The following is a 1,153,433-nucleotide window of genomic DNA, read 5'->3' as shown; positions in this document are numbered from 1 at the left end:
TATGAAGCAAATTGTGCATGTTAACGAATATTTATTCAGTAACACTGGTCAAAAATACTAGTCGCAGAGTGAAGTAACTCATCCAATTTGGCCACTTTGACCTAATAAAACGGGCCCACACTAGTATTTTGCTTTTTGGGTTCAGACATTGCTTTATCGGCCAGTCCAAGCCTGCATGTGACTGGCTAACATCATGGCTGCCATACCGTCGCATGCCTTTCATTGTGCACTAACGCGGTTCATCAGTAGTGCTGCAATAGTCGTTTTATGGCACAGTAGCTGCCCTTCACAGAAGGGCTGCGACTATCGTAAGCACTGTGCCAGCCTGTGCGAGTAGACCCGCCATGCAATGTGACCGTAACCTCAGGCAGGTGTAATGTTAGTGTTGTGCCATGCTTGTGTTGTACCATGTATACCTTAAGGGGACAGTGCCTGCACTTCATAGATGAGCTGTTATACGCTTGATGGCACCTTACGGGCACAGTGTTTGGAGTGCACTCAATAACAATTATGATGCAGCCTGGAAGCAGTTGGAGAGGCTTTCGCTGCTGTTGTGGTACCTAAAGGCAGAGAGCTCCCAGCACAGCACGTTTCGTGGCCTCTACAACCCGCACGCTGGCACTCGTGTCTCAGAAGAGTGTCTATTCGTTTAAAGTACCAGCAATGGTTGCCAATCTCAGCAGAGAGGCCATGAAATGTTGGGCTGTATATGGACTCGACTCCCCTATGGGACTGATGAGCAAGGATTATGCACATTGGCTGGCGGTGTAGTATAGCCGTATTAGTGTAGGGTATTAGAGAGGCTTGAAGCCTCAGGGCTCTGATTCTGGCACCTTTGATGACCGCCCTCTTTCCCATACTTTACATGGGACTTAAATTGCACAACCCCGACCAGCCGGTTTTCAGTACTCATGATTTCCTAGTAGAATGATCCTTGCTGAGAATGTGACAGAACAGCCATATATATGTTTGGTATGCCTTGTATGTTCAGATACTGGCCCAGGCCTTTCACTTTTTCAGAAGCACTGCGGGACATATATCTAAGTTAATTACAGCATCCGCAGCAGAGAATCAATGTTCAAAATTTCACCAATGTGGGTAAAATGGTTTGGAAGGTCAATGCACCTGCTGCAGAGATGTGTGAACTGCAGTTCTCATTGCTGAATGCTTGCTGCACTGACAGCTTTCCGCTTCTCGACAGGGATGCAATGTCTTCAATAGAACTATGCTGACATGCCAGCTCAGATGGGGTATTTCATACTAGACAGTACGCATCCTCTTCAACAAGGTGACTGGACTATAATTGGGAAGGTAGTCTTTATTATATTAGGACGGTGCTTGCTGTAATCTCCCTTCAAAAGAGCTGCCACAATTCTAATGCAACAAAGCCATCATCACTTGGCGGGGCTGCTATACCACTTGTAGGAGAGAACAGCTCTACGGCAGTGCAGTCTTTCAACTGCCCAATGTGCATTTAATAGGAGTAAATGGACCTTTTCGGTAGTGCTCAAATAATGTTTATGCCACAGCACCGCACCAGCTCAGAAAGGCTGCTAGCACGTCAATATGATAGACCATCAGGTAGTCTTGAACCCTGGTGGCAGAGTTGAAAACCCGGCACCTAACCACTAGGCTAAAGAGAGCAGTGGGTTCATTGTTGACAAGGTTCATATTGACCTGTAATTGATTATGTAAAGTTGGGAAAAAGAATGAATTTTGGTCATATAGAAACTATGCCTCTTCTTTGGCCTAGTGGTTAAGGGCTAGGTCTTTATCCCTGCGAGAGCAGGGATCAAGACTGTATTTTTGTTTTTATTTAATGTATATAATGTGCTAATTTTTGTGCAGGGTGTGCACCTGCAACTCCTTCATGTTACAGGTTCATAATGTTTTTAATGTTGGCCTTTTCCACACCCAAACATCCCTGCGCCAAATTGTTCCCACGCCCTGATGGCTGCAGCCAAAAGGCCATGCCGAAACGGCACTCGCGGCAAAACCACTGCGCTGAAACCTCCCGCGCTGAATCTGCCACGGCTAAATGTCCTGCTCTGGATACAAGCATCAGATAGCGGATTTCAGGTGTGGAATGTTTGTCGTATAGTATGCCTTTACGCTAGCTCAATGCATAGTTTAGGTTAAGATGAAGTCTATGGCATTTTAGATGATTACTTTTCTCAACTTTTGAATGCTTGCATTAAAAAATCAGAAAATATTCCACAGTAATATTTTAAGGCAGCTGCTAGGGCAATCAAAATATCAGATTCCTAAATTAAAGTCTTCATAGTTTAAAAAATATTTACTTTGTGTTTTGAACAGCTTTTAACATGGGGTTTTCCATAGGGAAAAAATATTTCTTGGTCCAAATATATCCATTTTTTTGGCAGATACCTATATTTTATGTGGAAGTGGTGCACTGACAAACATTTGAAAATCTAAATGGCTAGTTTTGAGGCATTAACGTTTGAAATGTATCTATATGAGGGTGAATGCGCATATTTCATACAAACTACACAGCGAAGGAGTTTTACAGTTTATACATTATGCAATTAACTGTACATTACATAACATCTCACATCAAAGGCAAGTCTTGACTTTGATGTCATTTTTAAGGTGATTGAATAAATGTACACCTTTCATGCGAACTGTACACAGTGTATGAGTTTTACATTTCACAAACATTTTTAAAAAACATGAAAGGCAAATCAGCTCACTTTGTCAATTTTTAAATGATGGAATAAATGTACACTTTTCATATGAAAATGTACACATCAAAGGCAGCACGCCTCAGTTGACTTTGATGTCCGTTTTAAAGTGATGGAATAAATGGATGCTTTTCGTACAAAAATTGACACTTTAGGAGGCATAGAATGCATGAACAGAATGAAGGCACATTTTATATAAAAACCCTACTTATTTTGTATATGAACACTAACGTGCTCCTACCCAACGTGTACCTAATACAAGTTTACTGCACATAACATGTAGAAGTGCTCTCATATGCACCTAGGACACCTACACCTATGTCACCTGCACATACCACACACTCATACCACACACTTCTATGAACCAAGCTGCTATAACACACCATGGTTGTTCCAATGGCAAGCACACCCACCACACATAACATGCTTCTAAAACATATGGTGCTACAACACACATTCTTACAAGACATACTCCTAACACACAGGCACCTACAACATGAGCTGCAACTGTCATGATGCATACCCCCGGGCATCCAGACCACGTCCATCAGCCCCGGGAGCAGGCATCAAGTTGCCTTGAGAAAACCCAGCAACCCCTGCTAGGGGCTGTCTGGTATCCGTCCTGGCGCCTATGGCGCCAGGCTCATATGGGATATCAGTCCGGCTCATAGGTGCACACTTACCTGATGCAGACCATGCTGCAAGAAAATCCAAGCCCATGTGAGGCCTGGAAGGGACTGCTTTACTTTAGGGACTACTTTGTTACTCGGAAGTGGTCGGGGAGGAATACCTACCTGGGACTACTTTGGAGGCTATTTAAACCATGCCCGAAGAGCAGCACACGCTTCGCGTTCTTCTGTATCCAGCAGCGTAACGTTCACCGTGCCAGCAGCAGCATCCAGCCTTCTGCCACGCCCGCCTCGAACCTGGAGCACCTAGAAAGAAGGAAAGAAGCAAAGGTTAGAACAAGAGTATTAACCGATTTCTTATCTGATTCCGGATTCATCGCATCTTCAAACCAAAGTCTTTGTTTTGAACGCGTCACATCGCCAGCAGCAGCGCCGTGCCATACTCGCCGTTCCACGCAGCATCTCTTCGATCCGGCACTGTCCATCTTAACATCGCCGAATCCCGGCACCTAAGGGGGACAAGAAACAACAAGGTGAGCAGAGAGAACAGACAGAGACAATCTCTTTAGCCGCCATATGCTTACCTGATTTTACCACCGGAGGTAGTATTCATCAGCACGCCACATCTTCTTATGCCGCACCTGTAAAATAAGGAGAAAGCAGCAAGTTTAACCCTTGGCATTATTTACCGGACAGTGTTGGGTAACACAGACTTTTACCGGAGCGCTTTCAGCTGTCAAACTTCTTATTGGGTCAAAGCTGCAAGATAAAAAGAGGAATTGGACATGAGTGAATTCCAGACATTTTGAACTCTTACAAACTATATACTTGCGGCTCTTCGCCAGGACCTTTTGGAGTCAGGATTCGTCTACAACTCTTCTAATGTCTTCAGGCCAGTGAAGTAACTGGTCATCAACGCGCCCCTGCGAGCTTCGCAGGATGGAGGGCTCATCCTTTAAGAATATAAGGTGAGATTGCTGAGAGGGCGCTTCAGAGGTGATTAGTGGGGAGGACAGTGGGGGTGCTATCACTTGAATCCACAAGTTGCTAAACCCATCCCTCCACTTGTAGGAGAATATTTCTACGGGTCAAGCAGACAAGATTAGGAGGGCAGATCCAGTCAGTCATCGCTGCACTATGCATCACGTGGGTGGAGGCCGCAGCAGTCCGGGTCCGACAGACGCCCCTGTGGGAGCCAGGTGAGCGTAACAGCAACTGTGTATGCAAAGCGTATGGGTTACAGTTGGTACGTTACATAACATCTCCTAAAAACTCGCATAAAAGACCATTCACAGCTGACTTTTGTCACTTTTAAAGTGATGGAATAAATGTACACTTTTCATATGAAAATGAACACTTTAGGCGGCATACAATGCATGAGCCGAATGCATTTACATTTTATATTAAAAGCCTACACGTGCATTTGTGATATTATTAACATTGGGTATAAGAATACTAATAAGGTGCTCCTATGACACGCACACCTAATGCATGCACTTACTACACATAACATGTAGACATACAAGTGCTCTTACATGCAACTAGCACACCTGCTCCTACCACGCACCCTCTTATGACACTCCTACAACACAAACTTTACGCACACTTTGACATGCGCTGCTATAACATGCGCACCTACAACACACTCCTTTAATACATGTTCTGATGACAAGCACACACGCTTACTACACAACATGCTCCTACAGCATGCATTTCTTCAACTCATAGTCCTACGAGACATGCTTACAGCTCATTCTTCTCCAGCATTGGATATTTCATAGATTCACATGCTGTTTGAATGTTCCCAGTCGTCAGGCTGTGAATCCTCAAACATTCAAGCAGTTTACCTTTTGCATTTCTTAAACTGCTTGTCACTTTAGTGCTCTGTTAGTCTTTCTGTGTCATACTGTCCACAGGCTTCTTGCGGGATGGTGTGAACGTTCAGCACATTCTGTCGCCTCAGGGTTTGCTGTACTACCTCCGTTCCATTTGAGTCCTGCAAGAGTCTGTTGATGATATGACGGACATGAGGAAGAAAAGCCTGTTTTAAGGCCTGCTCGACTTGTCACCTTAAGAGTGTGTACATCGAGGATCTTTATGAAGAATGCCTCTGTGTCCGGACCATGACTTGAACTGTATCATGTGCCAGTTGTTCTTGTCCAAACCCCTTCATCTTCCCCCAGCCCCAAAGATAAACACATGAGGTTAGTGGCTTGGTTGAACAATGGAGCTGGGGATTCTGACTCTGCTTCTCCTCAGTTACGCTTCTGCCAGGCAAAGCAGACCCCTCAAGTGCACTCCCTCATCAAAGTAGTCTAGGTCCCAAGAAGCATCTTCCCTTGGGAAGAGGGCAAAAAAGAGAGATGGGGGTCACACGTTCCGGCTGCCCCTTCGTCGACGTTTTTGTTGTCTTCATCCACGCCTACAGCCTGACTGCATGCACCATCTTGTCAACCCACGGACGGCCCATGTCCTCTTCAACTATCACCCCGTCAACTAACAGAACAACTAAATTGACGACCAAATCAATTACTGAAGAGTGGTGAGTGTGCACAACCTCTATTTTTCTGTTCACTTTCGTTAAAGTTTTTAGATTCAATTATTTATTCTGCGTGGGGTGCAAACCCACTGAAAAGGTGCCTCTGTGAAAAGCACTCCAAATACAAGCAAAAACAAGACCGTGGCTACTGCGCCAGCGGTGTGGGCTGCACTCCCAAAAACCACATAGTGGTGTGTAGTATTCTTAATTAATTTAAAAGAAAAATATATAAGTTCCAAGAATCTGATTCTTCAATATTCTTTTATTTACAATTCATCTTAGAAGATAATTGCATCAGTAGTCAGCAGATGCATGTCAGAGCCAGTGCCTATGCATTTCGGACAGTAATGTCCTTCATCTGGGCCAGTGCTGTATATTCATTAGGTCAGATAATTATAATTGATAACCAAAGCATATTTGTTTATATGATCCACATTGTTGGCGCCAAAATTAATAATTTGGTGCACAGTACATTTTCACACCAATAATATACCATTTATATGAAAGAGTGCCAGCATGCATTTGTTTGAAATAAGACAATTGAGACAAACATGTAACATTGTTAAAAATGTGTACGTAAAGTAGCATTGGTGGAAAGAAAGAAAAACACAATTGTGTTAACTGAAGCTAAAGGCTGTATGGCGTTATTCTGTATACAGACTAGTAATGTTATGAAGTGACCAGATGGTTATCATAAGAGCAAAGTCTCTGCAAAATTATAATAATCATAGTGTCACTCTGATATATAAGCACGCAGCATTCTACAAATGTGGGTGTTTGACATCTACATAAGTCTCTTACCTTTTTCTTGCTCAACTCCCGATTATAAGAGATCGTGTTGAAAATGTGGTGTTCCTAGTGTTTGCACAGAACCTTATTGTGGCGAAGTCGCTGTTTAAAAATGTGAATCGAGTGGTCAAAACACATGTGATAATGTTAAAAAGATCAACAAAATTGTGCTCATGTCACATAACTGTTATGATCTGTCATGCTTGTTACCTGGGTGAGTGATCCATGTATTCTCTTCGAAAGCTGCAGGGACGCGTTGTACGAAGCGGTGGTTAATCTAAACTACAAAGTGTTACCATGGTGACTAGAATGCTTGTGAATGCCGCGTGCGGTCAGCCATCTTGGAATGGTCCCAATGCGCCTCTAATCCATATTGAGTTTCACAAAAAGGAGATGTCTACTATGTTTTTTTTAAACCCTAAAATCTATAGTCATTGTTAATATGTATAAACAAATTCATATCTACTCTGACTGCCACGATAGTGTATGTCGGTGGTCCGTACAGAAGTGTATCGTGCTACTGTAATCACTCGAGAATCTAAATAATCATGTCTAGTTGTACTAAGGCTTAAATGCTCAGTGCAAGTGGGTGTCAGCCCCCAGGGGGGCGCCAGAGCCCAGCATGAATGTGTTAAAAAAAAATGTTTAAAAAAAAGAATAATCTTTGTTTTCTTTTTTTTAGATTGGAGGAAATGGGAAGGGGCATCTCACATGGTCAGACTGGACCATAAAATGGTCTTAGCCACCAATGAAAAAATGCCCAGTAGTTGCAAATGGATATTCAGTCCTTTAGTCACAGACTGTTTGAATAGTATCCAAGGGGTTGTTTTTTGTTCAAATGTAAACAAATTGTGATATTTAAAGAATATTTATTCAGCAACAATGGTCAAAACTACTAGGTGCATAGTGAAGTAACTCCTCAAACTGGCCCACATTGGCCAAAATAGTGGCCTATTTTGACTGGCCTACACTCCCATTTTGTGTTTTTGGTACGGTCATCGCCCTATTGCCCTATACGCCAGTCCAAGCCTGCCGGCTCATCCATAATGGGCGAGGGGCGTCCACCCACTGGCCACCTCACCCATTATGGCGGAGCCGAGGAGCCAGCCCAGTGAAACACTGAGCACACCCTCAGCTGCTTTTTCCAGCTGAGGGAGTGCTCCTGGGCTGGCTGAACTGTCAAAGGGAAACACTGTTTGCCTTTGACAGTTCATTTCCCCAGCCGCACATGCTCACTGAGCCATGCAACGCTGGGGGTGTTTTGCTTTGCCAGCCTTGCATAGCTAATTGGAAATGCTGGCTGGGGCACTGTATGTATGTATATGCGAGGGGATGCTCCTGCGCCTCCTCACACATATGGGCAGAGCAACCTGTAGTGGGGCATTTTAGCAACCACGCGGAGGCCCCTGCAGAAGGTACGTTTATGGTGATTTATTTTTTATTTTAATGTGTATGCTTGTGTTATGGGAGTGTGGTGGGAGCAGGATGGGCTGCAGCACTGGGATAGTGGTGGGAATAGGGTGGGGAGAACCCAAGGTCCCTACTGGGAGTAGGGTGCGGTGACGGCACACAAGTTCATAGCGATTTCTACATACTGCCAATCTGGCACTTTTGGGGGGGCCCGGCCTGCCCAAACTTTGCTCAGGGGGGCCCTGGCCAAAAATGTTTGAAGACCACTGGTCTAGTGTAATGGACGGCCGTCCTTGTGGGTATGTCTGTGATAGACACAGAAACATTGTAATTTGTGCTTAATTGTAACCTGTCTGTACATAAGTTGCTGTCAGTCTTCTGAACACTAGTAAAAGGTAGCTTTGGCATATGTGTTATAATAAAGTGTAAGGTGAATTCTTAGTGTTTATGCCATATGCTTGATCATTATATGGTCATAACTGTATTCAAATCAGTTGGCGACCTGTTATGATGGTGCATGGTGTGAAGTGGTGCAGGTTTTTTGCGAGCAGTTCTTGACTCGATGTGAATTAATGAGGAATTTGAGTGGAGTTGTTTTCTATGAAACTATCTATGCACAATGAGATATGCAGCTGTCAAGAATAAGCCACGCGAAGAGATCTAGCATCTAGACACGTGTTTTGTCAGTAATCATTCATCTACACCCTAATAGCGTAACAACTATGATCATAATATAATTAGCTCCCGTGAAGTGACATCAATATTGTTTTATGCTCCTCACATCGACAGTCAAGAATTGCTCGCACAGAACCTGCACCACTTTACACCATGCACCATCATAACATGACAACGACTTATGTACAACAGAGGTTACTATTAAGCACACATTACAATGTTTCTGTGTCTATCACAGACATACCCACAAGGACTGCCGTCCATTACACTAGACCAATGGCGCGGCGTTGTGCACGCATTACTGACACCCACTTGCACTGAGCATTTAAGCCTTAGTACTACTATACATCACTCATTTAGATTCGCGAGTGATGCCAGTAGCACGATACAGTTATGTACGGAGTAGATATGAATTTGTTTATACATATTAACAGAAGACTATAGATGTTGGGGTTAAATAACATAGTAGATATCTCCTTTTTGTGAAACTCAATATGAATTGGAGCCTGGTTCGGACCATTTGAAGATGGCCAACTGCATGTGGCATTCACAAGCATTCTAGTCACCCTGGTAACGCTTCGTAGCTTAGATTAACCATCCCTTTGTACAACGCGTCCCTGCTGCGTTCGAGGACACACAGATCACTTTCCCTGGTAAGAAGCATGACAGATGATAAGTTATAAGACATGAGCACAATGTTGTTCTTTTTAACATCATCACTCAAGTTTGACCACTCGATTCGCATTATTAAACCGTGACTTCGCCACAGTAAGGGGCCATGCAAACACGAGGAACGCCACATTTTCAACACAATATGGGCCTCATTACGACCCAGGCGGTAAGTTACCGCCTGGGCCGTGACTTTACCACCATGGCGTAAACTACGTTTACGCCATGGTGGTTGGCGGACTTACCGCCCCATTCCGACCTAGGCGGGGCGGTAAGTCCCCAATCCCCATTTACCCTTCCCCATTCCCATTTTTGCCCCATAGGGCATAATGGGAGTGGGGAAGGCGTTAATTACGCCACCGTAAATTACGGTGGCGTAATTAACTCCATGGTCCCTTAGCGCCATGGATTTTAACACCTGCTAAAAGCAGGTGTTAAAAGCACCATGGCGCTAGGGGACCTCGTACTCAGGCGGTAAGGGTCGGCGCTGTTAACGCTGCCGTAAACCCCTTACCGCCTGAGTTGTAATGAGGCCCGATCTCTTATCGCGAGTTGAGCAAGAAACAGGTAAGAGACTAATGTAGATGTCGAACACCCACATTTGTACAATGCTGCGCGCTAATATCAGACTGACACTGATTGTCATCATTTTGCAGAGACGTCGCTGTTATGATCGCCATCTGGTCGGTTCATAACGTTACTAGTCTGTATATAGAATAACAACATACAGCCTTTAGCTTCAGTTAACGCAATTGTGCAATGCTACTTTACATGTGTATTAATTTTTAACCATGTTATAAAAAATGCATGCAGGCACTCTTTCATATAAATGGTACATTTTTGGTGTGAAAATGTACTGTGCACCAAATTGTTAATTCGAGCGCTAACAATGTGGATCATATAAACAAATATGGTTTGGTTATCAGTTATAATTATCTGACCTAATGAATAGACAGCACTGGCCCTGATGAAGGACATTAATGTCTGAAATGCGTAGGCACTGGCTCTGACATGCATCTGCTGACTACTGATGAAATTATCTTTTAAATTAAGAAAACTACACACCACTATGTGGTTTTTGGGAGTGCAGCCCACACCGCTGGCTCTTTAGCCAAGGTCTTGTTTTTGACCAAATCAGTTACGTCTGTTCTGTCTACCACCTCATCAGTCCTCGTCGGCTACCAAGTCAACCTTGTCTAAGTTGACTACACCAACTACCTAGTTGCCAGCTTGGACCCACTCGTCGACAAGCACGTCCTCCGTGATGAAGCCTGTTCACAAGCCCTTGATTTCATCCTTTGCAAAAGGAGTTGCAGTGGACAGGGAGGTTCCATCAGCGCTGTCTTACATCCCCAGGCCAACTCGTGCCCAGCCACTGTTCTCACTGGCGCCATATGCACCGCCTGCAGTCCCCTGTCCCACCATGGCCCCTCCTGACCAACTGCTACAGTGGGTGCCGATTCTTACATAGGCATACCAGAAGGAGTATTCTCTAACCACGAATGAAGTGTGCCTCCTCTTTTTTGATTTTTGGCGCAGATGACACAACTGAAGGTAGACAAGGAAAATCGAGACAGGCTCCCAGATGACATAGGGCCGTCTACCTGAAAAGGAAGATCTTCAGTGTCTGGTGAAATTGAAGAAGTGAGCTCTTAGTTCTTAACGGTAGCGGCAAAGAATTCCACAACCTGGGACCAAAAAAGGAGAATCTCATGTCACCTTTAGTTATAAAAACCGAGTGCGGGAAAATCAAGAGATGTCTGTCGCATGATCGCAATTGTCTCGTGGGATGATATGGCTGTATTAGCTCTTGCAGATACAGGGAGTCATGCCATTGATACATTTGTAGACAATACAAGCTGTCTTAAGTTTGATGCGATCGTCGACTGATGGCCAATGCAACTTCCGGCGGAAAGGCGATACATGGTCAGTTTTCCTCTAACAGCTGCATTTTGTTCCTTCTGAAGCCGCTGAAGCTGTTTGGCAGGAATACCCTACAGTTGACTATTGCAATAGTCTAAGTGGGCACTCGTTAGTGCTCCTACCACAGATGCATGATCTTTGGTTGGTATATAGGGGAGTGCTTGACTTAGCATTCAGAGGGCAAAATGTACGGCTTTAGTCTTAGCTCCTACCTGGCCTTCACGGCCCAGGTCTTCTTGCCACATACAACCCAGATTTTGTACTTTGGATACAAATTTGGGACTCTTGCCCAAAAGTGATGGAATAGGCAGCTTCTTGGCTGCTGACAGCAGATTTTTAGGTCCGAATAAAATAAGTTCGGTTTTAGCAGCATTGATTTGCAAATAATTCTTCGACATCCAGTTGACTATTTCTTCCAGGCAAAGCCCCAGTTTGCTAAACGCTTCCTGGAAATTGGCAGTTCATATGAAAATCTGGGTGTCATCAGCATATCGGTGGAAATTCAGCCCATAGCATCTCAGGATTTTAAGTAGTGGCCGAATATAAAAATTCCACAGTAGTGGAGACAGGGAGGATCCCTTCAGAACCCCACAGTTCAAGCAGATAAGGTCCGACAGGAACTCCCTCCATTCTCACCCGCTGTTGACGGTTGGTCAGAAAAGACCTGAACCAATTCAATGCTGAGTCACATACTCTTCCTGCCTCCTGTAGTCGTTCCAAGAGAATGTGATGTGTTACTGTGTCAAAGGCCGCGGACAAGTCTAACATGACCAGGAGTGTGAGCTCCCCTTGGTCCGTGGCCTTTAACAATTCATCTTGTACTACTAACAGGGCAGTTTCAATTCCATATTTTGGATGGAAACCATATTGTCGAACAAGAATTATTGTTGGATACATTTCAGTCCTGGAGCTGGTTGGTTACAACCTTTTCGAGGACCTTGGCTGGCCATGGCAGTCCTGCAATGGGACGATAGTTTTGTAGTACTTCAACATCTAATGAAGGCTCTTTCAGTAGAGGTGAGACAATTGAAAGTTTCAAACTCTCTGGAACAATACCTTTCCATAATGACTTATTAACAAAAGTGGTAATAAATGGGGTGAGATCATGTGCCAGTTTCTTTGCTACATAAGCTGGCAAGGGAGAGAGATTGTGGCTTTAAGAGCACTAATAAGTGGGAAAATATCTTCTTCAGTGACTGGATGAAAATCAAAAACAGATGGTAAGATCTGATTTTGCGAGTTGTTTACTTCAGTCACTTGTGGTCTGACGTATGCAGATGGATTTTTAGATGCGGTTTGTTCAATTTCTACCCTTATTCGTTCAATCTATGGAAAAGGAATTGAAAAGATTAGCTCGTGCTTCAGAAGAATCGGACACTGTATTTTTGCAGGTAGGATTACATAACCTTGATATGATGGAGAATAATTCTCTCGGTTGATTGTTAGCAGATTGTAATTTTTTCCCAAGAAATCTTTCTTGGCCAAGAAAATGGCCAGCTTATATTCTGACAAAGCATTCTTGGCCAGAATTTTATTCTCCCAGGTTGGCCTCTTAAGCCAAGTCTGATTGGACTTACCGACTGATTTGCGTAGGTGTTGCAGATCAGCGGAAAACCAAGGTTGGGAGATCTTCTTAGCCTTTGGTTTTAGTGGAGCTATTTCATTACAAATAGTGCTTAAAGCTGAGAAACCTGTTGAAAAAAAGTCCTCACAAAATGCTGTGGGGTCCATGGACGCCAGAAGCCTAGAAGTTTCTGTGCCAATGATTTTATCTAGATCTCTGGCTTTCCCAGAATGGGGGGCCTGTCTAGTTTTAATGCTGGCTTTGACCCGAGTGGGTATACTCAACGTAAAGAATTTTAAGAAATGATCTGACCAGTGGATTGGCACAATCTCCTTCAGGGTGGTGCATCCACCTAGTGATATAATTACATCTAAGCAGTGACCCTTTATATGGGATGGTTGAACTCCCAGCGGGTGGATATCATGGACATTCGATAACTCCCAGAGTTCCATGGAATCTGGTTTAGTTCTGTCATCAAGCCATATATTCCAATCGCCCACAAGGATCAATTCCTTATATTTTGTCCCCTCAATGCTAAGAAAAGCATCCAGATTTCCTAGAAATTGTTGACGGGGACCAGGGGGTCTGTAGGCCTGTATTATATGAATAGTGGCTTTTGGGGAGATTTGAAAGGTCAATTGTCCCACTTTCGAGCCATCACCCCAGTCTAAAGTGTTTAGATGTGAGATGACTAACGTGGCTTTATGGATAATGGCAATGCCGCCTCCCTTTTTCAGGGTCCTATTAATATGTTTAATCAGGTAGCCGTCTGGGACCAGCTCCTGAAATATACTAGGGGAAGAATTAGTGAACCACGTTTCAGTGACTAGGAGTATATCTAGATCATAAGAAAGGATAAGTTCAGCGATTTCTGTGGTGTGTGCCCCAGCCGATCTGGCGTTTAGTAGTGCTGCTTGATAGCGATCTGTCCTTTCAGCATTAGCTTGGCAGGTTCGCGTAAGGGGTTTAAATATTTGTGCATTCCTGATTTTGTTTAATGCTCTTAAGGTAATGGAACCATGGGAGTTGTCCAGTTGTTTCAACTCAACACTGTTATAAGCGAGACGGTTCATTGTGTATAGCCTAGATAGGCGTATCCCTTATATTACTAGAGTTGAATAGAGTGGAACAGCCACCTTGAAAAGAACTTACCAAACGTGGGCTGCAACCGACAGCATTTCCTGCCGACCGGAGACCAGGCATTAATGGGCTAAAACCGGCTTCATTTATAGCCTGTGTCACGTCCCGATGACAGCACGGGTACGCGACACAAGGGGTTGCTGGGGATTGTAGTCCTCTTGCTAGTATGCCACAAATGGCTCCACCTAAGCAAGGTCCTGCTCACTCTCATGGGACGTGTATGGATATCTTGTCAGCAACGGGTCCCAGCTCCACTGTTGCCTTCTCCGTCACAGCCCTGTGCTTTTCCTGTGAAAAGTTTGGTACCTCTGTCATCCTCTGGACTATCCTCAGGGACCACACTTTCGCCAACAGCCGCTCGCATGGAAATGGACGTCAACGACTATCAGACGGATATTCTCCACGTACTAACTCTATGAAAGAGTGTGAGGATCTGGTGCCAGCTGATGGTGAGCCAGCAGATCTACCTCCCAAGAGACTCCCGTCCAGACAAAATGTGCTTCTTTCATGCTCTCATGTCGCAAGCAGCAAAGCTATTTGATCTTCTCTCAGAGGAGCAGAAACAGGAGGGGTTCCATTATCAAATGCGGAATCTGCTAGAAAATCAGTGGTAGCCATTCCAGTCATGGAAGATTTGTGGGAGGACAGCCTTCTGATCATGTGAAATCCGTTCTCTGCGCCACCCAGGAAAGGCGGCTTTGAGAAGTACAAGGCCCCGGATTCAGCATCCAAATGCCCCTGCACACAAACCTGCCCGGAGTTGGTCGATTCTGCAGCCAACCATAAGCGCTCTACCAACCCCTCGTCCCCTTTTCAGGTGTGTCTAGACAAGGAAGGAAAACAAGTGGATGCTTTTGGCTAGATTTTCATCTCTACGGCCACTACAACCATCAAAGCGGCTAACTCGTTGGCAATCCTCTCGTGCTACGACCGGGAGCTCTGTTTCAAGCTGGGGAAAATACTTTATTTTCTGCCTGAGGATAAGATAGATGAGGCATTTGCACTTCGGGAAAGCAGCGTCAGATCATGCCATCTCTATTGCTGTGGACATCACGGACACAGGATTCTGCCAGATGGTTAACAGAGCGGTGCTACGATGTCAGAGTTGGCTTAAGGCCACCAACTTCAGGCTGGAAGTCCAGTCCAAGGTAGTCGACATGCCGTTTGACAGCAATGATTTATTTGGCAAAAAGGTGGATGAAATCTTGCCGGCCATCCAGGCCGATACCGAAACCACTCATTTGTTGGGTACAATTGCCACACTAGTCCTTTTGCTCTGGGAAATAAAGATGGTCAGTGGCTTTGAGGGATTATAGATCATCCTACCGTCAGTAGACGTCCCGCACCGGTAGCACCCGAGCGGGTTCCAAACGGAGATCACAACCAGCGACAATGATGCGTTTCTTCCATAATCCAAGTGCTGAAGCAGACTTGACCTTGCTCTGGCCCAGACACCCCCACTTCAACATCACAGTAGGGAGGTGGCTTGCCAACTTTGGTGCACAGTAGAAGTCTGTCACCACTGACAAATGACAAATGGTTGTTCTCCATCATTCAGCATGACCATACCTTGGAGTTCATTGTGCCCTTTCCCTCCAACTCCTGCAATACATACAGTCCCTCGTAACAAAAGGGACAACCAAAGTCGTACCACCACATCTGCGGGTCACCGGACTATATTCCAGATACTTTCTGGTGAAGAAAGTCAGGAGGCTGCAGACCAATAATAGACCTAAGACCACCCAGCAAATTCCTCAAGTCTCAAACGTTTCGCATGCTTGGGGTTGCTTGTGGTCTCCAGCAGACGGGATGTGACCTAGCAGACCTTTTGGGGTGGGACCAAGTTGATTTGCATATGGTCTTTTCCCTTCTGTAATGGCTTGGCAGGCGAAGAACGATTGTCTGGAGAGTTACCCAGAGCAATGCCAGAGGTTAAGATTCATTCTAAACCTTCCATCCATCACCTTTATTTTTGCCCAGTTGCAGCCCACCTCAGGCATTTAGGAATTCACGCCTACCCGCTGTATCTGGACAACTGGTAAGTGCGCGCCTCATTGCTTCAACTAACGACTCAGCACACCAAGGAGACGATCCTATGTGGAATGTCACTGGGGTTCTCAGTAAACTTTGCAAAGTCTTGCTTAAGTCCTGCCCAGAACTTGCTGTTCTTGGGCTCGTGCCTCAACACTCACGTGTTGCCACGTCTTCAGGGGACAGGGTGAAAGCCATCCTGAAGAAAGTCCAGCAGCTGTCACGCCTGCCGATTTTTCTGTCCGTTCCCTAAAGTCCCTCCTAGGCATGATGTCCTCCTACATTCCATTTATTCAGCGCTGCAAACTCTGAATGAGCCCACGACAGGAGTTCCTGGAAGACCGTTGGCAACAAATATTAGGGTCTTTTGGAGGACAAACTTCACCTTATGCAATCCATTCGGAACACACTCCAATGGTGGAGTCGTCAGCTCAACTTCACTCAGGGTGCTCCCTTTTGCCTCCCAGCTCAACATATCGATGTCACCACAGATGCCTCACTGCAGGGCTGGTTAACTCACACAGACAAATTCCATGTCAGGCCTGTAGTTCCCTGAATCAAAGGCTCTACACATCAATGTTCTAGTGCTGCACGCAGTGTTCTGGGCGCTGAAGTCTTTCATGCCCCAGTTGCCGAACCGAGTAGTTAGCGTGTTCACAGACACCACCACAGTATTGGATGCATCTATGGTAGGTTGGGGAGCGTACTTGCAGCTGGATGTTCCAATGTACAGTTTAAAAAATGTAGGAGTTTGCCCGAATGGCCCATACAAGCATTGTGTGTTATGTCAAAATGCTAGTAGAATGTGTGCAATTTGCAAAATCCGTCTTATTCTTCGACCTTGTGTGACCTTTTCTTCAGAATGTAGTGCCATATTTACCTTCGATTGTTTCTTTCCAATCCCACCTACTCTACATAAATGTCTCCTCGTGCCTTTAATATCAAAGTAATCTTCCTGTTGCTACTTTGAAAGGTAGTCGAAGACTCAAATTATAGTTGTTCTTTACCTGCTTCAAAACAGTACATGGATGTATGCATAGTTTTCATGCATTGAGGTAAGTTACCAGAAAACAATCGACTGGCACGTGAAGAGCCCCTCTATGGGAAAACGCTACTGCCCGTCTTCTTGGATATAAACCTTGTGTTCTTAAACTGAGAAAGTGGTAAAATGGGAGTTGCACCATGTGTGGAACAGGCAGACCTTTTCAGGCTCTGAAACTAAAACAGATACCCATCGTGGGCAATACTTAAATGAATCATTTAAAAAATGTTATTTTTCTTTAGCCAGTGTTTTTCCTGTGCCTGCCTGTGGTAAGGGATGGGATTGTTCTATTCAGTGTTCTTGAATATTAATGACTATAACATTATGGAGAAGTAAAAGTTGCTTAGATGTAATCCTAGTTCTCCATCATGGATCTCTTCATTCAATTCATTAACAACTCATCCGTCCTAATGGAGATCCCAGGATATGAGACAGAGAATAGAAAGATTCTTGCTCAGCAAAGTGCAACCTAATAAAGGGACTGTGTAGTACATGATAAGAAGCTTCAGTAACTTTAGGAGGAAGAGTTCACTTTACATGTGTAGCAGGCAGGCCTGTCTGTTTTCTTTTCCCCTGTTTAATCTGATGCTGGTAAACTACTGAAAATTAGCACTGATGTACTATTTGGGAGTGTAATTGATTAAAAAAGTAAAATGATAAAGCCCCAGGAGAGAGAAAATATCCTTTATTTTAAGAGGTTTGTCTACTATTAGTTTTCCAGGATCCTGCATGCGTGTAGGTGGGGCTACTGTTTTATTAATTTGATGAGGATACCCTAGCTAAGAACTAGAAATACATGCAAGTATCTTTCATTTTCTGGTAACCTTGGTCGTGGATACCGTTTTGACGAGTCAATGGCGGAATATGGTAGACAAAAAAGGTTGGATGAGCAAAGAGCAATTCAATACTCTGCACATTTGCTGACGTGCGGTGCCTTCAGGTCAATTTAGCAAGCTTTCCTGCCTCGGATGTTGGGGAGGGCGGGATTGATCATCCTGGCTAGTACCACCATGCAGTATGTCCACAGTGGTGGCAGCAATCAATCGGTCTCTGCCGAGACCCTTATGTGGTTTTGACCAAGTCCATCCCAGTGCAAGCTTTCAACTTTGCAGGAGAGTGGAATCTGAAAGTTCATGGTCTCAACTAATTTGCCATTGCACCAATGGTCTTTGCGTAAATTGGATGTGGATCACATGTACGAGGATGGGGGACATTCGCAAAAGGTCTTGTGTGCCACTGACAGTGCATTCATTAGAAGCAAAGATTTCAGTTTTTGGGGTTATGTTGATTCTGATTTATGCTTTGTTTTGTTCTGCAGATTAGAACTGTTACTTGCTGGGACAAGATATATACAAGGAACTATAGCGTGTGGGTTGTGCCAGTTATTCTCAAGGGGGCTGTAATGGCTGCCCCTTGTTACATAACACGTGTGCAGTAACCTGCAACATGAGTGGCATCCTGCCCCTGAATATGTTTCAAATGGTGAGCCAGAAATGGATCCTGGCCTAGTTCACGAGATATAAAGAATTTTCAGAGGAAACTAAGATTGTAATCAAGTACAAGCTGAAATGACACCAGTTTGGATTGCTGCTGGAACACATGGTGTGCATTGTTGATCCTGTGCTGGATATTCAGTCTAAAATTCAAGTGCCAACAGCCGCAAAATAAAGTGTAGACGACATTGCAAAACAAGGATGCTGCAAGTATGTGCCAGTGTGCACTGGTATTTTCAGGGAGAATCTAATGTATGAGTGTTTCAGAAATATTTCCGGGCTCTGTTAACCACTTGATATTCCTACAAGTGTTTGCATCTTAAAAACATGGTGTCCACAAAAATGCCTGGATTTTACTCCCTGTCACAGACGTGCAGTTTCCCCATTGTCTCACCAATTTCCAAATTGCCTCCCAGATTCACTTTCGCCCAAATAATGGCAGATTTGCATTGCCTGCAAATCTGTCAAACCTGTTAAACCGCCTGCTCTGCTAAGAAAGTGTATATCACATTTCTGACAATACCTTCCCAGTGCTGAGAATATGACATGAACGTCCCCAATGCGTTTCCTGCAAATGGCGATTAGCACTGCAGAAAACTCAAATTGCCATAACGGTTTCGCGTGTTTTCAGAGGATTTAGAGACACTGCATGGTCATTCTAACACATGTAACCCTTGTTGATGTTTAAAATAGTTCATTTGTTTGTATAGTTCTCCAGTATTGCATCTTTTATAGAGTTCGCTAGAGCAACAGCCCCATATCTTTAGCTGCAAAATATTTAAACTTCACAGCTTTATTCCATGCCAGTAAGCCTTTGAGGACTTCTGTGAGAGGAAGGTGTGAGTGGGATGGCCCAAAGATGAAAGTCTTTATTTAACCACTTAACTGTTGGGGTGGGCAGAGCCTACAATGATTCCTTATGGGATTTCAGGATGAACATACGTGCCCATAACAAATGTCAGAAATATTTTCCTCAAGGTCCCACATACCCCTACGTCCTGTGCCCTTTCCTCCATACTGTATGTCCTTCGCTAGGAACAGGGGACTGAAACGTTTCCACCAGAAAGAATCTTCTCCTCCTTTAAATGTCGAGGCGTGTGACCCTGGGAGCATGTGCTCCCCTAACTCCTCCCACCAGCACCACTCCTCAGTCCTCTTTTCCGCATCTACTGGAGCAGACCACTTTCACATGCGCTGCTTGGTCTGGTTTTGGTCTTGTAATTCCATGCGCTCTTCCCTGGATACTCTCCGGGGAAGATATTTCTCTTTAATCAGGTACTCTGTCCTCTGTGCCACGCTCCTCCCCGGTGCATGTTGACGACATCAGGCTTCAGCAGGTGGCCAGCCTGCGAGGGGCTCTTCTCTACGTCTGACCCCCATGCTCTTTGCCTCTGCTGCCTTGTCCCCAAACACAATTGGGAGGGTTGTATTGCATGTGACACGCTTACACCGCACGCTCTGAAGAACAGGTTAGCTCGGTGGAGGGAGCTGTTTGAGAAGGCGCCGCCAGAGGACTTAAAGAATGTAGAAAGGGACCATTCAGGTTCTCACACCAGCACAGGTACTGCGACTCATTCAGCTACCGGCCTCCTGGCCGAGGGGTCACTAGATCCTTCCGGAGACAGTGCCGAGGGACACCAGGGTTCTTTTACCGGGTGTCCACCCGAGGGGCTATGCCCTAGTACCGGGCAAATGTCTGAGGGGGTGCCTGTACACAGCACTACCGGCAACACAGCTGAGGGCTTCACGCCTACCAGGCCTTGCCCTGAGGTGCAGGGTAGGCCTCAAGCTCTACCGCAGATAGTCCAGGAGGAGCCTGGGTCCGGCGAGGCAAGCACCACGACGCAGGCACATGGCATGCAGCCTGACAAAATGGCCACTCGTACAACACCACCCCTGTTCAGGGACTCTTCTTCGCCAGGTATGTGGCCTACAGCTTATCCTTCAACGTCGCAGGGCAGATATATCTCGCAACCAGCCAGGCAGAGTACGCACAGGCCTCAGCAGCCGCCCGCTACTCTGTAAATGCCACCTGCCACCCTACTAACCTGTGAGGACAGGTTTTTCTGAGAAATTCTTAATGCTTATGAGGTCTTCTCAGATGGGCACCATCCTTCGTGATGTGATCAGGGACATGCTGCCTCCAGTCCCAGCGCCTATAGTCATTCCTCCTATGGCTCAAGCCCCTCAGGCCCCAGCACACCCCCAGCTGCCCATGCCAGGTCCTTTGATTCGGCTTCCCTTCCTCCTACAGTTCAGGCGGTTCTGCCCAGGCTGCGGTCTCCACACCTCAGCCTTCGGCGCCCAGCACTCCTCCTCCGGCTCCAGACCAGCCAGACACCCTGGTGGACACCGACGACGAGGACCCCAACATGCCATCTTCAGCCAAGGCCTTCCACGAATGTCTTGCAGGTTTGGCCGAATGAATACTTGGGCCTTCCACAATCCGAGGTGGAACAACCTGAGGCAGGGGTCCTGGCCGAGGTCCTCACTCTACGCTCCAGGGCCAGAAGGGGGATCCCAATGCAAAAGGACGTAGTCACTTTGGCCATAAATGGATGGCTTAAACCCAATTTGCTGCAGCGTACCAATCGGTGCTTCGACGTGAGGTACAGGCAATTGGAGGGGATCCACTCTTGCTGTCAGCACACCCTCAACCTCACTCCTTGGTAATTGCTGCGGACTCACTCTACTCTAAGCCTCAGTCCTCAGCTACCTTGTCTTCGGTGCTTCTAGGCAAGGAGAATATCTTGGAGGCTTATGGAAAGAAGGTTTATTCCAGTGCTTCACTGCACCTTTGTCAGTCTAATGCAGACGGCATGCTCGTAGCAGTTAATCAGAGGCTTTGGCAGGAAATCGCTGACTTCCTTCCAAAACTTCTGGTGCACAGTCGGGGCTGGCAGAAGCTAAAATGGTGGCGCAGGATATCATGGAGTCCACCGTTGCACATATAGACACCTCAGGCCGTGCCATCTGCATCGCCATGGACATGAGAAGGATGGCCTGGCTACGGGCGACCAAGTTCAACCCGGACATCCAGGATTGCATATTGGACTGTCCATTCGAGGGTGGTGACCTCTTTCATTCCACCACTGATGAGGAGCTGGATAAGAAGAAAAACAGTTCCCAAACTGCAAAGTCCTTATCTATCCTCATGAAGTCCACGCCCAAGACATACAACCAGACGCATCAATGTTCCGACAAGAGGCGGGCCTTTGGCGGGTTCCCGGGCTTCCAGGAGTGCAGGCCCAGGCAGCCAAAGAAACGGGCCAAAGAAAGAACATGGCTGCAGAACCAATCACTAGAGAATAGAATTGACTGGAAACGCAAGGACCTAGCGTACAGAAAGGCAGTAAAAAATGCCAAACTCAACTATTACAACAGAGAAATAGAGTCAGCCGTTAACTCAACGAGTAAACTTTTCGATATCCTTAAGTCAATTGAAAAGCCAAAAGCACTCTCAGTACCACATAATCCATCTAAAGAAGATTGTGAGAAAGTACAAGAAGCCTTTGCAGCTAAAATTCTAAAAGCCAGAACTAATATAATTCAAGCAAGGGAATCCGCTAGTATTGAAATTTGCTCCACAGCAGAGCCTAAACCAGGTAATAGGGACAGTTTCCAGTTCAAAGCCATAACAGAGGAAGATTTCTGCCAGGTACTAGCTAAAATGAAACCTACATCATGTGCTGAGAACATCCTGCCCACAAAAATTATTCTGGATAATAAAGAAATATTTGCACCAACTCTCACTAAAATAATGAACACCTCGTTTTCCGAAGGGAAAATTCCCAACAGCATTAAAAAAGTTACAATAACCCCTCTGGTCAAAAAACCGGGCTTAGATCCAAAAGATCCTAGCAATTTACGGCCAATAACAAACTCCAATTTTGTTTTGAAGATTCTGGACAAAATCGCCACTAATCAGCTACAACAACACGTGGAAGCACAGGTGATGTTACACACACAGCAATCGGGCTTTAGAACAGCCCACAGTACAGAGTCAGCTATGCTTGACCTACAAACCCACATGTTAGAGCTGATAGAACGGGGCAAGTCTGGGATGCTCATGCTACTAGATCTTAGTGCAGCGTTCGACTTAGTGGACCATCAACTACTACAAAAGGCCCTAGATAAAATCATAGGCTGCTCTCCAACAGCACTGGCCTGGATAGTTTCCTTCTTAAGTGACAGGAGGGCACGCATTCATTGGGGAGACACTTTCTCAGAAGCAGCTCTCATCCTATGTGGAGTACCACAGGGAGCCAGTCTGTCCCCTCTGCTTTTCAACGTCTACATGCGTAGTTTGTGTGAATTATTGGAAAACATCGGTGTGTTTTTCACCAACTATGCCGATGATACGCAGCTGGTCATTGAAATGACGGGAGACTACACACTAGATAGTGCGAAAGTAGAAGAGGTATATAAAACCATCGATCTCTGGATGCAGAAGCATTGGATGTGCCTCAACAACAGCAAGACTGAGCTCATGATCTTTGGAGCTCAGCATGCCAGAACCAAACTAGGCGATCAATACAAGGTTTTCAGTATAAAAGATGCCAAAATTCCAGTCCTACCCCAAGTTAAAACACTTGGGATGTTGGTAGAAGCCCCAGTAGGGGCCGAAGCGCAAGTAAACCATTTACACAAAAACAACATTTACTACCTGCGCTTGCTGAGAGCCATAAGACCCTACATAAGTGAAGCAAACGCGGCTAACATCGCAAGAGCGATCATACTATCCCGTCTCGATTATGGCAATGCACTATTGGTGGGGGCCACCAAGAAAGAGCTGCATCGCTGCCAGGTCATGCAAAATGAGGCAGTCCGTATTGTTAAGGAAATTAAATTTGGAAACCACATATCGGCTGCAAGGAAAGATCTTCACTGGCTCAGAATCGAAGAAAGAGTCCATTTTAAGGCCATGACGATCGTGCACAGATGCCTATATGGCACGGTGCCAGGATACCTCAAAGAGAAATTCGCACTTTATACACCTAGAAGAAACCTGAGATCAGCCGACTCAGGCCTCCTGGTTATCCCCAGGGTGAAACGAGCAGCAGGGGGGGGCCGTGCCTTCCCATTCATAGCAGCCAAATTTTGGAACAACCTCCCAGGGATTCTTAGATTAGAAGGTAATTATGGTAACTTCAGGAAACTTCTGAAAACATACCTCTTCCAATAACCTCCAGATATGTCAGGACCTCCCACTAGTATCTAGACGACCACCTGTTCTTTCCCCGAACTGTTTTTTTCTTATGGCGATCTACAAGACTCTTCTCTCAGATGTTCTCCGCGCCCTGATGCCCGCGGGCTGTCGGCGCGTTACAAACACATAGACATAGACATAGACATAGCCGGACCGCTCTGAGTCAGCACCACCGCAAACAAAACAAAGCGGGGAATAAAGGATTATTTTAGTCCCCCTCAGCCGCAGCCTCATAGGGAAAGAAGGCATGACATTCCCCTCCGGGTCCACATGTCTCTGGTGGGGGGCAGGCTTGCCCTTCACGCACATCATTGGCGAATGACGTTCGAGGACCCCTGGATCCTATCCGTAGTGTCCACGGGTTACCGCCTACCGGTTCTTCCCTCTCCTCTCCTTCCCTGCACTCCCACAGATTTGGACAAAAACTCTGTTGGTGGAAATTATTACTCGTAGAGAACCAGGCAATGGAAGAAGTACCAGCCCCCCAGCGGGGCATGGGCTTCTACTCCAGGATTTTCACCACACACAAGAATAACCAGGCTGGCCTGAGAGGAGTTGGACCTTTCCACCCTGAACCTTTCCCTCCCTCTTCAAAAGTTCAAGATGGTTACGCCAGCACTTATTGCGGAGACACTGTGCAGGGGAGACTGGCTGAGCTCCCTCGATCTGAAGGACGCATACCTACACATCCCGGTTCGGCAGCCTCATCGGTCCTTTCTGAGGTTCAGGATCATGGGCTTCCATTTCCAATACAAGGTTCTTCATTTTGGTCTCAGTTCAGCCCCCAGGGTCTTTACCAGGCTGATGAATGCGGTGGCAGCCCTCCTCAGGGCTCAAGGCCACCATGTCTACCTGTACCTTGACGACTGGATCAGGGTGAGCACCCTGGAGGCAGTCCTTCACACCTCCTCTGCCTTCATGAATACACTACACGAATTGGGATTGCAGCTGCAGCCGACGCAGAGTCTGGCGTTCCTGTGCCTCATCTGGGACACGAGCTCCGAGAGTTTTTCCCCTCAGAGGACAAGATCACAGCTACTAAGAGGGCCACGAGTAATTTTCTCAACAGAGTGGTGACCTCAGTATGGTGGTACCAGCACCTCCTGGGTATCATGGCAGCATGTTTATTGGCAGTGCCTTACACAAGCCTCAAAATGAGAAGATTACAGCTGCACTTCGCAGCCTCGTGGAGTCAGGAGCAGGGTTCCCAGTTGGAACTCGCCAGCATTCCTCCCTTTCTCCACCAGGACCTTGTCTGGAGCACAAACCGCAATTTGAGGGTAGGCAGACCGCCTCCGTCAACCAGCACCACAAGTTACCACCACCACGGACTCTACTCTGGAGGGCTGGGGAGCTACACTGGACAACCACCGCGTCCACGGAGTTTGGTCTCTTCAGGAACAGGAGGCCCATATCAATTGACTAAAGCTGAAAACCATCTGGCTGGCTCTCAAAGCCTTCCTAGCATTCATCAGCATCAAGACGATCCTCATTCAAACAGACAACTCCACCAGCATATATTACATCAACAAGTAGGGTGGCATCAGGTCTCCTCCTCTATGCCCATTGGCAGTCAGCATTTGGGAATGGTCTCTGCCGAACAGCATACACTTGACGGTGATCCACCTCCTGGGGGAGTCAACTTGGAGGCGGACAGTCTCAGCATGCTGGGTGCCGACAATTGCGAATGATCAGGTCCTTCAGGGGATCTTCAGCAGTGGGGGCAGCCCCAGGTGGATCCCTTGCCACCTGGCCCAACAGGAAGTGCTCTCTGTTCGTGTCCTGGCAGGGACAGAACCTAGGCTCTCTGGGCGATGCCTTACAGTTAGTGGAACAGCATGAACTCGTATGCATTTCCTCCCACCCCCGGTCCACAAGGTGATCTGCAAGATAAGGAAGTCGCGACACCTCAGCATCATTCTGATAGCTCTGTGGTGGCCTACTTGACCATGGTTCCCAGAGCTGCTCAGCCTCTCGGACCAGCTGCTGATTCACCTTCCGCTTGGCCGCTTGATCTAGCTCATGTATCAAAGCAGCAAGGAGGCAGGGTCATCCACCAGCCCCGCAGAAGTTAGCCCTTGCAGCGTGGTTCCTGAGCAGGTCACACTAAAGCATCGGTGTCTTTCACAGGCTAACCTAGACATCATACAGGGCGCTAAAACCTCTGCTGCTATGAGCCAGTACAAGAGCAAATGGACTAGGTTTGCCACTGGGCAGAATTAAAGGAGGTTGATCCTCTTACTTGCATGTTGGACGACGTGCTAGCCTTCTCGGCACACCTCGCACACTCGGGTGTGCAGATAGACACATGCCGCACCTATCTGGCTGCCATCGGAGCCTACAGGTACTCCGAAGTGGAAGTTTTCTCATCCTCCAACCCAGTGGTTAAGAGACATCTTCCGGGCCTCGCCAGGCTCTACCCTCCTATCAAGAAGCCACACCCCGTGTGGGGCCTGAATGTAGTGTTGGGTGCCTTGGCACACAAACCTTTTGAGCCAATGGCGTCGGCTGACATCAAGCTAGTCACCATTGACACAGCCCTATTGGTGGGTCTTACAGCTGCACGTGGTCTCACCAAAATCCAGGCACTAGTGGCTTTAGAACCTTACATGGAGACAACGTGGTCCTTAGAATGCGTTCTTGCCTAAGGTAGTCTCTTTGTTTCATCTAAGGAGATGGTGGTGTCTACTTTCTTGGCGGGCCCCAAGAACGATGCTCAGCTGGTCTTGCGCTGTCTAGTTGTAAGGCGCACGCTGAAATTCTATCTGGACAGGACTAAGAGCTTCTGCAAATCTGAGGCTCTTTGTTACCTTCAGCAGGTCAAGGTCAGGATATCAGGCTTCCAAGGCCTCTATAGCAAGCTGGAGGGTTTCGGCCATCAAGGAAGCTTATAAAGGGCTGCACAAACTTGCATGCCCACGCCATTAGAGCCAAGGCCACAGCAGTTGTGTTCCAGAGGCACTTTCCATGGCAGGTCATCGGCTGGTCGCCCACGTGGGCCACTCCTTCGGCCTTCTGCAAGCACAACTGTTTGGATGCCGGCTCCAGGTCAGACGCAGCATTTGGGCAGGCAGTATTAAAGAATTTGTTTTCTTAAGGAGGGTCACCTCTCCACTCTGGGGCTATATTCAATTGTAATCGCCCATACAGTATGGAGGAAAGGGGACGGGATGTAGGAGTAATTATAAGTTACTCACTGCAGTGACTAACTTACTCCTAGTCCATAGACCCCTGTCCTCCATACGTCCCACCACCCTCCCCCCCCTAATAAAACTAGTTTCATTGACGCTTCGACAATATAACCATTGTCTAATGTGGACAGAGAAGTGGAAGCCGGTGGGCGGCGTGAGGGGAGCACATGCTCCCAGGGCTGCGCCTCTAAATTTTAAAGGAACATTTTTTTCTGGTAAAAAATTGCTCTGTCTCCTGTCCCTAGCGAGGGACACCCATACAGTATGGAGGAAAGGGGACTATGGATTAGAAGTACTTTAGTCACTGCGGTGAGTAACCTATCATTTCTGCATATATATCCTGCCCCCACCCAGCTTACAAGCCAGAGCTGAGCAAAATCTGCATGGCTTTACATGTACTCTTCTGGATAGGGAGATATGGCAGTTAAATAAAAGGGTACCTGTAAATACCATAGGCCCTCCAGGTAAACTTGTATATCAAGAAAATAAACAATGGACCTAAGCACAAATGAGGCTAAGAGAGTATTTCAAAAATGTACACATTTTAGAATTTTTGAAAAACAAAACCAATTTCACTTACATATGGAAAAACAATTTCTAAATATTTCTACCCCAACATATTGAACATCATATATTTCTTCTCATCAGTCTCTATTCTCATACTTTCACACATACCATCACTGTCTCAAATGTTTGAACAAAAGTGCGGAGACAAAGTCGTTACACAAAGAACAATAAACAATCCCCTTAGTGTCAGTACTTTCTTTTTTTTTTTTTAACTTTGCTTATTTTAAATCAAGGCAGGATGACAATTACATAACAACTTGTGCAATCATTTAAGCATGTTAACCCACAGACATTTTCTTACTCTTCCCCTCCTCCCCCCAACTCCCAGGCCCGGATTCCTCCTCCTAGAGCCAAATGCCTCGCGCCCCGCCATCTGTGTCCTTTTCGGGGTTTTCTTCTGGAATCTGTGGAGCGCACCCGCCTTTGCTGCCGTTACCTTTTCCGCAATCGGTATGTCCCAAAGTTTCGTCCACCACTGGGCCATGAGGGGGCCTTCTGGGGACTTCCAAGCGTGGGCCAGCACAGTTTTCCCGGCTAGTAGGCATTGGGTCAGCAGCTTTGCTCTATTTCCGGCACGTCGGTAGATCGTGGGGATTGGCGCTCCCAACAGGACAGGCTACGGTTCTAGCGGGATCGCTGACCCGGTGATTTGTGCGATGGTCCCCAGGCATGCCTTCCAGAATTGCTGGATCTTTGGACAAGTCCACCACATGTGGAAAAAGGAGCCTGGGTGGCCGCACCCTCTCCAGCAGGAGTAGTCCACTTGGGGGTTCATGTGATGGAGTCTCAGCGGCAGGTAATACCACCGTAGTATGATTTTGTATGCACTTTCCCTGTTGGTGATGCAGGTGGATGAGGCGTGTGTCCGGGTCCAGATGTCTACCCAGGTCTGCTCTTCTATCGAGTGACCTAGGTCCGCTTCCCATTGGGCCATGCAGCGCGTTCTCATGCTCAGGAAGTTGCCCAAAAATCGCCTGTAGTGGGTGGATACCCTCCCACGGGCCGGGAGGTCCCTGAGTGTCAGTTCCAGGGCAGTGGGAGGACGCGTTGCTGCCTGCTGGGTTAGGGGGTGAGCACACCAGTGGCGCAATTGAATGTAAGTGTACCTGTCCCTTTCTTGGAGTTGAAACTTTTCTTTACATTGTTCAAATGTGAGGGGTGTCTCTCCCACATATAGCTGGTCTATGGTTTCAAGGCCGCCGTTTATCCAATTTTGGAACATGCAGGGGTTCGCTCCAGGCGAAAACGCTGGGTTATGAAAGATCGGGGATTGTGGGCTCAGACCTCTCGGAACCCCCCTTTCGTTTCAGTGCCCAATCCCAGGAATTTAGAGTGTGTATGGTTGCCAGTAGAAGGTCTCCCCAGTGCGTTCTGAGGGTGGGTGGGATGTGTGGCAAGAATCGCAAGGGAAGGGGCATTCGTGACTGTCCCAGCTCCACCCATCTGGGGCGGTTTGTAATTGTTTGCCATGCGTGGACCTGTGCTAATTGGGCAGCCACCCAGTAGGCCTGTAGGCCCGGGACTCCCAGTCCCCCCCCGTTTGGAGCCCCCCAGTAGCCTCTTTAGGGGGATTCTCGCCTTCTTACCTCTCCAGATAAATTTCAGCATCTTCCTCTGTAGGTCTCGGAGGGCTGGAGTGGGGATCGCCACCGGGAGGGAAGCACAGGCATAAAGGAACCTCGGGAGGAGGTTCATCTTGCATGCTGTTATGCGTCCCAGCAACGAAATCTCTTGCGCCGGCCAGCGTTTCAGGTCTCCTTCCAGTTCTCCGAATAGCCAGGGAAAGTTTGCTTTGTATGCATCTTTCGGGTCTGCTGGGATATAGACCCCCACGTAGGGGATCGCCCTTTTTTCCCACGTGATTGGACACATCTTAGCCAGTGTTTCCCGGTCTCCTGGGGTGAGGCTGATGCTTAGGGCAGCTGATTTGGCGAAGTTTACTGAGAAGCCGGATATCTCTCCATAGCTGGTTATTTCGTCTAGCACGTGTCGCAGGGAGGAGCTGGCTTTTGAAAGCATGAGTAGGTCATCATCGGCGTATAGGGCGATTTTATGTTGCGAAGGGCCGACCTGCGGGCCTTTGATCTGTTGTTTTGCCTAATTCTTTGGGCGAAGGGCTCCATGGTCAGGGCGAAGAGCAGTGGTGACAGCAGACAGCCCTGTCTAGTCCCGCAAGTCAGGGGGATCGGGGCCGAGTTATGTCTGTTGATCCTCAGGAGTGTCTTCGGGGCTGTATAGTTAGCCAGGACCATTGTTTGGAATGCTGTCCCAAAGCCGAAGGCCCCCAAGGTGTATTTCATAAATGTCCAATCCACCCTGTCGAATGCCTGGGTCGCATCTAGGGCTATTAAGACCAGTTTCTGGGAGTTCCGGGTAGCAAGGTCCACTAGGTTTAGGGTCCTCCGGATGTTATCTCCTGCCGCCCGGTGCAGAATGAAACCTGCCTGGTCTGGTTGAGTGATCTCAGAAGGACGCGACCAAGGCGGTTCACCAGAATTTTAGAGTATAGGTTTGCGTCAATGTTCAGTAGTGCAATCGGCCTGTATGAGGCCAGGTCCCTCGGGTCTTTCCCAGGTTTGGGCAGGAGGATGGTGGTCGATTCCTGCATCGAGGGGGTTACCGACCCTGTTTCCCTGAAGGAGTTGAAAAGTGTCACCAGGGGGGGAATCGGCTGTGGTCTAAATAATTTATAGAACCTGGCCGAGAATCAGTCTGCGCCCGGGGCTTGTGTTTTGAGTGATTTAATGGCGTCTCCAATCTCCTCCTCTGTGATGGGTGCGTCCAGCTCCTCTCTTGTTGTGTCGGGAAGTCGAGCTTTACGCAAGTATTCCCATTGTTGCGGTTGGTTCGATGGGGTGGCCGTCATGACCTTGGTGAGGTGGTCCACCGCCAGTTGTTGTTTTTTGGGTTCTGAATATTGGACAACTCCTTTGGGGTCACGCAGGCCTACGATCATATTGGTTCATCTTAGTTTGGCCACTAGGATTTTATTGGCCTTATTGTTCTTCGCATAGTATGATTGTTCAGCCTTAGCCATGAGTAGGGCGGTTTGTTCCGCATAGTGGGCTTCCAATTTCTTCCTGGCTGTACGCATAGCTCTCTGTGTCTTAGGGGACCAGCCTTTTTTCTTATGAGCTTCCTCTGCGGCCCCTGGTTCTTCCTCCAAGGCTATCCGGGTCTGTCACCTGTTCCTATGGTAGGCCGCTCCATGGGCGATCAGAGTGCCTCTGATTACTGCTTTCATAGCATCCCAATTGTTTGCCACTGAGGTATCGGAAGCTGGGTTTTCTTCAAAGAAGTTCTTGATGGATTTCACGATCTTGTCCCTTGTTGCCATATCATGGAGGATAGGGTCGTATAAAGTCCATCTGCGTGGGCTGTCGGATTTAGGGTTCTGTGCCCGGATCTCCAGGATCACTGGGGCATGGTCAGATAGGGCTCTCGTGCCAATGGATACCTCCTTGACGAAAGCCAGAGTTTGGGGGGAGGTTAGGAGGAAGTCGATCCTCGAAGGTCCGGTGGACGTATGAATAGAAGAAGTCTTTTTCGGTGGGCTGGAGCACCCGCCAAGCGTCCACCATCTCTAAAGATCGGAACATCTGAAGGAGGCTCAGCGCCTGGGTGAAGTCGCTTGGAGTCGGAGGAGGGGGGTGTGATTTGTCTCTTGTGGGGTCTGGAACGCCATTGAAGTCTCCTCCGATTATCGTTTGGCCCTCTTTGAAGCGTGAGAGGGAGGAATCCAGTGAGCCGTAAAAATGTGATTGTCTGACGTCGGGGCGTATACTATCTCCCAGCAGAAGGCATTTGACAGCTACAAACCGGCCTTCCGAACACTTTTTGTTTCCAATATCTGTGGGTTTAGGTCCTTCCTGAAGAGGATCGCGGTGCCCCCTTTTTTAGTTCCTCCTGGGGCGAAGAATTGGAGGGGGTACCATTGGGAACGGAGCCGGCCCACATCTGTTTGTAGAAGGTGCGTCTCTTGGAGCATGGCTGCTGCCGCCTCTTCATCCCGAAGTTTTAGTAGGATTGCTTTTCGCTTAGCAGGAGAGCTCAGCCCATTGACGTTTAGGGAGAGGCGCCTTAGGGTTTGGTGGTCTGCCGCTAGGTCACTCTGTGTTGGGTTGGGGGGAGGTCGAACGGGGGTGGATCAACTGCCATTACTTTTGAGAGTTAGGAGTGTATCATCCTGCACTTGGGGTTTTAACACGCGACCCCAAAAGGGGGGGGCATAACCTTAACCAACGGGTGGGCCGACATTGTGTGTGCGGACGCACCTTTGGCCAACTGGGCCAATGAACGAATCAAGGTATACAGTACCGTGGGTTTCCAAGGATTCAGTGTTGGAACTTTCCTTGGAGTGGGTATGAACCATGGGTGTGGCCCGCTGCCACCGTCTAAGAGATCTATTTATCTGGGAGTGAGCTGGTGGTTCCATAGTAGGTGAGGGCTGTCAAGCTGAGGCCGATGTCGCCCAGATCCATGAGGCATGCACCGTCCCAGCCTACCTCCTCCTGTGGTTTCGCTGTACCTTCGACCATGATGATCGCCTGGGCTTTGGGGCTGGGGGTAGTTTAGCTTCCCCAGCCCCCTCCAGATTCAGTGGGGAGGGGGGGGATCTCCTCGGGTGAGGTTGGATGCATGATTTTGTTTGCGTCTTCCAAGTGGCTGATTCGCCGAACAGTGCCTTTATATGAGAACTGAAGCGCCGTTGGAAATAACTATCTGTACTGCACCCGTTGGTCTTGGAGAAAGAGTGCCAAGGGGCGGAGTGCCCTTCTTTTCTGTAGAGTGAATAACGAGAGATCTTGATAAATCTGCAGTGAGGTGCCCTGAAACAAGAGGTTGTCTCCCGTTCTGCTAATCGCTGAGATGGCCTCTTTAGTCGTGAAGAAGTGAACCCTGGTGATCACATCTGGGGGAGGGTCTGACTCCACTCCCTGGCGTGGGCGCAGTCTGTGCGTTCGGTCTAGCAGTAGTTGGGATTTGTCCAGATCCGGGAGCAGGGCCTGGAAGAAGTCCCCTATGTATTCCGTTAGCTTGTTGTCGGGGACAGAGGATGAACCCCTCGGATCTGGAGGTTATTGCGACATGCCCTGTTTTCAAGGTCCTCTTGTTTAAACTCCAGGATCTCATATTTATCTTTTAGGGTGTTGATGGACCGCTGGATTTCCTCCAGGGAGGTAGTGTGGACTTGTGAGCGGTCTTCGATCCCTCCAAGCCTCTGTTCAACCTCTGTTACCCTCTGGTCCGTCTGCTCTACTTTGGAGGTGAGTTCTGATAGGCAGGAGCGGAATTTGGACTTGATGTCTGCCACGAAGGCCACTAGGTCCCCTCTAGTAGCGAGAGCATCCTTTTCCTCTAGATGTTTCTGTGGGGTCAGTTTGGGAGGATCATGCTTTTTGCCTTTGTCCGCTACTGCAAACATAGTGGTTATGTCCGCGGCTTTACTGGCCTTTGTTTGTTTAGTCATGGTGGCTAGGTGAGGGGGCCGCATCAGGGAGGTCTCGGTGTTCACCGGGGGGCACTCAGAATGTGGAGGAGGCCTTGTAGGGGAACTCTCCAAGTGGGCACCCCAACGGATCCGGTCCTGCGGATTTTGCATGTTGCTGAACTGGTTGGTTGAGTGTGTCCATTAACCAAAGCGGAAGCCGAAGGTCTGTTGCATTGATCTGGGCTGGGTCCACGCACTGGGTGGGTATGTGGGCCGGGGCGCCCCAGGAAAGACGTAGCGGGTGGGAGTCCGTATTACACTGGGCCTTAGCTGGAGGGACTTCCATGTGCCGCGTGTTGCGTTGGGCCAGGCTGGCGTGGACTTGCTCCTGGCGTGCTTCATTTCTTGGGAGGGGGTGGAGGGGAGATCTCCTCCGGGGGTGCTGTGCTGTAGGGCCCCTGGTTATTACGCTGCGGTTGGTGTTGCCTCTGAAGCTTCTTGGGGCTCAGTTCCGTTGGTGCGTGTGGGGGGGGCTCCCATCCGACGCCTCACCTCCCCGATCCTGCTGTACCTGGAGTGGCCGCTGATGTGTCCATTGGGCAAAGGCGCCTGGGCCTCTCTTGGAAGCGGGAGGCCTCCGCAGCTCCCCGTAGCGCAGGCCTCCCACCAAGGCCCCGACGAGTCTGGCGGAGCAGTCCCTCTCTCGCCGCCCGCCCCCGGCAGAAATCCGGGAATGCCGCGGGGCCTGAGTGAGAGTCGCGGGAGGCTTTTGCTTCTGCAGCTGGGTATGTGGCTGCTTGTGCTGTCGGGTGTCAGTGCGCCCCTCCTCTCTGTTTTCTTAGGTCTCCACATGCCCCCTGGCTCAGGGATCATTTGCTTCGCTGGGGCCCCCGGGCGTCCGCCATCTTGTTTTTTGTGAAGGGCCCCGGATGCAGGGTTTGGCGGCCAAATTCGGGAGAAACGCACACGCGTTAGTCGGTCATCTTCGACCTCGTTGTGCCCCAATGGTTCCGATCACCTTGAGTGGCATTGGTGATCGCGTACCTTCATTGGAACTGCATGAAATTCGCAGCGGCGGGTCACCCACGGGCGGCTTCAAGGGAGCGACCGCATCCGTGGCGCTCGAAGCCACGCCCCCCCGTCAGTACTGTTTCTTAACATATATGTATTATTTTCTTGTTCATAGAACAACTGTAATTGTTCTCTCTATGATCTGCATACGTTTCGGTCTAGTTAGGACTGTTGGGTCCACAGTTTTTTTGACCTTCCTCAGGATCTAGGAACCACAGTTTCTGGTTCCCACAGTAACTGATAATAATGTCTTCTGGAATATTGCTCGCTGACCAAAGCTGTGTCAATGGTAGTGTAGATGCCGGTAATCAATCCACCAGATCTCTATTGATTTGCAGACACATGAGTTGTATTTTTGCTGTGGAGATGATGCTTCACCTCGGCTCCAAAGGGGAGCTGCTCTTTTTCATTTCCCTTGTTCTCACCGGGTCCCAATTGTGACCGATGCGGTCCTTTCATCCATACGGTATACGCAAGATTAATTGAACCGTTGGATTAGATAAGAAGAATAAGAGTGCTTTGAGTATCTGGCACACGGCACTACATGGTCTAAACTATAAAATCATATACAGGTGGTCATTGGGACCCAGTGAGAAAAAAGGAAAAGAAAAAGGAGCAGCTCCCCTTTGGAGCCGAGGTGAAGCATCATCCCCACAGCAAATCAAAAGCAGAGATCTGGTGGATTGATTACCGGCATCTACACTACCCTTGACACAGCTTTGGTCAGCAAGTTATATTCCAGAAGACATCAGTTACTGTGGGAACCAGAAACTGGGGTTCCTAGATCCTGAGGAAGGTCGAAAAAACAGTGGACTCAACAGTCATAACTAGACCGAAACATATGTAGATCATAGAGATAACGGTTGCAGTTGTTCTATGAACAAGAAATGAATACATATATGTTAAGAAACAGTACTGACACTAACAGGATTGTTCATTGTTCTTTGTGTTTTTTGTGTAACGACACTTTGTCTACGCACTTTTGTTAAAACATTTGATAGTATGTGTGAAAGCATGAGAGAATAGAGACTGATGAGAAGAAATATGATGTTAAATATGTTGGGGTAGAATTAATTTTCTATATGTAAGTGAAATTAGTTTTGGTTTTGAAAAATTATAAAATTTGTATGTTTATGAAATACTCTAACCTCATTTGTGCCTAGGTCCAATGTTTATTTTCTTGATGGGGAGATATGGCTACTGGTTTTCCTAAATAAACCCTTAACTGCCAGGCTATAATGGAAGTCTATGCAAAAAGGACGAGCATACTCATCGTTGACACATACTGCAGTCTTCAGGTTAGGAGTTTGCCAAGGATGCTTTAGCCTCTGTTGCCATGCGAACATCGCCTGATAAGCAAGCTGATTAGAAAAGGTCATCTGCTTCTGTGGAGAAAGTGCATTTACTCCGCATAAACTACCGATACTACCTCATTAGCGGTATCCATGTCAACAGGGTCCCCATCCACTACACAGGACCTAGTGAGATTTGCTCTTGTAGAATTGGTGGAGCTTCTGGATATTATTTTGCAAAAGGATTCAGATTTTCGGCCCCATGAGGAAGATGGGGAGGTGGTCATACCAGAGAGAAAACAAGGGAGCAAAGTTCAACCTTTTGTCGAGGATCTAGGTTTACCCACTTCAGCTAGATGTCATTCCTTCTCTGCAGCAGAAATCGCTCCAATGTACAATAAAAAGGGGGGAGAGAGGACTCTGCTAGCTATAAACTGATTTTGCTGCTGGATGCGGTGGTGAGATCTTTGCAAGTTCTATATTGATACATCTGTTAGACTGACACATCAAAGCTGGTTTACAGCCTAGTCTTCGCACAATTGACAAGGCAGTCACACTCTTCTTACTAATACAAAAATAGGTAAAATTGAAGAGAATGTGTTTATATACTATCTTTGTAGACTTAAAATCTGCTTTTGAATGGGTTCCTAGGAATAAACTATACAAACCACTGACCGAAGTGAAGAGCTCAACAATGTCATACGCCTTTAAACAAACAATACAGCAAAAGTGTGATGGAACCTTAACAGTGAAACAACACCACCGTTCCAAGTCCAAAGGGTGTGGGAGAAGGATGTTTCCTTGCCCCAATGCTGTTCTTTATTTTGATAAATTTGATGATTGATATGCTAAAACAATACAGTCAGATGCTCCAACACTGGGCTGCGATAAAATTCAATTACTTGTATTCACAGATAAAATTCAATTACCTTTATTCAGAGATGATAGTTTTAATTTTGCTATACCCAGCAGAGCTGAAAAAAAGCAGTTGGCAAGGTTTTACAAAGGCTGCAAGAAAAATGGTCTTCACTCAAATTCTCAGTGGCACAAGGGAAGACGACAGGAGGCCTTTGAGGAGTGCATTGCCCCCATCCGGGTGGGATAGGACCAGTGCTTGAATGGTGGGGTTTAAAGCTGTCCGGAGGGAGGAAGGGCTTGACATTTTGCAGGAGTGAGAGCTGAGTTTTCTTAGCTATGTTTGTCTTGAAGGAGAAGTGTTTGTCGTTGTGGAACCCGATGGACTTAGCGCAGGAGGTGAGCTCAGGTGTGAATCCTTCAGAGTTCATGGTTGATAGCAAGGTCAGTATGTCTGTGTTGTTGGTGAGGAGTAGGAATTCGGTCTTGAGATTCAAATATGCACTGGTCCTCCAAGACTGGATGAGCGAGAGGCAGGTTTTGTGTCTATGGATGTCCTAGATGGAGTTGATTCTGAGGTATAGCGGTGTGTCGTCAGCGTATTGGTGGATGTTGTGTGTGGCTAGGAAGGCTCCTAGCGGCTCCATGCATAGATTGAAGATCAATGGGGAGAGGATGGAATCCTGCGGGGCTCCACAGGTGACGGGTAGCATTGGCGATCCAGAAGAGTCCAGTTGAACAAACTGCTGGGGGTTGGGGAGGTAGGACTTGAACCAGCATAGGACAAGGTTACTGATCTCTGTGCGTCGATGTAAGTTGTCTGTAAGCGCCTGGTGATCTACTGTGTCAAAAGCGGCCGAGAGATTGAGTAGAACCAGGAGGGAGGGGTGGCATTATCAAGGATGTTGAGGGTGTCATCGACCACCTATATGGTTGTCTCAGTGCTGAATCTGGGTGTGTACCTGGATTGGTAGGTTTGGAGGAGATTGTTGAGTTGTTACTGTACTTGTGCGACTAACGCTTTCTCAATGATCTTACCTAGGAAGGGAAGATTGGTGATGGGCGACCGTTACCTAGGTTGTCGGGATCCAAAGTGGGTTTCTTTAGTAGAGGGAAGATTTATCTTGTTTTTAGGGTCGATGGCAAGGTGCCTTGAGTTAGGGAGCTGTTGATCTCCCAAGTAGGGAAGGAAAGCTTCTGCAGGGAGGGTCTTGAGGATGGGTTCTGGGATGGCAATATGACAGAAATTAAGATGGCCCACATTGCACGTAGAGAGGAACAAGGGTCAACTGACATCACAGTCTCTAGATAGTGGGATGCATACTGGGTAATCGAGAAGCTATTTTGGCAAGAGAAATACCTGGAAATACATGGAAAATAAATGATTCTGATATGTGACCAGTGTGCGCAGAGAACAGGGAAAATGGAGAACATTTCCTGTTTCTGTGCCATAGGTATAAGGACATAAGAACCACTTATTTAAAACCTCTGCGATACATTTTGGTATCCGACACATATTATGCAAACCGATCGAAAGCTAACTTGTCTTATGTGCAGTATCTAAATACATACACAAAGCATGGTTGATCAGGAAGAAAGTTCTTGCAATGGACCATTGCTAATTGCATAAGATCATCGAATGCAATGCATTAACATTAAGCTTAATATGATGAGCAACTGTATGCAGCCAATTATTTGTAACCTAACTTGGAACTGTGATTTCGAAAATAATGTGTGTACTTATGCTGTTACACAAGATTGATTGTTGAAAGAAATCTGTCCTTATGCTGCCATGTGACAGAAATCGAAATGCTGTATAAGCTTAGCGAACATATAGGGACCTTGGGATTAGACATGTATGTTGGCACATTTGATCATACTTATTAAGCTGGGATGTCATCGTATAGAGGGACTCATCCGCACTTGGTCACTAGCAGTAGAGAAGGAAGCATTTATGATCTTCCCTTAGCCATTAGGGGAGCTGTCTCATAACTGAATTTGAAGAGGCAATTATTGGGACGAAACACAATTTTAGGAATTACCAATACTCATCTGTGGTGTTTTATACATGTGTAACTGTTAAGTGAGATCCAAACAGTTTTAATGTATAAATGTTATTTATTTCTCACTTTTATGGCCGATAGCTGAAATAAAAGAATTTGAGGATGAAATCTAAAAATAGGAAAATGTATCCCATTTCAAATTTATACATCTACATTATATACATTTCTCCAACATTTCTGGAGCTTTCATGGATTCACATGCTGTTTGCATATCGCCGTCGTCCGACTATAAATCCTCATTAACTTTAGGGGTTCGCATTTACATTTTAAAACTGCTGTCACTTAAGTGTCCTATTGATTGAATTTGCTTTAATGTGTGACAACACTTTGATTTTAGACTGTTGAAATGATTTTCCAGAGCTGTTTTACTCGATAAATGCTAAACTTTGACTAGCTGGTTGCTTTTATATAAATTGGTTTTGCCCGCACATTGCACTTTAGAATATTGAATTTCCTCTTACTACAGCCTCCAAGCTCCCTTGATTGGCGTTGCAGGGCACCCACGTTTTTCCGTCCTCCCCACACGTTTGAGCTTAAAAGGCTCGCACTGGTGTGAAGCATGTTTCTGTGTGCGTTTATTGCGCAGCGCTATGTGGCGGCGAAGGCCGTCATTACCTGTTGGTGTGGCAATTTTCCAGGAATTGGGAGCTAGCTTGCCGTTCCACTAAAGGCAACATTGTGTTTGATCCGGTTCTCATTTGTTGCACTTCCCTGCTCAGCTCGTTTTACACAAGCAGTAGAACTTCCCCTTACTTCGGCCTTGTCGAGACTACATAATTCTATTGGATCCAAGTACCTAGAGTACTATGTAAAGGATGTAGTTCCTTCTGCCGAGGGAAGGGATTGTCTGCAATATCCATCCTGAGTGCTCTTCTAGAAAAATAGATTCTGCCTTACTAGTTCACTCTTCCTGTCCTCTAGCACGGATTCAATATTTAGCTCTTTATCCTAAACTGCCAGAACCCATTGGCTCTTGGACCTTATTTCAACCCAGTGTTCCACAGTTCCCCAGTCCGGATTTACATGACACCTCTGTTACATAACTCTACTCTGAGTATTCCAACTATCAAGCTTCTCCCTTCCTCTAAATCAATGGGCACTTCTTAATGTAAGCTGTATTCCTTGCCACATTGCTGAAGTCCACAACTTCATTTTACATTATAATATAGACTTTTAAGTGGTTTCTGAAACATGGCTGAAATACTATTCTGGGCCTTCAATTGCTGTAGCTTTTCCTGATAATTATTCTACTCTGGCCACCCATAGAAATTCTGGGAATGGCAGAGGAGAGGCAATAATCTTTAAAAATAACTTCAAGCCCATCTTTGTCCCATGAAAGACGCTTAGTGGCTGTGAAACACTAATGTCAGTGTGATGAATCGACTTCCGGGGCACCAGTGGTCCAAAGATGATTATCGGTTTCTAAACCATCAATCAGCCCCACACCTCTAATACACCAGAAGGGATCCGAAAAGATTGGAGAAACAAGCAAATTATTAACCTCCTTGTCCAATTTTGGTAACGTGGATGGAACGGCAGGCTCATCTCTGCAAGGTCGTGGATCGCTGGTTGTTTGCAACACAGCCAAAATACAATTATTACCCAATGATAAAAGGGACTGTCCAGTCAAGGTTGTATACAAATATCTGTTATTATTACCACAACAGACCGCTCTAGCACACTACAAAATACAACCCATCCTGTAAAGGAATGCAGAGGACACAGTTTCAAGAAGGAAAAGGGGTGCACTCTGTATACTGACAGGAGGGTAGTCGGTAAAGTAATGAATCGCAATAGTTAAAGGATACTTGGTTTTAACACAAAGGGAGCAATGGGTTGTAAAATGTCACTATGGGGCTTTGGGAAGGACCAGGGGGACAACCACAGTTACCTTGTGCTGAAGATGTTCTTGGTACTAGACAGTGTCGAGTCGGTTTCAGGGTGCCTTGCAGCTTCTGCAACAAGAGGTGAAGATGGGAGACAGCTTTCGGTATCAAGCGGCAGAGAGTTCGGCGAGCGAAGCTGGACAGACTGCTGCAGGCTGGCCTACACAGCGGCTCAGGGTCAGGAATCGTTGTCTCGGTGCTGGTCGGCGTGTCGGAAGCACTGGTTGAGGGATCTCGGATGGCGGTAGCGAATGTGGTGTAACAGTCAACAGTGCAGTTGATTACAGCTTGAGGGGCTCAACTATTTTGAAAATGTCTGTTAAGGCGGACGTTGGTAGACACTTGTCAATGCACTCCTAGCTTCTTCACTGGGCTTGTCATCCTTTAAGGTGGATGGCCCAAAGTTGAGGAGACTGTTGCAGGCAACTACCTTGTCCTTGGTTTGGTTCAGAGACTTTCAGGCACTTCCCACCTAGAAAGCTTGCTGCAGAGCCTACGTGGGCACACTGTGCTGGCTGGGTAGTGGTTCTGGAGCTTCCTCTGGTTTCAGTATCTACCTCTGTTCCCTGGAAGATGTTTAGGGAGGGATCTTGCTTCCCTCTTGCATGTCCTGGGCTTCCTTCACTGGATGGAAGATGTAAGGCAGACGGTACCTTCAGTCAGGGTTCAATGCTGAGTTCTTCTTTGCTGCTTCTGGTGAAGCCTTCAGATGGTCGAATGGGCCACAGTTATTGGTATAGGCTAAGCCTAGCTTAATGAACCAATCCTGGGTCCCACCAACAATCTCCTGTATGCTTGAGGTCCTAACCAGAGTGCTTTGCAACAGAAAAGGTGTAAAGCTCACCTGGTTCCCACGGGGGCGCTGGTCTAGTCTGGATTGCTGTGGCCTCTTCTAGCGTGATGCGCAGGACCCGGAACACCGATTGGACAGGACCTCCAAATCGTGCTTGCCTGGCCCGTAGGAATATCCTTCTGCAGATGAGAAAGGGGATTAACAGTCTGCAGAATAGTGTGCTAGCTCCCCCCTTTCCCCTTCGTTCCTCTCTAACTTCCTCCAAACCCCGGTTGAAGCTCACCTTATGGTTTGGAAGGATGAACTCTCCATCCTGCTTCTGGATCAGGGGCGCGTGTTCGTCCAGTTACTTCACTGGTTTTCAGAATGGCGCTGGCAAAATCCACTTGACTTTCCTGAGCGATGCGCCGTAAGTATGAAAGTTCAAAGTTCAAGTGAGGCCCCCTTTATGTTGTCTTTCTAACCTGTGATCTGTCCTTTATTTCAGGTGCAGAATGAAGGCGATGCGTCGAGGGGTTAAACTGCCGAGGTGAGTAGTGATGAGGGCGATCCCTCTAAATGTCCTTATCATTCCCCAGAAATGTCTCTTGTCCTTTCCCCATAGGGGCCGGGGTACGGTACCTGCCAACGGGGCGGCGCCGACCCAAAATGTGGAAGAAAAGCCGGTAAGTATTATGGCTGTTAATCAGGCTTTCCTTCTGTGTTCCTTCTGCTCACCTTTTGTTTCTTCCTCTCTCCCCTAGGTGCAGAGATGTGGGGTCCGATGCTGACAGCCGCAATGGAGCCGGGAGATGTCTCGAGGACAGGTGAGTGAAGCGTGGCGCTGCAGCGAGCAACGCAATGCTTTTAAATGGAAGTCTTTCTTCAGGGATGCTGGCAAGAAGATTCCGGGTGCAGGTAAGAAGTTTGAAATAGTCCTTGGTTTTCACCTTTCTCTTCTCTTCCTTCCTTGCAGGTCTTCCAGGTTCGAGGCGGGCGTGGCTGGAGTCCAGGAGCAGACACGGTGAGCGTTAAGCTGCAGGAAGCAGAACAACGCGAAGCATGAGCTGCTGTCTGGGCGTGGCTTAAATAGCCTCCAAAGAAGTCCCGGGTATGTATCCTTCCCCAACTAGGTATGTATCCTTCCCTGGCCACGCCCGAGCGAAAAAATAGTCCCTATGAAAAAATAGTCCCTTTCAGGTCTCAGGGAGGCCTGAAGCGTGCAGCATGGTCTGCATCAGGTAAGTGCACAAAACACCTCCCTTTATGAGCCTGGCGCCTATGGCGCCAGGACTGATGTCCAACATGAGCCTGGCGCCAAAGGCGCCAGGACTGAGACCAAAGAGCCCCTATAAGGGGCCGCTGGGCTTTTACCCGAGGGCATGATGCCTGCTTCCGGGGGTGCTGGGCTTGGCCTGGTGCTCCGGGGGTAGGCATCATGACAAAAGGTAAGAGTGATAAACATGTAATACTAAGTGCCACCCATCTTCCTGTTTGTTGTGGATCAAAGGATCTCTCTGGTTTATTGAGCTCTCTGTGGTTCCCAATTAAAGCGGCAGGGCCCCCTTGAAGCTGTGGTAAGAGCAGACTTTTGTCGCCGCCAAACCACATACTTATACCTTCTGAATGGGGTCCTCCTGCAGGAATGATTTCTGTAAATACCTAGTCCCAAACATGACAGGACAATGCCCTTGATACTGAGAGACAGGAGCTGGCTTCAGGTTGACACTGCAGACCAAAGGTTGTTGGGGTTTTCCTGTCCTTTTAGTCCTGCAACCATACCTCCTGTGGGCCTGTTTGAATTAACTCTGATTATTATGCAAAGCTGCCAATAGCAGCTAACAAAGGATAGGGTCAGGGGTCAAGTCCTAAAAATTAAAGTGGGGGGACTCAACAAACGAATGGGATGTGACGTAGCCAGAAATTATCATATCAAGGTAAAATATGCCCATTTCACTAAATTGGTTTTGCATAACCATCCAAATTGCACAGGAGGAATGGCATTTGCCTTTCAAAACATCAACACACACAGAAAACCAAGAGAGGATATTTTCTTCTAATAGTGTTTTTGAAAACGTTAAAAGGTGTGAATGTTTTAAACTCCAAGAACCAATATAAACGTTTTTCCGTGGGACTTGCAGTACCGTAATGGGACATTTCACCTTTAGTTGTTTGTTATTCTTCATCAGGTTACATAGTGCAGTGGTGAAGTGCCTGGCCTATAAACCCGACTACTGCGGTTTGATCCCCGAGTTTGGCTTAAATTCAAAGAGCACATTCAATGTTTCTCATTTTAGCTGGGGGACTGAGTCCACCTTCTGAATAAAGTGGGGGGACTCCGCCCCCCTGCGTGTTCCCTCGACTTGAGCCCTGGATAGGGTGGATCCATGGCACCCTTTGTTAGTTAATTAGGCTGGCCATGGCAGGAGGAAGGTTTTGCCTTCCCCCTTCTGAGATGCCTTGATGTACTCTTGGCTGTCATATTCCAACTAAATATGATGGTGGTGGACGGCGCCTGTAGTCTGTGTCCACCCAGATTACACAGGTCTATGTGTATGTTGTGCGGTGAGCATAGGAAAATATGCGTGGATTAGGTTCACACATTTTCCGGAGGTTGATCTACCATCATTCAATTTCATTTACAATTTCAAAAAAACCTAGGCGAGCACACACCCATCGTGCAGATGGTCTAATTCCTCACAGGCCGCAGGTATTTTATAGTTTATCACCTTCCATCATGTAAACGTCTTTTGGAGTGGACTTTTTCATTTTTTTTTAACTTGGATTTTAATGATAAAGATTTTCAGACGTATAGAACACATTTGTAGATTTCCTTGTTATGCAAGCTCCTCTCACCTTTAATCGCGGTCGCACCTTAGAATGGGTCATGTCATATGGAATATTAGACTACCAGTCCCTTTGTTATTCCTGTACAGTGGTCTGATCATTTTGGCCATTCTTTTCGGTATACCTCAAATATCAGAGGAATCGGCTGCAGATGTCTCACAAATGGCTATAACATTTCGGGATAAACATAAGCTTACTGCTAGTTTTCCCGATGAACCCTTTTGTTACTTGGCAAGTAACTTACAGTGGGTCCAGCACTGAGTCTCTAGTGGACCATTTTAACATCCAGATCAGCAGGATTATTGATTATGTGGCCCCTATAAAGACCAAACTGATCAAGGCCAAACACCTTGGTAAAGTATTCTCGATTCCAAGATGGCCGCCGCACCCTGAGGACGTGCGTGCAGCGAGCTCCGATGAGCCCTGAATAATTAGCATTACGGATCCAGTCTTGTGTGCAGAATGCCTGGCAGAGTGTGATTCCCTGAGTTCTGGAGCTGTTGTTAGTGACAGTGGCTAAGAGCGGATCCTAGCATTGTATCTGTTTGGGGGAGCGCCAGCTTTGTATCTTGAACGGGATGTGGCTCGGTTGATGTGACTCTGCAGAGTGGGACTCTGGTGCTAAATTGAGGGATAGCAGGGTTGCGCCTCCTAGGTTGAATGAATCATACCGGTAGGAGCTCCCTGGAGGGAGCCTGCATTCAGGGACACAGGCCTGGGAAGGAACAGAGCATTTGCACCTGAGGGGCATTGCCTGGAGGCTTATTATCGCTCCAGCTTGCCTGCTGCAAGTAAAATGGCTGCAGCCACGACGGCATAATAGGTTGGTCTCTCTCTCTTTTTATTATTGAGCCATAGTCCTAGTCTCCAGTGCCATATAAAAAGGCCATATTGCGCTTCCTACAGAGAGTTGGACATTTCTTTTTGCACTGCATGGCAAGAAGATTCCGGGTGCAGGTAAGAAGTTTGAAATAGTCCTTGGTTTTCACCTTTCTCTTCTCTTCCTTCCTTGCAGGTCTTCCAGGTTCGAGGCGGGCGTGGCTGGAGTCCAGGAGCAGACACGGTGAGCGTTAAGCTGCAGGAAGCAGAACAACGCGAAGCATGAGCTGCTGTCTGGGCGTGGCTTAAATAGCCTCCAAAGAAGTCCCGGGTATGTATCCTTCCCCAACTAGGTATGTATCCTTCCCTGGCCACGCCCGAGCGAAAAAATAGTCCCTATGAAAAAATAGTCCCTTTCAGGTCTCAGGGAGGCCTGAAGCGTGCAGCATGGTCTGCATCAGGTAAGTGCACAAAACACCTCCCTTTATGAGCCTGGCGCCTATGGCGCCAGGACTGATGTCCAACATGAGCCTGGCGCCAAAGGCGCCAGGACTGAGACCAAAGAGCCCCTATAAGGGGCCGCTGGGCTTTTACCCGAGGGCATGATGCCTGCTTCCGGGGGTGCTGGGCTTGGCCTGGTGCTCCGGGGGTAGGCATCATGACAAAAGGTAAGAGTGATAAACATGTAATACTAAGTCCCACCCATCTTCCTGTTTGTTGTGGATCAAAGGATCTCTCTGGTTTATTGAGCTCTCTGTGGTTCCCAATTAAAGCGGCAGGGCCCCCTTGAAGCTGTGGTAAGAGCAGACTTTTGTCGCCGCCAAACCACATACTTATACCTTCTGAATGGGGTCCTCCTGCAGGAATGATTTCTGTAAATACCTAGTCCCAAACATGACAGGACAATGCCCTTGATACTGAGAGACAGGAGCTGGCTTCAGGTTGACACTGCAGACCAAAGGTTGTTGGGGTTTTCCTGTCCTTTTAGTCCTGCAACCATACCTCCTGTGGGCCTGTTTGAATTAACTCTGATTATTATGCAAAGCTGCCAATAGCAGCTAACAAAGGATAGGGTCAGGGGTCAAGTCCTAAAAATTAAAGTGGGGGGACTCAACAAACGAATGGGATGTGACGTAGCCAGAAATTATCATATCAAGGTAAAATATGCCCATTTCACTAAATTGGTTTTGCATAACCATCCAAATTGCACAGGAGGAATGGCATTTGCCTTTCAAAACATCAACACACACAGAAAACCAAGAGAGGATATTTTCTTCTAATAGTGTTTTTGAAAACGTTAAAAGGTGTGAATGTTTTAAACTCCAAGAACCAATATAAACGTTTTTCCGTGGGACTTGCAGTACCGTAATGGGACATTTCACCTTTAGTTGTTTGTTATTCTTCATCAGGTTACATAGTGCAGTGGTGAAGTGCCTGGCCTATAAACCCGACTACTGCGGTTTGATCCCCGAGTTTGGCTTAAATTCAAAGAGCACATTCAATGTTTCTCATTTTAGCTGGGGGACTGAGTCCACCTTCTGAATAAAGTGGGGGGACTCCGCCCCCCTGCGTGTTCCCTCGACTTGAGCCCTGGATAGGGTGGATCCATGGCACCCTTTGTTAGTTAATTAGGCTGGCCATGGCAGGAGGAAGGTTTTGCCTTCCCCCTTCTGAGATGCCTTGATGTACTCTTGGCTGTCATATTCCAACTAAATATGATGGTGGTGGACGGCGCCTGTAGTCTGTGTCCACCCAGATTACACAGGTCTATGTGTATGTTGTGCGGTGAGCATAGGAAAATATGCGTGGATTAGGTTCACACATTTTCCGGAGGTTGATCTACCATCATTCAATTTCATTTACAATTTCAAAAAAACCTAGGCGAGCACACACCCATCGTGCAGATGGTCTAATTCCTCACAGGCCGCAGGTATTTTATAGTTTATCACCTTCCATCATGTAAACGTCTTTTGGAGTGGACTTTTTCATTTTTTTTTAACTTGGATTTTAATGATAAAGATTTTCAGACGTATAGAACACATTTGTAGATTTCCTTGTTATGCAAGCTCCTCTCACCTTTAATCGCGGTCGCACCTTAGAATGGGTCATGTCATATGGAATATTAGACTACCAGTCCCTTTGTTATTCCTGTACAGTGGTCTGATCATTTTGGCCATTCTTTTCGGTATACCTCAAATATCAGAGGAATCGGCTGCAGATGTCTCACAAATGGCTATAACATTTCGGGATAAACATAAGCTTACTGCTAGTTTTCCCGATGAACCCTTTTGTTACTTGGCAAGTAACTTACAGTGGGTCCAGCACTGAGTCTCTAGTGGACCATTTTAACATCCAGATCAGCAGGATTATTGATTATGTGGCCCCTATAAAGACCAAACTGATCAAGGCCAAACACCTTGGTAAAGTATTCTCGATTCCAAGATGGCCGCCGCACCCTGAGGACGTGCGTGCAGCGAGCTCCGATGAGCCCTGAATAATTAGCATTACGGATCCAGTCTTGTGTGCAGAATGCCTGGCAGAGTGTGATTCCCTGAGTTCTGGAGCTGTTGTTAGTGACAGTGGCTAAGAGCGGATCCTAGCATTGTATCTGTTTGGGGGAGCGCCAGCTTTGTATCTTGAACGGGATGTGGCTCGGTTGATGTGACTCTGCAGAGTGGGACTCTGGTGCTAAATTGAGGGATAGCAGGGTTGCGCCTCCTAGGTTGAATGAATCATACCGGTAGGAGCTCCCTGGAGGGAGCCTGCATTCAGGGACACAGGCCTGGGAAGGAACAGAGCATTTGCACCTGAGGGGCATTGCCTGGAGGCTTATTATCGCTCCAGCTTGCCTGCTGCAAGTAAAATGGCTGCAGCCACGACGGCATAATAGGTTGGTCTCTCTCTCTTTTTATTATTGAGCCATAGTCCTAGTCTCCAGTGCCATATAAAAAGGCCATATTGCGCTTCCTACAGAGAGTTGGACATTTCTTTTTGCACTGCATGGAATGACAGGCCAGATATACAGCTTGGTGTCTTCAATATTGCCTCGGGAGCTGCATTGGCATCTTCACACACACACTCATGAAGGTGGAGCTGTACAGAATGTAGTGGGATAAAGCAAACAGAGGGTATATACGTTTGAGTCATGCCCAGTAATATCATTTGGAATGTGAAGCACCAGTCAGCAAATTCCTGCGCAAGTGAGCTAAGTGGGGCTCCCTCTAGGTTGGCTGAGCTTCACTAGACATATTACATTAAGTCGGGTTGTACCTTATCCTATGCTGAGGGGGAAAAAGATACATTGCGAAGCGGGACCCACTAAGGACATGCAATCTAAATTGAATCCCCTACAGAAACTCTGGGCATCGGGCCAGACACCCCTCTTTGCCGGGAAATATGCTCAGGCTTCTTCAGCAGAACTCCATAACCTAGACAAGGGGATGGCTGCTTCGAATGATGACTTTGCTGCAGGCTTCCAGGAATTCCAGGATAGATTTCTGGCCTCTTTCCAGCAACAGTTCACCTCGTTCACCACAGAGATCAGACAGTCACTTTCGGAGTTTGGTAAAGAGAAAGTCTCTTTAGGGGAACGTGTTGATAGCAATGAAAGGGCGATCCAAGAACTGTCGCAGGAGTCCATGCAATCTGATAATGCTTTGGAAGAGCTCGCCGGAGCGACACACAACCTTCAGGTGCAGTGTGGCGATTTGGAGAACAGAACAGATCACGCCGCTCTAACATACGTATCAGAAATTTGCCAGAATCAATCACAGAAGCGGACCTGAGAGAATCAGTAACTCCTATCTTCACATGTCTGACGGCAGAAGATGACACCAGCGATTTTGTTAGACCGCCTTCATAGAACAGGTCCCAGAATCGGATCCGGGGGCTCGCCCACGGGACGTCATGTCTGCATGTTCTTCTTATCCCCATAAAGAGCTGATCCTCAGGAAAGCAAGAGAAACGCCTACTATCACGTATAACTGAACTGAGATCCAGTTGTTTAAAGATTTGTCGCAAGTAGCCCCCCCCCCCCAAAAAGGCCTTGAGATGCAGTCAGTGGTAAAAACACTCCAATCTAGAGGGATTAAGTATAAGTGGACATTTCCTTTCGGTCTGCTCTTTACTATGCAGGGCATACAATACAGAATTACCTCTCGAGAAGCTGGGCTGGCTCTGCTTCAAATTGAAGATTAAGAACTGGACTCTGCTCTGGAGACTGGACAAGTGTACTTCTCAACAAAACAAACCTTGGGAATGGTCAATGGCAACTCGTTGGGGGGGCGGGGGGAATGACGGGGCGCAACAACAAAAAGACTGGAAAAGTCGACTTCTTGGCACCGTTCCTAAACCATCAATGGAATCATCAGAAGGAAGTGGTGCACAATCTGGGAAGTAGATACGAAGAAACTAAATGTGCCTATGACTGGATATAAAGCCAGTTTTAGCCAAGGTCTCGGAACATATCTTCTCGGGATCAATCTGTTCAGGTAGTAGATGAGGGTTCAAGGATGCCCGCAGGCCATCTTGGGGTTAAAGTTAACTCTTGGCCGGGGCCCGTGCCTTGGGAATGGTTAGCAACCGCGGCTCACTCCAGGGGAGTATTTTAGGGGTTGTAGAGGGGGAAATTGGGGTTAGGGTGTGGTGGGAGGGGAAGGGGAGGGCACCCGCAAGTAGGGGGTGGTGTTCAGCATGGCATTATTATTCACCGAACTAAGGGCTCCGGAGAAGCAGAAGTGATGGCCAATTATGGGAAAGGATGGTCTTGATTGAAGAGCCTCGGTTATAACTTAACACAGGCTGCCTCTCTTGAGGGAAGAACTTTTTTTCATGATACACCCCTCTGCAGTAGAACTAGTAACCCGCCAAAGGGATACATTACACAAAAGAGTGGGAAGAACACACTGCCAGTAACCAAAGCTGCAAGGAAAAGCACAATGATCATCACTCAATGTATTGGTAGTGTAATATTCTCTGGACACAATTCCTATGCAATGAATACCTGGGTGCGAGGCGTGTCAGGACTGCCTCCCCTTCAGGACCTAAATTGACAATAGTGACAATATAACCACTGACAAGGATAGAAAGTATATGCGTAAGAATGAGGCGCTCTTCCTTACCAGGTATTGATTGACTGAAGGAGGAGTTGATGAGTAAATGAAGAGAATCCCAAAACGACTGGGATAAAATAACAAACCAGGAATGTTAGTATGGGAAACCATGCCCGAGCGGCACGAGGGCCACACTAGAGCCCGGTTCGTGCACAGAATGGCCATGCAGAGCATCCTAGATGTGCACAGGAATCTGTTGCAAACAAGTCCTTTAAAGTTTGAGGAGGTTAAAGATTATGTGTCCAGATAAGTGCTCAGAGAGGGGTAGGCAAATGCTGCGGTTCCTAGTATGAAGGCCGATATTGCAGAATGATCAAAAGAAGCAGACAATGATGATTTATGGTGCTGACAATAGCAAGGAAGCTAGTCGAGGGAGGAGTCAAGGAAGACTCTGGGAAGCTTTGTAGGAGAGTCTAAACCAAGTCGCCAAACTGCTGGGGCCAGAGGGGTATGCAATCTGTGGCTGGAGCCGAGTTTGCAACACAGATATGCAGCAATTGATCAGGACAGAGGTAAGAAGGAGCGTACCTCAAAACCAGCCTAGAAAGGCAGGTAACCAGGAGTCAAGCACGGGGGACTTCCGGAAGGTAATTGGAGCGTACCTTAGGTGGTGTCTGGAGCAGGAAGCTAGCCGAGATCAAACCTCGAAGGAAGTCGAGCAGTCTGTGATTAACGTACCAATAAGTGCCAAAGACAGGACCAGTCCGTAGGGCAAGCCGGGTCAGCTATAAGGAGTTTAGACCAAGAACACGGCGAATTCGGAAAGTCGCTACAATCAGAAGCAGCAAGCTTCTAATTAGTTACGCTTTTAAAGCGTAGGTGGAGGCGGGGCCGACAACAGCAGTCAGCTGATCTTGCACCCCCAATGGTGTTACCAGCGTTACCACGGCAACCGACCTCCGACGTTTGCTGCTCTCTTCCATTGCAGCTTCCAGCACCGGAGAAACGGGGCGCAGCATGCCGTTTCCAGAGCATAGGAATCATAGTTTTGGGCGGCCTATGGGGCCGAACAGGAGTTGTAACAGGTATAATTGTGTTGGAACAGAGAATTTCCTTTGTGGGTATTTTCGCTTCTTTATATATCGACTTCAGGCCTAAATGGCCCAGTGAAACGCAGATAACTGGATGCCCTATTGGGCCGTCACCAACCGGACTTGGTGGCCCTCCAAGAGATGCACATCTGCCAAAACGATAGATCGAAATTGAATTTGAGGCACTACCCTGGGCTGGTGGTGTCTAACACTACTAACAAGTTTGCTGAGGCTTTAATAGCGATGAAAGCCGCCTCACATATAGAGGTACTCCGCACAAAGATACACCGGGAGGGCCACTATTTGTTATTGCTATGGGTCCAAGGAAATTCACAGTGGCCTCTATTTATGCTCCTAATACAGGTCAGAAGGGGTTCCTGATTTTCACCTTGACACTATTAAAAGCTTTCGGAGAGGGGCAGATAGTACTATTGGGGGGTTTAAATTTAGCTTGGGACCCATCTAGGGACCGTAGTTCCACTACCTACCCGGCACACCTGGGGCTATCGACTGCTCTCAAACAGAAAGTAGCGGATCTCTCCCTGGTGAATGTCTGGCCTAATATCAAAGCGGAGGATCAGGGCTATACTTTTTACTCCCAAGCCCATCGGTCCTTTTCTCGCAAAGATTTCATTTGGGTAACAAAACCGCTATTGGGTATGGTAACCTACATTTCTTGCCTTGTGATGTCATTATCAGATCATGCTCCCCTCATAATGGATCTGGCATTGGACTGGCGATTTCCATATGAAACTTTGGGTGATGTCATTGTAGTAAAAAAGATAGAGGCTAAGATAGTGAGGTACTTTGAGCTCAATCCGCCTCAAACAGCAACAGCAAATAATACGTGTGATGTTTTTAAAGCAACGATCCAAAATGGCGTTTAGACATCAGCAGAAACTTGCTTTGGAAATAGAATTGGAGCAAGAGTTCAAAGTAATAATGGGTAAAATGGAAACGAAAACAAATCAGTCTATTCAAAGGGCATACAGAGCAGTCGCTGGGAAAATAAATTTACTCCATGCCAAAAAAGCTGAAAGGTCTTTATTATGCCTCAGACAAAAATTTGATGTAAAAGCTAACAGGGCAGATCGCTTGCTGGCTAATTTGCTATGTCAAAAATATTCCTCCCCAAACCATTCAATCAATACAAACCTCTTCTGGAGACTCACTTACAGAAACACCCCAAATTATTATGCAATTTTTTAATTTCTATTCAAACCTATATGGGTCAGAATACCCAGAGCGCCATATACAGGAGCTCTACTTGGCATTGGTTACTCTCCCCGGAATAACATGAATGAGAAACCCTCGAGGGAGCTATTACTGCTGAGGAAGTATTACGTGTTATAAACTCTCTCCCCCTGAACAAATCCCCGGGTCCAGATGGTTTCTCTGCCCAGTTCTATAAAACTTTTCGGAAAGTGTGGATCCCACCACGTGTATCTCTATTTCATTAATTTCCACAATCAGGGCATATTTCCACTACTATGGAAGAGGCAAAAATAGTTTACATTTTAAAACCAGGGAAAGATCCAACCGGGTGTGGCTCATACCGCCCCATCGCCCTTATAAATTTAGATGCAAAAATCTACTAAAAAATGTTGGCCAATAGATTAGAGAACTTGCTCCCCTCAACAATACATCCGTATCGGTCGGGTTTTATAAAAAATAGGCAGGCCCACGATAACATTAGGCGTACATGTCATATTTTGGAAAAGTACCAAAGAAGGGCTCATCTGCGGCTCCTCTTTCGCTTGACGCCCGAAAAGGCTGTTTACCGAGTTGAGTGGTCCTTTTCTTTATTTAATGCTAACAAAGATGGGCTTTGGCCCAAAAATTGTGGAAAGATAAAGGTGAATTATAAGAATCTGATGGCTCGGCTTTTGATCAATGGACAGCTATCCGAGCTGATTGCACTGCAAAGAGGGACTAAACAGGGATGCCCTATGCCACCGTTGCTGTATGCTATCTCTCCCTCTTTCTCAAGCCATTTCTTGCTAAAATTCGGCAAACAAATCAAATACAGGGGGATCAGGCACAAAATAATGGCATGCGCAGATGACATGTTTACATCAGTTTCAGTAAATACGCTGGCAGCAATAGCTAGGGAATTAAAACAATATAGGGCAGTGGCAGGGTTAAAAATAAATCGTACATAATCTGAGATCTTGCATGTATTCATTCCCCCGGAAGAAGTGCAAGCTTTGCAGTTGCTAACTCAATTCGGCTGGGCCCAGGATAAAATTTGACTTTTGGGGTAACAGTGACTCCTAAATTAACAGGGTTATTTATGGCTAACTATCCCCCATTGTTTTGCGATCTGACAGGGCAGCTGCGGAAATGGGGCCCGTTTACGATATCATGGTTGGGTCGCATTAACACTATTAAAATGGTAATTCTTCCAAAACTCCCCTATTATCTTCAAGCTTTGCCGATCCGGATCACAGCTTCTTATTTAAAAAAATTACGAAGCAGGATCTCGACATTTGTGTGGAATGACAAACCTTCCAGGGTGTCATTGGAAGTCCTCTCTACTCCTATGTATTGGGGCGGACTAGACCTCCCTAATATGCAAAAATTCTATCAGGAATCACAACTTCACGTAATAAAGGACTGGTGGGATAAAGACTCAGAGAAGAGGTCGAATGGAGCGATCGGTGGCAGGGCCCCACTTTGGGGTCAATCCTTGGCTTCTTAAAAAGGACTGTCGACAAAATAGCCACTGGAGTGCAATTACAAGCTTGGTTGAGAATGTTTGGGATATTATATTGCAGTAAAAAATACCACTTCACTAGATTTCCCACCCCCTAACGCCATTATTTTCTAATCCTGAATTTACACCAGGACTGGAATCTACGGCATTTAATAAATGGAAGCAGGCAGGATGCACGAAACATTGCGATGTATATAGGGAAATGGATCAAGTCCTTCACTCAATGTAAAATAGAACTGGGCTTGAATGAATCTGCTTGTTTCCAATATTTTCAGATCCGCCATTGGATATTGCCCCCCCCCCTTAATAAACCAGAGGCTACAAGGGAGCTTACTATATTTGAGAAATTTGCTAGCTCTAACCCCAGGAATAAGGCATTATATCAAACTTATATAAAATACTGACAGAGGCATCCCCGCTCTATCCTTGCAATATTATAAAACCCACTGGCATCAAACCTTGGGAGAACAAATTTTGCTCTTTGAGTGGGAGGGGCTGTGTAAAGACATCCCCAAGTACATTTGCTCAATCCAGATAAGGGATTTCTGGTACAAATTGATGGTGCGCTGGCATTATACCCCAGTTCGATTGTACAAAATAAAACCTACCATCTCTCCGCAATGCTGGAGTCCTTGTGGTCTACTTGGGGTCTGGGGGCACATCTGGTGGACATGTCCTGAATTGAAGGGGTATTGAGCACAGATCAAGGATTGTAAAGTACAAATAATTGGGGCTATGGGACAAAAGACTATGAAGTCTAACCTTTTTATTGATTCCTAAGATACAGTTGAAACTGTTTTCAGAACAAAAATGTAAAACATTTGCTATTTTGCAACTGTCTGCTGTACTCTGTATCGCACCAAAATAGAAATATAAAGATCCACCAAACCTGGCTGACTGGTTTTCTAAAATCTGAAACTTTGTACCTCTCGAGTGGATGAATTACTTTATTCAGGGCGATCACTTGAAATTTGCACAAGACTGGGCGGAAGGGCTGAGGTTTTTACATAATGACTATAATATCCGATATTGCCCGCGACATCTTCGCATTCTGGTAATTGTTTGAGTTTAGTTCTTCAGCCTTATTGTGCTGATTGTATAACTTGTACCATGCTGGACTGGGTGGCGGGGATGTAGGGCATTGTTTGGGGGGTTGTTTGGATTAAGTTATTGTTCGTCATATCTGAAATTCCAATAGAACAATATATATATTGTTCTCCCCTGAATTTTTCACTGAAAGGCACTCGGGTGTCTGCAGCACAGATGGAGAAGAGATCCCATTTGGATCCGTAACTCCTTAACTGCTGAGGGTTTTTCCTCCCAGTGCTGAGGCCATTTTTGGACATTTCGCTATGTTGGCATTCAATCCCTTGTAACCTTTTCACCAATTGTCCAAATGTGCATGCTTTTATTCCCACATGTAGCTGGTTGTAACACCACCAAGGATTCATGGTTTGCTGTAGGGATGTGTGATAAAATAACAAAAAAGTGACACAATGGTGTGTTTTTTCAAATAGCAATACAATGATGTACAAAGAAGCCTGTGGTTTCTTTCTTGCAAGAGCTAGGAACAAAAGGTTTGCAGTTCGAAATTCCAATTTTCCAAATTTTTAAGAACAGGTTGAGTGGAAAGGAAAACGCATATATTTCAAAAGTGTACCTCCAGTTTTGTGAGAGGTAGCCGATTTATCCCATTTTTTTAATAGGACATACTTGCCCGGAATGGAAAAGGGTAGAAAAGCTGAATGAGAACACAGAAAAGCATACGTTTCTGAAAAGAAGATACAACTCAAAATTCAGGAAGGGGCCATTTGCAGAGATCAGGCAAGAGCCATTTACCCATAATTCCTGTAATTTGACAAACAATTGCGAAAATGACTGAAAAAAGTATGTGCTGGACACGTTTCCACTGGAAAAAAGTTATCTTCCATGCATATTCAGAAAAGCAATTCACTGCTACATTCCACCGACTCTTCTAGTTGGGAAATCAAATATTTTTCGTAATGCTTCAAAAAACAACCAAGCCATGGTACACACAGTAATTGTATGCTGACGGCGTAAAGGACCTACTTAGCATATGAAACTAACGAAAACCAATGTGGTGATGAATGCCAAGCATACAGTTTTTGAAAGAACACAGGCTGGCCTTTTGAAGTATAGGTAGCTTGCGCAGCTCACAAAAGCGTGATGTTCCTGAAGCAGCAACTGAGTGTAGAGCGCTTTTGAGAAATGAAAGGGTTGTGTAACAAAGCACAGGAGGAAATGTATGAACACCTCATCACAATCAAGATAAAATGATGAATATCCTACATTCCCACAAGTGTCCCAATGAAAACAGTACATGCACATGTGTGGGTGCATTGTCCATGGCCTAAAAGTAAATTGCTAAACCACGGGTGTGGCAAACTCTTCGGAAAAGAGTGTATTGAGTCTTGTGGGAAGTCTATAGATTTAGGGCTGGGAGCAATAATCCCACAAAAGTAAACAAGGAACCACATACATTTTAGAAAAGGACATGCCCGTGGGAATACATGAGGTCTCACTTTCATGACTCGCTCAAAGATTTATTACCCAGAATGCCCAGCAAAGTCTGAAATATAGTGAAAAAAACACAGGTTTGACATATTTGAAACAAGGAAACCACAGAAAGACGTGGGCAACACCACATGTCCAACCATCGCATGTTCCCACCTGTGTCCTGATGAAAACGGTACCTCATGTGTGGGTGCACTGATCTGGGTGCAAAGGGAAAAGGCTAAAGCACAGGTACACCAAACACCCTGGGAAGAACAAATCCATACTCCATTTTGCCTTGTGGACAATGTGAAGGCATCATCAAGCAAGACACCGACAACAGATTCAAATTTTAAATAAAACAGTTTATTAACTTAAATGTCAGGATGGAAAAAGTTGAGATTTCCCTACCTAAATGAAACTAAGAAAAGTCTGGGTCAAAAAGTTAAACTTATGTCTGTCTGTGTCCAAACCCTATACTTGCCCTCACAACAAGATCTCTGCAATATGTAGGAATGTCCGCAACCAAAGAAACTGTGTTCAAAATAAAGTTCTGAGCTTCTTCCGGCTCGCAGCTTTCTTTCAACTCCCTTCCCCAAGCATAAGAGTTCCACAAAAAGTCTCAAAATTACCTTTCTTAGGTTTAAGGTGATACAGTTTTAAATAATCCTCTGGGTCCCCTTCCCCAAGTTCCAAGTGAACGGGATGATCTCCAAACAGCCCTTTAAGATGAGTAGCAGTACCCTCGAGATAGATGGGGATGCATATTCATACTCGTGCATCAAATAATTAAGACAACTCAATAGTTTGGCAAAGGGAATCTTTTTAATGACAAGCTCATAAAATGAGCAGTACAACAAACATCAGCAAATGCTCGATCTTCTCGTTCTCTCCACTTTTAAAAAAAACACAATATTTATAACAAAAACTTGTCATTGCTGATGTACAACCTGTGCACGCACAAACATCCTACTTGGCAATCTTAAAAACCTAAAATGCAATGTGATTGGTTATAGGAAGGTAACTTAACATAGGTACTATATCTGTATATGGTAACGGGGAGAGGAGATTGGATAATAAATGTCAGGTGGAGCAACTATGCCCTCCCTTCAAAATGGACACTATGACCATCACTAAAAGTACAATGTCCTATTGGCTCTACTCACTATAGGACCTTGGATTGCATGGTCCTCTGTGATTGGGATGGCATCAATCCCACTCATACTTTTCCACCTATGTTTAGCAGCACGCAGAAAGAACATACAGGTACAGAGAAGCTCGTCGGCACCCCAGCTTCCCACCAATTATGCTACAATCAATCATCACCTCAGTGGTCATGTGTCAATTACTGCTTTGTAGTTTGGCCTTGTGGCTGTTCTGCACTTTGAGAACTTTCAAGGAGTATGGGCATGGCAAGGATCCATGCATAGGTGTGATAGTTTCACCCTTCCAGCCTGCCTTTGTCACGTGACTGGACACCTTGAAATAGGCTTTTCTCAGTGTCTTTTCGTATATTTGATTTAATTCTACCAGTTCTCTGACGTCTGTGGCTTATCTTGACCTTTCTGAACAGGATCCCCGGTTCTCTTCTCTCCTTAATTGTATCCAATGTTTGCTTATTCCTGCCAGATAAGACCTCGGCTTCTTGGCATGGTCATCCTTAGCTGAGTTTTGCTCTGTCTTGATTCTTGATTTTCTTACTGCGACACACTCCATCTGAGGCCTTTTGTAACCTTTGTTCAATTCTGCTCATATACATAGTGGACTTGCATTCATACAAAAAGTGCTTCTTGAGGTATATACTTAAAAACGTAGGTGATTGCCGCAATCTATCAACTATTTAGCATAAGCAAGCTTCACGATTTCTTTGCCTCTTGCAGTTACTTGCATCTGTACACGTTTAAACTAACTAAATATCTTCATTTATGTGGCATAAGTTTCTTCATCTTGACATCAACCTCTTCACCTAAGGCTCAACATGTCACTTTTTCATGGTATTTCATCTATTGTCAGTATTCTCAGGTCATATCTTCTATATGTGCGTCACTCTGATTTCTTATGATGTCATCATTCAGCTTCCTTCATTATCTTCTTTGCTTGTTCAGGTATTTTATTCAAACAACCGTCATATTGTTTAGGATGTAGATGTAGCTTTATTAATGGGTACCTTACTGTCCAGGTTTTCTTAGGTGTCGGTATATTAACGGGTGCTGTCATCCTGATAGGTACTGGGCAGAGCCCATGTGCTGTTCTCTGCTGATTTAACCCTTTAACTGCCATGGGTATTTCCCCCCAGTGCCAAGGCCTTTTTTTGGTGATTTCCGTATGTGGCCATTCAAAGCCTTGTAACTTTTTTGTTACATGAGATATCTCGGCCAAATTTGGCTCCTTTTTACCCACATGTAGGCGGTCGTAACGCCACCCAGGAATCCCAGGTTGCTGTAGAGGGGGTGAGAGAAAATAAGCAAAAAGGGCAAACATTTTGGGTTTTTCAAAAAATGCCAATAAAATGATGTACAAAGAAGCCTGTGTTTTTTTTCCTTGTAAGAAATAGGAACAAATGCTTTGCTGTGCTGAATTCCCCAATTTCCTGGCTTTCAAGAACAGGTTGAGTGGAAACGAAAAAAAATATATTTTAATGTGGTTATCAACTGTTTTGTGAGAGGTAGGCGATTTTGGCCATTTTTGCCAATTGGACATGCATGGACGGAATGGAAGAAAAGGGTAGGAAAGCCGAATTGGAGGACAGAAAGGCATATATTTCTGAAAAGTAGACACAATTCCATGTTTAGGAAGGGGTGATTTGCATAGGTCAGGTAACAACTAGGTAGGGGAAAATACCATAGATTGGGGGAAAAGCGGGAAAATGACCGAAAAAAAGGGTGTGTTGGACATGGTTGGCTTGGTACGGCAATGGCTTCTATGAATTTTGAGAAAAGCAATGCTCCGCTACATTCCCCCGACTCTTGCAGTTAGGAAAGCACACATTTTTTGTAGTGTTTTACAAAACAAGCAATACCACAAGCCAAACACTGAGCCATGGTACACAGGAGTTTTATGCTCACGGCCTGAACAGACGCACTTAGCATGTGTAAATCGGGAAAATCAATGTGGTGAGGAATGGCAAGCATACATTTTTTGAAAGAGCACAGGCAGACCTTTTCAAGGGTAGGTGACTTGTGCAGGTTACAAAAGTGTATGGTGCCTAAAGCAGCGACTAAATGTAGGTCACATTTGGGAAAGGAAAGGGTTGTGTGACAAAGGGCACCAGCAAATGGGTCGAAACGTTATGAAAACCACAAACACAACAAATGTTATGCCTTCCTGCGTTCCCACAGGCGTCCCGAGGAAAACTGTACCTCACATGTGTGGGTGCACCTACCTGGGCGCCAAGGGTAAAGCCTGAAACACAGGTAACCCCAAGTCTGTTTTGACACCTGAATTTCACACTTTCTCCAGACAAGCACAACATACAGATATGGGCCTCGGGTGTCCAAGACACCAAGGAAAACAGGGAACCCCTTGCATTTCCGAAAAGAGGACACCCGTAGGAATCCGCAGAGGTATAATTTGCGCAAATCGGCCCAGAATTTATCACCCAGACACCCCCGCAAAGTCCGAAATGTGGGGGGAAAAAACGCATTTTCCGCACATTTCACTCGGCTCACCCATGGAAAAACACTGCCAACAACACATGGCCTACCTTCCCTCGTTTCCACAGGTGTCCCGATCAAAACAGTACCTCACATGTGTGGGTGCACCCACCTGGGCGTCAAGGGGAAAGCTTAAAGCACAGGTAACCCCAAGTCTGTTTTGACACCTGAATTTCACACTTTCTCCAGACAAGCACAACATACAGATATGGGCCTCGGGTGTCCAAGCCACCAAGGAAAACAGGGAACCCCATGCCTTTCCGAAAATAGGATACCCGTGGGAATCCGCAGAGGTATGATTTGCGCAAATCGGCCCAGAATTTATTACCCAGAAGCCCCGGCAAAGTCTGAAATGTGCCAAAAAACCCACATTTTTCACTTTGTCGGGGGTTCTGGATAAAACATTCTGGTTCGCTTTGCGCAAGTTGGACCTCTGTGGATTCCTACTGGTGCCCTCTTTTCAGAAATGCATAGGGTTCCCAGTTTTCCTTGGTGGCTTGGACACCTTATGCCCAAATCTGTAGGTTATCTCCCCAAACCTTTTTGTGGTTATCAGTAGGTTAGCCTTTTCCCTTTGCGTCTAGATTGGTGAACCCACACATGTGAGGTACCGTTTTTGTTGGGACACCTGTGGAAATGCGGAAAGGTATGACATCTGTTGTTGGCAGCGTGTTTCGGTGGTTGAGCAGAGGGAAATGTCTGGAAATTGTGTTTTTTACCCCCAAATTTGGAATTTGCCAGGGGTCCTGGGTAGTAGATTCTGGGCTGATTTGCGCAAGTCAGACCGCTGTGATTTCCCACGGGTGAATTCTTTTGGGAAATGCATGGGGTTCCCTCTTTTCCATGCTGGCTTCGACACCCTAGGCCCAAATCTGTAGGTTGCCCACATGAACAAATTGTGCTGTGGCAAAAGGCTTGGGGTTACCAGCGGGTTACCCTTTTCCTTTTGCGCCCCCAGTAGGTGCACCCACACATGTGAGGTACCTTTTTCGTCGGGAGATCTGTGGGAACGCGAGAAGGTATGACATCTGTTGTTGGCGATGTGTTTTGGTGAGTGGACACAGGGAAATGTCTCTGAAATTGGCTGGAAATGAAGACAATTCTCAGACATTTTGCTCAGGCCACCCACCGTGTGTCATCAGTCTGATTGCTCTCAACTCTTCTCTGATTGCATTGAATCCTTTTATGGTTGTGTTGAAAGTCTGCAGTAACTCCCATCTGGTTATCTGCAACCATTTAGTATTTGCTCCAACTTGAATTCTTGGCATCAGGATCGTCGTAAACACTAATGAGGTCAGGCTGAACAACCTGTGTTAGTATGGGATAGCATCAAAAGCTTCTCCGGATTTCGCAGAGAAATAATTTTCCCTCTTTGATCTCATAAGCTCCAGAGATCTCTTCTTTCTCAGGTGAGCATCTGCTTTCAAGAAACTGTCAACGTTCACACCATTTTTTGGAATAGCCAACATTGGAACATGGACATTCCCCAATGTACATATGCCTCCCTAGTTTTTTGGCAATCTCACGTATGCCTGGGATCCACACGCCCAATAGTGATCCATCATCACTGCAGTACCATGCACCATTCCTGGAACGTCAGACTCGACTACAATTGCGATTGTCTCCCATTTTTCTTGTGCCATTATTTGTGACACAGAATTTTGGGCTCTCCAATGGTATTATCTACAAGGGTCCTCCACTGTCCTCGACCCATGTCAGTAATTTAGCAAGCTTTGGCGATAATGGCTTTCATCCATTTTGCACTATGCCAATGGTAGCCTAGTAACAACCGATTACTACCCATGCTCTGCAGATCACTACTCCTTTTTCTCACACGTCTGGTGAAAGCAAGGTTCCCCAGATTTGCATTTGACCCCTGTTCTTCCATCTGCGAGATTATTCTGAAGTCTTCCCTGTAGTTTCTAATTTCTTGTTCACTTCTCTTCTGATCTCTGCTCCTTTATTACAGGTTTTTCATATCTGATCACAACATTCTTCGTTTTGGCATGGTTTCTTGTCTTCATTTCTTGGACATAATCATCTTTATCTGGATCTGTTTTTTCAGTCTCCCATTTGAGAGCAGCATCACTTCCCATGAACTGACCTCTGGTTTTGCACATTGCTATATTTGACAGTGTGCTGTCTGCACATCTCGATAGCTACAAAGATTTTTGACTTTCCCATACTGAAGGGCAGAAGTGCACATACAAAGCATTCCTCATCCGAAGTTAGTCTTCCAACTTCCTTCATATGTTGGTACCATATGTTTCCCAAATGTGCTCTGCTATCCAGGTAACCATTCAATTAATTATTGTCGTCTTGTATGCTTCTTTTGGCTCCTATTCTTTTGATATGAACTTTCACAAGCATGTCACGTAATACTTCTGTATAGCTCCTTCTTGCTGGAGGATTCTCAGGCATCTCCATCAGTGATCCGGTCATTTCCATTTGTACTGTTCGATTAGGAGGTTGTGCAATTTGCTTCATCATTTCAATATACCAACTAGGCATGAACATTTCTCTTATTTGTTTGTGTCTTTCCCCCCAGGCACTGCCCTGCTAACATGTCTCGCAGGATCAGGTGTGCTCGCAGGTGTTGTTGCTCTTTGCTTATTTTCTAAAGCCTTTTGTCTCCTTAAAAGATCAGCTTTCTTGGTGTATAACTTCTCATCGTTGTTTGTCCAAGATTCCCCCATTCTCTGGAATGTGATTCTGAACTCCTTGACACTAGACCAGGTGTGTTTGTACTCATCATCTGTATAGGTATAACTTCCATCAATCCCTTGTCTGGTTTACTTTGCCGACCCTGTCTCCGGCGTTTCAACTCACTTGCTAAAACAAGTGTTGTGTGTGTCATTGCTTACCACATCCTTTTCAAGCTCAGTCTCTCTGTCATTTTGTCTTGGAACAGGAATGACTTTATGAGGTCTGGGTGCTCTTGTGGGTATCAAGCGTACATTCTCAAGTGGGTGCCTGGGAACAACACTTTGTGCACCTATAAAAAATGCAGTTCTGATCGTTAATGACAGTAATACGATTATGAATATAATGCATGCATAAACAATGCATGCGGAAGTAAAAACTGGTTCTTTAATACATTTTTATTATCACTTTTTTCTGGATTCTGCTGTCCCTGCTAGTTCTGGACCAGTTGTCCTCTGATTCTGGATAAGGGACTGTCTTGCTTCCCTGTTAGCAAAAGTGTATTTTTTTTATCAATACTTCCACGATCTGTCCCTCGAATGAAAGTCTCTACACTGTTCTGTGATTTTGATGAGAAGAAGGTGCCACCTGTATTATGCTATGTAGAAGCATACTCAAGTTAGTAGTGTTGGCTGGATCACGGATGAATGTGAGCACATCAACATTGGCAGTCTCCCAACAAGGTCTGGAAAGTCTTCAATTAAACGAAAAAATTCTGCATTTGCCAGTCTGATTCTCTGATGATGGGGACATTTGTCTTGTCCTCGCTGTACTCTGGAAGTAAAAAACTGTTCTGCAATCACTGTGAGCAGTCTTATTATTGTCTTTTCGTTATCAAGTTCTTGCAAAAACTCTGTTATGCTTGTAAGTCTCCCCACCAACGACGGATAGGACCTCAATACCAATTCAAAATAGGTCAGTATGTGCCTGGTGAGGTCACTATTGTGTGACACCATAGGTAAGTCCAAACAAAGACTCTGTGTGGAAGGACTCAGGATATTGTATTCTTTTCCAGTTTAATATATCCTTGATCAAAATTTGGCATAGATTTTCTTATCAAGGCTTTAGTGTGCCTCAGGCCATAGTCAACAAGCTACTTGTGGCTCAATAAATGCAATTCTTCTTTTCTTACCCTGCAACTATGATGCACAGAGTGTTTGTATTTGTGTCCTTTTTTCCTTTATTTTGCTCAAAGGAAATGTCTTATAACTGGGCTACAACCTTATCAATAAGGTTTCCTTGCTTTTTTCACTTGACTGGTCATGCGTCCTTCCTCGTCATAGATCTCGTCTGCACGTGCTGTGGTTCTTCCCTGTTTGTCGTTTCTCCGGATTGGTGTGCAGGCAGAGGGGTCTCTCCGATATATGGCTTGATGTCACCAAGGAAGATGCAAGCTCTTCTTCCCTGTAACTTGACTTCAGATGGTGTAATATCCTCTACAATGAAAAGGCCGTGGAACCTTGGCTCGTCCCACCTTTCCCTTGTGTGATTCCGAACTAGAACAGTATCCCCAGGGTATAGTTCAGGTACATGTAACTCCGGAACCTTGTCAGCTGTAGTAACTCCTTCTGTGTTCTGTACTGCCCTACACCCTCCTTGTCGCCGCTACAGCTGTCCTGAAATTACAGAAAAACTGGAAGTCAAACAGTTCAGGTAGCTTTGCATTTCCAATCCTAGCACTTCTCCTGTTGGCTGAGCATCACATCTAGCTCTAGTTCGAATCATTAACGGCGTCCGCATTCTTCTGCCCGTCACAATTTCATATGGTGTAAGATGGTGGTTAGAACCAGGCTGGTTTCTGAGTGCATACAATGCCAGTGGAAGGCACTGCAACCATCCTTTCTTCAGAGTAAGCTTCAACTTGGCTATCATTTCTTTTAACAAGCCGTTGAGCTTCTTGCATATCCCATTCCCTTGCGGATGATACGCCGATGAAAACTTGTGCTTTATACCAAGCAACAAGCTGATCTGTTCAAATACTGCGTTAACAAAATGAAGACCGTTATCTGACCTTGTCACTTCACAAACTCCCCATCTGGGAAATACCTCCCTCACCAAGAATTTGGCCGCACAGGTAGAGTCTGGGTGTGTACATGGACCTGCTTCTATCCATCTAGAGAATGGACACACCACAACAATTAGATACCTGTACCCGTTTCATACTTGAATCATATCGACAGTCGATGTGCAAGTGCTGAAAAGGACCATTAGGCCTTGGGATGACTCCTCTGATCACACGCAATGTATGCCCAGCTGTAAATATCTGACAGATTATGCAATTTATCATAGAAAATGCAACATGCTCCGCTAGGTTTGGTACAAACCACTCTACGGCAATGGTTGCTGCTAGATTCTCTTGTTATATGCGCTGGATAGTGTAACTGTTCCAGTGCTGTTTTCAGTAAGGCTATAGGTATTACCAGTTTACCGGTGCTGTCCTGTCACCATAAAGTCTCAGAGGGGTTTAAAGAACACCCTCTTTGCTTCCAAAGGTTCTTTTCTTCCTACGGTGCCTCCCATTGGAGCTCCATTAACTGAGTATTCAACATATTACTGTAGCCCTCCGGCTCATTTCTCAACAATAATTTTCTCATATATATCAGATATTTCCACATTCATCATTTCATCTTCAGTTGCCATACCCTTGGCTTCAGTGTCTGCTGCTTGATTTCCTCGTGCAATAAAATGTGTCCCTTTCGTGTGAGCTGTGCATTTCACGACTGCTGTGCCCACTGGGAGTTGTAGTGCCTTAATAAGCCTGTCCAATAAGGCGGCGTGTTGCACTGGCATGCCGTCGGCTCGGAGGTAGCCCCTCCTTTTCCAGTGCGCTAAGCCTGTGTGCACTGTCGACGTCACATAGGCAGAGTCACTGTACGCCGTTACTACCTGGTCTGCGTGATTCTCAAGCGCGAGTATCAACACCTATAATTCTGCAGCCTGTGCTGAATAATGGGAGGGTAAACGTGCACTAATAAGTACTCGAAATTCCCCATTTGCTGTGTGCTTTACTGCAGCAGCACCTGTATATCTCTGTCTGTCGTTTTGATCGATCCTTGAAGAACCGTCAATGTAGACGATTTCTCCTTCTGCCAATGCATTTTCCTTTACTCTTGGGATATCATCATAGAATTCTTCATAGTTCGCGCAATCATGTATTGGCTCTCCTTCAGTAACTAGCTCTGCTATAAACATAGCTGGGTTCACTATTCTGCATCAAATTATTTTAATCGCTAGATTTGATATGACCACTTCATAAGCAGAAGCTCTTTGTGATGTCAATGTACCTTTTGGTTTCTCTAAAATGGCAAATAATGCGTGCTCAACGAATAACGTCATTGGGCATCCCATTACAATGGTTGTAGCTTTCTCTATGGCGAATGCAGCGGCAGCCAAACTTTGTTTGCATGGGAAATTACCTCTCATTAATAGGTCTAAAATCCCATTGTAGTATGCCATGTGCTTGTACCCCAACATGGCTTCCTGTGTAGGGACTGCTGTCATAAACGTACCATCTGTGTGGGAAAACAGGTACAATTCCTCTGCATAATTTGGAATCCCTAAAACTGGTGCCTTGCAAATGGCCTTTTTTAGTTCATCAAACCCTTCCTCCATGACCTTAGTACACACATTTTTTTCTTTCGTTGCTTGTGCTTTCTTTAAGGCTTGTAATAAGAGCCTGGTATAAGAGCTGTAGTCAAAGACCCATGCCCTGACATGATTACATAATCCGAGAAAACTTTGCATTTGTTTTACCGTGTGCGGTTTAGCTGTTCTAGAAATAGCTTCAGCTCTTGCAGGAGTAACCTTTTTTCCCTCATGTGAAATCAATTGGCCTATGTACAACCTCTTGTTGACAATACTGTAACTTCTCCTGGTCAACTTTATATCCTTTCTCAGCAAGTATTGTCATTAACTGAATGGAACCGCGTCTGCACTCTTCTGTTGTACTGCAGACTAAAATGTCATCCACGTATTGCAAAACAACACTCTCTAATGCATTGTTGCTTAAGTCCATTTGCAGGACTCTATTGAAAATAGGAGACTCACAGTAACCTCTGGGCAACCTTATGCTTTTCAGACGAACTTGCCTGAACGTGAAAGATGTCAAATCTTGTGAGTCCTTGTGCAATGGGATTGAGAAAAATGCAGTTTTTAAGTCCTTCACTGTGAAATAACGTGCCTCAACAGGTATGTTACATAGGATTGTAGATGAGTTAGGGACTAGAGGGAACTCTGCCTCTACTATCTGGTTTATCAGTCTTAAATCTTGTATTAAACGCCAAGACCCTCCCTTTGATTTTTTTGAGCGGATAAACAAAAGTATTACATGACGACTCTGATGTCACTAAGATACCTTGATCCCTTCATCTGCTTTCCTAGACATGGGATATTGTCGTGCTCTTGGTAAAATTGCTCAAGGTTTCAATTTAATCTTCACTTCTCCAACTCCCTTTAGTAGGCCTACGTCATGAGGACCTGTAGTCCATACTGAGACAGGCACCTTTGCCATGTCATCAAAATATTCAGGACGTTTTTGTGCCAGCATCATCCTCTGGGGTACCTTTCTTTTAATTATTTTCACCCAATAAATGAAATTAACCTCAAATGTCATCTCATCCTCACTCATTTGTTCTTCAAATAGATTGTCCTCTGTGACGTCAGTCAATCTGTAACCTTCCCCAATGGCGATTATAGCACACCATTGTCTGCCTTCATCATCACAGCCATCAACCAAAGCCATCTCTCCTCGCACTATGGCTGCATGAATTGTCAAGGAAAACGCTCTTCCCTTTTCCTCATGCATAGGTATTCTTGGTCTGAACAGAAACTCATTGGTGTTCTCATTGTTCTGTCTGCAAGGCCTGGCAGCCATGACATTAATAAGCGCACTCCATATGCAAATATCTCAGTTGCTAATGGAATAGCTCTCATAGCCACTCGTCCTGTGCATGCTCCGATAATTTCGCACATGTTTAAATAATGTATTCCTGGAGTTGAACACGCAATGCCTTCCTCAGTGAACGAGATTGTCATATTTAGCTTTGTCATCAAATCTCGTCCCAATATATTGACGGGCGTCCGTCTCAACTATAATAGTGGCACTTTCATGTCACATTCTCCTATAGAAACTGGAAGTTCTTTTGTGAAAGGAACACAGCTTGTGGCTCCTGTAAAACCTTGGGTATTCATGGCGTCGCCAGATAAAGAAAACTTGCCTTCAGGTATACAGGAGCATGTCGCACCCATGTCCACTAGGAACAACTAATCTTTATCTCCTATAGTGACATCTACCCATGGTTCCTCGTTAGAGTTTGGTGTCACTGATAGGATGGAACACATCAGGTCTCCCAGTGAGCTGTCCTAGTCCATGTACAATTTCGTCCCACAGTTAGTGAATGGATTTCCTCCATCAACCGAATCTAGAATTCAATACCTGTCCTGTGCCTGTTGTCTGTAGAAGTTGCATCGGGGACTGTTGAGACTGCCCTTGTGGGAAATTGGTCACAGTCTGTTGTGGCTGTAAGCTTTGCTGCACTCTTGGCGCTTGCTGCTGTACAGTTTGATTCTGCACAAATCCATCTACACCCTGCTGCGAAAACGCAGGTGGATTCATCATCCCCACTCTTGTAAATTGGCCATTTTGTACTATCCCTGGACTTCTGCACATATGCGCTAGATGCCCTGTCATCCCAGATGTCCGACACGTTGGGGGTGGTCTGATCATTTTCCCATTTTGCATATTTTGATTTCCGCCTTGCATATTCTGAAAACCTCCCTGATTATTCTGCCATCCCCTTGATCAGTAGCCTCTTCCTCTTGGGCTGAATCCATTATTGCTTTGATCGAACTGCCTTTGGTTATTAACCTGCTGCGCATTGGATCCATCTGTGCTAGTTAACATTGCCCCTTCAATGGCATATTTGGACAATTTTTTCTGCACTAATTTGGCTTCTTCGCCTTTTCTTGCGTCATTCCACTTGCGATTTTTCTCTTGCAGCAGCCTGCAAATAATGTGCAATGGTCAGTTGTATTTCAGACCATGGCTTAGCTTCAATTCCTACCAACTTCTTGAGTTGCTTCTGCACCTGTTCTGGCAGCCATTGGCACAATATATGGTAAAACACGGATAAAGATTTCCCCCAAGATTCACGAGTTTCCAGCACCCATGCGTCTTGGAAATTCTGAAATGTAAATCAACAAATCGTCTCCCTCTTTTGTTTTACGCCTCATTATAGCTCCCATGTCAGAAGTGTCCGGGTATAGCACTCGAAGCGCTTTCCATACCGTGGTTCTGCAATTGTTAAATGGCGCTCCATCATGTGCAGTAACCTGCACACAACCTGCATGTGTCCAAACATCGTCCGCTCTGTCACCAAGTATGGTGATCAAAAGACCCTTGATCTCCTATAGCCAATGTGTTACCTCCCATAATTTTTTCTAACTCGTGTATCCATTTCCCAGCTCCAGATGTCAACATTGAGGGCTTGTTTTTTAGATTCTCTATCCATTTGTGGCCATGGTATATACTGTGGCCTTGTCCCTCCCTTATCTAATAAGGGAAACTGTGACGCACTAAACTCCTTTTCTTTCATCATTTGTCTGTCTACCGCAGGGGTAATATTCCCACATCGCCGTCTGCCTGGCAATGTCCTTAACCTGCTTACGTATAGCGGAGGAGACACCTCCCTCTGACTGTGTGGCAGTCCTTCATGCCGGTCTGACTGTGTCACTGACTCTGGCACTTTAGATGTGGACGCGGTTGAATCCGACCATCTTATTCCCTTTCCCCTAGAGAAACATTTCTTGCAACCTCACTCTCTCTCTCTTCTTTCTTTTCTTTCACAGACTTCCCTTTTTTCGTCTGATATTGCCTGTGCCCAACTCGTGCAGCTTCTCTCATCTTCCTCCTTTCTATTTAGTGTTATCCGATCTAAAGACAGCTCTCTGTCTGCTGCTGCCTGAAGCGTCCTCAGTGTCGTACAACTGAGTGCTTTAAAGGCGCTCATCCTTTCCTTTTCCTTGGGGTATTTTTTCTAGTCCCATCTCGTATATCTTATCGATTGTCTCTCCGATACTTCTAGTGTCAAAGTCATCTTCTAGATTTACCCTAGACGTGCGTGGTACTGAATCGTACTCACGAAATAATTCTTCTATATCTTCCCTTTCTACCACTGGATCAGGTTTTCTAACCTCCCTTTCCAGATATTTGAGATCACGTGTTCTGTCTTCGCTTGCGTTCTATGTCATCATCAAACTCTGTTTCCTCGATTCCTCTCTAACCCTATCTTCCTCTTTTTTTTCTAGTATCTCTTCGTTCATTTGCCCTTTGGATTTCCTCATCTTTCTATCTTTTTATTCTCTTCTCGTATCTTTTCTTCTATTCTCTTTGTTCTATTCTTTCCTGATCATCAGCTATTCTTTGCTTATCATGTTTTCTTTGTTCTTCTGCCTTTTCCTGTTTTCTAGCCTGTTCATCATGCTATAACTGCTCTGGTTTCTGCCTATCCTTTTTTCTCGCTCCTTCATCCCTCAATCGTCCTGCCTTTTCCTTATCCCTTTTTTCTTGTTCATCACGTTCTCCCCGTTGTCTCCTCTCCTCAACGCCTTTACCATCGAGTTTGAATAAAATCTGACCTCCCATCCATTCGCTCTGTGTGAATGCCATCTCATCAGTTCTATCCTCATCTCCTTTCTATCTCTTTACCTCTCTTCCTGTAGCTAGAGATGTACTTGCTTGCGTTTGATCACCTTTTTCCTTTTTGCATCTCTTTGTCCCTCAGGACTTTGAAGGTAATATTTCTTTCCTTGTCTTGCTCTGGGCGTTCGTCACTACTTTACGTAGGTGACTCATATGGCGGTTTGCTATATCCTGTTGCTGCTTTAAGTTCTCTTAGTGGGTGCAATCCTTCGTCTTTACTAGTTCTGTTTTTTATTTCAGATGGGGCGGGTGGCGCAGAAGGCTCTTCACCCCGCCTCTTTGCATATATTCAGTATCCAATCTAATGGCGGCTCCTCCCTTTCTTCCTGGTACATCTTCCAAAGTTCTAAACTAGCCAGGCGCTTGTCTAACTTTGTACCAGTGTATGTAGCATTTAAATATGTCGTCATGTACTGTAGGACCGTTTTAGATGGCGATCTGTACTGGGGCCATGGCACAAACATTTTGTCTGTGGTCCCTTTAACCCATTCCGCAATTGTCTGCACATGTGTATTAATTGAGTAATGTCTTCCATGCTTAACTCCTTTATCCCTTATTCATATAGCACTTGCTTATTTTTTCACTTCACACTTTATTTCAATTGTGTTTCAACAATGAACAATATGAGCGAGCACCAATCGTTGCAAGCTCCAATCCCATTATTTCAACAATATTTTTTACTTTGCACAATTGTAGAAGGAAATTATTGCATGACATGGATTGATAGTTGTTTTTTTTTAGCAACAGTAATTTTCATGCTCTTTTTTCACAAAAACAGTTTTCGATTGTGACGTCACGAGTTTACTCAAACACATAAAACAAACAGACAAACTCTGGCCAGCCACATGAGCCTTATGCCGTCTGCTCTCTTAGACGCATCTTACCCCTATGTTTATTCCGACATGGAATTCAAGCCTATCTCTTTCAGATCGTCTTTAATCTATCTGGTCTCCTACGTCATCCTATTAATCAGGACCTTAGATAAGGGCTTCTGCTAGCATTCTTTAAAATCTAGGAACTCGGCGTATACTCTTTATCGCGGTCACACTCACGATAACTCTTTATATTGCTCGGCCACACTCGAGTCAATTTCTTTCCCCTTAGATATATATTACAATGTTATTCTGATGTTATATTGTATCCCGCCTCCCTCCTTTTACCTTCCCTTAACTTGTTTTCTAAGCCATGCATGCTTTGCCAAAACATTCAGTCTTTTTCACTCACCGTTCTTATGTCTTTCATCTACAGACGCTCGGGATCACTGCCTTCGTTACTGCTTCTCCGTGCCGCTCGTCAGATCCGTTACTCGTAGAAGTGGGAGGGATTTTGGGGAGAAAGCAAGGAACCCGTCAAACCTAACCTGCAGGTTTTTTTAAAATTAATCTATCCACTATATACAGGGAGCTTCTCATTCTATCAGCCGGATGGCAAAGGACGTGTGATATTGCCGAGGACCCAAAGTTACTTATGTCGATGGGTATCTTTATCTAATCTCTGCTACCAAGTGAACTGGATGATTTCCAAACAGCCCTTTAAGATGAATAGCAGTACCGTGGAGATAGATGGGGATGCAGATTCGTACTCCTGCATCAAATAATTAAGACAAGTCAATAGTTTGGCATAGGGGATCCGTTTAATGACAAGTTCATCAAACGGGGAGTACAACGAACATCAGCAACCGCTCGATCTTCTCTCTCACTCTACTTTTAAAAAAAACCACAATATTTATAACAAAAACTCATCATTGCTGACGTACAACCTGCGTCCGTACAAACGTCATCCTATGTGGCAATCTTAAAATCCTAACATTCAATGTGATTCGTTATAGGAAGGTAACTTAACATGGGTACTATATCTGTATATTGTAACGGGGAGAGGGGAATTGGATAATAAACGTCAGGTGGGGCAACTATGCCCTCCCTTCAAAATGGCCACTATGAACGTCACTAAAAGTACGACGTCCCATTGGCTCTACTCACTATAGGACCTTAGATTACATGGTCCTCTATGATTGGGTTGGCATCAACCCTACTCATACTTTTCCACCTACGTCTAGCAGCACGCAGAAGGAACATCCAGGTGCAGAGAAGCTCTTCTGCACCTCAGCTTCCCACCAATTATGCTACAATCAATCATCACCTCAGTGGTCATGTGTCAATTACTGCTTTGTAATTTGGCTTTGTGTCAGTTCTGCACTCTGAGAACTTTCAAGGAGTGTGGGCATGGCAGGGATCCATGCGTAGGTGTGATAGTTTCGCCCTTCCAGCCTGCCTTTGTCATGTGACTGGACACAGTGAAATCGGCTTTTCTGTCTTTTGGTATATTTGATTTAATTCTACCAGTTCTCTGACGTCTGTGGCTTATCTTGATCTTTCTGAACAGGATCCTCTGTACTCCTCTCTTTAATTGTATCCAATGTTGGCTTATTCCAGCCAGATAAGACCTCGGCTTCTTGGCATGGTCATCCTTAGCTGAGTTTTGATCTGTCTTGATTCTTGATTTTCTTACTGCGACACACTCCATCTGAGGCCTTCTGTAAACCTTTGTTCATTTCTGCTCATATACATAGTGGATTTGCATTTATACATAAAGTGCTTGTTGAGGTATATACTTGCCGCAATCTATCGACTATTTCGCATAAGCAAGATTCACAATTTCTTTGCCTCTTGCAGTTACTTGCATTTGTACATCTTTAAACTAACTAAATATCTTCATCATGTATGTGGCATAAGTGTCTTCATCTTGACATCCACTTCTTCACCTTAGGCCCAAGATGTCATTTATCCATGGTATTTCGTCTCTTGTCAGTATATCTTCTATATGTGTGTCAGTCCGATTTCTTATGACATCACCATTCAGCTTCCTTCATTATCTTCTTTGCTTCTTCAGGTATTTTATTCAAACAACCGTCATATTGTTTAGGATGTAGATATGGCTTTTTTAATGGATACCTTGCTGTCCAGGTTTTCTTGGGTGTCACTATATTAACGGGTGCTGTCATCCTGATAGGTACTGGGCAGAGCCCATGTGCTGTTCTCTGCTGATTTAACTGTTCATCATACGTCACATACTTTGGTGTGAACTCAATAGGTAATGAGGGGGGGGGCAACTGGAGTGGGGACTATACTCGACACTTCCTCTTCACTAGTAACACTGTTCAAATACAAAAGGGTTTTAAGACTCTACAAGCAACACAGTTCAAACAGAAAAGGGTCTTGAGCCTCCATCCTCTAAACAAGTTTAGTTCCTCAAATCTCAGGGTTCCCTTCCCCAATGCTTTACCGTCACCATCACAATGTCCTTGCCTGCTTATGACTCTGTCATAAATGTGCCCTTTTCCACAAATGTTTTCATGTGGGCATCTTGGGTGATCTCTTTAGTTCCTTGGCCCATAAAGCTTTATTTTCTTTCTTTATAAAATATGTTTAACTTCAGGGTTTCTTTTAATTCTGCTCTCCGTATGCATTCATGCCGTTTGAAGCTTTCATTCAGTATGCTTTTCTTTAATGCTCTATTCAATTCAGTCTTCAATGCACCTTTATTTTGCTTAATTTTTAAAGTTCAATTCAGCTCAGAATTCAGCATGTCGTGACTTTGCTTAATTGTAAAGTTTGTATTGAGTTCAGTGTTCAATGTGCATTAGTTTGGCTTAAGGTTCAATTTCCATACAGTCTGGTGTACAGTATTCATTCGTGTTACTTCAACTAAAATTCTCAGCACTCAGACTTTCGAAAACGGTCTTCCCGAGACACGCGACCAGTCTGTGCAGGATGGACCCCAGCCGACCCATAGGACTGGGGGTTTCCAAACAGCACTTTAAGATGAGCAGCAGCACCCTTGAGATGGATGGGGATGCAGATGTGTACTCTTGCACCAAATCAATAATGACAACTCAATAGTTTGGCAAAGGGAGTCCGTTTAATGACAGTACAAAAAACAGGGAGTTCAATGAATATAAGCAATTGCTCGACCTTCCCGCTTCATCTCCAATTAATTTCAGAAAAAACATAACATTTATACCAAAAACTAGTCATCACTGACGTGTAACTCTTAAAACTTAGCATGCAACTTGATTGGTTCTAGGAAGATAACTTTAATATAGGTGCTATATCTGTATATGGTAACGGGGAGAGGGGATTGGATAAGCAATGTCAGGTGTGGCAACTAAGCCCTTCCTTCAAAATGACTACTGTAAACATCACTAAAACTACAACGTCTCATTGGTTCTAACTATAGAACTCTAGATTACACTGTCCAATATGATTCGGTTGGCATCAACCCCACTCATACTTTTCCACTTGCGCTTAGCAGCGTGCAGAATAGCCGGCCAGGTGCAAGGAGTTTGTCTGCACCCCAGCTTCCCTCCAATTATTGTTACAATCAATCATCACCTCAGTGGTCATGTGTTAATAATTTCTTTGTAGTTGGCCTTGAGTCTGCTTCTTGGTCTGGGAAAGTTAAGTCGCCTATGTATGGCGAAGGTCCATGCGTATGTGTGAAAATGTCATCCTTTTCTGCTTGCCTTGTCACGTGATGCAAAACTATCCTTGAGACCTTTAGTAACCTTTGGTTGATTCTGCTCTTTTGCGTAGCTGAAGTATACTTATATAAAGTGCTTTTTTGCGGTAGATATAAGTATAGGTGGCACTTGCCACAATCTAACTAATAAGCATAAGCAAGACTCACAATTTGTGTGCTTCTTGCTGTTTCTTGCATCTCTACACGTTTAACCTAATTGAATACCTTCATCATGCATATGGCCTAAGTTTCTTCATCTTGACATCAACTGTTTGACCTTAGGCTCAAGATGTCACTTATCCATGGTATTTCGTCTCTTTTGTCATCATTCTCAGGTCGTTGGATCTTCTATATGTCAGTCTGGGTTCTTATGACGTCACCATTCGTCTTCCTTCAGTACCTTTTTAGCTTCTTTGGGTATTACATTCTGACAATTGTCATTCTGTCTCACTTGCCGATATGGTTTTCTCAATGGGTACCTTACTGTCCAGGTTTTCTTAGGTGTCGGTACTTCAATAGGTGCTGTTATTCTGATAGCTAATGGACAGAGCCCAACTGCAGCTCTCTGCTGGTTTACTTGCTCATCATACGTCACACATTTTGGCGTGAATGTTCCTGATACTTTGAAAGGGGCGGCAGGAGTGCAAATCGTGCTTGGCACTTTCTCTTCACTCCCCCCTCTGGCCGATTCGACAACTTTCACTTCTTCCTTTGTATCCACCTTTATTTTATCCTCCGGATCGAGACATAGAGGTCTGAAGAAATGTCTCTTTGGGGTCCATATCTTTATGACTCCCTTCAAGCATCCTGCTGTTCTTACATGCTAGTCTTTATTCCATGTCATTAGTTGACATTCTCCACTTGGATTGCAATAGATCCATTTTACCACATAATTTCTTTATTTCCATGGATACCAAAACTTTGTTCCTTCTGGTGCATAAACGCTGGCTTTCACAAAGTCTCTTATTTCTTCATCAGTCAGGTCCTCGGGCTTGCATCCTTACTTGACATCAATCATGATCTTCATCCATATGGCCTTTTTTGCAGTTTTCTGGCACTGAGATATTATTATCTTGATAACACAGAATCCGAGCATTATCATCACTAGCAGGGCTCCTAGGAATTTGAATGCATCTGCCATCCATTGTGGAACCCATGAGAACAGTGATCCAAACTGTCGTCAACTTCGTCAACTTCATCTATCATCTGATTCTGTAGGTTTGTCAGCATACCTATGGCTTCTGTTAAAGTTCCATTTTTGTCATTGTGCGAAGGTATGAAGGTGCAACATGATTCTCCAATTTTTGCATAGACACCTCCATCCATAGCTGTGATCATGTCAAGGACATATCTGTTCAGGAGAGTCATTAGTCGAGCCGCCCTTTACTCTTCCTTGATTGCATTGAATCCTTTTATGGTCGTGTTGATGGTCTGCAGTAACTCCCATCTGGTTATCTGCAACCATTTAGTATTTGCTCCAATTTGAATCCTTGGCATCAGTATTGCCGTGAACACTGATGAGGTTAGGCTGAACAACCTGTGTTCATACGGATTCGCATGAAAGGCTTCTTCTGATTTGGCAGAAAAGTAATTCTCTCTCTTCCTTTGGCTCATTAGTTCCACAGATCTCTTCTTTCTCAGGTGAGCATCTGCTTTCGGGAAACTGTCAATATTCAGATCACTTTTTGGAATCGCCAATGCTGGAACATGGACATTTACTAATGTACATTTACCTTCCCAATTCTTCGGTAGTCTGATATATGCTTTAGATCCACACGCCCAATAATGATCTATGATCACTGCCGTTCCATGCCTTATTCCTGCAGCATCAAAGATGTGTCCACAGTTCTGATTTTCTCCCATTTTTCTTGTACCATTGTTTCTGAAGCACAATTTGGAATTCTCCAATGGCACTAACTGTAAGGGTCCTCCTCTGTCTTCGACCCATGTTAGCAGTCTTGCAAGTCTCTAGGATCCAATGACCATCCATGCTCTACAGATTACTACTCCTTTCTACCATTCGTCTGGAGAAAGCACTGTTCCCCAAATTTTCATTTGGCCTCTTTCTTTCCATCTGTGAGCTTCTTCTGTAGTTTTCCTTTGGATGTTCAGTCTTTTGTTTGTCTCTCTTCTGATCTCTGTTCCTTTAACTTCAGGCTTCTCATATCTGATTACAATGTTCTTTGTTTTTCCATTGTTTCTCGTCTTTATGTCCTGGACATAATAGTCTTCATTTGGTTCAGTTGCTTCAGTTGCCCATTTGAGTGAAGCATCACTTCCCATGAACCGGCCTCTGGACTTGCACATTGCTATGTGTGATTGACAGTGCGCTGTTGTGACATCTATTTCCACAGCTACAAAGATTTTCGACTTCCCCATGCTGTATGGTAAGAGTGCACAAACAAAGCATTCTTCCTCTGAAGTTCGTCTTCCAATTTCTTTCATATATTGGTACCATATGTTATTTTCCAAGTGTACTGTGCTGTCCAGGTAGTCATTTAGTTCGTTATTGTCTTCTTGTGTGTTTCTTCTGATTCTTAGGGTTTTTCTGTAGTTTGCTATAACCACATCCATATAGCTTCTTCTTGCTGAAGGATTCTCGGGTATCTCCATCAATCGTCCATGCATTTTCATCTGTACCATTTGAGTGGGAGAAAGTCTGGTAATTCTTTCCTTGTCCTCTTGTATCTTGTTTGCTCTGGTTATGAATGTCCATATTCTGCTACTGTTCCAGCATGTGGCTGTATTGCAGGACTCCAGATTGACTCTTCCATCGCTGGATCAGGTGTGCTTGTCAATGCTGTCTCTGTTCTTTTATTCTCCAACTCCTTTTGTTTCAAATGGAGAAAGTTCAGCTTTCTCCATTTGTCCTTTGGCTTCTCTTGGTGTGGAACATCTTATTGTTGGATGTCCAAACTTCCCAGATTCTTTGGAATGTGGTTCTGCAGTTATTGACACTAGACAAGGTGTATATGAACTAATCATTTGCATGTGTGTGGTTTTCATTGACCCCTTCTCATGTTTGCTTTGCCGATCCTGTCTCCGGCGGTTCAATGTACTTGTTCCCACAAGTGTGTGTGTGTTATTGCTAATCACATCCATCTCAAGTTCACTCACTCCTCTATCAGACCTTCTAGGGACTGCAATGACTATGTAAGGTCTGGGCACCTTTGTGGGTTTCATGAGTACATCATTAGGTGGCTGGACTGGAATCTGAACGCTTTGTGCTCCTATAAAAAATGCAGTTCGAATCGTCAGTGACAATAATACAATGAACACTACGCATAGGTATATTATCCCTCTGTAGGTCAATTTACAGCACTTATTTCTGGGCCAATATGGGTGTCTCTCCTCCTGAGGGAGGACAATATTAATATTTTGGCTGGCCATTTCGATCATCTAAAGGAAAAAATGAACTCTTTAATACATTCTAGATAGTGTTATCTGAATTCTACTGTCTCTGTTTTCAGGTTACAGATACTGGAACGATTATCCTCTTTGTCTGAATAATTATCTCTTGTCTATGGAAACAGTACTCTTTTCCATATGCGAAAATGTGAAATAAGGTAATGAGTTCAGCAAGTCTTTAATTTGCGTGTTCAAAATAAACAAGCTGCCAGTCAATGCCTCTTATCTGTTTCACTCCAGACGACATGTTGTTTCCTTGTCAGCATAAACAGGAGTGAAGTCCTCTGGCAATACTTTTTCCGATCTGTCCCTCAACGGAAAGTTTACAATCTTCTCCGGTAATTCTGATGATGATTAGAAAGTTCGACCTGCATTATAATACCATACAGGAGCATGCTCATCTGTGTAGAATTTGCTGGATCTCTGATGAAATTGAGGACATCAACACTGGCAGGTCTCCCCACAGGCTCTGTGAAGTCCTCAATTAGGTGAAAAAACACGTTGCTTGCTAGTCTGCTATCTTCTAGGGACGGGGGCATTTGTCTTGTCTTCCCTGTACTCCGGAAGCAAAAGGAACTACTCAGCAATCATGATGAGCAGCCTCCTTATTGTCTTTTCATTTTACAGGACCTTGAAGAAATTCAGTGATGTTAGTGAGCCTTCCCACTAGCGATGGGTATGATCTCAATACTAACTCGAAATAGATCAAAACGTCCTTAGTGATGTCACTACTGCGTGACACCATAAGTGAGTCCAAATAAGGCTTCTGTGTTAAGAGTCAGGATACTGTATTCTCTTCCAATTTGTGTCATCAATCAAAATTTGGCATATCTTCTCTTATCAAGGCTTCAGTGAGCCTCAGTCCAAAGTTCACAGTCAACAAACTATGTTGTGGCTTATACGTGCAATTTTCTTCTTCACCCTGAAAATAGGATGCACAGAGTGTCCGTATTTATGTCCTTATCCCTCTATTTTGCTCAGAGGAAATGTCCAAAATTAAGCACAACTTTGCACAAAGGTTCTTTTGCCTTTGCTTTGCTGGTCATGCGTCGTCCTTCCTCGTCATGGATCTCGTCTGCACATGCTATGGTTGTTCCCCATTGTCTGTAGTCTCTACGCAATGGGGTGAGGGCAGAGGGTCTTCTCCGATGTATGGCTTGATGTCACCCAAAAAGATCCAAGCTCTTCTTCCATGTAACTTGACTGCAGAGGGAGAGACGTCCTCCACTCTGAAGGGGCCGTTGAATCTTGGCTCGTCCCACTTTTTTCTTGTGTGATTTCTCACCAGGACCGTGTCCCCAGGGAACAACTGTGGTACAAGTAAACCCTGAACTTGGTCTGTTGTAGTATCATCTCCTGTGTTCTTTGCTGCCCTGCACCCTTCTTGTCGTCGCTGCAGCTGTCCTGAAATTACAGTAAGACAAGATGTCATGCAATTCAAGTAATTTTCCATTTCTGATCCTAACACTTACCCTGTTGGCTGAGCATCCAATCTAGCTCTATCTCAGGGTGTTAATGGCATGTGCATCCTTCTGCCTGTCACGATTTCATGCAATGTGAGATGGTGGTCAGAACCAGGCTGGTTTCTGAGCGCATACAGTGCCAGTGGAAGGCAGTGGGCCTCATTACGAGTTTGGAGGTAGCCATGCTGTTTTTAGTGGCATGGCTACCCCCAAACTGTGTTCCGGGTCCCGCAAAAGGGGACTTACTGGGCAATTCTGACCTTGGAGGCCCAGTAATTCCCTTTTGTTGGACCCAAACTTGGTACAACCCTATTCCCATTTGAGCCCCCATAGGGCTCAATGGGAATGGGGAGGATGCTAGCGGGTCCCACTCTGCATGTCTGGTCTGGCCAGGCGTCCAGAATGGGACCTGCTGCAGACCTCGTAATGTGGCGGCCCAGAATGAACGGTGCCAGTCCCTTACCAGCACTGTTCATTCTGCAGCCGCCTACGTCGTAATGATGCCCAGTGTAGCCATCCCTTCTTTAGTGTAAGCTTCAACTTGGCTATGCTTTCCTTTAACAAGACGTTGAGCTTCTCGCACATCCCATTTTCTTGAGGATGATACGCCGATGAAAACTTGTGCTTTATGCCAAGCAACAAGCTAATCTGTTCAAATACTGCATTAACAAAGTGAGGTCCTTTGTCTGACCTCACATACTCCCCATCTGGGAAATACCTCCCTCACCAGAAATTTGGCCGCACGGGTATAGTCTGGGTGTGAACATGGACCTGCTTCTATCCATCTAGAGAATGGACACACCACAACAATTAGGTTCCTATACCCGTTACATACTTGAATCATATCGACATAATTGACATGTAAGTGGTGAAAAGGTCCATTGGGCCTTGGGACGACTCCTCTAATTACACGTAGTGTATGCCCAGCCGTGAACTGTTGGCAGATTATACATTTCACCATAAAAAATGCAACGTGTTATGCCAAGTTCGGTATAAATAAGTCTTTGGCAATTGTCGCTGCTAGATTCTCTTTTGTCATGTGCGCTGGATAGTGTAACTGTTCCAGTGCTATTTTCATTAAGGCTCTAGACATCACCGGTTTACCAGTGCTGTCTTGTCACCACAAGCTTTCGTGGAGGTTTAAAGAACACCCTAGTCGCTTCCAGAGGGTTTTCTCTTCCTGTGGTGCCTCCCCTTGGAGTTCCATTAACTGGGTTTTTTCCATATTACTGTAACCTTCAGGTTCACTTCGTGCAACAATCTTTCTCTCATGCACATCGGTTATTTCCATATTCATTATTATTTTGTCTTTGGTCGCCACACACTTGGCTTCCGTGTCTGCTGCTTGATTTCCACGGGAGATAAAATCTGTCCCTTTCGTGTGGGCGGTGCATTTCACGACCGCTATGCCCACTGGGAGTTGTAGTGCCTTAATGAGCCTGTCCAGTAAGGCTGCGTGTTACACTGGCGTGCCGTCTGCTCTGAGGTAGCCCCTCCTCTTCCAGCACGCTAGGCCTGTGTGCAATGTCAGTCACATAGGCGGAGTCACTGTACACCGTCACTTCCTGGTCTGCATGATTCTCGAGTGAGAGTATCAACGCCAATAATTCTGCAGCTTGTGCTGAATAATGAGATGGTAATCATGTACTAATGAGTTATGTTATGTTTTATTATTTATAATGCACAATTTTACCCAAGGGTATCAAGGCGCAGCATTTACAAGAATATGCGAAGCTTGGTTCCAAAGTGTACAAAGTACAAATTAGCATAGGGGAATGTACAGAGCAACAGAGGAAAGCACACAATATATACAGTATATACAAAATTAAAAAGGTGGCACACGAGGTTACACAGTGTGCGGATCGCATGAAGGATGGCCTTAGCACTTATCTATCTTGGCTGTCCTTCAGTTTCAGCCATGAGATTACCTTAGAACGGAAATTCAGGTAGGGCATGTCTACTCTGAGGTTGGGAGGCAAAGAGTTCCATAGTTTGGCTGCCTTTACCGAGAAACTGTTACCTCCTATGGTGGCAAGTTTGTAGTTTGGGACAGAGAGGCAATCTTTGTAAGCAGTTCTGAGGGGTCTTGCGGAGGCTTGTCTATGGAATCTGTTAGTCAAGTAGATCGGGGCAGCATTGTTAAGGGATTTGTAGGTAAGTGAAGCCATTTTTAGGAGAATGTTATCTCTAGTAGAGAGCCAGTTCTGTTGGCTGAATCCTGAGATGTGCTCTCTTCTGGGGATGCCTAGGGCTGCTCTCAGGGCGTTATTCTGGAGAGTTTGTAGCTTGCTGGCGGTAGCCTTGGAGGTTCCCAGGTAGAGGGCGTTACAGTAGTCGAGCCGGGATAGAATAAGGGCTCTAGCGAGTGTAAGGCAGCCAGTGTCTGACAGAAATGGTTTAGCTGAGCGGATTAATTTGCACGTATATGCAGATGAGGATGCCAGTGAGCTCAGTTGTCTTTTGAAGGAGAGGTTAGAATCCAAGTAGAAGCCCAGTGTTTTGACCTCCTGTCCAACTTTGATGTTGTTCCCATCTATCATGAAAGAGTTGTAGGCCGGGCTGAGTTTCCTTAGACTATGCGTCGTTCCCAAGATGATGAGCTCCGTTTTCTCATCATTCAGGCATAGTCCATGAGTGGCCATCCATGCCTGGATGATGCTGTACACCCTATTCAGCAAGGCCAAATCCTTTCCATAATCTCCAGAAAGCGGAAGGAGGATCTGAGTATCATCTGCATAATTAGTGTAGGTGATACCGAGATGATCCAAATCATCGAAAATGGGCTTGGTGAATATGTTGTACAATGTGGGGGAGACGCAGGAGCCCTGTGGTACACCACAGGTGATAGATATGGGGTCTGCTGCAGCTGTAGGCGGAAATACCCTCATAGTTCTTCCGTTAAGGAATGAGGTGATCCATGAGATGGCCTCGGGAGAGAAATCTGCTTCTGTGTGGAGGTGTGAACATAGGACAGAGTGGTCGACCAAATCGAAAGCTGCAGAGAGGTCAAGGAGAAGGAGCAAGGCAACTTGTCCTTTGTCCCTGAGTGTATCAATCTGAGCTTTCAGGTCGATGAGTGCAGTCTCAGTCCCGTGTTGAGGGCGGAACCCTGATTGTCTAGATCCTAAGAGGTGGTGTTCTTCCAGGTGCTTCTGTATTTGAACGTAAGCTACCTTATCTAGGATTTTTAGTAGGAAGGGAACAGTAGTTATGGGTCAAGGGTAGGTTTTTTTAGTAAGGGAAGTACCCAAGATTGTTTTAGATTGCTGGGGATGGAGCCGGTGGTGAAAGAGGCATTGATCAATTTCGTGATGAAGGGTGAAAGATCGCGAGCAGCGTCTTTGATGAGCTGTGCTGGGCAAAGGTCTCCCTGGCAGTTAGATGGTTTCAGGGACAAGATGATTTTTTCCACATCGAGTGTATTGACTTTAGAAAACTTGAAGCGGGTGGGGTCTGTGGTTGTGCACTTGTCCGGTTTTTTGGAGGCGGGCATGTCTTTTAAGGTCGCTTTTTTGCTGGAGATTTTGGTTTGAAGGGTCTTGATCTTATTGGCCAGGGCATTCTGAATTTCTGAGCACCAGTTTTTATCTTTGGTGCAGGTATCAAGGGGTAGTATGGGAGTTTCAACTTCTTTGAGAATGGAAAAGAGTTCTTTCATGTTGGATTTGGCTGACGATATGCGAGAGTCATAGGACGTTTGTTTGGCCATATATATTTCTTTTTTGTAGAGTGCAGTTATTTTAGATAGATTAAGTTTGTTAGCAGCTGAGGGACATTTTTTCCAAGTAGCTTCACAATTTCTCTTTTGTTGCCTCAGGTTTTTGAGGAATGGTGTGTACCATTTGTTAAGGTGTGATTTCTGTTTGCTCGGTTTGAGTTTGAGAGGGGCGATGAGGTCCAGTGCTGTGGCCATTGCTTTATTATATTCCTCAACTAGGATCTCTAGGTCCGCGTTGTCCGAGAGTGTGTCAAGTTTGGGGAGTAGGTTCGGGATGAGTCTTTCTGCTGTAATGTTTTTCTTATTTCTGGTGAGAATAGGTGAGGCTGTTGTGATAGGCGGAGGTGTAGGTCTGTCGGTGGTTAACCAGAACGAGACTAGGTGGTGGTCGGTCCAGATTAGAGGTGAGATATTGGTGATGTTTGCTACGCAGTTGTGATCAGCCACCCAATTAAGTATTCTACCTTTTGAATGAGTAGGGGCCATGCTTCTTTGTGCGAACCCTAATTCAGCAAGGGTGGTGCCTATAGAGTTAGATATTGGGTCTGCTGGATCATTATAGCCTAGGTTAAAGTCCCCCAAGGTGAGGACTTGAGATGAGGTTTTAAGATTGCTAGTTAGGATGGCGTTAAGGTCTTCATCAAAAGTACCGATGGGTCCTGGTGGGCGGTAAATCAAGTGGATGGTGAGGGTTTGGGTATTAGTGAGTGGGACTTTGACTGATAAGTTTTCGCAGGATTGGACATTGGAGGGTGTAGCGAATCTCATGGGTAGGCTAAGTTTATGTATAATGGCAACACCCCCTCCTCTGGACTTGGGCGATCTTGCCTCAGGATGGTGTACTTGTCTGGCACTGCTAGCATAATCATGGGGCCTGCTGCTGGGTGTAACCAGGTCTCGGTGATAGCGAGGAAGTCTAGGTCGTCTTTGAGGATCAGATCTGCTATTTCTGTAGCATGTGCTACTAAGGATCTAGCGTTGATTAGGGCTCCCTTGATTTTAGGGCTGGCTGTCTTTATGGTGGTAGTTGTGTTTTCAGTAGTGCTTGTATGGCGTTTATCTTGAGTTTGTCCAGGTGTACTCTGACCAGGGTGGATGAGTATGGGGCTAGAGGTGAGGTTGTGATGTGAATTAGAAGTTTTAATGTTAGGGTTAAGTTGAGGCAGCTGCTTTAAGGATTTTTGTGAGGTATGCAGCGAGCGGGCCAATGGCTCGTAGATTTTGGCTAATCTAGCTCTGAGTCCTAGGTTCCTGTCTATGGTAGTGCGAGGGGAGACTAGGTAGTAGTTGAGGGTTGGCTAGGTCTGTATGGGGTGGAATCTGGTCGGTGGGCATGGAAGAAAGGGGCATATTGGGCAATTGTGGTGCCATTTTACAGTAAGTGTGTAAAGTAATGTTCAGGAAGATGAGGACAGAGGCGTGTAAACTTGTAATAGGTAGACGCATTCTGAATAGTATTGAAGGTAATGTCTTGACTAAGTAGGCGCTAGTTGGCTGAAGACATCTAGAAGCAAATTTGAACAGTATGGCTAAATAAGACTGGATTTGCGAACAGGCAGCATGTCTAGATACAACTAAAATCAGGATCAAGCGGCATTTAGATTCGAAATTGAGCAGTATAGCTAGGTATGACTAGGGGACAGGCAGCATGTCTAGATACAACTAAAATCAGGATCAAGCGGCATTTAGATTCGAAATTGAGCAGTATAGCTAGGTATGACTAGGGGACAGGCAGCATGTCTAGATACAACTCAAATCGGGATCAAGCAGCATTTAGATTCGAAATTGAGCAGTATAGCTAGGTATGACTAGGGGACAGGCAGCATGTCTAGATACATATAGATTTGAGCGTGTTAGAGGCTAGATGAGCAATACAACAATAGGTGTAGATCTGGCAGGATAGCAAGAGAGCAAAGTGCAACTCTGAAACAAATTTAATAGTGGGGAAGAGATACAGATTAACAGGCGGGTCAGATCTAATGCATGCTCGGCACGTGAAATTGAAGCTGTAGATATTGTATGTTAATTATAACAAGAGTAGACAAAGTCTTTGTAATTATTAACAATAATGTTCGCCAAGAGTTGGAGAGTAACCATCAATCAAGTTACCTTATGAGATGTAGTGCCTTGCACTAGTGTATCCACAGGTAGGAGAACAAAGTGGATCGTTGCCCCTAATATGTTACCTGAAGCGCCATGGAGCGAACAGGGGGCAAACAGGGGCCTTTGTGCGGGCCTTCGTTGATGGCCGCCGTTTCCGCCTGCTGGCGGAAGTAGTGGGATGAAAAAAGCTTCAGTTGCTTAGCAACGAAGCCACGCGGCCAGAGCCTCGCTCTGGTGCCGCGATGCGCCCGCCATCTTGGAATCAGGCGGAAGATAGTGAAGGGGTCAGGCGGTGCCTGCAAAGCGGTGCGTTTTGGATCGCAGGCAGAATCCGAAGTTAGGTATGCTCAAGGCGCGTACCGAAAAGATTGCTGGATCAGTCCAGCCAGTAGAAGCCTCACCCTTGTGGAGTCCAGGGTGCCGAGGCAATTCGAGGTGCGGCTAGGCTGAAGGCTGTGGGAGCCACTCCAAGGCTCTCGGGAGGCTGGGCTCCTGCCCTCCTCCGTGGTGTGCTGCGACTCGACTGAGGATGCAGGGGGCAAACAGGGGCCTTTGTGCGGGCCTTCGTCGATGGGCGGCGTTTCCGCCTGCCGGCGGAAGTAGCATGGATGAAAAAAGCTTCAGTTGCTTAGCCACGCGGCCAGAGCCTCGCTCTGGTGCCGCGATGCGCCCGCCATCTTGGAATCAGGCGGAAGATAGTGAAGGGGTCAGGCGGTGCCTGCAAAGCGGTGCGTTTCGGATCACAGACAGAATCCGAAGTTAGGTATGCTCAAGGCGCGTACCGAAAAGATTGCTGGATCAGTCCAGCCAGTAGAAGCCTCACCCTTGTGGAGTCCAGGGTGCCGAGGCAATTCGAGGTGCGTCTAGGCTGAAGGCTGTGGGAGCCACTCCAAGTACTCGAAATTCTCCATTTGCTGTGTGCTTCATCACAACGGTGCCTGTATATCTCTGCCCATCACTTTGATTCTCGAAGAACCGTCAACGAAGACGATTTCTCCTTCTGCCAATGTATTTTCTTTCACTCTGGGAATCTAATCATAGAATTCTTAGTTCGCACAGTCATGGATTGGTTCTCCTTCAGTGACTGACTCTGCCATCTTACATCGAATTATTTTAATTGATGGATTTGATATGATTACTTCATATGCCGAGGCTCTCTGTGATGTCAATGTGCCTTTCGGTTTCTCTAGAATGGCAAATAATGCATGCTCGACAAATGTCATTGAGCATCCCATCACAATGGTTGTAGCTTTCTCTATGGCGAACGCTGTGGCAGCTAAACTTTGTTCGCACGGGAAGTGACCCCTCATCACTGGGTCCAAATCCCCACTCTGGTGTGCCAGGGGCTTGTACCCAAACGTGGTTCTCTGTGTGAGTACTGCTGTCATAACACTGCCATTCGTGTATGAAAACAGGTAGAATTCCTTTGCATAACTGGGAATCCCTAAAACTGGTGCTGTGCAAATGGCCTTTTTTAGTTCAACAAATCCTTCTTCCATGATCTCGGCACCACCATTTTTTCTTTCGTCACCTGTGCCTTCTTTAGGGCTTGTAACAAGGGCTTGGTATAAGAGCTGTAGTCAAAGACCCATGCCTGACATAATTGTATAATCCTAGAAAAAACTGAATTTGTTTTATCGTGTGTGGCTTGACTGTGTTTTAATATGGCTTCAGCCCTTTCAGGGGTAACCCTTTTCCCCCTCATGTGAGATTAGCTGGCCTATGTACAGCACTTCTTGTTGACAATACTGTAACTTCTTTGTCAACTTTATATCCTTTCTCAGTCAATACAGTCAATAGCTGAATAGAATCGCGTCTGCACTTTTCCTCTGTCATGCTGCAAATTAAGATGTCATCCACATATTGCAAGACAACACTCTCTAATTCAATATTGCTTAAATCCATCTGCAGGACTCTGTTGAAAATCGAAGGAGACTCGTAGTACCCCTGAGGTAACCTTGTACTTTTCAGACGCACTTGTCTGAACGTGAAGGATGTCAAATCTGGAGTCTTTGTGCAATGGGATTGAGAAAAATGCATTTTTCAAGTCAATCACCGTGAAATACTTTGCCTCAACGGGGATATTACATAGGATTGTGGACGGGTTAGGCACTAGAGGGAACTCAGCCTCTACAACATCATTTATTGTGCGTAGATCTTGGATTAAATGCGAAGACCCTCCCTTTGATTTTTTTGATTGGGTAAACTGCAGTATTACATGATGACTCTGACGTCACCAAAATGCCCTTCACCATCATAGCAGAAATTGTTTTGAAAATCCCTTCATCTACTTCCCTAGAGATGGGATACTTTCGTGCTTTTGGTAAAATTGCTCCTGGTTTCAATTTAATCTTCACTTCTCCGACTCCTTTCAATAAATCTACGTCATACGGGCCTGTAGTCCATACTGGGAAAGGCACTTTTACCATGTCGTCATCAAAATATTCAGGACGTTTTTGTGCCAGCAGCATTCTCTGGGGTTCTTCTTTTTTGATCATTTTTCACCCAATAAATGAGATTAACCTCAACTGTAATTTCATCTACACCTGTTTGTTCTTCAAACAGATCGTCATCAGTGAAGTCAGTCAATGTGTACCCTTCCTCAGTCGCGATTACTGTGCCCCATTGTCTGCCTTCATCATCACATCCATCGATCACTGCCATTTTTCCTTGCACTATGGCTGTGTGTATTACCAAGGGAAACACTTGTCCCTTTTCCTCATGCATAGGTATTCTTGGCCTAAATAGAAACTCATCTGGGGTTCTCAATGGTTTGTCTGTACGGCCTGGTAGCCATGACATTAATATGCGTGCTCCATACGCGAATATTTCTGGTTCCAATGGAACAGCTCTCATAGCCGTTTGTCCTGCATATGCTCTGATTATTTCGCATACGTTCAAATAATGCATTCCTGGAGTTGAACATATTGTGCTCTTCTCCGTGAACAAGATTGTCATGTTTAATTTAGTCATTGTGTCTCGTCCCAATATATTCACTGGGGTTTGTTTTGAGTACAGCAGTGGCACATTCATGTCACTTTCTCGTATGGAAACTGGAAATTCTTTTGTAAAAGGAACACAACTTGTTGCTCCTGTGAAGCCCCGAGTATTTATGGCATCGCCGGACAAAGAAAACTTGCCTTCACGTATACACAAGCGTGTTGCACCCGTGTCAACTAAGAAAGAATACTCTTTATCCCCTATAAGGACATCTACCCTTGGTTCCTCATGAGGGTTCAGTGTCACCGATAGGATAGAACACATCAGGTTTCCCAGTGAGCTGTCCTAATCCATATATAGCCTTGTCCCATGTTGAGTGAATGGAGTTCCTCCATCAGCAGTGTTATTTCTTATTCCAGAATTCAGTACCTGCCCTATACTTGTTGTTTGTAACAGTTGCATCGTCGACTGTTTTGACTGTCCTTGCAGAAAATGTCATATTCTGAGGTTGCAATCTTTGCTGTGCTCCAGGCGCTTGCTGCTGCACCATGTGATTTTGTGCAACTTCATTTCCACCCTGCTCCAATAACAGGTCGATTCACCATCCCTACTCTTGTTCCTTGGTCGTTTTGCACCATGCCTTGACATCTGCATGTGTGTGCTAGATGCCCTGTCGTCCCACACGTCCAACATATTTGCAGTGGTCTGATTATTTGCCCGTTTGATATATCCTGATTGCCGTTTTTCATGTTTTGGAAACCTCCCTGATTACTCTGCCATCCTCTTCCTCAAAAGCCTCTCCCTCTTGGGTAAAACCAGTTATTTCCTTGATCAACCTGTCTTCGATTATTGATCTGCTGTATGTTTGATCCGTCTGTGCTAGTTATCATTGCCCCTTCAATGGCATATTTTGACAATTTCTTCTGCACTAATTTTGCCTCTTCACCTTTTCGGGCAGCCTCTTTTTTGCGATTCTTCTCTTTCAGCAGCCTGCAATAATGCACTATGGTCAACTGTATCTCAGACCACGGTTTGGCCTCAATTCCTATCAATTTCTTGAGCTGCCTCTGTACTTGATCTGGCAACCCTTGGCATAATATATGGTAAAACACGGGTATGGATTTCCCCCAAGATTCACGGGTTTCCAGCACAAAGGCGTCTTGGAAATTCTGGATGTAAAGCAAAGGATCCTCCAACTCCTTCATTTTACCTGTCATTATACCTCCCATGTCTGAAGTATCCGGGTATAGCACTCGTAATGCTTTCCATACTGCGGTTCTGCAACTGTTAACGCTCCATCATGCGCAGTATTAACTGTAGTCACACCAGGGTAACCTGCACATGCCCACACGTCGTCGGCTCTATCACCAAGTATGGCGATTAAAAGACGCTTAATATCCTTGATAGCTAACGTGTTCCCTCCTGTCATTTTTTCTAACTCATTAATCCATTTTATGGCTCTGATGTCAACATTGGAAGCTTATTTTTCAGATTTTCCTGATCCATGTGTGGCCATGGTATATATTGTGGTCTCGTTCCTCCCTTTTCGAGTAACGGGAATTGTAACACATGGCACTCTTTTTCCTCATCATTTTTGTATCCACTGCAGCGGTAATATTCCTGCATCGCTGTCTACTTGGCAATGTCCTTAGTCTGCTCACATAGGGTGGTGGAGACACTCCCCTCTGACCGTAAGATACTCCGTGTCGGTCTGATTGTGTGTCTGACTCTGATGTCTTTCGTGCAGATCCACTAGAATCTGACCATCTTATTCCCTTTCCTCTAGAGAAGCATTATTTGTGTCTTCTCTTTCTTCACATTCCTCTGTCTGCGTCCAATATTGTCTGTGCCCAACTCGTGCAACTTCTCTCATCCTCATTTCTGGTTAGCGTCAACCTATCTAGGGACAGCTCTCTATTTCTGCTACTTTGGGAGACATCCTCAGTGTTGTACAACTGAGTGCTCTAAAGATGCTCGTCCTGTCCTTTCCCTTGTGGTACCTTTTCTAGCCCCATCTCATCATATATTCTATTGATTGTCTCTCCGATGCTTCTGGTGTCGAAGCCATCTTCCATATTTGCCCTAGACGTGCCTAAATCGTACTCAGGAAAGAATTCTTCTATACCTTCCCAGTCTACTACTGGATTTGGTTTTTTAACTTCTTTCCAGGTATTCGAGATCCCGCACTCTGTCGTCGCTTACGTTGTATGTCATCAAATTCTCTGCACTTCCATGCTTCCTCTGTGACCCTAGCTTCTTCCTGTCATCTCTTCATTAGTTTGCCCTTCGTATTTCCTCATCCCTTCGTCTTTTTATTCTTTTCTCCCGTATTTTTTGTTCTTCTATTCTCCTTTGTTCCTGCCTGTCCTGATCATAAGCTGATCTCTGCTTATCATCACGTTTTCTTTCTTGCTCCTCACGATATAACTGCTCTCGTTTCCGTCTATCCTTTTTCTTAGTTCCTTTGTCTCTCAATCATTTTTCCTTTTCATTCTCTTTCCTTTTTGACTCATCTGGCTCTCCCTTTTATCTCATGTCCTCCATGCCTTTGCCATCGAGTTTTAATAAAATCTGGCCTCCCATTCATTCTGTGTGAATGCCATCTCATCAGTCCTGTCCTCATCTCCATTCCATCTCTACCCGTATATAGAGATGTACTTGCTTGTGTTTGGTCCCCTTTTTCCTTTTCGCGTCTCTCCTTGTCCTTCGGTATTTTGGAGGCAATATCTTTCTCTGTTTTTCTCTGGGCTTTCATCACTACTTTGCGTAGGTGACTCATATGACGGGTTACTATATACCGTGGCTGCTTTAAGCTCCCTCAACGGGTATAATCCTTCGTCTTTACTGGCTTTGCTTTTTGTTTCAGACGGGGCAGGTGGTACAGAAGGCGTTTCACCCCCTTCTGTGCATATGTCAAGTATCTAATCTACAGGCGCCGCCTCCGCCTAGCTAGTTTAGAGCTTTGGAAGATGTACCAAGAGGAAAAGGAGTTTATCTAACTTTTTGCCAGTATACGTGGCGTGCAAATATGTCGTCATGTGCCGCAGGACCGTTTTAGATAGTGAGCCACCTTGGGGCCATGGCATAAACATTTTGGCAACTGTTTGCACAAGTGTACCAATGGGGGTAACGTCTTCCATGCTTAAACTTGTGTATCCTCTCCCTATATAGCACTTTGTTATGCTTTACGTTTCAAAAACAAAATCAACAATATGAGCGAGCACCAATCGTCACAAGCTCCAATCCTGTTTTTTCACAAAAAAAATTCTTTTATTTTTTTCAAACAACCACCATCATTCCATGCCACACAACATTTTGTCTGTTCAATCGCACAATTTTCATGCTATTTCCTCCAAAAATTTTCTTACCTCGTGACGTCAGAAAAAAGAACACCACAAAACAGACCAGACAGGCTCCGGCCGGCTACTTAAATCTAATGCCATCTGCTTCCTCAGATATATTTTGCCCCTATAGTTATTCCGACATGGAATGTAAGCCCATTTCTTTCAGAAAGTCTTTAATCGATTCTGGTCGCCTATATCGTCCTATTAATTCAGGCTCTATTAAAACCTAGGTATCTGGGTGTATCCTCAGTTAGTTATTCTCCCGGTATCTCCCTCTATTGCTCAGCCACCCTTGAGTCAATAGTTTCCCCTTATATATAATTATACTCTTACTCTGTCGTTATTTTTGTCCCACCTCCCTCCGTTACCTTCCTGTACATATTTTAAGGCATGCACTTTTTTGGCGAAGCATTGTCTTTTTTACTCACCGTTGGCATTTTTTTCTCTCCGGACGCTCGGGATCACCGCCTTCATTACCGCCTCTCTGTGATGTTCGTCTGATCGGCTGCTTGTAGAAGTGGGAAGGGATTCTTGGGTGAAATCAAAGGTTCCTTGAGACCTAACCTACAGGGTTTTTACTTCGATTAACCACTATCTACGGGAAGCTTCTCGTTCTACTCAGCCAGATGGCAAAGGACTCATGATATTGCCGAGGACCCGGAGTTACTTATGTCGACGGCCAATGGGTGTCCTATCTAATCGAACCATCCTCTGCTACCAAGTGTACAGGAAGGACCACAGCCGGCCCATAGGACTGGGGGTTTCCAAACAGCACTTTAAGATGAGCAGCAGCACCCTTGATGGATGGGGATGCAGATTTGTACTCTTGCACCAAATCAATAATGACAACTCAATAGTTTGGCAAAGGGAGTCCGTTTAATGACGAGTACAAAAAACAATGAATATCAGCAATCGCTCGATCTTCCATTCTCGCTTCAACTCCAATTAATTTCAGAAAAAACATAACATTTATACCAAAAACTCATCACTGACGTGTAACTCTTAAAACTTAGCATGCAACTTGATTGGTTCTAGGAAGGTAACTTTAGTATATGTGCTATATCTGTATATGGTAACGGGGAGAGGGGATTGGATAAACAATGTCAGGTGGGGCAACTAAGCCCTTCCTTCAAAATGACTACTGTAAACGTCACTAAAAGTACAACGTCTCATTGGTTCTACTAACTATAGGACCCTAGATTACACGGTCTACTATGATTGGGTTGGCATCAACCCCACTCATACTTTTCCTTTTCCACTTGCACTTAGCAGCGTACAGAATAGCCGGCCAGGTGCAAGGAGTTAGTCTGCACCCCACCATCCCTCCAATTATTGTTACAATCAATCATCACCTCAGTGGTCCTGTGTCAATTATTTCTTTGTAGTTGGCCTCGAGTGTGCTTCTTGGTCTGGGAAAGTTAAGGTGTCTGGATATGGCGATGGTCCATGCATAGGTGTGAACGTTTCATCCCTTTCTGCTTGCCTTGTCACGTGATTCCGACACCGTGAAATCGGCCTTTCCTTCATGCAATTTTGTGTATTTGATTTAATTCTGCTAGTCGTCTGCCATCTATGGCTTATCTTGACCTTTCCTGAACAGGATACTCTGATCTTCTTCTCTTTAATTGTATCCACTGTTGGCGTATTCCAGCTGATACGACCTTGGCTTCTTGTCATGGTTACCTTCATCTGAGTTTCTCTTCGTCTTTCATTCTCAATTTGTTTGTTGCGAAACTCTCCTTGAGACCTTTGGTAACCTTTGGTTGATTCTGCTCTTGTGCGTAGTGGAAGTATGCTTATATAAAGTGCTTTTTTGAGGTAGATATATGTATAGGTTGCGCTTGCCACAATCTATCTTACTACTAAGCATAAGCAAGATTCATGATTTGTGTGCTTCTTGCGGTTTCTTGCATCTGTACACGTTTAACCTAACTGAATATCTTCATCATGCATATCGCCTAAGTTTCTTCATCTTAACATCAACTGTTTCACCTCAGGCTCAAGATGTCACTTATCCACAGTATTTCATCCCTTTTGTCGTCATTCTCAGGTCATTGTATCTTGTATATGTGAGTCAGTCTGGGTTCTAATGACTTCACTATTCGTCTTCCTTCAGTACCTTTTTAGCTTCTTTGGGTATTACATTATGACAATCGTTATTCTGTCTCACTTGTCGATATGGTTTTCTCAATGGGTACCTTACTGTCCAGGTTTTCTTAGGTTTTTTTAGTACTTCAATAGGTGCTGTTATTCTAATAGGTATTGGACAGAGCCCAACTGTGGCTCTCTGCTGGTTTATTTGCTCATCATACGTCACATATTTTGGTGTGAATGTTCCTGGTACTTCGAATGGGGCAGTAGGAGTGTGACTCGTGCTTGGCACTTCCTCTTCAACTCTGATACAAAGTATTCCTTCTTCTGATTTATCAATCAACAATGGAAATGTTCTTAACCAGAGACTTTGAAAAACACACTCTCTGAGACATGCAACCACTCTGATACAAAGTATACTTCAACAATGGAAATGTTCAGGAACTCACACACCAATTTATACCAGGTTTCTCATCTGACAAACTCATTGGTCTTCATTGATGGCTTTCACTGCAATGTGGAGTACACATACTTCAGCTTTGGCTGTCACGGGTCCAACTACTGCACACAGCAGACTAACTCACAGCAGTTCCCTCCAGCGGCTTGCCTCTCCCCAAACAAGGTTCCCTGCTGGTCACACAAGGTTCCCTGCTGCTTCTCTCTGTGTTGCTTTCTCGCTATCATTTTATACTTAACAGGTTGCAGGTGTGCTTTCCCAATTAAGCTTGACTGACTCTGATTAAGTTGACATGCCTAAACTTCACAACACCTTGCAGGCATCACCTTCGTCCCAGTATGGAAGTCGTGAAATGTTAGTGTTCATTATGCTCAGCTGCCTCTTCCTCGTCTCAGTACTGTCAAGTGTCACATGAGGGGAGATGACTTACAATAACCCATAAAGGTTGGGAAAAGGTTAGGTTGGTCGTCAATAGGAAAAGGGGGATACCATGACTCAACCGGGGTGCACCCCGCTCTCTCACTTTCCTTCTGCGTCTTCGAGACTAATCATTCCTCCTGACGCTACTCTGACCACAGGAAATGGGACAACCACCTACAAAGGTTTCTGGGACTATGGGTCTATTATGAATGGAAAGGGAAAATATTGCGTCTCCCTCAAGGTTGCCCAATCCCCAAGGACCCTCCACCCAGATGATACTCCCTTGCGTCTCCAACCCCAAGGTCTGAATCAGAGTGATGGCCTTTCCCTGGCCACCTGAGAAGAGAATCCAAGGAGAGTAGATGTGAGGACACCCTCAGTTTCTCACAACAATCCACAGATTTGAGCCTGAGGTGTTGCATTTCTGAAAAGAAGACATCCATGGGAATACAAAGAGGTCTCACTTGCGCTGATCGCCCTACAATTTATTATCTAGAATGCCCAGCAAAGTCCAAAAATGTAGGGTAAAAAACACAATTCTGAGATGTTTGCGACCAGGAAACCACCGAAAACATGCAGGCAACAACACATGTCCTACCTTCCCAGGCTCCCACAGATGTCCTGATGAAAATGGTACTTGGGTGTACTGACCTAGGCGCAAAGGGAAAAGGCTAAACCACTGGTACGAACAAATGCATAGTGGATTTGGCCTTGATGACAACCCACAGATTTGGGCCTGGGGTGTCACTGCCACCAAGGAAAACGGGGAACCCCATGCATTTCTGATAAGAAGACACCTATGGGAATCCAAAGAGGTCTCACTTGCGTGAATCACACTTCAATGTATTATCCAGAATGCAATGCAAACTTGTAAAAAATGCACTATTTTCACACTACTGGGAAACGGCCAAAACACTTGCAAAACACCACGTGCCACCATCCCACGTTCACACAGATCTCCCAATGAAAACCAAACCTCACCTGTGTGGATGTGCTTACCTGGTGGAAAAGAAAAAGGGTTGACTGTCCACAAGCCCAGCTGTGATCCCGAAGAGCCCCTGCAAGGGTCCCTGTCCCTCCCTGATGGGAAAAGCTGTAACACAGCACAGCCAGAGCTTCAGGGAGGCTGGGGGTGCTGCCCCTGGCCTTGGGCCAACTGCCTCCAGCCCGGTGGCGGCATGAGGTGCCCTGGTGGGTTCCTTGTCCCTCCCCGTACACAAAAGCTGTAACCTGGCACAGCCAGAGCTCCAGGACAGCCGGGGGTGCTGCCGCCAGTCTTGGGGGCATGTCTCCCAAGGTGGTCAACTGTGCCCAAGCCCAGAAGTGGTTTCAGGAACCAAAAGACAGACTGTGTAAATCAATCAATCTATGACGATCTGGGAATGATGGGGCCAGACCTAAATAAGGATTAATTATGCGTAAATATTAACCCCTCATATTAATACATAAATCATATTATAGGTGGAAAAAGTCCCGAGTCATGATGGTTGACAGACTTGTCAGAAATGTCCTGGCAGGCCAGCGACTCTTACTAAGTGTATTCACTAGTACAGCATGCCCTATATTTAGAGTGGAGATATAATGTGTGAGGTGTAAAGTGTGAGAGACACAGTTGTATGTGCACATGGGCAGGTGTTCAAAGGATATGCATGTGTAGTTATAGAATTTTTGAGACACATCATGGCATATCATATCACAGTGAACATGGTAAAAACAATTGAAATCTCAATGCAACACCAGTAATGGTCATAGTGTAAAATAGAACAAGGTGAAATAACATTCATAGAGGTTCCATTCATAAAGTTGCCAGGGTCTGCCCGCTGGTTGGTTCATTCAAGCCTGTTCTCTGTTTTTAGGCAGAAGATCCAAAGTTGCTCTCTTATGAAAAGTAGGTTATGCATATTTCCTCCTCTTTTCAGAATATTGATTTTTTCCAATAATTGTCCATTTGAAATCGGTAGCGCCATGTCAGTGTTCTAAAAAGTGGGTTACCATTGGGGCAGTCAGTTTTTTGGTGCGGATGCACGATCGATGTTCAGCCAATCTGGTTTTAATGGGTCGAGTAGTCATTCCCACATATCGCATTTCACAAGGGCAGGTAATCAAGTATATGACATTCTTACTATTGCAGTTCGTGAAAGTTTTTTGGAGCCATGGGTAGTGCCATCCGATGTCGATTGATGTAGTTCTAGTTGTTCCGATGCATGCACTACATGTCCCACATGGCGCATGTCCTGTGGGTTTTGTCTGGTTCCACAAGCTGTCTGTGATAGGATCCCTTGGTTCCTTGTAAGTATGGATGAGGGAGTCTCGTAGATTCTTTCCTCTCTTAATCGCGAATCTGGGTTTTTCTAGATTCGAGTCACCTACATTTAGGAGTGGCCAGAGTTTTATCACTTCCTTCTTGATCTTGTTCATTAGTGGTGAGAAGCTGAAAATAGCAGTGATTTTTTCTTTGTGTTCCCTTTGTTTAGTATGTTGTTCCAAGGTAGTGTCTCTTGGAATGTTTTTTGCTCTTTTTCTGGCCTGTCTTATTGTGCGTTTGGGGTAACCACGATCCCGAAGTTTGCAAGCAAGTTGTCCTGATTGTTGTTCATAGTCCCAAAGGGTTGAGCAATTCCTTCGGTACCTAAGGAATTGTCCAAACGGTAAATTGTTCCTCAGGCTCGAGGGATGGTAACTTGTGTAATTTAGAAGAGTTTCTGTCTGTGATTTTATTGTATACCTTGGTGGTTACTTGATTGTTTCGTATTTCCAAATGTAGGTCTAGGAAGTGAATGGATGTCTTGCTATGGTTTTCAGAAAAAGTAAGAAAAGTGTTATGTTCATTGAGCCAGATTATAAAGGTTCTTAGTTCTTGTTCGTTGCCTTGGAAGATCATAAGGACGTAGTCAATGTATCTGGTCCAGAGTTTTATATGTGCTGTCCACGGGTGGTTGTTATGGTAGATAGTTTTTTCTTCAAAGTCCGCCACACATACATTTGCCAGACTTGGTGCAAAAGTAGCACCCATCGCTGTGCCTGATATTTGTTCGAAAAATAAAGTTTCGTACATAAAGTAGTTCTTTGTTAAGATGATCTCAGCGAGTTGCATAATCAAATTAATTGGAGTTTGAAGAGGGGGAACTGCATCTCTCGGGGCCTTTTCTATAACTTGTAGGGTCGCCATCTATGGGATCTTGGTATATAGCGACTCAGTGTCCAGGGTAACAAGTAACTGGCCTTCTGTGTCAAAAGATAGATCTTTAAGTAGGTGGAGGACTGCAGTAGTATATTTTAGGTAAGAGTTCATTCTGCTCACTTTAGGTCTCAAAAAATAGTCAATGAACTCTGATAAGGGTTCTAAAATGGAGCCTATGCCCGAGACTTTGGGTCTTCCGGGAATCGGTGTGACTCCCTTGTGTACTTTTGGTAGGGCGTAGAAAGCTGGTCTTTTTGGTGTCTTCTGGTTAAAAAATTCATATTCTTTCGTGCTGATGTGGCCCTCTGCTAGGGCTTCTTCCAAAATAGGTACTATCAGTTGTTTTATAACTTCCGTTGGGTCTCTGCCCAATTGTCTATAGCTTGTTTGTCCCTGTCCTTGTCCTGTAGTCCTTTTTCATACATGTTCTGTATTGTTTTCTGCCCAGGAGTCCATGCGGGAATCCTGGCAGTGCAGGTCTTCCTCTTTTTTGATTGGTGTACTAACTCTTGGGATACCCTTATGGCACCAATGGGTGGGGGTACAACACTGTACCCCTTGTGTATATTTTTTGGCACCTGTGTGTGGCCCAAAGAGCAGGGCATGGGATGGTGGCAGCTCCATGCTGAACTTGACAGGGGCTATGGGCAGCCTCCATTTTGGGATACCCAGGCCCTGCCATTGGAATCAGTTGATTCCTGATAGGAGACAAGATGGCCCCTGTGGCCTCTTGCTTTCTATTGCCTGTTACCTTGCTTTTCCCAAAGTCCTGGGAAGTCCTGACTCTGTCCCTTCCCCCTGACTGGCTGTTGGGTGGAAGTTCCATATATCGTATTGTGGGGAAGTCCAGGCCAGACTGGCTGGAACCTTCCCAGTGACTGTATGTTGTGTGTACACCCTTGGGGTGGGACCTGGGTGAATGGAGTGTGTGACCAATATGCACTTCTTGTTATGGTTGTCTGGTTTCTGGTATGTGACGCAACAACTGAGACAGCCATGCCCGAAACTGGTATGAATGCAGTGTGGAATGCTGAATAGCTGGGTACTTGTCCCAATACACATTTCTTGTTGCGAGTGTCTGGAGGGAGGCGAATGGCCTGAATTCACTGAGAGTCTGATTGGCTGTCTCCCTGCATGAATGTCCTGAGAGATCTGTTGCCCGAGTGTGACCCAGCAGAGTGAATGAGAGACAGAACAGTATATCCGGGGGCCTCTCACTGCTAGAAATTGTTCAGAAGCTGTAGTTGAAACTTGATGCTTAACCTTGAAGCCCACTGCAAGAAGAATTGCTGCTGCTGTCCTTTGCCAATCTGAAAGCTGCTCTGCCTTCAAGGAACTGATCCAAAAGAGGACCTGGCTAGGAGACCTCTCCCCGAGCTATGGGAGACCATCCTGAACCAGCTGACCTTCGCTGAAGTGCCCTGGAAGTTAGTCCTCGAAAGGCTACCTGAAGGAGATGAGGACTGCCGCGGAATCACAAAGCAAAGCGCCCAGACATTGAAGTCCATCACCGTTGACGACTGCCGTCGCCGACCGGAGCCGCAGTGCTCCTTTGCCTAAGAACACTTTGAATGAAGCACTCCCTCGCTCCTCACTGATGACCGATTTGTCCCGCCGGAGAAAGTCAAGGCTGTCGACGTGCTGAGAAGAATCCACCTGTGGGTTTCCCACCACACAAAGACCACAGACGCCGACGACTCAACACCCTTGCTGGGCCAAAGTTCTTCAGTAACTCTTTGTGGCAATGAACTATCATCGAGGTACACCGCACGCCTCATCTTTGCTGGATGTCCACGGCTGATCGTCGACAGGCAATGCCCAGGACCGAAGCTGCTCCCTCCACGCCTTTGTTCACCATGTCCTTGTGGGATCTCGATGATCCGTGGATCCAGCCTTAAAGGGAGCCACTCAAGAACGATCAGTTGACGACCCGACATAAAACTCCTCTATTCCAGGTACATTGGGGTGGTAGAACCTTTCTAGAGGGAAATGAGACAATATATGGACTGGGCTTGTTACATATTTATTTACAGGTTGCCCAGATGGGTGGATCCTCACACAGAACTGTGTCTAGGTAACACAGCCAGTATTCTGCTTATTGTTTTAACTAACCTGCTTTCTTCCTATGTCTATTGTTGGTTCACTTTATTAACTGATTTGTATGACATTTGAACTGAGTACAGTTGATGCATTTTAATGGAATCAACAAGAAATTGTGGTACCACATAGAAACGGTATATATTTACCATTTTAGATTATCTTGAGCACAAAGTGTGTTATTGTGATTGTGCACATAACTTGAGCCTATTTATATAAAGACTGTGTTTTCACCAACATGGTGTGTGGACATTCCTTTGTGGGTGCTTGGGACTACACTGTACTTAAACAGCCTGCATCACCTCCTGAGAGCCAAGCCTTGATTGCTCATCCATTGCTACCAACAATAGAGAATCTTGGCTGGGGTGCTCTGTGCCTATACTCTGCCATATAGGAAGCAGGAGTACAGATACCCCCCTCCAGTCTTTACAGCCCACTCACGTCATCTGGAAGAAAATCCAATACAGGGCCCATTTTATTCCCGAATTCCATGTCATAGCTGGATAGGATAGCCAAAGCATTAGACATCTTAATGTTGGTCATGGCAGTGGAGATGATACGTTTTCCGAAGGAGTCAATCTGCTTGCCCTCCTTGTCCGGCGGAACTGAGCCTGAAGAGAATGGATTTACTGAACACGTTTGGGCTGCAGCAGACAATACTGAGTGTGGACAGGGTGGTGTCCATAGACACTTTGGAGCTTTCTGCTTCTTTTCAAATCGGTCCTTCTTGGGAGGGGCAGAAAAAGGATTCCTCATGGGACAAAAGACTGTCTACTGTGAGGGGTCAGCAGACTGTTGGGCAAAATACTCTCATATTCCAAAAAAGAAATGCAACTAAAATCATCCATATAACATGTGCCTAGTCATTTCCCATCAAAGATATACATTCAGTGTTTTCACAAATGCAGCAACTGCTAATCTGTCAGAAGTATTCTGTATGTTTGAACACTGAAACAATGGGGATTGTTCATTTAACCAATTTATCGAACATAAAAACTTTGCCATTAAAACATTTCCTGGGGGTCCAATACCCTACAGTACAGTATTAGATGGTTCAATTTGGTCTGGTTCATGACCGAATCTACACCCAGCATCCACTACTGCGATTACTCTTCTCAATAACACTTCCCGTCAGTAGTAGTTTCCATTGTAATTTCAGTAAAACAGCCTGGTATCTATTTGGGAGCTGTAGCAGAAGACCTGAAATTACCCCTTGTTTTTTGTGTTAATGGTATAAGTGGACCACGGAGGGAAAAGCATGACATCTATTGATGGTCTCGATCCAATCTCTGTCAAATAGTGCCCTTTTCGCTTTATCTGGATTCCCGATAAGTGTCTGTCTATCCAAAGACGGATCAGTCAATATCGATTCACATTTCCCTCCCATTTTCACCAAAACGTATTTGTTCAACCATAATAGAGGAGTGGGTCGAAGTGGTCGCCCATCTCTTCTTTCAAAGAATTATGGACCGGGTTAATCATGTTCCGGAATAGAGATGTCTCCAACCTACCCGGGCACCCTAAGAAAGGATTCCCAGCTTATTTCTAATGGATCTAATGGCTGAGATCGGAATTGCATTAGGCACTTTCAAGATGCGTCTCCAAAACACAGATTCAATAGACTCCCATCATTTACCAATCACGTTATAATACAGTTCCATTACATAAATGATATTTGGGACAACCTTACCCTCATAATAATTGAGTGCTGGTTTGATGGAAAAGCGTCTGAATTTCTGATCCAACTTTCTCATTTGATTTGGCAAAACTGTAGCCTTTTGCACCAAAGTAATTTGAATACAGAGCAAAGACGGCTGGGCTGTGAAGGGGAAGCCCAGATAGAGAATGCTTCTAGTGTTCATAATCAGTCAATTCTCCATGGTGCAACCCTCAGCAAGGTGCTTCCTGCCCCGTGACAACACCATAATCCAGGTTTTACTAGGGTTAATAATTACATCATTCTCCTTCGCATATTTGGAAAGGGTAGAGGGTAACTGCGGCAAACCAACCCGAGTACTGTCAAAGAGCAGGAAATCATCTGCATAGGCTATCCACGATACTCGATAAGTTCCTAATTTAGGAGAAATTGGACCCGAATCTAATGGGTATTCCTCGACATCAGAAACGTATAGTTTAAAGAGGCAGGGGGCAAGAACGCACCCCTGCCTCAAACCTACCTTTGGAACTATTCTCCGTGACATAGCCCCTTCATAGTTTAGGCTTATACAATCTCTCGAGTTCTTATAGAGAGCAATAATGAGGATCAGGAAGCCCTCCGGCAGTTCCCAATTGGCCAACTTTGACCATAACCTGTTACGGTTTACCCTATCGGAGGCCGCAGAGAGATCTATCAACGCCACATATGCACAACTCGAGCAATCACCCCATCGTGATTCCTGGATGGCCCTCAAAACGAAACCATTATTTGTTGAGTGGACCTTCTGGAAACCTGCTTGTAATTTCTTCAATCGTTGAGTGGTAGCAGCCCAGTGATCAAGGTGAATAAGAAGTAGAGATGCAAACATTTTACAATCTTCGTCTATCAACGAGATTGGGCGGTAATTTATAGGCTCGTTTCTTGCCCCCCTCTTACAAATAGGTACAACATGGGCAGTTTGCCAAGACAGAATACCCCTAAATGGACTATGCTTTTTTTTTAATTATTATTTTTATTATTTTTATAACATCACACCAAACTTAACCAACATATAGGACATTTCCATATACTTTCTTATTAATATTACTTCAACATGTTACACGTTACAGTCCTCCCCCCCTCCCTCCCCATTAACTTGCGCGCCCACTTCAATGCCGCTGGATTCGTTACTTAGAGTTTATCACCTTCACTGTTACCAGACGTATCGCCTTCACTAGGTCCGTCATGGGAGATTCCCAACATCTTAGCCACCATTTGTTTCCATGCTATCAGGAGACCCACATCCTCTTCCCCTCCCCTGCTGACTGCTTCGTACCATGCCACTGTCTCTGCTTCTGCCATTTCAACAGGTCACTCCACCACACCTCTAGTCTAGGTCTTTGGGCCGCTTTCCAGCTCATAGCAATTCTCCGTTTGGCCAAGATGTAGGCCAGGTCTTTCAGTTTACTGATATGCTTCAGGTTGTAAATCCCTCCCCCAGCCCCAGCATGCATGCCCATATTGAGTCCACCCTTAGCTTGATCCCCTTTTGGGACAGGCGTTGTTTGACTTCTTCCCAGAATCTTCCCACCTCCCGTCATGCCCAAAACATGTGGATCATCCCTGCATCTACCTCCCCGCACTTAGGGCATTTCTGTGTTACTGTATTTCTAAACTTAGCAATTTTGTTGGGGGTCATGTACGCCCTGTGAGTAACATATAACTTGATCTGTTGCTGCCTCGCATTGCGGGACACCTTCTTGTGATATCTTTGGGCTCTCTCCCATTGTCCGTCCTACATAAGTTCACCCGCCTCCTCCTCCCAATCCCTTCTCAGTTGGAGCAACTCTCTGCCCACTCTGGACATCAATAGTTTGTAAATTTGGGATATTTCATGCCCGCCCTCCGAGATATCGTACATCGTTTCAATGGCTGTGTCGGGTTGCTCTGTCAGTGCTATCTCAGACCACTCCCCCCCCCTCGTTTGATGATTCTGGCGTATGTGATGTATTGTCCTATGTGTACTCCGGTTTCCTCCATTATCCTTTGAAAGTCCAATGCCTCCCCTTCTTGCCATATGTCTCCCAGGGTCGCGAGGCCCACCGGTTCCCAGAATTTGCGGATCACCCTTATCAATTGCTTGTCCTCCCGCATAGCGCCACCAGTGGTATCTGCGAGGAGCATGGGATCGGGTTTCCCACTGCTTGCCACGCTTTGCGCAAAGTATTACAACCTAGTTCCAGCAATTTCGCTCGTCCTTGTATCTGTGGTTTGGGTAGCCATGTCATTTCTCTCAAGAAGAATGGGGCACAGTCTCTGTTTAGCAATCTGGCTTCTGCTGTTTCTACTTCTGATAACCATCTGGCTACGTACTGGAGCTGCCCCGCTAAGTGGTACATCTCAAAGTTCACCAGATGTATGCCCCCTTATCATACGGGTTCTGCAGTTTCCATAGGGCCACCTTGTTTCTGGTATTATGCCATATAAAGCCCCTGCATAAACTCTGGAGTTTTGGGAAAAAACGTGTGGGGAGCATGTATGGGATATTTGTGAAGAAGTGCAACAGCCTGGGCAGAACCACCATCTTGGGCGAAGCTGCCCTACCCACCATGGCCAGGGGGAGTTTCGCCCAGAACCCTATGCTGTTCTTAATTCCTTCCACCGCCCTCTCCGTGTTGTATTTATTTTCATCTGCAATCGTGTGATATACGTTAATCCCCAAGTATCTAATCGTACTAGTCTGCCAGGGTATCTGCAGGATGGGTAGGTTCCCCAGTGGGACCCCTCGATATCTCCCCAGGGGGAACATGCCTGACTTTTTGGAGTTTACTGCTATGCCCGAGAGGGTCGCATACTGCTCGATCACTTCCAGAACATACCGCAGGTTTTCCTCCGGGAAGCACAGGCACAGCAGCATATCATCAGCGTATAATGATATCAGGTGCGGTCCCCCCTTCGTGTGGATCCCTATCTCCCCGTATTGCTGTCTGAGACAGATCGCTAGTGGTTCTAATGTAAGGATATATAGCATGGTGGACCAGGGGCAACCTTGTCTTGTGCCCCTTCTGAGTTGCCATTTGTCAGAAATGATTGCACCCGTTTTGACTCCGGCCATTGGGGAACTATATACCATCTTCACCCACCTCAGATACTCTGGTCCCATCCCGTATTCTTACAAGGTCACCAACAACCAAGGCCATCTCATGCAGTCAAAGGCTTTTATTGCTTCCAGCGAGAGTATCGCCATTTCGCTAAGGTTGCCCTCGTCTGTTCTATGATGTGATGGAGTCTCCTGTGGTTGTCGGTTATATTCCTGCCCGGGACAAAGCCAGTCTGGTCGGGGTGTATGAGTTTGTTAATTACCCTTTTGAGTCTATTTGCCAGCACCGCTGTGAGAATTTTGCTATCTTGGTTTAACATAGATAGGGGTCGGTATGACCCACAGTCTGCTGGGCTTGCTGGGTTTGAGTAGCGGATTAATCACAGCCTCCTTTAGGGATTCTGGCAGCCTTCCTCTTTCGAATGCCTCATTTAACATGGCCAGCAGTGGGGGGGAGCACTTCTTGCTTATACGTTTTGTAGAATTCACTGGGGAGCCCATCTGACCCCGGGGCTTTACTAGTGGGTGTTGTACTACAGTCTCTAGTTCTTCTATCATGATTGGGGCCTCCAGGTCATCCTTTTCTTCCTCATTTAATTTGGGTAAGCCTATGTCCTCCAGCGTCTCCTGAATTTCCCGTTCTGCTACCTCTCCTGTGTCTTCATAGAGACTTTTGTGTAACCTAAGGAACCCTTCGTTCACCCCCTCTTGGGTGTCGTCCTGTGAGGTGCCTCCCCTGTGCATTATTTCTTCTAATCTCTTCTCTGTCTCTTGTAGCTCTCGCTCTATGCCTTCTAGTAGCCCTCTGGATTTGGATATGGCCGCCCCCCTCACTACCACCTTAAATGCCTCCCACAGGGTTTCCTCTGACTTCACACTCCCTGTGTTAATATCAAAATACCCGATGATCTCCTCCCTTGGGTCCTCCCGGAAAACCAAGTCTTGCATGGCCTCCGCTCTGAGCCTCCATGTCAGAATTCTTGCTCTGAGGGGTTGGTGTCTCCAGTCAATGAGCAGGGGGGAGTGATCCGATAGTGTTCTAGCCTTGTATTCTGCGCTCGTCATTTCCCCAACGAGATCTGAGGTGACAAATAGATAATCTAATCTTGTATACAGGTTGTGTGGGGTGGCATAGTGTTAATGGTATACACACATTTCGTCGACCACTTTTTCATCGTGGGACTTTTCATCGCCGACCCTTTCATCGCCAACATTTTTTTTTTTTAAAACATTTTTTTTTTAGGGGGGGTGTTTGTGCGGGTTGGGGTATGATTATTTAAGTAAGAGAGGATTGGGGGGGCGCAGCCCCCCCTAAATAAAAAAAAATAAAAATGTTGGCGATGAAAGGGTCGGCGATGAAAAGTCCCACGATGAAAAAGTGGTCGACGAAATAACGTAGAACCAGTGTTAATAATGCATGCCAATCGGGTGTTGCTGTCTCCATATATCCTCTAGCCCAAAGTCTCTCAGCAGGGCCAGTAGTGCTTTTGCAGCGGGGGTGGGTTTATCTAATTTTGTATCTGACCTATCCATTTTAGGGCATAGCGTACAGTTGAAGTCTCCTCCCCATATGATCGCATCTCCCATAAGGGGGCTGATTTTGCTATATAGTGTCCTAAAGTAGGCTGCTGTTTCATGGTTGGGTGCATACGTATTTATGATATTCAATTCTCTGCTCTCCAGCAGCCCTCGTATCATTATTATCATCCTCCCATCTGGCTCTACCGTGGCTTGGCGCAGCTCGAATGGCACATGAGGTGCCACCCAGGTGATCACCCCCCTAGCATAAGCCGAATATGTCGCTGCCATGATGGTACCTCTCCACTTTTTCTTGACCATCTCTAGTCTCGCTTTGGTGAGGTGGGTTTCCTGCAGTAATGCTATATCCACTTTTTGCCTTCTTATATACATCATTACTTTGTTTCTCTTCAGGTAACTATTGAGGCCTCTCACATTCCATGTTATTATTCTGAGACCTCCCATTGTTGTCAGTGCTTCTTCCCTCCTTCCTTCCTTTTTATACCTCCCTCTGGCCTTATTTGGCATAAGTATGGGCTCGTTCACCTTCCCTTATGAACAATAACTCCCCAACTTCAGCTACCCCATCTTCCCCAACTAAATTCACTGCACACAGTCCCACCCCTCCCTCCTCCCTACCCGTCCCCAACTGATGCCCAGCTCCATCCCTGGATCTCAGGCTCTCCCGCATTTGGCTCGGAATGCCGAAATCAGGAGCCCAGCAGGGTGTTACCAATCTAACAGTAACCTAACTAATCTAATCTTGGGGATGTGAGAGCTTGTTCCACGAAACTCCTACCTTATTGCACTATACCTTCGTGCTTGAGCGTTTTTATCTATGCAGTCCATGTTGCATATCACCCAAGTGTCTTAGCCCTGTCTTATATTCTAGTCCCAGTGTTTGAGGCTGCCGTCCCAAAGGTGCCACAGCCTCTATTGTTACTTATCTGCGCCGTCTTCCTTCTGGATACCAGATTCCAATTGGCAATTCTGTGTGTCCAGCCACTCCGAGGCATCCTCTGGGGTGTCGAAGAACACAGCTCTATTTCTGTGGTACACCTTCAGTTTGGCCGGGTATATCAACATGTACTTGTAGCCTGCTTCCCGCAATCTTCTTTTCACTGCTCCATGGTTCATACAGCGTCTTTGTACCAACAGTGTATAGTCCGGGTATGCCGTGATGTTCGCGGATGCCTTTTGTATCGTGCCTACTTTCTGGAAGTATTCTAGTGTTTTTTCCCTGTCGCAGTAGTTCAGGATTTTGGCGATTATTGGTCTCAGGGGGGTGTGAGGTGGGGGGCGAGTGCCTGGTGGTGGCCTCCTTGTCAGGGCCCTATGCGCTCGTTCCACCACAAATTCTTGGGTTAGCACCCCTCCTGTTAGGTCCTGTAGCAGCATCGTTTCAATATATTCCATGGGATTCAATCCCTGCGCTCCTTCCAGGAGTCCCACGATGCGTACATTGTTTCTCCGGGCACGTCCCTCCGCTTCTTCGGCACTGTTTTCCAAATTGCTCACGCGTTGTTCCAAGATATGGATCTCCGATTTGTGGGACACAGTTGCTGCTGTGTTCGGGGCCATTTCCTTTTCCAGTTCGCCTGTACGTTCTGCTAGTGTTCTCATATCTTGCCTGAGTAGATTCACCTCTTCCTGTACTGCACCAACTTTAAGTTCCAGTGCTGCCTTCAGTTCGACCATGGCCGATTCCAATTTGGTTTCCCACGCTAATTTCAGGTCTGCAATTGCTTCCAGGATCTGCTGATCTTTGTTCGCTGTGACGGTTTCCGGGGTGGGAGTTTTCTCCTCGCTTCTTGCTCCTTCGGCCATCTGCGGTGATCTCGCATATTCTTCTAGCGTGGGTTGTTTGCCCTTTGCCTTGACCTGTTTATTCGCCATCTTGATGTTGCCGTATGCTTTCCTTCGGGCCCTCGGGGGTGTGGTCCCCGGCACCTCAGGGCTAGTCCGTCTCCAGCTATGGTGCTTCAGGGACGTTGTGGTGGAAGTGTTCGTATTCTGTTAGCGCTATTTCTCGGATGGGTTGTGTCCTCCCACGTCTGCGGTCACTGCTATTCCTTATTGTCTTTGTATCTCAGCCCTTGTTAGGTCATGCCGTTGTCTGCTCCTGAAGGGCCTGTTTCGGTGCTATGGTAGATTTTCACATGGCTTGCAGCATGGGTTTACACTTTTATGTGGCTTGCAATGCCCATAAGGTTATCCTTCAATGCGCCTGAGCCTTTCAAGCCACTCCTGCAGCTGCCACCCACTTTGTGCCCAGTGCACACGTTCAGGGTTGCGGTGCAGCAGTATGTCCTCGGCTGCTTCTTTTGAGGTGAGGCTGTGGCTGTCTCGTTTAAGTTGTTTGCGCTCTTAGGCGTGTCTGCTGCGCTGTCCGACGTGGTTTACACGTCCCAGCCCATACCTCTGATGTATGTGGGTGCCAGCCTTTGGTGGTGTGCCCTCGTGCTTCACGTCATGAAGTTCTGTGCCCCCAGGCTAATGCTAGCAGCGTGCTCTCGCTGCCTCTGTCAGCCACCCAGTGTGACTTGGTGGTGTGGCTTCTGGGGCTTCTGTGCTTTCAGGTGGCATCCGCTTGTGGCAATTTGGAGCGTGTTCTGTCGGGGTCCAGCACAATTTCTTTTATGGTCCTTGCTATTAATGTTCCTGCAGATGTGGGTCACTGTTGTGATCAGCTTGCATCCGCTGCCGGGGTGTGCTGGCCATGTTAGCCCAGCGTGATCAGTGTATCTGAAATTGCATTCGCCATTCACTTAATTTCCCTACTGCATGTCATCTGGTGAAGCTACAGATGTGGTCACATGCAGGGCCCACCGTCCTTTCCCTCTGTTGCCCGGACCGCGCTATCACTATGTTGCGCTCTGTTCCCGGCAACACCTCCAGCTACTAAGTATCCTTAGTAACACTCATCAGGCGCTCTGCTTGTGCTCCCGATGTTCGACGTTTCACTGTGGCTCCTCCAAAGGCTTCCAGACGCGGGTGCCGTGTATTCAATCCGCCTGTCTGTTAGCAGCCTGCCATGGTATAATGCAGACTGCTGCAGCGCTCCTCCGTATGCGCCGGTGTGTGATTGTGGGGTCGGATGAGCGAACGATCCGCAAGACACGCCAGAGCACTTTTGCTACTCCGCTCAGTGCCACGCACTGTATTTCGGTAGTGACACAACAGCAGACCCACGCTGCCTATTGAAGTTGCAGCTCTGTTTACCCTCCTCTGTCACTCTCCCGGCTTTGTTACTCCGCATCACGGGCCCGGAAATGTTTCTTCGTGTTGGGCTCCTTTGTTGTTCTTACATGGCCGCCATTTTGGGTCCGGACATTGCAGGCCACTGCATCCTCAGTTATGTTCAGAACCACTGCCCTGGTGCATTCCATGGGTTCCCGACATGCTGGGAAGGGGCTCCATATGTTTGCATGCCTGACTCTGTTTTCGTCCGCCGTGTGCTTCTTTGTATGCACTTTTATTTCGGATCAGTTCAGCATCTCCCGGAACTCCTCTAGGAACGCGTCTCCCTACATGGCCCTGTAGCCACGCCCCTCCTAAATGGACTATGCTTAAACAACGTGGTCAAGGCATTAGACCAATTAATCAGGTCTGCTTTAAAAGGTGTTATTACTTAACCCATTAGGTCCGGACGCATGTGATATTTTAGACTTCTTTTTCAATTTAAAGACTGTCAAACTCAATATGTATGTGCCCCACAGTCTCAAGACAACTTCTCTCTAAGGTGTTGATGCCCCCTATCCATGGAGTCGACATTACTAGTCCATAAAGAACCTTACCCTTCTAATACTGCATTCAATTGAGATGTTGTATGAAGTGCATCTTGGGCATTAACCAAGGCCCAGAAAGCCCTAACCTCCCTTTTGAGTAAAGTGTGCAACATAACTTTAGCATCATTTTGTAACAAAATTGCCTGCCGTGATTTACCACCTTTTTTTAATATTTTTGTTTTACTCTCTTAATTTGATTTGTTTTGGTAGATTGTTCCAAATATGCTGATTTTATTTTCCTGGTATTACTATGCATCACACATTTTTCTTTTGTAAGTTGTTTATCATACACATGTTTTGGTGTTTGGGTCTCTGCTCAATTACTCTAAACCTAGAATTACATTGGACTGTTTCCACCAAATTACCTAAAAACGAATCAAAGTGATGAACGTTAAACATTTCCATCTTCCATTCCAGATTGCTAGATTCCATCATTCTGTCAAATTCCGAATTCTGCAACCCTATGTTATAAGCAGTCCAGCGAATAGCATTACCCCCCCAGTCTTTTTCAAATTCATTGCCCTTCCCCAAACTCTAATATTCATAGTTATGCCAAAGTCTGCTTTTAACATGCAGTGATCACTCCAGTTGTTTTTCGTTATTTCGAGTCCCAAACAACAATCCAACAGAAGAGTCTCCACAAAGATGTAATCAAGTGTTGATTTGCTGTTCCCTCTGTACCAGGTTGGTTTGGTTAGTTCATCCCCTTTTACTACCCCATTCAAACTAAAGCCAATAGAGGGCAGAGACAAATTCCATTTTCTACCTGAACGGTTTTTGAAATTCAGAGAGACCATGTCAGGCAAAACATCCCACGGATCATCATCTGAATCAAGGGTACAGAAGTTTGCATTAAGGTCACCCGCAAGGATAACCCTACCATTAGGAACTGTATTCTGCCAACACTGAATTGCTTCAGTGATCTCTAAAAGGGAATCCAGCTCGGACACCCCTTTGTGCAAATAGATGTTAACTAACAGGAGTTCAAAACAAGCTTCTAATGATGAAAATGCTATCGGCAGGACCAAAAAGGGAGGTCTGAAATGGGTATAGCTGTCATCCCTAAAATTGAATTAATAGCAATCACCAACCCTCTTGAAGCCCTGCCCAACTGGGCTTAGCCGGCTGGAGAAAAACCTGAAAACCATCAATCACAGGGGAATCTACTAACCATGTTTCTTGGAGGAGAATACAATGGGAGTCATTGAGCATATAGATACTGCATCCAAGTTTGTAAAAAGATGAGCACTTCCCCTCGAATTCCAAGACAGGATTTTAAGTGCTACATATACCCCTTCACCAAATCACTATCCTCTGACATTCATGGTGCTGGTCTTCTCCACAGAGTAGATGTAATGGAAGCCCAGTCGACCTCATTTTGATATTGGTGATCGGAGTGTTCCCATATCTGTCTCCGACATGAACCCTCTGTATTTAATAAACATTTTTAAACTACCAACAATGTTGCAAATATTGGGAGTACCCTGTTCAGTGGGTATTTCAATGTTAAAACCTAGATTATTTAATTTAGGTCTCTCTGAATAGACCAACTCCATCACCAATTGTGAGGTAAAATGGAGTTTACACTTATCCATTTGTCTTCAGTCTGGGAAGATGTCTCTGTCCAAATCAAGAGGTCAGTAAACTCAGACTTTAAATCTGAGAGAAAATCATAGGCACATTACCCTGGTTCAAGCACACAGGTGAATTCACACCTAATAAGCTTGCCAATTGCAGAATATGAGAAGACTTTTTTTCCCTAAGATTGTCATTCCTAATCGCATTGTAAGAGTTTTGTTTTCCTGCATTAGTACCGGCAAGTGGTACATCCACTCACACATCACTTTCCCTAGACTATCTCAAGATGCTGAATGGTTTGTTGTTACCAAAACCCTGGGCATTTGATTTCCCCATATTATGACACACCTGTAGTGCGTCTACCAACGCATCACTGCCCCTAGCCTGCCTTAGTAAGCTAAATGGTTTACTGATTCCATTTCCCTGTGAATTCACTTTTAAACCCATATTCTTCACAATATTCAGTACATACATCTTATTTAGTAAGCCATCACTTCCTTCACATGCTCTTAAGACTGAGGGAGCAAGAACCTTCTAATTGGTGCATTCAATCAATTCGGAGGACGTAATCTCGGTTTGATGATTGCCCCCTTTGAGAGCCGTGCCAAAACAATGTACCTTTGTGGGCTCTGGAAAATACAGTTTCTTTCAAAAAGTTATCCCCATAAGAACAAGTAGGGAGTAAATTAGCGGTAATACATTCTATAGATCCCACTTGGACTGGAACCAGTTCAATTGGTATTGCCAGTCCTTGTACATTCACCATTTTTGCCCCATTGAATAATTGGGTACATTCGTCATCTCTGCCAATTTCTGGCTGATTGGCCCTCCTTAAACTGTCATACCAATAATAATGTCTGTTTATACCCCCACATCTAACCTTAAACTGGATTTCCCCTTTTCCATCTCTCTGAACTTATGAGGTGAAGTTATTTGAATCTTCTTGTAGACAAGATTGGAAGTCTACACAATTAGCCACTTGGGTACTATCCCCAATGTGCATATTCCCTTCTAGGACCAGTGGTCATAACATCGGAAGCTTTTCTCTTAGTATTCACGCTCTATTCATGGATTCCGCTATGGTTAAATTGCAGAGAAACTTTCATGAAGAAGTATTTCTTTATTTCTTCAATCTATAGGCAGGACCCTTTAATTCATTTTGTTTTTGTATGTTCTTCCGCCCCCTCATGTAGAGAAGTAAGGTCAATAATATTCAACCTATACTAGACGATTTCCCTCCATGCAAATTTCACAAATCTTTACCCACCCTCTTTGAACAACGGAGATATACCCAACACCTCTACCACCAAGGTTTCTAATTCCACATTAGTTGGGAATCTCTGCCTCTGGGCATCCCCAATTGCTGTATTATCCCCATCCAAGTATTCCTGTATAGCTCCATAATCCATTTCCATCCCCTCTAATTTGATGTGCATTTCACTTAAAATCCAAGTATGTGCCTTGACTTCACTCCAAATGTGGGATATATTTACCCACTCAGCAGTACTTCCCCACATCAACAAAGCTGCATTTCAGCATAAATAACAAAATGGCTGCACTGGCTCCTTTAAGCACCACTGCCTCACACCAAAACTGCGTTTTGCAGCAACAAAAGGATGGCTGCACTGTTTTGCCAAGTGCCATTGGGCAGGATGGAACAGGAAGCACCCGGAGAAAGGCTACTAGGGTGTGTTCTTGTTTATCTTAAAGAAATGGAGTGAAAAAGCAGCACTGTTTTGCTGCAAGCCCAAAATTCCCATTGAAAAAGGGAATATTTCACCTTTAAAATGATGCTGCTCTGATGCTATTTGTCCCTGTTTTTCATCACACTACCTTTATCAAAAAGACCCTGTCATGCCCAGCCATATTCATATTGTGCTCCATCAGAAAAGAGCCTTATTCCTGAAAGACAGGCTGTGCCAGCCAAACCTGTGAAAATCAACAAAAGCTTTCCTTCAGCTACACGGAAAACGCTTACATGTTGCTACAAAACATCAAAAATCACTGCTTGAAAAGAAAATCATAGCTTTCTTTGCACATGTCAATTTCATGAAGACTTTTACCTTGTACAGACTGTCGGGTAAAACAAGCTGACTACAGCTACAAAACCATGTGGGAATCCAGATGGAAGAGCAAAACCGAATTTGAAAGGAATATGCCAGCTTTCACCACATGTGTCAGAATGGACTTTTACAAACCAGAGGAAAAAAATGCCTGTTTTAAAAAGCACCATGTTGAATGAAAGCTTGTTTGTGCCGCCAAGCAATGTAAAGGGGGTTGTTGCTGGGGAAACATATATGGGCTGTTTTATTCAACAGGCTTGTTTTGATTCAGGACAAAATAAAAGTAAATAAAACTGTTAAACTGCATTGGCTGGATTTTGCAAGCTCCCAAAACAGGTTATTCCAGTTGGTCAGAGCTAAGGCTGCCCCAAAAAGGGAACCACCATAAACTTCCAGGACAGCTGGATGATAATTGCTAGGTTGGAAAACTTTGACTGACCAGGACAAAGACACTTCACATACTAATCAGACTTGGGTCTGGGCTGAGTCATCTTAGAATGGAACTTCTAGGACACGGATGTGCGAAAAAGAAAATCGCACCTCTCTGTGACTTCTACAAGAAGCTTCAAAGAAAAACTCCATGACAAACCCTGGACTTAGGGGGGTAGCTTGGAAGCTATGTCCGTATATGGGGAACAATACTGAACATTTGTTTCCCAAGACTATTTTATAAATTAAACTTGTAACACTTTTATCTTTGCCACAGGACTTTGCAAAAATGTGAAAAGTTAAATTTAAATGTGATTTTATGGGCTTTCATTTAAGAAGTCATAGACTTCACTGACGCATGGGGAATAGAAATGGCAGAGAATTGGGTATTATAAGGAAAGTATCCATGATGCCATTGCTAATTTTAATACTTACATGCCTAATGATAATCCACACCCATGTATAAAGTTATAGAATTGATAAACTGGTAGAAGGGCAAAACAAGGTCCCACAACCGTGAGGATTGGACTGCTATGTTCTACAAACAATATGTAATCTGCCCATGTGATTTGTTTAAGTGCCACAAATATATAAATGTTTAAATTAGGTTATGACTGATTTTTGGCAGAAAGGACTGTGAGAATGCTTTTAACCTCATAAAATGCAACCTCATTAACTGGGACTCCTCCTCGAGGGGGCAACCAACATTGATTGTCCTATCCGCTTCTTGAAGGTAGACCTAGCTCAGTTCTAGCCACCAATACTTCTGTGATGTCACCATGCCCTATAAATAAGGGTGATTGACGGAGCTCCAGACACACACACTCCTGAATTTCCTGCGGCTGCATTCCTGATCTACTCCCTTCATCTTGCTGATTCCAGATTTCACTGCAAGGCCAAAGCATTGCTGACCCTACTCCAGCAAGGTCAAAGCATTGCTGATCCTGTCCCAGCAAGGCCATTGATCCAGAACCCCCCCCCCCACTAAAATCCCATTAAGAAAGGGAAAAGCTGTGGCACCTTTTGCATCCTGAAATCAGACTGGCTTGCTGCCCACTAACTACATGCCTGCTGCAGCCCTGCCATCCAGCTGTCCTTGCCATCCGGTGACCAGAATTGCCCAGCTTTTTGCTGTAAGGTGCATCCACCGTGTGGTGACCAGACCCATTTGGCTGTTCCATAATTCCAAACCTAAGCATGGAATGTGAGTATCTCCCCATCACAGAGAAACAGTCTCCCCATCGTGACCCTTTTGTCTGTATTACACTCTCTAAGCAATCCTATTTATACCCTGGTAACTTGTTAAAACTGTTAGAATTTTCTGTGCACCCTGTCCTTGATTTCTAAGTGCTAGCGCCATCTCTCTTTTCATTTCTGTCTGGTTTATATCCTAAGCCCTTAGTTATATTTTGAGTAATCAAACTAATTTCCAGGTAAAGTTGAGCACTGGGGTGAATAAGGTTGGCCTTGCGAATAAACCTTGGAGCGTACTCTGTTCCTCTTTAACGATATAGTCTAGAAAATTTAGTTTAAGTAACATTTGCCTTTCTTTCAAAATTGAAGTTTTCATTTTAACTACTCTATTTTTCCTAAAACGGAACCCCATTCCACCCCTCTCACCCCAATCTTCAGCTACTACCATCCTTTCACTTTGATATTGGCCCTGTGATATACATCTGTCCCCCACACCAAAAACCGCATTGCAATTTTCAGTATTTCACCAGCTTTTACAAAAAAACGTTTAGGTCATTTTAATCAGGAATTGAGAAAATTGCAACTTTCCAACGTGTCATTCGTCTGCAGCATGTTCTAAAGTTCCACTCAATTTCGAATTGTATGCTTCTTGTTGATCCATTGCATTGTGATTGCTAGTGTTTCTGCATTCCTGTTGTTGGGAGAAATCATATTTGCCTCACACATTTAACCGCACATTCATTATTTATTTGTCCATTTCCGAGTGTCATTTCATGCCTTTGTAAAGGATTTAAAGGTCTGATTTTGATTCTGTTTTCTGCCCCTTATTCCTGACTACCTGCTGCTTCTTTCTATCCATTGGTGATTGCTGCCCCATATTAAAATTTTATGATTTCCTTTGAATCTTAAAGTAAATAAAATATTGCATTTTCACCAACCAGCCTGGTTCATGGTCCATTGTGACACAGGGTATTTTAAAAAGGAGGTGTGAGACGAGTTGTGTACCATCTCAAATTGAATCCGCATAAAATAAAGAGAAAGGCATCTCAGTTGTGCGCTACATACTAGGCTGAGACCATAATGTGTGTCGCCCGATTGAAATCCCTAACAAATTTGGGGGTTCGTAGCCAGGATTAGGTTTTGTTGCCACCCGTGGCAGTGTAACACAGCAGACTAACCTCCAAGGTAGTGATACTTTGTGCGGTTGGAATACTGTTACACTGTACAAGCGCCTCCCCAAAACAAAAACTCTAAGTACCAGGCCTGTGTATAAAATTAAAGCTAAATCAACCCCAAAATAGACAGAAAGCAACAGAATACAAGTTACCCTTACATAAATAAATTAATAAAGAAAGAACATTTCCAAAATGACTGTTTCAGTAGAGATCAATATGGCTAGGGAGCACCTTCTGCACAAGTTATTTGTCAGAGGTGAATGGCTGGAACAAGATGGAAAAAGTCTGGCTAGAAGAAATAACACAACAGGTCACCGCCATGAACCTGGATATGTGGCAGGACGGTGGCCTATAACACCAAGCACTGAGTGAGTTATATATGACCCAAAAAATTAAAGAGGAGCTAATTAAAATAGTCCGAATCACGGTCTACATGTATCTCCACATGGGAGTGATGCGGGAGAAGCATGAGGAAAACACAACTCTTGCGCAGAATCAATCTGAATTATTAAATAAAATCCAGACAGAACTAAAATTAGCAGAACAAAAATGACAAAAAAGCCATGATTTGGAAGTAGAATATGGAAATTACATTCTAAAACTAAAAGAGGACTTGGATCTCTATGTATAACGGGAGCTGCTCAGGACAAATAACCATGCTGCAAGATCAGGTCAAAATTTTGGAAGAGAAGAATAGCAAATACATTATTTAAGAACTCCACTCCCAAGCAGAATTCGATCAAGAGTGCCAAAAATGAAATACCATCAAGAAACAAAGGGATGACCTGGCTGAACAGAGGGGCACCCTAAATCGGGAGAAAGACGCACTATGCCAGGAAATAAGCAATTTAAAAACAGAGTTGCAGGGAAGTGAATTAGGCCTCCAGAAACTAAATGAACTCAAAACAGAATATGGGAATCTACTGGAGCATGCCAAATGGATAGGTGGTGCTCTGGAAGAGAATACCCAAACCAAAAATGCACAAACTCAGGAGGTGAGTCGCCTGCAACAAAAATTGGCTCGGGGTGCCCAAACTATACAGGCAGCACAAAGAGATAATGAGGCCCTCTGTGAAGAGAATGATGGGCTCCACAAACAAGTGGCAGTGCAAGAGCGGGTCATAGAGGCTAGTAAAACCCTGATAGCCGAACCAAAGGCTCAGACCTTTGCCTATTATCAAGAGATGGGGGATGAGAAAGAAAAACTAGCGAGGTTGCAGAAGGATTATCCTAGATCTAATACAAACTGGAGGGACCCCGAACAGGTGTAGAGGGACAGGTCATTTCCTGATCATAGTATGATGACCTCTATACTAAGGGACTCACCCATTTAATCCTTTGTGCACTGCTGACTTCATGGCTATCAGTTCACATGAGCCGGAAACCATGAGGCCATTGGAATTGAATAGGCCAAGCATAATGGAGCTGACAGGTCAGCGCCCCCCAGAAATTGATAGAAGGGTGTCCCCATGCAGGTACAAAAATATAAAGGCTGATGTCTCTGACCAGGAAGCCTTCTATGAGGAGAGAGTCAGGGAATCAGACCTGCAGGAGCACTACCTCCAAAGGGACCAGTTAGTTCAATTTGTTCAGGAACAACAGAAAAAGAAGCCCCATAAGTGCATCCTGAAGACCACCACGCAATCAGGGCAGTGGGGGTGGGGGATACTCTGCCAACCCTGAGAGCAGGGAGAAGTCAGAAGACTACTCTCCTGTGCGCCCTACAGGAGTGAAGAAACTAGGCCCCACCATTCTGAAAGCCCCTCTCAAGCTCACAGAATCAGGGAGCGCCTAGATGATCTTGAGGGGACCTCAAGTAGCAGCGCCTCTGAGTCTGAGGGTGAGTGGACTCGGGTGACTAAGCCAAAGAAGGCAAATAAACTCAAGAGAGTTAAGACAAAGGTCTCCATTAAGCAGATTAAGGCCATTAGGAGTTTCATAACCCCATACCACAAAAACATTCTGTCTGGTAACACTTGAAACTCTATGGGCAGATGATGGACACTTCATCTTAAAGACAATCAGAACAGCATAGAGTATGTTAAATGGACCTTCTCTCCAGAGTACTCCAACTTCTTTTCAGGACTGGAGGACCAGAACCATTCAAGATGGTCCACCTATAGGGCGGCCATCTTGAAACACTTTTCCCCCCACAGAAAACCCCTGGAGGCTCGCAAAGCGGCCTACAATTTGCAGTGCAGGGAAGATCAGGCCCCACGAGAATTTGTGCAGGAGCTCAAACGCACCTTTGCACAAACCACTAAGAGGGTGTGTGCGCACAGATATCAGGGAGTTTATAACTACCTTCTTTCATGCGCTCCCAAAGTATATCATGACTCAGCTGGTGAGGGATTTCCACAATAAAAGATCTCTGGACTGGGCCATAGAGCAGGCCACCCACATTTATGAAGTCCATAAACCTGCAGAAAACAAAAATAAGACCAAAAACCTCAAGCCAGCCAACACCCCTGCTGCTGCTAAGGTAGCACAGGTGAAGGTTGCCCCCATTTTAGACTTAGAGATGGGGGAGCCTAAAAATGTACCTACACAAAATCAGCAAAATCAGAGATCCAGAAGGCCTTCAGGCCTATCACAAACAGGTGGCGGTCAGGGAGGTAATCCCACCAATGGGACCCCTAACTCCCCTGATTATATATGTCCCAGATACAAGGGAAACCAACCAATCTTGGGGTATGTATGGAGTCCCCCAGCCCAAGGGGGGAATCCAATCAGGGAAACCAGGAAATTTCCCTCCTAACCTCCCCCAGGAGGGCAGTAATCCCCCAAATGCTGGGTTAAGTTTCTTTCCCCGGTACCCACAAAACCCCAACCTGAAGGAAAACCCTCCTTTCTTTCCCCGCTTTCAGGAAACCAGACAACCCAATCCAGGAGAGGAGAGGCCAAGGGTGGAGGGTTACCAAAATTCACAATATCCAGGGTACTACGGGAGAAGGGATAGTTACCCTTCCCGTGATCCACCTAGATTTCAACAGAAACCCTGTACCAGCCGGAACAAGTGTCCCAACTCAACAGAACCCTCAGATGACCATGGCGGCACAGAACCTCACAAACCAAGGGTCTGGCACCCCAGAACAATGACGGGGAGAGAACCCTGACAACTCACCGGTTCCAGAGGAGCAAGCACAGAGGGAGGAGGGTGTAAAGCCCTAGAGGAAGCTTCCTTCCTCACTTGTGAAAAACTCCTGGACACCCAGGAACAGGAACAAAAATCTTTTGCCCCTGAAAATCTGAAACCCAGGGAACAGAGGGTGGGTAGGAGAAATAAAGACCTTAAAAAGGCTCATTTTGTGGAGGAAGTTAGTGTCCTCCAGTTTGAAGGGGAAAAATCTTTGGCGGATTCTGGGAAAAAGATCTTCTCCTTCAGGGACGGGGAGAACTCCTCACAAAGAAAAATGGGTCCCAAGAGATCTTAATGAAGACTGGACGGGTGTGGGGACTGATTCAGAATTGCCCATCCTTGAACCCAAGAATGAGCATCCAGGGAACCAAGTATTAAAAGAGGATTCCCAAATCAATTCTGGTGACTGTTACGCTCACCTGGCTCCCACAAGGGCGTCGGTTGGACCCGGACAGCTGCGGTCTCCACCCACGTGATGCGTAGTGCAGCGATGACTGACTGGATCTGCCCTCCTAATCTTGTCTGCTTAACCTGTAGAAATATTCTCCTGCAAGTGGAGAGATGGATTTAGCCACTTGTGGATTCAAGTGATGGCACCCCCACAGTCCTCCCCAACTAATCACCTCCGAAATGCCCTCACAGAAATCTGACCTTATATTCTTGAAAGATGAGCTCTCCATCCTGCGTGGATTTTCAGGGGTGCGTCGATTCCAGTTACTTCACTGGTTTGAAGGCTCGGGAGAGTTCCGGAGAGTATTGACTCTGAGGTTCCTGGTGAGGACCAGTAAGTATTAAGTTCATAGAGTTCCATATGTCCGATGTTCACTCTTGTTCCCCCCTTCCTTTCTTGTCTTGTAGCTGGCTCGTGAAAAGAGGCTCTTGTGGCAGCTGGTGGCGCTCAGGTAAGAGTCTGTATTACCCGGCACTGTCCGGTAAATGTTGCACGTGGAAAACGTGTTGTTTTGTCTCTCTTTACAGATGCGGCATGTGAAAATATGGAGAGTCACAAAAGGATGCCTCCAGTGGTAAATCAGGTAAGTCTATGGTGGTAAGAATTATATTTGTTGGTTCCCTCGGCTCACCTTGTGGTTTTCTTTTGTCTCCTAGGTGCCGAAGTTCGGCGAAGAAATGATGGAGGCAGCGCCGACCCCAAGGATGCTGTGAAGACTGGTGAGTATGGCGTGGCGCTGCAGCTGGAGGTGCGGCGCGTGCAGAAATGATGTTCTTTACAGGTCCGGAGACGAGATGGATCCAGAATCAGGTGTGGAATAGAAATAAGTTTGTTTTCTAACCTTGTCCCTTTATTTCCTCTTTGTTTTAGGCGCTCCGGATTCGAGGTGGGCGTGGCAGAAGACTGGATGCAGGCTGCAGGCACGGAGAGTGTTACGCTGCTGGATGCAGGATAACGTGAAGCGTGTGTTGCTGGTCGGGCGTGGTTTAAATAGCCTCAAAAGTAGTCCCAGGTAAGAAGTCCCTAGAACCACACCCGAGTAAAAAATAGTCCCTGTAGAAAAATAGTCCCTTTCAGGCTTCATGTTGGATTGGAGTCCTTTGCAGCATGGTCTGCCTGAGGTAAGTAATGACTATGAGCCAGGCGCCTTAAGTGCCAGGACTGATTTCTACTATGAGCCTGGCGCCCAAGGCGCCAGGACTGAACCCAGATAGCCCCTAGCCGGGGCTGCTGAGGTTTTACTAAATGTCTAGATGCCTGCTCCCGGGGCTGATGGGCTTGGTCCGGATGCCTGGGGGTAGGCATCATGACATGACTGCCTCCAAAAAGGTGGGGGCAACCCAGAATCAGAAAAAGGGGAGCCCGAAACTCCCCAGATATCAGAATCTCAAATTCTGCTTTCAGATGCCCAAACTCCAACACAAATTATGCCCAAACTACCCCTGTGTCGGAGTCCAAAATATGGAAATTGACCACCAAGCTTGCCCAAAATGCACATTACCTTTGCCCACTTGAGGAGAAGTAGGGTAGATTGTATGCCCAGGTCCAAGTGCAAGAGCAAAGTACATTTGCAGCGCTGGTGGACACTGGATCCCAAGCCACTCTTCTGTCAAAAAGGGCCTTTGAGCAGCTAAATTCAGGAAGGGGGGAGAGATACCAAATCCCTCTCCCCCCTCTTCCTGGACAACTCCAGAACTTCGATGGGAATGAAATTCCTGTCGAGGGGATTGCAGATTTGGAAATAAAAATTGGGCGACACAAAGTGAAACACTGGTCATAGTCGTGACTCCAGAGGGCACACCCTGTCTACTAGGGAATGACATCTTGTGTAGGTTGTCCCCTCTAATAGACTGTATGAACAAGGTCCTCTGGACTCAGACTAACAGGCCAATAATATTAAAACAGAGTGTCAACCATATTAGTTTAAGTGGCACAGGCCACATGGTTGAACAAAAACCTGATCATATTGAGTTTCATTTCCAGAACAATCAAATACCTGATATGACAGTAGTTGCTGTAGGACAACAAACTGGTGATGGGAACTCCTCTCCATTCCTGAAAATCACCTTCCTTCCAGTTTCAAGTGGCATTCCACACTGGAAGGAAATACTTTGAAATTCTATACCAATTCACAATATGAAAATCCTAATTCTATAGTCAAAAGTGTTGAGAAACCAGCTCAAGGTTTAGCTGATATTCAGAAAATTAGAGAACAGTTGTTCATCCCTATACAGTTAAATGAGGGGAAGGAGTCTGTTCTCGCCTGAGTGTGGGTGAACAACGGTAAGAGCTTCATCAGCGAAGCCATGTTCCGAAAGTTCCCAAAAGATCCAGCCACCCCCACATTTAAATTGATCGATAAGTGGGAAATGAGTCTGGTGTATGCTCAACATTTATATAGGTAACAAAAGCATAGAACATAAGGGTTGGCTTGTGCGAGATGTCCCTGCTGCATTCTATTTAGGCAGTGACATTCTCAATCAGTTTGCCATTAATTTGGACCTGATCAGTTACAAAGCCTGGTCCCGAATAGGGGGAAATCCTATGGACTTTGATGATTCAGAAAAAGCATTTCGGTCAGCCCAATTGCTGTTGTATGCAGTTGAAGTTCAAATTGGAGAGGTGGCCACCATCCCAGGAAGGACACGACTATTCCCACTTGAATTAAAAATTAAAAGAGGACAGAAACTGCAAAATCCTGAAACATATGTACACCTCAATGCCCATCTCCAACAGCAGGGGCTGGGGTTAAACCCAACCCCATAGTAAATACAGAACACAACACCATTCCAATATTGGTGGATAACAGCGACCTCAGGAGTATCACTCTGGGCGCAGGCACCATTATTGGAATGGCGGTTGATGACTGACATTTTTCCATGGATCTAAGAAATGAACTGATGGGATCAATCCCCAATGACTGTTTTGACAATGACAGTGACAATGACTTATCACCAGACAGGATCTTCACCCGGTAAGGGGGGGGGGAATTTCCTGGTGTATTCTTCCTGCCCTTACAGTGAGGAGGAGGTGACCTGTGACATCAGGCAGGATGAGGTGATTTTCCCGGTCAACAAGGACTGCCTCTCCTACCTGAAACCCTCTGTCCAGTTCAATACTCTAACCAGAGACCATTCCACCCAGCTGGAGGAGGCTGCTAAAATAGCAAAACCGGAAGTCTTTCCAGGCTTCAGGCGAATGGTTGAAGAGCGGGTCGACCTAGCTGATGCCTGTGAGACTCCGAGCAAAAGCAAAAGTTGAAACAGGTATTCTTAGATTTTCAAGATCTCTTTGCAGTGGACTCGTACAACTGTGGTTGCACCGAAATCCATACAACGATTCCCATGGACCCTGGAATGACTCAAGTGTGTGTGACGCAATATCGCTTGCCTCTCGTATCCATGGAGTCCCTGACAGAAATGATCAAAAACCTTGAGTACCGTGGGATAATTTGTCTAGTCCACAGCACCTTTAATAATCCGGTGCTGGGGATTTTAAAGCTGAACAGCCAGTGGAGACTCTGTGCCGACCTAAGGGAGCTAAATAAATGGGTCCACATGTCCCGATGGCCTCTCCCATACATTGATCAAGGACTGGCCCAGATCCATGGGTCAAAGGTATACAATGCCATTGACCTGAACAATGGATACTGGACCGTGCCTGTCAGTAGGGAGGACCAATACAAGCTGGCCTTTACCTTCGGGGGGCAGCAGTACACGTGGACCCAGACTGCCTTCGGATACATCAACTCGGGCAACATATTCAACATCTCCCTACATTAGGCCATGCCCAATTTGGGGGGGAAAGGGGTAACCTGGCCTATGTGAATGATGTCCTGATAAAAAGCTCAACTGTGGAGGAACACATAGTGGAAATCCGTTATGTTCTGACCCAGTTGAGGGTTGCCAGAGCAAAACTATCCTTCCAAAAGGTACAGTGGTGCAGGACCCATGTCCACTTCCTGGGGCACGAGATGGCTCCTGAGGGTATATGTCCCCAGGAGAAGAAAGTGGAAGCACTCCTAAAACTGAAAGACCCCACAACTCTGCGTGAGCTAAGAAGCCTCCTTGGACTGACTAATTACAGTAGGAAGGTCATTGAGGATTACGCAGAGATCACAAGACTCCCGATCCATCTGTTGAAAGAGGGGGTCCACTGGGAGTGGGGTCCAGAACAAGCTGAGGCAGTAAAGCAGCTCAAAAGAAGCCTCTCACAAGCTCCTTTTCTAGCTTAACCTTTCAAAAACAAAGAGTTCTTCTTGGAGACAGGGTTCTCGAATACATGCTTGACAGTAGTATTATAGCAAAAGCATGACAATGTCAATAAAGTCTTTTCCTATACAAGTAAGACTTTATCCTCTGTGGAGGAAAAATTCAATCATTGTGATAAGGCACTCCTGGCAACGGTGTGGGCATTGAAAAATTACCACCCGTTCATCCAGGGGACACATCATAGTGGAGACTCCACACCAGCCTTTGCAATACCTCCAAAGTGACAGAATCTGGGCCGGAAATGTGAGTAATTCCAGAATTACTTCCTGGATTCTGTCAATGCAAGGCTTTCCTGTGGAGGTCAGATATGGCCAAAACAAGAAGAGTCCCCTCGCGCAAGGTCTGGCTGACTTGCATGATTGTGCCAGAGAAAACTGTCTCGGGACGAAAGTCTTAATTTCCAGGACAACATGGAGGTGTACCTGAATTCCCCACACAAAGTCTATGAAGAAGACAAGTGCGAGAGAATGGCCACAGTTTATGTGGACGGGTGCTCCTACCATATTGACAACAGGGAAAAGTAACTGGTGGCTGGCGTTGGGAATGCCTCGGTGAATGATGCCCCAGAGCCCTCTACTGGGTACAAAATCGTTCCCCATAGTAGTCAGGTGGCAGAGTTGATGGCAGTTCATCAGGCCATCCGAACGGCCGTCCATCACCAACTTCACAAACTGGTCATAATCACCAACTCAGATTATGTCCGGAACGGGTTCGTGGAGCACCAGAGGCATGCTATGTGCTAATAACAAACCACTTAAACATGGCAAGCTAATCCAAAATATTGATGATCTGGTCACCTCCAGTGGTATGACCATCTATTTGAAGAATATCAAGGGTCATTCCAGAATAGAGGGGCCTGACAAAACTGGAAACGACCTAGCTGATCAGCTGGCCAAAACCAGAGCCATCCAGGGGGATCTCCTTGAGATTGAGTCCCTGTTGGGGGAAATCCAGGCCACTGCTATCACTAGGTCCCAGACAAATGCTCACAATGAACTCTCAACTGCCCAGTGGAGTAAGGAGACCCCAGATGCTGATTTAATCACAGCACAAAAAGGGGATCCGATTATTGGTAAATGTTATCAATACATTGAGGATCCTGAGAACTTTCCCCTGACGGATACCGATTACATTGGGAAAGAGGACCTCAGAGTGTTGATGAAGTGCCCAAAAATGTTACGAATCCAAGACGGTTTGTTGGTAAGGAGATACGAATCCGAAGCCGGATGCTAAGTCACGCCCATGATGCGCCCACAGCTGGTCATCTGGGGTTTCACACTACTTGGAAGTCTTTCGGGAGGTTGCATACTGGCCAAACATGGGGCAGGACCTCGACTAATATTTGAAGGGGTGTCTTGTGTGTGCACAATTTCAGCCAACTTCACTCACACCGAGCTCCCCTCCAGAAGAGGGGGATGACGCTGCCATGGTCAGATTTACAAGTAGATTTCATCGAGCCTGTGATTCACTCCTCTAGGTGGAACAAGTACATGTTAACCGTAACATGCTTGTTTACCAAATGGGTGGAATGTCTCCCGGCCCCAAATTGCAAGGCAGAAACAGCAGCTGCCCTGATGATCAACCACATCTTCTTGCGTTTCGGCCTTCCCCAAAGGATTGAGTCAGATCGAGGTAGTCACTTCAACAGCGAAGTGATGACAAAGATTTGGGAGATACTTGGGGTAAAAAGGAAACTTCACATTGCATACCGCTGTCTTCTAGTGGTGGAGTTGAGAGGTACAATAAAACAATTGTGAGCATTCTAAAAACGTTTGTGGCAGATTCTGGGCCAAGTTGGGACAACCGATTACTGCTTGTTCTGATGGCCATCAGATCTACACCTTCTTCTGCAACTGTAATGTCTCCATTTGAGCTGATGCCTGGATGAAGGATGGTGCTACCTCAGCATCTGCTTTATAGAACACTGATAAACGCCTCCACAATGCATGAGTATGTTGAGAATCTAAGAAAACACCTTCAACATGCTTTTGCGTACTCTCAACGGAATCTGGAAAGATCTGCAGAGGGTATGAAGACTCAATATGATTTAAAAACAACCAAAAAGGAATACCAAGTAGGAGACAGGGTCTACTTGTACAATTTCCAAATGAACCTAACTAAAGAACGTACATTTTTGCCAAACTGACAGGGTCCTTTTGAAATTGTAGATAAAATTTCACCTGTCGCCTACACAATCCGAATCCCCAAAGGAGAACTGACAGAAAAGAAATGGGTCCATATTAATCAGTTAAAAAGTTGTCACTCTAGGCACACTTTGCAACTTATTGAGGAGCCAAGAGAAAATCAAATAGAGGAGATATCTAACGAATAAGAATAAGAAAAAGAAGAACCAGAAGGGGTCAGATAGGTTTATAGTGATAATTATTTAACAGGGAGTATTGTTCATCATTTGTCTTTATTGTATAAAATACTGTCACTATTGAATGCATGTGTGTCCCACTGCTGTCAACCTTCGTGGAGGGCAGTTAGTGGGAAAATGTAACCGGTTTGTGTTTATTTCATAGATTCGTACTGGTTCCGACCATTCATCAACAAGGAGGACCTCCCCGGGAACCAGGAAAGGAAATAATAAAGAAAGAGCGAGGGTGTTGTTCCACACCATAAAGAAAAACCTAAGGGGAAGCTGCGGGTGTCGCTCCGCACTACAACGTGAGACAACGGGAGGATCGTGGAAGTACCGCTACCTGATGATGGAAGGACTCCACCTGATGAGCCACGTTTTGCCCACCCGATGAATCCCACTTTCCCCTACGCTCCCTTGACAAGGAATCTCAGAAGAGTCTGGTAGGATTTGTGGGATATATTTACCCACTCAGCAGTACTTCCCCACATCAACAAAGCTGTATTTCAGCAGAAATAGCAAAATAGCTGCGCTGGCTCCTTTGAGCATCACTGCCTAACACCAAAACTGTGTTTTCCAGCAACAAAAGGAGGGCTGCACTGTTTTGCCAAGCGCCATTGGGCAAGATGGAACAGGAAGCACCCCGAGAAAGAAAGGCTACTAGGGTGTGTTCTTGTTTGTCTTAAAGAAATGTAGTGAAAAAGCAGCGTTGTTTTGCTGCAAGCCCAAAATTCCCATTGAAAAAGGGAATATTTCACCTTTAAAATGATGCAGCTCTGATGCTATTTGTCCCTGTTCTACATCACGCTACCTTTATTGAAAAGACCCCGTCATGCCCAGCCATATTCACATTGTGCTCCATCAGAAAAGGCTGTGGCAGCCAAACCTGAAAAAATCAACAAAAGCTTTCCTTCAGCTCCATGGGAAATGCTTAAATGTTGCTACAAAATGTCAAAAATCACTGCTTGAAAAGAAAATCATAGCTTTCTGTACCCATGTCAATTTCATGAAGGCTTTTGCCTTTTACAGACTGTTGTGTAAAACAAGCTGATTACAGCTGCAAGACCATGTGGGAATCAAGATCGAAGAGCAAAACCGAATTTGAAAGGCATATGCCAGCTTTCACCACATGTGTAAGAATGGGCTTTTACAAACCAGAGAAAAAAAATACCTGTTTTAAAAAGTACAATGTTGAATGAAAGCTTGTCCATGCCTTATAATGTAAAGGGGTTTATTGGTGGGGAAACATAAATTGGCTGTTTTATTCAACAGGCTTGTTTTGATTCAGGACAAAATAAAAGAAAAGAAAACTGTTAAACTGCGTTGGCTGGATTTTGCAAGCTCCCAAAACAGGTTAGTCCAGTTGGTCAGAGCTAAGGCTTTCCCCAAAAGGGAACCACCGTAAACTTCCAGGACACCTGGCTGATAATTGCTAGGTTGGAAAACTTTGACTGACCAGGACAAAGAAACTTCACATACTAATCAGACTTGGGTCTGGGCTGGGCCATTTTACAATGGAACTTCTAGGACACAGATGTGCAAAAAAGAAAATCACACCTCCCTGTTACTTCTACAAGAAGCTTCAAAGAAAAAGTTAACATTTTAAATGGGATTTTATGGGTTTTCATTTAAGACGTCATAGACTTCACTGACACATGGGGAATAGAAATGGCAGAGAATTGGGTATTATAAGGAAAGTATCCATGATGCCATTGCAAATTTTAATAATTACATGCCTAAGGATAATCCACACCTGTGTATGAAGTTATAGACTTTTAAGTAATATATTTCTCACTGAAAAGCGCGAAAAACCGGTGGAAGGGCGAAACAAGGTCCCACAACCGTGAGGATGGTACTGCTATGCTCTACATACAATATGTAATTTGCCCATGTGGTTTGTTAAAGTGCCACAAATGTGTAAATTAGGTTGACTGATTTTTTACAAAAAAGGACTGTGGGGTGGCTTTTTACCTCATAAAATGCAACCTCATAAACTGGGACTCCTCCTCGAGGAGGCATCCAACATTGATTGTCCTATCTGCTTCTTGGAGGTAGGCCTAGCTCAGTTCTGCCCACCAACACTTCTGTGATGTCACCATGCCCTATAAATAAAAGTGGTTGACAGAGGGCCAGACACACACACTCCTGAATTTCCTGCAGCTGCGTTCCTAATCTGCTCCATTCATCTTGCTGATTCCAGATTTCACTACAAGGCCAACGCATTGCTGATCCTGTCCCAGCAAGGCCATTGATCCAGAAAAACCCCCCACTAAAATCCCATTAAGAAAGGGAAAAGCTGTGGTACCTTTTGCATCCTGAAATCAGACCGGCTTGCTGCCCAGTAACTGCATGCCCGCTGCAACCCTGCCATCCAGCTGTCCTTGCCATCTGGTGACCAGAATTGCCCAGCTGTTTGCTGTAAGGCGCGCCCGCCGTGTGGTGACCAGACCCAGTTGGCTGTTCCATAATTCAAAACCTAAGTATGGAATGTGAGTATCTCCCCATCACAGAGAAACACATAGTCTCCATATCCTGACCCTTTTGTCTGTATTACACTCTAAGCAATCCCATTTATACCCTGGTAACTTGCTAAACCTGTCGGAAATCAAGACCAGGTGCACAGAAAATTCTAAGTGCTAGCGCCATCTCTCTTTTCATTTATGTCTGGTGTAAATCCTAAGCCCTTAGTTATATTTTGAGTAATCAAGCTAATTTCCAGTTAAGGTTGAGCACTGGGGTGTTAAGGTTGACCTTGAGAATCACCCTTGGGGCTTACTGTGTTCCTCTTTAACAATATAGTCTAGATAATTTAGTTTAAGTAACATTTGCCTTTCAAAACCGAAGTTTCCATTTTAACTGCTCTATTTTTCCTAAAACTGAACCCCATTCTACCCCGAAAATCTCATCCAAATCTTCAGCTACTACCATCCTTTCACTTTGATATTGCCCCTGTGATAAACATCTGTCCCCCAGACCAAAAACCGCATTGCGAATTTCAGTATTTCACCCGTTTTTATAACAAACCGTTTGGGTCATTTTAAATGGGAATTGAGTGAATTGCAACTTTCCAACGTGTCATTCGGCTGCTCTAACTTTCCATTCATTTTCGAATTGCATGCTTCTTGTTGATCCGTTGCATTGTGATTGCTAGTGTTTCTGCATTCCTGTTGTTGGCAGAAATCATATTTGCCTCACACATTTAACCACACATTAATTATTTGTCCATTTCCGAATGTCATTTCATGCCTTTGCAAAGGATTTATATGAGGGAAGGTCTGATTTTGATTCTGTTTTCTGCCCCTTATTCCTAACTACCTGTTGCTTCTTTCTATCCACACAGAATCTGGTTAATTGGGGTTGAGGGAACGTTGCAGGGGGAATCCTTACCTTTGGGTGCTATCTATCCTAATTCAAAAAGTGCTGCTATTCACTTGTGCTTTATATATGTTCTAGGAGAAGGTTAACTACATACTAGGCTGAGACCAAGGTGTGTATCGCCCGATTGAAATCCTTAAAATATTGTCATACAAATTGACGAAGGAGCTAAGAACCATGTTAAGCGCAGAAACTGTGGGTTGGGTCAATTGTATTCTGTCATCCACCTCCCTCAAAGTGTGGTGTACTGCAGCCTCTTCTTACTCTTCCACTGGTTCATATGAGGTTTCAAGTAAATTTGACCTAATTCTCTGTTGGTTTGCTGTATAATTATCAATAGAATCTGTTGGCTCTGTAGGAGAGCCTGCAAAGGATACATCGCAGGTTTGTTGTACCATGCTCTCAACCACAAAATTGGGATCTAGACTCCCATTATTAATAAGAGATAAGTCAGTCAACTCAATTATGCTCAGGTCATGCAATTGACCCCCGACAGATAGAGCATTCCTCTCAGTCATCAGGGAGTGGTCTAACATGGTAATACCCTTAACTGGTATTATTGATTACATTTCTGTACTTGTTCCAGTTCTTTTAGAAAATAACTCTGTGATTCTTTGCCCCGCAATAGGGATAACATACAAGAATGCTGTGTGGATTTTATGAGTGTTTTCGAATTTCTTCTTTTTGTGGGCCACAATGATACGTTTGGTCAACAGAACCAGCTACAGGTAGGCTAAAAAAAGTTCCTCCCCCCAATTATGTATAAGTGCTGCCACGATTAAGTCCTCCTGCAGTACAGAATGACTATTATTTTTCTTGGTCAAAGGAACAACTATATTTTCAGTAAAAAGAGAAGGGAGTTTAGAACACAGGAAAAAAAAGGAGACCAAATCTCCAACAATTTTAAAATTCAATAAATGGAATACATACAATGGGCTCTATGAAGAGTGGGCGGTATCCCAGCAGTAAATTCGCCGGGATACTGCCCAACGCAAATAGCGTTGCCGCAACTCGGTCAGGTGCTATTAGCGCTGGGTCCCAAGTTGTGATGGGCGCGGTAAGTCCCCATTCCCATTGGGTCCTTTGGCCCCAATGGGGCATTTTAGGTGCTATACTGTGGCGCTAATGTTGCCGCAATAATAGCGCTGTAAATTAGCGGAAAGTGGCCAGATTTACCTCCACTTCAAAGCTGGCAGTAAATCTCCAACTTTCCACCCAAACTCAGGATTGGGCAGAGTGGTAATGTTGCAGCAATAGCATTACCGCTGCATTTTTACCGCTCAGCCCAACCCATGATGAAGCCCAAATAAAAGGTGTTATTTCAATAATCTTATTTTCTAAAATATGTTCTGTTGATCCAAAATTATTAATCAATTAATTAGGTAAGTTTATATGAATAAAGCCAAATTCCAGGCAGTGTGCAAAAAAATAGATACCACTAGAACAAAGGACAGTTGCCCTACAGTCTCTAGGGTCTTATACCACGTTAAATCAGGGGAGAGACAACTAGGCTCTTGAAGCCAACAGAGCAGAAGAGCAAAAAAAAAAGGAAAAGAAAAAAATCTGTCCACAGAGTCTCTCCATAGTGCACGCTCTAAAAGCTTACAATAAGGAAAGCAGTTGAAAGCGGTAACGAGTGTGGCAGTGCCTTTATCTTTCTTATTCTCATGTACAGGCAGATCAAAGGGAAAACTCCCAGCAGTCTTAGGCCGAATGGCACACTAAGAGCCATCAAATCAGATCCAGAACAAGAAGCGGCATGTTCAGTACATTCACTAAGCAGATCAAAGGAAAACCTCCCACAGTATCTGCCCACAAGAAGCACTCACAAGGAGTTAGAGGTAATTAAAGCAGCTCTTCTGCTCTAAAAGCAATGTAAGTGTTAGATGTTTTGGGATGGAATAGTTCCGAACTGGAATTCAAATGGGATTGAAAGTCCTTACTGTGACACTGCACAGCTGAAGGCTTAATGTTAATTCACACAAGGCTGGCCCAACCAAGCCCAGACTCGCGCCTTGCGCGGGCCGCGCGCACTGCAGACTGTCACTTGTCTGCCCACTCAGCAACTGGCTTCGCGGGAAAGAGCAGTAGATGTAGAGAGCTGCAGGTGAGTAGGAGGAGCTCTCAGGGCAACAAACACGAAAAAGGACTGCTCCAATGAAGAAAGATTCCCAGCAAATACAGCAACCTGCGGACTGTCACTTGTCTGCCTGCTTTGCCGGAAAGAGCAGTAGATGTAGTCTGCTGCAGGTGAGTAGGAAGAGCTCTCAGGGCAACAAACACGAAAAAAGACTGCTCCAATGAAGAAAAATTCCCAGCAAATACAGCAACCTGTGGACTGTCACTTGTCTGCCCACTTTGCGGCAAAGAGCAGTAGATGTAGAGTGCTGCAGGTGAGTAGGAGGAGCTCTCAGGGCAACAAACACAAAAAATAGACTACTCCAATGAAGAAAAAATCCCAGCAATACAGCAACCTGCAGACTGTCACTTGTCAACCACAGCATATCATAGATCGGGCATAGCCATGCCTTTATCATACCATGCCACCGCCTATTTTACAATCTGCATTATTAGCATGTACTTACGGGCCTTAACCATACTTCCAGAGTGTCCTACACCTGTATGTCTATGGCACTCAGCCTACCACAATCTGACCTTATACCACCCTCAAGGTTCCTACCAGCATGCCTGCATACTGAACCTATTTTTCCACAGTCGTTCAAGGCTCCAAGGCTACTACCTCCATGCATGCATTCGGAACTTAATGCTCCACAGACGACCATAGTACTCCCTCACACTGCACTACCACACACAGTTAATCCTATCTGCATCTCACATATCTTGTCACCCCATCAAACTACACTAATACCATTGTCCACAACGTCATGCTCCACTAACCACAGGAATTGCAGACTAGGCTCTAGATTCCCATTGCTGCACACTGCCTCCATTTCTAAACGCACCGCTTCATCAGCCAATTCCTCTGTAAAGACAGCCTCCACTACCCATGTATCTAAGCATAGCTCCACACACTCTAACTGCAAATGAGAGAGCCCCCCTCCCAAATTAAAGGGGCCCGTATTAATGCCAGATCATTGCCAGCCACGCTTTAGATATTGCTGATTATATAACTTCACATGACCGCAACATTATAGCCATTACAAAGACTTGGCTCATTGTTGCAGCAGGACCAGCTCTTGCCCTTGCTACCCCAGACAATTATTCCACCTCGGACATGACCGAGATTCAAACCTCTCCAAAGGGGGGGTATTGCATTTATCTATAACAATTCTCTTGGCCTAAGAAGTAGTAACAACCAAACCATGCCTTCAGCAGAGTTATTATCCATCAAACTACCTACCTCACCTTCACGGACTATCACCATCCACCTAATCTATCGACCCCTAGGGACGACTACCACCCTCGAAGATGATATTGCACTCCTCCTCTCGACCAACACTAAAACTAAATCACAAGTCATCCTCCTAGGAGACTTTAACTTGGGCTTTCAAGGCCCTAGAGACCTTAAAGTATGTGCCCTTACGGATGCCATCCCTGAACTAGGATTCTCACACCGCATAACTGAACCAACACACAATAAAGGCACAACCTTAGATTGGTTAGCTGACCTCAATTGCAACATAAATATCCAAGCCAACACACCCTGTGCTTGGTCCGACCATCACTTCATTTCGTTCATCATAAAATAAGTCTCTTCACCTATTCAACAAAACCAGGCAGCAGCTATGTTGACTAGAAACAAACGTAATTGAACTATGGAGAAAATACTGCCTCTACTTCAGCCAATCATCAACTCCATTACGACTCTTTCAGATCCAACGGCCCTAGTTGACCTCTACAATCATACAATCCTTAAGGCCATCAACACATTAGCAACACTTAAACTACGTAAATCCAAACTACGTGCACACCTTAATTCATGGTATACCCTGCACCTCAAATCCTTATGGAAATTGAAAAAAAATTCAGAGGCCCTTTGGAAAAGTACCCTGTCATTAGCTAACCAGGACAACGTTTCATTAGCCTCCCTCAACTATAAAGAAGCCATTGTCCAAGCTAAAAAAGACAACTATAACGACCGTATTACTAAAGCCAAGTCCAGCACTAAGGAACTCTTCAATATCTTGAAAGAATTAGAATCACCTGCCCCACCACAAGACATTTGCACTAAAGATATCTTGTGGTGCACTAACATCCAGAACGCACTACAAGATACAATCACTATGCTTCAAAACAAAATAGAAACTAAAAAACTTAATATTTCCAATGCTGATTCCAATCCTAACCCACCTACTCTTACCAGGAATACCCACAACCAATTTAACTTCACTCCCCTCTCTATCAAAGAGGTTGAGGCTATTGTCATGAAATTAAAACCCCCGCGCTGTCGGGGAGATACATGTCCCGCTCCTATTGTGAAAGAGGCTGTGAAGGAACTTGCCCCCTTCACCACCTCCTTTGTTAATGCCTCATTTAAATCTAGTACAGTACCCAATAATCTAAAAGATGACCGAGTACGTTTGCTCCTAAAAAAGCCAACATTAGACCCAAATAATCCCTCCAACTATAGACCCATCACAACGGTACCTTTTCTGCTGAAAATCTTGGACCGTGCAGCCTATCTGCTGATACAGCAATACCTTGAATCCAATAAATTGCTGAATCTCAGTCAATCAGGATTCAGACCCAGACACGGGACTGAAACAGCGCTGATTGACCTCAAGACACATATCCAAATCCTTAAAGACAAAGGTAAACTGGCCCTGCTTCTCCTACTCGACTTATCAGCTGCATTTGACTTGGTGCACCACAAAGTCCTATGCAAACATCTAATATCTGCTGTGCATTTTTCAGATCAAGCTAACGCTTGGATCCAGTCTTTCCTTAACACCAGATCCATGAGGGTCTTTGCACCCTCGGCTTCTGCAGAACCCACTCCTGTCACCTGTGGGGTCCCCCAAGGGTCCTGTGTGTCTCCCACTCTCTATAATGTATTCACCAAGTATTATTTGACGATCTTGACTATTTGGGTGTCACCTACACCAGTTACGTAAATGAGATGACACCCAAATACTTATCCCCATCACCGGTGACTACGCTACAGACAGTAAAACTATTAATGCCATTTACCTCATTATACAAGCTTGGATGGCTAAGCACGGCCTCTGTCTTAACGATGATAAGACAGAGCTGCTCCTTATAGGATCATCTGCTAACCTGAACAAACGATGTCCAATTTACCTCCTTTAACATTGACGGAAATATAATCAAAATCTTGAAGGATGTAAAAACTTTAGGCATATACATTGACTGTGCTTTATCATTAATGAGACAGACCAACGCGATGGCCTCTTCTTCTGCCTACACTTGCAAGCTTATCATGGCCTGCAGACCATTCTTGACCCCGTCTAACTGTATCACAATAGCAAGAGCCTTAGTCATCTCCAAACTTGACTATTGTAACACACTTTATTTAGGCACCACATAACGGAACCTTTATAAGATGAAAATTATTCAAAATAACGCCATTAGGGCAGCTTTGAACATCTCGAGGAAACGACACATCTATGAAACTAGACACAGCCTAAATTGGCTTAACATCAAGCAAAGAATCACAATTAAAATATTGTCCCTCACCCACAAGTGCTTATCCAACTAGGCACCAAAATACCTGTCCAATAGTATAATTTGTAACACCTCAACCCGGCCAACTAGAAACGCTCAGACCCACTGCATCAAGATCCCACGGTTCAAGCAACAAAGAGCAGGAGGAGTCAGCTTCCTGGTCCTAGCAGCAAAAAATTGGAATGCCCTTCCCGTAACACTAAGAGCCGAACCCTCCTACCTGTTATTCAGGAAAAATGTCAAGCTATGGCTACAGGAGAAAGATCTCAGTTTTGTCTCATAACCCGACCCTTGGCATAGTCAGAATTTGACACTGTAACCACAATAGTTATAGCACATAACTATCATGTGATGTTCTTTATTGTGATCTTTTGTCTACCTGTGCATTTCCTGTACCTCATTTCTCTGCTATTGTACTGTACACATTATCTACATTTGCCCTAGTGCGCCTGTCACATCTTGATGCATATATGTAATGTCCTTATGTAAGATAAATGCTATATTTCTTGTAACCTGTGAGCATAGCGCCCAGATGCTTACGGGCTTGGCAAGCTCTACAAATGAACTAAACTTGTCTGCCCAATTCAATGCCCACTTTGCAGGAAAGAGCAGTAGGTGTAGAGTGCTGCAGGTGAGTAGGAGGAGCTCTCAGGGCAACAAACAAGAAAAAAGACTGCTCCAATGAAGAAAGAATAACAGCAATACAGCAACCTGCAGACTGTCATTTGTATGCCTACTTCGCACACTGCTTCGCGGGTAGGAGCAGTAGATGTAGAGTGCTGCAGTTGAGTAGGAGGAACTCTCAGGGCAACAAACACGAAAAAAAGACTACTACTATTAAGAAAGATTCCCAGTAATACAGCAACCTGCAGATGGTCGCTTGTCTGCCCAATACGGGGCCCGGTTTGCGGGAAAGAGCAGTAGATGTAGAGTGCTGCAGGTGAGTATGAGGAGCTCTCAGGGCAACGAACACGACAAAAAGACTGAACAGGTTGGAGAAGATGAAAGTTACTATCAGGAGAAAAAGGAGGGAAAGAGTTATTGGGGAGCAAAGGAGGCACACACTGAGAAGAATAGAGAGAGCGTTTTTGGGTTTTAGAAAGGGGATGCCGCAGGAAATAAATTAGGGGGGGAAGGAGGTAAAATCCCTTAAATAATGTGGCTGAGAGAAATGAGCTACACGGTAGCAATACAGTGACTATAGCCAAGGAGGTGTGTGCACACCAGGCAACCCTTTGAGCAAGGAAGGTTGCAGGGACCATGTGGGTCAGGGGAGAACCTGCAGGAAGTGGCAAGAGGTACGAGATGTTGCAATCTCACCACGGACCTGGTAGCTTACACTGTGAGGGGCTGGGGGGGATTTGGGGACAGGGACTCTTGTGCAACAAGGTGGTTAACTAACCAGGAACACCCCAGACCTGAATCCGAGATCCTGGCAAAGTGGGCCTATCTGGCAAAGCAACCCCATTGTCTTGGCCTGCTGGAGACCGATCAACTGATCCAGAGCCTACTGGCCACAGAAGATGCCCCCCCCCCTCTCATACTCAATCGATGATAGTTGGGGAACCCCACAAACCTGCCGTCCGAAGACGAGTGTAATCACTTTGTCACTCAACCCAGTAGGGACAGACCCCATTGCTAAACTGTTGTAAGAGCCAGCACTTATTGGTTTTGACAAAGACATTACTCACTAACCCTCGTTTTGCTGTTGCACTTATCAGAAAAAACTATCTTCTGTTCCTGAAAACTTCCTTTGTGTCAGCTTTGTTTTGCGTTTAATCCTGCATAAGCAAAAAACTTCCTGGGGATTGTGAACTAGAAATTAATTGCCAAACCAGCCACGTTGACTGAAGTAGTACACCAAGGATCTGCAATCTGTGGCTCTCCAAATGTTTTAAACCACAACTCCCATGATCCCTCACCATTTACTACGATGGCTGGGGCTGATGGGAGCTGTAGTCCAAAACATCTGGATAGCCAAAGTTTTCAGACCCCTGCACTAGGCTCCTCCACCATTACATAAGATGCCCTAAAGGACAGTCAGATCTACTGGAAGTTCTACTTAAAAAAACAAGTAGACTTGGCTAATGACACTAACATGGCTCTGTGGGTGGAGAGCAGTGCTGCTACAAGCGGATGGACAAAGTATTAATGTACACGGTTAATAGGTTTTTCAAACCCGCTACTGATGCAGGGTTCTGGAAAGTTAAACATTTTGGTACTGCAAAGGTTTCACACTAATGGCTAAACCAAACCCTCACTTGGTAACGAGGCTTAGCAGTCAGGCTTAGACACAAAGAGATCAGGAGTTTGGTTTTAAGTATGTTTAGCATACACACAAGGTTGTCAAGTAATAGATTTGCTACATAAGTATGCATACAAATACAGCTACTTATTATCAAGATCAAGGCATTCGGTCAAAGCACTAAATAAGTGAAGTAATTTATAGACAACCACAAATAACAAGTCTCAAATAACACACTAATCATATCAGGTTTCAATATCAATACTATTTCAATGGCTTAAAGTGGGATGGGGAAGATGTTACCCCAGACCTTAAAATGTGAGAAGGCTACAGCAACACTCAATACTAAATTTAAATAGTCCAGGCCCTATCCAAAATACGGAGTTCACCAATGTTCAAGGTAAATAACAAGGGCATAGCTACTTAGAGGGTGCTTACAAAGTTGCTCACCATTCTAAAGGAAGCAATGGGGCTCAATATACCTATGTTACTAGGGCTAGTGCAATATTTCGTAGGATGACAAAATCAGGTTTTCCTTTTGATAAAGGTGTAGCTAGTAAATCTCAGCTATGAATGGAGACTCCAGGCTTGATACCAAGACTCAGGTTCCACTAGCAAAAGCCAAGTCCAGGTACCTGCAGGTAAGGGCTTGAATGAATAGGGAGGGCACCAAAATAGGAAAGCAACCCAGTATCTTGAACCCTAATTAAAATAAACAAGGACCCCAGGCAAGTTAGGGCCATTGGGGAAACTGCTCTGTCACTTCTGGTGCTGGAGATCCAGGGCTTGAGTGGTCTTCAGATGACAGCTGGATCCAACTACTTGGCAGTTCTGGTCTCTGTTAGCGATCTCTCAGATTTGGATCACCACTTGTTGGACTTGGTTGTAGCTAAAGGAGGATCTCTGTGATGACACCCATGACACTGTAGGACTCATAGGACACTTCTGGCATGCCAAACAATTCTAGTGACCCTGCACAGTGTCTTTAGGCAAACTGATGAAGGACCACAGAACCCAGGCTCCACCAGGGATTTTCTTCTTAGTAGAGAGCAGCAGTAGAGAAGCGATATGCCAGGTGCTTGGGGATAATATGCTGCACAGTTTATGTTATGTTAATAAAATTTTTACAGCACACATACCAAAGAGGCACATTGGCGCTAGAATACAGATGGCGGGCTACAGTAAGAGAGCACCGGCATTGAAGATGATTCTTCAAATTTCGCATTGCTGTGGGCAGCTCATACCAAAGTGTTCCCGCTGCAACAGAGACGTTGCGGCTGCTCAGCTGGGCACGCTGACATTTCAGGATAATGACTAAGTTGGCTGCTTCGGAGCTGAGAGCCCAAGCCGGGATATAGGGCACAAATTTGTCCTGTAGGAATTCGGCACCAAGGTGGTAGTAGGCGCGATGGACTAGGCAGAGGGCCTTAAACTGGATACTCTTTGCCACCGGAAGCCAATGAAGAGCACGGATCACTGGACTGATATGGGCTCCATACCGAGAACCTGTGCCGACCCTTGCCGCCATGTTCTTTAAGCGTTGGAGCTGCTGGATCAGGCTCTTCGTCTGAGCCAGATACAGCGCATTGCAATAATCAATATGGCTAGTAACATGGGATGAAACTACCTGAGGGTGTAAAGCCCCCAGTAAGAAGGCAAGTATCTTACTTACAAAGAAGCTTCAAAAAGACAAAGCCCATCTTACATACAGTGCTCACCTGCAAGGCCAAAGATAGCGTAGATGAGAGACAGACACCTAGGTCCTTGACTGACGACACTGGGGTGAGGGGATCCGCAGACCAGGTGGCCAGAAGGAAGGGGTCCAGAGAGAGGCCGTAGATGGAGAACCCACCACCATCACCTCTGTCTTGTCCCCGTTCAGCTTGAGCCAGTTGCTATCCATCCAGCCCTTCACAGCTGACGGGCACTAGCACAGACTCGACGACACCTCAGATTGGCCGAGATCCAACCGCACCAAAATCTGGGTGTCCGCATAGACTTAGCACCCAAAGCCTGGAGAGCGGATGAGGTCATCCAGCGGCTGAACATAGCTATTAAAGAGAAGTGGGGACAAGGCGGACCCCTACGGGATAGCACAGGATAGCATTTGAGACACTGAATAGAAAGGGGGAAGAGAGAGTTACTGACCATGGCCTGACCCAAAAGAGGAGAACCAAGCCAGGATGGTTCCCGAGAGGTCTGCTGTAGCTAGCCGAAACAACAGGTTGGAGTGGACAACAGTTTTGAAAGCCGCAGAGAGATCTAGCAGTATCAAGGCACCCACTCCATCCTGATCTGACAGCATGGTTAGATCATCCATCACCAGGACACTCTTGGTACTCCTCCCTGGCCGGAAACCAGACTGAAAAGGATCAAGACCTTTCGAGTGTTCAAGAAAGGAAGATGGAAGAAGAGCCACCAGAGATTCTAACAGCTTCATAAGGAAAGGAAGGAGTGAGATGGGCTGATAGTTAGCAAGACCCGCAGGATCAAGTGAGGGCTTTTTTTTAGAAGTGGAAGAACCATGGCCTGTTTAAGCTCTCAGGGATAATACCCTGCTGACAGGAGCCATTTACAGTGGTTGTTACCCAGGTAATTACCTCGGGGAGGATTTCCTTCAGAATTGTGACCGGAAAGGGGTCAAACGGGGCCACAGGTTTCCATTTGGTGTTCGCATTGAGCACATCATTGTGTGGAGAACTCAGGAAGGACCAAGAGCGCAGCGGTACAGTATCAGTCTTACCTATACTAATACATGCATTCTTAGAGTTCATGTGAATCTGTGCACGCATATCCATGACCTTAGTTATATACATTTCCGCCAGGGAATCACACATAATCTGAGAATGGACTATCTTAGGTGTAATTAAAGCAGTGGAGTTAAGAGATTTGACAACCAAGAACAGCTCTTTTGACTGATTAAGATCTGACAACACTCTGCCCATGAAAAATGTTTATTTAGCCAACTTAATAGCCGTATGATATGATAGCTGTGGGTAAGTTTCTGAAAGGAGATTTTCTCCATTCTACCATAAATCCTACACCACTTCCGTTCCACCTGCCTTAGCTCAAGGCGGGCTGCTCTCAGCTCTGACGAGAACCAGGTTGTGGAGGGGCGTTTCTGTGGGTGGTTGAGCTTAAGGGGGGCAACTATGTCTGCTACTTGTTGGGGAGTGTGGAACAGGAAGTGCAAATCAAGCAAGGGGGTAGATTTACACTTTTCAGTAATGGATGCCACAATCACCTTCTGATCAGCTCGCCACCAGTCACAGCATATAATGGCAGTTGGGCAAGGTGTCAAAGGGCATATAGCATCCATAATACAAAAGTATATATGAAAATGATTGGACTAAGTCACTGGACTAGGGCGATTCATTTGGACACTGTGATCAGCTGTGAATATGAGGTCAAGTATGCCACCATGTATATGGGTGGGCGCTAGGACAAGCTGATTTAGCCCCAAGTCAGCCATGGAATCAGAAAACTAAACAGGATCGGAGGATAGGGGATGATTAAGCCTGATATTAAAGTCCCCCAAAATCAATGTCACGACCCTCAGCCCTGATCCCCACTGGCAAGCTCATTGGCCAGGTGGAATCAGGGCTCTGATCACTAATAAGGCCTGGCATCCACTTCTCAGGCCCTCTTGGGGCCAGTCCTGGCTCCTTTGGCGCCAGGCTCATCAGTAAGGAAAGACATTCGCTTGAGGAACTACTTTATTTAGGCTTTCAGCCAAAATGGAGGCATCCACATAGCTTGGTTCCTGGAACCAAGCTATGCGGTCTAGTGTTTTGGGTGTGGTGGCCTAGGGACTACTTTACCTGGACTACTTTACAGTGGCTTTTTAAACCACACCCGAACAAGACAATACGCTTTGCGTTACTTTGCTTCTAGCAACGTGACGCTCACCGTGTCCATCTTTCGCACGAGCCTGGTGAATTCCGGACCTGCAGAAAAACCAAGAACATCGCTAGCAGCAGAATCTTACCTGCATTTATCATCCTTCACTGCTCACAGCTCCTTGGCAGCTCTGTTGGTGGAGTTCACCGCCCGGATCGAAGGACCTGAGAAAAGGAGAAAGACATCATTAAAGGAGGTAGTGGAGACATTACAACCACAAACCACAAAAGACAACACACCCCTGCCCAGAGAGCAGGACGGAGAGCCCACCGATTCCGACAACCAGGTGAGAAGAGAATCTGGAGGGGCTGGAAACACAAGGGAGGTGGGGGAAAACTTACCTTGGTCGCCCAGTCCTAATATAGGGCCTCATCACGAGTTTGGCGGTAACCCTTAAATCCGGCGGTCGCGCTATTACCGCCGGATTTAAGGGTCCGCCTAATCAGGGCTTTGGTGGATTTCTCCCCAGCTCTGAGCTGGGGGGAAATCCGCCGAAAATTCACGCTATTACCACCGGCGGGAAATCTGCCGGCGGTAAGAGCGCGAAAATTCCCCATTGAGCCCAATGGGGAATGGGGCATTCCCGAATGGGCTCAGTGGGGAATGGGGAATTCCATTACCGCCAAACCCGTGATCCGGCGCTAATATCGCCGGGGGGTTTGGCGGTAGGGCTAATACCGGCGGCGGTATTACCGCTGGCGTTACTGCCCAACTCGTGATGAGGCCCATAGTCTTTATTTCCAGGCGAAATCCCATCGACACCGAGACCACACCAGGGAATCATTGGGAAGGGCACCAACGACTAACTGGCTGGGTGGCGTCCCCGTGGATACCAGGTGAGCGTAACAGAACGCGAAGCCTCACATAAATAATCCACCTGGGCGCCATGGAAACATCAGAAATCGACCAATTGGCCCAATTGTTGGAGGACCTTCGTGCTGAGGTTCATTCAGCCCGACAAGAGACTAATGCACTCTGGAGAGACCGATTCGGTAAATATATCCCACAGACTGGACTGTATTGTACTCTTGTGTATTACGTACATAATTTTACAAGTAAAGTGTGACCTGTTTTTTGAAAAACCATTCTGAAGATTAGATACTAATTGTGCATTAAAAAGCCTGGGGGCAAAACACTACCTTTTGGCCCGCACAGTACTACAGATTAATGTCTTTTTTCCTGTACGGGTAATATCATTACTGTATGTGGTTTCAGTAATAGTGACCAAGGAGCGCACCGACGAAATCAGCAGACCATTCTTGCAATCGCAGGCAGGGCAGACTCCTCTGCCTGGAGGAAATCCACTGATGCAAAATCCTATCTCACCATCTTATACCCCCACACCAGTACAGATCACGCTGCCTGGAACAGTTCCCCTGGCACCACCAGATAGGTTTTTGGGCGACCCACTGAAGTATGCAGCATTTATAAATCAGTGTCGCCTTCACTTCCTTTGTCGCCCTGGGGCATTTCCAAATGACCAAGCTCGGGTAGCTTTCATCCTATCATACTCGAGTGGAAGTGCAGCGGATTGGTCGGTGCCGTTGGTGACCCATAATGATCCGTTGTTACAGGACTATGGGGGGTTCCAGAGAGAAATGAAAAAACTGTTTGCTCGCCATACCCAGGAACAAGCAGTGGATAACAAACTTTTATTCCTCCGGCAGGGGAACCAAGACTTGTTAACATACATTGCTACTTTCAATAGACTGGTTGCTGAAGCCAGTTGGCCAGAAAACAAAAGAACCGCATTATTCCATCAAGGCTTACGAGGCAAATTAAAGGACATCTTGGCCCAGGTAGTTGATCCCCCCAGAGACAGTACCGAATTCATAAATCTAGTCGTGCAGCTAGACCATCGGTTGCAGGACCGAAAAGCAGACCGGTCCAAAGCTGACTCTCGAGTAGTTTATGTTCAGCCTAAAGACAATGCGCCATGGGGGCCAGACAACGCCGTAGAACCCATGCAGATCGGAGGGATACAACCTCCATTAACAAAACAAGAGCGGGATAAAAGAAGACAACAGCAACTTTGTTTGTATTGTGGAAAACCAGGACATTTTATGAAAGACTGCCCAATAAAAACCCCAAGGAGGACAGTCGGGGCCACAGAAAAGGATGAGGTTAAGGAATCGGAAAACTATCAAGCTCAGCAACCGTAGAGGTCAGTTTGTCGAGTGATGAGAAAGAGCCACTGCCCTCACACTTTGCGATACCCGTGATCTTAATAAATCACCAACAATCCTCAAAGATGCATGCCGTAGAAGCGTACATCGACAGTGGAGCAGTTGGGAACTATATAGATCAAGAGTTGGCAGCAGAGATGGGGCTCCCTTTGTGTTCTAAGTCTACCAGGGACAAGGTGACTACCGTGGTTGGGACAGAAATCGCCTCCAGACCAGTAACCCAGTGCACAGCAGTAGTAACCTTGCTGTGCCAGGATGGACATCGGGAGTGTATTTTGTTCGATCTTATAAAGGCACCTCAGTTCCGGTTGATACTAGGGATGCCATTGTTGGTTGCTAACAACCCTTTGATAGACTGGCAGGCATGGAAATTAACCTTCTCCAGCAACTGTTCCCTGACTTGCTACTCCCCTGACCTGGAACCCGACTCCTGTGTCTCCAAGACTTCCAATACTAGATCCTCTACTCTGGGAGTAACTAATACTTTGCCAGATGAATATCGTGACTTTCAGGGCGTATTCCAAAAAAACCAGGCTAACACATTGCCGCTGCATAGGCCTTATGATTGTCAAATTGACTTTATACCTGGGGCACAAATCCCTTGCGGCAGGATCTACGCTCTTACCGAACCAGAAAACCTTCACCTGAAATCCTATTTGGACCAGTACCTTGCAAACGGATTTATCCGCCCATCTAAGTCCCCAGCAGCCAGTCCTTTGTTCTTCGTACCGAAAAAGGAAGGGGACCTGAGGACCTGTATTGATTACCGCGCAATAAACCAGATAACCGTTAAGAACCGCTACCCCTGCCTCTTATCCCGGAAATGCTAGAGCAAGTCAAAGATGCCCAGATCTATACCAAATCAGACCTTCGGGGAGCATACCACCTGGTCCGGGTCAGAAGCGGAGATGAGTGGAAAACCGCTTTCTGTACCAAATATGGCTTGTTTGAATATCAAGTCATGCCTTTTGGCTTATTTAACACTCCCGCAGCGTTTCAATATTTCATGAAAGATGACTTGAGAGAACTGATTGACGTTTGCGCCTTAGTGTACATTGATGACATCTTGGTCTACTCAGCCTCAAAGTAAGATCATATCAGGCATGTTCGTTCAGTCCTCACCAAGCTCCGCCAACATCGTTTGTATGCAAAGCTGGAGAAATGTTTTTTTCACGTCACCGAAGTAGAATTCCTTGGTTTGATCCTTTCGCCGAAAGGCATCAGAATGGACGTACATAAGGTTGACGCTATTCTAAAATGGTCATCACCAACATCTCTGAAGGGGATACAGAGCATGCCAGGCTTTGCGAACTTTTACCGCCGGCTTATCCCAGACTTCTCTCAGGTTGTGCACCCGATCACAGTACTGCTACGAAAAAGCAATAAAAAGTTCGCTTGGACTGAGGAAGCAGAAAGAGCCTTTCAGGAACTGAAACAAAGGTTGAACTCCGCTCCAATCCTGCGGCACCCGCGTCCAGACCTCCCTTATGTCGTAGAAACTGATGCTTCCAGTATGGCAATGGGAGCGGTCCTTTCACAGAGGGACCCAGAAACTGGCCAGCTGCATCCTGTGGCCTTTTGGTCAAAAAAATTCTCACCCCCGGAAATTAATTCCGCTATCACGGACAAAGAACAGCCATCAAGTCCGCTTTCAAGGCGTGGCGACACTATCTTCTGGGAGCTAGACACACCATTACAGTGATCACAAACCACCGGAACCTGCAATATCTCAAAACAGCCAAACCCCAGTCTTCACGGCAGTTACGGTGGACCCTCTTCTTCGCCGAATATGACTACTGGATCACCTTTCGACCAGGGGTCAAGAATGGGAAAGCTGACACCTTATCTCGAATGGGCATCGATGAAACGGTGTATACAACTCCAGACCCGGTACCCATCATACCTGAAGACAAACTCTTGGGTATCACAACAGTGTTATCACAAGCCGAATTACGAAACAAAATTCAACAGTCAATGAACCCGGATGCTTTCCTCGCATGGCAAACTCAAGGAGAACAATATTGCATCAAGGATCAGTTACCTTATTTTAGGGAACGGCTATATGTACCAGAGAAGGAGTTACAACAACATATCATTTCAGGTTATCATGACTCTCTGATCGAAAGACACCCTGGAATCGCTCAAACTTTAGCCAAGGTAAAAAAGAACTTTTGGTGGCCTACCTGGCGTAAGGAGATTGTCCAGTATGTTCAGTCCTGCGGCATCTGTGCACAGAATAAATCACAGAAACAGAAACCATCGGGTCTCCTACAACCACTGGACATCCCTCCCGCTCCATGGCACACTCTTTCCCTCGGCTTTATCACTGATCTGCCACCAAGTCAAGGCTCTAACACCATTCTTGTAATCGTGGATTTGTTCTTCTCAAAGATGGCACATTTTATTCCTCTCAAGGGCCTCCTGGACGCATCCACCCTAGCAGAAGTATTTCTGGAAAACATTGTCAAGCTGCATGGCTTTTCCATCAGTTCTGGTCTCCGATCGAGGCAGCCAATTTGTATCCAATTTTTGGAGAAAATGTTGCGCAATGGCACAGATTGACGTCCGGCTATCCATCAGTCACCACTCCCAGACAGACGGTCAAACCGAGAGGACCAACCAGACCCTCTAACAGTATTTACGGTGCATGCTGCACCATGAATTGAGAGATTGGAAGGACTTACTGTGGATAGCCGAGTACGCATATAACAACTCCGTACATTCTAGCATGGGCCAAAAACCTTTTTACACCTTGTATGGCAGACATCCACGTACATCAGAACTTGAACTTCCTGCCAGCTTGGAAATGCCTGCAGTAAAGACTCTTCATACAACCATCACTCAGGTGTTCAGAAAGGCGAAGGAACATCTTATTCATGCTAAAGAAAAACAAAAGCACTTTGCCGACCAGCATCAGAAAAAGGCCCCAGACTATCAAGTAGGAGACGAGGTTTGGTTAGCCGCCAAATACGTACCCATCAAAGGGACCCGGACCTTCCATCCTTGATATTCGGGACCCTATACCATCTAGGCAATTATCAACCCAGCAGCCGTCAAATTGGATTTACCACCTAATCTACAAATCCATCCGGTATTCCATGTGTCCCTCTTAAAACCAATGCAACCCGGTACACGAATCAAGACACCACCTCAACCTATACTAATAGATGAATTCGAAGTCAAGGGCATCCTGGACTCTAAGTACTCTAGAGCCAAGTTGTACTATCTCGTCGACTGGAAGGAGTTTGGGCCTCAAGATAGATCCTGGGAACCCAGTGAGGACATCCATGCACCACGTCTAATCAAGAAGTTTCATCAGAACTTCCCAACTAAACCTGGACCAGGCAGGAGACTCACCTTGGGGGGGTAGGGAGGAGTGCTGTCACGACCCTCAGCCCTGATCCCCACTGGCAAGCTCATTGGCCAGGTGGAATCATGGCTCGGATCACTAATGAGGCCTGGCATCCACTTCTCAGGCCCTCTTGGGGCCAGTCGGCTCATCAGTAAGGAAAGACATCTGCTTGAGGAACTACTTTAGTTAGGCTTTCAGCCAACATGGAGGCATCCACATAGCTTGGTTCCTAGAACCAAGCTATGCGGTCTAGTGTTTTGGGTGTGGTGGCCTAGGGACTACTTTACCTGGACTAGTTTACAGTGGCTATTTAAACCACACTAGAACAAGACAACACACTTCGCGTTAGTTTGCTTCTAGCAAAGTGACGCTCACCGTGTCCAGCTTTCGCACAAGCCTGGTGAATTCCGGACCTTCAGAAAAACTTTGAACATCGTTAGCAGTAGAATCTTACCTGCATTTATCATCCTTCACTACTCGCATCTCCTGAGCAGCTCTGTTGGTGGAGTTCACTGCCCGGATCAAAGGACCTGAGAAAAGGAGAAAGACATCATTAAAGGAGGTAGTGGAGACATTTCAACCACAAAGCGCTTAAAGACTTACCTGGTTGGTTGCTTTTCGGCCGGCATAGCTCCGGACTCCATCTGCGCTGGGAACTCACTGCGACCTACGAAAAGAGAAAAGCACAGGTCAGTGAGGACAAGACATCGCTGCGCTACGCAAAGCGCCTCCTTACCGCATCATAGCGCTATAGCGCGCCATCATCTCCCGGTGAGAACCAGTATATCCAGTTCTCCAAGCGGACACTCCGCGCTCCTAGGGAGATAAAAAAAGAGACATTTAGAACAGAGAAAAGGCATGCAAGAATTACGATGCCATCCATCGCAATAAGACCTACCTGAAAGACACTACAAGGGCAGCAGTCAGTGAAGTAACTGGACCGCCCGCGCACACAAAAGACAACGCGCCCCTGCCCAGAGAGCAGGGCGGAGAGCCAACCAGGTGAGAAGAGAACCTGGAGGGGCTGGAAACACAAGGGAGGTGGGGGAAAACTTACCTTGGTCGCCCAGTCCTAATATATTCTTAATTTCCAGGGGGAATCCCATCGACACCGAGACCACACCAGGGAATCATTGGGAAGGGCAACAAAGACCAACTGGCTGGGTGGCATCCCCGTGGATACCAGGTGAGCGCAACAATCAATAGTTTGGGGAACTTTAATTGGAGGGCAGCAATGTAATCCAGGAACGGATCCATAAAATCAGAGTGGGTGCCTGGTGGGCGGTACACAGTGAAAAGATGGAGCACATGGGTTCCAGGACCTTTTAAGCATACCAGAAGGGCTTTCATCTTAATAGCATGCATTATGGGGATTTGAGTGAGAACCAAGGGTGGTAATGGCAAAGTCCCCTTCAGGAAGTGGTGCTACCCTATCTAGATGAACAATGCTATAATCAGATGGCAGTGCAGCATTAAGTGTGTAGGCCGAGGCTTAAGAAAGCCAAGTTTCTGTCAGGCACAATACATCGGGTGCTCGATCAGATTGTAGCTTGTGAATAAAAGCTGTATAAGCTGTTAATGATCAGGTATTGAGGAGATGGAGATTCAGATGAGAACTCACAGGGATGGGCGTAGGTGGCAGCATCTTCCCAGCACGATCAAAGTTGCTGGGAAATATGGTGTCTGCCGGTGCCAGATTCAGCTAAAAGTGACTGGTCAGCCCGTCCGGGCCGTCCTTAGCCAGGACGTCCTTGGCTTTGGCGCGGGATATGTGTTCCCGCTGCACCCGACCGCAGAGCTGTTGGTGCTTGATTCTTGTTATATGGAAAAAAGGGCCCCTGGCTTGACCCTGATCTACCCAGCTGGGTACTCAATCATACAAGAACACGATTATCAGGGTGGCTGAAACCACATACATTAATGATATTACCCCATAGGAAAAACAACATTAATCTGTAGTACTGTGCTGGCCAAAAGGTAGTGTTTTGCCCCCAGGCTTTTTAATGCACAATTAGTATCTAATCTTCAGATTGGTTTTTCAAAAAACAGAACACACTTCACTTGTAAAATTATGTACGTAATACACAAGAGTACAATACAGTCCAGTCACTCTGACTGGAGTTGAGTGAAGATGAGCATGTTTCATCCGTTAAAATATCTAGGGAATTCAGTTTACAGATAACATGAATACAATATACATCACAGTACACAGTTGACAGTGTTGATAGTAGAAACTGGTGAACAAAAGAGAGGGTAGTCAACACTACTGTGTTTGGGCCAAAATGGTCAGCCATTTTAAGGGATGAAACATGCTCTTCACTCAATTCCAGTCAGTGTGACTTGTTAAGGATTCCAACACTGGACCAGGACACTTTAGCCTTTGTAAAGGCCTAAAAGGACACTCCGATGTTTTAAAATAATTAATTATATGTGTGTTAAATAATGATATACATATGTTTTATCACAGTATTAGGGATGTTATCTCACTATCAACCATCAGGCAAGGTATCACAAAAGCACACAGTTCACAAAACAGATTGAAAAGGAAAACCCAGTGCAGCTCAATTCACACATGGAAAAGTTGAATTTTTTTGTGGTTTGCAGTTTTAAATGCAAACACATTTTTTCCAAAAATGGGTGAAAAACACTGAATCGGAATGCGGTTTTTGGGCAGGGGGATAGAGGCACAGCACAGGGCCAATATGGAAGTGAAAGGAGGGCTATAGCTGGAGAATTCAGAGGGATTTGGAAGATTAGAATAAGGTTAGTTTTTTGGAAAATAGAGCAGTGAAAAAGAGGAAATTGGTTTCAAAAAATGAAAGAAAATGTTACTTAAACTAAATTATTTAGACTTTATTGTTAAAGAAAGCAACGGTACATTCAAAGATTGATTCACAACATCAACCTTTTCCCGCCGTGTTCTGATCTATGTGGGAATTAATTGATTACTCCATATATCACTAATAAATTACAAGGTGAGGTGAATAAAAGAGTTGCGCTAACACTAGGAAACAAGAACAAGGTGCACAGAGAATTAAAACAGTGTAGACAAGTTATCAGGGTATATATAGGGTTGCTTAGGAATTGGAACAAAGACAAAAGTCAAGATGGGGTAGAGTATATGTTATCGTATGGGGGATACTCACAGTCCACTCTGAAATTTGGGATTAGGAACAGTCAACTAGGTTCTGGACTTCAGGGCTTGGGTCACCAGGTAGCGGCAGACTCTCCTAGCAGAACAACAGCTGGGCCTGTCTGATCACTGGATAATCAGGACAGCTGGATGGCAGGGTTGCAGCGGTCATGCACTTAGTGGCCAAAAAGCCAGTCTGGTTTCAGGATGCCTCCCAACAGAACACCACAGCTTTTCCCTTTGGTTATTGGGATTTTTATTAGTGGGATCTCTAGATTGAAGCCTTGCTGAGATGGTCAGAAATGTTTTGGCCTTGCAGTGGAGTCTGGAATCAGCTATGCTTTGGCTTTGCAGTGGGATTTGGAATCAGCTATGCTTTGCCTTTGCAGTGGGATCTGGAATCTGCTATGCTTATGCCTTGCAGTGGGATCTGGAATCTGTCAACATTATTGTAGAAATCAGGAACGCAGGCGCAGGAAATTCAGGAAAGAGTCTCTCTAGAGTTTTGTCAGCCACCCTTTTTATAGAGCATGGTGACATCATAGAATTATACGGGAGGGCAGGCTTAGCTAAGCATGCCTCTAAACAACTGGATTGGTCAGGGGAGATAGTTACCGCTTTCCCCCCAGCTGTTTGGGTTTTAAGGGCATGATGTCAGATTTATGATGTGAGTTTTACAATGTCTAGAGCCTCCCACATAAATGGCACATTTGTACAGTTGGGGCATCTTAACAAATTACATAAATAGGTTACATATTTTCTGCAGAACATGCTACTCCAACTCTCCAGTTTGTAAAACATTGGGCCTCATTACAAGTCAGCCGGTCCGGAAAGAACGGTGGTGGTAAATCCGCCACCACTGTTCTTTCCGGACCGGCTGATTAAGAGTCCTGCAGATGAGAGGTGTCACTCCCGCCAGGTCTGACCTGGCGGGTTTAACACCACCTGCCTGCAGGCGGACATGGAAACACCGGCACCATTACAGCATTGGACTGCATGGGAATGGGGATTAACAGAATTCCGTCTCTGGAATTACCAGGTCACTGGGGTTGTAATGCCCCGGTGATTCCGGCAGTCACGGAGGCGGAATGGTAATACGAGTCCAGCGGTAACCTGCCGGAATTTCCGGCACGGTTACCACCAGACTCGTAATAAGGCCTATTGTTTCGCCCTTCTGATCATTTTTAGTCATTTTTAGTATGAAATAGTCAGCCTAAAATTCTATAACTTTACTCGTGTGTATGGATTATCATCAGGCATATCAGTATTGATTTTAACATTGGCATCATGTACACTTTCCGTGGAATACCCGATTCTCTGCCATTTCTGTTCCCAAGGTGGCAGTGAAGGCTACAAAATCTTAAATTAAAACCCATATTACATTAAACTGTTACCTTTTTACATTCCTCTGCGTATTTCTGTTGCAAAAATAATCGTCCTTAAAAGTTTCTGAATAAGAGTCCTTTGAAACAAATGGGCCTCCTTTGTACTTCACTGGGACCCTTTCTTTCTCTTCAGCTACCACCAACTGTCACTTCAGCCCAGTGGGGATGGGGGTTTCCCAGTTTGACTGAAGGTTTTATAGCTGCTTCCACTTCACAGATTGGTGTCCCAGAAATTCCATTGTAAGAGGCCACAGCCCAGACGGAAGTCTGCCAAGGTAGCAATTAGAACTAGTGTGTTCTAGCATCTACTGTGGGCGCCTTCTGTTGCTGGCACCCCCCAAGCAGAAACCTGTTTGGGGCTGACTTCCCCCATGTAGCCAACGCAATTTAAATGTTGAATAAAATCCCCCATATATGTTTCACAGCACAAACCCCTTCACATTGCTAAATAGTGGCAGGGCCTTATCCAACATACACCTTTAAACAAGTATTTCTCTTAGTTTGCAAAGGTACATGTTACACGTGTGGTGACTGCTGACATTTTTCTTGCAAATCCAGTTTTTCTCTTCCCTCTGAATTCCCACTTTGTTATTTAGCCAGCCAGAGTTAGCTTTGTGTATGCAGCAATGGGTTAAAACACAGATGCACTGAAATTGACATAGGCCCAGAAAGCCAGGGCCTTTTTGACGCATTGATCCTTGACATTTTGTAGCCAAAAAGTAAAGCGTTTCCTGTGTAGCCGAAGTACAGCTTATTTTGATTTCTTCAGATCTGAACAACAGCCTATCATTCAGGAATATTGCTCTTGCCTGCTGGAGCACAATGTGAAGGTGGATAAGCAGGGCAAGGTCTCCTCACTAAAAGTATTGTGATGAGGAACAGAGAAAAAAGAGCATCAAAGCGGCATCATTTTTAAATGTAAATATTTCCCTTTCTCAATGGGAACTTTGGGCTTGCAGCAAAGCAGCGCTGCTTTTTCACTCCCCTTCCTTTGTACATGTAAGAACACACTGGCAGGCTTTCTCAGCGTGCCCCCTTGTTCCATCCTGCCCAATATGTGCTTGGCAAGATGGTGAAGTCATCATTTTGTAGCTGGAAATGCAGTTTTGGTGTGGGGGCAGTGGTGCTCACAGGAGCCAGTGCAACCATTTTGCTGCTTCTGCTGAAGTGCAGCTTGGTTATGGAAGGGAGTACAGCTGATTCGGTAAATATATCCCACAAACTGGACTGTATTGTACTCTTGTGTATTACGTACATAATTTTACAAGTAAAGTGTGACCTGTTTTTTGAAAAACCATTCTGAAGATTAGATACTAATTGTGCATTAAAAAGCCTGGGGGCAAAACACTACCTTTTGGCCCGCACAGTACTACAGATTAATGTCTTTTTTCCTGTACAAGTAATATCATTACTGTATGTGGTTTCAGTCACCCTGATTATCGTGTTCTTTTATGATTCTTGTTATATGGTACATGATATTACCTTAACCAATTTGCTGGCTAGAATGATAGAAAGTAAACCCAGACGGCAGTGAGCCTGTGCATGCAGTCTGAAAAGAAAAGCTCTGGTAAGACCCGAGCCAAGCCTCAGAGTACCTTGAGGCCAGACACCCTCAGCCAGAGGGTCTGGCCTTAAAAGGAAATAAAAAATTAAAATAGGATGGTAAAATAAATGTTATACAATTTAAAATGTATGCAGGTAGAGTAGACGCCCGGTCACATGCCGCTGCACCGGATAGAAGCCTGTAGCCTAAAAGAAAAGAAAATGTGCAATTTGCTATGAAACAGACATTTTTAAAGAATGAAAACAGACGGGGGCTAAAGGCGCCATACCGTTTGTATCCAGCATGGTAATCAGACCCAGGAGACTAAAGCTCCTCAGTAGCCAAACAGCTGGCTAGAAAGTTATAAAGTGAAACCAGACTGCAGTCTGAAAAGATGAGCTCTAGCTAGCCCCGAGCCAAGCCTCGGAGTGCCCCCGAGACCAGGGACCCTCAGCCAGAGGGCCTGGCCTTACAAGGAAATCAAAAATTAAAATAAGAAGGTAAAATAAATATTATACAATTTAAAATGTATGCAGGTAGAGGAGGCGCCCAATCATGTGCCGCAGCACCGGGTAGAAGCCTGTAGCCTAATAGGAAAAAAATATGTGCAATTCACTATGAAACAGAAATTTTAAAAGAATAAAAAACAGACTGGGGCTGAAGGCACCATACTGTTTGTATCCCCAGTTTACAGCACAAAGCTGCACAGGATTCTCAACAACTGGAGAAGAACCCATGTCCTATGCTGCACTACAGGACCAGAACCCCTCAGATCTCCAGGAAGACGATTTTGGTAATGCAGGACTAGGAAAAGGTTAGGCCACCAGTTGAAGGGAGAGAGGAAGGGTGGAATGTCCACCCTATTGTGTAAAAAGTAGAGCTTCACCATTTGGTGGTTGGCTTCACCAATAATGTTTTCAGAAGCAGCCCTCCGGCACAATTGTGTACTTTGAATCATTGGTTTCAGTGGTCGACTGAAATATGACTCCACATCCTGTGATATGTGAAATGCTAGGTTCTGAAGGAGGAGCAGCCCACCTATTAGGAACCTGATACATTCAAACATCTGGGCTGCTGTCCAAACATGACAGCCAGCTCAGGTACAGCCATGACTCGCACACATTTTGGAATGTGTACTCTGCAGCCCCTAACTCAGTCCAAAGCAGTACCTTGCATACGATGATGCTTCTTCACTGGATCTGAGCAGGGGCCACAAAGAAGCTGCCCATATATGGCTACATCCTGCCCCTGGCAAGCAAGAATACAGCCCAGAGGGCATTTGTGCAGTGCACCTTCTCAGGATCAACTGGGCCCTTTCCTCTCCGCTACCACACTCTCCACCTGCGGCATCCCTCCACGCTCTATCCTCTTGCCATGGCTCTTCAACATCTACCTTGCCCCTCTGCCCGCCTGATCTCCTCTTCTCTCCGCACTTCCAGTGTTATGCGGATGACATGCAGATCTCTTTCAAGCTTTCCTCCACTTCCTCTTCTTCCTCTCTCATTCCTGACTGATTGCTATTCAGACATGGTGCGCTGCTAACGATCTCTGCCTTAATGCCAGAAAGACTGAGATTCTTCTCATTGGGTCCCCTTCTCCCTCCTACTCTCAGGCTGCCCTCCATGGGACCCCTCCCATCACCCTCTTGTGAGGCTAAAAACCTTGGTGCCATCTTCGACTCCTCTCTCTCCTTCTCTCCTCACATGGCTGACCATGCCAAGAATGCCCACTTTCAGTTGCACCTCCTCAGAGGCATTCTCCACTTCCTCACCTTTCCCCAGAAACTCAATGTCTCCAGAGCCCTGGTCCTTTCCAAGCTGGAGTACTGCAACCGCCTCTTCCTCAATCTACCTTCATCCTCCCTCCGCCCCCTTCAATTAATCCAGACTAGCACTGCAAGACTTATCCTTCGCATCAAGCCCAAGGACTGCTGGACTCTCCAGTCCTAAAATCTCTTCCACAAGGATTTCTGAGGCCTGGGACGCTGCTACATCCAACTCTCTCCCTGAATACCTCCCTGCTAGAAACCTTTGGTCTTCTAGCTCCAACTCTCTGCAGATCAGACACTTTTCCAAGCAGAGAGTGGGGGTAGAGCTCTCTCTTCGGCAGGAGCCTCCCTCTGAAATGGCATCCCTGCTCCTCTCAGGCTTGAGCCGGATTGCCTTTTTTGAAGCTTCTCAAGACCTTCCTTTTCTCTTTTTCCTTCCCTCTCCCCATCCCTGCTAATGCCCCCCCATCTGCCATTTTTTGGTGTGATCCTCACTCCATGCACTCCCTGCATCCCCTGGCACTTGCCCATCTGGCCTTCCCTTAGCACTTGCCTAGCCCCAAGGGCCCTCCTCTTCCCCTCCTCCTCCCTCTTACACTTGTATGCTGCTACTCACCCCCCCAACCACCATCCCTCAAGCCCTGCCGCCTCCCTTCCCTCCCAAGACCCCCATTACACACACAAACACGTACAGCCAACAGACACACCCTCCCACCCTAGCATTATCCCTCCCCACTCCCCTGTACTTCTTGTTACCACACTTGTACGATCCGAATGACACAAGGCTTAGTAAGACCGTTATTATTGTTTTCTTCCTCCCCCCTGCACCCCTTTTTGTCTTGTGTTGACTTGAAACACAATTTGAAGCATAGGCACTTTATAAATACACAATAAATAAATAAATACACTGCTCAAAATGGATGGCCATGTAGTTTCAAGTTCTGCCTTTGTGCTTAACTGGCTAAAAGGGCAATGAAGCACAAAGACTGGACTTGAAACAATATGGCCAGCCATTTTGAGCACTGTAGTGCACAAAGGTCTGCCAGGTAGTGAAAAATAGAGATGCCCTGGTGTGCGTTAAAAAGGGAAAAACAAAGGTACTATTGCCGCTAGCCTGCCTGGGATTTTCTTAATGTAGGAAAAAACGTTGTCCAAAAATTATGTATTTATTTATTTATTGGATATTTGTAAGGCGCCTTTACAACAAATAGTGATTCAAGGCGCCACAAGTCAAAAATCAGGAGGATGGGGGGAACACGGAAGAAATATAACAATAACGGTCCTACTAGGCCTTGTGACATTCGGATCGTACAAGCGCAGTAACAAGAAGTGCGAGGGAGAGGGGGTGTGCAAAGTGCTAGGGTGGGAAGGGAGGTGCAGGGTAAGAGGAGGGAGTACAAGTACAAGGGAGGGATGGAGGAGGGGGGAAGAGAACCAAGGGGCTAGGAGAGTGTCCCGGAATTGCAAGGGATGTGGGTCCCATTGCTAAGTGCGAAGAGAGGGGTGGACTAGACGGAGGAGGGTGGGGCCTGGTGCCCAGTAAATCTCATAGGGAACCAGACAGCCAGTCACTGCAGCACACAGGAGTGTTAGCACGGGAGGGGGAGAGAGAAGGAAGAAGAGAAAAGGAGGGTCTTGAGGAGCTTCCGAAACTTAAATAGAACCTGCTCATGCCTGAGAGGGGCAGGGAGACCCTTTCAGAGGGAGGCTCCTGTGGAGAAGAGAGGTCTACCCCCACTCTCAGCTTAGGGAAATGTCTGATATGCAGATAGTTGGAGCTAGAGGACCGAAGGACTAGGCAGAGCGAGTTGGATGTAGCGGGGTCCCAGGCCCCAGAAAGCCTTGTGGGTGATGCTGAGGGTCTTGAACTTGATCTTAGCAGCAATCAGGAGCCATTGGAGAGGTTTAAGGGCTGGAGAGATGTGGCCCATTGCTTGAGGCCAAGGAGAAGTCTTGAAGCCCTATTCTGGATTAGCTGGAGGTGGCGAAGGGAGGATAAAGGAAGATTGAGGAAGAGGCTTTTGCAGTAGTCCAACCTAGAGAGGACCAGAGCTCTGCAGACATTGAGTTTCTGGCGGAAGGTGAGGAAAGGGAGAATGCCAGCTGATGGTGGGCCTTCTTGGCAAGGTCCGCAATGTGATGAGAGAAGGAGAGGGAGGAGACAAAGATGACACCAAGGTTTTTTGCCTCACAAGAGTGTGTGGGGAGGGGACCGATAGAGGGCAGACAGAGGGTAGGAGGAAAGGAGTGAGTTGGGGTCACAATGAGAAGGATCTCAGTGTTACTGGCATTAAGGCAGAGATCATTGGAAGCACACCAGGCCTTAATAAAAGTATAACAGTCAGGGATGAGAGAGGAGCAAGTAGAGAGATGCTTGAAGGAGAGCTGCATGACATCTGTATGGCACTGGAAGTGAGGAGAGAAAGAGGAGATCAGGTGGGCCAGAAGAGCAAGGTAGATATTAAAGAGCCATGGCGAGAGGGTAGAGCCTTGAGGTACGCCACAGGTGAAAAGTGAGATGGGGAAAAGAAAAGGGCCAAGTTGAAACTGCGAAGATCGGTCAGAGAGGAATGATGTCAACCAGTCCAGAGCCAAGCCCATGATGCAACGGTGTCATGGAGATGATTTATCAGGGTGGAATGATTGACTGTGTTGAAGGCAGAGGACAGATCCAGAAGGATAAGAACGGATGGAGAGTTGGATTAGAATAGAGTTCCCTGCACCACTCTTACAAGGGAGGTAGTAGTGTTATGGTTCTATGTCATTTTTTTATTTTTGAAGGTCGCCTAACTGATTTTTGTTGGCCCATTTAAGGCAGCCTACAAAAATAGAATTAAGGACATTTCCTTGCGCCCATCACCACCGTCCACCCTCTCTTGCCCCATTTGCTAAAATCAGGGGGTTTCACCCCCCCCAAACTGCCCTCCCTCAACCAGTGGTGTCACCAGGAATCAAATCTAGGAGGGGCACAGAGGGGGCGAAAGACAAAAGTTGGGGGGCACAGACAAAAGTAGGGGGAGAGCATGATCACTGCTCGTCTTAGGTAGGGGGGAGCAAAAGGGGGGCACAGAGTTTCACAGGGGGGGTCCTGGCCCCCCTTCCCCCCAGCGACGCCACTGCCCTCAACCCCCACTGCTTCCCTCTGCTTCCAAGACCCCCCATTACGCACACAAAAACACACACAAGCACATACACCCAACACACATGAACGTACCCATTCTCCCTCGTGGCCTCTTCCGTGTCCTGGCGTGCCTGTCAGCCCGTGCGCAGTTGTGTGTGTCGCAGGGGCTGACAGTTTGACTTAGAAAGACCACTCTGTGTTGTCACAGAGTGGTCTTTCTAAATCGTTTTTTTTTGTTTGCTTTTTTACGAAAAGGTATTTTGAGATAGAACGAGTGCTACTATATATATAAATGGAGTCCCCCTACTCTGGTAGCCTTGAGGACTGATTAGTGTCACCACAACTAAATAATTACAGTTAGAACGTGTGGTTTAAAAAGATTTCACTCTTAAAACTCAGGTCAGTGCCAACACTCAGCAAATATGCTGGGGGTTCCATTGAAGCAGATGGAAATGCTCAGAAAGAAATGGTTTCCCTAACAGACACAGAACAATGGTGGTCACAGAGAGTGAGGCGTTCGCTCGGCTATGGGAATGCAGTCACATCCACGTGAACATATTTGGCCAGAATACTCACAGACCAAAAGCCACGCTTTCCCCTCATGGCCAGGTTGGCACCCCAAACTCCAGCCGTAATTGAGAGGTGGCTCATACAACTCCAGGAACCTGATGTGCAGTTGTAGTACCAGCCCAGCTCCAACACCCTGGTGGACTTTTCCAGCTGGCATAGACAGCTGTAATTTCAGGCAAATGGAGACACTTCACGGTTGTGCAATCAAATGGAATGAGCGAGCTCAAGATGATAGTTTAGAGTCAGAGCATAAGTGTCCATTACATCAGAAGTGTTTATGCAACGAGCAGCAAGAATTGTTCTACCAGGAACTTTGCCAGGGAGAGTAATAGGCTCAGATCATACCACACACTGGGACATGGCCAAACTGAAAACCAGGCTAAGTGAAAAATGTGGTTCCCTCTTTGAAAAAAAGGGGAGTACATGGCAGGAAGAGGCCTCATGTGCCAAGCAACTAGAGGTCTTAATAATCTGCCACCCATTGCTACTCCCCTATGAAGCTACACCACTGCGGTAAAGGGTGATCATGGAGTTTGGAACCCTAACAGCGGGTCAACACTTCGTGGTCATTGATTATGCACACTCTCAACATCCTGAAGTAGAGATCATGGCCCATGGCAGCGTCGGTCATCATTTTGTTTCTGTGGAAGATATTTGTAACACATGAAATACTTGCGTCCGTCTGATCTGAATATGGTCCTTCCTTTCAGGAAAGAAAGTTTCAAGAGTTGGTGATTAACAGGTGCCTATCCATGTGCTGGCTGAGACATGGAGCATTTTATGTGTATATTGAAAAATAAATTTGGAAATGCCCATGACCAGGCCACCTGCAGAAGCATGTATGAAGCACCCCATCCAGGACAGCATCCCTGATCACCCATCCAGAGTTGGGTGTCTCGCCATAAAGGGAGCAAGCCTCGTTACATCAATGTTGGAGACTGGGTTCTTGTCAAGCATAGTTGGCCCACAGTAAACTGAGTATGCCATTTAAATCGAGGCCATGGGAGGTTGAAGCATCCAAAGTAACAATAGTGACTATCATCAATGGGGCAACCTATATCTCCGGCAACTCCAGTCAGTTCAAAGTGATCAAGGAAGAGCTGAATGACAATGAAGAGGACGTTCTGGATGCACAGGCTGATGATGGAGCTATTTTTGTAAGGGATGTTAGGTGGGCCTATGCTGCTGCACAGGACATGCATGTAGCATTGTTGAAATTCGACATACACATGAGTTGATGCAGGCAGAAAGCCGACCTCTAGGGTGGTGCTGGGGGCAGCTAAGAAGATTGTGGCTTGAGTTGAAAGCTCCGGTACATAAGATCCTGTTTAGTCATAAATCCTGTTTTACACCACCAGATCACCTCCGGATGGTCTCTTTACACATTGGACAGATTGGGGAACCTACGGCTCAAAGATCAAGCAGAACCGCACTGTGAGGGCTGAGCTGTGTGCCACGGATAAACAAGGTGGTGAGAGGAGGAGCACAGGTTGGTTGGCATTTCCAGGTGCGCTGAAGTGGTGAGCTGTGCGACCTGGCTGTGAGAGCTGGCTGTAAACACTTTGCGCCTAAAATGGTAAGCGGGATAGGGGGCCAGAGCATGAACCGCCATACCACTAGCAGTGCACCGTCAACTGGACACAACGTGATAAGCCTGCAAGACCTGTACACACAGCACCCACCTGCACATTGAAGGTACACAGCTAAGTATGCGCGACCGGCACCTCATGAGACGGAGCAATCCAGGAAAACCCTCAGGCTATGTCTGACAGCAGCGACACCACGACGTCCCGTTGACGGGTTCACTGCCTGTAGCACACAAACATTTAATGCACTACTAAACACCTGGCAAACCCATGTGAGGCTCGGCTAGGCACCAGAGAGTGACCTTGGGAGAATATGGTCTGGCTTTCACCCTCATTAATGCTGCCTCGAGATGCCTCCGAAGACTGCGCCCATTAGCCCCACGGAGATATACATGCTATCATCCACTGACTAGATCAGCAATTACAAGAGAGTAGACTACTGAATACACCTACCCGGGGCTGTGATAATACTTATTTCCCGGGATGCCCCATGTGGTGTGATGCCTGGACTGGGACCCCTGCTGCATCAATGAAAGTAACTCACTATCCGGAACGCAGCAGACCTAAGAGGGGAACGGCATGTGCCGTGACACATTGTGTTCTATAGTATAGCCCTCTGAGGCTGGTGAAGAGTGCAGCTTTGTTGTACATTGCGACCACTAGCCCGGGTCACCCACGGAGACTGCTACCCTTAAACTTACTGAGCCACACATACTGACACTAATTGACTAGGACATATTCTCCAGTAAGGTGGATCATGGGACACACCTGCCTAGTGCCTAGACGCCATGGCGCCGCTTGAAGAAAGACTGCTTGACCTGTGCACAAATTCGAACTGTGCTGACCCCAACGCTGTGCAAAATGCAACTACATGCAGAGGCGTTGCTAGGGGGGGGCTTAGGGGGCTATAGCCCCTGGTCTTTTGGCTGTAGCCCCGGATAGAATCTCAGGGTCTACAGCCAAAAGGATAGCTAGCCCCGGGTCCTGGCAATCCCGACATTAGTGTAGCCCCAGATCTTTTCCAGACCTAGCAACACCCCTGACTACATGACTCTGGTCAACCCTTGGACACATGTCCATGATCTAAACAACCTCCATGAGCAGGCAACAATCTAAATAAGGTTGCTATCCAGCGGCTGACTCTCCAGGCCCGAGTGCAGATGCCGCAATTGTGCTCAATACTTTCTGGCCACAGAAGGTGCTGGCCCGAATCCTCAACTTTCAAGCATGTGGTGGTGGCCTGGGATGAGGTTACATGATTGGCGCATTGGGCAACTATCTCAATTGCAGATCCCTAACAATGCTTTCCACCCAATTCAGACACCTCTGTAGACAAGAATACCGGATCTACTTGCCAGGCGAGATCCCAGGGCACCAATCATAACAACGATAAAGGTGGCAAGCATGACGAAAGGGGCAGGAGGGAAAAAGAAGGGGCCCATGGACTCATTCACCAGCAACCCCGCCAAGGCCTCGGTATCTGCAGGTCTGGTAACCAACGACAAGCATGCCTCAACCTCCGGAGATACCAGCGAAGATCATCTACCAGCGGCAATGCAAAGCGGCTTTATGGCAGTGAATATGAAGCTAGATTACATTGTCTCCACCATCGGCTAACTAAAATCCAAACTGGAGAAAGAAAGTGGCTGCATAAATGAGGCAGAAACGAGGATTGGCAAAACAAAAGACAAAGTCGACAGATATAACACAATTGAAGCTGAAAGGCAACAAAATCTGCAACAAATGTGATGAACTAGAGTCGCGCTTGAGGTGAAATAATGTTTGTATAATCAAAATACCCGAAGAAGCATGCAAAGGATCCATGGAAACATTCGTCGGAGACTTGCTTAAAACACTGTTCGATCCCACGAAGTTCTCCCCGCAATTCTTGGTGGAACGTGCTCATCGTGTACTGGCTCCTGTCCCTAAACCATGGGTTCCTCCCCCTAGCATCCTAGCAAGATTGCTTAATTACTGAGACAAAGATCTCATATTGTGAACATCCAGAGAGCAAGGCACGCTCCGCTATGAGGCTTACGATATTCATATTTACCTGGACTTTACAGAAATCATATGACCCGGTCAAGAGGTTATTACGAATCAGACAGGTACCATATGCCTTAATGTTTACGGCCAAGCTAAGGATCCAACATGGAGACTGTGTGCACATCTTTGAGAATCCATCTGATGCCACCGCATATGTGGAAGCATCAATCCTGCTCCCTAGGCGAGACCATGATCGGAACCGCAGCCCTCATCCACACAATAATGAGGTGGAAGCCGTAGTCAACAACTGACCAGCACTGACAATGACCTAAGCCCTCCTGCCATAAGTATACACATTGGTGTACAATACAGGTATAACTGGGACCGGTTGCCCACACTGCAACTAGCTGTACGATTACAACCACTGTTCACAGCGCACCCCAGGAAGTTCCCGCAGTTTTCTTTGGGCTACAACCTCAAGTTGGGGGTGATGATGAGGGAGGGGGGATGATGTCCATCAAGTTGGGGGTTGATGATGGATATGGTTATCAAATGTTGGGGAGTTGAAAGGGTGTGAAGTAGTGTTAACATGTTTTAAAGAAGTGCAGATGCGTTACCTAGTAAACACAGTAATAAAATCTCTGCAATATATATATGTGAGATGTGTTCATTATGTGAAACAAATGGGACACTATGGGTGACAAGATATCCTTCCTAACATGGAATGTCTGTGGTCTGAATAACCCTATTAAGGCAAGGAAAGTACTAGCGTCTATAAACCGCCATTGCCCTAAGGTAGTACTGCTACAGGAAACCCAGGGCCAAGACTCACTGAGTAAGGGATTTGCATCTGGTTGGGGGAACCAACGGGGCTGTATTGATTATTCAACTCAGGCCAGGGGGGTGATGACTCTGATACATTGTTCATTGTGCCTTCGGGAAAATAGGTGGCGTATAGAACCTCAGGGGAGGTATGTGATTTTATGCGGGACGATCTCTAGTGTAAATATACTGTTAGTCAACACATATGGCCCCAATCTCGATGACCCTGAGTTCTATGGGCAGATAATGGAGATCCTACTTGGGGGACACCACTCCCTGATTATCTGGGGAGGTGACTTTAATACAATCCTGGATTGTGTACTGGACCGTTCGAGAGATACCCATCGTGACCTAACAAACATGGGTCACAAGGTAAGGCAAATTATGCAGCAAATGGAATTGGTGGATGCATGGAGAGACCGTAACCCTGATGCACGTGAATATACTTATTATTCGTCGGTCCATGATGCACAGTCCAGGATTGATTACTGGTTGGTCTCTGAGGGACTGATGCCGCAAGTGCGGCAGTGTATGATATATCCTACAACCATTTCTGGTCACTCACTGGTCTCACTGTTGATACTATGGGAAGGTCCTGGTGTCCCCTGCCCGCCGTGGAGAATGCCACCCTCATTACTACTCAATGCAAAATACCTTGAGACACTGCAGGACGGGATTACGGGCTTTTTCCAAAGAAACAAAGGATCTGTACCCCATTACGCTACTGTCTGGGAAACATTCAAGGTATGGCTGAGGCGAGAGATGATTTCAAGAAATGAGCCTGAAAGAAATGAGGAGAACTAGGAATGATAGAAATAGACTTGAGGCAACTTGAAAATGAATACAGCATTACACATAACAGAGCACTGCTGGGACTTATTAAAGCGAACATGCTGATATGTAGGGGTCTGGCTGATAGATAGGTCCATCTGATGAATCAACCCACTCAGGCACAGTGATACGGGGTAGAAGATAGACCGGGCTGTTTCCTGTGGGCGTGATCCGGGGAGAAAAAGGGATACAACACATCACTGGGATTAAAGGGCAGGCAGGCAACATATGAACTACACACAAAGAGATTAATGGCAAATTCCACCAATACTATAAAACCCTATATGCTAATGCTGATGAGTTCACCAACGCTGACCTATCATGCTAATTCGACAAGATTTCTCTCCCATCCCTACCTCCAGAGACACAATCAATACTCAACCAGCCGCTCACACTTGAAGTATTTGCAGATGCAATAATGGCCCTTTCATCCGGAAAGGCCCCAGGCCCAGATGGGATAGGAATTGAAATGTATAAGGAACTTCGACAAATCCTAGCACCTAAATTGCTGAAGGTCTGAGAAGAGTCCCTGCAAGTTGGTGAATTACCACCCACGCTCTGTGAGGCTGTGATTACAGTAGTCCTAAAACCTAACAGACGAGCGTCTGAAATGGCCTCGTATAGACCGTTATCATTGATCAATACTAACACAAAGATTCTCAGCAAAATCATATCCATCCGCCTTCTGCTGTGCATGTTGGCATTGGTACATCCAGACCAATCTGGATTCATCCCCGGGCGCACTACAGCGCTTATCTATGTAGACTTTTCTGCATTATGTCCTAATTAAACCCCAAGGCCAGGGCTGTATCGGACTCAGTTGACGAAGAAAAAGCTTTCAACTCTATTTCTTGGCAGTTCCTCTTTGCAGTCCTCCACTAGATGCAACTAGGAGGTCATATAATAGAATTCATACGATTATTATACATTAACCCATCTGCTAGAGTCCGTACCAACAGCATGCTCTTACCCACCTTCTACATGGAATGCGGTACAAGGCAGGGTTGCCCATTGTCCCCATTGCTTTTTGCATTGACCATTTAACCTCTTGCTCGAATAATGCAGGATATACAAAGACATAAGGATCTTCATATAGCGGGTCCACCACAGATTATATCCCTATATGCCGATGACACACTTTTATATATCTGCAACCCGGAACAGAATATGGTCCCAGAAATGGAGGAGGTTCATAGATTTGCAACACATTCCGGATATCGAATCAATGGTGCAAAATCAGAACTATTCCCATTGACCGACATCACACATATCCCGACAGACTTGATGGGATTTAGATGGGTCCCACATAAATTCAAATATCTGGGCATACTGATATACTGTTCACAACGCTTCTTGCTCGCAGACAATCAAGAAATTTACTTAGACATACTGGCAACCAAATTACAACTATGGGCAAAGTTTCCTATATCATTATATGGCAGACTCTCATTACTTAAAATGGTAGTAGTTCCCAAACTACTATACTATTTCTGCAATGTTCCGGTGTGGCCTGGACGAGCATTCTTTGATAAACTTTGCTCTCTAGCAATTAAATATACATGTGGTATGGGCATTCCACGAATGAAAGGGGAGGGAATGGCTGAACCATTTGAACAAGGTGGCCTAGCGGCGCCTGACTTTAAGCTCTATTATATCGTCTCACAGGCACAATACGCAGGGCACTGGTACTCCACCAATGATACCCCAATGCATCAAGCCCTGGAGTCATATAGTGCTTCGCCTACAAACCTAAAGTCAATTATTCTAGCTGACCAACACAAGGATTCATGCTCGTTTGACCCAGTCCGCACAGCGGTTAACGCCTGGTCAAGACTTTTTAAGAGACTAGGTGTGGCGGCACCATACTGTGGATCGGTTCCTCTATGGAACTGCCAAGGGCTCCCCCGACATACGACAAGGACATCAAAAACATGTGGGGCGCTGCGTAAGAGTTGACTTTACATGACTTGTTCCCCGATGGGACATTTGTCACACTCGAGGAATTTGTGGCCAAGCTGGGCAACAACCCAATGAGATTATTTCAATATTTCAGAATGAGGTCGGCGGTCCACCGCTGATGGCCCTCATTCCCACAAGAACCAAATATTTGTGAGCCAGTAGAAATGGTAGTAGGCAGCGGAGACCCCAGGAGACTTGTGTCCAGACTATATAAAGTAAGTCAAGCCAATCAAATGTACATCAATGGAGCCAAAAGGAAATGGGGAAATGGCCAGGGCATAACAATACAAGATGAGCAATGCCTACACTTGTTTTCCCTGCCAAAGGAGGTCTCCCTAAATGTACGATTTAGGCTAAAACTATTTAAAATACCTAACCAACTATACTACACACCTACACGTATCTCGAGATTTACAGCAAATGTGAGTGATGAGTGCATGAAGTGCGGTGCAGCTGCTGCGGATTCCCTCCATATGTACTGGAACTGCCCACCGATTACCGAGTTCTAGCAAGAAGTGGCAGATGTCCTATTCGACATCACTGAATATACCCCCTATACTCTCACCCCCTAAATACCTGCTGGGGATATTAGGAAGGTAACAGTACAAATCTGTAGACTCTTCAATATGGGCTGCTTGATCGCCAAAAAATGTATACTGAAATATTGGAAACCAGAACAACCTACAACGTAACTGAATGGCTTAAGGAACTAACTTATGCTAACGAGAGGGAGAAAGACTATATTTTAATGCCTGTACACAGATGCAGACCAAAGGACATTTGGGGCCTGTTCCCAGAATACCTACTGAAAACAAACGAGGAACAGTAAAATATGTGATAATGTATACTACTTAATGTTGTGTTATTCGACTTCTGAAACTGCTACGGAAAACCGATGTTCATGTGATGTACTCACTCATCAATAAGAATATGTGTTCTACGGTGCATGTCTGCCAATATATTAAAGTTACAAAAAAAAAGAAAAGACAGCCAACCTCTATGCAGGGCCTGGCTCAGTTGCATTGCACACTACTCAGTTGCCTTGCATTCATTAATTTACTGTATGTAAGCAATCTATGTTTGCAGCTGAATCCAAGTGCCATCCTTTCCCCCACCTAACATAAGGGACCAGAAAATAAACCAGGAGGTTTGGGGAAGAGTAGATATTCTGCTAGAGTCATTCTGGCATGTTGGAAGGAGGAGACCAAAAACGAAAAGATGGAAACTGTTTAAAAAAACGTACAAACTTGTAACAGCATTCCAGTATCATTCATGAATGGCCAGCAGAACAGGGCAACATTCAGCTAGTCACAACATCTTCCTTCCTAACAGATCACTCAACCACAAAATCTCCCTACCACATATCATTCAACCATCAACCATGGTTCAACAGTTCCCTGATCTCTATGAAGTAGGAAGTCAGACGCCCAGTAAGAGCCTGGCAAACGAACCCAGGCCCTTCCACCAAAACATCACTCAAATACTAACAAATACAAAACAGTCATTAACAAAGCCAAATCTGCCATCCATTACCTCTAAGAACTCCAATCCACCACTAATCATACAGAGAAACTCTTCAACAGTGGCAAACCCTTCTCCAAATCACTATATCACTATCCACCCGTCCACACCCCCATCCACTGCAGCAGACAACTCCATCATGAACTACTTCAACTCCAAAATGCACATCATGCAAGTCCTCCCCTTTGCTCTCTCACCCTCGCTACCAAACATACCAACACATGAAACACCTTCCACCCCATCAACAAAGACACCCTCATCACCCCTACTGCGAAAAAAACCCTGCACACTTCCTAGATGATGCATGCCCACCTCAAGCCGCATCCAACTGCATCACCGCTCTCTCTCCTCACTTGTTCGACATCATCAAACCATGTATCTCTCATGGCACTATCCCCTCTGTACTCACAACGGGACAAATCTCGCTGTCCTCAAAAACCATCTCTCGGACCCAAGCTCCTCCAAATGTACCGCTCCATCATTATCATGGCATACCTTGCAGAATCATGGAATGCTTTTTCACTACCTAACTGCAACAACACATCAATACAAACAACCTACAATAGTTCCTTCCAATCTGGATTTTGAGTTGGACAGAGTACTGAGACTGCTACACTTCACATCCTTGATAACCTCCACAACACCAGGACACACAGCACTACTCATCCTCATGAAACTCTCTGCAGTTTTTGCCACCATCAACCACACCATTTTACTCGACCTCCTAGCCCACAGGATGAAACTCTCAGGCACAGTCCTGGACTAGTTCACCTCCTTCTTTACTAACAGGACACACATTGTTTCCATGCACTCTTTTTGAGCCAACCCCACCCCGGTAAAGAACAATGTACTGCAGGCTCCCCCTTATATCCACTTCTCTTCAACCTATATGTTGATTCCCTTGGACAGAACCTTAACAAGAACAACATCCATTTCCACCAAAACGCAGACGACACACAAATATACTTCCAAATCTCCTCCCCCTTACAACTCCACACCCTCAGAAGCTGTAACTCCACTATCACCACCTGGATGGCCACCCACTTCCTCAAGCACAAACCTTCCAAAACAGTAGACCTCCTCCTGCCCCCTAGACACAAACCTAAACTCACCCAAAGGATCAAAGAACTTGGGATGGACAACCCACACATGCCCTTCTCCACATCTGTCAAATCCCTTGGCTTCACCATTGACCCCCTTCTTTCCTTCACACACCACATAGCTGCTGTCACCAAAACATGGCACCTACAACTACACCTCCTATGCAAGTTCAGACACATCCTTTCACCTGACGACTTTCACACTGCAGTCCAAGCAGTGGTTCCCTCCAAGCTGGACTACAACAATGCTCTCCTCATTGGGCTCTCCAACAGCACCCTTGCCCCTTTGCAAGCCATACAAAGAGCAGCAGCCAGACTCATCTTCCACCTACCGAAACATTCACACATCAGCTAAGCTCTTGCCCAGCTCCACTGGCTGCCCGAACCCGCACAGAATTGCCTTCAAAGGACTCTGCGTTGTTTTGAAAGCCATCCACCACAAAACCCCATCCTACCTTCACAACAAACTTAAACCCATCATCCACACAAACACTGACAAGCATGCCAGCATCCCCTAAACATTCATTCCTGCCCCAGTGGGCACCCAGAGCCTAAAACACCCTACCTCTTCACATCCGCACTGCACTCTCCATCACCACTTTCAGAAATAGTCTAAAAACATACTTGTTTCCCCACACATAACCGTGCCGCTCCACCTCCCATGCTGCCACTTGTCTATCCAAATTTTGCAATCCTATCCAAATATTTTGCAACTTCAGGTTCACGTCCCACCCTTTGAACTTTTCACAGCACTCTGTGATTTTCTGGGTAGGGCCAGCGCTGAACAAAAATTTAAATAATAATAATAAACTAATTCACACAAATCAATACACACACCTGCGACCAAGTGGACACCAGATCAAAACCAGAACAAACTAAACACTGCCGGAGCAATCTCAAAGCATTCAGGCAGAAGTGTACGCTTACATTTTTCATTACCTTATTATCTGAACACCATTCTTTACCAATATACCCACTACGCCTACTGCCAATATATAGGTTTGGATTTCAAACCCCAACTAAATTAGGCAATGCATGACCCCAAAATCCCACTGTGGTTATGCTAAAAATATGGTCTCAGGAACAAATTGAGGTAATGCAGTGGCAACTCTGCTAGAACTGCATTACCACCGCATTACTGCACCGCCATACTACAACTTTGGTGTTCTAGTGGAGGATTTTCTCCAGAAAAATGCTGGAGGTAATTCCTCCACTTTACTGCCAAAAATATGCAGAATTAACGCCAGCGGTAATTCTGCCGAAATCCCATACGCTCCAGCAAATAGGGACTTACCGCCTACCACCACTTGCAATCCCGCGGTTAATCTGGGGGGCCAGGTGGAGGTTACAGTAATTCCGTTTGGAGGTATTCCAGCAGATTTACTATCGAAATACTGCTAAATTTGTAATGAGGCACATAGCGTGCAATCCCTAACCACATAACCCCAAACATAGGGTATCAGTAGCACATAAAACATACCCGCCCGCATGCCTACACCCTACAGTGAGGAGCTAGCATTGAATAAAACCCTAAGCAGCCCTACAGATAAGGGGTGTATCAGCCACTTTTACTCCATACAAATTGGCAAATACTAACATAAAAAGAAAAATAGGGAGTAAAAATACTCCAAACAAAAAATAAAAAACGTAGAAGCTTATCCCCCTGCTTTCCCACACAGCTCCATGGATATGTTTGGACCAGTAGCGCCACAGGAAGAAACTACTATTGGTACTGTCTGATCAGAAGAGGTAAACATTCAACTTTTAATGTGCATGAATAACTAGGTGCAAAGAAATATTCATTACAAAGCATTGATATGATATGACATTTTATTTATATTGCGCTCATACACAAGTGTTTCAGAGCATGACCCAGCAAAGGGAAGGGAGCAACTGAGAATAAAAACAACAATCTTACTAGGCCCAGTGACATTAAGAGCATGTAAGTGCATGGAAAAGGTAAAAGGGGGAGAGTGTGGTACAAAGGAGAGAACAGAATAAATAACAAATGCAATAAATAAATAAAATAAATACAGGCAAAGGCAAGTGCATAATTTTGTCAGATAGAGTATATCTGATAAGTGCAGAAGAGAAATGGGGCACTGTATGGGTACAGAAACAGATCCCAGTGCAAGAGGTGGCTCAGGATTAAGTGTAGAGGGCGGAGAGTGGAGGCAGGTAGATTTAGAAAGAGGCTGTTAAAGTAATCCAACCTAAAGAGAACCAGAGATTGGGAGACAGTGAGCTTCTGGGGGGAAGAAGAAAGGCAGAGTACCTCTAAGGAGGTGCAGTAAGAAGTTTGACTTTTTAGAGACATCAAAGATGTGTGCGGAGAAGGAAAGTGTGGAGTCGGAGATGACACCGAGATTCTTAGCCTCGCAGGTAGGGGTAGGAGGAGGGCCAAGGGAGGCCGGCCAGAGAGTGAGGGGAAAGGATGGTGAAGGTGTGCCAATGAGGAGGATCTCAGTCATGTTGGCATTTAGACGAAGATCGTTGGCGGCACACCAATTTTGAATGGCGATTAGGCAATCGGAGATGAGGGAGGGAGAGGCGGTGTCAGAGGGAAGCCTGAAAATGAATTGGGTGTCATCAGCATAGCACTGGAAGTTTGAGCAGAAAATGGAAATGCAGGAGGCCAGAGTAGCCAGGTATTGGTTGAAAAGCCAAGGCGAGAGGGTAGACTCCTGGGAAACACCGGAGGTAGAGAGTGAGATGGAGGAAAGGAAATACCCATGTTGTACCTGGGAAGGTCGATCAGAAAGGAAAGAGGTCAGCCAGGCCAGTGCCTGATTGGTGATACCCCGGTTGTGACGGAGACGGCTGAGCAGGATGGTATGATTGACCGTGTCGAAAGCAGAGGAGAGATCAAGTAGGATAAGGACAGAGGGAATGTTAAGAGTCAAGGTTGGAGTGCAGGTCTTCACAGATGTTCAGGAGAGCAGTTTCCGTGCTTCTGGCAGCTCTGAAACCAGATTGGTGGTCATGGAGAGAGCCAACAGAGTCAGAATGAAGATTAACCTGTGAGATGGCCAGCTTTTCCAGGAGCTTTTCCAAAAAGGGAGTAATGGAAATTGGGCGATTGTTAGCCAGGCAGGAGGGATCAGCTGTAGGTTTCTTGAGGAGAGGATGCACAAGTGAGTGCTTGAGAGGGGAGGGAAAAGATCCAGAGGCAAAGGAATGGTTACAGAAGTCGGCAGGGGCCGGAGCAAGGGTATCAATGTGGTCCTTAATGGTTTTAGTGGAACAGAGATGAACCTGTTTTGATGAGGCTTTCATAGATCGGACTTGTCTAGCAACCTCACCAGGGGAAAAAAAGGGGGAGGGGTGTCAGGGGGAGGGTCAGCATGCTGGGAAGGAGAGGGAAGGAGAGGGGAGAGGAAGGGGGTGGGGGAAGAGGGAGGAAAAGGTGTCCTGAGTTTTGGAATTGAAGTGAGAGACAAGAGAGTTGCAAAGAGCCTGAGAGGCAAGAGGGGATGTGGAGACTGCAGCAGGGTTGCCAGTTCCTTGCAGATTTTAAAGAGTTCAGCTGAGTTGTTGAATGCCGCAAGCAACAGTGAGAGAGTGGCTAGGTGGGAGAGAGAGCCTGCAGACAAGGCATTCGAAAGTCTACATAGAAAGAAGAGTACGTCTGAGTGGGAATGACAGAGGCAGGAACCCACTCAGGGAAGATCAGGGCTACACCCCCTCCAGGCTGGTTGGATCTGGGGGCATAGAGTATCTTGTAGCCATCAGGGAGGAGAGTATCAAAACTTGTGGCAGAGCTGGCCATGAACCAGTCTCGGTAAGACCAAAGACATCAAGGTCACGTTCTTCAAGGAGGTGGCAGATGTCAGAGGAGTCTTTGACAGCAGAACGGGAGTTGAGAGTGGCAAGATGAAGAAGGTTTCCAGCCTTAAAAACCTTCCGGGGAGGGGTGCAAATCAGGGGTACGCCCTGTAGAGGTGTCCAGGGAGCTTGAGATGGGGCGGAAGGAGAGGAGGGCAAGGTAGCCAAGGAAGGAGGGTAAGGGACAGCAGGAGATGAGAGGAAGTTGATGAGGTGGGGGAACAGTCTGTCGGAGAGGAGGAGCTTTGCCTGAGGGCCTTGCACCCTGACAGTGCCATTCAGGTAGACATTAATGATGACTCTGGAAGAGTCAAAGAAAGCCACAAGGACTTCCCAGCGTGTGCCACCATTAATGGGAGAGGAGGCGACAGGACAGAGCACAGAGATTATATTAGGGGTCCATAGATCCAGTGAAGGAACGAAAAAGAGAATGTCAGTGAGGGTTTGTCTGGCAGATATGCTGGAATAGGTATCAGCGATGTGTAGGCCTGGATTGGAAGCCAAGAGATCCTTTTTGAATTTCTTCTTTACAGACTTGGTGAGAACAGAAGGATAGTTCATTCAGAAGCAGTTAGAGTAAATAGGAGAAACAGATAGTGCCATGAGCAAGAAAAGAGAGGAGGCAGTAGGAGAAAGTATGCAAGTACAGCGGTAAGAACAGTCACTTGGCTAGCAGGTCTAGGTAATGAGACAAACAATCCAAATTTGAATTACAAAACAACCCAAATTTGAACTTTCAAAACACACCCAGAATTTCAGTTACAGAAACACCCAGATTTGACTTTTAACACACACCCAGATTTGACTTACAAAGGCAGTACTAGGGGAACATAGGTGAAGGGAATGAGGTATGAGTTAGAGGCATGTGCTGAGACGAGGATGTTTGAGAACAACTAGGAGACCAGCTGGAATAAACAGAGGGAAGAGTAAGGTTCCAATGAGGGGAAAAGGAGAGGGTGAGCAGAAGGAGGGAAACTAACCCATGGAGAGGGAGGTTCAAGAGTCTTAGTAGTCCAGAATTATGGTTGAGTGAACTGGAAGCGCCAGGGTGGGTCAGGTTATGATAGTAGCCTCATGTAGCGTACTGGTAGCGGACAGGGAGAAGACAGGGGCCTTAGAAGTGGGCCTTTGATGATGGGGCCGGCTAAAGCTTGCCGCTCCCCAGTTGGTTATTAAAAAGACAAGCGGCAGCCAATGGCGTGACAGGACAGAGGGATGCAGCACACTGCCCCTGCCTCAGGTGAAGGATGCACCAGAGCGGGCATCTTTGAAGCACTGCATAGTGAGGGCAATAAGGCAGGCAAAAATAAGGCTACACGCTTCAACACCCAAGTAGCATGCAAATCAATGGTAGTCCGGGACTGCGGAGTCAGCGCGATTGCAATGCACGGTTAATTTGCAATTTACACAAACACCATGAAGCGATCCAAAAAGCTTTCACTATTCACTCCATAATGCAAGTATAGTCCCCAGGAGGTGCCGTGTTAGTGGGCTGTGCACCTACCTCCAGAAACAGCCTGCTACTGCATCTGTTTTATAGTTCAAACTTACTTTTACTCACCTTTAAAATACTCACATTGTGAAAGGGACTTACTTTTTTGCTCCCTAAAATATCATTTTATTTACAACTTTAAAAAATAGGGAGTAATATACTCCCAGTTCAAAATCTTATATGCAGGACTGACCCTAGGACTAGCAAAAACGCACAAAAATCAGCAGGCTGTAGTAGGAACAGTGTTTTGTTTATCCACACCAGCTTAGCCCAATTTAAAACCAAGTTCAAACCCGAAGCTGCTACGGAAGTCCCAAAAAAAGTCCAAAACAGTCCCTTGAGGGGGCCATAAACTCAAAAACAAAACCCGGCCCTTGTGCTATGCCAATCCAGTAGCACGGTCGTCTCCCCAAATAGAGTGTGGTGAGCAGGGCACTCCCTGCGAACTTGGCTTGTAACTTGATGGAGGGCACCTGCACCCTCAGCACACAATGAGTAACGCAAGGAAACCTTCCTCCCAATGTGAGCATTCTGCTTCCTTGGGGAACCGCGAGTATGCTTCCCTCCAATGTGATGGGGACTATCCAAAATGCATTAGCCACTTAGTGTCTGCTTGTTGACGAATTGAAGATGTTATCACTCGAGAATATGATGAAAATACAAACTGCATTTGATTTAAAAAATTTCAGTAATTGATGTACTTTTTATTGAAATGTATGTTGTGTTTAATATTAAGATGTAGGCAGCATTGAGGACAACTTCTTTTGCCTTTCTTTCTCTCAAGTTGTGTTAACCATTTGTGTGCACTGATGAGTTACTGGCTAGCACTAAATAACAATTCAGGAAAGTCATAATTCTATTAAAGACACAGAGGCAAAGTATTAAGCTTTCTCTTCTTTACTGAAAGCTCGAGCAGCATTTTTAACAATAAAACCTTCAATGCCATTTCAAGAAAAGAACTAGCATTTTCTATGATAATGTAGTCTTTGAACTTTGAAAGCTCTATGCTCCCAGGCATATCACGTGTAACAGTCCACCAATCACAGCACTCCTGTCCCATCACTTCACAAGTCCTCCTCATAACTTCCTCTTTTCTTTCGCTGACTCATTGCAGCCTCTAAATCAGTAGTTTCAGTTAACTTCTGGCAGAACGAAGAACTGAACTCAGAATGAACTACCGCTTCCGGATCACGTGGAGCTCTGCCTCAGCTGTGTTTTTTCATCCCCGGGGGCCCCCAGAAGCCTATCTGTGTCTGTACAGATAGAATAAAAGAGCCACAATAATATCCAGGATAACTGTGTGTGGGCAATCACCGCTACTGCTGAGCTGCGTTGCTGCCTGGTTGCGCCTCTCGTGCTTGAAGTCGCCCTGCCTCTTGCCTCACTGCACCCTGCCTGCGCAGATCTGAGTGATTGAACGAGTGGGATAATACTTTGCCTCTTTAATAGAATTATGACTTTCCTGAACGTTAGTATGGAAAATCTGACCCGAAGGCTTGTATTATGCTTGTTTAAAGATTACTTACCACCAACGAAGCAACCTGCTCGACAGGCTTGAAGTAAAACGTTAAAGTAGACTCACTCGTCCAGTCTGTAGCCTTGAGGATGTCTTGTAATTGAGCCCTGCTTGCAAAAGGTTTAGCCGCCATGGGCCCTCATGCAGAATGCGCTGCAAAGAAAGAGATGTTTATGCCTGCTTCTTGCATAATCCATCTCACCCACCTGGCTAGGGTGTTGGTGGATACTGCTCTGAAAACCTTATGGAGTGTGATGAATACTATATACTCCCACGCAGGCCAAACATAACATGCACAGTCTTCTTCTCATACACTTTCAGACCTCTAACCGGACAGAGCTTTGGCTGCTCCAGAAAAGCCAGAAAAGTAGCCACCTTGATGGAGGTTTTTGTCCTCATTCTAACATGAAATGTAACTCTCTCTGAAGATAAAGATTTGCTGTCTATTTCTAGCGCTCCCACATCTGACACTCTCTTGCAGGCTACCAAGCAGAAAAGAATTGTTAGTTTATCCGAAAGGGAATTCTTGGTCAGGATATCGTTGTCCGGCCAACTCAGAAAAAGCCAGAGTACGTCGTAGACATCCTACAGATGTGAATATTTTGGCACTGGAGGCCGGCTAGTTCTCACCCCCTTGAGCAGCCTAACTACCAGGGCATGCTCACCGATTGGAACACTGTTAACTTGCTCGTGCCTCACTGAGATGGCTGACCTAAATGTTTTTACCATCTGGTAGGCTTTGACTTGCGAGGCTTGCTAGAACGTTTTCCGCATGAATCACATCCACTGTAGTGGGATGCACGTTCCTAGCCAGACACCAGCTGCGCCATCTGTTCCAAGCCGACTTGTAGGATTTGGCAGTCTTGGGAGCCCAGGACTCTCTGATGAAGCGTTTAGCTTCTCCCGATAGACCTGGCTTTCGCCAGGTACCCCTTAAATCACACAGGCTACCAGTTGTAGGGTCCAGGGGCTGCTGGAGCCCTTTCAGATCTGAAAGGATGTCCAGTATGTCCGGCAGCATAATAGAGGTGTCGCTGATGAGTTCCATCAAGTCTCTAAACCAAGCCTGACTCTTCCAGGCTGGAGTCACCAGCACTAGTCTTACCTGCTACTGTCTCACGTACGCCAGAGTCCTTGTGATCATGGCAAAGGGGAGGCATACTTTCTGTGCGGATCCCATTGCTGCAGGAAGGCATACGTGGCTGCTGCCCTCGGATCCGGCCTCCAGCTGAAGAACCGTTCTAGCCGGCGGTTCAACCCGGACACAAAAAGGTCTCTCTGGCAAGGACCCGTTCTCTGCATGAGAACTCAGAAAACTGAGCTGTTCAATTTCCGGTTGCTGGAATCCTTGAGGTGTCTGGCGTTCCAGTCCGCTACTGGGTTGGAGACTCTCGGAAGGTATTCTGCTGCGACACTCAGGCCCATCTCCAAGCAGAAATACCAAAAATCCTAGGCAGTTGATGTTGTCCATTTTCAGCAGAATGCAGGATTGCACCTTGTACCGCATCAGACACCTGATTGCAAAGGAGCCTGCTAGCAGTTCCAAGCAATTGATGTGAAGCCTGGACTCTTTCAAGGACCATCGCCCCGGGTCATCAGCTCTCCGCAGCAGGCACACCAGCCATTGTGGCTAGAGTCCGACTATCACTAGGTCTGGAGTGGAGCCGAAGATGGCTCTCCCGTTTCATGCTTCCATGTGTCAGTGCCACCAGGCCAGCTCAGTCCTGGCCTCTTCTGATATCAGCACTGTGTGCTCGTACGACCACCCATGTCTGAGGAATTGAATTTTGAGGCATTGGAGGGTGTGATAGTGTAGAGTTAGTTCCGGGAAAGATCACTTGGACAGAAGAGGCCAGCCGCCACACTATCCTTGCCAGCTCCCTCAGGGAAATCTGGACCCTGGCTAAGACTGATCTTATTTCTTTCTTTATGTCATTTACCTTCATCAGGGGCAGACTCCTCATTCCTAGCTATATGATCATCCTCGATCCTAGTTCGCGTTACCTCGCTACTATCAGTCTGAGAAGCGTTTTGCACGGCCGGCCATATCGCTGTTTTCTTTAGAAGCTCTCCCATTTCCTTGTCCTTGAGGGCTTGATCTACTTCTGATATTGTGCGCAGGAGTGATGGCTTCACTTGTAAGGACTCCTGAAAGAATTTGAGACAAAACCCCTACATGGTCTTTAAGACCCATGAGTCCGCAGTAAGCTCTTTCTGGGATTGCGCTGCATGCTGCTGTGCTGGGCGCGTGTGACTGCACTCTCACTTGTGTTTGCGTCTTGCTTCCTGCTCCCGCCGCACCAGCCTCTGCCCCCTCTGCAGGAAGGGAAGAAAGGTTTGGGCCTACTGTCCTCCTGTTGCCAGCTGTTTCCTCTACAGGGCCTCTGACTTCCTCTGCGGCTGGCTGAGCGGCCTCTTCCAGCCCTGGTGAAAACCTGGGCTGGGAAGACTCTATTCAAGACTCTCTTCAAGGATGTCTGGGCTTTGTCCAGAGCAGCAAAGGTGCTTACAAATCTGAACACATCTTTGACGAAATTCTCGCCGTTGTGGCTTTCCAGGATGCCAATTACTCGCTTTTCACCAATATGGACCATGTGCAGAGATCGCACAATTGGCATTGCCTAAAAGACATACTGCCCTTTGTGCCCAACCCGCTAAGACCTGCGGATCGATGAGCTCATCGTCTTTGGCCTCTTCCACCATTTGGAGGATCTTGGCCAATGGACCCACCGCATCCAGGAGCTTGTCCTGACATGCTCTCCATGTGCTATTGATGCCCTTATTTAGGTTTTGGTGTACTTTGCTGTGAACCTCAACATGCGGGGGTCCACCTCTGGGGTCTACGCCACTCTATCCGGCAATGAAGGTCTGGGACACTGTGCCCTCAATTTGCTTCTGGTCTTCTTATTCAGAGGAGTGCACAGGTGCTTGCACAAGTAGTTAGCTATCTTCAGTGGTGGCTCCCACTCCAAGAATCTCAGGCGGAGTAGATAATCTGGGTTGAATGTGTCTTACGGGGAACTCTCTTGGGTCTTCATATCTGACTTCTTGCGTGGTTCGCCGTCTTGCGGAGAGTCCGAACTCAGCGAGACGTGCAAAGTCTCATCCTCGTTGCTTGATTCTGTTTGACTCAATGAGTCTGTGCCCTTATGGTCTTCATCTGGGCTAGAGGGTCTGTCACCTTGCCGTCTCTGCCGCGCTTTCCCCTTAGCAGGCTTGTTTATTGCATATCTCATGTGCGGTATGGACTGTGGCTCAGTCCGGGCGTTGTGCTCTTCCTGCCACTGTCTTTTGTGGGACCTGGGCCTGACCACTCTGTGGCCTTGAGAGAAGGCCACCCAGTCCTGCAGGAAATCCAATTTGCTAGATAAAGGCCCTAGCCCTTCCCACACTGCTTACTCTATCAGCTGCCCTGGAATGGGGTCACTCAGTAGGTTAGAAGGCCCTTTTCTGCCAGAATCACTCCCAAAGGATTCTCTTCTCGTAAAGGCCATATTATCTGGTGCACTGAGTACAGGTTGGTATGCTCTAAGGTGACTTCCAGGCTTACCTGGGGCCTGTCCCCATCAAATAGTTAATTTGGACTCTCACACGTGGCAGTGTAAACTCATGGGGGCTGTGTCAGTATATGCTGTTGGTACCAAGAGATCTTGGGTCTGCCCCTTTATGTGTACGCTGTCAGCGTAGGGATTACTGCCTATGTGCCGCTGGATGCTCTCAAATTGCACGGTTATGGGCTTTGCCCACTGCGCACCCTGGCAAACACACTGGAGCCGCGGTGTGCATCCACCACCACTCGGTGGCACTGCCTGACCAGTTCATCTGAGGCGTGGTGAGCTCCGCTCGGAGAAGCGATGCACCAGCGGCAGCTCATCGACTGTATCGGACCATCACTGAACGCGGGAAGCCAAATGTACGACATCCGGAACTAACTGAGAGTTCCATGCGCGTCAGCATTTCGCTTCCCCAGACACGCAAGTGCACGTTTGTTTGTTTGTTTATTTATTTGTACTGCGCACCAGACCCAGAGGTATCAGGGCGCAGAGGAGCAGGTAGATGCATGAATACTTTAAGCTTAGGTTACATAGTTGTATAGAAGGAAAACAAGCATTTACGAAGAGGATATAATCAGTAGGCAAATTGACAAGTGTATACGTACAATAAGAATGATAAAAACATCAATATATAATTTACAAGATAGCGGTTCAGCATAAATAGGCTTTGTGGTATATATTTACAGTACAAGATAATGAGTGGTGCAAGGGAGAGAAGAGACAATAGGACAGTAACTAGAGTACATTAGTGGTCCCTTTCTCTGAGCCAGTTAATGATGTTATGTCTCAAGTTTAGAAAGGTTTGGTCAACCCTCAGGAAGGAGGGATGGGAATTCCATAGCTGCGCAGCTTTGACAGGGAAACTGTTCCCTCCGGCTTTAGTCAATTTGAACCTAGGTACAATTGGACAGTTTGTGTTTGCAGTGCTGGTGGGAGGATTGGAGGATTTTCTATTGATTCTCTCCATAAGGGAGTTAGGCACTTGTGTATTAACAAGGCGGTTTTCAGCAGAATTTTGTCAGTGGTGGAAAGCCAATTACTCTGTCTCCTTAACTCTGAGATGTGCTCTTTTCTAGCTATGCCCAATGCCCCTCGAAGGACATTATTCTGTAGAATTTTAATTTTGTTGATGATGTACTTGCTGGCACCCAGGTATAGGGAGTTACAATAGTCCAATTTGGACAACATTAAAGCTCTGGCCAGAATGGTACAGCTATTCTTAGAAAGGAACGGTTTTCCGGCTCTAAACAGCTTACATGTATATGCGCAGGCAGAGGTCAGGGAATTAACCTGTTTGGCAAAGGTGATGGTGGAGTCGAGGTAAAAGCCTAAGGTTTTTACCTCTTTAGCAACTTTCATAATGTGGCCATCGATATTAAAGGAGGTATATTTGTGGCCAAGTTTATTGAAGTTTGAGGTAGTTCATAATATGATGAGCTCAGTTTTTTCATCATTCAGGCATAGACCGTGGACAGCCATCCATGCCTGGATGATGAGATAGATTTTGTTTACTAAGACCAAATCCTTGTCGTAATCCCCAGTAAGTGGTGTGAAAATCTGGGTATCATCTGCGTAGTTGGTGTAGGTGGTACCCAAATGGTCAAGATCATCGAAAAGGGGCTTAGTAAATATATTGTACATTGTGGGTGAGACACAGGAACCCTGTGGCACTCTACATGTAATCGGAATGGGGTCTGCTGCTGCTGATGGCTAGAAGACTCTCAAAGTCCTGTTGCTCAGGAAGGATTGGATCCAAACGATGGCCTCCTGAGAAAAGTGAGCTGCTGAGTCAAGGTGATTGCATGGGACCTTTTGGTCCAGCAAGTCGAACACAGCCGAGAGATCTAGGAGGAGTAGTAAGGCTGATTTTCTCTTGTCCCTAAGCTCGTCAGTCTGGGCCTTAAGATCAATCAGCGCAGTTTTGGTACCGTGTTGAGGCCTAAAGCCCGATTGGCGGACTCCTAAATGCTGGTTAAGCTCTAAGTACTCCTGTATCTGGAAATAGGCTACCCTGTCTAAAATGTTAAGTAAGAATGGCACTGTAGTAATAGGCCTATAGTTGGAAGGTATGGTTGGGCCTAATGACTGTTTTTTGAGGAGAGGGAGTACCTAGGACTCCTTTAAGTTGCTAGGGATGGTACCTGTAGAGAACGATGCATTAATTAACTTAGTTATAAAGGGTGCAAGGTCTCTTGCAGCATCTATAATGATTTGGGCTGGGCATTTATCTCCCTGGCAGTTTGAGGGTTTGAAGGAGAGGATGATTTTTTCAACCTCGAGAATTGAGACTCTTCTGAAACTAAAACTTTGTAAGGGTTTATGGGAACACGTAGGAGTGCTGGCCGGTGTGTCAATATTAATTAGGTTTGTTTTTTTGTCGGCAATCTTATGCTGAAGCGTAGCGACTTTGTTGGTTAAGGCCTTCTGTATGTTAGATCACCCGATTTTGTCCTTCACACAGTTGTCTGACACAGGAACCGGGGATTCGAGCTCTTTAAGGATTACAAAGAGTTCCTTTGTGCTTGAGTTAGCTTGAAGGATCCTATTATTGTACGTTTATTGCTTAGTAAGAAGTATTTCTTTATTATAGAGGGATGAGGCATTGATAAGGTTAGATCTGTTTTCCTCAGAGGGTAAATGCCTCCATGTGACTTCACATTTTATTTTTTTCGCTCTCACTGTTTTGAGGTGCGGAGTGAACCAAGAGTTCAAATGTGCTCTAGGTTTACTTTTCCTCATTTTCAGAGGGGCAATGGCATCCAAGGCTTTTGTCATGGTTTTATTGTATTCATTTACTAGGGTAGTAGGATCAGTAGGATCTGGTCATGCGTTAAAGGGCGGTAATATTAGGAGTAGGAGCTTATCTGCTGTGATGTTCTTTTTATTCCTCGTTAGGGTGGGAGGAGCAAAGAGGTTATTTGTGATGTTAGACTTTCAGCATCTAGTGCGAATGCTACAAGATAGTGGTCTGTCCATAACTGTGGAGTTATGGCAGTGATTGAGGCATTGCAGTTGAAATCTGCCACCCATTCAAGTGTTCTCCCTTTGTCATGAGTTGGTAGTGTCACTCTTTGGACGAGGCCAAGTTCAGTAAGAACATTGGTGATTGCAGTAGCTTGCTGGTCTTTGTGGTCATTGAATCCCAAGTTGAAATCCCCTAGCAAGAGTACTTGAGCGGTGTTTTTTAAATTGTCAGCAAAATTTGCATCAGCACATACCTTCTAGCTATGCGCACTATCTAGTGTCGCTGCGCAGCCTAAACGCTTGTGCTACTTCATACAACCACGCTCGCAGGAATAATAAGGAGTACTTATCTGCTGCTCGAGCAGCAAAAAAAGAGGAAGTTATGAGGCCTTGTGAAGTGATCGGACAGGAGCGCTGTGATTGGTGGACTGTTACATGTGATATGCCTGAGAGATAGAGTTTTCAAAGTTAAAAAACTACACTGTCATAGAAAATAGTTATTTTCTTGAAATAGGGTTGAAAGTTTTGTTGTTAAAAATGCTGCTTGAGCTTTCAATAAATAAGAGAAAGCATAATGCGAGCCTCCGGGTCTTGACATAAAATTAATATGTTGATCTTATAGAATTGGCACATAAGGTGGTGCTTACTATATATTATTTACTACCCGTCTGCAAGATGCCCGTTTTAGGACCCCAAGGAGGACCACAGGTTGTTTTGCCTAGTAAGACCTTTTCATGTGTTGCTATGACTCCACCCTTCGCCAACCTACCTACAATGTCTCCGAAAGCTCCAGGCACTAACAAACTTGGAATTCTATGTTGCATACACAATAGGCATATCAATTAAGTCACCCGCACATGGTAATTGAACACTCCTCCCAACAGACATCAAACATCAGAACACAACACCTCTACAACCAACGTACATACCAGAGCCACGACTCAATGCATCCTACCACCGTGGGCACAAACGTCTCCCCTCAGACACAAATTCATATGTACTATCGACACAGAACACCCTGAAACTGACCCACATGTAGAAATTGGAGTACTTCCAAACTGCACACATCAGCAAATCTGTCTTGTATTTTCCTGTCTCCTCTCTTACTTAACCCACCCATCTCAGATCCACCAATGCACCATGCAAAAGGCAGCAAACCACAGTAAATCCCAAAACATAACCTAAAAGTGTAATGGCATTATTTGCACCTTGTTTGAGTATATGGGTACAGTGGTAATATCAGCATACTAGGCACAGTGAGCAGGGCAATGTTTTCTCAGAGTGGCAAAATACTACCATTTAGTGAGGTCAGAGACATAATGGAATTGTTTTACACTGGCAATGCTGGCTTATCTAATGGGCACAGGCATCATAAAGTGTGTTTTACAATGAAAATGCTGGCATATATAATTGTGGACAAAGTCCTTATGAAATGGTCCTGTGGCCTTTGGTTACCTGGTAAGTGTTTTACTTTTTTCATGTGGTACCCCCACCAATTGCAATTGTATCACTTTTGCTCAACTGTTAACAAAAAGTTTGCTGTAAAATTCACCAGTAACTCTCCTATACAGACTAGCTTTTGAAAATAAGTGACTGATTATCCGTGCCATAGCTTTATGTCTCGCCGTGAACGTGTTGCACGCCACGCTCGACTCGCACCACTACTGCATTTTTCATGGCCCAAATGAGATCACTCAGCAAAAGAACGCATGTCCCAATCAATGTCCTGTTTGCCACTCAACCACGGATGTACATCAGTTCTGCGACACAAGGTCCGGTCTGTCGCCTTATTTATCATATATCGTATAATGTAAGTGATTAGGGATTGTAAGGAATATGTTGAATTGAACGTAACGTGTAACTCTCATCATTGCGACACGTTGCTAAGTCCCTTCCTCTAATTCGAACTAGCGGCTATGGTTTGTTGAACAGGATATTCCAAGAAGACAGTTGGGCCGAGTAGTGTGAATGGTAGTTGTAGGAAACTGTTGAAAAATTACGCCGTGTCCGAGCGATATTTCCATAAACATTTAAATTCCGGATTGCCGGATTTAATACGTTATTATTTAGAATTAGGAATGAGAAGGTGTTATTTATGCTAGGAATATAAAATCTCCAATCAAGAGTGTCCTGACATTTGTTTAGACATCAACCTCAAGGGGTTTCATGTAGAATATGCTCTAGCAAGGCCTACGTTATACGCACATGAAAGGCTATAGGGAAACAGCCGATCTCCCCTAAAAAACGCCCTCCCCCTTACAGTTCCTAATCCCAAAGCAGTATCTCGCCACAGCATTGAGACTAGAGAAAGACGAGTAACTGTTGTTTATCTTTGAAATAATATTAAAAGTCGTGTACCTGGAAACGGCAGACGACCGATTTCAAAGTAATTTGCAACTCTATAGTGCACAGTGCAGGGGCTGAGGGGCTGGACACAGCGTTTACAAGTGAAATAACTGTCAATCTGATAGACAGGTGCCAGCATTTGTGGACTTTACTGTTATAACGATAAAAATATTTTTCATGCTGTATCTGAAGAATCGTTAGAGAAAAAGCATATGGTAAACAGCAATAGCATATTTCATCTCCAGAGAATGCAAAACAAATAGCATTTGGTGGACATTAAAATAGGATTTCTTTTACATCATATTTTGTAATATAATCCAGCAGGAAAGAAGGCAGTAAGACACAAAACTCAAACCATATAACCGAAAATTGATGCATTAGGCAGAACCTTTGAATAATAAATTGTATATTAGAAGCCCATGTTCGCTTGGGCAGTAGGAAGTAGAGCTCCAACTACCAATATTAACATGAAACCAGTCATCTATCACCTTTAATACAGGAGGGGGAATATGTTTCCATTAAAATAATATTGTCATACCAGTTTAAGAACAGAGAACAGTGCTTAATATGCCTATGGAGCAACGAAGGAAGGATTGAAATAAGCATAAACTCCTAATAAAAAAAAAGTGCTCCTGTTTTGTTGGACTGCCTCCCTTGCATGCTGATTCGGCTCATCCTCTGTAGAGCACCAAGGACCATTTCTGCACTCCTCTCTCGCAAATATTTTTGGGAAGCTACCTGTTGCAGACCGAAAAACGTGGCTGAAGGGACAGTAAACGGCTGACCTGACGGAAAGGGATAGCCATGTTTAAGAACACTTTCCAGAGCGGCTTTCTTTCCATTCTGTATAGCATTGGGAGTAAGCCACTACAGATTTGGGACAAGAAGGTAGGTCTGTGGTGGGAAACAAGAAGTTATGGGTTTTAAGTTCATGGCCATATTCTTTTGGAGATGCACAATAATTTAATGATTGCTGTTAGAAGATGATAGAGCCTTTGATGATCTGATCGTCAGTAAGAGAGTTATCTGCTTCTACATTAATAATGTATTAAAGAATAATAGCTTCAATCTATCTAGATGTAACACCAAGCTTTTTGCTTTTCATGCGAGTTCACACCATCTGTTGATAATCTTAGCAAAACGTAAACCCGTTGTGTTGCAGCATGCATGTATTAAATAACAAAAAGTATTTTATTTATTATAGTGCGTTATTCTATGACTTGCATCCCTTTCGCACTGACATAATCAGAGAAAATACATAATATACATATTTAAAATACATTCATATTAATAAATACATGCAATTCATACAAGTGTCCTCCATGAGGGATAATCTTAAAATAACTTAAAAACTGTCCCCGTCGACCTTTGTTATCATTTTACTTGCCACCTCCCACATGTGCAATGCCGCTGTACTAAGAACTGATGACTTGGCTTCAAACATATTGCTCCAAAATGTGTCAGAGGTCGGTTTGCTGAATTTCGCATATGCCCGCTTATAAACTACTTCTAGTTCATCACACTGTGTTAGCAAATGTCTAGCAGACGCAATGGTTCTTCCACAGAGTTTGCAGAGCCTATGTGGTCGCGGGATACCATTCCATGCACCCGTATTTTCCAGCACCTTGATTGTTTGAAGCCTGACTGACAGGATAAACCTGGTCATTATTGGGTATTGCTTCCTTATCAGGTACAACCTGAGACTGTCTCTATCAAAGGATTGTCTGACATACTCATTAAATTTCTTTAGTGTACCAAGATGGGCTAGTGCCGAGTCTATGTCATCAGTCCTTGCTTTATCAGTGTATTTGGCCAGATATGTATTTAATCTTTTGGAGCAATGATCGGCAACAGGAGTTGACATCTTTTATCTTTTTTTTAGAAGTCAAGCAGCACTAATGTTGATGGTTTCGTTTTTCAAATAATGTCCTCTTACTTCAGTTTGGCATTAAGGTGTTTACCATTTTACTTTAAACCTGGAATGCGGTTGTGCCTGTTTTTTTTCTAGGCCTATGTCTGAGTCGGCTTTGGAGCAAATTCATTTAAGTTTTGACAGGTTTTAATGCAATCCCACCTGGGTTTTAAAGGGATTTCTTCAAAACTGCTGCTACTTCTAGGGAGGATAACCATGGGGCAACGCGCTCACCTGGGAAGCAAGATGACGCGGAGCAACATTGGTTCGATCCCCGGATCCGCGCTTAGAAACCTCTGGGTATTAAACCTGTTATAAATAACCAATTATACTTAATTCTGCTGCTAAAAGCCTCATGTATCCTGCTGCTGGCAAAGGACATTCGTCCGGGGCAAGTTTATTTGTGTTTTGACAGGCTTTAAAGCAATCTCGTTTCAAGGGCTTGTTTTACCAGTTCTCTGCTTCAACAGACAGTGAACTGGATTGGTCGTGCTGTACTTGTCAGGATTCTGGATGAACAAGGAACCAGGGTCACTTCTGCAAGCTCCAGCCAGAAGGACTGGGATTGGCAGAGGGAGACAGGAACCACAAGGTATCTTGAGAGAAGAGGAAAACTTTCAGGCAGATTAAAATACTTTGAGATGAAAAACCTCTGTAGAAAAGTAAAAGCAAACACATCAAACCACACTGAGTGTGCACTAGAAATGCAAATCCCCCATAATCTTCCCCCTTTGTATAGTACTTAGGGCAGGAAGAACCCTGTCACAGGAAGTTACTCTAAAGTGCTCACTCCACCCCTTCCATGGAAAATAACAAAAAGGTATAAGGTGGTGTCCATATTGAATGATGTACTTGCAGGAAGTACTTGCAGGAAGGACAATGCTTGTTTACCCACTGTAGCTCGAGTGGAATAAGAATGCAAAAGACCAGGTATATTTTCCAGTAAAGGTGAGTCTTGTACTTGACTGCTCCTCCTTCTGGACATTATCATAGGGAAAGGACCATGTTGTCTACTGATAGTGCAAGGAACCTTGTATTTCCTTGAGGACGCAGACCACCATGAGTGAGGCTGAGGATGATGGTGAAAACCGGACCGGAGCACTGTGGCAGGCACCAACAGCACACACAGTCCCTTGGGTTGGACCAAAACTCCGGCTCTGAATAAGAGCCGGCAAGTTCCAGATGAGAAGATACCACCCTTAATAGACCAACCCGTGCTTTTCCCGCTGAGTGGCTGCTCTCCTGCTTGTCAATGCTACAGACTACATGAGTCGAAATAGGGAAGCTCTGAGGTCAGCTGTCCCTTGAAATGCCGGTGGGCCTGTGTGCGGCGTACCGGAAAAGACTCTTCCCGAGTGTCAAGCAATTCGTCCCACTTGCACTGCTTACCTGATCCTTCACGGATGTCCACGATGACCTCTCTGCTGACTCCTTTCTGATACGCTTTGTGATGCAGGGAGTGACCCCTCAATGATTTGGGAGGACAACACCACGCTGCAGAGTGAGCAAACTCCCTGCACCACAGTATGCAGAACCCCGCTGTTTACATGGTGCAGGAACAGTGCAAGAACACTAGGGGTAAATCTACTTGAACCTTAAACAAGGTTAAATTTCAATTCTTACCGAGAATTACAAAATCATCGTCACACTCAATCACGGTCTATAGAGAAAGTAATTTTTCAACACACATTTTTAATATATATAAACATTTCATCAGGCCAATATAGCAGTAAAATTGTTGTTCAGTATGTCCATGATTCTTTCCAAAATCAAAGAGAATAATCACTTATTCACTCCCAACAATTAAAACACGATACAAAGTGTGTAAATGAAAGCTGAAAAAACACACATAAGGCATTTTACATTAAATAATGCCAGTGTACTTGGAGTTTTCTAGTGCTCTATCTGCAAACCAGTGTATGAATATTTAATGGCCACTAGGGTGCCAGCAACTAGAAGAATCCAAACACTTGTACCGATAACACACGATGCTTAGATTGCAAAGGCACCTTAATGGAAGTGTCCTTGTTAACATCTAAAAGCTTGTATAGACATAAGACACAGTATAGTATCAAAAAATGTAACACCGTCTATGTGAACAATTCTATACACTGATCTAAAAAAGCACATGAGACCAGCTCATGCTGTATCAAAGTCGACCGGTTTCATAACCACATCTTATTCGGGTCATCTTCATCAGGACTTTATTTAATGAGGTCTTGACTCCCTGTCTGGGATCGCTGTCTTGCACCCTTGCGTGTGTTTTTCTATTCCTAAGGGAAGCAGAAAGTGGAATAATCACATGGTGTTCCTTCCACACTACTACTGGTGTATACTACTAAACCTCTATTGCTTATCATAGGTGTAGCTAAAGATATCACTAGGCTTACTTACTAAAGTGAACAAATTAATGTGTCCAAAGTTGTGCCTAATATTACATAAAACAATGGGGAGACAGAGGTGAGTGGGGAGAGGGGGTAGGGGGGGGGCTTGTGAAAAATAGGGACGGGAATGGTGGTGTACATGCATGCACAGAAACACTCCAGGGACTAAACCACTGTGTTTGCTAGTTTAAAATAGGAGGAATAACCTTATAGCCCCCTAAAGACTGTGCGTGATATTACCGCACCGTACACGGAAACACTCCAGGGACTAAACCACCGTGCTTGCTGGTTTAAAAAAAGGGGGTGGGATAACCTTATAGCCCCTTACAAACTGTGCATGATCTTACCGCACTGTGCTGAAAAACGTAACTGCTCAGAAATATCTGAGAACAGAGCGCACCCGAGCGCTGTAGATACTAGATGTCACGCTATCAGTTTAAGCGTTGGCTGATATCAAATCTGAAAACAATGGACAAGCCAGCTGTTTAAAATAATGCGAGTGAGTCAAAGGGCGTTCATAGTTGCTACGAACGCAGCACTAAATTTTATAAGGCTGTATTTACAGCTAGAACACAGCTCTTACCTCGCTTGCTGTAATCGTACATTGGAGAGGGCGTCAATGCGTCTGCGCGGTGCCTGCAAGTCTGGAAAATGCATGCACACTAAGCGCCAGCCCGCTATGATGCCTCTATGTAGAAATTCATACACGATGCTCCGAAAACAAACTCTATGGTTTGTCGGCCATCTTAGCTATGGTGACGTATTTCAGCCATCTTGGATAAGGCTGCATATGTGTGTATTATATATTCAGTAAACACACAATGGGCAGTTCAGCATTAGAGAGAGAGGTGCATATTTTGTAAAACCCACATGAAAAACTGACGAAGTATTTATATATACTAATGTATACATGATTATCAAAATACCACTTCCACGAAGGCTATCTTTGCCATCCACTGCAACGTTGTGTTTGATAATGACACTACATATCATACAAAGTTATTCCACAGTAGCAGATGGCAAGGCTGTATTATATCAACGACATGAGGTAGCCCAGGCTGAATAAAAAACTTAGGCTAGATGGAACGTCATGATCCTAAACAAATACATACATGCGTTGTATTTCATCTATTAAGGTCATAACTAAGGTGCATCCCCTTCCCCTTATTGCTGTGTATAACCTCAATTCAGGAAAAAATTACAGGAAAAAATTACTGGAAAAAATTCCTAGAAAAAATTAATTACAGGAAGGGGTTGCTAGGGCTTATACACATGTACAAAAAGGTACATATATGGGTTAGTCCCCTAGTTCTATCACACTACAATGAGCATGTGCCCTATATGGTGTTGTTAGGTGGGCAGAACAGCTAACTCATTCCATTGAATAAGTTCATTAAGCCCTTTCTTGTGTGTATTGAGCCTAAATATCCAGTTTTGTTCTCTCCTAAAGAGCATATTCTGAAAATTGCCACCTCGTTTAGGAATGTTAATTTTTTCAATTATTGTCCATTTGAATGTTTCTGGACTATGTCCTTTCATAATGAAATGGTTTACCATGGGTGCTGTCAACTTTTTTGTCCTTAGACACGAACGATGTTCTATCATCCGTTTCTTGATGGGTCTCATGGTCATCCCTACATATTTGAGGTTGCAAGGGCATATTATGAGATAGATCACTCCTGCAGTGTTACAGTTGGTAAGCTGCCGTTGTATCCAAGGAGTACGAAGCCCCAAATCTATTTCTTTAGTGCGTTCAGTTTGTGAGCACATGGAGCAAGATCCACATGGTGAGTGTCCTGTTGGAGCAGTACTCTGCCAAATAGTAGCAGGGTTTTTGTCTCTTTTTTCTCTAAAAGTTTTGACTAGCTTGTCCCGGATATTACTCCTCCTTTTGATGGCAAATTTAGGCTCCTCCAGGTGGTGTTGACCAGTATTTAGAATCGGCCATAGACTTTTTATTTCCCTTTTCAACTTATTCAGCATGGGGGAGTAACTCATAACTGCTATTATATTGTCTTGAGCAGGTGGTTTCGGGTGTTGTTGCAGAGTAACACTTCTAGGAATATTTCGGGCTCTCCTGTATGTGGAATCGATGATCCTCTTCGGATACCCTCTATGAGCCAATTGTTTCTTGAGCGCTTTTCCTTGTTCTTCATAATCTGAAGTCTGGGTGCAAATTCTTCTGTATCGAAGGAATTGCCCGAATGGGAGATTGTCTTTCAATGCCTGTGGGTGATAACTCGAGTATGTCAGGAGAGAATTCCTGTCGGTGGCTTTCTTGTATACTCTTGAACAAAGTTTATCTTGTACCACCATGATGTTAAGATCCAGAAAGTGTATAGCTTTTTTATCGTGATCCAAGGTAAATTTCAGAAAAGGATTTAACGAATTCAGCCATGTGTGGAATGTATGTATTTCTGCTTCGGTGCCTCTGAAGATCATGAAAACATCATCTATGTACCTCTTCCAAAGTATTATTTGGTCCAGGAAGGGATTCGAGGAAGGGTAGATAGCATCACATTCAAAAGCATTGACAAAAAGATTGGCCAAGCTCGGAGCAAAAGTCGCCCCCATAGCAGTCCCAGATATCTGCTGGTAGAAGGTATCGTTACAGATGAAATAGTTTCTTGTAAGAGCTATTTCAGCGAGTTGTATGATCAAACCAGATGGGGTATTGTGAAGATCAATGCCTGATTCCAAGAGATGTTGCACCATGGAGAGTGTGGCTTGTTGTGGGATTTTCGTGTACAATGACTCTATGTCCATGGTAACTAGCCATTCTGTCTCTTGATTGAAGGTAATGGAATCCAAAAGATTGAGCATTGCTGTAGAGTCTTTTATATATGCGCGCATCTTCTGAACTTCATCTTTAATGAAAAAATCAACAAATTGTGAGAGAGGTTCTAGAACTGACTGAATGCCCGATACTATGGGTCTGCCAGGAGGTGGAATTATGCCTTTATGGATTTTCGGAGTGGCATAGAAGGCTGGTATTCGGGGGTGCGATGGTGTTAGGAAGGCTGCTTCTTTAGCGCTTATATATCCCTCTGCCTCTGCTTCTTCAATTATAGTGTTGATTTGATTCTGCAGTTGGTTGGTAGGATTGCCCGGAAGAATGCGATAGCTGGAACGGTCTTGTAAAAGCTCCTGAACCATATTATCATAATCTACCTTGTCCATCACGACAGTTGCTCCTCCCTTATCCGCCGGCTTAATGACAATGGATTCATTATCTGCCAGAGTTTTTAATGCTGCTGTTTGTTCTTTCGTACAATTAGAGTGTGTGAAGGGAATATTTTCTTCTAATTTACTGATTCTCTTGAGCAAGGCTTGTTCGAAAGTCATGGACTCAACTGTGTTGGAGGCATAAGGAGGATAGAATTGAGATGGTGGCTTCAAGCCTGTAGCATCTGGTATGCCTGATGTATTTTCATCAAAAAATTGTTTCAATCTGATCTTTCTCATCAGTTGATTGACCTCTATTCTTGTTTGGAATGGGTTTACCACTAACGAGACATGGTGGCAAGGACAACCTACGGTAGTCACCCGCAGCAGAGGAAGAGGCCTTCCACAGCCAATGTCTCGTTAGTGGTAAACTTATCTCAATACACACTTACGAAACCAGAAGAAGAGGTCTTGCAAAAAGGCCTGTCCTTCGTACCAACAGCATATTATGACCCATTCCAAACAAGAATAGAGGTCAATCAACTGATGAGAAAGATCAGATTGAAACAATTTTTTGATGAAAATACATCAGGCATACCAGATGCTACAGGCTTGAAGCCACCATCTCAATTCTATCCTCCTTATGCCTCCAACACAGTTGAGTCCATGACTTTCGAACAAGCCTTGCTCAAGAGAATCAGTAAATTAGAAGAAAATATTCCCTTCACACACTCTAATTGTACGAAAGAACAAACAGCAGCATTAAAAACTCTGGCAGATAATGAATCCATTGTCATTAAGCCGGCGGATAAGGGAGGAGCAACTGTCGTGATGGACAAGGTAGATTATGATAATATGGTTCAGGAGCTTTTACAAGACCGTTCCAGCTATCGCATTCTTCCGGGCAATCCTACCAACCAACTGCAGAATCAAATCAACACTATAATTGAAGAAGCAGAGGCAGAGGGATATATAAGCGCTAAAGAAGCAGCCTTCCTAACACCATCGCACCCCCGAATACCAGCCTTCTATGCCACTCCGAAAATCCATAAAGGCATAATTCCACCTCCTGGCAGACCCATAGTATCGGGCATTCAGTCAGTTCTAGAACCTCTCTCACAATTTGTTGATTTTTTCATTAAAGATGAAGTTCAGAAGATGCGCGCATATATAAAAGACTCTACAGCAATGCTCAATCTTTTGGATTCCATTACCTTCAATCAAGAGACAGAATGGCTAGTTACCATGGACATAGAGTCATTGTACACGAAAATCCCACAACAAGCCACACTCTCCATGGTGCAACATCTCTTGGAATCAGGCATTGATCTTCACAATACCCCATCTGGTTTGATCATACAACTCGCTGAAATAGCTCTTACAAGAAACTATTTCATCTGTAACGATACCTTCTACCAGCAGATATCTGGGACTGCTATGGGGGCGACTTTTGCTCCGAGCTTGGCCAATCTTTTTGTCAATGCTTTTGAATGTGATGCTATCTACCCTTCCTCGAATCCCTTCCTGGACCAAATAATACTTTGGAAGAGGTACATAGATGATGTTTTCATGATCTTCAGAGGCACCGAAGCAGAAATACATACATTCCACACATGGCTGAATTCGTTAAATCCTTTTCTGAAATTTACCTTGGATCACGATAAAAAAGCTATACACTTTCTGGATCTTAACATCATGGTGGTACAAGATAAACTTTGTTCAAGAGTATACAAGAAAGCCACCGACAGGAATTCTCTCCTGACATACTCGAGTTATCACCCACAGGCATTGAAAGACAATCTCCCATTCGGGCAATTCCTTCGATACAGAAGAATTTGCACCCAGACTTCAGATTATGAAGAACAAGGAAAAGCGCTCAAGAAACAATTGGCTCAGTGAGGGTATCCGAAGAGGATCATCGATTCCACATACAGGAGAGCCCGAAATATTCCTAGAAGTGTTACTCTGCAACAACACCCGAAACCACCTGCTCAAGACAATATAATAGCAGTTATGAGTTACTCCCCCATGCTGAATAAGTTGAAAAGGGAAATAAAAAGTCTATGGCCGATTCTAAATACTGGTCAACACCACCTGGAGGAGCCTAAATTTGCCATCAAAAGGAGGAGTAATATCCGGGACAAGCTAGTCAAAACTTTTAGAGAAAAAAGAGACAAAAACCCTGCTACTATTTGGCAGAGTACTGCTCCAACAGGACACTCACCATGTGGATCTTGCTCCATGTGCTCACAAACTGAACGCACTAAAGAAATAGATTTGGGGCTTCGTACTCCTTGGATACAACGGCAGCTTACCAACTGTAACACTGCAGGAGTGATCTATCTCATAATATGCCCTTGCAACCTCAAATATGTAGGGATGACCATGAGACCCATCAAGAAACGGATGATAGAACATCGTTCGTGTCTAAGGACAAAAAAGTTGACAGCACCCATGGTAAACCATTTCATTATGAAAGGACATAGTCCAGAAACATTCAAATGGACAATAATTGAAAAAATTAACATTCCTAAACGAGGTGGCAATTTTCAGAATATGCTCTTTAGGAGAGAACAAAACTGGATATTTAGGCTCAATACACACAAGAAAGGGCTTAATGAACTTATTCAATGGAATGAGTTAGCTGTTCTGCCCACCTAACAACACCATATAGGGCACATGCTCATTGTAGTGTGATAGAACTAGGGGACTAACCCATATATGTACCTTTTTGTACATGTGTATAAGCCCTAGCAACCCCTTCCTGTAATTAATTTTTTCTAGGAATTTTTTCCAGTAATTTTTTCCTGTAATTTGTTCCTGAATTGAGGTTATACACAGCAATAAGGGGAAGGGGATGCACCTTAGTTATGACCTTAATAGATGAAATACAACGCATGTATGTATTTGTTTAGGATCATGACGTTCCATCTAGCCTAAGTTTTTTATTCAGCCTGGGCTACCTCATGTCGTTGATATAATACAGCCTTGCCATCTGCTACTGTGGAATAACTTTGTATGATATGTAGTGTCATTATCAAACACAACGTTGCAGTGGATGGCAAAGATAGCCTTCGTGGAAGTGGTATTTTGATAATCATGTATACATTAGTATATATAAATACTTCGTCAGTTTTTCATGTGGGTTTTACAAAATATGCACCTCTCTCTCTAATGCTGAACTGCCCATTGTGTGTTTACTGAATATATAATACACACATATGCAGCCTTATCCAAGATGGCTGAAATACGTCACCATAGCTAAGATGGCCGACAAACCATAGAGTTTGTTTTCGGAGCATCGTGTATGAATTTCTACATAGAGGCATCATAGCGGGCTGGCGCTTAGTGTGCATGCATTTTCCAGACTTGCAGGCACCGCGCAGACGCATTGACGCCCTCTCCAATGTACGATTACAGCAAGCGAGGTAAGAGCTGTGTTCTAGCTGTAAATACAGCCTTATAAAATTTAGTGCTGCGTTCGTAGCAACTATGAACGCCCTTTGACTCACTCGCATTATTTTAAACAGCTGGCTTCTCCATTGTTTTCAGATTTGATATCAGCCAACGCTTAAACTGATAGCGTGACATCTAGTATCTACAGCGCTCGGGTGCGCTCTGTTCTCAGATATTTCTGAGCAGTTACGTTTTTCAGCACAGTGCGGTAAGATCACGCACAGTTTGTAAGGGGCTATAAGGTTATCCCACCCCCTTTTTTTAAACCAGCAAGCAAGGTGGTTTAGTCCCTGGAGTGTTTCCGTGTACGGTGCGGTAATATCACGCACAGTCTTTAGGGGGCTATAAGGTTATTCCTCCTATTTTAAACTAGCAAACACAGTGGTTTAGTCCCTGGAGTGTTTCTGTGCATGCATGTACACCACCATTCCCGTCCCTATTTTTCACAAGCCCCCCCCCCCACCCCCTCTCCCCACTCACCTCTGTCTCCCCATTGTTTTATGTAATATTAGGCACAACTTTGGACACATTAATTTGTTCACTTTAGTAAGTAAGCCTAGTGATATCTTTAGATACACCTATGATAAGCAATATAGGCTTAGTAGTATACACCAGTAGTAGTGTGGAAGGAACACCATGTGATTATTCCACTTTCTGCTTCCCTTAGGAATAGAAAAACACACGCAAGGGTGCAAGACAGCGATCCCAGACAGGGAGTCAAGACCTCATTAAATAAAGTCCTGATGAAGATGACCCGAATAAGATGTGGTTATGAAACCGGTCGACTTTGATACAGCATGAGCTGGTCTCATGTGCTTTTTTAGATCAGTGTATAGAATTGTTCACATAGACGGTGTTACATTTTTTGATACTATACTGTGTCTTATGTCTATACAAGCTTTTAGATGTTAACAAGGACACTTCCATTAAGGTGCCTTTGCAATCTAAGCATCGTGTGTTATCGGTACAAGTGTTTGGATTCTTCTAGTTGCTGGCACCCTAGTGGCCATTAAATATTCATACACTGGTTTGCAGATAGAGCACTAGAAAACTCCAAGTACACTGGCATTATTTAATGTAAAATGCCTTATGTGTGTTTTTTCAGCTTTCATTTACACACTTTGTATCGTGTTTTAATTGTTGGGAGTGAATAAGTGATTATTCTCTTTGATTTTGGAAAGAATCATGGACATACTGAACAACAATTTTACTGCTATATTGGCCTGATGAAATGTTTATATATATTAAAAATGTGTGTTGAAAAATTACTTTCTCTATAGACCGTGATTGAGTGTGACGCAGGAACAGTGCAGACACTGAAGAGGGGCACTGGATATCACTCCCAATGATGGTTTTGCAGATCAGGAATTGAGGGCAAGAGGAGACACCCAGAGAGGAATACAGGGTGTCAGGCAATGGAAGAGACAAGGGTCCAGGGAGAGGAGGTACCCAAGAAGCAAAGAGACCGGGAGCTGAGAGCAGGTAACAGAAGATCAGGATGGGCAGAGGTAGGAGTAAGAGCCAGCAGAAGGAACAAGGAAACAGGGTCAAAAGGTAGCAAGAAGCAAGGCAAAAACAAGGAGGAAACAGACCGATGGCAACGAAGCAAGCTGCCTAACCACGAGTGTTGAGACGCTCTGATTGAATGATGTGAACCGCTTTTATAGCGAAATGCCACAGGCAAAGGGGTAAGGGCTGCCGGCTTCTGCCGTCACCATTGCCATGGGGACGCTCAGAGTGCTCCTACCTCCCGGCAATGCTGGTGGCATGCATCCTTTGTTGTGGTTGGCGAGCTGGGCGGCCACCCATCCATGTGGCCCGGTGTGGTGGAGAGAAAGCCCTTCCAGTTCACAAAGAAGTATAGAACACCACTCTTATACCGAGCATCACAGTTCTTCTGTACCTTGTATTTGGGCTGACCATCCACAAACATGGGACCAGGGGCTCTGAGCCTTCTCCCGCGTGTATCCGAGATGATGGGTTTCGACAGGGAGACGTGGAACACAGGATGCATTTTTCAGGTAGGAGGCAATTGCAACCGGAAGGCCACACATGACATCCTCTGCAGGATACGAAAAGGACCCTTGTAATTTGGTAGGCAAGTTCCATATATGCAGATTATGAGTGGACAGCCAAAGCTACATTAAATACTGGTTCTAGGCGACGTCTTTTATCCGCTTGTCTCCTTTGTCTTTCCTGGCTATCATATAAGAGCCCAAGTGATGGACATCCTGTATATGTTATCTGCATCAGAGGTGTTACTGGCAGTGGGGGTTCCTTCAGGGAACATCTTCGGGTGGAACCCATAGCTACAGAAAATGGACTTTATCCCAAAGATGTGCAGAGAAAATTGTTGAAGGCTACTTCGGCCAGAATGAGATTGTCGGCTAAGTTGGTTTGCAGAGCATTGGAGTAATATTGCAGGTATTGTTCCGGGGTTTGATTGGTACACTCGGTCTGGCCATTGGTTTGTGATAGCCAGAACTGCGAGCCCTATGACTACATAGATGTGAACAAAGCTGCATCCAGAAGTGCAATACAAACTGTGTCCCGCTGTCTGATATTATCTTCTCCGATAGACCGTGGAATTGTATTCATGCTGAAAAAACATAGCCGTCATCTGAGTAGCAGTAGGTAGCTTAGGGTCAAGAATGAAGTGAGCAATCGCCAATGACTTGAAGATCTGCAGGTCTTGATGGTCTCTTTAGGCTTGTGCGCAGACTTGGCAAGAAGCGACATAGCCATGTTTTTGGGCAGGTACCCCCGGCCTCTAAAACTGCCATTACAGTTCAGAAGTGGCTGCTATGGGACCAGCTATGAGATAATCATGGAAGGTACGCATCAGCTGGTCCTGTATGGCTGTCAGAGTGATGTATACAGAGTCTTGCTGGTACAACAAGCTGTCTCTCTCTATGATAGTGTCTTGAGGAGGAAGGGAATCATAGGCTCGGTCCGCGCTGGTCTCCGCTTCAAACAAGAATAGAGGTCAATCAACTGATGAGAAAGATCAGATTGAAACAATTTTTTGATGAAAATACATCAGGCATACCAGATGCTACAGGCTTGAAGCCACCATCTCAATTCTATCCTCCTTATGCCTCCAACACAGTTGAGTCCATGACTTTCGAACAAGCCTTGCTCAAGAGAATCAGTAAATTAGAAGAAAATATTCCCTTCACACACTCTAATTGTACGAAAGAACAAACAGCAGCATTAAAAACTCTGGCAGATAATGAATCCATTGTCATTAAGCCGGCGGATAAGGGAGGAGCAACTGTCGTGATGGACAAGGTAGATTATGATAATATGGTTCAGGAGCTTTTACAAGACCGTTCCAGCTATCGCATTCTTCCGGGCAATCCTACCAACCAACTGCAGAATCAAATCAACACTATAATTGAAGAAGCAGAGGCAGAGGGATATATAAGCGCTAAAGAAGCAGCCTTCCTAACACCATCGCACCCCCGAATACCAGCCTTCTATGCCACTCCGAAAATCCATAAAGGCATAATTCCACCTCCTGGCAGACCCATAGTATCGGGCATTCAGTCAGTTCTAGAACCTCTCTCACAATTTGTTGATTTTTTCATTAAAGATGAAGTTCAGAAGATGCGCGCATATATAAAAGACTCTACAGCAATGCTCAATCTTTTGGATTCCATTACCTTCAATCAAGAGACAGAATGGCTAGTTACCATGGACATAGAGTCATTGTACACGAAAATCCCACAACAAGCCACACTCTCCATGGTGCAACATCTCTTGGAATCAGGCATTGATCTTCACAATACCCCATCTGGTTTGATCATACAACTCGCTGAAATAGCTCTTACAAGAAACTATTTCATCTGTAACGATACCTTCTACCAGCAGATATCTGGGACTGCTATGGGGGCGACTTTTGCTCCGAGCTTGGCCAATCTTTTTGTCAATGCTTTTGAATGTGATGCTATCTACCCTTCCTCGAATCCCTTCCTGGACCAAATAATACTTTGGAAGAGGTACATAGATGATGTTTTCATGATCTTCAGAGGCACCGAAGCAGAAATACATACATTCCACACATGGCTGAATTCGTTAAATCCTTTTCTGAAATTTACCTTGGATCACGATAAAAAAGCTATACACTTTCTGGATCTTAACATCATGGTGGTACAAGATAAACTTTGTTCAAGAGTATACAAGAAAGCCACCGACAGGAATTCTCTCCTGACATACTCGAGTTATCACCCACAGGCATTGAAAGACAATCTCCCATTCGGGCAATTCCTTCGATACAGAAGAATTTGCACCCAGACTTCAGATTATGAAGAACAAGGAAAAGCGCTCAAGAAACAATTGGCTCATAGAGGGTATCCGAAGAGGATCATCGATTCCACATACAGGAGAGCCCGAAATATTCCTAGAAGTGTTACTCTGCAACAACACCCGAAACCACCTGCTCAAGACAATATAATAGCAGTTATGAGTTACTCCCCCATGCTGAATAAGTTGAAAAGGGAAATAAAAAGTCTATGGCCGATTCTAAATACTGGTCAACACCACCTGGAGGAGCCTAAATTTGCCATCAAAAGGAGGAGTAATATCCGGGACAAGCTAGTCAAAACTTTTAGAGAAAAAAGAGACAAAAACCCTGCTACTATTTGGCAGAGTACTGCTCCAACAGGACACTCACCATGTGGATCTTGCTCCATGTGCTCACAAACTGAACGCACTAAAGAAATAGATTTGGGGCTTCGTACTCCTTGGATACAACGGCAGTTTACCAACTGTAACACTGCAGGAGTGATCTATCTCATAATATGCCCTTGCAACCTCAAATATGTAGGGATGACCATGAGACCCATCAAGAAACGGATGATAGAACATCGTTCGTGTCTAAGGACAAAAAAGTTGACAGCACCCATGGTAAACCATTTCATTATGAAAGGACATAGTCCAGAAACATTCAAATGGACAATAATTGAAAAAATTAACATTCCTAAACGAGGTGGCAATTTTCAGAATATGCTCTTTAGGAGAGAACAAAACTGGATATTTAGGCTCAATACACACAAGAAAGGGCTTAATGAACTTATTCAATGGAATGAGTTAGCTGTTCTGCCCACCTAACAACACCATATAGGGCACATGCTCATTGTAGTGTGATAGAACTAGGGGACTAACCCATATATGTACCTTTTTGTACATGTGTATAAGCCCTAGCAACCCCTTCCTGTAATTAATTTTTTCTAGGAATTTTTTCCAGTAATTTTTTCCTGTAATTTGTTCCTGAATTGAGGTTATACACAGCAATAAGGGGAAGGGGATGCACCTTAGTTATGACCTTAATAGATGAAATACAACGCATGTATGTATTTGTTTAGGATCATGACGTTCCATCTAGCCTAAGTTTTTTATTCAGCCTGGGCTACCTCATGTCGTTGATATAATACAGCCTTGCCATCTGTTACTGTGGAATAACTTTGTATGATATGTAGTGTCATTATCAAACACAACGTTGCAGTGGATGGCAAAGATAGCCTTCGTGGAAGTGGTATTTTGATAATCATGTATACATTAGTATATATAAATACTTCGTCAGTTTTTCATGTGGGTTTTACAAAATATGCACCTCTCTCTCTAATGCTGAACTGCCCATTGTGTGTTTACTGAATATATAATACACACATATGCAGCCTTATCCAAGATGGCTGAAATACGTCACCATAGCTAAGATGGCCGACAAACCATAGAGTTTGTTTTCGGAGCATTGTGTATGAATTTCTACATAGAGGCATCATAGCGGGCTGGCGCTTAGTGTGCATGCATTTTCCAGACTTGCAGGCACCGCGCAGACGCATTGACGCCCTCTACAATGTACGATTACAGCAAGCGAGGTAAGAGCTGTGTTCTAGCTGTAAATACAGCCTTATAAAATTTAGTGCTGCGTTCGTAGCAACTATGAACGCCCTTTGACTCACTCGCATTATTTTAAACAGCTGGCTTCTCCATTGTTTTCAGATTTGATATCAGCCAACGCTTAAACTGATAGCGTGACATCTAGTATCTACAGCGCTCGGGTGCGCTCTGTTCTCAGATATTTCTGAGCAGTTACGTTTTTCAGCACAGTGCGGTAAGATCACGCACAGTTTGTAAGGGGCTATAAGGTTATCCCACCCCCTTTTTTTTAAACCAGCAAGCACGGTGGTTTAGTCCCTGGAGTGTTTCCGTGTACGGTGCGGTAATATCACGCACAGTCTTTAGGGGGCTATAAGGTTATTCCTCCTATTTTAAACTAGCAAACACAGTGGTTTAGTCCCTGGAGTGTTTCTGTGCATGCATGTACACCACCATTCCCGTCCCTATTTTTCACAAGCCCCCCCCTACCCCCTCTCCCCACTCACCTCTGTCTCCCCATTGTTTTATGTAATATTAGGCACAACTTTGGACACATTAATTTGTTCACTTTAGTAAGTAAGCCTAGTGATATCTTTAGATACACCTATGATAAGCAATATAGGCTTAGTAGTATACACCAGTAGTAGTGTGGAAGGAACACCATGTGATTATTCCACTTTCTGCTTCCCTTAGGAATAGAAAAACACACGCAAGGGTGCAAGACAGCGATCCCAGACAGGGAGTCAAGACCTCATTAAATAAAGTCCTGATGAAGATGACCCGAATAAGATGTGGTTATGAAACCGGTCGACTTTGATACAGCATGAGCTGGTCTCATGTGCTTTTTTAGATCAGTGTATAGAATTGTTCACATAGACGGTGTTACATTTTTTGATACTATACTGTGTCTTATGTCTATACAAGCTTTTAGATGTTAACAAGGACACTTCCATTAAGGTGCCTTTGCAATCTAAGCATCGTGTGTTATCGGTACAAGTGTTTGGATTCTTCTAGTTGCTGGCACCCTAGTGGCCATTAAATATTCATACACTGGTTTGCAGATAGAGCACTAGAAAACTCCAAGTACACTGGCATTATTTAATGTAAAATGCCTTATGTGTGTTTTTTCAGCTTTCATTTACACACTTTGTATCGTGTTTTAATTGTTGGGAGTGAATAAGTGATTATTCTCTTTGATTTTGGAAAGAATCATGGACATACTGAACAACAATTTTACTGCTATATTGGCCTGATGAAATGTTTATATATATTAAAAATGTGTGTTGAAAAATTACTTTCTCTATAGACCGTGATTGAGTGTGACGCAGGAACAGTGCAGACACTGAAGAGGGGCACTGGATATCACTCCCAATGATGGTTTTGCAGATCAGGAATTGAGGGCAAGAGGAGACACCCAGAGAGGAATACAGGGTGTCAGGCAATGGAAGAGACAAGGGTCCAGGGAGAGGAGGTACCCAAGAAGCAAAGAGACCGGGAGCTGAGAGCAGGTAACAGAAGATCAGGATGGGCAGAGGTAGGAGTAAGAGCCAGCAGAAGGAACAAGGAAACAGGGTCAAAAGGTAGCAAGAAGCAAGGCAAAAACAAGGAGGAAACAGACCGATGGCAACGAAGCAAGCTGCCTAACCACGAGTGTTGAGACGCTCTGATTGAATGATGTGAACCGTTTTTATAGCGAAATGCCACAGGCAAAGGGGTAAGGGCTGCCGGCTTCTGCCGTCACCATTGCCATGGGGACGCTCAGAGTGCTCCTACCTCCCGGCAATGCTGGTGGCATGCATCCTTTGTTGTGGTTGGCGAGCTGGGCGGCCACCCATCCATGTGGCCCGGTGTGGTGGAGAGAAAGCCCTTCCAGTTCACAAAGAAGTATAGAACACCACTCTTATACCGAGCATCACAGATCTTCTGTACCTTGTATTTGGGCTGACCATCCACAAACATGGGACCAGGGGCTCTGAGCCTTCTCCCGCGTGTATCCGAGATGATGGGTTTCGACAGGGAGACGTGGAACACAGGATGCATTTTTCAGGTAGGAGGCAATTGCAACCGGAAGGCCACACATGACATCCTCTGCAGGATACGAAAAGGACCCTTGTAATTTGGTAGGCAAGTTCCATATATGCAGATTATGAGTGGACAGCCAAAGCTACATTAAATACTGGTTCTAGGCGACGTCTTTTATCCGCTTGTCTCCTTTGTCTTTCCTGGCTATCATATAAGAGCCCAAGTGATGGACATCCTGTATATGTTATCTGCATCAGAGGTGTTACTGGCAGTGGGGGTTCCTTCAGGGAACATCTTCGGGTGGAACCCATAGCTACAGAAAATGGACTTTATCCCAAAGATGTGCAGAGAAAATTGTTGAAGGCTACTTCGGCCAGGATGAGATTGTCGGCTAAGTTGGTTTGCAGAGCATTGGAGTAATATTGCAGGTATTGTTCCGGGGTTTGATTGGTACACTCGGTCTGGCCATTGGTTTGTGATAGCCAGAACTGCGAGCCCTATTACTACATAGATGTGAACAAAGCTGCATCCAGAAGTGCAATACAAACTGTGTCCCGCTGTCTGATATTATCTTCTCCGATAGACCGTGGAATTGTATTCATGCTGAAAAAACATAGCCGTCATCTGAGTAGCAGTAGGTAGCTTAGGGTCAAGAATGAAGTGAGCAATCGCCAATGACTTGAAGATCTGCAGGTCTTGATGGTCTCTTTAGGCTTGTGCGCAGACTTGGCAAGAAGCGACATAGCCATGTTTTTGGGCAGGTACCCCCGGCCTCTAAAACTGCCATTACAGTTCAGAAGTGGCTGCTATGGGACCAGCTATGAGATAATCATGGAAGGTACGCATCAGCTGGTCCTGTATGGCTGTCAGAGTGATGTATACAGAGTCTTGCTGGTACAACAAGCTGTCTCTCTCTATGATAGTGTCTTGAGGAGGAAGGGAATCATAGGCTCGGTCCGCGCTGGTCTCCGCTTCACTGCGTAGCAGATATGGGGCAAAGCAACTCAGGAAATGCCTTGAGGACAACACGAGAGGTAACTCGGATGGAATTTCTGTAGGACTGTGAAAAGACCGGGATAAGGCGTCCGCACGTTTGTTCAGAGATCCTGGTATTTACGTGATAGTAAAATCATACTGGGTGAAAAAGAACACCCATCTAGCCTGCCTTCTGTTTTTGCAGGTCAAGGTGCGTAGGTGTTGTAGGTTTCAATCATCTGTACGTATCTCGACTGGGAACCGGCCCCTTGTAAATGGTGTCTCCATTCTTTGAGAGCCTCTTTAATGGACACAAGCTCTTTTTCTATCACTGCATAATTGCGTTCGCATGTAGTTAGTTTTCGTGGATAGCTGGCAATAGAGTGTTCAGTGCTATCAGCACCGACCTTCTCCCTAATTGCAAAGGCCAAAGCATCGGCTTCCACAATACACAGTTGAAGATCATTGGGGTGTTGTAATATGGGATTAGTGAGGAATTCTTTTTTCAAGGCCAAAAAAGGCGGGTTCAGCTCGGTCGTCCCATGTGAACGCTTGCTTGGTGTTCAGCAATCGCGTTATATCCACTGACCGATCGGCGAAGTCAGGAATAAATTGCCTGTAGTAGTTGGCGAATCCTAGGTACCATTGAACGCCCTTTACATCTTGGGAACTTTACCACTGGATTATTGTCTGGATTTTCTAAGGGTCCATAGGGATACCTGTTTTGCCGGTGACATATTCTAGGAATTCGATTTGCTTCTGATGGAACTGACACTGCTCAGTTTTGGCGAACAAATGATTGTCCTTAAGACTTTGGAGAACTTCTGACACGCCTTGATCCGAACAAGGTGGTATGTGCCATGAGGGTCCAGTTTAGAAAAGATAGTAGCCGAATGCAGTGATTCCATGATTTCATTGATCATTGAAAGAGGGTATCTGTCTTTCCGTGTGATTTCATTAAGGGCACGGTAGTCCATGCACAGTCTCAAGGTGCCTTCCTTCTTAGGCACGAACAACAAAGGGGCTCCCACAGGTGATTTTGATGGAACAATATACCTTTTATCCAAGCACTCGTCAGAGTACCTCTGCAACTCCTCTCTTTCCTGGATGGTCCGAGAATTGATCCGTCCATGGGGTATGGGCTTGTCTGGGAGTAAATTGATCTCGCAGCCATGAGTGCGATGAGGTGGGACTGGTGTTTCCCCGGGCTCATCAAAGAGGCTGTGAAAATGATGGTACTCTGTAGGCATCGACGAGCAGCTGTTGATCTGTTGTGTTGGCGCCTGTTGATCAATGGCGGTGAACAGAGCACAGGAATCAGATTCTTGACAACAATATGAAGTGCATAGGTCTGATCCAAAAACCACGGTGCGTGTGGCCCCATTGATGTGCGGATTGTGATGCATTAACCATGGTAGACCTAACACAACATGAAAGGATTGGGTATGTATAACATCAAAGGCCAGGGTTTCTCAATGCTGATTAATGGAGTCTTCCAGGGGTGCAGCGCATTGGGTGATGGGTCATGAAGCTAGCAGTGTTCCATTGATAACAGCTTCTTGAACCATCTCCACTCTGGTGCGCAAAGGAAGTGCTTGTTTGTTAGTGAGCACCACATCGACATATCCCTGAAGCCCTGTAGTCAACCAAGGCAACCATGGAAAGGGTGTAGTTTTCCTGACTCCACCGTAGAGAGACTTGTATCACAAAGAACACAGCAGATGGCATGGGCTTGCCATTTATTTATTTATTTATTGGGGTATTTATAATGCACCTATACAGCAAATGGTGTTTCAAGGCGCAACAAGAAAAAAAAGAGGGTAGGGGGGACAGGGATGAAGAATAACAAAAATGATCCTACTAGACTGTGTGTCATTTGGATCGTGCAAGTGCAGTAACAAGAAGTGCAGGGGAGTGTGGAGGTGGGGGAAAGTGCCAGTCAGAGCGGAATGTGCTAATGCTAAGGAGAGAAAGGAAGTGCAGATCGGAGTGGAGAGCGCACAAGTGCTAGGAGGAGGGCCCCTGGGCTAGGTGAGTGCTAAGGGGAGGCCAAGTGGACAAGTGATAGGGGAGTGCAGGGAATTAAGACCACCTGCTAAGTGCAAGGGCGTGGCTGGATGGGCTCAGTAGGGGTGCAGGCCCCACTAGGCTAGTAAAGAGGTGGGGGAGCCCAGTAGGGCAAGTGCAGCTTTGAGGGAGGGGGTAAAGGGTGACTTAGGTGCTGGGGTAGACTGGGCAAGGAGGGCCTGGTGCTTTGTATAAAGCAGAAGGAACCAGGTAGCCAGTCATTATGCGGCAGAGGGGGACATTAGCAGGGAGGGAAGGAAGAAGATAAAGAAGCGTCTTGAGAAGCTTCCGGAACTTAAGGAGTTCTGACTCAAGCCTGAGAGGGCCAGCGAGGCCATTCCAGAGGGAGGCTCCTGTGGAAGAGAGAGATTTACCCCCCTACTCTCTGATCTGCGAAGATTTGGAGCTTGAAGACTGAAGGGCTCTAACAGGGAGGTATTTAGGGAGGGAGGGTTGGATGTAGTGGGATCCCAGGCCCCAGAAAGCCTTGTGGATGATGCAGAGGGTCTTGAACTTGATCCTCTCAACAACTGGGAGCCAGTGGAGAGATTTTAGGGCTGGAGAGAAGCGTCCCTGGGCTTGAGGCCAAGGTTCAGTCTTGCAGTCCTATCCTGGATTAGTTGAAGGGGGCGAAGGGAGGATATAGGCAGATTGAGGAAGAGGCTGTTGCAGTAGTCCAGCCTAGAGAGGACCAGAGCCCTGGAGACATTAAGTTTATGAGGCAAGGTGAGGAAAGGGAGAATGCCTCTGAGGAGGTGCCGCAGAAAATGGGCCTTCTTGGCAAGATCCGCGATGTGAGGAGAGAAGGAGAGTGAGGAGTCAAAGATGACACCAAGGTTTATTTTGCCTCACAAGAGGGTGAGGGTAGGGAGCCCATGGAGACCGTCCAGAGAGTAGGAGGGAAGGAGGTAGCTGGGGCCCCAATGAGAATGATCTCCGTCTTACTGACATTAAGGCAGAGATCGTTCGCAGCACACCATGCCTGAATAGCAGCCAAAGAGTCAAGAATGAGAGGGGAAGAAGAGCAGGTAGTGGAGGGAAGCTTGAAGGAGAGCTCCGTGTGGCTCACATAACACTTAAAGTGAGGAGAGAAGGTGGAAATCAAATGGGCGAGAGGGAGCAAGGTAGATGTTGAAGAGCCACGGCGAGAGGTAGAGCCCATGGAGACGCTGCAGAAGGAGAGTGTGATGGAGGAGAGAAAGAAGGAGATAAAAGGCACAGTTGAACCTGGCATGGTCAGTCAGAGAGGAAGGAGGTCAACCAGTCCAGTGCCAGGTCTGTGATGAGATACGATTCGTGGCATTCATATCAATCCCAGATGGAAGGGGTACAAAGTGGTCAGCTCGCGGCCTCCTTCCGCTGCTGCAAGCCTGTTAGTTTCACACAGGCTTTCGTTGGCGTTGGGGACAGAAAGCCAGGCAGTGTCCAACTGTGCTGCAATACAGATACGAACGGTTCACTCTGCGTCGCTTCCTTTCTGCTTCTGATAAGGGACCACATATGGCCCATAATTCAATAGGTTCAGGTTTATTTTCACCACTGCTGACTGGTACGACTGAGGGTCCTGGACAAGCGAGAGGTTGATAGTATTCATCACGGTGCCATTCTCCTTATCGCTCTGACAGCCTATGGTCTATCCTGATTAATTGGTCGATAAGACTTTGCAGATTATCAGGCTCAGAAATGTGAACGAGCTTGTCTGTGTGATCTTCTTTCAGCCCTCTACGGAACAAGGTCTGCTGGGTTATTTCCGGACAAAGTGAATCAGCAGCAAGGTGCCAGAATGTACTAATATTGGGGATCAGGTCCATGTTTCCTTGTTTAAAAACTGTGTATGCGTGGGAACACCGGTGCACTACCCAGTCCTGCACATACGTGGTGACCCGCGCTCTGCCCTGAAATATGCCCCTGCCCTTGCAAAGCTCTTAATGGGTATGTTTGAAGACCAATTTGCCTACAAGGAACCCTCATTTTCAGACAAGGTTGTACTTTGGGCCAGGTTTATCGATGATGTGCTTCTAATTTGGAACGGTCATGAACAAGATTTGGCAGATTTTCAACACAGAATGAATGTGAATGACCAAGGGATACATTTCACGGGACAAGTAAACAGCACAAGTATTGATTTTTTGGATCTTACAATCTATGTGGAAGGAGACCACTTTCGAACCAAAACCTATCGGAAAGTAACGGAAACAAACGCAACACTTCACGCCAGTAGTTGTCACTACCAGTCAGTCAAACAAAACATACCCAAAGGGAGAGTTCATTTGGGCACGGAGTAATTGTGAAGATAATCATGTATTTCTCCAAGAATGCGAATTACTAAAGAGAAGGTTCAAACAAAGAGGCTATAATCACAGATGTATCCAAGAAGCCTACATGAAAGCAAGCAGATGACAAGAGAAAAAACAATCACACCCAGCCAAAGGAAACAAACAAGTACGTTTCATAATCATATTTTGTGACAACAATTATGAAATCAAGAAAATTCTTTCTAAAAACTGGTATCTTCTTAAACTTGACCAGCATCTGGAAAAATATATTGATGACCAAGCTAAAATTATTTTCAGAAAAGCTAAAACACTTAAAATGAATTTGAGTCTGTCACTACTCCCCTATCTACCAATAAAAGCCACTGGAACTTGGTTACCATCCACACATCAGGTTTCAGAAAATGCGGAATATGTAGGTTATGCAAATTTGCACGTGAATGCACACAAATCTTTCAGGACACAAGAGGAATGAAAATGAAAATCATGAGTAACATTAACTGCAGAACCAAATACGTTGTCTATGGTATCTTTTGCACATGTCAACGCATATATATTGTGAGCACCATTAGAGAATTAAGGACCAGAATTTGTTATCATTTCACAGCAATTGGAAGCCAGGGTGCATCATTACCACTAGCTCAACATTGGCTTCAAAACCATCAATTGGAACAAAAGCAAAACCTAAGATTTTTGGGGATCCAGAAATTTGTACTAGGAAAAAGAGGAGGAAACAGGGAAGCCATGTTACGCCAAGCAGAAGCACGCCTGATGTGCACATTTCGTGCAATTGAATTTGGATTAGATAAGGACAATGAAATGGTGCACTTTTTATGAAAACCATGAAACATAACTTGTCTGGATTATCCAATGTGTGGTTTCACAGCTTCTATGTCATTGTGGAACTGGGTGTATTGAATCAAACTCTTATTCTTTATTTTCCATATGTGTGGTTACATATTCTTTGGGTCAATACTGAACAGAGTACCTTGAATCATATTTTTATTTATTGTTTATATGAATGTATTCAGAAATCTGTATCTGGGTAGCATCAGACACAACCACAGACCATATGTACAGTTCATACTCGTCGAATAACACACTACTCATTCGAGCAGGAAACCTCCATTTGGCAGACGAGTGTGTTTTGAACCTTATAATAGTTTAGCATCTGATACAATCACTAAATGTATTAACACAAACAGTTCATACTTGTTAAGCAATACATATCCATGGGCACCTATTTGGTACATCCCAATTTGATAGACAAATGTGTTTTGAACCTCATAATAGTCTACCATCTGCTACAAATACATAATCCATGAACACCTACAGATCATATTTGTTAAGCAATACATATCCATGGGCATCTATTTTGCACAGCAAATCCAAATGCTGAAGGAATTCCAACTGGGACAGTAATAGGGAAACCAATATATCAATGGCGAACGCCCTGGTCGTTTTGAGCATTTTTCTACCTGAGATAGGGATTTACCCCTTTAAAAAGATGAGAAGCTGCCTGATTTTTTGATATGTTGGATTTTTTGATAGGTCAGTTTTTTAGGCTGAAATATTTTGAAATTGCACTTTCTGCATACCCCCTTTACTAATAGATTACTTGTATGTAATTCTATACATTTTAAAACTTATGTAAGGTTGACAAAGTTCGTTATTGAGCACGAGCACGGGAAAATATGCACATTAACGGTGCATTTTCCATGTGGCGCATTTTTCTTTGTGCGAGGAAACATTTCACTTGCCTTATAACATAACATAACATTCTCCAAAGTAACAACCTGTTTTAAAAAATATATATATTTTATTGTTATTGGTTAAATATAACCTTTAACATATTCTAAAAGAACGGAAAAATACAATAAATACAAATCTTACCTCAAAAATTACAATTACACATAAAAATTATGCTGTCAATAAAATTGATATAAAGGAAAACAATAAAACAATTCTCCTATACATGAAAGTTCTTTCTTATAAAATCATCACAAATAAATAAAAATGAAAAATTAAGAGGAATAACTTTCTTCAAGTTTTAAAATTTTAACAAAACCCACAACCACAATGACATCAGAGGTGGAATTACCCGACGGATATCTCTTCCAAAAGTGATCTACATCGATGTAGGCTAATTAATCAACAAAGTGACTAAAGTACTTAATCCAACTAGCATGATGGATTGGGCAGTTTAAAAAAAGATGTTCCAAGGTTTCAATTTCATTCAAACACCCACAGAACCTCCATTGGGCATGTTCCAGTTCAATCTGCTTATATCTGACCATGATTTGTGGTGTGGGTAATAAATTCCATCTATATCTCAAGAACGTATTTCTTACAAACTGATTTGGGTGTCGAGCTAAAAATGGTGCAAGTACCCCCAACTTCTTATAATGAAACTGTAAGTGATTAAGGGAGCGGTAACTGTGCAGATCTTCCAATGTCATCCTCCAATCCTAATTGTATAGTGAGCTTTTGATGTAAACAGGCCTTACAATTAGATCTTATCTAGTGTTAGGCGATCCCCTGCACACCAGTCCGACAAACAACACAACACTGCTCCCATACCCCCAACGTCCCCACCCACGCTTCGAGGCTCAAGTGATGCGGTGAACCCAGAGAACCGACTACTCCGTACCAGCTTTGGTGTACGGGCTCGACTGCAACCCTTTCTGCATTGGCAATTGCCTTGGAGAGCGTATAGCAGAAGGGGCGCTGTTACGTCTCCACGTCGATCACGTGATCCAGCGTGGCGTTCCTCACGTGACCTTGTTGGACGTCACATGACCCAGAGACGTCACATGATCCAGAGACACACAGTATAAAGGCCTGAGGGACAGAACCACTCATTGCTTCTCAGCTGTCTTCAGACCCTGTTTGGCGTTACACCTTGCTCCACTGTTGCCTGTGATCACGGAACTCTGCCTCGGACTCCTTTGGATACCCCTTTGTACCTTTGCTTGGAACTGTTTACCTGTTGCCGGATTTTGGACTGTAACCTGACTTCTCTTTGGAACTGCCCTTTTGGTACCTTGCTGTACTTCTACGCCATTCCCCTCCCGGGGATTCGAATCACGCCTCCACGCCTACAGGTGGCAGATCCCACGTCCACGCTAACTCACGGTTCTACTATTCCGGGGACCGTCGCATCATCTGAGTCTCGAACCTCTCCTAGGTTTCCTGGGTTATTCTGACACCAGATAGGTAAGACCTTTTAGATTCTTTGGTATAACTGACGGTACTGTGATTGCCTGATACTTAACCTCGTTCCCTTTTGACAGCAGCATCGGTGTTCCAGAGGTTCCGTGGATCTGGGAAGTCATCTCTCACCTGTGGCCTCAAGGGTCGCACAGCGGGTTTCTATTTGTTCCCCTGTGCGTCACTTGGGGACGGAGGTCTCATCGGTCTACACGACACTCAAGTCAGAACAGACTGAGAAGCCGTATAGTCGTGTTTGACGATGCAGGGATCCACGGAAGAACCCATAGCTGCTCTAGTTCAGGCGATTACAGTATTAAGGGCGGATATGGCCGCCGCGAATGCGGTGATCCACCAAAGGTTAGATTCCATACAGAGTGTTCAGCATTCCCTTCCGGCAGACCCTGAGTTCGGAGATACTAGTCCCCCTACTACACCTCCTCCCTTGGCTAATATTACGGTCCCAACTCCGGTGGTCCTCCCAACCCCTTCCCCCTGGCTGCACCCGAACGTTACCAAGGTGACCCCAAGAAATTCAGAACCTTTGTTAACCAGTGCAAGTTACATTTCTTGTGCAGACCTCTGGCCTTTCCTACTTCCACTGCTAAGGCCGCCTTCGCCCTTTCCCATCTAGCCGGGACAGCTGCCGCTTGGGCAAATCCCCTGTTGGAGAATAACAGCCCAGTCCTTTATGACTTTGATTTGTTGGTTCTAGAACTATCTCGAGTGTTTGACACCCGATACAGGGCACAGTCTAGAGATTTGGAGTTGTTAGAATTAACCCAGAGTAGAAGGTCTTTGATAGACTACATCACCCAGTTCAATCAGTTAGTTGCAGAGACATCATGGCCAGAAAGCAAGCGGGCGGTTGTCTTTTATAGGGGGTTGAGTAACACCATGAAAGATGCTTTAGCAGCGATCCCTTCCATGCCCACTCAGTTTCTGGAACTGGTTGATCTGGCCCTGCAGGTTGATGCACGGCGATCGGAGCGTAGAGCCGAGTTGGGGGTTTCTTCCCATCTTTCTCTTGCCAGTACTCCTGCTTCCAGTACAGAAGAACCTATGCAAGTGGGAGGTTTACGTAGTCCTGTAACAACAACTGAGAGGGAACGTAGAAGGGTGGATAATGCATGCTTTTATTGTGGCACCACGGGACATTTTGTGAAGGAGTGTCCTCGACGTCCCAAGAAGAACCAGGTTTTTCGGACAGCTCGACCTTAGATCCGGAGAGCAGGTCGAGTGTTCCATCATCATCTCCGGGTACCCCTCTTGCCTTTGCTCGTGTTCAACCCATCTCGGTTAAGGCTACTCTATGTCCCTCTACAGGCCTTCTGCATACAGTCACAATCATCATTGATTCAGGTGCTACCGGAAATTACATAGACATTGATTTAGCCCATTCCCTCAATCTACCTTTAGTGGTAAAACCCCGACCTGAACCTGTTCAAGCCGTAGACGGCTCTGCGTTAGTTTCTGGTCCTGTTAGACACCAAACTGCACCTCTCTTGTTGACCATACAAGAAATCCACACCGAGACCTTAAGTTTTGATTTGATTACCACGCCCCAATTCGGCATCATATTGGGGATACCATGGTTACGCGAACACAATCCGCTGATCAATTGGCAATTAGGCACTGTGCTCTTCGAGTCCGAGATCTGTCAGAACTATTGTCTCCCGATCCATCAACCAACTGACACCCCTTCTCGGGTCTTGGGAGCCTTAGCTCAACTCACGCTGACTGTTGATGAATCAGAGGTTGTGCATTCTCATACTATTGGGGCCTTGGTGTCTGGGATTCCATCTGAGTACAATGCTTTCGCATTGGTTTTCGACCGTGGCTCTTCTGAAGTACTCCCTCCACATAGGCCATATGACTGTCCAATCGAATTACTCCCTGATTCCACTATTCCTTTGGGTAGGATATATTCCTTGTCTCCCTCGGAGGAACAAGCATTGAAAGAGTATGTACAGAACGCCCTTCGTTTGGGGCATATTCGTCCCTCTAAGTCACCAGCGGCAAGCCCTATCTTCTTTGTACCTAAGAAAGAGGGAGATTTACGTCCTTGTGTGGATTATCGGCGTCTTAACGCTATCACAAAAAAGGATAGATACCCAAACCCGTTAATCACACCCCTTATGGACCACTTATCACATGCTTCTATATTCACCAAGCTTGATCTGCGCGGCGCATACAATTTGGTGCGCGTTCGCGATGGTGATGAGTGGAAAACAGCTTTCTGTACTCGGTACGGCTTGTATGAATATCTAGTCATGCCCTTCGGCCTATGTAATGCCCCAGCCACTTTCCAACGATTTATGAATGACATATTCAGGGATATTCTGGATGTATATATGGTTGTATACTTGGACGACATCTTAATCTTTTCTCGTAATCTTGAGGACCATGTACGGCATGTCCGTGAAGTACTATCCCGACTGAGAAAACATTCCTTATTCGCCAAACCTGAGAAATGTCAGTTCCATAAAACGTCTGTTGAGTTCCTGGGATTCCACATTACCCCTGGGGCGTTATCCATGAATGAATCCAAGGTCAAAGCAGTCTTAGATTGGCCAGTACCTCAAACACTCAAATCCTTGCAAGCCTTTTTGGGCTTCGCCAACTTTTATAGACGTTTCATTTCTTCCTTTTCCACAATAGTTGCTCCGCTCACGGCCCTGACCAGTCCTCAGGTACCCTATCGTTGGCAGAGAGAACACCAAGAGGCTTTTGAGGCTTTGAAAACTGCTTTCACTACCGCACCGGTGCTCCAGCACCCCAATCCTGATCTCCCGTTCATAGTTGAAGCAGACGCCTCTTCCTTTGCTCTCGGCGCGGTATTGTCTCAAACTTGTCCTACAACAGGCAAATTACACCCAGTGGCATTCCATTCCCGTAAGTTTTCCAGTACTGAGACTCATTACACAGTTACGGAGAAGGAACTCTTGGCTGTCATGGATGCCTTTCGGGTTTGGCGTCATCATCTTCTGGGGGCTAAACACCCCATCACTGTATACTCAGACCATCGGAATTTACAGGATCTGGCTTCATTGAAGTGCATTAATAGCAGACCGATGGCATCTTTTCTTTTCCTCTTTTGATTTTCGTATTATGCATCGCCCTGGTACTGCACATGGTAAAGCAGACGCCTTGTCACGTTCCCCAGGGGGGGTCGAGTTGCCAACCTTCCCCGACACTGTCCTCGGAAAGACTCATGTGATTTGTCTCTGTACACCCTCATTGTCATTATTAGATTCGGTCCGATCCTGGACTAGCAGTCATTCCGACCTGTTGCGAGAATGGGATCCCGTGTATTCTGATGGTTTGCCTTTCGTGCATGAACGTCTGTTCCTCCCCACACCTGACACTCGTAACCTGGCCCTCGAGTGGTCTCATGATGCTCCTTTTAATGCCCATCCCGGTCAAGAACGCACCCTAGATCTTCTCAAACGCTGGTGTTGGTGGCCCTCTATGAAGCGCGATGTAGAATGTTATGTCAACTCGTGCGCAGTATGTGCTCAGGCCAAACATCGGAGAGGCCGACCGGTTGGGTTGCTACTTCCGCTTCCGGTACCTCCCAGGCCTTGGCACACGTTGACCATGGACTTCGTTACCGACCTCCCCAAAACGAAAGGTTATGATTCCATCTGGGTAGTGGTGGATACGTTCACAAAAATGGCTCGTTTTGTTCCTTGTAAGGGGATTCCTTCGGCCCCCGTCTTGGCGGATTTGTTTTTTGAACATGTGTTCATGTTTTTTGGCCTCCCCTCGGTCATTATATCCGATCGAGGATCACAGTTCACCTCTCGGTTTTGGAAATCGTTGACTAAATTGTTGGGCGTTGATACCAGGTATTCTTCGGCCTATCATCCTGAGACCGATGGGCAGACCGAAAGGACGAATCAAACCATGGAGCAGTATCTTCGTTGCCTTATAATGCAACATCAGACATCTTGGTTGGCCGTTTTACGACTTGCGGAGTTCGCGTACAATAATGCGGCTCATTCAGCTACTGGGTATTCTCCTATCTACGCCCTCTACGGCCAACATCCCAAGGTCCTGCCGATCCCTGATGTTTCCAGTTCTTCGAATCCTGCGGCCACGGCATGTCTTAGGGATCTGTCTGCTGTGCATGCTAGTACAGTGGTTCATCTCACGGAAGCAAAGGCTTCTATGAAGGCCCGTGTGGATGGCAAACGTCTGGCTGCTCCTCCTCTGGTGGTGGGTTCTCGGGTCTGGTTGTCTTCACGTCATCTTCACCTAGTGGGTTGCAGGAAATTGCTGCCTCGTTTTGTCGGGCCGTATGTGGTATCTCAGGTTGTCAACCCGGTGGCTTTTCGTCTGGTGCTTCCTGGTTCTTGGCGCATCCATCCTGTGTTCCACGTCTCCCTCCTCAAACCTTGTTCCGATTCCGTCCATCTTCGGACCCCTGTTGCGCCGGTGTCTCTGTCCTCTCCCGATGTCTTTGAGGTGTCGGCCATTTTGGGGTCCAGATGGTTTAGGGGTAGGCTCCAATATCTGGTGGATTGGAAGGGTTACGGTCCGGAGGAGCGTTCATGGGTTTCCGCTTTGGACCTGAACGCCCCTCGGTTGGTGGCCCGCTTCCATAGGGATCATCCGTCCTGCCCACGGGGTCGTGGGCCATTGGGGGGGGGCTATGTTAGGCGATCCCCTGCACACCAGTCCGACAAACAACACAACACTGCTCACATACCCCCAACGTCCCCACCCACGCTTCGAGGCTCAAGTGATGCGATGAACCCAGAGAACCGACTACTCCGTACCAGCTTTGGTGTACGGGCTCGACTGCAACCCTTTCTGCATTGGCAATTGCCTTGGAGAGCGTATAGCAGAAGGGGCGCTGTTACGTCTCCACGTCGATCACGTGATCCAGCGTGGCGTTCCTCACGTGACTTGTTGGACGTCACATGACCCAGAGACGTCACATGATCCAGAGACACGCAGTATAAAGGCCTGAGGGACAGAACCACTCATTGCTTCTCAGCTGTCTTCAGACCCTGTTTGGCGTTACACCTTGCTCCACTGTTGCCTGTGATCACGGAACTCTGCCTCGGACTCCTTTGGATACCCCTTTGTACCTTTGCTTGGAACTGTTTACCTGTTGCCGGATTTTGGACTGTAACCTGACTTCTCTTTGGAACTGCCCTTTTGGTACCTTGCTGTACTTCTACGCCATTCTCCTCCCGGGGATTCGAATCACGCCTCCACGCCTACAGGTGGCAGATCCCACGTCCACGCTAACTCACGGTTCTACTATTCCGGGGACCGTCGCATCATCTGAGTCTCGAACCTCTCCTAGGTTTCCTGGGTTATTCTGACACCAGATAGGTAAGACCTTTTAGATTCTTTGGTATAACTGACTGTACTGTGATTGCCTGATACTTAACCTCGTTCCCTTTTGACAGCAGCATCGGTGTTCCAGAGGTTCCGTGGATCTGGGAAGTCATCTCTCACCTGTGGCCTCAAGGGTCGCACAGCGGGTTTCTATTTGTTCCCCTGTGCGTCACTTGGGGACGGAGGTCTCATCGGTCTACACGACACTCAAGTCAGAACATCTAGTACAACCTATGGTGAACAAAAGGGAGTCTCATTGAGCTCAAAATACTTGAAAGATTTTCATATAATGACCAAGCCATAGGATTGAAAATGTTACTAAAAAAGTTTGAACAGTTCCACATAGTAAGACTTATTAACAAACAAATACCCAGTTCATACATAATCGCCGGCAGTGGAAATTAATTAGGCAATTTAAAATTCCTTTTCCAAATTAAGGCTTCCATACAAGACAAATGTTTAAAAGCCCAAGGATCTAATAATTCAGAACCATAGACTGTTTTGGAACTATCTTTCCTTCATAATAATTTAAGGCTCGGCTAATGGAACATTTTCAGAATTGGCCATTCAGTTTACAAGCTTGCTTAGCCAATCCAACAGTTTTTGAACGTAACCAGTCTTTAGTCCTTGTTACAAATGGTTTATCAAATACAACAAATCCCAAATAAACAAAATGGTCAACCTTTTCCAATTTTTCGTTACTGTTCCGCCACTGGAGTTGTATCCTCTTAACACCGGCAGAACACTGCATCACTTTATTTTTTTTGAGTTAATCAATAAACAGTTTTGCTTTGCATAACCAACAAATGAAATAACTAATCTCTGTAGGCCTATGGGTATCAAATCGAATATCAAAAAATAATTTCCATATGAAAGCCAATTCATTCTGAGTTTTCCCAATTTGGGGAAAGCAAAGGCCACTTTTTCCAGATCCTCACGCACATCAAAGAAATATGAATAAAAGAAAAAACAGGGCCAACACACACCCCGGTCTAAATGCTCTGTGTGAGAGGATCTTTCTTGACAGAGAGCCTTGGTGGTCTAATATGACCCAAATATTAGATTGATTGTGTAAACCAATGATTAACCGTAAAAGACCTGCTGGAAAACCCCAGCTCGAAAGCTTTGACTAAAGAATAATTCTGTTAACTTTGTCAAATGCTGCAGAGAGATCTATAGATAGGCTGCCACCACTTTCTTGTATTGTATTATACTTGTCATTTGCATAGTGTGAATTCTACCATTATTATAGTCTCAATGCGCTGATAGTAGGAACGTCCTTGGAGGACTGAGGTCCAGAGTGTTGGAGGTTCTGCAGCACGATTATGATGCATCTGTGCATGGAGGCGTGGCCTGAGCGCATGGAGTGAGGAGGACAGCAACTACTGACCTGGGCGGCTGCCCGACGCTGCTGGCCCGATGTGGCACTGCCTGGACCAACAACCAAGTGGAGGAGAACGACGGGCGTTTTAAACGCACACGCAGACTAGTTCTGTGTTGTGGCGGCAGCTCATTGAAGCGGAAAAGAACGAGGGATGTAGGCAGCTGGATGAGCTCCAGGAACAGCGGGTGTCAGGGCGACAGACTCGAACACACGCACAGTGAGGTGCAGGGGCGACTGGGGGCTCTGCTGTGAAACAGAGAGATGGTACTGAGAAGAGAAGTGTATGGTGCTGCGGGAGCTCTTTTGATCGAGCACGCCCAGGGCAACGTCACGGATGAGAAGTCTACGGCCTGCTATAGTGAGAACTGGGCATCGTATGACTAAGGAGTGAATCTTGCAGCAAGCCGCAGCAGACCACGGTAGAAACTGAGGTGTGTGAGATGGGGGGAACATAATAAAGAAGGCTGGAACTACGGGACATTGTGCGTGAGACAGCCCCATCTCACTTCAGGCGATACATAGTGGTAAACACTGACTGGGGGCACGGGAGTGCCCGGCAAGAGGAGATGGCTCACTGGTGGACAGTGCTGTTTGGCTGACACTGTCTGGAAGAACAAGGGCAGTGTTGATAAAGATACGGTGAGGCCGAATAAGGGCAAGTAAACGATCTGGCAATCCCACGACATCAACGGGAAAGACATGCTGCGAGCAAAAGTTGGCGATCATTAACTTGCGGCAGAGTCTGCAAAACTACACGGGTGAGTGATTAAGGGGCCCGCTGTGACTGTGGGGAGAAGAGGCGTACTAGTGAATCCAGTGGTGGGTGTGCCGCACCACTACTATATGGACTTCTGACCAGCTTTGTGCGCGGTCATGAGGAACGAGTGGGTCCCTGAACCCTGGTGCACATAGGCTAACGTAGCATTAGGAAGCCACTGTGCGGGAAGGCCGTCTTATCATATGCCGGGGAAGCAGTGGAGACTGTCTGGGGACCGCTGAAGCGGGCAACCGGATGGGGAGAGCAGTGAGAGAGGAACGAGGTGCAGAACGGCACCCAGACCCAACGGTTACGGACTCTAGCAGGTGATATTGCTGCTGCCCTAGGGACGGGTGTGACAAAAGTTCGGGCAGACACACAGGAGTCCCACCAGAGGTGTAGCAGAGCAGCCTGGCTAACTGCAGCCACGAGCACAACCAAGTACAGACAGCACCCATTGATGCTGTGTACAAGAAAGTACTGCACAGTAACAAAAAACAAAAAAGGCAAAAAGAGGTCTCGCATTGAGCCACTGTCAGAAACCTACCCCCACCACAATAGACACAGATATGTCCCCACCTAAAGGAAGGAACAAGAGCACAATCATGGATTCCTTTAATAATGCAGCCAAGTCTCGTCAACAAATGCAGGGCAATGCTGCGGCACAAAATGTAGCAGGTGCGCCGGATGTCAGTAGCAGAGATGATCAGGTGCTAGTGGCAATAGCAGCACTAAAGGCGTCTATCGAGATGAGGTTCGATGAGGTTAAAGTCGACATCCAGCTGGTGAGGCAAGATGTACGAAACCTAGCAGAGAGAGTAACAACAGTGGAGGCAGGCCTAAAGGACACCAGTGAGACCACGAAAGATATGGAAACAAGACTGAAAGAGATGGAGAAGAGGAATGCCGTGTTGGAGTCACGTTCTGAAGACGCTGAGGGACGGGCCCAGCGAATGTGAGATTGCTGGGAATTCCCGAGGGGGATTCGTAGAGACCCTACTACTACAAGAGGTTATTGCAGGTAACCTTTCACAGGGATTTGTGGTGGAAAGAGCCCACAGGTCCTTACAGAAAAGACCCCCACCAGGGTCGCACCCTCGACCGATGATCGCAAAAAATGTGGAACTTTCAAGCCAGTTAAGTCATACTAAAATATTAACGGGAGTGATACGATGAGACAACGCAATAATAGCTGTATAACCTGATTACACGCCTGCAGTTCAAAGGGCTAGGAACTCCTTTGTGCTGATCAAAGTCAGACTCTGACAATTGAACATCAAATGATGCTGATGTATCCATTTATGCTCAAGGTGAACTACAAAGGCCGGTCTGTCTCCCTTGAAACCCTGCTGCAGCCGCTATGTGGCTTGAACATAACAGCTTGGACTGAGGAGAAGAAACCGTCACATGAGCGGCAGACCGATTTAAGGAGGCGATGGGTGTGGGGAAACTCTGATGTTTACTAAGTTGGTTGTTATTGGTTGCTGAAACGGAACAGACTCTAAACCAAATCACGTCAATTGAACGCAGAGTGGACGGGGGCCGTGCCTGGCCTCCTACCTTGGGCTCATAGGTCTAACCCACACATAGGTTGGTGCTGGCCTGTTGCCGACACAGTTCAGCTCGCACACAAAGGCCTGGATGGGTCATGAAAGTGCGGGGGCATCTGAGCGCTGCACGAAAGAAGCAGCAGCAGGGTGCAAATGTTTTGTTCTGTTTGTTGTTGGGACTGTTTTATGTTCTTCATGTACAAAAGTATCAGAAGGGGAATGGTCATTAGAGATGGCGGATGGAAGGGGGTGGTTGGGGATACTGTGGCTGGTTGTGGGGGCGGATGTGCATGAGTTGTGCGGTTTGGGGAAAACTGTGGGGGGGGTGATCTCAATTGCGTTAGGGACCTAAACTTAGATAGGTCTCTGCAGCTCGTGAACCGCGTGAGGCCGGCTCCCGCTGCACTCAATGCAATTCTACAAAACTTGGACCTGGTGGATGTATGGAGGGAATTGCACCCTAATGATAGGTGCTACTCCTATTTCGCTCCACCCCATCGCCTGTACACCAGGATAAATTATCTGTTTGTGGGTAGAACCCATCTGGCGGAAATAGAATCAGTACAATACCTGGGCAGGTGTCATGGGTATCAGGCAGGTAGTTGGGGCAAGCTGGGTGGAGGCTTGGCAGGCCTGGCATAGGCACACAAAGAACCCATAGCAGATCTCTCCTTCGATTCCTTCCTAGTGTTTTTAGTAACTTCCTGGTTACCACTTCCTGTTGCCAAACTGGAAGTGCATGACAATTCATGAGCTCTCTAGTGTTTGGGTGTGGCTGGCTATATAAGCCACACCCAAGACTCTTCCAGTGCTTTGTGTTGCTTACTGTGAGCTGTATCAGCAACACACTTGCCATGCTCTGGATCAGCCAGCTCTGCTTACCTGCTCTGGATCATCTACTTCTGCTTACCTGCTCCGGATCATCCTGCTGAATCATCCTGCTTTTGCTTACCTGCTCCGGACCATCCTACTTCTGCTTACCTGCTCCGGATCATCCTGCTTCTGCTTACCTGCTCCGGATCATCCTGCTGAATCATCCTGCTTTTGCTTACCTGCTCCGGACCATCCTACTTCTGCTTACCCGCTCCGGATCATTCTGCTTCTGCTTACCTGCTCCGCAGGAACCTCCGTTCTTACTCCACGTCGCAGCAATCTCCAGTCAAGAGGGGACTTCTAAACTGGCACCTGTAAGAAAAAAGAAGAACTGGGTTAACACGCACACATCAGTAACGCTGCGCATACTCACCGAATCTTCTCGCGATGCTGGAATCCAGGTCAGTTGTACGAGCACACAAACCCCTGCAAAAGAAAGAAGAGACATTATTAATTGCGCTCGCCCCAATAACGCTACACTTATTTCGCTACTCTCTCTCTCAACGCGGTGCATAATTACCAAAGCCTCCGTGCATACTTACCAGACGACCAAGTCTCCAGTAGATTTGAATCCGGACTTGAGGCGCTACTACCACATCATTTCTCTTTCAAGGGAAAAAGAGAGACATTACCAGGCGCGCTCGAATTGAAGGCGCTGCGCATACCTACCAGCAGCTAGCTTCTGCACGCAGCGCAACTCACCCACAAAAACACCAGCAAACAAAGACATTAACGACAACTTTGGACACTCAACATATTCCGCACAACGTTCACTTGTGGGAAGGACTTTCTGGCCAGTGAAGAAACTGGCGCCTTGAACACTCGGCCCGCTGTGAAGGCATAAAATAGCGTGTGGCATCTGAACTCAGCCTACAGACATTGGCATCAATCACATGAGTGAATCGCGCCCCTGCGAATGCAGGATGGAGTGCACACCCTACTAAAGATCAAGGTAAGCCCTTAGGGGACAGCACAGCACACAGTTAAGAGAAGGGAAGGGCCCAGGGGAATCAGGTGAATTCAGGCCTAAGTGTACACCTTGTATTTGACAGGTATCCCTCCGGGTGAAACAGGGGAAGTGAGAACTCGGGGTCAAGGGAGGCTCATCCATCGCTCCTGCAGAGACACAGGTGAGTGTGACAGCAGGACAATTTCAGACCACTTAACTCTACTGCTGGAGTGGAAATTGCTGGCTCCAAGGCCCCCCATGCCATTGTGACGAATGCCCATGGACGCCTTGACGGCCCAAATTTTTAGGGACGAGCTCAAAGTGAAACTGGAGGAATACTTGGAGCGAAATGTTGGCAGTGTGAAGGACTGGAGCACAGTGTGGGAAGCAATGAAAGTGGTGGTGAGGGAGGATGTCATTGCCAGTGCGGTGGGTATACAGAAGACACTAAGGGAGGAACTGTGGAAAAGGGAAGAAAATATTAGGCACATGGAGTCTTGAGCACAGGGGAACCGAGATGAGGAGATAAACCTGGCCGAACCCAGAAGATGCTGTCAAGATGCCTGGGAGAGACTATCTAAATTCGACTACATGGTTAAAACTACTAAGGCGCATGTGAAGGGAGATAAGCCAAGTAGACTATTGTCGTGGCTGTGCAAGAGAGAACATCTGTGGCACTTAACCACAGAACTTATAGATGATGAGGACAATACACATACATCACAACAGGCAATTAACAATACCTTTGCCGAATTCTATTCCCATCTATGTACGCATGAAAACGTAGTACCCCAAGATGATATATTGGGCACTCTAGAGGAAATAGGGTTGCCTAGGCTTGGTAGTGCACAATGCGACGCATTAGAACAGGGGTCCCCAACCTTTTGTGCTCAATGAGCAAAATTGGCATATCAAATTAAATGGTGAGCAACATCCATTTTTTGATGTAACATATCGGCGCACAGTTGGCGGAAAAATGATTGCAACACAAATTAGAAATGTAGCAAAGTTAAAACTGTGTATAGAACATTTAATTTGCAGTACTTAATAGTTATCTAGACCACGTGTTAGTGTAGTCAAGGATATGTGCAAGGCCTTTAGCTTCATTTGATGTTAAGTGGTTGTCTACAAGAAATGTTGAGGAAATTGAGTGGTCAGTAGTACATTTTTAGACATATAGGACCAGTCCAGATGTTCAAAAATAGAGTAGGAGTAAACAAACATTACCAAGGGTTTCAGGTTCCCGGGCAAAATATTAGTGCAAATGTATGGACAGTAAAAATGGCCACAAATGGACCACTTATTTTTCAGGTCTACTGAGATTCCGCCTAGGATTTTATGGGATCTTTAATGGCAAATGGTGCATTCCTAAGCATGCAAGATCGGCAATACTGTTACACAGTCATTGATGACTGTCTTGTGGATGTTTTTTTCTCGGGGAATGTTATGAAATGGTACATTTCTTATTGATCAAAGAGTAAACACAATCCTCTTGAGTTCATTTTCCAATGGCCAGGGTAGGCACCACGAAGAAGATATCTGACAGCCAGAGAGGCTGGTTGGCGATGCCTACGCTTGAAAAGGAGGCATTGGAAAGAATTACTAATTCACAAGAAATTAAGATATTCTCTTAAAACTGTTAACCAGTTCAGATGCCACAAAGGAAAGCGTCAGTTTGTTTGAGTCTTTAGGAGAAACTATCCAGGGCGGAACTATTGGCAAACCGTGCCCCCAAGTTCAGGAGTTCCAGTTTATAGAAAGGGATGCACCATGGTTCGATTTAATGAGGGGTGTGTACACTGCTGGTCAGATTTATAGTTTCAAAATGGCAAAAAGAATTGCCTTAAGACAAAAAAAGAATTTGAGAAACAATGGGAGCTTTTTTGAAGGACACCAAACCGTTTTATGTTTATTGCTGTTGTTAAGACTGGCATTATGCCATCCCCTTAGATAAGTATTTCTTGGACCACCAGCCCCTCACGTTTATAGGCCAATTCCCTTACTGGACATTGGGGCTCATTACGAGTTTGGTGGCATCTCAATGATACTGTTACTGCCACTTGTTCCAGTGGTATCACTGCTAGATTCCAAGTGGTGGTTTGGTGGTGTTAGTCCCCTATTATGGAGTCCGTAGAACTCCACAGTGGATTTCGTCAGTATTTGATTGATAGAAACATAATGTGGCGTAATTTACATTTTATTGGAGTCTGTGACAAATCTGTGGATGCTGTCCCTTTTCCCCTATGGGAGAGACCATTCCCATGGGGCCAGGACGGTACGTACTGGGTACAATAGTTCCTCTGAGGGTGGTGCACAGGGAGAGGATCACATGGGAGAGGAAACCCCTCATGGGACTAAGAACGACACTACCCTGAGAACGCAGTTCCTCATCAATCACCAGACCCTCGACCCCCCCCCCCCCCTTCCTATAACCCAAAAAACAACCCCTTCCCTAATAGGCTCATGAGCTATAGTCGCCCTGCCATTTCCCTAGATAAGTACTGGGACTATGAAGAGCACAACCGACCCAAGGGAGAGCAAGGGTAGAAATACTGAGACAAGGAAGAATGGGGAAGAGTTGAAAGATATGCTATTGACAACCACTGAGACAAAGAAGATGCATGGAGGAATGTAGAGTGTTCCGCATAACCAACATGAGCATTCTGGTCTACTTGGAATAAGTATTGGGATGAAAAGGAGGAGCGGAGGCATGAAGAGTTTTCCTAAGAACCACAATGAGCAGTCTAGTTGTTGCTGGCTGCTCATTGGCCAATGCAGAGTAGAAAATGAAGAGGGACTCAGGAAGAAGTTGTCTAATCCTCCATGAAGGAGCTGCAGGAGCCAGCATGGTGCAGGAAGGTTCAAGGAAGCACACCAGGATGCCAAGAGGGGAGCTGGAAGGACAAGGGCCAGTCCACAGTGGAAGGACCAGAAGGTGAGCTGGAAGAGAGAAGCTCCCGATGTTCATACAGACAGGGAAGCACAAAAGGGGAGCACTCAGACTGGCTGGTGGGAAACTAAGACGGTGTAGTCAGCATCTTAATAGTCACAGTACCTGGCAGGCATATGAGCCATGTCTGTCCCCCAACAAGAGAAACTTAAGGGTCTGGTACCCACCAAAAGAAAGCAACATGAGTCCTCTTCCTTGTGGCGGTACTTGTGAGGAAAGGGCTCTAAGCACCCAAACACAAAGAAGAGGTGTCTGGGACCCACTACACGAGAACCACACAAGTCATCTTCCTCGTGGTGGTACATGGGATCAGAGAGCTCCAATACAATCACGCAAAGAAGGGAGGTTTGGGACCCACTACACGAGAAACCCACAGGTCCTCTTCCTCGTGGTGGTACTTGGGAGAAGAGGGCTCCCAGTTCCCGAACATAAAGAGAGGTCTGGGGGCCAATCCCATGAGAAGAAGGGAAACCACAGAGTAATTTACTAAGGACCATACTTGGCAGGGAAGTGAACTAAGTTGGCCCAAGCGGAAAGAGAGAGAAGCAGAGATCTGGGACCTACAGGAGAAGGAAGCAGGGCAAATGAGTCATTGCCCCTGGTTGTGGTCCAATACATAGAGAGTTTCTAAGAGAAGGAACCAGGACAAGGGAGTCATTGCCCCTGGTTGTTGCGAAGTTTGTGCAATGGAGAAATATCTAAGAACTGTATGGAACTTTATTTTACATTTAAGAAATTTGGGTTTGGAACCTTTGTTACTTGGAACTCTTTGATTCGATCTACAACCTATTCTTCTGAATTAAGAAGACCTTTGGTTTTTTATAAGTTAGTCAATAGTGTGAGAGATGGAAATAGGCTTCGGACTTGTGACAGTGGACTATTTACTTTAGACAAGACATCCTGACAGTTTCCTTAGTTTTTGTTGAGGAACGGAAACCCTCTTAGCTTTAGGGAAATGGAGGCGTTTCCCCAGTCCCCCACCATTTTACTTTCAATAAAAGTATATGTCAATCAACATGAGCTCACTGTGTCTGAGTACTACTCCTACATTCCTACAGGTGACTATTGTTTTTTTTAAAAGTCTTTTCCAACGTGATATGCAGACATCTCAGCATCAGTCCAATATACAAGATTACGAATTATACATTGTTTTCCAACACCAATAAATGTGACAAGCAGGGATGTCAGTTGGTCCCAATGTATTCCTTTTGGATGTCGTTTCTAGTACTTCTCTTAGGAAAGTTAATCCACCCTCCGCCTGAAGGGTTCATTTTGAAGCATGCTTCCTTATGCAGAAGACACAGCTATTTTGGACTTGGGCCTGCTAAACACAAGTTACTATTTTGAGAATTACAGTTTGAAATGAAATATAATAAAAACTAAAATGATGGTATTCAGGCAAAGGATGAAACCTTGTAGCTAGTTTTTAAATGAATGCAGAGATGAGGGGTCAGTCTCTTTTTTATTTCAGCCTACTCTTCTGAAAGAGCTGTGCTTGCGTCAGTCATTTAAAGAAGATAGCTGAAAAGGCATCATTAGTGATTAAATGGCTTTGTACGTTGTACTTTCAAGTTTGCGGCATTCTGATTGGAGAAGTGACTGGAGGTATATAAGACAAATGTCTGATCCATGATTTTAAGGCTGCAAAATCTAGGGTGGTTAGAACGGTCATTTCCTGGAGGGGTTGCAAAATAAATTCCTGTGCCAAATAGCAGGTCTCCCCACAGATACACCTGCTAGTGTCTTGTGAGCTGAATTGGGGGTGTTCAATTTGAAAGTGCCAAGCCAGTTAAGAATGTTCCTTATTTTTTAAAAGCACATCTGGGATTTTCTGCTAATCATAAAGTGAATTTCAGTGCAAGTGCGATTGTAGCCTCCCCTGGTGAAGAAAAATACTGTGGTTATGGGTGGTTGTAAGGCACTGTCCATTTGGATAGGGATGGGATATAACTGTATTTGGCGCCTTAAGTCACCTCAAAATAGCTGCAAAAGCAAGAGCTTGTCCGATGGAAAAAGAGTCAGATGTCCAAAATATACATAGGCTGCCCACTTTAGCCTTATATACAGACTTACATACACCTATAAGATGGCAAGGAGTAATCTGTGAAATAAGATACCCAGAATGCAGGAGGCTGGTGGTAATGGTACGTTAAAATTTACCCACTCCTCAATAAATTAAGAAAGTGTGCAGGAGGAAGCACAAAGTGCGCCTTCAAAATAGGAGTCAAAGATTTGGTTCATTTTCTGTTAATTTGCCGTTGTTTCTCTGTTTTGCATAAGCGTGGACTACATCGGAGCTATGTTATATACAATTAATTGTAATGATTAGGCTTTTATATATAGCAGGTTTGAATATGTTAAAGTTGCTTTTCTATTTTGGGCTTGTGTATGAAAAATATGAAACATGTTTTTAAATGTTGCTGACTTAATGGAGAAATATGATTAAATATTAATTAGTACTTCAGGTCATTACATGGTAGGCTTTAAAGATCACCTCATTGGGCCTTTGGAGGTTACCTCCTGAGAATTTTATGGGAATGTTATGGCAAATGTGTTTTAAAGCTCCAGAAGGCTGTTGCATTGGTGAAAAATGATTAGGAATAAAAATAATAACTTTCTTAATTATTTGGAGCCAATTTTATCTGCCCAAAAGAGATTTCACACAAGACTTAGTGACAAACATTGGTCAGACCTTTGAGCATTTGATGACCACTTTATAGAGGGGTGTGGTGGTGTTCACAAAGTATTTGAATCAATTAATTGGCTTGTTAGTTTAAACCTATTAACAATAACTTAATTGGATTGGAATATAGGGCAAATTAATTATGAAAAATGTGGCATGCATTTACCGTTTCTGCCCATTAACCATGTGCCAGATGGGCAGAGTATCAATCGATGACCATTTTTGTGCTAGGACACTATGTAATAATAAATAGAGGTGGCACCAAAATGAATATTGTCGATAAATATGCATGGTGGCAACAGACACAAACCTCACTTGTACAGAAAGTGGGCATGCACATTATTTAATAAAGGAAAGTTGGGTATGCATACCACCTCCTTGTCCATTGTGCTCATACTACCTGTACCAAGGAACAGAATATGCCAATTTTCTCCATGACACAAACATGGTTCAAATATTGTACTCATTAATACATTTGTCAGTTGGGCAAAGTAACTGGAGAGGACACGGTTTTAGCAATGTCACTACCATAACAAATAAGGGCATTTACTGAAAAATGATGTGCATGGTGGCACCAAACACAAATCTTGCATTTATAAAAATAAGCCAGCTGGAAACACAGCGGCTCATTGGCCAACATTCTTTCACAGTCCAGGACTCTGTCCTGACTACAGTGCTACTGAGGTCTCATCCATTCTAGGCCTCCACATCATGGCCAAGAGCAACTGGCGAGCAAAATTTTAGGGTGCCACGAGCAACATGTTGCTCCCGAGCTCCACGTTGGGGTTCCCTGCATTAGAACAAGACATATCAGCCGAAGAAATAGGCGAAGCAATTCAATCGCTGGCCACTAGCAAGACTCCTGGGAGTGATGGGCTCCCTCCGGAGTTCTACAAAGCATACACACCAGTGTTGACCCCAGTTTTACACAAAGTGTGCAAAGAGGTTTATGAAAAAGTAGTGCTTCTGCCAAGCATGAGAGAAACCCTAGTGATTCCGATCCCCAAGCTAGGGAAACCCACTGACAAATGGGACTCATATTGTCAACTGGCAATGTTAAACTACAACATTAAGATATTGACGCCAATATTGGCTAAGCGGCTGTCCAGGGTGATTGGTGATTTGATACATGGGGACCAGAATGGCTTCATACCTGGTCGCAGTAAAGCCAGGAACTTGCGCCATCAACAGCACGTTATAGCACAGGCAGCTGACTCACAGGAACAATATGCAATAATCTCGTTAGACGTGATAAAAGCTTTTGATTCATTGTATTGTGAGTGGCTGCTTGCAGTGTTGAGAGAGTTTGGGTTCGGTGAACAGTTCATTAAATGGATAAAGATACTATACACTGCACCAGTGGCAAGGGTTAAGTCTGGGAGATTGGTGTTGTCGGCCTGGGATATACAAAGGGGCACCAGGCAAGGGTGCCCGCTGTCACCCATGCTATATGTTCTAGGGCTTGAGCTAATAGCAATCCATCTTTGGAAGCAGTTCCTGGAGGCGGGTTTATGGGTAGGTGGAGTTGGCCTTGTGGTTTAGCTATATGCGGATGATGTACTATTATACCTGAAGGAACCACACCTCAACGCACCGCTGATACTGGAGGTACTAGATAATTATGCTAAGGTATCTGGAATCTGCTTCAGCAGAGTGAAGTCCTGTATATTCCCGCTGGCAGGTTTGAGAAGGAAGTGGGTGGAGGAATTGCCGGGTGTGGGGCTTTCATGGCAGCTGGAATCATTTTCGATACTTAGAGGTGCATATAGGGCACACACCTGAGAGAATGCATGAGGGTAACACAGCAAATGTGGTGAAGGGTTTACGAAAGTCCATAACATTCTGGTCCAAGTTAGGATTGCAATAACCAAAATGATAATCTTGCTGAGATTTTTGTACTACTTCAATAGTACACTTCAATAATGTACTACTTCAATAATGTCCATTACTATATCAATATACTATATACTATATCAAGTCCCCCTTCTTCCACTTGCTAAAAGTGCTGTTACGGGCATTTTTGTGGGGTGCGGCTCGACATAAACTAGCACTGGCAACACTCTGCCTACCTTACAGGGAGGGGGGGGGGACACAATTGCCAGATCTGGAAAGATACTATTTGGCAGGCCAGCTTAGTTACCTAGCCAAGTGGCTCTCGGATGAGGCCACCTCCTAATCAGCGTTGCTACAGCGACTGGTAGCTCCGGCACGCTTGAAGGAAATACTATGGTTGTCACTAGATTGCCTGGGTGACACGCCCACAATTTCAGCAGACGTATGCAAGAACAGAACAGATCCAGCGGCGGCGAAACACTGGGAGAGATGGGGTATCTACACCTGTGGGGATATGTATGTAGAAGGGGTATTCAGGGAGTTTTGGTCTTTGCTTGAGCTGGAGGGGCTGCCCAACTGGCAGTTTTTGTGGTACCAGAAGGTTAGAAAGACGGCAAGAGGGGGGAGGGCGGAATTGTCTGAGGAACTGGTAATAAACCACCTGGTGATCCTGCTGCACACCTTGAGTGATGGCTGGAAACCAGTGTCCAGAATATATGGTCTATTGATAGATAGACCCAACCCTAAAAGTACAGTGCTGAAAGAAGGTTGGTAGGGGGACTTGGAGGAGACATAACAGAAAAGGACTGGGAATGAATACTGGTATACCGCTGGGAAGTGTCCAGGAACTCCCGCTTCAGACTAATCCAGCTGAATGTACTGTACCGTACCTACATGACACCACAAAAGATAGCCAAATTGAACAGCACCACACAACCATTGTGCCCCTGGTGCGGCGGGGCAGAAGCGAGACTAATACACATGGTCTGGGGATGCGTGCACATACAATGGTTCTGGACACAAATAGAAAAGGCCTGCAGGAGAGCATGGATAGTTCGGTATGGCTGGACCCCGGAGGAATGTGTACTTGGTGCATACCCTAGAGACAGCAAGTTCAAACATGTGGTAAAATTCATGGACATGGCATGCATACTGGCCAAAAGATGCATAGCGATGACCTGGAAATTGCAGAGGGACCCGCAATATGCATGCTGGTATAAGGAATTTGAGCACTGGGCAGAAGCAGAGACTAGGGTGTGGAGCGGGGTGACTGCTAGAACTGGGGAAAGTGTAAGTGATACTTACGAAGCTTGGAAGACGCTGGTCTGGGACATGTTCCATCCCTCAGATGACAAACCCCCATGAATGACTACACGTCACTAATAGGTTCTGAAACCTGATGTAAATGATGGGTAATATGTCAATAGTACAGCTCCAGGTGCAGAGCCTCGACAGATCAAAACTGGTGTCACACACAATACCCCTGATCATCTCCGAAAGGCGGAACGCTGTTGAGTAATATATGTTGCTTGATACGTGAAGAAAGTTTGTGTTTGTTAATGTGTTAACTTGTTATTAAAAGGCATACACTTAAACATGTATGTGAGCAAACTGCATTAATAAGATTGAAACATTTGATATCTGCACAAGTACTTATATACAAATGCCAATAAAAACACTTTAAAATAAATGATGCATGTGTGCATTTTGCCAAAAAGGCTTAGCAGGGCTGGCCAGGCTTGGGTAGAGAAGTAACCCATGTGGTCAGGCATGTGGATGGGTGCTGAGAAGAGTAGGGGTTGGCGTCAGTGCTAGAGACTCGCTATGTGTTCAGCGTGCATGAATTTATCGTAGGTCTGTGCTGCATTCTGCTGTCACAGGTGTTGAGGCATAGTCAGGTGCAAGTAGGCAGAGAATTTATGTAAACAGCACACCCACATTTTTGTTGTAGTCCTTGCTGTATAGTGATGTGCTTGGTTAGCCATCTTTGCAGCCAGTGGAGTGGTGTATTATATGTATCCTGCTGCCATTTGTGGCGCTTTGATGTTAGGGCACCCGTTCAGGTATTTGGCTTCTTCTGTTGGTTCTTGCAGCTGTGATAAAAACAGTTAGCAGCTACAATGCTCCATGCTCCAACTAAGCTACAGGCGGTGCATTGGTTGTGCTTCCAGATTATTCTAGATGGGTTGGGTGTACGATTGGGGTGGTGGAGGCACTGGTTCTATATCACCACTCTGCTTCTACTACTATTGTTGTGATTTGCCCGCTTTCTGTACATGCCTAGTGCAGCCATTCATCAATCCTGTGACATTACATATGTGAGTGCTGTGAATCAGATAGTGGCGCTTGAAGGTAGGCAGGGTCATGATAGGTGTATGAGTACGTGTTTGGTCCAGGCTGCCGCAAACATAGCCGGTACCATCAGGTGGTTCGAAAAGGCTGGTGGCACCACGGACGCAGCCGGCACTGCCTGGGGAGACAGTTCATATACTATTGATTTATGTGGTTTTTAGGATAATGTGGTAAAAAGCCAGGTTTTGAGGGCTTTTTTGAAGGAGAGGTAGTTTTCAGTGCAGCGGATGTGCAGAGGAAGAGTGTTCCAGATGGTGGACGCTAGAATAGAGAAAGCCAAGCCGCCAAGCCTGGCGGAGTGGTGCAGTGGAATAGCCAGGAGGAGAGCTGAGCCCGATCAGAGGTTTCTGGGGGGCTGGTAGTGGATGATTTTGTTCTGAAGGAACTCAGGTCCTGTATGATGGAGTCCTAGGTGTGTGATGCACATGTTTTTGAAGCCTGCTCTTAGGCTAACTGGCAAACAGTGCAGAATTCTGAGTGCAGCAGTGATGTGTTCTCAGGGCAGGAGGGTGAGGAGCAGTCTTGCTGCTGCATTTTGGATACGTTGAAGTTTCATAAGCTAGCGTGCTGGGACATCAAGAGTTGGCATAGTCCAAGCGGGAGATGATAATGGCCAGTATTGCAGAAACTCTTTCGGGGTAAGAGAAATAAGGAAGTGGTAGGTTCTGGATAAAGAGTTGATGTGTTTGGAGACGGATAGGTCTGTGTCCATGGTGCATCAAGATTTTTGACGGAGGTGGGGTGGCAGGTAGGGCTCGAAAGGGGCAGCCATCCATGGTAAAGGTTGGGGGAATCAGAGCAGTTTTGCAACATATTAGGATCTCTGATTTGCACAGGGTGAGGATTAGGTGGTCTTTAGTCATCCAATGGTCGATGTCCGAGAGACAAGAGGTGAGGTCAGGCGTTGGCGAGGCTTGGATCTTGGGGATTTTGAAAATGATCTGCAGATCGTCTGCATAGTTGTAGCAGGTAAGGTTATGTGAGTGGATGAGAGCTGACAGTGGGCCTAGGTAGAGGTTGAAGAGGAGTGGTCAAAGGGACACTCCTTGCTGCACCCCTTTTTGTGATTGGACGGAGGGAGGAGAAAGGGGAAAAGAGAATGATTTGTGAGAGGTTGAAAATAAAGGAACTGATCCAATTAAGGGCAGAGTATTTGATGCCTAGGGTGAGGAGCCTGTTCTTAAGTATTGTGTGGTCGATTGTATCAAAGGCTGCAGAAAGATCCAGGAGGATGAGTGCGGCACACCGGTCTGAGTTGGCAGTTCTTTTTAGGTCGTTCCAGATGGAGTCCAGGGAAGATTCCATTCCAGAGAGGGATCGGAACCCTGATTGGGCCTAGTTGAGGAGACTATTGGCTTCTGTGAAGAGACCAAGATGCTTATATGCCGCACGGTCAATTAGTTTGACAATGAAGAGAAAGGGTCGAAGGGTCGAGGTTGGATTTTTTGAGAAGTGGTTTTACATGAGAGGTTTTGAAGACCTCCGGGAAAGGACCTGATGCAAGCAGGTTATTTATAATGGAGCATGCTATGCTGCCAGCACAGGTGGAGGTGAAGATCATTTTCAGCAGGGGCGGTGGGCAAGGGTCTCCAGGCAAGCCAGAGAGTTACCTAAGTGCTAGTAGGTCGTCGAAATTGGCCTGGGAAAGAGGGGTAAAAGAAGTGAGAGTGGGTCAGGAGGGCGAGTAAGGGTTCAGGTTTGTGCAGAGTCCGATAGTCGATGGCAGGATCAGAGCTAGTTTTGTGGCTATGGTATGGTGTCTTTCAACCGCAACGTTATGAAAGTGGCAGGAAAGTTCATCTCAGAGAGCTCATGAGTTCGGGGATGGGGGGTTAGGCAGCTGGGGGAATTGAATTCCCCTAGGATTTTGTGGAGTTCCCTGCATGGATTTTTGGAGTTGGAGATTCTGTTCCCATAATGCTTTCTTTTTTGCTTTCTTGATTTCATACAAGTAGGCCCTGTTCTGTCTTGCAAGGGCCATTTTGTTAGCAGGAGAAGAGGTGGCCCTCCAGGCATGCTCGAGGTGATGCTTGAGGGTTTTGAGCACTTTTAGGGACTGGGTTTACCACTTTGGTGTGGGGTCGATCATCGGGAGGGGCGATGGGATGGTGTGAGGTGGGTCATAACTTTGCAGAGCCATAGATCAAAGAGATCAATGGAGGGGTGTCCTTCTTTGTAAGAGAGATCTGGATAAGTATGAAGTGGGGAATTGGCCAGCTCTGGCTTGATGATGATTTTATTCCAAAGTGGGAGGGCTAGAGGGCTAGATGAGGGATTGATCGGTGGCAGTGGTGGGGGGGAAGGTATTGAAGTGAGAAAGGCATAGCGTGGCGATCAGTCCAGATGAGTGGACGAGGCGTGAGTGGTGAGACTTGGCCAGATGTGCAGAACAGTGCATCTAGGGTGTGTCCTGCAATGTGGGTTGAGTGTGAGATCAATTGGGGCAGGTAAAGAGCTTCCAGATTGTCAGTGAGGGAGCGGGTCATGGTTTTGACAGAGACCTCAAAAAGATGTTGAAATCTCCTAACATCGTGAGTGCAGGGTGCTGCTTTAGAGTGGGTTAGAGAGAGCCAGCAAAGTGTTGGTTGTAGCCGGGTTGCCTATATAGGAGTAGGAAGCTGTAGGTGACTGAAGAGCAGAGGCAGCATTTTGTGAGATAGGATTCACATTTGGTGTTGCCAGGAAGGCTCTCAGTGGAACTTACTGACAGATGTTGTTTCTGGAGGATGGCTATGCTACCCCCCCACCCAGTCAGCGGGGCCTGTTGTGAACGAGCAGGGAGTAGCCGGGAGGAAAGGCCTTGTGTGCAATGTGGTTCAAATCATCTGAGAGCCAGATTTCAGTGATGAATAGGAAGTCTGGGTTTTCAGTCGATATGAGGTCAGAAATGTTGGGGGAGGGAGCCGGTTGAGCGTGGGGTTGGGTGGAGCATGGCTTTTATGAGTGTATTTTGGGAGGTTGAGAAGGTGGTATGTTTAGGGAGATATTAATCAGTCAGGGGTGTTTTGGGGAGACTAGGACTGGGTTGGATGTAGGCAAGGGAGGCTGAAGAGAGTAGGGTTGGAGTAAGGGAGGTAGCTTGGGGAGGAGATGGGGATAGCAGTGCATAGCTGGCAGTTTACCCACAGTCTGGTCTGAGCGGTTTGTGGCGCGCTTGAGGGGAACAGAGGTGTCCTGGAGGGTAGGAGGGTTTGCAGACAAGGTTTGTGTTGGCCAGGGTGGCGCGTGCTGCACTGAGGGAGGAGGAGTGTGAGTTAGGTGTTTGTTGGGGTGAAGTGGGGTGGGGCGGTGAGTTAGAAGTCGAGGCGCTGTGCATCATTGACACGGTAGCGAGTGAAGGGGGTTCAGCGGGGGTGGGAGGTTTATAGTGCGAGATGCACAGAGGGCTGTAAAGATGGGGTTTGGGGTGTTTGGATGGGTGGGGAGCGATAAGGGATAAAGGTCTGTGAGGGTATTGAGGGGGTTGTAGCGAGTGGCACGCCAGTGGGCTACCTGAGTCACCTTTAGGGTGGAGAAATGGCTCCAATGAGCGCGGGGGGCTAAGAGAGAGGTGCCGATAGGGGCGAAGAAAGGGGGGCAGAGGGGCAGGTGGTGGTATGTCCTGGGCCATCATGGCCAGGCAATGAGGAGGTAGATTCACCAAGAATAGACCATGGTACTGCACTTTGGTAACAGTAACGGACATCCCACAGAATTGACTTCTCCACAGCAGTGGACACGCTTATAAATTAACTTTGGTTCTATCCTGGTAGCCCCTGGATTTAACAGTGGCAGAGCGAGGGATGCCTACCGTATATACACCCAGATTCAATTATTTCAGCGAGAGGGAAAAGGCATAGATCCAACCCTGGCAACAGCAACATAAACACTCAGAATCGACTTTGACACAGCAACGGACACACTCAACAATTAACTTTGGCGCTGCTGTAGAAACCACCTAGATATTAAGCATGGTAGCGAGAGGTAAAGGCCTAGATCACACCCTGGCAAAGGCAATGTGAACCCTCAGAAATTACTTTGAATTTTTGCACCCTCAGAAATCAACTTTGGTACTATAATTGAAACACCTAGATTTAGGTATGGCAGTGGGAGGGATAATGGAGAAATGCCTACATTTGAGACACAGCAGCAAATGGAGAAACACTCATATTTGATAGATGGCAGCAAATGGGGAAACACCTAAATCCAACAAACAGCAGTAAATGGAGAAACACCTAGATTGAGATACTTGTGTAGTGGGAGACATGCCTAAATTTGAGATTCAACAGTAAATGGAGAAACACACAGACCCAAGACCCCTGAGCACTGGAAGAAAATGCCTATATTTGAGATTCAACAGCAAATGGAGAAACACCTAGATTTTAGATACTTGTGCAGTAGGAGAAATGCCTAAATTTGAGATTCAACAGTAAATGGAGAAAGACCCAGACCTGAGACACCTGAGCAGTGGGATAAAATGCCTACATTTGAGATTCAACAGTAAATGCAGAAACACCTAGATTTGAGATACTTTATCAGTGGGAGAAAATGCCTAAATTTGAGATTCAACATCAAATGGAGAAACACCTAGATTTGAGATACATGTGCAGGGGGAGAAAACACATACGTTTGAGATTCAACCCCAGATGGAGAAAAACCTAGATTTGAGATACTTATGCAGTGGGACAAAACGCCTACATTTTACACTCAACAGTAGATGGAAAAACACTTAGATCTGAGATACTTATGCAGTGGGAGAAAACGCATACATTTGAGATTCAAAAACCAAATGGAGAAGCACCTAGATTTTAGACATGTGTGCAGTGGGAGAAAACGGCTAAACATGAGGCTCACCAGTAAATGGAGAAACACCGAGATCTGAGATAATTGAGCAGTGGGACAAAACACCTAAACCTCAGATTCAACAGTAAATGGGGAAACGCCTAGATTTGAGATACTTCTGCAGTGGGAGAAAAACACCTACATTTGAGTTTCAATACCAAATGGAGCCACACCTAAATTTGAGACACAGCAGTAAATAGAGAAACACCCAGATTTAAGATACTTCCAGGCGAACACGGGCAAGCATTGACTGGAGCCGCATTTCCAGGAGCTTCCGTTTGTCTTGGGCCCTTAGCCGATGGGCTGCCCGGGCAGAGGCCGCCCTGGGGATAATATTCTTAAAAGGGCTCAAAGCCCAATCAGGGGGTGGGGCAGATTCCTACTCCAAGCCTGTCTTTGAATTGAACTATTCAAATTGGTACCATGGTTTGGTCTAAAATCGGTTTGCCATTTTTGAATACAGCCATTTTCTAGTGCCCATTTCTCTAAATGCTGTGATAACAGGGCTGAAAAAACCTTGCTATCTGCATCTAATATCGAGATTGGCCTATAATTTGTTGAGTCGGTGCGGTCCCCCATTTTATGAATTGGAATAATAAATGCGGTTTGCCAAGAAACAGGTGATGCCTCAGTGACTATAATCTGTTTGAATAACTTCGTCAGAATTATTGGCCAAAGTCCCAGAGCCCATTCGGGCCAGGTGCTCTTTAACTGCTAATCCAACACAAGTTGTTATATATTACTTCGTAATCGGCAACAAGTTGCCAATTACCAGGAACCTGTGGGCATGTGGGGGATACTTCAAACTCATCTGAATCTAACTTTCCAAAGACTACAGTAAAAGGATTCACACAAGGTAGTTCATCAACTGGGTTTAGTTGCTTATCCAATTGAGCGTACCCCACTTCATTTACCACCATCCAAAAAGAATTGGTGTCTTTATTAGCAAGCAACTTCTGAATGAATTCTGCATCCTGCTGAAGTAATTGCGCCCAGTGAATTTCTTGCCAACTTTGAGAAGTCTGCTTTATTTTTTGATCATGCTATCGGCCTTTTCATTGCCCACTCCTTAGGACCTTTTGGTCAACCTTAATCTGGCCTGCATTTCTTCTCCTTTCCTGAACCACCATGGGATCCTAGCTATGGATGTGTTTCCTTTGTGGCTGATAGATTTTAGATGGGATCCTACTCAACTGCTCTTTCAAAAAATTATTCAAATTTAATCTCTTGATTTTCTACTCCCATTATGTGGTTGCCATTATTCCTGCTAGCCTATTATTCGTATTAGAGGCTTTACACTGATTCCACCTGATCCAGTTTTTACCAGGGTTCTCCATCAAATTACTAAGGGTGGAGGATTTTACTACAGTCAACCATGGTCACTTCAATCATTTGAGACAACTAAAAGATTTGTACAGAAGGAAATCAAATTCATCCACAAAGATGTAACCTAGGATTGATTGTTTTTATCATTGCTTGACCAAGTATACTTACACGGAATGTCCCCAGACACTGGGCCTCATTACGAGAATCTTGCTAAAAACAGGGTCATTACCGGCATGGAGGAAGTAGCAGGTCCGTGCTCCTTTGACCCCACTAATAGCGGCTGATTACGAGTGTGCAAGCACGCGCGAACCCCATGCTGGTAATGGCCATACCGCCATGCCGCTAAAGGGCCTCCAACCCCCCGATAGCGCCATCACGGGACCCGCCGATACAGCCTCTGCCAAGGAGCAACCCCTTAATAACGACCCGGTAATAACAACATGCTAATACCGGGCTCGTAATACCGGACCCGGAAGTAACGTCATCGCGTCTGAAAGGGAAATCCACCGGCGGCCATCTTTAAAAACACAATCCATTTGAATCCTCCCAAACCACCACTGCTGCAGAGGAGAGACCAGGGCCATTGTGTACATCATGTCCAAGGCAACCTGTAAAACCACCCCCGCCTGCGCAAGAAGCACTTCTCAGATGAGGAATTAAATATGTTTGCAGATACCCTTGCTGCCCATGCCAATGAGGTATTCACGAATAGCCTCAAAAGGGAGGTGCAGCTGAGGAAGAAGTACATTTGGGAGGAGGTAGCACGCAAGGTGTCTGCTGTAGGCACCACTCCTGGGCAGTCAAAGACTACAAAAAAAGATGGGACAACCTCCATCTCGGGGTCTAGAACATCCTGGCCAGCAATCGGAGGGAGGCCAGGGCCACCGTCGGGGGTGCGCACTCACCAGTGAAACTCATGCGCTGGGAGTAAACCTGCAGCACAACCATCCAGATGGAGTCGATAGAGGGCTTTGGGGAAATGGAGACAGGTACCGCAACATCTGGAGAAGGAGGTGAGTGAACCTGCAAACCCCAGTAGGCCAAACCATGACATAGCACAACTGATGTGAAAGTGAGCCGAGCCAAGGCAATGCATGGCCCATCGTACACATATTTACAGACCCATGTCCAGATGGAGGCCCAAACCCTGACACACTGAAATGCATGCTATGTGCCAATCCCATAACCAACAGACACCCAACACACAGGGACCATTTGTACGTAACACATCACAAGCTCATTGGGTGAGGCAGCAGCCACAGCCCCACTCAGTGACGTTGATGTAGGAGCAGAGGAGTATGTGGACCTAGATGGAACAATCCATGTGGAATGTCCACACACCCCAAGCCCCCCGTCCACCCCCCCAACATGCCACTCAGGGCACACTCTCCAGCCCCATGCTGGAGCACATTTCCGACCTCAGTACCACCCCAGAGGCCAGCCCTCAATGGCACACCCAGCCGCAGCACCCTCAACCTCTGCTGCTCCCACTGACTTGGAGGCACGGCTGTTAAGGGTGGAGGCAAGGCAGGACTCCATGATTGACCTTGTGTGCCAATATGTGGCTGATGGCGAGGAGACACGGGGAGAGATCCGTCAGGCCATTGCTGGGAACACTGCCGCCATTAATGCCTGTGCAGTCATGATCCGTGACAGTTTGGGGGCCGTCATGCAGGTCCTGACCAGCATGCTACAACACATGCAGTGCCAACAACCTGCACCGGTCGTGCCAATCCCAACTGCACCCACCCCATCCTCCACACCTGCATCCTCCTCACTCTCCAGCCCTGTGCGGATGACAAAGCGGAGTGCAAGGCAGACCGAAATGCTCCCCACGGACACAAAAAAGCACGCAAATAGTGTGGACTGACAATGGTGAGGGGGGTGGTGTTCGTGGTGTATAGTGGATTAAGGGGGTGTTCATTGGGGGCATGGGGTGTTCATTGGGGGAATGGGGTGTTGGGTTTTTTGGGGGGAGGAGGGGGACGTGTGAGTGGTGGAGGGAGGAAGCACTTTTCTGTAATTTTCATTAATACACCCATTGTGTGCAAAATCATTTAATGCCTGGACATTGTTAATTTCGTTTGTGTTCATTCTATTCATGACAGTACACAGTGCGAAACTCCCCACATACCCTGTGTGCATGTCCACATGGACCCAGTGCTCAGTGTAGAACTGACACATATCCACCAACGTCCCTGTGGTTCAGAAGTATTCCTCAATCAGTGATTGGCGTACAGCACAGCCATCTTGTGCATCACGTACTGGCAGGGGTGCTGCTACTCCTCCATCATCATCATCCTCATCATCCTCACCCGGTGCATGCATGTCAGTGTCAGGTAGCAGTGGTACATTTCTCCGGATGCACATGTTGTGCAGCATGACACAGGCCATGGTGATCTTTGCCACCTTCTCAGGGCCATAAAGGAGTGGTCCACCAGACCTGCTTAGGCAGCGGAACCGCGCCTTCAACAGTCCAAAGGTCTGCTCAATCACGACACGGGTACAGGTATGAACCCGATTGTACTCCTCTTCGTGCCTGTTACGTGGGTTCCGCACAGGGGTAAGTAGCCACAGCTTCAAGGGATAGCCTCCATCACCTGCATGGGAGCACAAAGAGGTATGTTTGAGTCATTCTGAGCTGCCACCTTTAGGATTAACGGCCATGGCCGCAGCTATTTGGTGTTGACATGCACATGTCCCTGTACGTATGCACACAGATTCATTGGATGCATTGTGTACTGCAATATGGTCTGCTAATGTGGATTGCGTTGTACAGATGATGCGGGGTGTTCACTTGCATGCTGATGCGGGTGTACTGTGGATGCGGAACGATGTCTTGCCTCCCATAATTGCAGTGTATGCTACTCTGTGCCTAATCACACTGGCAACATTGGCACAGTTGTAATCATGTTTAGTCATGCATCGCTTGACATACCCATTGTGGCCTGCTTGTACGTCTTGCATGTTGTCATTGATGTACGGTATTGGTCTTATGTATGGCATTGATGTGTCATGTTCGTGTTGGGAGGTTTGGGTCAGAAGTGTTTAGCTCTGAGTGCATTGTCCACTCACTGCCCATCCCACCCAGGTGGAGTATGCATCCCCCCATTCCCACTCAGGTGGAGTATGCATCCCCCCCATTCCCACCCAGGTGGAGTATGCATCCCCCCACCTCACAACTCAGATGCACTGACATGGGCCAGTCAGGCAACTCACCAAGCAGCCAGGCACGTCGTCCAGCATGTCGCTCCATGTGGCGGGGTAGCGTGCAGCACCATGGCATCATGTGTAGACCCGGGATATCGGGCGCAACAATGTGTAATGATCTTGCTGGAGTCACATACCATCTGCGCATTGATGGAGTGGTATTGCTTGCGATTGCGGTACACTGCCTATGTTGCATGAGGGACGACCAATTCTACCTGGATGCAGTCGAGGGCACTGACTCAATTGGGCATGCCTACTTTAGTGTCTGCGAGCTCCTGGGCAGTCCGTGGTAGGGGTATTTTGGTGCTAGCGTGCTTCAGGAGGGCATCCAGCACTTGGGTCAGCATGCGTGAAAAGTGTGGTTGTGATATGCTATGCAGCTGGCCCAGTGTGTGCTGGTAGGTGCCTGTGGCCAGGAAGTGGAGCACAGACACCACCTTCAGTAGCGGGGGGATGGCAGTGCGTATTTCTATGAGGCTAACAATGTCGTTGTGTATCATGTCTACTATGGTGGTGATGGTGTCCCAGTCCAACCGGCACAGGGTGTGGATCTGCTCTGGGGTTAGATTGAATGGACTGGGCCTGATGCGAGGGATTGGTGGCTGCCTACGTGGTACCACTGGCTGCACTGGTGGAACTTGCTGGGCCTGTCTCACCCTCCTTCTCCTCCTGCGTCTCCTCTGTGCTGCCTGTTGTTGTAGCTGTAGTTGTTGTTGCTGTTGTTGCTGTAGTTGTAGCATTACAGGCATGTCCTCCAGCCCCATGATTGCAACAGCTAGTGGTATCATTTTGGTGTGGGAAGGGGTGTGGTGTGTGGGTGTACTCCTTTTGTACTGGGACAGGCTCCATTGACTCCACCTGTGGTGATTGTGTGCACCTGTGGTAGTTGCCTACACTGCAGGTTGCTATTTACGGGTGGTCCGCGATGCCTTTGTTGCCGCTGTCGTGCAGGCCCTAATTACCGCCTTTGGGATGCCGTTAAGTGCATGCCCGCGTAACTTGTGATGTCCTCCTATTAGCGGCATCCCGGTATTGGTGCCGCGAAGGGACGCGTGTACGCACGCATGCCGGTATGAAGAGGCACCGAACGGGCGGTGGCGGGATTGGCGGGTTGTAATGGCCCGGGCCCGTTAACGATGACAGTAATACCATTCCGCCTTCCTATTTTCATTACCTCCATGCTCGTAATGAGGCCCACTTTCTTGTTTGACGTAAGCTAGCCCAGTCCCTCAAGACAGCTCATCCACTTTTTTCCATTGGACCTTTTTTTGAAACCACTTTAGACATGGGGAACCCTTCTAAAACATCACATTCAATACAAGAAGAATTAAAATCATCCAATCACTGATAAAGACAGTTAAGTGGTCAAGAAGCTCATATATAGTACCCTTGAGATTGTCCCAGTATATGTTAAGTATACTTCACTCCCCTTATGAAGAAAGAAACCCGGACGGCTATCACCCCTTTCATTATGTAGAAGGAGTTTTCCAACGCAATACCCACCATAGATTTAACTAGGATCAAGAGGGTCCCCGCAGCTTCCCTTGTAATGCTGATTGAAATACCATATAATAACCCTCAAGCAGTGGACATTGTGTAAAACAAGTTTCTTGAAAGAAAAGAATATTAAACTCACTCAGAGTGCAACCCAAGGAATGATTTGTGGCGAGATTAGAGTTACCATATGAGTTCCATGATAGCACACGAAGATTACACCAATCACTAAAGAGGATGTTGTGCTTGGCCCATCCTATTGTAATACTATTTCTTTAGTGCTCCTACGAGCAAAGCCCAATCCACCTCAACCGGACCTGCATGGGCCCCAGACGTGGCCCAATTAACTTGCCTTCTACTTGAGGAATCAGCAGGAATACAAACTATCATAGCTTTTAGTGGCGATCGTGCAATAGATGAGCGTACCTGCTGATTTCGTTGATAGGGCTGCTCTTCCTTATGAGCCATACTATATCCCAGCTGACATAAAGGATGGAACTCCCTGATGATCGAGTTGTACACTATTGTAGAACCTATCTCTACGACTGCTAAATCTGGTCTTGTTGGATCAGTAAAGTCCACTCGATCTAAATCCTTTGCATGACCTTTTCAATACAATATATCTGTTTTCCAGCAAAATACATTCTACTGTCAAGTTCCAACAAGAGGTTTGAAGAGGCTCCTGATAGGGCTTTTTTACTAAAGCGTACGGAGGACAGACGTGTTAAAGTGCCCAGAGCTGCCAGGTGTCTTCCAATTTTTAACCACTACTTCCATTTTTAACCACTAATTGCAGGCCTATGGCTAACCCTCATTACGCTGTGCACCCCCTATGGATTAGTTATATTTCGTGATGTCATGACCAGATCCCTCTCGCAGTGCATAGCTTAATGAAGGTTGAGCCACCCATGAGGGCAAGACTTTCAACTCAGCCGCAACCATTGACTAATCATAGTTTCCCCTTGGTGGTAGAACAGTTCCCTGAGGCTGCAAGCTGCCAATTAAGCCTGGATAAGGCATTGGGTAGTTTACATTTACGTCCGAGCAAATCAATCGGGAAGACATCAAAATATTTCCTTTGCTTGAGGTAGTGGGACCGTTTAAGCCACCCCGAGCCATAGTCAACTGAGACCCAAAAGTACTCAGCTTGTTCAGTCATTCGCCACAATTAACATTACTCTGACCGACTGTATTTAACTCTAAACGAGTTAGAAGAGGAACAGAACCTAGAAATGCATCAGTTTGCATTAAATAATTCACTTTCTTATGCCCTGCCAAAGCAAAAGTTGGGGACACAGGGCTTCGCTCCTCTGCGTCCTCCAACTTGGAACTGTCAAGATCCACAGTGCGAGATTTTGACACAAAGTCCATAATTTTCATCTCGTGGCTGCAAGGCAAATTGAGTGACTTCAGAAATGTTCTGGAGCCAACCCTCTTTACCTTCTTTCCTTTCATGTTTTTCAGTTTTCCCCCTGTTGGCCCTTGGATTTTGTATTGCCCCCTTATTACCTTACAGGGTAAGGGCTTCTTTGTTCACCATGATCACTGAGGGCAACTCCTCTGTTGTTAAACAACAAGCTGATATAGAATCAACCGGACAAGAGGCTTGTTTATTACAATTGGGGGGGGGGGGGTAAAGTGACAGGATCTGTTCGTAAATAGTATTTTTCCACTGCCTTCTTCTGTATCGAAGTTGAGGGAGGGACATGGAGTGCGTAGACTTTTTGTGTTGATTGAAAGAACTCTTTCAATTTGACGTGCATAGAGTCCAATATCACTGAGTGAATCCTAGTCTCCTTTTGGATTGCTTCAAATAAATCAAGTAAGGCACAAAGGATTTGGGTTATTTCTTGAAGAGGGGGGACAGCTCAGGGGCAATTTATTTAGCTTGGAAGCAAGACAACGCAGCAACGCAACACAGGTTCGAATCCGATCCCGCGCTTAGAAACCAATCTAAAAGAACAATTATAACTGTACAGGAATAGGCTTTCTACACCTGGAAGTCCCAGCCAAGTCCTGCAGAGTCGATTATCAACCACGATTTGTCAAATGGACTGCTCATTGGTACAGTCCAGTTGACAAATCGTGGTTGATAATCGACTCTGCAGGACTTGGCTGGGACTTCCATGTGTAGAAACGTAGGAGGTGACTGAGGAATCAGGGTCTGACTGAAATGCATCAGAGAAAATTGGTGTCATATTCAAGTACAAGTCTCCTGACACCTTATGTATCTCATGCCGAGAAACCTGAGCGTTGGGAATGGTTTAAAGTTCCAAGTCGGTTTGGTGTGGGCCCTGGTCCAGGTCAGGCCCCAGAGCGAGGAACAAAGACACGGACACTGAGGTGGTCTCTTACCAGAGCAGAACGCACCTGACTGCTAAGTGCAGTATCTTAAAGAGACACACTACAGTCGGTAACTATAGTTTGAGATTGCATTTTAGCTAGAGAAAGAGGTATTAATGCAGAGCCACCACATTGAGCCCCGATGTACTGCACTTGTACGATCTGAATGTCACGAAGTCTAGTAGGACTGTTACTGTTATTTCCCCCCTTATCTTGTGGCGCCTGGAAACACTGTGATGTATAGGCGCCATATAAATGCTCAGTAAATAAATAAATACTGTGCTGAGAGTTATTTGTGTTAAGTGATATGGAAACCAAATTAAAATAAGAACTGATGAACGCCGTTTTGCAGGGTCCGTCACGCGCTTGATCTATTTCAGTGTTGTTTGAAGTTGTACTTGCAGGTCGTGCGCAGCCGATATGAGACTCTAACGTACCAATCACAGGCTCCTGCGCAAAGTCAAGTGAGGAAGAGAAAACCAAAGGGCTGCTGAAGCGTCCAGCAGAGTCACACGGTGGCTCTGGGCCTTGCCTGTTGTCGCAGCACTTCTTAGCTCATAGCTGCTTTTGACGGGCTTGAAAGAATTAGGCCCCGACATAACAGCAGACAAGATCAAAGAGCCTCACCAGCCATAACAGTTAGTTGAAAACAGTGAGACAAAACTGCAAAGTTGCTCGCGGCTGTGTATCTTTTTGTCCTCCCAAAAGGCTAGTGAAAGTGAAACAGAAACAAACTTCCTTATTGCCGCGTGTTTTAAAAGAAATAAAGTTCTTACCACGGTCTTGAGGTGAAGAATAGCACCACAAAACTGTAGCAGTTACCTCCACTTGTTCTAAATGTTTTTTCTTGCTGTAAAATTAAGGTCAATGGCCTTAAAATATATCAAGATTTACAAATAAACATGCACGTTACATATCTAAAATGCTCTCACTGCCCTCCTTCAGGGATGTCATTTCACCAAAATGCCAGGGGTAACGGAAGTGACATCACATGAATTATTACCTCCGATGACATCACAGGAAGTAATGTCATTTGACCCTCACCCCCCCACGCCCCCTCCCCCGAAGTGACATCAAGGGAAGCGATGGAACACAACCTTTCACCCCTTCACAAAACAGGCAGTGACATCCCATATTGGTCCTAAGTACACAACGAAAAATATGGTTGCGATATCACTATAATGTTGTATACATTTCATACAAGAATTGATCACCATATATATCGTTAATATCAGTGTGTAAAGGCCCATATTACCAAATTACTGTGAATGCAAGCAAACGTCCAAGGCCACATGATAATGATATGGTATTATATAGCACTTACGCTTAAGCGCTTTATATAGAACAAATATAAAATATCACCCAACCTGTGTTGGTACTCATTTATCGACCTCAGAAGGGTGAAAGGCTGAGTTGAGGTGTTTAAGAATAGGCTAAATCAGTGACTCACCCCCTGAAGTGTGCCTGGAATGACACATTGGGCCTCATTACGACCTTGCCGGTATCCATGCCGCTATTGGCGGCATGGCTGCCGCCGAAATCGCGCCCGGGTCCCCAGAATGAGGAATTACCGGGCCATTCCGAGGTCGGAAGGCCCGGTAATTCCTCCCTCCAAGGACCCGGACCCGGTCCTTCCCATTCCCATTTCAGCCCCCATAGGGCTGAATGGGAATGGGAGCAAACAACGGGCCATTACGAGTTGGCCCGTTGTTTGCTCCCTCTTCCCCTCGCGGGACCCGGTAAGCACGCCTGGTTTGACCAGGCGTTGCTTCCTGGGTCCCGCGAGGGGACCTCGTAATGAGGCGGTACGGGGTAAACGGCACCGGCACCTTTTACGGCGCCGTTTACCCCATACCGCCAGGGTCGTAATGAGGCCCATTATTTTTGTATTCCTATTCTTTCTTATTTAGGGTCACTGCTCAAAGTGTTACACTTGTGGAACCCCCTGTTTTTTTTAAGAGGCCTGAACAAGAAAGCCAGCTACTTCAGAAATTAAAGAGCCGCATGACACTGGCCACAGCTCAGGAGCTTACATTTTATTTTTTAAAAAGTTTTTTTTAAAAATGTTTTTTTTCTAGGGGTAGCAAGGGAGACCTAAGGGGTCGTAACTGCGACCCCTGGCAACCCCCAAATGACATCCCTGCCGTACTTGAGAACCAATAATAATTGCACAATATTTAGCTTCTTGTTCTATTTTTGGCTTTGGGCTCTCCTGTTAAGGGGAGGAAGAATGCAAATGGGCAAGTCTATAATTAGGTTCCTGGTGCTCCCACTGCCAACATAATGTCGGGTTTGATACGGGCCACTTCCTGTTAGCTTGCTTTAATGTCAACTTTATGATGCTCAACATAGACACTCAATTCTGTAGTGTAAGTATGCATGGATGCGGCTAAAGCCACAGACGAAAACTGTGTCAGTCCTGTCAGATTATATTCAAGCTGAACCTGATTCATTCTCTGAAACCATAGAGGAATTTCACCCCTGACCTTTGAGGAAGAAAAAGCCCTAGAATCTAGAACTTATGTATGCACCCCATAAGAAAGAATGGTCTGACCTAGACAAGGTCCCTACTCTTCACTCAGCGTTCGACTCTGGTGTGACAGCATGACATCTGTGTGGGCAGAACAGCCTGAGCTTTTTTGTTTTTTAATGTAAAATGATGCTGGTAATTCTATCTCTGAAAGTGAGATCTACAAATTAAATCTCACTTTGATAGTGCTTCCTGCTAAAAAAATATAGTTCAAACATGTTACTCTGGGGAGACAGTCTACTGACACCCAACGCAGCAGAAGATTCAGAAACAGCAGCCAGAATTGGACCCCTTACCAGAGGCTAGAAGGGAACCATTCTGCTGTAGAAGATTGCCCATTTAAGGGGGTGAGACCACCCTCTTTCCCCATTTTAATCATCTTTGGAGAGGAGAGTTACACCGTTACTTTGTTTTATACTCTGGCAACTCGTCACAGATAGGTTGGGGGCCGTTTGGAGAGCTTACCCCTCTTGTACCTATTGGTATTGGGGTTAGGCAGGGTTGTTTCGCAGCCCCATTGTTATTTTTATTATACATCAATAGTAAAGGGCCTGCATTTTTAGAAGCTGCAAGGGACACCCCAAGATTGGGGAACATAAAGTGGAGCCTATTGTTATTTGCAGATGATGCAGTTCTGCTGTGAAAACCCTGGTGGGCCTGCAGAATCAGCTGGATGTTTTTAATAAGTTAAGTACCGCTAAAGGCCTCTGCATTAACTTTTCTAAAACTAAAACCACGCGGTGTGCTTGCGCTGGGAGAATTTTCATTTAAACAACCAGCTGTTTGATTCTGTGGACTCCTAGACGGATTTGGGGTTGATTTCTTTCGAACAAACTGAAATGGCATAATCAGGTAGAGAAGAGCTTGCTATTGCATTTGCGCCAGTGTGGGCTTATCAGGTATCTAGTAACACGCCTTGATGGCAAGGTTCTTACTGTACCCCTCAAGATTTATCAGGCTCAGACAATCCCGGGAGTAACATATGGGCCGAGTTGTGGGGTGCAAATGATTGTACCACCATTTAGATTGCTGAAAATAGATTACCGAAATCTTTGCTTGGTTTACCCTTGAGTGCCCCGTCCACGCCGGTGGCATGTGAATTTGGCCAAATAGAGATCCGATATGCCATTATGATACAGCCAGTGTTATACTAGCTGAGGATCTGGAACAACAACGTTTTATCCCTGTTTAGGGTAGGTTTGTAGGAGCTGCATTTATTACCAGGTGGTAGGAAGCTTCCTTGGTTTAGGTATGTAAGAAACATGCTTTTTTACTTTGGGTTAGGGGACTTATGCGGTGACCCCCTTAGTCTAGGTGGAGGCTATAAAGCAGTGGTTAAAAATAAACACAAAGAGTGGGCGTGGAGCAGGATATTGATAATTGCCTGTTGTGGAAAAAAGCTAGGGCTTACTTACCGCTCAAGGACGTCTGGGGTCCGGAGGTATAATTGGACCACCAAATGTCTGTGAAACTAAAAAGCTGGTTTGCAAAGTTCCGATTGGGCATTCTCCCATTGGCCTACTTGTCTGCCAAGTGGAAGAAGGAGTCTCGTTCGGCATTTGTATGCCCATTTTTGTGGCAGGGGGCGTGAAGACGAGGCTCACTGCCGGGCAAGGGTTCGTTGGCTCATTCCAGTCTGGAGTCAGCTAGACTCGCCTTCAATGCTGTCTGCCCTTAGAGCTTTAAAATGTGACACTTCTCCTGCATCTGTGTTAGCAGTTTCATCCTTTTTAAGTTCTGTTTTTAACAAGAGAATGTTACTGTTTAGATACGTTTTTAGTCTACCTGAGTGCTTGGGAAAGTCGAGGGTTAAGGTTTTTGTTAACCACTGTCTCAAGATGCATGATTTTTGTATTATGATTATTGTTGTTTTCTTTTTGTACTGTCCACCTTTTATGCCAGGTATGCCAAAATAAAGGAATAAAGGAAGGTGGTAGTCATAGGAAGAGATGATAAGAGCCTGGAGGAGGTGGTAACAAAAGAAGGAAGGAGGGTGACGACTTGGAGGTGGCAGTGACAGCAGAATGAGGTGACAAGAGTCTGGAGGAGGTGGTAGTGACCAGACAGGGCATTGAACCCAATGAGATTGTTACAGCTGCAGGAGGTGGTGAAGAAGGCAGCAATTCTAGGAAGGTTTGGACAGGCCAGGTTGGCGCTAGTTAGTACCTGGAAAAGGAATGAGATATGAATAGGAAGATTACTGTCAGACCAGAGAGGTGAAGACAAAGGCGCTCCTGGGCTACAGCCCGGAACGTGGAAAGTGGGCCTGGGGACTAGAGGCTGGTAGTTGGAACTGCTTGGCTCCAACTCCAGCTCGAGTTGTATCTATAGCTGCTGGAGGTGACGCAATGTCAAATCAAGGAGAAGAGTTAAGGAGACGATAATCGCCTGGACTAGTGGAAGAGTTGTGATGTTAGAAAGCCATGGGCACAAGACACAGGAAAGCCCACATCAAGTTAGCCTACAAGGATTGGCCACCACGCTAGGATGAGAGAACTTGGCATCCGGGATAATAGACTTTGCTAGGTGGCTGCTTAGATTTGCTCTCAATTTCATGGTGGGTGACCATCGACCTTCCTTCACCATCGTCCCATGTCTCCAGAAGAGTGACATTCAAGCTTTGTCTATTAGTATGTCTACTCCACACTTTCTGCCGCAGGTGTCAGGCCTCCAGTTACCAGTGAAACACAATCACGTCTGAGCTTGGTTATTTTAATCATATGGATGAGTCTTTCCTTTAATAAGCGCAAAGTTGCACTTCATTGTTGGTAAAACTGTAAGTACTTTAGCCCATTTAAAAGGACCTCTCAGACATTAGACGTTACATGATACTAATGCCTAATATCATGATATGATACAGCGCCTAGATGCCCCAGGGCTTTGTGATCCAGGGCTTTGTACGCTATTGTAAATGCGAAATTAAAAAAATGGAAGCAGTCCAATTTGAATCTATTAAGGATTGACTTATAATTTACACTGTGGGTGAATGGTAAACATAAGATTGGCAGGGTGTGTGACCTATTGTTCTGTGCATGCATTGCCCAGTTTATAACAGCAATTCAGACTCCTGAGAGATGTGTACTAGGGTCACCTCTAGGGACGGGGAAGAATTCAACTCTGCCCCTGCCTGCTGGTTAATAATAATCCAGATCCTTTTCACTAAAGTGGTCCCGGTTTGTGTCCTATAATTGGACCCAAGAGGAAGCAATAGGGTTTGGGATTGGAGTAAACAAACATTGAGCATCTCGTATGAACATGCAAAACAACAGAAATATCAGCATGCATAACATTAACACATTGAACATGTAAAGTGCTAAGCATTTCATAATTCTGTGAGTAGATTGGCAGAACAATTTGTAAGACCCTCTACATGGGTTCCCTGTGTAGGATCCTGAGTTTTAGGCCCCTCTTGATCAGATTAATAGGCCTCTTGACAACTCTCACAGTCAGAGGAACACACAGAGGATGAAAAAAGGCACCACTAGTCATGCACATATAACATGTCTTGACACGGGGGAAAACCACAAGTGCAGCTATTTGCAATTAATTTTTCTAGTTTTTTGCCTAATCGTACGGTGTGTTCTGTTTTCCAAGAACAATATCCTTGAGCCCACACTATTTTTGTAATGATTTCTAGTTTCTCAATGCTGTGTATGCTGTCACCTCCTTGGTCCCAATACACTCACTTTAATTCCACTAAACGCTGATATAAGCAAACGGTTCTCCTGTTTTTCAGAGCTCTCTGTGCTGATAACTAAAGGCAGATCAAAAGTGTTTCTGTGTGACTTTGGCATGCCTGTTATAAATATGTTGCTGCGGGCCTGATCCCGAAAATGATTTAGTGATTCTATTCCAAGACACCTGTTTTAAAACTTCATGTCAGCCTGTTACTCCTTTCTTCCGTTTGCATGGTTGTGGCTTTTGGGGCGTTTTCTCTACACTTGGCCTTTCAAATCTTGACCCTCCTCTCAGCGGTTGCTCCGTCAGTGTCTCCACCGGTTCATGAGGTTTTGCATTAATGAAGTCTTGAAGTTCTTTTGGGTCTTCGAATTACATAGATCTATTGTTCATTCATATTAAACTTGTCATTATGGGGGAAAGTAAATGCTCTAAAAATGACCTCTGTGCCGAAAGTCTATTATGTACTTGGAATGCTATCACTGAGGGTTGGCCCACATTACTGGAAGGAGCTGGATACGTTGATGCAGAACTTTATCTGGGATCGCAAACCTCTGAGACAAAACTTTGCAAGCTTCAATTACCACTGGATAAAGGTGGCCTTGGGGGTCCTAATTTTCAGGCTTATCACTTGGTGTTTTCAGTTACATTTTTTGTCCCATTTCTCAATGACAATCCAGATGACTGGTCAATTGCAGAGGCAGCCTTTGCGGGTCTGTTGACACCCAGAGCGATACTTTCCACAATGACAGTTCCAGGAGGTAAAAACATTCCCACTATTGAATTTTTGAGAAGTGCTTGGAGAGATTTACTAGGCCTACTGGGGGTTGATGCCTTGAAGGCCCCGGATGCCTCTATCTGGTTTAATGCTGGGATTAAAGACAATGTCAAGACGCTATTCTGGTCAGAATGGTTTTTGAGTGGGGTCAGATGGATCGGAGATCATGAAAAAGATGGAAAGTGGCTTCAGGATGCAGAGGTGAAAGGAAAATTGGATATTCCAGGCTTCTCGAACATGGATCATAGTCGGTTGAAAAAAGCCATTGGTAAGGTGGATTGGACAAAGGGCCTGGGTATGGATCCCTCTACTATTAACCCCAAAAAAGGAGAAGGAGGGCTGGCCAACACGATTTATAAATAGATTGCTGCAAGATATAAAGAGGATGACAATTTATGGGAAGAATGGGGTAAGAGACTTGGTGGTGATATTTCTACTGAACTTTGTCAGAGAATGTGAACACATTTTAATCTTTGTTGGATTAATCTGGGTGAAAGATCTAGGCACATAAAAATCTTAAAACAGGGTCTATTGGAGTCCTGAACGCTTGTACAAAACAGGTCTAGCTGATTCTGATGAATGTTGGGCAGAGGCGGAGCCAGGATTCTCCAACAAGTGGGGCCTGAAGCTAATGTAGTTGGGCCCACCATAGAGACATTGCATATCTAAATGCCATCACAGTGCTTCTGAGTGGGAATTTACAGATTTTGGGTGGGCCTTGCCCGCTCAGGCCCTACTCTGTCTACGCCTCTGATGTTGGGGCTGTGTCCACTAAGTCGGTACTTTGGAACATATGGGGGCCTCATTAGGAGGAAGGCGGTAGAGGGTTAACGGCGCCGGTAGAGCTGCCTGCGACGTTAACCCTCAACCGCCTCATTACGAGGTCTGCTCGCGGGTTCCACTAAGGACGTCTGGTAAAACCAGGTGTCCTCAGGGCTTTAAGTGGGCCGGGGCCTGCCGGGGCTGGGCCCCGGCAGTCTCTGAAATTTCGTTTTGAGGCGGGGCCCTGCCGGGGCCCACTAATCTCCCCTGTCAGCCCCGGCCACTACAGGAAAAAGCATTTTTTTCTACAGCCTGAAGCTCTCGCTCGTATGCGAGAGCTTCGGGCTTCAGAAAAAAATGCCTTTCAGCCATAATGGTGGCGCCGCACCTGCGAGGCATCCCTTTAATCAAGGGATGCACGTGGGCCGGCGCCACCATTATGGAGAAAACGTGTGGCCGCTGGAAGCAGAGGCCTTGCTTTCTAAATACTGAAGCTCCCGTGGATTCTCGGGAGTTTCAGTCTTTAGGAAAAAGGCCTCTGCTTCCAGTGGCCTCACCCTTTCAGTCTTAATAGTGACGCTGCCCCTCCCCAGCTGGCGAGGGGCAGCGCCACCATTAAGGCTGAATAGGAGAGGCGCTGTCCCCTGCCAGGCAAGCCTATAGAATAGAAATGCAGAGATCAGCACCCTCTCCCCCAAAGGGGAGAGGGTGCTAATCTCTACAAAAGGCTGCCTGGCAGGGGTGCCAGTAGCCCATTGAGCCGGGGCTCGTCAAGGGGGCGTGGCCTAACGGCCCATCAAGACCCCTGTTGTTAGGCCACGCCCCCTCGATGGGCCCCGGCTCGATTTGTAGTGCCACTTAAGGCACTGGGTGTCCTTAGCGGGACCAGCTAGCAGACCAGGATGTTAACAACTGGCCCGTCATTAACGGGAATGGGGATGTACCGGGTCCGGGTCCCAGGAAAGGGAATTACCGAGCCCTCCAAAGTCGGAATGGCCCGGTAATTCCTCATTCCTAGAACCCAGACCCGGTACCCTGTGTGGGGGTAGCCATGCCGCTAAAAGCGGCATGCCTACCTCTATACTCGTAATGAGGCCCAAGATGTGGAATTGCATGAGAGTGCATGATTTTTGGCTGGATATTTGTACAATATGTGAGGAGGTGCTTGGTGAGAGGATTGATTTTGATTTTAAGACGATGATACTAGGGAGGGATGAGTGGTTGGAAGATTTGATAATTTCGCTAAAAAAATTGGCTTCTTAGAAGTGCTATAATTGGTAAGAACATTATTTTACATGGGTTGAAATCTAAGGTCTCACCATCTATTAGTGACTAAATCAGTGAAATGAATAAAGTCGTTGACATGGAACGGGCAATTTACAGGAAGGAAAAGAAGATTAATAATGGGTGACGTTTTTAGACTTGTACCAGTTTCACTATGTCTTGATGAGATTGCTGGCTGGTGGGGGGAGGGAGGGGTGTTTTGAATTATATGTATTTAGGACCTAGGTTAATTGTTTACAATGTTTTACTAATAGGACATGATGTCTTGCTGATATGGTTGTTTGGTGGGGCAGGGGGGTTTGGTTTTTGTTTTGTACATATTTTAGGATTTATTTGTATAGCTTAGCACTGTTATCCTAAAGGTTCCATTGCTCTTATGTCACTGTATCCTTCTTTGGTTTTATCTTTGCAATGTCTTTTTCTGAATAAAATGAAAATAAATATTGAAAAAAAAGATCTATTGTTCATCATCTGCATTTTTGCGTGGCTGTAAATGCCATATTTAATCATGTTTCTCAGAATGAGGTGGATGGCTAGAAAGCATTTTTCTTTTTTTTATTTATATATAGAGTGCTACCACACTGATTTTGTTTGGGCCTGATTTTTTTGCTGAATTAAGGATTTCACCACCTGCATGATTTTCAGGAGGTAAACAATAATGACCCCTTAGTTTGACTTTAGGATCATTGCAGCGTTTCTGTGCCTAATCTGTGGCTTGTCTGGATGTCAAAGGCATATTTTAATCAAGATTATTCTAGCTGTTTTTTGGGGGTCTCTAATGTATTTTCTGCATGGAAGAGTGTTTTCAGTGAGGCCCACACATCTCTCCAGCTCATCTCTCCAGCTCATCTTGCTGAGTGGTCATATTTTGAAGCAGGAGACAGCTAAACCATCAACGTAATTGTCAAGTCCTTGGGGCAGACTATTTTCTTTCCTTTTTGCAATCTATATCATATCATAATTTATGCACCTGGCAATAGAGTATAGGAATTATGAAGCCAACAAGTTTAAATATGTATCACAGTGTAAGCAAGCACTGATCTGAACAGCGCCAAGAACGGTTGATGCTAAAGACCGCAGCCCATAGAGCATCCGAAAAAGCTGGCCTTCGTGTAAACTCTAGGATACAATCATGGGAAACCCTCTTGGGTTAAAACACCCTTGCGTGGAATCCGCTGACTTGGAACCACTGATACTCTGCCACTGATGAAGACTGGCAAGTAGCAGGATGAAGAAGACTGGGATCCAGGCCTCAGAGGAACGGAGAATGAAGAACAGGAAGAAGCAGCGCCTCAGCATATGCAGGAGCGTGAAGAAGGCCGAATACAGGAGGAGCAGAAGAGCAAAGGAATAAGAGAAGGAGCGCCAAGCAGCGGCATTGCTTGCCAGGATGAAGCAACACGCGGCTATTAGCGCTGTTTCCAATTAAATCTTCTTCTTCTTAATTATCAGATGCGTGGGCGGACCCACGCAGGCGCTTCCCCCCTAAAGGATGATGTGCACGAGACCCACCAATCAGAACTTAGCTCACATAAACTCACAACTCCTCCCACCTCCCAGTCTGCCTCACAAAATCCAACATCACACTGTTCCTTCTCCTGCCTCTCACCCCGTCACCTCCCAGCAAAGCCTTCCCACTCAGCTCAGCCACACCCAGCGCAGACAACCGAACCCTCATCAATTCTCTCTCCTCAACATGTCTCTCACACCTAAGGAGAAAATGTCCCACAGTCTCAGGCACCCCACACACCGCACAATCCCTCGACTCACGCTTCCCTACTCGAAACAGACAGTCATTCAGCCCCACATGTCCTATCCTCAACCGATTCAGCATCACCTCCTCCCCCCTCCTCCATTCCAGGCTCCCCGCATCCACCTTCACCGACACTTTCCCACGAACACCGAACATCCACCTGCCCTTCACCCCACACTCCCACCTCTCCCACTCTTCCATGACCCGTCTCACCACCACAGCATTTACCTCATCCACACTCAAAGGCAGCCTCACATCAATTGCTCCCCTTCTCATACCCTCACCCGCCGCCCGATCCACCAACGCATTACCCAAAATGCCACTGTGACTGGGAACCCACGCCAACTCCAAATCCATTCCCCCATGCACATACCGATCAATCTTCCTTCTGATGTCCATAATCACATCCTTCCTATCACCATCCCCTGCCACAATTGCCTGCAACCCACTCAATGAATCTGAAAACATCACCACCTTCTCTAACCCCAACTCGCACACCCTATCAATCGCCAATGCAATCGCCACCAACTCAGCCGTACAAATCGACACATCATTCGTCAATCGTCCCACTGGCGTCTTATTCCGTCCCGTCAGTGCCATCTTGGAAACCACTAGAGAGCACTTTGCAGTTCAAAAGCATGCAGGACACCAAACGCCATCTTGAAGGTGTTAGGAAGCCGCGCAGATAATTCCTCTTCCATTTGTGCCATGATGACCATGAAGTGGTCTTTTTCCTGGCAATGTGACACATTGGATTGCAGGTTACTGTTTGAGTCTCAAAAACACATGGAAGTCAGTCTTAGTGAAGAATAATAACAAATATAAACAATACATATGAGGACAATGTGCCATCCACAATCCTTTCCAAGAGATTCACAAAATGATTCTATTCATGTTAGTACACAATTAAAACTAAAAGAAAAATTGTAAAATTATTTTGTAACAACCATATGTTATCAACAAAGTAATAGACACATAACGTTTGGGTGATGAGCACATGAGTGGGTCTCATTTATTGTATACCAGCTTTAATGTCTGTTAAATCTTTGTAATTTGATTCAAAAGTTAAGTTTGTCAGAGCCATAATGGGTTCTATGGATACAAGTTTTGCTATATTCTCCCGCAACTTTGGTTTGGATGCAAGCTTGGAGGGATCCAATGTCGTCTTTACCCCAGAAACCATTAAAGATGAAATCTTTGTCCTTGCTGATTTGGGGGAGACCATGTTAAATTTCCTGAAAATGTAACAATAACCTTGAGTGTAGCACTTGTAGGCTATGAAGAGGCTATGCGATGCCCACTTTATTCAGTTATATGTGTTGTATGCCCCAGTATGGATATAATTCTGGGGGATGGTGGCACACCCACAGATATAATTTTGATGTGCAGAGCCTTGAGAACCTGGATACCTTTTAAAAATCCAAGGATATGTTGCATACATGTTGCAGTGTGGCTCCGCTCTCCCCATATTTTGTTATCTCTACATGCCGCATCCCATTGATTCCAGTGCAGTGTGCGGCGGGGCCCTGCAGCAGAATGAAGGGAGTCCGGATTCCACCAGCCCGGTTGTGAGGTGTGTGCAGCACTTTGTTTCCCAGCTGATGTATTGGAGTACAGCCTTCACTCTGCTTAACCCGCCCACTCCTCCGGTGTGACTACTGGCATTCCTGTTGCCAGGCAATGCTCGAGAACACTCCCCCAGCCTCGGACTCGCCCGGCTCTAACTGCCTGATAACATCCAGCCTGGGCCAAGCCCAGCCGAAGTCGGGTCAAGTCGGACCTCGCTGTCTGCGGCTGTCTGCGGATGAGACTCCACATACAGCGACTCCATCAGCTTTTAGGCGTGTTACTCGGTCACTGTCTAGAAAGGTCATGACAGCTCCACCTGCCTTCTGTACGCCGGCACAACCCTCATTGCAAATTTCTGGTTCAGCGACCTATTCCACACTGATGCTGGTAACATATTTCTTGTTCTTTCCTGTTTTTAACGTTATGCCTCTAGAAAGCAATTCTTCAACTCCTCGACTTACTTCCACTCAAAACTATGCCAATCTTATCCATCCTACATTTATTCCCAATGCTGCAGTTATTGACCTTTGACTATAGAATTCAAGATTGGTCTGCAATAAATCTTCTGCTGTGCTGAATCTTTTTCTAAGACACAATTTACACTTTCTTTATATCATAGAAACATGACTTCCTCTGTGCAACATCACTGTCACTGCCTCTCTGTCCATCTCACAGACCCCTTTTTGTCATACCCCACGTCCCATTGCTCGGAGAGGGGGGTATTGGCATTCGCTACCAATCCTCTTTCTCACTTATCTCTTTGCCTTTGGCTCTTCCTACCTATTCTTCCTTTGAATTTTCTTACAGCATCTTTTCTAAAACCTATCCTATGTCCTTTCTGCTTGTCTGTCGATCTCCTGGCCCCATTGGTTCCTTCTGCGATGATATCGATCATCTTCTCTCCTATATCCTTTCTTCTCCCACCCCTCTTATACTGCTGGGTGACTTCAATCTTCACCCCTTGCCGACACACTCCACTCTTCATTTTCCCTCAATTCTTGACTCCCATTTCCTTTCCCCCATACCTACTCCTCCATCTCACAGTTCTGGTTCTTGTCTAGATCTTATTTTTATCTCTTCCTTTTCTGCCTCTTCTGTTTCTTCACTTCCAGTTTATCTTTCTGATCACTATCTTCTTTCTGTGTCACTTTTTCCTCAAGCTTCTTTAAGTTCTCATGTCTTCTCTTCTGTGTCATCTTTCTATCGGCGTGACTTACGCAACTTTAACTCCTCACTTTTTAATTCTACCTGTATTTGAGCTCTTCCACTCTACTGCTCTTTTGCAACTCTACCTGCTGCTGAGGCTACCTCGACCCTTTCTTTTCCTTTCTCATCTTTTGATTCACTGTACCCCTCATCGCCTTTCCTTCCTACTCGTAAACCTTCTGAACCATGGCTCTATTCTCACCTATGTTCTATGTGTTTCTTTCTCCATTGTCTTGAAAGACACTGGCTCAAGACCAAATCTACAGCGGATTACTCCTCATACTTTACCTATCATGCTTTCTATGATTGTTTACTCTCTGCTAAACGCTTATATTTCTCTGATCACCTACACACACAGTCCGCCCACCCTAAGTGTCTTTTTCAAATTCTTTCTCGTCTTCTGTCTCTTCCCACCTCTGACTATTCAGTTAGCTCTACTCTTTCAGCCTCTGACTTCGCTCAATTCTTTTCGTCTAAAGTAGCTTCCCTCCGCTCTGATGCTGAAGCTTCTATCTCACCTGCACCCTCAACTTCTTTCCCTTCTGCTTCCTCTACCTCTATTTACTGCTTTCAACCAACTTCCAATGCAGACACTTCTCTTCTACTGGCTAAAGCCCACCTCACTGCTTCCCCCATTGATCCAATTCCTTCTGCACTCATTGGGGGTCATTCCGGGTATGGAGGTAAACATGCCGCTATTAGCAGAATGGCTACCCCCATACCAGGTACCGGGTCCGGGTTCCTTGAATGAGGAATTACCCGGACATTCCGACCTTGGAGGGCCCGATAATTCCTCATTCAAGGAACCCATCCCCATTCCCATTTGAGCCCCGATAGGGCTCAATGGGAATGGGGAGCATGCTAACAACGGGCCCGTTGATAATGGGCCCGTTGTTAGCATCCTGGTTTGCTCGCGGGAACCGCTAAGGATGACTGGTACCAGGCGTCCTTAGCGTGTTTCCGCGAGCATACTCGTAATGGGGCGATAAGGGCCTCCATTCTCAAAGTCTATCCCTCTTTGGTGTCTTACCTCACTTCTTTAATATCTGTCTCTCGACCTCAACTTTTCCTTCATCCTTTAAGCATGCGCCCATCATTCCAATTTTAAAGAAACCTACTGCTGACCCATTGGTCGTCTCAAATTTTTATCCTATCTCCTTGTTATCCTATCTCTCAAAATTACTCAAACGGCTGGTTTACTCTCAAGTTTCTACTTTAGTTTCTAATTCCTTTATTCCAAACACTCATCGCTTCTTATTCTTCTGGATCTTTCCGCTGCGTTGATGCCGTTGATCACTCCCTTCAATTGGTGTCCCTCTCTTCCTTCGGTTTCTCGGGTTCTGTCCTTTCATGGTTTCAATCATATCTGTCTCATAGAACCTTTTCTGTCTCGTGGGCCGGCAAATCTTCTAAATCTGTTCTGCGTGCCCATGGCGTTCCGCAATGGTCTGTTCTGTGCCCTTTTCTGTTCTCCCTCTGCACTTCCCCTCTTGCTCCGTGTATTTCCTCCTTTGCAATTTTATGCTGATGATACTCAACTTTTTCTTTCTTTCTCTTCTTTTTCCGCTGACATTCACCACAAGCTTTCTGCCTGTCTCTTAGCCATCAAATCTTGGATGTCTTCTCACTATCTCACACTTAATACTGGGAAAACAGAGGTTCTCTTTTTCCCCTGCTAACACTCTTACCGCTTCTCTTCCTGCCTCCTTTATTTCTTTTGCCCCGTCCCAGCTTCCAATTTCTACTACGGCTCAAAATTCTGTGCTTTGTCTTGACTCTACCCTATCCTTCTCTCACCACATTTCTCTAACATCACGCACCTGCCGCTTCCACCTGCATAACATTAGTAAAGCTCACCCATTTCTTACTTTTCAAGCTTCAAAACTGTTGATCTCTTCCTTGATTTTTTCCCGACTCTTCTACTGCTCTTCTGCTCTTTTTGAGCTCCCAATTTACCATCTTGGCCCTCTAAAATCTGTCTTCAACTCATCTGTTCGTCTTCTCTATATTCTCATTTTCCGGGATTCCATCTCACCATCCCTTGCTACTCTTGGTTGGTTATCTTATCACTCAACTCAAATTTAATGTCGTATGTCTCGTCTTCAAGTCCCTCTATGGACTTTCTCCTGACTATCTTTCTGGCTTGGTTTCCTTTTATACTCATTCTCTTCGCTCCTCTTCTCAATTTCTCCTGGTGGCCCCTCACCCCCATGTGCTCAAACTCGCTTTCGTACTTGCGCTCTTTTAGCTCCTCTGCGCTGGATTGCACCCCCCTACTTTATCCATTCTATTCCTGCCTATCCTCTATTTCGTAAGTCGTTCAAATCTCATTTTCTCCAGCATGTTTGATTGATTGTTTTTTATTGTTTATCCTTATTAATCTTTATTGTACCACTATCTGTCTCTCTGTACAGTGCCTTTGCTTAAGGCGCTATATAAAATATAAATAAATACAAATACATTAAGTACATGTGATGGAGGGCGCTAAAGCAAAGTTTAAAAATAGTGTGCTCTATGTGTAGTGGCTAGGCTGATATTTCTGCAGTCACAGTATGAGCCAAAATCTGGGGTAACAAGCCAAAGACCCAGCTGAGGTGTATCTATTGAACTGTGGGTTTATCCTGAGTGTCCAGCAGTGGAGAGCAAACTGACCTATCTGTCATGTATGTCCAGATGAGGGATATGAAGAAAACAATGGAGCGATAATTATGGACCAATCTGTTTAGCCGCTGATGGTCTGTCTGCCATTGTTTGCCAGTGTGGCCCTGAAATGACTGTGTGTGTGTTCTGCCATAACATGATGGTGCATGTCAAGAGGTCTTCACTCTCGGGGGTGCCTTGTTTCAGTGCTGGGTGTTGTAGTATCAGGCTGCCCACTTATCAAGGTACTCGTAGTGACTTAAAGCTCAGCTGTGAGGCTGGCAATCCGTTTATGCATAGAGCAGGCCATTCCCTGCCATGTGTGCCTCTTAACTCCCTTGGGGTCATTCCGAGGTTGGAGGTAAGTACCGGTTATTACCGGCATGGTGCAAATAGCGTGTCCGAGCTGGCAATAGACTGCTAAATGCGGCCTATTACGACTTCACGGGCTCGAGCTTTGCGCCATACCGGTAACACATACCAAGCGGCATGCTGCAAAAGGGCCCCAAAAAGCCCTTACCGGCATCAAACGCACCGTACATAACACTACCGCCATAGAGCAAAGCGGCAATAGCGGTGACCGTAATCAGCGATCACCGCTATTTACGGTCACCGTTAAATAGCGGAACCGGAAACAGCGTCATCGCACAGGAACTGGAAGGTGCACGGCGGCCATCTTTAAAAACACAATCCATTGCCATCCTCACCACACAGGACCCGGAGCCATTCAGTGAATACAGACATCTACCATCAACACCACCATCATGCCGAAAGCACCATTAAAGGGAGCTGCCTGCCTCAGGAAGGAGCGCTTTACCCCGGATGAGCTCCAGATTATGGTGGACACTCTCCACGAGCATTTGGACACCGTTTTTAGCGGTGACATGCGGAGGGTGACGATTGTAAATAAGAAGGAGATCTGGGCCATGGTAGCACAGAAGGTGAGCGCTGTGGGCAACACCCCCCGCACCACCAAGGACTGCCGAAAACGGTGGGACGGCCTACGGCTGAGGGTGCGGAGCATCCTCTCTGCCAACAGAAGCCAGGCCCTGGAGACAGGAGGAGAGCCATGTTCCCCCATCAAATTGATGCCGTGGGAGGAAACGTGTGCGGCCATGATTGGCCCAGAAGCCATTGAAGGGGTTTGGTGACATGGAGTGCGGGCAACGTCATCCGTCGATGGAGGTGAGTGTCCAAAGTCAATACTGACAACGCATTTGTAATGTAAGTCTGTACTGCCAAGGGCTGGCCAAGGTGTCACGTCATGGTTGGCCAAATCCCCCCCCTTTCAATAATGCCGAAACAAGTGAGACCCAGGCAAATGCCAGGTGCAGGGCTGTAACCCATATGGCACATACCACACGAAGATGCCTATTCCGTGAGGCACACAGGGCAGGTGATGTAAACATTGTGCATGTGAGCCAGCACAGTACCCGGCCAATGTGAGTGACCCAGACATATGCATGCATTTACCATCCAAGCATGGATCAATGTGCCGCTCACCACCCAAATGGAGACAACCCACTAGAATCCCATTGTGATATTGTACGTATGTCCAAATGCAGAATCTAAAGTCATCACTCATGCCGTCTCTCTCTTCCACCCCCACAGGCAGCGAGCATGACAGCGAGGACCAGGCAGCCAACTGGCCCAGTACCTCCAGGGACCAAGCCAGGGCCCTCCTTCTACCTGCAAGCAGGAAGAAACCGCAAGCCACACCACCGGCTCCTGCAGGGCCCATGGAGGGTGCACAACGCCCACCCCTACCCCACCCTGCACTGGCGCAGGACACATGCCCCACGCTGCACACTGAGGAGACCAGTGTGGCTGGGGAGGTTGCAGCCACGGGCCCACTTGATGTCCCTGACAGCCCCTCATCTGTATGCGTAGCTACTGAGGAGGACACTGATGTGAATGTCCACACCCCTGACGCCCAATCCAATCCCCAGGCGTCATACCGCGACTCCGGTGAGAGCGATACACCAGGGCATACAGGACAAGGAGCCACACTGGAACATGCCAGTCCTGTATCCACTTCCCTTACTGAAGCAACGGCAATCCATGCAAGCCCAATTCCCAGCGGGCCAACCACATCTGCCACATTAGCCATGGATGCAGAGCGCTCGGAGCAGCTCACAGGCCTCATTAATGAGTTCATCCGAGACAATCGGGAGTCCAGGGAGGAGTGGCGCAATGAACTCAGGGCACTGGGTGAGGTCATCACAAGCAGCACGAACCGGCTCTGCGAGGACCTTGGCCGGATTGCAGACGCCCTGGAGGCTGCACCTCCTGCACGACAGCCCCAGCAGGAGGACACACATTCTCAAAGCTCCTCCACCCAGACCAGCGCGCTCCGTCGTTCACAGCGTACATTGCGCCGCCATGACATGGATCCCCCTGGCTCTGGGAGCGCACATTGACAATGCTGGCATACACATGTGGCCTATGTTGTCCTTATGGGACTAGTGTGGGGTTGTTGTGGGGAGAGTGGTGGGGGGTGAAGGTGTGTTTGGGAGTTGTGGGGTGAGGGTGTGTTTGGGAGTTATGGGGGGAGGGTGAGGGGGTGAGGGTGTGTTTGGGAGTTGTGGGGCAAGGGGGAGGGGGCGAGGGTGGTGAAGGGTTTGTTTTTCACGTTTGAACCCACTAATTCAATACACCGGTTGTTCATAAAAAAAACAAGAGTGGACATTCATCATTGCGCATGTGTCATTTAATGTTTCACAGTGCAGAGTGTACATGTATCCCCACACCCTGTGCCCGATGTCCTGACATCATCACACCCTCTGCTGACTTGTGTGTCAGAAATATTGTCCAATCAATGATTGCCGCATGGCACGTCCCTCCTGTGCATCAGCACCGTGATGCTGTCCTGCCACTTCTTCCTCCTCCTCCCCTTCATCATCATCAGGTGGTTGCAGCTCCATTTCAGGGGTCAGGGGTACATTCCGACGGATGCACATTCGGAATGACCCCCATTGTGCAGCATTACCCATGCCATGGTGATCTTGGCCACCTTCTCATGGCTGTACATAAGTGCCCCACCCGACCGGCTGAGGCAACAAAATCGTGCCTTCAACAGGCCAGAGGTCTGCTCAATCACCACACGTGTACGGGTATGGGAACGATTGTAGTCCTCCTCGTGCCTGTTCTGTGGGTTTCGGACAGGGGTCATGAGCCACGCCTTCAAGGGATAGCCACCATCACCTGCATAAGAGGGGTATGAAGGTAAATGTTTGTACATTCATGGCGGACAACTGTACTAGTCTTACATGGCAGCAGGTAATGTCTGGCCATACGCACATGTCCCTGGATGCATTGGCCCCATTTCTGACCCCGCTATGTGTCCTGTGCAATGGGATGATGGAGTGGGTAGCATCCTCAGGATGGTTTATGGTGTGCACCCACATCTTGTTGCACGTGCATCATATATGCATGCAGCAGTGTTGGAGTGTGATCATTGCTGTGTTGTGTTCTGTGAGATTTGGTATTAGGGAGTGTTGGCTGTTGTCAGTAGCACATTCATACCATGCTGTGGTATCCCTGTTAGGCTCAGTTCAATGCACTCCCAGGGATGACTCTCCGGTGTGGTGATATGCTGGAGGCAGCGACATAGTGCATATGCAGTGCATATTGCTAGATGCCCTTATGGTGTGCGAGGGCCGCCGATGAGTGGTGCATGTGTTGTGGGATGTGGCCTGGTCACCTGTTGGTCATGTAGTGTTAGGTGTCGGCCTTATTTCATCACTGTGGGATTTGGTAGTCATGTGCCGTTTCACTGGCTCTGGGGAACAGTGTTCGGTGAGGCGCTCATCGTGCACTGGTGTCATCATTTCCACCCAGGTGGAGTATGCATCTCCCCCCCCTTCCCACCCAGCTGGAGTATGCAGACACCCACCTCATAACCCTGATGCACTGCCATGGGCCAGTCAGGCAACTCACCCAGCAGCCAGGCACGTCGTCCAGCATGTCGCTCCATGTAGCCTGGTAGCGTGGTGTTCTGCAGGACCAAAGAGTCATGAGTTGATCCTGGATAACGGGCACAGCGATGTGTGATGATCTTGCTTGCGTTGCATACCATCTGCACGTTGATGGAGTGGTATTGCTTGCGGTTGCGATACGCCACCTCCATGGCATGCAGGACCACCAACTGCACGTGGGTGCAGTCAAGGGCACCGATACAATTTGGCATGCCTGCAAGTGCATGGAAGGAAACTTTTGTATCGCATATCTCCTGGGGAGTCCGTGGTAGGGATATGTAGTCCCTTGTGTGCTTGAGGAGGGTATCCAGCACTTGGTTCGGTATCCGGGAAAATAAGGGTTGTGATATGCCATGCATGTGCCCCACTGTGTGCTGGTAGGTGCCTGTGGCAAGGAAGTGGAGCACAGACACTACCTTCAGTGGAGGGGGGATGGCGGTGCGTATTTCTATGAAGCTCACTATGTCGTCATGTATCAGGTCCACTATGGTGGTGATGGTGTCACGGTCATGCCGGTACAGGGTGTGGATCTGCTCTGGTGTTAAGTTGAAGGGGGTGGCTGTGATGCGAGGGATTGGGGGCTGCCGGTGTGGTAACGGTGGCTGCACTGGTGGGGCATGCTGGCCTGTCTCACCCTCCTTCTCCTCCTATGTATACTCTGTGGTGGGGGCTGTGGTTGTTGTTGATGTTGCTGCCTTGCAAGCAGGGCCTCCAGCTCCAGTAATGCTACTACTATTGGTATCATCTTGGTGTGGGAGGGGGTGTGGTGTGTGGGTGTGCTCCTTTTGTGCTGTTCCAGACTCCATTGCCTCCACCTGTGCTGATTGTGTGCACATGTGGCTCTTGGAAACACTGCTCTGGGTTCTTAACACCTTCTCAGAGATGCCGGTATTTACTCCATGCCGGTAAGGTACTTTTCAGGCTTCAGGAGGCCGTTATTTGCATGTCCGCATTACTTGGGATCAGCACCGGTTTACGGCATGCTGCTAATATCGGCATGGTGTTTTGCGCGCATGACCCTAGACCGCTATTTATGGCATCGTACTTTACGGTACCGTAAATAGCGGTCTGGTTGGTCAGAATAGCCCGTAGCGGTAAGCGATGCTGTTAATCCTTTACCAACATCGTCTGTCCATTACCTCCAACCTCGGAATGATGTTCTTCCGTGGACTCCCAAACGATCCCAGCAGGCTTGGGGGACGGGGGGGGGGTTTCAGCAGGCTGTCATGGCTAACATCTGTTTCTTGGTGAATGAGGGGGATGCGGGTAGAGGTTTGCTGGACAAAAAAGCTCTGTTGTATGTTGGTAAAGGAGAGCCTTGGGTCTATGCTGCCATCTCAGAGCCTGTCCACCAGGAAGTCGATTTGTCCCCATGCTTTATAATTCTGTTCTGTGGATGTGCTTCCTCAGGTGTGATAGTGAATGGCAAACCGCATAATGGAAATTTGGCAATGTTCTCCATGGGTTCTCAACTGTCGGACAGTCACCACTTCATAGCTTGGTGCGGCCAGTACATATATCTCATGAACGGTGGGGAAAAAGGCCTAAAAGTCTTATAATCTGTGGGGAACCAGGTTGAGGCGAGGAGCCAGAAAAAATCAGCCCCTTAGAGAGTTTAACCATTCGCACAACTTAAGTGGGAAATGTGTCACTAATTCCGGGTCCAATACCAAGAGCCCCTCAGATGCACAAGCCCGCAAATAGGGCTTCAAAAGAAACATGCTGTAGTGAGGAACAGAACAGAGACCAAGAATACTAGGTCTGTGAAAAGATTGACCGCATACAAACATTACTCCCAGCCTTTCGATTAAGAATGCAGGATCGGCTGGCTGCTATAAAGCGGGTGGCTGATCACAAGATGGAGGATCAGGGGTTTTGACCTCTCAGGCTGCGCGGGTCAGAGCACAGCCGGATTACTTTATTAGAGGTGCCACGATACCTGGAAGCAAGTTAGAGAACAGGTCATACACACATATGTGTTAACTAGCACGCCATATAAATGTACTTACTGACAGGTACCCCACTTTTAAGAATCTTCATTAATGGTTGGCTAGGTGCTCACTAAGACTTGTGGCAGTATTCATTTGTTTCCTCTTAAGCAGATGTTTCTGGTGAGTTCTGTGAGAGATATATATTAAGGTACTGAAGAAATCCCAAATGCAAGATTTTAGTGTTTGGGATTGCCAATTCCCCACTTTTGGCAAACATTCTACCCTTTTCAAAATCCTGTGCCCCACATTGTTTCTGTTAATCTGACATCGCCTTTCTTTGAACTTTAATTCACTGAAGTCCCAACTGGAACTTCTTGGTTGCAAGAGCTAAACAGCTGTTTGTGTCCATAGTTGTTTTACCATTGCGCAGAAACTGAAGACCAGTCCGTGAAGGTATGGTACTGCTTCGACACCTATAGAGTGGAGGCACCTTGGAAAAGGGAGAGGTAATGTGTCCCTTTGGCTGTGTGTGCTATAAAAAAGGGATGTTTATTTGTGCACAGGGAACATTATGTGTGCTTCAGCCCTGTTGGGAGACATGCAAGAACATTTCTGTGTCAAAGAAGGCATTCTGGCACCAGCCTATATCGCCTCACAAAGGCCTGTTAAACGCCATTCGTTACCCATCGGCCCAACATATTTGTAGATATAACTGGGCGCTCCTCCTGTGCAAGTAGGGGAGGTCTGAGGTGGTTCATAGCCTGTCACACAGCATGCTAAACAGTAGAAGTGGGGACCTGTGTCTTTCATATTTCAGTGAGCTGTTTCTCTCAAACCAAACTTTTCATGTTGCTCAGCCCCCTGGCACATCTGTTAGGCAATGGAGGTGTCCATGTGTCTGCATTCCTTGATCCTTGTTTTACACTGTATAGAGTCACTGAAAGAGAGAACGGAAGAGGACATGGCCAAAGTTAAAGACTGAAAATGAGTCCTATTTGCAGAGATCAGGATGAGAAATGTGGGTAAGAGGACAAGTTATCCCGTATTATGCCTTAAAATGCCATTATTATATTGGTACACTGCCAGGTCATGCTATGGCACAAACTCACGGCCCCCAATTTGCAGCCATTTGACTAGGCCTCCCTTCCGGCTACCCACTGACATCTTACAGTGCCACTCGGCTTCATATAAGGGGACACTCCATTCACAGTGCACTAGTCACTGACATAGCCGACCATACAGCACATCACAAACTAGCTCAGTTCAACTGCAACACTGGCCTGAGGACATGTACCAGTGAAGGGTTGTCTATTAGATAGCGAAAGCCAAGTTTACCTGTGGGAGCATCGGTATACCAACAGTCCCATCAATGAACCTGATAAATCGAATCCACGCCGTGACATAGCCTCGCCCAAATCCAATACTAACTACCAACTAACGTTCCAGCCACCCACCCCAAACGACACCACATCCCTCTTCCCCGTCATAACAATGAAACGCTGCATGCCAAACACTCTAGACCGGCTAGGTCCATACACAAACCCACATTTGATAACAAACATACCCATCCCAGGGTCCACCTATGCTGGGTTTTGCGTACACCATACCCAAAAACACTTGGATTTTGTTTAATTTCACAGGTGTATTTGGAGAACGGAGAGCACTTAACAAGTCGTCCACCTCTGATCTCTCCGGCTGCCAAACCCACCTGGTTTTCCATAAGCATGTATGTTCATGTGGGTATAAAACCAATAGATTCCTAACAAATCTGCCGGACTTTACCACCTGCTAAAAGCAGGCGGACTAAGTGGTTAATCCTTTGCAAATGGCTCCCGCAATTATTAATTACAGGAGGCCTTTACGCTTTTCCACAAATGTAGTGGAAAAGTGATGTGATGTTTGTACGTTACATTTTATTTTTCCACTCCGTGGTGGAAAACTGTATGTTTTATGTGTTGTATGTAAGGCTGTCAACATTCCATCATAGAAGTCCCTCCATACTGAGGCATCTCCTTCAGGAGTGCTACCATTTTCAAAATGTCTTGTGGCTTTACCTGTTGCTTTTCTCTCTCATCCCCCGCCAGCTCTCTATTGAGCTCCATCTCCTGATATTTTGCCTTCTCCCTATTCTTCTGAGCTATGTGGTGGATGACATCACATTTTTCCATGACGTCTCTTATTTTGTCCAGCATGACCTTGGTTATGGTATTATATGTGACTCTGTCTAGGCTAGTTCATCTTTTAATTCCTGTACTGTTGGTGTATTTTCAGGCCCCACAACTTGGAACAACCCCTCGCTCTTCAGCACCACCGGCACATTTTTGTTGTGTGGCGGCTGACTTATGTACCCCTCGTGGGGAGGAGCTGACTTCACGGGCAGTACTGGATATGCCCAGTCCTCTTTGTCTGAGTGCTGTTGCCTGTAGGCCTCAAATGCATTTTTGTGCACTCCACGTTACTCTTGGAAATCGCTTAGCTGATGTCTAATGTCCTCACGTTCCTGTGCTTTAAGCAGTATTGTGGATGACATTTGCATGTACTGCACTGCGCTTTTGCCATCTGCCTAGCATATAGCAATTCATCCCTTATATTGCATAGCAGAGTATTCTGTTGTTCCATACTATCTCGCTCTCCATTTGCCACTCTATACATCTTCCACAAACCTGTTATATAAACGTGGGTCTTATTCTTGCAATTATATTTCTTTCCTGTGGTGTAAAGCAGTTCCTGTATCAAGTCATCTAGTGTTCTGGGGGGGGGGGGGGGTTCTATGTTCTGCCAGACACACATGCCTTTGTTTTTCTTCAAATATTCTTCAATAACCTCTTTTGCCTCCTCTTCCCATCTGGTCAGTGGACCGACGTCCGCCATTTGAAAGCTGTCCCTGCACAGACCCTACCACAACTGAAGCTTCCAACCCCACATTCCTACTCTGTGTCAATACAGCTTTGACTCCACACTTTTACCTTGCGACCGGCGCTCTGACTGTACCACAGGTGCTTAGTTTGTGCTCTGATTCAACCCCAGCTCTGTAATTGCCCTTACCACCCTGTACTGTTTATAGTACTCTGATGCAGATTTCCCTAACAGGCGGTACGTCTGTCTGGTCTTGGAGTCCCAATGGGATCCAAAGTCCCCCGGTCAAGTGCGCGCCCCAGGGCGCAACACGTAGTAGGTACAGCGAAAAACATACTTTTCACTTACCTCTTGGTGTACCTCCAAACTGCTCAGTAGAAAGGGGAGCTCCTGGGTTTCGGAACCAATCTGTTACCGGTCCTTCTTGCTCCCCACGATACCAATGCTCCTGACACCAAATAATGACACCGGAGTCCAGAAGTAAAGAAGTGTAGCCAATTGGCCACAGCGTGGTTTTCCACAGCCCTCCCCAATGAGCCGGGAGGTGACGCTGGCCATTCAGCAAGGCCATCTATTAAAGCCACAGCAGATCGTCTCTGCTCATCTCCGCCATGATCTCCACAACACCATCCCATTAGTGACCACTATGCAACTACACCGCCTCCCGTTCCTTGCAGAATTGTTGAATATAAGCTTGCACACCTGCAACTTTCTAATGCATCAGTATTACCAGGTCCATTGCCTATTATGTGCCGTCGCTCAGCCCGCATTGTCTGTGCTCACTTTATTCCCCCACCAAGCCCAAGCCTTTTTCTTCCCCCACTCCGCCCGATGCCTACCCACTCTGCATCACTATGTGAGACTTCTCCCCTACCTATATCCACAGACCGCTATAAGATGTTGACCCGGAGTGCTGAGGAAGATAGCGCTACCCCAAGCTGCAAGCGCACCCAAGAAGTGCACCCTACACCCTCTTGCTGCCTACCCGTTCCACAAATCAATGGGAAAGGCAAGCCTGAACACGCTCTACCTGCCAGTGCATCAGGATTTACATGTGCCTTGTCTGACACGGGCCGCCTCTCTGTCCACCGGCGTTCACCTCATCCCCTTACCAAGTCCAGGCCTTTTCCTCAACCCACTCTGATTAGTGTCCACTCTGCTTCATGGAAGCCCTCTTCCCAGGAAGCACCACTTGCATGCCCAAGCACAGTGCATCCCAGTAATAAGGAACATAATGCCACCCCAGCAGGTGGAATTCTGGCTCCAGACAGTCCTGCAGGTCTGCCTTACCTATGATCGTGCCCGATGCCGAAGCCTCCCTCCTCTTGCCTACAATCCAAACAACAAACACTCCCTAACACACTGGCACTATCTGTGCTATCACCTGCAAGTAAATCTCTACACTTAACCATGCCATCAAAGTGAGATTATGGCTGACCCGCAGCACAACCAACACCTCTCTGCTCCCCTTGCAACCAGACTGAGTCCTAAGTGCCACTGACTCAGCCAAGCCTCCTCTCTCGCTCCATGCTTTCTTCCAAAACTCCTTGATAACTTACCTACTACCCAGCCACACTGGGATCGCTCCCCCCTACAACTGAGACACGGAATTCAAACCTCAGCCATGGCACCGCTCCACAGCCTGTCCTAACACACCAGATATGTATACAGTGGGTGGTCCTGTCCGCTAAAGTTGAGGGTACTGCACGTGTTTAGTGGGCAGTAAATTCTTTAAAACCTTCCTGGGTTTCTTATATCAGGCTCAGTAGATCCCTAACATAAGGTGAGAAAACAACCTTAGACAGTTAAATAGGTTTTAGTAAAGGTAGCCTTTTTTATTTTTTAAGTGGCTTGTTTTGCAATTTTTTCCAAACATATAGAGAAGACATTTCAACTCAAAGATTCGAAAAGAAATCATATAGAGAAGACATTTCAACTCAAAGATTCGAAAGAAAATAGGCATGTCAAGGCGCAGGAGTGCGCAATGGGGAAACAGGATTTAGCATTTTCATATTTCAATCTACATGCCTCTTAGTAGCATCATGTTTAGAATACAATTTCTTAACATACAATACTTTTTTTCAAATTAATTGACATTTTCTGTATGAAAAAGATACAAAAGTGATAGTGATGGCCAGCTAGTGCTGATCCGAGACCGAGAGAGACTGGTCCGACGTCTGTTAATCAAATAAAGAAAGTTCTGTGTGTTCCTGAGCTGTGGTCTTACAACAAGCTGCCCTTAGGAGCACTGACGTTTCGATTGATAAAAGGTTACAATCTTCATCTGGGGCCTTAGTATATTCAGGTCTCCCTGGGGGAAGAAAAGAAAGAGAGAAAGCCCACTTAAGGGTAGGGTACCAGAATATTTCTGTAACTCTCACATGGTGTAGAAGGAAGTATAGTTAAAAGGCACTGCAGTAGTGCTGTTAAAAACATATTTCTATGAAGGGCTGGAGGCCCTAGCAGTCTAGCAACTGACCTGTTCCCTGCACCCTGGAGCAGTGTGGAACCTCCTGTGGCTCCAGAGGTGAGTGGGGGTCCAATGAACCTCGTGAGAGTTCTGGGGGTCCAGTGTAAATGCTGGTTTTAGTGGGCAGCCTCGAAATGATCCGGGTGCCTGGAGGTGTACCCTGCGGTAGAGGGGTATAACAAAAATGGTATAAAAAATGGTGGCCACCAGTTAAGATGTGTGGGTGGCTAAAAGTTTACAGAGGGCGGACATGAAGGGATTCATGTTGTAACCCGGGGAAGGGGCTATATAGTCTGGAGGAGGCCAGCCTGGGTTTGAAGGAGGGTCCTCATGAAGTCTCACCTGTGTGGTTTGGGGTCAATGCACGGTTCGACTGCGTATGCCGTGCTCGTGTTGTCTGGGCTGTAGTCCGCAGAACACTGAAGCGAAGCTGTGTAGGGTAGTTATAGCTACGCGTGCGCGGACAGTAAGTGCTGGCTGTACTGCGCATGTGTGAAGCCTTGCCGCTATAGTGTGTCACTTAGGCGCATGCGCACAAAAATCGGCAACCAGGATGGAGCGTCCTTAGTGACCAGGTGCGGTACGCCGTTTGTGTATGGTTAACGCAGGCATGGCGACCAAAGGTATCTAACAGGTGGGGGCTGGGCCTTTAAACATATGTGCTCTGTGAATGTGTGGTCTGTTAGTAAAAATAATGTACATTGTATTTGGGTCAGAGTGACCGGCGCAAGCGCACATGTGTGGCCCTAGGTTCCCAGGAGCGGTGCGGGGACTGCTCTTGTGTGCCACTACAATGGGTGTGCCGGTGATGTTACAATGGTCCATGGCAGTGTGAACTGAGAATATAATCTCAAGGATGTTCACATACTGTTTTGGTAGTCCATGGGGGAAGCTTCGTTGAGCCCTGCGGTGATGGTTTTAAGTTTAAATATCCACCAGGATTCTTTGTAATTTAATGAATTGGCAATGTTGGTAGTGCCTATGACCCGGTCTATAGCCCACCATTTGAAGGAGTCAGGTGAATGTTGAAGTTCCAAAAAATGGGATACCAGGGGTGCAGAGTGTGTTTTGCACCTGATCCTGGATTTATGTTCACTGATTCTTTTGTGAACTGGTCTGGATGTTTGGCCGACATATCTGAGTTTGCAGGTGCATTCTATCAGATAAATCACGTTGGTAGTTTTGCAGTTGGTAAACTGACGGAGCTCCCATTCCTTGTCTCCTATTTGAAAGGATTTCATTTTCTTAGTTTGGTTGCAAGCCTGGCAAGTACCACATGGATGGTGCCCTTTGATTTCTCTCATGTTCCACAGTGTTGATCTTGTGGTTTTCCGTCGAGTTCTTGCATGCGTTAGGAAGTCTTTCAGGTTTTTATTCCTTTTGAGGGCCATTCTGGGTAATGGTTCGGCAGGTAGGCTGAGTTGGACAATGGGCCAGTATTTCTTAATCATATTTCTGAATTGCGAAGTGTTGGCTCCAAAGGTTGAAATACAGGCCATAATTTTTTCTGTCCCTGGGTTGTGTATTTTGGGAGTGAGTAATGCCTCCCTCGGCGTGTAGAGGGCCCTTTTCATTGTGTTTTTGAGCAGTTTTTTGGGGTAGCCTCTTGTCTCCAATTTCTGTATGAGCAGGTTGGCATGAAGTTTGAATTCTTCTGTACTAGTGCAGTTTCTTCGGATTCTCAGAAATTGTCCGTAAGGCAGATTTTGACGTAGGTTTTTCGGGTGGTGACTGTTGTAATGAAGAATGGTGTTCCTGTCTGTTTCTTTTTTGAACATGGAGCACTTAAGGTGATTGCTATCAACACTAATTTTGAGATCCAAAAAATGAATACTCGTGTTGTTATGTTCCATGGTAAGTTGTATGTCCTCTGAGCAGTTGTTTATCCATGTGAAGAAGTTTAATAATTCATTATTCTCTCCTTCCCAGATGAAGATGATGTCATCTATGTATCTGCGCCATAGAACGATATTTTCTTTAAATGGATTGTTGGTGTTAAAGATGAAGCTGAGTTCATACTCGGCCATAAATATAATGGCCATGCTTGGAGCAAATGCTGCACCCATGGCGGTGCCGCAGATTTGTAGGTAGAATGTTTCATCGAAGCTGAAGAAATTGTTGGTGAGTGCTAGCTCTAATAGTTCCACAATGAAATTTATGGGTACTCTCCTTTGTGTCATGTGCAGGGTCAGATGTCTTCTGATGCATTCAATAGCTTGGTTTTGTGGTATGCTTGTGTAGAGACTTTTGATGTCCATCGTGACTAGTTGGTTTCTGTTGTCGTCAAAGGGTTGGTTTTCAAAGGTTGTGATGGTGGTCATGGTGTCTTTGAGGTAGGACGCAGTTTGTTGACAGAGTGGTTTGAGGAAATGATCTATAAACTGACAAATGGGCTCCAGAATGGAACCACAGCCTGAGACTATGGGTCTCCCGGGTGGCATAGTGCTGTTTTTATGAATCTTGGGGAGTGCGTAGAAGGCTGGGATTCTGCCTTCTGTCGTGTTGAGAAACGCCTCCTCTTTTTCCGTGATCCAGTCTCTTTCGAAGGCGAATTTGGTTATTTCCTGTATTTTGGTTTTGATCATATTCGTCGGATCTTTCTGCAATTTTCTGTAGTTGTTGCCATCGTCTAGAAGTGCCTTCACCATGGTGTTGTATTGCTCTAGGGTTTGGATCACTATGCCTCCCCCTTTGTCTGCGGCTTTTATCACCAGATTCTCATTGGCGGCAAGGGTTTTGAGAGCTAGGTGTTCTCCATTCGTGAGGTTCTTTCTCTGATGTTGTTGTATATTCTGAAGTTTCCTGATTTCTGAGGTGATACATTTTTCAAACGTAAGGATGGAAGGGGGTATCTGATTGTCTCTAGGATTGAAATTGGACTTGAGTCTGAGACCGGTATCTTCTATAGTTTGAATGGCATCTTGATCCATGAAGTAGATCTTTCTCCTGATGGACCTGAAAAAGTTTTGAAATTCCCTGTCAGTTTTAAACCAATCTGTATTGCTGGTGGGTACAAATGATAATCCTTTCGCTAATAATGTGTTTTCATCTTTAGTCAATGGGCAGCCTGATAGGTTAAAGATGGGAATAGTGTTCATCGTCTCCTGTTGCCTCTCCTGCCCCTGCTGGGGCGGTTCCACTGCGGGTATCCGTAGAATGGCATTGGCATTTGTGGTGGTGGGGGTCCCCAATAGCCTCCTCTGGGGCCCCCTTGTCCTAAAAAAGGCATCATTGAAGGTGGTGGTTGGAATTGGCCTGCGTGGGGATTCCTTCCTCTAGGTTGTTGCTGATCATCAGATGATGAGTCAGAGCTCGAGGCTCCTGAGAATGCAACTCCCTTCCGGCGGTTTCTGTAAAGGCCTCCCTGTTTGGCTGTTCTTTCTTTTTCTTTTTTCTCTTTGTATTCCTCAGAAAGATATGGGTAGACTGCTTCCAGTTTGAAGTTCTTTATGTCTTTAGATAATTTTTTATGTTTTTTCTCTAGGGTAGAGGCCATAAAGGTCTCGAATGTTTTATCGATTTCTTTCAATTTCTCTCTTGCGTTGGCTATAGTGTCGTCTGAGATGAATTTGGTTTCCTCCATTTTCAAATCTGTGAGCATTTGGGTATGAATTCTTTTGGCTGTGGTGATTGTCAACGCCATAAGATCACGGCTGCACTTGGTAGCGATTTTACTAAAGTCTGTCATATATAATTTGTCTTCCAAAAATAGTGCCGGCTCGTTTCGAATTAATAGTCCTGCAGGTACCATATTTACTCTCAGGTATTCCCGAAGGAAGTGGCCATGTACTTCTGTTCTAAAGCATTTCTTTTTTAGATTTAGAAGATCATCGCCTGTGGCTGTGGAATCCAAATGAGCTTGTGCACCTTCCATGTTAAATAAAGTGGGGCCATGTATGATGTCATTTATTTGTTCCTCTGAAAAACTCAAGGTGTGCTCCATGGTGGCGACGGGGTCAAGGGGGCTAGACTGTGGGGACTCACTGGCTGGGTAAGCAGGCAGTCAGTCACTAGAAAAGGAAATAAATCCTATTTATGTAGTAAAAAGAAAAAGACAAGTTGTAAATGGTCCCTATTATAGCTGGGCTATATCTGGAATACTTATAACTGGAGGGACAGCCCTTGTAATGGACAGGATATAGTGGGCTGAGGTTTCAAAATATATGTATACAGTGGGTGGTCCTGTCCGCTAAAGTTGAGGGTACTGCACGTGTTTAGTGGGCAGTAAATTCTTTAAAACCTTCCTGGGTTTCTTATATCAGGCTCAGTAGATCCCTAACATAAGGTGAGAAAACAACCTTAGACAGTTAAATAGGTTTTAGTAAAGGTAGCCTTTTTTATTTTTTAAGTGGCTTGTTTTGCAATTTTTTCCAAACATATAGAGAAGACATTTCAACTCAAAGATTCGAAAAGAAATCATATTGAGAAGACATTTCAACTCAAAGATTCGAAAGAAAATAGGCATGTCAAGGCGCAGGAGTGCGCAATGGGGAAACAGGATTTAGCATTTTCATATTTCAATCTACATGCCTCTTAGTAGCATCATGTTTAGAATACAATTTCTTAACATACAATACTTTTTTTCAAATTAATTGACATTTTCTGTATGAAAAAGATACAAAAGTGATAGTGATGGCCAGCTAGTGCTGATCCGAGACCGAGAGAGACTGGTCCGACGTCTGTTAATCAAATAAAGAAAGTTCTGTGTGTTCCTGAGCTGTGGTCTTACAACAAGCTGCCCTTAGGAGCACTGACGTTTCGATTGATAAAAGGTTACAATCTTCATCTGGGGCCTTAGTATATTCAGGTCTCCCTGGGGGAAGAAAAGAAAGAGAGAAAGCCCACTTAAGGGTAGGGTACCAGAATATTTCTGTAACTCTCACATGGTGTAGAAGGAAGTATAGTTAAAAGGCACTGCAGTAGTGCTGTTAAAAACATATTTCTATGAAGGGCTGGAGGCCCTAGCAGTCTAGCAACTGACCTGTTCCCTGCACCCTGGAGCAGTGTGGAACCTCCTGTGGCTCCAGAGGTGAGTGGGGGTCCAATGAACCTCGTGAGAGTTCTGGGGGTCCAGTGTAAATGCTGGTTTTAGTGGGCAGCCTCGAAATGATCCGGGTGCCTGGAGGTGTACCCTGCGGTAGAGGGGTATAACAAAAATGGTATAAAAAATGGTGGCCACCAGTTAAGATGTGTGGGTGGCTAAAAGTTTACAGAGGGCGGACATGAAGGGATTCATGTTGTAACCCGGGGAAGGGGCTATATAGTCTGGAGGAGGCCAGCCTGGGTTTGAAGGAGGGTCCTCATGAAGTCTCACCTGTGTGGTTTGGGGTCAATGCACGGTTCGACTGCGTATGCCGTGCTCGTGTTGTCTGGGCTGTAGTCCGCAGAACACTGAAGCGAAGCTGTGTAGGGTAGTTATAGCTACGCGTGCGCGGACAGTAAGTGCTGGCTGTACTGCGCATGTGTGAAGCCTTGCCGCTATAGTGTGTCACTTAGGCGCATGCGCACAAAAATCGGCAACCAGGATGGAGCGTCCTTAGTGACCAGGTGCGGTACGCCGTTTGTGTATGGTTAACGCAGGCATGGCGACCAAAGGTATCTAACAGGTGGGGGCTGGGCCTTTAAACATATGTGCTCTGTGAATGTGTGGTCTGTTAGTAAAAATAATGTACATTGTATTTGGGTCAGAGTGACCGGCGCAAGCGCACATGTGTGGCCCTAGGTTCCCAGGAGCGGTGCGGGGACTGCTCTTGTGTGCCACTACAATGGGTGTGCCGGTGATGTTACAATGGTCCATGGCAGTGTGAACTGAGAATATAATCTCAAGGATGTTCACATACTGTTTTGGTAGTCCATGGGGGAAGCTTCGTTGAGCCCTGCGGTGATGGTTTTAAGTTTAAATATCCACCAGGATTCTTTGTAATTTAATGAATTGGCAATGTTGGTAGTGCCTATGACCCGGTCTATAGCCCACCATTTGAAGGAGTCAGGTGAATGTTGAAGTTCCAAAAAATGGGATACCAGGGGTGCAGAGTGTGTTTTGCACCTGATCCTGGATTTATGTTCACTGATTCTTTTGTGAACTGGTCTGGATGTTTGGCCGACATATCTGAGTTTGCAGGTGCATTCTATCAGATAAATCACGTTGGTAGTTTTGCAGTTGGTAAACTGACGGAGCTCCCATTCCTTGTCTCCTATTTGAAAGGATTTCATTTTCTTAGTTTGGTTGCAAGCCTGGCAAGTACCACATGGATGGTGCCCTTTGATTTCTCTCATGTTCCACAGTGTTGATCTTGTGGTTTTCCGTCGATACAAAGAATCCTGGTGGATATTTAAACTTAAAACCATCACCGCAGGGCTCAACGAAGCTTCCCCCATGGACTACCAAAACAGTATGTGAACATCCTTGAGATTATATTCTCAGTTCACACTGCCATGGACCATTGTAACATCACCGGCACACCCATTGTAGTGGCACACAAGAGCAGTCCCCGCACCGCTCCTGGGAACCTAGGGCCACACATGTGCGCTTGCGCCGGTCACTCTGACCCAAATACAATGTACATTATTTTTACTAACAGACCACACATTCACAGAGCACATATGTTTAAAGGCCCAGCCCCCACCTGTTAGATACCTTTGGTCGCCATGCCTGCGTTAACCATACACAAACGGCGTACCGCACCTGGTCACTAAGGACGCTCCATCCTGGTTGCCGATTTTTGTGCGCATGCGCCTAAGTGACACACTATAGCGGCAAGGCTTCACACATGCGCAGTACAGCCAGCACTTACTGTCCGCGCACGCGTAGCTATAACTACCCTACACAGCTTCGCTTCAGTGTTCTGCGGACTACAGCCCAGACAACACGAGCACGGCATACGCAGTCGAACCGTGCATTGACCCCAAACCACACAGGTGAGACTTCATGAGGACCCTCCTTCAAACCCAGGCTGGCCTCCTCCAGACTATATAGCCCCTTCCCCGGGTTACAACATGAATCCCTTCATGTCCGCCCTCTGTAAACTTTTAGCCACCCACACATCTTAACTGGTGGCCACCATTTTTTATACCATTTTTGTTATACCCCTCTACCGCAGGGTACACCTCCAGGCACCCGGATCATTTCGAGGCTGCCCACTAAAACCAGCATTTACACTGGACCCCCAGAACTCTCACGAGGTTCATTGGACCCCCACTCACCTCTGGAGCCACAGGAGGTTCCACACTGCTCCAGGGTGCAGGGAACAGGTCAGTTGCTAGACTGCTAGGGCCTCCAGCCCTTCATAGAAATATGTTTTTAACAGCACTACTGCAGTGCCTTTTAACTATACTTCCTTCTACACCATGTGAGAGTTACAGAAATATTCTGGTACCCTACCCTTAAGTGGGCTTTCTCTCTTTCTTTTCTTCCCCCAGGGAGACCTGAATATACTAAGGCCCCAGATGAAGATTGTAACCTTTTATCAATCGAAACGTCAGTGCTCCTAAGGGCAGCTTGTTGTAAGACCACAGCTCAGGAACACACAGAACTTTCTTTATTTGATTAACAGACGTCGGACCAGTCTCTCTCGGTCTCGGATCAGCACTAGCTGGCCATCACTATCACTTTTGTATCTTTTTCATACAGAAAATGTCAATTAATTTGAAAAAAAGTATTGTATGTTAAGAAATTGTATTCTAAACATGATGCTACTAAGAGGCATGTAGATTGAAATATGAAAATGCTAAATCCTGTTTCCCCATTGCGCACTCCTGCGCCTTGACATGCCTATTTTCTTTCGAATCTTTGAGTTGAAATGTCTTCTCTATATGATTTCTTTTCGAATCTTTGAGTTGAAATGTCTTCTCTATATGTTTGGAAAAAATTGCAAAACAAGCCACTTAAAAAATAAAAAAGGCTACCTTTACTAAAACCTATTTAACTGTCTAAGGTTGTTTTCTCACCTTATGTTAGGGATCTACTGAGCCTGATATAAGAAACCCAGGAAGGTTTTAAAGAATTTACTGCCCACTAAACACGTGCAGTACCCTCAACTTTAGCGGACAGGACCACCCACTGTATACATATATTTTGAAACCTCAGCCCACTATATCCTGTCCATTACAAGGGCTGTCCCTCCAGTTATAACTAACACACCAGATAACACTCATGCCAAAGGTAACAATACACTAGCACCACCCCTTAGATGTATCCTGTTCAATGCCAGATCCCTAGCAGCCCATGTGCCTGACATCTTGGACCTCATTGCAGTGCTTGCAGGTTATGCCATCCTATGCCCTGATAGGGCACGCAGAAAAGGAGTAGCCTTCATCTACAAGGATAGTCTCCCACTCCGCCACATCAGCACCACCAAGCTCCCCAACTGTCAATCCATCTCTCTTAAACTCAACTGCTCTCCCAACTCTGCTATCACCTTATCTGCTGCCCTCGAGCCCGAATCCTAACTTTTGAAAATGACCTCTCCCAACTCATATCTACGATCCTCAAGCACACAATCCAGCTCATTAGCCTCGGGGATTTTAACCTCGGCTTAAACGACCTGGCTGACACAGAAGCCTTACTTCTGCCTTAGGCTATGCCCGACACATCCTCAACCCCACGCACGCCCAAGGACACACTCTTGACTGGCTGTTGCACCATGGGTGTAACCTATCCATCCACTCAATTATCCCCTGCCCATGGTCAGAACACCACATAATCACTTTCTCCATCCCCATCCCGAATAAGCAGCCCATGTCCTACACAAAAATTGCCCCCTCTAGCCCCTAATCCATCATGTAGTACCCCCAACCTCACCAGTGCGTGCATCCTCCCCTTGCTCAGGCATCCCATGCCCATCGTCCAGTACGCTGATGCCCTGGTGGATCACTATAATACAGTCTTAGATACGTCCAGTACGCTGATGCCCTGGTGGATCACTATATTACAGTCTTAGGCAACGCAGTCGACTCCTTGGCCCCCTTCAAAGCCTGCAAACCCCAAAACACCAGACACCACAACACTTGGTTCACTACCAACCTCTGTGCCTTACGCACACAAAAAAGGGTAGCTGAAGCCGCGTGGCAGAAGGAACCTGCCACCACAAATAAAGCCAGTTTCTCAGACAGTGCCTTAAAATATAAGCAAAGTATTCACACAGCCAAATCCAATACCTACAACAATAGAATTGCCTACATCATGTCCAGCGCACAAGAACTATGTAATCCTTTATGAGCTAGAACCCTCCATCACTACTCCATCCCTACTTGTACAAGACAACACCTGGTGTGGCAATGCCCAAGACACTTTAAGTGGGAAAATTATGCAGCTCCAAACTAAAATTACCACTTAGCGCTCCGGCATGACAGCCGTCCTGCCACTTCCTCCCCAACCCGGAACGTCTACAAATACCCCCTTCTTCCAATTCCATCCCATCTCAGTCCATGACTTGGCCATCATAATCAATAGACTTAAACCATTCCGATGCAAAGGTGACATCTGCCCTGCAGCACTAGTAGAAGACTGCATTGACCCTCTGCTCCCTCTTATCGCTGCCATCACCAACTCCTCCTTTGCTTCTTGCTCTGTCCCTACTGCCCTCAAGGAATCTTAGAGCTCCCCATTGCTCCAAAAGTCTAGTTGCCAAATGTAAAGATCTCAAGGTTATCATTCTGGCCTATGCTGTCGATTTGGTGCTGATAGACTACACTCCTGCTGGGTGTGGAAAGCTTTCTGCATGAAAATCAATTAAAGATAAATCCCACAAAATCGTGCATTATGTCCTTTACGAAAAAGTGGAATACTACACCTTTCACTTGGAGGTTAAACAATCAACCTGTCACCAGAGTAACTAATATAAGTTACCTAGGTCTATTGATCTCCTCTAAAGACTTAGTCAAAACACAAAAGGGCAAAATGAAGGAGAAAATGTCCTGTATTTCTCTGATGAAAGTAGCAAAGAGGAAACTGTATATATTCTCTTTTGTACCACTAATTGAACTCTACAAACTTAAAATAACAGCAATGCTGCAATATGGATGTGAATTAAAGGTCTTTAAAAATCGAGGGTTTTTGGACTTCCTTTAAGGCAATATTTGGAAGGCAGTTTTGGGACTGCCAAAGTCCACATGATGAGTGCAATATGGTTGGAGTTGGGCCTTAATTCGTGGTGGGCACAATACATGAAAAGTAGTCTGACATTGTTCTACAAGCTATTATGGGCAGAAGAGCCACATTTGGGGTTTTGCCTGAGTGAGGGTTTTATAAGCAGTTGGAAGGAATTCCCATATTTGAAAAAAATCCAGCAAAGGTGCACTCTTTTCCAAGACCATACGCTTATAGCTATGTCAGACTCTGATTATGTTAGTAAAAATAAGGTGAGACAATGGGACAAGAGTAATGATGTCCTAGATTTGGAAAGATTAAAGCTGTTCAGAGGCAAACAAACTTACTACATATCGAAATCTACTCTAAGACTATACATACTTAAGTTCCCTCACAGAAATACAGGACATGGTATTTTAAACTTAGATTGAATGCACTGCCCTCTATAGAAGTTATTGGGCCTAAATTGGAACTTCCAAGATCCTTGTGTGGCTGTAGAGCCTGTGACAACACAGAAACGGAATCCGTATTTCATTTGGTGCTAAAATGACTGGTATTTCTATTTCTGGTGGATCGCACTAGACTACTGGGCTCTTTTGTTCATTCCACAGAATCGGTCGTTACAGTCCTGTTATGGGACAGACTAATGACATCGAACAATCAATCATTGATTCTAGCATTGTGTAAATTATTGGAATTAATTTTTGTAAAATTGAAACTGATTGAACAGCGAGATGAAGAAGACTGGTGGAAAATTTGGGATGATTGAGAAATAGGAGTATCTGTAAAGTGTTATCTGACCCTGTGGTGTCTGTATTAATGGTTATGCTGCTGCTGAAGTGCTGTGTTGTATTGTTTTGTATTGGTTGTACCATTAAAGTGTAAAACATGTCTTGAACTGGAAGACACTAAAAAAAAAGAACATTTAAAAAAATATATTGCTAAAAAAACCTGCCCTAGTCCCAACGATTCCCACCAACTACAAGCCTATAACCAGTGCCACCTTCCTTCCTTCCTTCTGAAAATTGACAGTGGCCTACCTCCAAATTCGGGACTTCCTTGAATCTTACCACATACTCGCACCGGCAATCAGGCTTCCGCCCTAGACATGGGACTGAGACAGCCCTTCTGGACCTAAAAAAACTGCTGGATGATGCAATAGACGCTGGAAAGCTTTCCCTCCTACTCCTCCATGACCTGTCGCTGGCCTTCAACCTCGTCGACCAATGCCACCACCTCATGTCCTTTGCGCCTTTCTCTCCCAACGCCGCCAAATCGATCTCTTCCTTTCTATCCGACAGAACCTCTAGTGTCTTCGCAGGCAATGCAATGGCCGCACCCACACCTATCTCTGTGTCTCCCCCACCATCTACAAAATCTATACAAAGGCCTTATTCAACCTCCACGACTCACTTGGTACATCATATACAAACTATGCCGATGACCCAGAAATTCTCATCCGACTGTCTGGCTACTACACTCAAGACACTATCAAGGTAAACACCATTTACAAAATCATTCATTCATGGAAAGCCCTGCATAGCCTCTACTTGAATGATGAAAAAACAGAGCTACTGCTCATCGGCTCCCCGGCCTGCTTAGCAAAACTAGACAACTCATTCAAATCATTCACTATTGATTGCCACAAAAACCTGGTTGCCTCTGCGGTAAAAAACATTGGGCATCTACCTGCATGCCACCCTCAACATGTCAAGGCACACCAACCACATTGCTTCAACCTCAGCTTACGCTACAAAGCTGATTTATGCGAGTAAACCGTTCCTCTCCACAGAAAATCGCCTCACTATCGCCCGAGCAATCATCGGTTCTAAGTTGGACTTTTGTAATTCCCTACTCAGTTGCACCTCAGAAAAGAAACTTAAACAAACTACAAGTCACACAGAATAATTCCCTGTGGGCAAGTATGGACTTGGGGAAACACGCCCATATCTCCAAAGCTAGGACAGGTGTTCTTTGGCCCCTGATCAGAGAGAATCAAATTCAAGAAGCTCTCCATGACCCACCGCTCCTTATCTAACCACACATTGACATACCTCACCCAGAAGCTTAAAAGACAAGCCCCCTTGGAGTTGCAGCGATCTGCCTACAAACATTGCCTGACAATACCATGATTCAAACGCAAAAGGGCAGGAGGCTCCAGCTTCCCAATCTGCGTGTCTAGCCTCTGGAATAACCTCCTCCTGACTTGCGTGCTGGACCATCCTACCCGCTATTCAGAAAGAAATTGAAAATGCACATGTTCAACTAACTATTGCACTGTTTCCCTCCGTACACTAACCACTGTAATTGACACCTAGATGCCCACACCCTTTGCGCACTGATATAAATGTATAAGTAATAAATAAATAAATATAATTTAAGCAGAAGCCAAACACCTGGGAGGACTGCTCTACTTCGCTGCAGGCGTGTCCATCCTTATATACAGATGGATGGGCTGACTCATTCCCCGCCAATTATATTGTGCGCGTGAACAAGGTTCCATATAAGGTACGTCAGGAAGAGAGGGGAAAGTCCTTAAGAGTCTTGTTACTCACTCCGACCCCCATCGCCTGAGGCAGGTCGAGCACGCATTCCACAGCATTGTGACCTTGCTTGGCGCCAGCCAGACCACTCCTCGCGCAAGGCCTCAGAGAAATAGGAAACAGAATGTTAGAGTTGATAACAAGGGGATCTTTTGCACAAAAGTGCAAACGGACTTGGTCCCCTCCTGGACAATTACCATTTTTTTTTAAATGAGGCCCCTAGAAATGTTTCCAAATGCAGACCCTGTTGTCTTCGTATCTGAACGGACCAACACCAGAGCAACAGAAAACCTGCTGTACTCCTACTAAATTCCCAACACTGCAAATTCCATTCCAACCCATCTTGTGCAGTTTTCCAACCACCAAGAATCCAAGGAAATGGCCTGGCTATGTAAGATCCAATATCGTGACAGCAATAGTGTTTAATTTTAAGGGATGGCTAAATGCACAGACCAGCCATACCCACACAAAGATTGCAACTGCAATTAACTGTGAAAGTGAGCAGCAAAGCTAGAAATCAGTTGCCAGCAGGCAGCACACCCATATGAAAAATAATGGCATTTCTTCACAAAAAGGCACCATTTTATTGGACCCATGTCCTTTGGTCCCACTGTGCATTTTTCAGAGTTTTTTTGTACATTAATGTACCGTCTGGTGCACTAATGCTACTGAGACTACCGGTTGACCACATTATACACATCTAGGGGGGAGTAGCTGCTGCACTACAATGACATGTACAGGGACACAGTTTAAAAGCAAGATTGGAAATGCAAAAATGAAAATGTGTTTTTGGGCAGTTTCCTAATCTGGTTAAACAAAGATAGCCACTCATGTAATCATGGTAATTCTGAGAACACACTTACACTAACTGTCACACCAGTTTGTGAATCCAATTTAGAAGAGATCAGCCTGAAATGCATCTCCTCAGATGGTAAATGAAGATATTATTTTGACTTGCTCTCCTTTTGATAATGTGTGTCAATGTCAGTGATTGATGACTGTGGTAATTTGCAGTCATTTGAGGGCAGTATTATTTAACAGAATTCATTTCAAAGAGCTATGGAGTCACTATCAAATATATTGTTAGTAACTCATGTAAAGTTCGTTGTTTGGACTCTCTGATTTCATGCTTTTGGGACAATCAAATCTAGTATTTATTACATTGAATACATTCGGTTTACAGTAACTGGTGATTGGACAAGGGTGTTCATCAAACTGTAAATGCAGGGTGCAAAAACGCCTAATCTAAACCTAAAACTAATATGGGAGCAAGCGTTGACCATCAAAAGGAAAATAAGGCAGTCCTTGTGGTATTGTGTCAAAATAAAAGGGCATATACTAAGAAAAACCTATTGCCAATTCTTTACAACTAATTACACAAAGGGTGTGGGATAAGGGTTCAATAAAGAAATACGTTTTCACAGATAATAAATCAGGATGTGATTGCCAGGGGTGTCCCTTCCCCCTGTTTTCAGCACGGGACAAGGTGGGACCTTGCGGCACAGCACACGCTCGAGCCCTCTCAGCACAAGCCAACAGTTCCGTATCAGCTATCAGGTTCTTCGACGGTTGAGTCTCTTTTCACAACAGTTCCGTATCCGCTATCAGGTTCTTCGACGGTTGAGTCTCTTTTCAATCAAAAGTCTCTTGCCTTCGAGGCCTCAAGTATCCAACAAACAAACAACAATGTCTGCTTCACGTATACCTTGAGTGATGGCTTCATCCCTGGGTCTCCCCTGTTCCGGGCGTAGATCCCTCACCAAATCGTATTCAACAAATCGATTTAACAGTTCCTTTTCAATGCACTTTGGGTGCCAACTTTCTCCTGGATCTCCCTCTTTCGGGCTCAGACCCCTGTAGATGTTCGCCTCCCTCCTTCGGATTCACTGTGGCTTTTCTTGCATTCACGAGTTTCAATGTCTTTTTAAACAGTTCATCTGGCTTTGCCCTTGGTTGTCGGATTCCCTCTGCCGGGTTTGCTTTCGCCAAAGTTTACCAAACAGTTCACTGTTGGACTTTAAACTTCGCCCCTTCTCGTTAGCATCCCCCCACCGGGTTCACTCTTGCCAACTTTACGAAACACAGTTCATTACTGATTTCACCGTGCAGGATTCATTCCCCTTCTTCACAATCATCTATCGGTCAAGGACTTTCAACGGTAACAGAGGATTTTACAAGACCCCTGTATGACCACTTTGACCTATTTTTGCCTCTTCTCAAGGTCTTCTGGTTGTGGTAGTCTCTACCTTCCGGTAATCGGGCAGATATTTCTGTGTCAGCACCCACGTGGTGCAGGACGCCTCTGTTGCAGGCTTTCACCCACTTTCTCAAAAGTTCAGAGAAGGCTTGTAGTGTTGGGTATTAGGATAGATACGGTGGTGCCTTACCGTAGATAGATTTATGAACCAGGAAACTAAATCTAAATCTGCCTCTGTTTTCCAGTATTCACCATCCAGCCTGGTGAAGGTAAGAGTAGGTGTGAAGTGAGGGAGTTCAAAGAGAGTCCTGGTAGCAAAGTTAATGATGTTGTTGAGAGGATAGAAAGCATAGTTGGCTAGACCAAAGAGGATGCCGGCATAGTAGTTCAGTTTAGAGAAGGCAAGAGTGGTTAAGAGATGCTTGGCGGTGTTGAAAGGACAGAGGTGCCTGATTTTCCTAATATTTAGGAGGTTGAGGCGAGCCGCCCTTGCAGTTTTGGAGAGCGAAGTAGAGAAGGCGTGGGAAGGGTCATTGATGACTCTGAGGTTTCTAGCTGAAGAAGAATAGGGAAGAGTGTCAGGTGGGAACTGGATAGGCAGGGAAAGAGATGAGAGTATTTGGCAGGTTAGAAGAGCACCTATGTTTTGGTAGAGTTTAACATCAGAGAGTTCAAACTTTCTCCGAGACTTAACATATGTCAACGAATGTGAAGAACAATACACATTGACCGTATCAATAACTAGCCACCCAAAAGACATATGGGCTCCGTTCCGGATGTACCTATGTGAATTGGCGTCAGATGATGAAACACCCATGTAAATGTAAAAGTATTTTGTAAACAAATGTCTATTAACATGAGTTATGTATGTACTGTACGGTGTAATGTGCAAAAAGTTGTATCTGCTAAAACCATCAATAAAGAGTTTAAAAAAAAAAAAAGAGTTCAAACCCATCGTTATCCAGTAAATCCATCGATGGACTTCACATCAAATTCATTTGCATTGAGGGAATTGCATCGAAAAAATATGCATCTAATGCATGTTTTTAAAGGGTAAAGGGTTTATTGTTTTTGGGGGTTTTAAAGGGTAAAAACGGGGTTGGGGACCCCATTAACAAAACAAAAATGTATTCGATGCCCATTTTTTCGATGCAAAAAATTAGATGGAAATGTCCCTCGATGCAAAAAATTCGATGGAAAGACCATTAACCAAAGCCATCCAATATTTAATGGCAGAGAGACAGTAGAACATTTTGATAGAGAGATCAGAGGAGAGTCCAGGAAACAAGAAGATTGTGTCATCTGCGAAGAGTTGGTACGAGAACCCAAAGGAGGAGATTAGTGTCCCAAGAGCAGAGGTGTAGAGTGTACAGAGGGGAGGACCCACAATAGAGCCTTGTGGAAGGCCAACAATTAGAGGAGTGATTTGCGTGGTGTTGTTGCAAGAGACAGAGAATTGACGCTGTGCCAGGTAGGATTCAATCCAGACAAGTGCTTGATGGCGAATCCCAAGAAAAGAGAGACTATTCAGGAGATCAGAGTGATTGACAGTGTCAAAGGCAGCGGACAAGCCAAGGACAATTAGGATAGAGAATAGGTTGGAGTGTGTAGCAGAGGCGATGAAGATGGAGGCATTCATGAGAGCAGTTTCCGTGGAGTGACAGGAGCGGAAACCTGCTTGCAGGGGGTCTCAAAGGTTGTGGATGTCTACGAAATTTGTAAGACGGTTGAACACAACCCTTTCAAGCACTTTAAAGTAGTGCAGAAGGAGAGACATAGGGTAAAAGGTAGCCGGTAGGTTCGGGTCAGACCCTTGATTTTTTTATAAGCGCGATAGCCCTGGATGTTTTGAAATTAGAGGGAAAGCAAGTGGAGTCACAGCAGAGCTTGAAGAGTTCACCGAGGGGAGAGGCCACTAAAGGCGCAATAGGCTTGACTGGCTGGGGTGAAGAGGGTCTGATGGAAACAAGAGGCGTTTGCCTGAATCAGTCGAGATAGGACTTCTTCAGTATTAGTGTGAATAAAGTGGGAGAAAGAGGCATAGGATGATGGTAGGGTAGGCAGATTGTAGGAGGAGGCAGTGTGAAGAAGGTCAGGAGAGAGTCTCTAATTTTGGAAATTCTTGCCGCAAAGTATTCAGCTAGGTTATTAGTCACAGGTTTAGGAGGAGTGAGTTTAGAGTGCCCTGTGTAAGGAACTCATGGTGGCAACAGTGAAGACAGACGCAAGTGATCAAGGGTGTTTATTAAAATGTAAATGCAGGGTGGAAGAACGCGTATCCTAAACCTAAATCTAAGATGTAAGCAAGCTTCGACCATCAAATGAAGAATAAGGCAGTCCTAGTGGAGTCTTGTCAAATAAAAGGGCCTATGCTAAGAAAAACCTATTGCAAATTCCTTACAACTAATTACAAAAAGAGTGTGGGATAAGGGTTCAATAAAGAAAGAAGTGTTCATAAATAAAAAGTCATGATGTGATTGCCAGGAAGACCCTTCCCCACGTTTTCAGCACGGTACAAGGTGGAAACTTGGAGCACAGCACATGCTTGAGCTTTTGCAGCACGAGCCAACAGTTCTGTCCAGCTATCAGGTTTTCCAATGGTTAAGTCTCTTTCATTAAAAGGTTTCTTGCCTTCAAGGGCTTGATGTATACAACCACAGACAAACAAACAAAATGTTCCTTTCTCAATGAACTTTGGGTGAGGACTTTTCACTTCTGGATCTCCCTCGACCGGGTTCGAACCCACTTGACAAGGGGGACCATTCACTTCCCCTGGCCTTCCAATGCTTCCTACCTTCAGGAGTCTTAATGTCTTTTTAAACAGTTCTTCAGGCTTCAACCCTGATTGTCTGCTTCCCTCTGCTGGGTTCACTCTCGCCAACTTTTACACAAATAGTTCATGTACTAGTTTTCACCATGCAGGATTCATTTACCTTTCTTTAACAATCTTCTGTCGGTCAAAGACTTTTGATGGCACAGAGGATTTTACAAGACCCCTGTATGACTACTTTGACTTCTCTTCCCCTCTTCCCAAGGCCTTCTGGTTATGGTAGTCTCTTATCATCGGGTAATTGCCCAAAGTTTCCTGAGTGAGCACCCATGTGGTGCCGGATGCCTCTGTTGCAGGTTTTCCCCCACTTTCTCAACAGGTCCTTTCAACATTTCAAATCTCAAATTTAGCTGCTTGCTACTTTTTGTTCAACACATTTCAGTTCCTTTTTCGACTTTCCCCTCGACTCACCGGCTGTGATGAACTGCTTGGTTTTCTTCTCCTTCGAGTCAAGGTTGGTACCACAGAGACCAGCGTCTCTCCCCGGCTTGGTTATCAGTGGAGGAGAGTCTTTTTTACCGTAGACATTGGTTGCAATACATGCTGGCTATTGTTCTCACTCTTAGGTTTCCATCTGCAGAGTTTTTACAGGCCTTGGTCGGAAAGGGCAAGGTTGCATCTCTCCTTGTCACCCCCTTCATATGCGCCGTCTTTCACCTCCTTTTGAGCTGCTGTGCTGAGTTAGCTCTCACGTTGTGCAGTCTGCCTTGCTCGTCCTGTGCTCTCGTGCTCCACCTTTTATCCCTGTGGGGAAGGGAAAGGGTCGTCAGGTGTGTCTGATTCTGGTCAATTGCCTGTCTTTGCCTTACCCTTGTATTGGGACATGTTAGGTAAACGGCTATGGTGTTAGTCTGTTGTGTTTCATGTTGTGCGAAAGTGTTTGTGTCGGAAAAGGGGGGGTAGTGTTTTGGAATATCCTACGTGGTAGGATGGGGAAAAGGTTTTGAAAGAAGAGGAATACCGCGTCTCACCCGTCGGTGTCCCACTCCCCAAGGACCCCCCATCCAGGTGATCCTCCCTCACTGGTCCACCCCACAGGAACTGGATCTAATAGTGATGGCCGTGTCCTGGCCACCTGGATGACAGTTTCCCAGGGATTAGCTATGGAGAGACCTTCAGGTTTCTCACAGCACCCACGTGGTGCCTGACTCCTATGTAGCTGGTTTTCCCCTCTCGTATTAACAGTTCTTTGTCCCCTCGACTCACCAGCTGTGAGGAACCGCTTTTCTTGTCTCTGGAGTCAATGACAGTACCCCGGTGACAAGCGTCTCTCTCCGGCTTGGTTATCAGTGGAGGAGGCCCCAGTGTACCGTTGACATCTGCTGCAACACACGTCAGCTATTGTTTGCGGTCTTACGATTCCTTCCACGGAGGTTGCGCAGACCTGTGTTGGAAAGGGCAACGTCGTGTCTCTTCTGGTCACCCTTTTGGTTCTGGCCACCTTTTTACTCTTCTTGAACTGCTGTGCTGGGCTAGCTCTCTCGTTGTACGGTCTGCTTTGCTTGTATTGTGTTTTAGTGTTCCACCTTTTATCCCTGTGGGGAAGGGAAAGGGCCGTCAGCTGTGTGTGATTCTGGTCAACTGCCTGGCTTTGTCTGAGCCCTGTCAGGTAAACGGCTCTGGTGTTTGCCTGTCGTCTTTCGTGTTTGAAGGTGTTCATGTCGGAAAAGGGGGGTAGAGTGTTTGAGTATCCTATGTGGTATGATGCGGAAAAGGTGTTTATAAGAAGGGGGATATCGTGTCTCACCCGTCGGCGTCCCACTTCCACTCCCCGAGGATCCCCCATCCAGGTGATCCTGCCACACTGGTCCACACCCAAGAACTGGATCCAATAGCGATGGCCGTGTCCTGGCCACCTGGATGACAGATCCCCAGGGACTAGCAAGTGCGACACCTTCAGGTTTCTCACACTTGTATCAGGCGAGAATGGATGGAGTGAGAGTAAATGAGGGTGAGGTCAAATTCCATTTTTGCTCTATCAATAGCCGAGAAACACTTGCATACAGGTGCGTTATAAATGCTACATCATATTAATAGAGGACTTGAGTGAGTTCTGGACATAGTGGTAGAGTTTCAAGTTCTTTTGCAAGTGGGTACGCCTCCACTTGCATATCTGTGCAGGGACAGCGTATTAATGGGATGACCTATGTTTGAGGGTGCTGAGACTTAGGGGTGAAAGTTAGCACTGGGAAGTGGGAGGAGAATGAGTCATATAGAAGGATTGGAAGCTGGAGATGGCAGGGTTAGTGGAAGAGGAATCGGGTGTGAAGGAAGAGAGTGAGAACTGTAAGTCCGAGTGAAAGGGAGGAATGGCAGAAAGTTTACATTCTCCAGCATGGGGTCTGGCATGGATTCACATGCTCATGAATATCCACTGTCATCAAGCTGGGAATCCTCAGTAAAGAAAAAATCTGTTTCAGTTTCATTTCTGAACTGTCTTTCTACTAATAACCAATCACTGGTATCTGGATCATACTGCCCCCAGCCAGTGACTTCCCTCTACCTAAGTCCCTCCTCTGGCAGCCATCTTCAGATTTTTACTGCATGTTCAAGAGTTTGGAGTCCTCGTGCTTAGCTCTCGAGCTTTTACTGCGTGTCGCGTTTTTTCAAAGAGTTTACTCTCATTTTCCGGTCAATTCAAGCCTCAAGCTCCACCGATTCTTCTTCTTATTTAACTGGGACCCGTTTCGGAAATGTATACGCCCCTCAAGGGCAATTTTTCATCGAATTTCACTTCTTGGATGATTCCGGAAGATCTTTGAGGCCTACCCCGCATGGTCATGGCTCAAGACGAAGGAGACTCAACGCCCGTTGGATCCAAACTGTTTAGGATCTGCCCAGGATGTGGACTACAGAACGTCTGCAAGGAAGATGAGCACTCCCGGTGTCTCTACTGCCTGCACTCCGACAAGTCGCACGTGGAGGAGGACTGTGCGTTCTGCAAGAACATGTCCGTCCCGACCATGAAGGACCATCGTAAACGACTCGCTGACTGGCTGGAGGCGACGAGCCCGGCAGCAGGTGAGACAAAGTTATCTGAGCGGTCTTCTAAGACCTTTGAGGGCGCTCCGGCGACGGGGGCCCAACAGGAGGCAAAGCACTGCGAGTCCACGGACACCGGGAGCGCCGTTGGTTCGGGCTTCTCAGCTGCCCGGCCAGGCGCAATGTCACTGACACCATCAACCATGAGCCAATGCTGCGGCTTGGTGAAAAGGAAGTCGGAGAACCCGGGTAAGCTTCGGGGGGTGCGGTACTCCTAGCGGGCTGAGATACCTCCTCTGAGGACGAGCTGTCTGTCATCAAGGAGTCCTGGACAAGAGGTTTGACGAGGTCAGGGCCTGCGGGAAGGATCCCGACAAGGCGGACGTGGAGAGCGAGGGTGGAGCCGACGAAGAACGCAAGGTTGACGAGGAACCAGAGGAGCTTCTGCCAACGCTCCCGTCGCAACCGATGCCACCACAGTCGGACAGGTCGAAAGACATCTTGCTGGCACTGCACACCCTGTGCACAAAGATAAGGACAAGGTTGCCCTTACCGCTGGCGGACGATCCAGCGGCGCCTAGACCATTGGGCAGCCCTCCAAGCGGAGGCGAGTCCATCCACCCCCACCTTTCCATCCTTCACCTCCATTCCCTCTGCCGAGGGATGAGACGGACACTGAGACGGCGACGACGGGGACGGATGACGGCGGAGACGATGGAACAGATCTCCCATCGCCTTCTCCCCGCGCTTCCCCTCCCGACGAAATTGGCTCATTTTACGCCATGATCGCCAGGGCCTCAGAGCTTTTCCAGCTATGCCCGTAGAGCAGAAGAAGGAGGGACTCTTTTATCAACGACGGGAGGCCAAGAAGAAGACCGTACTCTCAGTCCCTCTGTTGGACGACATTTGGGACGAAGGACTGTCCCTTCTGAAGAACCCGTCCATGGCCCCTGCGAAGGGAGACCAGTACGAGAAGAAGTACCGGGTCCCAGACTCTGCTCCTATGTGCCTCAGGGTGCAGCCGTCCCCGGACTCAGTGGTCTCTGCTGCGGCTAAGAAGAAAGCATCAGGGGCGACGGCATCGACATCCACTCCCCCGCCGGACGGCGAGGGGAAGAAGCTAGACGCCATGGGATGTCGGGTCATCTTGTCGGCAGCGACGACCATCAAGGCGCCCAACGCTCTCGCTATCGTGGCCCGCTACGGTAGGCAGCTGTGGTTTAAAATCGCCCCCCTCCTGGACTTCTTTCCAGACGACAAGAGGGTGCAAGCCCTTGAAATCCTACAAGAGGGCGAGGTGGCTTCGGACCACGCCATCACGGTAGCCACGGACATCGCCAACACTGGGTTTCGCCAGATGGGCAACAGCGTTTGCCTTCGCCCGCACGGTTGGCTCAGGGCCACTGACTTCCGTCAGGATGTACGGACCAGGGTACTGGACATGCCCTTCAACGGGAACAACCTGTTCGGTAAGGCAGTGGACGAGTCACTGCAGGCCATGAAGGCAGACACCGAGACGGCCCGTGCTTTGGGTACGCTTCATCAGCGATGGCCATCCTTTCGGACCTCCAGAGGCAAGTCTCAGGGTGCCTCCAAAGGATTCGGCCGCAGCTCTTCATCGTACCGTCAAGCGGCCCGCTCTTCGTCGCAGGAAGCCTACAGAGGCCACAGCAAGGCCGGTGGACATTGGCGTCGTCGCCAAGGTGCCCAAGGTGGCAGGGCTTCGGCGAAGCAGGATTGAACCGGCTGTGACGTCGGGCGCCCACCTGAGCACCCTGGTGGGAGGCCGGCTGGCGAACTTCATCAACGTGTGGAAATCAATCTCCACCGATCGTTGGGTGCTGGATGCCCTAGCCCACGGGCACACTCTGGAGTTCCTGTTACGCTCACCTAACTCCCACGCAGGCGCTGGCCTGGTTCGCGCTGCTGTGACCTCTTCTAAGGTGATGCTCAGGGTTCGGAAGACGGACTGGACCGGGCCCCCAAATCTGGTTTGTCTGGCTCGCAGAAGTATCCTTCTGTAGGCGAAAATAGGGGATTAACTGTCTGCGGGGTAATGCAATCGGCCTCCCACTTTCCCCTCTCACCCTCCTCGAAACCCTTCTGTGATTCCTCGTAGCGTCTCACCTTAGGGTCTGGAAGGACGAGCTCTCCATCCTGCTTCTGATGCAGGGGCGCGTTGGTATCCAGTTACTTCACTGGATTTTCGGATTGGTGAGAACCAAACTTGCTTGGCTTCCAGGTAAGTTTTTTGATAAGAGGTTCCCCTTGTGTCCATGCATTAATGTACTAATGCTAGTGTCTTTTTCCCCATAGGGGCCGGGGTACGGAATGCCGGGGAACAGGCACCGACCCGAGATGAGAGGTGAAATCCTTGTAGAAATCAGGTAAGTCTTTAATGAGCGTTTTTTGGTAATGTCTTTTCATTCGCTCATTAACGCTGATGTCTCTTTTTCCCCTTAGGGGCCGGGGTCCGGAAATGCCAGGATGCGGCGCGGATCCGAAATGAAGAGGGAATGAATCAACAGGTAAGTCTTAACATGGAGATTTAGCTTTCCTTATTCCCTTCTCTCTCTCACCTTTTGTTCTGGTCTTTTTCTCCGTAGGCACTGGGGCGTGACTGCGAATCCGGATGATTGCTGCTGAACATGGAGGCGCCCTGTAAAGGTGAGTGGAATGCGGCGCTGCAGCGATCGACGCGATGAGCTTTTAAATAAAAGTCTTCCTTTTCAGGATTGTCGGCGAGATGTCTCCGGGATGCAGATTTAGCAGGTAAGGACTTTTCCTTCTTCTGTTCTCTTCTTCTCTTCCTTTGCAGGTGATCCAGGATGCTGGCAGGCGTGGCAGAAGTCAGGATGCAGGAGCAGACACGGTGAGCGTCCAGCTGCTAGATGCAGAACAACGCGAAGCACGTGTGGCTGTTCGGGTGGGGTTTAAATAGCCTTGGAAGAAGTTCCAGGTATGTATCCTTCCCCGACCACGCCCGGATGGTAAATTAGTCCCACAGGTAAAGTAGTTCCTTTCAGGCCTCAAGGTGGCCGGGATCCTGCAGCATGGTCTGCATCAGGTAAGTGCACCCAAGAACTCCCATAATGAGCCTGGCGCCATAGGCGCCAGGACACTGTCCAAAGGGCCCCTATATGGGGTTGCTGGGTCCTTCCTTGGGGACTGGATGTCCGCTTTCGGGGACGCAGGGCTTGAACCGGCTCCCCGGGAGCGGGCATCATGACAGTTCCAAAGGAAGTACCCACACTTTCCACTGGTGGTCAGGAAAGAAAATCGCATCCCACAGCTACTTCTGGAGGTACGAGCGATGCTAAAAAAGAGGGCACGATAGAGCTCGTCCCGAAGAGACTCAGGGGCTCCGGAATGTACTCGCGGTACTTCCTCGTCTGAAAGAAGACCAGCGGCTGGCGGCCTATCGTGGGCCTCCACCGCCTCAACAAATACATAAGATCCCAAAAATTCTGGTTGGTCATCCTTCAGCACATGCTGGGATAGCTGGAAGAAGGGGGCTTCCTGTTGTTGCTGAACCTGGAGGATGCATACTTCCACATCCCCATACACAAAGGACATCGAAGGTTTCTACGCTTCGTGGTCCAGGGGCAGTACTATTAGTTCACGGCACTGCCCTTCGGTTTGAAGTCGGCACCAAGGGTCTTCACCAAGTGCCTGGCACCGGTGGCGGTGCGGCTGCGCCTGCAGGAGATCCACGTCTAACACTGTCTGGACGATTGGTTCATCCGAGTGAAGTCAAGGGAACTTGCTGTCGACCACACAGTGAGGACCTGCTCACGGAACTGGGGTTCTCGATAAACTTTGCGAAGTCCTGCTTGGTGCCATCGCAGGACGCCCTGTTCCTGGGAGCCAGGCTCAACACGGTGACGCGGCTGGCTTCACTGTCGGAGGAGAGGATAAAGGCCATCCTGGGCAAGGTACAACGGCTGTTGACCATGGAAGTAGCCAGGGTGAGGTCCATGAAGTCCCTGCTCGGCATGATGTCGTCATGCATCTACCTCGTGCGGCTGTGCAGGTTGCGGATGCGGCCACTGCAGGAGTTTCTCGATGCCCGGTGGATACAAGTGGCGGGAAGCTTCGAAGACAAGATCTCCCTTAACAGGACTTTCCGTCAAGCAATCCAGTGGTGGGTCACCCGTGCGCATCTCGCGGCGGGCATGGACTTCCAGACCCCAGCGCATCAGGAGATGGTGACGACGGACGCTTCCCTGGAGGGATGGGGCACCCACACCGGAGATCTCCACGCAAGAGGCTTTTGGCTCCCGGAGGAGAGGTCACTGCACATCAACGTCCTGGAGCTTCAGGCCGTGTTCTGGGCCCTCAGGTCCTTCCTTCCATCCCTCAAGGGCAAAGTGGTAAGAGTCTTCACCGACAACACCACCACAATGTTCTACATCCAGAAGCAGGGGGGCAGCAGATCCCCAGCTCTTTCCAAGGAAGCGCAGGATCTGTGGCACTGGGCCATCGCCCAGGGGATGTTCCTGGTACCCTTTCACCTGGCAGGTGTAAAGAACACCGTCACCAACTCACTCAGCAGGGAGCTTCGGCAAGATCAAGTAGATCTCCTGTTCCAACGATGGGGCAATCCCCAGATCGATCTGTTCGCGACAGCGACGAACACCAAGTGCGGAGGTTCGCCAGCAGGTTTCCCCAGCCGGGGAGTATGGGGGATGCATTCTCCTTCCCCTGGGACGGCCTGTTCCTCTATGCGTTCCCACCGTTGCTGTTACTCCTGCGGCTCATCAGTCAACTCAGACGGTCCCGGTGCAGGATGATCCCCGTCACACCGGCATGGCCGAGGCAGATATGGTTCCCAGACCTTCTGGACATGTCAGCGTCCCCTCCAGTCAAGCTACCGACGGACACGGATCTTCTCACCAGGGAAGGAGGCGCGATCCTGCATCACGACCCAGGATCTCTGAACCTACAGGCCTGGCTGCTGCAGCACTAGAGTTCGGAGGCTACGACATCCCGGCGGACTGCAAGGAGGTACTTGCCAAGGCAAAGGCTTCCTCGACTCTTAAGTGCTATGGACATAAATGGAAGTGGTTCTCTGTCTGCTGCCGTGCACAGAAGATCAACCCTCTACGGATTACAGCCCCCCAAGTGCTGCCGTACTTTCTGTCGCATGCCTCCATCAAAATTCATCTGGCTGCTATCTCCCGCTAGCACCCAGAACTCCGGGGCGGTCGTCACTGTGGTCTCACCGCCTGGTGAAAGAGTTCATGAAAGGACTGTTCTGATCGTTCTCGCCGGTGAAGGCTCCGGCCCCGGCGTGGGAGCTCAATGTGGTGCTGACCAGGCTCATGGGCCCGCCATTTGAGCCTTTGCATTCGGCGCTGCTGAAATTCCTATCGTGGAAAACGGCTTTTCTTGTGGCCATCACCTCCGCACGACAAGTGGGAGAGATCCACACCCTCTCCTGTAAGCCTCCATACCTGACATTCCACCAGACAAGGGTAGTGCTGAGGACACACCCCTCCTTCATGCCCAAGGTGCCGTTGGACTTCCATTTCAACAAGCTCTTGGTGTTGCCTGTTTTCTTCCCGTCGCCTTTGTCGCCGGCTGAAAGGACTCTGCACTTGCTGGATGTGGCTAGAGCGCTGAAGTTCTACGTGGACTGCACAAAGAGTTTTTGGAAGACATCACAGCTGTTTGTGAACTTTGGCCCTGTGAACCAAGGGAAGGCCCTCTCCAAGGCTTCCATTTCCAGATAGCTCTCCGTCTGCATCATGCACTGTCACCGGTTGGCAAACCGACCCTTGCCAGGCCGTCCGAGAGCCCATTCGGCCAGAGTGACCGCTGCTACTACGGCGTTCCTGTCTGGTGTGCTCCTGCTGGACATCTGCAGGGCAGCTACGTAGAGGTCGACGCACACCTTCACGAAATTCTACTGCGTCGACCGGGATTCCAGGGAGGAGTCCAGAGTCAGCCAAGCAGTGCTGCGCAACCTGTTCGCTTGAAGGTGAGCCAGGTGAGGAGCTAAGAGATGCTTAATGTTGAGTTGTTGAAATGCTTGATGTTGAGCCTTGCCACCTCCCGTGGTTGTGCATGTGTGTACTGCTATGTATCCTTGTATTCATGAGCAGGTGAATCCATGCCAGACCCCATGCTGGAGAAGGAACAAGTGACTTACTTATAACTGTTGTTCTCCAGCATGGGTCTGGCATGGATTCCCTCTGTGGCTCGTCTCTTGGTGCTACTGCCACTTTACGAGCTACCAAATCTGAAGATGGCTGCCAGAGGAGGGGCTTAGGTAGAGGGCAGTCATTGGCTGGGGGCAGTATGACCCTCATACCAGTGATTGGTTATTAGTAGGAAGACAGTTCAGAAACGAAACTGAAATTGATTTTTTCTTTACCAAGGATTTCCAGCCTGACGGCGGGGAATATTCATGAGCATGTGAATCCATGCCAGACCCATGCTGGGAAAACAACAGTTACAGGTAAGTAACTTGTTCCTTTCCTTTTAGTAATAGGTGATTCAAGTGGTGAGGAGATGTACGAGGGTGGAACAGAGGTGGTGGTGGAAACAATGGAGTGATCAGAGAGGGGTGGCGTGACAGTAGTATAGTGGCTAAGAGAGAGGTTGAGATGAATAAGAGATCCAGAGAGTTACCTCTGGTGTGGGTAGGTAGGTTATGGATAGAGTGGACATCATTATTAAGAAAAGACTGAAGTTCAGATTACCGATTGGAGTGGTTGGAGAGTTAATGGGCCTCATTACGAGGTGGGCTGTAAGGGTTAACGGGCACCGGTAAGGAGACTGGTGCCGGTAAACCCTTACCGCCCTATTCCGAGGTCCCTTAGCGGGTCCTGCTATCGCCATTAACGGGAGCCGCTAAGGGACCAGGGAGCTAATAACGGGCCCGCTATTAGCGGGCCCGTTATTAGCTCCATCCCCATTCCCATTGAGCCCTACGGGGGCATGAATGGGAATGGGGAATGGTTCTCAGAATGGGGATTTACCGGGTCCTCCAAGGTTGGAATGACCCGGTAAGTCTCTATTTTGAGAACCCGGACCCGGAATGCAGTAAGGGGGTAGCCATGGTGCTAATAACACCATGGCTACCTCCTACCTCGTAATGACTATCAGTCAGACCCATTATGAATGGTATAGGGTAGGTCACAGAGGGCATGCCCCAGTACTTAGATCAAGCATTGAAACCTCATGTTCTTAAAATGAAGTCCTACATTAGAGACAGCGTACATGTTTTGCAATTTTTCAAGAATTTGAAATGGGAGTCAGACTATCTTTTGGCTACTCTAGATGTTTCAGTGCTTTACACTAGCATAGACCATGATCTAGCAGTTCAAACAATAGACTACACCTTTGGGGACTCATCTGCTTCTTATATGCAACACACATATATGCTTAAGACTTTTCTCAAATTCACTTTGGACAATAATGTATTCATCTTTAATGATCGATACTATGCACAGGCCAAAGGGGTAGCCATGGGTGCCAAATTTGCGCCATCCCTGGCCAACCTATTCATGGCCCAATATGAAGAAACACATATTTATGATCATGAAATCTTTAAAACTAATCTAATCGCATGGAGAAGATTTATTGATGATGTCTTAGTTGTATGGAAAGGGTCGCTTGCATCATTTGAAAGCTTTGTATTACATGCTAACAATAACAAATTTGGGATTAACTTTACTGGCTCAGCGAGTTCACAGAGTGTTGACTTTCTAGATTTACATATCTTTGTTAAGAATGGGCAGATTGAAACCAAAACATACCGGAAGCCAACAGAGGTTAACTCTGTACTTTATGACAGTGCAGTCACCAAAGATCTACAATAGACAACATCCCACCTGGACAATTTTATCGAGCCAGAAGAAACTGCAGCTTAGATGTGGACTATTCCAGGGAGTCCGATTTGCTTATAGATAGATTCAAAAAGAGAGGGTACAATCTTAGATGTATAAAGAAAGCGGCGGATAAGTACAAAGAGTGCAGTCAAGCGCAACTTTTATTTGACCATGCTAAAGAAAGAACAGGGAAGGATCATATTTCCATAATAACACAGTTCTCACAGGATTCCTCTTTACTCTACAAAATGGTGTCCAAATACTGGGACATTCTAGGATTAGATAAGGATCTGCTTCCTTTCTTGACTGAGAAACCAAAGTTTACTTTCACGAGAGCAAATACTATTAAACAAAAATTGAGTCCTTCTTTTCTGAATGTTAAAGAAGACAATACTAAAGAGACTTAGGTAAAAGGAAAAAAGGGATTTTTTAAATGTGCTAACTGTAACCATTGCAAATAAGCCCATGCCAACTGAGATTCTATTACTGATGCTAATGGAATGACAATTGAGATTAATGAGTTCATTAACTGTAAAACGTGTTATGTTGTTTATGCTATTATTTGTAAATGTGGTAAACTGTACATTGGTAGCACTATACGACAATTGAGAATTCGAATAAGGGAACATTTGGCCAGTTTAAGGAATGTCGACCCAAAGTCACCATTGGCCATACATTGGCAACAACAACATCAGCTTGACAATCAAGAAGATTTGAGATTTATTGGATTTATGCAAATAAAGTTGGGGAAACAAGGTGGTAACCTTAGGCTTAAATTTAGGCAACAGGAATGCAAGCTAATTTGTTATTTGAAGAGTACCATAGTTGGACTAAATCAGGACCATGAGATGCATGTACTTTTATAAAATATTTTTAAGATCAATAGTATTTTCTGGCAAGGATTGACATAATTATCACTTGTGAGGCCATTCTAGCCCTACCAGAATGAAGTGAGATATAATAACTTTATGTCAAATTTCATCTAAATCTTAGTAAAAGATGACATATGGGGGCGCAACATCACAACTCTGTTCAGAAATATAGTAATGTACCCAAACATTGATTTGTGTTACATTTGAGGGGTATTGCATTAATCCATACATGTACAATAATATATAAAAAGACATTATTGTAGAATGTGATTTTGGCATATTGATCTATATTATTCATATTATGCCATATTTGGTTATATATTAGGTTTTGTGCCATTTCTGAGGGGTAGTGCATCAATACATATATGCACAACAATATAAAAAGGTATTATTATCGAACATAACTTTGTTATATTGATCTATATATTATACATTAAGACACATTTAAGGTAGAACACCTGAGAGAAATGTCTAGGGCTATACGACCCTTCATAAGAAAGGCGAAACACCTGAATAAGGAGGAAAATGCGAGTTAAATGCATAATGTGCATGGATATATTTTTGAAACAAGGTTATTATAATTGTGCTACGAGACAATAGAAAACCAACTGTAGTCTGTGATTAACAAGTTTTAAACGGCATACAATGACATTTAGAGCGTAGTTTCCTGTTTACAACGGGTGCGCGCGTGACATCATTGGGTGCGCGTAGGCGTGACGTCATTGCGACGACGTGCGTGTGACTTCATCGCGTGCACAATGCGTGACGTCACCGTGATGCGGGCCGCATTTTTGATCTTTTTTCTGGCGCTTTATAAGGAAGTACAGACTCGTGGGATCCCCTTTGGAGCATTTTCAAGATTAGAGCCTGGGATCTAGCCCACTAAATGGTAAGTGCATATCCATGCTAAAATTTAAAGGGACAGGGTTTGCTTATTGTGTCCCCATCTACTAATTAAAAAGAAAAAGGTTTTTGATAATTGGATATAACAAAAGGCTTAATGGAGATGGGGAACCTTTGTTACTAGAAAAAGATGAACATGCTATATATAATCTTTGTTTGAGATAATTCATAAACATTTTTTCTAAGTCGAGATCATTACTTTGTAGGTGTTTTTTGAATCTTGGAACCTAAAACCCACAAATATAAGTTTACGGGATCTTACAATACTCACCTAATATCTGATCTAATATACTCGTCCCTACAGGTGGGTGAGCCCCCTTTTTTAATTATTCATGTTTTCAACTTATGGGACACCAGATATTATGCATAACAATATATAACAAATTAGGGTTTTTTTCTATGCAGGATTGAAAGAGATTTTAAAGCAAGATCAACTGATATTGAGATCTAAAAATAAAAAATATATAGGAAGTGTATATGGGGTAAGCACAAATCCCATATTTTTCTATAAACTTTTTGTCTAATTGAGCACCAATAAGACATTTTAAACACACTCTCAATCTTTAATTGGTAACTCACATTCTGGTTGTGTTGGAATGGTTTCACAAGGTGTGTGGGCCTAAAACTTAAATATAGTGGTAATTACCACGCATGAAGTTTATTTAGTGAAGTCTAATTGACCACATTTTGACTTTGTTTAATTCCGTAGTATATATATTAGTAGGCACTAATGTGGAAAATAGAAAAACACTTTATTTTCATGGATCAAAATGTTTTGGATTGAGACACTAATTTATGGTTTCAATTTATGTTTTTTTCTTTGTAATTGGAATTTAATTTCTTGAATATGGCGTGACTTTCCCATCATCCTGACCTGACATGTGACACTATATGGTATGGTTTTTTTAAAAATACTTATACAAAATTTATGTACTAAATGTATGTGAAATTCGGTACAGCCTTGAGAACGACCGGAGCGCAAAACATGTGTCGGCTGTGTTTTTGCATGAAGAATTAAAACCACTCAATTTTGAGAAACAATATGCCAATTGGCCTTTCGAATGAATCTATGAATAAGGATGTTAAAAAGCATTAGTGGAGTGATGTAGGTCCTATGATGGAAGAAATACAATGTTTGAAGTAGACTTGTTGAGACAATCATCTTAGATGTATTAGTCCACACACAGGGCCATATCTTTTGGGAGTCATTTAGAGAGCAGTCTTGGTTCCAAGCCTCCAGGCATTTGAATAAAACTCCATCAGTTGACGAGGAGGAACTGGCTTTGTATAACATAGACGCTGTGACATTAGGGTTAGATAAATGAAGTAATCTTTGTGCTAGGTAATTATTTTCATTACAAATTAACATATATTATTTTCCATAATAGCATCTAATAAACATACATATTGCTGTAGAAAAGACACAGGCGAGTGAAATGTAGTTATGAACTCATCAAAGGTGAGGGGAATATCCTGGACAAACATCTGATCCACATATTTAATGCAAAGTGATAGCCATGGTCTCCAACATACAGTTAGTTTGTTAATTTTTATCAGGGGATTCATCCAAATAGGCCGTAATACCAACTGCGATCTTTTTGAAATAAACGAGAACAAGTATGAACGAAGGTACATAATAGAAACATTAATACTAGTACTAGCGAAACATTTGTTATTATTTTTGATGTAAGGACAGTCCATAAGAACATGAGGGGAGACCATCGCTCTCTCTATAACATACCAGTTGGGCATGTTAGGATTGGTGGGGAAGAACCACAACTGAGCTTGTCGTAGAACAAAGGCCAAGTGGTATTTTTTTTATAATCCGGGAGACCAACACCTCCCTCTGTTCTGAGCTTCTTGAATTTACATAGTGAAATTCTTTTCTTTTTTGCACAGAGAAATTTGAGGATACAGGAGTCCAATGATTTAAAGAAAGAAGCAGGAAAATGAATAGGGAGCATGTATAAATAATAGAGTATAATAGGTGAAATCATCATTTTAACAGCTTCAAGTCTACCCCACTAAGATAAGAAAAGAGGGGATCATGTATTTGTAAGTTCCCTTACCCTAATTAGAATAGGAGCTGTATTTTGTTTAATAATATTCTTAATTGAGGGGGTTATATGAATACCTAGGCATTTAATACCTGCTGGGCACCATGTCATTCCAGAACTTAAAATGTGGTGTTTGGTGCAATGTATGTTAAGTGGTAGAATCTCTGATTTGTCTGTTTTGAGTTTATAACCTGATGTCAGAGAGAATTGTGCAATGGTATGAGTCAGATGGTGTGGACAAGTATCTGAAATATTCAATAAAAGTAGAACATCATCTGCATTGGCAGCCGTTCTAATCTTGATAGCCTTATACTGAATACTAAGTATGTTGTCATCTTGTATTATTGCTTCTAGAAAGGGTTCCAATGCCAGAATAAACAGAAGGGAGAAAGAGGACAACCTTGGCGAGTGCCTCTATGGAGAGGAAAAAATTGAGACAAATCATTATTTATAAAAAACTGATGTTGTGGGATTAGAGTAGAGTATTTTGATCATGGATATAAATGGATTGGGAATACCATGCCAAGTAAGAGATTCAAACATGAAGTTCCATTCTACTCTGTCAAAGGCTTTTTCGGCATCTAGTGCTATTGCCGCATATGGATTAGGGGAATTTTGAATGATGTTAAGAATGTTGGTAATGAGTCTAATATTAGCTGAGGATAATCTACCTTTGACATAGGCCACCTGATCATTTTTAATTAAGTTTGAAAGGAATGGGATAAGTCTATTAGCTAATATTTTGCCCAAAACTTTAAAGTCGGTATTAATTAACGATATGGGCCTATAATTTTGAACCAATTCAGGGTCTTTGTTGGATTTAAGGAATACAATAAGCATTGCTTCAGAGAAAGATCCAAGAGCTCTCCCGTGAGCAATGAAGGAGGTATATAATTTGTTAAGTTTAGGAACCAATATGTCTTTAAAATGGGCAAAGTAATCAGTTGAAAAAACATCTGGGCCAAGGGCTTTTCCTTTTTTAAGTTCATTAATAGCTTTATATACTTCCTTTGAGGAAATGGGAGTTTCTAATGATTGGAGGTTGGGATTTAAATAATAATTACGATTTATATGCTTAAGAAAATCAGTAGCATGAGTGTTGTTGGGCAGTGCTTCAGAGAAGTATCATTTTTGATAAATGTTTGAGAAAACATGTAGAATATCCTTATCAGTCATGACTCTATTACCATCATGATCCTTAATAACAGGAATATTTGCTTTGTCTTTTTTTGTTTTGAGATATGATGCTAATGATTTTCCGGATTTATTTGAAAACTGATAAATCTTGGATTTATACTTTAAAAGATTAGCACATGAGTACTCAGTCACTAAGTTATTATATTGTATTCTAAGTTTAATGATTTTTTGAAGAATAGGAGCGGAATTAGTCAGAGTGTGTGTTCTAATTGCAGGGATTTGATAAGTTTAAGAATATCTTCTGATTCCTTTTTCAGTTTGTTCTTTTTGGTGACATTATAGGATATAATGTGTCCTCTTAATATCGCTTTATAGCAGTCACAGTTATTATGTACAGATGTATCAGCAGAAGCGTTTTCAGCAAAAAAAAGTGGCTATGTTGTTGATGGATACATTTCACAAATTGTTCATCTTTCAAAAGAGCTTAATTAAATCTCCATCTGTTATGTTGATGTATAGTTTGTGCATGTAATAGCTTGTTATGAACAGAAGTGTGATCTGACAGAGTAATACTCTCTATCTTGGCATCTAATAAACTATTAGTCAAGGATTTAGAAACAAAAACATAATCAATTCTTGAAATGGAGATATGAGGAGGGGAGTAGAAGATATAATCCAAGTCTGAGGAATGGGTAATATGCAATGTATCAATGAGGCCTAGTTCAGAGACAAAGTTACCAAATTGTAAATGGGATTTAGTAGATTTAAAACGCACATTGGACTTTTTTTTATCAAGGAGAGGATCTATAACCTCATTACAATCACCACATACAATGAGGTTATTAGGATAGGATTTGCGAATGTGGTTTCTTAACTGAGTCCAGAAAGTAGGGTCAGAATTAGTGGGACCATAAACATTTAAAATAGAATATTCTATGAAATCAATAATGAGTTTAACCATGATCCATCTTTCTACATCATCTGATTATGTAGATAGGAACTTGCATTGAAGATGTTTATTAATAAGAATAATAACACCATTCTTCCTCTGTCTGTTGCACTCGATAAGACTTGACCTACCCGCAAGCGTTTCAATTTGTTAGCTTCCGCTTGTGAGAGGTGCGGTTCTTGTAGGCATGCAATCGATGGTTTAGCTCTATGAAGATGTGAGAGGATTTTCTGCCGTCTAACAGGATTATGTAGCCATTTGACATTCCATGTGGCAATATTAAGTGTCATGGATAATGGTGGCAAAAGTATATACAAACTTGTAGTCAATAGTAAAGCACTGGTAAGATGATACACAGATGGGAAAGAAACAGGAAACGACAAACAAGAAGAACATGGAATTTTGCGATTTCCATACAAACCAACTGGTGCAGGAGAAAGTAGTGGCTAACGGGATACAGCCACTCCAAACCATGCCCACAAAAAGTCAACAAAGGGCAGGGCTGGATAAGATCCAGAAGTGCGCGTCCTGCGTCTCATTCCATCAAGAGTATCATGTTATGGAGAACATGTTGTGCGTATGTTCACTTTATGTAGGTAGTGGACTGGTGGTGTCCATCTTGTCTCTTCTTGTCTCTTGATAAAATTGCGCAAGTCAATTGGGTTCTGAAAGGTAAATGTTTGACCATTGAGAGTGACCTTTAGGGAAGCTGGGTGGATAATTCCATATCTGGCATTGAGTTGCCTTAGTGCTGGTCAAAACGCCAATAACTCCTTTCTTCTTGCTGTCGTGGCATTGGAGACATCCTGAGTTATGAAGATTTTAGTGCCTTCCCACGTGAGTAGCTTTTTCTGTTTTGCTTTGTACACGATTAATAGGATGTGTGTATAGTCAAGTACAGCGAAGATTAGAGTTCTTGGAGCATTCCTAGATGTTATTTTAGGTCCAACACAATGGGCTCTTTGGATATTAAGCTGCAATGATGCAGGAAGATCCAGAAGCAGAGGAAGCATGTAATATAGGAATTGAGTAGAGTTGTCTTTTTCAATAGTTTCTGGAAGGCCAACAATTTGTATATTGTTCCTCCTATTTCTATTTTCTAGATTGTCTGCTTGTTTCTTTAGGGAAGTAACTGCGTTTTCAAGCGACATCACTTTTCCAGCAACATCTTTGGCATTACTGACCCTTCTTTCCATCTCATTAATTCTTGATTCAAATGAGGACCATTTGTCATCAAGCAATTGCAGTTTAGCTGTTATAGCTTCCATAAAAGGCGTCAGTGATTTTATTTAATCCAAAATAGCCTGCATTACTGGGTTTTGGGCGTCATCCTTCGGCATGGAAGAGTCCATTTTTTGTCTCATGGGAGCATTGCTAGCAGACGTTGATGGCAGATCCTTGGAAAGTCCTTTCTTTGAGGCCATGCTAAGACTGTATGCGTAATATTAAGGGTGTATAGAGCTTAATTCATGATGAGAAACACGCCTCTTAAAAATTGAAGTGAAGGGTATCACTTGTTTGAGGGAATTTTCCTTTAAGTATTCTTTGCCATGAGCACATTCATATACTAATCAACAGTGGTACAGCCTTTTTTATGCGTAGGTTTTCATACTCTGTGAGCCAAAAAGGACTTAATTTTAAGTATCCATGCTTAGGAGTTCATGTGTACCATGAAAATGAAGAAGCTGCGTCAGCTAATTCCACTCCAGACATCCAAACAGACAGAGTACCAAATTTCTTTGCTAAAAATATTTGGCAAAAGCCATAAGGAACTCCTTCATGTTTAAAGGTTTACAAACATGAGTCATACTTTGAGTGATATTAGCCAAAGGGAGCATTTCTTAAAGTTTTTTTTTTATCACCATTTGCAGTCAAACATTGTGAGCCAGCTTAAATTGTGGATAAATATATTTAAATAAGTAATTTTCCTGGCAAGTATAAGCTTGAGAGTGCTAGATACGTTGCTGTAACTTTAATTTAGAGTGTGAGCCTTTGTTGTCTGAGAAACACGCTTCCTTGCGTTAACCAGAGTAACTTCCGCACGTCAGCCGGCCAGCTGAGTGAATATGTCAGGTATTTTCCGACGCGACCTTACTGCTCCAGGCCGCGCCTCCGGATGAACTTGAATGTTCATTTTTTGAATGTTCATTTTCTCATATTAACGGAAGAAATGTTTCCTGTTTTTTTTAGACTGCCTGTAATGATATACAAAGTTAATAAAATATGGTAAAAAATGAGCATGCACGTAAATGGTGTTGTACATTGTACAAAAGGGACGCAACCCCTTTAAGAAGGACCACAGGGAAAGGGCGGGATGTAGAAGGAAGGGGAGAGGGCTGGAGGGGCGGAAGGACAGAAAATGGATAGGCGTGAATAAAGAAGGTTCACGGCAGCGCTGGCTCCGTCTGGTGTGCCCAGAAGTGATTGAGAGGGCCTGTGTGCCCAGAGGAGAGAGCAGCGGCCCGAGCGCTCTGCTGGAGGACCCGTGAGCCAGGAAGTGATCGAGAGGGCCCGTGCGCCCAGAGGAGAGAGCAGCGGCCCGTGCGCCCTGCTGGAGGGCCCGTGTGCCCAGAGAAATTCGAGAAGTGATCGAGAGGGCCCGTGTGCCCAGAAGAGAGAGCAGCGGCCCGAGCGCCCTGCTGGGGGGGCCCGTGTGCCCGGAAGTGATGGAGAGGGCCCGTGTGCCCAGAGGGGACTGCAGCGACCCGTACGTCCTGCTGGAGGGCCCGTGTGCCCAGAGAAGTTCGAGAGGGCCCGAGCGCCCAGAAGAAATTGTGAGGGCCCGTGCGCCCAGAGGAGAAGGCCAGCACATCAAGGAGCCGCAGCCCGTGTGCCCACCGAAGCCTGCAGAGCCAGCGACGCGGAAGCCTGAGGAGCCGGAAGAGGCCCGTCCGTCGTCGCAAAAGACCGAAGACGACCCGCAGGCCCGCGGCGCCAACCACAAGTAAGGTGCCGGGTGGGACAAATACAATGAGGGGAACCCCGTGTCTCCTGCACGTGACAGCACCACAAACACATTAAAGGCGAACGTAGTCACAGCAAAAGAAAACCCCGTGTCCTCCCCACGTGACATCTATCACATACCAAGGAGGCCACATAAAAGAGGGAAACCCCGGGTCTCCCACGAGTGACACGCAAGAAAAAAAAAAAAGAAAAGGAAAAAAGAAAAAAGTGAAGAACTCACAACACGGCACAAGGGAATCCCTGCGTCTCCCCATGTGACATTAACGCAATCTAACTGCAAAGAAGGGAACCCCGTGTCCCCCGCACGTGACATTACCATAAAAACATTAAAGGGTGAAAGAAGTCACGGCAAAAGAAAACCTGTGTCTCCCCACGTGACGTCACGCCACAAAGGCCGCACTAAGGAAAGAAAACTTGTGTCCCCCACAAGTGACACTAAAAAAAAAAAAACTTCACCGCAGATCACTACACCACACCCGGACAACAAGGGCCACGTGGACACAGGAAGACACAGCACCAAGAGTCCATCGTAATCAACGCCCACGCACTACTGAACTAACTACAGAACACCAAGCTGCGCCATCATGTCAGCCCAGGATGCAGCAGATCCCAATGCCCAACCAACATCACCAGGAGCACCCTCCTCCTATGCAAGCCTAATGAGAAGACCTGCCCCGTTCACACTGAACCCACACCACAACCAGGGCCAACGATGGGAAGAGTGGATGGAGGAATTCGAAGACTTTGTGGGTGCAATTGGCACACAAGAACCACCCAACATACTAAGCATCTTTGCAAATGTCGCAGGGAGAGAAATCAAAAATATCATCCGTACGATTCCCCTACAGGACCGCACCACATACGCGAAACTCCGACAAGCCATAAATGAAAAGATTGTTATCTCACCCAATCGTGACTATGAGAGATACACTTTCAACCAATGTGGTCAATTGCCTCACGAATCAATAGGAGAATTCGTCATTCGCCTTCAAAGGAAAATATCGAAGTGCGATTTCACCAACTTTAATGACGAAGAAGCCATAAGGCTACGCATCATAGAAGGGTGTGCATCCTCTATGTTCCGGAAACACCTCCTAAAGAAACCCTTATCCCTAAAAGAAGTTTTGGACCTAGCAAGAGTTTATGAGTGAGTGGACATCCAGGCAGCAGCCTTTGAGAACCCCAAAAAAGGAGAAGTTATAGCAGCAATGCACCCATATACCCGACACACAGCTCCACAGACAAGGATAAGCCCAAGATATCCGACACAACGAACACCAAGCGACCGCCAATGCTATCGCTGTGGTTTCGAGTATCCACACAGAGGTCCGTGCCCTGCCATCGGCCAACGCTGCATGAGATGCGGTATGGAAAACCATTTCCAGGTGATGTGCAAGGGACTACTACCAGAAGGGAGCTCGACACGGCCACGACCCAACACCCGCATGACGGAGACACACACGGAACAACTCCGCCAGGCAGACAGAAGTACGACATTGCCCACGAATGCTTATCAACGTCCAAACACCGTAAGAGCCCTTGAGGGGCTTCAGATTGAACCAGATAGGAAAGACCATGAACTATATGACATCCACCAGAGTGACTTCATGCAAAACCTGGAACACAGGACGACCTACAAGGCAGAAACCCCAAGCTTTTTCGAACAAGGAAGAGACCCATATCTCGACTCCCCACCACAACACCAGCCGGGAGGAAATGAACCAGCCCGATACCTACAAGATGGCTACGACAGAGAGTACGTATACCTCCTCAGTGCTGAAACTGAAGACACCTCAGCTCCCAGAGTAACAATACAGTTGGGAAGTACCAGAAACAGATTCATCGTCGACACAGGAGCAACGGTAAACGTCATGAATGAAGATATCTACAGGGAAATAGCCTCCTCATACCCACTACAAGAATCCAGGACTCACATTTTTCAATGGGGAGCGGCGCAACCAATGACCTCCAAAGGAAAATTTCAATGTGATCTACGGCACAGGGACATCACGGTAACTGCCACGATGCACGTCATAAAGAGCCCATACATCGGCCGCTGCCTCCTCAGCTACCGCACAGCCAGCGCCCTCGCCTTAATTGACCTACACTACAACCAGTCAGAAGTAATAGAGGGACTGCCAGTATCACACAAATGTGTCAGAGCAATGATCGACAGGCCTCTGGCGAAGGGAGACCTCAAGAGCCAATTCCCCAAGTTATTTGAAGGAGTTGGTATGCTAAAAGGATCATGCATCAAACTACATATAGACAATACCATCAGGCCAGTACCGCAACACCCGCGCAAAGTGGGTTTCCACCTCCAAGAACAAGTGTCAAAGGAAATCCGACTTCTCCTTCTCAACGACATCATAGAGAAAGCAGAAGGGCCAACACCATGGGTATCGCCGATAGTAATTGTTCCCAAGGACAATGGTCGTCTCTGCATATGCGTTGACATGCGCATCCCGAACACGGCCATTCAGAGAGAAAGGCACCCAGGCCCGAGCCTGGAGGACATGTTGATTAGGTTAAACCAAGCGAGGTTCTTCTCAAAGCTTGACCTCAACCAGGGCTACCACCAACTGGTCCTGGACCCAGAATCACGACCCATCACCACGTTTGCAACGCACGACGGCCTGTTTCGATACAAAAGGCTCAACTTCGGTATATCATCTGCCGCAGAAATCTTTCAAGAGACCATCAGACGCCTCGTAGCATCAGAGATGAATGCACTAAACTATAGTGACGACATCCTAATATTTGGAAGAGATCAGGAACAACACGACAGAGCCCTAAGAACCATCGGCTCCATCCTACAAGACGCGGGACTGACCCTCAACGAAGACAAGTGTCATCAACAAGACTAGCCTTAAATTCTTCGGCCACATATTCTCAAGCAAAGGGATAACGGCCGACCCGGACAAGATTAAAGCCATTACCGATCTCCAAGCACCTACGACCACGGCATACCTGCGCTCCCTACTAGGCATGGCAGGATACTGTGCACGTTACCTCCCGAACTACGCCACAACAACTGACCCACTCCGCAACCTCCTAAAGAAGAATACACCATTCGTATGGGATGCACCCTGTCAGGAAGCATTCCTAACGATAAAAGAAGGTCTCACCAACAACCGACAACTGGCGTACGTTCGTCCGGACTGGCACACCATCATTACGGTTGATGCAAGTCCAGTGGGACTAGGAGCCATCCTTGACCAGACCGACACCGCAGACAACTCTCATCACGCGATAGTTGCATATGCCAGCCGAGCCTTGTCACACACGGAAAAGGCCTACTCCCAGGCAGAAAGGGAAAGCCTGGCTGCAGTCTGGGCATGCGAGAAATACCACCACTTTATCATTGGCCAGAGGTTCACCCTAGTAACGGACCACCAAGCTCTAATATCAATCTTTGGGAACCCCAAAACGAAAATGCCACCTCGCATAGAACAGTGGGGGATAAGATTGCAAGAATACGATTATTGCATCATCCACAAACCAGGAGGAGACGCCAACCCAGCAGACTACTATCCAGACACCCTCTACTGGACAAGGACGGCACCCTAGCCCAGGAAGCCACAGAATACATCTCATACCTGTCATCAAATGCCATGCCACCGACCATCTCGACCGCAACGTTTGAAGAAAGGAGCAAAGCCGACCCAACACTCAGAGCTGCTGTCTTTCTCACTCGGTCCAACAAATGGAGGGAACATCACACAAAGGAAACCGGAGGGGAGGATATAGACCAGAAGGAACTGGACCGGCTGGCCAAGATACACGACGAACTCGTAGCCACTGACCAAGGACTCTTGCTACGGGGGAGGAGGCTAGTAGCACCAAGGGACCTAAGGAAGACCATAGCAACGCTGGCACATGAGGGCCACAGGGGAATAGACAACACTAAACGATTTCTCAGGAACTATGTCTGGTTCCCCTACATGGATGTGATAGTAGAAGACATGCTCAGACACTGCAGGCCATGTCAACTGGCAGCGAAAGGACCAAACCCAAACCCTCTGCAACTAACCACACTCCCGACAAGACCCTGGCAAAAGGTCGCAATGGACCTTTAGAAAAAGGAGGCTATCTATTAGTAGTAATGGATGAATATTCGAGATTCCCTTTTGTCAAGCAAACGCCATCAACATCCTTGATGGAAACCGCACCCATAGTGGACGAACTATTCAGCGAGTGGGGCATCCCCAACGTCGTCAAGACTGACAGCGGTTCCCCATTTCAAGGAAGAGAATTTGCAAACTTCGCAAGTCACCTAGGATTTCACCACCAAAAGATTACACCTCTCTGGCCCCAAGCCAACGGGATGGTGGAAAGATTTATGGCCACAATCAAGCTAACCAGACAAAAAGCAGCAGCGGAACAGACACCCCACCCAAAAGCCATCTGCAGCATGCTTCGGAGCTACCGAAATACACCACACGATGCCACGGGAAAGCCACCAGCTGAGCTCATGGTGAGGTACCAACCCAGGACACGCATTCCCCGATGGGAGGACTACACCCCTGAAGAAGACCTAGTCATCAGAGAACGAAATGCCGAAAAGAAGAGAAGGGCCAAACAATGGGCCGACACCAAACAGAGAGCGAAAGAACAACAACTGGAGATGGGGCAAATGGTCCTAGTGCAACAAACTCAACGCAAGAAGACGGACACCCGATACAGCCCCGAGTCGCGAATTATCACAGCCATCAAGGGGCCCATGATCACAGCGACAGGAGAACTGGGAGACATCACTCGCAACTCCTCCTTCTTCAAGAAGCTATATCTAGAGGAGCCCCAAACACAAGAGGCACCCGACGAGAACTTCAGTGAAGAAGAAGAAGCAGAACCCCCAGTGGAGCCAACCGGCGAAAGCCGAGAATCCCCAGGGAGACCCCCTCGAACAGTAAAGAGACCAGTGAGGCTCATCTAACAGATGTAACTGGGCTCACATGTTAAGTACGGGGGAGGTGTTGTACATTGTACAAAAGGGACACAGCCCCTTTAAGAAGGACCACAGGGAAAGGGCGGGAGGTAGGAGGAAGGGAAGGGGGCTGGAGGGGCGGAAGGACAGAAAATGGATAGGCGTGAATAAAGAAGGTTCACGGCAGCGCTGGCTCCGTCTGGTTATTGTGTGATTGAAAGGAGTCCAACAAATGGAAATATAGCTCACGACAGTGTGAAATAAATGACCTATGCATTTTCTAATCATCCACAAAGTCTGACTCATATTGTATAACTTGACAATCTAAGTGTGGCACACTGTGACTTAAAACGTGCCTGTTAAATGTTTTACATGTCCTTACTTTACATTCTGAAAGAATAAATTAACATGTCCACAATAAAAAAAATGTTTTGTTTACTGTACAGTATCACTGCAGGCAACAGTGACATTCTTACGACACAATCTAATAAACTTTTTACATTCGCTTTTGCTTGTGGGTTTTGCCTCTGGAAGTCTAATGATTCTTTAATAAAATATAAACATTGAATTACATATATGTGCACATGTGTGCATTATAGGCAACATTCGTATTTTCTCCTGGGTTCCTGGAACTGCAGTCCGAGTATGATGTTTTTTTTCTCCAGTAGCTCTTTTATTTATACAACTGTTTTTTCTCCACTTTGCAGGTAAGAAACGGCCATATAAAGCGAATCACTGACAACAACATCCAGTCGCTGGTGCTCGAAATCGAAGGGACCAATGTAAGGTAAATGTTGGTCATCAGTTAATGATCGCTGCGGTCAACCCTTGAGAAGGCGGGTCCGCATGGAATATTGGCTTTTTCAAATGTATACACAGAGTGGGCAAAGTGGAGTGGCAGTAGATTTAATGACATATATATCATAGTTCACTTCTTCCAGCAGATCACATATGCTAAGGAAACATGCAGGTCTACTAGAAGAGGGCATGGCATGCCGTGCACAGCTTTGAAAATGTGTTTGTCTGACCGATGTAAATCTAAGTTAGTAAATATGAAAGGTTCATGTCCCTGTTCCCGGGCCTCACAGTCCCAGAGACCATACACGTAACCTCTCACGAAGCGCCTGTACCTCTCTTGCAGTGTTCCTCAGGCACTCTGGGCCACAACTCTCTAGGAGCCCAGAGGTTCTGTGTGATTCTCATCAGTTGCGCAGGAGAGGACCTTCATATCTCAATCCCTGTAGTGGCATGGTTAGAGGCTTGTTCCAGCCCAACAAACAAGGAGCTTGACCAGGGGCGTTGCTAGGGGGGGGCTGAGGGGGCTATAGCCCCTGATCTTTTGGTTGTAGCCCCGGATAGAATCTCAGGAGCTACAGCCAAAAGACTAGCTAGCCCCCAGTCCCAACAGTTCCGACATCAGCTTAGCCCCGGGTCTTTTCCAGACCTAGCAACTCCCCTGAGCTTGACCTACACCTGAGACGGCTCCAACAGAAGGCCCTGTACAAGATCTATTGGTCAACCGTGAAAATACACACGCGTGGGTCATTATGTACAGATGTGTGCTGGGGTGTACCAGGAAGAAAGGTAGCCTGGTGCACATGCTCTGTGAATTTGAAATAGTCTCTGGGGACTTGAGAGAGTTAGGGTCCAGTTTTTAGTTGGTCTAAAATTACAGTCTGCCTATTGACCCTCTGCATTTCCTTTTTGGTGTTTTTACACACAATGAAGAACTTTACCGGGGCTTGAAAATGGTTACATAGGGCATTACATATGGCTATAAACAAGACTGTGTAAGTGTGGAAAAGTGACAGGAGGTGCTTGCCGGTGGTCTTGATAGAGGATCCTGCTTCTTAATTGGCTGTTAGGGAGGCGGTTTACTTGGAAAGAAAAGGCTGTACGCATAAGTAGGAGTCAAGATGATCAGCATTTCATGATGTGTAGTATACCTTATCCCTCCCTGCAGCTACCTTAACATGCTTCATCACTACCTGTCCTGTGTCCCCATGCCTCTCTTCTCCCTTTGTACATAGTGCCTAGTGTTGTTCGGTTGTTGTTTAAAGTGTAGTATTTGTAGAAGCTCCTGGCTAGGGGTTATCAATCGGTTCATAGTCAAAACCTCGAAAATCAAAATGTCGAAAGTCAAAATATCGAAAAAAAGGTTGAAAAAAAAAAGTCAAATTTTTTTTTTTTATTCGAAATGGGGGGTTCCCCCCAACCCCCCCTTTTTTTTTTGATTTTACCTTTTTTTTACATACGAGAGCCAAAAAATAACAAGAAATAAAAAAATAAATTATTCGACTTTTTTTTTCGACTTTTTTTATTTTTTTGACATTTTTGTCATTCGACATTTTATTTTCTCGATATTTTGACTGCACACCTTCTCAATCCTCAGCAGTGCTGTATTCTGATTTACATGTTCATATGCACTGAAACTGATTACTTTTTTTGTATGCAGTACTGGCCTTATCCTGAGGGTCTCGAAGCACTTTACATAGTTCAACGAGGGGAGATTAAAAGAGGTTGCAATGTTTTGCAAAACAGACTAGGAAGATCAGGTTAGATAAAGGATAGATGGGGCAGTTGGTTTGGCCGGATTAGTTGGGGAAAAGAGGTCAGTTTTTAGGATTTTGTGGAAGTCGATTATGGAAGGGGAGGTACGAATGTGGGGTGGGAGGATGTTCCAGGCTCTGGGTGCCCCATGGATGAAGGCCTATTTTTGTGTGCCGGTTACCTTGCAGAGCGGAATGTGCAGAGGATTTTGGTTAGCTTGTCTGGTGTTTGTGTCGGTAACATGTTTCAGATTGTTGTGATGGGAGGATGGGGTTTTGAGGCGGATGGCTTTGAATATAATGCATAGTCCTTTGAAGCTATTTTCTGGAGTATAGGGAGCCATTGGAGCTGGGAGAGAACTGAGGTGATGTAAGAGTGTTTGGTAAGTGCAGAATGAGACTTGATGCTGTGTGGCTTAGAGAGGTTGGGGTACAAGGGTTTTGTTGGGGATTTGAATGAGGATTGCATTTCCATAGTCCAGCCTGGAGAGAACTAGAGCCTGGACCATTGTAGGGAAAGTCATCAAGGGGAAAAATGTGCCTTATCTTGCATAGGACATGTAGCTATCGGTTGCATGCTTTGGTAACAGCAGCTACATGGTCTCTGAAGGATAGTGGGTGGTCGATAGTAAGACCTAGACATTTGGCTGGTGTAAAGAGGGAGATGTTTGAGTTGTCCGTGGTGAGTACTTTGATCCAGTGTGTGAGGTCTGGTTTGTTCATGGGTGTGAGGAGGTATTCTGCTTTGGATGGGTTGAGGTTTTGAAAGTGTGTGGCCATCCAGGTGGTGTTGGCGGAGAGACAGTTTCTGAAGGTGTGGAGTTTGAAGGAGGAGGAGATTTTGAAGTATATGTGTCTGTTATCTGTGTATTAATTCAAAGTGGATGTTGTGACAATGAAGGCTTTCTTCAAAGAATGTAACGTATAGCGTTAACAGGAGGGGAAATTGGGAAAAACCTTGTGGTTCCTGTGGTACTTGTTTGGGGGGGGGTTTGATCCATAGGGGGCATGGAGACAAATAATGTATGCTCAGTCACTGAGGAAGGAGATAGCTCAGTTGAGACAGTGCCCGATAGTTCCATCCTTTGGGGCAGGATGTTTAGGGGGATGGTGTGGTAAATGGTGTTGAAAGCTACAGAGAGGTCGCTTAGTACTAGTAGGGTTGTGTGTCATTTGTCTATGATGTTGTGGAGGTCCTCCAGAATATGAAGGGTTGCAGTCTCGGTGCTGGGGGGAAACCTGAATGGAACAGGTAGAGGAGGTTGTTTGTGTTGGTGTGCTGTTTGAGTTGGCTTGTGACAAAGTGTTCTGTGATTCTGTCATGGTACAACAGGATGGTGATGGGACGGTTGTGTTCATACAGTGTGGCATCGAGGGATGATTTATTTCAGAGGGGAGAGGTTTGTCTTGTTTCGAGTGTGGGGGAATATGGTGCTGTGTGAGAAACAGGAGTTGATAATGTTGTTCTAGTGCGGAGCGAGGGTGGCGATGCATTTACATGATGCCTGAGCTGGGCATGCGTTATCCAGGAAACGTGCCGATTTTGTTTTGGCTGTTAGGTGTGATGAATCCGATGGATTCATCACTGTTTCTCCCGTGGTAGTCTCCTCCCCTGTGGCCAGGGTATGGCAGCTGCTTCCTGTTCCTGACCATGGGGGCGGCTACATGGGGGAGGATCACATGGGAGAAGATGGCCTCCGGGGAGATATCATGACTTAATCGGATGAGATATGGTATCGCCCTTTCCTTTCAGAAGATACACCTCTGATTCCCCAATAGCCCTAATAGCCTATTGTAATACCTCCCCTCTTCCATCCATGGAGAGTAGTGAAAATCTTTTGCTACACTCCAAAGGCCAACTCTCAAAATCTAACCGACCTTGTAATATTATGGAAGACAATTTTCCCAATTCCACATACTCTTCTTCCAAACCTAGTTTGCCTTTAAAACCCATTGCAAACGTGTATACAGTTTTTTTCCAGAAGGGACTGCTATACCCACAATCCCCACAACACTGGAACGCGAAAGAGGAGCACGGGAATCCACAAGCACAGGCTAGTGGAAGCGAGCACAAACCTGTGCCTGGGACATTTAAATCACTGAAGCAAGGAACGCAGGCAAGCTGCTGGCAGAAGTGGGTTGCTCCTCTCTGTGCGAAGGAACGCATGGAAGAAAGTCTGTAGAGCCAACCGGCTTGGGAACCTGAAGAGAGAAGGCTGCTGGAAGGAGACGACATGCGGCCAGAACGCCAGAAGCCAGCGAAGGGCTCCTGGGCATTCACCAGCAATGGAGAACAGTGCTTTGCTCACCGAAATCGCATGCGAAGCAGACGAGTACAGCAGAAGCCTCAGGAAGTAGAAACAGAGAAAAGGTTGCAAAGCAGAAAGCAGCAGGAGACCGTCACTGTTGGACTGCAGAAGAAACGAGAAACGCCATCAAGAAACAGTGAGTCCACAAAGGGACAGAGGGAACACCAGGGTGCATTGGAGGCCACGGCAAACTGAGATAGTTATACATATTGAAACCAAGAGAGAGGGAGAAAATGAGCAGTTTATTATACCGAAGAGAGAGACTGAAAGAGCAGTTTTCTAAGAGGAGACTTTCAAGTTTGTCAATGCATGTTGCAAGAGAGACACTAAAGAGGCCATTTATAAGAAACCAAAAATATTAGCCAATAAGGCTAAACAGTGGAACCATCAAAGGTGGGAGAGTGAGCAGTAGCTCACACATGAAAAAGCCCTGACAGGAGAGTACACCAGGCAGTTACAAGCACGTGATTACAGAAAACCCTGGCAGGAGAGTACACCAGGCAGTTACAAGCACATGATCACAGAACGCCCTGGCAGGAGAGTATTCCAGGCAATTGTAAAAGTGTGAGCCCAGAAAGCCTGGCAGGAGAGTATACCAGGCAGTTTCAAATGTATAAAGGAAATCCTGGTAGGGAAATACACCAGGCAAGTTGGAAGTAAATAAAATACAAGAAATAATCAGCAGGCTGTGTTGGGGTAAGAAGCTGAGGAACCCAAAACCTGACAGAAGAAGATATTAGTTAAAAGACCAAATAGTTTTGTGAATGACCAGTGGTGGTAGGTGAAGAACAGTAAAAGGAAGTCCTGAGAAGGATATATCAGGACTATTCACATGCTGCGTTATACAAGAAAAGTTTGGGAAGAGAAAGCAACCACCCTCTGAGATCAAACCTTCTAACCCTAAGAGACCTTCTGTTTTGATGAAAATAGAAACCTCCTTTTGTATGCAGTGAAGTTGTCATTCACAAGGGAGGGAAAAATCCAGGGGAAAGGAAACCATCCTTTAAAGCCAAGATACTTGAGAACATGTATGCAGATAACTTTTTTTGTCACCCAAAGCAACACCAAGAACTATTTGTAACCCAAGAAAGTGACGAAGAATCCAGGGGAAGTGAAGAACCCCCTGGAGCAGGGAAACCTATCTTTGAAAGAGTCTTTGTTGGAGTTATAGATGTTTCTTTCCTTTTTTGAAAATGTACAAAGCATGCAAGGCCAAAAACATTATCCTTTTCTCCTTAGAATTCATTTGTTTAGAGTGTGAGGGTCAGAATAGTACTTTGCACACAGGATGGTTTTGATTTGGACATTCTGACACCAACAGACCTTTAGTTTTGAGTTGTAGGTAGGGGAACGCTGCTAGTGCAGGGACAGAAAGGCCTTTCTTTCCCCGGCCCCTTTTATGTTCTAATGAAATTCTTTAGCCAAAATCATGTCTAACATGTGTCTGCGTATCATTCCTGACTCATTACAGAGGGTAATGAGGGTGTATTGGTCAAGGCAGTGGAATGTGCCCCATTTGCTGGATGGTTTGGGAGTGGGAGCAGGTTTGTAGCGGGCTGGTCTAATATTGTTAGTTTAGGAGTTGAAGTGGTCCATGAAGGAAGTGCATACTGAGGTGGATGGGGACATTATATAGGTGGATGGTCATTTTGAGAGTGACCTGATGGTTATGAAGTGCCTATTGGCCGTGGATTGAACTTCTTGGAGCTAGTGGGCGGCTTGGTCACTGGTTATGGCCATCTTGTAACTGGAGCAGCAGTTTGTTCAGGGTTGTCTGGTGAAGGGGCATGGGTTCTTTTATCATGCCCTTTCTAGGTGTCTGGCTTCCTGTTTAATGGTGAGAAAGGAGTTATTGAACCATGGCCTGTGTTGGTGGTTGTGGGGTTTCTGTTTTTTGAGAACGGCTATTTGGTTGAGTGATTCCATTATGGTGGTTGTTTAATTGTTCAGGAGTATCATGGTGTGAGGGTTGGGTGGATGGTAAGAATGGTGCAAGAGCTGTGTTTGTGATACATTTGGTATGCCAGACTGTTAGGCGGGGATGTGTGGCGGGTGGGATGATGTTGTGTGGGAGAGTAAACGTAAAAGTGGGGGCAAACTCTTCAGACCCTGACCCCAGTTTCGATTTTGCACAGAAACCGAAATTTTGCAAGAAATCAGGAGGATGAGTGTGTTGCCAGCTATGTATATGGGGAAGGCAATCTGTTGGGTGAGGTTGTACGGGGAAAGTGGTGTGAGGATGCTGTTTAGTGCAGGGCTGTTGTCTGGAACTACCTGGGTTACATCGCCAAATTAGATGTTGGGGCAGGGTGAGCTGTGGTTGGTTGCAGTGAAGTTTATTATTTTTTTTAGTTGGACTAGCTACTGTGGAAGATGGGATTGTTTGATGGAGAGCAGCAAATGAGGTTGATGAATGTGGGTTGTGAGTGTGATGGAGAGCAGCTGAGATAAGATTGCTTTTAAGGATATGTGTGGTATATGAGTGGGGCTGGCAAGTGTGAATGAGGCTTTGCATATGATCGCAATGCCAAAATCTGTTTTGTGAGGGCGCTCACTGTGGTGCATAAGGGAATTTGAAGGAGATGTGTCAGATGATAGGTGTGTGTGTAGCAGTGAGATTGTTGATTTCATGAGTGTGTGCTGGTGCAGAGGGGGAGTTGAGTAGGATGCATGTGTATGTGAACTGTTGTCTTAGTGGAGCTGTGTTCTGTGGTTTGTTATGAGTTGTATTTGTATTGTGTGCTGTGGTTGTGTCATGTTTGTGACACTGATTAGCAAACATGGCTAACAAGGGAAGAGAACGATAAACAGAAATATATTGGGCCTCATCAGAGTTGGGCAGAGCAGTAAAAATGTGGCGGTAATGCTATTACCGCCACATTACCGCTCTTCCCAATCCAGAGTTTGGGGGAACCTCAGCGCATTTACCTTCATCTATAAGCTGGACGTGAATGTGCCGACTTTCCCCCCATTTTCGGCGCAATTATCGTGGCGCAATTACTGCTGCAGCAATTGCAGTAAAAAATTCCCCATTGAGTCCCATGGGATCAAACAGAAATGGGTATTTACTGTGGTAACACTACTTGCGTAGGGTGGTATCCTGGCGAATTTACCGCCGGTATACCGCCCACTCGTGATGAGGCCCATAGTCTCCTACCTTTAGCTCTGTTAGCCCTTTGTTCAAGACGCCTGATGATTGTTGTGTTTTATGACTCTAAAAAACCTTGAACTGCAGTATTTTATTTGATCAGTTTTCCTGAATTCTGCCTGCATTTAGTCGTGTTGTGATTCTGGACTGTACTTTGATTTCTCTAAGGGATCTATGTGATTACTACGACTCAAACACTGAGCAGCGGAACATTTTGACTTTTCTTTTCTTTAAACCCATTTTGCCACATATATATGCGGGGGAGACCCCCCCGCAGTCCCTCCGATACTCCCCCACATTTATTATCACCCTAACACACTCCTCCACATATATGTATGCTGCAAAATGTGGCATATAAAATGCAAAATTTTCGGGTGCATAGTGATTGGTTGCGAAAGCTATTGCTTCGGATACGGTGCGCTTCGATTCCCTACGAGAATCTTCTATCTTACAAATGGCATCATCATCGGCATCATCAACTCCGAGATTGGGGTTTAAGAAGTGCCAGGACTTTAGGGTGAAAATTTCCCTTATAGACCCCGATCAGTTGTGTCTGTGGTGCCTGGGTTCCTCTCATGCTACCTTTGACTTTAAGGCCTGCCTATCGATGACGGCGAAAGCCCATAAAGAGTGAAGAGGAAACGTAGCAGCAGGTAGGTCTAAATCCTCATCGATGACTCTGTCAAAAAAACAATCTTCAGACGAATCGAGAAATGTTTCTCCTCTTCAAAAGAAGACAAAAAGATAACGATCAAGCAGTGGTTCTCACCACTCGTCATCTTTCCGGCGTTCGAAGAAAAGCCACCATCGAGGATTACTGAAAAATCATACACGCTACTACCAAAAAAGGATTTTTTTTTTAATCACTTTCTTCTATTTATGAGGATGTAGAACATTCCTCTTATTATTCACGTCACTTTAGCCTACAATATTGAACATCTGGGGTCCCTGAACCCTTGATCTCAGAGGAATCAAGGATAACAAATCTGCAGGAGTCCCTGCAAAATGCAGGTGGACTAGATACCTCCCCAGAATTAGAATTTGGGAGACCTGATCCTGACCATGCAGATGGGTCTTACAGACATTTAATGTCCAGGGTGGTTGAATACATGGGGTGGAAAAGACCTGCACCAATATATGAGCAGGATGATCTTACAGATATTCTGGATAAAGGACCCCAGGGGGTGTGTTATGTAGTGGCTGTCTGTGTCATGCTGTGAGTCTGTGATGTCACATGGAATGTTACTGTGTGGATGATGGAATGTTTATCTGAGGGTTCCATACTGAGGCAGGCAGTTAGAGCTCCCCTGGCTGGGTGATGGGGCCAGTGCTGTTTATAGTCCATACTCTCATATATTTATCCTTTTGTAACAGTGTCTTAAGTTCCTGCAATAAACCTTATAAGTAACTCAAGTGCGCCTGCAAGTCACTACGCAACATTGGCGACGAGTTGGTCTCTAAAGAAGAATGTGCGCACATGGTGAAGGAGCTGAAAGAAGCTGATGTCTGAAGGAACCTGCTGCGGGGGGTGCAGGAGAGAGGTGGACACAGTGGTGGTCAGCACTGCCCCCAAAGATACAAGTAAGACAATACCCATCACCCAGGGTTAAGGAGGGGAGGAGTAAGAAAGTCCCATTGCCTGAGGGATCAGCCGCCCTCAAGTTGGAAGGGGAGTTACACCTACGGGTTGAAGGAAGAAGCAAGGCCACAGAGGGAAGTTTGGAAAATGAATCTGGCACTTAGCGTTAAGAAGAAAACCTCAGTCGGGGTGTAATAAGACTGCAGATGTGGGAGGAATATTTAAGGTTTATGTCTCAGAGCTGTCTCCCTGACAGAGGTTATAAGGGAAGCTGTCTTTATAAGAAGGGAAGTTTAAATACTAAAGCATGCATAAGAGTACGCCCAGATCGAGATCAAGACTGCAGAAAATAAGTATAGGGAGAAAGTGAGTTTATACAGAGTAGCGGTGCTGTAATCAGGTCTTACTGTTCAGATGACCGTGGTGAGCAGGAGCTCAGCATTGCTCTGTTGTATGGAAGCGACTGGTGACGTCACCCAAGCCTCAGTGAGTACTGGCGAAGAAAATGGAACGAGGTCTCCAACGTTCCGTGTGTGTCTTACAGCAGTTGCCCAAGATTGTGAATATAGAGAGCGGATGATACGTGGCAATGTTGCAGCGAGACGGGAATTGATACAGGCTTGGAGTAAAGTACCCGTTCAAAAAAGTACATGATGTGACGTTGTCACGTGACGGTATCCGGAAACAATTGGAAAAGTGAAGGAGACGTACAGGATTGTGTGGCAGTATCCGGATGTCATAGAAAAAGTAATCTAGTAGCAACATGCAGTATCCGGGAAGGCATGGCATTAAATATATTGTGCGGGAGAGAGGAAGCCGCTCCGCCTCACCCAGGGGCGTTCTGCAGTGGCCAATAAGTAAGCTAGCATTGGAGATACTCGATCCAGATAAACTCGGAAGGGGTTCACCCACCAAACTTTGCAGCAAGGAAAAACATTGGCGGGTGATGACGTTGAAAGAAAGAAAAGGTATATGGGTGAACTGGTCCATTTCGTCGCAGAAGAAGCTGTGTATCCTTTGAACTAACTCAATCTGTGTCATGGTGAAATATTTTTTTGAAGTAGCTGTGTATTCTTTTGAACTAAATCAATCCGTGTCATGGTGAGATATGTTTTTTTTTAAAGAAGCTGTGTATCCTTTGAACTAACTCAATCCGTGTCATGGTGAAATATTTATTTTTCTTTTCTCTCCATTTGATGATATGGTGCAAGTGATTATTAAATTGAGGTAACAAAGGAAAGGTTTGCAGCTTAAGGGTGTTCACCCCTTAACGTTTGGAAAAGTAGTGTTATATCAAAATGCAGACTGAAGTATGTGCATTACAGGTGAAGTGTTTGAAGTTTGCCTGCGTTGCTATGAAAAGATGTGTCTAGGGACGGATGAAATAGTATAACCTTTTGAGGATTTTCAGGAGTTTGGTTGCTATTGCAACATGGACTTTTAGGAGCAAAGTTATGTCATATGGTCAAAAGATGACCATGGACTTTTAGGGCGAAATTATAAAATGTTTTAGTATACTGCAGTTATAACATTGCTATTTTTGCTGTGTAAATGCAAATATGTTAATGTGCCTGACTATATTGAGGTTGGATGTGAATCGGTTGCACAAGGATTGGTATGAGATATGGTATGAGTCTGGTTGTCACTGCAGAGGTAGCGCCTCTGGTGTGGGGTGACACTGAGGTAGTAGTAAGAAATAGTGACTCTGGTGTGTGTGTCTCACAATTGTAATTAAAAGAGGTAGTGCCTCTGGTGTGACTGTCGCTAGGTCGTGGTGAGAGGTAGCGCCTCTGGTTTGGGTTGCACTTGTGGCATTTGAGTGAGGTAGCGCCTCTCATAACTGTGTCATTAGTATATTTTGTGGGAGGTAGTGCCTCCGATGTATGTATCCTGATAGAGAGAGGTAGCCCCTCTGGTGTGTATGATGCGAGTGTATGTGAGCGAGGTAGCGCCTCCGGTCTGTGTGGCGCAATTGGTACTTGAGCGAGGTAGCACCTCTGATTGTGCGTGTCACCAGGGTATTTCAGGGAGGTAGCGCCTCCGGTTATTGCGAAAAATTGTATTGGAGAGAGGTAGCGCCCTCCGATGTATGCATCATGATAGAGGTAGCGCCTCTGGTGTGTATGATGCGAGTGTATGTGAGGAAGGTAGCACCTCCAGTCTGTGTGGCACAATTGGTACTTGAGAGAGGTAACGCCTCTGATTGTGCGTGTCACCAGGGTATTTGAGGGAGGTAGCGCCTCCGGTTGTTGCGAAAAATTGTATTGGAGAGAGGTAGCGCCTCTGGTGTACATGGACGCAAGTGTACTTGAGGGAGGTAGCGCCTCCGGTTTGTGGAACATTGTGATGTGCGAGAGGTAGCGCCTCTGCCAGGATGAAGTAGTGCTTGTATCAGAGTGGATTAGTACCACGTTGGATTGTTTCCACAATTATTTAAAGGAGGTGGCGCCTTCGTATGTGAGTTTTTTCCTATATGTTGTTGTACCAAAGACTGTGCTTTCTCCAGACAGTGGGTTTGGCATGGTAGACTCTTGTAAGGCTGCCATTGGGTCGTCAGTAGTCAAATGCCGGGTACGCAGATGAACGTGGGATGTATGGCCAGTGTCTCATGGTTATCTGTGGTATTTGTATTGGCTAAATTAGTTGCACCTGATAGGCTGAGTCTATTTGGCGTTTGAGTTTGTGAGTAATGCTGTATTGTTTTTGCCTTCTGTGTGTGTGTGTGTGTGTGTGTCTGGTAAGGGAAGGAGATGTGTTGTGTAGTGACCTTCTGTGTGTGTGTGTGTGTCTGTGTGTGTGTGTCTGGTAAGGGAAGGAGATGTGTTGTGTAGTGGCTGTCTGTGTCATGCTGCTATGCTGTGAGTCTGTGATGTCACATGGAATGTTACTGTGTGGATGATGGAATGTTTATCTGAGGGTTCCATACTGAGGCAGGCAGTTAGAGCTCCCCTGCCTGGGTGATGGGGCCAGTGCTGTTTATAGTCGATACTCTCACATATTTATACTTTTGTAACTGTGTCTTAAGTTCCTGCAATAAACCTTATAAGCAACTCAAGTAAGCCTGCAAGTCACTTCGCAACAGGGATCCTATTATTCCCTTTCATGTGGCTCTGCAAAGGCGGGTAAATGCCAATTGGGAGACGCCAGAGTTAATTCCGGCAGTAAATAAAAAGCTAACATCTAAATGCAGGGCGTCCAGTAGTGACCCTGGTTATCTTATGAAACACCCGACTCCTGAAAGCTTTGTAGTGTAGGCTGCCACGTCCACCTCAAAACAAAATGCGTACCCAACTATTCCCCCAGTCAAAGATGACAAGATTTACAACGCTCTGGCCAAGAATGTTTTCCCTGCGGGGAGTATGGCCCTGAAATGGGTGAATGCTACGTGCACGTTGGACAGGTTCACTTTCACAATTTGGGAATGTATAGCAATGGCAGCTGAACATATCCCTGAAGGGGAGGAAAGAGACAGATTTTTTAATCTAGTTAAGGATGGGAAGGACGCAATGTGAGAATCCCTCCAGACAGGTCTCAACGGCTAGTACAGTAATGCGCAGATTTGCGTGTTTAAGAAAGTCCAGTTTTGCTCCAGATGTGCAGTCCAGGCTTCTTAACATGCCCTTTGACGGCACACATTTATTTGGTAGCAAACCTGGAGAAGCTGCAGACCTCCAAAGCAGCAGCCAAATCTCTTGGTGCTGCTATTAGACAGCCACAAAACCGCCCCACTGGGACAACTTAGAAGGGTAGGTCCATTTGCTTTTACTCCTCAGTTGGAAGGGGAGAGGACTGTCAAATCAAAGAGGTCAAAAAAGATTCCTCCATGGTGGACAGGGAAGAGGTGCTTAAACCGCCCTGGCAGTGGCTACTTTACCATCAACCACTGCTTTAGCCGCCTCAAAACCTCTGAGGCCTTAGTTCACAAGACCCCGTGAAAGACAGACTTTCACTGCATCTGAAAGAATGGCGAGGCATTACTTCAGATATATGGGCATTGGAAACAGTTGCCCAGGGTTACTGCCTTCCCTTTCTAAAAAAAAGCCTCAGTGTCATCCACCGGGGATCAGCTCTTTCAAAGTTCCGGATCTGCTTCTTATGCAGGAAATCTAGACCCTGTTAGAGAAAGGTGCTATAGAACCAGCAACTGTAGCGGAGAGGAACAAGGGTTGGTACTCCCCCTACTTCCTAATTCCCAAAAAGGATGGAGGATTGAGACCCATTTTGAACTTCAGAGACAAACAAATTCCTCAGGAAGGGCAAGTTCAAGATGGTTTTCCTTTCTCAGATCCTTCTGGCCCTCCAGATGGTATGGCTTCTGGACTGGATGGTATCATTGGACCTTCAGAATGCTTATTCTCATGTGCCAATCCATGGCAAGCACAGACAGTACCTGAGGTTCGTAGTTGGCTGTCCTTATTGGTGGTCAGTCAAAATGTCGAAATTATTTTTTTATTTATGTTTTTTTTGGGTTTGGTAAGTAAAAAAAAGGGGTAAAATAAAAAAATAGAAAAAAAGGTGGGTTTGGGGGGGAACCACCCATTTTGAAAAAAAACGTATTGAAAAAGAAATTTGACTTTTTTTTTCGATATTTTTTTTTCGACATTTTGACTTTCGACATTTTTGTTTTCTACCAAATCACTATAAACCGTCCTTATTATCAGTTTCTAGTTCTGCCATTCGAGATGACCTCCGCCCCATGGGTTTTCACCAAATTGATGGCGGTGGTGGCAGCGAGTCTCAGGAGAGGGGGGTTTATGTCTACCCCTACCTAGATCATTGGCTGATCAGGGCCAGTCCCCCCCGAACAGGCCCTGGAGCATCTCAGCTACACCTGTTATTTGCTGCACGGACTGGGCTTCTCCCTAAACTTCAAGAAGTCCCACATGACACCATCTCAAAGGCTCCAATTCATTGGAGCAGTCCTGTATCCATCCCTGGGAAACGTCTCGCCACCAGAAGTTAGGGCTCAAGACATTCTGCAGATGGTCACCAAATTACAAAGTGCCCAGCGTCTCCGGGACTTCGACCTTCTGAGATTGCTCAGTCTCGTGGCACACTGCATTTTCCTGGTGCCATAGTTGTGCCTGAGAATGAGATCTCTCCAGTGGGCTCTCAGGACTCAATGGTCTCAATTCTCAGGCAGGATGCAAGATCTCCTTCAGGTTCCAAGCAGGGTCGCATAGGAACTCTGGTGGTGGGCCTGCAAGGACAACATTCAGAAGGGTGAACCTTTTGGCAGCCATGGCCGGAGATAACGGTAGTAATGGACGCCTCCTTGACAGGGTGGGGAGCACATTCCAACGATCTGACAATCAGCAGTCGTTAGTCTCCGTCGGAGCCCAAACTACATATTAACCTTTTGGAGCTCAGGGCAATCAAACTAACGCTGAAGGCCTTTCTGCGCTTTGTGCGGGGGAAGAATGTCCTGATAATCATGTACAACACAGTGGCCATGTACTACCTTAACAAGAAAGGAGGCGTGGGGTCACTTCCACTGTGCAGAGAGGCAATGCAGCACTGGTTCTGGGCAATTCAAGAAGGAATCTCACTATCAGCAGTTCACCTAGCCGGAGTGGAGAATACAGGGGCGCACGCTCTGAGCAGGCAGAGCACAGTCTCCCACAAGTGGTAACTAGGTCAGGAAGTCCATCAAGAGATCTGTTCGCGACTAATATCAACCGAAATTGCGAGCGGTACTCCTCAAGGGAATTTCCCCCAAGAGGAGCTCTAGGGGACACGTTCAAAGTGGACTGGGAGTTTCCACTCCTGTATGTGTTTCCTCCAGTCCCCGTCATTCCTCAAGTCATCAGGAGGTTGAGGAGGTTCAGGAAATCCTTGATCCTCATTGCTCCGGATTGGGCCAGGAGGACGTGGTACCCGGACCTTCTGAACATGTCCATGGTGCCACCTGGTGCCTTCCTGGTTACCGCTCTTTTCCCCACTTAGCAAGCCCTGCCCACCTGGTGCCTTCCTGGTTACCGCTCCTTTTCCCTACTTAAGGAGCCCTCCAGCCTCTTTTCCTTTGCAGATGGGGAGCAGGTGCAAGTGGATCTGGGTCACCTGGTTTAAGCCCCGCCTACCTTATTAGCCCTGCCTCTTGCTTCCTGCTCTTAACTCTTAGATCAAGGACATCTCTCACCCAGGCGTCAGAAGCGAAGGGCAGTCAAAAAAAAGGGCAATTCCTGTTTGGACCTGTTCGGACAAGGAGGACCCAGGGCTTGACCACCTGCTCAGACAGCAGGTAAGAATGCACCAACATGTATTTACTCCCTCTGTCCACCCCCACCCCCTCTGGTCCCACCGTGATGTTCCCTTGTGCCCCCCTCCCCCTTCTCGCACACAGGTGTTGCCTGTTTTGCTTGATTCTTCTACCCTGCTCCCCCTCCCTCACCCTCCAGCCTACTTCTGCAGGAGTCTGTCCTGATACATTCTGGTTTCACCATCACCGTCTTTTGGCCAATGCTGGATTTTACTCTTATGGACTTCATTGATTCATGGTGCCTCACCCTTTCTCAACTCTCATGCTGGACTTCCTTTGCATATTGTACTCATGGTGGCCCTGAATCATGCTGTTCCCATCTTCATCTTGTATTCTGGCTTGCAACATTATGTGTTACTACTGACTTCTGCAATTGTATTCGCTCTCCCCTCTTGCTTCTCCACTCTTTTTGACTGCTTATTCTATGTTCTCTCCTCCTCTCCCTTTTCCTATCTCCTCCCCTCATCCTCTTACTTTCTTCTATGCACTTACTCTATCAGAATTGTCCCTGGACCTAGTATGATGCCTGGATTGTACTGTAACTAAGTTAAACTACATGTAACAGCTCGGTGATGCCTTGGGGCTGCCTGTGCGCTATACAAATGCAATAAATAAATAAATAAATTGCAACCTTGTCTGTCTCCTCCCACCTCCCCTTACTTGTCAAACACTCCCTCCACTCCAGCACTATCTGAAATGTCGTCAGGCCTAGTACGATAGTCGCTTGTTTTGTTCTTCCTCTCCCTTTCTGCACCCCTCTCCCTCACCTTTTGTTTTTCTCCGGCTCTGCCGGAAATGTCATCAGGCCTACTATGGTAGTCGCCTGTCTGTTTCCATTTCCTTCCCACTCTCCCCCTCCCTTCCTTATCTATGTCTTAGCTTTTGCACTATCTGAAATGTCATTAGGCTCAGTAAGATAGTTAATTTCGCATCCTTACTGTTCATGACCTGTAAGAATGTCATTGTATTTTCCCTTGTTCCCTCCCTTGCCTTAAAGCGCTTTGAAACACATTTGTGTATAGGCGCTATATAAATATACTATCATATCATATCATATCATCTGGCCTCCAATACGTCTTCCACCAAGAGAGGACCTTCTCTGGAGAGAGAGAGAGAGAGAGAGAGAGAGAGAGAAACAGCGTGAGAGAGAGAGAGAGAAACAGCGAGAGAGAGAGAGAGAGAGAGACAGAGAGAGAGAGAGAGAGAGAGAGAGAGAGAGAGTGAGAGAGAGATAGGAGGGTCGGGTTCTCCATCCAAAGGTCAAGAACCTCAACCTTCACGCATGGTTTCTGAGAGGTTGAGATACAAGGATTGGGACCTCCCAGACGACATAATGGAGATGTTGCTTTCGGCCAGAAGGCCAGCAACAAAATCCTTGTACTGCTGCCGTTGGAAGAAATTCTGCAGCTGGTGCAGGGATATAAATGTGGATCCTTTTACATGCAGTACTTCTATGGTGTTATCATTCTTATTGCACCTGGCCAATCTGGGGATCCAGATTGGTACAATTAAGGGGTACCTGGAAGTGCTCTCTATTTTTAAGTGCTCCTCTGAAGAGGCATCTTTCTTCAAGATCCCACTAGTTATACAATTCTTAAAAGGACTGACAAATACATTTCCTCTGGTCCCATTTGAAGTCTCAATTTGGGACCTCAACTTGGTGTTGAAATTCCTAATGTGTGCTCCTTTTGAGCCTACCCATTCCTGGACTTTAAAGACCATCCTTTTAGTGGCCATTACATCAGCCTGAAGGGTGAGTAAACTTTAGGCCTTGTCCTACACAATCTTCTATAAGGACAGAAGTTAAACCTACCTTCTTACCTAAGATTGTGTCTGAGTTTCATTTAACTCAGAAAATAATTCTACCTACATTTTATCCTCCTCCTCATCCTGGGAAGGAAGAGGAGAGATTACATGGGCTTGATCCAAGGTGTGCACTTAGTTTCTACATCTCCAGGATGTCTAAACTAAGAGAGGATGACCAATGTTTTGTAGGCTACACAGGCCACAAGTTGGGTATGGCAATCTCGAAACAAACTTTATCAAGATGGATCATTTTAGGAATATCTGAATGCTACAGATTAGCTGGAAAGGCTCCTCGAGAGGGTCTTAGAGCTCATTCGACCAGGGTATAGCTACCTCCTATGCCTTACAGAGGAGTCACATGGGCGTCCGCCCACACTTTTACCAAACACTATAATCTGGAATCTTCCTCAAGCCGGGAAGGTTTATTTGGAAATTCTGTGCACACAGACCTATAAAGGAACTCCTAAATTATCATGAGTCTGAAAATTCTGACTCCCTCCTCCAGGAATACATACACTGCTTTGGGAGTTTATCATATGATGAGGAATACAGGGCAGGACACAATCCATTCGAAGAAAAAGTTACTTACCCATGGTAACGTTCTTTCAACTGGATGTTCATCCCACTTATTCCTCATTGCCCCTCCCAACCTGCCACGCAGTAGAATTTTCCATGTGATTGCAATCGTCGCTCTTTCAGTAGGAGTAACTGTCGGGTGTAGGATATCCTATACATGTAAAAAACAGAACTGAAGCCCACGGTCGCTGCGCGTGCTTTATACCATCGATGACTTAGACATCGAGACGGAGGCCTCCGAGGGACATTTGGTCGACAGGCATCGACGCACAGCGCCCTCTTTTGGAAACAATTTCCGAAGCAGCTGAAGCAGGAAATGGAAATATGAGATGAGGAATACGTGGGAGGAACATCCAGTCGAATGAACGTTACCATGGGTAAGTAATTTGTTCTTTGTGCTTAATAAAAATAAAAAATATGTAAAAAAGAATGACAGGTTCAGAGCAGAATGAGTTAGTGGGATCTTCGTGGTTACAACAACCTTTACTTGGTCGTTGTGTTTGCCACTTTTTCATCGATGTTGGTCACCCCCCTTTTCTTTTATATGGAGGGTTACCCTATGCCTCCTTCCATCCCCAACCTGCTCCCCACCACTCCATCTCTCCCCACCCCTCCGCTCCCCCACCACTTAACAACCCTAAACCCAGAAATATGTATATATTTATATATGTATGTGATCAGTTCAACCAATAAATGGTGACCAAAAATACAATGTCCAAGTAAAGGTTGTTGTAACCACAGCATACCAAGTGGAGTTATATTCCAAGGGATCCAGGCCATTTGGTCATCTGGTCATTTAGTTAATTTCTCCCACTGGATAACCTTGGAAACAGATAACAGGATACCTGAATCATCCTTCCAAGAGTTCCAATATACTTTTGAATGTCTGCAACATGCTAATTCTTTTCGAATGGATTGTGTCCTCCCACGTATTCCTCAACTTTGACACTTGTTGTCCACCTTCAGCTACCTCTGAATTTTCTTTTTCACCAGAGGACGCTGGGCGTCAATGGCATCGAGTCATGTCCATCGAAGGCCTCCGTCGAGGGTGATGTCATCGAAGGCATATATATATAGCACATGCAGTGCTCGTTATCCTCAGTTCTGTTTTTCTTCATTAGCGTTTGCTTCGAGTGAAATACGGCGCGCCTCATCTTGTGACGTATATTACAAATTCATCGATAACATGTCTTCTTCTTCGACACCGTCGATGTCGAAGTCCGGTTTTAAGAAATGCAGAGATTGTGGGTCAAAAATGTCACTCACTGACCCACATCGCATCTGCCTGTGGTGCCCTGGAGAGAGCCACGACACCATTGATTATTCCAAGTGCCAATCCATGAGGGGAAAAGCCTTGAGGGAACGGAAGGGGAAACTTAAGGTAGGAAAAATCCCCAAAAAGTCACCTACATGATCCGCTAGGCCTTCGACTGGCGAGTCGAGAGACGACTCTCTTCAGAGAGAGAAGACCAAGCGTTCGAGGTCAAAGAGTGGTTCCCACCACTCTACTTCATTCATCTTCAAAAAAGTCAAAAAGGAGGCACCGAAGTTCACCTTCATCGTCTTATTCATCTGACGATTCCCCTGAAAGGGTTGCATGCCCTTCAAAAAAACCAACACCGGCTGAATGGGAAGCCTTCAGGGTACAAATATTGAAAATATTTGACAAACAAAGCCATGCTCCGACCGAGCCTTCGGATGAAGCTGGAAAGGAGAGGTCTCGGTTGAAAACCTGCACGCCCTTGAGCCCGAAAGGCCCGATCCGCTTTGGGAGGCCTCGAGGCCCCGATCTGAAAAATCTAACGATCACAAGAGACATGGTGAAATGTCGAGGTCGTCGATGCCATCGACACCTTTGACGCCGACGCTGTCTTCGACGTCTGCCAGGCCCTCAACATCTCTTAAGTCCTCGATGTTGACGCCGACATCGGCGCCGAAGTCTTCGATGCCAGCTGCGCCACAATTGCCAGCTACGCCGTCTGTGCCTAGCGCCCCTCCAAAAGCGGCATTGACAAAGAAAATGTCGACAACTTCGATGATGTTGAAGCCTGTGGTTACAAAACCAGACACGATTTATGCTCCACTCCCAAAGAAAAACTTCTTCAAGTCCTTTACTTCTATTTCTGAAGAGGAGCAGCATTCTGATAATGAGAAAGCACCAATTGGGTTACAATATGAGACACCCAATGTACCCGAGAGCTTTATCTCTGAGGAAAGCATAATGCGGGATTTGTATGAAAACTTGCAATCAGCAAGTTGGGTTGATACCTCCCCAGAACTTGAATTTGGAAAGCCTGAACAAGGGGAACATGCTGAATCTTCCTATAGACAGCTTACGTCAAAAGTGGTTGAGTATTTAAGGTTGGAGTAGGCCTCCTTTACCCTATGACCAAGATGACCTCACAGACATTCTGGACAAGGGTCCTCAGACTGATCGTATTTTGCCTTTTCATGTGGCACACCAAAAAAGGGTGGCTAGGTACTGGGAGACTCCAGAGTCTAATCCGGCAGTTGACAAGAACTTGACAAAATAATACTGTAAAAATACAGTAGCAACCCCGACTACCTGTCGAAACACTCTACTCCGGAGAGTCTGGTGGTGCAGGCAGCTACGGCTGCTTCTAAACAGGCAGCGTACCCTACCATCCCTCCTGATAGGGACGAAAAGCGCGTAGATGGATGGGGGAGGAAGGTATTTTCTGCAGGGAGCATGCCACTGAAATCAGCCAACTGCACTTGTGCCCTCGCAAATTTTTCATATGATCTATGGGACTGTTTCTCCATGGTGGCAGAGCACATTCCCAAAGGGGACGTAAGGGACGACTTCTAAGCTATTGTTAAGGACGGCAAAGAGGCCATGTGTGAATCTTTTTAGTCAGGATTGGATTCTGCAGCTAGCATCAGCAGATCCATTGCTACAAGCAGCGTTATGCGCAGATTTGCGTGGTTGAGGAAGTCGGGTTTTGCACCGGATGTGCAATCTAGGCTTCTCAATATGCCTTTTGACAGGTCTCATCTTTTTGGCAACAAGGATGAAAAGAGCCTTGAGAAGTTGCAGACCTCAAAGGCGGCAGCCAAATCTTTAGGCGCAGCTATTAGGCAACCTCAGCCTTTTCGTCCTAGTGGGCAACCTTGGAGGGGTAGATCTTTTTGGCTACTACTCCTCTGTTGGACGGGCGAGAGGAATGGACAGTCAAAGAGACCAGAGAAGATTTCCTAGTGGTGCACGAGGTAAAGGTGCAAAGCCAGCTCAAGCAGCAGCCTTCTTACCATCGGCCTCTGCAGCAGCCGCCACAAAACCACTCTGAGGACTTGAGCCACAATTCACCAGTGGGGGGCAGACTGGCTCAGCATCTGCAAGAATGGCGAGACATTACTTTGGATGCTTGGGCTTTCAAAACCGTAGCCCACGGTTATTGCCTACCTTTTATAAGAAGACCTGAGAACAATCCACCAGGGAACCACACTTTGAGGGTTCCGGGCCCGCTCCTTGTGCAGGAAATTTTAACCTTGCTAGAGAAAGGTACTATAGAACCGGTACCTGTAACGGAGAGGAACGAGGGATGGTATTCCCCATATTTTTTTATTCCCAAAAAGGACGGAGGACTGAGACCCATCTTGGACTTGAGATACTTGAACAAGTTCCTCAAGAAGGACAAGTTCAAGATGGTCACACTTTCTCAGATCCTTCAAGCCCCCCAACTCCAGGACTGGTTGCTGTCATTTGACCTTCAGCTGCTTATTTTCATGTGCCAATCCATCTCAAGCACAGAAAATACCTGAGGTTCGCAGTTGGCGGTTCTCATTATCATTTCCGAGTTCTGCCATTCGGGCTGACCTCCGCCCGAGGGTTTTCACCAAACTGATGGCGGTGGTGGCAGCGAATCTCACGAGAGGGGGGTTCACTTCTACCCCTACCTTGACGATTGGCTGATCAGGGCGCATTCTCCAGAGCAAGCGCTGGATCATCTCAAAGTCACCTGCCACTCTCTTCACAGATTGGGCTTCTCCATCAATTACAATAAGTCAAACATGACACCTTCCCAAAAGCTCCAGTACATCAGAGCAGTGCTAGACACATCCTTGGGAAAGAGCTCCCCACCCAAGGTGAGGGCTCAAGACATTCTTCAGATGGTTACCAAATTTCAGTGTGCCCAGAATCTGCCAGCCTTCGAATTTTTGAGGTTGCTCAGCCTCATGGCATCCGTCATTTTTCTGGTGCCGGAAGCCCATCTGAGAATGAGATCCCTTCAATGGGCTCTAAGGATACAATGGTCCCAGTTCTCAGGAAAGATGTCGGACCGTCTTCAGATTCCAACCAGGGTCTCACAGGATCTTCTTTGGCAGGCCTGCAAGGACAATATTCTGAAGGGGGAACACTTTTGGCAACAATGGACGGTGATTAGAGTAGTGACAGACGCGTCACTCACTGGGTGGGGAGCCCACGCCAATGATCTGGCAATCAGCGGTCGTTGGTCTCCATCGGAGTCCAAACTACAAATCAATCTTTTGGAGCTGAGAGCAATCAGACTAGCGCTGAAAGCTTTTCTGCCCTCTGTACTGGGAAAGAATATCCTGATAATGATGGAAAACACAGTGGCCATGTACCACCTCAACAAAAGAGGAGGAGTAGGGTAACTACCACTGTGCAGAGAAGCGATGCAGCTCTGCTACTGGGCAATTCAAGAGGGAATCTTTCTAACGCCAGTTCACTTAGCCGGAGAAGAGAACACAGTGACGGACGCTCTGAGCAGGCAGAGCACAGTCTCCCACAAGTGGGAACTAGCTCAGGAAATCCTTCAAGAGATCTTCACCATTTGGGGAACCCTTCAAGTGGATCTGTTTGCGACTGGTGTCAACTGGAAGTGCGAACTGTACTGCTCCAGGGAATTTCCTCCAAAAGGAGATGCGTTCATGATGAAATGGCAGTTTTCACTCCTGTACACATTTCCTCCGGTCCCCGTCATTCCTCATGTAATCAGGAGGTTGAGAAAGTTTGGGAAACACATGATCCTAATTGCCCTGGATTGGGCCAGGAGGACGTGGTTGTTATACGTTTATTAGGTGTTGTTATATGTAACATTCATCGAAATTAATATAGAATGTCACAATGGAATGTGGAGTGGATTTAGGGGGATCTAGAACGTAGGAATGTATGTAGGGCAGTTAGAGTTGGAGATTAAAGGAATAAGTATTCACAGGAAAGGGTCTGGTGTATTTATATGGTAATCAATAGCTAATACATAACAATGGCGATGAGGGGAACGCAACCAGTGAAATAAAGAAATGGAACAAGAAATAAGCGGCAACGATAAGGAGAGACACTAAACGAACGATAAAATTATACGGAAAAGCAGACATTGATGAATGAAATACTAAAAAACAAGAAAAGGAAACGGTAAGGCATAAAAGTGAGGTGATTGGTGTCGGAGCGGATCAATTAATTCAAATAATAGAGGACAATGCGTGCATGAAAATAACATACAAAGGGCACTGCATTATTTGAAAGGAAGTGCCAACGGACTTATTAATGTGGCGCGAGCGCTGATCTGAGTGAAAGGAGACATACGTCTGTAGTACGCATCAATGCATCCGTATGCATGAAATAGGAAGTAAGAAGCAGCGTTAGAGGAAAGGACCTAAAGATGTCAGGAAAACGTGCTTCCATATTTATAAACAAATATATTGAAAGAAAGACACTGGCATGGCAACCTGTTACATGTGAAGAGAACCAAACGAAGTGATAAAGAAACTGAAACTGAACTTACAAGTAATATAATAGAAAATAAATAACAAAGGTGCTGCAGAGAATAAAAGCAAAGCTGTCATGTGTAAGAAAGACATAAGGAAAGGAAAATAAAAGGGAAATAGAGTAATTAAACAGCAGTGACAAATAAGAAAGTGCAACAATAAAATTTCAATTACAAGACTGAAGCAATAAGGAAATCACAAAACTAAGAACAGTAATTAAATAATAGTAGTAAACAAGTGTTTGCAACAGTAGAATTACAATAAAAAATCTGAAACAACAATAAAGTCATAAAACCACCTGAGAACAGTTGAAGAGAAGTGTCACACGATAAGGAAATATAAACTGGAAAAATAAAACCAGAGCAGGAAAAGAGTACAGTCACTAAAATAACCACACAAACAATTATCTAACATGTCTTCTGAAAATGCAAGTGGGGACATGAGTTCACCTCAGGTCATCTTGGAAACAGCTATGTCTGCAAATCCAACTAATTATTTACGCAGACCAAATCCATTCAACTTGGAACCAGAGGAAGATCAAGGACAGAGATGGCAAGAATGGCTGGATGAATTTGAGGAATTCTTAAGAGCAGTTGGAAACCAAAATGCTGTCAATAAATTGGATATTTTTATAAACTTAGTGGGGAAAGAAATGAAAACCATTATCAAAACAATCCCTGCGGACGAAAAAGGAACATAACTTCTGGTGGCAGCAATAAATAGCCAGGTGGAAACATCCATATGAGATCAAACACTTTCGAAGTCATAAAAATGACTCATAGTGACCATGACATGGTGACCCTGAAATTCAACTCTTCTACTTATCACAAACAAGAGCGATGGGCCCACGTTGTGAGAACGGGAGGGGGCAGAATTTGTCTAAATCTTGATAACAAGGACGTAACTCTCATTTCAGCCAAATTTCAATTGAATTCCGAATCTTTGGAATATAATCACCTCTTGTCCCAATAGGTCAAAAGGAAAAATAACTTAAGACATGCTGAGTTTACACCCAAACAGAAATATGATTTAGAAATCTCCCAACAGAAAAGAACCTTGCGACAGCTTTTGAGAAAGGTGCCAAAAATCTCTACTTCAAACAAGTGCGAAAAGAGAAGAAAGCTTAAACAAGCCTATAAGAACTGGCTTAAGTCGCACAAAGCCATCATGTTACAAAATGACGCTGAGTTCATGATGTCTAAAAAGGCGAGTCGCAACTCAGCAGATTACTGGAGACTAATAAATAACAATCTTTCGCCTCAACACGCTCTGCAGGCAAACTTGGTACTAGAGGCGGAGTGGATATCGTTCTATTCTGACCTCTTCCGTAAAGATGCACTAATTGAAGAATGGTAAACCCCCCTTCTAACGCATTGGGAGATTGCATTTGATAAAGAAAATATCTTGCAAATTATTAAGAATGTGCATGATTGTAGAGCACCTGCCCCTGACGGTCTCACAAATTTTTCCATTAGACGCCATCCGGAAGAGTGGTCAGACTTTTGTACAACCCTGTTTAACAGAGTTGTCGAATCCTGCAAAACTCCAAAATCTTGGAAATCTGCTGTAATTGTGCCTATCTTCAAAAAAGGAGACAGACGAAACCCTAAGAACTATAGACCCATTGCACTGTTGGACGTGTTAGGGAAAGTGTATGCCACCCTGTTGCAACATCAACTTCAGAAGTGGTCTACTGAACGCAACCGGGTCGATCCAAGACAAACTGGCTTCGTCAAAGGGGTGGGCTGTGGTGTCAACCTCCTGTTGTTGAATCTTGTGAAGATGGAAGCGCATCGATCGAACTCAAAGGTCTATTTAGCTCTAATGGACCTATCACACGTTCAACAGCATAAATAGAGATCTGCTTTGGAGAAAGCTGAGTGCATGGAACTGTCCTCCTAGCTTATTGGCAGCCATTCGTGAATTACACACAAATACTTCAATCAGAGTAAGGGAAATTTATTAGCACCAATTCATACGTTCAGGGGAGTGAAACAAGGGTGCCCCCTAGCAGCCAGCATTTTCAACTTGTTTATATCTGACATCAAAGAGATCTTTAAGGAGTTGAATACGTTCCCTCCTAAAATACATGGCACTCACATTGACTATCTTGTTTACGCGGATGATTTTATCCTCTTGGATTCGACACCCATAGGCCTTCAACGCAAACTTTGTGCTGTGGAAAAATATCTAACGTTGAATGGCCTTATTATCAACAAGGGGAAATGTGAAATCCTGATATTTGAGAAATTAACAGGTAACAGCGGAAACAAGAAAAATTTCAATTGGCATCTTGATAAGGAGCGGATCAGGATCGTAAAGAATACCACTTATCTAGGGTTGAGAATTAGTGCTAGTAGAAATGACGCACCATGGGTGGAGCTAACAAAAAGCAAATGCCGACAGCTGGCATGTCAGGCGTCATTGATTAACAATAAATTTGGCAAATTCTCCTTAAAACCGACTGTGATTTTCTTCGAGCAAAAAGTGGTACCAGCCTTGATATATGGTGGTGAAAATGTTTTTGGCTGCGGGTACGATGTATGGAACTCGCTAGAAAACATCTTCTGGTCGAAAGTTCTACACCTGCCTAGAGGAATTGCAATGGCCTGTATAAGATACGAACTTGGATACATCTCAATCCAAGCCAGAGTCGCTTGGAACCTCCTAAATTTATTTAGGAAAACAGTGCAAATGAATCCACCACAGCAAATTGAAATACTTCACAACCCAGAGACTGAAAAGACTCAGACAATTTTGTACCAATGGAATGCGCTGTGCCTAGAAGTGTTGGACACATATGACAACTCAGTGCAAAACTCTGATTGAAAACCCAGATTCAGCGAAACTGAAGATGTGGAGAACCGACTGGATTAACACATGTAAACTGAGATCTGATTCACGGACAATGAGAGACATTCCCGGAGATGCAAGAGCTTATGGCCAGTTACCGGTATACCTAGCGTGCTTCCCGGACCAACGCTCGATAACGTTATACATGCAGTTTAGGCTTAATGTGTTGCCCACTAAGGAGCGTGTAAACTTTTGGTCCCAGTCCGACGATTCGGACCTATCGTGTCGACTTTGTGGTGCAAAAGATGAAACCCTTAAACACTTGACAATGTCATGTCCTGGACTGGAGCAGCAAAGAAACACCATTTTTGTGCCAGCCACAAACAAATTCCAGTTCCTTGCTAAAGAGGACTGGTGGAGAGCGCTGTTTGATGGCTCCAACAGATCGGTCTTATGCGCACTGACCACCTTCTTGTGTACTTTAAAAGAGACTTTAGACGCTAAGCCTGTGACTAACCTGTAGTTACACTATTATCCGCACTTTTACGACGAAGGCTGTGAACCAGACGATGAACTGGGAAAGAGGTGGCGGACTCCTAAACTGTTTTTCTTCTGTATGCTGTTTTCTTTTTCTTTCTCTTTTTTAAAGGTTTGTAAAAACTGAATTTAAAAAATAAATAAATAAATAGCCAGATTATAGTTCTGCCAAATCGGGACTATGAGAGATATATCTTTAACCAGTGCACACAAAGCCCACATGAAACCATAGCGCAATTTGCGCTGCACCTCCAGCGAAAAGCAACATATTGTGATTTTACACATTTCAATAATGATGAGGCAATCAGATTAAAAAATATTGAAGGTTGTGTATCATCTCAGTTTAGAAAGCATTTACAAAAAAAATCCCTTCCATTAAAAGAGGTATTGGAATTGGCAAGAGTTTACGAGAGAGTCAACACGCAAGCGGCAAATATGGAAAACCCAAAAAGATTAGACAACATTGCTGCCATGAATCAAGTTCCAGATGCACAGTGGCAAAGAAGATATCCCAATGTGTCGGCTGGTATAATACCGCATCAAGAAGTATGGAACAACAATCGTAGAAACCCAATGGAAAGACAGTGCTACAGGTGTGGGTTTGAGTTCCCACATAAAGTTTAGTGTCCTGCCTTAGGCCAAATGTGCCTGCGTTGTGGTCAAGAAAACCATTTTCAGATAATGTGCAGAGAACGAATACCATTGATGCCTCCATATAAATCAAATATACAAACATTCCCAAGTCAAAGATATGACATTCAGAGGAACTTCAATGGAAGAGCATACCCTGAGAAGGAAGTGGCAAGGTCAAGCAGGAATCGAAGAGCGAACTCAGGTCAGCAGATTCAACAACCAGGATTGGTTAGGGCTCTGGATAACATGCAAGTGGATGAAGTAAGACAAGTGGAGCAGTAACAAATTCAAACCACAAAATTTTACCAAGATCAAAGTCAGGAAGGGATGTCGTATGGAGATCCATATGAGAACCCACCACTAGAAGAAGATGGCATGAATATGTGTATGACTAAAGAATACCCAGAATATGACAGGTACAGCAAAGAGTATCTAAGACTAATATATAACATGTCAGATGGAAACGTGGCCATAAAAGTCACAGTGAGCCTAGGTGAGAGGTTTATGCTCAACTTGAAAAGGGCTCGACAGAAGGCAATTCTGGACAATATGTCATTGCCACAAGCTGTTTCACAGATGCTACAGAGTTACCGGAGCACCCCGCATGAAGTAACTGGATACTCGCCATCAGAGTTAATGATTTGGTATAAGCCTAGAACTAGACTTCCTCAACTCGAGGACTATACCTTAGAGGAGGATGATGAGATTAGGGAGCGTGACTGAGTGAAAGGGAGAAGAATCAAAGAGTTTACCGATCGGAAAAGGAAGGCCAAAGATAACCAACTTGGAATGGGGGATTCTGTATTAGTGCAACAAAGGAAGTGCACAAAATTGGATTCAAGATATAAACCCATAATTTTAAGAGTAAAAAGATTAAAAGGACCAATGGTTACAGCGGTTGGAGAAGACAACTATAATATCACGAGAAATGCTTCATTCTTTAGGAGAATGTTTCAAGAGGATCCCAATAATGACTCTGCTAATGATGAAAGACCTGGTGTTGAACCAATCGATAATTCAGTCCTGGATGATGTCCATATGGATTCGGAAGATGTTCCAGTTGCTGGTGGACAGTCTGAACTTGTGTGTGGGGATACTGTTTCTGTTAGTTCAAATTCCAGTAATTCTGGTGATGTTTCTGTGAGTTCCAGTTCTGGTGAGCTAATTGGTTGTGAGAACTCTAATTCAAGAGACATGATCAAGAGAAGCCGTCCTTATAGGGTGGTTTGTAAGCCAGATCGATTAATTAAACAAATGTAGTTGTGAATTCATAAATCTGTAAGTACAAATGTACATGATATTTAGACACCTATAAGTAGTAAAGTTATTGAAAGGTAAGTATGCAGTTAAATGATAAGCAAGGGGGGGTTGTTATATATTGTTATACGTTTATTAGGTGTTGTTATATGTAACATTCATAGAAATTAATATAGAATGTCACAATGGAATGTGGAGTGGGTTTCGGGGGATCTAGAACGTAGGAATGTATGCAGGGTAGTTAGAGTTAAAGATTAAAGGAATAAGTATTCACAGAAAGGCTCCAGTGTATTTATATGGTAATCGATGGCTAATACATAACAGTGGTACCCAGGCCTTCTAGACATGTCCATCTGTCCTCTGATGCGTCTTCCACAAAGAGAGGGGAGAGAGAGAGAGAGAGAGAGAGAGAGAGAGAGAAGTTTCTGAAAGGCTGAGATACAAGGATTGGGACCTCCCGGGTGACATAATGGAGTTGTTGCTTTCGACCAGAAGACCAGTAACAAAATCTTTGTACCATTGGCATTGGAATATGTTTTGTAACTGGTGCAAAGAAAATAATGTTAATCCTTTTCTGTGTAAAACCCTGGATGTTCTATCCTTTCTTCTATATTTGGCTAATATGGGCCTTCAGATATGTACCATTAAGGGCTACTTGGCAGCACTGTCAATCTTTAAGCGCTCGTCAGAGGAATGCTCCTATTTCAAAATACCACTGGTGACTCCATTTCTTTTTTTTTTTCTCGGGAGGTCATTATTTCCACATACCTTTCCATTTCTAAAGGGGCTCACTGATGTGTTCCCTCCATCTCCTTTCCAGGTTCCGGTTTGGGACCTCAATCTGGTTTTGAAATTCCTGATGTGTGCTCCATTTGAACCTCTGCACACATGTCCGCTAAGGTTGTTAACCTTTAAGACAATCTTATGGATAGCTCTGACATCAGCCCATAGAGTGAGCGAGAGGCAGGTACTTTCATCCAAGCCACCCATTACCATCTTCTACAAGGAGAGGGTGGTTTTAAGGGCCAAGCTCTCCTTTTTGCCCAAGATCATTTCGGACTTTCATATGAGTCAGAAAATTGTTCTGCCTTCCTTCTATTCTCCACCTCATCCTGGTAAGGAAGAGGAAAGACTCCATAGGTTTGACCCTTGAGAACGTTAAGCTTTTACATCTCCATAATGTCAAAATTACGAATTGATGATCAACTCTTCATAGGATACACCGGACACAAGTTAGGTCAGGCTGTTTCCAAACAGACCGTATCTAGATGGATAATTCTCGCAATATCAGAATGCTCCAGGCTAGCAGGAAAAGACCCTCCTGAATGTTTAAAGGCTAATTTTACCGGGGGCATGGCTACATCTACGAGCCTTCAAAGGGGCGTACCAATTAAAAGAATTTGTGAAGCTGCAACCTGGTCTTCCATGCACACATTCACTAAACTTATGAACTGGATTATTCCCTTAGCCAGTATGATTCTTTTGGCAAGGCTGTCCTTAATTCTATCCATGAAAATTTATAAATTCAATTCTACTCCCTCCGCCAAAACATAGCACTGCTTTGGGAGTCTATCAAAGATGAGGAATATGTTTGAGGACACATTCCATTCGAAGAACAAGTTACTTACGCCTGGTAACCTTCTTTCGACTGGATGTTCCTACCACGTATTCCTCATCGCCCTCTCACCCCTGCCCCTCAGTAGAATTTCCCATGCTATTCCAGCTTCCGTGCCATCAAGGCTGAGTACGGTAATTGCTGTGCTTTACGGGTTTCTCTGCTGCAAGAGGAGGGAAAAATGGAACTGAGGCCAACAGGTGCAGTGCATGCTATATAAATGCCTTCGATTACATCACCCTTGACGGAGGCCTTCGAGGGACATCAACGCGACGCCAGTCAAAGATGAGGAATATGTGGGAGGAACATCCAGTCGAAAGTAACTTGTTCTTCTCCATCAATCTTAATTACGAACAATATGTAAGACAACTTTAAAGCTCCTCAAGTGGCTCCAAAAAGGATAGATGAAAAAGAGGGTGAATTTCCCAATGATTTGCTTAGATTATCTGTAAGTCTCCTGGCTAACCTTCTACACTAATATTATAAGGACCCTCATGGAGACAAAGGGCCTCATTATGAGTCCGCCGTGCCGGAATGCGGTGATTCCGTGACGACGGTGACACTGTTTCCACGACCGCAAGGTTGCGGAATGAACGGCCGGTTACTGCACGTGGGTGGCGTGCAACACACCGAGGTGGAAAGGGTATCACTGCTGTCACGTAAACACCCACACAGACATAATGCCACAAAAACGGTGCAAAACCCGTGTCCGCCCCTGCCGTCACGGACACGGAATCACCGAAAGCGAAAATACCATGACAGCGGAAAAAAAACGGAAACAGAGAGGCGGCCATTATATAAAGCACAAACCACTGCCATCCTCAGACACCACAGGTCAGAGCACCTCCCTGAGACTGAGAACACATCTAACACCATCATGGCATCCAGGATCCCAGCACGCGGACAGCGAAAGCAGCGCTTCAGTGAGGCTGAGCTCACAGTACTGGTGGAGCACATTGTCGAGCATGCGGAAATACTCTTTAGCGCAGACCAGCGGCGCGCTACCCAGCAACGCTGCAAGGAGGTGTGGGCGGAGGCAGCACGCAAGTGCAGAGCGGTCGGTGTGACCACACGCACTCTGAAGGTCTGCCATAAGAGGTGGGATGACCTCAGGCTCCGGGTGCGCAACCTCATTGCTGCACGCCGCCAACACAGCACCGGCACCGGTGGAGGCCCTGCATCCCCTCTCAAGTTGCAATCGTGGGAAGAGCGGTGCAGCAGTGTCCTGCACCTCGAGGGCATCCACGGCATCGGAGACGCAGAGGCAGGAGTGAGCCCACCTGAAGATGCCGGTAAGTGCACAAAGTACAAAGCCATAAGTGTGAATGCACCCCAGGAGTGACCCAATGGACCCACTCACACCCAGCCAGGGCAGGAGTGACCCAATGGACCCACTCTCCCCCAGCCAGGGCAGGAGTGACCCAATGGTCCCACTCACACCCCCCTCCCCCAGCCAGGGCAGGAGTGACCCAATGGACCCACTCACACCCCCCAGCCAGGGCAGGAGTGACCCAATGGACCCACTCACACCTGCCCCCCCCCGAGCCAGGGCAGGAGTGACACAATGGACCCACTCACATCCCCCCAGCCAGGGCAGGAGTGACTCAATGGACCCACTCACACCCCCCCAGGCAGGGGAGGAGTGACCCAATGGACCCACTAACCACCCAGATGACAAGTAACACATCCCCAATGCCTGACCCCTGCATCAATAGTCACAAGTGGGTACATGCAAGTGGTCATGGATCGTTCAGTTTGATGCATGTGATGGACACATCAAGTAACATCACACAACTAACAGCATGCCCTCCGTATCCCAACAGCCGTGTCAAGGGACAGCGACGACGGCCAAGAGGCCACACAGCGGCCACCTGCACACGCCCAACGCAGCACTCCTGCCCAGGAGGACGATGCTAGCTGCTCCGGCACAAAAGCACTAGCTGCATCGGGCACACCAGCTGCATCGGGCACACCAGCGGACGCCACCATCCCCATGCAGGCACCCACCATGGCCCCAGATGCCATCTTACAGCCCATCTACACTGCTGAGGAGGCTGCATCGAGTGATGACAGTGCCCCGGGCATGCAGGCCGAAGTTGTACAGCAGGGTGAGGGGGACAACATGGATGAGCTGTCACCCATCCATGGCCTACAGTTCAGCCCCCAAGAACTGAACAGCCCCATGCGCTCCCCAATGCCCTTCATGGCTGAACTCAGTACTTGCTTGCAGCACATTGAGAAACAACAGGCCACCCTGACGCAGCTCATGGAAAGATAGCTGGAGGAGGCCAGGCTGCAGCGTGAAGAGGCCAGGCTGCAGCGGGAGGAGGATATGCATCAGCGGGAGGTGCCCAGGCTGCAGCATGAGAGCAATGCAACGTCGGTGCGTCGGCTCTCAAGGTCCATTGGACGATTTGCGACCACCATTGTCACCCTGGCACGCCATGTCAGGGAAGGGAACAGTGTGCAATCCAGCATAGCTGAGTCAATGTTGGTTGCCCAGCAGGCGTTTCAAGGACATGTGCCATTAGTCACACCAACAGTCACCTCAGCCAGCACCACCCCATCCAGCTCTGCCACTGGCAGCCCATGGAGGTGCTCTAGTCGGCTGACTGGACCCACCAGCAAGGACACTCCTGCGCATAAGCGCCCCCGCAAATAGTGCCATGTGGGGATGGCAATAGACATGACATTCGGGGACACAATGGGTGTAGTGGGTTGGGTACGTTTGGGTGGTGGGGGAGGTCCATTAGGGGGTTAGTTGTTTGGGGTCTGTTTGGGAGTGGGTAGGTTTGAGTGGTGGGGGAGGTTCATTAGGGTGTTAGTTGTTTGGGGCCTTGTTGGGGGTGGGCACGTTTGGGTGGTGGGTGGGCACGGGTGTACAGCTTCCCTACCCAATGCACCTTCTTTCCTGATTTGTTTATAATACAACACCTTTGAAAAAAAACATAATGAGTGGACATCCGCCTTTTCATTTGCAGACAATCCATTTATTCACCGGCATTGTCATATCCATGCAATGCTGTCAATGTGCAGTCTCTCAAAAGTAAATGCAAATGAGTGTATCCCATGCTCGTTGGCCATCTTGTGCACCCCGGGGAGTGTGTGAAGCCACCCCATCCCCATCTTCACCTCCATCATCATCCTCTGTGTCTGGGGGCAGCGTAATGTTCCTGTGCATGCACAGATTGTGCAGCATGGCACACACAAGCACAATTTTACCCGTCTTCACTGGGCTGTAGAGCAGTGATCCGCCAGATCTGCTCAAGCAGCGGAACCTGGCCTTCAGTAGGCCAAATGTCCGCTCAATGATGCCATGTGCGGACGTGTGCCCTGTTGTACGCCTCCTCATGCCTGTTCCTTGGCCTCAGTACAGGCATCATCAGCCATGGCGTGAGTGCATATCCAGCATCACCTACATGGGATGTAAATGTGGGGGACATGTCAGTGTTTGTGGTATCATGTCTTGATCAGATGCAGTGCAATCTTGTGTCATCATTCAGCCATCCATATGTGCCAAGCAGTGGTCGGACCGGTGGGTGATTACCATTCCTGGGTCATTGTTGTCGACGTTGGCATTTGGACATTGACCAACGAATTGCTGTGCATATGTAGTTGCCCTTGCGGACAATATGTTTGGTAAGTAGGGCATTGTGCAGTGATGTACACACATGGCGGAGTCAATCAATTGACTGTGATGATGTGGTCAATGCAGGATGTCTCATGTGCAGGCATCATGTGCATTGGGGGGCAGTGGTGCATAGTGTGGTTGGATGTATTGAGTGGCTCCAGTTGTATGGGCTTGTGGTAGTATTGGTTGTGTGTCTCATTTGGCAAGGTGTGTACGGGCACACTGTGGCATCCTGTCATGTGTAGCTTTGTGATGTGAGTTACTTACCTGTAACTGTTGTTCTCCAGTATGGGTCGGGCATGGATTCACATGCGAACCCTCCCACTTGCCCCTCTGTGGCTCTTTTCTTGGCCCTACTGCCTCTTTACGTGCTACCCGTGCTACCAAATCTGAATGTAGCTGCCAGAGGAGGGGCTTAGGTAGAGGGCAGTTACTGGCTTGGGGCAGTATGACCCAGAGCTCAGTGATTGGATTTTAGGGGAAAGACAGTTCAGAAACGGAACTGAAACTGATTTTTTCTTTTACCGAGGATTCCCACCCTGACGACGGGGAATATCCATGAGCATGTGAATCCATGCCAGATCCATGCTGGAGAACAACAGTTACTGGTAAGTAAATTGTTCCATCAAGCAAAGTCATGGATACTCACGGATTCTCTGGGGCGGTGGTCATGGTTCCCGTTGCAAAGGATTTACCCCTAACAATAGGGATGCAGCATCTTGTGATGCCCCTACTTCACTCCGAAGACACACCTATGATATACTGGGAAGGGATTTGCTCAGCAAGTTAAATGCAACAATCTCCTTCACGTAGAAAGGGATGGTGTGTACCACGCCATGCATATATTAAACACACGTAGCACACTCCTCCTGGAAGCGCACGGCCAAAGCAGATTGCGAGCAAAGCCCTTGTATCCAAGCATGTGCTTGTGCGGGGTCGAGATTCTGTTAGGATGGGTCCCATGGATACAGGGGAAGGTGTCCGGAAGGCTTCAGAATTCCTGTTCAGACCACAGTGCCAGAAAGATGACATAAAATAAACCACACTTGTGCTGCAACTATAAGAGGTGGTAGTGCACAAAGATATGGTGGTCCTGTGTGGAACAGACCATGACAGCATGGACTGGCATACAGTGCTTTGCATCGACCCAACACTGACATTTACAGGAGTAACGGATGAACAATTGTTCTCTGATGAGGAGGCGGAGATAGAGATGCTGTTTCAGATACATATGCCTTGTCCAGTGCAAGTAAAGGAGAAACTGATACCAATACTAATGCAGTTAGAAAAGTGAGGGAACAGACACAGAGACGAAGATCTAAAGAAAGTGCCGGAGATATTATGGACCTAAATAAAATTAGGGAGGGAGCACTGCAACCCCGGGCAAAGCAATACCCAGTATACCGAGAAGCAGATGAGGGAATTTACTCTACCCTACATGCACTTTGGCAGCAGGGCATCATCCAGCCCTCCATCACCATGTAACAGAGCAATATACCGGATATAAAAATCAAAGGGTAGGCCATAGCCTTTCATCCAGGATTTATGCCCCCTGAATGATGTGGTTGAAGCAGAGTTTCCCTTGGTTCCAAACCCCGCCACAATCTTGTGTAACATCCCAACAAAGGAGAAGTACTTCACAGTCATCGACTTGAAGAATGCCTTCTTTTCCATCCCATACTTGACCACATCTATGTATTGCAGGACCAGATTTGAGCATACTCGGCTCTCCCGGGGTACTGTGAGTCACCCTGCATCTTTAACAGAGTGATCCAGATGGATCTGAACAATGTGCACAAGCCAAGAACAGTTATCCAGTATGTTGATGATGTACTGATATGCAGAGAGACAGAGGAAGAGTGTAGAGCAGATTGAGTGCATCTTCTGACCTTGCTAGCAGACAAGGGATACAAGGCGGACAAAGCAAAGCTACAGTATTGCCAGGAAGAGGTTGCATACCTAGGACAAATAATATCCATTGACGGGCGCAAGGTAACGCCAGAAAGGGTATAGGCAATACACTCCACCACATGCCCGCCCGCAATAAAAGAGATGCAAAGGTGCCTGGGGTTGTGCAACTATTGCAGGGCATGGGTTTTCGAGTACTACACATACACAAAGCCACTATCACAGGGCCTAAAAGAAGCACAAAAAGAGAAGATGAAACTCAAATGGACAGCAGAAATGAATGAGAGTTTCACAGAACTAAAAGATGCATTGGCTCACGCGCCAGTGCTGGCAACTCCAAACTACAAAGAGAAATGTTATCTGTTCTCACACTGGGATGGCTCAGTGATGACACCGGTCCTCACACAAAAGAAACCACAGGGACACAAACCAGTAGCTTACTGTAGTGGCACCTTAGATCCAGTAATGCAAGGACACTTCCCCTGCGAACAAGCACTTGCGGCTGCAGATTTTGCCATAGAAAAGGTGTCAACAATTACAATGGGGTGTCCGATAGTACTATATGTGAAGCACGCACTATTTGCTATCCTCGAGAAATCCAAGAGCACACTAACCACACAGAGGACATCTGGCTACAAGGTAGTGAGGTGCCGAGTGGTAAACCCAGCTACCTTCATAGCAGAGACCATAGAGGAAGGGGAATACATACATGATGGTGCGGCACACATGGACAGACTCGAAGGGAACATACAGGTAAAAGAAGAAGAGATAGCGGGGGCAGATATGGTTTAGATTGACGGGTTGTCAAGTATAGACCCCGAGACGGGAAGGAGACATACTGGAGCAGCAGTAGTGTGTACTATAAATGGGTAAAATGCAATAGGATCCCAACTGCGATTACGCACTAAACGGCACAAGCGGCAGCATTGGTGGCAATGATCAGTGCGTTAAACATGATGGAAGGGCATGCCGCCAACATCTTTTCTGATTCGCCCTATGTCACCTCAACAATACATTTAGGATTAGCATGATGGGAGAGGAGAAGAAGCGATGGGACCCCTGTGCAACATGCTCAACCAGCTGATTGAGGCCCTAAAAGTACCAGTGGAGGTGAAAATTATAAAATGCGCTGCGCACAAGGGTAGACAAGACAGAATATCATTGGGGAACAAAAGGGCATACGGAGCAGCAAAAGAAGCAGCCTATTTACCTTAAGGAAGTGCAGGTAGGCACACAGGTTCAAAAGAAAGAACACTACTAATGGCGATAGAAAGGGAGGCAGGAAGAAAGGAAGAATGAGAGGAGAAATTCAATTCAATACCAACGGTCCAAATCATTGAGCTGCACAGAGCAGTACGAAAAGAGGAAAAAGATCTTTGGATACAGTGTGAGTGTTACTTTTCTCCAACCGATTTGATATGGAGGCAGAATAGCACTGGGAAACCTGTAATGCCCCTGAAATTGCTAAGTGGAGCATTAGAGCAGCTACACTACCCCACCCATTCATTCAAAGAAAGTATAGCAGCCAAAATAAATGAGGATGGTACCAGTCTAATTTGCATGAGAGAGTGGGAGAGTTTGTGGGGAATTGTGTGAAATGTCAAGAGTTTTTGTGTGGCCATACTCTGAAGATGGTGCAGGGAACAAGACCTCGCCCGAAAGGGCATTTCCGGCACTTGCATATCTACTATGTTGACATGCAAGAAAGGTGTGCCTCCTATCGGTACATGATAACTGTCTGTCCCTTCTCATGTTGGCTCAAGGCTAGACCCTGTGCAAAGAATGACACAGAGCCCAGCAAAGTTCTTGCTGAGGGAGGTATTCCCAAGATGGGGTATATGCGAAGAAATACAGTGGTATAATGGCCAGCACTTTGCCAATTACCCCTTTGAGGACATTGTGCGCCTCATGGGAATAAAACACAGACTTTACACACTGTACCGGCTGCAAGCAAACAGGATTGTAGAGAGGCACAAAACCCTCTGCATTGTCCACAAGGCCTTCTGGGGCCTGGGACCTCAATACCTTCAACTCTCTCTTCCTAAATATCTTCCCTTCCAAACTCTTCACTCATCCGCCTCCAACTCTCTCAGGGGCGGTCGCTTCTCCAAGCAGTGAGTTGGTGGTACATCTCTTTCTTCTGCTGGGGCCTCCCTCTGGAACAGCCTCCCTGCCTATCTGAAACTTGAGGAGAACCATCTCTGATTCCGGAAGCACCTCACAACCTTCCTCTTTGCTTCTGCTTTCTCTCCTCCTCTCCCCTGCTGATCTCTTGGCTGAATCTGAAACTGCACAGGTTACCTGGCTACCTCTTATCCTGGGCCCAGGTCCCCTCCCTGCCATTTGCACACCTGCACTGCCCCCTGGAAACCCTTGCACTTGGGACTGTTTCTGTATCCCTACTAGCACATGACCCCTGATGTCTGCTCTTACCATTGCACTTGCCACCAGCTGGCTGCACTTTTAATTATTATTTTATTTATTTTACTGTTATCCTATGTACTGCACTGCTTCCTCCCCATGCCCCTGCACTTTTCCCCTTCCCCTCCCCCCTGCACTTGTGCAATCTCAATGTCACCTGGCCTAGTAGGATCGCTGTCTGTCTTCCCCCTGTTTCCCCTCCCTTGCCTCGTCGCATCTTGAAACACTTGTGTATAGGTGCGTGATAAATGCCATATCATATCATATCATATATCATATCATATCTTACTAAAATAACTTTTGGCTAAGCTAACCTGAACTCTATGCCAAAATTGGCTTTTTTGCCTCCCCTTGCCCTTTTTGCTTTACGCAACTCACCCAGTGCGGATCGCCATTTGCACGAAATTGTAACAGGTCGGAGGATGCATGCGCCTGTACCTCCTACATTTTCAATTTCAGACGCTAATCCTAGCTCAGAACTCCCTGGAGATTAAATGAAAGCATATAGGACCAAAATTACTAAAGCTCTCCGCTACATCTCCCGCCAGACTCAACAACCTATCTGTCAGTCGGCCAACATTGAAAAATAGCCACGCGCTCATCAGGGGAAAGGCTTTCCGGAAGCACAGCCCCTCTACCCTGGTGACCAGGTACTCACCTGCAACGTAGTTCTAAAATGGAAGGCATCGATATTCTGCGGCCCTTACAAAGTGATATATGCAACACCAATGGCAGGGAAGATCAAAGAGAGACGGGGATGGATCCATTTGTCTGACGTTCGCAAAGACAACAGCAGCACAATGGAACCATCAAGCGTCACCTGATGAGATATCTTGGACATTTTGTACTGCACTTAGATGGTATCAGAGGTCCACCAATGGACAAGGAGATGGGCAGGAGAGTACTAGGGAAGATAGGGGAAAGAGGTGGATCACTATAAATACAATGGGGATTGGAATACTGCGTGCATTTGCTTTCTGTCTTCTTCTTCTCCTTTCCTTCTGGTTCTTATTACAAAGAGGAAGTATGAGTACACCTGCTCATGGTGAAGGAGAGAGACACACTGAAAAGAGTATATCCAAAATAGAAGAATTATATAATGCAATTGGGGAAGTAGAGGACCTGGCTCCCAAAACACATGGTCTGGGGAGATGAAGAGGGTGGGGCGGGGGAGCACTAATGGCACCTGCTAGGTGTGCTCACTCATCCCACATCTAGCAGAGACGCCAACAAAATGTTGCGCAAGAAGTGACCGTAAAAGAAGGGGGATGTCTGCTGCATTTGTCTCTATGCAAAACAATGGGGCTATTCTAGGGACACAAAGTAGATGTAAAATCGATTGATGAAGGGAAAGACTTTTTTGAAGATAACTTCATACAACTTGAAAGCATGGCCCGGGGTGAAGCATCGAAACATACAATAACAGAATATAAAACAGAAGGACCCCAGAAAGGAAAAACAGTTACCAGCTACCCACAAGAGAATACTGTGCAAAATAACAGCAGGGCACGATATACTGTGGTGCCACACAAGACCCGTCATGCAAATAAGAGGTTGGTGTATCACAACGAAAAGTGGGAAAGAGGGATGGTCCAATGTCGTGCAGAGGGATTGGTGGGGTTTGAAGAAAGGGTTGTGAAGAGGGTAAATGCAGAGTGTGGGGAGATATGGAACAGCAAAGTACATGCCTTAAGCTGGATAGATGAAAATCACCACCCTGTTAATATAAAACCACTCACACAGTATAATTTATGTTACAGAGCAAACAGAGCAGTGACGCTGGCGATGATTCACCGGCTGTGAGAGGACGATGAGCGTCACAGCATTGGAGAGAGGGGCCGCTGCATAGATGCACATCTGGTGAGCCTGTGGAATGAAAGCATATGCCCAGCTGCCACCTGATTGGGGCAGAGTGTGTGCACTGGTGACCTTACAAATCCCTGCATTGGTGGTGCCTTGCGCAGATTGGGAACTATTTGGTAACGTGTTGACACAAAAAAGAAAGAAGGAGGATACTGATCTCGCAAGACGCAAGAGGAGCGGCCCAAGACAATAAGGTGGAAGAGAGCCAGCAACTACATCTGAGACGAGTCCACCCAAAGTCTGAATGCTATCCCACCACATTTTAGACTCTTCAGCAAGGCATCTCTGTTCTTCACCTCCCTCCTGCTGCCCCGGGTGCAAACCGCCACTAATGCAAAATAGATCCAGATACGAGTTGCTTCATTTGGCTAATGCAACTGAAAAGGGACTAAATGCAGTCCGAGAGGAGCTTCGAGCTTTGCGTCTAATGACCATCCAAAACAGAGTCATTCTTGACCTAATGACAGCAATGGAAGGGCGTGTGTGCCACATGATTGGCAGAACATGCTGCACCGCCATAATCACAAATGATGCAGCAAATGGAACACTCACAGAGGCTGTCGAGGAGATACGAACAATACACAAAAGAATGACAAAGGAAACACAGGGCGTTATGTAAAACACCTGGTTGGAGAGCCTATTTGCATGGGTACCGGACTGGTTGGCACCAATGTTCAAAATAATTGTCCCCCTCGTTGTAATATTCGTCACTATCTGCATCGGCTGGTGTGTCATCGGCTGGTGCAATTGCCACCAAAAAAGGACTGGGAATATAATGAATGCCAATAAAATAGGGCTCAATAATGTGTTAGGTGGGGGACACCCAGGTGTGAATAGAAGTGAGGATGAAATTGAGATAATTCATACAGCACCCCACAAGAGTTAGAAAACTATGAGGCCCTGTGGGGTGAATGCTCACCGATGGCGAGAAAAAAAAGTTTTGGGGGAAATATGTAGAAGGGTATGAAAAGGAAGGGGACATGAGCAGGGTTACACGGGTGTCGGTGCGCAAGGAAAAAGGTAAGGAAATGAGTGGGAAAGAGATATTGATCGGAAGATCGATTGAAGGGGGAATGTATTTAAGGTACTGAATCAGCACCATTTAGGGGGGCGGACCTACAACCAGCAAAAGTGAGCAAGGGGAATAGGGCATTCAAAAGAAGATGGGGAAAACACAGGACAACCAAAATATAGACATAGCATAAGAAGAGACCATAGGCCTCATTACAAGTGTGGCAGTCCGGAATTATGGGTGCCGGTCGCACCATACCGGCACCCATTTCCCAACCGCCACAGTACAACTCTACGGGTGGGAGCTATTGCGCCTAGCAGGTCTGACCTGCAACCTGTTCTGCTCCAGGGAATTTCCTCAGAGAGGAGCTCTGGAAGATGCGTTTGTAGTGGACAGGGAATTTCCACTCCTGTACGCTGTCCACCAGTCCCCGTCATTTCTCATGTCATCAGGAGGTTGAGGAAGTTCGGGAAGCCCATGATCCTCATTGCCCCGGATTGGGTGAGGAGAACGTGGTACCCGCACCGTCTGGACATTTCTATCTGCCCTCCAACTTGTCTTCCCCAAAGAGAGGGTCATATTCTTCACCCAGAAAGCAGGACCCTGAACCTTTACCCCTAGTTTCTGAGAGGTTAAAATACAAAGAGTGTTAGCAGAGTGTTGCAGTACCTGTTTGAACCCAGTAACTCTACTAACTCTATTGCTGAAGGCGGACCCTGTGGTGGACACTGTGCTCAAAACCCACACTCCAGACGCATAGCGTCCGTGGAGTGTTAGCAGAGTTTTGCAGTACCTGTTGGAACCCAGTAACTCTGCTAGCTCTATTGCTGAAGGCGGACCCTGACGTGGACACTGTGCTCAAAACCCACACTCCAGACGCAGAGCATCCGCGGAATGTTAGCAGAGTGTTGCAGTACCTGTTGGAACCCAGTAACTCTACTAGCTCTATTGCTGAAGGTGGACCCTGTGGTGGACACTGTGCTCAAAACCCACACTCCAGACGCGGAGCATCCGCAGAGTGTTAGCAGAGTGTTGTAGTACCTGTTGGAACCCAGTAACTCTACTAGCTCTATCGCTGTAGGCGGACCCTGTCGTGGACACTGTGCTCAAAACCCACACTCCAGATGCAGAGCGTCCGCGGAATGTTCGCAGAAGGGGAGCTGAGGGGCCGACATGGAAGTGAGCCCATCAAACCAGGCCCCCAGAACACAGAGCCGCACAAAGCAACCTGGCATCAGCTGTGAAAGCAGCGTAACCAATGCAGTGGGTGACAAGAAACAGCTCCTGCGCACCTGTGCGCGTCCCCTCCCACCCCAATCAACAAGTATGGAAGCCTCAGACTTAAGTGACAACAACACAGAGGCGAACACATAGGCAAACAATTTGATTCGAAATTCGAAAAGTGTGAGGACGTTCCTAGAACTAATGAAAAAGGCACGTGCAACCAGCTCCCCCCGCGTGTGTCCACCTCTCCTACCTGCTTTGTGCGGCGCCTGCGAGGTCCCCGCAGGCTCCGTGTGCTGCTTGCGGCAGGCTTTGGTGGTGGAGCCAGCGCATGCGCATAGTGAGCCATGCCCGGGAATAGCAGCCGTTGATTGTGACCTGCAGCCAGAGAGATGGGGCGTAAGGGAGAGAGAAGATGAGGGAGAGGAAATTGGATTGGAATCCACCGTAGAGGACGCAGGAGAGGTGTTTTGTGTGCCCTCCGAGGAAGCTACCTTCAGACTGCTAAAAGGCATCCAAAAGATTCCAAGGGAGCAGGAAAACAACTATGAGCGTATAGGTAGCCTCTTGACTAGCCTCTCTATGTGGATGCCTTGGACGATCTGTTGGAAACGCGCCTGGCAAATAATCTGGGGCAAGTGCCATCCAAACCCCCAACCTGTCAAGCATTGAAAATGTCAACTTGTTTAAGCCAAGACACAGTTGCCACCCGCGTTCCAGGAGTGAAAACTTCTCTTAATCAGAATACAAAAGATGCATTAACTAAACTACCTCCTATCACAAATGAAAACACATTGAACAAGGCGCTGGAGATACAAAAGAAAACATACAGTCAAAAACTAAGAAATCAAACTAAATCTTTAACGGAAACAAAATCAATAAGGTGGCATTTTAAAACAAAAGAGACAATCATACAACAACTTAATAATGTGACAATAAACCAAGGAAATCACATAAATGGGCACGCTGATTATCAAGCGCTGCAGGAAGTCTCTGACAACGCACTATTATTGGTATCGGGACGCTGTGACCCGGCATCCCCTGCAAGCAAAATTGGCCCTTTTCAAATGCCTGACAGACAAAACACCAGTTCTGTAAAGAACCCGCAAAAGATAAAAGTGTAAGATGTCATGGGATATGACATAGATCAGAGCGTGACTGCCAAGCAAAATGGAACTCTAATTGAAAACAGCATACGAGATTCAAATCACAAAGAGAGTGAACCAGAAGAGTAGTATCGAGCATTTGCCCAACTACTGTCCAAAACCTCTACTCCGCAACCTAAGAGAGTCAAACGCGCCATAGCAGAATTGGAAACCAGTAAGTCCACAATACAAATGGCACCGGAAAAAAAAGCAAAATCGTGTGATCAAATAGCTTGCCAAACATCGCAAATAAATGAGAGTAGACGATCTACAATTAAAAGGCAAGCCTTTGCAAGACACCACTCAGTCAGAGAAAAACAGAAGCAAGGACTGGAACTTTGTGATACCGATCTGTCGGTAGACACAGAACGTGAGAAAGAAGAAATCCCCAGGAAGCAAGATGCCCAACTCCAGAAACGACCGGACAAAAGATCGGAAGCCACAAAACATGAGCACTCTGCATCGTATGCTGAGCAATGTGCTAACATTCAACCAGCTGTGGGGTCAATGGTAACAACAACGTTGGCACCGTTCCTCAAACTATATGAAGTTCTCTACGAGAACTATAAAGACCAGACCACTTTGCTGACTTTAATGCAGTCAAAATGGATATTTGTCGAAGCATACATCGAAGCAACAAAGGAAAGAAGGGCCAGGGAGAAAGACTCTGAAAATGTCATCTGCAAAACATTAAATGATCTAATGGAGGACGCCCGTGAAGATAAAACAGCCTTTCTGAGTTGGTTTAGTGACACTGTCAATCTGTTAAAAATGGAACCAAATTAAAAAGCTTCCATCACAAAAGATAAAAGCACTTCCACAGAAATCAATGCACAGCTACAGATACGACTCGAGATAAATGAAAGTGAAAAAGAAGCCAGTGAGCCCCAACCAAAAAAGATTTCAACCAGCAAGGAAGATTTGGCAGTGAATGCACACAATCAGCAGATATCGGAAATAAATCAAGCTCGGATCCTAGAGCATCATAAACCGATGCAAAGTAACATCATCAATCCTTCGACAGGGCATATGGAGGGGAAACCAATGCCAAAACAAAATAAGGAACTATTCCCGAAATTTTGGGACAGAGATCAAGAATGAAACAAATGGCAATTAAGTGGGGACAAGAAAGAAAATGCCAGAGCCTCAAAACAAAACAACACATAAATGAACCGAAATTAAAATCAACAACAAGTGGGGGAACGCAAAGTTTTATTCGCAACCTTAAACCATTTGGAGAGCATGGCACGGGAAATTGACAAATGGTGCCCATTGACAAGTCCCCGGCAGAAGAGCCCACAAAAAGGCTTCACTAAGGCGAAAGGTAATTCATAAAAACGACCACTACAATGAAGGTTGAGATGAGAGACTCGGTCGAAATAGACGAAGAAGCTTTATTGCTACTATCAGTCTATGAAAACGACAGTTATACTGAACCAAAAAGCCAAAAAATAAATGAAGAGAGCCACGAAGAGCAGGAATCCCAGGCTGAACAAGAAGATCCAGCCTCAAAGGCGTTTCACTTTATAAACAGGAAGATAAACAGGAACTTATAGAGACAAAAAACAAACAAGCAAACACGAAAACTCTCTTACTCAAGGCAATGATTGATCAGTCTAAACAGGATGGTATAAAACAGGAGAAGTGTCCAAATAACCATCATCGGTCCCAGCAAGCTTTTCCTGGAGAGAGTCTTCAAAGTTAAAGACGGACTGATTATGAACCAAGCTAATCTCATGAGACGACTACATAACGTCCCTCACCTACGAGTGGTTGTTCCGAAGCACATTAAGATAGTCACTTTTGGAAAAGAATCAGAAACAGATTGTATCTGTGTACATCTAGCGACAAAGTCAGTCATGAATCTATTACAATCTGCCACAGATGAACTGAGAATCCTAGGATTTCACCTTAAATCCGGCTCTAGTGAGTCAACGGAAGTGGGCAAAAAGTTGTATATAGAAATAAAAATAGCACCGGAACATAGGATTAACATTAGAGGACCAAGTGCAGGACAAATTAAAATGCAAACCAATCAGATTCTCCCCTACCATCTTGCGGGGCCCTAATGCCCTACGAATGATCATAAAAGGCAGATATGATGAAAACCTAGGCACAAAACCAGGGAATGTTGCCCCAGTGGTGACAAGAATTGATACTGAAAAATCATGGGATTGGCAGGCGGAGACATTAGCGCCATCTGGAAAAAAACTAGACCGAATGTCTGAACTTGACACACAGCTTCCGGATCTCCTCTTGGAACAATTGTGGATTTAACCATTTATTTGAAAACATATATCAAGAGCTGTTGGCATCAGACATTATATGTTTACAGGAATGCTGGTTACAGGAGACACCGGCCCTGGATGAATTCACGTGTTTCCTGAATAAAGCCTATAAGGGACAAAATGGGAGACCATCGGCAGGCTTACTGACTATGATTACAAATAGTCTGTGTGGAAAAGTAGTCTGAGTTACGTCACCTTCGCCCCTTATACAAACATACAAAAAGAGCACCCTAAGTCAGGACATAATCACGACAAAAGGCCTAAAACAAGGGTGCCCGCTGGCGTCAGTCCTGTATAACTTTTATATTTTGGACATTAAAGATAGGCTTCAGCCACCGAGAGCATGCTTGGCGCGATTAGCTGGGAACGCCATAGGTCACTTATTATATGCTGATGACCTCATTGTGCCACACAAAACTGCAGTAGGCCTTCAACGAAAACACGAAGCACTTGAGAAATACATAGAAGAAAACAAACAAAAAGTAAATGCCGAGAAGTCGGAAATCCTAATAATCAAAAAAACGCAAGCGAAAGTGAAAAACACCTTCACATGTTCTCTTGGAAATAATCCTATCCCAATAATGAAAAGCACAAAATACTTAGGAACCACAATTAGTGCTGACTTGGGAGACAAACCATGGATTGATCACCTGCAACTAAAACAGACCAGTTGACGGCGCAGGCACTAATACTTAAGAACAAATTTTGTAAATTCACGATGAAACCACTAGTGGACTTTTACAATGCAAAAGTAACGCCCGCAATAATCTATGCAGGGGATACAGGTTTGAGAATCCTGTGGGAAACATGGGACAAACTAGATGCAAGGTTTTGGAGGACAGCTTTCAGAACACCAAATACAGTCCCATGGGTGTGATTCACCATGAACTGGGCCTTCATTCATTGCATGCACATGTAGTTTGGAAAGCACTCTTTTTTTTTTCATACAGGAAAGTGGAGCTTCCAGACTCTCCGCTTCAATATAAAATTATGAAGAGAGAAAATCCCTTCCTGGCCTTTAAGCGAGTGGAGAAAGAAATGCATTGAGATCTTGCAAAATCTATGGGTGAATACAGTTACTCTTTGTAAGAACCTGAGCCAGGTAAAAAGGCTGCTTTTATTTGTAGATAGGGCACAATCGGAAGCTGCACAATTGATGTCTAAGTCTCACACTTTATCTACAAACTTAAACATCCATCCAGGAATCATGCCAACAAACCTTAGAAAGAGGGTAAATTCAAAACATAGGGATTTAATCTTACGATTCAGACTAACATCCTACATACGAAACAGAATCTAATGAAATATGGGCTGGTGAAGGACAACATTTGCCACCTATGCAATCAAGATGAAGAATCGTTACGACACTTAATTCTGTTCTGCCAAGAATAAAAAATGGAAAGATCAAAATTGCTATACAAGATATTAAGCCCTGCCTGTGACCTTGATGCCAATTTTTGGAGGGAATCCGTGTATGGGGATCCAAATCAGAAGACAATTAGAGCACAAGCTCACAGCAAGTCTATTTCAGTGCACTAATGGAGAAACACTGATGTATCTAAGTGTCCGGAAGTGACAAATCAGAAAATGAGACTCCATAAGGCTTGCTCGGCTTGGCTATGTGGTTCAGGGTGGGAAATCTAAAGCAAAAGTTTGTATGTATTTTACACTGAATGCTTAAATTAAAAAAAGAATTAAAAAAAAATACAAAGATTGGGACCTCCTGGAAGACATAATGGAGGTGTTGCTTTTGTCCAGAACACCAGCAACAAAGTCTCTGTGCCACTGGCGTTGGAACAGGTTTTGCAGCTGGTGCAGAGATAAGAATAGTGACCCTTTCTCTTGTGGCACACCTGTGGTGCACTCCTTTTTGCCTCATTAAATCCATCAGGGGCTGCAAGATACGACTGCAAAGAGATATTTGGCAGTGTTGTCTATCTTTAAGCCCTCGCCAGAGCAGGGATCGTATTTTAAGGTCCCTATCATGATCCAGTTTTTAAAGGGGTTAACTAACATTTTCCCCCCTGTCCCAATCATTGTACCGGTCTGGGATCTAAATCTGGTGCTAAAGTTTCTCATTGCAACTCCATTTGACCCTCTCCATACCTGTCCATTACGGTCGCAGACCCATAAAACTTTCTTTTTAACAGCTATTACCTCAGCTCATAGAGTTAGTGAGTTGCAAGCCTTATCTTTTAATCCTCTGCACTTTTTACAAGGAAAAGGTTGTATTGAGGGTCTGTCCTTCTTTTCTACTGACGGTGGTTTCTGAATTTTCATTTGGGGCAGAAGATTGTGCTTCCTACATTTTACCCACCTCTGCATCCTTCCAAAGAGGAGGAGAGGCTTCATCGCCTAAATCCAAAAAAGGCGTTGAGTTTCTACATAAACAGACTGGCAAAACTCAGACAGGACGATTAGCTTTTTGTGGGATATGCTGGTTACAAGCTGGGTCAGGCTGTAACCAAGCAAACTTTATCCCGATGGATTATTCTATGCATTTCTGAATGTTATAACATGGCTGGCAAGGATGTCATTGTCGGTTTATGAGCTCACTCTACCAGGGGTATGGCTACTTCTCCGGCTTTGCAACAGGGGTACCAGTGCAGGACATATGTAGTGGTGAAACCTGGTCTTCTCTTCATACTTTCACAAAGCATTATTGCCTGTATTGTGCATCGGGTCAGAAGGCGAAGTTTGGAAAAGCTGTTTTTCACAGCATTAATGAAAAGGAAATTCTCTGTTCCCACCTCCTACAACACACGGCTATGGGAGTCTATCAAATATGAGGAATATGTGGGAGGACACAATCCATTTGAAGAACAAATTACTTACCCCTGTTAATGTTTTTGTTGACTGGATGTTCCTCCCATGTATTCCTCATCACCCTCCCAATCTGCCCCTCTACCTTCAAGTGAATTTCTTTGTTTTACACCTTCCTCTCTTCCAACGTCAGGTCTTATGGCCTTAGACACGTCTGTGCATATGAGAGGGGAAAGACTAAGAACTGAGATAACGGGCATGGTATGTACTATATATACTGATGCCAACGTCATACTCGCGCATAGACGGAGCCGCAGAGGGACACGAGATCCACGATGTGACAACGCACAGCACCCTCTGCTTTGAAAATATTTCTGGAGCAGCAGCTGACGCTGGATGGAATATATATCAAAGATGAAAGATGATGAATACTTGGGAGGAACATCCAGTCGAAAGAACATTTCCAGAGGTAAGTAATTTGTTCTTTTGCTTGTAAATGTTTTTATTTCCAATGGATTACCAGCACAAGGCATGGGTATATTCAAACTATTGGAGAACTCTAGGAAGAGGCAGATTACTTGATAATACTATTTTTGGAATACATTTTCCCACTGTTCCTCAGTGTTTGTACATACTTGCCAAGTTGTTACATGCATGGTAGGGGTCTGCAAACCTTTGTTTGCCAGAGGGTTTGGATTATAAATATATATAATTCCCGCCAGATCCATCCAGCATACTCAATGTTGAAGGATCCTGGGAGCCATAGTCCAAAACATCTGGAGAGCTGCTGACTCCTGATACATGGTATCCAGTAGAGTCTATGCATCATGTAGCGTGCCTCTTTTATTGCAGCGAGATGCGACTGATGTAGTTCTGGTTTCTACATAAAACTGTACAAGTGTTTTTCTCTCTCCTTTCCTGCCAATAGCACCACATACATTACCTGTCCTGCAGACCCTAAGAAGACACTGGGCATCAAGCTTCCATTTCTGGTCATGATCATCAAAAACTTGAAAAAGTACTTCACCTTTGAGGTGCAGGTGAGCAGGAATAGTTGGAATTGTGCTTCTCCTGTTTCCCTCTTTCATCTGTGACCCGGTTCTAATCTTATGCTCCTGCTCGTCCCACAAAACTGTAATATTCTTAACCTCCTTCTCTTCTCTAATCAAGTACGGTCTAACTAACTGAGCAAGACATTTTTCTCAAAGGGCACACAGTGTTCTTGTTTCATCCTTCTTCCTTCTGAAGCCATCTATGTTCCTTTGTTTTGCCTCCTGTTTCTAAGACTCAGCTTTGTGTCCACATTAGCCTGTCCCGCTCTATACTGCTCTCAAAATGGCAGGCTATTATGCACGTCTATGCAAAAAGTCCTTGGCACTTAAGGTGTTAATCTTTGAGTCTGGTAGCTCTCCGTGTTCTTCCCTTGCATGCTTTTCAATTAATTTCTACTTTGTACCAATTTATAATATTCTCTTTTTACAGCTTTTAATGTGTCCCTACCTTATGTGCAGTCTTTTCTCGCACCCATCTCGCTAGTTCCCATGGCAACCTACTGTTCCTTGAGGCCTTCTCTTTGTCCACTTATGTGTGCTTCTCCTTACAGTATATTCACTCAGTAACTGTCCTATCTCCTGTTTTCAACCCCTCTGTGCCTTCTTTGACCTTCATCTCTTCCATGTACTGCACTTATTCTGTGTAAACACACAAGCTAACTTTGTTTTTGGCTTGTCTGCCCTTTACTCCCACTGTCTTCATGGTATCTTTTGTGACCTACTTTTCTATTGAGTCTTGGCCCCTGGCTCTTGAAATACCTTTTAGCACCTGGCACTGGCTGAGCAGGTAATCCCATCGCTTAGATTGCGGGTATTACAATCAGTACATACCCTTTTGCGAGTTGCCCAGACAGTTGCTCAGCATCTCACCCCACTTTCCCTGGCCTCCCTCCCTGACCTAACACCAGCTTTACCCATTGTTGTTTCCACAAGCCTTCACTGCCCAAACTCTTAGCCTGCTCTGCCACCTCTCCCTGCCCACATTTACCTGACTTTTTTCCGCTGCCCTTTTACACATTCACATGTACAGACGCCTTGATAATGGAAGACAGGCTCCACATGGAGCACCCGTCCACCATTTGTATGGTGGCCATATTTGTTTTTGGGCACAAAAACATGGGTCACACACTCACTAGTTCCCATTTTTTCCCACACAAAAAAGAAGCCATTAATCCCCCCTTAGGATGGGATGCTAAAAGCCCTAATGGCCGGTTTGCCAGACTCAGCAACAGTTGGAATCGATCGACCACCACCCTTAATGTCCCTCACTGTGTGCCGCCATTTTGAGTGGGCAGCGGGCCATTACTACCCGATTCGACCTGCAACTTTCACCATTGTGGCTTAATTAACATGTTTCATGTTTCTGCCCTCACAGCCCTGGCTTTGCGCCATAGGTCCTCAACACAAGTTGGGCCGTATCCAGACCCAAAAGACTGCACATCTCAAATACCACCCACCCCAGTGTATTTGCTGTCCACCAACCCGATTACGGCTTTCTCTCCATGATGGCGGTAATGGTATTCTGAATACCATGACCACAGGACGAAACCAACAAACGTCTGTTTCTACCAGCTGTGGGGAGGTCGAGCAATGGCATGTGATATCAGCAACGTGTTGTTCAAACAAGTTGTTGTATTAAGGGTAAGGAAGGCATGCTTCAAAGTAAACGGACACAAGTGATCACAGTTCAAGGGTGTTTATTAACCGTTATCAGGGGTGTGAAAAATGCCTATCTAGACCGAAATCTAAGATGGGAGCAAGCTACAACCATCAAATAATAATAATACAGTACTAGTGAAGTCTAGTCAAATAAAAAGGGCCTATGCTAAAAAAAAGATTGCCAATCCTTACTGCTATGCTACAAAATGTGTGGGATAATGTGCACAAAAAGAAAGAAGTGTTCACAAAATAATAAGTCAGGATGATAGGCCTTGGGACTCCCTTCCCCAAGTTTTTAGCCCAGGACAAAGCGGGTCACTCAAGCACAGCACACTCCTGGGTTTCTTTGGCACAAGGTCACATTAAAATCACAAAGAAAAGTTCCTTTCTCAATATTAACGTTGAGCGATTTACTCTTCACCCTGGATCCCCCTCAGACGGGCTCCGATCCTTCTTTCACCATTAGCCTCCCTCAGTTGGGTTCCGACCAACTTCAATTTTTAGGCATCCCTCAGTCGGGTTCACATTTGCCACAACAATCTTCACAGGTGCGTTACTGTTCACCCAGGATCCCCCTCTTCTGGGCTCAGACCCCTTTTCTACATGAGTCCCCCTTAGCTGGGTTCAGACCAACTTCAGTTTACAGACAATCGAAGACGTTCGAAAGTGCAGGCCTACTTTGATTTTACAGTTCAACAATTCTTACCCGCTCAGAAGGGGGGGGGGGCCAAACAAACCTTCGAGTGAGCACCCTCGCGGCGCTGGACCACTCTGTATCTGGTACCTATCTTGGTTTCACAAAGTTCAATTGTATTCAAGTTCTCTTTCTTCATAAAATGTTGCTGCTTGCAACCTTGAGTATAAAACTGCCGGGTCTGCTGTTAGTTTCTCCAACTCACCGGCTGTGCTGAACTTGTTGGCGTTACTTTGCTGTCGGAGTCAAGGACAGTACCATGGTGGCAATCGCTTCTCCCTGCCTTGGATATCAATGCGGGGGGTCACGTGTACCTTTCACACATGCTACACCGTTCATCAGCTGCAATCCCCGGTTTTATGTTTCTTTTCCTTGAGGCTTCTTTAATGTTGCAGTTCTGTGTTGGAAAGGGCAAGGGTAATTCCCTCCTTGCCGTCCTCTCTGATCTCGCTACCTTTCTCGTGCATTTTGCCTTGCTCAGAGTGTTTAGTTTTTAGTCCAGTTTATTTGTACAGCGCACCGAACCCTGAGGTGCTTTCATGCTCTGCCTTTTATCCGTGTGGGGAAGTGTAATTGGAGTCCGGTGTGTGTAGTTATCCGTAATTGCCTGACTCTTCCTGACCCTTGTGTTGGGACATGTCAGGTATACAGCTCTGGTGTTAGTCTGTTGTCGCTCACAATTAACTGCCCGTTAGAAAGTGTTTGTGTCGGAAAGGGGGTGGGGGTGAGCTTTTAGATATCTTACCTGGTAGGATGGGGAAAAAGCACCATAAGTAAGGGGATAACGTGTCTCACCCTTTGTTGTTCTACTTCCACTCCCCGAAGACCCCCCCATCCAGGTGATCCTCCCACACTAGTTCACCCCCAGGAACTGGAACCAATAGCGATGGCCGTGTCTTGGCCACCTGGATGACAGATCCCAAAGGACACCTTCAGGTTTCTCACATACCCTTCCTCCATGTGATGTAGCCACATCTGTTTCACAGGGGAACCGGGATAGGAAATCTACATTCCCTTGGTCTTTACCATTTCGGTGTTCTACAGTGAAACAGTAGGACTGCAGGTCTAGGAAACATCGCATGACACGAGGGTTGGAGTCTTTTTGTTGGCTAATCCACACTAGTGGAGAAAAGTCTGTGACGAGTGTGAACTTTCTTCCCAAAAGGTAGTACCTGAGGTGGATAATGGCCCACTTGATGGCAAGGGCCTCTAATTTCAGCACAGAGTAATTATTTTCATGTGGGAAAGGTTTGCAACTCGTGAACAAGATTGGATGTTCTAAACCACCACAGACTTGTGATAGGGCTGCTCCTAACCCTGTAAGGGAGGTGTCCGTTTGCAATACAAATTCCTTTGAGAAAGCTACTACCTTTAAAATTGGGTTCTGGCACAGGGTTTGTTTTAAGGTGTTGTAAAATATATCATTCTTGTCAGTCCAATGAAGTTTCTGGTGTTCAGCTTTCTTAAGTTTATCTGTCAGCCTAGCTGTTTTCTCCGGAAAGTTTGGGATAAACCTACGGTAATACCCAGTTAACTCTTGAAAGGCTCTGAGGTCTCTTTTAGTTTTAGATGTAGGGGTATCTAAGATGGCTTTCACTTTCTCATGTTGAGGTTGTACATTACCATTCCCTACAAAGAAGCCGAGGTATTTCACGGCTGACTGGGCCAGTCTGCATTTTGATGGATTCGCAGTTAGACCGGCTTCTCTGAGGACTCTCATTATAGTAAAAAGATGGAAAAGGTGGTCCTCCCAGGTTTTACTATAAATGATGATATAGTCAATATAAGCTCCACAGAAATTGGAGTTGGGTTGCAATATGTTATCCACGAGGCGTTGGAAAGTGGCTGGAGCGCCGTTTAACCCAAAAGGGAGGACTTTGAGCTTGAATAGTCCTAAGGGCGTTGAGAAAGCTGTCCTTTCCTTATCAGGCCCATATACTGGGACCTGCCAGTACCCTTTGGTTAAGTCCAGGGTGGATAGAAAAGTGTAATTTCCGATTTGATCAATAAGGCAAGTGTGATCCCGACAGAGGGATGCCGAAAGAAAGCTAGGAGAAGGAAAACCCTGCTTTCTGATGAAAATGAGCCAACTCATGAACTGTGTTAAAAAGAAATACATGGACTGCGTTAAAAAAAGGCTGTAGTGAACCAGAAGAAGGGATGCCCATTTTTGCAAGGAGGATCCAAGCCTGGCGGAGGGAGCTCCAAGGGGCGATGAGCAATCGCCCAAGGTACAAGAGTATCAAATGAACCTTTTGTTTATTTGTTTGTTACTTTGAATCAACACGCCTTCAATGCCAAGAGGCTTTTCCAGGAAAGAGACTTAGCCTCTGACGGTTTTTGATAATGTTGAATTGAACTGTGAACCTTGTGCTGACGAGGCCAAGGAGTGTGCTGTGCTCGAGAGTCCCACCTTGTCCCTGGGTTCAAATGTCGGGAAGGGAGGCCCAGCCATACCATCCTGACTTATCATTTTGTGAACACTTCTTTCTTTGCTGGTGAACATTATCCCACACTCTTTTTGTAATTTAGTAGTAACGATGTTACACTCAACTGGTATCCTCAGGGGCGCTGAACGGAACTGGACGGTCCGATGTTGAATGGCTCCTCGTGCCCCCTCTGATTCTCTCTTCCGTCATTAAAACAGGTTTGCCTAAAAGGTTAAACAAAATGTTACCCAACCATATGGAGGGGGGCCAACTCCCGCCTCCCGTGGCCTTCTTGTGCACCCCTCTGCTATGTCTCACCTTAGCGTTATGAATGGCAGACTCTCCATCCTGCAACTTTATGCAGGGGTTTGTTTGTTTGTTTATTTTATTTATATCGCGCACCTGACCCGGAGGTAATTGGGCGCTTGAGGATAGTAATGGTTACATGGCAATTTATAGACAATTGTGAACATTAATACAGTTTGTAAAATTACAGTGGTACATATATACTTTAAACATTATACATATTATACATTAGGTCATAGTAGTAGTAAAGGATAGATGACATGTATACTAGTTGAGCCGACCACCTAGCGGTAGTGGTATCAAGAGCTGTTATTTATGTTTTGTTAAGAATCCATGTGATAACATGGCTTCTGAATTTGTTGAAGGTTTGAATAGTTTGAATGTTCTGAGGGAGAGTGTTCCAAAGCTGGGCGGCTAATACCGGGAAGCTAGAACCTCCGGCTCTTTTTAGATTGTATCTGGGCACCGCCAGACAGGGTGTGTTGGATGATCTAGTGACTCTATTGGATACCTTCCATGTGAACTTGTCTGTGAGATAGGGGGGGGGCTTGGTAAATGAGCGCTTTGTGCGTGAGACAGATAGTTTTTAGGGCAATTTTGTCATGTATAGAGAGCCACCTGTAGTGCTTTCTAGTTTCTGATATGTGCTCTCTTTTGGGAATGTTCAACGCTGCTCTAAGCGCGTTGTTTTGCATGATCTGTAGTTTATTTAAGATGGTTTTGTTTGCTCCTAGATAAAGGCTGTTGCAATAATCCAATTTGGATTGTATGAGCGCTCTCGCCAGAGTAAGGCAGCTGGTGGGGGATAGTACAGGTCTACAGGCTCTGATCAACTTGCCAGTGTAAGCTGTGGCCGAGGAGGTCATGTTGATCTGCTTAGTTAAGTTAGACTGGGCATCAAGGTAGAAACCTAACGTGTTTACATGTTTGGCCATGGGTATACTGTTCCCATCAATGACGATATTTGTGTAGTGAGAACTTAGTTTGAGAAGGTTATTAGATGATCCGACTAGGAGTAGTTGTGTTTTATCATCATTCAGGCAGAGGCCATGTGTGGCCATCCATGCCTGAATGATGATGTAGACTTCGTTAATCCGCGCGACGTCTATATCATAGGTCCCTGTGAGGGGTAGGAGTATCTGGGTGTCATCTGCATAGTTTGTGTAGGTGACACCCAGACTGTCCAGTTTGTCGAATAGTGGCTTTGTAAAAATGTTGTACAAAGTGGGCGAGACGCAGGATCCTTGGGGGACTCCGCAGGTGATGGGGATGGGGTCAGCAGCTGCTGACGGTGAGAACACACGCATAGTTCTGTTAGCGAGGAAAGATTGGATCCAGGCAACTGCAGAACTAGAGAAATAGGCCACAGAGGATAGGTGGTTACAAAGTATGGAGTGATCCACCAGATCAAAAGCCGCAGAGAGGTCGAGTAGAAGTAGGATGGCCATCTTTACTTTGTCTTTCAATTCATCGATCTGGCTTTTGAGGTCGACAAGTGCGGTTTCAGTTCCATGCTGGGGTCTGAAGCCAGATCGCACGTACCGAGTAATTTGTGAGCTTCAAGATAATCTTGTATTTGCAAGTAGGCTATTCTGTCCAGAATTTTCAGTAGAAAGGGGACTGTCGTAATTGGTCTGTAGTTAGTGGGTATAGCCGGGTCAAGGGTCTATTTTTTCAGTAGTGGTAGGACCCAGGACTGTTTAAGGTTACTTGGAACGGAGTTGTTAGAGAAGGAGGAGTTTACAAGTTTAGTAATGAATGGGGCAAGGTCTCTAGCTGCATCTTTTATAATCTGAGCTGGGCAGCAATCGCCCTTAAAGTTAGATGATTTAAGAAACGCAATGATTTTGTGGACTTCAGGAATGGTGACTTTTTTTAATGTGAAACCTGAGTTGGTGTGAGGGGTGGGTGTAGGTGCTGGTGTAATGACTGTTAGTTGGGATCTTTTGTCAGCTATTTTGGTCTGCAGTCCTTTAATTTTATTGGAGAGGGCATTTTGGATGCTGGTGCACCAGGCTTTATCCTTAGTGCATGTATCTGGCGGTGGGTTGGGGTTCTCTAGTTCTCTTAGGATGTTGAATAATTCTTTAGTACTAGAGCTGGCTTGGGCTATTCTGTCATCATAAATTTCTTTTTTGGCCTGGATTATTTTATTTTTGTAGGTAGCAGTGATGATGGCAAGGTTAGTTTTATTTTCAGGTGTAGGGGATGATTTCCAACGTGATTCCCATTTTCTTTTTTCAGTACGGAGTGTTTTTAGCTCTGGAGTGAACCACGAGTTAAGATGGGCTATGGGTTTACTTTTACGTAACTTTAGCGGAGCAATAGCATCAATGGCTTTAGTCATGGTCTCATTGTAGATGTTAATTAGAGTGTTGGGATCATTGGTGTCCGGTAGGGCATTGAGTAGGGGGGCTACCAAAGGAACTAGAGCATCTGCTGTGATGTTACATTTGTTCTTTGTGAGGCAGGGGGGAGCAATAATGGACTTTTTCTTTTCTAGGTTGTTGATATGCCGTTCAAAGGTGATAAGATGGTGGTCTGACCATACTAGTGGAGTCGGATCTAGTAGGGTGATGGTGCAATTGAGAGCCACAACCCAGTCAAGTATCCTTCCTTTTTCGTGGGTGGGTTTGGTGCTAACTTGAGTATAGCCTTGGTCTAGTAGTGCAAAGGCTAGAGAGATGGTGTGTGGGTCGCTAGTGTCCTTATAACCAAGGTTGAAATCCCCTAAGATGATATTTTGCGCTGTGGGTTTGGTGGTGTCGGCTGCTAGGGCTGTGATATCTTCTTCAAAGGATCCAGGGGGTCCTGGAGGCCTGTAAATGATGTGTAGTGTGATAGTGCTGTTAGGTGAGGTTTGGAATTTAATTGAGAGGAGTTCACATGATGTCAGCAACGTAGGGGTGACTAGTCTTATATTGAGGGTGTCTTTAAAGATAATGGCTATTCCTCCTCCGCGAGCAGTGGGTCTGTCTACACGGAGAATGGAGTAATTATCTGGGACGGCTAGGGCGATAGAAGGGCCTGCTGCTTCATGCAGCCAGGTTTCTGTCATTACAAGGAAATAAAGGTTATTGTTCTCAATAATGTCGGCAATCTCAGTTGCATGTGCTACCAATGACCTGACATTCAGTAATGCTCCCTTAGTAGGTTGTGTTTGTGGGTCCTTCGTTGGTAGACTGGGGCTAATGTCCCCTGGGTTGTTCAGTGGGGCTGTACACCTTTTCTTTTTTCGCATGCGATCATTGTCAGTGCATCCAGGGCGATCTGAGCGTATGAGCTTTTGTGTAAATTCCATTGCTGAGTGCCTGCTGGACGGTAGTCTACTGGTTAGTCTCTCGTTACGCTTAGAGGTGTCAGGAGGGGAGGTGGTTGAGGCTATAGGCACAGGGGGCAACTTGTCATGTGAGGTGCACAAAGTGGAGGCTGGATGTAGTTTGGTTGAGATTAGTGTAGGAAAAGGGGGTAGTGTGGGAAGGAATGGTGTAGGGCAGGGGATAGGGTGGTGACGAGGACATCTCAGTCTACCTAACCCATCATCAAACTTAAAGTAATGACCTCTAGTGCAGGGGGTGGCAGATGGTATAATACAGAATGGGAACATAGTCAAAGTTAGCAGTGCCTGCATTCTGTTGTGATAAAGGGCAGCTTTAACGTGATCTTACTGCTGCTGGGTAATTTACAAGGCACAAATATACTGCAGCCTAGATTCGAAAATTAGCAAATGGGGCATAATCAACATGCAGTCAGCTGTTACCATAGATAGCAGTTAGGCGTTAAGCGCAGATATGCCGCTAGGTTAGGCTATGCTAAAGTGCAAGGAGTAGGTGCAAATCGGCTAGGGCTTAATCAGCAGTTTGGGTTAATTCAGGAGTGTAAACAGAGCACACCTAGATTCAAATTTAGCGAAGAGAGCCAAAATGGCGTTAATTCAAGATCATAAGCAGAGCTACTTCAAAAGTGTAAACAAAGCATACCTAGATTCGAATTTAGCAAAGAGAGCCAAAATGGCGCTAATTCAAGAGCATAAGCAGAGCTACTTCAAAAGTATAAACAAAGCATACCTAGATTCGAATTTAGCAAAGAGAGCCAAAATGGTGTTAATTCAAGATCATAAGCAGAGCTACTTCAAAAGTGTAAACAAAGCATACCTATATTCGAATTTAGAAAAGAGAGCCAAAATGGCGCTAATTCAAAAGCATAGACAGAGCATATCTAAATTGAAATTTAGCAATGGGAACCAGACTTGCTAGAGAACAAATACCTAGATGCAATTTACTAGAACAGGGCAACATTACTTCATAAGTACATTTTGTTGACTACCAACTCAGTATGCTAGTGTCATGATATGCAGTATGGCAGGCCAATACATTACAGTCAAGCAGTAGGGTAGCAATGGGGTCTAGTAGCCTAGCTGGGGTAGATGCTTCACATAGCACAGCAAACAAACATGGTGGCTCACGGGTGTAGGTGGTGACTGGCCGTAGTAGGAGTGCATGGGGGTGAAACTGAAACAATATAGTCTTGTGGTACAGCGTTACTAGTACCTGTAGCAAGTCCAAATGGGAGGCAGGTTGCAGGGCTTAGGGACCAGGTGCAGACTGCAGCACGGCACGCTCGGTCAGCTCCGTCAGCAGGGAGCCTTCTTTCAATGGCCTTACTTCAAGGGCCGGCTCTCGCCTGCCGGCGAAGCTTGATTGGTTTAGATAGGACGTAATAGTTCAAGGATCTAGTTACTTCACTGATCCTGCAGAGTTCCAGACAACAGTGACTCAATCGGGTAAGTCTTTATAACAATGGTATGGATTGCTTTAGAGTTCAAGTTGCTAAAAGTTCACTTCTGTGCCTCTTTCTTACAGGTTTCCCCTTGGTGCGAAAAGATGAAGCAGACTTCTTCCCAGGAACGTTGAGCTGCATTCCAAGGTAAGTTTCACACCAGCGTTATGCGATAAAGTCTTTACATGCGGTATTGTTCTTCTGCGTAACTAACCTGCTGTTTCTTTTGTATTCTGCAGGTGCTGTATCTCAGGGGCGGAGATCGCGTGGTGGTGCTTTGCAGGACCACTAGGAAATGCAGCCTTCAGGTGAGTCGTAGCGCTGCGTAAGAGTCAAATGTCCAATGAGGCCTTTCCCCAATGCGCAGCTAACCTGATGTTTTCTTTGTGTTCAACAGGTGTGGCAGCTCCGGAGCGGCGATCGAGTGATGGTGGCGATCAAGTGATGGTGCTTCGATGGATCGCTGGGATGAGCAGCCCTCTGGTGAGTATTAGCGTTGTGCAGGATAGCAATGTAGTTTACGTGGTCTGCGCGGCTAACCTGATGTCTTTTCCTTTTCAGCTCAGCAGAATGGAAACTCCAGAGCGATCGAGATGGAGCATCAGGTAAGAGCCTTGTTTTCTTTTTTCCTCTCTCTTCCTTCCTTTGCAGGTACCTCGTGAAGAACTAGACGGGGGTGGCTGAAGACAGGCCTCAAGTTAACAGACACGGTGAGCGTTAAGCTGCAGAAGTGCAGAATCACGCGAAGCGTGTTCTGTTCTGAGGGCGTGGTTTATATAGCTTTCAAGAAGTAGTTCCCATGTAAAGTAGTCCCTCCAACCACACCCTAGCAAGTAGTTCCTCAGGTAAAGTAGTCCCTTCAGCTTGCCTCAGACTGGTCTGCCTTATTTGTGATGGCAGCATGAGCCTGGCGCCAACGGGGCCAGGACCAAGTCCATTAAGCCCTTATGGAATCCTTTGGGGCCTTAAAGGTCCCCATGGGTGCCAGTACCCTGGGCAGGTTGGTCTGTTCCTGATGTCTGGGGACAAGTATCGTGACAAAGGATTGGCAATATTTTTTTAATAGTTTTGGGCCTTTTTATTTGACAAGACACCACTAGGACTGCCTTATTATTATTTGATGGTCGTAGCTTGCTCCCACCTTAGATTTAGGTTTAGATTAGGAGTTTATCTCACCCATTATAAAGTTCAACAAACACCCTTAAACTGTGATCACTGTTGTCTGTCTTTACTGTTGGCACCATGAGTTCCTTACGGACACCTTCAGGTTTCTCACATAAGGCGTGTCTCAAGGTTTGTGTTGGACCAAATGCCTGTAGGAACCTGCGGGTTCTTTGCAAATGAAAATGAAGTTTCTAATGGTTGAACAAAAAATGGGGTACTCTTCCAGTGTCTACCAATTCCATTGGCATTGTGCCAAGTCATAAAGATTAGCCTAATCTTGCAAGTCCTGGCCCTTCATATGACTCCCTAGTCTAAAGACAGTGCCCAAAGGATTTAGCCAACAGAAATGTTCAAACCTATACATATCATGTTCAAAGCCTCCAGACTAAACCAAAAACAAATGTGCTAGGTTTTGGCTAACAGAAGAGATCACAAATCCTATTCTATACGGTCCAGCCCTAGGCTCAAACACAAAAAAGAAGCTTCTCTTGGAAAGGCTCTTCCAGGGTTTACTCACAGACTGGACCCTTCATGATCTTCATGATTCCATTGTCGTCCTTCGGGCCTTCCCCAGGTCAATAGCATCTGAGACTTTTCTTAATGCTCTGCTTTAGCCTCTTTATTTTCCATCTTGATGTATCAACTTTTCTCACTGACTTGTCAGAATCGTCTCCAATCTCTGAAACCTAAACCTCAGGTTTTCCCTTCAAACCACAGGATTTCCCTGGTTCAAGTCTCTCCATGACCATTGGCTTTCAGCATACACTCGAACAGGTCCCACCAGAACCTTATCTTCTAACTGTTACTAGGACAGAGCTCATCACAACCTGGATTGTCAGCGCTCCCTTGGACAGGTCTCACTGCCAAGCATTGCCTTACGCAGGTCTGCTTTTAGACCTTTAGAAAATATCACATATTTGTATCTCGGTCTGGTATACAATAATTCTTCCAGCAAAGATACCCCCTGTACCACGTGACGTTCTCCCTTCTTCTGCCAGAAGTGGCGAGGAACACATCCTACTGTTCTCTCTGTGTGCTGTGGGTTTTACTCTGGCCTCAGTGACTTGGCTTACCCATCCCTTTTTATAGTGCTTAAAGGTTATCCTTCTCTTTGTCAGCTCTGCTGGTTGTTAGAGTTCATTATAGTATTGTCTAAAGACTCAGGATTGGGTGTCCCCTAACAGAACTTTGAATTACTCTAATGGAGCTCTCGCCAGTTGGTTATTAGTAAACTTCTCATTTGTTTGTTTAAAGACTTCAGAGGCGGTAGCCAAATTTGCCACAAATGTGGAAGCTTTCCTGTGAGTCTTTACTTGTCGGTTGTGTTCCGTGTCTGTGGGTAGTTGGTGCGCGGCTCTCTGCATTATCTCATTCTCACCCCCTTGGTCACTCCACCTCCTTGTTCCAAACAGCAGGTATATTTGAGAACTTCTATCTCCAACTTCTGTGAACTCTGTGGTTGTATAGTTAGCTGTGGTTCGTTTCTGATCAAAGCTTATTTGTTCAAAGCATGGCAGAATCCTTCTCTGAACGACTTGTTTCAATGTTTTAGTTTTACACACTTATAATGTTAGGGAGTGTGAGACTTCTGATGGTGAGGGTTTAAATACCTTTGACAATATGACTTTGCCATTCCCAGATGATCAGACTTTTGAGGGGTTGGGTAATTCTGATGGCAGGTTTCTGGAAGTCCTGACTGAGGATTTCCAAACACCCTTGATGGTTTCATGCACTGCCTTGGTGGGGGTGGCAAGCCTGGGGGATGCCAGTCTTCATGCTCTCTGTATGGCATATTGGGTGCCTCAAACCTACCGAGTACCTCACAGCTGGCCCCTTCTCTCATAGTAACATGGGGAGTTCAGTCAACTCATCTTTGCTTTCCAATGGATTGTGTCCTCTCACGTATTCCTCATCGTAATTTATTTTCGACAGGGGCGCTGTGTGCCGTCTCGTCGAGTCGATGTTCCTCGAGGGCCTCTGTTCAACTCACTATAAATAGTGCATCCATCGCCCGTTGACTTCAATTCTGTTTTTTTGAGATAACGCTTTGAAGAATTACGGCATGCTTCGGTTCTTCAGTGAACTCTGTCAGCTATTTTCATACATCGAAAATGTCTTCCCCGTCAGCTCCATCAACGCCTAAAATGGGCTTCAAGAAATGCCAGGACTGTGGATCGAGCATGTCGATCACCGACCCCCACCGCAGATGTCTGTGGTGTCTTGGTACCGGTCACTGTACTGTAACTCCTATCCGGCGATGACTGAAAAGGCTCTCAGGGAGCGTAAAGGTCAATTGGCGGTGGGGAAGTTGCCTTCAAAGTCTCCTTCGAAGAGCTCAAAAAGAAAGACCGATGAGTCGAGGGGTTCTCCTCAATGGAAAAGATCTAAAAGATCTCCATCGAGAAGTCGATTGCGCCATTCTTTGTCTTCTTCGAAGAAGGCCAAGAAACAGCGTCACAGGTCACCATCGACCTCTAGTGATTCCTTGGCCGAGGTAATCAAATGTCCAACTAAGTCGGACTACCCAGCAAAATGGGATGCATTTCATAAAGAAATGCTTAAAATCTTGTAGAATGCGGCCTGACCCCCTTGAAAAATAAGCAGAAAGCCCATGCCCCTGTCATTCTGCATAAAGACAACAAAGGGAAGTCGAAGACGAAATCTTCGTAACCGAGCCATAAGCCGGTAGAGCATTGAGAAAAATTTCGATCTGACGAGAAATGGTTGAGGGCTTCAACAAGTCAGGAATTCAGTCCATCGAGGGTTCCTTTGAAAAAGCATAAAAAGTCGACAATGCCGACGCCTTCGCTAACACCATCGCCGTCAGAGCGGTTGGCGCCAGTGTCGAAGGCGACTCCGACTTCGAAGTCGTTTTCAACTATTACTCCGAAGTTGTCAAAGCCAACAGTAACACAGGAAAAGGTTTTCAAACCCTTGCATAGAAAGACATTTTAAAGTCTTTAACCTATATCCATGAAGATAATGAACCTTCAGATAATAACACACCACCATTTGGGTTATAATATGGCACCCCTAATGTGCCAGAGGAATTCATCTCAGAAGAGTCTAGGTTAAAAGACTTGCATGATAACCTTCAGTCAACCAGTGGTTTAGATACCTCTCTCGAACTGGAATTTGAGAAACCAGATCCTACTGACCATGCTGACTCCTCATTTGGGAAACTGTGGAGCAAGGTGGTTTTTAGGTTGGAGCAGGCCTGCTCCTTCTTTTGAGCAGGATGACATGATTTATATTTTGGATAAGGGTCCCCAAAAAGATCCAATTTTGCCTTTTCACATTGCACTATAAAAAAGGGTCTCAGCAAATTGGGAGACACCAGAGACTGCGGCTTCAGTGAATAAAATGTTCAAGCTACTACATTTACTAAGCAATCAGCATACCCCTCTATCCCTCCTGATAGGGATGATAAAACAGAGGCTGCCTGGGTGAGAAAAATATGTACTGCTGGTAGTACGGCATTAAAGTCGACTAACGCAACTTGTACCTTGTCAAGCTTTACGCTTACCCTGTGGGACTTTGTGGCTATGGCAGCTGACCACATCCAGGAAGGTGAAGAAACAGACGTCTTCCTGGCAATCATCATGGATGGTAAGGAGGCAATGGGTGAATGCCTTCAGTCAGGGTTGGATACTGCTGACAGCATCAGCAGATCCATTGCAACTAGCACAGTGTTGCGCCGATTTGCGTGATTGAGGAAGTCCAGATTTGCACCAGCTATGCAGTCTAGACTCCTCAATATGCCCTTTGACGGCTCGAGGCTGTTTGGCAGCAAGACTGATGAGAGTTTGGAAAAGCGGCAGACCTCGAAAGCGGCGGCTAAATCCGTTAGCGCGCCATTAAACAGCCTCAACACCCCTACTCTGGTGCATCTTCTTGGAGGGGTAAATCCTTTCGATTCTACTCCTCAATTGGAAGAGGAAGAGGACAAGCTAGTCAAAGAGGTCAGAAAAGATTCCCTCGTGGTGTATGAGGGAGAGGTGCTAAGCCAGCCCAAGCAGCTTAAGTTTTATCATCAGCCGCCGCTTCAGCCACCTCAAAACCACTCTGAGGCCTTCACTTACAAGACCCCGGTGGGAAGCAGACTTACTCAGTATCTGAAATAATGACAGGGCATTACTTCAGATGCTTGGGCACTGGAAACTGTAGCCCAAGGTTACTGCCTTCCGTTTCAAAAAAGGCCTCAGGATCATCCACCAGGGAACAACTCTTTTAAAGTTCCGGATCCACTCCCTGTTCAGGAAATGTTAACCCTGCTAGAGAAAGGTGCTATAGAACCAGTATCTATAGTGGAAAGGAACAAGGGTTGGTACTCCCCATACTTTCTAATTCCCAAAAAGGATGGAGGATTGAGACCCATTTTGGACTTAAGAAACTTGAACAAGTTCCTCAGGAAGGACAAGTTCAAGATGGTTACCCTTTCCCAAATCCTTCAGGCTCTTCAGCTCCAAGACTGGATGGTGTCATTGGACCTTCAGGATGCTTACTTTCATGTGCCTATCCATCTCAAGCACAGAAAGAACCTGAGGTTCGCAGTTGGCGATTCTCATGAACAATTTTGAGTTCTGCCATTCGGGCTGACCTCCCCCCCAAGGGTTTTCACCAAGTTAATGACAATGGTGGCATCGGGTCTCAGGAGGGGGGGATTCACTTCTATCCCTACCTTGCTGATCAGGGCACGTTTACCCGAACAAGGCCGGAAACATCTCTGCGTAACCTGCCACTCTCTCCACAGACTGGGCTTCTCCCTCAATTACAAGAAGTCCCACATTATACCATCTCAAAGACTCCAATGTATTGGAACAGTCCTGGATGCTTCCTCAGGGAAAGCCTCATCACCCGAGGTGAGAGCTCAACATATTCTGCAGATGGTCACCAAATTTCAGAGTGCCCAGCATCTTCCGGCGTACGATTATTTGAGGTTGCTCGGTCTCATGGCATCCTACATTGTTCTGGTGCCAGAGGCTCGCCTCAGAATGAGATCCCTCTAATGGGCTCTCAGGACTAAATGGTCCCAATTCTCAGGCAGAATGTCAGACCACCTGAAAGTTCAGAGCAGAGTCTCTCAGTACCTTCTGTGGTGGGCTTGCAAGGACAACATTCTCAAGGGAGAATCTTTTTGGCAACCATGGCTGGAGATAACTGTAGTGACGGATGCCTCATTCACGCGGGGGGGGGGGGGCCCACGCCAACGAGCTGACAATCAGCAGTCTTTGATCTCCATCCGAGTCCAAACTACACATCAACCTTTTGGAGCTGAGGGCAATCAGAATAGCACTGAAGGCCTTTCTGCCCTCTGTACGGGAAAGAATGTCTTGATAATGACAGACAACACAGTGGCCATGTACTATCTCAACAATAAAGGAGTAGTGGGGTCACTAGCACTGTACAGAGAAGCAATGCAGCTCTGGGCAATTCAGGAAGGAATCCCTCTATAAGCAGTTCACCTAGCCGGAGAGGAGAACACAGCAGCAGATGCTCTGAGCAGGCAGAGCACAGTCTCCCATGAGTGGGAACTAGCTCAGGAAGTCCTTCTAGAGATCTTCACCATTTGGGGAACCCCGCAAGTGGATCTGTTCATGACAAGTGTCAACCCAGAAATGCGAACTGTTCTGCTCCAGGGAATTTCCCCTAGGAGGAGCTCTAGGAGACGCGTTCGTAGTGGACTGGGAGTTTCCACTCCTGTACTCGTTTCCTCCAGTCCCCGTCATTCCTCATGTGATCAGGATGTTGATAAAGTTCGGGAAATCCATGATCCTAATTGCTCTGTGTTGGGCCAGGAGGACGTGGTACCCGGACCTTCTGGACATGTCCATCTGCCCTCCAATGCGTCTTCCACATAGAGAGGACCTTCTCTCGCGAGAGGAGGGTCAGTCCCTCCATCCAGAGGTCAAGACTCTCAACCTTCATGCATGGTTTCTGAGAGGTTGAGATCCAAGGATTGGGACGTCCCGGATGATGTAATGGATATCTTGCTTTCGCCCAGAAGGCCAGCAACAAAATGTTTGTACCGCAGCTCAGCAGTTGGTGCAGGGATAAGAATGTGGATCCCTTTCTATGAGACACACCTATGGTGCTTTCTTCTTTGTTACATTTGGCGAATCTGGGGCTCCAGATTAGAGCAATTAAAGGTTACCTGGCGGCGCTATCTATTTTGAAGCGGTCTTCAGAGGAGGTGATTGTTCAATTCCTAAAGGGTCTTACTAATGTATTTCCACCAGTTCCATTTAAAGTCCTTGTATGAGATTTTAACCTGGTGTTAACATTTCTAACATGCATTCCTTTTGCGCCTATACACCCATGCCCATTAAGACTGTTAACCTTGAAAAATGTTTTGCTAATTGCAATAACGTCAGCCCACAGGTTAAGCGAGTTGCAGGCACTTTCCTGTAAACCCATACATACAGTTTTCTATAAAGACAAGGTTGTTCTCAGGGTGAATCCTTCTTTTCTACCTAAAGTAGTCTCTGACTTCCACTTGTTGCAAAAGATCATTTTGTAACTTTCTATCCACCTCCTCATCCTGGAAAGGAGGAGGAAAGATTACATAGGCTGAACCCAAAAAGGGCTGTCAAGAATGGCTAATTTCGTTTAAATTACCAATTATTCATTGTATATACGGGCCCTAAATTGAGTTTAGCTGTTACAACACAGAACCTATTCAGATGGATCATCCTGGGTATTAGGGAATGTTACAGGTTAGTGGTTAAAGACCTGCCGGAAGGCTTGAGAGCTCATTCCACAAGGGGCATGGCAACCTCTGCTGCTCTTCAGAGAGGTGTCCCAATTAAAGACATTTGTTCAGCAGCCACTTGGTCATCTATTCACATGTTTGTGAAACATTACTGCCTGGATTCATCTTCCAGTCAGGAAGGACAATTTGGAAAGGCGGTCCTTCATTCAGTTATGACAACAGTTAAAACAAAATATAATTCGTACCCCCACCACCAAATTATTACTGCTTTGGGAGTCTATCATAAGAAGAGGAATACGTGGGAGGACACAATCCATTCGAAGAACAAGTTACTTACCACTGGAAACGTTCTTTCGATTTGATGTTCCTCCCACGTACTCCTCATCGCCCCTCCCAGCCTATCCCACTGTAGAATTTACATGTTCTTACACTTTACGCTTTCTTGAAGCCTACGGTCTATGTTACGCCAACCGGCGCTGTGTGCGCAATTTTATACTGATGATGACGTAGACAGTCGAACGGAGGCCCTCGAAGGACATCGACTCGACAAGACAGCACACAGCGCCCCCTGTTGAAAATTGTTTAAAAAGCAGCTGAAGCTGGAAGGATAATTCTCATAAGATGAGGAATACGTGGGAGGAACATCCAATAGAAAAAAAACGTTACCAGGGGTAAGTAACTTGTTCTTCTGTATGGCACTCCCTCCAGTGGTCTATCAGATTTTTTTCCTGGAACAATTGGGTGCAAAACTAGATTTGTCTCAGCTGATTGAGTGCTCAAATTCATGCACACGACCTGGGGTTCTCTGTAGGATGTGGTGTGTCCTCAAACCAGGTTAAACTGTAGGGATCAGTTTGAACTTGACGCAACAACAGGTCCTGACATTCAAATGTGGGTTCATTCAAATGCATCAACGCTCAGTAATACCACCCCTAACACCATGTGTGGGGAGGTCGTGCAATGACAATCAACACCAATAAAGTGTGGTTCAAACAAGTGTTTTTTTAATGTATGTCTCAAGGTAGCTATGTGACCAAACAGCTTCAGGAAATCGGGGAATCTCTACAAATGAAAATGATGTTTCTGACGGTAACAGCTTACCATGCAGAACGGGGCAGACACCTAACACAGCGAATTGCCCAACAGTGCAAAATACTCAATGACTATCTTTCAATACGCATTGGACACCACCTACACTGACAGATCTAAGCACCAGCTTGATACACCATTTGTTAACAGGAGACCATAATTAAATTGTTGGCTTTATGAGAGAGCAACCAAACCTGTAAATATCTTTTATTACTTGTGAATCACAACGTTAACGTCATTGAAGGAATCACTACTTAGGTCTTTTGTCCGAAATGAAGTACTGTCAGCCTCGTTTTGTGCTGAAAAAGAGACGTGAAGACATCAATAAAGCGATCATTTATGATAAAGAAGAACTGTAGAGTACTTTCTACCGTGAACAAATATATACAAATTTAGATTGTAGATTTTGTTCTACAAGCCTGCAACCAGTACCTCGGGAGGTTCCTTCGCTTTTTGGTTGGTTATGATGGTAAGAGTGCTAGGAATGGTTCAAGATAAAGTGGGGTATTCTCCTTTGTCTACCACTGCAAGTGGCTTTGTTCCAAATCATAAAGTTTAACCTAATCTTTCAACTTCATTTTCCTCCAGGGCTCCTTGTCCAAACAGATTACCCAAAAGATTTGTCCAACAGTGCGTTTCAAACCTATACTTAAAATGTCCTAAGCCTTCAGGTTAGTCCCTAAGCTAAAACACAGATGTTCTAATTCTTGGCACAAGAAAATAGTTTTAAAAACTCTATTTGTAATGCCTAGCCCCAGTAACTCTTCCAGGGTTACTCAAAGCCCAGATTTGTGTTGCTTTCACTTTTGTCCTTCAGTTCTTTCCCAAATGCATGGCTTCTCTGACTTCTCTTCAGGATCTACTTTAACCTCTTTATCTTTCAGTTTGTTTCACCAGCCTCTCTCCCTCACTTGTCTGGGTCATCCTCACCCTCTGATACGCAGCGAAATAGGCCTCTTCCAAGCTTCACATTCACATCATACAGGTTTTTTCCTCCAGACCACAGGGTTTCCCTGGTTCAGATCTTTCCATGGCCTCTGGTTTCAGTATGCACTTGACCAGGTCGCACCGTGATCTGATCTTCTAACTTTCACTGGGACAACTCTTACTATGTCCTGTATTATCAGTGTTCCCTTTGAAAGGTCTTGCCCCAGCCTGGATTATCAGCATTCACACAGGCAAGTCTCCTTCTGGACTTTTGGCAGACATTTGTATCAGGGTTCATGTGTTCAGCAAATCCTCCAGCAAAGTTACCCCTCTGTAATAAGAGGTGCTGTCCCTGCTTCTGCAGGAAATGGCAATGAACATGTCCTCCTGTTCCTCTGCTTCTGTGGGCTCTACTCCACCTGTCACCCTGACTGGACTTACCCTGCCCTTTTTAAGAGCGCATTTGCTTTATCAACCCTGCTGATTGGTAGGGTCTATTATACCTTTGTCTAATGGCTTGCAATTGGGTGACTCCTAGCAGAGCTTTACATTACAGTAATTGAGTCTCTTTGTGGCTGGTAATAGTACATTTCTCTCACCTGTTTGTACCATGGCTTCTGAGGGGGTATGCAATGTTGTCACCATCTTGGAAGCTTTCCTGTGCGTTTTTGCTTGTCTATCTCCTTCTGACTGCTTCTCTTCCCGCGCTTGGAATGTGAGGTAAGTTTGGGAACTACTAATGGATTGTGTCCTCCCACATATACCTCATTTTAGATATATTCATATCCTGCTTTGCAGTCTCGGAAACATTTCAGCCGCAGGGGGCGCTGTGGGCATCATCGTCGATGTCTCTCGACAGTTACCATTACCATGCCCGGACGTGATGTCGATGACTGTATAAATAGCCCATTGCTACATTTCTGTTTTTCCACATCCACAGAAGGCTCTAAGAACAGTTCGACTCGCCGCAGCAATTCACTTCGACTAACGTCATTCTTTTTGTGATTTTCCTCTCTGTCTATGCCGAAATCAGGCTTTAAGAGTTGTACGTACTGTGACACGAAGATGTCGATCACTGATTTGGTTCTGGTTCGTTGGCGAAGAATATGAAGTCATCGAATGTGGCTCCTGCCAATCGATGACCAGTAAGGCCTTGAAGGAGAGAAGGTCGAAGCTCCCCCTAGGTTGGTCGGTTTCAAAGTCTCTGGACCTCATTACACGGTAGGCGGTAGGGATTTAACGTTACCGGTAATAGAATACCGGTAACGTTAAATCCCCATGCTAATTACGACCCGGCTCACCGCTATTAGCGGCACCGCTAAGTACGGTGCCACTAATAGCGGGCAGTCCGCGTGCGCGCGACCCTCCATCCCGTAAATAACGCCATGCCGCTAATAGCACAGCATCACAAGGCGAGCGGACATGCCAATAGCGGCATGGTAAAGCCCCCAAAACCCCTTACCGCCATGGCGCTAATACCGACATCGCGAACCACCCGTTAAGAGAACTGAGCAGTGTTCCCACCTGCCACAGGTGGACACAATCAGCACAGGTGGAGGCAATGGAGACTGTGGCAGCTCAAAAGGAGCACACCACACCCCTTTCCACACCCCTTTCCACACCAAGATGGTTCCAATACTTGCAGCATTACATGGGCTGTAGGACATGATTGCAGCGCAGCAGCAACAACAACAGGCAGCACAGAGGAGACGCAGGAGGAGGAGGAGGAGGGCAAGACAGGCACAGCAAGCACCACCACGGCACCTAATCATACCACAGAGGCACCCACCAATCCCCATGATCAGAGCCAGTCCATTTAACCTAACCCCAGAGCAGATACACACCCTGTACCGTCTGGACCGGGATACCATCACCAGCATCGTGGACATGATACACAACGACATTGTGAGCCTCATAGACATCCGAACTGCCATCCCTCCTCTACTCAAGGTGGTGACTGTGCTCCACTTCCTGGCCAAAGGCACCTACCAGAATACAGTGGGCCAGATGCATGGCATCTCACAACCAGTATTCTCACGCACGCTGAACCAGGTACTTGATGCCCTCCTGAAGCATGCACCTGAACACATATTCATGCCACGGACTGCCCAGGAGATTGCAAACATCAAAGTTGGCTTCTATTCACTGGCAGGCATCCCAAGTTGCATCGGGGCCATCGACTGTACCCATGTGGAATTGGTTGTACCACATCACAATGAAGTAGTCTACCGAAACAGGAAGCAATTCCACTCCATCAATGTCCAAATGGTATGTGACGCCAACAAGGTAATCACACATTGTTGTGCCCGTTTCCCCAGATCAACCCATGATTCCATGGTCCTGCGGAACTCAACTATCCCACGCTACATGGAGCGACAAGCCGGACAACGTTCGTGGCTACTTGGTGAGTTGCAGGGCAAGCACAGGGCAGTGTGATGGGGGGGGGAGATACATACTCCAACTGGGTGTGATTGGGGGGGGGGATCCATACTCGAAATGGGTGTAGCTTGTCGTCCGTCAGATGAATGCACATACAGATGTACGCCAATGTCCCTCTATGAAGCCCGCAACGTACTTGAGATGAACGGACATGTAAGTATAAGCTACACAACATAGATGACAATCCAGGTCTAGAAACCTTAAACATCCATCCACATCCACATTGCACAACATTCCACGCCACAAAATACACAAATGTCATGCATGCCGTCAAGATAGTCATACAGAATTAGTCCAGCACAACAACAATAATGCAATGTGCCCTTGAAAGCATGCAAAGGGATCACCCCTAGCCATAGCATTGCACCACGTACCTATAGCACCACTGAAGTGATGCCTCTCAGCATGGGAACATCAATGTTGGAATGGCATAACACCAGCAGTGTGGTACCAAATCTGCCTGGGCCCAGGGACACCTAAGACCTGACCTCACCCAGGACATGTCAATTACTGTTGGAGGCATTAATGGGGCATGTCTACTTGCAGGGTCAAGCTCACCTTTGCACATTGCAGTCACACAGACCATCTGCATGTATGCTGTTAATTGTGTACTTCAATCACAATGCAAAGTCAATTTGTGTGATATGAACAGGCCGCTCTTGAGGTGAACAGTAACAGGACCCCATTGATCCCCCCATACAGGTGATGCCGGCTATCCCCTGAAGAGGTGACTCCTCACCCCTGTACGGAACCCACAGAACAGGCACGAAGAGGAATACAATCGTGCACATATCCTTACCCGCATTGTGATCGAGCAGACTTTTGGCCTTTTGAAGACACGGTTTAGGTGCATTAGCAGGTCTGGTGGCGCTCTGTTGTATGGCCATGAGAAGGTGGCCAAGACCACCATGGCATGTGTCATGCTGCACAATATGTGTATCAGACGGAATGTGCCACTGCCCCCTGACGTTGAAATAGAAGCACCTGATGATGATGGTGATGAGGACGGAGGTGAAGGGGATGCAGGTCATGCAAGAGGGGATGGCCAGGAGGGACGTGCTGTGAGACAGCATCTGATCAACCAAATATTCTGAGTAACATGGTTTTGTACTGTCACATGGATATGGGTAGTAATGCACTGGTGTCTGTTTGGAAGCGCACAATGGACCATGGCGTCAATAAAGTACACATACACAATGAATAAGTCCAAGCCTGTGTTTTGTTCAAACACCAGTGTATTAAGGAACGTAAAGAAGAAAATATGCATGTCCCCAAACATCCCACCACCCTTCCCCCCAGCCCCACAACAGTCCCATAACACCCTTCCCCCCACCCCCTCCAATAGTCCCATAACACCCTTCCCCCCACCCCCCACAACAGTCCCATAACACCCTTCCCCCCACCCCCCACAACAGTTCCACATGTGTCTGCCACAATGTTTCTCTCCAGCCATGCACGCAGAGGCTTCACCATGCACTCCCTATTGGCCATTGCCAACACCAGCATTGGGAGGCTGCGTAAACGTGCGCCTGGTGGTGCGTAAGGAGCGGCGGAGGGGGCTTGTCTGCCTCGAACTGGCGGATGAGGATGTGGCAGACTGTCCTGGTGGTGAGAATTGGCGGTCCAATGCGTCCGCTATCCGTGTGAGGACCTCCCTGACTCGGATGATCTCCCCACACAGCCTGTCTGTACATGCCTCCATCCCCTCCCTGGAGTGCCTTGATGTCTCCGTAATCTCTGCCCTGAGATGGGCAGCCTCCTCCACATGCTGCCCAACCAGCACAGTTATTTTGAAGGGATTGTGTCCTCCGACGTATTCCTTATCTTAGATATCTCTTTCCAGCTTTGCTGGCCTCGGAAACATTTTTCTCTAGAGGGCGCTGTGCGTCGACGTCCGCCGAGTCGATGTCCCTCGACAGCCGCCGTATCGACGTCGACGTCATCCTGCCTATAAAGGCCGCGCGCAGCGTCCGTTGCTCAGTTCCGTTTTTCCGCGCTTACTCAGTGCCTCGGAATATCGTTGCTCAGTTTTCGTAGAGAATTAATCCAATTTCCTTGAGATATTCGATCCATACTCGATGGCTTCCTCGTCGGAACCGACGACCCCTCGGTCTGGATTTAAAAAATGCAGAGACTGTGGGAAAAAGATGTCGCTGACTGACCCTCACAGAGTTTGTCTGTGGTGTTTGGGAGCTGAACACCATTGTTCGGAGTGCAAGGACTGTATGTCCATGACAGCTAAGGCCCTGAAGGAGCGTTGGGGGAAGCTGGAAAAAGGTAAGACTTTTAAAGCTTCTTCTTCCTCGACGAAGTCGAGACATTCGTCTCCTCGTCACCATTCGCGCTCCAGGTCTCGAAGCGGGTCCCATCACTCCTCGAGATCGAAGCACTCCAAGAGGAGACGTCGAAGATCCCCTTCTTCGTCCTCCTCTTCCTCTGTTTCACCTAAGAGAATCCCTTGCCCCACGAAACATAGTTCCCGGGCTGAATGGGAGGAATTCCGCAAAAATATGATGAGCGTCTTCGAGAAAGCGGCCTCGACCCCCTCGAAGACTGCCGAGAGCGATGCTCTGGTCGAAAGACCCGAAGGCCCAAAACGCCACGAGTCGCAGTACCTGGCGAAGGAAGCTTCTCAAGCGCGTCACAAACCCTCGAGTAAAGCTAAGACCTCGAATCCTTCTTCGAAGGTTCCGTCGACGCCGTCGACGAAGGTTCCGTCGACGCTGAGGTCGGTGTCTTCGACGCCGTTGTCGAAGGGACCTTCGACACACGGGTCTGTCGACTCGACGCCATCTTCTACACCGGCGTCAACGCCAATGAAAGTCACGGTTGCGGCGCACCCAGTGGTTATCCCCAGGTCTTCGATGACAATGTCGTCGAGATTGTCGACATCCTCAAGCAGAATCCCAATTCTATCGAGGACCTCGAGGCCTCCGCCTTTGTTTTCGACGCCACGTTCGAAGCCTTCGGCATCAACGACATCGACGTTTTCGAGGCCGATTACAACACGTTTGGCACCCTCTGCCTTGGAGATGGGTTTCACACCCTTTGTGAGTTCAGACCAATTGAGAACAATGTCCTCAATTATGGAAGAGGGAGAACTATCTGACCAAGAAGAGACATTTGAGTTGCAGGGATCTGCAACCCCAGTTCAAGAGGAGTTATCCTCAGAGGAACGCAGATTAAAGGAACTCCATGATTCTTTACATGAGGCAAGTGGTTTAGACACTTCCCCTGAGGTGGAGTTCGCTAGGCCAGACCCGTGGGAGCATGCTGAAACCCCCTATAGAGCCTTAACGGTCAGGATCACAGAATATATGGGGTGGTCAACACCTTCACAGGCTTTCCAACAAGATGACCTCACGGATATTCTTGATAAAGGTCCACAGGAGGATCCTGTAGTACCTTTTCATAAAGCTCTCCAAAGGAAAATCATGACGAACTGGGAAACCCCAGATGTCGTCCCGGCAGTAAATAAAAAACTGTCTACTAAATACAGGGTATCTTCTGCAGACCCGGAGTTTTTGTCCAAACACCCATCCCCAGAAAGTCTGATGGTACAGGCAGCATCTTCTACTGACATCAAGACTGCTTACCCTACCGTCCCACAGGACAGGGACGACAAAAAATATGATGCTATGGCTAAGAAAGTTTTTTCGGCATGTAGCATGGTGTTAAAATCTATTAATGCTACTTGCACCCTTGCTAGATTCAGCCATACACTTTGGGAGTGTGCTTCTACAGCAGCTGACTGCATCCCGGAGGGAGAAGAAAGGGAGGCGTTCCTAAATATCATACAGGACGGTAAAGATGCTATGTGCGAATCCCTCCAGACGGGCATTGATTCGGCTGACAGTATCAGCAGAGCAATGGCGGCAAGTACAACAACCAGGAGATTCGCTTGGTTGAGAAAGTCTGGTTTTGCCCCAGATGTGCAAGCCAGGCTCTTGAACATGCCATTCGATGGCTCTTCTTTGTTTGGGAAAAAGGCGGATGACAGTTTAGAAAAACTGCAAACATCAAAGGCAGCAGCAAAATCCCTAGGCGCTGCAATCCGTCAGACACCTTTTCGTCCCACAGGATCCTCTGCGAGAGGCAAGTCCTTTTGCTTCTACTCCGCATTCGGAAGAGGTAGAGGACGACCGGCTCAAAGGGGACAAAGAAGAACTACCCGAGGTGGACGGGGTAGATATTCAAAAGCCGCAGCAACAGCAGGTGCCTCTTTACCATCGGCATCTGCATCAGACGCCCCAAAACCACTCTGAGGACTTCCCTCACAAGACACCTGTAGGAGGCAGGTTAACTCAACATCTGGCGGAATGGCAGGCTATCACGTCAGATGCTTGGGCATTGGAGACAGTTGCACAAGGTTACTGCCTGCCTCTCCTACGCATACCTCAGAGTCATCCACCGGGGATCAGCTCTCAAAAAGCTCCAGATCCACTCCTCTTGCAGGAAATTTTAGACCTGCTAGAGAAAGGTGCCATAGAAACGGTACCTGTAGCGGAGAGGAACAGGGGCTGGTACTCCCCTTACTTTCTCATTCCAAAGAAAAACGGAGGACTGAGACCCATCTTGGACTTGCGAGAATCGAACAAATTCCTCAGGAAAGACACATTCAAGATGGTAACTCTTTCTCAGATCCTCCAGGCCCTTCAGTTCCAGGACTGGTTGGTATCTCTGGACCTTCAGGGCGCTTATTTCCATGTGCCAATCCATCTCAAACACAGGAAATACCTGAGGTTCGCAATTGGCAACTCTCATTATCAATTTCGAGTGCTGCCATTTGGGCTGACCTCCGCCCGAGGGTCTTCACCAAGTTAGTGTCGGTAGTGGCTGCAAGTCTAAGGAGGGAAGGGATTCACGTCTACCCCTACCTGGACGATTGGTTGATCAGGGCTGTATCTTCGGAACAAGCTCAGATCCAGCTAAATCACGTTTGCCACTCCCTTCACAGACTGGGCTTCTCCCTCAATTTAAAGAAGTCACAAATGATACCATCGCAGAGACTCCAGTTCATCAGAGCGATCCTGGACACTTCCCTGGGAAAAGCCTCGCCACCAGAGGTGAGGGCTCAAGATATTCTACAGATGGTTACCAAGTTTCAAAATGCCCAACGTCTCCCAGCCTTCGACTTTTTGAGGTTGCTAGGCCTCATGGCATCCTGCATTTTCCTAGTGCCAGAGGCTCGCCTGAGAATGAGATCCCTCCAGTGGGCACTGAGAACTCAGTGGTCACAATTCTCAGGGAGAATGACAGATCTTCTTCAGGTTCCCGACAGGGTGGCTCGAGACCTTCAGTGGTGGGCCTGTCAGGAGAACATTCTGAAAGGAGAACAGTTTTGGCAACCCTGGCCGGAGATAACAGTAGTCACGGATGCCTCACTCACGGGGTGGGGAGCCCATGCCAACGACTTGACCATCAGCGGTCGTTGGTCTCCATCGGAGTCCAGACTACATATCAACCTGTTAGAGCTGAGGGCCATCAGACTTGCGCTGAAGGCTTTTCTGCCATCTGTACAAGGAAAGAATGTCCTGATAATGACTGTAACGCTCACCTGATTCCCACGGAGGCGCAGGTCTGGCTTCGAGTGCTGATGCTTCTTCAATGGTGAAGCGCAGGACTCTGAAGATGGACAGGAAGGGCCCCTCTACTCTGGCTTCTCCGGCTCGCAGGAATATTCCCCTGTGCGTGAAAAGGGAGTATTACCTACTGACTGAGTTATGCTCAAGCCTCCCACTCTCTTCCAACCCTCCATGATACCCTTCCACGATTCCCCGTGAAGTCTCACCTTAGGGTCAGGAAGGATGAGCTCTCCATCCTGCTTCTGATGCAGGGGCGCGTTGAAACCCAGTTACTTCACTGGATTGAGGATTATGGGAGTTCAGGTAAGCTTGACTATTCAGGTAAGGCTCTGTAAAAGTTCTGTTGCAAGTTCAAGAGTCCAAGCTTAATAATAATGTTCATTGTCTTTTTCCCCTTAGGGGCCGGGGTTCGGAATGCCGGAGATATGGCGCCGACCCGAAGTGATACATGCAGTTCCAGTAAATGACAGGTAAGTTCTGGATGAGCGCTCGGGTAATGTCTTTGCATTCGCTCATTCAATGTCTTTGTCTTTTTTCCCCATAGGGGCCGGGGTCCGGATGCCTGGAAGCGGCAAGACCCGAAATGAAATGGGAATGACCCAACAGGTAAGACTTAGAAGGAAACTGAGCTTTTCCTATTCCCTTCCTTCTCTCACCTTGCTCTTGTCTTTCTCTCTAGGTTCTGGGAAGTGGCTGTGGATCCGGATGATCGCTGCTGAAGATGGTGGCGTCCAGGAAAGGGGAGTGAAATGCAGCGCTGCAGCGATCGTAGCGAAATGCTTTTAAAATGATGTCTTCCTTTTCAGGATCGTCGGTGTGATTTCTCTGTGGTGCTGATTTAGCAGGTAAGGTCTTTTTTCTCCCTTTGCAGGTGACCCAGGATACTGACAGGCGTGGCTGAGGTCCAGATGCAGGAGCTGACACGGTGAGCATCCAGCTGCGAGGAGCAGAACAACGCGAAGCGTGAGTTGCTGATCGGGTGTGGTTTAAATAGCTTTGGAAGAAGTTCCAAGTGTGTATCCTTCCTCCGATCAGGTATGTATCCTTCCCCGACCACACCCGGGTGGAAAGTAATCCCACAGGTAAAGTAGTTCCATTCAGGCCTCAAGAGGGCCTGGATGTGGCAGCATGGTCTGCATCAAATAAGTGCACATTAAAACACTTGAACACATGTCTAGCTTTATGAGCCTGGCGCCTAAGGCGCCAGGACAGGAGTCCAACATGAGCCTGGCGTCTAAGCCGCCAGGACTGCGTCCAAAGGGCCCCAGCTTGGGCCCGCTGGCACTCCCCTGGGGGAAATAATGCCTGCCTCTGGGGTTGCTGGGTCGGACCTGGCTCCTTGGAGGTAGGCATCATGACAGTACCCCCCCCCTCAAGGCCCCTCCCAAGGTTCTTCCCTCTGGGGGTTTTGGCTTGTTCGGAAATCTCCGGTGAAACCTTTGTACTAATCGAGGTGCGTGGACATGGTTACTAGGCTCCCACGATCTCTCCTGAGGTCCATATCCCTTCCAGTCAACAAGATAGAAGAGTTTCGACTTTACCACCTTGGAGTCTAAAATGTCTTTAACTTCGAATTCTAATTCCCCTTCAATTTGAACTGGATCTGGAGGTTTGGACAATCGGGTTCCTGGTTGTACGGGCTTCAAAAGTGATGCATGAAAAACTGGATGTATACGCATGTTGGACGGTAGATCCAGTTTAAAGGCCACTGGGTTGATTATAGCCTTGATGGGATAAGGTCCTATGAATCTGGGATTGAAGGTTCGCGGGCCCTTGAGGGATAAGTGTTTAGTTGCTAGCCATACCTGGTCTCCTACTTGGTAAGGAGGAGTTTTACTTCGGTGCAAATCTGCGTTTTCTTTATACTTTTTCTTGGCTTGCTGTAAATGAGTTGCAGCTTCTTTGAAGGCTCGGGTTATTGTGGAATGCAGATGATTTACTGCGGGCATTTCCAGAGTCAGAGGTGGATCTAGGTCAGAGGTCCGAGGATGGTGACCATACAAAGTATAAAAGGGGGTTTGTCCGGTTCCAGAATGCACTGAATTGTTGTATGCATATTCTGCGATCCAAAGGATGTCTTTCCAATTTAACTCGGATTGGTGTAACATGCACCGAAGATATTGCTCGAGAGTCTGATTGGTTCTCTCGGTTTGTCCGTCGGTCTGGGGGTGGTGGCTGGTGGAAAACCGCACATCTATTTGTGCTAGTTGGGAACACTTCTTCCAAAAATGGGAGATAAATTGACTTCCACGATCCGAGACTAATATGGAAGGGAAACCATGTATGCGAACTACATTCTCCAGGAATTCCTTGGCCAAGGTGGAAGCAGAAGGCAAACCCTTTAAAGGGATAAAGTGGGCCATTTTAGTGAATAGGTCCACAATTACAAGGATTGTGTTGTAACCAGCACAAGGAGGCAGGTCGGTTATAAAATCCATTGACAGGGTGTGCCATGGTGCCGGTGGAATATCCAAGGGTTGAAGTAGGCCGGCTGGCCTTTTCTTTTGAGCCTTGTTTTGGGTGCAAATTCCGCAAGACAGAACAAAAGATTTTATGTCTTTTCTCAAAGAAGGCCACCAGAAGTGACGTTTAATTTTTTCCTCCGCTTTAGCGATACCAGGATGTCCTTCCATTAAAGATTCATGATGATGGGCAATAACAAGTTCTTGCAATTCTTTACTTGGCAGAAACAACCGCTCCTGGAAGTAGGGTAAGTCATCCTTAACGGTGTAATGAGGACCCTTCTGACTCCATTCCAGTAAGGTTGAAGAGTCTAGAAGTTGTTTTACTTGCGTTTGGATGTCCTCAATAGTGTGCAATGAAGTTAAGCCTAAGATTCTTTGCTCAGGTATGATGGGCACAGGTTCTAAGCTCGATTTAGGTTCTTCCATGCCAATCCGGGATAAGGCGTCCGCTTTTCCATTGTTGCAGCCAGGGCGATAGGTAATTACAAAATCAAATTCCGCAAAGAATAGAGCCCATCGGAGTTGTCGTGAAGATTGAGCTTTGGCCGTCTTTAAATACTGTAAGTTTCTGTGGTCCGTAATTAGGGTAATGGTGTGTCTTGCCCCGAGAAGATAGTAACGCTAAGCCTTGAAAGCATATTTTATGGCCAGTAACTCTTTATCGGTAATTGCGTAGTTGATTTCAGGAGGAGAAAATTTTCTGGACCAAAAGGCCACTGGGTGTAGTTGGTTAGTTTTTGGGTCTCTTTGCGACAGGACAGCTCCCATGGCCGAACTGGATGCATCGGTTTCCACTATGTACGGGAGATCTGGGTGCGGGTGTTTCAGTACAGGTGCAGAGGTGAATTTGGTTTTCAGGTCCTGGAAGGCTTGTTCGGCTTCAAGAGTCCATTCGAAGCGTTTGTTTTTCTTTAGGAGAGCGGTGATGGGTTGGACTGTTCGGGAAAATTCCGGGATGAATCTTCGATAGAAATTGGCAAAGCCGAGCATGCTCTGAACTCCCTTCACCGAGCTAGGAGATGGCCATTTGAGGATGGCGTCCACCTTTCGCGAGTCCATTCGGACTCCTTGAGGTGTCAGGATGAATCCGAGAAACTCAACTTCTGTGGTATGAAAAACGCATTTTTCGAGTTTTGCAAATAGTCTGTGCTGGCGCAATTTCTCAAGAACTGCCCTAACATGTTTTCTGTGATCAGATTCTGAAGAAGAGTACACCAGGATGTCGTCAATGTAAACAATGCAAATTAACAAGGGGGGTCCTGGGAGTCCCTCTGCCAGACATTAGTCCTGGTTACGAGAGACTTACCCAGAGTCTTTAGCTCACTATCTTTCACAGAGAAGAAATATCCCAAACATATCAGTCTTTGTCCTGCCCTGGGGCAGTCCAGCACCGAAATGCTAGGCAATTCTCCTCTGAACAAGAGTACCAACAGAAACCCCAGACACGTGTTTCGGTCTGGTTGGACCTCATCAGTAGGGTGGATCTGTGACTCTCTAAGAGTAGTGAGCAAGGGGTCCACGTCTGGGGCCAAGCCTGATTTGCATATGGACTTTCCCTTCTGTAATGGCTTGGCAGGCGAAGAACGGTGGTCTGGAGGGTTGCCCAGAGCAATGCCAGTGGTTAAGATTCATTCTAAACCTTCCAGCCATCACCTCTTTGTTTTTGCTTTGTCACCCCGAGTGGGACGGGTATGCCCAGACGTGGGTCCCGTGCCTGCTGGGCCTAGAGACTCAAGCTACTCCTCACTGATGAGCCCCAACAAGGGCGAAACATGTTTGGGGATGCTTGTGGTCTCGTGCAGAAGGGATGTGGCCTAGCAGTTCGGGCTGGACTGCCCCTTTTGGGGTGGGGCCAAGCCTGATTTGCATATGGACTTTCCCTTCTGTAATGGCTTGGCAGGCGAAGAACGGTGGTCTGGAGGGTTGCCCAGAGCAATGCCAGTGGTTAAGATTCATTCTAAACCTTCCAGCCATCACCTCTTTGTTTTTGCTTTGTCACCCCGAGTGGGACGGGTATGCCCAGACGTGGGTCCCGTGCCTGCTGGGCCTAGAGACTCAAGCTACTCCTCACTGATGAGCCCCAACAAGGGCGAAACATGTTTGGGGATGCTTGTGGTCTCGTGCAGAAGGGATGTGGCCTAGCAGTTCGGGCTGGACTGCCCCTTTTGGGGTGGGGCCAAGCCTGATTTGCATATGGACTTTCCCTTCTGTAATGGCTTGGCAGGCGAAGAACGGTGGTCTGGAGGGTTGCCCAGAGCAATGCCAGTGGTTAAGATTCATTCTAAACCTTCCAGCCATCACCTCTTTGTTTTTGCTTTGTCACCCCGAGTGGGACGGGTATGCCCAGACGTGGGTCCCGTGCCTGCTGGGCCTAGAGACTCAAGCTACTCCTCACTGATGAGCCCCAACAAGGGCGAAACATGTTTGGGGATGCTTGTGGTCTCGTGCAGAAGGGATGTGGCCTAGCAGTTCGGGCTGGACTGCCCCTTTTGGGGTGGGGCCAAGCCTGATTTGCATATGGACTTTCCCTTCTGTAATGGCTTGGCAGGCGAAGAACGGTGGTCTGGAGGGTTGCCCAGAGCAATGCCAGTGGTTAAGATTCATTCTAAACCTTCCAGCCATCACCTCTTTGTTTTTGCTTTGTCACCCCGAGTGGGACGGGTATGCCCAGACGTGGGTCCCGTGCCTGCTGGGCCTAGAGACTCAAGCTACTCCTCACTGATGAGCCCCAACAAGGGCGAAACATGTTTGGGGATGCTTGTGGTCTCGTGCAGAAGGGATGTGGCCTAGCAGTTCGGGCTGGACTGCCCCTTTTGGGGTGGGGCCAAGCCTGATTTGCATATGGACTTTCCCTTCTGTAATGGCTTGGCAGGCGAAGAACGGTGGTCTGGAGGGTTGCCCAGAGCAATGCCAGTGGTTAAGATTCATTCTAAACCTTCCAGCCATCACCTCTTTGTTTTTGCTTTGTCACCCCGAGTGGGACGGGTATGCCCAGACGTGGGTCCCGTGCCTGCTGGGCCTAGAGACTCAAGCTACTCCTCACTGATGAGCCCCAACAAGGGCGAAACATGTTTGGGGATGCTTGTGGTCTCGTGCAGAAGGGATGTGGCCTAGCAGTTCGGGCTGGACTGCCCCTTTTGGGGTGGGGCCAAGCCTGATTTGCATATGGACTTTCCCTTCTGTAATGGCTTGGCAGGCGAAGAACGGTGGTCTGGAGGGTTGCCCAGAGCAATGCCAGTGGTTAAGATTCATTCTAAACCTTCCAGCCATCACCTCTTTGTTTTTGCTTTGTCACCCCGAGTGGGACGGGTATGCCCAGACGTGGGTCCCGTGCCTGCTGGGCCTAGAGACTCAAGCTACTCCTCACTGATGAGCCCCAACAAGGGCGAAACATGTTTGGGGATGCTTGTGGTCTCGTGCAGAAGGGATGTGGCCTAGCAGTTCGGGCTGGACTGCCCCTTTTGGGGTGGGGCCAAGCCTGATTTGCATATGGACTTTCCCTTCTGTAATGGCTTGGCAGGCGAAGAACGGTGGTCTGGAGGGTTGCCCAGAGCAATGCCAGTGGTTAAGATTCATTCTAAACCTTCCAGCCATCACCTCTTTGTTTTTGCTTTGTCACCCCGAGTGGGACGGGTATGCCCAGACGTGGGTCCCGTGCCTGCTGGGCCTAGAGACTCAAGCTACTCCTCACTGATGAGCCCCAACAAGGGCGAAACATGTTTGGGGATGCTTGTGGTCTCGTGCAGAAGGGATGTGGCCTAGCAGTTCGGGCTGGACTGCCCCTTTTGGGGTGGGGCCAAGCCTGATTTGCATATGGACTTTCCCTTCTGTAATGGCTTGGCAGGCGAAGAACGGTGGTCTGGAGGGTTGCCCAGAGCAATGCCAGTGGTTAAGATTCATTCTAAACCTTCCAGCCATCACCTCTTTGTTTTTGCTTTGTCACCCCGAGTGGGACGGGTATGCCCAGACGTGGGTCCCGTGCCTGCTGGGCCTAGAGACTCAAGCTACTCCTCACTGATGAGCCCCAACAAGGGCGAAACATGTTTGGGGATGCTTGTGGTCTCGTGCAGAAGGGATGTGGCCTAGCAGTTCGGGCTGGACTGCCCCTTTTGGGGTGGGGCCAAGCCTGATTTGCATATGGACTTTCCCTTCTGTAATGGCTTGGCAGGCGAAGAACGGTGGTCTGGAGGGTTGCCCAGAGCAATGCCAGTGGTTAAGATTCATTCTAAACCTTCCAGCCATCACCTCTTTGTTTTTGCTTTGTCACCCCGAGTGGGACGGGTATGCCCAGACGTGGGTCCCGTGCCTGCTGGGCCTAGAGACTCAAGCTACTCCTCACTGATGAGCCCCAACAAGGGCGAAACATGTTTGGGGATGCTTGTGGTCTCGTGCAGAAGGGATGTGGCCTAGCAGTTCGGGCTGGACTGCCCCTTTTGGGGTGGGGCCAAGCCTGATTTGCATATGGACTTTCCCTTCTGTAATGGCTTGGCAGGCGAAGAACGGTGGTCTGGAGGGTTGCCCAGAGCAATGCCAGTGGTTAAGATTCATTCTAAACCTTCCAGCCATCACCTCTTTGTTTTTGCTTTGTCACCCCGAGTGGGACGGGTATGCCCAGACGTGGGTCCCGTGCCTGCTGGGCCTAGAGACTCAAGCTACTCCTCACTGATGAGCCCCAACAAGGGCGAAACATGTTTGGGGATGCTTGTGGTCTCGTGCAGAAGGGATGTGGCCTAGCAGTTCGGGCTGGACTGCCCCTTTTGGGGTGGGGCCAAGCCTGATTTGCATATGGACTTTCCCTTCTGTAATGGCTTGGCAGGCGAAGAACGGTGGTCTGGAGGGTTGCCCAGAGCAATGCCAGTGGTTAAGATTCATTCTAAACCTTCCAGCCATCACCTCTTTGTTTTTGCTTTGTCACCCCGAGTGGGACGGGTATGCCCAGACGTGGGTCCCGTGCCTGCTGGGCCTAGAGACTCAAGCTACTCCTCACTGATGAGCCCCAACAAGGGCGAAACATGTTTGGGGATGCTTGTGGTCTCGTGCAGAAGGGATGTGGCCTAGCAGTTCGGGCTGGACTGCCCCTTTTGGGGTGGGGCCAAGCCTGATTTGCATATGGACTTTCCCTTCTGTAATGGCTTGGCAGGCGAAGAACGGTGGTCTGGAGGGTTGCCCAGAGCAATGCCAGTGGTTAAGATTCATTCTAAACCTTCCAGCCATCACCTCTTTGTTTTTGCTTTGTCACCCCGAGTGGGACGGGTATGCCCAGACGTGGGTCCCGTGCCTGCTGGGCCTAGAGACTCAAGCTACTCCTCACTGATGAGCCCCAACAAGGGCGAAACATGTTTGGGGATGCTTGTGGTCTCGTGCAGAAGGGATGTGGCCTAGCAGTTCGGGCTGGACTGCCCCTTTTGGGGTGGGGCCAAGCCTGATTTGCATATGGACTTTCCCTTCTGTAATGGCTTGGCAGGCGAAGAACGGTGGTCTGGAGGGTTGCCCAGAGCAATGCCAGTGGTTAAGATTCATTCTAAACCTTCCAGCCATCACCTCTTTGTTTTTGCTTTGTCAATGTAAACAATGACACAGACATCGATAAGTTCCCGAAGAACATCATTCATAAAGTACTGAAAGGCGGCAGGTGCATTGCACAACCCGAAGGGCATCACCTGATACTCGAAGAGCCCAAATTTGGTGCGGAATGCAGTCTTCCATTCGTCGCCTTCTTTTATGCGCACCAGGTGATAAGCTCCTCGGAGATCTAACTTGGTGTACACACAAGCGTCTTTCACCTGGTCGATAAGCTCAGGGATCAAGGGCAGAGGATAACGATTCTTAATCGTTATTTGATTTAGGGTGCGATAGTCTATACACGTTCTAAGGTCGCCTTCTTTTTTCGGCACGAAGAACAGAGCTGAAGAGACAGGAGACTTGGACGGGCGAATAAAACCATTGGCTAGGTACTGATCTAAATACTGACGCAAATGCAGGTTCTCAGGTTCCGTAAGAGCATAAATCCTACTACAAGGTAGTTGAGCATTGGGTACCAGATCGATTTGGCAATCATAAGACCGATGGGGAGGTAACGTGTTAGCCTGTTCTTTCTGAAAAACGTCTTGGAATTCTTGGTATTCTGACGGTAGCTGTACAGGGGTGGAAGTTGCTGAGGCTAGACCCATAGCTGGATTTCTTGAATAACAAGTTGGTTCACAATCAGGAAAACATACCTTCTTTGCTCGCCAGTCAATTCTGGGATTATGTGTTTCTAACCAAGGAATTCCAAGAATTACTTGAAATTGTGGGGCCTTGATCACATCAAACACGATTGCTTCCCGATGTTCATCCTGACCCACCAGAGTCACTTCAACAGTGGAATGCGTTACTGGCCCTGAGGCTATTTCGGTTCCATCTACTGTAGTAATGACATCTTGGGTTACTTTCGGGCGGAGAGGAAGCTTGATCCTGGAAGCCAATTCACGGTCTATGTAATTTCCAATAGCTCCACTGTCGATGTATGCTTTTATAGCATGCAACTGCTGAGGCTGTTTTGGGTTCACGAGCACCATTGGCATGACAAAATGCGAGGTCAAAGAGTTAGTTTTCAAGCTCGGCAAGCGGACCCCTACGCTTGTCGGGCTAGGTCGTTTCCCGAATCAGGTGTCAATAATTTGTTATCAGTAGCTCCAACCACCTTCTTAAGTGGTTTAACTGGACAATTTTGAAGAAAGTGACCGGAAGTCCCGCAATACAGACAAAGTTGCATTTGCCGCCTTCTCTCTCGTTCTTTCTGCGTTAATGGTCCTTTAACGCCACCGATTTGCATAGGTTCAGATACGTCGGTACTCTTGGAGTTAGCGTGGGTTTTGATCGGTACTCGGTTTTCATACTTGAACCGATCTGCTTTTCTATTTTGAAGTCTGTGATCAAGTTGAACCACCAAGTCTATGTAGTCTGCGCAGACCTGGGGTGGGTTTACTATCTGAGCTAGAACATCCTTTAGCTCTCCGCGCAGGCCTCTATGAAACAATGTGATCCTTTTGTTTTCTGGCCATCCAGTTTCCACAACCAGTCTGTTAAAGGTGGCAATGTAGGACAGAAGATCCTGATTACCTTGTCGTAAGGATAGCAGTTCATTATCAAGGGCCTGTCCTTGAGAGTGTCGAGCGAACAATCTTTCCATGCTGGCCTGGAAGCCCTGAAAATCCTGGAGAATGGGATCATCCTGATTTACCAATGGAATAGACCAATCAGCAGCACTGCCACTGAGGTAAGATAGTATAAAGGCTACCTTGGTCTGATTGTTAGGGAAGGCTCCGGGTCTGCACAGAAAGTGTAAACGACATTGGTTCATAAAGACGGCATATTTCTTGGGATCCCCCGCAAAACGTTCAGGCGGGGCCAAAGGCATGTGTCCAGGTAGATTAATTTGTACCGGGTTACTCAAACCCATTGATGTGGAAAAGTCTCCGGAATTAGGTAAAGGAGTATGTCCTGCCTGGGCCTGTAATAACCTTTTGGCTAGGTCATCTGTTCTTTCCTTGGATAAGATCAGTTCTCTTTTGAGAGCGTTAGTCTCCTGGCGGGCTGAGTGCACCTCCGCCCGTAATTCCCCCAAAAGCTGGGCCAGCTGGTCAGTCTCGGAAGTCTCCATAGCGCCCGGGTGGGAAATTGTGGGTAGGCTTCGCGTTCTGTAACGCTCAACTGATTCCCACGGAGGCGCAGGTCTGGCTTCGAGTGCTGATGCTTCTTCAATGGTGAAGCGCAGGACTCTGAAGATGGACAGGAAGGGCCCCTCTACTCTGGCTTCTCCGGCTCGCAGGAATATTCCCCTGTGCGTGAAAAGGGAGTATTACCTACTGACTGAGTTATGCTCAAGCCTCCCACTCTCTTCCAACCCTCCATGATACCCTTCCACGATTCCCCGTGAAGTCTCACCTTAGGGTCAGGAAGGATGAGCTCTCCATCCTGCTTCTGATGCAGGGGCGCGTTGAAACCCAGTTACTTCACTGGATTGAGGATTATGGGAGTTCAGGTAAGCTTGACTATTCAGGTAAGGCTCTGTAAAAGTTCTGTTGCAAGTTCAAAAGTCCAAGCTTAATAATAATGTTCATTGTCTTTTTCCCCTTAGGGGCCGGGGTTCGGAATGCCGGAGATATGGCGCCGACCCGAAGTGACACGTGCAGTTCCAGTAAATGACAGGTAAGTTCTGGATGAGCGCTCGGGTAATGTCTTTGCATTCGCTCATTCAATGTCTTTGTCTTTTTTCCCCCATAGGGGCCGGGGTCCGGATGCCTGGAAGCGGCAAGACCCGAAATGAAATGGGAATGACCCAATAGGTAAGACTTAGAAGGAAACTGAGCTTTTCCTATTCCCTTCCTTCTCTCACCTTGTTCTTGTCTTTCTCTCTAGGTTCTGGGAAGTGGCTGTGGATCCGGATGATCGCTGCTGAAGATGGTGGCGTCCAGGAAAGGTGAGTGAAATGCAGCGCTGCAGCGATCGTAGCAAAATGCTTTTAAAATGATGTCTTCCTTTTCAGGATCGTCGGTGTGATTTCTCTGTGGTGCTGATTTAGCAGGTAAGGTCTTTTGTCTCCCTTTGCAGGTGACCCAGGATACTGACAGGCGTGGCTGAGGTCCAGATGCAGGAGCTGACACGGTGAGCGTCCAGCTGCGAGGAGCAGAACAACGCGAAGCGTGAGTTGCTGATCGGGTGTGGTTTAAATAGCTTTGGAAGAAGTTCCAAGTGTGTATCCTTCCTCCGATCAGGTATGTATCCTTCCCCGACCACACCCGGGTGGAAAGTAATCCCACAGGTAAAGTAGTTCCATTCAGGCCTCAAGAGGGCCTGGATGTGGCAGCATGGTCTGCATCAGGTAAGTGCGTCCAAAGGGCCCCAGCTTGGGCCTGCTGGCACTCCCCTGGGGGAAATAATGCCTGCCTCTGGGGTTGCTGGGTCGGACCTGGCTCCTTGGAGGTAGGCATCATGACAATGACGGACAACACAGTGGCCATGCATTACCTCAACAAAAGAGGAGGCGTAGGATCACTACCTCTGTGCAGAGAGGCGATGCAGCTCTGGTTTTGGGCAATCCAAGAAGGAATCTCTCTATCGGCAGTTCACCTAGCCGGAGAGAAGAACTTGACACCGGACACTCTGAGCAGGCAGAGCACAGTCTCCCACGAGTGAGAACTAGCTCAGGAAGTCCTTCAAGAGATCTTCGCCCTTTGGGGAACCCCTCAGGTGGATCTGTTCGCCACCAGTGTCAACAGGAAGTGCGATCTGTTCTGTTCAAGGGGATTTCCCCCGAGCGGAGCTCTGGGAGACACGTTCATAGTGGACTGGGAGTTTCCGCTTCTGTACGCGTTTCCACCGGTCCCTGTCATTCCTCAAATGATCAGGAGGTTGAGAAGATTCCGGAAAACCATGATCCTAATTGCCCCGGATTGGGCCAGGAGAACGTGGTACCCGGACCTTCTAGACTTGTCCATCTGCCCTCCAATTCGACTTCCACTCAGAAAGAATCTGCTCTCACAGAAGGGAGGTCAGGTTCTCCATCCAGACATCAAAACCTTCAACCTTCACGCTTGGCTTCTGAAAGGCTGAGGTACAAGGATTGGGACCTCCTTGATGATGTTATGGAGGTGTTGCTTTCGGCAAGAAGGCCAGCAACAAAATCTTTATACCGCTGCCGTTGGAACAGATTTTGCAGCTGGTGTAGAGAAAAGAATATCGACCCCTTTTCATGTGGTACACCAATGGTTTTGTCCTTCCTACTCTATTTAGCGAATTCAGGCCTTCAAGTTGGCACCATCAAGGGCTATCTCGCAGCGCTATCCATCTTTAAGCGCACTGCGGAAGAACCATCCTATTTCGAGTTACCCTTGGTAATACAGTTTCTAAAGGGGTTAACTAACGTTTATCCCCCAAGACCATTCCAGGTTCCCCTATGGGATTTAAACTTAGTCCTAACTTTCCTGATGGGCACACCTTTTGAACCACTCCACTCTTGTTCGTTAAGATTTCTTACCCTTAAGACTGTTTTATTAATAGCACTTACATCTGCTAGAAGGGTGAGCGAGTTACAAGCTCTTTCTTGTAAACCCCCTCATACAACCTTTCACAAAGACAAAGTTGTTCTGCAAGTGAAGCCTAATTTCCTCCCAAAGGTGGTTTCTGAATTTCATATCACTCAGAAGATTACCCTTCCATCTTTCTATCCTCCTCCTCATCCGGGGAAAGAGGAAGAGAGGTTACACAGGCTGGACCCAAGAAGGGCTTTAAGTTTTTACATCAGTAGACTGGCTAGGATAAGACAAGCAGACCAGCTGTTTGTAGGCTACGCAGGTCACAAGCTGGGGTTACCAATAACTAAGCAGACCATTTCCAGATGGATCATTTTAGCCATTTTGGAATGTTATAAACTGTTAGGAAAAGAGCCCCCTCAAAATCTTAGGGCTCATTCGACCAGAGGTATTGCAGCTTCATCGGCCCTCAAAAGAGGAGTGCCGGTTAGAGACATATGTGCGGCTGCCACATGGTCGACCATCCATACCTTTACACGGTTTTACAACTTGGATTCCTCCTCCAGTCAAGAGACTAGGTTTGGAAGGGCAGTATTGCACTCTATTCATCAATAAGAGGAAGCATGAAGTCAGTACTCCCACCTCCAATAACAGAATACTGCTATGGGAGCCTATCTAAGATAAGGAATACGTCGGAGGACACAATCCCTTCGAAGAACAAGTTACTTCTTACCTTGTAATGTTCTTTTGATGGGATGTTCCTCCGACGTATTCCTTATTGACCCTCCCATCCATCCCTGCAGTACTACTTCCCTTGTTGTTGCAGCTTACGCTCCTTCAGGGTGATTAGTCTAGTCCAGAAAGAATTATTGTGGGCTACAAAACGTAACTGAGCAACGGACGCTGCGCGCGGCCTTTATAGGCAGGATGACGTCGACGTCGATACAGCGGCTGTCGAGGGACATCGACTCGGCGGACGTCGACACGCAGCGCCCTCTAGAGAAATTGTTTTCCGAGGCCAGCAAAGCTGGAAAGAGATATCTAAGATAAGGAATACGTTGGAGGAACATCCCATCGAAAGAACGTTACAAGGTAAGAAGTAACTTGTTCTTCTTGTTGCCGCTGGCTGATGCTGGCCAGGTCGAGGGCAGTGTTGGGTTCTGGTGGTGTGGCTGCTGTGGCCTGTGATGGTACCAGGTCAACAGATGAAGCCACCGGGGGGCTACTAAAAGCTCCCATGTTCTCATCGCCAGTGACATTGGACCCAGGTGTGTGCTGTGGTGATGGCTCGGGGGATCCAGGGGGGGTTGGGGTGTGCATCTACATGTGGAAGTCAGTTGGGTCCTCCACATCTGATAGCGGGGCAGTGGCTGCCGCCTCTCCTGCAGAACTAGCTGGAGTTGAGGGTGGGCCCTCTGTGGCTGGGATCGGTGGTGGTGGGTTAACCTCCGGAGGTGGGCCAGTTGTTGGTGGTGTGGCAACTTGTGTCTTGGAAGTGGCGCTCCACCGATGTTTCGCTCTCTGCATCTGGACCCTTCTGCCTTTGCCCCTTGATGTTGTGGGGGTGTCCTCTGTGTCCAAAGCCCTTTGTTTCTTATGAGCAGGGGGTGCCTGTGATGCATTGCCAGCATCCTCACTGTCTGTATGTGAGCCTGTCGGGGACAAGAAGGGGGATGTCCTTGGTTACGGTTCGATGTACTTAATGCAGTAAACATCAATAATGCAGTTGTGGCCATTTTTACTACATTGTAAAGGATGCAGGTGATGTGTCAGTTCAGTGGCTCATCCATGCAAGGTTGTGTGTGGCACTTGTCTCTGGTGATGTGTGCATGTGTGTGTGTTTGGGTCTGACACTGACATGGCCAGGGTGTGATGCATGTGTGGATGTTTGGCCATCCATGAGGTGATTCTGGGCTCACATTTGGGGGGACCAGTAGATTCACATTGCATGCTTTCATGTGTACACTCACCTCCATCTGAAGTGGTTGCCACGCCATGCTCCATCGTGCCGACTCCCTCTATGCATTCCACTCCAATGAGGTTGGCCCATGTCTCCTCCCATTCTTTAAGTTTTGTGGGTGACCCAGATCCACCTGCTGTGGCAATGTTGTGGTTTTCGGCAAGGATGCTTCTCACCCGGAGTCTCAGGTCATCCCACCTCTTTCGGCACTTACGCACATTGCGGGTGGTGGTGCCCACAGCACTGACTTTCAATGCAACGTCAGCCCAGATTGCCTTTTTTTTCAGGAGTGTCTCCCGCCGCATGTCGCTGGCAAAGACCATGGTGGCATTGTCAGCTAGGGTCTGGGTCAGCATTATTAGCTCCTCTGAGGTAAATTTTTCTTTCCGCTGCCGGTCAGTGGTTTTTGTCAATGCCTTGGGCATGTTGAGGGTGTCCCAGATGATTTCCAACTGCAAGCTACTCCAAACAGGTCCAGGGGGCAGAGGATGGCAATGGATTGTGTTTTTAAAGATGGCCGCCGTGCTCTTTCCCGTTCCTGTGCGATGACGCTATTTCCGGTTCCGCAATTTAACGGTCACCGCTAATAGCGGTGACCGCTATTTGCATGCAGCGTGAGGGCGGAGGTGCTATCTGCACTTTTGTTGAAGGCGGTAAGAGACTTTTTGGGGTCTTTAGCGGCATGGCGGTAGGGTCATTACCGGCATGGCGCTATGCTCGTGTCCGCGTACTCGTAATGGTACGCTATTAGAGCCCTCTTGCGAGGGCGGACACGTTAAGAGCGCCATGCCGGTAATTTGAGATTTTTAGTGCACAACGTGTAATGAGGCCCTCTGTCTTCCACAACTTTGAAGAGAAAATCTTCCAAAGGTAGAAGTTCCATCAGAGCAGAGACAAGTCTCCAGAAGGGCCCAAAAAACGCTTTAAGCATTCCAATCGATCGAGATCCAGGAATGATTTCCGTCATTCTTCTTCGTTTTCACAAAAACATCGTTCGTCATCTTCAGACTCCTCGCCTGACAAGCGTCTGGTAAATTATCCCCAAAAGACTGCCTCAGTGACCGAATGGGAAACACTCCGTGAAAAAATGATGGAAGTATTCTCGAAGGTGTTCCCTCCTGGTCCCTTGAAGGAGCCAAAATTGGCTATTGATCCCACCGCGTCTTACACGGCTGGCAGGGAATCGAGTAAGGCTTTGGCCCATGTTCCCAAAAGCCTTAGTCTGAAGACCTCAGGGATGTTGACTCAAGTAGCGTCAACAGTGCCGACTACTGAGACAACATTGAAGCCAAAAGCTTCTTTGGCTTCCTCCTTGAAGGAGTCGAAAGGCCCTTAAATTTCATCCTCAGAGTCCCCAATATACGACAGATATTTTCAAATCCTTTGGGTCCATCTTCGAAGAAGAGATGGAGCAGACGGCATCATACCTTTTGGATATGAACGTTTTGGAACTCCTAATGTCACAGAAGAATTGATCTCAGATCAATCCCGCCTAGAAGACTTAGCTACTTGTCTAAAGAAAGCCAGTGGTCGGTGTACCTCCCCTGAGGTTGAATTTGACTTGCCAGAGGTCCATTCTCACCCAAATGTGGCCTATAGAATGGTCATGAACAGGATGATTGAATATTTGGGTTGGGGTGTCCTGCATAGGACATTACTTAGCATGATCTCACCGACATCTTAGATAGAAGCCCTCCTAAAGAGCCTGTGCGTCCCTTCCACACAGCACTAAAAAATTAAATGTGGAAACCTGGCAAAAACCAGACAACGCTCTTATTTATTTATTGTTTGCTTGTTAGGCGCGTATACAGCAAGTAAAATACTGTTTCTTCCCTCCCGACAGGGCGAGGGAAGGGAAGAAGGGAGTGAAATACAAAACACAATAATTAATAAAAGCAGTGGAGGAAAAAAGCAGGAAGGACAAACCTATTATGCCTTGTGAGTATTCAGAACGTGCAAGTGCAGCAAGGAAAGGGGCAGAGGGCATACCTGCTGGGGAGTCCGGGCTCATGGGTGAGTCACAGATGAAGTGCTTGGGTTGAGGAATTTTACAAGGCCAGGGGCCATGTTAGGAGTAAGTGCGAACCTCTGAGGCGCAGGGTGTGCCAAGGCAAGTGCTGAGGGTAGACAAGAGCTGGGCAGATTGGGTGTGGGAGGTCAGGGGCCCTGAGGATGCATACGGGCCCCAGACACCAATCACAGCAACTGTGGGATTAGCAGAGAAGAGAAGAAGGGAAGGAGGAGGTGAAGAGGTAGGTCTTGCGGAGCTTCTGGAATTTAAGAAAGTCCTGTTCAAGGCATAGAGGTAGGGGGAGGCTGTTCCATAGAAGGGAACCAGCTGAGGAAAGCGATCGACCACCTACCCTCTGTTTAGCAAAGTGCTTTAAACACAAAGTGTTGGTGCCAGAGGAACAAAGTGGTCTAGAGGGAGAGTATTTAGTAAGATAAAGTTGGAGATAGTGTGGTCCCCGGGCCCAGACAGCCTTGTGGATGATGCATAGGGATTTGAATTTAATCTCTGCAACAACCGGGTGCCAATGAAGGCCTTTTAGGGCAGGAGAGATGTGGTCCCTGGGTTTAAAACCAAGGATAAGTCTCTCTGCCCTATTCTGGATTAGCTGGAGGGGTCGCAGTGTGGAAGAAGGTAGATTCAGGAGGAGGCTGTTGCAATAGTCAAGCCTAGAGAGAACCAGAGCTCAGGTCCTGCGTGTGAGGGAGGAAAGAGAGAGAGAGAGGAGTCGAAGATGACTCCAAGGTTTCTGGCTTCAGAAGAAGGAGCAGGGGGAGAGCCCAAGGAGGGAGGCCAGAGTAAAGGGAAGAAGGAGGGAGTAGGAGTTGTGAAAAAGTACAGAGCTTCTGTGGACCCTGACTTTCAGGCACCCAACACTAGAGAGTTTGGTGGTATGGGTGGCTACCTCAACTTCAAAGGAAGAAGCTGATCCGACCATCCCCCCAGATAGGGACGATATAAAATATGACGCACTAGCAAAAAGGGTATTCTCTGCTGTAAGCATGACATTAAAAGCCATTAATGCATCTTGTGCTCTGGCAAAATACTTCCTTTTGTTGTGGAATGTAAATTCCCAAGCCGCAGAAAACATTGCTGAAGGTGAGATGAGTAATAACCTCATTAATGATGGTAAAGAGGCCTCTTGTCAATCCCTTCAGTCAAGCCTAGATGTGCCAGACTGTGTCGGCTGATGTATGGGATCTAGCGCGATAATCAGGAGATTTGCTTGGATGCGTAAATCTGGCTTTGCACCCAATGTCCTGTCAAGGCTCCTGGATATGCCCTCTGATGTATCCAACCTATTTGGGCCAAAGGTGGACGAGAGCCTAGAAATGTTTCAAGCTTCAAAGGCTTCAGCAAATTCTTTGGTGGAAGCCAATCATCAGCCCTAACAACACCTACCTTTGCAGGCTTGGAGAGGATGTTCCTTTTGATATTACTCCTCTTTTGGCCAAAGAGGGAGAGGTCAAGCTACCCAGAAACAAGGACAAAGGAAGTTCATATGTGCCCCCAGGGACAGTGGAGGACAAACTGCTCAGGCAACAACCTCCTCATTGTCCTCTGCCACAGCCACAGTCCCAAAACCTCTCTGAGCACTTTGCTCACAGAACCCAGGTGGGAGGCAGGTTGACCCAGCATCTGCAAGAATGACATCATATTACTTCAGATGCATGGGCTTTACAGACAGTGGCCCAAGGGTACTGTCTCCCATTTCTGCAAAGACCCCCGGATTGTCCCCCGAGCAAAAAATCTCTTTGGGATCCAGATCCACTCCTACAAGAGATTATTTCCCTTTCGGAGAAAGGTGCAGTGGAGAAGGCACGTGTGTCATCAGTATCAGGCAGATAGTTGGGGCAAGCTGGGTGGAGGCTTGGCAGGCCTGGCATAGACATACAAAGAACCCATAGCAGATCCCTCCTTTACTACCTTCCCAGTGTTTGTAGTAACTTTCTGGTTACCACTTCCTGTTGTCAAACAGGAAGTGCATGACAATCCATGAGCTCTCTAGTGTTTGGATGTGGCTGGCTATATAAGCCACACCCAAGATTCTTCCAGTGCTTCGTGTTGCTTACTGTGAGCTGAATCAGCAACACACTTGCCGTGCTCTGGATCAGCCAGCTTCTGCTTACCTGCTCCGGATCATCCTGCTTCAGTTTACCTGCTCCGGATCATCCTGCTTCAGCTTACCTGCTCCGGAACATCCTACTTTTGTTTACCTGCTCCGAATCCTCCCGCTTCTGCTTACCTGCTCCGGAACATTCTGCTTCTGATTACAGGTACTCTGTGCTTTCTCCACGCCGCAGCTATCTCTGGTCAAGAGGGGACTTCAACACCGGCACCTGTAAGAACAAAGAAGAACAGCGTTAGCACGCACACTTCAATAACACTGCGCATACTCACCGAATCTTCCCGCAACGCTGGTATCCAGGTCAGTTGTACGAGCGCTCAAACCCCTGCAAAAGAAAGAAGAGACATTAGTCATTGCGCTCGCCCTAACAACACGGGGACTATTGCACTGCGCTCCCTCTCATAACGCAGTACATACTTACCAAATCCTCTGTGCAAACTTACATGACCACCAGGTCTCTCGTAGTGCTAAACCCGGACTTGAGGTGCTAATATCACATAATCTGCTCATGCAAGGGAAGAAAAAGGAGAGACATTTCCAGGCGCGCTCGAAGTTAAGATGCTGCGCTTACCTACCAGCAGCTGACTTCTACACGCAGCGCTACTCACCCGCAAAATACCTTGGCAAACAAAGACAATACGGACAATTCAGGACTCTAAACATTCTCCGTGCAACGTTCACTTGTGGAAAAGACGTCCTAGCCAGTGAAGAAACTGGTGCCTTGAACGCTCGGCCTCACTGTGAAGGCATATAACACTGTGTGGCATCTGAACTCAGCCAACAGACATTGGCATCATTCAAAGGAGCAAATCGCGCCCCTGTGGATGCAGGATGGAGTGCACACCTTACTAAAGATCAAGGTAAGCCCTTAGGGAACATCACAGCACACCTTAAAGTGAAAGGAAGGGCCCAGGGGAATCAGGTGAATTCAGGTCTGAGTGTTTACCTTGTATTTGACAGGAATCCCTCCAGGTGAAAGCAGGGGAAGTGAGAACTCGGGGGTCAAGGGAGGCTCATCCATCGCTCCTACAGAGACACAGGTGAGTGTGACACGTGTAGCGGAACACTACCAGGATTGGAACTCCACCTAGTTCCTTGTTCCCAAAAGAGAGGGAGGACTGTGACCCATCCTGGACCTGAGTAGCTTGAACAAGTTCCACCGGAAATACAAATTCAATATGGTCATTGTTTTGCAGATCCTCCAGGCCCCTTTGCTGCAGGACTGGATGGTGTCACTCGATCTTCAGGATGCTTACTTTTCATGTGCCTATACATCCCAAGCACAGAAAGTACTTGAGGATCGACAATGGCAGTTCTCACTATCAATTTAGAGTACTGCCTTTCAGGCTCACCACCACCCTAGGGTCTTCACCAAGATAATGGGGGTGTTGTCAGCAAATCTAAGGAGGGGAGAGATTCACATCTTTCCGTAACTAGATGACTGCCTTATCACGCGCTGGAACATCTCTACAGCACCTACCACTCCCTCCGCAAACAATGCTTCGCCCTCAATTTTAAGACGTTCCAGATGACACCTTCTCAGAAGCTTCAATTCATTGGACCGGTCCTGGGCTCTTCCTCAGGGAAGGCTTTGCATGCTGAGTTGAGGGCTCAACATATCTTGCAGATGGTAACGAGATTCAAGAATGCCCAATATCTAATGGCTTTTGACTTTCTGAGGTTGCTGGACCTCATGGCATCCTGCATTTTACTGGTGCCAGAAGCCTGCCTAAGGATGAGGCCCCTTCAGTGGACCCTCAGATCCCTATGGTCACAGTTCTCATGCAAGATTACAGGTCTTCTTCAGGTCCCAAGCATGGTAGAGCAGGACCTCCTGTAGTGGCCCTGCGAGGAGAATGTGATGATAGGGGACCCCTTTTGTGAACCCTGGCCGGAGATAACTGTAGTCATGGATGCTTCCCTCGCGGGATGGGGCGCTCACATGAGCGATCTGACAATGAGCATACTTTGGTCCCCATCAGAATGGAGACTACACATAAACCTGTGAGAGTTGAGGGCGATCAGACTGGTGCTGATGGCCTTTTTGCCTTCCAAACAGGGCAAGAAAGTCCTGATAATGACGGACAACACCATGGCCATGCATTACCTAAACAAAAGAGGAGGTGTAGGGCCAATACCACTGTGCAGGGAGGCAATGCAGATCTGGTTCTGGTATTTACAAAATGGGATTTCTCTGTCGTCTGTTCACCTAGTCGAGGAAGAGAATACGATGATGGACTCTCTGAGGAGGCAGAGCATGATCTCCCACAAGTGGGAGTTTGCTTGGGAAGTCCTTCTAGAGATCTTCGCCTTCAGGTAGATCTGTTTGCATCCAGTATCAACAAGAAGTGCAATTTGTTCTGCTCGAGGGAATTTCCTCATAGAGGAGCTCTGGGGAGGCATTTGTAGTGGACTGGGAATTCCCACTCCTTTAAGCGTCCGCCCAAGTCCCTGTTATTCCTCATGTCATCAGGAGGCTGAGGAAATTTGGGAAATCCATGATTCTGATTCGTCGGGAATGGGTCAGGAGGACGTGGTACCGGACCTTCTAGACATGTCCATATGCCCTACATTCCGTCTTCCCCAGAGAGTGGATCAACTCTTGCAAGAGGAAGGCAAACTTCTTCACGCAGGAATCCGAATACTGAATCTTCACGCCTGCTTTCTGAGAGGCTGATATACAATGATTGGGACCTCCCAGAAGACGTTATAGAGGTGTTGTTTTTGGCTAGAAGACCAGCAACAAAAGTACTATGCCACTGCGGTTGTTACAAGTTTTGCAGATGGTGTAGAGCTAAAGATTGTTTGTGCCCTCCCCGACTCTATGTGTAAAAATGAATAATACAGACACTCCCTGGACAGAGAATAAGGCACAAAAGAGCAGGCTGCGAGAGTTCAAGGAAAAGTTTATCTAGATCTTTGAGAGCGCTCTGACCACATCAAGGTTACAACACATTTATATAGGACATTGACATGTTTAACATATGATGCTACGTTGGACCTGGATTGGTCAGCCGAGGTGGTGTCTTCGGTGTGGGCATCATCTCTTCCTCCAGGTTGGTTGCTTGGTTGACGGGAGGATTGACGTCAGACATCTATGCTCCGGATGGGAGAAGGTCAGGTCGCTGTGAAAAACGGTGGTCACTATCTAAGCTAAGAAAATACATTCTGAATAATGCATCCACTAAATAATGGTTGATCAAAAAGACCCTCAGTAGTGTATCATGTCATTGTACAAATCACTCAAGGGTTTATATCATCTATAACATTTGGCTTATACAGGTCACAGGTTTACGGGCCTTGACCACTATAATACTGTCATTGAACTGTAGGGTTAGTCTCACAAGAATCTCAGGTATGTGGCATTTGTTAGTATAGGGCACGATATACTGCAGCAGGGGTCTAATGTTAGTTGAGGGTTTGTTAGGTGGGCTTCATAGCATGGTTGGCAGTCTGGCACATGAAAGGAATGCCTTGCAAGGACACAGGGTTAGAATGGCAATAAGTTTCAACTGGCGAGGGTAAGAGGGCAAGGACACTTTTGTGGAGATGGACGAGCTATGTGCTTGGCTCATGTTGGTTCACATGCAGGACAGTGATCTCAGAGGAAAAGAGATGTGTTACATTTATTATTTGTTGCAAGCAGCTCCGGCTTCAGCGTGAGAATGGAGCTGCAGAGTTTTCCAGTTGGAGTGGGAACAAGGGTGGGGCCATGTGCTCCGAGCTGCTGCGGTGGGGAAAAGGGAGAGAGGCATTTTGTACTATCGCAGTGAGGCCTGGTCACCAAGATGGAGTCGAAAGGCGGTACAAAAAATGGATGCCCCGTGTCCTGCTTGGTGGTCCCATCTACGTGAATGTAACCCAAAGTTAACATCGCGTAAGGGCGAGGGGCGTACCCACCACTAGAGGCACTTGGTCCGAGTTGTGTACTAAGAAGTGATGGCAGAGAGGGGCCCATTGGCCCTCGTTCCCACACATTCCCCCCTTTCGTTACATCTAAAGTAACTAATACTTCTATTTTTTATTCTTTTCATTCTCCCTTCGGTAGTACTCAGCTTCCGCCACAGCCTCATCCCACGCGGGGTGCATTTTATTGGCATCCACGCTCTGCATATACTTCTTAAGCTATTTCCTCTTCTGGCATATTCGTCTGGTGTACACATTAAGTAAATTCCTCCATCCCCATCTAGATCCACCCATACTTCTTGGTACCATTGCAACTCCCTTGGTTCTTTTATCGTTGTATGATGCAAATTATCAACTATATCCCCATATTGCCTGTAAATTGCTGTCATCCTATATTGTGGTGTAGTGTACTCCCCAGTTTGCATTTGTGCATCTATCATGGTCGCTACCATTGTCGGTCGGCCCATTGTTACCATCATCATAGCTGAGGTTGGCATGCTTTTCTCACAACACCTTAGTCCCAGTTGGCACACACAAAAGAACAGGAGCACAAAGACGATGATGGGGATCAGTATTTTCATTGCCACATTTACCCATGATAGTATCCAACGGAACAAATTGTCGAACCATGTGCTTTCTTCTGCTCCTACTTCTGTTCTCATTCTCTCTCCTAGATTGTGTACTGCTGTTATCACATGTGAGAGTGTCCCATTATCAGCATCTTCAGTTGGCACGAATGTGCAACACGCACCCCAATTTTTCGGCAAACACCACCGTCCATCGCCGTGAGGAGATCTAGGACATATCTGTTTTGCATTGTCATTAGCGCAGCGCCCGGAGCTCTATTTTTATCACGTTGAACCCCTCTTCAGTGTCGTTAGCCAGTTGAATGAGCTCCCAGCGCACTATCTGCAACCATTTGGCGTTCGTTCGTGCTTGCAGTCCCGGGACAAGAAGTGAGGCGAAGAATGTCTCTGCTGATGAAAAGACCTTGTATTTCTGCGGGATCTCAGCAAGGAGTTTCGATGATTCGGATGAGATGTAATTGGAGGATCTTTTACTTCGTGTCAATCTTTTCTTTAGTTCATATTCTGACAATAGTTCATACGCTGGAGCTTCTGTTATTATTAGCTGGGGCGCTGTCGATGGTTCAGCCGATTGCCCTGCTGCCGATATGCCAGCCGATTGCTCTGCTGCCGATATGCCAGCCGATTGCTCTGATGACCCTTCGATGTGGCTCTCTGGTATTACCATCAGGGCTGTGTGGAGGGTGGCTAGAGCACAAGTTCCTTTCCACGATGCACAGAGGTGCAGGTAAGCTTGTTTGCCGCAAATCCAGTACATGTCCATCAGTTCAGTAGTGCCTTTCTTCATGTCAGGTATTATGACCGTCTTGTTACATTTCCTTGTCTCTCCCATGTTCACTCTTCCCTCCCCATGGAAACAAAGCTCATGTGGCACCTCTTTCTGTATTTTGATAGGCTTTTCTAATGCTATGACCCACGTTAGCTTTGTGATATGTCGCGACCAGATGGGGTCACATACCTCCTTTATCCATTGGAAAGTGTCACTGGGTAGGCCTCGAAGTGCTTCTGCTTTGCATTCAATAGTTTCTTCGTGCCACTTATTTTCTGCATATCGTGTTCCCTTGATGACAAGAAATGGTTCCTTGAGGCAAATTACTCCTTGGCATCTGCTTGTGCACGTTTTCTCATTCTCCAGTTTTTTCAATGTGACGGTGTGCGCTTGGAACGTGCTCTTTATTCTGCATAAAACCAGATGAATTAAACATTGGGCCTCCGACAAGGGCACTTCCTGCGGTACTAACATTTTCGGTGTTCCTGATGCGTGCGGAATGAGTGAACAGACGTATCAGCTTTCATTTGTTGCTTGATTCGCCGTGGCACACACGTCGGAATACCATTTATTTGATTGATCAGGGTGGCGGGGATCTTCTATTTCGTCTAACCCCAGGTCATGATAAATGTTGTATCTTTTCCCTCCCGCCCCCCTTTTTCTCCTCCTCCTCCCTTCCTTGTTATTGTTTTTCACCCTTTTATAATGTATTGGAAACATTCCAGCCCAGGTTATATCATTGCTATTCAATATGGTATGTGTATTGTCATCAGTAGCAGCAATGTTGTATGAGGTAGGGTGTGTGGTTATCTTTGAATTAGTACTAGTGTTAATTAAATCATTTGGCCAATAATAATCTCCATCATATTCGTTATATCCATAAGCATTACTCATATTTATATTGAAACGTAACACTGACACACTTGTTGATCCTACAGTGATGTATTCTGGGGGTTGCATCACATTTGTATTGTTGACGTTAATCTCATGTGACTCTTTCCATATAGTCTTTACCCCAGTCCATATCATGTGCGATCCTTCTCGTATCATGTTAGCCCCGCTTCCTCCCCTGTGCATGTCATTAACAAAAGATAAAAGGGTATAATACCAAGCTGCGAAAAACAACATTACTGACATCAAAATTTCAGCACATTTCAAAACACATTCAACGTTACTGAACCTTTTAGCCCTAATGGCGTCCCTATCACTATCTAGCATTAATTGGTTCTCTGCGATTGTAGGTCGTTGGGCCATTTGTCGCCTGGAGGGGCGATATAAATTTGTTAAGTCACCACAGTATATACATGTATTTACATTTTTTGTTCAACTTCATGTTTAATCGTTATTCTTAGTCATGTTTGTTCATTTACTCTATTGCACATGTACTTTTTCTATGGAGAGAATGATAGTAAAACAGTGATGGAGAAAAGCGTGGAACAATAATCGAAACGAAGGTGGGAGATAGAGAGAGTGAGTTGAGGTGTATGGAGAGGATATCGATCAATCAAAGAGGAAAGGAGGAAAACTTAGAAAAGAAGGAAGTAGGAGAGAAGTCGTGCAGAACAAAATACATATCATAACTTTTATCTCTGCATGTCTCTTTACTGACAATTTGGTTATCCTTTTTCAACCTCATTTGTGGTACCAGTAGCACCATCTTGCGCCTCCTGGGGGATTGTACTATCGTGTGCCCTCCTCACATCTGATAAGTGCACCCAATACTTCAATCCTTTCACCTTCACCGCAGTGGGTGTACTATAGATGACCGCTTAAGGGCCATGAAACCCAGGTGAATTCCACCTCCTCACAAAGCTGCGGACGTACACATGTGCTCCTGGCATCAGTGGCCCGCTTGAACTGTCTGTGGCCGGTGTGGTAGTATCAGTCGCCACATTTTCAGTAAAAGGCGGTGCTATTTGTCGCGCTATGCTGCGTACTGCACGTGTTAACTGGGTCAGGTATTCCTTGAACTCTTCCCCCAGCACTGTGGCAGCCCTTTGCGCATCCGATGCTCTTCTAGTCGGGGATACTGGCGTGTGTATTCGCCTCCCAGTCACAATTTCGTGGGGGCTCAGATGGTGGTCTTTACATTGTTGCGTCCTGAGTTGGAACAGTGCTGGGGGCAAGCAATACACCAAGTTCTTCTTCAGTGTGTTACACAGCTTAGATAATTTACTCCTCAGTAATCCATTGATCTTTTCTACCACCCCATTCGCCATCGTATGATAAATTGAGCATAGTTTGTGTTTTACCCCCAAGAGTGATGTCACTTCCTTAAAGAGGTCATTCACGAAGTGCGTACCGTTGTCTGATCTTACCACATCGCATATTCCCCATCCGGAAAACACTTCCCGAACAAGGAACTTGGCCGCACACTTCGCGTCTGGGTGGGGACATGGGCCCGCTTCAACCCATCTTGAAAAGGAGCACACCACCACAATCAAATATCTTGCTCCATTACACCGCTCTCCCATATCAGCATAGTCTATATGGAGCTCTCCAAATGGTCCTGTTGGTCGGGGCAGGGTACCGCACAGTGTTCTCAATGTAATTCCTGAATTATATGTTTGGCATGTTATGCATTTGTGGAATTAAGCTCGGAGACAGATGGATGCTGAAACAATAATTTAATCACTGGTTGAAAGATAGCATTATGCTTAAGGGAATTACAATCAAGTCCTCCTGGTTAACTTCACCGGTGTCTTGGTCTTCCAAAGTATAACGACGTTAGTCCTGGTCTGGTCTTATCTTGAGGTGTCCGGATAGGCCCACCACTCTGGTTCTCCCCTCTCTCTCTTCTCCGTGTCCTGTGGAATGAGAGCAACCCATTAGTCTGGTTTGGCGCCCTTTTATCATAACAGGAGGTTTCAAACCCCCTCCAATCACTGGGAGCCTGGGCTAACCCCCTTCTCATTGGTTCCTGGGGCGTTGTCCCGCCTCCCTTAAAGGTTGCCGCCCCGGGGTGTCGCCATTCCCGTTTCCCTTGAGGTGGTGAGGGTTCACGTTGGCCATGCGGCCGTGGCCGTGTGGTGTAAGGACGCATCCGGACGATGGGTGTCCTTCTCCAGCCATATGTAGTCCTGGCACCATCAGAAGGAGCACGGGGGCGGCGATCCGGTCGTTGCTCTCCCGCGTCTTGGTACCACCGTGAGCACGGTTCCCCGGGCCGGGGTGGAACCCAGGTGAGTGCTCCGCGGCCCCGCCGCGGCTGTCCACAGAGGCTTCTCTCACGGCTTCGCCGCGGCTGTCTACAGCGGCTCCTTCCGCAGCGTTGCCGCGGCCGCCAGCAGCACGGCTGTCTGCGGCGGCTTCCCCTTTCCTTGCTACAACGGGAAGGGCGGGCATGGATAGGAGGGCGGGCATGCCGCCAGGGAGTCCAGCGTCTCCGGACTCGTGCGGGCTGAGTGCACGCCGCGGCACCACCCGAGGCATGACTCCACACATCCCCACCCCGATCCCAGGCCGTTCGGGCCAGGGTGAGCATCTAGACAGATAGTCCGCCACCAGCTGGAACCTGGCAGGTCTGTGCAACATGATGAAGTCGAAAGGCTGAAGGGAGAGAAACCAGCGGAGAACCCTCTGGTCAGTGTCCTTATGCTGAGCCAGCCACTGGAGGGGGGCATGGTCGGTATACAGGGTGAACCGGCGACCCAGCAGATAATACCGGAGTGAGTCAACGGCCCACTTGATGGCCAAGCACTCCTTCTCAATGGTCGAGTAAGCCGCCTCGTGGGGCAACAACTTCCGACTGATGAAGCACACCGGTTGCAGATCCCCTCCGTTCTCCTGCGACAGTACAGCCCCTAGGCCCTGGTTGGAGGCGTCTGTCTGTAAAAAGAAATGTTTCTGGAAGTCCGGACAGCAGAGGACCGGGTTTGACGTGATCCGTCGCTTCAAGTCCGCTATGGCGTTCAAGGCACTCGGGTTGTTGGTCAGGTTGGGATCTCCCTTGAGCCTTAACGCGTCTGTCAAAGGTGTGGCCACCGAGGAGAAGTCAGGGATGAATCTCCGGTAATAACCGATCAACCCCAGGAACGCTCGTATTTGTTTCCTGTTGGTGGGAGTATCGCGTATAGCCTGGGTTTTGGACAACTGAGGTTTTAGCACTCCCCCACCCACTATGTGGCCCAGATATTTGGTTTAGTGGGTTTCCATCGTAGTCTTCTTGGGGTTGATATGTAACCCTGCCCTCTGTAAATCAGCTACTACTAGTTCCAGATGGTCCAGATGCGACCCCCAGGATTGGCTGTACACGACAATGTCGTCCAGGTAAGCAGCAGCGTATCCAGCATGCGGTCTTAGTATGATGTCCATCAGCCTCTGGAATGTGGCGGGGGCCCCATGGAGTCCAAAGGGTAGAACCTTATATTGGTATAAGCCTTGTGGGGTGGAAAAGGCAGTTTTCTCCCTATCCTGGGTGCGTAGGGGTATCTGCCAATAGCCCTTGGTTAAATCCAGAGTACTTAAGAAATGGGCAGCTCCAAGGCCCTCCAGTAGTTCGTCCTTACGAGGCATTGGATAGGCTTCGTATCGGGACACCGCATTCAATTGTCTGTAGTCCATACAGAAACGGACCGAACCGTCCGGTTTAGGAACGAGCACTATGGGGGACAACCAAACGCTGACAGACGGCTCGATGATATCCATCCATAACATTTCATCCACCTCGGATTTGATGATGTTCCGCCTGGCTTTGGGTATCCGGTACGGTCTAAGCCTCACGGGTGGTCCGGGGGTACGTTTTGATTACATGCTCAAGCACATCGGTTCGTCCAGGTAAGGAGGAAAAGGCGTCAGCATAAGGGGACAGCCTGTTCCTAATGTCCGTCTTCATTTCGGGGGAAAGGGTGTCTCCCCAGTTGACTGAATCCAGGGTATCGGGAACGGTGTTCAGGATCTCTTCCGATTCGGGTTCCTCGATGCTCATAAATGCGCCCAGAAGAGGCTCGTTACATTTTTTTAGAAGGTTGATGTGATAGACCTTTTCTGGGGTAGTTCGATCGGGTTGTTGTACCCGGTAGGTCACTGGGCTTAGCACATCAATGATCTTGTAGGGCCCTCTCCATCTGGCTAAGAGCTTGTTGGTGCTGGTAGGCAGGAGTACCAATACCTGGTCCCCTGGGCTGAAGGTTCTCATTCAGCTCCCCTTGTTGTAATTTCTTTCTTGAGTTGTTTGGGCATGTCCAAGGTTGATCTGGGCCAGTGTACGTAATGCGGTTAGGTGTTCCTTTGATTCCTCTGTATACTCGGTTAAGGACACTTCTTCCGTGGATTCCCACTCCTCCTTAACCAGGTCCAGTATCGTCCGAGGTTGTCTCCCAAACAAGAGCTCGAAGGGAGAAAAACCGGTGGAAGACTGGGGGGTGTCTCTTAACACCATTAACACCAGGGGAATCGCCCGATCCCAGTTTTTCCCGGTTGGTCCCGTCACCCTTCTTAGCATTTTCTTGATTGTCTGGTTATAACGTTCTACCAGCCCATCAGTTTGGGGATGGTATACTGAGGTTCTCAATTGTTTGATCTGAAGCTGTCCACATATTTGTTTTAGGAGGGTTGACATGAAGTTAGTGCCCTGGTCGGTGATTATCTCGGAGGGTATCCCCACTCGGGCAAAGAACGGGATTAGTTGGTCGCACAATACCCGGGCCGATGTTCCCTTTAGGGGAAAGGCCTCTGGGTAGCGGGTGGCGTAGTCGACTACGACCAATAAGTATTTATAACCGCGGCTGGCTGGTTCCAGAGGTCCCACTATGTCCATGCCGATCCTCTGGAATGGGATCGAAATGAGGGGCATTTTCTGTAGTGGTGCCTTGGCGGGTAGTACCCCGCTGGTAAGCTGGCAGGTGGGACAATTCTTGCAATGTTGGGCTACCTCCCCGTAAATGCCGGGCCAGTAAAACCTCTTTAGAAGATTTTGATGGGTCTTAAGGGAGGCCATGTGACCCCAACAGGGATGGTTGTGGGCCAGTTGTAGTACTATGAGACGGTGACTCTTCGGTAACACCAATTGTTCCTTTATGGCGTCATCGTCACCCTTATACCTCCGGTATAGGAGACCATGGCGTAGAAGGAACCCTGGGCCTCTGGCTAGGTTGGGTTCCCCTTCCCGGGCTGCCCTTTCCCTGGCCACACGTAGGGTCGGGTCGGTTAGGGTCTCTCCCCTTATGGTGTCCTCGTTATCTTCAAGCTTCCAGTCGATGGGCCGGGTCATATAACTGGCCTGACACCATGCCATCCGGGTCCGCCTCTTTCGCCCTGGTAGGGGTTCCCGGGAAACAGGGTCCGTTCCCGTAACATCGGATTCGTGCGGGTACTTCTCTTCCCTTAGGTCCCTTAAGGTCTGCTTGAAGTGGGGAAGGTCAGTCCCAATTACCACCGGGGTGGGGAGACAAGGTAGGACGGCAACCCTCAAGGGAGGGGAGGTTTCATTTAAGTCAATCACTACATCCTTCATTGGGTAACACTTGGTGTCCCCGTGAATGCATCGGATAGGTACCGTTACGTTAGATAAGCAGGGAGAGTTACTCACGGTTGGTGATATGGCCGTCTGCCTGCTGCCGCTGTCCAAGAGTGCACGTGATGGTCGGCCGTCGACACAAATGTCCACCACATAGGGTCCCGGGACGCCCTCCTCGTCTATTGGGTTCAGGTAACCGATGTCCATGGGTTCAACCGGTCTTCTCCTGGGACAAAACCGGGCTATGTGGCCCCACTCGTTGCACTCATAACACTGCGGTTGCTTGTAACCAGGTGTCGCCATTGGGGCCTTCTCTTCGCTTCCTGGTCTCTTGTCCTCTGGTCTCCTGGTGTTCTCGTCTGAGGGTTTCCATTTTATGGGTAGGACTCGGCTACCCCTAATCACATGGGGGTCGGAAATCGGGATGGCAATGCGGGCTGATACTCCTGTGGGTGGTAGCCGGAAGTGACCTGCCTTCTGATATGCCGACGCAATGTCCACTGCTTCGGTTAGGGTGGGCCGATGGTGCTGCCTGACCCATTTCTGCCTTTGCCCGGGCAGGGCTTCTATGAACTGTTCCAGTATGATTTTATCGAGCAGGGGTTGGTTAGCGGGGTTTGGAGCCAGCAACCACTTCTCGGCTAGGTCTTTTATCCTATAATACAGCTGGCGTGGGCTTTCCCCAGCCCTGAGTCTGGCTTCCCTTAGCTGGATCCGGTAGGCTTCATCGTCCAGGCCTAAGCGGTCTAGCACTGCGGCCTTGATCTCTCCATACGGCGTATTGCCGTTGGGGTTTACCACCTGGTAGGCACCCTGCATCACCCCAGATAGAAGGGGGGCGACATACTGATCCCACCGGTCCGGAGGCCATTGCGCGTTCCTGGCTATGCGTTCGAAACTGGTAAAGAAAAAGGCAGGTTCCTCCCCGTCCCTATACTTCGTCAGGAGTGCCGAGGGCACCAGTGGTTGGTTTCTCATATTGGCTACTGCATCCGTGAGACGGGTTATGGTCTCATGCTGTTTGTCCTGCGCAGTGGTCTGTATAGTACCCTGCAGCTGGATGGCCTGTTGAAAGGCTTGCCGATCCGCAGCTGCTTGTTGTGACTGCAGCTGCACCATCTGTTGCAATTGCTGTTGATCCTCAGTCAGGGTCTTTATCAATGCCTCCATAGCGCTGTCAAAATCCCACCTTCGTCGCCAGTGTGGAATTAAGCTCGGAGACAGATGGATGCTGAAACAATAATTTAATCACTGGTTGAAAGATAGCATTATGCTTAAGGGAATTACAATCAAGTCCTCCTGGTTAACTTCACCGGTGTCTTGGTCTTCCAAAGTATAACGACGTTAGTCCTGGTCTGGTCTTATCTTGAGGTGTCCGGATAGGCCCACCACTCTGGTTCTCCCCTCTCTCTCTTCTCCGTGTCCTGTGGAATGAGAGCAACCCATTAGTCTGGTTTGGCGCCCTTTTATCATAACAGGAGGTTTCAAACCCCCTCCAATCACTGGGAGCCTGGGCTAACCCCCTTCTCATTGGTTCCTGGGGCGTTGTCCCACCTCCCTTAAAGGTTGCCGCCCCGGGGTGTCGCCATTCCCGTTTCCCTTGAGGTGGTGAGGGTTCACGTTGGCCATGCGGCCGTGGCCGCGTGGTGTAAGGACGCATCCGGACGATGGGCGTCCTTCTCCAGCCATATGTAGTCCTGGCACCATCAGAAGGAGCACAGGGGCGGCGATCCGGTCGTTGCTCTCCCGCGTCTTGGTACCACCGTGAGCAGGGTTCCCCGTTCCCCGGGCCGGGGTGGAACCCAGGTGAGTGCTCCGCGGCCCCGCCGCGGCTGTCCACAGAGGCTTCTCTCGCGGCTTCGCCGCGGCTGTCTACAGCGGCTCCTTCCGCAGCGTCGCCGCGGCCGCCAGCAGCACGGCTGTCCGCGGCGGCTTCCCCTTTCCTTGCTACAACGGGAAGGGCGGGCATGGATAGGAGGGCGGGCATGCCGCCAGGGAGTCCAGCGTCTCCGGACTCGTGCGGGCTGAGTGCATGCCGCGGCACCACCCGAGGCATGACTCCACAGCATTCTACAATGAATTTTGACAGGTGCTCTTGCAAATTGGGGACGAACCAGTGTTCCTGGATGTCTGCGGCAATGTGTTGTTTTGCTACATGGCCGGGGAAATGCAGCTGTTGGAATGCTATTTCTAATAACTCCATGGTCATTACAACCTTTCCTGTTGTCTCCCATCTCCAAATGAGATCTGTGGCTGATTGTTTACATCCTCGTTTGCTCCACAGTTCTTGCTCCTCCTGTGGTGCTCTTCTTTGTAATTCTATTATCTGCGCTATTGGGGTATTATTGTATGCTTCTTCTAGTGGGTCTTTGGTGGTTGCTTTTACAATGCATTCGAGTGTTGGTGTCACATTGAACTACGAGGCCTCCTTCGCTACTGCGTCGGCTGCTGCATTTCCCAATGAGATTGCATCTGTGTTGTTGGTATGGGCTTGGCATTTCACCACTGCCACTACCGAATGTACTGCTAATGCATCTATTAACTCATTCAACAATGTTGCATGCTGTACTGGAGAACCGTCTGCCCTCCTGAATCCCCGTCTACGTCACTGTGACAACCCTGAGTGCACTGTGGTAGTTCCATATGCCGAGTCTGAATATATTGTCACTGCACAGCCGTTGGCTGTGTGCAGTGCTTCGATCAGGGCAGTTAGTTCGGCTGCCTGTGCTGAGTAGTGGGATGGGAGCCGCTTTTGCACAATCGTCTCATAGTCATCTTCCTCCATGCGCACTACTGCCATTCCAATGTGTTTTTCCCGTTTCAGGGTTTATTGATGCTGACCCATCTATGAAATATATTTCTCCCTCCTATAGGGCATTTTCACTTGCTTTTGGGATGTCATCACCTTCCTCCTCATATGTGGCACAATCGTGTTCCTGTATTTCCTCTGTCGTGCATGGCTCTGCAATAAATGTTGCTCGGTTTACTGTTTTGTACCTTACAACGTGTACGTTGGGGCTTGAAATTATTATTTCATACGCTGTTGCTCTTTGTGTCGTTAGTGTTGATTTTGATCGCTCAAGGATGGTGAATAGGGAATGCTCCGCATATAGCGTTACCGAACATCCCATGACACTGGTAGCGCTCTTTTTAATTGCGAAGGCCGCAGCTGCGAGAGCCTGTTCGCACGCGAAATGGCCTTGCATTACTGGGTCTAGTGTCCCACTGTAATACGCCAATGGTTTGTGACCTAAAGATATTTTTTGTGTCAGTACTGCTGTCATCAGTGTTCCATTACAGTGTGAAAACAAGAAAAATTCCCTCTCATAATCTGGGTTCGCAAGGACTGGGGCAGCAGCAATGAGGTCTTTTAGTTTCAAATACTGAGTTATCATTTCCTGCGTCCACTTTATTGCGGCTCTATTTTTCTGCGCCTCTTTTAACGCTTGTAGTAAGGGGCGTGTGTATGCCGCATAATCAAGGATCCATGCTCGGCAATAGTTCAAATGCCAAGAAACTTTTGCATGTCTTTCACAGTTTTTGGGATTATTATTTTGCGTATAGCAGCTGCTCTGTCTGGGAGTATTCGCTTCCCATCTTTTGATATTAGCTGACCGAGGTATACAACCTCGGCGAGACAGTATTGCAATTTTCCTTTGTCCACCTTGTACCCCTTGGTAGCTAGCACATTCAGTAGTGCTATCGAGTCTTCTCTGCACTTTTCTTCTGTATGGCTGCAGACGAGTAGATCGTCTACGTATTGGATGATGGTACTCTCTACATCTATGTTTCCAATGTCCTCACGTAACACCCTGTTAAAAATGGTGGGGCTTTCGCAATACCCTTGTGGGAGTCTGCGATGTTCATACCTGTTGTTCCCTAATGTGAATGCTGTCAGGTATTGGGATCCTGGGTCGAGTGGTATGGAGAAGAAAGCATTGTTCAAGTCAATTACAGTGAAACATGTTGATTCTTTTGGTATGCTGCACAATATTGATGCCGGGTTAGGCACTAATGGGAACTCTTTTTGAATGTCGTCATTGAGTGGGCGGAGATCCTGGATCATCCTCCACGCCCCTCCTTTTGCTTTTCTGATCGGGAAAATCGCTGTATTACATGGGGAGTTTGATGGCACTATGATGCCTTGTTTTAGGAGTGCATTTATGGTTTCCCTAATTCCCTCCTCTGCTTCTCTTGATATGGGATATTGCTTTACCCTCGGCAGTATTGCACCTGGCTTGAGTTTTATTTTTATTGGTGTCACCTCAGGCAGTAGCCCTACATCGTGGGGCCCTGTGGTCCAAATTTCAGGTGCTACCTTTGCCATGTCTTCCTCAAACATAGTCAGTGGGGCATTAATGCTAGCCATCTGTGGGTTGTGTACCTTTCTGTACTGGATCATAATATCACATGGTATGCTTATTTCCATTATTATTTCTCCATCATTTTCCCCATTAGTGAATAATTCCTTGTCTGTTATATCTCGTAGCATTATGTTTGGGTCTAAGCATTACACAGTTCTCCACTAGCAACCATGCGCGTCCAGTCCTATGACCACAATACGGTTGCTGGATACTTGAACTGCCTCTATGTCTATGGACATTATCGTGCCTGGCACGAAGTCTGTGTGTGCAATTGGGCGGAATATGAAATCTGATGGTGTTCTCCATTCTTTTCTTGTTATCTCTGGCACCGCTCGTGCTAATACCTTGATGCCATAAATAAACATACTTATATCAATGGGTATTCCTCGCACCACAACTTTGTTCATTACTGTGCTGATCATCAATATGGCTCGTACTGCGCATACTCCTGGGGTTGAACACACTATTCCTCGTTCTGTAAACGAGATGGTCATATTTAATTTGCTTAGCAAATCTCTCCCCAGCAAATTGATCGGCGCGTCTTTGTGGTACAGTAAGGGTGCGCGCATGGTTTTCCCCCCACTGTTATATCAAGATCTTTAGTGTAAGGAACTTTTAAAATAGCCCCAGAGAACCCCTGCATCTCTAAATTCCTGCCTGAGAGCGGAAACCGCCCTTCCATAAGACATGATTTCTCTGCTCCTGAGTCTACCATAAAGATAAACTGCTTATTTCCTATCTCTGCCCCCACTAGTGGTTCCTCTTCTGCACATAGGGTGGTGGATAGGACTGGACACGCAAGTGTTCCCTGTGGGCTGTCCTAATCTGAATGTCTTTCTTGCCCTGGCACTGAAAAGACATTGTCTCCAACCACGGTCACGCCACGGTATGGTGCGGGCGCACCGTTTGCGGCTGTTGCATAACAATTATTGTTTGCGTTTCCTACTGCGTTTTGTCTTGCCATAGGTTGTGGCGGTGGTTGCTGTCCTTGCTGCATCTGAGGTTCGTTATAGCATTGGTCTTGCTTTCTCCCTCCTCCCATCGGTAATCCATAGGGGCTACCTGGGTGTGGGCACCCCCAACCTTATTCGTTCTCCATGGGCTGTTGCCCCTGGAAATACCCTGAAGGCCGCATTCTGCAATCTCTGGAGTACTGTCCCCATCTCCCACAATTCCAGCATGACCCTTGTGGTCCGCCTCTCATTCCTTGACCACCAAATCCTCTATTCCCCATACCTCCAAACCCCCCTCTCTGGCCACGGGATCCACCTCTTGCTCTTGCTGGTCTTTCTTCCCACTGTTGTCCACCGTATTGCTCTTCTCCGTTCCACTGTCCTTGTCCTCCTGTGGCCCGCAGTGCTGCTATTGCTGCTGGTCTGTTTCCCGCTCCTTCATCCCCCTCGTTTTCTCTGTCTGTGGCTACGCTGGCGTTGACGGCGGCAACCTTCACTAATTTGTTCTGTACCAGCTTTGCTTCGTCTGCCAGCCTTTTTTGTGGTATCTCCTTTTCTCTCTCTTTGATCCTCCTGCAGTGGTGCACAATTATGCTCTGTATTTCAGGCCAGCCCTTGGCTTGTATCCCAGCTATTTTGTCCAAGGCCTTCTGCATCTCCTTCGGGAGCCCCTTTTTAATGATAAAGTAAAACAAGGCGGTGGACTGGTTCCACGCCGTGCCAGTTTCGCTTCTCCATAAATCCTGCACCCGCAGTATGAATTGCGTAGGATCCTCGTTCTCCTCCATTGTGCACTGCATCACTAAATGTAAATCTGGAATATCTGGAAACGTGCGCCTCAATGCATCCCATACTTGTGCTCGAACGTTATTGAACGCCGACCCATCGTGGCGGTTACAACTCATCGTTACTCCGGGGAATCCGGCCTTTTCCCACACTGCGTCTGCTTGGTCACCAATTGCTGACACTAATAAGCTTTTCACATCCCCTATCGCTAGCGGCACTCCTGCTGTGTTTTTCTCAAAGGCGTGTATCCATTTCCCAGCCCCTCCCGATAGTGGGGGGAGGACCGTTAGCAAGTTGTTTTTATCCATTTGAGCCCATGGAATGTAGTGTGGCCTACCTGCTCCTTTATGTATCAATGGCATTTGTAACTTGTGTTTCTTTCCTACCTTACTTACCGCACCTTTCTTTATTTTACTTACCATCATATTTCCCCCTCGCTGTCTTAGTCTACCCTGCCATAGTGGTGGCGATGGTGTGTCTGGGTAACGGCGGTTTGGCAGTGGGGACCCGGCCTCGGCAGCTGCCTCTTCATATTCATCTCAGTCACTCCACACCTCTTCTATTTCTGATTCTTGCTCATTGTTCCCTTCACATCTTTCCCCTCTCTCACTTTCTGGGGTGGGTGGGCGTATAATCCTCACAGGTTTGTCATTTAGATGAAACAGGAACTCCCCTGACCGACACTCTTTCTCTTGCCCTTGTCGTATGCGTGTTCCTTGTGATGATACTGATCGCGCTGGCTCTGAGATTGCTTGCGCCACTTCCCTGCTGTGCTCAATGTTGGCGTTAGATCCGCCATGGATAATGGTGGCACCTCTCCTCCCCCTGGCAGCATTTGGCCTCTATTGCACAATGCTCTTAGCCGCGTTATTTCCATCTGTGCATGCGCTAGCTGGCGGTCTAATTCTCCAGTGAAGTGTGCCAAATTCACGGGGGGTGCACTTGTTGGGCCTTACAAACCTCTGTTATCATAGGGTGGCGGTGCCGTGGCAACTGCTCCGGTTGCGGGTGCGGGGGTGGGACATACTGGTATGTACAGGGGCTCACTGTATCCTACTGCTGGCCTTGACATTAAAGGATATATTTTGGTTGTATCGCTTTCAGCTGTAGTGGTTGTGCACTCGCCCTTTGGCGTTCCGCTTACCTCTTCCTGCGTTTTCTGTGTTTCGTTCGTTCTTTCTTTATTTACCTCTGCTGTAAGCGTAACTTCTTCAAACATTTGCCACAAGTCTAGTATTTCAAAGAGATTGTGTCCTCCGACGTATTCCTTATCTTTGATAGATCATCTCCCAGCTTGCTGGCCTGGGAAAAAAATGTTCAGTACAGGGCGCTGCGCGTCGACGTCCCTCGAGCCGTTGTCCCTCGACGGTCTCTGTATCGGCGTCGACGTCACCAGGTGTATAAATAGACTCGCGCAGTGTCCGTTGCTCAGTTCTGTTTTTCCGCGCTTCGTGGGGCCTCGGAATATCGTTGCTCAGTTCTTCAGTCAGATATATCAATATATTCCTCGTGAATATCGACTCGTACTCGATGGCTTCCTCACCCGAACCGACGACTCCACGGTCCGGCTTCAAAAAATGTCGAGACTGTGGAAAGAAAATGTGGTTGACAGATCCTCACAGGATCTGTTTGTGGTGCCTAGGAATCGAGCACCATTGTTCGGAGTGTGAGGACTGCATGTCCATGACGGCGAAAGCCTTGAAGGAGTGTAAGGGGAAGCTCGAGAGAGGTAAGGCAGTTAAAACTTCTTCGAAAGTTTCCTCGGCGGAGTCGAGACATTTGTCTCCTCGCCATCACAAAAGACATTCTCGTTCTAGGTCTCGAAGCAGTTACCATCACTCTTTGAGATCTAAGCATTCAAAAAAGAGACGTCGAAGATCCCCTTCCTCGTCTTCGTCTTCTTCCGTTTCCCCAAAAAGGGTCTCCTGCCCCACAAAACATAGCTCTCAGGCTGAGTGGGAGGAATTCAGGAAAAAGATGCTAAGCGTCTTCGAGAAAGCAGCCTCGACCCCCTCGAAGACTGCTGAGGGTGATACCCTGGGTGAAAGACCCGAAAAATCAAAAAGCTGCGAGTCGCAGTACCCGGCGAAAGAAGCCACTTGAGAGCGTCACAAACCCTCAAGTAAAGGCACAGTTGCGTCTTCGACGCCATCGTCGAAGATCCCTTCGACTCAGATCGGCGTCGTCGATGCCGTTATCGGAGGGTTCTTCGACGCACAGGATAAACCCACGGCCACCTCACAGCCAGTGGCCATACCCAGAGCCTCGAGCACGAGAATGTCGTCGACAACCTTGAGTAGAATCCCGATACTCTTGAGTTCATCGAGGCTTCTACCACCTTTCTCAACGCCTTTTTCGATGGCTTCAATGGCTTCGAAGCCTTTAACGTCTGCATCGACGACGTCAACATTTTCTTAGCCAATCAAGACAAATGTGGCTCCTTCTGCTCTGGAAATGGGATTTATACCATTTTCAAGACCTGATCACTCCAGGGTCTTATCTTCTATTTATGAAGAAGGGGAGGATTCGGATCAGGAAAGACCTTTTGAGTTGCAGGGATCTGCAACTCCTGCACCAGAGGAATTTACCTCTGAGGAAGGTAGGTTGAAAGACCTCCATGAAACCCTACAGGAATCAAGCGGTTTGGACACTTCCCCAGAAGTGGAATTTGCCACACCAGACCCAGGGGAACATGCTGAAACCCCTTATAGAACCTTGATGGCAAGGATAATAGAGTTTATGGGATGGTCCACACCCTCACCTGCTTTTCAGCAAGACGGCCTCACAGACATCTTGGTCAAAGGTCCACAGGAGGATCCTGTGGTGCCATTTCATGCGGCATTACAAAGGAGAATATTGGCAAACTGGGAAACACCTGAGGTAATCCCAGCAGTTAACAAAAAATTATCAGCTAAATATCGGGTGTCTTCTGCTGACCCTGAATATTTATCCAAACACCCAACTCCGGAGAGTCTGGTTGTTCAGGCAGCTACTTCAGCAGGTAGTAAATCGGCTTACCCTACTGTCCCACAGAACAGGGATGATAAGAGATATGACTCTATGGCCAAAAAAGTCTTTTCCGCATGTAGCATGGCATTGAAATCCATCAATGCTACTTGTACTCTCGCATGGTTCAGCCACACACTTTGGGAGTGTCCTTCATCAGCGGCTGACTGCCTCCTGGAGGGAGAAGAAAGGGAACCGTTTCTCAACATCATTAAGGATGGTAAGGACGCAATGTGCGAATCCCTTCAGACTGGCATCGATTCTGCTGACAGTATCAGCAGGGCCATGGTGGTAACTACAACAACCAGGAGATTTGCTTGGTTGCGAAAGTCTGGTTTTGCTCCAGATGTGCAAAGCAGACTCTTGAATATGCCCTTTGACGGCTCTTCTTTGTTTGGTAAGAAGGCAGATGACAGTTTAGAAAACTACAAACATCAAAGGCAGCAGCAAAATCCTTAGGAGCTGCAATCCGTCAGACACCATATCGCCCCTCAGGAACCTCTTGGAGAGGTAAGTCCTTTCACTTCTATTCTGCATTCGGAAAGGGCAGAGGACAGCCGGTTCAAAGGGGTCAGAAGAAATTCACCCGAGGTGGATGGGGTAAAAACACAAAAGCCGCAGCAGCAGCAGGTGCCTCTTTACTCTCGGCATCTGCATCAGCTGCCTCTCAACCACTCTGAGGACTCTCTTCACAAAACACCAGTAGGGGGCAGGTTAACTCAACATCTGACGGAATGGCAGGCTATTACGTCATATGCTTGGGCATTGGAGACACTGAAAGTTCCAGATTCGCTGCTCTTGCAGGAAATTGTAGACCTGCTAGAAAAAGATGCCATATAACCGGTACCTGTAGCGGAGAGGAACAAGGGCTGGTACTCCCCCTACTTTCTCATACCGAAGAAAGACAGAGGACTGAGACCTATCTTGGACTGAAGAAAATTGAACAAGTTCCTCAGGAAGGACAAGTTCAAGATGGTAACTCTCTCTCAGATCCTTCAGGCCCTCCAGCTTCAGGACTGAGGACTGGCTGGTATCTCTGGACCTCCAGGATGCTTATTTCCATGTGCCAATCCATCTCAAACACAGGAAATACCTGAGGTTCGCAATTGGCAGCTCTCATTATCAATTTCGAGTTCTGCCATTTGGGCTGACCTCCGCCCCGAGGGTCTTCACCAAGCTAATGTCGGTAGTGACTGCAAGTCTAAGGAGGGAAGGGATCCATGTCTACCCCTACCTGGACGATTGGCTGATCAGAGCTGTATCTTCGGAACAAGCTCAGATCCAGCTAGGTTATGTCTGCCACTTCCTTCACAAACTGGGCTTCTCCCTCAATTTAAAGAAGTCACAGATGATACCATCACAGAGACTCCACTTCATTGGAGCGGTCCTGGACACTTCCCTGGGAAAAGCCTTGCCACCAGAGGTGAGGGCTCAAGATATTCTGCAGATGGTCACCAAGTTTCAAAATGCCCAACGTCTCCCAGCCTTCGAATTTTTGAGGTTGCTAGGCCTCATGGCATCCTGCATCTTCCTTGTGCCAGAGGCTCGCCTGAGAATGAGATCTCTTCAGTGGGCACTGATAACTCAGTGGTCGCAATTCTCAGGGAGAATGACAGAAGTCCTTCAGATTCCGGACAAGGTCGCTCAAGACCTTCAGTGGTGGGCCTGCCAGAAAAGCATCTTGAAGGGGGAACTGATTTGGCAACCATGGCCGGAGATAACAGTAGTCACAGATGCCTCACTCACGGGGTGGGGAGCCCATACCAACGACTTGACCATCAGCGGTCATTGGTCTCCATCGGAGTCCAGACTACATATCAACCTGTTGGAGCTGAGAGCAATCAGACTAGCGCTGAAAGCTTTTCTGCCATCTGTACTGGGGAAACATGTCCTGATAATGACGGACAACACAGTGGCCATGCACTACCTCAACAAAAGAGGAGGCGTGGGATCACTGCCACTGTGCAGAGAGGCAATGCAGCTCTGGCTTTGGGCAATTCAAGAAGGAATCTTTCTATCGGCAGTTCACCTAGCCGGAGAGAAGAACTTGAAGGCGGACGCTCTGAGCAGGCAGGGCACAGTCTCCCACAAGTGGGAACTAGCTCAGGAAGTCCTTCAGGAGATCTTCGCCCTTTGGGGAACCCCTCAAGTGGATCTGTTTGCCACCAGTACCAACAGAAAGTGCGATCTGTTTTGTTCATGGGAATTTCCCCTGAGAGGAGCTCTAGGGGACGCGTTCGTAGTGGACTAGGAGTTTCCACTCCTGTACGCATTTCCACCAGTCCCTGTCATTCCTCAAATGATCAGGAGGTTGAGAAGATTCCGGAGAACCATGATCCTAATTGCCCCAGACTGGGCCAGGAGAGCGTGGTACCCGGACCTTCTGGACATGTCCATCTGCCCTCCAATTCGTCTTCCACTCAAGGAGAATCTTCTCTCACCGAAGGGAGGTCAGGTTCTCCATCCAGACATCAGAACCCTCAACCTTCACGCCTGACTTCTGAAAGGTTGAGATACAAGGATTGGGACTGCCATTATTACGTCATGGAAGTGTTGCTTTCAGCCAGAAGGCCAGCAACAAAGTCTTTATACCGCTGCCCTTGGAACAAATTTTGCAGCTGGTGTAGAGAAGAGAATATCACCCCTTTTCATGTGGTACACCAACTGTGTTATCCTTTCTATTCTACTTGGCAAATTCAGGCCTTCAGGTTGGCACTATCAAGGGCTATCTCGCAGCGCTATCGATCTTCAAGCGCACTGCGGAGGAGCCTTCGTATTTCAAATTACCCTTAGTAATACAATTTCTAAAGGGATTAACTAATGTCTACCCTCCAAGACCTTTACAGGTTCCTTTATGGGACTTAAATTTAGTCTTAAATTTCCTGATGGGTACTCCTTTCGAACCAGAAAATACTTTTCGAGGAACCTTATTTGTTTGGGCTTCCCTTTGAACAACCTCAGCGCCTTGACAGTTTCCAGATACTACACTGTTTTGTTAGGACTTTTCGCTTTTTCGTGGTCGCATGTGATTGTAACCACGGAGTTCCGGTTCCTCAACTCCGTTTTGATTATGACACAAAAGCAAACTTTTGGTTACTGCTTCTCTCATGCGCCCTTATGCTTTGAGAAGAAAAAATCCACCAGACTCTCCTTCTCTTGATTTTGTAAAAGATGGATATCTTTTATTTAAACAACTTAATTGTACTTTTTATGTTGCCCTTTATGATTACACGTGTTTCGACGAACACATCGTCTTTTTCAAATCAGAGCTGATTTATAGAAAAATTCCAAGACACATAAACAATTAACAAATTTCAAACATAAACCAAAACATGTACGGTCAAGTACAAATTAAATGACAAAAAAATATAATAAACTATTTTTTGACATTGGGTATAAGCAAAACATTTTTTCATTACAATAAACATTCAATGGGATGGTCATTTTGGGAGGGTTGAAGGGTCGGAATGTTGGGGGTTATGAAAAAACACACAAAACATAACATAAACACAGAGAGACAAATGTTTGCAAAAAAATATTAGTTAGTTACCACTTTCATGTTGTTCATAGAGTGTAAGAAAGTTTTAGGTTTTAAATTTTGGTAAATGTGAGTATTGATTTACATCTTCTTACCTAATGCTTCCTGTTCGATACTCATATTGCTTTAGTCTGTCTCTATTGTTGATAACGGGTTTGTCATGGGTTAAATCCCTGTAAATTAAAATACACTACATGTAACACCAGGGTTTATACTTTTCATTTGTTTACTCAATAGTGTTTGGAAATTGAATCCAAATGTAGCCCGAAATTTATTTAAACGTGCTCATGAGTTCTTGACTAATATGAATAAAATGAAGCTCGCTGTGGTTAATTCTGCTTAAAGAGGTCCTTATGTGCCGCACGGTATACTTCAAAAAATAATAATAAATCACTTTCTCTAATTTGCCGTTTAGTTTCCGCAACTCCATGCGGACTCACGTGTCCACATTGAAAATAATGCAGCCCCCTCGGGGGACCCTCTTGCACGCTTACCTGTGGCCGCGTGTCCTGTTCCAAGTGGTCCTAGTGTTTCTGTCTCGTCTCCCTGTTTACATTACTTCATGTCGGTTTGTAGGATAGCGAGTCCCACAACTATGTCTACTGCGGTCGCCATGTTGATTCACTTAGCTAACGTACTGGTCCTAATAATAATACAAGTCCTGTTGTGTGTACTCTATATTGAAAAATAGTATCAATCGCATGTGTGCATATTTGAAACAATGAAAATATCGATTTAACGCCCAATTTTAAATCAAAAATAATGATCCAAAATTCACTCCGTCTTCAACAAAATATTCATGTTAATCCTTTGGTATTTGGAATATTATTTCCTTTTAGTGTTTTGAGCCCTCGTGTGCCAGTTTCTTTTGTACTATTTGTGATTACTACTTCCCTTTCGGTTTATCCTTCTTTTGTTTCCATGCCTGTGGCCATCTTTTGGGCAAACGGCATTGAAATGTTAAAGTTCTATAATGATGTGCACTTTGAAAGTAATTGACTTTGTTTAATACAAATGGATTGTAATTGAAAACGAATTGGTGGCCCCATTGCTACGAAGCAAGAAAAACAATTTTTATTTAAAAAGTTTTTTTTAGGGGTTTCAATGCTGCTCTCAAAAAAGCCATACCAAGGGAAAAAAAACAAATGGTTATAATTTCTATCAACTGTGTTAGAATCCAATTCGAAAATACTAATTTCCTTTAAGTAACAGTACTACAGCGTCTACATTCCCTTTTTCATGTAAATTACAAATATTGGTTAATTTTTTAACCGAAATGTATTGATTCCCATATATTAAAAATTGGAAAGGATAAAATTCATAGAAAAGAGGCGATTTCATGGTCTGAATTAAGACCCCTTTCAACTGTATGGAATTTACAAATTAATTTCGCTTCCTCTTGTCTAAGTTTGGCTTCTTGATCATCTCCTCTTGGTCCTAGAGTCACTTTCTTAAGGCCTATGAATTTGAGTTCATGTTTGTCTATTAGTTGGTGATTTCTTTGCCAATGTTGTGCAAGGGGTAAATTTGTGTCTTGGCTTCCAATGGTTGACAAATGCTCCCTTATCCTGGTCCTGAGTTCTCTAATTGTGCTCCCTATGTAGATTTTCTTGCAGTGGCAAATAATCGCATAGACCACAAACTTGGTTTTACAATACACACATTGAGAGCTATACAAGAAACAGAAGACAGACCAATACATGAGACATTACATGAACTTCGAATAAATCAAACAAGTCTTTCCGTCAAAGAATTGAAACAAAAATCTAAATTTACTCCCCATTTGATGCCTGATAACCTAGTGTATACTATTCATAAAGCAGTGACGAAAGATTTAAATAATCACAATGATTCAATGAGGAAAAACAGATCTGAATCAAAAACTTTGACAATTTAACAAACAAGGAAAGACAAGCACTTTTTGAACTGAAACAAGACAAGAATTTGGTAATCAAAGGAGCGGATAAAGGTGGAAGAATAGTTGTAATGAACAGAGAAGATTACGTACAAATGGCAATGAACCATATCAATACACCATGCTGTTACACCAAATTGAAATCTAATCCAAAATTGGAGATAGTATTGGAACTAAAAGAAGCCATTACATCTTGGCATAGACAAGGACTCATCACTGATGATGAAAAACATTTCTTGCAAATTAAACAACCTATTATTCCAACAGTATACTTTTTACCAAAGATACATAAGGAATATGACAAAATTCCGGAAGGAAGGCCGATTCTAAGCGGTATAGGCTGGGCGACTATGAGTATGGCACATTATATAGATAACATCATCAAACCTTTGGCCATGAAAAAGAAATCTTACTTGAGAGATACAACTGCAGCGATAAACAAACTAGGTGCAATTGAATGGCAGAAAAATGTTCTATTAGCAACTTGGGATGTAAGAGCATTGTACACATCAATAAGGCACGACACTGCAATAGAAACAATGTATTACACCTTTTTGCAAGAAACAGCATCAAATTATCAATCAGTCAGTATGCTAAAAGAAATGTTATTATTGACACTACAGAACAAAATGTTCATATTCAATGGTCAATTCTTCAAACAAACAAGAGGAGTAGCGATGGGAATTAAATATGCCCCAGCACTTGCAAATCTGACTATGGCAATGTACGAAGACAAGCACATTTATACAGACAAAGCTTATTAATCCAATGTAATTCTATGGACAAGATACATAGATGATGTTTTGATCATTTGGAAAGGGGAAGAGAAAGGACTGGAAGAGTTCAGATTAAGAGCGAATCAGAACCCAATGGGGATTGAATCCACAGGATTGGCAAGCAAAGAAGAGATAAACTTTTTAGATCTAAACATATATGTTGCACAAAACCATCTCAACACTAGAACCTTTAGGAAGCCGACCGAGGCAAATTCAACTTTATTTTCAACAAGCTGCCACTATAACTCTGTGATCAAGAATATACCGAAGGGTGAGTTTATAAGAGCACGTAGAAACTGCAGTGAACAGAAAGTTTTTGACGATGAATGTAAATTATTAACAAGTAGATTCAGAGCAAGAGGCTATGGAAACAAGACGATATTACAAGCACAGGAGAAAGCATCCAAATTAAACTGAGAAAGTACCCTCAAAATGACAGACCCTAAACCAGTGAGAAAAGAAGAAGAAAAAATTAACTTCATCACAAATTACTGTGCCAACAACAAGATACTGAGAAATATTTTACAAAAAAAATTGGCAATTGGTACAACTGGACCCAAATGTGAAAAAATACATAGGAACAGATCCTACGTTGATCTACAGATGTGCGAAAACCATCAAAAACACTTTGAGTCCCTCTTTCCTTCCATAAGATAAAAAAGAAAACCCCATTACGTGGCTTCCACCACCACCAACAGGTTTTTCGAAAATGTGGCACATGTTCGATGTGCAGACATGCATCAATCAACACAATGACTTTCAAGGACACACATGGCATAAGTGAAAAAATTGTAGACTCCATTAATTGTAAAACCAAGTTTGTGGTCTATGCGATTATTTGCCACTGCAAGAAAATCTACATAGGGAGCACAATTAGAGAACTCAGGACCAGGATAAGGGAGCATTTGTCAACCATTGGAAGCCAAGACACAAATTTACCCCTTGCACAACATTGGCAAAGAAATCACCAACTAACAGACAAACATGAACTCAAATTCATGGGCCTTAAGAAAGTGACTCTAGGACCAAGAGGAGGTGATCAAGAAGCCAAACTTAGACAAGAGGAAGCGAAATTAATTTGTAAATTCCGTACAGTTGAAAGGGGTCTTAATTATGAATTTTATCCTTTCCAATTTTTAATATATGGGAATCAATACATTTCGGTTAAAAAATTAACCAATATTTGTAATTTACATGAAAAAGGGAATGTAGACGCTGTAGGACTGTTACTTAAAGGAAATTAGTATTTTAGAATTGGATTCTAACACAGTTGATAGAAATTATAACCATTCGTTTTTTTCCCTTGGTATGGGTTTTTTGAGAGCAGCATTGAAACCCCTAAAAAAAAAATTAAATAACATTTTTTTTTCTTGCTTCATAGCAATGGGGCCACCTATTAGTTTTCTATTAAAATCCATTTGTATTAAACAAAGTGCTTTCAAAGTGCACATCATTATAGAACTTTAACATTTCAATGCCGTTTGCCCAAAAGATGGCCGCAGGCATGGAAACAAAAGAAGGATAAACCGAAAGGGAAGTAGTAATCACAAACAGTACAAAAGAAACTGGCACACGAGGGCTCAAAACACTAAAAGGAAATAATATTCCAAATACCGAAGGATTAACATGAATATTTTGTTGAAGACGGAGTGAATTTTGGATCATTATTTTTGATTTAAAATTGGGCGTTAATTCGATATTTTCATTGTTTCAAATATGCACACATGCGATTGATACTATTTTTCAATATAGAGTACACACAACAGGACTTGTATTATTATTAGGACCAGTACGTTAGCTAAGTGAATCAATATGGCGACCGCAGTAGACATAGTTGTGGGACTCGCTATCCCACAAACCGACATTAACTAATGTAAACAGGGAGACGAGACAGAAACACTAGGACCACTTCGAACAGGACACGCGGCCACAGGTAAGCGTGCAAGAGGGTCCCCCGAGGGGGCTGCATTATTTTCAATGTGGACACGTGAGTCTGCATGGATTTGCAGAAACTAAACGGCAAATTAGAGAAAGTGATTTATTATTATTTTTTAAGTATACAGTGCGGCACATAAGGACCTCTTTAAGCAGAATTAACCACAGCGAGCTTCATTTTATTCATATTAGTCAAGAACTCATGAGCACGTTTAAATCAATTTCGGGCTACATTTGGATTCAATTTCCAAACACTATTGAGTAAACAAATGAAAAGTATAAACCCTGGTGTTACATGTAGTGTATTTTAATTTACAGGGATTTAACCCATGACAAACCCGTTATCAACAACAGAGACAGACTAAAGCAATATGAGTATCGAACAGGAAGCATTAGGTAAGAAGATGTAAATCAATACTCACACTTACCAAAATTTAAAACCTAAAACTTTCTTACACTCTATGAACAACATGAAAGTGGTAACTAACTAATATTTTTTTGCAAACATTTCTCTCTCTGTGTTTATGTTATGTTTTGTATGTTTTTTCATAACCCCCAACATTCCGACCCTTCACCCCTCCCAAAATGGCCATCCCATTGAATGTTTATTGTAATGAAAAAATGTTTTGCTTATACCCCATGTCAAAAAATGGTTTATTATATTTTTTTGTCATTTAATTTGTACTTGACCGTACATGTTTTGGTTTATGTTTGAAATTTGTTAATTGTTTATGTGTCTTGGAATTTTTCTATCAATCAGCCCTGATTTGAAAAAGACGATGTGTTCGTCGAAACACGTGTAATCATAAAGGGCAACATAAAGAGTACAATTAAGTTGTTTAAATAAAAGATATCCATCTTTTACAAAATCAAGAGAAGGAGAGTCTCCTTTCGAACCACTCCACTCTTGTTCGCTACGATTTCTCACCCTTTAAACTGTTTTATTAGTGGCTTTAAGATCTGCTAGAAGGGTGAGCGAATTACAAGCTCTATCTTGTAAACCCCCTCATACAATTTTTCATAAAGACAAGGTTGTCCTACAGGTGAAGCCTAATTTTCTCCCAAAGGTGGTTTCTGAATTTCACATCACTCAGAAAATTACTTTACCTTCATTCTATCCGCCTCCCCATCCGGGGAAAGAGGAAGAAAGGCTACATAGGCTGGACCCAAGGCGGGCTTTAAACTTTTACATCAGCAGACTTGCTAGGATTAGGCAAGCAGACCAACTGTTCGTGGGTTACTCAGGGCACAAGTTGGGACTACCAATAACAAAACAAACCATTTCCAGATGGATTATTTTGGCCATCCTGGAATGTTACAAACTGGCAGGGAAAGAGCCTCCTCAAAATCTTAGTGCTCATTCAACCAGGGGTATCGCAGCCTCCTCAGCCCTCCAAAGAGGGGTTCCGGTTCGAGACATATGTGCGGCTGGCACATGGTCGTCCGCACATACCTTCACAAGATTTTACAACCTGGATTCCTCCTCTAGTCAAGAGACTAGGTTTGTCAAAGCCGTATTACATTTGGTTCATTCCTAAAAGGAAACATGGCATTTTACTCCCACCTCCAATTGCACACCGCTGCTATGGGAGTCTATCAAAGATAAGGAATACGTCGGAGGACACAATCCCTTCGAAGAACAAGTTACTTCTTACCTCGTAACGTTCTTTCGATGGGATGTTCCTCCGACGTATTCCTTATCGCCCATCCCATCCATCCCCGCAGTAATACTTCCCTTGTGGTTGCAGTTTACGCTCCTTCAAGGTCAATAACCAATTCATGTAAAACAACTGTTAACGTCAAAACGGAACTGAGCAACGGACGCTGCGCAAGTCTATTTATACGCGTGGTGACGTCGACGCCGATACCGAGGCCGTCGAGGGACATCGGCTCGAGGGACGTCGTCGCGCAGCACCCTCTACTGAAAAAAAAATTCAGAGGCCAGCAAGCTGGGAGATGATCTATCAAAGAAAAGGAATACGTCGGAGGAACATCCCATCGAAAGAACGTTACAAGGTAAGAAGTAACTTGTTCTTCTCTTCTATTCTGTAGTTGTGTCCCCTTATACCTTGCTAACAAGTGGGTGGATACTAAATCTAACACCCTTTTATCGAATGACCCACCTTCTGGCCAAATTGGCGTCACACTGTCTCCTTTTATCTCCGTCAACCATTGATCGTGGTATTTTTGTATTTTCTCACTGTATAGCGGAAGGTGCTAACAAATATGTGCTAGTGGTGTTATTCCCCCCATGACGAGATTTTTTCTTCTTTCCCTTTGTCTGTACTTGCCCTTCAACCTCTCTTTCCCTTTAATCACTTCCTCACTGGTCTTTCTTTCCTTCTAGCTGGACAATACACCACGAATCTTCTCAGTTACTTGTAGTTTGTATGCACATATATGTATCAATATATATATATATATATCAATTTTCAATGGTACCCTTATACTGGTTGCATGTTCAAATTCAACAGTTCATTTTTGCATATTTTGCCACTTTTATCCACAAATCAATCACAGTATTTGGATATCCTTGACAAAAATGGACAGAACACAAAAGCACATATAACACTTATCATGCACATGCACTACCTGTGCGCTTTTTCTCCCAGTTTTGTTCTTTTTACCACCCTTCCCCGTTTCGCCTACTCTTCTCATTCACTCCTCACCTCTTACACCCTCTTACTCTTTTCCAAGAATCCTTTCATACCCAGAAAAAGAATGTTCTAAATAACTACTCCGAGTCTACTCAATATACGAGACTCCTACTATTTTTGCTGTATCTTCACTTATTTATTCTGCACTGGACGAGACAATGCTACGCAGTGCCGCCTTCTACCCTGTTCGGGCTAGGACACCACTTCTCTTTTTTCTCTTCACTTCTTACAAAAACCTAATGGCCATATAAAGGACAGAGCAGAAAAGCCTCATCATCACTCACACAGGCCCTACTCTTCCCTATAACCCATTACCACCTGTCCCCCCTAATTCCCCCTTACCTTTCCTTCGTAACCTTCGCAACCGGCACTCACGTGTTCAGTCAGGTGACTCGAGGGTCGCCGCTCGCAGTCCGACCCCAGTCAGGCTCGCACCCCAACCAAGCCGTGGCCCGCCTCAGTGAGCAGCTTTTCAGTCGGGTATTCGTCAACCGGGAACCATTGACCCTTCTTCGTAGATCGCACAGGCTGGTCGGCTGCGGAGGCGATGTTTTTGCTGGGGGGCGTCCCGGATCTAGCCGCACGGCGCCGGCCTCGAGGCACCTCTCCGATCACGTCGCAGGGGGTCACCAAATGTTTGTGCCCTCCCCGACTCTACGTGTAAAAATGAATAATACAGACACTCCCTGGACAGGGAATAAGGCACAAAAGAGCAGGCTGCGTGAGTTCAAGGAAAGGTTTATCTAGATCTCTGAGAGCGCTCTGACCACATCAAGGTTACAACACATTTATATAGGACATTGACAATTTTAACATAGGATGCTACGTTGGACCTGGATTGGTCAGCCGGGGTGGTGTCTTAGGTGTGGGCATCATCTCTTCCTCTGGGCTGGTTGCTTGGTTGGCGGGAGGATTGACGTCAGACATCTGTGCTCCGGATGGGTGAAGGTCAGGTCGCTGTGAAACACGGTGGTCACTATCTAAGCTAAGAAAATTAATTCTGAATAATGCATGCACTAAATAATGGTTGATCAAAAAGACCCTCAGTAGTGTATCATGTCATTGTACAAATCACTCAAGGGTTTATATCATCTATAACATTTGGGTTATACAGGTCACAGGCTTACGGGCATTTACCACTATAATACTGTCATTGAACTGTAGGGTTAGTCTCACAAGAAACTCAGGTATGTGGCATTTGTTAGTATAGGGCACGATATACTGCAGCAGGGGTCTAATGTTAGTTGAGGGTTTGTTAGGTGGGCTTCATAGCATGGTTGGCAGTCTGGCACATGAAAGGAATGCCTTGCAAGGACACAGGGTTAGAATGGTAATAAGTTTCAACTGGCGAGGGTAAGAGGGCAAGGACATTTTTGTGGAGATGGACGAGCTATGTGCTTGGCTCATGTTGGTTCACATGCAGGACAGTGATCTCAGAGGAATAGAGATGTGTTACATTTATTATTTGTTGCAAGCAGCTCCGGCTTCAGCGTGAGAATGGAGCTGCAGAGTTTTCCAGTTGGAGTGGGAACGAGGGTGGGGGCCATGTGCTCCGAGCTGCTGCGGCTGGGAAAAGGGAGAGAGGCATTTTGTACTATTGCAGTGAGGCCTGGTCACCAAGATGGAGTCGAAAGGGTGTACAAAAAATGGATGCCCCGTGTCCTGCTCGGTGGTCCCATCTACGCGAATGTAACCCAAAGTTAACATCGCGTAAGGGCGAGTGGCGTACCCACCACTAGAGGCACTTGGTCCGAGTTTTGTACTGAGAAGTTATGGCAGAGAGGGGCCCATTGGCCCCTCGCTCCCACACAGGATATAGATCTTTTCTCTTGCAATACACTGGCAGTGCTTTATTTTCTATTACACCTAGCTTACCAAGGGCTGCAGGTGGCTACCGTTAAGGGTTAATTGGCAGCGTTATCTATTTTGAACGAACGCCAGAGCAAGGCACTTACTTTAAGATGCAAAATTGGTATACAACTCTTGAAAGAACTGACAAATACATTCCCACCGGTCCTTTTCTGGTTCCTTCCTGGGATTTGAATCTGGTTCTAACTTTTTTAATGGGAGCTCCATTTAAACCTCTCCATTCTTGTCCCCCAGGTTATTAACCTTGAATACTATCTTTTTAGTAGCCATCACTTCTTCTTGCAGAGTGAGTGAGCTACAAGCCTTGTCATGCAAACCACCATTTACTGTATTCTCCAAGGAGAAGGTAGTTCTGAGGGTTCATCCCTCCTTCCTGGTGTCGTCTAAATTTCATCTGACACAGAAGGTCACACTACCAGCTTTTTATCCACCTCCTCACCCTTGTAAGGACGAAGAGAGGTTACACAGGCTTGACCCGAAAAGGGCTCTTAGCTTTTACATTTCAATAATGGCTACACAGGCCACAAGTTAGGCTGGTAACACCCAATTTAATTAAAAAAACTGTCCGTGTGGATTTTTTGTTTGATTTGGGGGCTACAGTTTTGGTCGCGGACAAAAATACTGAACACAAGGAGCGGGGCTGCGAGGGTGTCCACCAGCTCCCATGTTCGGTATTTTGGGGATTCGGGGGAGCAGTGGTGTCCCCCGCATCCTTAACATTGGCGGCAGGGCCAAAAATTGCTCAGGCACCTGTTTTTAATTAACGGTCAAAATGGGGGCCCGAGCAGTCCACCCGTGAACAAAACATTTGCAGGTAGACAACCCAGATCTGTTAGGTCAAGCCGTGACCAAACAATCTCTATCACATTGGATCATCCTATACATTTTGGAGTGCTACTCCATTGCTGGAAAAATGTCCTTGAAAATCTAAGAGCCCATTCCCACAGGGGAGTGACAACCATGTCGGCTCTCCCAAGAGGTGTGCAATGTCGCAACTTTGTCCTCACTCCACACTTCTTCAAAACATTACTGCTTAGACACACTGGGCCCCATCACAAGTTGGGCAGAGCGATAGAAATGCGGCGGTAGCGCTATTACTGCTACATTACTGCTCTGCCCAACTACGAGTTGGGTGTAAAGTTTGAGATTTACCTCCAGCTTTCAACTGGAGGTAAATCTGCCCACTTTCTGCCAATTTTCGGCGCTATTACTGTAGCGCTAGCGCCAAAAATGGCCCATTGAGTGCAATGGAACCAATATGAATGGCGACTTACCACCCCACTCCAACTTGGGATCCGGCAGTAATAGTGCCAACCGAGTTGCAGTAATGCTATTTGCGTTAGGCGGTATCCCGGCGGATTTACAACCGTGATACCGCCCATTCGTGATGAGGCCCACTGTCGGGTCAGGGCACTCACTTTGGAAGAGCAGTTCTGCACAATATTACGTGATAATCAAAATTGTACAAAAATCCACTTCTCGCACCACCATCTACAAAACCGCTATTGGAGTCTATCTAAGATGAGGAAAACGTAGGAGGACACAATGAATTCGAAATAACATTATCTGGGGTAAGTAATTTGTTCTTCTAATGGATTGTGTCCTCCCACGGATCCTTTCGAAATAACATTACCCGGGTTAAGTAATTTGTTCTTCTAATGGATTGTGTCCTCCCACGGATTCCTCATCTTTTGATATCTCCAATATCCAGCTTCAGCAAAAAACCTTTGGCAGAGGGCGTTGTGCATCGATGCGGTCGACTCGATGTCCCTCAAGGGCCTTCGTCTCGAGGATGATGTCATTAAAGGTATACAGAGCATGCGCAGCACCCGTTGGCTTCAGTTCCGTTTTTCCGAGTAAGCTTTTGCTTCGTGAACTACGGCGCGCTACACATATTTCTTTGAGAAATGATCTATATGCCTTCATCCTCGGCTCAAACAACCCTGAAGACCTTGTTTAAAAAATGTCAAGACTGCGACGCCAAGATGTTGCTGATGGACATGCATCGAGTATGCTTGTGGTGTCTCAGTGTGGAGCACAAGACCTCGACCTGTCAAAAGTGTCAGTCGATGACCGGAAAAGCTCTGAAGGAACGTAAGGGGAAATTGGCGGTAGGTGGACTCCCCAAAAATCCCCTTCCAGTACCCCATCGAAAAAACATTCCTCTGATGAAGCGAGAGGCGACTCTCCTCGACGGAAGAAGACAAAAAGGTCCAGGTCGTGGAGTGGCTTTTCTTCGATTTCCTCAACAACGACGGGGAGTTCCCCGTCGTCGTTGAGGAAATTGAAGAAAAGGCACCACAAGTCACCTACTTCGACATCCTCGTCCGACACCTCCTCAGAGAGAACTATATCTTGCCCCACTAAGGATTCTACTCCGGCTGAGTGGGAATCAATCAGGCAGGAAATGCTTAACATTTTCAGGTGCCAAAAATCCTCGAAGCAAGTAGGCCATGCTCCTACCACGCCTTCTGAAGCCCGTAAGGAAAGGGCTCAAGCCAAATCCTGCACACCCTCAAGCCTGGGACGAAGGCCAGATTCCTAATCGAGAGCCATCGAGGCCACGGCACGATGAAAAATCATCGAGGAATCCTTCAAGCTATCGAAGTCCATCACAGACAAAAACCAAGGACAAGTCATTGTCGAAGTCGTCGACGCCATCGATGCCATCAACGCCACTGGTGTCATCGACATCGAGGACGTCTTCATCAAAGACCACAACGACTCTATGGGCATCTGGCTCAAAATCTTTGAAGCCATCAACGCCTTTGCCAGGAATACAAAAGACCTTCACTCCTTTAGCTAGGAAGGAGTTCTTTAAGTCACTCACTTCCATTTATGAGGCCAATGAGCCTTCTGATGATAATGATGTACCCTTTGGATTGCAGTATGGCACTCTAAATGTCCCTGATAGCTTCATATCAGAAGAATCCAGGTTATGGGAACAGCATGAAAATTTACAGACAGCCAGTGGAGTGGACACTTCACCAGAGTTGAAGTTTGGAAGGCCAGAGTCAGACGAGCATGCTGATGCCTCTTACATGCAGTTAATGACCAAGGTAGTGGATTATCTGAGATGGAGCAGGCCTGCCCTCCCATTTGAACAGGATGACCTCATAGACAAAGGTGCTCAAAGGGATCCTATCCTACTCTTTCATGTCACCCTACAGAAGAGAGTAGGTGCTAATTGGGAATCACCAGAATCAACTCTGTCAGTTAATAAGAATTTAACCAAAAAATACTGACCGTCAAGTAGTGACCCCTGCTACGTACGTGTCGAAACATCCTACACCTGAAAGTCGGGTGGTGCAGGCAGCTGCCTCTACATCCAAGCAGGTGGCTTATCCGACCATCCCACCAAATCGGGATGATAAATGTATAGATGCCTGCTCAAGGAAAGTCATTTCTTCTGGGAGCATGGCTCTCAAATTAGCCAACTCCACATGTGCCCTTGCGAAATTCACTTACACCCCATGGGACTGTATTTCCATGGCTTCTGAGCATATTTCCGAAGTGGAGAAAAGAGACGGTTTCTTGGCCATTGAAAAGGATGGCAAAGAGGCCATGTGTGAGTCTCTTCATTCGGGTTTGGATTCTGCTGACTGTGATACGCAGGTTTGCATGGTTAAGGAAGTCTGGATTTGCACTGGACGTACAGTCTAGACTCCTTAATATGCCTTTTGACTGTCTCATCTTTTTGGCCGCACGGCTGACGCAAGCCTTGTAAAGCTGTAGACCTCGAAGGCGGAAGCCAAGTCTCTAGGTGCCATTATTAGGCAGCCTCAGCCTTTTCACTGCAGTGGAACGTCTTGGAGGGGAAGATCCTTTTGCTGCTACTCCTCAGTCGGAAGAGCGAGAGGAATGGCTGGTCAAAGAGGCCAAAGAAGATTCCCTCGTGGTGGAGGAGGGAGAGGTGCAAAGTCTGCCAAGCAGCTGCATCTTTACCAACAGCCACTGCTTCAGCCGCCTCAAAACCTCTGAGGTCTTCACTCATGACGCACCAGTGGGAGGCAGAGGGGCTAAGCATCTGAAAGAATGGTGAGACATTACTTTGGATGCTTGGGCACTACAAACCTTAGCCCAAGGTTACTACCTCCCCTTCATTCAGAGACCTCAGAACCATCCACCGCGGAGCCATTCTTTGAAGGTTCCAGATCTGTTCCTTGTGCAGGAAATGTTAACCCTGCTAGTGAAAGGTGCTATTGAGCCAGTACCTCTAACGGAGAGGAACAAAGGACGGAGGGCTGAGACCCATCTTGGACTTGAGATACTTGAACAAGTTCCTCAGGAAGGACAAGTTCAAGATGGTCACACTTTCTCAGATCCTTCAGGCCCTCCAGCTCCAGGATTGGATGGTGTCATTGGACCTTCAGGATGCTCATTTTCATGTGCCAATCCATCTCAAGCACAGAAAGTACCTGAGGTTCGACGTTGGCGGTTCTCATGATCAGTTTTGAGTTCTGCCATTTGGGCTGACCTCTGCCCCCAAGGGTTTCACCAAACTGATGGCGGTGGTGGCAGCGAGTCTCAGGAAACGGGGGATTCATGTCTACCCCTACCTGGACAATTGGCTGATCAGGGTGCGTTCTCCTGAACAAGTCCTGCGTCATCTCAGCGTGACCTGCCACTCTCTCCACAGATTGGGCTTTTCCCTCAATTACAAGAAGTCCCACATGATACCATCTCAAAAGCTCCAATTCATCGGGGCTGTATTTGATACATCCTTTGGGAAATATCTCGCCCCCGAGGTGAGGGCTCAGCACAGTCTGCAGATGGTCACCAAATTTCTGGGTGCCCAGCGTCTCCCAGCCTTCGAGTTTTTGAGGTTGCTTGGACTCAAGGCATCATGCATTTTCCTGGTGCCCGAGACTCGCCTGAGAATGAGATCCCCCCAATGGGCTCTCAGGACACAATGGTCTCAGTTCACCGGCAACATGTCAGACCTACTTCAGGTTCCAAACAGAGTTGAGGACAACATTCTGAAGGGAGACCCTTTTTGGAAAACATGGCCAGAGATAACTGTAATGACGGACGCCTCACTCACAGGGTGGGTAGTCCACGCCAATGATCTGACAATCAGCGGTCGTTGTTCTCCATCGGATTCCAAACTGCACATCAACCTTTTGGAGCTGAGAGCAATCAGACATGAGCTTAAGGCTTTTCTGCCCTCTGTACAGGGAAAGAATGTCCTGATGGACAACACAGTGGCCATGTACTACCTCAACAAGAGAGGAGGTGTAGGGTCACACTACCACTGTGCATAGAGGCAATGGAGCTCTGGTTCTGGGCAATACAAGAAGGAATATCTGTATCAGCAGTTCACCTTGCCAGAGAGGAGAACATGAAGGCGGACGCTCTGAGGAGGCAGAGCACAGTCTCCCCCGAGTGAGAACTAGATCAGAATGTTTTTCAAGAGATCTTCGCCCTTTGGGGAACCCCTCAAGTGCACCTGTTCGCTTTCCAGTGTTAACAGGGAGTGCAACATTTTCTGTACCATGGAATTTCCACTCCTGTATGTATTTCCTCCAGTCCCTGTCATTCCTCAAATCATTAGGAGGTTGAGGCCGTTCAGGAAAACCATGATCCTGATTGCTCCGGATTGGGCTAGGAGGACATGGTACCCAGACCTTCTGAACATGTCCCTCTGCCCTCCAATTTGTCTTCCCCCAAGAGGGAGGTCGCATTCTCCATCTAGAGATCAGGACACTCAACCTTCACTCCTGATTTCTGAAAGGTTGAGATACAAGGATTGGGACCTTCTGGAAGACGATATGGAAGTGTTACTTTCGGCTACAAGACCTGTAACAAAGTCTCTGTACTGCTGCCGTTGGAATACATTTTGCAGCTAGTTCAGAGCTAAGAATGTGAATCCTTTTGCTTGTGATACACCAGTGGTGTTGTTCTTTTTGCTTGTTTAGCCCATCAGGGACTTCAAGTTGCCACTGTAAAAGGCTATATAGGGGTGCTATCTATTATTATGTGCTCACAGGAGCAAGGATACTATTTTAAGATCCCAATTGTAGTACAATTTTTGAAGGAACTTACTAATGTGTTCCCACAGGTTCCTTTCATTGTACCAGTGTGGGACCTGAACCTTGTACTGAAGTTCCTCATGGGTGCTCCTTTTGAGCCATTACATGTCCTCTAAGGTTGTTAACCCTTAAAACAGTTTTTCTTAACGGCCATTAAATCGGCATGTAGAGTCAGTGAATTACAGGCTCTCTCATGTAAGTCCCCTTTTACCACCTTTTACAAGGAGAAGGTTGTTTTGTGGATCCATCCCACGTTTCTACCTAAGTTAGTTTCTGAATTTCACCTAACTCAAAAAATTGTACTTCCTGCTTTCTATCCACCACTGCATCCCTCCAAGGAGGAAGAGAAGCTACACCGTCTTCATCCTAGGAGGGCCTTGAGTTTTTACATCTCCAGGTTGGCTTAACTGATACAAGACAACCAACCTTTTGTGGTTTACACGGGCCATAGATTAGGACTAGCTTTGATCAAGCAAACCATGTCCCTTGGGTTATATACTATGTGTATCAGAATGCTACAATTTAGCGGGTAAAGATGTTCCTACTGGCTCATGAGCGCACTGAACTAAGGGTGTGGCCACTTCATCAGCCTTAAAAAGAAGATTACCGGTACAGGACATCTGTGCTGCTCCCACTTGGTCTTCTTTACATACGTTTACAAAATATTATTGCCTAGACTTTGTGTCAGGACAGGGCACAACATTTGGGAAGGCTGTTTTACACAGTGTTAATGAGAAATAAATTCTTGTTTCCACCTCCTACATCATACTGTTTTGGAAGTGGGGCGCTGTTGAGTGGCGAGTCAGGATGGCAGATCTCTCCTAAGCTCTGTGCAGAGTGGGCCGAAATCTACATTGTTCTCCGACCAAGATCCACATTCTTGATTTATTTGCCCACATTCACATTGCCAATGTGATTAGGCATTTGCAGAGCTGCTGGTGGCTTGTGGCATATACCGGGCACCAAAGATATGGACATGCGCCCCCCCCCCCCCGTGGCTGCCTGAGGCCTTCCCTGTGAGGAGTAGAGGGCGCGGGGGAATCAGACGACGCCAAGCAGCCCTGCCGGGGGTGTTTGTGGATTGGCAGACTGAGCGGATTGTCTGTGTCAGCGGAGAACTGAGGACGGCATTTTGGAGTGAGGACGGTGCCTCCACGGGTGAAGAGCGCGGGCGGACTCCCCTTGCGATTGTGTTGTAGTGAGGTGTTGGACGACACCGGCTGCTGGGGCACTGAGCAGCGGTTTGACGGGGCTGGGCTGCCGGGGACTACAGAGGAGGAGCGTGGGCATGGCCCACAATGCAATATAGGCGGATCCCGACAGGAGTGTGGAAGGTCCCCAGTGCAGCTGTGAGCCGTAGTGGCGGGAGCGTCCAGCAGTGAGCTGCGTGTTGGCGATATATGGCACAGAGGGCTTCTGGGCACCTAAGTGTTTTGTCTAGACCTATCACCTACAGTGTGAACTACTGGTGGGTCTCCTGGGCACTAGCAAGGCTCAGCTTTCAATATACATGGCCCTGTGACACTGCAAGCTGTTTTGGACTTCTGCTGCAGCAGTGGTGGGCCTGCAGCTTGACTCCTATGCTTGCCAGTCTTCAGTGGGGCACAGCCAGTGCTACTTAGCAGGGAGGAGGGTTGATCCACGTTGACTCCCCCTGGCTGTGGTGAATTCATCCAACAGGCTTCGCTTTGGTGTCAGTGGCAAGATGACTAGGGGAGCCGGGGCAAAGAAAGGGAAGCTATGGATCGTTTTGCCACCCACACCCAAAGGGCTACTGGTAATTCTGGCATTCCTTCTCAACTTTCAGGTCCTATGAAGCCCACAAAGCCTGAGGCCACGCTTGAACTACACCATATGCTGGAGATGATGCAACAGGGTTTCGCCTCAGTAAACGTTAAGCTTGATGGTATCACAGGCAATGTCTTGTCTATAAGAGCCCAGCTGAAAAAAGAAATGCAGCGTATCGCAGAAGCCGTGGGGCAGATCAGCACTACTGAGGATAATGTGGCAGCATTGCAGACTGCGGTTTCCACCCTCACAAGAGAGATGCAGCAAGTCAAAGACAAATGTGAAGACCTGGAATCCAGGTCTCGGAGGAATAATGTGCGCATTATCGGGATGCCTGAGGACGCACTCTGAGGCAACATGGAGACTGCAGTGGAGAAGTTGCTGGGCGATCCAGGGTGCTCACCGCACTGTATAGTGGAACGTGCACATAGAGCTCTGGCGGCTAAGCCCAAGCCGGGGAACTACTCTCACCCAATTATAGCTTGCATACTGAACTACAGGTATAGGGACTTGATCTTGCGTGCAGTGAGAGAAAATAAGAAGCTTCAACTGGGCTCCAATGTTGTGCACATCTACCCAGACTACACAGTTGCAGTGCAACGGGAACCTGCACCTTCGTGGGGGCGGGGGGTAAGTTACTTTGTGAGAGGAATACACCTTATGTCATGCTGTACTTGGCACGCCACAAGATTCAGCTCAAGGATATGTCCTTCTTCTTCACAGTGCCGGAGGAGGTGGAGTCCTTTATTGAAGCACAGATTCCTCTCCCAGTATGGCAAGCGGTGGACACCACCTGATTATAACAGTTGTTTGATGTTACTGTCCACTGTTTGTCATGCAAGTAGATGGTATTGTACTGTCGGTCGGAGGGCAAAATATGGGTATCCTGGACTTACTGGGTCTCTCTACGTGCCCACCCTGCACGGCAATGGCTGCTTCCCAAGCAAGTGCTGATTGTTGATTGTTGGGGCGTGGGGGGAGAGATATATCCCGAGCAAAGTTTGGGGGGGCTCTGCAGGTGGGTTTGGGGTCTTCGATGGATTTTGATTGTGGGGTTAATGGAAAAGAGCACTTGGTGATGGACTGCAGGGGTTTGGGGAGCAAACTATTGACGTGGCGGGAACTGTTGGCTTAATGATGCAGTTATGGCACATACATAAGGGTTGAGCCGAATGTTCCTCTGCTCAGTTGGAATGTTCGTGGTCTGGGGAATGATGCAGACCATGCTGCAAACTTACCTGATGCAGACCATGCTGCAAGAGCTCTAAGCCAAAAAAGGCTTGGAAGGGACTACTTTACCTAGGGACTATTTTTTACTTGGGTGGGGCTGGGGAGGAATACTTACCTGGGACTACTTTGGCGGCTATTTAAACCACGCCCGAAGAGCAGCACACGCTTCTTGTTACTCTGCATCCAGCAGCGTAACGCTCACCGTGCCTGCAAGTCTGCATCCAGTCTTCTGCCACGCCCGCCTTGAGTCTGGAGCTCTTAGAAAAAGGGAGAAAGAAGGAGAAAAGGTTAGAACAAGAGCAATACCTTTTGATCCTTGCCTGAATTCCCGATCCATCGCGCCTTCGAGCTGGAAGAAAGAAGTTATTTTATGCGCGTCGCCTCGCCTGCTGCAGCGCCGCGCTGAACTCACCGGCCTTCGCAGCATCTTCACATTCCACCGCATCCTTCTGCATGTTCCCGCTGCACTCCAGCACCTAAGGGGAAGACAAGAACAGCAAGATGAGCCAAGGGAATACACAGAGGCAATATTAGTTACCCCCCATAGACTTACCTGATTTTACCACCGGGGGGTACTATACCTCTTCACGGGTCGGCGCAGCTTCCACTGCATCCTTGCCGTACCCCGGCCCCTAAGGGGAAACAAAAGGACAGCAAGGTGAAACAAAGGGACAAACAAGGGGAAACCTCCTCACCACAATAGACTTACCTGATTTTACCGCCGGAGGCATTATTCCCTGAGACTTCATACTTTCTCTCAGCGCCTGAATAAGGGAGAAAGCAACAGGTTACATATTGACATTATTTTATCGAACTGTGTTGGATAATACAAATCTTTACCCAAATATTACCGGTTGCCACGAGGAACTCTTTGCTAGGGTCAAGCTGCAACCTGCAAGGAATCGGACAAGAGTGAAAGTCAGACATTTGAACTCTTACGAACTGCATACTTACGGCGTCTTGCCGGGAATCTTAGAGTCAATATTGTTCTGGAACTCACCAATTCCTTCGAGCCAGTGAAGCAACTGGTTATCTATGCGCCCCTGCGCTCAATGCAGGATGGAGAGCTCATCTTTCCAAACCATCAGGTGAGACTATAAGAGGGGACATCAAAGGTGATCAGTGGGGAGAACAGCGGGAGTGGGGGAGGGTTAACGCTCAACTCCACGGGTGGTTAATTCCCTTGCTCCATTTGCAGAAGAATATTCCTACGGGCCAAGCAAACGAAGCTAGGTGGGCCAGTCTAGTCCGTCATCTCGGCACTACGCGTCACATTGGTGGAGGCCGCAGCTGTCCAGTTCAGATCGACGCCCCTGTGGGAGCCAGGTGAGCGTAACATAGGGGTGTGATGATCCTGGTTCATCGCTCTTTGCAATTTGTACATTTAGATACCAAGTTGGATACTGCTGGGCGCGACCTGTTGGTTCACAGTGTTTTATGCAGTCAGGAAGTACTCCTGCTGAATGTACATGGGCCTAATGTAGATGATACAGAATTTTATGAGGGGTTCTTTGGTTTTTGTTCAGGCTACCAGATGGCCTCTGTGAAATGCAGTGGTGACTTGAATACTATTTTATGTACGAAACTCAACCGCACTTCAGACACACCAAGGGATCTTACCAAAGTGGCTAGTAATATCTGTTCCTATATGTCTGACCTGGAATTGCTTCATGTTTGGAGGGCATTATATACCACAAGGAGCGGATACACATACTCCTCGATGGAACACGACATGCACTCCCGGATAGACGTGTGGTTGGTGTCCGAATCCTTAGTACCAGAGATATAAAAGATTGTGTGATTCTCCCACGCACTCTGTGGGATCACTCTCCTATTCTGTTGTCAATGCACTTGGCAGTAGGAAGCATGGGATGAGGGCTGTGGCGCTTTAATACTGCTGCGCTGAGGGTTTCAGTTTTCACTGCTAATTTGCGCAAACACGTACTTTATTTTGAGACTAATACGGGTTCTTTTGAGTCCGCTGCTATGCTGTGGCAGGCATTTAAAGCGCACATACAGGGTATTATTCTGTCAACCGAATTTGGGGTACTCAAAAACATTAGGAATACGATTAAACGGTGCAAGGCTGAACTAACTCGATATCAGAGGCAGTATGCTCTAGATCCCACCCTCTTGCTGAGACGTGATATGATGGATAGCCTGGATGCATTTCAGGCAGCCGCCAATAGGGAGGTGCAATACTTGGACAGGCCAGTGGCGGCGAGACGCTAGGTAGAAGCTGACAGGCCAGGCAGACTATTTTCCCATACTACTAGGAAACAGAGCGGGACTACGCATATACCTTGTGTAGTAGATCGCAGGGGTAACACTGTACATACAGATCAGGGAATAAACATGGTTTTCCACTGGTTTTACACCTCATTATAGACACACCTAAGAGCACTGCCTCTGAGGCGGACATTGGCGGCTACTTGGCCGAGATACCAACAACTTTTCTGTCGGGGGAGGCTAGCGGCTCACTTGAGGTACCAATATCACTCGAGGAAATGAAGGCAGCCATGGTGGGCCTTCCTAAGGGTAAGGCCACTGGGTCGGACGGCTTCAGCACCGAATTTTATAAAGAGTTCCGTGATGAACTGGCCCCATACTTGCACAGGGTTTGGTCCGATGCATTAGAGGCGGGGGTACTACCCGAAACTATGCAGGAGACAATTCTTCTTTTTTTGAAACTCGACTAGCCAGCGAATGAGTGTGGGTCATACAGATCCCTGTCACTCATACTTGCAACTCGGCTATCCCCATTGATGCCTTATATGGTACATACAGATCAGTCAGACTTTGTACCCGGCCGATTGATGGCATGCAATATACGCAGATTCTATAATATACTTGCGAGGGTCCCTCAGTATAGCCAGGCAGTTGCAGTGGCTTCGGACATGCACAAGGCTTTTGATACAGTCTCCTGGGCTTTCCTGTATCATGTTTTGGTTAATTATGGGTTTGGTCCTCATTTCATAGCTGGGGTGAGGCTACTGTACTCACAGCCGTTTGCTCGGGTATGCACTAATGGGCTGCTGTCTCCAACTCTTGCTTTGGAGGGCGGTACAAGGCAGGGCTGCCCCTTGTCGCCGTTATTGTTCGCTCTGGTGATAGAGCCCCTGGTCGACATAGTCTGTTATTGGTTCAGGAGCGCAGGATTATCAATGGGAGGGAGGCCCGAAATAATTTCCCTATACACAGATGACATACTGTTGTATATTAGAGACCCTGGGATACACCTGTCTGGGGTGCTGGGAGCGGTTTTAGACTTTGGTAAATACTCCAGCCTACACTTTGACACCACTAAACCTGAAATGTTTCCATTGACAGCGGTCACGCGACGGCCGATGAATGTGGCGGGCCTCGATTGGGTTGAGTCTGAGTTTCGGTACCTCGGGATTAGAGTGGTTCGCTCAATATCCCCGACATACGACTTGAACTATGGATGCTATTTGGCGGGTCTAAGAATTAAATTGCAGAGGTGGGGTCGAATTCAGCTATTTCTAGCAGGGAGATTGGCTGTGATCAAGACGATAGTCCTACCTAAACTCCTGTATCTATTCCATAACATTCCAATGTGGCCGGGACGGGTGTTCTTTGTTCTTCTCGGAATTAACTGGGTTGTGTTCGTCCTTTTTGTGGGCCGGGTGCTTGGTGCGGATGAAATGGGCACGCCTTGCTCAACCCTATAGGCTCGGGGTCCTGTGCGCTACAGAGTTTGAACTATATTATTTGATGGCACAGGTACGTTTCGCTGTATATTGGGTTGAGGAACATGCAGAGATCCCTCAAGTCTGACTTGAGAGGTTGCAGGTCGGGTCCTCTCCAATGCCTCTGTTACATAGCACATACCATGGAACACATGACTTGGATCCGGTGTGTGCGATGCGGGACGGCAGGGTTAGATTGAATAAGCGGATTGTGACTTTGGCCTTTTACAATAGGAAGCTATTGATTTGGGGAATTAAAGTGTTAACCCCTTCCTTTTACAGGTTGATAGCGAGAACTTGGTGGGGGCAGGCTTTCGAGTATTAGGGGATTTGTTTGTGGCCAGACAGTTTGTAGGCGGGATGTGGTAAAACAGAATTTGGGGGACACACCCCTCCAGTGATTTCAGTATCAGCGGATCAGAATGGCAGTGGAAGCACACTGGCCGGTACTTCCGTCTGAACCAGACTTATATCCCTGTTTGAAGTATATTTTGTCACATCAGGAGGGCAGGAAATCCATCTCTATGCTGTACAAATTGGCACAGGGGATGGGTGTCTGGAAGGGCCCGGACAATAGAAGGAAGTAGGAGGCCGACTTACGAATCGAAATACCTGAGCAGCAGTGGGAGCACATCTGTCAGCTGACAAAAGTGGTGTCCAATAATTTGAGATATCGTCTTATTCACTTTAAAGTCACTCCAGCCAGGGTATCGAGGTTGAGTCCCACAAACGTACGAATGTGTCCGAGGTGCAACTCAAGTCCCCGGGCGCTCATATGTTGGATATGATATGGGAGTGCCCTGAATTGGCTGGGTACTGGAAAGAGGTTAGGCTCACGTCAGACGACATATTGGGGTGGCAACTGCACCTCTCGCATCTAGAGTGCATACTGGGGTAAACTGGGAAAATGCCTAATGTACAGTGCAGACTGTTAATCTTGTGTTTATTACTTGCTAAAAGGGGTATTTTGAGGCATTGGGTATGGAAAAAAACTCCTACAATGGTGGATTGGCTGCATGACGTAATGTGGGCCAATACTAATAAGGAACTGTATGTAACTTCCTTGTCAGCCACGCAGCGCCCTAAAGACATTTGGCAAGACTTTCATCACTACCTGGCTAGACCAGCTGACGGCGAGCCTTGCTAACATCTACTGCCTGTCTTGTGGCAAGAGCGTGAGAGTGTTGGGGAAGTATTTGCTGCATGTTGTTACTGCACTCCATGTGCCGCTCTGACTGTATTGCAATCTGAAGATGAGATGTCACTGTACCCTTTTGCGTTCTGTTCACCAGGTGTAATAAATAAAGTTTTTTTTAAAAAAAAAAGACTGCTTTAGAAGTGTATCAAAGATGAGGAATACGTGGGAGGCCACAATCCATTTGAAGAACAAATTACCCCTGGTAATGTTATTTCGACTGGATCTTCCTCCCACGTATTCCTCATCGCGCCTCCCAGTCTGCACCTCAGTAGAATTTCTGTGCATTACACCTTCCTCTCGTTTACTGTCTGGTCTTTTTGACCTTGCGAATGTCTGTGCTTTTCATGAGAGGACAAACTAGAACTGAAGTAACGGGCGCAGTGCAGGCTATATATACAGACAGTGACGTCATACTCAAGGGTGGACTTCTCTACTGAGAGAAAAACATTTCCGAAGTAGCTGGCCCTGGAAGGAGTTATCAAAGATGAGGAATATGTGAGAGCAACATCCAGTCGAAAGAACATTACCAGGGGTAAGTAATTTGTTCATCTATCTGCATCTTCCTGGGTGGTGGGCATGCCTTTCGAGGGCGACAAGCTTTTTGGCCCGAAGATTGACAAGGCTCTCAAAGCCGTAAAAACGGACACGGTCAGATTCTTAACGTTCTTGCATAACCGCCAGCTTTTTTGTCCGTTCATGGGAGCCGTGGGCTAAACATCCACGTCGTCGTTGAACAGAGGAAGACAATACCCTAGGGGGTCTGCATATTATTCCCAGGGGCACAAGAGGGCGTACCAATGGTATCAGAAGTCCAAAGACTATAGGCAGTGCCAGCGCTGCAAGTAACCCTCCGGATCCCAAAGAGGACGGCAGGGTGAAGCCCAACAGTGACTTATGAGGGAGGATCTTCAGGTTTGCCCGGAACTGGAGAAAAGTAATGACAGACAAATGGGTGCTGGATCTGGTATCATACGGGCATCTGCTAGAGTTCAAAGAAACACCTCCTCCCATGCCTCCAGATCCCCGACCTGAAGCATACAAGAACACGCTTCTCAGAGACGTGCAGCTCATGCTGCAGAAAAGGGCCATAGAAAACGTCCCCAGGGACCTCAGGGGAAAGGGAGTATTCTTCTGGTACTTCATCGTCCGCAAACCGGATGGAAAATGGAGGCCCATTCTAGACTTGCGGAGGCTAAACAGGTATATCAAGCACCAAACGTTTATCATGGTCACGTTACAGCACATAATAGAAGCAATGCAGCACCACGACACTAGCAGCCATTGAAGAAATGAATATTTCTTGGAGCGGAGACCTCGACCTAGGAACACAGAGTGTACTCCTCACAGGACAGAGTAAACGCCCTCTCTGCACTATTGAAAACGTTCACACCAAACAAGATATGAACGGTGTTTTAAACATTTTTCAGAATCTGTGTTTATCAGGGTTTGCCCGTTTGCCCCTTTCAAAAAATCACGGTTAACTGTTTTTTCCAGTGTAAACACAGAAATATTCTTTCATTTTTTCACTGCGTACATAAGTAGGGTAATATCTCACAGCGCAAGATGTTATGAATCTTTTCACGTTAAAATCGTTGTTCCTGCGTATGAGCCACATGACCAATCTGGTTATATTTGTGTCGGGTGACTGATCTGTCAAACACATTATAGCAGTGATGATGGGTGTGTGTGTGTGTGTGACCTGGATGGGTCTAGCTCCCTCGCGTCACTCAGTGTGGTAATCTCTGCAACCGAAGCAAAAATCAAAAGCTGCCTCCCATTAATATATGCACAGTAAGTGAACTTATCTTAAAGTGACACATACAAATTGAGTTCAATTACCTTTCCCCTTAGAACAGGGGTCTGCAACCTGCAGCTCTCTAGATGCTTTGGACTACAACTCCCATGATCCCTCACCACTGACTATGCTGGCTAGGACTGTTGGGATTTGTAGTCCACAACATTTGGAGATCCAAAGGTTGCAGACCCCTCCCTGCCTTAGAAGAAAGTGCACAAGACAAATTAGCATTTGCCTTCCCAAAAAAATGAATCAACCTGGAAAAATAATCAGAGGGGCAGAATAAGGACATCCTGTGGTTTATAGGCAGAGACAGCACTGTAAACTAATTGAGATAAAGGGTAAGCATTGAATAAATGACAATACGTGTGGATGGAGTTAGAGAGGCAGTGACTAGGGTTGGACAAAATGGAAGTGTTGTGTGTGACTTTTGAACAGCGCAGTGTGAGGCTGGGGACAAGCAACTGTTGCCCTCAACCACCCTCCACACACAGTTATGAAAGGGAGCGCCCCCAGCACTGATACTGCTAGTATTTTGCTGGGCGCTGTGTAGTCCAGAACGTGTCTTGCTGCCAGGAGACTGCAACGTGCAGTGACCCCACATGTCTGTGATGAGACACAGAACAGATGAGTGTTAAGAAACACAGGTAAAATATGTTTTTAGGAATCTGTGCTCCTGCAGACAAGACTCACTCTTTTGCCAGCTCCGACCTGCTTCAATGAAAATAAAAGAGCCTACTAAAGTAGGCGGCGTACTTTGAACCAATTATTTGAAGCATGTTATTGAAATGAAATAAAAGTTTCATGGAATTTTCATGAATATGTCTACTATTCCATGCTATGCGTATGTTGCATAGTATCACGTCAGTTGCCGCCCCATGCCCCCCCTCCCCCAGGAAGGAAATAACAATCCTGGAGGTCAATTAACGGATTTTACCGACAATTGGAAATCCTATGCATAACCCTAGTCCGCACCGCAGGCTTCACATGAGGCCGCTGCAAGAATTCCTAGCAGCGAACTGGTCCCAGATAACCGGGTCATTGGGTACAAGGTTCAAATCCCCTCCAACTGTGCTTGCGACCCCAATGGTGGGCCAACAAGGCCAATGACTGCAAAGGGAAGATGTTTCAGGAACCGACGACCAACAAACCACTGATAACAGACGCCTCCCTGCTAGGGTGGGGCACGCATGTGGTCAGCTGCATGTCAGAGGGTTATTGACCCCCCAAGAAGCATCCCTTCATATAAATGTGCTGGAGCTCAGAGCAGTTCAGTGGGCGCTCACATTGTTTCTCCCAATACTGAAAGGCCAGTCCTAACAGGCAATACCACCACAATGACTTGCGGAAGCAGGGGGGATGAGATCCAAGACACTGTCCAAGGAAGCCCAGCTGACCTGGCATTGGGCCATTGCCTACGTTATCAGCATAAAAGCGTTCCTCCACTTTCCAGGATTATAGAACCAGACTGCGGACAGCCTCAGCAGGAGAGCATCGCAAAGCCATGAATGGGAGCTCAAATCATCAACACTAATCTGGTGCTGGGGGAACCAGCAGTAGATCTATTTGCCACTGTCCACAACAAAAAGTGTGCCAGGTATGCCAGCAGGACGGCCGAAAGAGGCTCAATGGGAAATGTGTTTGCTTTTCCATGGGACGGCCTTTTCGCAAACGCTTTCCCTCCGTTTCTAATCATGCGCAGAACAATACAGCTGATCAAGTTGCACCCCTGCAAAGTAATCCTCATTGCACCGAATTGACTGCACCAGACCTGGTATGCCGACCTGGTCCAACTCTCCAGGGACAACCCTGCCCTGCTCTGCGATCGCCCAGACCTCATCACCCAAAGCCAAGGGAAGATAATACGTTACGACCAGCAATCGCTCCGCCTGACAGCGTGACTCCTGATCAATGTTCCCTCTAATTATTTTTCACTAAGTGAAGAAATGGATGGCTTTCGTGTGCACATTATTTTCCATGTGCACAACCGACGAGATGAGACACATTGTGAGCATGAGTTGTTAGTGAGGTACCATCTCTGAATAGATAGGAACGGAATTTCCCCTTGGCAAACACTGCAATTGTTTACAAATCAGTGTAAAAGGTGCATGTTACAACTCTTTTTCTAAACATATAGGCTAAAAAAACAAATATTTCATAGGTGATCATTTAGAGAGCTCATCAACCAGTTCAAGACTTCAAAATCTGCCACAGTATCTACTAAAAGAGCAAAAAACGTGTATGCAAAAATTGTATGCACAAAAAAACATTGGCCCTCATTACGACCCAGGCGGTAAGTTACCGCCTGGGCCGTGACTTTACCACCATGGCGTAAACTACGTTTACGCCATGGTGGTTGGCGGACTTACCGCCCCATTCCGACCTTGGCGGGGGCGGTAAGTCCCCAATCCCCATTTACCCTTCCCCATTCCCATTTTTGCCCCATAGGGCATAATGGGAGTGGGGAAGGCGTTAATTACGCCACCGTAAATTACGGTGGCGTAATTAACTCCATGGTCCCTTAGCGCCATGGATTTTAACACCTGCTAAAAGCAGGTGTTAAATCCGCCATGGCGCTAAGGGACCTCGTACTCAGGCGGTAAGGGTCAGCGCTGTTTACGGCGCCGTAAACCCCTTACCGCCTGAGTTGTAATGAGGGCCATTGAATGTTAAGTATAAACATTATGTTTAGTTACGGCTATTCATTTGTTGACACAACTCAGCGACAATGCAGAAAGTGTTATGTCATTGGGTAAAACACTTGTGGATTGCAAAAAACAAATGTTGCTTATCAATGATGTGGCTGTCAAAATATTCAGACTCGATCCAATATTAGCAGATTGAATAATGGCAACTAAAAGGAATGCATCAAAAACATGCCAATAGAAGCTCATGAGCCACTTTAATAAAGTAATTCAAGGGCCAGGAGAACATGCTTCATAATTTATGTAAGGATAATAATTTGATCAAAATAACTGCAACACATTTTATGATTATCGGAAGTGTTGGGCCTCCTCATAGTATCCACGTTATGTTGTCCTGCGAGGTTATGATAACACATATACAAAACCAGCCTAACAGCTAAGGGGAATATACATCATCCATTGTCACTACTTAAAAACAGGAAACTGTACCCACAAAAACGAGACATAATGTACACATAGGAGCCTACCCTCTGCTTACACCCACAAAGTTACGCTGATATTTTTCTGAATCAGTGACCAGCTGAGCAGTGGTATAGGAAAGAACTGTAATAATATTACTGCCCATTTCAAGAGGAATTTTAAGGGGATACATCTTTAAATATGCATGCCGTATCCCAACTGGCAAAGCTAATTACTTTTTGAATACCTAAAAAATCATTTGATTCCAAGTAAGGAGTAAAATCTTATCAGAGCCCTGCTTGTAACCCTGACATAGGAAGTGAAATGAGAGGACACATAATACAGCTTATAATTTTCCCAGTCTTCCTCACCACAGCCTAGAACAAATTCAACAAGAGGCAACCTTAACAAGAAAATCACATATATTTGCCTTTTAAGTTAATAGCATCAATGCTCAGAGGTACAACAGGTTGAGTGCCATCTTTAACAAGAGAGCCCGCTTCTGAAAATCACTATTATCAGTTAAACCAAATGCATGGGGATGCAAGAGGCAATAGACGCAGAACGCATTATTATATTGAAAAGCCCTCAGCAGCTGAGCATAGAAAGAAACAGAATGTACAGTTTCCTAGGCTGTTACTAGAGTTTCTTATCCTTTAGCAAGCAAACATTTCCTTCATTGTCCTGTACTGACAAAACATCTGACTTGGCTTTTGGAAGTTGCTGATTTGTTCTTCACCCCGAACAAGTGTTCTCCTATGCCCTCCCCCAACACGTGCACCCCAGGCTCCTGTGCTAGCCTCCAATACTAGTTGATAGGGCTCTGTAAAAAGTGAGGGATTGTAGAAATGACACTCACTGGGATATTTACATTACTCCTACGCCCCGTCCCCTTTCCTCCATACTTATGGGACATCTCTCCGTCCTGTGGGACGGGACCGGAGCACTTTGTAAAAAGCATCCACATTTTTTCCCAAAATTTGTCCTTCCTCTCTTTCTTGCGCGGGCCCCGGCACGCGGCCGTAACCCCGCCCATCTTGGCTCCGCCCAGCGCATCGCCCATCAGTTCTTTTCTCCGCTCGATTGGGGCCAGACGCACTTGCATCCTCTATGGCTCTCGCTAGTGTTCGTTTACTGGTCTCTCTATGTCGTTCAAGCTAGACCTTCCTGATTGTTCACCCTGTCACCGTCGCTTCGCGAGGGCGGATCCCCATCCTCTTTGTTTAGAGTGTTTGGGTCCGGATCACCATTGGGACTCCTGTTTTTACTGTGACTCCCTTTCGGTCCGGCACTTCAACGTCGGTTAGAGCGGTTGGAGGAGGTGTTCCGACGTACTCCTCCTTCACATTTTCAGGCGTTCATCGATGAGAAGAAGAAACGCCCAGTAAGTTCTTTACTTTTCAGAGCACCCCGGCCAGGGGACACCTTTCCGGTCAAGCCGGTCAAGGCTTTGTCGGTGAAAGCTGTTGCTCACCGTTCCTGCTCTTGTGGTGACACCAGACCTGTTGAGGCGGCAAAGAAGCAAAGTTCTTTTTTTACCGGCAGTGCCGAGGTCCTTCCTTCGAAGGCTCAGTTGGCAGTTGGTATGTCACAAAACATTCCAGGCCTCATAGTACCGTCTCTGCCGAGGTTCCTTATGTCAAGGCTAAGATTAAGACCCCTGATCCAACGACGGGGACCCCTGCCTCACTACCTCACATGCTGCAGTCCCCCTCACGACTGCGGCAGCCATTTTAGGTGCTACCCCTACAACTACGCCATCGGCCTCTGGTGTAGGGCTTGGTCCCTTGGGTGAACCTAAGGTCCCTTGCGCGCATCCTTACTGGCCGGTTTATGATTGGAACGCCGGGATGCCTCTTCCGCACAATGTTTCGTTGCCCGCGGGGGCAGCACCTTTGATTTATGTGGATACGTCGGTGGAGGGGCCGGTGTGGCACCCTTCCCCACTACGTCCTTGGATTTGTCCACCTCATGAGAGGCCTCCTCAGGTTCTGAAACAGTCTCCGGAGGAAGCCTTTTTCGGTAAATTTCAAGCGCTTATGCGCACAGACCCCATGAGGGAATATTTCAAAGGGCTTTTCAGGGAGATATATCCACCTACGCCTTCGGCTCCACCCGTTCCTACGGTGGTTCCGCCGGGGCCTCCCTTGCCCGTGGTGCCTCCCCCGGCTCTTCCGCCTTTGCCTCCATAGTCCCCAGTGGACAAGGCAGTGCCTGACACGGCTCAGCAGGATCCTGACCTGTCAGATGACCCTCAAGGCGATCAGGACAACGAGGACCTTCCCCGCTCTATCAGAGCTTTTCATGACCGAGTACTGGACATGATGAGTTTCTTAGATGTTCCGGTGCCCGAGGCACCCGCTCTGCAGGAGGGCGTGCTTTCTGGGGCGTTCACCATGTCTCCCTTGGAGCGTACTGGCCTGTTCCTGTAGAAGGATGTTCTGGCTGAGGTCCGAAGAGTCTGGGAAAAGCCACACTCGGGACTTTTTGTCAATAAGAAGATTGACGCGAGGTACAGGCTACATTCTTCGGAAGAGGTGGCCCTGTCGTCTTGTCCACCTCCCTCCTCCACAGTGGTGGCTGCGGCCACTTTGCAATCCAGACCTGCAGCATCCTCTTCCACGACGGCTACTCAGGTCCTGGGTAAGGAGGACAAGCTCCTTGACTCACTAGGGAGGAAAATCTTTGCCAACTCGGCCTTGCAGCTCAGGTAGGCCAATGCTGAGTTGATATTAGCGGGAGCTAACATGCGGATGTGGTAAGGTCTGTCGGAGTTTGAGGAGCACATCCCGGTCGAGAAGTTGGAAGACTTCAAGGGTGGCCTATCCGACGCCAGGTCTTGGCCCAGGATCTCCTGGAGGCTGCAGCTCATCATGTAGACACCTCGGCTCGGGGTCTTATGCTGGGGGTTGATACCTCACGGCAGGAATGGCTGCATGCAACTAGATTTTCAAAAGAAGTGCAGGACAAGGTGTTCGACCTTCCGTTCGGTGGTAAGGGGCTCTTTCATTCTACAACAGATGTAGAGCTCACCAAGACGAAGGATAGCACGCAGACAGCTAAGTCATTGTCTGTCCTGGTTAAGGCTCCTTTCAAAACCCAGAGACCGTTGTCACAAAGTCGACCCTCCTCTGGCTTAGGGGCTTCCTCGACAGCAAATCTCACAGAGTGGATTCCCCTGCGGGGAATAACCGCCGTAGGCAACAACGGACGCGTTTTTTCTCCCACTCTTCAGCCTCCTCTTCAGGTTCAGGTGGCACCGCCACCGATAAACCTACTAATTGAGGGTTTTCCGTGCTCGCACGAGACCCCGGTGGGAGGCCGCATTGCGTCTCATTGGGAGGCGTGGCAGACCATCACAGAAGACAGAGGGGTCTTGTCAGTCGCTCGAGCGAGCTCCCGCTTCCCTCTACCTCCTACCCCACCCCGCAACCCTCCTTTTCAGCTGTCGGGCTCACCCTCCCTCAAAGCCGAGGTTCAGAAACTTCTGGACCTCAGAGCTGTGGAACCCGTTCCCCCTCGGGGAGCGAGTGGAGGGCTTCTACTCCCGGCTGTTTATGGTGCCCAAACCCAACCAGGCTGGCCTGCGCACCATCCTAGACCTTTCCCAGTTCAATCCTTTCCTACCCCAATAGAAATTCAAGATGATTACGACCAGCCAGATACGCTCCTTCTTGCAGGTGGGCGACTGGCTCAGCGTTGTGGACCTTCAGGACGCATACATGCATATCCTGATTTGGAACCCACACAGGAGATATCTCTGCTTCTCTTTGGGAGAGGAGCACTTCCAGTTTCGAGTGCTTCCTTTTGGCCTCAGCTCAGCGCTGCATGTCTTTACGAAGATGATGTCGGTGATTGCCGCCTATCTTCATCTCCAGGGTATCCATGTGTATCCGTATTTGGACGACTGGCTCTTACGCAGCCCTTATCCGCTAGCAGCAGCGGGCAATCTCCAGTCTCTCCTTCAGCTCCTGTTCCATCTTGGGCTGTCGGTGAACTGGCGGAAATCTTCCATGATGGTCTTGCAGGACCTGATTTTCCTGGGTTTTCGCTGGAACACGATCGACTGCAGAGTGTACCTGACCGGGGACAGAATGGCAGATCTGTTAGCCACGTGTCAGATGTTTGTGCAGTCGGAGAGCATGTCGGCCTGGTGGTTCCAGAGGCTTCTGGGCCTCATGGCCTTGTGCGTTTTGGCTCTTCCTCTTGCTCGTCTCAAGATGAGACGGACCCAGATGGCTCTTCGGAGTTCCTGGCGTCAGTCTGTGGACCCGGATTCCAAGCGGATAATGATTCCGGATTCCATGAGAGTGGACCTGGACTGGTGGTCATCTCTCAGCAACCTGTTGGTGGGCGCAGGGTTTCAGGACCCGGCCCCCATGGTGACGATCACGACGGACTCCTCCCTTTTGGGGTAGGGTGTGACGTTAGATCTTCTTCAGGTCTTGGACCTCTAGTCGCCTCAGGACAAGCTCCTGCACATAAATCATTTGGAGCTTCTGGCGATCTTTCTGGCGCTCAAGGCGTTCAGACCGCTCATTGCCAACAAGGTGGTCCGCATACGCACGGACAATGTGGTGTCAATGTATTAGATCAACAAACAAGGGGGATCAAAGTCTCCCCCCCTCGTGGACCTGTCTATCCAGATATGGCAGTGGGCCGTGCTTCATGGTGTCTGGCTGCTTGCAGTACACATCCCGGGCCAGCTGAATGTCACAGTGGATGTCCTCAGCCGGCGGACAGTGGTCAGCTCTGACTGGGAGTTGAAGGCGGAGGTCCTCTCATGGATTTTCTCGCGTTGGGGCACACTGGAGGTGGACTTCTTCGTGTCGGCGGTAAACAAGAAGCTTCCTCAGTATGCCTCCAGAGGGGGCCTGGGAGCCTCCTCTGTGGGGGATGCTCTCGAGATTCCATGGCACAACATGACAGTTTACGCCTTCCCGCCTCTGCTTCTGGTTCACCGGGCACTTTGGAAGTTGAAGAATTCGGTGAACTGTTCCCTTCTGCTCATAGCCCCGTTGTGGCCATCCAGGATTTGGTTCACAGAGTTTCAACACCTGTTGGTGTATCCCCCGATCAGGTTACCAGTAACTCCCGATCTTCTTCACCAAGGAGAACAGCAGCTGTGGCACCCCTCCCCTCAATCGCTCAGCTTGGCAGCATGGTGCCTGAGTTCAAGTCTTTAGAGCATCTGAATTTGTCTACGGATAACATGCGTATTATCCAGGCAGCCAGGAAACCCTCGACCAGATCCCAATACAGGAGTAAATGGCTCAGGTTCTGTCATTGGTGTTTGGAGAAGAAGTTGGATCCAAGGGTGGCCACGATTGACACGGTGCTGTCCTTCGTGTCCTCCCTAGCAGAGTCAGGGGTTCATGTTCTGGCATGCAAGATTTATCTCTCAGCGGTTTCCGCTTATCTTTCTACAGACCAGTGTTCTTATTCCCTGACTAACCCAGTGGTGAAGAGGCATTTTGCTGGCTTGACACGCCTCTACCCTCCGGTTCGTAATCCGCACCCGCCGTGGGACCTAAATGTGGTCCTGATGGCGCTGTGCCATAGACCCTTTGAACCAATGGCTACTGTGGACCTCATGTACTTGTCCTGGAAAGTGTCCTTTTTGGTCGCAGTTACGTCAGCAAGGAGAGTGAGTGAGCTCCAGGCATTGTCGGTGGAGCATCCTTTCTTTGGGTTATTTCCCTACCAGTCTTTTTTCTGAACCCTGCCTCTGAGGCTGAGAGGGTTCTACACTGTCTTGATGTCCAAAGAGCTCTCAAGTTCTACCTGGACAGGACTTCCGAGCTTAGGAGTTCTTCTCAACTTTTTGTGACCTTCGGTAACCCTCAGGGCAAGCAGGCATCTAAGGCAACGCTTTCTCGGTGGATCGCCGCCTGCATCACGGAGTCTTTCACCGTCCAAGGGTTGAAACCTCCTAAGGGTATTCATGCACACCTGGTGCGGGGCAAGGCAGCCGCGGTTGCTTTTCAGAAATATGTCCCCTGGGAGTCCATCCCTAGGGCAGCTACTTGGGCCTCCCCATCTGCTTTCTGTAAGCATTATTGTCTCGACATGAGCTCAAGGGCTGACGCTCAGTTTGGTCAGGCTGTGCTGAAGAACCTGTTTCAGTGAGGGGTATTTCCATCAACCTGTAGTTCCTGTAAGGAGTGCTTGGGAATCTCCCATAAGTATGGAGGAAAGGGGACGGGACGTAGGAGTATTACCAGGTTACTCACCGTAGTGACCACCTTACTCCTAGTCCACAGTCCCCTTTCCTCCATACGCCCGCCCGCCGTCCCCTCTAATAAGGTTCCTCTTTTATTGCTAATCGGTCTTTGACCTGGCGATAGAAAAGGACTGATGTGCAATGCGCGGGGCGGAGCCAAGATGGGCGGGGTTACGGCCACGTGCCGGGCCCCGTGCAAGAAAGAGAGGAAGGACACATTTTTGGAAAAAATGTGGATGCTTTTTACAAAGTGCTCCGGTCCCGTCCCACAGGACAGAGAGATGTCCCATAAGTATGGAGGAAAGGGGACTATGGACTAGGAGTAAGGTGGTCACTACGGTGAGTAACCTGGTAAAATCACAATACTTTGCAGGCAAAAACATATTTAAAGCTTCACCATGATATTATGTGCCTTTTAAGAAGAGGTCATGAACCTGCATGTGCACAATTAGTTTGCAGTGTATACAAGATTGTTTGTAACATACCCCACCCATATATTGTTGGGTAGAATTATACAAGTGCTCAGTGAATTATTTTTTGTATAGCAGCGAGTTACGATATAATATGTTACGGTCTATGCCCAATGGAACTCTGAAAACCTGGAAAGGATGCAGATTGTGTGGAAAGCATTCTAGTTGTCTGAATATCCGTTGCCCTAAAACTATATACTAATAATTCTAGGTATAATCCATACCCATTTTCCCTTGCATGCCACGTAAACAATATTTCAATGTTGCTCTCCACGTATAGGGTAATGTTAGCAAAGCTAAATTAGGAGACACTGAGCATGACATTTGCCTACTCAAAATCCTTAGAGAGAAAATTAATGTTTGAGTTTTATAATGCAACAACTTGCAAAGGGACCACTTCAAAGTGCTTATGCGACATATGTTCAAAGAATAGGAGCCATGGTTTGAGGTTACACATCCAAGCAGCCGGCTTACTTACAGTCCATATTCCATATTTGAGCTGATTACATAGTGGGTACATAGTGTGGCTGACACTTTTGCTAAGGCACCGTGAGTAACAGAGGTTTTGGTGCTTGAACGTTATGCATAATACACCAAACATAACACAAGCAGATGTAGTTACAAGTCTGATAACATTTCGTACAGCCATGGTATCGCAGTTTCAAGGTGGTCTGCAAATATCTCAATGTGGCTTTGGGGGAATGTTAGCGTCATAAGGTATAAGTGTGGTAGAGTCAAGTATAGGAGTCATGGATGGGGACGGAAGGCAATTTGGTTAATGTGTGCAGGCATAGCTTAGATCTTCTGTTCGTGGTGCCAATTTTTCTTATTCGTTTTTAACCTCTTGTGGGTGTATCTTAGGGTTTGTAAGGTCACGCTTGCATAGTAGGCTAATGTAAATAGGCTTCACCAGAATATCATGACTAGTTAGTATAATTTTGTTTTATTTTGAGATAACCTAAATGTTAGGTAAATGCTGTGGCTTGTGCCCTATCAAATCTTTTTCAATAGGTGGGAATTGTCTATGTGTGCTACTAAAACTCTTCTGAGTGGCACCCAGGAAGAAGCTGGGCAGGCGCACATGCGCATATCTTAGACGGAACATTGCTCCTGACTTTGCAAGGTTGGGAATGTTGACTATATCACAAGAATGCAGAGTCATTTTAGTGGCAGCAGAGTCCCCCTTTTCTAACAAGTCATACGGCCTGATGTGGAAGCGGTTTTGCAGGTGCTCCGAGACCCAATGTGGGAAAAACCAAGAGAGGCTTAACACATTTTAGGTAATACTGAAAGACATACTGCCATACCTACTGGGACTAGCCAGCAGAGCCTCGCCCACAGCTCCATAAGAGTACATTTGGCAGCCATCTCTAGATACACTAGATGGGGGGAAATGTATTCCCCTCTACGGCTACAGACTAATCAAGCACTTCCTCTTACGCTTGTTAAGGACTTTCCCACCAGTCAAACTGTTATCACCGGAGTGGAGTCTTAACACAGTACTCTCAGGGCTCATGAAGAAACCATTTGAGCCGATGGCCACTGCATCACTGAAATATCTGTTGTGGAAGGTAGTGTTTCTGGTGGTGGTATCATCGGCCAGGAGGGTATCTGAGATGCAGGCCCTCGAAGTCAACGAGCACTACCTGCGTTTTCAAAAAGACAAAGTACTCATAAGGACGAATCCACAGTTTATTCCCAAAGTCGTCTCGGACTTCCACAAAAACTCAACAATCACCTTGTCAGTCTTCAACAAGCCAACATTCCCAGTGGAAGTAGCGTTGCAGTGTTGAAATGCTACATTGATCGGACCCGATCCTTCCGGAATTCAACACAGCTTATAATAAAGGCAATGCACTCTCGAAGCAAAGCATAGCGAGGTGGATTTCCTCTACCATCGCATTCTGTCCCCAATCAGTGGGGAAGCCCCTCCTGGCGGCCCCACATGCACATTCCACAAGAACAAGGTTGGCCTCGGCAGGGTGATGGTCGTGACTCCTGATCATAGACATCTGCCAGGCAGCTACCTGGTCAGTGCCACATACTTTAATGAGGCACCACTGCCTGGAGAAGCAGCACGCCGCGGATATGCAAGCAGGGAGGGCAGTCCTGCAACACCTGTTCCAATAAGGTACGCCCCTATGGGTTTACTGAGTGAAAATGTATTGGTTTATACCTTTATGCACCTCCATCTACTGTATACTGCTTTGCTATCTATTCATAGCATGTGAATCTATGAAAGATCCAATGCTGGAGAAGGATAATGTTTCTTACCTGTAACTCCTGTTCTCCAGCATTGGCATCTTTCATAGATTCACATGCGCCCTCCTTCTGCCCACTCAGGTAAAACCATGTACGCTCTTTGGGCGCCTTTCACCACAGGGTCAGAATCTGAAGGGAATAGGAAGAGGAGGGACTAGCCTCTGGCTACTCAATGTCCCATTGGTGGTGACCAAAACCATCCATAACAAAGGTGTTAGGCTACACATTTTAGGCTCTTCTTGCTTCTAGCAAGGGGAACATGATATGATATGATATTTTATTCATATCGCGCTCATACACAGGTGTTTCAGAGCGCGACCAGGCAAAGGGAGGGGAACAGCGGAGAGAAACATACAATGATCTTACTAGGCCCAGTGACATTGAGAACGCGCAAGTGCATGGGGAAGGGAAAAGGGGGAAAGTGCATGGGAAGGGGGAGGAATTGGAAAGTGCAGAACATAAGAGAGGACAAGATAAATAGTAAGTGGATAAATGAATTAATACGGTGAATTGAAAACAGTGGTAGTGCAGCCTATGAGGGCCAAGTGCAAGGTTAGTCAGAATAGGGAGTAGCTGATAAGTGTAGACAAAGAGTGGGGGGACCTGTATGGGTACAGATACAGGCCCCAGTGCAAGGGGTGCCAAGGGGCAGTGCAGGAGGGAGAAAGTGTGAGCAGGTACCTGGGCCCAAACAGCAGAGGTTGGCCAGGTTTGGCATTGCTGAGCAAGAAAGCAGATCAGCAGGGGAGGGGAGGGGCAAAGGCAGAGGTGAAGAGGTGAAGAGGAAGGTCTTGAGGAGCTTCCAGAACCGTAGATGGTTCTCCTCAAGTTTCAAAGTGGCGGGTAGGCAGTTCCAGAGGGAAGCCCCCGCAGAAGACAAAGATCTACCACCAGCTCGTTTCTTAGAAAAACGACTGACCCTGAGGGAGTTGGAGGTAGAGGAGCAAAGGGCTCTAGAGAGGAGGTATTTATGGAGGGATAGTTGAAGGTAATGTGGACCTAGCCCCCAGAAAGCCTTGTGGACAATGCAAAGGTTTTTAAATGCAGCCACAGGGAGCCAATGAAGGGATTTCAGAGCTGGAGAGATGCGATCCCAGGGCTTGAGTCAAAGGACAAGTCTCGCAGTTCTGTTCTGGATTAGTTGTAGAGGGCGGAGAGTGGAGGCAGGTAGATTTAGAAAGAGGCTGTTAAAGTAGTCCAACCTAGAGAGAATCATAGCTTGGGAGACAAGGAGCTTCTGAGGGAAGGAGAGGAAAGGAAGAGTGCCTTTAAGGAGGTGTAGTATGAAGTTATACTTTTTGGAGACATCAGAGATGTGTGCAGAGAAGGAAAGTGTGGAGTCAAAGATAACCCAAAGGTTCTTAGCTTCGCTGGTGGGGGCAAGAGGAGGGCCAAGGGAGGCCGGCCAGAGAGTGAGGGGAAAGGATGGAGTGGGTGATGGAATGGGTGTACCAATGAGGATGATCTCAGTCTTGTTGGCGTTTAAACAAAGATCATTTGCGGCACACCAATTTTGAATGGCGATTAGGCAGTCAAAGATGAGGGTGGAAGAGGAGGTGGCTGAGGGAAGCCTGAAAATGAGTTGGGTGTCATCAGCATAGCACTGGAAATTTGAGCAGAAAATGGAAATGCAGTAGGCGAGAGTTGCAAGGCATTGATTGAAAAGCCAGGGTGAGAGGTTTGACCCCTGGGGAACACTGCAGGTAGAGAGGTAGATAGAGGATAGGAAGGACCCAAGTTGGACATGGGAGGGTCGATCAGAAAGAAAAGAGGTCAGTCAGGCCAGAGCCTGATCAGTGATACCCAGTTTGTCAAGGAGACGATTTAGCAGGGTGGTATGGTTGACCGTGTCGAAAGCAGAGGAGAGATCAAGTAGGATGAGGACAGAGGGAATGTTAGAGTCAAGTTTGGAGAGCAGGTCTTCACGGATGTTCAGGAGAGCAGTTTCCGTACTTCTGGCAGCCCTGAAGCCGGATTGGTGGTCATGGAGAGAGCCAACTGAGTCAGAGTGAAGGTTGAGTTCAGAAATGGCAAGCTTTTCCAGGAGCTTACCCAAAAAGGGAGTAATGGAGATTGGGTGATAGTTTTCCAGACAAGAGGGATCAGCAGTGGGTTTCTTGAGGAGAGGATGCACAAGGGGGTGCTTCAGAGGGGAGGGGAAAGAGCCAGAGGCAAAGGAGAGATTGCAGAAGTCAGCAAGGGCTGGAGCAAGGGTATCAATGTGGTCCTTAATAATTTTGGAGGAGTAGGGATGGACCTGTCTAGAGGAGGCTTTCATAGATCGGACTTGTCTAGCGACCTCATCAGGGGAGAAAAGAAGAAAGGTAGAGAAAGAGGAGGAGGGATAGTTGGGGGTGGCTCAACAAGCAGACAGGGAGAGGGGAGAGGAGCGGGTGAGGAGGAGAGTGAGGGCAAGATGTCCTGGGTTTTAGAGATAAAGTGTGAGGCAAGATCATTGCAAAGAGCCTGAGAGGCAAGGGGAGGGGTGGATACTGCATCAGGATTGGCCCGCTTTTGCAGATTTTAAAGAGTTTGGCCGAGTTGTTAGATGCTGCAGAGTGATGGACTAGCTTCTTGGTACGTACAGAGAGGCGGTATTGCCATTGGAGCAGGCGGCAGGCCAGTTTGTCAGAGGATGAGCAAGAGACCCTTCATTTCCTCTCGACCGCCCTACACTTAGGTTTGATTGTAGCTAGGTCGGCGTCAAACCACAAATTACATTTGGTTTTCAGCTTCAAACGGATCCTCATGACAGGGGCAAGAGCATCAAGAGTACCAGAAATAGAGGATTAGAGGAGAGACAGGGCTGTGTCAGGGTGTGAGTCAGCCAAGAGTGGAGGGGGTGAGAAGGTGGCAGAAAAAGCCTCGACTGACACGCGTTTCATGGGTCGGATGTCCGAGAAGGTGGGTGGCAATCTTGGGGTAGGCTTGGCTTGTGGGGAGCATATGGGAAGATGAGAGGAGAGAAGGCAGTGATCGCTCCAGGAAAGTGGAGTTATGAGGGGAGTAGTTAGGGGGAGGCCAGAGGAGATCATGACATCAAGTGTGTGGCCAGCAGAGTGAGTCGGGCCAGAGGGGAGGATAGAAAGGGAGAGTGAATCGCAGAGGTCACGAAAGAGCACAGAAGAGGAACAAAGGGAATCCAGGTGGATGTTAAGGTCACCAAGCAGGATGAGTTGAGAAGTAGAGGCCAGGAAGGCGGAGGAGAGATCAGCCCACCCGGAGAGATAAGAGGTGAATTGACCCGGTGGCCGGTAGAGTGTAGCAACAGTAAGGGAGTAGCTCGGAGAGAGTGAGAGCCTACAGACAAGGCATTCGAAAGAGGAGTAGGTCTGAGTGGGGATGATAGAGGCAGGAATCCACTCAGGGAAGATCAGGGCTACACCATCTCCAGGCCGGGTCGATCTGGGGGCGGAGTGGATCTTGTAGCCATCAGGGAGGAGAGTGTCAAAACTTGTGACAGAGCTGGCCGTGAACCATGTCTCGGTAAGACCAAGGACTTCTTAGGTCAAGTTCTTCAGGGAGGTGGCAGATGTCAGAGGCGTGTTTGACAGCAGAGCGAGGATTGAGGTTGGCAAGATGAAGAAGGTTGCCAGCCTTAAAGACCTTCCGGGGAGGGGTACATATTAGAGGTATGCCCTGCTGAGGTGTGGAAGGAGTATGAGAAGGGGCAGTGGAGGAAGCGGAAAAGGGCAAGGTAGCCAAGGGAGACGAGTAGGGTACAGCAGGAGATGAGAGGAAGTTGATGAGGCGAGGGAACTGCCTATCAAAGAGACAGAGATTAGCCTGAGGGCCTTGCGCCATGACAGTGCCATTTAGGTAGACATTTATGATGACTCTGGAGGAGTTGAAGGAATCCATACGCACTTCCCAAAGGGTGCCACCATTAATGGGAGAGGAGGAGACAGGACAGAGTACAGAGATCATATGAGGGGTCCATAGATCTGGTGAAGGAGCGACAAAGAGGATGTCGGTAAGGGTTTGTCTGGCAGAAGGGCTGGAATAGGTATCAGCAATGGGGAGTCCTGGGTTGGAGGCCAGGATATCCTTTATGAACTTCTTTTTACCAGACTTAGTGAGAAGGGAAGGATAGTTTATAATGTAACAGTTTGAGTAGATAGGAGAGATAGATAGTGCCATGGTCAGGTAAGAGAGGGGGCAGTGGGAGAAGAATACAGGAAACAACAGTAGGGAGCAGTCACTGGGCTAGTAGGTTACAGTTTAGGTCCCAGATGAGATGAAGTCAAAAGTGAAAAACACACCCAAATTTGACTTTCTGAACACACTCCAAATTTGCTTACAAAAAGACACCCAGATTTGACTTTCAGAACACACCCCAAATTTGCTTACAAAAACACACCCAAATTTGACTTTCTGAACACACCCAAATTTGCTTACAAAAACACACCCAGATTTGGCTTTCTGAACACACCCAAATTTGCTTACAAAAACACAATCAAAATTTGACTTTCAGAACACACCCAAAATTTGCTTACAAAAAAACACACCCAGATCTGACTTTCTAAACACACCCCAAATTTGCTTACAAAAACACACCCAGACTTGACTTTCACAACATACCGCAAATTTGCTTACAAAAACACACCCACATTTTTTAGGTTCTGAACACAACCAAAATCTGCTTACAAAAACACACCCAGATTTGACTTTCAGAACATACCTCAAATTTGCTTACGAAAACACACCCAACTTTGAATTTCAGAACATACCCCAAATTTGCTTACAAAAACACAATCAAAATTTGACTTTCTGAACACAACCAAAATTTGCTTACAAAAAACGTCCAAATTTGTCAATTCGTGGAATACTTTGGGGTAACAAAGGTAAGTGTAATGATGTAAAAGTACAGGAAAAGGGTAGGCAAGAGGAAGAGGGTGCAGAGCCCAGGAGTGAAGAATAGGAGTCTCATTGGTAGTCCAGTTTTATAGCTGAGAGAGATGACGTCGGCGCAGGGAAAGGGACAGGTTGATGTAGTAGAGGCATCATGCGTCCCGGTAAGCGAACAGGGAAGCTGACAGGGGCCTTAGAAGTGGACCTTCGAACAACAGGCCGGCTCCCGCCTCTCGGTCCCTGTGATAGGAAGACCACTGTCCAGGCAGCCAATGAATGGGCAGGGGGCAAACAATACAAGCTGCAATGCAATCAGGCAGCCATCTTTGAAATGGGTTTCAGGCTGGTAGAGGCAATGGTAAAACGCATAAGTTGCCCAAGAACAGTAGCAAACACAGCTCCGTGCAGGTCAGAAAACACGTGATCGCAAATGTGCATTTCACACAAGATGCTGAATTCAGAACATGCTGGTTCTGGGGTTTGTATGAGTTTGAAATTCATCTGCCACAATAAACTTCCTTTTCTTTCAGAGATTTCACTTTTGCTTTTAGCCACATTTATTTTCATTAATTGCACTAAGGTTCGTGGGGGACACACCTAAGAAAGGAGTAAGCAGCAGGCTTACCAGAGCAGCATGAGGTGTTAAAACAGAAGCGATGCACGGGCCTCGGAAAGGAAAATCAGCTGCTCACCCTTTCAAAAGGTAACCGATGATTCCGAGCATGACGACAGGGAATATTCATAGCATGCGAATCTATGAAAGATACAATTGCTGGAGAACAGGAGTTTTTTATTTTTGTAATTTTATTTAGTATTTATAGCAGCGCCAAACCTTCAGGCATCAGGGCAGAATCATACATGTATTTATTTATTGTGCTATGGTTCAAAGAACCTTTCACAAACAGTTATTACATCACATGAATCAGCATAAATAACAGTTATATATATCATCCATAAAACCACATAACGATATAAAGTCTAGCAGCACCAACGTCTCTTTTCAACAAATTACAGGGTAAAACGGTTAAATTGGTGAGAACATTTTATCGGATCTAACTTAAAATTATTTTAAAAATTGTGAACATTAAGATATAAGAAGATATTAATCAACATAAATGTAAGAACGTATTAATTAATATACGGCTGAAGCCTTCTTTTTGAATTACATGAAAACAGTATTTAAACATGTAATTGCTGCCAATGCTAATGAAGTTTTAGTACTCATCATTAATTGCTTCCACCACTCATCACACGTAACTACTCTATACTTTCTTAAAAACCTGTCACAAAATAATTCTCTAAGGTGAGTCAATCCTGCACATTCAACAACAACACGCTTCAGAGATTCAAGTTGCTGAGGTCTGAGATTCTAGGGAACCCCATTTCGGGCACCAAGAATCTCATTTGTATGTACCAAGTTTAAATGAAACTGTTGAAAGTGGATCCTTATCCCAGCATTGGGGAATTTACAAAGATATGCTGGGATGGTGTTCCAAGATTTTGCATCCATCACTACCTGGCTAATCAGCTTGTACTTCATGCATTCTTCAATTGTAGTAATCCAGTCATGTATCCGTACCTTAATTTTCACCCGTTCTTGGTTCTCTATAAGGTTGGTCATAGTTTCATTTAGTTCAGCTAATAGGTTCATGCAGCTTGCAGACCACATCTTCAAACTCTTAACTGAACCATTTATAATTTCATGGTGGAAATGGTTGAACAGAGCACCATCTTTTGTCAGGAAAACCTTACTAAAAAGCAACAAAATTCTCCAATTCACAAAAGCTTTTAGAGACAGCAACCCCAGCTCATATCCTGTTACAGAAATGAGTAGCCCCACTGGTAAGTTAAGCACTCTCTGCCAACATCTGCCTTCAAAACATTTCCAAGGAATAGCTTCTGGATTCAATCAAATCCAGTTTTGGATTTTTAAAATGTAATCATTGGGAAAAATGAACATTTCCCAAATGTTCTATTTGAAACCCTAGCCTGAGTCACCAAGTGCTATTACCTTCTGTTTTAACAAAGCTTAGATGGAGGCATTACTAGGTAGGTGAACATTGCTGCCATCTTACTTGTGCCTAAGTGCCAAATAAGGATCCTACTATCTTTTTTCCTTCCTTGACCTATCCTCATAATCGTAGTCTTATCAGCATAAGCATAAACAGTACACCCTGCTGGGCTGACAATCAAAATGTTTCCAAATTAGGTTACATTCCTACCCTCTACACAACCCCACCTGCTGCTGTTGCTGCACACATAGCTGTCCTAATGCAATCAGTGATGGGTTGCTTCGCCTCCTACAACGGTTGAGCTGGTGCTGTGTGAAATGAAGGAACAGGAGGAGGAAGACACCACTGTTGCTGAGAGTGCTGGCCTTTGTGAGCCCCTCCCAGGTTAGCATCAGTATGACCCGGACACTGGTACTGGTGATGAACATTGAGGCTCTCATTCGGATCTCACCAAACTAGTGCACCCCCCTCTCTAACCAGCACCACTTGTGGAACCATCCTCTAGGTCCATACCTGGAGGTTCGGCCCAGAAAGGCTCCCCTGGTATTTCAAAATAGCCAGGTCCTGGGCTGCCTGCAGGACATGAAAAGGCAGAAGGTGGTCCAGGAGCAGATAGTGACCAGCCTGGTGTAGGTTCTTGCAAGCCTCCAGAAAACTCAGCAGAGGAATGGAAGGAAGTTTGCAATGTACCTCAGTCATCTCTGCTGCATGCAGGCAGTAGCCTGTACAGCAATCACAGTCCAGGTCCAATGGACCAGGGAGGCAACAGACACAATGTTGCAGGGGTTCAACCTGGTCTCTACCTAGAGTAGCTTGAGTGCTTGGTGTCAATGGGGCAGATGCAGGGGGGAGCGGTCGTCATCTACCACCACCACCAATACTACACCATCCCACAAGCCACACCATCGCCCAACCATGGCTGCTGATACATAACTCCCTTCTTCCTGAGACCAATCAAAGAGGTGGGTGAAAGTCGTAATTCTCCAAGGGGACTCACTTGGTTTTTTTTCATGGGTTGTGGGCTTGGGCAAGGATAGGATATGCCACTAGGCCCAAGGGTGTGTTTTCAAAGGTGCTGGGCTAGGGAGAGGTAGAATGTGACACTTGGGCCAGGGGTGTGTTTTAAAGGGTATTGGACTGGGGGTTGGAGGTATATGTGCCATTAAGGCCCTAGGTGTGCTTTCAGGGGTGTTTTTGTAATCACTGTTGACTGTCTATCTTCCTGTGGTTTGGCACAATAGGCAGGCGAGACATAGCAGTGTTATTCATGTAAATTGCCATATGTAGAAGTGTTATTCATGTAAATTGCCATATGTTGCCAATAGCTCTGAATGGTTTAGGTAAAAGTACTCCATGCAGGTAATGTGTCCTGCACATCCACCATTGCTGGCTGATGTCATTGGCATACTTGATGTTGAGCTCTGCAGTATATTTTGCTGATATTGCTAATGGACAGCTGAGCCATGTGCTGGGTGGCAAGCAGTGGCAAATAATCTCGTTGAGTCTTGTCAGGTCTGCACAGTTGTGTCACTGTACTTGTCTGCTGATTCTCCATTTGTAGGATCACCTTTGAAAGGGTTTTGGCTTCTGTCCTCAGATGCCTCAATATCAGCAGCAACACCCCAATGTGCCATGTTGTTTTCTGGCATGTGCCATTTATTTGATCCATATATTTCTTTTGAAGTGAATCAACACTGCAAGTCCAGTGAGGGCGTGGGAGGGGCAATGGTGAGATTTGTACTGCAGTGCCCCTTGTGACAAGAACTCATTGGGCCTCATTAGGAGTTTGGAGGTAACCATACCGTTCTTAGCGGTATGGCTACCCCCAAACTGGGTACCGGGTCCGGGTCCCAAAAATAGGGAATTACCGGGCCATGCCGACTTTAGCGGGCCCGGTAATTCCCATTCTCGGGACCCGGACGCGGTACATCCCCATTCCCATTTGAGCCCCTGTAGGGCTCAATGGGAATGGGGAGGATGCTAACAACGGGGCCCATTAATGACGGGCCCATTGTTAGCATCCTGGTCTGCTAGCGGGTCCCGCTCTGCACGTCTGGTCTGGCCAGGCGTCCAGAGCAGGACCCGCTGTAGACCTCGTAATGTGGCGGCCCGGAATGAACGGTGCCGGTCCCTTACCGGCACCTTTCATTCCATGGCCGCCCCACTTGTAATGAGGCCCATTGACTCAGTCTAGTAATAAAGCGATGGGAGTCTCACTTCAGGTGGTCAGTGGGACAGAAGTGATGGCGATATTTTGTTATTGGCTCGATATTGGGGTAAGGTGTTCTGAGAAGAGGGAACATCATGTCGGAGACATGAACTTGCCTAGGTTTCACGATCTTCTAGCCATATGTGCCCCCATGGCCCTCCCGAAGTACTATTAGTTTGGTCTATGCCATCAGGAGTTGCCACTGCCCCTGTATGCTCCATTGGGTCAATGATACTGTCCCAGTCATGGTGTCATGCTTTAGTGCACCTGGATGAGAGTGTTGTCCCGGCTACACTGGTCAACCCCCAGCACATTCTCAGTGGGGCACTTATCCTCTCACACTGTCTGTTGTGCTACCTGGCTCGTTTGAACTGCATGTGACACTCTCACTTGTTGATTTAGCACTGATTAACCCAGCAAGCTGACCTGTGGTGTGCTTCAGCCTCCTGTGGGCATTTGGTAGTCATGCAGGGATTGGCTACACCTGTGGGTGTTCATGGGGTATGCTGCTCAGGTGCATGTGTTTTCCTTCTGCTGGCCTGATGCTGACATTTGGTAATGGTTTATTGGGCATTGCCTATGTAATACTTCATTGTTTGTTTGGGGTATGGTGGGGCAGAGGGTGACAGGGGCCCTCCACCTTTACTTTAATTTATTTCATGGTTTATACAAGCATAGGGTGACTGCAAAGAATTGACAGCCAGTTGTCCACATTATTTGTGCTCTGGCTATCTTCACCACCTCCTTTTGGCTGGAGATATTTTTTGGACATGTTTTGTGTAGATTTTAGGACGATTCTGTAGTAGGGCGGATTTTGTCGGTGGTCGAAATTCATAAATATTGACACATGTGGCTGTATTTGTGGAATATTGCTGATGTACTTTCCACTGGTGGATTTCTGGAGATTTCATCCAAGCTATAATTGGGCAGTCTGTAAAATCGGCGGTTTTTGTCAAATGCTTCTGGTGTAACTGATACCACCCAACTAATCCTCCAAATACCCCTAGTATTTCTTTCCTGTCAAATATCACTTACTCCCTATCCAACACTGCTTCCCTTTCTGTTCACTCTTCACTCACTTTGACCTCCAAAATATGCATTTTGCAAGTCCATTCCATACCAAAATGCCTTTGTGGTCCTCACCTCTTTTTTCCCCGAACAGGTACTGGATGACAAAGACATGCGTCGACGATTCAGAGCAAGCAACTACCAGAGTACGACAAGGGTGAAACCCTTCAATTGCAGCATGCCAATGCGGCTGGATGATGGCTGGAATCAAATACAATTTAACCTGTCTGACTTCACACGGCGGGCCTATGGCACTAACTTCATTGAGACACTGCGAGTACAGGTATGAATGCCGTACAACAGTAAAGAAATGTACTGTACATGCAAGCCCCACACATAGCACCTGCCTAAGAGAACATGCTAACTTCTGGACACTGCTTCCTCTGTGTCTGTTATAGGATGCATTGTTATGCTATTACTGCTGTCTTGTACTGTTTTTGCTCAATTGACCTCATTGCTATCACTCCTATCTTGTCCCATTCCCATAAATTCCATTTGCCTCAGACATGTCAAAGTACTTGGGTTTCTATGGGCCTTGTCACAAGTCCGGTGGGAACTGTGACGGTAAAACGGGTAGGTTGCAGCCGGACTTGCAAATTTTACCAGCGCCTGACTTCACCGTAACACCAGGTTATGCCGACCCTGGCCACCAGAAAGTCAGGCGCCGGTAAATTTGTAAGTCCCCATTGGGTTTACAACGGTGCTGGTGCTTCCGTGAAACTCTGTGGGCTGGTGCTGTTGCGCCCGGCAGGTCTGACCCTGGTGGGTCGGACGGCACCCGCCTGCAGAGTCATACTGTGTCTGTAACACCAGTGCTGGTAGGCTTACCGGCACTGGTGTTTCCAGACCGGCACAGTCATAATGAGGCCCTCTGTCTTTGTGACTGTTGGGTAATATCATAATGCACTCTGTAACTGCTTGCCATGGCATACCGAAATCAAGATGCACGCAGTAACACACTTCGAGACAGTGCACAGTGCTAGGAAGCCCACAATGGGTTAGCACACATGTCCAGATAACATAAGGCATGGAAACATGTCGGATGTTCAGGACACTCCTCGTTAATATTCAGGAGATACATTTATATGCAATGATTCTAAATGTATACATATTTTTTCTTAGACCATTGAGCATCGAGAATGTACAAGTGCAGGTAGAAAAGTAGAAAGGACGGACTGGAGACAATCTCCTAAAACGGTGCCTGGTATAATCAGCTAGACAGTATTCCTACAACTAATTCTCACAGCATGCCTTGAGAATTGAGGCTTAGAAATAACACTATGAAATTACTCGTCACAGAAAACGTGGTAAGTACACAGATTAACTGGCCAGGAAAAGTGATGGAGACAACAATTCTGGAAAGGGAATAACTGGACCAAGAGATCTCAGTAGAAGAGGTTGAGTGTGCAATCAGGCAGGTTCAGGCCAGGAAAACTCTGGGGGGCCAATGGCTTTCCCCTAGAATTTTGGAAAAGGCTCAATGAGATAATAGCTGAACCCATGCTGGAGATGTTCAAAGAAAGCAGGGAAACCGGAGTCCACCCCGAGGACTTGCGACTAGGAATTAAATAACAGTTGAATTTAAGGAGCCCCTCTCGCTCCTGAGACCCACAGCTTGACAACTGCTCCTCGCCTCAGTCTCTGGCAAACTCTCAACAAGCCAACCATGGCAATCAGGCACAAATGGGAGAAGACAGCCTCTCTGCACGCCATCCGCTGCGCAGCTCTGTACTTCAGAGTTTGGGGGAACAGGACCCTCTCAGAACAAGCAGGTGTAGTCCCCTTCAACAAAGCTACTTCTTTTAAGTATTGAATTGCTTTTAAGGGTAGATGTATTCCCCTTATAATCATTCAGACATGGACTCTTATAATGTGTGGTTACAGAGGAAGACATTTGACTTAAGGTGCTTTTGTCAGATCCTTTGACATTATACCTTAGGGAGTAAGGAGGGTGTTCATCCTGCAATGCCTTAGAAGAGCTTTCTGTTAACAGGGCTTGCTCAGATTTTACAGAACTTGTACCCAGAGGCCAGGAAATAGGCATTGAGTCTCCAATCCCCAAGCCCCATAGGTTCCTTCCCCCTCACTATAATGGTCAACGGGGCGTGTTCAGAAATCCTCCATTGCAAGTACTCTACCTCCGCCACCCTCCTGGCCCCTGTGGAAGGGGTAAAAAAGTAATCAATGTGGGAAAGTGTGGCGTGAAACTTGGAATAAAGGGAAAACTCCACTATCCCCTTGATGCATGTCCCTCCAGACATCTACCAAGCTGCTCACCACAGCAAACGTTGCCAGCCCTGTGCTTGGTGCAGAGCCACTGCACTCCACCCCCGCCCCGAGCTGTCTTGTCCCTTTCTCTGCTCATTACATCATAAAAATCTCTCCTACCCACCCCCAGTAGGGAGATGACCACCCCCTGTTGCGCTAGCAGGTCCTGTAGGACAGCTAGGAAGTCCAATGTGGGGGATGAGGGTGCGCACAGAATAGTTAAGCTTTCCCCTCATAACTCCCCCCACCAACACATAGTGCCCACCCGTGTCCCGTTGGACTATCTTCACCTCCAGATGAAGGGATCGCCGTACCATAATGGCCACTCCTCTGTACCCTCTATAGTACCCAGCATGTTCAATGACTGCATATTGGACCCGTCCCAGGAAACCGCAGGAAGTGCCCATCAGATGGGTCTATTGCAGCAGGGCAATATCTATGTTGTGCCTGCTCATCTACTTCAGTACCAGCCCCCTTTTGATCTTGTACGAAGCCATTACCATTTCATGTAAGGCATTTGATTGCCCTTCTCTGATCACCCTCCATTACCTCCCATGCTATCATAAATTGACCCTCTGAGGGCTGCCCTCACCTCGGCGATCCCCACTGTACATTAGTCCAAGCAGCAATTTGTTACGCTCACCTGGTCTCTGCGGGGACGTTGGGGCACGGTTGGAGCCTTCCCTGGATTCGGCTCCCTGGAATCGGTTCTCACCCCCCAGCTTCTGCCAAGTATGCTGTTCTGGATGGTGGTACTGCCCTTGTGGGAACACGAGAGTCAATGAGGAGGGTGTGGAAGTATCGTGACTCCCCTCGGACCTTTCGTGCCAAACTGAGGTAAGTAAGCATTTACCCATATAGGCTCACCAGACATATAGTTAGGTTGAGCTCTCCGCCCTGCTTCTCATCAGCAGGGGCGCTTCAAGAAGACCCAGTTGCGTCACTGATCCGTAGATGTGGTGGCACAGGCCGGCTGTGACAGAACCACTTTGAAGGTAGGAGTCTTTCTGATGATTATTGTTCATATAAGTATTAATGTCTTGTCACATGATTTAAGTTTGTACTCTTACTCGTGTCTCTTTCTCCCTTATAGGTGATGGCAGCCCAGCGGAACTGTTGCGCCAGTGGAGGACTTTGAAGTGTTCCCAAGAAGATGACCAGTTGGAATCCCAAGGTAGGCACTAGATGCGATGGCGCGCAACCTTAGCGGATGTCTCTATTAGGTTGCTAACCTTATTTGTTCTTTCCTCCTGCAGGTGTGGTCTGGAGAAGAGTTGCGGTGCGCGGTACTGGCAGCCGGTGAACAGTGCCAGCAAACCGAGACGAAGCTGGCCATGTAGAACTTCGGAGATGGTGTCCGAGCTGAAGGTCAGGTAAGGCGTGCAGTCGGTGGTTTTATTCCACGGGCCAGGTAAGTGCGCCCTGGACGATCGCGGATGGGTTCACTGCGGGCAGGTAAGAGACGCTTCAGCGATGATTCAGCTGGTTCTGATGGAGAAAACGGGTAATTAGCGCCTCTGCGATGGTTTGGCTGGCTATGCAGGTAAGATGCTTCTCTGCGATGGTTTCACTGGACGACAGGTAAGCTGCTTCCCTGCGATGGTTTCGCTGGACGACAGGTAAGATGTTCCTCTGAGATGGTTTGCTGGGAGACAGGTAAGAGGCTTCTCCGAGATGGTTGTGCTGGAAAACAGGTAAGATGCTTCTCAGGCGGCGGTGAGCGTTACGCTGCTTAGGCAGAATAACGGGAAGCCTAGGCCTGCGGGTGAGGCAGGCTTAAATAGTCTGGTCCTGGCCACACCCCCTTGCTCTGCTAGATGATTCCACCCTGCCACTCCCAAATGATGCTGCACGTGCAGCTTAATTGATTCCTATGGCACGCCGGCCCAGATACAAGTGGTTGACTGATGTGAGATGGAATGACACGAGTCCAGGGGAAAAAGGGGACGTGAACTGGGGTTTCTGTCCAGTGGCCATGACACAATTCCCAATTGGATGTTCTGCCATTCAACCAAACATCGTAACAAACAACCCCCCCAATTTCCCCTACCCCCACCATATACTCCCCTCCAAACTTGAAGCATCTTTCGACCCCAGTCAACAGGAGCCCAGCCTCCTGCGGTAAAGTGGCACGTGCCAGGCTTAGTATGAAGGTGCACTCCGCTGATCGCGCCACCCTGAGCCAACACGGACATTACAACCACACTCTTCTGTTACCGCTGTCCACTCCCAGGGCAGCATCCTTCAGTGACGCTCAACTTTATCCGCCCTGCACCTTTGCAACAGCCTGTACTGTGGCCACCCTCTGTGTGTCACCCAAGAGTCTTGCATGCTGCGCATGCTGAAGCTGAGGGTCCGGTGCCCAGTCCCCCATTGGACACACCGCCTCGACCCGGTCCCATGCGTCTGCAGGGTTCCTGAAAAAAGCACCGCCCAGGTCGCCAGGAGGTTCATGGAGTAGTTGACACCTTTCGCTCTCAGCTGCCTTTTGACTGCATCATAAGATTATCTGGCCTTCTGAACAGCTCTGGTAAAGTCTAGACAGATCGCCACCCTCGTGCCATTCACCTTCATCACCCCTTTCTTCCTGGCAGCCTGCAGAATGAAATAATTTAACAGCTGTGCGATCACCTGTTGGACAGACCACTCGGACCGACCCATTCTTTGATCCAGCCTCCCAGGTATAGTTCCATGGAGGGGCCCTCAATATTCTCTGGCAGGCCATTAATGCAAATGTTATTTCTTTGCGCCCTCCCCTCAGCGTCGTCCATCCTCGCCTCCAATTGCTGTGTTTTCCAAGCCAGGACTTGCTCTTCTGTCTGTAATGGAGTTGTGGCATCTTCCAAGTCTGAGATCCTTTTTTGTTCGGCCTCCCCTACCCTGCCAGAGATCTTCTGGAGGCTGTTCTGCAGTAGGCCCATATCCAGCCCTGCTGCCCCATTCTACCATGACGGCCTCCTGCCGGCAGCCATCTTGTTCCCGCTTTGGCTGCCGGCACCTCTCTTTCGCTTCTTCTGGTAAACTCAGGTCCTGTGCCTTGACCCGCCGCCATTGCCTGCCGTCAACCTTCCGCTCCATGATCCTGCTATACAGCGATCACTTATGCACCGGAATGGCCCTGTATTTCACCAGTCGGAGCGGACTAACCAGGCCACGCATCCTGCACACATTATCGCGCAACAGCGCCCCCCCCCAAATTCTGATTTTTAATGCTTGCTTCAATAATTTGGAGGCAAAGGTAAATTACAATGCTGAACTGCCTTGGAAACAAGCTGCAACCAGCTTTCAAATGCCTTCACCCTGAGACAGAAAACTTCTCATAGGGCAAAAATTGGTACTTTGTCTATTTTTCCAAATTCAAATTTTTGACAGTTTCAATATTTTGGGGGCTGAAATAAGCCCTTTATTACCCATTTCTTCAACATAGTTCTGTCTTTTCCAGGATATCACCATTTAGGGACACCATGATGTATTTGCTTAGGTTAGCTTTTCAACTTTCCCTGTTCTGGTGAAATACTAAGATTTATTCTGGTACTGAGCTTTAGCACAACATCCATTTATTTTATGTTAAGTTGACTTATACTGTGCACCATTACCATTTGCATTGTCTCCAGGCACTCACGTGGCTCTGTAAAAAAAGTAGGTAGGGTAGGTTAGTGAGGGAAGATGGATAAGGATTGAGGTTGTGCTCTTCTTTTGGTGCTTGCAGAACAGGAGAAACTGGTGGCAGTGCGGTTTGGCTTTCTAAGTGTGGTTGGTTTGCACACACTGGGGTATTTGTGTCCGGAGGGATAATGTCCAGTGTCTTGGTTGTTTATTTTTGGCAGTTTGTTCTTTTGGCAGATGTGTGGGTTGAGTGTTGTGTGTCGTAGGACTGGCCTGTAAGAGTGTGTGAAGTATGAGTGGTTGGTAGCGGTTGATTTTGGCTTAGAGGAATTCGGCTACTTGTCTGTGTAGTGATTTGTGGGCGATACAGAAGATTTTTAACTTAATGCGTTTTTTTAACTGGGAGCCAGTGTAGACTTCTCAGTGCTGGTGTGATGTAGCATCTTCTGTTTAGTTTTAGAGTATCCTTGCTGCAGTATTTTGGATGTGTTGCAGTTTTTTTGTGAGACATTCTGGCATTCCTGGGTAGAGGCTGTTCGTGCAGTTAATTCTTGATAATACTAAGAAGATGATAGTGAGGGCACTGTGTGGGAAGGAGAGGTGGGGAGGATCCCTCTAATTAGTCACAGGAGGAAGAAGCATTTCTTTGCTATTGTGTTGACTTGTGGTTAAAGTAAGAGTCTGTTGTCCATGAATATTCCCAGGTTTTTTATTACAGCAGATGCTTCTGGTTGGGTTCCCATGTCTGGAGGCCAGTTCAGTAGTATGTCTGTAGCATTGACCTAGAGGAGGGGGGGAGATCATTATTTCTGTTTTGGTCAGGTTTAGTTTGAGATTGTTGGTGGTCATCCAGTTGTATATGTCCATGAGGTATTTGTTGAGGGTGTTGTTGGGGTCTTCGGTTGAGGTTATTTTGAAGGCGCGTTGGGTATCATCTGCGTAGTTGAAGGGGGTCAGTCCGTGGGTTCGAAACAGTTCACTGGGGGCGGGGTCATGTATATGTTAAAAAAGAAGTGGGGAGAGGCTAGAGCCTTGTGCGACGCTTCAGGAGATGTTTTTGGTGTTAGAAGTAAAAGGTGGTAGGTAAGTTCTTTCGGTTTGGTTAGTGAGGAAGGAGTTTAGTCATTGTAGGGCAGAGTCTTTTACGCCGCAGTTCTGATTGTGTAGAAGGCAGCCGATATGTCCAATATTATGAGGACTGATAGGGTGCTGTCATCTGCGTTTATTTTTTGGTTGTCCAATATTGATAGGAGGGCTGATTCACTTCCTCTCATTGTTCTGAGGCCGACTTGGAAGTGGTTGAGTATTCTGTTGGTTTCTACGTAGCTGAGTAGGATTTTGTAGACGTGGTTCTCCAATAGTTTCGGTCAGGGTAGGTTCAATATCGGTCTTTAGTTGGTAGGGTCTTCCGCAGTTTCTGTTTTGTTTTTTTAGGAGGGGCTTGATGTATGCTGATTTGAAGGTTTTAGGTACTATTCCTGTGATTAGGGATAGGTTCATCAGAAGATGGAAGTATGATGCTGGGATTCTGTTGTTGAGGATTTTTTTGAAGATAAGATGCTTGTTAGGCATGGGTCACCAGGGGATCCAGCGAAGTTGGTGTCTTTTATTAGTGTAGAAAACGTCTTCATCTATGGGTTTGAAATGGTCTAGTGTAGTTACGGTTGGGGGTATGCTGGTTATTGGTGGTTCCGTAGGTGCGTTTATTTGTTTGCGTCAATGGATTTTTGAATTGTTTCTTTTTTTATTCTTAGGTAGTTAGGGATGCTGTCATGTAGCGATTGTGACGTATGATGCCTTTGTTGCAAGATGTCAGGTTTTTGATTTCTTTGATGATTTTGACTTTTTGTGGGTTTGTTGCCGATTGGATTCTTGTGGCATAGTATGCGTTTTTTGCTTTAAGGACTGCTGATTTGTGCATTCTGAGTTGTTCTTGGTATTTTAGTTTGTCCGATTGATTGTAATGGTTTCTCCATAGTTTTTACAATTTGCGGTTAGATTTTCTGAGTTCCTTCAGTTCTTCTGTGAAACATCTTGCTGCCATTTTTTTGCAGTGGCTTTGAAGGGTTTTGCTGGTGCTATTTGGTTTAAGGCCTCTGTAATCCAGGCATCTATTTTTTTTGCCACTAAATCTGTAGTCATTCTGTTTAGCTAAGTGATGTTCGATTTGGTTGATTCCATCAGTTCTATTAGGGATTCCATTTCAAGACCCTCCAGTTTCTTTTGTTGGTTGTGTGCAGTATTGTTTTTCCAGGCAATATTAATTGTTTTTTATAATTGTTTTTTTATAACATGCTTAATACCGAAGAGGTTTCTAAGCGCGGAACCGGGATTCGAACCTGTGTTGCTCTGCATCGTCTTACTTGGAAGATGAGGTCGTTGCCATTGAGTTATGCTACTTGTGCAATATGCGGTTTGGAAGTTTGATGGTGAATGGGATCAGGTGGTGATCACTCCATATGACAGACACCAGTGGGTTGGTGGTCGAGAGTCCATCTCTGCAGAAAATTGTGCCCAAGGTGTACCAAGCACCATGGGTGTTTCCATTCACTATTTGTTTGAAGTGGAGTGTTTGCAGTAGGTTACTGAGGGAGTTTATTGTGGATTCATTCTCTCTTTCGAAATGGATGTTGAAATCTCCCTAGACAATTATCTTATGAAAAGAGAAAAGGTTGGCAATGGAGTCAGTGAGTTTTGCTGTAAAATTCAGGTTGTAGGGTGGCGGTCTGTAGATCAGGACGAACAGTAAGTGTGCTTGGTCTTTGAGCTTGATGTTGATTAGGAGAGCTTTTCAGTCTTCTATGTTAGTTGGCCTGAGTGTTGTGGTGCAGATGTGGTCTTTGGGTACCATTGGGATGGAGGAAGAGGGGCTCTACTAGCCATTAGACCACATCGGGCACAATCTAATGTAAGCGGCAAGGGTTGCTCTAGTGCGGAAATGGAAAGGCGAGACACTGCCATCAAAGCAAGAACGGTTGTTGATGGCCAATATGGGACACGTTATTCACTGATTGTATAGTAGAGCTGATTGCTTCAACAAATGTCAGTCTATAATGCACCAATTCGCACACAATTTCCCCCAAATAATTGGCCCCTTTGTAGTACTCAAACAATTTTGCTGTGAAAAACGGGTTGTTGGCCTGCTTTTTTCTGTTGTTACGCCAAAAGTATTTTTTGACGAACTCCGACCTTGCCAGTAGGTAAATGATTAGAATGGAAACAGAAGTCTGGGCCTACACAGTGCTGCTGGAAAAATAAAAACAGGACTGTAGTGTAGGAAGATGACCTGGATTTGCATCTTACAGGGCTGGAGTAATGCACATTTATTAGAATAAAGGAAACCAAACACACCACACATGCATATTTTGAAAACTATTCTGTCTTAGTTTCCCACATCATCGGGCATTTTGTGACTGCCACCTGTGTTTCTCCTTGGTTGGCCTGGAAAGGTGCTGCTGGTTTGGTTTGCAGGCTGCAGCTTCAGGCAGGGGGTGCAGAAATGGAGCCCGGGAAGGAGAGGAAGAGGCAAGTTCCAGCTCGGCCCGCCGCCGCCTCCCGGGTGCAGAGTCAGACCTAGGAGGCCAAGGCTGACAATGCGCCTTCTGCAGACAGATGTGTCAGGATTTGGAGACGGGGCCCTGACTTATGTTACCTCGACGGAGGCCGGGAAGGTGAACTCACCTGGCAGTGGCAGCCCCAGCATATGGGGCAGATTCCTGACCCCATGTGGCTCCACCACAGATGGGCGGGGAGGGCAATGGAATGGCCAGCCCTGGGCTCTACTGGGGTCTCAGAGCTAGGGGACCAAGGGGTCCTATGTAGCCATGAAGTCATCTGTCTCAGGAGTTGAGCCCCTGCTACCACAATGCCCCCAAACCCTGCACATTGCACAAGCTTATACACACACACACACACTCTCTCTCTCTCTCTCTCTCTCTCTCTCTCTCTCTCTCTCTCTCTCTCTCCCATGCATACAATTAGCCCACAGAGGCAGTTTAACCCAGTGACAGCAGCATCGCAAAATACCAACCATTCACCCCCTTTCTGGTCATGCATACACATCTGAGCACAGGCATGTCTCAAGTTACAGTGCATGCACCACACATACTGTTGTGCACACATACAATGTGCAAACTAGCAATCCTGCAAGCACTGCTTCCTCAAAGCATGCACTGCACACGCACACCTTTGCGCCACCCCTGTACACACAAAGACCAAACACCATGGAATAACAGCCCTCCCAGCCCACCCCCCCATGGTCAGTAGGCAATGTTTTGCTTTGATGATATTGGGTCAGTTATGCTCCAGTCAAGCTTTACCTTTAAGCACTTTGAATCTTTCTCTGCCCCCTCCTGAAGCTGAAATGAATGACTTTCAACTTTATTGACCGCGGACAGTAAAATTTGAAAAAAGCCAAAAGCAGTCTTCTCTTTAGTTAATCAGTGTCCTCCTGATTATGCTACATTGGGGTGGGTGGGTTACAAGCAGCAACCTAGGGTAGCAACTACTGCACTATGCGCATGATGCCCTTGTACACCTATTAACTTTGAACAGCGTGTTAGGGCGGTGAGTCACGTTTGACAGAGGCCCATCTACCCCACAAGTCCAGTCACGAAGTCCACGAACATCCTAGGAAAAATATACATTTTAGGGTATTCGCTATGTGAGGGAGAGCGCGCTGGGCCAGAGGCATACGCAGCATACACATAAGACACCCGGACACCATGGAGGGTGAATGAAAACTAACTTTATTGGCGTGCTTTGCACGCGCACTTGCTCATTGGTCATAACTATAGTCCTACCCCATTTCCTTAGTCCACCATCAAGGCTTTCGAATAATGCGGAAGGGCCTCCCTTTTCGGGACGACACGAATGTCTCGACAGGATTTTCCCCCAGACTGCAGTGCTTCTCTCTTTCCAACTAATCTTTGTCCGCAGAGTATCCGGATCCCCTTTGTGTTTCTTCTTCTTCTTCCTCACTCCATTGTTCATTTGTCCGACTGGTGTCCTCTCCTGCTTTTCTGAAGAATTTGCTGTTTCTTGTTATGACCCATCCATCTCTTTCTGCTGTGATCATGGAGCCCTTGACGTGGGAATCTTTCATGGGCCGTGGATCGATTGGTGGCATGTCCTTGTGGACCTGTACTTGTCGTACCAGTACTTGTTTTTTCCATCTCTTCACTCACTACCACTTCCTGGTCCTCCTGTGGTACTCTCGACCATGTGCATGATGGCTGCGATGCGGACTGCCCTTTTGATGTCGGCCATGAAGCGCTCCACCATTCGCCATTTGCCTGGCACCAGAGGGGTGTGATTTTCTTGTGCCGGAATCCCAGGTAGTTTGCAAAATCTCAGCAGTCCCTGCTGGTGAGCGGCGGGCCATTGTCCGATTTGACCACCTTCGGTACTCCAAATGCTGAAAATATGCAATCTAGTGGTGCTGGTATCAGTGCTGTGGCGGCTTTGGAGGCCACTATTTCGGTTTCTGGGTAGCGGGAGTGCTCGTCTAGTGCTATCAGCACGTATTTCCCTGATCTTAGAGGCCCAAAATCTCAATGGCCACTTCCTCCCATACTCCATTTGGGAGTTCTGCCCTATGTAATGGTTCTGGGAAGACTGTGCTTTGTAAACTCAGGCCGTGTGGCAGGATTTTAGCATTTTCTTGATTAGTCTGTCCATTCCTGGGAACCATACCTTGCTTCACAGCATGCTTTTTGTGGAGACGATTCCACGATGCCCTTTGTGTGCTATATCTATTATCTTCTGATGGAGTATTTCTGGTATGATTTTCCTGTCACCCTTTAGTAGTAGGGATGATGGTGACATGGATAGTTCCTCTTTATACTTCGCCAGTGTTTTGAACAGCCGTTCAACCAGCGCAGGACTTGTCTGAAGTGCCTCTCCCGCAGATCTCCATCTTCCGTTTCCGATGCAGGATGCTACCAGTGCTAGCGTGGCATCCTCGGCTGTGTGTGTTGCCAGTTCTGCCAAGGTGATGGTAGTTGGAATCGCCTTGTGGATTATATAATTGATGGACCCATCTGCCCAGTCTCAGGAGGTTGTTCCTCCTGCTAGTGGAGGTCGAGATTCAAAGTCTGCTGGATTTTCGTCTTTCCCTGGTTTGTGGAGTATTGAGTGTTTGTATTCCTGGAGACAGTGTCCCCATCTCACTATTCTCTGCGGCATCTGTGCCGTCAGTTTTCTGTAGATCGTAACAAGTGCTGGTTGGTCCGTGATTATCATGAATGGCTTGCCATCCAAGAACAAATGGAGGTGCTCACAAGCCCATGCGACCACTAGGGCCTCTTTTTCAGCCTGCAAATATCTCTGCTCTGTTTCCATCAGGCTCATACTGGCATAGGACACTATCTTTCTTTTGGTGTGTTCACTCTGCGAGTATTGTGCTAAGATCACCCCTAGTCCGACGGGGCTAGTGTCCACAGTGAGCTCTGTGTGTAAGTTGTGATCAAAGTAGGACATACATACGGCTACCGCCATGTACCTCCGTATTGCATCAAAGCTTTCCTGTTGTACCAGTCCCCACCTGAATTTGGCATTCTGTTTCATAAGCGCTCGCAGGAGAGCACTGGTGGTGGCGAAATCTGGGAGATATCTGGTGCAATAACTCACCAGACCCAGGAAGGATCGTACCTGCTCCACTGTTCTGGGTCTAGGAGCTTCGGTCAGAGCTATTATTTTTGTCGGGGTCAGGTTGGGTTCCTTTTTGAGATAAAATATGTCAGAAGAATTTGAGGGTGCTTTTTTTAAAGTCACATTTTTCTTTGTTCAGTTTGAGATTCGTGTCATTCAGCGCTGCGCACACCTTCATCAACGTGGCATCATGTATTTCCTGTGAGTGTCCAAATACTAGAATGTCATCACTATAGTTGATGCAATGCGGTAGATGTTGAATGAGTTTGCATATTTCCTCTCAAAATATTTCGGCCGCTGATGAAATCCCAAAACTCAGGCATTTATATCGAAAGAGTCCTTCCTACATGCATCGTGAATGTTCTTATGTAGCGTGATTCCTTGCTGAGCTGTATTTGGTGGTATGCCTTGTTTAGATCAAGGTTGGAAAATATTGTGGTGCCATTAAGGAGGTGCATCATATCGGTAATGCAGGGCGATTGGTGGTGTTCTTGCAGGATCGCCTGGTTCGGTGCACTCATGTCAACGCATAACCTTATTTGGCCATCTGTACTCTCCCTCGGCACTGGGACGGCGGGCAAGACACATGGTGTGGGTCCACTTGCATGTTTTATAATATCTCCTTCCAGTAATGATAGCAGTTCTTTTTAGACTTGATGCTAAATGTTGAATGGGATCCCTCTAAAGTGTTGTGCGATGGGCTTAATTGTTGGGTCGATGTGTAGTTTTATTTCTCGCCCTTTGAGTTTTCCAATACCCTTGAAAAGACGTGGAAAGTTTGCTGCCACTTTGGCCGCCGGAGTCATGTATTTCCCTGCCATCAATCGGTATAAGATGTGTATGAGGCCCATTTGGACCGCTGATTTGAAACTTAATATGCAGCCGCTTTCCACCTCAGTTGCCAAGACGTGCACTGTTATTTGATCCTTCTTGTCTTTGTGGTGACATGATGTTCTGAATGCACCCAAACATGGCAGGGGTTCTTTGGCACCTTAAGAGTAGATGTCCACTTGTGCTTTGCATAGTCTTGGTTTGCATTTGAGTTTCAGGTATTCTGACTTTGGCATGGCATTGATTGTTGCTCCGGAATTAACAAGGAATTTGAATTCCTGGTTTTGCATGGTCAATGTCAGAGTGGGACTATGCTCTGATGCGATTGTATTCCCCAGAGCATATAGGTATCTCTTTTTACATCTGTCCGTGCTGGATTGTGACACTGATTCGATGGTGGATGGTGTGGATGTTTATAGTCGGGGATTGCAAGTGTTTTCCTCTTGGTGGCATCTTTCCTTGTTGCATATTCTTTCTGTTCCTTTTGTTCTTTCTTCCTTGTGGTACCTGGGCAGGGACCGATGTCTGTGCAGTCCTTGATCTGTGGAGGTGGCCCTCATTGCTTTTGGATTTCGGCACATCGCTCGATAGTGATCCTCTCCACCGCAGGCCGAGCATATCTGACCGATGGCTGGGCATGATCCATCATGAGGGAGGTTGTGTCTGCATCGAAAGCATTGACGTTTTTCTTGCCTGGTGTTGTGTGATGCTGTCGGTTGTGACATCATCTTGTTTATACCCTCTTCCTTGATGACAGGCGTCGTGATGTGTGTCTTCCCTAATGTGGAAATGTGTAGGCCCAGGGCCGACGATGTCCTCGCCAGCACAAGTATTTCTGCCAGTGAGTGTGGCACCTGAGGTAAGCTGCTTTTTTAAAATGAGTGACTCAAAGCCTGCGATTACTTGGGATTTTATAGCTTCTTCGTTGTTGTATAAGTGGAATTCGCAGTGTTTTACACTGGCCCTTAGTCTTGTGACAAATTTATCCATGCTCTCCTCTTGGAGCTGTGTGGTTATGTGAAATATGTGCCTTTCATAGTCAACGTTTCGATGCGTGGCAAAGTGCTCTCTCAGTATTTTCTTTAGCTGATCATACTTGTACTCTATGTCCTCGAGCAACTCAAAAATTATATCACGTACTTCAGGACCTGCAGTGGCAGTGAGTAAACCGAGATACGTTTGTCCTCTTGAAGCCCTACTGCATTCAGGTACGTGTCAAACTCCTTCATCCACCTGGCCCATCGTGGACTGGTGGTTTCTACTGTGTCAAAAGGCAGTATTGAAGGCAAAGGGAATGCTTCTCTCCTTTTATGGTCTTGAGCGCGGGAAGGTGCAGCCTGATTCTGATCCTGGTCAGACATGGTGCCCTGCTGTGTACACTGGCCTGCCCCACCTTGTCTGTGTCACTTGGTTGAGTGTCACTCCTTTTTAAAGTTCTGGCAGGTTCTTGCAATCTTCATGCCCATTAACAGCATGTTGAGGAGTGCTGCCCCTGGTGTTGACCCTAAGTTCAGCTCCTCTGTACGCACCCTGGGCGTCTGTGGGGTATTTTGGGGCGTGGATGGGGGTGATGTTGGTGCACTCCGCACTCACCTGTGGGCCTACATGTCTTGCTGGTTTTTTTCCACCCTCTGTTTCGCTTCCGCTGATTTTTCTAGCTGGATCGCGTGTAGCGAGTAGTACGTTGCTGTGGAGAGGTTTCGGTTATCCCACGCTCGTCGTCAGTGTAGCGTATTCGCTATGTGAGGGAGGGCACGCTGGGCCAGAGTTATACACAGCATACACATAAGACACCCAGACACCATGGAGGGTGAATGGAAACTAACTTTATGTGTGCGCGCACATCCTCATTGGCCATGTGACCCAACTCACGGATCGGCACGTCCCTTTAAGGTGACGTCGCGCGATGCTACACACACCATGCTATGAAACTGCCTCTCAAATAAAAAATACCCCCACAGAGGTCAATACTGTCCACACTCATTAAAGTAATCGATCTCCTTAATAAGAGTCCTACAAGTCATAGTTTAAAAAGAGTGTCTGTGATGGTGCCTGGGCACGGGTCTCTCCAATGCTGTAGGAAAGACAAGTGTGCATACATGTGTACATATGATCAGCTGCAGAGTGCAGCTTAATAGATTACTTATCACACTGTACATTTGTATGAGAAAGGAGTTGCTATTTAAGATCCCACATAAGACACCGTCACTGTCTTGGTCTTGCACAGACGTGACTTTGTGCAACGTCAGAGCTGCTATGACGCATGAAGAAGCTTGCACCCAACAATGAGATAGTAGCCATAGCCGGGGATCGTTGTCCACCCCAACAAGACACGTGGAGGCACGCAGAACTAGCATAAAGTAATCCACACTGCCCTTGAAACAAAACAAACGAATTCAGATTACTCATCGTTTAGTTGGCAGCAGCACCCGAGCAGACAGCAAACACTGCGCGACTGTACTCGCCAGCACGTAGCACCCTGCTACATATAGCTAGGCCCAGGCAATGGCGGCTCCTTCTTCCTCCTCGTGTGGGCACCCGCATGTAACACAGCAGCACGTGACTTAGACAGGTCTCGTTACCTGACTTCACTGGCACAGGAATGGATGGAAGGGAGAAATTAAAAAAGTGGAGACTGGAGAAGCGCTGCCCATAATTCTGATCTATTACCATGTCGGCGTGTGGAGTTTATCCAGTCCTGTTTTTATCTTTTGCATTCTGGTAATTGTAGATTTCATTTTTTCCATTATAAATTCAGGCTTGCAATAGAAAAAGCAGTACTGGATGAACTGCACCCACCTGACATGGGTCTATCCTGAGAACTAGGATTGTATGCTTTGTCAGAACAGCGAAATGAGGAACAGGCGGTAAGGCCGGGATGCGCCCAGGATTATACAAATTGGTGAAATGTTCTAATGGGAATTACTACTTTGTTGTCATTGTTCTACAGTTCTTAATTTCTGCTTCTGTCAACTGTAACCCATTTTAACTCTTAGCTTTGTGTAGACATGTGAGCACACATGATTCTCTCTGGCTTTTAGTCCACAATGAAGGGACATAATCGTCGGGCCACACTGCAATACGTGTTTACTTTCCCGCTTTTGTGACTTACATGACACTTTTTCCTATAGAGGAGGAAAGTCACTGCTGCTCCTCAAAAGCCGTGCTATTGGGATCAGCAGTTGGTGGAGCTTGACTGACAGGTGCTAAGGTGGCCGTCCAGCCTGCTCTCAGCCTCCTGTCACATTTATAGAATAAGTGGGTGCCAAATTGCTGATGATTTGCTACTTGCATTGGTGCAAACGTGCAGGCCGCAGTTAGAGAAGGCAGTGTTGGTTCAGGCAGGGACTGTAGCCATTACGGTTGGTTACTCGTGTTTTTGAAAATATAATGCCCAGTGCTGTTTTTTCAAAAGCACGGCTATTGTTTTTCTCTAGGACCTGCCAATGCTAGAGGCAGACTTTCTGTTACCAGTCCCCAATAAGGTATGACACTTGGTGAAAAGGCTTAGGGCCTCTTTATGAGGAGGGCGGTAAGGGGTTAAGGGCGCCGGTAAAGCTGCCGGAGACGTTAATCCCTTACCGCCCCATTACAAGGTCTGCTCGCGGGACCCTGGTTTTACCAGGCGTCCTTAGCGGGTCCCGCGAGCAGCCCAGGATGCTAACAACCGGCCCGTCATTAACGGCAACACTCCAGGAGCTTGTTCCCCTCTACCTCTCGGTGCCACCTGCACCCCCTTGCAGTCCTCAATTTTCTCCCCATTGAGTGCTCCCACATGTGGCAGGTCTGCCACGGTTCATGCACACACTCCCGGGCTGTACTGTCCTGCATGGCTGGTCTGCTTTGGACTACCACTTCAAGACTGCTCCTCCCTTCAACCGGCCATCTCTGCTATGCAGACAGAGTCTGGGAGCTTTGTGCCTGACGGCACAATTTAAAGTGGCATAATACATTGGTGAAACCTTTTCCCAGACACCTGACACCCAGGCCTCATGGGTCATTACTTTATGAATGACCCAAAAAAAGGAACTATTGCCATGCAAGCAAACATAAACCTACTCATGCATCGGCATGAGTGCAAGTCTAACAGCAAGTGCAGTAAAATAGGTTCATGCAACAAATTAAATACATAAATTAATGTAACGCAAAAAGCAATTGTATATGACCAAGGAACAAAGAAATGCTATCCGGGAAGTTGCTCTAATGTATCACTATATATTCCGCAAATGGCAAGAAATGTTTGTGCTTTTATTGCCAAAACATTATGAATCGGTTCGTCACTGACTGCCATGTGCCAAAAATGACTTCGGAACATAAACAAAGATCATCTGTTGCTAGGGTAAAGGTCCTTTATCAGCACAGACAGGGTCGGCCCCTGTGCCTTTCAAATAAGAGGGGCCTCAAGCCTCAGGGGCATGGGTGGACTGGCCTATAGAGAACTCTGGAGATTTCCCAGTGGGCCTCTGCACCCTGGGCCGCTTTTGTGTGACATTTCCAAATGTTCACATAGGAAAAGCATTGGGCTTGCTGAAAATGTGTCATATGGGGCCACTTTGACAATTATTTCCAGGGCCTCTTTTGGTCCCCAGTAATTATTTCCAGGGCTTCTTTTGGTTCCCAGTCCACCCTTGCTCAGGGGGGTCCCCAGCAACTGCCCCAATACTGTGGCCTCTGTGATTTGTGTAGAGATATATGGTTTGAATAAAGAGAATCTAAAGGTGACAGCCTAGACCTTTCTGGTCACCCCAATCATCATGCTAATGATGTTCTTCATATGTACGATCATGGAAAGCATTGTTTCACTGTTGCCTGTATTGCATGAGGACTTGAGGGCTTGTGTTTTTGTTTGTGTTTCTTTGGTTGGATGGTTTGACACTTCTATCATAAGTACCATACAATCAAATGTACAGCTAGTTAATGTTATGCTCAAATGGTCTCTGCGGAGGCATTGGGGCACGGTTGCAGCCCTCCCGGGGGTGAGGTCGCTCGGGGAGGACCAGGCTGTCACCTTTAGATTCTCTTTATTCAAACCATATATCTCTACACAAATCACAGAGGCCACAGTATTGGGGCAGTTGCTGGGGACCCCCCTGAGCAAGGGTGGACTGGGAACTAAAAGAAGCCCTGGAAATAATTACTGGGGACCAAAAGCGCCCTCTGCACTTATGTGGTGACTGGTGGTAATAGTTGATGCTGCTCGGACCTGCTCCTGCGTGGAGAATAGGGGGCGTGAGTATGCCAGCTTGTGCGCCTGATCCCCTTCCAGACCCCTTCTCCCAAACCGTGGTACCCGTGGGATGCGCTGTTCCTGGAAAGCTCACTTGTTGATTAGTTTCGGTGAGCACTCCGTCCTGCTGCTTCTGGCAGGGGCGCATGTATGATTTGGACCGAGTTCCTTCATTGGTCCCTTGCACGTGGTAGTCCAGTCCTGCTGCGACTAATTCACTATACTTCAGGTAAGTGTTCCTGTTGGTCTTTGTCTTTCCTCGTCTGTTTTTGTTGTATTTTAAAGTTTGTTGTCTTGTATTGCTGTCCCGTTCCGCTTTTGATGTTTGCTCTTTTGCTTTCTTCCCCGGCAGAAGCTGCGGAGCTCGAGGCCGCAGCCGGAGGGAACGAGTAACGAAGTTGCAGCGGTACAGTAGATGGGGACGCACGGGATTCAAATGCAGCGCGCCCCTAGGACAGATGCTCTAACCTTGTCTTTCTTCTTCTTCACAGGGTCCGAGTTCATGGATGTGGAGCGCGGTGCTGCGGCGTCGGGATCAAGATCACTGGATGTCAGGAGATGTGTCTGCAGATGAAGTGATGAAGCACCGGTTTCCTGGAGGTGAGTATGCAGGAGAACGCCTGGTTTCAAAGGTAAGTAAACTGGTCCAAGCAGTGGTGAGCGTCACGTTGCACGCGAGTGCACAGTAATGCGAAGCACCGGCCTTAAGGATGGAGCAGCTTATATAGCTGAGCTTCTGAAGCTACGCCCACCAGGTTTAGCCTGCCTGCCACACCATGCCACACCCGATGAGTCTGCATATGAAGACCAGGCCTAGGGAGCCACACCCGATTGGTCAGCACATGAGGATGTTCTCTGGAATAAAGGCTTTCAGCTCCTGGAAAGTTCTTGTAAAATAAAAGCACCCCTGCACTGAAATAAATTAAAAGCACTCCTGCACTGAAATAAAGTGTTCCTGCTCACATCTCTATATGAGCCTGGCGCCAAAGGCGCCAGGACTGAGTCCAGCCAGGGCCCTTGTGTTTATGGGTCCCAAAGGGACATAAGGGAGGAGTCAAGTGACCCATTGCCCCCATCACTAGATGGTGTGGTTTTTGTGTTCTGGGGCCTGTGGCTATGACAGTTAATGCATTTCCTTCACAGTGTGCCTTTGTACAGCGTAATTGATTATCTTGGCGAGGGTGAGTTGGGTAGTTTAGCAGTAATACGATGGTGCATGAAAGGGGAAGTCTGGTGACAGTGAGACTAAAACGTGCTGTACATTAAGGTAATTGGGCTGTAAATACATGATTACAATATAGATACATTTGGAACAGTAATTTCTCATCGGGATAGGGCAGGCTGGGCAACTAGGAGGGCTAAAAAGGCGTTCCAAGGTGCTCATTCACATAATAGCAGGTAGAGTGTAAGCCCAGTCTTTAATAATTACAACAATTAAATAGCCTTGATGACAGGGGGCAGAGCATTACTGAAGCTGCGTTGGCTGAGCACATCCAGCTGTCACTTATGTTGGGGAAAACAGAAGTGTCACCTCTTTGCCTTTCAACACTGGTTCCTCCACATCAGCCACTTGCTTACAAAGAAGGATTCCTTTCTACTCAGCTGTGGGTTGAATTAAAGAGGCCAGATTGATTTGTAAATGCCCATTGAAATCTGAGGCCAACACAGAAATGGTGATCTCAGACATGAGGCCTAATGAACCAAAAACAGGCCTAAGGAAAGAAAGTGGGTTGAAGTTTAAAAGTGCAAAGATATGCGCAATGCATTTCAGCAAGGAAAAGAAAGACATTGGACTGAAAATGCCATTTTATTCAATCCATGTGTACGGGGGAGACCCCCGGCCGGCCTATATAGTCGGGGTTCTCTCCGAAGTACTTTAAGACAAGATAGCTGCACCTTGAGATGGATAGGGGTGCAGATTTATTACTCCAACACCAATCAATAAGGACAACTCAATGGTTTGGCAAGGGGGTGTCCGAGATGGATGGGGGTGCAGATTTATTACTCCAACACCAATCAATAAGGACAACTCAATGGTTTGGCAAAGGGGAGTCTGTTTAATGACAAGTACAAAAACCGGGGAAACATGGAAATCAACAGTGATGTGATAGTCCGTTTCGCTTCAACTCCCGCGAACTTCATACAAACAGTAACATTTATACCCAAAACTCGTCATCATTGACTTGTAAGACTCAAAAGTTAACGTGCAATTCTATTGGTTTGGAAAAGGTAACTTTACTATAGGTACTATATCTGTATATGGTAACGGAGTGAAGGGAGATTCACCCAGCCTCCCTTCAATCAATCATTACTTTAGTGGCTATGTGTCACTTAGTTGGCTGCGGTTGGCCTCGAAACTGTATCTTCTTGTCAGAGAAAGTTATGATATCTCTGTCTGGGCGACAGCCAGGCATACGTGTGAACCTGTGCTTCTTCTTGCTCGGATGATCACGTGCTGCTCACACCGTGAATCTGCCTATTTTTCTTCAATTTGTGAATGTAATTCTTATTCGGCTTGCCACCTGCCTACGCCTCCTTATCTCGGCTTTCCTGAGATAGGCTATTTTGTTCTTAAGTTTTGATTCCGCGAAGCTACTGTTTGCTCCTTCTATTGGTCTTACCTTGGCTCTTCCTGGCTCACGTTGCCTCTGCTGAGTTTCGATTCAGTCATCTCTTCTCGTTTTAGCTGGAAAACGAATCCTGTCCTGTTTGACCTCTAGTAACCTGAGTTATTTCTGATTTTGTGTAAAGTGGACTCGCACTTGTGTAGTGTGCTTCGTTGAGGTAGATATGTATGGGTGGCGCTTACCGCGGTCTATCTTCCATTAAGCAAAGCAACCAGCACTGTTTTCTCAGCTTTCTTGCCGATACAAGCATATTTACAGTTGTTAGCTGGTTTGAATGACTTCATCCTGCTTTACAGCTTAAGTTTCTTTACATTTCAACATTGTTTCTTCTTCTGGGTTCATGAAATCCTTATTCATGACATTTCGCCTCTTGTGTCATCTTTGGGTCGTCTTATCTTCTATCTGCAAGTCTGTCCGGGCCTTCGTTACGTCACCATTTGTCTTCAATTAAGGCCTTTGTGGTTTCTTCCGGGACGGTATTTAGGCTATCTTCATTTCGTCTTACTTGCTGGTAGGGTTTTCTCAATGGATACCTTACTTTCCATGGTTTTCTAGGTATTGGTGCTTCAACAGGTGTTGTTCTCCTAATAGGCACTGGGCAGAGCCCTACTGCAGCTCTCTGCTGGTTTATTTGCTCACCATATGTCACATATCTCGGTGTGAACGTTCCTGGTACTTCAAAATGGGCGACTGGAGTGCAGGCTTTATTTGGGACCTCCTCTACACCCCCCCTCTGGTCGATTCATCGACCATTTCCGCTTCCTCTTTTGGATTCATTTTACTTGGTTCTTCTGTATTCATCTTCACTTCATCTTCTGGGTTCATTCCTTCTTCATCTTCTGGGTTTGTACATGATGGTTTGAAGAAGTGTCTCTTTGGAGTCCATATTTTTATCACTCCTCTCAGGCTTCCCGCTGTCCTTACATGTTTATCTTTGTTCCATGTCATCAGCTGACATTGTCCATTTGGGCTGCAGTAAATCCATTTTCCTTCATAATTTCTGCGTTTGCTGGGATAAAAAAACTTTGTACCTTCTGGTACATGCTTGCTGGCCTTCACAAAGTCTCTAATTTCATCATCAGTTAGATCTCCAGGCTCCCATCCTGGATTGAGATCAATCATGATCTTCATCCCTATGGCTTTCTTCGCAGTTTTATGTCATTGCGAGATTATTATCTTGATGACACAAAATCCTAGTAATATCATCACTAGCAGGGCTCCCAAGAATTTGAATGCATCCACCATCCATTGTGGAACCCATGAAAACAGTGATCCAAACCAGCTGTCATCATCAACTTCGTCAGTTTCATTGATCATCTGGTTCTGCAGGTTTATCAGCATACTTATAGCATCTGTTAAAGTTCCATTTTCCACATCATGAGAAGGTATAAACCTGCAACATGATTCTCCAATTTTTGCACAAACTCCTCCATCCATAGCTGTGATCATGTCAAGCACATATCTGTTCTGGAGAGTCATCAGTCAGATTGCTCTTAACTCTTCCTTGATTGCATTGAAACCTTTTATAGTCTGGTTATCTGCAACCATTTAGTGTTTACTCCAACTTGGATTCGTGGCATAAAAATTGTTGTGAACACTGATGAGCTGAGGCTGAACAGCCTGTGTTCATATGGGATTGCATGAAATGCTTCTTCTGATTTGGCAGAGAAGTAATTCTCTCTCTTAATTCGAGTTATTAGTTCCACAGATCTCCTCTTCCTCAGGTGAGCATCTGCTTCTGGGAAACTGTCAATATTTAGGTCACTTTTTGGGGTCACCAGTGCTGGAACGTGGACATTCACTATTGTGCATATGCCTCCCCAGTTTTTCGGCAGTCTGATGTATGCTTTGGGTCCACATGCCCAATAATGATCCATGATCACTGCAATTCTGTGATCCATTCCTGGAGCATCAAAAATGTGTCCACAGTTCTGATTCTCTCCCATCTTTCTTGTGCCATTGTTCCTGAAGCACAATTTAAGACTTTCTAGTGGCACTATCTGCAAGGGTCCTCCTCTGTCTTCGACCCATGTGAGTAATTGTGTAAGTTTAGGCCATAGTGGTTTGCACAGTCTTTGTGAGTTTTCAATTGCCTCCTTGCAGGCTCCGAGGACCATCCATGCTCTGCATATCATTAATCCTTCTTCCCATCCGTTTGGTGAAAGTACTGTTCCCCAAATCTACATTTGGCCTCTGTTTTTCCAAATTTGATCTTCTTCTGGAGTTTTCCCTTGGACGTTCATTCTCGGGTTCACTTCTCATCTTATTCCTGCTCCTTTAACCTCAGGTTTCTCTTATCTGATCACATGATTCCTAGTGTGAGCTCTGTTTCTTGTTTTAATGTCCTGGACATAATAATCTTCATCGGGATAAGCAGTTTCAGTTGCCCATATCAAAGAGGCGTCACTTCCCATGAACTGGCCTCTGTTCTTGCACATTGCTACGTGGGAGAGACAGTGTGCTGTCGGGACATCAATTTCTACAGCTACGAAGATCTTGGACTTCCCCATGCTGTACGCTTTAAGTGCACAAACAAAGCATTCTCCTTCTGAATTTCGTCATCCAACTTCATTCATTTGCTGGTACCAAATGTTGTTTCCCAGATGTGCTCTGCTGACTAGGTAGTCGTTTAGTTCATTGTCATCTTCATGCATGCTTCCCTTGATTCTTAAGGTTTTCCTGTAGTTCGCTATAACTACTACCTCTGAATGCCTCTGTATGGCTTTTTCTTGCTGGAGTATCTCTTCAGGTATCCCGGTCCGTGGTGCAGGTCTCCTCATCTGCGCCATTTGCGTGGACAAGAGTCTGGCAGCTCTTTCCTGGTCCTCATGCATCTTTTCTCTACTGCATGCAAATGCCCATGACAACCAGCCTGACACTGGTCTGGTGTATGGTTGTATTGTAGACCTGGTACTTGTCCCTTGTGTTAGAACATGTGTGCTTGTCAATACAGTCTCTGCTGTTTTGTTCTTCATTTCTTCTTTTATTTTCCTCGCTCTGGCTATTTATGGAAATAATGAGTCTACTATCATTTGTATACGTGCAGAGAGTTTTTCCAAGTTGGCTTTTGTTTTCTCAAGAGTTTCTGATCTGACTGCTTCTGTTGGTCTTTCTCTTAGTTCTTCTTGTTTTCTCACACTATCTTCTGTGAAGGTTTTTATGGCCGGCAGTCTCATCTTCTCTGCTGCTTTCGTTTGTGGTTCTGCGGTCATTGACACTAGGCCTGTTCCGTGTGCATTCAGTGTGTGTGTGTGTGCGTGTAGTTGTCAGTGTTTTTTCTTCATTCATTTCATGCTGACCCTGTCTCCGGCTTTCCTGCTCATTCGTTACCATAAGGGTGTGTATATCACTGTTAATCACGTTCATTTCAAGTTCATTTACTCTACCATCAGATTTTCTAGGGACTGGAATGACTATATAAGGTCTGGGTGCTTTTGTGGGTTTCATGCGTGTATCATCAGGTGGGTGCACTGAAATTGGAATGCTTCGTGCACCAATGAAGAATGCAGTTCTGATCATTAATGACAGTAAAATAATGATAGATATGATACATAGGTACATGACAGTTTTGTATGTTAGGCAGCAGCATTTTCGTCCAGAGAAGCGAGGGTGCCTCTCTGCTTGTGGGAGGACCAGGTTACTGCTCTGGACCCCCATCTTGATCATTTGCCAAAATGTCAAATTTATTATATTCTCTCAATCAATATCGTCTTTCGAGTTGTGTGGCAAAAGTGTCTGGTGCTCCAAAGGTGTCCCCCCTCTTGCGAGTGACAATTGTTTTTTTATTTCAGGATACAGTTCTTTTACTAGACTATGTGAAAAATCAAATTAAGTAATACTTCAGTGAGTCCCACTAGTGTGCATGTTCAAAGTAGGTAAGCTCCCAGTCCACCCCTCGAATCTGCTTCAGTCCTGAGGACATGTTGGACACTGATCAGTATGAAGAAATAGGGAAAAAATAACAAGTATAACAAGTGAAGTTCTTGAATCTGCTCCTTTGATCTGTCCCTCAGCGGAAAGTTTTCTTAGAATCTCCTCAGATAATCTCTCTGATGATTGGAAAGTTACATTTGGAGTATGATTCCATGCAGGAGCATTCCCATCTGTGCGAAATTAGCTGGATCTCTGATGAAGGTGAGGACGTCAACCCCGATAGGTCTTCCCACCAGCTCTGGAAAGTCAGTGACTAGGCAAAAAAGGACATTGTGCGCCAATCTGCTGTCTTCTGGTGAAAGGGACATCTGTCCTGTCTTTCTGGGTTCAGGATTATATGTTTTTTCCTTGATGTAAACAATGTGTGCACTGTCCGGTCGCGTGTAGCGCGACCAAAATGACGATCTTATTTAAAAGATGGCTTAAATGTTCAGTGTTTGCTGGGTCTCGAAGAAATGTGAGTGTGTCTGTCGTTCTTCCAATAAGAGTTGGACAATCTTCGATTATGCGAAAGAACAGTGTGTTGACAAGTTAATTTATTTTTGCCTGCGTTGGGAGCATTTGATTCTTTCTCACTGTACTCAGGGAGTAGGATGAGTTTTTTCGGCAATGACAGTGAGCAGTTGTCTTATTATTTTTTTGTTTTCAGGATCTTGTAAAAAGTCTGTGACACTGGGGAGCCTCCCTACCAGTGACGGGTATGACCTCAGTACTAAGTTGAAATAGTTGACTAGGTCCTTTGCGATGTCTCTAATGTGGGACACCCTAAGTGATTCCAAATAGGGTCTCGGTACTGAATGAATCAGGATACTGTATTTGTTTCCAATGTAAATATCCTCCGGCAAAATTTGTCTTAGTCCTTTTCTCATCAAGGCTTAAGTGTGCCTCCGTTCAAAGTTCAAATCAACAGAATATGTTGTGGCTTATACGCGCAAGTTCCTTTTTCACCCTGCAACTAGGATGCACAGAGTGTCCGTTTTGATGTCCTTATCCCCTTTTTTGCTTAGAGGAAGTGCCCAAGTTAAGCCACAACTTGCAAAGTTCCTTGTCTTTGTTTTGCTGGTCATGCGTCCTTCTTCCTCGTCATGGATCTCATCTGCACGTGCTGTGGTTCTTCCCCGACGCTCGTCGATTCCTCTCGTTGGGGTGCAGGCAGGGAGCCTTCTCCGATGTAGGGTTTGATATCACCGAGAAAAATCCATGCTCTCCTGCCCTGTAGCTTCGCAGCAGATGGAGTGCAGTCCTCTACAATAAAAGGACCATTGAATCTTGGCTCGTCCCACTTTTTCCTAGTATGGCTTCTCACAAAGACAACGTCTTGAGGGAAGACGAGTGGAACACGTAGACCTTGAACTGTGTCTGATGTAGTGTCTTCTTCTGTGTTCTGTGCTGTGCTGCACCCTTTTCGTCGTCGCTACAGCTAGTCTGAAATTACAGTAAGGCAAGATGTCATGCAGTTCAGATAGTTTTGCATTTCAGACCCTAAAACCTCTCCTGTTCACTGGGCATTACATCTAGCTCTATTCCAGGGTATTAGGGGAGTTCTCATTCTTCTTCCTGTGGCTATCTCGTGTGGCATAAGATGATGGTCAGAGCCTGGTTGGTTCCAAAGTGCATACAGTGCCAGTTGAAGGCAGTGCAACCATCCCTTCTTTAGAGTAAGCTTCAACTTGGCTATTCTCTCCTTCAACAAGCCGTTGAGCTTCTCACAGATTCCATTACCTTGTGGATGATAAGCCGACGAGAACTTGTGCTTTATACCAAGCAGCAAGTTAATCTTCTCAAATACTTAATTAACAAAGTGAGGGCCATTATCTGATTTCATGACTTTGCATACCCCCCACCTTGGGAACACTTCCTCACTAAAAATGTTGCCGCACAGGCAGCGTTTGGGTGTGTACATGGACCTGCCTCTATCGATCTAGAGAATGGACACACCACAACAATTAAGTATCTGTACCCGTTGCATACTTGAATCATGTCGACGTAATCTACATGCAAGTGCTGAAAAGGCCCATTTGGCCTAGGGATGACTCCTTTCATAACTTTTAATGTGTGCCCAGCGGTGCATTGCTGGCAGATTATGCAGTTCACCATAAAGAATGCAACATGCTCAGCTAAATTCGGTATGAACCAGTCTTCCGCGAGCGTTGCTGCTAGATTCTCCTTTGTCATATGCGCCGGGTAATGTAATTGCTCCAGCACTATTTTTAGTAGGGCTACAGGCATTACTGGTTTACCAGTGCTGTCTTGTCGCCACAAGCTGTCAGAGGGGTTTAAAGAACAGCCTTGACGTTTCCACAGGTTTTTCTCTTCCTGTGGTGCGTTCCCTTTGAGTTCCATTAGCTGCGTTTGCCCATGATTGTTATAGGCTTCAGGTGTTGTTCGTGCAACCAACATTCTTTCATTGGCACAGGCAACTTCCACTTCCATAATTGTCTCACTTTTGGATGCCATACACCTGGCTTCTGTGTCTGCTGCTTGATTTCTGTGTGAGATAAAATCTGTTCCCTTGGTCCCCTCACGGCTGCTATGCCCACTGGGAGCTGTAGTGCCTTAATCAGCATGTCCAATAAGGCTGCATGCTGCACTGGCATGCTGTCTGCTCGAAAGTAAACCCTCCTTTTCCAGTGCGCTAAGCCTGTGTGCACTGTTGATGTCACATAGCTGGAGTCACTGTTCACCGTTACTTCCTGGTCTTTGTGATTCTCAATGGCGAGTATCGACACCAATAATTCTGCAGCCCGTGCAAAATAATGAGATGGTATTCGAGCACTAAGAAACACTTGAAACTCTCCATTCGCTGTGTGCTTTATCACAGCAACGCCTGTATGTCTCTGACCGTCATTTTGATCGATTCTCGAAGACCCGTCAATGAAGTCAATCTCTCTTCCTGCCAAGGCATTTTCTCTCACCCTGGGAATATCATCATAGAGTTCTTCATAATTCGCGCAGTCATGTATCGACTCTCCCTCAGTGACTGGCTCTGCGATGAACATAGCTGGGTTTACTATCTTACATCTGACTATTTTAATCGATGGGTTTGATATGATCATTTCATAGGCAGAAGCTCTCTGAGATGTCAATGTGCCTTTTGGTTTCTCTAGAATGGCAAATAATGAGTGCTCGATGTACAATGCCATTGAGCATCCCATTACAATGGTTATCGCCTTCTCTATGGCGAACGCTGCGGCAGCTAAACTTTGTTTGCAATGGAAGTGGCCTCTCATTACTGGGTCCAGATTCCCACTGTAAGAAGACAGGGGATTGTACCCCAACGAGGTTCTTTGAGCGAGCACTGCTGTCATGACTATGCATTTGTGTGTGAAAACATGTAAAATTCCTCTGCATAATTGGGGATCCCTAGAACTGGAGCTGTGCAAATAGCTCTTTTGAGTTCGGCAAACCCTTTCTCCATGGCCTCAGACCATTCGTTCTTTTCTTTCATCACGTGGGCCTTCTTCAGGGCCTGAAGTAAAGGCTTAGTATAAGAGCTGTAGTCAAAGACCCATGCCCTAACATAGTTTCACAGGCCTAATAAGCTGTAACGCTCACCTGATTCCCACGGGGGCGCTGGTCTAGTCTGGATTGCTGTGGCCTCTTCTAGCGTGATGCGCAGGACCCGGAACACCGATTGGACAGGACCTCCAAATCGTGCTTGCCTGGCCCGTAGGAATATCCTTCTGCAGATGAGAAAGGGGATTAACAGTCTGCAGAATAGTGTGCTAGCTCCCCCCTTTTCCCCTTCCCCCTTCGTTCCTCTCTAACTTCCTCAAAACCCCGGTTTAAGCTCACCTTATGGTTTGGAAGGATGAACTCTCCATCCTGCTTCTGGTGCAGTGGCGCGTGTTCGTCCAGTTACTTCACTGGTTTTCAGAATGGCGCTGGCAAAATCCACTTGACTTTCCTGAGCGATGCGCCATAAGTATGAAAGTTCAAAGTTCAAGTGAGGCCCCCTTTATGTTGTCTTTCTAACCGGGGATCTGTCCTTTATTTCAGGTGCAGAATGAAGGCGATGCGTTGAGGGGTTAAACTGCCGAGGTGAGTAGTGATGAGGGCGATCCCTCTAAATGTCCTTATCATTCCCCAGAAATGTCTCTTGTCCTTTCCCCATAGGGGCTGGGGTACGGTACCTGCCAACGGGGCGGCGCCGACCCGAAATGTGGAAGAAAAGCCGGTAAGTATTATGGCTGTTAATCAGGCTTTCCTTCTGTGTTCCTTCTGCTCACCTTTTGTTTCTTCCTCTCTCCCCTAGGTGCAGAGATGTGGCATCCGATGCTGACAGCTGCGATGGAGCCGGGAGATGTCTCGAGGACAGGTGAGTGAAGCGTGGCGCTGCAGCGAGCAACGCAATGCTTTTAAATGGAAGTCTTTCTTCAGGGATGCTGGCGAGACGATTCCGGATGCAGGTAAGAAGTTTGAAATAGTCCTTGGTTTTCACCTTTCTCTTCTCTTCCTTCCTTGCAGGTCTTCCAGGTTCGAGGCGGGCGTGGCTGGAGTCCAGGAGCAGGAGCAGACACGGTGAGCGTTAAGCTGCAGGAAGCAGAACGCGAAGCATGAGCTGCTGTCTGGGCGTGGCTTAAATAGCCTCCAAAGAAGTCCCAGTTATGTATCCTTCCCCAACTAGGTATGAATCCTTCCCTGGCCACGCCCGAGTGAAAAAATAGTCCCTATGAAAAATAGTCCCTTTCAGGTCTCAGGGAGGCCTGAAGCGTGCAGCATGGTCTGCATCAGGTAAGTGCACAAAACACCTCCCTTTATGAGCCTGGCGCCTATATATAAGGGGCCGCTGGGCTTTTACCCGAGGGCATGATGCCTGCTTCCGGGGGTGCTGGGCCGGGCCTGGTGCTCCGGGGGTAGGCATCATGACAAAAACTCTACATCTGCTTTATCCTGTGCGGCTTAGCCGTGCTCAATATGGCTTCAACCCTTTCTGGGGTTACCTTCTTTCCTTCATGTGAGATCAGCTGGCCTATGTACAGCACTTCCTGTTGAGAATATTGTAATTTTTCCTTGTCAACCTTATATCCTTTCTCATCCAGTATAGTCAGTAGCTGAACAGAATCGTGCCTGCATTGCTCTTCTGTTGTGCTGCAGATTAGGATGTCATCCACATACTGCAATATGACACTTTTTACTGCAATATTGCTTAAGTCCTTCTGCAGGACTCTGTTGATAATAGAACGGGACTCACAGTACCCCTGTGGCAGTCTCGTGCTTTTCAGACACATTTGTCTGAATGTGAATGACGTCAGATCTTGTGAGTCACGGTGCAACGGGATTGAGAAAAATCAATTTTTCAAGTCAATCACCGTGAAATATTTTGCCTCAACAGGTATATTACATAGAATTGTAGCCGGGTTAGGGACTAAAGGGAACTCGGCCTCAGCAATATCATTTATTGGGGAGTGAATCCTGAATTAAACGCCAAGACCCTCCCTTTGTTTTTTTGACAGGATACACTGATGTATTATATGGTGACTCTGACATCACCAAGATGCCCTGGTCCATCATGGCAGAAATTGGGCCTCATTACGAGATGGGCGCAAAGGGATACCGGGCACCGTTAAGGACACCGGTGCTGGTAATCCCTTTGTGCCCTATTCCAAGTTTCCTTAGTGGGTCCCTTCCTTAACACCTGGTTTTACCAGGCGTTATGGACGGGACCCGTTAAGGGACTTTAGAGCTAATAACGGTACTGCAATTTGCGGTACCGTTATTAGCACCTTCCCATTGAGCCCTATGGGGGCTCAAATGGGAATGGGGAATGGCTTTTTCAATGGGGACTTACCGGTCCCCCAAAGGTCGGAATAGACCGGTATGTCCCCTTTGAACCAGGGCGCACTCGGTAACGGTATTGGAGGTAGTCATGGCGCAAATAGCACCATGATTACCTCCATACTCGGAATGAGGCCCATTGTCTTAAAAATCCCCTCATCTGCCTCTCTGGACATGGGATATTGTCGGGCTCTTGGTAGAATTGCTCCTGGTTTCAGTTTAATCCTTACTTCTCTAACCCCGTTCAAGAGACCCACTTCATAGGGTCCGGTTGTCCACACTGAGACAGGCACTTTAGTTTTATCATCATCAAAATATTCAGGACTTTTTAGTGCCAACATCATTCTCTGAGGTACTTCTCTTTTAATCATCTTTACCCAAAAGGTGAGACTCACTTCCACCATTGTCTCTCCCATTTCTGCTTGTTCTTCAAAAAAGATCATCATCAGTGACGTCAGTCACTCGATATCCCTCTTCAATGGCAATTATCGCGCACCATTGTCTGCCTTCATCATTGGAACTATCAACCAAGACCACTTTCCCTTGTGCTGCAGCTGTGTGTGTCATCAAGGGAAATACTTGTCCCTCCTCTTCGTGCATAGGTATTCTCGGTCTGAATAAAAACTCATCAGGGGTTCTCATGATCCTGTCTGCAAGACCTGGCAATCCTGCCATAAGCACACACATGCCATATGTGAAGATTTCTGGCTCTAACGGTATGGCCCTCATGGCTATGTGTCCTGAGTATGCTGTAACCATTTCGCATACATTTGAATAGTGCATTTCTGGAGTGGAGCATACTATGCCCTCCTCCGTGAATGAAATTGTCATGTTCAACTTTGTCAATAAGTCTCGACCCAAAGTATTTACTGGGGTCTAACGTGAATATAATAAAGGTACATTAATTTCGCACTCTCCTATGGAAACTGGGAGTGTGTTTGTAAAGGGAACTCGACTGTGAGCTCCTGTAAAACTCTGAGTATCTATGGCCTCGCCGGGCAAGGAAAACTTGCCTTCACGTATGCACGAGTGTGTTGCACCCGTGTCCACTAGGAAGGAATATTCTTTACCCCCTATAACGACATCCACCCTAGGTTCCCTGTGAAGGTCTGGTGTCACTGATAGGATAGAGCACATCAGGTTTCCCAGTGAGATGTCCTAACTTATATATAACTTCGGCCTGACGTGTGCTGGTGGGTTTCCCCCATTCCCATTGTTACCTACCATTCCAGGGTTCATGGTGTATGATAGTTGCAGCGGTGCCTATTGGGATTGTCCTTGTAGAAAATTCCCCATGCTTTGTGGTTGCACCCCTTGCTGCGCACCTTGTGCTTGTTGTTGCACCGTGTGATTCTGTGTACAACTCTGCTGCAAACCTGCAGGTGGATTTGTCATGCCTGCTCCTATTCCTTGGCCATTCTGCATCATGCCTTGACTTCTGCATGTGTGGCGCCAAATGCCCTGTCAATCCACACAGCCAACAAACTGGCGGTGGTCGGATCATTTGCCAATTTGACATATGTTGGTTACCATTTTGCATATTTTGAAAGCCTCCTTGATTATTTTGGAAACCTCCCTGATTGCTCTGCCATCCTCTTCCCCTAAATCCTCTTCCCCGTGGGTAAAACCCTACGTTACCCTGATTATTTTGTTGTGGACTAGGCACCTGCTGCATGCTTGATTCAGCTGCGCTAGTTATCATGGCTCCTTCAAGGGCATACTTTGATAATTTCTTCTGCACAAATTTTGCTTCCTCACCCTTTCGAGTTGATTCCTTTTTGCGATTCTTTTCTTGCAGCAGTCTACAATAATGTGCGATAGTCAACTGTATTTCAGCCCAAGGTTTAGCCTCAACTCCTACCAATTTCTTGAGTTGTTTCTGCACGGGTTCTGGCAATCCTTGGCACAATATATGGTAAAACACAGGTATTGATTTTGTCCACGATTCATGAGTCTCAAGTACCCATGCGTCTTGGAAATACTGTATATACATTAATGGATCCTCAGAATCCTTCATTTTTCGAGTCATTAAAGCTCCCATATCAGAAGTATCTGGATACAGCACTCGTAACGCTTTCCATAGTGTGGCTCTACAATTGTTAAATGGAGCTCCGTCATGCGTGGTATTAATTATGGTTACACCAGGGTAGCCTGCTCGTGCCCACACATCGTCTGCTTTGTCACCAAGTATGGCGATCAGGAGACCTTTGATGTCCCCTATAGCTAGCGTGTTGCCTCCTGTCATTTTTTCTAACTTGTGTATCCATTTTCCGGCTCCCGATGTCAGCACTGGAAGCTTGTTTTTCAAGTTTTCTCGATCCATGTGTGGCCATGGAATATATTGTGGTCTTATTCTCCCCTTCTCTAGTAGCGGAAATTGGAATGCGTAGCCCTCTTGATCTTCTCTCATTGTTCTTCTGTCTATTGCAGGGGTAATATTCTTGCATGTCAGTCTACCTGGCAATGTCCTTAGTCTGTCTACATAGGGCGGTGAAGACACCCCACTCTGACTGTGAGATGCTTCTTCATATCGGTCAGGCTGCGTGGCAGACTCTGATGCCCTCGGTGCAGACTCACTAGCATCTGACCATCTTGTTTCCTTTTCCCTTGGGAGTCGCCTTTCGCTTCGCCTCCCTTCTTCGTTTTCTTCCCGCTCTTCCCTTTTGGAGTCAGACATTGTCTATCCCCAATTCACGCAACTTCTCGTATCCTCCTTGTTCCTGCTTATTTCTAATCTTTTCAGTGATAGCTCCTATTCCCACTACTTCGGGTGACATCCTCAGTGTCATACAGCTGAGTGCTCTCCAGGCGCTCATCTTCCCCTTCCCCTTGGGGTGTTTGTTCTAACCCCATTTCATCATATATTCTATCGATCGTTTCTCCGATGCTTCTGGTGTCGAAGTCATCTTCAATATTTGCCCTAGACGTGCCTGGTACTGAATCGTACGCAGGAAATAATTCTTCAATGTCTTCCCAGTCTACAACTGTATCAGGTTTTTCAACCTTCCTCTCCAAATACTCAAGATCGCGTGCTCTCTGTCTTTGCTTACGTTCGATATCATCATCAAATTCTTTGCGCTTCCTCGCCTCTTCTCTGACCCTATCTTCTTCCTTTCTCTTTTCGTTTCTACGTTCATCTGCCCTTCTAATTTCCTCATCTCTTCATCTCCTTATTCTTTTCTCACATATCCTCTGCTCTTCTTCTAACCTTTGCTGTTTCTGTCTGTCTTAATCATTGGCTGCTCTTGGGTTGCGATTGAGCTGTCTATCTTGCTCTTCGCGATATAGCTGTTCTCGCCTTTGTCTGTCTTTCCTTTAGTCTTTCGTCTCTTAACTCCTTCTCCTTCCCCTTTCTCTGTGTCTCATCTAACCTCTCCTTTTGTCTTGCGGCATCAATGCCTTTGCCATCAAATTTCAATAAGATTTGTCCTCCCATCCATTTGTTTTTTGCGAATGCTATCTCATCAGTTCTACCTTCGCTTCCCTTCCATCTCTTCCCTTCTCTCTCCTTGTGGAGAGATGAACTTGTCTGTGCCTGATCTCTTCTTTTGTCATCACGTCTGTCCTTGTCCCTTGGGACTACAGAGGTAATATTTTTTTCCTTATCTTCCCCTTGATTTTCGTCACTACTATGTGTAGGTGACTCATATGCAGGGTTGCTGTACCCCATGGCTGCTTTAAGTTCCCTTAACGGGTATAATCCCTCGTCCTTACTTTCTTCGATTTTCGTTTCGGGCAGGGCTGGTGGCGTAGTAGGCATCTCACCCCCCTCTGTGCATACATTAAGTATCCAATCTGTTGGCGGTTCTTCCTCCTTTACCTGTTCGTACATTTTCCACAACTCGAGAACAGCAAGGCATTTTTCTAACTTCTTTCCTGTATATGTGGCTGTAAAACGGCTTTGCCTAAAGACCCATTTTGTGGCCATGGCATAAACATCTTGTGGGCGGTACCTTTAACCCACTCGGTACTATATTTCTTTAGCTTGGGTGCGTGTTTTGGCAATTGTTTGCATAAGTGTGCCAATGTAGTTATATCTTCCATGCTTAAATCTGTCAATGCTTTTGTGTGGTTTAAACAGCTTCTAATAATATGAGTGAGCACCAAATATTGTGAGCTCCAACCCAACTTTCCACAAAAAAATGTATGCTACTGATTTGTTCAAAAAACATCAATTAATGTGCGATCCTGTCTCAGCTATCAAATCGCATTACATTTTTAAATCAGTTATCTGAAAAAAATGTCATATGTGTGACGTCACAATAGAGAAACATATAAGACAGACACTTAACAGACTAGACGGACACCAGCTGGACACAAATATCTCTGCCTCTAATCATTATCCCTTCATGGAGTGTAAACGTACGCCTTTCACAACGTCTTTAAATGTTGTGGTAGCCTAGTCGTACCCCGTTATGTCGGACTTTGGGTACACGTTTCTTCTAGCCGCTATATTAAAGCAAAGGAATAAGGCGAATCCTCTCTCTTCGCGGGTGACTACCCCGGAAACCTCTCTCTTCTCGGGTGTCTACCCCGGTAACATCTCTCTTTTATTACTCTCGAGTCATTATCCCCATATATATATATATATATATATATATATATATATATATATATATATATATATATATATATATATACAGTCTTCTCTACTTCTAACTATATTTTGTTTTCCCTCCTCCCTATGTTACCTTTTCCCTTTACTTGTTCTAAGGCATACACTGTTTGCCAAAGCATTCAAGTTTTTGCTTAACTCACCGTTCGCATGGTTCGTCTCTGGACCCTCGGGATCACCGCCTTTGTTACCACCTTCTTCAGCTTTTCGCTCGCTCAGCTGCCCGTAGGAATGGGAAGTGTGGGAAAACGGGTCCCTTCAGGCCCTTTCTGCAGACTCTTGCTTACACTAGCATTGTCTACGGGGAGCTTCACGGTCTACTCAGCCGAATGGCAAAGGACTCGCGATATTGCTGAAGACCTAGAGTTACTTTATGTCGACGGTCAATAGGTGTCTTACTTTAGTCAAGTAATCGATATTCGATAACCATCAAATGTCTGCTACCAAATGTACTTGGGAGACCCCCGGCCGGCCCATAGAGTCGAGGTTTGCTCCGAAGTACTTTAAGACAAGATAGCTGCACCTTGAGATGGATGGGGGTGCAGATTTATTACTCCAACACCAATCAATAAGGACAACTCAATGGTTTGGCAAAGGGGAGTCTGTTTAATGACAAGTACAAAAAATGGGGAAACATGAAAATCAACAGTGATGGAATAGTCCGTCTCTCTTCAACTCCCGAAAACTTCATACAAACAGTAACATTTATACCCAAAACCCGTCATCATTGACGTGTAACACTCAAAAGTTCACATGCAATCCTGTTGGTTAGGAAAAGGTAACTTTACTATAGGTACTATATCTGTATATGGTAACGGAGTGAGGGGATTGGATAAACACTATCATGTGGGTGTCTAAGCCCTTCCTTCTAACATTACTCTTGTAGACTTCACTAAGAGTACGACGTCCCATTGGTTCTACTATCTATAGGACCCTAGATTATTTGGTGCGATTGGGCTGGCTTCAACCCCATGCATAAATCTCCACTTTACTTAGCAGCACACAGAATGGTCAGCCAGGTGCAGAGTGCCCCATGATTCACCCGGCCTCCCTTCAATCAATCATTACTTTAGTGGCTATGTGTCAATTAGTTGGCTGTGGTTGGCCTCGAAACTGTATCTTCTTGTCAGAGAAAGTTATGATATCTCTGTCTGGGCGACAGCCAGGCGTAGGTGTGAACCCCTGCTTCTTCTTGCTCGGATGGTCACATGCTGCTCACACCGTGAATCTGCCTAGTTTCCTTTAATGTGTGCATTTAATTCTTATTTGGCTTGCCACCTGCCTATACCTCCTTATCTCGGCCTTCCTGAGATAGGCTAGTCTGTTCTTAAGTTTCGATCCCACGAAGCTACTGTTCGATCCTTCTATTGGTCTGACCTTTGCTCTTCCTGGCTCACGTTGCCTCTGCTCAGTTTCAATTCAGCCATCTCTTCTCGTTTTAGCTGGAATACGAATCCTGTCCTGTTTGACCTCTAGTAACGTGAGTTAAATCTGCTTTTGTCTAAAGTGGACTTGCACTTGTATAGTGTGCTTCATTGAGGTATATATGTATGGGTGGTACTTGCCGTGGTCTATCTTCTACTAAGCATAGCAAGCCGCACTGTTTTCTCAGCTTTCTTGCGGTTACAAGCATATATACAGGCGTTAGCTGGTTTGAATTACTTCATCTTGCTTTACAGCTTAAGTTTCTTTATATTTCAACATCGTTTCTTCTTCTAGGTTCATGATATCCTTATTCATGACATTTCGCCTCTTGTGTCATCTTTGGGTCGTCTTATCTTCTATCTGCAAGTCTGCCCGGGCCTTTGTGACGTCACAATTCGTCTTCAATTAAGGCCTTTGTGGTTTCTTTCGGGACGGTATTTAGTCTATCTTCATTTCATCTTACTTGCTGGTAGGGTTTTCTCAATGGATACCTTACTGTCCATGGTTTTCTAGGTATCGGTGCTTCAACAAGTGTTGTTCTCCTGATAGGCACTTGGCAGAGCCATACTGCAGCTCTCTGCTCGTTTATTTTCTCATCAGACGTCACATATCTCGGTGTGAACGTTCCTGGTACTTCAAAATGGGCGACTGGAGTGCAGGCTTTATTTGGGACCTCCTCTGCACATGGAGAGCTGCACTTGTCTTAAAGAGACAGCAGGGCATACATTATCTTCAATGTAATACCATGTGGTGCTCCAGTCATCATAATTGAAATCAAGTTCCTTGCAATTTACAAGAAATAAAAGAGTTTCCTTTTTGTTTTTCACTCATCCAAATGACAGTATGCTAAGAAAAGTGCTCACTAGACCTTTAAAGTTTGAACATAGTTTTCTCCCTATGCACATGGACAATCCAGAAGTGATACTCATGTATTTTGAAACTGTGAAATTAAAGAAACATGGTGCCTTATAAGATGTCATGTAAATTGCATTGTGTGTGAGTTTAAAGGGCCATTGTTTGCAGGGTACATGAGCCGGTCATTTCTCCAGAGATGAAACTTAACCTCCAAGACCTTTCCTCTGCTGCCCTGAAGAGAAGGGCCTGGTTGTCAATAATCAATCAGGGCCATTACTTAAAAATATAGAAAGAAATACACTATTTAGATGTAAACCACGGTAAGGACGGATAAACCCATGCATGTTCTTTCAGCAGAAGTGACCTTGATGTCACAATTCCCACAAAGATGCCCATTAGAGTTGCTATCAGGGCCTCACAGGCCTGGGAGGGGGAGGTGGACATAAACATGAGCCAGCCTCTGCCTGGCCATGTACCTAAGGGTAAATGCAACTTAAGAAGAACAAAGGGAAAGGCGGCAGTTGAATTAATAGGAAGATACATATTATTGCATAAGAGGGGCAGCTTAGATGCCACAACGGTCATTCCAGACTTTTATTAAAGGTGACAGTAACCCCCTTTGGACCATAATAAAGTTATTAATGAAAATTTGATTTGGGCCTTACCTTGATTCTGAGAGATTTGAAAGTTGGTGTGAGGGTGAAAGAAATAATTAACATGAGAACTATAAAGTGGCATATTTTTCACTGATATGGCTCCTGAGTAAATGAAGAAAACCTGCAAAGGATGGGCATCCCGATTTCAGATTAGCATAATCTGATTTGCCTTAAAATGTAGTTCTTAAAAATATTTACAAACTATTTTAAAAAAAGGCTAGCAGGCGCTCCTCTCCAGAAAGAACAAGGCATGATAACCTGTTCTGAGATGAGAGTTTGCAGCACACGCTTTTTGCTCACTGTAGCTTTCACAGATGGGAAATATATATTTGCATATCAGTCTTTGTTCCGCCCACATAGGCAGTTCAGCACCGAAATGCTATGGCAATTCCTCTCTGAACAAGAGTACCACCAGCAACCCCATACACGTGTTTCAGCATTGTTGGGCATCATCAGTGAGGTGAAGCTGTGCCTCTCTAAGCACAGTGAGCAGGGAGTCCACGTCTGGTTGCCCCCAGGTAACTTAGGGTGACCAACCCCAAATTCCTTAAAAACTAGTTTGCTTCTATAAATATGTTAATACATGTAAAAATTTGAAAATGTAGCATACTTTCCATGTTGATAGCTTTTTGAGTCTTAAACATGCAGTGCCCACTGTCAAGTTGGAATGATGAAGCATTCTCCTCCCACACCTGTCCTAACTCACACCCCTGATCTCCTTGTACTATTAGCACACAGGTGGGAAGCAGGTAGGGAAAAACAACCAATCCTTTTTGCAGGAATCAAGACAAGTTTGTGATGTCATTTGCCCTATAAGTAAACTAGTTTGCATTAGAACTGGGCTTTTTCACTTATTCTGGGAGCCAACCTGCTGCTGAACTGTTGCGAGAAACATCCCAGCAGAAAGGCCCGGATCTTGCATCGGAGACAGGAACCAAGAGACATAGAAGCTGACTGGGACCCTTTTTCAGAGGAGACTATCCTTGACTGACATCCTTTGCTGTCCCAGTGGTGCCCTGCTGTTCCCTGATGCCCATTCCATGGCCTCTCCTGTAAATAAAACTATCCCAAAGACATAGTTTGTGTAGGCCATGCATTTTTCAAGTATTGTTCTAGTTATTTCCCCATAGCATAATATCCTGTTTGTTTCTATAGATCCTTAGCACACTTAAATAAATTAAATCAATGAATTTCCCTATAGAGATCGCGGGATGGCTCTTATTGGCATTCAAAACCAACAAGCTATTCCTAGTGTGTTTTTGAGCTGGTATAGACATAAAGATTTGCCAAAAGAATGAATCCCAAAACCCTATTTCCGCGTGAGTGTGCAGGGTGCGAAACAAAATTCCTCATTGACCTACTTCATTTCAAATCAGTAGTGTGAAGCCTCATAGTGCCCTTGATGGGCAGGGTGCAAAATTATATTGCCCCCTTGTTCCCACTGTGCTCTGAATAGAACCACAAAGCCCTTCCTGTTCTTTTTAGGTGTGGCAACACAAATTTCCCTTGAATCCCTGTTTCCAAAGAGTGCATTTTATTTGAATCCCAAAAAGATTTTCCCATTGTGTTTCCACTCTCTGCCACCGGCCTATCATTCCGAGGGGTCAAGTCTAATTGATGGATGGAGGGTGGGGGTTGCTGAGAGAAAAGTATTATAACCAAATCAGCAATCACTGTGTGTCTTGAATTGTTCTTTTTCTGTATTGGTGGGTGATTTGAATAGACATTGTGACTGCATATCTTAATATTATCTCTGTGTTGGTGCCTGTACAGAAGTCATGTTTGTTCTTGTGTTGCCACAGCATTGGTGGCTGATTTTAGTCTTTTTGTCCAATTTGGTTTAAATAAATTAATAAATATATATTCTTAATACACACCGGCCTGGCTCCTAGTACATTGTGGCAGCGGGTACTTGTTGGGGTTGGGTGCGAGAGGGGTTGGAGGCCTTGCCAAACTGAACCGATTCAAAATTATAGTGTTTTATCGTGCGCCACATTCATTGGGGGGGAAAGGAACTCCCTGAGTTGAGTTTGACTGTGTAATAAACCGTGACACAGCAGGCATTCAGTGTTTCAGCTCTCCGCTGAGTAGCAATGAATCCTTCTTTGTAAGCAACAGCTGACTCGCTTTCTCTTTATAATTGGCGGCTATTAACCTTACCTTTATCTCCATTATAATGTATCCCCCACCCCCCTGGTTGCCTCAGATTGCTTTCCGTTCTAAGCAAAGGAAGGGGGTCAAACATTATAATGGAGATAACATTAAGGTTAATAGGTGACCCCAGCAATGGTCACTGGCAAACTGTTTACGTATGTAATGAAATGCAGCCCACTGCTTGAAGTGGCTGTTTCCCATTACAAAAGTAAACACTCTTGCCGGGCTGCATTTCGCTGAATGGAGGGATGCATTTGGCCCGTTGGCCATATGTTGGACACCCCAGACTTAGACTAATTACCCATCGTTCAAATGGTGATGTGTGGAGAATGAAGGAATCATTGATTAATTCACCATAATGATATGAACTCAGCTCAGGCTCAGCTGAACTGGAGTGGAGTCACAGCAGAAAAGACCCTGTGTGCTGTGTGTCTCAGAGACAGACTGGGAAGGGGCGGGACCGGGCACAGGGGCCCACTCGTCATTTGTCTGCCTGGCAACCGCTAAATTCGCCTCTGTCAGAGGTCTTCAGTTTATTACATGGGACAGATTTACTTACACTTTGGCACACTTGTCTATGTTTTATATATATATTGCTTTGTAGTAAAATGCAGAGCTTTTGAAATTATCCTTAGAAGGTTGAAAGGCTGAATCATGTGCCACCTGAAGGCTGCTTAGATACATTTAGGGTCACAGCTGCTTTAACAAACCAAACTATCCAAGCAGCTTTCTTTACTGCCCAAAGAAATCAAAGCACAATAAAAACGGCACTACACAGGAAAAAAAGAGGAAATAGACAAAAGCAACAGCTAATTTAGCAGAAAACTGCAGAAAATCTATTGTTTCGCATAGGACTATATTTTGAACCAGTTTGACGTAAAAGTTAATGTATATTTTTGCGATGCTAACATTTGTTTGATGGCTTTGGCAGCCATCGAGTTACATAAACAAATCAACGATTCCCCTAAATATGATCAGGACTTGTTATATTTTCGTAAACTTTTTTAAATGCAATGGGGGTCATTACAAGTTTGCCGGTGCAGGAACTACAGTACTGGTAAGCTTGCTGGTACCATAATTCCCGGACCGGCAAACTACGGGTTCTGTGGACGGGTGCCCTCCCGCCTGCCAGGTCTGAGCTGGCGGGCAGAACGGCACCCGCCCACAGACGGTGCTACCGTGCTCCCCATTCCCATTGAGCCCTATTGGCTCAAATGGGAATGGGGAGCATTTCATTCCGGCGCCCGCGAAAGGGCAATTACCGGGTCCAGCAAAGTCGTAATGACGCGGTAATTGCCCATTCGCACGTGTTGGAAACAATGCAAATTTGGCAGCAGCGTGCCGGTTTTACTGGCAAGGCTACCGCCAAACTTGTAATGAGGCCCAATGAATGAATGTGCAATATGCAATAGTTGAACTGGTGCTTCCCTTTTCGCCAAACACCAACAGCCTTTCTGGGAGAGTTCACTCCCTTGCTTGGCCTATGAGGGGGGGAGAATAGTTAAGAGACTGAGTCCACTCACTTCAGATTTCCTCTTGACTTGTGTCCTGCATGAGCAGAAAACCATTTATACATTTCTATGTGAACTGCAAACTACCTCAACGACCTTGCAACTTGTAAGTGAATGCAATGCGTGTGATTCACAAAGGCAATTGCAAATTTCAGTATCCATTTTGATCATTGCAACCTTGCCCTTTTGCATTTGTGAAGCCTCCCACTTTAACTGGCCTGGTTTTGTGTATGCAACAACCTTTCGTAAATTTGGTCCCTGTGTTTTTGTTGAATCTGCTATTTTCTGGCTTATATGCTATAAATAAGGAGGCTACATTGATTAAAATAAAGAGTGCAATTAATGAAGTACAGAAACACATTTAAAATAGTGCTTTGTTATAAGTGTTTTTTTCAAGTTTGGAACATGATTTATTAAATAAAACAACTGCCCAGCTTCATATTTGGCTACAGCCGAATAAGTGACAAATTATTCAATCTTTGGCCGAATACTAAATATACTATTCGGTACACCCCTAGAAAAAATAGATTTTATATCTTTTGCTGGGCTTCAGGGCTTCCAGGTCAGAAAGCCTAGAGACCGAGAAAGGACCTCTAACCAGCACAGAGTAAAACAGCAACAAACCGAGTCAAGAGGTTTTGTGAGTCAGTCTTCCTCTGACATAAATCAAAACAATCATGTGAAGGTCTGGAAACACTGCACACCTGTGGTAGGCTGTTTGTCCCTAAAGTCCCTGATTTGGAGAGGATGGCTCAGATATCCTTGGATTCTCTCTGTAGCACCCATAGGTTTTTGATTTCCATTTCTGTTTTCCTCACCTCCCCATCCTCCTCCAGCACAAATGGGCAGCACAATCTTGTGTGAGGAGATTTCCTGTCTCTTTTACACGAGGGCTAAGATGGAAGTTCTTCCTGAGGGGATTCAGATTTTTCTCTAGGGTGTTCAGCATACAGAAGAAGAACCATGTTGGACTGAGAACAATTCTGGACCTTTCTCTCCTCAACTTGTCTCTGCCCCTTCTAACATTCAAGATGATCACGCCAGCACACATAAAATCTTCCCTATCTCAAGGGGATTTGGTATGTGCAGTTGAGCTAAGAGATGCTTATTTGTATGTCTCCAATTGGCCTCCTCACTGTATGTTCCTCTGGGTTTCTCTGGGTCCCCACCAGTTTCAGTTCTTCCCTTTTGACTGAAGCAGTTTGAGGCTCTTCCCCAAATTAATGACAGCTGTGACCTCGATTCTCAGACTTTATTGTTTGAATGGGTATCCCTATTTGAATGACTGGCTTGTCCGATCAATGAGTTGGAAGAGAATATTTCCTTTGCTCACTTATTAGTGGATCTTCTACTCACTCTCGGTTTCTGTAAAACGTCAGAAGAACTCTCTGTTGAATCCTAATTATAGATTGACTTACATCGGCTATGTTTTGGGCCCAGCTCAGGTCAAGGTGTTCCCCATTAATAAAATATCGGCATCAGCCAGACAGCCCAGCTTTTCCTATAAAGACTTCAGGTTTCATAGGGGTGTCCCAGAGGTTTTTGGACCTGATTGCCTCCTCGAGGGCTGTGGTCCCACTGTCAAGACTTCACCTGAGGTGTACTCAACTATACCTGTTCGGTGTTTGGGGTCAAAATCTATTCTTAGACTAGAATGATTGACATTCCGTCAACAGTGAAGCACAAAGTGGCTTGGTGGACTACGGAGCAGAATCTGCTTCTGAGCATTACGTTCCACAATGGGTACAGATTGCCCCATCTTTGGTAAGGTAGCCTACCTTGAGGGTCGGTCATTTTATTCACGACCTTTGGAGTCTGGAAGAGATAGACTGTCACATAAATGTCCTGGAGCTGATGGTCATATGTCTGCCCGTGAGAGCGCCCCTCTCTTTAGTGAAAGACAGGAGAGGCGAACAACACAGCGACTATGTTTTATATAAACAAGCAAGGGGGACGAAGTCCATTCAGCTATGAATTGTAGCCCTAGAGCTGTGGCAGTGGGCTTCACTTCATGGCATTTTACTCCAAGCTGCCCATCTTCCTGGAGAGAGCAACATACTAGCAGACAAACTCAGCTGTCTTCATTGCCAATCCCACAAGTGACAATTGACATAATTCATCCTTTTTCTGATATTTCAGAGCTGTGAGGTCTCAGCCACAGATCTGTCCACAACCCATACGAGCAGCAAATGTGGACCCTGTGCCTCATCAATGGCACCAGAGTAAACTCAGTGGGGGATGCCATGGATCTGGGTGGAGACTACTGCTCACCTTATGCCTTTCCCCCATTCCATTGGTCTACAAAATCCTTAAGAACTTGAAGTATTCGGGCCAGTGTTGCTTGATACTGATAGCCTCTTACTGGCCTACAAAGTTATGGTTCTCAAAACTCACGAAGCTGGCAGCCACCCATCAGTTGCTCCCCACCATTACTCACCTTCTGTCTCAACAGAAGTGCAGGGTGTTTCATTCCTTTCCATAATCGCTGAACTTGGCAGCCTGGTACCTTAGAAGTTAGTACTGGGTCATCTAGGCGTTCTAGATTCCACTAGATCTCGGTATCATAGAAAATAGCTTAGGTTTTCTCAATGGTCCTTGGAATGCCATCTGAATCCTTTTGGGGCTCATGTTCCATAGAGGTGTGGGATAAAGGCAACACATAAAAGCCTTGAGCAAGGCTTTAACATGTTGCATTCATGCCACAGGTCGTTTTCATTCATTTGTTTGGCACAGAGGAGGGGCGGAATGCAACTTGCGTTTCCGCCACTCCCTTCCTCTCGGCCATACAAATGCCCCAGCATCTGCTGTGGCATGGATTTTCATGCCGGCACAAATGATAGCGATCCCCATGGGGTCCGCCTGCTTTATGCACCAGAAAAATACAGGCGGACCCCGTAGACAGGGTGTACAATTTAAATGAAACCGAAGCACGTCAGGGAAGGTTTAATTTCAGTTGAGAGCACCGCTTGCCATGCCAACATGGCAAGCGTTGCTCACAATAAAAGGTAAACGCTGCCAGCATGCCAGGTGACATTTACTCACTTTGCACTGTGGAGTGCAAATGTGAAAGACAAAAGATTGCGTACACGCGTGTACAACGCCTTTTGCTATTTACATTTGCACAACATTTTGGCAGCAGGATCTGCTTATGTTACTGTGCAAATGTAACAGGTCCCCGCCACCAAATTATGTTTTTATAGAACATGAGCCCTTTTGAGATTACTCTAGATCTAGTTTTGTCTTTTAATGAGGACCTGGCACAGTTTGGTATCAAATAAGATTCTTGCAGAACTCACTTTGCAGCTCTTGCTGTATATCTTAATTCAAGCAACTTAGATCTTTCCTTTGCCAACCCTATAATCAAAAGGCATTTTGAAGGTCTCTTGAGACTATTCGATGGTTAGTCCTCCATACCCTTCCTGGGATTTTAATGTGGGTCCCTGAGTACCCTTGCCCACAGACCATTTGAGCCTAAGGCTTTGCTCAAAATATATTTAGTGTCCCGGAAAACAACATTCCTTGTGACAATCATGCCTACCAGAAGAATCTGTGAGTTGGAGCCTCTATCTGACAGGGAACCTTATATCGGTTTCCTCAAAAGTGGTATTTCCTACCCGGTGTTCTTTTCTCCCTAAAATAGGTATTGGCTTTCAGATCAACCAAGAAATCTGTCTTCCCACCTTCTTCAGTCAGATACAGAGAGGACCTTACATTGTCTTGATGTTCGTAGGGCTCTCTATGTTTTTTTGCAGATGATGAACGGGGTCAATTCTTCTGAGAGACTCTTTGACAGCTATGGGGCCCCTTATGCAGGTAAGCAGGCTTTCACAACTTTACTAGCAAGGTGGATAATATTGTGCATTGTAAAATCATACAAATGGTAGAACCTGTCGCCTCCAAGAGGTCTCCATGCACATATGGCAATGGCTAAAGCAGCTTCTGTATCCTATCAGTATAGAGGAAAGGACACTATGAACTAGGACTACAGTAGTTGCTATGATGAGTAACATTTCCATTTTCTGTCCATCTTCCAGCTTGACACTGTTAGCTATACTCTCTGTTGTGTTGGCAGTGGTTGGGCGAGGCTTAGTGTTAAACACTGCCAATTTATTAGCTGCACTCCAGACCAACTGACAGGTTTGGATCTTAGGGGTAACACGGTTCCATATTCCATAATACTTAAGGAACACTAGACAAACAAAGGAAGAACAAAAAGTGCGTAGAGGGCTCAGTATATTATCTACATCCTTTAAAGGCACTAGAGGAAGTGCTGATGAAGGAAAAATTGAACGTGCAGGAGAACTGAGGTTCATCCAGTTGACGACTCACTGATGCCAAACTTTCTCAGGGGCTCTTCCTGATCCAGCAGGCTTCTTGCTCCTTTTGACTTTACTCCATTCATGTCTGCTTGCCACCACTATCTCCTTTGCCTTGCTAAACTCATCACTTCCAGGTGGTGCAGTAGTCTCTCTGACTTCCACTTCCTCTCCAACCAGCCTGGATAAACCAGCTGCCTCATTAATCTTGTTGTCTGGGACATATTACACAGATATGTTGCAAGACAAAAGCTGCAGCAACCACATGCTGGTTCAAGAAGATGTGGTTGCCAAACCCCTGGTGGTGAACATGTGAACCAGGGGGTTTGTGATCTATGCACAGTTGTATTGGTACACCCAGGATTAGAGGACAGAAACTCCTAATTACCCAAAAAGCATAAATACCTCTCTATTAATAGTGGAATGATTTTGTTCTGTTCCTCACAAAGGCTTTAATGCAAAAGCGATCACCACACGGGACCCCTACTGGCTTTGAGTTAAAACACTCCTAATACCTGCTCATCTGGCTACCAGTCTGCCCAAATTTTGTTTTCAAAATGCAGATCAGTTTTTACTCAAAAGAGTTTCTGACATTAGCAGTAGGCTACATAGAGGCCAGAGACTGCTTCTCTTGGAACCTGATGCTCATTATTCAGAAAGGGTTCAACTCTAAGGGGGTAATTCATGGAATAAATGTGCGCCGAAATCAGTGCCGCAAGCTGGCGCAAGCGTGAAAAAGTCAGTGCATGCATGCGAATCACACGCGTACGATTCATGGAAGGCCCTGCGTGTGTATTTTCCAGGATGTGTGCCAAATCCACGCGTGGCGCACACCGGCACACGCATCATTCCCACATCCCGAACGCCGTGTGCGACGTGCACAGCAAAAGCGCACAACATCAGCGCACACATCAAAAAGGGGGCGGAACAAGGGCCGGAACACGCGGAATGGTGAAAAACGCGTGAAAATAAGGGCGTAACTGGGGAAGTACACGGAACGCCCACACGCATGCGAACTACACGTATTCATGGAATAAAATAGGGAAAACCTGCGCACGTCAAAACACACACACATGCACAATTACGTCCGCCACACGAAAGCAGGCGGAAGCGCCCCCGCTCAGCATAATAGTGTGCGCAAACAACAAACTAGCATATACAGCTACGATGAATGTCCCGTTCCTCGCAGCAGTGATTATGGGATACCGCAGGAGGAGGAGAATAGCCAGCCGCTTCAGTTTTTTGCCCAGGACCAGCCTTTTTGTGATGCCTGATGACCAGGTCTATGGTAGGTATAGGTTTCCACCTCATATCATCCTAGACCTGGTTAGGGAGTGGGAGGATGAACTCACATCACCCACCCTGTGCTCCCAAGCATTGAGCCCCTTGGAGAAGGTGCTCAATGTACTGCATTCTTTGGCCACTGGGTCATTTCAGCGGACAACTGCCATGGTGGGGGTGTCTCACAGGCCACGCAGTCACGCTGCCTACTCCAGGTGTTGGCAATCTTCACTGCACGCCCCTCAGTCCGCAGGCACATATACATGCCCAGAACACCTGCAGAAAGGCAGGCTGTGGTCCTGGACTTCTACAGGGTGGCACACTTCCCCAAGGTGCTCAGTGACATAGATTGCACCCATGTGGCCCTACGTCCACCAAGGGCCACTGAGGACATCTATCGAAACAGCAAGCACTGGCATTCCATCAATGTGCAGGTGGAATGCGATGCCAAGGGAATCATCACCTCTGTCTATGCAAACTATCCCGGGTCCACCCAAGATAGTTTCATATTCAGAAAGTCCGCCCTGAGCCGGGCCTTGGAAGCTGGGAAGCATGGCGACACATGGCTCCTAGGTGAGTTAAAATGCCTGTGCACATGCATACATGTCACACACAGACGAATACACAAGCCCAACTATTGACAACCATTATCCCCTTACCAGGGGACAGTGCCTACCCTCTGAGCACCTACATGATGACACCCATACGGAACCCCACCACACCACCCCAGGTAAGATACAACGCAGCATTCGGAGTGCTCAAGTCACATTTCCGCTCCTTTGACCGCTCTGGTGGACAGCTACTATATGCACCCCCAGTAGTTTGCAGGATCATTGTGGCAGCATGTGTCCTGCATAACCTTGCAACACGGCACGGCGTACCGATGGACATGGTGGTGCCCCCACATCCCCAACCACATGCACGGTCGCTGCGCATGGGAGGGGAAAGGGCATGTGGCGAGGCAGCCCGTACCCAGCTTGTGGCCACATTCTTCCCCTAAACTCCAACCCCTGTGGAGTGCACACAGGCCTGGCACATACCAGGTCACAATGGATGATGACAAAGGGACAGTCAACTGTCACTACCTTACCATCCTGAGAATGTTTCCATGGAAGGGCCACATTGTGTGCATCCCTAGCTACTTAAACACAACCAATCCCATGTGACCAAAGGGAACACATGCAAGGCATCCCCCCCCCTTGCTAGACAGGGCATGAAAGGACTGGTATGCCTCCCAAACCCGCCCAACACTCCTGAACCCTGACTGCTACACCATACCATGGCATGCAACGGCAAAACATCCAACCATATGCACAACACATGACACAATAGCCATGAAGTGCCACATGAGAAATGTAAATAGGCACCAGACAATTATACCTCACATGGAATCGGAGGAAAGAAGTGACCAAAACCTCACACCTTGAAAACGATGCCACAAATGCATGCCACCAGTGGTGCAACCAACAAAAGTCAGAAAACCTGTTGCCATGCACATTGGACAATTGCAAATTGCCATATCAAACACTGCACACCACACAGCACAGTGAGTGTGCATTGCATTGGTGAAACCCCTTCTGCATCATTTCAAAACATGGCATTCAACCAGATATTACTCTGTCATGCATGTACATGATCAATGACTCAGAAGTGAACATGGATTGTTGTGACACAGCATGCATGAGACGGCAATCTGGGTGCACACGTTTGCATGGTGTCAATGTAGTTGGGGGGGTGTTACCTAAGTGTATTTGTACATATGGACATGCCTAGAATACATGCATGTGAAATGAAGTGAATGACAGTGTGTCGTAAACAGCACATATGAACATAGCACCATGGACCCCTCTCAAACCACACCCATCCCCTGACACCTCAAAAGAAATCACTACATTGCATCAGCCATTGACCAGCAGAACATATCATTTACAGAATACACCACATTGGCAATGGCAGACAATGACCCATTACTGATTCATAGAAATCCATAATATGACCAACACACAAACTTCATCAAAGCGCATCAATGAGGGAGTGAATAAGGGAGAAGAACAGTACATTACTACATGTCCTTCAAATAGTCCACAGTGTGATAATGAACTGGAAAAGCAAAGTACATATTACTATTGCCTGGACCAATAAGGGAGAGTCTAGGGAGGGAATGTCGGATGACATAACTAGCATCAACTATTCCTATGCCTGACGGGAATAGTCGCAGCGCAGGAGTCCCATAAGGAGGGTAGTGATGGAAGAGGAGGGAAGAGGTGAGGAGAGTAAAAAAACAAGTGACAAACTGTGGTCGGTCTACAAAGAATCAACATAGTGCTGGGGAGGCGGAGAAGAAAGACAGAAGGGAAAGGGGGAAGAGATGACCTGTAATCAGTGGTGGAGGGACTAATGATCAAATTAACTGTCAAAATAATACTTAAAATGGTGAAGGTGGGGTGTGGAAGGACGGAGGCAGAAGGGCAAATGTCTGCAAAGAACAAGCGCCTACGTATCACCATGGCCAATGGCGATTGGGGTAGTGGTTGAAAATGACAGCCAGAGTACAAGGAGGAGGCCAAAGGGTGGTGGAGAGGGAGAGGGAGGAGAGTAGGGAGGAGGGGGCCAAGCTCAAAATTAATAATGGGGAAGATGGTGAAAAATATCACACACAGAGGGCAGAGAAAAACCTGACGGTGCAAGAGAGAAGGGGATGTGATGATGAAGGGGGGAGACAGAGGGACACTGACAGGGGCAGGGGAGACAGGGGGTATTCAAGTGACTGAGAAGGCATGTGGACAGGTCTTGACAGGGTCACCTTAGTGGGCTTTTGATAGTGGTGGCAGACTCAAGCATCCTGGTTGTCCGGATTGGCACAAGGGCCAAGTGCAAACAGTGGGAGGCTGGGAGCAGGTCCAGGACACAAACAGAAAATTTAAATGACAATCAATGTAGTCATAACTCAGATGTCACATCCAAACACCAGCCAGGGCTGGGAAATGTCCAAAGTGGTGCTAGCAAGGAATGGGTGGTTGTTGAAATGCGTGGTGACAGATGTAACTCAGCGTGCAGCCTTCATGTGGCATATCAAAATCACTGTGGTAAAACTGTCCCAATTCAACATTCTCAGCACATGGCCCCTCCCACCATCAGTGTGTTGTATGCAGCCAAAGGGTGCATGGTACCAGCTACAGCAGGAAGTGCATCAACATAGAAAGTCAATACATTATAAACATCTCAAGCAACATGATGAAATGCACAGTCAGCTTAATACTCACCAAAGCGAAGTGCAGACATGCATTGGAGAACGCCTCTGGAATACCCTCTAGGGGAGTACACACAAGTAGAACTGCAGGTTGGCCACAGATATGACAGAAGCCCAATGCCCATGTGTGATATGCTGTTACACTGAGCCATCCTTGCGAGCCCATGGAAAAGGGAAGCAGGAGTAGCATATGTGTCAGGACCCCAAGCAAAACACATACACAAGACAAACCTGAATGGGCCCAGCAGGAACACACAGTGGATGCCTTCCGTTTCCTCAAAGCACCACACTTTCACATGTATGCACAATAGACAAAAGAAAGTTGAAAAAAAAAAGAATTCTAAAGAAAATACAAATTGAATCAAATAATCAATTGAAATAAACAATGAAAAGAGTAATGAAATTAACAAAAGCAAAGTCAATAAAATAGAAGAAAACCAGAAAAAAACATAACAAAAAAAGCAAAGTGAAATCATTGAAAAAGAACAACAAAATAACAGAAAAATTAAATAAAATGAAAAATGAAAATAAAATGATAACATACTTACCAAAAACTATACAATTAGGATGAAAAATCAAAAATATTTTCAGAATAAAAACTGCTGGAAAAAAAAAAGTGCAGAAAAAAAATCAAAAATTGCCATATATGACCCGGAGGGTAGGGGGGGCACCCAGGAGGGGGAGGTACAGGGTGCACCTCAACATCCACATGTGTATATGTTGAGGTTAAAAAAAAAACTCACTAGGCTCAGCGCCTGCACGGCCCGACCTATGTGGGAGATAGGTTGTCATCGTCACCCTCTGGATCTGAAACAGGTTGACGTGGTGCAGTTGACTCACCACACCTAGCCACGCCTGCCCCTCAATGGCAGCAAATGTACGGGTCTGGTAAGCCAGGTCCTGGCAGGCAATGAGACTGAGGTCAGCATGCATTACCTCATGTGTCACACGTGCTTCCTCCTGCAGGGACTGACGTGTGAGACAGAGTTCTGCTTGCATTGCCTCACATGACAAATGGAGTGACTCCCGGCTAGCATGGAGTTCAGCCGATATGGTTCATTCAAGCTGTTCCAACCTGTCTTCTGTCCGCCTACTCTGATCCATCAGTAGGTCAGTTAGAGTAGATCGCAGGGCTTGTTGTTCCACCCTCACGGCCTCACGGTGTGCCTCTGCTTGAGCATTAAGTGTTTTACGCAGAGCCACCATTTCAGCCCGGCGCGCCTTGTCATACGCCGTCATGCCCAGCCTGAGTGAGCGGCACGTGGACTGCATAGCCCGCTGCTGGAGCACCATTTGCCTTCCAGAGGGGAGGATGGAATGGGTCACATTTTCCATACCTTGAGCAATCATCTCAACTGCTCCCCTCTGTTGCTGTGCTATGGCAATCATGAAACGCTCCCACTCAGTTGACCCCGATGGCACACGGCCACCGCGTTGCCGGACACCACACCTGCTGGGCCCAAGGAGCCGTGGTCCTTGTTGGGTTGGTGCCACCCGTGGCTGCAGGACTGCATCCCTCCATCGACCTGATGCCCCAGGAACATGGCCAACTTGTGTCGAGTGTGACCGTGCACCCGCAACCACCACAGGAGGACATTCCAACCCTGCCTGGCCCCCTACTGCAGGTGTTGCAGACAGAAGACCACCCGACACAGGATCACCTACCGGCGACGACACGTCATGATGCAGATCCGGCTCAACATAGTGGTCAAAGTATACATCAGAGCCTGACTCAGAGTCAGCTGATGTATGGATGGCCTGGAGCACCTGTGGGTTCTCGTGGGCTGCCACCCCATGACCACCACTTGTGCCTGGTTGGTCATGTGAACTGACCACCGTGTCTGGGATGACATCTTCATCCTCTGCTGCCAGTGCGTCATCACCTGCAACATAAAAAAGAGAAACAAGAACACACATGTCAGTAGCACATACCACACACATACAGTTCACAACATTGACAGACAAATAATGAAACGGCCATGTCACAGGCAACTCAAACCCCAACATGCATCCAGTGGCATTGCAATGCAGGGCCATCCCAAAAGCATTAAAGGATGTGTGCAAAATGTGAATGCAACACATGTATTGCATGTTGCACATTAACTGCGTCACACACAATCTCTAGAGGGCATACATCCAATGCCAAAATGAGAGATGGTTACAGATAGTGTGCACCTAGCATAAGAATGTGTTAACACACAAATAGACACAGCTAGAAATGTAACCAAACACACCATGATACATGTAAGATGCATTTTCATGTGCAGCACTCACCTACAATCAACTATGCACAGTACATGTGTCATAGGGGGCACCTACTGTAGTGCATTTCCATACTGTGATAGGAGGGACATGGGTACATACATGTCAGGTCAACATCGCACAGCATCATCATGATTGCATGTTAAAGGGCTTAACTTGGCACAGGAGTGGGTGTGTGCATTGTAGTGCATGTGTAGCCCCTCAACTTACAACATCAAGACGTACGTAGTGATGACAATATTCAAAGATTATGGCAGTGTAACGGCAATTGCAGCCATCATGTGCAAATGGCATGCACTAGGTAGCATGGTTTCCGTGAAACACCCGCCCTCTGGCCAATAGCAGGGAGGCACTGCATGGCAATGACATGTTCCACACCGAACTGTGCATTGCCAGACAGTGTAGGCGTGCATTTATTGGATTTCGTCAGTCAAATGTCACTACAGCTGATGAGAAGTGGACATGATAAAGGAGAGGTGAGAAACCATCAATAGTACATCCATGCATGTAGAAGACAACAACAGTTGAAAAGTGGTCATGGGCCTGTAACTGGGGGAGCCATGGCCATGATACAGATGTGCACAGCCTAAAGTTGTGCGTGATGACACACAGACCTACAGTGAGCCTGACATGGCTGTCCAAATGAGAGGACACTTGGATCATCCTGGACAAATACACCAATGAGCAGGTTGTCAAGGACACCTAGGGGCATACATGGAATGCACATGTTACATGATCCTGCACATATGTGCATGGGGAGCCACTGCCATCAGCACACTCAGAGTGAGCCACACTGCACCAAGGACAAAGGATGCATATGACATGATGTGACATCTCATCAAGATTGCACAAGTGGCTCAGAGCACAAAAAAGCAAAGGGAGGGGAACAAGGGAGAAAAGGAATTCAAAACAACTATCATACTGGGCAGAGAGACATACAGAACACGCTACTGCACGGAGAAGGGATAAAGGGTTGAATACCCAGGAATGGGTAGAAGGGGAACGTGCCAAACAGAGGAGACCAAAGAAGGAAAATGAAGTCCAGTGATAGAATGTCCATTCGAAAAGTGGGAGTGCAACCAGCAAGTGGCAAGTGCAAGATGTTTTGGACAGGGCAAATCTAATGAGTGCAGACAAAGAGTGCTGGACTATATGGGGACACGCACCGGACCCATTGATGTGGGAGGCCTGTAGGCAGTGCAGCAAGGAGGCAGGGTGAGCGGGTACCTGATTCAATGGACAGAGTGTGTGCAAGGGCACAGTGCCAACATAGGAAACTGTTCAGCTGGGTAGAAGAGGGGCTAATGCAGGAGCAAGTAGGAAGGTGTTGAGGTGCTTCCAGAAGCAGATATTTCTCTCCTCACGATTCAATGTGGCCTGTTGGCTGTTCAAAAGTGAGCTCCCAGCTGTACACACAGATCTGCTACTACCTTATTTATTCAATTAACGACTGACCTTGAGAAAGTGTGGGGTAGAGGAGCAAAGGACTCAAGAGGGGTGGAATTGGTAGAGGGATTGTTGAAGGTACTTTCTACCCAGTCCCAAAAAAACCTTGTGCACAATGCAGATGGTCTGAAGTAACATCCTTGCATCCACCGGTAGCCAATGAAGGGGTCCCAGAGCTGGAAAGATAGGATCCCAGGGCTTGAGGCCAAGGACAAGTCTTGCAGTCCTGTAGTGGATTAGTGGTGGAGGGTGGAGGCAGGTCGAATATTGAAAGTGACTGCCACAGTACCCCAACCTTGAATGAACCAGAGCTTGACAGACTGTGAGCATGTAGGAGAATGTTAGGGTGGGCACAGTACCCTTGTGGTGGCGGAGCAAGAAGTTAATCCATTCCAAGATATTTCACACATGTGTGTGTAAAAGGGATGTGTTGAGTCAAAGGTGACCCTGAGGTTCTTGGTCTTGCAGGTGGAGGAAGGAGGAGGGCCAAGTGGGGCTGGCCAGAGATTGATGGCAAAGGATGGCAAAGGTGCATCGATGAGGAGGATGCCAGTCTTGCTGGCATTCAGACAGAGACCGTTGGTAGTACACCAAAAACAAATGGCAATGAGGCTATCAGAAATAAGGGAGGGCCAAGAGGTGGCCAAGGTCAGTCAGGAAATGAGTTGGTTGTCATCAGCATAGCACCGAAACTTGTACAAAAAAATGATAATGCAATAGTCAAGAGCTGCCACTTGCTATCCATGAATTGGGGTTGAGAGGTCAGACCCCTAGTGAACAACACAGGTAGTGAGGGAGATTGAAGATAGGAAAGAGCCTACTTGTAGTTGGGCGGGTCACACATGCCAAACACACATGTCATTGAGTTACACGCATTAATACTCACCAGATGATGCATCATAATCCATCCTCTCTCCCACTCCACGGATTTGTTCTTCCGGGATGAACTCTGAAGCGATCTCCTCATGCTGAGTGAGTTCATCCTCCTCTGGTGGTGGCTTACCACCAGTTAACCGAGACATGGTGTAATTGGAGGCACGCTTTTGCTTAGCACTGTGTCTGAGGTCATTCCAGCGCTTGTTGCAGTCCTGAGCTGTGCGCACCTGGAATCCCATGGATGTCACACCATCCGCAACATGCTGCTTGTGGACCCAATGCTGGTGATGCGTTGTATGGCACTGTGGGCCCACAAGCATATCGCGTTGGTGTTCCGACACATAGTCCACAGGGAAGTCCAGTTCCTGATTGCAGAAAGGCTTCTTCCTTGACGTGCCAGAGGCCGGATCCGTGTCTGGGGTCCCAGCCTCTTGTGCAGGAGCACGCTTCCTCCTTTTGGACGGTGGTACTGACTTTCAGGGGGCAATGTGGCCCTGATCAGTGGGGGCAGTGGCGCTGGAGGACAGAAGTCTGGCTTGGGTCTGAGTCACTGCCGGGGTAGTGTTGGCTGCATCTGCACATGCAGTTACCACCACCCGGCTGCTTGGGGCAGCAGATGTCATAATTGCCCCAGATATGTGTGCCACAGTCACAGCCACAGTGGATGCACATGAGCCCACCCTCCGGACAAGAAGGAAATCGTCCTGGGAGTCCTCATCACACAATGCAACATGCGCTGCTTGACCCAGAGCCCGGGTGGAGGTGTCCACAGCTGCACCTGCAGCTACCACCACTGGTGGGCCTGTGATAGCAGATGTAAATTGCTGTTGGGTGATATGGCCGCCAGGTTGTGATGCAACAGCTGTATCACCAGGAACCACAGGGGGTGATGGCATGTCTGCACCAGCACGTGGCTGGGCATCCCGTCCCAGAGGGGCACCCCTGCCTCTTCCACCCCTGTAGCCACCCTGGCCACCCTGGACTCCCTGTCCTCTGTGGTCTCTGCGCCCACATGCCCGACCACGTCCAGCCCTGGGAGGACACCCAGCTTTGCCGCCCTTAGCTTTTGGTGGCCTTCCAACCATGGCACTGATGGAAAATGGGCTATGGGTGGTTCACTCAACAGTTGTCCTGGGCAATTGGCTAGAAGAGGGCAGGGTACTTTGGAATAGGTACCCCAGTGCTCCTGCAAGGCTGTCTGGGACCACTGGGGAGAAATGACGGGTCACGCAATGCTCCGGCACCCCCAAAAAGAAAAGAAAAAAAATTAAAAAATCAAAAATAAAAATAAATGTAAGCACAGGAAATTGGGAAAAATAAAATGTGTGCACGTGACCCCGGTAGCCCACGTGCATGAATATTACCTCCAGCAGTATGGTGTGGCACCCAGGAACACAAAAAACACATACGCGTGGAACACACGGGCTACTATGACCTCTAAACTGTACGCATGCACAGAGGGAACCACAATGGGAAAAAAGCGTATGCGACTCACCGTCTGCCTTGCGTGGAAAAAAAAAACAAAAACACACGTGCTTGTGCGCGTAGGCAACACCCCACTAAAAGAAGAGCTACGGACTTCAGACGCTGTGAAGTAATCGCGTATGATTCCAGCAGAGTAAACACACGCGTCCGTCTCCACGAACAGCACGTACAGAGTTGTTTTGCTGGCCCGCGCTCACCTTTACCCCATGCTGAAACCTGCACCCGCGCGTGTAACGTCACATATGCGCTTACACGCTAAGGCCCTTTCCTCGAATCAGAAGCAGACACACGTGGACGTAATTTTTTGCGGATGCACCCGTGCTGAGGGAAACGCCTGCGTGTATCATGTCACATACGCGCTTACGCACTAAGGGACTTTCCTCGAATTACACGCTGATGTGCTGTTTTTTCAGATGCCAAAAAACTGTGTATCAAGCTGGCCACGCGACAACACACGGAAGACCACGCTACTGCCCAGAAGGTCGAATTACTGCCCCCCTGAGCCCTGAGCAGACTCCCACCTGCCATCTGCTGCTACCTGCCTGCCTGCTGGCCACGTGCCCTGCTATTTGGTGCCTGCACGTCAGCCATCTGCAGGGGTCCAGTTGCTGTGACCACCCCTGCTGGAACAGAAGACTCCCGACTGAAGTTCCATCGCTCCACAGCCCAGCACTAGGACCCAGTTGCCCACCCACACCTGCCTCAGGGGTTGCCATGTCACAGGAAACAACATCGGAGACCACTGGCAACCCCCAGCCAGAGAGGCAGAGGGCTACCAGCTTCAGTGCCTCAGAAGTTGGTATCCTGGTGGAGCATGTCCTGGTGCAATATTATGCCCTCTTTGGAAGACCACGCGCCGACAATGAAGGACAGAAGAGGATCTGGAAGGACATTGTGGCTGCCATCAACTGGCACATGTCCGGAAGCGCTGGGAGGACTTCAGGTCCAGGACCCTCAGCAAGGCCTGGCACGTCTTGGAGGCAGTGCATGCAGAGGGGTGCCGGGTCCGCCTTACCAACAACCAGATGAGGGCTCTGGAACGTATACACCCAGCGCTCCACCTCCAGGTCCTTCAGAGGCAGACCCGTCTGGAGTCGAGCGGTAAGTGTCCATGGGTACTGATTGGACGCAGTGCATGTTGAGGTGTGCCAGGAGTGTGCAGCTTGGACATATGTCTGGAAAGCCCCATGTATGGATGTGTATGTGCAGGGACATGAGCATGCCGCATGTGAGTCCAGTCATGTGTGAGTCCTATCAATGGTGTATGTGTTCAAATGAATGATGCACGGATGCATGTGGGGATGCACACATGTTTGCATTTCTGTGTATGTACTGTGGCATGGTTGTGGTGTGACACATGGAGGCTGGTTCCAAATTCATGTACGTGCATGGCATACATGTGCGTGTGTGTGTTTGACTTGTGTGCGAATGTGAAACGCCATGGATGCATGTGACACAGACATGTAGGAGGCTGATTGGCAGATGTGACATAGTTGCCGATGATTTCACTGTGACAGGTGGTGGAGATGTACAGATGCATGTATGTCTGGTGGTATGTGTGCATGTGTTCGGCACTCCCCGTGTTGCATGTGATGTCAGGCTAACCTTCGGATTCTCATTCTGTTGTATGTGTATGGATGTTGCTGCCTGCTGCAACATTCCTGTTAAGTTGCGCATGTGTGTGGGTTCAACTGATATGTGTGTTGGGGAGTGTGATGCCATCTGTGAAGTTTGACACTGCCACTCATGTGCAACTGTCATGTGTGTATCAGACCACTGTACAGTGCTCTGATGCCTGTGTTCTGTCTTTCCATGTCTGCAGCGTCAACTGATGAAGAGGGTGGAGGGGGTGCTGTGGAGCATAGTGGAAGGGATCCCACCGCCAGCCGGAGAAGCAAGGCCCAGCTCCCCTCCCAGGTTTTCATCTCTTCGGGGAGTGAGGAGTCTGGTGCCGCATCCGCAGCTGTTGAGGGTAGGTCCAAGAGGCGGAGGTCAGAGGTAGACTCCTCGGCAGCAGAAGTGGCAGCTGAGCCCCCACAGGGGCCTATGGAGGAAGATGGCACGGAGTCATCCAGGTTGGTGGTGGGTTTGGTTGAGGAGGAGGCCGTGGAATGCCCACGCACGGGGCCTGTAGGGGGGCATTCCACTGGTGCTAGTGGTGTGTCCAGGGGCAGGGACAGGTGGCAGCACAGGCCGCTGCAGTGGTGCCTGTGTGTAATCCTGTCCCCGATCCTGTGACTGCATCATCCCGCACCAGCAGGGATGCCTTTATCGAGACCAGTTTTCAGGGATGGGATGCGCGAACAACAACTGGCCTTCCTCTCCCTGCGGACGTGGCTATCCGGGACCGGGTTGGGCCTGTCCTAGCTGGGGCGGCGTTGCGTCAACATGGTATTCGGGATGACGTGCAGGGTTCTCGTGAGGACAATGCATGTCATTTTGAATACCTCATTGACTGCGTCAGCCTACTAGGACAGGTCATCCAGGCTGAGTTCCTCTGTGTGCTGGGTCTTCTAGCGGCCCCCTCCTTAACTGATCCCCCTATGCGCCAGTCGTCCTCCGTGCCATCTTCCTGCCCAAGTATCACCTGGGCACCCTGTGGATTTGCCCCTGAACCAGCGGCCAGGCTGGTGGAGGAAACATCCCTGCCACAGTCAGGAGTCGGAGGTCCAGCAGGGGTGGCCACCCCCACAACTGGGCCCCAGCAAGAGGAGGACGTGCAGGCATTGACCAGCAGGGCACATGCACGGAAGCAGCAGGCTCAGGATGAGAGGCATCATGGCTCGGGGCCATCTACATCAGAGGGGCAGGCATCGGCCGGAGGGCAGGAGGACCCTGGATTGGGAGTGTCTGTCAGGCTCAGACATGATACGTGGGTTATCAGCAATATGAATGTCCACCTCCCCTTCCTCCTCACCTGTATCTTCTGAGGACACTTCTCGCCTGGAAAGCTTCTTCTTTGATTTTATCTTCTTTGAGAAGAGATACGGTTGTCTGCGGTAAGAAGCCACCCAGACTCCCTGCTAAACAGGGAAGCAGTCGACCCCCTTCCCGCAGGGACCAATTGGAGAGGAAAAAAGCAGCCGCTTAAAAAAAACCTCTCTGTGGATATAGCAGCAACTGAACTCGTCCAGAACGTGATGGATGTAGCAGCAGATGGACTCGTCCAGATCGTGATGGATGTCAAGGTAGTCCGGACTAGATGGCAATAGCTCCGAGGCAGAGGAGTGGAAGACAGCCTCTTGGACAGAGGTACAGGTTCCACAATGCAGCAGGAAAAACAAGGTCCGGATCGGAAGCAGAATCGGAGAAGGAGCGGATGGCAGCGCTCAGGACAGGAGAGCGAGTTCCACTACGTAGTAAGTACCCCGGGTCTGGGTACCGGATTGCAAGGGTACCAGGAGCAGAAATGAAGAAAGCAGTCCGGATGGCAGCAGGCAGGATCGGGAGAAAATAAGGTAAGGGATAGATGCCAGAGAGAGAGAGAGAAAACAGACACGGAAGGGAAGCCACAAGCAGGTATGTAAACCACGAGAGGAGAGAGAGAGAGAGAGGGGGAGAAAAGGCAGGGCAGAACCGGCACGGGAAAAGGGATCCACGCGCACGGGGGAAGCGAAAAGCAACAACACTAAAGGCAGCGGAGTGAAAGTACGAAGGAGCACGGCAACAGAGCGAAAGAAACAAAGTTGCAATGCACAGAGCCCAGAAAGGGGCGAGGCTAAATACGGAAATGGGGAAACCAAAACAAAAAGACTAGACCACCAAACCAGGAAGTGGGAAGGAAAACCCCGGCACCACCTAATGGCGCCGCCAACGACAAGCGTTCCATAGTCGCCAGCGACCACCCGAAGGCGGCGGCGTGACAGTGTCTTCTGTGTGGCAGCGGTTGAGCCGGCAAATATATGCGGAGCGGCGGCGGACAGAGGAGGCACGGCTCACTATGGCCAGGGCGGAGAACTCCATGCGCAGGGCGTTGAGGCAGGCTGAGTGCCTTGAGGCAACTCACGGGGAGTTGGAGGCCGCCATGACTGCATCCCTGCAAGACCTCGAGGCTGGGAAGAGGCCCACATCCAGGACGTTGAAAAGGAGTTCGATGAGGCCCTGGCCCGGAATATCAACGAGTGAGCCGTTGGACTTGCCCGCCACCTTTGTACATAGTTCTTTAGTGTTAGGTTTCCTTTGTTTTTTTTTTATTTTGGAGTTCATGGACTTTGCTCCACTTTATGTACATAGTTATTTTGTAGGATTTCTGGTAGGTTTCCTTTGGTTTGGCCATCATGGACCCTTTGCACTTGCAGTGTATGTAGTTCCCGACTTGTACATCCCATGGATCAATGTTTTTTTAATTATTTTTTCATGCACTTTATTTGGACATTGGAAATGGAGCACTTCCCTTTTTTCCTCTTGTGGATTTTTGTTTAACATTGGACTTCTTATTTGTTGCTGATTTCATTATCTCTTAATTTACAAGTTTGATTTTTCAACATGCTTTTTCATTACATTTTTTAATACATATCATATATCTTCATTATTCGTGTGGTCTACTCTCATTGGTTTTGTGCATGTCTCTATGAGCATTGCCTCAGTCATGTGTTGCCACTGTGTGGCTCTGTTGTACGTTTATGCTTGGCCATGGTGGTTCTTTTGAGACTCTCATGGCATGGGTTATTTGGGAGTGGGTGCAGTGGATGGTTGCTTGCTTGTACTGGGGGGGGGGGGAATAGGGTTGGCATTAGGGACATGGGTCTATTTTGTTAGGACATGTTGTTTGGTGGGCCATGAGTCGGGGCCTGCTGGCAGGTGCCCGTCACTGCTGGGTGGGTGGTTGGGTGGCTGGGGGACATGAGTCAGGGCCTGCTGGCAGGTGCCTGTCAATGGTGGGTGGGTGGATGGCTGGTTGGGTGGCTGCGGGACATGAGTCGGGGCCTGCTGGCAGGTGCCCGTCAATGGTGGGTGGGTGGGTGGTTGGGTGGCTGGGGGACATGAGTCGGGGCCTTCTGACAGGTGCCCATCAATTGGTTGGGTGGCCGGGGGACATGAGTCGGGGCCTGCTGGCAGGTGCACATCACTGCTGGGTGGTAGGGTGGCTGGGGGACATGAGTCGGGGCTTGCTGGCAGGTGCCCGCCAATAGTGGGTGGGTGTATGGTTGGGTGGCTGGGGGACATGAGTCGGGGCCTGCTGGCAGGTGCACGTCAATGGTTGGGTGGCTGGGGGACATGTGTTGGGGCTCACAAGTGCATGGTGCCATCTGGGCTGCCAACGGGCCACGGTCAGGGGTGTAGGGTAGTCCCCTGTGGTGTGGGCTGCCTGCAGGGCATAGGGAGGGGGGAAGTGGGCAGGTGTGGGTGGGCAACTGGGTCCTTGGGCTGGGCTGTGGAGTGATGGTACTTCAGTCGACAGACTTCTGTTCCAGCAGGGGTGGTCACTGCAACTGGACCCCTGCAGATGGCAGATGTGCAGGCACCAAATGGCAGGGCACGGTGGCAGCAGGCAGGCAGGCAGCAGCAGATGGCTTTTGGGAGGCTGCTCGGGGCTCTGGGGGGCAGTAATTCGGCCTTCTGGGCAGGAGCGTGGTCTTCCGTGTGTTGTCGTGTGGCCAGCTTGATACAGAGTGATTTGGCACGTGAAAAAACAGCATGTCAGCTTGTAATTCGAGGAAAGGCCCATAGCGCGTAAGCGCGTCTGTGATGTAACATGCGCGGGCGTTTCCCTCGCCACGGGCTGAAGGTCCCACGTGGGTTTCCATCGCTCTGTATGTGCTCTTCGTGGGATGCGGTACATGTATTCCGAGGGTGTGCATGGACCACGCGTTTTGGCTGGCACGAGCAAGATATGTGTATTCCGAGGGGTGCGTGTGGAGTTTTACACGCGTTTTCGCTGGCACGAGCGGGGTACGTGTATTCCGAGGGGTGCGGGTGGACTTTTACATGCATTTTCGCTAGTGCAGGCGGGATCCGTGTATTCCGAGGGGTGCACGTGGACTTTTCCACGTGTTTTTGATAGCACGAGAGGGGTATGTGTATTCCGAGGGGTGCGCAGGGAGTTTTCCACACATTTTCGATAGCGCTAGCGGGTTACGTGTATTCCGAGGGGTGCGCGTGGGCTTTTACACGCATTTTCGTGCTTGGGGGGCTTTGTGCTGGTCCACTGGCCTTTGCACCATGTAGGGGATTTGTGCGATGTTTTTGGGTCACGGGCGGGGTTGGGGTGTTACTGGTGCTGATGCAGGCTCGCTGGTTATGGATGTTGAAATTCATGAATATGCTGTGCGCTAAAATGGGATTTGGCGCACGCGGCTGATGCAGACTGTTGCACGCGCACTCTGTGCGCCAGTTGCGTGCGCCACTTGTGCACTAAATTCTATGAATTACCCCGTAAGTTACTTGATAAAGTTCAGCCCAAGCAGAGATCTTACTCACCCTTACCCAAAATCACACCATGAACTTTTCAGACAGCACTTTGATGAAGTGAGGCTCATTGCATTGTAATTAAATGCCTCAGAAGAAAATGCTGTGACACATCACTGCATTTCTAACCTGACAAGAGCAGGCAGGTCAATTAAATACAATGCATTTTAAAAAGTCATGGGGTTACTGTCCACAGAACAGGTGTGTCAAGAACCTTGATGATTTTCATTAATTTGACGAACATGCAGAGAGTGATGGAACAAGTACTCTCCCATGAAATCAACCACCCAGCCAAAAAGCAGAAGGAGTTGTCCCCAAAAAACATAGCAAAATGAATCATAATTCAGCAACCTGCCCCAATAAAAGAGCCAGTCGACCAACAAGTGAACACTTAAAAATGAGTGCTTCTAAGTCAGAAAGATCCAGATTATGTAATCATGTAGACAGAAAACACAACAAACCTATTAAGGGAAAGAAAGGTGAGCTAAAATCCACTAAAAATGGTGGCTGTGAAAGATCCTAGGAACCTCCTAACATTAAGGAAACCTTTTCTAATACAACAGTAAGATAAACTGTTTTTGTCTTCTTTCATTCTTTAGACACTGGATTGACATTGTTTTTTAAAACGGGGTGGGATTACAGTAGATTTAAAATAATTAAAACTAACTATGAACAAAGATAGGGCCTCATTATAGTTTTGCTGGTAAAGACAAATTGTTGGTAAACTTGTGGCACCAGCAATTTTTCCAGATCGGCAAAACACAAGTTTGCCGGTGGGGGCACTGATTTACCTCCAGCCAAGAGATTTACCCCCACCAGCAAATCAATGACCGAATTACTGGTGCCGGTAATTCTGGCAATCCTCTCCATGGAATGGTGATTTGCTGCTGTTGCCGGCACCAAGAATATCCCAATAATACCGGGATAACAGGTGCCGGTAATGGTAGGGCAGATTTCCGATACCCCGTCGGAATTACCAGCGGGATACCGGCAAACATGTAATAAGCCTATAGACAGCTATAAGGAAGCATTTCAAAAAACAAGTGAAATATATAAGTAAAGTGTTTTTATTTTAGAATTGTGAAAAATTACACAATTAAGTTAAATGTAAGTCAACAGCACGTAAGTGCTCCACATAATGAATGAAGGTAAGTCTAAAATGTTCTACAAAGCTGATTACCCTCCACACACACAAAGGACACTGAGTGCTTCATATAATGAATGGAACAGCTGATCTACTCAACAAACAGAAATACATATGCAATTAATATTTATTCATAGTCACAAACGCAAACAGAATAGCAGACAGAAGCATAAAAGCAGCTTGCGTGAGCTATAATGATTGGTAAATAATCGATGAGCTGTAAAGTAAATCTGATGCGTAAAAGTCTTGCATAAAACTTTCACACTTGAGATTTACTTCATAGCTCATTTTCCTGCATTTGTATGGTGGAGTGGATGGGCGGAACGCAACTTGCATGCCTGCTACTCCCTTCCTCTCTGCCATACAAATACTCCAGCATTTACCCCGGAATGTATTTTCATGCTGGCGCAACAGGCGTGGATCCCTATGGGGTCTGCTGGCTTTATGCACCAGCAAAAAGCAGGTGGACCCCATAAGGATTCATTGTAACGCGTACATGTCATGCACCATTTACTGAATTTGCACGTTGGAGTGCAAAAGTGCAGGGCAAAAAGCGCCATACATGCTTTTGTCCTGCACTTTTGCTCTCTGCCATGCAAATGACCAGAATTTGGTAGCGGGACCCGCCTACATTTATGTCTGCGCATAACAGGGCCCGCTGCCTAATTACGGGCTAATAGAAAATGGGCCCCAGAGTACATTACAAATGTTGGAAATCTTGTGTCTGTTATAAACACGAACAGCCAATAATCAGTAAAAGCGATACTGTATGGTTTGCTGAAAGGCCATTTGTCCCACTGCTTTTCAAAGAGAGGAAAGATGGAGAATTTAGAAAACAAAGCACGTTTCTATTCGATTTAAAAGATATAAAGACAGAGGAATAAATACCTAGATTGGAATCTGAGTAAGACATGAACGCCAAATAACATCAAATAAGCACCAAATAAAGCACCATTTAAACAGCTGTGTGTGCTGAATAAAAAGCCAATATAATTTAATAATTAATGAGTAATTCAGCCTTATTATTTACATAAAACCAGGGAATAAATTAGCAAAAGTAATAAGTTCAAAACCCCAAAAGATATATGATGCACATTATAAATCAAAAAATGCTGAAGAATGACCACTATCCCTTTTGAAACACAATGGGCCTCATTACGACCCAGGCGGTAATCTTCCGTCATTACCGCCATGGCGTAATGAGCGTTTACGCCGTGGGCCGATGGCATAAAGAACCGCCACATTACAACCCATCGCGCACGAGCATCACGCCATGGCGGTAATGCAATTAACGCCATGGCGGAAAAGGCCCCTACCGGCATCGTAAAGCGAGTAAGGTGCACTTCCGCCACCGTAAGTAGCGGCCACCGTAATTTGCGGTGGCCGTAAAAAGCAGAACCGGAAATAGCGTCATCGTGCCGGAACGGGAAACAGCACGTCGGCCATCTTTAAAAACACAATCCATTGCCATCCTACCGAACAACACCAGATCCAACCCTGACACCTGTCCCAACCAATCACCCACCCATCCAACTACCCAAAAATGCCTAAAGCTGTTAAGAAGGCATGTGACCGCCAGCGCCAGGAAAGATTCAGCCGGGAGGAACTCTGCGTGCTTGCAGAGACCCTGCAAGACAACGCAGCTGTCGTTTTCTCCCCGGAAATGACCAGGACAGCGATAGGGAAAAAGAAGGCCATCTGGGCCCTGGTGGCCGAGCGCGTCAGCGCGGTGGGGACCGTACCCCGCACCCCACAGCAGTGCAGGAAGCGCTGGGACGACCTTCGCATATGGGTCAGAGCCGTCAGAGCCGTCATCTCTGCAAACCGCAACCTTGCCCTGGGTACCGGTGGAGGGTCGGAATCCCCACTAAAACTCCAACCGTGGGAGTAGATTTGTGCAACCACGATTGGCATGGAAGCCATTGAAGGCGTCGGAGGGATGGAAAGGGGAGCTCCGACATCAGGCGATGAAGGTAGGTGCCTCAAACAAGACATGCCATAGTCACTGCAGTCCATTCATGTGTAGCACAAGGTTGCCCTAGAGTGTAAATGCAACACATTTCCACACTGCCCATAGCCACATGCGAGCACCACCCTGTATACACTGCTGGCACCCGCATACTTGCATCCACATTCCACACTAAAAGGAGACAACCTGCATGGCCCTGCCTGAAATCTGCCTCATCTACTGACCAGAATAATGTCTATCATTGTCATTCCAAAGTCCGCAGACCCATCAATAACGCCCTCCCTCCTTTGCTCCACCACAGGCACAGATTCACACCCCGAGGACCAGGACACCCCTGCGACGAAGAGAGCCAAGAAGGCCAATAATACCGTCCCCGCACCCTCAACCTCAGCTGCAGTGAGGCAGACCCCACAACAAGCAGGACCCACTGCAAGCATACCGGACGTCCCACCGGCAAGCACCCCTGTAGTCAGCAGGCCAGCAGCAGCTGCTCCACTTCTAGCAACATTGCCTGCCACAGAAGGCACCGGGTCAGCGGCCAGCAGCAACATGGGTGAGACAGCTGCAATAGCTGCATGTTCAGACTCAGACATTGAGGAGCACGAAGTCAGAAGCCCCACTGACCTACTACATTCCCCCTGTTTGTCAGACGCCAGCCCCCATGAGGATCACACACAGGGGCACACAGAGGTAGAGGAGTGGCCTTCTACCCCATGCCCAGTCCTCAGTCCACAGGAGGGGAGCAGCCCCTCCATCACACCACCAGCACTGGCCATGGGCCAGCAGGGGCAGCAGTCCCTCGAGGACATCACAGAACGGCAGCAACAACTGTCCACGATGCTGGCTGAGCATGCCGCGGAATGTGTCGGGGCTAGGGAAACCATTGAACAGGCCACGGAGACCCTAAGGGCCGAAGTAGCGCAGAGTACTGCCACCCTGAGGGATGCCATGCAGGCCATGTCCAGGGACATCTGTGCTGAACTTGCCGGCTTGCGTCGTGCGCTCACTGAGCTCACCCACACCCTACAGGACGTGCATGCACGGGGGCAGGCAGGGACATCCTCCACTGACAGTTCTGCACAGAGCAGCCCCGTCCGACGTTCCGGACGTAACCTGCGCTCCACAGCCAGGGGTGCCCCGGGGGCTGCGAGAGGGGGCTTGTAACAGCCTGTGGCCACTGTCACAGGCATCTGTTGACACCTACATGGGGTGTGTTGGGGTGTGCAGGGGGGAGGTTGGAGGGGGTGTGTCACGACGTTTCATAGTTTAAATACACTTTTTTCTTTCCCAAAATGAAATGTGTGGACATTTTCATTGCGTATGTGTGCTTTATTGGTGTACAGTCCACAGTGTGCATGTCCCAGAGACACACAGTGCCCCAAGTGCAGTCTCCATGTGATTCACACCAGCCGTGTGTGCTAGAAGCAGTGGTCGATGATACTTTGGCTCATTGCACGCCCCTCCTGTGCGTCGCCTCCTCCATGGGGTGCCGCCCCATCTGCACCCTCCTCATCCTCATCGTCAGGTGGTTGCAGTTCTGCGTCAGGGGGCAGGGGCACATTCTGTCTGACGCACATATTGTGTAGCATGACACATGCCATGACGATCTTTGCCACCTTCTCATGGTGGTACAGGAGTGCCCCATCAGACCTGCTGAGGCTTCGGAACCGTGCCTTCAATAGGCCGAATGTCTGCTCTATGACCACACGAGTACGTGTATGTGCACGGTTGAAGTCCTCCTCGTGCTGGTTCTGCGGGTTCCGGACTGGTGTAAGGAGCCACCTCTTCAGGGGATAGGCTGCATCACCTGTATGTAGGCGAGAATGTATGTGTCAGTCATGTCGTCTGATCAAGAACATGATGTGCCACCATGGCTTGCATCCAACTGTTACTTCAGCTCACTTCTACATGCACTAATTGATTCACACAATGCAACCAGTATATGCTCATGGCTCCCATGGCCTGTTTTGCATGCCATCACCCAATATATGCAGAGGGGTTGAGTGAATTGTGAGTGCCCATCCTCTGTCTCTGTTCTCTGTGTTACTCACAGCCAGGTGGAGTATGCATCATCCCCCCCTATCAGCCAGGTGGAGTATGCATCATCCCCCCCCCACTTTCAGCCAGGTGGAGTATGCATCATTCCCCCCCTATCAGCCAAGTGGAGTATGCATCATTCCCCCCCTATCAGCCAGGTGGAGTATGCATCACCCCCCCCCTTTCAGCCAGGTGGAGTATGCATCGGTACGTCATTCACCTGCCCACTTCCATGACATTGGACTCACCAAGTAGCCAGGATCTTGGGCCTGCATGTCGCTCCATGTAGCGTGGTATTGTGGAGTTCCTCAGGACCATAGAATCATGGGTTGATCCGGGGAATCGGGCACAACAATGTGTGATGATCTTGTTGGAGTCACAGACCATTTGCACGTTGATTGAGTGGAACTGTTTCCGGTTGCGGTACGGTACGTACATGGCACGTGGAACCACCAATTCCACATGGGTGCAGTCGATGGCACCAATGCAACCGGGTATGCCGGCTAGTGCATGGAAACCCACTTTGGTGTTTGCAATGTCCTGGGCAGTCCATGGTAATGAGATGTGGTCGTCTGTGTGCTTGAGGAGGGCATCGAGCACTTGGATGAGTGTTCGTGAGAATAATGGTTGTGAAATGCCATGCAAGTGCCCCACTGTGTCTGTACTCCACTTCCTGTGGCCAGGAAGTGGAGTACAGACACTACCTTCAGTAGGGGGGGGGATGGCGGTTGGAGTTTCTATCATGCTGACGATGTTGTTGTGTATCATGTCTACGATGGCGGTGATGGTGTCCCGGTCCAAACGGTACAGGGTGTGGATCTGCTCAGCAGTGAGGTTGAATGGATTGGCTCTGATGCGTGGGATTGGGGGTTGCCTGCGTGGTGGCACTGGCTGTGCTGGTGGGGCTTGCTGGCCTGCCTTGCCCTCCTTCCCCTCCTGCGTCTCCTCTGTGCTGCCTGTTGTTGTTGTTGCTGTTGTAGCACATGCATTGCTATCAGGTCCTCCAGCCCCAGCATTGCTAGTCGTATTGGTATCATGGTGGAGTGTGACTGGGTGTGGGAAGGGGTGGGGTGTGCTCTTTTTGTACTTCCTGAGTCTGTATTGCCTTCACCTGTGCTGTTTCTGTGCACCTGTGGCAGCTGCATTGACTTTACATGGCCCTTTACGGTTGGTTCGCAATGGCGTAATTAGCACCATGGCGGTAAGGTACTTAACGGGCTGGGTGATGGCGTTAGGTGCATGTCCGCTTGGGTCGGCATTTGCGTACCTTTCCGCCATGGCGCTAAGTACGGTGTGGCCGGTCGCGTGCACGCACCCTTAGCGCAGTTAGCGGCAGCGTTAACTACGATGCCGCTAATGGCATCGTAGTTAACGGTCATGGGTCATGATCGGACCTGGCGGAAAACGATGGCGGTAACCATTTACCGCCATCGTTTTTCACTTAGTGCCAGGGTCGTAATGAGGTCCAATGAAATACAGGCCAAAAGGCACAAGCCTTTGCAACTCTGTCTAAATTGAACTTTTGCAATAATTTCAGGAGAAAACCAGAAAAAAGAATTCTGTCTATCACTCTGATTCCTAAAAATGTATTTGCCACTGAACCACGGACGAATTGTTTAGTCCGAAAGAATATTCTTTAATCATCCTATGTATTCCTTAACATATGTAAGCATTTAGCAATACAATCAAATCATTAACAATTATTTAATTTATGATAATGAAATCTAAACACAGTTAAAAAAGTGCAGAACATATTGTCCTCTTTCTTTTCGGTCCTTAAAAAATATAAGGAATTGGAAATAGAATAACATCATTAATAATAGCATTAAATGATACAAATACAATCAAGTAAGCTTGAAAAGGTTTATTAAGACGGTAAGTGCTTAAATAGTCATTACAAGTAACACAGACGTTAAAAGGATTTAATTATCTTAGCAAAAAATACTTGCATGCAGTTATAGCACGCTACCCATAAAAGTGTTAAATGAAAACACAGGTAAATTCGAAACATATTTCAGTACATCAATGTTTAAGCAGTTGTGGCATTAAGTGCCCTCGTGCACATTAATGTACAAACATCTAGTTTTACATACAATTCCCCCAGGCTTCCAAACATAGGAAGAAGGCAATGGCAAGACCTCTTCAGTTTAAGATGCCATCCTTTAAAGAAAACAGAAGGACTGGAAACGTCCTAATATCCTGCAGACTGATATGAAACTTGTCATAATAAGTAATATTTACACACATGAAGTGTGTCAAACAATCCAGGAAAATGACACTGGAACTAAAATGTAACACAGCACAACCCGTGTTTTCTTTTATTACCAAATCTGGGTCAGATTTCAGACGAGGTCGTTTTTTGGAATACGCCGAGGCTTATTTCCAATACATTGAGAGCCATTTCTTCGCAGGTAATAGGGTTTACTGGAAGAACACGAAAAGAAAAACTGTGTTCTAATGCCATCAGATTCATGGACTGGTTCACATAGTTTTGAATAAAAGTAGAGCATCTTTTTTAAATATGCTGAGCCGAACATCAGTCTATATTATGCATGGCATGTATAAACAATGTCCTCCAACCAGATGGTGAGAAAAATCAGCCGTTCTTACAGCAGACAATAAGGGCTGCATCCAGCCAATAGAAAGGCCTGTAAAGTTTATTTTTAATTTCAAACAACCACACTGATAATAATACACATCCTAGTGGGGTGCTTTTGCATTCCAAATAGCGGCAATAGCTATTAAATATGCACAGTATTTATATGGGAAATAGTAAGTGAAGGAAGCTTACAATAGAAACGTGAAAACATTTAAAGCGTCTAAGATCATTAGGACCTAATGGTCCAAAGGTGCTCTGATCTTTGCTCTGTGGAGCCAAACTTGCACTAAAATGTCAGGCACTTTTATTTGTGAAAAGCTCATTAGGACCCTTAGCTTCTTGAGTAATTATTGAGAAGTATTCTAAAAAATCCGTCCAGGGTGACATCATGAATGGGTTTATGGGAGAGACCAAAGTTTATACCAGTACAGCCTGATTAAAAGGAATGAATTGATTTCAGTAGTCATAAAATTGTACCAGTAGTAAGATTTATTAGAATAATACAAATATATGGATTAGTTGAATTGTAGTTCTCTGTGTGCCTTTCTCCTAATATGAATTCTGTAATTCTGTATTATTGGGGAGTATTGCATTGAATGTACTCTGTTTGGTACGTGTTCTTGAAAATGTAAATAAAATTAAAAAAGAAAAAAAGAAAGAAAAGTAAAAGAACAGTACAAAATGTGAAAACAGAATCAGATCTCAAATGCTGGATTATCTTGAAATATATACATCCTCTTGAAAGCAACAAACGGGATAATTCATGGAATAAATGTGTGCCGAAAAGGGGAGCGCAAGTGTGAAAATCGCAGCACACACGTGCCAAAGCCGCGCACGCATCCGTTGATCGATTCATGGAATGCACTGCGCTGGTAAAAGCTGGGATTTAAGCCAAATCCGTGGGTGGTGCACACGTCACTAAACACGCACAGGGAAAGTGTACATAGTGTAGAGCACACAAGAAAAGTGGGCAGAACACGGGGCGTAACACGCGGAATGGGAAACAATGCGTGAAAATGTGGGCATTAAGGGGGAGGTACAGGAGGTAAATGCTCGCAACGCCCACACGCGTGCTAACAGCACGTATTCATGGAATCGAACAGGGGAAAGGCATGCACCAAAAAAGACGCACTAATCCAGAAACACGTACGCCAGCAGGAAGCAGGCGTAAGCGGCCCGCGCAGAATAAAAGTGCACGCAAACAACAAACAAGCTCAGACGCTACGATGAATATACCGTTCCTCGCAGCAGTGGTCGTGGGACACCACAGGAGGAGGAGGATAGCCAGGCACTGCATTTTTTTACCCTGGACCAGCCTTTTTGGGATGCCTGATGACCAGGTGTATGGGAGGTACAGGTTTCCACCACACATAATCCTAGACCTCGTGAGGGAGTGGGAGGATGACCTCACATCACCCACCCTGTGCTCCCAAGCACTGAGCCCCTTGGACTGCACTTCTTGGCTACTGGTTCATTTCAGTGGACAAGTGCCATAGTGGGGTGTGTGTCACAGGCCACGCTGTCACTCTGCCTACACCAGGTGTTGGCCATCATGACTGCACGCCCCTCAGTCCGCAGGCACATATACATGCCCAGAACACCTGCAGAAAGGCTGGCTGTTGTCCAGCAATTTTACGGGGTGGTACACTTCCCCAAAGTTCTAGGTGCCATTGATTGCACCCATGTGGCTCTACGTCCACCCAGGGCCACTGAGCATATCTATCGGAACGGCAAGCACTGGCATTCCATCAACGTGCAGGTTGTATGTGATGCCAAGGGAATCATCACCTCAGTATATGCTAACTATCCAGGGTCCAGCCATGATAGTTTCATATTCAGAATGTCACCCTTAAACCAGGACCTGGAAGCTGGCCGGCATGGCGACACGTGGCTAATTGGTGAGTATAAATGCCTCTGCACATGCATGCATGTCACAAACTGAGAAATGGGAAAACCCCACTAATGACAACCATTATCACCTCCCCAGAGGTCAGTGCCTACCCTCGGAGCACCTACATGATGACGCCAATTCGGAACCCTACCACACCACCCGAGGTAAGATACAACACAGCCCATATTGCAACCCGGGGCATAGTGGAGCGCACATTCGGAGTGCTCAAGTCACGCTTTTGCTCACTTGACCGCTCTGGTGGGCAGCTGCTATATGCGCCCCCAGTAGTGTGCAGGATCATAGTGGCAGCATGTGTCCTGCACAACATTGCAAACCGGCGGGGCGTGCCGGTGGACATGGTGGTGCCCCCACATCCCCAACCACATGCACGGCCGCTGCGCATGGGAGGTGAAAGGACACGTGGTGAGGCAGCCCGGACCCAGCTTGTGGCAAATTACTTCACCTAAAATACCACCCCTGCGGAGTGCACACAGGCCTGGCACATACCAGCTTGCAATCAATGATGATGACAAAAGGGACAGTCAACTGTCACAACCATACCTGCCTGAGATTGTTCACCTGGAAGTGCTACAATGTGTGCACCCCTAGCTACTCAAAGGCACCCAATGATGTGTCACAAAAAGGCACAAATTCATGCAGCATGAAGGACTACCCCCTTGCAAAATACCACATCAAAATAGTGCCATGTCATCCAACACCTCCCCAACACACCATGGCATGGCATGCAATGTGAAGCCAACCAAATGAATGCACAACACATGAAACAAGTGTCACAAAGTGCACTGTCCCAAATGGAAACAGGCCACAGACAATTTGCTCACAATAATGAATACAAAAACAACACACATGAACAAATACTTACCAGCAAGAGAAAACATCAGTACATGGTCAAACAGTGGCAATATATTACAATAAAAAATGAAAGTAGTGCAAGTGTCACAACCGGACTAAGGCAGCACATCGACCCCTTCCAACTGTAGATTGTTGGTGGAAGGCAAATGGATCAGTGAAATGCATACAACATGAACTGCATATGCAAAGCAGATGGGCTTGTTAAGACATGAAGAAGGTACATGTATATAAGGAAAAAGTCAGGGATGCAGAACCATACATAAATCCACCATGCTGTGGAGATTTCTACAACAATACCCACTAGGGATGTATACACAGTTTTTACTACAGACTGTCCACACAATTTAGGGGAGCCCAATGTCACTGTGTAAGTTACTGTCACTTGGTCACACCCTTTGCAAGCCCATGGAAAGGGGAAGCAGAAGGGGTGTGGGTGTCAGGAACCCAAGCATCTAACCCAAAGACAGGACAAGCCTGCATGTGCCCAGCTGGAATACACAGTGGATGCATACGGGAGCCACACAAAGCACCACACTGTTAAAATAAAATAAAATGGCCATGTGTGGCCGGGGGGGGCCCAGGAGGGACGAGGTACAGGGTGCACCCCAACACCCACATGCGTGGATGTTGAGAAACAACAAAAGTACCTCCATGGGCTCATGGCCTGCACGGCTATGCTACAGTGGGAGAACTGCCATCGCTGTCACCATCCTCTGGTGGTACATCAGAAGGTGGCCGTGATATGGGAGGCAGCCCACGCAAAGCCCTGGCATGCTCCTCCATGGCAGCAAGCATACAGGTGTGAAAGGTTTGGTTCTGCAGGATGATGGTACGGAGATCCCCATGCAGCACCTCACGGGTAGCACGCATTTCTGCCTGCATGGCCTCGCGTGATGCCCGGATCTCCTGACGGGTTGCCTGAAGCTCAGCTGAGAGTGTGTCAGCTGCTCCAGCTGCAGTTCTGCCCTTGTACTCCGGCACACCTCAAGTTCACCCAGAGTATCTCTGAGGGACCTGTGTTCTAACCTGAGGGCTTCCCTGTGGGCCTGTGACTCTACAGATATGGCTGTGCGCAGAGTCTCCAGTCCAGCCCGTCGGTCCCTGTCGGACGCCAACATGTCCTCCCTGTGTGAGTGGCAAATGGAGTCTGTTGCTTGCTGCTGGAGCTCCATCTGCCTTTCAGGGGGGATAATGGAAGTGGCCACCCTATCCATTGCCTGAGCCATCATTTCACACAATGCCCCCTTTTGTGCTGCTATAGTGTAGATGGAGTTTTCCCACACAGTATTGCCTGGTGGCGCACGGCCACCGTGTTGACGGGCATCACACCTGTTTGGGGCAAGGCGATGTGCACCTTGCTGTGCTGGCACTGCCTGAGGCTGCAGGACTGCATTCCTCCTTTGATCTGCTGGCCCAGGAACAGGAGCAGATATTGTGGAGTGTGACCCTGCATCCGTAACCGCCACAGGCGGACTTTCCAACACTGAAATCCCCATAGAGGGGTCTACCTCCGGTGCAGGTGGGTTGGACAGAACAGCATCCCTGCCAGAAACACTCACCTGCGACGGCACATATGTCTCAATGTCCGATTCAGCACCGGATTCATAGAGGTCTCTGGAGGTGTACCCAGAGACACCCTTGGACAGTATGGTCTGTAGGAGTAATGTGTTTTCACCCACAACCCCCCCACATCCTCCACTGGTGCCCGGTTGTGCCTGTGAGTCCTCCTGGGTCTGCGCCATCTTCTCCTCCTCAACAGCATCAAGTGCCTCATCATCTGCAAAAACATGAAAGATAACAAATGGAAACAGGCATGAGCAGCATAGCACACACAGATAGGCATGACGAGGCAGAGATACAGTACATAAATGACACATGTGCCACATGACAATAACTCTGGCATGCATGCACTGTCAATGATTTGGAAGGGGAGGCAAAAAGCACACACCGTTGACTGCAAGATGTAAAACCAACACATGTGCTGCATGCTGGATAGCACTGGCATCAAACATTAGCCTGTGAGTGGCATGGACAATCCATATACATGACACATGCCAGCACAAAGATGGCATGTAGCATAGCCATGGTACTTTTGACAAGGACACCCAGATGGTAGCAAATCAGTACTGTCACCCATCCATGTGAGATGGACATCATGAAATAAAACATGTAAATAAGAGTGAGAAAACACGCATGTGCCACACGCTGCAACAAAGCCAGTGTTCACTGATGCAGTGATGGCAGGCACGTGAATACATCAATGGTTGGTCACTTCGACATGAGAGGATACAATTGTCATGTTCAACATTCAAACTGTACCCCAAAATGAAAGTGTGCAGGCCAGTGTAGGTGCACATTACTCAATCAGCCTGATTGTAGAAATTTTTCCCCTAATAAGTCAAGAAATATGGGCCACTGTGTGATGTAATCTATGACAGAAGTTTGTCACATTTGGGACAGTAGGCCACAAAAATGTCTGGTAAATATGCTAATCATTTCATCAATCAGGCTGAATAAAGAAGAAAAGAGTATGAACAATGTTGTGGCAAGAGGACAGCTGAAGGCCAAGTGGATTAATCATGTGCAAAAGTGAACTGTGGTCAGAAGGGATACTGTGAAACTGAAACACACTGCTGGTGAATGTTTTTGAGGGACCACATGGGTGACCCATAGCAGTCACGACTAGACAGCCTCACCTGGCACTCAATCAGAACACATCACCCAAGCAACTTACACATGGACTGCACACACATGCATGGTCACTCACCGGACATTGCTTCAAGATCTGGTCGGTCTCCCATGCCTTGGATCTGATCCTCTGTGATGAATGTTCCAGCGACAGACTCATGTTCAGTGAGTTGTTCCTCCTCTGGTGGAGACCCACCGCCAGTCACCAGAGTAAAGGCATGATTTCAAGCCAGCTTGTTCTTTGCTCTGCGTTTCAGGTCATTCCAGCGCTCAGAGCAATCATCAGCTGTGCGCTTCACAAATCCAAGGGAACTAATGTGGTCCGCGATGGTCTGCCAGTGGGCACTACGTTGAGCAGTCGTATTCTTGCACCCTGCAGTCACCACCATTTTGCGGCCATAGGCTGACACATAGCCCACAAGTGGATCTCGTGCTGCATCATTGAAACTAGGCTTCCTTGACGTGCCGGCGTGGGTAGCAGTGTCTGGGGTCCCAGCCTGTACTGCAAGAGCACCCTTCTTCCTCTTGGAAGGTGGTGCGGACCCTAAGTAGCTTACACCGCTCTGGTTGGTAGGGGCAGAAGCGCAGGTGGACTGGGCACTGGAAGTTGCCAAAGGGACGATGACCAAAGGTCTCACTGCAGGCATTGGCTTCTGGGTGATGTTGGCAGGACCAACCTCGGTGTGATTGACTTGGACTGACACTGTCCTGGCTGGGAGACTCAGAGCTGGGGTGGATTGAGCTGCAGCTGCCCATGCAGCCTCCTCACCCTGGCTACTTAGGGCAGCAGATGACATTGCTGCCCCAGATCCACGTGGCCTGGTGACAGCAACTTTCACTGACACACGCGGCTTAGACTTGGTGACACGGAAGTCAGCCTGGGAGTCATCCTGTGCCGGTTCTCTTGACATTATGGGCCGCTTTAACAAGGGCTGAGCTTGGATGGTGTCAGCTACATCTCCCTGAACCATTGGGGGTGGGGGCATAGGTGTCCCTGATTGGTCCTCCACATACTGGCCTCTTCGGCCAACCTGCACATCCTGGCCATGTCCTCTACCGCGCTCACCTCTTTGAGGTCAGCCACCTTTGCCTCCCTTACTGCTTGGTCACCTCCCAACCATGGCACTGATGTTGTTGTGTGTATGGGAGTTGCAGTGAACAATTGTCCTGGGCAATTGGGGTGAAAGGGTTAGGGTACTAGATGGAATTCATACCCTAGTGCCCTAGCAAGGCTGTCTCTGACCCCTGGGGGAAGATGACGGGTCACGCAACGCACAGGCACCCCAAAAACAATATTTAACGTGCACACAACCCTTGGTTGAGCATGTGCGTGGAAAAATGAACCTGCACTATGCTGTGGCATCCAGAAACACAAAAATAAGCGTATGTGTGGTACACGCAGCCTACAATGACCTCTGAATGGGTACGCGACACACGGGGCAACCACAGTTGGAAAATAGGTGCGCGACTCACCGTCTGCCTGGAAAAAGAATGTAAAAAAGACGTGCATGTGCGCGTTGGCAACACTCCCGCCAAAAGAAGAATTGAACGCTGTCTGAGTAAACAGGGAGTACAAACTGGAACCGTTGTGAAGTTATCGTGTGTAAACTGACAAAAAGTGCAAGAATCACCTGCTCGCTCTCCACAAAAAGCACGTACAAGAAAATGGCGTCCTACGTGTACCTTTTAAGCAAGCCCACATGTGCAACATCACTTACACTTTTACGCGTTAAGGCCCTTTCCTCCAATTGCATGCAGTCAGACCCGGACGTGCAGTTTTTGCACGTGTACAATCAACATGCACCCGTGTTGTGGGAAACACCCTTGCGCGTCACGTCACAGACGCGCTTATGCGCTAAGGGCCTTTCCTCGAATTACATGCTGACGTGCAGTTTTTTTCACGTGCCAAATAATTCTGTATCAAGCTGGCCATGCAACAACACATGGAAGACCACGCTCCTGCCCAGAAGGCCATTTTCCTGCCCCCCAGAGTCCCAAGCACGCTCCCACCTGCCATCTGCTCCTGCCTGCCTGCTGCCCAAGTGCCCTGCTATTTGGTGCCTACATGTCAGCCATCTGCAGGGATGCAGTTGCTGTGACCACCCCTGCTGGAACTGAAGACTCCCGACTGGGATACCATCGCTCCACAGCCCAGCCCCAGGACCCAGTTGCCCACCCACACCTGCCTCTGGGGTTGCCATGTCGGACACAACACCATCTGGCAACACTGGCAACCCCCAGCCAGAGAGGCAGAGGACTACCAGCTTCAGTGCCAGTGAAGTTGGTATCCTGGTGGAGCAAGTCCTGGGGCAGTATGATGCCCTCTTTGGAAGTTTGCACGCCGACAATGAAGGACGGAAGAGGATCTGGATGGACATCGTGACTGCCATCAACGAGGAGGGGGTGGCAGTCCGCGACATTCAACACGTCCGGAAGCGCTGGGAGGACTTCAGGTCCAGGACCCTCAACAAGGCCCGGCGCCTATTGAAGGCAGCGGATGCCAAGGGGTGCCGGGTCCGCCTAACCAACAACCAAATGAGGGTCCTGGAACGTATACGCCCAGCGCTCCACCTCCAGGTCCTTGAGAGGCAGACCCGTCTGGAGTCGAGTGGTAAGTGTACATGTGTACTGATTGGACGCTGTGCATGTTGAGGTGTGGCAGGAGTGTGCAGGTTGTACATATGTCTGTGTAGGGCCATGTATGCATGTGTATATACAGGGAAATGTGCCTGCTGCATGTGAGTCCTCTTATGTGTGAGACACATCTATGGTGTATGTCTTGGTAAGCATGCTTGGCAAATGCAGGTGTGGGTGCACACATTTTTGAAATCCTGTGTATGTACTGTGGAATGGTTGTGGTGTCATGCATGGATGCTGCTTCCACCTGCATGTATCTGCACTATGTACATTTGCATGTGTGTGTATTTGACAAGTGTGCAACTGTGATAAACCATGGATGCATGTGACACTGACATGTAGGGGGCTGATTGCCAGATGTGACATGGATGGGGATGTTATCACAGCGACAGGTGGTGGAGATGTACAGATGCATGTAGGTCTGGTGGCGTGTGTGCATGTGTTCTGCACTCCCCGTGTTGCATGTGATGTCAGGCTCACCTTTGGCTGCTCATGCTGTTGTTTGTGTATGGATGGTGATGCCTGGTGCAACATTCCTGTTGATGTGCTCATGTGTGTGAGTTGAAATGACATGTGTGTTGGGGAGTGTGATGCCATGTTTGAGGTTTGACACTGCCACTCATGTACAACTGTCATGTGTGTATCAGACCATTGTACAGTGCCCTGATGCCTGTGTTCTATCTCTCCCTGTCTGCAGCGTCAACTGATGAAGAGGGCGGAGACGGTGCTGTAGAGCAAAGCGGCAGGGATCGCACCGCCAGCCGGAGACGCAAGGCTCAGCTCTCCTCCCAGGTTGTCATCTCGTCAGGGAGTGAGGAGTCTGGTGCCGCGTCTGTGGCTGCAGCTGCTGAGGGTAGGTCCAAGAGGCGGAGGTCGGAGGTGGACTCCTTGGCAGCAGAAGGGGCAGATGAGACCCCACACGGTCCGATGGAGGAAGATGGCACGGAGTCATCCAGGTTGGTGGGGGGTTTGGTTGAGGAGGAGGCCGTGGGAGGGACACACATGGGGTCTGGAGGGCGGAATTCCACTGGTGCTAGTGGTGCAGTCCAGGGGCAGGGACAGGAGGCAGCACAGGCTGCCACGGAGGTGCCTGTGTGTAATCCTGTCCCCGATCCTGTGATTGCATCATCTCGCACCAGCAGGGATGCCTACGTCCGGACCCGTTTTCAGGGAGGGGATGAGCGCACAACAATTGGCCTTCCTCTCCCTGCGGACGTGGCAATCTGGGACCGGGTTGAGCCTGTCCTGGCTGGGATGGCGTTGCATCAACGCCGCATGCAAGGTGACCTGCAGTGTTTTCGTGAAGACACTGCACGTCATCTCGGATGCCTCTTTGACCACGTCGACCTACTGGGATGGGTCAACAGGGCTGGATTCCTCTGTCTGCTGGATCTTCTTCCGACCCCCTCCTCACCTGAACCCCCTATGCGCCAGTCGTACTCTGTGCCATCTTCCGGCCCATGTATCACCTGGGTACCCTGTGGAGCTGCCTCTGACCCAGCGGCCAGGCTGGTGGAGGACACATCCCTGCCACAGTCGGGAGTCGGAGGTCCAGCAGGGGTGGCCACACCAACAACTGCACCCCAGCAGGAGGAGGACGTGCAGGCATCAAGAGCCAGGGCACACTAGCAGCAGGCTCAAGGTGGGAGCGATGATGGCTCGGAGCCATCAACATCAGAGGGGCAGGCATCAGCCGGAGGGCAGGAGGACCCTGGATTGGGAGTGTCTTCCCTGTGGCAACGGTTGGGCCAGCACATAGATGCGGAGTGGCGGCGGGCGGAATAGGCACGGCTCACTATGGTCAGGGCGGAGAACTGCATGCGCAGGGCACTGAGGTGGGCCGAGTGCCTCGAGGCAATTCGCAGGGAGTTGGACATGGCGTTATCCCTGCGAAACCTCGGGGCCATGGAACAGGCCCGCTTCCAGGACATAGAACAGGAGTTCGATGATGCTCTGGCCCGGGAAATCGGCAAGTGAGCCGTAGGACTTGCCCGCCGCCATTGTATATAGTTAGTTAGTGTTAGGTTTCATTTATGGTTTTCTTTCATATGGGGCGCTTGGACTATGCCCCTCCTTTTTGTAGATAGTTCTTCATTAGGTCGTTTTTTTTGTAGGTTCATTTCAATGGTTGGGCTCATGGACCCTGGATTTGTTATTTGTATATAGTTGAACAGTGGATTTATCATCATTTTATTTTATTTTTCACCATGGAGCAAAGGATTTTACTTATTTCTTTCCCTTTGGATTTGCTTTGTTGGACGGTGACTTTGTACACATTTTCATTTGGATTTATTTGGATTCTGATTTCATATTTTTTTTCATTTTGGAACATGCTGCATTTTATTTATTATTTCCATTATTGTGTGTTTTCATTTCATTCACTTCATTTTGTGTTGAATACATTTTTGTTTCACACTTTAATGTGTGGTATTCTCTCATTGGCTTCATGCATGTCACGATGTGGGTTTTCACATTCACCGGCACCCATTGTGTGTGTGTGACGGACATGTGTTGATGTACATACATGCCATTTGGGTTGTTTCATGTAATGGGCATTTCAATGTGGGGTGGATGTAATACTTGGTTGGTTCTTTGGGCAGGGGTGGCGTGCGGTGGGATTTGGGTGGCCATGAGGGCCCTGATTGTGGATCATGATGACGTGTTGGGGGGACATGAGTCAGGGCCTGCTGACAGGTGCCCCTCACTGCCTGGTGGGGGTGCAGGCAGAAATGAGTCGGGGCCTGCTGGCAGGTGCCTGTCACTGCTGGGTGGGTGGTGGTGCAGGGGGACATGAGTCGGGGCCTTCTGGCAGGTGCCCCTCACCGCCAGGTGGGTGGGGGTGCAGGGGGACATGAGTCGGGGCCTGCTGGCAGGTGCCTGTCACTGCTGGGTTGGTGGGGGTGCAGGGGGACATGAGTCGGGCCTACTGGCAGGTGCCCCTCACCGCCGGGTGGGTGGGGGTGCAGGGGGACATGAGTCAGGGCCTGCTGGCAGGTGCCTGTCACTGCCGGGTGGGTGGGGGTGCAGGGGGAAATGAGTCGGGGCCTGCTGGCAGGTGCCTGTCACTGCCGGGTGGGTGGGTGTGCAGGGGGACATGAGTCTGGGCCTGCTGGCAGGTGCCCCTCACTGCCGGGTGGGTGTGGGTGCAGGGGGACATGAGTTGGGGCCTTCTGGTAGGTGCCCGTCACTGCCGGGTGGGTATGGGTGCAGGGGGAAATGAGTCGTGGCCTGCTGGCAGGTGCCTGTCACTGCCGGGTGGGTGGGGGTGCAGGGGGACATGAGTTGGGGCCTGGTGGCAGGTGCCTGTCACTGCCGGGTGGGTGGGGGTGCAGGGGGACATGAGTTGGTGCTCACTGGTGCATGATGAAATGTGGGCTGTCTGGGGGGCATGCCCAGGGTGGATGGGTTACCTGCGGGCCATGCCCAAGGTGGATGGGCTGCCTGCGGGGCATGGCCTGGGGTTCAGGGTAGTCCCCTGTGGTGTGGGCTGCCTGCAGGGCCTGGGGAGGGGGATAGTGCACATCTGGGAGGTCCCACACTGCCAATTGGCGTGTGATGCTTCCTGCGCACCCCTAAGATACACGTACCCCGCTCGCCCAAGGCCTATCGCGTGTGATTCTCCCCGTGCACCCCTCAATACATGTGCCCCGCTCGCCCAGCGAAATCGCTTGTAATACTCCCCGCGCACCCCCAAAATACACATACCCTCCTCGCACAAGGCCTATCGCGTGTGATACTTCCCGCGTACCCCCAAGATACACAAACCCGCTCGCCCAAGGCCTATCGCGTGTGATTCTCCCCGCGCACCCCTCCGAATACACTTACCCCGTTCGCCCAGCTAAATCACGTGTGATTCTCCCCGCGCACCCCTCCGAATACACGTACCCCGCTCGCACAAGGCCTATCGCGTGTGATACTCCCCGCGCACCCCCAAGATACACGTACCCAGCTCGCACAAGCCCTATCGCGTGTGATTCTCCCAGCGCACCCCTCAGAATACATGTACCCCGCTCACCCAAGGCCTGTCGTGTGTGAAACTTCCTGCGCACCCCCCAAATGCACTGTCCCGGCCCTGTGAACTGGTGCAGGGTAAGCGCGGCCCTTTGCGCTGTATTGGGGATTTCAATGCCTTATCCTTGCGCCAGGGGCGTTCTTGGGGGCGTAACTGGCGCTGCGGGATGTTCTCTGCACCAGCACTTAAAATGGCTTTGATATTCCATGAATACGCATTGTGCCAGAATGCTGTTTAGCGCACACGCCTGGCACACGCTGGCGCACGCTACCTCTCTGCGCTGCCTCTGCGCTGAAATCTATGAATTACCCTGATAATGTTTTTGTGCATACTCTGTTTGATCGGAAACAGATTTTTTGTATTTAAGACCAGGTAATGCACACTGCAACATACACAACAAGCGCTAACTTAAACCACATTAACCTACGAGGCAATTCAAAGGCATTTTTTCTTAAATACGCTTTAGCACCATCAAAGCCATCCACACACCCTGCTAGACAAATTAGACATTGGGCCTCATTAGGACCCAGGCGGAGTGGGTTTCCGCCAGCGCTAATCGCGGCGGACCCGTCCGCCGTACTACGAGTTCCCTTAGCGCCATGGAGGTTTTCTCCGCCTGGTTTTACCAGGCGGAGAAAACCATGGCGCTACGGGACCTCGTTGTTAATTACGCCACCGTATTTTACGGTGGCGTAATTAACTCCTTCCCCACTCCCATTATACCCTATGGGGCAAGAATGGGAATGGGGAAGGGCAGAATGGGGATTGGGGATTTACCGCTCCGCCGAGGTCGGAATGGGGCGGTAAATCCGCCAACCCCCATGGCGCTATCGACGGCTTTCCGCCGTGCTTCGCGGTGCATTTAGCACCGCGAAATCCGCCTGGGTCCTAATGAGGCCCATTGTAACCTGCAAGCCAAGCATGTTTGCTTTAAAGTAGGGTACAACAAAGTGTACCAAAACAAAAACTAGTAACCAGCAAGTTGACAGCCGTTAACAAGCCAAGCAAAGGTCCAGACAGAAGGAATACCAGTGCAGGTGCATTGACTAGCCCAGTTTCTAATGATTTTCTGGAAGCTAACTTTATGTAGAAGTGGTTGCGATCTTGCAAAAGGTAGAATCCGGGATAAAATGCAACAATATTTTTTTATTGCACACCTGGTACATTTGACAATTTCTTGGGTTTTTTTGCATGCAGAATGCTGACAAATATTTGTTTTCTAGCAGAAAGAGAAGAGAATTAATTGTGCTTCAACGAGAGGGGGAGAAGACCATATGGAAGAAGACATCTCCAATTTTTGAACCAGACAATAAAAAAAGGCTCTTTGTATTTTCTCTCTTTTGTCAACTTCAAAAAATAAAAACCTACAGCAAGTAAAATAAGAAAAGATCAATTGTCTTTTGCACCAGAGAAGAATATAAAGAATAAGTGTTTTTTTGTGAAAAACCAAGAACTTACTTTCCGGTTGGTTTCATTTTTGAGATGTCAATATACAATTCACTAGCTGTTAAAGTCAAGTGCAGTTTTGACATACCACCAAGCCGATCAGCAGCTACACAGTAGCTACACTAAGCCATATGATCAGCACATACGCGTGCCTCTACATACCATATCTAAACATCTACCTTTACATGCAACCTAAAAGAAACCAGTGATGGAAATGACCATGAGTACATTTCTGAATACTCTCCAATATGTTATATTTACCAAAAGCAATCTGTACCACTGCAAAATGTATAGGCTTTTTGATTTACTGGCTATTAGTACCCAGCGCGCCGACTGAAAATTGAAACAAACGCAGTGATTGGTGCATTTGCAAGCCTTACCTTACCGGCATGCCCGCACACGGTGCAGCGTGTCCACTGCACTGGTCTTCCTTTTTTTTTCTCTTCAGGCCACCATGGAAAGGGAGAATGGCCTACAAGTAGAACAAAGACCATTAGTACCCCGGGGTACTGATGGCAATCAGCCCCTCTCTGGCAGCCCACTACCACACCCTGTAATACCCCTGGGGCAATGGCCCACCAGCTTGGGGGTTATTGCCTAAATAAACATGACCATTTGTAATGCCTGAGCTCAAGCCTGAAGCAAATCACTTCATTTCAACACACGGTGATCTGTATGAATTTGAACACATGTGCAGCACACTCATAAATTACCACAAGCCAGTGGGAAACCCAAATATTTTCACATTCAATGCCTTCCCATTCTTGATAGAATATAAACAGTCTTTTGGGGGTTTACAAAGGGGGTTGGAGTAGGGGTTAGAGAAAGGTCGAATATCCCACATACAGCCCAAGAAAACGTATATTTGTGTGTCAGGGGAGGTGGGAATTTCTCTTTTCGAATCTCTGTACCCATATCTTACAATGACACGAGAGAGTGGGAAAATGGGAAGGGGGTAGATAGGCGCAGAAGCAAATATTGTTTCTTTTGAAAGAATACAGGTGCAGGGCCTGTGAACACAGACTGATGTTTCCAAACACACAGCTTGCAATATACACACATACAAAATGAATGAAATACTAATAAAGTACGAGGGACACTTTTCAAGCACCTTGCACTTGCACATGCAGATAATGCATTCGATGGGCACTCAGACAAATATGCACAAAAAAGAAGCGTAGTGCAAATACCTTTCAGATCACAGTGCAAAACGCACATTTTTTGAAGATACGATCAAGATAATCAGATCATATCCCTTCTTAACTCTGGCCTACTGGTGGCTGCAGCCTACTGCTAATAGACAACATGGCTACCCTGAAATGGTGTTTCCAACTTAATACCAGAAGGTAAGAAGGCCTTTCAGATAAAGACTGCAGTCATCCGGAGGCTGCTTATCTCTGACCGTAGCGGGTTTACAGAGATGCTGTGACAATTCGTAGACCTAAAGAGATAACATTTGTATTCATTTGAAGCGCTAATTATCAACACACCTGGAGCAGGCAAGCATCGTTCCAGCAGCCACATGGAGACACTTTGGAGATCAGACCGAGAAGATGCAACGTGCAAGTGAATCAATGCATGCAATTACAATGCAAGGCTGCTTTATGAAGGTTGCTTAAGCATTTTGACAAAGGATATACATGTGAATTGATTGAACGCTGTACTTTGCCAAAAGCAAAGGTGTTGTGTGAATTCAGCAATGCCAGATTCATCATGTTTGGTAACAATACAATATGAATACTCTGATGAGTCGAAGAGAAGTCAGAGAAGGCACCTTACTTTTAACTTAACATAACATCTGGATAACTGTTGCCTGAGAAGTACAAATCCTGCAGTTTTTGGGTGTGATTATTTTCAAGATGAGTTGAATGACATCACGGCACGATCATCAATGATAACCAGATCAGCTGCAAGGATTGGCAGCAGCAACACGAAGGACTTCCAGATGAGTTGAATGACATCACGGCACGATCATCAATGATAACCAGATCAGCTGCAAGGATTGGCAGCAACACGAAGGACTTCCAGATGATTTGAATGACATCACGGCACGATCATCAATGATAACCAGATCAGCTGCAAGGATTGGCAGCAACACGACGGACTTCAAGATGAGTTGAATGACATCACGGCACGATCATCAATGATAACCAGATCAGCTGCAAGGATTGGCAGCACCACGAAGGACTTCAAGATGAGTTGAATGACATCACGGCACGATCATCAATGATAACCAGATCAGCTGCAAGGATTGGCAGCAACACGAAGGACTTCAAGATGAGTTGAATGACATCACGGCACGATCATCAATGATAACCAGATCAATGATAACCAGATCAGCTGCAAGGATTGGCAGCAACACGAAGGACTTCAAGATGAGTTGAATGACATCACGGCACGATCATCAATGATAACCAGATCAGCTGCAAGGATTGGCAGCAGCAACACGAAGGACTTCCAGATGAGTTGAATGACATTACGGCACGATCATCAATGATAACCAGATCAGCTGCAAGGATTGGCAGCAGCAACACGAAGGACTTCCAGATGAGTTGAATGACATCACGGCACGATCATCAATGATAACCAGATCAGCTGCAAGGATTGGCAGCAGCAACACAAAGGACTTCCAGATGAGTTGAATGACATCACGGCACGATCACCAATGATAACCAGATCAGCTGCAAGGATTGGCAGCAGCAACACGAAGGACTTCAAGATGAGTTGAATGACATCACGGCACGATCACCAATGATAACCAGATCAGCTGCAAGGATTGGCAGCAGCAACACGAAGGACTTCCAGATGAGTTGAATGACATTACGGCACGATCATCAATGATAACCAGATCAGCTGCAAGGATTGGCAGCAGCAACACGAAGGACTTCCAGATGAGTTGAATGACATCACGGCACGATCATCAATGATAACCAGATCAGCTGCAAGGATTGGCAGCAGCAACACGAAGGACTTCCAGATGAGTTGAATGACATCACGGCACGATCATCAATGATAACCAGATCAGCTGCAAGGATTGGCAGCAGCAACACGAAGGACTTCCAGATGATTTGAATGACATCACGGCACGATCATCAATGATAACCAGATCAGCTGCAAGGATTGGCAGCAACACGAAGGACTTCCAGATGAGTTGAATGACATCACGGCACGATCATCAATGATAACCAGATCAGCTACAAGGATTGGCACCACCACGAAGGACTTCAAGATAAGTTGAATGACATCACGGCACGATCATCAATGATAACCAGATCAGCTGCAAGGATTGGCAGCACCACGAAGGACTTCAAGATGAGTTGAATGACATCACGGCACGATCATCAATGATAACCAGATCAGCTGTAAGGATTGGCAGGACCTTTAAACATAGCAAGCACCAGCACACCTCTGCAACATGTCAATGCAATTGCATGTGCGCAAACTGTCCCGCTCATCTCATCTCTAAAGAAAGCAGCGCCTACATGCAGAGCTGTGAGTCTTGCCGGGCCAGTACAGATGCACAACAGGAGGAAACATGCTCATTGCCAACGTATCGGGAGCCCACTCTGCCATGCAACAAGGAGAGATCACATACCTGCAAATGGCTGTGTAAAAGTCATGGAAACGTGACAGAGAAGCAGATGTCTGTCTCTGGATGCCATGGAATAAGCACACACGCCATCCAAATCTTAGATGACCACAGGGAGAAAATATGGCAAGCATTGCAAGTTGCAATGGAGAACTCCCTTGAAATATTCCAGAAGCATGTGAACGCTAAGCTCGCACAGAATCTTCCTGTGTGAAGTGTTTCTTTTTAGCTAAAGAAACTCTTAGATGCTTTTTGACCGCTGCAGTATTGAGCTATCGCTCCACTAGGAGGTGCTATTTATTTAATTATAGGCGACTAACAACTTTTAGAATTTGATGCCGTGATAGACGCGGAATATTCGCTTTTCTACAAGTCCGGTCCTACCAACATAATGGCGTTCACAAGGACAACACAAAACATATACGGAATCTGAAAAATGGTAAAATACCTTTACAAATGTGGTAAATGCCTATACAAATAATAGTAAAAAGTCTATATGAAATGTGACAAAATCCTTTGAAAAATGTATTCAACGTTCTATGGAGTGACAGACTTTTTAAAGAGATAGAGCAAGGGATGCCTTTTATTTTTTGTTAAATTGCCTCCCGTCATATAAGAACATGTATATGAGTATTTTTGCATTTGTAGTTTATTCAATTTCTAAGGGACTTTACACCAAAGTGCTGTGCATAACTAATGGGATTCTACAATAATAAGACCTGGTGACAATTCAAATGCTGACAAGATTAGCAAGAGTTGCGACAAGACAATGATAAACCAAAAAGGAAGAAATGTAGAGATGGACCAGTTAGCTGGTAAATATGATGACCCGGTGGACAAGGAAACATTTGCCAGGCAATACATTTAAATGATAATGAATAAAAAGGAGCACATGGGAAGGCATGAGTGGCAAAGATGGAAAATAACATCACGACAACGATGGCAGGAGACAACTGGCAGAAGGGAAAAAGTCTGTTTGTGCAGTAGTGGGATGCTAGGATGAAGTAAAGAGGGCCACTGCACTAGGCGGCACTACACCAACATCAGTAATTAAGCCCAGCAGGACCCAACTCATGCCACTCCTAGAGGGGGGGGGGGGTTAGGGTTATCCAACTCTCTTAGAATGTTGAATAATTCTTTGGTGCTAGAGGCTGCTTGATTTATTCAGTCATTGAAGGTTTCTTTTTCGGTACGAATTATCTCACTTTTGTAGGTAGCTGTGATGGTTGCTAGGTTAGTTTTGTTCTCTGGAGCGGGGGTATTTTTCCAGAGAGTTTCAAGTTTCCTCTTTTCTGTGCGTCGTAATTTTAAGTTCAGGGGTGAACCATGAGTTCAGGTGTGCTCTTGGTTTGCCACTAGGCAATTTTAGTGGGGCAATTGTGTCAATGGATTTGGCCATGGCATCATTGTAGGTGTCTACCATGCATTGAGTATGGGAGTTACTAATGGAGTGATGACCTCTGCTCTGATACTGCGTTCATTTCTGGTGAGGCAGGGTGGTGCTGCGGGGCTAATTTTCATCTCCAGGTTATTGATATTGATATCGAAGGAGAGGAGGTGGTGGTCAGTCCATAAGAGGGGTGATTAGTCTTTTATGGTGAGATTGCAATTAAGGTCTGCTACCCAGTCGAGTATCCTACCTTTCTCATGGGTAGGTTGGGTACTTTTTTGTAAGAAGCCATGTACTGACAAGGCGTTAGCTAGGGATATGGCAGTCAAGTCGTTCGGGTCATTAAGGCCAAGGTTAAAATCCCCAAGATAGATGCCTAGATAAACACGTGTTTTAATACATATTAAAAAAAATAAATATATATATATATATATATATATATATATATATATATAACTCAGCATTTTAGAGTATTCAATGTCAGTGAGTGATTTCTTTGTCAGACATACTGTGCAGATAATATGCTCATGGGTTATTCAAATATAAACTGATTAAACTCACTCCATTGTCTACATAAGGTTAAGTGGATATGAACACATGGTGCAAATAATGCATGCTTTAGGTATGTAGATATCATTTTACCCTTCTCTTTATATGTGAGACTGCCAAATAGCCCCCAGTTTTGCACTAACTACATCTCAGAATATGGTAAAGCCCATACGCCTTCCCAGAGCAAGACCACGGTAAACATGCCCATGAGAACATTTTCGGTCAGTCTATACCTTATCTCTGGCTCCTCTTCTATCCCTTTTCTATCAGCTTTGGGTCACCTTGCTAGTCCAGGTCTTAAATCAGTCTCCATGCTCTTTCATCCAGCCAGCACTGGCTCTCTGCTTTTTGACCTTCCTCTTCTCCCTTTGACCTTCCTCACCCTCCTCCAATTGTTTTTCCTCCTCTACCTCGCCTTCTCTAGCTGTACTCACTCTGCCATCTCCCTCTCCTGTCCTCCTTCCTTGATGTTCCTCCATCTGCTTTTCTCTCACTCTGACTACATTTTTCTCCTCTTCATCTATCTCTCCAATGCGTCGTTCATCCCCAATAGTCTACTTCAGTTGTTGGCCCTGTCCCTTCTTCTCCCTCATCTCTCTACAATCCACCCTCCCCTTCCTTTGTGTCTCTCTCCTTGCCTCTCTTCACATTCACCTTCAAACTCCCAACTCGTGTATCCTATTCATATTTCTTCTCCCTGCGGGCCCAGTAATTGGGCATTCAAATGGGAAACTTTAAACAGCTGTGTGAGCCTTGGGATTGAGTCCATTGATTGTCAGGCAGGTGAACAAACTCCATTTTCTTCATGGCTATTCACTTGCTTTGAGGGAATAAGAATGTGGTCCACCATCTTGAAGTCAGGCAAGCCTTTTTTCATAGCCGCCTTCCTCCATGGGGTTTTGTCTGATGGCTGTTGTGACTGAGCATCCCTGCCTGAGGGATTCTCTTCTTTGCCCGGGAGAACACCAACCTGCTGATCCGTATGCAGAGTTTGCTGGCTCACAATGAGTCCCGTTCGCAAATGGCTGTTTTGCTAGATTATGATATCTATAGAGTTTGTCCTAGAGCGCAGAGAGCCCCATAAAGACAGGCTTGTGAACAACATTTTCTGTGTTACACCTTCTTCCCTTTTATACCTGTATGGTTCAACGTGGGGACCAACGGGAGGGTTGCTGTTTGTGCTGAGAGCCATAACACAAGAGGCTAGGGATGGGACGGAGGCCCTGAGGGATCTCCAGTACACAGCTTCTGTGGCCAGAATCTGGGATTGTGTGGCAATCTTTGACCCCCAGCCTCTACCAGTTACTATCTTTAGCTTCCCACCGGTGACTTTGTCACAGGAGTTAGAGCGGTATTATGTTTGATATTGCCACCAAATTAAATAGCTTTGAGACTGAGGACCTGAGTTTTACTAGTTATTGTAATGGTGAGGATGCAGATATCTCAGAGACGGTTTGCCCAAGCGATCTGAAAGCCAAGAGATATAAGAAGTCATAGCTTTTGAGAGATCATATATAAGTGACAAGGTAACAATTTTCTTAAGCAATATTGCCTGCAGCTGAGTGCATAAAGGAATCGTATGTGCTTGCAGATCCAATTTATGGGCCTGAGCGAAGCAAGATCACATAAGGAGGGCTACAGGATCATACGATCGCGTACTGCCCAGCAGCTCCATTCAATGTTGCTCTGCAGCTGGGTACTATGTGCCAGGAGTATAAGTGCAGTGGAAAAAGGAAAAGCCAATCCGCTATGGCCAGCTGGCAACTTATACTCTGTGGCCTGCAGGTTAGAGTCCCTCTTCCATCTCAGTGCACGGTTGGTGACTGTAGAATAGGAAGGAAGCATTTGCAGCTATCTTGCGGTTGGCAAGTGGCAGGACCAGCTGCTGTGTAGTTCGCTGAGGCCTACTACTTGGAGGCACCATGAGCAGATCAAGATCTAGTCAGCAACTCTGTTGGTGAGAGCAGCAGTAAGACATCGACAGTTATCCCGCTCTGAAAGGCTCTGAAACACTTGTGTATGAGCGCGATAGAAATAAAATATCAATATCAATATCAATATGCAGAGTAGAGGGAATAAAAGCAAGAGAAGGCGTGGGGGCAGAGAGGAACACTTGGATGATAAAATCTTGCGAGCCAGAATGATCCATGGCTACACTGGCCATTATTGCCCCAAAGCCCTGTATTCTGCTTAGCTCCCAATATTCTGGCATTCCCTTCAGGTGCTAATTAACTATGCAGAACTGGCCACTGGGCCGTACCAGGCTTTTGGGCCACAAAGATCAAGTTAAAGTTATCAAGGTTTACGGGACCATATCGCTCTGTAGAGCTCATGGGTTGCGTCTCTAAAGATATTATAACCATTTCTAAAGGACAAAAATGGTCAATGCAAAAATATAGGAAAATTAGCCTGGGTGATTGTGGGGAATTGGCTGCGGGCTGCAGATTGCCATCTGAGGGTGTTGTAGCTCTATTAGTAGAGTTTATTTATTTATGGATCTCAAGTCATTGAAAGAGCAAGTCAGTGAGAATGGCGTGAAGGCAGCCTGGTGGAATGTCTTTGGACAACAGTTGAGTGTAGTGACTGTGTGGCATGTGACAGAGAGGCCGTGCATGCATGAAAGCAGGAAGGGAAGACTGCAGAGTCTTTGTAGAGGAAGTGTGAATTGAGAGGTGAGGTGCTGTCGTGGGTGGGGTGTTGGAGAAACCAAGTATTGCTGGTATACCAATTTCAGCAAACTACCCGCAAGAGCGCGGCTTTAAGGAGCCTGCGCTGCACTGCGCTCATGTATAGTTGTATATGTCTAGCAGTCCCCCAATTATCAGCAGAGAACACTTGGGCCCATCAAAGACTCCCCGCCACGAGAACAGAAGACTCAGCTATGGGACAAAGTTACTGGGCCTCATCACGAGTTGGGCGTTAATAGCCCTACCGCCGAACCCCCTGGCGCTAATAGCGCCGGATCACGGGTTTGGCGGAACGGGTATTGCCCATTCTCCACTGAGCCCATTCGGGAATTCCCCATTCCCCATTGGGCTCAATGGGGAATTTTCACGCTCTTACCGCCGGTGGATTTCCCGGCGGTATGAGTGCGTAATTTCGGCGGATTACCCCCCAGCTCAAAGCTGGGGGGAAATCTGCTAAACCTGTGATTTGGTGGACCCTTAAATGCGGCGGTAATAGCGCTACTGCCGCATTTAAGGGTTACCACCAAACTCGTGATGAGGCCTACTGTCTTTTATTAGCAAACAAAATGACAGGTATCACACCAGAAAAACAAGTATCCTCCGGAGCTCTCGTCTTCTAAGCATGTGTCACCCGGTTTTATCCTGGTGTGATGTCACAAATCCAGATTCCATCCCAGAAACCTATCACACATTTATATTGGTCAGTTTGAGTTGGATACATATGGAGCTATACGGGTTAGTTCCACTATTGGATAAACATATCTAGTGGCTCCTCCTAGGACCACCTCTACTAGTATCAATCTACAATGTTGCAGGGTCGCAGAGAGACCATTGGCCCTTGCAATAAATTATAGCCCCACGTGAAAGGTGCAGAATGTGTCCTTCCATAAGTGGCACCCTGGATGGTTACCAGAGTGTACCTTTTTAAGGCAATGGGAATGAACATGAAGGTGCAAAGTGTTCCTTAATGTTGCCATCTCTGATCACCTAAGTCTGGGAGAGTGCATTCAGTTAGCAGCTTAATGGCAACACTTGTAGGGTTTTCCCCTCTGATTCGATGGGAACAGTCTTCTTTATCTACGTTTGGTTGAATGGGCATTGTCCTGTTCGGCTGGGTCACGTGTGTGGAGACCACGAAATGAAGGTGTCCTGCTTGTAATTATAAAGATTTTAGCCTGATTTTCTGCATGTGGCTCAGTGGCTTCGTAACTGGAACTTTCCTGTCTTCACTTTTCCTTGGCTGAGTGTCTTGTTTCTGCTTGCCTCTGGCTGTGGTGATCATGTCAGCCTTTCCATGTACTTGAAGCCTGTTTTTCCTCTGCCATCCATTTCAGAGACCTATAGCTTCCATATAATTCCCTATGGCTTCTCCACGTTAGTAGCAGTCAAGCATGTGGAAGCTAAATATGTGAACTCTTTGCATCTTGCAGTTTCAGCGTTGGCGAAGGATATTAATATATAGAAATTCATATGTGTTGTCTGTCCTCTACCTATATGGGTCATAAGCATGTGCTTTGTGCCTATATGCAATAAACTAGTGCATGTTTGTGTAACTTGATGAATGGCTAAATATGTACTTCATGCATAATGCAGCTATGTCAGTGATGAAATCATTAGTCTCTGGTTTCGCAGTTAGTTGACTTGCTCGATAAATGTAATTTCCATGTCATCCAAATACTCGATTGGGTATGGTCTGAACGACTGTCTGAGAGAATAAAGCTTCTCACACCTGCTCTACATCGAGGATTGTGGTGATGGGCATAAGAGTGAAGCACATCTCTTGTTTCTCTGCCGCTGTGTTCAGAGTTGTATGGGGGGCATGAGGGTCATGTTTGTCCCCCGTCTGCAATCATCTTTAGAAGATGGTGATGCAGCAGTGCGACAGCCAGACACTGTAAATATTTGTGGGCTGTACAAGATTTCTCTGCTATACCGACTCGTATGGTAGAGCAGGACCAAGATTCCAAGGGATATAATTAAGCTTTATAGAGCAGTCTGAGGGCTTTACCGGGTGTACCTTAGTCAGCAGACTGAGTTAAAAGCCTGAGTACAGCCAGGGCATTTAACAAGGTCTATGGAGCCATGATTCCTGGTATGGCCCAAGGGCAAGGTATATAAAGCTTATATTGTATTTTCACATATGCCATTTTACACAACATCGGTTCAGAAGTACAACATGAGGAGTAGGACTGGTACCACAGGGATATAGCAACTTACATTTGGGGAGTCAGAGTCACAAAACAAAGCTACCATCATATGACCAGTAGGAAGGCAAAAACACAGTAACATTACCATCATATGCCAGACTTACTCTTGAAATATAATCTGCTCAAACTCTGCCCCAAATATTTTTGGGGTGTCAGGTAACAGTGGTTATTGCAAGTAATGTGTCTCCCATATTGTGGGACCATGTCAGATCCAACAGCCATTGTTGCTTTTCCGGTATCTTGCTTTGACTCCTTCTGCACAGCCCACATTCCTTAGCTAAGAGGAAGCTGAGGCTTAAGAATTTATAAATGTGTTTGGGGATCTTGTTGAATTGGCTAAATAGACAGACACTCTGTGTCACCTGAAAATGAATCCCAGTGAATATGTTCACCGTAATTAACACATCATTCCAGAAAGACTGTAGGGCATGGCACACCAATAACATGAAAATAGCTGGCTTCATCCGACCTTCAACTGCGGCAAGTGCCTGTACAATCTCGCCCAAAGAGGTGTAACCTAGCAGGAGTATAATGCCATCTATTTTGGACTTTCAGTTGGATCAGTCAGAACCTCGAGTTAAGAGAAACCTCTTGAGTCAATTTACACATTTCCCGCTACATGTCATCAGTAATGTCAGTATTCAGATCTCTGGCCCATTTCTCTTGTGGTTTGGATGTTCCCAGCGCAATATGCACTAAGAGCAGTTTACATAACATGGACACTATCTTTTTACAGCCACTGCACAGGTGGTAAAGGCCAGTTATGGATTAGTGGTTGGTTCATTGTGGAACGACCGCCATTGCGACTGGAACATAGCTCGACGTCTATAATATTGCAATCTTAACATAGGCCCATTGCTTGCTCCCCTTCCAATTTCAGAGTCGTCCACGAACATCCTGTCCCAGTAAATGTTGCCAAGTATCATGATGTTCAATTGAGACCACACTCTACTGATCTCTGGATCAAGTGTAGGGCGGAAGGCCACGCACCTCCAAATGGGAATGTTTGAGCAGTACGGGCGTTTGTCCTCCATCCATTGGAATATTTTCTTCCAAGCCAAGATCGTAGCCCTGACCGGGTCATACAAGCAGTCATTGGCGGTTGTCAACGGCAGTAGAGCCAACCTAATATCTCCTTCCCCACTAGCCCAACATTCTAGTTTCAGATGGGGGTACAGCGTCAAGTACCAGTAGGCTCTGTGTTATGCCTGCACCACGATGCAATATAGTCTGAAATTCGGAGCCGAGAAACCACCTTTCTCATATAGTTTAGTAAGAGCTTCCCATTTCATTCGGACCACCCCAGTGTGCCACATGAACTTTAATATTACTGCATCTAGTGCCTTGAAAAAGACTGTCCCTAGCCATATTGCTATATTTTGGAACATATAAACTAATTTCGGGAGTATTGTCATCTTCATTGCGATTGGTAACTGCCCCCATCTGCCTAGTATAGTGGTGAGGAGTCCAAGGTCGGTGTCATAGTAGTCACTGTACAGAGAGTCCTAGGATCTAGATATCTTAACGCCCAAGTACATTATATTATTTGGAGCCGACGTGAATTCTCCTGCATTTGCTTCACCAAGGCGCGGCATCTGCAAGGGGACATAGTTTCGACTTGGCTTTATTGATACGCAGTCCAGAGTATAAACCAAGTCTAGTAATGTCACCCATTATCGGTTCAAGATTTACATGCGGGTCCCTAATGAACTACAGAACATCATCAGCATGAAGTGATATATCTGGAGGGCCATTAATCCTGATTCCCTTGCCGCTTTGTTTGAGTCTTATCAGATCTGCAAGTGGTTCTATCATAGTCATGAAAAGGAGAGGTGTAGCGGACATCCTTACCTAGTGCTCCTTTCTGTGGTTCCCCATTAATGCATACCATGACCAGAGGGGATGTGTATAGTAAGCGTATGTACCCTACAATTGAGAGCCAAATCCGCATTGGTCATGGTCCGCATATGGGTATCTCCAGGAAACAGAATTAAATGTCTTCTGAGAATCCAGTGTGGCTGCAACTGCCCGTGCTTCTGTGTCCATTTGTGCCATAATGTTAAACAATCTGCAGATATTCAGCGCATTGGAGGGACCCAGAATGAACCCTGATTGGTCGGGGTGAATTATGTACTGCATGAAGGGCATTAGCCTATTGCCCAAGATCTTGGCAAAGATCTTCACGTCTACATTGATTAGTGAAAGAATTGGTAAGAGCCGCATTCTTCCTTGTCTTTGTCAGGTTTCAGCAGAACTGTAATAATGGCTTCACATAATGATAGTGGACGTATCCGCTTGTCTAATAATTCTTCCCACACTTGCCAGAGGTATTTACCAATTTCAGGCTTATACTCCTTATAAAACTCAGCATTGAGCACATCCGATCCCAGTGTTTTCCTCAATGGTAGGTCATCGATTGCACTTAATATCTCTTCTAGGGAGATGGGCTGATCTAGTTGGATACGGGTGTCAATGGATATTTGAGTCAGTGGTATTTGTCTAGGAATTCATGCATTTCAACCTCAGCACGAGTAATGTTTTGCTATTGCCTGGAAAAAAAGGTTTCAAACATTTTGTTTATCTCTTTACTGGTATACACTGTCAGGTCTTCCCCATTCCATAAGTGGGAGATTCCGTGTCATCCCCTGTTTTGTGTTGCTAGATGAGCCAAAGTCTTCCCTTGGCCTTTCTCCCTCACCATAGCGCTGTGCAGCCGCTGTGACGGGGCCCCTAGGGGACCCCCGCGTATGGAAACAAGGCACAATCACCACACACAAACTGATACGCCAAACACGAGGTTCAATTCCCAAAATCTAGGGTTTATTGCAAAGCAAATAGTCTCAGTTGGCCAACTGGGTCTCATGTCCCGCAACGTGTGTCTCCAGACTCCGAGGGATGCAAGAGAGCGAGCATTCTACAACAGTTACATATATACAAAACAAACATCTTATTATCAGAAATGACATATTCAATACTGCCCCTAATGTGCTTCCTTTGAAATTGATTTGATGATTGACAATTGTGATGAATATGACACCTTCAGATATTCATTTAGCAACAGTTTGCAATTTACAGACTTACAGGCACGATTCTTTGTTTTAGGGAACATACTGCCCTTGTTCTTTCAAGCAAACTGCGTGCAGGGGAGAGACACATTCCAGGCCTCACTATCTTTTAGTTTTGATTCGTGTGCTATGGGTCAACTCGCTCTAAAGGGCTCAGTGAAGGGGGTCCGCAAAAGAGAGCATAATTCAAGCCATTAATTGTTCGTTCCTACCATTTCTACCGCATCAGTGAGACTAGCTGGCATCTGCGTAGTGATTAAGGGGGTAATTCATAGAATTCAGCGCACAAGTGGCGCACGCGGCTGGCGCACAGTGTGCACGTGCGAATCCCTGCGCCAGCCGCGTGTGCCAAAACCCATTTCCGCGCACAGCGTATTCATGGATTCCAGCTACCAAAACCAGCCGCGGCGCACAGTGGCGCAGCGACCCTGCAGCAGCGCCAGTTACGCCCCCAAGAACGCCTCTCACGCAGGGAAAAGCCATCAAAATCCCCAATCCAGTGTAAAGGGCTGCGCTAACCCTGTACCAGCACGGCAAGCGGGCTCCGTGTATCACTGGGGTGCGCGGGAAGTACCTCACGTCATTTCAGCTGGGTATGTGCATTTCAGGGGTGCGCGGGAAGTTTCACACGCGATTCCATTAGGGTACGTGCATTTCAGGGGTGCGCGGGAAGTTCCACACGCGATTTCAGCAGGGTACGTGTATTTCAGGGGTGCGCGGGAAGTTCCACATGCGAACGTCCTGGCTACGTGTATTTCGGGGTGCGCGTTAAGTTTCACACGCGATTTCAGCAGGGTATGTGTATTTCAGGGGTGCGCGGGAAGTTCCACACGCGATATCAGCAGGGTACGTGTATTCCAGGGGTGCGCGGGAAGTTCCACACGCGAATGTCCTGGCTACGTGTATTTCGGGGTGCGCGGGAAGTTCCACACGCAAATCTCCTGGCTACGTGTATCTTGTGGTGCGTGGGAAGTTTCACATGCGAAGTCAGCAGGGTACATGTATATCAGGTGTGCGCGGGAAGTTCCACACGCGAATCTCCTGGCTACGTGTATTTCGGGGTGCGCAGGAAGTTTCACACGCGATATCAGCAGGGTACGTGCATATAAGGGGTGCGCGGAAAGTATCACACGCAAGTCCATCAGGGTACGTGCATTACAGGGGTGCGCGGGAAGCACCACACGTGAATTGCACGTGTGGGTCCTCCCAGGTGTTCCCTCTACACCCTCCACGGCCCCTGCAGGTGGCTCACACCACAGGGGCCTACCCTGCACATGTCCTGCAGGCACCCCATTCACCATGGCCATGCCCCCCAGCCAACCCACATGTCAACTTGCACTACTGCCCACCAACGCATGTCCCCCTGCACCCCCAGCCACCAGGGGCACCCTCCACCAGGCCCCCACCCATGTCTCCCACCACCCCCACCCCCCAGCAGTGCAGGGGCAGCCTCCACCAGGCCCCCACCCATGTCCAACTCATGTCCCCACCACCCCCACCCCCCAGCACTGTGGGGCACCTGCCAGCAGGCCCCCACCCATGTCCAACTCATGTTCCCCACCACCCCCACCCCCCAGCACTGTGGGGGACCTGCCAGCAGGCGCCCACCCATGTCCAACTCATGTTCCCCACCACCCCCACCCCCCAGCAGTGCAGGGGCACCCTCCACCAGGCCCCCATCCATGTCTCCCCCCACCCCCACCCCCCAGCAGTGCAGGGGCAGCCTCCACCAGGCCCCCACCCATGTCCAACTCATGTCCCCACCACCCCCACCCCCCAGCACTGTGGGGCACCTGCCAGCAGGCCCCCACCCATGTCCAACTCATGTTCCCCACCTCCCCCACCCCCCAGCAGTGCAGGGGCAGCCTCCACCAGGCCCCCACCCATGTCTCCCACCACCCCCACCCTCCAGCAGTGCAGGGGCAGCCTCCACCAGGCCCCCACCCATGTCTCCCACCACCCCCACCCCCCAGCAGTGGAGGGGCACCCTCCACCAGGCCCCCACTCATGTCTCCCACCACCTCCACCCCCCAGCAGTGCAGGGGCACCCTCCACCAGGCCCCCACCCATGTCCAACTCATGTCCCCACCACCCCCACCCCCCAGCACTGTGGGGCACCTGCCAGCAGGCCCCCACCCATGTCCAACTCATGTTCCCCACCCCCCCCAACCCCTCAGCACTGTGGGGCACCTGCCAGCAGGCCCCCACCCATGTCTCCCACCACCCCCACCCCCCAGCAGTGCAGGGGCAGCCTCCACCAGGCCCCCACCCATGTCTCCCACCACCCCACCCCCCAGCAGTGCAGGGGCAGCCTCCACCAGGCCACCACCCATGTCTCCCACCACCCCCACCCCCAGCACTGTGGGGCACCTGCCAGCAGGCCCCCAGCCATGTCCAACTCATGTTCCCCACCACCCCCACCCCCCAGCACTGTGGAGCACCTGCCAGCAGGCCCCCACCCATGTCCAACTCATGTTCCCCACCACCCCCACCCCCCAGCAGTGCAGGGGCAGCCTCCACCAGGCCCCCACCCATGTCTCCCACCACCCCCACCCCCCAGCAGTGCAGGGGCAGCCTCCACCAGGCCCCCTTCCCATGTCTCCCTCCACCCCTAGCCCCCAGCAGTGCAGGGGCAGCCTCCACCAGGCCCCCACCCATGTCCAACTCATGTCCCCACCACCCCCACCCCCCAGCACTGTGGGGCACCTGCCAGCAGGCCCCCACCCATGTCCAACTCATGTTCCCCACCACCCCCACCCCCCAGCAGTGCTGGGGCAGCCTCCACCTGGCCCCCACCCATGTCTCCCACCACCCCCACCCCTCAGCAGTGCAGGGGCAGCCTCCACCAAGCCCCCACCCATGTCTCCCACCACCCCCACCCCCAGCAGTGCCGGGGCAGCCTCCACCAGGCCCCCACCCATGTCCAACTCATGCCCCCACCACCCCCACCCCCCCAGCACTGTGGGGCACCTGCCAGCAGGCCCCCACCCATGTCCAACTCATGTTCCCCACCACCCCCACCCCCCAGCAGTGCAGGGGCAGCCTCCACCAGGCCCCCACCCATGTCTCCCACCACCCCCACCCCCCAGCAGTGCAGGGGCAGCCTCCACCAGGCCCCCACCCATGTCTCCCACCACCCCCACCCCCCAGCAGTGCAGGGGCAGCCTCCGCCAGGCCCCCACCCATGTCTCCCACCACCCCCACCCCCCAGCAGTGCAGGGGCAGCCTCCACCAGGCCCCCACCCATGTCTCCCACCACCCCACCCCCCAGCAGTGCAGGGGCACCCTCCACCAGGCCCCACCCATGTCCAACTCATGTCCCCACCACCCCCACCCCCCAGCACTGTGGGGCACCTGCCAGCAGGCCCCCACCCATGTCCAACTCATGTTCCCCACCACCCCCACCCCCCAGCACTGTGGGGCACCTGCCAGCAGGCCCCCACCCATGTCCAACTCATGTTCCCCACCACCCCCACCCCCGGCACTGTGGGGCACCTGCCAGCAGGCCCCCACCCATGTCCAACTCATGTTCCCCACCATCCCCACCCCCCAGCAGTGCAGGGGCAGCCTCCACCAGGCCCCCACCCATGTCTCCCACCACCCCACCCCCCAGCAGTGCAGGGGCAGCCTCCACCAGGCCCCCACCCATGTCTCCCACCACCCCCACCCCCAGCAGTGCAGGGGCAGCCTCCACCAGGCTCCCACCCATGTCTCCCACCACCCCACCCCCCAGCAGTGCAGGGGCACCCTCCACCAGGCCCCCACCCATGTCCAACTCATGTCGCCACCACCCCCACCCCCCAGCACTGTGGGGCACCTGCCAGCAGGCCCCCACCCATGTCCAACTCATGTTCCCCACCACCCCCACCCCCCAGAAATGCAGGGGCAGCCTCCACCAGGCCCCCACCCATGTCTCCCACCACCCCCACCCCCCAGCAGTGCAGGGGCAGCCTCCACCAGGCCCCCACCCATGTCTCCCACCACCCCCACCCCCCAGCACTGTGGGGCACCTGCCAGCAGGCCCCAACGCATGTTCCCCAGCCAACATGTCATCACAATCTAGATCCCTGGTCCCTATGGTCAGCCTACAAATGCAAAACACCCACCCGAGTATTGCATCCACCCACTCAGAAATGGCAATTACATGACAGAACACCAATTGCAAGTTCCGAAACAAACACAAGTCCCTCACATACACCCAATGAGTGTCAGTGAATCTCAAAACCCATATCATGATATGCATGAAACCAATGAGATGATACTACACATTGAAGTTCGATAAAAAAATATGTATTAAAGGAAACATAAATAGATTCAAAAATAAAGAAACAGAAATGGGAATGTACAAAAATGAAAAGAAGCATGTCCGTGAAAAAAAGCAAAACCAAAAATCATAATCCAAAGTAATGGTGTCCAAAGTCACTGTCCACAAAAGAAAATCCAATGGGAAATAATAATTGAAAGCCATTGCTCCATGGGTAAATTGTGAATGAAAAATAAAATCCAACAGTGAACTATGTACAGACGAACAAGCCAGGGTCCATTATCCCAACAAAAGAAATGAAACCTATCTAACAACACTAACTAATAAAATAAACTATATACAAAAATGTGGCCAATGTCCAAAAGGTCCAAAATAAATAAAAAAACAAAGGAAACCTAACACTAACTACATAACTATGTACAAGGGCAGTGGGTTAGTCTGACGGCTCACTTTTGGATGTCCCGGGCCAGGGCATCATCGAACTCCTGCTCAATGTCCCGGAGGCGGTCCTCCTCCATGGCCCCGAGGGTCCGCAGGGCCGTCGACGTGTCCACCTCCAACCCCCTGCAGATTGCCTCGAGGCACTCGGCCCGCCTCAGGGCCCTCCGCATGGAGTTCTCCGCCCTGACCATTGTGAGCCGTGCCTCTTCCGCCCGCTGCCGCTCCGCATCTATGGCGTGGCCCAACCGCTGCCACACAGAAGACACTCTCTGTCCTGGGTCCTCCTGCCCTCCGGCCGATGCCTGCCCCTCCGATGTTGATGGCCCCGAGCCTTTATGGCTCCTACCACGTTGCTGCTGCTGCTGTGCCTCTGCCCGTGCACTGCCTCCTGCTGCCTGCACATCCTCCGCTGGCTGGGGTGCAGTCGTTGATGTGGCCACCCCTGCTGGACGTCCGACTCCCAACTGTGGCAGGGATGCCTCCTCCACCAGCCTGGCCGCACCGTCAGAGGCAGCTCCATAGGGCACCCAGGTGACTGATGGGTGGGAAGATGGCACGGAGGACGACTGGCGCGTAGGGGGTTCAGTTGAGGAGGGGGTCGTAGCAAGCCCCATCAAACGGAGGAATCCGGCCTGGCTGACCTGTCCCAGTAGGCTGATGTGGTCAACGAGCCATTCGAGATGACGTGCAGTCTCCTCATGAAAAGACTGCAGGTCACCTCGCATGGCCCGTTGACGCAACGCCACACCAGTCAGGACAGGCTCAACCCGGACCCGGATAGCCACGTCTGCAGGCAGAGGAAGGCCAGTTGTCGTTTGCTCATCCCCTGCCTGAAAACGGGTCTGGACGTAGGCATCCCTGCTGGTGCAAGATGATGCAGGGACAGGATCAGGGACATGATTGCACACAGGCACCTCCGCGGCGGCCTGTGCTGCCTCCTGTCCCTGGTCCTGCACTGCACCACTAGCACCAGTGGGATCCCCACCTCCAGACCCCGTCTCTGTTGCTTGCACGGCCTCCTCCTCCACCAAACCCCCCACCAACCTGGATGACTCCGTGCCATCTTCCCCCGTTGGGCCCTGTGGGGTCCCAGCTGCCCCTTCTGCTGCCGAGGAGTCCAACTCCAACCTCCGCCCCTTGGACCTCCCCCCAGCAGCTGCGGCCTGGGACGCGGCACCGGACTCCTCACTCCCCGACGAGATGACAACATGGGAGGGGAGCCGGGCCTTGTGTCTCCGGCTGGCGGTGGGATCCCCGCCGCTGTGCTCCACAGCACCTTCTCCGCCCTCTTCATCAGTTGATGCTGCAGACAGGGAGAAATAAAACACAGGCATCAGGGTACTGTACAATGGACACATACACACATGACAGTTGTACATGAGTGGCATTGGCAAACCTCAGACATGCCATCACAATCCCCAACACACATGTCATTTCAACTCGCACACATGAGCCATACCACAGCCATATCGCAACTGCCAGCACCATCCATACACATACAACAGCATGAGCAGGCAAAGCTGAACCAGACATCACATGCAACACAGGAAGTGCACCACACATGTACACACACCACCACACTTGCATGCATGTGTACACCTCTGCCAATTGTCGCAGTGTTCAGATGGGCATCCATGTCACATCTGCCAATCAGGCTTCCACATCCCGCTGTCATATGCATCCATGTTGCATCACTGTTGCACCCTTGTCAAATACACACAAATGCACATGTATACAGTGCTGATACATGCAGCTGAAAACAACATACATGTGTGACAACACGGACATGTCTACTTACATACACATTCATCCAAACATGTGTGCCCACACAACTGCATTTGGCATGCAAGCCTACACACACAAGCACCATCCATGTCTCACACATTACAGCCCTCGCATGTGTTAGCCCCACGGCCCTGTACACCCCCACCCATACTTGACCCCAGACAAACAGATGTGCAACCTGCACACTACTGAAACATCACCACACGCACAGCTCACAATCAGGATGCATGTACACTTACCGCTCGACTTCAGACGGGTCTGCCTCTCAAGGACCTGGACGTGGAGCGCTGGGGATATGCGTTCCAGGACCCTCATCTGATCTTCCGACAAGTGGCCCCGGCGCCCCTTGGCATCCGCTGCCTTCAAGAGGCGCCGGGCCTTGTTCAGGGTCCTGGACCTGAAGTCCTCCCAGCGCTTCTTGACATGTTGGAAGTCGCGGACTGCCACCCCCTCCGCGTTGATGGCAGTCACGATGTCAGTCCAGATCCGAGTCCGTCCTTCCTTTTCGGCGCGCACACTTCCGAAGAGGGCATCATACTGCCCCAGGACTTGCTCCACCAGGACACCAACTTCCCTGGCACTGAAGCTGGTGCCCCTCTGCCTCTCTGGCCAGGGGTTGTCAGTGGTGCCAGATGTTGCAGTGCCGACATGACAACCCCAGAGGCAGGAGTGGGTGGGCAACTGGGTCCTAGGGCTGGGCTGTGGAGCGATGGAATCCCAGTAGGAGTCTTCGGTTCCAGCAGGGGTGGTCACAGCAACAGCTCCCCTGGCTGATGTGCAGGCAGCAAATGGCAGGGCACGTGGGCAGCAGGCAGTCAGGCAGCAGCAGATGGCAGGTGGGAGCGTTCTCGGGGCTCTGGGGGGCAGTAGTTCGGCCTTCTGGGCAGGAGCGTGGTCTTCCGTGTGCTTACGCGTGGCCAGCTTGATACGGATTGATTTGGCACGTGAAAATTCGGCACGTCAGCGTGTAATTTTAGGAAAGGCCCTTAGCGCATAAGCGCGTCTGCACGCATACGCAATTTCATTGGACAGAAGGCCCCTCAAGCGCAAGCGCCCCTTTGACGTGACGCGCACAGGCGTGCATAGGCATTTCAGCGCGCGTGAAAAACTGCACGTCCGCATGTAATACGAGGAAAGGGCCCATGCGCGTAAGTGACGTGATGCGTGCGTTTCCCTCAGCATGGGTTAAAGGTGAGCGGGCCCAGCAGTTCGCTGTACGTGCCTTTCATGGAGACAGACGTGTGTTGCTGCTTCCTGTTGTTTCGCGCGCCATCACAACTTCACAGCTATCAAGGACGGATCTCTTCTTTTGGTGGGGGTATTGGCTACGCGTGTTTTTCTGCATCGCGCTAGTCAGACGGTGAGTCGCACACGCTCTTTTTCCCACTGCGGGTGCCCCTGTTTATCGCACCCATTTTCGATGTCATAGTAGCCTGCGTGTCCCACGCGTACGCGTTATTCGTGTTACTGGGTGCCACCGCATACTGCGGGAGGTTGAATCCACGCACGTAGGCTGCAGGGTTGCGTGCGCAGTTTTACTGCAGTTTTGGGGTGCCTGAGCGTTGCGTGACCCGTCACTACATCACTGGGGTCACATACAGCCTTGCAGGTGCAGGGGGGCTGTTAACATTTTGCTTCCCACCCCCTTCGCCCCAATTGCCCAGGTCAATTGTGGTGTACACCTCCCATTGGCACCACTCCATCTGTGCCGGCACTATTACATCTGTCCCATGGTTGGGAGGCCACCAAAGGTGAGGGGCGCCTCAGCTGGGCGTACTCCTCGTGGCAGGCGTGGTCGGGGACGTGGACGTGGAGAACCAGGGAGTAGGGGGACTCCAGGGTGTCCAGGGCAGCCACAGAGGGGGAAGAGGCAGGGGTGCGCCACTTGAGCACAATGTTGTGCCATGTGTCGGTGCAGTCATGCCACCACCCTCTGTGGTTCCGGGGGATGCAGCTTCTGCATCTGGCACTGGCGCCCGTGTGACCCGGCAGTCCGTTCCATCGACTGCCACGGGCCCAAGGGTAGTGGTAGCTGCAGCTGTGGACACCACCACCCAGGCTCGGGTTCTGCCAGCGCAGGCTGCGTTGGCACTTGAAGAGCCCTTGGTAGATCTCCAACAGGCCAGGGGGGAAACCATAGGGGCAGGCCGGGCTGCTCAGACCAAGACACGTGTCCCTGGGGCAGTCATGTCATCTGCTACCCGAACAGCCGGGTGTTGGCAAGTGCAGGGGCAGATGCACCCAACAGCACCCCGGTTGTGAGTCTGCCAACCAGGACCGTTGCGGTCAATGACCCTGCCACAGCTGATGTTGCTGCGCAGGGTCCATTAGTGGGCACCCAGCTGCCACTGACACAAGTCAGGCCTTTGGTCATGCCTCCACCTGCCACTCCCTTGGCTCAATCCACCGAACCGACTGGCCATACTGGTCAGGGCGGCATTAGCCAGCCAGGGTCTGTGCCACAGTCCAAGAGGAGGAAGGTTGCACCTGCAGCACAGGCTGGGACCCCACACACAGCCACGACCTCCTGCACGTCGAGGAAGAAGCCTTTCTGTAAGCAGGAACTGGACTTCCTCGTGGACTACGTGCGGGGCCACAGCCGTGACATGCTAGTGGGTGCCAATAGTCAGACTACGGCTGCCCAACGTGACACCCACTGGAAGCATGTTGCGGGACATGTCAGTTCATTCGGCCATGAGGTGCGCACGGCGCAAGAGTGGAAAAAGCGTTGGAATTACATCAAACGCAGCACTAAGGCTAAGCGTGCCTCTAATTACAACTTGACTCTAGTGACTGGCGGTGGGCCTGCACCAGAGGAGGAAGAGCTCACTCCGCATGAGGCACTCGTTGCGGAGTTCATACCACCTGAATTGGTCGAAGGAGTGGGAGAGATGCTGGACTTTGATGCCCAGTCCAGTGAGTGTTGATGCGTGTTTGTTGAGGACGTGTGTGTTTCACTTGTGGGATGTGTTGTGCATGATTGCCGCTACATGTGACGTGTACATGGTTCTGATGTGTAAGTAATGCAATGCTTCCGTCATGCATGTCTCCTCTGCCTGCATGCGGGGACTCCATGTAGGCATGCTCCCTTGCCCCTCCTCCGCCACTCTGCACCTCAGTTCCAACTTTGCACTGGTGTTCTTCAATCTTGCCAATGTGTACTTTCTTGTTCATGCGTCCTGTGTAGATGCTAACTTCCAGCGTAGAATCTGCCAAACATATGCCGTGTGGTACAGCCTTAGTACTTGATGCAGGGTATCTCACTTGTACTGTGCATAGGTCAGATGTCCCGCAGGGACATGAGTGCCCATTCATGCTCCATGTGCATTGCACGCATGCCCCTATGTGTCCTTGAGTGGATGATTACTTTAATACAAGTCCTTGGTTACATACATTGCCTGCCATCTCATCAGCCTTCCCATGTCAACTGTGGCTCAGTCCTGCGTTGCACACATGTTTAGGGTCTGACAATCTGTGTGGCTCACAGGCCTCAGCCTGTTCAATGGCCAATGACTCTGTCCAACTGTTGTTGTGTCTTCTTCACACATGGGCGGAATCCGGAGTTTTCAACATGTGTCCTGCTTACTGTCCCTGCATCATTTGCAGTGTTGTCACTTGAATCACATTAAGCTGTTGATGCCAGTCAACACTGCCTGTCAATACACAGGTGTATGGTCAATCTTTTGATACCATGCTAGGCATCCCTGCTTTGGTACTGGGGTGGAGGGGTGCTTTGCTTTTAGATATGGTACACATTGAATGCACAATGCACGTGATGTCTGAATTTGACATTGCACTGCCTTCACATTTCCTGGCACACACCATGGAGTCCTTGTACATGTAGGTAGTGAGTGGCGTACACATTTTCTGCACTGTATAGACCCACTTCCATGGAAACTGCCACCTTTCAACAGGTCTGATCACAGAAGCAATTCAAAGTTGCCCCAGCATGCATGCCAGGTTATATGTTATGTGTCACATGTCTGCCTGATGCGTTTGCTGTCGGTGTGTGTGTGTTGTGTGCTTCTGACATGTGTAGTGACCTTTTTTCTCTCTATTTTTCATGTGATGACGCAATGGAGGCGGAGGATGGTGTTGTCATGCCAGACACAGGGTTGTTACCACTACATCAACCCGGCACTAGCGGGGGTCGTAGGGTGGTAGGCCATGAAAACCCCCAAGTGCTACAGTCCATCTTGTTTCTGGCTGCCTATGAGTCCAGCCTTGATGACGACTCTGACGTCCATGTTGAGTTGGATGAGCATCAAGTCCATGTGTCAGGGGTGAGTGATTCTGATGTGGACACTCCTCTGTCTGCGACACCTGCACTGAGGGATCAGACAGTCTTGGTTCCTCCGCCCGTGGTGGATCGGGACGCAGTGTCACCCTCCACACCAGTCACTGATGTGCCTGGGACATCACGTCGACGGGGGCATGTAGTCGTGCAGCCGCGGGCGGTGCCAACACAGCGAGGACCCCCGGTCCTTGGGTCCCGCAGGGGTCAAGCCCGGCAACGCGGTCGCCGTGCGCAACCGCAGTATACTGAGTGGGAGCAAGACATGACTGCCAATTCAGAACGGCAGGGGGCAGCAATGGAGAACATCGCTGAGAGCATGGAGCGTGTGGCCCGATCTGTGCTCCCCCCTGCTAGGCAGGTGCTTCTCCAGCAGCAGGCGGCACGGTCGACGGCCCGCTTGCTCAGGCTGGGCATGGCGGCCTCAGACAGGTCACGCCGGGCAGAAATGTCGTAGGCAGAGGCGCACATGGATGCCCTGAGGGAGGAGTATGCTTCCCTCAGATCCACTCTGGGTGTCCTTAAGATGTCCCAGAGGCAGCAGGCAGAGGAGAGGTTTGCACAGCTTGAGCGTACCATCTCGGCTGAGCTACAGGCTTGCCGGAAGGTGCAGCGGTTGTCCAGCCAGGCCTTGCAGGAGGAACTCCGTGTTACACGTGCTACCTTGCAAGAGGAAGCACGTGTATCATGTGAGGTTCTGCATGCAGACCTACGTCACATCGCCACACAGAACCAGGCTCACCCGTCCGGCAGACTTGCTGCCGACGAGGGGCAAGCTGTGGCTAGGCATGGCTAGGCTACTGTGCCACGTCCTCCTTTCCAGGATGAGCCAGACTCGGACGACCATCTATCTCCCACATAGGTCGGGCTGTGCAGGCGTTGAGCCCAGGGAAGTTTTTGTTTTGGCTCAGCATCATCGCATGTGGATGTTGAGCAGCACCCTGTACCTCCCCCCTCCTGCGTGCCTCCCCTCCCCCCGGGTCGTATGTGGCCATTTTTGATTTTTCTTTTAGTTTAGTTAGTTACGTTTCTGTTTGATAGTTAGTTTAATTAGGTAATGTAGGTTTTCCATAGTTAGTGTAATTAGTTAATATTTAATATACTTTAAAATTGCTTGTCTAGTGTGCTTTCATGTGACGGTGCGGTGCTTTGTGGCTTTTGAAGGCATCCACTGTCTGTTCCAGCTGGGCCCTTCGGGCTTGTCTTGTGTATGTGTTTGCTGCTTGGGGTCCCTGACTCACATATGCCACTCCTGCCTCCCTTATCCATGGGCTCCAAGGATGGTTCGGTGTCACAAACTTTTATACAAGGGCTTTGGACTGTCATATCTGTGGCATGTCTGGTGCTGTGTGACTTGTTTTTACACCCCTAGTGGGGATGATTTTGGTGTTATTGTCCACTGTTCAGCTTTTGCTAGATGGGATGTTTCATGACTAATGTGTACATTAATTGCTATACATTGTGTAGTGTGTTTCTTATCTTTACTGTACATGTGCTTGTTGCAATTCATGCTGTAGATAGTGTTCCACACTTTGGATGTGAAAGACGGGCTGATGGTGTGATTTATGATGTGACTCTCTGACATGGTCAAGTAATGAGATGCCTGAAGAGACACACACAGATGACTTTGAAGCATTAATCATGTGTTTCATGCCCTTTCTGCAGGGGGATGAGCCTCCAGAGCACCTTTGCCAGTAGACATGGCCCATTGGACGACGGAATTCTGGACACGTTTGTTGGTGCCCACATGCACATGTGTACACAAGCAGAGGCACAGGGATTGCAGACCTACATCCTAGAACTGCTGACGTGTTCCAAGGAACTCCAGGCAAGTTGAGCAGCACAGGGGGGCCACAACACAGCAAAGCTTGCACCAGGCGAGTTGCACATGCAGGCTTAGTCACAGCACTGAGGGTGAGCTTGGACGAATATTGGTGTTGAAGCACACAATGCAGCTCAGATGTGTTGGTGGACTGATGGCTGTTGATTGTAAGGTTGTCTGGGACACCTGCAGGGGCAGTGGCACATACCCTCCGGTACACCAAGGTCCATTGAGGCACGTGTATCAACCATGTAGCCTTCCGAGACATGGAAAGGGGCAGCTCACAGGTACATACAGCAAGGGACATACTCGGGTGCAGTGCATTTCATTTCCATGTACTTTATGATAAATGCACTGCCAACTTTGTTTCGGTCATGGTGGTACGCAACTTGCTCTAAAGTCATGGCTTGCTATATGGGTCTGTCTGCTTACCCAGGGAACATTGCATTTTGTGTGAATTGTGACACATTGGTGTTCCATTTGCCATGCACCCACCGGCGGCTGACTTACTGCATTGACTGTGTATGACCCGTCACAGGGGTAATGTTATATATGGGTACGAAGCATCTACACCAGATTGTCTGTTTGTAGAGTAGTTTGTTGCTATGGGGCATGTTTGGTGGTGTGTTTTTGTGTAATTGGCACGTACAGGTTGTTGACTGTGGCTCTCTTTGCAGCATTGCAGTGCTCCTGTAACCGGACCTGAGAGTGCACAGGCAGGAGGCCAGCACTCAAAACCAGAGCTAAGTGTCTTGTTGTTTTTCTTTCAAACTGCTCTGCATAGGCTTGCTGGGGGGAGCACTAATGCATGGATGTATGTGTGATTCAATTTGGTATGTTTTTCCCCCTAATCACCCGGAATCCTATGCAATTTTGAACCCTGTACCCTCTACCCGGTGTTCTTGCTTCCCGTACCTATCCAAGCAACGTTCCCTAACCCTCTTTCCCCGCTGGGGTTGCGGATGCCTGTGTAAGCCCCGAACTTGCAGGCGCCAAAACCCTAGAGGGGGTGGTTGGTTCGTACCACTCCTAAGCCTGGACTACAGAAGGCCATGACAATGATGTCCAAGTTTGTTTGGATTGTGCATGTGTTCATGCAGGTAGTACATTTTCGCGTATTCCCTACTTTCATGTGTCATTCCTCCTCCCCTCTCCTGCCACTCATTCAAGTTATCCAGTGTGCCAACACCTGTCCCGACTGCATATCCCTGAACCTCCTTCCCCACCAGGGTCTCAGGGGCCTGTGTGAGTTTGACCTTGCAGGCACCCGGGACACGGTGGGGGTGGTTGTTTCATGACACTCCCGTGCCTGTACACGGGACCTGTGACAGTACACATCCGTTCATGGTGCATCATCCTATGTTATGTACCACACATGGTTCACATCCTGTTGTGACATTGTTTTACTGTGCTACCTTGGTTGTTGCATCATTGTGGTAGTACTTGGCCTTTGTGAGGTACTGCTAAGTCAAGTCATCTACTGGAGGGTGTTCTGGTTCGTTTTTATGCCTTGGATTTTGTGATTTTGGAAATGAGTGTGGATTCTGAGGGTGCAGGTACCTTTTTACACACAAGGTGGAAGATGGTGACGAAGGGTAAAGGTGATCCTGTGGCCAGGTGGAATTGTGGGTTGAAGGCTCCATGACCCAGGTGCAGTTGTTCAGTGGGTCATGGTCATTTGTGAGGGAGGGGGGGTTGTTGTTGATAGTTGCCTTGCCCTGCAGTGTGATGGGAACTCTGACATTGTAATGGTGGTATCCTATGTACATGTTGTGTTCTGCTGATCAATGCCTGTTCATGTTTTGTGTTTACCTTTCAGGTGCGAGGGGATAGTTGTGGTTTGACATGCTGGGGTGTACACATGATGAATGTTCACATGTGATGTGTAGAGAACACTGATGGTCACTTGAGTGCACATGCATATGTTGAGTGCATGTGCTTGCAGACCCACACACTTGCACTCTGATGCACTACATGTACTCCCACCCTTGCATATCCATGTGTACACTGTTTGCCTTCTGGTGGCCACTGTGTCGATGCAGCACATGTTCTGTGACCAATTAAGGATCCTGTACATGCCTAATTTGCTTTTTGATGTGGTCTGTTGCTTAGATGTGATGCTCAGGGTGTGCATCACACACAATGGCTGTTTACTGTGCTGTGCGCTGAGCAGTGTGTTGCAGGAGTAGGAAACAGCACACAGAAGCTGCAGTGTTGATTTTGCAATGCACAATGTGCATGTAGACAGGCATTCATTGTTATGTTACGTCTACAACTCTTGTAATGCATTTGGAAATGACTTATTTTGGGTGGGAGGTTGTTGGTCTGTCATTTCATCTGATTCCAGGTCAGGCATCATTGTCTGATGCCACTGTACATTTTGGACATGGCAATGTGTACCTTATTGTTACTGTGTTGGTGTATGGGTATTGCTTGCCATGTCATGTTGTGGTTTGGGAGGGTTTGAGTGACATAACAGTGATGGACATGGCCTGTTTTGCAGGTGTGTGTGATGCACACCTTGCATGTCAGGGTCATCCGCTTCTCAGAGCAACTAGCTGGGGGTAGATCTCTCTCAGCGGCAGGGCCCTCCCTCTGGAACAGCCTTCCTGCCTCACTTGAACTTGAGGGGAACCATCTCCGGTTCGGGAAGCACCTCAAGACCTTCCTCTTTGCTTCTGCTTTCTCTCTGCCTCTCCCTTGCGGAATTCTTCACTGGAACTGCAATGGATCTGCAACTGGGCCACTCTCACCGACCTCGGTCCCTGGCCCAGCCACTCTCCACTTGCACTGCCTCCCTGGCAACCCCTGCACTGCGGTACTGTCTCTCTATCCCTACAGCCCCCCCTTCCCAGCACTTGTCTGCACTTACCTTTGCAGTTGCCACCAGCTGACCTATGTATTTGTTTTTTGGTCTACTTCCCCTGTACTGCACCCCCCCTCCCCTTCCCCTTGCACTTTTCCCTTCCCCCTACCCCTGCACTTGCACAATCTAAATGACACCTGGCCTAGTAGTACCGTTGTCTGTCTTCCCTTGTTCCCCCCTCCCTGCCGCATCGCACCTTGAAATACTTGTGTATAGGCCATATCATGTCATATGTCATATGTGTGCCTTTTGGTCACACAGGATAGCTTGTGTTTAAGTAGCTAGGGATGCAGACGATGTGGCACTTCCATGGCAACTATCTCAGGGTGGTAGGGTTGTGACAGTTGACTGTCTCTTTGTCATCATCGATTGTCACCTGGTATGTGCCAGGCCTGTGTGCACTCCGCAGGGGTGGGAGTTTAGGTGAAAAATGTGGCCACAAGCTGGGTCCGGGCTTCCTCGCCATGTGCCCTGTCCCCTCCCATGGGCAGCGCCTGTGCCTGTGGTTGGGGATGTGGGGGCACCACCATGTCCACCGGGACGCCCTGCCGTGTTGCAACATTGTGCAGGACACATGCTGCCACAATGATCCTGCACACTACTGGTGGTGCATAGAGTAGTTGCCCGCCAGAGCAGTCAAGGGAGCGGAAATGTGACTTGAGCACTCCGAATGTGCGCTCCACTATGGCCCTGGTTGCAATATGGGCAGCGTTGTATCTTACCTGGGGTGGGTTGGTGGGGTTCCGGATTGGCGTCATCATGTGGTTGCTCAGAGGGTAGGCACTGTCCCCTGGGGAGGTGATAATAGTTGAGATTATTAGGGTTTGGGTATTTGTCTGTGTGTGACTTGCATGCATGTGCAAGGGCATTTGTACTCACCTAGGAGCCATGTGTCGCCATGCTGCCCAGCTTCCAGGGCCCGGCTCAGGGCGGACATTCTGTATATGAAACTGTCATGGGTGGAGCCAGGGTAGTTTGCATAGACAGAGGTGATGATTCCCTTTGCATCGCATACCACCTGTACATTGATGGAATGCCAGTGCTTGCGGTTTTGGTAGATGTGCTCAGTGGCCCTAGGTGGACGTAGTGCCACATTGGTGCAATCTATGGCACCGAGCACTTTGGGGAAGTGTGCCACCCTGAAAAAATCCAGGACAACGGCCTGCCTTTCTGCGGGTGTTCTGGGCATGTATATGCGCCTGTGGACTGAGGGGCGCGCTGTCATGATTGCCAGTACCTGGTGTAGGCAGCGTGACTGCGTGGCCTGTGAGACCCCCCCCACTATGGCAGTAGTCCGCGGAAATGACCCAGTGGCCAAAAAATGCAGGACATTGAGCAGCTTCTCCAAGGGGCTCAATGCTTGGGAGCAAAGGGTGGGGGGTGTAAGGTCATCTTCCCACTCCCTGACCAGGTCGAGGATGATATGGGGTGGAAACCTATACCTGCCATAGACCTGGTCGACAGGCATCCCAAAAAGGCTTGTCCGTGGTGCGAAAATGCGTGCCCTGGCTATTCTCCTCCTCCTGCGGTGTCCCACGATCAGTGCTGCGACAAATGGGGCATTCATCGTAGCTGTATATACGTGTTTGTTGTTTGCGCGCACTTTTGTACTGTGCGCAGGGACACTTCTGCCTGCCTTCGTGTAGCGGACGCGTTGACGCCTGTGTGCGTCTTTTGCCGTGCGCGGGTTTCCCGTATTCGGATCCATGAATACGGGTTGTTCGCGTGCATGTGGGCGTTCCGTGTAGTTCCCTGCAGTACTTCCCCAGGTACGCCTTCTTTTTCACGCGTTGTTCCCCATTCCGCGTGTTACGCCCACTGTTCCGCCCACTTTGGTTGTGTGCGCCGCGCTATGTGCGCTTTTGCTGTGCGCGTAGCGCACGCCGTGTATGCCTGCGTGCGCCATGGCTGGATTGGGCGCACGGACAGCAGGAAACACGCGCAGCTACTTCCTTGATTCGCACGCATGCGCGTGGGCTGCGTTTCTCACGCTTGCGCTCCCTTGCGCCTGCTTGCGCATGGATTTTCGGTGCACCTTTGTTCCATGAATCGGCCCCTAAATGCCTTGTTGCTTACTTCCAAGGACTTGTGAGGGACGAGACCGGGCATTACTGTCTGGGTTGCCTGCGTTGTGTTTCAACATGTATCTTGTGGCCTTGCTCTATTGCAAGAGCAACAACAGAATAGAATACGCTTACAGCAAAGCAGTTTGAACAGAAAGCAAGAAGCGAAAATTAATAAAAATGGCGAATTCTATTCCTACAAAATGGACGCTGTCTGGTCATGCTCATGAGTCTCTACTACCGATGCTGAATAAATGATGTGGTTGCTTTTCGGCCAACAAAATACATGGGAGGGTAATTTCTAGACTCACAAACCCTCCTCTTGGCCGTAAGACAAACGCATCATCCAAACATTGCATCCTCTTCTGACCAAGTATCTGATTCCGAACTTCGCGTACTACTATAATCGTCATCATTGTCATCAATATTGATTGACATGAATTCTTTCACTGTCTTCATTTCATGATTCATTTGAGTATCCAACCCAGGAGGTTTTTTCTGTGTTACTATATGTACGCACTCCTCACTTATTTCACTGCAAATTATTGGTAAACAGTGTATGCAACAACAACATGTCATAAATATTCTTAGCACTGCTACTAGGATTGCAACTAGTTTCCATCCCTATGAGCGTAATATTTCCCAAAACCAGGAGCTTATGTTTAATTCCCAACTAACTTTTGGGGGATGGAGGTCAGAGCTCAAAACGTGCTACTTTTTTATCGCTTCAAAAATCGTAGGCGATGAGTCACTTACAAATATGCAACACTGTGATCCCACGATTTTGCAAACTCCCCCACGATCAGCCAAAATTATGTCAAGAGCCATCCTATTTTGGAGTGTCATCAATCTAATCCCTTTTTCCTCCAATATCATGTTGTATAATATGTCCGTTGTCCCATTTATCGTTTTCTCTAATATTCTGGACAGTTGTCTTATGTTATAGGAGTTTATTGCTTGGCCCCAAAATGGTATAAATGATTTTGCTATGTCCTCCGCAATTAATCCTCCCTCCTCGTCTCGTCGTGGTCTTGATCTAGATAGTTTGGCTATATCGGCTGTTTTTGAAAGAAACACCCCTGGAAACAGAATCCCCAAAGTACCTTCCCAATTTCTAGGCAACCAGGGATAAGCTTTTTCTCCACATATGAAATAGACAGGGTCACCTATATACACTGAATCTTCCTCTCTCTCAAGGATTGCAAAGTTCATACACTGAGTGTATGTCCCTACTGAATAGGTGCCTTTTTTCTTTAAACAAAATGCAACAGAGTGTGGACTGTAATTTACTGCACAGGAGGGGGGCACTGTATCTTTATTTCCTTCTAGGTTCATATGAAAAGTGATTACAGATGATTTATATGGCACATATAATCTTTCTTGTGGTTTGACTGTTGGTCTTATTAATCTTGCTTTGCTAAATATAGAGCAACCTACACGTTTCATTACCACCTCCTCGAATTCATCCATATTTGTTTTATCTAATTGACCCGTTTCAATCTTATTCCATTTCCCATAATACAATGCACTTAAGGATGCGTAACATGCAGAATTCAATGGCAATGGCTGCACATACCAACCTACTCCCTTACCACCATGCTGTGGTAAGTGAGCACACACACAACAATTGTTTTTTCTCAGAATTGAGTGTGTCATATTCACTATCAAGAGTAATGTATTATTCCCATATCCTCCCTGTGTCTCTCTTCCATTGGGGACAAAGTATAGGAAATTACGCGGACCAGGCTTTCAGTGGCAGTAATGTTTCTGATAGGTAAGAACAATTCTAATGGGTGCATTTAGTCTAAATACCATAGTACCAGTACTGTCATTATCGGTGCTAATATACTCATAACAAACATGACTATTGTTAAGATCAGCATACAATTTTTTCGGCAATGTTTTTTCTGTAACCTTACAGGCTCTACAGTTAACTCATTATCAGCAGCGGTGCAGGAGGGGGCAAAAGCTGGTGCAGGTATTTATTTTCTCTTGTGGTCCTTCTTCCCCAACAATGTTCGTCGTGAATATCTCTTACCGTTGCAATTGTTCGAACGTTAACAAGTTCAGGAATGTCAACAAAAGTGTTTTGCCAGTTCTCAGCAACATGGATTGCTATACGTTGGGCAAGATTTATCGAGCTTCTGCACATTGCTCAAAGAACTCCAGAGCGGTTATCAATTGCCTTCGTGCCATATGAGCCCCTCTTGTCTGTAAGGGGTGATCTACACATGGATTTTCAAAGATAGCACCGGGGAGCCGCGTTCTAGAGCTGTCGGATTTGCACAACTCTCACGCCTCTCTCCCCTAGGCCTCTGGTTCTCACTTCATCCGTGATGGGAGACAGAGGCAACAAAGATCAATAATACGAAGATTTGATCACTCTTTGTTTCGAGGCCGTAAATTATACCGCCTTGCTCCTGATACTGTGTGATCAATGAATAGTGCGAGTGCACTTCCAGACTCAGGCTCAGAGTCAGCCTGCTGCGCAACGATAAGTGGTGGGCGCCAAAGTGTCGATGCAGGCTTTGTGTCAGTCAGCAGTGACGCAGATTCTGTTGAGCAACGCTGGGGCCCTTTCTCTCTTAGTCCCTTTTCCTTTATAGCAATCTTTCCAGATTATTTCAGGATCAGACACATTTTACGGCAAAGAACTGGCAACAATTTCCTTCGTTTCAGAAGCAGCTGCCTCTCTCTGGTCGTCTGGATCGGGCAGTTCTTTCAAGGACGAAGGGACTTTCTTCGTATGCGTGGCATGTATCCACGCCTTCCTACCGTCCACACGGACTGCTGTTTGTGTTGCCAAAAGTACCTGGTAGGGTCCACGCCATCTGGGTGCAAGCGATGATTTCCTCTCGAAATATTTCACCAGGATCCAGTCGCCTGACTGCTGAGAATGCCCCGGACCAGTATATCTGATGGGAAGAGCCTCCTGCACCTGCTGATGAATCAAATGCAATTTCTGTATTAACAGGTTGCAGTACGTACTAAGCACAGGGTACTCTATTTTATTTAATCACCTCGGGTGCAGCGCACACCAAACATTCGCAGGTCTCCCCATTACAATTTCATACGGGGAGAGCCCAGTCCTTGCCTGCACAGATGTGCGCATGCACAATAATGCTAGGGGCAATGCATCTGTCCAACGTATCTTATTCCCCTCACAGATTTTGCTAATTTTGGCTTTCAATGTGCCATTTTGGCGCTCAATAAGGCCGGCACTCATGGGATGTCTGGCGCAATGGAATCGTTTGTCAATCTGGAGACCTGCGCAAATCTGCAATACCACTGCACCCACAAAATGCGGGCCATTGTCTTACCATATGACCCGGGGCAATCCAAACCGTGAAAAGTACTCCTTTAACATCACTTTTGCAGTGCTCATGGCAGTACAGTCCTTAAATGGATATGCTTCTACCCACTTGCTGAATGCACACACAACCACTAGAACGTATTTTAAATTCTTACAACTTTCCATCTCTATAAAATCGAAATGGATGACCTCGAATGGCATAGAGGGGGGGCCAAAGCTACCTGTTGGAGTAGCTGTTCCTTTTTCAACATTGTGTTGTAGACACGTTATGCAATTCTGTACCAGTTTTTCTGCATTTTTCTTTATGTGTGTGTTCTGCCATACTGTGGCTAAGTGCTGAACTATTTTTTTGCACAGATGTGAGTGGGACTGTGGGCCGTTGTGACCATTGCGATTACATAGGAGTTGGGCAGCATCCTATTTCTACTTTTCTTGTCCACCCAGCACCCTTTTGGATCTAGTTCTGCAGAGCCCTCAGCCCATTCTTGTATTTCCTCAGCAGTTGCTTCTGCCTGCATCTCTTTGACAGTGGCAATTCCATTCTCTATCATACAAGGCACTTCTTCTGATTGTACTGTTAACATCTTGGTACTCAAATCAGTGGCAGTTTGTTTCGCAATCCTGTCTGCAAATGGGTTTCTCTCTCCCACTTTACATGTCATTTTCTTATGCGCCTCGCATTTCACTATTGCTAGGTGCTTTGGACACGTAAGTGCAGACAGCAATCATACAATCAAAGGGCCATGTTATATCCCCTCGCGTACAACAATCTGAAAATGTTTTCATATTTGGTGTGCCCAAAACTGGAGCGGAGCACAGTGCAGTTTTGAGCAGATCAAATGCTTTTTGGCATTCTTCATTCCATTGCAAAGCCATCACAGCATCCTTTTTTGTCAATGCCACCATTCGTTTCACAATCATTGCAAAGTTCACTATCCACTGCCAGCAATAGGAAGCCATGCCTATTATGGCTCTGACTCCTTTCTGTGTTTCTGGAATAGGCATGCCAGACATACTTTCTATCCTTTCTGGTGTCAGTTTTCTCCGCTCTCTCGAAAGTAGGTAGCTCAAATAAGCCACCTCCTTTCGACAATACGGGAATTTCTTCAAACTAGCTTTATGGCCAGGTGCTGCTAAGTGTGACAATAACAAGACAGTACTTTCTTTACAAGTTTTCTCTGTATCCGCAGCAATTAACAGATCATCTATATATTGTAGTAATACACAACCTGCCGGTAGTTCTAACATATCTAATTGTTCTTTCAAGGCCCTGCTATAAATACTCTGACTCTCCGTATAGCCTTGTGGAATGCTCGTGAATGTGAATGACCGCCCTCCTAATGTGAAAGCAAACAAGTATCTGCTATCTTTGTGTACTGGGATGCAGAAAAAAAGCATTTTTAAGGTCTATCACGCTAAAATATTCTGCCGAGGCGGGTATCATTGTCAAAATCGTGGTGACGTCTGGGACCAATAGGAATTGAGGATCAACCACTTTGTTCAATGCGCGCAGATCAATTATGAAACTATGCGGTATCTCTTTCCCTCCTTTCTTATACCCCGGAACAATGGGGCTGTTACATGTGCTACCTGTAATTTCTTCAATTACCTTCAATTTGACCAAATCTGAAACAATACTTTTCAATGCTTTCTCTCCTTCCATTGAAACCTTGTATTGAGGAATACGTGGCAATGTTACTCCCTCCTTCAAAAATGTTTTACTGGTTCTATCTTCAAGCTTCCCACATCATTGTCATTCCTCGCCCATATACAAGCTGGTACTTCACTCAACTCTCCCGACAAAGGTTTGGACAGGAACTCAGATACTGGTAAATTCAGTGGCGATATTGTCAAGAACTCTCCATCAGGAGTGCAATGGATTACTGCACTCAGTTTCTTCAACAAGTTTAATCCTAAAAGATTTTCCCCACAATTTTCTGTTAAGAGAAATGGACAATATTCAGTTAATGGACCTAATGTTACTGGTACTGATTGGGACACTGGATTGACTACTGCCGTACCTGCAAACCCTACTGAAATGTTTCTTTGCCCTGACAGCAGTATTTCCGGAACCAAGTGGTCTATTCAGCACTTTTGCGCACCGGTGTCTACGAGAAAGCTGTGCTCCCTATTCCCGACTTTCATATCTACGTAGGGTCCTTTTTGATTCACGGGAATAGACACTGGTTCCGACCCCTGTCTTGGGCTGTCCTATTGGGGAAACAACACATCATCCGATGTATAATTGCCACAATAATATGTATTGGGTTGTGTGTCAAAAATGTTTCCACTTCTGCCTTTATTTTGCCCACTCTGATTTTGGTTATGAGGAACCTGACTCTGCTCTTGGCTCTGATTCTGAGTGCCATGTCCTTGATTATTCTGGTTTTGCTGCATGTTATTATTCCTACTCTGCCCATTTGTTCCCGGGTGTCCCCTGTGCGGTCTTCTCTGACCAAACCCATTCCTATTTTGCAAGTGTGGACATTGCGCTCTCCAATGACCCTCTTCTCTACAATATGCACACTGATTTAATCCCAAAGGCCCTCCATGCATGTTAGAATTACTCCACCCTTGTGTATTGCCTCTTCCTCTATTATGTCCTGCTACCTGCTGAAGTTACACCCTCGTTTTCAATTTTACCCTGTCCTTTGCCTCTTTCTCTGTATTCACCCTATTTTCATAATACTGGGCCATATGCAATACTTCACTCAATGATTTTGCTTGCCATGCACTTTCCGATGTCATTAAGTTTTGAATTGGAGATATTAATCCTCTCACATACTTATCAACAAATAGCCTTTTACCTGCCTCTGTGCTTACATCCTGCCCACTAAAATCTGTAAAGACTTCCTCAAATCTATTGAAATAATCTGTAGATAACTCATCTTTGTTTTGAACACATGCAGTTAATTTGTCCCATCCAATTCTTTTTTCTGTAACTATTTCCTTCAGTTTTTGTATTATTCGCTCTGGTAGCGCTGCCATATTTGGCGATGGTTTCTCGCCTGCTTTTCTATTCTTATCCTCTATTGCTAGATTTTCCCATGTGGCACCGTAGGCTTCCCCATCATTCACTTTCCTTATTTGCTTCAATATGTCCGCTGGCACAATTACTGGAAATATTAAGTCTATATCATTCATAGTAAAAATGGACGATCTCAAATAGGACTCTATTTCCTTATAGAATCCCGCTGGATTCTTCCTCAAATCAGGAATCGTTTGTTTTATATTATTCACCTCTTGTCTGGAGAACGGGACATGAACATATTGTGCTGTATAATGCGCTTCCGTTACCTGCGCTGTGTCTCCATTAACACCAGGAATTTCTACTTTCGGCACAAAAGTAGGTGGGACTTCCCTCATCGGAAATACCGCACTTACTTTACCCCCTCCTTCCCTCATATGCAATACTATTACCAAATCAAGTGATAAGGCTGTTTCTCCTGTTCCTCGTTCAATAGCTCTCTTATATATTGCCATCAATTCGGGGGGGCTAGCTTGTTTATTTTCTATATCTCTGTCCTGCAAATATTCAACCATCACCTGCAGTGCTTTTCTCTTCATTGGCAATGTATATTGATCAAATATTTCGTGCACTTCCATCGTGGGAACACTAGGATCTGTAATCCATTTTAGCGGCTCTCATGTACACACTTTCAATTTTTCAATAGTCTGTCTTGACGACGGAAGAAATCGCCGCTGCACATATGGTACCGCCTCTTTCATATCCCTTCTTATATTTTTATTCCTATACCCTGGCATGGCAAACATTTCAAGCATATGCATCATCAAGTTCATTTTTAAATTCAAAAAGCCTGTCCACATGTTCCTTTATTTCTACATCTCTCTCTCTTCATCGTGCCAACGCATTCAAATCCTGCAACTTCTGTGGCAGTAGCATTCCAATTAACTGGTTCCATCTCTCCATTAAATATTCTCCCATGCATTCCAAGTAGCTGTTTTTCACCAGTCTTTCTGAAATCATACATCAAATCCAGCGTTGATGTCTCATCACTTCCATCTATATACATCTCCGCCTGTTCTTTCAACTCCCGTTTTCTCTCCTTGCTGACCGCACTACGGGTTACTCTAGTGCACTCACTTTGTGCCGTCCCCTCTCTCCCTGTATCGTCTTCTCTTGTTACAGTTAATTCAAGTTCAATAGGCGGAGGGGGAAGGGGAATGTCCTGAAAGGGAGGTGCGGATGGGACAACGGGAACAGGGAGTGGCTGCTGCGGCGCCGGAGTTGCGGGCCGTGGCGCTGCTTGCTGTATGATCTGCGGCTGCACTGGGATCTGAGCAGCAGGGATGGGCTGGGCAACTGAAGGGGGTTGAGCAATGGGCACTGGTGCAATTCCATTAGCCTCTCTTTTTGGGCGCTCTTGTCTCTTCTCAGTTAATATTTTATTTATTAATTCATCTGATGAATGCAATTCTTGTTGAGGATATATTTTGTCTATTCCCAGCTGACCACATCTCTCTGACTTTCTTAAATTATCATCCCACTCCTTTTCATCCTGGTCCTTCACTTTCTCTGTTCTTGACTTGTGCCTGCGCACATTTTTCTCTCTGCTTTTCCAACGAAGCATGGCTTCCTTCCTCCAATCTCTAATGACGTCAAATGCCGCAGGGTATGCTTTCTTTCGCAGCAATACCTTTTCCAAATAATCTATCCTCGCAATCTCATAACTCCCGTGTTTTGGCCATTGTAAATCGTCTTCGTGTCTGGTTTGCCTATGCTAAATTTCACAAAACATTATCGCCCCTACACCATACTTGACATACATCTCATACGCCGGCGACCCCACGGGTGGCGCGACCTGGCCAGTTTCCAAAGATTGTCTAACGCAGTGGAAAAAAACCCTAGGCAGGAAGACAACACCCCAGGCATGTTTTAACCTTACCCTTGGTTAATTTTAACCTTACCATGGGTGTTTGATTTTGCAAAACCAACTCTCAACCAATATCAGGATTATTTAGAATCAGGGCATGACTCACCTGATCAACCAATTCGTCTTTTCAAGACGCAATTCGTCCATATACTTACGCAACCAAAAATCGTTGTGTCTGCGTGTCTTGGATCACTCTGCCTCATTTCAGGACCCTTGCCTCCTTGTTCTCTGGCCGGACACGTCCATCAGGGATCAGCTGTGTACAGATCTGCAAAGGAGTCTCTTATCACTTTCACAGGGGCGCCCCGAACAACTCTTGATCCCGGCACGACCGTCTCGTCCTCGCTTTGTTTTCTCCTCTCGCCTTCTTATATTACAACGTATACGATGGAACAAGTGGGTGAGGGTCCCTATTCGGGTGCCATTTTGATGGGGCCCCTAGGGGACCCTCGCGTATGGAAACAAGGCACAATCACCACACACAAACTGATACGCCAGACACAAGGTTCAATTCCCAAAATCTAGGGTTTATTGCAAAGCAAGTAGTCTCAGTTGGCCAACTGGGTCTCACATCCCGCAACGTGTGTCTCCAGACCCTGAGGGACGCAAGAGAGCGAGCATTCTACAACAGTTACATATATACAAAACAATCATCTTATTATCAGAAATGACATATTCAATACCGCCCATAATGTGCTTCTTTTGAAATTGATTTGATGATTGACAATTGTGACGAATATGACACCTTCAGACATTCATTTAGCAAAAGTTTGCAATTTGCGGACTTGCAGACACGATTCTTTGTTTTAGGGAACATACTGCCCTTGTTCTTTCTAGCAAACTGCGTGCAGGGGAGAGACACATTCCAGGCCTCACTATCTTTTAGTTTCTATTCGTGTGTTAGGGGTCAACTCGCTCTACAGGGCTCAGTGAAGGGGGGCCACAAAAGAGAGCATAATTCAAGCCATTACTTGTTCATGCCTACCATTTCTACCACATCAGTGAGACTAGCTGGCACCTGCGTAGTGATTAAATGCCTTGTTGCTTACTTCCAAGGACTTGTGAGGGAGGAGACCGGGCATTACTGTCTGGGTTCCATGCGTTGTGTTTCAACATTTATCTTGTGGCCTTGCTCTATTGAATGAGCAACAACGGAATAGAATACGCTTACAGCAAAGCAGTTTGAACAGGAAGCAAGAAGCGAAAATTAATCAAAATGGTGAATTCTATTCCTACAAAATGGATGCTGTCTGGTCATGCTCTTTTTTTTTTTTTAAAGCGCTCACACAGCCCGCGGGCATCGAGGCGCTGTTACAGGAATTGTTTGTTATAGTTACATAATTGTTTGTCTTAGTTGAATATTTATAACGCGCTTACATACCCAGAGATTTCTAAGCACGGACCCGGAGATCGAACCTGTGTTGCTTCGTGTCGTCTTGCTTCCCAGGCGAGCACGTTGCCGTTGAGCTATCCTCCCAGTCTGTACTACCGATGCTGTATACATGATGTGGTTAGTTTTCGGCCAACAAAATACATGGGAGGGTAATTTCTAGACTCACAGCTGGGGGCCGCAGGAATGTCAGTTCTCTGACAGCATCGACTTGAAATACCCCAGGGCATCTTTAATTTTACTCAGCTGTATTGTAATTGAGTTAGCTCGGTATCCTAGTTCCAGCCTCTGCAGTTTCTCCTCACTCTTGTGGGTGTCCCTCCTCAATGTGCAAAGGACTCCAAATTCAGTAGATATGGCTACCCCTCTAACATATGCTTTAATTGCCTGCCTTAGAGAGACAGCTTCTTTCACCGTGCCCACATTAGTTGTAAAAAACAATTTTACGTGATCAAGCAAATTGGAAGAAAAGACAACATTCTGCAACTCCATTTGCTTAAACCTCCAATACAGATAACTTTTGTAGCGATGTCTAACATCAAGGAGAATCACTATGGAGGATTGATCTGAGTTGTTCTGGGGAGAATTGTAGTGTATTATATATATCCCTCTTCAGAACGGGAGAGGCAAGCCACATGTTAATCCTGGAGGATGAACCACGAACAGTGGAGTAGTATGTATATTCTCGGTCTTCTTGGTGGTGCGCACTCAAGACATCTAGTAGTGGTTGTTTATGCATTCCATCCAGCAGTGTTTGTGCCACTCTAGCTATATGTGCGGTCGATTCCAGTGTCCAATATCATATTGAAATCACCCACACACAAGATAGGCACCATTGGAATGGTATAACATGCATCTATAATGCTTGTGTAAATCACTCGGTCATCTATATTTGGGCCATGCGTAGAAGCTCCCTTTCTTCGATCTTGCCATAGATTGTGATATACCCCACCTTAGAGTCAGTCAGTGTTCTGACATGCTGGAACATGAGCGACTTGTGAATAAGAGTCAGTACTCCTCTAAATTGCATGGAGTAAGTAGAGTACTACCTATTTCGAATAGAGTGTCTTCCCACGTATTCCTCATCTTTGATAATCTCCTTCGAGCGTCAGCTGCTTTGAAATATTTTTCTCTGTAGAGGGCGCCGTCTGTCATCGACTCGATGTCCCTCCATGGCCTCCATCTGCTCTCGCGCATGATGTCACCGACAGTACATATAGCACGTACTGCGCCCGTTAATTCAGTTCCATTTTTTCGCTGCACGGTTTGCTACCGATATGGTGCGCTTTTGTTGTTTTCAACAGTTAAAGTCTTGTTTGATTCTTTGAACAATGCAAGTGGCCTTGATACCTCTCCTGAGATGGATTTTACGCATCAGATACCTCAGAGCATGCAGAGGCCTCTTATATGTCTCTCATTAATAGGGTCACAGAATGTTTGGCAATGGGGAGGCCTGCTGCAGTTTTTCTTTCTGACATTTTTGACAAGGGCCCACAGAAGTATCTTGTGTTACCATTCCACTCAGCTTTACAAAAGAGGGTGATGGCAAATTGGGAAACTCTGGATACTAACCCATCAGTTAACTAAAATGTTACTAGAAAATATAAGCCTTTTAGTGTAGACCCGGATTTTCTATCCAAGCATCCCACTCCCGAAAGCTTGATAGTGCAGGCTGCCACTTCTACATCCATGGCTGCCGCCTATCCAACTATACCACTGGACAGAGACAATAAAGGATTCGACACTAGCTAAGAGACCCTTCGCTGCCAGTAACATGGCATTGAAATCTATCAACACTACTTGTGCCCTAGCAAAATTTACCCATACACTATGGGACACTAAAGCCGTGGCTGCCGAATATATCCCCGAAGGGGAGGAAAGAGAAGGTTTCCTGACTATTATTAAAGATGCAAAGAGGCCATGTGTGAGTCTTTGAAATCTGGACAGCTTAATGGCAATAAGACTGAGGTCCTGGTTGTGGGCACTACATCTCCTCAACTATTTTGGACCTTGCAATTCTGGCCATCAAGTTTGGGCCCTCTTCCACTTGCAGTCCAATTGGTCCGGAATCTGGGTGTAAAAATCTCTGCTTCTCTTGCCCTGGATGACCAGGTGGCCAGTGTATGCAGGGGCAGGCATTTCAAACTCTGTATTCTGCGGAAAGTCCTGCCCTTCATTCCTGTCGAATGTCAAGCACCAGTAGTGGCAGCTCTGGTTCTCAGCACCCTTGATTACTGTAACTCCCTTTATTTGGCTCAACACGCTATCTGATTAATAGGCTTCAATTGCTGCAGAATGCGGCCGCTCGCTCCATACTTCACCCTCCTTTTGGATCCCACCTTTCCCCCCTGCTAAAGAAATTGCAATGGCTTCCTGTAGCCAGCCGGATCCTGTTTAAATCCCTGTGTTTGGTGCACCATGGCTTTTATGGCATGGGCACCGAGTAGAACAGTTTTGAGGATCACTTTAACACAAATGACCTTGGCTCCGTGCACACTTTTGTGGATAAAACTATGCAAAATGAATACTCTTTCAATGTTCTCATCCAATTTTTACATATTTTAATTATTTAAACATAGAGTGTATATGATGGTGACAGCTGTCACTTATCTCTCTTCAAGTTGTTTAACTTCAATACATAAATCATTATACCAGTTTAACATTACCTCATGCTTTGTGGTGCTTAATTCAAAATACAATGTTATAAACAAAAAACAAAGATCATAAATTATGATATCATTTTCATGTAGCTATCATTTCCTATGAAAAAAAGAAATGTCACACTTTCTTCATCTGTAAATACACTTCCTGTTGGCTCAAAGAAACATTAGTCCATGTCTGAGATTGTCATTTGACTTAATGCCATTTGAATTCAATGCACAACGCGTTTCGGGCTGTCTATGCCCTTCATCAGGTGCTGACAAGTATCTTGTTTCAATGGGGTTGGTTCTGAAAATTGAATCAACAAATATTTCTGATCAATATCTTTATCCATGTTTTCTACAATGGTAATCTTACTGATTCTATTTCTTTCGTGAGCGTTCATAGAGACCTGCTGTACCTGTAACAATGAAGATCTGGTTTTCTGTAAAACGTCTTGAACATGTCAGTTCTGCTTGTAGATAGGCGCTGTGTCTGCTCACTTCCTTAATGCGCAAGGGGCGATTCTTAGCGTGATCTGTTTAAAAAACGAATAACATTTGTTTCTTTGACTGTCTGTTGTTATGGTGGGGGTTGGTTTTGTGCTGGGAACAGTCGCTAGTGCATAGCGCTGTGTCCCAGTCACAAAAACGAATTCGCTAGTGTTTAAAGTTAGTTTCATGTAGTTTGCCCTTCTAGTTTTAGTGCTCACCTGAGCGTAACTGTATCCATGGGTACTGGGGCTTTCAATCAGTCCTGGCGCTTCACCTAGATTTGTTCTTTTCGAGCGTCCTCGTTGATTCGACCTGATTCGCTTCTTCCACCGTTCGTCCCAGCGTGTCCACTCTTGGAAGCGGAGCATATATTGCTCGTGTCGCCTTGTTCTGGTTACGCGGTCATGTTACTTTTGTTTCCTGTGGTGAATGCGGACAGAGTCCGTTCTCTCTTGCCACGGTTGCATGGATGCCTCAACTTGGAGGTTTACTGGGCGCCATCTTGTGGTGTCTTCAGATGATGGACTCACTCTGTTGGATTACACTTTTATTTTCATAATATATGTTGGCTGTACCTTGCCGCGTGTGTAAAGTTGACAATTGAAGGCTTTGCAAAAATGCTTCCCTCATTTTTCTTTCATGCTGAGTGGTGATTTGCTTGTTCTGCTTCGGTTAACGCCATCTTATTGTGTCCTTTTTTATCCTGTGGTGTTAGTATTCCTTTTTCTCACATCATCTGTTATCGGAATGCCTTTTAATAGTTAGTGAAGTGTCCACTTGGACAGTCTGGCCGAGCTGTTTAGTCATGCTTGTTTATTATAGAAAACAACTTAGATCCCAATCGGCATTCATTCTATTTGGCTGCATGGAGCTCAGTTTTTCTATCCAGTATGTTTCTTTTTGTAATAGAATTTTATTCAGGTCTCCCCCTCTGCTTGGTGCCTTTATTTGTTCAAGAATAATGAACCTTATCTGAGCGATGTTGTGTCTCTCTTTCTTGAAATGTTGTGTTATTGGCGATTTGATGGCTCCAGTCCTTATGTTGCACTTGTGTTCTGACCATCTCGTTTTTGCTTTCCTCGTTGTCATTCCTGCATAATATATTCCACAGGGGCATCTTATGCCGTATATTACGTTTTTAGAGTCACATGTGGACGAATGATGAAGGTTTATCTTGTATCCTTTATGGGGATGGGTGATGGTATTGCCCTTAATTAGGTTGTTGCAATTATTGCAGTTGTGGCATGGCGTGGTTCCTTTAAAGTTTTCCTGAATTTGTCTTTCATCCGAGAAATCTGCTTTGATCAGATGTTCTCCGATCGATTTGCTTTTATTGTAGGCGAAAAGTGGAGGTTCTGGAGAAAGTCTTTTCATCATGGGATCAAGTGTAAGAGTTGTCCAGTTTTTTTTATTGATCTTCTTGATTTTTGAGCTCTGTTGAGAGTAAGTAGTGACATATACCAGTTTCTCCGCCTCTGTTTTTTCTTTAGGTTTCAGTGCTTCTTCTCTGCTGATCCTGCTAACTTTGTCAGCACTTGTATTGATATTGGCTAGCTAGTAGCCTATTTTTTCAAATGTATTCTTCAAGGCTTTCATCTTGTTGTTGTATTCATCTTCTTCCGAAATGATCCGTCTGTACCTTAAGAACTGATTGAATGTTATACTTTCTATTGTTCTTTGTGGATGAAAACTCTTGACATGTAGTATACTGTTTCTATCTGTTAATTTTGTGTATATTGTTGTTTCCAATTTGTCTCTTTTCTTGTATACTTGTAAGTCTAAGAATTCAATTCTTTCTTTGCCTGTCTTTGTTGTCAGTTTTATTCTGGGTGCCATTCTGTTTAAATGTTGAAAGAATATCTCCAGTTCTTCATAAGAACCACTCCAGATGCCGAAGATGTCATCTTTGAAACGATAGATGCACTTCAACTGTTTTGTCCATTTTTCTTCATTGAAGATATTTGTTTCTTCCAGGTATGCCATGTACGTGTTGGCATAGCTGGGGGCCATGGCGGCCCCCATTGATGTTCTGGATGTTTGTATGTAATACTTATCCTCAAACATAAAAAAGTTGTTCTCTAAAACGATTTTCAACAATTTTAGAATGAACAGTTTGTCTGCTTTGCAATCCGTATCTGGTTTTACCAATAGCCACTCCATGGCTCCTAATCCCCCTTCATGGGTAATGTTGGTGTAAAGACTTACAGCGTCCATTGTGAAGAGAATGTCATGCTCTTCATCAATTTCGATGTTCCTTAATTTATTCAAAAAGTTATTTGTGCCTTTGATATATGTCTTGAATTTGAGAACTGAAGGTTGGATTGCTCGGTCTATGTATTGTGCTAGGGGCTCAAGTAGACTGTTGTTAGCTGCAATGATGTGTCTTCCTGGCGGGTTTGTCAGATCTTTATGAACTTTCGGTAGCGTGTATATTATTGGAATTGATGGATGAAGTTTCATCAAGAAATTTTTTGTACGGTGATTTATTAGTTCGTCATTTTCAGCTTCATCTAGTGTGGCTTTGATAAGTTTCTGTACTTTTTCCGTGGGATTTTCAAAAATTTCAAGATAGGTGTTGCCATCTGCTAGTTGTCTTTCTATTTCCATTTTATATTGTTCTGAATTCATCAATACCAGTGCGCCCGCCCCCCTTGTCAGCTGGTTTTAGTATTAAATTAGGGTTTTGCCACACATTTTTCAGCACTTGCTGCTCTCTCTTTGTGAAGTTAGTCTTAGTTCTTTTTTGGTAATTCAATTTTTCCAGATCTTTTAAGACCTGTTTTTGGAACACATCAATCAAGGGATTTTGTATTGGAGGCATAAATGTACTTTTAGATTTCATTTCTAAATATTTGCAATCCTCTTTGGGAGTTTCCCATTCACATGTGTCAAAAAACAATTTCAATTTCATTTTCCGAGTTAATTTGAAGAAATCAATTTTTTCTTTTAAGAGTGAACTGCTGTGACTCGGAACAAATGAGATGCCTTTTTGTAGTGTTTTTTCCTCGAATTTACTTAACCTGTATTCAGAGATGTTGATAACTAATTTCTCTTCTGTATGAAGTTCACTTTCCGGATTGGATTTTTTTCTTCTTGCCTCTTCTAGTTTTGCCCGTTCTAAAAAAGATGCAATGTTCTCTGATGTGGTACTTGTTCGTCTCTTTCCGTGGATATTTGTTGTTCCTGTTCAGTACGAGTACCTTCAAGCCAAGTTTGTTCACTATGTTCCTACTTATCTGCTGAGATCTCAGTCTGCGTCTCTTGTCATAGTTCTCCGCTATCGTCTGTCGCACAAGGGAGGTTGTGCCTTCTCTGTAATTGCTGCTAGAGCCTGGAATGATCTTCCTACTGCTCGTCTTGCCACTGAAGATCACCTCACATTCCGCAGATTGCTGAAAACTACTCTTTTTTAGTTTGCTTTTTCTGCTGTTGGTTTTGCCATTTGTTCTCCTCCCAGTTGCCAGCGCCAAGATGCCTCTGGGTGTACGTGCGCTTTACTAAGACTCCATAACATAACATAACCATAAGGAAACATTACTCTCCCAACTTCCAATCCCAGTAGCCAACAGGATTTATTTTTCAAAACCCAGGTGCTATTAGATAACCTACCGATAGCACATTACCAAATACAACACTGTACCAAATAGTCTTAAAAATAAGACCCTCCCATATATTCATTAGACCTAGCACCTTAAACCCACCTTTTCCAGAACCTTTTTTTTTTCGGTACCAAACCCCCTTCATCAAAATCAAGCTCAGACGGGTCAGACGACTTCGAAACCTTCTCCGAACAGGTTGATACCCTTTTTTTCTCCGAGTCCGAAAACCCAACAGAGGGAACCCTTACCCCTCCTGACAATATGGCCGATATTGAAGCAGTGTTAGCTCAAATGGTGGCCCATCAGATCCAGGCCAAAGCTTGTCTTCAAGAAAATCTGATGAAGTTGATCGAATTGCAAGCAAGACCCCTATTACCTCAAGGGATACTACAACCCTACCAGGAAGAAGAAGACCTAGGGAATTGTTTTCAGAACCTTGAGCGATTAGCTAAACAGCTGGGATGGGGAGAAAACTTAAAAAAGCGCTACTTGGGACCTCTATTAAGAGGTGAACTACACACTGCCTATCAGTTACTTAATCTAACCTTGGGGGCTACCTTCATGTCCATCAAGGAAGGACTCCTTAAAAGAGTAGGCCAGACCAGTAATTTTAACTACAAAAACTAAGGTCCATCAGATTAAACCCCAGTGAGACCCCCCTGGAAGTAGGGGAACAAATTAAAAACACTGTATCCCTGTGGGTCAGCAATAAAACTCTGGAGGACTTGGTAGAAATTATCATCTCTGAAATGCTTACCAACTTGTTACCTCTTTTCCTATAGAAACTGTATTGCTATTAAATAGGCCTATTAAAACTGCCCAAAATCATTCAGATGCAGTAAAACATGTCTCTTCCTTACATAAAAATGAAGATAGAAAAGATAAAAACCAACCTACTTCTCTCAAAACCTGACATTAGAACGAGGAGGACCCTCTAAAACCCCTTGAGTGGACCCCGAAATAGGGGATAGAAATAAAAAAAACCTGACATTAAAGGTAAGGAAGAGCTAAGGAGAGAAGTAACCAGAGGGATTAAACCATCACCCCCCATCTGCTTCCCATGTAGGGATACAGGTCATTTGGCCTGGCATTGTCCCAAAAACAAAAAGAGGAGCCTATGGTAATAGGTTGCTTAAGAGGGAAGAGGTAATGGGAAGAACAAGAGAAAGATCTAGAAATCTTTAGCATATGTTTATGCTGTACTTGGAGAGCCTCCCAGAACCCTTTAGATAGGGAAACTTATCTGAGGGTGGCTAAGATAATGAAAACAACAGTCATTGTTGCAAAAGTGCGGATCGACAAAGCGCAATCAGAGTCCAAGGAACTTTTAAAGATTTTAAGAGAACTGGAACAACCTTGTACGAATAAAATAGACACAATTGTTAAAGATGCTGCCTGCTGACCATCTATTTAGTAATCCATTTAGGTAAGCTAACCTGAATAAAGCACAATATTGAGATTAGTAAAACAACTAAGCAACGTGGGGAGACACTACGGATGTGGTAGTATGCACATCAGAGATACCACCCAATCAGTTCTTTTTTAAACCTATTTCCGAATCGGAACTTAGTCTAAACTATATATATATATAAAACAAAGTCATGTTTGTGGGTTTTTATGTGGCGTTGATTTTGGGGGCGTAACGCCTCATGAACGGTGAGGTCTGGCGTCATGAATTTTGCATAGAATCTTCTTTATTTCATTACATTGCTGTATTAATGCAACTATTTCTAGCTCGATAGGTCATCCCCTTCCCGAAATAATTAACTTTTATTTTTATTTTTCAGCATTACGTTTTGTGGTGTTCCACGTGCCATCTACAGGTCATTTGTAGAAAGTGCTCAGCATCGCGCTGTCTGTGCTGAACTGGTTTTGCGTTTGTTTTTGTTCTCTTATTTTTTTTAGAAGAGCGTGAGTTTGTCTTTCTTTTCATTGATTTGTCCTGCAATAAACTCGATGCATGTTGATTTCACTAATTGAACGCCACATTTTCTTTACTTCTGATTTAAATTCTCACATGAATATCATATTTGTATGCTTAGTATGATTATTTGCAGTTTGTGTTTAGCAGCGAAAATGGCCACCACTGCTAACAACACTACAAATAGTCAGAGTAAATACACAAATATGATATTCATGTGGGAATTTAAATCGGAGACAAATGAACATTTGGTGTTCAATTAATTAGTGAAATTCACATGTATCGCGTTTTTCCTTTGTGGCAAACAACAATATTTGTTCAACTTTTTCGGTGGAATAAGAAATAAAATCGGAGAATTGACACCCCGGACAAAGCCGGGTACTTACTCTAGTCATTAATAACCTTAAACCAACGAGTTGCAAAGGGGATGTTGGCGCAGAGCGACAGACCAAGGGACGAGAGTAGCGGGTCGAAAACCCAAAGGAATCCCTATTGGAGGTCGTTGCCTCCGACAGGCAGCAAAATACATGTGAAGGAGGCCAGATCCCGCAAGTGAAGACTGCATTGTATTTCAAGGACACCAGCGACCCTCCCGGGTGAATGGCAGAGTTTGGGAGGCAAGGCCAGGCCTGTGGTACTAACCTTGACTCATGAATGGGAAAATCGTAAAACCAATAGAGAAACGCACAGAGCGGTGAGTTGGCAAGCGACCTGAGAGGCCGGTGTGTTTTAAAGAAAGTTTGAAATGTCAACATTGTATGCAGCTGTGATATCAGTGATGCCGAGTAACGGAGTGGTCCGGCGAAAGGATGTAGCCCACTCGAAAGTCTCTGTGAAAGGTACATTGTTTGTAGCGATAAAAGTGAATGAACTGCAAAAGCGAAATAAGGAAAATTAACCCAGAGAGATGAGAGAGTAAAAAGCTGAAAAGTGAGCTCCGAGTCGAAGTGGTCCTGCGGGGGTCTGTAAAGAAAGCCATGCATAGTTGAAAGTCTTCGACATCCAAAGCGGGCTGAACCCGATTGAGGGAGACCCGAAGTATAAAAAGCGTGGGGAATGGAGCCCCTTGCCAGTATTGTTGAACTTTGTTGTGAAAGGTCTGACCCCGACAGAGGCGGACTGGCGTGAGGTCTGAGCCTGATGGGGGGATCTACATGAACTGTGTTTATGAAAGGTCTGAGCCCGACAGAGGGGGGCCTAGGTGAACTGTGTTTGTGAAAGGAGTATGAGTGCCGACAGAGTGGGACCCATGTGAACTGTGTTTTGAAGAGGTCTGAGCCCGACAGATGGAGACCTATGTGAATGTTTTGTTGAAACATTATTTGGAAGTAGTAGAAAGAGAGACTTAAAACGTGGAAGGCCAGCCGGGCCTCAATCCACGTTTTGGAACTGTTTATGGTAATGAGAACCAGAGCGTGCCATCCTGTCTACAAAGATCGCCTTACTCTGTGTGGTCTAACACAGGGAGGACAGCTGATTCAGCTACCTTTATTATTTTGAACACTGACTTTTCCTTTGCACACATTTTCCCTCTATGCACTGTTTGTACAAGAGATAGGGCAGGCATTCATTTTTTTTAGCATAGGTCATTTTGATTTGACAGACTCTACTAGGACTGTTTTGTTTATCGTTTGATGGTGGCGACTACTCCCATCTTAGTTATAGGGCAGAATAGGAGTTTTCCAACCCCGAAACCTCAATAAAGGTTTTATAACTTGTACCTATTTTGTCAGTATCATACTGGTGATACCATGTCGCTCCTACACTACACATAAACTAGCGCTGATGGCCTTCCTGCCCTCTGTACGAGGAAAGAATGTTCTGATAATGACCCACAACACAGTGGTGTGAGAAACCTGAAGGTGTCTTCCTAACTAGTCCCCGGGGATCTGTCGTCCAGAACTAACACTAGAGCCATTTAGCTGACTTGTCCCAACACAAGGGTCAGGCAGTTGACCAGAACCACACACACCTGATTGCCCTTTCCCTTCCTCACAGGGATAAAAGGTGGGGCACGGGAGCACAATATGAGCAAGGCAGACCGCACAACGAAAGAGCTATCCAAGCACGGCAGTTCAAGAGGAGGAGAAAGGCTGCGAGAACCTAAAGGGTAACAAGGAGAGAAGTGACCTTGCCCTTTCAAACCCAGACCTGCGAATCTTAAGACCGCAATCAGATACGAGGAAAGCCAAGCGGTTCATCACAGCCTGTGAGTCGAGGGTAGAACCAATTAAAAAAAAACTGTTTTGAATGAAAGTCGCCAAGAGGCAAGTTAAGAAAAGTTCAAAGAACTGTGAACACTGAGGGAAACCACCTGCAGAGGGATCCAGCATCACATGGGTGCATTTTCCCTTTTAAGTCTCTAATTTTGTATACTGCCCTCTCAGCTCTTTGCCCTCTCAATTTGGCTACATAGTGTATGGCCTTGTCTCCTTTTTCATAAAACCTTTATTTTGTGTATCTTAGCTGTGTCAGTGCTTTCCCTCTCCATAATTATTTTAGTTCTTGTCTAAGCTCTCTTATATCTGCCAATGCTCCCGCTGGGTTTCCCTTCCTTTTAGCCAGGTCAGCCTCTTTGTTTCTGATTTCCTCTTTGAGGGATGACTCCTGCTGCCTTCTCATCCTTTTCATGAAGGTTTCCTGTGCTATCGATAGCCCCCTGACTGTGGCTTTCGCTGCTTCCCATACCGTTGTTCAGGGGAGGTCGCGTCTGTCGTTTCGCTCAAAGAAATCTGTGACCTCGACATCAAGTGAGTCTCTAAAGACCTGGTCTTTGTATAGAGTTTAATTGCAAATCCACCTTCGGTCGGTTGCAGTGCTTGGGCCTAGGTCTAAGTCTACAGTGCTCATGTCGTGGTCTGACCATCCCGCCAGCTCTGTTGCCGCTTTCACCATGTTGTGCTCTTGTGCCACGTGCAGGAAGATATAATCTATTCGGGTAAATGTATAGTGTGGGGGGAAATAAAACGTCTATGCTCTGGTCTGTGGGTGATGAGTTCTCCAGGTGTCGATTAAAAAATGTTCTTGTAGGAGGGTTTGAAAAGCTCTTTCCCTGGCGGTGGTGTGGCTCCTGCCCTGTATGAGATCCAATCTAACGTGGGGTCCATCACCATGTTAAAATCCCCACTGCAAATTAGCGTCCCTGTTTTCCACCCGTCTAAGAAGGCAAAGAGCTCTCTGCTGAAGTGGATCTGCTGGACATTGGGTGCATAGGCCGAGCATAGCGTGACCACTCTTGTTCTAATTACACCCATTGGGCCTCATTACAACTCAGGCGGTAAGGGGTTTACGGCGCCGTAAACAGCGCCGACCCTTACCGCCTGAGTACAAGGTCCCTTAGCACCATGGCGGATTTAACACCTGCTTTTAGCAGGTGTTAAAATCCATGGCGCTAAGGGACCATGGAGTTAATTACGCCACCGTAATTTACGGTGGCGTAATTAACGCCTTCCCCACTCCCATTATGCCCTATGGGGCAAAAATGGGAATGGGGAAGGGTAAATGGGGATTGGGGACTTACCGCCCCGCCAAGGTCGGAATGGGACGGTAAGTCCGCCAACCACCATGGCGTAAACGTAGTTGCCATGGTGGTAAAGTCACGGCCCAGGCGGTAAGTTACCGCCTGGGTCGTAATGAGGCCCATTGACTACTAGGTACCTCCCATCAGCACTCTTATGGGTTTGTATAATCTGTAGGCCCAGTGACCCAAGGTATATCATGCCCACTCCGCCTTTCTTTTTAGGTCCCGATGCCCAGATGGCTCCCACCAGGTGCCTTCCTTTTACAATAAACTCCTCTCCTTTCTGGAATTTTATCTCTTGCACGAATAAAACATCTAGTCCAGATAGGTTGAATGCTCTAACGAACATGGATAATTTTTGGGGTGAGTTAAGGCCTTTCACGTTTAATGACCCGAACCAAGTTAGCCACCATTGTTATAACTTTCGGGTAATTTAATGTTTTCCCACCTCTCGGGTTCTAATAGTTGCCTTCCAACCTCTAAAGCCAATACAGTCTTACCAGCCTTACTTTCGTTCAGTTGTGTTATCTTTGTAGGTGCTTTCCACGCTATTTCTGAAGGTGTGTAGAGTGCTGAAATTCCACGTGCCCTGCCCCTTTACTCTCTTCCCCTCTTGAATTATCCCCCTTCGCTTCCCCCTAAACTGAAAAAGGAGAAACTGGAAGGTTTTTCCTGATAAAGGAGACACCCTAAAGGGAAACATAGGGCCACACTATGGGAGTCTCCTTGAAACCCACAACATGAGAGGTGCAGGCTGTTGCCCCCTGGGGGTGGTGTGTGCTTTGGCCCATTCAGGAGGCAAAGAACCGAAAAAATGTCAACGTACTTTCGGGCCGTTGTGTGTCTCTCAGTGTTCACCGGGGGCAAAGTCGCCTGCTTGCTATAACTGTCAGTTTGTTCTCTGTTGATCATGGCGTGTTAAACCGCTTAAACTTTCTGGCACCTTTGGTATGCCCTCTTCTGGGCCAGGGGCCCTCTGGTTTTCTGGATGACTCGGAGGAGGACGTGAGTTCCTCCATTTCTGCTTCATTTGCTCCCGAAGTTAGTCCCCGCAGCACACTGTTTGCCTCTTCAGCAGAGATTATCCGGTATTCTTTGTTGCAATGTTCGAAGGACACTGCGAAGGGGGAGCCCCATCTATAACGAATCTTCTGTTCGCGCAGCCAAGTGGTTAATGGGCGACAATCTTTCCTTTTGGTCAATGTGACTGGTCAATGTGACTGGCAACAAATCTTGGAGGATTCTGACGCGAAAGCCCTCAAAGTCAATGTAGTCTCTTTCCCTCGCCTGCTGCACATTTTCCATTTTGTGCCTATAGTGATGGCACTTTGCTAAGACTGATCTTGGGCCGTTTGGGGCCCCCCCCCCCCCCGCTTGATGCACTCTGTCGAATTCCAGGTCCGGTGTTGGGGCGTGCTAAACAGGGAGCCAACTAGGGCTTTCACTTGTCTCTCCAAACTCAGAGGTGTTTCATTTGGTAGCTCCTTCAAGCCCTGTATTCGTATGTTGGACCTCCTTTTGCGGTTTTCTAGATCATCCACTTTGGCTGCCAGTTCTAGGTTTCTTTGCTCTAAATCCTGGAAGCGCCCCTCTGCCTTCATTTCAAGCAGGTCAGTTGACTGCTGGTAGTGCTCTAGCGCTTCCACCTTGTCTTCTATTTTGTCGACTCTGTTTTGTAGGGCTGTCAGAGTTGTTGCCCTGCTGCTTTTTATTGATCTGATCTCTTCCAGAAGTAGGCGGACATCTGCCTTTGTAGATTTTTCTTGGTCTCCCCCTGGTATAATTCGCAATTTTGTGGGGGGTGAGGTCTCCACGCCTGGGCATGTGCGGCAGAACCCCTGCAGTTTATGTGCAACTGCTGGGTTTAGGTCACTTGGCATTCGGACCCTGTGATAGCTGGTTCAGGTGCTTGCCTTGGTTTCTGGATCTTTGTGCTTGGGTGCCCCCTGTGGTTGGGAGCTGCTGTGGTGCAATTGTGCAGTGCTTGGATTTTGGTGTCTTCCACATGTATTTCACTTTGAGTGTTTGGGAGATTTCAGCAGGCTTGCCCTGCGTTGAGCGCACTGCTTGCCTCCCCCCTCACTGGTCGCAGCCTGCAGCGAGCCCTGAGAACCCAGGTTGCTTGGCTGGGAGTATTGCTGCATGGGTCTTAGACGCGCCGCTGGGCCTTCACCGCACTGACTTTGTTACTCCTTGCGCGTGTTTTTTGACTGCCTTTTATCTCATAATGCGTCAGAGGGCACTGACCTTATGTGGGGCGTTCTCTGTGTTGTGTTTATAGGTCGTGGCTCCTCTCCTGCTCTTTTTGCCGGCAAATGAGACACTTCCCGGCGGCGAGTAGATAATCGCTGTTTCTTTGTCATGATCAGGGAATGTGAGGTTTTTTTCACTCTGCTGCTTTGCTGCTTTGCATGCAGCTGCTGTCCTGCAGTGATTTACTGTGCCTTGAGCCGAGCGGGAGTCACCTGCATACTTGATGTTTCCGGTTGCTGAGTAGAGGCCCCCTGGGGGAGGAGGGTCCATCCGAGTGGCGTTCGCAGGGTTGCCTTTGCTGATTTCGACAGGGATTCGGCTAGCTGGTTGTAGGCCACTTCCCCTCCGTTTTTCTTTACTTTCTTGTCGGACCGGGCTGTGGTGTTACAAGGGCGCCGCCATTCCTTTGTGGGTTTCAAGGAAGACAAAGGCTCAAACAGCCATGTCGTCTGCACCCCTTGGTGGCCCAGAAAGGAGCTTTTTGTTTGTTACATTTGAACCTATCAGGCCCTCGGTAGCAAGAGAGTCAACCACCAAAGGTCCTCATATCGATAGGAAGTGTTTATGGATCTGAGCCCGAAAAGGGAGATCCAGGGGGAAAAGACATCATCCAACGTACAAGCCGAAAGGAACTTTTGTTCATTGTTTTGAACACATCAGCTCCCCAGAGGCAAGAGCCTTTTTGTAGAGAAGAGACTTGACCACTGACGTTCCTGATATCTGAGAGCGTAACTATTGTCTCGTGCAGGGAAAGCTCAAACGTGTGTCGTTCTCAGGAGTTCCACCTTGTCCTGTGCTCAAAACATGGGGGAGTGAGACCCCTGGCTACCCTATCCTGACTTATCATTTCTGAACACTTCTTTCTTTCTTGTGAACCTTATTCCACACTCTTTTATATTTAGCGTAAGGATTGGCAATAGGTTTTATTTTTTTCTTATTATAGGCCCCTTTATTTGACAAGATGCCACTAGGAATGCCTTATTATTATTTGATGGTTGTAGGTTTCTGCCATCTTAGATTTCAGGTTTAGATTGGGCGTTTTTCCAACCTGCACATACAGTTTAATAAACACCCTTGAACTGTGATCACTTTTGTCTGTCTTTCCTGTTGCCACCATAAGTTCTTTACAGTGGCCATGTACTACTTCAGCATGAGAGGAGGTGTAGGGTCACTACCACTGTGCAAAGAGGCAATGCAGCTCTGATTCTGGGCACTGCAAGAAGGAATCTCTCTCATGGCCATTCACCTTGCCGGAGAAAAGAATACGGTGATGGATGCTCTGAGCAGGCAGATCAGTCACCCAGGAGTGGGAACTATCTCAGGAAGTCCTTCAAGAGATCTTCATCCTTTGGGGAACCCCTGAAGTAGATCTGTTTGCGTCCAGTGTCAACAGGAAATGCGACCTGCTCTGCTCCACGGAATGACCTCTGAGAGGAGCTCTAGGATACGTCTTCATAGTGGACTGAGAGTTCCCACTCCTGTACGCATTTCCTCCAGTTCACATCATTCCTCGCGTCATCAGGAGGTTGACGAAGTTCGGGAAGACCATGTTCCTTATTGCTCCGGATTGGACCAGGAGGACGTGATACCCGGACCTTCTAGACATGTCCATCTGCCCTCCAATTCTTCTTCCCCAAAGAGAGGATATTCTCTCATAACAGGGAGGCTGCATTCTTCACCCAGAGATCAGGACTCCCAACTTTCAGGGCTGGTTTGTGACAGATTGAGATATAAAGTTTGGGACCGCCCGGAAGATGTAACTGAACTGTTGCTTCCGGCTAGAAGACCAGCAACTAAGTCTTTGTACCGCTGCCATTGGAATGCGTTTTTGCAGCTGGTGCAGAGATAAGAATGTAGATCCTTTTCTTTGTGACACACCAAAAGTGTTATCCTTTTTGCTTCATTTGGCCAACAATGGGCTCCAGTTTGGCACTATGAAGGGAAACCTAGTAGTGCTATCAATTTTTAAGCGTGCACCATAGCAGGGATCCTATTTCAAAATCCCTATCGTACTTCAATTCTTAAACAAGCTCACTAATGTGTTCCCTCCAGTCCCTTTTACTTTACCAGTTTGGAACTTGAACCTAGTGCTCAAATACCTCCCATATGCTCCTTTTGAGCTGCTACATTCATGTCCTCCAAGGATGTTACCTCTCAAAACGATTTTCTTCACAGCCATTACATCGTTACATCGACACGAGTCAGTGAACTTCAGGCTCTTTCGTGTTAGCTGCCTTTTACCACCCTTTTCAAGGAAAAGGTTGTTTTGAAAGTCCTTTCCACCTTTTTTCCAAAGGTAGTCTCATCTTGCCCAAACTTGCTTTACATTTCTAGGATGGCAAACTTTAGGCAAGATGACAAATTGTTTGTTGATTACACGGGCAACAAGCTAGGACTGGCTGTGATCAAGCAAACCCTGTCGCACTGGATTATGCTTTGCATTACAGAATGCTATAATTTTGCAGGTAAAAATGTTCCTGTGGACCTATGGGTGTATTCTACTAGGAGCATGGCCAATTATTCGGCTTTACAGAGAGGGTTACCAGTACAAGACATTTGTGCTGCTCCCTCTTGGGTCCTCTCTTCATACATGTTCAAAACATTACTGCCTGTACTCTGCGTCGGGACAGGAAACAGGGTTTGGGAAGGCTGTACTTCACAGAATTAATGACATGTAAAATTCATACTCCCACCACCTACACATACTGCTTTGGGAGTGTATCAAAGATGAGGAATATGTGGGAGAACACAGTCCATTCAAAGACCAAATTACTTACCCCTGGTAATGTTCTTTCGACTGGATGTTCCTCCTACGTAGTCCTCATCGCGCTTCCCATCCATCCCTAAGTAGAAACATGTGTATTACACCTTCCCCTCTTTAACGTCTGGTTGGTTTGACCTTGCAAATTCCTGAGATTTGTAAAAAGGGGGGAAAACTAGAACTGAAGTAATGGACGCAGTGCGTGCTAAATGTCCTGTCAGTGATGTCATGCTCGAGAGTGGACGGGGAGCGTTGAGTGACATTGAGTTGATGACACAGAGCGCCCTCCACAGAGAAATTATTTCCGAAACAGGTGACGCTGGTAGGAGATTATCAAAGATGAGTAATACGTAGGAGGAACATCAAGTCAAAAAAACCTTACCAGTGGTAAGTATCTTGTTATATTCCCCCAGGTGTGTTCTCGTTCACGTGTGTTTTCTGCTGGAATAGGACTTTAACATTGTGTCGCTAAATATATGGAAAACGTTTGCATGCTTTAACAGGATTACCCACCCCCAGACCCTGATGATCCAGCTCATACATGTAACCACCCCCATTTTATGGTACTCTCAAGTTTTGGAAAGCCATAATCTGACATCATGCACATCATATGTATCCTGACCAATTCCCCCATGTGTATTATACATAATATCAAATATGCTGTTTTCTCTCTACAACAACCCCCAACAGACCCACCCCCTCCAGCACTCCACAACTGTGGAGTAGTGTACAAACCTACCCTCCTAATACTTAACAATTAGCAATTTAGCCCTACGGTCAACCGTATGCTGGCTAGTGTACTGCCACTTGTTAGACACCATGAACAGGAAAGATCATGCAAGTATGGATCTTAATGCACCACATTAAGCATTGCAAATTATATGTGTTTAGCCATCAGGAGTTTTACACCATACATGAAACTTCATCAGGTTCCAGTCTGAATGAGTGTCACTGCCTCCTCAGGGATAAATACACACATTATTCTGGAAGGCGAACCACAGTTTTGCATGGTACAGCATCGACAATCTCACCTATTTTGCAAAGGTTTCTTCACTCCCAAACAGTTTTGTGCTCCTGCTGTACTGCCGTCTTAAAGTCTGTATAGATGTGTATCCTGTCTAATCCCAATCGAATCCCAATCAAAGCCCACCCTTCTCTATAGCTAATCGCAAGACTGTGTCTATGTCTCTATAATTAAATATCTATGATCTATCTTGGGGTAGCAGCAGGTTTGGGATGCACAGGCGGGGTCCTGTGTGCATGTTCCACGGTGAAGTACGGTGCAAAGTTCGCCTTATCAAGATGTTTGTCAATGGTATTTTCAGCAAATTGTTCCATGCTGCCAGGGAGGGGTCCCACAGATATTAATTCTGCAAGACCTCGATTCCAGCTCCTCACATGTTCTCTGGGTACTTTTAACCATGTTGGACAGGCTGGAAAGCTTGCTCTTCAAGGTGGAAACTTTGTCTTCAGTGGGCTCCAGTCTGGTTTCAGCCTCTGTGATCCTATCTTGCGCTTTTTCTAGCTTTGCACTGAGTGCAAAGGATTGCAAAGGAGCCAAAACACTGTAACAGGGAAGTGCAGCATTTGATGAGGCTCATATTTATCAAGTAAGTTGATAAGAAAAACAATATGCTATCCATTTATAACGTTGCAGATTGTATGTAGTCAGTTGATCATTGATACACATATATCTTAACAGATCTACACAAAGACTAGACATGACGACTGGGTTTTTGACGAAAGCAGCCCACTAGTATCTGAAGTGAAGCGATAATATGCTAAGGAAAATGAGAGGAGAATAATCACGCAAGATGTGAGTGTTTGTACTTACACTTTACTTTCACAGTTTTCTGAAATAACTCAAGAACAATTCTTTATTAATCACAACAATCTAAAGCAAAGAAAAAAATAGGTAATCTATATACATATATATTTTGACAGATCCACACAAGAAGAAGACATGATAGATGGGGTGTTTGTGAAAGCAGTTACTGCGATGACTATGTGGGAATTGTAAAAAAATTAGATTAAACCTTAAAATTACTGCTAAACAATTTAGAGTATGGAATTAAAAGCATTTGCACTTTAAATACTTTTTAAACAATTTGCTTGAGACAATGTAATTTTGTATATTGGTGAGCAACTTGTGTGATATATTAAATATTTTGAAGAAATTGGGAAATCAACTTTGGTGAACAAACGAGGGATACTCGTCCCGCTGAAAACCCTATAATAATCATCAATGGTTCAAATGTGTATGTTGTAAGGGAGGCATGGTCTCACAAGTATGACACTGACACAAGAGATGCAATGTTCAAGGATGTTTATTGAACACAAGAGTTGGATAAACTCCTATCTGGCCCTAACTCTAAGGATGGGAGCATGATCTACCATCAAATAATAAACAAACAGTCCTAGTCAGTATTTGTCAAATCAAAATGGCCTATACTAAATAAACCTATTGCCTTTCCCTTATTCTACTACAACAAATGAGTGTACAGGAAAATGTATGCAAAGGAAAATCAGTGTTATATAGGATGAAGCTGGTTGAGTCAGCTATCCTCCCCACGTTGGACAGCACGGAGTAAGGTGGTCCATGTAGACAGGATGATACACTCTGGCTCAGGTTCTCAAAACAAAGGCAGTTCAAAACGTGGATCCAGGCACGCCCGGCATTCCACGTTAAAGTCACTTAATCCAGCGTTCCAAAAGTTCTTTCACAGTTCAACAAAAAGTTCACATAGGTCTCCTTCCGTCAGGCTCGTACCTCTCAATCACAACACTTGCAGGGGTTCCCTTCACATAGCTTAATTCACATTTGTTAGGGGTTCCCTTCCTCTAACTTATCACAATTCTGGTCCCCCTCAGTTGGGCTCAGACCTTTTACTGATGTTGAAGTCTTTCGAATGTGCGAGGCTTTTACCATAGACTACCGCAGGACCACTTTGAGTTTCTCTTCAGCTCACACTCTTATGGTATTTTCCCCAGTGTCTCTTGGTCTTGGTAGTTCAGTAGCATTAGCACACAAAGTTCAAAGAAATCTTTCTCTTCAAGCATTCACCTTTCACTTCCCCTTTTGCCGGGGTTAATCTTGACCATTGCGCATTTCAGAGTTCATTCGCTTTGCCGCTTTATAACAAAACATTTCACATTTCGCGGAGACCTTTAAGTGGGCTACTTTCTTTTGTCGGACCCCTCCGCTACTCTGTATCACTGGCTTCACAGTTATCATCCACTTAAATGTTAATCACTGGTTAGCTTTCTTTCGCGTCTCATCAGCATGTGCGAAACCTTCACTTGTGAGATATACTGTTGTGGCTTCAATCTTTCCTTGACACAAACCGGCCTTTCATGTCTTTCACTAACTCACTGGTTGTGCGTGTTCCTTTCTTGTCTCTGTGGCTTTGATTCACGAGTCAAGGTTAATACCACAGGCTTGGCCTCACCTCCCCAACTCTGTCGTTCACCCAGAGGTTCACTGAGTCCTTGAAACAAAATGCAGGTTTCTTCTTGTCTGTGGTTTGGCTTTCTCTGCGTCTCCTTTATGGCTTCCCGGAGGCAATGACCTCCTGCAGGGAACTTCAGAGTTTCTCTACCCTTTGCTCTAGTTCCTCAATCGGTCATCCTGCTCCAGTAGGTTTGCCTCCGCCCCGGAAGATCTGCTCCTTCTCGTGTTCCACCTTACTCAGAGTATGTCTCTATGTTCCACCTTTTTTCCGTGTGGGGAGAGCTAATGGGTATCAGATGTATGTAATTAAAGTCAAGTGCCTGACTTTGCTTGACTTGATTAGTGGGACATGTCCAATGTAATGCTCGGTGTGAATCTGTCTATCCGTGTGAAAGTGTTTATGTAGGGAAGGTGGGCGGGCTGAAGTCTCAAGATATCCTACCTGGTAGGATGGGGTAAAAAGGTGTTAAAGGGAGGATACCGCGTCTCATCAGTGGGTGCCCCTACCCCACTCACTGAGGACCCCTTACCCAGGATAACCTCCCGCACTGGTCCACCCCCAGGGTCTGGATCCAAGGCGATGGCTGTGCCCTGGCCACCTGAGAGAGAGAGATATCCTCGGGTTCTAGTAGGTGAGACACCCTTTGGTTTCTCACAATGTAGGCGTTGGATGTAGGAGGAGGTTGGTCAAGCAATATAATAAGCATTATATATATTTTTACAGTATTTTGGAATGTTATAATTGTTGTAATTTTTTGTATATTTGTAGGCATGTAAGAGAATTTTGTTTAGGCACGACACTCACTCTTTACCTTACATATCTATTCTATCCCTTATATAAAGAAGATGTATTACATTTGTGGATGTGTTGCTCACAATGAAATTTGAAGAGACAGACTGATATGAAATGTATTCAAATATCTTTTTCTCTATATGAATACACTTCATCTTTGGTTGATTTAATCCAAACTGGAATAGTGTATTCCTGAGCTCAACTTCCCTATTTGTTTTTGTGTTTTAACATTTTATTAACATCATTAAGAATACAAGAGTTGTATGATAAGTGGAACATCTAAGGAGGTCGATATAAGCATAACAAATTATTATACAGGATGTTCGTCTGCAATATAATTGAACAATACATGAACCTTGTATACGGAATATAAGAGGATATGCACTAAAGCAGTAAAATGTGAATTAACCTGAACTAGTAGTTGTATAAGACATTTATGGTAGAAAAGAACAAGTTACTTTCTTACCTGGTAACGTTCTTTCGATGGGATGGTCCGACGACGTATTCCATATCTATGACATGTAATCACCACAGCTGTGCTGCTTCGGAAACTTTTTTCGGCGTCTGCGTCCTGCGTCGATGACGTCGATGCGCCGTCGTCGAGGACCTCCGCCGACGTCCGACGTCATCCGATGTGATAAGTAGGACGCACGACGCCCGTAGCCTCAGTTGTAGTTTTTTCCCCCAGAACGTGTGACACTAGCCAACTGCCAGTCAGACACAAAGCCTTGCGGAACGTAAGCTGCAATTGCAAAGAAATTCTGCAGCGGGGAAGGCAGGGCGGGAGCGATATGGAATACGTTGTCGGACCATCCCATCGAAAGAACGTTACCAGGTAAGAAAGTAACTTGTTCTTCGAGGGGATTGGGTCCGCCGACGTATTCCATATCTATGACAGACTCCCAAAGCAGTACCAGAGCAAGGAGGAGGGAAAGAATTTAGAATCAAAATTTAGAATAGCCAATCAAATAGCAGAGCAAAGGACCGCCTTACCAAAGGCCAGATCCTGTGCTCGGATGGAATCAAGGGAATAGTGACGTACAAATGTATGTACTGAAGCCCAGGTGGCCACATCACAGATGTTGCGAATAGGAACACCCCTCTGCAGGGCAGTAGATGCAGCCATACCCCTGGTAGAATGGGCCCGCAAGCCAGCCGGTGGGACCTAACCCGCCAAGCGGTAGCACTCCGAGATGGCCAAAAAAATCCAGCGAGACAAAGTCTGTTTCATCACAGCTTGCCCTAAACGCTTCCCAGCGTAACCAATAAAGAGTTGATCGTCCACTCTGACCCGGGACATGCGTGAAACATAAAAGCTTAAAGCTCTCCTAGGATCAAGCCTATGGAGCCTCTCCTCTTCCTTACCAGGATGCGGAGGAGGATAGAATGCCGGAAGAACAACCTTCTGGGCCAAATGAAATTCCGTCACTACCTTCGGAAGAAAAGAAGGACGAACTCTAAGGACAACCCTGTCCTTGTGAAATACAGTGAAGGGTGGCATAACTGGAAGTGCCTGTAACTCACTCACTCTGCGAGCGGAAGTAACCGCAACCAAAAACACAGTTTTCAGAGTTAACAGCCTCAAAGGGCAAGAATGTAAAGGCTCAAACGGAGCACCCATAAGAAACTTAAGAATAAGGTTTAAATCCCAACCGGGCACCAGGAAAGGTGACGTAGGGAACACATTAGTGAGCCCTTTCAGAAACTGTGAAATTAAAGGGATTTTAAAGTAAGAACACTCTTCAGACGAGCGCTTAAAGATGGATAGCGCCGCCAGGTAACCTTTAACGGTACCCACTTGCAAGCCCCTGTGGGCCAAAGAAAGTAAAAAGGACAGAACCATGGGGACGTACAATGCAAAAGGATCCACATTCTGAACTCGGCACCAGTCGCAGAACTTACGCCAACGGCAACGGTACAGAGACTTTGTTGCTGGCCTTCGGGCCGAAAGCAACACCTCCATCACGTCTTCAGGGAAGTCCCAATCTTTATACCTCAACCTTTCAGAAGCCAAGCGTGAAGGTTGAAGGATCTGATCTCTGGATGGAGAGCCTGACCCCCCTCCTGTGAGAGCAGATCGTCTCGGTAGGGAAGACGACGCGGAGGGCAGATGGACAAGTCGAGAAGGTCCGGGTACCACGTCCTCCGAGCCCACGCCAGAGCAATGAGGATCATCCGGGAACCGAACTTCCGTAACCTCCGCAGCACTTGCGGGATGACGGGGACTGGAGGAAACGCGTACAGCAGCGGGAAAGACCACTCCACCACGAACGCGTCTCCTAAGGCTCCTTTTGGAGGAAATTCCCGCGAGCAAAACCTTTCGCACTTCCGGTTGACACTGGAGGCGAAGAGATCCACTTGAGGGGTCCCCCAAAGGGCGAAGATCTCCAGGAGAATCTCCTGAGCCAACTCCCACTCGTGTGAGATCGTGCTCTGCCTGCTCAGAGCGTCCGCCGTCACGTTTTCGTCTCCAGCCAGATGAACTGCCGAGATCGAAACTTCCTGCTGGATGGCCCAGAACTCAAGCTGCATCACCTCCCTGCACAGAGGAAGTGACCCTGCCCCCCCCCTTTTTGTTGAGGTAGTGCACGGCCACTGTGTTGTCCGTCAGGATCAGGACACTCTTTCCTCACACAGTCGGCAGAAAAGCCTTCAGGGCTAGCCTGACGGCCCTCAGCTCCAACAGATTGATATGGAGTCTGGACTCCGACGGAGACCAACGACCGCTGACTGTCAGCCCGTTGGCATGAGCTCCCCAACCCGTGAGGGATGCATCCGTCACGATCGTCACCTCCGGCCAGGGAAGCCAAAAAGGAGCCCCCTTCATCAAGTTGCCTTCGACAGCCCACCACAGAAGGTCCTGGGCGACCGAGGGCGGCACCTGAACCGGGTCCGACATCCTGCCAGAGGACTGCGACCATTGCGTCTTGAGCACCCACTGCAAAGATCTCATCCGCAGGCGAGCCTCTGGCACCAGAAGAATGCAGGATGCCATGAGGCCGAGCAGCCTCAAGAACACGAACGCTGGGAGCGTCTGGGCATGCTGAAACTTGTGCACCATCTGCTGAATGTGAAGAGCCCTCACCTGGGGAGGAAAACACTGCCCCAGGGAAGTGTCGAGCACTGCTCCGATGTACTGGAGCCGCTGTGTTGGCGTCAAATGGGACTTCTTTAAATTGAGGGAGAAGCCCAGCCTGTGAAGGGAGTGGCAGGTGACGGACAGATGATCCAGGACTTGCTCGGCAGAGCTCCCCCTGATCAACCAATCGTCCAGGTAGGGGTAGACGTGAATCCCCCCTTGCCTGAGATGCGCTGCCACCACCACCACCATGAGCTTGGTGAAAACCCTCGGGGCGGAGGTCAATCCGAACGGCAGGACCCGAAACTGAAAGTGCGAGTCGCCAACCGTGAACCTCAGGTACTTCTTGTGCTTGGGATGGATCGGCACATGGAAGTAAGCATCCTTGAGGTCGAGTGACACCAACCAGTCCTGAAGCTGAAGGGCCTGGAGGACTTGAGAGAGAGTAACCATCTTGAACTTGTCCTTCCTGAGGAGTCTGTTCAAACCGCGCAAGTCCATGATGGGTCTCAATCCCCCGTCTTTCTTTGAAATCAAAAAATAAGGGGAATACCATCCCTTGTTCCTCTCCGCTACAGGCACCAGTTCTATGGCGCCTTTCTCCAGCAGGGCTTGAATTCCCTGCGCAAGGAGCGGATCCGGACTCTGCAAATAGAGGTTCCCCGGTGGATTGTCGCGAGGCCTGTGCCGAAAGGGAAGACAGTAGCCGTGGGTTATGATCTCCAGAACCCACACATCTGAAGTAATGGCTTGCCACTCTACAAGATGCTGCGCCAGCCTTCCCCCAACCGGCGAACCATGGGACATGGCCTCATGACTGAGTGGGAGCGGCCGCGGCGTTACCTGAGGGCAAAGAGGCAACTGCCCGAGCGGCCTTGGCACCACGGGTACCCTGTCGTCCACCTCTGGTACCCCTGCGTTGGCCTCTTTGACTGCCAGCTCCTCTCGCTTTACTGAAGGACGAGTAATAGCGAAAAGGAACCACCCCTCCACTGCTGTCCCCTAGGACGAAAAGGCAGAGGTTGGCGAACTGCAGCGCCCAACGACTTCGCTGCAGCTTTCGAGGTCTGCAACCTCTCAAGGCTCTCGTCAGCCTTGCTGCCAAAAAGGTGCATGTTGAGGAGCCGAGACTGCACATCAGGAGCAAACCCCGACTTCCGCAACCACGCAAACCTGCGTATCACGGTGCTCGCCGCCATGGACCTACTGACGCATTCAGCTAAGTCCAAACCCGACTGAACGGACTCATACATGGCATCCTTACCATCCTGGACCATAGCAAGGAAACCATCCCGTTCGTCCCCTTCGGGAATATGTTCAGCCGCTAACGCAACACAGTTCCACAGAGTGTGTGTGAAACGAGACAAGGCACAAATGGAGTTGGCCGCCTGAAGCGCCATACCACCAGAAGAAAACACTTTCTTTGCCCAGCCATCAAAACGTTTGTCGTCCCTATCAGGAGGGATGGTAGGGTACGACGCCTGCTTTGCCGGGGCCGTGGCCGCCTGCATCACCAAACTCTCCGGAGTGGGGTGCCTGGTCAAGTAGCAGGGGTCGCTACTGGCTGGACGGTATTTTCGCGACAAGGATCTGCCCACCGCCGGGAGACTCTCCGGAGCAGTCCAAGCCACCGCCACCCTTCTCTGTAAAGCCATATGGAACGGCAGTACCGGATCAGTTGGGGGACCAACATCAAGGATGTCCGTCAGATCATCCTGCACAAACTCCCCTGGGGGAGCAGACCATCCCAAGTACTCAGAAACCCTAGCCATAAGGCGCCGGTACGAGGAATCGGCATGAGAGCCAGGCTCAGGCCTACAAAACTCCACCTCCGGAGAGGTGTCCAGTCCACTGGCATCATGCAGTGACTGTCTCAAATCGTCAAACTGACTATGGCCCGAGACAATTTCATCTGGAACCTGACTAGGAACCAGGCCATCAGAATCCTCATCCGCCTCTGAAATATAGTCCAGGTGGCGAAAAGAAGGCACCCGAGAGTGCTTGCTCTTAACCAGAGCCTTCCTAGGGGGTTCTCCCGTGCCACGGGGTACCTCCGACACGAAAGGCGTCGAACGAATCAGTGCCGGCGTCGAGAGAACCGGCATCGGTGCCGAGAGGATCGGCGTCAACGTCGAGGAAATCGGCGTCGACGTCAGATGCAGCGCCTCCAGCATCGGCGGCGTCGACACAGGCCTCGAGGCCGGAGCCCCGAGCGTGTCCCTCGACGACTTGAGCGTCGACGGCTTCGACGACTTCCTCGGAGCCGGAGCCTCGAGAAAGCCTGTCGACGCCCTCGACGCCTCAGACGTCGATGTCTTCCTCAAAGACCTCACAGGTGCACACGGTCTCGAACGCGTCGAGGACCGGGACCTGGAATGGGTACGTCGAGAACGAGTCCCCTTGTCCGAACGGGACCTCTCCTGTGACTCGTGCCGACCACTCTTGCGAGCGGTGTCTCTCGACCTCTCACGACCGACCCCACTCGGGGGCGCGGACGGCTTAGTACCCTGCGACTCAAGAATCGCCAGCATTTTCTTCCCGAAGGAAGCCCATTCCTCCGGCGTCGCACGGCTGGTGGGGTAAGCGACATGCCGGGCAGAGTCCTCCGAAGAGGACCTGGAAGACGACCAGTGTCGGCGCTTCCGAGAATGCCCCGAAGAGGCTGAGGAGTGGCGAGACCGACTCCTAGAAGGAGACCCACGAGACTTCCGACGATGACGCGGAGAGTCACCCCTCGAATCATCCGTCGAAAGCCCCGCAGACTTCGACTTCCTGGGCTTGGACACCCGACCTACCGACAACTTCTTCTTACGTTCGCGTAAGGCTTTGGACGTGAGCGACTGGCAGTCGATACAGTCATCCGTGTCGTGGGCCTCCCCGAGGCACCAGAGGCAGGCGTCGTGCGAGTCCGTCACCGACATCTTGGACCCACACTCCCCGCACTTCTTGAAACCCAGACGCGGGGTCGAAGACGAAGTAGAAGACATCTTCACACTAAGGATTTACACAAAACGAACAGGTTCGAAGAACCGAGAAGAACAGAACTCCAAAGAGTCGAGGCGTGAACCGAGAATCACGAAGCAACACGTTCGTGGAAAAAACGGAACTGAGGCTACGGGCGTCGTGCGTCCTACTTATCACATCGGATGACGTCGGACGTCGGAGGAGGTCCTTGACTACGGCGCATCAACGTCATCGACGCAGGACGCAGACGCCGAAAAAAGTTTCCGAAGCAGCACAGCTCTGGTGATTACATGTCATAGATATGGAATACGTCGGAGGACCCAATCCCCTCGAACATTAAGTACACACACCAACAAACAAGACTAACATGAACATAAGGAGGGGGCGGGGGACAATGATTGTTAAGATATGTGGTACCATTGATGATATTATTCTTATTAACTGGGCATTACGTTATCTAAGAAATTCAGGAAGGATTGCCACTTTAATGTATGCTTGTGCAGTAATCGTGGGGATGAAGCATTACATTTTTTCGATTCTATGAATGTTGCATACAGAATTCCACCATAGTTTAAAATGTACATTTTTGAGATTTTTCCAGTTAGAAGTAATATTCTGAATTGCTATGGTATGAAGAGATCAAACAAATAACATGTATTCTTATCAATGGCAGGTTGAATAGCTTTGCTCCCCTGAAATAACACTGTAAAGGAGAAGACTGGCTGAATCTGAAAAATGCGCTCCAAAGTTTCCCACACCTTCTTCCAAAAACCTTTAACATGAATACATTCAAAGATGATATGTTTGAACATTCCCTGAATACAAAGGCAACTCCAACATTTGTCGCCTCGGGAAGAAGCTCCTTTGGAAAGCATTAATGGAGTGATGTATGCCCTGTGATGAAAGAAAAACATTGTTTCAAGTAGGCTTGCCAAAACAATCACCTTGGAAACATTAGTCCATACATAGGGCCTAAGTCTTTGGGGATCATTTAGAAAGCAGTCTTGGTTCCAAGCCTCTAGACATTTATGTAGGACTCCATCTGTTGACAAAGATGAACTAGCTTTATACAACATAGCTGCTGTGACATTAGGGTTGGATAGATGAAGTAGTCTTCGGGCTGAATAATTGTTTGCATTACAAATTAGCATATTATAATTTTCCATAATAGCATCTAATAAACTTGCATATTGCTGTAGAAAAGACATTGGGCATTACATTTTGTTATGAACTCATCAAATGTAAGGGGAAAACCATGAACGAACAGCTGTTGCACATATTTGATGCCATGAGATAGCCATGGTGAAGAGGGAAAATCCGAAAATCCCTTCCCTTCTGACGGGGCCCCCAGCCAGAAGAAGCACTCCTGACAGAATAACTATCGACTATCCGAGATTGCACCCGGTCCCACCGCTCCCAGCATAAGCTCACATCACGAACGACATCCAGCCATAAACCCATACAATCCCGCGATGGGACGAGCCCTAGCCAACACAAGCAACGACAACCAAGACCGAGCTGGAGACGACTATATGGACCAAATCGATTGACGTCCCCGCAAGCCATGCTGTAGGTCGTTGAAGACTTCATGGCGACATAACTGTGTTAGACAGGAAGCACAAATGCAGTTGGCACAATCAGGACACTCACACACCAATCCACATGAAGAACATATGCGTTCAGTTTTATGAGCTAGATGACAAACACACACAATTTCTGCACGTTTGCTATTTTCCATATAGGCTTGCTACCGCACCGCAGAAACGCAAGACGCCAGAAGAGCTCATGTATATGCTTGCAGATGCTACCCTCTAGTAACCCTATGGATGGACATTAGCACTCAAGGGACCTGACCACCCACTACATGCTTTTAACCTATGAATAATTATATTGATAATATAACCAGTTGAAGTAGGCCTCAACATACCCAACACACTCGAATCGTCTCACAGAGATTCCGAAGCTGCAAGCTGCTGAGCGAGCAGAATAGCCCTGGCAGGGACCACCACCGCCAAGGCCACAATATTGCAAGTGACATCCTCATTCACTGTGCCACGTTGAGCCCAGCTACAGAACAGAATACCCTGAGCTAAAATACAAATGAAATTGAAGTAAATCGGCCTCACCAGCGGTCTCCTCACACGTGATCCGGCCGACCTGACATGATGCCAAGGCCTGGAAGCTGGGAAGATGCAGCCGTCTCACGTCAGCGACTGAGTCTTGCAACAAATTGCAACAATCCACCTACAGCATGCGCTGGGACTGGACTGCTCCCATGGCATTAGTAAAGACACCATTGTTACACGCTGTCACATAGTCACACCTTGTTGATACATATTGTACAAGAGCAGGTGTCTCGCGGGCTGGGACTAACGGTGGTCCCAGGCTTGGGGGCCCGCACCCCGACCAATCAGGACACTGTGCGATAGAAGCTGGCGGCCGGAATCTCCAGCCAATCATTAGGGGTTCTCATGCAACAGTTCTCATGTAGCAATTTCTAGGAACAACCCAAGCATACCACCTGACGCAGTGACCACCAATTACCAAGCACTCTATATGTCCCTATACTGGATACCACTCTGGGAGCCAACCCAGAGTGGCATTAGGTTCTGGGATGGGTTTTCTGGTAAGTGATGCTAAATGTGATGTCACAACAACATAAAAAGGGCCTGCGGCCCCGAAATATATAAGAAGTGACTGGACTGGATTTTGTTCCATGTATGTTATCTCTGCTCATTTGATAAAATAAACAGCAGTTACCCTTTGCTCATTCTGTGGACCACGACTTCTTTGGGATATTGGAAGGAGTTAGAGCCTTCCGTGTCCGCAGACCCTAGGTATGGCTCTGCCGACTCCCGAAATTACACTAAAAATGGTCTCCAGCATACAGTTCTTTTGTTAATTTTTATTAGGGGGTTTATCCAAATATATGGTGATATAAATTTGTATCTTTTTGAAATTCGTGAAAACAAGTATAGTCGGAGGTACATAATAGAAACATTAATACTAGTGATATTGAAACACTTATTATTATTTTTGATATATGGGTGGTCCGTAAGAATGTGGGGAGACAATACAAAACCAGTTGGGCACATTAGTATTAGTCGGGATAAACCACAACTGAGCTTGTCGCAAAATAAAGGCTGAGTGGTATCTTTTATAATCTGGGAAACCTACACCTCCCTCTGTTCTGGGCTTCTTAAGTTTGCATAGTGATATTCTTAGTTTCTTTTTCACCCAGAGAAATGTAAGCATACAAGAGTCTAATGACTTTAAAAAAAGAGGCTGGGATATGGGTAGGGAGCATATATGAATAATAGAGAATAATAGGTGAGATCATCATTTTAACAGCTTCAATTCTGCCCCACCAAGATAAGAAGAGGGGGGACCATTTATTTTTGAGTTCCTTTTACCTTAGTTAGAATATTAGCTGTATTTTGTTTAATACTATCTTTCATTCTGGGCGCTATATGGATACCTAAGTATTTGATCCCCGCTGGGCACATTTCATTCCAGACCTTAAAAAGTGATGCTTGGTCTAATGTATTTTAAGTGGTAGAATCTCAGATTTATCAGTGTTGAGTTTATAGCCTGATGCCAGAAGGAATTGTGCAATGATACGATTCAGATGATGTAGGCAAGTGTCTGATATATTCAAAAGGAGTAAAACATCATCAGCAAAGGCTGCCGTTTTAATTTTAATACATTTGTATTGAATACCACAAATGTTATCATCCTCTCTTATTGTTTCCAGGAAGGGTTCTAATGCCAAAATGAATAAAAGAGGCGAAAGAGGACAACCTTAGCGAGTACCTCTATAGAGAGGAAAAAAGGGAGATAAATGGTAATTTAGAAACACTGATGTAGTGGGATTGGAGAACAGTATGTTAATCATGGATATAAATGGAGTAGGAATGCCATGTCAAGTAAGAGCTTCAAACATGAAATTCCATTCTACTCTGCCAAAAGTTTTTTCGGCATCAAGCGCTATTGCCGCATATGGGTTTGGGGAGTTTTGAATAATGTTGAGAATATTGATAAAGTGCCCAATATTGGCAGAGGATAATCTACCTTTGACATATCCCACCAGATCATTTTTAATTAAGTTGGGAAGAAAGGAAATAAGTCTGTTAGCTTGAATTTTGGCAAGAACTTTACAGTCTGTATTAATTAAAGATATGGGCCTATAATTTTGAATCAATTCAGGGTCTTTGTTGGGTTTGGGGAATATAATAAGCATTTCTTCAGCATAAGATCCAGCTGCTTACTCATGCGCAATAAAAGAGGTATAAAGTTCATTGAGTTTAGGGACTACTATATCCTTGAAATGGGCAAAATAGCCAATTGAGAAACAATGTGGACCTGGAGCTTTCCCCTTCTTAAGATCATTAATAGCTCTATGTACCTCATTCGATGATATAGGAGAATTTAGAGATTGTAGGTTAGAATTTGCATAGGAATTGCGTTGTACATGCTTAAGGAACTCAGTAGCATTAGTATTATTGGGCAATGCTTCAGAGGAGTATAGCTTTTGATAAAAGTTCGAAAAAACTTGCAGAATGTCCTTATCTTTCATGACTCTATTACTATCATGATCTTTAATAACAGTAATTTTTGCTTTGTCTTTTTTTGTATTAGGATATGATGGTAATGATTTTCCAGTTTTGTTAGAAAATTGATACATTTTGTACTTATAGTTTAAAAGATTTGCACATGAATATTCAGTCACTAAATTGACATACTGTATTCTAGGTTTCATAATTTTTTGAAGAGTAGAGGCAGAATTAGTACGAATGTGTTCTAGTTTTAAGGATTTTATAAATTTAAGGATATCTTCTGATTCTTTTTGAGTTTTTTCTTTTTGGTGGCAGTGTATGATATAATATGACCTCTAATATTGCTTTATAGCAATCCCAGTTATTATGTATGAGTTTTCATCAAAAACGTGAATATGTTGTTGATGAATGAATTTCACAAATTGCTCATCTTTCAAAACAGCTGAATTGAATCTCCATCTGTTATGATGATGTACATTTTGTGCATTGGATAATGTGATGTGAACGGAAGCATGATCAGACAACATGATACTTTCTATTTTGGCATCTAAAAGATGATTAGTCAGGGATTCAGATACAAAGATATAATCAATTCTCGGAAAAAGAGTAATGGGGAGGTGAATAAAAGGTATTAGCCAAATCTCATGGATGGGTGATATGTCATGTATCAATGAGACCTAATTCAGAAACAACATTTCTAAATTGTATATGGGATTTAGTAGATATAAAGTGCACATTGGACTTCTTATCAAGGAGAGGATCTATAACCTCATTGCAATCTCTGCATACAATAAGATTATTCAAGTGGTATTTAAGAATGTGGGTCCTCAACTGTGTCCAGAATGTAGGGTCTGAATTAGTGGGACCATACACATTTAAAATAGAATATTCTATGGAGTCAACAAAGAGTTTAACTATCATCCATCTCCCCACATCATCTGATTCTGTAGATAAGACTTTGCATTGGAGATGTTTATTAATAAGAGTGATAACCCCATTCTTCTTCCCATCTGCTCCACTTGAGAACACCTGACCTACCCATAAACATTTCAATTTGTTAGCTTCTGCTTGCGAGAGGTGGGACTCCTATAGACATGCAATAGATGGCATAGCTCTATTAAGGTGTGATAGGATTTTCTACCGTTTAACCGGATTATGAAGCCCTTTGACATTCCATGTGGCAATATTAAGTATCATGGATAATGGTAACAGCAGCATAAACAAATTTGTAGACTGTAACAAAGCACTGGTAATATGAGACATAAATGGGAAAGGAACACAAGGAAAAGGGAATGACAAACAAGAAGAACATGGAATTTTGCAATTTCAAAACAAACCAACAGGTACAAAACCGAGCAGTGGCTAGCGGGAAACAGCCACTCCGATCCATGTTCATAAAGAAGTCAATAAATGGTTGGGGTGGAGAACCAGATCCAGATGGTTCTGTCCCTCACCACATCCTGGCGAGAGGATTCTGTTAAGAAAAACAAGTTGTGTATATATTTACTTCATATAGGTGGTGGTCTAGTGGTGTCCATCTCCTCTCTTCTTTGGCTCTGGATGAAGTTGCGCAAGACACTTGGGTTTTGAAAGATATATGTATGGCCATTGAGGGTGACTTTTAGCGATGCTAGGTAGATAATCCCATACCTGGCATTAAGTTGCCTTAATGCTGGTATAAACACCAAAAATTCCTTTCTTCTCGCTGTTGTGGCGTTGGAAAAATCTTGAAGATTTTAGTGCCTTCCCACTCAAGTGATTTTTTCTCTTTTGCTTTGTCCATAATGAGTAGGACATGCGTATAATCAAGCACTGCAAATATTACAGTTCTTGGAACATTCCTAGATGGCAGTTTAGGTCCAACACAATGGGCTCTTTGGATATTAAGTTGCATAGATGTGGGAAGATCCAGAAGTAGGGGAAGCATGGGTAAATAAATTGAGTAGGATTGTCTTTTTCATTGGTTTCTGGAAGGCCAAAAATGTGTATATTGTTCCTCCTATTTCTATTCTCGAAATGTTCTGCTTGTTTTTGAAGAGAAGTAGCTGCATTTTCAAGCAACATCACCTTTCCCGCGACATCTTCGGCATTGCTGACCCTTCTTTCCACCTCATTGATCCTTGTTTCAAATGAGGACCATTTGTCATCTAGCAATTGTAATTTGGCTGTTGTAGCTTCCATAAATGGTTTAAGTGATTTAATTTCATACAAAATACCTTGCATGACTGGGACCTGTATGTCGTCTTTTGGCGTAGGAAATTCACTTTTTTGCCTTTTGGGAGCCTTAATGGCAGACGTTGATGACAAATCCTTGGTAGGTCCTTTCTTTGAGGCCATGCCTAGACCATGTGCGAAAACCCAGGTATATATGAAGTCTCTGCTTTGAGGTAAATCAGTAATAAGAACACGCTTTCCAAAAAACCAAGGCGAAGGGTATTACTTGTTAGAGAAAAATTCCTTTTTAAATATTGTAATCACAAGCTCAATAATATGCTATTCAGCAGCTGGATAACCTTGTTCTGTGTGAGTTTTCACATGTACCATTACAACGAGAAAGCTACATCAGCTAACTCCATTCCTGACATCTAAATAGATAGAAATCCAACTTTCTTCACTGGAAATGTTTTGTAAAAGACATAGGATTTTCCTTAGTGTTTAAAAGATTGCAGATATGAATCCATTTTACACAGAAATGAGTCAAGAAATACTTATTTTCTCCAATTTTTGTTTAAAAGTTCTAGTCAGCTATAATTATAAGTAAGTATATTCGAAAAAATAATGTCTTAGCAATATATGCTTGAAAAAGTGGTTATTCTAAATACTGTACCTTTAAATTCAGATAGTGTGCCTTTGTTGTAGGCAAAACGTGCTTCCTTGCGTTTACCGGAGTGTTTGTGACATGTCAGCCGGCCAGCTGACTGAACACGTCGGGTATTTTCCTACGCGACCTCGCTGGTGTAGGCCGGGCCTCCGGAGGAGCGCAGAAGAACTTCCCTATATTTTGATAGTACAATCCCATCATATTACAGCAGTTCCTGCAAGTAACTGAAACAATGAAGATTACCCCTACTATCTGCGCAGGGAGTATTAATTCTATTAAAGACTAGGAGGCGAGCATTATGCTTCAACTTCATTTATTTACTACTCTTCAGCAGTTCAACAAACTCATATATAAAACTTTGAAAAGTGCTCAACAGTAACTTTTCCTTTTTCCAAACTACAAAACCCAACAGTCTCTGTAGTCCATATCCACTTATCCAGTCACAACCCACTTCCTGTGCTTGGACTCCTCCTCTGCTTTTACTCGCTCTGAAAAGTCCATCAAATTCCATAACTGTTCCTCGCTAACGGTGCAAAGTATTCCTTGAACTTGACAACTCAACTGCCAGTGAACTTCCAGTCTCCTGGGCCACTCTGCTCCTTACTCTGCCTTCAGCTATTCTTCTGATCTTCCCCTATGAAACATACAACGGAAGATTTTAGGGTGGTGTCTATGTAGCGTACTTATTAACATAATACAATCTTAGACAGTACATAATTGGGTGACAATTTAATGCTGGCCTCCTAGTCTTTAATAGAATTAATACTCCCTTTGCAGATAGCAGAGGTAATCTTCATTCTATGACAAGACTGGAGGCGAGCATTATGCTTGTGCAAAGCTTCCCCAACACCGTTCCTTCTGTTGGTTTAAAATAAAACTCTTTAAATGTACGATCACTCGACCAGTCTGCTGCTAGCATGATCTCTCTTAAAGGTACTCCTGCCATCACGGCTCTAGAAGCCATTGCTCCTCTCACTGAATGTGCTCCACACCCGCTAACATTCACACCTGCCGCTTGGATTATCTCCTTGACCCATCTCGCGATGGTAGCCGAAGTAACTGTGTGAAAGGGCTTCCTACGCGCTATTAGCAGCTGTGTGGTACTTACTGCCCTGCTCTCTTCTGTCCTGTTTTCGTATTCTTGAATGCATCTTGCTACGCACCATTTAGTATTACACGGAAAATAGGGATAGTGGACCGTAGTCGTCCCTGTCTTAGTTCTCCTAACTATAGAGAAGCTTACGCCCTCCGGTCCAAAGGACCGTCTGTTAATCTCCAGAGCTTTAACGTCTGACACCTGCTTGCATGAAATTGGGCACAACAGCATTGCTAGCTTCCCTGATAACTGCTTAAAGGAAAGGTACCTATCAGCTGGACAGCTCTCTAATAAACGCAGTACTGCTGACACTTCCCACATTGTACTATACCTGGGCTCTGGGGCTACTCTGTATCTCGCTCATCTGATGAGCCTCACTACTGCAGGATGTTCTCCTGCTGGGATGCCTTCAATTGGCAGATGCCCCGCTGAGATCGCTGACCTGTACACTCCTATCGTACGAAAAGCTCTTCCGTTTTGCAATAGATTTGCTAGGAAGTTCAGTATCTCTACTTCAGGTGCCAAAACAGAATGAACACCTCTCCCTTTGCACCCGCTTGTCCACTTTGCCCAAGCTGCATCATAGCTCCTCCTAGTGGATGGAGCCCAGGATTCGGCGATAAGTTCTGCAGCTTGCGCCAAAATTCCTGGCAGAGTCCAACACCTCCTGATATCCTGCAAGTGGCTAGCGGGAGTGTCCCTCTCACTCTCAGAGGATGACACGACCCAGCTGGGTCTGTGTGTAGTCGCTCTCCTTCAGGGAGGACTCTGGGTAGGTCTGTTACTAGTTCCATCAATGTTGGGAACACCACCTGCGACTTCCACAGTGGTACTACTAAAATCAACTCTGCCTTCTCCCTCTGACATTTCGCTAGAACTCTACGCCTTTCCTCCCTTCGTGATGTTGAGCAGTGATGTCCTCCTGACCAATCTTTCAGGAAAGCATCAGTCCCTTGTGCTCCCGGGTCCAGTCTCCAGCTGAAGTAATGCCTCGTCTGAGCATTGAGCCGGGACTCAAAGAGGTTCATGTGCACTGGCCCCCATCTCGTGTTCAGAAACTGAAACACTTTTGGATCCAGTCTCCAGTCGCTGGAGTCTGTCAGGTATCGTGAATTCCAATCTGCCACTACGTTCAGTGTCCCGGGCAGGTACTCTGCCGTCACCGACGTCTCCGAGAGTAGGCAGAAATGCCAAAAGTCCTTTGCAAGCTCCGCCAGCATCTTGGACTTTGTTCCTCCCAGGTGGTTTATGTATCGTACAGCCGATATGTTGTCCATTTTTAGCAGAACGCATGATTTCACTCTTCCTTTTGTAAATGCCTTGATCACGAACGATCCTGTGTGGAGCTCCAGATAATTTATGTGAAGACGAAGCTCCTCTTCGCTCCACTTGCCTCCAGTCTCCAGAATCCCGCATCTGTCTCCCCAGCCTCTTCGGCTTGCGTCTGATTCTATAATCAAATCCGGTTTGTCTCCGAATATGGCACGCCCATTTCAAGCATCCATATTCTTTAACCACGATTCCAGCACCGTAATCGATTCTCGATCCAGGGGAACTTTCTGGTGATACCTCAAGCCCTGCTGAAGGTACTTTATCCTCAACCTCTGCAGTGCTCTGTAGTGAAGAGGACCTGGGAATATGGCTTGAATAGATGCTGCTAGTGATCCTACTATTCTTACCAAGGTTCTGAGCGACACTTGCTGCTTTTCTAAGCATGCTCTGATCTCCCTTTTGATATCTTTTATCTTTTCCGAGCCGGAAGCTCTAGAGTCGCCTTCTTGGTATCTAGTACAAACCCTAGGAAGTCTAATCTCTGCGCTGGCGTGGTATCTGACTTCTCTATGTTCACAAGGAACCCCAGTGATCCCAGTAGGTCCTGAACCCATCACGTCTGGTACACTAGTACTTCTGATCTTCTGCTAGGAGTAAGAGGTCGCCTAGATAGATAATCCGCCTGATACCCTTCTCCCCGATCGCTGCTGCTACTGGCTTCATCATTTTCGTGAATGCCCAGGGTGCCGATGCAAGCCCGAATGGCATTGTCTTGAATTGCCAGAATTGTCCTTGCCAGTGAAAAGCTAGGAACGTTCTGTACTCATTGAGTACTGGGACTGTAAGGTACGCATACTTCAAATCTAGTCGTATCAACCAGTCTCCCTCTCTCAGGGAATCTCAAAGCTGATTGATGCCTTCCATCTTGAAATGTCAGTATATGATCCATCCATTTAGCTCCTTGAGATTTATAACGGGGCGAACTTCTTCTTTCCTGTGCACTAGGAACATGTTGCTCACAAACCTCGGGGCTGCTTCGCATCTCTCAATAGCCCTCTTCTGAACTAACTGCGCTAGCTCGCTGTCTAGACATTCCTGTTCTGCTTGCGCTACTCTCTGACTCTGTGGCCTGCGCAGCTGGAATGGGGTCTCTATGAAATCTAGCTGCAAACCTCTGACGGTCTGCAATATCCAGGAATCGTTTGAAAGCGTGCGCCAATTCTCTAAAAATATGCGCGTCCTCGCTCCTACTGGAGGATACTGAATTTCTCTCACCTGGTGTAAATCCTTGTCCTCGTCCTGAACCCCTGGACCTGCGGCCTCTCGGGAATCTCCATCTGGACCTGAAGAATGTGTCCTGCTGCTTATTTTCCCAGTATTATGCTCTGGGATTCGGGGGTCTTCTTCCTCCCTGACCACGACCGGCTGCAAGACCCCTGAAGCGGCCGGTCCTGCCAAAAACTCTGCTCGGGAATATTTTCCTGATAGATGCCTGCGCTTTTTCTAGCGATGTGTAGGTTCCGACGAATCGACCCATCTCCTTCCCAAAGGTTTCTCCAAAAAGGAGTCCTTGTGCTCCTTCTCCTGCTTCATAAGATGCCAGGTCGCTGAGTTTTGGGTCTATTTTCAGCAGCAGACCCCTTCTTCTTTCTGAAGCGATTGCACAGTTTGCATTTCCAAGGAGGCAGACTGCTCTTTGTGCCCAGCCAGCGAGAGCATCAGGGTCCACTTCCTCCCCGGTATTCTTTGCCCTCTCTGCTAGATCCATGATCTTAGTGAGGGGTCCTGCCAGGTCCAACACCATCTCCTCTAAACAAAGGAATGTACCCTTACTGATACTTTTTTTTTAAACCACAGACATGTAAGGTGAACAGATATTTGATTCTCTAGATCTGTCCACTAACTTTAATTTGTTTAGAAATAAAGTTAGGTTTCCATATTCCGGAAATCCTAGGACTAAGTCAACCGCTATTCATACATTTCCACTCATTTTGTGAACTTGCTGTGTGTTTCAAGGACAAGCGTTTAAATAATATTTGCAGGGGTTAACAAATAAACAGTATGGATAGGAAGAACAGACAGTCAACTCCTAATTCCAAAAGGGTATAAATCATATATTTTTAACAAAACGCATTACAGAAAACCAACATGGTTATAGTCTCAACCAAGGGCATAAAGGAAAGTATGTACATTCACATGGCATATATAGTTAAAAGTTCAAAAGGTACAAAGGAATATTGTGAGACAAGCATATGGCGGAAACAGAAACAAAAAGCAAAAGGACTATGTTATTTAGTTAATTCACTAAAAGAACATGTATTGAAGGATGAGATGCAGAAGAAACAGATGCATGATAGTAGTTCAATAAATACATTGCATCATGAGTCCCAAGATGGGAGCTTTTAATTGTTCCTCCTTCAATTGTTTATACAAAGCAATTAATGCGGCAGGGTAATTAGGTACAAGATAACTGTTATCCTTGCCAACGTGAGGGTTGTTGGTTGGAACAGAGAAATGGGTTCCAGAGGGAAGGGATATGTGTGTTCAATTCAATTCCCTATCTTCTTCACGTTTCGGCGGTGATCTATTGGAATAGGGCCTCCTTCAGGGTCCTATTTAGGGCCCCTGTAGAGAATATATAGATATCAATTGAGTGGGGTGGAACTGCGGGTGGCCATGGTATTAGGGCACTGGTGTAATCATTAAAAACTCTCAGCACCGGTCGGCAGGCTTACCTGCCGGTGCTTCAAATCTTAAGTGCTCAGGTTCAGGCCACACGGAGGTGGATACCAGGCAACAAGACCAGTCGCATAAGTGACCAGTAAAGGTTTTCTGTCAAGATCACATCTGGGTGTTTCTGTAAAGAATTGAGCAGAGAATGAAGCTATTTGAGTAAAATGCCAAGGTCTCATGTTGTGGTGTTGGTAAATTAGTGATGTGTATCAATTAGTACAAAATTCAAGAGAGACATTAGAGGAACTGTTCTACTCACTACTCAGAACTGTTTGTACCTGATTTGGATACAGTATCACTACTTTGGTGTATTCCAGTTCTGTCGCTGACAGGTACAAGTTGTGAACCGATGCTGACTGGTGAATGGCTCCTGAAGAGAAAGAACAAAGGCAAAATGCCAAGACCTAATTTTCAGTGAGTTTTGAAATGTGGTACAGCAAAAAAGTAGCTGTGCGCGTTACTTCTAGTGTGGTGTTTCATCTGAAACGTGTATTAGGGGTAGGCTGAGTATTGAAGGATTTTGCCTGTATGTATAGAGAGTGCACTAGAGAGGCCAGGGTCAGGTCTGGTGCCATGTTTGTTCATGGGAGATAAAATGCGGCTCAGATATCTTGGGGTCAAACACATGGACACCAGGCATTTGGCACTGGTTGTGATGTGGAATTGGCCGTGTGAATTCGCTTACCAAGGAGGTAGGAGAACAGGCTGGGCAGGCCAGTATGTTGTGGGGGAGAGGAAGCGCTTGTCTGCGTACGCGGCGGTATTCGCCGGAGGGGGCCCAGCCTGCTTACCTCTTGCACGGCATGTTGGCTGCCACATGAATCAGCAGAAACTTGTGCAGAGGGGAAGCTGGAGGCTCGCCGTCTTGCCCGTACTGCATGAATTGAAGGGTGTGCGCATTCAGCGTCTACCTAATGATGTGCCCATAACTATGGTGATCGCACATGCACTGTGATTATGTTTGTGATCGTTGTCATGGCAATCACACGTGTAAGCCACTCGGAGTTACAGAGGGAGAGGATGACAGTGCTCACCAATCTCCGCCCTTCACAGAGGTTTCTCTATATTGGCTGAATGTCGCAGTGGGTACAATGGGCTAAGAGTGGCGGGTGTTTGGAGGGAGAAATGCACTTGTCGATAGTTTTGAATGGACAGATTTAAGGTATGTGAGAGTGTCAGTCTCTTGGCATTGTAAGCTGACAGTGAGGGTGCCTTACCACATGCTGACAAATGAATGGCTCTCAGCGTAAATGGGGAACAATGGAGGGTAGGTCAGGGTGGCCAAGGCATGGCAGCAGAACTAGGTCAAACAGAGAAATAGACGTCATGTTATCTTGGGGTGTTGTGATTAGGGGAATGGTAAGAGCCATAGAACAGAATATTCTTGTTGTCATAGTAGATGGTCTGAAGGGAAAGAAACGCCCTTAGGTATGTGTTGCGTTCAGGTGGCAGGGACTTATTCCCCTGGCATTGTTATGACGCTGGCAATATATAAGGAATGTCGCGCCGGTCCACCATCGAGGTACCAATGTGGGGGGGTGTTATTATACTACTGGTTGAAAGATTTCGTTCAGACCATGGTGGTAAGTGTCTAGTCGATGAATCCATCTGGATTCTTTTCTCCGAAGGCTTTGTTGAGTGTCAGGGCTTCCCTTGATTTTCTCAACTACCCACTAGAGGATGTTGTTCGGTGTATGATTGGCCGCTATGTAGTGTTCCACTAGGGGCGCTGTTAAGTTTTTGCATCTGATTTTGGACCTGTGTTCAGAGTTCCTAATGTTGACTGCTCTTGTGGTTTGACCTATGTACGGAAGGCTGCAAGGGCATTCACTACAATAGACCACGTTCTGACTCTTACAATTAGTAAGATCCTTCTCCTGACAGCTCCTCCATGACCTGTCAATACCCTTGCGAGGGTCCTTGCTTGTCTTTGACACAAAGGTCAGCATCTTTGGATCTAATTCGGGAGTCTCTGCTACTTTTCCTGGGAGGTCTGGTCACGGACATTCCGCTCGCAGGCGCTGTCTCACCTCCTTGTCTAGCGCCTTGCGCAGTCTTATTGTCATGTATTGTGCTACTCGGGGTGATGGCTGCCACTCTGTGGACCTTGGGTTCTGGATGCTGTCCGGAATAAACATATCTTCTTGAGCTTCTTGGAGATGTTTCTCCTTACGCGCTCTTTTACCGCCACTGGGCTTAGCCCATTCTTCCTCTGCGACCTCTTCTCCTTCCTGCGAGGCCTGCTCGTCTGCCGGCTCTTCTTCCGAGCCTGGGTCATCTCCTGTGTTATCTTCCCCTGGAGAGGGGGTCATGAGGTCTGGCACTGCCTGACGCTGAAGGTAAGCCTCTTTCAGCTTCGCGAAAGCGTCGGCTACCTCTGGGGCCTTCTCTTCTGCCCCGTCCAATGAGCCCTGGGGGTCGCCAGAGGCTTTCCTCTTAAGGGTTGTCTTACTGCCCTTATGCCCTCTTTTTGAGGGTTCTGTGGGCGTGCACTTCAAGTCTTTGGTGCTATTACTGGGTTGTGAGAGCATAGCCTCCAGTGTCTTCAGTCTTTCTTGTAGGGCCCTGACCCCTTCCGCCACTGCATCAATCAGGGAGCTACCCAGCACTTCTTTGAAGCTGGCAGCGAGATCCAGAGGCTGTTCCCCCTCACTCCACTCAAACTCTGACATCTTTTTACTGTGCTGTGTGCCTGAGTACCTGAATCAGGTGTCTTAGCACGCCCACTTTATTTATTTATTTATGTATTTATTTATATATATATATTTTTTTTTCGTGTGGCTGCACCAGTTATAATGTCTCTCTGCCTTCAGAAGGCTGCTGCGAGGTCCCTCGCTCACTTGCGCTCTGATCGTTGCTCTCTAGCAGCCTGGGGAGCCTATGGAGCTCCAATTGTATTACTTGCTGCTTATAGCGTGTCCGTGGTCTGCTGCTCTTGAGCAGCTGATCTGTATCTTCAGCTCTGCAGAGCGCTCGCGATCGCTCTGATCGCTTTCTTTTCTTAATTAATGATTTCCTTCGCCGTACGTCCATGGCGTGTGCAGCTCTCAATACTCTCCGTCACTTAATGGCAACGTCCGCACTTGGGTGCCGGCTCGCAGCTCTCCGACTCCTCCTCCCCGAGGGAGGGGGCCTGAGCGCTGGAGTGACGCGCACTGTATGCTGCGAGCGCCTCACTCCACCCTCTCAAGCATAGGGGCCCGCGCGTATGATTTCCCTATAGCGTTGAGGGACTGGCGATGCGCTCTGCTGTCGGCGAGCGCCAAGCTCCGCCTACCCGAGGGTGGGGGCCTGGTGCCGCGGGAGCTCTCCCTAATGCGCAGGGGGCACTGCGTATTCCACGAGGTTGGGCCGAACCCCTGAGGTGTCGAAATTGCAACACGGGGCCGCTTGCCTCGCGGATAAATTCTAATGAATTACCTGCAGCGAGTGCTGTGTCATGGTCCACCTAGTAAACCACTCATCTACGCATGCACGCGTATTCTACTTACAACTTCAAACTGAATTACTTCAAAGCGCTCCTCACGCTACACATTCGATCATAAAGCTCTTACATGCACCCCAAATCAGTGCCTAATCTTTCACGTTCACTCCACTCAATTTCCAGTCTCTCTAATACTGACATACAGAGAGGAATTAAATGGTATTTATCTGCTTGAAGAGCAGTAAAAGAAGAGGAGGAGTCCAAGAACAGGAAGTGGGTTGTGACTGGATAAAAGGATATGGACTACAGAGACCTTTGGGTTTTTTAGTTTGGAAAAAGGAAAAGTTACTGTTGAGCACTTTTCAAAGTTTTATATATGAGTTTGTTGAACTGCTGAAGAGTAGTAAATAAATGAATTTGAAGCATAATGCTCGCCTCCAGTCCTGTCATAGAATTAATTGAAATAGTTAATCAAGCCCATTTCCAGACTGCAATCTGTTCCAGATTTTAGCATGCTTTTGGGGGCATCCCTGCCATTGATATACACGCTCCTCTATGAGCATCTATTTGTGCATATCTCACTCCCACCTGGAAAGCGTGGGGGTGGCGCAGGAGCCTCAATTCATCGAGATACTACGCTTTAGTATAATAAAAGGATTTGACAGATGGAGTTTCTCATATTGTGAAAAGACAGAATCCCTCATATTCCCAGTATAAAACATTTCGGGTCTGTCACCACCAGCTGGCTGAGCATCGAAGATAACCGATTCAATACCACCCCAGAACCTCCGTACCTTGGAGCAGCCCCAAAGTGTATGAAAGAATGTGCCATGTTGTGTGTGGCAACAAAAGCAGTCAGGGGACGTAGCTCTCTCACTATACCGCCATGTTCAGGCTTTTGATCAGCACAGCAGGTGGAGATATTTCAATTTTGTTGGCCCCTCGTTGCCGTCTTCACATTCCAGCCACTCCACTATATTGTAGTTTCCCAAAATATGCCAGTGAGCACATACGTGCTGAAGGAGGAGGAAGGTGACACAATTACATCGACACAGGTAATTGTATTTATGTTTCTTTATTGGCGAGACCCCGCAGCCTCTAGCTACGGCTCCCCTCGCTCAACGGCTGCTGCGGAATGTTGATTCTGAACGTATATCAACATTCCACACGATGCCTATGCACGAGCCCGTGCGTATTACAACATATCCTCTTCCCTTGGATAAAAATATTTACAATTTTTTTTTTAACAATGGAACATGAAACAACATCACCTGACATGTCATAAATGCCACTTCCTTTAACCATATAACCATCCAAGAAGCATGGATAATATTCAATGTCCTCCACTCTTAACAAACATAATCCCTAAATCTTATGGGACGCCCACAGCTCCTACCCACGCGATCCCTATTTTGAACTAGATCAGGTTCCTGAGACATAGCATTCTGAGCTTCCACATTTACCTGTGGATCCACAGGACCTAGGATTGGTACCCCCTCTTGCTGTTCACTCCCAATGGATTGAGACACCACAGGATTATAATCCATCGCTGTTTCCTGTGTTTCCTCCTCCCACTCCACACCATCCTTATCCTCACATCCACGTCCATCCACCGCCACACGCCTCTTACTCCACACAGAGCCATCCTCCAAATGCACATATCCTTTTCCCACTTTAATAACCTTCCTCGAGGGCATAAAAGTGCTGTACCCTTTATGAACTAATCTAGGATTCTTTATGTACACCTGATCCCCAGGCTTTACATTCAACTCCTTCCTACTCCTTTGTGAGGATTCCATAGTCTGCTGGCGCTCTAAAATGCTACGATGTATTGCTTGCAAATCCATCTCGCATGGGCCACCACCCCCCATAGCCAATGTCCTCAACCTTGTACCTGCCTTCCTGCCCCTCATTAGTTCAAATGGAGATCTTCCCGTTAGCACGGCCGGAGTCCTCCTATATGCAGCCAAATATTGTGTCACAACTTCTTGCCACTTCCAACCATTGGCCAACGCCAATTGTATGGCTGACTTAATCGTGCCATTAGCCCTTTCAACCAGCCCATTTGCCGACGGATTATACAAAGCTGTCCTATAATGCGAAATGGCATGCTTTTCCAAGAATTCTCTCATGGCACTAGAAGTGAACTGCACACCATTATCCGTAACTAAACTTGCCGGTAAACCCTCACGGTCAAACACTCTTCTCAGAAAATCAATTACCGTACTGGTCGTAATATCTGAACACGCCGCCACCTCAATCCACCTGGACGTATAGTCCACCAACACCAACATGTACCTGGACTCAGGCTCCAGACAGTCGAATGGACCCATAATGTCCAACGCCAATTTCGACCATACCTGCTCTGGAACCTCAACAGGATGCACCGGTTGTGGATGCAGTACCTTACTCTTATCACTGACAGAACACGCTTGACACTCTTTCACCACCTGTTCCACATCCCTGTCCATTGACGGCCACCAATACTCCTCTCTCAATCTCCTTTTAGTCAATGATCGGCCCAAATGACCTTCATGTGCCAACTCCACCATTCTCCCCCTCAAACTTATCGGGGGTATCAATCTACTACCCCTCGAGACACCCCAAGGACCCTCTGCTAATTCCTGGAGAACCTGACCATAGCCTTTCCCTTCCGGCCTCTCCTTCACAGTGTGCCACCCCTTCACCAAACCTTCCTTAATCCACTTTAACTCAATGTCACCCTCAGACTCCTGATCCCACACCGACCTCTCCACAGCCGAGGTGACCAAAGCAACCTGACACTCCTGCACATCATCCTCCTTCCCTACTTCCCCCTCACTATCCTGCTCTACAACTGGCAACCGGGACAAACAATCCGCTACCACATTCAATTTCCCCGGAACATACTGCAAAGAAAAGTTGTAATCTTGTAACTGTACAGACCACCTCGCAATCCTCGGGGATACTGCCATGACTCCCTTGGAAGAAAATACCTGTACCAACGGTTTATGATCCGTTCTGACTACATAAGGTATACCCCACACAAATGTCCTGAAATGTTTTGATGCCCACAACACTGCCAAAGTCTCTTTCTCTATTACCGAGTACCTGGTTTCCACATCTCTCAAGGTCCTCGAAGCAAAAGCCACCGGGACCCATTCCCCATTGATGCATTGCTCCAACACTGCCCCTAGGCCCACCTCACTTGCATCCACCGTCAACGCAGTTCTATTTTTTTGGTCAAATGATTTCAGACATGGAGCCTTCTCCACCTCCCTCTTAACCAGCTCAAATTCTGCCGCACACTCCGCAGACCATACAAATCTTACGCACTTCCTCATAAGAGCTCTCATGGCCACAGTTTTTTCCGCGTAATTTGACACAAATTTAACATAATACTCTGCAAGACCCAGGAAAGCCCTCAGCTGATCCTTATTAACCGGAGCTGGCGTATCCCTCAACACTTGTACCAACTCCCTTTTTGGACTTACACCTCGTGAACTCAAAGTGTGTCCCAGATATGTGACCTCCTCCACCCCCACCTGACACTTTGTTAATTTTACTGTTAGACCACTCTCTTTAAGAATTTGCATGACCTTCCTTACCCTTTCATCATGTTGCTCCTTGCTGCTGCCCCAAACCAAAATGTCATCTTGAAAATAGCTGACACCCACCACCCCTTCAAACAAATGGTGCATTAGCCTCTGAAATACTGCCGAGGCCGAAGCCAAACCAAACGGCATACGACAAAATCTGAACGCCCCGAATGGAGTCACAAATGAAGTAAGAGGTCTCGACTCAACATGTAAGTCAATTTGGTGATACGCCGTTGACAAATCAAAAGTCGAAAAATAATTAGCCTCACCCAACGTCAAGAGCAACTCATTAATATTTGGCAAAGGATGCCGATCCACCCATATGCTGGCATTCAACTCCCGGAGATCCACACACATTCTGATGCTGCCATCACCCTTCTTCACTAAAACCACAGGAAACAACCACTCCGAAGCCTCAATGGGTTCTATTATTCCTGCCGCCTGCAACCTAGACAATTCCGCCTTAAATGCCTCCCTCACTGAAACTGGCACCCCCCTCACCTTATGAACTCTAGGCACTGCACCCTTCTTCAACACAATGCGATGCGTAAAGCCCTTAAGCTTTCCCAGGATGTCAGAAAATATTTCCGGAAACTCACTCATAAGCACTGTAGGCGTTACTCTTACATCCTTCTCTTCCCTTCTCTCCCTGACACTGAGAACCGGTTCTTTTTCACCAGGATGAATTTGTATTTTAAGTGCAGCCTGCTCGTCCCAACCCAACACACTTGTCCCTTTTTTAGCCACATACAATTTACCTAAAGTTTGCCTTCCTTTGAATGAAAAGTTTGACCAATCATAACCCAGTAGCTCAATGGAACTTTGCCCATATGCATACGGTCTGATATCTGGAGCCAACAAAGTAGAGATCGGCTTACCCAAAACCTCTTGATACATTTCCGGAGACACAAGTGTATAAGGTGATCCAGAATCCACCAACATCTCCACCGGGTGCTGGTCCACCAATACTGACACCCATGGACCCTTCCGCCCATCACCTTCCACATGTAATATGACAGTCTGTTTAGGACCCCCACCTGAAACTCCCTCCAGACCCCTAGTCAACTCTTCTGCAGTTACATTTGCGACCACCTGCCCTTTACACATACGTGCAAAATGGCCCATCCTTTTACATTTCCTGCACTCTACATTGCTAGCCGGACAGAATTTCTAATCCACTGTATGACTTGCCCAACCACAATTTTTGCACACTTCTTTACTTTTTTGTGCTCTATTCCCTTGTGCAACCCCTTTGTCCAGAGCCTTCTTGCACTTTGACACCACCGCATGCACCGTCTCCCTATTTCCATCCCTTTCGGTAACCATTTGTACACTCGCCTTGGAGGCTTCAATTGCTCTAGCAATCTCCAAAACCTTATCCAGTGACGGATCGCTCTCAATCCACAATCTCTCTCTGATTTTTTGATTTGACGTTTTCATCATTATCTGATCCCTAATCTGTTCCTCACCGTTACCCGGGAACCCACATGTAGCCATGAGCGCACGTAAGGCAGTAACATATGAATCTATGCTTTCCGTGGAACCTTGTGCCCTAGAAAAGAACTTATACCGTTCTAAAACCACATTTACTCTTTTTCCAAAGCGTACTTGCAATTTCTTCAAAGCTGTCTCATAGGCACTTACAACCATTTCCCCTTCACCTCCCCCTTGAATCATTACATTCTCTCCAGGCAGGTGACGAAAGACTCTCAAGCCCTCCGTACCAATACAATTAAGCAAAGCAGCCTCCTTTTCATCATCGTTAAACTTTGCCCCACCAGCAGCCCGCAAATATACTTTAAAAGCATCTACCCACTGCTCCCAAGGCACCACTGGCTCTCCCGGGCTAGGCAGAAATGCTGGTGGAGGCCTAGCTGCTGTATGCAACATGGTCAACTTTGCTGGCTAAGAACTTGTGCCCACCCAAAATACTTATACACACTTTTTAAGTGCCCCTAAAATCAGAGACACTTTGAGCCAGTAGGCACCACATCAACCCCGATGACGGCACCCGGATGTCTTCCCTTGTGGCCTTGTGAGCGTGCACCCCCACGCATATGCAGTACAACCAAAATCCTGGCACAGGGTGAGTCACAACCAAATCCACGATGTGGGATGTCCCAACCTTACCAGCAGCCCCCCAGGCCACGTAGCTGATGTTATTCTCCTCCTGTTTATATTATTGTTCAATCCACCAACCCGACAGACAGCTGCTTCCTGAAGCACACTGCACCTGCTCCTGCAGCCCCTCCTGCTTCCTTGGAGCAACCGCAGACAGCTCTGATCACGCAGACGTCACCATAGCCCCGCCTCGTATCTACGAAGACACTATCGAGGCGGAGCTCACTGCCGGAAGGACTACTGGTGCCTGTGCTCCCGCCGGGCCCCCAGCTCAGGCACGCCACCGGGGGCGGGACCAGCTGCCGGCGGACACTATCGGGTCGGCGCCCACTGCCGGGCGAACTGCTGGTGCCCGCCAATGCCTGTGCTCCCGCTGGGCCTCCAACGCCGGAACCAGCTGCCGGCGGACAGCGAGTACCGGGCCAGCTGCCGGCGGACTGCAGGTGCGCTCGCACACCGGCCTCCGATCCAGGGCACCACACCAACTGCCCCCGGCCAACCGGCAGCGACAGTTCCTCGACCTCCGCGCCTGACGGCAACCAGCGGCAGCCCGGCCGCCCCCGCCTGGGCGCTCGAGCAGCTCCTCAACCTCCACCGGGGCTGGACCAGCAAATGACGAATGCGGGGCGAGCCGCCAGCGGACAGCCAATGCAGGCGCGCTCACCGGCCTCCGATCCGGGGCAGCGGCTCCCCGCCCGAACTGTTCCTCGACCACCACACCTCACGGGCAACCACCCGCCCGGCCTTCAAGCCCGCAGCAGCAGCTCAAGACGGTCCAGCGCCAGTCGGCCCCCGTCCACACCGACTGCGCCACAGACGATGGGGAGCCAGACAGCAGGCTAGCACACGCGTGGAACAGGGTCTCGTCCACAATCCCGGTCCTCGTCGCCAATGACACAATTACATCGACACAGGTAATTGTATTTATGTTTCTTTATTGGCGAGACCCCGCAGCCTCTAGCTACGGCTCCCCTCGCTCAACGGCTGCTGCGGAATGTTGATTCTGAACGTATATCAACATTCCACACGATGCCTATGCACGAGCCCGTGCGTATTACAACAGAAGGGGCTTTGTAAATAGCCAGGCCGCATCTGCCGGGTGTGGACAATGGAGTGGCAATCCGGGGTCGGTTAGGATTAGAGGCTAGGCTACGTCTACCAGGTGAGGCCCAGCCAAGATTGAGGCAAGTCCATTACCCACAAGCTAAGGAGGCGAAGGGGGGATTGAGGGCAGGGTTTCTTGTGCCCGGCCGTGTCTTTCAGGTGTGGCGCACCAGGCAGGGTTGGCAAGAAGGCGAGCAGCGCTCCCCTAACGAGATAGAACACCACACCACGGCTTTCTGGAAGAGTCTGTTGCAGACTCCAGAGATTAATGCCGGCTGGCGGTGTGCGTCGCTATATGACGCTTGGTGCTTGACTCAATATGCGAGCTCTACTGGTTTGTATAGCACACTGATCGGCCAATCACCATAGCAAACAAGGACCGGCACTAATATTCTGTAGTGCCTGGCATCCTAGCTAGGAATAAGCAGCATTGCTGTAGAAGGGAGCTACTTTCACCTCATACCCTTGTATCGCAGGGTAATGCTCTGACATATTATATTTGCACTTATACTTCAGGATGTTAGTGTACCAGGTGATTTTGATAACAAGCACATTTAACTGTATTCACTATTTGTTTGTATTTGCTCACCTATGACTTTGCGCTATGAGCTACGGATTACTGTCCAACTAGGCACTTTGCATTTTCTTTCCATCTGTTGTATAAAATGAGAGGATCATTACATCCTCTAGTAAGCATTTGAATCTAAGACTTCTCTCGATCTTTCGTTTCCTTTTTAGATCCATGCCAATTGTCGAATACGAAGAGTGTACTTTTCAGACAGACTGTACTCTGAGGATGAGCTACCGTCGGAGTTTAAGCTGTACCTCCCCATTCAAAACAAGGAAAAGGTGAACTGAACTGGGAGTGGGGGAAGAACAAGGCATAGCTAAATAGGAGTAAATCCTTTGAAAATATAACCCTGTTAGATATAGGAGGAGGTGGCAGGGCAAGTGTTCTTTGTGGCAATGCACCAGCAGGACAGGCCTTCCTGAGTGAGGTATTGTGTCTGATAAGTAGGATGTTGTCAGACCAGGATGGTGAAAGGAACGTTGCTCCGCTAGGTAAAAGGCCATTTTGCCTCCCCACCCCAGCACCGCCCTCATATCCCCTGACCTCATGCCCTATACCTAAGTGTGTCCCGGCCGGCCCCTTCACATACGCTTTAAACAGACTAACGGCCTTGGAAGATCATTCCCATTTGTCTCAGCTACGCTTTGGAATTCTCTACCGCTAGAGCTGAGACAACAAAAGGACTGCAAACGATGTTGTCTTCATTTCAAAACCGTACTCTTTGTATAAAACTCTCTTGATGTACTTTGAGGTCCAGCTGTACCACTTGTCCTCGTCAGGACAAGTGGTACAGCTGGATATGTTTTGGTTTGGTTTGTGGTTATGTTTTGGCTCACCGATGCCTTTGGGCTTGCAGTGTCTAATAAATAAATAAATATGTGTCATGCCCGCCACATTCACATTTGCTCTTTCCCCATCATCCATGAAATGTTAAGATTTCATCACAAACATGCAGGGCAAGAGCAAAGATTCCTCACAAACACTACAGTATGTGAAGCTCAAGAGGCAGTTGCCTCACAAAAGGTGCAGTATTGGTACATGCATCCTTCACAAACTGGTGCAGCATGGTGAGGACATGTGCAAGCTTCCCTCACCCACTGCTACAGCATAGGCTGGGCCAGTCCAAACTTACCATAACAATTAACAGCATCTTTAGTGTTGAGTGTGACTTAGGTTTCCAGAAAGAAGTTCCCTAAAGAAATGGTTACAGGAATAGCATGATTGGGCCATTGCAAGCTTCCCTTACAAGTAAGTAAATCCATAGCATGGACAGGGCCCAGGCAAGCCTCTCTGAAGGGCAGAACATGCACAGAACCAGTGTCCATTTCCTTTGCAAAGAACAGGTACAGCATGGCTGCTAGCTACCATGAATTCCGCAGGTGTCCAGGCATGCACTCCGCTTCCACATGCCCCTCTCCCTTCATTAGCTCTTACTCATCGCCATCCACCTTCTGGGGTGAGAGCTGTGTATAAGTGTTGCACTGCAGAGACATAGCTGTTCCTGCATTCTCTTTCGGCAATCAATCTCTTCCGGTCTTCCTTCTTAGTTGGATGTGGTAATGTAGCGGGGTGGGGTACGGTAGACCTGTACATACAACATTTTTCACCGCACGCCTGAAAGACAGGTGATTCTTGGTGGTACGAAGCGATAGAGGAAATTAATTCCACATTTTTGCGGCAACGATAGAGAAGGCTCGACCACCAGTACGCGCAGACATGGCACGGGGTATCACAACAAAACAGAATTGAGCCGAGCACAGGGCCCGAGTGTGGACATAGTGGCAACATTTTCGTTTTAGGTATTCCATGCCCCTACCATAGTAGGCATGACGGACCAAGCAGAGAGATTTACAGGAAATCCGTTTGGCCACTGGGAGCCTGTGCAGGTGGCGGAGGGTAAGGGTAACATGGGAGTACCACAGAGTCGAGTGGCCACCCTGGCTGCAGAGTTTGAAGCGGGTGAACAAGGTAGGCGGGCTGCCCCAGAAACAGCGCTTTGCAGTAATCCAAAATGGATAAGACAAGAGAAGCAACCCCAGGGACCCTAAATTGCATAGACTTTAAAGGTGAAAGGCCTTCCTACGAATTTTTAACTGGAAGTGGCCTTGTTGGCACACAGCACTAACCTGCTTTTCAGCCGATAGAGTGGCAGAGATTTTAGCATTTCAATGGGCGCTTCATTTGGACCAACATCTTAATATCAGATGGCTCACCCTACAACCTCTACAGGTTGAGCCCTGCACATTTAACCTGAAAAAGCGCCTATTCTCTCCTTCCATGCTTATCCTGCATGTCTAATATACACTGCATAAATATACAAAGGCAACCCACGAGCACTGCGGTTAGGGTTTGCTTGGGCAGTTATCGCAAAAAGCATTCTATTCTGTTTTCATGATGACAGGGTCGTTTTTAGCTTTTCATTGTTTACTTTCCAGTCCGAGATAGACAATGCTTACACATGTGAATTCACCCTTTATTTTAAAGTATTACAACATGAAAGTACGCTGTGTGCCCACAAAATATCTATTTATGGAGTAGTTCTTAAATGTTTGTTATGTTGACTTATACCACGCACCGCTACCACCCAGGGGCAGTCTCCAGGCGCTCACTTGGCTCTGCAAGAAAGAGGGCAGGGTTGGTTAGTGAGGGTAGAGGGATAGGATAGGTCCAGAACCAGGAGAAACTTGTGTCTGTTTGTGTTGGGTTGCAGATGGGTTGTTTGCGTGCACTGGCTTGTTGTATCGATAAGGGTGAGGCCCAATGCCTGGGTTGTTTGTTGTATGTGAATGTCTGCTATGTTGGGTGCACATTTTATGTGTAAATTGGTTGGTATTTAAGGTTGTGGTTGAGTGCACTGGATTGTGTGTCCGTAAGGGTTAGGCCCAGTGCCTAGGTTGTTTGTGGAATGGGAATGGCTGTTATTTTGTGTGTGTTTGTGTGTTTTATGGGTACATTGACTGGTGTTTAAGGTTATGTTGTGCACACTGGCTTGTTGTGTCCGTAGGGGGTATGGTCCAGTGCCTGGGATTGTTGTTGTATGCAAGTGTTAGTTATCTTGGCTGTGTGTGTGTGTGTGTAGTTTGGCTAGCCAATGGGCGTGTATAGTACAAGGGATGTGTGCACGAGGGGAGCATGACTGGGGGGGTTAGTACATTGGGTACTCAAAGTTTTTCTCGGTTGCTAATCTTCACGATTCTAAGTGTGACACATGGCTTATCTTCACAAATCTATCTAAATGCGAGGCATTCTTCATATTTTGCACAAACAGATGTACTTCAGTTTGAGAGAAGGCACTACAACAATTCATTTGTGGATTCAGTATTTCAGAAGCAGCCTTCTCAGCATGGCTTGTAAACGTATTGTAAATGTAGGTCAGCTTGTTCATGCTAATACAAAGTTTAAGAACAATTATGCTGAAAGCACAGATGGGATTCTTAACTTTAGATGTAATCTAGTTCCAACAGTGAAAGGCGGTTGGCTCCCTACTGCTGTGTGAGTACGAGACCCTAACCTCATCTGACCCCCGCCCCACTTCCCTCTCCAATGCTCCTGGGACATGTTAAAAGTAAACCCAGTCTGCCATGCATAAATGGCAGCTGACACTATCTTCATTAGAAGGTGTAAAAAAATAGTTACTGCGATGTTGCATGCTATAACACTTTTCTGGCATCGCGTGGTGCAAATGGTGAAAATTGCACGGTGCAGCCTGCTTTGCACGGAAGTGCAAATGTACCTGGCCTGCTCCTTGCACTTTACCCTTTTTGGAAAAAAGAGATCCTCAATGTAATTTGGGATGAGTTGGGTCTGAATATCAACGATCAAAAAATATACATGTTCCATGTCAATTAAGCATTGCCTGCCTTCTCTGAAACTCATACTGCTGGTAAAAAGAGAGGGTACGTACCAAATTCCAAATAAGGGAACCTCCATTAGAGTGCCATTCGATAGGCTACTCTTGAGTCGCCCGCTGAGAAAAGGGTGTGAACGAAACCAACCGCCAATGGTAAGTAGCTGCCTAAAGCTGCTGGCCCTTGAAACTAGTCAATGTGAAGTGGGCCAGCCTGGAGGCCTCAGGGATGGGCAAGATCTGGGTATTACCTCTGGGCTGACAGGTGATCATTGGGTCCTACTCATGATTCTATCAAGCGACTGAGACAGGTTGGGAGAAACTGCAATAGGTGAGGCTGTGGTCGCCGCTGTGAGTTTTGCAACGAAATCTGGAGACATCTTGGCACAAAAGGTCTAGCGTCAAGGGCAAGTAGCTCTAAGCAGCAGGGGCGCTAGCATCCGGGCATAGGAGCGGTAACATTCAGATGCACCAACTTGCCACATCCCATTGGCAGTGATCAACGCTCTAGATGCCTTGGCCACTCACAACATGGGGTTCAGCTCTCCCCTTTTCTTCTGCCCCCTGATGACATGTTAAGATGAAAGAGTTCGATATGTGCACTACATTAATTGCCAATATTTGGATTACTCCTCATTTTCAACTTCGGTTTTTCCGTGCACATTAATAACCAATTCCATCTACACAAATGAAATAGCGCAGAGGATGTGCTTTTTTCATTCATGCTCATTGCTGAAATGCGCAGGTCACCTTATTCTCAAATGTGACATGCCATTTCAAGAGGGGCGGGACAGTAGTGCATAGATGCTACGTGTGAGTAGTGCAGTGGGAAAACCAATCCGCTATGGCTACCAAGCACCGTATTCTCTGCGGCCTGCAGGCTAGTGTCCTTCTTGCCCTTTAAGGTCCTGTTTCTGTGAAATGATCGGAAAAAAGCATTTTTCCATCGCCATGGTTTGAACTGCGGCTTTCACACTTAAAGAAAAATCATGGCATGACCCTGCCATGATTTGTGCTTTCCCAGTGTATCTGCTTCCAACAGGCACATCCAGTTTGTGAATTCAGGATGTGCTTTTAAATGCTCAGAAAAGCCCCCTTATTTACGTAAATGCCCAAAGTGCCCTTTCAGAATGGGCCTGCTCCTTATTTTGGCACAAGTGATGAGATGCGCTAGCGCATCTAGTGCGTCACATGACTTGTACTAAAAAAGTTTTGAGAAATGTTTTTTGTTTCTGATTTAAGTTTTTGATCAAGTCCAATGCAAAAGACGCACCTTTTGTTGTTGAAAGCCCTTCCAAAAAAAACGAAAACATTGTATGTGTAGAATACAGGAAGGCTTACATTGATGCTAGCTGCTACCATTCATTAGTTATGAAAAGTTGTTTTCCAGGTGGCAGGGACAATTAGTATGTGGACGTGGCTTCAAGTCCTGTGTTTACAGTGACCAGAGGTGGTAAACCGTAACTGAAAGCCAGCACCAAGACTTTATGCTAGAGACATGTAATCAATTATGTTGCTACTGAAGTCAAGATGTGCTCTGGCAACAAGTTCCCTTTCCTTCCCAGCTGTTTGGGAATTGTCTGCATGGCAGACAGGTCTGCAGAAAGCATTGATGCCGATTCTCTAGCTCTTTAAAACGTTTAACATCACGCCTCCACCAGTTGCGTCACTCCATGCCCCATCCCTAATCTTATACAAGTCCACCACCAACCACCACACCATACTGCTGTTTTATCTCTGTGATGTGCCTGGAAAATTGCCATCCACTCCATCTGTGTCTTCTGAGGCAGGATTGTTTCAGGGTGGTTGAGAATTCTTCTTTAGTAACGACCCACTATCATGGGCAATGATCCCCTTCATTACAAGTTCCACGCTGTCTGATTTAAGTAAGGGAGAATCTGTAGCACTCTCACCCTACTGAAATCTTTCTTTTATGGGGTAAGCATTGCTACCCATGTTCCGGACTCTCAACCATCCTAATAGGCAATCTCATCTCAGGCAAATGTACATCTAAAGTTAATAATCCCATCTTTGCAGATTCTGCTTTACGCAATGACATATTGATACATAAAGCTTTTAGCTGTGTATAACGGGAATCAGTCAGTGGACGCGAATCCTGGGTGAGGTTAGTTTAATAGCGGCATTGCGGATTGAACAGAGAAGCAGATCTCACACAATCCCAGTGGGTCTCATTGCAAATTTCCAGATAAATCACTGGTGATTCCGTGATCTCAGTGGCACTGTTTCCGGTAACCAGAATCACTGCTACATCATAAGTACCCGAGCATGCGCATTCCGGCATGCCGGTAACGGTGTCACCGTCACTCCGGAAAAACAGTGAAAAGTCATTGCTCAGGGTCCTTCTGTTGGGATTGTACCTTTTTACCCACAATAAATGTCCGTAAGGACCAAAAGTTCTAAAAATGCAACCACCAAGGGTTTGAACACCAAAAGTTCGAACCTTTGGTGGTAGCATTGCAGGTAAGTTAAAAAACAAAAAAAAAAAGACTGCAGGGGTGTCCCCTGCAACACTCCGCTCACTATACTGTGTGGTATAGTGAGCGGGGTGTTGCAGGGGACAGCGCCCAAAAACAAAGATTAAAAACGGGTGCAGTGCCCGTAGTATGTACGTAGGTTCACATGAGAAAGGTGCGAACATTTGGTAGTTCGCACCTTTCTCATGCAAACATTCCGACCAAGGCAAAATCAGCCGCGGTCGGATCACGTAGATCCCCTACTGTCACCAAAAATGCTGGTTTCACTGTTTCCACCATGTCTACAACAGAAACACTGGTTACGGTAAACCCACAACCGGAAATAACGTCATCGCAGGAACTGGAAGATCGCTGGTGGCAATTTTTCGAAAAAGTCAATCCCCATAAAATCACCCACTTCCTGTAGTCATCCGGCAACTGTAACACCAGCATCATGCAGTGGTTGACGTGTATGAAAAGAAGTGGTGGAACTATGTTCCCTGCTGGCCTGCACTCACTCTCCACAAACCCCATCACCATGCACCCTCCCACACACAATACAAACCCCCAAACACATGCACCTGCTGTTTAAGGGAACATTCAATGCAGTGCTGAAAGTGCAAGTTTCCTACACTTTTATTTTAAAACGAAACCATTCCAGAACCGTTTGTTTTTAAAATAAAAGTATAGGAACAGTAAAACTTAATTTAAAAAAGTAGAGGAGCACCGCTCTCAACTGCTCCTGCTCACTTCGACCACTGGCATCATGTCAGGAGCTGCAAAATTCTGATTACCCCAAGTCTGCATGCGTAAACCACGGTTCACGCAGCCAGAATTAAGCATGCTCACAGACACCATTGTGGACAATGCTAGGGAGCTGTTCACATCTGACTGCAGGCGCACCCGCCAAATAAGGAAGTCTGCCATATGGGAGGAGGTGGCAGAGAAGGGGTCGGCTGTGGGCCCCATCCGCCGCACCCCAAAAGTTTGCCAAAAGCAGTGGGATGACCTGTGGCTGAGAGTCTACAACCTGCTCTCTGAGCACAGGAGGGAAAGACTGGGAACTGGCAGCGGTATGGCCTCCCCTATAAAGCCAATACCTTGGTAGGAGAGATGCAGGACCGTGCTGCAGCTGGAAGGCACTGAGGGCTTAGAAGCGGCGGAGGCTGGTGCAGGAGCAAATGCAGAGGGTGGTGAGTACAACGTGTAATACCAGGAAGATAACAGAGTGCATGCCAATGTAGCGCACACCACACAGAGACATGTCCAACTGCACAACAGACCACAGCCAACCCATACAGTGGGCCAACAACCATAGTTGTCGACCAAGAGTGCATACACATTGTCCCCACTCAGACAAAGAAACACACAACTGACCACATGACTACTGGTCATATGCACACACACACATGACATGAGGTTCAACACATGAACGAGGCACCCCCCCACCGCCCTTGCCAGCATGCATGCAGCACATCTGATGACACTCTGCCCACCCTCAGAACCACATCCTGTACTGCCACCCCATCCCTGCCTTGATCCATGCAAGACGGCAAAGTCCCTCATCATGACGGCAGTGTCCTGCCACAACCAAATCCCTGGCAAACCTCCCACACACCCATGAGAGCATGCAGACGCTCTTGCCACACCTGACCCATCCCCCACCTCGCACCTGCACATCACAGTCCATGGCAGGAGGCCCAATGCACCACGCCATCACCCCAGAGGCAGCCACACCCATCCCAACGACCACCATAATTCCAATTTCTCTGGAGCACTGCTTCCCACTGGGCCTGATGACAGCAACAGCCCTCCTCATTGTACCTCTCAGCTCCCTTTACCCCCTCATACACACCCAGAATGGTGTTCTGTGAATCAACCCCGCTCCCAAGCCCTGGGACCCCTCCCCTCCAGGAATGGGGTCCCTGCACTGGCTCCCTGTGATGTCACTGACCAATACAGTGATCCCTGGCTCCACACACCAGGATGTCTGTGGCTGGTCCCCCATGAGTCACACTGGGATAAGGACATCCACAGCATGTCACCACCAGCGCCCGTCACAGGCACTTGGCCATGGACATCCTTCCCTGTACTAGCCAGGTACTCGTCCACCCTATCCCTCGCACTGTACTCCACTCTCCCTTACCCCCTCTTGCACCTTCCCCTGTTGCTGCCATCAAAATGTGATCAGCCCCTGTGTCCACCACCCCTGCACTATGCCCCCTCCCGTACTGATACCCACAGCCCCCACTCCCGAGCACGACAGTGTGCCCTGTATTTGCATGAGGACCATGACACAAGGCCCAGTATGGCTGCATCTGGTAACTACTCCGCCCATTCACAGCACCAGCTCACTGGTGGTGCCTAGTGACACTTGTGTATATGTGCCATACCACTTCTGAATGCATGAACTGTATGCAGCATGCTCAGTCATTGGGTGAGACATTGACTGAAAAGCATGCGGCAAGGCCATAGTAAGGCACAGACGCCACTAACCGCATGCCCATCTCTCCCCCACAGGCATGTCCGCTGACAGAGACGAAGCTGCCACCAGCACCTCCAGGTCAGCCCCACGGAGGAGGAGGGAGACACCACACCAGTGCAGCAGCACCTCCAACAGCAGCTGCCACCACTCCGGCAGCAGCCACAGCAGCACCTTCAACAGCAGCTGCCACCACTCCGGCAGCAGCCACAGCAGCACCAACAGGAAATCAATCGACCCCCTCCCCACCAGACTCACGTGTACATGGCTGCATCCACTGATGAGGATGGCGTGCAGGATGCCAGGGACACCAATGACGGTACCTTGGAGCACACCACCTATCACCGTCCCACGTTCAGCCCCCACCGCATGCACAGCCTGCCAACACCCACATCCACAGCATCAGGGACATGGATGCACGGCTGAGACACATGGAGGAGATACATGAGCAGATGGCGGGACTCGTGCGCCAGCACCTTCAGGAGGGACATCTGATGTGGGAGGAGGAAGGTTTGATCCGCAAAAGTGTGCAGGCCACAAGCCGGCGATGTACCGTGCCATGAGCCGTTCTACCTCTGCAGCGGTCCGCCAGGTGCAGAGGGCACGGGAAGGCAATGAGACTGTGGCAGCAATGGCCGAGCGCCTCACCCTTACCCTGCGGGCAGCACTGTAGCACACGGAAATGGCCGGTTCAGACACACCATCCACAAGCACCACACCTGCGGAAGGGAGGCCCATTTGTCAAACAGCCATGCAAATGAACAAGGGACACATGTACAGTGACACTAGAGGGCACTAGTGGGTGTTGAGGGTTTTGCGTGTTGGGGTTGGGGGGTGATGGGGAGGGATAGTTGCGGAGGGGGTGTTAGTGAGGGATAGTCGGGGAGGTGGGGTGAGGAGGGATAGTTGGTGAGGGGGTGGTTTCCTTGGTCTCTGTACATATTTCAATACAAGTAGTTTAGCATTTGAATTCACTTCTGGACATGAATTATTTGTGGTAGTGTGATTTGATATTCCTGCAGTTTTCACATGCGGTGTGTGGCATGGGCCGTGTGCTGGTGCTGTGTGCTCAAAAGTAATTGTGTATTAGTTCATGGCTGGATGCACGCCTGTCCCTGTCATCCCTGGGATGGTGCATTGGTATGTCTGCATCAGCATCTGATTCACTGCCATCATCTTCGTCCGCTGGAGGCATGTGCATGTCCGGGGGCAGGGGAATGTTATGCCTGATGCACATGTTGTGTAACATGGGACAGGCCAGGACTATCTTGCCCACTTTCACTGTCCTGCACATCAGTGCCCCAGCGCCTCCCCCCCGAGTGGTTTAGGCAGCAAAACCATGACGTCAGAGGTCCAAAGGTCTGCTCAATGGTGGTCTTTGTCCTGATGTGCGCACTGTTGTATGCATTCTCCTAGTGGCTTTGTGGATGCCTGACTGGAGTCATCAGCCAGGGCAGCAAGTGGTAGCCAGAATCACCTACATGGGAAGGACACAAGTACGGCAAAGACATTGAGGTTACTGGGCAATGCAGGCATGTCTGGATGTGGGTTAGTGAGGCATGCATATGGGCATGTGCGCTTGTGGGCCAACAGTCACCTTGCTGCACCCTGTGACAGTTACTGCTGGTCGGGACATGTGTGCGATAGGACTCACATGGATGTGTCGGTGCTGGTGGTGGATGAGCACACTGTGGATATGCGATACTGGGTGAATTGGGTGTGATGCATTCTGGTACCTCTGATGCATTCAGGACCTGCACAAGCACCTTTGAAAAGCCGGGCTGGAAGATTCCATGCAGCTCCCCGCCTGTGTGCTGGTATGTGCCATTGGTGAGGAGCCATTGGTGAGGAAATGCAGCACAAACACCACCTTAAGCAAAGGGGGTAGGCAATCCGGATGCCAATTACGCTCCGGATGTCGTCGTGGATGAGGTCCACTATAGCAAGGATGGTCCCTCTGTTCAGGCGATACAGTGTGTGTAGTCAGGGTCCAGGGTGTGGCCCTTGTACGGGGCCTGGTTGCTTGCCTCAGGGGTAGTACTTGCTGCCCGTTGTTCCTCTGCATCATCATTATCTTCCTCCTCCTCTGCCTATCAGCCTGTTACCACTGTTGCACCTCCTGCTCATGGTGCAGCATTCCTGCATGCAGAGCCGCAAGGTACATGACTGCTGCTACGAGCGGCAGCATGGTTGTGTTGGAAGGGGTGTGGGGTGTGGCTGTGGTCCTTTTCAGCAGTCACAGTGCTCCTTGTGTGCAGCTGGGGTAATTGGGTTCACCTGTAGGCTGTTTCTCCACACCTGGGCCTGCTTACCGTCTGCTCCGCGCTGCTGGTGTTTCTGGCGTGGTTTTCATGTTGTTACCGTCATTTTGGTGCTAGTGTTTCTGTGAAGACAGCAGTTGTAATGCTGATTTAGTACTGTGACGCTGGTGTTTCTGACATGGCTCATCTGGATTTGCATTGTTTTCGTTGCCGGTTCTGTCGGCAATGGTCCCACGGGGTGCGATGTTGGAGGCAACGTTGTTACCGAAATCACGTCTCGTAGTTAGACGGCCTGGAAATCGTGCCGTAATCAGTATTACCGTCATGTTTCCGTACAGCCAAGCTTGTAATGAGACCCACTGTTACCCCGCCCATAAATCAACAAATAATGTATATTTTTAACACATTGGGCCTCATTATGAGTTGGCGCGAACACAATAAACGTGCCAGTTATAACGTTTACTGCCACTTTAATCGGACTGGCCAACTACAACTTTGCCGGTAGGGATGGAGGATTTACCTCCAGCTAAGAGCCGGTAATACCGGCAAAATCCCCCTCATGGGACTCCATGTAATGGGGATTTACCGGCGTTTCCGCCACTTTGCATCTGCCAGTAATTCCGGCAGACCTAGTGGTGGAAACAGTAATTCTGTTTAGTGGTATGGCGGGATACCACTACACTTGGAATGAGGGCCATTGACTTCTATGCAATGAATGGAAGTTTTTATGACTTCACTAAGGAGAATTTCACACTTTCTAAATGGTACAATGGATTTCTATGAGGAAATGGGCTACCCTGGTCTCCAAAAGTCACTCTTTCCATCTACAGAAGATACCAATGCAGATGTTTTTTCATAATATAATTGAAGGAATCATCATCCCCTGCACTTTCTATCGACGAATCGTCAGCACACCCGCGCTACAACCAATAGTGATGTATTTATAATTGTGTTTTCTGTCGAGCATCACTTACATTTTGATGCACTTACTACTGTGACTCACCCTTGTTTGCCATGGCCATTTTGTGGTAATGTAACGTCAGACGTGGGCACTTTAAGTGAGAATGCTGCGATGGCGCCCAAACCGTACCATATAACCCTCCTGGTGATGCCTGCGGCCGCCGAAGAAATAGTCTCAGCACATTTATGCTACCACATGTCACCATGGAAAGCAGAGGACGCATTTGCCTGCAATACATATCCACACAGCCTACCTCCATTATTCATGTGTGCTTCTCTTTGTTTTCTTAGTGGTGGAAACTACATTTTTCCTTTACAAAATCACTTTCTGCATCTTGGCATAAATATAACATATTCAATCATCCTCTACATTTGTCAGAGTAAGTGTTTACCATTATATAGTTGCTGATGCAGCATGTGTTTTGGAGGAATGCGTGTACACATCAATACATTTTTGTTTCAGTCGTTTTCAACAATATAAGCATGTTCCTCTGTCGCTTCTGCAATTCACTCAACACTGTTAATCTGTTTTTTTTACTTTTGAGTTTGGCTGAGGTTTATTAACTTGTATAGTGTGAAATCGTTTGTTATACATTTTCACTACATATCCCTCTCAAGTTGTTAAGTTAAACCATTTGATTACTATCGATCCATCAGTTATAATAACTTTCACTAATACATTTGTATATATACTGTTTAGCTATTACATGTTTTATCTTGACATTTTCGCACAGTTCTGTCCGTCATCAACACTATAATATTGTTTATCTACCCAAAACAAATTTACAATTGGTGATCTGCACACATTTATGTTTGAACCAGAATATACCAATGAAGAAATGGAAGAAAAACAAAGTCGAGAACTGCCAGTGCAAGGCAGTGACACAGAAGACACATTTCCTTAACCTGCACCTGAACCAAGATAAAAGGCTGATGTGTCCACTTGGTGCCATTGCTAGCATTGTGAGCTGAAGTATATATTACCAGAAAACAGCTGTTGTCAGGAGAATTCAACATGTAGAGCCTACATATCGGGCAGCATATCTTACCTGTTCACTTTGCTGATGGAATTGATGCATGAACTTGGGGGGAACTGTTCTTCGCGGGCCCTCCCTAATGAGCGAGTATAGCATTACATTATTAAATGTGAAGGAGAGTGTTTCGTGTTTCCGTGGGACCGAGGGGCCGCGAGCCAAGCTCCGCAGACTTTCACTGCCAGTACCTTCTCAAATTGCAGTAAATGAGTGTGACAAATTAGAACATTTAACTTGCAGCGAGGCTCACTACCTGCAACATCTCATTTACCGGCTAGGCTTGCATTATAAGGCGCAGAAAGCGGGGACTGCAGGGAAGTTTTTCTCTTTGACCCATAGAGTGTGTGGCTGCCTCCTACGATCTCATGAAGGCACGAAAAGCAGAAATAAAAACAATGCCAAGTGCTACCATCTAAGGAGCTTGGTCCAATTACCAGCAGCAAAACATTTAGAGAAGTGTCCATAGGGATTGGGACCGAGACCGGAGCGGGGGCCTATTGCCCAAGGCAAAATTACTACATTTTTCTCCCAGAAAGGGAAAGGACTGTATAGCCAAGTTCTTGCCTCTGAAGCTTCAGCTCAAAATAATTCTACGATGGGTCCTTTGGAAGGTATGAACCAGGATCGAGAAATCTCGGGGATTGCTTTGTCACAAGTAGAAGCGGAAGCAAGTCCAGGTCAGGTTATTTAGGACCACCGCACAAACAGCCGAAGGGTGTCTCTTATCTAACTCTGAGAAAACTAGGCTCTCTGGGGGGAAACTTGGACAGAACACTGACAGTCATCCCAAGAACTCCTCAGGCAACCGCAAGGATACCCAGATGCAAACAGCATTCCGGGAACAGGGGAACCAGAAAGTGGGCCAAACCTGCTCCCAGGTAGTGCTACAGGAGGAGGGGGGGAATACGTCCAATCATCTTTTTGTCTGTATCCGAAGAGGACAAGAACGTCCCACTTAACAGACAGGGCATACTAGCCCTTCTGGCATTGATTCCCGCACTCAAGGCCATTTCCTCCGCTGACATCAAATTTGTCCACTTGTTTGACCGCCACCGCTTGGGAAATGTGTAGTGTTTTTTCATTCTAAATTAGTGGAAATAATGGTCCGTGAATGCCAAGAAGACCTCCTCCTGAATGGCTTCCAGACATACTACCCCAAAAAACAGGGGAGGAGGCCAGAGATCAAGGGAGGGTGAATTTGACTGTACAGTGCTTTTTTTACCCCGACCAGCAGAGGCAGGTTGACCAGGAAGGGCTCCCGAGGGTTGGAGATGGCTCTCCACTGTGCTGCCAACACTTTCAAGAGCCCACTCAGGATTCTAAAGATGTGGATCTGCTTATCTGCATTTGGAACTCAAGAGGCCACAACTCCATCTTGAATACTGATACGATTGCTCTATTTAAGGGTCCGGGCATTATCTTCTTACAGGAAACATGGCTCAGGAACATCCCCACCATCGATGGATATTTGACGATTTGTAGCAAGGCCAAAAAAAGGGTGTCAAAGGTAGACTGGCGGGTGGATTACTAGTGGCATTAAAAAATTGAGAAGAGGAGACAGCTCCATACTCTCAATACGAGTGGGGTGGGGCTACTAATCTCTAAAATAGTACATGTGATCAATAACCAAGTAGTTCAGACTCTCTTAATAAACATCTATTATAATCCTCTCCTGCGGGACCCTTAAACGGTCTTGAATGTAATAGTAAATGCCTTATTAGAACGGCAAGTAGAGAGGGTTGGGGGCACCATTATTCTTGGACGGGACTTAAACTGTTATTGTACAGTGATACCCGGTGAGTTTGTCGAGGTAGACGGGAGGGAAATGGGGGGGCAAATTGTTGGTATCTCGAGAAGGACCAATATTGGCAGGGAATGGTCCCACTTCCTGTCGAATGGGGCTTTATCCAATCCAATTTGATCATGGATCGGCCCCAAAAAGATATTCCAACCTGTGCCAATGCATTTACATCCTCAACGATTGACTACATCTTTACTAAAAACATAGATGTGGTAAGGGTGAGAGATTTACAAATTCTAAAAAACAAAAAGGAGTGATCACTCCCTCCTCTTATTAATGGTGTCAGCGTGGGCCCTGTTGGAAAAAATTGAATCGATGGGTGATAGACAACTCTTAATAACAGAGGAAGGTGGAAGGTTGCTGCAACACAGCGCTAACGTGCAGAAACATAATAATAGGCTTGCCCGTTGGTGTAATGACCTCAGTTCGGAAGATATAAGGGGATTGATGGCCCCCAGCGTGTTCTCTAATCTGCTTGACAAACTGGGAAGTGTAAGCGATTCAACAATAGGTACTCCTTTAACGCCTACTCTGGACGCCAAGAGGCAACCATTTGACATTATAGTTCACCATAGAAAATGTATTCTTCAAAAAGAAATCATGAATGTAACAAAATCCTCCCTGGTTAATAAGATGGCGATGAAAAAAGAAATGAATTCCCGGAAGCAAAAACATATACTGTGGTGTAGGCATCGGAAAAACACTGATACATGGATAATAATCGAGAGCTACTGGCAAAATTAGTGAAGAAAGACACCCGAGGTATATGGTGGATATTGAACAATAAGACCAGACTTCAGTCTCCGTTATAGATTTTGGGTGTGGCAGAGGAAGCATGGGCGAAGTTCTTCCAGAGAAAATTGTAACGCTCACCTGGTAACCACAGGGACGTCACTCACCCTGTTCTGACCTCTTACGACCTCAAACCCTTCCATGGAGTCTACTCGACTGGAGACTGGGCTTGAAACACAGGATTGGTAGAGTTTAACTCCCTATTGTCTCTGTGTGCTTGAACCCCTTCTTCCCCGGGGTCCAACCCTTCCCTTTGATCCACAGCTCACCTTGTTTTCTTGGAAAGTGTGCTCTGCGTCCTGCTTTCAGCGCAGGGGCGCGTTGATTGATGCGGGCTCGTTGCTGCCTAGTTACTTCACTGGCAAGACTCTGACAGGTAAGTATAATGAGTCTTTTTAACAGTTCTCTAACTTCGTTCCTTTCCTTCCTTAGATGATGGCTGGCGTCCAGGGATGGCGACGTGCTGCTGAGATGAGTAGTGCTGAAGGTGAGTGAGAGCGCGATACGCGATGCGACCCTTTCGTATTTCTATTGAACTGAGTTCTTTTTCGGTGTCTTTTAGGTGCCGCAAAGTTTTCAGCGTGGATGCCAGTTATGAAGAAGAAATGCGGTAAGCGCGGTATGCGGCGCCTCTAGATGTTTCCACGCTAACCTGGAGTGTCTTTTCCCTCTTGCAGATGGGTGAGAAGTTCCGGAGACAGAGTTCCCCCAGAGCGGCTGGGATTCAGGTAAGCGTTTGAAGCTCGTACAGTCTTTAAAAATAAGAGAAGATTTGCTGAAGGCTTACTAATGCCTTTTCTCTGTTCTTTTCCCTTTTCCTTAGGAAGCGGCATGCCGGAATGGGAATGACCCAGCCGAAGATGCCCGCAGAACAGAAGAAGTGATGAATGATGGGCAGAAGCGCCGCAAGGTAAGGCTGTTCCTAATGGTGTTCTTGTTCTTGGAGGAGCTGAGCGCCGAAGAAAGATGCAGGCTTACTGGAGACCGATCCGAACATGGCGAGTGTCACGCTGCAGGTGCAGAAAACACAAAGCATGTTGCTCAGCCTGGGCATGGCTTAAATAGTCTCTGGGTATCCCAGGTGTCTCTGGGCTGAACCACACCCAAAAGACTAGACTGCACATACAGTTCTGGGAACCGACATATGTGGGGGCATCCATCTTGTCCCCATCAAACCACTACAAGTCCAATCCCCAATGTTATCCTATGGGAGTGAGTGAGTCTGGTGCCACAAGCGCCAAGTCTGACTCCAAGTGGGTCTTTGTAGGGATGGAGAGGCCCTTGAGGGCCATGTAGGTGATCGTGGCCTGGCTCCAGCCTGACATCTTAGAGGGCTGGGGACATGAGGGGCAGGAATCATGACAGCACTCCCCCCAAGGCCCCTCCCAAGGTGGCTCTTCTGTCTTGTCCTGGTTTGTTTGGATGGTTTTGATGAAATTGTCTAAGCAAGCGAGGTGCATGGATGTACTCACAAGGCTCCCATGTCCTGTCTTGTGGACCAGACCCCTTCCAGTCTACTAAGTAGTATAATTTGGATCTGACGTACTTTGAATCCAGGATGTCCTTGACTTCGAATTCTGGCTCCCCGGCGACTACTACTGGCTGCGGTGGCGTTGTTACCCGAGTCCCAGGTTGAACAGTTTTAAGGAGAGACACGTGGAACACAGGATGAATCTGCATGTTTGACAGCAAAGCTAGTCTGACCGCCACAGGATTTATCACAGAGGTGACGGTGAATGGACCCAGATATCTTGGACAGAAAGTTCGGGTTCCGTTAATGGACACGTGTTTAGACGCCAGCCAGACTTTGTCTCCCACTTGGTAGTTGGGGGCCTTTGCTCGGTGTTGATCAGCAAACTTCTTTTGGTGATTCTTAGCTTGAAGTAGGTGTTCAGCTGCCCTTTTAAAGGTTCGAGAAATGGTCATGTGCAAGGTTTTGACTGCTGGCATTTCCAGGGTTGTAGGAACGTCCAACTCAGAAGTACCTGGGTGCCTGCCATACATGGTATAAAAGGGTGTCTGCCCAGTGCTGGTGTGTGGGGAATTATTATAAGCATATTCAGCTATCCATAATAGGTCGAACCGGCTTCCTTCAGCTTGGTGTAACATGCAACGTAGATACTGCTCGAGCGTCTGATTTGTCCTCTCAGTTTGACCATCCTTTTGGGGATGGTGACTGGTGGATAGTCGGATGTCGATCTGGGCCATAGAGCAGCATTTTCTCCAGAAGTTAGATACAAATTGAGTACCTCGGTCTGAGACTAAAACTGAAGGAAACCCATGGAGCCGTACGATGCCTTCAAGAAATACCTTTGCCAGAGTGGAAGCATTTGGGAGCCCCTTAAGAGGAATGAAATGTGCCATTTTTGAAAATAGGTCCACGACCACAAGAATAGTGTTAAACGCTTGACTGGGTGGTAAGTCAGTAATAAAATCGAGGGACAACGTGTGCCAGGGTGCTGGTGGGATTTCCAATGGTTGTAATAGCCCAGCCGGTTTCTGCTTGGATGACTTGTTTTGAGCACACACTCTACAAGATAGGATGAATTGGATAATGTCTTTACGCCACGTGGGCCACCACTAATTTCATTTTACCTTGGCTAGGGTTTTAGCGATTCCGGGGTGGCCCTCGATCAAGGAATCATGATAACCGGACATGACTTGTTCTCGTAGTTCTTGGTTTGGTAAGAATAAACAATTCCTGAAGTAGGGCAACTGATCTTTTATCATGTAATGTTCTCCTTGTGCACTCCACGCTTGTAATTGCTCCGGACTCATCAGGTTTTGGATTTCTTCATGTAATTCTTTCTGAGTTATGGTTGCTGTGATTCCTAGGAGCTTGTCACTCGGGATGATTGCTATTGGGACAGGGGTCTGATACCCTTGCTCTTCCACCCCCATACAGGAAAGGGCATCGGCCTTCCTGTTTTTCACCCCTGGTCGAAATGTAATCACGTAGTCATATTCAGCAAAAAAAGAGAGCCCAACGTAGTTGTCGTGAGGATTGGGCCTTTGCCGTTTTTAGGTACCGGAGGTTCCGGTGGTCAGTTATTACAGTGATTGTGTGTCTGGAGCCCAAGAGGTTGTGCCGCCATGCCTTAAAGGCTGACTTAATGGCCAGGAGTTCTTTGTCTGTGATAGCGTAATTGAGTTCAGGGGGTGTAAATTTACACGACCAGAAGGCAACAGGGTGTAACTGGCCCGTTTCGGGGTCATTTTGTGAGAGAACGGCTCCCATAGCCATGCTTGAGGTGTCCGATTCCACCAGTTATGGGAGATCAGGGCGAGGTTGGCGTAAGATTGGGGCAGATGTGAATCTTGCTTTGAGTTCCTGGAAAGCTTCCTCGGCTTCTGTTGTCCACTGGAACTTTTTGTTGCTTTTCCTTAGCAATGACGTGATGGGATGCACGATTTGCGAAAATCCTGGGATGAACCGGCGGTAGAAGTTTGCAAAACCCAGCATACTTTGAACCCCCCTGAATGAATTTGGGGATGGCCAGTTCAGGATAGCATCTACCTTGTGTACATCCATTCGGATCCCATTCGGGCTGAGAATAAAGCCCAGGAATTCCACCTTGGAGACGTGGAATGAGCACTTTTTGAGCTTGGCGTAGAGCTGGTGTTGACGGAGTTTCTCCAATACGGATCGGACGTGTTTAACGTGGTCCTGCTTTGATGCAGAATATACTAGAATATCGTCGATGTACACTAGAGCACAGACATCAATCAATTCCCATAGGACATCGTTCATGAAGTATTGAAATGCAGCAAGCGCGTTGCAAAGGCCAAAGGGCATTACTTGATATTCGTACAAGCCGTATTTGGTGCGAAAAGTGGTTTTCCATTCATCGCCCTGTTTTATGCGAACAAGGTGATATGCCCCCCTCAGGTCTAGTTTTGTGTAGATTTGGGCATCTTTGACTTGATCAAGCAATTCAGGGATCAGTGGCAGGGGGTAGCGTTTTTTTACGGTAATCTGGTTCATTGAGCGATAGTCGATGCATGTTCTCAAGTCCCCCTCCTTTTTCGGTACGAAGAATAGAGAACTGGCTGCTGGAGACTTCGATGGACGGATGAACCCGTTGGCCAGGTATTGGTCAAGATAGGCCTTCAGGTGCTGGTTTCCTGGTTCTGTGAGTGCGTAAATTTGCCCACAAGGGATTTGTGCGCCGGGTATCAGGTCGATTTGGCAATTGTATGGTCTATGCGGTGGCAGGGTATTAGCCTGTTCTTTCTGAAAGACATCTTGAAAGTCCTTGGTAGGGTGTCGATTGCCACATTCGCAAGCGTGGAGGTTCTGGTGTCTATTGGTTGTTTCTCTTGGCGATAACATGTGTGGGCGCAATTTTTGCTCGCCAATCGATTCGAGGATTGTGTGCTACCAACCATAGCATTCCCAAAATCAACCGGAACTGTGGTGCCTTAATGAGGTCGAAAACGATAGATTCTTGGTGTCCATCCTGGCACAGAAAGGTTAAAGCTGCAGTGCATTGGGATACTGGACCAGAAGCTATTTCCGTGCCGTTGACAGTGGTAACAGTGTCGGTGGTTGATTTAGGTCGTAACGGAAGCCCCATCTTTGTCGCAAGATCCTGGTCGATGTAATTCCCAATGGTTCCACTGTCAATGTACGCTCTTACTGCGTGCATCCGAGATGGTTGCTGGTGATTGATCAAGACCACAGATAGTGCAAAATGGGAGGTCTGTTTTTCACTTTGTTCGCTCGACAAGTGGACCCCTGCACTTGCGGGCTGGGGAGTTTTCCGATTCCTTGATGGTATCTTCCTTGTCCGTGGCCTCTACCGTCCTCCTCGGTGGCTTCACAGGGCACTCTTTAAGGAAATGACCTGACCTTTCACAGTACAGACATAACCGCTGCTGTCTCCTTTTATCCCTTTCGCTTTAGTCAAGGGGGATCTGACCCCCCGATTTGCATTGGTTCTCCTGAACCTTCCGTTGTGCAGGCAATATTGTCCTTTGAACGCACATACATAGGGCGAGGGTCCGGTCTGGTTCGATCTGCTCTTCGGTCCTGCAACCTATGATCCAGTTGAGCAACAAGGTCAATGAATTCTGAGCAGTCTTTCGGGGGGTTCACTACTTGTGCGCGAACATCCTTGAGCTCCCCCCACAATCCCAGATGAAATAATGTGGTTCTCTTCTCCACTGGCCATTCTGCTTCAACTACGAGTCTATTGAACGTGGCTATGTATGTTAATAGTTCTTGATTCCCTTGGCATAGGGACAGAAGTTCGTTGTCTAATGCCTGCCCATTAGTACGACGGGTGAACAGCTTTTCCATCTCCTGCTGAAAGCCCCTGAAGTCATGCAGCAAAGGATCGTCTTGGGCCACAAAGGGTACAGACCAGTCCGCGGCGCTACCACTCAGGTAGGATAGCACAAAAGCGACCCGTGATTGGTCATTTGGAAAGGCCCCTGGTCTACAAAGGAAGTGCAGGCGGCACAGGTTCATGAAAGTTGCAAACCTCTTGGGATCCCCTGTAAATCGTTCGGGCGGGGCCAAGGGAATTGCCCCAGGAAGGGTTATCTGAACGGGATTGGCTGATGGTGCTGGCATCGAGGGCACGCTTCCCGGCAATGGTGCGTACCCTGCTTGTGACTGGAGAAGTTGCCAGCTTAAATCATCAGTGCGTTCTTTGGCTACTATCAGTTCTCTCCTCAGGGTGTTGGTCTCCTGCCTGGCTGCATGTACTTCGGAACGTAGCTGCCCCAACCTGTGGGCTAACTGGTTGGTTTCTGACGTTTCCATGACGCCCAGGTGGATTTTGATATGATGCTTTGTGTTCTGTAACGCTCACCTGGTATCCACGGGGACGTTACTCAGCCTGTTCTGACCTCTTACGACCTCAAACCCTTCCCTGGAGTCTACTCGACTGGAGACTGGGCCTGAAACACAGGATTGGTAGAGTTTAACTCCCTATTGTCTCTGTGTGCTTGAACCCCTTCTTCCCCGGGGTCCAACCCTTCCCTTTGATCCACAGCTCACCTTGCTTTCTTGGAAAGTGTGCTCTCCATCCTGTTTTCAGCGCAGGGGCGCGTTGATTGATGCGGGCTCGTTGCTGCCTAGTTACTGTTACTTCACTGGCAAGAGTCCGACAGGTAAGTATAATGAGTCTTTTGAACAGTTCTCTAACTTCGTTCCTTTCCTTCCTTAGATGATGGCCGGCGTCCGGGAATGGCGACGTGCTGCTGAGATGAGTAGTGCTGAAGGTGAGTGAGAGCGCGATGCGCAATGCAACCCTTTCGTATTTGTATTGAACTGAGTTTTTCTGTGTCTCTTAGGTGCTGCAACGTTTTCAGCGTGGATGCCAGTTATGAAGAAGAAATGCGGTGAGGAAGCGCGGTATGCGGTCCCTCTAGATGGTTCCACGCTAACCTGGAGTGTCTTTTCCCTCTTGCAGATGGATGAGAAGTTCCGTAGACAGAATTCCCCCACAGCAACTGGGTTTCAGGTAAGCGTTTGAAGCTCGTACAGTCTTTAAAAATAAGCAAAGATTTGCTGAATGCTTACTAATGCCTTTTTTCTGTTCTTTTCCCTTTTCCTTAGGAAGCGGCGTGCCGGGATGGGAATGACCCCGCCGAAGATGCCCGCAGAACAGAAGAAGTGATGAATGATGGGCAGAAGCATCGCAAGGTAAGGCTGTTCCTAACAGTGTTCTTGTTCTTGCAGGAACTGAGCGCAGAAGAAAGATGCAGGCCTACTGAGACCGATCCGAACACAGTGAGTGTCACGCTGCAGGTGCAGAAAACACAAAGCATGTTTCTCAGCCTGGGCGTGGCTTAAATAGTCTCTGGGTATCCCAGGTGTCTCTGGGCTGAACCACACCCAAAAGACTAGACTGCACATGCAGTTCTGGGAATCGAAATATGTGGGGGCATCCATCTTGACCCCATCAAAGCACTTCAAGTCCAATCCACAATGTTATCCTGTGGGAGTGAGTGAGTCTGGTGCCACAAGTGCCAAGTCTGACTCCAAGTGGGTCTTTGGAGGGATGGAGAGGCCATTGAGGGCCATGTAGGTGATCGTGGCCTGGCTCCAGCCTGACATCTTGTAGGGCTGGGGACATGAGGGGCAGGAATCATGACAACATTTTTGTGGCAGAGGGGAGCTCCCCACCTGTAATTCACAGGTAGTGGGCCAGGTTCCAGCATGGAAGGCCAGATTTGATAGGCAAGACCTAGAACTTATCATAGCCAACCTTAATATTCACAAACCAGCGGACCAGATGGGTAACGAATGGGGTCCGGAACCCCACACCCCCCCCCGCCCCTTCTGGGCTGACATTCTTGGTAATCTATTCGAACAAATCACTAAATCTGGTAATTGTCCTGATTCATGTCATCAATCCATATTGATCCTAATCTTTAAAAAGGGAGACAGGGGAGCGCCAGGGAGCTATCGCCCATATCTCACTTATCGATACGTCCTCTAAGGTCTTTGCCACTATGGTGTTATGAGCACTGAGGTCTTGGGCGGAGGCTACCCACCACCTGCACCCATTACAAACTGGATTCAGGAGGGGAGTGGGTCCTTTACAGAGTGGTTTTCTATCACATGCCTGCCTTTCAGAGGTTGAAGGTAGTGGGCCTACTAATTTGTATGTAGCAGCCATAGACCTGTCAGCAGCATATGACAAAGTGGATCTTCCATGATTGTGGAAGAAGCTGGAAAACTGGCACATTGATCCAGGTCTTTTGGCAATGATTCAGATGCTTAACTCTCATAAAACTTTCAAAGTGAGGGTCAACACCAGAGGTGCCCTGCCAAGACCTATTTCAGTGGTTAGGGGGTCCGACAATGGTGCGTGGCCGCTCCCACTCTTTTTAATCTGTATCTTGCAGATTTCTGGGAGGAAGCAACGACATGGGAGGAGTTCGCTCCTAGGTGGTGGAATTGCAACTGGACTGTATCGCGTATGCAGATGATGTAGTCCTGATTGATTACACTCCTGTGGGACTGCAGCGCTGCCTTACGGGATTGATGAGCTACCTGGTAAAGAATAACCTTACAGTAAACTCAGCTAAATTGCATGTGATGACGTGTAGCAAAAGGAAAAAACGTATTAGCTACAAGTGGAAAATCAATGATTTCTGGGTCAGTAAAGTGGAGTGTATCCAATATGTAGGATTTTCTGTCTCTCACAAACGGTGACGCACAATTGAAGAAGGGAAAATGGAAGAAAAAGTGGGGGTCTGTCTGTTCTTGGCCAAATCAGTTCCAAGTAGGTTGTGTGAATTTTCCCTGCTTCCCTTGATCAAAAATCTACAGGGCTAAGATATCGGCGACTGTCCTGTATGGAGTCAAATTGACTCAAGGAAAGTCTAGAAAGTTTCTTGACACCATGGAAGAGAGGATTTTGAAGAGGGTTTTGGGGATCCCCGCCTTAGTCACAGTTAGCCTTATTAGATTAGAGCTCGGACTAGTGTCTTGGTGGGCTCAGCTGATGAAGCGTAGCCCCACCCTGTTCTTTAAAATGGCCAGAGCAGAACATCCTCAGATTGACTTCTTTTTGAACTCCACCATGGGTAAGGGAGCTAACCCTTTCTTGTGCAAATTTTAGAAAAAATGTAAGGAAATCATGGATCAACTTGATCTCCAAGGAACGGTCTCTGTCGCTCTGAAATCAAAGGTTAAGATATGGGATATCATAGCTGATCTCCAAGACCTGGAAAGTCTAAAAAGGTACGGAGAACAAGAAGTTTGGTACCTACCTACGAGGGAGCTCAAACTGTATATTAAAAAGTTTCCATCAGCGAAGCTGAGAAACTGGTACCTTAAATTTAGACTCAATTGCCTCCTGACCTTAAAAGTGGTGGGACCCAAATTGGGGATTCCTGCTGAGCTCAGACTCTGCAGACTATGTGGAGGGGAAACTGAGTCACTGAAACACCTGCTGTTGCATTGTTCCAAGGTATTGGACAAGAGGATAACAACGTTCTCACCCTTAATTGACTCCACGTCACGTGTCATATTAGATGACGTATGGCAGAGACTCATGACTACTTCCCACTCGTCATTTCTGCTTGCCTTTTTTGTAATGTTCCGGATAGTCATTTTTGGAAGACTGGATGAAAACAGCTCAGCTCGAACTGGATGATTTGGTGGGAAGCGGGAAGGCCACTAGTCTGAGTTAGCTGTGGCAGCAAAAGTCACAAATGACTATTGGGAATTAGGTGGCATATTTACTTTTGCTTGTAAGGAAATTGAATGAATTTGGTACTTGGATATTATGAAGTGTATTTAAATAGTTTTTTCGAATGGATTGTGTCCTCCCACATATTCCTTATCTTTGATATTTCCAATATCTGGCTTTGCTGCTTCGGAAAAGAATTTTCAGCAGGGGGTGCTGTGCATCGATGCCTGTTCACTCGATGTGCCTCGCAGGCCTCCGTCTCGATGTCGATGTCACCGCAAGTATATGTAGCACGCGCAGTGCCCGTTGGACTCAGTTCTGTTTTTCTGCACTTAGCTTCGGATGCGGTACGTCTCGTTCCTTGAGAGGAATATCTGTGATACTTCTTCGATAATTTCTCCATTCTTCGAGTGAATAACATAAGGATGGCTTTGTCTTCGGCGTCATCCTCCTCCAGATCCGGCTTAAAAAAATGCTGTGACTGTGGTGCAAAGATGTCCGTGACAGACCCTCACAGATATGATATGATATGATATGATATGTTATTTATCATGTGCTTAATACTCATAGGTTTCTAAGCGCGGACCCTGGGATCGAACCTGTGTGGCTCTGTGTTGTTTTGCTTCCAAGGCAAGCACGTTTCCGCTGAACTATCCTCCCGAGACAGACACAGGATCTGCCTGAGGTGCCTGGGGTCAACTCATCTGTCATTAGAGTGTGAAGACTGCCCATCGATGACAGCCAAGGCCCTGAGAGAGCGTAGATGAAAGCTTGCGGCAGGTAGGACCCAAAAATCCCCTTCCACTCTGTCAAAAAAAGCAAACAACTTCGGACGATTCGAGAACAGTTTCTCCTCATCGAAGAAAGAATAAATGTTCCCGGTCATCAAGTGGTTCACACCACTCATCGACCTCTAGACACGGAAAGAAACAGCACCATAGGTCACCATCTTCCTGGTCTACAAGTTCCTCACTGGAACGGGTCATTTGCCGCACTAAATCTAGTTTACTGGCTCAGCGGGAAGAGTTTTGATTACGGATGTTAAAGGTGTTCGAGAAGGCGGCCTTGCCCCCCTCGACTACACCCAAAACACTTCGGACTGGGCCGATAAGACTCCTCGAGAGCGATCAAAAAATCCCTTGAGTCGAGAAAAAGGTCCCTCGAGGACTGAGCCATCGACGTCATCACGCCGATAACTTTGGAGAAGCCATCTACGCTTCGAGCGTCAACCCCCTTCCTCGAAGTCACATATGCCGAAGCCACCAGTACAATATTCGAAGCCGTCGACGATTTCGGCTCCCCTGACCACAAATATAATGACAACTACACTGGAAAAGACATACACACCTTTACCACAATCTGATTTTTGCAAATCCCTCTCTTCTATTTATGAAGATGCAGAGCAATCTTCTAATGAATCCAAACCTTTTGGGTTACAATATGGAACACCATCAGTGCCTGAGGCATTGATTTCAGAAGATTCACGTATGAAAAACCTACAGGAATGCCTTCATGAGGCTAGTGGAATAGACACCTCACCAGAGGTTGAATTTGGCAGGGCAGACCCAGGTGACCACGCAGAAATGACATACATGCAACTGATGTCAAGTGTTATGGAGTACATGGGGTGCTCTAGACCTAAACCAGTCTTTGAGCAAGACAATCTTACTGATATTTTGGACAGAGGGCCACAATAGGACCCAATTGTACCTTTTTATCAAGCCTTACAAAGGTGTGTGGCTATTAACTGGGAAGCACCAGAGGCCATTCAAAGTTAATGAAAAGTTCATGGCAAAGTACAGAGTTTCAATCTCTGACCCTTTTTACTTGTCCAAGCACCCAACACCAGAAAGTCTAGTGGTTCAGGAAGCCACCTCCACAAGTAGGCAAAATACCTATCCTACAATACCTCAGGATAGGGACGACAAGCTTCACTACGCCATGGCCCAAAAAAGTTTTTTCGGCAGGGAGTATGGCCTTGAAGTTGGACAATGCTAAGTGCACGTTAGCAAGGTTTACACACACCCTTTGGGAGTGCATTTCCATGGCAGCTGACCATATCCCGAAGGGGAAGAGTGTGACAGATTCCTAAACATTGTCAAGGATGCGAAAGATGCAATGTGCAAATCCCTCCAGACTGGTCTCGACTCTGTTGACAGTATCAGCAAAGCTATGGCGGCAAGCACAGTGATGCGCAGATTTGCCTGGTTGAGAAAGTCAGGATTTGCCCCAGATGTACAATCCAGGCTTCTCAACATGCACTTTGACGGCACTCATTTATTCGGGAACAAAGCTGATGAGAGTTTGGAGAATATGCAAACTTCCAAGGTGGCAGCCAAATCCCTTGGTGCTGCAATCAGACAACCTCCAAACCTCCCCACGGGTACACCCTGCAGGGGTAGGTCCTTTTGTCACTACTCCACATTTTGAAGGGACAGAAGACAGCTAGCTCAAAGAGGACAAAGAAGATTCCCCCACGTTGGACGGGGAAGAAATACTAAGACTGCAACAGCAGCGGCTGCCTTACCTTCAGCCACTGCGTCAGTCACTCGAAAACCCCTGTGAGGTCTTCATTCACAAGACTGCAGTAGGAAGCAGATTATCACTGCATCTGACAGAATGGCAAGCTATTACTTTAGATGCACGGGCATTGGAAACAGTTGCCCAAGGTTACTGCCTCCCTTTTCTGCAAAAACCTCAGTGTCACCCACCAGGGAACAACTCTTTGAAAGTTCCAGATCCACTCGTTATGCAGGAGATTTTAACCCTGCTAGAGAAAGGTGCTATAGAACCAGTACCTGTAGCGGAGAGGAACAAGGGTCGGTACTCCCCGTATTTTCTATCACCAAAAATGACAGAGGATTGAGACCCATCTTGGATTTAAGAGACTTGAACAAGTTTCTCAGTAAGGACAAGTACAAGATGGTAACCCTTCCTGAGATCCTTCAGGCCCTCCATCTTCAGGATTGGATGTTATCATTGGACCTTCAGGATGCTTACTTTCATGTGCCGATCCATCTGAAGCACAGACAGTACCTGATGTTCACCTTTGGCAGTTCTCATTATCAGTTTCGAGTTCTGCCATTCGGGCTGACCTCCGCTCCAAGGGTTTTCACCAAACTGATTGTGGTTGTGGCAGTGAGTCTCAGGAGGGGTGGAATTCACGTTTACCCCTACCAGACGATTGGCTGATCAGGGCCAGGTCCCCAAAACAGGCCTTGGATCATCTCAGCTACACCTGCCACTCCCTTCACAGACTGGGCTTCTCCCTCAACTTCAAGAAGTCCCACATGATACCATCACAAAGACTACAGTTAATCGGAGCAGTCCTGGATGCATCCCTGGGAAAAGCCTCGCCGCCAGAGGTGAGGGCTGAAGACATTCTGCAGATGGTGACCAAATTCCAGAATGCCCAGCGTCTACCGGCCTTCGATTTTGTAAGATTGCTCGGCCTCATGGCATCCTGCGTTTTTCTGGTGCCAGAGGCTTGCCTGAGAATGGGACCTCTCCAATGGGCTCTCAGGACTTAGTGGTCACAATTCTCAGGAAGGATGTCAGACCTCCTACAAATCCCAAGCAGAGTCTCACAGGATCTTCAGTGGTGGGCCTGTCGGGAGAACATCTTGAAAGGAGAACCTTTTTGGCAACCATTGCCGGAAATAACAGTAGTGATGGATGCCTCTGTCATGTCCCGGCTCCTGATCCCCCTGTACAGCTGTAGGATCAGGAATAACTGGGGATTGCCATGGCGCATGTTGCAGCGCAGATGTCAGGGAAACTACATTTCCCAGCATTCCCTGATTAAAGACGGTCACGTGGCACGGAACTTTCTTTCTATTACTACTCAAGTGGTAAATAGTGTTTTGAGTAGGAATATTTCACCTTCCTTCCCACAATCTTCACCTCGGCACTCATTCCAGTGAACCATGAACGTTCTGCTGCACTCCCCCCTGTGCATTCACCTGCTTGGCATTTACCTGCTGTGTACTTCCACTCCAGTGACCTCCGGACGCTTTGCTGTACCTTTCTCCGGTCACTTACCTGCTGCATATCTTCACCCCAGTGACCTCTGGACGCTCTGCTGCATTCTTCTCCGGTCACTTATCTGCTGCATATCTACACCCCAGTGACCTCTGGACGCTCTGCTGTATTCTTCCCCGGTCACTTACCTGCTGCATATCTTCACCCCAGTGACCTCTGGACTCTCTGCTGTATTCTTCCCTCTGGTCACCTATCTGCAGCTTACCTGGAACTCTTCGCTATCTTTATTTTGGATTTGTTGGAACTTACTTAGACGCGCCCTCGTGTCGTTCGGGTTAGGTTTGTTTGAACTATTTGCATGTGGATTGAGACTGTTCCCGGGGACCTGGTTCTTCATCTCTGCAACATCTTTTCAGTGGATGCATAGGTTCTTCACATTATCACTTTACTCAGCAGGTAAGAGTGGGGTATACTGAAGGGGGTGTTGCAGAGTTATTACACCAGAGGTTTGTTGCTCACATTGTGGTATTGTTTTTTTTCCCTCTAGCTCTGTTGCTGCTCCTGACTTTTCGCTCAAGTCCATGGCCTGGCAGGTATCATTTCTACTCTGCAGGCCGCGCTCTTGGGAGAAAAGTTTCTTTGTCTTCGGTCTACGGTTTTTGGTGGTTTTGAGCCGGTTCACCCTCATTGCCCTAGAGATCACGACAGATTAAGGAGCCTATATTTGTGTGGGTATGGAAACCGGGGCAGATCCTATGGCAGGCCTTATCAGCCCACCGTACCGATATGGCATCCGCCCATGCTACGCTACATCAGCGTATGGATGTCTTGCAGAGCTTTGTGCAGCCTCTTCCTCCTGATGAGGAATTTGGTGATGCTGCGGCTGGGAGAAGATGGAAAGATGAGAGGTGAGGAGGCAGTGATCACTCCAGGAGAGAGGAGTGGTGAGGGGAGAAGATAGGGGGAGGCCAGAGGAGATCTAGACATCAAGTGTGTGGCAAGCAGAGTGAGTCGGGCCAGAGGGGAGGATATAGAGGGAGAGTGACTCGCAGAGGTCGCGAAAGAGCGCAGATGAGGAACAGGCAGAATCAAGGTGGATGTTGAGGTCACCAAGGAGGAAGAGTGGAGAGGTAGAGGCCAGGAGGGTGGCGGAGAAGTCTGCCCACTCGGAGAGAAAAGAGGTGATTTGACCAGGGGGCCGGTAGAGAGTAGCAACAGTAAGATAGTGGCTAGGAGAGAGACAGAGCCTACAGACAAGGCATTCGAAAGAGGAGTAAGTCTGAGTGCGGATGATAGAGGCAGGAATCCGCTCAGGGAAGATCAGGGCTACACCCCCTCTGGGCCGGGTGGATCTGGGGGCGTAGAGTATCTTGTAGCCGTCAGGGAGGAGAGTGTCAAAGCTTGTGATAGAAGAGCTGGCCGTGAACCATGTCTCGGTAAGACCAAGGACATCAAGGTCAAGTTCTTCTAGGAGGTGGCAGATGTCAGAGGAGTGTTTGACAGCAGAGCAAGAGTTTAGGGTTGCAAGATGAAGAAGGTTGCCAACCTTAAAGACCTTCCGGGGAGGGGTACAAATCGGGGGTGCGCCCTGCAGAGGTGTGGAGGAAGCATGGGATGGGGCAGAGGAGGAAGACGAAAAGGGCAGGGTTGCCAAGGGAGGGGAGTAGGGGACAGCCGGAGATGAGAGTAAGTTGATGAGGCGAGTGAACGGCCTATCAAAGAGACGTAGATTGGCCTGAGGGCCTTGCACCATGACAGTGCCATTTAGGTAGACATTAATGATGACTCTGGAGGAGATAAAGGCATCCATATGGACTTCCCAGCGGGTGACACCATTAATGGGAAAGGAGGAGACAGGGCAGAGCACAGAGATCAATTGAGAGGTCCAGAGATCTTGCGAAGGAACGACAAAGAGGATGTCAGTGAGGTTTTGTCTGGCAGAAGCGCTGGAATAGGTATTAGCAATGGGGAGACCTGGGTTGGAGGCCAAGATATCCTTTTTAAATTTCTTCTTACCAGGCTTAGTGAAAAGGGAAGGATAGTTGATAGTAAAGCAGTTTGAGTAGATAGGAGAAACAGATAGCGCCATGGGCAGGTAGAGAAAGTGCAGCGGTATGGAACAGTCACTTGGCTAGCAGGTTGAGGACCAACGTGAAATGAAGAACAGATCCAAATCTGTATACAAAAACACACCCAAATTTGATTGTCTAAAAAACACCCAAATTTGCTTACAAAAACACACCCAAATTTGAATTTCTGAAACGCACCCAAATTTGTTTACAAAAACACACCCAAACCTGATTGTCTAAAACACACCTAAATTTGCTTACAAAAACACACCCAAATTTGAATTTCTGAAACACACCCAAATTTTGCTTACAAAAACACCCCCAAATTTGTTTGGCTAAAAGACCCAAATTTGATTGCAAAAACACACCCAAATTTGAATTTCTGAAATGCAACCAAATTTGCTTACAAAAACACACCCAAACATGATTGTCTAAAACACACCCAAATTTGCGTACAAAAACACACCCAAATTTGCGTACAAAAACACACCCAAATTTGCGTACAAAAACACACCCAAATTTGAATTTCTGAAACACACCCAAATTTGAATTTCTGAAACACACCTAAATTTGATTGTCTAAAACACACCTAAATTTGCTTACAAAAACACACCCAAATTTGAATTTCTGAAACACACCCAAATTTTGCTTACAAAAACACACCCAAATTTGTTTGGCTAAAAGACCCAAATTTGATTGCAAAAACACACCCAAATTTGAATTTCTGAAATGCAACCAAATTTGCTTACAAAAACACACCCAAACATGATTGTCTAAAACACACCCAAATGTGCGTACAAAAACACACCCAAATTTGCGTACAAAAACACACCCAAATTTGCGTACAAAAACACACCCAAATTTGAATTTCTGAAACACACCCAAATTTGAATTTCTGAAACACACCTAAATTTGATTGTCTAAAACACACCCAAATTTGCTTACAAAAACACACCCAAATTTGCTTACAAAAACACACCCAAATTTGAATTTCTGAAACACACCCACATTTGCTTACAAAAACAGATGCACATTTGCTTACAAAAACACACCCACATTTGATTGTCTAAAACACACCCAAATGTGCTTACAAAAACACACCCAAATTTGACTTTCGAAGGCAAATGCTAAGGCACCACAGGTAAACAAAATGATGTAAGAGTATAGGTGAGTGTTGGAGGAAGAGCATTAAAGAGCATATCAGGCAGAACAGGTGGAACAGGCAGAGGGGAGAGTGAGGGTTCAGGAAGGGAAGAGAAAGGGTTAAAAGAAAGAGGTAGCTAAACCCATGGAGAGGAAAGTAAGTGAGTCTTGGTAGTCCAATTACATGACTGAGTGAGCTGGCAGCCCCAGGGAGGGCCCAGAGGGTTGGGCTGTTGTAGTAGAGTCATGTAGTGTCCCAGTAAGCAGACAGGCAAGCTGACAGGGGCCTTAGAAGTGGGCCTTTGAACCCAGGCCGCCTCCCGCCTCCTGGAGATGGTGATTGGCTGAGGATGGGAAAGCCAGCCAAACGGGGCGCGGAGCTGCCTCAGGCCACAACACCAACAGCAGCTGTACAAGTAAACAGTGCGGCCATAATGGAAAGGGTGTAAAAGGTTAGGCAAATGGAATCAGAGACACGAGGCTCACAAAGACAGGCACGTTTCCAAGTGCTGCAGTGCTTCAACCGTGCTGGTGCACAATCACGCTCAATTTCCGGAATTAAAAGGCAGATACCCTCAGCAAGCAAGAAGGGACCAGTGCGCCTCACACAAATGAAATAAAAGCCTTACCTGGCTGCAGGAGAAGAATGCAGGGCCCGGATATGCTCCGGCGATGGGAACAGCTGATCCTCTGTCACACTCACCTGAGTCTCTGCAGGAGCAATGGAGCCTTCTGAACCCTTCTCCGGCACCCCTGCTGGATGGGCCGTAGTCAATTTGCCAAAAGAGAGTGGAAAGTGCTTAGAATACTGAAGATTGCTCCCCTGGACTCCCTCTCTCCTGCCCTGTAGTGCGTTTTGGTGGTTTATTGGCTAGGGGCTTGGCTCACCTTATGGTTTAATTGGGGCGAGGTCTCCATCCTGCATGAGGCAGGGGCGCAAAGTCTTGGCTTGGTGGCCTGCGGACCAGTTGCTTCCCTTGGCCCTCGGGATGCGGTCCGTGTTTAGCACAGTTGGTGTTGCTGCTACAGGTTCTGCGATTCAACTGCACACAGCTGCTGTCCGGTTGCGCTGCCGCTGGTGAGTTGGAGGATCCAGTTTCCTCACTGGGTCCCTGTGCCGCTTGATTTTGCAGGTAAGTTTATAGCAGGTGCAGTGCGTGCGGCCACCGAGCAGTCTTGGGTTGTAGCGGGTAAAAGTGGGCTGGATGCGTAATAAAGGCATGCCAAAAAATGGGGAGTTAGTCTAACCTCTTTGTTTCCCCCCACAGGTATCTTCGGAGAGTTTGTGAGCAGAAAAGTAGAAAGTCTGTAGTGAGCAGTATGAGTTCCAGGTGAGTACGCTGCGAACCGTGAGCACTGCTTACGAGGGTGGGGCAGGCTGGACGACAGCGCAAGCACTAACTGGCTTTTTCTGTCTTCTTCTAGGTGTGCTGAGTTGCAGGAGCGGGAGTACGGCTGGGCCGAGTCACTGAGAGCGGAGATGGAAGGAGGGCTGATGAGTCTTCAAGTTTTCCCCAACGGGGACTCGAGCAGGAATGCGGTGAGCGTGTTGCTTAATGCTACAGATGCAACACGAAGCACAGACTGGTCTCTGGGCGTGGCTTATATACCCAACCACGCTCAAAGACTAGAGCGTGCTGCAAGGTTTAGTGAAGGGCAATCAGATCCCATGTTGGAGGCACAGGAAGTGTTGCTAAGCTAACGCGGCTCCTACATAATAAAGGTGCCGGCTGTACAGTGTGCCTTATTGGATGAAGGGATGAGAGTTATGATTGTCTGTAGTGAATTCTAGCCTGCCAGGCCCTAACCCATCTCGCCCCCGCCTGTTCCCCAGTGTTCGTGACATCCTCCCTCCTCGCGGAAGTCAGCAGGCTGAGGGAGAATGAATGCAGGGAACTCGTTGCAGGCCGTTGAAACCAGGGCCTGCTCCCGCCTTTTGGAGATGGTGATTGGCTGATGATGGGAATGCCAGCCAATGGGGGAGCAGAGCTGCCTCAGGCCACAACACCAACAGCAGCTGTACAAGTAAACAGTGCAGCGATACTGGAAAGGCTGTAAAAGTTCAGGCAAATGGAGTCGTAGACATGAGGCCCACAAAGACAGGCATGTTTCCAAGTGCTGCAGTGTTTCCACCGTGCTGGTGCACAATCACGCTGAAGTGCCTGTCCTCTACAAAATGTTGCGATATAAATTAATCAGGTGTTGATCATGTTGATCATGTTTCAGATTCAATGCGCGATGATGAGCACTTCCTACAAATTACCTGTAGATGGCGGTGTAACACCACAAAACGTAATGCCCAAAAACAAAGCCGAATAACCAAAAAGATTAATTATCTCGGGAACAGGATGACCTTACGAGCCAGAAATAGTTGCATTCATTTGGCAATGGAATGCAGAATATTCCATGCAAAATTGATGACACCCGACCTCACTGTTAATGAGGAGTTATGTCCCCAAGAAGGCCACATAGAAACCCACAAACAAACACGACTTTGTTTTATATATACCGACTAGAAGCAGAAAAGGACTGGCATCCCAGCACTTGTTACTGAATTTTGGTGTACATAAAATTGACAGGCACTGGCTGCGGGTGGTTGTGTCAGGATGTGGAGCCTCTGCTTATAGTTCCATGAAACTAAACAATTCAATTACAGAGATACAACCCCACTGCGCCAATTGTCCCTCAGTATTGTATTTAATTTAGATTTTTGACAAAGCAAAGCAACTTCTGAACCAGCCGACATGTGTCTCGAGCGCTGCTCTTTCTCAAGGCTTATGTTCCTGCTTCAAAGAATTCCACCCTAGAACAATTGCAGAAAAAGTGTTGGTGATTACCCGGAGGCTTATTCTATAAATCTTTGCTGTTGCGATAACTAGCTTATTCTTTGCTGGCCTTTCGGCTGCGGCATCTGTGTTATTTGCATATTTGAAGTAACTTTGGGTCTCACCCTAAGTTACTAGGGGAATCCAGACATGGACCCTTTTCTCACTATTCTTAGAGAGGCACAGCTCCACCCTACTGATGAGGTCCAACAAGACCGAAACACGTGCCTGGGGTTGCTGTTGGTACTCTTGTTCAGAGGAGAATTGCCTAACATTTCGGTGCTGGACTGCCCCAGGGCAGGACAAAGACTGATATGTTTTGGATATTTCTCCTCTGTGAAAGATAGTCAGCTAAAGACTCTGGGTAAGGCTCTCGTAACCAGGACTAATGTCTGGCAGAGGGACTCCCAGGACCCCCTTGTTATTTGAGTTATTCTTGAAACTGGTGCAGAGTTAGAACACTGAAGCACTGATAAGGCTGTGCCTCTAGCAAAGTGGTCCCAAACTGTGTACCCACCCCACCCCTCCAGCCACCAATGCACCCACTGATAATGTCCAGGGTGAATGACATGGGGTGAGGGAGGCTTGTGTAAGGCACTTTGAACATACAGAATTGTGGCACCATTTCATTAAATGTATATGCAGACATTGCAATGTGGGTTGCAGGCTTAGAGTTTGCAATATTTGTATGCACTGAAACACCACATATCGAAATTTCAAAGGCGCTCTTGTTTTGAAAATTACACAGCAAAGCCATGGTAAGCAAGCAATGTAAATATGTGAGATTTTTAAGGTTTCACATCACGGTGTTCGATAGGAGCAATGTGTGTTGTGTCGCAAACTCGCATTGAGTATCAACTTGGACCACCGTCTCAACACTTTACATCTATTCAAAACACGTTTAGCTCTATTCACTTGATAATTTGAGAGACGGTGTAAAACATTACACACGCCAACATTTCCATTTGCGTATGACACCATGATATCCATGACTTTCAATGAGATAAGAAATATCTAATCCAAGAGCATGTGCTTTAGTAAATTCTTTCAAGTTTACTGTGATGTATTGCGTGCCAATGTGTCTGCTGCTGGTGATCAGGTACCTGGAGTAGGTGCCTTTGACTATTATTTTTCGGATAGTGCTTTTACTTGAATAAGTATTGCATTCAAAATTGAGAATGGGTCTGGATGGCCCATATGCCTCTTCGTGCACCATTTTATCGAGATGTGATAGCTTAAATCTATCTGTACTTTGTGTTATTGTTTCTATTTGCTCATCAAAGTGATTTCGGCTCCAGAGATGTTTCACAATCTGCCTGCCCATATCTCTAGACATCTTGACATATGGTGTGACTGGCTCGGCGGAGGTAGAAGATCAAAATACACAAACATGAACAAACAGTCCATGCACATTCTACCTACATGTTTCACATCCACGTTAAGAGATCACTCAACACAATTTAATGTGCTAATTCAATTGAATGCAGCTGGATGTCCCACAGGGTGTGGTTGGTGCACGTCTTAGTGTATGGCACAACAGTCTTCTTTTCACTGCCAGTGTCCATCTGAAATGGTTACAGGCTTTAATGACATGCCACTATCGGCCCACACCCACCCAGAGACATCTTTACTCATGGTGTCTTGCTGGGCAAAACCAGATCGGCAAAATAGACAAAAACAAATGAACAGCCCATCTCTGTTTGACAGTCCACAATCCGCCTGCTCCCAGCCTTTGTCAATTTACATATTGAGGCACATTTTTGAGTTCTCGTAATTTGGTGGCGGACACCTGTTCCATTAACTCTTTATCTTAGACAGGGCCTCCCCAACCCCCGACTGAATTTTTCTCATTTGCACAGCGTATTGTAAAAGGGGAGTGGAAAAAGGCAACATACATGCTTTTAGACAGCCGTTTTGCACCCTGGCGTGCAAATGAAGCAAACGCTGCCTGCCATGTATGCATGGATGGCTGCATTTACACTGTATTCCTATGGAGTGCACCTGCTTTTGGCTGGTTTAATTGTTGCACCATCTGCCTCCAAAAAAACTTGGGAAAAGCTGCACCAGCCACATAGGGAGCACACCCGCCTCCTTGCAGACTTCCTCCAGATCCCTTGCTGTAACTTCTTGACATTTTAAACGTGTTATCGGGATGGGTGGAGGCTTACCCCTGCAGGAAGGCAGATGCTGTGACTGTGGTGAAAATTGCTCTAAGGGACTTTTGGCCTGATTATGAGTTTGGTGGTAAGTGGTAATGTTGGTGGTAACCTCAATTACCGCCAACTTTGCCAATACGCCAAATTACGAGTTTGGGCCTGGAGTGGAAGAATTGCCTCCAGGAAAATCTTGGAGGTAAATCCTCCAACTCACAGCCGGAAAATTGGCAGAATTGGTGGAATTACTGTCGCAGAAAATTCTGCCATGGTAATTCTGCCAAAAAGCCCCATTGAGTCCTGTGGACTCGAAAAAAAAGGGATTTATACTGCCACTTGTAATCTGGCAGTAATTCCGCTGAACCATGTGGTGATAACGGTAATTCAGTTTGGTGGTATCTGTAAATATTTACCACCCAGATACCTGCAAACTCGTAATGAGGCCCTTTGTTCCCAGGTTAAGGTTGCTGGTTAGTATCAACATTGATCAGGGTGCCCATTTTGTAAACAGTGTGATGAAATCACTGTTGTCCACCCTGAACATATAGCACAATTGAATTGTCCCCACCAAATCCAATCGGCTGGGGCAGTGGATAGACGTAATGGGGTGATTAAGAACAAATTGGGCAACACTGCCAAAAGACTGGGTTAAAATGGCCGGATGCCTTCCTCCTTCTACTATTCACTAGTGAAGCACACCAAACAGAAAAACTGATCTCAGCCATTACGAAGTGCTGCATGGTAGACCCATATGATTACCAGCAGCTTATCCCTGCCTGTAAAAGCTGTTGATGACAACCTGCACCCAATTGATGACCCACTACTAGGCTATGTGAAGTCCCTAATTTCCTCTGCCCATTCTGTTCATAACCAGGTTAAGGCAGCATTGCCTAGAGAGCCACTTGTACCGGGACTTTTATCCAATTTTGTGGTGAAGCTTCAGGGGCAGCCGACCCAGGCCCATGTCAATCATTGCAAGCGGGCTGCCCACTGAGTGTTTGGGTTATGTGTTTTTTCTTTTTTCGTGCTCCTTCGTAATCTCAGATGTTGTCTATGACACCTCTTCTGAACGAATGCAGCCATACAGTCTCACTAATGTATTCACAACCTCACATGTGAGGGGCTGGCTCTGGTGTAAAAAGAACTTTGTAGTCCATTGGTAGGGGGGCATCTGACATGAATAAGGTCTAAAAATGTGGGGTAGAAATGGGATTTTTTCCAAGACCTGCTATGTGTCCCCAAAGTGTGGTCCCCTACTCCTGTGAAGAACTCCCACATTGGTAATCCGACGATGACTATTTGCGATCGCTACATGCCGAGCAACAGTCCCCAAGAACAACCCTTACTCCTAATGATCCACCAGAAAATGAGTCCTAATGTAAAACCCTCCCTAGTTCCACAAACATATCCTGAAGCCTCTCATAATTCTGACTTAACACGCTGCTGTTAGTCTGTTTTGCATATTTCTTTGGGAAGAGAGGAAGTCCTAAAGATTATTTATTGGTACCAATACCAGACAAATACTAATGTGGTGGTGAGAGAACATGCTCAGACCGGTAATGAAAGCAGGACCCCTGACATAGTGACCCTGCACTGTAGCTTTCATAGGGTGGCTGTACCAGGTGGATGTAAAATAGAAGACTAGAGTGTAATGCTAGGGAAAGATTACAATAACTCTATGGAACTTTTTTGCTATTTACTAACTACGTTGAACCCTAGGAACAGTACTTAGGTACCCAGAGTGTGTTCCAACAGCGCTAATGTTATATGCCAATATTACAAAGACTTTGATAATAGAATCTGTACTTTCATACAATACCTTGTACCTCCTACGTTTGAAGATACTGAGTTTATAAAGAACACTCAAATGCATAGCCGCTCTCATTCACTGTTAACAAGATAGCTAGATCTGGATATCGATATGTTGTTTGAATGCCACTTTTCACAATCCCCTTGTTTGCATTCCGGTTTACTACTCTGTTTACCATCTGCAGTGTGGGAGCAGCCATCCTCCTTCATCAATAGAGAGACGAATTGTGCAGAGCAAGAGAGCAAAAGGTAGTAGTTGATAGTATCTGGGAAGTGGCGAATACCGCCCTTGCAGTTTGGGGTGTCAATAGGGACAAAGTTTACAAGACCTTTAGGGCACCCAGAACAAGCTACAGGGCTTATCTCCAGGGCACAGCTCTCCACTACAAAAATGAATATTGGAGAGCTTCATGTTATAGGAACCCTAAGCAAATGTATCCGTGTGCCCTAATCCATTTGATCTGTGGCGTGATGACAGCAGGGCAAAAAATAACATGAGACATTGTCCGTGAAGTAGTACATGACTACCTGAACTTTGAACTCACAAGTGTCTGTGAAGATGTGCAACACAACAGCTGGCCGAGAATCCTGGGAAACAACTCTGATGTACCCAAAGATCTTTGGCTCTGAACTGAATATGTTGGGATTGTCAGGCAACAGGAATATCAAGCAGATTCTTATTCCATGCTGAGGATAGGTGTGTAGAAGTAGTTTCCACGCCTTCACAAACACGTTTAACCTGGGTGGACTGCTACAGATAGAATACGATAGCCATTCCTTTTAGGGCGTGTATATAAATCTTACATTTATCCAACAATTAATTCAAACATTTACAAAAGCATAGCAATATATGCGGCTGTATAAAAAAACATTAGTTTCAACAATTCATTCTACCAATCAAAAGATTCAATCATAAAATCTGTAGCAATGTGCTACATTCCACAGTTATACGTTATTGTTCTATTTTCATACCTCTAACAAACATAGTATGAATAGTCCTTTGTGCAGGTATGACACACCAATCCCAATAGTGTCTGGTGTGTCTATTTAAACCAAAACTCTGCACAACATGTTTTGTTTTTTAACGTTGAGGTATGTCTATAGAACTTCCTCAAGGGCTACTGTTCCTTCAGCAACCTCACATACAATCTATGTTTATAACCATACTTGTTGTGGCATTGACTGTGCTGCTAGAAGCTTTACAATCGTGTGCGGTTTCCATTCTAGCAGCTCTTGCAATGGCTACCATTCTTGTCTTCTCCTTCAGGGTCTATTCAATGACACGCCACTTTCATTTACACCAGAAAGTCAGTCCTCAATAGGATGGTACTCATCTTCCTTAAAGGGGCTCTCTGAATCAGCCCAACAACCTCGGGTGACACCTCGCACTGCGTTTCACATATCCCTTGTTTGACTGCGGGAACAATATATATAACAACCTGTTAATATTGCCTTCTGATAAAGTCCCCAGCATTCACAAAATGAACACTTAGTCAATGAGCCTTCACATACCCGTGAGTCGTGTGGACTACTATTCAGGATCTATGCTCTCCCTTTGGTGCAAGAACCTGTCACTGTTGCTACTCTTTCCCGAAAGGACTGTGAACAAAACAATCAACCGTACTAACAAACTGCAACTCAGAGATGCTTGTATACGTACTTCATCTTCGACAATGTCCTCAACACCAAAGACCGGTTTTAAGCAGTGTTCCAATTGAGCAGCAAACATTTCCAAAACAGACCTGCACCACGTCTGTTTGTCGTGCCTGGGGGTAAACCACAAAATCGATGACTGCGGGTGTTGCCAGTCTGATGGCCGAGGCCTTGCGAGAGAGGAAGGGAAAACTTGAAGCAGGTAGGACCTCTCCTAAATCCCCCTCCATTACTCCTTCAAAAGAAAAATCTTCTGATGACTCCAGGGATGTGTCTCCGGAAACAAAGCGCTCCAGGCAGCTGAAGCGCTCAAGTTTGAGGTTGCGACGCTCGTCCTCCTCCCACAAGAAAAGCAAGTATCGACGCCACAGATCCTTGTCTTTTTCCTCCTCGTCGACGCCCGTATAATGGGAGAATTTCAGTTTAAAGATGTTAGATATTTTTCAGAGCGCGGCTCCTCCGAGTGCCTCTCTGAAAGGGTTGAAAAGTCTTCCAATCCCTCATTGTCTCTCATGACCAGCTAGGCACCTGATGTGGCTCCTTCTCGGGCGCCCAAGAGCCCTGGAAGAGAGTCTCCTCAACATAAGTCGAAGGAGTCTTACTCGACGCATAGAACCAAGTCACCAACCTCCTCTTCAAAGGTTTAGGGCTCAAGTTCCTCGACACCCATATCGAGGAATTCATCTAAGCTAACTAAGCCTCGACACAACCCTTGGCTTTGCCACCTTTGACGCCTTCCCGCCCTCTGTGCCATCAATGCCTTCAGTACCTCTGCGGTCTTTGAATCTTCCGGTCGAGCCTTCAAAGATGTTTAAACCCTTACCAAGACCAGATTTCTTCAGGTCCATGGGCTTAATCTTTGAGGAAGAAGAGGAGGATGAGGAGGATGTTTCCTTTTGGTATGAGTAATGAAAAATCTTGTTGACACTGTGAAAGAGGCCAGCAGTTGGGAAACATCTCCTGAGACTGACAACTGGAAATCCAGAGATGTCTGGTTACTCTGAAGCATCATATAGGTCAGTAATGAGTAAGGTGTCAGAGTATCTTGGTTGGGCTAAACCAGCTGCCATAGTAGAGAGAGATGATCTTACAGACATACTGGACATTGGACCAATGAGAGAAGCAGTACTGCCATTCCACACTGCATTGAGAGTAAGGGTCATGGGAAATCGGCTTAAGACGCATTCCATTCCGGCAGTAAACAAGACCTTAACCAAAAAATATAGACCTGTCTCTACCCAACACCAGAATGTCTGGTGATACAAGCAGCAACATCTTTCTCTAGAGCTTCAGTATACCATTCTGCCCCAGCAGACAAGGATGATAGGAAAATAGATGGCCTGGGAAAGAGGATGTTCAGTGCTGGCAGCATGGCCCTTAAATCTGGCAATTCCACCAGTGCCCTTGCCAAATACACCTATTCCCCCTATGGGGAGCCTCAACTTTGGTAGCAGAACATATCCCGGAAAGGTGAGGAGATGGAAGGATTCCTGAATGTAATCCAGGATGGCAAGGAGGCCATGTGACAGTCACTGCAATCCAGCCTTGACACAGTTGACTCAGTGAGCGGGGCAATGGCAGTCAGCACAGTGTTAAGACTTTTGGCATGGCTCAGAAAATCCGTCTTTGCGCCGGATGTCCAGGCACAGTTATTGGACATGCCTTTTGATGGTGCACAGTTGTTCGGAGCGAAAGCAATGACAGCTTGGAAAAGCTGCAAGCTTCTAGGGCGTCAGAAAAATCTCTGGGGACGGCAAGCTGACAACCTTCCCAATCCCAATCTTCTGTACAAGGATGTAGAGGTCATTCTTTTTTATTCTATTCTTTGATCTCAAGGGGGAGAGGGAAACATTCTCATAGAGGTCAGAGGAGGACATCGCGTGAATCCGGAAGTAGAGGAGGCGGGACTCCCCGTGCAGCTTCTTCCATCTTGCCCTCAGCTGTGGCTGGATCAGTAAAACCTCTCTGACTCCCTTACCCACAAAACTATGGTGGGAGGCAGGCTATGACTGTATCTTCAGAGGTGGCGGACATAACCTTGGATGTATGGGCGCTGCAAACAGTGGCCTACGGTTACTGCCTCCCATTCTTAAGAAAACCCCTGGATTGCCCCCCAGAAGGCCGATCTATGTTAGATCCAGATCCGCTCCTCCAACAGGAAATTCTTACTGTGTTGGAAAAAGGTGCAATAGAATTAATACCTGCAGCGGAATCAGGGATAGCATTCTCCTTATTTCCTAATCCCCAAGAAGGACAGAGGAGTGCAACCCATCTTGGACTTGAGACGCTTGAGCAAGTTCCTCAGGAAGGACAAGTTCAAGATGGTAACTCTTTCGCAGATCATTCAGGCCCTTAGACTCCTGGATTGGTCGGTGTCATTGGACCTTCAGGATGCTTACTTTCATGCACCCATCAATCAGAAGCACAGAAACTACCTCACTATCAGTTCCAGGTTCTGCCATTCGTGCTTGCCTCTGCCCTGAGGGTCTTCACCAAGCTTAAGGCAGTGGTGACAGAAAGTCTAAGGAGGGAGGGGATTCCCATCTACCCCATCCTGGATGCCTGGTTAATCAGAGCTTGTTATCCAGAAAAGTTTCAAAGTCACCCCAGTCACACTTGCCACTTCCTCCACCAGCTAGGCTTCTCCCTGAACCTCAACAAGTCCCACTTGACACCTTCTCAAAAGCTTCAATTTATTGGAGCAGTCCTGGATTCAGCCTCGGGAAAAGCCTTGCTACCCGAGTTGAGGGCTCAACATCTCTTGCAGATGGTCCAAAAATGAGTGCCCAACATCTCCCGGCCTTTGACTTCCTAAGGTTGCTCGGCTTCATGGCATCCTGCATATTTCTGGTACCAGAAGCCCATCTGAGATTGAGATCCTTTCATTGGGCTCACAGATCCCAGTGCTCTCAATTCTCTAGCAGAATGACAGACCTTATTCTGGTCCTGAGAAAGGTCACCCAGGTGCTTCTATGGGGAGCGTTCCAAGAGAATATAATGAGAGGAGCACCCTTTTGGCAGCCATGGCCTGGGATGACAGTTGTGACAGACGCCTCCCTTTCAGGATGGGGAGCCCACATGAAGGATCTTTCAGTCAGCGGACACTGGTCTCAGTCGGAGTTCAGACTTCACATCAACCTTTTAGAGCTGAGGGCAATCAGACTAGCGGCGATTGCCGTCCTGCCCTCGATACAGGGGAGAAATGTCCTGATGATGACGGACAACACAGTGGCCATGCACTACCTCAATAGGAGAGGGAGTGTGGGGCCACTGTCCCTGTGCAGAGAGGCTATGCAGCTCTGGTTCTGGGCACCAAAAGAAGGAATCTTTCTACTGGCAGTTCATCTAGCCAGAGAAGAAAACACAGTGGCGGATGCTCTGAGCAGGCAGAGGATGAACTCTCACTACTGGGAGTTAACTCAGGAAGTCCTTCTGGAGATCTTCACCCTTTGGAGAACCCCTCAAGAGGATCTGTTCACGACTAGTGTCAATCGGGAGTGCAAGCAGTTTGGCTCCAGGGAATTTCCTCAAAAAGGAGCTCTATGGGACGCGTTCATGGTGGACTGGGAATTTGCACTCCTGTACTTGTTTACATCAGTCCCCATCATTCCTCATATCATTGGGAGGTTGAGGAGGTTCAGGAAATCCATGATCCTCATTGCTCTGGATTGGACCACGAGAACATGGTACCTGGACCTTCTAGAAATGGCCATCTGCCCTCCAATTCACCTTCCTCAAAGAGAGGACTTAGGGCCTCATTACACGGATGGCGGTATTAGCACACTGACCAAGGTGCTATTAGCACCTTGGTCCATGCCGGTAAAATACCGGCACCGCCTTGGTTGAAGGGGGAATTACCGCCCCATTCCAAGGTTGGCGGGGCGGTAATTCCCCCTTCCACCACTGCCCTTCCCCATTCCCATTTTTGCCCCATAGGGCATAATGGGAATGGGGAAGGCGCTAATTACGGCACCGCAATTTTGCGGTGCCGTAATTAGCACCAAGGTCCCTTACCAAGGTCCAAGCACCAAGGTCCCTTAGCGGGTTGGTTTTTAACGCCTGCAAAAAGCAGGCGTTAAAGCACCAACCCGCTAAGGGACCTCGTAGTAAGGCGGTAATGGCGGTAACCGTTAACCATTATCGCCATCCGTGTAATGAGGCCTTTACTCTTGCAAGAAGGTCTTCTTCTTCATCCATAAATCAGTACTCTGAACCTTCACACCTCGTTTCTGAGAGGGTAGATGCAAAGATTGGGATCTCCTGGAGGATGTGATGGGAGTTTTTCTTTCAGGCATAAGGTCAGCAACTATGTCCCTGTACAGTTGCAACAAGTTTCGCAGTTGGTGCAGGGAGAAGAAATCTGAACCTTTTACGTGTAAAGTTTCTACTGTTTTCTTTGTTACTCTACTTAGCACATTTAGGGCTACAGGTAACCACAATCAACGGCTACTTAGCTGCACTTTCCATTTGTAAGAGATCGCCGGGTGCAGGATCTTACTTCAAGGTCCCGATTGTGATACAATTCTTGAAAGGTTTGACAAACCTGTTTCCGCCGGTTCCTTTCATTGTACCAACCTGGGATTTAAAACCAGTGTTAAGGCACCTAATGGGAGCTCCTTTCGAGCTCTTAGATGTGTGCCCCTTCAGGATGCTAACACAAAAAACGATTTTCTTGTTGGCTATTACATCAGCCTGCAGACTGAGTGAACTGTAGGCCTTGTCATCTAAACCATCTTTTACAGCCTTTTTTAAGGACAAAGTACTGTTGAGGGTGCGTTCATCTTTTCTACCTAAAGTGGTGTCTGAGTTTCACCTGGCACAGAGGATAGTGTGAACAATCTGATGGATTCTCCCCAGAAACCTGGTCTGCGACCCTCCTCATGTGGCCAGGGAAAGGCAGGCGCTCTCTGATCCACCCACTGGGTAGTGTACTGCGAGAGGATCACAGGGAGGATCCCAGGGAGGGGGGGATCAGACCGGGAAGACACTTTTTAACTTTCCCTGTAAGCCCTCCCTTTTGATAGCTTTTTTCCAATTTAAAGAAAACGTAATTTCACTAAAGTGAACTAAATGTCCCAGAAACCCTTAGGTACTGACACAAAGAAGAGGGCTGCAGAGACATGTAGAAGTGAAGGACAGGCAAGCAGACCTTATGGTCTTTTTCAGGGTCAGGCAATTAGCAATAAGGGCCTGCACCTGAAATGCATTGCCGCACCTAAGGAGCATAAAAGGCTGCAGAAGGAGGAGGGAAGTAGAATGGAGCTGGAGCAGGAACCGGAAGGCTGGTAGTAGTAGCAGAAGAAGAGCACAAGACTGTCAGTTCATAGGAAGCGTGTTCACTTAAGGGACGCCAGGGCAAGAGGAAAGCAGATTTCACCTGCAAGTCCTAAGAGAGGCCTGTGTTCACAAACCCTGCTTTGTTGTGGCTGTACTGAGAGAGACCTGACAAGTTTGAAAATCTTCCCAGGTGAGCCTAGTGACTGACTGCAGAGCCAAAGACCGTGCTGCAACCGGAGGCCTGTGTACTGAAGCAAGCCAAGGGACAGAGGAGTGAAGGAGACTCCCCGTGGTTAAGGCCGAACCAAAGGAACCTGTCCTGCCAAGCAGTGTGGGTCTCAAGAGTGCCTAAAATAGTAGCAAAGCCTGACGATGTCAGGAATTGGAATCAGCCCGCAAGCGTAGTATTCCTGGAGCTGTTGAGTGAAGCTTCGTATGCAGGTTCACTTTGAAAACCTTGCCGGTATCTGTTACCAGATTAATAATATCTTGTGTAAGTGTGGGAGCGAAATGAAATTGTTCATCACTGTGAGGAGGACAACTAACAATAAGAATGTATCACGCAAACTCCCAATGCAAGCCGGAATGCTTGTGTATAAAAGAAATCTTTCATTTTTAATTGTTGAACTGTTGAAACGTTGCCGGAGTGGTCGCGTGTCTCAAATTAAGGAGGGGCATGCTTTCCAGATCACTCGTAAACCTAAAGCTGACTATCACAATTTGTTACAAGGTATATTCCAGGTCGCGTGTGACCACATATGATTCCTGACTGGCGTCCGAGTGTAACTCTGTAATAAAGGGTATTATAATTTCGAATGGATTGTGTCCTCCCACGTATTCTTTATGTTTGATATTTCCTAATATCCAGCTTGCTGCCTCAGAATTTCTTTTTCAGCAGATGGCGCTGTGCGTCGATGACTGGTCTAGTCGATGTCCCTCGGAGGCCTCCATCTTGACGTCAACGTCATCACAGGTATAAGTAGCTTGCGCAGCGCCCGTTGCTCAGTTCCGTTTTCCACACTTTACAGCTTTGGTACCTAACGCTTGGTTTCGTGTGATTCTTCGATTTTCTTTGAGTTTCCTGAGAAAATTATTAGAGTTTTTTCGACGAGATGGCTTCCTCATCGGCTCTGTCGACTCCATGGTCTGATTTAAAAAAATGCTTCAACCGTGGTGCTAAAATGTCCATGACAGACTCGCACCGGATCTGCCTGTGGTGTCTAGGGGCAGAACATCCGTGCTCGGAGTGTGACAAATGCATGTCGATGACGGCCAAGGCCTTGAAAGAGCGCAGAGGGATGTTGGAGAGAGGTAGACCTAAAAAATCTATTATCCCGTCCAAGCGTAAATTATCTGACAAGTCGAGGCCTTCGTCTCCTCGTAAAAAAAACAAAACGCTCCCGTTCGCGAAGTGGGTCGCATTATTCCTCGTCTTCGAGGCATGGCAAAAAGAGGCGCCATATATCGCCGTCCACTTTCTCATTTAGTTCACACAAAAGGGTTGTTTGTCCATCAAAACACAGTACCCCGGCTCAATTGGAGGAATTCGGAGTGAGTATGATGAAGGTGTTCGAGAACGCCCCTTTCGAAAACACCGAGAGACGATACCCCAGACAAAACACCTGGAAAGCACAGAAGCCGTGAGTCCTCGAACCTGGCTGTGGAAACTCCGAGAGCGATCTAATCCCTTGAGAGGAGAGAAAGCCTCCATAAAACACAGAATATTGTCGTCATCGACGCAGAAAGAAACCCATATGGCAAGCCCTAAAGGTGCGTTGTCGATGCCCTGGCCGCCAAAATCGAGGGAGAAGCCATCAACGCCACGAGCGTCGACCTCCTCAATGCCGTTTATCCCAATTCCTCCTACACTGTCGTCAAGGACCTTGACGTTAATGTCGAAGCCATCAGCGGCTTTGGGGAAACCATCAAACCATCAACAATTTTGTTGATGCCATCGACGTCAACATTGACGATTTTGACACTGTCAGCTCCCATCATGACGTCTATACCGCCTTCGTCTTCTTTTGAGAAGATTTACACACCACAACCTCGCTCAGACTATTTAAAACTCTTTCTTCAGTCTATGAAGATGCAGAAGAGTCATCTGAGGAGGAAAGACCTTTTGGTCTCGAATATGGGACACCTTCTGTACCAGAGGAACTCATATCGCAAGAGTCTGATATAAAGAACCTGCAGGACACTCTGCATGAGTCAAGTGGTATTGACATTTCCCATGAAATCGAATTTGGTAGGGCAGATCCAGGAGATCATGCCAGGAGCAACTATAGACAACTCATGACTAGAGATATGAAATACATGGGATGGTCCAGGCCGCACCTTTTTTCAGACAGGACGATTTAATGGACAAACTGGATAAAGGACCACAGGAAGAACCTATTGTCCCATTTCATAAGTCTGTGCAGAGGAGGGTAACTTCCAGCTGGGAAACACCTGAGGTTGTCCCGGCAGTGAATAAGAGGCTAACAGCCAAAACCAACTTCTGACCCTCTATACCTTTTGAAACATTCAACACCAGAACACCTGGTAGTACAGGCAGCTACCTCTTCGGGCAAACAAAATGCCTATCCCACAATTCCACAAGATAGGGATAACAAAAAATATGATGCCATGGCCAAGAAAGTTTTCTCGGACGGTAGTATGGCGTTAAAATCTGCTAATGCCACGTGGACGCTGGCGAGATTTACCTACACCCTTTGGGACTGTATTTCGATGGTGGCTGACCACATCCCCAAAGGGGAGGAACGAGACGGTTTCTTGTACATTGTCAAGGAGGGGAAGGACGCTATGTGCAAATCCCTCCAGACTGGTCTCGACTCTGTTGACAGCATCAGCAGAGCCATGGCCGCTAGAATGGTAATCCGCAGATTTGCTTGGTTGCGGAAGTCAGGATTTGCCCCAGACGTTCAGTCCAGGCTTCTCAACATGCCATTTGACGGCACACATCTATTTGGGAGTAAAGCTGATGAAAGTTTGGAGAAGCTGCAAACTTCCAAGGCGGCCGCCAAATCCCTTGGAGCTGCAATAAGGTGCGCCCTGGAGGGGTAGGTCCTTTTGCTATTATTCTGCATTCAGAAAAGCAGAGGACAGCCAGCTCAAAGAGGTCACAGACGATTCTCCCGTGGTGGACGGGGTAGATGTACTAAGACCGCAACAGCAGGGGCTGCATTACCTTCAGCCACTGCGTCAGCCACTCCAAAACCTCTCTGAGGTCTTCAATCACAAAACTGCAGTAGGAGGCAGGTTGTCACAGCATCTGACAGAATGGCAGGCTATTACTTCAGATGCTTGGGCATTGAAAACAGTTTCCCATGATTACTGCCTACCTTTTCTGCAAAAACCTCAGTCATCCACCGGGGAACAACTCTTTGAAGATTTCAGATCTGCTCCTTATGCAGGAGATTTTAACCCTGCTGGAGAAAGGTGCTATAGAACCAGTGCCTGTAGCGGAGAGGAAGAAGGGTTGGTACTCCCCTTATTTTCTAATTCCAAGGAAGGACAGAGGATTGAGACCCATCTTGGACTTAAGAGACTTGAACAAGTTCCTCAGGAAGGACAAGTTCAAGATGCTAACCCTTTCTCAGATCCTTCAGGCCCTCCAGATTCAGGATTGGATGGTATCATTGGACCTCCAGGATGCTTACTCTCATGTGCCGATCCATCACAAGCACAGACAGTACCTGAAGTTCGCCGTTGGCAACTCTCACTGTCAGTTTTGGGTTCTGCTATTTTGGCTAACCTCCGCACCGAGGGTTTTCACCAACCTAATTGTGGTTGTGGCAGCAGGTCTCAGGAGAGGGTGGGTTCAGGTCTATCCCTACCTGGACGATTGGCTGATCAGGGCCAGTTCCCCAGAACACGCCCTAGATAATCTCAGTTATACTTGCCACTCCATCCACAGGCTGGGCTTCTCCCTCAACTTCAAGAAGTCCCACATGATACCATCACAAAGACTCCAATTCATCGCAGCAGTCCTGGATGCATCCCTGGGAAAAGCCTCGCCACCAGAGGTGAGGGCTCAAGACATTCTGCAGATGGTGACAAAATTCCAGAATGCCCAGCATCTTCCGGCCTTCAACTTTCTAAGGTTGCTCGGTCGCATGGTATCCTGCATTTTTCTGGTTCCAGAGGCTCGTCTGAGAATGAGATCTCTCCAGTGGGCTCTCAGGACCCAGTGGTCACAGTTCTCGGGAAGGATGTCAGATCTTCTACTAATCCCAAACAATGTCTCACTGGATCTTCGGTGGTGGGCCTGTCTGGAGAACATCTTGAAAGGAAAATCGTTTTGGCAACCATGGCCGGAGATAACGGTATTGACGGACGCCTCACTCACAGGGTGGGGACCCATACCAACGATTTGACCATCAGCGGTCATTGGTCTGCATCGGAGTCCAAACTACACATCAACATTTTAGAGCTGAGGGCAATCACACTAGCTCTGAAGGCCTTCCTGCCCTGTGTACGGGGAAAGAATGTCCTGATAATGATGGGCAACACAGAGGCGTTGTACTACCTCAACAAAAGAGGAAGTGTAGGGTCGCTACCACTGTGCAGAGAGGCAATGCAGCTCTGGTTCTGGGCAATACAAGAAGGAATCTCTCTATCAGCAGTTCATCTAGCCAGAGAGAAGAACACCGGCGGATGCTCTGAGCAGGCAGAGCGCGGTCTCCCATGAGTGGGAACTAGCTCAGGAAGTCCTTCAAGAGATCTTCACCCTTTGGGGAACCCCTCAAGTGGATCTGCTCGCGACCGGTGCCAACCGGAAGTGCGAACTGTTCGGCTCAAGGGAATTTCCACCAGGAGGAGCTCTAGGAAGCGCGTTTGTGGTGGACTGGGAGTTTCCACTTCTCTACGTGTTTCCTCCAGTCCCCGTCATTCCACACGTAATCAGGAGGTTGAGATTGAATACCGAACTGAATGGTAACTTAAATTTTAGCAAAACAAATGCATATTGAATACTGAGCTAAATGGAAACTTTAAATTAAGCGAAACAAATGCATATTGAATACCAAACTAAATGGAAACTTAAAATTAAGCGGCATGAAAGTTTATTGAACACCGAATTGAATGAAACTCTGAAGTTAAGCATATTAAATACTGAATGGAATAAAATGTTAAGGGCCAAGCAAATAAAGAGAACAACCAAGATGCCCATGTGAAAACAAATGACTAAAAAGGGTGCAAGTTTGACAGAGAGTCAAAAGAAGGTGGGGTGTGAACAAAACACCCTCAAAGTGAAATTTTATGATTGAATGCAATGCGGCAAGACCAAAGACTTGCAAGAGGTGTGTGACACGTGATGGCAGAGCCAAGAGGCTGACAAGGAAAAGCCAAAGGAGTGTAAATATGCACAGAAAAGCCAAGAGGCTGAAATAAAGGAACACAGTGAAGGTGACTTGGTACACAGGGATTAATACTGAAGAACCTGTGTGAGCTGGAGAGCCCAGGGATCCTGGTTGCATGACCTGTGATGGGTAGACCGTTCAGTCTGACAACTGCGCCTAGACCAGTGAGCCCTGAATGCTGAAAACCAAGGACATTTTGGCGGTGAAGCTGAAGTCTTGGGGAAGGAAACCCTGAGACTTGAGGAACTACACGTGTGGTCTTGAGAATGGAGCCTCAAGATCCCGTGTTCTCTTTGAACTGTGTTGCTTGGAACTTGGGTAAGAATTGTTTTGAACTGTACAACCTTGAACTGGAGAAAGGTAACCTTGAGACTTTTGTGGAACTTTCTTAAACTTGGGGAAGGGGAGCCGAAAGAGAGCTGGAAGAAGCTCAGAACTTTGAGTTGAACAACATTTCTGTTATTATTGACATACCTACACATTGGGTAGCTTTACTTGTGAGGGCAAGTATATGTTTTGGACATAGACAGACTTTTAAGTTGAACTCTTTGACTCAGACTTTCCTTAACTTCATTCAGGTAGGGAAATCCGACCTTAGCATAGGGCAAATTAGGCCTTCTACCATCCTGACATTTCATTTAATAAAGTATTTTGCTTTGAAGATTAAGTATGTTGTCTGTGCCTTGCTTCATAATGCCTTCACGGTATCTAACACAAGCAACAATTTGCTTTTTGTGCAATTTTAAATATTCTTCTGCACATCATTAATAATATTCTGCAAGCAAGTGTGTTGAGTGTCTGTAAAGCTTAGAAACATAGTGGTAATCCAAGGTAGGATATCTTAGGCACAAAATGAAAACCTTTTGGGTACTATTGTACTGTAGATTATTAGATGGAGGAGAATATAAAAGTACAATCATTCTCCTTTAGACATAGCTAAAAAAAATCTAATTAAAAAATAGTATCAAAATTATTAAATATGTGATTTGTGTATTTTCCAAGGCATGTCTTCCAATCAGCTAAGTTTTGAAGTAAAATATTCACAAATTTTAGCTTGCAATAACAAAAGGATTCAGCCTAATATGTTGAAATGCCAAAACAGCTGACTAAGATGAAATACTGTATTTACCTCAAGACAAAGATGTATGATCATGTGCAACTCATTCAGTCACATGGTCCAGAACGTGTCTAAATGACCACTGACAGCATATGTCATAATAGTCACCACCTGTGTGAGTGAAAATATTTCCTGGATGAGCAAATCACAAAAAGATCGCCCTAAATCGCTGCTCCGTTTACAATAATAGTGAATGCTGACATGCTGCACACCTGAAACTGACATGTTCTTTTCACTATGCATGGCAAGACCACTTATTCTTTGTATACAGCTGTGTGTGCCATTTTAAAATGACTACTGAAATGTGGCTTGATCTCTGCGTACTAGAAAGGAGGAGCAGTGCACTTATAGGCTTTTGCCCTACAGGCACGGTTACGAGTGTTCGTGACGTAGCAGCTCCTTGAAGAACAAAGGCACCAGCGGCTAGCGGGGCTGAAGCCATGCTGTGGCAGCTAGAAATCAATTGGTGTACTTGTTTGAGGCGGATACCAGCATCGTCAGTTGTGCTTCTGCAAATGAATTCAAGAGGCACCACAATTGACTCTGTCCCAGTTCTTGATAGCCGCATTTTTACTTTTGAAGGTATTGATTCATTTTAATTAAACTCTATTAGTTTTGCTTTGCAAGGTGCAGTGTATACTTTGAATCTCGCACTGGCAGGTGTTGACATTCGTAGCTGCAGTGAAGTTGTTACGCTGGAGAAAAGGGGGACTTCTTTATATCTTTCATGTCCTTGGGAGCCTAAGCACCCAGCAAACTATATGAAAAAGCTGTGAGGGAGTGTACATACGAAATGTAAAAACTAATGCTATTCACAGTGCGCTTTTTCAGGCACAGCCATATGCGATTAAGAGAAATAGTTATCTCATTTCATTTGTGAAAGTCTTGAGAGCCAGCCGATACCAGAGAGGATCTACAGAAAATGGACATGAATAACCACAGTCTAAGTATAGAAACTGTTGCGTTGCGTGTCATGTTGTGGCTCAGGGCTATTTAAAGATAAGCATAGGTTGAAAAATATCTTATAGAAAACAGTTGATTAGTCACTGCATGACAAACTGTCAGATAGCTCTTTCCCATGCGTGACACCTGGAGCTAGTCCTTGTTTTCCAATTTAATGCCGGGAGTTGTAGTTTAGTTTTATTCCCTTGTAAGCATGCAAGGAAAACCAGGAATGACTCGAAATGTCATGCATGACAAAAGGCAACCTGTACATCTCCTACATAGTCATACATGCAGTGTTTGATTTGTTAAGTGGGAGGGTCAAGGTGAAGTTGTGTGGGGTAGCTGCGGTTATGTTATAGTCTTTGACATAACTGCTGAACCCATATGCATGCATTAGTAATGGCCGAACCCCAAACCCTCACCCATAATGATAGGCTCACAACTTGTTTCAAGTGTTGGCAAAAAAAGGCCTTAGGATTTTAGGGTACAGATATGGGTTACGACAATATCACATATGATGGTATCATTCTTTTGGGCACCGGGTCCTGAGGTTACCCCCTCGGACCCGTGCCACCACACACGGGCAGGTTCCCAGCTGACCGTGTTCCCCAAAGAGTATGCCCTAGAGACAGCCCCTGTGAGCAAGCGTTGTATTGATTTCCCGAAAGAAATGCTCCATGCCCTGGTTAGACAGATGGGTGCTGTCATGGAGAAAAAGGTCTGGGTTGCCTAGTGTAATGGCTGGGTGTTTTATGAAACCCAGTCCTCTTGTCATACATAAATTCTCTATCGTCCTGTTCAGTTTTCTTCAAGATATGTCTATAGATTTGTAGCAGTTGGCCCCTAGCCATATCTTTCGTGGTAAGATGGCTGAGAAATATATTTCCGTCCCCCTCCAGTTGTGTGAATGCCTGCTAAGGAGGAGCAGATTTCTTCGCATAGGATGCGTCTAGCTGTGTTAACTAGATCGTTGCCCCCTAGATGGATGATCAGGAATTCTGGGGGGTCCCTGTATGCCACCAGTTCTGCTAGTGTTTTGTGGACGTCAGCCCAGCGTAGGCCTCTATATCCCCACCATGAAGTAATGGTGTTTCTGAATGGTGGCCCTTCTTTGGTCTCTTCAGCCCATCTGCCTGTCCTGAAAACGAAAGAGTGGCCAACTATCCATGCTGATCGTAGTGTGGTCCTCGCTTCACCTGTTGTTTCTGTGGTGGTGGGAGGAGGGGAAAAGAAAGAAAATTTTAGGGCGGAGGCTATATCAATTTTGGTCTGATATATCTTTTATAACAGTCTGACTTCCATCCCCCTATGTTTTTTAGTAGTTGCAGTGCTAAACCTCCTTGCCATGCTGCAGTGGCGGCACCTATCCTGAAGGAGTGAGTGCTGAATTGTTTGGGATCCCACCCTGCTCTGCTGATTGCTTTTATCAGCACTCCTTTAAATTGGTAGCGGCCTAGGGCCGACGTATCCTTGTGGATTCAAAAGCTCCCCCCTATTTTGCGTCGTTGCACGTAATAGAGGTTGGTGATACAAACTGGGTAGTTTGTTGCCTCGTCGAGGCAACAAATATTGATGGTTCTTTTCGCACCCGTTTTCGACTGTTGCATTTCTATGTTAACACTCTCTTGCCTCACCCTGATTTCCATGACACCCAGGCCGTTTGTGGCCATGGTGCTGGAAGCGATGAGTTCTCCCACCCGGAAAGCCCCGAAGTAGGCTAGGAAAAAAGCTGTTTTAAATAACGTTATCTCGTATGGGTACCAACATATGGCTTCCAAATGGCTTGCTATCTGCACCAGTTTGCTGAAATCAAGGGGTCGGCGGGTGTCCACTTGTGGACCCTCTATTCTGCCCCATCCCTTAATTGCGTAAGAGATGAGGGCGTTCTGGGTGGGGTCTGAATCGCCCCAAATTTTTGTAAAGTATGAAATTGCCACCAGGTGTCTTTTTGCCCAATCCCTTTTGAAACCTTGTTCCCGGGCCCATTTTAAAAATACTTCTATATCTTTAATCATTATAAGTTCTACGTGGTTTACACTTGTGGCCTTAAATACTGTTTGCAGACACTTACTGTACTGCGTTGCAGTGGTGCTTGTCACCGCCCTCTCTGCGATCTCTGTTAGGAAGCCTGTGAGGTTGTTGGCACCCTTTGTTGATGTGCCTGATTCTTGTTGGGCATCCCGGCCTGGGCTCTCTGGCGCAGGCGTTGATGCCAATGGGTGTTGTTGGCACCCGTTTTAGAGGTGCCTGCTTTGTATTGGTCATCCCGGCCTGCACTCTCTGGTGCTGGCGTTGATGCCAATGTGTTGTTGGCACCCGTTTTAGAGGTGCCTGGTTTTCATTGGGCATCCCAGCCTGTGCTCTCTGGCGTTGGTGTTGATGCCGTTATTCTTGTCTTCCCATTATTGTCCAGCATTCTGCTGGTATTGGCGTCATCTGTTCTTGGGCGTGCTGCGCTAGCTCTCGGAATCTTGTCCACTGGAAACGAGATAAGGCATCAGCAGTGTTATTATCTGCCCCAGAAATGTGCTTCGCTTTGAGTACAACGTTTACTTGTAGTGTGACTGTTGTAATGGCTCGTAGTACTTTTAGTACTAGAGGGCATTTTGTAGACCTTCTGTTTATGGAGCCCACTACAGCCATGTTATCGCACCAGATCAAAAGTTCTGTATTCGCTAGTCGCCTGCCCCAGATGTGTAATGTTAGCCAGATGGGGAATAGTTCTAGTAGGGTGATGTTTCTTGTCCACCCTGCTGTTTGCCATGAATTGGGCCACCCATTCGGAGTCTAGTATGGCTCCAAACCCCTTGCTCCCAGCTGCGTCGGTGTATAGGACCCTGTTTGACCGGATATTTAGAGGCGTTCGCCGAAGTTAAACCCCGTTGAAATCTCTGAGGAATTTTCCCCATGTTTCCAGGTCCTGTTTCACCTCTTTGCCTAGCCGGATATGCAAGTGTGGTTTGGTGAGTGATTTGATTTTGAACTGCAGGCTTCTGGCAAATATCCTTCCTTGAGGTATTATTTTGGATGCAAAATTGAGGCTGCCTGCCAAGGATTGTATTTCCTTTACGATCCCCTTTTCTCTCATTATCAGGTTTTGTATTTTTGCCAGGAGTTCTGATATTTTTGTTTTGGGGATTCTGCAGAGTCCCTTTGCTGAATCTATTTCGATGCCCAGAAAAATTATGTTTGTGTCTGGTTTGGTGGTTTTTTCCTTCACTAGGGGAACTCCCCACTGTGCGGCCACGTGCTCGAGTTTTGCTAAAGCCCGGCCGCATTCCTCGGAGTTTGGTGGCCCTATGACCATGAAATTGTCTAGGTAGTGCACTATTTTTGTCCCTGGTCTCTGTTTTAGGAAAGTCCATTGAAAAAAGGAACTGGATTGTTCAAATAGTGCACAGGATACTGCGCACCCCATGGGAAGGCATCTATCTACGTAGAATTTGTTGTTAAAGGTGAAACCTAACCACTGCTGTGACTCTGGATGGACTGGCAAGAGTCGGAAAGCAGATTCGATGTCCAGTTTGGCCATCAGCGCGTTTCTGCCGCACTCTTGTATGAGCCTTACCGCCTCTTGAAAATGCGTGTAGGATACCGCGGATTCTGTGTGTGGGATGCCGTTGTTTAAAGACTGGCCTTTAGGGTAGGAGAGGTGATGAATTAGTCTCATTTTTCGGGGTTCTTTTTTGGGGACCAGGCCTAGTGGAGAGATTAAATAGTCTTTTAAAGGCATGAAATCCCAGGGACCTGCTACGCTTCCAAGTTGCAGTTCTTTCTTGATTTTGGTTTCTACTATGTGGGGGTTGTCCCTGGCTGACTTTAGGTTCATCGGGATGTGTTGTGACCCAGTGCCCTTAAATGGGATGAAAAACCCTTCGGTGAAACCTTGCGATATTATCCTGCTGGTTTCCTTGTCAGGGTAGCTGTTTAGGGCGTCCCTAAAATTGCCCGGGTTGATGGGCGTTAGTCCTGGTTCTAAAACTGGGATATCATTCTTTTTTGGCTGGTAGTCTGGTGCAGTTGCTTGCTGCATGGCCGCCGTTGCAGTTTGTGCAGGCGTGTTTGTATACTTTGCCCCATGTACACTGGTTTTTCCCAAAATTTCTGCATGGGATGTTGGATTTGAAAGCCTGCTGTTTGTTCTGTCTGTGGGCATTATTTTTAGCCGCCGAAGGCTGGTTCCTCCAAAAGGGCTGCTCCCCTTTTTTGGATTTATCATTGTCATGGGTTTTGCTTACTTGGGAATTTTTGCTATTTTTGGAAGAAGACTGCATGGTATCTTCTTCCTGGGGCGGTTCGGCGTTGAGGGTATATAAATCGTTCTGGACCTCATCCCACTCAATGGCCGGCCTTTCTGACATGCTCCTCCTAAATCTAATGTTGTATGCAAGCCATGTCTTCCCCCTCTGCGTTACTTTTACTTCCCTTATTTTATCAACGTCTGCCCAGATCTTCCTGCCATCCAAAGGGAATTTTTCTTCGTATATTGTTGCTAAAATGGCAAAAGCCTGTAACCAGTTGTCCCAGTTTTGTTCGACCTGGGCGTTTCTGGCAATAGCTTTTTCTTCTATTTATTTGGGGTCTCTGAAAGCGTCTTTCCCTTTGCGCTGGGCTTCTATTAGGGAAAAGATTTCTATACATTCTTTGGCCCATATGGCTTCTTTGATTGTGGTATCAATGTTCCATGCCAGGCATCTTTTGTATCTATTTAATATCTCTGTTTGGAAGGATTTCATTTTCTGGTCTAATTGTGCATTACAAATTGTTACAATGTCAGTTGTATTGCTGCCGGGTGTCCCTGTCGCGCCCGTGTTGTCTGTGCCTGGGGTTGTCCAAGCTTTTAGGGCACCTGCTGTATCAGCTGCTGGAGTTGTGGAGGCTGTTGTATTTATAGCTGCAGAGGCTATTGGCAACTGCTGTGTTTGTTGTGGCGGGATTGCTATAGGTGGTGTTACGGGTGGGTTGACAACGGTTATTGCCGGTTCTATTGCGATGGTGGCATTTGAGGCCCCATGTTCCCTTGTGGGCGGTGTCTGTTTCCCCCTTATTTCTACCATTAGATGCTGTAATTCCGCTACATTCTCGCATAGTTCTGACAATTTTTTGGTACCTTTTCTGGCGCCTTCGGATATTTTTCTCCTTTTTAATGATGCAGAAACCTCCTCCTGGCTGGGTGGGCTGGTAATTCCTTCCCTGGGTAGGCCGTACATGTTTTCTCTAACCCATGCCCCTCCGTAGTGCTCTGCCGCTTCAATGGCTGCTAGCAGTTGTGGAGATTTGGGCTTCTGCGCCGGTGTTGGGGGTGCCCGTGTTTTCCGTTTGGGCCCCATGTTTTTCTATGCCTGCTATAGGAAAAAGAAAAAAGGGGTTTTATCAAGGAGTTAAACCGTTGTTATTGGCAAGTTCTTTGCACCTGTTCTATTTGTTGCCCGTGCTGGGTAACTGTTGACTGGTGCCTTCTTGCCCGGGTTCAGAAAATTGGGCAGCCCCCAGGTTTGATTTAAATTGGTTTCGCTGTGAGGTCGCCCTGCAATATTACAGAAATTATTTTAAATCTGCAGTCTTTGGGCCCGCCGCGCTTGGAACTGTGTTCGCTAGCTCTGTGTGATTGTAAAGCAAAGACGAGGTCCCAAGCTGGCTTGTGACTCTGCCCGAGTTTAAAACTGCCTTGCTGTTATCTTGCCCCGTCTGCCTTATAATGCGGGGGTTCCGGTCCACTGTAATCAAAAATTCCAGACATAAATGTCTATTTATCTCCCCTCATAGCCCCAGCGTGGTGGCTCACCTTAAAAATGTTGAATCGTAAGCCGTCCGCGCCGTGCTTGTTCGTGTGCAGCTTCTCCCTCGTTCGCACTGGTTTTGGGGATGATTCCGCGGCACGCGTCTGTTTGTTTTGTTTTGGACACGCTCGCTGCTCGCTTTTCGTTCTATGCCGAAAATGTTGAAGTTGACAGCACCCGTGCTGGCTGTTCGGTTGCCGCTTCTTCCTTCGTTAAAGCTGTATTGCAAATGCTTTGAACAGTACAATGTTCGGGAAGGAAAAAGACACTGCGATGTACAGCGAACTTCAAGAATTGCTAAAGAAGCAAGAAGATTTGGAAGACACTGAGTAAACAGTGAACCTCCTCTTTGCTTGGGTCCCCGTTCAGGGTCCACAAACAGATTGTGTTTACTCTGAGGATGCTGCTCTCATTTATAGGACCTAGGGAGGTCCTGGGTCTTTGTTGTGTATGTGATGGGGGCCGCTGTTGTCGCAGCCCCCAGCCGGATAGCCGACCCTGGTGGGAGCAGATCTTTGAACCTGGGCCCTGCCTGATGGTTGTTTCCTTGTGGCGCTTTAGCACCTTGCTGTTTGGAGGAAGGGTGCGATGACTGTTCGCACCTTACCCTTCCATGGCTTTTGTGCTGCCGAGACTGCGTGTCTCCGTAGCTGGGGGGAAGGAGAGGAGCAGGTGCGGGGGGTTGGGGCTGCCCCTCTCCCAGCTGCCGATGGTAACAGCAGTTACCCTGCCTCGCTTGTGGGATGCTCATGCAGCATTGCCACAGGCTTACTCTACCGCCCGACTGTTTCTTCAGGAACCATTCAGTGACATTCCATCCTATTGGTCAACTGCTGTTAATGATGTTGAGTGACCCACGACTGCCGGTTTGCCCGCATGTAGTTACCCTTATTTAAAGCAGTGCACTACTAATTCCTGTATGAAATCCAGATGAAGAATTGGCCTTCATCAGAAAACAAAAGTTGGAAAATATATTTCATCCTGCCATTAGAGTTCCCAAACTGAAGAATATAAATGTGTTCTCGTCACTCGGTTTTGTGGATAACCTAATTTTGATCTTTCTTCAAAATGGCGCCAATGCATTCCACCATGTCCAAAACAACTTTGACTTATTCAGAGTCATTGGGCCTCATTATAAGTTTGCCGGTCCGGTAACAATGATACCGGTAAGCTTGCCGGTACCGTTGTTACCGAACCGGCAATCTACGAGTTCTGCTCGCGGGTGCCTTCCCGCCCGCCAGGTCTGACTTGGCGGCGTACCGGCACTCGCGAGTATAGCATGTCGGATGCACCGGCACCATTATGAATGGTGCCGGTGCATCCGACTTCCCCATTCCCATTGAGCCCTATGGGGAGCATTTCATTCTGGCGCCGGCGAATGGGCAATTACTGCATCCGGCAGGGCCGTAATGACCCGGTAATTGCCCATTCACGGGCGCCGGAAAAAAATGATACTGGTGACAGTCGTGCCGGTTTTACCAGCATAGCTACCGCCGGTCTCATAATGAGGCCCGTTGCCACCAACAGACCACAGACCTTTTTTCAACTAAACTGCGCTATTCACAGAAACGTGGTTTGACACTTGAAAGGATTGTATACAAATGATCTCAGGTTTTTTTCATATGCAGAGTGATTACTGTCCAGGCGATTTTTTAATAGCAGTGGTGTATTTTTGCAATGACATGCTAATACAAATCCTTAAATTAGTGTGTGGCATGCTTTCTTTATTTTAGAAATCATAGTATTGAAAAACAATTCCGAGATGAACGGAGAAAGTCAATGTTGGTATACATTACAAGCGAGAGCGTCTTCGGCCTTCCCATGGCAATACGAGGTAGTGTACATACATTAATAGTACATACATTTCTTTCCGGCGGCCAGAGGCATCAACACAAAGCGAGTTTCCCCTGGTTCACGCAGCTTGGGCAGACAATGTTATTGTGCTGGTGTGTAACTGTCGGTTACCAAAGATGGGCATGGTGAACATAGGTAGGTCGCAGGCATAAGTGCATCAACATATAAGTGATGTAATGCATCACTTTACGCTGTAGAGCGGGTGTACGGATCATTCGTTAAGGAAAAGTGTGTGTGGCCATTCCTTCTAGACTCCCACTCTCTCATCACCATTAGTTTGAAGCTGCTGCGGTTAGTAATGGGCAATGTAAGCATGGTTATGAATACACGTGCTAATGCAGCAACCTCTAGCGTGAGTAATTGCCTCTTCAGGGTGCCAAGTCTCTTTTGGCCATCCCTACTGCAAGCATATTATCCAGAATGGACTTTCTGTAACCTACACTAGGCCCGAGGGCTGGATATAAAGGCCTACTCCGCTCTCATCAGCATATTCTTCTCATTTTCATTTGCAATTCCATAACATTACTTTTCCCATCTACATCCTTTAGGCATTCTTTTACGCAGAACTGCCTTTTACGATAGTTAGTGCTGTGGTAAACTCAGCAACTTTAGATGCCACGTCCAGCAAGCATCTGGCATTTGCACTGGCAAGACCACCATATTTGGAGGGTAAGCTCCCTCCAGGGTCCCTGTACCAAAAGATTGATACTAGTAGTCAGGGTCTGACGACTGGGACAGGACACATGATCAGGCACAAGTAAACATTTGGTCCACAATCACAAACCACAACCGCTTACTTTCCACAACACACTTGTGTTAGCCCCATGGGCACTTTCTTTAAGAATTCTACTGAATTATGCATTTTACTGCACATTGGACTCAGTAGCATTTGCCAAAAACCACGATACTGGCACCTATTGGCTCACCAGACTGCACCACACTAACCTGTTAGTCTTGCCCTTTGGGTATTGCCCTGTTGCCCTAGAGTTCAGTTCGAGCTTGCTCTCAGTTCATGAGACTCTCTAAAATGTTAAAAAGAACAAGTATTCTCAATCTCCATCGAAAAGTACCATGAACACTAAGGAAGTTTGAAAAACACTGGCACTGAGAGAGATACCAGAACTGTAATAGGTTCACAATTCTTCTGAAAAGAAGCACACAGTGACAATGGAGTACAGAAGTGCAAAGACATTGCCTGCTTCATGCAATAAGCAAGCCAATCTTCCACCACCTGCATGTTCCCATCCCATGAGTGTGATGGATCCAAGGAATGATCCAGTGGGATCTTCATTGCTATCAACAGGTGAACCCATCCCCTTACCAAACTACGAAGAGCAGATCTTAGATTTTTTAGAACACTTTTCTGTTCCTCCAGAACAGTAATTTTATACTCCAATGACGAGTGCTGCAAGACAGCTGGCTCAGTCCTGTAGCACCTAATTTGATGTCAAATGTGCCATAATGACGTTTGTTTTCTCTGCCTGATTTGTTTTGACGAAATTCAAGCTTTGCAGGGGGGACAATAAAACGTTTACTTGTAAGGGGCACAATGATTTATTAGCTTTGTTACGTTATCATGGTACAAGGTGGAAGACAGTCTCCTGCCTAAAAAAAGAGCTTCTTACTTTTCGAGGGGGAGCCCATTCACCTTCTCGTAGGGAGGATTCTCCTAGCCCTGGTTTCAAGATGTCAGGGCCCTCTCATACTAGGCAAACTGTTTCCTAAACTTCCTGTGCCTCACATTGTTGGCGCAATGGTCAAGCAGTCAAGATGACCTCTCAGGGGGCGAAGGGGGGCACTATAGAATGCAGGATAACACAGAATTACATTAACTAAAGGAAAGTCCAAATATACGTTATTATGAAAATAGATGTCATGACGCGGAAGTTGACTTCTTATTTGTAGGCTGAAGTAAGCTTGTTGTTGGGCCTGCTTCTTATTCACAGACTGAATATAGCTTCTTATTCCAGCAACATCTTAATGAACGTGCATTTTATTTATTGAATATATATTTTTTGATCTGGGTATTTTCACTCTGTATTTGGTTTGTGAAATGCAACTGTGCTTCTCATAGCTTCCCATTGGACTTTCACAGACACATCATCCCTGGAGTAAGAAGCTACCTTCAACATCATTATTCAATAAGGTTTCTTTCACCGTGTTTCAGAGTTAGGATGGCCATTTGAATCACTGCCAGTAGGACACCACTTGTTCCAGTTGTAGGTTTCATTTGTCAAACTTAATGACGTACCCTGGGCTTTGGAGCTTCAATTGAACAAATTGGACTGCGCCCATCATGCCATTGATAAGCGAGTTGCAAGTTTGGTTTGGCATCAGTGGTGTGCCAGTGGCATGGATACATCTGGCCAGTCTATGCCGAGTTCCTATTACTGATCAGCACAGTTCGCCTTATTTTCCTCAGCAGAAACGCACTTAGAAGGTCCATTTTTATGCTCCAGACAGATTAACAGTTTGTGATACGGTCTTCCCTTTTCTTACAGAGTCCTTCCTGTACGAAGCCACAATGAAAGGAACAGAATGACGGCTCAAAGAGATTGTTTCCTTGCATTAGGAGTGCATTGGAATGTAAAAGGTTACGCTGGAATGTTATCAGAGCATTTATATAACTTCAGTTTTTGATTTCTTGTTTTTCGGTTTATATTGTTTTATTGTTCAGTGAGTTAGAAATGTCTTGTATGAAACTCTTATATTTTTGATGTTGAGAATTGGCATTAACAATGCAATGTTTTGTGGGCTACAGCATAGCACACCTTCACTTTAATGTTCAACTTTCCAGCTGAAGAAGTAGGTGAATGAATGAATAAATAAATACATTTACGCTACAAGCTTGTACAGCCTGATCTGTCTGCGGTGGAAAAGACGCCTTATAGCAACAAAGATTGGAGAAGACTGGACAAAAAGGAGGTTTCAAGGTTTTCTGGATAAAACATGGGCAGTGTCCGCTCTCAGTGTCAGAGCAGCTGCATCTGCGGGAGAGGGCCATTTTAGGCCTCTCTGTGCGTTGCGATAAAAGAGTGTGCATGCTTGAGTCAAGGGAACATGTTGAGGTGTAACATTATATACTCCTACATCCCATCCCCTTTCCTCCATAACTATGGGAGGTCTTCCAAACAGGATGCAATAGAGCATTTTGCACAGCAGGAAATTATTTTGCATTATCAAGTATAGATACATCCACTGAGGCAACCACTCTCTGCCCTGCCCACACTGGCTACACCCTTCGGTTCCACCGATCTGTCTTTTTCCTCAGGGTGGCTGAGCTGAATGCCTTTTTGGCTCATCCCTAGGCCATCTGAGCTATATGGTCAGTGGCATATATGGTTGGGGAGACCTTGCTAGGATTCAAACCTATGACAGGCAGAACACACATAGGGCCTCATTCCGAGATTGGAGGTAGCCATGGCGCTATTTGCGCCATGGCTGCCTCCAATACCGGGTCCGGCACCGGTCTTGTTCAATGGGGACTTACCGCTCCATTCCGACCCTGGAGGGACCGGTAAATCCCCATTGAACAAACCATTCCCCATTCCCATTTGAGCCCCCATAGGGCTCAATGGGAATGGGGAGGGCGCTAATAACGGGCTCGCGAATAGCAATATTAGCGCCCTGGTCCCTTAGCGGTACCCGTAAAGGACGTGTGGTCCGACCACACGTCCCTTACAGTTCCCACTAAGGGACCTCGGAATTGGGCAGTAGGGGATGACTGGCACCGGTCTCCTTAATAATGATCCCCATAGACCCCATGTGTGAACACTTAACCCACTGAGCTATGTTACCAGCTATTTATCCTTAAATGGGCTTACCAGAGCATTTGGTAATGTGTTGGCTATGGGGGTTACATTTCTTATTAACATAACACTTATTATTACAGTGCTTAGAAGCAGCAGGGATATGTCATGAAACACTAGTAAACCTGATAATTGTAGTGCTATATTTATTTTAAAAGGACTGGTGAGGTTGGTGGGTAGATATCCTCATAAATGTATCTTTTTAACTGCACAATTGATTCTACAGCATATTGTGTCACAAATGAATAGCTAAGAGAGTTCAAATCATATGGCTTTTTTCGAATGGATTGTGTCCTCCCACGTATTCCTCGTCTTAGATATCTTGTCTCCCAGCTCTGCTGCTTGGGAAATTTCTTTCAGCAGAGGGTGCGGTGTTCGAGACCACGGAGTCATATTCCCTTGAGGGCCGCCGTCAAGCGTCGACGTCATCCGCAGTATAAAGGGCTTGAGCCGTGCCCATTACTCAGTTCTGTTTTTCTGAGCAACTGCTTCGTGTCACACTACGGCGCTTCAGGTTGTTTTTCGACGATGTCCTCGTCATCTACTCCGACCACACCCAAGACGGGTTTTAAAAAATGTCTGAAGTGTGTTAGGAAAATGTCAATTACCGACCCCCATCGGAATTGCCTTTGGTGTCTCAGCCCTGACCATCGGGTTGACGAATGTGGTTCCTGTCAGGCCATGTCCAATAAGGCTCTTAGGGAATGGAAAGGTAAGCTGGCGGTGGGGGAGGAATCTTATAGGTCTTCGAAAAGACAAAAAGATTCAGGAGGGTCGAGAGGAAAATCTCGACATGAGTCGAGGAGGTCGAGATCCAAGAGTCACTCGAGGAAATCCTCCTCATCTTCATCCAAGAGGTCGAAGAAACGACATCACAGATCTTCTTCCTCCTCTTTCTCCTCGTGAGAAGAGTGACTTATCCTTCCAAGCACGATTCCCCTGAAAAATCGGAGGCCTTTAGGGCTTCAATGCTTAAAATCTTCGAGAAAGCTGCCCAGACCCCCTTGAAGAAGCCACGTGGAGATTGTGCCCCTGCCCACTCCAAAAGTGACAGAGGGAGGTCAAAGACCAGGCACGCGAGAGCCAACAAAAAGTCGAGGGTGTCGTCAAGGGAAAGTTCCCCGACACCTCATGTAAGGGCAAACCACTGGTGCATAAATTGGGGGTAGCAGAATCGAAGTCGAAATTCGACCCGACACAGTCTACGACGATAGAGTCGAAGCTGCCGCTGAAAATGGCATTCACACCTTCGACAGTGTCGAAGCCCCCTTTGACAGCATCGAAGCCTCCTTCGAAAAACACCAAAGCCAGCGTCCATACCATCGATGCCTTTGATGCTTTTATCGAGGCATTCTTTAATCCCGATGCCAAAGTCGACGCCATTGTCCAAGCCTAGGTCGATACCACCTCCTTTACCAGAAAAGGTTTTCCATCCTCAACCCAGGCAGGAATTTCTCAGGTCTATGTCACCTATATTTGAAGTGCAATCCTCTGAAGAGGATGATACTTCGGCTGGAGTTATGTTTAGAGCCAGAGAGGTTCCTGAAGAGTTAGTAGACCTGAATACCAAGATGACAGATATTTATGATTGTCTTCAAAATGCCAGTGGCCTAGACACTTCCCCTGAAGTGGAAGTTGAGAGGCCAGACCCTGAAGATCATGCAGATCCTGGTTAAAGGAACCTCATGGGAAGGGTCATTGATTTCATGGGTTGGAAAGCAGCTTCCCCAGGTTTCGACCAGGATGATATGACTGACATCCTGAATGAGGGACCTCAAAAAGACCCTGCCCTCCCTTTCCATAAGGCACTGCAAACAAGGGTGATGGCAAACTTCGACCACTTCACTGCATGCCTACAACCCTTGCTTCCATGTGCTCTTCCCACTAAAATACCCTAAATCTGCCCTTTCTCTTTTGCTGTTATCTTGCCCCTATCTTGTCTGTTCTACCTCACGCAGTTCCTATATCCTTCCTTACCCACATCCTGATGGCTTCACTGCCAGCATTCTCTTTACCATGCCGCTACCCTTCCTAAAACCTTCACACCCACAACACGACAGACCTTTTCTTTTCCAGTGATGGGTTTCATCTTCACCACTAAGGATCTCTATGCTTGCTTCTCCTTCCCTCTACTACCAGCAGATTTCAGTTTCAGGCTGTAAAGATGAAAGATATTAAAGCGGCAGGGTGGGATCCAACAGAATATGGCACCCACTCTTTTCGCATTGGGGAAGCAACAACTGGATGGATGGGGGTTCTGGGCCCCTGACAGGTGACAGAAAGTGGGGGGTTGAACATCAGACTGTTACAAAAAAGTATATAAGAGCAAACATGATCTGATCAAAAACATTTTCTTTTTTTGCTTCTTTTTTTCCTCTTTTTTGAGAATTACATGTTTTTATTCTATCTAAAAACATTGTCTTAACAGGCGAGGAACCCTACAGGTTGGCATGTATTCTAGGTCACTCCTTTTTGTCACGATCTGGGAAGTGTGGCTGGAAGACACAGGAAAAAGCCTACATTTTGGGGTGACAATCGCAGCCTGGTGGGGTTACCCAGGCATGCTATGGGAAGATATCCATGATAAGCTGTCAGATTTGCTTGGCTTCAAATGACCTGGTGAAATTGTAGAGAAGACAGCTAACCTATGACATTTGCCCATCACTATCAGGCATAGTACAATGTCTTAAGGAGACAGAAATATTTGTGTCAGAGATACTCCCAAGAAGCCAACTCCAACAAGGCAATTGACATAGGTAGAAGAACACTGATAAAGGGATTTGCTGGTTTCTGCAAGGGCAAAGGCTTGGCACAGGGTATAGCTTTGAGCAAGCCTGAATTGTTCCACAAAGATGGGGTGCACCTACCAATAAAAGGAATGGAACTTTTTTCAGCGGGCATCCACAATGGATTGGGAGAGAGGAATTGTAAATAAGGTTCGTTTGGGGCAACCTGAGCAGCTGTAGACCCACTCAGGTGTGTCGGCACGGGTCAGGGAGAGGCTGCCCTCTACACAAAAGAGAAAGCACCAGCCAGAAAGCCCACAGGACCCACTTACACGGACCTGGGCTTTTGGACTACAAACAGTAACACTGGCGCAAAAAAGGGCATACCTCCCCCAGACCTCATAGTGCCCAAAAGCACAAATTCGATTGTTTGGTTTTGTCTATATATTGTTGTAAATAATAAAGGACTACGGCCAAATAATGTTTCCATAACTACTGTCTCATGGTGATAATTTTAGGTGGTTACCAGTTGCCTCATGCCACTACTCAGCCTATGCCATGGGGCTCGGAATGCTCCAAGGGCATCCAGCTAGAAGCTACAGGAAATTAGGGGTAGTGTGGCAATACATGTTGTGGGGGGAGGTTGGTGCAGCAGGCGCTCATAACAAAATCCCCTTCCCAGTACGCATACCCGTAATCCCCCCCCTCCAACCCCACCACAGCAGGATGCATGGCATCCTGGCGCCAGTTATTTGAAGTACAAGGTGCAATGACACCTTATACTTCAAAGAAAATGGGAACGGGGGAAGCAGGGGAAACACGGACAAAGGGACAAAAGGAGACTAGGTGAGAAGGGAAACCAAAAGAGCAGGTCAGGAGGCAACCATGCTCTCATCAGGCTGACCTCCCCAGGAAATAGTGTCTGGTAACAGGGCACTTTTGCCCCATAAGTAAGGGGGCTGTGGCAGAAAGTCAAGCCACAACAGACCAGCCCTGAACAGAGCAGGACCCAAAAAAGAAGAGGGTTTTCTTTTCCACCCAACCCGCCTGCAAAACAAGCACAAGGAAAAAATACCAGCCTCCTCACAGGGGGGTACAGGGAAAGATAACAACAGGACGTTGTTGGAGAAGTCGTGGGCTTATGATGTGGTTGCACGGGTCAGGGAGAGGCTGCCCTTTACACAAAAGAGGAAGTTCCAGCCAGAAATATCCAGCATATATTTTCCGCTGACCTATCTTCTTATCTTCCTCTCGCTCATTTTCTTTCCTCCAGGTGACTTAAGTCTGGCTACCCCTGGAAGGGGCACAGTATGCCACTCCACAGACAAGCCTAAGCGTTCTTACACTGCTATGGTGGTGATATGACGCTGTATGAAAGCATATTACCATAGCATAGCCTATGACGACACTCTGTGCGACCCTACCCAGAGACCATTGAGGTCATTGCTGTGCCCAGAAATTAACTGAATGCAGTCATTGCTGATTTGAACGTTTTGCTGTAAAAGAATTTTCGAGTTATTTTGCAAGTAACTCCCGTGGAGTATCTATTCTTTTCAAAAGGGGATTAAGATATAGAACGAATACTGTATGTATTGATCCAGAAGGGAGGTATGTTGCATTAAAATTACACATTGAGAATAGATACATGGCTATTGTGAATGTTTATGCGCCTAATGTGAATCAGGATGTTTTCTTTAAGAAGCTTGATGAAGTGTTAGAGCAGCTTGATTGTGCTGATATAATAGTTGGTGGGGATTTTAATACCACAATTAATGTGGAAAAGGATAAGGCTACTCAGGTTAATTCCTATGTGGATTTGAAAGCGAGGAGGGGTCTTCTAAGATTATTAGATAAATGGGATATCCATGACATTTGGCGAGATCTTAATGTAGACAGCAGAAAATATACTTTCCATTCGATGGCACATGGTACATCTTCCCGTATTGATTTTTTCCTTGTTAGTAGAACTATTTATGGAGACATTTGTACTGCTTCAATTGGTGATGTGATAATTTCTGATCATGCTCCAATTATGTTGGCATTGGACGCAGCTGCTTGTGGTTCTGAATTTGTCAGATACATAGAAACAGAAATATCACTGTTTCTGGAGGAAAACTTGCACTCAGTGGGCAGTTTATCGACGGTTTGGGATGCGATGAAGGCAACATTGCGGGGTAAAATAATAGGTTTTGCGTCGTATCGAAAACGTCAACGAGAGAAGGTTATGGTTGGTCCAGAGGATGTGTATAAGGCATGTGAAGTGCGATACTGTGACCATCCGAGTGCGGAAAATATATTGGCCGTGGCCCATGCGAAGCGAGCTTTAGATTGTGAGCTTCATCAGAAGGCAGAAATGCATTTGTTTTACTCGAGGCAGGCTTTTGGGAAAGGGGTGAATGATCAGGGGCATTATTAGCGAGTCGTATACAACAGAAAGAAAACAATAGACAAGTGCTCTTTATTGTGGATGAAAAGGGGATGGTGAAGAGGAAGAATGCAGAAATTTGTGAAGAATTCAGACAATATTACGCCTCTTTATACAGAGGTAATGAGACAATTTCTGAGGTGGAAATTAATACTTTTCTTGGAGGATTAGAAATGCAGAGCCTACATGAGCAGGAGAGATAAGGCCTAGATGCAACAATACCGGTAGAGGAAATTGAGAGCTCAATTGAAACATTGGCCAGAGGTAAATGCCCTGGCCTGGATGGATTTCCAATAGAGTTCTACAAGACCTTTAGTCAGATTCTGTCCCCTTTTCTTGTAAAACTTTTTACAGACATTTTGCATAATGGGGAGGTTACTGATTCAATGAAGACCGCATTAATAACGGTTATTCCTAAACAAGGTAAGAATCCTTCACATTGTGGAAATTATCGACCCATCTCGCTTTTAAATGTGGACGTGAAGATTCTGGCAAAAATATTTGCCAGAAGATTAAATGGCCTGCTTCCAAAGTTAGTTCACAAAAATCAAACTGGTTTTGTGAGTCGTAGGAATAGTTGTGATAATTTGCGAGAGTTGCTTGATGTAATCTATCTAAAGAGAAATTCTGCGGATGCATATGCAGCAATAAGTATAGATGCTGAAAAAGCATTTGACAGAGTGAGTTGGGTTTTTCTGCGTCAGGTTTTGCTTAAGATCAATTGTGGGCCTGTTTTTCTTAGACTTTTTGGAGCCTTATATGGCGATGCAAAAGCTGCCGTAATTGTTAATGGCAGTCGGTCAGAGTGCTTTCATATTTTAAGTGGAACTAGGCAAGGTTGTCCTCTATCGCCGCTATTGTTTGACTTATTCATTGAACCGCTTGCCATTATGCTTAGGCATCATCCTAATATAATGGGTATTCCGTTTGGGGAATATGTGTCCAAAGTATTTTTGTATGCAGATGACCTCTTAGTCCTAATCTCGAACCCAGAGCGTTCATATCCGGAGCTTTTAGCAACTCTGCATGAATTTGGTAAATTCTCTAATTATAAAGTTAATGTAGCAAAGACTTTGATTTATCCGATTTCGGCATCGTTTCATAGGGGGTTGTTCGGGGTGGATCGGGAGATGTGGGCTGGGTCGGGTATTTATATAAATAGGGATGTGGAGTCCTTGCTTGCATACAATATCTGTTTGAAAGTTGCAGAGGTAGACAGTCTTTGCTGTAGATTGGAGAAGTTAAAACTAACCTTATGGGGGAAGGTTAACGTAGTTAAGATGTCCCTTCTTCCGAAATTTTTATATGTTTTTAGCATGCTCCCTCTGCCGCTTTCAAAAAATGTATTAGGTAGCATCAATAAATCCTTGGATAAGTTTGTGTGGGGGGAAGGAAGTAGAGCGAGAGTTCCGAAAGATGTTCTTTATAAGTCAGTGAAGCTAGGCGGCTTTGGTTTTCCCGACATAAAGCGGTATCACTCTGCATTTACGCTGCGCGCGTTGCATCATTGGTTGATGTCTGATCGCAGTACTTGTGCAGGTTGGATTAAAATAGAGGAGGAAACCGTTTCTCCCGTCCCACCGGATGTTCTTTTGTTCATGGATAAGAGACTGTCTGTTGGTACCTCTCCACCTTTTGTAAAGCACTTTGTGAAGGAATGGCGTAAAAGTAATGAGATTCGTGAGGAGAAATACTTATTGTGTGCAGATTCTAGTTTATGGAGAAACCAGGCTGTGAAACAGAATAACCTTGTCTTGTCATGGGTCTCGTGGCAGAGAGCTGGTATATGGAAGATTGGACAGGTTTATGATGGTCAGAATATGGTTGATTTTGAGTTTCTGCGCTTTAAGTATAAGCTGAAAGCGTCTGAAATTTGTCGATATAATGTTCTGCGGGACCTTTTTGTTGTACTTTTCTCGCCGTTGAATGCTACAATGCATGCCTCGCCTACAACTTTTGTTCTCTCAAGGACTGTGCCCTTGTCTGCATCTACTCTGTATGAATTGATTGCACCCTCTGCATCTAAGTTACCATCGCAGTGTGGTAGAGGGAATTGGGATTCAGATTTAGGTTGCACATTGTTGGATATTGATTGGAGCCACATATGTGCAAGTCCAGATAAATGCAAAGTGGATTTAGATTTGAGATATACACAACAAAGAATTACTCATTATTTATATTGGTCCCCATGGAAGATGAGAATGAGTAAATTGAGTAATGTGGACTGTTGTTGGAACTGTAATAGGGAGGTGGGCACTCCACATGTTGTGGTTATGTGGTAAAATACAATTATTCTGGGATGGTGTTTTCCAGAGGATGGAGTTGGTTCTGGATCTCTCTATACCCAGAGGTCCACTTGTTGCTGTGTTAGGTTTACTGCCTTCAAATATTGATTTAACTACAAGTAAACTGTTTTGGATGTATAGAGCTCTTTTGCCAGCCAAGAAGCAGATTTTGAAATGTTGGAAAAGTGACACCTCTCCTAACATTGATGACTGGCTGCAGAGTTTGTCCCTTTTGTCCAAGAGGGAACAAAAATCCTTTAAAGCAAAAGATCAGCTTGATAAATATGAGAGGATGTGGGGTGCATTTAATGATCTCTACGCTTAAAATATTTGATTGTGTTCTAGGTTTCTTATTTTGCTTTGTTTTTTCATTTTATTTCTTTCCTTTACCTTCTGTCACCTTACTCCCTGTATTCAGTTCCCCTGTGTTACTTCTTAAAGATTTATTTAGGAAATGATGGGTGAATAAGTATCACCTTGTGCATTTGAGATATTGTATTATGTTCTATTGCTTCTGTAAAGTTCTAAATGTATAAATAAAGTTTTGAAAAAAAGGAGGTATTAAGTTGTTTCCCAAACAGGGAAACAATTATGGTTCCTTGATGTGCCCCGACAGAAAAGCATCCTCATGGGAACCTGGATAATGATGGCGATGCAAAGAGGGTGACGGAAGGCGAGAGTGGGGCTAGCAATAGGGTCTGATGCAGGGGACTGGGTGCTTAGTAAGGGTAGGCCCACCGTTTCTGAATTATCCAAAGAAGGATAAACTAAGGATTGGACCTTGCAATGTATCTGGATTCAGGTTTAGACCCTCGGCAGGTGGTTAGATGATGGCATTCAGATACCCGAGTAATTAGTGGAGCCTCTGTCTGCTCAGATTGTTAGCCTTATTCCCTCTGTGAGTCTGACAGTGTGAGTGGCATAGTGAGGAACAAGCTCCTGCCAAGGTAAAGTTTAGTGCTTAACATTTTTATAAAGATGCCAAATTAGGTGTGCCATTAGGCTTGAGGTTTAAAGTCCGGAATCTGGCATAGTCTTAACTGGCGCAGCGGCAATTGATTATAAGCATAGGTTTATGTGATTTATATGGAAACATGTAAATGAAATGCAGAAAACGTTCCTTAAAGGGCCATTCTCATAAATGTAAAATAACACTAAAGTAATCACCAGTCGAACTTGAAAGAACAGCAACAGACTTTTACAAAGATCTTATTTCTCCTCCATTTGTTACTATGGCAGCATATTTTACAATGAATCTCTCTATGCTCACTCTTCGTATTGAGCCTCGGTTCTCTTCTGAAACGTGTCAACTTTAGGTTTCACTTCTGAAGTGAATCTGCTTGCTTGCAGGCCAGCCGAATGGTGAACAATTGCACCAGGACAGCAGCCTGAAGCTGACAAATCACCTGCAGTGAAATGTGCCCAAAGGAAAGTGTTGGGGTGTTTACTGCACACCAGGGTAGCCCTCCAGATCACAAATGAATTTGCTAATTTGCATGTTTACGCCTGCCCTGAGAGCGCACCATCCGCAACGTGATTTTTGGAGCCGGCCTAAAACAAGTGCACCTTAAAAAGAAAAGGGCACCGCTCGCTGCCTTAATACTGACAAGCAGCTCTCCATGCAGGACTGACATGGGTGCATCTTACATAGGAAATGACCACAACACCGTGTAAGGTGACCCTTTACACAGGAATGAAGCAAGAGCATCATGGAAGGCAAGGGCCCCCCACACAAGACTAGGGTAGCCCCACTACAATACTGAAAGATGACACCAATTGCAGTATTGGGGGGTAAGATCGACTCTCACAGGCCGCCTCCATTGCACTTTAGAGGGGTGGCCCACACTGGAGAAATATGTGAGTCCATCTCACACAGGGTGCCGCATATGCAATAACAGAAGCACACCTCACATCTATCACTTGTAGGTGGGTCATTCTCCAGAACACCTCCTGCAGTTCACTACAATGATTACACGTGACTATCACTGGGGCTTCTATACAAGTGCAGCTCACACAGGACAGAATACTGAATAGTATTTGTAACGTATGACAGGATTTCACCATTTTAAACTATAAGTGTGAGTCGTATTGCAACACTATAAGGTGTGCATCAGACATTTCAGAAAACTATCACTACAGTACTGGAGGTGTGGGAGTAAACCACCTGGAACCACTACCGTGCAGAACACAACCCGTGTAACACTGAAAGGTGGACCTCAGTTCCGGCCTGAACCAAGCAACCAATTCTCCAATACTGAAAGGGGGGTCAACACACCGCCACTGCAGTACAGATAGTGACCCACGCTGCAGGGCTAGAAAACTGCACTTCACAGAGGGCACCCGTCTAAGTCCACCTCACATTGGGAGAATAGTATCAGTCAGTGAATGATAAACTGCAGGAATCAAAGCTGAAAGGGGAACCTCACTGCAGAGCTGAAACATCTGCACCTCACACAGGATACACCCAGTGCAGAGCCACGCCCAGAGAATCACTCGAATAGATGCACCTAACATGAGACATGGTGCAATCACTGCAGAATGAGGTCACTGGCGAGAGATCAACAGACAGCACGAGACAATTAAAGCAAATTTTTCTCTCCCACAAAGTAGAGATGAGGGCGGGCCTACCAGGTACCCCCTCCTGGTATGCTTATTCCTTCTGATGGGGGTCAGGAAAAGGGCAACTAGAAGATAGTTAGATCCCGGTATAGTAACCACCTTCCCATGCTGATCGGATGTAACAAACTAGGTTCTTACTCAGGCCCATACTGCCCTGTCCTTCTTTCCACCACATGTGGCGCACCCGTTTATCCCAGACCACGAAGCATGTAATAGTATTTGCCTTCCTCTCTAGGTTGTTTCCTACCCTTCTCTTCTTTGGTGCCTTCACCTCCCTCCTTATTGTCTCTTCTCTATGTTTCTTCCTGGCCCGCTTGTTCCTTGCCATCTCAATTCTATTCTTCTCTGGGCTCTTTTCTTCCTCCTTCATGTCCTTGCCCTCGTCTTTCTTGCCATTGGTGTCTCAGTTTTTAACATCCTCCTTCCCCTTCTTAATATTGGGATGCTCCTTCCCCACTTTCACTCCTTTCTCTTTCCCCTCGACTTCTCCTTTCCACCTCCTCTTCACCCTCTTCTTTATGCCCCTCCTCTGCCTGCTCCTTCATGTAGACACCTCCTACTTCCCTCTCTCTCCCCTTCTCTCCTTCTCTGGCTCCTCTCCACTCTCGCCTTCTCCTCTCCACCTCCATAAAGCACCACTAGACTCCAAACTGCACTCTCCAAACACCTACAATCTTTGACTCCTAACTCCCAATACCCTCCCGCTGCTCCACTTTCATGCACTAGCAGGGCTGGAGTTGGGCCATAAAATTATGAGATTGATGCCAGCTTTGATTGGGCGGCAAGTGCTCATTATATTACATACATGCCAAACCCTTCGATTTAGGCAGTCGGCTCCTGGTTTATTTATTAGAAATAGTGCTATTTTTCATTGTCTCCCACCTAAAATAATAATAATCCCACTGCAATCCTATGGGAAAATGACATTCGCCGGATTTCTGTGGTGAAATCTCCCACTCAGGGGCACCCGAATGTTGGTATGTCTGATATCAAGGTTTGAAAAAGTTGGTCAGCCATTTTGAAATTATTCTGTACGTGTTACTCACCGACTGGGACCAACAGGGAGCCAAGTGGAAGCGAAGCTGAATCCTGGTCTGGTCACCTTGATTGATGAGCCTGGGGTATTCCTTAACCCAGGCATCCTCACCTGAGGGAGCGCTTTCTTTGGATGCACCTCTCTGTTGATAGCAATAGTAACCAGACAGAAGAGTGGATCAACTGAAAGAGCAGGGAGAACACACCGCTATTACCCAAGCTGTAAAGGAAATTAGACTGTGGTATATAAGAGTGAGAATCTCAGTATACAACAACCCAGCAGGCTCACTAATTACCCTGAATGAAGGTCTTTAGGTTCCAATATAGAAGAACACTTGGTCTTGGGGCCAGGAGCCTAGAAAGAACAAGGTATCGTGAGTATATGAACTCTTACTACCCACAGAATGAAGAGAAATAGAATGACTCTTACCGCATGGAATTGAGAGAGAACTGGATGTGGGAATCCGGTGGTTAGAGGAAGAAAAAACGAATGGTATAAAATGAAAAAATGGGAAGGTTAGTAGGTAAGACTCACCCGGGTGGCACGGGGGCCGCTCTAGTGTCGGGGTGGTGCGCTGCAGAAGAAACAGCAGAAGCCAGGAAAGCGCACATTGTTTCCGGTTGCAATGAGGAGTCTGATGCGTGGAAGCAATGAGACCAGAGGCAGTCCGCCAGCAGATACAGGTCGGTACACAGCGAGGCAGGAAAGTACAAAGCGGCAGACGTGAGGCAGTCCATAAGCAGGCACAGGTCACTACACAGCGAGGCAGGCAAATACAAAGCGGCAGACGTGAGGCAGTCCGTAAGCAGGCACAGGTCGGTACACAGCGAGATCAATACAGCTTCAACAGTAGGCAAAAGAAGGTCTGGGAAAAACAGCCCGAATTCGTCAGGAGGAATAAGGTAAGGTATAGAGCAGAACACAAGCTGTCGGAGTGAGAAAAGTCAATCGGAAGCAGCGATCACCTGGCAAGAGCGTCTCTTATGAGTACGTTGGGGGCGTGTCCTCGCAAGCACAACAGATGATGCCACCACGTGACGGCTTTGGGTAACGCAGCGTGAATACCTAGAGTAATGCCTTGCAAGGCACACGGCGGCCAAAGCCTATCTCCAGGGCAACCGCCAACGCCAAAAGAACGGGCAGCTGGATTATGACGGTGTGCAGGGGTAGTGTGCCGAGGCTGAGAAATGGAATGGGGAGCGGGAACCATAACATTACTTGTCTCCCGTGTGTTTGTTTCGCAGAGCGGACCGCCAATTTCAGTGGTGACATTTCCTTCTACAGTGTCTACAGTGTCTACAGTGTCTCCTGCATAGCAACCGCAGGCCTTTGCAGTCTGAATACAGCGTGGCCGTGCCTGCAAATAAGGCTCACGAGATTGTCTAGTTCATTCACTGACTCGTAACATGAGATATAGGGTTGGTGGAGTCCTGCAGTTGTGGCTTCACCCTCCAATTATCCTGCTATCTTCCCTGATATTGTTAGCCGCTTGCCAGGCCACAGCACTTCCTCTTGGTGGTAAAAATACACCAGTTACTGCCTTGCCCTTAGGGTGTGGATGCGGTTGACTCTGGAGGTCAGACCCCATTGCCTGCCAATTCAGGGATCTGCAACCTTTGGCTCTCCAGATGTTTTGGACTACAACTCCCAACAGCCCTTGCCAGCGGGGTCAACGTGAGAGTCTCATGGAAGTCATAGTCAAAAACATCTTTAGTCCCACAGGTTGCAGATCCCTGCGCTAATTAATGTTGGGTGCAGGGGAGGCACTGGGAGTATGCCATGGTGCTGCAACAGCAAATGGGTAGGCTGACAGGGGATTGTGACATTTTCGACTATACTTCTAGTGGAACTGGGAAATCATCTTGTCTATCAAATGAAAAGGTGTCTCTATCCAAAGTGTCAGACCTGTATGGAAAGAACGGCATAGTGTACTGATGTAATAAATAATAAATAGGTGGATACCACTGTGCCTACGGATGAACGACAGAAGAGGAACACTCAGTGCTTTCCAGAGTTACAGGAAGTGAAGCAGGAAGTGTGGAAGGAGCCAGAGAGGTGTTGGCTCCCAAGCAGCTGTGCTTCATCACGCATTTTTCAACCTTGCACATATGGAGGACTGGTCTTTTGAAGGCTCGGTCCTCAACTGGGGGAAAATTTTGAAGGAACTTGGGGTTGGTCACCCTAAGTTACCTGGGGGCAACCAGACGTGGACTCCCTGCTCACTGTACTTAGAGAGGCTCAGCTTCACCTCACTGATGATGCCCAACAAGGCTGAAACACGTGTATGGGGTTGCTGGTGGTACTCTTGTTCAAAGAGGAATTGCCATAGCATTTCGGTGCTGGACTGCCCATGTGTGCGGGACAAAGACTGATATGCAAATGGATATTTCCCATCTGTGAAAGGTACAGTGAGCAAAAAGCAGATGGCTGCGAACTCTCAATGTGGTTAACAAGCACTGAACAGGTTATCATGCCTTCTTCTTCCGAGAGAGGGGCGCCTGCTACCTTTGTTGAATTCTTTGAAGGAACTTGGGGTTGGTCACCCTAAATTACCTGGGGGCAACCAGACGTGGACTCCCTGCTCACTGTACTTAGAGAGGCTCAGCTTCACCTCACTGATGATGCCCAACAAGGCTGAAACACGTGTATGGGGTTGCTGGTGGTACTCTTGTTCAGAGAGGAATTGCCATAGCATTTCGGTGCTGGACTGCCCATGTGTGCGGGACAAAGATTGATATGCAAATGGATATTTCCCATCTGTGAAAGGTACAGTGAGCAAAAAGCAGATGGCTGCGAACTCTCAATGTGGTTAACAAGCACTGAACAGGTTATCATGCCTTGTTCTTCCGAGAGAGGGGCGCCTGCTACCTTTGTTGAATTCTTTGAAGGAACTTGGGGTTGGTCACCCTAAGTTACCTGAGGGCAACCAGACGTGGACTCCCTGCTCACTGTACTTAGAGAGGCTCAGCTTCACCTCACTGATGATGCCCAACAAGGCTGAAACACGTGTATGGGGTTGCTGGTGGTACTCTTGTTCAGAGAGGAATTGCCATAGCATTTCGGTGCTGGACTGCCCATGTGTGCAGGACAAAGACTGATATGCAAATGGATATTTCCCATCTGTGAAAGGTACAGTGAGCAAAAAGCAGATGGCTGCGAACTCTCAATGTGGTTAACAACCACTGAACAGGTTATCATGCCTTGTTCTTCCGAGAGAGGGGCGCCTGCTACCTTTGTTGAATTCTTTGAAGGAACTTGGGGTTGGTCACCCTAAGTTACCTGGGGGCAACCAGACGTGGACTCCCTGCTCACTGTACTTAGAGAGGCTCAGCTTCACCTCACTGATGATGCCCAACAAGGCTGAAACACGTGTATGGGGTTGCTGGTGGTACTCTTGTTCAGAGAGGAATTGCCATAGCATTTCGGTGCTGGACTGCCCATGTGTGCGGGACAAAGACTGATATGCAAATGGATATTTCCCATCTGTGAAAGGTACAGTGAGCAAAAAGCAGATGGCTGCGAACTCTCAATGTGGTTAACAACCACTGAACAGGTTATCATGCCTTGTTCTTCCGAGAGAGTGGCGCCTGCTACCTTTGTTGAATTCTCAACTGGGGGAAAGCATGCATGATTCAATCAGTTGCACAATCACCCGCCAAACCCAAAGATGAAACCCAACTGCAAACTCTTGGGAAAGAGCCAGCCCAGTGGGCAGGGAAAACGTAAAAAAGGAAACAGTGTGGGGAGTTGGAGTAGCGGAGCAGTGAGCCGAGAGGAGATGCAGAGAGTGGGGAAGGTGCAGGAAGAGCTGGAGGCAGGACGTGGGGGTGCCGGAGGAGGAGGTGCTACAGAATGTTTTGGCAGTGCAGGAGGAGGAGGCGGTGTGAGGAATTCATCAATCTGCATGGTGGGTGTGCGCTCGGCTGGGCTTTTTTTTAAATCTTAAATGAAATTGAATGATGGTAATCCGCACACATTTTCCTAGGCTCACCGCATGACATACACATAGACCCATGTACTCTGGGTGGACACAGCCTACAGGAGCAGTCCCCCGTCAAATTTAGTTAGGATCTGACAGGTGGAGTACACAATGCAGCTCGAGAAGGGGGAGGGCCACACCTTCAACCTACCATGGCCAGCCTTATTAACTAACGAAGGCTCCACAGACCTGCAGCTGTTCTTTTGTTGACTGGTGGCAGCATTCACATACTAATCAGAGTTTAATTCAAACAGGCCTACCTGGGACCTTGCTGCAGAGGCTATCAAAGGAGACATGAAACCCCAACACCCTTTCATATGCACTGTGTCAACCTGATACCAGCTCCTGCCCTCACTATTGATTAACAGTGAAATATCATGTCTGGGACTGTGTGTTTACAGTAGTCATCCCCACAGGGAGACCCCATTCAGAAGGTATGAGTATGTGGTTTGCGCCAGAAAGTCTGGTCTCACTGCAGCTTCAAGGGAGACCTGCCGCTTTAATCAGGAACCACAGAGAGCTCCATTAACTTTTGATCCTCAACAGACAGGAAGATTTGTGGGACTTGGTATTACATGTTTTCACCCCTTTACCTTTTCTGTTGCAAAGCACTCTGGTTATGACCTCGCGCATGCAGGAGAGGTTCATTAAGGTAGGCTTAGCCTACAGCAATCCCTGTGGTCCATTTGGCTTTAAAAGAGGGCTGAGATCATCTGAAGGCTTCGCCAAAAGCAGAATGAAGAACTCTTCATTGGACCCTGGCCGAAGGTACAGTCTGCCTTACATCTTTCACCAGTGAAGGATGGCCAGGCCTTCCAAGAGGGAAGCAAGATCCACCTCTAAACATCTCCCAGGAAACAGAGGGAGATACTGAATCAGAGGACTCTCCAGCAGCTCCAGAACCGGTACACACCCAGCACACAGCATGCCCTGCTAGGCTCTGCAGCAAGCCTCCTAGGTGGGAAGTGCCAGAGAGTCTTTGAACCAAACCAAGGACAAGGCAGCTGCCTGCAACACTCTCCTCAGCTTTGGGCCGTCCGCCTCAAAGGACAACACAAGCCCAGTGAAGAAGCTAGGAGGAGTGCATCGACAAGCAAGTCGAGCCCCTCAAGCTGCATCCGACTGTACTGCTGACTTGTTACGCTGTCGAGATGCCACAACCAGTGTTTCAGAACCGCCGACCAGTACTGAGATGATTGTTGACCCAGAGCCGCCATGTAGGACAGCCTGCAGCCGTACGTCCAGCTTCGCTCGCTGAACTGCCTGCCACCTGATACCCACAGCTGTGTCCCATCTTGAACTCTGTCACAGAAGCTGCAAAGCACCCTAAAACCGACTTGAACCTGTCGAGCATCAAGAGCTCCTATAGCACAAGGTACATTTAGCCTCAAACCTACCCTGGACCCCAACATCACCACAAATTTCCGACCCATCACCACAGTTCCAGTTCTATTAAAGATTCTCGAACGTGCAGCCTATCTGCAGATCCAAAAATACCTGGAGTTTAATAATCTTCTAAGAATGAGACAATCTGGGTTCAGACCTGGTTATGGAACTGAAACGGCGCTCCTGGAGTTTAAAACAGAAATGGACCAATTCAGGGACAAAGGAGACTTAAGTATCCTCCTTTAACTAGACCTCGCCGCAGCCTTCGATTTTGTCGATCACAACAATGCCAACAACTAAAAACTGCTGCCCATTTTTCCCCTGAAGCAATTCAATGGATTGAATCCTTTCTCTCTACCATGGACCATGAGGGTCTTCTCCAACACCTCAGCGGCCCCCCGAGTCCTAGTGACATGTGGTGTACCGCAAGGTTCCTGTGTGTCCCCTACCTTGTATAATGCTTTCACAAAGCTCTTATTTGATAAACTTGACAACATGGGTATCATGTATACAAACTATGCGGATGATACCCAAATACGTATACCTATCACAGGCTGTTATGACACTGATACAAAAACCTCAATAAAAACTATCTCGCAATCCAGGCTTGGATGGCACAAAATAAATCATGCCTCAATGACGACAAGACTGAGTTAATTGTAATCGGTAACAAAATTAAGTTAAACAATCTCCCTCAACAATACAAATCATTAAACACCGATGACAACACCATTACTGTCGCAAATGAAATAAAAACTCTAGGGGTCTACATTGACTCAGCCCTTACACTAAACAGGTCAATGCCATTGTCTCATCTTCAGCCTATATGTCAAAATTAATAAGAGCTAGTAGGCCATTCCTCTCACCGGACAATAGCATCACACCAGCCAGAGCCTTGATCCTCTCTAGGATAGATTATTGTAACTCGCTCTTTGCAGGTCCAGTAACAGAAACATTAGGAAACTGCAAATAGTACAAAACACCGCCATCAGAGCTGCACTGAATATACCTAAGAATTAACACATTTTGTCTAATAGATGAAATATCCATTGGCTCCCATTCCAAGATAGGATTACATTTAAAATCCTCCCTCTCACACACAAATGTCCCACTAATAATGCTCCTGCCTACCTTAGCAACCAGATTAGCAAAACTCAGTCCAATAGACCAACACATTCCTCATATGCCAATCTCATTGTGACGCCAAGATATAAAAGACAGAAAGCAGGCGACTCAAGCTTCCCCATAACAGCAGCTAAACTGTGAAATACTGTAACGAAGGGCGCTGGTCATAAATCGAGTCCAAACTACATTTCTTTAGTAGCACATTTATTATGTTTTAGTGCTAGTAAAAACAATAGTAAGTGAGTTCACATGTTAGTTCAGGACGGAGCTATGAACACCCACCAGCCCCTTCATTAGAGCTCTCCTCTTTCTCCAACCGTTGCCTATTTCTCTCACCGGGTAACTTGTCCGTTCTTCTACTCTTACATCAGGCACCCCACCAGTCTATGTGTGCTGCTTCCCAGTTTCCTCATGTGGATTTACATAACAATGAACCTTTACATTTCCATCGCCAATTTCACCATGCGCCTCTTGAAATGCCAGTCTGCTCCTTTTCCCATAATGAAAGACGCTTGCGACGACATCCTGTGGTTCTAGGGTTCTGCCTTCCAACCCAAACTCCTGTATCTCTGTTGCGTCCTCTTCTAAACGCGACGCCTTTGCGCTTGCTTTCCGTTTCCCCAATGACGCACCCTTCCTTCCATTAGAAAAAAGTACCTGCTCTGCCTCTCTCGCGACCATATTCGGATCATGTGCCTCTGTCGACGTCATCACAATCCTCGGGAATGCTCAACAGAGAAGAGCTCTACAATCGCACGTCGCACTGACTCCCGTACACGCCTTGTGTACAGCCAAAGTTTCCTTCAGATGCCCCTGTACACGCCTTGTGTACTCCTAAAGACTCCCGCTCATGCCTTGTGCCCAACTAGAGCCTAGCTCTGTACACGCCTTGTGCACTTTTAACTGATTCCCATACACATAACGTACGTTTAAAAACCCGGCCACAACAGGCCCCTGTGCACTGTCCATGAGTCACACTTTGGCCCTAAGGTTGCCCGCTCATAGGTCTTCAGAGCCCCGACCCCGAAGTGAAAAGGCCATCGCTCACCCGGGGCCCCCTTAGGGGGGGGCTGGTGGGTGTTCCTCTGTCTGGTGCTGGGCTCCCTGCGTCCTTTGCTGCCCGTGGTTCACTAGGCAGGCGGCTACCCTTTTGGATCGGCAGCGCAGCGCACAATAGGTGCCCAAAGCCAGCAACCACCCATTCTGTGACTCACTTCGATCCGGTTAACGGTGGGTTGCTGCTGCGCACGCTGACTTATTCAGAACAGCACACCTCTTCATAAAGTTACCGTGTGTTTCGCCGCTGCCTGCCTCTCCCTCCGATGTCAAACATCCTTGTCGCCACTGTAACGAAGTACGCTGGTCATAAATCGAGTCCAAACTTCATTAGCACTTTTATTATGTGTTAGTGCTAGTTAAAACAATAGTAAGTGAGCTCATATGTTAGTTCAGGACGGAGCTATGAACACCCACCAGCCCCTTCATTAGAGCTCTCCTCTTTCTCCAACTGTCCTCTCTCGAACCCTCACTGAAACATTCCAGTCTCTCACACATTCCAAACTCATGACATCATCACTCTGATTAAATCACCTAGTGTAATGTACCTAGTCTCATATCCTTACAAATACCCTCCCCATACAACCGAGAAATTACACCTCATTATGGTAATTCCGAAAAAAAAGCCTAAAAACCCATCTATTCAACTTAGATTCCCATCAATAGGCACAAAAGTCTATCAGCATTGTAGGCATCCCCCACGGTTGTCTACATCATTCTGCACAGTTAGTCTGCCACAATTTTATGTGCATTTTTGCCTTTGAGTAAATAATGAACATATGTATTGTCCAATAGATGTAACTGTATTAAGGAAGCATTAAATTGTAATCATGTTCTTAGGTTCCAGCGCCTAGATGCCTATAGGTTATGAGCGCTTTATAAATGCACAAATAAATAAATAAATAATTTACAAGTAACAAAATTACTGCCACTTTCCCGGCACCGCCATACTATGAGTTTGGCCCTGGAGTGGGGGATATACCTCCAGCATTATGCTGTCGGTAAATCCTTCTGCTTTACACCGAAAATCAGCAAAATTGGTGGAATTACCACAGCAGTAATTCTGATGGTGGTAATTCAGCCAAAAATGCCCCATAAAGTCCAATGGACTCTATAAAAATGGGGATTAACTCCGCCACAGGAATTATCGCCAGACCAAGTGGCGGTAGCAGTAATCCTATTGGATGGTATTTACCACCGGAATATCACCCAACTCGCAATGAGGCCCATTACGGTTTTGTCCCCCTGGTCCTTCTCCGAAGGCCCCTAGTGGCATTTTATGACCCCTTGCTCCCTTTGTGTTGAAACCAAGTATCCATGAACTATTACGATTAATTGCTATACCGACTACCCTCCTGTCAGTATCCAGAGTGCATCCCTTTTCCTTCTTTGAAACTGTCGGCCCTCTGCATTCGTTTACAGGGTGGGTTGTATTTTGTAGTGTGCTGGAACTGTCGGTTGTGTTAATGATAAAGTAGATATTTGTATACAATCTTGACTGGACAGTCCCTTTTATCATTGGGTAATAATCGTATTCTTGCTGTGTTGTAACTATCCAGCGATCCACAACCTTTTGGTGATAAGCCTGCCGTTCCGTCCATATTACCAAAATTGGATAAGGAGGTTTATAATTTGTTTCTGTGTCCAATCTGTTTGGATCCCTTCTGGTGCACTAGAGGTGTGAGGCTGATTTATGGTTTAGAAACCAATATTCATCCCTGGACCACTGGTGCCACGGAAGTTGATTGGTCAAAGGTGGTACAGAAAGATTTGGAGGTGCTATAGTACCAGGAGGTGATGAGCAGGCTGGAGGTCCATGGGGAGGTAGAAGCACAGAAAGTGATTGCATGATTAGGTGATAGGCAAGAGAGACTGTATGGCGAAGAGGGAGGTGGGTTTGCAGAGTTAACTGGTGGAATAAGAGGAGGAGAGAGAAGAAAGGCTGCATGAGAGAATGGGAGAGGGAAAAAAAGGTTTGAGGTGGTGAAGACTAAGGGGCCCGGAGGAAAGCACAGGAGATTGAAAATTGTGAAGATGGATTAGGGCGACGAAACTGGAGTCAGTTAAAAGAGGTAAAGCTCAAGTAAGAGAAGAGATTGGAGGTTGAAGGAGGTTAAAATGGAGAGAGAGAGAGAATTGGGAGGATAGAGAGGGAGAGAGAGAGGCAGAACACCTGGAGGAAGGAAGGAGGAGGATAGGAGTAGAGAAAGAGCTGAATATAAGGTAGAAGGGAATCAGGTACTTCTCTGAAGGTACAGGGCCAGAGAGGGGAACACAGTAATACAATGACAATCTACTGTTTTCTGAGAGAAGTAGGAGGAGGAATGAGCTCTTGGTGAGATGACAAGGAGGTCAGCCGACAGCAAGCTCCAGGAGCAGACTTAACGACAGGGCCCCAGGCATGTGTAAGCATCGCCTCTATGAGGTGGGATAGAATCAGGCCCCTGAGACAAGTAGGGGAAGAAAGACCACCCAGCACCTAGAGACCCACTTAGGTCACCTTAGCTATGGACAGCACGAAGGACCATGCTACAAACCCACCACAGGTGTCAAGAGCACCTGAGAAGCATCAGGCAGCCGAAGGCCGGCAAGGCGAAACCCACCCCCAATCAAGGTACATGCAATGGAACAGAGTTATGCAAAGAGACTGGGGGCCATTTTCTTTATTAAGTAGCATAAAAAGCAGATGTATACTTATTGACCTTTTCACAATTGACCTCGGGAGAATTGATCTTGGGAGAATTTACCTAATTTAAAAGGTCAATTAGGACATATATGCAGGAGAAACCGCCCGCAACCTCCCACCCAATCCAAAAAACCCTGCAACTCCCCACTCAATCCCCTTATATTATTCATAATCCAAAACCAACCCAATAAATATATAAAATAACTAAAATAACATAAAGGTCAATTGTGCAGAAGGTCAATTAGGACCACTATAATTAGGCCAATTAGGACAAAAGGTCAATTGTAAAAGGTCAATTTGGGTAATACCTAAAAAGCATGGGTAAATAGCAACCATAAAATCTTTATGTATGCTTTTTACACTATTCCATATGTTCGTTGATTTGTATGGCAGAGCGCGGGTGCGCTTGCTCCACCCCAGCCATTTCACTGTGCAAAATCACATGCCAAAGCCTCTAATTTTTAGGCTGGCAGTTTTGCATTGAATTCGTATGGAATCCACCTGCTTTTTACACGGGCTAAAATCAGGTGGATTCCATAGCAATCCAATGCAAACATTGCCTGCCATGAGTAAGTACCAGGTGGCATTTACACAATTGGTACTACGAAGTGCGAAAAGAAGGCATGAAGGCGATCTTGTCTGCTTTCTACTCCTTATTACACTTCATAGTGCAAATGACAACGGTTGCATGGAGGGGTCCTGTAAGTGCACATGTGATAGGTCCACTTCGGAACAGGACCCCCAGTGAGTGACACTGGGGAGAGACCTGCAGAAAGGAGACTTTTGTGCCAAAGACCTTTCTTGGGGAAACCAGAGGAAGTGTACGTCTCTATTCCTTTGCACACCATTGCCAAGTGCCAGATTTGGGCAGAAGGAGAGACACTAGCAGCAACCTGTGGACCCTCTTGCCAGGAGGGAAGTGTGTGGACGGTGCTGGGGAACCTGGCAAAACGTTAACGCTTGAACTCAGCGCTGTATCAGAAAAGAGAATCTACAGAGAGATGGATCTGGTAATTTCCAAAAAAGGCCACATTAGTGCTTACATGCTGTTGGGTACCCAGCATGCATTTTTCCACTTTTGCAAAACGGAGTGCAGAAGGAACGATAAAACCAGATACAATTAACTTTACTGTTTCTTTTGTCTGCTCTTTTTTTGGTAAAAAATGTAAATGCTGCGTGAAAATGACGCTTTGCAGAAGCATTTACAATGGATGCCTATGGAATCTGCCTGCTTTTAGCAGATGCTAAATGGAGGCGGGTTTTACAGTAATCCATTTGCTTTGCACCTGCATGAAAATCTGATACAGGCATAAAATTAAGTGCACTTTGAAGACAGAGGAGGAAAGAATGGCGCAAACCTTAATTCCACTTTACGTCCCTACTCCATCTTGAATGGGAAGAAAAATGTCCCGGAGGAGTAAAACAAGCTTTTATTGGTTACTGGTAAATAAAATGATCCTCTTTGTGTTTTTCCAGCTAAGGTATTCTGAAGAAAGACTTGACCCAGCCTGGCAGTAGGGGGTGACTAGGGAGATCTTATTGTTTTAGTCCCCAAAAAGAGGTTCTTGTCTCATTCAAGCACCCTGACTGTGATAACCCATGTCAAGACCAGCGTGGCTGTATTTTAACGCTTCTTCATGACAGGTGGTTAATGTAATCGGTGGGTTATTTATCGAAGCTGCGAGGCACTCATTGAATCCCCATATATCGAATGTTTTATCTTGAAAACCTTTATAGTGAATGTATTTAAGGTGGGGTAAAGGGTGATATTTTTTAGGGAAATGGTCAGGATGGGTTTTTATGGGTGCGAAACGGGTTTGGGGGGACCCCCCTCCAAAAATAATGCATTCACTATAAAGGTTTTCAAGATAAAAGTTTCGCTATATGGGCCTTGGTTACACATTACCAGTCTCATGCTATTTAACCTCCCTATAGGCGGGAGTAGCAGAGGCCTGTGCATTGATTCCAGATGGTGATTGAAGAAGTGCAGGTTCCATCTCTATCTTTTCACAAGTAGACTGATGTTAGCCATGCACAAAAGCAGTGATTGCACAGGACTGCCTAGCGGGCAACGGCTGAAGATTAGATCAGGTTCACAATTTCCACAACCATTGCAGTACGAAGACTTGGTGCTAGCGCTGTCTGTACCTTAGATGATATTTAAAGAGCTTGTGCACTGGACCTTGGATAGAGGACTAGTTACCTGTACTCAGGCACTAGCCCAACTTCTCTCTACATTAGCATGGCTTTGTTTTTCCGGACCTACCCTACCAACGAGAGAGAGACTCAGCTCACAGCTGGACCTCAATCTGGATGGACCCAGTGTGAATAGGATTATGATTGGTCATTTATAACACGCTTAATACCCAGAGGTTTCTATGCACGAACCGGGGATCGAACTTGTGTTGCTCCTCATAGTCTTGCTTCCAGGGCTAGCACGTTGCCCCTGAGCTATCCTCCCGAGACAATAGGTAGCTAAGACCTATTGACTGGACTAAGAAATATCTCTGAGCGTATGCACTAGGATACAGTACGTAGGGTTAGGGCTCTGCTTGGGCTACACTACAGTCGTCCTTCTAAAGAGCTTGGAACCGGGTTTAGCATGAGTCTGCAGTCACGCGTGGTCTGGGCAGACTTGGATTACGATTGCATGATTGCTACTTTAGAAGTATGCACTGTGTTCTGGGACATTTGTCCTGGACTTTTCCGGGTGTTCTCCACACCAGTCCGAGCATTGGGATGCCCAAAACTCAACGTTAGGGCTCTCTGTGCTTCACAAGGCAAAGAAGCAGTCTTTCTTCTTGGAAAGAAAGGGCCAATGAAAGAGAGAGCTACACCTACACTAGTGGAGGCTAAACCTCTGAGGGCACTGGAGTGTAGGATGAAAAGGAGAAACGCTGAAACCATAGTGACCGGATCTGTAATGTACCCGTGCTAAATTGAAAGAAGTGGTTCATTGCACAAGGTAGAAACGCATTATGAAGGGAATGGTTCCAGTTTCAAGGCTACATTGGGGTAAAATACATTAGCTACTTGTGTTTATAATAAATGTTCATGCTGCATCCCACCCTCATTTGGACCCACTTGTGTGCATGGAGTTTCATTGATGCATGCAAACCTTTCCGTTAGGCCAGAGTAATCGCTCATCTGCCCGGTATCACAACCTAGGTTGGAGCCACAGAGCTTCTACGTTAGGATTGTTCATGTGAGTTTGTGCAGAGAGAAGTTATGGAATCTTCACGGCAGTAAGAGATCCAAGGGTCCAGGTTCACACATGTGGGTGGCACTGTCTTTTGTCAGGCATTAAAGGTATTTTATGTGACCATCATGGTGCGCAGGCTTAGTGACTGAATGAGCGTCCTGCTTTCAAAGGTTACCCCAATTTCCTTGGAAAAGATTCCCTTACGCAAGTCACGACCTTGCAACCCCCTCACACTTACCCCTATCATCCTTGGTGGCTGTTTACCCCCAGGTCTGGAGGCCCGTGCAGTGGCTTCTCTGTGACAGCCCAAACTATTGAAAACCAGCGTGCAGTGGGTCAAAGTTGGCGTGGCCTAGGGTGGGTTTCTATTCACCCCGGAGACTCCAAGGGAGGCTACCCTGGAAAACAAGAGAAAACCTACAGCCATATCCCTGAGTGTGAAGCAGATGAAGCGTGTGCAGCCTGTCGAGCTCCTGTAGGTCATGTTAGAAAGTCTGGTTACCACCCGAGGTCAAGGCAAGTGGATGGCCCGGTGACTGCGCCCAATCCACTGGTGTAAGGGCTGGTGACACATTGCACTATTATTAATTAATTCCTAACCCCGGAGAAACACCCTAGTTAGGAAAGTCTGTATGATCAGTTCTCCTTATAGTGGGCAACCCTGTAAATGGCTGCTGTGGCCGCCTAGAAGTCCATGGGACGTTTCACTGCGCATGTGACGAGTATGAGGTCCAGCACACCTTACAATTTCTCTCAGATGGAAACTGCTTTCTGGTGTGGGTGTCTGAAAGATATTGTGACCGCAGGACTTGCAATTTGTGACATAGCTGTGGACAATGCGTATAACTTTGCCATAACAAGTAAGCCACACAAGGCGGTTCTCCCCAAAGTAAGCAGTCAGGGCCTACAATGGGCACTGAGGAAAGTGTTACTTCCGGAGATACTTGAGCTGGGAGACCAAGTGAAGCCCTTATGGTTCCAAAGTCATCTGATATTAAGTAGGCCCTTTTGCCCTCCGGTGACTGGATCCTGGGGTGAGGCCTACTGGTCAAATGGAGAAGTGCCTGTGAGCAGAAATCCCAGAGGAAAATCTGCATTCTTAGAGGCATTTCACTAGAGTCCGTACACCTTGCCAAGTGCAGTCGTTTCCAGTGGTCTCCCTGGAGACATTGGCCTCCCTCCAACAGTTTTGTAGATCACTGAACATTATTATGGACGAAGACAGTGATGCTATGTCACTCTCACAGAGACCGACTGTAGACAAGTCTGCAACTAAATCTGACAGCCTAGACTTCTCAGACCACAATATGGTTAGAATCACCCTTGACCTGTGTTTTAGGTTCCAGGGAGATGGAAGATGAATTTGTAACAATACCTTGTTGAGGGATTTGGTTTTCATGATGAAGATGCGAGAGAACATGGAGTCTTTTTTCCATCTCATTGACACCGGTGACATATTATTTACAGTGGTGTGGGAAGCAGCCAAGGCTACATTTCGAGTGTTCTTAATAGCTGAACTCGCATCTAAAAAACAGCAGAGATCTTTGCTCGAAATAAATCTGTAAAATGATATTCAGAAACTAGAGGAACAACTGTAAATTGACCCAGAGGATAATGATTTCTTAACACAGGAAGTATTAGAATTAACTCAGAAACTATGCAGCCCGTGGACCCACCTCCTGGGTATATTATCAGTTGCGGTATCTCAAGCAAAAGTATTATGAGAACGCATGATGGCCACCTAATTAAGGACACAAATGGTGGAAAGGACTATTCCTAAAACTATCAATGAATATGAGAACTCTGTTACACATCCAGGGGAAATAGCACAAAGATTTGGCCATTTTATTTATTTATTTATTTATGTATTTATTACATTTGTTACTCGCCCAGACCCACGGGTATGACGGCGAAAATTCAATACATTGAGGCATTTTTATACAGTGTTACAGTTACCATCACACAGTACAAATTTAACTACAATACAAATAAAACATATGATCACATTTCTTATACTCAATTCAGTTGGTCAAGGTAGCAGGTCACATGTTATTTGAAAACGTGTTACTAGAGGCGAGCCCTAGGGGAGGATGAAGGACATGGGCTACGTTTGATAAGTTTTGCTGTGTAGGCTGTGGAGGAGGAAAGGGCTGCTGTTTGTTTGTGCATAGTGAGGTTGGCATCTATATATACCCCAAGGGTTTTAACTTGTTTGAGTACTGGGATCTGTGTACCGTCAATGTTGATGTGAGAGTAGTTAGCTTGGAGGGTGCTTATTCTTTTTTGGGAGCCCACAATGAGGACCTCCGTTTTCTCACCATTAAGGCAGAGGCTGTTTAGTGCCATCCAGTTTTGAATTATGGAATACACTTTGTTGATAGTGTCCGTGTCCTGGGTGTAGTCACCTGTGATGGGGATGAGTATCTGGGTGTCATCTGCAAAGTTGGTGTAGATGACACCCACATCGCCAAGAGCCAAGAAAAGGAGTTTAGCATATGCATTATAGAGGGGGGGTGAGAGGCAGGATCCCTGGGGGACTCCTATGGGTACTACTATAGGGTCTGTTGCATGGTTACCGATGGCAACTCTGGATGTGCGGTCTGTTAAAGAAGATTTAATCCACTGAGTAGCGTTAATAGAGAAGTTGAAGTCTTTTTTTAGGGTGTCGCAAAGTTTGTCATGGTCTACTAGGTCAAATGCTGCTGATAAGTCCAGTAGCAGAAGGGTGGCTAGTTTGCCTGAGTCGCTGATGGAATCCAATTGGATTTTCAAATCCAAGAGGGCTGTCTCTGTACTGTGGTTGGGCCTAAATCCAGATTGTCTGGCTCCTAGTAGGTTGTTTTGTTCGAGATGGGTTTGTATTTGGGCGTAGGCTATTTTATCTATAATTTTAAGAAGGAAGGGGACAGTTGTTATGGGCCGGTAGCTCGTGGGTACTAATGGATCTAAAGTGGGTTTTTTTTAGTAGAGGTGTGACCCATGCCACTTTAATGCTAGCTGGGACCTGATTGGTATGGAAAGAGGCATTCACGAAATTGGTAATTATGGGTGTGAGAGTAGGGGCATATAATTTGATTAGGTGTGCTGGAAAATTATCTCCTTTGCAGTTTGAAGCTTTAAGTTTAGTTATAGTATTAGGTACTACATCATGTGAGACTGCTGAGAAGTTAAAGAGTGGGGTGGTGTCTACTATGTTCATGGAGATTTGTTTGGACGTGGACGGCTTATCGGAGAGAAGCTTTCTTTTGGAGATGATTTTATTTTGTAATAGTTTGATTTTAGATGCCAGCGCATCTTGAATAGTGGTGCACCATTCTTTACTTGGTTGGACTGGGTTGATTATGGGGATCGGGTTCTCCAACTCTTTAAGTATGGTAAACAGTTCTTTGCTGTCAGAGGATGCATTACTGATTCTGGTGTTAAAGGCGGTGGGCAGTCATAATTTCGAAAAAAAATTTCGACAGACAAAAATGTCGACAAAAAAATGTCGAAAAAAAAAATGTCGACTTTCGTTTTTTTGAATTATATATTTATTTTAGGGGTTCGGGAGTTAGAAAAAAGGGAAAAATTAAAAAAAAAATTAAAAAAGGGGGGTTGGGGGGGAACCCCCCCATTTAAAAAAAAATGCATTGAAAAAAAAAGTCAACTTTTTTTTTTTCGACATTTTTTTTTCGAAATTTTGACTTTCGACATTTTTGTTGTCGAAATTATCACTATAAACCGTTAAAGGCATTTGCTTTAAGGGTAATGATGGCTGATTTATAGATTTTGTTTACAATGTTGAAAGCTTCCAGTGCTTCTAATGTATGGGTTTTATTGAGCTGGTGTTCGAGCGATCTTTTAATCCGTCTAAGAGCGACTAGTTCCTCATTGAACCAGAAGGACAATTTTTTATCCTTGTGTTTGGTTTTGTTGGCACAAGGTGCTAGGGTATCAATTGTACTGGTTAGACAATTGTGGTAAATTTCAGCTATGGCATAGGGGTTTTCAGTATTGATCTTTTTATTATTGAGAGAGGTGGCTAAAAGAGGGTTGAGATTTTCTGCTGCAAGTTTCCGGATGTTTCTTGTTACATACGATTCCTCAACGATGGGTTTAGGTGGGTCTGGTTCGTTGCACAAGATAGAAAACTGTATACTGTGATGGTCTGACCAAGGTATCGGGTTAATTAAATCTACGGATACTGTGGTATTGAGAGGTAGTATCCAATCTAATGCTCTCCCTTTTTCTCCCTCCTTGTGCACAGAGGAGGACAAAGCCATGGAGGAAGAAATCACAACATTACTTCAGAGCCTTCACTTACCCAAGTTCACACCTAAGGAGGTAGAAGCACAAGATGGGCGTATTCCTGAAATGGAAAATGGAAATTCAAAGTGCAATATTTACTATGAAGCACCAGGTAATGGTGGTTTCCCCTCAACATTTTATAAGAGATTTGCGGAGATCCTGATCCACTTTTTGCAAAAGCAATTCACTTTGATATTAGAAGGGTGGGAAAGCCCCCCTCCCCCCGTCATTCGGAAAAGCTTGAATTTTGGTAATTCCCAATGAAGCCAGGGAAAAGAGGGTATGTGACTCTTACTGACCCAAATCCTTATAAAACACAGATGTACAAATTGTTGCTAGTATCTTATCTGATAGGCTCAGCGTGTCCCTGCCCAAGCTGGTCCATTCGGACCAAGTTCGATTAATTCGGCAATGTCAAGGGACAGATAAAACCTGTAAAACCTTAGATTTGATTGCTGCAATAGCGAATGATGTTAAGGACACACTCTTGGTATTCCTTGATGCTGAGAAGCCATTAGATTGGGTCAATTGTCAGTCATTTTTGATACTTCTGAAGATAGGAGTCGAAAGGGATGAACATGAAGAGTAAAGGCACTTTATCAGCAGGCAAAGGCTGTCATCAGAGTGAATGGGGTGGTGTCAGATGGATATGATTTGAGAAGGGGAAACAGAGAACTATGTACTCTTTGCCCGCTCCTATTTTCTCTAAGTACAGAGCCACTATCAATGACTATATGGATAGATGTTCTTAATAAGGGTATGAGGGTAGGGGATCAGGGTTACAAATAAGCCCTCTTTGTCAATGATATATTGGCCTACATTTCAGACCCCTTGGTTTCGTTACCCCGATTGCTCGAGCTGCTATGGAGCTGTGGAGTGTATTCAGACTTCAGGATAAACTTACATAAGCCTGTAGCACTACCTCTTATCAGATGGAATTAAAAGAAATACTCAATCAGTCCCAAATTCAAATAGAGTAAACAAGCACACGTTACCTGGCAGTTCATACTACTAAATCTTTACAGGATCTATACCAGATTAATTATCCGGATTTATGGGGGTGAATTAAATGAGGTCTAGCTTGGTGGTCTGGTAAAGGATGGTATTATACTGGGCAGGGAGGTTTATGTTTAATGTTTATAACGCGCCACAGCCCGTAGACATCAGGGGGCACACAGAACACGAGACAGAAAAAAATGATAACAACATAATGGACAACGGAATAGCAAGCAGCGATGGATAGTGAATGAACTGAGCCAAGTCTAGATCATTATTCGGCAGGGGGCCTAATTAAACAGTAGCATCTTGAGCCATTTGCGGAAAATGGGGAGACTCTTCTCTGTACACATCTCGACTGGGAGATCATTCCAGGCAATGTAGCTATGACTGGGAAAGACCGGCCCTTCCCACGCGTTCTTTTATCCTTAAGACAAACAAGGCAGTAGGTATTACTAGATCTAGTGGATCTTCCCTGCATTTGCTGGTTAAGGCAGTCTTTTAGGTAACTTGGTGTGGTTCCATACAGGCATTTATGCATCAACGTAAGAATTTTAAACTTAATTCTGGATGTGACGGGCCGTCAGTGCAGTTCTCTCCTGGCAAGGCTTATATGGTCTCTTTTGGGAACATTTTTAACAATGGGAACCACATAGTTTTGCAAGGTTTGGAGCTTTCATATACTATTCTTACTTGCTCTGCCTAAAAGAGCATTGCAATAGTCTATGTGGGGCATTATAATTGCTCTGACAAGGGGTTCACAATTCCTACTTGTGACAGATGGTTTTACCAATCTGAGCGACCTCAGAGGATATTGAGATTTCTTTGTGACGTCGTCCACATGTGTCTCTGCTCCCAGAGACTGATCGTCAATTACTCCCAGGGTTTTGACTTTGTCCAAAGTCCTGATGCAGTGGCCATCAATAAGGAACTCTGAATATTTAGAGCCCAATCTCGTCCTAGCTTGGAAGGATCCGAAGACCATTAATTCGGTCTTAGCACTGTTAAGACAAAGCCAGTTGGTTGTCATCCAGTTTTTTCACTATTTGATATAGACTCTGGATTTTTTTACTGTCCTCAGTGTAGTCTCCGCTCAGTTCTATCAATAGCTGAGTATCATCAGCATAGTTTGTAAATCTGGCCTCAGCTTTGTCCAGAATGCTACATAAAGGGCGCAAATAGATATTAAAGAGTGCCAGAGAGAGACATGCACCCTGCGGAACACCGCAATTAGATGGTCTTTAGGTAGAAGATACCTGGCCCCAACAAACTCTCGACATCCTGCCTGACAAAAAGGACTTCATCCACTTTACAGCTGATGGGGAAAGAAGGCCCACTCAAGATAGGGTGGCTAATAGTTTCTTATGATCCAGGAGGTCAAACGCTGCTGATAAATCGAACATCAGCAGGCCCTTCTTACTCCTGTCCATACAGTCCAGCATTTGGTTCTGGAGGTCAATTAAGGCACTGTCCATGCTATTGTGTTCTCGGAAACCAGATGGTCTTCGATGTAAAACATTGGCCCTGAGAGGAGAAAAGGGCTGAGACGACTCGCTGTTTCCCGCTGTTTGCGCTGTTAAGCTGTTACGCTCCACGCTCTTCCTGGACACTGACAGCACGGCTACACATTCCACTATATACGCTGGTAAGTGGAAGCGGGAGCTGGGTGTGTGACTTTGTCGTGGCTGTGGTTTAACCTCTACTGACTATTTTCTAGTTACTTTTGCAATTGTCAACATTCACCTGCGGGAAGCACAACGGTAAAGTTCAAGCCGGACCGCACAATGCGGGAAACTCGAGCACAGCGTAAGTTAGACTCTACGCCAACTATGGAGCCGGCGCGGTGCATAAATGAGTGGCCGAAGGCTGCTAGTGTAGCAGGATTACACACGGAGCGGCCTTCCGGGACACTAACTATTGCTACTCATCCATCTGACGTATTAACATCAAACACTATAGTTCCACCGCCTAGATTATCTAGAGGCTCTTCTTCAAGGGAACAAAGAAGTGGGAATGTGCGCAGTATGATGTTAAAACCACTCAATTGCCCTGCTCGAGTCACAGGCAATGAGAATTGGCCGTTGATACCGCTCCCTGCCGAGTCGTCGACAGATGTACCTGTACAGGCAACCCAATTGACTGAGGAGTGGCGATTATTGGGTGACACGATCGGCAGTGGTGGGGATACCCTTGTTGGGGGGTAAACGGAGAGGAACTCGGCCCTGGGTAATGTGCTGCCGGGGTGGTGGGGCCTGCTGCCGTGCAGGTGGTGGGCGGAGGGCCCCGTGGAAGGCTTGTGGAGGAGATTGGATCACCTGTCGAGGTGAATATGGTGACGACATCAGCTGCCCAGATGGATGGTGACGGCGAACTGCCGTGGGAACATAGAGTGCTTGTTGGTGGCAAGGCTGAGCACCAGAGAGCTATGGAGGTAGCGACGCCGTACTTGAATCTGTCTACTAATCAATCGCCTAATTCCACTGGAAATCTGGTGTCCCCACGGCCCAGGTTTTACAGCGCTGTAGACATAGTAGCCATTATTGGCAACGCCAATCATGTGACAGATGATGCCAGCGAGGAGGTATTTATTGGTAAAAACGTTTCAGAGACAAGTGGGGAAGACGTTGCTTTGGTGAAGAGTGTGCCATCACAGTGGGTGGGAAGGGCGGCTGGTCAAGACCAAAATAACGAGCCACCCACTCAAGATTGTCCTGCCTCCTTTAATGATTTGAGACTTGGCTCTGAAAGAAGAAACTCTTTGGAGGTAGCCAACAAGCTTTTAAACGACCTCACACGCCTTAATGCGGAAAGAGCTGCTAAAAATTCAGCGAATTGTGGAGTGTCCATGTTGGAGTGCGAAAATGATGCTCCTTGTTTTGATGAAGCACCATTGTTACCCCAGCTTCCAACTCAAACACGAGAGGCAAGCTCCCTACTGAAACGTAGGAGGCTTATTGGGAGCATGTCTCCTAGTGTTAGCTGTTCACAGAACAAAAAACTGAAACGGTCAACTATCCCATTGGAACTTTTGTCACCTCTTTCAGCAGTGAATCCAATTCGGATAGAACCCACCAAACTCTTAACCTCTACTATTGTTTCTTCGACAGATGAAGATTCTACTGATTCATCCATAATGGAACGCCCCTATCCGAAGATTAGAAGACCTGTGCATCGTGGTAGGGTACACCCACGTGCCACCAGTAACGTATTGGAAGAGCGGGACACTGCTCACCATGCTAAAGATCTACAAGCAACCATAATCTCATCCATGACATTATCAATTGCTCCATTTATCAAAATATATGAAAATCTTAATGAGAACGTAAAAGAGCTGTCATCAGTGGTTGCTACAATGAACAGTAAGTTGCTTAGCATGGAAAATAAAAACTTACTGTAAAGAAGTGCTCCATGAAATACATCAAAAGACCGACTGGGCCCTAGAAGCCCTTGCTGACCATGCCAAAAATGCAAATTTGGACAAAAAATTGTTGGCTGAGGTTGCAAAAGCGGCACTGGGGATCTTTCAACAACAAAAAAATAAGCACGACCAGCAAACGGGTGTTACCCCTTGTGCATTAACCTGCCTGCTACCTACAATAGTGAGACCAGCAAATGTGGAATGTATTACTGAGCAGGATCGTGCCAATGTTGCACGGAATGTTCAAAAGCACGCTAGCAGCTCAGCACAACATGCTATCTTAAGCTCAACCTCGCAAATGAAAACTATATTGAATCCTCGGAGCCCTGTCGGTAATGAGGCGTCTTTATTACAAACGCTTAAGCATCCAGGTCGCGCATCACTGGCTGTGGCTTCTGCAAATGGCACACTCGCAGATGACTGCCAACTTGCGAACGTTCCTTTGAAAGAACTAAATAAGGCCAGCAGTTCATTTGCCCGCATTATTAAGGAGACCCAAGTGGCCTCGAACTTGGCCCTTCTAAATCCTCAAGCGCCATCAACTTCCATGACACCAGCTAACATGGAAGTAACAAGCACCCAAATGTCAGCTATGCCCCTCAAGGGAGCGGTTGATGTGACGACTGAACTATATAATATCTTTAAAGGTCCATTTGACATTCGAAAGACTACTGCAATTAGTGCACAGCCAAGGAACGGCTTGATCAAAAAAAGTAAAAATCAGCCGCAAAGGAAAGCTAAACGCTGTGCTGACTCAAATAAATTCTTGCGTCACCTTAAAACAGTCAATGTAACGGTTAATGGACCCTTCCATGGAGTGGAAAACGCTGGAAGAAAGGAAGATCCACATGCGGCGACGTCTGGCCCAATCGTTTTAGAGGAATCTTTAATTAGCAGCAGCGATGGCACAGATTTACTAATAAACCTTTCAACATATAACGATGAAGAACTTACTGCGAAGGAGCCAGCTGTGGTCTGCCCTATGAGTTCGCCTGAATCAATCATTCCTGTGCAATCTATAAATGCTCCAAAAGGACTCACTGTGCCGGCGGTGCAGGCAGACATAAATGCATGCGACAGGGCGGCACAGGCTGAAACACAGGTTCCAACTGCAGCGACGTCCTCGATAATTCCATCTAGAAAGTGCCAATTAATCCAACCGCCACCCTCGCTCCAAAATGCAAAAGATCGTTTGGAGCCTATATTCACGACTTTAGAGGCTAAACGAAGACTGACTGCTGCTAAGTCGCAAATTAAAGGCCTGTTGTCAAGCCCGCAAGCTGCTCATGAGGGTTTGCTTGATACTGACAACGTGCAAGTTCAAAAGAGAGAGTCCCACTCTGTGAATAATGGTCAACCGATATTACATAGAAATAGACAAACTTCAAGTCTTAATACAGGAATGCACCCAAAGACACAAATAGCGCGGCAGAGTAACAAAAATGTGTACACTCCTAAAGTCAATATGAAAGGGAGGAAAATACAAGCACCTTCAATACAGGCACCACATCGACTCCTCTTGGAACAAATTGAAACCTCTGATGAACTAATCTTACTGACACAATGTGCTTTGGTTATGCCATCTAATTCCAAGTTTAAGAGCAATTGAATCTGCGGATTTAAAAATTGTGGAATTCTTCAATGAAAAGAAAAATGATGCTGTGATTTTACATCTACAGTCTAAACTTATTGTCGAAGCCCTGTTGGATGCTGGCCCCGTGTTGATATCACTGGGGTTCGACATAGCAAAAATTGAAGAAGACCGACAATTTGGCTCTCTTGAAGAGAAGGCAGACCTTCCAATAGTCGCTGCCACAACTTATTCTCTGACTGAAGAGATAGAAACAAACCAGGACGTGATCAAAACTGGAGAATCGGCGTTGGGTCTGCATCAGGCTTTACTCTCCGCCGAGGCACCCCATACAAGGGATCCGATAAGAATAACGATTAACGGAATGGTGAGCCCATTGTCTACAGGGTTCGACCCTAATACTCAAGAACCCCCAGGTAACAGAGATGGCGACTGGACATGGTTGGCTGCAACCATAAACAACCAACTGGAAAAATAAAGCCAGGAACCAGAGGGCCCAAAAGGGTGCACCGTGGGCTCATGGAATACCTGTGGTTTTTTGCACCTTTTTGAATCATCGTGGGCCTGTGGATTGGACATATTATGTTTTCAAGAAACTTGGCTTTTGCAAAATCCGTTGCTGGAAGGCTTAGAAGTGGCATTCAATCCAGCCATAAAGCAGGCAAAAGGTAGACCGATGGCTGGCCTGCTTGTGGCTATAAAAAAAGCGTCTGGACTTCCGATTTTGAACTCATGCAATCCATCTCCTTTTATTCAGGTTGTCACTATCAGTACCCAACAGAATGGTTGTAAGGCACCACGTTTGTATATCATTAACGTATATTGGAATCATTCGGTTAAGGACGACTCGCTTTTTATTGATCAAATTACAGCATTGATCGATGATCTATTAACAAAGGAGCTGCCACTTGACCTAATTGTGTGTGGGGATTTAAATATCGTTTGTGCCTCAAATTTAGATAGAATTGTGCTAAAGGGTAAGAAGGCCCATAAACACGAAGAAGTAGCAGCTCAGTGGTGCTTAGAAATGGAGCTCTGGGGGTTATCAATGCTCAACGGCCATACTGTCGGAGACATTCCTGCATGTCCTACATGGAGAAGATCTTATCAGGAATCAGTACTTGACTACATATTTGTATCTGAAAACCTCCACAAACGGACAAAAAAAATGGAAGTTATCAGAATGAAGCGTAGCGACCACGATATGGTTCAATTTATATTTGAACATTCTACTCCGTGTATTAAGGAAGGTTGGCGCTTTTCTGTGACTACTGGATCCAGTAGGATCCGTTTAAACTTGTTGGACACAGAAATTGGTACTATTACACACAATTTCCAACATGGCTCGAAAACACTCTAATATTGAGATCTTCTGTGCGATTATGAAGAACGAAAACATAACACAAAACTTAAGGAGTTTCGAGCAAAACACAAATTTGATATGGCTATCATGCAACGAAAAAGAGCGATGCGACAAGAATTAAGGGCTTTAAAAAATATAAGCAGTGCATCCAGGAAGGAGTGCAAACGAATGATCAAACAAAGATACCGGAACTGGCATAAATCACATGCAGCTATTATGATGCAAAACGACTCAGAACTTATGTTACAGAAAATGTCTGGTAAAAAGTCGGCTGAGTACTGGAGACTGATAAATAACAGCATGGCTCCTCAACATGCATTACAGGCTAATGCAGTCTCGGAAGTAAAGTGGGCTGAATTTTACTCGAATCTGTATGCTAAAGACCCATCTTCCACAGTCTGGGCATATACGGCGTTAAATAAATGGGACTTGGCGTTTGAGCGCCTTGATATACTCAACGTAATTAAAAACGTGCACGATTCTAGAGCTCCCGGGCCGGACGGCCTAACTAACTTCACGCTCAAGAAAAACCCAGAACTATGGACAGACTTTTGTGTAACATTGTTTGAAAGAGTTATTAAGAACTGCTCGACCCCAAAGTCTTGGAAAAGCGCTGTGGTGGTACCTATTTTTAAAAAAGGGGATCAAACTAATCCTCGAAATTATAGGCCCATAGCGCTACTTGATGTCTTGGGGAAGATCTATGGCAGCCTTTTACAACAAAAACTCCTAAAATGGGCTACAATTGCTAACCACGTAGATCCCAGACAAGCAGGTTTTGTAAAAGGAGTAGGATGTGGGTTAAACCTGTTATTGTTAAATCTTCTAAAAATGGATGCACTGAAGTCAAACACAAAGATCTATACGGCCCTGATAGACCTGTCACAGACGTTTGATAGCATAAATAGGGAGTCGTTGTGGGAAAAACTCACGAGGTGGAATTGTCCTTCTAGCCTAGTGGACGCAATCCGCGAGCTACACACGGACACTTCCATTAAGATTCGTTTGGACGAGAAAGGTACGTTGTCTGCTGCCATTGCCACATATAAGGGCGTGAAACAAGGCTGCCCGTTGGCAGCAATTGTTTTCAATCTCTTTATCTCAGACATAATGCAAGCCTTTAATGGTGTATCTACCTTTCCTCCAAAACTTTATGGGTCTCCCATTGAATACCTGGTTTATGCAGAAGACCTTATTTTGGTAGACTTGACTCCTATTGGGCTCCAGCGAAAACTCAACTGTCTTGATCACTATACAACAGAAAACGGTCTCAAAATCAACAAAGAAAAAAGCGAAATTCTGATTTTTGAAAAGTTACAGGGAAATAAGGACAAAAAAGGAAGGTTTCGCTGGCGGCTTGCAAATGAGTGCCTACAAATTGTAAAGAACTCGACCTATTTGGGCATGAAAATCAGCGCCAGTAGAAGAGATGAGCCGTGGTCTGCTGCTGCAAAAAGCAAGTGCCGGCAGTTGGCGTGCCAAGCGCAACTAATCAACAAAAAATTTGGCAAATTTTCGCTAAAACCTGTCATTTTGTTCTTTGAGCAAAAAGCGGTACCTGCACTAATATATGGTGGGGAAAATGCGTTTGGTTGTGCAGAGGCTTTGTGGAATTCCTTATAAAACATTTTTTGGTCCCGTGTCTTGCAGCTTCCAAAGGGTACGTCGACAACATGTCTACGGTATGAGCTATGGCTCATATCAATTAAAGCAAGAGTCACTTGGAACTTACTAAGTCTATATAGAAAAATGATGGTTAAAACTCCGGTGCCGCAATTTGAATTATTACACAAGTCTGATAATGACAGAGTTTACACTACATTATTTGATTGGAGTTTACTCTGCCAGGCTCTATTAAAGGAGTATGACATCAGTCTCTTATTGCTAATAGAGAACCCAGACATGGCTAAAAACGAAAATCTGGAGATCTGACTGGATATTGACCTGTGACTCAAGAGCAAATTCAAATCTAATATGTGGGGTACCGGGAGAAGCAAACGCTTATGGTCAGAGACACACATATCTAACCTGCTTACCAGATCAGTACTCAAGAGCCCTGTACATGCGTTTTAGAATGAATTTGTTTTTAACAAAAGAGCGCTTGGTTACATGGACGAAGTTTGCTAACATCGATCTTGCGTGCAGATTCTGTAAAACGAGTAATGAATCCATTAAACATTTAGTCATGGTTTCTTCGGCTTTTGAGCAACAAAGAGAGAGACATTTTGGTAAACTGATCAATGAGCATCAATTCATGAGAACAGAAGACTGGTGGAAGGCATTGTTTGAGGGGAACAACAGAGTAGTTCTATTTGCTTTAGTAAACTTTCTTCGATTGTTAAAAAGTAATTTAGACACTGGGAATGAAAAATTGGGACTACGTAATTAAGAGAACTGTTACGGAGGAGGTATATGGGTTGTATGTGTGGAACCAAACGATGATATTTCAGACTGATAAAGAAAAACGAAGAGTGGGAAGGAGGGATGTGGAGATTGTATTGTTGTTTTAAAGGTTTGAATAAACCAATAAAATATAAAAATAAATAAATAAATAAATAAATAAATATTGGCCTCCTCAAGATGTTTTTATAGCTTCATGGTGGCACCCGCTCCATGATCTTCAAAAGAAAAAGGACATTCATAATAGGTCTGCAGTTACTAACATTCTTAGGATCTAAACCTGCCTTTTTTAGCAGGGGTGTAACTACGAACTTCTTAATTTCCTCCGGAATAATTATGTGATGGAGAGTAGTGTTGGTAAAGCGTGTAAGGAATGGTGCAAAGATGTTGGCATTGTTAAATCTCCGTTACATGACGTGGGTTCCATGTTACCAAGAATTCTTTCCATAGTCTGTATTGAAATAGCAGAGAAGTTAAAAAGTTGGTTTTCCTCGCTCAGAGTCTCCTTAATGATGTTACCTGGCAAAACTGAGGCTGGATCGGCCACAATTTTAGTGTGTGCCTCCATAATTGTATCTATGAAAGCTTGTTGCATTTTAGTACAATCATCCATTGTAGGTGAGGCTAGATTCGAGCTCAAGTGGGGGTTTTCCAGTGTTTTCAAAATTTCAAATAGTTTCTTAGTACTATTAGAAGATCCTTCAATTTCAGTATTGAAAGAAGATTTCTTAGCTTTGAGGATATTATCCCTGTACAATCTTTCTATGTTTTTCCAGATCATTTTGTTTTTGTCAGTCTTATTTTTATTCCAATGATGTTCTGCTGTCCTCTTCTCCTGCTTCAGTTTAGTAAATTCTGCGGTAAACCAATTATGATGGTTTTGCTTATTCCTGACTAACTTAGTCTTGACAGGTGCTATATCATCAAGCATTTCGGTCTCGGCATGATCGGGGCAGCAGTTTTGGAGAGTCCGAATCAGATGTACTTGGCATAGTATTAACATGAATATTCTCTGCAGGTTCTTTTTTCTCTTCCAAATGTTACTGATTCTGTTCCCCAAAGCTTTTTTAAGAGAAGTCTTGAAATCTCTCGTATGGTATGTTTATTAGTTTTGATAGGTTAAAGGAATTATTGAACATGATGTCGCTCCTGGTCATCGTGTATCTTGAGTTTAAAGGGGTAATCATAGATTTGTAATGGGTGAATTGTCCAAATTAGAACGTATTGGCCTTTGAGAAAGTCCTAGACAAACAAACAAGTACCAAGGGTCGAATGTTTAATCTATATAAAACCTTTCTGCAGAGAGGGTCCCTCAGATTCCGATGATCAAAGCTCTCTGGAATGAACATTTGGATAGAGGAATATCAGATGGGCTGTGTGTGCACTAATGTCAGGGAGCTTTGAAAGCATCAATTGCCTTGTAATACAAAATGCACAATTTTAACCTTATGGCAATACTCCCCTCTTAAACTGCCCAAGACGATTATCAGCATTAGTCCATATTGTTGCAGGGGTCTGGGCCATTAGGTTCATATTGGAATATGTGGTGGAGTGCCCACTAGTGCAAGCTTACTGAAAAGACTGATTTTTAGTAGGCTTTATTTAGCATTTTCAAAACATCTCCAAATCTCCCAGGAAGTACAATGGTGGCAACACTGTATGATCCTCCCGATGGAAATTTGACTAGCGAACTGAGGGATGCTGTTTTGGACACTATGTACTCATGGGTCACCCAGACACGAAAGGGGGGCATCCTCTGAACCAGGGACCTTAACACAGACTGTTTTTCTAACATACATAATAGTGTCCGGGGTAAACCCACACCACAAGCATCAAAGAAGGGAGCGGAGTGGCTTGAGCTTTTAGCCGAATTCGACATGTCCCTTTAGTCACCAAAACTCCAGACATGCCGTATTCCTAGTCAAATGGGATCTACAGAAGCTGTATAGATTTCCTTTTTGGTAATCAGATTATATCAGATTTGTCATCCGAATTACATACATCGAGTGTTAAGACCAGTGATCATGCTATGCTAAAGAAGAGCTAACATTTCTGCTGTTAAGCGTAAAGAGAAAATGAGTCGAAATCCATTCATAAATCTACAGGAGACAGACTCATTTGGTCATCTGCCAATGTTTATAGGTTTAATAACTCACTAAATCTGTACAGGTGTTCTGGAAGTGAAATCATGACGGCTTGTGATTGGTAAATGGTACAAATGATGGCTATTTCCTGGCCCCTTGACTATCGCCACTATGTTAGTGCTCCACAACTAGGCAAAGCTGGAGTTCCCTTTGATATCGGCATTGCCAAGAAGAAACTTGGTCTAAATGCCCAACTTTGTGGGACTAAAAGAAGCTTTCCACTTATGGATGTGGACAAAAAAAAAGAGGGTTTCCGAAGACAAAAATGTATATAAACATTGTTTACGCGAGTACCAATTAAATGCATTGAATGCTTTGGAAATGTATCAATGTCATCATACGAACACATGACACTAGAAAATGTTGGCATATGCTCCGGATCCACAGAGCCAGCCCGGCGGCAACAGAAGTTAAGGGAATTGGGGAAGCAGATTGGGCCAGATACATAACAGAACGATACTAGGACCATCTAGAACTCAAAGAAAATTTTTGGAGTATCACTATGATAGGGTCAGTCGTATGGACTGCAGTGAATGATGCAGACCTGCTGGATGTAATTAGCAGGACCAAATCTTCATGTGCAACGGGGCTAGAAGAATTGTACAATATGATCCTTAAAAAAGATCCGCAGTTTTGGGCTGACCTCTTAAAGGCATTCTTTCTCCATATATGTGTGACTGGCGAATTTCCAAACTAGTGGCCCAACTCTATATTGATCCCAGTTTTTAAACTGGGTTCATGACTCCAGCCGAGTTATTATAGATTATTGACTATGTTAGATTGCAGTACTAAGGTTTTTGCCAATATTCTGCTCAGACTTTTATCTACTTGTTTGACAGCTAATCACCTTTTGGGTAAACATCAGTTTGGCTTTAGAAGGGGATTTAGCACTTCTCATCCAATTTGGGTCTTACTTACGTTAATCTCGGATAACTTTCGCTATCCCAAGACATCTCTATACCTCTGCTTTGTGGATTACAGCTCACCGTTTGGCAGTGACAACCGCCCAATATTGTGGGGGAAATCGACAAAATGGGGTATGGCCCCCTCCCTACTTTATTTTATTAAACAACTACATAGTGACGTCTATGTGAGAGTCAAACTATCTCAGGAGGGTTTATTAACTCAATCTATTGCCACAAACATCGGCCTCAAGCAGGGATGCGTCTTGGGGCCCTTGCTTTACAATCTGTATGTGGCTGACCTAGACGCGGCTCTAAAAACTGTGCATAATCATCCTCCACATTTTGGTGAAGAGGATTTTACTTGTTTTACATATGCCGATGATATTGTTATTCTAGATAGGACCCCTATTGGCTTACAGCGCTCTATACATGCCCTATATGACTACTCAGAGAAGAATGCCATGAAGATAAACATCGAAGAATCCAAAGTTATGACAATTGGAAAAAAGGTGCATGTGGCACCAGCTTACAGTTGGTATGTAGGGACAAAACGATTGACCCAAACTGACACTTGCAAGTACTTGGGCATTCATGTCAAGTCATCTCTCTCGCTTGTTTATCTAAAGGAAACAATATGGGCAAAGGCTTGGAATAAGTGGCTTGCCATAGGGAAAACCATTGATAATTGTGGTGACCGATGCATTGAGGCAAAGCTAATGGCTTATAAAGTCTCAATCGTGCCTGAGTGTTTCCTGAGAGTGCCATCACATGGTTACCAAGCCCTGAGGCAAAAATGTTACGTTCACTGTTGGGCCTCGCGAGATCAGTCCCGGTGGAGGCCATTAGATTAGAGCTTGGCTTACAATCATTACACTCATTGTGGTTGACAGCAATTTGTATGTTTTCAGCTAATATCAAGTAAAGGTGGAGTAAGCACGATTCCCTCCAGTACTGCATAGTAACCCATACTAATCACCACATCCAAAGTGCATGGTACAGGGACTTGGAGTTGGTGGTACAAACACATTGTGATGCCATTTCCCTGCCATGCACCTTGAAGCATGAGGTTCCTGTGTTTTAAGTACTTTGGGCTCCAAAACCAAGACTACGACAGTGTGCTTTCCCTGGCAAGATTGGCTGAAAGATGAAAATATCTAGCCTATACTCAACAGGGTTTGTTCACTCAAGCCTCTAGGCATTACCTGATTAAGTTGCGCCTACCTGCTCTGATACGTTTTGTAATGCAGGTGCGATTTGATATTCTTCCTGTACATGCACATATTGGTGCTTGGAAGAGCATCCCGCTGAATTAAGGCACTTGTCGTCTATGCAAACTCGAAGTGGAGACGGTGCAGCATATATTAACGCATTTCTATGGCCTTAGGTACATTCTATATTAAAGGTTATGCCAATTATAAGTCATATGACACAGACCAATTTTGGAGCATGTTATACAGGGCTGAGTCCCTTGTCATGACATCAGCTGCTCACCAAATATGGCTCAAGCCCAAAGGAATGTTGGATATTTAGGAGGGCACAGAACAAAGTAAGATACCTTCATATAACTCTGTCGACAGGAGCAAACAAATAGATACATCATGTTTTTATTATATAAGTATGAACTTTGACATTGTTAATAATGATTGTTTTAAACTTATTATTATTTCAATGGTGTATGATGAAACATATTATATTTTGTTCTTGTTTTGTCTTCAGAAAAATTGTTGTGTAAATGGTTCTGTGATATAACCATAAGCACTTAAATAAATAAATAAATAAAAACATCTCCAATAGTGCAACAAGCCAATATGTTGGAGGTTTATAAAACAAAGCCAAAAGAACCATAAAATTAAAAACAACAGGAGAGAGTTAACAAATCACCACATCTGCCCCATAACATCTCAACACAAGACACATGATAGCTGATATCACTAACCAATATTTTAAAAATATTTTAAAAATAATAATAATTAAGGCATATCCCTCCAGCAAGCCACTTCCCGCAGATAACAGCATGGCCACCTAAAGTAGAGAAAATGTTTCAATAAAAGCGGCCTATAAAGCATCTGTTATCTGTCCCTCACATAATCGATAAAGGGAGACCATAGAGCCATTTAATGTTGAAATGTCCCCACCATATGGGCTAAGACCTTCTCCCTGGCTAATACCTCCAAGTTCTTTGCCCAACAATAAATTATCTATGGGCTCTAAGGGTCCTTCCACTGTCCGCAATCACCAACCTAGCAGCCTGTAACAAATGGGTGATCAGAGACGCTTTCGGTCCTGACATGGGATAACATCCCTCAGGATCAACATTATCTAAGACCACACACAATGGACACCACGTTAGAGACCACTGCGTAATTTCCCTGATGTGCAAAAGGATCTCTTTCCAAAAGATTGTAATGACTGGGCAAGTCCACCACATATGATTGTTGGGTATTTTGTATAGATTTGGGGCCTAGCAGTATTTTCTTATCGCCAAAAATGAAAATAATTCAGTAATAATCACTCTTTGCATTCAGATTGGATTTGTTATATTGTACTACAGTATACATACATTATTTCAGCACACAGATACAGTTAGTGGTATACATTATGTTGGTATGCGTTATTGGTGGTATTTCTGGTGAGCATAATTCCTTTGTTTTATATGTGGCCCCAATATCCAGAACCCCTTATTTTTGTTTAGTTTGTTTGTGTGATCATTAGAGAGACCTCAGGCTTACATTTCAGGAACACCACATTTCCATTTGGAGTGCCACCATGGGCTGTCCTCACTGACTTATCTACGACAGCGAGCTAACATGTGGTATTCATCACCAACTTATCTACATCAGTGAACTATGTCCAGGGCCTCCCTTTCTGCTGACTCATGTACCTCCAGCAGCAGGCTATTTCATTATGTTATTATTATGTTCCGTTCAGAAAACACACACTTATATACTGAATGGAATCGTGCACACAGCTACCTTAAAAATGACAATTGCACTGTCCAAACATCTCCCCATATTATCAGTACTGTACTGGTAGATGCACAAAGAAAAGAGAAAAATAAAACATACTACCCGTCTGCTTTCAGATATTTTTGTGTATTATAAAAATTGCATTTCAACACGATCTTACTCTTTTACAGAAATAAATGGAAATTGCACAGTAACAACATTATCTGTAACAAAATGAGAAGAGAGCAGCAAGAACATTAAACATGTTGATAAAACACTGGAATTCCCTCTTCTACTCTGACTGAATAGTTTCGCACACATACACACTGCCCCCACACTCTGTAATATAATTACCAAGCCTGTCCAGCATGTGAAATTCTTCGGCTGGTCGCCTTCTGGAAGTGGCTTAATGCTCCCTCTTAAATCACCCCAGCAAGGACGAGCATCTGCCGTCACTCAAACCAAAGCTTATTGACTGGAATTCCCAGTCTCTGCAGCAGTGCACTGGGATCTGCTTTTTCAATCAGGAAACTCCCCAGCCACCAGCCAGGTCTTTCTCCGAGCTGTGTAAAAATGTCTTCTCCCTCTCTTCTTCCCCGAGGTTCATTAGAAAATCTCTGTTACAGCCTACCAAATGAGTTCAACCAATGAAATTCAATCATGTCCTACCCTCCTTCTCTTGAACAATGGCTTGGCTTATACAGTTGCAACTGTAACAAAACTGATTTCCTGCTTATTCGAGTCTTTGCTTCCTGCACATACTGTGGACAGAGCACAGATAGAAGCAAAGAGAAAAAAATCTGGATGCACGTTTAAAATGACTTTCAGAGCCTGTCATTTTCCATCTCATTTTGCACTGGAGAACACATTATATTATTAATGAGTTAGAATCGTTAGTATTGTTAATGAGGTTAGTTCATTAATCCTCAAATGTGTCTCCTGCAACAGAGGAATTTCAGGTGAGAACAAAATATGTGCTTTTAACTGTGAAAAAATGATTTGCATTTTAGATGTAGAAATCGTTTTTGACTGAATAGCCTGTTTTCATTTACATGTCCATGTCACACTGGCAACACATGCCTTGCTGTACCGTATTATAGAAATGCACCAAACCCATGCAGTGGTGCTGCATGAAAAAAAAATGCTAAATAATCTTACATATTCCAAATCTCTCTCCAAGCTAAAAGCCCTACAGCACATTGGAGAAAGTTCCAGGCCCATTTTACTTAATCATTGCAGTGCCAGGTACCATATGCATCGCCATTAAGTAAGGCTATGGGCCTATAAGAAGCCAGTTATTTAGGATCTTTTCCCGGTTTTAACAATCACATGCGTTGTTACAGACTCCGGCATGGAAAGTGTGACCCTCCCTTATTCAAGGAATTAATTAAATAGCTTGGTCATATGGGGAGCTAGGGTGACCATAGACACCTTATAATATGAATGTGTAAAGCCATCTGGGCCCAGGGCCTTATGGGACGGCAGGGTGGGTATCGCCTTCTCCACCTTCTCTTGTGTTATGGGAGAATCAAGGTCTTCCTTATCATGTATCTCAATCTGCAGGAGATGTACATTCACAGGAATCTGAGCTAGAGCATCTCCCAACCTTGGGACGTCTCAAAGCAGCTGCCCATAATAGGCTTCCACTAATTCTAATTTGTGGTCCTCCAAGTAATGATCCTAACCCTCATCATCCTGAAACCAAATGATACAATTATGGGTGGCCTGTTTTCTATGTTTAGCTGTGAGAAACCGATTAGCCTTATAGCCTCTTGAATAATAAGAGTGTCTAGTTCAAAGAAGAGTCTGAGCGGAGCGTTCTGTGCACAAAGCTTCAAGCTGACCATGAGACACTTTCAAAGCTCTAAATGCCTTCTTCAAGCCTAACCGTTTAACATCTCCCTCATGGGCTGTGACCTCCTCCTCTAAAAGCCCCAGTTGACATTGTCTAGCCTTAACAAAGGCAGAGGTCCTACTGATAATGTCTGCGCTCACCATAGCTTTGGAGGCATCCCAAATCACATCCCATCCCACATCCCCAGTATCGTTCATTTCAAAATATTTAGTCAGCGTTTCCTGAATCGCTGCCCTAACCACTATATCCTTCAAGAGCATATAATAGAATCTTCACAGACAGGGGCGTAATCTGAGAGGTGTTTCTGTTCTATCGTAATACTATCCAAATAGGGAACCAAGCTCAATGAGGCTAATAGCATGACTAACCTAGAAGATGATCTGCTGGCATGAGAATAGAAGGTGAAGCCCTTTTCTGACTGATGTAAAAACATAGCTCAATCAAAGAGCACTCCCTCAGGATCCTACCTAAAGCCTGCATGTTACTCATGTCAGCATTGGTGGGTCAAGACGTTTTATCCAGATGTACGTCAAGGACACAATTAAATTCTCCTCCCACAGCCACCTCCCCTTCGCAGAAATTGCAAAGGATCGGGAGATGAGAGGTAAAAAAAAGAATCCTGCCCCTTGGTTGGAGCATAAATAGATATCAATGAGAATGCATGCCCAAATAGTCATCCATTAACCACTAAGAAGAAGCTATCCAGATCCTGCAGGATTGCCATCTTAGTAAAATGCACACCTTTATTAATGAGGACCGTTATCCCCCTCTTCTTGGAGTCTCCTGAAGCAAAATATTTCAAATTAACATGTCTACTAACCAGATGCGTAGTGTCCTGCCAGAACAGGTGGGTTTCCTGCAAAAACACAACGGCCAAATCCATCTTTTGCAAGTTTCTCTCAACAGACTTCCTCTTAATAGGAGAATGTATCCCTTGAACATTCAGGCTGATGAATTGCACCAAATTTGTCTTGGGATTGTTAAGTGTCATTCAGAGCAAACCTCCAATTAGGGCAAATGCAAGCACATATAAAAGCATGTAAGCATCTCGCCTGTCTAACTAGAACAAAAACTGGTACAACCAATAAAAAAGAAATTACCAACCATACCCTTTGTAAACCAACAACCTGATTCGCTGTCTGGACGCATATCCCGGCATGGAAGCCCTCCCCAACCCATAACCCTCCAAGGAAAGAATAAACCATGCAGCGGCAGCACCCCGGTCAATGGGGAAGAGCAAAGCAACCCCCACCCGCAGTACAGAGTCAAAAGTCCCACATGTTCAGTGATCCCAACAACATGCTTTCATGGGCTTTTTAGGTTGTCACCTCCTCCTTCTTTCTTTGAAGAGCCATATCACTCTCCACCTCTGGATCCAGACCAAGATGTTCCAATGTCTGTTCATCTCCCCAACGACCATTGGCATCTTCCAGTTTGGAGATCACTCTCATCTTCGCATCCAGTATGAAATGAAGTTTGAAGGGGAAGCCACACTGGTACTGAATAATCCGCTCCCTGAGCCAGCTGGTCGCCCGCTGCATGCTTTTCCTTTTCTGGAGCGTCACCTGAGACAGATCTTGATACAGCAACAGTTAGCACCCCAAAAACATATCTGAGGCAATTTCCTTGCCGCTAAAATTTGTGTTTCTTTTGATCAATAAAAACAAAGTCTTGTCAACACATTCAGAATCAACTTCCTACTCTGTTATGTTATGTTGATTTATACTGAACACTGATTACACCCAAGGGCAGTCTCCAGGTGCTCACATGGCTCTGCAAGAAAGAGGACAGGGTTGGCAAGTGAGGGATCAATGATAGTATAGGTCCAGAAACAGGAGAAATTGGTGTCTGTGTGTGTTGGCTTGCAGATGGTAGGTTCCGTGCACTAGCTGGCTTACTGGATCTGTACGGATGAGGTCCAATGCTTGGGATGTTTTCTTTGTGGCTGTTAGTTGTGTTTAGGTGTGTCTGTGTGTTTTATATTTAGATTATGTAGGGTTGTGCGCACTGGCTTGTTGTATCCGTACAGTTAAGGTCCTATGCATGGGATGTTTCTATGTGGTGGGTATGTGTTTTATGTGTAGATCGACAGGTGTTTAAGGTTGTGCGCACTGGCTTGGTGTGCCGCACGGGTAAGGTCCAGTGTCCGGGTTTGTTTGTTATATGTGTGTGTTGCTTGTGTTGGGCGTGTGTTAGGGTATAGGTTGGCTAACTCAGTGGGCATGTATAGTGTTTGGATTTTGTGTTTGAGGAAGTAGAAGAAGGGTGGTTAGTGCTTTGGCTACTCTAAATTCTTCTGTGTGGCTAATCTACAAAGCTATCTGTTGTGACAAATGACTAATCTCCATAATTCTATCTAAGTGTGACGCATGGTTAATCTTCTCAATTCTATCTAAATGTGATCCATGGCTAGACTTCCCAATTCTATCTAATTGTGATGTATGGTTAATCTTCTCAATTCTATCTGAATGGGATGCGTGGCTAATCTTAACAATTCTATCTAAGTCAGATGCATGGATAAAATTCATAAAAGTGTGATGCATGGTTGATATTCACAGCACTATCTAGAAGTGATGCATGGTTCAACTTCACAAGTCTATCTAAGTGCGATACATGGTTAATCTTCACAATTTTATCTAAGTGTGACGCATGGTTAAACTTCACCTTTCACTCTAGGTGTGATGCATGGCTAATCTTCACAATTCTATCTAAGTCTGACATATGGCTAAACTTCATAATTCTATCTGAGTGTGATGCATGCATAATCTTCAAAATTCACTGTAAGTGTGATGCATGGTTAACCTTCACATTTCATTCTAAGCGTGATGCATGGCTAAACTTCACAATTCTATCTAAGTGTGATGCATGTATAATCTTCATTATTCCCTCTAAGTGTGACGCATGGCTAAACTTCACAATTCTATCTAACTGTGACGCATGGTTAATCTTCACCTTTCACGCTGAGTGTGACGCATGGCTAAACTTCACAATTCTATCTAAGTGTGACGCATGGTTAATCTTCTCAATTCTATCTGAATGGGATGCATGCATAATCTTCATATTTCACTCTAAGTGTGACGCATGGTACATTTCACCTGGACAGAGGGTGAACTGTTAAATGAGAGGCACAACAGTAAATGCAAAACACCTAGATTTGAGATATCTGGTTAGAGGGAGAACACTTAAGTATGGGACACAACAGTGAGAATGAAGCCACCTAAAGTTTGGCACACAGCAGTGATAGGAATACTTTTGACTAGCTGGCTAATTTTGGTATGCTATCTTATGTAGGTAAGAAGACTGGCAGGGATTTTGCAATACAGTGATTGCTGTAGTCCTCACCCAGACCACACTTACGTTGTCAGTCGCTGTTGGTTGATGGCCGGCTACTGGATTCCCAGGCAAACATGGGAAAACACAGATTGGAGCTTCTTCTTCTGGAGCTGCCCTTTGCCTTGGGGCCCTTAGCCACAGGGGCTGCACATGTAGGGGCTGCACTGGGGGTCCTTCTCAAAGGGGTTATTCAGGCCAATAAGGGCTCTGGTGGGCAGCTACAGGAACAGGAAGTGGTGTTGCACTCACCTGGCTCCCACAGAGGCGTCGATCTGAACTGGACAGCTGCGGTCTCCACCAATGTGACGCATAGGGTCGAGATGACGGACTGGACTGGCCCACCTAGCTTCATTTCTTGGCCCGTAGGAATATTCTTCTGATGGTTTGAAAAGATGAGCTCTCCATCCTGCATTGAGCGCAGGGGCGCATTGATAACCAGTTGCTTCGCTGGCTCGAAGGAATTGGTGAGTTCCAGAACAATATTGACTCCAAAAAATATGTAGTTCGTAAGAGTTCACATGTCTGACTTTCACTCTTGTCAGATTCCTTGCAGTTTGCAGCTTGACCCCAGCGAAGAGTTCCTCGTGGTAGCTGACGAAGTTCAGGTAAGGATTTGGCTTATGGTACACAGTTCAATAAAATAAGGCCAGATTGTAAGCTGCTTGTTCCCTTATTCAGGTGTGGCGAGAAAATATGAAGTTCGGGGAATTATGCCTCCGGCGGTAAAGTTAGGTAAGTCTATTGCCCCTTATTTGTCCCGTTGTCTCACCTTGTCGTCCTTTTGTTCCCCTTAGGGGGTGGGGTGCGGCGAGAATGCAATGGAGACTGCGCCGACTCGTGAAGAGCAATAGTACCCCCAGCGGTAATCAGGTAAGTATATGGGGGTAGTTACTATTGCCTCTGTTTATTTCCTTGGCTCACCTTTGCTGTTCTTGTGTTCCCCTTAGGTGCCAGAATGCGGTGGGAACGTGCAGAAGGATGCGGTGGATCGTGAGGATGCTGCGAAGGCTGGTGAGTTCAGCGTGGCGCTGCAGCAGGCGAGGCGGCGCGTAAATGCTTCTTTCTTCCAGCTTGAAGGTGCGGTGGATCCGGATTTCAGGTAAGGATCGATGGTTTGCTCTTATTCTAACCTTTCTCCTTCTGTTCCTCCCTTTTTCTAGGAGCTGCAGACCGAGCCGGGCGTGGCAGAAGACTGGATGCAGGCTTGCAGACACGGTGAGCGTTACGCTGCTGGATGCAGAATAACGCGAAGCGTGTGCTGCTCTTTGGGCGTGGTTTAAATAGCCTCCAAAGTAGTCCCAGGTAAGTATTCTTCCCCAGCTCCACCCGAGTAAAAAATAGTCCCTAGGTAAAATAGTCCCTGCCAAGCCTCATTTGGCTTGGAGCTCTGCAGCATGGTCTGCACCAGGTAAGCTTGCAGCATGGTCTGCATCAGGTTCTACTCTATGAGCATTGCGCCTATGGCGCCAGGACTGACTCTCCATATGAGCCTGGCGCCATAGGCGCCAGGACCGCACCCAAACAGCCCCTAGCAGGGGCTTTTGGGATTGGTCTAAATAACTTGATGCCTGCTTCAGGGGTTGCTGGACCTGCTCAAGTTCCCCGGGGGTAGGCATCATGACAGCACTCCCCCCCTAAACCCCTCCTAAAGTTGTTCTTCCCCGTGGTTTTGGTTTGTCTGGGAAATTTCGGTGGAATCTTTTCACCAATCGAGGTGCATGCACGTGGTCACTGGGTTCCCAAGACCTTTCCTGAGGTCCGTACCCTTTCCAGTCGATTAAATAAAAAAGTTTTGACTTCACCATCTTGGAGTCCAGGATGTTCTTAACTTCAAATTCGGGTTCCCCATCTATAAGGACGGGGTCTGGTGGCTTGGTTAGTCTTGTCCCTGGTTGCACTGGCTTCAAAAGTGACACATGAAAGACGGGATGAATTCGCATATTAGCAGGTAAGTCCAACTTCACGGCCACCGGGTTGATAATGGCCTTAATAGTGTAAGGTCCCAAATATCTAGGGTTAAAGGTCGGCGTTCCCTTGAGAGGTATGTGTTTTGTGGCCAACCATACTTGGTCCCCTATCTGGTACTGTGGAATATCACTTCTATGCCGATCAGCATCTTTCTTATATTTCTCCTTTGCCTGTTTCAAATGTGCAGTTGCCTCCTTAAAGGCTTGTGTAATCATAGCGTGTAGATGGTCCACTGCAGGCATTTCTAAGTGTTGGGGTGAGTCAAGGTCTGAGGTTCGAGGGTGGTGCCCATATAGGGTATAAAAGGGACTTTGTCCAGTTCCAGAATGTACTGAATTATTGTATGCATATTCGGCGATCCAAAGGATGTCCTTCCAGTTACTCTCAGTTTGATGTAACATACAACACAGGTATTGTTCAAGAGTATGGTTGGTCCTCTCCGTTTGACCATCGGTCTGGGGGTGGTGACTGGTCGATAATCTCACATCGATTTGCGCCAATTGACAACATTTCTTCCAAAAATGTGAAATGAATTGACTGCCCCGGTCAGAGACCAACACGGACGGAAATCCATGTAAGCGAACAATGTTTTCGAGGAATTCTTTGGCCAGGATTAAGGCTGAAGGTAGTCCTTTTAAAGGAATAAAGTGGGCCATCTTGGAAAAAAGATCCACAATAACTAGAATGGTGTTAAACCCATTACAAGGAGGTAGATCAGTAATAAAGTCTAACGATAAGGTGTGCCATGGTGTAGGAGAAATGTCTAAAGGTTGTAAGAGTCCAGCTGTTTTTTTCTTTTGACTTTTGTTTTGGGCGCAAATGCCACAAGACATCACAAATGATTTAATATCCTTTCGCCAGGTGGGCCACCAGAATTGTCTTTTAATCTTAGCTTCAGTTTTTGCAATAACTGGCTGCCACTCCATTAGGGTATCATGATAATGGGAAATGACTTGCTCTTGTAGTTCCTTGTGTGGCAGAAACAGTCGCCCTTGGTAATAAGGCAGATCATTGGTGACAGAGTAGTCCGGGCCTTTCTTTACCCAGTCCTGCAGGGCTGTAGGATCAAAGAGTTGCTGGATCTTTACCTGAATGTCCTCTAGTGTCTGTAGAGTAGTCATGCCAAGGATCCTTTGTTCGGGAATTATAGGTACTGGTTCTGGGTTCACTTCTGCCTCTCCCATCCCTATTCGGGATAAGGCATCTGCTTTACCATTCTTACAACCTGGTCGATAGGTTATCACGAAATCAAACCCGGCAAAGAACAAAGCCCATCGGAGTTGACGTGACGATTGGGCCTTGGCTGTTTTTAAATACTGTAAGTTCCGGTGATCGGTGATCACAGAAATGGTATGCCTGGCACCGAGAAGATAGTGCCGCCAAGCCTTGAAGGCGGATTTAATGGCTAATAACTCCTTGTCGTTAACCGCATAGTTTAACTCGGGTGCCGAGAACTTTCTGGACCAAAATGCTACTGGGTGAAGCTGGCCGGTTTCAGGGTCTTTTTGAGACAGGACAGCTCCCATGGCTAGACTGGATGCATCAGTTTCCACTATGTATGGAAGTTCAGGGCGTGGGTGCTTTAACAGAGGTGCAGACGTGAATTTCGCTTACAGCTCTTGGAAGGCTTTTTCATCTTCTTCAGTCCATATAAAGCGTTTATTTTTTCTCAAGAGTGCTGTGATGGGATGTACGACATGTGAAAAATCTGGGATGAATCTACGGTAGAAATTGGCAAAGCCGAGCATGCTTTGTACTCCTTTAACTGAACTTGGTGATGGCCACTTAAGGATTGCGTCACCTTTCTTGAGTCCATTCGGACACCCTTTGGGGTCAGGATAAACCCAAGGAATTCAACTTCTGTGGCATGAAAAATGCATTTTTCTAGTTTTGCGTATAGTTTGTGCTGGCGCAATTTCTCAAGGACTGCTGTGGTTATTGTGGTCAGGCCTACGTTCTGATTTTTCTGTGGGTAACATGTTTGTGCACAATCCGGGAAGGTTATCCTCTTCTCTCGCCAATCAATACAAGGATTATGTGTTTCCAACCAAGGTATCCCCAGTATTATTTGGAACTGTGGGGCTTTGATTAGATCAAACACAATAGTCTCTCAAGGCCCATCCGGACCCAACGGTGTCATCTCTGCGGTGGAATGAGTTACAGGCCCAGAGGCAATTTCAGTTCAATCGACTGTGGTGATGACATCTGAGGTGGTTTTTCGGCAGAGAGGTAGATACATCCTGGAAGCCAATTCATAGTCCACATAGTTTCCTATGGCCCCGCTATCAATTTATGCCCTTACTGCGTGCATACGCGATAGCTGCCCTGGATCTACGAGGACCATTTGTATGATGAAATGCGAGGTCTGAGTATCATTCTTCAAGCTCGGCAAGCGGACCTCTACGCTTGTCGGGCGTGGTTGTTTCCCGAGGCTGACTCCATATGGCTTTTATCAGCAGCTCCTACCACCTTCTTGGGTGGTTTCACAGGGCAATCTCGTAGAAAATGCCCAGAAATTCCACAATATAGACACAATTGCATTTGTCGTCTCCTTTCTCTTTCCTTCTGGGTTAAGGGTCCTTTAACCCCTCCGATTTGCATGGGTTCTGAAGCATCTGCTCCTTTGGGGCTAGTGTAAGTTTTGTCCAACACCCGATTCTCAAACTTGGCTCGATCAGCCTTTCTGTTCTGAAGTCTGTGATCTAACTGGACCACTAAGTCTATATATTCAGCGCAGTCTTGAGGTGGGTTCACGACTTGAGCCAAGACATCCTTGAGCTCTCCTCGAAGCCCTCGATGAAATAACATGATTCGTTTTACTTCAGGCCATCCAGTTTCCACTATCAACCTATTAAAGGTCGCGATGTAGGATAGAAGGTCCTGGTTACCCTGTCGTAGGGACAAAAGTTCGTTATCCAGGGCCTGTCCTTGGGAGTGCCGGGCAAATAGTCTTTCCATGCTAGTTTGAAAGCCCTGAAAATCCCGAAGAATTGGGTCATCCTGAGTGACTAGTGGAATTGACCAATCAGCTGCACTGCCGCTGAGATATGACAATACAAAGGCTACCTTGGCTTGGTCGTTTGGGAAGGCTCCAGGTCTGCATAAAAAGTGCAGGCGGCATTGGTTCATAAACACGGCAAACCTTTTGGGATCTCCGGCAAAGCGTTCGTGTGGAGCTAATGGAATATTTTGTGGTAGGTTTATCTGCACAGGGTTACTCGATAACACAGGAGCTGGATTACCCCCGGAACCAGGTAGGGGTGCTTGTCCAGCCTGGCTTTGCAATAGTTGCCTAGCAAGGTCATCAGTTCACTCCTTTGACAAAATCAGTTCTCTCCTAAGAGCATTAGTTTCTTGACGGGCTGAATGCACTTCAGCACTCAGTTCCCCTAGTAATTGGGCCAATTGGTCAGTCTCTGAGGTATCCATAACGCCTGTGTGGGAATTTGTGGGTAGGCTTCGCGTTCTGTTACGCTCACCTGGCTCCCACAGAGGCGTCGATCTGAACTGGACACCTGCGGTCTCCACCAATGTGACGCGTAGGGCCGAGATGACGGACTGGACTGGCCCACCTAGCTTCGTTTGCTTGGCCCGTAGGAATATTCTTTTGATGGTTTGAAAAGATGAGCTCTCCATCCTGCATTGAGCGCAGGGGCGCATTGATAACCAGTTGCTTCGCTGGCTCGAAGGAATTGGTGAGTTCCAGAACAATATTGACTCTAAAAAATATGTAGTTCGTAAGAGTTCACATGTCTGACTTTCACTCTTGTCCGATTCCTTGCAGTTTGCAGCTTGACCCCAGCGAAGAGTTCCTCGGGGTAGCTGACGAAGTTCAGGTAAGGATTTGGCTTATGGTACACAGTTCAATAAAATAAGGCCAGAATGTAAGCTGCTTGTTCCCTTATTCAGGTGTGGCAGAAAATATGAAGTTCGGGGAATTATGCCTCCGGCGGTAAAATTAGTTAAGTCTATTGCGGTGAGAAGAGTTCCCCTTATTTGTCCCGTTGTCTCACCTTGTCGTCCTTTTGTTCCCCTTAGGGGGTGGGGTGCGGCGAGGATGCAATGGACCCGAGAAGAGGAATAGTACCCCCGGCGGTAATCAGGTAAGTCTATGGGGGTAGTTAATATTGCCTCTGTTTATTTCCTTGGCTCACCTTTGTGGTTCTTGTGTTCCCCTTAGGTGCCAGAATGCGGCGGGAACGTGCAGAAGGATGCGGTGGATTGCGAGGATGCTGTGGGCGGCGCGCGTAAATGCTTCTTTCTTCCAGCTCGAAGGTGCGGTGGATCCAGAATTCAGGTAAGGATCGATGGTTTGCTCTTATTCTAACCTTTCTCCTTCTGTTCCTCCCTTTTTCTAGGAGCTGCAGACTCGAGGCGGGCGTGGCAGAAGACTGGATGCAGGCTTGCAGACACGGTGAGCGTTACGCTGCTGGATGCAGAATAACGCGAAGCGTGTGCTGCTCTTCGGGCGTGGTTTAAATAGCCTCCAAAGTAGTCCCAGATAAGTATTCTTCCCCAGCCCCACCCGAGTAAAAAAATAGTCCCTAGGTAAAATAGTCCCTTCCAAGCCTCATTTGGCTTGGAGCTCTGCAGCATGGTCTGCACCAGGTAAGCTTGCAGCATGGTCTGCATCAAGTTCTACTTTATGAGCCTGGCACCTATGGCGCCAGAACTGACTCTCCATATGAGCCTGGTGCCATAGGAACCAGGACCGCACCCAAACAGCCCCTAGCAGGGGCTTTTGGGCTTGCTCTAAATAACTTGATGCCTGCTTCTGGGGTTGCTGGACCTGGTCAGGCTCCCCGGGGGTAGGCATCATGACAGTGGTCCGGGTACCGCCTGGGATGGGGTTTGTGCACAAAGGGACACCTGGCTGCCTCAGCCAATTGCTAAAGGGCTGATTGGGGAAAGTAAAAAAGCCAGAACAAACAAAGGACTGCAGCACCAATACAGGCACAACAGCAGATAAACAGGCTGGGAGACAAAAGGAAACTAATACTAAATCCTTCTCAAAATCAGCAAATAACCCCAAAAAACGATTGCAATATACTCACAAATCCCTCCAAGAAAGCACACCTATTCTATCCAAAATCAGACTGCAATCAAAGGAAAGCCCTCACAAGGCACCTCTCAGGCCCTAGGACTGGTGACCAAAAGGTCTCTGTGCAGGAAGACTGCACATTACATTCAGGAAGGAAAAGATGCTGAAAAGCTGTATAAATCCTGTGAGTGTGCTCCAAATGGACGTCGTCATTGCTATCTCCCCCCAGGGTCAACTTGAAAAGATCCTGGAAAAAGGTATCCAGATCTTGATCATGAACCACCACACTGATGCCCCACACTCTGTTATTACAGTGAGATCTATTCTCTGCAACCTCCTTTCCCTCCAAGATCTGCTTTACAAAAGATTCCAATTTGGCAGCCCTCAACTCCAGGACATCCTGTTCAAAAGCATGTTGAAACGTTTTGTCCTCCAGTTCTTTTAAGCACTTTTCAGACCTCTGCAGTTGGCTGTCCACTTCTAAGATACTGTGTGACAGCGCCTCCGAGCCCTTCTAAACATCAGCCTTCAGCTCTAAAAGAAGCGCCTGAAGATCAGCTCTAGTCACTGAATCCTGCCATTTCCGCAGTCCCTGGGTGCATATGGATTTGAGCTGCTACCTGATGAGCTTTCTCCTTTGGCGGATGCTGAACCTGGAGTAGTGCCTGTATATGCCTAGCCAGAGAGGCCTTCTGTTTAGATCCCTTCTTGGCCATAGCAATATTCCTCTCTCACCCCTGCCAATCTGTGATGAACTGCACCAACCAGGTACCAGGAATGCAAAGCTACAGTTGATCAACGCTTGTCTCTCAAGACGCAGCAACACAAACAACCTCCTTCACTCTTGTTGCCATTGCTAATCCGACCTGACAGCTGGTGTGTTACTTCAGAGTCATCATCCAGGCCTGGGGGCCAAGCCGAGCCACTCTCAGTCAAGCACGAGGTACAGGACAGCTTCCCACAAACTCATGAGGGAAGCTTGCACAGGGTGACGTCCCCAGAGACAGTCTCAAGCCCTTGCTTTCCACTGTGCGGTACACCCCAGCAGATGGACTGTGGCTCGGCAGTCATGCCAGTTCACCAATATTCCTCCCGGAAGCGCAGTCGCCAGTGCAGAGCTGGTCACAGGTGCTTGAATCCACCCATTATCATCTGATAGCAGGTCACGCTCAACTGCCATCTTGGGAGATGCTGAGCGCCGGGGTGCAACTCGTCTACACAGCAGGGCTCCAGCCCCAACAAAGCGACATCTACCAGCGCTCTCCCAGAGGTCTACCCCTCCATCAGCCATCGGGAGAAGAAAGGAAAAACAAACAGGAGGGTCGGGGGAGAGGGAAGGCCATATCATGCCGCGCAGCTCACAGCAAGAACGACTGCATCAGTCCACTGCTAGGCCATGCCCCCTGGAAAGAAATGTTTGCCTGCACAAACAATCTTGAGGAACTGGAGAGACGCTTAAGCCCTCTTGGTACAATGGTGGAAGTGGATCGTTTTAAAGGTTTACCACACGAGGCAAGTAATTTGCTTCTGACTGCAAGGCTTTCTCTTATAATAATCTGGAAGCGGCCATATCTTCCCACTCTGCAGGAATGAAAAGCCGAAGACATTATTGATATGGAAAATCACACTGCATTGTTCCTTGATACGCCAAAACATTTTGAATCAGAATGGTTTCCTCTTCTAGAGCGTTTTAGAGCCATAGCGCCGTATGATATTCATGATTAGTTCTGTGAAACTTTGTACAGTTGGCCCCAATCCACGCTGGCAGGGCCTTTGGGCAGCAGTAAGGATACTCAACTCAGAATGTCTGACCATCATTTGTAAATTGTAAACTTTGATTAGATGATGGCAGGCAGGGGAAGGAAGTTGCGTTAGGGGGGTGGAATTTAAAAAGACAGCAAGGGCTAAACTGGAGATGTGTTTCCTGTTTTCCTGTAGTATGTTGTAATTGAAAGTTAATGGCGATTGGGAAGGGATTTGGTTCATGGTGTTTATGGCTTGTTCTGAAGATGCGATATGATGTAAATATGTTGTTTACATGTAAAACCTTCATAAAATGTATTCGGAAAAAAAGTATCTCAACACAACACTGCTTTGCACCATAGGGGGCACTGCGCCTTTTCACAACAATCAAATCCCTGCTGCCATCATTTATATATAAAGATTTGTATATTGTGCAAACCTCGTACAGGACATCAGAACACAGTACAATCAAAACTAAACAATCATTCAAGATATTTCCTCTAGTACGTACAATACAGAATGGGACGGCAAGACTTATGCAGAAATAGAAAGGTCTTATGTTCTTTCCAATGACAAATAAATGAGGAGCAGCGGAATGCCTCTACTGGAAGTCCCGCCCCCCATTTTGCCTATATGTTGGAATCCAGACATTGCGACATTTACAACACCAGGGATAGTGCCTATACCACGAAGAATCTGCAAAACAAGGTATCCATTGGGAAAGCCCTATATGATGTACCCCCAAAAAGATGACTGTCTCCTAAGGGAGATCCCCGAAGAAGTATGAAGATGAGGAAAAGAGAGGTTGGTGACATCACACGAAGTAAAGGTGACACACTGAAAGGAATAAACGAAGAAAATTATGTATAGTCCTTATAGAATCTGATGATGAAGTAAAGCTAAGTAGACGCAAGTAGACTAACCGTAAAGGCTAGCTATATGTAGCGAATAGACTGCAGGTGGTGTGGCACAAAAAATAAATAAATATATATATATATATATATATAATCTGGATATTCAATGTCGCAACTTTAGTAAGTTCAAATTTATTGAGAAAGAAGGATGGATGACTGAAAGTGTGGCACAACAAGGAAAGCAGCTGAAGATCAAGGAAGGATCGAGAAGGCTGTCTGGCTTGGTGTCAAGGGTCAGGGCAGCCAATAACTGGTTATCTATCCTTGAAGATACAAAGAACGTGAGAAGCGGGACGAGCCCCATGAGTGCCAAGTTGTATTCATTTAATACAATTAAATACAAGGAAGGAGCTAAAGCACAGTCTCCTGTCACATGGGTTAGATGGAAATAGAAACTGGGCATACAGCACCAGACTTGAAGATAAGAATGTGCTTGCACTCCCCTCTATTCTCAGGAGCAGTGATACTTTGCAAGGCCAAGTTCAAAGACAATTCAAATGGCAGAAGGCATGAGTGATGATAGATGTTGGTTTAATTGGGTGGGGCGGCATGGTCAAGCCCACCCACCGGCACCTGGGGTACCCGCTTATATGCTGCTAGGAGTCGAATGTTCCAGAAGGGTACAAGCGTGCCAACCAATTATAGTTGTTAAAGATGACTTGCACTAGGGGTGGGCATAAGTTGTCCACCTGACTGAAGAGACCCAATCACAATCCAATCCCTTATAGAAAGTATACTTAGATGTTCCCCTTAGTCCAATCAGAATTCCAAGTAAGTTTTCTTAGTTTGCCACATAGTATAACGTCACAAATGACACCATTTTATTATAAAAGTGTGTTTTTTATTAAATGTGTTGAGTTGGGTGGAACGAGACTATGTTGTATGACATCCGTTGATGTCTGTTGTAACTCCCTGTTTTAGACAATTGAGATTAAAACAGAGTCCTTTGCCAACTTCCTGAGTCAGTCTTATTGTTTTGTGTAGGAGTTATTCTGCATCCCCCTTAATCGTACGATGTGTTACCTCAATTAAAAGGACCATAAGGGTTCACGATCAAAGGTTTTCAGGCAGACACTTCCAAAACTGAGGAACAGTGATTGAAAATTATTGATTTGCGATGCAGGATTTAAATGCATGGTCTAGTAAAAATTGTCCCTACGGGTTGGCCATGTTTTTTTAAGCCTAAGTGGCTCGATTTTAGAAAACTTTTCTATGGACCTTACCCGAGTTTTCGTCCATTAAATGCACGCGAAAACAAGCACCAGGGAGCCGCCATTTTCTGATAATCCTATCTTTTCCCCGATCGCCCTGGCTGACCTGCTTTTGCGGCACTAAATCAATTCCCCCGCCCCTGAGCCTGTGATCAGCAGACTCGTACCGCCCATTTCCCAACGCCAAAGCACGTCTCGTGTCAACGTTCGCTGCGCTTCAGCTAATGACGTGTCGCCATGGAAATGGCAGGACGCCTCTTTCCTCAATAAGTATAAACAGACCTTTTCACAACACACAGCAGCAGACTTTCGATTCCATTCCTCTCTCTGTGTTACTTTGAGTATTCTGTGACTCGTTTCAGTGCTCTGGTCAGCTACCTTCGCCGCCTGTAGCCCGTGTGAACAGATACCAGTACCACCGCTATAAATTATTTTAGTTTGTTTAACACACAATGGCTACAATAATGCCCTACATGTACGAGCCCGAGTATACCGAGGAGGAACTACTGGAAAGGGAAGCACGCGAAAACGATGGGGATTCGGACGGCAGTTGGCAGGACGAATCAACAGATGAAGAGCCTGGGCCTAGTCGAATGGACGGCGTCTCCACCTGGTGCACATGCAATCGGTGCGAGCTAATGCCGAGGAGGAGAACTGCTGCTGCCGAGAAAACTCGGGATGCCTGGCCTACATTTCGGAAGGCGAGCCACGACCGCAATGCATCACCGAGCTGCCAGACTTCAGGGCAGCCTGCCTCACACGGGCCGTGTTGAGAATAATGATGGTGCTTATGCACGAACTTCGCGCAACTGTTCGTCCTCGTAATCCGAGTAACGAGTAAGTATACTCTGCTTGTCATGCCACTCCTATTTCATGTTCTTCTACTATATCCAAAATTACATCTACATATCATTGTAACGCATGTAAGTCGTTCAATAGTGTGCATTGTCTAGATAGCATTTGTCTGTGTAGAATGCCATTAGTTACAAGAATTGTCATTGACAACAAACGTTTATTAAACTTATCTTGGTCATTTAAAAACAGTTTTTTTCATTCCTTTTCACAGGTGGTACAGGCTGGTGGCCTATCGTTCCTTTACATGGTGGCTCCACGGAAGGCTCGGACACCGCGTTCGAAGAGTGATACCCGCCTGTGCCGTTCGTGCCATTAGAGAAACGTTCCCGAGTGACAGCGGTCAGTACAGGGGATTTTCTCTCGCTGTGCTGCAACCTGACCTGTATAATCTTTAAAGTCTTGTATTTTTGTGTCATGAAAATAAGATACAAAATAAAACACCACATATATTTTAACAACGGTTGTTTCGATATTTTAAATGAATCAAGTGTGTCTCCATTCAAGGATGGACGTCAGACATCTGTGCTCCGAATGGGTGAAGGTCTGGTCGCTGTGAAGCAGGGTGGTCACTATCTATCTAAGCTAACATAACATATTCTCGATAATGCATGCACTAAATAACACTTGTTCAAAGTCTTTCAGTAGGTTATGTCTCTATAAAAGTCACACATATATCTATACTAACAATTACCATTGGATTATACAGGCCTTAGGGTCTTGACCACTATAATACACCGGTTGAAGTGTGGGTCTGTGCTCACAAGAATCTCCGGTATGTGGCATTTGTTATTGATAAGCAACGATATACTATCATTGATATAAAGGCGATATACTATATATTGATATAAAGGCGGTTCGTGCCAGTGGATGCGCGCTGGCATGGGGGGCTGTCAGGGACCCGAAAGGCCAAGGTGCCAAACAGCATGTACACTTCAAAAGGTATCCCACGCCAAGGGGCCATCGGTCACATGGCCTCCTCAGACCCCGTGTCTCCAGCCAGGCCTCCCCTTGAAGCAGGCCGCCCCCCTGCAATACACATAAGTGTGTCTCCATTCAGCAGTCTTCCTGTACCTTATCTGCACGCCCCAGGCCCATCCATCCCACCCACCCTCTATCAAAGGCGGTTCGTGCCAGTGGATGCGCGGTAGCATGGGGGGCTGTGACGGGCGCAAACGGCCAAGGTGCCAAACTACATGTACACTTCAAAAGGTATCCCACGCCAAGGGGCCATCGGTCACATAGCCTCCTCAGACCCCGTGTCTCCAGCCAGGCCTCCCCTTGAAGCAGGCCCCCCCCTGCAATCCACATAAGTGTGTCTCCATTCAGCAGTCTTCCTGTGCCTTATCTGCACGCCCCAGGCCATCCATCCCACCCCCCTGTATCAAAGGCGGTTCGCGCCAGTGGATGCGCGCTGGCATGGGGGGCTGTCAGGGGTGCGAAAAGCCAAGGTGCCAAACTACATGTGCACTTCAAAATGTATCCCACGCCAAGGGGCCATCGGTCACATGGCCTCCTCAGACCCCGTGTCTCCAGCCAGGCCTCCCCTTGAAGCAGGCCGCCCCCCTGCAATCCACATAAGTGTGTCTCCATTCAGCAGTCTTCCTGTGCCTTATCTGCACGCCCCAGGCCCATCCATCCCACCCACCCTCTATCAAAGGCGGTTCGCGCCAGTGGATGCACGCTAGCATGGGGGGCTGTGACGGGCGCAAACGGCCAAGGTGCCAAACTACATGTACACTTCAAAAGGTATCCCACGCCAAGGGGCCATCGGTCACATGGCCTCCTCAGACCCCGTGTCTCCAGCCAGGCCTCCCCTTGAAGCAGGCCGCCCCCTGCAATCCACATAAGTGTGTCTCCATTCAGCAGTCTTCCTGTGCCTTATCTGCACGCCCCAGGCCCATCCATCCCACCCACCCTCTATCAAAGGCGGTTCGCGCCAGTGGATGCACGCTAGCATGGGGGGCTGTGACGGGCGCAAACGGCCAAGGTGCCAAACTACATGTACACTTCAAAAGGTATCCCACGCCAAGGGGCCATCGGTCACATGGCCTCCTCAGACCCCGTGTCTCCAGCCAGGCCTCCCCTTGAAGCAGGCCGCCCCCCTGCAATCCACATAAGGGTGTCTCCATTCAGCAGTCTTCCTGTGCCTTATCTGCACGCCCCAGGCCCATCTATCCCACCCACCCTCTATCAAAGGCGGTTCGCGCCAGTGGATGCGCGCTAGCATGGGGGGCTGTGACAGGCGCAAACGGCCAAGGTGCCAAACTACATGTACACTTCAAAAGGTATCCCACGCCAAGGGGCCATCGGTCACATGGCCTCCTCAGACCCCGTGTCTCCAGCCAGGCCTCCCTTTGAAGCAGGCCGCCCCCCTAAGACCACGACATACATCCGTCATTCATTCACAAACACACCCCTGTTTCTAATACTTTATAAACCACTTGATATGTCTCATGAGAACATCTTTGTGCTTTGCAAGTCAACTCCTGAACGTGTTACCTGGCAACCACTGAGATCTACGCTAATCTGCTCGTCGTCGTGCTATCCGTGAACTTCTGTGACCGCTTAGAGCAAACCCATCAGTGTGCTACCTGTGGCCACCCACCTATTCCCCTGCAACATACTACTCTGCTTGCTAAATCCAACTGTTTGTTGGTCAAGGTAAGGCCATGTATCCTAGACATATTTCGCAGATTTTTTAATTTCTATCTATTTACGAGTTGAGTACACAATAGTGCTAGGTTCATTTGTCTCATTGCTATTGACTTGAGTTTCCATTGCTATGCTATCAATAGATCTATTTATTTTCATCTGTGTCTATTGTCATCGAATTGCACCCTTCGGGGGTCCAGTCTATAATGTAAGCATGTTTCCTTCTCGTGCAATACAGAAGATCCAAGGGATGAGTCACATGTTCAGTTTTTAGTCACATCATTTATACATTTCTGCAACTTATGCAAATACTAAGCCGCACATAATGAACTGGTATGGTTCCTGAAACCAAAACAAACCTTGCATTGATCATTGTATGATTCATTTACTTTTGTATCAAATCTTTATTCTTGAAGATTGTATAATAATGTCGATATGTACTTTTCAGATTTATCAACAATGCCTGCCTGTTCGATTAGCGGTTGCCCTTCGAAGACCCATGCTAAATCTGAAGGCACTACAATGCATGTATTCCCGAAAACTGTTGATCGAATAAGAGAATGGGTCAGACATTGCGGATATCCACTGGATGAGCTGGAAAGTAGAGTCCAACAAGTCTTACAGGACAAGAGGGGTGATTGATACCGCATCTGCAGCCGGCACATTTCCTTAGACATGTACACAACATCTTGGGTAACAAAGAAGAATAAACGGCGAACAACACGGAAATTGCTCGAAAACGCTATTCCCACTCTATTCGTCCACATTCCGCCACCGGTGAGTCAAGTGTCCGGATTTAGCTTTAGGCCTTGCGGTAGTGTGTAGGTAGCCGAATGGATTAATTGATATTGTAGGTGTTCTATCCCTTGTAATAATTTCGATATTGATATGAGTGTATAGTTTTTTGAATAATGACATTTATCAATATATTCTTTTTCGATTTCATAACCCACAAACGCAATGTATATATATATATGGGGACAGGGAACTGTGCTGTATTGAGCATTTTTCAAGTATTCTGTCGCCTTACATGGCTATTTTTAATATTGGCATTTCATTATCAATCATTAATTGACCTTTACAACTTCTTGACTATTCCCTTGAATCTGAAGCAAGAACATTCTACATCCTTGACGTGGTCGCAGTTATCAACCACTTCTAGCGCGTATCAGGTAATCTTACTAGGCTAATCCGCTACATACTTGTTTTATGCATGTCAAGTAATAGTTTTATTCTATCGTGTAATTATTTTACCGAATGTTTGGTTAGTGCTTGCCAATTGATATACACCTTGGTTATCGTCCACTGGTGTTTGTTTTCAGTTATAATTAGTGTTATCCATACTAATGCAAGTACTGTCTTTCAGGGAGATGCTGAAGCGTCCGCCACATCTACAACATTTCTAGATGTTCTTCAACAGCAGGAGGTATGGATACTGACAGCTCCATCGAGCGTCACCATCAGAGCTGGAATTCTTGTTGTTTGATTGTTCTACACAATGTTTCATTCGTGGTTAGCCGTTGATATGTACCTGTGCTGTCGACCCCAGGTGTGTGTTATGTTTTCACAATTGAAATCCTCACTAATGCAAGTACTATGTTTCAGGCAGTTGATGGAGCGTCAACCCCTGCACTTGATGCAGAGCCTGACATTCAAGTAATTCCAGGGGAGGTGGAAGCGGGACCATGCGTATACGAATCGGCGCAACAACTTTCGGAAGTGCACACTACATTTGCAACATCCATAGATATTCTTCAGCAGCACGAGGTGTGGATAATGACAGCTCCATCATGCGTGATCATATAACGTGATTCCATTTGCTATACTTTCTTCCCTATTAACGCAAGTGCTGTGTTTCAGGGAGACGACAAAGCTTCCACTACAATCACAACATCCAATTTAGATGATGCAGATGTAAATAAATCGGAGAAATAAGTCGATGAAATGTGATCATATTTAGATTTTCCTTGATTCTTTTGGACAATGCATCATTTGCGGTTATCTCTTTATATGTACCTGTGCGTTCGACCCCAAGTGTGTGTTATGTTTCCAATATTGAAAACCATACTAATCCAAGTACTGTGTTTCAGGGAGACGACGGAGCTTCCACCACAATCACAACATCTCATTTAGATGATGCAGATGTAAAGGAATCGTTGAAATAAGTCGATGAAATGTGGTCATATTTGGATTTTCCTTGATTCTTTTGGACAATGCATCATTTGTGGTTATCTCTTTATATGTACCTGTGCCGTCGACCCCAAGTGTGTGTTGTGTTTCCAATATTGAAACGCATACTAATGCAAGTACTGTGTTTCAGGGAGATGCGGATGCCTCCTCTCCAATACAACCATTCATGGCAGTCCACGCAGAGCCAGAGGTATGGATACTGACAGTTCCATCGAAATAGATCATCACTGGTCGAATACTTGGCGTTTGATTGTTGCAAACAATGTTTAAATTGTGTTTGGCTATTGAGATGTACCTGTGTGTTCGTCCTCACGTGTGTTTTATGCTAACAATATTTTAATACATAGTAATGAAAGTACTATGTTTCAGGGAGACGATGGAGCCTCATTCCGTGCTGTCTATGCGGATACAGAAAATATAGTCGTTGCAGCGCAAAAGGAAGGGAGGACATGCGGAAACGAATCGGAGCTACAGCGTGCAGATGTTGAAGGTCGAGTCAAAAAAGTTGCAAAGAAAAAAAAACAAAAAAAGGTTAGTTACAAACAGTTCATAACTTTAAAAAAATGTTTGTGCTGGGGACTATTTTATGTTTTTTTCCAGTCAATTCTACAACACTCCATCTTGTGTTTAAACTGAACATCCCTTTTCCAATCTCTCCTCCAGTTACCCGTGGGTGTCAGAACTATACACACACAGACAATGAAGCGAATGAGAGATGTGGCTTCCCAGACCGTGTACACTATGGAGGAACTATTAATTGAGGCAAGGCGTGTTCAGGCTCGAGATGCTCATGTCCAATGGCCAGAACATGAATTAACTGTGTTTGGAAACTACAGCAAAGTTGCATTGGACCATAGCTACAGTGCGACCGCACCACCACAAGAAGATGTTATTGAATGTATTGAAGATAGCTCTGAAGTAGTTGCAGATCAATTTACACAATCTACACCCGCCAAGAATTTGCCACCAAAAAACCTGTCAACATTGTTGTGTTCTCCCATCAATGTTGAAGTAATAGATGTTGAAATGACAGAGAATGAACCAGCCGCAGCATCCATAGACGCATCAGAACTTGATATCAGCGATATTACTTTCCAATGTGTTGAAATCTCCACAACGTCAAAGGCCGAAACAACGTTGACGCAGGATGACAGTCTAGTGAAAGAGAGCAAATACATTGTATTCGACAGTTGTTTGATGGAAATTATAAGTATGCTGAAATGTGTGCATTCCATTAGAGGGAAAGTATGTGGGAAGCCATTGATTAATGTCACTCGTCAAATAAAAGGCAGTAACGTCAAAATAAATGCCGCCTGTAGATTAAATCATAGGTTCTCATGGTCTGCACAACCGATGCTGGGGAAACTGCCAGCAGGCAATCTACTGTGTGCAGCTGCATCACTTTTTAGTGGCTCCAGTTTTAGAAAGTTAGAGGCTTTCTTTCAGTTTGTGGGACTCCGTTTCATTTCTAAAGCGCTGTACTACATATACCAACGTGATTATCTGTTTCCGGCCATTAGTGATGCTTGGAAAATTGAACAATTGTCTCTAGCAAGTACATTCGAAGGCAAACGATTCAGGCTAGCCGGCGATGGACAGTGCGACAGCCCTGGATTTTCTGCCAAGTACTGCACCTACCACTTTCAGGACATGGATAGTGAGAAAATTGTGAGTTCGGTTGTCGTGCAGGTAACACAATGTACATCATCAGTGGCCATAGAGAAACTAGGTTTTATAAAATCAGTGGAATATCTACAATCGAGGGGAATGCACATCGACCTCATAGCCACGGATAGACACGTTTCAATTGCCAAGACAATGAGAGAGCAGTTCCCACATATTAAACATCAATTTGACGTATGGCATCTTGCTAAATCAATCAATAAGAAAATCTCGGCTGCAGGGAAAAAAAAAAGGTTTTGAAAGTATTTTGCAGTGGCCACATTCTATCACCAACCATCTTTGGTGGAGCTCAAAAACTTGTGAGGGGTCAGTGGAAATACTACTTGAAAAATGGCGGTCACTGATGCACCAATGTACCAACGTTCACCGCTGGACAGCAAATGAACATTTCCACCAATGTGAACATGGCCCATTGTCCCCAGAGGAGGCACGGAAGAAGAAGTGGTTGATTCCATCTTCACCGACACACAAAGCCATTGAGAAGATTGTTTTCGACAAAACTCTATCAAGAGATTTGAGAGGACTGACAGAATTCTGTCACACAGGAGTTTTGGAGGTGTTCCACAATATGTGCCTAAAGTACAGGCCAAAGCGCTTGCATTTTAGCTTTCGGGGCATGAAACATCGCACTCTACTAGCGGTCTTGGCCCATAACATCAATGTCGGACGTGAACAATCTAGGACTAGGGGTAAAGTAAGGATGCCTCGCTACACTAAGGTGTTTTCAAAACGAAGTAAGCAATGGGTGATCAAACCAGTCTATGATGAAATGCAGTTCGACTTTGTGAAAGGCCTTATTGTTGCTGTGTTAGAGAAGCACAGATATGGAATTTTGCACGTTTCTGTGCAGAGCAGTGATCCATTGCCACCGAACATTGCGACTGTGCCATGCCCACCCGAAGCACAGCTGATTGTGAAGTACAAATCCCGGTTTAAATAATTGCAATACGATTGTCTTTTTGTAAATAAATGTTATTGTACAGTGTACCTGTAAACCTAACCCCTACCTTCACCATCATGGGAGGCGAACAAGCTGGGTGTCATATTTGAATTCTCTCTATTCACCTCACATATGTGTATGTATATATTTTTCTCATGTCTCATCTCATGTAAATGTAAATGCTGCGCACTGTTAACGGAGGGGAGGCTTGAGTATTGCAAATAATAAAACAAACAAACAAACAATAAATCTCACTTTTAACTCAACTCCTGTGGTACTTTATACTTTCCCTGACCTTCCGCCAAAAATTAAATGTCTCAATTTGGGCTGCAAAGCTCGCAGACAACAGGGACAAAATTGGGTCACTTAGAACGCGCCAGCCAAGCGGGCCGTGGCATTTGGGAGAGAAGCCAGTTCGCATTTGCACATTGAGGCGCACTACATAGACGGATTCTAAACTTCAAGTTCTCACAGATGCCTATACTACGTGATGTTGCAAATAAAGAATGCGAAGGACAGCGCCCAGATGAGGCCCACAAGTCGCACTGGAAGTATAAGGGTCTATTGTTTTTTGACCTTAAGACAGGGACCATGCTGAAAGAACTACATTTGAAGGGAGTGCGCAATAACGAGACGATAAGGCAGAAAATTCAGAAACTAGACCGAGTTTCATTTTAGGTCAGTATACGAAAAATCGTTGTCAAGAGCACGGTCCGTTTTACAGACTGCATTACGAAGAGACACAATGGAAATTTCAAATATAATGTAAGTAAATCTTTACACGCTTTTATACCGGAATGAAGATTTAATGAATGGATGCATGAATAAATGAATGAATGAAGAGCTAGGAAAAGCAAGTAAAACTGTTCGTAGTGGGCACATTGGCATGCAGGTCCACTGGTCTCACCGATCTCGGTCCTTGGCCCAGCCACTTTTCCCTGCACTGCCTACCTGCACTACGGGACTGTCTCGGTATCCTTCAGCCCCTTCTCCCGGCATTTACCTTGCACTTGCCACCAGCTGGCCCTATTATTTAATTTGTATTCAACTAACCATGTACAGCCCTTTCCCATGCGCGATCAGAAAGACACCTGGCCTAGTAGGATCGTTGTCTGTCTGCCCTTGTTCCCCACCTGCCTCGTCACGCCTAGAAACACTTGAGTATAGGCGCGTTACAAATGCCATATCATATATCATATCATTCCTCACGCATGTAGACTAACTGTCGTTTATCATTGTGTGTTGGCCTAGATTTATCTCGTTACTTTTCGCATTGATTTTAGAGACGAACATACTCCATTGAACTATCCTTGCAAGCAAATAGTTTCTGATCGGCCGTAATAAATAAAATGAGTAATATTAATGAAGTTCGGCTAGCGAGACTAATTATCTTTTTTTTGTTTTCATAACAGGTATTTGATCTCATTCTGCCACTGCCATCTGTTTGAGACACCGGCGGATGGATTCTTCAGCAGACACCTGCAGCTTTGTGTCAACAACTGGAGCACGATCACCATATTATGGGACGATCGCCAAGGGCCCACATGCCCTTACGCTGTAATAGTGGCTAGAAGCAACATATCAACCTTTAGGCCGGACTGGTGCCTAGTTGATGGAACAGCCTTGCGGTTCACCGTGCTTCCAAAGTGATTCTTTTTACGAAAATGAACACCCTGTGTACCATAAAGGAACAGCGCATGACTCAAGATGAAACGGAACAGTTATTGCGGATACAGATAAAAGAAAATAAATGGCTTCCGGAGTTCATATGGCAATTGCTGAATATTCTCTAAACATTTAATGTCAAATAAATGTACTTTACCAAATGTACCGTGTTGCTGTTTCATTTTAAAGTACAGTTTCATATTCCGAAATGTGGCGCGCTGTGTTGTGAGTTGATCTGTGTTGGTTTCCGGGTTCTGTGTGGAGTCGCGCAGAAGACGACTGGGCGCGTTTGCCTACGCAGCACAGTAACGTCACAGGGAGAGGCGGGGAATATGAATGTTTTGATAATGTCAGGCTCAGGGGCGGGGGAATTGATTTAGTGCCGCAAAAGCAGGTCAGCCAGGGCGATCGGGGAAAAGATAGGATTATCAGAAAATGGCGGCTCCCTGGTGCTTGTTTTCGCGTGCGTTTAATGGACGAAAACTCGGGTAAGGTCCATAGGAAAGTTTTCTAAAATCGAGCCACTTAGGCTTAAAAAAACATGGCCGACCAGTAGGGACAATAAAAATGTTTACTAGACCATGCCTTTAAGCCTTTTTGGGATACCCAGTCTCAAAAGACCTACTGCTGGTTGCTTTGGCATCACCAGTAACATGCGGTACATTGGCTACATAAAGAGGATTATGCAGGACAGTCCCTTTATAGGCAATGCAGCTTATCTAAAAGTGAGTGTGACCATTTAGAGGTTGTGGGTGTAAATTGGCTAGGATGGGAGAATATGATCAAATTTCCTTTTTCTACATGCCAAGGGATGCACGGTACATTTAGAGGCTGACATAAGGACAACATTCACTTTGTCTGTAAGGGATAGCAAATGTGCTTGAATAATTTTTCCCCCAGAGGCCTGGGGGACAAATTATGCAATGTTCCTTAGAAGGGACAGTTGGTTGGGTTATCCTTTTTGGCAGTACGTTCTTTTAGCGAAAGATTTTTATGAAGCCAGAATCCAAGCACTTTTGCTGATCAAACCAAAGTTCGGGTGATGCAGTCCTTAGTGAGCAATGCGATCCAAGGATGAATGAGCTTGTCTTTATTATAGGAGAATAAGAGAATACATTTCAGTCTTCGTTACATTAAATCTAAGGTTGGCTGGCCCCATTCAAACCTTGATTTGATACAAACATGGCATTAGTCTCCTAACACCATCAGTTGATGATACAATAATATATAAAGTTGGGTATTGTTGGCATATGTGTGCATGCCAATCCCAAATTCTTTAACAAGGTTCCCTGAGGCTACACGTACAAGTTAAACAACAGAGGTGAGAAAATGGAACCCTGAGGAACACTGCATGAAGAGAAGAAGATCTCTGCATTGCCTGGGCTCTGTCGCTCAGAAAAGATTGCAAACCAATTAAGGACTTGACGTCCAATTCCCATATGGGCAGCCAGGATGGAAAGGAGAGGCTCATGGCTAACTGTATCGAATGTCACTGATGAAATAGGCAGAACCAATAGACAATTATCTCCTCAGTCCGTTATTCAAAGAATGTCATGTATGAGCTGAAGAGTTGCTGATTCAGCACTAAGCAAGCTATGGAATACAGACTGATAGGTATGATGAATATAATAATTATCTAAATAGATGAGCAAATGATTGGAAACAACTTTTTCTAGGACTTTACCAATGATGATTACCTAGAACACCAGGGTCTAGGAAAGGTTACTTCAAAAGGGGAGAAACTCAAAAGGTGGGAATAGAGCAGGGGGCCTTGCCTTGTTGATTTTAAGATTCACTCTGCCTCCTTTCTTGACCATCACTGGGTGGAAGAGTTAGGGATGTGGAGTGAGGTGGTGGTGTAGGGGTTAATGCACGTTTCTGTGAGGGTTATGATCATAGAAGTGGCCAGAAAGTAAGTATGTTTTTTTGCTGAGAGACTGTGCATCCTATAGCCCAAGGCCGTAGAAGCAGAGGAGGAAGAAGGAGGGCAATGGTAGAGAGGATAGGTGGCTGTTTGTGTGTGATGTGAAGAGCAACGATGGCACATGAGGAAGCAAGGAATAAGCGGGAAGGAGTAAAGGGAGAGTTCTGAGTGTGTGGAGTTGGAGGTTACGAGATAAGGGAAGGTTAAAGCAGTGGTAAAAGAGGTGAGGAGTGAGTGAGCAGGTTGGATGTGTGCAGGGGCAGGATTGGTAAATCTGTGGGGCAGCAGCATGCAGGGAGAGTACATGGCCACAAGCAACCAGAGACATAACCACAGGGCCATTAGAGACAGAAAACAGTAATAAAGGCGACTATTTTCCAAAAACAGTAATAAGGGGGGGCACTATGGACCAAGGGTAGCAGTATAGGGCCCCCAGGACCAAATGTAGTCAATGCAGGGCTACTAGTGACCGACAAAAGTAATACGGGGCCCCCAGCAACCCACATCATGCAAGGCCACTGGCAACCAACGATCAGTAATACAAGACAACAATCAATCACAATCAATACAGGGCCAGAAGTGACTAGCAACAGTAATGCCGGGCCACCAGTGGCCAGTAAAAGTAATAGAGTAATGTATAGCCATTAGTGACCAACAGCAGCAGTACAGGTCCACAGTTGAGCCTGCTGTGCTAGAGGCCTCTGCCCAATGAGGCTGAAACTTGTCTGGGATCATTGATGTTCTCTAAACGATCGGACTGTCTGGCCATTTAGGGGTGGGAGCAAGCCTGATTTGCATATGGTCTTTCCCCTTCTGAATTGTCATGGCAGCCTGAAAAACCATGATCTATATTGCTTGCCCAGATCAATGGCAGGAGGTTTTGATTAATTCAAAACCTTCCAGCCGTAACTCACAAGTGTTGTACTAGATTACAGTCATGGCATTGAAATAAGTGTTGAGGAAATGATCTGTTACCTGTTGGCTAGGTCTAAATGGCCTCTTGGATGGTAGGGGTTATAACAGTTGATAGAAAAAGAAGGTACTTCTGACAATCTCTCCTGTTTTGTTTGTTTGGTTTAGTGCTTAGGCAGAGCTACCTTGATCTATGACTGGGACCAGATTGATAGGTAGGTGGATATTCTCCTCCAAAAGGACACAGAGAGAACATGTGTTTGAGCTTCTCTGGAGTGGGTTAAAAGCATTTGTTTAGTCCTTTTTCAGAATTATTGCATTGTTGACTAATTTTGAATCACTTACATTTTCACCCTACCCGAGTAGGGTAACCCAGATGCTGACTCCTTAATTAATCCCTGTGCCTATAGTGGCAGCTGCATCACAGTGATGGTGGCCATCGAGACAGAAACATCTCTGGGGGTTTTGTTGTTACTTTTGATCAGAGAGGAGATTTGCCTGCCATTTTGCTGCTTGATTGCCCTCTTGTATGAGGCCAGACTACTATGCAAATGGGTATCATCCTGTGGTACAGTAAGGAGAGCTCAAATGTGAATGAGGAGCACCTGTGAGTTACAGTCCATAGAACAAGCTGTTTTAGCTTTCATTTGTTCTTGGTTGTGGACTTGCCCGCTATTATACTCTTAGTTGTGTCTTACCATTAATCAGAGAGTAAGTTCAGGGCTGGATATGGGTTTGTGAGGTGTATCTCAAATGCTTCCCTTTGTTTCAGAGTATGTATAGTTTGCTGGTTAGGGAAGATTTAGGGAAGTGTTAAGATCAGAGGAGGCCATTGACTAAGGTTAGAGTTACCTTTGGGATAAGGGGAATTTTATGGAACTCAGATATCGCTATGTTTGCGTTGTAAGCATATCAAGATATAGGCCAAGAATATTGTATAAAATATGTGTCTTCCCACTACAACCTCAAACAATGCTTTTAATGGAAATCGAGTTATGTCCAGTGCTGGGCGTGTTGAAACAAAGCATTCATAAATTATGTTCAGGTTTTAGAATGACTAACACATACACAATGAACCTATATGGAATTCATTATATTTGATTTTTTTCCTCACACGCAGTGATTAATTAAATCCTGAAAACCTGACTAGGATTTTCTATTCTGTGGATTGGCAAGCGCACCTTGTTAAACCCCTGTTAACAGAGATCTGGCTACATTTCACCTGCCTTGAGTAACCATTTGTGATCATTCTGTTTGAAAATATTGCTTGATTAGCAACGTGGAGAATTAACTTGATGTGGCCTTGCTCAAAAGTCTAATGTTATTATGTTATCTCTCTAAATTCGGTTAATACCACAAGGCTATTTGTTTATAATATGATCCATTGTTTCATTTCCCTCAACCATTCCTTTACCTGTTATTTCTGAACTTTCCCATGGATGTTGAGATTGTCTCTTGCAGCACTTACATTGTCTTTATACGCACAATGGTGGGGGATGTGGTCTCTTCCATCGTCATCATCAATATGAAAGGTGCCTCTTCCTCAGGCGACATGGGCTCACTATGGCATACTGTAAAGTGTCTATCACTTTATAAGAACTGACAATATGCGCTGAGTATACTTCGTTCAAGTTATATTTATTAATATTGAATTTCAGATTAATATCAATAAATTCAACTTAATCCAAATTAAATCTATAATTCACAAATCCACATATTCAGTTTATCAATATCAAAGGTTAATTTCCCCAAATAACGTGAATGTTTTTCTAGACATATAATATTCTGTCTTATGTACAGGTTCTACCAACTAACAAACATGTTATCTTTTAGTCTCTTGTCAACAGCTACCAATTGTCCAATAGCCTGCACATTTTTCACTCTTAGGCCATTGTTTTCTTTCATAAGCCTTTAAGTGAGCTTAGTGAACTCCATAACACATATACACATAACCATACATTTCATGGGGCTGAGAAAAGGGACATTCAAACATACAAATAAAACCAAAGAACATATTGATCAAAGAAAATAATATTTAATCATATAATGTCTCTATTTTCTTGATTGTAAATAATATTTTTCTAAATTTAGCACCTGCATGAACTTCTAATTATGATGGATTTCAATTGCAACCTTATGGAACATATCCTTATTGATACTTCAAAGTATTGAGTTAATTTTCTAAAATCATAATATCCAGTAATCTCGCATGATTTATGCATATCATTTATAACCTATAAGTGCATATATCCACCTCCCAAATTTAAACAATTATGTATCTTTGTATTACCTTGTATACATTTGTAGATTCCTCTTTGTAAATTCAACAAAGTATTGCACACAGTTCATTATGTTAACTGTTAAATGTGTTTCCTTTTTCTTTAGCATTTGGTAGTTGCCCTAGTAAAATAAACAATGACACATTAGAATGGATTCTGTTATTCACTTAAGTGTGCATATCATGGGTGCTGATATTTCCAATATAATTGTACCGTTTATCTTATTCCAGAATCCCCACTTTCTCATTTAGTTAGGTTGCAATTGAAATCCATTTTACTTAGAAATTCATGCAGGTCTTACAATTAGCAAAATATGATTTACAAGCAAATAGAATAGAGATATTATATGATTTAATATTGCTTTCTTTAACCAATATTTTCTTTTTTTGTATATGTGTGTATACCCTTTTTCGCTGTGTTTATGGTTATGGAATTCAATACACCATGAAGAAGTTCACTTAGAGGCCTATGAAAGAACACAATGGCCAAAGAGTGAAACATGTGTAGTCTGTTGGACAATTGGCAGCTGTTGTCATGAGAATAAAATATCACAAGTCTGTTAGTTTGTAGTAGTTGTACATAAAACAGAATATTATATGTCTACACAAATATTCAGGTTGTTTAGGGAAATAAACCTTTGATATTGATACATTGAATATGTGGATTTGTGAATTATTTATTTACTTTGGATTACATTGCATGTATTGATATTACTCTGAAATTCAATATTAATAAATATAAATTGAATGAAGTATATTCAGCGCATATGGGCAGTTCTTGTAAAGTGATAGATTTAATTGTTTGGCTCACATACAATTGTAGTGTCTAATTATGCCCTATGCAGCAGAAGGTCTATTATCTGTCAACTAGCTGAAACATATTGTTCTTAAATATATTTGTGCAACAAGGATCATCTTAGGCACCTGTCAGATGTTTTGATATTGTGATTTGTGCACTTTGCAGCAAACCGTGGTTATGGAATTTTGCAGTGATCGTCATTTTGTGAATGTGATAGAATGCCATCTGGTGAGGGCAGGATATCCCCAGCTTTTTTTATTTTTATTAATTAAAATGATGCAGGTAATTCTGTTTCTGAAAGGAAAGTATGTTAATCAGACACCACGTTCATAAATACTCCATGGCAAAATTAAAGTGCACACATATGCCTTTGCTAAAATAGACGCCCGACGCCCTCCGCACAAGCCCTCCAATGGCAAGGACCATCTGCCACTCTGCTAAAATCTCTCATCTCCACCCTAGGTTTCATGCTATGTATAGGCTTGAATCATTTGGAAATGCCGCCTCTGGTTAGAGAAAGCATGATGCATTCTCACACACACATGCACCCGATACGAGTGGAAAGTGTAACATCACTGCCCACCTTTAATAAATGGGTTCTTTAATAAATGGGCCTTCCATCGCGTTCGAGTGGGAGACCCAGAGTCAAGCATTGTGACAGAATGCCATTTGTGAGAGTGTGAAAACCTTAGCTTGTTTGATCTTTAGTAATAAAATGAAGCAAGTAATTTTGTTTCTGAAAGAGAGGTCTGGCAATCAGAGTCTGCTTTTATAATGCTCTTGACAAAAGTATAGTGCACTGGTGTGCCTTTGCTGTGACATCCCAAGCGCCTACCCTGCAGTTGTAGCAGTGTAGGTTCAAAGGTCACATGTGCATTCCTGACAGCTGCTGGAACACAATCTGACAGCGGGCAGAGGTGGCTTTTTAGCTGTCAGCACCTCTGATTCAAATTATAATAATTGTGTTACCTAGTCAGCCTGGAAGCACATTAAACTATCAAAACAAGTCAGGCCTGGTGTGGAATGGTGGCCGCTAGGGGCACACAATTATACAGCCAAGGGATCCATGGTGGCTGCTAGGGTTACACAATTATACAGCCACAGGATTTGAAATCATACTAGTGTCAGCTTTGTGAGCAGGGCGCAGCTATGGCAGCACTGATGTGTATTAGCTATCTGACCTGGATATCTCCAGAATGGCCATGTGGTGCAAATGCCAGGAAATTGCCTCTTTGATCCTCTTGCAGGTCGGCAACATCTTCCTCCTAGGGCACAAGAAGCCTCCTCGGGACATCGCCTGGGAATTGGTGCTTCAAATGCAGCACTGACATACCAAAGCCACACTCACACCAGGGAAATGACCACTAGAGTTCCCATTGAAGTCAGCAAACATGGGAAGGGAGCAGAGTTATAATAGCCGGGGGCAGAGTTATAGTAGCCAGAGGAGAGAGATAGACTGAGAGAGGAGTAGCACCATCTTGTTTTCTTCTAGGGCTCTCTACAACTTCCTGTTGTCCCCATTTCCTCCAGAAATGGCACTCTGTGTAAGATGTCAAAAGGCAAAGGGTACTGGTTACAACAACCTTGATTAGACCCCTTGCAGCAGGCTTGCTTTGTAAAAAGAGGAAATCCTCTCCTTTTTTGATTAATCTTTGAACCTTATAGACAAGAAGATGAATTCAATTGACCTCTGTTGGGAATACAGTCTATTCCAAAGTCCTCTGCGAGAGAGGTGATGACAGTGGGTCTCTAAGGCAGATACAAGGTCTGCTCCCCATCTCTCCCCAGAGAACAGTGTGGTTGAACTTCTTGTTGACCAAGACCTCTCTGCTGCCTGTTGAACTAGAACTATGATCCTGCACGCTGGTGGCGAATGATCACTTTCATGTGTCAGACAAATTCCTGGAGTGAAAGTCTACAAGTAAATGACTTTCCTGGGAGACCCTATATTGGACCTCCCAGTAACCCATAAGTCCTGAAGTAGCTTGGACCCTGTTCCATTGCCTTGGGACATCTGGGAGCTGGCTCAACCTCACTAGATGCACGTCAAGCCACTACAGGTGCCACAGTGCTGCTTTTGGCATTCTAGGAATTTTCAAACCGCTTGCTGCATTTCAAGCCACCCAAACATTAGCTCAACCCATTGAAGCAGACCGCATCAATCAACTCGATCATCGACTTGATTCTCTGGAAGCAACTGACTTGCTGACGACTCGACTGCTGTCCCGAACCTTTGGAAGCCATTGACTCGACCGTCTCGAACGCTGACTCGACTCAATGGGAGCCTGTACATCAAACCAATTTGAGGCTGATTCAAAAGTGGGACTGTACGACTTGAATGCCTCGAAATCTAAACCATGTACCCCTGCAGAGCAGTTGTCATCTTACCACATTGAGCCTGTTCAGTTGTCTGAATACCAACAAAAAGTGTTGCCCCGGTCCTAGTAGGGATAAAGTTATATATGTGGTTGCATGTGATGTGTGGGATTCTGAATTGGGATCAAGAGTCATGTCAAGAGTCAACACCTAGAATCCCTTGTGGAGAAGCAGCAGAAGTGCAAGTTCCTGTTTAGACTTCATTATGGACAGGCGCCTGACCATTTCTGGTAACATTCCAGTCTTTGTGAAGCTGAGCTGTTTGAGTGACGCGCATTGCCCCACCACCTTGTAATGACTACATATTGAGAAAGTATCCACCGAGACACCTCCTACATCAATTGTGAATCCTTTCCTTCAGCTCAAATTCAGGAGGATGCCCAAAAGGGCTGAGACAGTGAGGGCTGACACAACAAAAAAGGAAGGATAGATCGTGTGGTGGGAGGACAGAGGGCATGCTTCCTGACTTCTGAAGTCACGTCCCCTATTTGTATGTCCAAAATAATGGCAATAAATAAGAAATACACATGCACCCCAGCCGGGAATGAGACCAAGAGATAATTTTGCAAGGATAACAAAGTTTATATAAAATAGAAAAATGCCAGCAAAGAACTCTGCTGCCCGAGAGCGCTCTGCCAAAAATTACACGAGCAGCACATTATAAAAGGCAATTTTGTCATTGATGACATCACTACATATAGTCAGAAATCACAGTGCCGATTGCAGTGGCCATATTGCACAGCCTCTCTATATGGGATGCCAGGCGCTAATTGGCTGCTGCTGCTTCCCAGTCGATCTTGTGGCACGTGTGTCAGCTGGGCTCATCTCCGCGGTGAAGGTGAGTTTGAGAGAGAAAGAAACATTCCTGACTATCTAAGCTAAACAACAAGAACTGAGTAATGGAGGATACCTGGACCTCACGTGCAAGGAGGGTTCTTTGTAGAGGGTATAATATATTGGCATGCCAACCTCCACATTCAAGGCTTCATTGATACCACACCTCCTGCGCTCTAGGCCGCTCCTGGGTGCCCCATGATATGGACAGACATGTGTTGTTGTTTGGAAGAATATATTGCTGCCCTGGATTAGGCCTATGGTGGGTGTTCTGTAATGGTCAAAGCCAGAGGGTGCTAGATGGTTATCATAAAAGGAATGGTGAGGTTGGAGCGGGTGAGCTATGGCCTGGTGGGGTGGAGGGTGAGGAGGCACGGGCAGTTTAGTGGAGATGGATGGGCATTTGTGCTGCAGCCTGTTCCTGTCCCACACTCTTCGCCGAGCGCATTCTGTGCAAGAAAGATACTAGAGATCATAACATTGAAAGGACAGCGAGTGGATGGACTTCCGTGAGAACAAGGTTCGTGCGGAGCTGATGTAATGTGTAAATTAGTTGGTCCCTCTGCAAGAGAGGCTGGGGGTGCGAGTGTCGCAGCCTCGCTGGGCAGTAGATTGCAGGTCTAACACAAAAGATGGCGTTTTGACCTAATACAAAATGGAGTCCTAATGATTGGGCATGAGTAGTGTAAATAGCCAGTTTTGCTTATGTTATTGAGATCTTACCCATACAGTATATAAAGGGTCTCTTCCCGCAGGGCTGTTATGGCTTTTATTTTATTTGGCAATGCCTAGGTGGGTGGGGTAGGGTCATGTGATTCCCAACCTTTCTCTGACCCATGACCCCACCCCTTCACACACAGCATATGCCCCCTGAGGTGATCCTCATCTACAACATGTATATGCATGGTGGTGGTAGTAGGGTGTTTCATTGGCCACTTCTAGTGCAACCAACACTCACTGCATCATTCAAATATCACAATCAAAGCAATGGTCACTCCACCTATGTTTGAGCCGTGTGAAGATCTCTACTACCACCCCATCCACACAGGTGCCTTACTGCTAGCCCTGGGCAGGTAGAAACTACTTAATAGAAGCTGATGGAGGACCCATGAGTCAATAGCCTGCTCATGTTGTGTAACCTTTTATGACTTGACATCGCTGGGTCCCTCGCTTGTTCACCAGTGGACACAGGGACACAGATCAAACAGCAGAGTGGTTTGGTACAAACCAAAGCATTCATATGCACGTTCTAAGTGGCGCCAGGCCTTACCCTGATGTTTGTGTTGCACACAAGTGTGCACTGCTAACATTCCACAGTAAACGGCATTATGCATGTATCCTGGGAACCTAGTCAGGCAATGTGTAATGTGAGGTTAGCGCTGAAGATGACCTTGTTTCACAGTAAACAGCATTACACATGTATCCTGAGAACCTGGTCAGGCAATGTGTAATGTGAGGTTAGCGCTGAAGATGATCTTGTTTCACAGTAAACAGCATTACACATGTATCCTGGGAACCTGGTCAGGCAATGTGTAATGTGAGGTTAGCGCTGAAGATGATCTTGTTTCACAGTAAACAGCATTACACATGTATCCTGAGAACCTGGTCAGGCAATGTGTAATGTGAGGTTAGCGCTGAAGATGATCTTGTTTCACAGTAAACAGCATTACACATGTATCCTGGGAACCTGGTCAGGCAATGTGTAATGTGAGGTTAGCGCTGAAGATGATCTTGTTTCACAGTAAACAGCATTACACATGTATCCTGGGAACCTGGTCAGGCAATGTGTAATGTGAGGTTAGCGCTGAAGATGATCTTGTTTCACAGTAAACAGCATTACACATGTATCCTGGGAACCTGGTCAGGCAATGTGTAATGTGAGGTTAGCGCTGAAGATGATCTTGTTTCACAGTAAACAGCATTACACATGTATCCTGAGAACCTGGTCAGGCAATGTGTAATGTGAGGTTAGCGCTGAAGATGATCTTGTTTCACAGTAAACAGCATTACACATGTATCCTGGGAACCTGGTCAGGCAATGTGTAATGTGAGGTTAGCGCTGAAGATGATCTTGTTTCAAAAAAAGCTGGAGCCTGCAGCGGGTAGAGATACCCGAGGTCTCTTCGATGCAGTATTTAGGGCTAAACGTGAATACCAGCATGGTACATTCTTATGGGGTCATGGCCGTGAAGTCAAAAGCTAAAAATGTAGCTACTCAGGCTAGAATAATAAACCGTAAATGCGGCAAATTCACCTTACTACCAGTTATCAGCTTTTTCAAAATGAAGGTGATGCCCGTATTGTTGTACGGCTCTGAAACCCAACTACAACTTGCGGGATCAGTGTGGCACCAGGTTGAGGGAGCAATTTGGCGACGAGTTCTGAATATGCCAAATTCTCTCCCGGTTGAAGTGATTAGGGCACGGTGTCACTGTACTCGACAATGGTGTGGAGAGCACTCTCACTGCTGAGGAAATACCTTAAACCTCCAGGAGAAGGTGGGTTTGAAGTCTTGAACAAGGCCATGACCTTAGGTAGCGAAAAGTCCCTAACTGAATGCAGGAGTACATGTGGGGAGATATTAAAAAGCTTAGCACTAAGCAAAGAACTGCTACTTGAAAACCCTGACCATGCCAAAAAGAAACTCTTTGACCAGGATTGGGTGGAAACAGGCGAACGGATTCGAACCATGAAAAGTGGTGGAGGGATAATGAAAGAGAATGGGAAACAAGGTGAAGTTCCAAGATACTTGATCAAGTTTCCCTCTCCCACATTGAGACAAGACTTCATGAGGTTCCGCTTTAACCTGTACCCGACAAAAGAGGTCCTGGAGAGACGTAAAACTGCTGCAACACGAAATTATACTTGTCGGCTGTGTCAGAAAACGCCTGAAACACTTGAACATTTAACTCCAAAATGTGGAGCTTTGAAAAATCTAAGAACGATGTATTTGGGGCCTTTGTTTCAAATTCCAACGATCTCATCCCCCAATAAACTCTGGTCTCATTTGTGTCAAGGGAGGAGAGTTACAGAGATCCTAGCCTTGTTGGCCTTCATTAAAAAAATCTTCGAGAAATTACCAGTGGAAGTAGATGAAAAGGAAGAGCCTCACTGAAATGACATAAAAATTGTTGGAATTTAGGGGCCGATTCATGGAACAAATGTGCGCCGAAAAAAGTGGCGCAAGCTGGCGCAAGGTGGCGCAAGGTGGCGCAAGCGTGAGAAAGCACACGCACGCGTGCGATTCAAGGAAGGCGCTGTGCGTGTTTTCTACTCGTTGTGCGCCAAATCCTGGCGTGGCGCACACGGGCGCACACGTCATTGCAACAACCTGAACGCTGTGCGCACCGCGCACAGGGACAGCGCACAACGTCTGCGCACACACAAAAAAGGGGGCGTGACACGGGGCGTAACGCACGGACTGGGGAACAACGTGTGAAAAAGAAGGCGTAACTGGGGAAGTACTGCAGGCAAATACACAGAACGCCCACACGCACGCGAACAACTCGTATTCATGGATTTGAATACGGGAAACAAGCGCACGCTAAAAGAAGCACACAGGCGTCAACACGTCCTCCACAGGAAGGCAGGCAGAAGCGTCCCTGCGCACAGTATAAAAGCGCGCACAAACAACAAACATGTACATACCGCTACAATGAATGCCCCATTTGTCGCAGCACTGATCGTGGGACACCGCAGGAGGAGGAGAATAGCCAGGGCCCGCATTTTTCCCCCCGGACTAGCCTTTTTGGGATGCCTGACGACCAGGTCTACGGCAGGTATAAGTTTCCACCTCGTATCATCCTAGACCTGGTCAGAGAGTGGGAAGATGACCCTACATCCCCCACCCTCTGCTCCCAAGCATTGAGCCCCTTGGAGAAGGTGCTCAATGTCCTGCATTTTATGGCCACTGGGTCCTTTCAGTGGACTACTGCCATAGTGAGGGGGGGTCTCACAGGCCACGCAGTCACGCTGCCTACACCAGGTGTTGGCAATCATGACTGAACGCCCCTCAGTCCGCAGCACATATACATGCCCAGAACACCCACAGAAAGGCAGGCCGTTGTCCAGGACTTTTACAGGGTGGCACACTTCCCCAAAGTGCTCGGTGCCATAGATTGCACCCATGTGGCCCTACGTCCACCTAGGGCCACTGAGCACATCTACCGAAACTGCAAGCACTGGCATTCCATCAACATGCAGGTGGTATGCGATGCCAAGGGAATCATCACCTCTGTCGATGCAAACTACCCTGGCTCCACCCATGACAGTTTCATATACAGAATTTCCGCCCTGAGCCGGGCCCTGGAAGCTGGGCAGCATGGCGACACATGGTTCCTAGGTGAGTACAAATGCCCGTGCACATGCATGCATGTCACACACAGACAAATACACAAACCCCAATAATCACAACCATTATCACCTCTCCAGGGGACAGTGCCTACCCTCTGAGCAACCACATGATGACGCCAATCCGGAACCCCACCACACCACCCCAGGTAAGATACAACGCTGCCCATATTGCAACCAGGGCCATAATGGAGCGCACATTCGGAGTGCTCAAGTCACGCTTCCGCTCCCTTGACCGCTCTGGCGGGCAGCTACTCTATGCACCCCCAGTAGTGTGCAGGATCATTGTGCAGGACACATGCTGCCACAATGTTGCAACATGGCAGGGCGTACCGGTGGACATGGTGGTGCCCCCACATCCCCAACCACAGGCACAGGCGCTGCCCATGGGAGGGGATAGGGCACGTGGTGAGGCAGCCCGGACCCAGTTTGTGGCCACATTTTTCACCTAAACTCCCACCCCTGCGGAGTGCACACAGGCCTGGCACATACCAGGTGACAATCGATGATGACAAAGAGACAGTCAACTGTCACAACCTTACCACCCTGAGAATGTTGCCATGGAAGTGCCACATTGTGTGCATCCCTAGCTACTCAAACCTAACCAATCCTGTGTGACCAAAAGGTACACATGCAAGGTGTGTATCACACAGACCTGCAAAACAGGCCATGACAATAACTGTTATGTCACACTAAGCCACCAAAACCACAACATGACATGGCAAGCAATAGCAAAACACCAACACAGTAACAATAATGTACACATTGACATGTGAAAAATGCAAAGTGGCGTCAGACAATGATGCCTGACATGGATTCAGATGAAATTACTGACCAACAACCTCCCACACAAAGCAAGTCATACCCAAATGCATAACAACAGTTGTATCTTGAAAATAACAATGAATGCCTGTACACATGCACATTGTGCATGGCAAAATCAACACTGCATAATACGTGTGCTGTGTCCATCTCCTGCAACACACTGCTCAGCACACAGCATAGTGACCAGCCATTGTGTGTGACGCACACCCTGAGCATCACATAAAACGACAAACTAAATTTTTAAAAAATCACGAATGTACAGGATCCACAAATGGTCATAGATCATGTGCTGTAGGGACACAGTGGGCCCCAGAAGGCAAACTGAGTGCACATGTGGACATGGAAGGGTGGTTGTACATGTTGTGGATCATAGTGCGAGTGTGTGTGTCAGTAGGGACATGCATTCAATACATGCATGTGCAATCAAGTGACCATCAGTGTCCTCATCACATGTGAACATTGCCCATGTGTACACCCCAGCATGTCAAACCACAACTATACCCTCACACCTGAAAGGTAAACACAACACATGAACAGCCATTGATCAGCAGAATACATCATGTACATAGGATACCACAATTACAATGTCAGGGTGCCCATCACACTGTGGGGCAAGGCAACTTTCCAACAACAAAATACCCCCCTCCCTCACATATCACCATGACCCACTGAACTACTGCACATGGGGTATGTAGCCTTCATCCTTGAAGTTCAACTGGCCACAGGATCACCCTTCCCCTTTGTCTCCATCTTCCACCTTGCGTGTAAAAAGTGTACAGCACCCTCAGAGGCCACCTTTACTTGCAAAAACACGAAATCAAAGAGAACTCAAAGCAGGCAAACACAGAAGCCAAGCAAAAAGCCTGCAGGCAGCAAAACAAACCAGAAGAGCCTCCAGTAGATGACTTGAAGTAGCAGTACGTCACAAAGGTCAAGTACTAGCACAATGGTGGAACAACCAAGGTAGCACAGTAAAACAATGGGGGTCATTCCGAGGTTGGAGGTAAGGGATTACCGGCGCCGGTAAGGGCACCGATGCCGGTAATCCCTTACCTCCGTATTCCGAGTTCCCTTTGCGGGTCCCTCTTTACCTCCTGCTTTTAGCAGGAGTAAATTACGAGTCCCACAAAGGTACCTCAGAGGTAATTACGGTACCGTAATTTACAGTGCCGTAATTACCTCCTTCCCAATTCCCATTGAGCCCTATGGGGCAGAAATGGGAATGGGGAAGGGAAAAGGTGAATGGGGAATTACAGGTCCCTCCAACCTTGGAATGGGACCGGTAATTACTCCATACACCATGCCGGATTTCCGGCGAGTTGGGAGGCAACCATGGAGCTATTTACTCCATGGTTACCTCCTAACTCGGAATGAGGGCCACTGTCACAGCAGGATGTGTACCATGTGTGGTACATAATATAGAATGATGCACCACGAACTGATGTGTACTGTCACAGCTCCCGTGTACAGGTGCAGGAGTGGCACGAACCAACCACCCCCACCGTGGTCTGAGTGCCTGCAAGGTCAAACTCACACAGGCCTCTGAGACCCTGGTGGGGAAGGAGGGTCAGGGATATGCAGTCGGGACAGGCATTGGTGTACTGGATAACCGGAATGAAGGGCAGGAGAGGGGAGTAGGATTGACAAGGGAAAGTAGGGATTGTACAAAAACATAAGAATCAGATTAACACATCCACAATCAGACCAAACGTGTAAATCATGCACATAGTACCAAATTACTCAAATTGAAGTCAAAGAGAAACTTATCTCTGGGGTGAGTGCTGGCCTTCTGCCTGCGCACTCTCAGGTCCGGTAACATGAGCAGTTCAATGCTGCAAAGAGAGTCAGAGTCACTAATCTGTGCGTGCCCATAACACACATACACCACCATGCATGCCCCAAAGTAACAAAATACTGTACAAACAAACTATCTGGTGTGGTGCTTCGTACCCATACGTAGGATTCCCCCCTGATGGTTCATACACAGTCAATGCAGTAAGTCAGGCGCCGGTGGGTGCGTGGCAAATGGAAGACCAATGTGTCAAGATTCACACAACATCCAATGTTCCCTGGGTAAGCAGCCAGATGCATTTAGCAAGGTACGACTTCAGTACAAATCGTGTTCCAGCATAACCTAAATAAAGTAGGTAGTGCATGTTGCAATTTCAACCTGAAAATGAAATGCACTGCACACGAGTCTGTCCCTCGCTGTCTGTCCCTGTGAGCTGCTTCTTTCCCTGTCTTGGAACGCTACATGGCTAATACAACTGCCTCAATGGACCATGGTGGACCGAAGGATATGTGCCACTGCCCCTGCATGTGCCCCTGACAACTTTCCCATCAACCATCCATTAGTCCACCAACGCATCTTAGCTGTACTGTGCGCTTCAGCACCAATATCTGTCCAAGCTCACCGTCATTGGTGCTACTTAGCATGCATGTGCATCTGGCCTGGTGGACAGTTGGCGGTGGTGTGGCTCCCTTATGCTGCTCACCATGCCTGGAGTTCCTTGAAACACGTCAGCTTCTGTAGGATGTATGAGCGCAATCCCTGTGGCTCTGCCTGCGCACACATGCACATGTATGCATCACCAAACGTGGCCATCTTCCAGACGTCCAATGGCCCATGTCTGCTGGGAAAGGTGGTCTGGAGGCTCATCCCCCTGCAGAAAGAGCACAAAACACATGATGAATGCATGAAATTTCCCCGTGTGTGTCTCCTAAGGCATGTCATGACTGGACCATATCAGAGACGTACATTAGAAATCACTCCATCAGTGCGACTTTCACAGGCAAAGTGTATTAGCCACTGTCTACAGCATGAATTGCATCAAGCACATGTACAGCAAAGATAAGAAACATACTACACAATGTATAGCAATTAATGCACACATGAATCATGAAACCACCCATCTAGCAAAGGAAGAACTGTGGTCAATATCACCCCTAGCATCCCCACTAGGGGTGTCAACACAAGTAGTACAGCAGCAGACATGCCACAGATATGACAGTCCAAAGCCCTTGTGTAATAGGCTGTAACACCGAACCATCCTTGCGAGCCCATGGATAAGGGAAGCAGGAGTGGCATATGTGAGTCAGGACCCCAAGCTGCAAACACATTCACGAGACAAGCTTGAAGGGACCAGCTGGAACAGACAGTGGATGCTTTCAAAAGCCACGAAGCACCACACTGTCACATGAAAGCACAATAGACAAGCAATTTTAAACTATATTAACTAATTAGACTAACTATGAAAAACCTACATTACCTAATTAAACTAATGATCAAATTAAAAGTTAACAAACTAAACTAAAAGAAAAATCAAAAATGGCCACATACGACCTGGGGGGCACCCAGGAGGGTGAAGGTACAGGGTGCTGCTCAACACCCACATGCGATGATGTTGAGGAAAAAAAAAAACCTCCATGGGCTCAACGCCTGCACAGCCCGACCAATGTGGGAGATACCTCGTCGTCCGAGTCTGGCTTTTCCTGGAAAGGAGGACGTGGCACAGGAGCCTGACCACGCCTAGCCACAGCTTGCCCCTCGTTGGCAGCAAGTCTGCCGGACGGGTGAGCCTGGTTCTGTGTGGCGATGACACGTAGGTCTGCATGCAGAACCTCCCGTGATACGCGTGCTTCCTCTTGCAAGGTGACACGTGTAACACAGAGTTCTTCCTGCAAGGCCTGGCTGGACAACTGATGCACCTCCTGGCAAGCACATAGCTCAGCCGAGATGGTACGCTCAACCTGCTCAAACCTCTCCTCTGACTGCGCCCTCTGGGACATCAAGAGGACACCCAGAGTGGATCTGAGGGACTCATACTCAGCCCTCAGGGCATCCATGTGTGCCTCTGCGTGAGCAACAATTGCTTGAGGCAGAGACAACTTTTCAGCCTGGCGTGCCCTGTCTGAGGCTGCCATGCCAAGCCTGAGCGAGTGGGCCGTGGACCGTGCCGCCCGCGGCTGGAGAAGCACCTGCCTAGCAGGGGGAAGCACGGATTGGGCCACACGCTCCATACTCACAGCGATGTTCTCCATTGCTGCCCCCTGGCGTTCAGCATTGGCAGTCATGTCTTGCTCCCACTCAGTATACCGCGATAGCGCACGGCCACCGTGGTGCTGGGCTTGACACCTGTGGGACCCAAGGACCGGGTATCCTCGTGTTGGCACCACCCGCGGCTGCACGACTACATGCCCCCGTCGACGTGATGGCCCAGGCACATCAGTGACTGGTGTGGAGGGTGACCCTGCGTCCCGATCCACCACAGGCGGAGGTCCCAACACTGTCTGGCCCCTGAGTGCAGGTGTCGTGGACAAAGGAGTGCCCACATCAGAATCACTGACCCCTGACATATTGACCTGATGCACATCCAACTCGACATGGACGTCAGAGTGGTCATCAGGGCTGGACTCATTGGCAGCCAAAGACAAGATGGACTGTAGCACATGTGGGTTTTCCCACTTGTGCCGGGTTGCTGTAGTGATAACAACCCTGTGCCTGGCATGACAACACCATCCTCTGGCTCCATTGCGTCATCATCTGAAAAGTAGAGAGAAAAAAGGTCACTACACATGTTAGAAGCACACAACACACACACACATAGACATCACACAGACACCAAACACATCAAGCAGACATGTCACACACAAAAGAGAACCTGCCATGCATGCTGGGTCAACTTGACATTGCTTCTGTGATTAGGCATGTAGAAGGGTGTTATATCGCTCAGAAGTGGGTTGATGCAGTGCAGCAAATTTGTACGTTACTCACTATATACATGTACAAGTACTTCATGATGTGTATCAGAAAATGTGAAGGCAGTGCAAGGTTAACTTCAGGCATCACGTGCAATGTGCATGCAATGGGTAGCATGGCTACAAGCAAACCAGCCCTCCGCGCCAAGTGCAAATGCAGGGATGCCTTGCATGGATCAAAAGGATTACCATAGATCTGTGTATTGACAGACAGTGTTGACTAGCATCAATTGCATCATGTGAGTCAAGTGACAACACAGCAGATGATGATGGGACAGTAAGCAGGACACATGATGAAACCTCCGGAGTACACCCACGTGTGAACAAGACACTACACCAGTTGGACAGAGTCATTGGGCATGAAACAGGCTGAGGCCTGTGACCCACACAGACTGTCACACCCTAAACATGTGTGCGATGCAGGACTGAGCCACAGTGGCCATGGGAAGGCTGATGAAATGCCATGTAATGTAGGTCACCCTGGACACGTACTACAATGATCATCCAGTCAAGGACACATAGGGGCATGCATGGAATGCACATGGAGCATGAATGGCCACTCATGTCCCTGCGGAGCATCTGACATCTGCACAGTCCAAGAGAGACACCCTGCATCAAGTACAAAGGATGTACCACACAGCATATGTCTGGCAGGTTGGCTGGTGGAAGTCAGCATGTAGACAGGACGCATGAACAGGCAAGTACTTAACGGCAAAATTGATGCAGACCAGTGCAAAGGTGAAATTGGGGTGCAGAGGGGGGTGGAGTACCCGCATGCAGGCAGAGGACACATGCACGTCAGTCATGCTATGACATAGTCCCAGGACTGAGAGGAAGGTCCCCCCAGGCTACATGCAGTAGGGCCAGTGAGCTAGAACATGGATTGGAGGGGCATCCTGGTGACCAGCATGTGAGTAGGGTGCAATAGTGGTGATGCGGACAGTCCCCGTCTGCTCCACATGTCCACCATCCTGCAGAGCAGACATGCATCAGTGAAGCATTGCATTACTTGGACATCAGGACCATGTACACATGACATGTAGTGGCAGTCATGCACAACACATCACACAAATAAAACACACATGTCCTCAACAAACACGCAGCAACACTCACTGGACTGGGCATCAAAGTCCGGCATCTCTCCCACTCCTTCGACGGATTCAGGTTGTATGTACTCCGCAACGAGTGACTCGTGTGGAGTGAGGTCTTCCTCCTCAGGTGCAGGCTCACTGCCAGTCACCAGAGTCAAGTTGCAATTTGAGGCACGCTTGGCCTTAGCGCTGCGTTTGAGGTCATTCCAATGCTTTTTGCACTCTTGCGCCGTGCGCACCTCATGGCCGAATGCACTCACATGTTCCGCAACTTGCTTCCAGAGGGTATCACGGTGGGCAGCCGTAGTCTGACAATTAGGCCCCACTAGCATGTCACAGCTGTGGTCCCGCACGTAGTCCACGAGGAAGTCCAGTTCCTGGTAGCAGAAAGGCTTCTTCCTCGACATGCAGGAGGTTGTGGCTGTGTGTGGGGTCCCAGCCTGTGCTGCAGGTGCAACCTTCCTCCTCTTGGATTGTGGCGCAGACCCTGGCTGGCAAATGCCGCCCTGATCAGTATGGCCAGTGGCACCAGTGGATTGAGCCAAGGGAGTGGCAGGTGGAGGGACGACCAAAGCCCTGACTTGCGTCAGTGGCAGCTGGGTGCCCTCTAATGGACCCTGCGCAGCAACATCCGCTGTGGGAGGGTCATTGACTGCGACTGTCCTGGTTGGTAGACTCACAACCGGGGTGTTGTTGGCTGCATCTCCTCTGCACTTGCCAACACCCGGCTGGTCGGGCAGCAGATGACATTACTGCCCCAGGGACACGTGTCTCGGTCAGGGCAGCCCTGCATGCACCTACGGTTTGCCTCCTGCCCTGTGGGAAATCTTCCAAGGACTCTTCAGGTGCCAACGCAGTCTGCGCTGGCAGTCCCTGAGCCTGAGTGGTGGTGTCCACAGCTGCAGCTACCACTACCCGTGGGCCCGTGGCAGTCGATGAAATGGACTGCCGGGTCACATGGGCACCAGTGCCAGATGCAGAAGCTTCATCTCCCGGAACCAGAGGGGGTGGTGGCATGACTGCACCGACACATGGCACAACATCGTGCACAAGTGGCGCATCCCTGCCTCTTCCCCCTCTGCGGCCACCCTGGAGTCCCCCTACTCCCTGGTCACCATGGCCATGTCCCTGACCATGCCCGCCACGAGGAGTATGCCCAGCTGAGGCGCCCCTCACCTTTGGTGGCCTCCCAACCATGGCACAGATGGAGTAGTGCCGGCACAGATGGAGAAGTGCCAATGGGAGGTGTACACCACAATTGTCCTGGGCAATTGGGGTGAAGGGGGTGGGATGCAAGATGTTAACAGCACCCCTGCACCTGCAAGGCTGTATGTGACCCCGGTGATGAAGTGATGGGTCATACAACGCTCAGGCATCCCAAAACTGCAGTAAAACCGTGCACGCAACCCCTGCAGCCTACGTGCGTGGAATTAACCTCCCGTAGTAACTTCCACGAAAGGCACGTACAGCGAACTGCTGGCCCCGCTCACCTTTAACCCGTGCTGAGGGAAACGCCTGCGTGTGTCACGTCACTTACGCGCTTAGACCCTTTCCTCGAATTACACGCATTCACACACGGACGTGTGATTTTTTCATGTGCTGATCCACTATGCACCCGTGTTGAGGGAAACGCCTGTGCGCGCTACATCACAGACGCGCTTACACGCTAAGGCCCTTTCCTCGAATTACACGCTGACGTGCACTTTTTTCACGTGCCAAATCACTCCGTATCAAGCTGGCCACGCGAAAACACACGGAAGACCACGCTCGTGCCCAAAAGGCCATTTTCCTGCCCCCAAGAGCCACGAGCATGTTCCACACCTGCCATCTGCTGCTGCCTGCCTGCTGCCCACGTGCCCTGCTATTTGGTGCCTGCACGTCAGCCATCTGCAGAGGTCCAGTTGCTGTGTCCACCCCTGCTGGAACAGAAGACTCACGACTGGGATACCATCGCTCCACAGCCCAGCCCCAGGACCCAGTTGCCCACCCACGCCTGCCTCGGAGGGCCACCAGCTTCAGTGAGAAGGAAGTTGGTGTCCTGGTGGAGCATGTCCTGTCCTGGAGCATTATGATGCCCTCTTCACACCATCGCGCGCCGACAAGGAAGGACGGGAGAGGATCTGGGAGGACGTCGTGGTTGCCATCAACGCAGAGGAGGTGGCAACCCGTGACATCAAGCACGTCCGGAAGGGCTGGGAGGACTTCAGGTCCAGGACCCTCAACAACGCCTGGCGCCTCGTGAATGAGGAGGATGCAGAGGGGTGCCGGGTCCACCTGAGCAACATCCAGATGAGGGTCCTGGAACGCATAAGCCCAGCGCTCCACGCCCAGATCCTTCGGAGAAAGACCCGTCCGGAGTCGAGCGGTAAGTGGCCATGCATTGCTGTGTGAAACAGGGCATGTTGCAGTGTGCTGGTAGTCAGCTACTTGCCTGTATGTGTAACATAGGCCATGTATGGATGTGTGTGCGCCGGGACATCATGGTAATGCATGTGAGACCAGTAATGCGTGAACCACATGGACGGTGCATGTGTTCCAATGAGACATGGGGAGATGCATGCGGAATGCAAACATGAATGCATGCCAGTCCCTGTTCTTGGACATGGATGGGGGGTGAGGGATGGGTGCTGCTCTCATGTACATGTATGGTGTGCATATCTGTGTGTCTGAGAAGGGTGTGTGTGACTTTGAAACGCCATGGATGCATGACACATGTCCGTGACGATGTGTAGATTCACTCATGCAGTGCGGTCACCGTTGTATCCACTGTGTCTTTGGTGTAGGAGCCATGATGCATGACCCTCTGGTGATGTGTGTGCATGGGATCAGTATGAGCCATGATGCATGTGAGTTTTAAGGCAACATTTTTGTTAACAGAGGCCCTTGTACATGGATGCTGATGTTGATTGCATGCGCCGTGCCTGTTTCTGCATGTGTGTTGCGTGCATTGACCCATGTGTTGTGGAGGGACAGGATGGAAGTGACGTTTGACAGTGCTACTCATGTGTTATTGCTTCCTGTCTAGGGGACTATTGTACGGTACCCTGATGCTTGTGTTCTATGTCTCCCTCTACGCAGCGTCGAGTGAAGAAGAGGGCGGAGACGGCGCTGTGGAGCTAAGTGGCAGGGATGCCTCCACCGGGCGGCGACGCAAGGCCCAGCCACCCTCCCCGGAATTGCCATCATCCGGGAGAGAGGGGACTGGTGCCGCGTCTGCCAGTACGGCTGTAGCGGAAGGTCTGGGTGAGCCCCCACTGGGGCTTACAATGGCGGAAGACGGTGCGGAGACATCCAGGTTGGTGGTCTCCACAGAGGAGGAGGAGCCCACTACTGAGCCGCACATGGGGCCTGGTGAGGGTAGTACCATTGGTGCGAGTGGTGCAGTACAGGGCCAGGGTCAGGAGGCAGCACAGGTCGCTGCGGAGGGGCCTGTGCATGTCGCTGCCCCTGACCCTGTGATTGCACCACCATGCACCAGCAGGGATGCCCCGTCCCAGGCCCGTCTGCAGGTAGGGGGGAGGCCCACGTCATCTGCCTCTCCACTACCTGCGGACGAGGAGTCCCATGACCGTATGGGCTCCGTCCTGATTGGTGTCGCGTTGCGCACTCGTGTCATTCGTGATGACGTGCGTGCTTCCTGGGGGGAGCACGCACGCCATCACGAAGAGCTGCGTGGCAACGTGGCACAGTTGGGAGGGGTCAGTGGGTTTCTACATGTGTCGCGCACTCTGGCGGACCTCCCCTCCTCTGTGGAGACTATGCGCAAGTCGTTCTCCCTGCCATCTTCCGGACCAGATTCCACCAGGCCCCTAGTGGAGCTGGCCCGACCAACACAGCCAGCTTGGTGGAGATCCCATCCATGCCACAGTCGGGAGTCGGCGGTTCAGCAGGGGTGGACATCCCAACAACTGGAGACCAGCAGATGGAGGACGTGCAGGCATCATCGGACAGGGCACATGGACAGCAGCAGCAGCAGGCTCTAGGTGGGAGCAATGATGGCTCAGGGCCATCAACATCAGAGGGGCAGGCATCGGCCAGAGGGCAGGAAGACCCTGGAATGGGAGTGTCTTCCGTGTGGCTGCGGTTGGGCCAGCGGATAGATGCGGAGCGGCGGCAGGCGGAAGAGGTGCGGCTCATCATGGTCAGGGTGGAGTTCTCCATGCGTCGGGCGTTGAGGTGGGCTGAGTGCCTCGAGGCAACTCGCAGGGAGTCGGAACAAGCCATGGATGCATCCCTGCGAGACCTCGGGGCCAGGGCATAGGCCCGCCTCCAGTAGATAGACATGGAGTTCGATGATGCCCTGGCCCACAACATCACAGAGTGAGCCGCAGGACTTGCCCGCCGCCATTGTATATAGTTAGTTAGTGATACGTTTCCTTTCTCTTTTTTTTTTCTTTTGGGACACTTGGACAATTCCCCACGTTTTTGTATATAGTTGTAAATTAGGTAGAGTTTTTTGATATACGTTCCATTTCATTTGTTGGGCTCATGGACCCTTGTTGCAATATTTGTACATAGTTGGACAGTGGATTTTTTTAAAAACATATTTTACCCTCACCATGGATCAATGGATTTTTTGAATTTTGATTTACTTTCTTGGACAAGGATTTTTGACAAACTTTATTTTGGATTCATTTGGATTGTGTCATTATTTTTTTATTTTCTTTAGGACATGCCTTTTTTTCTTGTTTCTGATTCTTTACATGCTTTGAAACTATTTTGATATTTTTGTGCACAATACATTTTGATTTCTTACTTCCATGTGTGGTATTTGCTCTTTGGTTTACTGCATGTCACAATGTGGGTTTACACAATCACTCGCAACCAGTGTGTGTGTGTGACGGACATGTCTTGATGTGCATATTTGACTTTTGGTTAGTGACAAGTAATAGGCCTTTCAGTGTAGGGTGGATGGGAAACTTGGTTGTGTCTGAAGACTGGGGTGGCGTGCAGTAGGATTTTGTTGGACATGAGGCCCATGAATGTGCATCTTTACGACATGTTGGGTGGGGACCTGAGTCAGGGCTGCTGGGTGGGTGGGAGTGCTGGGGGACATGAGTCGGGGCCTGACCCTCAATGCTGGGTGGGTGGGGGTGCTGGGGGACCTGAGTCGGGGCCTGCTGGCAGGTGCCCGTCAATGCTGGCTGGGTGGGGGGGCTGGGGGACATGAGTCGGGGCCTGCTGGCAGGTGCCCGGCAATGCTGGGTGGATGGGGGTGCTGGGGGACATGAGTCGGGGCCTGTCCCTCAATGCTGGGTGGGTGGGGGCGCTGGGGGACATGAGTCGGGGCCTGACCCTCAATGCTGGGTGGGTGGGGTTGCTGGGGGACCTGAGTCGGCCTACTGGCAGGTGCCCCTCAATGCTGGGTGGGTGGGGGTGCTGGGGGACATGAGTCGGGGCCTGACCCTCAATGCTGGCTGGGTGGGGGTGCTGGGGGACCAGAGTCGGCCTACTGGCAGGTGCCCGTCAATGCTGGGTGGGTGGGGTGCTGGGGGACATGAGTCGGGGCCTGACCCTCAATGCTGGGTGGGTGGGGGTGCTGGGGGACCTGAGTTGGCCTGCTGGCAGGTGCCCGGCAATGCTGGGTGGGTGGGGGTGCTGGGGGACATGAGTCGGGGCCTGCTGGCAGGTGCCCGGGAATGCTGGGTGGGTGGGGGTGCTGGGGGACATGAGTCGGGGCCTGCTGGCAGGTGCCCGGCAATGCTGGGTGGGTGGGGTTGCTGGGGGACATGAGTCGGGGCCTGACCCTCAATGCTGGGTGGGTGGGGGTGCTGGGGGACCTGAGTCAGGGCTGGCTGGCAGGAGCCCGTCAATGCTGGGTGGGTGGGGGTGCTGGGGGACATGAGTCGGGGCCTGCTAACAGGTGCCCGGCAATGGTGGGTGGATGGGGGTGCTGGGGGACATGAGTCGGGCCTGACCCTAAATGCTGGGTGGGTGGGGGTGCTGGGGGACATGTGTCAGTGCTCACTTGTGCGTGATGACATGTGGCTGGCTGGGGGGTTCGACAGGGTGGATGGGCTGCCCGTGGGGCATGGCCAAGGGTGCAGTGTGTTCCCCTGTGTTGTGGTCTGCCTGCAGGCCCTGCGGAGGGGGGAGAGGGCACACCTGGGAGGACACACACTGGCAATTCGGTGGGGCACCCCCGAAATACACGTACCCCGCTCGCACAGGGCCAATCGCGCGTGAAACTTCCCGGGCACCTCCGGAATACACGTGTCCCGCTCGCACAAGGCCAATCGCGTGTGAAACTTCCCACGCAACCCCGAAATACCCGTACCCCGCTCGCACAAGGCCAATCGCGTGTAAAACTTCCCGTGCACCCACGAAATACACGTACCCCTCTCGCACAAGGGCAATCCCGTGCAGAACTTCCCGCGCACCCCCGTAATACATGTACCCCGCTCGCACAAGGCCAATCGCGTGTAGAACTTGCAGCGCACTCCCGTAATACACGTACCCCGCTCACACAAGGCCAATCGCGTGTGAAACTTCCCGCGCACCCCCGAAATACACGTACCCCGCTCGCACAGGGCCAATCGCGTGTGATTCTCCCTGCGCATCCCCGAAATACACGTACCCAGTCCGCACAGGGCCAATCGCGTGTAGAACTTCCTGTGCACCCCCGAAATACAGTTCCCTGCTCGCACAGGCCCTATCGCGTGTGATTCTCCCCGCGCACCCCCGAAATACACGTACCCCGCTCGCACAGGGCCAATTGCGTGTGAAACTTCCCGTGCACCCCCGAAATACACGTACCCCGCTCGCACAGGCCCTATCGCGTGTGATTCTCCCCGCGCACCCCCGAAATACACGTATCCCGCTCGCACAGGGCCAATCACATGTGAAACTTCCTGTGCACCCCTGAAAAACACGTACCCCGCTCGCACAAGGCCAATCGCGTGTAGAACTTCCTGCGCACCCCCGAAATACACGTAGCCTGCTCGCACAGGGCCAATCGCATGTGATTCTCCCGGCGCACCCCCGTAATACACATACCCCGCTCACATTCGTGGTTGGGGGGCTGTATGCTGGTCCACTGGCCTGTGCACCATGTATGGGATTTGTGCACTGTTCATGGCGCACGGGGAGAGGTTGGGGGCGTAACTGGCGCTGCTGCAGGGTCGCTGCGCCACTCTGCGCCATGGCTGGTTATGGATGTTAAAATCAATGAATATGCTGTGCGCGGAAATAGATTTTGGCGCACGCGGCTGGCGCAGACTGCCACACGTGCACACTGTGCGCCAGCCGCGTGCGCCACTTGTGCTCTGAATTCTATGAATTACCCCCTAAGAGCCTACTGAAATATCTGGGGATTAAAAAAATGTAGGTTTTTTTTGTTTGTTTTTCCTTTCTTTTCTTTCTTTTCTCTCTGATTGTAATTTAATGGAAGTATTTATTGGATAGCATAAAAATGTTTAAATGTAAACTACCAATATGCTAAATATTTTTTTTTTTTAAAAATACACATTCCCTTTGTAATAAAATATATGTGTATTCTTAAATGGCACTTAATGTTGGACTCCTCCAGCTTCTAAGGGCTGAAATAAAAGTTATTATTATCCTATTTTATGGTACTAAGTTTGTAAACCTTGGAAGGATGAAAGGCTATGGTGACATTAATGAAATTCAGGCTCTTCTGATGTTAGAGCCCAGTGCTTTACTCGTGAGCTATCCACCCAACATCTTGGTGGTTTCAGTTTTACATGTGTGCTGTTTATAGCTCCTACCATGTTTAGGAGCTCTGCTGTGGAGTAAAATGTATTGTCATGTGCGAGGTACTGTGGAAATAGAAGTTGGCAATCTAACATAGATGTGGGTTCATCTCAACATTGCATCAAGGTCATCTTGCAGTATGATCATTGAAGGTATCTCTAAATTGGGTAGTACACAAAGCAGGTTCAACCATTGATCATTTGTTTTCATTTACTTAATCTGATTCTATATATTCGGGTATCAAAAACAAAACGGTGTGCAGTCATAATTTTGAATGCATAATTTCGAATGCATTAATGTCGAAAATAAAAATGTCGAAATGTTTTTTTTCGAATTTATGTTTTTTATTTTATAGGGTTTTTTTGGGTCTAGTTAGTTAAAAAAGGGTCAATAAACAAAAAACAGGGGGCTGGGGGGAACCCCCCCCCCATAAAAAAATTAAAATAAAACAAAAAATTCGACATTTTTTTTCGACATTTTGCATCCGACATTAAGGCATTCAAAATTATTGCATTCGACTTATTGACTATAAACCATCAAAAACCTGATATCCGGCTCACCCTATCTGGTATGATGTGCCAAAGAGCAAACAAAACAGCAACAATTATTAGTTTGGACAATCCATAATTAGTTTGAACAAACACTATATTTATTTACAAGATCTGGAGAAAACAACAATATCATCTTACAACATGAAAAAGTGCATTAAATGACATCATACTCTGGGACAACATAAATGGACAAAATAAATAACATTGTACCTAGGGACAGGACGTTGGATAATTAGATAAAGGTATGTAGGTATTAATTGAAAACCTGCAGGAAGTGATTAGCCTTATTCTTGTGTATTTTCCTCATACAGCAACCAAACGCATGGCAAAAGAATCGAAGTGATAAAAGGAGCCCCTAATACAATGATATCGTAGATCCCACTAAATTCACTCAGACCTCCACGCCGGCCCACAAGGGGACCTATCAAGGTGTGTGTTGTCCAACAAGCGGTCCAGATCTTATATAGAATTCACCAGTTCCCAAAATCGATTCACCAGGGCAGATCGAGACATCTGCTTGTAGCTACCCCGCTCCAAGTGGGCATGTGCCGTTTATACATCATCAGCTCTGAAGCTCTGCCATGCCAAGTAGCATCTCTAATGGTCTGTACAGTCTAGCGTCTCTCTCTCTCTCTCCTCCTCCTTATATCCCTTATGTGCCTCTACATCTCCCAGCTGCTATAAACCACCACCAGCAGCACAGTCTGCTCTGGGGCCTGCAGTATCATGCTGAATACTCCAGGCCACTTGGACTACAGTATATACAGTATACAGTATAATGCTATTAGCATCGTGTCCACATGCATTTGGGCACATGCACATGGTTGTACTATCTTTATGTTTGTGTTTATTGGTCCATGTTATTTTTTGCACATTTTGATCTTCCCTTTTGTTATGTTATGTTAAGATGTTTTATATAGCGCACGGTCGCTCGAAGGCATCATGGCGCTGGAGAGGAAGAGGACAGGAACCCTGAAAACAAAGCCACCACCCATCAGCAACTAGAGTTAAACAAGTTGAGTATTAAGGGCCTTCCTGAAGGCCAGATGGTTGGATATTGTTTTCAATGTCACAGGTAGCTTATTCCATGGCTGTGCCGCAGCAATAGAGAAGGCACGTACCCCCATCTGGGAATGATGAAAGGGAGGCAAACAAAGCAGGCCAGCCGACTCAGACCACAAGGAGCATTTCGGGAGATAGCATGAGAATTTAACACAAAGATACTCCACCCCGATTGTGAAGAGCACGATGCACAATGCAGAGCGCCTTGAATTCAATACGCTGGGCCACCGGCAACCAATGCAACCGGCGCAAGACCGGAGAAATATGAGCACCATAAGGTGATCCTGTCGCCACCCATGGTGCAAAGTTCTGGAGGTGTTGAACTCGGAGAATCAGTTCCTTAGGCTATGCAAGATAGAGAGAGTTGCAATTGTCCAGCCGACTAGATCCCATCGCAGCCACGACCGGTGGGCGCAGGGAAGGTGGTATTAAATGAAGTATTTTTTTCAAGATTTTCAGGTGGAAAAACTCAGTCTAACAGACAGAAGAAGCCTGTGCATCTATAGACAGGGTGGCAGTCATGATTACACCCAGATTCTTAACCTTCGCCGTAGGAACAGGAAGAGAACCCAGAGAAGGAAGCCAGAAAGACACAATCCAGAGTGAAGGGTCAGGAGGAGAACCCACCACCAGCACCTCTGTTTTGTGCCCGTTCAGCTTCTGCCAATTTAGGCCCATCCACTCCCCCAGGGCAATCAGACACTGATGAAGGCTCGACGACACCCTATCCCAATCAAGGTCTAAACGGATCAGGATTTGGGTGTCATCGGCATATGAATAGCATCTGACGCTGAAGGAGTGGATGAGACAAACTAAAGCCCAGTAAAAGATATTGAAGAGAATAGGGGACAAAGCAGAGCCTTGAGGAACACCACAGCTAAGGTGACAAGATTTAGAAGAAAAATGAGAGAGCAGAGGAGATTGAGATCTATCAGAAAGAAAAGAAGCAAACCAACCTAGTACTTGACCAGATATACCTACTTGGGCCCGGCGGGATAGCAGGGTAGGATGATCAACCGCGTCGAAAGCCGCTGATAGATCCAATAATATCAAGGCTCCGACACCCCCTGTATCCACTGGCCTGGCTATGTCATCCTGTACTGAAACCAGGACGCTCTCAGTGCCCGAGCTTGGCCGAAAGCCAGACTGGGCAGGGTCAAGACAGTCAGATAGTACAAGAAATGAAGACAGAAGAAGAGAGACCACTGATTCGAAATGTTTCATCAGAGCAGGAAGAAGAGAGATAGGGTGAAAGTTAGATGGCAAAGAAGAATCCAGCGAAGTTTTTTTTAAAAGAGGGATTACCGTGGCGGCCTTCAGCTCTGGTGGTCCCGATTGACAGGAGGCATTGACAGCATCCGTGATCACCCCTAGGAGGTCAGGAGAAATCGCCTTCAGGACTCTTAAAGGCACCACGTCAGAAGGAGCGCACAATTTAATCTGCTGAATAGCCCTAGAAACCGACTCTTCAGAGAAGAGAGGAAAGGAGGACCAGCCAGAGCGTGTGGTAGCCATAATAGGGTCAGGGGGACTAATGCCTGGGATAGAAGTTGTGGCAGCTGACACAGTATTCACCAAGGTATTTGTACGAATAGTCTCGATCTTACTAATGAAAAATTGAGAAAAAGAATTGCACAGCTCCTGGGTCGGCTTGACAGTAGGAGTACAGTTTACTGTAGAAGATAAGGATTTAATTACTGCAAAAAGGGTCTTGGCCTGACACAGCAAGGTTTTGATTTTCTGGGCGAAATAGGATTTCTTAGCCATAGAATTGGCCTTATACAAGATCCTAGAGTGCAGGTCATAATTAAGCCATTTGCGCCATTTGCCGCTTCTCTGAGTTTCAGTCTTGCAGACCTCAGTTTCTCTGAGAACCACGGCTCTGAAGGAAGCCTGCACGTTTGAATAAGACGAAGCGGAGCTCCTTTATCAGCTGCTGCCAGAAAAGAGGCCGACAGGAGCGATAAGGCGGGAACCTCTGCAACTGCACATTTGGTTTTGATAGCAGATGCCAAAATATGCGAGTCCACCGATCGCCAGGCCCGTTGCCAGACTTTGGCAGGCAGGATCTTAGGCTGTCTTTGCACTGGCAGAAGTGCACAGGTCACTAAAAAGTGGTCTGTCCATGGGATAGGCTCTGCCAGTTGAAACATCAGTAGTGTTCTTTTGGCTAATGCTACATCAAGAGTATTCCCCATATTATGGGTGGCCCCTACGACATGTTGATGGTAACCCAAGTCAACAAAGCTAGTAAAGAAAGGATCACGGGCAGGTGCTCTGGAGAGATTACATTTAAAATTCAGATCACCCAGTTCTATCAGATGCGTGTGTTTACTGTGCAGATCGGCTATTAGGTCAACTAAGGATTCAAGTAGGCCAGTATAAGTCCTGGGGAGGACGAGGAGGGGCGATAAACCAGAAGAACACGGCAGGAGAAGGTGGGGGAAATCACACACCTCACCAGCAAAGCCTCCAAAGGTAGAAAATGAGGACAACACAATTGAGTTACAGGAAAATCAGTTTTAAAGATAGCGGATACAACACCACCATGTTGAGGGGCAGGGCGGTCCAGATGGATGGATGATCTTTTAGCCATCAGGAATGGCCTGAACAAGAGCAGGAGCAGAGCTATCCTGCAACCAGTTCTCGGTAAGAAATGGCATGGCCGGACGGCGATCACACAGCAGGAGATTAATTTCCGCTCCATGAGCCGGAAGAGATCTGGTATTAAGCAGTAATAGGGAGAGCGTCTCAGAGTTTAAGTCAGTAATCGACTGAAGTTGCAAGACTGGAGAGATGTTACTCACAGGCTCATCTGCCCATCCTGAGGGAAACACTATGCTCGGAGGGCCAAGAGACAGCAACCTTTCCCTGGAGTAGAGTAAAAAAGCCGTCCTCCACGTGCTACGGGCTTGCCTTAAGCGCGCCTTTGGGGCGCTGGCGGTGCGCCCTCTGCGCCCGTCTGCTGCGCGGGCGTTTATTGCGGCACATAAATGCCGGCGTGTAGAGGGAGGGAAGGCTAAGACCGCCCCCTCACAGAAGTAAAAAAGAGGACTGCCTGCAAGTGCAGCGTACTAAATAGTAAAGAACCCCACCTTGGGAATATAAACACTAATTAGCCCCAATCACATCAAAGGTATCACAATTTACCTTTTAGGGCAGATGATGCAGCTGTAGCCTTTTGGCACAATGTGTGACTCTGAAGTTGCCTCAACTTTTTAGTGATCGAGTATGATGGTGTCTTCTGTCTCTGGGGTCACAATCTTGAATCAAGACGGGTAGACTTCTTGGCTGCCCACTGGAATTAGTTTACGGAAATGTGTAGGTGCTATGTGGATGTGCGCCTGGAAAGGAGGTTCTTAGTAGTGGGAGTTCTGGGTTTGCTGTAGCTGTTGTAGTTGTAACCAGTGCTGTGAAAAACTTCCATGGCTCGATTCACACTACACACATTGCTTTTTCATGAATATTGATTGGCTGGGTCCAGTGCACTCTGCTCTCTTGAGTTACTTAAAAAAGAAAGGGGCTCTTGAGTTACTTAAAAAAGACAGGAGCACGTGGGGCACATTAAGCCTCTTTCAGTGTAGGGATGCATGTGTCCACCAGCCACAGTCATACTTCCTGTTTGCTACACTGACAGGTTAATCGAAGTAACTAGCAGGCACCAGAGGGAGAAAGGGCAGTGGTGCTATATGACCCTTGGGAATCAGGGCAGTGCTGCCAGAGCACCACTGAGAATCAGGAGAGTGGGACAAAAGGATGACTCGGGATCCCGGCAGTGATACTGGGTCACCACTGGCAATCGGGGCAGTGATACCAGAGCACCACTGGGGATTGGTGCGCAGGTGCCATATCACCTCTGAGGATCAGGGCAGTGGTACAGGATCACCACTGGGAATCGGAGCAGTGGTACACGTTCACAGCCCAGAATCAGGCACTGGTACCAGTGCCCTATCGGTAAATGGGGAACTATACAAGAGTACCACTGTGCTTTAGGGCAGGGGCACCAGAGCCCTTCCAGCAATCTGAGCAGTGGTCCCAGAGACCACTGAGAATCAGGGCATTGGGACCAAAGGACGACTCGGGATCCCTGCAGTGGCACCAGATCACCACTCGAAATCGAGGCAGTGATACCAGAGCACCACTGGGAATAGGGGCACAAGTGCCAGATCACCTCTGGGGATCAGAGCAGTGGTACAAGATCACCACCGGGAATCGGAGCAGTGGTACAAGTTCACATCCCAGAATCAGGACAGTGGTACCAAAGTCCTTTCCGGAAAGGGGGAGCTGTACCAGAACTCCACTAAGAATCAGGCCAGTGATACTAGCAATACATTGGGCATCAGCGCTGCAGTTCCAGATCACCAGTGGAAATCAGAACAGTGTCATCAGAGCACCACTGGGAATCATGGTGGTGGTATTAAAGCACCACCATTAATCAGGACAGTGGGATCAGAGCTCCACCGGGAATCAGAGCCATGGTTTCAGAGCACCATTGGGAATGGAACAGAATGTAAAGTGGTCCTGTCTGGCACACCCTTGGCATGTTGCTTTCCTTGTTGCACGTGGCACTGCACGAAAATAGGGTATCAGATAATAAAATTGCAGCAAAAATGACGCCGGTAAAAAAAATCACTGCAAAAATGCTGTGGTTTGACCCGGTAAAGGTGTACGCCATTATACCATTTAAGGGGGGCGGAGGTTGCAGGTTGCAGCATTTTTGCTGCAATATTTTGTATTCACTTCCATTTTTGCCGCGATTTTAAGGCATGGAACCGAAAATATGAACCGGATGTCTGAAGGGTACAAGGGAAAATATGCTAATTATTCTGACGTTTGCTTGGTTTATAATTGTTGCAGACTATCAATATTCTTTCATTCATACTGGAACTGGTAATGGTCACATTCCTTTTATCCAAAAACCTGGACAGGGAACCTCCTTTTCCCTAAAACTAGCACATGGTTTTAAAATTAAAAACACCTTCGGGACCAGGGGACAGAGGGCCGGATTCCAGGACTGTCCCGGCAAAACCGGGACGTCTGGTCACTCTACCCAAGTTATTAGTGCCTGTAGGGTTATGCATGATTTGGTGACGAGACAGGAGAGGGTGAGGCCAAGTTCTGATAAGATAGTGCTGGGTTAGCCTTTGGTGTGGGGTGAGTGGTGTGTGATAGAGCTCAAGATGTGAGCTGTGGCATATCACTCTGTCAAGGTTAATGTGCTATTGGTAGGCATGACCTAGCTATGTATGAAGCTGTCTTTGTGTGTAGTGTAAGGTGGTGGTGGATGGAGAGGTGAGCAGGGCCATCTTTACGAATTTTGGGGCCTGGGGCACAGACTCACTGGGGCTCTGCAAATCAAAGAAATTGAGGATTCGCCCACCACTTTGTCGTGATGGCAACCGATAGCTTGACACGCAGTGAGAGGGGAGCGAGAGTGTTGGTGGGGAGTCCAGTGAAGATTGTATTTCCGTAGTGCAGCCTGCAGAGAACCAGTGCCCGGACTGTGGCACAGACGTCATCAGGGGCTAGGCTGTGTCTTATTTCTAATTAAAGGTGCAGCTGTACGTTGCATGCTTTGGTGACGGCAGCTATGTGGTCTGTGAAGGATAAGTAGCCCTGGCAGTGATCAGAATAAATAAACAGTACCCTTAACCCCTGTATATGTGCCGGAATCAGAACAAACAAGTGGAATCATTAAGTCCATGATATGGTATGTTTCTTCTAGCATAGGTACAGGATACATTTTAACAATAGCTGCCACAAGAAAGGTGTGTGGGATGTAACAGATTCTCGACATAGAGTGGTAGCCGTATAAAAAGGTACACATGCTTTAGGATAGACATTAGCACCAAGGCAATGGCACCAGCCAATCAGGAGGCTAGGAAAACGGGCTTGCACCAACAGTATAAGCCTCTGTTACTTTTCACCTCCACCACCACTCCCAGGGTTTTTGCTCGGTCTGGAAAAGATCCGGGGCTACACTAATCTCGGGACTGTCGTGACTCGGGGCTAGCTAGCCTTTTGGCTGTAGCCCCTGAGATTCTATCCGGAGCTACAACCAAAAGACCCGGGGCTACAGACCCCTCAGCCCCCCTAGCAACACCTCTGGCCACTCCCCCCTGTTTTGCTATTTCACGTGTGGCTATCCCACTATGGCTCTGGCATTAGGCCTCTACCATCCAAGCCCTTCTCCCAAACTGGTGCTTAACTCTTTATCAACAGCCTCACAGAACGTACAAGTGTGCAAACATAGATACAGAAGACAGACTGGAAGCACCAGGAAGATGCACATACCATAGCACGGATAGAGGGTACACATTAGAAGTTACTGGGAAGGTGCAGATATCTTCACAGAGACTGAGATTAGAAGAGGGCCCGGACATGGTTTTCGAGGGGTGTCATCATCGGGGAGCCAAGGAATAAATGAGTCTGGTGTGCAAACAGACAGTTAAACCACAAGTGGAGCTATTTTGAAGAGTGAATCCTGAGAACTAAACCATTTTGTAATATTTAGGGACGGGCAATTTTGACACGTTAGGCGCTGTGAGATTAAAGGATTTGCCCAGGGTCACACACTTGGGTTAAGTGGTGAAGATAGGGCTTAAGCCCAGTCTGCAATTGCAGAACCTTTCCACACTGTTTCCCAGTTCTTGTTGTACAACAATGATTTTTTCATGTTTGATTTACATGAATTAGAATAAACCCCTATTTTTTTGTACCTGACTCGGAAAATACATGCATCAATGAATAAACCAACATGACACTATTTGGAAAAAATCTTATCGGAACTATATTATGCAACTAGAGCAAGATTGTAACTACATTTTCTCTTTCATATGTGGAAGTACTAGAATACCAATCGATGTGGGTCATATCAACTTTACTTCTGTATTTTTAGATTTCAATACACACAAAATAAGCTGTGTCATATGGTCACCTGCTCATGGACATGTTTAACACAGACTTGCAGATGGTTTGTGAAGAATAACATTTGAAATTGTAGAAAAAATCAACCCGAATAAGCAAAGCAGACATTAGGCAGGCCCGCCAGTGCCATATGACATTTAATCAGTTTCCTCCTGCTTAGGACCCCCATCAGTCAAATGGCCCACATGAAAAGAAAGACCAGGCAATGGGCCAAACAATGTCACCATGACAATACCATCCTTTGCACTGTTAAGGACCACAGTATCGTCCAGTGACAATGTCGGGTCTGAGCCTTAAATCTGTGGTTCCACTGTCTCTAATTTGGCCATGTAATCACCTCTCCCAACTAACGTGTTATGCTCTTCATTCATCTGAGCTTCAGCAGGACAATGCTAGATGTGTTATGTATGTTGTGCAATTAATGTATACACACTACTCTGACGTATTTGTACCACTCAGCTAGGTGGGGTCCCCTCCTATAGTAGGGACCGAGGGCATGTTCCCCTTTGTGCCCACCCCTCAAGAATTCTCTGGTGGTGAGTCAGTCGATTGGGGAGATGGGTGGGGTCCAGGGGGGCTTGGGTTTAGTGAGGACACGTGTTATGAAGTCTTTGTATGCGAACGTCTGGGCAGTGGCATCAGAGTGCCACCCCTCATCAGGGCTGTGGCATGAGATCAGCCCAGGGAATCTGGCCCGCGGTGCCAGCATGACCCTGTAATCCAGAGCAATGGTTGAACATCCCTCTGAGGTCCTCGGGTGATGAAAACGCTCTTCTTGTCTTTTTTCCTCCAACCTTGTGGCTGAGTATTGCCAGCATGGAGAAGTTACTGATTCCGAAACAGACTCACCCCGTCCTTTATATAAGCAGCATCCGGGTTCATTAGACATGAGTGACGTCGAGCTCGGAGCTAAGACACGCATGTGCTGGTGATGTATACCACCCCAAAGACTCTTAAAAGATGGCCTATGGCCTGGCTTGGAGACAGCGGCGCGTGCTCAGAATATGTTTTAAACGCATTAGATATAAACATATTAGATACAGGGAAACGTTGACTCATCCCGATAATGTGAGTGTTTCCGTGTCTCCTGCGAGCAGTGAATGGAGGCTCCAGAGGTGAGCAAGCGCTCTGGCATGTCTGTGTTTGCAGTTTGCAGGGCCGCAGCAAGCACGGACCATATTGGGAACTACGTCGGTGCTGCTAATGTAATCGACAGTCGGCGCCGGCAACAGTTCAACCTGGGAGGCCACGGTTTCATCTCTTCAGGAAATCAAAGAGCAGACAACCCACGCCAGCACGCGGCTCTTTCATGCCTTTGGGGCGAGGGCTTTGCTGGGCTCAACAGAGCGGGAGAATAGCTCACGAGTTAGATTGGGACATGGCGATTAAGCATGCACTTTGCAAGCTCGAAGGCAGCACTTCCATGCAAGATCAGACAGTGCCATTAAATAGGATAATAATAGCACATCTTATTTAAAGCTCATAGAAATAGGAGGAATCCCGCGTGATGCAAAAGGAGATATTCTTGCAGGATATTGAAAGTACGCCACCCATTTCCTTTTTCAGCCACTAGGAGGGACTGTTGTCTAGCAGCTCATCTTTAACACGCGCCGACAACGAAGAACAAACGCACATTTTTTTGTGAATTGGGACCAGAATTCAAATTGGATTAAAGACAGAGGCTGTCTGTGCAGAGTTTAAATTGTGTGAACTTAAAGACAGAGGCTGTTTGTGCAAGTTTTAAATCGAACTTTATTCTCCAGTATTTAACCCCTTAACTGCCAAGGGACTCCCCCACCCCTAGTGCCAAGGCCTTTTTTGGCGATTTCGGTATGTTGCCATTCAATGCCTTGTAACTTTTTTGTTACATGCGATATCTCGGCCAAATTTCGCCCCCTTTCTTCCCAAATGTAGGCGGTCATAGTTTGCTGTATGGGGGGTGAGAAAAAATAACCAAAAAGGGTGTAAATTGTGTGTTTTTTCAGAAAATGCCAATAAAATGATGTACAAAGAAGCCTGTGTTTTTGTCCTTGTAAGAGCTAGGAACAAATGGTTTGCTGTGCTGAATTCGCCATTTTCCAAGCTTTCAAGAACAGGCTGAGTGGAAACCAAAAAAACATATGTTTATATGGTTACCACCCTTTTTGTGAGAGGTATTTGCCCTTTTTTTCCAATAGGATATGCATGGACGGAATGGAAGAGGAGGCATACATTTCTGAAAAGAAGACAAAATTCCAAGTTTAGTTGATTTGCACAGTTCAGGCAACAACTATGTAGGGATAATTCCCATCGTTTGGGGAAAAATTGGAAAAATGACAGATAAAAAAAAAGGTATGTGGTGGACATGGTTGGCCCTGTAAGGCAATAGCTTCTGAACATTTTGAGAAAAGCAATGCCCCGCTACATTCACCCGACTCTTCCAGTTAGGAAATCACACATTTTTAGTAATGTTTCACAAAACAAGCAATACCACAAGCCAAAAACCGAGTCATGGTAATCAGGGTTTTTATGCTTACGGCCTAAACAGACGTACTTAGCATCTGTAAATAAGGAAAACAAATGTGGTGAGGAATGGCAAACATGCATTTTTTGAAAGAGCACACTAAGACCTTTTGAAGGGTAGGTGACTTGTGCAGGTTACAGGAGCATATAGTGCCTATAGCAACAACTAAATGTAGGCCACATTTGGGAAATGAAAGGGTTGTGTGACAAAGTGCAGCAGCAAATGTATGAAAAAGTTATGAAAACCAAGCAAACACAACAGATGTCCTACCTTCCTGCGTTCACACAGGTGTCCCGACGAAAACGGTACCTCACATGTGTGGGTGCACCTACCTGGGTGCAGAGTGAAAAGGCTAAACCACTGGTAACCCCAAGTGTTTCGGGAGAGCAGATTTTGCGGGAATTTGCTCTTGTGGACAACCTAGAGATTTGGGCCTGGGGTATCGCAGCCACCAAGGAAAACAGGTCACTCCATGCATTTCCAAAAAGAAGACACCCATGGGAATCCCCAGACGTCTGACTTGCGCGAATCGCCACAGAATTTATTACCCACAAGCCACAATGAAGTCCGAAATTTAGCAAAAGAAACAACATTTTCAGACATTTCCCACCGCCAATCCACCGAAACACGCTGCCAACAACACATGTTCTACCTTCTCGCATTCCCACAGGTGTCCCAATGAAAATGGCACCTCACATGTGTGGGTGCACCTACCAGGGCGCAAAGGGAAAAGCCTAAACCACTGGTAACCCCAAGTCTTTTGGCAGAGCAGATTTTGCGGGATTTTGCTCTTGTGGACACTGTACAGATCTGGGGCTGTGGTGTCGCAGCCACCAAGGAAAACAGGGAGCCCCATTCATTTCCGAAAAGTAAACTCCTGTGGAAATCCACAGAGGTCTGACTTGCGCGAATCGCCACATAATTTATTACCCACAAGCCACGACGATGTCTGAAATTTAGTGAAAGAAACAAAATTTTCAGACATTTCCCACCACCAACCCACCGAAACACGCTGCCAACAATGCATGTCCTACCCAAATGTAGGCGGTCATAGTTTGCTGTATGGGGGGTGAGAAAAAATAACCAAAAAGGGTGTAAATTGTGTGTTTTTTCAGAAAATGCCAATAAAATGATGTACAAAGAAGCCTGTGTTTTTGTCCTTGTAAGAGCTAGGAACAAATGGTTTGCTGTGCTGAATTCGCCATTTTCCAAGCTTTCAAGAACAGGCTGAGTGGAAACCAAAAAAACATATGTTTATATGGTTACCACCCTTTTTGTGAGAGGTATTTGCCCTTTTTTTCCAATAGGATATGCATGGACGGAATGGAAGAGGAGGCATACATTTCTGAAAAGAAGACAAAATTCCAAGTTTAGTTGATTTGCACAGTTCAGGCAACAACTATGTAGGGATAATTCCCATCGTTTGGGGAAAAATTGGAAAAATGACAGATAAAAAAAAAGGTATGTGGTGGACATGGTTGGCCCTGTAAGGCAATAGCTTCTGAACATTTTGAGAAAAGCAATGCCCCGCTACATTCACCCGACTCTTCCAGTTAGGAAATCACACATTTTTAGTAATGTTTCACAAAACAAGCAATACCACAAGCCAAAAACCGAGTCATGGTAATCAGGGTTTTTATGCTTACGGCCTAAACAGACGTACTTAGCATCTGTAAATAAGGAAAACAAATGTGGTGAGGAATGGCAAACATGCATTTTTTGAAAGAGCACACTAAGACCTTTTGAAGGGTAGGTGACTTGTGCAGGTTACAGGAGCATATAGTGCCTATAGCAACAACTAAATGTAGGCCACATTTGGGAAATGAAAGGGTTGTGTGACAAAGTGCAGCAGCAAATGTATGAAAAAGTTATGAAAACCAAGCAAACACAACAGATGTCCTACCTTCCTGCGTTCACACAGGTGTCCCGACGAAAACGGTACCTCACATGTGTGGGTGCACCTACCTGGGTGCAGAGTGAAAAGGCTAAACCACTGGTAACCCCAAGTGTTTCGGGAGAGCAGATTTTGCGGGAATTTGCTCTTGTGGACAACCTAGAGATTTGGGCCTGGGGTATCGCAGCCACCAAGGAAAACAGGTCACTCCATGCATTTCCAAAAAGAAGACACCCATGGGAATCCCCAGACGTCTGACTTGCGCGAATCGCCACAGAATTTATTACCCACAAGCCACAATGAAGTCCGAAATTTAGCAAAAGAAACAACATTTTCAGACATTTCCCACCGCCAATCCACCGAAACACGCTGCCAACAACACATGTTCTACCTTCTCGCATTCCCACAGGTGTCCCAATGAAAATGGCACCTCACATGTGTGGGTGCACCTACCAGGGCGCAAAGGGAAAAGCCTAAACCACTGGTAACCCCAAGTCTTTTGGCAGAGCAGATTTTGCGGGATTTTGCTCTTGTGGACACTGTACAGATCTGGGGCTGTGGTGTCGCAGCCACCAAGGAAAACAGGGAGCCCCATTCATTTCCGAAAAGTAAACTCCTGTGGAAATCCACAGAGGTCTGACTTGCGCGAATCGCCACATAATTTATTACCCACAAGCCACGACGATGTCTGAAATTTAGTGAAAGAAACAAAATTTTCAGACATTTCCCACCACCAACCCACCGAAACACGCTGCCAACAATGCATGTCCTACCTTCTCGCGTTCCCACAGGTGTCCCAATGAAAACGGCACCTCACATGTGTGGGTGCACCTACCTGGCGCAAAGGGAAAAGGCTAAACCACTGGTAACCCCAAGTCTTTTGGCAGAGCAGATTTTGCGGGATTTTACTCTTGTGGACAATGTACAGATTTGGGCCTAGGGTGTCGAAGCCACCAAGGAAAACAGGAAATGCCATGCATGTCCGAAAAGAAGACACCAGTGGGAATCGACAGAGGTCTGACTTGCGTGAATCGCCCCAGAATGTATTACCCACAAGCCCCGGCATAGTCCGAAATTTGGTGGAAAAACCACAGTTTTCAGACATTTCCCACTACCAACCCACCTCTGGTCATTTTTGGTGAATATGATGTTTTTTTGGGGTTATCATGGGTGGTCTTTTTGTGTGGCAGGCTTAGGCATTTCAGACATTTGTGCAAGTTGTGTATTCGAATTAGTCCCTGGTGCAGCATGCCCAACGTGGGGAGCCATCAGTAGCACAGTGTTATGTAGGGAGCGATACCATACCATACCGGGGCATCCGTGTTGGGGCACCAGGCTGACCACTTCCGATGGCCATTGCAAGTGTAGGTCTAACAACAATCCTGTGTATGCACACTAAGGTACTTGCCACTCCACCATCAAAGAAGGTAACCTGGTCCCCATTCAAGAATGACATCCTGGCGGTAGGTTTCCAACACCACATGATGCTGAGGCATGGCCTGTCATTCGTCGTAAAGGAACCATGATCACTGCATCTCAAGACTTGTCATAAATGTTTCGTGGCTTAGGAATCTAGTCAGAAATTAAGAAAGTAACGGGTCATGGGTTAGTCCAAAAGGATAAGAAAAAATTGAGGTAGCTTCTCTGAATGCTGCTTGGTTGTTTCAGAACAGGCACCTTCCTCAGATGACCCTGTGAATACCAGCTCTGACACCATTGTGAGGAGCATGAATATTCCGCAGGTGCAAGCTACAAATGCAGATTGTGGCTTTTCAAATCGCACTCGCCGAGATAAACACTGACCAACGATTTAACAACCACCCATGAACCGAACGCCCAACCATATAATCCCTGCTTCTACAAACCATAAACCGTAAACAAGGAAAACAATGGATACATTTAGAATGGAAAAATAAGAACACGATGACAAATAAACAGCGATCACCTAAAACCCACTAACCACTTCTTCTCCCACACAATCCACTCTCCTCACCTCCAACACACACCCAGAGGGCTAGTGAATGAACCTACCAAAACACGCAAACCACACATAACTCTAACCAAGCTGCAAACTCAATCACCTCAGACAACAAACAAGTCTAGTACTGGGCGCTGCCCTTGTGGACAAAACAAGCCCAGTGCACAAAACAAAGCACACCCAGAAAGCTCACACGCAGAGACACTGGTGCTCCTGGTTCTGCACACATCAACAGATGAGCACAACCTTTATCCTATCCCTCTCTCCCTCACTAACCAACCAAAACCACTCTTCCTTACAGAGCCACTCGAGGGCCTGGACACCATGAAAATGGCAGCGGTGCGCAGTATAAATCAACATAACATAACATAACATAGCATAACTATGATAGTGAGTGGCTCTGGTGGATGGGACTGTAATACTATGTTGGGAGGAATGTTATGTAGTACGCAGTGATGCTCCACAACAAGGAGTTGGGCTGATATTTTGACGCATCTCTACACCGGATAAGTGATGTCAGATGCACTGGCAGGAGATAATAAAAGGGGTTACTCCTGGGCGAGACTTCATGTATGGGCTTTGTTCAATGCAGCACAGCGCGACTTCTGCTCGCGCTCCTCTACTGCTACGGACCAACACAACAACCAGGATTAGTAGCAGATTATTCTGAACTGTTTCAATGTTTCTGGGAGTTATACATTTGTGCCACAGTATTGTTAGTGACAGGCTGTCAGGTCTGTCATTTCTTCCTGCGGGAATGACGCTGGCCCACCAGACCCCCCAAGTCTGCCTACCCAACAATTCCTCTTTAAACAATTATCAAGCTGGCAAACACAAGGGGAAAAGGGATGTGGAGAAAATAACAAACGCATAAATCTTCTACTGCTTGTCCCTCTTGCTCTCTTAATCGACTGGAATCTTCAGTAGAAGACCTATGAAAAATGACAACAGATTACTCACTTTGTTGTTGCTACTACCTCTTGAATCTATCTTTTACCCAGTAACCCCTCAGTACCTGCTGCCTAAGCTCTTATAGCTGTTTGGCTGGTATACATGTCTCATACTGCTACACCTCTGGAAAAAGCGTGTGATGCTGAAAACTGCTCTGATCAACTGCGTCTCCACTGCTTCTTGCGGAAGTAATTGTGCTTGACTTTTGTCTTTAATAAGTAACAATGTCTTTATAAACTGCTTCGCCTCTTTTACTTGTTAGAAAAGTTTTCTCAACTGTTGGCACGTAGTTTAGCACATTTCCAATCTTAAAACGTACTTGCGTCACGTGAAGATATGCTGGGGATTTGTCCGCGGCTGCCACTTCAAATGACAAAAATAAAGTCTTGCAGACAGGCTCCCGGGGAAAAAAATGCATATCACAGAATGCTATTGTTGAATGTCAGTATGATCGTGTTTTGCCTTCAGGAGATGCGCGCGCTCTGACTGTGGGTACTTTCCTCTAGTGCGCACGGAATGCTGCACACTAAACACGCAAGGCCGAACCGAAAAATCACCCAGAGCCCAAAATAACAGCTGACATTAATTATATTAGTAACTGACTCGACGCTATTGCCCGCACGTTAATTTTAATTAAATTACACGCGCAAATGAGCCTGAAAACTTTTTCTCAAAAAAATACTACAAATATCCATAGGTTTCAAAACATGCACATTAGTTCTGTAGTACTTAACATGTAACTTTTTCCTTAGCACTTTTTTATATTCTTTCTGCTCAATCTCAGGTAACCTTGGTTATACTGCAGATTTTAAAAATACTAAATCACTTAGCTCAGTCTTTTGTTCAGCTTCTTTTCACTGCTGACTGGACTCTTCTTCTCTCTTTTTCAATTCACAGAAAAGCCCCACTCTGAACTCACTTATGAATCTTCTTCGCTTTGAAGTGGAAAAACTTTTCCTCAAATAATTATTTCCTACAAGTATGGGGATTTTTAACTCTAAATTCACAGGAACTACAAAGGCTATGACCTACTCAGTAACACACCTTAATGAAAGGCAGTTTAGAATTCTACTAGGAATTCCAAGTTACATCATAAACAGCCTTAACCAATCACTGCTGTAGATTCGCCCCTCCATCTTGGCTTGGGAAATCAAAGGCTTCCTGAGAAAGGAACATTAAGGAAACATTTCTTCATACCAACTCAACCACCCAAGTCCTACCTAAACCATAGCTCCCAACCTTTTTTGTCACCAAGGCGGGTGAAAACACCCGATTTTCTTTTTGGCGGGTGAGAGGCCCATAGAAGAGAATGGGCGAATGAGGAACTTGGCGGGTGATTCATCTGCTTTCAAGGCGGGTGACACCCACCAAAAGCGGGTGAGTTGAGAGCTATGCCTAAACCCTAGACCAATCCCCCTTCCTACACCTCCAGAGAGAATGCTTAAAGCGCTGACTGCAACAAGGACCTTGAACAGCCCTGCAATTATGGCGAAGACAATGACAAATCCTGACACAGGCTTAGTGAAGTAAAGAAAATATAGTGGCCACAGTAAGTATTATCAAGTTCTTTATAATAAGCATACAGGAGATAAAAGACCACAAGGCACAACACTGAGGCAAACCCCGGCATGGTAGTTGGGGAAAGGCACTGCCTATGTCATAGCCTCGGTGCGTGAGGGGATCCATCTTGTGCACCGAGGACAGATAACAACACTTAGCTACCCTGCGGGTAGAGCCGAGTGGTAAGGAGGTTTGGGTAGTAGTGTCAGTGCAAACAGCTTTCCTTTGTGATGATAATAGAGGCTGTCGAGTATGCTGAAATGTTAGGCTTACGATATGGGACATAGTGCCGCTGGGAGGACTGGAGAGTTTGGCCAGGTGTTTCCAGCAGCGGGATCATGTATGTGACTGTAAGCAGGGGAGGAATTGGACTGTAACAAGACAGCTCCTGCAAAAAAAACTGTCTTGCTGGAGCACCGTTCCACGCAGAACCAGGGCCCAAACCCCCACAAGTTGAGGAAGACTAAGTCTCCTGCAACTGCACAGCTCCACACATAGCAGCACAGGGTTTCTCTGTGTATGAGACTTCACAGACTGAATCTGAAATGCCTCCTCCCAAAGCTGCATATATGTGTTGTGCTTGGCACACATTTTACTGTAAGGGTGACCATTCTGACAGAGAAAATGAGCACCATAGCGCCTGTGTGCATAGCATGCCAAGAAGAAATGCACATTTGAATTTCTAGCACAAAGTGCTTGATAAATTGGTGGTCATTCTTATGTTCCCAAAATGCACTTTGTTTTTATGCACAGCAGCCAGCATCATATATTGAGGGCACGCACGCACATCATTCTGCGCGTATCCACACCACTGATGATCAGCCCCTCTCCCACTAATAATAATAATTTAGCATTTATATAGTGCTACTAACCCTCAGGCGCCTGAGTGCTGCTTATTATTACCCACGGTGTGTGGTGCTCATCTGGCGTATAGTTTCCTGGAAGATCTCAGCGGCAGATGAGATTCCAAAGTTCAGCCTCCGGTATCTAAAGAGCCCATCGTGTGTCGCAAACGTGGTTATGGGCCGGGAATCAGGGTGGAGCTCCAGCTGATGGTATCCCTGATTTAAGTCCAGTTTGGAGAACATTTGGGCACTGTTCAGCAGCACAATCATGTCCTCAATACATGGTCCCGGGTGTCGCTCCCGTTGAATCGCCGTGTTGGCCACCCGCATGTCCACACACAAGCGGATCTTACCCCCTTCCTTGGGTACCACCACAAGGGGGGACACCCACGGCGTCGGCCCCGTCGCCGGTTCAATAATGTCGTCGCGGAGCAGTTGCTGGAGCGCCTCCGAAACTGTCTCCTGAAGGTGGAATCCGACCCTTCTGGGATGTTGCGGCACTGGACGCACGTTGGGGTCAATGTGGAGCCGGATGGGGGGTCCCTGTAGTTTTCCTAGCCCCACGCAGAGCTTGGGGAAGGCCTCCGCGATGTCTTCTTGTGAGACGAGCGATTGAGTTTGATGATAGGCAATCGCATCTACCGTGTTCCCCTGGCCGGGTTTGGCCGCTGCGGCAGTGATCACGTCTCCCGCATTCACGTGAATTTCGATCAGTCCGAGGTGCGACGCCGTGTGGTAGCTAAGGAGGCATCGGCTCTTGGCGAGGGACCGTATCACGTGAATGGTCGCATCGACTTGCCGCCCGTTCAGGAGAAGGCACTGGGTGAATTGACCCACCGTTTGGAGCGGGGTGGCGGCACCCCACTGGAAGATTCTGGAGCGAGACGGACTGAGCTGTGGCGGGCATGGTATCCTGGCGTAGTCTTGTTCACCCATGATGTTCACTGTGGCCCCAGAGTCGATCATAAATTGAAATTGGCAATTCGCCATCTTGAGCGGGATCTGCGGGGCCTCCCTGGCCTCTTTGTTGTCGAGGATGAGGTTCACGAACTCATCCTGGTCGTAGTGGTCCTGCGGCGCGTAGTAGGCCGCCGCCTGGTCGTCTTGGCAGAGGGTTTCCGGCCTGTATTCTGCAGGCGGGTTGTCGTATTCGTCTGTGAAATGTCTGGGCTGTTCGGCCTGGTCATACGGAGGGGCATATCCTGCCGCTAGGTATTCGTCCATCGCACGAACGTAACGCCTCTGGCCGAGGCCCTGTTGATATGGTCTCGGCTGGCTGTATTGCAGGGGTTGCGGGCGGAACGGCATTCTGGGGGCCGCCTGGGGCCGCATCGGTGGAAATGGTACGCCCTCCCTGCAAACGGAGTGAAAGTGTCCTTCTCTCCCGCAGTTGGTACATCGCTGGGACAGGGCTGGGCAAGACCCTGAGTGGGGGAAGGACATCCCGCAGCGGTAGCACTGTCTTTGCAGACGCGGGGTTGACATCGACGGGGCAATCGGTGGTCTATATGGCTGAGGGCCCCTGTCGCCTTGACGGGGGGGCAGTATGGCGGCCACGAATTCCCCTGAGTCCACTTTCGCGTTGTTGGAATGGCCCATGGCTGAGGCCTGCGCATCCACCCTCTCGTGGATGCGGGCGAGTTCACTGACCTCGGGCATGGTGAGCGGTTTCTTGAGGAGCTGTTTCTTGAGTGCGGGGGAGAGGCATCCCTCGATCACCCTCAGCCGGATAGCTTCCTCTAACGAGAACGCATCAAATTGGCAGTTCGCCCCTTTCACCCGTAGACGTGTGATGAATTCGTCGACGGTCTCTTGCGGGAGTTGGGTGCATTGATTGAACAGGTATCTTTCATAGTCCCGATTGACTTCGATGATAAGCAGTTTGTCCAAAGCGCCGATCAGCTTGGGAAAAGTGTCCTGGTCTGTGGGCGGAATGGCCTTGACGACCGTTTTGATCTCTCCCCCTACCAGGTTAAGGAAAATGTCTCTCATATTGGGGGAGTCCCCGTCGCCGGAACCTCTCACGAAGTGTCGAAAATCGTCCATCCAGTCGGTCCATCTGGGGCCTTTGGTGGCCTGAGGAGTCATAGTGAACGGCGGGGGCAGTCGTAGTTGAATCGACTTCGCCACCCGTGGCAGTTGAGGCGAGCCCTGGCTGGACCCCGGGTTGGAGGTGCTCATGGCGCCTGGGAGAGAAGGCCCACGGGTGCGCGGGCGGGGTCGCTTCCGCGGAGGTTCGACGGAGGAGGTCCGGCAAGGCGGATTCGGCGGAGTGCCGTGTTGCGCGGAGGTGGAGCAGGAGGAGGGGGCTCGCTGGATCGGCCACCACAGGCGGACTGCCGTAGGAGGAGGACTCCGGTGCGCGGGAGAGATCCTCGTCGCCAAATGTTGCCTAGGGATCTAGGCCCAAATGAAGGACGCACACACGGAGAGATAAGAGGAACTTCTTTATTCTTTCACAACCAAACTGGAACTGGCACTCGCAGCGCACGTGCCCCATAACCCCCTTGCCCAGTCAAACTCCGCCTTTCCAACGGAGGGGGCTCACGAGCGTTAACCCCTTGAGTCCCGGGTAACAGCCGGGATTTGAACCTGCGTCGGCAGGCTCTACACGGATGTCAAAGCCCTGCGCTAGCTATCTGACCGGCTACGGGGAGAGAGGAGTTCCGCCACCACATGTTGTCAATTTCCAGGACTGCTGTAAGAGGACAGATAAAGCGCTGGGTTTCCAACGGGGGAGAGGGGGGAGTTCAGGGGAGAGTGTGGGTGTAGTTGATTTTTTAGAAATGTTTTGATGGGTGAGTGTATGAGCCACAGAACCAGTTGAGCATGGCTCCGACCCGTCACATCGGCCTGCTCTAGCTTTAAACGTCTTGCTTGCGCGACGTCCTGCACACTAGTTCAGCCCCTGTCTCTTTTACGTGCTGTGAAAAAATGAGAAAATACAATTCCAGCCCGGAACATTGACTGGATTAAAATAGCAACAAAAACCTCTTTCATTCTCCCTGGTTGCCATAACAGGCCGCAGTCACATCAGTAACTAGGGTGAGCTAGGCCTGGGGCGGTGCCAAGGAGCAGGGTCTGCGAAGCGAAGCAAACCTGTCGCCAAGGCAGCCGGAACCTCTGCTTGTGGGGGTTGGGGAGACACCGGCCGTTTGGCTTCAGAGGACAGGCCCAAAGCCAGTGGTCCTTCTCGCCGGCAAAGGAGATATGGCGCTGGGGCTGGAATGCGCAGCCTGCCCAGTCTAAGTATGCCAGCTGGTTGTTGGAGGCGGTGGGCGAGCTGGTATTCGCAGGGCTTGGCGCTTTGATCGGGTCTCGAGGAGAGGTTGGAAAAAGGCAGCTCGCATCTGTTCACAGCAGTGTCACAAAGAGGCCGTTTCTATGGAGCCAAGGGCATGGGAAAAGGGGACTAGAGTGGGATGGCGGGGTGTAAGGGAACGGTTGAAGAAGGGAGAGGTGAGTGGCAGTGAAGTGAGTGGTGGTGGCAAGGGCAAGGGGTATGAGAGGGGGCCTGAAGTCTAAAGCAGAGCTCTCACTCCTTCGTGTTTGTAATTTAGGCCCTATGGTTTATTGCCATTACAATGCTACTGTAACTTGACTTTCCAATGAAAGCTTTTGGACTTCCTGGACATTTGCTTTGAGGAGTGAAGGGGCGGTTGTGCGAGGGGATTCGCAGCAGGAAACCGTCTATTGTCTAACTCAAAATAAATTCAGATCCCTCCGAAAGAGAATGACTTGAGAGCATTGATGGAGGGTAGGGGGCGGGGCATTACTACAAGAGAAGAGGACTTTAACAGTGTGACAGGCAGCGGAGAAAGGCGGCCACGTGCAGCGCCACTGGATAAGAAACAGCCCCAAAAAGCAACGTGCAAACGTGACGTTTCTGTAACATTTCATGCACTCCCTTTGTTTACTTTGGCAAAACCTGTTTGGCTTGTCATGCCAATACAGCACTTTGTATTATATTGTAAAAGAAGAGAAAGTGAAGAGGGTGGGGGCGGAAAGGAAGGGGGTGGAGCAAGCTAGAATTGGAGATTGAGTAGAAAGGGAAAGGGGGGAGGAGGAGATGTGAGGCTGTCCTTCCCTTTTTAAGTCATTAGAGACTCTGGAATAAACATGAAAGGTTTGGTTTAATTTATAGCTGCGCTGAAGATGTGCGGGGGCTCTCCTTGTGTGTTCTAGTAGCCCCTGCCCCCCACCCCTCCTCCTTTCCATCAATGTCGGCTGTCGGGACACTGGAGCATTGCGAATGAGTCTGTGATATTAAAAGCAGAGACGCAGCGTAGCAGCAGGCGGGGCGGGGAGACTGCAGACAGACGGAAACGAGAAGACGATATCTAGAGGGAGGAGAAACGTACATACCCGAGACGGCGAGCGAGGGCAAAAAGAAGTTGGGGGGAGATGGAGAGAAGCAGGGGTGTAGCCCAGGGTAGAGGGGTATAACTGTGTGTGTGTGTGTGAGAGAAAGATCAGCTCTAGGTTTGACTATTTTTGTTTCACATGCTCAAAGGGCCTCCAGGGACACAGTGAGATATTACATGGGCTTTAAGTGGGCCAGGGCTAGCAGGGGCAGTGCCCCAGCAGACTCTGCAAATTGATTCTGAGGCTGGGGCTCCCTAACATCCCACGCTGACCCCAGCCCAGCGAAGCAAACCTGTCGCCAAGGCAGCCGGAACCTCTGCTTGTGGGGGTTGGGGAGACACCGGCCGTTTGGCTTCAGAGGACAGGCCCAAAGCCAGTGGTCCTTCTCGCCGGCAAAGGAGATATGGCGCTGGGGCTGGAATGCGCAGCCTGCCCAGTCTAAGTATGCCAGCTGGTTGTTGGAGGCGGTGGGCGAGCTTTTTTCTAAAGCCTGAAGTGTGTAACAAAAACCTTGCCCCCCAACCCCTTTCTACCAGGCACCCCTTTCATCAGAGATGCAGGGGTGATGATCCGTGCATCGCTAATGAAAGGGGTGCCTGGCAGGGGTTCGGTGACACAATGAAAAGGCAAGGTTTGTTTTTCTAAAGCCTGAAGCTCACGCTTGTAAAAAAAAAATCCTTGCCTTTTCATTGCGTCGCCTCCCCTCCTACCAGACACCCCTTTCTTTAGAGATGCAGGGGAGATGATCCCTGCATCTCTAAGGAAAGGGGTGCCTGGCAGGGGTTTGGTGACACAATGAAAAGGCAAGGTTTGTTTTTGTAAAGCCTGAAGCGCTTGCATGCGAGAGCTTCAGGCTTTGCAACCTTGGCTTTTTATTGTGTCGCCATCAACGACCCCCTGCCAGGCACCCCTTTTGCGAGGGTGATGATCCCCGCATCTCTAATGAAAGGGGTGCCTGGCAGGGGTTTGTGCAGCAATTAAAGGACAGGCAACACTTAGCTGACCTGAAGGCTGCCCGTTAAGCCACGGCTCCAGCACTTTTGCAAAATTTAGCCCGCGCTCTTATGGGGCCGTGGCCTAACAGGCAACAGTCAGGTGAGGTAAATGATGCCTCTTAATTGCGGTACAGACCCCCTGCCAGGCCACGGCCCCTAAGGGCCCCTCAAGTTTCAAGCCACTTAAGGCACTGGGTATTCATCAACTATAGGGACATATTCCGGAATAGGTAACATAAAATAGGGATATGCGTTGTGAACATTTAATAAAACGAGGAAGGCTGTCAAGGGGCTTACACATCCAATAAGAGCACACTGAGCGGGAACCTAACTCCAGTAAAATGGCACAAACCAGGTAATAGAGTGGTATGCAGGGCAGAGTGAGGACCCTGAAGGCTACGCACTGCGTCACAGAAGGATAAGCACTGCATCACAGAAGGATACGCACTGCGTCACAGACTCATTTTGCTCCGGCCTCACCATGTCGCACCCTTGCTCTAGGGCCTGGAGTAGGGGTGGGTGAACGTTCCGCAGTTGGAAAGTAAAGTCGCAATCCCCAACATGTTTTCGGCTTCTGCAGGAAATTCTACTTTCACAGTGGGCCTCATTCTGAGGTTGGTGCTAGTCATGGCGCTATTAGCCATGACTAGCACCATTACCGGTACCATGTCCACCCTGGTTCAATGGGGATTTACCGGTCTAGTCCGACCTTTGCGGGACCGGTAAGTCCCCATTGAAAATGTCAATCCCCATTCCCATTTGAGCCCCCATAGGGCTCAATGGGAATGGGGAGGGTGCTAATAACTGTACCGTAAACTACGGTACCGTTATTAGCTCTGAAGTCCCTTTGCGGGTCCTGTCCTTAACGCCTGCTAAAACCAGGCATTAAGGAAGGATCCGCAAAGGGACCTCGGAATAGGGCGCAAAGGGATTACCGGCACCCGGTATCCCTTTGCGCCTGGGTCGTAATGACCCCCAGTGCATTTTTGCCATATTACGGATTTCCATTATCTTTGCATGCCTTTTCACCGGCTCATCGCCCAATTCCATGAGCAAATGTGTTATTGTGAACTCACGGGCCCCCTGAACAAAAGGTGTGGACATCAGAAAGGAGGATAAAGAAAGGTGAGAGAACGTGAAATGGCTGGCAGTTCATCTTTTCGGAATAGATAAGATTCCTGAGCAAGTCTGGGTTGAGGGCCATTTAAGCCCATTTATTTGGAAAGGGGTTTCCAATCAAGAACTTACATGTGAATCCCTGAGTCATCGCACCTCCAGTGCAAGCATTGGATGAATGCATTGCAGGAGACGAGGGAGGTGTGAGGTCGGACCTCACAGGGATTTCCTGTGCTTACCGGGCCCAAACGACGTCTGAGTGAATTAAGACACGGACACACCAGGAACGTGAACACACTTACTCCTTATTTGCCTACCGCCATACAGCTAACTGTTTCCCCTTTGATGTCATCACTTTCCTTACCACCCCGCTCCCGAAGTCCTGCCCCTGCCCACAAACTACACTACCCAAATCCCCAATGCTACACCCCCAATGTAAATACCAACTGCATCTCATTACCCCATTTATTCGATGAGCCTCCAGGGCCTTATTCTTGGCCTTTCAGGTCGTTCATATCTCACCTCCGAATGTCCTGCCCCAGATACAGGGTCGTCTTGCTCGGCCCAATCAGAGTCTTCACCATATCCCTGATAGGACTCATCCGAGGAGTACAGGATCTCACAATCACGACTTCTGTTCCTCGTGTCTGGTCAGTCACTGCCAATTTTTTTTAAGTGTGACGAGTTCCACGTCACCTGTCGCTGGTCTCCTTTTGCTGTGATACTGGAGTCCTTCTTGCCTGTGATGATCAACGGCTCCTTGTGGAATGTGGCATTGTGTTTGTTGGTTCTAGGCTGTTTCACGACCACCACATCTCCAAGCATCAGTGAAGAGTCCTTTGCCCTTCTCCTGGTGTCAGCATAGTGCCTCATCTTCTCCTTGGCAGCCACATCCTTCACTCTCATTGCATCATCTTCCACATATTTCTCAGACTCCTTATTGTGTTGTGGCAGCCGAGTGCGAATGCTGCGGCCAAATCTTACCTCTGGCGGTCATTTCCCTGTGGAGCTGTGGGGTGTGCTCCGATAGTCTTGCAGCAGCTCGTGTAACACCTCTTCATACGGCTGTCCTGTCAGGTGGGATATCTGTAGTGCCTTCTTCAACTTGGCCATAAAATGCTCAACCATCCCGTTTACCTGGGGCCCTAATGGAGTTATCTTTCTGTGGCTTAACCCCATATATTCTTCGAATGTCTTGAAGTCTTGGCTTGTAAATGGGGGCCCATTGTCCGTTTTCACCTGTCGAGGGATACCATACGCAGTGAATATTCTGTCTAGTATTGGAATGGCACGCTGGGTCACTGTGGAAGTTACCATCTATGCTTCGTGAATATTCGTCCACCACTGCTAAAACATATTCCCCCTTCAATGGGTCCAAAAAAGTCCACAGCCACCTCCTCCCACACCTCTTTAGGAAGTTCAGTAATTTTCTGCGGTTCAGGGTGCCTTGTGGGAGTTATGGATGGCACTATTTTATAGTAAGTCTTCTACCATCAAGTCTAGTCGTGGGAACCATACCTTCTTCCTCAGCAACCTTTTAGTCGACACAATTCCCTGGTGTCCCTCATGTGCCAATTCCACTTGTCTCCTCAGCGTTGTGGGCACCACCATCTTATTGCCCTTGAGCAGCACTCCTTCATCTGACATGGCCAGTTCCTCTTTCACCTACAGGAAGCTGTCCACGCCCCTCTTCACTTCTTCAGACTTGAGGCAGCCCCTGTCTTTGGCTCTCCTCCACCTCCCCGACCATAGTCCCTCTATGATGATCTGGATGGCCACGTCACTTTCCACTTTCTGCGTCAGCTTTATCGGATCAACCCCTTGTAGAATTGCTTGTTGTATGAGGTACCTGATGTACTGATCAGCCACTGACGGCTCTGGTAAATCCGCAGACCTTGGATGATGGGATAGAAAATCGGCCGGATTATCCTCTTTCCCTGGCCGTGAATTATGTTAAACGCGTAGTCTTGAAACTGCAGGCCGCACCCAGCAATGCAAGGAGGCATTTTCGCCTTGGGATTTCCATGTAGAAACAGTAAAGCCTGGTGATCTGTGATTATCATAAATGCCTTCCCGTGGAGAAATAAATGAAAATTTTCATAGGCCCAGACAACGGCCAAGCTTTCCTTTTTGGCCTGCGAATATGCTTGTTCCGTTTTCGACAGGCTTCTCCTGACATATGAAACAATATGTCTATGTTGGGAGTTGTCCGGCACCTTTTGTGACAAAATGGCACCTAGTCCTACAGGGCTGGCATCTACAGTCAGCTCAGTCTCTCTGTATCAAAGTATGCAATGTTCTCAGCTTCTGATATACGATCCCGGATGGTTGTAAAAGCTTCCTAGCACACGGTCAACCACTGAAATGGTGCTGCTTTGTGAGGGCCTTCAACAGGTTCCCTGATGGTGGGGAAATCACTAATGTATCTTGTGCAATAGCTTGCTAGCCCTTGCAAAGATCAGAGCTCTGAGACATTTGTTGAAGGTGGAGTCTCGTTAAGTGCAGCAACCTTCTCAGGATTTGGGGTCATTCCTTTCTCTGAGAAAATGTGTCAGAAGAAACGGAGGGTTCCTTTTCTGAATTCACACTTGTCTCGATTCAAATTGAGGTTGGCTGCTTCTAACGCCAGGCATACTCTTGAGAGTGTGTTGTAATGTATTTGTACCATCATGCCAAACACCAGAATGTCATCACTATAGTTGATGCAATTCGGGATGTGCTTTGTTACATTGTGTATCTCTGCCTGGAATATTTACACCGCTGCTGAGATTCCAAAGCTTAGTCGCTTGTACCCATATAAGCCAATATGTGTTACAAATATGGTAATATAACAGCTTTCCGGGCTTGGGACCAGCTGGTAATAGCCCTTATTCAGGTCTAACTTAGAAAACACCCTAGTGCCGATCCAAAGATGTACCATGTCTGTGATGCGAGGGGCCAGATGCCGTTCCATTTTGATTGTCTGATTGGGCCGTCTCATGTCCACGCACAACCTGATGGCCTCTGAGCCTTTCTTTGGTACAGGCACAATAGGAGACACCCAGGGTGTGGAGCCCACTGCTGGCTCTATAACGTCTTGTTCAAGCAGTTTGTGGAGCTCTTCCTCCACTTGGCATTGTAAGTTAACAGGAATGGCATGTAGTGTTGTGTCACTGGCTGGGCGTCCGCATCAATTTGAAGTTTGATCTGTCTGTTTCTTAATTTGCTTATGCAATTGGTCACTCCTGTCCACAGTGTCAATGTACTTGTTGACCATCAGCCTGTACAGCACATGAATTAGACCCATATCAATGGCAGTCTTAATACTTACTCTGCCGCAGTGGAGATTGCATGCACAGGAATCTTCCTTTCTTGCATTTCATACCAGCATTTTGCTTCAAATTGACCAAAGCTCTTTAGCAGAGACTTAGACCTGTATGGGTAAATGTCCACTTCAGATGGTCGAAGTCTTGGTGTGTGAGGAAGGGTCTTTTATATGTGATCACTAATGGCATTCACCGTGGTGCCAGTCTAACGGGGCCCTCGCAGCCTCCATGGTGCGGGGGGCCCCGCCGTGTCGCCATGTCCTTCGCTATGTCCTGGGGAAGGGTGAAGCCTCCAGAGGCTTCTTAGAAATAATTTCTTTCAGAAGTCAACTTGACTTCTGAAACAAATTATTTCTTTCTGAAGAAATGTTCCTGTTGCACTGCGGGATGAAACACCCATTCCCGCTGTGCGACCGGAACATTTCATTGTTATGGAACCAGAGACCCTCTGAGCATGACAGGATGGAACAAGGAAGCAGGGCCTGGAGAGCCCCTGCTTACTGTCGGTGTGGCGCAGCTCAGGGAGCTGGATGCTCGCCTTCTTCCCTCCAGCAGCAGGTAAGAAACAAAAAACTTTAAAAAAAAGTGTATGCCCTGCGTGCATGTGAGCGAGGGTGTTTTCATGTGGCTGGATGGATGTTTGTATGCGTGCATGCAGTTTGCATTATGCAGAGTATGTGATTTAGTTAATGTATGGTGGCTGTGTGAGTGCCTGTGAGAGTTTGCTGTATGTTTGCCGGTGTGAATGGAGTTTCTGCATGGATACGATCAGCCCGGCTCCAGGACACTCGCAAAGTAAAGTCCCCCCTTTGGATGTGAGGAGGGCTGGTAAGAAAACTACATATCAGTCGGTAAGGGTGTGTCACAGTGTCTCTTAATGTTCCTATCTTGTCAAACCTTCGCCTTACACTGTAAACAAGAGCCTGCACCCACCTAAGGCAACATTAAGAATTGATGAGCATGTATTATGGTGTTGTGCATTGGAACACAGGCGTTACACAGCCCGTACAGGTTCTGAGCCCTTGCCCTTACTGCGTCAGTAACATACTAGCCAGGCTTGTACTATGGTGTTGTGGGTCAGGACACAGGCTTTACTTAGCCAGCTTAGGCCATTTGTGGCTTGTCATTTTGAATGGCAAAGACAACAGGAGTATGTCTTCTACAGGGATAGTAGCTGAGTCAGCCTGGGCATATTTTCTTATAGTATCATTACTGGCATTGTTCACAAAGCAAACATGAGTATGGGGGCTTATAGCACAATGGGGTAAACTGACTGGCCATATTCTTTCTTTGGCATGGCATTTATCACTGACATAATGTTTTCCTACTGTGACATTGTATGTTTTACTTGTGTTAAAGACAAAGCCAACATGATGAGTGTTCTTAAATATTGGGTTGGGGCATATGTGCAGCCAAACAAGTAAATGGTTCCTTACTGTAGCAGTGTAAGTTTTACTGGCATTGAGGGCAAAGTCAGCATGAGCATTCATGCATGGTGGTTCAGGGTTTGGGAAAGCAATTTGGGCAGCCTCAGTAAAATGTTTCTTCTTGTGGCAGTAGAGTTTTACTGGCATTAAGGGCAAAGCCAACAAGAGAATGCTCATACACGGGGATACTGGCAGAGCCAGCATGAACATGTTTTCTTATGGTGTCATAACTGTGCATAATATTACTGGCCACACGCAGAGTTGGCTGGTACATTTGGGTGTCAGGACTCAGGAGCCTGGCACTTCCCTCTTGTTTCTACCCTCCCTACTTAAAATATGTAAGGTTTGATTAAATCACATACTTCCATCTTTCGCCTTTTGCAGCACGTTGCATTTCCCTGCAGCAGCATGATCATCATGCACATGCACATGCTTGGTTGTCCAGGCCCGTTCTTTGTTGCCGATCTTGGAGGGCTCCCTCAGAATGGCTCGCATGGGGGACCCCACATTTTGTTTTACGCCACTAGTCTACTAGGAACTCCATTTGCCGCTCATTTAGGTGCAAGAGCACCATGTGGCCTTCTTGTTGCCCAGAGCATGTAGGTATCCTTTCCGTCTCTGCTCTCCTTCCAACAAACTTAGTTCTGTTTCTGATGGTGACTGTTCAACCAGGTAGCGTATATGCCATCTCAAACAACTCCCTGGGCGTGTGGACGAGGCACTGTAGCCTCTCCGATCTCTCACTTCTGTGTCCTCCTTCCGATCTCTTGCTTGCTTGTCTTCCCCTGACGCAAGTCCTCGTCGCTCCCCATCTTTGTGTCTATCGTGTACTTGGCCCGCAATCTGGGACGCTGCTGAGGCCATGGTTGGCGCCTTCTCCATGGGCCTGGTCACATTGGCGCCTTCACTGTCTCCTTTTCCCGAACCCCTATACATTCGGCACACTGATTTGTAGTGGCGCCCCTACCCCCCACACGCCGAGCATCTCTGTCCCAGTGCTGGGCACGTGCCATCATGGAGAAATTCGTATCTGTATCTGTAACAAAATGGTTCTCCTTGAGACCTTTGCCCCCCCCATCAGCTTTTGTATCACTTCCGGGTGCACATGCAAACTCTTTCGGTTGCTCATGGCCTCCACCTGTGCTTCCACTGCTAGTTGTGCTTTTGCCATCATCAGAATCTCCTCCTGTGTCCTGGCTTTCTGCAAAAGCTTCCTCCAGAAGTTCTGTGACTAGCAACCCGCAATTATTTGAGACCGCAGAGCCTCAGTGTTGCAATAATTGTTGAAATCACAGTATTTTCATTTTATTTGTAGCCTCGTCACAAAGGCATCCATAGTCTCACCCTTTTGTTGTTTAGTGGTGTGAAATACATGTCTTTCGTAATCCACATTGGTATGTGGCATGAAATAGGTAGAAAGAGCAGTTTTTAGGCCTTGAATGGTGTCAACAGAGCCAGTGGCTATTTCGTCAATGATGTCTTTGGTGGCTGGGCCTGCCACCAGCTTCAATAAGCATTGTTGTCTGTTGTCCTCCATGGGTCCCATAGCACCCACATATAGGTCAAAATCCCTGATCCATCTGGCCCACCTGCGCCACATGTTGCTGGTGTTGGTGACATCAAACACCCCAGGAAACTGTACTGCTAGGGATTCTTGGATCCTCTACTGTACCTGAACCTGTGTTGTAACAGGGACAGTGGCTGGAATATCCTGATCAGACATGGTGAGTGGGAGAGTTTGTTCTTTGGCGAGGTGGTACAGGGCTGAGAAGCCAGAACATTGTGAGCATTAGTATGCAGCATATAGTACTATCTCAAATGAGCCCAACAATGGTCAACTGCCAGATGCAGCCAGGCCAACACGTTTTCCTAAGCAGTGCAACTGGCCAGAAAATGTCCACAAGGGGTCTCCCCATCTCCACTGCTCACCTGCACATTTAACAGGCCCGTGGGCCTTCCTCATAATGGCAGCCGCCAACTCTGCATGAGCACCGCCTGCCTCTCACATTGATGCACTTTCTCCTCTGAATCTGGAATCACCGCCATGGCACCAGGACTTCCAGGCCGCCTCCCTTGAGAAATATCAACGGTGCGCCTGCCGCATGAAGGACGCAGGCCGCACACCTCACCGACGCACCTGGGTGCGTTGTAATGCAGAAAACAGTGACCCGACTCCAGCTGCTGCAGTCAGCTGTAGCATTCAAACTTCCCACTCGTCGCCAATGTGAGGTCCGACCTCACAGGGACTGACCGTGCTCACAGGGCCCACACAGTGTCTCACTGAATTAAGACGCGGAAACACCAGGAACGTGAACGCACTTCCTCCTTATTTGCCTACCCTACCAGCATACAACTAACTGTTTCCCCTTTGATGTCGTCACTTCCCTTACCACCCCGCACCCTAATTCCCGCCACGCCCACAAATTACATTACCCAACTGCCCAATGTTCTTCTTCTTCTTCTTTTTAATTATCGGAGGCGTGGGCGGACCCACACAGGCGCTTCCCCATCCTATAGGATGATGTGCACCGTACCCACTAATTATTATTTAGCTCACAACTCCTCCCACCTCCCCGTCTGCCTCACAAAATCCAACATCACACTACTCCTCCTCCTGCCTCTCTCCCCATCACCTCCCAGTAAAGTCCTCCCACTCAGCTCAGCCACACCCAACGCAGTCAACCGAACCCTCATCAATTCTCTCTCTGCAACATGTCTCTCACACCTAATCAAAAAATGTCCCACCATTTCAGGCACCCCACACACCGCACAGTCCCTTGATTCACGCTTCCCTATTCGAAATAGACAGTCATTCAGCCCCACATGACCTATCCTCAACCGATTCAGCATCACATCCTCCCCCTCCTCCATTCTGAACTCCCTGCATCCACCTTCACCGACACTTTCCCACGAACACCGAACATCCACCTGTCCTTCACCCCACTCACCCACCTCTCCTGCCACTCATCCAGGACCCGTCTCACCATCACAGCCTTCACCTCATCCACACTCAAAGGCAACCTCACATCAACCGCTCCCCTCCTCATACCCTCACCCGCTGCCAGATCCACCAACTCATTTCCCAAAATGCCACTGTGACTGGGAACCCACGCCAACTCCAAATCCATACCCCCGCGCACACACCGATCAATCTTCATCCTAATGTCCAAAATCACATCCTTCCTATCACCATCCCCTGCCACAATCGCCTGTAACCCACTCAATGAATCCGAGAACACCACCACTTTCTCATACCCAAACTCACACACCCTATCAATCACCAATGCAATCGCCACCAACTCAGCCGTACAAATAGACACATCATTCGTCCTATTTTATACTCCCCAATGCTTTCTAGGTAATACGCCATTCCCACTCTCCCAGACACAGGATCCTTTGAACCATCCGTAAACACCTTGTATCATTCCTTTCTTGCCACATACTCCTGACCCAAAGCTTTGATCTCACCCCGCATACCTCTCTTCTTCGACACCACATTCGCCAACTCCAAACACACCTTTGGAGATCTCATCATCCACCTCGGCCTTCTCTCCAAATCCGTATCTGTCACAATCATCAAATCACCCACACCCCACTGCACTCTCTTCTCCCACATGTGAAACCCAAAAGTGCCCCCCTTCCTCCTCCACCGATCCCTGTAATAGTCAAACCTCCAATTATACTTCAAACATTCACACACCGGATGAGCCACACTCTTCGCACTGCACTTCACCCACCATCTCATATTTAACGCATCCCTCCTCAACCCCAATGGCATCTCTCCCACAAGCACCTGAACCGCATTCACTGGAGAGGACCTCCTCACACCCGAACACACTCTCAATGCCCTCGCCTGTACCCTATCTAACCGCAACTTCTGACTCGACGTATAACCCACTGACACCTGACACCCAAAATCCATCACACTCAAAATCAACCCCTTATACAACATTCGTAAACACTTCTGTTGCGCACCCCATTCTTTCCCAGTCACCGCCCGCAACAAATTCAGCCTGCGTTTACACTTATCCACCACACCATCCACTTGCACATTCCAATTCAACTTTCTATCCAGAATCACCCCCAAGTACCGAAACTCTTCCACACTCTTAACCCTCACACCTTTCAAAACCAAATTCAACTCCTGCTGCACTCTTTTCCTTGAGAACACCATACTCACACTCTTATCCACAGACACCGAGAAACCCCATTTCCCACACCACTCCTCCATGCGTACTATCGCAGCTTGCAACCGTCTCTGTACCAACAACAAACTCCGCCCTCTTACCCAGACCACACCATCATCCGCGAAGAAATCCACCTGACACCCAATTCCCGCCAAAGCCCGAATCAACCCATCCACCATCGCATTAAACAGCATCGCACTAATCATACTCCCCTGCGGCGTCCCATTCTCCATCTTCCAAACTTCAGACAGCACCCCCGTCACTCTCACCTGAAAGGTCCTATCTGCCAAAAATGCCTTGATCCACTGAAACATTCTTCCCTTCACACCCATCTCCAACAGTCTCACTAACAACCCTCCCTTCCACACCATATCATACGCCTTCTCCAAATCCAAAAAGAACGCTCCCATCAACTCTCCATCACATAATGCCTCCTCCACCCCAGTCACTAATCTCACTAATGGATCAGCCACCGACCGATTCCTCCTGAACCCACTCTGAAAGTCACTCAAACATCCATTCGACTCCAAATAAAACCCCAATCGCTCAACCACCATCCGTTCCATAACCTTACACAGCACAACAGTCAACGCAATCGGTGTATATGACTTACACTCTGTAGGAACCTTGCCACCCTTCACTGCCCAATGTTATAGGAGCCAGAGACAAAAGAAATCGCACAGCTTACTTCATTGCAGTTGCAGCTCCCATGCAGGGATTGGATGAAACCATTGTGGGCGATGAGGGATGTGAGGACAAAAGCAACTGCATTGCTCACGTCTTTGCATTCGCAGCTCCCGGATGCACAGATTTGATGAACGCCTTTTGGGAGACGACAACAAAAGCAACTGCGGATCCCACGTGGGTATTGCACACATGCATTGCGGGAGACTAGCACAGGGAATAAGAGCTAAAATCCCTGTGAAATTAAACTTTTCTGCAAACATTCAAAAAGTATGCGACAGCAGGCGGTTTCCACACGGAAGGTGGAAAAAAGCATAACTCAATGGGAAAAAAGTCAGTGGACATGGAAAAATAAATTCCACCCACCGCTAACGTGGAGTGCTCAAACAAGCATGGAAATAACCTAACAGTAAACCCAGATACTATGTAAAGCGTGTATGGTGGGGTCCTTACAACTTTCTGTGTAGCTAAATCAATATTGAAAAAATTTAAGGAACCTCAAATTCAAATGCTCTCCAGTGTTCTCTCTCATGTAACCTTTAGATAGTCCTGAAATAATGGAGCTATTTAATCCAAAGATTTTTTTTAAAGAGCTTTACAATTCTTTATTATACAAATATTAACAATGTGTAAAATCATGTGCTAAACAAATACTGATGAATTGAAAAATACCGTAGGAAACATCATTCCATCATCCTTAGGTGTATCAATTCACAGTTCATGCTTCTAACATGGGCCTCATCACAGCCTTGGGAGTATCCCGGTGGTGATTGCGCCGGGATACCGCCAATGCAAATAGCGTTACCGCAACTTGTTCCAGCGCTATAAGGGCCGGATTCCGATTTGTGGTAGGGCTGTAATTCCGCATTTCGTTAAGAGTCCATAGGACTCTATGGGGCTTTTCGGCGCAGTTACCGGCAGCGTTACTAGCGCTGAAAATGGGCGGAAAGCTGGAGATTTACCTCCAGCTCAAAGATGGAGGTAAATCTCCAGCTTTCCACCCAAACTGGGGATTGGGCGGAGCGGTAATGCAGCAGTAATAGCGTTCCCACAGCATTTTGGCCACTGCGCCAAACCCGTGATGAGGCCCATAATATCAAGACCTCAATCACATATACGTCTGTTCTTGCATAAAAGATACAGGGTCTCATTACGACCCTGGCGCTAATGGTTTAACGGCGCCGTAAAGAGCGTTGGCGCCGTTAAACCATTAGCACCATTAGCCTGCTTTTTGCAGGCGTTAAAATCCAACCCGCTAAGGGACCTTGGAGCTAATTACGGCAACCGTAATTTACCGTGCCGTAATTAGCGCCTTCCCCATCCCCATTATGCCCTATGGGGCGAAATGGGAATTGGGAAGGGCAAATGGTGAATGGGGAATTACCGCCCTCGCCAACCTTGTGATGGGGGCGGTAATTCCGCCATCCACCATGCCGGAGACCGGCATGGACCATGGTGCTAATAGCACCATGGTCCAGCGCCTGGGTCGTAATGAGGCCCACAGTCATGTTCACAAACAAGGGTCTGCACTTGTCATCGCCCTACATGTTTCTGTCCTAACTCTGCCACCCAATGCTGGACATTCCTCAGGGGCTGCAATTGTTGAGTTAGTGTGTAATAAGATTCTGACCACGAAGTGTAATTCAATTTTGAAGATGCTTGAGCTGTTCTCACTGTATATTAACACCACCCAAAAGCTGAAATCCTACATCAATATTCTGTAAAATAGAGAGTAACACTTGCTAAGTCTCAAAAAGGTATGACTACTCTTATATTAACGAAGGCCCCAGGGTATTGCCTGAAGCAGTAATGCCCCCCCAGTGAGGGGCTTATTGCTATTAGTACCCTAGCCCTTTGGACCAGGGTATTAATAGAATCTTTTCAGAAGTTGTGAAACGCTGTCAGTGTTTCAGAACTGAAAAGAAATAAGAAAAAAGATGGCCGCCATTGAACGGAGAGAAGAGACTATATAGTCCGTTCTCCCTTTCCAAGGCGGCGTGCTGCAGATCGGGAGCAGAGGCGCCGAGAATACTACTTTTCCCGATGCAGGACCAGAAAGGAGAAGGAAAGTGGGGGGCGGGGGTCAAATCTGTGGCAAATAGTGGTGGGAGATGCAGCAAGGGCACTTACCTTCTTCCCCGGCAGGCGAGATGGCAGCCTCCAGCCCTGAGGAGGTTCAGATCAGCAGGATTACCACAAGGCAATGCCCCTACTCAGAGATTCCCCATTGGCTGGGAGGACAAAACCCCGCCCCCGCCGGGTATTAATGGTTGTTATTATTATCAAAAGTCATATTGCAGTACTAAATTTCTCAATCACATTGTGCTGGCATAAGGGAGACGTGAAACTTTACTGCCTCAAGTACTTTTTGCAGCAGGGATCTAGGTCTTTGAAAAACATTCTACCATAGGGAATAAGTGCCCCCTTATTTCTAGGGGGTCCCGTAAAGCGATTCATTTGGGATTTAGGCTTAAATTGAATTGATCACATGATTCTGCAGAGCCCCGTCCTTTGCTGGGTGCTCAATAACTACCCGACTATTAGTGGAGACAATGAGATTCAATCAGCGGTATGCGATTCCATGGTTATGGGATATTAAATATCAACTTGCGGCCTGAGGACTTGGTTCCAAGGGACCAATCTCCCCTCTCTGCACCCCGAGGTGGCTGTGAAGGAAAGACTTGTAGAATACAGGAACAGGGCAGGATTGGCGGAAGCAGGGAAGTGGGGGAGTTCCACAGTGAAGCCCTGCTTCCCACTAATGTTCACAGATATATTAGAATCACACCTGAATGTTGTCACCCCCCCAACTAAATGGAAAATCGACTTCTAAAACTCAGATCAACCAGTTAGTTCTTAAAACCTTTAGTTGCTAAGACACCTAGAGCCTTTCAATGTTTCATTCTGATTAAGAAGTATCTTAATTGAATATAGAAAAATAACCTATTCTGATTACTAAAAGGAAGAAATATCATGTCTTTTTATTAATGGTTTTAGACGGAGCCAAGTTGACGATTAACTATCTGGGAATCACTTTTTTGACACATGCACAAGTTGAGGTGTGCCTGAGAAAGCAGGCCAACCCAACGAAACAAGATCATTTTTGAATTTTTCAATCATTTGATGAGGATCTATAGAGCAAAAACACTTGGGGGCTTGTGGACTGGTGTGCAGGATGCCAAAAACATCTTAATGAAAATGCTTTTGGTGTTTCCTAACTCTGTACCAACTTTTGCCGTTAATGAGGAGCTAGCGCAAAGTCATATCACTAATTTAGCCAAAAAGCACTGGATATTACTTTGGCTTGCCATCTGGAGTAACCTACTGTGGTAAAGTGACTTTGCAGGACACATCAGATAACTTCACTTTAAGTTCTTTTATAAAATCCATTACACGTCCAAGTAATTTACAGAAGAGGGATCCACTGGTTCCCACCACCGAAGCTACATCTCTCCAGCTGCCAGTGGTGAAACGCCAGCGACCTAGCATTCTCACACATACACAGTGTATCATTCTATCATTCCATCATTCACTCTGTCCTCATGCTTCTAGACATTCATACCACAAAACACATTCACAACACACCTCTCTTCCTTACCAAACACACAACCTCCTACACCCACTCGTACACACGCATTACACTTCGAACATCATTTTACATGACATCTAGTGTAGTGGAGTGGTGGGAAAGCCCCTATCATAAGAGCAAGAGCTCTGGTTCAGGGGAAATCCCCACACCCAAGAAACGGAAAAGTCCAGACATGTGACAAAACGACAGCTTTATTAAGAGATCTCACAAAACAGGGACAGACATGGACATCTCAGGATTTCCAATGCTCTCTCATTTGATTACCGGCTTGCCAACAGTTTTTAAAAGGTTATGTCCTCAGAAATTACACATTACTCCACAAAACCCTATGGTACACTGGGGTTGGTTAGTGAGGTAAACTCCATATAGCATCCATATGGGGTTAGTGCTCTGATTGGTTATACTTTATCTAGTGGCTCCACCTGCAACCATCTCCTAAATGTTGCAAATAAAGGCATCTCAGGTTAGTGCATTATAACTGGTTAATGAAACAAAGTGTCAACTGGCTCGGGAGGCTCGCAGGGATTGGTCAATGAGGGTCTTCTCAGTCTTGATACTTTGGAAGGTTAAAAGCCCATTAGCAACGATTCAAGGTGATGAGAACTGCTCAGAGGGGCTGTCTGTATCAATAAGGTTACCATCTCCGATCCTCTAGGCCTTTAGACAGGACATTTAGTTTTCATCCTAGTACTACTTTGTATCGTCGGTCCTAAGACGGATGGGAACAAAGCTCTCTGTCTGGCTCGAATGAATAGGCCTTGTCCTTTCATCTCAGATCACATGTGCAGAGACCACGGGCAGGATTTTCCTGCTCCACATTTTCGAGGATTTTTAGTATTTATACATGCAGGTGTCTAATCTAAGAATGCTGTTTCTCTCGTCTCCCTTTGTCTGTACCTTGGAGTGCTGATGTGAAACTCTTCCTCCCTTAATGGCCTTGGCTAAGATATATACACCGGCTGCATGAACAGTCTGGTCCGCGTCTTTGTGATAAATCAGCAAGTCAGGCCTTTCCCTACATTCTGAAAGTGCTTCCCATTCACTCCAATGTGTCTGTGTCTTCTATTTTGACTTTTACGGCTACTTATGTTAACTGCGTTCTGCACTGTGCAAGCCTCATGTTTATTCTCATGCGTCTTGTCTTTCAGCATAGCAAAAGAGTATATGTCCTCTATCTTAGTGGGTCATAATCATGTTCTTGGTGTCTATATATGATGTGGCATATTGTCCGTGTCACTTTGTGCAGGGATGCATGTGTGCTTCATGTTTAACGCCTCTAAGTGTGTATGTGTGTGTGCTAAGCCATGGCATCATTGGCTTTCTGCAGTCACAGTCAGTGTAATTGCTCCATCATCCGCAAGTTTATGTCCTCGATTACGTCATCAGGGTATGGTCTGTACAGTTATCTGAGTGAATACCGTTTCTCACATCTGCGGTACAGTGGTGATGGGGAGGATGGGGCCAGGAACGATGTACTCCTTTCATTTCTGTAACATTGAGACGAGAGCGGGACTGGTGCAACAAGGGCCACATTCATCTGTCCCTCCTCACTAGGCTCGCAAATAGGAGCCACACAACATCCAACCTCCATGCAGGCAACCATAGGCAAGTAAACCAAGCCTAGTTAGATGCCCTCAACAATCTGATGGGAAGATGGTCCTGCCCAGTCATCCAGCTGTATCTTCCCAACTTGATGAAATTGAACAGCAAGAAAGACCTAATACACAATCTATACCAACAACTACACATCTGCATTCAAATGAGCACACTATGGGCACGCTCCCACAACTACACTTCTACATCTTTCTGCATACCCACAACACGGCAATGCTTCCACAATACACCCATCCATACTCCAAGCACTCAGTACACACCAGCGCACTACGATGCAAGGCTCCAACAATTCAGTGTAGTCAGTGTACGTCAGCATACAAAGAGGCAAGCCACCAGAACTACACATCCAAAACACAATGAGAGTATGCCATAAACCATAGCTATCACTCCATATACAGCATAGAAAGCAAGGACATCCTTGTGCTGCCTTAGTAATCACTACATCCTCCACACTTGGCCCTTACCATAGCGACACAAAATCGTACTACTATGCACCACACACATCCACCCATGAACTAGTCACAGCATGCTTACAAATGAAATGCAAGGTGGTCTAAGGTCCCCCGGAGAGCAAGAGGAAGGTCATTCCAGGTTTTGATGGCAGTAACCGAGAAAGCTCACCCCCCCCTTTCCGAGCTAACCTAAACCGGGGAACTGCTACCCGCAGACCGATTGAGATCGGAGAGATCGAGTAGGCATGTAGGGAATACATTTGGCTTGCAGGTATTCCGCTCCCATGCCGTAGAAGGCCCGATGTACCGTGCACATGGACTTAAACATAATCCCAGCAGCAGAAAGCCAGTGCAGTTTCCTGAGCAGGGGAGTCTTATGAGCTCTGAAAGGGGGGCGCAGAATGGATCTAGCTGCAGCATTCTGGAAAAACTGTAAGTGCCTAATCAGATAGCCAGGGTGCGCCAAATAAAGTGAGTTACAGTAATCCAGTGCACTTAGAACCATAGCTGCAACCACCGGAGCCTGACATGCTGTAGGGATGAAAGGGAGAACCCTCCGGCGAACACAGAGTTTAAAGTGACAGATTTTTCAAACTGCGGCAACTTGCTCATCCATGGCCAAAGTAGCAGAAATCCTCACCCCTAAATTCCTGACCGACGGGAAAGGCGTGGGGAGAGGGCCCAGGGATGTGTGCCAAAACAGCTGAGGAGATGTAGTACCTACAACCAGGACCTCGGTTTTACTGCCATTTAGCTTTAGCCAATTTGATGTCATCCATGTCCCTAGCTCCACAAGACACTTTATCAGCCGAGTAGCTGTCTTAGATTTGGTGAGGTCTAAATGGACCAAAATCTGGGTGTCGTCAGCATAAAATTAATAACGAAACCCATGTGACTGAATGAGGAGCAGAAGATATCTAATATAAATATTAAATAGAATAGGGGACAGTGCTGATCCCTGGGGAACCCCGCAAAAAAGTGAGGGCGGAGTAGAGCGGAAGGTAGCAAGAGACACTGATTGGGAGCAGTCTTCCAAGAAAGCCGTAAACCAGTTCAGGACTTGGCCAGACAAGCCGGCTTCGGAGAGACGGGAAATCAAGATGGTCAACGGTGTCGAAAGCAGCTGACAGGTTTAATCGCAGGTCTTCTCCGACACCACACATGAAAAGAATATAGTGAGTTCACTGCAAGGTATGGGGGTGTTGGTAGTGTGGCAGTTGGGCAGAAAAACATCTGATGGAGGCACTAGCTCTACGACTGTGGCACTGCAATTTAAGGGGAGCATAGTCCCAGAGAGTGTGTATTTGGGGTATCAGCGCTTTAGGGTCAAGCAGTATGTCCCGGCACCTCCTCAGTGTTGCAAATGCCATGAGTATGGCCATACATGTAGGAAGAATAAGCAGTGTAGTAAATGTGGTGGGCCCCATGATATTATGGAATATGTGACCGAGGATACGCCAAAGTGTTGTAATTGTGGTGGTAAACATGTTGCTTCATATAGACATTGCCATAAGCAAGTACAGGCCTGGAAAGTAATGCAAACAAAAGTGAGCCAAAAAATCAGCTATGCTGTGGCGGTTCAGAAAGTGAGAGAGGAGAGGAAGGAGGTGGCGAGAAGTCCTCAGGTCCCTGAGGGACAGGTGAAGGTGGTGGTGTGGCAGACCCATAGGAGTGGCAAGGTGCCTGGACATGTGTTTAATGTCAGAATGGAGGACTTGTTATGTTTTATTATTGCAACCATTAACATGACGGCTGACTGTCAATTCGAAATCGGACAGATTGCAGGCAGTCATGGGGGCTGCAAAGATGTATCTGAAGATAGGGAATCTCACCGACAGGGATGATCACAGAATGATGAGTGGAGGTGATACTATCCACGATAGTTCAGGGGGATGAAATTATGGCAGTGGAATGGCGGGAGTTTATTGGCGAATGTACAGGAGCTGTAGAGAGAGTTGTTGAAAGAGGGTGATGTGGCTATTGTGAGTGTACAGGAGACTTGGTTGAGAGGCGGTCTCAACTTTCACTTTCCAGGGTATGTGTTGAATCGGAAGGATAGAGCAATAGGTAGAGAGGGATGGTATTGGTATACTAGGGGCATTTAACTTGTCGGTATAGAAATACTAGTGGGTAATGGAACAATAGTTGTGCTCAACTTCTATAACCTATACAAACCCCTTCATATAGGGGCGTTATAGCATGCCCTGGGTCAAGGGGGGACGTTTATATTCTGTGGTGATTTCAGTAGTCATAGTACCGTATAAAATAGTCCTGTGACAGACATGAATGGGGATAGACTTGAGGCAATGGCAGAAAAGTATGGGCTTGTATTGTTGAACTCTAAAGAATACACAACGACGGATGTGACTACAGGCAAGGCATCCTGCCTTGATTTGACGTGGGCATCAGCGAGTTTGGTGCCTGAGTGTTTGTGGAAGGTAAGGGCGGGTAGGAAGATGAGGAGCGATCATGGATCTATTGTTCTGAAGGTAAAGGTCAGGATGATAATAGCAACAAATTTTGCCCCCCAGGGTTGTAACATTAAAAAATTGACTGGGTGAATGTTTGTGCGAGGTGACTGGATTGATGGTTGACAGTGGAGAAGGTGGAGGGAGAGCCCACACTTGCCCTCCACAATAGAAGAGTTGGATCAAGCGATAGTGCATGTGTTTCAGAGTGTAGTGGAGGAACTGGCTCCGGCTCGGCGAAAGCAGTTTAGGAAACCAGAGGTCCTGTGGTGGTCGTCAGAATGTTTGGCGGCTGTAAGGGATAGGAAGAGGAAATGGTGCAAGGTCATGCTCTCCAAGTGTGCAGAGGATGTGTTGACATATAAAAAGGCCAGGGCTTTTGCCCAACGTGTAATCAGGTTGCATAAAAGAGATTATTGGAGGGAATATTGCAGTACTCTTTCTGGGGATACGTGTATGGCGCAGGTGTGGGTGAGATTTAAACATATGTCGGGCCAAGCGAGACATAATTATCAGATCCTGTTCATCACTGTCGATGGGCATGAATTAGTCGATGATTGTATCAAAGCGAATGCTTATTGGGCACATGTTGCAGTTATACACAGTACATGTAAGTATTCTCTGAGAGCTAGACAAGAGATGACACATTTTATGATTGCAAATGTAAGTGTGTTAGAGAATGTGGAATGTGGAGGTGGGGATGCCCTTTATGGATATGCCTTTCTCTAAGTGGGAGTTACGGAAAGCTTTGAAGGGGAATAGGGACTCTAGCCCAGGAGAGAATGGTGTGTAATATGTCTCCCTGCAGAAGTTACCAGATAATTGCTTTGAGGTAGTGTTGACACTGTATAATATGATGTTGGCCAGTGGGATGATGCTGCTTGGGTGAAAGAGGGTTATCATCTTCCCAATTTTGATACCGTAGAATCCAGGCATTTCCTGTGGGTCAGCTCTGAGATCTGTCCTATGCAAAATAATGGAGAAAATGGTATGTGAAAGACTAGTATACTTTCTGGAGTCAGAGAGTAAACAGCGTGTTTCCCGGCATGGATTCCGGAAACATAGGTCAGTTATGGATGCTGTTATTGGTCTGAAGTCGGCCATTGAAGAGGCCTTAAACTGCGGTGAAATGGTGGGTGCAATCTTCAAAGGCATGGAGAAGACTCATGATACGGTGTGGAGAGCAGGTCTGCTCTATGCTTTGTAGGAGAAAGGTGTTCAAAGGAAATTATTTTCCTGGGTGAAGAATTTTTGGGAAAATACAGTGTTTCATGTGAAAGTGACGGATACGTTATCCAAGGAATATCTGATGGAGAATTGGACTCCTCAGGGCAGTGTTATTAGTCCTGTTCTCTTTGATAGAGCGGTGGATGGTCTCATATGAAAGGCCCAGGAGTGTGGATGTAAAGTTGGGTTCTATGTGGATGATGGGGTGCTATGGATGAGAAACACACTATCCGCATTTGTCAATATAATCAGGTCACCATGGTTATCTGACGTATATCCATATATTAGCCCTTTCCCGCACTACGAATTGCACTGGGCAATGAGCCTCTTACAATATACACGTATCTCGACTTCAATCCGATTATCCCGGGATGTGCTGGGTATTCTCTCTCACACGCATTTATGCCCTCAATATGTTGACATTGTATTATCACAGAGTATTCCTTTGTGAGATAGTTTTTCTCCTTATATGTAAAGATGTACATCTATAGATATTTGAGATCATATACTGATTGTGTCTTTTTTTGATATGATATTTCTCCACAGTCCTAGTAGGCTTTTGAAGAAGAGGAATCTCCTCGAAACGCATCAGCCGACAATATTAGACTAGTGGACATATTGTGCTTGCATAATCTTTATGATTAAAATGCCTTTTTGTTTTAGAATACTTGTCTGTACGAATCATTTATGAACTTCTACATGTACATTGTGTAATTTTGAACAATTTGAATACTGTACTTTAATCAAAATATTACCAGCCTGTGCAGGGGACGGGAGGGTTCCAATCTTGGATCCTCGTCCTCTTTTCTTTTTTGTGCTATGGATGAGAAACAAGCAAGGTGGTAGTATTCAGGAGAAGTTGCAAATGGCATTGGATGTCATGGAAGGATGGTGCACGCAATGGGGTTGTACAATGTCTTGCTCCAAATCAGTTTCTATGCCGTTTCATAGACGAAGAACAGGAGTAAATCTGGACCTTAGACTGCGTGGGATTGTGTTGGAACAAGTGACGGAATTTAGGTACATGGGAGTGTCTATGGATGAGCGTTTACATTGGAATAGACAGGTGGACAGGACGGTAGCAAACTGCAAAGGACGTCTAAATCTGCTCAGGGTGATGTGGGGGGATGTCAAAAGAGCATGGGACTTCTGTAGACTGGAATGGTTAGGAGTGTGTTGGAGTACTGGGTCCAACTGCAGCCTAGTTACAGCAAGACTCAGCTTGGTTCACTGAATAGAGTTCAGGCAAGAGCATTGAGAATTGTGATAGGCACAACAAGGTCTTCACCTACTGAAGCCAGGCAGGTGTTGGCAGGGATGTTGCCCTTGGACCTTAGGAGGGTGGAATTGTGTGTTAAATATTGGTTAAAATGCCACTCATTCAGTGAGTGGCACCCAGTAAAAAGGTGCCTGGAGGTTTAGTGGATGCATGTGTACAAAGGTGAAAGCTGGGAGAGAAGAGGGGGGACCTTTGGGTTTCATGCTGGTGGGTTAGTGAAGCGTCTGCGGGTGGAGTAGCTACGGATTGTGGAGAATGTAGACAGAGTGCTGTTTCTCATATGGATGTTGCATGAACCAAAGATCTGTTTAGAACTGACAAAGGTAGTGGTGAAAAAGAAGGATGATAGAGGGGAAATCCAAAAATTGGTGCGCGGGTATGTGGGGGTAACGTAGGTGCACAAGTGAATAACAATGGATCTAAGGACCCCGACAGTCACAAAGGAGGTGTAGAGGAGGTCCCAAGCACGACCTGCACTCAAAGGGCCCATTCTGAAGTGCCAGGAACATTCATGCCGAAATATGTGACGTGCAATGGGCAAATAAACCAGCAGAGAGCCGCAGTGGAGCTCTGCCCAGTACCGATCAGACCAACAGCACCTATTGAAGTACCAACACCAAGGAAAACATGGACAGTAAAGTACCCATTGAGGAAACCATATCAACAAATAAAACAGAATGAAGATCGTCTGAATACAGTCCCTGAAGAGGCCAAGAAAGTCCTAAAAGAAGATGAATGGTGACGTCGCAAGAGCTTGGACTGACTCTCAGATAAAGAAAACGACGACCTGTGAATGACGAAAAGAGACGAAACACCATGGATAAGCGACATCCTGAGTTGAAGTAAAATGACGATGTCAAGTATAAGAAGCTTATGCCATAAGAGCGATGAAGATATGCAACCAGTTTACACATGTACATATGCTTGGAAATGCAAGAAAGCTGAGGAAATTGTGCGGCTTGCTATGCTTAGTAGAAACTTATATTGCGGCAAGCGCCACATACACATATATACCTCAAAAGGAGCACTTTATATGACGTATATGTCCACTTTGCAAAAGGGCAGAGCCAACCACAAGTTACTAGAGGCCCCAGGAGCGAAGGCCCTCAAACACGGGAATCGAAAGCCAAAGACAGAAATGAAACTCAGATGCATGAGACCCGTGCAAAGAAACCAAGGTCATTTTAGCTGACACAGGCTAATACAATTTATGACGCCAAGAGCGGAGTAACCTATTCGATGGAGTCGAGATAAGCAGCAGGAAGCATTCGGTGGACAAATAAAATCAAATACACTAATTACATGGAGACGGAGATGAGTTCACAGTGCCTAAAACACGTGACCTGCCAAGCAAGAAGAGTTGGGGCCTTCACACCTACACGCAGCTTTGAGCCATACACTGATATCCGAGTTCTCCCAGACAGAGAGGCAGCATTGAGGCCTACAAATTAGAAACTAATTGACACATGGCCAGTGGGTCAGTGATGGATGGTGGTACTGGTTGGTGGGAGGCTAGGGGAGCTGACGGGCACCCTGCACCTGGCCGACCATTCTGCATGCTGCTAAGCAAAGTGGAAAAGTACAAGATGACGTGGTATCAACCCAATCACAATGTACCAAGTAATCTAGGATCCTATAGTCGTAGAACCAATGAGACGTCATACTTTTAGTGACGTCCACAGTAGTCATTCTGAAGGAAGGGCTTAGATGCCCCAATCCTTTTACTCTGTTACCATATACAGATATCGTACCTATAGTAAAGTTACCTTCCTATAACCAATAGAGATGCATGCATCATTTTTAGCGTTTCACGTCAGCGATGATGGGTTTTTAGTATAAAGGATGCAATTTTTGTGAAGTTTGTTGGAGTTGAAGTGAGAAGGAAGATCGAGCATCCGCTGATGTTCATAACTCCCCATTTTTTGTACAGTCATTAAACGGACTCCCTTTGCCAAACCATTGAGTTGTCATTATTGATTTGATGCTTGAGTACTAATCTGCATCCCCATCCATCTCACGGGTGCTGCTATTCCATCTTAAAGAGCTGTTTGGGAAAACCCCAGTCCTATGGGCCGGCTGGGGTCCCTCCTGCACACTTGGTAGCAGAGATTGATGGTTATCGATTATCGCTTAGATAAGACACCCATTGACCGTCGACATAAAGTAACTCTAGGCCCTCGGCAATATCACGAGTCCTTTGCCATCTGGCTAAGTAGACCGTGAAGCTCCCCGTGGATAGTGGTTACAGTAAAGAGCAAAACCTGCAGGTGAAAGCTTGAAGGGACCTGTACTTTCCCCTACAAACCCCTTCCCACTTCTACGGGCAGCTGAGTGGGCGAACGGCAGGAGAGGCGGTGACGAAGGCGGTGATTCCGAGCATTCAGAGAGCAAAAATGCGAATGGTGAGTGAAAAAGACTGAATACTTTGGCAAAAGTGCATGCCTTAGAACAAGTAAGACAAGTAAGGGAAGGTAACAGAAGGAGGAGGAAGAAAATAAAACTAAATTTAGTTAGAAGTAGAGTAGAATGTATATATATATATATATATATATATATATATATATATATATATATATATATATATATTATATATGGGGAAAGGAAATAGAGACTCAAGGGGTGATCAAGTAGTGGATAAGAATGCCGAGTAGGACACCCGAGAAGAGGGGGATACCAGAAGGATACCTGAGAAAAGAGGGGAATACCGGGGAGGACACCCGAGAAGAGAAAGGATATGCCCAAATTCCTACGATTAATATAGCAGTTAGAAGAAGCATGCATCCATTGTCCTGAATAAAACGGGAATAAATAGGAGCCCACAGCAGATTAAGACGCTGTGAAAGGGATGGGTTTACACCCCATGTCGGGGTAAGATTAGGGACAGAAATTTGTGTCGCCAGCTGGCGTTTGTCTAGTCCGTTAACGTCTGTCTTATGTGTTTTGTGTTGTGACGTCATAGGATGACATTTTTCCTTTAAGGAACGAGCATAAAAAATTACGTGATTGAGTAACTGAGATATTGTGGAATATGAATTGATATTTGTTGGTTGAAAAAAGAAGTATAATTTTTGTTGAAAAAATGGGAGTGGAACTTGCAACGATTGGTGTTCGCTCATATTGTTGGAGTTGTTTAAAGAAACAGAAGGGCATAACAAGTGTTATATGAAGGAAAGGGGAACATATTTAAGCATGGAGGCTATGACTCCATTAATACACCTGTGCAAACAGTTGCCAAAACATGCACCAAAGCTGAAAAAGTACAGTGCAGAATGGGTTAAAGGAACTGCAAACAAAATGTTTATGCCGTGGCCCCAGAGCGGATCGCTGTCTAAAGCGGTCCTACAGCACATGATGACATATTTGCACGCCACATACAAAGGTAAAAAGTTAGATAAATGCCTAGCTAGTTTAGAGATTTGGAAGATGTACCAAGAGGATAAGGAGGAACCACCGTTAGATTGGATACTTAACGTATGTACAGAGGGGGTGAGACGCCTTCCGCGCCACCCGCCCCGTCTGAAACAAAAATCGAAGTCAATATGGACGGAGGATTATACCCGCTAAGAGAGCTTAAAGCAGCCACAGGGTACAGCACCCCGCATATGAGTCACCTAAGCAAAGTAGTGATGAAATCCAGACAAAGACAGAGGTAGAGATATCGCCTCCAAGGTCCCAAGGGACAAGGAGAGATGTGAAAACGAGAGGAAAGACCATGTACAAACAAGTACATCTCCCGATACAGAGAAAGAAGGCAAGAGATGGAATGGAAATGAGGATAGAACTGATGAGATAGCATTTGCAAAGAACGAATGGATGGGAGGTCAGATTCTAATGAAACTCAATAGTAAAATCATTGATGACACAAATGAAAAAGAGAAGTTCGATGATGTACCGAGAACGGAGAAGAAACAGGAAAAAGGATTGAGAGACGAAAAACTTGGGAAAAAAGATAGGCAGAGACGAGAGCAGTTATGTCGCGAAGAGCAAGAAAGACAACAAGATCATAAAAAGAGAGCATCTAATGATCAAGACAGACAGGAACGAAGGCGAATAGAAGATGAGCGAAAGATATGGGAGATAAGAATAAAGAGACGAAGGGATGAGGAAATACGAAGGGCAAATGAACGTAGAAATGCAAAGAAAGAGGAAGAGGATAGAGTCAGAGAAGAAGCGAGGAAGGGCAGAGAATTCAATGACGACATAGAACGTAAGCGAAGACAGAGAGCACATAATCTTCTATATCTGGAAAGAGAGGTTCAAAAACCTGATCCAGTAGTAGAGTGGGAAGACATCGAAGAATTCTTTCCTGAGTACAATTCAGTACCAGGCATGTCTAGGGCAAATATCGAGGATGACTTGGACACCAGAAGCATCGGAGAAACGATTGATAGAATATATGATGAAATGGGGTTAGAACAAGTACCCCGAGGGGAGGACGAATGCCTGGCGAGCACTCAGCTTTCACTCCTGCAGTAGATAGGAAAACAATGAGAGAAGAGAGAGAGGACTATGCATCCCAATTTCCGTTGCTCGAGAAGGGAGGAGCGAGACCACAGTATATTCCATGGCCACACATGGATCTGGAAAACCTGAAAAACAAACTTCCAATGCTGACTTCGGGAGCTGGAAAATGGATACATGAGTTAGAAAAAATGACGGGAGGGAACACGTTAGCTATAGGGGATATCAAGGGTCTTTGAATCGCCATACTTGGTGATAGAGCTGATGATGTGTGGACACGCGCATTTTACTCTGGTGTGACTACAGTTAATACCGTGAATGACGGAGCACCATTTAACAATTGCAGAGCCGCAGTGTGGAAAGCATTACGATCGCTATATCCGGATACTACCGACATGGGAGCTAGAATGTCACGGAAAATGAAGGAGTCAGAAGACCCTTTGCTTTACATTCAGAATTTCCAAGACGTGTGGGTACTTGAAAAGTGGGAATCTTGGGGAAAACCCGTGTTCTACCATATATTATGCCAAACTCTGCCAGATCAGGTACAGAAGCAGCTCAAGCAATTACTAGGAATCGAGGCCAAACCGTGGTCTGAAATACAGTTGACCATAGCACAGTGTTGCAGGCTGCTGCAAGAGAAGAATCGCAGAAAAGAGGCTTCACAAAAAGGTGAAGAGGCGAAATTAGTGCAGAAGAAATTGTCAAAATATGCCATTGAAGGGGCAATGATAACTTACACAGATGGATCAAACATGCAGCAGGCCAATAATCAACAGCAGGGTAATCAGGACAATATTGGGTTTTACCCCAGAGGGAGAGGCTTTCGAGGAAGAGTGTGGCAGAATAATCAGGAAGGTTTCCAAAACATGCAAAACAGAAGTCAGGATATGTCAAATGGGCAAATGATCAAACCACCGCCAATATGTTGGGTGTGTGGGATGACAGGGCACCTAGCACGCACATGCAGAAATCAAGGCATGGTGCAAAACGACCAAGGAACCAGAGCAGATATGGTGAATCCACCTGTGTTAGTACAACAGGGAGGAAATGGAGTTGCGCAAAATTACACGGTGCAACCGCAAACGCCTGGAGCACAGCAAAGCTCACAACCCCAGAATTTGATAAATTGTCCACAGGGACAGTCCCAATAGTCACTGATGCAAATGTCACAAACAACAAGTATAGGTCAGGCTGTGAACGATGGGATAAGAGTTAACAGTGGTGATGGGGGAAGACCATTCATGCAAAATGAGACAAGATTGTATATGGACTAGGACAGCTCACTGGGAAACCTGATGTGTTCTATCCTATCAGTGACACCTGACCCTCACCAGGAACCAAGGGTGGATGTCGTTATAGGGGATAAAGAATATTCCTTCTTAGTTGACACGGGTGCGACACACTTGTGCATATGTGAAGGCAAGTTTTCCTTGTCTGGCGATGCTATAAACACTCAGGGCTTCACAGGAGCAACAATTCATGTTCCTTTTACAGACACACTTCCAGTCTCTATAGGAGAATGTGACATTAATGTGCCACTGTTATATTCAAGGCAAACCCGAGTAAACATATTGGGACGAGACTTAATGACAAAGTTAAACATGGAAATCTCGCTCACAGAGAAGGGCAAAGTATGCTCGACTCCAGGAATGCACTATTTGAACGTATGCAAGATAATTAGAGCATACGCAGGACACAGAGCCATGAGAGCTATCCCATTGGAGCCAGAAATATTTGCATACGGAGTACGGGTGCTGATGGCATGGCTACCAGGCCTTGCAGACAAAACCATGAGGACCCCAGATGAGTTTCTATTTAGGCCAAGAATACCTATGCACGGGGAGAAGGGAGAAGTATATCCCTTGATGATGCACACAGTCATAGTACGGGGAAAAATGGCTTTGATCGATGAGTTTGATGATGAAGGCTGACAGTGGTGCACAGTGATCGCCATTGAAGAAGAGTACAGGCTGACTGACGTCACGGATGATGATCTGTTCGACGAACGAACAGACGCTGAGGAAATAACAGTTGAAGTGAATCTCACTTTTTGGGTGAAAATGATCAAAAGAGAAGTACCCCAGAGAATGATGTTGGGACAGAAGCGTCCTGAATATTTTGAGGTGGATATGGCCAAGGTGCCTGTCTCAGTATGGACCACAGGCCCCTATGACGTAGGTCTATTGAAAGGAGTAAGAGAAGTCAAAATTAAACTGAAGCCAGGAGCTATTTTACCAAAGGCACAACAGTATCCCATGTCTAGGGAGGCAGATGAGGGAATTTTCAAGACAATAACGGCTATGATGGAACAGGGCATCTTAGTGAAATCAGAGTCGTCATGCAATACTGCAGTTTATCCTGTCAAGAAATCAATGGGAGGGTCTTGGAGGTTAATTCAAGATCTATGCCCGATAAACGATATTGTAGAGGCAGAGTTCCCTTTAGTCCCGAACCCGGCCACAATTCTATGTAATATACCTGTTGAAGCAAAATATTTTACGGTGATTGACTTGAAAAATAACAGTAGAAGTGAATCTCACTTTTTGGGTGAAAATGATCAAAAGAGAAGTACCCCAGAGAATGATGTTGGGACAGAAGCGTCCTGAATATTTTGAGGTCGATATGGCCAAGGTGCCTGTCTCAGTATGGACCACAGGCCCCTATGACGTTGGTCTATTGAAAGGAGTAAGAGAAGTCAAAATTAAACTGAAGCCAGGAGCTATTTTACCAAAGGCACAACAGTATCCCGTGTCTAGGGAGGCAGATGAGGGAATTTTCAAGACAATAACGGCTATGATGGAACAGGGCATCTTAGTGAAATCAGAGTCGTCATGCAATACTGCAGTTTATCCTGTCAAGAAATCAAAGGGAGAGTCTTGGAGGTTAATTCAAGATCTATGCCCGATAAACGATATTGTAGAGGCAGAGTTCCCTTTAGTCCCGAACCCGGCCACAATTCTATGTAATATACCTGTTGAAGCAAAATATTTTACGGTGATTGACTTGAAAAATGCGTTTTTCTCAATCCCATTGCACCGAGACTCACAAGATCTGACGTCATTTACCTTCAGACAGATGCGTCTGAAAAGCACGAGGTTACCCCAGGGGTACTATGAGTCTCCCTCAATTTTCAATAGAGTCCTACAGATGGACTTAAGCAATATCGCATTATAGAGTGTTGTCTTGCAATATGTAGACGACATCTTAATTTGCAGCGCCACAGAGGAAAAGTGCAGACACGATTCTATTCAGCTATTGACTATACTGGCTGAGAAAGGATATAAAGTGGACAAACAAAAGTTACAATATTGTCAGCAAGAAGTGTTGTATATAGGCCAGCTGATCTCACACGAGGGGAAAAGAGTTACCCCGGAAAGGGCTGAAGCCATACTGAACACAGCCAAGCCACACACGATAAAACAGATGCAGAGCTTTCTAGATCTTTGCAATTATGTCAGAGTGTGGGTCTTTGACTAAAGCTCATATACCAAGCCCTTGTTACAGGCCCTAAAGAAGGCACAGGTGACGAAAGAAAAAATCGTGTGGTCATAGTCCATGGAGGAAGGGTTTACTGAGCTCAAGAAAGCCATTTGCACGGCACCAGTTTTAGGGATTCCCAACTATGCAGAGGCATTCAAACTGTTCTCACACACGAATGGCAGCGTCATGACGGCAGTACTCACACAGAGAACCACATTGAGGTACAAGCCCCTGGCATGCTACAGTGGGAATTTGGACCCAGTGATGAGAGGCCACTTCCAGTGTGAACAAAGTTTAGCTGCTGCAGCGTTCGCCATAGACAAAGTGACAACCATTGTGATGGGATGCTCAATGACGTTGTACGTCGAGCACATACTATTTGCCATTCTAGAGAAGCCAAAGGGCACATTGACATCTCAGAGAGCTTCTACTTATGAAGTGATCATATTGAATTTGTTGACTAAGATTGTTCGGTGAAAGATAGTGAACCCAGCTATGTTTATAGCATAGCCAGTCACTGAAGGAGAGCCAATACATGACTGCGCGAACTGTGAAGAATTTTATGATGAGATTCCCAGAGTGAAAGAAAATGCATTGGCAGGAGGAGAAATTGTCTTTGTTGACGGTTCCCCGAGAATCGATCAAAACGATGGGCAAAGATATACAGGCGCCGCTGTGATGAAGCACATCGCAAATGGAGAGTTTCGAGTGCTCCTTAGTGCACGATTACCATCTCACTATTCAGTACAGGCTGCAGGGTTATTGGCATTGATACTCGTGATTGAGAATCACGCAGACCAGGAAGTGACGGTGCACAATGATTCCGCCTATGTGACATCAACAGTGCACGCAGGCCTAGCGCACTGGAAGAGGAAGGGCTACCTCCGAGCGGACGGCACGCCAGTGCAGCAAGCAACATTATTGGACAGGCTCATCAAGGCACTACAGCTCCCAGTGGGCATAGCGGGCGTGAAATGCGCCGCCCACATGAAGGGGACACATTTTATCACACGACGAAATCAAGCAGCAGACACAGAGGCTAAGCGTCCCGTATGGTGTCCAATGGTGAACCCATAATGGACGTAGAAATAACTTATGTAAATGAAAAGATGATTGTTGCATGAAATGAACCTGAGAGCTATAATAACATGGGGCAAACCCAGTTAATGGAACTCCAAGTGGAGGCACCACAGGAAGAGAAGAATCTCTGGAAGCGGCCAGGGTGTTCTTTAAACCCCTCCGAAAGCTTGTAGTGACAAGACAGCACTGGTAAACCAGTAATGCCTATAGCCCTGTTAAAATGAACACTGGAGCAGTTACACTATCCAGCACCCATGACAAAAGAGAATCTTGCGGCAACGCTTGCTGAACACTGGTTTATACCAAACCTAGCAGAGCACGTTGCATTTGTTATGATGAACTGTATGATATGCCAGCAGTTCACGGCTGGGCACACACTAAAAGTAATTAGAGGAGTCATCCCAAGGTCCAATGGTCCTTTTCAGCACTTGCATGTCGATTACATCGATATGATTCATGTATGTAACGGGTACAGGTAGCTAATTGTTGTGGTGTGTTCATTCTCTAGATGGATAGAAGCAGGTCCATGTACACACCCAGACTCTACCTGTGTGGCCACATTTCTATCGAGACTGGTATTTCCCAGGTGGGGAGTATGTGAAGTCATGAGATCAGATAATGGGGCTCACTTTGTCAACAAAGTTTTTGAACAGATTAGCTTGTTGCTTGGTACAAAGCACAAGTTCTCGTCAGCGTATCATCCACAAGGTAATGGAATCTGTGAGAAGCTCAATGGCTTGTTAAAGGAAAGGAAAACCAAGTTGAAGCTTACTCTAAAGAAAGGATAGCTGCACTGCCTACAACTGCCACTGTATGCACTCAGAAACCAACCTGGTTCTGACCATCACCTTACGCCGCACAAAATAGCGGCAGGAAGAAGGATGCACACTCCCCTGACACCTCGAGGCAGAGCTAAGTGTGATGCTCAGCCGACAAGTGAAATCTTAGGGTCTGAAATGCAAAATGACTTGAACTGCATGACATCTTGTCTTACTGTAATTGCAGGCCAGCTGCAGCGATGATGAAAAGGGTGCAGGGCAGCACAGAGCTCAGAAGGAGATGCTACTGCAGACACAGCTCAGACTCTATGTGTTCCTTCAATCTTCCCTGGAGACACTGTCCTGGTGAAGAATCACACTAGGAAAAAGTGGAATGAGCCAAGGTTCAACGGACCGTTCACAGTTGAAAACGTCACACCATCTGCAGTCAAGCTACAAGGAAGCAGAGCTTGGATCTTCCTAGGTAATATCAAACCATACGTCGGAGGAATACCCCTGCCTGCGCGCCACCGCAAAGAGACTACAGACAACAGGGAAGAACCACAGCACGTGCAGACGAGATCTATGATGAGGAAGAAGGATGCATAACCAGCAGCAAAGCAAAGACAAAGAACTTTTGGCCAAATTTGTGGTTTAACAATGGAAATTCCTCTGAGCAAAAGGAGAAAAGGATAAGGACATAAAAAATACGGACACTCTGTACATCCTAGTTGCAGGGTGAAGGAGAGAAGTGCATATGCTAGCCACAACATTGGTTATTGACTTTGAACTTTAGACTGAGGCACACTGAAGCCTTGATAAGAAATGAATATGTCAAATCCCAATTGCAGACACACGAGTTGAAAGAAAATACAGTATGCAGACTCATTCAAGACAGGAACATTGTTTGGACTCACAAATGGCGTCCCACAGTCGCGACATCACTAAAGACGTTTTGAACTACTTTCACCTAGTCTTGAGGTCACACCCATCACTAGTGGGACGGCTCACTAGCATCCCCGAATTTCTGCAAGATCCTGAAAACAACAAAATGATTAGCAGGCTGCTCACCGTGATCGCTGAACAGTTATTCCGACTTCAAGAATACAGAGAGGAAAAAACAAATATCCCAAGCGGAAGAAGAAGCGAATACACTCATCAACGTGATATTTTTTGTCTAATTGAAGAGCACCCAAACTTTGTCGGAAGACACACTGATGTATTAACATTTCTTCGAGATCCGGCAAACACAGAACGCTTAAGCATAATCTTGAATGGCATCATCATCCAGGTCACTCTCCACATCAACCTAGATCGTAGAAGCTACTCACAGTGAGTACCGAACTGTTCCAGAATTCAGCAAGGACTAGGCAAATGTCCCTGTCACCAGAAGATAGCAGATTGGCGAACAATGTCTTCTTTTGCTGGCGTTGACGTCCTCACATTCATCAGAGACCCAGAAAAATCTACCCAGCTAAGCATGCTCCTGCATGGTATTGTAGTACAAATTACGCTCTCCAAGCTCCACCAGAGTTTCCGGAAGAAACCTTGAAGCTTCCCGCCAATGGACAGATCGAGAAAGCTTTGCCAGGGACCTCACTCTTGTTACACCGACAAGGACGCGACATGTCGTCTGGGATGAAGCAAATAAGAGGCATCAACTGGTAACTCGTGTACTTTGAACATGCATAGTAAAGAGACGTGTTGACCACATTACCCAATTTTGGCATTTCCTCATATGTAGAAAAAGAGAACTATATCCAGAGATAACAGACAATCCAGTGTCCAGGCAAGAGGGACAATTGTTTCCGTACATGCAAACCGCAAGAGGAACCAGCAGTATCCAGAAATAATATTGCCTAAGATTGTATTAAAGCGTTAGCCTTTTTCCTTAAAATGTTCCAGATGATGAATCAAAATAGCAGCCATATTCTCCCCCAGTAGAAGAGACGCCCTTATTTTTCCAGAAGTAAATGTTGCAAGCTAACCTATAAGGGTATCATGTACTTATGCATTATATTCATCATTGTTTTATTGTCACTGACGATTAGAACTGCATTTTTTATTGATCGACAAAGTGTTCAGAGTCCAGTGCACCCACCTAACGATGCACACATGAAGCCCACAAAGGCACCCAGAGCCTATGTAGTCATTCCAGTCCCTAGAAGATCTGACAATGGACTGAGTGAACTAGAGATGGATGTGAGTAGCAATGACATACACATAGTTGCAGTAACAAGCACATCAACAAGCCTGAGACAAGGTCGGCAAAATTTGAGTGAAAACAGGTTACTTACAACCACGCGTATGCAAATGACGAGTCTGCATACACCAGATCTAATTTCAATAGCTACAGAACCACAGACCAAAGAAGGGGAGAAGTTAGGGCAACCAACTGTGAGAAGCTACCCCACAAATGAAGAGAAAAGACAAAGGGGAAAAGCTGAACCTTTGAAAAGACAAAAAGAGCTGAAGAACGAACCAACAGAGACAGCATTGACAAACACACCTGATCCAATGAAGAGAACAAGCACAAGTTCCGCAAAACTATCACATGCAGAGATAGTGGCAGAATCAATTTGGCCATTCATAACCAAAGCCAGGGAAAGACAGGAGATCAGGGAAAGAATTGCAAGACTTTCGCCTACCTCATTGGTACAGATGAAGAGGCCTGAACCAAGGATGTAGTGCCTGCGAATCCCCAAGTGAGAAGAAGCTACATGGATGTTATTAAAGATGTGATGATAGCAAACTACATGAAAACCTTGAGAATCAAGAGAAGCATACAAAGAGATGACAGTGAACTAAACGATTACCTGGACAGCACAGCACATTTGGGAAACAACATATGGAACCAACACATGGAAGAAGTTGGAAGACGGAGCTCAGAGGGGGAATGCTTTGTTTGCGCCCTCCTAGCCCACAACATGGGGAAATCAAAGATCTTTGTAGCCGTAGAAATTGACGTCCAGATAGCACACTGTCTATCACACGTAGCAATGTGCAAGACAAGAGGTCAATTTATGGGAAGTGATGTTTCCCTTAAATGGGCAACTGAAAAGACAGATCCAGATGAAGAGGAATACATACAAGATATAAAGACAAGATACAGAGCCCATATAAGAAATCATGTGATCAGATATGAGAGGCCGGAGTGAAAGGAGCTGGCATTAGAAGGGACGTGAATAAAAAAATTGATGTCAAAGGAAAATCTGCAGAAGAGGCCAGAAAATGGAAGAACAGAGGCCAAATGCAAATATGGGGAACAGTGCTTTCACCAGACGGATGGGAGAAAGGAGTAGAGATCTGCAGAGCATGGATGGTCACCGGAGCCTGCAAAGAAACAATTGAAAATGCGCAGAAGATATGCAAGCCATTATGGCCGAAACTTGCAAAACTATTCATGCCGAGAATCCAAGTTGGAGCAAATACTAAATGGTTACAAATAACCAGATGGGAATTACTGCAGACAATCAATACAACCATAAAGGGATTCAATGCGATCAAGGAAGAATTAAGGGCGATTCGATTAATGACACTTCAGAACCGATACGTCCTTGACATGATCATAGCCATGGATGGAGGAGTTTGTGTAAAAATTGGAGAATCATGTTGCACATTTATACCTTCTCATGATGAAGGAAACGGAACTCTAACAGAAGCCATAAGTATGCTGACGTGAATGACAGGGGCAGGGGATAGACATCCATAGCCATAGGACAGCTATGTAGAGTTTGAGTGTGCATGAATACACCCCCAAAACCCAAAGTGCAGTGCACCCCAACCACGCATGCAATCTCGTCACTCCAACATTCCCATGAGGTGTACCTCCATACACACTCACAACAAGCACCACATGGCGACTGAACAGAATGCAAGTTGAATGCGTGATTGATACTGTCCTCAATCACACTTGTTGGCATGAACTGCATCACACAAATATATGTTGCATTGAACTCAAACCACACCCTATGTACCCCACAGGCTGACGTCGATCCAAACGGGATGAAGATGATGGGGAGGAGGCCACACCAACACAGCGCCCACGGCAGCGCGCCTCCACCAGCACCACCACCCCACAAAGAGGCCATATGGAAGGGAGATGACCCAGGCCAACACCCACTTCACCCCAACGCAGCCCCACCAGACTGGGGGGGAAGGGGGTTTGTTGGACGGAAAATAAATCTCTTTAGAAAAATCACAATGCATGGACAGTAGTGACTGTTACTAATGCAATTTAATGTTGAAGTGACATATTTCCAATTTACCCATTACCCATTTCTAAAAGAATCCATCTATTAATCCCTGTCTTGCCAACCTCCCCTCCCTCAGCCCAATCCTTTGTGCATGTTCAACACCTTCTGGCACTTCATCGCCCTCACTACCATCCTCAGGTGGCTGCACATGAGCATCAGGGGGCAGTGGCACATTTCTGCGACAGCAGATGTTGTGGAACATGGCACATGTCAGTACAATTTTGCCAACTTTTTCTGGTGCATACATCATTGCCCCTCCCGTGCGTTCAAGGCACCAGTAGTGTGCCTTCAGCAGTCCAAATGCCCTCTCCAGGCAGATCCTTGTACGGGCATGGCCAAGGTTGTATGCCCGCTCCGCCGCCGTGTGCGGGTGACGCACAGGGGTCATGAGCCACGTGTACTGGGGATATCCAGAATCACCTAGAGGGGAGAGAAAGCCGGTATGGGGCAAAGGTAAGTCCAGTGGGTGTACAGTGCTCTGTCATCAGTGTGATTTTGCCATATTTGTCATTTGGCCTATGACATTGTGGAGTGTGCTGTCCTACGGGCACGATTGAATCAATGGGGTACTCTCCACTTGGGACGCCTATGTTTCTGTATGTAACAGTACTCATTCACTTGTCGCAGGATAAGGGGACCCTTCCATCTACTTCTGCATGACAGAAGTGGTTTCCTCATGTGTCATTGCAAATCCATTTGGCTACAGTTGCATTTGCTGGTCGTCACTATTCTGTACTGTTCTCCATGCATTTCCCTGGCCATTTTGGGAACAGTGTTCGTGGGATGTACATTGTCATTACTCTGCCTACTTATGTGTGGTGCATTTGTGGATGTGCCAGTTTATGGTTTGGAATTTCATTACTGTCGGATGGGCAGGGTGGGATTTCTGTACTGTCTCAGTGTTGGGAGCCATGGTGCTACCCACACAGGAGGCTTTATTGTGGTGGGGCTTCCATATGTCACTGTGCCGCAACATGTCTTACATCCTGCATGGGTGTGTTCTGCTGTGTTGGACATGTCCAAGGTTTATCGTGCAAGGTGCTTGAATGTGAATGCTGCAGTGATGCTGATGCCTATTGGGAATAATGGATTATGTGACAGGCACCATCAGTTGTGGATTGACATGCTTTATGGTATACATTTGTACTCACCCAGTAGCCATGTGTTTTGGCCACGGTGCCTTTCCATGTACGCCGGCAGGGTACTATTGCGCAGGACCATGGAGTCGTGGGTGGATCCTGGGTAGCGGGCACAGCAGTGGCTGAAGGTGAGGTCAGGTCCACATGTCATCTGCACGTTGAGGGAATGGTACTATTTACGGTTTCTGTAGGCAGCCTCATGTGCCTGGGGTGGTACGAGTGCCACATGTGTGCAGTCCAGGGCTGCTATTACATTCGGGACTTGGGCAATGGCATAGAATTGACCCTTCAGCTGGTGCACCTGTGCCTGTGTGGCTGGCAATGCAATGTGTTCGTTCACATGATTCAACAGTGCATCAAGCACCTGTCCCAGCATGGCACTGAATGTGGACTGGGCCATTCCATGCATCATGGCAACGGTATGTTGGTAGCTGCCAGTCCCAAGAAATTGTAGCACAGACACGAGCTTCACTAGGGGAGGTACTGCTGTGCTGGTGGCTATGCGGCTGCCAATGTGACCCTGGATTGTGTCCAGCAACTGGATGATGGTTGCCCTGTCCAGCCGTTATTATGTCACTAACTGACCATCAGTCAGGGCCCAGGGTGTTGGCCTGACCCTGGGGATGGCTGGCCGCCTTGCTTGTGCTGCTCTCCTCCTCCTTCTCCTCATCCCCACTGCCCCCTGCACTCCCGGGGCCCTGGCCTGGATGGCTGGCCTCTGTAGCTCCAGGCGCAGCAGGTAGAAGTCAACATCAAGGCTCCCGGCTCCAAATGGCAGCATGGTGTTGGGTAGGGTGTGTTGTGCATGGGTGGCTCCTTTGTAGGCCTCTGATTTGCATTGGTTCCACCTGGGCCCTGATTGCTGTCTCCTCCCTGCTCCAGCTGGTGTAATGGTGTTGGGGAGGGTGTGTTGTGTATGGGTGGCTCCTTTGTAGGGCTATGATTTGCATTGGTTCCACCTGGGCCCTGATTGCTGTCTCCTCCCTGCTCCTGCTGGTGTAATGGTGTTGGGGAGGGTGTGTTGTGCATGGGTGGCTCCTTTGTAGGCCTCTGATTTGCATTGGTTCCACCTGGGCCCTGATTGCTGTCTCCTCCCTGCTCCAGCTGGTGTAATGGTGTTGGGGAGGGTGTGTTGTGCATGGGTGGCTCCTTTGTAGGCCTCTGATTTGCATTGGTTCCACCTGGGTCCTGATTGCTGTCTCCTTCCTGCTCCTGCTGGTGTAACGGTGTTGGGGAGGGTGTGTTGTGCATAGGTGGCTCCTTTGTAGGCCTCTGATTTGCATTGGTTCCACCTGGGTCCTTATTACTGCAGCCTGAATTCTGTTACCTCCAGCTTTTTGCTGGAGGTATTTTCGGCGGATTATCTGCTGCTTTTCTGGTGCTAATAGCGCCTACGCCAGACTTGTGATTGCTGATGTTTTAGCGCGAATGGGTCCTGGCGCTGTTATGGCCGGCGCTTGTACAGCCGGCTGTACTTGCGCCGGCTGTATTTCGACTCGTGATCCGACGGACCCTTAAAATCGGCGCTAATAGCATTACCACCGATTTTAAGGGTTACCACCAAAGTCGTGATGAGGCCCTTAGTCTTGTTTCCTTCTCCTGCTGTATATTTGAGTTTGTTCCCATTATTTCAGAAAAGACCAGTTGGTCACCATTGTTGTAAAGTGACTTTGCAGGACACATCAGGTAAGTTCACTTTAACTTTTGTATTTGTATTTTGTATTTTGTTTATTTGTATAGCGCACAAGGCCCGAGGGCAACCGGGCGCATTATTTAGTTACAGTCAGCTTACATAGAAGTATTTACATTTAGAATATACAAAATATACATGTGACATAATCAAAGGTATACAATTTCCAATTTACAAGTGACAGAATCGAAGGTATACAATTTACAGGACAGGGCAGAATGCAATGGCAGTGACATAAAAATAGCCTGTGATGTCATAGAATATTGTTACAGTCAATAGTCATCCTTAGTCGAGGGTGGATAGCCAAGCTTTGGCATTACGCTTGAAGGCAGTGAAGGAAGGTTCAGCTCTGAGTGGGTTGGGTAGTGTGTTCCACAGCTTGGCTGCTAGGACAGGGAAACTGCGACCTCCTGATTTTTGGAGGTTGAACCGTGGGATGACAAGGCAATTAGTGTGTGCGCTTCTGAGAGGTCTTGCAGCTGAGTGCGACGTGAACCTGTTGGAAAGGTAGCTGGGGGCTAGGTTAGCGATACTTTTATGTGTGAGTGCCAAGGCTTTAAGAGAGACTCTTTGGGTAACTGAGAGCCAGAGAAGGCTCTGTCTGTATTCGGAGATATGTGCAGTTCCAGGAATGTTCAGGGCCGCTCTAATAGCGTTGTTTTGGATGATTTGAAGTTTTCTGATATTGCATTGGTTAGTGCCCAGATAGAGGGCATTGCAGTAATCGGTTTTGGAGAGGACAAGAGTCCTGGCTAGAGTTGTGCAATTGGCAGGAGACAGGAAAGGCCGGCAAGCTGTGATAAGCTTGCGTGTGTAAGATGCGGCTGAAGAGACTGCATTAGTTTGTATGGATAGGGAGAGGGTGGAATCAAGATAAATACCTAATGTCTTGGTGTCCTTGGCCACTTTGATGGAGTTACCATTGATGCTGAAGGACTTGAATGAGGAGTCAAGTTTACTGAGTTTTTGGGGTGAACCTAAGATGCGGAGCTCAGTCTTCTCGTCATTTAAACACAGTTCATGCTGCGCCATCCAGGCCTCGGTGACTTGATAAATTACGTTGATAGCTAGGGAGTCAATTTTGTGGTCACCCGTGATGGGAATAAGTATTTGGGTATCGTCAGCGTAGTTGGTGTACGTGACGCCCATACGGTCCAGTATGTCAAATAGAGGTTTTGTGAAAACGTTGTAGAGGGGCGGGGACACACATGACCCTTGGGGGACACCACATGTGACAGTGGAAGGTTCAGCAGTGGCAGAGGGGGAGAAGACCCTCATAGATCCATTGTCCAGGAATGATGTAATCCAAGCTGTGGCTTTCTCCGAGATGTTAGCCGCTGATTTACGGTGGTGTCAGAGGATTTGATGATTGACTAAATCGAATGCTGCGGAGAGGTCTAGAAGGAGTAAAAGAGCCAGTTGTCCCTTATCTTTTAAGTCTTCTATTTGTGTTTTTAAATCTAGTAACGCAGTTTCTGTGCCACGGCGAGGGCGGAAGCCCGATTGCCTAAAACCCAGAAGGTTGTTGGATTCAAGATAATCTTGGATCTGCAGGTATGCCGCTCGATCGAGAATTTTTAAAAGAAATGTCAACGTGGTGATAGGTCTGTAGTTGGTAGGAGTGTTAGCGTCCAAGGTAGGTTTTTTCAGTAAGGGAATAACCCAGGCGTCCTTGAGGTTGTCAGGGACGATCCCCGACTAGAAGGAGGAGTTTATGAGTGTAGTGATGAAAGGCGCCAGGTGCTGTGAGGCCTCCTTGATAATAGTGGCAGTGCAGGAGTCACCCTGACAGTTATAGGGCTTAACACTGTTAATGATGTGTACAACTTCAGAAATAGAGAGTGGTGAGAAGCAGAAAGGTTTCTGAGGTGCAGTATTCGGTTTGTAGTTAGCCTGAGGGGCAAGCTGTGCTATAAAGGAGTGTAGAATGTTTTTGTTCTCATTGATTTTGATTTGGAGCATAGTAATTTTTCCCAAGAGAGCCTCTTGGATGTTTGTGCACCAAGGGCTGTCTTTGGAGCAGGTGTCTGTAGGAGTAGCAGGGGATTCCAGTTTCTTTAAAATTTTGAATAGCTCCTTGGTGTTGGATTGGGCCTGTTCAATAGGTTTATTGTATGTTTCTTTTTTAGCAGCCAGTATGGCTTCTTTCTAATTTAAAGTGGCTAGAGCCATGCTTGCATTATTGGATTCCGAGGGGTGGCTTCTCCAATGAGTTTCAAGGGTCCTTTTTTCCTTACGTAGGGTTCTTAGCTGAGGCGTGAACCAGGTGTTAAGGTGAGCCCGGGGTTTAGGTTTCCGTAGTTTTGAGGGAGCGATAAGATCAAGTGCCTTTAGCATAGTCTGGTTGTAAGTGTCGACCAGGACATTAGGGTCCGAACATGCAGAGGCAAGATCATTGAGGGCGGGGAGGATGAGTGGGATAAGTTTAGCACACGTTATGTTGCGCTTGTTCCTAGTGGACGTGGCAGGTGCTATGTTAGGGATGGGGTGAATGATTTTAGTGGGGATGCTAAATGTGATAAGGTGATGGTCCGTCCAGGCACATGGTAAATTGGAGTTGACCTTAGAATCACAGTTAAGGTCAGCTATCCAATCTAGGATTCTGCCCTTAGAGTGAGTAGGTGCGGTGACACGTTGTGTGAAGCCTAGATTGAGTAGTAAGCTGTTGACATCATGGGGCGATGCATCGTTAGGGTCAGAGAGGCCTAAATTGAAATCACCTAGTATGATGATTTGTGAGGTATTCTTGGTGTTTTCAGACAGGGTGTGGGCGAGATCCTCAGTAAAGGTAGATATGGGGCCAGGGGGCCTGTATATGATGTGGATGGTGATGGTCTGGTTAGGAGAGATGGCGAACTTCGCTGTGAGGGATTCTGCTAATTTGAATTGGCAAGGAGTGGAAAGCTGGAGATTTAGCGTGGTTTTGTGGATAATAGCTATACCTCCACCTTTAGTTTGAGCATGTTACGGTCATTTCTGATGATTGTGTATCCTACAGGGAGTGCAAGGGATAGAAGGGGTCCTGAGGCCGCATGGAGTCAAGTTTCAGTAACAGCTATGAGGTCGAGGTCATGAGTAGTGATAAGATCCGCCATGTCAAGGGCATGGGCCGTGAGAGACCTGGAATTGATCAATGCTGCCTTAATGCATGTTGGGGGTTGTGTATTAACCGGTGAGGTGCATGCATCAGGGGTGGGTACTAGCGAAGGTCTGTTCGAGGAAGGGGTGTCCATGGAGGGGATAGGCGTATGGTGATAGGTAACTGCTGTATGCTTGATGTCAGATAGTTTGGCAGGTTGGGCCCTGCTAGAGCGGTGGTAAAAGGTGTGGGGAAGTCTGGACCCTAGTCCAGAATTTCTCAATAAGACAGAACGAGGTTGGTTGGGTGTAGGTTTCCTGGCGAAGTCATGTAGCCAAAGAGCTGGGTCGTTGAGGTAAGGGTCGGTCAGAGGGCCATCCATGGTTGAGTGAAAAGGGAGTTGTTGGTGTAAGTTGACAATGGTACCCCTAGGGTGTTGTATGTGCATAGTAGGGTATGTGTACAATATGTGTTGGGAGGCACAGAGGGTGACAAAAGGACGTGTGTGTAGTTCTGTAGTGGTGCTGCTATGGGGGTGTTGCGGCTGGGTAATGCTGAGTCTGTATGTGCAATAATAGTGAACAAGAGGCAAAAGGCAAATTGACAGAGAATAAATGCTGCACTCTGGGGATGCATAATAGCAGGGAGAGGGCAAGAGGGCTATCAGTTACTCAGTGAACGTGCACCCGACAAATAAAGCGTGCAGTGCCATGTCAGTTTCAAAAAGGCAATGTAATGGGCACATAGCAGTTCAGGACAGTGGGAATATGTTCAGCAGGCAAATAAGAATTCAATAAGGCAGTGCATTGGGCACATAGCAGTTCAGGGCAGTGGGAATTCGTTCAGCAGGCAAATAAGAATTCAATAAGGCAGTGCATTGGGCACATAGCAGTTCAGGACAGTGGGAATATGTTCAGCAGGCAAATAAGAATTCAGTAAGGCAGTGCATTGGGCACATAGCAGTTCAGGACAGTGGGAATATGGTCAGCAGGCAGATAAGAATTCAACAAGGCAGTGCAGTAGGCATCAAAGCAGGTCTAGGCGACAGGCTAATCACGCTATGAACGATCTGCAAGCACATGGGCATACGCTACAGTCAAGGTGATCACAGGTAAAAGCCAGGCTGGTGACCAACGTTGTAGTGGGCAGGACGAACACCCAGTGTGCGATCTGCCGGAGAGTAGCACAGTGGACCAAAATCAACAGTAAATGGCAGTGCGAGGGGTCCATTACACGTCCAAGTATTTTACAGGGGAGGGACCCACTGGCTGCTTCCACCCAGGCTACATCTCTCCCAAATGCCAGGGGTGGAACGCCAGGGACATAGCATTCTAACACTCATACTACTATCATTCCATCATTTACTCTGACGTCATACATTTCAAACCTGCTTTCATCCATCCATACCATAAAGCACATTCACGGCACTTCCACACAATATACTAAAAGGCATTCTAGCCAGGGACTGCACTGATATAGTCCCCGGGCTTAACGTTATCAAGAAAGAGTTGGAGATAGCTAAAACCCCACACTGGTTTCACAACCCTACACCTATCCCATTCACGATGACAGAATCGTCTCTAATGCATTAAATGCTCACTATAGAGACCAAAGAGTGACGTGCAAAGTCCTTCCAATCTGACCCACACTAAACGTGTTGCTTCGGGTAGTATAAAACCACTCCTAGTCTTGCCGCATCCGCTGGCACAAAGGAGATTGATAACATGATTAAGGAAGGTTCTAGAAACTACAGGGAGGAAGGAAGTAGGTAGGCAAGCCCATGGACGAGTAGCTATGTATACACTTCTCCGCCGAGGTTGAATGGGTGATGCATTTCTTGATTCTTAGTCCTAAGTATGAGGAAATAAGAAGGCACATGCGCTTGTCACTGTTGACATTCATTGGCTTCTTATGGTTTAGGTGGGCTCTCGCCCAGCTACTCTGAATCCCACAAAGCAGTCTCCTGGGTGTTGTGTATGCCTTACGTCCCGCCACGCGGTCACGTAAGGTGCTGTTAATAAAAGCCCCACCCCCGCTATGCGGGGGCAGTACTGGGCGTACCGCAGCACCAGTGTGTCCGCGTCTCTCTTTCTCCAGCCAGCGCTGCGCAGCAAGGTTTTTGCGCCCAGGGCCTTACATTCTCTGCTTCCCGCTGACGCATCGGCCAGGGAGCAAAATATAACACTGGCGACGAGGAAACTGAATTCAACGTTACACGCGACGCCCAGTCAATCGAGCCCTCGGTACGGGCACAATTTTTCGGAACACGGTGGGGGGCCCATCCCCCACCAAGAATTTTTTTTTTCTTTTCTCTCTTTACATCTCACCATCATCAGACATCAAGGGGCCTACTACGAACCAGCTGACATCCTTATGCGCCATCAGCCTGACACAGGAAGACACACAGGAGTCTTGTGTTTCACCTCCTGACACGAAACATGGGAGCCAAGCAAGGACACCCACTGCCTACCAAGGTGAGGGGAAACCAGTACACGTGTGCACAAACAGGCACCAGGTCCACACAAAATGGCAACAGGCCTCTCCACGCCCAGGCCCAAGACACCTTCGAGAATGCCAGCCAACCTTTCGCCATCTACGCCACACACGCGTTCGCAAGGAGGGATGTCGATGGCGCTCAGCCCTTTCGACCCATACGCCGACCCCTATTCAGTTGGTCCTCGGTGGCAGCTATGGATCCAAAAATTCGAGATGGCCATGGATTGCAAAGACATCACCACGTCAGGGAAAATGAGGTCACACCTCCTACTAAATGTCGGTGACGAGGTTCTACGCATATTCAATCTACCAACAAACCAAAGACGCTCTCACGGCCCACTTCATGCCCCAGCTAAACCCGGACTATGAAACTTTCATCTTTTGTACCACCATCCAGTTAGAGGACGAAACATTTGACGCCTATCACACCTGGCTCAGAAAACATGCGATTTCATGCGAATTTGGCAACTTTGAAAAAGAAATCCAACGGCAAATAATTAATGGAATACACCTGGAAAAACTACGAAGGATGGTGTTAAGTGAGAAAGGTATCTCCCTGACCAGGAGCCTAGAACTTGGGCACCAGAGGGAGCTGTTGCATGCCAGAGCGGCGCACATGGGCACGACCCTGCAAAAACTTCAACCGGCACTAACGATGGCGACAGTGGCCCAAATCACAAACCGCCAACACACGAGGGACGAGGCCAGCAGCACTAACACCCCTCCCCGGTGGCAACCAAGGATACCAGGACCCAGTGAATGTGGGTGGTGCGGAGGACCTCGCCATGGAAGACGAAATTGCCCGGCTCAAGGCACCACGTGCGGGGCATGTGGCCGGAAAGCTCACTATGTAAGAGTCTGCAGATCGTCTGGGCCACCCCAACAGCCCCAGACTACTCAAGATAAAAGCACTGTGAAGAAGAAGAAACAAGCCAGCGCCCACCGAGTTGAGACAACCAACTTGTCGACCGATGAGGAAGGCGACAACGATGGAGAACCTCAAAAAGAGGCAGCAAACGGGCAATGTAAGAAAGGAAAAAGATATACCTAGTCTCAGCACTGGACTACAGAGGCACAACACCCACGAAATGACAGAGAAGACGGAGATACTAAGTGGCCATTCAAGGCCAAGAGACGCAGATGACGATAGACACAGGGGCGTCCGTCAATGTTATGCCAATGACCGAGTTTATAAAACTATGCCCCCCGCCAGTCCTAAAAACGACGGACACACTGCTATTCGCTTATGGGTGCAAGACTCCCCTACCCAAAATAGGACGATTTCGGACAACACTCAGCAGAGGTGACAAAACACTGCAGTCCAAAATATACGTCGTGAACGCAGGCATTGAATGTCTACTGAGCGGAGATGCGGCAGAAGATTTGGGGCTCATAAGCTTTATCTGTGATGTGACAGATACACCGGACATCAACAGCATCCTCGACAAATACCCGAACCTCCTCAAGGGCATCGGATGCCTAAAAGGAAAAGCCATCAAACTTCATATTGATGAATCCGGACAACCGTGAGCAGTGCGCCATCGAAGGACACCATTCCACATAAGAAATCAGGTCGAGAAAGAACTGCATGCACTCGAGAAAGCAGGCATCATTGAAGAAGTAACCGGACCAACACCGTGGGTGTCACACATGGTCGTGACCAAGAAACCCAAACAACCTGGAAAGTGAGAATCTGCATTGACATGCGCCTCCCCAATGCAGCAATAAAGCGGGAGCGACACATCACCCCCACACTCGATGAAATTATAGCAGACCTCACAGGGTCAAAAATCTTCTCCAAAGTTAACCTCAACGCTGGATACCACCAACTGAAACTCCACCGGGACTCCAGGTACATCACAACATTTTACACCCACCTAGGCTTACGCAGATACAAACGACTCAGTTTTGGGATTTCCTCTGCGGCCGAAGTGTTTCAGCAGGCTATCCAAGAGGTGATACGTGGCATCCCAGGGGTGCTCAATGTCAGCGATGACATTCTCATCCACGCCAGTGACAAGGCAGAGCACATACGCCGACTCAACATGCTACTCAACAGGCTAGCAAGTGCAGGCCTAACAATTCACAAGGACAAGTGTGAATTCTTAAAGGAGGAGATTTCTTTCTTTGGGTATGTCTTCAACAGCGCAGGTGTCTCAGCTGATCCTCAAAAAGTAGCGGATATTCGTGCTGCCTCTCCCCCGACCACACCCACAGAGGTACGCAGTTTTCTGGGGATGGCAACATACTGCAGAAGATTTATCCCCAACCTGGCGACAATGTCTGAACCACTGAGGGAACTTACCAAAGCCAGCACAAAATGGGTCTGGAGCCCCACCTGCCAGGAAGCATTGGAACAAATCAAAATGTCGCTCTCGGCCAACACCACCATGGCATACTACGATCCCACACTGTCGACCGAACTATATGTCGATGCCAGCCCTGTTGGCCTAGGTCAATCTTAATCCAAGTAGCTCACACTGGTGAATCGATGCCGATTGCATATGCCTCCTGCGCTTTGACACCCACGGAGCAGCGGTACTCTCACATAGAAAAGAAGCAATCGCAGTACTGTGGGGCTGTCGCCATTTTCATCTGTATGGCCGCAAATTAAAAGCATACACGGACCACAAACCACTCATCCCCATATTCACAGGCTCCTCATCGCACCCTCCAGCCACAATAGGGAAGTGGCTGCTACACCTACAACAGTATGAATTTGGGTTGGCATGCCAACCTGGCAGCGGGAACCCAGCAGATTTCCTGTCCAGACACCCAAGAGCGGCCACGCCAGGGCAGGTACACATGGCAGAGGAGACCGAGGAACATATCTGCCAAGTCATTCACATGATGAAACCAAGAGCCATTGGTATCGAAGACATCGTGGAGGCTATACAAGCCGACCCATGCTGTGATCTGCTAAAAGAGGCTGTCATCTCCGGTGAATGGAAATCCTTCCTTCGGAACGTACACAATCGAACTGCCGAAGCCAAAGAGTTCCTCGCCGGCATGTTCGCAGTAAGGCAAGACGTGTCAATCACTGAGGAAGGACTCATACTAAGAGGGAACCAAATAGTCACCCCCGCAAGCCTGCCAGACAAAATCGTAGCACTAGCGCACGAAGGCCACCAGGGCATGGTAAGGACCAAGGCCCGAATCAGACACTGCGTATGGTTCCCACACGTAGACGAAAAAGTGGAACAACTCATCACAACATGCCTCCCATGTCAAATCACGACTGCACCGCTGAATCCTGAGCGATACTATCGGCAGAGCGAGGGTCCTCCAGATGGGACGCCATTAGCGTTGACTCTGCAAGATACAGGAGGGCATGTACCTGTTAGTGGCCATCGATGACCACTTGAGGTGCCCAGAGGTTGAAATTGTGTCATCCACAGCAGCAGAGACGGTGATACCGGCTCTGGAAAACATGTTCGCCACCCATGGCCTCCCACGACGGATCCGGAGCGACAACGGACCACCGTTCCAAGGCGAAGAATTCAAAAATACCTAGCCAACCTCAACATTCACTACCATCACATAATGCCGAGATGGCCACAGGCCAACGGAGACGTGGAAAGGTTCATGCACACCCCCAATAAAGTACTACGCCTATCCCGCGTCAACTCGAGCCCTGGGAGGGTGGACTTGTACAGGACCCTAAGAAACTGCAAAGTAACACCCCACAGCACCACAGGAATACCATCAGCGGACATCATGTATGGGACAATAATCAACTCATCCATTCCACACCACCCAAGCGGGGGTACAGACACGTATGACAGGGCGCGCACACACCAAAGAAGGACCGTGGGGAACAAACGCATGAGCATCAAGAGACACGGCAAGAGGTCCAAACACCGAGTTGGTGATCAGGTGATAATGGTAAGAAACCCATCCAAGTCGAAGCTGGACACCTAATACGACTCTGTCCCATGGACCATAACACAAAGACGGGGGACCATGATAACAGCCACAAGGGGACAAAGACAGGTTATAAGAAATGCCTCATGGTTCAAGATGGTACCGAGAGACCTGTGGACGGATGGAGAGCAGCAACCAGTGGAAGAGGAAGATCTGCCAATTGAGGAGGAACACTACCATCCGGAGGGGTAAGCAACCATGGACGGCAGAATGGAAAGCTGCCGAGCGAACCAGATGAGGCAGAGTTGAACAATGAAGGTGAGCAACCCAATGGGAGTCAAGGGGTAGCCCCCACGGGTGGACGTTATGCTCTGAGAACTGCTCCCTGACCCCCTGAAAGACTTAAAGACTATGAGTGGTAAAAGCCCAGCCCGAGTGGCATGTGAACTCACAGTTTAGAACCAGACTTGTTTGCTTGAAACAGACCGTGTTTTGTTAATGTTTTTGTTGGATAAAAGGAGGAATGTTGTGTACGCCTTGCGTCTCGCCATGCGGTGACGTAAGGCGCTGTTAATAAAAGCCCTGCACCATCTACGCGTGGGCAGTTCTGGGCGTACCGCAGCACCAGCGTGTCCGCGTCTCTCTTTCTCCAGCCAGCGCTGCTCAGCAAGGTTTTGGCGCCCAGGACCTCACATTCTCTGCTTCCCACCGACGCATCCGCCGGGGAGCAGAACACAACACTGGGCACTTGTGAAGTTTACTTCTCTACAGCTCTGAGGTTAAGTTAGTGAATTTAAGCCAGATCATAGCTGGTGAATAAAATGTAATTCAGTATTTCTTCATTGTTGCTATACTTATGGCCTGATTCACAGAAGTGTTTTATAATGGCATGATCCCATAGGAAAATGTCCTGTGAATCAGGACCTTAATGTTTACACTAACAGGGTCTTTATGATATGATAGGTAATTTACAACACGCTTAACACCCAGCGATTTCTAAGTGCAGACCCAGGGAGCAAACCTGTGGTGCTCCGTGTCATTTTGCTTCCAAGGTGAGCATGTTGCCCCTGAGCTATCCCTTCGTAAGGTATTTCTGTAGGTAACGCTTAGTCCTCCCCCTTCTCCGTCTGATTGACAGTGAATAGTTTTGTTTAACATTTGGAGGTGCTCTACACCAACTATAATTGGATGGTTATAGGGAAATACATTATATAAGTAAATATATTACATGTGCAAGGCACTTTATAGAACAATGTATCCCTTTAAACTATGACATCGTAATTATTGGGTATCCACATATTTCAGTGCCCTCTTTAAGGTGACTGTGCATTATAGCTGCCATGTGTCAATCCAGTATACTACATGTACTGCAATAACGAGATGGCACAGACAAAAGGACCTACGGGGCGGGAGTTAGGGGAGGGGGTATCTGTTTCTTATCTGGCAACTGTACCTGTAATTGACATGTTAGCCATTGATGCATGTGTTCTGCATGTAAAGGATAGCAGAGCCCTCAACCCTAGGCAGTTGCCGTAGGGATTGATAGACTGTTGGCAATATATGTGCCCCCTCTTGCACTGTAACCCATAGATTACAGCTGAGTCCCGTGAAAATGTCGGTCCAGCTATCACATAGCCAGTGACATAGCAGTCTTTCCTTGTGCCCGTGCAATTTGCACTGCATGGTTTATAATGCTTCCGGCTAGTAATCTCCCCCTGTCATGGTAGGTCAATTACTGTTTGCCTGCATTGTATTACTTGTTTGATTCACATGGTTGCAAGGATTAGGCCTTCCGAAGGGCGTTCATCCTCCGAAGTGCTTCGCAGCCAAACTAATGGCAGTAGATGTTATACAAAAGTCAAATAACATACCATTTCACTGCACCCAACTCAATGCAAGTCGTTTCAGAGAAACCCATTTCAAAGAAATCCAGGCTCATTGCAAGACCAACTCTCAAAAATGTTACCCATTAGTTTTAATGGAAAACTCATCAAAATCGGGCAGTGGATTAAAGAAGTATCACTGTTTTTTAGAAATTGTAAAAAAGTAAATAATAAAACAATGAGGGGTAAAGGGGCATTATAAGAGAGGGAAATACAAAGAAAAAAGGTGTACAGGATGGGGAAAAGAGGTAAAAGGGCGGGGAAGGCATTGAATAGGTATATACCAAGCACTTCTATAATGTGACTATCTGTCCATAAAATGGCAAAAGCTGGCAAATGATGTGAGTACCTGGACATATGATGGCTATGCAACAGTGCTCAGTTTCTGTGTTTGTGTTTGTTGTCTTGTTTGCTACTTGTATGATTTATGTTACGTGCCCCAATGCCTGCGGGCTTTCGGTGCTTTATAAGCATACAAATAAATATGCAAGAGTAAAATGGTTGGCTTTTCAGTGCTTGTTTTTAACCGTTTTAACAGGGCTGAAGCCTGAAGGCACACTTTGTTAAGACATTTTTGTTACACCAGGTGATAATTTACAACTGTAGTTAAGCCATTACTTTTCAGAATACTGCTTAGAAATAACAAGGTAGTCCTATGAGAGCACACAGATTGATGTTACTGTATAATAGAGCAAGCTCAAAAAGATCTGAAGAGGGTGTGTTTTCGGTTGCCAGGGGGCGAGTATTGGCAGGGGATGTTAATAGGTATTAGTATGGCCATGTGGGGTCAATGTGTGGATACAATCCCAACTAGCACCTATAGGCTGTGTCCAGCCTCACATCCCATCTCCCACCTATTTGTGCTCCTGTGCCAATAGTTTTGGCTTATATGTGGTGCTCCGGTGCCACATAATAGGCAAAACGAAACAAGCATTGGCAAAGTCAACACCTTTGCGTTTGTGTAGGCACTTGATGGACATTTTCCAGGCACCGCTGCCCTAATGGTACTACTTGGCCAAAGATGGCCACAGCTGGCATATAGTGTTAGTACCTGCGACTGTTACGGCAGCGCCTGGTAAATTCACATATAATACCTATACAAAAGGCACACCTGTTGGCTTTGCCAATGCTTATTTGTGAGAGGAAATCCGCACAAGTAACAGATGCCAGGGCACCCATATTGCTGTAAATCAAGGGGCCGAAGGCACACTCAGTACAGTCGTTTGATTTAAGCGGCAATTATGCCATTATCTGCCAGTGGACTGATTAGAAACAGCCATGCATCCCCTTAAAGGGTGCCAGGAGCTCCTTGGATGGCTGGGGAGGAGGTTTTGACCCGAGAGTTTTGACTATTTCCACCTCTCCATAACTGAAAAGGAAAAAAAGGATGCCATGTCATGACCTGCGGAAAAATGCCCAAAAGGCCATTTTGATGAGTTGATTTACAGTTGATCTATATTGTATTTGTGTCGTGCTCGTACACGAGTGTTAAAATGAGATAGAGTTAATATGCTTGTGCACATTTTTATTCGGTTTGTCTTGCATTCATATCGTGTTAATATGCTTTTTTTTGTGGAGGTATTTCCAAAATGGAATCCCTCATCTTTGACTGACAGAACAGTGTCTCTAGCAGATGGGAGCGAGCGTCGTGTTGAAACGGCGGAGTTAGTTGAACGTGTCATTTCACTCTGCAACTGGTGCAAGGAGATGACGGACATTTTACTGATCTCCACCCTGAAGACAGAGCATTTTCCCTGCCATATGGAAACCATCTCTGTCCTGGTGGCCAATGCAGATGGCGTGGCGTCACGCGAATGACCTGCGTGTACCTGTAGAGCTTGTGAATATGTCTAAATTGAAGAACATTTATTTATTTATTTTTTACATTTATAAAGCGCACAAAGCAGCCCCAACATGGGATATTCCTTACATCAAGGTAACTTCCTTCCGTGCCCCGATACAAATCTCTGGTCACCCTAACCAAGGATGTTGTCAATAATGTGGGGGCCAAAAGATTCAGAGTCTAGATGCCTTCCTAGGTGGCATGCAGAGGGCACTTCGTCATGCAATGCTGCGACGTACCCCCTTGCATTGTAGCAGCATGCAAAGAGTGTCCTTAAGAGGTGGGAGGCTCCCTATATCACAGTAGTTGGTTGAACCTACGCAGGCATCCAGGACTGTAGAACTGAAGAGTCCTAGTCATTCAAGTTGCCTATCTCATGTTTATCCGCCCTGCTAGCCGACACATGTTTCGTTCAACTGAAGCAAGAGTCTTCTATTACCAGCCCAACATAAACAGATACATAACACAAAAACAGCAGTATATATTTCTAATTTTAGACATCCAAAATAAGTGTAACGTTGGCGTGTTTACTGATGGGATGGGGCAACCACACCGAGACCTTAAGCAGGGCAACTACCAAGTGGGTATACATGGCATCCTGCTTATACCTGACTTTGTGGTGACCCATGGCCAACAGCATCACGCCTCAACCCCACTTTTAGTCCAGACCGGAAGTATGCACCTGGGCTGAAATATCTCTAGGCCAATGATAGGCCTAGCGCACCCCAAACACAATACTATGGGTGAAAAACTATTCGGGATACATTTGACTCTCTAGTCCCTTAAGGCCATTAATTGATCCCTTACATGTCAACCATATAGAGGAGTGTCTACTGGCTAACCCACAAGGACGTTATATCACCAGAATTCCAGGGGTAGTGGAAATTACATCATGTGCCTGATGACAGAACAGGAAGTGACATCACATGCTTGTTGACCTCAAGGAAATGACAGGAAGTGACAACATCTGCTCTTAGATGCTGATGACATCCAAGGAAGTAAAAGCAGGTGTAAAAACCCACGAAACATAAATAAAATAGCAAATAGTTACTAAGCAGACCAAGATTTTATGTAGTTACCAATCCTCATCTAACCCAGTGGTTAGCTTGATAGGCAATGGATGCGGCCATGATATGCTGGACGCGTGCCCAGCAGAACCAGCATAAACCACAGGCTCGGTCTTTGCATGTCACTACAGCCTCATATAGCCAGTTGTTGCCGCCCTATGCCAGTTATACCTTCTTTGGGAAGGCATAGTCATATGTGAGTTACAGCACCCCTTGACTAGGTGCTGCCATCACATCCCAAGTGCAGCTCCAAATGCTCCAGCACGGCACCTTATGCCAGTAAATGCATCAATCTCCTGGTATAGTCGCCACATGTAAGTTACATCCTCACATCTCCTGGTACTACCATAATATATCAACAAATAAGACTCGAGGGCGCTGTTGCGCCGGCTCATGATATAAAGTGTACCGCAGGGCTCCACCGGGCCGAATATATCCAGCAATATTATACTGACTGTGCCAGCAAATCCCGCTACTTGGCTCACTCAATCGTGTGGGGGACGTGTTCGGACTCCTCTGGCGTGTCAACGATCGAAATCGACTTCAGAGTGCCTGATTTCTCCCCGCTCACTCCGATGGCCCTGGAGACCAGAGCTGTAGCACTTCTGTGGCCACGGCGTGGATCGCATCCTACTACCTGCGGCGCCCTGATCCCGCAGCCACTTCCACCTCCCAGGACGAGTGTTGCTGGCGGCTGAAGAGGAGATAGGATCGGTCACTGTCGCATGGAAGAGTGACTGCTAACCTCGCCTGGGCGCCAGGCCGCTGTGGACACCGTTGCCCCCTGTGGCTGGGTTCTCAGCGGGGACGCAGGGGACGGGTGGGAGTGGGCACATTTCAATCTGGGCCTTGTTTGGATGCCCATCAGGGCTCTGGCTGCTTAGGGCTCGCCCCCCACCGTCTATACTTTTTCCGCACTGCACCTGCGCACACGGGACTGAGTGCCGTAGAATTGCTCATTTTAACGTGCACGAGATTTTTCTAAATCCTCCCCCACGAAGCGCTTGGAAGACTCGCCTCAAAGCTTCTTTTCTTGGTCCCCAGACGTGTTACTCTGCATATGGGGTGAAGGGGTGCTGGCCGGGCCATCTCTGCTCGTGTTCCTGGTGTCAGTCAATGCCCCCCCCCCCGCCCCCTTTGGTTCATCATAGCAGATCACTGCCTCTCTGACCTGGCAACAGCACACTGCTTGGACACACTGCTGGGGCTTACATTCTGCACTACTCACTATGGTCAAGGACAAACATAATAAGATGGGCACTTAAATAAAATAGACCCCTTGGACAACAGGGTACCGGATACCGAGACTCCTCTGGCTGCCCTGTCGTTGGCAGATGTGGAAGGGAAGATTGATGGGCTCAGCTCTGAAGACTCTCTTCTCCATCAGGATTTGCACAAACTGACATCCAGGATGGAAGGGGCAGAACGTCGAATTACAGACTCAGAGGATACCCTTCGTGCAATGGATCGTAGCTTGTCCACAGCTATCCAGAAGATCAAGGCCTTTGAGGATAGAGTTGAGGATAGTGTGGGACGTTTGCGTCAAAATAACCTCTGCATAGTGGGTTTGCACTATGAAAAATCATAAGGCCACAATATTGATCTCTTCTTGGAACCCTAGCTAACAGACTTTGTAAAACCCAAGAGCGTTTAGAAAATTCTTCTCCATTAAGACAGGCCCCCCAATCGCCCGCACAGTGATCATTAGGCTCCTCAACTATCGGGATCGGGATGCCTTACTACAACTGGCCCGAGCGAAGATTCCCACAACATACAATGGCGCTAGCATCTCCTTATTTCCGGATTACATAAGAGAGATCCAGAAGGTCCGACAGTCTTTTGATGCGATTAAGCGGTGCCTCCATGCACACAGGGTTAAGTTTGCCATCTTCTTTCCTGCTCTCCTTAGGGTACGTCACAATGGGACGATCCAGACATTTACAGATCCTCGGACAGCATGGACATGGGCGGACACACACCTTGGTAGAGATCCTTGTGGACGCGGGTGGGGAAAGACCCCGGTGGAACCACCTGATCACCCACGATTGTCGGAGGCCACTCAGGCTCAATCATCCGCAACGCTCCCACCCACGATGGATGCCACACAATCATCAAGGAATACTGCTTGAACTCTCTGGACATGAACGCTACCTGTTGTTCTGCTGATTGGACGAGTCATGAAGGAAACCTGCTGGCTTGAAACAATCTGGCTGTATGGGCCGTGGCGGTGGAGCGGACCCCATCACACCCTTTTTCTCTTCTCTTCTCTTTCTCTCCTTTGCTCTCTTTTTCTCCGGACTGGGTCCATGGAGTCTCTTGACACAGTTTTCTTCCTTTGCTTGTTAAGGCTGGTAACTACTGAGCCACATGTTGGGGCGACGGATACTTCTTGTTGGGGTGAATTATGGGGTGGCGGGATCGAGGGGTGGTTGGGGTTTATGAGGTTTTTTCATGCAGCGCAAGTGTTGATCGGATGATACGAAGGCTGGGGGTCAGATCGATGGGGTGCTTAGAATGGGTGCCCCCAATACAAATAAGACACCTGGGTCGAGGTCCTGCAATATCAACTTCTTGTGCTCCAGGATGAAACGGGGCCTGGTTCTCTAATTCCTCCACTGGTATCCCCTGGCTGTGGCTCTCCCTTTCGAAATGTATTTAGCGAACTCGAGCTACACTTATCAGAGCGTGACATGTGCTGGGTTCTTACGGGATTCTTGAGGTGTGCTGATACTTGCTGGGAGGAGCAGGGCGTGAGGTAACTGGGTAGTTGGGGTTTACAATGTTCTCTCTGCAGCTTGTGATGTCGAGGTGGCGGTGCATGGGTGGGAATCCACTCTTGGGTGTGTGCGGATCGTGGATTTGGGGTGGCACATGTCTCTCTCTCTTGAGAAACAGATGGGGACCGCTAATATGAATAAGAAGCTTACGTTGATGTCCTGGAATGTCAACGGCCTGTGTTCCCGCATTAAGCAGGGCCTGGTCCTCTAATTTCTGAATAGGTACTCCCCAGATGCGGCTCTCCTCCGTGAAACAGACTTGGCAGGCACAGACTACAACTTCTTTAGGCAAACTAATTATAGGAGCGCGACACATGCAGGATTTTCTCGGGTTCCTGGGGGTGTTTGTACTTATCCACAAGCGGTTACCCCTCTGGACCCTTTCTCTCCGAAGTGACCCCCGGAGGAGGTTTGTCCTAGTTATGGGGGAATTGTGGGGAACCACTATTGGCATCTTGGCTGTCTATGCCCCCCCTGTTGCTCTTGAACCTCTTGGATATCATTCCAGAATCTCCTACTGTCCCATCAGCCTGACTCTTGGATCTTGGGGGGTGATTTAAACAATGTCATGGACACGTACTCACCTGAGGGGCAGAGACCCAACCATGCCCACGAAATTGTGTACCTTCACAAAGGCGGTTGACTTGTGTGATGTATTGTATTGTATTTGGTTATTTATATAGCGCGCTTTCACCATTTGTATGGCCTCAATGCGCTTTGTGATTGGAACGCCTTTGGTGACTGCAGTCAATGGGCCTCATTACGACCCAGGCGGTAAGTTACCGCCTGGGCCGTGACTTTACCACCATGGCGTAAACTACATTTATGCCATGGTGGTTGGCGGACTTACCGCCCCATTCCGAGTTTGGCGGGGCGGTAAGTCCCCAATCCCCATTTACCCTTCCCCATTTTTGCCCCATAGGGCATAATGGGAGTGGGGAAGGCGTTAATTACGCCACCGTAAATTACGGTGGCGTAATTAACTCCATGGTCCCTTAGCGCCATGGATTTTAACACCTGCTAAAAGCAGGTGTTAAATCCGCCATGGCGCTAAGGGACCTCGTACTCAGGCGGTAAGGGTCGGCGCTGTTTACGGCGCCGTAAACCCCTTACCGCCTGAGTTGTAATGAGGCCCAATGTGTTGGAGGTTGTAAGGGTTTATATTAAGAGATGCTTGTGTGCATTTTCACCAGTTTAGGACTTAGGTTGCTGGCTAGGCTCCACTAAGCAGCCCAAAGGTCAGGCACGTGGGTGAGCGCTGTTGGCGGTTTGGGATACAGTGCTATTGTTGAAGATTCAATGTGTGCCCAGCTATACCAAATTTTTTTTCGTTGGTATTCGCTGTATGCTAGTGGCAGAGGTGTTGAAGTACGTCAGGTGTTTCAGTGTGGACGGTTATGTGCGCTGCTAGACAGTAATGGCATAGCCATAGCTGCATTCTACAGTGCATGAATGTTTTGCCATACCTGCGGTCTGTGTCCACAGAGGTAGTGTAAGGTATACATACCGTATGCTTTAATGTGGTTTGGGTGCAGGTCTAACTACATCCGGATTTGAGAATCCCAGATAGTGGGAGAGAGCCTATGCTTCACAAAATGGCAGATCGAAACACATCTAGATTTGAGACTACTAGACAATGGGAGAGAGACCTGTTTTCACAAAATGGCAGGTCTAAACACACCTAGATTTGAGACTCCTAGTCAGTGGGAGAGGGGCCTATTTTTCACAAAATGGCTGATCCAAGCACATTCACATTTGAGACTCCTAGATAGTGGGAGAGAGGCCTATGTTTCCCAAAATGGCAGATTTAAACACAATGGGCCTCATTACACGGTAGGCGTTAACCATGGCGCTATTAGCGCCATGGTTGCCGCCAGTATTTTACCGTGTCCGCCTTGGTGGATGGTGGTATTACCGCCCTACTCCAAGGTGAGCGGGGGCCGTAATTCCCCATTCACCAAGGCCCTTCCCCATTCCCATTTTTGCCCCCATAGGGCATAATGTGAATGGGGAAGGCGCTAATTAGGGTACCGCAAATTGCAGTACTGTAATTAGCACCGAGTTCCCTTTGCGGCACCCTACTTTAACGGCTGGTAAAACCAGCCGTTAAGGTCGGGTCCCGCAAAGGGAACTCGTAGTAAGGCGGTAAGGGTTTACCGGTACCGGTGCCCTTACCGGTACCGGTAAACCCTTACTGCCTAACGTGTAATGAGGCCCAATCCCAATGTTTCACATAATGGTAGATCCAACCACACCTGGATTTGAGACTCCTAGATAGTGGGAGAGAGGCCTATGTTTCACAAAATGGCGGATTTGGACACACCTAGATTTGATGCTCCTAGATAGTGGGAGAGAGGCCTATGTGTGGAGTGTTGTTAACGGAAGCTCTAGGGGCTTTTTTTTACACCCCGGGGTACATGTCTCCATGTCCAGATTGGACTATTTCTTTGCCCCACGAATGCAGGCACACCTAGTTTCGTCAGCCAGGTTTCTATCAAGGGGCATCTCTGACCATTTCCTGCTCCTTATCGAGCTGGAGAGCGGTAGATCCAAACTTCAGTCGGGGTGGTGGCAAGCAGCTATTATCTCGGCTTCCCAGATATCCTGGAGGGGATTAGGTCCAAAACCGAAGAGTACTTCACACTTAACACTAGATCGGTTGATAATCCATTGACACTTTGGGAGGACTATAAGGCAGCGTTGAGGGGGGAACTGCTATCCTTGATTTCTGCTAAGCGCAGGACCCACCAACAACAAGTTACGGAGGCTGAGATCGCAATGAGGAATTGGAGGACAATTTTTTCCAATCGGATTCCGCTGCGACTGATAGACTTCTCTTGGAGGCCCAGGAGACACTGTGTAATATTCAGCTGGATAATGCCAGACAGGCACATGGGGGTAGGCTGAGCAGAATTTTGACATGGGCGACAAGGCTGAGAAAATGTTGGCTTGGTTGGAGCGCCGTGATGAGGGTAATAGACACTTTACGGAAATAATGGATGAGAACGGGGTGGGTCGCACAGATGATTCCGAGATCGCAGAATGTTTCACACAATACTATGAAACACTCTATTGAGCCCTGGAGCAGCAAGAACGTGACATTCTCAGCCCTCTCCATAATTCTAGCTCCCTCGCCTTTTTCGGGACCAATTGACCATTCTAGACACAGAGATCACTGAGGAGGCGATTCAGAGGCTACCTCCCAGCTTCAGTCAGTGAAAGCCCCAGGGCCCAACGGGTTCCTGGTGGAGGTATGGAAGAGAATGGGTGACCTGACAGTTGCACACTTGTTTGATCTGTTTCTCCACAGCAGAGAGGCAGGCATTCTACCGCCAGACCTGAAAGAGGCCACCATAGTCATTTCACCAAAATAAGATAAGCCCCCACTTTGTGTTCCTCCTACCGGCCTATCTCCTTTATAACCGGTAGATCCAAGATTCTGGCTAAGGTGCTTGCTAATAGGGTGCTGCGGGAGATCGCTTCCTTAATATACCTAGACCAGTGTGGTTTTCCCCCAGATAAATCCAACCTCACAAATATTAGGCATCTTCATCTGGCTGTAGATCAAGCCTTGGTCCTTCCCGAACTTCTAGCACTTCTAGCGATATACTTTGAAAAAGCCTGTGACTTGGTCCTTTGTGAACATCTGTAGGCGGTGCTGACGGGAATGCGGTTCGGGGAACGATTTGTACCCTGGGTCAAACTTTTGTATGCAGGCCCTGACGCCACTGTTTGGGTGAACGGCTGTCCACTATCCCCTCTTCTATTCACAATTGCAGTGGAGCCTCTAGCCTTCCGTTTCACACAGATCCAAATTGGGGGGGGGGTTACCGCTGGCCCACCGGTCATGAGGACAGGATATCTCTACATGCGGATGACTTGTTATTATTTTTGAGCAACCCAAGAGTCTCTTATCCTATCGTGACTCAATGCCTCTGTGACTGCAAAGCGGTTACAGGACTCAGAGTTAACTGGCATAAGTCGATCTTGTTCCCGGTACAGGGTGGTGACCAGGCGATCCCTACAAGGTTTCGCTAGTGTGCTTTCAATATCTAGGGATTCACGTTGGTTTGGATCCCCTCTGCTTTCTCTCTTGTAATCTATACCCGATTGCAGAATGATTCCGACAGGACGTGAGACACTGGCACGCTCTCCCCGTAACACTTCTGGGGAGGGTGGCAGTGTTTAAAGTGCATATGTGGCCCATGTTTCTCTACGTCCTTCAGAATACGCCATTCCCAGTACCTCGGTCCGAGTTCGCCAGACTGGACTCAGTTCTCAGTGATTTGCTAAGTAGTGGGAAAGGGCCCAGGATTGTTTTGTCCACGTTACAGAGCTCAATATGGAAAGGAGGCGTAGGATTGCCCAATTTAATACATTACTACTGGGCATCGCAGATGCCTGTGATCAATGTTTGTTTTAATGGATGAACCCAGGGGGGTCCTTAAATTAGGTAACACGTCGTACGATGGATGGGATGCAGAGTAGCTCTTACTCCATTTAATAAGATCTACTAAGGAAGCTGGCAAAAGGTCTTCATCAGACTGCTTTATTTTCAATTATCTAAAACAGGGTTGTACAACGGACATCAACGGACGTCGCACAGCATAGTCTCAACAGATTTCATTAAAAAGTATTCTTATATAGCAAAAATGTGTCATACATGACGTCACACTACATAGCAATTTAAGAAAACCTACAGGGGATTGTGGTTGGTTCAAGGGGAACTTCTAAGTATACTTTTTTATATAGGGAGGGATTGTGATTGGGTTTCTACTGTCAGGTGGGCAACTTATGCCCACCCCTAGTGCAAGTCATCTTCATCAGTTAAAAGATACACGACATATCATTGGCTCTCAAACTATAAGGCCCTTTGTTATATAGCCTTCTACAATTAGTTGGCACGTGTGTACCCTTCTGGAACATTCGATTCACTAGCAGCATGTAAGCTGGTACCCCGGGTGTCAGTGGGTGGACTTGACCATGTCTCCCCACCCAATTAGCCCCATTTCTCTCATCACTCATGCCTTCTGCCATGAAATTGTCTTTGAAATCGGCCTTGCAATTGCTTCTTGCTCCTAGGAATATAAGGCAGTGTGAGCATACGTAATCTTCAGTCTGGTGCACCATGCATTATGTCTATTTTCATCCCCAGCTCACGTGACTGGAGAGCGTGAATCGGGCCATATTATAGCATTTAATTGTCTTAAATGAAGAAACTTGGCACTCATGGGGGGTCATTACGACCCTGGTGCTAAGGGGTTAACAGCGCCGTAAAAGGCTGCAGCGCCGTTAATTCCTTAGCGCCTAATTACGAGGTCCCTTTGCGGGACCCGACCTTAACGGCTGTTCTGGACCAGCCGTTGAAGTAGGGACCCGCAAAGGGACTTCAGAGGTAATTACGGTACCGCAATTTGCGGTACCGTAATTACCGCCTTCCCCAGTCCCATTGAGCCCTATGGGGCAAAAATGGGAATGGGGAAGGGCCAATGTTCAATGGGGAATTACTGCCCCGCCAACCTTGGAATGGGGTGGTAATTCCACATTGAACAATGGTGGACTCGTTACAATACCGGCAGCAACCATGGTGCTAATAGCGCCATTGGTTACCGCCGGTATTGTAATGAGGGCCATGGTGTTCTTTCTTTGCAACTTAACAAGGGATACGTCGGAGTCTCACATTCACTGTTCTTCAACGACTGATAACCAGTTATTGGCTGCTTCTAGCCTTTGACACCAAGCCAGATAGCCTTCTTGGTTTGTCTCGAGCTCCAGCTTATTCCTTGCTGCGACACACCCACAGCTATCAATCCTTCTTTCTCCATGGAGTTGAGCTTACTAAGATTGTGACCTCGAATATCCAGAATTCTATATAATGGCGGCACCACCTACAGTCTATTCACTACGTATAGCCAGCCTTATGATTACTTAGTCTACTTGCGTTACTGCATCTGTACAGTTGTACAACGGCTTGCATTTTCTGCAGTGCTCTTAAAACGTGTAATCTTCATTCCGCATATGAATGCTTACTCGATTCTTTATTTTGTCATCAGATTCTTTAAGATTTATACATCGTCTCCATTGACAACTGTTCTAAGTGTGTCACGCTCACTTCTTGTAACGTCATCAGCCTCTTTCTCTCTTATTTTCATATACCTTCGGGGACTGTTTCCATGAGATTGTCATCTCCACAAGTGTACATTACATAGGGTCTTCTTAATGGATACCTTGTTTCAAAGACTTTCCTTGGAATAGTCACAGTTACTGGTATCAAACTTGGCACGACCTCTGGTTTCCACCACACAGGTAGCAGAGGGGCGGGACTTCCTGTAGAGGCATTTGGCTCCTCCACTACATGGGGAACTGAGTCTATCTCATATCAGGGTTTAGCAGGCTTGGATGGGAGAGGTTACAATGGCCCATGCACTCTGTGGTGGGGAAAGGACATGACCCTACCAGCAGCGAATAGACACGTGATATGGGTTTGGGGAGCAGTGCTCCGTGACATCGGATGGGTTGGGAAACCAACATTGGCCCAGCCCCTGTGGCGAAATCTACTTCTGCCCGAGGTCAACAAGGTTAGGGTGCTCCAGAAGTGGGCTCATTGCGGTATTTTGACCCTGGGTCAGGTATTGACGATGGAGCTGTGGTCCCCTTTCCCAGATTACAGACTTCTTGTGGGCTCCCGGTGACAGAGGGTTTTTGACACATCCAGATTACCCACACACTGCATGCCCAGTTCACAAATATACATGGTGTCCTGCCCTGTTTCCCTTTGGAAGCCAACGTTGTCATGCAGAAAATTCCTGGGAAAGTTACCTCTGTCATGTATCAATGTTTATCTGCTTTCTATTCACGAGGATTGGTTGAATTACAGCACAAGTGGGAGGCGGAGGTGGGGGTCATGGACCCCGAGGACTGTCCCCTACGGAGGTGGCCATATCTTATCTGATTCGCCTAGTGCAACTCAAGATCCTACACAGAGTATACTTTCCTCGTACACCGCTCTTCAGATGCGGCCTGTCCACCCATAAGCGGTGCCTGATATCTGACCAAGCAAACAGTACATTAGTCCATATTATATGGCTGTGCTCGCTTATCCATTGCTTCTGGGGCAGAGGTCTGAATAAGCTTACAGAGGTGGTTGGGGAGCCGATACCTGCAGATCCTAAACTACTGCTGATGGGCATTTGGGGCGCTCCCTCCTATATTCGTGGGGGGAAGCTTCTGATATCAACCAGAGCCATCTTGGCAAAGAGGAATATGGCCATATTGTGGGTCGGGGGTCAGATGTGTCCAAATGTAGCAAATGGATATTGGATATGAATGTTTGCATGTCCTACAAAAGAAGAATATACAATGGACAAGGGTGCATGTCTATAGTCCAGAAAATATGGCACAAATGGGAGGAGACTGGGTGGTGGGAATCTTTAGTGAAATGCGAGGTGTCGCTTTGACTGCCTGTGTTCTGGACAGGAATTGGATGTGCACTTCACACCGGTCTGTCCATGTCTGACCTCTTTTTTGTAAAATGTTAAACATTGTGCTGCTCCAGGTTTGTTTGCTTCATGTTTTGTTTTAAATCACAATAAAATGGGTTAAAAAATATATAAATCTCAATTGCCCCTGTACCTCAATCTTATGGTAGTCAATACCTCCTCTTACTGGATTAGTCACTGTATGTAAGGTACAGCCTTAAGATGTCCAGTTGCTTCCATCATATGCCAGGTACAATCTCAAATCTTCCAGTAATATCATCATAGGACAGTTAATGCCTTATATTCATGATACACTTATGTATGTAAGGTAAAGCCTCATATGAACATATGCTACAGATCATATGCCAAGTGCGATCTCAAATACCCCAGCAATGTCATCTCAGGCCAGTGAATGTCTCATGGGCCTCATGGAGTCAACATATGTAATGTAAAATCACACATGATACCTGCATGACATCACCTCTTCACTGCTCTCTTTATCATCCTTTACACCCTGACCTGCTGCTTCCACCTCTTCACTTCCCTCCTCCTGATATTTTCTCTCGCTTTCCACCACCATTTTTCTGCTATACGTTTCCTCTTCTATTGCCAATTCTTTAGATGTTACCTATCTCACTTCCCTCATTGTCTTCTCTCCAACCTCTTCTTCCTAATAGGTTGCCCCTACACATCACCTTGATGACTCTTCTATCACCTTTGACTCCCCCTCTCCTTGTCTTCTCTCCTATGTCCTCTATCGTAGACGTTACTTCCTCCCTGTGATGACCTATTCCTTCCTCCGTGTAAAACAAGCAAACAAAATGCTCATTTACCCCTCTTTTAGTCCACTTTAGAACCGGGTCAACAACAAAGAGAATACTGATAGATTATCTATTTCATCTATCTGAGATTCACGTGAAACAAAAGATTTTTAACAAAGAGTAAGCAAAGTAAAAACACATTTTAATCAGTAAATTTTCAACACACAAATATATGGTGGGTGCTTTCCACAAGGCACCTCACGCACTTAAAAAGAATTCGCAATTAGAAAAACACAAATAATTAAAAAGTCCAGCAAAATCACATTTTCTACCAGTGGTGTCTAAGGTTAGTAAAGTGACAATTGTGACAGATCACCTTGACATACTGTTTTCAAAGTGTTCATTGTATTGCAATTTCGGAAAACGTGATTTTGCTGGACTTTTTTATTATTTGTGTTTTTCTAATTGCGAATTCTTAGAATATCTCAGATAGATGAAATAGATAATCTATCAGTATTCCTCTCTTTGTTTTTGACCCGGTTCTAAAGTGGACTAAAAGAGGGGTAATTAAGCATTTTGTTTGCTTGTTTTACACTATATAACCAGTCCCCACCTTGCTCAATCCCCCTCAAACAAAAAATGTGGGACTTACCCATTCTTACTCCTATGCCTTCCTCCTCCACTCTACTCCTCTCCTCCTGCATCATCTACTTCTCCTGCTCTGCCACCGCCTTAATACCTCCAACCTCCTTGCCACACCAGCAAGTTATCTCCATCTCCCTATGCCTCCAAATCATGACTCCCACGCCACTGGCCGGTTCACAATCGAGATAGATATCAGCTGCCCATCCTGGCTGCACAAGCGTGGGTCAGTCCAGGAAAGAACTACCAATTCGCTAGCTGCTTCCCTTGTCTTCACACCCAAGTGTGGGTCTGCAGGCTTAGCCTTTATCTAGGTGGGTTGCCATTGCTGATTGATGTTGCTGCATGGCGCTGCCACGTTCATGCCATGGTGCTGTTGATCCTCTCTGAGATGCATTGAGAGTGTTGCTTCTTGTTTTCTCTATCTTACTGCCCATAAACCCTAGCAGTTCCAGTTCACAGGTGCCTGCGCAAATGGGAGCTGTTTACATATGCTTCCTTTGCAGAAACTAATCAGTGATATTAGTATTCGTCTGTCCATGTGGACTGGTGTTAGGGAAAGGTTTCACTTATTGCTATTTTACCCCTATATTTGTGGACCCCCCAAACCTTTTGCTTTTGTTTCAGCCTCCTGTCCTGATTTCTGCCAGTGGAGCACAGCTTCCAGCTGCATTCCACTGGGCTTTTGCTTATCATTATGGGAAAACTGACATATCCTTCAGACAGCCAGTACTGAGAAACTTTGTTTCTCTTAGTCTTATGACTCTGTTGCCACTTTTGGCAACTGTATTTCATTGCGCAAAGTACCTTACAGTACCGTGCAAAGGGGTGCTTGCGTGTTTGGGCCCTAGACACCTACTAAGGATTTTTTTTTGTAATTACAGAATGTGCCTAGGAGTAGATTGGTGGCAGCAGAAGCTTTTTCATGCATTTTTATGAACGTTTACCAAACCACACTGACTGTGGCTAGTGTCCATCATGGCCATGCCACGAGGTGTTTTGTCGTCTCCTTTGGTCATTTTGTCCGTTGGCCTTACTCTTGATCTTTTTGGTAGTCATTAATTGGGCATGCATTCAACTCTGAAAGCTGGCACTTTTTGCCGGTTAATGCATGTCACAGATTTGGGTACACAGGAAGTGGGCTGGTACTGTCTGGTCCCAATCCACACTGCTGGTGCCAGGATGTTTGGTGTGCACGAGGGCATGCGAGCTGCAGTGGTCCCTGATTGGACCACTGCTGGCATGCATAAGTGGGGCAGATCTCCTCATTGGCCAGCTGGGTGCGAGCACTCACTGGACTTGTGGATATGAGGAGGGGCCCTGAATGCAGACACGCAGATCACCAATAGGTCCGAATTGATCTATACACAGAGCCAAGTATCCAGAAGAGCCGAGCAGACCCAATGACTATCGGGAACCACGCAGAAGAAGGTTGGCACCCTGAGCCCGCTGTTGTCCCAGTAGAGACCAGCTTTGAGCTCGATTTCCGAAGACCTGTAAGGGTTCTTCAACCCCTTGGAGTAGTGGGACCAATTACTCTCGACGTCTTCTTGTTGCCCTGCAAAAGAGCCCTCTCCGAAGCGGCCCGCTCAAACCTTGGCACCTGCGAAGGAGCGTTGCCTTGTCGATTTTGATATCAAGCTTTGGGGAAATCCTAGTTTGCACTGCAAAGCATCTTCTTGCCAAATTCCATTGTTCCAGCTGCTTTGGGCCTCATGAGAGAAGCGTGCATCAAACCACGAGACTTGGGTGCCCCTGCGTCACTGTGCGACAGTGGCGGTTGCTGCTGGTGACTTTTCTGCCTTTCTTCAAGTGTCCTGAGATCAGCTGCATCAGTGCTTTCTTTATCATGCTATCGAGACAAGAGATACATCTTCTGTTGTAAACCAGACCCGCATCTGCACCTGCTGCGCCTGTGCACTTTGAAGTTTAACCAAGGGTGGTATGTTGTACTCCATGCAACCCTCCCCAGACCTGCCAAGTTTGGACCCAGAGTGAGCTAAAGGCGGTGAGTAATCATACAATTACCTGTGGCCCCTAGTTCATCCATTGCATTTTTACACACAAAGGATCCCTTGAGGTCCTCATTTTGGTTTGGGTGGCCTCCGCTTCCTAAAGCCAGCCGAAAGTTGGGAATAGTTTTGTTCTCTGCAGCAGATCCTCCCCTGACTCTCGGAACCCGTTTTCTATACTTCAGAATTCTCTCCCTAACTTTTACACTTTCTTGAATATTGTACTTTGTGTCTTTACACACGCCCAGCGCTTTATGCATACATGTTACATTGAGCACAAGGCTCCAATCTGTGTAGGGATGGAATTATAAAGTTAGGATTATCCACCTCTGGAGTTTTCCAATGTGATGAAGTGTGCTTGCTCCTTACAGCTTTTGGTGGGATTCTGCACTTTACTGCATTGACCAAAAGTGACTGTACATATATTTTACATTGTGCTTGTTTAAGTGGTGATATTACTGTGTTTTTCTTTATTCACTTGTGTCAATTCCTGGGCCTAATAGATTGTATATTTCTTATATGCTGCTGTCAAATGGTAATTCCTGTCGTCCTACTGTGTATGCTCATCTTAGACCTCAGGTCACCCCCACTACTCCTGAGAGTTAGCCTTGGCTGCTCTCCAAGCTACCTTGAGTTGTCCTGGCCGATTGTCTGTTTCACTAACCAGGGTGGCCTCCTTACCTTTTTTCACCAGAGCAGAGTTTCAAAAATCCATTCTAACAAATTGGTGTACAGAGGTGGGATAAAAACTGAAGTACCTGGGTGTTGTACACTGGTGTGGCACTGGATTGCATGTACACAGTAACACAGTGGGCCTCATTACAACCTGTCAGGTTTGGACCGTGGTGATTCCGCGACGGCGATAACAAAGTTTCCGTGTCCGCAAGGTTGCGGAAAGACCGTCCGATTACGTACTGTCGGTCGCGCACACCACACGGACATGGAAACGTTGTTACCGCCATCACGTAAAAAGCCACGGAAATAGACATAGCGCTGCCACAAGTAGCGCAAAAACCGTGTCCGCCTCCGTCGCCACGGACACGGAACCGGAAATACCATGATCGCCAAAACAGGAAACAGAGAGGTGGCCATCATATAAAGCACAATCCATTGCCATCCAGAGTCAGCACAAGCAGAATCCACACTGTGAGAAGGCAAAAGGGACCACCAGCATGTCTGCCAGGATTCCAGCTCAGAGCTAACTGTTCTGGTGGAGCATATAGTGGAGCATGCAGAGATGCTGTTCAGTGCCGATCAACGGCATGCCACACAGCAGCGGAGGAAGGAAGTGTGGGCGGAAGCAGCACGCTAATGCACTGCTGTGGGCGTGACTGTGAGGAGCGGCAAGGACTGCCACAAGCGGTGGGACGACCTCAGGCTGAGGGTTCTGAACCTGATCTCCACACACCGCCAACACAGCATTGGGACAGGTGGAGGACCCCCTTCCCCACTGAGGCTGCAAGCATGGGAGGAGCGTTGCAGCAGTGTCCTCCACCTTGAGGGCATCCATGGGATCGGGGAGGCTGAGGCAGGAGTGAGCCCACCTGCAGATGCTGGTAAGTGGTGAAACATGAATGCCACATGAGAATATGTTGATGGCATGACTGGGCCAAAGGACCCATTAACAACCCCCCCCCAAGCAGTGCATGACTGGGCCAAAGGACCCATTAACAACCCCTGCCCACCCCAAGCAGTGCATGACTGGGCCAAAGGACCCATCATGATCAGTATGGCAACCAGTATCACAACAATGCATACCCCCCAACAATCAGATGCATGCAACTAACACTATTGAATGATCAACCTGTATGATGCATGTGATGCACCCATCAGCCACCACCACAACACTAATGGCATGTCCTCTGTGTCCCCACAGCCGTATCAAGTGACAGTGATACTGCACAACAGGCCAGGCAATCTGCACCGGCATGTGTCCAAGCCACCGCACCTGCACAAGAGGATGCTGCCAGCAGTTCGGCATCTCTGCCCCCAATACCAACTGCAACAAATGTGCTGGCCACCATCACCAACATCCCCAGCGTCTCCACGCTGCCTGAGTTAACACAGGTGCCACGGGAACCCATCATGCCCACCCAAACCAACACAGAAGGCAGCTGCACTGCAGAGGAGGCGGCCTGTAGTGACAACAGTGCCCCGGTAAAGCACTCTGATACTGGGCCACAGGGAGAGATGCCCACATTTGATGACCTGGGATCCTTCCATCATCTGGAGTTTAGTCCCACATCACTCCGAAGTCCCATGAGGTCACCCACCCCATCTATGGCAGAGCTTAATTCCCGCATGCAGCGGATGGAGGAGCAGCAGGCTACCCTCACCCAGCTGGTGGAGAGGCAGCTCAAGGAATCTAGGCTGCAGAGGGAGTGCTACAGCACGTCAGTGCGTCGCCTATCAAGGTCCATTGGACGCTTTGCCAGCACTATTGTCACCCTGGCACGCCATGTGCGGGAGGGTAATGACAACACCTCCATGCTCACAGAGTCCATGTTGATTGGGCAACAGGCAAATATTGCACGTATGCCATCTATACCTGATTCTGTGCCATCCAATACCACCACCCCATCCAGCTCCACTACTGCCAGTCCAAGGAGGCGCTCGAGTCGGCTATCGGGGCTCTCGGGCAAGGATGCACAGGCACAGAAGCGCACACGGAAGTGATGGCATGTGTGTGGGGCACTGCAGGACACACGTGGACTTGAAGGGTGTGAGGGGTGGGTACGTTTGGGTGGTGGGGGAGGTTGTTTTGCGTGTTTGAACATTGGGGCCTGGGTGGGGGTGGGTACGTTTGGGTGGTGGGTGGGCACGGGTGTACAGCTTCCCTAACCATTTCACCTCCTTCTCTGTTGTTAATTCATCAATATATCAGCATTTGAAATCAAAACATACATGTGTGGACATCTATCATTTCATTTGCAGTACAACAAATCATTTATTGTCATCACCATATCCATGCAATGCTGTGAATGTGCTGTGTCTCAAAAGTAAATGCAAATCAGTTCATCCTGTGCTCTTTGGCCATCAAGTGGACCCCCAGGGGGAGGTGGTGCCATCGCATCCCCATCTCCATCTCCATCCCCATCCCCATCTCCAACCCCATCGTCTTCTTCTGCGTCTGGGGGCATTGGGATGTTCCTGCGCAGGCAGAGATTGTGCATCATGGCACATACGAGCGTGGTTTTTCCCGTCTTCACTGGGCTGTACAGCAGTGATCCGCCAGATCTGCTCAAACAGCGGAACCGGGCCTTCAGCAGTCCGAATGTCCTCTCAATCATTCCATGTGTGCGGACATGTGCCCTATTGTACGCCTCTTCATGCCTGTTCCTTGGTCTCCGTACAGGTGTCATCATCCATGGCGTGAGTGCATATCCAGCATCACCTACATGGGATGTAGATGGGGGGACATGTCAGTGTTTGTTGTATCATGTCTTCATCTGATGCTGTGCTATTTTGTATCATTGTTCATTCATGCATGTGTGCCATGCAGTGCTTGGAAGTGTTTATTGGCCATCACAGTGGATGTAGCCAAATGGATATTGACCTACACATTTACGTGCATGTGTACTCTGCCCTGCGGGTGACATTTGATTGTGTGTATGGCATAGTGCAGTGATGTGCACACATGGCAGAGCCACTCCACTGTAATGAAGTAGTTAATGCAGGACGTCTCATTTACAGGCATCATGTGCATTGGGTGGGCAGTGTTCCATTTGTGGGTGGGTGTTTGCAGTGGCACAAGGTGTATGGGACAGTGACAGTATCGGCTGTGTGTGTCATGTGGCAGGGTGTGTAAGGGCACACTGTGTTGACCTGTCATGTCTTCCTTTGTGATGTTTGGGATCCGCTGTCTATTTGGTTGATGGCAGGGGGGGGGTGATGCATGTGCGGTCACAGCGCCACACTCACATTGCTCATTGGCCTGGAGACACACACACCACTTCAACAGGGTCGGAGCATTGTCAGCTGTACTCACCTAATAGCCATGTGTTTTGTCCAGCATAGCGTTCCATGTACCGTGGCAACGTGGAATTCCGCAGTACCATTGAGTCATGGGTTGAGCCTGGGAAACGTGTGCAGCAGTGTGTAATCAGTAGCGTGGCATCACATACCATCTGTACATTCAACGAGTGATACTGTTTTCTATTGCGGAACACCATCTCAATTGCATGTGGTACTGTCAGCTCAATGTGGGTGCAGTCAACTGTACCTATGCAATTTGGCATGCCTGCTATGGCATGGAAGGCCAACTTGGTGGCAATGACCTCAGGGAGGGTACGGGGTAGGGCTATGTGTTCCGACACATGACGCAAAAGGGCATCCAGTACCTGTACCAGGATTTTAGAAAAACAGGGTTGTGATATGCCGTGCAGCTCACCGACCGTGTGTTGATAGGTGCCAGTGCCAAGGAAATGCAGCACAGACACAACCTTCAGGAGGGGGGGGTGGCGGTCTATGTGGCTGCTGATGTCCTCAATCATGGCAGTGATGTACAGGATTGTTGGACGGTCCAGCCGGTATAGTGTGTGGATCTGTCCTGGGGTAAGGTTCCAGGGTGAGGCCGTGATGCGTGGTATTGCAGGCTACCTGCAGCGTTGTGCCGGCTGGACAATGGGGTTTGCCATAGGTGCAGGGTTGGCTGGTTGGCGCCTGCGCCTCCTCTGCCTCCGCCTCCTCCTCTGCACCATTACTGCCATCATGTGCAGTGCTGCCTGTTGGTTGAGTAGGCCCAGTCCAAGTGCTACTAGAGCTGCTGCCTGCATGGTTCTGTGTTGTGTTGGGCTGTATGTGGCCCTTTTGTAGGCTCCCAGTGTGCTGCTGGGTCCAGCTGTGCTGATTTGGTGCACCTGTGCCCTGATTCAGTTCAGCAGGCACTGTTTAACGTCATGTTCGCGGTGGCATCAGTACCGCCACCGTGATCACGGTTTTAACAACATTTTTCTGGCGGTGTTTCCATGTCCGCGCTAGTTGTGATTCTCGCAGTGTTTCGTATTGCCGGTAACGGAGGGGTTTCCGTGCAGGTGGACTTTACGGGACCCTTAACTCTGCGGTGGCGGTTCAGGGAGGTGCTATTTCCGGGGCCGCGGGTCATGATTGGGCGGACGTGGAAACGGTGCCGGCATGGTTTTACCGGCGGCGTTAACTCCAGACCGGAGTACTTGTAATGAGGCCCAGTGACTTTTGTTAGCTAGTAGTTGTAAACCACTTAACTAAACATATACAATGGAATCAGTCCTGCTATTACTTTGGGTGCTTCTAAATCTGAAACACTAAGAAGGCTATATGCAGAAAGAGTCCTGCGGCACAAAAAATGAACTATTCCAAAAGGTTCTAAATTGGCAGGAAAGTAGAATTGTACCTTTTCCCTCCTATGATTGTGCAGAAGGTGCTGGGGCTGTTCCCAGTACCAGTCATGATGTGGCTGTTGCTGCCATCATAGAGAGAGAGGTGAGGATGATGCTCTATCCCACGTGTCCTCTATTTCCTCTGAAGCTGAGGCTGTGTTAGATCTCAAGAGACAAACGCTTAGGCTGAGAGAAAAGTAAATTCACTTTAACATGGCTAAGCTGTAGATGGAAATATTGGAAAAACAAAAAGATAGGGAACATCAGTTGGAGCTTGGCAAGCTTCAAGCTGCCAACAGCTCCTCAATAGGGCCTGGGAATGGTTCTGGTCCCTCCTCACATCCTAGATTTCCTAAAGATCTGCTCAGTGTGTATGATGAAAAAATGACATCATGGACTGGATGACTGCGTTTGAATATGCATGTGAAGTACAAGAGGTAGTAGATGCTGATAAGAGTGCATGGTTGCCTGATAAACTGCCACACTCTGGCTGCAGTGCCATTGTGGAAATGTCAAAGAATGAGAGAAAAGAGTTTGCAGATTTGAAGCAAACCCTGATATTGAAGTTTGGGAAGACTCCTGCCCAATACTTCAAAAGATTCAGGGAGTACAAGAAAGGATAAGGTAGTACCTGGGCCACATATGTTCCTGTATCTTTAAAGAACTTGACTGGTGGGGTAGAAGGTTATAAAGTTGCCACTTTTGAAGGCACGATCCATTTGGCCATGCAGGAACACATTTTTGCCTCATGTTCCCCTGAGCTTAAGCAGCATCCGGCTGACTCTAAGGAGATAGATCCTAAGAAAGTAGCCGCTGTAGTACATGTATGGGCATCCCTGAGGGGGCCCCATAAGGACAAGACTGCTTCTGGAAGCAGGAAGAGGGGAAGAAGCAAAAAGAGAAAGAGGGTGTGTCATCTGAAAAATATTCATCCCAACAGGGCCACACAAAGTTTAAAAAGGGTAAGTCATATGATCATGTACAGAGTAGTGGGACTAATCATCCCAAGCATAACTCTGGTTATTCCGAGCCTCCCTATGTCTCAAGACCCAGTGGATCCAGTGTGGCCTGTGGAGTACATGACCATGTGAACAGGGACCCCAGATGTAAGGTCAAAACCTTGGTGGTCCACTCTGTCAAACTGTACTTCTCTCATGATGAGGATGAAATACTTACAGGGGCATCCTTCTCTATCGGTCCGAGGGATAGGGTAGGGGAACATATATAACTATGGTTTATTTAGGTATTAGTAACATCATTGGCTGCTCCTTATCAAGTAGGCACACCTGGAACAACCTCTAACTATGTATAATACAGATAACAGTAGAATAACAGCAGTGGATTGGCTTCTGCAACAATGTATAGTCCATCATCACACAGCCCATCCTTATTGATTGGCACTCTCTTCCAACCTTGGACATTTGGCTCGTTAGCAACACCTTAGCAAAACAAAACCCAGGTGCGGGGAACAATATCAGACAACTGCCCACTTGGCCAATTAGCCTGCCATCTCTCATCAATTAGGCCCTAAACCAAGGCCTCTTGTTGGTAGTTGACCTTGTTGACTGCTCTCTTTTCTGGAACTTTAAAGGGAGTCAAGGTACATTGCTATCTTTGTCTGGAGCGCTATGAATAGGCCTTGTTTTCTGGTCTTGCACCAAGTGTGAGGAGACCATGATTTGTCCATTCTGTCCTCTTATTTAGTGCCATTTGATTCAATTATATTGTGTGCTATTACTCTCCTTGGCCACTGGAGACTTGGTTGCTCGATCTTGCATATGCGTTCTGAATTTTTAATTGTCCAATACTTGGCACTCGCAAATGGTCACTCCTTTACTTAATCTAAGAGAAATATGTCTTACGTACATGGTTTATCCTCTTCAACTCATTTTTCACCCTGCAGTTGCTTCTTGCTGTGGCATCCTTGATACTTAGCCAAACAAATATTCTTCATTCTTGCACAAATTTGTATTTCAGTGCCTGTCAGCTCTGCAGCCTTGATCTCTCTCTCTCCTTGGGTTTTTAGCCTACTATTATATGAAACCGACTTCCATTTTGTCATCATGTCTGCTTTACCCGTAATATGTTTACTACTGTAGCAAGCTTCTATATGTCTAATCTACCTTGCATTTCTGTGTATATACATCTACTGCATTTCTTCTCACTTATCTTCTCAATGTATGATTTCTTCGTATCCACATGTTCATTTACTTTGTTACTTCAGTCACATGTTTATTCTTTTAGTATGCTTATATCGTTTCAGTGCGCCATCGTATCTTCTCTTCATGATGTCACTTTACACGTGTCAGGCTTTACTTATAGTTCTTCTAAGTCATGTAGTTTCTGCAGACTTCCTTCTCCTATTTCAGTTCGAGGGTATGGTTGTCTGAGCGCATAACGTCTTTGATATCTTCGATGCAGTATTGGGACGATGCCAGCTGTCATGCACAGAGCTTTCTTGCTCCTCTTCCAATATGAGGGCAAGATGTGGAGGTGGGCTCAACGAGTGACATGTACATCTGCTTCTCTACAATAGGATTAGAAGCAATCTTTATTTCCCTGAGATCCTGGGAAACTAGAGTAGCTAAGGCATATACCTCCATACCTGATAATACAAAGTATTACTTTAAGGATAGTGTCTTGATAGATGGTGTAGACACCTTTGCCATTAGGGACACTGGAACCAGCAGAGCTGTAGTGGATTCCACTTTGGTAAGCCCAGAGGAACTAGCCAGAGTGTTAAACGAGTCTTCACGAGATCGCTGGTTACCTTTTCTTCCTGGAGACCGTGGAGTTGAGGTTGCCAGTCTTTCGGAGTATCTCTTGCCGATGAATGAGTAGCGCGAGAAATTAGCCCAATACCCTCCTGACGATATATGACAGGATAGCACTGAACCAACTCCCAACGCCACGGGTGGCACTTCTCCGTATTTACGTGGCGTCGGAACAGTGTTTCCACTGGCAGAGAAGGCTTAATGAAGACACCGAAAATGGTGGAAGCTGAACTCCGGAACATCCAAGAGGGTAGCAAGGCACAGGTACCGGCAGGGCACAAGACAGGTAAAGGAGGAAGGTCTGCAAGGTCCAACAGAACAGACAAGGAAATCCTACTATCCTAGCAGAAGGAAAGCAAACCAGGAACCCAGACAGGAACTCCCCTACCCTAACCCAGGAGGCAGGCAAGGACAAGGTAGAACTGGGAAGCAAGGGGTAGGAGGACTAAGGAGCAGGGAGAGGACAAGGAGGAAAGGCTGGACTAGGCAGGATAAGGTAGAGTAAGGAACTGGAGAGGCTGAACAAGGCAGGATAAGGTAGAGCAAGGAACTGGAGAGGCTGAGGCACGGACGCCAGGGCTCCAGCAGCGCATACACAGTAACAACCGTGTTGAGACGCGTTGTCCCTGTGTATGCGGTGCTCTTTTAAAGCCCGGCATCAAAAGCGAGGCTTGGAACGCACGTTCCGACACTGCGCATGCGCGGGAAGTCGGATACTGACGATCCGCGCATGCGCAGATCCTCGCAAGATGGCGGCGCCCACGGAGCCCATCCGGACCGCGGGCCGGCGTGGGGAAAGACGCCACCGCGGGTACAGCCTCCATGAAGGAGGAGACCGCTGCGGCCGTGGACCTGGGACCCCAGGACAGGTAAGTGGCGCCCGCCAGCGAGCGCGCGGTGTGACACCATACCCCCTCCCGGATAACCCCGGAGCACCGGGTTTCCAAGGGTAGCGGAGATAGAAGTCCCGAACCCGGCGCGGTGCATGCACGAAGGAGCGTGGTTCCCAAGTGTGGTCACAAGCAGGATAACCTTTCCAGCTGATCAGGAGTTGCAGAGCACTCCGCCAAATCCGTGAATCACATATCTCCTGCACCTCAAACTCAGGGACCCCCCGAACCAAGACCGGGGCAGGACGGGAACAGGCGCGACCCATAACATCGGGCACATAGGGCTTCAAAAGAGAGACATGAAAGACAGGATGGACCCTCCAAGAACTTGGCAGAGACAAACGAAAGGCAACAGAAGAAACACGCCCAATAATGCGAAAGGGACCAAAAAAGCGGGGAGCCAGTTTCACTGGTAAATTGCGTACCGGTAGATTCTTGGAGGACAGCCATACCCTGTCCCCAACATGAAGGACAGGCTCAGGGCTCCGCCTCTTGTCAGCCTGTTCCTTCATACGTGCTTGTGCCACTGCCAAGGTACCGGCCGCCAGGCGATGTTGATTGCGGATCAGGGATACCAGGGCATCTGCAGATGGTACGGCACTGGAAGATGTAGGACGAACTGGCAGCAATCTGGGGTGAAGACCAGAAGAGCAGAAAAAGGGGCTGAGTCCGGTAGCAGAATGAACAGCATTGTTGTAAGCTGCTTCCGCGGTGTCCAACCATTCCGACCAGTTGTCTTGAGTGGCATTGGCATAACAAAGTAGGTATTGCTCAAGGGTTTGATTGGTGCGCTCCATCTGCCCATTGGTCTGTGGATGATAACTGGAACTCAGGGCTCGCTGAATGTCCAAATGCCGACACAGTTGGTCCCAAAAAGATGAGATGTATTGAGATCCCCGGTTCGATAGAATTTTCTCCAGAAGACCATGAAGACGATACACCTCATGTAGAAAACGTCGTGCCATCTGGGAGGCAGTGGGCAGTTTGGGAAAGGGCAAGAAATGAGCAGTCTTGGTGAAGCAGTCCACCACCACCATTATACACGTGAAACCACCAGACAGGGGCAGGTCAACGATGAAATCCGTGGCGATGGTATGCCAAGGGTACGGAGGCGTAGGCGTGGGTTTCAGGAGACCAATGGGCCTTTTGCGAGGAATCTTGATCTGGGCACATACAGGGCAGGAATCCACGTAGTGCTTTACCAGCGTGGCCCATCCAGGCCACCAGTACTGCCGTGCAACCAGTTCTTGTGTTGTGCGGACTCCACGGTGACCACAAACGACGGAATCATGGCAATTCTGTAGAACGATCTTCTGGAGCTCTAAGGTGGGAACATACAGACGATCCTTAAAGAACAACAAGCCGTCACGTTCTCTGATGTCAGAGCGTTGTAGTATCTGTAATCTTGAGGGATCCGTTCGTGTGACGCCACCGCGGGTCCAGCCTCCATGAAGGAGGAGACCGCTGCGGCCGTGGACCCGGGACCCCAGGACAGGTAAGTGGCGCCCGCGAGCGAGCGCGCGGTGTGACACAGAGCCCCTCTGATGCCCACTATGTTGCCTGATGGACCCCCTCTCAGTTATGCTTGTAACTCTAGCTGTGGATGGTGGGGTAGTAAGGATACCTGAAAGAGTTCAGAGGCAGGTGCCTGGGAAAGTTTTGCTGGGAAATTATTTAAGAGACCTAGGTCTTGTGGGAGCTACAGCAGAACGACCCTGCACTAGGCCACAGACCAATTCTGCCGTGGCCAAATCCAAGGCTGAGCCAAAGCCAAAGGGGAAACCCAAGGCTAAAGGAGTCAAAAAGCAAAATAGACGGAAGGACAATATTCCACCCATCTCACCTACCACTGAGCTGGAGGCAGTTGGCCAAGCCCCTGCACCTGATGAGGAAGAGGGGCTGCCTGAAACACTTAACCCACATGACCATCCTGAATTGCAGATTTTGCTTGCAGAAGGTGGTCCTGATAGGGGAGCCTTCAGTAAGGGCCAACATGAGTGCCCATCTTTAGAAGGACTTAGGCAACAGGCCTGTTCCCAGCTTGAGGGTGAACCTGCTGGGAAACACAGAATGTATTGGGAAGGTGGGCTATTATACAGTGAGCCCACAGAGTCTGCTGAAGGAGATCATAGGAGGTTGGTGGTCCCCCTTCAAGTGAGACCCTTCCTCCTGCAGTTTGCACATGAGGTCCCCCTTGCAGGTCAGCTTGGTATCCAGACTAAGGAGAGGTTATCAATGCATGTCTACTTGCCCAAGATGGGGCCAGGTAGAAGGCCACTGCAGGAGTTGTGCCACTAGCCAAATCTCCAGTAAAAGCGGTGCACCAATTCAGGCTCCATACAGGTCCCTGTGGTGGGTGTGCCATTTGATAGGGAGAGTGAGCAAAGATGTAAGGAATGATGGGACGAGTACGCTTTCATACCCCGGGGAGGGGGGGCCCGTTTTAATGTCCATGGACTACCTAGAATAACCGAACATATGTGAATAAGATAAGAAAAATAATTTATTCCCCAACCCACCCTGGCTCATGAGAAATCACCTTTGACTTTCCCATTTATGTCCTACAGAGTGTGCTGGGCCACATCTGACGGGTGAACAGATTCAATCCTTGCGTTTGAAGTAAAGAAGATGACGAATGGAAATAGATGTCATTGAAACCGGTCGACCAGATGTTTGGATGCCTTCTAAATAAGGGGGACACATAGAACATTTAGTAGATGTATAGACTACTGTTGATCATTGAGGACACTGTAATTTTGTTTTAAAATGTATCTTCTGTATTTCCCCAACTAATGAGTCGGTGGATGTATGAGATTGTGAAGAAAATAATCAGTTTAGCAAAGATATACATATAATATCTAAACAGTGTGATCACGTATATCAAATGGTTTCTCATTACTGTACAGATCTTTTAGTAAGGATGTTTAGTAAAGACCATCAGCAGGTCAAGCATACTTCACAGATGGCAAATTAACTGTCATCTGGACTCATAGACCCACGTGAACTGCATGATCAACCGATGAATGCAGCATGGGAATAAACCCCCTCTTTTCCTGCTTCTTTTATTATTTCTTAACTTCGTTCAGCTAAGGCTGAAATAAAAACATACAAAATATAGTTGCTCTAAATAGCATGATGAATCCATTGTGGAAATTAGGGTTATCTTCCCTCAAACCTATCCCTTTTAGATAGGTGGCGCCACAGCGCTAACTAGGGCATAGTAACATCACAAAGAGAGAGGGTGTTCTTCTAGTCAGGGTGAGCGTTAGGGTACACATTAATAGTGTGAACAATCATCGGCACAATGAGAGCCTCACATGTCCTTTGTTTTGTGTGATGCTGTATATATAGCTAACAGGAAGGGCAGCATACCCCATTTTTGAGGTATAATTATAAAGAAAAAGTATCCCTATGTTTTTTGTGCAAGTACATGCAGGCCATGTGGAAGGAATGTGGGGGCTCCTATACGTTTTCATCACCTTATCATCCACAGACAAATGGCTTAGTCATCCACAGACAAATTGTCCCGGAAGTGTCTGTATATAGGACACTTTGTAATTGCAGTTCTCAAATTGGACTTGTGCTCCGTCCGTTCATCTTCCTTTTGCTTTACGCATAGTTTTTCCTAAGTAGTATTTGCCACAATGGCATCTTAATGTGTAGACTACGTTCTTGCTGTCGCAAGTAGCATAATCTTGTAGTCTTATTTTCTTCCCAGTGTTGGGGTGCCTGATGCATTCTCCTTTAACAATACTCGAGCAGTGTTGACAGCTCAAACATGCAAAGGTACCGCACCTCGGTTTCTGTAATGTTTTCTGCGCTGATTTCCTTGGTCTCTTCGCTCTCACCAACGAGTCTCTCAAGTTTTTACCCCTTTTGTATGTCATCATAGGAGGCTCTGGAAAAAAAGCAATGTAGATTAGGGTCAAACTTAATCAGGTCCCAATTCTTGTTGATAATCTTGCTAACCTGATAACTTTGCGAAGAAAACTTGAGTGTATGGATCAACCATGTGTTTTCTTTCTTCCAGGCCCCTTTGAGGAGATTTTCCCTTTGTGTGATTCAGATCTAGATATAGCTTTTTCCAAAATCAAATCCCAGAAACCTTGTTCTTTAAATCTATCTGCCATGTGTTCATACTCTTTTTGTAGTGTCTCAGTTTTCAGTCTCAAATTGACTTTTAGGTAAACTTTCTTTGAGATGTTTTGGGTGAACGCTATTGAAGTAGAGTGTGTTATTTACATCATTTGGCTTCCTGTATATGCTGGTCAGCATTTCCTTTCCTGTATATGTCACCAGTACATCCAAGAAGTGGATATTAGGTTTGGCCACCTCCATTGTGAATTTGATATAGTTATGGCAGTTGTTCAGATAGTAAAAGAATTGCAAATGTTTGTTCTTAGTACCTTTCCAGATTGCAAATATATTGTCTATATAACGTCTCCAAAACCTTTATTTAGGAGAACACTTTGCACTTGATGGTGATTGTTCTAATACTGATATGTACTGCAATATGTTAGCCCCAGAGAGGGATGAACCATATTACTGAGTTTCCACTTAGATAATATTTACCACTTGGTAGAGTCCAAAAAGATATAAAGTAGATTTGTGGCAGGCCACTACATTGGAGTTACATATTCTGTAATATTTCTTATAATAGAGTCACATTTTTATCACTTGGTATTATTGCATATGTTTATAATTAGGGTTTCCAGCTTCTTTAACCCTATATTAGCATATACCTATGGTTTTCTGTGTATTATGCCCTCTTTCTTAGTTATTAACACCCCTTAGCAGATTGGGGTTTCAGAAGCTAAATTCTAACGTGACTTGCATTTGTTTACGAACATGACATCACTCACATAATTGCGCAATGATGTCATAACGATGTGATAGCACGCCAATATTTAAGGTGGCCATTTTGCGGCAGTTACATGCTGCTTCCATTGGATTGGGGAACACGGACATCACGGACACAGATATTCTCTTAAGTAAGTGGGATAGAGAACTTTCACCTCAGCAGGCATCTATAAGCTCTAGACTGGGGGACCCTAGAGTGTTTATTAATCAAATCACCTACTTATAGATCTATGACTGACCCAGGCAGTTGCCAAGGAGGAATCACAAGTCCTTAACAATTCGATCCATGAGACTCTTACACTACCTCTACTGGAGGTGAGTGGATTACCATTAATGTTGGTTTATATTGTACTGAGGAGACCCCCTGGCCAGCCCAGAGAGTCAGGGTTTGCTCCAAAAGTACTTTAAGATGAGATAGCTGCACCTTGAGATGGATGGGGGTGCAGATGTATTACTCCAACGCCAATCAATAAGGACAACTCAATGGTTTGGCAAAGGGAGTCCGTTTAATGCCATGTACAAAAAACAGGGAGTCATGGCAATCAGCAGTGAGGCAATAGTCCATCTCGCTTCAACTCCACTGAACTTCATACAAAACACATTGTTTATACTGGAAATTTGTCATAGGTGACGTGTAACACTCAAAAGTTGATAAGCATTTCTATTGATTAGGAAAAGGTAACTTTAATATGGGTGCTATATCTGTATATGGTAACGGAGTGAGGGATTGGGTAAAACACTGTCATGGCGTTTTGTCTCTTTGTGTCATTCTCAGGTCGTCATTTCTTCTATCTGTGAGTCTGTCTAGGCTCTCATGACGTCACCATTGGTCTTCCATTAAGACCTTTTTGGTTTCTTCCGGGACGGTACTTAGGCAATCTTTATTTCGTCTCATTTGTTGGTAGGGTTTTCTCAATGGATATCTAACTATCCATGGTTGTCTGGTTATGGGTACTTCAATAGGTGTTGCTCTCCTGATGGGTACTGGGCAGAGCTCTACTGCGGCTCTCTGCTGGTTTATTTGCTCATCATACGTCACATATGTTGGTGTGAATGTTCCTGGTACTTCAAAATGGGTGATGGGAGTGCAGGATTTATTTGGGACCTCCTCTACACTGCCCCCTCTGGGCGATTCATCAACCACTTTCACTTCCTCCGTTTGATGCAATACACTCGATTCTTCTATATTTATCTACACTCCATCGCCTGGGTTCATTCCTTCTTCATCTTCTGGATCTATACATGTTTGAAGAAGTGTCTCTTTGGAGTCCATATTTTTTATTAGTCTTTTCAGGCTTCCTGCTGTCCTTACATGTTCGTCTTTATTCCATGTCATTAGTTGACATTGTCCATTTGGGCTACAGTAAACTCATCTTCCCACATAGTTCCTGTGCTTCCTGTGGTAGAGAAACTTTGTACCTTCTGGTGCGTGCCTGCTGGCCTTCACAAAGTCTCTTATTTCTTCATCAGTCAGGTCTTTGGGCTTCCATTCTGGCTTGACATCAAACATGATCTTCATCCCTATGGCTTTATTCTCAGTTTTCTGGCATTGCGAGATTATTATCTTGATAACACAAAATCCTAGTAATATCATCACTAGCAGGGCTCCTAAACATTTGAATATGTCTGCCATCCATTGTGGGATCCAAGAGAATAGTGGTCCAAACCAGCTGTCATCATCAACTTCGTCAGTTTCGTCGATCATCTGGTTCTGCAGCTTCATCAGCATATCTATGACTTCTGTTAAGGTTCCATTTTCCTCGTCGTGAGACGGTGTAAATGTGCAACATGATTCTCCTATTTTTGCACAAACTCCTCCATCCATGGTTGTGGCCATGTCAAGCACATATTTGTTCTGGAGAGTCGTCAGTCTGGTGGCCCTTAATTCTTCCTTAATTGCATTGAATCCTTTTATTGTCATGTTGATGGTCTGTAGTAACTCTCATCTGGTTATCTGTAACCATTTAGTATTTGCTCCAACTTGGAATCAGAGAGGCATCACTACCCATGAACTGGCCTCTGGTCTTGCACATTGCTACGTGTGACATACAGTGTGCTGTCTGGACATCAATTTCTACAGCTACGAAGATCTTGGAATTCCCCATGTTGTATGGTAGGAGTGCACCTACAAAGCATTCCCCTTCTTCCAACTTCTTTCATGTGCTGGTACCAAATGTTGTTTCCCAGATGTGCTGTGCTGTCCAGGTAGTCGTTTAGTTCATTGTCATCTCCATGCATACTTCTCTTGATTCTTAGTGTTTTCCTGTAGTTGGCTATGACTAGATCCCTGAAGGCATCTCTATGGCTTTTTCTTGCTGGAGGATTCTCAGGTATCCTGGTCCATGGTGCAGGCCTTCTCATCTGCGCCATTTGGGTAGATCGAATTCTGGCAGCTCTTTCTCTCTCTTCATACATCTTTCTCTGTCATGTTATAAATGTTCGTATCCATTCCGGCATTGGTCTAGTATACGGTTGTACTCTGGAACTAGTGCTTGTTCCTTGCATTGGGATGTATATGCTTGGTACTACAGTCTTTGCGGTTTTGTTCTTCAGTTCCTCTTTTAGTTCCCTCTCTCGGGCTATGTGCGGAACTAATGAGTCTACTATCAGTTGGGTCTGTCCAGAGAGTTTCTCAGTGTTGGCTCTTGTTTTCTTAAGAGGTTCTGATATAACTGCTCCTGTTGGTTTTTGCTTTAATTCTTGTTTTCTCACAACATCTACTGTGGAGTTTCTTGTGTCAGGCAGTCTCTTCTTCTCTGCTGCTTTGGTGTGTGGTTCTGCAGTCATTGACACTAGGCCTGTTTCGTGTGCATTCAGTGTTTGCGTGCATGTAGTTGTCAGTGATGTTACTTCATTCATCCCTTGCCGACCCTGTCTCCGGCTTTTTCTTTCATTCGTTGTGTTTGTATTGTTGCTAATCACATCAATTTCAAGTTGATTCACTCCACCGTCAGATCTTCTAGGGACTGGAATGACTATATAAGGTCTGGGTGCCTTTGTGGGTTTTATACGTGCATCATTAGGTGGGTGTACTGAAATTGGGACGTTTTGTGCACCAATAAAGAATGCAGTTCTGATTGTTAATGACAGTAAAACAATAATGAATATGATGCATAGGTACATTATGCCCCTGTAGGTCAGGTGACAGAATTTTCCTCCAGAGAAGCAGGGTTGCCTCTCTTCTTGTGGGAGGACCAGATTGCTGTTCTGAACCCCCATCTCGATCATTCAACAAATGTCAATGTTTATTGTTTCTGTGTTTTAAGAGTGTTCAGTACTTCACAAGTGTCCCCCCTCTCGTGAGTTTCAAATTGTCTCTTTTTATCAGGTTACAGTTCCTTTGCTAGGCTATGGGAAAAATCAGATGTAAAATAGCATTTTAGTGAGTCCTTTTACTGTGCATGTTCAAAATAGGTAAGCTCCCAAGCCACTCCCCTTATTTGCTGCAATCCTGAGGACATGGTGTATGCCGGTCAAAACGAAGGATTAGGGACAAAAAAAAGAAAAAAATATGAGTTCTTGGCACCGCTTCCTTGATCTGCCCCTTGGCGGAAGGTTCTTAGAATCTCCTCAGATAGCTCCTCTGATGGTTAGAAAGTTCCACTTGGAGTACGATTCCGTGTAAGAGTATTCCCATCTGTGAAATATTAGCTGGGTCTCTGATGAAAGTGGATCAATATCGATTGGTCTCCCCACTAGCTCTGGAAAGTCAGTGACTAGGCGAAAGAGAACATTATGGGCTAATCTGGTGTCTTCTGGTGACAGAGACATCCGTCCTGCCCTGCTGATGTTCAGGACTATTTGTTTTCTCCCAAATGTGAACAATGTCTGCACTGTCCGGTCGCATCGAGTGCAAGCAGAATGATTATCGAAGAAAGGTGAGTGGGTCTGTTGTTCTCCCGATAAGAGTTGGACAGTCTTCGACTATGCGAAAGAACAGTGTGTTGATGAGCTCATCTATTTCCGCCTGTGTTGGGATCATTTGATTCTTTCTCATTGTACTCCGGGAGTAGGATAAATTGTTCGGCAATGACAGTGAGGAGTTGCCTTATTGTCTTTTCATTTTCAGGATCTTGTAGGAAGTCAGTGGCACTGTGGAGCCTCCCTACCTATGACAGGTATAATCTTAGCACTAGATCAAGGTAAATTATTATGTCCTTTGTGATATCTCTACTGTGGGACACCATAAGTGATTCTGAAGAGTGTCTCAGTATTAAACGAATCGGGATACTGTATTTGCTTCCAATGTAAGTGTCCTCGGTCAAAATTTGGCATACTCTTTTCTCAAGGCTTAAGTGTGGCACAGTCCGTAGTTCAAAGTCATCCGACTGTGTTGTGGCTTGTGCATGCAATTTTCTTCTTTAGCCTTCAACTAGGATGCACAGAGTGTCTGTTTTTTATGTCTTTATCCCCTTTTTTGCTTAGAGGAAGTGTCCACTATAAGCCACAATTTGCAAAAAGTCCTTTGTCTTTGTCTGGCTGGTCATGCGTCCTTCTTCCGCGTCATCGATCTCGTCAGCATGTGCTGTGGTTCTTCCCCATCACTCGTCGATTCCTCTCGTTGGGGTGCAAGCAGGGTGCCTTCTCCGATGCAGGGTTTTATATCGCCGAGAAAAATCCAAGCTCTCCTGCCTTGTAGTTTCACTGCGGACAAAGTGCAGTCCTCCACTGTAAAAGGACAGTTGAACCTTGGCTCGTCCCACTTTTTCCTTTTGTGATTCCTTACAAGGACAGCGTCTCCAGGGAAGACGGGTGGAACACGTAGACCTTGAAATTGGTCTGTTGTAGTGTCTCCTTCTGTGTCCTGCGCTGTACTGCAACCTTTTTGTCGTCGCTGCAGCTGGTCTGAAATTATACTAAGGCAAGATGTCATACAGTTCACATAGTTTTGCATTTCAGACCCTAAAACCTCTCCTGTTGACTGGGCATCACATCTAGTTCTATCTCAGTGTATCAGAGGAGTTCTCATTCTCCTTCCTGTGGCTATCTCGTGTGGCATAAGATGATGGTCGGACCCAGGTTGGTTCCGAAGAGCATACAGTGCCAGTGGAAGGCAGTGCAATCATCTCTTCTTTAGAGTAAGCTTCAACTTGGCTATCCTTTCCTTTAACATGCTGTTAAGCTTCTCACAGATTCCATTACCCTGTGGATGATACGCCAACGAGAACTTGTGCTTTATACCAAGCAACAAGCTAATCATCTCGAACACTGCATTGACAAAATGAGGGGTATTATCTGACCTCATGACCTCGCATACCCCCCACCTGAGGAACACTTCTCTCACTAAGAATCTGGCCACACAGGTAGAGTCTGGGTGTGTACATGGACCTGCCTCAATCCATCTAGAGAATGGACACACCACAACAATTAAGTATCTGTACCCATTACATACTTGAATCACGTCGACGTAATTGACATGCAAGTGTTGAAAAGGCCCATTTGGCCTTGCGATGATTCCTCTCATTACTTTTAATGTGTGCCCCGCCGTAAATTGCTGGCAAATTATACAGTTCACTATAAAGAATGCAACATGCTCGGTTAAATTCGGTATAAACCAGTCATCTGCGAGTGTTGCTGCTAGTTTCTCTTTTGTCATGTGCGTCGGGTAATGTAACTGCTCCAGCGGTATTTTTAATAGAGCTACAGGCATTATTGGTTTACTAGTGTTGTCTTATCGTGACAAGCTGTCAGAGGGGTTTAAAGAACACCCTCGACATTTCCACATATTCTTCTCTTCCTGCGGTGCCTCCCCTTGGAGTTCCATTAACTGTGTTTGCCCCAAATTACTGTAACTTTCAGGTGAAGTACGTGTAACCATCATGTGTTTGTTGGTATTGATAACTTCCACTTCCATGATTGCCTCACTTTTGGATGCCATACGCTTGGCTTCCGTGTCTGCTGCTTGATTTTCGCGTGAGATAAAATCTGTCCCTTTCGTGTGGGCAGCGCCTTTCACGACCGCTATGTCCACTGGGCGCTGTAGTGCCTTGATCAGCCTGTCCAGTAAATCTGCGTGCTGCACTGGTGTGCCGTCCGGTCGGAGGTAGCCCCTCCTTTTCCAGCGCGCTAAGCCTGCATGCACTGTTGACGTCACATAGGCAAAGTCACTGTACACTTTTACTTCCTGGTCTGCGTGATTCTCAATGGTGAGTATCAACACCAATAATTCTTCAGCCTGTGCTGAATAATGAGATGGTAGTCGTGCACTAAGAAGCACTCAAAACTCTCAATTCGTTGTGTGTTTTATCACAGCAACGCCTGTGTATCTTTGCCCATCATTTTGGTCGATCCTCGAAGACCCGTCAATAGAAATGATTTCTCCTTCTGCCAAGGCATTTTCTTTTACCATGGGGATTTCATCATATAATTCTTCATAATTTTTACAGTCATGCATGGGCTCTCCTTCAGTGAATGGCTCTGCTACAAACATAGCTGGGTTCACTATCTTACATCGGACTGTTTTAATCGATGGATTTTATATGATCACTTTATAAGCAGAAGCTCTCTGAGATGTCAATGTGCCCTTTGGTTTCTCTAGAATGGCAAATAGCGAGTGCTCGATGTACAACGTCATTGAGCATCCCATTACAATGGTTGTGGCTTTCTCTATGGCGAACGCCGCAGCAGCTAAACTTTGTTCGCACGGGAAGTGGCCTCTCATCACTGGGTCCAGATTCCCGCTGTAATATGCTGGGGCTTGTACCCCAATGAGGTTCTTTGAATGGGCATTGCGGTCATGACGCTGCCATTTGTGTGTTAAAACAGGTAAAATTCCTCTGCATAATTGGGGATCCCTAGAACTGGTGCTGTGCAGATGGCTCTTTTGAGTTCAGTAAACCCTTTCTCCATGGTCTCAGATCATTCGATCTTTTCCTTCGTCACTTGGGCCTTCTTTAGGGCCTGAAGTAAAGGCTTGGTGTAAGAGCTGTAGTCGAAGACCCATGCCCTGACATAGTTGCATAAGCCTAAAAAGCTCTGCATCTGCTTTATCGTATGTGGCTTAGCCGTGTTAACTATGGCTTCAGCTCTTTCTGGGGTCACTTTCTTTCCTTCATGTGAAATCAACTGGCCTATGTACAGCACTTCTTGTTGACAATATTGTAACTTTTCCTTGTCAAATTGTATCCTTTCTCAGCCAGTATAGTCAATAGCTGAACAGAATCGTGCCTACATTGCTCTTCTGTGGTGCTGCAAATTAAGATGTCATCCACGTATTGCAGGACGACACTTTCTAGTGCAATATTGCTCAAGTCCATCTGCAGGACTCCGTTAACGATAGAAGTAGACTCACAGTACCCCTGTGGCAGCCTCGTGCTTTTCAGACGCATTTGTCTGAACGTGAATGTTGTCAGATCTTGTGAATGCATTTTTCAGATCAATCACTGTGAAATATTTTGCCTCAACAGGTATATTACATAGAATTGTAGCAGGGTTCAGGGCTAGAGGGAACTGGGCCTCAACAATATTGTTTATTGGCCTAAGGTTTTGAATTAGCCTCCACAACCCCCCTTTACTTTTTTTCACGGGGTACACTGACGTATTACACGACGACTTTGATGTCACTAAGATGCCTTGCTCTATCATGGCAGAAATTGTCTTAAAAATCCCCTCATCTGCCTCTCTGGACATGGGATATTGTCGTGCCTTGGGTAATATTGCTCCTGGTTTCAGTTTAATCTTCACTTCTCCAACCCCCTTCAAGAGGCCTACGTCATAGGGTCCTGTAGGCCATTTTGACATCAAAATATTCAGGACGGGTTTGTGCCAACATCATTCTTTGAGGTACTTCTCTTTTAATCATCTTTACCCAAAAGGTGAGACTCACTTTCACCATTGTCTCTCCCATATCTGTTTGTTCTTCAAACAGCTCATCATCGGTGACGTCAGTCAATCGATAAGCTTCTTTGAAGGCGATTACTGCGCACCATTGTCAGCCTTTGTCGTCATAACCATGGATCAAGGCCACTCTCCCTTTCACTGCAGCTGTGTGTATCATCAAGGGAAATACTTGTCCCTCCTCCTCGTACATGGGTATTCTTGGTCTAAATAGGAACTCATAAGGGGATCTCCTGATTCTGTCTGCAAGGCCTGGCAGCTCTGCCAAAAGCACATGCATACCATATGCAAATATTTCTGGCTCAAGTGGTATAGCCCTCATGGCTGGGTGTCCCGCGTATGCTCTGATTATCTCAGATACGTTTGAATAGTGCATTCCTGGAGTTGAACATACTATGCCCTCCTCCGTGAATGAGATTGTCATGTTTAACTTAGTCATCAAGTCCCGACCCATAATGTTTACTGGTGTCTGATGTGAGTATAATAAGGGCACATTCATTTTGCACTCTCCTATAGAGACTGTGAGTGCATTTATAAAGGGAACACAACTCGTCGCTCCTGTGAAACTCTGAGTATTTATGGCCACGCCGGACAAGGAAAACTTGCCTTCATGTATGCACAAGCATGTTGCACCCGTGTCAACTAAGAAGGAATATTCTTTATACCCTATAATGACATCCACCCTAGGTTCCCTGTGAGGGTCTGATGTCACTGATAGGATAGAACACATCAGGGTTCCCAGTGAGCTGTCTTAGTCCATATGCAGCTTTGGCCCACCATGTGCTGGTGCATTTCCCCCATTCCCACTGTTACCCCCCATTCCAGGGTTCGTGGTCTGCCCTGCGCTCATCGTCTGCGATAGTTTCAGCGGTGCCTGTTAGGATTGCCCTTGTGGAAAATTCCCCATGCTTTGCAATTGCACACCTTGTTGCGCTCCTGGCGCTTGTTGCTGCACCGTGTGATTCTGTGCACCACCCTGCTGTAAAACAACAGATGGGTTTGCCATGCCTGTTCCTGTTCCTTGGCCACTCTGCATCATGCCTTGATTTCTGCATGTGCGCGCCAAATGCCCTGTTGTTCCACAAAGCTAACATACTGGCGGTGGTCAGATCATTTGCCCATTTGACATACCTTGGTTACCATTTTGCATATTTTGAAAACCTCCTGGATTATTTTAGAAACCTCCCTGATTGCTCTGCCATCCTCTTACCCTAAATCCTGTTCCCCTGGGATACAACCCTGCATTGCCTTGATCATTTTGCTGTGGACTAGCCACCTGCTGCATGCTTGCTTCAGCTGTGCTAGTTATCATGGCTCCCTCAAGAGCATATTTTGACAATTTCTTTTGCACCAGTTCCGCTTCCTCACCTTTTCGAGTTGATTCCTTTTTGCGATTCTTTTCCTGAAGCAGTCTACAATAATGTGCAATGGTCAACTGTATTTCAGCCCAAGGCTTGGCTTCAATTCCCACCAATTTCTTGAGTTGTTTCTGTATTGGCTCTGGCAACACTGGGCACAATATATGGTAAAACACAGGTATAGATTTCGTCCAAGATTCATGAGTCTCGAGCACCCATGCATCTTGAAAATTCTGTATGTAAATTAACAGATCTTCAGACTCCTTTATCTTTCGCGTCATTATAGCTCTCATATCAGAAGTGACTGGGTATAGTACTCGCCACACTTTCCATACTACGGCTCTACAATTGTTAAATGGAGCTCCGTTGTGTGCGGTATTAATTGTGGTTACGCAAGGGTAACATGCTCGTGCCCACATGTCATCTGCTCTCTCACCAAGTATGGCGATTAAGAGACCTTTGATATCCCCTATAGCTAACGTGTTTCCTCCTGTCATTTTTTCTAACTCATGTATCCACTTTCCAGCTCCCGATGTCAGCATTGGAAGCTTGTTTTTCAAATGTTCTCGATCCATGTGTGGCCTTGGTATATATTGTGGTCTTACTCCCCCCTTCTTGAGCAACGGAAATTGGAATGCATAGCCTTCTCGCTCTTCTCTCATTGTTCTCCTGTCTATTGCAGGGGTAATATTCCTGCATCGCCTTCTACCTGGTAATGCCCTTAGTCTGTCCACATAGGGCGGCGAAGACACCCTCCTCTGACCGTGAGATACTTCTTCATATCGGTCAGGCTGTGTGGCGGACTCAGATGCTCTTGGTGCAGATTCACTATTATCCGACCACATTAGTCCTTGTTCCCTCATGAGTCGTCTTTTGCTCCGTCCCTCTTCCTCATTTTCCTCGTGGTCCTGCCTTTCAGAGTCGGACATTGTCTGTCCCCAACTATTGTGACTTCTCATGTCCTCTTTGTTCCTACTTATTTCTAATCTATCCAGGGATAGCTCTATATTCCCACTACTTCGGGAGACATCCTCAGTGTCATACAGTTGAGTGCTCTCCAGGCGCTCGTCTTCCCCCTCCTCTTGGGGTATATGTTATAGCCCCATTTCATCATATATTCTATCAATCGTCTCTCCAATGCTTCTGATGTCGAAGTCATTGTCAATATTTGTCCTAGACGTGCCTGGTACTGAATTGTACTCAGGAAAGAATTCTTCGATGTCTTCCCAGTCTACAACTGCAGCGGGTTTTTTAACCTCTTTCTTCAAATATTCAAGATCGTGTGCTCTCTGCCTTCGGTTACGTTCTACATCGTCATCAAATTCTTTGCGTTTTCTCGCCTCTTCTCTGACCCTATCTTCCTCCTTTCTCTTTTCATTTCTAGGTTCATCTGCCCTTCACATTTCCTCATCTCTTCGTCTTTTTATTATTTTCTCACATATTCTTTGCTCTTTGCTGTTTCTGTCTGTCTTGATCATTGGCTGCTCTTGGGTTGCGATCGATCTGTCTCTCTTGCTCTTCGCGATATAGCTGTTCTCGCCTTTGCCTGTCTTTCTTTCTTATTCTTTCATCTCTTAACTCTTTCTCTTTCCCCTTTCTTCGTGTGTCATCTAACCTCTCCTTTTGTTTCGTGTCATCAATGCCTTTGCCATCGAGTTTCAATACAATGTGTCCACCCATCCATTTGTCCTTTGCAAATGCTATCTCATCAGTTCTATCTTTGCTTCCCTTCCATCTTTTCCCTTCTCTTTCTTTGTCAAGAGATGCACTTGTCTGTGCCTCATCTCTTCTTTCGTCATCACGTCTCTCCTTGTCCCTTGGGACTGCAGAGGTAATATTCTTGTCCTATCTTTCCTTTGATTTTCATCACTACTATGTGTAGATGACTCATATGCAGGGTTGCTATACTCCGTGGCTGCTTTAAACTCTCTTAGCGGGTATAATCCCTCATCCTTACTTTCTTCAACTTTCATTTTGGGTGGGGCAGCTGGCGCGGTAGGCCTCTCACTCCCCTCTGTGCATACATTAAGTATCCAATCTGTTGGCGGCTCTTCCTCCTTTCCCTGTTCATACATTTTCCACAGCTCGAGTGCAGCAAGGCGTTTTTCTAACTTCTTGCCTGTATATGTGGTATGCAAATATGTCGTCATATGTTGTAAGACGGCTTTAGATAAAGACCCATTTTGTGGCCATGGCATAAACATCTTGTGGGCGGTACCTTTAACCCACTTGGTACCATATTTCTTTAGCTTGGGTGCATGTTTTGGCAACTGCTTGCATAAGTGTGCCAATGGAGTCATGTCTTCCATCTGTTCCCTTTCTTCTTATATAACACTTTCTGTGTGGCTTAAACAACTTCTAACAATATGAGCGAGCACCAAACACCGTAAGCTCAAATCCAAATTTTCACAAAATTTTTATACCTACTGATTTAATTAAAAAACATCAATTCACATGCGCAGTGCTTAATTTGTAAAAAAATAAGTGCCAGTGCCCAAAATATATTGGCCCCATAATGCCAGGCGCAGCACCGTCCTCAGCTCGGGCGCTGCGCCAACCTTAGCGCGGGCGCGCTGGCCGTGCCAGTTCAGTGTAGACCTACCTAGATCGGCCCACCACCACCCCATCACACTGCTGCTGCTCCATGCCACATGTTTGGCGCTGCAGCAACTGCTGACACAGGCTAGTAGTAAATACCAAACTAAGACATGCTCCTCCTGTAACTGAGCCTCAATGCCCCCGGGCTGTATGAGCGCTTTAAAAATGCAAATAAATAAAAAAGCATTCTGTCTCAGTCACTTTTGCACTGTATTTGTCACTACCCCTTCTGCCCCATCTGACAGTCTGTTAAAGTACACCAAGTATTGTTCATCGTTTACCTCCAGGAAGAGCACCCTCCCCTCAACCCATTCTTCAGTCACCTCATCCAGGTGTTTTGTGTAATCAATTTACTCTCAAGCCCTTATCAGTCATCACATCTCATTAATGCATCCCCCTTCACCCTTCCTTCAAGTATGAGTGTGGTGTTGTATTACTTGGAAAAAGTCATTTCTGCAAGACATTGTTGTGAAATCAACGGCCTGTGCTACTTCTACTTTAGGGCCTCTTTCCACCTTAACACATATTAAAAAACTAAATATGTTTTGTCACCCAATATTCAGGAGCCAGAGGAGAATGCATATTCGTATATCTCCTTCCCACTGACATGTTCTTGACATACTTCACTAAACTGCGGGGTGTAATGGACAACCACCTCCCTATCTGAGGATTCCTATCTGAGGATTGCATGTGCTCTCATTCGGAGCACATGCTCGGAACGTATTGTACCCAGGTTAAGGGGCCACATCTGGTGTATAAACAACACATCAGGATAGAAAACATGTGCTGGAATTATGTAAAAAAATGACAGCAAAAGACGGTTGAGAATTATACACGAATACTCAACTAGTGCTTTTATTTATGACAACAGATTAGTGGGGACGTGCACCATGTTTATCCCCATGTAGTTTCCATGTGTGTAGCTTTAAGCCTGAAATGGCATTTCAGAAGTTCATCTTTGCATGGGCTTTTCTCGCGAAGAGCAGCTGGTTCGGTTTCGGGCCAATGCGTGCACCGTTCTGGGTCCCCTCGCTGAAGCTCGTTTGTGAACTAATGAGGCTGATAACATTAAAAGGAAGAATGGAAACACCCAGGCAAAAATTCACAGTTCATGTTTCGTTTAGATGAATGCTATCCAGGGTCATACTGCGGCATAAAATTGCCTCGAGTCGGGCTCGGCACCAATGAAAAAGTGGCCAAAGTTGCAAACGACAATTCATTCCTTTTTTGACAGACACTAGTGGGACCACGTTGCCGCCCGTGCCCCGCCCGGTCCTGGGCTTTGCCCTGCTTTGCCTCAATCACTTAGGCTACCTTCCGTGGGGCCACCACCGCCACGGCCATGCTGAGCCTGATGATGACAAAAAGAGGGGCGCGGCACAGCGGCTCCACGGAAGGTAAGATTTTAAAAGAAAAAACGTTTTCAAAGACAAAAGTAAAAAACATACTTTTGGGCACAATCCATGGGCCCAGCCGCCCGCGGCAGAGTCATCCGACTCAGTCTGCGGCAGCATGGGCGCGGATGGCCCCCTGGTGGAGTCCTGACTCTTGGGCAGTCAAGAAACCACCAGGGGACCGTGCCGCCACCCGGGCCCCGACCTGGACCTTCCTTGCCTGATCACTTGACTGTGACAGGCTCAGGCTGCACCGCACGCAAAAATAAGTGACTTACCTGCTTTGCCGGCTGGGACTTGGTCTCCTGTCAGGCCTCAGGATGGGGGGGCCCGGGTGCGCACTCTGGCACCCGCACAAATGAAAAAGCAGGCAGAGGGGGCCCAAGGAAGCAACTAGGCCACACCACGCAGTATAGGACTGGTCGAGGGCAGACCATTCAATATTGAGGAAGAAATCCTCGTCACACTGGACATATGTGCTTTATATACGAGTATCCCCCAGCAGGAGGCGATCCAATGTATACGGGAAATCCTCTCAACTGAGGAATCACCACGCAATACCCCTACAGAATTCATTTTAGAGTTACTTACTATGGCCCTGGAAAAGAATTATTTCCGATATAAGGAACAATTCTTCGTGCAAACGCATGGAACAGCGATGGGCGCGGCGTTCGCGCCGAGCTTAGCCATATTATATATGGCTATGTGGGAACATCATTTTGTACTAGCTGAAACCAACCCGTTTGTAAATCACATAAAACTTTGGCGGCGGTACATTGACGACATTTTTCTTATCTGGCAGGGCCCAGCATCGGCTCTCCAGGAATTTTTCTCGTGGATCAATAGACAACACACAGAGATTAAATTCACGATCAGTTCAAGTACCAAAGAGATCCACTTTCTTGATCTCAGAATCTATGCAAGAGATGGCAACTTAGAATGCTCGCTATTTAGAAAACCCACGGATAGAAATACATTACTCCATTTCTCGAGTTTCCATCCGAGGGCAGTGAAGGAGAATCTTCCATATGGCCAATTTCTACGATTACGCAGAAATTGCACATCTATCAATGAATACACCATCCATGCAGATAGCCTCACCACACGCTTGGTGGCCAGGGGTTACCCGAGGAAACTGGTCATAAAGGCGGCCAAAAGGGCGAGATTTACTCCGAGGGAATGCCTGCTTACCCCCAAAGTCCGCAGCACAGAAGAAAAACTTGTCTGTGTTTTGCCTTATACTACGCATAGTTATGCGGTTAAGAAATTGATTAAAACATTTTGGCCTCTGGTTAAACTGTAATTGTGTGATGAGCCAACACCACTTTTCGCTATGACTAGACAGAAAAACCTGAGAGATCTCTTTGTGCACTCGAAACCACGGCTTTCAAGAAACAGAACTACAGGATGGGACCTCCGGCCCCTTGTAGGACATTTCCCGTGTGGAGGTTGCTCTGTATGCAAGTACACCAAAAAAATCAAGGACTTCCAGGTAAGAGACAGGAAGTGGGATATCCGAGATATGACAAACTGTAAAACATCTAATGCTATTTATTGCATTCAGTGCCCATGTAACCTTAAATATGTGGGTCAGACCGGGAGACCTGTCCACACGCGTATTGTGGAACACAGGTCACGCATCAGATGTAAAAATATCACGGCCCCTTTAGTCTCTCATTATATGCAATTAGGTCATTCCCCTGAGGATCTCTTCTGGTGGATTCTGGAGGCCCTTCCGAAACATAACATCTCGACATGTAGTCTTAACCAAGCAGAAGCCAGGTGGATACACAGATTGGACACCATAGAACGGGGCTTAAATGAAAATAACCCCCTTCGGTGGTGATTCCCTTTGATGTACCCTCTTTTCTTACTACACATTGTGATGCTTACCAGTCACTGTGTAGATAGTTTTCCCTGCCCCCGAGGCCTCGGATCCATGCGGACTGTGTCCCTTCTGGTTGATCTCGCGCGGGCCGACGGCAGTGAGCGTGGTCCCCGTGCAGGGACGCCACACCTACATTAATTCGGCTATAAAGATTGTATGAGCCCCCTTGGGGTAGGTTCTGATATTGTGGCTAAGCTTAGTTTACAGCCAGCCCCCCTTTTCCTGAGTCCTATTTCTTTCTCTATGCCTGTTTTGTGCTCGACTTCTATTTCTACACACGTTGCCTAGGCAACGTTGGGTCCCTTCCTCTGCGCCGATTTTCAGATACGGCAAGTGGAGAGTTTACCTCCGTGCTCGTACGGAGCCTGTGCCCATGAGATCACGGCGCGGGTTGTCATCGGCTCCGACCAACAACCACAAACTATAGGGCTCCGGTTGGCTTGTGGGCCCTCCTTAGGTAGGTGCCTACCCCATGCATTTGTTATAATAATATGAATGCAGAAATGGGACACGCGTGGATAAGACCGCGCGGGGTAGATTTTTCGTGAGGAGCGAATTACGTCACACACTTATATGCAAGCCTGTGGCTTCTATCATTTTAAGATATGGTCAAGTTCCGATATTGTTTCGTATTTACATTGCTCTGCAACGGCATATTTTTCTGCGCCTTTATTGCAGGAACGAACGGCACAGGGCTCCTTTCTCCCGTCTACAGTCGGGGTAGTGGTCATGTGACATTGTCCCCCCAAGAGCGGCACCACGGGCCCTCGATATCTTGTGTCGGCTGCGAGATTGATCATCTCCTATCACCTGCTTCGTTTTACAGCTGCAGGTAAATCTTCTACTTTCGGCTTTGTTTCTGTTAGTAGGCCATCGGCCTATATATTGATTTATGCGTGTTTCAACTTGGCTCTGTGTTTTCAGATGAGCCGATGAGGAGGCACTCCTTTGGGCCTCCATGCCATTTTTTCGGCCTCTGAAATGCGTTATGGGGCCGCCACCTTTACATTCTTAGTAAGTATTGGGCCATTGCTAGCCCTGTTTGTGCATGATGGAAGGTTTGGTCTACCGCCTCACTTTGGGTCGAGGGCGTTTGGGCTCTCTCGGCTTGCATACATCTTGACACGGTAGCACCTCATTTCGCCCCTTTGGGGAATTATATTATTAGGCTGTATTATTTTTCCCTTCTCTTTCACGTTTTTCGGTGAGTGCTGTCTTTCCTGCCCTCCTCTTGCTCGCAATAGAGAGGGGCACGGTGATTAATTCGGTTTGGTGGAGGTTGTTTCTATATTTTTGTTACCACTCTGTTTTAGGGTGGATTCCCTTCAATACACAGGAGTTTGGGGTTTCTATAGGTGGAGAATTCCCCCACTACTAATATGTTTTTGTTAGTTAACTGCACCAGTAACTGTAAGCAGTTATCCCTTGAGTTGCTGATGATATGTGTATTTGGTTGTATAGGCCAGTAACATTATAATTTATCACATCCACAGAACTCCATTCCCGTTGGGGTCCCGATGAAGGCAGCAGAATTAATGCCCTGCCGAAACGCCCGGTACACCATTTCGCACAATCGAGTTTGGTGATGTGGCTCACCAACGCCACAACGGACGTAGACCCGGGATGTGTGTGTTTTGGTCAGACACAATTTTTATGTGCCATGTCTAATTAGTTGTAGCATTGTCATCGGGTGACACTGCCACGCAGAGAATATCTGTGACTTGTTAGCCAGATAGGGATAGGCAGTTAGAATATGTGCCCTCCCAGCTCAGTGACACAAAACCTTGGCGGTGCCATCCGTGTTTTTACAATTACATATGTAAATGCTAATTGATGCACTGTACATATTTTCCACATTTGATACATGTCTTTGTGTGATGTTTTTTATGACTGTTGCACGTAGGACCTACGGCCTACGTAATTAAATTATGAAAACAATTTTTATTAAATGAAAAATCTGGTACTCTGTGTAATCTTCATTTTGTGAGGTGATGTATACATTTCACGAAATGTGACCTAGTTTAAATTAGAGCTAGGCCATTACAGTTGATTTGAAATGGTTCATTTGGGGGACTCCCCTCTGTGTGCTAATGTTGTCACTCATTTGTCCCCTGTATGCCTTTGAGTGCGTATCCCTTGTGTGGCGATACCCAGACAGTTTGTTGCTGTCTTTAGGGGTTTTCAATTAGTTTGGTTCTTTCTCTTTCCCCTTTCTTGAGGTTACACATTTGGTGGATGAGGCGTTTTGACTACATGGGTAGCCATTTTTTCATTTGGACTTTGTGGTGAGATTGTGTCGGTGGTGTGTGTTTGTTGCTGGGAGCCCTTTTTCCTTTGACTCAGTACTTATTTGGATGTGTGGTGTCCCTTTACGTATCCTGTTTTTTTTCCCCCTTTTTTCTTAGCGCCACCTGTCCTTTATTTTGAAGACAAGATGGCGGAAGCGGCCACGCTCAGCTTTACGGAGGAACAGATTACAAATATTCTTAAAGGCCCTTCTTTTTTCGATCTAGGCAGCTCTGAGGCCAACGTTCCCCAAACATCATCGGGGGAAGATTTACTTAAACTAAAGAAAAAATCTTTTCGTACCGAATTACATGGGCATTTCCTTCGGGAATATTTGAAGGCCAACATCATACCGGCAGGCCTGGTCGTTAGAAACGAACCGTGTCTATTTTTAGAAGATGAGATGTATAAAACAAGCTTCAGTTTTATTGCGACGAAATGTAGTCGCGATCTTATGTATCTCACTATATCTACGGCGCAACGCCTCACAAGTCAGATTCAAATTGAATTGGATGAGGCAGAGACTAAATTTCGTACCAGCACGGTGATTGCCAATGCACAGGAAAAACTTAAGGAGGTCCAAAAATCATTCGAAGAATTTAAAAATATGACTCTAACTAAAAAAACCAAAAAATTATCTAAAGATATTCAAGAGTTCAAATTGGAGACCATTTATCCATACTTATCAGCTGATTTCCTCCAGAGCAGAAATAGTAAAAATTCAACAGGAGGTCGGGCACGTAGACAGGGGACACGTGTTAGTTTCTCAAGCTCAGGCAGTGACTCGTCCCAGGGTTCTAATCAGTATCCCCTCGGGCCCCCGCAACCGGGCTATAGACCTTTTTTAGGCAGAGGTTCTCCACAAGGCCAGTTTTGGGGCCCTCAATATCCGCCGCCCCCCATGTGGTTTCCTCCGACATACAGGCCTCGGCAACGCCGGAGGAGATAAATCAGATTGATGACCAGCTTGACTTACCCATATTTAATTTGTCGGGCAAAATTTTAACACAAGCACAAAAAAATGTTCTAACAAAAGGACTTTCATTTGTTCCCACTACCCGCACTGATTGGTTTGTAGTTGAAACAGACATCAGAAAATTCCTGAGGAAAATTAGATTAAAATCTTTTTTCAAGAATTCAGAACCATTGGAAAAAAGTTCTGATACGGGATTAAAAGGTCCGTCTTCATTTACACCTACCGACAACCAGGTGACTAAGGAGATTCTTACCTTTGAGAAATGTGTTCTCAAGGGAGTCCGAGAGTTAGAACACAAGAAGCAATCTATCAGATATAACCTGACCAACTTGGAGAGACAAGCCATCAAAACCCTATCGGAGGACTCTGAATTGGTTATTAAACCAGCGGATAAGGGTGGAGGTATTGTTGTTTTCAATCAACAACAATACCACACGATGGTCCTGAACCTATTGGATGACAATGTCAGTTACAAGAAAATCAAGAAAGATCCACGTATGGACCTTAGGCAGACCATACAGTCAGCCACCACTCTTGCGCTCGAGCGGGGCTGGCTGTCTAAAGATGAGTTTGATTTTTTGAATCTGTCGGAAGGGCGCACCCCTACATTCTATGCGATCCCGAAGATTCATAAGAATGTTGATAACCCCCCGGGGCGTCCAATAGTTGCGGGCTGTGGTTCGGTTCTCGAACCAGTCTGTAAATATATTGACAAATTCTTGCAGCCTCTTAGTCAGGCTACTAACACCTACTTACGTGATAGCTCCTCAGTTATAGGACTGGTCGAGGGCAGACCATTCAATATTGAGGAAGAAATCCTCGTCACACTGGACATATGTGCTTTATATACGAGTATCCCCCAGCAGGAGGCGATCCAATGTATACGGGAAATCCTCTCAACTGAGGAATCACCACGCAATACCCCTACAGAATTCATTTTAGAGTTACTTACTATGGCCCTGGAAAAGAATTATTTCCGATATAAGGAACAATTCTTCGTGCAAACGCATGGAACAGCGATGGGCGCGGCGTTCGCGCCGAGCTTAGCCATATTATATATGGCTATGTGGGAACATCATTTTGTACTAGCTGAAACCAACCCGTTTGTAAATCACATAAAACTTTGGCGGCGGTACATTGACGACATTTTTCTTATCTGGCAGGGCCCAGCATCGGCTCTCCAGGAATTTTTCTCGTGGATCAATAGACAACACACAGAGATTAAATTCACGATCAGTTCAAGTACCAAAGAGATCCACTTTCTTGATCTCAGAATCTATGCAAGAGATGGCAACTTAGAATGCTCGCTATTTAGAAAACCCACGGATAGAAATACATTACTCCATTTCTCGAGTTTCCATCCGAGGGCAGTGAAGGAGAATCTTCCATATGGCCAATTTCTACGATTACGCAGAAATTGCACATCTATCAATGAATACACCATCCATGCAGATAGCCTCACCACACGCTTGGTGGCCAGGGGTTACCCGAGGAAACTGGTCATAAAGGCGGCCAAAAGGGCGAGATTTACTCCGAGGGAATGCCTGCTTACCCCCAAAGTCCGCAGCACAGAAGAAAAACTTGTCTGTGTTTTGCCTTATACTACGCATAGTTATGCGGTTAAGAAATTGATTAAAACATTTTGGCCTCTGGTTAAACTGGAATTGTGTGATGAGCCAACACCACTTTTCGCTATGACTAGACAGAAAAACCTGAGAGATCTCTTTGTGCACTCGAAACCACGGCTTTCAAGAAACAGAACTACAGGATGGGACCTCCGGCCCCTTGTAGGACATTTCCCGTGTGGAGGTTGCTCTGTATGCAAGTACACCAAAAAAATCAAGGACTTCCAGGTAAGAGACAGGAAGTGGGATATCCGAGATATGACAAACTGTAAAACATCTAATGCTATTTATTGCATTCAGTGCCCATGTAACCTTAAATATGTGGGTCAGACCGGGAGACCTGTCCACACGCGTATTGTGGAACACAGGTCACGCATCAGATGTAAAAATATCACGGCCCCTTTAGTCTCTCATTATATGCAATTAGGTCATTCCCCTGAGGATCTCTTCTGGTGGATTCTGGAGGCCCTTCCGAAACATAACATCTCGACATGTAGTCTTAACCAAGCAGAAGCCAGGTGGATACACAGATTGGACACCATAGAACGGGGCTTAAATGAAAATAACCCCCTTCGGTGGTGATTCCCTTTGATGTACCCTCTTTTCTTACTACACATTGTGATGCTTACCAGTCACTGTGTAGATAGTTTTCCCTGCCCCCGAGGCCTCGGATCCATGCGGACTGTGTCCCTTCTGGTTGATCTCGCGCGGGCCGACGGCAGTGAGCGTGGTCCCCGTGCAGGGACGCCACACCTACATTAATTCGGCTATAAAGATTGTATGAGCCCCCTTGGGGTAGGTTCTGATATTGTGGCTAAGCTTAGTTTACAGCCAGCCCCCCTTTTCCTGAGTCCTATTTCTTTCTCTATGCCTGTTTTGTGCTCGACTTCTATTTCTACACACGTTGCCTAGGCAACGTTGGGTCCCTTCCTCTGCGCCGATTTTCAGATACGGCAAGTGGAGAGTTTACCTCCGTGCTCGTACGGAGCCTGTGCCCATGAGATCACGGCGCGGGTTGTCATCGGCTCCGACCAACAACCACAAACTATAGGGCTCCGGTTGGCTTGTGGGCCCTCCTTAGGTAGGTGCCTACCCCATGCATTTGTTATAATAATATGAATGCAGAAATGGGACACGCGTGGATAAGACCGCGCGGGGTAGATTTTTCGTGAGGAGCGAATTACGTCACACACTTATATGCAAGCCTGTGGCTTCTATCATTTTAAGATATGGTCAAGTTCCGATATTGTTTCGTATTTACATTGCTCTGCAACGGCATATTTTTCTGCGCCTTTATTGCAGGAACGAACGGCACAGGGCTCCTTTCTCCCGTCTACAGTCGGGGTAGTGGTCATGTGACATTGTCCCCCCAAGAGCGGCACCACGGGCCCTCGATATCTTGTGTCGGCTGCGAGATTGATCATCTCCTATCACCTGCTTCGTTTTACAGCTGCAGGTAAATCTTCTACTTTCGGCTTTGTTTCTGTTAGTAGGCCATCGGCCTATATATTGATTTATGCGTGTTTCAACTTGGCTCTGTGTTTTCAGATGAGCCGATGAGGAGGCACTCCTTTGGGCCTCCATGCCATTTTTTCGGCCTCTGAAATGCGTTATGGGGCCGCCACCTTTACATTCTTAGTAAGTATTGGGCCATTGCTAGCCCTGTTTGTGCATGATGGAAGGTTTGGTCTACCGCCTCACTTTGGGTCGAGGGCGTTTGGGCTCTCTCGGCTTGCATACATCTTGACACGGTAGCACCTCATTTCGCCCCTTTGGGGAATTATATTATTAGGCTGTATTATTTTTCCCTTCTCTTTCACGTTTTTCGGTGAGTGCTGTCTTTCCTGCCCTCCTCTTGCTCGCAATAGAGAGGGGCACGGTGATTAATTCGGTTTGGTGGAGGTTGTTTCTATATTTTTGTTACCACTCTGTTTTAGGGTGGATTCCCTTCAATACACAGGAGTTTGGGGTTTCTATAGGTGGAGAATTCCCCCACTACTAATATGTTTTTGTTAGTTAACTGCACCAGTAACTGTAAGCAGTTATCCCTTGAGTTGCTGATGATATGTGTATTTGGTTGTATAGGCCAGTAACATTATAATTTATCACATCCACAGAACTCCATTCCCGTTGGGGTCCCGATGAAGGCAGCAGAATTAATGCCCTGCCGAAACGCCCGGTACACCATTTCGCACAATCGAGTTTGGTGATGTGGCTCACCAACGCCACAACGGACGTAGACCCGGGATGTGTGTGTTTTGGTCAGACACAATTTTTATGTGCCATGTCTAATTAGTTGTAGCATTGTCATCGGGTGACACTGCCACGCAGAGAATATCTGTGACTTGTTAGCCAGATAGGGATAGGCAGTTAGAATATGTGCCCTCCCAGCTCAGTGACACAAAACCTTGGCGGTGCCATCCGTGTTTTTACAATTACATATGTAAATGCTAATTGATGCACTGTACATATTTTCCACATTTGATACATGTCTTTGTGTGATGTTTTTTATGACTGTTGCACGTAGGACCTACGGCCTACGTAATTAAATTATGAAAACAATTTTTATTAAATGAAAAATCTGGTACTCTGTGTAATCTTCATTTTGTGAGGTGATGTATACATTTCACGAAATGTGACCTAGTTTAAATTAGAGCTAGGCCATTACAGTTGATTTGAAATGGTTCATTTGGGGGACTCCCCTCTGTGTGCTAATGTTGTCACTCATTTGTCCCCTGTATGCCTTTGAGTGCGTATCCCTTGTGTGGCCACACCACGCAGTGCAGCAGGGCAGGCTCTCTCTCTCACAAGTCAGGACCGATGACGCCACACCTCGACACCTTCACTTCACAGTAATTTGTGAAATGAAGGTGGTGTTGCGCTGCCTTCTGTGGTAACAAGACGTCACCATTGTAATTTCACTGGCTCAGAAGAACAGCCAATGAAAACTGCACATTCTGTGTTACTATACAGAATGTATCAAATACTGCATAGTAACAACAGAATGGTTGATTTCATTGGCTGTTGTTTGTAGCAGTTTGTTGTTCATTGCTATTGCTGCCCACCCACAGGCCCAGCCAGCCATGGCCTGCAACCTGCAAGCACGAGAGAGATTGAGATCAGAATGACAAATCCCAATGATTTATAATCGAAGCAAAGCGAAGTGGAAGAACAAATAAAGCAATTGCACGTGCGCTGGCCCCGCATGAGTTCCGGTGCCCAAAAAAAGAGTGCCGGTGTTCGGCACCGGCAACCACACCCACAAATTAAGCAGTGCACATGCGATTTTATCTCAGCTATCCAATCGCACACAATTCAACTCTGTTTTCTTTAAGAATATTTTTTTACATATGATGTCACAACAAAAACATGTAAGACAGATGCTTGACAGACTAGACAGACACCAGCTGGACATAGATATCTCTGCCTCTAATTATTACCCCTTCATCGGGTATAAACGTACCACTTTCACAACGTCTTTAAACATTGTGGTAGTCTATCTGTTCCCCATTATGTGGGACTCTGGGTACATGTTTCTTCTAGCCGCTATATTAAAGCGTAGGTGTAAGGCGAATCCTCTCACTTCTCGGGTGTCTGCCCCGGTATCCTCTCTCTTCTCGGGTGTCTGCCCCGGTAACCTTTTGCTTACTTTTATTACTCTCGAGTCATTATCCCGTTATATATATATACAGTCTTCTCTACTTCTAACTACATTTAGTTTTTTCCCGCCTCCCTCTGTTACCTTTTCTCGTTACTTGTTCTAAAGCATGCACTTTTGCCAGAACATTAGTCTTTTTCACTCACCGTTCACATTGTTCTTCTCTGGACCCTCGGGATCAACGCCTTTGTTACCGCCTTCTTCGACATTTCGCCCGATCAGCTGCCCGTAGGAATGGGAAGGGATACATGGGGAACACGGGTCCCTTCAGGCCCACGTCTGCAGTATTTCTCTTTAATCTACCACTGTCTACGGGGAGCTTCACAGTCTACTCAGCCGAATGGCAAAGGACTCGTGATATTGCCAAAGACCTAGAGTTACTTTATGTCGACGGTCAATAGGTGTCTTATTCAAATCAATAATTGATAATCAATAACCATCAGATCTTTGCTACCAAGTGTACTGAGGAGACCCCCGGCCGGCCCATTGAGTCAGGGTTTGCTCCAAAAGTACTTTAAGACGAGATAGCTGCACCTTGAGATGGATGGGGGTGCAGATTTATTGCTCCAACACCAATCAATAAGGACAACTCAATGGGCCTCATTAAGACCCAGGCGGAAAACCATGGTGCTAATAGCACAATGGTCCATGCCGGTAACTTACCGACTCCGCCATGGAGAAGGGGGAATTACCACCCCATTACAAGGTTGGCCGGGCGGTAATTCCCCCTTCCTCCATGGCCCTTCCCCATTCCCATTTTTGCCCCATAGGGCTCAATGGGAATGGGGAAGGCGCTAAGTACGGTACCGCAAATTGCGGTACCGTACTTAGCAGCAAGGTCCCTTTGCGGGTCCCTACTTTAACGGCTGGTGCAGACCAGCCGTTAAGGTCGGGTCCCGCAAAGGAACCTCGTAATCAGGCGCTAATGGGTTAACGGCGCTGCAGCCTTTTACGGCGCTGTTAACCCATTAGCGCCAGGGTCGTAATGAGGCCCAAAGTTTTGGCAAAGGGAGCCCTTTTAATGACAAGTACAAAAAACGGGGAGTCATGGCAATCAGCAGTGATGTGATAGTCCGTCTCGCTTCAACTCCACTGAACTTCATACAAAGCACATTATTTATACTGAAAATTCGTCATAAGTGACGTGTAACACTCAAAAGGTAATAAGCATTTCTATTGGTTAGGAAAAGGTAACTTTAATATAGGTGCTATATCTGTATATGGTAACGGAGTGAGAGATTGGGTAAAACACTGTCAGGTGGGGGTCTAAGACCTTCCTTCAAAATGACTATGTGGACGTCACCAAAAGTACGACGTCCCATTGGGTCTACTAACTATAGGACCCTAGAATATTTGGGCAATTGTGATTGGGTTGGCACCAACCCCATGCATACATTTCTACTTTACTTAGCAGCACACAGAATGGACAACCAGGTGCAGGGTGCCCCCTCAGCTACCCGGCCTTCTTCCAATTAAGGTTACAATCAATCATCATTTCAACAACAATGTGTCAATTATGTTACTGTGGTTGACCTCGAAACTGAATCTTCTGCCTGAGAAAGTTCTGCTATCTTCTCCTGGGCGGATGCCACGCATAGGTGTGAACTTGTGCTTCTCCTCGCTTGGATGGTCACGTGATGCATACACCGCGAATTTGCCTACTTTCTCTCGATTCATGCATTTAATTCTTATTCAGCTTGCCACCTGCCTACGCTTCCTTATCTTGACCTTTCAGAGGCAGGATATTCTGTTCTTAAGTTTCAATTTGACGTAGATACTGTTTGTTCCTTCTATTAGTATGACCATGGCTCCTTTGGCAAGAGTTGCAGCTGCTGAGTTTCGATTCAGCCGTCTCTTCTCATTTTACTAGAATATGAATCTTATCTTGTTTGGCCTTTAGTAACCTAAATTGATTCTGCTTTTCGTGCAAAGTGGACTCGCACTTATAATACTGTGCTTCGTTTTGAGGTAGATTATGTAAATATGGTGCTTGCCGCGCTATTCTTCTACTAAGCATAGCAAGCAATACTGTTTTCTTAGCTTTCTTGCGTTTCAAGCATATGTACAGGCATTAACTTGGACAATATCTTCATCCTGCTTACAGCTTAAATTTCTTACATTTTAACATCGTCCATTCATTCCTTGTTCATGATTCATGGGGTTTCATCTCTTTTTGTCATTCTCGGGTCGTCATTTCTTCTATCTGTGCGTCTGTCCGGGCTTTCATGACGTCACCATTCGTCTTCCATTAAGACCTTTTTGGTTTCTTCCGGGACGGTACTTAGGCAATCTTCAATTCGTCTCATTTGTTGGTAGGGTTTTCTCAATGGATATCTAACTGCCCATGGTTGTCTGGTTATTGGTACTTCAATAGGGTTTTATCTCCTCATGGGGACTGGGCAGAGCCCTAATAGAGCTCTCTGCTGGTTTATTTGCTCATCATACGCTACATATTTTGGTGCGAATGTTCCTGGTACTTCAAAATGGGCAATGGGAGTGCAGGCTTTATTTGGGACCTCCTCTACACTAGCCATATTGTTCTCTTCACTCATATGCACAATATATGCACTCTATATTACTAAGACTAAGATTTTCCCTATTACATAGAGTAAGCAGAAGGGTAAGCAGACCTTAGTCAGCACATCCTACCGAAGGTGGTTGTCACAAGTCTCTCCCCTTCTCACCTGTTTTTGTTGTTTGCTTGCGACCTTCTGTGGTGTCTTCTTTCTCACGGTCCCACGGTCCGGGATTTGAACAAACCCATCTGCTGGTCCTCGGATTCCAGCATGAGGTTCGCAATCCAACTTCAGGATACGTTCAGATGTCCAGGGCAGATACCAGGAAGGAATGATGCTCGCACGCGGAGGCACGGGACGCCGTGACCCGAGCGCGGGTGAAAATCCAGGACGTTCGGAGGTAAAGTAGAGGAATGGGAGGAAGGAAGGGCGATTCAAGGAACCGGGAACCAGGAATCAAAAGAAAGCCCAGACCGAACTCTGGCAACACACATCCAACTACAGCAAGCGGTAGCATTGAGAAGCACAGAGCCGCGGGGCGCGTTTTTTTTGTAGAGCGTAGAGTGTGGAGCGTAGAGACTGGCAAGCAGTGTTCCATATCAAGTGGCCATGTTGGAAGGATCACTGTATTCAATCCCCTATGGGTCAGGGACCAGGAAGTCCAGAAGGGACGCAGATGACGGTTCATGACAGTATCTCTCCTCTGAAGCCCAGCTCCTCCGGGTTTGCCCGGATGGATAAGATGGTATCTTCGAACCAGCCTAGGGGTATTCATGTTAGACATGGGTTCCCAGGTACGCTCACTGGGAGGGTATCCTTTACATTCAACCAGATATTGTAGTTGACCACGTCGGTACATAGAGTCACAGATTCTGGAAACCTCATATTCGAGTTGGTCATTACAGTCACTAGGGTAGATTTTGGAGCTGTTCGAGATGACTGAAGATATGGTTTTAACAGAGAGGTGTGGAAGACTGGATGGATCCTTTTCCATGATTCTGGTAATCGGAGTCGAAAGGCCACTGGAATGACGATTCCTTTTATAGAAAAGGGCCCGTAATACTTGGGAGCCAATTTATTTGGGCGCCGATGTCGGGGAAGGAGCTTCGAGGATAACCAGACTTTATCGCCTACTGAGTAGGAAGGCCCAAGTCTTCTTTTGGAGTCAGCATAATGTTTAACGTCACTTTGGGCCTTTTCTAAGTGTTCTTTTGTGTCTTTGTGTACATTAATAAGGGGTTCAATCCAGGAATCAACCGCAGGAACTGGGGTAGGGTGTGGGAGAATGGATGATAGACCTGAAGGAGGAAATCCTTGACTACAGAGGAAAGGACTGGTTTTGATAGCTGAATGATCCAAATTGTTGTAAGCGAATTCGGCCACAGGTATTAAGAGTGACCAATCATCTTGGACCTTGGTGGCAAAGCAATGAAGATACTGTTTCAGAGTTCGGTTTAAACGTTCAGTGGCTTCATTGGTCTGTGGGTGATAGCCTGAGGACAAGGCACGTAGATTCCCAGTATACATCATTGTTTCCAGAAAGGAAGGTTATGGCAAGTTCAGATGAGGATGGCAGTTTGTATAAAGGTGTAAAATGAGCCATATGGGTAAACAAATCAATGGTAACCATGATAGTTGTGTAGCCCCTGGAAGATGGTATTTCCATGATAAAATCTGTGGCGATAATTTCCCAGGGTCTTGTTGGTAGTGCTGGTTGGAGCATGAGACCTGCCGGTTTCTTATTATCATGTTTGTTCTTATTGCAGACTGCACATGTCTGGATATGGATCCTGATATCATCCTTCATCTTCAGCCACCAAAACTGTCTTTGTATTAGATGGAGGGTGTTGGTGATGCCACGGTGTCCTGAATGAAAAGTATCATGACATAGGCTTGTGATCTTTTGTCTCAGTCCAGGAGTGGGGATGACCAAGCGATTATCCTTGAACCGATATCCGTCCTTTGTTTTAAGATTCCATTGATTGTTTCTCTTAAACTCCGTCCAGGTTTCAGAGGACTGAGTTTGAACTCGAATATCCTCCAGGAGGGTGAGTGCTTGGGCAACAAATACTGTGTGGGGAAACATTTTAGGAAAAGTCCGATCTTCAAGGGGTTCGTAATCAGGACGTCTGGATAAGGCATCGGTTATTATGTTGCGTGTTCCAGGGACATGATGGATTTGAAACTGGTATTGAGGCAAAAAAAGAAGGCCCAACGGGCTTGACGACTGTTTCTACATTCTAAGGAATGCAGGACTTGAAGATTCCGATGGTCCGTGCGGACTTGCATCCGGTGTTTGGCTCCCAGGACGAGATGACGCCAGTCAGTGAAGGCTTGACGGATGGCTAGTAATTCCTTTTCCAGAACGGAATAATGAGTTTCACTGGGAGTCAAGGTGCGAGAAAGATAGGCGATGGGATGTTCTAACTTGTCACCCAATTCCTGTTTTAGGACTGCCCCAATGGCGTAGTTGGAAGCATCAGTTTCAACCAGAAAAGGTTGATCAATGTCGGGTTGAGCTAGGATGGAAGCTTGTGTGAACTCCGACTTCAACCATTGGAACGATGTATCTTGGGCTGAGGTCCACAGAAAGGGGGTATCCTTCTTTAACAGTGTAACAATAGGATGCACAATCTCCGGAAAAGCTGGTATAAATTTCCGGAAGAAGTTAGCAAGCCCCAGGAAGGATTGAATTTGTTTTACAGTAGTTGGAACGGGCCAGGATAGACTGGAGTCTACCTTTGAGGAGTCCATTCCAATCCCCTTTGGGCTAAGAACAAATCCGTGGTAGTGAACAGTTGATACATGGAAAAGGCACTTCTCGGGTTTGGCCAGGAGCTTATGTTCACGTAGACGTTGTAAGACTGCCTTTATGTGCTCTTCATGTTTTAGATGGTCCTTAGAGTATATTAGTATGTCGTCCAGATATACAATGACAAAGATGAACAGCATATCAGAAAACACCCGGTCCATAAAATGTTGGAACACTGCTGGGGCATTAGCAAGTCCAAAGGGCATAACCAGGTATTCAAAATGGCCAAAGGGAGTTCTAAAGGCTGTTTTCCATTCGTCACCTTCCTTTATACGAATAAGATGGTAGACATCCCTTAGATCTAATTTTGTGAAGACTACTGCACCTCTGACTGCTTCCAGGATATCTGAGATGAGAGGCAATGGGTAGCGGTCCTTGAGAGTACACTGGTTAAGGCCACTGCAATCTAGACATGGTCTGAGCTCCTTGGTGTCTTTCTTGGGAACAAAAAATAACGAAGCACCCACCGGGGATTTGGATGGTCGTATGGTGCCATTTTCCAAGTTAGTATCCAGGTATTCCCGGAGGGCCTTTTTTTTTCAGGTTGTGATAAAATAAACATCCTCCCAAAAGGGATCACTGCTGAAGGTTCAGTATCGATGGCACAATCCTCAGGTCTGTGAGGAGGCAGAGCTTAACTATGGTGGTCGAAAATACATCTGTGAAAGCCTGGTAAGCCCTGGGAATCCGGATGATGTTATAGACGGTGACTGGACCTTGCTGAATCTCTTGCGAGTCTTCAGAAGACTTTGGTAAGGAATCTAGGGATAAGCAGTGAGACATACAGTGTTCAGAACCAAGAAACAAGGAGCCTGCTGCCCAATTGATGTAGGGGTTATGCTTTTGAAACCAGGGCATGCCAAGAACCATTCAATAGTGGGCAGATCTTATAATGTCAAATTGGATCCTCTCTTGATGGTGGTTTATAGAGAGTAGGATCTCCTTAGTCTGAAGGGTTATGGGTCCTGAAGACAGAGGTCTCCCATCAATAGCCTCTACAGGTTGCATAGTCTCTCGAGTTTCATATGGAATGTTGTGAGAAGTGACCCAATCATGATCTATGAATATGCCCATGACTCCGCAGTCCACTAATGCCATGATGGCGTAAGATTTTTTCTTGGAAGGCGATAGAAAGGCCTGTAGAATCACAAGATTATTTTGTCCAGGAGAGTTCAAGGATGGAATTGATGTGGAGCAAACATCTCTCTCCCAAAACTGTGCCCCATCTAGGATCGGGAGCTGGCGTTTCCCGAACGCCGTGGAGGAGCAATAGGGCACTCTCTCACAAGGTGTTTGTCGGAGACGCAATACATGCACAGACCAGTGTGAATCCGTTGCATCCTTTCTTGTGGGGTAATGGGTCCATGGAAGGCCCCCAATTGCATGGGTTCTGGGTCCGAGGATGGAGAAGCTTTGGGCTCTGGTCTAGATGGATGGTCTGTGTCGGCCCTTTGGGAAGTCGATTTAGACTTATTTTTCTCCGCTCTTCTTTCCTGGATTCGAAATTCTATTTGCAAGGAAAGGTCCATAAGAGCCTGAAAGGAGCTTGGGCGAGCTACCCTAGCTAACTCGTCCTTTATTTCTTCATTCAGACCTCTTCGGAAGAGGGTGAAGCTGGCTTCTTGAGGCCAATCAGCTTCCTTCACGAGTTGTTTAGAATGGGTCACATAGGTAAGCATATCCTGGGATCCTTGTTGAAATTCGAGTAAACATTCTTGAGCACTGGAAACCTGCTCTGGGTGATCAAATATGGCCTTTAGAGCTTCCACAAACCCATCATAATCATCCAGGAGGGCGTCGCCAAATTGACTAGGGAGGTTGCCCAGGTCAAGGCATTACCAGTAAGGTGTGAGATCATAAAGCCCACCTTAGCTCTGGGAGTGGAAAAGTAGTAGGGCTTGAAGGTGAAGTGCACTAAACATGAATCAAGGAAGGCACAGAGGGTCTTTGAAGAACCATCATATTTGTCCACTACTCCTCCCAATAGCACGCTTTCGTTAGCTGCAGAGTCACGTGACAAGACTAGCTGTTTTAATGCAGCATTCTCAGCCTTAAGTTTCTGGACCTCCGTGGTTAGTTCCTGCATGCCTCGCATAAGGTCTTGAACTGCGGCTTCCATCTCTGTATCTATGTCGTTTTTTAGGCATCTCAATCTGTCACAAGTCTCTCCCCTTCTCACCTGTTTTTGTTGTTTGCTTGCGACCTTCTGTGGTGTCTTCTTTCTCACGGTCCGGGATTTGAACAAACCTGTGTGCTGGTCCTCGGATTCCAGCGTTAGGTTTGCAATCCAACTCCAGGATACGTTCAGATATCCAGGGCGGATACCAGGAAGGAATGATGCTCGCACTCGGAGGCACGGGACGCTGTGACCACAGCGCGGGTGATAATCCAGGAAGTTCGGAGGTAAAGTAGAGGAATGGGAGGAAGGAAGGGGGATTCAAGGAACCGGGAACCAGGAATCAGAAGAAAGCCCTGAGCGAACTCCGGCAACACACGTCCAACTACAGCAAGCGGTAGCGTTGAGACACGCAGAGCCACGGGGGGGGGGTCTGTTTTGTAGGGCGTGGAGCATAGAGACTGGCAAGCAGTGTTCCGTATGAAGCGGCCATGTTGGAAGGATCACTGTATTTAATCCCCTATGGGTTAGGGACCAGGAAGTCCAGAAGGGACGCAGACGACGGTTCATGACAGTAGTTTACACGCTCACTGCCTGTTGAAGCTTTCTGCCAACTCATAGTGAGGTAAGATGTAACTTATTACAGGATTCTCTTATACACCTTGACATTTACTAAGTGATTAATTTGATTATTAGAGGGTTTCTGTCCCTTACAAACAGATTTATTTACACTTTATGAGTTGCTTAATACTTATAGTAATTGATGACTGACTATCTTAATTTATCTGTTAGCTACACGTCTTTCTAAAAGATGTTACTTGTATCATTTTTAGAATTGAATTTCATAGAATTGTTTGCAAATTCGCCCCTGATGAGAGAAGCTATTCTTGAAACGCGTTGGGTCTGATGAATAAATATATACTACACAGAACGTATATTGCTTCAATTTACATATGTGGTGTCAGAATCCATATGCTAAAATGTTATTTATTTAACATCATATTGAAACTTGACCTATATCAAAAGCCTTAAATGCACTAATAATGTCCTTCAGAGAGCCAGTAATGAGAAACGTTGTTTCTCTTAGCCTTATGACTTTGTTGCCACTTTTGGCAACTGTATTTCACTGCGCAAAGTACCTTACAGTACGTGCAATGGGGTCCTTGCGTTTTCGGGCCCTAGACATCCACTAAGGATTTTCTGGTAACTGGACAATGTGCCTAGTAGTACACTAGTGGCAACAGAAGCCTTTTTATGTATTTTTATGAACCTTTACCGAGCCATACCGCGCTTAACGTATTTGGCTCATGACTGTGGCCAGTGTCTGTCATGGCTGTGCCGCAAGGTCTTTTGTCTTCTCCTTTGGCCATTTTGTCTGTTGGCCTTCCTCCTGATCTTTGTGACCCAGGGAGTCCTTATTTGGGCATGCATTCACCCGGAACGCCACCGCTATTCGCAGGCAATTGCGTGGGTACCCAGGACGTGGGCTGGGGCTGTCTGGTCCCAATCCACACTACTGTTGCCAGGATGTTTGATGTGTACAAGGGCATGAGAGCCACAGTGGTCCTTCATTTGACCACTGCTGGCGTGCATGAGTGGGGCAGATCTCCTCATTGGCCAGATGGGTGCGAGCACTCACTGGACTTGTTGTTATGAGGAGGGTTCCCCAATGCAGACCTGCTGTAAAGACTGGAGAGGATATCTGTACTTCTGCCCTCTATATGGTAGGGTAAAGGCACAGAACGCCCAAGCAAAGGCTTTCAATTTCGTAGCAATGGGCGAGCAGCCAGGCTTAAGCTTTCAGGAGGTGATGCAGGCTGGTTCTTAAGTACAGTGCTTCCCTAAAACCCCCACAAAGGAATGTCCATATGCTATGTTAGGTAATAACGCAGCTTGTTTGTATAAAATAAGGTTGAGTAGTATATATACATTTAAATAATAACACTTGTACTTTGGCAGTACTTATCCAAAGAATGGCAAATATATAGGGCCTCATTACACGGATGACGGTAAGGATTTACCGGTACCGGTAAAATACCGGTACCGGTAAATCCTTACCGCATTACTACGAGGTCCCTTTGCGGGTTGGGGGATTTAACGCCTGCTTTTTGCAACCCGCAAAGGGACCCAGGGAGCTAATTACGGTACCGCAATTTGTGGTACCGCAATTAGCGCCTTCCCCATTCCCATTATGCCCTATGGGGCAAAAATGGGAATGGGGAAGGGCAATGGTGGAAGGGGGAATTACCGCCCGCCAACCTTGGAATGGGGCGGTAATTCCCCTTTCCGCCAAGGCGGTGCCAGTATTTTACCGGCATGAACCATGGCGCTAATAGCGCCATGGTTCTCCGCCATCCGTGTAATGAGGCCCATAGACTCTACATGGTACCACACAATACTTAATTTCAGTAATAGATGCACTAACTGCAGACAGATTTAAATAGGCATTTGAATTCTTAAGTGAGGTGTAACAGCATATATTAGGGAAGCAAGGCAGGTTAGTTATGAACAGTGGCACTGAACTGCTTTCTGTAGACTAGATACACAATTCTGTGTGAGGATCTGCCGACCTGCGAAAATCTGTAATGGAAAAGTTAGGGAGTAACTTATCTTGTCTTTTACAGCCCAGTCCAATAATGCTCAATAACCTTATACTTTCTTTTTAAAAGGTTCTACCACCCCCAAAGTACCTAAGAGGCCACAGTAGAACTGGATCCAGAACGAATCTGGGACCCCTGGGCGACTCCTGAGGCAGGAAGATGCTCTTCCTCATAACAGTACCTTCGGTGCCTTGGCAGGCCAAGTGGCAGAGGTTCTCGGTTTCACTCAATGATTCCCTCTGAGGGTGAACCCTACTCTGGAACAAGGAGCCACTGGGATGTTCAGTCCAAGAAGAAAAATGGAAACAAAGTCTTTCTGAAGTGCAGTAGTTTTGCTCTTTGCAGTGCTCTGCTTCGGTCGACGGTTTCTCTGACTGTAGAAGTCCCGGGAAGATGAAACTGGCTGTGGGCTCCTCAAGGGCTTGGCAGATTAGAGTAAGACCCCTGTAACCCTTTGTTAACTTCTGGTGGTGAAGGATGCATAGGACACTTTTGGAGTCGGGTTTCGGATTCATGCAGTTGTCTGACTTTTGGTTTTTCAGTGCTGCAGCACAGACCTCTAGACAGCCTTTGGTGACCTGGACTCGACCACTGAAATGGACCTCTGACCCTCACAAAGTCTGGACCCTCGGGACATCTTTGTTAACTTCTGGTGGTGGGAAACCCACCGGCAGACCTTCCTCTGCACTCAGTGACACTGGACTCTCTCTGCTGGGAAAAAATGGTCAGTGATGATGACAAGGATGCCCCTTGAAATGTTCTTAGGCAGTTTAGAACTTTTGCGACTCTAGGTGTCCAGCAGTACTATTCCAGTTCACCCCCTCTTCTGGGCAGTAGACAGCAACGGCATCCAGCGGTCTCGAAACACCTCTCTGGATCCTGGGTGACACCAATGGACTTCTTCGACTCGAGATGTCTGGGCACTCCTCTTCAGGACTTGCGAAGACCCCTCTCTGGACGGCAGGCGCACAGAACTGGCTTCCAGTGTACTTCACATGAGTAGCAGTTTGCACAATGGTCCCTCATAGCTCGGGGAGAGGTCTCCTTTGTAGGTCCTCTCTGGATCAGTCCTTGGAAGAACTCAGCAGCTTTTGGATTACATGAAGAAAATGCAGCAGCAGACTTCTCCTCCAGCTGGGCTTCAAGGAACAGTTTCTTCTTGCTTGAGCTTCGAGTTCAGCTTCTGAACAAATTGGTGGGAGAGAGGTCCCCTGTTATACTCCTTTGGTGCTCATTCACTCTGGCTGAGCCAGACTCAGTCAACCAATCACGCAGAAGGGCATTCGCACAGGCAGGCAACCATTCAGGCTCACAGGCATTCAGGCCATTCACTCCACCCAGGCACCCATAACACAGAATGTGGATTGGGGTAAGCACTGGGCCTTTCAGCACACTAAACTGTTTTCATGTGAGCTTCAGTCACAGCTGTCTCAGTCATTGTGTCACACACAGAAACCAGACACACATAACACAGATTCCACTCACACAGGTCCCACCCCTAAGGTGTACCAACAAAACACAGCCCCTGGTAAGACTCCCATCAGTTTGACAGGAGTCAGCTTCAGAGCCATATATGGCATTTCCACCCAACAGCCAGTCAGGGGGAAGGAATAGAGGCAGAGATCCCCAGGACTTTGGAGAAACAAGGTAAAAGGCAATAGTAACCAATAGGCCACAAGGACCATCTTGCTTCTGTCAGGAATCCACTGATTCCTATGGCAGGGCCTGGGTGTCCCAAAAATGGAGGACACTCAGAGCCACATCCAATACCCTGCTCTGTGGACAACATACAGGTGCCCAAAAGCAGACATAAGGGGCACAGCAGACATAAGGGTGTACCCCCAGCCATGGGTGCCATAAGGGTATCCCATAGGTGCTGTTCACAAAAAGGAAAACATGAAGAACTGCACTACCAGAGGTCCAGGCTGGACCTCAGTGGCAGAAAACATAGAGGAAACACACTGAGAAGTGGTAGGACAAGGACGAGGCAGCCCTGTCCCTCCATAAATCATTTCCAGCATCACACCCGCAGATCACCAATAGGTCTGAATCAACCTATACACTGAGCCAGGTAGACCCAAGGACTATACGGCAGCGCACAGAAAAAGGTTGGCACCCTAAACCCGCTGTTGTCCTTGTAAAGCCCTGCTTTGCGCTCGATCTCCAAAGACCTGTAAGGATTATTCAACCCCTTGGAGCGATGGGACCAATTACTCTCAATGCCTTCAGAAGCACAGATATGCAGAGTTTCAGTATCAAAAGTGGAGGTTGTAGCTAGTAATAACATGTTTGAGGCTTTTCAGGTTAAATCTGGCATCAGCTATGGAGTTTTTGCTAAAATTGTGGCACAATGATGAGCTTTGCACATATTTGAGTGTGTGTTTAGCAGGTGTGCTGGGGGATGAGAGTGCTAGAATAATGTACTTGAGGAATTTCATGGGCGGAAGAGGGGCTATGTTTATCGGAGTGGATAATGGCATTGCAGATGTTCTGTCTCATGTCTGAGAAAAGTGGGGACGTTAATGGCACTTTCATCCTCTTTCAAATTAAAATGGCTGCTTTCCAGGCTTCCTGACACTTGTTTCCTCGCATTATCTGAGAGAATAAAATTCAATTTTCATTGTCGCTTGAAGGATCAAGCCCACCCGCCTGCCGATCTCCTGATCCCGCTAATAGCTGCGCGGGCGGTGCTGCTCAAAATGGCGGTTAGTTAGTGGCATTACACAGCCCCCGAGTGGCCGCCGAGACCCGCCCGACAGAATGAGCACGAGAGGCCTCTGCTTCAGCAGCAATACTCCACACGCAGTCTCAGTCTGGCTTCTAGAAAGCGGAGACTCCTTCTGAGCGGGCAGCGCCAATATGCCAGTAACTCGTGTGCCCTTTAAAGGTCTGCTTACAGAAGACTTTAGCTCTCTCGCAGAGCTACTGTATTTCCAAATTAAAAACACATGGCTGTAACTTTATTGCATGTATTGTTAGATTCTTTGACATTTTCTAGCCAAGAGTATCCTAGGATGTGAGAAGCCCTCTAGAGAGAATGAACAAATGCTAAAATAGCTTGTGTGAGCTGCAGCCCACACAGGAGGTACATGCACCAATCATGTCTGAGCTCTCTGTGCCATGTCAGTGGAGACTATTCATTTGCATATCCTCTTGATCCCGCCCCTAAAAGTAGAACAGCCCGAAATGGGCTTCAAATCTCTCCTTAGCAAAAGTGCTAACCGCACCCTATGGCCTTTATTCCTACAGACTTGATTCAATCACAGATGTTTTGTCAATCGTTCTGCTTTATTGTCACATTTTTCCTCCATGTAATTCTACTTACATTTTTCATACATAGTACTTGCCAACAACACTGAACACTTTCTTCAATCGCCATTAACGTCATCAATCCCCTATACTACCCCCCCCCCCCCCTGCACTCTTCAGAATGTGCAGGGAAACCACAGATGGGCATTTTTTATAAGTATAGGGTCAGCAGGTGATATAAAATAACCCTAGCGCCACATGTCTGACCGGTCACAAAGATGGCTTTGTCCCTAGATGCAAATGACACCTTGGCCCACACCCCCTGCACTCTCCACCCGGCGTGGGACTCAATGATCTGCTCCCCACAGTCTCCCACAGTTGCTTGTAGAACCCTTGCTGCCCATTGCCCACCCTCGCCCCCCTGTTACCTCCTGGCTCCTTTTTTTCTCTCCTCCCCTCACTGTGTTCTTCCCCCTATGATTGTAAAGCCCTCCATTGCTTCCCGAAACTAAGCCTGTGCTCAATAAATACCCCAATAATAATAATAATCATCACATGACACAAACTGAGCCCACGTTCTTCCAAACGTGTCCATCGCAAACACAATCAAGAGGGTTAGTCACCCTGTGGTTGGTACATTTCCATGGATGAATCAACCACATGCCATGGGTTGAGGGTGTCTTACCCCGCAACAAGGCTATTGGTACTTGTCTGGTGAGTATATTCTCAGAGTTGGGTGGTCACACCCCGTTTCCCCAGCACAGAGCCAAAAGACAATAGTGTGAAGTATCTGGAACCCAACTGTATTTGCAATGAATGACCTGGCTTCGAATCAGAATTTGACTGGGGCAACCCCACCATGTGTACAGTACATCAATGTCCCTTCCCCTCGGCAGCCCCGCCTGCATTCAGCCAGTCTTCCCAGAGAAAGAAGGCTTGAGTTCCAAAGGTATGCAATGCCACCAAAAAAGCACATAGAGCTGTAACTCTGCATGTTGGGCACATATCGAACATTCTCTTGTGGTTCCCCAAATCTCTCTGTACCCGCCTCCCCTGCCCATCAGGACTCCCATGCACTTTTCCCATTCCACAATATAGACCCTCAACATGGGTCTTATATAGAGTCCAGATCATGCTTTCAGGAGAAGTGGTGGTCTGCATCAGTTTCTCAAAGGGAGGTCCGATCTCCGGGTCTGAGCAGCAACCGGGAGGCGTGAGCTGGCCACACCATCGAAGGCACACTTCTAAGACCCTGTCTACCCCGTCCACCACTGTACGCCACAGGGACTCCGTATGTTGGGCATGTGTCCCCCCTTTCCCCCGTGTCAACCAGTGTGCCCCCCTTACCCCTGTGTCAATCTATGTGCCCCCCTTGCCACTGTGTCAACCAGTGTGCCCCCCCTTGCCCCTGTGTCAATCTATGTGCCCCCCTTATCCCTGTGTAAACCAGTGTGCCTTCTCTTGCCCCATGTCATTCTATGTGCCCCCCCTTGCCCCCGTGTCAACCAGTGTGCCCCCCCTTCCCCCATGTCAACCAGTGTGCCCCATCTTGCCCCTGTGTCACCCAGTGTGCCCCCTTGCCCCTGTGTCAATCTATGTGCCCCCTTGGCCCTGTGTCAACCAGTGTGCCCCCCCTTACCCCTGTGTCAATCTATGTGCCCCCCTTGCCACTGTGTCAACCAGTGTGCCCCCTTACCCCTGTGTCAATCTATGTGCCCCCCTTGATCCAGTGTCAACCAGTGTGCCCCCCCTGCCCCGCGTCAATCTATGAGCCCACCGTTTCCTCTGTGTTTACCAGTGTGCTCCCCTTACCCCCGCGTCAACCAGTGTGCCGTCCCTTGCCCCGTTGTCAATCTATGTGCCGTCCCTGCCCTTGTGTCAACCAGTGTGCCCCCTTTGCCCCTGTGTCAATCTATGTGCCCTATACTCTTCCTGTGCCTTTCCCCCATTCTCCCTTCCCTCCCTCCTCCCGCTCCCTTACCCCATCTCTACCCCTCCCCTCTTCTCCCTTCCTCTGGCAAACTCCGGTACTACCCCGATTGCCATCTGGCATAGTAATTGTACCCGCCTGTTTTTTACCAGCTTGCCCTATCCTACCCTCCTCCTCTCCCACCCCTTGTTCCTGTTTAAGGTCGGCACTAGCCCAATTGCCGTCAGGCATAGTAATTTGTAGCTGCCTTCCTTTTGCATTTATCCTCCTCTCCCCCCTTTTCCTTTCTATTATCTAAGCACTTACTCCTAACACTGTCCCCAGACCATGATATGAGCCTGTCTGCCCCCCTTGCCCTCCATGTCCTCTCCTCCCTCCCCCTCAGTACTACCTTGATCAGATGCTGACCCTTTAGATAGTCAATTGTTTTGTTCCTCTCCTCTTCCCTTCTCACCCCTACCCCTCTCCTCCCCTCATCCCCCTACTCTTGTCATTCTTGCACTGCAACAATTGCCGTCAGGCATAGTAATGTTACTGCTGGTATTGTCTCCTTTTTTTCCCTCCCTCATCTCCCCCTTACTGTTTCATGCACTTGTACTATCTGTTATGACATGATAGTTATTCTCACATTCTGATTTGTTTCAAGGACCTTTAAGAATGTAACTGTATTCTCCCATGCCACCTCCCTCCTTTAATCGCTTTGAAACACATTGGGCCTCATTACGAGAATGGAGATAGCCATGGAGCTATTAGCTCCATGGCTGCCTCCGTTCCGGGCTCCATTACCGGGTTCCTGCAATGGGGACTTACCGGGTTACTCCGACATAGGAGGACCCGGTAATTCCTCCTTGCTGGAACCCATCCCCATTCCCACTTGAGCCCCCATAGTGCTCAATGGGAATGGGGAGGGAGGTAATAACGGGCAGATTACATCTGGCCCGTTATTGCCTCCCTCTTCCCCTCGCGGGACCCGGAAAGCAGGCCTGGTTTTACCAGGCGTGCGATCCGGGTCCTGCGATGGGAAGCTCGTAATCGGCACTCCCGGAATGAAGGGGGCCGGTACGGGACCGGCCTCCTTCATTACGGGAGCACCAGCCTTATAATGAGGCCCATTGTGTATAGGCGCTCTACAAATAAACAATCAAACACCAAACATCAAGACCCTTGGAGGAACCCATATGCGTTTTGTCCAAACTGGAATTACCATACTTGTCTAAACGTTTTTAACCTCCCCCTTCAGAAACATATTCACCTTAGTATGCCCCTAACACCACCATTTGAGGAAACCGTTGTCCTGTGGTGCCTGGGTAAAGCAAGCCCTGATGGATTGGAGTGAAAGGCGATGGGAAGGTACTGAGGCCCTCCCAACCATCTGCAGTGTCCCAAATCCTTAACTTAAGAGACAGAGGCGTCGCTAGGAGGGATGTAGGGGGCTATAGCCCTGGGTCTTTTGGTTGTAGCCCCGGATAAAAGCTCAGGGGCTACAGCCCAAAGGCTGGCTAGGCCCGAGTCCCGACAGTCCCGACATTAGCGTAGCCCCGGATCTTTTCCAGACCTAGCAACACTCCTGGTTTTTAGGCCCAAATACACACAATGGGCCTCATTACGAGTTTGGAGGTAGCCATGCCCTTAACAAGGGCATGGATACCCCCAAACTCGGCTCCGGGTCCCGCAAAAGGGGACTTACTGGGCCATTCCGACCTTGGAGGGCCCGGTAATTCCCTTTTGTGGGACCCGGACCCAGTACGTCCCCATTCCCATTTGAGCCCCAATAGGGCTCAATGGGAATGGGGAGAATGGTAGCAGCGGTACCATTCATAACGATACCGTTGCTACCATCCTGGTCTGACCAGGCGTGCAGAGCGGCCCCCGCGAGAAAACTCATAATGTTGCTGCATGGCAACAATGGCGTTGTTGCCTTACCGCAACATTCGTAATGAGGGCCAGTGTCCTGTCCTATAAAACCCCACCGTTTTTCGGACAATATTTTGATCCATTCGACTAGCACGCTCAGCACCCGATTCGGACGGTGCTATTTTACAAAAAGTCGTGTTATGTCGCAGAACAATTCTATTGGAACGTACCACCTATTCAGATCGAGGTGGAAACCAGGCCACACGGGAACGTTTCCTTAGTTTACAGCGATTTGGATGCTCGAAGGCAATGCACAGGGGCCACCTGACAAACGCCTAAATCTCAGATTTGCAGAAACCAATATATTATACTGATTTTATGACACATTTAGAAATGCGTTCGACAGGCAGAGAAACAACAGCATCCTCTGGACCGGTGCTAGAAGGTAGCGAGAGACAAGGCGTGAACATCGGTCGCACACAGCTGAGGTGTAATATGCCACGGAATGGCAAAGTGGCATCGCCCTGGCGCCCTCCCTTCTTTCCCCTACCAATCCTAGCTCCTCTGCTACCCTGCACATTACATGTCTCCTCAGGGTGTGTCCCCTTTGAAAAGCTTTTGTTGCTTCCCAGATAGGTCCTCGCATTATAAACCCTCTCACATACATACATAGTAGGACCCTGTTACAGACCACAGAGCCCCCCCCTGCCCCCGTTACTAAACCATCTCCTCAAACCCGCGCACCCTCCATTTAATTTCACTAATCCCATATGTGGATATGTGAATTACTGAATTTGTTGTCTAACGACAAAACCACTTCCCATGACATAAAACACAAAATGTTCGCATGAATGATCGCACTGGGGTGAGCGCACAAGCAGCAAGACACCCTGCACGTTCACAACCAGCTTTCCTGTAGGCGGGAAAGAATATGGGCGGCGCCACGGCTTTTCAGCTCCTGCTGAAGAATGGATGCGCAGTTGTTTGCATTGGCTGCCCGTCAGCGGAAGGCAAGTCCCTGTTTGCAAGCAGAGCACTCATGCCAAGAGGCGGCACACAATGCACACCTGTATATATTGAACTAGAGGGAACTTGTACACCAGGCCTGATAAAGAAGTCAATCGCCTTAACATGAAGACTATCATGTATGTACTGTTGTTGATGAGGATCTGGGACCAAACCGCAACATCAGTACAGCGATTCCGCATGCTATCAAGCTGCTGCAAGTCCTTCCTTTTTTTCTAGCTCAGGCTTCTGTCAAGGAACCATTGTATGGTTCTCTGTGAGCTCACAACCTGCCTTCTAAAAGATACAGACCATTTTTCTGCACAATACTAAATCACATGAACACGTTTCTATTGTTTCCTGGCACTGACTAGACCTCAACCAGGTGAAGGCAGTGTTAGATCACTTGCTGGATACCCCAGTGTTGTGGGGCTATTGATTGTACCGACATACATCCCCGCGCACCATGAGAACAGGTACATTGCAACCGGAAGATGCATTGCTTTTGGAACATTCAAATAATTTGCAGTGCCACTTGGTGTTAAAACACTGCCTGCTGGGCCTAGAGACGCAAGCTATTCTTCATTGATGAGGCCCAATGAGGCTGAAACATGTTTGGGGTGGTCTCGCGAAGAAGGTATGTGACCAACCAGTTCGGGCTGACTCCCCCTTTTGATGGACCAGGCCTGCATATGGTCTTTCTTCTTTTTTTATGGTTTGGCAGGAGAAGAACAATGGTCTGGAGGGTTGCCCAGAGCAATGCCAGACGTTAAAATGAATTCAAAACCTTCCAGCCATCACCTTTTTTGTTTTGATCTAGTCACCCTGAGTATGCCCAGAAATGGATCCCATGCTTGCTGGATCTAGAGACCCAAGCTGCTCCTCACTGATGAGGCCCAACATGACTGAAACATGTTTGGGGATTCTCGTGGTCTTGTGTAGAAGGGATGTAACCAAGCAGTACAGGTTGGACTGCCCCCCTTTTTGGGTGTGACCAAGCCTGATTCGCATATGGTCTTTCCCCTTCTGTGATGGCTTGGCAGGCTGAAGAACAATGGTCTGGAGGGTTGCCCAGAGCAATTACAAAGGTTAAGATTAATTCAAAAGCTTCCAGCCATCACCTCTTTTGTTTTGCTTCATTTGGAAGAGTAGCCACACCCCAGTCGTCAGGCCCAGTGTACCACAGAGGAGAAGCTCACTGCTTGGTGTATACTGAATGTCACACTTTTGATAGCTTCAAATATGGACATGTATGTCCACAGCATGACTTTGGTGTGTTGTGTGAAGAATTTGCATTGGAGTTTGATCATCATTGCCTTTCATGCCTAACCAAATGCAGGTACTAGTGCCTGCCCTCTAAAGCCGGGGCTGCCAGCTCCCATGCTGCGGTCCATTGAGAACAGGTGCAATGCTGCACACATCAGAATCAGGAATACAATTGTGCGGGCATACATAAGGGAGAGCCTATACATGCCCCAGAAAAAGGTGTGCAGGATCATCATAAGCGGCGGCCTGCTGCACAACCTTGTGATATGACAACCAAATCCCTGAAGCCGCTGACCCTACTGAAGGTGACCAATCCTGACCCTACTGAAGGTGACCAATCCTGACCCTACTGAGTGCGACCAATCCTGACCCTACTGAGCACGACCAATGCTGACCCTACGGAGCACAACCAATCCTGACCCTACTGAGCGCAACCAATCCTGACCCTACGGCGCACGACCAATCCTGAGCGCGACCAATCCTGACCCTACTGAGCACGACCAATGCTGACCCTACTGAGCGCGACCAATCCGCCCGAAGTGACGAATGATGCTGCAGAGGCCCAAGAAGCGCAGGACGCAAGTGATGATGTGCTTCCCAATTCCTTCTCATGAATGACTCCAGTGCTTTGCGGACACTCGTCATGAGTTTGTAAAAGTAACAACAAAGTCATATGTTGCCTCGATTGTTCCCCTGTTTATCATTTCAGCCCACATGGCTCACAGCGATCTTTTTGAAACAGAAGACAGATGTAAGCAGACCGATCACATGTACATTTGCATTTGAGTGTCCTCATGACATTAAACATAAGCCCGGGTAGTGCCCATTTGGCATTGTTTACATCTCATTTAGCATCGTTTGACTATTTGTGCACACTCAGATATAAGACCATATTATTTATTTATTTTTATTTATTATCATCGTATTTTACAATTAGCAGAAGTCAACGTTTAATACGTCCCTCCCTATACAATAGCCAGTTAAAATCTCAATAAAACTATTAAGCATAAATAAGAACAATACCCACATACAATTATTACAAGACAAGTGTCAAAATATGGTAAAATATGTAATCCATGCTTCTTGATTTCCATTCATAAACATAGACCAGAGCGCATCCCTTGGGAGAGTAGCTTCTATTCCTGCTGATCTCAGCACAATCTGCTGAAGGTTTAACAGTGAGGGACAGACATTCAATGAGCAGATGTTTCACAGTTTCCAAACAAACATCTCCACAAAGGCTACAATATCTATTTTCCCTGGTTATATTCAACCATGCTCCTACCACCTTGAGTGAATTTACAAAATGACATTTTATTTTAATATGGTTCCAAACCAGAGAATTTCCCACAAAATGATCACTGTGACTTGATGGTTCAGCCGGTCCACAATATAGTCTACAAACGTTACTCAGTGGCCAGGTTGACAATCATTTGTTCACGACTGTTCCCATGTAGGATGTCCTTCATAGATTTTTTCTATTTTTTAAATGGGAGGTTGATGGCATTCTCCGGAGCCATCTGCTAATACCTTGATTTTCGCAATAAAGCTAGTAGGCTTAACGCTAATTTTGGACAACGCTACATCATGGATCAGCCCAATCAAGCTAGCATCAAGGCCATTTTTCTGCCTCCAACAAATAAAAGCAAGACAGATAAAATGTAACATGAAGGCCATTTCTGAAGCTGTGCGGGGAGGCAGTCGCATGACTCTCTTTAATATATAACGCTCTTATCTAGTCATCTCAGACTCATTTTCAAGTGCCCATATCTCAGCGCCATACAATCTGGTGGGAAGAATTTCATCCTGGTAAAGTTGGATCCAAATTCCAACGGAGTACCCGCAAAGGAGCCAATACCAACAATGATATGAGCAGCTTGTATATTCAATTTCTCAAGGTGCTTTGTGCCCCTTAATTTGGAGTCTAAGTGAATACCTAGGTATTTGTACTAAGAGACCACTTCTAGTGCTTCCCCACGCATCTGCCAGCTCACCCTTTTCACCTTTTTTAATGTTGAAACGAAAACCATAACTTTGGTTTTACAGATATTTGCTACCACACAGTTTAACTCAACGTAGATTTTCAGACAATTCAAGGATGACTGAAGAGCTCCAGGAGTCAAGTCAAGCAAGACAAGGTCGTCCGCATAACCCATCCATTGCACGCGGTGGAGGTGTCCACATTTTGATGCTATAGAACAAGGATTAGTAATAGCATCTCCTAAATCTGACAAATAAAGATTGAATAATATAGCAGCAAGAATACATCCTTGTTTAACACCTTTCTGAATAGAAATCCACCGTGTGGTCCTACTGTGTTGGTCCAGCCGAACCTTGACCCTGGTTTGTTCATATAATTGTCTTATCATCTTTAATAGGCCAGGAGCGATGTTACGATTAACCAGTTTACTCCATAGCCTATCTCTGTCCACAGTCTCGAATATAGCACTAAGATCAATAAAGGCCGCATATACCGGAGTCCTTTGAATCATCCGGGCTTGTTGAATAGTTGTAACCAAAGTTAAACCATTTACAGTGGTATTGTTCAGTCGGCGCCGACAATGACTAAAAAGATAGATAATAACTTTTTCCTCTCCTTTAACCTCACAATTTTACTCTTTTGACGCTCCTCGACACCTTTCTTCAACTTCAAAATAAACAAATAAACAATACTTGTCGACTTTACAAATATCTTGTCATGACACTCCTTTTCTCTTAGCCCCTAAAATACTCAGGGCCTCATTACACGGATGGCGGCGAACCATGGCGCTATTAGCGCCATGGTTCATGCTGGTAAAATACCGGCACCGCCTTGGCGGAAAGGGGAATTACCACCCCATTCCAAGGTTGGCGGGGCGGTAATTCCCCCTTCCACCATTGCCCTTCCCCATTCCCATTTTTGCCCCATAGGGCATAATGGGAATGGAGAAGGCGCTAATTACGGTACCGCAAATTGCGGTACCGTAATTAGCCCCCGGGTCCCTTTGGGGGTTGGTTTTTAACGCCTGCAAAAAGCAGGCGTTAAATTCCCCAACCCGCAAAGGGACCTCGTAGTAAGGCGATAAGGATTTACCGGTACCGGTAAAATACCGGTACCGGTAAATCCTTACCGCCATCCGTGTAATGAGGCACTCAGACCGGAGTTTGAATCATTTCCTCTCATAGACCTGTAAGTAACCAGCTTACTCCATAGTCTATCTCTGTCCACAGTCTCAAATGCAGCACTAAGATCAATAAAGGCTGCATATACCGGAGTCCTTTGAATCATCCAGGCTTGTTGAATAGTTGTAACCAAAGCTAAACCATTTACAGTGGTATTTAGTCCTTTGTGGAACCCGGTTTGATTGGCGGGGATAACTTTTTGAGACTCTACCCATATCTCAAGCTCATTCATTAAACAGGTGCAAAAACCTTAGCTGATGCATCTGTCCCCTTTTTAAATACTGGGACAATTATACTATACTTCCACGGTGCGAACTGGTCTGGTCATGAGCGCCCCTTTCATTGCGTGGATTGTTATCCTGATGCTGCCTCCCATCCATCACCCCAAAGGTTTTTCTAATCAGTTTGTGCACTATATAAGGAGACCCAGACAATTCAGAGCACAATCGCCTGCAGTATATTATCTTGTCTTCGTAAAGTATTTGGCCCAAGCATACCCACAATTTGAACACAGTGAATTCCCGGTGTTGGCCATATTGAGAGACCCCTCAGTAAGAAAGCTCTGGGAGAAGGTCTCTGCCTTTGCCATGAGTGATTATTTGGTTTGCGGAGCTTGAGGGTACTGACAAATACTAACACAGTATCGCCTTCTTTTGGGAATTTCAGGCAGGCAACTTTATCACCAGGCTGCAAGGATGAAGCAGCGTAAGTGGGTATGAAAGAAACAATAAATAACATTATTCTGACTGTTCATTCCCAGTGGCTCGATGGGGTTTGTATTTTGGCAATTATATATTGTTGTTAGCACTACCACTGTACCCTATGATATGATATGATATGGCATTTGTAACGCGCCTATACACAAGTGTTTCAAGGCGCGACGAGGCAGGGAGGGGGGAACAAGGGGAGACAGACAACGATCTTACTAGGCCAGGTGTCATTCAGATTGCGCAAGTGCATGGGTAGGGGGGACGGGAAAAGTGCAAGGGGAAAGGGAGAGGGGAAAGTACAGTACAGGGTTAGTAATGAACAAGATAAATAATAAGGGCCAGCTGGTGGCAAGTGCAAGATAAGTGCAGACAAGTGCTGGGAAGGGGGGCTGTAGAGATACAGAGACAGTCCCGCAGTGCAGGTGTTGCCAAGAAGGCAGTGCAGGGGAGAGTGGCTGGGCCAAGGACCCAGATTGGTGAGTGGCCCGGTTGCTGATTCAGTACAGTTTCAGTGATTTAGCAGGGGAGAGGGAGAGAGAAAGCAGAAGCAAAGAGGAAGGTTTTGAGGTGCTTCCGGAACTGGAGATGGTTCTCCTCAAGTTTCAGGGAGGCAGGAAGGCTGTTCCAGAGGGAGGCCACTGCTGCGGAGAGAGATCTCCCCCCAACTCGTTGCTTGGAGAAGCGGCTGACCCTGAGGGAGTTGGAGGCGGAAGAGCGAAGTGCTCGAGAAAGAAGATATTTAGGAAGGGAGAGTTGAAGGTAATTTGGCCCCAGGCCCCAGAAGGCCTTGTGGACAATGCAGAGGGTTTTGAACTTAATCCTCACAGCCACAGGGAGCCAGTGTAGCGATTTCAGTCCTGGAGAGATACGGTCCCTGGGCTTGAGGCCAAGGACAAGTCTCGCAGTCCTGTTCTGGATGAGTTGCAGAGGGCGGAGAGTAGAGGCAGGCAGATTTAGATAGAGGCTGTTACAGTAGTCCAGCTTCGAGAGAACCAGGGCTCTGGAGACAGTGAGCTTCTGGGGGAAGGAGAGGAAAGGAAGGATACCTCTGAGGAGGTGTAGCTGGTAGTGTGACTTCTTAGAAATGTCAGAAATGTGAGGAGAGAAGGAGAGTGTGGAGTCGAAGATGACCCCGAGGTTTTTTGCCTTGCAGGTAGGAGCAGGAAGAGGGCCAAGAGAGGCCGGCCAGAGAGCTGCAGGGAAGGAGGGAGTGGGTGTGCCGATGAGTAGAATCTCGGTCTTACTGGCATTAAGGCAGAGGTCGTTGGCGGCACACCATTCCTGGATAGCAGAAAGACAGTCAGAGATAGGGACGGAGAAGAGGAGGCCGAGGGTAGCCTAAAAATGAGCTGGGTATCGCCCGCATAGTACTGAAAGTTGGGGCAGAGAGCAGCGATGCTGTGGGTGAGCAGTGCCAGATACTGGTTGAACAGCCAGGGAGAGAGGTTAGAACCCTGGGGGACACCACAGGTAGAGAAAAAGATGTCAGACAGGAAAGACCCCAGTTGGACCTGGGAGGGTCGATTTGAGAGGAAAGAGGTCAGCCAAGCCAGAGCCTGACCAGTGATACCCACGGAGACGGTTGAGCAGGATGGTATGGTTGACAGTATCAAAGGCAGAAGAGAGATCAAGTAAAATGAGAACACATGGAATGTTAGAGTCAAGGTTCGAGAGCAGGTCCTCACGGATGTTCAGGAGAGCAGTTTCTGTGCTTCTGGCAGCTCTGAAGCCAGACTGATGGTCATGAAGGCTACCAACAGATTCAGCATGGAGATTAAGCTGGGAGATGGCAAGTTTCTCCAGGAGCTTGCCCAGGAAAGGAGTGATAGACATAGGGCGATAGTTAGCTGGGCAGGACGGGTCGGAAGAGGGTTTCTTAAGAAGGGGGTGCACAAGGGAGTGCTTGAGAGGGGATGGGAAGACTCCAGAGGCGAAGGAGTGATTGCAGAAGTCAGCAAGGGCAGGAGCCAAGGAGTCAATGTGGTCCTTAATAGTTTTGGAGGAGCAGGGTGGACCTGTGTTGACGAGACTTTCATAGATCGGACTTGTCTCGAAACCTCATCAGCAGAAAAAAGGGGAAAGGCAGAGACTGAGAGAGGAGGGGTGGCTGCAGAAGGGCCAGAGGATGGGCAGGGAATAGAGGGGAGGAGGTGATGGGAGGAGAATGAGGACAGGATGTCCTGAGTTTTTTAAATGAAGTGAGAGGCCAGTGCCGTACAGAAGGCCTGGGAGGGGACAGGAGAGGTAGAGACTGCAGCAGGGTTGGCCAGCTCCTTGCAGATTTTAAAGAGTTCAGCCGAATTGTTAGATGCCGCAGTGATGCGGGCTTGGATAAGGGCTCTCTTCTTGGTGAGAACGGAGAGCCGGTATTGCCTTTGGAGCAGGCGACAGGCCAGTTTGTCAGAGGATGAACATGAAGCACGCCATTTCCTCTCTGCCACCCTGCACAAGCGTTTAAGGGTGACGAGATCCAAGTCATACCAGGAGTTACATTTGGCTTTGGGCTTCAGGTGGATTCTCATAACAGGGGCAAGGATATCAAGAGTATCAGATATAGCAGAGTAGAGAGGGCTGTGTCAGGGTGGGAGTCAGCCGAGGGGGGAAGAGGGGGCGAGAAGGTGGCAGCGAAAGCCTCAACTGACACACGCTTCATGGGTTGGATGACTGAGAAGGAAGATGGCAGTGATGAGGGTGGCTTTGCCTGAGGGGTAGGGAGGGTGAGGTGGGAGGAGAGGAGAAAGTGATCACTCCAGGAGAGAGGAGTGGAGAGAGGGACAGAGAGGGGAAGGTCAGAAGAGATCAGGGCATCAAGAGTGTGCCCAGCAGAATGGGTTGGCCCAGACGGGAGAATAGAGAGTGAGAGAGAGTCGCAGAGGTCTCGAAAGAGTCCAGAGGGGGGACAGGAGGCATCCAGGTGGATGTTGAAGTCTCCAAGAAAGAGGAGTTGAGTGGTTGAGGACAGGAGTGAGGAGGAGAGGTCCGCCCACTCGTAGAGGAAGGAGGAAATTTGACCTGGTGGCCGATAGATAGTAGCCACGGTAAGGGAATGGCTAGGAGAGGGATAGAGTCGGCAGACAAGACATTCAAAAGAGGAGTAGGTCTGCGTGGGAATAGCAGTGGCAGGAATCCAATCAGGGAAGATAAGGGCCACACCCCCCCCATACTAACATTCCCCCGACCCAAGCAGGAGGGACGACCATGTCAGGTGGATGAGAAGACACTGCTGATAAGGTAAGGAGAGGTAAGCACAGTGTTGACACAGACATGAAGGGAGTTGACATGTACCTCACAGACACAGCACGAGTATCAAACAACATGTGGTATAAACACATGACCAAAGTAGGTAAGGAAACCACTTTCGGGTTCTTCTGTTCTCTGCTGCGGTGCTCCGCAGGGATCCACCTTATCTTCTATTCTGTTCAATATTTACATCTGTCCTCATGTGTGTCTTATCCACTCCTTCGGCATCGGGCGCTATTTGTATGCCGACGACACTCAGATCTGGATCCATTTAGATCTTGATCAGGCTGAGATGTCATTGTGCTTGTATCGGTGCCTGCCTGCCGTTGGGGCATGGATGAACCACACCTGGCTGAAGTTGAATGGAGGTGCTGGTGGTGGGTTCTCCCCCTGATCCTTCACTCTGGGTGTCTTCGTTCTGGCCTACTTCTCTGGGCTTCCTTCCAGTCCCGGTGGCTAAGGTGAGGAACTTGGGTGTGATTGTCTCACCCTCACTCTCTATGGAGGCATAGGTGGCTGCAGTGTGCCTGGCAGGCTTTTATCACCTTAAAATACTGAAGAAGGTGCTTCCATTTATTCCCCCGCACTTACGTCCCCTTGTTTTTGCAGCTCTGGTACTTAGTCATCTGGTTTACTGCACCTCACTATATTTGACCCAACTCAAAGCCCAAGTGCAGCGGTTTCAGAACTTACAGAATATGGCTGCTAGAGTGGCTACTGGTTCCGCTTATGGGGCCCACATTTGTCCAGTGCTGCTTTCCTTACACTGGCTGCGAGTTACTCAGCGCATCACTTTCAAGTCTCTTTGCTTGGTACATCGTGCCTTGCATGACCAAGGGGCCGAATATCTTTGCAACATGTTTACCCGATACTTGCCTACGTGACCACTACAATCTGCTGCCGCGGGACTACTTGTTGTCCCTCTATTTCGCCGCTCCCATATTAGAGGACAAGCTTTTTCAGATGCCACAGCCCGGATGTGGAATGAGCTTCCGCCCACTCTGAAAAATTGCTGAAGTCATCTGCTTTTTAGGAAAGCCCTAAAAACCTATCTGTTTCAGTAATTCTGACGTAGCTGTTTTTTTTTTGTACTCTTCCTGCTCTGTCTCTCTCCCCCATGGCCATATCTTCGGGTGACCGAGCGCTTAACAAATTCCAAAAACATAACATAACATAACACCTTCTTTGATCTACAACCTGTCTATCCCCTAACCGCCTCATTAATCAACCCACTGAGCGCATCTATATCTATCCTACTAAAATACGCCAAGCTCCCAATTCATACCGTATAGCCGCGCCCATCTCTTACTTGCATTACGCCTTAACCGCAAGGTTCTGGATATGCGCTGTCCCTTGCTGCCTACCACATGGCATCAGAAGTAATCGCTAACTTGGCTCCTCTTCTATCCTCTTGTGTAAACAGTCAAACAGAAAGACCAGCCATTTCCTGCTTCCTCATATCCTCTACCGTAAATCAGCCGCCACTCACAACAAGCAAACTTAGTCTCTGCTTACGCAGCAACTGCTAAACACGTTACTGCAGAAACAGCCACACATCACAGTCCCCCAACGATGTTCACTGGCTGCGCCGTTGTCAACCTTCTGCACTGACTCGCTGACTCTTCGATGGCTTCACTCGCACAGTTGAAGCGAATCATTCAATCACAGTAATTTAGCCAGTTTCTTGCATATATGTATGGACTCTCGATCATTCGTAGCACTGTAGTGATCCTCATTGCTTGCTTTAACCTGGTTGTAGTTTTGTCAGTCGGCAGCACTGTGTCTCTATAATACTATGCTAGTCTATTGACCTGTCTATATGTTGCCATGCCAGACCGCCACTCGGTCTACTTTTGTCACTAAATGATGAATTCTAGGCCACCCTCTCATTATCAGCAACGCGCCCCCCCAATGTTATGCTAGAACACTGTCTTACCTATCTGCTATGTTATTTGCTATGCTAGACCGCCATTCGGTCCTCTGCCCTAACCTTTACCATGTATTGCTAGGGCTCCTGCCTTATTTATTCCACCAACGTGACCTTACATCGGAATGCTAGACCACTGTCTGAACTATATGATGTTTTACTAGGCCACCAGTCAGCACTCCTTTTATTATTACATGCTGCTATTCCTGCCTGCTACGCTGCCTACTGGTCTCCGCTAAACGCGCTGCCTTGCTAGCATACCATTGGGTAATATATCAATAACTTTTTGCAATATAATGCCACAGATACTACCTTTCTACTATGTTTTTGCATTGGTAGAATAGGTTATGCCTTATCACCTACTACATACATCAGCTTACTTCGCCCACATGAGTCTCCTCAGTTTACTCTAACTGACCAACAAATATAACAAGCCCTAGCACAGCAAAGATTTACACTCAGACGCTGCCTAACTAGCTCAAGCCCACCAAATCATGCATGTACACGATCTTATCTTCACTTGGACACTAACTATACTCAATATAACCACCACATCCATAATGCCCCTTAAAAACAATGCTAAAGTGGAGAGACAGACCACTCTATGGCTATCTAAGGCACTCCATTCCAAGCTTAACAAACGTTATATCTCCCTAACTCTGCTACCATACTGCCCCATTACAAGTCTATATTACCTACAAAATGTTTGCCTTCTCTGCAATTTGGACCTACACATCCTATACCTAGTGAACGGACCACAATGCCATCAGATAACATTAACCGTTATCTCACACCTGCACAATGGATAGAGTGATTTTCCTCCAGACCTAGACCTAACCAATCTTGTCCCACTACAGTCAGGAATCTCAGACTTGGAACCAGACATAAGACCCCTCACCTACTACCCAAGCAGCACAGAAGCATAATAACCCCTAAGACTCTCATGTCGGGAAAAACCGAGACACAACCCAACACGAGCATAGAGAGGAATAACCTATCCTCTAAATTCTCATCCAGCCTCACCACACCGAACAATAAGGTACTCATCAAAGGAGCGCTGATTAATGGCAGATCCCTCACAGCTCATGCACTCGATATTGCTGACCTGATCATTTCTAATGAGCTGGACTTCCTAGCCATAACAGAAACTTGGCTCCACACAGCCTCAGGGCCGGCTCTATCTCTTGCTATCCCAGATAATTACACCATCACCAGACTTGATAGAGAATCCTCCAATGGCAGAGGAGTAGCATTTATTGCCGAAAAACAACTAGGCATCAGAGCTCTACTTGTACAGTCACCATCCATCTCGTATACAGACCACCAGGCTCCATGTCTACATTTGAGGAAGATATAGCACAGCTTCTCTCGTCCAACACGAAACCTGAGTCCCAAACCATGCTACTTGGAGACCTTAACCCAGGCGTCCTCGACACAACGATGATCATGCATCAGCCTTGGCTAATACTATCACAGAATTAGGCATTTCACACTGCATTACCTTGCCGACACACATCAAAGGGAGAACCCTAGATTGGATTGCTCACCTTAACTGTGGCACCAATATACTCGCTAATACACCTTGTGCTTGGTCAGACCACCACATCATATCCTTCACCCTGCAGGACAGTGCCAGACCTAACCATTGTAGCCCTACTGCTCCTAACCTGACAATCAAAACATCACTGCAGATAACCCACGACCCCTTTTGCAGCATATCTTCAACCTTACCAACAGTGGCAATTCAGACCCTTCAGCCTTAGTTGAGATCTACAACCGGACGGTTAATCAAGCAATCGATACAATAGCACTCCTAAAAATGTGCAAAGCCAAGCCTCGTGCACACCTCAACACATGGTTTACACCTAACCTCAAATCGCTACGAAACACCAAACGAAGTTCAGAAACTTTATGGAGAAAATACCCCACATTATCAAACAAAGAAAAATTCTCTCAAGCCTCTAATGACTACAAAGTCACCATTCACCTTTAAAAAAGTGAAACTTATCACAATAGGATCACCAATGCCAAATCCGGAACTAGAGAACTATTCTCAATATTGAGAGAATTAGAGTCCCCTTCACCACCTCCAGAGACCAACACCTGGTGCACCAATATTCAAAAAGCTTTGCTTGATAAAATAGCACTACTACAATCAAAAATCGAAGCCAAAAAACATAGCCTTACCACCGACACACTTCTTCCTGAGCCTAAACCACCTTCAACTAATTCCTGTAACCTCTTCAAATTCTCCCCCCTCTGCATCACAGAGGTGGAAGGCATAATATCTAGCCTTAAGCCATCGCGATGCCAAGGGGACGTCTGTCCAGCAACTGTCATAAAAGAGGCAGCTACAGACTTTGCACCATTCATCATGACTCTAATAAACTCATCTTTTAAAACCAGCACAGTCCCGTCCAACCTCAAAAATGCGTGGGTCCTCCCACTACTAAAAACACCAAATCTCGATCCTGACATCCCAACGAATTACAGGCCAATAACCACTGTACCTTTCCAGCTCAAAATCTTAGACAGGGCAGCATACCTTCAGATACAGAAACATCTTGAAGACAACAAACTTCTTGGTCTCAGACAATCCAGCTCCAGACCTGAGCTTGGTACGTAAATGGCCCTGCTAGTCCTGAAAACACAGATGGATATCCTAAAAGATAATGAAAAGTTAGCACTCCTCCTATCACTCGACCTCTCAGCCGCCTTTAACTTGGTTAATCATAAAGTCTTGTGCAACCACCTGTCCTCAGCGGCTCACTTTTCAGTGGAAGCTACTGCATGGATCCAATCATTCCTGGACAACAGATCCATGAGAGTGTTTTCCCAAATAGCAGCAGTCGATCCTACACCATTCATATGTGGTGTACCGCAGGGCTCTAGCGTCTCACCAATGCTTTACAATATATTTACCAAGCCCCTTTTCGATAAACTTGACCTTTTCGGTGTCACCTACACAAATTATGTAGATGACACCCAAATACTCATCCCCATCTGTGGGGATTATGACATAGATACCAAACTGGTAAACAAAATATATCTGATCATCCAAGCTTGGATGGACACACATGGCCTCTGCTTAAATGATGAGAAGACCAGACCAAGCTCCTTCTTCTGGGCTCTCAGTCAGGGCTAAAAAAATTAGACAGTCAATTTAAATCCTTCATCATAGATGATACTAACATGGACGTGTCTAAAGATGTGAAAACACTGGGGATCTATCTTGATTCCTCACTGACACTGACTAAACAAGTCAATGCAACAGCCTCCACGACAGGTTATACCTGCAAATTAATAAATGCCTGCAGACCCTTCCTGTCGTCAACAAGTTGCATCACCCTGGTCAGAGCGCTCATCCTATCTAAATCAGATTATTTTAACGCTCTGTACTTAGGGACCAACAAACACAACTTTAAAAAACTGCAAATTTTAAAGAACAACGCCCTCAGAACTGCCTTAAACATACCTTAAACACATCACGTATCGGCGGCTAGAGGAAATGCACAGTGGCTATCTATCAAGGACAGAATTGCTTTTAAAGCTTTAACACTCACGCACAAATACCTAGCCAACTCAGCTCCAGAATATATAGCTTGCACAATTTCCAGAAATTCCTCAGACAGACCCACCAGAACACCTCATCTACACGGTCTTAAAATCCCAAGATTTCAATTACAGAAAGCAGGAGGGAGCAGCTTCCCTGTATTAGCAGCAAATCTTTGGAACTCTGTGCTTGTACCTTTAAGAGCAGAACCTTTGTTCCATTGCTTTAGGCACAACATAAAAAACTGCCTCATTTCTGAAGAGGCTTGAAAATGCCTACCTCCGCCCAGCTATCTGTATATATTCTAACCTATCCGTGACATCCTGTAACTCACTTTTTTTTACTACCGGTCCTTCTGACTGTCCTATTCACTCCTGAGCATACTTTTGTGATATTTCTACTTGTATTGTATACACTATGGTGTTCCATTGATTGTTCTGCTTTACCGTGTGTAACCATCTGCTTTTGCGCCCAGATACCTCAGGGTTAGGTGCAGCATTAAATAAATAAATAAATATATAAAGAAACAGGCACTACACCGCCCGCAGGGTCCTCCGATGCGCTGCTTTTCGCCGAGAACCGAAAATGCTGCCAAAATACCCTGCTACGGGCGGAACAGCAGCACAACAGATCAGCAACACACATATGTTAAAGTCCCAGATGATGGCCTCATTTTATGCCCATGGCAGGACAAGGCCATCGGTGGCTGGCCCCACTTCCTGCCCACACTTATTTTCCCAGGCTTTTCTCATGGTTTTCTGGGCTTCACCGCCCAGCACAGCTTTTTTGCGGCTTGAGGACCGATTTTTCAGGCTTCCACCCTAACCATATATGGATGGGCCAGGCACCGGTTATGATTGTGCCTCTTTGAGGAGGTGGTTTGCCCCTAAGTTGGCACTGCCTTTGTTGTTGGTGTGGGTGGGCGTGCGCATGAGTACTGGAAAATGATATCACTGAAAACGAGATAAAATAAAGGCTAGCAAGCCACATGACAGTACAATGACATACATTATTGAAATATCCTCCATCACTGACAGAAAACAGAACACTCAGCGAATCGGCTCAGTTCAAATATCGGCGAATCGGGTCAGTTCAAAAATCGACAAATAACATTAGACTGTGCACCAAAAGAGGCCCTAGAAATCATTTTCAAAGTGGCCCCATGGTACAAACTTTTAGCAAGCCCAACCCTTTTCCTATGAGAACATTTGGAAATAAAATAGGACATCACACAAAAGGGGCCACAGTGCAGAGGTCTACTGGGAAATCTCCAGCATTCCCTATAGGCCAGTCCAACCCGGATTATAAATGCAAAATAGGATTTGGCAACAACATGAATCCTGATATTGACTACTACCATGCCAAGGGTAGGAATGTGTGGGAGGAGGTGAGGCAAGGAAGATGCAAAGTAGTACTGAGATGGAGTGGGGTCCTCTCTTTAAAAGTCTTTAGACAAGTTTCCTGAATGTTTCGTAAACATTCCACGTTTCTTAAAGATCTTTCAATAAAAATGGAAATCGAGCAAAAAACGAACTGAAAAAACGATGAAATAATTTAAACAATGTATAAATGTAAAAATCAGACAAAAAGACTCAGGGGTCACATCGGAAATGGACAAAGAAAGACTATGTTCATGCCATATACAGATAGCATCCTATCAACCCACCAGCCAAATTAATAACCCAACCTGCCTCCAGTTCATCTTCCCTTATATTCCCTCATAATCTTATCCCCTTATGTTGATTGTACATCTGTTTAGATATTCCCACCCTCCTTTTATAACAATAGAACACATTGTAAACACTCATAGTCCTTCTTTGGTTTCCAACTAACTTCCTGGGACCGCATGATTCTTCACTTCCGGTTCAGTCGCTCTGATCTGACGATATCCGGTGTCATACTCTTCAGTTGAGGGCTGTGGCGCTGACACGCACGCGGTCAATAATAGTTCCCAATTGTCCAAGCAGGTTTAGGCCAATACAATCCAAGATGGAGGTACAGGTGGCCTTCACCCAGTCCACCGAGAGTGTCCGAAAGCGCTTCCTCAGCAGACATTTAGTGCATGTCTGCTTCAGTACAAGTTCTCTGTGCATGTATTACCAACAGCCAATAGGAGGAGATATCCCTATCCAATGTGTGTAAAAGAAGAAAAATAAACTCTCGGGTGCATACATAATTATAATACTGTAGGTATATAATACTGTTCTCAGACTTCTCCCATATCCTGATTTCTTTACCCATTTTGTTCATAGTCATCCATTAGCTTTTATGGCAACAATCGACAGTACAAATCAGATTCCCCCTCCCTTGGGACCATCAGCGTTAATAAAACTAACAAGAGACTAAAATATTTATACTTATGGTTTGGTTTTAATAAATATAAAACCAATGCTGGGGCATGACAGACATCTGAATTGAATGTAAAAGAGAAAAGAATGTGAAAACAAATGGAATACAAATGTTCAATAAATAAATAAAATAAATACAGAGCAAAGACATGGTAAGGAAGAGCTGTTAAGAATTGATAATTTGACCAGTCACAAAGAAGAAGGGAAAGCAGATAAAGGAAAGTGAGAGCGAGAGAAAGAATGAGAGAAGGAGCGAGAGAGAGACAGAGACAGAGAGACAGAGAGAGGGGGTGGGTAGAATACAATTAACAGTAAATAGATTTTTACAAAGCAAGAGAGAATGATAGTGAAAGAGTGCAAACGTGAGACAAGAAGCAGAGAGCGAGGCAAGAGAGTGATGGAAAAAAGATGCCTGAACACAAGCAACAAATAGAGACCGAATGGAGCGACAGAGAGAGAGATAGAGAGAGAAAGAGAGAGATAGAGAGAGAGAGAGGGAGAGAGAGAGAGAGAGAGAAGGAAGAGACAGGAGTGATTGGGACAAGGAAAGGAGTGAAAGAACAGTTACAGACAATGAGAGAGAAAGAGGGGTAGATAGAAAGAAAAGAATATATTGAACAATACATATATTTGTATAAAGAGAGTGTGATAGCATAGGAGTGTACAAGTGAGGAAAGGAAGAACAGAGAGAAAAGAGAGTGAAGGAAAGAAAGGTGACTGAACAAAAGCAACAAACAGCGAATGTAGAGAGAAAGAAAAAAAGATGGGTGGGAGTGGGAGAAGAAGAATGGACAGAGAGAAAGAGAGATGGTGAGAGAATGTCAAGAATACATTGAATGATAAATAGATTTTTACAAAGCAGGAGAGTGAGGAAGTGAAAGATTGTAAATGTGAGGAAAGGAAGAAACACAGGGAGTGAACAGTAAATTAAAAAAATGACATATGAACTCAAGCAAGAAAACGAGAGAGGAGAACAAATTACTTACCCCAGGTAATGTTCTTTCTGATGGATGTACCTCCCATGTATTCTTCATCTTTGATATATCTGATATCCTGCTAGCAGCTTTGGAAACTTTTCACAGCAGTGGGTGCCGTGTGTCGTCGACCAAATTTCCCTTGGCGGCTTCCATCCCGCTCTTGACCATAACGTCGACAATGGTATAAACAGCACACACCATGCCCATTGCCTCAGTTCATGTTTTCCCCCTCTTTATGTGCAAACGCCTCAAAGGTCACCAAAAACCAAGAAGTTGAAACAGAGGAAGTTTGAAAACAACATAAATTCGCCCAAGGATAAAGGGGTAGGATGGCAAGGCAATGAGGAATACATGGAAGGAACATCCATCAGAAAGAACATCACCTGGGGTAGGCAATTTGTTCTTCTAATGGATTGTGTGCTCCCATGTATTCCTCATCTTTGATAGACTCCCATAGCAGTATGTAGAAGGAGGTGGGAAAGGACAACGTATTTCTTATTTATGCTGTGTATAACAGCTTATCCAAACTTTGCCTTCTTACCGGATAGAGAATCCAGGCAGTAATGCTTGGGAGAGGTATACAGTGAAGACCAAGTTGCAGCACTGCACATGTATTGCACTGGTACTCCTCTCTGAAGAGCTGAAAAAGTAGCCCCATCTCTAGTGGAGTATGCTCTGAACCCACCAGGGACATCCTTGCCTGCCAAGTTGTAGCATTCGGTAATACATAAAATAATCCATCGGAATAGGGTCTGTTTCATAACAGCCTGACACAGCCTGTGACCAGTTTATCCAACAAAGAGCTCGTCATCCTGGCTGATCTTAGCAACCCTGTTGATGTAAAACACATCGCCTTTTTGGGCCCAAATGGTGTAGCCTCTCTTCATCCTTGGAAGGGGGTGGAGAAAAGTTAGGTAGTATGATATTTTGTGGTAGGTGAAATTCAGACACCACCCTAGACAGAAATGAGAGACAAACCCTCAAAACCACTATCTCCTTTTAAAAGGTAGTAAACAGTGGTTTACTGAACAAAGCCTGAAACTTGCTTACCCTGTGAGCCAAAGTGATTGCTGTCAAGGAGACAAGCTTGAAAGTCACCACACTCAAAGGACATGAAAGGAGAGGCTCAAATGGAGCTCCCATCAAGAATTGTAAAACTAAATTAAGATCCCACAATCGGACAATAAATGGAACAGGTGGGAAAATGTTAGTTAACCCCTTCAGAAACAGGATGACAATGGGAACTTTAAAATAAGAACCCTTTGCTGGTGATTGCTTAAAGATGGATAACACTGCTAGATATCCCTTCAAAGTGGAAACCTGCATCCCTTGATGGGCCACAAGTAAGAAAGATAACACCGAAGGTGTATCACAAGAAAAAGGATCAATGTCATTAGCTCTACACCAGCTGCAAAACGTGTTCCAACGGCAGTGGTACAGAGAATTAGTTGCTGGCCTTCTGGCCGAAAGCAACACCTCCATTATGTCTTCCGGAAGGTCTCAATATCTGTATCTCAACCTCTCAGAAACCAGGTGTGATGGTTCAGAGTTCAAATTTCTGGGTGGGGAATGTGACCTCTTTCCTGTGTGAGCAGGTCCGCTCTTTGAGGAAGACAAATCGGAGGGCAGATGAACATATCTAGAAGGTCTGAGTACCACATGCTTCTGGCCCAATCCCGAGTGATCAGGATCATGGATTTCTCGAAATTCCTCAACCTTTTGGTGACATGAGGAATTACGGGGACTAGCGGGAACGTGTGCAGGAGTGAAAAGTCCCAATCCACTACAAACGTGACCCCCAGAGCTCCTCTCTGAGGAATTTCCCTGGAGCAGAACTGGTCGCACTTCCTATTGATACTGGATGCAAACAGATTCACTTGAGGGGTTCCCCAAAGTGTGAAGATCTCATAGGGGAGCGCTGGAAAGCTCAGCCAAGATGGCCATGAGCCTGTGAGTTTTTGATCACCTTGCAAGACCCGGCAAATATCCAGTGGTTTCCTGACTGCAATAAATCCCAAAGGTGGGGCTGAATGTTGGGACACACAGGACCCATCGTGACGAAACTAGGATTCTGCAGGTGCCTGGGTACCTGTGAAATGGAACACTGCTCTACTGCGTAGCACAACAACTGGCAGGCGGGAAGGAGGAGTCGGCCTGGGGGGGAAGAGCACGAAGGGTCGGCACAACCCAAAGAAGGCAACCACAAAAAGAAACTGGGCCGATTGCGGATCGACTGTGGGAAGCAACCCTACCCGATCCGTAATGGTCCCGCACTGAATAGTTGACCAGGGACTTGTGAGCGTGGAGTCGCGGCATACCTTTGACCGAGGGCAGCTGCGGTCACATGAGGAAGGGAGCAGCAGGCCAAAATTAAAGATCGAGGTTGGTGACACCCAGCAGGCAGCTGCCCTGTGGCTTGCCCTCGCAAAACACCAGGTCAGAGCAGCACGGGAAAGCGCCCAGACGTGGCAAGTGGAGGAGCCTCTGCCTCTACTGACATGGCTCGAGTCAGAGAACCCTGGAGGGACGGAGAGATATCGAGCTCGCAGTGGGAGCCGACCCATGATAAAGCGCCTGAGGGGCACGATGTGACTGGCAAAACCCCGGCCGAGCAGTCACCCCTGGCGGGCGCAGATAAAGCTGGGGTAGACCATGGTGAAAACAAATCCCAGCAAGAGCGGTGGAGTGGAACTCCCATGCGAGGTATGGACTGGGAGCACCAACAAAGTAGGAAGAACAATGTGCTCTGCTGCGCCAGTGATTTTGGACCGCAGTGACTTTGTGCAGTCTATTGTGAGAACTTGACTGAGGAACGAGAAGGGGAAAAATGACACCAGCACCCGGGAATACATAAAGCCATGAGGAGCCCGCAGGGGAACTATATTTGAACAATTGGGATGAAAGTCAACCCAAGAGGCTAATCGGAGTGGCCCTCCACCGAGCTGGATGGGAGTGACCGGAGCAATTAACTCTCAATACAAGGGGCGCCAGAGAGTCGGATTTGGACAACAGCAACAGAGTTCGGGGAGCAGGGGAGGCATGTCCCTTGGAAGGATCCGGGGGCACCCCGGAGACGGAGGCACACCACAGCACAAGGAGGCGACGGAACACGAGCTCGCCCGTGGCTGCGATCTGGCAGGGCCGGGGGGAACATCGACCTGCCAGAACTCCTCCTCCCCCCGACGAGGCCAAGGAAGCAGGCAAGTGAGAGGGGGCGCTGGGTGAAAGCCACATTACTACGCAAACTCCATCGCTGAGCAGAGCAAAGCCTGCGCTGTATCCACGGCGAAAGAGGGGAGGGAACCCAGAGAGTGGTCTGCGCCCAGGTTATTGGACCGTAGGAGAATGTTGGTGTGAAACGGGCTGTCAAACTCAGAATGCAATGAAGGGAACCCCCAGGGAAGCCGCATCCTGAGACAAGACCCACAAAAGATTGTTGGAGGAAACAGGGACGTCAGTTGAACAGAGTCCCAGGGCAACATTGGGTAGTTGGGCTGGGTTCTAACCACCATGGGGAGACCGCCACACTTATACTTGGGCATTTAGATCGGCAGGGCGTGGTCCACCTTGGGGCACTGCTTTTGAGGTGGTTCATGGAACACAGATCACCGGACATGAAAGCCGAGCTGCCCTAGTTCATGACTGATGTGGCGCAATTACAGATGCCGCGAACAGGACAGATCACAGGGAGTCCTGCATAGAGGCAGACGGTGAGGATCCCTAACTGGGCCTTTTGGAGACATATTCTGAAAGGGTGAAAGTAAACTGATAGCTTAAAGCATGATTCAACAGCAGTAAACGCTGCGCAGAGAAGGACACACCTTACAGGAAATTGGTTAATAGCATCGGACAGCTAAGATAACAACGACACCATACACAGATCAGAGGCATAGAACACAGTCTTAAGCCTGGATCGGACAAGGACTGGCCTCAGCTGCAATGTCTAGACAGATGGAGGGATCTCCGGAGAGGCTGCCCCATCCGGCCCTGTTGGAATCCAGCAGGGCGTTCCAGAATATCAAAGACATGTTCAATCAACTACAGACAAGCATACAGTTGACCACATGCAGGTCCGTCTCGACAAGGATGGGGAGAGGCTAGATGAAGTGGAGGGAAGAGTGTCCACGGTGAAGGACAAATCAGCGTCTGTGGCCAGAGACATGATAGCTGTGAAGCGCGCACTGAAGGAACTGATCTACAAACAGGACGATCCGGAATCTAGGTCCAGAAGAAACTATTTGAGAATAATTGGGGTCCCAGAAATGGTGGAACAAAGGAACATGGAACCCCTGGTGGAAGAGATAATACGTGAGTCATTGGGACCAGAGGAATTCTCAGTGGTGTGTATTGTGGATAGGGCGCACCACATACCGAGTGGAAAGAGACGGGTCCCAGGGGCCCCCACCGCGCCTCATCATAGCACACATGCTAAACTATCAGGACAGAGACACCGCCCTCCACAAGGCTAGGGAAAAAGGAACGGTTACTTATAAAGGAGACATGATCAGAATGTTCCCAGATTTTTCAGACAAAGTACAGGCCTTCAGAAGAACGTAATGGAAGTCAAGAAAAAACTAAGGGAGAAAGGCACACGCTATGCCATGCTGTTCCCAGCCAAGCTGTGAATAGAGCACGACGGGAAAGCAATCTTTTTTTACACCCCAGAGGAAGCCAATACCTATTTGGAACTATAACAAAGGAACCCCCGGCAACTGGAAAACAATGGATGACCTCGGCCCTGGAGTAATATATCCTTCTGATTACGCAGTGTACCTGGAACAAAGAGATTAAGACCTGTGCAGTCGGGTTTAACCGCAGAATAAAGGAGGTGTGAGGCATGGCTGGACCTCAAGCTACTCCCCATGCGGAAACTCAAGTTTTATGAAAATGTGTTGCAGGTGAGGAGTTGCGGGATCATCTAGAGGGCGGGGTTGGTGGTTGAATGGCGGGACAAGGGGGGCAATTGGATAACTGGCAGATTGGGGATGGGGCAAGGGAGGGACGGGAAAGAGAATCAGACATAAATATGGGAATAGGGAGGGCTGAAGGCAGCAAGCACTGCACAAGTAGAGCAGGAGGTATCAGGACACATTACATCCAGACTGGGAAAAATGGAGGGCTCCTGCTTCCGATAGAGCACAATGGCTGCATCACTTAATTGCATCACCTGGAATGTGCGGGGTCTGAATTGCCTGTCTAAGTGCCGTAAAGTTCTGTTATGCATGCATCGACACCAGATGGGGATCGCATTCCTGCAGGAAACCCATTTAGCACCAGGGAAGGACTCTAAATTTGGGAAAAGCCGGGCGTGTTACCAGTACTTTTTGTCCTACTCCTAGTATGCAAGAGGGGTAGGTGTGCTGGTCCATAGCTCAGTGGGATTCAGCCAGCCAAATGTGATTAGGGACGAGAGCAGGAGAAGCCTGATTCTGCAGGGAATCATACAAGGCATGTTGTAGACTGATATGCAAATGGATATTTCCCATCTGTGAAGGTACAGTGAGCAAAAAGCAATGGCTGCGAACTCTCAATGTGGTTAATAACCACTGAACAGGTTATCATGCCTTGTTCTTTCGAGAGAGGGGCGCCTGCTACCTTTTTTGTATTTTTGAAAGGAACTTGGGGTTGGTCACCCTAGGTTACCTGGGGGCAACCAGACGTGGGCTCCCTGCTCACTGTGCTTAGAGAGGCTCAGCTTCACCTCACTGGTGATGCCCAACAAGGCTGAAACACGTGTATGGGGTTGCTGATGGTACTCTTGTTCAGAGAGGAATTGCCATAGCATTTCGGTGCTGGACTGCCCTTGTGGGCGGGACAAAGACTGATATGCAAATGGATATTTTCCATATGTGAAGGTACAGTGAGCAAAAATCAATGGCTGCGAACTCTCAATGTGGTTAATAACCACTGAACAGGTCATCATGCCTTGTTCTTTCGAGAGAGGGGCGCCTGCTACCTTTTTTGTATGTTGTAGACTGTGGTCAATTATTATGGCCCTCATCAGGACAAGTTAGAAACACTAGATTGGGCTGATCAACAACTGGGGAAGCTCACATTGGGGGAAGTTATCTGGGTAGGGGACTTCAATGCGGTCATGGACCCAGTATGGGATCGCATGGGGAGTAACTATCATATGGTTCCCAGGGGAACGAGTAGATTACAGGGGATGTGCCTGACATGGGATATTGGCGATGTTTGGAGGGCAGGAACCGAGAGACCCACCAATTCACGCACCACTCCTCTGTCTATAACTTGGCCTCACGATTGGATTTCTTCTTGGTTTCGCACACATTGGTGGGGGAAAATACGACTGCAACGATCCTAGCATGCACACTATTCGATCACGCCACGGTGTTGATGACAATCGAAATGGTTGGCCGAGAGAAAGGGAGGTACCCTTGGCAATTTAAGAGTGGAAGCCTCACGGATACGCTGTTCCATGAGGGACTAACTGAGGCGATATACCAGTTCTTTGAGGTCAATGTTGGCTATGTGAATTTGCCTGGGGTCTTGTGGGAAAGCTATACGTCTGTGATAAGAGAGGAGAGCATCTCAAGAGAATCTGGAGTGCTGTGGCAGATAAGGAAGGAAGTGGCTCTTAAAGGACGTTACATACAAACACTACAGTCAGCACCCCCCAGATCATCATAGCCTGAACAAGCGGAAATTCTGACACAATTGAAGGAATTTGAGGTATTAGCTCAAAGGGAAGCTACATTTATATTGGGTAAAATAGCCACACGGCAGTATGGGGAGGGGCAGAGGCTGGGCAGGACACTGGCTAGGATGGCCAAAATGGATGACCTCTGGGACGGGTCTTGGGTATTGCTGGATGATCAGAGGGTGGATAAATATTCGGAGGGTGAAATAATTCAGGAGTTTCACCGCTTCCTACAAATGGTTATACTCGTCTCAGTCCCAGGCCTCCCAGGAGAAAATAGACGCCTATCTAGATCAGGTTGCCCTACACTGGTGTACGAATGAGGAAAGGGACTGGCTGGGGCACCAGTTGACCTTGGAGGAAGAGGTGAATGCGATTAAGACCCTCCCCTCTAGGAAATCCCCCGGCCCGGGTGGTCTCACGGCCGAATTTTATAAACATTATGCGGCTAAAGTCAGCCCTGACCTGCTGCAGATGTACCAACAGAGCCTCAAAGACGGTAAGCTACCTGGGTCCGTGAGGGAGGTGATGGTGGTGGTGCTGCCAAAGCCCAGCAAACCACGTAATGAATGATCCTCCTACTAGATGATTTCACTTATAAATCTAGACAATAAAATTCTGGCCAAAGTATTGGCTTCCAGGCTAGCGCCATTGATGCGCACAATGGTGAGAGCGGACCAATCAGGTTTCATACCGTGCCGCTCCACCTCACACGGGCTAAGGCGAATGTTTGGCTTGATCTCTGTGGTGCAGCAGGAAGATCCAGTCGTGGCTACCCTGTTAGAGGCCACCAAGGCATTAGACTCTATGGAGTGGCCGTTTCTATTCACCGTACTGCGACAAATGGGGCTGGGAGATTAGTTTATAACCATGGTGTCATTATTATATACATGCCCAGTAGCCAGGGTCCGGCTGAATGGTCAGCTTTCATCATACATCTCCTTGGAGAGGGGAACCTGGCAAGGGTGTCCACTCTCGCATTCATTGTTCGCCCTGGCAATCGAACCATTTGCGGAGAGAATCAGGGAACTTCACGTGCACTGGGGGTCCACATATATAACCATAGGGTGGTGATATCATTATATGCAGATGATATGGTGGTGTTTGTAAGAGACCCCAAGAACAACCTTGATCCGATAATGCAGGATGTGCAGAGATTTGGTGATCTTTCGGGATTAACAGTAAACACCGAGATATCTGTCATATTCCCCCTAACTGAAAGTGTGGAACAATACCAGGATAATTGGGGATTCCAATGGTACATAGATTACACTACCTCAGGATTAATATTGCATGGGGCAGGGAAGTGGTATATAAGCACAACTATAGAGGCACGTTGGAACAGGCGAGAGCAGCCATGGACAGGTGGATGAACGTACCATTGAATCTTTATGGAAGAATTTCACTGGTCAATATTACATTGCTCCCTAGGTTCCTGTATGTGTTCCTAAATGCTCCCATAGCGATAACTGGGGGATACTTCCGGTAACAGATACGGTAATACGGTTTATATGGGTGGGTAAGCAAGCTAGTGTGTCATGGGATACATTGATGGCACCCATACATGAGGGGAGCTTAGCTCTCCTGGATTTTGAAACCTATTACAATGTGGCACACGCAGTGTTTCTCCTTTACTGGTTCAGAGAACACAGGGACAGAGGACATGTGGAGGTTGAAAGAGCGGTGGCTGCACCTTCGCTCTTGCGATCCATTATTCTCACAGCACCCAGCAAACTTACTAGAGCACAGAACATGGTGGAGGTTAAGTACAAAGCGTGGACCCGTTTGGAACATACATCAAAGAGGTCCTATATTCCCCCACATTACCGGTTATACACATGCCTGGGGTACCTGTCACTACGGAAGTGAGTTTCACTGCTATGGTGAGCCGATTGGGGATCACTTGTTTTGGTGACCTCTTTCCAAATGGGACACTTATCACACTGGAGGAAAAGAAAGGTAAGGGGGAGATCACGGCACTGGAGGTGTTTCAATATTTCAGGCCGAGAGTGGCTGTGCGACAGATGTTCCTCACATTCCCCAGACAACCACAAATAGCACCAATCCTAGATAGGGTACGCCAGGGCCAATGCGATAGTAAGGTGACCTTGACACTATACACTGCATGTCTCACAGTGAGGGAGGAGACAAAAGCCTCTCCCTGAAATAAATGGGAGCTGCCCTGGGTTGGAAGATTCCACTGTGGGAGTGCAGGTACTTCTCCGAAGGGACAAGGAAGGGGGCAATCGGTGCAAGGCTCAAGTTGATGCACTTTAAGTACCTACACTAATTTTACTATACACCTGCCTGTCTCAAGGAGTTTTTCCCTGACACCTTGAACAGGTGTGTGAAATGTGGTAAGAACCCAGCCGACTTTATACACGTGGCATGGGAGTGCCCCGCTATATTAACATTCTGGACACAGGTATTTGAAACAGTATCTGGCATCACAGGGGTTGAGACAGAACCTGACCCAGAAATGGCGCTGCTGGGATGCACTAAACTGATACCAAAAGGCACACGGAAATTGATAGGGCTATTTCTAATTCTGGCAAAACGGCAGGTGGCACTTGTCTGGGGAGGGAAACAAGGACCCCTGGTGAAACAATGGAGGGCGGATATTCTATATTGTCATGACGAGGAGAGTAAATATAGCGCACTTCGACTAACCAGCTTTAGTCAGAATGCAACTTTGAGCCCTTACGTACAATACCTGCTTGGTCAAACGTAGAGAAAAGTTGAAGAGGGCTAATGCACAAAACTCTGCTACAACACCAGAAGCAGATGCCCATCTGAGGGAAAAGGAATCCAGCCACGAAGAGCGAACTAACCCGCAATGCGTAAATAATATGCAAACTTTGATCTCCTCTGCATGTAATGCTGAGTATGGGAGGAGGGTAGGGAGGGGTTAAGATTGAAGTTAGCACCTGACTGCTTGTTATGTTTGAAAAGAAATTATAAAAAGAAGTTTTTAAAAAAAGTGTGAAGATTTCTATAAGGAATAACTTAGCCAACTTCCACTCGTGAGAGTCTGTGCTCTGCCTGCTCAGAGCATCCGCTGCCATGTTCTCTTCTCCGGCTAGGTGAACGGCCGATAATGAGATTCCTTCTTGCAGTACCCAAAACCATAGCTGCATTGCCTCAGTGGTGGTGACCCTACACCTCCTCTCTTGTTGAAGTACTGCATGGCTGCTGTGTTGTCTGTCATTATCAGGATGTTCTTCCCCCGCACAGAGAGCAGAAAAGCCTTCAGTGCTAGTCTGATTGCCCTCAGCTCTAAAAGGTTTACGTGTAGTTTTGACTCCAATGGAGACCAACAGCTGCTGATTGTCAGATAATTTGCATTATCTCCCCAACCTGTGAGGGATGCATCTGTAACTATTGTTATCTCGGGCCATGGTTGCCAAAAGGGTTCTCCCTTCATCACATTCTCCTTGTAGGCCCACCACAGAAGATCCTGTGCGACCTTGCTCAGAACCTGAAGAAGGCTAGTCATCCTGCCGGAGAACTGTGACCACTGTGATTTGAGGGCCCACTGAAGGGACCTCATCCTCAGACAGGCCTCTGGCACCGTGAAAAAGCAGGATGCCATGAGGCGGAGTAGATGTTGGACATTTTGAAATTTCATGACCATCTGCAGAATATGATGAGCCCTCACCTCGGGTGGAATTTCCTGCAAGAGGAGCGGTTCTGGATCTCAAAGGGATTAACTGCTCGGTGGACAATCCAGAGGCCTTTTTATGAATGGGAGACAGTAACCATGGTTTGCAGTACCCAAGCATCAGAAGTAATGCCTTTCTATTCTTTCAAGTCTTGTGACAATGGGCACCCCCACCCCCGCCCGCCCCCACTACTATCCTGTGGACAAGGCATCAGAGAGGTTTCAGAGAAGTGGCTGATGTGGATGGCAAAGAGGTTATGGCTGCCTGGGAAATCTTACATCCACATCCTCTTCCACCATGAGGAAACGTTCTCTGTCCCATTTGAGAACTCTGCCCTCTTGTCCTTCCAACCAAAGAGAAGTATCAAAAGGACTGACCTCCAATTCTGAGAGTGTGTGCGTGCCTGTTGCGGTTGATGAATCTCTGCACTCAGCGATGTTAGGACTGTGGATTCTCTAAGCTCTCATCACCTTGGAGACCAATAGTTAGGAGCCATCAAAGGGCATATCAAGAAGTGTTGCCTGTACCAGTTCCAGATCTGCACAGCCAAGCAAACCTTTGTGCAACAGTACCTGCTGCTATCACCTAAGTGACACTATCAGCCAAGTCCAAACCAGACTGTAAAGATGGGCACATATCATCTTTGCCATCCTTGATGATGTTAAGGAAACCTTCCCTTTCCTCAACTTCGGGAATGTGCTCTGCGGCCATTGCAGCCACCTCCCACAAAGTTACCATGTGCACACGTGGCATTCATGTACTTCAAAGCAATGCCACTTGCCGAGAAAACCCCTTTCCCTAGGGCATTAAAACTCTTGTTGTCCCTATCCGGAGGGATCGTAGGGTAGGCAGCTCCTCGAGAGGTGGATGCGGCTGCCTGAGCCACCAGACCATCTGGAGTAGGATGCTTTGACAATAATTCTGGGTCCACAGCAGAAGGCCTGTATGTTTTTGCAGAATCCTTATTGACAGCTGGAGTAGTGTCCGGTTTCTTCCAGTTATCCAGGACTCTGCATTTCAGTGCTGTGTGGACTGGTAGGACAGGATCCTTTGGAGGACTTCTATTGATGATGTCAATGAGGTCATCCTGCTATGACAATCCTACACGAAGCATCTGCATTTGTAGATGGATCTGGGGTGGCAAAATCAACCTCTGGCAATGTGTGTGGCCTACTAGCATCCTTCAATGAGGCCACAAGGTCCTGTAGCCTGGACTCCTCAGATATCAACCCCCTCAGGCACATTAGGTATTCCAAATTCCAAACCAAACATAGGAGTATTATCATCCTTCTCTACCTCTTCGTAAATAGAGCTCATGGCCTTAAAAAAGTCCTTCTTGGCTAGGGATGTATAGCGCTTTGACAAATCCGTAGAAGACATTGAAGGTTTTGACTTCGAGGAACTCGGCGCCGAGGGACCAGGTGCGAACTCCCTCGAGGGAGTGGAGGGTAGAGGCTTAGGCTTCAATACATCTTGAACCTTCAAAACTCTCAATGCTTCTCAGGGAAGCTTTCCTTTTCCTGGGCTCAAAGGCATGCAAGCAGTAGCTTCAAACAACACCCTGTCGGCCTTACAAGGCGCATTTGGCATTTGGTGCCGATTTACCAGGGAACCTTACCGTTTTCCTTTTGGGTGAGGAGTCAGAAGAAGATGAGCGAGATCGATGACACCTCTTCTCCTACTTCTTATGGGAGGCGGACGATGACGAGTACCGAGAACCACTTCTCGACCGAGAGTGCTTCGAATGCTTCAAGCACTTCTTCTCCCACTGAGGTGAAATATCTCTCAAGCTACTTTCGTCAGACGCCCTTTTCTTGCATGGTGTAGCAGACGGAGATTTCGATGGGGCCCACCCAGGGCAAGCTTCCCCTCCCTTCCTCACCTTCAAGGCCTTAACCGTCCTTGGCTGATATGAACCACAATCATCGACCTTTTGGCCATTTTCAAGACACCAAAGGCATATACTATGCGGACCAGTGATAGACATCTTAGACCAGCAGTCGGTACACCTTCTAAGCCAGGTCTTTGGAGTAGATATTCTTCAACGATTAGGCCAAAAAACGCAGTTGAAAAATCACTGTGGCGATTCTGAACCTTTTGAAGCGTGCTGTGCACGTGGAAAAATAGAACTGAAGCAACGGCCGTGGTGCGTGCTCTTTATACCAGTGTTGACGTCATGGTCGAGTGCGGAATGAAAGCTGCTGAGGGAAATCTGGTCGACGATATATGGTGCCCTCTGCTGTAAAGGGTTTCCGAAGATGCTAGCAGGATATCAGCTAAATCAAAGATGAGGAATACGTGGGATGATACAATCCATTAGAATGAAGAGAGATGAGAGAGAAAGAAGGAAGCAATGGGAGAAGGAAACCAGAAAGACAGATACAGACAGAAACAAAGAGAGAGAGAGAGAGTGAGGGAGAGAGAGATTGAGAAGCATGAATGGTCAAACACATTGAATATAAGGCCGGACTGAAATGCAGCTAGACCATTCTTAGGTCTTCTGGGCAATTGCATTCTACACCCACAAAGACATCGGAACACAATGGCCAACGTTTTATCTGACCCCCCCCTGTGCAGAGACCATATCAATGTAGTATTGCATGATCTGCATTTGCTCTCGATGACCCCAAGTGTTCGTATACAGGCAATCTGCATGGCTCATCAAGCCAGTTATGATAAAGGTTCTACATTTCCTAAAAATGATCTTACAATATGTCCCATGTCGCACCTTAAGATGCACTAACACCATTACTTAAAGAGCTACACGCCCCTTTATTTTTCACTGGTGGCAGGACTTGGCATTTATAGATCGCAAGCTCAGGAACAGGCTGCCCACACCATTTTGTACTATTCAAGATATATACACTTTACCGAAAGAATTCAAAACATGGTCATCTCCTCACTCCTCCTGACATGCCAGCTGCAAGATGACCATAGGCATATGTACTCCGTAAATGATTGTATCATAGCATAACATCGTGAATACACGTACATACCATTGGATCATTTCAAAGCACAGGTGGGCTTGCACATCCTGGCGCTGATTCCGTGCCATTCTGAGTAAAGTACTTACCACCACATTGCGATGAGTAATGTGCAGCATTTGCTTTCCCAATGAGGCTCCCTGTGTGAAGGATAACGCCTGCCAGTTAGTGGGCCTCCCAAACGTGGTGGGAGACATTGAATCCATATGACCATGATCATGCCCATTGAAGGGGAACACCAATGGCCCGAAGGTACAGGCTGCGCCGGACTCCACACTCGGCTTCACCAACTGGAAAAGAGTGACTCCCCTCCTCTAACGGGGGACCTCCACCACCACTGGCGACTTCTGTTTATGGATCAGCATGAGTAATCAAAAGGATTCTTGGAATGTGCTGGATAAATGTATGCACTGTAGGAGGTGTGGTATATTGGTACTGTGCTGTACGCTCCACAGCATATGTCTCTGCAGTGGTGTGCCAGTGGCATGCAAGATGGGCCACGCTGAACAAACACGATGGAGCAACATCTCAGGAAATACAGAGCGAAGAAGGCGAAGAGAAGGTATTCACAATTACTGGGTGCAATCACGCGTTTCATTCACAGGTAGGCAACCTTTCCTGTTGGCATGGATACCATATGATTATTGTTCTCATCACCTCAGGATTGCTAAGGAATTATGGCCATTGAGTAAAGGGGTGATTGCATGCCAAATGGCGATGCATGTGACATGTTAAGTTAAGTGCCAGGTGGGTTTTTATTTCAAAAGTTAGATTTCCATGGCAGAGCTTATCTTTCCTGGTGGCTTAGGGCTTGTGTTTCAAGGGGCCTCAGTGAACTGCTCAGGAATTGAGCTTTGCACTCCTCTCATCTGGTGGGACGTGCTTCATCCCATGCCCCTGTCTGATGGGGAAGGAGTGCAGCTGCCAACTGCATTGCCGTTGAGTCCAGGCAGTGAGCCATGTATAAGATCATGGAACACTGCACACTTGCAGCCACACAGAGGGCCCTTGCACGCCTCCTGTGCCGTTTGCCAGCTTTGACCCTTCCCTGCAGAACTGTACTCTCTCTTCCATGTGATGGCGATGCTGGGCACAGCTCTGTGCAAGCTTTCTCCCATCTTTTCTTGTGGGACATTCTGATGTGATGTGATTGCCATGACCCCTTGCTCTCCTACAGTGCATCCACGCCTATCAGTGGGGCGAGGCGTGGTGGTGTCTACCATGGAAGTGGCTTTTAGTTTCTGACTTGGAGTACTAGGTGAGGTGCCCTCATCCATGCGATTGCCATCATCAGGTGGCACCTCATCTTCTCCCACTTACCTGTCTTTCCTTCACATGATACCCGCTGCCGGGTGTTAGGCCCTACTCAGCATGTCCCCAAGGTGGACTGCCATCTGCATGCCTACTCAGACTATTGCTAGCCTCAGAGGGTCAGGGGTGCAGCTGAGAAGAGCCTCTTGATGGTGGCACTGACACCGCTGTGGGCAGAATGAGCGGGACTGGAGTTTGCATGGCACTGTCTCTCGCTGTGTGCCCCGTTGATGAAAGCCCAGAGAAATCACTTCCAAAATAAGCATCAACATATGCCCCCGCTGCAGACAGTCACGATCTGGCACCTGATTATCGGTTTACATTTACAGGACATACGCATGGCACACCAGAGTAGGCGTCATGGTAAGTGACTCTTGCTCCACTTGCACTGCGGGCAGGGTTTAATCCAGTAGGAGACGAGTGCCTAAGGGGTGTTGGCGTTGGTGTGGCACACTCTACAGAGAGGCGGTGTAACAACCACTTTGAATCCCTAAAACAGCCACATACACCCCAAAAAAAAGAAAAAAAGCAGTAAAAATACTCTCAATGAAAACAGGATGCATCCTGCTTCCACCCAATAGGCGGAATACACATGATACAATGAGCAGAATGATGTTTAACATAGTAGGCGCTCATTGGTAGAATTGTGCAAAATAACATCATTACATCGCTCCCAAAATACCAATTACCTTTGACAGTTCAGCGCCTTTAAGTCGAACATATGAGTCTAGGAAAGCATTGATGTCCGGGGAGGGAAAGGATCGCTGGTTGAGGTAAAAATATTATTCATAAGTCCTTTCAGTCAGGGGCATTGCTAGGGGGGGGGCTTTGGAGGCTATAGCCCCTGATCTTTTGATTGTAGCCCCGGATAGAATCTCTGGAGCTACAGCCAAAAGACTAGCTAGCCCCCAGTCCCAACAGTTCCGACATCAGCTTAGCCCCAGGTCTTTTCCAGACCTAGCAACTCCCCTGCTTTCAGCAATGGACCCAGGGTTGGTTTGGCACATGTTGCTTACTGGGCTCTTTCCCTAGGGTCACATGCTCTTTGGGGAGGAGGAGGTGGTGGTGCCACGCTGGCATTTTCTGCTAAAAGCAGCTCAAAGGCCGTGCTCAGAGCTAGACTGTGCCTCTGGTGAGGTGGAGTGGGGGAGGGCGGGCGCGATGGCTGTGTAATAGAAAAAGTGCCAGAAATGACCTAAGATGCCCGTCAGCCTTGATGTCTGTGACTGTGGGTGGAACTGAAAAGTCAGCACTGAACCAATGTATGGATTACCCCTAGCAGACCTCCTGGCACTGCCAGGAAACTCATGATGAACAGATATTGAAATAAAGTAACCAGATCACTCCCGGCAAGCGGGTACAACTACCTTCCTGGCTCCTGTGGGATACGGGTGGGGGATGGGCAGAAGGAGTGCCTGGACATGCTACTGGCAGGCGGCATCAGACAGTAGGTGGTGGGGCAAAGACATAATCAAATCACGAGAATGATGTGCTGAAGATATTGGGCATAAGAGCCCATCGTCTATACAGTCCCCTACATGCCGGCATGCCCAATTACCTTCATGAGGGGAAAATAAATTGGGTGTTGTGAAAAAGCAAACGGCAGTCACCAAACCTCTCTATTGGTATTGTTCACAGAATCCGGTATGAGTTCTGCGCGTTGGTGGATAGTTGATGATTACTCTACTGTACATTGAGGAGGTTTGTGTGATGATCGCTGACGACATCTTTAGGTTCGGTACACTCCATTTCGGCACGGGCCGATTTGGTGCAGCCAGTTCGGTGCCAGAATGTTTTGGCGATAGGGGTGTTTTGGAGAGGCAGTACATGCCTGCGCATGGCTGCCTGCCCATGCTTGCCTACTGCTGGTTAATGGGGGTAAGAGGGACAGTAGCCGTTTTTGGAGACATATGGCGTGATAGCAGAGAGCTTCTCCATGTACTCTGCTCTTGGATGTGTACAGGCACTGAGGGCTGTGTTGTGAGTCATGGATGTGCCCATCTGTAGCACCCAGCCAGCTCCAGCGTAATGCAGTAACGGTTTACATTTCGTTAAGTTACACTTCCCTCGCGACTTTCTCCATCAGCGCCTTCAACCTCCTCAATTTCTCTTCTTGAATCCTTTACTCTCGGTGCCACCAGTTCGGCGCAGGCCGCCATGCCGAACCAGCTCCTACGCCGAACCAGCGACGCCAAATCGAACCGCGCTGAACCGGCTGCGTCGAAATGTCCTGCTCCGTTTAGGTTACCACAAATAATTAGAGTTATAAAATAAGTATTGCTTGTCTTGCAGGTGGGGGGGGGGAGGGGGGGCAGAACTGTGAAAAGTGTTGTGATTATTTGCAAGGGGGAAACAGCATGTTACAGGATGCAGGTGTATAGTGCCCAAATTCACCAGTTGCCACGTGAGCATTGGTTGCTTTGGAGGGATTGAAATGTGTAAATATATGAGTGTGGAGTGCTCAAATCAGCGTGCCAGGCAATAAGTACCTACAGTATTGTACTCTTTGCTACACTCAGCATTTCACATGTACGTTTATATGTGCCCGAAGGCAATGGAGCCCTTTATAAGCACTTTACTCTCTCTGAATATCGCTTTTCATTGTAAAAGTAGTTGATGTCATATATGAAAATGGGGTGGAGCAAAATTAATGACATTAGATCATTGGGGCAGGGTCAACACCCAGAGCCCCTTTGGCTGCACACATCCCAGGTGAGTGCTCTTACATTTGGTCCACCCTTGATCCGGCAGTGATCTGTGCCCGGGGGAAATGAATCTACTTTCTGCGCAAGACGCCTGTGCATTGTGGACAGAGCATGCGCGTTGTTCACTTTGGGCTCTGTAAAATGATCTGCTCATCACTACATGCTAGTAATATTATTTGCTGTTTTCTCCAAGGCCTTTGCTTGCTACCCTATAGAAATATGTGTTGGTTACCATCGGCTTGAAAAAGTATTTTTGGGTCATTACCAGCCCTTTGAAATTGTTTTGAAAATGCTGCTTGCAGTGTAAAATGATTTGTTGGTCTTTACAGGCACTGTAATATTATTTTCTGGTCGCTAATAGCTCTCTAAAACGATTTCTTGGTTGCTAATTATATATTTATTTGTTGATTGCTACTAACCTATTCTGATATATTACTATATGTCTTGTTGGTCTTCACTGATAAGTACTGACCCAGCCTGACCCTCTTCCTTCCTCCCCTTACCTGCCACCCTGACCCCCACCCTGATTCTATCTATTCTCACCCTCCTCATCATTACTCTATCCCTACCCTTTACCAGGGAACTTCAGTAACCCATGTGAGTGGAACATCCAATTCTCCTCCACCCTTCTTCTATCACACCTGTGACAAATTCCCTTGCCTTATTTATGGGACATCTAGTGCTGTGACCAAGGGGGATGGATGCCTTGTTGGGCTAGTGGGTGATGGGCTCAGCCGGAGTCCTTGCAAGTGAGAAGGGGCTGACTCATGTGTAACCAAAATGATACAGGCCCTCTTACAGATGTACATTTGTATGTGAAGTTTTATTCCTCACCCCGTGCAGGAAAGCAGATTCGGGTCTGCTCCCGTATCTCAACATCTACTGGAGAAGAGTCAGAATACTTTGCTTTGGGGAAAAAAAAAGGCAAAAAGACTGTCAGGGAGGATCCTGAAATGTTGTGAACTATGTAAGGAGATTCTGTAATTGGTCGGACTGTGACCAAAAGTAATTCCAGAGTCTTCATGCTTGAGTTGTGAGCTGAGAAGGAGTTATTGTGATTTGGAAGGGGCGAAAGAAAAGCAAAGGAAAATCTATGAAAGTCTCAGGGGAAAGGGGTGCATCTTTGTTACTCTTGTCTAATAATTAGTAAATGCAAAAATGAAGTTTCTTAAATCCCAAGCCGGTTTTGGTCTGGTCCGTAAATACATGCCCACGGTAGAACATACCCAATCATTATCCTCTCCCCTACACCCAAATGACCTTGGTATCACATCGCTCACTCTTTTTCTAGCCTCACCTACCCCTTCAACCTCCCTATTGGAGTCTGCCCTATCCTCTTGGCCTGCCTCCAACATGTGCACCATAGGACTCTGGAAGCCCAATCCATATCTACGAAGACTTCCATACTCAATGATCACTTTGACTTCCAGCGACGTCCTTCAGTGAAGGTTGTCACAGAAACTTGGATTCCCTTCTCCCCGACAAGGCCCAGTCATACTAAACGCCCTCCACACTGATTCTACTACCTTCTCTCGCTCCTCCTTCCTAGTCGAGAAGGGTGGTGATAGGTCAGCCAACAGCCTGTCTTCCCCCCGCTTCTGCCACTCATCTTCATTCCCTGCTCTTTTGAATACATTATTGTTTAACTCCTTGCCCTGATTCGTCTCACAATTATTTGTATCTATTACCCCCCTGGAACCCTCACCTTTTTTTTTTAGTAATTTAGACTCCTTCCTTAATTTTATGCCCACCTTAGCCCAAGCGATACTCATGAGCAACTTTGACCTCCCAACTGTGACAAAATCCCGCATTTTTCTCTCACCTTTGGCTTGTGATGACTCTTCTTTAGGGGTTCCCTCTGTGAAGTACTCCAAGAGACAGTGTCGGTCCCTTCCAGTCGCCACTGTGTCTGCCGATTGAGAACCAACGGGAGGTCTGAGAGGCGAACCTCAAAGGGGAAAAGGTGGGGCAGGCATAAAATCCCCCAAAAGATGACTGAAGACGAGAATCCGAAGTCGTGGAGAATCCATGATGAAATCTTTGGAAATATGTGACCATGGACTTTTGGGAATAGGTGTTTGTTGTAGTTTACGTATGGGTTTAGAAGCGCAATATTTGCACTGGCAACATACAAGACATGCAAAGACATTGGGCCTCATTACGACCCTGGCGGTCCGGGAACTACGGTACCGGTAAGCATGCCGGTACCGCAGTTCCCGGAACGCCATACTACAAGCTCTGCTCGCGGGTGCCATCTCACCCGCCAGGTTTTTCCTGGTGGGTGTAACGGCACCCGCGGGCAGAGCACGTTGGATGCACCGGCACAGTGCTGAATGTGCCGGTGCATCCAACGTCCCCATCCCTATTCAGCCCTGTGAGGCAGAATGGGGATGGGGAGGCCCTTGATTCCGGCACCCGCAAATGGGCAATTACCGGGTCTGCCGAGCTCTGCATGAACCAGTTCTTGCCCATTCGCAGGAGCCGGAAAAAATGTTTTTTTAACGGCACGGCTACTGCCAGAGTTGTAATAAGGCCCATAGATTCTTACGCCTTTTTTGATGGTAGGCCACCAGAACGTGTGAGTCACCAGGTCAGGGGCAGCAGCAGTTCCTTTCTGGCCAGCAGTTCTGCCATCATGAGACCAGGAGATGACCTGCTGTTGTAACTCAGAAGAGGCCACTATAAGAAGTTCCTCAAAAAATAACAGGTCTTTGATGTTTTGGATCTGTCCGAGTTGGTGGGACTGTTAAGGAACCTCATATCCTATAGAAGCTCCCTTAATCCTTTCCAGGAATGTACATATGGAAAACACAAAAAGCTTATCTGCAATTACCTATTTGCTTCCAGTTGTGAAGTGAGAATTGTTCTCATAGCTTTGTGAAAGACTGTCGGCTACTGTGTTCTGGCTGGCAGGTATGTTTTTTTTTTTATAACAAAGTCGTACTGTAAAAATAAAATAGTTATGCCCACCTTGAAGACTGTTGTGACATTCCATTTGTTGTAACACCTTAAGGTTTTTGTCGTCAGTTCGAACTTCAAACAGATGTATTGGCCCCAAAAGGAGATGTCGCCATTAATTACAAGCTTGTCGTATTTCGAGCAATTCCTTCTCAATTATGGTGTAATTAATTTTGCTAGGATTGAGTGTTCTAGAATAGTATGCCACAGGATGTTCTTGCTTATCTCTTCTGATCTGCTTGAGAACAGCCCCTATTGTACCATGTGGTGCATTAACTTCAGCGATAAAAAGGGAGCTGTTGATCAGGTTGAGCCAAAACAGACACTCTACGGAAGGCGATCTTAAGATTTTGAAAGGCTGTCTCCGCCTCTTTGCCCCAGAGGAAGCAAGTATCCTTCTTAAGCAACCTTGTTATGGAGGGATGATCCTGGAAAAGTGAATTTGTGGTAAATGTTAGCGAGTCCAAGAAAACGTTGAATATCCTTCACTGAAGAAGGTGATGGCTGTAACATGATACCGGATGTTTTACGTGAATCCATTTCAATACCTTGATCAGAAAGAAAGAATGCATGATAGGGAACTGAGCTCACTTCAAAAGAACATTTTTCAGGTTCTGTTCAGAGCTGATGTTGATGTAGCTTGAGGAGTACCACCTTAAGATGATATTGATGGAGTTGTTTGGATGAAGCGTACACGATGATGTCATCTACATATACGATGACTGAGTGGAACAGCAGATCAGCAAATACATGGTCAATTCATCTTTTTGGCGCATTGAGCAATCCAAATGACATAACTTGATATTCATAATGGCCCTATGGTGTTATAAATGCTGTCTTCCATTCATTGCCTTTGCACACTCGGAGGAGATGGTATGCACCCCAAAGGTCCAGATTAGTGAATATACTTGTCCACTGAGTGGCTTCCAGGATGTCACTGATTAATGGTATGGATACCTGTCCTTTATCATGACTCTGTTGAAGCCTCAATAGTCGATGCAAGGTCAGAGTTCTTCTGTGTCTTTCTTGGACATGAAAAAGAGGCAACTGCCTGCTGATGATCTGGACTCATGTTTACGTCCATTATGTGGGTTGTTATCAAGTTATTCCTTAAGTACCTTCTTTTCAGGTGTTGGGAGTGTGTACATGCAACCGAAAAGACACAGATGCGCCTGGGGCAAAATCTATGACACAGTCCTCTTGCCTATAAGGAGGCAATACCTTGGAGATTTTGTCTTCAAAGACATCTTGAAAGCTGTGGTAGGCCGGGGGAATACAACTGATTCCTATAGAGGTGATGGTATGGAGAACAGGTCTGTGAATGAGAGCGACGCAGAGTAGTTTGGTAGACAGACTTTCATAGCAGTTTTGTATACAAATGTCGGAGTTCAAGCGTACTGTGTTTATACTCTAGTCAATCTGAGGTTTGTGTTTGCGTACCCATGGCATTCCCAAGATGACTTGGGAGTTGGCGGCACAGATCAACGCAAATTATAGTACCTCTTGATGGTGATTTATTTTTATGAATATCTGAATTATTTTTTGTTATGGATCCGGAACTCAGAAGCCGGCCATGGACCTCTTCAACAGGTTGACAAGCTTCCTTGTCTTCCTTAGGGATCTGTCCTTTATTAACCCAGAGCGTATCCACAAATAAATCCTGCCGCTCTGCTATCCAAAAGCACAAAAGCTTCAAGAGGAGGTCTGTTTCTGATGCTGAAGATGACACAAAGAACCATCAATCGGGTATCCAGAGCATCAGAAAAGAAATCTTGAACAACAGAGAGACTGCTAGAGCAACCCTGAGTCATTTACCCTCCTAGGACCAGGTCTGGCGTTTCCCTTTTTCTGTTGTGGTACATCGGGACAATCCCGCATAAAATATCCTTTAGTACCGCAATATAAACACAAGCCTTTGTCCCTTCTTCTTTGTCTTTCAGCTATGGTCAGAGGACCACGTGCTGCCCCAACTTGCATCAGTTCTTCGTCTGTAGGTAGTTCTTTTGAGTACGGAAGAGGGGTTTGTAGTGTTCCAGTGATGTTTCCTCTGTTTCTTCTCTCATCATCTCTACATTCTGCTTGCTGGTATTCGATTTGCAGTACCATCGAGATTAACTCAGAAAGGAATTTAGAATGGGTTACATTCATCAATTCATCCTTTATGCCATCTACTAGTCCTCTTCTGAAAATTGCGTACTGGGTATTCTCAGGCCAACCGGCTTCTGCAGCAGTTTTTCTAAATGATGGGACGTATGCAAGGACATCTAAGTTACCTTGACGGATGTCCAGGAGGGTTATGTAGGCACAATAAGTTAATTCAGGATGTTCCAATATGTCCTTTAAGGCTTGAACATAGATGGTATAATCTTCCAGAAGAGGGCTGCCCGAGTTGAGTAATGGTGTAGCGCAGGCTAGGGCATTCCCACCCATATTAGAAATTATAAAGCCAACTCTTGCTCGATCAGTTGCAAAGGCAACTGCGCAAAACGTAAACTACACAGTGCAGGAGTCCAGGCATTTGTGCAGTCGTTTAGGCGAGCTGTCAAATTTACCAGAGGCTGGAGCCCCTGTAGGCAGTTCCATAGATTGTAGCTATCTGGCAGCCATCATGTACCTTAACGTGGCATTTTCAGCCATCAAATTTTGCATTTCAGCAGTGAGTCCTTGCAGAGTGTTTAGTTTAGTTTCGTTTTTTATTTATAGAGCGCACCTAACCCTGAGGTATCTTGGGCGCTTCAGCGTAGAGAAAGTTGTAAAAAATTATAGATGCAGAATAAATTAAACAGCAGTTGTTCGGACCAGGTTACATGTGGTCCATAAACAAAATGTGAATAAGCAGTTGTAGATACAGCGTATGAAAATAAATTAGATCTGGGATACCAGAGGTCCGATAATGGTAGCGCAGTACAGACAAAGGTGCAAGACAAACAAGTTACAATTCTGAGTACATAGTGACCAATATGACTGCGGCCTGGAGGTACTGCCAGTGAGGTCATTACATAGACGTAAGTCTGAGTATACTTAAAGGTTCAGTAGAGACCACTTGGGTAGTTAGGCGAGGAGCCATTCTTTTACTTTAGATCTGAAGGACCAGAAGGCAGGCTTCCTGAATCTGCTCCATCTCGTTAATGTTTACTGGGCATTTCAAACTCTCGACTTTGGATTGTGATGGCTCTTCCTTAGGGGTTCCCTCTGTGAAATACTCCTTTCGAGTTGTTCTTGTCCCCTTATATTTGGAATAGAGGCAGTCACTGAAGAGATAGAGTCTGTCCCTTCCTGCCTCCACAGTGCCTGCCTAGTGAGACAGATCATAACAAAGGGGTTGTCTGAGGGCCGCACTACATATGGGAAAAGCCAAAGCAGGCAGAAAAAAAAAAACAAAAGCCTGAAGACGAGAATCCGAAGGTCGAGGAGGGTCCAGCAAGGATCCAGGAAGGAAATTTGAGACGAGTAGGAGGAGGGGAGGCAAGCAAGAAATAAAGAGGAGGGACGAAGCAAGAGAGGGACACAAGCAGATTAATGATAAGGAACAGGGGCAGGTGAGTACAAAGGAGGGTCGTACCCAGAACAGCAGAGAATCTAAGGGTTGTAACATGAGGCACTGCCCGTCCTCGGATATTAAATAGGAAGCGCAATGATTGTGGGATTGTGGGCACCATCTTGGAAAAGACTACACCGGCAACCTAAGCTGCCTGTCGAGCCTAATGGCACATGTTAGCGACCCAGCCGCCAGGGATGCCATATTGACCAGCGCGTCGCTATGAGTTCTTCAGCTTGACTCTTACCTCTCTGATTATTCTCTCAGCACAACCAGCTTATCCACATTCATGGTCACTCTCTGAATATGTTCTTTCTTGAGGCTTCTGTCACCTCTACTGATGCATTCCCCCTGATCACTCCTTCCTGCAGTCCTCTGTCATGGTTCCCTCTCCTCTTACTCTGTAAGAGGGCACACCAAGACCTCTGACTGTCACCTCAGTGGATATCACCAACATTAAAATAGTAGGAAAGTAGGAATATTAGAGTTGCTACATTAACTTGACCCTTGATGTGTGGTGTTTCACTGTCATCCTTATGCTCATGGAAACGAAGGCCAAGGAAAGTGCCCATGGCAAGAGCCTGGCTTTCATCAATGGCATATCCTTGGTGAGACTGGGTGGGTGAATAACTGATGTGGGAGAATCCGCCTAGTTGGGATGGCTGTCACTAGGAAGTGAATGTAAGTGCCAGCCATCTGCAGGAGTCTAAACCTGAAGATTGCAATGTGGGCCCCCATATTCCCCTGAATATAGAGCTGGGTTCGTAAGATAAGCCAGTCATATATCCGGATTCAGACAATACTTTTTAATGGCTGTTGTATTTCTCCATGTGTGCTGAAATAGATTAAAAAGGGGTCAGTTGCGAGTTAGCTCTCGATATGGGCACCAATACAACACTCTTTTCCAACCTGTTTCAGCCTATAGTAATGCAGCTTTCTTCAGGGATCTTTTTGTGGCACTGAGGACCTATCTTTGTATGGGATACCATTACATTTCTTATAAGTAATCTACTTACAGTAAGTCCAATGTGCAAAGCAAGCTTATTCTTGCAACTGGAGATGGCTGACACAGCAACCAAAAATACAACTAAAATGTGCTTTACCCCACCTCAAACACACTTTTCATCAACAAGGGGAAAAATATGTTAATCCAATACCTAAAGCGCGCTCTTAATCGTGACTCTCAAGGCATCATCATCTGCCATCTTACAGCAGTACATACAAAGTACATAAAACCCAATTAAATCCCTCTCAACAGCAGACATGTGCACATGAAACATTGGGATGCGGAGTCACTGTTACTACTAGGTGCATCCATATACCGCTATATGCTCAACACCTCATTTTCCATGTTAGAGCTTCTATCTCAGTGCCTAATAATTGCACCCTATTTTGTCTAAGACCCTCTGAATGTCCTCACTCTATGGTCACTGCCGACTGTACAGGGGGTGAACTTCCCAATCCAACCAAGGGAAGAGGAATTTTTCTGGCTCACAAAACAGGGGCTCTGCTTATAGACCGCTTCAAGTGAAACGGTGGAGTACCATGCCCCACTATGCTGGGCTCGCTTACCTTTCTTACTGCTGGTTCATTCCATACAACTAGAGACATGGTATGCATGACACTCAGGATCAGGTGTTGCTGTATAATCATTATAGCTGAACACAGCTCCCAAAATGTCGATATTTGTTAGATACCTTGCAACATTGCATGATTGTATCACAGTTGAATAGGCAGAGGGTGGTCTGCCGAATCCATAAAGGAAAGAGAAGACAGACCAATATAAGCATGGCTCTTCTTCAGATATTCAACAGGTCTGTTAAAGGGACTAAAAGAAACGAGCCTTGTGCTATGTCTAGGCGTATTAACAAGCCTAGTTTGATGGTCCAGTACACAGGCCAACAGAAGTGAATGCATGCCATCTATACATTCTACTCAACTAATTGTGATTTGTATTCCCTCCATTTTACCCCTGACCCTCCTCAACAACCAAATACAATTTAAGGCCTGATTCAATGCCTCCCTATCTCGAGCAAGTCGGGCAGTCCCTTTAGGCACTGTGTCCACCTCTTGCCTTCCATGATTTAAAACACACACTCACCGCTCCCTTTGAGCACCACCACCCTGCCCACTCCTTCACCCCCTCATGCCCACATCCACCACCCCGGATCTCCCCTGTAATGCAACAACTGAAAACTAACATGCACCTTCCCTTACACCACTGGCACAAAGCGTGTTCCCCAGATCTTCCCGCTGCCTACACGGGATCTCTCCTCACACTCTTCTCTGCCTGTGGCACTGCCAGCTCATGCTACCGCACTAACCGTATATCTTCTCACCACTCTCTCCGCTTGCTTCCACATTCCTCCCTCTCACCCTGCGGACGGATTTGCCCTCTACTTCTCTGCTAAAATCTCAAAAGTCTGTAAAACTCTCCCCTTCTCTCCCTCCCTCCTGCTCCGTCTCACCTCTAACCCCCACTCTCACCTCCTTCCCTCTTGTTTGTTTTTCATCTACCACTCCAGCAGAACTGGTGCCCATCCTCATCCTCCGGCACCCGCTGATTCCTTTCCAGCACAGGGCCATTGAGGAATTGGCACGCCTTACCAGCTCCTACCTCTCCCATCTCTTCAACCCCTCCTTATCCTCGCCTATAGTATCTTCTTATAAATCATCTTGCTATCAGGTGATCACCAGTCTACCCTTTCCACAAAAACCTACAGCTGACACCAGCAATGTGTGCGCGAGGCATGCGATTTTGAAGGTGATCTTCTTTTACAATGGCAGCCATGGAAGGGCTTGTAAGGCTGAGGTTACATATGGCTCCCTTTCTATACATTGCCAATGTTTCGGGCGGCCTGGTTCTGTACAGTTTGAAGTCGTTTGATGCATTTATTTTGTGGTCCTGCCAGCATGCTATTGAAACAGTCCCTGTGGGGGTGAGGAGGGAGACAATCACTCTCACCAGATCCATTCTGTGTTGGAGTTCCAAGAGAGGGTGAGATATTTTTTGACAGGCTAAATTTGAAGTTTGCTTTTTTGGCCAATGGCATTGACCAGGGACGTCAATACGCGGAAATGCTAGCAGTAGCGGTAATGATATCACAGGCATTCATCACAGGAAGTAATGTCACAAATGCGGACCTTGATGACATCACAGGAAGTGACATTATAGATGTAAGGTTAAGATTAATAAAATACCAAGTAGCCGCTAAACCAGACCAAAAACTATTGCAGTTACCAGCTATATTTTAACTAGGGCAATGCCTTGGTAAAAAAAACTGCTGGGGTCACAATATGGTATGCCCGGGGTACACCAGCAGAGCCAACATGGACCAGGATCAGTACAGTCATATGGTGGTGAAACCTCATGTTGCCATATGCAGCCATCTAATAATGCCAGCTTCAGCCACACAAACCGGGTACACTATTATAACAATAATAACTTATTTGGGTACTGCCAAGTCTTGCATTTTCAGATGCTACCTTTGTATGCCATGTGCAGCCTCACATACCCATATACTGCCATTGCATGCCAACTGGGCAAAGTCTCCTATGCCTGGCACCATATGTAAGATGCAGCGTCACATATTCAAATGCTGACATCACATTCCAAGTGCAGCCTCAAATTCCTCTGCAATTCCTTCCAATGCCACTTTAATGAATCATGTGCCTGCCATAGTCCTTGTGTGCAAGGCACAAACGAAACTGTCCGCATTAAAATGATCACGGCAAGTTTGTCTCTCTCTGTCTCTCTCTCTTTCTCTCTCCCCTCTAGGTAGGGTGACCAAATTTGAAAATTAAAAAACCGGGGACAGGGTAACTAACGTAAAAGTAGGACTAACTTGAAAGTGGCTGTCAGGGCACTACACTTCAGTAATGTTCGGAGGAGAAGGGGGTTTGTTTAAGTGTTACTGTTCAAATAAACACATATTATAATTAATCTATCACCAACTAACACTATCTTAAATTGTAAAATGCAGAATTTCTTCTGTGCGAGATTGTGCATTCCTGCCTGCCAGCCAAGAAGACCTACTACAAAAAACCAGGACCACTGCAGTTTCCAATGGGAACATAACCTTGAGAAAGGGGGACAGAGCACCAAAAACCGGGACAGTCCTGGCAAAACCGGTACGTCTGGCCGCCCTACCTCTCGGTCTCTCTCTCTCTCTCTCTCTCTCTCTCTCTCTCTCTCTCTTTCTCTCTCTCTCTCTCTCTCTCTTTCTGTCTCTCCCCTGCCCCACACTCGTGCTCTCTCTCACACAGAACCCAGACACAAAGGGCCACAGCACTTGAAGCTCCCTGCACAAATTGAACTCTCCCTCAGAGCCTGGTGCAAGGATGCTGTACCTGTTTAGTGCAACGGAAGCGTGCACTGCTGTGGTGTGATCCGTTCTATTTCCCTATTGTGACTCGTTCGGTATCTTGGATGTGTGAGAGAATCTTGCCCTGCTGCCAATGCACACCTCAAAAACAGGACACCAACAGCAGGCATCACTTTCTCAGAGCTATTTGCCACCCTGTGATTTGAAAAATGACATATACGAGGTGCAGGCGTGCCTTAAAACGGCATATCTCTGTGTGTCAGCTAGCATATCCTTGTTGGGTAGGAAGTGGGACAGTTTACTCTCACCCAGAAGATGAACTGGTTTTGTCTTGAACAAAATTTCAGTCCAAACAAACCAGGAGTTGTAATCTCAAAGCAAAAAAGAGTTTAGTGTTTACTAGGGTGGCCAGACGTCCCGGTTTTGCTGGGACTGTCGCGAAATTTGGTGCTCGATTCCCCTTCTCCAGATTATTTTTCCATTGGAAAATTCAGTGGTCCCGGTTTTTGGTAGTCGGTCTTAATAGCTGGCAGGCATGAATGCACAATCTCACACAGAAGAACTGCTGCCTTTTATGGATTAAGATAGTGGAAGTGGAAGTTTGTGATAAATTAATTATAATATGTGTGTATTCCACCAGTAACACTTAAACCTCCTTCTCCTCAAACCGCTACTGTGGTGCAGTGCCTGAACAGCCACGTTCAAGAGCTAGTCCTACATTTATGTTAGTTGCCCTGTCCCAGTGTTTTACTTTTTAAATCTGGCCCCCCTACTGTATACGAATGCCAGTTATTGCATACATGAACAGTGTGGAGAAAATCACATTTTTGCCCATTGCGTGTTCTCTTATATTTGCCAGGGTAAATCGGTGTATTCATTTTAGTCTTGGAGAATCAGCCATGCCTCTGATTACCAAAGCACTCGTCCAATCATCTTCTGCTCTTCTTTGCAATACTGCTGAAAGCCACAGGGCATCACCCATATGGTATTTGTGGAAAAGTAACACATGAATCTTAAAGTAACACAGAAATCTTAAAGTAATACAGGAATCAAACTAAAACCTCAAGGTCCACTGCAGCTAGTTGACATCTCTCCTTGATTACCTTGGTGACCCCACCCTGCATAATTTATATGAAAAGAATTAAATTGCACATCACATGGTCACTAAAAGTTTCATAAGTCACCAGGCACCACTGAAAGATTGCACTGCAGACAAAAAAACAGTACTGTAAATGACCCCTTATAAAACCATTAAAATAGTCTTATACCTGTTCTAAGCGGATGTTCTTAAAATCTATTTGCGGCAGGTTTGGTTAAGTGGATACAATCAACTGTGTTGTTTTATGCATGCAGGCACTTTTAAAAGCCCACACGAGTTGTGGCCGAGCCACTCAGCCTGTCAAAGCCTGTCTACTTTCTCTCCTTGCCTCTGAATCCACTCACCCAGGGGTTGCAAGGGCAGTGCCAAGGGTAGATAGGGGTGAGCCTGGAGTACAGCTGGCAGTGGCACCTCCGGCGGCACCCAGTTGACGTCGATGACCTTGACATGGGGTTTGAAGGACATAGTAGAGTTGGCTATCGTTCCAAGATTTCTGGTCTTATTGGAAGAGCATGTGGGGGTGCCAGGGTGCGTGGCCAAATGGAAGATGGGGAAATGATTGCAATTGACAGAAAGTAATGATGTCTGTTTTATCATCATTCCCATACAAAAATGCCATATAAGATTATTATAAGTAGCTTACAAGAATTTTTGAGAAATTTGTAAGATTTTGTGAAAGATAATAATGTTATAAGAACTTATATCAGACCCAAATATTTATTGAATTCTTATAAAATCTTATAAGTTTGAAGTAAGATTTATGTAAGATCTGATAAGATTCGGATAAGATATGTATGAGGAAACTGATGAGAAATGATTGCATGGGTTGAGACATAGAGCCCTCATCATCCAGTTCACTATCAGGCAAATGCAGAAAGTAATGGGTTTAAGCCCGGTAGACCTGGCTGCCTAGTTCAATGTGTATCTGAAGGTCATCCACATAGGAATGAAAAAGAAATGGGAAGGAGTCCAGGATGGCGAGAGGCATTAAGAATTGTTTGAAGAGCCAAGATAAGATGGCTGACCCTTGGGCAACCCCACTCGGTGGGAATGTGGGAACTGTGTGCTATTCGTCCTGTTTAATCTGGTAGGCTTTTGCTTTCAAAAAGGATTCAAACCAGTTGAGGGTGATAATACCAATGTTCATGTTGTGTTGAACACCGTGATTGAGGATCATGGTCGAAAATCTTGTGCCAATCACCTTTCCTAGAATTCTACTGGAGTTTCTGATATTAGCACATGGACGTCATTATTGACCTCCTCTCAGCCAATCAAAATGTTTAGAGTGCAGTCAATAACTACTGGTATTGACTGCATTTTGTTTTCAGAAGCAGACAGGAAAACCACAATGCATTTTCCAAGCAAGATGTTGCTTCTAGTGGACATTTCTTCTCTCAAAGGACCTTTTTTTGATGCAACATGCTAATTAACACTTGAAATAAAAAGAGAAAAACATTTGAAAATGACTACACTTTCTTAAAGAGAAGCCATTTACTTTTACACAGTACTTTTACATGACTCATGCATGCTCTATCTCCTTTTCCTCTTCCTCTACCACTCCTGGCCCGTATGAGGCTGTCTCTCCTCCTCCTTTTCCCGGTTCACCCCTGACAATGTTTCTAGACACATCTGATCTATGAAAGTCTCGTCAAAGCAGGTTCTCCCCTGCTCATCCAGAACCATCAAGGACCACATCGACACCCTTGCTCCAGCTTTGGCCGATTTCTGCGATCACTCCTTTGCCACTAGAACTTTCCCCTACCCCTTAAGCACTCACTTGTGCACCCCCTTCAAAAGAAGCCCTCGTACAATCCTTCCTCTCCGGGTAACAATAGACCGAAATCCATCACTTCTTTCCAGGGCAAACTCTTCGAACAGCTGGCCATCTCCAAGCTTAATCTATATACTGAATTTGTCGGTTGCCTCCATGACCACCAGTCCAGCTTCAGAGCTGCAGAAGCACTGAAACTGCTCCTGAACACCCGTGAGGACTTGCTCTCCAATCTTGACTCTAACTCCCTGCTGTCCTTATTCTCCTCGTTCCCCAGGGGTCTAACCTCTCTCTGTGTCTCTTCAACCACTACCTGGCACCTCTTGCCCACCACATGGCTGCTTTCTTCTCCAATTTTCAATGTTATGCGGATGACACTCAGCTCTCTTTCAGGCTCCCCTCAGCCACCTCAGCTCCTTCTCTCATACCAGACTGTCTGGTCGCAATTCAGGAATGGTGTGCCACCAATGATCTCTGCCTTAATGCCAGTAAAACTGAAATCCTCCTCATTGGGACACTCGCTCCCTCCTTTCCTCTCTCTCTCTCTGGCTGGCCACTCTGGGCCCTCTTCCTGCTCCTTCCTGTCAGGCTAAGAACCTTGGTGTCATCTTCGACTCCACCATCTCCTTCTCTCCTCACATCTCAGACGTCTCTTGTAAGTCAAACTATCAGCTGCACCTCCTCAGAGGTATTCTTCCTTTTCTCACTTTCCCCCAGAAGCTCACTGTCTCCAGAGCTCTGGTCTCTCTAGGCTGGACTATTGCAACAGCCTCTTTCTAAATCCTTCTGCCTCTACTCTTCGACATTTACAACTTATCCAGAACAGGACTGTGAGACCTGTCCTTGGCCTCAAGCCCAAGGATCATATCTCTCTAGCTCTGAAATCTCTTCATTGGCTCCATGTGGCTGCAAGGATCAATTTCAAGACCCTCTGCATTGTCCACAAGGCTTTCTGGGACCTGGTTTCAAAAGAGAAATCATATTGTGCCTCCTATTGCAATAAATATATGAATATTGGCCTACACCAAGCTGCTCGAAAGTCGCTTGCGAAAGCATCCGTGTTGCAAGGTCCTGACCTTAAATCAATATAAGCCGCCATTTTAGGTCAAACCGCCATTTTAGGATTTGCTTTGTAAAAGTCACCCTGTGAGTTAAAATGGTGGACGATGTCATTCCAGAATACAATATGGCCGTCTTGACCTCTGTACATAGCTAATATGTAACTTGCCTGCAGGCCACTTGTTGAGGTTGTGAACTGAGACCTTGTCCTTCGTTGACCTGTGTGTAGAAGGATTACTCGTGCAATGAAACTAATCTACAAGCATATGTTGAAACAATGTATTCAAATGCTGAACGTAGAACATCTGTTTAACTACATTGTATTAATGTTTGAGAAGGCCTGCTTGGAAAATCTTAGAATACGCAGTTATTGCATAGGCTTGTTGATATATGTATTAAAGGCAAACCCGTTATATGCGGTTGTTCGAGACTTGGCACGAACCCTAGATCGGTGATGTATTAAGTGGAATATTAACCCGAAGTGGGGCTGGACATCGTGCCCACCAAGTGTATAAAAAGCGAATGCATTCTGATGTACAACATCTCTCACTGAACAGACTGAACCACGCTGGAGTTCGTTGTGTTGTACTGAGGGCCGATAGCTATCTGACTTTGCTCTGTTTTTGTAACTGGATTCAGTATAAAATAAAGAACTTTGTATGTTCCTTTGTAACCCGTGTTCGGTGTATTTCCTTTTGGTGTACTCAGTCTCGATATTTTGATTTTGTTTTCACAGTTGGCGCCCGAACAGGGACCCTCAAGATTGATGCTGGATTGTTGAAGGTTGACGCACGCTATCAGACGGGATCGGACGGTGGACAAAAGGGGCCCCACTGACCGAGACGCGACACCTCAGCAGCGCTGCACGACCCGATCCTTGGACGATAAGCGTGTGGTCTGAGATGGCATCTTGACGAGGGTCCACTTATCGAGGCGGGTAGATTTGTTGAAATCACCATAGACGAGGTAAGATTAGTTAGGTAAGATTCTTTGAAATCCGATCGGACCTCCTGAGGTTTGGTCAGGTGAGTGGTGACCCGATTCTTAATTTAATCCTGACAATTTGAATTTTGGCACATTGTATCTGCAGACACAATTATTGACCAGGTAACACCAAGAATTTGAGATATGCCTGGGAAATTGTCTACCTGCTTTAGGGCATTATTCCGCAGTGATAGACAATCTTTGGAATTAATCCGTCCGGCACCACAGGAGGGGTCGCCGGCATGTACTATGTACTGTAAAGCATGGTATTGGAAGTATAGTATTTAATGACATTTGGCACAGACAAACCAGACATGCCTCCGAACTGCAGTGGCTAATCAATGGTAGTTTTGAAATCCCTCGAATTGAGTATTTTGAGTCAATTCTATTAAAGAAGGCTAGGCCTGCAGCATTTGATGTTTTGCAGAATTGGAAAAAAGAAGCGTTGCAACAATTTAAAAGCAGAGAGAAACATGTGCGCCGTCATAAAACGAACGCTGAAAAAGCGTTGTTATATGATCAGGACAAACAGTCTGAGCCGACTAAACATATGGATAGGGCTTTCTCACTCGGTATTCAGAAAATCTATCCTAAAGATTTTCATATTTCTGATGAGTTTATTGACAAATTATTAAATGAACGAAGGCCTGGTGCTTCTGCGCCACCTCCGTATGTTCCTCTTCCTGCTGCTTTGCCCCTTCCTCCTGTTATTCCTGCTCCACCTGTTGTTGTTCCTGCTGTTCTTGCTCCTCCTAATGTTACCCTTCCTCCCGCTCCCCCACCTCTTTTTATTGCACCAGTTACAGTACCTCCATCGAATTTGCCTGTTCCCTCTCTTCCAAGTGGTCCTGAGCCGCTTGTAATCGATCGAGGTGCAGGGTCAAAGGTTGTCACTCGCAATACTGTACCACCGGAGAAGAAACGTGAGTTAATTGCATGGGCTAAGCATTGAATGGGTAAGGATGATCAAGCTAGTGTTTTTGCCACACTTTGTAATATGGATAATTTTCCTGAGAAAAATGTTTTTATTGAAGGTTTAGGAATTCAGTTATGTATAATGTGGGGAAGATTAAATAATGCGGATCTCCCGCAAGGGTTAAGGGATCTAAATACTCTAGCGCTTTCTAGAGACACTGTGGAGAAGGTAAATGAGCATGTCGAGAGGTTATTTGGGTATAAAAAGGAGTTAGAAAAGTTACAGAAGGAGGATGACGAGGAGGAAAATATGTATGTACAGAAACGGTTCCTTCCTTGTCCTAAATCAATATCTGAGGAAGCACGAATTTGTACGAAAGATGCACTTAGATGGATTTTGGATATGTCGATAACTCCTGTTGAAGTGTATGACACGTATAGTCAGTATACGCCAGAAATGCAGAGGAAAGTGATACAGGTAATGATAGAGTACCTACAGGATGATTGTGTAAAAAGAAAGATTAGTTGTCCCACAGAGTTATTGAGTATTTACAAGAGAGCTTTTTCACTTGACACTTCTTCGACTGCTTTAGTGCTCGATTTAGCTCTGTTGCTTAGTAAGCGTTCGGAGTCTCCTACTTCTCAGTTGCCTATGAGAGAGGTACCTCCGACATTTGTCGCAAAGGTTGAGATTCCTGCTAATGTTGCAGCAGGTACACCTGCTGTGGACATTCCCGCACAGTATGTATCGCAGTTTGTTAACGTCCCGTTTTCACGACAGGAAGTGAACACTATTAGACAATCCATTCCCAATATTAGGAAAAATCTGACAGGGTTCTATAAAGAGATAGAGTCCGTTTTGCAGTCCTCAGTGTTCACCCGAGGCGACATTGATTTGTTGTTTCCTGTACTCCTGCCTGTAGATTTATGGAAACAAGTTAGAACTATTGACGACGTAGCAGGGTTCGGAGATACATGGGTGAATATAACTAGACTCTATGGAGAAATGCCAGCTGGTGAAAGACCGCCTCAGGTGATACTAACTTTGCCTGATAGAATTATTGCAAAATTAAAAACTATAATTCCAGAAAAAAGAATTATATGGGACAAACTTACGGCATATGTCCAAGGAAAGTCTGAGGGTGCTACCGAGTTCTTTAATCGGTTCGAAAAGGTATTCTCGGATTTCAGTGGACAAGACCTAGGCACAGAGTCTGGGAAAAGATTATTTGTGGACAAATTTGTATGTGGATTGCTGTCTGACATCCAGTCACAAATTATGTCTTCTGAGAGCGCTTGGCAGGCGAAATCACAATCAGAAGTACTGCACAAGGCTCAGTACTACGAGAACCGTGTCAATAATGAAAAAGATAAGGTTGAAAAACGAAAAGGCGATTTGAAAACTAAAGTGCTATTGCAGCAAATTGTTAGAGGCCCCAGATGGGGTAGTTCTCAGGTTAGAGGTCAGTATGTCCCGCAGGGGAATGTGCCCTCCAGTCCTGTGAACATTAACCAGTGCGCTTATTGTCGTCAAGAGGGTCATTGGCGAGCACAATGCCCCGTCCTTCAACAAAGGTCAAATAATACATTTGGAAATATGGGTAGGCGATCCAGAGGTTTCCTGGGTGTAGGGGGCCCTGGTAGAGGTCAGTTTACACAGGACCCTCAGCAACCTTTCTCACAGGACAATCAGACTCTGAGTGTGGACACCAGGAACATATTTGATCATCCTTCCGCTGCATATTTATCTGAAAAGCTTCCTTTTGATGATATTCTGTTTCGTTAGGATTGCCCGAAGCAGGGTTTGGAACCTACACCTATTCCTGTCAATCAGAAAGGTCTCTACGTTGAAATGGTGGTGGGAAATAGGAAACATCAGTTTCTGATAGACACTGGAGCACAGAAGTGTTCCATTGATCATTCACGGATTCCAAACATTCCACTGTCAGGGCAAACCACTGTTTCTGTAGGGTTTTCTGGTACACCAGTTGTTTGTCCGGTTTCTTTGCCGATACCTATTTCTTTGGGTCCCTTTACGGACCATTGTCCATTTCTGTTGACTTCGGATTGCAGAGAGAACTTGCTGGGGTTGAATCTGTTAAAAGAATTAAATGCAGTGATTTATTGTTCTTCTGATGGAGTACGCTTGACGATTTCACCACAACAATTTTCTGCCTCGCAATTCTTGACTAGACCTTTGCCTCCAGAATTCATTAATGTACCAGAGAGCTTTTGGGCTGTCGACGACAATGATGTCGGTGTTTTACAGATTGAACCTGTCAAGATAGTATTGAAACATGGAATTGAGCTGCCACGCATTCCTCAGTATAAGATTTCAGTTGAGGGCGAGCGAGCTTTGAAATGCATTGTTTCTGATTTTGTGCATCGCAGGGTGATTGAAGAAATTTCAGGGAGTTTGTGTAACAGTCCGATTTTACCCATGTACAAGAAAGGCGATAATCAATTCCATTCCGTTTCATAATTGATTTACGTGCCATTAATAAAGTCGTGGCACCACAATTCCCAATAGTGCCTGATGTAACAACAATCCTAACTATGATTCCAACTACAGCTACTTACTTTAGTGTTGTGGACCTGAAGAATGCTTTCTATAGTATTCCTATACACAAGGATGGTAGATATTTGTTCGCGTTCACCTTCACAGAGAGTCCTAGCATTTATAGTATGGCTTTGAAAGAACAACTTGATACCCTTGAATTGCCCTCTACCTGTACTTTGCTTCAGTACGTTGATGATTTGCTTCTAGCTGCTGACTCTGAGAGTGCCTGTAAGGAGGGCACTGTGTTATTGCTTATCCAGCTAGCTAAGCATGATCACAAAGCTTCACTTAAAAAATTTCAATATTGATGTCAGGAGGTCGCCTATTTAGGCTATCTCCTGTCAAAGGAGGGAAGAAGATTGACACCTGAAAGAATAAAACACATTTCTGGCATGTCTGTCCCAAATACACAGAAGGAAGTTAGGGCCTTGATAGGTATGGATTCTTACTGTAGGTTGTGGATCCCAAATTTTTCACTAGTGATCAAACCAATGTTGGCTTTGACAAAGAAGGGCATTTCTTCGCCATTGCCATGAAACGCGGTACACCAGCAGTCGTTTGACTTGCTTAAGACTGCATTATGCTCTGCACCAGTTTTGGGCACACCAAACTATGAAAAGGCCTTTGTGTTGTTTGTGCTTAATTGTGATGAATGTTAATACAGCTTTGGCTGTATTAACGCAGGAACATGGAGGGAAGAATAGGCCGTGCGGTTACTTTTCTTCCGCCCTTGATCCTCTAGCATGCGCTTTGCCAAGATGTTTGCGAGCTATCGCTGCTGCTGCTGCGTCTGTAAAACAGAGTGAGGGAATGGTCCTAGGCCATGATCTAACTCTGATGGTGCCTCACTCTGTAGATGTTCTACTGAACCGAACTCAAACGCAACACCTTACTTCTGCACAGTTGACAAGATATGAATTGATCTTGTTTTCTCCTCACATTCAAATTAAGAGGTGTTGTGTTCTTAATCCGGCTGAACTCCTACTTTTTCCGCAAGATACTACTTGCGGCAATGAAGTGCCACATGATTGTTTGTATACGACCGAACAAGAGACAAAGGGTAGAATTGATTTGAAAGATACTCCCTTGGATAATTCACATGGAGAGCTGTTGTGTGACGGCTCCTGCTTCAAACTTCCGGATGGTACATCCACAGCTGCTTATGTGATCACTACATTGAGCAAGGTTGTGGAAACTAAGAGAATCACGCATAATTCTGCGCAGGCCGCAGAGATTATAGCATTGACCCGAGCTTGTGAACTTTACGAAGGGCTTGAAGTAAATATATATACTGATAGTCAGTATGCCTTTGGGGTAGTTCACAACTTTGGGAGACTTTGGTCAGAGAGAGGGTTCCTAACTTCGCATGGCACCAAAATTCAACATGGCTCCCTAATAGTACAACTACTCTCAGTGCTTGCGCTCCCTACCCAGTTAGCAGTTATGAAATGTGCAGCACATTGAAAGATTACAGATGAAATAGGGAGAGGGAATGCTTTCGCTGATCAGATAGCTAGGCAAACTGCTACCGATCTCCTTACAGAGATGTATGTTTCAAGGGAGTCTGTAGATGCTTATGCAATGGATGAGGGTGTTGGGTCTGTATGGGATATCCAAGCTGATGCCACGTTAGAAGAATCCAAAAGGGCTGAAGGCTTGGGGAAACTTGACGATGACGGGTGTTGGGTGGACATAGTAGAGAGGAAATGGCTACTCCCTGACGCATATGTCATGATGATGGTCATCATGGCCCATAGTCCTACGCATGTATGTGCCCAGAAGATGACAAAAGTGTTAGAGAAAGTTTGGGTAAATGACAAAATTTCAAAAATTGCCCAGCGCTACGTCCAGGAATGCATGATTTGCCTACAACACAACGTGGGAAAGGGGACAGTAACTCCAAGGGGTAGTTTCGGGCCACCCTCTGTCCCCTTTGAAGTGATCCACTTTGACTTTATTGAAATGGAACGATGCGATAATAAAAAATATGTACTGTGGTTATCTGTGCTTTTAGTAAATGGGTTGAGGCTTTCCCTGTTAAAGATGCTACAGCTATGACTACTGCAAAAATCATGTTAAAGGAATACTTCCCGCGGTTCGGTTTGCCAAGAGTTATCTGGTCGGACAATGGTCCACATTTTGTCGCTGCTGTAATTCTGCAGATATGTACGGCATTACGAATTGACAAACGATTCCATTCGGCCAGACATGCTCAGAGCACCGGACTAGTAGAAAGACACAACGGTATCATCAAGAACAAGCTCGCTAAAACGTGTGCCGGCACCAAACTAAAATGGCCGGACGCCTTACCGATCGTGTTGTTATCCATGCGCACAACCCCTCAAACTAAGACTGGGCTCTCTCCATTTGAGGTGTTAATGGGGAGACCTGCTAATATTTGGAACCTTCCTAAATGTAACTCATTAAGAAATGTTGAAAATGTATTACTTTCAGATTATTGTAGCCAGTTGACTAAAAACCTGTATTTGATTTATCACCAGGTACGAGAAGCTTTACCTGTGCGATACGAGGGCCCGGGCCACAGCATACGGCCTGGAAGTTGGGTGCTCGTCAAATCTTTCGAGCGCTCCTCTTGCCTCGCGCCTCGCTGGCGTGGGCCATTCCAAGTCCTATTGGTCACCCAGACAGCGGTGCGGATCGTTGGGAGAAAGAACTGTATCCACGCGTCCCACATCAAGAAACTTCCTCACCCTGTGCCACACATTACAGAAGAAACAGAACCCCTTGCTGACACTGAACCAACGATCCCAAAGCAGTAAGTAGCACTGAGAGTGTGTCGGAGAATCCCTCTGAGCCCGTGAGGCTCGGGGAAGCTGCCATTTTGTCTCCACACTCTCCACAAATTTTGCATCCGGAAACTGCTATTTTGAATTCAGCACCTTCACTTGCTTCCAACACGTTGCTTCCAGCAGGAAGTGACGACATATTGTTTCCGGATCAATCAGTACTGGGAAAAGTAAGGTACAATCTACGTCCACGAAAATAGACTTACAGCATGGTATTGCTGTGCATCTGATAGACTTACGGCACGGTTCTGCTGTGCATCTGATAGACTTACGGCACGGTTTTGATGTGCATCTGATAGATTTACGGCACGGTTCGGCTGTGCATCTGAAGAAGAAAAGGATCATCGAGGGCTTGTTTTTGCCCAAATTTGAGAAAGGGGATTCTGTTGGCTAGTGTTGTGGAAGGACTAAGAAGTCGCTCGACCAGGAGGTCGCCAGCAACGAACTTTGGGGTATCCATTTGAAGACTACGATGCCCGCTACCGCTCGTATGGGACTTGCGAATAAGGGGGTGACCAACCTGGACAATGGACAAAATGCCTTGGCCCCGAAATTGTATTGCTGTTTTTTATAATGATATTTGGGTTTTTAATAGTCGCTGCCTTAGGATTGTGGTACCTCGAGGAAACTCATTCTTTAGAACTTTTGTTGCCTACTGAAAGTGCACCTATTGTTCCTACTCCCTTTGTACATTTGCATACTCTATTCCCTAGGGATTCTCAGCACAGACAAAGGTACCACAATAACACTCTACTGCTTATCATGAAGACTATGCATGCCATTTTTAATAAATCTAACTGTTGGTTCTGCTCACATTTACCGCAACATGGGGATAAGGGGCTAGGTTGGTATATTCATCCTTTACCTTTGACAACTGCTTGCTATGCTTCTCTTAGAGCACTGTTCTTTGGCCAGTGGAATGATAGCATCTCAGGCAACTTTGATGGCACCAATTTGAATAGTTTTGAGAAACGTGTTTTGACACCCCTGGGATGCTCGCTTTTCGCAAACAGGAGTAAACCGAATGTTGCTTCTATTAGGCCGCCTGATAAACTGTCTCGTCCTTTCCAATCTTTGATTTCCTTTAAGATGGCTCCAATAGGCAATAAGAATGCCATGCCTCCTTCTTACACTGTTAACCATAGCCCCGATTCAGTTTCTCTTTGCATACAGAGGAATGGAACTCAGTCAATGGGAAATTTTCTAGGTTGTGCCAACGTTGCAAATTTGACTGGGGAAAACAGACCTTTGTATGTAGGTGAACCTGTCTACTTTGTCTGCGGTAATGTAGCATTCCCATGGTTGCCCAGGGATTGGCAGGGAACCTGTTATTTAGGGGTCCTGTTACCTGGGGTGTTTATAGCTAGAACAAGAGAAGTTTCGAAGGCTCGTCCACGGCGGGACGAGAATGGAGACACCCCAGCACAAATCTTGGGAGATATAGCTAAATCAGTTGTGCCATTTTGGGGGCAGATAGCGAATTCAGAAGATATCAGAAAATTAGCGAGAGTACTGGAGAGAACCATCAACCGTACCACGGACATACTCTATAATATGACGTTAGAACAAAAGGCGATAAGATTAGTAACACTTCAAAACCGAATGGCATTAGATGTAATTCTGGCTGAGCGTGGTGGAGTGTGTAAATTAGTGGGGTCCGCTTGCTGTGTTTTCGTACCAGATTCCTCCCCAACTATCTTCAAGGCAATACAGAAACTGGACGTCCTTAGTTCAGTAGTGCATGTTCCCGAGAGAAACTGGGATCTAAGCGCTTGGTTCTGGGACTTCTTGCGATCTTGGGCTTGGAAGGTACTTTCAGTCTTGCTAATTATTTTGGGAATCCTGTTGTTTCTTTGTTGCTGTATTCAGTGTCTACCTGGTATGTGTTCGATGCTAGGGGGATGTTGCGCACAAGCAATAGATTCAATAGGACATAAAGTGTATGCCCCGGATCAAACTTCCAAAGAAGATGTGTTGAAAGATATTTGAGCAAATTACCTAATGGCAATAGATATTTCCAATAGTGATTCAGGGTGCATGGGCGATGATGCATGGAGTTATTTGCAAGGAGATCCCAAGTAGTTTTTAGCACTTGGCAGAGGCCAAAAGGAGGGTTTGTCAAAAGAGAAATCATATTGTGCCTCCTATTGCAATAAATATATGAATATTGGCCTACGCCAAGCTGCTCGAAAGACGCTTGCGAAAGAATCCGTGTTGCAAGGTCCTGACCTTAAATCAATGTAAGCCGCCATTTTAGTTCAAACCGCCATTTTAGGATTTGCTTTGTAAAAGTCATCCTGTGAGTTAAAATGGTGGACGATGTCATTCTAGAATACAATATGGCCGTCTTGACCTCTGTACATAGCTAATATGTAACTTGCCTGCAGGCCACTTGTTGAGGTTGTGAACTGAGACCTTGTCCTTCATTGACCTGTGTGTAGAAGGATTACTCATGGAATGAAACTAATCCACAAGCATATGTTGAAACAATGTATTCAAATGCTGAACGAAGAACATCTGCTTAACTACATTGTATTAATGTTTGAGAAGGCCTGCATGGAAAATCTTAGAACACACAGTTATTGCATAGGCTTGTTGATACATGTATTAAAGGCAAACCAGTTATATGTGGTTGTTCGAGATTTGGCACGAACCCTAGATCGGTGATGTATTAAGTGGAATATTAACCGGAAGTGGGGCTGGACATCGTGCCCACCAAGTGTATAAAAAGCAAATGCATTCTGATGTACAACGTCTCTCACTGAACACACTGAACCACGCTGGAGTTCGTTGTGTAGTACTGAGGGCCGATAGCTATCTGACTTTGCTCTGTTTTTGTAACTGGATTCAGTATAAAATAAAGTACTTTGTATGTTCCTTTGTAACCCGTGTTCGGTGTATTTCCTTTTGAGGTACTCAGCCTCGATATGTTGTTTTTGTTTTCACACTGGGACCGCTCTACTGGTCACCTGGTTACCCTCTGAACTCGGGCCCCGGCTCCTGCATGTCCAGTTGCCCTCGCACCGCCTCATGGTCTGTATCTGCAACCCTACAGTCCCTTCTGTCTGCACTTATCCCTGATCTTTCCCAAGTGGATTCCTGCCTCTATCATTCCCACTCTGACCTACTCCTCTTATGAGTTTGCCTTGTCTGTAGGCTTTCTCTCTCGCCTACCCATTCTCTTACTGTGGTTACCATCTACCGGCCTCTTGGTCAAATCACCTAATTTCTCTCTGAATGGGCAGACCTCTCCTCCTCCCTCCTGGCCTTTACCACTCAACTCCTCCTCCTCTGTGACCTAAACATACATTTAGACTCTCCTTGCTCCTCCTCTGTACTCTTCCGTGACCTCTACGACTCCCTCTCCCTGTCCATCCTCCATTCTGGCCCGACTCACTCTGCAGGGCACACACTCGATGTCTTGATCTCCTCTGACCTCCCCCTCTCCATCCCTCTGACCACTCCTCTCTCCTGGAGCGATCACTCCCTCCTCTCATCTCATCTCTCCCTCTCTTCCCCCCAAGCCAAGCCTACCCCAACACTGCCACATACCTTCTTGGAAATCCAGCCCATGAAGCGTGTGTCAGTTGAGGTTTTAGCCGCCACTTTCTCCCCCCCCTCCCATCTTTGGCTGTCTCACATCCTGACACAGCCCTGTCTCTGCTCTACTCTTCAATTTCTGATACGCTTGATGCTCTTGCCACTGGCATGAGGATCCGTTTGAAGTCCAAAGCCAAGTGCAACTCCTGGTATGACTCTGACCTAGCCACACTTAAACGTAAGTGTAGGGCAGCTGAGAGGAAATGGAGGACTTCCTGTTCATCCTCTGACAAACTGGCCTGTCGCCTGCTACAAAGGCAATACCGACTCTCTGTCGTCACCAAGAAGAGAGTCCACATTCAAGTTCATGTCTCTGCGGCATCTAACAACTCGGCCGAACTCTTTAAAAACTGCAAGGAGCTGGCCAACCCTGCTGCAGTCTCTACCCCTCCTGTTGCCGCCCATGCTCTTTGCAATGCCCTTGCCTCTCACTTCATTAAAAAAAACAGGACATCCTGTCCACCCTCTCCACTGACAGCCCTCCTCTCCCCTCTCCATCTGTGCTTGCTGAACCTCCTTTAGCCACCCTCCCACCATCCTTCTCGTCATTTCCTCTTTTCACCCTGACGAGGTATCTAGACAAGTCCGATCTATGAAAGCCTCGTCAAGTCCGATCTATGAAAGCCTTGTCAAAATAGGTTCATCCCTGTTCCTCTAAAACCATCAAGGACCACATTGACACCCTCGCTCCGGCCCTTGCTGATTTTTGCAACCACTCCTTTGCCTCTGGATCCTTCCCCTCCCCTTTGAAGCACTCCTTTGTGCATCCTCTTCTCAAGAAACTCACAGCTGATCCTTCTTGTCCAGCTAATTATCGCCCAATTTCCATTAATCCCTTTCTTGGCAAACTCCTGGAAAAGTTGGCCATCTCTAAGCTTAATCTCCCTTCCAATTCTGTTGGCTGTTTCCATGACCACCAGTCTGGCGTCAGAGCTGCCAGATGCACGGAAACTGCTCTCCTGAACATCCGTGAAGATCTGCTCTCCAACCTTGACTCTAACATTCCCTCTGTCCTCATCCTCCTCGATCTCTCTTCTGCCTTCGACACGGTCAACCATACCATCCTGCTCAACCATCTCTCTAAAAACCTGGGTATCACTGATCAGGCTCTGGCTTGGCTGACCTATTTCCTCTCAGATCGACCCTCCCAGGTCCAACTTGGGTCCTTCCTTTCATCTATCTTCCTCTCTACCTGTGGTGTTCCCCAGGGGTCTAACCTCTCGCCCTGGCTTTTCAACCAATACCTGGCAACTCCCGCCCACTGCATTGCCACTTTCTGCTCAAATTTCCAGTGCTATGCTGACGACACTCAACTCATTTTCAGGCTGCTCTCTGCCACCTCCTCTCCCTCTCTCATCTCTGATTACCTAACTGCCATTCAAGATTGGTGTTCCGCCAATGATCTTTGTCTGAATGCCAGCAAGACGGAGATCCTCCTCATCGGCACACCTTCACCATCCTTTCCCCTCACTCTCTGGCCGGCCTCCCTTGGCCCTCCTCCTACCTCCACCTGCGAGGCTAAGAACCTCAGGGTCATCTTTGACTCCACCCTTTCCTTCTCCGCCCACATCTCTGAGGTCTCTAAAAAGTCAAATTTCCGACTGCACCTCCTCAGAGGTACTCTGCCTTTCCTCTCCTTCCCCCAGAAGCTCATGGTATCCCAAGCTCTGGTTCTCTCTAGCCTGGACTATTGTAACAGCCTCTTTCTAAATCTACCTGCCTCTACTCTCCGCCCTCTGCAACTAATCCGGAACAGGACTGCGAGACTTCTCCTTGGCCTCAAGCCCTGGGATCGTATCTCTCCAGCTCTGAAATCTCTCGACTGACTCCCAGTGGATGCAAGGATTAAATTCAAAACCCTCTGCATTGTCCACAAGGCTTTCTGGGGCCTGGGTCCAAAATACCTTCAGCTATCCCTCCGCAAATACCTCTCCTCTCGAGATCTTCGCTCCTCTACCTCCAACTCCCTCAGAAACAAGCTGGGGGTAGATCGCTGTCTTCGGCTGGGGCCTCCATCTGGAACAGCCTCCCTGCCACTCTAAAACTTGAGGAGAACCATATCCGGTTCCGGAAGCACCTCAAGACCTTCCTCTTTTCTTCTGCCTTCGCTCCCCCTCTCCCCTGCTGATCTGTTCTCTCTTGGCACTGTGCACCTGGCCGCCCTCTGTCCTTCGGGCCCAGGTACCTGTTCACTCTGTCACCCTCCCGCACTGCCTCCGGGCCACCCCTTGCACTGGGGTCTGTATCTGTACCCATAGAGCCCCCCTTTTTCTTCCTGCACTTATCAGACCTACCCTGTCTACTGCCTTAAACCTAGCACTTGCAAATTGCTGGCTGCATTACCACTGTTTGTTGCCTTTATTATTTATTGTTATTTATCTTTCTCCTCTGCTTCGCACTTTCCACTTCTCCCTCCTTCCATACACTGTTCCCCTCCCCCTCTCCTATGCACTTGCGCATTCTCAATGTCCCTGGGCCTAGTAAAACCGCTGTTTTGTTCTCCCCTGTGCCCCTCCCTTGCCTTGTCGCGTTCTGAAACACTTGTGTACGAGCATGATAGAAATAAAATATCAATCAATCAATCAATCACTTATGAACCACCCGCTGGCTGCACTTGTGAGTTAACTGCACTTCCCCCTTCCCCACCCCCCCTGGCATTTCTCGCATTCCCTCTTCCCCGCAATCTGAATGATATTAAGATTGTTATTTTGTCCTCCCTTTGTTTCCCCCGCCTTGTCTTGTCGCACCTAACACGTGTACAGGCGCCCTATAAACGCCACATCATATCATATCATGCTCATGTTAAACCTGTTCTAGTTCAACCAAGTTATGATTAAAATGCTTAACTTGAAGACAACCATGTTATTTAAAAACTACAAAACAAAACCACATTAAATGTAATAACTCTGTGTGTCTATATATTTTACTGACTCTTACTTCGGCGCAAAAACTACAAAACATGCTACCATATGCATGCTTATAGATCTTGGGAGTGGTCATTATCGCCTGGCATAATAACCCTTCCCTGACGTATGGCCCTCGGCTTCGCCTTGGGCCATAAATTGGTGGGTGGTCATTATCCTGCAATAACGACCCCTCCCTCTGTCTATAAGGCTATATTATTGCTGCACAGGGGCGTTGCTAGGGGGGGGCTAAGGGGGATATAGCCCCTGATCTTTTGGTTATAGCCCCGCATAGAATCTCAGGAGCTACAGCCAAAAGACTAGCTAGCCCCCAGTCCCAACAGTTGCAACATCAGTGTAGCCCCAGGTCTTTTCCAGACCTAGCAACTCCCCTGTTGCTGCATATGGGGAGGAAGCCTCGTATAGAATGGGTCTTTATTCTGCATGTCATTGTACAGCACCGAAAACACGCACACCAGTTAAAATAATAATTCACAACAAAAACAAATGACTCAAATTCTGCAGGCCCAACGGTATGCTCTATAGCTACATATAGCCAGGCATTGGTGGACGAGCCAACGCAAAGCCCGAGATAAGCCTTCCAGGCAATTTCTAACCCAGCTTCAAGAAGTATTGAAAGGCTGTGAGGGAGAATCTGCTCCCAGACAAAGTCCTAAAGCTCCCACGCGTGGGGGAGGCTCCAGCTTCCCAGTTCTTCTGCCCACCTCGATTTCCTGCCGAAGGACTGTAATGGGATGAGAAGAGCGGCTGACATCCTGCCCCGGCGCTCCCAGGAGATAGAGACTGATGGCTGAGGTAATGAGAACCGAGAGCGCGGGAGAGGGACAGCCAAGCCTCACTTCCGGAGATTGGCTATCCAAGCAGTGTGCGCGACACAGTCTGTTTTCTGCACAAATTAAATAACGAACTTATATTGAGAGAGAGCAGGAAACTGTTGTAGGAAAACCTGTTAGCGCAAATCTCCCCTCCTCCCCCCCCCAGCACTCGACTCGGGTGCGTTCAGGGAAACGCAGCTTCCTACGCCAGGCCCCTGGGAGTTCAATCCAATATCCTGTCAGTCAGGCCCAGATTTGTGAGCCGGGGCTCTGACTTTTCACTCTTAACGTCCCAGGACTGATTGGACGCGACAGCAGCGCTTGAGCGATTTCTTTAAATGTATTTAAACTATGTGTGATTTGTCTGTGCTGATTCTGCAGAAACCGCTTTGAGAAATCCTCAGAGGGGATACAGTTCGCCACTGCTTTTAGGGCCGCTGGCGTTGGCCTTGGTGGGGAGGTAACACTTGGTTAGAAACACAGACCTGTTCTTTTACCACACCAGGCCCGTGTAATAAGCCAACGTTCACGTGTTCCCTTGCCATGCCAACCGCTGATGGTTCCCAGATCTATCCTTGCTCTTTTCAGTACTGCACACCCAACATCCCACTCCTCACCACAGCCACCACTATTCCCAAAACGATCCTCCATTCAACTCTCCGATACCATCTAATCAAATCATTATTATTCACCTACTGCAACACCTCCCAATTTTGATTTACCCTCGTCCTTCCCACATGCGTGCACCCGTAGAAACCAGCAGCATCCCACATTAGTCAGTACCACACACCTCTCTCTAAAGCAGCCACCCCAACTCCCACACACAGTCACAACACACCCCACCCCACCCCTCCCTCTACATACAAACTTCCCACTGCTACGCGTCTACCTCCACTCTGAATCACTCTTGTGCCTGTGCCGCCTTTAAACCCTCCAGCGCCTTTCAGGTCTCCTAAATTCTGTGGCGTTCATAACGCTCTCCCACCCATTGCATCGCTCTTCTCACTTCCTCCCTGTAGTGTCCTATTTATTTATTTATTTATTTATTTATTTATTTATTTATTAAATTTATATAGCGCGCAGGCAGCCCAGGGGCATTGTGGCACTGTTACTTGCAGGAAGACTTAGTTACAATGTGAGCAGGTTGTGCCTTGGGTTACAGTAAGGCAGTGACCTGTGATCAGATATATCACATAATACATCATACAATACAATTATGAGGGCTAGGCCATGTAATTGTTAGATGAACAGGGTCGTTTTCAGGGTTTTCCGAAAGGCGGTCAGTGAGGGTTCAGAGCGCAGGGAGCTAGGGAGGGTGTTCCAGTGTACGTCCTCTTTCTATATCCTCTGTGTTAAGAGAGGACACAGTCCTCTGTCCATGGGGAGGCTCAGCATGGGGAGGCGGAGCTACTGCCAAATGTTTCAGCAGTTGCCGCTTATGATTTAAGGAGTTGACATGCTACATGCACCAGCTGCGTGTTTTATTAATGTGCATGCTTAGTGTTTCAGTGTGCTAGCATTAGATTTAACATTGGCAACGCGATTTCACAACGGACTTGTGCAGTGCAGGAAAACACGTGTTCCAGTGCTACAGCCTCCCGCGGCATACATCGATCTCAACGTAGCTCCTGCTGATGTCCCGCCGCCATGTATTGAAGCCCCGGCAGCCCTGGAATATCCGTCCACACGCCTGAAAGACAACAGTGAGTCAGCAACCGCTCATGTGTCCGCAATTACACCCCGTGATACTACAGCACAGCACCTTTCCCAGTGACTAAGGGGTAGCGCGTGCGCACACTTACATTAATAAGCACATGGCAGGGAACTGTCTGCACCCACCTGCTGCAGCCACACTGGCACATCCTCCACGTGCCTCCAAGTATGCACTTCATTATGTCTGCACCCACCTGCGATAGCCACATTGGCACATGCTTCATGTGCCTCCAAGCTGGCAATTTTACTCTCATCACGGTGGTCTGCGTGCACTGTGACTCCAAATTCAGTGCACATAGTAGAAAACACATCACAACATGTTAGGGGATGAGGCATTTGGCAGCTCCTCCTCACATGCCTCCCCACCCATGTATCCCCGCCTCATGAATGGACAAAGAGGAAACGAATCACTGCAGCTACAAGCGGTCCCCCACTTAGACATCACGGACACCAGCAGCCTAGCGCCACAGTGGAACCGATAGTTACAGGAACTCCAAATATGTATTGAAGAAACAGGGGTGAGGGAAGTGCACCACCTCAGGGGAATACTCCTACACTCGTTAGGACCAGTGTCCGCGACGTTGTACTTGAAATGCCACAAAGCTCCACCACTACGTTTCAAGGTATTATTGATGCCCTGAACAACTACTTCGCCCCACTGCGAAACGTAGATTATGAATGCCACATTTTTCATACGACCAAGCATGAAAAAGGGAACACCCTTGACAATTTTGTCATGAAGCTCAGAAAAAGGGTGAAATATTGTGACTTGGAACATTACTCGAATGAAGAAGCCCTAAAATCACAAACAATTGCTGGGTGAGAGTCAGCAGAATAAAAAATAAAAAAACGACTACTTAGGACCAGATCACTAGAGGAAATATTACAATTAGCCAGAGCGGACATGGCTCTCTCCATGCAAACCGAATCATTAGGAAATAATAAAATCCTGCAGACGCCGTCCACTGTGCCCTCTATGCCAGATCATGGCAACAGAACTAGACAGTAATAAAGACCAAAAGAAATGCTACAGGTGCGGCTACAATTTCCCGCATGTAGCGCCATGCCCAGCAGTTGGTCACACGTGCAACAAATGTGGTGGTGAAAACCATTTCCAGTCCATCTGTAAACATGTCAGATATTACCAGAGGTCCACGAATTACAGTGGGCCAAGCAGGAGACGGGACAGCTCCTGTGCCAGACAGCTGACATCACCGACAAGCAGAAGTCAACAATCTCCAAGCAGAAGGAGGGAATCCCTGCGCAGATCCAGACGTCCACGCAACAGGAGAGATGAATTTCAAAGAAGACGCTCCCCTGAAATAATGGAAAAGAGATCCACAAGGCACAAAGTGTGATATATTGAAGTCTCACCAAGACGCTGAAATGCATCAGGATCATCGTCGTCCAGCGGTGACCACAAGCAGGGCTATGTACATGCCTTAGGCAACAAGACAGCAACAGAATATAGCCCGACATTATTATTGCAACTCAGCGGCAGCCCCCGAGAATACCTGATTGACACCGGGGCAAACATGAATGTAGTCAAAGAGGCAACATACCAAGAACTCAAATGCAAAAAGATGCTTCAACCAGCAGACATTGACATTTATCCTGATGGAGCAAACACACTGTTAAAATGTAAAGGAATTTTCAAGGCCACCTGCACACACTAGGACAAAACAGCAAAAATATTGATATATGTAATAGAAGGAGAGGGACCAGGTGGCAGCATCCTCAGCTTCAAGTCTTCTATACAGATTGGTATATTACATAACCACTACTACAGTACAAAACTGTGATTAATCTCACCCTATTGTATAGTTGAATTTTAAAACTGAATAATATCACCCTGTGGTCTAGTTAAACTTAGAAACTGTGAATAATCTCACCCGGTGGTATAGTTGAACTTAAGAAACTGTGAATAATCTCACCCGGTGGTATAGTTGAATTTAGAAAGTGCCAATAATTGCTGTGGTACAGCCTTAGTGCAGTTAATCATAGAGAGTGTGTACAATTAACATTGTATAGTTGAAGTGGGAAGGTGTGAACAAAATCATCCAACGCCAACTATAACACAGTTCAAGTTAATCCAAACCATGAGTCCACCCAACCTACCAATGTGGGATGACCTTAAAAACACTGCTGATTCTGTGGGTTGCGCCGCACTAATCCTTCTTGCCGCCTTCGACACAATCAACCACTCAATCCTCCTTGACCGCCTCCACTCCCTGGGAATCCGTGGAAACGTTTTCAAATGGATAGCATCCTTTCTCGACAATAGGAACCAAATAACCCTACTCTCCACCTATGCTTCCCACGCCCGACCAGTCAACACTGGATTTCCACAAGGAGCATGCCTGTCAGCCCTCCTGATTAACCTCTATATGTCCACCCTCCCACAAGTAATCTGCTTGCATAATATCCTGTGCTACAACTACGCCGATGACACACAACTAATCCTTAAACTCCTGAATTCAAAACCCAACTGCCAACCCAACCTCGTTTCCTGCCTCCTTGACATAGATCACTGGATGTCCACAAACCACCTCTTGCTAAACCCCTCCAAAACTGAAATCATGGTATGTGGCAACACTGATCTTCTTCTGCAACCGCTACCCTGGCCATCTGCCATGGGCAATTCCCAGACACCCTCAAATTCAGTAAAAAACCCTGGATGCACCCTAGACTCAGACCTAACCCTCTCGCTCCAAGTCAACAACGCCTCTAAGTCCTGCCACTACCACCTTAAAACTCTTAGGCACATTTTTCCATACCTCTCCTTTCCCAACAGACTCTCCGCAGTCCAATCAATTGTTATGTCAAGACTGGACTATGCTAACCCCCTCTACCTCGGAGTCCACGCGTACCAACTGACTAAACTACAAAGAGCACAAAACGCTGCAGCCAAACTGCTACTAGCACTTGGCCCAAGAGATCACATCTCCCCAGCTCTCAAAATTCTGCACTGGCTTCCGGTTGCCCCAAGGGTAACCTTCAAAACCCTATGCACCTCTCACCGAGCAATGCATAAAACCGGACCTCAATATCTTCAAGACAAACTAAAACCCTACCATCCTCCACGCACTCTAAGATCAAGCTCTGCCGGCCTCCTAGTCATACCAAAAACCAATTTAGTCAGGTTAGGTGGATCATCATTCTCAGCCCTGGCCCCCACTCTGTGGAACGCACTTCCACCCCACATCCGACTCACCGAGGACCTCATGTCTTTCCACAAACTACTGAAAACATGGCTCTTACCCTAAAATCGCCTCTTAACTCAAACTGGATAACATCAATCAGTGGCCTTAACCCAAAGCTGCTATATCATAAATAACAATCCATCATCATGATCCGAGCGAGAAATCGAAAACTAATAACCGCTAATGTAAATTAAAATGGATAAACTGAATAGAACGAGTGAAGTGGATGAAAGTAGTGAAGTGGATGAAAGGAACAAACTGGATGAAAGCAGTGAAGTCGATGAAATTAAGAAAATTGAAATAAATGAAATAGACGAGAAGAACGAAGTGGACGAGAGGAATAAAGTGGATACGAGGAATGAAAGTATGAGTACATGATACGGATGGAGTGCACAGAACAGATAAAGTGCATGGAACGGATAGATGGCATGGAATGACAGAGCATGGAATGAACGAAACAAATGGAATAGATGAATCAAGTGCATGACATGGATGGAGCGCATGGGACGGGTGGAGAGCATGGGACGGATGCAGCGCATGGGACGGATGGAGCGTGTGCGACGGATGGAGCGCGTGCGGCGGATGGAGCACGTGCGGCGGATGGAGCGCGTGTGGCAGATGGAGCATGTGCGGCGGATGGAGGAGTGTGGAGCAGATGGAGGAGTCTGGAGCGGATGAAGCCGATACAACAGATTAAATGAGTGGAACGGATGTAGTGGGTGGAACGGTTGGAGTCCATAGAATGGTTAGAATGGTCACCACGGACGGCGTGGACTCAACGGATGGAGTTGATCAGACGAAGCCGACTGAACAGACTGAGCGAATAAAACAGATAGAATAAATGGTTCAGATGTCTGCTCGATCTCAAGCACCTACTGAAAACCACCATATCACATCACCACGCTTACTCTCCTCTATATACCATCACTCAACTAGAACACAGCAATACTATGACACATTTGGTATAGCTGTTCTCATACCAACACCTGCCACATACTCCCCATCATCCTAACTAATCACAGCTGGCTGCACACCCGCCAGCCTAGGCGTTCTCCTCAGGCTTAACGCAGCCAGAATCAGTCTGGTATCACCCTGCCAGAACGAACACATACTCCTGATCTCCCAACCACCACACCTCCCGCTAAGAAGCAGCTATCATACGAGTGCCACACCTGCTGCACACATATCCGGTGCTCACACGCACCTTATGACTCTTTCTCTCTCTCTACTACATTGAACTACGGTTCCCAAGGGCGTTCAACCTACCAGTGCCTTGAGATCATTCCAATGGTACATAAGGCGCTATATAAATGCAAAGTAACATAACATAACATATCATGTACCAAATCATGACAGCATACACCACAAGCCCAAAAGACATAATGCAAAAACGTTTCCTAGCCTAATTCAAAGGACTTGGCCGGCTCAAAAAACAAGTCAAATTGCATATCAATCACAACATCAAGCCTGTGGTGCAACATTACAGAGGAATACCGCTTAACATCCAGAAGCAAATCGAAGACGAAATATAAGCTCTCCTGGATCAAGACATCATAGAGCATGCAACCGGATCTACACCCTGGGTATCCCCTATCATCCCATTCCCGAAGAAGGAAAACAGGAAAAGCATCTGCATCTGTGTGGGCATGAGGGCACCAAACACGGCCATTGAAACATAGAGACATATTTCAGCGAGAATGACAGACATGATGTACCTGCTTCAAAGTCTTCTCAAAATTAGATCTTAATAAAGGCTATCATCAGCTTGAGTTACATCCCGAATCCTGATACATAACCACATTCTCCACCCACATGGGTTTATTTCGCTACAAGTGACTCAGCTTTGGGGTGTCTTCGGCCACAGAAATTTCCAGAATGAGATACACCAGGTAATTAAGCATGTTCACAATGTCTCAATTATTGTGATGACATCCTAGTGTTTGGCGTCACTCAGGAATCTCATGACGATGCATTGCGGCGCGTGTGCATGGCACTGGAAGAGGCAAATCTAACTCTGAATGTTGACAAATGCGAACTCAACAAGACAACTCTCACATTCTTTGGGCATATTTTCTCACAAGAAGGCCTCCAACCTGACCCGGATAAAGTTCAAGCATTTGTAGAAGCACCTACACCACAATCCATTTCAGCCACCCATACTTTGCTGAGAATGGCTAGTTACAAGACTTTGCATCCATCAGTACCCCACTAAGACATCTCACAGGAAAGGGACAAGAATTTGTGTGGCCAAACGACTGTGAGGATGCCTTTCAGGAAATAAAACACTGCATTGCATTGTCCTCATGCATGGCATATTATGATCCAAACCTGGAAACGGAACTGACTGTTGATGCGAGTCCAGTCGGCCTAGGGGCAATTCTTGCACAATTCAGAATCACACCAAATCATAGCATATGCCACTTGCAGCCTATCGCCGGCAGAGTGCGTGTACTCACAGCCAGAAAAAGAGAGTCTAGCTGTAGTGTGGGCCTGTGAGCACTACCACCTATTTCTGTATAGGCATAATGTCACCATCATCACAGACCATCGGGCCCTCATGATCATATATGGAAAATCGACAGAAAAAAATGCCCCCACAAATTTGCAGGTGGGGACTCCGCCTCACCTCCAAGAATATTCTTTCTAAATACTACACTGACCCGGAAAAGAAAACAACCCGGCCGACTTCATATCAAGTTACCCTCTGCCCGCAAAAGACGAATGACAATCTCGCAAGGCAGATCAATATGTAAATTATATCATCAGCAACGCACTTCCCAAGTTGCTCACCATTCCAGAACTACTCCACGACCTGGGCAAGGACTGGATCCTCTCCATAGTGAAAGAAAGAGTATATTCCGGCAGATGGCACGATGCAAAACCAATGGAAATTAACCTGCAGGAGCAAGAACAGAAACACCTTCGAACACTCAATCCTCTGAAGCATTTCCTGTCACTGTCCCTGGAAGGGCTGCTGCTAAAGGAAGACCGGATAGTGATTCCATGCACACTACAGGACTGAGTCATTGACATTGTTCACACTGGACACAGGGGAATAGTTTCCACCAAACGACTGCTATGAACAAAAGTGTGGTTTCCCCAAAAGGACACGAAAGTGGAAGAAACCTTTGGGAAGTGTACAATATACCAGGCAGTTGCTCCCCACACATTCACAGAACCCCTAAAGATGACAGCTATTCTGTATGGAGTGATGTGGCTGTTGACATGTTTGGTCCCCTTCCCAACAGCAAGCATGTCTTGGTAATCATGGATGAGATTTCACATTTCCCAGAGGTAGACTTGATACGCTCCATGGCAGAACATGCTGTCATTCCAACTCTAGACAAAACGTTTACTGATTACGGAATCCCAACAGTCGTAAAGTCTGACAATGGTCCATCGTTTAGTGGACAAGAATTCAGAATGTTTGCTGAACACTTAGGATTCCAACACAGGAAGATTACTCCAGTATGGCCACAGGCGAATGGCACTGTAGAACGTTTTATGGCAAATCTGAAATGCATCCTACAAATATGTTCTATCACCAGAGGATCGCTTATGCAAGCGATCTGCAACATACTGCAGGACTATAAGATAACACCTCAAAGCTCCACAGAAGTGTGTCCGTCAGAACTCATGTTCGGCAGAATTGTCAGAACCAACATCCCGCACTCTAGCACAAATGAAACAACTACTGATACGGAACTAAGGGCGAGAGAAAAGAGCAGAGAGAGCAAAGAAAAAATGAAGACATACGCAGATGCAAGAAGAGCAAAAGAACCAGAAGTATGCATCAGGGATCAAGTACTTCTGCATCAAGAACAGGGGTCCAAAAGAACACCAGCATTGAGTACATAACCCATGAGAGTCACCCACATCAGGGGATCCATGGTGACAGCAGCAAGTCCCCAAGGTATGGTCACCAGAAACTCCTTGTACTTCAAACGGCTAGAAAGTGAAGCAACACTACAGAATAAAGGGAGTGCCGCATCTGATGATGACTCCGATAGCTGCTCTGACTTCAGGGATGCTGATGTGAACACAGACAATAGTTACAGTGAGAGGGATGACCACCTCCCAGGGATTCGCAGTCCTTCCAAAAGAACAATATGAAGACCCACAAGATGGATAGAAGAGATGGGTTAAAGTCAGAAGTTTATTGTTAAAGCGAAGGAAAGATGTAGTGTCCTCTTTCTATATCCTCTGTGTTAAGGGAGGACACGGTCCTCTGTCCATGGCGAGCGCCTAGACTCGGCATGGGTAGGCGGGGCTACCGCCGAATGTTCCGGCAGTTGCTGCTTATGATTAAAGGAGTTCACATGCTACATGCACCGGCTCTGTGTTTTATTAATATGCATGCTTAGTATTTCAGTGAGCTTGCATTCAATTTAACACTCGCCCTGTTTTTCTCTTCCACCTCACACATTCACACACAACTTCCATCTCACCTCACTGCACCAGCCATTGTCTCACCACTTCAAGAGAACAACACACCTGAGAACACACACACCTGCAAACGTTTGCAAAATCTGATCACTTATTTTGTATGTACCATTCCATGCCTGCACTGACTACAGAAGCCAACAAGCCATGCTGCCCTAGACGATGGTAACACCGAACAAGCACACCTGTGAAAACAGACACTTCCTAGAATTGTCATATAGCACCACATTTCAAGGGCCATACCAAACAGCAAACACACAGCAACATTCACAATCGAGATATGCTTAACGATTCTCAAAGGCTCAACCAACAGAACATATTCTGCTTTTACATCACTGTGTCCGGGATTAACCACACCCAGAAAAAGCCTGCACCTCATAATGTTTCGCATAACATTGCACTGCAGTTACATGATAGTTTGCAGTACCTGACAACTGTGAAGGGCAGAATCACACTGACACTCAGGTGTTTTGGAAAGAACCACAATCAGGCAACGCCCAAACTGAAGGTCCAACCTGCTTGTGTGGGCCAGTTTTTTGTACAAAGTTGGATCGTTTTTGAGACAAAGTGGGCCAGTTTAATGAGTTACTTCAACTTTGCCAGTAGTTTTTACCAGTTTTACTGAACAAATATTCTTAAGTATCGCTTTGCCGTGTGAGCTGGACCTCTTTGCTCTCGTTTGGCTGCTGCTTTATACCTTCATTGAGGACTTCACAAGCGAAACCATCCATCAACAAACAGCGTTCACTGAGCGTTTAGCTGACTTTGAGTGACACTTTGCAGGCACCGCCTTGTTTGTGGGGATTGGCTCTTGGAAAAATCCCAGGCTGCCTAGCTATATTAGCCAGTTTCCCTGCGCACAGCGCGCGCGCACACAAGCAAGTACTCATAAGTAGCGCTTTGCCGTGTGAGCTGGACCTCTTTGCTCTCGTTTGGCTGCTGCTTTATACCTTCATTGAAGACTTCACAAGCGAAACCATCCATCAACAAACAGGTGATTGACGTTTTGAACTCTGCAGCTGGACCTCATAACCATTGCTGCTGTCCTAACGCCTGTTCTGATGCCTGTTTTCTGTTTTCTTTAGCGTTCACTGAGCATTTATCTGACTTTGAGTGACACTTTGCAGGCACCGCCTTGTTTGTGGGGATTGGCTCTTGGAAAAATCCCAGGCTGCCTAGCTACATTAGCCAGTTTCCGTGCGCACACGAGCAAGTACTCGTAAGTATCGCTTTGCCGCTTCGCCGCGGCGACCGAGCGGCCAAGACGAGTTGCTTGTGTTTAGTGCGCAAATCCAAATTTAACCTTTTGCTGCCTAGGTGGGTAAGCGTTGTTTGTGTTTGCGTTTGTGTTGTGACATATGCGTGGCGTCTTGTAATATACTGCCAACCTTGATATAACTCTGATACATACCATCAACATCCTGAGTTTAGCCGTTAAATCACTGCTAGTAAATGGTGTTTTCTATATATAATCTACAATAACAGGTGCCTGTGTGCCTGTGTGCCTTGCCGTGTCTAACTGCAACCTTGGTACAACAGCCACTGGCGTTCAGAGAGAATGCAGAGTCATTCCCCCAGCCCTTGAGTACATCACACAATGCAAGACGTGAGGCCTGTTGAAGGCACAACAGGCACTCCTCTGAGGTCAGTTTTGAATGGTGATCTTGAATCAACCAAAATGAAAAATGTCCAACCGCGCGGTGTTTCACATCAAACCATACATGCTTCCCTTAGAGGCAATGGGGTCCACTCCAAATTTAACAGGCCACTTGCTTTATTACCAATTCCCTTTCCAATCGAATGTGGAGACAACTCGGGAATATCCATCTACGCAAGCCAGTGTGAGTCCCCCATATCTGTAATGGAAGAACTGGCTGAAATAAAAAAAACTTAACAAATCAGGTAGCACGCTCCCTATCTGTCTCTTCTTCCAGTTTACCCTCCTTTGCTTTGCCTACTCCACGCGCTCCTTGCAAGACAAATCAAGACAGAGGCTTTCTTCAGCCCACATGCCCCAATTATCCTCGTGGTATTGAATTTGCTATGTCAGCCATCAACATCTCGGTGGTAACTCTAGTAAAACTATTTGAAGTTGTAGATCACAGGCTTGTGTCCCAGGCAGTGACTTTGTCTAACATGGTTTCAAAAATAAATGATAATCAAGTTTTGCTTGCTGAGTACATGAGAAGGTGTGCAGGCAATAGCAGTAACACACACATACCTGCCCTCCCGGCTTTTGAAAATGTGATATGCACGATTGATGAACCCTCAGTGATTGATGTCATAACAATTGGGAAGGATTCCTCTTACACCGATTGATCTGGGTGACTCAAGGGAGGCGGAGGTGGCTGTGCCCACTGCTGACACTGAGTGGCGCTTAGCGGGTAATTTGTTACACAAAAAAACCCTGCAAAATCAAAGATCAAAGGCACTTGTGCTATAACGAAAAAATCCAACAATATGACAAATATCAAAGGGCCAAAAAACACCTTAAACGCGTTCTTTCAAGCGATTGGTTGAACTGCACCATCCTCAATCAAACCCAAGAAAGTCGCAACCTGTAAAATATCAAGTAACATCAAAGAGAAAACTTCAGCGCTTCCTGAGCGGGCAGCCACTTCTAGTGTGTTGCCTACAGAAGAAGACAGAGACTCTTCTTCTTGGTTCCTCCGCCTCATTCTCCCCTGAATCAACTGATAGATTCAATTAAACAGACAGAAGCTCAAAATAAAAGTGCAGTGGTAGATAATAATGTGCATAACCCTGAACACACAAAATCAGCAGAATTAAGTGCTGGGGTCCACCAAAAAAATAAAAAAAGTTACCTTTGATTTAGCTCAAAAACAACAGACAGTGGAACACAAAGGGCAAACGATTGAGTCAACCGAGGTCATCAAAAATATGATAGAGACCTATTTGTTAGAACGAGCCTTGACACCTGGATTAAATACACCTTTTACATGCTCTTCTAACCCCAGTCAACTTAATTTGAGTATTGCCAGCCAATCGGTTCACCCTGTGGATGGCTTTGATGGAAACATACGTGAGTTGCAAAAAAACAATCCAAGTCCACGAAATGTAGATAGTCACACTGGTGACCAGTCACAAAACTTGAAAAAATCAATGCAGTCAAGAGATAACAACATCCACTCATTTATATTTAAGTGTAGGGAGGGTGGTTTTCCCACATATGACTGAGCCTCATTATAAGTCAGGCGGTAAGGGGTTAACGGCGCCGGTAAAGGTGCCGGCGCTGTCAACAACGTACCGCCTGATTACGAGGTCCCCTCGCGGGACCCGCTCTGCACGTCTGGTTTTACCAGACGTGCAGAGCGGGTTCCGCGAGGGGAAGAGAAGGCAAACAACGGGCCACTCGTAATCGGCCCGTTGTTTGCTCCCTCTCCCATTCCCATTTCAGCCCTATGGGCTGAAATGGGAATGGGGAAGGTCCAGGCCCGGGTTCCTGAAGGGAGGAATTACCGGGCCCTCGGAACTCGGAATGGCCCGGTAATTCCCCATTCTGGGAACCCGGACCCGATTTTGGCGCAGCCATGCCGGCAATAGCGGCATGGCTACTGCCAAAGTCGTAATGGCGGCCAGTGTGTATTGAATATTTTTAATGATGTTGACACCTTGGGGGATATAACTTCACATGACATTGAGCAGATTGAATTTATCGCTGTTAGAAATCAATCAATTGTCCGTTTGTGGATACCCTCATGGGTGGTTGCCAATTTAATATGGCAGGCCAAGATGCAATTGTTTGAATTGGGTTTTTTGCTGGTTGAACATCGAGCTAGAGTTGACAGAAACACTCCTATAAATACACCCAAAACAAACATTTACCAACGGACAGAGGTAACTGGAATCAGAAACATGAATCCTCACATGACATCATACAAGTAACCATTATTGCCATCACCAACCAACAAATTACACATAGCATGTTGGAACACAAGAGGCAATTCACACTTAAAAGCTGCCATCTCATCTTTTCCACACGTGTTTCATATCATCGCCCTAAAGGAAACATGGTTAACGTGTTCACCAGTGTGGGACGGTTATGATGTAGTCCTGCTGCCTGCGCGAATAACTGGGGGAAGACCAGCATCAGGAATGTTGGTGGTGGTAAATTTAAATGTGGGCCTGTCCATTGAGATGTGGGATGCTGAAAGTGAATATATTTTACTGGTAAAAATCTCGACCGATAAATTTAAATTGGCATTAATAAATGTGTATCGAAATCCAGTTGCCTTAAATGATGAGGTTTTTTACAAAGGATTAAGGCGAATACTACAACTAGTCTATATTACCAGTGATATCACTTATACCATCATATTAGGAGATATTAATCTAGATTGCCTGCATACAAAACACCACCCCCAGCAAAGTTCAGATCTGGTCGTCCTTTATGGAAGAAAGACAGTACATCATGGTAAATGGAGCCATTCAGGGTGACATCCCGGCAAAAGTAACCTGGTCTCGTGATAAATCTAAATGTATAATTGATTACGTTTACGTTGTCCGATTATTATTTCAATGTTTGCAACATTTTGAAATCGTTACTTTGCCTTATAGTGATCATAAACTCTTGTCACTTACTATGATGAGCGGATTACCCACTCCTAGGGAAAAGTATGCCACCAGAGGCTTAGTAATGAATATGGCAAAAAATAGAAGAAGTTGGACAGCACCCAAGCTTTTGTCCCTTATGCACCAACTAGAGAGCAATATAACATCATTTGCTCCTGTACCATATACAGAATAACTTGCTTTTTACTCTAACACCGTAACAACTATGAATAATGGTCGTCCAAAACATAACCACGCATATGACTGTGAAATTGTAAGCAGACGTGCAGCATATAAGAAACAAAGAAGACAGCTCTTAACTTTAGGCTTTCCAGCTTGTGAATTACCCTTGAAACATGCAAAGAACACATACAAGAATTGGCTTAAAGCACACAAATACCTACTATTACAACACGATGGTGAGCGTATGGAGCTAGCAATGGCAAATAAAAACTCTGCAAAGATGTGGCAGCTCTCAAATGGTCAAATATCAGGCAAGCAAGTAGATGCACAACTCAATATGATAAGTGAAGCAACATGGATAAAACACTATACCATCTTATACAATGATCCAAGCTTCAATTCAACAACATACACCCCCAAAGACAACACAAACTGGCAACTTCACTTTGAAATAGCAGACATTGAACATCTAATTGTACATGCAAGCTCTTCTAGAGCCGCTGGCCAGTTGGACTTTCCAATTATTTGTTTAAGATCAGTTCGGTTCAATGGGCACAGATCTTATACAACATATTTAAAACTATAATTAGAACACAACAAGTGCAGACGACATGGAAAACCTCCTTGATTATTCCAATATTCAAGAAGGGTGATCGCATGTCACCAATGAACTATCGGCCAATAGCGTTTTTAGACGCGCCTGGAAAGATCTTTACCAAATTGATATTGAAAGATTTTAATAACTGGACATTAGCTAACAACTTATGTGACCTGAACCAAACGGGTTTCGTGCGAGGCATGGGTACACATGTCAATTTGATGTGCTTGAATGCAATAAAGGCACAATGCCATTCCACAAAGCAACCAATCTTTTTTGCTTTTGTGGATTTGCATTCTGCCTTTGATTCAGTGTCGCGAGTGAAATTGTTTGAGAAACTAACTAGAGACAACTGCCCACATACTATCCTTGAGATAATCCAAGAACTGCACACAAACACGACTATTCGTGTTAGACTCTCAATGCAAGATAGTTTGCCGGCACCGATCCATATATCCTGCGTATTAAAACAGGGTTGCTCATTGTCTTCCTCTCTGTTTACTTATTACATCCAGGATCTACAAAATGTTTTCTCTGAAGTACAATCAGATTCCCCTAATGTTGCCAACGTTTCTATAAAACATTTACTATATGCAGATGATCTTGTTTTAATTTCAAAAACACAAATGGGTCTCCAAACGTTGTTGACAACTTTTCAGGAATACATACAAAATAACGAACTTAAAATAAATCATGGGAAAACACAGGTGGTTCAATATCTACGGACAAAAGTAGTTTGGAGGCAACTCTTTGGGTCAGTAAACAAAGTACATTTGCAAATGGTTAATTAACAAATATCATTATTTGGGCACATGTTTGAAGGAGCACCAAACTCAAAGAGCCAATATGAGTGTATTGAGAGGAAAACACTGCTATATTCTGTATTCTGTCAACACTGCTATATGCCAGACTCAAATTATAATGCACAGGTATCGCAAGTTCTCTCTCAAACCAGCATGGGCATATTGGAAACAGAAGGCAGTACCTGTTATTTTTTATGGCTTAGAAGCCCTCCCAATAATAGCTGTCTCACAGGTGGATACATGGGAAATTACATATTGGAGGAAGATCTTACATATTCCGAATTGTGTGCAACACTCTTGGATAAGATATGAATTGGGGTTGGTGTCCTTGTATACTCTGTACAATTGGAGATGCTGCTCACTGTTTCGGAAATGCTTAATGTCTACAAATGGAAACATAGCGTTAAAAGAGCTGTTTACCTACATGTTTTCAACAAAGCACTCCTTTATGGTCAAATGGTTAAATCATGTATACAAAGTTCTAACCAAAAATGATATAAGCATTGATTTGCTGGTTTTGAATCCAGACAAGGCGAAAAGGAAACTATATGAAACAGACTGGATTTTAACATGTGACAGTTGTGTAACATACAAAGATGGTAATACTAGCAGGTTCCCTTAAACAAAACTGTAGACGCTACCTTTCTATTTGATTGGAGTACCTTCACCACATTATAGACAGTCAATCTTACGCCTACGTTTCAACTTGTGGACTGTAAAGGATATTTTGGTCAAACAGCGTTTATTAGAACCCCATGCAAATGTCACCCGGTTTTGTAATGATGTTAACAACCCAGAAACCCTAGACCATCTGGTTACACAATATGGGGAACTGAGACATCTAAGGCAGATACATTATGATAAACACTGCAGGTTCTTGGGTAACTTGCAATATAGTGCATGTTGGAACATTATCCTAGGCAATACTCAATTAGTGCTTCAGATAGCAACCATTAACTTCTTGGACAGCTTGCAAATAGAAACACCTTAACTTTATTAAATAATCTTAAATTAATATACAATTGGAGTTTGCCAGATTTTGAATTGATTGAGTATTGAACAAACACATGCTGACCAAGGATATTATTGGTTGCTGGGAAAGCTTTGTGCAAGAGGAAAACACAAGCTCTGTCAAAAGCAAAATTCTGTTTTATTTTGAATATTTATTATTTCGATGCCCTTTTTCTAAATGCTGACAAATGAGTCTGCTTTGAAGATTGTGAAATATGTTCCATATGAGTTAAGGGTCTAATGTCTTTTTTTCCTTCTTTTAAAGTATTTTCTATGTTATATGAACTTTGGTGTGAAGATTGTGAAATATGTTTTAAATGAGTTGAACTGATGAAAAGAATTTTGGAATGTATTTGTTTTTTATATTTTGCATGTTTTAATGTTTTAAAAATGCTAAGTATAAATATTGAAAGGTTGATTAATTTCAACCAAAACAATAAAAAAATTAAAGAACAAATATTCTTTGAAATGCAAAATTTGCAACACATCTGACCAAAGCTCTCAATGCCTGCATCCCACTCCTGCCCCCGTGTAATACTCAAATAGTCTGCTGCAAAAGGAATGAAATGCATTTGCAACCACATTGTCATTGGTCCCAGAGCCAATTTTATGCCCCGGTCTGGCCCTGGCCACAATGAGTGAGCAAGACGTGCTCTCCTTCCTCAAAAAGGTGTCAGGAAACTTGCATCACAAAGAAAATCACACACACTTCATAGAGAGGTCACATAACACCACACACAAATCATTCAAAAAGTTGTGAAACCCAGTTGTGTGCCAGTTTTGAAACGTATTCTTTTTTTCATGACTCCCTGAAAAAGAGCTACATTTTTGCTTTTTCAGTCAATGGGCTTCATTACTAGTATGGCGGTAGCCGTGCCTGTAGTAAAGGCACGGCTGCTGCCGGTATTGATTTTTATCCGGCGTCCAGAAAAAGACAACTACCGGATCATTAGGACCTTGGCGGACCCCGCAATTGCCCTTTTCTGGGCGCCGGTAAAAATGAACCCCATTCCCATTTGAGCCCCATAGAGCTCAATGGGAATGGGGAGGGTGGTAGCAATGGCACCATTATTAACGATACCGTTGCTACCATCAAGTTCTGCTCGCGGGTGCCGGTACGGCCACCCGGCAAAACCTGGTGGCTGTAAGGGCACCCGTGAACAGAACTCTTAGTATGGTGGTATGGTAACAACGGTGCCGATAGCGATACCAGCGCCGGTGTTGATTTACCGCCATACTTGTAATGAGGCCCAATGTGTTTATTATTTTTTTCTTATTGAGGATTACACCACTTTCTTCCATTTCCCTTTCTTCCCTGCTTTGTTCTCCTTTCAGTTATCTTTCTGTGATATAGTTGAGTATCAAGTATCATAGGAAACCCGAAAATTGAATTGCTAATAACTTTTGACTTGAATGATGGATTTGGCTGTAATTTTGCAGACAAAATAGTATCCAGGGGCCCCACAGACTGGACATTTTGGGAAAGATCTATTCAAAAATAAAAAAGTGATTAAGAAAAGAAAAAATGCAGTTTCGGACTAGTCCCCATTCATTTTCCCACGGAGGAAAAAGTCACATTTTTGCTCAAGCGCACAGTCCAAGCTGCTGGACAGAATAGCTTTCTTAATAACCTTTTAATTTCTTAAGAAATCTTTCCCAAAATGTCCAGTCTGGGGGTTCGTGACAAAGTTTTGTTTGGAAAATATTTGCCAAATCAGTCCTGCATGTCAAATGTTATTAACAATAGAGTGTCCACAGTTCCTATGGATCAAGTGACACACCTTAACTATAACTATAGGGATACGACTGCCACCGTATATATTATATATATATGGGTCCCATTTACCAATGAAGATACGACTCATAAATCCAACTTACACCCCTAATAAGTCATAAGTTACATGGAGGTAACTTACATCTATTCACGAAAAGAATTTAGGTCAAAAACACAGACAGGTGGAAGTAAAAAAAAAGTGTACCTCATAGCGGAACTTCCATCAAAGGTGAAAGTTACGCAACTACGAAAAAGGCGTAATGACCCCTAAGAACACATAAAAATCAATGTCAATGCAAAACAACTACCATAAATTACACAACTACACCCACAATCACCACCAAACCACCACAGAGGAGACAGGACATCCAAAACCCAACAGATGCCCGCAACACACATACTTCTACATCATACGTGCAACCAATACAACCAGCTTGAAAACAAACTATTACACCATGCAAAACACACACAGAACACTAGCTAAGAAGATACACCTGAAAAACACACAGACACACCCACACCCACAAATTGCAGAACATCCCATACAAGCAAGAACCAACCAACCACCACAGCGATGATGCACATGAGCATGCACAGTATGACACTACACAAACCGATACACAGCACCACAGTGCCACTCCACACCCCATCCCAGAAAATGTATCCCTGTGATTTGGCAACAGCGCTCTATGCAGTGCAATGGCACAATGCTGCTGTGGCAGCCGCTACGGCACCACAGTACAGGAGGACGAGACATAGGGAGCGGGTCTTCCGCACCAGGGTCACCCTCTTTGGCATATATGACGCAGAGGTCTATGGAAGGAATAGCTTCCCCGTGCATGTTATCATTGACATGTTGCAGGAGTAGGAGAGTTCTTTGCACCCCACCACCACACGGCCAAATGCCATTGGGGCACACGTGAAGCTGCTGGCCCCATAACTTCTTTGCCACTGGCTCCTTCCAGAGGACCAGTGGCATCACTGCAGGCATTTCAACGGCCATGCAGCCATACGCCCTGCACCGGGTTGTGGCATGCATCATTTTGTGCAGCTTACCTCATGTCTACATGCCCTCAACCCTGGACAAACAGAGACAGGTGGCTTGCGCATTTTACGTGGCTCACCGATTCCCCCAAGACATCGGTGCCATCAACTGCACCCATGTTGCACTAAGCCCCCCGGCCACAGGACCGAGCGGACATGTACCGTAATCAGCACCGCCAGCACTCCATCAACACACAGATGAGATGCGATGCCGGTGGCCTCTCCATGGACGTGTACGCCAAATTTGCCTGACTCCGTCCATGACAGCCACATATTCAGGGTCTCCAGTGCGCAGTTGGAAGCCGGACACTATGAGGACATGTGCTGATAGGTAAGTACACAAACTCCCACCATGTTCCACCACACACACATCTACACACCCAGACACAGGATCATAGCTACATGATCATCACAAGGGGTGCACACCATCACTGGATCCACACAAACCCAACTAGCACACATTCAACACTACACACAAAGGAACACCCAATGCACACTAACACAATTCATACCCTTCCTCACACAGGTGATGCTGGTTATCCATTGCAGCCCTACCCCCTGACACCCTTAGGTGGGCCACCACCGCAGAGCATTAAAGGAACAATACGGCCCACAAGGCACCTAGGGGCATCAATGAGCAGTCCACAGGTCTCCTGAAGTCATGATTCAGATGCCTTGACCACTCGGGGGGTGTTCTCCTATACAGCCACACGTTTTGTGTGACATCATACATGCCTGTTGCATCCTGAATAACATTGCAGTGCCTACATGTATAAAACGTGTACATGCAGATCAAGTTCCTGACCTCAGGCCAGAGCCAAAAGTCAGGCCACCAACCGGGGGGGAGTCCAGTGCAGCAGCAGTGCGGGTAAGGAAGCGGCTGGTAAACAGCTTTTTCACACGAGCATGCATCTCCCGGGAGGATAGCTCAGCAGCAACGTTCTCGCCTTGGAAACAAGACGACACAAAGCAACACACGTTCAATCCCTGGGTCTGCGCTTAGAAACCTCTGGGTATTAAGCACGTTATAAATACGTAGCTAAGACATATTCCTGTAACAGCCCCTCGATGCCCCCGGGCTGTGTGAGCGCTTTAAAAAATGCAGATAAATAAAATGCATGCTTCCAGAAAGGAACACTGACCGTACACAAGACCATGTCCATGATGAACGGAAGGCAAGTGTCAGACATTGCCTGCAGACACTCACCTGTCTGAGACACCAAAAAAACAGACATCCAGCCATGCCAACCAATAGGAAACATGCACGCCTCCACGCACTCATCTCCACACTGCACAAAAAAGCAATGGACAGATAACATGGCACCAATCTGCCAGGTCAGTTCCGCACATCCTCAAAATCCCATAAGGCATGAATATGGAGCAAGCGGGATTAACTACAACTCCATTGCACACAGGTGCACTCAAATCACCCTGTGCCCCTTAGCACCACCAGACCCTGCCTCAGTGTCCACACGTACACCCACACCAGGACACATATGCCTAGTATACAGGAAGTCCGAAATACAGCCCGCACTCCAACCGTCCATTTTGAAGTACCAGGAACGTCCACACCGAAATATGTGAAGTATGATGAACAAATAAACAAGCAGAGAGCCGCATTGGGGATCTGTCCAGTACCTATCAAAAGAACAGCACCTATTGAAGTACCAGTACCAAGGAAACCATGGACAGTAAGGTACCCATTGAGAAAACCGTATCAACAAATGAAACGAAATGAAGATCGCCTAAGTACAGTCCCTGAAGAAACCAAAAGGGTCTTAATGGAAGACGAATGGTGACGTCATGAGAAACCAAACTAACTCACATATAGAATAAACGACGACCAGAGAATGAGGTAAAGAGTTGAAACGCCACGAACAAGGGATATCGTGAACCTAAAGTAAAAGGACGATGTCAAATGTAAGAAGCTTTTGCCATGAGCACGATGACGATAGTCGACCAGTTTAAACCTGTACATATGCTTGGAACCGCAAGAAAGCTAAGAAAACCTTGCAGCTTACTATGCTTAGTAGAAAGATAGTGCGGCAAGCGCCACTATACATAATCTACCTCAAAAGAAGCACGTTATATAAGTATATGTCCACTCTGCACAAGAAGCAGAATTCGCCAAAGGTTACTTAAGGCCACACGAGGAGAGCTCGTATTCAACAAATCAAGAATAGACGGTAGAAACGAAACTCAGCAGAGGCACCTCGTGCCAGAAAAGCCAAGGTTGTATCAGCAGAAGAGACGAACAGGCAGGTGTTGGGTGAAAAGAAAATCAAATACACAAATTATATGAAGAAGAGACAAATTCACAGTGTCTGAATCACGTGACCAGCCAAGCGAGGAGAAGCGAGACTTTCACACCTACGCATGGCATCAGGCCAGGCGAAGATATCAGAACTTTTCAGACAATAGATGCAGTCTCTAGGCCAACCACAGTGGACTAATTGACACATGGCCACTAAAGTGATGATTGTAACAATAATTGGAGTAAGGCCGGGTAGCTAAGGGGCACCCTGCACCTGGCCGACCATTCTGCGTGCTGCTAGGCAAAGTGGAAAAGTATGAGTGGGGTTTGGTGCAAACCCAATCACAATGGACCAAGTGATCTAGGGTCCTATAGTTAGTAGAGCCAATGGGACGTCGTACTTTTAGTGATGTCTATAGTAGTCATTTTGAAGGTAGGGCTTAGATGTTCCACCTGACAGTGTTTATCCAATCCCTTTACTCCGTTACCATATATATACAGATATAGTACCTATATTAAAGTTACCTTTCCTAAACCAATAGATTTACATGCCAACTTTTAAGCGTTAAACGTCAGTGATGACTAGTTTTCAGTATAAACATAATGGCCCTCATTACAAGTCAGGCGGTGGACCATGGTGCTATTAGCACCATGGTCCATGCCGGATTCCGCCATGGTGGATGGCGGAATTACCGCCCCATTCCAAGGTGAGTGGGGCGGTAATTCCCCATTCACCATTTGCCCTTCCCCATTCCCATTTTTGCCCCATAGGGCATAACGGCGATGGGGAAGGCGCTAATTACGGCACCGTGAATTACGGTGCCGTAATTAGCACCAAGGTCGCTTAGCGCCTTGGACTTTAACGCCTGCAAAAAGCAGGCGTTAAAGTGTGAATCAGGCGTTAAGGGTTTAACGGCGCCGACGCTCTTTACGGCGCCGTTAACCCCTTAACGCCTGACTTGTAATGAGGGCATATGTGTTTTATGAAGTTGGTTGGAGTTGTGAAGCGAGAAGGAAGATCACGCATCCGCTGATATTCATGAGACGCCCCGGTTTTTGTACTTGTCATTAAACGGACTCCCTTTGCCAAACTGTTGAGTTGTCATTATTGATTTGGTGTTGGAGTATTAATCTGCACCCCCATCCATCTCACGGGTGCTGCTATCTCGTCTTAAAGTGCTTCTGGGCAAACCCCGACTCTATAGGCCGGTCGTGGGTCCCGGAGCACACCAACATGACATGACACACAGGAAAAGTCATGTGCATGCCGCACCCAAAACAATGGCCAACTGCGCGCAACGTGTCACAAATTCAGTACAGTTGCACAGAATTCAAACACTCCCCAGTGCCGAAACTAATACTTCACACTGGAAGACCAACATGAACACATTGGCTGACCTGACATGCCGTGCAGAAAGCGTAGTATACACCATCCCCATGCAGAACATCTGACATCCAAAAGACCACAACGGATGCCTGGAACACTGTGTGCCTCTGCCTTTCGGATGCAGACACAATGGAACACGGCCTGCTGAGGTGACACCGAGCACACAGCGAGATGTACTAGCCCAAGCAAGTACAGAGTCGAGAGGCAAACACAGCATCCCCGAAAGGGTGATGGGGTGGGAGAACATGGATGAGATGAGTGTGGAACGCAGAAGCGCATCACCAGGGAGCCGCCAGGGGCTGCACAGATGACATGAGGCTCAGTTACTGCAGGCCACAATAAGCTGAATGACCGTAAATATCAACACATGCAATGACAGAGTACACGCAACTCATGATGACACCACAACTCTGCCCTCAAGGGCACTGACAGTGACGGGTGCCGGAGAACTGGCAATGTTGATTGATGCACACCACAGTGTACTGCCTGGCATGAGAGACCATGGACATGAGCACCACCTTGAACAACCTTGACACAACAGAAAGGTCTAGTCACCCCATGGCAATGACTACTCCTCACCCACATGAGATTATTCTGCAAATCAAAGACCCACCCACAGAGGCCAACGCCTCTCCATAAGAGTGCACCTGCCACATCCCTCTACCCAACATGGCAGCCTATGACTAAAACATCAGAAGTGTGAACAGTCATAGGACACTGGCCCAGACGACCTGTCATAAAGCCACACAACACATCAACCAGTAGATTGCTACAGGAGGCCTGAATGGACCCCATCGAATGACACATCTCTCCACACACCCGCATGCACCCACCACCCCTGCATAGTCAGCCGGCATGCATTTGAATGAAGCATCAAGTAGCAAAGTATGCGCAAGAGCAGCAGCATGAGAAACAAAAATCATGCACCATATGCAGACAACTCCATTGCGCCAGGGGCGACCAAATATTTAATCGTAAATCTTGCCCATTGCATCACAGAGGTAGCATGAGTATGTCGGTCACCAATCATAGCACAACATGCGGGCAAATTAGCTTGTTAATGTCACTGTACACGATCAATAGGGATCCGCCAAACGGCAGGTGAATGGCCGTCACGTCCCTGAAAAATCTATCTTCGGAGACAAATATTCTGCATCAGCGACAGGCTGCAACAATGTATTTGGGGACAAGAAGAGGGGAAGCACAGTCAGAACCCAACTTGGGACGTCAGACCCCATCTCCACTCACAACCAGCAGCACACACATGCAAGGGGCCATGCCAGTGAAGATGTGTGCTTACATCAGATGCAGAGGTACTGATGGATAGACTTGTGATGACATCCCTGCCCTCTGCACGTGTTCGCCGTTGGCCCTGTAACACATACTGGCATATGTTCATGCAAGGACTCACGATGCACACAGTTTGTCACCGTGGGACACACCAGTACACACATATTTGCAACGTGCCCACCTGTACTCCAAATGTAACTTGATGCGGAACAGCTTGAAGTCCATGGTAGACCCCTTCCAGTCTCCCTCTGTGCAAAATAGTAGCAGCACAGAACAGGACACCCATATTCATAGTCATCCAGTGAAGGACTCACGAACCCCACACATATTCTACTGAGCCATCGAATGTGTGACTCTATCTCCACTAATCAGTTGCTGTAGGCCGCAATAAACAGTGTGTCCTTCACTGTTGCACAAGAGCCTTTCAACCCACAACCCACACGGTTGCCGTAAACAAGGACCATTCACCTTATCGACATAGCAGGCAAGTTCGAGGTCAGTGTGTTCTCCCAGTATGTAGGCAGGCCATGGCAGATGTACACAGGAATACATGGCACCTAACAACCTACTACCCACACACCCTTCGACCACCCTATTGGAATACCATGTGCAAGACCCATCCACGTGGGAACCTGCCATTGAAGAACGCACTGTTTTGCCCATGTGTGGAGGCGATGCAAGATGATGTTGACGTTATGTATAGACCAATTCATGGGCAGAACACTTCTATGAATGCAAATCACATTCCCAGGAGCTGCATGGCCTAACGTGCCCATCTTAAATGGAGTGGAAACACTGCCTCCGACACAGGACTAGTCATTTGATACACGTGGATACACATGTGCACCAGGACAGTTGCACAGACGAGCCAAGCAAAGGTGCACACGTCTGGATATGAACACACATGCCACCCATGTGAATGACTAGCGATGCCATGCCAATGGACACACCTGCCATTACCATGTGCTGGATCAGGCCCTACAACTTCCCACACACCACAACCTACATGACCACATGGCACACACACATTACAAACTGGACTCAAGACCTGAATAAAGCATGGATGAATGTGTATTGCGAGCAACAGCATGGTGCGTAAAACAATGGGTGCTAATGTGCACATGTACACAGGCAGTGGATGAAAGGGGAGTGCAGGTAAATGTAACATTGAAAGTGAAGGTGTAGTACACAGAGGGAGTCAGAGGCACAATTGGTCAACAGAAACATGGAGTAAAACAACCAATTAGTAAGGCCGGCGCACTGTGAGGGAGAATAAAATAAGATGGACACACTGGACAGTAACAAATACCCTCACAGGGCTCCCTCGGACCCAGCTGAATCCCTGTCTCCCACAACTAATACCTCCCCCTCCTCTTCCTTCACCTCACCATGCAGGGTCCACTGGCCTTGTGAGATGGAGGAAAATGAGAAGGGGGCTTGCTGTGTGTCTCGGCTGGCCACCCTTGGGCACAGGAGGAGTCAGTGGGTGGCAGAGAGTGCAGGGTAACTGTGAGGCGAAGGGGCTGTCTGTGTCTGTGAGGGATGATGTTGGATGACACAGACAGCATCTTTGATCACCCTCAATTCCCCTCTGTCTGCATGCAATTTGGCCTTCAGCCCTGCAACATCCTCCCTCAGTGTCCTCTGTTCCTGTGACTGTCTCTCCCCTGCTACTCCCACCTCCCTTGCCACCTCCTGCAGCCCCACCCGGATGCCCTGCAGGAACCTCAGCAAGTGTTCATTGAAGTCCACACTGGCAACTCCAGGTGTGGGGAACAGTGCCATGGTGACATGTGGCTGGTTCCCTGAAGGTGCAGAGGCAGCAGTCGCTGCGGCGTAGATAGTGTCCTGCGTAGGCAGATGAGCTGCAACCAGCACTGTTGGTCTATGTTGCGCAATGGCCAGTGGGTGCCCCCAACTGCAAATGTCGCAAAACACGTATGTGCTTCACGCAGGGCGACAGGTGGGGTACACTTCCTGCAACCTCGTACTGGCCCAAGATGTGGTAGAGGGGCTGGAGTCACAGTGGCAGGAGGGCATGGGACAGTCCAGGTAGGAGAGGTAGCCTCATGTAGCTGGTTGGGGGACACACGGACGGGGGTGGGGAAACAGGTGGAGAAGGAGACAGTACATGAACCGCTGCAGATGGGACCACCATAGGCTCTATGGGGCTACATGGCCCTGCACACCCTGCCTGCTGCCGCTCCTGGGCCTCCTCATGCCACACCTGGGCCTCCAGCCCTGACATCTCCTCTGCCTCTATGCTGCTTCTCATGTGCGTCCTGTGGGCGGCTCCCAGCTCTGACCCACGGGCGCCATCCTGGGCCCTGGGCTCACAGGCAATGGAGGCTGCAAGAGAGGAGAAAGGGACACATGAGGCAATGCACACACCAAGGGACCAAGGGACATACAGCACAGGCATGTGGCACACACATGATGACTACACAGGTAACAGACACCAGACACATTGGCACTTGCAGATAGGAGGAGTGAGGCAGAGTGTCTGGTGTGCTGCTCTGAATACCCAGATAGCTCCTCACGACCTACCTTTTTTGCTCATGTTCCTCCCTGGTTGGTGATTTGGCGCTTGATTGCTTTGGACTCTCTGCATTTCCTGCTAGCTGGTTCTGAGTTCTGCTGCTCCAACCTTCAATACTCTGCCGTTAAAACTGGGACAACAGAACAGCAGCGCACGTGGCAGCATGCGGCAGGAGTGGGGCAGAGTGTCTGGTGGTCTGTGGTCTGTGGTACTGCTAAGGAGGTGAGAGTGTAATTCATTCTTTCATTACAGTATACTCACAATATTGACTCTGTTTCCCTGATAAAATATGAAGTGCTCTTGCACAAAGAAATACACCCTCCGCTGCACCATTAACAGCACCAACAAGCGACAAAGGAACCCCACTCGGCCGGGTAGTAAGCAGACCCTATCTAAGAAAAAGGCTATGGTAGAGGACCACCCTGGGCCTCCCTTGTATGAAGCAATTTTTAATCTGTGAAAATATTGCACACACCACAATACCGAGCGTGAGCCCAGTCAGCTGATGCCTCCTTTGAATGACGATACTAGGGTGCAATCGTCCTCCTTCACTCTGGACTATAACAACTCGTTACTCACTCTGGACAATAACAACTCGTTACTGAACATGGTTATAGGACTCAGAGACTCACTAGGAGGTAGCACCACTCTACCACAGAGCAGACCTGACACAAACATCCCCATCGCTAACCTGTCAGCTACGCCAGATCTGACCAAACTAGTCTCTCGCTCGGACTCATTTGATTCCTCAGACTCTGATTTGGATACAGATTATTCTCCATCGCCCAATAGACCCTCCACTGCCAACTTGGATTCCAGGTTCACTAACACAGGGCTAATTATAATCAAGCTGGACATAATGACTGATCTCTTGGCCACACTCGTGCAGGACCAATCAGAGGTCAAAACTACCCATGGCATAATGGTGGATGCCATACTGGCAAACCTTAGCAAAGTCAGTGATTTGGCATTCTCTGGTCCAACAAAGGGAAACCACAAAGAGAGAGAGGCATGGACGTCATTTACCCCTCTTTCCTAACCTACTGTGGGTTTTATTTCTCCCATTCCAAAATCTTTTAGTACTGGTTTATCGAAACATTCTTAGCTCCTGTCACTTATGGGTCTTCTATCTTCTGGGCAAAAGAGGGGACGAGAAAACCTCCTTTGATCCTTCATATTCTTTTCACCCAAGTGGATGATTTGTAAGTGTCTGTTTCGGTGTAATTTTGGGCTGTTTCTGTAGCCATTTCAAAATTAGGTTTTTTTAACTGAAAGACTGCCCTTGGTAAGTAAGGGGGCAAGGAGTATATGGGCTGCTTGATGGTCAGGGCTTATATTACCTCAGGTAAGGTTTTCCTGCTGAGTCATAAATAGATGGTATTTTGTCCTTAGGCCCCCAATTCTATAGGTGTTTCTCCGGGGTTTAGTTTGATTTCTCTTTCTGTTTATAGAGGTTAACTGTTTGGCCCACCTTTTGTAATAATCCTTGTTTTATTTCATTAAATGTGGCTGTTCCCAAAGGATTCAAAAGTTGGTATGAATTTTGTAGTTCTCCTTTTAATATAGTTTGTAGGTCATCTCGCCAGCGGAATTGCTGTGCCAAACTTTCAAAATTGAGAAAAGAAAATCCTAGGTTTTCCCCCTCTTTATAAGGTTGCAACACTCCATGGTGCAGTATAGGTCTCTGTTGGGATGCCACAATTTGATCCAGCCGGGTTGGAACTGTATTTCGGCTTGCACAGGTGGGCAGTTGACAGCGTCAACAGATTTGATATAGTGCCATTTCAGGGTCCCCGTTTGTGGTGTGGGTTTCAGGACTATATTCTTCTTCAATAAAATCAATGCCTTTTTCAAAATTGTAAAGATCAGGGTTCCTAATAAGAGTTTCTATTTGGATGGTCGAAAAGTCAAATGCTTCCTCTTCTGGCTCTTGAGATTGATCTCTATCAAGTTTTTTTGGTTGTGTCTGAAAAGGAAAATACTTCCTCTTTGGGCTCTTGAGATTAAACTATCTCTATCAGGTTTTTCTGGTCAGGTGTGTCACTCAGCTTGGTATGTTTCCGTAGATGTCCTTTTCGTGCAGGTATGTGAGGGGGTCTTCTGAGGCTTGGTTGTATGCCTAAAGCAGTTACTGGTGGGAGATCTATACTGGTTTTAACCACAATGGTTAACTTACTCTTGGGTTGTACTGCATAATCTGTTAATCTTAAAGCATCTATTAAAGTTCGGCCTTGGAAAAGGAGCCGTTAGCATCTGATGGGGAGATGGAACGTACTTACATTTTACTGCTTAATGTTAAGGATTCTATCATCTGCGGCTACTTCAAGGATAAATTCCACACCATGTAACTGTTTGATAATCAATATCATAGAAGATGGCAATTAAGAGAGTCTACTATATAATTCTAGTGGGTTTCCTAACTTGAGTCAGATGAGTCATTATCCCGCTCCTAATAGCACCATATGTGTTACGCTCACCTGGCTCCCACAGAGGCGTCGATCGGAACTGGACAGCTGCGGTCTCCACCAATGTGATGCGTAGGGCCGAGATGATGGACTGGACTGGCCCACCTAGCTTTGTTTGCTTGGCCCGTAGGAATATTCTTCTGCAAATGGAGAAAGGGAATTAACCACCCGTGGAGTTGAGCGTAAATCCCCCCACCCCCGCTGTTCTCCCCACAGATCGCCTTTGATGTCCCCTCTTATAGTCTCACCTGATGGTTTGAAAATATGAGCTCTCCATCCTGCATTGAGCGCAGGGGCGCGTTGATAACCAGTTGCTTCACTGGCTCGAAGGAATTGGTGAGTTCCAGAACAATATTGACTCCGAGATTCCCGGCAAGACGCCCTAAGTATAAAGTTTGTAAGAGTTCAAATGCCTGACTTTCACTCTTGTCCGATTCCTTGCAGGTTGCAGCTTGACCCTAATGAAGAGTTCCTCGTGGCAACCGGTAGTATTCTGGTAAGGATTAGTATTTTCCAACACAGTTCGATAAAATAAAGTCAATATGTAACCTGTTGCTTTCTCCCTTATTCAGGCGCTGAGAGAAAGTATGAAGTCTTGGGGAATAATACCTCCGGCGGTAAAATCAGGTAAGTCTATTGTGGTGAGGAGGGTTCCCCTTGTTAGTCCCTTTGTTTCACCTTGCTGTCCTTTTGTTTCCCCTTAGGGGCCGGGGTTCGGTGAAGATGCAGTGGAAGCTGCGCCGACCCGTGAAGAGGAATAGTACCCCCGGTGGTAAAATCAGGTAAGTCTATGGGGGGGTAACTAATATTCCTCTGTGTATTCCCTTAGCTCACCTTGCTGTTCTTGTCTTCTCCTTAGGTGCCAGAGTGCGGCGGGGACATGCAGGAGGATGCAGTGGAATGTGAAGATGCTGCGAAGGCCGGTGAGTTCAGCGCGGCGCTGCAGCAGGCGAGGCGATGCGCATAAAATAACTTCTTTCTTCCAGCTCGAAGGCGCGATGGATCGGGAATTCAGGTAAGGATTAAAGGTATTGCTCTTGTTCTAACCTTTTCTCCTTCTTTCTCCCTTTTTCTAGGAGCTCCAAACTCGAGGCGGGCGTGGCAGAAGACTGGATGCAGACTTGCAGGCACGGTGAGCGTTACGCTGCTGGATGCAGAATAACGCGAAGCGTGTGCTGCTCCTCGGGCGTGGCTTAAATAGCCTCCAAAGTAGTCCCAGGTAAGTATTCCTCCCCAGCCCCGCCCGAGTAAAAAATAGTCCCTAAGTAAAGTAGTCCCTTCCAAGGCTCTTTTGGCTTGGAGCTCTTGCAGCATGGTCTGCATCAGGTAAATTTGCAGCATGGTCTGCATCAGGTAAGTTTTAATCTATGAGCCTGGCGCCTATGGCGCCAGGACTGACTCTCCATATGAGCCTGGCGCCATAGGCGCCAGCACTGGACCCAAATAGCCCCTAGCAGGGGTTGTTGGGCTTGCTTAGGATAACTTGATGCCTGCTTCCGGGGTTGCTGGACCTGGTCTGGGTCCCCGGGGGTAGGCATCATGACAATATGTGAGGAAACAAGAATGAGACGCGGACACAAGGATTTATGGTTTTGCTCATAAATCTTTATTACAAATGAAAAGGGGGTTGGAAAATGCCTCTCTGTCCCTAATCTAAGAGGTATTTCCCTACTACAATAAAACTAAGGCTCTGTCCAATGTCAAGATGTCCAAAGCAAACTATCTTGTGTACAAAGTACTACTCTGGATCTCACTTTCTAACAGAATTAACTCTAAGGTGAAAAGGGTAATGTCTTTGTACTTGAGTAGTGTATAAATGTTCAAAACATGGACATCCTCAACTCCAACACAAAATGTTCCAGAAGGATAGAGTTCTTTGTTACAGATGGTAGTTCCCTTGCCCTAGATTTCTCTTCACTCTGTTTTATACTTTCAAGAATTTCAGTTCCTTAGGTCTTTCTCCTGATCAACAATACAAATGGTACACAAACCAACTGGTCTGTTAGTCTGTGTCTTTGTAGGATACCTGGTGTACTCTCCTGACAGGTTTTCTCTTCTCTTGGCTGTATTTTAACTCAGCCGTTTGCCAGTCTCGTTGTGTCCTTACCAGATATTCCTTAGCTGATGTATCTTATACACTGTTCCTTACTTTTGCAACTTGCATCTGCCTGGCATACTCCCCTGCCAGGGCTTTTTTCATATGTATGTTCTTGTGATTTGAAACTTCCTGGTAAATTCTTCTGCCAGGACTTTTCTCTTGTGACTTGAATCTGCCTGGTATATTCTTCTGCCAGGGCTTTTCTCATATGTACACTGTGCACACTTACAAACTTGATAGTTTCTTATGTGTATTTTTTTGTCTTTATTCTGCCTGGCATACTATCCTGTCAGGGATTTTCTTATAGGCATATGGCATACACTTACAAACCTGACAGTCTCTTATATATCTTTTGTTTTGTCTCTTTAAGTAAAATTCACTTGCTCGCTCTTTCTCACACTTCATTCAATGTTATTTTCTTTTGGGAGGATTTCCAATGTGCTCTGGTATTCCTGCTTCCCTTGGGTGGACTCACTGGATCTTGATGGCATGTATAGGCTTTCTCGCGGCAAGCCTGCAGCTCTTCTGCATTCCTTTCCTTCTCGTTGTCTCTGCCTTAGCTGCTTCTGTGCCTCCTGTGGCTCCTGCTCTTCCGTTCGGCATCTCTCCGGGCTTGGGCGGTGAGGAGGCTGCCTTTTGGCACCTGCAAATGCTCTGAAGCTTTTTGTCTGCTTCTGGCATCCTCGCAGCGTGCCATTCCTCGCAGTCCACTCTTCTTGATTGCTTTGATGAGCCAGTTGGCCCCACGGACCTCGCACCAGCCCTGCAGTCTCTCGGTCGACAGTGAGAGAACAGGAGTTATCCAGCCAGTGTTGCCCTGTCAGCTGATCTGCCATTTTTTATCTCCCGGCAACTTGCCTTTCCCTGCAACAACTAGAGCACAGCTTTGCTCCTGGCCTCCATTGATCTTCATTGCTCTGCACCTCTTCCTCGTCCCAGTACTTTTGCATTTAGAAAATAGGAAGCCGGTTCTTGATAACTTGTATGGAAAGAATGGAAAAGTATGTTCAGTGCATTTAAAAGTCAAGTCAGTTCTTGAGTAGTTGTGTGAAAAGTCTGGAAATGTGGTTTTGAAAGGCAAGTCAGGTTTAGGCATCTTGTGTACAGAGTATGGGGAAGTGTTTTCAGTAACCTTCCTAGGTGGGTGAGGGGAAGCATGACCATATGCCATTAAGGCATGGGGAATGGATGGGTATCCTCAAAAGAAACATGGGAATACCATGTCTTGTACGATGATGTCATGTTACTCCCTTGGGGTTTGCCTTCCCCATGTGATCCTTCCGCATATAGCCGCCCCCAGGGTCAGGATCAGGTAGGGGCTACCGTCCCCTGGCCACATGGGGAGAGGTCACTGCCGGGAAAGAAGTGATAAAACCATGGGAGTCATCATAGAGGGAAGGGGATGCTCGAAATGTGTGTCTCGTGTTGCTGTTGGGTTCGTGTTGTTACTGCTTTCTACTAATCAAGTGTTCACCAATCCGCCAGAGACGTGAGTCATCCTTTTTCCTTAAGAAGATTGGTGCCATTAGATGATGCAAACCCGCTGCTCTTCGGCCAAGTCCAGGGGTTGGCAAGCACACTTCCCAGTGATCCCTGTGCGCTCAAGAGACTATTTCATCAGAGGGGTGAACAGGCCGGAGGTCCTGGAGGCCCACAGATGGCAGCCAGAGCAGGCCTGGTAGAAAGAGCCAGTCGGAAAATCGTGGATTGGTGAATTATCGTGTCAATGTACTGTCATGTCTTGTATGGTGGTGTTAGATACCTAAGAATGGCGCCCCTTCTTCCTTGTAGTCTGTGCCAGTATTCGTGGACCCGTAGATTCTAGACAGCTGGTATCATCCTTTGGTCGTACGGACAACCATTCCAATATGGCCACCACATCGGGTTAAGCGCTGGCAGTAATATTACACCAAGATGACCACCGAACTTCAGATGTTCACTGATGTGCCTTTCATGCAGAGTTGACATTAAGATAAGAAGAGGAATGAGACGCAACCACTGCATTTCGCAAACTGCATTCTACTCATAGCCCGACCGTCATGTCCATGAATCCCATACTTAGGTATTTAGGAAGGTATTGTGGAATGTTCGAGGGGTTGCTTCCGGTACAATTAATTCGCTCTCATCACACGTCTGAACCAGCTCCTCCCCACTCCCATCCCCATTACTACACTGAATTCCAAGTGTTATGTACCTTCTTGAACCCTAGCCCAAGCATAGAGACAAGCGTGGTGTACGTGATTGAACAAGGATTTAGTCGTAAAAGGATTCTATCCCTTCATGTTTGTTCTGTGGAGGTTACCAGAGCAAAAGAGTCACCAGGTGGTTTGAGCAAGTCTTAGTTATAGCACAGGTATGCCATGAGTTCCAGATTATGCGCTTGTATATTCCTTGAAGGTGAACATGGGTTGATGTGTTATTCTTTTCCCCTACTGCAGTTCCTGACCGGGTGACCTGGGAGAACCTATATCACAGGGGTGCTACCATCAAGTCGCCCCTACTCTAGGAGAATCTCTCCCTTCCTGGCCAATTGAATATCAGGCAGGGAGTTACTCCTTGCAGAGTATCAGTGACCCTTCCTCTGTGACACCCAACGATCTCAAAAAGGACATAACCAGACAGATTGCAAGACCCTACATAATTCCTTTTGTGTCATGGAGGATGTGGTTAAAGAATTGACATTGGCCTCGCAGAAATTGCAAGGCGTGGTCACTACTTCTAGACAAGGAAATGCAGTCTTATTTCAAGCTATGACCCTGTTACAAGGGAAGGTCGAACAGGTATCAGGAAAGGTACCAGGAGTTGGGCACCCATGGGGCATCATAGGGGGTGCTGCTGCAGGACATTCCAGTGCATCAGTAGTAGAGGGGATAATAAAGCAGTACTGATGCCAGTTACCTTGCAAACCACAGGGTTAGGTCCCAATATTCCTACCCTTCCTATGCCTTCAAAATATGGTGGTGATCCCAGGACCCACTCTGTATGCTTCTTACGAGGCTAACATTGACTTTATATTGCTGAACCTCAACATGATAGCACTGGCCTGAGCTACCTCTTACTTAGATAGTGATGATTCAATCCTTTCTAATTTCCCTGACTTCTAAGCATCCTTCCAAGCTCTGTTCGGCTGCCAATATGCTTCACAAACCATAAGAAATTAGTTTGTGGACATACAGGAAGAAAATTGTGATCTCCTGCTCAGACGCTCTTTGGCAAAGATGTACAAAGGACCATCTTTTATAAAGGCTTAAAAAATGATCTAGAAGACACAGTAAGCCAGATGGTGCTTCACCCAGATGCCATATCCAAGTGCATGTGTCTTGCTGTAAGAATAGACCAACAGATAGGAGAAAGAAGGGAGAATTAAGGTATTACGAAGGCGTCGTATGCCTCCTCGTTTACAACCCAACCTTCCTTCCAGATCATCGGAACTGGAACCCCTTCAGATAGGAGGAACCTGGGGCCTCTCAGTCTTGAAGAAAAGGAAAGACAGCCTAAATTGAATCTATGTTTCTATTGTGGAGACGCTGGTTGTTTCAGTCAGGTTCTGTACCAGGAGAAGCCCGTATCAATGGCGAAAACGGACTTGCTTGTTGAGTTGGAGGAAGTCCTTGACAAGCATTCCTAAACAGCTTCCTTGTAATACCCGATTTGGGTTCCCAGCCAAGCTCTTCACCTATGTATGTTAGTACAAATTCAAACCAAATGACAACATTGGAGTAATATTAAGGCTCTAACATATAGCAGTGCCACAGGCAACTTTATTTTTATTTTGTATTTATATATGTTGTGTTTCAGTTGATTCAACTTTTCACATTTCATGTAATTCAAATTATTATACAGAATATATACAAAATGTTGCTTCGTTTAAATCTAAAACAGAAAGAGAACACTTCAGTAGATAAACTTAAAACTACAGTCAATTCATATTCTAAAATAAAAAGAACTCAAGAATGCATAAAACCCTAAAAATCATCCACATATTGTTATTTATTTATTTCCACAAAATGTTGTCCAGTTACTGCATCTCAAGCACATCCTGCCAGCCCCACTATGTTTCTGAAATCCATATGATCCGGGGACTCATATTTCATCTTGTTCTCAAAGGCCTTTCAGCATAAAAGCAATATTCTTAAATATACCAAACAGGAAAATACATGTAGACATAGGGCCTCATTACACGGACGGCGGTAAGGGTTAACGGTCACCGTTAATGGCAACGGTGACCGTTAACCCTTACCGCCGTACTACGAGGTCCCTTTGCGGGTTGGAGGATTTAACGCCTGCTTCTTGCAGGCGTTAATATCCAACCCGCTAAGGGACCTCGGAGCTAATTACGGCACCGCAAAATTGCGGTGCCGTAATTAGCGCCTTCCCCATTTCCATAGAGCCCTATGGGGCAGAAATGGGAATGGGGAAGGGCAATGGCGGAAAGGGGATTTACCGCCCCTCCAACCTTGGAATGGGGCGGTAAATCCCCTTTCCGCCAAGGCGGTGCCGGTATTTTACCGGCATGAGCCATGGCGCTAATAGCGCCATGGCTCACCGCCTTCCGTGTAATGAGGCCCATAGTGCTGAGTTCTTACAATTCTTCCAAAATTCCACTCTCCTTAAAGAGTCGTACTCATAAACTAGGGATACCAACTGACTCATATGAAGATTTGCCAACAGTTCATAAGACGTTAGCACATTTCTTTTGGTTTCCAGAACTTTATCCCCATTACATATCCTGCAGATCCTTTTCTCGTATGGGATTATAATAAACTTGCCTAGCGCTGTTAAAGTAGGCAATTGCCCCAGTCTCTGGAAAAAACAAACCTTCTTAGCTCTTTTGAGGGAGATAACAATAAATAGCTTTGAGGCCTCACCATATTATGTATTAAGCCAATGTACTCTTTATAACTTTTCGGGGCAGCCAGATAGTCATAGTTCCTATGCCAGTCATATAGCCTTCGGGTTTTCAGATATTGCTGTTTTACTGTTTGTAGATCTTCAGACCATTCTGGTTCCCAACCAATCCTCACAAAAACCTTCTTCTTAACAGCTTGAAAGTCCCTTACTAAAGTACCTTTTGCATTTTTCTCCACTATGACTTAAAGTGTTTATGGTGGACACAGGGAGTCTTTCATCATCTTCAAATATAAGGTCCCCCGCCTCTAGTTGGCCTGGCCTACCAGAGACATCAGACCAAATTCCAACCTTAGTGCTGTCATAGGTATGCTAGAGGAAACATTCAAAATGCTTTTCCAGTATTTTCCTTTTAGGATGTTCAACCAGCCCGTTTCCTCAAAGTCTACGACAAAAGCATCCCACCCATAAAGTACAGCAGTGCTACAGCACTGCTTCTACATCAGCAGGGCCCCTCGCAAGCTATGGCCTCCAGTTTCTCCTCGAGCAATCTTCCTAGAAATAGTTCCCAATAGTAATTCTTTACTATTTATATAGGTAATCAAATCTGCACATGACTTATCAGCAGCTATAGGCACCCCTAAAACAATTCTGGACTTGCTCAATCAGCAATGTACATGGAGCGGGCTAATCGTCTCTTGCACCCGAAATACATTTACTTGGTCTTGCCCAAGTTAAGAGCAAGTCTATTTTCCTTGGCATAAAGCCTTAACTCGGCCAATGTTCGCTGCAGGCCGATGAAAGTATGGTCAAGTAAAATAAGGTCATCCGCGTACGATAACCATACGACATGCCTATCGCTGATTTTAGGGGAGCAATTCTTAATCGCAGTCAACCTGCTTGGCAGGTCGGCCAAATAAAGGTTGAATAGCAGGGGCACCAACATACATCCCTCCTTGATACCCTTGGATGTGGGTATATCCTTAGTGCAAGTGTCCCTGCTACTCAACCTCACACACACACTAGTCCCCTCGTGCAATTGCATGACTAAATTCAATAGAGTGGTCAGTATCCCCTATTTGGCCAGCTTTTGCCATAAGAACTGTCTATCTACTGAGTCAAAGGCGGCCCTGAAGTCAATGTACGCTACATAAAGAGGGGGGCTATTCTTGTTTTGCACTGCCCCAATTAACAAATTAAAAGTAAGTATGTTGTGCATAGTCGCCGACCCTGATCTAAACCCCGTTTGAAACCATCTTGGGATATTTGCTTCCTCTGCCCAAGCTTTCAGCTCTTTCAATACCAGACCTACAAACATTTCCCTGGCATGTCTAGCATTGATAACAGACGATAATTACTGGGTTCTGGGCGATTTTCCTTTTTATAACCAGGAATTAAAATTGCCTGCTTAAGGAATCGGGTAAAATGTCATTTTCAGTCTTTCCTGAACAATATGTCCAGTATAGCGGGCCAATTGTCCACATCCTTTTTCAGGACCACTTTTGCCTGGCCATCAGGTTTAGGGGCCCTAGACTTTTTCAACTTTCTGATTACTGCCTCAATGTCTTCACAATCAAAGTGAAGGTTTATATACCCATCAACATTAGGTGCCTGTTTGAGGTCATTATGCCTCGGTCTACCAAAGTTAATATTTATGTAATCGCATCATATTTTTTCATGTATAGGCTTAATGGCCATCTACGATTTATTGTTATTAAAATTCTTAAAAATGTCCACATACGACTTATGTTTCTGCTATTCAATGTCCAAATACGACTTATGTTTCTGCTATTCAGTATTTCCATTAGGGTCTGCCCTTGCACGTTCTTCCCCACATGTCTTCTTCTCTTAAGCCAGCAGGTATGTTAATTATTTACTTTCCTAACAACCTTTCCTTTAAGTGCAGGATTCTCATTGGATCCCCTAAAGTATCTAATCTTTTTCCTCATTTCACGCTTTGCGTCTCGTACCTCCTTATCAAACTGCCTCAAACAGGGCTTTCCTTGTTTCAAAGAGTAATACACTTTTCTCACCATGATACCTGAAGTGAGAGACTCAAACCAATTCACAATTCACAATTTCGTTGGCTGTCATAGTCCAACTAACCCTGTTACCTCCAGGGTTGATATCAGCATCCCCTAACACTGGAGCTCGACAAAGGGCCTCACATCTCTCGAGCCCAAGGCTTAGCCTCAATATTGCATGGCCAATATGCTCATTCTCAATCACTTCCAGCTTGTTAACCAAGGGAATGAAATCAAAGTTACAGAAAAAGTAATCAAGGGTAGTCATACGTTTATCTCTATGCCAGGAGAAACTACCAGTAAAAGCCCCCTTTGTTCTCCCGTTTAACATCACCATCTCACATTCTCTCATAAAGCTAATCCACCTGATACCCTGACTATTACTCCAGGTTTGGATCATTGAGCTGACGGCCCTAACTTGGATAACTTTGTCTACTATCTCTTCATCTACAGAGTGTGCATTGAAATCACCCCCTACTAAAACCATGTTGGAATCGTTATTAATTTGCCAATCAAGCAAGATTTCCATCAGTGCCTCCTGAATGTTATCAGTATCATCACTACCCGGGGGAATCATAGAAGTTAACTAATGCTCTCTTTTCCCCAAGATCTTTAGCAAAGTTTGAACTGCCAAAATATTCTTCTCCAAAGATGGCATTACCACCTGTGTAGCTACCAAGGAATTGTGTACACCAATCAGCAGCCCACCACATGGGGGCCCCTTTAAAGGCCTTTACAGGCAGTATTTTGGAAGATATTTTAACGATCTAAATAATAATTAGCCACCAACCAAGATTCTTGTATTTAAAAAATGTCCACAATTCTGAGTAGCGCCAATGAAGCCCCAGCACCAGAATTATGGCCGTGCCCTCTCGTATTCCACGAGATGATGTTACAAATTCTGGGCCTGTGGCAGGGCTTTACTGGCAATAATCCTGCAAGCCAATTCCAACCACAATTTGGCATTCCTCCCACTATTCCTAAGCTCTTACTCATGACCATTCTCCCATGATTACTAGTGCTTATTTTAAGATCCAAAGGAGCCTCCACCTGTGGCCAATCCCCTTTTTTGTTGAATACGTCCACACCCATGTTCAAGTCATACCCCATTCTTAAGAATGTAGGCAAGTGGCTTCTGATTAAATCTACAGTATTGCTTTTTTAACAATGTGACCTTCATATTGCAGTCTTGCAAGGGCTCCACATATTCAAAGTCACCAGAGTTCAGAACCATATGGGAAGGAATCACATGTATCAGATATAATATATACGAGCGATGAATCCATTCATCCCTTTCCGCCTTAAACAGGCCAACAATCGAAAACATCCTGGGGTCCTCCGGGCCCATCTCAGCCATTTTAGGGTCATGATTACATTCAGCTGTAGAAACAGTCCAGTGGGCGGTGTGGGTCACCTTGCCTAATGCAGGGCGGCAGACAGCAGAAACCTGTTTTACTCCTCTCCGGGAAGCATCAATAATGGCCATATCAGGGGTACAGCACCTTTCAATTACATCCTGCTGCGTTCCATTGATGGATGCACTGCTCTCATTTATGGCTTGAGGCTCAGGAGTTTTCTCATGTTCTTCCATACTTTTCTGTTTACTTTCACCCTTTCTGGGGTTCTTCAAAATCCAACTTGTTAGGGTGCCCTCTCTTTTATTAAGGCGTTCAAGTCGCTGATTGGCCTTTTTTCCGGTCTGTCTTAGTATTCGATTCCACTGCCAAAGCATCTTCTTTCTCAGTAGCTGACACATTGGTGGTATTAGCTTTCACAGTACCCTTTTTGGATTTCAGTATATTCTACCTTTTAAAGCGCCTCTGCTCTTTCCTGGAGACATACCATCCCCACGTGTCATCGCCATCATTAAGTGGCTCAGAGACTTGAGTAATGTACTTGCTATCGCTCACTGAAATCATGTCTGCATTTTTATCTACAGGCTCTCCTGAAGTGTCCCAGCAGCATGTGTATGCACACTCACTCCTTGTTCCCCTGAATGACTGCGCCGGATATCCTGTGAGAAACCTTAGGGTATCCTCACTCCTACTCCCCCTGGATCCTCTTCTCGGGTGGACAGGCTAAGGCCATTGTTTTTGGATCCTGACCATAGGGGTGGAGAAGTGAGGGAAGATCACCTGGGTGGAGGGTCCTTTGGGATTGGGAGTGGAGTACCCCCAGGAGAGACATGTTATCCCCCTTTACCTATGACAGTACTGGGTCGAGGAAGAGGCGACTAAGAGGGAGGAACACTAGTGGGCTTTTTCACCACTCTGGTAGTGAGACGAGGAAGAGGCATGTAAAGTATTGTAGAGACCAGTCATGTCTCCTTAACTATGGTCAGGCACCCGCAGCGGATGTCATTTAGTAATTGTCATGAGTATAAGAAGGTGAGCAGTTCTGAGAAGGGAGAGGCCGGAGAAAGCTGCTGGTGGTAAGCAGGAGCTGTGGTGTGCTCCGGGAAGTGGACCGGCATGCAACCTGGAGGCTTGCGTGCTAGGCGAGGGAGAGCAGAGAGATGGAGCAGGCGGCAAGACGGCAGGCAACAGCAGAAGGGGCAGAAAGAGGACCAGAAGCGAAGCAACCGCTTCGGAAGGTCGGGCGCTCACCTGCCCAGAGATCGCTGCTCCGCCCGCAGAGAGGAAGGTTGCAAGTGTATGCAAAGCCATGTAGCAGGTGGGAGACGTAGCTGGATCTCCCCAGCGAACGCGCAGCCGACGCCATATTAAGCAGAGGTCATGGAACATTGCAAAGACTGGTGAGACTACAAGACACCAGTAGGAAAAAGGGTGGTCTAGAAGCGGCAGAGCGCAATCATAAGAGTCTGATACATGTAACCATTTGAATACCGCATGAATGGAATACACTATTGAATGCCGAATTGAATGAACACTAGAAGCAGAGCTAAATCTTGCATACGGAATACTGAACTGTATGAAAATGTTATGGGCAAAGCTATTAGCTGATGAAAGTAAAAAGGGAGAATACCCATTTGAAAGCAACCTACAAAATAAGAGCGCACGCATGAAAGAATATGACAGAGAGGTGCGGAACAAATAAGACCACTGCAGAGTGAACTTTATGAATGGATACAGTGTGGCAAGGCTTAAGACTAGCATGAGATGTGTGACACACACTGACAAAGCCAAGAGGCTAACCAGGGGAAGCCAGGAGAGTGAGAACCTGCACATAAATGCTAATTTTAAGATAGAAAGGAGCCTCCACACGTGGCCCATCCCCTTTTTTGTTGAATATGTCCACACCCATGCGTTCAAATCATACCCCATTCTTAGGAATGTAGAAAAATGGCTTATGATTATATCTACTGTATCGCTTGTATAACAATGTGACCTTCAGATTGCAGTCTTCCAAGGGCTCTAGGTCTTCAAAGTCACCAGAGTACAGAACCAAAAGGGAAGGAATCATATGTATCAGATATAATAGATATGAGCGATTAATCCATTCATCCCTTCCTTCCTTAAACAGGCTGACAATTGAAAACATCCTGGGGTCCTCCGGGCCCATCTCAGCCATTTTGTGGTCATGATTACATTCAGCCGTAGAAACAGTCCAGTGGGCGTTGTGGGTCACCTCGCCTAATGCAGGGCGGCAGACAGCAGAAACCTGTTTTACTCCTCTCTGCGAAGCATCAATAATGGTCATATCAGGGGTAGTGCACCTTTCAATTACGTCCTGCTGCGTTCTATTGATGGAACAATCATCACTGCTCTCATTTATGGCCTGAGGCTCAGGAGTTTTCTTATGTTCTTCCATAAGTTTCTGTTTACTTTCACCCATTTTGGGGTTCTTCAGAATCCAACTTGTCAGGGTGCCCTCTCTTTTATTAAGTCGTTCAAGTCGCTGATTGGCCTTTTTTCCGGTCTGTCTTAGTATTCGATTCCACTGCCAAAGCATTTTCTTTCTCAGTAGCTGACACTTTGGTGGTATTAGCTTTCACAGTACCCTTTTTGGATTTCAGTATATTTTGCCTTTTTAAGCACCTCTGCTCTTTCCTGGAGACATACGACCCCGTAGTGTCATCACCATCATTAAGTGGCTCTGAGACTTGAGTAATCTACTTGCTATCGCTCACTGAAATCATGTCTGCATCTTTATCTAACAGGCTCTCCTGAAGTGTCTCGCAGTATGTGTATGCACACTCACTCCTTGCTCCCCTGAATGACTGCGCCGGATATCCTGTGAGAAACCTGAGGGTATCCACACTCCTACTCCCCCTGGATCCTCTTCTCAGGTGGCCAGGCAAAGGCCATTGTATTTGGATTCTGACCCTGGGGGTGGAGAAGCGAGGGAAGATCACCTGGGTGGAGGGTCCTTTGGGATTGGGAGTGGGGTACCCCCAGGAGAGACATGTTATCCCCCTTTACCTATGACAGTACTGGGACGAGGAAGAGGTGACTAAGAGGGAGGACCACTAGTGGGCTTTTTCACCACTCTGGTACTGAGACGAGGAAGAGGCATGTAAAGTATTGTAGAGACCAGTCATGTCTCCTTAACTATGGTCAGGCACTTAGACCAAATGACCCGCAGCTGAGGTCATTTATTAATTCTCATGAGTATAAGAAGGTGAGCAGTTCTGAGAAGGGAGAGACCGGAGAAACCTGCTGGCGATAAGCAGAAGCTGTGGCGTGCTCCGGGAAGGAGACCAGTGCGCAACCTGGAGGCTGGCGTGCTAGGCGAGGCAGAGCAGAGAGATGGAGCAGGCGGCAAGATGGCAGGCAAGAGCAGAAGGGGCTGAAAGAGGACCAGAAGTGAAGCAACTGCTTTGGAAGGTCGGGCCGCTCACCTGCCCAGAGATCGCTGCCCCGCCTGCAGATAGAAAGCCTGCAAGAGCATGCAGAGCTGTGTAGCAGGTGGGCGATGTAGCTGGATCTCCCCAACGAACGCACAGCCATCGCTGTATTAAGCAGAGGTTGTGGAACATGGCAAAGACCGGTGAGACTGCAAGACACCAGTAGGAAAAACGGTACTCTGGAAGGGGCAGAGCGCAATCATAAGTGTCTGATACATGTACCATTTGAATACCGCATGAATAGAATACACTATTGAATGCCAAATTGAATGAACACTAGAAGCAGAGCTAAATCTCGCATACTGAATACTGAACTGTATGAAAATGTTATGGGCAAAGCTATTAGCTGATGAAAGTAAAAAGGGAGAATACCCATTTGAAAGCAACCTACGAAATAAGAGCACATGCATGAAAGATTATGACAGAGAGGTGCGGAACAAATAAAACCACTGCAGAGTGAACTTTATGAATGGATACAGTGTGGCAAGGCTTAAGACTAGCATAAGATGTGTGACACACACTGACAAAGCCAAGAGGCTAACCAGGGGAAGCCAGGAGAGTGAGAACCTGCACATAAAGCCAAAAGGCCAACAAAGAGAAGCTAAGTGAATGTGAATTGGTACACAGGGGCAAATACAGAAGAACCTGTGTGGGCTTATGATCGTAGGGTTTCTGGTTGCACGACCTGTGATGGATGGATCCTGTAGTCTGACAATTGTGCCTAGACCAGGGATCCCTACAATTGAGAAAGCCACTGACATGGTGGAACGGACCAAGAAGGATCACTGTAAGTGAACTGTTGATGCAATCCAGGAGGAGGGTCAAGTTGACCTAGAGTTGTGTTGAACGTTGAGAGACTGAAACAAGTACAAGTTGCTACGGTAAAGTCTTGGGGAAGGGAACCCAGAGACTTGAAGAACTGCAAATGTTGTTTTGAGGGCAGAGCTTCAAGATACTTTCCTTTGAAACTGTGTTGTCTTGAACTTGGGGAAGGGAACCTTAAGGATTGTGCAGAACTGTATTGTCTTGAACTTGGGGAAGGGAACCCCAAGGATTGTGCAGAACTGTTTTGTCTTGAACTTGGGGAAGGGAACCCCAAGGATTGTGCAGAACTGTATTGTTTTGGGGAAGGGGAGAGGAAGAAGAAGCTAAGTGCTGGAAGAAGCTCAGAACTTTGTTTTGATCACTGCTTCTTTGATTACTGACATTCCTACACATTGTTTAGCTTTAGTTGTGAGGGCAAGGATAGGTTTTGGACACAGATTTTTAAATTGGACTCTTTGGCTCAGACTTTCCTTAGTTTCGTTCAAGTAGGGACATCCCACCTTAGCATAGGGCAAGTTAGGCCTTCAACCACCTGACATTTGATTTAGTAAACCATTTGATTTTGAACTTTGAATCTGTTGTCTGTGTTTTGATTCGTGATGTCTTCACAATCCATGCCCAGTGCTACTTCTATGTGATGCAATGCTGTCCCATGCATGCAGAGATCTGTGTGGATCTCATGACAAAGTTTCAACAGAATATTTGCGGCAAACTGTAGAGTGGGCAATTCAGAGGTAGGCAAAGTAATACTTGATAGGGTTGAAATATCACCAGCTACGCTTTCTCTCTCAGCAAAAATATCCAGGGCCATGGTCAAGCTGTGATTTAATGGTTGTCGCGCAGCCTCCCCACTTTCTGACACCATTTGCTCTGAAGCAGCAGTTGAATGCTATCAATAACCTCAGCGTGCAGGGAATTACAAAGGTTTTGGAGGGAATTGTTATCTGAAATGGTAGACTTAGTGCTGTGCAAATCACAGTTAATTTCTTCCTCTCCAGATTGGCCGGTTGTTTTGATTTTATTATCTGGCTCAAAAGAATCCCCACCCTCTTTATCAAGTACTTGCACGCCCATCGCCGCCCTGCCATCAGGGTCAGCTCCCTTAGAACACAAGGCATAAACAATGCCCTCACATTTTGCTTTTGCAGGCATACTCAAAATAAAAGAGAAGAAGGAGGGCAAAAATGACAAAAAAGTACTCACCACCAGCAAACCACTTTCCTCTTATTGTCCTTGTCCAATGACTGCTGACTGTAGCACACTTGAAAACACACTTTCAACCACATGTGCTATGTGCTGCATTTGATGCTAAATACGTTCTATCACGTTTAGCAGGTGTGTCCAGGTAAGCCCTGGCAATCAATAGTCATTCCCCCAGCCAAATCCTCCAGCTCGTACTTGTGGATAGCGTTGCTGCTGACTGCAGCACACTTTCGAACACACTTTCAAACGTGCAACAGGCAACTTTATTGATCTTGGTTTCGCTCACCGGAAAAACATACTCTGAACCAGTGCTCTCCATTGATGGTTCCTGTCTGATTTCGGGCCCTATTAGGCAAGAAACTGTTGTTCTCTTGATACCACCCACAGTGAGAACATCAGGCTCGATGCTACTGCAGCCCCACATTTCCACTCATATTTAGCATTGCATGGTTACAACTCTCCAACCCTCGTATAGATTGGAAGGAACAAACCATTCAATTTGCTTTATCCCCCGATCAGGTGAAATCTGAAATCTGTGCCCGATCAGGTGAAATCCGTGAAGTCATTGACTCTTGCTCAGGATGTGTTGCAATATTGCTGTTCGACCTTAGTAAAAACCTGCTGGTCTAGTAGACCCCAGTTCTTCTATACCTAAGGAATATCGATCTTACGTGGTGGTTTTTGATGCAAAAGAAGCGGATAAACTACCACCACATCGAACACATGACTGTCGAATTGACTTATTACCTGGGGCTTACCTGCGGTATGGTGTACCTAAGAACTGATGGAAAAGGAGAACCTTGTCTTGAAGCAATAGGTTGACGAAAACCTGTGGAAGGGCTTTATCAAGCATTCCACCGCTCTCTCGGGGGCACCTATTTTTTATCCCTAAAAAGGATTAAACAGAATTGCATCCTTGTGTGGACTATCGGCAGCTTAACGCCATAATGGTCAAAAATCATTATCCCTTGCCACTTATTCAAGTACTCTAGGATCAAGCCAAAAATAGTTGTATCGTTATGAAATTGGACTTAAAGGGGGCGTATAACCTAGTGAGAATGTTCCCAGGAAATGAATAGAAAATGGCGTTACGCATACAGGTTGGGCATTACAAGTATTTGGTTATGCCATTCGGGCTCTATAATTCCCCATCCGTCTTTCAATATTTCCTTAATGACATATTTAAATACATCTTGGGCGTCTACGTAGTAATCTACATGGATGATATCTTAATTTTCTCGTCCACCTACAAAGAAAATATAGAACATGTCGAAGAGGTACTGAAATGCCTGCTGACACATCAACAGTATGCCAAACTGTCTAAGTGTAGAAAGAATAGCCTGCTTGGGATATATACTGTCCATTCAAGGGGTAGAGATGAATCCCCAGAAAATTCAAGCTATAGTAGAGTGGCCACAACCCACACATGCCAAGAACATCTAGAGGTTCATTGGATTTGACAATTTTATAGAAGGTTTATTCTCGAATATTCTCGGATATTGATACCCCTCACCCAGATGTTGAAGAAGGGGAAAAGATTCCAGTGGACTCCTGACGCAAAACAGGCCTTTCTTCATCTGAAGAGATTGTTTACTATTGCTCCTATTCTGTGTTTCCCTGAACCCAGTTTTCCATACACTGTCAAGGCCTATGCTTTGGACAATGCCATTGGGGCTCTTTTGATACAGAAAGATTATTCTTATTAGTTATTCTTTGCCATTTTTGTTATCTTTACAATAGCAGTTCCGACCCTAGCCATAGCCACGGAATCAGTAGGATATTCTACCCGGAAGTACAGGACAGGGATTTCTCTTTGTTGCAATCGCAAAGACGGTAAGGGAGGCACTTTTAGGTAGTAAGACAGTTTGTAACATACTATTGGAAGGTTAACCAACTTATCCTTCTTTAGCCCTATAGAATCAGGACAGAATTCCTGCTTCGTCTTGTTCTTTCCTTAAGATAGACCGGATAAGATTCAGGTAATCCGTGTTTTCTGTTTACTTTTATCTTTCTTACTTTCACTCCTTGTACTCACCAGCCTCTCATTTTTGTGTATTATTCTACACAGTTATTTCATTTCTACGGGTCCCTTGACGATCATCTCCTTGCCTGAACAGAGGAAGTTTATTCCGGCTGGTTTCAGGACTCTACGAACCCTAGCAGCCCGACACAGGGTTTTTTCCCCCATTGGGGGTTTTCCCTGGGGGTTTCTGTGCGTCCTGACTCTTGGAGTCGGAGGTATAGGGGTCCCTAGGAGGAACCTCATTGACTTCTCTTCAACATTTTCGGATCCAGTTACCAAGCAAGTCTTGAGGTGGGTAACAACTTGTGTGATTGATACTTGAGTTTGATGAAAAAGACAAGTTCCGAAAAAAGACATTACAGTAAGCAACGCCCAATTGGCCTAGAACTGAGTATCGGTTTACAAGTTGTTATTTACCATGGATCAACAGATTCAACAGTTAATAGCAGCAGTACAGTCGTTGACTGCAGAGGTACAGAACCTCAAACAGGAGAATGCCAATCTACGGCAAACACAACAGAATCAGCAACAGGCTGCTCAAATTGCAGCTCAACAATCAGCTGTAAGTAGAGTCCCTCATTGTTCTGAAGTCCCTCCGGGGCCCTTGCCTGGGGGACAATTTGATGGAAATCCTCACAAGATCAAAGAGTTCCTTGATGCCTGTTCGATTCAGTTTTCTTTTAAGAATGCCTTTTTTCACACTGATCGCGATCGAGTGGGATACATGATTTCTCAAATGGTGGGCCCAGCTCTTGCCTGGGCAACTCCGTTGGTTACTACTAACAACATCATTCTCGATTCCTATCCTGCTTTTTGCAACAGTGTAAAGTCAGTGTTTGGAAGGCAAGAGATAAGAATAGCTGCTCAGGAACACCTGCTTGACCTTAGGCAGGGAAGTCAGGACTTATTGACATATATCACTAGATTTCGACAGATTGCTAGTGAATCCAATTGGTCAGATGACGCCCAAGTTACTTTGTTTAGGAGGGGTCTTTCGGAAGAGTTGAAGGACGAGATTTCTAGGGTGCCTCGCCCAACATCCCTTACTGAATTCATTACTTTAGTGATGCAGATAGATTATAGGTTGAAAGAAAGAAGTAGTGAAAGACGTAAGGGAAGATTTACTGAGTTCTGTTTAACTCATTGGCCCTCATTAGGACCTTGGCGGAGAACCATGGTGCTATTAGCACCATGGTCCATGGCGCTAAGTTGCCAACTCCGCCATGGTGGTTGGCGGACTTACCGCCCCATTTCGACCTTGGCGGGGCGGTAAGTCCCCAATCCCCATTTACCCCTCCCCATTCCCATTTTTGCCCCATAGGGCATAATGGGAGTGGGGAAGGCGTTAATTACGCCACCGTAAATTACGGTGGCGTAATTAACAACAAGGTCCCTTAGCGCCATGGATTTTAACGCCTGCAAAAAGCAGGCGTTAAAATCACCATGGCGCTACGGGAACTCGTACTCAGGCGGTAAGGGTCGGCGAAGTTTACGCCGGCGTAAACCCCTTACCGCCTGGGTCGTAATGAGGGCCATTGTATCAGTCATTCAGAGGAGAGATCTGTGGAAGTTTCTTCTCAAGTTGAAACCCCTAGACAGGGTATCTGTGGACCAGTAACTTCTCTCAATTGTGTAGCAGGCCTCCCTACTGAATATCAAGAGTTTTCTGTGGTTTTCTCCCCGGTGGAATATACTCAATTACCACCTCACCGAAGAGATGACTGCGTTATTGAACTCATTCCAGATCAACCTTTGCCCTTTGGCAGGATGTACATCTTGTCCACTTCTGAGAAGGAGGTTTTGAGAGATTATTTAGATACCAACTTGAAGAACGGCTTGATCACGGAATCCACCTCTCCGGCCGCAGCTTCCCTCTTCTTCGTTCCAAAAAGAAATTCTACAGAACTGAGACCTTGTATAGATTTCAGAGGGTTAAATAAAATCACCATCCCCGATAGGTATCCTATGCCCTTGATCCCAGATATCTTGGAAGCCGTCAAAGGGGCAAGTATTTATACTAAATTGGATCTTAAGGGGGCCTATCATCTAATCAGAATAAGAAAGGGGGATGAGTGGAAAACTGCCTTCCGGACACCCTTTGGACATTTTCAGTATCAAGTTATGCCTTTTGGACTATCTAATGCTCCAGCGATTTTCCAACGATTTATGGATCATTTATTTTCAGAGTTACTGTTACATTATGTAATAGTTTACCTTGATGACATCTTGATATTCTCTAAGGACAGGTCGGAACACAAGGTTCACGTCAAAGAAGTCTTGCAAAGACTACTGAATAACCATCTTCAATGTAACTTTGAAAAGTGTTCTTTTCACCAACCCAAAGTAACGTATTTGGGTTATATTTTGTCAGCTCAAGGCATAGCCATGGATCCGGAAAAAGTCAAGGCTGTTCAGGATTGGCCGATTCCCAACTCATGTAAAGACATTCAAAGATTTGTTGGATTCTCAAATTTCTACCGTCGGTTTATTCCTAACTTTTCTACTCTAACTCAACCTCTTACCAATCTGTTGAAGAAGGGTGTTCCATATCTTTGGACTGAGCTTAGACAAAAGGCGTTTGATACTTTAAAAAGACGCTTTGCCACAGCACCCATCCTTAAGACTCCGGATCAATCCCGGGGATTTATCATCGAAACTGATGCATCTCAGTATCCTTTAGGAGCGGTCCTTCTACAAAAGGATGAGCAAGATACAGAACGACCTATTGCCTATCTATCCAAAACTCTTTCACCAGCAGAATTGAATTACACCGTGCTTGAAAAGGAACTTCTGGCGATTAAAAGATCTTTTGAAGAATGGAGGCATTTACTATTGGGAGCTGTACATCCCACTGAAGTGAGAACCGACCATCAAAATCTCCGGATTCTGCAATATGCACAAACCTGTAATAGCCGTCAGGCTAGATGGGCTCACTTCTTTTCCCCATTTAGAATTATTTTCACCTTTATCCCTGGGAGAAATAATTTGCAGGCTGATGCTCTGTCTCGGAAATATGGGATCTGCAATCGGGCTACCAGACCTGAACGCATTTTTCCTTGCCTAGCGATGAGTTTGGTTAAAACTCCCAGTTTTGTACACCGTCTTGAACAACATTCTGGCCCTTCCTCTCTTAAATCACTCACTAAAAATGAACAAAACAACCTGTCAGAAAAGGAAGGGTGTTATTTCAGGGGCAATCAAGTCTATGTACCTACTAAATCTTTACAAAGAGAAGTGTTGAACATGTGTCATGATTCTAAAACGGCTGGGCATCGTGGATATGCTACCACTTATGAATTGATTTCCTGTGACTTTTGGTGGCCATCTCTTAAAGAGGACATTCGAAGTTATGTGGAATCTTGTCCCTGCTGTTTACAATCCAAAAGCCCCAGACATTCTCCATTTGGTGCATTAGTAAAGATGCCATTGCCTGTTCGACCCTGGCAAATAATCTCAACTGATTTTATTGTCGATCTTCCCGTGTCTGGAGGATGTTCCACCATCATGGTAGTTATTGATTCTTTCACCAAACAGGCTCATTTCTTCCCGTTGGCAGCTTTACCATCGGCAGCAGTTATGGCACGTATCTTTGTTACCCGGGTATTCTCCTTACATGGTTTACCTGATACCATCATTTCGGATCGAGGATCCCAGTATACGTCTAGATACTGGAAGCATATTTGTCAAAGACTGGGGATTACTCAGGCCTTAAGTTCGGGTTATCACCCACAAACTAATGGTCAAACAGAGAGACTTAACTAAACTCTAGAAGGTTACTTAAGGAACTACATTTCTGCTGCACATGACAATTGGAAGGACTTGTTACCAATTGCTGAATATGCCTACAAAAATTCCTACCACTCTGCTATCAAAACATCGCCATTCTTTTGTACTTATGGTTTTCACCCCACAGTGTTTCCTGTGAAGAGAGCAGAGGATAATAAGATTCCAGATGTAGACTCTTTACTTAAACAGATCCACCATGGCCAAGAAATTGCTAAGGAAGCTCTAAAGAACACCCAGGACAGGGTGAAACGGTATGCAGACCAACATCGAACCCCTGCTCCAGGATTGAAACCTGGGGATTGGGTTTGGCTTTCTTCTAGGTTTCTCCCGCGACATCTGAGACCATCTAAACTCTCACCTAAGTTTATGGGCCCTTTTCTGGTGGTGGCTCCCATGGTCACTGCGGCATTTAAACTGAAACTTCCTAAAACATGGGCACGTATCCACCCAGTGTTTCATGTTTCTCAATTGAAACCTGACCGACGGAGTGTCTTTCACCCCCATGTCTCCGCTCGGCCTGCTCCTGTTTTTACGCCTTCAGGACCAGAATATGAGGTTTCAGATATTTGTGACTCCCGGCTGCACCCTGGGAGACTCCAATATTTGGTCAACTGGAAAGGTTACACCGCCTCTGAGCGAACTTGGGAACCGAAATCTGCAATACATGCACCTAAACTGTTAAACGTTTTCATATGAGACACCCGGGAAAACCAGGGGGACTGGATCTGAGAAGGGACATACTGTTACACCTAATTTGGTCTCCACAATGTTTTGCCGACTCTCGAACACGGCTCTAACACTTCCGGGTATTAACGGAACAGGCTGTAACGCTCTAGCGTTCTCTCCAGATCTCAATCGAAGGTTGACCACGCCCCCTGACTTCCGCATAGTATATCCAGACACCCAACCCGTCGCAAGATGCGTTGCTTCTCTCTTTACGACAAGCTGTACGCTCCGTAAGTTTCGCGTAGATCTCCATCTGCCTTAACCACTATTTCCTACTCCTTACTACTACCCTCTTAACGCTGTTCTCTTAATTATTTGTGTTTTCTTATTTTACGCTAGAAAACACCGCCGGGCTTGCAGGCAAAGGTTCTTTCTTCAGTTCGAATCTTCCTTGTTCCTTTTGTGATTTCCACAGGTACACTACGCTTAGTGGTCTGTTTCTTTCCATTTACTTATTATCTCCGATGGATACTTTTATTAGTTATTCTTTGCTATTTTTGTTATCTTTACAATAGCAGTTCCGACCCTAGCCATAGCCACGGAATCAGTAGGATATTCTACCCGGAAGTACAGGACAGGGATTTCTCTTTGTTGCAATCACAAAGACGGTAAGGGAGGCACTTTTAGGTAGTAAGACAGTTTGTAACATACTATTGGAAGGTTAACCAACTTATCCTTCTTTAGCCCTATATCGTCTTGTTCTTACCTTAAGATAGACCGGATAAGATTCAGGTAATCCGTGTTTTCTGTTTACTTTTATCTTTCTTACTTTCACTCCTTGTACTCACCAGCCTCTCATTTTTGTGTATTATTCTACACAGTTGTTTCATTTCTACGGGTCCCTTGACGATCATCTCCTTGCCTGTACAGAGGAAGTTTATTCCGGCTGGTTTCAGGACTCTACGAACCCTAGCAGCCCGACACAGGGTTTTTTCCCCCATTGGGGGTTTTCCCTGGGGGTTTCTGTGCGTCCTGACTCTTGGAGTCGGAGGTATAGTGGTCCCTAGGAGGAACCTCATTGTCTTCTCTTCAACATTTTCGGATCCAGTTACCAAGCAAGTCTTGAGGTGGGTAACAACTTGTGTGATTGATACTTGAGTTTGATGAAAAAGACAAGTTCCGAAAAAAGACATTACAGTATCTCACATATCGCATCTGATTGCGTACCATTACAGGAAATTATCCCCCACCCAGGTTAATGACAGCATATTTGAGAAAGAGCTCATGGCCATAAAGGAAGCCGTCCTTAGTCGGAGACATCTCTTGGAAGGGGCTAGGCATACCATAACAGTTATTAAGGACCATCACAACCTACAATTCCTGAAAACTGTCAAAGCCATGAACCAGGGTCAAAACCGATGGATCCACTTATTTTCCCGCTTTGATTTTACAGTGACTTACAAACCAGGACATTTGAACACCAACGCGGGTGCTTCAACTAGAATGATTCAGACCTGTTAATGAGACCGAAGGGATCCCATTTATCTCTTGGACAAGATCATCATGTTATCGACCTTGCCTATTCTGACTTGGAAAGAGACACTCCAAGGGTTGTATACTGTGGTAAGCCGTGCAGACTTTCTGGAAGAATCTTCTATGCATTCAGAACAAAATGGATTGCTGTATAAAGTATGCAAACTATGGGTACCTACACGAGAAAGCCAACTCCATGCTTTGAGGTGGTGTCATGACTTACTAGGAGCAGGACATTTTGTAATACAGAAGAAACAGAAGAAGAAACTGGAACGACATGTATGGTGGAAATCCCTATGAAAGGATGTTAAGAATTATATTCGAGGAAGTACAGTATGTGCTAAAGGAAAGACACCTCGGGAAAAGCCTAATTGGCTGTTACTTCCATTACCTATACTCGAGAACCCCTGGCACACTTGCTCCATGGATTTTCTGACAGATTTATCATCCATCAAAGGGAATACAGTGACCCTGACAGTAGTTGGCTCATGTACCGAAATGGGTCACTTCATTGCCCTACCTAAGGTTCTGCACCTCAGCTGGATCAAGCCTTGGTCCAGCATATATTCATACTCCACGGAATACCCAGTATTATAATATCAGATAGGGGTTCTCAGTTTGTGTCTGTGTTCTGGTGAACCTTAAGTAAACTGTTGGGCATCGATTTACACTTCGCATCCACCTATCATCCAGAAAGTGATCATCAGACTGAGAGAGTTAATCAAACCCTGAGATAATATTTCTGTTGTTACATTTCTGACTATTCGGGAGATTGAGTGTCCCTGCTGCCCTTGGCAGAATTCGCTTATATTCAGTCCACACCTCATTACGAGATTCCCCTTTCCATGTCTCATATGGATTTCATATTCCCTTCCTGCAAAAGTGTTTCCCAAGATGCTAGTGCCTGCAGCTTGCTCCCTCCTGCGTCATCTTCAGGAGGTTATAAGAAGGGCTAAAAAACATCTGGATCTGGCCCAAGAGATGTCTCAGCACTTTGCTGACAGGAAGAGGAAACAGGGGCCTGTATACAAACCTGGGGATATGGTTTGGTTGTCCACTCATAATATAGTCATATCTTCTTCTGCTTCAAAATTAAAACCCTGTTACATAGGTCCCTTCCCTATAGGAAAGGTGGCCAATCCAGTAGCCATGCGTCTTGAATTGCCTGTGTCCTATAAAATGCACCCAATATTTTGCGTGTCTTTGCTAAAGCCTGTTCCGCATTCCCTTCTCTATCCAATTTGTGTCATATAGTGAACTCCCGCCAATCTCGTAGCTCTGTGGAATATCTGGTGCATTGGAAGGGTTATGGTCCTGAGGAGAGATCATGGGTTAAGACTAGAAATGTGCATGCAAACCATTTGCTTATGAAGTTTCACAGGACCCATTCTAGCAAACCGGTATGGAGGTCGGGTTTGTTTCCTGGGGTGGGGCCTGGCGGGGGACGTACTGTTAGGTACCTGAGAAAGGCACCCCTTCTTCCTGGTAGACTGTGGCAGCTTTCGTGGACCCATAGGTACCAGAGGGCTTTTATCCTCACTCGGTCGTATGGAGGACCATTCCATGATGGCCACCACACTTGGTCAAGCTCTGGCAGTAATATTACAGCAAGGCCCCACCACGATTGCCACTGAATGTTGAACATTCACTGACGTGCCTGCACGTAGACATGACATTACAATATAATCAGGAACGAGACACGACTGCTGCAGCTCACAAACTGCATTCTACTCACAGCCCGACTGTCACACCCATGAATCCTGTCCATAGCTATTTTGAAATGTAAGGTGGAACGTTTGAGGGGGTTGCTTCTGGTGCATTTAATCCGCTCTCCTGACATGTCCAAACTGGCTCCTCCTCACCCCATTCTCACCTCTACACTGTAAACCTAAGTGTTACGTACCTTCTTGACCAGTAGCCCAAGCAGAGAGACAAGCGTGGTGTTCTCACTCCCCTCTTGGGGAGAGGACAGTGCCTTGTGATTGCACAAGGATTTAGTCATAAAAGGGTTCTATCCCTTCATGTTCATGTTTGTTCTGTGGATGTTAACAGAGCAAAAGAGTCACCAGGTGGTTCGAGTAAGGTTTGGTTAGAGCACAGGTATGTTATGAGTTCCAGACTTTGTGCTTGTCTATTCCGTTAAGATGAACAGAGGTTGATGTGTTATCCCTTTTCCCCGGCTACAGCTCCTGAGCCAGTAACTTGGGAGAACGTATATCACAGGGGCAGGGGCGTTGCTAGGGGGGGCTAAGGGGGCTATACCCCCTGATCTTTTGGTTGTAGCCCCGGATAGAATCTCAGGAGCCATAGCCAAAAGACTAGCTAGCCCCCAGTCCCAACAGTTCGGACATCAGATTAGCCCCGGGTCTTTTCCAGACCTAGCAACTCCCCTGCACAGGGGTGCTATCATCAAATCGCCCCCACCCTAGGAGAATCTCCCCCTTCCTGTTCCAATTGAATGTCAGGGAGGAGGTTACTCCTCTTGGGGTATCGGTCAACCTTCTTCTATGACACCCTAGGATCTCGATAAGGACGTACCCTACAGGTGGGGTCTGAAATGGGGTTGATGTTTGGAACCTAGAAAAAACAAAATAGAAAAATCTGGAATCTGGTGTGATTACACGAGGATACAGGAGGGAAACAACACTGCCTGTAGGACTATTTATCTGAATAAGGAAATAATAAAAGATGTTGGCCACCACAGTTTAAAAGCAGCGCATCCATGCTCCCTGCTGACGTAAGGGAACATGAGTCTGCAGTACCAGTCAGAGTAGTGTAGGACCGATGAGGGATTAAGGTGAATGTGTTCTGGATGAGTGTGAAGAAAATATTTTAGATGAGATCCCGATGATTGTCTTTTCTTAATCCATACCTCGTTTCTGGAAAACCAAAATGTGCAACTCAGGTTGCGATTTTGCTGTTTATTGCACACTCTTCTCTATCTAGTACAGAAGCTGTAACAGGCTGTATTTATACTGATTATCTGTCGTGTCTGTGACTCTTACTCATTGTGTCTCTGAAAAGCTGAATACCGCTCTGCATTGAAGATAGCATAATGGGGGATATAGGCTGTGAACCAGCAGTCATCTGAATCTGACCAACACCTGTGGGTGTTTCTGAAATGTCCCTACTGTGGGAGGAATGGAGGCTGGGTCTGATACCTGAGCCTCTAGATAGATGAGGCAAAGGGGTTAAACTAATGAGCTGTACCCACGCCGCCATCCGCGGGACTCAATAGTGTCCCGATGCAGACAGAGTTAGGAACGTACCTGGATTCGTAATAAGCATACCTTCTCTTACCCCAAGAGTAAGCAGGGCAGTCTAGACATGTGCCACTTCCTCCTAAAGGAAGTCCAGCGCACTTCATGTTTAATCACTACTCGCCAAAAGCATGTAAGTACCTGGATAAATGGCACGGATATAGACAGAGTGAGTTAGCTAGACACTTTCCTAAGTAAGGCGCATTGGATTTAGACAGGATAACGAATTTGCATAAGGTGCTAGAGAAGAAAGGTGAATGTGTACACCAATGCCAATGGTATAGTTATCTCAACTGGTATACCAAAGCTAATAAAAGACAGACTGAATCTAAGACCCGTGCATTGAAAGACACTCAAGAGAAGCTCCAGGAGCAAGTAAAAGCTTTCAAAGCTGAGCAATCAAACCTGCAGGCACCGACCCTTGTTAAAGGAAAGTCCTGAAGATATTTTAGACAAGTATGGTCCGGCTATTCTTAATGAAATACCTGACAGGTGAATGGCTAGTCCAGACTCTGCTGAACCACCAATGTATCAGGAGTCTACCCCAATGCAGCTTATGGAAGGTCCCTTAGCTCCCCGTCCTCAGGCACGTTTGAAAGGTTTCCGCACACAATGCTTGATACCATCGCTGGCACATTCCTGCTCAGACAGCTCCCAGGTGCAGGGGAGATACTGTAGTGACTGTACAAGCCGCATGGAGTGCTACTGATTTGTTTAACATTGTTCAAGGGTTTCCAAGGTTACAAGAAGACACTATTAAGTTTCAGGAGGAATTCCAGGTCATTATTGACTGTTATCACCCCACTTGTGTTGATCTGAGTCAGTTGCTACAGGACGTATTACCCGCAGATACCTTTACGTTGCTTAAAGTCAGTGAAAAATGGCCAGATGAAAAACTGGCCACCGCTAGAAAGTTCAAAGCATTTACTGATAGGCTTGTGCAAACTATTACTGAGATTTTTCCTTGAAAGACTGATTGGCCAAAGATCAATGCATGTAAGTAAGCCAAGGAAGAATATTTGTCGAAATATCTTGAACGTTTGAAGAGATGTATTGAACAGTATTCTCGGGTTTGTAGATGCAGTGCTGGTAGCACCGCATGCAGTGGTGGCCCTGTTTGTGCCAAAAGTGTCTGAAGGAATTAAGGCAGTGTTGATAGGATGAGAAGGAAAGGGATTAGTGGACATTTTTTTGGCCGCACTGCATTTTCATGACCTGATGAGAGACAAAAAGAAACAACTGAAGCCAAGTTAATGGCATTGCAAATACAGAGTTTGCAACCTCCCAAGGGAAGGGGAGGGGTTCTCCGCACTATGGATGTTTGAGGGTAGGGATGGGGAAGAGGGGGAGTAGCACCTCAGTTGTTTGGGCCACGGCAAACTGCTAAAAGGTTTTAGCCCAACATGTGTAGCGACCAATTCAACTATTGTGGACACTGGAAAGCTGAGTGTCCACATCGTCCTCAGTATGGCAGTCGAGGCTGGCAGCCAACCGTGCCAAGGGAAATGGCACGTTCCCGATTCCACCGCTATTGCTATCGACTGATATTTAGGATTGCCAAGGGGTCCCTCAACCTGTTGCACCGCTCATTTCGATTGATCCTACTGCCCCGTACGTTGACTGTATTGTTGCAGGTCAGAACATGTTGTGTTAGGTTGACACTGGGGCATCACACCCCACCTTAAGAGTTCTGAGTTTTCATGAATGATGCATTCTGCTGAGGTAGTTAGTATGGTGGGCATAGTAGGGACTCCAATACCTCAACCTGTGTCCGCTCCACTTAAGGTTACGATAATGCCCATTTCCAACCAACGTGCTATTTTGCTGAGCCCTTGTTCCCCTCTGAATTTGTTTGGATTAGACTTGTTATGTAAACTGAGCTGCTCTATTTACTGTTCCGCTTATGGTCTATATCATGATATTCCTGTATACAAGGAGCACAATGTGCTGGCAGTATTATAGGAGATTACCCATTTGGAGTCTGAGGACTGGCTTAACACCTCCTGTCCATTGCAGGGGCCATTAGACCGCGTCCCAATAAAATTATGGTCAACCCATGCAAATGATACTGTATATTTGTTCAATGCGGAGCCATTTCAAATTATCCTGAACCCTGCCAAGCCCTTGTCATATGTACTGCAGTATCCCAACTCCAGAAAGTCTGAAGAGGGTATTTGTCCTGTGATAGAATCCCTTCTCCAGCAGGGTATTATTGTCCCAACCCAGAGCCCCTGTAATACAGCTACGATTTTGTCATGTATTTTGTATACAGCCAAATATTTTACTGTTGTGGATTGTGTTCAGCATTTATCTCCATACCTATACACCTCATCAGTCAGTATATTTTCATATTTCAACATAAATCAGTGCAGTACTCATTTGTGAGGCTTCCATTGGGGTAAGTGAAAGGTCCTTCCTTGTTTTTCCACATTTTAAAGAAAGATCTCTATTCTGAACATTTTTCAAGAGGGTCAATGCTGGTGCAAAATGTGGATGATTTGCTTCTAGCCTCTGCCTCCTTGGAAGCATGTGCTGAAGACACACTAGTTCTGTTGTCAGCTGTCGCTGAAAAGAGTCACAAGCCATTTAAGGACAAATTACATTTATGTCTGCACTGGGTGTGGTATCTGGGCCATGAGATTTCTGCAGTGGAGAGACACTTGTCCCAGGATCCGATTGCAGTGATCCAGAGGGTCCGTAAGCCACAATCCAAGAAGCCGATGACAGTGCTCCTTGGGATGTTAAGTTTCTGCCGAGAATAGTTCCTGGGTTATGTGCTCATAGTTAAGCCCCTTCAGAACCTCACACATGAATCGATCTCCAAACCCCTGCCATGGTTTCAGGAAGCTGAAGAAGCCATTGTCACCATTAAGCAAGCGCTCGCAATGACTGCATTATAGCATGCCCATTGTCTTGTTTTGCGACTAATGCAAGGGCTGTGCTCAAGGTGTGTTTACTCAGTTACACAGGGACAAACATCTGTGTGTATCTTATCAGAGTGTAGCATTCGACCCCGTAGCTGCAGGACTTTCAGCGTATCTGCTTGCTGTTGCCGCTGCTTCACTTTTGGTGGAGAAAACAGACTCCCTGGTACAAGGCCATGCTGTGAGAGTTTCTGTTCCTCATGCAGCATTGTCACTATTACTTAAGGGAAAGACACAGCATGTGTCAGATTCACACTATACAAGTTACAAGAAGTTGTTCAACTATGCTGGCAATGTCACCTTGAATCGTTGTTCAGTTCTAAGCCATGCTTCACTGTTACATACCCCGCAGGATGGGGAACCCCATGACTATCAGGTTGTTGTGGAAACACTTTTGTCTCCCCCCCGGGTGGACTTGTCTGATGTACCCTTGCTTAGTCCTGATCTGATTCTGTTTGTGGACGGATCGTGCATCAGTGTGCCAGAAACAGGGAAATTGATTTCACGGTATTCTGTATCTACCCCCCACAAGGTACTAAAAGCATTCCGGTTACCTGTGGCTAAGTCAGATCAAGTGGCTGGGCTTGTGACTCTCGCCCAATCAACACTGATTTCAGGTACGCTCACGGAGTGGTCTACAACTTTGGAGTTTTGTGTAAGCAGCAAGGTTATTTAACATCCACAAGCCCCAATACTAAATGGAAAATATGTTTCAGCATTATTAGAGGCATTGTTACTTCTGCAGCAGTAGCTATTGTGAAGTGTAAAGTATACAATCCCTCACAGTCATTTACAGCCTATGGAAATCATTTGGCTGCTGGTGCAGCTCATTCAGTGGCCTTGAGAAGGTCCCAGGCTTCTAATGAATGTCTTGTTTGTGTTGTAGTTCAATGGTCATCTACACCTTTCCTAGCCAGTCTGGCAATACTCCAAGATCAAGCGCCTGGAGCTGAGAAAGTGACCTGGATGCAACATAAGTGTGTACTGGGAGAATATTCCCTGTGGCGTTTCCCAGAAAGCTGCCTGGTGGCACACAAAGTTTTTGTCCCCTACTTAGTCCATGAAGCTCACGCCATGTCCCATTCAGGTACAAATGCCATGACTGTACAGTTGCAATGAGACTGGATCGATCCTGGGTCAGCCACTATGTGTCAGAATTATTGTAAGAATTGTATTATATGCCTAACCCACAATATTGGGAGGGCGGTGCCTACAAAGCTGTCCACATGGCCTGTACTGAAGGGTCAATTTTTACATGCGCAGACAGAATTCATATAGCTCCCCAAGTGTATGTCATATGTTTATTGTCTGGTCATAGTGTATGTGTTTTCTGGGTGGGTAAAACCTATCCTTGTAGGAAAGCAGACGCAGTCACTGTGGCCAAGAAATTGTTACCCAAATATATACCTTGATTTGGATTGCCCTTATAGATAGACAGTGACCGAGGTACCCACTTTACGGGTCAGGTTCTCAGGGAGGTGTGCAAAGCTTTAGGGATTAGACAAGAAATCCACTGTACTTATCATCCTCATTCCAGTGCACATGTAGAGCGCTGAAACAGCGACCTCAAGTTAAGGTTGTGTAAAGTGTGCAAGGAGACTGGGTTGAAATGGCCCCACACTCTGCCCCTGGTTTTGATTGCTATGAGAAACAATCCCCAGCACAAACATAGACTGTCGGCCCATGAGATCCTTACAGGTTGCCCTATGAGAATGGGAACTGCACCCCCAGCCGTCCCACATATGCAAAGTTTATCACTGGAGGACGACACCTTGTTGAAAAATTGTAGCAGGTTCATTAAAAATGTTTGATCTCTTTATGCTCAGGTACGTGAAACTCTGTCTGAACCAGCTATGGCACCCTGCCACCTTTTGCACCCAGGACACTGGATCCTGGTGAAAGTCCATAAGAGAAAGTCTGAACTTCAGCAGAGGTGTAGTGGTCCCTTTCAGGTTTTGTAAATCGCCAACTCAATAGTGAAGCGCACCAGCATCCCGGCCTGGATTCATTCAGCACATTGCTGCAAGGCCGCTGCCCCAGCTGATGACATCACCTCAATGGCCACCGATCTTCCACGGACTGGCTCCAGTTCCTCCACGACCACCGACACCACCACTGACGCTGTCAAGACTCTGTCAGTGTCAGACATTTACAGGTTTCCTGGAACAGAGCGAACAGCATTAGACAGCGAGGGTACGGCCCTCGATCAGACAATATTCATACATATTGAACCGGGACCCACAGCAGCTGAATCTTTTTTATGCAGTAAGGTCTCAGAGGGAGCTTGATACGGCTCTTCTAGCAGGTTGTCGAGGCCCATGAAGGAACAACACTGAGCCAGTTTCTTCTGTTGGCATACCATCTCCAGCGGCCACTTCTAATGGACCTCACCACACAACTGTCCAGAGGTATGCACAGCGATCTCGCAGGAGGCTATCCGAGAGTCAGTAGTTCTGATCAAAGTGACAATTGGTCGAGTTACTCACTTGTGGATTTGTCTCCCCAACGATGATGAGCCCTTCTGAGGAGATGGGGCAACGGCAGAGAGCAGACTGTGGTGTGAAATAGCCTTACAACGCCATAACTGAAGGCCGGAGGCAGTGGGGGGACATGCCCCTCAGTAAAAGGCCAGCTTTGGATCAACATGGAAATGAGGCCCTGGAATGTCAAAACGAAAAGGAGGGAATTTAGGTGTCAAAGTTTGGAGATGCCTGAAAATGTTCTTTGTCTCATATGAGGGAAAGACCTAAGAAACCTTTTGTAAAAGGTCTGGAAAAGCGGAGACCATATTGGCAGAAACAACAGTGTCCAGCATGCACATAGAAGTGGCAAGATTGTGTGCAGCCCTGCGCAACAGAAAGGAGCTTTCACTGTGACAGTAATAATTACATGTAAAAAAAAAAGAAATCCATTTTTCCCTTTCAATTAAATAAATTCTCCTTACGAATATGGGTGCAAAAATATAATAAAGGAACTGTGAGTTCCCTCCATAAGGAGCCCATCACAGAAGAATCCTTTAGGTTATAACTATCTACAAGGAAATGTGAAACTGCAGAAGAATGAAAGGTGTCACAGCTGGAACTGACAAAGGACATTTCAAATTGAGCCTTCAAAATCAACACTTTACGTATTCACATGTACAGCTAAAGTCTTCAAATATACATTATGTTGCCCTTCTGTGTGCATTTACAGGTAACCACTGTGCAAGAGTTTACATGTTCAGATTGTGTGCATTTACTAAGGATGAATTAAATGTAAAATGCTGGTCAGCAGTGGCGGGAAAAAACCAAGTTGTAGCTTCATTTCCCCTAAGTGTGAAAATAGCTTTGCCAAGCTCTGTTGTCAGGGGGATGAGATGAAGAATGCTCTCCAGGTTTTATGACCAAATCCACTTAAGGCCATCATAAAACTTGCCTTAGCTGGCAACCAGTCCTTTGAAGCTCTTCGAATGTGATCTAATCTCAACACAGGACCCCTCTTGACATCACAGCCACACATGGCAAAGGTGGGGGATAGGTTTAAGGAAGGAGCTGATTTTCCATTGTGTAAATTGGGAGACATACATCTCATCATGTAATATCCATAATATTCATCCCAAAATATTTATATTAGGATTTCTGAAAAGCTGACAGTGAGCTGCATCGGGTGAGGCAAAAAAACGATTTTGGTGACACCAACATACCAAAAGATATGAGAAAAAAATTGATTCTGACCTCTGCATAAATGTGACAACCATAAACATTTGAGAAAATGTGTAACGGGTGATAAATATTCCGCCCACTGAATGCCAGATTTTTTAGTAATATAGTTTGGGCATAAAGGAGAAAATACTGTAGCTTCGAACCAATAGGTCGCACAGTCATCAAACTAGGTTTATGCGATTCACTTAAAAATAGAATATCCATAAATGCTGCCATATGTGGCATAGCATGATGAGAAAGGGCATTTGCCATAATGTGAGATTTTCATGTGCAGAATCCAGATCCAACCCCCTGTCAAAGTTCAGTGATGTATAGGGTATCCTCCCTTAGCTTCCCAGAACACTCCCATTTTCTGTGGACCTATCAGCATGCAGAGGGGATGGAACCCATAAACATTGCCCTATCCATTCTGCGAGAAAGATGACACATTAGTGATTTCATTTACCTTATAAATAAGTCACTGCACCTCAAATGAGGACTTTTCTCCCTACCAAATCCAAGGGATGCAGCTGCCAAAATCTGGAACCATCCTTGAAAAATTGGGCCTAATCTTGGAGTGAAGCCAGGAGCTGGAGTAGGACCTTTTTGGAGGACAGAGAGCGGCCTTAACTGACCCCTTGATTGTCCCTACAGTGAAGCCCTGGCGCACTTTCATGTCAATAAACCCCTTTACTTGTAAGTATAGACCTCCCCAGCAATAGATGCAAGAAGCCCTATATTTTCAGCATTGCCATAGAGATTCCCCCATGGAAAAAAAACCTTTCTACTGTGTTTGTGTAATTCAGTCATTTTCCCCATTGAAAAATATTTCATTTGTCTGTGCATTGTAGTAATTGTTCCCATTGGCAATCCTGTGTTTGCTCATGCATGTAAGTCAGTTTTCCATTGAACAAAATCATCTCTTATTTACTGTTGATTGTAGTCCTTTTCCACTTGAAAGTCCTTTGTGTGCCTGTATATTTAATTAATTTTCCTGTAGAAGAATCTATTTTTGCCCATGCATTTCTGTCATTTCCCATTGAAGAATCGCCTGTTGCTTGTGTAAATCCCTCGTATATTTTGTTCAGTAAATCAATTCATTTCCACATTATTTCACGGGATTGAGAGTTAGAATTCGAAACTCTCTCTTCCCAATGTCTTGTGAGTCATTATAAGTCTAAAGTGCTTTCCCGAAGAATTACATGTATTATTAGCTAAAAAAGAAATTTGTCTGTGTGTTTAAATTGTGTGTTACCAAGAGAATTTCTGTACAACGTCCTTTCATCACGGGATGTTTTTTCAGTGGGTTTTTTAACACAAATTGTTTAATGAAAAAAACCATCGAATTTTTAGGGGGGTTAGAAAATGATTTATATGGGGTGTGGGTGTTTGGCAATAGATACAACATTAAAGGGAATGGGGCATTTGGGGGGTAACCCCCCAAAATAATTAAACAAAAAATTCAATGGTTTTTTTCATTAAAGAATTTGCGGTAAAAACCCAGTGAAAAAACATCATGTGATGAAATGACATGGAACTGCAAATTTCTATGCGCCTCTGTCATTTTCACTGAAAACCGATTTGTCCTATATGAGTTCCCCATTGCTCAAAGTGTGCTTGTCATTTACCGCCTCAACAAAAACAAGTGTGATTTACATTTTCGTTTCTCTAAAACTCTCGCTTAACCTTTTGAAAATTATTTTTCCTAGTCTATCCCTCTTCCCCTACCATAGTTTGATAACGGATTTTGAATTGCATTTCCTTTCCTTTCCATTGCCTAGAGCATGTCTGCCATTCACAGCCTTAGAAAAACGAGTGGCATTTGAATTTTCGTTTTTCTGCAAATTTTACTTAACCTGTTTGAAACCGTTTTTCCTAGTCTTTCCCTCTTCCCTTACTGTATCTCGATAACGGATTTACAATTGCATTCCCTCTTTATTTTTTCATGTGTTGCATGCAGGGCTTTCGCTAGATCTGGAAAAGATCAGGGGCTAAGCTAATGTCGGGACGTGCAGGATTCAGGACTAGCTATAGCCTTTTGGTTGTAGTCCCTGAGCTTCTATCCGGGGCTACAACCAAAAGACCCGGGGCTATAGCCCCCTCAGCCCCCCCTAGCAACACCTCTGGTTGCATGTACTAAAATCGAGTTTTCTATGGTGTGCTACCTAGACTGTTTTGAAGCCCTATTTGTTTCTAGTCTAAGCTGTCCGAAGAACCTTTGTGTGCTATCCCATAGCAGTTGTCCTAATAAAGTGAAAAAACATTTTACCTGGTGCAGAAAACGAACTGTCCCATTCATTGCTGGCTTCATAGTGTTTCTGAAAACCCCATTAAAATCAGAGTTTAACCTGGTGTTAGAGTTTTGAGCTGTCTTGATGTGCTGATTGACCTAGAATACCCTGAAGTCTGTATTTCCACACTTTGGTGGCTCTTGTAACTGTTCATTCAATTTTTCCATTAAATCACAAATTAATCAATATTAATTGATAACACACCGACCTGTTTCCTGGTCTACTGTGACTCGGGGTGCGTGTGGAGGTTGGGTGCGAGACGGGTTGGGGGCCGCTTTAAACTAAGAATCTGATTGTAAAAATAAAAAAGCGGTTTTATTGTGCACCACATTCATTCAAGAGGAAAGAGATCCCTGACTTGCTTGTGCTGCATAATAATATATCGTGAAAAACTGCCACTGCTGCTACGTCCCTGGCATCTGCAGGTTATGGACCATGCTACTACCATGTGTTGGTCATGCATTTCGTTACCATGACTCTGATATTTATGTGTCTCTGGTACTATGAGTATTTGCATTTTGGACTGTTAGGTGGGTCTGCCGACCATAAACTGTGAGTCATGGATTTCGCTGCTGGAAACTTGACATTTGATAAGCGTGGTGGAACTTTGGAACATTGTGACTCGTGCAGGAGAATATAAATATTTTGGACAGAAGGGATGGTTCAGAGAACAGTTCAGCCAGTGTGTTGTACCTTATCTACCTCAGCAAACTAGTAAAGGAACTTTGGCCCTCATTACGACCCTGTCGGAAATCGAAAAACGATAGCGGAAATGCAATACCGCCATCGAATAGTGCTCGGTGCGATTATGACCCGTCACCGTAAAGTACGATGCCATTAGCGACACCGTAGTGAACGCCAATGCTAACTGCACCAAGTACGCGCACGCGCGCCATGCCAAACCGTAATTACCACCATGGCGCAACGGTACGCGAATTCCGACCCTAGCGGACATGTACCTAACGTCATCAAGCATGGCGGAAAGTACCATTCCGCCATGGTGAGAAGTACGGCATCGCGAATCAACCGTAAACGGCCCTACTGAGTGCCTGTACACCACTCCCTGGCCACATTGCACAACTCCTCGTAGGTGCAATGAAGTCACACAATGCAACCAGTGAAATGTACAAGTCACCCATGCATGCCAACGAACAAATGAATCCAGGGGCTCCAAGTGCCTTGTGAGTGGGCATCCATATCTGCCATGGCACCATTGCCGCACTGATGCAGCACAGGCATGTGAAGGTCCAAGTACAGCAACATGAGCAGAAAAATGAGACAAACAAAAACAGAATAGAAATTTACTGCACCACAAAACCACCAAGGGCCATACAGCCATTAGGTCATGACTCCAAAATACATTCCAGTATTGTGGGCTGCATCCGCAATAAATGACCAGCTTCTTCTTGTGTGACGCCCTGTTCCTTCATGGTACACAGGGGCTACATTCACGTCCAAAAAGGCAACACGGAAGCGCCTAGAACCGCAGGGCCGTCCCATTAGGTAGGCACTAGTCCAGCAGAAAGGACGATATGTTGCTCCTAGCCACTAGCACTGCGTAAGGGCATGTGGCCCATTGGCGATCGTCCCATAAGATCGTAATGGTGCTCCACTGATTGACACGAAGCAGCAGGTGTCGGGAGTAAAAGCCATCTGCAGGAGTGGCGTACAGATGGCAGCGGCAAAAGGGGAGGAGATACCTGTCACCCAAATGAAATGAAAAAGAATAGTATGGCCATCAGAACTACATTTGTATAACTCACTTCAATGATCACACTAAATCCACAGCCATATGCATGCTAGCCCACTCAAAAGGATTATACCCACCCAAAAATCACTTGCGAATCACAACCATAAAAATCGAGGTGAAAACACCATTACAAACGAGTGTTTGTGTGCATGCGTCTGTGAAGACAGAATCCATTAGATGGGATTAGTAACGTGCATAGACACAAGTGCCTGAAGGGGCGTCGAGACAGGGAGGGTTCAACAAGGGCAGAAAGACGATGGTCCCACTATGGCAGCTCTGCATGACATAGCGCAGGGGAGGTGGATAGATTCCAAAAAGCCCTGTACATGGCAAACTCTCCATCAAATCATCTGTCCATGCATCCATGCATCCATACATCATTCCCTCATCCCGGTATGAAAACGCCTGATTATTTACTCACATCACATTCGAAACTTCCATGGAGTCTGTGCCTAATGCAGTCTGCAAAATCCACTGTTCTCCAGCCCGGAATTCTAGTGTTGTGAAGTAACATGTATTTGGGAACGTCCTGCCTTTTTGTCCACTACGCTATTGCGCATCCCATACTATTCATATCAATCATAGCATTCTCGCCATGGCCCCTGTCCCAAGGACATTAAACAATAGAACGTTATATTTGCAGTCAGACCTGTGGGCGTCTCCTCGCCGCTAGCTGAAAACCGAAAGCGCTGTCCTTCGAATTCCACATTTGCAACATCACGTCGAAAAGGCATCTGTGACCGCTTGAAATCACAAAATCATCCATGTAGTGCGGCAGTGTGTGAAAATGGCAACTGGCTTCACTCACAAATGGGACGCCCCGCCCGTCGGTGAACCTCGGTACGGTGCTCGCCCAAAGGGGATTGCAGCTGGCACAGGTGGAATGAATCACCACAGGTGGAGGCAATACAGCCTGAAAACACATAAATTGCACACCCAACCCCCTCCCACAACCACACCCACTCCAAAATGCTACCGGCAGGACTAGCGATGTTGGCCCTGGGGGACCTGATAGCACTGCAAGTACTCCAACTTCAAGAAGAAGACGAACACCAACTACTACAACAACCGGCCGCACAGAGGAGACGCAGGAGGAGGAGGAGGGCAAGGCAGGGCCAGCAAGGCCCACCAGCACAGCCACTACCACCACGCAGGCAGCCCGCAATCCCACGCCTCCGAGCTCATCCGTTCAACCTCACTGATGAGCAGATCCACACCCTCTACCGTTTGGACCGGGACACCATAACCGCCATTGTGGACATGACACACGCTGACCTTGTCAGCATGATAGATAGCCCAACCGCCATCCCACCCCTACTGAAGGTGGTGTCTGTACTCCACTTCCTGGCCACAGGCACCTACCAGCACACAGTCGGACAGTTGCATGGCATTTCACAGCCACTGTTCTCACGGACACTATTGCAAGTGCTCGATGCCCTCCTGAAGCACGCAGACGACTACATCTCTCTACCACGTTCGGAGCAGGAAATTACGAACACAAAAGTGGGATTCCATGCACTTGGCGGCATACCGGGTTGCATTGGTGCCATCGACTGCACCCATGTGGAATTGGTCGTCCCACATGCCATGGAGGCCCAGTACCGCAACCGAAAACAATTTCATTCTCTTAATGTACAAATGGTGTGTGACTCCAACAGGATCATTACACATTGTTGTGCCCGATTTCCTGGATCAACCCATGATTCTATGGTCTTGAGGAACTCTACAATACCACGCTACATGGAGCGACACGCAGGGAACAGATCCTGGCTACTCGGTGAGTCTCATTTCATGCATGATAATGTGGGGTATGTGATGCGGCAATGACCTGGCAGGAAGGGGGGGGGGTGCGTACGTAGCAATGTCATTCCACAAACATCCTTTATTGTCCACATACAGGTGATGCCGGGTATCCACTGAAGAGATGGCTCCTTACACCACTCCGGAACCCACAGAACCAGCATGAGGAGGACTACAACCATGCCCACTCACGTACCCGTGTAGTCATAGAACAGGCATTCGGCCTACTGAAGACTCGTTTCCGCTGCCTCAGTGAAGGTGGCAAAGATGGTCATGGCATGTGTCATGCTACACAACATGTGCGTACGTAGAAATGTGCCCATGCCCCCTGACGCAGAACTGCAAGCACCTGAAGATGGTCATGATGAGGGTGGGGATGTGGCAGCACCTCAAGGAGTCCGCGAGGCACAGGAGGGCCGTGAAATTCGTCAGAATCTCATAGATGCATGCTTCTAGCACTCACGCCTGGTGGCTGTTACATGGACACGGGACTTGTGGCACTGTGTGTGTCTGGAACATGCACAATATGGACTGTACGCCTATAAAGGCCTCGTACACAAAGATCAATGTCCACACATCTCATTGGATGATTGTGCAATGTTTATAGCATATGTGAAATTATGTTACACACCCCATCGACCCGCCACCCAAGTGAGCCCAACACCCCCCCTCCACCCTCCTACCTCCCCCCCGAACACCAGTGTCCAAAGATGCTCATTGTCAGTGGGCAGACGCTATTGCAAGCCCCCTCTCCAGGTATCAGGGGCACCCCTGCCTGTGGAGCGCAGGTTCCTCCCAGATCTACGTTGGGGGCTGCCCTGGACGGAACTTGCAACGGATGATGTCTCTGCCTGCTCACGTCCATGCATGTCCCTAAGGGTTTGTGAGAGCTCAGTGAGCACACGGCGCACAGCGGCAAGTTCAGCACATACGTCTTTGGACGTCGCATGCAGTTCCCCCCTCAGGCTCTCGGTGCTTCTCTCCATTTGTACTCTCAGGCTCTCGGTGCTTCTCTCCATTTCTGCCCTAAGCGTCTCAGTTGCTGTTTCTATGGCTGCCTTAGTACCCCCACATTCATCAGCATGGTCCTTGAGGAGCGTGGCCAGTTGCTGCTGTTGCACGATGACCTGAGCGAGGGACTGTTGCCTCTGCTGTGCCATGGCCATTTGCGGTGGTGTCACAGAGGGGCTGGTCACCTCATGTTGCCTTGCCACAGGGCTTGTGGGGGATGGCCAGTCGTCGTCTTGTGGGTGCCCCTGCGTGGTATCCTCATGGTGTACGGGATGAAACAAACAGGGGGATTGAGACAGGTCATGGATGGATCTTACTTCGACATCCCCGTCTTCTGTGTCGGAGCATGCTGCCATTAATGGAGTGTCACCTATGGTGCTGCTGCCACCAGAGGCAGTGCCTTCTGTGGCATCCATTGGGGGGACCTGTGGTGGTGCTGTTGTGGGCATGCTGGCTGCTGGGGTGCCTGTTGATGTTCCCTCCTGTGTGCTGCCACTTGATTTGTGCTGCTGCCGTGTCTTGATGCATGCAGCTGAGGTGGAGGGTCTTTGGCCGTTGGTCTTGGCCCTCTTTGCAGGTGTGCTGGTAGGGGTGTCCTGGAGCTCGTCGTTTGAATCGGACCCTGTGGTGGAGTAAAGGAGGGCGAGCGTTATTAATGGGTCTGTTGAAATTGGAATGGCAATGTATCACATGCATTGGGGTGGTACCTGAGGGTGATTTGGGTCGGGGCCTTGGAGGTGGTTTCATTTTTGTGTGGATTGAGGATGCAGTTGTTTTGCAGCCTGCAGTTAGGGTGTGCCTGCTGCACGTGTAGAGGGTGTTTTTAGGGTTTTTAATTATTTATGTATTTAATGTGAGTTTTAAAGTGCGCTGTCAGGCCAATGTATGTGGACGTTCTCCTGGACATGTGTTACTGTTGCACTATGTGGACACATGGTACTTCACATGATTGGACATTGTGGATTTGGCATTGTATTAGTTGGCCCACCTACCGGATTCTTCGGATGTCTGCACTCCTTTCTCCATCCCTCCGACTCCCTCTATACTCTCCATTCCAATGGTGGAGGCACAGATTTCTTCCCAGGGGGTCAACTTGATGGGTGATTCCGATCCTCCCCCGGTAGCTGTGGCAATGTTGCGATTGGCGGATAGTATGCTCCGTACGCGTATCCGCAGGTCGTCCCATCGCTTTCTGCATTGCTGTGGGTTGCGGGGTGCGGTCCCCACCGCACTTACCCGCTGTACCACCAGGGCCCATATGGCCTTCTTGTTCGCAAGTGCCGTCCTGGTCATTTGCGTGGAGAAGACGACGGCAGCATTCTCCTGGAGGGTCTCTGTGAGCACGGTGAGTTCCTCACGGGAGAAGTGGACCTGCCGCTTGCGGTCGCACGCTTTTTTCGCTACTTTTCCCATTTCTATTGCTTTCACTGGGGTGGATGACGGGTTGGGATGTGTCTCAGGGTAGTATTTTTAATGGTTGTGTGGGAATTCTGATTTTATAGGTGTACGGCGTGCTGTTTCCCGTTCCGGGCCCATGTTTTTACTTCCGTTTCCGTATGTTTACGGTCACCGTACTTTCCGGTTGCCGCTCATTACGGTGACCGCTAAGATGGGTGGCGGAATTGCACCTAGGGCGCCTTACGACAGCGGTGAGGGGCGTTTTGGGGACATTTCCGCCATCGCGGACTTTGCACTTCCGCCATGGCGTAGTGCTCGTGCCCGATGGGTCGGAATTGGCCGCACTTTGCTCCGTCGTGCGATGGCGGAAACGCTATTTACGCTATGGCGGTCAGGTCAGTCACTTTCCGCCAGGGTCGTAATGAGGGCCTTTGTCTGCAACCCAGAAACTATGGTCCCGAGGATGTGGCTGAAAGCCTAAAGAGGACCATCGACAAATAGTACCAGTGGCAGGATGTTGTACTATATCTCAGTTAGTATAAATGTTTTTGGAATGTTGATACATGTGCATTTTACGGTTACTGAGGCTTTTCAAACAACATCCCACGAGATGGGCTGGACTCCAGCCCAGCCCTGGGTACACAGTGAAAACACATATTTGCAACTCTCCTGGCAGTACATGTGTATTTTTAATGTGACTGACTGCGGGGTGTGAGCCCACTTACCCCAGAATTTGTCATCACAATTCCCTATTGCACCAATTCCTTTTCAGCAGGGGGATCTCTGCTTGGATCTTAAGCTAGTCTCCCAGTCACCAGGCTCACAACCATTTAGGGATGCTCAGTTACTGCTGGGATTCACAGATCCTCCAAATTTCCCTGAGCCAAACCTACTACGCCGGAAACCCACTGCCCTCCACCTATCATCTCCGGCAGTGGGTCTCCTGTGTGATACTAACCAAAGGTCTGTGTTCATGGGAACCAGCAGATGCCAGTATTACCTGTCCACCAACACTAGGGTGATAATTAATACTATTAAGTTTGCCTTTGACCAGAATTTCACATTTTCCCGGGCTAGATGTGTTACTTATCCCGGAACATGTTTCATCTGGGTAGATAAGGCATTCCCCTGTTTATCCATCTGTTGGGGAGGCAGTTGCTACATGGGATACGTTCTGCCTGCAGTACAACACACCTCTACAATCCCCACACCAGGTCACTGCAAGCAAAGCTTTTAATGGGAAGACTTTGTTGCAGGCCAGGTTTACCTGTCTATGCTGTCCCGGGAACATGTAGCCCTCTGAACCATGGTTCTTCGGTACCGCATGGCATTAAACATGGTTCAGGCCTCCCAGGGAGGCATCTGTGCAGTTGTAAAGAGCAAGTGCTGCACTGTTATCTAGATTATGCAAACAATATCTCTGACATCATTACTCATACTCGGCACACTGTAAGCCTCCTGCACACTAGCCCATAGGCGTCCTGGTTCTTCGGGACAGGGATCCAGGGGCAACTGGGATCCATGGGGGAATTTATCAGACAGACCCTAGTTGTAGTCATTGTCATAATCTTGGGTCTGTCTTGTCTGTCAATGGTGGTCAAAAGCCTTTACTATCGGTTATGTAACACCTGTTCTGAAGTGTCACAACCTGTTTAACTGCTTTGCTGTCCTGTGGAAGACGATATAAAGTGAAGTGGAGTGAATGTCTCCTAGGAGGGGGACTGTGAAGGAAAATTGGCAAATGAAAATGTTATGTACCCCCGTGCCTGGCACTGCAGTATTATAGCGACTAGGCCCTCTAACCTGCCATGTTTAAACAGTGTTTCTTGCTTATGCGAGGCGGACACTGTAGGACGTACTGTGCATGTCTTTGCAATGAAAACCTCTTGCCTAGCTTGTTGGTTTGCTCGCTTTCTCATCCCTTGTTTCAAATGTTTCTCTTTTGGCCTATGCAAGCGGGTCTAGGCTCTCACTTTCTTAAGAAAAGTGGCAAATGAGAGCGGAAGTCGTGACATTGCTAATGCTCTCACCTGCCTCAAAACATATGGGAATCTTTAAGGAGTGTGGGCACCTTGACTGAGTTACCACAGGGTGACCTCCATGATAACACGGGCTTACAGGAATTAGCGCAGCTGGTGTCAAAGGCTGAAATGATGAGGCTTTGTTCTTTTCTAGCAGGATGAGTTTAGTATGCAACCGTGACCTGACGGGACCACTCCTTACATTGGAAAGCATGTGTACTGTTGGGTATAAAGGCAATGGGCTTGAAGGGAAGGGGACGCTCTGAATGTATGTCTCGTGTTGCTGTTGAGTTCGTGCTGTCACTGCTTTCTACTAACAAAGCGTGCACCAATCCGCCGAAGTCATGAGTGATTCTTCTTCCTCAATGGTATCCTTGCCTTTAGAACACCTCAAGGTTTCTACCTTAAAGGATCCCTATGGTCCCTATGCTTGCTCACCCAGGGACAGTGCAGGGCTGGCTGGGTGTGAATCGTGGGGTTCACCAAGCTGGGCCAGGTTGCGACTCTCAAGCCAGTCCCTAAGGTTTTCTACATAGGGGCGACTAAGTGACGCAGTTCAGCAGATACCTGAACTAGCGTCAGTGAGGACTCTTGTGGGTCCAGTTGGGCTACTCTACCCATGGGATGGTCAACTTCTCCTTGGCCTCCCTGCGGTGAGTGAGGACAGTGACCCGAGAGACTTCTCCGATGAGACATCTCACGAGGGAATCCCATGTCTGACTGATTTGCAGGAAACAGGAGGACCAGGACAGGGGATTCATTCCAGGCACTGTGGGAGCATGCTATCCTGCTAGGGCTTTGACCATTGGGAGTTATGCAGCCTCATGGGGGAATCTCAAATCTGGAGGGAGTGGTCAGGAAAGAAGGGCAAGTAGGCCTGCAGGCTAGGGACCCACTTTCCCAGAACACCAGGAGGCTGATTTTTTAATCTGGCACTATGGTCACCAACCTAAAAACACCCAGGGGCTCTTTGTGAGAAACATGGGGTAAGTCCAGTAAGGCCCATTGATCTCTCTGAGAGCCGGGACAGCAACCTAGAGGATGCTAGCCTTAGGCCTATCAGAAAGGATGTCACTCCCATGTCAAAAAGGACTCTAAGAGTAGGCAAACATATGAGAGGGCCCAGCCCAGACTCAGGGAGAGTGAGTTTATATCTAAATGGGTTATCCCCAATCTGGATGGGGACACAGTGTTCTGGCCTCTCAGCTAAGAATCAGGCCAGTGATTGTGACTTCAAGTCCCAGGGTGAAAGTCTGAATTGGACATGGTAAGTCTCTGAATTGGGAACCTAGGCCTTAAAGCTATGGACCTGTCCCTTGAGATTACCCAGAGGCATGTGCCTCAAAGGGTTCCCATGGGTAACATCCTAAGGAGTCAAGTGGCCTCGCTAAGCCAACAGGGTCAGTAAGTGCTTGTCACTGCCTTCGAAGTGACTCTCACCAGCCCATCTGTGTGAATCAGCCCCTGGGCCAAGCTGCTTTTCTTTGTTCTCTCAGATTAGAAACCAATTACTTACCCAGGAGGGACCTCTAGTTGGAAGAACACCCTCTCCCCGCCTCACAAACTTCTGCCACTCCTTACCCTAGTGGTGGGACAGAGTTTGTTGGGGGCCACGAGGCCATGTCACAACTTCCTGTAGGGGTTCCCTTAATCAGCACCCTGGTAGAACAGGAAAAGGGGAATTTAGGCAGTGAACCTTTCCCTGCGACATGTTCACGGGAGTTTGACGAGACAGGTTTCATTCCTTCACTCCCTTCTATATGGATAGCTGGATCCACTCCCAGTTGAAGTGACCCAAATTATTCAGACTTAAACTTGGGGGTATGGTTATCACAGCTCTGAGAAAAACTGATGGGCAGGCCCTGAGAGAGAAGAGGTCCCAAGTACCCAAATAGGAAACTTTCAGGAGAAGGTGGACTGGCAAGTAAAGGTGGCAGTCTTATGTCTCTCACAGAGGTGAAGGAATCCTGCAGAAGGGCATCGGCCTGGAGCACTCTTCTAAGAGAGAGTGAAGGGTGCTGCACCTGCACCACCTGTTTCATTATAGAATGGCAGAACCCAATTCACTTGGTTTGGATTGAGTAATTTATCCTGGTCTGTCTCCAGCTGGTAATGATGCATGGATTCAAGAGGGACAGGGTTTGACAATTCCTCCAGGGAGCAGGGAGATGGCCATCATGTTCAGGGATGCATCTGAACTACATGGAACACATACTACTGGTATCCAAGAGATCAGGATTGGAGTTACCCAGAGAGGAAAGGACTTAGTTCCTGGGTAAGGTGTAGTGGAGCAGTCATAGTGCATCTGGGAGCTCCAGAACTCCACAACGGCCACATGGCTGCGTCAAAGGGCTATTCAGGGCACATTCAATTGTTCAGACCCTTTCTAGGATTCAGAATGGGCGTAATTCTGCACCTGGAAGAATGTGGATTGAGCGCAGATAGCTCTCTTGGTGCATGTCGCTGGGGGAAGACGGCTGGCCCAGTAGTGGATTTGCTCCCTATTTTTCAGCTGAGGGCGGGTGATGCATTTTCATCTGCTATATGTACTCTCCAAGATGTGGTTGCATTTTAGGTACTCTAGTAAATTAAGTCCACCACGAAAGTCAGATCTGCTAAACAGTCTCACTTTCAGAAGGCGCTCTGGGCCTCATTACACGTAGTGCGGTAAACCATGGTGCTGTCAGCACCATGGTTCATGCCGGTAATTTACCGGTACCGCCTTGGAGGAAAGGGGAATTACCGCCCTATTCCAAGGTTGGGAAGGCGGTAATTCCGCCTTCCTCCATTGCCCTTCCCCATTCCCATTTTTGCCCCATAGGGCTCTATGGGAATGGGGAAGGCGCTAATTACGGTACCGTAATTAGCACCATGGTCCCTTTGCGGGTCCCAACTTTAACGGCTGGTCTAGACCTGCTGGGACTGGCTGCCATTGAGTGTATTTTTGAACTTGCCAACATCCAAACACACCCTGTGTACCTACTGCTGGGCCAGAGTAATTGGCATGGCAGCAGCATGTGTAGCTGCAATGGTACTTCACTGTTAGAGAGTGCCAACCTGATAGTTGACTTAAAAGTGTAAACACGATTTTGGTTGCCACATTGCTACAAAAAAGGTAGAAAACCAAGGAAGATAGCCTTCAAAGGATTTCTAGTTGGCATGTGTAGAAGTTATTCTAATTTACACATTATTTGTGTGCAATAAAATGAGGATACCTTTCAAAGTGAACAAGCAGTTTAAGTTACATAATTGCATGAACCCAGCCATCGTTTGGTAGTTTATAATACACATATATAGGCCATATCTATATGTTGACATGGTTATTGCTTGGATTATACAATTGGACAGCCACAATAAACGAATGTAATTGTATTGTCAGGCGGGTGGACATTGACTCATTAATGTCAGGGCCTGTGTGGATTCCGTTTATTTGGGCCCAGTTTCACCCATCACAACCCTTTGAATGTAGCCAGGAAGCCCTTCTTTTTGATCCCTTTGCGAAGATTGGCCCCTTCCTTAGAGAGCAAGAAGTCTCCCTTGAAGGTTATCTGGAACTGGAGCTTAAAATACATCACAGTCAGCACAATAGATAAGTCACACAAGGGTGCTGATTGCTGGAGTCCTTTTGGTGCTGGCAGACAGGGTTCGGGACAGAGTTAAAGTAGCCTGGAGAGGACTTCCTAGTGTATGAAGGGTTCCACCATTTTGGGATTTCCTAGCGCTCCCAAACACCCTGTCTCCCTTCTCCACTCTGGGTATGATATCAGCAGGCAAAGGACACTTGCTACAGGCTTGCCCTGGACCAATCCACTGTAGCAGTTTTCTATAGAAGGTGGGAGACCTTCCCTTAGTAGATTCATCTTTGGACTATGGTAGAAGGATTCACCTTGAACCTAGTTGCGAGTTTAGCCTGCTCTGCAGTCTTCTGCCACAGAGTTGAAAACCACAGACTTCCAAGCAAGAGGCAAACTCTTGTCCCCACCCATGCCAGGGACATATTTGGGATGCTGCTGCTATTTGGACCAAGACACTGCTGCTTGATCACTGGATCCAAGCCTGCTCACCGAGTGTGGCAGATCCCTGCAACTGCTTAGACTGGAAGGGCAGAACACGGGACTCATATTGTGCATGGAGTCCCTGGACTGGGCCTCCTAACAACCCAGAAGTTAAAGAACAGCCTTGGACTCTGGTTCCCACCTCAAACCGTTTGTGAGCTACATCAACCCGGACACTCCCTGCCTGTACCAGGCTTCTTCCTGCCACGTTCTGTTGCTTTTTAGACCCCACCGTATACTGGACCCAGTTGACCAGCTTACCAACCGGACCCCAAATTAATGCCTCAGGAAGCTTCTAGAAGCCTGGCGCAAAGCTGTTAAGCCTCCAGAACAAGCACTAAAGGCATTTGAAGTATTTCTGTCTTCTTGGCCTGCCTTAAATGGCGCTAGTGACTTGTAAGTCCCCACTCTCCACCTTTTAAAAGACATCTTCATTGAACCTGAGAATTTGCTGCTGAAATTCTTGCCTGTCTTCCCCCTGTCCTCAAACCCAGATTGCCCCTCTATTTCAAAGTCTACATTCTCTGTGTTTTTCTGGGCTATTTATTAACTGTATGTATTTTTAGTTTCATTAAAGCTTTGTATTTGTATAGGCCCTTGATTGGACATGTTTTCTATGAGGGGTACCACAGTACTGTTCCTGTTTTGGATGTTTTGGTACTATCTCATATGCCTTCTAAAGAGTAAAGAGTACAGCCTGCCCTCGGCCTGTGCTACCCACAGCAGCAAAGGAGATATTTGATTTACATGGTGCCGTGTTTCACCTTTATGATTGGGATCAGTGCTGGTTGAGCAGTAGTGTTTGGCTGAGTAGGTGCTTTAGTCACTATTCATCCCTGCAGAGCAGCAGCCATTCCGTCGCATACCCGACCATCACATACCCGACGCCCAATTACCCTATAAATATCGCACTCATAGGAAGTGGACAACCCTCTTCACCGAACAAATATTGCTCTTACATCAAATGCCCAGCCTCTCACCACCCAAAAAGTGATTTGCCTATTGGCTTACTTATGGCAACTTATTCTAAAGTCGCTTCCATGGTGCCTCTGAGTATGAAAGACTGATGATGCTCCTTGCAATGCCCTTTTCTGTGAAGCCGTTTCTGTTGGGGCAATCCATATGCAAATTAGGATGTTTGCATGTATTTTGCCCCAGAGCACCTGGACAAAGCTCTAAAACATGTGTTTCCTGCATTTGCAATGATTCTGCAGCTTTCTTTTTTTGTTATATGTTAAAATGCCATCTGCCACTAATGTTACCAAAAAAGTAGATCAGGGTGGGGGTGGCCGGTTTGGGGGCGTGAATGAGACCGTATGCAATTGCGCGCGCTGCATTTGGGGGGAAAAGTCGCAGGACTTTTTTCGTGGCTCGCCCCCTTCACCCCGCACTCTTGCAGTGCTGTATACTCCCCTGCCATGTATGCCCACATAATTTTATAACTATATCAACACATCATACCTTCCTTCCCAAAACACAAAGCTTTACACCAGGTATAAATACCTCTTTGCTTTGCCAATGCTTGCTGTTGCTACTCGCCTGCACCCGCTTTTCCGCCTCCATTCGTCACTCCTTTCATCCCCCTCTCGCTGGCCCTGCCCCATCTCCTCCTGCATCTCCCTGTTTGTTCTGCCCCTCCCCTTCCCCCCAGAGAAGGCCTGAGGCTGAGCTAATGAACGGAAAGAACTCATCCATCAGACGGTAGACATGAAAGCATTAAGTAAATGAACTCTGAGGTCGAAGGGGAAGGTGCTGTGCATTTCACATCCGGGTGTAGCTCTGCTCCCTGCTTCCCGCATAGGATTCCCCTCCCCCTTCTTGTCCCTTTGCCATCTCTGTCTTGTCTCTGCAGTGAATGGGAGTCCAGGAAGCGTTCCCTTTACTTTACCTACCGGCCCAGTTCGGCTTCCAAACCTATGCACAACCTACAACTGCAGGAATTGCTCAGCACACATTTCCCTGCCATCAACTGTTTTTTTTTCAGGACAGAAGTCAAGCGTGCAAGAAAAACAGGGGGTTTGTAACAGCAGAACATATATGAATTTGTTTTCTGTAGTGGTTGCAACCACACTTGAGCTCAGTAAATAACAGATGTTGAGTGCAACCACACTTGAGCTCAGTAAATAACAGGCGTTGAGTGCAACCACACTTGTAGCTTAGAAGCTCTGTAAATAACAGGTGTCACTATGATCCAACTCCACAGTATTAATGTTATTGGGCAGGATAAGAGCCTATGATAAGCTATTGGTATGGATTGAAAGCGGAGGCCTGTAGCTTGCACATAGATCTCTTTTCCAACTATATCCACCCACTGTGCTCTGTTTTTTGCTAGCGGTGCGCCTAAACGCGAGCAACAGTACAGCTGATATGGGGATGCAGTGGTTTCGGTAGTAGTGAAAGGAAGTCCCAGAATGCAACTCTTTGGGGACGGCCACTGATAGCGTGCCACTCGAAGGCAACATCTACAGCCACCACCGGGATCAAGCAGAAGTCGCTGGACAAAACCATCCCACCCGGTCCCTGCCTGCGTAGGTGTATAGTGTAACATGAACAAATTACAAGTTGCAAGCTACTAGTCAGTCACAAAGTAGACAGCCACCTCCGTTCTATACAGCACATCATTTATTACTCCATGCGTCAATTTCACTAGCCAATGGCTAGTGGGGAGTACACATTTTTTACCCTGCTAACTAGGTTTACTGGGTTTTATACTCTGCTTTGCTGCCATTTGCTTAGTGGCAGACACTGTTCCCAGTGGCATCTCAGTTTAGTGCAGAGAATTGCAAGCTATGTTTAGCTTTGCAGAATACTTGCACGTACTGCACCAGTATGTGAGGGGCTGTTTCTCGGGTGGCGGTGCTAGTGTTTTGTGTAGAACCGATGCTAGATTTGCCATGCCAGGGGTTGAGCTGTGACAGAATTCCGAAAGGCATTCCTGCATGTACAAGGACAAAACCAATAGCGCTTACTGGAAGTGTTGGTGGAAGAGGTGTTTAACTTTAAGGTAGCTATACGGCTCAGACCAGTATATTACAGGGCAAGAAATATCCCAAGAGACACGACATTACAACAACGTTCTAAACGGATGGGATATGATGACCAGATCACAGCATTCCTTGGTTATTCCCTCCCTAGGGGTAGAGGCAAGCGGTACCATGCCAGGAGAGACTCCCTCTTCGGGGACAAGGACTCCCGCTCTGGTATAGAACTCCCTAGGAGCCATACCAATGGTACACTTGTACAACCATTCAGTAAAGAGAAGTATAAAGAACATGCTAAGTTATGTTATTGTAATAAAGAAATACTGGTTATCCCTTTAAGAGAAAGACCACCTCATATTGAGATGAAGAGAAACCTAGACGGAGGAATACAGAATCAACAAACAGAAAGGACAGCAACGAGCAACGTTGTGCCGGGGAAGGCCCATGGAACACAATAAAGAGGGTGAGACTGGGACATGAGAGGGAAAGCCAGGGAGATTTATGTTTGCTCACAGGTGTGTGCAGAGGATGCGTGGTGTCCTATTCCAGAGCGGAACCTTTCAGGAAACTCTTGACGTGCGGCATCAGCCTGAGAAGCAGAGGTGGAAAGACAACAACACGGATGCAAGACGTCCTTACTGCAAGAAGGAAATAGGGGGTGGCGTGACTGAGAAGCCGAGGTGGACTTGTAGGCCAGTAAACAATGCTGAGACCACTGCTGAGCCGAACGTGTGTTCTGCCAGAGGGGAAGCTACAAAAGCTGAGGCTGCAAGCACAGGGAATACAGGAGGTGAACCTGACGCACAACAGGATCTTTACAACGAAGCAAGAACCCTGATGACACTATCCTGGTTCAGCACAGGTAACGGGGAAGGCGGAAGATCCGGGAAGGGGACTGAGTTATTAATGGACCGATCTAAAGCATTACTGGAACAAACCTACTTGTCCCGGTATTAAGATACAGACATTACGTCAAAACAAAAGCCCTGAGACATTGTACAATAGGAAACTTTGCAAGGAGGGGAAAACTACAGAATCACTTGAGACCGAGATTAAGTGTCAAACCCAAACCAGAGTTAAAGACTGTGGTATAAAGTTTGAAAACCCAGGAAGTCAAGACAAGGTGTTAAGTATTGGATAACGTTGCCCTATGAGGGGAAAAGGACAAATCCAAATAAAAGAGAAGAAGGTCCTAAGGACCATAATAATAAACCAAAGCAAGAGAGGATTAAAAGTTTGAAAAGTGCTACATCAGAACTGTGTAACTTAACCAAAGTAGTTGCCCAGAACTACTTGAGAATAACGTATTGAGTTGAATTGGGAAGAATATCAGCATATAGGAGGAAGGTGTTGGGTCAGAGCAGGTTAGTTTGGACAGTTAGGTGATTCTAAGTTGGAATTTCACTGACAACGGACGAGCACCTTAGCTAGTTTGTTAGGTAGAGATGCTTTATAGTACAGGGAAAGTTAGGCATTACCCCCTTTGGTTTAATACAATTCTCAGTGAAATGGCTATCCAGAGTCTGTGTCCTCCATCTGACTCGCCACAAAGCTTTGAAGGAATTTATACTACTTATACTAACCAACCCGACTAAAAAAACACATCCCTCTGCATACACCCCAGAAACTCTAAACTAAACACAGCCATATCTCTACAGCACAACAAGCCGCACAAACTTCACTACACCGCAACAATGAAACAAACCGCACCTAGCCTCACACAGCAGCACATGACGGCTACCGACCGAAAATTCACAACCTTGCTCAGTGAATGGTGTAAACCGAACTGAAGCTGCCAACAGCACATCACAGTACTCTTGCTCTTTCTCCCACTTAGTCCTACTAACTTACCACCCACACCCCAACCTCTTGCTTTACAAATCCCCCAGAGCACAAAGGGACCAAATAGGTGGCTATAGTGTGCGGTATAAATATCCGTTGAAAACAATCAATGACTATATATCGGATCATTTGTCTTTAAAAGATAACGTTCTCCATTTTGTCCTTGAAAATAATTTCACTTTTGAATACTAGGCATTTGTTTCTCAATGAATAAGTACTGCTTTTGACGGACAAAGACCCAGGAGGCTCCCCTGTGCAGATGCCCGTGCGGGTAGTGTGAGACATCAGACTGCTTTCTGCTGCCCCTTGCACACTAAGAGGAGACATATGAGCCTGTGTTTTTTATTTCTTGGCAGCCTTTCTCTCAACCTAAAATTCGATCCAAAACGTCATGCCGCCAGAACCCCTCGCAAGGCATTGAGGGAAATTAGGAGAGTTTGCAGTCAGCCACCCTTCCCGTTCACCTGCCAGTCCCAGATCCTTGCTGCACAATGTGTACAATGTATCCACTTGGAAAAAAGTGCGAAACAGAAGATAGAAAGTGAGTGAGAGCTAGAAATTGTGTGTGTGTGTGTGAGAGAGAGAGAGAGAGAGAGAGAAGCCCAGAGCTTTTGCTTGACTCTTAATCTGTGGGGGTGTTTGCAAGGGCTGAGCCCCTGCACTTATTTCTGAGCACTGGCACTTATTGTCTGAGACTCATATCAATTATTATGTTGTATTTTGGCAACTTTATTTGTTTACCTGACATTCAGTCTTAGTTGCACAACAAGCAGCAACAGTGTGAGCCGCACCAGTGCTGTGGCGCTACGTGTCCAGTCTCATGTATAAAATGATCTGGAAGATGATATCTCTGGCTGCTCATGCTGCTCACCAACTAGCAGCACAGATGCGGCAGGGTGAGCGGCTTGGGCATGTGGTGCAGGTAGAAACCCGGCAACCATGGTACCAGGTGCAGCGTACTGGTTTAGCGAGTATGCTAGCACGCGTATGTGTATGTGCCAGTGTCAGTATGACTCTGGGTTCTCTGCGCCTGTGCAGTCGGGGACAGTAAGCCCACACATTCAGGGTCTGGAAGATATTTGGGCCCTGGCACTTATTATTAAAACATTAAGCATTCCTGATCTACACGCAATTCACTCCTCATATTGTGTGATCAGTCTTGTTTGTGCAGCTCCCGTGTTTTCAATTGTTCTCGGCTGTATTTGTTGGATAAAAACACAACTGCGACTATTTAACTTTTGGGCAAAACAACTGGACGCCTAAATATGTATGTAGAAGACCCCTCCCTAAAATACACACTTCTTCTTTAGTTTGATGGATTGTTTTCACCAGATTACATCCAACGAAAGCGTATTGGAAATCAAAGAAAGTGGCTATAATGAGAAGCAATGGTGGACTGGGAACCAAAAGAGGCCCTGGAAATAATGGTCAAAGTGGCCCAATATTACACATTTTCAGCAAACCCAACCCTTTTCCTATGAGAAAATCTGGAAATGCCACACAAAAGAGGCCCAGAATGCAGAGGCCTGTCGGGAAATCTCCCGTTCCCTATAGGCCAGTGCAACCCCTGATCAGAAGTGCGGAAAGCTGGAGAGAAATATTAAACTCAGAGTTGCTTTCTAAAGCCGATAAAAACTGGCCTGGAAAAAGGTGCAAACATGTTAGAGGTGTTGCTTAAGACTCATCACCTTTGGGTGTGCTGTGGAGATTAAATAGGAGCGCAACCACTTCCTCTCTCATAGCAGAGGTCAAGATGGTGAATTACAGAGGCAGATCCTGCATCTCAACAGGTCAGTTAGGAACAGGGATCAAGTCGAGGGTACAAATGGGTGGACGGAGTCCCCCACATTTTTCAGAGGGCACCTTGATATGCTAATTTCTGGTGACGCCACATTCAATTGGGTATGTTGTTTTTAGGACTTGACCCCTGGTTAGGAAGTTCTTATCATGTGAAAATCACAGGAATATAGTTTAATGGGGAGCACAACCACAGAACCACCACCAACTTAATTAAGACTGTTTCTTCTTTTTCAACCCTAAACTGTATTCCCAGCGTGCACTCCTCTGTAGTCTCTTTTTCCATGTACTTTCATGTGTACCTTAACCTGCTATCCTTTCAATTGAATCCTTATTTTTTGTTTTTCACTATTATCACTTCTTTTATTGTACAGTGCTCCATTGCTTCTTGTCTATGCTCGCACTATATAGAAAACCAACATATCGATTGCATTCATTTCTATACTTTTTTCATTTCTGTCATCTTTTTAAAGTTTTTTTTGTTCTTTGGAGGCTGTTTGATGTTATTCATCCCATTACAATCTGGGCCTATCAGAAAATGGCATATTGTTTCGAGAGAACCACTGCAGTATGTAAGAGAATAGCACACAATTCAAAGGAAACCACTACTGCAAAACACGTCTATAGGAGGAGAAGACACTTCTAGTGGAGACCATTTTTTGATGGCCTACTTGTAATGGTGCAGCACACTGCTAGACTGAAACATCCAGACTGATCACTCGTTCGTTGGATATTGGAAGCATAGTGACAGTCACCTGGATCTTCTGTATAAAGACTCCAGCCCAAAGTGGAATCACTGTCTACATAGCACCTCAGAGAAGCCATCTAGCCCAGGGTTGTCCAACTCCAGGCCTCAAGGGCCGGTACCATGTCAGATTTTCAGGATACCCCTCATTAGGATGAAAACTGCTTTGTGTGCTTGCTCCTTCCGTCCGCTTTGCGTGTTTCCAGATCGTTCGTGGCCGAGGAAATCCCAGTAAAAATGGCACATTGCTTGACTCACATTGCATAATGCAGGACAAGGGGACAGTTTAAGGGAAGTTCAGCTTTCATAAAATGGGTGACAGAAGCAGATTACCTTTATGAAGATAGCTTTATCAAGGAAAAGACAATGGTAAACAAAGTGATAAAATATATATTGTCAGGACCACGAAAGAGTAAAATGACAGTGAGAGAGACAATTATTTTTTGAAGGAATCCGTCGACGCAGTAAACTCTATCCCATCTGAACACAGGCCTTTATCAAAGCATCTGTGTTCTTTTCATAGTTTCTTGCACCTGGTTTGCAATCAGTCGCACACGTCCAGTGGTTGCAGATAACACCTTGATGCCCCTGGGCTTAGGCGCTTTACAAATGCAAAAATAAATAAAAATAAATAAACTAGATGGGAGTTATTGCAGCCCATTAATGCCACAGATAAGGGGCTCAATGAATTAAGGAAGAGCTAAGAGCTATCAGATTGATGACTCTCCAGAACAGGTATGTCCTCGACCTCCTCACCGCTATGGAGGGAGGCATGTGTGCAAACATTGACTGAAGTTGCTCCACATTCACACGTGCACACAATGGGCAGAATGGGAGCTTGACGGAAGCAATAACGTCCCTGCAAAGTTTGCACCCAGAAATGGTCCAGGAAACTAGTGTAGCTGAAGATGAGGACTGGTTTACAGCTCTGTTCTCATGGTGACTACCTCACTGTGTAACATGTTTAAAATATTACTGGCAGTCCTGGTGTTAGTATTAACAGGTCTTTGCGTCCTGCAAATAATATTATCAGAGTGCAGGAAAATATGCAAAAAAGTTGTGGGGCAACACATAATGACAGTGATATTGGGTAAAGATAATGTGGTCCACATCCACAGATAAGCCACATAAAATGCACGGTCATCGATAGACCAATAGGTCCTCCAGGCACTGTGTTTGAGCCCCCTTTTGACTGTGAGAATTATACTCAGCACTGAGTAGATTGTGAAGTAGATGGGGATTGTTGCTTTATGACATGTGGGCTAGAATAATATGTAGAGCAAGGAGACAGCTTGATGGTGGTGCGTACAATATGATACCCAAATATGGGTGCAGTAGGATGGAGGCAAATGGAGGTGTGGTCAATAAAATGACCAGGGAGGCGGTAATGGATATGAGAGTTATACCAGGTCAGGCCAAGCCCCCACCTGTTCCCAAATATGAAATTGTTATGCGAAACAACTAAGTCATAAAGTAGTTTACACTTATAGAAGTAGGAGGGTAAAAAACATGTAGATAGTGTACCCATGCAATAGACACAAAGAACATACACCAGACATGAAGAACACTAACATGACGAAGAGAGAACAGAAGAGCCACCATTACCCTGTGACCAAAATCTGCACTGCCTCAATTCTGAAATACTACTTCCTGAGACATAATTGCTTAACACACAGTTTGCAGACCCCACGAAGCTCAGATAGTAGCACAACACCAAGGTCAGTGTGGAAGGGAGGTTTGCTTGAGAAGCTGAAACCACACTAGATAACGTTTCCCAGAGCACACAGCATACAATGATATGGTTAATTAGTTTCAATTGGTACCCGTGAGAAATACACACATCCTTGAATACCAGGTGCAGGTAGTTACTGTGCCAACTTATCCCACAACGAGTGAACACACATAGCCCAAAATGCCCATCAAGGGAAAGCACACACACGTAGAACAGTAGGAAATCCCAATAAATGGTCAAAATGATTTTAGCACAGTGGTGCCTCACCAGGTGATCGAAACAATGGTCATTCATTTGAGGCCCAATTAGATAGTGCACCTGCCATTTTCCCAGTACGTCCAGACACAGAGACGACATGCCCAAGGCCACAAACAGGCTGGGAATTAAATGGGAGTATTACTTTAAGTAGATCATAGCGGTTCTCCCACTTCCTCTTCCACGCCATGTATCTTGGCACCGCATACGAGTGTCCAAGGCCAGATGAACAAATGACTGACCAATCAAATTATGTTCTTCTATCAACTATTGTAGTAAAGTGCCAACCAATAGCAAGTTAAATTGAAATGTTTTATTTGTAGAAGGATGTACCTAGGATGAGTTAATAGTTGTGAAAGAACCAATAGCAAACAGTTTGCTTATAGATAACTATATGTTGTATACTCTACCAAGAAATCAAGTTAAAGAAAATAATTTTGTATGATGATTACTAATATAATGTCAGTTATGACAAATTCCTTGCAACGTTGTGCCGGGGAAGGCCCATGAAACACAATAAAGAGGGTGAGACTGGGACATGAGAGGGAAAGCCAGGGAGATTTATGTTTGCTCACAGGTGTGTGCAGAGGATGCGTGGTGTCCTATTCCAGAGCGGAACCTTTCAGGAAACTCTTGACGTGCGGCATCAGCCTGAGAAGCAGAGGTGGAAAGACAACAACACGGATGCAAGACGTCCTTACTGCAAGAAGGAAATAGGGGGTGGCGTGACTGAGAAGCCGAGGTGGACTTGTAGGCCAGTAAACAATGCTGAGACCACTGCTGAGCCGAACGTGTGTTCTGCCAGAGGGGAAGCTACAAAAGCTGAGGCTGCAAGCACAGGGAATACAGGAGGTGAACCTGACGCACAACAGGATCTTTACAACGAAGCAAGAACCCTGATGACACTATCCTGGTTCAGCACAGGTAACGGGGAAGGCGGAAGATCCGGGAAGGGGACTGAGTTATTAATGGACCGATCTAAAGCATTACTGGAACAAACCTACTTGTCCCGGTATTAAGATACAGACATTACGTCAAAACAAAAGCCCTGAGACATTGTACAATAGGAAACTTTGCAAGGAGGGGAAAACTACAGAATCACTTGAGACCGAGATTAAGTGTCAAACCCAAACCATAGTTAAAGACTGTGGTATAAAGTTTGAAAACCCAGGAAGTCAAGACAAGGTGTTAAGTATTGGATAACGTTGCCCTATGAGGGGAAAAGGACAAATCCAAATAAAAGAGAAGAAGGTCCTAAGGACCATAATAATAAACCAAAGCAAGAGAGGATTAAAAGTTTGAAAAGTGCTACATCAGAACTGTGTAACTTAACCAAAGTAGTTGCCCAGAACTACTTGAGAATAACGTTTTGAGTTGAATTGGGAAGAATATCAGCATATAGGAGGAAGGTGTTGGGTCAGAGCAGGTTAGTTTGGACAGTTAGGTGATTCTAAGTTGGAATTTCACTGACAACGGACGAGCACCTTAGCTAGTTTGTTAGGTAGAGATGCTTTATAGTACAGGGAAAGTTAGGCATTACCCCCTTTGGTTTAATACAATTCTCAGTGAAATGGCTATCCAGAGTCTGTGTCCTCCATCTGACTCGCCACAAAGCTTTGAAGGAATTTATACTACTTATACTAACCAACCCGACTAAAAAAACACATCCCTCTGCATACACCCCAGAAACTCTAAACTAAACACAGCCATATCTCTACAGCACAACAAGCCGCACAAACTTCACTACACCGCAACAATGAAACAAACCGCACCTAGCCTCACACAGCAGCACATGACGGCTACCGACCGAAAATTCACAACCTTGCTCAGTGAATGGTGTAAACCGAACTGAAGCTGCCAACAGCACATCACAGTACTCTTGCTCTTTCTCCCACTTAGTCCTACTAACTTACCACCCACACCCCAACCTCTTGCTTTACAAATCCCCCAGAGCACAAAGGGACCAAATAGGTGGCTATAGTGTGCGGTATAAATATCCGTTGAAAACAATCAATGACTATATATCGGATCATTTGTCTTTAAAAGATAACGTTCTCCATTTTGTCCTTGAAAATAATTTCACTTTTGAATACTAGGCATTTGTTTCTCAATGAATAAGTACTGCTTTTGACGGACAAAGACCCAGGAGGCTCCCCTGTGCAGATGCCCGTGCGGGTAGTGTGAGACATCAGACTGCTTTCTGCTGCCCCTTGCACACTAAGAGGAGACATATGAGCCTGTGTTTTTTATTTCTTGGCAGCCTTTCTCTCAACCTAAAATTCGATCCAAAACGTCATGCCGCCAGAACCCCTCGCAAGCCATTGAGGGAAATTAGGAGAGTTTGCAGTCAGCCACCCTTCCCGTTCACCTGCCAGTCCCAGATCCTTGCTGCACAATGTGTACAATGTATCCACTTGGAAAAAAGTGCGAAACAGAAGATAGAAAGTGAGTGAGAGCTAGAAATTGTGTGTGTGTGTGTGAGAGAGAGAGAGAGAGAGAGAGAAGCCCAGAGCTTTTGCTTGACTCTTAATCTGTGGGGGTGTTTGCAAGGGCTGAGCCCCTGCACTTATTTCTGAGCACTGGCACTTATTGTCTGAGACTCATATCAATTATTATGTTGTATTTTGGCAACTTTATTTGTTTACCTGACATTCAGTCTTAGTTGCACAACAAGCAGCAACAGTGTGAGCCGCACCAGTGCTGTGGCGCTACGTGTCCAGTCTCATGTATAAAATGATCTGGAAGATGATATCTCTGGCTGCTCATGCTGCTCACCAACTAGCAGCACAGATGCGGCAGGGTGAGCGGCTTGGGCATGTGGTGCAGGTAGAAACCCGGCAACCATGGTACCAGGTGCAGCGTACTGGTTTAGCGAGTATGCTAGCACGCGTATGTGTATGTGCCAGTGTCAGTATGACTCTGGGTTCTCTGCGCCTGTGCAGTCGGGGACAGTAAGCCCACACATTCAGGGTCTGGAAGATATTTGGGCCCTGGCACTTATTATTAAAACATTAAGCATTCCTGATCTACACGCAATTCACTCCTCATATTGTGTGATCAGTCTTGTTTGTGCAGCTCCCGTGTTTTCAATTGTTCTCGGCTGTATTTGTTGGATAAAAACACAACTGCGACTATTTAACTTTTGGGCAAAACAACTGGACGCCTAAATATGTATGTAGAAGACCCCTCCCTAAAATACACACTTCTTCTTTAGTTTGATGGATTGTTTTCACCAGATTACATCCAACGAAAGCGTATTGGAAATCAAAGAAAGTGGCTATAATGAGAAGCAATGGTGGACTGGGAACCAAAAGAGGCCCTGGAAATAATGGTCAAAGTGGCCCAATATTACACATTTTCAGCAAACCCAACCCTTTTCCTATGAGAAAATCTGGAAATGCCACACAAAAGAGGCCCAGAATGCAGAGGCCTGTCGGGAAATCTCCCGTTCCCTATAGGCCAGTGCAACCCCTGATCAGAAGTGCGGAAAGCTGGAGAGAAATATTAAACTCAGAGTTGCTTTCTAAAGCCGATAAAAACTGGCCTGGAAAAAGGTGCAAACATGTTAGAGGTGTTGCTTAAGACTCATCACCTTTGGGTGTGCTGTGGAGATTAAATAGGAGCGCAACCACTTCCTCTCTCATAGCAGAGGTCAAGATGGTGAATTACAGAGGCAGATCCTGCATCTCAACAGGTCAGTTAGGAACAGGGATCAAGTCGAGGGTACAAATGGGTGGACGGAGTCCCCCACATTTTTCAGAGGGCACCTTGATATGCTAATTTCTGGTGACGCCACATTCAATTGGGTATGTTGTTTTTAGGACTTGACCCCTGGTTAGGAAGTTCTTATCATGTGAAAATCACAGGAATATAGTTTAATGGGGAGCACAACCACAGAACCACCACCAACTTAATTAAGACTGTTTCTTCTTTTTCAACCCTAAACTGTATTCCCAGCGTGCACTCCTCTGTAGTCTCTTTTTCCATGTACTTTCATGTGTACCTTAACCTGCTATCCTTTCAATTGAATCCTTATTTTTTGTTTTTCACTATTATCACTTCTTTTATTGTACAGTGCTCCATTGCTTCTTGTCTATGCTCGCACTATATAGAAAACCAACATATCGATTGCATTCATTTCTATACTTTTTTCATTTCTGTCATCTTTTTAAAGTTTTTTTTGTTCTTTGGAGGCTGTTTGATGTTATTCATCCCATTACAATCTGGGCCTATCAGAAAATGGCATATTGTTTCGAGAGAACCACTGCAGTATGTAAGAGAATAGCACACAATTCAAAGGAAACCACTACTGCAAAACACGTCTATAGGAGGAGAAGACACTTCTAGTGGAGACCATTTTTTGATGGCCTACTTGTAATGGTGCAGCACACTGCTAGACTGAAACATCCAGACTGATCACTCGTTCGTTGGATATTGGAAGCATAGTGACAGTCACCTGGATCTTCTGTATAAAGACTCCAGCCCAAAGTGGAATCACTGTCTACATAGCACCTCAGAGAAGCCATCTAGCCCAGGGTTGTCCAACTCCAGGCCTCAAGGGCCGGTACCATGTCAGATTTTCAGGATACCCCTCATTAGGATGAAAACTGCTTTGTGTGCTTGCTCCTTCCGTCCGCTTTGCGTGTTTCCAGATCGTTCGTGGCCGAGGAAATCCCAGTAAAAATGGCACATTGCTTGACTCACATTGCATAATGCAGGACAAGGGGACAGTTTAAGGGAAGTTCAGCTTTCATAAAATGGGTGACAGAAGCAGATTACCTTTATGAAGATAGCTTTATCAAGGAAAAGACAATGGTAAACAAAGTGATAAAATATATATTGTCAGGACCACGAAAGAGTAAAATGACAGTGAGAGAGACAATTATTTTTTGAAGGAATCCGTCGACGCAGTAAACTCTATCCCATCTGAACACAGGCCTTTATCAAAGCATCTGTGTTCTTTTCATAGTTTCTTGCACCTGGTTTGCAATCAGTCGCACACGTCCAGTGGTTGCAGATAACACCTTGATGCCCCTGGGCTTAGGCGCTTTACAAATGCAAAAATAAATAAAAATAAATAAACTAGATGGGAGTTATTGCAGCCCATTAATGCCACAGATAAGGGGCTCAATGAATTAAGGAAGAGCTAAGAGCTATCAGATTGATGACTCTCCAGAACAGGTATGTCCTCGACCTCCTCACCGCTATGGAGGGAGGCATGTGTGCAAACATTGACTGAAGTTGCTCCACATTCACACGTGCACACAATGGGCAGAATGGGAGCTTGACGGAAGCAATAACGTCCCTGCAAAGTTTGCACCCAGAAATGGTCCAGGAAACTAGTGTAGCTGAAGATGAGGACTGGTTTACAGCTCTGTTCTCATGGTGACTACCTCACTGTGTAACATGTTTAAAATATTACTGGCAGTCCTGGTGTTAGTATTAACAGGTCTTTGCGTCCTGCAAATAATATTATCAGAGTGCAGGAAAATATGCAAAAAAGTTGTGGGGCAACACATAATGACAGTGATATTGGGTAAAGATAATGTGGTCCACATCCACAGATAAGCCACATAAAATGCACGGTCATCGATAGACCAATAGGTCCTCCAGGCACTGTGTTTGAGCCCCCTTTTGACTGTGAGAATTATACTCAGCACTGAGTAGATTGTGAAGTAGATGGGGATTGTTGCTTTATGACATGTGGGCTAGAATAATATGTAGAGCAAGGAGACAGCTTGATGGTGGTGCGTACAATATGATACCCAAATATGGGTGCAGTAGGATGGAGGCAAATGGAGGTGTGGTCAATAAAATGACCAGGGAGGCGGTAATGGATATGAGAGTTATACCAGGTCAGGCCAAGCCCCCACCTGTTCCCAAATATGAAATTGTTATGCGAAACAACTAAGTCATAAAGTAGTTTACACTTATAGAAGTAGGAGGGTAAAAAACATGTAGATAGTGTACCCATGCAATAGACACAAAGAACATACACCAGACATGAAGAACACTAACATGACGAAGAGAGAACAGAAGAGCCACCATTACCCTGTGACCAAAATCTGCACTGCCTCAATTCTGAAATACTACTTCCTGAGACATAATTGCTTAACACACAGTTTGCAGACCCCACGAAGCTCAGATAGTAGCACAACACCAAGGTCAGTGTGGAAGGGAGGTTTGCTTGAGAAGCTGAAACCACACTAGATAACGTTTCCCAGAGCACACAGCATACAATGATATGGTTAATTAGTTTCAATTGGTACCCGTGAGAAATACACACATCCTTGAATACCAGGTGCAGGTAGTTACTGTGCCAACTTATCCCACAACGAGTGAACACACATAGCCCAAAATGCCCATCAAGGGAAAGCACACACACGTAGAACAGTAGGAAATCCCAATAAATGGTCAAAATGATTTTAGCACAGTGGTGCCTCACCAGGTGATCGAAACAATGGTCATTCATTTGAGGCCCAATTAGATAGTGCACCTGCCATTTTCCCAGTACGTCCAGACACAGAGACGACATGCCCAAGGCCACAAACAGGCTGGGAATTAAATGGGAGTATTACTTTAAGTAGATCATAGCGGTTCTCCCACTTCCTCTTCCACGCCATGTATCTTGGCACCGCATACGAGTGTCCAAGGCCAGATGAACAAATGACTGACCAATCAAATTATGTTCTTCTATCAACTATTGTAGTAAAGTGCCAACCAATAGCAAGTTAAATTGAAATGTTTTATTTGTAGAAGGATGTACCTAGGATGAGTTAATAGTTGTGAAAGAACCAATAGCAAACAGTTTGCTTATAGATAACTATATGTTGTATACTCTACCAAGAAATCAAGTTAAAGAAAATAATTTTGTATGATGATTACTAATATAATGTCAGTTATGACAAATTCCTTGCAACGTTGTGCCGGGGAAGGCCCATGAAACACAATAAAGAGGGTGAGACTGGGACATGAGAGGGAAAGCCAGGGAGATTTATGTTTGCTCACAGGTGTGTGCAGAGGATGCGTGGTGTCCTATTCCAGAGCGGAACCTTTCAGGAAACTCTTGACGTGCGGCATCAGCCTGAGAAGCAGAGGTGGAAAGACAACAACACGGATGCAAGACGTCCTTACTGCAAGAAGGAAATAGGGGGTGGCGTGACTGAGAAGCCGAGGTGGACTTGTAGGCCAGTAAACAATGCTGAGACCACTGCTGAGCCGAACGTGTGTTCTGCCAGAGGGGAAGCTACAAAAGCTGAGGCTGCAAGCACAGGGAATACAGGAGGTGAACCTGACGCACAACAGGATCTTTACAACGAAGCAAGAACCCTGATGACACTATCCTGGTTCAGCACAGGTAACGGGGAAGGCGGAAGATCCGGGAAGGGGACTGAGTTATTAATGGACCGATCTAAAGCATTACTGGAACAAACCTACTTGTCCCGGTATTAAGATACAGACATTACGTCAAAACAAAAGCCCTGAGACATTGTACAATAGGAAACTTTGCAAGGAGGGGAAAACTACAGAATCACTTGAGACCGAGATTAAGTGTCAAACCCAAACCATAGTTAAAGACTGTGGTATAAAGTTTGAAAACCCAGGAAGTCAAGACAAGGTGTTAAGTATTGGATAACGTTGCCCTATGAGGGGAAAAGGACAAATCCAAATAAAAGAGAAGAAGGTCCTAAGGACCATAATAATAAACCAAAGCAAGAGAGGATTAAAAGTTTGAAAAGTGCTACATCAGAACTGTGTAACTTAACCAAAGTAGTTGCCCAGAACTACTTGAGAATAACGTATTGAGTTGAATTGGGAAGAATATCAGCATATAGGAGGAAGGTGTTGGGTCAGAGCAGGTTAGTTTGGACAGTTAGGTGATTCTAAGTTGGAATTTCACTGACAACGGACGAGCACCTTAGCTAGTTTGTTAGGTAGAGATGCTTTATAGTACAGGGAAAGTTAGGCATTACCCCCTTTGGTTTAATACAATTCTCAGTGAAATGGCTATCCAGAGTCTGTGTCCTCCATCTGACTCGCCACAAAGCTTTGAAGGAATTTATACTACTTATACTAACCAACCCGACTAAAAAAACACATCCCTCTGCATACACCCCAGAAACTCTAAACTAAACACAGCCATATCTCTACAGCACAACAAGCCGCACAAACTTCACTACACCGCAACAATGAAACAAACCGCACCTAGCCTCACACAGCAGCACATGACGGCTACCGACCGAAAATTCACAACCTTGCTCAGTGAATGGTGTAAACCGAACTGAAGCTGCCAACAGCACATCACAGTACTCTTGCTCTTTCTCCCACTTAGTCCTACTAACTTACCACCCACACCCCAACCTCTTGCTTTACAAATCCCCCAGAGCACAAAGGGACCAAATAGGTGGCTATAGTGTGCGGTATAAATATCCGTTGAAAACAATCAATGACTATATATCGGATCATTTGTCTTTAAAAGATAACGTTCTCCATTTTGTCCTTGAAAATAATTTCACTTTTGAATACTAGGCATTTGTTTCTCAATGAATAAGTACTGCTTTTGACGGACAAAGACCCAGGAGGCTCCCCTGTGCAGATGCCCGTGCGGGTAGTGTGAGACATCAGACTGCTTTCTGCTGCCCCTTGCACACTAAGAGGAGACATATGAGCCTGTGTTTTTTATTTCTTGGCAGCCTTTCTCTCAACCTAAAATTCGATCCAAAACGTCATGCCGCCAGAACCCCTCGCAAGCCATTGAGGGAAATTAGGAGAGTTTGCAGTCAGCCACCCTTCCCGTTCACCTGCCAGTCCCAGATCCTTGCTGCACAATGTGTACAATGTATCCACTTGGAAAAAAGTGCGAAACAGAAGATAGAAAGTGAGTGAGAGCTAGAAATTGTGTGTGTGTGTGTGAGAGAGAGAGAGAGAGAGAGAGAAGCCCAGAGCTTTTGCTTGACTCTTAATCTGTGGGGGTGTTTGCAAGGGCTGAGCCCCTGCACTTATTTCTGAGCACTGGCACTTATTGTCTGAGACTCATATCAATTATTATGTTGTATTTTGGCAACTTTATTTGTTTACCTGACATTCAGTCTTAGTTGCACAACAAGCAGCAACAGTGTGAGCCGCACCAGTGCTGTGGCGCTACGTGTCCAGTCTCATGTATAAAATGATCTGGAAGATGATATCTCTGGCTGCTCATGCTGCTCACCAACTAGCAGCACAGATGCGGCAGGGTGAGCGGCTTGGGCATGTGGTGCAGGTAGAAACCCGGCAACCATGGTACCAGGTGCAGCGTACTGGTTTAGCGAGTATGCTAGCACGCGTATGTGTATGTGCCAGTGTCAGTATGACTCTGGGTTCTCTGCGCCTGTGCAGTCGGGGACAGTAAGCCCACACATTCAGGGTCTGGAAGATATTTGGGCCCTGGCACTTATTATTAAAACATTAAGCATTCCTGATCTACACGCAATTCACTCCTCATATTGTGTGATCAGTCTTGTTTGTGCAGCTCCCGTGTTTTCAATTGTTCTCGGCTGTATTTGTTGGATAAAAACACAACTGCGACTATTTAACTTTTGGGCAAAACAACTGGACGCCTAAATATGTATGTAGAAGACCCCTCCCTAAAATACACACTTCTTCTTTAGTTCGATGGATTGTTTTCACCAGATTACATACAACGAAAGCGTATTGAAAATCAAAGAAAGTGACTATAATGAGAAGCAATGGTGGACTGGGAACCAAAAGAGGCCCTGGAAATAATGTTCAAAGTGGCCCAATATTACACATTTTCAGCAAACCCAACCCTTTTCCTATGAGAAAATCTGGAAATGCCACACAAAAGAGGCCCAGAATGCAGAGGCCTGTCGGGAAATCTCCCGTTCCCTATAGGCCAGTGCAACCCCTGATCAGAAGTGCGGAAAGCTGGAGAGAAATATTAAACTCAGAGTTGCTTTCTAAAGCCGATAAAAACTGGCCTGGAAAAAGGTGCAAACATGTTAGAGGTGTTGCTTAAGACTCATCCCCTTTGGGTGTGCTGTGGAGATTAAAAAGGAGCGCAACCACTTCCTCTCTCATAGCAGAGGTCAAGATGGTGAATTACAGTGGCAGATCCTGCATCTCAACAGGTCAGTTAGGAACAGGGATCAAGGCGAGGGTACAAATGGGTGGACGGAGTCCCCCACATTTTCAGAGGGCACCTTGATATGCTAATTTCTGGTGACGCCACATTCAATTGGGTATGTTGTTTTTAGGACTTGACCCCTGGTTAGGAAGTTCTTATCATGTGAAAATCACAGGAATATAGTTTATATAACCACCACCAAATTAATTAAGACTGTTTCTTCTTTTTCAACCCTAAACTGTATTCCCAGCGTGCACTCCTCTGTAGTCTCTTTTTCCATGTACTTTCATGTGTACCTTAACCTGCTATCCTTCCAATTGAATCCTTATTTTTTGTTTTTCACTATTATCACTTCTTTAATTGTACAGTGCTCCATTGCTTCTTGTCTATGCTCGCACTATATAGAAAACCAACATATACATTGCATTCATTTCTATACTTTTTTCATTTCTGTCATCTTTTTAAAGTTATTTTTGTTCTTTGGAGGCTGTTTGATGTTATTCATCCCATTACAATCTGGGCCTATCAGAAAATGTCATATTGTTTCGAGAGAACCACTGCAGTATGTAAGAGAATAGCACACAATTCAAAGGAAACCACTACTGCAAAACACGTCTATAGGAGGAGAAGACACTTCTAGTGGAGACCATTTTTTGATGGCCTACTTGTAATGCTGCAGCACACTGCTAGACTGAAACAACCAGACTGATCACTCGTTCGTTGGATATTGGAAGCATAGTGACAGTCACCTGGATCTTCTGTATAAAGACTCCAGCCCAAAGTGGAATCACTGTCTACATAGCACCTCAGAGAAGCCATCTAGCCCAGGGTTGTCCAACTCCAGGCCTCAAGGGCCGGTAACATGTCAGATTTTCAGGATACCCCTCATTAGGATGAAAACTGCTTTGTGTGCTTGCTCCTTCCGTCCGCTTTGCGTGTTTCCAGATAGTTCGTGGCCGAGGAAATCCCAGTAAAAATGGCACATTGCTTGACTCACATTGCATAATGCAGGACAAGGGGACAGTTTAAGGGAAGTTCAGCTTTCATAAAATGGGTGACAGAAGCAGATTACCTTTATGAAGATAACTTTATCAAGGAAAAGACAATGGTAAACAAAGTGATAAAATATATATTGTTAGGACCACGAAAGAGTAAAATGACAGTGAGAGAGACAATTATTTTTTGAAGGAATCTGCGACGCAGTAAACTCTATCCCATCTGAACACAGGCCTTTATCAAAGCATCTATGTTCTTTTCATAGTTTCTTGCACCTGGTTTGCAATCAGTCGCACACGTCCAGTGGTTGCAGATAACACCTTGATGCCCCTGGGCTTAGGCGCTTTACAAATGCAAAAATAAATAAAAATAAATAAACTAGATGGGAGTTATTGCAGCCCATTAATGCCACAGATAAGGGGCTCAATGAATTAAGGAAGAGCTAAGAGCTATCAGATTGATGACTCTCCAGAACAGGTATGTCCTCGACCTCCTCACCGCTATGGAGGGAGGCATGTGTGCAAACATTGACTGAAGTTGCTCCACATTCACACGTGCACACAATGGGCAGAATGGGAGCTTGACGGAAGCAATAACGTCCCTGCAAAGTTTGCACCCAGAAATGGTCCAGGAAACTAGTGTAGCTGAAGATGAGGACTGGTTTACAGCTCTGTTCTCATGGTGACTACCTCACTGTGTAACATGTTTAAAATATTACTGGCAGTCCTGGTGTTAGTATTAACAGGTCTTTGCGTCCTGCAAATAATATTCTCAGAGTGCAGGAAAATATGCAAAAAAGTTGTGGAGCAACACATAATGACAGTGATATTGGGTAAAGACAATGTGGTCCACATCCACAGATAAGCCACATAAAATGCACGGTCATCGATAGACCAATAGGTCCTCCAGGCACTGTGTTTGAGCCCCCTTTTGACTGTGAGAATTATACTCAGCACTGAGTAGATTGTGAAGTAGATGGGGATTGTTGCTTTATGACATGTGGGCTAGAATAATATGTAGAACAAGGAGACAGCTTGATGGTGGTGCGTACAATATGATACCCAAATATGGGTGCAGTAGGATGGAGGCAAATGGAGGTGTGGTCAATAAAATGACCAGGGAGGCGGTAATGGATATGAGAGTTATACCAGGTCAGGCCAAGCCCCCACCTGTTCCCAAATATGAAATTGTTATGCGAAACAACTAGGTCATAAAGTAGTTCACACTTATAGAAGTAGGAGGGTAAAAAACATGAAGATAGTGTACCCATGCAATAGACACAAAGAACATACACCAGACATGAAGAACACTAACATGACGAAGAGAGAACAGAAGAGCCACCATTACTCTGTGACCAAAATCTGCACTGCCTCAATTCTGAAATACTACTTCCTGAGACATAATTGCTTAACACACAGTTTGCAGACCCCACGAAGCTCAGATAGTAGCACAACACCAAGGTCAGTGTGGAAGGGAGGTTTGCTTGAGAAGCTGAAACCACACTAGATAACGTTTCCCAGAGCACACAGCATACAATGATATGGTTAATTAGTTTCAATTGGTAGCCGTGAGAAATACACACATCCTTGAATACCAGGTGCAGGTAGTTACTGTGCCAACTTATCCCACAACGAGTGAACACACATAGCCCAAAATGCCCATCAAGGGAAAGCACACACACGTAGAACAGTAGGAAATCCCAATAAATGGTCAAAATGATTTTAGCACAGTGGTGCCTCACCAGGTGATCGAAACAATGGTCATTCATTTGAGGCCCAATTAGATAGTGCACCTGCCATTTTCCCAGTACGTCCAGACACAGAGACGACATGCCCAAGGCCACAAACAGGCTGGGAATTAAATGGGAGTATTACTTTAAGTAGATCATAGCGGTTCTCCCACTCCCTCTTCCACGCCATGTATCTTGGCACCGCATACGAGTGTCCAAGGCCAGATGAACAAATGACTGACCAATCAAATTATGTTCTTCTATCAACTATTGTAGTAAAGTGCCAACCAATAGCAAGTTAAATTGAAATGTTTTATTTGTAGAAGGATGTACCTAGGATGAGTTAATAGTTGTGAAAGAACCAATAGCAAACGGTTTGCTTATAGATAACTATATGTTGTATACTCTACCAAGAAATCAAGTTAAAGAAAATAATTTTGTATGATGATTACTAATATAATGTCAGTTATGACAAATTCCTTGTTTAATACCTTGTTGTCCTAACGCTATTTTGAGATTGTCTTTAGACCGTTCTCCCAGCAGATGTCTGTATTTGAATAAAGCTGGTCCTTCGTGCACTTGAGTTACTCTGTTATTGTTATTTATGCCTATCTCAACAGGTTAGATAACCATATGAGTCTTCATTGATTGGCTTTGATCAGTACCAAATTCCTCCCTTTCATGCAATCCATTCCTAATATTAACCACTACCTATACATAGTATTAGTAATAATTGTCATTTGTATAGCACCTTTCACCATTGGTATGGTCCCAACGTGCTGTAGGTTGAACACCCTCGGGAAACCTAAGTCCAGGTATGGAAGATTCATCAGAGGAGTTTAGAATGTGTGTGTGCATTTTAGCGAAAGCGAAAATTGGGTAGGGGTGGCCAGGTCCCTACTGGCTACCCATATGGAGCTGGCAAGTAGATGGTACTTTGAAGATGACAAGAGAGAGTCTGAGAGTGGTAGATTCATTATATGTCCAGTTAGACCGGACTTTTGCTGTGGGGGATAGCTGCATTCTAATGGCAGAGGTGTTGTGCAATGTGTTATTGTATCTAATCATTTGCATGGTTCTATACTATTTGATCGAAATGTCCTCTACATCTAGATGGATATGTTGTCTTAATGACTGTCTAAGACATGTCTCTATCAGTGTGCTTTTTATTCGGAATGTGTTGCACTAACTTTGTGGGTAGAATACCTGCACACATTCTGGACCTATGTTCCCCTATTTGGAAGTTCATTGATCTCATTGTCTGTCCTATACAAGGTAACCTGCATGAACAAGTGAGACAAGGGATGGTATGTGTATGGTATTTGTAGTCTGACAATTAGAAGATAAGGTCCCCTCCCCCATTTAAATGTTCTATTGCAAAATAGACTTTCCACATTAATAATGACCATGCAGATGTGCAGAAATACTATACCGCTTCCTTTATGCAAAAATAGGTAGACTCTTTATTAGTAATGAGTAGGCTATTATCCACCGATTACGCCTAATTAGTAAAGCGGTTTTATGAGTAGCGGGACTAAATATTGTGAGACATGTTATTGATTTTGTGTTGTCTTCTCTTTACTTGTCACTTCTACCTTTAAGCCCCAAAAACCCTCCTCTATCTGCTAATGCTGCCCTTTTTCATGCTTTCTTGAACATTTTATGAGGGTTCCCATTCGATGTAAAACCAATAGACACATCATCAGAAGTCTTCACTAAGTCTGCCAGATTGCACAATTTCTGCAAATTCTTAAAAACTGTCAATACAAGAGGTTTTGTTTTAAAATTCTCTGGTGGAATATCCTAGAGGGTCTGCATAATGCAGAAGAGCGTTTTATCTGTTGGTTTTGGAGAAAGCTTGATTGCGATATCAAACCTAGGTCCAAAACAGTACAATACTTCTAATGAACTAAAACTCAGAGTGAGCTGGAAATTGCAGTCATTAAATCAAATAACACAACCGTTTAACACGTGAGAATTGCCATACCACAAAACAAATAACATGGATGAACATACAGAGTGCACACACGCACTATTTGCTCTTCTGACTATCTCCACTGACCTGGTCTCCGGTCCCAGAGGGCGTTCAACCTACAGCGCGTTGAGACCATACCACGGGTGAAAGGCACTATATAAATGACCATTAACATAACAACATAACAGAACATTTCCAGATTGTAATGTGTGCTAGAATCATTCAGTTGTCATCATGAGTATTTGATGTACCTGCTTATAGGATATCAGAAATCTCAGAGGGATAACTCCTTTGTTGTACCAGTAGCGTGCCCCAGCTCACGCACAAGGGATGCAGTGCATCTCACTATCAAGGAATATCATGTCCTTTGCACTATTAAGGGATATTGTGTCATTCTCACTAATAATAGATATGGTGCACGACTCACGCTTAATGGCTATAGTGCCCTTCTCACTGGCGCGCAGTCTTAGCCCGCCAGGAGTTCCAGGCTTTTCAGCACCTTGTCCCCTTCCGCCCATTTAGCATCAGCAGGTTGGCCAGCTGGACTCTTAAGACTTTTGACCATCCCCATCTAGATCTGTGGTCGTGTTTCAGCCTTCCCTGCTCTGCTCCTGGAATCTGTCCCTCTCTGTCTCTCCTTCTGGTCCGCTGGCTCCTGAGGGCTACTGCCTTGCCCTTGGCTACCTCTGGCATTTTATAGGCCTTGACGTCCTATTCCCTGGCCGAGGTATCTTCTGAATGGATCTTGACTTCCCAGCATTGTACAGAGCTCTTAGATTGATCAGGCTGCCTGATTGCATGGTTTTCCCCAGCAACTGCTGCATGCGGCATGTCCATGACTTTCCAAAGCTATATAAGGCCTGGTGGACATTTTGAGTGCAAGCAGAAGTCCCACCCGTGTCTCCCGTCTACGCTCACCCACAGCTCCTCATCCCCCTTCAGCAGCACTGCACTCCCGTCTACACTCTCCCACAGCTCCTCATCCCCCTTCAGCAGTACTGCTTTCTGCACTGCACTCCCATCTGCGCTTTCCCACAGCTACTCATCCCCCTTCAGCAGCACTACTCTCAGCACCCTGCCACAGCTCCTCATCCCCCTTCAGCAGCAGTGCTCTCTGCACCGCTCTCCCACAGCTCCTCATCCCCCTTCAGCAGCACTGATCTCTGCACCGCTGTACGCGCTGGGAACCTCATGATCTGCATGGATTTGTCACGAGTCTTCGCTTGTGGGACCCCATGGTTGCACCTTGTACCTTGCATTGGTCTTCATTCTCGGGTCACCACCAGGAGCCGCTCCCATATTTCCCTTCAGGGAACCCGTCTGGCATATAGAACGCTGTGATGTTAATTATTGGGGCACATGTTATTCATCAGGGTTTGGTTTTTGACATTAGACAATCTCTGTCCAACGAAAATGGGCAATATTCGGGGTGTTTAGAATTCGGCCAAATATCTTCGCCTGTGCTTGCTCATGAGCAACAAAGGAGAGGCGAAGAAACCGTTGGTGCGTCATGATGTTCAGGTCTTGATGACAAATGTTGGCTGAAGAGAGGTGTTGTTCTCTCAAGAGTAGGATGAAGGGAACTCTTCTGGCACTGGTTGGCAGCTTGTACCAGACCCTATGTGTGCAACAAGGGGTGGGGGGGGGCTTGAATATTGTTCTTTCATTTCCTCTAGTTCTTGGTTTCGAGCCTGTGGGTGTCTTGGCTTGGTATGCTTTCTAGTCTACCACACACCTGGAGTCTGTCAGCGAGGTAGGCCGCAGTGATTAATGTGGTTTCTTTGAAGTTGAAACGGGCAGGTGTGAAGGTGATACGCGTGTTATCCCCATGAGTCAGAGAATATTTGTGTTGTGTGGCAGGGATGCTTCTGGTGAAACCTGGACTGCGTGGTAAAGTACAAAGGACAGTTCACATGTAAGGTGTGTGTTGCATTTAATAATGTGCTGCACTGTCTCATTCCAATTCAGGTGCAGGTTCTCAGGGACTTTGAATAGTGCACCAGGCAGATGTTGTTGGGGAGCCTGCTCGGGGCACCGACTAGGTCTTCAAGTGCGGTGCTCACGCCGCGGATGATGTGGTGGGGGTCACCCCACTGCGCTCCAGATCACTGGAGGCACACACGTGGCTGGGGGCACCCAGCACACGACGGCCCCGGCTCTGTGGGCACCCAGGCCGGGGTCGCCTCAATGGCCATGGTCACATGGCCTTGGAATCACCATGGGACGGCGTTGCCCAGCAGGGGCACCGTCCTCGTGCTGGGCCCCGTCCTTGGGCCCAGCACATGCAGTGTGGCACCAGCATGGTGCTTCAAGAACGACACTGGAGCCTTGTGATGGTCTGACTGACGAGCCGGAAGCAGCTCTTACCTTTTATTAGCTTGGTCAAATGAGGAACCATGTGACCACAACAGACACACTGGGAGATACCATGTCCCCCTACAGGGGTGCCATGCAACACTCCTCCTGTTCCATAACAACAAAAACAAAACCGCCAAAATCCCAACATAACCACAACTACTACTACTTGAACCACTCTGCTAATTTGCACACCCTTTGTTAACCTGGGTAAGTGGTTCTATAATCACACAACACTGATGAAAGCTACTGACACCATGTGAAGCATGCCGCACGTTCAGATGTGCACTGCCTTACACTTCCCACCCACCAAGCCATTTTACACCAGTCCGTCTCGGCAGGCCCGGAGTCTTCATGGGGATGTTGGTGACGATGTCCCATCGTCCGCACCCTTGGAGTTGCAGGAAGCCACTTTATCCCCTCGCCAGTGTTCCCCTAGGACAGTCACATTACAATCAAAACCGGCAAAGCCGCACCTGGGGAGGCCCAGGGACTACATTGGCCAAGTCCACAGTCTGATGGAGGTAACAGTCCGACTTCCTTTGGCACCTTTTAAGGGCAGTTCAGCGCTCACCGGCCGGCAGGACCACATCTGGGGTACCAGGGGCCATGTGTCTCAATGGGGTGGGTCGATAGGCTCCAAGTGGCAGGGGCCTGGCTGACCAGCCACTCCTTTCGCTTCTCCTACTCTTGTGGGGCTGCTGGCGAGGTAACACCGGTGACAACGAGGACCCTGCTTGATGACAATGTGGGCTGGATACCTGCTGTGTGTCAGGGACTCGTGGTGTGCCCTCTTTTATTTGTTGCTCGGTGGCTGCCTCCCACTGTTGTGCAGCGTGTTATGTTTTTTTCTTTTCACCGCCGCGGGCCTGGGTTGTTTAAGCCACGCCCCTTTCCATTGCCCTGTTCGGGCCTCAACAGCCTCCGTTTACACTCTTTTTTTTTTTTTTTTCACGGGCCCAGGTGGTGATGGGCCCGCCTCATTGCCTTTTCTCGCGGGCCCAGTTGGATTTGGGCCTGCCTCATGTTTATCTTCTTGAGGGCCCAGTTGGACTTGGGCCCGCTCCATTTTCCTTCTTGCGGGCCCACTTGGATTTGGGCCCGCCACCTTCTTTTTTTTTTCCTGCTCTGGTTTCCAGAGCACATCATTTCAGCAAAAATCGCTGCTCGGCCCCGTCACCGGCAGCGACCCGCGTTCCTCTTATTGTGGCTGGGGGCCGCCTGGCATCTCCCGGTGGGGGAGGGGCAGCACCTCCTCATTGCGGCGCGGGTCGCAGGACTTCTCCCTCTTTACTATTTCTTCTTCCGTTGCGGGCCCGGTGATCATGGGCCCCGCCCCTTCTCTTTGTCCGGCGAGGGCCGCCGTGGGACTCCGTGGTTTTTTAAAATGTTTCTTTTTCGTCGCGGGCCCAGGTGGAAATGGGCCCGCCTCACATTGCTGTGCTCCGGTGAATGCTGTCCATGCTCGGGGCCGCGTCAGCTGTTTGGCAGCCCCTATCTGCACTTTGCCACTTGTTTCCAGCAGGGGGCCACCTGGGGGGCAGCCTCACCCCACTGCAGCTATGGGGGGCGCTCACGCGGCCGATGCCGCATTCCTTTTATTCATGCGGTGATGCCGCACCGCCGCCTTCCTCCACGGGGGGCCACTCCACTTTGTTTCGGCTGGAGGCCACCAGGCATTTTCCTGTGACCCGGGGCGCCCGCCTTTCTTGCTGCGGTCACCGCCACCACATGAGGGGTGCCAAGGAAGTCCTCCTCCTTGGGGCACAGCCACCACTGTGTTCTTTCCCCGCATGGGGGAGGGGCGGGCAGCTCGCCTTCCTGTTTGTCTTTGCGGGCCCAGTTGTAGTTGAGCCCGCCATTTTTCCTCTTCTCTGGGGCAAAGCGCTGATCCACCTTCCCGGGCCGCCACAGCTGTTTGGTAGCAAGGTGGCAACGCTCCTGTATTCTGCTCGGACGCCAGTTCACCAGATTTTTCAATCTCTCCAGCTGCCTGATGAGACCTATGTGGGGGCAAGAATGCACTGCGGGAGCACTTTATGCCCCTTGCAAACATCGATTATGAACGATTCATTAAGTGTGGTGCTAAACAAAAGGATGACAAGTCCCTGGACACTTTCCATGTCGGCCTCAGACGTATGGTGACATCCTCTGTTTGGGATAATGAGGAGAGCATGGTCCGCGATCAGCTCATCCAAGGGTGTATCTTAGCCAAATTGCGACATCAAGTGCTGAGGGAACCTGGCCTCACGCTGCCGCAGAGTTGGGAAGAACGCATTAGGTGGCAGAAAAAGGGTCGCTAACAGCAGAGGACACCATGGCGTACTTTGATCCCTCGTTGCCATCGGAGGTGGTCGTGGACGCCAGCCCATTCGGGTTTGGGGCTGTCCTAATGCAAAAGGATGGCGGTGGGGAGGACTGGCCCATAGCCTATGCTAGTCAGGCGCTGTCTGATGCGGAGCTCCAGATAGAACAGGAGGCCTTGGCAGTGCTGTGGGGGTGTCTGCATTTCTGTTTGTACGTGCTAGGCGGACCAGTGACCATCGTGACAGACCATAAACCTTTGCTGCCGATCATGGCTGGGTCGTCGTCCAAGCCGCAAGCAAATAGCGAGAGGTGGATGCTTGCCCTGTTGGAATACAGGGTGTCGCTGATCTACCGGCCAGGAACTAACAATGCGGCAGACTGGCTGTCGCGGCATCCCCAGGCCAGAGAAGAAGCCGAGGCAGAAGCAAGCATTGAGGATGATGACGAGTATGTCCAGCTCCGGGTAGAGTCGGCCACTCCGAACTCCATGCTCATCCAAGAGCTTGAGAAGGCATCTGAGTGTGACGAGTGTTTTAAGATCTTATGAGACGCACTCTGGCGGGGTGACTGGAAGTTGGTGCGGGAAGGATTGGGGAAAAGGACACAGGAAGCACGTACGACTCGTGAGCAGTTCTGTCGAGTGCGGGAGGAGCTGACATTCGTGGAGTCAGGCCTATTGCTGTGAGGAGACCAGATGGTCGTGCCAGTAGGGAAGATACACCAAGTGATTGAACTGGCCCACCAAGGACACCGGGGGATGGCCAAAACCAAGGCACGGCTACGGCTTAAGGTGTGATTTCCTGAATTGGAGAGGTGAGTGGAGGAGTTTGTGGCATTGTGTGTTTGGTGCCAGGCAGCCTCGCCCGTGCAGCATGACCCACAAATTGAATGCATGCCAAAGGGGAGACAACCATGGGAGACGGTGCATGCAGATTTTGGCTCCCCCAAAGGGGTGTCCACTTGGTGGTGGTCGACCCATGGTCACGGTACCCCAAAGTGGAGTTTGTGGAGTCGGTGGCTTTTGATGACGTGGCAGTGGCTCTCGAAAAGATCTTTGTGACACATGGACTACCCCTGACTCTGTGCTCCGACAATGGGCCGCCATTCCAGGGAGGAAGTTTTGCACAGCTGATGGAAGAGTATGGAATCTGGCACAGGAAGATTATGCCAGTCTGGCCACGTGCCAATGGTGAGGCTGAGAGATTCATGAGTACACTAAACAAGGTGTTCCGCATTGCCCACGGACTGTCTTGATCTCTGCTTCCAAAAGACCAGGACTTACCCAACTCCCTTGGAAGCAGACCCATAACCCAGGTTCCGAGTGCCAGCCAGTCCCAATTGGGACCTTTTGGACCCTGTCCTGGCGCCAGTGGCGCCAGGCTCATAAATATGCCCAGTCCCAGCGCTGCAAGCCGATTTTCTGGTGACCCAAAGAGGTTTGCAGTATTTATCAATCAGTGCCGTTTGCATTTTTTATGCCGGCCAGCAGCCTTTCCAACTGATCAAGCTAAAGTAGCTTTTGTGCTTTCGTACCTTAGTGGCAATGCGGCAGACTGGTCGATCCCTCTAGTTAATCAAGATGATCCGGTTCTCCATGATTTTCAAGCCTTTCAGCTTAGTATGGAAAAACTGTTCGCAAGACATTCACAGGGGCAGGCCTTGGACAATGAGCTTCTTTCGTTGCGACAGGGTAATCAAGACCTTTTTGCTTATATTGCATCTTTGAACAGACTAATAGTGGAAACTCAATGGCCTGAGGACAAAAGGATTACGCTGTTTTATAGAGGTCTACGTGGAGAGCTCAAAGACGTTTTAGCCCAAGTAGTGAATCCCCCACAAGACTGTTCGGATTATATAGACTTAGTCGTTCAAATAGATCACAGACTGCAGAACAGGAAGGCCGATCGTTCCAAGTTTGATGCTCGAGTATTTTCCAAACCACCAACTCCTTCCAAAGGAGTAGACTCCGGGGAACCCATGCAAATAGGGGGCCTGAAAGGACCACTAACACAAAAGGAGCGGGAAAGGAGAAAACAGTTGCAATTATGCCTCTATTGCGGAAACTCAGGGCACTTTCTTCGAGACTGTCTGGTGAAACCAGCCAAGAAGGCGGTAGGAGCTGCAGTTACCAAGGCCACAAACTCTGAGCAGGGAAACGACCTCGCCCGACAAGAATAGAGGTCCTCTTGCCGAGCGTTAAAACCAGTTCCGTGACCTCGCATTTCGTGATACCTATGGTCCTCATTAGCCCTGATCATCCGGATCGATTACATGCGATTGAAGCTTACGTCGACAGCGGTGCCATCGGCAATTATGTGGATCAGGAAATGGTTTTGAGGATGAATCTAACTCTTTGTCCCAAGGCTGTAAAGGACGTCATTACTACGGTGGATGGTACGGAGATAGCCTCCGGACCAGTAACGCATACCACTCAAGAAGTGACGCTAGTAAGTCAAGATGGACACCATGAGAAGATTGTGTTCGATGTGATCAAGGCCCCTCAGTTCCAGATTATTCTAGGGATACCTTGGTTAGAGAAACACAATCCTCGGATCGATTGGCGAGCAAGAACGGTTCAGTTCCCAGAATGTGTCTCTACTTGTCTCCCTCCACCTGGTGTTGCTCTAGCAGCAATTTCTTCGGAGACTCCCCAGTTACCTCCCGAATACCTAGAATTCCAAGATGTTTTCCGGAAGGATCAGGCTAACTCTCTACCTCCTCATAGGTCCTATGACTGCCAGATAGACCTGATACCTGGATCTACTCCTCCGTGTAGCAGAATTTATGCCCTCACCGAGCCTGAGAACCTTCACCTCCGACAATACCTGGATCAATACCTAGCAAATGGGTTTATTCGTCCTTCTAAGTCCCCTGCTTCTTCAGCTTTGTTCTTCGTTCCAAAAAAAGAAGGGGACCTTAGAACTTGTATAGATTACCGCGCCCTGAACCAGATCACCGTTAAGAATAGATATCCGTTACCTTTAATCCCTGAACTTCTGGACCAAGTCAGAAGAGCATGCATATATACAAAGCTGGATCTTAGAGGAGCCTACCACTTGGTACGAGTAAAAGAGGGTGATGAATGGAAGACGGCCTTCCGCACCAAGTATGGGCTATTTGAATATCAGGTCATGCCCTTCGGACTTTGCAATGCCCCGGCCGCCTTTCAATATTTTATGAACGATGTCCTCAGAGAACTCATAGATGTATGTGTTGTCGTTTACATTGACGACATCCTCGTTTATTCTTCATCGGAATCTGAACATCGGAAACACGTGAAAATGGTCCTCGAGAGGTTGCGTCAACACAGACTTTTCGCTAAGTTGGAAAAATGTGTTTTCAACGTGACTGAAGTTGAATTCTTGGGATTCATATTATCACCTAGCGGAGTGCGTATGGATTCAAGGAAGGTCGATGCAATTCTCAAATGGCCATCACCATCCTCCGTAAAAGGGGTTCAAAGCATGTTAGGCTTCGCCAACTTTTACCGCAGGTTTATCCCCGAATTCTCTCGAATAGTCCAGCCCATCACCGCCTTGTTAAAGAAAAACAAACGTTTTGAATGGTCTACCGAGGCGGAACAAGCTTTCCAGAATTTGAAGACAAAATTTATCTCTGCACCAATTCTAAAACATCCTCGCCCCGAACTCCCCTACATCGTTGAAACTGATGCTTCGAGCCTTGCCATGGGGGCAGTTCTATCACAGAAGGACCCAGTAACCAATCAGTTACATCCCGTGGCATTCTGGTCTTGCAAATTCTCGCCTCCTGAGATCAATTACACTATTACTGATAAGGAACTTCTGGCTATAAAGTCTGCCTTTAAGGCTTGGCGGCATTATCTTCTGGGGGGCCGACACACCGTTACTGTGATTACGGATCACCGAAACCTGCAATATTTGAAAACCGCAAAAGCCCAATCCTCTAGACAACTCCGTTGGGCACTATTCTTTGCCGAGTTTGACTTCATAATTACCTATCGACCTGGTACAAAAAACGGTAAAGCTGATGCCCTTTCTCGGATGGGAGTGGAGGAACACTTGACCAACCCTAAACCTGTACCTATCATTCCCGAACAAAGAATTCTGGGTGTAATAACCACACAATCCATAGAGGAAATAAAGGATAAAACCAGGCAACTTATAACTCCAGCAGAAATACAGAATTGGCATCTGCAGGGAAAGGACTTTGCAGTAAAGGACAACTTATTGTATTTCCAAGAACGATTATACCTGCCCAGCACAGATTTACAGAAAAAGGTGATCTCTTGTTATCACGAGTCTCTAATGGAAGGACATCCCGGTATGGGACTTTATAATGTCCTGTGGAGTATGCGCCCAAAACAAGAGTCAAAAGGAAAGACCAGCCGGCCTCTTACGCCCTATTGACATCCCACCTCGCCCTTGGCATACGCTTTCTATGGACTTCATCACCGACCTACCTCCATGCTCCGGATACAATACGATCCTGGTAATCGCGGACTTATTCTCCAAGATGGCGCATTTCATTCCACTCAAAGGCTTGCCAACAGCAACAACTCTGGCCCGAGAATTTCTCGAAAACATCGTCCGACTGCACAGTTTTCCTTCAGTGCTAATTTCGGATCGAGGTAGTCAATTTATTTCTCATTTTTGGCGAAGTTGTTGTCGGTCGGCTCAAATTGATGTGAGATTATCGACCAGTCACCACCCTCAAACCGACGGACAAACCGAGAGGACCAATCAAACTCTGGAACAGTATTTACGCTGCATGCTGCAACAAACTGAAAAAACTTGGAAAGATATCCTTTGGATAGCCGAATATGCCTACAACAACTCTGTCCACTCAGGAACTGGGAAAACCCTGTTTTTTCTTTTATACGGCTGTCACCCTCGAACCTCAGAGTTGGATCCACCCCAAGATCTTGGAACACCAGCCGTAGACTACCTGCACTCTACAATCACCCAAGCTTTTAAAGAAGCCGTTTCTCACCTTCAAAGGGCTAAGGAACAATACAAGAAAGGAGCAGATCAACATCGGAAGGAAGCCCCCCAATATCAAGTAGGAGATCAAGTCTGGTTATCCACCAAATATCTACCTCTAAAAGGACCACGCACATTCAACCCAAGATACCTTGGTCCCTATTCCATCACTACCATAGTAAACCCAGTAGCGGTCAAGTTGGACTTGCCCCCTCACATGAAGATACATCCGGTCTTCCACGTCTCTCTTTTAAAACCCGTGCAACCTCAAACCCGACTAACTAAATCCCCAAAACCTATCCTAGTTGATGGAGAACTCGAGTTTGAAGTCAAAAGCACCCTGGACTCCAAGATCTCCAAATCTAAGCTATTTTACCTAATTGACTGGAAAGGCTACGGCCCTCAAGAAAGATCCTGGGAACCTGCAGAATATGTCCACGCTCCTCGTCTAATCAAAAGATTTCATCAAACATTTCCTGACAAGCCAAAACCCTCGGGGAAGCCCGGTTTGGGAGGGGCCTTGAGGGGGGGTACTGTCATGATCTCTGCTTCCAAAAGGCCAGGACTTACCCAACTCCCTTGGAAGCAGACCCATAACCCAGGTTCTGAGTGCCAGCCAGTCCCAATTGGGACCTTTTGGGCCCTGTCCTGGCGCCAGTCATAAATATGCCCAGTCCCAGCGCTGCAAGCGCCGGGCTCATAATGCTTGGGTGGACTTACCTGCAGCAGACCATGCTGCTTACTTAGCTGCCAGTTGAACCCTTGATCCTCTTCTGTTTGGGACTACTTTTCCTGTTGGGTGGGGCAGGAGCCACTCCCTAGGTTCAGAACACTGGAACTCTTCTGGAAAGCAGGAACTCTTTTCTTACCTAGGCGTGGCTGTGGAAGGAGACACCAAAGCACTACAGGAGGCTATTTAAACCACACCCGATGGATGAATCTTGCTTTGCGTTATTCTGCATCCTCTGCAGCAGAACGCTCATCGTGTCTTCTGCATCTGATCCTGGGCCTAAAGGAAAAAGGCTTACCATCCTGAATCCAGTCTTCAGCAACATCTATAAAGACAAGAAAGAACAGGTTAGCACTACGGTCTTCAGTGACAGCGCATCTCTTACCTGGTCCATCGGCTGTCATCAACGCCTCACGCAGCATTCCTGCATCTGAAAGACAAAGGCTTACCTACTCTTCACGCGCTCCGGAGGTCATCGCACTGCATTCCGGCATCTGAAAGACAAAAGCTTACCAACTCTTCGCACGCTCCGGAGGCCTTCGGCGCTGCATCCCGCATCTGTAAGACAAAAGAAGGTGCGTTTAAAGACATTGGGTAACGTTAAATACTCACGTGCCATTACTCCATCCACGCCGAACTCAGTGGGCATTCCGGCATCCTTCAGCAGCTCCGAACTGGTACCTGCAAAATAAAAGGACAGTTAGTGCGCATCGTGAAGCAAGCAACAAGCGCTTACTTACGCGCTTCCAGGCGCTTCTATTCCGCATACGGGTCCATCCTCAACTCACTTCACCCAGTCAACCGCCATCGCCGGAACCCTGCAAAATAAGAGACAGCATTACAAAAGACTTTTAAAGACATTTGAAATATTCGGAACTCACCGTTCGTGAAGTAAACGACGGACAGCAGTCCTCTGAAGTCAAGAGGCCTGCGCTACCTATCCAGTGAAGAAACTGGTTACAGCACCCTGCCCCGAGGCAGATGGAGAGCTCGGCGTTCACTTACCTAAGGTGAGAGCGTTAACCTTTGGGGTTCTACAGGAGAGGAGAAAAGGAAAGAGATAGGGACACCCCAATAACCCCAGTTCATTAATCCCATATTTTCTATCTGCAGACATCTTACTCTTCGAGTCAGGCATACAGTGCACAGAGGTCCAGCCCAAAGAGCCAACCGGGTGTTACACATCACTTTTGAAGGTACGGTAGTCGCCCAGTCAAGACCGGCGCCTCTGCGAGAATCAGGTGAGCGTTACACGGACAAGGTTAGGGCCTACGTCGGGCACTGTATCAATTCCTTCGGGTGTACCGAATGACTCCTCATGGCTCCACCGGAGTTGCCCCGGCCGAGGCCTTGTTCCAAAGGTGCCCAAGAGGTCTTCCGCTGGAAGCGGTGCGCGAGAGCCGGCAGTGATCGACGATGAGCAGGTGGACTGAGAAAGGACACAACAGACTGAGAGTGAAAATGTGAGAAGGGGGCTCCGCCAACATCAACTGGCTTTGGGCGATAAGGTGCCGGTCAGGAACCGCCACCCCCAAGGACAGATGGCGCTAAACTATGAGCCTACTCCTCTGGACATTGTGGCAGTAAAAGGGTCGATAGTAACAGCATCAGCTGGGCGGTCGTCGGTCACCAGGAATGCCAGCTTCTTCAGGAAGGTGGGGGAGGCTGTCCAGCCCAAGGCCTCCCTGAGGAGAGAATCCGCTGAGGTGCCAGATGAAGGGGGAGGTCCTGCAGGTACATCGGCTGTCCTTGATCGAGGGGACACATGTGAGGAGAGTCAATGCCGGGAGGGGGGCTGAAGGTATCCCCAGGGAGTGGCAAGGGGGAGGCCTGCCCACTTCAGGAACTATGTACTGAGCTGGAACCCAGCCACCTGTTGTGGCATGCCCAGGACACCATACTGGTCATTGCTAGTTTTATAAGTTGATAGTATTACATAGAATTACATAGTGTGCTGTGTTGTATTGTTATGATAAAGGAGGGGTGTGGTGTCTGTGTCTTTAAGAAAGACACACAATGCAGAGTGACGTAACTCAGTCGTGTGTGCTTAATAAAAGGGGCACGTCACATGCGTGCCAGAGCGCCTGTGGAGCCCGGAAGTGTAAGTGTCCTGTGTGATCTTTTTGGACCGGGGGTGCTCACTGCACAGCGCAGGGGCCTGTTGGAGCCCTATAACAGCATACAACATGAGGGACATCAAGGTAGAGTTGGGGTTTGGGAAATATCTCTCCTAATAAAAAAGTGTGCATTAGGTTAGCTGAACGCACCACCAGGCAAAAATAGTAGTTCCACAGTCGTAGCACTTACCACCTCATCCTGCCACTATCGTAGGCAGGCTCACCACCAGCTGAGCATCGAATTGCTGTCCCAGCCGCATGCTGACATGATGCTGGGACTGTTGCCAGATCTTACATGTTCCAAACATGTGAAGTTCACCGGCTTCTCATTTACTGAATCGTGTGTGGACACTGGCCTGGACATTTATTTTAAAAGCCCTTTATTAACCCTACAGTTGGCAGATGAGGTAACAATTGTTGTTTTTATTAATTTACTGGCAAGAACATGTTTACGTTGAAAAAAAGATCCTTGCTAGAGCTCTTTAGCTGCTTCCAGTTGGAGGGTCTCTGTGCAGATCTTGTTCTCAGGGCTTAGTTTATATTCTAATATTTATAGAGGTCTTGAGTAGCAGGAGAAGCCTCCTTGGATCTAAGTGGAGACAAAAGCCCCTACTTCTCTATCTTCATGAATTGCTTCTAAAAGTCAAAACAATATCCGTCGAATCCAAAAACAAATTTTATCTGCATTAAAAAAGAAATAGCTTAGTCTCCTGGCTGCCTAAAGCACAAAACCCCACGAGGGGTGTGGGTTCCACTCTTACTGATTGGCTGCGATTGGCCGTCCCAGCCCTGGTGATTTGACAGCCCATGATTGGCAATATAGTGGATTGATTAGGGTATTTGAATCGATTGTATCAGGGGAGCAATCGCCCTTAACATCTTGGTGGAGGTCCTCAGGAATGGGTGCATGCACGTGTTGTGATGTCATGGAGCGTAGGCCTGTTGTGTGCCAGTGTTACTTAAGGACAAGCAGATTTGTGCCACCTCACATGTCTGACACCCAACGGCCTGGAATGTGATGTGAGTATATCTTTGACTCAGTGGTGGTCAGGGTCTGAAGCCTTTCCCAATGTCGGGGTGGGAGTGTCGGTTTAGGTGTGTCCAACACAAAGCGCAGGCAAACTGTATCCTCCAGACACTCTCCTAGCCTCAGCCCCGGATGGGCAGGTTCTGTAGACAGGCAACTTGGCTGGGCCTATGAGCATCCATAATGAAGGTGGGCTCTGGGCGTGGCTCCTCTGGGGGGAAAACTGTGGATCTGGCAGCATGACATGTACCGTGGTCTACTAGGAGCTTTACAAGGCCGGGCTATAGTGGTGTAAGAGGCATGTGACCTCTTGCCCTGTGGCGGAGCTCCCCTGGAGGCATCCACTGTGGTGGAGGGACATCATCGGTGACATTACTAGCTGCATGACATGCGAATCGCGGTTTATTTTCCTTCAGTTATAAACAGAACACTAGTTGCTTTTCTAAATGTCCTTTGCTCTCTTTCTGGATCCGAGCTACCTTCTCTCTCTCTTTGCGGTCTCTTTCCATGTCTAAGGATAATTCTCGTCTCTCAGCTTGCTCTCCCTAGAGCTTGTTCGCACCATGCTTCACAGTCCTTCGCCCTGTATTCTTAGATTCCCCACAGTGCATCCATACGTGCTGTTCCTAGATTCACTTTCTTGGAAGGTTCCCCTAGGCTGTCCTCCTCTATAACACTGACTCTTGCTTACTTAGGCCTCCTTCGAGCAACCTGGGCAGCGACAGGATTTCCACCCCCAGGAAATAGTTCACTGCACTTGGGTACTCCCGAGCCTCTTCTGCGCCACACACTTTGCCTTGACATGTGTTAGAACCACAACTTCCAAAAACACTTCTTCTCTGATCCGCTCTTTGCCTTTCTGAGCACGTCCTGTGTTAAGCAGTTGACTTTGGTTCTCTTGAGGCATTCCGTGTCACAAGCGCTGGCTGTCTGGAGGGCGTGCAGGATCAGACACTCTCTGCTTCATCACGAGCTTGGCGTTAACCCTTAAATGCGGTGGTAACGCTATTACCGCCGCATTTAAGGGTCCGCCATATCACGGGTTTGGTAGGATTTACCCCCAGCTCTGAGCTGGTGGTAAATCTGCCGCAAATTTGCCAATTTTCAGTGCCATAAACGCACACTAAAACCGCCGGCGGTAGTAGCGCTGACAATTCCCATTGGGCCCAATGGGGAATGGAGAATTCCCGAATGGCTGTCATTTTTTGTTTTGTTCTCCCCAGTTCACCCAGTCTCAGCAATCTCTTTCTCTCTGTCTATCTCTGTCTTTTTCTCTCTCTCGCTCTCCCATTACTCTTTTATCTGCTCAGCGCTTTGGCTAAGCAAGTCCCTGGGCCTCATTACGACCCTGGCGCTAATGGGTTACCGGCGCCGTAAAAGGCTGCGGCTCCGTTAACCCATTAGCGCCTTACTATGTGGTCCCTTTGCGGGACCTGACCTGAACAGCTGGTCTAGACCACCCCGTTAAAGTAGGGACCCGCAAAGGGACCTTGGTGCTAAGTACGGTACCACAATTTGCGGTACCGTACTTAGTGCCTTCCCCAGTCCCATTGAGCCCTATGGGGTAAAAATGGGAATGGGGAAGGGCCAATGTTCAATGGGGAATTACCGCCCCGCCAACCTTGGAATGGGGTGGTAATTCCCCATTGAACATTGGCGGACTCGTTACGATACCGGCCCCAACCATGGTGCTAATAGCGCCATGGTTTAGCGCTGGTATCGTAATGAGGGCCCCTGTCTCCCTCTGGGGTGTCATTTGGGGTTGCCATGGGTCGCAGCTGAGACCCCTGAGGTCTCCCTTGCTACCCCAAAAAAACTAAACAAAACGTTTTTTTAAATAAAGATTGTTTTAATGGAGGCTCCAGGGCTGTGGCCAGCGCCATGTCTCTCTTAGTATCTGGAGTGCTCTGGATTCCTTTTACAGGCCTCCAAAAAAGCAACAGGGGGTTCCACAAGTGCAACACTTTGAGCAGTGACCCTAAATAAGAAAGAATAGGAATAACACATAATTCCTGGAATTCTATACAATAATTGCTTGATTCATTAAAGGTTCATTTCAGGCACACTTGGAGGGATTGGGGGGAGGGGGGTGTCACTGATTTAGTCTGTTCTTAAACACCTCAAATTCACAATGCAGACAAAAACTTCCAAAAAGCATTTAGAGTAGAATAAGCATCCATTTCGGACTATGTATTTTGCTTTTCGCAAGTTGCAGTTATATCATGTTTTTTCTGCCGTTGTCCTCGGTCACTTGACAAAATCTTGTGCTTAATTAGTTGTGTACATTGTAGAAATGTTTGACCATAGCACATACAGTGGCCATTGATTTCATTGTGCCACATGTATGAGGATGCCTTGTGAGTGCGCTGCTTTCCCGGTGCTACTCTAAATTCTTTAATACACAGTTTAATACACAGTTATGAACCCTCCCAAAGCTATGCATTTTGCCAATCCTGAAAAGTAGATCCACACAGGCTTGACATGTGGGCAACTTTTCACCAGACCTGCAGATGAACTGGCCTGCTGTTGAATGTCAGTTACTAGTGTAATGGTATCCACTACAGGGTGTAATCTGCTTTCTGACTTTGAGAACACTCAGACATGTAATTGCTCATTTTACTATAGCCGGTAAAATAGCTAGAGCTGGTAAGATAGCTCAGTGGTTGAGCGCTCGCTGCTGCAATGAGTGTGTGATCTGCAGGTTGTAGGTTTGAATCTTGGCAAGGCCAACTCAGCCTTTCATCCTTCTGAGGTCAATAAATGAGTACCAACACAGGTTGGGTGATATTGTATGTGTATTTGTTCTATATAACGCGCTTAACCATAAGTGCTATCTAATAACACATCATTATCATTTGGCCTTGGACACCTGCTTGCATTCACAGTAGTTTGGTCATATGGGTCTATACACACTGATATTAACGATACATCTGTTGATCCATTCTTGTATGAAATGTATATCACATTACAGTGATATATCCATATTTTTCATAGTGTACTTAGGAACAATGCTATGTGATGCCACTTCCTGTTTTGTCAAGGGGTGAAATGTTGTGTTCCATAGCTTCCTGTGATGCCACTTCGGTGTCGGGGGTCACATTACATCACTTCCTGTGATGTCATCAGAGATCAAGGATCGTGTGATGTCACTTCCGCTACCCCTGGCGTTTTGGTGAAATGACGTCCCTGCACTGCCTCCTTGCCTTCGGATATAGCCTCTGTGTCTGAGTCATCAGATTCTCTCTACTTTTGCCTCTCAACTCTGTGCATTACTACTTCATTCATCTGTGCGTTACTACTCCATTCATTCGCTTCAACTAGCTTCCTCCCTCTGGAACATGTTGTTTTTCTCCTCTCTCCAATTCAGGTTCAGTGAAAGACTCCAGCTAGGCATTCTCCGCAGGTCTGCAGCCCATCAGAATGGCAGCACACTGCTTGCCACAGATCAAGGTTCCTCCTCAGTGGTTACATCACCTCCTTTTCTCTGCAATGCAGAGCCAGTCATCTGATAACTCAGGCCTCTCTGACTTCAGCGACGCCACCTCACTACACTACACAATGCAGCTGTGTTGCCACTTCTTTACTCGGACTGAAGCTACCTTTTCCTGTTAGGAGGGCAACAGTGTGATCTTGGGACCAACAGGTGTGTAGAGTCAGCCTGCCAACTTACATGTGCAAGTCTGCTTTGAGCATTAAGGCTTTGATGGTGGACTGAGGGTCACATTGTGTGTATTATTAATTTATTTGGGGTTTATATGGAGTTCTAAATGACTGACACCTTCCCGCTCCTCCAACAAGCTTAGTGGGCTCATTGATGGGGACGACGCAGACTCTCATGTTTACCAGTTGCTGTTCGGAAAGTGTTTTGTCTTCGCAACCTTTGCTCATTGACTTCAATGGAGACCCCATCAGATATGTTGTCTGATTTGGATCCTGACTGAGTTTGGGGTGAATCAGGTTTTTTTGGCTTCACTCACCTGCTCAGTGCACATTCTTTGGGGTGCACACGTCAGCCCGCAAGGCTTCCAGTACAGGGGCACTTTTTCTCATGTTTCCTTTTGCCTTGAAGTGCCACCTACCATAGGCGGAGTACTGCAGGGACAGTGAATGTCCCTTTTTGTTTTCTGTAACTGACTTTCTGTTACTTTGTATGTGCATCCTGAACAGGCCGGTGGCAGTTGTACTGTTGTTATACTTTTTAAAGGCACACTACCGTGCAGCGTTATTATTATTGCAATATTGCCTTTTGGGTGACATTACACTCAAAATGGCTTCCCCTTGTGATTTAAGCCCTTTTCTTAGATGCATATCATTTGTTGGCTGCTTTCTCCCTTATCAGGTAGGAAATTACCATGTCTTAGACTTTCTCAGGTTTCTTGCAGAAGCCCAGCGAAGTTTCAGGGTATATTTCAGAACTAACTAGAGCTGGGTAGAGGGGCTGCCTGGCCCCAAAGCCTATTTCACCCAGAGTGAGGCCAGTGCTGCTGGTCATTTTCTGGGGTGGCCGGCTGTTGAGGACCGGGCAGCCACTCTCAGTTTGAATGTTTCTAGATCCTCTATTCATTGTCTCTGGTCCCGAGCCCAGGATTTCTGTGTAGAATGAGAGGATCTGGAGCCACTTGAGGCGGTGAACCTTGGAACCAAGTATCCATTTCTAAAGTATGAACAGAGGTATGCGGGTGGATTGCTGCCGCAGCTTGGATCAGCCAGGCAAGCCACCACATAGTGAGGCTCTGCCTTCCCATTGATAGGATAGACCTAGTAGAGGTGCCTCCCTCCCTTCGACTGATGGGTACAACCCGCCTGGAGTCCTCCTGTGCTGTCCTCATCTCTCGATGCTCCCATGAGTTGCTGAATCTAGAATTAGTAGACTGCGTCCTCTGGGGACTTGAGTGGCCTCTCTGCATGCACACCGGCAAGTCTTGGGGCTGGAAACCTTGCAAGTATTTTCTTACCATGATGAGGACCTTGTTGCTGCTGCTCTTCATTATGGAGAATGTCAGCCTGGAACCCGAGTGAACCGACCTGCTGCCCAGTGCCCGCTAACCGTGTCCAACTGCCCCTCCCAACTGGCCTGTAGCACTGCTGAACACTGCTGCAGGCCTGTAGCACTGCTGAACACTGCTGCAGGCCTGTAGCACTGCTGAACACTGCTGCAGGCCTGTAGCACTGCTGAACACTGCTGCAGGCCTGTAGCACTGCTGAACACTGCTGCAGGCAGGTAGCACTGCTCAACACTGCTGCAGGACATGGCCGGGACTTCTTAAGTTTATTTAGGAATTGGTGGTGCACAATAACCGTAATGGCTTGAAGTTTGCGTTTGTTTTCCATACTAGTTCCATACCATAAGAAATGGTTACAGTGTTGTCTATAGAAACCGTATTAATATAATGTGATGTGTAAACCATTGTGGGTTTAAGAATGATAATCTGCCTATCTGTTAAACAATGTATCATCCTCTTGGTGATTACTTGAAACATTCATGAAACTGAAACCCACTGTTGCCAGTATGGAGGACGAGTAAGACGTATCATTTCGAGGTCTTGAGTACTATCAACACACTCTAGTAATCCGTCCCAATGTGGAATGATGGTCACTAACCATACGCTGATTTTATTTACATTTGCAGCCATACGGCACATTACGTAGTCACACATGCCCCATACAGACACCCACACATGATATGCGGACATCTGGTATTACAACCTTATAAGAATGAACACACCAATTAATCTGCATACTTCAATTCCCATAAAGCAGTGCCGCATACGCGAGCACCTCTTTGGATCGGACACGCCGTTTATCTGACGGTGGTTGCTTAGCAACCCTCACTTCGTCAAACACGACCGCGGCTGCAACGCGGAAACCGATTTCAGCCGCGCATGCAGAACACAAGCGTAAGTGGAGCTTGATTACTTATTTTCACGCAATATTGACCACAACTACCCACAATCTATGATGCAGCCTAACATTAAGACACTCTTGTCTTCACCAGATCACGACTGGACACGCGGAGTTACTGGATTCCGACTCGATGAGCACCCCGTCTACAATCAAACTCAGCCGCACATGCAGCAGTACATAAGGTGAGCAATGTAGAATATTAGGTACAGGCAGTCCCCAATTAACACACACAGCAAGGCATATGTGCAAAGTGATTGCTCTTTTAATAAATACATAGCCTCAACAAACTTATTTTCCCCCTGCAGGTCACGTACCACCCCAGATAGGGTGAGGAGCTTACAGACCACAATACTAATTGAAGGATCACTCCATCTAGTACCGGACATCCACAATGAACACCTTCTGAATCTACTACAGGTAAACAGCCATACACTTATCTCGAGATCTATGCATTACAATCACCCTAATGCATTAGGCATAGCAATAACTATATCTACATTAATATTCTAGGAGATATTTGATGACATCTGGGTAACCATCACTCTGCACGGGGAACAGAAGTGACTGAGAAGTTAAATTTGACCATGGATGTTATGAGGGAATAACTCCTATAAATCACTCCACAGAAGAATTAACAGCACTGGTTGCAAGATTGAACTTTCAATTAGATTGCTCCTGAAGAAGAGACTTGATCTCTCGAAACGCGTTGAGCTTTTTTCATAAAATGTTATCTCATGTATTGTAATGAACTTGTGTAAGTCCACAACTATTATTTTGCTACATTGTATGATTGAACTATGCACTAACTTGTTTTCATAGAATTTCCTAATGTAATAATCCATGTATGAAACTAATACATTGGATACAAAAAAACTTTAATGAGTTACTGTTTTTCTCATGCTTTCTCATGCATAAGATAACCATAGTAATTAGTAAGCATAGCATGTACTAAATACATAAGCAACAAAAACATTGACTGGACATAATTGCCAGTACTAACAGGTGTGCAGGGGACGGGAGGACTCATATCTTATGGGTTCTCCATCTTTCTATGTTAACCTTTTGTGACTTTTGATACCAGAGTCATTG

The 1,153,433-nt window shown here is 46.6% G+C and overlaps 1 protein-coding gene and 1 long non-coding RNA gene across 4 annotated transcripts in view; both read left to right on the top strand.

Moving 5' to 3' along the window:
- Positions 1 to 183,745: 183,745 nt before the first annotated feature.
- CFAP20 (cilia and flagella associated protein 20) lies at positions 183,746 to 722,848 on the top strand. 2 transcript variants are annotated; one of them, XM_069645023.1, is made up of 6 exons: positions 183,746 to 185,094; positions 315,858 to 315,937; positions 365,146 to 365,257; positions 483,194 to 483,382; positions 659,395 to 659,505; positions 722,504 to 722,848. In XM_069645023.1, exons 1-6 carry the CDS (start codon positions 185,011 to 185,013, stop codon positions 722,528 to 722,530), a joined length of 603 nt encoding a protein of 200 aa, XP_069501124.1. In that variant the 5' UTR covers positions 183,746 to 185,010; the 3' UTR covers positions 722,531 to 722,848. The 2 variants fall into 2 exon arrangements, with proteins under 2 accessions (XP_069501124.1, XP_069501212.1); XM_069645111.1 differs by lacking the exon at positions 659,395 to 659,505 and having other exon boundaries at positions 183,770 to 185,094.
- A 429,417-nt stretch (positions 722,849 to 1,152,265) lies between these two features.
- LOC138567036 (uncharacterized) overlaps positions 1,152,266 to 1,153,433 on the top strand; it is a 2,101-nt gene continuing 933 nt past the window's right edge. The window contains exons 1-4 of one of the 2 annotated variants that reach the window (XR_011302098.1): positions 1,152,266 to 1,152,337; positions 1,152,436 to 1,152,526; positions 1,152,650 to 1,152,761; positions 1,152,855 to 1,153,433. The exon at positions 1,152,855 to 1,153,433 is cut by the window's right edge and continues 933 nt beyond it. This is a non-coding gene — a long non-coding RNA (uncharacterized lncRNA). Of the gene's footprint in view, positions 1,152,527 to 1,152,649; positions 1,152,762 to 1,152,854 lie in introns of both variants that reach the window. The other variant, XR_011302092.1, reaches the window with a different exon arrangement.

This window comes from Ambystoma mexicanum, chromosome 1p (assembly GCF_040938575.1).
Source record: "Ambystoma mexicanum isolate Mex_15411 chromosome 1p, UKY_AmexF1_1, whole genome shotgun sequence".
In the NCBI taxonomy this organism is placed as follows: domain Eukaryota; kingdom Metazoa; phylum Chordata; class Amphibia; order Caudata; family Ambystomatidae; genus Ambystoma; species Ambystoma mexicanum.
The sequence above is the reverse complement of the archived record's forward strand: the minus strand, read 5'-3'. Positions and strand labels throughout refer to the sequence as shown.

Excerpts from the sequence above, each read along its gene's own strand:
- CFAP20 (XM_069645023.1), top strand. The coding sequence starts at position 185,011 with ATGTTTAAGAACACTTTCCAGAGCGGCTTTCTTTCCATTCTGTATAGC. Across the intron at positions 185,095-315,857 it reads TACAGATTTGGGACAAGAAG|GTAAGAAACGGCCATATAAA; the intron begins GTAGGTCTGTGG and ends TCCACTTTGCAG. Across the intron at positions 315,938-365,145 it reads ATCGAAGGGACCAATGTAAG|CACCACATACATTACCTGTC; the intron begins GTAAATGTTGGT and ends TCCTGCCAATAG.